The 1,153,433-nt window shown below is 41.0% G+C and overlaps 2 protein-coding genes, 5 long non-coding RNA genes and 1 other non-coding gene across 18 annotated transcripts; 5 read left to right on the top strand and 3 right to left on the bottom strand.

The window, feature by feature from the left end:
- The first annotated feature begins 579 nt into the window (after positions 1-579).
- Positions 580-248,437, top strand: LOC109551451 (uncharacterized). The gene is made up of 5 exons (XR_002178234.3): positions 580-1,289; positions 128,686-128,774; positions 131,650-131,777; positions 157,554-157,641; positions 247,830-248,437. It is a non-coding gene; the product is annotated as an uncharacterized lncRNA (long non-coding RNA).
- Positions 134,244-134,348, top strand: LOC117310583 (U6 spliceosomal RNA). The gene has a single exon (XR_004524729.1). It is a non-coding gene; the product is annotated as a U6 spliceosomal RNA (small nuclear RNA).
- LOC141277692 (uncharacterized) lies at positions 182,394-183,540 on the top strand. Its single transcript, XR_012329433.1, has 3 exons — positions 182,394-182,812; positions 182,923-183,029; positions 183,513-183,540. It is a non-coding gene; the product is annotated as an uncharacterized lncRNA (long non-coding RNA).
- Positions 248,438-248,977: 540 nt separating the features above from the next.
- LOC101323758 (neuroligin 4 X-linked) lies at positions 248,978-595,001 on the top strand. Of its 11 annotated transcripts, none has more exons than XM_073799736.1 (10): positions 248,978-249,286; positions 254,868-254,927; positions 283,979-284,147; positions 287,648-287,734; positions 324,583-325,384; positions 460,872-460,931; positions 464,431-464,583; positions 578,068-578,253; positions 582,070-582,859; positions 592,106-595,001. In XM_073799736.1, the coding sequence occupies exons 5-10, from the start codon at positions 324,913-324,915 to the stop codon at positions 592,953-592,955; spliced, it is 2,511 nt and encodes an 836-aa protein (XP_073655837.1). In that variant the 5' UTR covers positions 248,978-249,286; positions 254,868-254,927; positions 283,979-284,147; positions 287,648-287,734; positions 324,583-324,912; the 3' UTR covers positions 592,956-595,001. The 11 variants fall into 11 exon arrangements, with proteins under 11 accessions (XP_073655837.1, XP_033706106.1, XP_033706104.1 ...); XM_033850215.2 differs by lacking the exon at positions 254,868-254,927 and adding an exon at positions 296,898-297,092; XM_073799737.1 differs by lacking the exon at positions 248,978-249,286 and adding an exon at positions 251,542-251,642.
- A 52,373-nt stretch (positions 595,002-647,374) lies between these two features.
- Positions 647,375-680,026, top strand: LOC117310554 (uncharacterized). The gene is made up of 6 exons (XR_004524705.2): positions 647,375-647,476; positions 648,762-648,857; positions 652,310-652,534; positions 663,361-663,528; positions 669,114-669,352; positions 676,889-680,026. It is a non-coding gene; the product is annotated as an uncharacterized lncRNA (long non-coding RNA).
- Positions 680,027-687,334: 7,308 nt separating this feature from the next.
- Positions 687,335-691,346, bottom strand: LOC141277693 (uncharacterized). Its single transcript, XR_012329434.1, has 3 exons — positions 691,269-691,346; positions 690,103-690,148; positions 687,335-687,468 (listed from the first exon to the last, which is right to left on the bottom strand). It is a non-coding gene; the product is annotated as an uncharacterized lncRNA (long non-coding RNA).
- Positions 691,347-983,422: 292,076 nt separating this feature from the next.
- On the bottom strand, positions 983,423-1,066,020 carry LOC117310552 (uncharacterized). Its single transcript, XR_004524703.2, has 3 exons — positions 1,065,893-1,066,020; positions 995,850-995,972; positions 983,423-985,389 (listed from the first exon to the last, which is right to left on the bottom strand). It is a non-coding gene; the product is annotated as an uncharacterized lncRNA (long non-coding RNA).
- Positions 1,066,021-1,126,158: 60,138 nt separating this feature from the next.
- LOC109551440 (allergen Bos d 2-like) lies at positions 1,126,159-1,132,057 on the bottom strand. The gene is made up of 3 exons (XM_019944699.2): positions 1,131,853-1,132,057; positions 1,131,241-1,131,380; positions 1,126,159-1,126,306 (listed from the first exon to the last, which is right to left on the bottom strand). The coding sequence occupies exons 1-3, from the start codon at positions 1,131,949-1,131,951 to the stop codon at positions 1,126,159-1,126,161; spliced, it is 387 nt and encodes a 128-aa protein (XP_019800258.2). The 5' UTR covers positions 1,131,952-1,132,057.
- Positions 1,132,058-1,153,433: the final 21,376 nt, after the last annotated feature.

A 1,153,433-nucleotide genomic window follows, 5' to 3' on the forward strand; every position in this document is an offset into this window, starting at 1 on the left:
TAGGCACCGCTGCTGATGTTCCCATCACACCCGTTATGTCTTCTTAGAATTGTGTAGTAGAGGTTATTTCTCCCTTTATTAAAATTAATTTAAAAATCCCTCTTACCTTATTTGAAAATGAACTAGGAATACAGACATGAGAGGCATGCATTAGAGGACTAGCTACATGGACATCCCAGGCATCTGGCAAGTTTAATCACCCACAGGTGGTTCTTGTAGCTGTACATGCAGCTCACCTGTAACCTGTGCTTGTGAACCAAGGGGTCAGGCGGAGGTGTCAGGAGGACCTCTCTCCTCTCCTAAGTAGCGGCATTTCGGTGTGCTGACAAAGGCTCGCTCTTCCAAACAAAACTCTCCCTACCTGCATGGTGCTATCTGAATTTCCACCCTTCACTTGATTACCGAGTCTTTTATAAAATAACTGGAACTAAAAGTTAAAAAGTAAGTACCCCTGAAAGAGGTAAGGTATGGCGTAAAAGACATTCCGTATATACTACAGGTCTGTACTAATTTCCTAGTACAGGAAAAAATTACCTGTACAAAAAATTACCAAAAACCAGGTGGCTCTAAACAACAAACATTTATCCTCCCCTAGTCCTGGAGACCACACCTCTGAGATCCAGGTGTGGGCAGGGCCGCGCTCCCTGCAGAGGTTCCAGGGGAGGGTCCCTCCTGCCTCTTCCAGCTTCTGGGGGCTCCAGGCGTCCCTGGGCTTGTGGTCGCATCCCTCCCGTCTCTGCCTCCGTCTTCATGGGGCTCCTCTTCCGTGTCTTCTTTTCTTATCATAAGGACCCTTATTATTGGATTTAGGGCGCATCCTAATGCACGGTGACCTCCTGGCTCCTGGCGCAGAGCTCCCGAAACCCTAGGAGCTTCCTGAGTCACGCAGGCCAGAGGAGCATCCTGCGACCCTCGGAACGAACCGCGCCGCGCCCGAGTCTGCGCTGAGGCGTAGCCCTGCGAGGTGCGGGCCGGTTGCCCGGAGGAACCAACCACGTGACGAGAGGGTGGGCCCGTCCAGCCCCGCCCCCAGGCGCCACGGAGCGCGGAGGGGGCGGGGCTCGAGCGGCTCACGTTGCGCGAGGCTTTCGACAGTCGTTCCTGGCTGCAGCCCCGTAAAGTCTCTACGTTGAGGAGTTCCGAGCGCTTCCGGGTTGGGCAACCCGTCCGCACGTTGGCAGAGTGACGACCCCCAAGCTCCACGGAGACAGGCGCTCCGGCGCTCGGGGCCCCCCCGGGCCTCGCCCTCCACCGCTCTCTTTGGCTGTTCGTCCCTTTCTGATAAACGGGTGAGTCAGCCACGTGTTGCCTGCGTTCTCTGAGGAGGGCGTCACGGGGACCCTCCGTGTGTAGCCTTGTCGGACACAAGTGTGGGCGGCCTGGGGACCCAGTCCCTGCGCTTGGGGTTGACGTGGGAGCCGTCCTGGGGCACCGAGTCTTTACCCCGTGAGGTCTGCGCGCCCCCGGGCTCCTATCAGAGTTGAATTGAAGTGGACGGCACCCAGCTGGTGTCCCAGGAGAACTGGAGACCTGCTCGGTGTGGAAGACCCACACGTTGGGTGTCGGAAGTGCTGTGAATAGAGAAACAGTTTTCCTTTAATAATAATAATTATTATTATTTTCTACTCCTTTGGAGCAAACACCTCCTCCTGGCTGGCCTCTCTGCTCTTGGCCTTTTCCCCATAAGCCAACCTTCTCTCTATAGTCGGAGCATTGTCTGAAGCAGCAATTAGATCATGTCCGTACCTGCTTCAACCCTCCGTGGTTTTCCAAGGCTGTTAGAAAAAAGGACAAATTCCTTCACCTGTCCTGCTGACCGAGGAGGGGCCGCAGGTGAAGGGTGGTTCCTGATATAATGAACATGAGTTGGGGCTGGTGGAAACGATCTCCCACGGAGTGCATCTCTGGGTTTATGTTCTGTGTCCTGTTGCCTCAGGAGCTTCAGTGTTTTTTACTTACGTTTGACAGAGGAAACAGATTAAAATAGTTCGGGACTCATCAATGTGCCTAACCTTCTAAGAGCGGACCCGTATGCTTTGGCGAGGCGGGCTGTCATAGCATCTGTAAATAAATCCAACTTTGCCTTGTCATTTCCAATATTTGTGCCTCTTCTTTCCACTCTGTGTTTCATTTATTGTGCAGAATTTCCAATAATCATATCTATTGTGAGGATCCTTCTTTTGTTCCTGGTTTAATAAGCCCACCTCAATTTTGTTCGCTCTTATTGGCTTTGGTTGTGAGATCAGTAATCTTCCCCAAGTCAAAGATTTATGCGAGACCGAAGCAGAGTTCAAACCCAACAAAGGACACCATCTCCATAGAATTTTGAGACTAGGGTGGCAACTCCTGTTGGCGTAGAAATTTGTGGAGTGTGTGGTCATGCTTTAGCGGGCTAGGCTCTCGGCCAGCTCTAGAAACTGTTGCTAATGTGTGTCTTTATCTTTAAATACTGTCGGACAAATTTTAAGTAAATATGATTTTTTTTAAGTGGGTCTTGTAGTTAGGCCAGCCACATCTAAATGAAATAGAAATTATTTTAATTTGGTCTGTACTGTGTTTCTACTTCTGGCAATTTCACACTTATGCAAAGTCTGTTGAACCTCTGGGATTGTTATCTACTAAGTTACAGTGAGAAAAGCAGCAGCAAACTGAGCACTGTTTAGTTTTTGTTTGTTTTTTGGGTGTTTTCTTTTGGCCAATCTTGAGTTATCCCCCAGGCACCTAATTCCCTGAGTCTAGCTCCCCACAATTTCAGCTCTCCCAGATTATCACGTTCCTGCCCACAGTCATTGCCAGGTTCACCATAATGACAAGGTCGTTCCCAAGACTCGTTTTCATGACTCGTTACGCATTTGAGAAATTCTGTTGGGAAATTCTAGATCACCATCTGCAGGACTTCTCAGAGCCTTGAATGAACTGGTGTGCCTTCGATCATTCAAAGAAGGGTACGTCGTACCGAGTGCTGTCAATGCAAGACGCTTTGAACATGGAAGGATTCTAAGGTCTCTATTAAGTGGAACACACTTTTGGAAGGACCCGCCCGATGGAAGAGGTCCAACTTCTACAACCCTGTTTGCTTTATATGTTCCTCCTGGTGGGAAGAAACCCAGCCCACACTGCCCTCAAATCAACCTCCCCAATCACCCCAGCTAGAAATCATCTCTCCATCTTCTCTAGGCCTTGAACCGTGTTTTTGCCTATTTGGTTGTTTGGCAAGTGTCCTTGATTTTAACATGTTCACATTGGGAGGTTAGTGACTTAATGTGGAGGCTCAAACATTGAGTCCATAGCAGACAGAGAGGCTGTGAATACACCGGTCAGCTGAGGAAGTCAAAACAGGCTAGTTCTGGACTTGCCAAACTCTGCCGACTTGACCCTGGCCTGTCATCTGGTTTTCGCGCTGCAGGATACCTCTGTGGCCCCACATAATCAGCGTGCGTGTGCACAGATGTTCGCGTGTGCACGAGCTCTCTATTCTCTGCACAGGAACCCCTGCTGTCTCCACCGATGGCAGAATCTGGGGCTTGTCATCTGTGATTTCCTGGGACCTCACACAGTACCGTGGATACGATAGTTACCCCAGAATTATGTGAAATGAATGAACTCTCCTTTAGAAACAGTTTTAGCTACTCATTTCCTGTCTTGTTCATCTTCGGGGACACATTCTTCATTTAGGGGAAAAAAAGCTGCTTCTTTGGTCAAATTAATTTGTTTAAAGGGTTCGGCCAAGACTGAACGAAAAAAGTTTCATAGATATTCTGTCAGATACAAACCAGTACATCTTAGAGAAGCATTTGCTTTTCTAAAAATTGGTTCTGCCTTGCTTCTCAGCTGGGCACATCTTCTTTTGGTTTAGCCAGCCTGGTTTGCTTCTCAACAAAGTGGAGGGAATCTCATCCTTTAAGGTCATAGAGCTAATCAAATGGGCATCGGTGGGCTTTGTGGGCATCTGTGGACTTAGCATACAATATCTGTTACTTGCTTGAATTTCCTTCCCATTATTTAAAAGTATTTTAAGAGATAAACAGGTCAAGTGTATTAGGAAATAAATGTTTCATTTCAATTTCAGCATAGTGAGGGATAGGTACTGTATTTGGTCAGCTATGATAAACTGCCCTCATTTTGTTTCCATCCACCTGCCAGACACTGGGTCTGATAAGCTGGTCAGGTAGGTCCAGATTTTAGTTCTCAGGAAGCCCAGGGGTAAGGTGGACATCAGGTGAGAGAATCAACCCACACAGTGAGGTCATCGGGAATCCAGGTGTTTTCTGTCTTCCTGCTCTGCAGTCTTGGGAGTTGGCTGTCTTCAGCTTCGGAGTTACAGGCTTGGCTTCAGGACAGAGAGATGTGATGTAGCAGCAAAGAGAACATCTCTTCTGTGCGTCTCTGCTAGTTAGGAGGACACTCTCCTGTGACCCTTGCAGAAGACGTCCCTCATCTGATTAGCAAGAATCACATAACACACCCAACTCCTGAGGTGAACAATAGCAAGATTACAGGGATTGCCTCTGGTTCAGTCAGACACTCCAAGATGCCATCAGCTTTTCCGTGGACACTGGGCCGCACCGGGGTGGAGTTGGGGATGAAGACGTGAACAAAATCACGCATCTAATTGGAAGTATAAATTCATCCTGAGAGACCCCTGCCAGTGTTCCAGTGCAAATGTCTAGAAGGGTATGTTTGCTTTTGCTGTTCACAGAATAAAATTTCTGATAATATATGATCATGAATGCCCGCCTTTGTTTACATCAAATTGAGCAGAAGTTGGGAAAGGTCAGGGGAGAAAAGAGCATGATAAAGTTTACGCGTTCTTTGGGTTCCATTTTCATTGCTGATCATGATGGAATTCAAAAACAATGGTGCTTTTCATACGGTGAAGTTCTTGTCAGAAGAAGAATGGAAATAACAAGGCTAAAATATCACCGAATGCCTTCCGGTTCTGAAAACTCCTCGGACATTGTAATTATCGTAAAAGACACTGACTCAAGATTCGAGAGGTCTTTACACAATATATTCCATGATGCCGAGCTTGTCAAAGATAGTCCAGTTGACTTGAGGATAAATAAAACAAAAGCATCGTGAATTCAGGTGAAACAGTCTATGGGCATTCCTGGTTTCTACAATCCAAACCTACCAACATTTAAAATATAAACTTGGAGTTCGGATTGCACTTGACACGGGGTGAATGTGTTCAGTAAATCATTGTTGTATTTTCAGATATGTGACAACCTAAAAGGGCTATTCTGAATGAATTACCAAGGCACATGTAAGTCTAGTTTTCAATAACAATTTTTTTTTTTTTTTTGCTAAATATCTGTCTTTGTCTTTACCCACCCATAGGCAAAGACACCCCTTGGGCAAAATAGTTAATTTAGTTGCCATGATTCATTAGGAGTGACAAAAGGAGACAGAGAAACTTCCCTGGAGTTTTGATGGAATGAACGAGGAAAGTTCCCTTCTTATTCCTATTTACATACCCATGAAATTCCCTTTGGGAACCACTGCTTACTGCGGGCCTCCTTGGTCACCTCTTCTGCTTCCCATCTCCTTCACTTCTGATCTCCCCTCGATGGGAGTAGCATTTGATTTACGATGGGTTTATGACCCATCCTGTAGTATGGTGCCCACTCTGTGGAGGTGTCTTATGTTGCTTTAGGAAACCTCAAAAATTAGATACTGCATTTCCTTGAACCCAAAGAAGCTTGGTCGTATGACACGCCACTTTTATCTGGTTCTCTGAAAGAGAACATTGCCAGTCAAACCAATAACATAATGTTTTCTTACCACTTAACAATTTTTATGTTACACTTAGTCAAACAGCACTCTAAAGATCTACTATACCACTTTTGTGTGTACCTAAGACAAATTAGGGAAGGGGTCCCTACTTTTTTTTTTTTTTTTTACAACTTTACGTGTTGATGTTCACATCTTCTGACACTATGGTATAATCTTATATGTCATTAGTATGTTGCTGATATGTCATTCTCTGCTTTGTGTTCACCGTCTATATGAAAATAGAGCGTATATAACTGAAAAGTGCACAGATCATTCATACGAAGCTTGAGTTATCACAAGTGAATAATTTGTGTCTGCATCTCCTTGGTCAAAAAGTTGACCATTGCAAGAAGATTCTCCCAACAACTCGTCCCCTGCCCACTTCTCCCAATCATGACTTTTCATGCCACAGATTACTTTAGGCTCCTTTTAATATTTATAAAACTAGAATCATAGAATACTCTGCTGCATCTGACTTCTAATGCTTCACGTTACATTTGTGAGATCCACCAGTGCTGTTGTGCTTAGTGGTGGTTAGTTTATCTTCAGTGACATGTGGTGTTCCATGATACAAAAAATACTATCATTTATTGATCGAATCTACCTTTGACACCATTCGATGTGTTTCCCATTTGCGGCTCTTATAAATAACGCTGGCGAGCACAATTTTGCATATATCCCTAAAAGTGAAACTGACGCCTCTTAAGGGATATGTATGTTCAACTGTATGTACATGTTTCAAAGAGCTGGTATTAATTTACACCCTTCCCCCCAGCATTCCCCTAATGTTCTGTATCTGTGCTATCCAGTATGGTAGCCACCAGCCACATGTGGTCATTTAAATTTAATGACTATGAAATAAAATTTAAAATTTAGTTCCTCAGTCCCAGTAACCAAGTTTCAAGTGCTCAGTGGCTGCATGTGGCCCCAATATTTGGCAGCACAGATAGAAGCTTTTATCATCACCAAAAAGTTCCTTTGGGTACCACCATTTCACATCCTAGCAGCACTCACTATTGTGAGTCTGTGTAAACTTTGAAATTCACATGAGTGTGATGGTATCACCTGGTGCTTTTTTTAAAATTTATTTTATTGGAGTAGAGTTGATTTACAATGTTCTGTTAATTTCTGCTGTACAGCAAGGTGACTCAGTTTTATATATATATATACACATACATATATATACGTATATATATGTATATATATGTTCTTTTTCATATTCTTTTCCATTATGGTTTATCATGGGATATTCAATATAGTTCCCTGTGCCATACAGTAGGACCTTGTTGTTTATCCCTTCTATATATGATAGTTTGCATCTGCTCATCCCAAACTCCTAATTTATCCGTCGCCCACACCCCCCACACTGGCAACCACAAGTCTGTTCTTTATGTCTGTGAGTCTTTCTGTAGATAAGCTCATTTGTGCCATATTTAGATTCCACATATAAGCGATATCAGATGGTATTTATCTTTGTCTAACATACTTCACTTACTATGATAATCTCTAGGTCCATCTGCGTTGCTGCAAATGGCATTGTTTCATTCTTTTTAAGGGGTGAGTACTATTCCATTGTGTGTGTGTGTGTGTGTGTGTGTGTGTGTGCGCGCGTGTGTGTGTGCGTGTGCGCGTGTATATATATACACACACTGCATCTTCTTTTTTTTTTTTGCGGTACACGGGCCTCTCACTGCTGTGGCCTCTCCCGTTGTGGAGCACAGGCTCCGGACGCACACAGGCTCCGGACGCGCAGGCTCAGCGGCCATGGCCCACGGGCCCAGCCACTCCGCAGCGTGCAGGATCCTCCCGGACTGGGGTACGAACCCACGTCCCCTGCATCGGCAGGCGGACTCTCAACCACTGCGCCACCAGGGAAGCCCCCCACTGCATCTTCTTTATCTGTTCATCTGTCGATAGACATTTAGGTTGCTTCCATGTCTTGGCTATTGTAAATAGTGCTGCAATGAACATTGGGGCGCATGTATCTTTTCTAATTAGAGTTTTCATCTTTTCCGGATATATAACCAGGAGTGGGATTGCTGGATCATATAGTAGCTCTATCTTTGGTATTTTTAAGGAACCTCCATACTGTTCTCCATAGTGGCTGCACCAGTTTACATACCTGCCAGCGGTGTAGGAGGGCTCCCTTTTCTCCAGACCTTCTTCAGCATTTGTTATTTGTAGACTTTCTGTTGACGGCCATTCTGACTGGTGTGGGGTGATAACCTCACTGTGGTTTCGATGTGCATTTCTCCAGTAATTGGCAATGTTGAGCATCTTTTCATGTGCCTGTTGGGCACCTGTATTTCATCTGTGGAGAAATATTTATACAGGTCTTCTCATTTTCTGATTGGGTTGCTTGTTTTTTTGTTGCTGAGTTGGGTGAACTGTTCGTGTGTTTTGCAGATTAAGCCCTTGTCGGTTGCGTTGTTTGTGAATATTTTCTCCCAGTCCCTAGGTTGTCTTTTGTTGATGGTTTCCTTGGCTATACAAAAGCTTGTAAATTTGACACGGTCCCATTTGTTTATTTTTGCTTTTATTTCTATTGCCTTGGGAGACTGACCTAAGAAAACATTGGTACAATTTATGTCAGAGAATGTTTTGGCTATGTTCTCTTCTTGGAGTTTTGTGGTGTTTCATGTCTTATATTTAAATTCGCTAATAAACAAACAATGCTTAGAGTTAAACACTGTGCCAATTTTCCACGACGAGATTAACATATTACAAGAAACAATAGAAAATGTGGGTGGTGTTATGTGGTAAAGAGTAGTACTCTTGGACACTTTGAATAATTTTATGTAACCTTTCTGGGAGGCCATTTGGAATTATATAATGAAACGCCTTTAAAAAGTCTTAAATTTGTCTCTGTAGACATAATTTTAGAAATGTAACCCAAAGGAAAATAGCACAAATGGGGAAATACATAATCCCAAGGAGGTTTACAGTAGCAAAGCAGCAGCATAGCTTCCTTCCCCAGGATAGATGGGTTAATTAAATAACCCGTATCTTAAATTCACATGTGTGATGGTATCACCTTGTGCTTTTTTAAAAAATTTATTTTATTGGAGTAGAGTTGATTTACAATGTTCTGTCCATTTCTGCCATATAAGAGAGTACTATATCTGATGATAAACACAGATACAATCAAACATATTGTTCAGTGACCGGGAAACTAAAACTTCAAGTAAGATTTACAGTTCTTATCTCTAATGTGGAATATTGGCTGAATTTTTTGGAAAACTGTTTAATCAGAATTTTTTCTAATTTTTCTCCAATAAAACATTATATATACATGTATGTATGTATATATCTAGTCACAAGTCTATCCCTTCATTATTCTTCAGATTCGTTTCAAGAATTTTGCTCCTTATTTTAAAAATTAAATTAGAATATATTTACATGTATAATTTCTATGCATAACTATATATATAATCTCTATACGTCAAGATAGAGACAATTTGTGTATCTTGAATACCAAAAATAATATGAAAATTCTGCTTCGTAACACGGAAATATGGACATTCAGTCAAAGTGTCTTTGTTTGTTTTGTAAATGGCATTTTAAAATATTTGTAAATTGTTTACTTATATTTCTACCCTGTGTGTTCACTGGTACAGAGAAATGCACAAAAATAACAGAGTTGCTCAAATCATAGAAATAACTGTATTTCCAGTTAATTTTCTCTTTGGATTGAATCTCATCATGAGATAATGTATGTGAAATGGTTTTGAAAATTGTAAAACAAGGGGGAAATGTGAGTGTTTATTGAGAACGATCTTGCCCTGGAAAATACACTCATGCTACTTTCCATACATCTACACAATCCACTTCACTGGAAGTCATCTCAAATAACTTCTAGAAATGGAAACATTTCCTCTTTTGCTGCAGTAGGAGAAAATAGAAATAGGGAAATTATTTCCCTGAGTGCATGTACTGAGTGCCCGAACTGATTAAAAGTGGAGCCCAGAACCAGCAAAATGAACAGTCTTGTGGGATGAGAGAGTAGGGGAGATTACCAGTATTAAACATTTGATTAAACGAAGTACTTGGAGACCACTGAGCAAACCATAACTTTCCTTTCATTTTCAATATCCACTTTATTTTTTAATGTGTTCTACAATACTTTTATTTTTCATGAATGCCAGAGGACTCTTGTGTATACCATGGAGTATGAACTTACTGAGTGAATTTATTTAAATCCAAATACATTAAAAAAAAATCTGAACCTACTTGTCAGTAAAAGGAAACCTTTGAGAGAACGATGAATTATAACATGGGCATTTTTAAGTGAAAGTTTATCAGGAGTACTACCTAGCATAGATCCCCCCATTTGTTTCCCCTCGGTGCATCTCAAAAATTCTGATTCTGAAGCAGACTTAATTCGTGAGAATGTACAAGTCCCTGTATAAATTTAACTCCACTCCCCGTGAATTGATATCTGGAAAAAAAAAAACCCAATCAAATTGGTATTCATAATGAACACCTTAAAAATTACTACTTTTAATTCAGTTATGTTGTGCAGTGTTTTCTTAATAGAATAAAAATCAGTGTGTACACTAAGACCCTTCTCAAATTGTCCATCATCTTGTTGGACCACCTCTTAATTTAGAGATCAGCTGGACCCCCATAATCCGTAAATGGAAGCCTCTGTGGAGGAATTGCATGGTAAACAAGCTTGATATTTCTTTATGTTTTGTGATTCTTCAGTGTCCTGAACTGTCTGCCATGTCATGTTAAAAATGACAAAGAGTGGGACTTCCCTGGTGGTGCAGTGGTTCAGAATCTGCCTGCCAAGGCAGGGGACGTGGGTTCGAGCCCTGGTCCGGGAAGATCCCACATGCCGCAGAGCAACTAAGCCCGTGCACCACAACTACTGAGCCTGTGCTCTAGAGCCCACGAGCCGCAGCTACTGAGCACACATGCCACAACTAATGAAGCCCGCACGCCTAGAGCCTGTGCTCCACAGCAAGAGAAGCCACCACAATGAGAAGCCCATGCACTGCAACGAAGAGTAGCCCCCACTCGCCACAACTAGAGAAAGCCCGTGTGCAGCAACGAGGACCCAGTGCAGCCAAAAATATAAATATAAATTATTTTTTTAAAAATGACAAAGGATAAGGGAGCCTCAGCCCAATGCACTGTCCTCATTTCTGCCATGTATCATCATCAGAGCCTCCACTTCTGCTGAACTGGATGAAAATTCACAGACAGTTTCCTCTTTAGGATTGCGACTTTGAACAGGGAAAGTGGACCCTGTCTCCTCGGAGTTACATCCTCAGGTCTCGGGGTCTCATGAGCTAAGACTGTTGTCCAAGGAGAAGGCATGAAGTGGTCCAAGTAATAAGGAGAAAGAGCTACCTTCCTGTTGACAAACCTTATATATTCAAAATCAAAAGCCCCTCAAAGCCCTCAAAAATCTGTCCAGTAAAAACATCTCTGAGAAACCCAGTTATCCTAAGGTTCTCGCACAACCCTCTTTCCTACCAAATTTCCCATCCTTAAGACTCCTGATGCATGCAGTTTGGACCAGGTCTGTGGAGGGATAATAGGAGGATAAACTAATATGGTGACAGAGAAATGTCTGTTCCACTTGCGAAATTAACAAGGGGCCTCCATCTACCATCTCCCCTTTCTGGGTGTCTGTTTCCAGTGATCTGTTCTTTTTCCTATTGAGCACTCTATTTGCCATTTTCCAAATTTGGTTTTGGGATTTCTGCGGTCTTCTGCAAATACTCTTCCTTTTAATTCGTGGATGACCATGAGTTCTTCTGAGAAGAGTTCTTGTCCTCAAAACACTCACCGTCTGAGATGAGAGGCAGAGAAGTAAAAAGATGCTAAAATAAAAACCAATTCGTGTCATGACAAAGAGTACAACACTAATTGGCGGTTTCAGTGCCCAAGTCGGAACTGGCTAATCAAAGAGTGGAAACCACAACTTTTGCACCAGAGGAACCAGGATGCCCAGAGGTACTGTGTAGTCAAGGACAAAGTGGATTTGGGGAAATGGGAGTAACTTGGAAAATGCTGGCGCATGTACCAAATATTGGGCAGCTCTGAAAGACCAGTGGGGCAGGTTGGCACGTGCAGTGGGAGCTTTCTCTTGGCGGCACTGTGTGGTCAGTGATCCTGGGAACATGTGTGTCAGATAATTTTACTCATTTGCTCTAAACGGCAGAAGGCTTCCCATCCTTCTCAGGCGCCATACTTCTCTTGGGCACTAGGTGTGTTCCCCGCTCCTAGTTTCTCTTTTCTGCTGTTTCTCTTTTCTCTGTCTTTCACGACCTCCCTCTGGATCTTTACTCCACACATACCTTCTCAGGGAACTTTCCAAGGCTTTCCCTCCACGGTCCAACACATCATTCCCACTTCCCATGCTCTGCTTCTGTTTATCCTTAGGACTTTTCTCTTTCGGACGTACTCTAGCATACTCCATATTGCACCTTGTTTTCTTTTTTCCTTTTTAGTGTGTCTTCCTCTTGCACAAGCAGCTGTGCCAGCCTGAGATAGGAGACCGGAGCTGGCCAAGAATGCTTATATTTATTGACTTATTTACTTATTTATTAGTTTTATTTTTTTGGCAGTGTCAGGTCTTAGTTGTGGCACGTGGGATCTTTCGTTGCAGCGCATGGGCACTTGTGGTGCGCAGGCTTCTCTCTAGTAGTGGCAGCGGATTTTCTCGTCTCTAGTTGTGGCACATGGGCTTAGTTGACCCACGGCATGTGGGATCTTAGTTCCCTGACCAGGGATCGAACCTGCATCCCCTGCGTTGCAAGGCAGATTCTTTACCACTGGACCACCAGCGAAGTCCCTATAATGTATATTTAAATGTGATATGTGATATATACATCTTAGGAAATGTTTACAAATTTAGGATCATACTGTATATATAATTTTGCATCCTGCTTTAAAAATAAAATGCTGTACTTTAAAAAACTGCCAATGTGATACGTATTTTAATCTGACTGTTAGTGGCTGATTAGTACCACAGAATTTATTCAGCTAATTTCATTTTGTTGAGCATTTGCACTTGTTTCCGATTTTCACTACTATCAGTAAAATTATAGTAAACATCCTTATACACAAGTCTTTTCATAAATCTGATTATTTCTTTAGGATAAATTCCAAATAATGGAGTTATGATTGTTTTTAAATTGTATTCTTTTCCTTTCCTGAGTCTATGCCAGACCTAACTCATCCCTAATAACAACATGCTCTTTCATTTTCTCGGTATTTTTAGACATGCCTGAGGAATTTAGAGAATAGTCATTTTCTTTAGTTAGAATACTTTCTTTCCATTTAAAAGCTGAAATTCGGGGCTTCCCTGGTGGCGCAGTGGTTAGGAATCCGCCTGCCAGTGCAAGGGACATGAGTTTGAGCCCTGGTACGGGACGATCCCACGTGCTGCGGAGCAACTAAGCCCGTGCGCCACAACTACTGAGCCTGTGCTCTAGAGCCCGTGACCCACAACTGAGCCCTCGTGCCATGACTACCGAGCCCACGCAACGCAACTATTGAAGCCCGCACGCCTAGAGCCCATTCTCCACAATAAGAAGCCACCGCGATGAGAGTCCCACACACAGCAATGAAGAGTAGACCCCTCTCGCCGCAACTAGAGAAAGCCTGCACGCAGGAACGAAGACCCAATGCAGCCAAAATTAAAAAATAAATAAAATAAATTTTTAAAAAAGCTCAAATTCAACATTGATGCAATTTTCCAAACAATGCAGTGTGTTTATATCTGCATGATTTAAGCGTCATTTATCAGTAGGCAAGATTCCCAATTAAATGATTAGGCACTGTGATGAAATATTTAGAACTCTTCCCCCTTGGAAATAAGCATTTATATTGCCATCCGTAATGAGCAATAGTCATCTTAATTGCTTAATTTTCTAACAGAAACATTGGTGCTTTCATGACTATTAACTAAAGCAAACAAATCTTAATTACTATATTCTAGACTAATCATGTCAGTTAAGACCTTAAATTGGAAAAAATAATGTGTCTGGAAAGTGGCTCTTTCCTTCTTGCAAATTGGGCATCCAGACTTCCCCCAAACTGTGGAACGTCCATCAATATTTATTGAATATCTGATTCACTTTAAACTCAGTGCTGAATGCCAAGCATGCTTAATGCTAACATACATTCTAAATATACATGAGAAATATAAACGAAGAACTCCATGCAATAGAATCAACTATGTAGAGAAATGATTTGAAAATTATATGTATATATATAATCTCAGATATAAAATGAGAAAGGACAGTAACTTGGAAATGAATCTGGATTGGATCGAAGAAGAGAGAGAGGGGTATTGAACGTAGCTGGCACTCCTCAAATATAGATTTGCTTATTTAACTTCAAGGAGGAATCAATTCTGTTTCACACGAGGAAAGGTATTTTGTGTGCAGCATGGCCAATTGGCTTACAAAGCTAATTCTGCTAGAAATAAGGGATCTTGGGAGTTGTGGAGAAGATGAATTCAAACTACGCTGGTATAAGAAGGTAGTAACCATGCTCTTTTATTCACTGACACACATTCAGGACAGTCACAGACGTGTAGTGGGCACTTGTGAATATCTCTGGTGGAAATGTAGGAACCACTTTAAAATGATCATTAGGTGTGAAAAGCCAAGCGTTTACAGACTTTCTTGTAAGATGAATCATTTAAATTAAAAAATCCACTACTCGTGTTAAATATGATAAAGGCATTTTTTGTTTTACTTACATCCCTTTCTCAAAAAGTAAATGGAAGAAAACCTTGTCTTCAAAGAAACCAAGAAATGAGAACTCCAGGCCAGCAGACAAACTGCTTCCTGGCTAAGTGTGCAGTCTAGCCAGGAGACAGAGATACTGACAGTCTGTCCTCCATCAGAATCAATAGCTCCTAGAAAAAAAAAGTGTCAGAGACCTGAATTAGAGAGGAATGCAAATGGGCATATGTAAATCCTTCCTCTCAACAAAGCCTGTCTGTCAGGACTGTATCACTTGCTGCAAAATCCTATTTTCAACACTGAAATCTGACTGTAAACTTCCCTCCACCTCCTCCTAGCAGAGACAAGCTTAGGACAGGCTCAGGATGCAATTATGTTGATGGAAATAAAAACGAGGAAAGCATTTCCATTTTTAAAAAGCTGTCACTCCCATCGTTTCCATGGATCTTAGATTCCTACCTCTATGTGCTGTCTGAGGTGAAGCAAGTTGAGATGATTGCATCCTTGACTTTAAGTTTACAACTGTATCTACTGACTATGGGATAAAGTCTCCCTATCATCTGTACCAGCTCCCTGAACTCTTTTTTTTTTTTGCGGTACGCGGGCCTCCCACCGCTGTGGCCTTTCCCATTGCGGAGCACAGGCTCCGGACGCGCAGGCCCAGCGGCCATGGCCCACGGGCCCAGCCGCTCCGCGGCATGTGGGATCTTCCTGGACCGGGGCACGAACCCGTGTCCCCTGCATCAGCAGGCGGACTCTCAACCACTGCGCCACCAGGGAAGCCCTCCCTGAACTCTTGAATCTTGAAAGAGACCTGCTCCCAATGGCAAAGAACTGACTTGGAAAGAGGGAGTTTTTTTTTTGTTTTTTTTTTTTTTTCTTTGCCGTACGCAGGCCTCTCACTGTTGTGGCCTCTCCCGTTGCGGAGCACAGGCTCCGGACGCGCAGGCTCAGCGGCCATGGCTCACGGGCCCAGCTGCTCTGCGGCCTGTGGGATCTTCCTGGACTGGGGCACGAACCCGTGTCCCCTGCATCGGCAGGCGGACTCTCAACCACTGCGCCATCAGGGAAGCCCATTTAATTTGAGTTTATTTTGTTTGTTTTTTGTTTTTGCGGTACACGGGCCTCTCACTTTTGTGGCCTCTCCCGTTGCGGAGCACAGGTTCCGGATGTGCAGGCTCAGTGGCCATGGTTTACGGGCCTAGCCGCTCCGCGGCATGTGGGATCTTCCCAGACCGGGGCACGAACCCAGAAAAGAGGGAGTTTAAAGGACAAAGTGAACCAAAGTTGCAAGGCAGACCCTTTGCATTGCTAATTACCTATTCTAAGGTAAGACCAAATGAAAGGGGAGCCAACAGAAAATTGTCTAAACTGCAAAGAAAGCAGGTGAGACGGGGTCACACAAGGGAACAAGCAATATAAATAACCAAAAAGGAAATGAACGATAAACTTAAGGAAATGATTTCAGACAATTACTTCTTCATCGTCTGCAACAAATTTTCAATACATGATTTCTCTTTTAAAATGCATTGAAAGATGGAAAATGTCTCCAAAAAAATTACAGAACAATAGAGGAGTATGTAAATGAAGTTGCTAAAGCTAGTGAAAGAAATGAAAGAGGAAAAATAAGAATTACGAAGGTTGAAAAAGCCATTTGGAATATCATAAAATAGACTTAAAAAGACTAAAATACTGCAGCGCAGAGGATAGGTTTGACTCAGTCACTCAAAATGAAAAAGGATAAAGATGTTCAGAATCAGGAGGACAATTGCAATGAGAGACAAAGCGGGTATAATGTGTACATAAGTGGTGTGCCTGAAGGTGAGAACAGAAGAAAAATTCCATTCAAAAACTAAAAGTAGAACTACCATATAACCCAGCAATTCCATGCCTTGCTATTTATCCAGAAAACCCAAACACAGTAATTTGAAAAGATGCATGTACCCCAGTGTTCATAGCAGCATTATTTATAAGAGCCAAGATATGGAAGCCACCTAAGTGTCCATCATCAGATGAATGGATAAAGAAGATGTGGTATATATACACAATGTAATATTTCTCAGCCATAAAATAAAGAAGGAAATAATGTCATTTGCAGCAACATGTATGGACCTAGAGATTATCATACTAAGTGAAGTAAGTCAGATGGAGAAAGACAAGTATCATATGATACCACTTACATGTGGAATCTAAAAAATACAACAAACTAGTGAATGTAACAAAAAGAGCAGACTCACAGATATAGAGAACAAACTAGTGGTTCCCAGTGGGGAGGGAGGGGAGGGCAACTTAGGGGTGGGGGAATGGGAGATACAAGCTATCGGATGTAAGACAGGCTATAAGGACGTACTGTACAACACAGGAAATACAACCAATATTTTGTAATAACTGTAATAGGAGTGTAACCTTTAAAAATTGTGTAAAAAATGTAAAAAATAAAGTTTTGTGGTTTTTTTTTTTAAGAATGAAATATAAAGTCGTCCAAAAAAAAGATGTGATAGAAGAGAAATTTCTTGAAATAAAGGGACACTTGAATCTAGTCGTCAAAAGTTAGTTTAGGAACAGTTGTTACACACTGAACCTCTCACCAAAACCTAGCCTAGTGATGTTGCCAAATGGGAAAAATAAAGAGAGAACCATAGAGTCATTTGGAGAGAAAAATAAGTCCTACATAACATAGAGAAAAACAGGTTGGCCTTGGACGTTTTCATGGAGACGTTCGATGTCTGAGTGTAATGGAGCAATGGATATCGTTTGAAAGAATGTGGTCTTCAGAATGGTCCTTGGTCTGTAAAGGACATCTGACAGTAACCGTGACATTATCTTTAAAAACTCTACTGAAGGGACTTCCTGGTGGTCCAGTGGTGAAGACTTTGCCTTCCAACCCAGGGGGTGCGGGTTTGATCCTTGGTCAAGGAGCTAAGATCCCACATGCCTCGTGGCCAAAAAAACAAAACATAAAACAGAAGCAATATTGTAACAAATTCAATAAAGACTTGTAACAAATTCAATAAAGATTTTAAAAAATGGACCACATCAAAGAAAAATATCTTAAAAAAAAACCTACTGAAGAATGAAACCATTTAAACAAATGATGGGAAAATAATTCTGAAATTGAGACTTTATCAAAAGGGGTGCTGGTATGTACTGAATCCATCCTAATATAGTTCCAAGGTAAAATTATGGAGAGAATTTTGAAAACCAACTGAATTGGATTATTACAAAACTTGCCCTTTTCAAAATGACACTAAAATTAACAAAATTGGAAAGCTGAGGAGAGAGAAGATACCAGGAAAGTATTTGTAGAAAGTCCTTCATCTTTCGTAGGGGGAAGTCAGTTGTTGCCCATAAAGCTAAAACATGACATTAACAAAAACAGTATCTCCAACCTTTTTAAAGATTTTTTTTTTCATGAGAAGACTGTACAGTAGAAGAAATATCTTTCTGAATATCAGTATTTTGAACTTAACTCCACTTTAGGTTCTTCTGTGAAAGGCATATCTTTTCTCCTAAGCATATATGGCATACCTCATTTAAAAACGGATTCAATGCATTTGATCGACTTACCTACGTTTGGTGTGTATATGCATGTAGAGATGGTATTGTCTAGATGTTGAGTTTGCTTATTTTAGATGACTTTTGGAATCTTCTTGATACTTGTCTGTATTATCTGAATTTATCATTTAAACTGTTCTGATCATTGAAGAAAAAAAGAGTCATTGGTGAAGGAAAAAAGTAATAAATTAATGAAAGCAAAATCTATCCACAGCTTCAGAGTTTAGCTTAGCTCTGCTAAGTTTAGCTTAGCTCTGCCTAAATGTCTCATTAACCAGAATTTTCAGGCTAAAATACACACTTATTCAACGTCCCTGCCCCCCTATTCTGTCTCTTTTTGAGACCCCCATGTTGCTTTACTTTGACAGAAGAGGAGGTATTTCATCCCTTCCTGTTCACACACAAGCAGGGACCATACAATTGTATATTTAGTCCAGGACATGAACGTAAATCCTCTCCATTTCCCCCTTTTCTTCATCTTAACTAAACTGACATAAATTAAACTACATGAATAAATAAATATTCTCCTAGTTCCTAAACTCCAAGTATGATATCTTCATCCAAGAGAGAAACTTTCGTTTTTTTAAACAAACCCTTAAGTTTTGGCATGTTTACTTCAGTGAATTAACATGTGCTCCATCACAGTGAGGTCTGTGTACTCTTAGCTGTCTTTCTGTGGCATTATTGCTGTTACTCTGACAGTATCCATCTTTATGAAGTAACAACCAGAGCAGACCATCTTAGTTGTCCTTTCACACCGAACATGATGTTCTGACTCCCAGAAATCAAGAGCAAATAGCTTTGAGACTCTCTGGTTCATGGGAATTGAAGTTTAACATCTGAGACCGTCCTGATCAAAGGCCTACGTCAATAAGGGCAAAACCCTGGGTCCTCAAAATTTGGATTCTTACCCAGAACCACTCAGGGAACACACCTGGGTCCAGAACCCAGATCTTCCTGCTCCCCGACCCTATGAGCATTCAGTTCTTTTCTATACTCATTGGCGTTGACCACCTCTGGAAAGCGGCAGCATGGCATACTGGGGAACAAAAGGGGGAATGCATTCAAAACCAAGCAGATCTCTGTAGAAATCATCTCACCTTTCCAAGTACCAACATAGGTTCTTAGGAATATTAATTTTCTTTTCTCTTTCTTCTTTTTCTCCTATCTTTCCTTCTCCAACCCAATCCCATCATGGGAAGAGAATATCACATATCTCAATGGGTCGATAACTCTGTAATTTACTGGGCTTTATTTCTCATGGATAGAGAAAATTGGACCTGAAATTTATGTCTATTCATAAGTATGCAGTCCATTTATATGGTGGTTCATTAAGGTAAAAGGAAGGCTGTATACGTTCATTAAATCCAAGCCTTTGCATTTGACGCGGGCATTTTAAGGGGCTGTGACGGATACATCATTAAAAGAATTAGGTTTGAGGTTAAATTAGTTATCGAACCACCTCCAGGCTGAGGTTCTCTGCTGTGTGGGAGATGGGGCAGGGGGACCCACCGCTCTGCATAAATCAGGTTATCACACCAGGGCTGTTCAGCTTCCAGCATCGGGAGAATGGTGGTCCTGGAAAGAGATTAGAGAGCATGTCATGAAATGAAATGTTCATTTTTATAAAATTGCAAGTGGGTTCATTTCCACCACAAAGGAATTGCTCTAACAGCTTAAGTAAATGTAAGACCCCAATAACTTCGGACCCAGGAAGTAAAATCATTATGAGTTTTGCCCCTTTGCACGATCGGATCTCTGTGTTGTGGAGTCACCTAGGACCAATTTCTGTGATGCAGGTTCAGATAACACCCTGTGGGTAAAAAGTTGTGTTCTGATGAAGCACTATGCACTGTTTCTAGGATCTTGAAATAAATGCAATTTAATCTGGGGGGACTGTTGCAACTTAGATTAAACAACTTATCAATAAAGGTAGCACCCGTAGGATTTGGGCTCCACTATGAGGATGGGTCAGACAAGAGGCTACCTAATAAGAGAATACCCAAGAATCAAACACCACTTTCTCTACACCCCTAACGTATCAGTGGTGTCTCAGTCCGCATTCAATTGATGGTTCAGTCTGATCATCCTGGGCTGTCTATTTATTGAGATAAATGCATAATGCTTATGCATGGGTGCCGAGACACTTGAAGACGGTTTTTGGCAAAGCAAATAATTAATTCAGCAAATATTCATCTCATGCCTTCTAAGTCCAGGCATCACTCTAGGTAATGGGATACAGCAATGAGCAAACAGAGGGAGGTGTCTCTGCTTCCATGGATCTTATCTTCCATGGATCTAATAGTTTAAATGATCTTATCTTCCATGGATCTAATAGTTTAAATGATCTTATCTTACATGGATCTTATCTTGTCTGGTGGGTGGGGGAGGGGAGGTCTAGCAATACAGGAGCAAACAAATCAATGAACAGGCTCTTTTGGACATTCTGAGTGTGGTTAAAGAAAATAAAACTGGGTGAGGCAAGATGAGGTGGATGAGGGAGGTCCTTTAGATCGAGAGCTCTTAGAAGGCTGTATGTGACACCGAGCTCGAAGTAGGAGCCATCCGAGGAACTAGGAGCTGGACCTTTAGCCAGTAGACAGAGCACTAGATGCCCTGAGGGAGGCATGAGTTTTGTTTGAGGGAAGAGCAGAAGGAGGTGGGTGTTTGCTGGATCACAGCAAACAAGGGGAAGGGGGTTAGTCCTAATGGGAAAGGTAGGAAGGGAGCAGGTCATGCAGTCCTCCCAGACGCCAGTATGGAGCTTGGATGCTCTCCTGTCTTCTGTGGGAAGCCCTCTTAATCACGGGGTCAATAACAGTTTGATACAGACCGCTCTTGCAACTGCTTGCAAATAGTCCTGCTGTGATCCTCCAGGAACCCCCTTAGACGTCATGGCAGCGTGGACAGAAATGGTAGCAGTCGGGCACGTGAGCACGTTTGGGAAGGGACGCTGAGACAGCGCTTGACTTTGGGTTATTTTGCTGGTTGGATGTGCCATGCACTCTGTAGGAAAGATTGGCAAGATACCGAGTTTGTGTTGGAGGGAACCAGGAGTTCTGTTGGGGCTGCGCTCGTTTTCATAGGCCAGTTATTCATCCGACATGAGATGCTCAAAGATATTTGGGGGGAACTGCTATATTTAAAACCATGCAATGTGATGGCAAGGCCAAAGAAGTCAAGCTAAGATGATGGTGGGTTGAATAAGACACAGACAGAAAAGGGACCATTAATAGGGCAGCAGGGGGGCTTCCCTGGTGGCGCAGTGGTTGAGAGTCTGCCTGCCGATGCAGGGGACACAGGTTCGTGCCCCGGTCCGGGAAGATCCCACGTGCCACGGAGCGGCTGGGCCCGTGAGCCATGGCCGCTGAGCCTGCGCGTCCGGAGCCTGTGCTCCGCAACGGGAGAGCCCACAACAGTGAGAGGCCCGCGTACCGCAAAAAAAAAAAAAAAAAAAAATATAGGGCAGCAGGGAGACCCTGGGATGTCCTTTCAGGAGCCGCATTTGACTATAGCTGTTGACTGTTGCCTCATTGGATTGGCCGCTCAAAAGTAAAACCGAATGCATCACAGGGAAATGAGCAGCAGCTACCTGGGCTAGAGTGTTAGGGCAGATCCTAAAACATCCACCTGGTTGTGGGTTGGATGTCAGATGGATGCGAAGAAGGACCCTTCCAGCTTGTTGTGGGAAATTCACAGCCCTCTGTGAAACCAGGACCTGCCCCCAGGCTGCACCATTGTTTCTTTTGACTGTTCCTCCCTTGTCTCTGCATCCCCTCCCTTCCCTGATTAGCATCTGTTTGAACCTGCCCCTTGGAACTCAGGGAAGGTCATTGGGGCTGAATGAAGCCTATTTCCTGTAATCAAGACACAGGGGGACACAGAAAACCTTTTGTGCCCAGGAACCCCACAGGGTCCTGCTAGGTGTCATGATTAACGATTATTATTATTTTAAAAAATATTAGTTTAGGGCTTCCCTGGAGGCGCAGTTGTTGAGAGTCCGCCTGTTGATGCAGGGTACACGGGTTCGTGCCCCAGTCCGGGAGGATCCCACATGCCGCGGAGCGGCTGAGCCTGTGCGTCTGGAGCCTGTGCTCTGCAACGGGAGAGGCCACAATGGTGAGAGGCCCGCGTACCACAAAAAATAAAAATAAAAAAAATATTAGTTTATTTATTTTGGCTGCATCGAGTCTTAGTTGTGGCACGCGGGGTCTTCGTTGAGGCATGCGAGATCTTTCATTGCATCACAGGCTCTTCGTTTTGGCTCCCAGGCTTCTCTCTAGTTGTGGCGTGTGGGTTCCAGGGCACGTGGGCTCTGTAGTTGTGGCATGTGGGGTCCGGAGTGCATAGGCTCTGTAGTTTGCGGCATGCGGGCTCTTTTGTTGAGGCGTATGAGCTCAGTAGTTGTGGCGCGTGGGCTTAGTTGCTCCACAGCACGTGGGATCTTTGTTCCCTGACCAGGGATCGAACCCACGTCCCCTGCATTGGAAGGCGGATTCTTTACCACTGGACCACCAGGGAAGTCCCATTAATGATTATTAATGTGCTATCTTGTTCTGCTTCTGAGGTTTTACATAAGCTCTTCTCTTGGACGGAGGTCTGCCAACACCAGCTCTCCCGCTCCCCTTCTTCCTTCCTAGAAGCCGCGTTCACCCTGTTGTCATGCCTTAGCTGCCCCTTTCTTGCCCGTGTTTAGTGTGGGAGATGCTTGTGTGCGTCGACAGAAAGCTTCCTGCGCTTATCCCCATTCTGCCACCATCCCATTTTATCAGAGCATCCACATCACTTCTCTGTGCATCCTCCTGGCCTGTAGATCTCTCAAGACCCCTTCAACGATCAGGTCGTCATCATCACCTTAGCGCTTGCTTTTCCGTAACCACGTGATGTATAAGTGAACATATACTGTGTGTCAATTTAAAAACTACAAATACCTTTTTTCATTGAACAAAATTATGTTCTAGTTTTTTTTTTTTCTTTTTCATATGCTCTGTTGACTTGTAGAAAAAAGGACAAAGCAGAGAAAAGTAAAAGAAATAGTGGAAGTTAGCGGTTCTTTTTTCCCCCTTAATTACAGTATCTTTAACAAGTAAAGACCATATAAAGGTCCAAAGAATGGAAAAACAGTTAGCAAATTCATGAACTGTTTGCTTATCCTTTAGTCTTAAGGATAATTAGTTGTATTAGACAAAGACTTTTGCTTGGATTAATGCCTTCTGCGAGGAAGCAGCCTACATTTCACGAGTAATTTTGCAAATAATTTCAGAGCGGCAAGCCTTGTGAATGGATTAATGCGACCACCTGTTGCTTCAAGCAGAGTCCTTATTGATGTGCAGGGTTAGAAACCGAGAGACATGAATTTTCTAGTGAGGGCAGGGGAGGGTTTGACCTGAGGTACCCATTTTCATAATTGGAGGGAAGTAGAGTTCTTGGATGATGCTATAGCAGAAACTCTTTGTGATGTAGACATTTTCAGTTATTTATATGGCCTGGTAATATATGAGAAACTTGGTGATAATTACAGGTTGCTCCAAATTTATATTTGAAGGTTCATTGAAGCAAATTATTAATTCATCAAACAGCTGTTTGTCTTTCCATGTATTGCTTGCAGGACTCTATCCTAAGAGCTTTGGAATAAAACGTGGAACAGGATGGTGGCATAGTTAATGTTAAAAAACAAACCCACAGATAAATAATAATTCAAGGTAGAGTATAAAACATGCAATTTAAGGGGAATAGCACAATATTGGATTTTAGAGAAAAAAGTTGACTTCGAAATAGGAAAATCGGGAACATCTTCATGAATGAAGTGACAATGGACTTGATCCCTGGAAAATATAGGGCTATTTGAGTGCAAAAACATTTGAGGTTTGTTTTTCTCTTTTATTTTTATTCTAATTGAAGTATACTTGCTGTACTGTTACGTAAGTCGTAGGTGTACAAGATAGTGATGTGCAGTTTTTAAAGGTTATTCTCCATTTATAGTTATTATAAAATGTTGACTATATTCCCCATGTTGTACAATACATCCTTATAGCTTATTTTATACCTAGTAGTTCATACCTCTTCCTCCCCCACCCCAAATTTGCCCCTCACTCCTTCCCTCTCCCCACTGGTCACCATTAGTTCTTTATATTTGTGAGTCTGCTTCTCTTTTGTTATATTGACTAGTTTGTTGTTTTTTTTTGTTTTGTTTAGATTCCGCATATAAGTGAGATCATACAGTGTTTGTCTTTCTCTGTCTGCCTGGTTTCACTTAGCATAATGCCCTCAAAGTCCATCCATGTTGTCACGAATGGCATTATTTCATTCTTTTTAATGGCTGAGTAATATTCCATTGTATATATGTGCCACATTTTCTTTATCCATTCATCTGTCGATGGACGCTTAGGTTGCTTCCATGTCCTGGCTATTGTAAACAGTGCTGCAATGAACATTGGGGTGCATGTGTCTTTTCTAATTAGAGTTTTTGTCTTTTCTGGATATATACCCAGGAGTGGGATTACTGGGTCATATGGTAGCTCTACTTTTAGTTTTTGAAAGAACCTCCATACTGTTCTCCATAGTGGCTGCACCAATCTACATTTCTACCAACAGTGTAGGAGGGCTGCCTTTTCTCCATACCCTCCCTAACGTTTGCTATTTATAGACTTTTTGATGATGGGCATTCTGACAAGAAACAGTTGGGGTTTCAGGGGAGCCAAAATCAGTGGGCTTGATTCCTACATTGAAGCTGTTTCTAAAGCAGACCCTGAAAAGAAGAGACAGGTAATTTTCCTCATTGACAAATTGCTTTAAAATCCACACCCTCTCTTTGACCAGGTGACATCAATTTTAACACCCTGGGCCCAATCCTTGGGAGAGTTGTTGTTCTTCTTTATGACGTCTCTCCTCTGAGTTTGAATTCATACTCTCTCAGAGCTATAAGGTTTTCTTTCAAATAAAATCCTTTAGTAGTTGCAGGCGACTGCGATCTGACTGATCCTTGATGTACTTCCCAGAACCTACATCTTAGCAGCAAAGTTGGACTCTGATACTTGGAGTGATGTAAGAAATAAGCCTTTGGGGCCAAAAAACTGCTAAACGTCATGGTTCCAGGAAGAATCTAGGGCTGGTGACATTGCCATTTATTCCTGTAAAATCTAGGATGAAAATGCAGTTTTTCAAATGTAAACTCAAATCACTCGCTTCGCAGGCAGAGTTTACAACACCATTGGGATCGAGGACAGCCAGGTATTACTGTTCATCTGGGTGTGACCGCAGACAAGGTGACTAGAATTGAGTCATGGCCTGATCTGTAAACCATGGCAATGCTTTCTCAGCAGCAGGCCTCTTTGCTTTTGACCATTAGGGGCACTTTTTTTGAGATGGGACGCTTGAGCACGTCTGAATGGCATGTTACAGTACGGTGAGTAAGTGACCTCATTTAAAGAGACCAAGTAACAGTCACAGCTGGTAATGTAATGAGATGCTGTTGTTCTGACCATCCAGAGAAGGGCACAGTAGGGCAGAGCCATCCATGCTCTGCATCTCCTAGAACGTGTCTATTGATATATCCAGTACCCAGTACCATCCAGCCCAGGGTATCTCACAGGAGTGTGAATTAAGTGGAGCAATGTGACTTCTTACCAATAGCCTTTGAGGCAAAGGACAGTCCACCCAATCCATAAAATACAGGTTTTCATCAGAGCAAGAAGTAGCGTCTCGAGCAGAGTTTCACAGAGCACCCAATTTTACAAATTAGCTTTGACGCTCCTTATCTCTTTTGTAGCCTGAGTGTCCCTCGTTGCGTTTGGGATGGGACCCCTGGGATTTTTAAAGAACGGAAAGCCTACTCCTGGTTGATTGCCCACAAGATATATTATTACAATGATGGTAGCTCTTACTGAACGATAGCCCATGCTGAATTTCAAATGCAGACAGATCTTTTTTTTTAAAGATAAGGCTTTTAAAAAAAATATTTATTTATTTATTTCTCTTTTTTTGTCTACACCACGTGGCATGCAGGATCTTATTTCCCAACCAGGGATCAAACCCATGCACCCTGCAGTGGAAGCATGGAGTCTTAACACTGGACTGCCAGGGAAGTCCCGCAAATGAATCTTTTGTTCTTTTTTTTTCAGGATTCAGATATTTGTTTTATTTTTTTTCAAGGTAACAGTAGTGTGTGTGTTTTTTTTAATTGCACACTTGTCTACAAACCAAATGAATAAGTGTTTTCTATTTTTTCTTATACAGCAGGTTCTTATTAGTCATCTGTTTTATACACATCAGTGTGTACGTGTCAGTCCCAATCTCCCAGTTCATTCCACCACCCGCCCCCCCGCAGCTTTTCCTCCTTGGTGTCCATAAGTCTGTTCTCTACATCTGTGTCTCAATTTCTGCCCTGCAAACCGATTCATCTGCGCAATTTTTCTAGGTTCCACATATATGCGTTAATATATGATATTTGTTTTTCTCTTTCTGACTTACTTCACTCTGTATATCAGTCTCTAGATCCATCCACGTCTCAACAAATGACCCAATTTCATTCTTTTTTATGGCTGAGTAACATTCCATTGTATATATGTACCACATCCTCTTTATCCATTTGTCTGTCGATGGGCATTTAGGTTGCTTCCATGACCTGGCTATTATAAATAGTGCTGCAATGAACATTGGGGTGCATGTGTCTTTTTGAATTGTGGTTTTATCTGGGTATATGCCCAGTAGTGGGATTGCTGGATCATATGGTAATTCTATTTTTCGTTGTTTAAGGAACCTCCATACTGTTCTCCATAGTGGCTGTATCAGTTTACATTCCCACCAACAGTGCAAGAGGGTTCCCTTTTCTCCACACCCTCTCCAGCATTTGTTGTTTGTAGATTTTCTGATGATGCCCATTCTAACTGGTGTGAGGTTATACCTCACTGTAGTTTTGATTTGCATTTCTCTAATAATTAGTGATGTTGAGCAGCTTTTCATGTGCTTCTTGGCCATCTGTATGTCTTCTTTGGAGAAATGTCCGTTTAGGTCTTTTGCCCATTTTGGGTTGGGTTGTTTGTTTCTTTCATATTGAGCTGCATGAGCTGTTTATATATTTTGGAGATTAATCCTTTGTCCATTGATTCGTTAGCAAATATTTTCTCCCATTCTGAGGGTTGTCTTTCCGTCTTGTTTATGGTTTCCTTTGCTGTACAAAAGCTTTGAAGTTTCATTAGGTCCCATTTGTTTATTTTTGTTTTTATTTCCATTATTGTAGGAGGTGGATCAAAAAAGATCTTGCTGTGATTTATGTCAGAGAGTGTGCTTCCTTTGTTTTCCTCTAAGAGTTTTATACTGCCTGGTCTTACATTTAGGTCTCTAATCCATTTTGAGTTTATTTTTGTGTACAGTGTTAGGGAGTGTTCTAATTTCATTCTTTTATATGCAGCTGTCCAGTTTTCCCAGAATCACTTGAAGAGACTGTCTTTTCTCCGTTTTATATCCTTGCCTCCTTTGTCATAGATTAGTTGACCATAGGTGCGTGGGTTTATCTCTGGGCTTTCTGTCTTGTTCCATTGATCTGTATTTCTATTTTTGTGCCAGTACCATATTGTCTTGATTACTGTAGCTTTGTAGCATAGTCCAAAGTCAGGGAGTCTGATTCCTCCAGCTCCATTTTTTTTCCCTCAAGACTGCTTTGGCTATTCAGGGTCTTTTGTGTCTCCATACAAAATTTAAGATGTTTTGTTCTAGTTCCATAAGAAATGCCATTGGTAATTTAATAGGGATTGCAATGACCCTATAGATTGCTTTGGGTAGTATAGTCATTTTCACAGTATTGATTCTTGCAATCCAAGAACATGGTGTATCTCTCCATCTGTTGGCATCATCTTTAATTTCTTTCATCATTGTCTTATAATTTTCTGCATACAGGTCTTTTGTCTCCCTAGGTAAGTTTATTTCTAGGTATTTTATTCTTTTTATTGCAGTGGTAAATGGGAGTGTTTCCTTAATTTCTCTTTCAGATTTTTCATCATTAGTGTATAGGAATGCAAGAGATTTCTGTGCATTAATTTTGTATCCTGAAACTTTACCAGATTCATTGATTAGCTCTAGTAGTTTTCTGGTGGCATCTTTAGGATTCTCTACGTATAGTATCATGTCATCTGCAAACAGTAACAGTTTTACTTCTTCTTTTCCGATTTGTATTCCTTTTATTTCTTTTTCTTCTCTGATTGCCGAAGCTAGGACTTCCAAAACTATGTTGAATAACAGTGGTGAGAGTGGACATCCTTGTCTTGTTCCTGATCTTCGAGGAAATGCTTTCAGTTTTTCACCATTGAGAATGATGTTTGCTGTGAGTTTGTCGTATATGGCCTTTATTATGTTGAGGTAGGTTCCCTCTGTGACCACTTTCTGGAGAGTTTTTATCATAAATGGGTGTTGAGTTTTGTCAAAAGCTTTTTCTGCATCTATTGAGATGGCCATATGGTTTTTATTCTTCAGTTTGTTAATATGGTGTATCATATTGTTTTGTGTATATTGAAGAATCCTTGCATCCCTGGGATAAATCCAATTTGATCATGGTGTATGATCCTTTTAATGTGTTATTGGATTCTGTTTGCTAGTATTTTGTTGAGAATTTGTGCATCTATATTCATCAGTGATACTGGTCTGTAATTTTCTTTTTTTATAGTATCTTTGTCTGGTTTTGGTATCAGGGTGATGGTGGCCTCATCATCGAATGAGTTTGAGAGTGTTGCTTCCTCTGCAATTTTTTGGAAGTTTGAGAAGGATGGGTGTTAGCTCTTCTCTAAATGTTTGATAGAATTCACCTGTGGAGCCATCTGGTCCTGGACTTTTGTTTGCTGGAAGATTTTTTTTTTTGGGGGGGGGTTTGCAGGCCTCTCACTGTTGTGGCCTCTCCTGTTGTGGAGCACAGGCTCCAGACGCGAAGGCTCTGCGGCCATGGCTCACAGGCCTAGCTGCTCCATGGCATGTGGGATCCTCCCGGACTGGGGCACAAACCCACATCCCCTGCATCGACAGGCAGACTCCCAACCACTGCGCCACCAGGGAAGCCCTGTTGGAAGATTTTTAATCACAGTTTCAGTTTCATTACTTGTGATTGGTCTGTTATATTTTCTATTTCTTCGTGGTTCAGTCTTGCAAGGTTATACCTTTCTAAGAATTTGTCCATTTCTTCCTGGTGGTCCACTTTATTGGCATAGGGTTGCTTGTAGTAGTTCTTAGGATGCTTTGTATTTCTGTGGTGGCTGTTGTAACTTCTCCTTTTCCATTTCTAATTTTATTGATTTGAGTCCTTTCCCTCTTTTTCTTGATGTGTCTGGCTAATGGTTTATCAATTTTGTTTATCTTCTCAGAGAACCAGCTTTTAGTTTTATTGATCTTTGCTATTGTTTTCTTTGTTTCTATTTCATTTATTTCCACTCTGATCTTTATGATTTCTTTCCTTCTGCTAACTTTGGGTTTTGTTTGTTCTTCTTTCTCTAGTTCCTTTAGGTGTAAGGTTAGATCAGGTATTTGAGATTTTTCTTGTTTCTTGAGGTAGGCTTGTATAGCTATAAACTTCCTGCTTAGAACTGCTTTTGCTGCATCCCGTAGGTTTTGGATCGTCGTGTTTTCATTCTCATTTGTCTCTAGGTATTTTTTGATTTCCTCTTTGATTTCTTCAGTGATCTTTTGGTTATTTAGTAACGTAGTGTTTAGCCTCCATGTGTTTGTGTGTTTTACGTTTTTTCCCCTGTAATTCATTTCTAATCTCATAGCCTTGTGGTCAGAAAAGATGCTTGATATGATTTCAGTTTTCTTAAATTTACTGAGGTTTGATTTGTGACCCAAGATGTGATCTGTACTGGAGAATGTTTCATGTGCACTTGAGAAGAAAGTGAAATCTGCTGTTTTTGGATGGAATGTCCTATAAATATCAGTTAAATCTATCTGGTCTGTTGTGTCATTTAAAGCTTCTGTTTCCTTATTTATTTTCATTTTGGATGATCTGTCCATTGGTGTACGTGAGGTGTTAAAGTCCCCCACTATTGTGTTACTTTCGATTTCCTCTTTTACAGCTGTTAGCAGTTGCCTTATGTATTGAGGTGCTCCTATGTTGGATGCATATATATTTATAATTGTTATATCTTCTTCTTGGATTAATCCCTTGATCATTATGTAGTGTCCTTCCTTGTCTCTTGTAACATTCTTTATTTTAAAGTTTATTTTATCTGATATGAGTATAGCTACTCCATCTTTCTTTTGATTTCCATTTGCATGGAATATCTTTTTCCATCTCCTCACCTTCAGTCTGTATGTGTCCCTAGGTCTGAAGTGGGTCTCTTGTAGACAGCATATATATGGGTCTTGTTTTTGTATCTACTCAGCAAGCCTGTGTCTTTTGGTTGGAGCATTTAATCCTTTCGTGTTTAAGGTAATTATCCATATGTATGTTCCTATGACCATTTTCTTAATTGTTTTGGGTTTGTTTTTGTAGGTCCTTTTCTTCTCTAGTGTTTACCACTTAGAGAAGTTCCTTTAACATTTGTTGTAGAGCTGGTTGGTGGTGCTGAATTCTCTTAGCTTTTGCTTGTGTGTAAAGCTTTTGATTTCTCCATCGAATCTGAATGAGATGCTTGCTGGGTAGAGTAATCTTGGTTGTAGGTTCTTCCCTTTCATCACTTTAAGTGTATCATGCCACTCCCTTCTGGCTTGTAGAGTTTCTGCTAAGAAATCAGCTGTTAACCTTATGGGAGTTCCCTTGTATGTTATTTGTCGTTTTTCCCTTGCTGCTTTCAATAATTTTTCTCTGTCTTTACTTTTTGCCAATTTGATTACTATGTGTCTCGGCATGTTTCTCCTTGGGTTGATCCTGCCTGGGACTCGCTGCATTTCCTGGACTTGGATGGCTATTTCCTTTCCTACGTTAGGGAAGTTTTTGACTATAATCTCTTCAAGTATTTTTTCGGGTCCTTTCTCTCTCTCTTCTCCTTCTGGGACCCCTATAATGCGAATGTTGTTGCGTTTAATGTTGTCCCAGAGGTCTCTTAGGCTGTCTTCATTTATTTTCATTCTTTTTTCTTTATTCTGTTCTGCAGCAGTGAATTCCACCATTCTGTCTTCCAGGTCACTTATCCGTTCTTCTGCCTCAGTTATTCTGCTATTGATTCCTTCTAGTGTAGTTTTCATTTCAGTTATTGTATTGTTCATCTGTGTGTGTTTGTTGTTTAATTCTTCTAGGTCTTTGTTAAACATTTCTTGCATCTTCTCAATCTTTGCCTCCATTGTTTTTCTGAGGTCCTGGATCATTTTCACTGTCATTATTCTGAATTCTTTTTCTGGAAGGTTGCCTATCTCCACTTCATTTACTTGTTTTTCTGGGGTTTTATCTTGTTCCTTCATCTGGTACATAGCCCTCTGCCTTTTCATCTTGTCTGTCTTTCTGTGAATGTGGTTTTTGTTCCACAGGCTGCAGGATTGTAGTTCTTCTTGCTTCTGGTCTCTGCCCTCGGGTGGATGAGGCTGTCTAAGAGGCTTGATGGGAGGGACTGGTGGTGGGTAGAGCTGGGTGTTGCTCTGCTGGGCAGAGCTCAGTAAAACTTTAATCCACTTGACTGTTGACGGGTGGGGCTGGGTTCCCTCCCTGTTGGTTGTTTGGCCTGAGGCAACCCAACACTGGAGCCTATCTGGGCTCTTTGGTGGGGCTAGTGACAGACTCTGGGAGGGCTCATGCCAAGGAGTACTTCCCAGAACTTCTGCTGCCAGTGTCCTTGTCCCCTGGTGAGACACAGCCACTCCCCTCCTCTGCAGGAGACCCTCCAACACTAGCAGGTAGGTCTGGTTCAGTCTCCTATGGGGTCACTGCTCCTTCCCCTGGGTCCCGATGCGCACACTACCTTGTGTGTGCCCTCCAAGAGTGGAGTCTCTGTTTCCCCCAGTCCTGTCAAAGTCCTGCAGTCAATTTCCACTAGCCTTCAAAGTCTGATTCTCTAGGAATTCCTCCTCCCGTTGCTGGACTCCCAGGTTGGGAAGCCTGACGTGGGGCTCAGGACCTTCACTCCAGTGGGTGGACTTCTGTGGTGTAAGTGTTTGTTCTCCAGTTTGTGAGTCACCCACCCAGCAGTTATAGGATTTGATTTTGCTGTGATTGCGCCCCTCCTACCGTCTCATTGTGGCTTCTCCTTTGTCTTTGGATGTGGGGTATCTTTTCTGGTGAGTTCCAGTGTCTTCCTGTTGATGACTGTCCAGCAGCTGGTTGTGATTCTGGTGTTCTCTCAAGAGGGCGTGAGAGCATGTCCTTCTGCTCCACCATCTTGGTTCAGGCTCCCCGCAAACAAATCTTTTGTCTTCCTGTTACCTGTCACTTCGTGACCCCAGGAATGACAACACTAATATTTTAAAATAACAGATGCGTATTTTATTTATTTAGAATATTTATTTATTTAGTTGTGCAGGCTCCTGAGTTGTGGCACGCGGGCTCCTTAGTTGCGGCCTGTGAACTCTTAGTTGCGGCATGTGGCACCTAGTTCCCTAACCAGGGTTCAAACCCGGGCCCCCTGCATTGGCAGCATGGAGTCTTAACCAGTGGACCACCAGGGAAGTCCCCAGATGCATATTTGAAATGGATTCCATTAGGGAAGGCCAAGGAGTGAAAGAGAATGCAGGGAAAAGAGAAAATTTGGGTAGAAGAACCTCCTTTAGCTGCATGGTTATTTCTCTCAAAGTTAGGAAGACGAGGAGACTTTCTTTTGGTATGTTTCAGGAAAATATTCAAAAGTGATCATTTGTTTGCTACTGTGTTAGTCTTATTCAGGGAATTCAACATGATTTTACAAAGGAAGTCATTTTTGTCATGGTCTCTTTGGTTTCAGAAGCAATGTAGTGCTTTTAGAATCAAGAATAGGTTATCACTCTTGGGACTTCCCTGGAGGTCTAGTGGTTAAGACTTTGCCTTCCAGCGCAGTGGGTGCGGGTTTGATCCCTGGTTGGGGAGCTACGATCCCACACACCTCGCAGTGTGGCCAAAAATCCAAAACATAAAGCAGAAGCAATATTGTAACAAATTCAATAAAGACTTTTAAAAATGGTCCACATCAAAAAAAATCTAAAGAAAAAAAAAAAGAATAGATTATCAGTCTTCTTGTCTGGTGCCAGACATTTTAATATTTTTACCTTTCATCTTCTGTAAAATGATATGCAATAAATAAGTGTCCTATTTACTGAACACAATTTTTGTAGAAAGTTAAAATTATACAATTATAAAATCACTTCAAACCTACTTAATGTAGAAATTTTACACATGAAATTTCAATCACTTTGTAATCCACTGCCTGAAACTTCCTGAAGAGGAAACTAATGGTGTTTGTTAATCATTAATGATTTACACAATGTGAAATTTTTTACTGCACACATGAAGTTAGTTGGAAGGAACATTAAAGATAATTTCTCATATTTACATATGAAGAGAACTCTAGAAGCCATCCAGTTCTAAGGTACCCGTATAATATGTAGCTGATCAAACAAAGGAGGATGATTTTGAGAGTGAAAATGGATGCTACTTCGAATTGTGTTAGGATAACAGGCATCAATTGGGAAGTGGAGTTCTGTCCAAATACCCATTTTACTCCAAGGAAACTCTGGTCTAGAGAACTGGCCTCTTAGGACAAACAGGGACTATTCAGAAGACATCCCCGCGGGCAAACAGTTGTGGCTAACTTTGGTCCTCCAATCCACCTGTCTCGTGGGTAACTCAATATATTGCGCGCTATCGAACTGCAAATGTGATACTGCTCACTGAACTGTAGAATATGACTTCTTCCAGCAGTAGCACGCCTCTTTCTCTCTTTACTTCCCATGATGTTCTAGAAATAGAGACAAGTCCCTGACTACCTTGGTCATGGTGACCAGGAACAACATTGTGTTGAATTAGCCGTCAGAAACAGACTCTACCCCTTCTAAGAAGCACCATGCCCCGTTTTACAGGTGAATCTTGTCAGAAGATGTATAAAGAGCAAACCCTTATTTTTAATCAATTTTTTAGAAATGTAACAAGGGCAAAAGCTTTCCAGCTCAGTTTACAATGTTAGTGAATCTTTCATACAAAACAAGCTGGTGTGTATTTTGCATGTCCGAAATATTTCTTCATATTTCAAGTAAACATTAAACACCCTACTATATATAAACTAGATAATGAACAAGGGCCTGCTGTGTAGCACAGGGAACTATACTCAATACTTCGTAATAACCCGTAAGGGATGAGAATCTGAAAGGTATATATACATATACATATACGTATATATACATGTATATACACACATGTGTATAACCAAATCACTTTGCTGTATACCTGGAACTAACACATTTTAAATCAACTGTACTTCAATATAAAATTTTTTCTCAAAACCATAAAATAATATAGAGTATATCTGTCCCATGTTCAGGGGGAGCCTTCGTAATCCCACAGCCATATCATGGACTTATAACTATAAAGATTTATAGGTGCCATTATACAGAACTTGTGATACGTATCCAGAATAACCCCATGACCAACCCTGTGAGGGCACGGTTTATCACGCGGATCCCGTGAGGAAATCACGCAGATACCTGGGAGCTGGCATTTCAGGTAAAAGGACCCCAAGCTCAAGTGCAGAGAGCGAGCGTGTAGTTAGTGTGTTTAGAAAACAGCACGGGGGATATTACAGCTGAATAGGGGGAGCGAAGTCAGCAGGTGGAGACAAGACTGGAAAAGTACCAGGATTCCACGCCAAGTAGGGCTTTCAGCGCCATCGTAAGGAATTTAACTTGTAGCTTGAGCGAGATGGAGGCCATTCAAGGGATTTAATGAAATTAATGATTCATTATGGACTTACATTTTAAAAGAATTAACCTGCCGCTGAGTTGGGAATAGACTGTCAGGTGGCAGGTCAATGCAGGGACCCTTGTTAGGGAGGTGACCGCAGTAAACTGGGGAAGATTTGATGGAGGCTAGGACCAGGTTGGGATGGAGAGGTGGTGAGAAGTGGTCAGTTTACGGATAAGTTTTGACCTTAACTGAAGAATGTGAGAGGGAGACAGGAGATAAAGATGACTATTTTTGGTCTCATAACGTTGAGAATGGAGTTGCCCTTTGCACGTTGAATACTTATTCCATAGGCATCAAAGTGTCTCTTAGAAAAGCTGCGTTTCCCCCACTCTGATTTCACGTGGTCCTGTTTCAGTATAACCTTATCTCTCGCTTCTAGGCATTTCTGAGACCTGCAGGAAGTAGCGAATTCACTCCCACACCCCCTGAATGTTTCCTCCCAGGTCCCCTAAGCCTTGATGGGCACAGAAGCTGAGTCCCAAGAAATAATTGGTGGTGATTTAACTAGTGTTTTATAAGTGCACATTAGTGCTAATTGACGTCCCAACCTAGAATAGAAGAGTTCTCTCTCTGCGTCTTTTTGTCAGTGGCTCAGCTCACCCAACATTTTAGTTGTGTGAATTGTAGCAGACGGCTTCTGTAGACATTATTCCTTATTTAGATGATTTTGGACGGCAAATTTTTCAATTTATATTGAAAAATTACTCAAACTGGCTTTCAAAAAGATTGATGTATTGATGTATTGTTACGTAGAACTTGAATTCAGTTGTAGTGCAGTTTTCAAGGCTGGCTTATCCAGAAGCTTGTGTTCCATTTTTGTTGAGACCCCTTTGGCTTTGTCTTGCTCTGAGGGTTGGCTTCATTCTCAGGCTGCTCTGTTTTATAGTACCAAATGGCTGTTGCAATCCAGCCATCACACCAAACACCACTGTGTCCACAGAAGAGAGGAAGTGCTCCTATCTATGCCTAAGAAGCTAGAGTCTCAAGATAAGCTCTGATTGGACCATTTGGGTCATGTGCCCTACATGTGCTGATAGCTTCAAGCTGAGGCACACCACAGCCATGGTGTGAGTAGGTTCATGCTCTATTGGGGTATATGGGCTATGTGGATAAGAGATGGATATGGAAATAAAAATCTGGGTGGCATTAAGAAAGGGGATTAAGTGAGTGTGCAGAGGCTACCTCTCTGCCCTCTGTAGTCATTTTGTCAATGCATCTTAATCACACACACACACACACCCCCCTTAGCTGGCTGCTTCTGTTCCTTAATAATCACATGTGCACATGTATGTGTGTATATATATATATATATATATATGTATGTATGTATTTACAAATGTGCATTAGTTGTTGTGATAGGCGTCATCCAAGATGGCCCCAGATGATCCCCACCTCCTAATATTCCTACCCTCACCTTGTCACCTACCTTCAGTTTCGGCTATGTCAAGTCACTTCTTCTAATACCAAGAATACAGCAAAATAATGGGAGGTCACTTCTGAGACTAGGATTCCATCTTGGGCATCATGTCTGCTTTGCTTGCCCTGAGGGAAGCCAGCTGCAATATTTGGAGCTGTCCCGTGGAGAAGGTCACATGTAGAAGAAATGCCACATCTGTCCCACAGCCCGTGAGGACCTGAACCCTGCTGATACTATGTCAGCAAGCTTGGAAGTGGATCCTTCCCATCTAGTCTTTGATAAGACCCCAGCCCCAGGTGACATTTAATTGCAGCCTTGTAGGAATTCCTAAGCCAGAAGACCCAGTTAAGGTACTCCGAGATTTTTGACCTACAGAATCTATGAGATAAATTATTGCTTCAGTTGCTCATTTGGGGGGGGGGTATGTTTTTATGCACCATCAGGCAGCTGATACAGTTAAAATATCTCAAAATTTGAAACCAATTAAATTTTCAACACCATTGGCTTAGCCACCCATATGATACTATATCGTGTGAAGAAAGTGGAGTCAAATCACTTCGGTGAGAACATCTCTCCTCTACTCACCATGTTGACAACTGTAGCCAAGAACCTTAACCTTCTCTGTGATCCTGAGTTCTCTGTAAAGAATAGTAAGCACTTCATAAGATTATTGTGAAAATGAAATGACAAAATCCGTTACTCAAAGAAGTGTCTGTCAGAACGTAGACCGTCAAGAGAAATAAGATTTTTTTCTTCAGCGACTGTGTAGCTGTTACGAAGCATGCACCTGAAGAATATTTATGGACATGGGGAATGTTCACTACATATTAAGTGCAAATTCAGGTTATAAAAATGTATGTTAACGCCTAGACAAAATGGCTAGGGGATTGTATGTTAAAATGTAAATTGACTGAAATTGATTCTGATAATGGTAGCAGACGTCTGTGAATACACTGAAAACCACCACTAGAAGTACATTACTTTATGTGGGTGAATTGTATGGTCTCAGAATTACAGTTGCATAAAGCTGTTAAAAAAGCAAGATGTGTTTTTCTTGATGTTGCAGACTTCTGTTTGCATCATGAACCATTTCAGTATTCTCTACTGTGACCATGTACTTTCTTACAAACTTTTTGAAAACCTAATGATGACTCCAATTTGAAATTACATGCAGTAAACAACTGTATAGTAGATATGCTTGTCTGTCATCCATTACTGGAATTTATCTCTAAGTGTACACTGTTTGGTATGGATTTATCATTCCTGTGAGCTAAACAGACATAGAATTTTTTTTTTTGCTTTATTTCATTTTGTTATCCTTTTAAGCCAACACTCTATAAATAGATGTAAGAAAATCTGATTGCCATGGTGAGTATTATTCCATTTGAGGGGATGAAGTAAGTATTGGAAATGACTTCCCAATATATTTTCTTGTAACTTTGCTTAGAACCCCATCCGAAACACTGAGAAAGAACTCAAAATGCAAAGGATGTGGGTCCCGCATAGAGCATCAATGCATTGATTGTTATCTACCCAGTGCTAAGTGTTTTCCATTGATTATCTGTTCGAATACTCTTGTCAGTCCCATGGGGCAGGTCTGTGCGCTGCTTCTAGGATGGCTCTGGCGATCCCCACTTCCTTGGTGTTCATGCCCTTGTGTAATTCCTCCCCTTTGTGTGTGCCTGGGGCCTGAAGACTTCCTTCTAATGAATAGGATACTCGGAGGTGATGAGGTCCTAAAAGTAGTATGTGACGTCCACCTTGGTAGTAGACTACTTCTGTTGTTTTCTTGGCTTGAAGACTTTGATGATACACATTGACATGTGTGCGAAGCCCACGAGTCAAGGAACTGAAGGAAACCTCTGCCCGACAGTCATAAAAGAACTGCGGCCCTCAGTCTGAGAAACGGAGAAGAGTTGAATCCTACCAGCAACTGCATGAGCTGGAAAGTGGGTCCTTCCCTCGTCCAGCCTTCAGATGATTGTGGTCCGAAGACCCAGCTAGGCTGGGCCGAGATTCCTGACCACAGAAGCTGTGAGATAATCCACGTGAGTTGTCTCAAGCCACTACATTTTGGGATAACGTGTCATGTGAGGATAGAGACGTCATACCCTCTATTATTGCCTTTACCAAACGGGAAGGATATCGTGTTGGTACGACGACCCCAAAAGTTGTCTGTTTTCACATGAGAAGGCAAAACCATGCAGTTCCTCATGATAGGAGATGTTCCAGCCAGGCAAGAAAGATTGCAGCGAAGTTAAGATTTTTGATAAATTTGTGGTCGATAGCGCATTTATACATGTCGATAGGAGCCGAGTTTGGGGCTCCATCTTACCCTTTTAACAGCAAACTTGCTTTCTCACAAAATGTCTCGAAGTGTCTTTTTCTGACCATAACCGAACTCCAGGATGCCGTTTCCCCTGTGTTGCTCTATTAAGGAGAGCAGCCTACAGTTCTTGGTTTCTGCGGGGCAGCCCTTTACTGTCATGCTAAACAGCTCTTCCTTAGTGCTTAGGATTCCTGGAGGTCCTCTGAAGCTTGTGCAGAGACTCACTCGTGTACATACTGTAAGACAAGACAATTCCTGCTGTCTGAGGGGATCCCTCATAGGGTCTCAATAACAACAGCTCCTTTTGGGGTACGAATAGGGTTAAGTCTGAGCATTTCCCATAATGCTGTGAGGTGAGCTGCCAGGTACCACAGCTGTTCACTGCATGAGCTCCTGCCTTATTCCTGGTGACAGTGGAGACATAGGGAATGTTTTCTGGGGAAATTCGGTGCTCATTGCTTCATTCCTCAGGAGTAGACTTGGACCGGAACTTTGCTTGGTGTCTAAGATGCTGTTGATCAGACATGAGCTTACCCTCCCTCTAGAGATTTTTTTCTCAAAGCGTCAGGGATGTTTCTTCCTGTTCACTGCACCGTTGACCCAGGTTTTGGGTATGCGAAATGTAGAGTACAGTTCACCAAAAATATTATTTTCACATCTATTTTGTCCAGTTATACGTGTACTTTACAAAGGAGAAAAACGGTATTTCAGTGTTTTCAGGGAACTAATCAGTGCCACGTATGTAGGTGTTAAGAAGCAGCAGAGCAGCAGGATGTGGGCAAACTCTTGTGACCTTAAATTGCATATAATGCTCTTGCACCGTCTCTGCTGTCTGGATTGGGTGTGATATAATAAAGTGATGCTACTCAGCGCAAGGTGCGGAAGTGGTGTCCTGCAAACGCTTTAGTTCTTTAGCAGAGTTGACCCTGGCGATGCCTCTCTCAGAATTGGAGCCACAAGAATCCCTACAAACCATCTTTTGCTTGTTTCATTGTATATCTCATTTAACTCTATTAATCAAGTACATTGCTTCAAGGGTATACCAATGGCTGCATATTTCCATAAAAGGTCATCCCCAAACTCTTGACATAAGATTAAAAATGTTTACTCCTTTATTATTGGCTAGAAACATTAGGTAATATTGAAAGTATTTCTGTTTAAAATGTTTTCAGGGTTTTTCTCACAGTTCTTCTTTCCCTCAAAAACTCTCTCCACTCTAAAATTTGGGATATTTTTGAAACTCTAAACCTTAAGGAACATTTTCACTTCAAAAGTGAAAGCTTAGCTGATACTTATTTTCAGTGCAATATGATTCCTAAATCCCATTCAGTATAGTACCTCTGTATTTTTCCATCTTCAAAGAGAGTAAGTTTATAGGTAAATGCATTCTTCTCTGGGTAAATTTAAATGGAGTCAATAAAATGTATTAGCAGTGTCTAATTTCATAACATAAATAACTTCTAAGGGAAAGTTAAAAATATGAAAACAGTGTAAATTTCTACATATAGTTCAACAAAGAGTCCAATCAATAGTTTACGTTGACCTAGCATAAGAAAATTTTTTATGAGAATAGCATAACTAGAAAATACAAAATTGGTTGTACGGTATTATACATTTTTAGTAGTCAGTCTTGTTAATATTATATGCCTATGGGAGAAAAATGAGTTTATGTGGCTCACATTAAATGGTGACTAGTTAAAAGATGAATTCAACGTGAAATGAAAAAATAAACATAATACGATTTTCTCTTCCATATAAATCAACATTCAAAATCTAGTGTAAGAGGCGGTGTAGTGTTGCCATGGACACGTAACTGTTTTTGCCATAAAGATAACACCAACATCATTGCTTCATAATGATGACTTGAGAATGTTTTGAATATTACTGAACTATCCACTCTTCTCAAACAGTGAATTTATTAACCAACGATGGTCAATTAAGAAAGAATCACTAAAGTTCAAAAGGAGGCTTCATTTAGATTTACGAAGATGGGGAAAATACCATTTTCTGGGAAGTACACAATATAGGAAGCTTGAGTGAGTTGATCTATAGCGTCTCATTGAAGTACATGCAAAGCCTTGCAGTGGTACGCTCAAAGAATGACTGAAATAAAAACAAAGGGAGGGAATTTCACAATTCACCTGGGATCTTTCCTGAATTATTTAGATATGTACACTGGGTAGCATAAAACTGCAATGACTGTGCCCATAAAAGGTATTTTTTTTTCAGAAATAATCAAAATATCCTTGTCAGTGAACAGCTTAACTTGTTAATCAGAATATCACAGGTTTAAGTCGCAGGGACTCTCTAGGTGAGAGGGATACAGGACCATTTAGAACACAAATGTCAGATACCAGCTCAATTTTTTAGCTGTATCATTTTGAGATAGCCATTTATCCTCTCTAAAACTCAATGCATTCAACTGTAAAATGAGAGGAAAAAAAAGATAGAAATGCCCACAATATGGATGTTACGAACAAATAGGGTTAAACACGTAAAATATTTAGTGTAGCATCTGGCATGTCTTCATTCATGGGAGGTGTTATCATCAAGGACTAACCACATGAGTTGGCCAGTGAACAGCATTGTTCTGTGAAGTACATGCTGCTTAAAAGAGTTTCCTCCTGCCAGGGGGAAGAACCAGCAAGCCAAGAGGAGCTTTGTGTGGAAATGTTCATGGGAGGTCTGCCCTATAGACAGACAGGAGATTAAACAAAAGGGGATACCCTTGCTGTTTCCCCTAGACTCTGTGTGTGTGTGTGTGTGTGTGTGTGTGTGTGTGTGTGTGTGCGCGCGCGCGCGCGCGCTAGAGAGAGAGAGAAAGAGAAAGGGAGAGAGAGAGAGAGAGAGGGAGGGAAAGAGAGATTAGGAAGCGGTATTGTCAATGCAAGTTTCCTGTAATCAGATCAAATTGCAGTGATTGGGGAGCATATAGAACCCAGGTGAGCAACCGGTGTTGATCTCCAAAAATCCATCCTTGCCCACACAGAGTGAGGGCCTTCAGTGCTTGCAGGGAGGACAGGGTGTCTGGTTGTAACCATCTCTGGATAAGCAGTGGAAATGGCATCAGGTTCTGTCTTAGTCCTTTCGAGCTGCTCTACCAAAATACCATAGGCTGGGTGGGTTATAAAAGACATACAAGTATTTTTCTCAGTTCTGGAGGTTGGAAATCCAAGGTCAAGACTAAGGCAGGTTCAGTGTCTGGTGAGATCCCTTCTCCTGGTTCACAGACAGCTGTCTTCTCACTGTGTCCTCATGTGCTGGAAGGGGTGAGGGAGCTCTCTGGGGTTTCTTTTATGAAGACACTAATCCCATTCATATGGGCTCCACCCTCATGACCTTATCACCCCCGAAGACCCCACCTCCTAATACCATCTCATTGAGGGTTAGATTTCAACATGAATTTTGGAAGAACACAAACATGCAGTCTACAGCAGATTTGGAGACAGGGGTGCATGTTTCACTGTACAGAGAGAGCAGACAGGACTCGATGCCCAGATATAGTACAGCTGCCAATCATGTTGGAGGACCGGGTCTTCTGTACAAAGATGGGGGTCTGATGCTGAGCCTTTGCTCTAAGCAAGGCAGAGCTCTTCGCTTATGGTGGCAGATAATCAAAGTCCAAGAAAACCAGTTAGCTTGAGGATATTGTCCATCCCTAAAATAAAAGGATAGTATAATACAGGTAGTTATTCATTTCCAAGACTCATCACAGTAATGTGATGGCCATGGAAGGACACAAGGGCAATTGGGAAAACGTAATGCTTCCAGCTTTTTATTGAAAGGCACTTTTTTGTTGTTTTTAATTGTGAGCAGTGGATTTCTTTTTTCTTTCTTCCTTTATAAATTATAGACTTGCTAAATTTTCCCTAGAATCTGACCTACAGGAACAATGGCCCTCCATTAAAAACATGAATGATGTTTAAAGGAAATTATTTGATATTTGAAAAAAAGGAATGTTGCAGTTGATGAATAGGTTGATGGTTCAACTATATCAGGCACTTGGGGTAAATATCTTGAAATATAAAATTGCGAAACAAGGTCTCCTGTCTTTGAGAACCTTCGAAGATCAAGGCTTATAAATACAGTCCACAGTGGAAAATAGCTTAATGTGAAGATGCAAAGCACCTTCTTAGCGTTATTAATAATAAACTCAGAGGCATAAGTCGTGTTGCAGAGAGTTGTGTAAGATCACTGAGAAAGAAACGAGAGAGAACAATAAAGACTTAGGAGAAATGTTCTAGTACAGGGCTATCGTGAATGAATACCAAAATACACACCAGCGTGCGCTCTTTACAGGAAAAATAACTCCAAAGCGTGAAACTAACCTTAGAACTCCTCACAGAGTTTTAGCCTTCATAATTATCCACCTGGCCTTTGTGTTTGCTGATAAAATTATGAATCATGATTCTCAGTTCTGCCTGGAACACTAGACGTGTGAGCCCCTCTTTCCGAGGGGTAGTTTGGTTTTATATGGACCACACAGGCACATTCAGTTGATCCCCATGAGTCACGATAAGTTCATGGAAAAATACAGCTTGGTTCCAAGATGATGAGAGAGTTGAAAAAGCCTGCGTTTTAACAAGGTGACTAGATTCAATTGTAACTCAAAGGTGAAGTTTCCATGTGTGCTGTCTCTGCTTTTCCCAAAGTGTCAGGGGCCACATAGACTTCAGAGGAAAGGACTCTACATATGTTTACAAGGCTTCATGGTTTCTCATCCAGAAAATTTTACTTTTGGTCTCAAATATGCAGATTATCCATTTTAGAAAACGTTTATGGTTTTAACAAATGTTTTAACTTGCCTCCGATCCTGAAAGTTTTGTGGACACTGTTGTGGTATTTTTTTTTTAAATGAACTGTGTATTCTTTAGTTACGTTATGAATTGGTGATGTAATAATTGTCCAGTTCCAGGGTAGGGTAAAGCCTCTGGTGTGTATCAGTACATACTTACAGAGAATGCAGCGGATAGAGGATGTTATGTAGTAGAAAAAGAATGAAACAAGGTGTTATCTTGTCCTCCTTAGGTTGACACACAACCTTAGGAAGTTGCATAACCACAGAATGGCAAGGGCTGTGTGCTGAAGAGCAGTGCAGTCCTGGGGTGTGAATTTTAGGGAAGCAAGCAGAATTTTGAAGGAAGGCTTGGAACAGCATGTAGAATTTGAGCTTGTTCCACTACCTCAAAGTTTCATTCTCCTATTTCTGTTTTTCCCTACAATATGTTTGAAGTATACTTGTTGTACAATATTCTATAAGTTGCTGGTGTACAATATAGCGATTCACGGTTTTTAAAATTTTTACTTCACTTAAAGTTATTATAAAATATTGGCATATTCTGAGTGCAATACAATATACCCTTTTAGCTTATTTTATACCTAATGGTTTGTACCTCTTACTCCCCTCCCCCTATCTTGCCCCTCCCTCCTTCCCTCTCCCTACTGGTAACCACTAGTTTGTTCCCTGTATCTGTAAGTCTGCTTCTTTTCTGTTACATTTAATAGTTTGTTGCATTTTTTAGATTCCACATATAAGTGATACAGTATTTGTTTCTCTGTCTGACTTATTTCACTTAGCATAATGTCTTCCATGTCCATCCATGTTGCTGCAAGTGGAAATTTTCAGTCTTTTTATGGCTGAGTGATATTCCACTGTGTTATATATATAAATTGTAAATAGTGCTGTTATGAACTTTGGCGTGCATGTATCTTTTAGAATTTGTGCTTTTGTTTTTTTCAGATATATATACCCAGTAGTGGGATTGCTGGGTCGTATGGTAGTTCCATTTTTAGTTTTTTGAGAAACCTCCATACTGTTCTGCATAGTGGTTGCATCAGTTTACATCCCTGGCAAGAGTGTACGAGGGTTCCCTTTTCTCCACACCCTCACCAACATTTGTTATTTGTGTACTTTTTGATGATAACCATTCTGACAGGTGTGAGATGATATCTGATTGTGGTTTTCACTTGCATTTTCCTGATGATTAGTGATGTTGTGCATCTTTTCATGTGCCCGTTGGCCATCTGCATGTCCTCTTTCAAAAAATGTCTTTTCAGGTCTTCCCCCATTTTTTTTTTTTTGTGGTACGCGGGCCTCTCACCGCTGTGGCCTCTCCCGTTGCGGAGCACAGTCTCCAGATGCGCAGGTTCAGCGGCCATGGCCCATGGGCCCAGCCGCTCCGTGGCACGTGGGATCCTCCCAGCCCAGGGCACGAACCAGCGTCCCCTGCATTGGCAGGCGGACTCCCAACCACTGTGCCACCAGGGAAGCCCCCACCCATTTTTTAATTGGGTTGTTTGTTATTTTGATGTTGAGTTGTGTGAGCTGTTTATATATGTTGAATCACTTATCAGTCATATCATTTCCAAACTTTTTCTCACATTGAGTAGGTTGTCTTTTCATTTTATCAATGGTTTCCTTTGCTGTGCAAAAGCTTTTAAGTTTAAGTCCCACTTGTTTATTTTTGCTTTTATTTCCTTTACTTTAGGAGACAGATCCAAAAAAACACTGCTGCAATTTATGTCAAAAAGTGTCCTGCCTATGTTTTCCTCTAGGAGTTTTATAGTATCCGGTCTTACTTTTAGGTCTTTAATCCATTTTGAGTTTATTCTTGTATATGGTGTTAGAGAATGTTCTAAGAATGAAATTAGAATATTCTCCTATTTCTTTTGACCAGAACAGTGGTGGGCTTTCTATTAGAATTTTAGCTGACGTGTTCATTGTGACATGCTCTTAGGCTAAAATTTGCAAGAATGGAAATCTCATCTTGGGGTTTGTTTATTCCAAGTGCCAACTCCTCTCCAGAATCAGCGTGCTTATATTTATCCTTGTCTAACTTCAGGTAGTTCATTGGCATTTATTCTTGTTATCTGGACACTTGTTGGTTCAGTAGGGTCTTAACTGGCCACACTGATGTGAAATTCTTGAGCTGGACTTCTACGAAGTTGAAGACTTGTTAGATACAAGAGAAGCAGAGGGTGATACATTACATGCCAGAGAAGTAAGTCTATCAGAGATTCTGGGGCTGATGGGAGTGCACTCCATGTGTAGGGAAAGAAATAACGGCGGTCTCCTTTGGTTTAACAGAAGTGGGAAACTAGATGTTAAGGCTGTAAGCAGAGCATGCTCTTAAGAAGCTGGGTGTGAGTGGCTGTGTTGGGCCTGATCGTAAAGGCTGAAAATGAGCGATTCAGGGTAAGACAAGGGGAAGATGAATCTGTACAGCCACCTGTCGTGGTCCTAGAGGACAAACCCCAGAATTGTACCAGAGCAAGGGGGGCATGGGGATTGAGACAGAGAAATATGATGGAACAGATCTTTTTTTGAAATTTATTTTAATGAAGTATAGTTGATTTACAATGTTGTCTTAATTTTTGCTGTAAACTGATTCAGTTATACACATATATATTCTTTTTCATATTCTTTTCCATGCTGGTTATCACAGGATATTGAATATAGTTCCCTGTGCTATACAGTAGGACCTTGTTGTTTATCCATCCTATATATTGGGTTGGCCAAAAAGTTCGTTTGGACTTTTCCGAAACATCTTACGGAAAAACGCAAACAAACTTTTTTTCCTGTTTCAGTTTTTCACCACAAGCCTTCAGGCATTGCCTTATCCATGGGGTTTTCTGGAAAACTCCTCAGTTACTTTAGAAAACAGAAGAAAAGGTTTATTTTCCAATTGAAGAAATCTGAGGTACTCAGATGGGGCATCCCTCTGTGTAATAGAAGCTGCAGCCTCTCTTATGTGAAGGGTCCTTCCACCTTACAGATGGAACAAAGCAGGAAGCGAAAGTGAAGGAAGAGGAAAAGATGGGTCAGACTTAAATGAGGGGGTGAAAGATAAGTCAAGCCAGCCTTCAGTAATCATTACCCCATAGCAAGTGCAGACATGGAGGACTAAAGATAGAACGTGAGTAACATTGTGTTTTATTTGCAGAGATAGTATATTTTGCAGAATAGCTAATAATTACATTCTTCCCCAGATTCACACTCAACCTTGCAGTTTTTGAAAGTAACTTGTTACCTCCTGTAAATTTGTAATAGTGCTGGTTATATTGGTCACAAATCCCTACACTTACCCATTCATACCTTTAATCTCAAACGAGTGCATACTACCGGGTTTGTTTTTCTAAAATTATTCCATCATCGTGAAGGATTTTGCCTTTAGTAACATTTGGTTCTAATGACATTTAATCTGTTTCTGACCTACTATTACATCCTTCCGTGGTTATCCACCCTAAAGATTTCTCCCTTTAATTCTGTGTTTAAAAAAATCAGGAGCAGTGGGGTAGAAGCTTGTCATTGTGCAATCGTTGAACCTCTGTGTACTAATTAATGGTTAAATATGTAGCTACAGTATTTAGTGACATATGAGCAGCAAGAAGTCAGGTAAAATTATAATATCCATATTCTACCACCGTTACGGTAGGACCACTAACTCTCCCTAACTCAGTTCCTGGCTAAAGACGAAAGAGCAGGACGAATAAAAATACTACTTATCAATACTTTACACCGTGGAGGCCAGCAACATAAATGACATTTTTAAAACTACAGTGTTTGAATCTCCTTTTATACACTAGTTCCAGATGTGTATGGCAATGCTTAGGTGGCTTTTTCTATGTGGTGCTTAAGCTCCAACCAGGACACTATCTGATGGTGATCAAACAGTCCAACTCTTGTTGTTCCAGAAATTGAGAAAATTGGAATTGGTCATGATGACTTTCCCCCCACCATGCTTAGAAACAGACCTCAATAGGCGAGCCCATCTCTGGTAAAGAAGTCAGCCAGTCGGTGAGCTCAGCTTTGGGTTTTTTTTTTTTTGCGGTACGCGGGCCTCTCACTGTTGTGGGCTCTCCCGTTGCGGAGCACAGGCTCCGGACGCGCAGGCTCAGCAGCCATGGCTCACGGGCCCAGCCGCTCCGCGGCATGTGGGATCTTCCCGGACCGGGGCACGAACCCGTGTCCCCTGCATCGGCAGGCGGACTCTCAACCACTGCACCACCAGCTGACGGAAGCCCGTCAGCTTTGGTTTTGAATGTAGGGTGACTGCTTGGTGGTGGTCAGCATCATCCATCTCGTCATAACCAGCGGCATCACTGCCAGCATCTGCGTCAGCATCAACATCGGTGCAGCCTTCACTGGGTACCACGTCTTTCCCTGGGTTCCCTTACTGGGTGTGAATGTCATGGCTCTAATTTCTGTCTGCAGGACGTTGTCAGTAAAATTGATGTACAAGTTGAGACTGACAAACAAGCAAGAAATGGGAGTGAAGTGATGACTAACTACAATTTATATTTTTTTCCGTGATTTTTTAAATTGTATTTTTGTTTTTTTATATCTTTATTGGAGTATAGTTGCTTTACAATGTTGTGTTAGTTTCTGCTCTATAGCAAAGTGAATCAGCTGTACGTATACATGTATCCCCATATCCCCTCCCTCTTGCATCTCCCTCCTACCCTCCCTATCCCACCCCTCTAGGTGGTCACAAAGCACCGAGCTGATCTCCCTGTGCTATGCGGCTGCTTCCCACTAGCTATCTATTTTACATTTGGTAGTGTATCTATGTCCATGCCACTCTCTCACGTCGTCCCAGCTTACCCTTCCCCCCACCCCATGTCCTCAAGTCCGTTCTCTATGTCTGCGTCTTTAAAACATAATTCAAAAAGATACGTGTACTGCAGTGTTCATTGCGACACTATTTACGATAGCCAGGATGTGGAAACAACCTAAATGTCCATCGACAGATGAATGGATAAAGAAGATGTGGCACATATATACAATGGAATAGTACTCAGCCATAAAAAGAAACGAAATTGAGTTATTTGTAGTGAGGTGGATGGACCTAGAGTCTGTCATACAGAGTGAAGTAAGTCAGAAAGAGAAAAACAAATACCGTATGCTAACACATATATATGGAATCTAAAGCAACAGTACGGATGAACCTAGTGGCAGGGCAGGAATAACTACAGTATATTAAGATTCAGCGTGAGGTAGGTACAGTGCTTTTGCGTTGGAGAAAAATCTTGAAGCATCGGAGGCTTCAAGAGAAGCTTCTTAGAGAAGGAGAATGCTGAAATGTATTCACTGATTCAGAAAACGTTTGTTGGCCAGTTGTTTTTTTCCAGGTTGTAGGCTCCCCGTAAGGGGACACACAGGTGTGTGAAATAAAAGCTTCATCCTCAGTGTGATGGTTAATTTCATGTGTCAATTTGTCTATAATTAGCAGGTTACTTTCACAAATGCTGCCTTTGATTATGTGTATCCTGTGAACTAAAGGCTAAGAGACTATAATTTCTGTTTGCAGATCGATCAAATGGGAGTCAAGTAATATTTTTATTAAAATACTACAAGTAGTAAATTAAGTATTTTTCCCCATCTTCGGACTCTTTGTCCAGTTTTCTTTCTGATGCTAAAATATCTATTAGTAGAGTTGATTGGCAGCTGTGTAAACTTCAGAAAAGTGCCCAAGAGAGATGCTGACCGATTCTGGAGAGGTTTTTTTTTGGTTTTGCTTTTGTTTTGTTTTTGTAATGGCTTTAATCCCAGATCTTAATACAAGAGAGAGGAATTGTAAGTTAGGATAAGATTTGTCACCTATGAATTTAAAGAGCCCTTTGTAATTAAACTTTATATACAGTGAAATAGAAGTATAAAAATTTCATTGATATTATAGATGCAGGATTATGATAGTCTCATTTAAAACAAACACAAAAAATAGTTAAAGGTAATCCTTAGAGAATGTATATCCTAGTTAAATTACATGTATTTTCTTATTGACCAAACTTGTATTCTACAAGTATTTGATTTCATTTCTCTCTTCCATGCATCATAAGCTTTCAAAGGGGTTCTGTCTTGGGACTTCCTTGGTGGCGCAGGGGTTAAGACTCCACGCTCCCGATGCAGGGGGCCCGGGTTTGATCCCTGGTCGGGGAATTGGATCCCACATGCATGCCGCAACTAAGAGTTCGCATGCCACAACTAAGGAGCCCATGTGCTGCAGCTGAGGAGCCCGCCTGCCACAACTAAGACCCAGCACAACCAAATAAATAAATAAATATTAAAAAGCAAAAAAAAAAGGGGAGGGTTTCTGTCTTGCTCATAGATGCACAATCTTTTCCCCTGTGTTTTTGTATACAGCAGGTACTTGTTAAATGTTTGCCACAGTTATTTTTATGAAATCCCTAATGTTGTCATGCTCTACAGTTTGGGGTATGGTTAGGAGTTCATGCCCACTAGGCACACCTGGGTTCATAACCCATTTCCTTGCCTTACTTATGTTTGAATTCCAAGCAGTTATTTGACACCTCTATGGCTCAGTTCCTTATTTGCAAAGCAGAGATAATTGTTGCAGTCCTTTGGCATGGGGGTTGTGAGGTTGCAGCACATAAAAATTCCAAGAGTAGGCTGGTCATCATCGTGGTTATTCTGCTAAATTTGTTTCAGTGTTTAGGTAGGCTGGTCATCATCGTGGTTATTCTGCTAAATTTGTTTCAGTGTTTAGGTGATAGCTTTCTATATTTGGTGGGTCTATCTAATAGTCTCTTTAATGCAGTCGTATAAAAAACTAGGATTAGGCTATTTATTCCCCATCTATTTATTTTAACAACTAGCATGTTGAATACCAGCGTTTCAAGAGAAGGGGCTTACGGCTTTTGACACCCTACCGAGAAAGCAGAGTGGAGAATTTCTCTGTTGCTCATTCCATGAGGAAAATGTTCCTTTGGCTGGTACCATCATTTTAAATATTCATGCAGCCTCCATTTAAATATAGTTAAAGAGGCATTTCCTCACCAGCAAATAAAGCATAAATTCCAGAGAAAGCAATTGGAATGTTCGCTGTAGGAATGAAGTATTACCTCCTACCCACGTGTGCCTGTAGAAATGGGTCTTCTCATAGTGTTCTGATTTCGTGTCTCTGACATTCAGACAGATATTCCAAGGTGGTATTAATGAAACCCTTGAAAATATTACAGGTGGCTCTGTGCACTGAGGAACACATACGGCATCAACAATCTGCAGAGTAGATTTAGCAGAGTTTAGTTGTCAGTATGAAGATCTGCACTTCTGCAGGCCAGCGCGGTATATAGTTGACCCCTGTTTAATGGCAACGGATGAACTGCCTGGGTCCTATTTAGAGTAACTCATCTCTAATGGAGATGGCCCGCAAATTTTAAACTGAAGAGCAGGTGAAATCCCAGTACCTCCTTAGAGAAGAGGATTTATAGGCATTATGATTTCATTGTGCAAGGCTTGTTGAAACATATTTGGTATTTGGAGGAGAAACTTAATACAGCTTACACAAAGGATGAAAAATTGATTTCAACCTTGCAGGTGAACAATGCTAAAAGTGACTGAATGAATACCACATCTCCAGGTCTCCTTCCGAGAGAACAGGAATATGCTTTGGATGTGAACATTCCAGCAGGTCTGAAGGCATATGCTTGATACCTGATACACTTGTTCAGATGATTTACGTTGCTTTCCCCACCCCCCATAAACTGAATTATTTGGAGAAGCATTACCTGTCACTTTTAGAAAAATAGCTAAATGGGTTAGACTCATTCAGAGACCCATTTGGCATACAAAACTGGAGACATGTTATGGTCTTTTTCAAAGGGATGCTTGCTCTTAACAAGAAATTATCTAGTCTGTTTCCTGAGCTCATTCGTTTTATTTGATTAGGAATGTAACTGCTTTACCCACTAACGCAGGGTATACCGTTTGTGTGGCTCCTGAGTAAAGCAATGACCGTACGTACGCAGAGGAGCTGCAGGAACCCAGCAGGGACGAAAGCACAGAGTGGGCAGGGAGACGGACAGCATAGCAGGAAGAACTGCTGCAGGGAAAGAGAGAGAGGAAGGCCGCCTGTGAACCACAGGCCTCCCGCGGGGCAGAAACTCGCAGGAGGCTGCTACATTATTACCACACATTTCCCCCCATTTTGCCTTAGTCATTAAAGAAAAATACATGAACCAAAATCACATTTGCACTTTTGCGTTGCCTGTTCAGTAAGGGAGATAAGACAGAGCTCTTGTAGCTTATGGATAACAGTGGCATCCCATTTTGGGGAGCATTCACATAATCAAAATATAAATTTCACCTCGTCTCAATATGATACAAGGGCATTTGGGAGGGGCTGGATTTTTTTTTTTTTTTTTTTTTAAGTAGAAAGCATTTGCTTCCAATTCCTTGCTTTCTCCTCCCAGCCAATTGCAGTAACTACCTGCTGAAGTTGTGTTGTGTTCTAAAACGTGCCTCTCCTTTGCAAAGACGTTCGCCCTGGATGTAAGGATACACAAATTTTGGGCGAAGCGGCATCCCTTCTGTCTCCAAAACATGTCCGTTTGGTGTGGTCCATTTAGTTGACCTCTGCCGAGCTGACTTCCGTGACTAAGCCGTTGGTAGCCAGTTGCTGTGGTTTATAAATGTCAAATTAAGGTCATTCCTGTTTTTGTCAAAGTCCCAGAAGGAAATGCCTCCCCCTTGATGGTGCCTGCCAGTCCCTTACTACAGAGCCATGTAAGCACTTGCACCCAAAGTCAAGGACATGTGGAGGACTGAGCTGGGCCCCCCGAGGATTTCCTCCAAGAGAGCCAGTGTAGCAAGGTCCCTTTCACACCTGTGCGCTTTATGCTTCTTGGCACATGCATTTCTCATCTAGAAAGAAATTTGGCCACCTGAGCAAGGAGCAGGCAGCGAGGCCCTGGTCCTGAGGCCCTGATTAGCTGTGCACCCATAAGTAACTCCCCCTGGGGAATCAAACCATCATGCGTCATCTTTGGGAGCAGCGTAGAGAATCTAGTCATCCATTATTTGTGGTTCAATATATTTTTTCTGCATTGGACCATGGAGAAGCCCAGTATGTTTCTCTGCAGTCGGGTTGCACGTCTTGGTCCTGCCTTGTGGACAAGCAGATGCTGCAGTGCTTGACATCCAGTTGGATGCCTTTTAACTGCTCACGCCTCCAAGAGGGGAACGTAGGTGTGCCTTTCAGCTTCCTTGAAACATTTTCATTACCATTTGGCATAAGGAACTTACTCATTTTTTTAAGTCTCTGGTGTGAGCCTTCCTAACAGACAGATCTATTCTAGAGACAGTTGGACCAGTGACTTGTACTTAGGTGTGCAAGTTGACAGAGAGACATCTGCAGGTGTACTACATCTATTACAGTTCTTTAACTTTGCAGGTCGTGTGGTTTCTGTGTCAGATGCTTGACTCTGCCAGTGTAGCTCAAAAGCAGCCGCAGCTGATGTGTAAGTGAATCACTGTGATTATATCCCAATTAAACTTTATTTACAGACACTGATATTTGAGTTTCATATAGTTTTTCTCTTAATTTTTATTGGCGTACAGTTGCTTTACAGTGTTGTGTTTCTACTGTACAGCAAAGTGAATCAGCTATACGTACACGTATATCCCTCTTTTTTGGATTTCCTTCCCATTTAGGTCACCACAGAGCACTGAGTAGGGTTCCCTGTGCTATACGGTAGGTTCTCATTAGTTATCTATTTTATACATAGTATCGATCATGTATATCTGTGAATCCCAGTCTCCCAATTCATCCCACCCACCCCTTTCCTCCTTGGTATCCATACATTTGTTCTTTACGTCTGTGTCTCTATTTCTGCTTTGCAGATCAGATCATCTATACCATTTTTCTAGACTCCATATATATGCATTAATATATGATATTTGTTTTTCTCCTTCTGACTTACTTCACTCTGTATGACAGTCTGTAAGTCCATATATACAATGGAATATTACTCAGCTATAAAAAAGGAAAGAAATTAGGTCATTTGCAGAGATATGGATGGATCATACAGTTTTTGTTTTGTTTTTATAAGTATTTTATTTATTTATTTTTGGCTGTGTTGGGTCTTCGTTGCTGTGTGTGGGCTTTCTCTAGTTGTGGTGAGCGGGGGCTACTCTTCGTTGTGGTGTGAGGGCTTCTCATTGCGGTGGCTTCTCTTGTTGTGGAGCACGGGCTCTAGGCGTGCAGGCTTCAGTAGTTGAGGCATGTGGGCTCACTGGTTGTGGCTCATGGGCTCTAGAGTGCAGGCTCAGTAGTGGCGGCACACGGGCTCAGTAGTTGTGGCTCACAGGCTTAGTTGCTCCGCGGCATGCGGGATCTTCCCAGACCAGGGCTCGAACCCATGTCCCCTGTGTTGGCAGGCGGAGTCTTAACCACCATGCCACCAGGGAAGCCCCGATCATACAGTTTTTTAATAGCCACTTTTCAGAGAGTGTTTAGAGTCACAGCAGAATTGAATGGAAGGTGTAGAGGTTTTTTGTACACCCCCTGCCGTCACACGTGCACAGCCTCCCCCATTATCAGCATCTCCCATCAGATGGTACATTTGTTAGAATTAATGAACCTTCATTGACACATCATCACCCAAAGCCCGTAGTTTACATTAGGGTTCATTCTTGGTGTCATTTATTCTGTGGGTTTGGACAAGTGTAGGATCACATGTATCCAACCTTATAACATCATGCAGAGTAGTTTCACTGCCCTAAAAATCTCCTGTGCCCCACCTGTTCATCCCTCCCCCGCAGCCCCTGACAGTCACTGGTCTTTCCCTGTCTCCATAGTTTTGCCTTTTCCAGAATGTCATGGAGTTGGAATCATATACATTGTGCAGCCTTTTGAGATTTTCTTTCACTTCCTGATACTATGCATTTAGATTCCTCCATGTCTTTTCATGGCCTGATGGCTCGTTTCTTTTTAGTGCTGAGTAATATTCCATTGTTTGGATGTTCCAATTTATCCATTCATCTACTGAAGGACATCTGGATTGCTTTCATGTTTTGGCAATTATGAATAAATTTGCTATAAACATCCATGTACAGTTTTTTTGTGTGTGTGTGGACTTAAGTTTTCAACGCCTTTGAGTAAATACCAGATTATGATTGCAGATTGTGTCGTGAGAGTAGAGTTTCATATAATTTTCACATGTCACAAAACTATTTTTCTTTCAGTCTTTTTCAAACTATTAAAAATATTTTAAGTACGAGTCTTTTACCTCCTTAGGTAGGTTTATTCCTAGGTACATTATTCTTTTTGATGTGATGTTTCTCTTTCTGATAGTTCGTTGTTAATCTATAGAAATGCAACAGATTTCTGTGCATTAATTTTGTCTCCTGAAACTTTACTGAATTCATTTATGAGTTCTAGTAGTTTTCTGGTAGCATCTTGAGGATTTTCTATGTACAGTATCATATCATCTGCAAACAGTGACAGTTTTACTTCTTCCTTTCCAATTTGGATTAATTTTATTTCTTTTTCTTCTCTGATTGCTATGGCTAGAACTTCCAAAACTATGTTGAGTAATAGTGGCAATAGTGGGCATCCTTGTCTTGTACCTCATGTTACAGGAAATGCTTCCAGCTTTTCATCGTTGAGTATGATGCTGGCTGTAGGTTTGTCATACATGTCCTTTATTATGTTGAGTTATATTCCCTCTCCAGAAGGAGAGTTTTTATCGTAAATGGATGCTGAATTTAATCAAAAGCTTCTTCTGCATCTATTGAGATGATTATATGGTTATTCTTCAATTTATTAATGTGGTGTATCACATTGATTGGTGTGGAGATACAGAAAAATCCTTGCATCCCTGGGATAAATCCCACTTGATCATGGTGTATGATTCTTTTAATGTACTGTCGGATTTGGTTTGCTAATATTTTGTTGAGGATTTTTGCATCTATGTTTATCAGTGATATTGCCTTGTAATTTTCTTTTTTTGTGATATCATTGTCTGGTTTTGGTATCAGGCTGATGCTGGCCTCATAGAATGAGTTCAGTAGAGTTCCCTGCCGTGCAATTTTTTGGAATACTTTGAGATGGATAGGTGTTAATTCTTTAAATGTTTGGTAGAATTCATCTGTGAAGCCATCTGGTCCTGGACTTTTGTTTCTTGCGAGTTTTTAAATTACTGATTCTTGGGACTTCCCGGCGGTCCAGTGGTTTGGACTCTGTGCTTCCACTGCAGGGGGCACAGGTTCAATCCCTGGTTGGTGGGACTAAGATCCTGCAAGCTGTGCAGTGCTGCTAAAAAAATGAAAAATAAATTATTGATTCAATTTCGTTACTGTTAATTGGTCTGTTCATATTTTCTGATTCTTCCTGGTTCAGTTTTGGGAGATTGTACCTTTCTAAGAATTTTTCCATTTCTTCTAGATTGTCCATTTTTTGGTATATAGTTGTTCATAGTAGTCTCTTATGATCCTTTATATTTCTGTGGTGTCAGTTGTAACTTCTCCATTTTCATGTCTGATTTTATTGATTTGGGCCCTTTCCCTTTTTTCTTGATGAGGCTGGCTAAAAGTTTATCAACATTATCTTCTCAAAGAACCAGGTTTTAGTTTCAAAAATTCTTACCTTACAGGCCATACAAAACAGGTTGCAGGCTGAATGTAGCCTGCAGGCCACAGCCTGCAGATCCCTGGTCTACACCATACTGTGTAAATATTTCTTAGTGTGTTTCCCGTCTCTGTCTTTAAGCCTCTTGAGGATAAGGGTTTCGGTAATATTCGTCTCCATATCATGAGCGTCTGGCGTAGTATAAAGAATAAAACTTTGAATAAAAATCCACATTCTCATCAGTGATAACCAATCACAGTGACCTTGAACATCCACACATTTGTCGTACAACAAAGTCGAAAAGAAATTTCTGCACCACCATACGTCAAGTGTATCCACAGCGTAAAATAAATATCTTAAAGGGGTATTCAGTACTGGATTCTGGATCCCTCCCAGTGACAAATAAATGTTTCAATGAAGCATTAAAATCCACCGTGTCAAAAGATTTGGTGTACGGATTGCCGAACTGAAGCCATCTAGCAGATTCTAAACAAGGCGGGGCTTGCTGTCCTACTTTGCCTTCTGTTTCACAGACTTGTTTGTGGAAATGCATATGAGTTTAGAAAGAAGCACTTTGAGTTTGGAGGCCTGATGCAAATTAATTAATTAATTCAGCCTACAGCAAAGCATCTATATCAAAGGGCTGCCGTGGTGCCAGAGCCGTCCATGTTTAAAACATGAGTTTCCATTGCATTTTATTTTTAGAGCGTTGCTTTCAAGAATTTATGCTGTGCCCTTATTTTCCACACTGATTTGCAGGTTGACACCAGGATATTGATATTCAAGGGCCCAAGACAAAGGGCGGGTCATGGTCTTCTGACTCTTTCTCAGAATGTCAGGAAAGCTCCAGAGAAGACTTTCCCAGGGGCTTTTGGTGATAAAAGGAAGACTTGCCCTGCCATGTGGCTGCCCTTGACTTTGCACGTTCAATTGTTCGTTACTTTTCCTTCTCATCACCTTGTTCTTCAGTTTCCACTTTAGGTAGAAAGATTTGAAAGACGTCACCTTCTAACTCAGTCTTGTCATCCTTTGTGACTACCGTTCCTGCTTTGATAACTGGCTTTTGGCCCAAGACAGGGTCCCCACCTGTGCTCCAAGCCCAGCGACCACTACCTTTGCCCGAGCCCTCTCTGCTTTCCTTAGAATCCTGGACCCATCAAGACAGGGGTCCTGCCTTGATGTTTCCATTTTACTCATGACAGCCAAGTTTGGGTCTTGGACATGGACCATTGCCTGTGGCCCTGCTAACGCCCAGCACGCACTGTGTCCACTGGCTGCCCTCCTGTGCTCTTTGGTGATACTGATGAATGATCCTCTTCTCCACACCTCCCATTTCCTCCCAGCCAGGCAGGCAGCCGGGTCTGCACCTACCTGGCCCTCCAGTATGAGAAGGTCTAACTCCACATCTTAGCTCTCGCCTGTCTTCTTCACTTAACTGCCAAGGACTAGACCTTCCAGTCCCAGCTGTGATAATGTTCACTTGGTGATAAAGTGGGGCTTGATGTTACAGATTTAGGGTTCATGTTTATACCATTTGTTCATGTTTTCTAGAAACATGATCTCAGCTGGTGATTACCAGGTGCACTGGTTGAATTGTGTCCCCCCCACACCGGCCCCCCAACCAAAATGTTCAAGTCCTAACCTCTGGTACCTGCAAATATATCCTTTTGGGGAAGTAGGGTCTTTGCAGATGTAATTAAGGTGAAATCATACTGGGTAGGGTCGGTCCTTAGTCCAATGAGTAGTATCTTCATAAGAGAAATTAGAGGGAGATTTTTGGATACAGAGGCAGAGAGGAGAAGGCCACGTGGAGCTGGAGACAGAGGTTGCATTGATGCACCTACGAGCCAAGGAACATCAGAGATGGACAGCAGCCACCAGAAGCTGGGGGAGAAACGTGGTACAGATTCTCCCCCAGAGCCGCCAAGAGGAACCAACCCTGCCCACACCTTGATTTTGCAGTAATTTGTGACAGGAGCCTTAGGAAACCCATATACTAGGGAGAAGGACCATGGTTCACACACATTAAATGAGGTAGCCGTGGAGAGAGAGCATTCCATTCCCAGACAAGACATTCCGCTGGAAAAGGCTTGATTCTCTGTGCCCCAGCTTTATGGTTTAAGCCTCATGTTTCTCCTTTTTCCCATAGAGTCACTCTTCCATTTTTTTCTTTCTTTTTTTTTTAAACGAACGGAGAAACTATTTACACCTTTACCAGAGGAGTTATCACCCAGGCTAATGGCCTTACATAGCACCTCTCTGGGCTGACAACCAAATTTAGATCCCTGGTCCTTGCTTCTCACCAAGCTGCAGACACATGCATCCAACCACCTTCTAGTAGCTAATATTTATAAGCACTGACCATGGGCAGTGATTTTTATGAGCGTTTAGAAAATCAACTTGTTCACGTCTAGCCCTACGAGGTACATACCGTTACTTCATTGTCACTTTTACGGTAAAGAAATAGAGACACCGGATAATAAAGTTCCTGTCCAAGATCACATGGCCGTGAGTGAAGGACCAGGAAGTACGTTTGATGAGAGGTTACGACGCTCCTGTGCCCGATGTCTGTCCCCACGCCAGGCAGTTTAGTCCGAGCCAGGGTTGACTAACCCGCAGCGTTGTGCAAGGGCTTCAGTGCTTTGGGCTCTTGACATGACCACTCAGCACGTCCACGGACCACCTCTGTCCCGCTCTCATTTCGTGAACTTGTAAAATGGAGATGCTCTTACATCTCCTTCGTCGTGTTGGGAAGATTACACGTCTGGCAAGTATCAAGAGCTTAGTCAGCATTGTCCCGGTCATTATTGTCATCGTGTCGAGGATGTTACTAAGTCACCGTCATCGTACGTATCCTGGAAGGATTCTTTCCGTGTGGCGTGTACAAGGAATGCGCATGATCTGCGGACCAAAGACATTCCGGGATTTAGTTTTTTGTTTTTTTTTTTTGCGGTACACGGGCCTCTCACTGTCGTGGCCTCTCCCGTTGCAGAGCACAGGCTCCGGACGCGCAGGCTCAGCGGCCATGGCTCACGGGCCCAGCCGCTCCGCGGCATGTGGGATCCTCCCGGACCGGGACATGAACCCGCGTTCCTTGCATCGGCAGGCGGACTCTCAACCGCTGCGCCACCAGGGAAGCTCTAGTCTTGATTCCAGATGATCACCACAGAACTTCGCTTTGGACCCCCCAGAAGGCAAACACAGCTGTAGCTATTTGTGGACGGGATGTCTGTAGCTGCATCAACACTGCAATAGCAGAGTGGAGTACACGACAGCAGAAATCGAATGGCCCGCAAAGCCTAAAATATTTACTTTCTGGTGTTTGACAGAGAATGTCCTTTGACCCCTGCCATGGGTCATAGTATGTTCTGAGCAGGCATCCTTGGTGCTTTATTCTCATTGTCTAGTACTTCCAAGGACCCTGCGTGATAGGTGTTTGTACCTATAGTTTTTATCAGATGCTCAGAGTAGTTAGATGGTTTACTGAACACCACGCAACAGAGAGACAGTGGTGTTAGGATCTGCGGTCCTTGGAGCTTTGTTCTCCACCTCTGGAAACAGAGGGGTAACTTACTTGGGCTTGCGTTTGTAGAGTCAAGGATCTCCTGGTGTTGAGAGAATCTGGAGTTGGGTAAGATGCTTCAGTGCTCTATTTGTCTAGTAAGGGAGGCTGGCAGAATCACGATGGACCAGGACTTCCCATTCAGATGGAGCAGAAGATCCCTCTCCTCCAGGTTTGTGCATGTAGGGTGAGTGCATCCAGAGAGCTAGGTACACGCCTGTACGTTTGGACGGTACCCATACTTTATAAATACCAGCAGTGAGTTCACCAAACATCCAGGCACACAGATGTTTATCAGACCATAAGCTGCCAACATTGCATAGATCAATACAAACAGCCTCTGCTCTGAGCCCCACTGCTGTGTTTATGCTCAAGTAATTCAAATGTCTGGATATCCAAGGCAAATCCACACATTACCACTAGGACTTGTGCAAAAACGTCCTTTGTTTTAAAGAGGTGTCCAACTTTAAAAATTGTTCTAAAGCCTCTGTTGGGTATGTGAATTCAAACAAACAATGTATTTAAGCATTTAGAGGTGTCTGTACATAAATGAAATTGAAGGGCTTCCATGGTGGTTCGCAGCTCTTGGCCACCGAGTAAATAGTAAAAGCCCGAGACTGTGCTAACGTGCTCTGAAGGAAAGTTTTTTCTCTTTATTGAAAGCCCTGCCTGTGTCTGCATCGGGAGGTGATTTTCACAGTTTGCCAGCTCTTATTTGAACTTTGTTTTCAAGGAAGATCACGTCTGAAAGCAGTCACCTGGAAACCAAGAGCTTGGGAGTCTGCGTGGCATAATCCATTATCAGTGATGAAACCCGGCCTGACGTTTCTGGAGATCTGTCAGGACATGGAACCAGATGCAGGAGACAGACACATCTATCTTCGGCAATTACCTTTCCTTATTGGCTGGCGTCCTCAACATAAATGGCAGCCTTCGTCTCTTTAGTCTGTATTTAGTAGATAATTATTCCTTTGTGTAAATTAGTCATCATAAATATTGCCCTAATATATCAACATATGGATTGTAATACCCTTAATCACGTTACATAACCTTGAGGGAATCACATCATGAAAAAATCATAATATTACTGTCTAGACAAGGGCCGTCCAACAGGACTGACTGTGGTGCTGGAAATGTTCTATATCTGTTGCCCAGGGTTAAAGCCACCGGGCACACGTGCTCTGGAGCTCTTGAAAGGTGCCTGGGTACCTCTGAGGAACTGAATTTCAGCCTTTAATGGTAGCGAATCCCCATTTTAGCTTAAATTGTCCCAGCTAGCTAGAGCTGCTGTATCGGACACAGGGATCTCTTTACCAGATGGTATCAACCTGAATAATAACGTGAAACTTAGATTATTTAAAACTAAACATAATGACACAAAGGGGTTTTTATGTATATCAAGATATCCAAGGTCATAGTTGACCGGTTCCATTATGAGCCAGTGCCGAACTGGCAAGTTAGCCCACGTAAATGTCGGGGCGCCCTTCCGTTAGGAGGTCCAGAACCACAGGGTCGTCTTGTGTATCATGAAGCTGTCCGTGAAAACTTGTACTGTTATTTTCAGAACCATGTCAGGAATTCTTAGGTCTTACCTCTCACTATATACCTAATTGTTTGCTGGTTGTCAAGCGTTCAGCTCTGTGGGAGGCTGGATATTACCCCACTGCCACCAGTGTCCACATCTTAATCCATGGGACCTCTGGGTATGTTATGTTCCATGGGCTATTGTCATCTCAACCGTGTCCCCACAGCCCATCAAATTCACAGGTTGAAATTCTCACCCCCAGGACCTCAGAATGTGACTGTGTTTGGAGATGGGGTCTTTCGAGAGGGAACTAAGGTACAATGAGGTCACTAGGGTGGGTCCTGATCCCACAGGACTAGTGTCCTTATAACAAGAGGAAATTAGGACACAGACACACACAGAGGGATGACCGTGTGAGGACACAGGGGGGAGAGGGCCGTCTACACGCCAAGGAGTGAGGCCTTGAACTTGGACTTCCAGCCTCTAGGACTGTGAGACAACACATTTCTCTTGTTTAAGCCACTCCATTTGTCATACTCTGGCAAATGAATTCTGCGGCAAAGAGGTCTTCGTAGGTGAAAGAAAGACCATGGACCTTGAGATGGACTGATTATCCTAGACTGTCTGAGTAGCTCACTCTAGTGAGAACCACTCCTGGCTGTGTTCAGAGAAATGCAGCAGAAGAAAAGAAGAAAAGGCAGGGAGATTTGAAGCATGGAGCACACTGGGTAGGTCAGCGGCGGCTGGCTTTGGAGATGGAGGACACGGGTTATGAGCCAAGGAATGGGGGTGGGTGGTGGGTGGGATTGGTCCAGAGCTGGAGAACAACTCTAGGCTGACAGCCAGTGAGGAAAGGGCGACCTCAGTTCCACACAAGGACATGCATTTAGCCAACGACCTGCCTGAGCTTCAAAACGAATTTTCCCCCAGAACCTCCAGATAAGAAGCCGATCTGGCTACCACCTTGATTTCAGCTTCCAGTGATCCCAGAGCAGGGAACCCAGTTGAACCAGCTGTCCTTCGTGGTTACAGAACTGTGAGATAAGAAATGGGGCTTACAAGACATGGACACAACCTCAGTCTCCATTGGCAGATGAATGGATAAAGAAAATGCGACACACACACACACACACACACACACACACACACACACACACACACACACACACACACACACACACACACACACACACACACACACTGGAATACTACTCAGCCATAAAAAAGAACAAAATAATGCCATGTGCAGCAACATGGATGGACAGAGAGATTATCGTACTAAGTCAAGTAAGCCAAACAGAGAAAGACAAATACCATATGATATCACAGGTAGAATCAAAAATATGACACCAGTGAACATATCTATGAAACAGACACAGACTCACAGAGAGAACAGGCTTGTGATTGTCAAGGCGGGGGAGGGATGGTCTGGGAGTTTGGGATTAGCAGATGCAAGCTATTATATATAGGATGGATAAACAACAAGGTCGTACTGTACAGCACAAGGAACTATATTCAATATCCTGTGATAAACCGTGATGGGAAAGAAGATGAACAAGAATGTATACATGTATAACTGAGTCACTTTGCTGTATAGCAGTAACTAACACAACATTGGAAGTCAACTATACTTCAATAAAATAAATTTTCAAAAAAGCTGTGGGGCTTGCTATAAGCTACTGAGTTTGCTGTAATTTCTTATAGCATCGGCAGAAAACAAACACGCACCTATATAATCTTTATCCTTCAACAGTAATCGTACCTGGTACCCACAGTTGGTGGAGCCCTTAAACTAACTAATGAGTAGGCAAGCTCTTGACTGCTCTAGTGCTGAAATCATGGATGTTTCCTCCTCATACTTTAAGCAGGTACAAAGGGGACCAAAGGCCAATATATAAAGCGGATGTGAAGGTACTTAAAATGCTTTTGTGCAGTGGTAAGCACCTCTTCTGGGTAAAATACTCGTTGTGTCAAAGACCTGATCCAAAACGACCTGAGTTGACTACAGGGAGAGTTTCTAAAATCTGATTTCCCCGCACAGCCTCCGTGGTCGAGTGTATTGTAATCTCCTCAGCTCTTAAAGGTCTAAGACTCCAGTGGCAGTATCCTTTGTTCCTGGAGTTGTCACCAAGTGATTGTATTTGTTACAGCAAATTAGCTGCAACTCTGCAGAGCACAAGCTGGTTTTTATTTCCCCCTGGAGTCAACTTGTGGCTTTCTCCAGCATTCCTCTTCTGCCTACTTAGACTTAGCTCGTTAATATACCATAAATATTTAAATTAAATTGTATTTTTCTGCTATTGTTACCCACGAAATCGTTTATCCCTAAAGAAATGGGTTAAACTTTTGGTTTATTATGAGACCACTGAAGGTCCAACATAATAATGACACGTGCTCTTCACTGTGGTTCAGCAGCACGATTATCACCAGCCTGCTCCCTCATGGATAATAATAACACGTCATTCTACAAATACCGATTTAGTGACTCCCATATCTCAGAAAACAGTGAAAATCTATATGGAAATAAAGAGAAGGGAGCTACAGTCACATAGGGGAGAGAGGCAGGCACAAAGGGCCAGCGCACATGTTACATGTAAAAGCAGTGGGGATCTCCTGGCAGGGTGACACTGCAGATGATGGGGCTCACTCTGCCCACAGAGGACCAGCAAAGGGGACTTGGAAAAGGGAGGACCACCTCGGTTTGGAAGAGTGAGTTGGAGATCGCCACGAACATCTCAAGAGAAAGGACAGCCCAGGTGGAGAGAAAAGCAAAGGAAAACACTGGAAGATAAGAGAACATATCACATGGCGTGAAGTTTGATATGCCTCAAGAAGAGTTGAACAGCTGGGGATACAGATGCAACCAGTGTCTCAAACTGCTGTCTGTATTTCCCCCTCCAGCTTGGAGGAGACGGCCATCGATGTGCATTTCTTCTCAGTCTGAGGTCGCATGGCCCAACTCTTCTGATCAATGTGCCCCATCTTGGTTGTGGCTTCTGTTCGCATGCCATCCATGGTTTAATTTTGGCTTTCTCGAGTCTCTGGAGATGGTTTAGCTGTATCCATCTTTGCATAACTTAAAAAGACGTGTGTTCAAGAGTCATGTTTCCTCGTGATTCACTTAAATACTAACCTAGACACTGCTGAGAAGGGACCTCGCAGATGGAGATAAGATTTAATCAGCTGACCTCCAAATACAATATCTTGTATTATGCGGTCCGTTCTCAGCTCACCTAGAAGCTGAGAACCCTGCCGGGAAACAGCCTCATTCGTACAACTATGTTCCTCCCGTTGCCCGAATGAGTCTGGAAATGCGTCCCCAGCAAGAGCTTCCACAGAGAACAGAGCCCTGCCTGCACTTTGTATTCTTGTGAAACTCAAAGGAGAGGACCAGCTGAGCCACGTTAGTCCAGGAAATCTCACCCACAGACACTGCAAGCTAATACGTGGCTGTCCTTTCAGGGTGCTAAGTTTGTGTTAATTTGCTATGGAGGGGACTTCCCTGGTGGCACAGTGGTGAAGAATCTGCCTGCCAATGCAGGGGACACGGGTTTGAGCCATGGTGTGGGAAGATCCCACATGCCGCAGAGCAACTAAGCCCGTGCGCCACAACTACTGAGCCTGCGCTCTACAGCCCGGGAGACACAACTACTGAGCCCGCATGCCACAACTACTGAAGCCCACGCACCTAGAGCCCACGCTCTGCAAGAGAAGCCACCGTAACGAGAAGCCCGCGCACCACAAGGAAGAGTAGCCCCCACTCGCCGCAACTAGAGAAAGCTTGCGCGCAGCAACGAAGACCCAACGCAGCCGAAAGTAAACAAATAAATTTTTTTTTTTTTTTCAAAAAAGAAAATTTGCTGCGGAGGCACAGAAAAGGAATACTCCCCAGAGATCCCTGGCAGCACTGAATGAAAACACTTTCACATATCAGTGCAACACGGAGAAAAAAATGTCATATGAGGCCACTGTTTTGGTACTTGACTCCCCTTTTGTCACATAAGGAATTGCAGAGGAATTAGGCCTCCCTGAATGTGATGTTAGTCTTGTGCCCAAACGTGCTTTCTTTCATTGCAAGGACGCCAAAGTTATGTGAACGTTTCCTCTTACTCAGCTCTGGGATAGCTCTGTTTACACCGTCACATTGACAGGTGTGGGCGTAGCACATACTCTGTGCATGAATAAAAGGAGTGCAAATAACATATGAAAAGCATCACTGGTCGGGGATCTTTCACATAGGACAGGATGGAAATTCACCTTTCCAAAGGTCAACTGGAAAGACAACTAACTGTAAAACACCACATAGCAGCTATCTAATGGGCACGGTGGCCATGCAGGATGGAGTTTTCTGTAGAGGGAGACGGTGGGATGATGGGAAAATCTTCCTGAAACAGCTGAAAGTCAAGCTTTGCATTTAGGTGGGATTTGTTCTTTTTTGTTTGTTTTGTTTTGTTTTTTTACTCCCAATCAGGAATGGAAACCCCACCACTCCCAGGGAAAACGTCTCGGAGCAGGGGAAAAAGCTCAAGAAAAATGAAAACAGTGTGAGCAGGACAGTGGTTCTCAGAGGGCTGGGATTACATAATTGGAGTAGAACTGGCCAGTTGCAGGGGTGGGTGTTGGTCCCCAGATATAAAGAACGGGAAAGTGAGCAAGGTGTCTCAGCTAATACGTGACCCGGTGAAGTGCGTGTCTCAGAAGAGCTTCTTTGCTTGACCCTGGAAGGTAGGGTGGGCTCGATCAGGCAGGACTGGAAATTAGACCATTTAGAAATACAATTGATTTTCTTTCTTTTTTTTTTTTTTTTGGCTGTGGCACGTGGCACGCGGCATCTTAGTTCCACGGCCAGGGATCAAACCCGGGCCCCCTGCAGTGGCAGCGCGGAGTCTTAACCACTGGACCGCCAGGGAAGTCCCCAAAACAGGACCGTTTAGGAGTCTCCTGTATAACCTTAGAAAACAAAGGAGACAGCTAGAGGGAGGGGAGTGACAGTAGGAGGGAGAAGAAAACTGAGACCCAAGAGATGCTTTCTGCAAGTTCTGTGCACAGAGAAGGGAAAATTCAGAGATTCTGAAAAACTTTGACCAATAAAAAAAGTTACACGTGAACGTGTGTGTGTGTGTGTGTGTGTGTGTGTGTGTGTGTGTGTGTGTGTGTGTAGAGGGGGTGTATAATTCATGGTGGTCAAATGAAGCACGATTGATGGGTTCATTTTGATTCTGTGTGAATAAATCCAATTTTCGATACAAAATTCTGCAGCTAAAATGAAGAGTATGGTTACTGATAGCAAAAAATCATGTTTTATACAATTTTCTGTTCTGTGCTTTATGGTCAAATGGTCCATTCCTGAGAGATGAAATAAGAAAATATATACACACATGTATAATATATAAATGCATATGTATATATGTATTTTATTTCATCTCTCAGGAATGGACCCTTTGACTATATTATATATATATATAGAGAGAGAGAGAGAGAGAGAAAGAGAGAGAGAGAGAGGGAGTGTTGGAGTTTAAAAATGAGGTCAGCACACCAGAAGCAGACTCATTTTTAAAGAAAAGGAAACTGAAATGGAGGTACTCAAAAGTAAATGACAAATGCGCCAATTAGAACAGCGTTCTTCCAACTTGTTCCCAAGGTCTCTTGTTTTAGGAGGGTATTTCCGCTGTCCTGGGAGCATTTAATTCAAATTTGTGAAAACTAATGTTGCAATAAGATTGCGCCTGTCACCGTTGCTCGATCTGCTAATGTCTACATTTGTCCCACCAAAATCCCTTTTCATTGACTAATTTTGTTAAGCAAACTGTTATAAATTGAGACTGAAAAATAAATGCATTGACAAAAAACTGAATTTCCTGTTTTACATATTCAGCATGTGAAATGGATTCATTTTGTAGCATGGGAAAAATCAAGGAAGACGCACACCATCCGTGTTAGACAGCTTTCCCGGGGCAGCAGTGCCCCTGCTTCTCGTGTACAGTTGTCCGAGACAATAAACGGGATTGTTCAGCTCTGCTTGGGGTAGCAGTTAGAGCGTGGACGACCCAGAGTCCCCGCAGAGCAGTGGACATTTATGTCTCACCATAAACATCTTTTATAAGCCTTGCAGGTGTGTACCTTGCAGGTGTTAGCACACCAAGTCATTGGCTTCAGAAATAAAAAATCAGAGACTGAGTAACATCACCAATTTCTCCTTTCAGTGTTCTGCTTACATTGCCTCAAAGGCTGCTTTCTATATATTTTTTATGGTAACAACTTTATTGAGATACAATTCACTAGTCATACAATTCACCCATTCAAAGTATAGAGTCTGATGGCTTCTAGAATATATACAGAGTTGTGCCACCACCATTGCCATCAATTTTAGAACATTTTCGTGACCTGCCAAGAAGACAGTGTGCCTCCCTCAGTTCCGGGGCTCGTTTCCCCATGCACCTCAGCCCTAGGCAACTACCGGTCTGCTCTCTGTGTCTATAGGGATTTGCGCAGTCGAGACATTTCATGTAAATGGCATCGTACTGTTCTGTCCTTTTATGATTGACTTCTTTCACTCAGAATAATGTTTTCAAAGTCCATCCCTGTGGTAGTATGTATGAGTACTTCATTGCTTTTTATGGCCAAATAATATTCCGTTGCACGGACACACCATAGTGTTCACCCATTCGTCAGTGGATGGGCATCCATCTTTGACAGTGTCTTGATTTGGTAGAAATTTCTCCCTGCTGACCTGAATGTGCTATGCCTGGTTTTCCTGCCGCGGTTCCCCGTCAGTCTCAGGAAAACCCAGAGTAGGTGGGTGACTCGAAAGCCCCGGAGATGTTCAGGTCAGCTGCCTATTTATGAGTTCTTCACGTGGGTCCATGGGATCTCACTCAGGGAAAGTAACATCCCGGCCATGGCGGGAAGGGGGTTCTCTGGACATGGGTGGTTAAAAGAGAATCAGATACCAAGCACGGAATTTGGAGAGCATTGCATACAGAAGTCAGATTGGGTGAAATAAAATAGGGAAGAAGGAGAAATTAATAAAGTATACTGTTTCTGCTTCATAGATATTTATGGGTGTGGAAAAATGATTTTGAAAATAACCAAGTCAACTACATATTGGGAAGAGTGTGGCTATATTTTGTACTTCTGTTCTTTTTTTTAATTGAAGTGTAGTTGATTTACAATGTTGTGTTAACTTCTGCTGTACAGCAAAGTGACTCAGATACACACACACACACACACACATTCTTTTTTTTCCTATTCTTTTCCATTATGGTCTAGTCTATTGTAGGATATTGAGTATAGTTCTGTATGTTATACAGTAGGTCCTTGTTGTTTGATAGCTTATGTCTGCTAACCCCGTCTTCTAATCTGATTTCAAAAAACTAAAAGCTAAGTCTTAAGGTTCAAGGGTATTTGAACCAAGAGGGATTATTGATGATTATGGAAGAACTACCCTTAGAAAAGCAGCTAATTAATGACTATGAAAGTGGTATTATCGCCCTAAAGGGGATTATCTGCAGACTTCTTACTTGGATAGCCTGCCGATTCCCCAAACAGTTTCCATATACTTATTTTCTCTGTAAAATCTCATCATCTGCCCAAATGTATCCACTGTTATACCCCTAATGAATCACTATTTACTCTTATTCAGTTTCACCCCACTTCACTTCATGAATATCCCACTGCTTGGCAACTTCTAGGAAATTGCTTGAAGCTTTTTTTTTAAAATTTATTTATTTATTTTAACATCTTTATTGGAGTATAATTGCTTTACAATGGTGTGTTAGTTTCTGCTCTATAACAAAGTGAATCAGCTATACACATACACACGTTCCCATATCTCTTCCCTCTTGCGTCTCCCTCCGCCCATCCTCCCTGTCCCACCCCTCTAGGTGGTCACAAACCACCCAGCTGATCTTCCTGTGCTATGCGGCTGCTTCCCACTAGCTGTTTATTTTACGTTTGGTAGTGTATGTATGTCCATGCCACTCTCTCACTTTGTCACAGCTTACCCTTCCCCCTCCCCATATCCTCAAGTCCTTTCTCTAGTAGGTCTGTGTCTTTATTCCTGTCTTACTCCTAGGTTCTTCATGACCTTTTTTTTTTTTTCTTAGATTCCTTATATATGTGTGTTAGCATTTGTTTTTCTCTTTCTGACTTGCTTCACTCTGTATGACAGACTCTAGGTCCATCCACCTCACTACAAATAACTCAATTTCATTTCTTTTTATGGCTGAGTATACCCCATTGTATATATGTGCCACATCTTCTTTATCCATTCATCCGATGATGGACACTTAGGTTGCTTCCATGTCCTGGCTATTGTAAATAGAGCTGCAGTGAACACTGTGGTATATGACTCTTTCTGAATTATGGTTTTCTCAGGGTATATGCCCAGTAGTGGGATTGCTGGGTCGTTTGGTAGCTCTATTTTTAGTTTTTTAAGGACCCTCCATACTGTTCTCCGTAGTGGCTGTATCAATTTACATTCCCACCAAGAGTGCAAGAGTGTTTCCTTTTCTCCACACCCTCTCCAGCATTTATTGTTTCTAGATTTTTTGATGATGGCCATTCTGACCGGTGTGAGATGATATCTCATTGTAGTTTTGATTTGCATTTCCCTAATGATTAATGATGTTGAGCATTCTTTCATGTGTTTGTTGGCAATCTGTGTATCTTCTTTGGAGAAATGTCTATTTAGGTCTTCTGCCCATTTTTGGATTGGGTTGTTTGTTTTTTTGTTATTGAGCTGCATGAGCTGCTTGTAAATCTTGGAGATTAATCCTTTGTCAGTTGCTTCATTTGCAAATATTTTCTCCCATTCTGAGGGTTGTCTTTCGGTCTTGTTTATGGTTTCCTTTGCTGTGCAAAAGCTTTGAAGTTTCCTGAGGTCCCATTTGTTTATTTTTGTTTTTATTTCCATTTCTCTAGGAGGTGGGTCAAAAAGGATCTTGCTGTGATTTATGTCCTAGAGTGTTCTGCCTATGTTTTCCTCTAAGAGTTTGATAGTTTCAGGCCTTACATTTAGGTCTTTAATCTATTTTGAGTTTATTTTTGTGTACGGTGTTAGGGAGTGTTCTAATTTCATACTTTTACATGTACCTGTCCAATTTTCCCAGCACCACTTATTGAAGAGGCTGTCTTTTCTCCACTGTATATTCTTGCCTCCTTTATCAAAGATAAGGTGACCATATGTGCGTGGGTTTATCTTTGGGCTTTCTATCCTGTTCCAAACGTACCTAAGGAGGCAAAAGACATGTATGCAGAAAATTATAAGACACTGATAAAAGAAATTAAAGATGATACAAATAGATGGAGAGTTATAACATGTTCTTGGATTGGAAGAATCAACATTGTGAAAATGACTCTACTACCCAAAGATATCTACAGATTCAGTGCAATCCCTGTCAAACTACCACTGGCATTTTTCACAGAACTAGAACAAAAAATTTCACAATTTGTGTGGAAACACAAAAGACCCCAAGTAGCCAAAGCAATCTTGAGAACGAAAGATGGAGCTGGAAGAATCAGGCTCCCTGACATCAGACTATACTACAAAGCTACAGTAATCAAGACAGTATGGCACTGGCACTAAAACAGAAATGTAGATCAATGGAACAGGATAGAAAGCCCAGAGATAAACCCACACACATATGCTTGAAGCTTTTATCACTGTGAACCTAAGTGCATATGTTCATACAAGTTTAATTCTACATAAATGCATGATGAATCACTTAATGGAACTCTTTTAAAATAATGGACCCAACCCATGAATCCAAGTGTAATTTGTCAGTGTTGTCATTACCCCACTATTTTCAAAATTCCTTTGGTATAAATTGTTTTTAAAAGACAACACATGGCATACCCAAAACAATCAGTTTAATTGCTTCAGATGTACAAACTTCCACTTAAAAGATAAATAAGTACTAGGGATATAATGTACAGCATGGTAAATATAATGAATGCTGCTGTGTGTTGTATATGAAAGTTGTGAAGAGAGCAAATCCTAAGAGTTTTCATCACAAGGAAAAAACATCTGTTTCTTTAATTTTGTATTTATATGCGATGAGAGACGTTCACTAAACTTATGATGATAATCAGTTCATGATGCGTGTAAGTCAAACCATTATGCCATACACCTGAAACTTACACGGTGCCGTGTGTCAATTATATATCAATAAAACTGGAAGAAGAAAAAAGTCTAGACCCTAACAAAGACAGTATTTCCCAGTTTGCTAATGTTTGGTTTACCCATCATCTCTGTGACACTTAGGAGCCCCATTACTTATCTCGAACTTAACCATTGTAACACACTTGTACATGCACTGTGTCAACTCACTACCAGGCATATAAGGAGACTGAAGCACAGGGATCCAATTACTTGTTCAATGTCCCATGACCATGAGTCTCTGAATTATACCAGAACTCACAGGCTTGGTTTAATTTTCCAACTCTCTTTCCCTTCTCTCCCTACCAAGTTCTGCTGCCATTTTGATTACCCGCCATATTCACAGGCGTTGCCTCAGAATAAATGTTTCCCAGATCAGAAGCCACATCAGAGCTAAAAAAAAAAATCACCATTGAAGACAGAAGAGTAATGCGTTGCTACCTCTGAAAACAATTGCAGTTATATTAAAATATGTGGACCATATGGTGTAAGCAAAGTACAAAGTGTAGAGAACAGCTGCTATGAAAAGCACTTATTAACTTTTACTTAGGCTTTTCTCTGTGAGTGTCAGATCTTCATTTCATTACCCCCACCACATTTTTATTTTGAAAAACTTCAAAACTATGGATAAGTTGCAGTGATAAAACAATGAACACGTGCATATACTTCCTTGAGTCGCTACTAATATTTACCATTTTCCCACATTTACTTTCTCCCTTCTTTTTCTGCTTACGCATCCTCTCATACGTATATCTATATATAAAATATACATAAAATACATATATTATGCACATATATGAGTTATATACATATATATATGTATGTATATTCAGAGCCTTCTGAATCGTTTGCACGTACTGACATTTTACTGATAAATACTTTGGTGTGCATCTCCTAAGAACAAAGGCATTCTCCGATGTAATCATAATACCATGATCACATCCAAGACATTTAAAATGGATACAATAATATCTAAAATTTTAAATTTCCATTTATCAAAAAATCTCATACATGTGATACAGAGCACATATACGTAAATAACTTGGATATACTTATATATAAACCCAAGCTTCAGTTAATAATTATGCTTGGCACTTGGCACTATATAAATCCAGATTGCCCCTCTGCAGTTTTTGGTGTGTTTCTGAAAACTTGACCGGCTTGCAGAGTCCATGTTCGTGGCTGTTCTATAGACTGCTTCTCCACCTGGATTTGTCTTGTTGCTTCCTTCTCATGAGTAGACTCAGGTTAAGCTTTTTGGCAAGAGTCCTACATAGGGAATTTTGAGAAAATCATGCCAGGAGTCAGATAATGTTTGTTTCCACATTTGTTCTACGAGATTCTCTTTGAAGATGTGTGTACACTCAAGTGGGGACAGAGATACTGGGAAGTTAGGCTTGTACGCGGTGACTTGTTCTATCATTCTGTTTCTCAAGAAATGTAAAGAAAGGAAAAGACATACAAGATATTTTAATTAAATCACACATTGGCCTCTAACTGACTCTGGAACCAGAGACAACATTTTCTCATTGAAACGTAAAAAATTTAGGGCATCAGTTTAGCCATGAGTGGAGATCAACTCAACGTGTAGCTCAGTATTAGACATCTCAGGTCTTTAGGCAGCTTCTCTTGCCCCGAATTGCTACAGTTGTCTGTAAGACCTACACGGCACTTGACCACACCTTTCAGAAGTTTTCAAAATACATAGTATGAGGCAAAATGGGACTTCTCTTATAGACCAACCTGAAGTCAGACAAGTTTCTTGGAAGGTTGCTGACTTGTTTCACCTTACAGGGTGGCTGTAAGGATTTAATAATAATGACCATCTAAAGCCCAGCCCACTCCATGGATGAAATCTTGGACCCGGTACAGGCTCATCCCTTTTTACAAGGTCAAGCACTTATGCTGGGACATTTTAGCATCTGTAGCATTCACAGAGAGTATGCATGTTATGTTGAAAGGAGTTGTGGTGAAAGAGAAGAGAGCATGCTTGGCTTTCAGAATCAAGCACTTAAGTTCAGACCCTAATATCCTCATGTGAATGATGATATAGTCATACATACCTTTAATAATGTGCCCATACGGCTGTCAAAACCTTGAACGTTGGGCAAGCAAAATCTGGGGATCCATTCACAATATTCACAAAACAAAGAAAGACAACATCAGTGTCATATGATCAGCAGTCCCACTCCTGGGCATATATCTGGACAAAACTATTGATATAATTTAAAAAGATACATGCACCCCTATGTTCTTAGCAGCACCGTTTACAACAGCCAAGACATGGAAACAACCCAAGTGCCCTTTGACAGATGAATGGGTACGGAATATTACTCAGCCATAAAAAAAGAATGAAATAATACCATTTGTAGGAACATGGATGGACCTAGAGATGATCAAACTAAGTGCAGCAAGTCAGACAGAGAAAGACAAATATCATATAATATCACTTATATGTGAAATCTAAAATATGACCCAATGAGCTTATCTAAGAAAGAGAAACAGACTCACAGACATAGAGAACAGACTTGTGGTTGCCAAGGGGGAGGGGAGTGGGGGAGGGAAGGAGTGGCAGTTTGGGGTTAGCAGATGCAAACTACTATATATAGGATGGATAGACAACAAGGTCCTGTTGTATAGCACAGGGAACTATATTCAATATCCTGTGATAAACCAGAATGAAAAAGAATATATATATGCATAACTGCATCCCTTTGCTGTACGGCAGAAACTAACACAACATTGTAAATCAACTATACTTCAATAAAATAAATTTTTAAATAAGACAACATCAGAAAACTAGTAAGCAGTTAAAGTCTTTTCATCAACAATCTATATTGTAGCTTTATTACTGAGGCACATAGGTTAAATTCAGATAATTGCCAGTATAACATCTGTAGCTTTCTGTTTCCATCCTTGAAAAAAACAGAAATGTTTCCCAGTTGTGTCTAGACTTGCCTGTAAATACATACTAAACATGCAGAAGTTCCTACAAGTTTAAAGTTATAAAAATTTGTGTGATGTGTTACCTTCTTCCTAAATACTTCTCATCCTGCCTTTATTTTCACAACCAATTTTTGACTCAGGTTATCGAGCACTTATTTAAGTCACACATTAAAACATCCTCTGGACTGGAGATAACGTTGGCTGAATTATAAAAGAGATTGCGAAAGAGAAAATACATTCTTTCTAAAGGTCATTTCTAGTGTCACAGCCTTCAGCGTGTCATAATTTTAAGTCTTCTTTTCGTTGAAGATTTCCTCTCGGTAAAAATGTCGAATGGGTGGATACAGTGGGCTCGGCAGTCCTTGTTCAGTCATATCTGTTATTCAGGTGGTAGTGCCTGGGATTCTTTTTCTTCTGTATTGTTTTATTTTCTGATGGCACTCGGGCAGTGGAGTTTTGCATTCCTAATTGAAGGTCACCTTCACTCGAGAATCAGATAGCCAAGACGGGTTTCAGCATCTTCATATTTTTCAAGAAGAACTCTATTTTTCAAGTCACGGGATCGGAATTAGCTTTTGATCTCTAAGCCGTAGGTCTTCATCCTACATCAGTTATAGCAAGTTGATGACAGAGGATGGAATGACCTTTCCAGGATGGAATCTTTTCCTAAGGCAGAAGCCCATTGTTTTGCTCTTGGAATCAGTTCTCCCACTTTCTGTAAGCCTTGTGATTCCCACAGTTAGTTTCCATGTTGGAATTGTTTCCATATATTTAGACCGGAATTTTTCTTCATGTGGGTCTAGCTAAGACTTTTTCATCAAATAGTACAAAGCCCCCTCCACTCTCTAAAATACGACTTTTTCTTTCGTAGGTTCTAAAATTTAGCCGTTACAGAATGGATCTTTCTCTGCTAATGCCATCATGAAGGGATAATTTTGCACAAAAGTAAAATTTTCGGTGGGCTGAAATATACTGTGATGAGATCTTAAGGAGACTTTCAAGGATGTGAGTTTGATAATTCCTCCCAATACTATGTTTATCTAAAGCCCAGTGTCCTTTATGCTGAAGATTCAAATCCCTGTCCCCTTGTAGACTCAAACCTCTGTATCTCAAGACAGATCTTGGCTCCAGCCAAACTGGTCAGATCAAAGCTTCCATGTTCTGTGAGTTTCCCGACCCCGTGCGTTAGTACCATCAAATACTAGTATTCCGCTTCTCATAACTTAGGTGACTGGCTTCTGTGTTGATGCCTCTGCATCCGCTCTGAGAGCCAGCTCAGATGGGAATACTGCCACAGCCAGTGCAGCTGCCCATCTCCTGTGCTTGGCGGTCATGCATGTGTGTGCATGTGTGTGTGTGTGCGCACTTTCTGCATACATTCCCACGAGCACACACGTGCATTTTCCTCTCCACCACGAAGCCACGTGACATCATGCAGCGCACACAGGTTCTCGAGTCAGGCAAGCCGGATTCTGAATCATAACTCAACCGTGTGGTCATGCGGCTTCTTCTCCAGTTTCTCTCCTCTAAGAAGTGGATCACGACACCAGCCTTCTGAGATTGCTGTGGATGTAAATGAAACAATACACATTAAAAAAAGCAAAAACTCTGGGTACAAAACATCGTTCCCATCCCTCCTCCTTAGAAGAATAAGGAGCACCTACCTTTATATTTTGCACAACAGTATGAGGGAAGGAGCTCGATAATTATGTTTTCTTGCATCCATTGATTTTTTCAAATTGATTAAACATCAACCCAGTAAATTATGCCTCATCAATTTTCAAATTGTGTAAAGTGAAATGTCAATCTGTCATCTCCTTTATCAATTCCAAGACCCAGATTCTTAAAGTAGAACACATTAGAGCGTTTACAATGTCTTTTGGCAACTTCCTTTAAAAAGTTCTTAAATCATTGAAAGCCAAGAAATGCATCTTTTCTCTTCTTCCACACCCAGATGGCAAATTGTTCAGTAATTCCGACGATATCTGAGACAGTGCTGGTTTTCACCTCTTCCTTGGATAAATCATCCCCCCCGCCTCATTTGCCCTCAAGCTACATTGTTTCTTTAAGTTAAAAACTAGTCAAGGGAGGAGAGAGAATCTAGTTGCAGTTTAAGGAAGCCCTGGGTGGGTAGAGAGACAGATTCCTCCGAGTGTGGAAACAAATTAATTCACTTCACTATTGTAGAAATGGTCTGGGAAGCTTGCTTCTTCACCAGCTGGGGAGAGGTAGTTAATTTCAGCTCGTTGAACTGAGTGTTGGATCTTGCTAAGTGGTGAAACACAGCTCGTCGTATCAGCTTTCCTGAGCACATAATTCTCCAACAGAAACGCCAGGTAATGGAGTTGGCGTGGATGGGATGTCAAATCAGTGCTGCTGGATGGAGTTCAGGTATCTACTTAATTTTCCCCAAAGTGGAAACCGAATGAGTGATGAATTTCCTACATATCCGTCCTGGCATTTGGTGTCCCACTGTCCAGATTAAGGATACTTGTAAGTGGAATGACATCTGTTTCCATCTCTTCTTTTATTATTAAATATTATGAAGTAAGGGAAGAGATCTTAAATTGTTTTTCTCATGAAATGCTTAATATGCGTCACAAAATTAGCCTTATGAGTATTTTTATAGGAGGCACAGAAACTTTGTCTGTGGATCTTATTCCAGATTCGAATTTTCACCCTTAATAACAATGGATTTTTAAATCAGTCGCTCTCTTTAAGTCTTAGTTTCCAATGTGTAAAACGAGCATAGTCTTACTCATTGTTACGACTGACGGATATCGTTGTAAAATGTATGTGTTTAACATAAAGAATCAACATCATAAAGCAACAAAACGAATTAAAGAATGACCCATTAGACATTTAATCTTGGAGGGCAGCCTTGGAAGTCCATGGAAAAGATCTTCTTTTAACACTAGTGATTTTATTGAAAGTCAACATGGACGACCTTACTTTCCTTTTTATTTTTTATTAGAGTAAGACTAGCTCTTGGATATTTGCACACAGATACACCTGCATATGTATAGGCACTTAATTAATAACATCTAGATGAGTGGTCATCAAACTGTAGCCTGCAGCCTGTTTTTGTACATAAAGTTTTATTGGAACACAGCCATGCTCATTTCTTTATATATCATCTATGGCCGCTTGCACACCATAATGGCCCAGTTGAGTAATTCTAACACAGACTGTATGTCCTGCAAAGCCAAAAATATTTACTATCCAGCCCTTTCCAGAGAAAGTTAGAATACACACAAGTTTTTCTTGTCAAGATGTTTTTCAGCTGATGGAAATAACGTGGAACGTGTTGAGTCATGCCGATAAGGAAAACAGCATGAGACCAAGCTAAATTATTATGATTGTTACTTAAAATAGATCTCCTCCAGCTGGAAAAATTATAGAGCCCTAAAGGCAACAGTCTAGATGCAGCCTAGAACCTAAGTAACTCGACCAGATGGCAGATAAAACCAACCAGGGTGCTCTTTATCCGGTTCAACTTTGTATATCTTTTCCTGTATCAGGATGAATGACATTTGACAGTGACCTGAGGCCAAAGACAAGAGCAGGGAAAGCAAGTGGTAAACATTTTAGACGGTAAACTTACCTCCGATTGAAGATGGTCCTTAAGATGTGTGCTGGATGTTTGTTTTCCTAGGTCCTGGATTCAGATAAAATATATTGATAGGTACTTTTTGTTTTCTTGTTTGGTTTTTGTTTGGTTTTTGGGTTTTTTAAGTGAAGTATAGCTGATATACAGTATTAGTTACAAGTGTACAGTGTAGTAATTCACAACTTTTAAAGGTTATATTCCGTTTATAGTTATTACACAATATTGGCTGTATTCCCAGTGTTGGACAGTATATCCTTGTAGCTTATTTTATACCTAAGAGTTTGTACCTTTTATTCCCCTTCCCTATCTCGCCCTCTTCCCTCCCCTCTCCCCACTGGTAATCACTAGTTTGTTCTCTGTATCTGCGAGTCTGCTGCTTTTTGTTGTTGTCATTTATATTCACTAGTTTGTTGTATTTTTTAGATTCCAAGTATAAGTGATATCGTACACTGTCTCTCTCTGACTGACTTCACTTAGTCTGATACCCTCCAAGTCCATCCATGTTGCTGCAAAAGGCAAAGTTTCATTCTTTTTAATAGCTGAGTAATAATCCGTTCTGTGTGTATATATATGTACTGTATATATGTATTTATATATAATCACATCTTCTTTATCCATTCATCTGTTGATGGACATTTAGGTAGTTTCCATGTCTTGGCTGTTGTCAATAGTGCTGCAATGAGCACTGGAATTCATGTATCTTTTCTAATTAGTGTTTTCATTTGTTTCCAGATATATACCCAAGAGAGGAATTGCTGGGCCACGTGGCAGCTCTGTTTTTAGTTTTTTTGAGGAACCTCCTTACTGTTTTCCATAGCGGCTGTACCAATTTACATTCCCACCAACAGTGCAGGGGGTGGCGGGGGGGTCCCTTTTCTCCACACCCTCTCCAGCATTTGTCATTTGTGTTCTTTTTGATGATGGCCATTCTGACAGGTGTGAGATGATATCTCATTGTGGTTTTGATTTGCATTTCTCTAATGATTAGTGATGTTGAGCCTCTTTTCATGTGCCTTTTGCCCATCTGTATCTCTTCTTTGCAAACACGTTATAGGTACTTCTGATTTCCTTACAATATATGAAGTATTTCTGCGCTGATGTCGTAAAGGACACAAAGCTCTCCACAGTCTAGAATCCTGGAAGCCTTTTTCGCATTTTGTCCAGCTCCGCTGACTGCATCTCCATCGTGCTGTATTTGTCCGTCACTGTGCATCTCTGTGTGCCTTGGGGTTCTTTGCCCCAGCTCCCCTCCTCTGCATTTCCCTGCTCTGTTGCACATCACAGGGAGGTTGAACCCTGCAGGCAGTGTTTCCCAGGATCCATGGCACCGGGCTTCCTCCTACATGACACCAACGGGAGGTTGGCTGAGGGGAGCAGGGGGGAATCCAGTGTATTTCTCACCGTTCTGGTGTATCTCCCCATGACTCAAAATCCTGCCCCTTCCATGGCTGTAGCCTCCACTGGGATCCCCCCCATCGCTCCTCACCTTTGACCCTCCAGCTTCAGGGTGGTAGCGGCTTTCTCTTATTACTAGTCTCTTGAGTTTCCTCACCATCCCTCAAGATCTCCTGTGTTACAAATCTCCTCTATTCAGTTCCCTCTGTGATACACACTCTTCCTGGATGGTTCCTCATTGACTCGCCACCAGACTTTAAGGATAGTCATTTGGAAGCTTTTTCTGGGTTTCCTTATAACCCTGGTTCTTCCGCTCCCCCCGCCCACCAACCTCATAAGCATCTTAAGGACAGAGTCAGTGTCTGGCCATCTTCGAATACCCCGTAGTGTCTAACTCATAGCTTGGCATGGAATAGGTATGCCATACTTATTTGCTGAGTTGAATTCAGTTGAGATGCCTGTGCTGTGGCAGGTCCATACCATCTTTCACCATTAACCTGGCACCGCAGCTCCATCACTCACCCAGTGGATGGCTGAGACATGGAAGAGTCCAAGATATTCTCAGTGTGTGGACAGTAGGCTGCTGTAAACCGTTCACCCAGCTCACCAGTACGGCTTGTGGTCTTAAGTTTTCTTCCCACCTCTAACTTCAGGGGCAGGAGGGTAAAACAATGTCCAATATGGTACTCACATCTGGTTGGCTGATGCGAAAGCCCAGCCTCTCCCCCTATACCAAGGAGAGAAGTTCTTCAATTATTTATTGGTTACTTTTCTAATTTTGAAGTCTTTTAATGTAGACAATTTGTAATATCAAGCAGAAGAGAGTGAATGGGGGTATTCTGCTTCTCTTTCTAGTAAAGGACCTGGTAAGATAAGAAATACCCAGTCATGGTCATAGAACTCATTGAAGGTATCACCTATTCCCAGTACTGTAGGTATTTGCTGAAAACATTTATATCTTCTACAAAAAATATTATGCTCATTCAATACAGGGACTGTCTCACTGACAGATTTCTTAGGGGCTGCCTTGCATCCAGGAGTCATGGTTTACAGATGGGCACCCAGTTTCCAAATGTGACCTGCCGTCCATGTCCGAATGCCTCGTAACTCTGGTCTGCCCTTCTTCTGGTACATCCTAAGCCATTATAACTTACCATTCCTGAGATGCTCAGTTATTTGAGAAGATAACAGCTTGTTGGAGGAACAGAAATGGGAACAACATTGAGAGGCACCTTTTCATATAGTTTTAGAACCACCTGCGTTTCATACTTAAGGTTCCCCAGAAGAAATTTTTATGTGAAAAATAAAGACATAGGAAATATACTTCATTCAGCCGCATTGATTTTTTTATTTTCATGCCTACATGTATGGGACCAGTGATTATAGTAGGAACAGCTGAATGAAATGTCTGTTACAGATGGCCTTTGCTCTCCAGGACAGCATTATGTAACAGAATCCCCAAGCATGATACTGTACCTTCTTTTTTTTTTTTTTTCTTTTAACATCTTTATTGGGGTATGATTGCTTTACAATGGTGTGTTAGTTTCTGCTGTATAACAAAGTGAATCAGTTATACATATACATATGTTCCCATATCTCCTCCCTCTTGTGTCTCCCTCCCTCCCTCCCACCCTCCCTATCCCATCCCTCCAGGCGGTCACAGAGCACCGAGCTGATCTCCCTGTGCTATGCAGCTGCTTCCCACTAGCTACCTACCTACCTTACGTTTGGTAGTGTATATATGTCCATGCCTCTCTCTCGCTTTGTCACAGCTCACCCTTCCCCCCTCCCCTTTAGGAACGCAAGTAGTGAATTCTGGTGTGCTTTACATTCTTTCTTCTAGCAAAAGATTCCTACATAAATATGCTCACAAAAAGTTATATCTGTTTACAATATATAGAAGAAACACATTCATACATTGTTAGCACAATCACTTGGTAGGATTTACCTTAAAAACCACATTGTCCACAAATGATGAAAAAAATCCTTGAGCAGATCAGTCCTATATGAAAGATAAAATGATATCAAGATTTAATGAACCTATATAAGCAACTTTGTATGTTTCCAGAGGGAGCCTTGGGTACACATGCAAATAAATAATCCACTTAGTACATGGGGGTCATGAATCGATTGAAAAGGTGCTGTATGAGAGTCAGATGTGTGTCTGGTCCCACAGGCCTCTGGAGATGAACGGGGACGTAAGTGATTCACTGTTGTTCTCTGGGGGTCATTTTAGTCTTCGTGATAAGAGGGCGCGAGGACTAGCTGTGCTTCTGTTAGAAAATAGTGGCAGAGAGAGATGTGACCGCCACACAGGGAAAGTAGAGTTAGCTCTTTTTTTAAATTGAAGTGTAGTTTGGGTTTTTCTTTAATTTTAGAATTTTATTTATTTATTTTTAAACTTTTTTATGCAGCAGGTTTAAATTGAAGTATAGTTGATTTACAATGTTTCAGATATCCAGCAAAGTGATTCAGTTACACACACACATATATAAATATATGTGTGTGTGTATATATTTATTTGTGTATATATATGTGTGTGTGTATATATATATATATATATATATACACACACACACACTTTTTTCCGATTCTCTTCCACTATAGGATATTACAAGATGTTGAATGTAGTTCCCTGTGCTATACTATAGGATCTTGTTGTTTATTTGATATATGGTGGTGTGTATATGTTAAACCCAAACTCCTAATTTATCCCCCCCACCCCATTTCCCCTTTGGTGACCATAAGGTTGTTTCTGTGTCATTGAATCTATTTCTGTTTTGTAAATAAGTTCATTTGTGTCATATTTTAGATTCCACGTATAATTGATATCATATGGTATTTGTCTTTCTCTGTCTGGGTTACTTCACTTAGTGTGACAATCTCTAGGTCCTTCCATGTTGCTGCAGATGGCAATATTTCTTTCTTTTTTATGGCTGAGTAATATTCCATTGTGTGTGTGTGTGTGTGTATAAATAAATATATATTATATTTATTATAATATATATATGTGTATATGCACCACATCTTCTTTATCCCTTCATCTGTTGATGGATATTTACGTTGTCTCCATGTCTTGGCTATTGTGAATAGTGCTGCTATGCACATAGGGATGCGTGTATCTTTTCAAATTAGAGTTTTCATCTTTTCTGGATATATGCCCAGGAGTGGGATTGCAAGATCATATAGTAGCTCTGTTTTTAGTTTTTTGAGGAACCTCCATATTGTTCTCCATAGTGGCTGCACCAACTTACATTCCCACTCACAGTGTAGGAGGTTCCCTTTTCTCCACACCCTCTGCAGCATTTGTTATTTGTAGACTTTTTTTTTTGTTTGTTTTTGTTTTTTTTGTTTTTAAACATCTTTATTGGAGTATAATTGCTTTACAATGGTATGTTAGTTTCAGCTTCACAACAAAATGAATCAGTTATATATACACATATGTTCCCATATCTCTTCCCGCTTGCGTCTCCCTCCCTCCCACCCTCCCTATCCCACCCCTCCAGGCGGTCACAAAGCACCGAGCTGATCTCCCTGTGCTATGCGGCTGCTTCCCACTAGCTATCTACCTTACGTTTAGTAGTGTATATATGTCCATGCCTCTTTATTGCTTTGTCACCGTTTACCCTTCCCCCTCCCCATAGCCTCAAGTCCATTCTCTAGTAAGTCTGTGTCTTTATTCCTGTTTCACCCCTAGGTTTTTCATGACATTTTTTTTTTTTCTTAAATTCCATATATATGTGTTAGCATACGGTATTTGTCTCTCTCTTTCTGACTTACTTCACTCTGTATGACAGACTCTAGGTCTATCCACCTCATTACAAATAGCTCAATTTCATCTCTTTTTATGGCTGAGTAATATTCCATTGTATATATGTGCCACATCTTCTTTATCCATTCATCCGATGATGGACACTTAGGTTGTTTCCATCTCTGGGCTATTGTAAATAGAGCTGCAATGAACATTTTGGTACATGACTCTTTTTGAATTATGGTTTTCTCAGGGTATATGCCCAGTAGTGGGATTGCTGGGTCATATGGTAGTTCTATTTGTAGCTTTTTAAGGAACCTCCATACTGTTCTCCACAGTGGCTGTATCAATTTACATTCCCACCAACAGTGTAAGAGGGTTCCCTTTTCTCCACACCCTCTCCAGCATTTGTTGTTTCTAGATTTTTTGATGATGGCCATTCTGACTGGTGTGAGATGATATCTCATTGTAGTTTTGATTTGCATTTCTCTAATGATTAGTGATGTTGAGCATTCTTTCATGTGTTTGTTGGCACTCTGTATATCTTCTTTGGAGAAATGTCTATTTAGGTCTTCTGCCCATTTTTGGATTGGGTTGTTTGTTTTTTTGTTATTAAGCTGCATGAGCTGCTTGTAAATTTTGGAGATTAATCCTTTGTCAGTTGCTTCATTTGCAAATATTTTCTCCCATTCTGAGGGTTGTCTTTTTGTCTTCTTTATGGTTTCCTTTGCTGTGCAAAAGCTTTTAAGTTTCATTAGGTCCCATTTGTTTACTTTTGTTTTTATTTCCATTTCTCTAGGAGGTGGGTCAAAAAGGACCTTGCTGTGATTTATGTCATAGAGTGTTCTGCCTATGTTTTCCTCTAAGAGTTTGATAGTTTCTGGCCTTACATTTAGGTCTTTAATCCATTTTGAGCTTATTTTTGTGTATGGTGTTAGGGAGTGATCTAATCTCATACTTTTACATGTAGCTGTCCAGTTTTCCCAGCACCACTTATTGAATAGGCTGTCCTTTCTCCACTGTACATTTCTGCCTCCTTTGTCAAAGATAAGGTGACCATATGTGCGTGGGTTTATCTCTGGGCTTTCTATCCTGTTCCATTGATCTATATTTCTGTTTTTGTGCCAGTACCATACTGTCTTGATTACTGTAGCTTTGTAGTATAGTCTGAAGTCAGGAAGCCTGATTCCTCCAGCTCCATTTTTCGTTCTCAAGATTGCTTTGGCTATTCGGGGTCTTTTGTGTTTCCATACAAATTGTGAAATTTTTTGTTCTAGTTCTGTGAAAAATGCCAGTGGTAGTTTCATAGGGATTGCATTGAATCTGTAGATTGCTTTGGGTAGTAGAGTCATTTTCACAATGTTGATTCTTCCAATCCAAGAACATGGTATATCTCTCCATCTATTTGTATCATCTTTAATTTCTTTCATCAGTGTCTTATAATTTTCTGCATACAGGTCTTTTGTCTCCTTAGGTAGGTTTATTCCTAGGTATTTTATTCTTTTTGTTGCAATAGTAAATGGGAGTGTTTTCTTGATTTCACTTTCAGATTTTTCATCATTAGTATATAGGAATGCCAGAGATTTCTGTGCATTAATTTTGTATCCTGCCACTTTACCAAATTCATTGATTAGCTCTAGTAGTTTTCTGGTAGCATCTTTAGGGTTCTCTATGTATAGGATCATGTCATCTGCAAACAGTGACAGCTTTACTTCTTCTTTTCCTATTTGGATTCCTTTTATTTCCTTTTCTTCTCTGATTGCTGTGGCTAAAACTTCCAAAACTATGTTGAATAAGAGTGGTGAGAGTGGGCAACCTTGTCTTGTTCCTGATCTTAGTGGAAATGCTTTCAGTTTTTCACCATTGAGGATGATGTTTGCTGTGGGCTTGTCATATATGGCCTTTATTATGTTGAGGAAAGTTCCCTCTATGCCTACTTTCTGCAGGGTTTTTATCATAAATGGGTGTTGAATTTTGTCAAAAGCTTTCTCTGCATCTATTGAGATGATCATATGGTTTTTCTCCTTCAATTTGTTAATATGGTGTATCACGTTGATTGATTTGCGTATATTGAAGAATCCTTGCATTCCTGGAATAAACCCCACTTGATCATGGTGTATGATCCGTTTAATGTGCTGTTGGATTCTGTTTGCTAGTATTTTGTTGAGGATCTTTGCGTCTATGTTCATCAGTGATATTGGCCTGTAGTTTTCTTTCTTTGTGACATCCTTGTCTGGTTTTGGTATCAGGGTGATGGTGGCCTCGTAGAATGAGTTGGGGAGTGTTCCTCCCTCTGCTATATTTTGGAAGAGTCTGAGAAGGATAGGTGATAGCTCTTCTCTAAATGTTTGATAGAATTCGCCTGTGAAGCCATCTGGTCCTGGGCTTTTGCTTGTTGGAAGATTTTTAATCACAGTTTCAATTTCAGTGCTTGTGATTGGTCTGTTCATATTTTCTATTTCTTCCTGATTCAGTCTTGGCAGCTTGTGCCTTTCTAAGAATTTGTCCATTTCTTCCAGGTTGTCCATTTTATTGGCATAGAGTTGCTTGTAGTAATCTCTCATGATCTTTTGTATTTCTGCAGTGTCAGTTGTTACTTCTCCTTTTTCATTTCTAATTCTATTGATTTGAGTCTTCTCCCTTTTTTTCTTGATGAGTCTAGCTAATGGTTTATCAATTTTGTTTATCCTTTCAAAGAACCAGCTTTTAGTTTTATTGATCTTTGCTATCGTTTCCTTCATTTCTTTTTCATTTATTTCTGATCTGATTTTTATGATTTCTTTCCTCCTGCTAACTTTGGGGTTTTTTTGTTCTTCTTTCTCTAAATGCTTGAGGTGCAAGGTTAGGTTGTTTATTCGAGATGTTTCCTGCTTCTTAAGGTGGGCTTGTATTGCTATAAACTTCCCCCTTAGAACTGCTTTTGCTGCATCCCACAGGTTTTGGGTCGTTGTGTCACCATTGTCATTTGTTTCTAGGTATTTTTTGATTTCCTCTTTGATTTCTTCAGTGATCACTTCATTATTAAGTAGTGTATTGTTTAGCCTCCATGTGTTTGTATTTTTTACAGATCTTTTCTTGTAATTGATATCTAGTCTCATGGCGTTGTGGTCAGAAAAGATACTTGATACAATTTCAATTTTCTTAAATTTACCAAGGCTTGATTTGTGACCTAAGATATGATCTATCCTGGAGAATGTTCCATGGGCACTTGAGAAAAATGTGTATTCTGTTGTTTTTGGATGGAGTGTCCTATAAATATCAATTAAGTCCATCTTGTTTAATGTATCATTTAAAGCTTGTGTTTCCTTATTTATTTTCATTTTGGATGATCTGTCCATGGGTGAAAGTGGGGTGTTTAAGTCCCCTACTATGCATGTGTTACTGTCGATTTCCCCTTTTATGGCTGTTAGTATTTGCCTTATGTATTGAGGTGCTCCTATGTTGGGTGCATAAATATTTACAATTGTTATATCTTCTTCTTGGATTGATCCCTTGATCATTATGTAGTGTCCTTCTTTGTCTCTTTTAATAGTCCTTATTTTAAAGTCTATTTTGTCTGATATGAGAATTGCTACTCCAGCTTTCTTTTGGTTTCCATTTGCATGGAATATCTTTTTCCATCCCCTTACTTTCAGTCTGTATGTGTCTCTAGGTCTGAAGTGGGTCTCTTGTAGACAGCATATATAAGGGTCTTGTTTTTGTATCCATTCAGCTAATCTGTGTCTTTTGGTGGGAGCATTTAGTCCATTTACATTTAAGGTAATTATCGATATGTATGTTCCTATTCCCATTTTCTAAATTGTTTTGGGTTCGTTATTATAGGTCTTTTCCTTCTCTTGTGTTTCTTGCCTAGAGAAGATCCTTTAGCATTTGTTGTAAAGCTGGTTTGGTGGTGCTGAACTCTCTCAGCTTTTGCTTGTCTCTAAAGGTTTTAATTTCTCCATCAAATCTGAATGAGATCCTTGCTGGGTAGAGTAGTCTTGGCTGCAGGTTTTTCTCCTTCATCACTTTCAGTATGTCCTGCCACTCCCTTCTGGCTTGTAGGGTTTCTGCTGAGAGATCAGCTGTTAACCTTATGGGGATTCCCTTATGTGTTATTTGTTGTTTTTCCCTTGCTGCTTTTAATATGTTTTCTTTGTATTTAATTTTTGACAGTTTGATTAATATGTGTCTTGGCGTATTTCTCCTTGGATTTATCCTGTATGGGACTCTCTGTGCTTCCTGGACTTGATTAACTATTTCCTTTCCCATATTAGGGAAGTTTTCAACTATAATCTCTTCAAATATTTTCTCAGTCCCTTTCTTTTTCTCTTCTTCTTCTGGAACCCCTATAATTCGAATGTTGGTGCGTTTAATGTTGTCCCAGAGGTCTCTGAGACTGTCCTCAGTTCTTTTCATTCTTTTTTCTTTATTCTGCTCTGCATTGGTTATTTCCACTATTTTATCTTCCAGGTCACTTATCCGTTCTTCTGCCTCAGTTATTCTGCTATTGATCCCATCTAGAGTACTTTTAATTTCATTTATTGTGTTGTTCATAATTGCTTGTTTCATCTTTAGTTCTTCTAGGTCCTTGTTAACTGATTCTTGCATTTTGTCCATTCTATTGTCCATTCTATCTCCAAGATTTCGGATCAACCTTACTATCATTATTCTGAATTCTTTTTCAGGTAGACTGCCTATTTCCTCTTCATTTGTTAGGTCTGGTGGGTTTTTATCTTGCTCCTTCATCTGCGGTGTGTTTTTCTGTCTTTTCATTTTGCTTATCTTACTGTGTTTGGGGTCTCCTTTTTTGCAGGCTGAAGGTTCGTAGTTCCTGTTGTTTTTTGTGTCTGTCCCCAGTGGCTAAGGTTGGTTCAGTGGGTTGTGTAGGCTTCCTGGTGGAGGGGACTAGGGCCTGTGTTCTGGTGGATGAGGCTGGATCTTGTCTTTCTGGTGGGCAGGTCCACGTCTGGTGATGTGTTTTGGGGTGTCTGTAGACTTATTATGATTTTTGGGCAGCCTCTCTGCTAATGGGTGGGGTTGTGTTCCTGTCTTGCTAGTTGTTTGGCATAGGATGTCCAGCCCTGTGGCTTGCTGGTCGTTCAGTGAAGCTGGGTGTTGGCCTTGAGATGGAGATCTCTCGGAGATTTTTGCTGTTTGATATTATGTGCAGCTGGGAGGCCTCTTGTGGACCAGTGTCCTGAAGTTGGTTCTCCCACCTCAGAGGCACAGCACTGACTCCTGGCTGCAGCCCCAAGAGCCTTTCATCCACAGGGCTTCTTAATTTGGGATGATTCGTTGTCTATTCAGGTATTCCACAGATGCAGGGTATATCAAGTTGATTGTGGAGCTTTAATCCGCTGCTCCTGAGGCAGCTGGGAGAGATTTCCCTTTCTCTTCTTTGTTCTCACAGTTCCCAGGGGCTCAGCTTTGGATTTGGCCCCGCCTGTGCGTGTAGGTCGCCGGAGGGCGTCTGTTCTTTGCTCAGACAGGACGGGGTTAAAGGAGCCGCTGATTCGGAGGCTCTGGCTCACTCAGGCCGGGGGGTAGGGAGGGTCACGGACTGTGGGGCGGGCCTGCGGCGGCAGAGGCCGGCGTGACGTTGCAGCCTGAGGCGCGCCGTGCGTTCTCCCGGGGGAGTTGTCCCTGGATCCCGGGACCCCGGCAGTGGCGGGCTGCACAGGCTCCCCGGAAGGGCGTGTGGCTAGTGACCTGTGTTCGCACACAGGCCTCCTGGTGGCGGCAGCAGCGGCCCTAGCGTCTCATGACTGTCTCTGGGCTCCGCACTTCCAGCCGCGGCTAGCGCCCGTCCCTGGAGCTCTCTCAAGCAGCGTTCTTAATCCCCTCTCCTCGTGCACCAGGAAACAAAGAGGGACGTAAAAGTCTCTTGCCTCTTCGGCAGGTCCAGACTTTTCCCCGGACTCTCTCGCGGTGCACTAACGCCCTGCAGGCTGTGTTCACGCCGCCAACCCCAGTCCTCTCCCGGCGCTCCGACAAAAGCCGGAGCCTCAGCTCCCAGTCCCGCCCGCCCCGGCGGGCGAGTAGACAAGCCTCTCGGCTGGCGAGTTCCGGTCGGCCCGATCCTCCGCGCTGGAATCTGTCCGCTTTGCCCTCCGCACCCCTGCTGCTGTGCTCTCCTCCGCGGCTCCCAAGCTCCCCCACTCCGCCTCCCGAAGTCTCCACCCGCGAAGGGGCTTCCTAGTGTGTGGACACTTTTCCTCCTTCACAGCTCTCTCCCGCTGGTGCAGGACCCGTTCCTATCCTTTTGTCTCTGTTTAGTTTTTTCTTTTGCCCTAACCAGGTACGTGGGGGGTTCCTTGCCTTTTGGGAGGTCTGAGGTCTTCTGCCAGCGTTCAGTAGGTGCTCCGTAGGAGTTGTTCCACGCGTAGATGTATTTCTGGTGTATCTGTGGGGAGGAAGGTGATCTCCGCGTCTTACTCTTCCGCCATCTTCCCGGAAGTCAGATTTGTAGACTTTTTGATGATGGCCATTGTGACCAGTGTGAGGTGGTACCTCGTTGTAGCTTTGATTTGAATTTCTCTAATAATTAGTGATGTTGAGCGTCTTTTCACATGCCTCTTGGCCATCTGTAGAGTTAGCTCTTGACTTACATTTTCTCTTTGAAACCATTCAGGAATTCTGTGAGATAAGGATTGTTATCCCATTTTACAGATGAGGAATCGTGATGTAAAGCAGGAGTTGGCGAGGCCTCATGGCCTTCATTTGTGACCGCTCAGCTCTGCAGCCACATGAAAGCAGCCATGGATGGTACCAATGAATGGGCATGTCTGTGTCCCAGTAAAGCTTTATTTATAACAGCAGGCAGTGGGCAGGATTTGGTCCATGGGTCATGGTTTGCCAACCCCTTTTCTAAAGGTTGGTAAGTCAGACCTTAGTTGTGTTGTTGTGCAAGGTTTTGAACACATCTTGAGTGTGTGTTCTTATTCACTGTACAAGATCCGCTGTGAAAACATTGGAAACACAGAAAATTATAGACAATGACAGTCATGTGCCTTCCAGAGACAGTCACTAATAACACTTTGGTGTATTTCTGTCTCCTCTGGGTTCACCATATTTTTGTGCCTGGGTAAGATTGTATACTATTGTATACTCTTCCTTCATATACATCATAACCAGTTTTCTTTGCTATGAAAATCCTTTGCAAACATCATCTCATTGTGGAGGTTTTGCTCAGCCCACAAACGTCTGCTGCCTGCAGCCAATGACAGGTTGAACCTGGGGAACAGAAGGTTGTACTTTTGCGTCAAGGTGGATGCTATAGACTGAATGCTTGTGTCCCCCCAAATTCATATGCTAAAACTTAATTGACAGTGGGATGGTATTAGGAGGTGGAGTCTTTGGGAGGTGATTTGGTCATGAGGGTGGGTCCTTCATGAATGTCATTAGTGTCTTTATAAATGAGACCCCAGAGAGCTCCCTCACCCCTCCCACCATGTGAGGACACAGGGAGAAGATGCTGTCTGTGAACCAGGAAGCAAACTCTCACCAGACACTGAATCTACCAATGACTTGATCTTGGACTTTCAGCCTCCAGAACTGTGAGAAATAAACATCTTGGTTTATAGCCCCCCAGGCTATGGCTGTGGTATTCTGTGACAGCAGCACAACAGACTGAGATCATGGTCCTAACTGTGAGATGCAGGTCACGCCCCAGACCTCCCTGTGGGATCCGGTTGAAGTACATGTCCACCTGGGACCATCACTTCCACATTGGACCATGTCTACCTTGGCTTCCCTCACCCCCTGCCTCTTCTGCTGTCCTGCCCTCACCCTGAGAGTTCTCCCTCAAAAATTCACATGCACAAGAATCCTTCTTCCAGAAAACCTGACTTAAGACACTGGTTATATACCCTTTATAACACCTATTTGTATCTTGGTCTTAAAAACCTCATTTCGGGGCTTCCCTGGTGGCGCAGTGGTTGAGAGGCCGCCTGCCGATGCCGGGGACATGGGTTCGTGTCCCGGGCCGGGAAGATCCCACATGCCGCGGAGCGGCTGGGCCCGTGAGCCACGGCCGCTGAGCCTGCGCGTCCGGAGCCTGTGCTCCGCAACGGGAGAGGCCACAACAGTGAGAGGGCTGCGTAACGCAAAAAACAAACAAACAAAGAAAACCTCATTTCAAGACATCCTAGGTCTAAAATTCTACTTTTTAATTCCCATCATTTCATATTATTTGAAAATGAACAAAGAAAAAAAGTTCACCATGATTTCCTAAGAAAAGTCTCACAAGTTGCTATAAAAGCTTACAGACCTAATCACTTATCTTAGGCAGAAGATCCACATGCCGAGTAAGATGATGGCTCTGGCTTCCAAGCATTCAGCAGCACCTGACAGTATGTTGGTAAGCTGTAGGCTCTATGGTTGGGGAAACTAAACTCAGAGGATTACAATACGTAGAAGAGCCAGAGACCAACTTCATTTAAAAGTACGCCATGGGAGGGACATAAGAGCAAAGTGTTTGGTTCTTGATCTTCAGTACAGAATACAAAGAATGGTGTGTGCTTGGGAGGGAAAGAAAACATTTCTAACGTTGCAAAGAAACAAGTGTATGTCTAGGAACTGCACTGAAGTGCTGGGGCACTCAACTGCCAGAATCCACCGTCTCCACTGCACGGGGTAACTTCGTAAAAACACCATGTTCCCTGCCCTGAACTCACCCAGGCTGCTTTCTGTCACTGATGTGTGTTTGTTGTAATGTCCCCACATAGAAATATATTTAGCCAAATAACCACTATCTCTAAAACCAACAAAATGAAGGAATAATCCACCTCCTTGACATCTTTCTTAAGGTTTTTTAAAGTCACCTGAAAATACCTTTCAAGTAATAGAAGCATGACTTTCTGCCTTTTCAAAACACATATAAATGTTTACCTGGAAGCCAGATTTTTCCCTAAAGGATAAGAGGTCTAAGTGTTTCAAGCCTGTTTGTTGTTCATGGATGCCCTGGTCTGTTGAGTGAGACCTGAGTCGGATTAACTCTGATGCATGAATTATCTGTCTTTTGCCTGGAGCGTGGCTCTAATTTTAGTAGACTGCTATAAGGCTGTCAGTATTTCCACATTCCTCTCCTCTTCACGTGTCTGATGACAAGCGCCAGCTCCTTCTTGGCATGAGAAAAGCTGTAAATCTCATGCGCATCAGTGCTGGTGGGTGTATACTACCAGATTTGAAACCCAGCAGCATGATTCTCTGCCGTGTGCATTGCATTTTTTGTGTGTGTCCAAGCTGTATACTGAGATACCCAGTGTAGAACCTCACAGTTACAAGTTTCTTGCTGTTATACAATAGGTGATGGAGTCTCCTCAGATTTCCATGTGTTTAGAGGTAGCCTTCCTAAGAGGTCCTATGTGGTTTGATTTCAATCAGTGATACCTGGCATTGCTTTACTATGGGTGGTCCCCACGAAACAACGGGGTCCATCTCTTCCCATCTCCCCACTCAGCCACATCGCAGTAGTAGCTTGAAATCAGCCACAGTGGGAGTAGTGACACCACAGAAACTGGCAAACACTGCAAATCAGTGTTCTCCCCTGCCCCCTTTGAAGAGTCCTTATTAAACAACTGCTAGCCTTCTACTGTATAAATCTCTGTATGATTAACATATACACACTGCTATATATAAAACAGATAACTAACAAGGACCTACTGTATAGCACAGGGAACTCTAATCAATATTCTGTAATAACCTATAGGGGAAAAGAATCTACAAAAGATATGTATATATATATCTGATTCACTTTGCTGTACACCTGAAACAAACACAACATTGTAAAGCAACTATACTCCAATTTAAAAAAAAGATATTTAATACTGCAGAGATCAACTTCCCAGTAAATAATGGTCATTAACAGTAAAAAAATAATAAAAAAATAAATCTCTGACACAGCAAGAATGATTAAGAATAAGGCCGGAAGCAAAAATAGCCTTGCATGGGAGTAGAGAAGGTCGGGGATTCTGACCAAGACACAAACTGCTGAAGACCTCACTGCTGATGAATGAAATGCCAAGATGTAAAAGGATCAGATTCCCCCGAGTTACCCCAAAGGGCACATCACTCCAGAGGAGAGAAACAGATATTCAGGAGGTGCAGCCTAAGGAAGCCCTCGTGGTAAAAAGGTGCCTCTCAGCAGATCTGGTGCTAAGGTCTTTTCCAGGTACTCCTGCTTTTCCTGGAGGTTCACATCATAACCTCACAGCATGCGCTCACGCCAGCAGTGCCGTCTCTCTGGGCGTGGACAGTCAGTTATTTTGAATTACACTGATACTGCGCTATGTGGTTTCTGTGTGTTATGCTTATATTTAGTGGATATAGAACTGATTATCATTGACACTTAAAGACCTGCCAGCATCAAGTACTAATTCCTCTGTCTGAATTTCTTTAACCACTACCTTCCTTCTATTTGCTTTTTCCATGCTGTCCATCTAGACTGTCAGTCTTCCTAAAACCAGTTTCTCCTTTACTTCTTAATTCTACTTTATATTCTGTTCTTCCCACATCTACCCATAATGAGCACTCCATTCCTAGTTGAGGCCTTTGCTTTAGAAGATTTTGCATACACCTGTTCCTGTTGGTGTATCTCATGTGCTGGCATTCCTGCGCTCATGGACCTGAATCATTCCAACCATGACCTCTTCTCCGACCCCTATGCATCCCTTTTATAAAGATCCACCTGCACATTCCAGGAAAATCTCCCTATCCTGAGATTTTTAACTTAATCCCATCTCCAAAGTCCCGTTTGCTATGTAAGGTGACATATTTTCAGACTCTGGGGAAAAGGACATGGGCATATTTGTCGCGGGGGTGGGGAGCATTATTCAGACTTCCAAAGAGTGAATTAAAAAAAAACTAAGACATGCTCTGTCTTCACTCACTTTTCCTGGTTTAATGGACTGAATGTTTGTGTCTCCCTCCCCAAGATTCATATGTTGAAGTCCTAATCCCCAGTAAATGGTATTTGGAGGTGCGACCTTTGGGATTTAATTAGCTTTAAGTCATGAGGGTGGGGTCCCCGTGATGGGATTAGTGTCCTTATAAGAAGAGGAAGAGACCAGAGTGCTTTCTCTCCCTACTACGTGAGGACACAGCAAGAATGCAGCTGTACAAACCAGGAAGAGTGCCTCACTGGGAACTAAACCTGCCCACACGATGATCTTGGACTTCCAGTCTCCAGAACTGTGAAAAACAAATATCTGTTGTTTAAGCCCGCAGTCTGTGGTACTTTGTTATGACAGCCTGAGCTGATGAAGACATCTGACAAGGAGGAGATGTGTTGTGATTGATGATTTTAACTGTGATTTACAAAGTTTTAGAATGTCTGCTCTGATACCCTTGGCAGGTAACTGCTTCCTCAGAGCTCTGCCATGTGTGCCCCCTAATTATGTTTTAAAGATGGGTGTTTAGAAACCAAAGTCTCACAATAAGTTTCTACTTCAGACAGGTCCCTTCTGGATGGAACATTTAAATTAAGATCTACATTTCAACAGGAGATTAAAACACTCCCGTTGGTCGTGTCTGGCCAAGCAGAGGGTCAAATGGGTGGATAGAGATGTTGAGATGTCAAAAACTGTCATTTCCCACCATTTGTAGGTTTACCAGATGTAAAAAATTGTATTCTAAAGTCTCCTTAAAATAAAACAGTCCATGACAGTTCTGCCAACATGTTACAATAACTGCTGTGCTTCAGATAAAATTTTATTTATGGAAAGAAGATCTGGTTGGAGTGAGGCCAACATTGATAAAAGTATAAAGCTGGCAACATGTCACGGTGTAGTGACCAAATCTCTCTCTCCCAGGAAAAAACGGTTTTGTTTTTTTTTTTTGAGAAATGCTTAAAATATATTCTGGGAATTTTACAAACTCTGATGTCTTACCAACATTCAATTTACTTACAAAGTCGTGCCCCCGACTCGTTTGGAAAGGCCTTGTAGCTGTTTGAAGAGTTGGCCAGTGTCAGGAAGACTGCCAGAGCTTGGCCCTGGATGTCCCAGCAGGAGTCACGGCTCTGTCCTCACCACTCTTATAAAGTAGACGCACACCTGAGGTAGATTAGGAGTAGAATGGACTTGCGAAGAAGGTTCTAGAAAGCCAGGTTTTAATCCCAGTCCTGCACCCAACATCTTTCAGGTGTTCCATCCACTCCCATGAAAAAGGTTTTAGAAGGAAGTTTTTCTGGGGGGGATCAGTTTGTCTTGAGAGAGATCAAGTCTTCTGAACTGAGAAAAGGGAGGAGGGATGTTAGAACACCTCCTTTCTCACTCCAAGATGGGACAGTTCTGTAATGGGTGAAAGCATGTTGGACACAGAGTAGGGAGCAGAAGGGAGATATATGGAAAGGGGGTAAAGCACATGATTCAGGAAAGGTATAAGTCTAATGACTTCAGGAGAACACTTCTGTTATGAAGGGAACAAAGTCAGGGCTTTAGAGAGACACGGGGGGCACAGGAAGCACACTGGAGAGGGAGTGCTCAGGGGGTACAGTTAGGGATGCGTCCATGAACACCCAAGGGGACCCACACCATCTTCCTGCCCCAAATGAGACAGAGTTGCCTGCTGGGGCAAAGCCAGGAGTAACTGAGCTGAAGAGAGAAGTGAATTCATCAATGTGGGTCACGTTGAATGGTGCTGTCCAATGGAAATGTAATGCAGGTCATATGTGTAATCTTAAATTTTCTAGTAGCCATACTAAAAAAAAAAATTAAATAAAATGGCATTGATTTTATTTTTTTAACTTTTTATTTTATATTGGACTACAGGTGATTAACAATGTTGTGTTAGTTTCAGGTGTACAGCAAAGTGACTCACTTTTATGTATACACGCGTATATTCTTTTTTTGTGTGGTACGCGGGCCTCTCACTGCTGTGGCCTCTCCCGCTGCGGAGCACAGGCTCCGGAAGCACAGGCTCAGCGGCCATGGCTCACGGGCCCAGCCGCTCCGCAGCATGTGGGATCCTCCCGGACCGAGGCACGAACCCGTGTGCCCTGCATCGGCAGGCGGACCCCCAACCACTGCGCCACCAGGGAAGCCCGCATCTATTCTTTTTCAAATTCTTTTCCCATTTAGATTGTTACATAATATGGAACAGAGTTCCCTGTGCTGTATAGTAGGTCCTTGTTGGTTATCCTCTTTAAATATAGCAGTGTGGACATGTCAATCCCAAACTCCCAGTCTATCCCTCCCCCCCACCCTTTCACCCTGCTAACTGTAAGTTCATTCTCTACATCTGTGAGTCTGTTTCTGTTTTGTAAATAAGTTCAGTTATATCCTTTTTTTTTTGATTCTGCATATAAGCAATATCATACGATATCTGTCCAGTGGAAATGTAATACAAGTCACATGTGTCATTTTAAATTTTCTAGTAGCCATACTAAAATAATGTAGGTAAGATGGGTGACAATGATTTTAACAGCATACTTTACTTAACCCAGTGTATCCAAAGTATTATCATCTCCCCACAGGTAATCAGTATTAAAAGTGTATTGAGCAGATATTTCACTGACTTTGGAATCAGTGCGCATTTGGTCCTTACAACCCACCTCAGTTCAGACTCACCGCATTTCACATGCTTCACTGCCTCTTGGGATGACTGGCCGCCGTATTGGAGAGTGCAGGTCTGGTGAACTTGTTACTATGGCTTGGGTCTCTGCATTTTAAATGTGACTTCTCTATCAAATCAAAGCCACAGTCAACGTCCATGAGATCTTGGGGGTATCATGATCATGCTCCCCCACCCGTTTATCTTACCTGTTTATTGTTGTTGTTATTACTATTTGTGTACACTCTGGATGGGCAAAAGCAGGGTCCTCTTTTGCCAGTCATCCCGCCCCTCTCTCCCAAGTACTCAGCTTCTCTACCTGATGGCGACACAATTTCAAATGGTCTCCTTTCTTCCAGCCTGGTCTCTCCTCTTTATTGCCACACGTAGCCGCTCCTGTGAGCTCCATGCACTGGCAGCAATGAGACAAGAAAACATTTGCTGTTGCTTTGGAGGTGATAAATGGCTAAGAGACATCCAGATTTTCCACATGCAGCAGGCTTGGTTCTCTTTTCTCCATCAAAGAGAGAGAAACGGCATCAAGGGATAGGATCATGGGATGTGTCCCAGCAAAAGTGGTCTCAAGGTGGTGTTCCTTCCCCAGAAACGGCCTTCTAAAGGCGCTGAGGTGTCCACAGCTGAGAAGCCAGCCTCCAAGCACTTGTAATTGCACACAGAGTGTTCTTCTTGAGATGTATGTGCAGCTGTTTATCACATATGTTGCTCTGGGAAGTTGGGTGCAGGTAAAATAAGAAAGACAGCCATCCTGCTGGGGGAACTGATGGACCCTTGATGTACTCTTGTTTCCTTCACCCACCTCTGACAGATTGAAAACAGCATCTTACAGTACTTATACTTGCTTATTTAATAATTTTATTATTTTAACAAGCATCCCTTCTCTTCTTCAAAATCCATCTTATTCCCTTATTTCTTCTGTGAACTGTCGGTTCATATCCTTTGCCATCTACTGGTTGTCAGTCTTGTAATTATCACTTCCTAGGTTGGGGACTGAGTTCAGCCCTTTGCTTGTGATACGAATGGCAGTGTTGTCTTCCTAGCCTGCCGTTTGGCAATTCAGTGTGGGATACAAAATGATGTATAAAAATAAATGACTTTCACATAGAGAAACAAAAACCAATTAGGAGAACATATGGAAAAACTAACAAAGAAGAATAGCTAGAAAACTTTTGAAAAATAGGAACAGTGAGGATGATTAAAAGCCTTTAAAGTAGAATTGTAGTATATTATAAAGTCTCAATGATAAAACATGATGTTGTCAAACAGACACAGAGGCAGACCAGTGGAACAGATTTGACAGTTCAGATATAGGCCAAAATGCCTTTAGGAATTTTGGACGCCAATAGCTAGCACATCAATCAACGGAAACAGATAAATTTGAATAATGTGTTGGGATGTTAGGCTAGTCACATGGGAAAATTAAAAATGATCTTATGTCCCAGAGCATACACAAGGATAAATTCCAAATAGATCAATGATTTAAATATAAACAATTAAACCATGAAGTGTACTAGAAGGAAGGATGGGAGAATTTATAACCTTGGAGTGAGATGATCTTTCTAACTATGGCAGTATAAATATGTCACCAAAGAAACATGGATTCATCAAAATTTCTGTGTGGTAACAAACACCATTAATGAATCGTATTAAAGTAAGATTTGGTTTTTCCTTTACTAGCGTTTTCTGGTAAGTGTTCCTATGAGATAATTAAAGGCACATAGACTAGTCACTGGAAGAGAAAAGAAACATTTCATTCCTGTATTAAAAATACCAAGTGTAAACACCTAGCCATGTCCTGGCCATTATGGTAACCACTAGCTGCATGTGGCCATTTACATTTTCTTTGATTAAAAAACTGTTCCTCACTTACATCTGCTGCATTTAAAGGGCTCAATAGCCACATATGACTAGTGGCTACCATATTGGGTTTTTTTTGGGTTTTTTTTTTTTTGCGGTACGCGGGCCTCTCACCGTTGTGGCCTCTCCCGTTGCGGAGCACAGGCTCCGGACGCGCAGGCTCAGCGGCCATGTCTCACGGGCCCAGCTGCTCCGCGGCACGTGGGATCTTCCCGGACCGGGGCACGGACCCGTGTCCCCTTCAGCAGGCGGACTCTCAACCACTGCGCCACCTGGGAAGCCCCATATTGGCTTTTTTATGATTAGAATTTTCTGTTTTAATTTTTTTATTGAAGTATAGTTGATGTACAATATTATATAAGTTACAGTTGTACAATATAGTGATTAACAATTTTTAAAGGTTATACTCCATTTATACTTATTGTAGGATATTGGCTATATTCCCTGCAGTGTACAGTACATCCTTATAGCTTGTTTTATACCTAAGAGTTTGTACCTCTTAATTCCTTATCCCTTTATTACCCCTCCCCATTCCCTCTCTCCACTGGTAACCACTATTTTGTTCTGTGAGTCTGCTTCTTTTTTGTTATATTCTCTGGTTGGTTTTATTTTTTAGATTCCACATATAAGTGATATCATACAGTATTTGTCTTTCTCTGACTTATTTCACTTAGCATAATACTCTCCAAGTCCAGCTGTATTGCTGCAAATGGCAATATTTCATTCTTTTTTATGGTTGAGTAGTATTCCACTGTGTGTGTGTGTGTATGTGCAGGCGTGTGTACATTCATCTGTTGGTGGACACTTAAGTTGCTTCCATATCTTGTCTATTGTGAATAATGCTGCTATGAATGTTGGGGTGCATGTATCTTTTCAAATTAGTGTTTTTGGGGCTTCCCTTGGTGGTGCAGTGGTTGAGAGTCTGCCTGCCGATGCAGGGGACACGGGTTCATGCCCCGGTCTGGGAAGATCCCACGTGCCGCGGAGCGGCTGGACCCGTGAGCCATGGCCGCTGAACCTGTGCGTCCGGAGCCTGTGCTCCGCAACGGGAGAGGCCACAACAGTGAGAGGCCCGCGTACTGCAAAAAAAAAAAATAAATAATGTTTTTGTTTCTTTCATATTTACATCCAGGAGTGAAATTGCTGGGTCATATGCTATGTCTGTTTTTAGATTTTTGAGAAACCGCCATACTGTTTTCCATAGTGGCTGCACCATTTTACATTCCCACTTACAGTGTACGAGGGTTCCCTTTTCTCCACACCTTCGCCAACATTTGTTATTTTGTGTTCCTTTTGATCATAGCCATTTTGACAGGTATAAGGTGGTATCTCATTGTAATTTTGATTTGCACTTCCCTGATGATTAGCATCTTTTCATGTGCCTGTTGGCCATCTGCAGTTCCTCTTTGGAAAAATGTCTATTCAGTTTTTCTGCCCATTTTAAAATCCGATTGTTTATTTATTTATTTTTTTGATGATGAGTTGTATGAGGTGTTTATATATGTTGGATATTAACCCCTTATCAGTCATATCATTTGCAAATCTTTTCTCCCATTCAGTAGGTTGTCTTTTCATTTTGTCAGTGGTTTCCTTTGCTGTGCAAAAACTTTTAAGTTTAATTAGGTCCCATTTGTTTATTTTTGCTTTTATTTCCATTATTGTAGGAGACAGATCCAAAAAAATATTGCTGTGACTTATTTCAAAGTGTGTTCTACCTATGTTTTCCTCCAGGAGCTTTATAGTATCTGGTCGACATTTGGGTTAAATCTATTTTGAGTTTATTTTTGTATATAGTGTTCTAGAGTATGTTCTAATTTCATTCTTTACATGTAGCTGTCCAGTTTTCCCAGCACCACTTATTGAAGAGACTGTCTTTACTCTATTGTGTAGTCTTACCTCCTTTGTCATATATTAATTGGCCATAAGTGTGTGGATTTATTCTGGGCTTTCTGTGCTGTTCATTGATCTGTTTCTGTTTTTGTGCCAGTACCATACTGTTTTGATGACTGTAGCTTTGCAGTATAGTCTGAGGTCAGAGAGCTTGATTCCTCCAGCTCTGTTTTTCTTTCTCAAGATTGCTTTGCTGGCTATTTGGGGTCTTTTGTGTTTCCATGTAAATTTTAAAATTATTTGTTCTAGTTCTGTGAAAATTGTAGTGGCTACCATTTTGGGTAGCACTGATGTGGAACATTTCCCTAACTGCAGGAAGTATTATTGGATAGCTCCAGTTATTTGTCCATTCAGTACGTTTTTCTTGAACTATATTCCAAGCTCTGCTCTAGTTGCTGTGGATACAGCAGAAAATAAACCAGAGAGATGCTTGCCCTGGAGAAGCTTAAATATCACATAGTAAGTGCAGGAGCCATATTTAGCATCTGTTTTCTCCATTTTACATCATCTCTGGAGAATCTTGGAATTATCAGTGATGGCTTTCAGAGCAAGCCATGCTATAAAGAAACAACATATCTGGATGGTAAATATTTGAAAAAAGATAATTATCATTAGAAAAATTGCTCAATCCATTTATCTGATAAAACTTTCCAAGAGAACATGTGGTAGGTGAAAACTTCTTGCTTCCTTTTACATTAGTTCCTGTGGTGTGTGTGTGAGATGTACACTCATGCAGGTAAGATTCCTCAGCTCATCACCAGTGTTTTCATTGAGAAAGAAGGGAAGGAACTGAGAAAATACTTGGAGATGGTGAATTGTTACAATGCTTCTTGATATTCATATTGAATTTGACCTTATGACACCTTCCTTTAACCCAAATAAGTGCATAATGATTTAAATACATACAATTATATGCTTTTAGTCAAAGTGCTCGTTTTCTTTTTAAGTTGAATTCAGTTAATCCAAGTGCTTACAAAGTGTTTGTTTTCAATATGTGTGATGATCTGAATTTCACTTTTTCTCTTATGGCCAGTTTTTGTGAACATAAATTAAGTCCTATACAAGTTCCCAGAAAGCCGCATTAGTTACTAGTGGGTTAAATGAGAAGCCATAGATATTTGGAAGGAAAAGTGTATCTGTCTCATTAAATATGGATATTTGGGTCAATATCAAAGTTTTTTATGTGTCCTGGAAAGTTGTGGAATATTTGTTAAAGCTGAGCAAGTAACATTGTTGAACTAGTCCTTCATATAGTGACATGGATTATTTAAATTGCATACTCAAAATTGTAAAATACATTTTGTAAATTTTTAAAATTATTATTTTCTTTTGACAAACAGTACACGTTACTTTAGAAGGGTGCTGAAAAGAAAAAAAAAGGCAGAAAACACAATCACTCATGACTCCTGAAGTTCTTAAAATAAGTGCCAAATATTTTTTGGCACATTTCCTTTCAAGTCTCTTTTTTCGATGTTCATTTTCACATAATTAAATACACTGCATCTAAAAGTCTCATTAAATAGAATATAACCTAATGATTGCGATTTCAACTCTTTACCTTAAAAATCTTCATTGCTTATTTGTTCTCAGAATCAAAGCCATGACTTTTGAACACAGGCAGACCTCATTTTATCGCACTTTGCAGATACTGTGTTTTTTACAAATTGAAGGTTTGTGCTAAGTCAGTCTGCTGGTGCCGTTTGCTCACTTCACGTCTCTGTGCCACATTTTGATAATTCTCGCCATATTTCAAAATTTTTCATCACTTGCATTTGTTATGGTGATAACGTGATCCGTGATCTTCGCTCTTACGATTGTAATTGTTCTGGCATTTTTTCAAGCAGTAAAGTATTTTTATATTAAGGTACGTTCATTGTTTTTTTTTTTAGACATAATACTATTACACATTTAATAGACTACAGTCTAGTTTAAACATAACTTTTATATGCACTGGGAGACCAAAACATTTGTGTGAGTTGCTATATTGAAATATTCCTTTATTGCCCGTGGTCTGGAATCGAACCTGCAATATCTCCGAGGTCTGCCTTTGTATTAAAATTAAGTTAGTAATTTTAGCTACCCTAATCCAGATGAGGACCTAATATTACATATGAATCAGATTTGGAGGCAGCAGGATTCTTTACCTGAGCACTCAGGATACCAGGATACCAGGTCTTCTTTCCTAAGTCTTCCCGTTGGACAAACACATGTCAAGGATACCTGGAGATGCCAAGCTCCTTAATAAGCAAAACTTGGATCTTTCTTTGTCATCACACTGAATGGAATCAAATTAGGTGTAGAATACATCTTTATTATTCATTCTTAGTCTTTAGCATATATCCCCAATGTCCCCTCTCTGCCTCTGCCCCCTCCCATCAGAAAGTACCTGCCTGCATTATTTTTTATTTGTTTTCTCATCCTGTTTCTACTCAGAAAGGACCACATGTGCTTTTGATTCATTCCATTTAAATATTTGCACGGCTAACCAAGACACTGGGTAGGCATTTTGAAAGACACCAAAGCAAGCAAAAGATAGCCTCCGCAGTCACGGAGTTTAAATCTAGAAGGTGGTAAAAGAGATTGCTTTAAAAATAAAGGATGGGATTACCTACCCCCTTCATCTCAGTGTTGCATATCCCAATTAGTATGCATGTTGTCACTAGTTATCATCAATGAAGATGAGGATTTGATTCCCAATAATGAGTAGAATGTTCATGTGAGTTCTATTATGTGTATAATTGACCTCAGGCTGATTAGTATTGTAGCCAATTAGTGGCAAAATGATATTAATGACTTGGGGCTAAGTGATGGAGAAGCTCAGTCCAAATTAGTGAAAACTGTCGATTTCCAGAATGCTCATTTACGAATTAAGTGTTTGCGAAATCTGTCCGCAGTGCTGACGGTAGTGAACAGAACATGTTCCTTTGTATTAGATTAACTATGGTGAAACCCATAGTCTTCCTTTTTTTTTTCTCACCTGACCTAGGCTAACTTAGCTTGGCGACTCTCAGGTAAGTGCAGGAGCCATGTTTAGCATCCATTTTACATCATCTCTGGAGAATCTTGGACCTAATATCAGCCCAGTACCTTGGCTGTCAGGTGATTGAGTCACCACGAAGATCAGCCCTGCCAACGGTACACACGTTCATAGCCCAACAGGCACATTTTCAGGAACTCAAGAAAGTCTCCAGTCTCTGTCTTCAGACACAAGCCCTTTCCACAAAAGATACGCATCAAGAAAGAATGATACGTATTTTTTAATTTTATGGGAGTCTAGTTGATTGACAGTGTTGCATTCATTTCAGATGTACAGCAGAGTGAATCACGTATACATATACATGTATCCATTCTTTTTCAGGTTCTTTTCCCTGGTGGTTATTATAGAGTACTGAGTCGAGTTCCCTGTGCTTATTCTGGAGAAGACAGGATTAGGCACGATTTAGGTTGGTGCGGGCAAAAGTCTCCCTTTGAAGTGTGTGTGTGTGTGTGTGTGTGTGTGTCTGTCTGTCTGTCTGTTGGGGGGAGGGACGTGGCAGGAGACTAACAGGATTGTAGACCAAGAACATTGTCCTGAGGAACTGGGTTCGGAGCTGGCCAGTCTGTCAGAAGCATGCACATTTGCTTGGTGTATTCGTTCTTCATGGCTGCTCAGATACCTTGACACTCGCATGATGGCTTAAAATAGCCATCATTCATTATCTCACTGTTCTGTAGGTTAGAGGTCCAGCATGGTCTCAGTAGGCTCGTAGCAAGGTGTGGGCAAGGCTTCCTTCTTTCCAGAGGCTGTAGGGGAGAATGTGTGTTTTGCCCTTTCCGGTACCTAGAGGCTGCCTGCATTCCTTGACTTGTGGTCCCGTCCGTCCTTCATCTTCCAGGCCAGCAACCACAGTTGGAGTCCTCACACTGCACCACTCTGACCTCTTCTGCTTCCCTCGTCCACTCCCCACCCCACCTGCTACCCCGGGCCACCACACAGCCTGTGGGACCTTAGCTACCCGACCAGGGATTGAAGCCAGGCCCGGGCAGTGACAGCGCTGAGTCCTAACCACTGGACCACCAGGGAAGTTCCCTCTTCCACTTTTAAAGACCTTTAGGCTTCTCTTGAGTCCACTTGGATAAGCCAGGAGAATCTCCCTATTTCAAGGTCAGCTGATCAGCAATTTTAATTCCATCTGTAACCTAAATTCCCCTTTGTCGTGTGCGGGAACATTGTCACAGGTACTGGCATTAATACGTGAGCATCTTTGGAGCCAGGCATTATTCTGCCTACCACACGGGAAAGCCACAGACTTTGTCTCCATCCATCACCAGAGAAAAGTTATTCCTAATATGTTTTATGATAAATAAGGAACTTCTGTTACAGATTTCAAAATTATATTTGGAATATATCCCTTATGGATACTTCTAGATTTCTGACACGGGCCTTAAAATGCTACCTTTCCACATGAGGTGGCAAGTAAAGTGAATTTTCATACATAAATATATTACTGCTGCTTATAAAGAGGCATTTTAAGGCAAATGATCGAAAAACAATAGAACACCGTGCAGTCAATGCAGTTTCTACCATGAATTTTATCTCTTCAATTTCATTTGCAAATAAAAGTGTCCAAACCATAGGCTTAAAAAAAATCTCAGGATAAGAGTCACTGATAGAGAGGTTTAATGCAATTTCCTTATTTTAAAGATGAGAAATGTGAAAGTGAAAGATTTCAGGTGACCTGCTAGAAGTTATAAATATAGTTAGTGACACAGGTAGGACCTCATTCTTCTAAATCCAAGTCTAGTTTTATTGCCAGAAATAAAAGCCTGGCCCGCATCTCTGATAATAATCTTCAGTGACTTTTCATTTAGAGCTATTAGAGTTTTTCAAAGTAGAATTATTAGAATTTACAATAACAGGTCTCTGCATTGTTTAGCCATAAGACGCCATCATTTGATGGGCTGTGTTCTAAGTTCAGATTTCAGCCAGCGCTTCATTGATTGTATTCAGCATCTAGCAAGATCGAAGGTGAGGGTACGTCTGGATAGCACTGCATAACCAACACATGCCACTTTCCCAGGAAGATCCTAAAAGACACATTTGGAATTGTGGTAAGAGGGACCCCAATAAACCTGCTGCGCTCCACAGATAACGCTCTCTGTGCTCTTTGACCTGCATTGTGGTTAATTGTACGGAAACATGGGAAGAAAAGAAAGATTTCAGTCTCCATGGAAACCACGCTGTGCGCTATTGTGACCAACTTGAATGTCAAACTTTGAGAAACTGAGGAAAGGGTAAGCAATTTTAAATGTGTGTTGTTACTGAAACAGAGAAGACCTTGTTACTGCAAGAGATTCTGAAACAAGGTGACGGCACGACACGTTGTGGTATATATGGTATTGAGATAACCAAACACAGTCTGTCTCATACACGCCAACGAAGAAGAATGGCCAACACTGTTTGTCCCAGCAGATTCTCATGTCTGACAAGGTATTCATTCAAACCACGCTGAGATCGAGGTACAGAATCATCACAGCTTCCAGTGCCCTTGTTGTACTTTCTTATTCCAGCTCACCCCACACCCCAGCCCAGTTCTCGTTTTACAGCTGAGAAAACTGAGGAGAGTGGAAGGGATCCAAGGCTTATCCAAGTTCTCGCGACTGCTCCGCGCCTGAGCAGGGTTCTCACATAGTCAATGACTCGAGGTCTTTTTCACCTTCTGGCCGAGTTGCATTTGCTCCTGTTTTTCTTACTTTCCCGGAGCGTGTTTCACCCAGTACAGAGCACCCACAGAAGCATCTGGTCCTCTCGACGCACAGAATGCTGTCTTACCCTTTGACTGTAGAAGATTTCTGGGACGGTCTCTCTGTGGTGCAGGGGCTGCCCCCATTTCACCATCACCCGGCATCACTGACCTTCTAAAGGTACATGAAAGCCATCTTTACTCTGAAGCCAAATGACGTTAAGACAACAGTCTAAAGGCAACCACATAGAGCCTGCAATAGCAGTCCCGTATTGGACAGCATGTGGTTTTGATTGATACACTCAGTTGGGATGTGTCCTCTAGTCTGTTTTGCTTTTAACTACTTAATTCCCAGTGCTCAGAACGTCAGCACTGGGCTTCCCTGGTGGCGTAGTGGTTGAGAGTCCGCCTGCCGATGCAGGGGACGCGGGTTCGTGCCCCGGTCCGGGAAGATCCCACAAGCCGCGGAGCGGCTGGGCCCGTGAGCCATGGCCGCTGAGCCTGCGCGTCCGGAGCCTGTGCTCCGCAACGGGAGAGGCCACAGCAGTGAGAGGCCCACGTACCGCAAAAAAAAAAAAACCAAAAAACAAAAAACGTCAGCACTGTTCTTGAACGATTGGGTTTATCCGGTACGTAAAATTCCCCATCCCAAAGATAGTGCTTAAATGCTACCTAAATGGATGGATGAATGGCTCGACAACTGGATGGATATATGAATAAATGAATGAGAATAAAAATAACAAAGGATGCATCTGAGAGAGAGCGCGCTTCGAAGATGAAGAGAAAACCTACTGCCTAGAAAAGGAAAAGGTCGAATTCTCCTAACTTTTGATGTCATGTCACAAACAAGAAGAGTAGATTGGAGAACAAAAGATGGAGAAGACATTTCCAATGTTACAGATTTGAGCAATGTAAATATTATCGCTAACATCGCGTGTTACTTTTCAAGGTGGTACGTTTTATATTAAGTAGCTCAGAGCAAGTTTCGTCAATGGAAATGTAGTGCTCAAGTCACATTCCGCTTTAAAATTTGTCACAGATACAGATTAATTAAAAAGAAACATAAATAAATAAAACGTACCTTTGGTTACCTTTGGAGGCAAGTAAATAAAACGTACCTTTGATTCGGTGAATACTGGATGCATTTGGTGTGTGGCCAGTTTTATGACACTTAAGGCAGCCTGTAGTTTTCGTATATTCTGCACTGCTTCAGATCACCTACATGCAAGAAAATAGTCTTTCAGGTATGCACAAGGAACTATTTGCCTTAACTGTATTTTCCGACATACAAAATCCTACATATCAGTTCAGATAGGGTAAACAAACGACAGACCTATACAGTGGGTTCAAACAAATGGTAGAGGCTTATTGAGTGATTCGAGAAATTTTACATTCAACGATTTCAGAGAGCTTCCCTGGTGGTGCAGTGGTTGGGAGGCCCCCTGCTGATGCAGGGGACACGGGTTCGTGCCCCGGTCCAGGAGGATCCCACATGCGTGGAGCGGCTGGGCCCGTGAGCCATGGTCGCTGGGCCTGCGCATCCGGAGCCTGTGCTCCGCAACAGGAGAGGCCATAGCAGTGAGAGGCCCGCGTACTGCAAAAACAAAAACAAAAAACTATTTCAGAAATACAATGCAATCTTAATTACATTCTCCAGAAAACGGAACACTAAATTCCCGGCGTTTTCCATGATACATGATCATTTTGTCTAAAATGTGTTTGCTTTCCTGATACTGGACGCATCTGAGGCTGGACCCCCAGCTTAAACTTATAGCGAAAGCATGACTAAATAGTGGAGTTCAGGTTCTTGCATCAGTGTGTCAGTAAAAAGCATTACGAAATAAAAGAAAAGCACTCTTGATTCTCCACTTAACTGGTGATAGAGTAAGCCTGTTCTTTGGGAAACAAAGAGAAAACGGTTTGAAAATCCAGGTTCTCCTGGAAAGGGTAATGTCTTAGGTCCATTAAGAAGGCAAGAGATTCAGGTGTTCCGTGCAGTTTTAAAGACCTCACTTGAAAGTGGCATCCTGCACACTCTCCTGCTGGAGGTTGCCCAAGGTGAGCAGGTGCAAAGCACTTCTTCTCCATCCCTTGCTGGACCACAAGGAATAATTTCAACTTTCTCTTTTGCTCTTACGAACGCAGAGACAAGTTGACATTCCTTAACTTGCTTTCATTAACCCTTGCAAGTACAAAAGGGTTCGTCTTGTCAAGAGCTTCCTACGGTTTACTGAAAGGGTTCTAATCTCCCTCCACCTTATCTGCTACTCACTGGCACACACACCACAAAAGCCCACCAGTAGGTAGCCTGGCGAAGTGATACGGACAGCTGTTGTCACCATTAATTTCTGAATGACGGCGTGTTATTTCCCACAGAAAGGCTTTGTGGAGAATCAGTCTTGTGGACTTTCAAAATGAGACGTTTCCATTCAGTAATTTCAAGCTTGGCCAGCTCTCGACATGATTCTGTCAGGTAAATGTGATCTCCAGGAGAGAAGGCACGTGAACTCATTACAGGCGAAGGGAAGTTAAGAGGATTTTCCCTTTCCGAGTTTATCCAGCTGACTTTATAGTTGATCCAATAATTGCTTTAATAGGGGTGCATGATTCAGAGCACATCTCCAAGCATCTCTCTCCCTCCGATAGTCCCAGGGAACTCGGGACTTAACGATCTTTCGAGTTATAATCCCAAGGGCTGACCAAACGGGCCGAGGAGTATGCTGGAGACGTTTTGTGATCCTGAGTTAACAGGCAAAGTGCCGGCATTGCTGTGAATATTTGGATGGTAGATTCTTATTTTACATGAAACGGAAGATCTGTTTGAAGGGTCTGTTTGTTAGAGAATAAATTTTTAAGAACAGGTACGCCAACTCGATAAGGGAACGCTATGGGAACCCCTAAGTGTTCTTATTAATGTTCTTGGCAGTTACGTCCAAGAGGAACTGATGGCTTTGGATGGTGGAGCAAACACTGTGCTTAATGCAAATCCCTGCAGACCATTTTCAGAGCCACTTCAAGGAAGTCTTGACTGTCTTCAACACCTGCATGCGCAGTGTGTCCTCAGGATTACTGTTCTGAAGAGTGTTAGTGGGTATTTGCTACGGATGGGCTGCATCGTGCCCACCCCCGCAAATACATGTCGAAGTCCTCATCAGGACCTCAGAATATGACTATGTTTGGAGCCAGGGTCTTTCAAGAGGTCATTAAGGTAAAATGAGGTCATTAGGGTGGGTCCTGATCCCATAGGACTGGTGTCCTTATAAGAAGAGGAGGTCAGGACACAGACACGCACAGAGGGACGACCACGTGAGGACACAGGGAGGAGACGGCCGTCTACACTCCCAGGAGAGAGGCCTCGGGAGGAACCAGCCCTGCTGACACCTGGATCTCATACTTCCTGCCTCCAGGACTGGGAGACATAAATGTCTGTTGTTGAAGCCGCCCAGTCTGTGGTCCTTTGTTATAGCAGCCTTAACAAATTAGTATTCCATAAAAAAATAATCCCCCTTGCCAGGAAAGTTTGGGAAGACTGAGTAAACTGCACTTAAACACGTATGTTTTTCGCGTTACATTCGGCACAGTATTGTGTGCCCTACAGCCAGGAGCTCTGATCAACAGAAATACCCTCTGTGTGCATATCAGATTTTCCCAGCCTCCCATTTTACTTTTCTGGGTGGAATTATTAGTTATCCACCAGGAAGTGTGTTCCGAAAAGAGATCCAGTCCTGGTTCTTTCACCAGACACATTTTCCAACATAAACGAAAAAATTGCCTGTACGTTTAAAATGATAAACGTAACGCCTCATATTGTTATAGTGATTTGAAGTTTACCGTATCTTCTTAAATATCCCTGGATCCCAAACACTTTGTGCAAGGAGGTAAAAGGTTTTTGTTTTTGTTTTAACAGAGAAGGAGATGAAGAAATAACTGCAACAATTTTTTAGGCAGCTTTTTGGAGCATTTGACAGCATAACTTTGGAGTCAGTTCCAGCTACACAGAAGAGTCTCTCTAGGAAAGCCAGTTAACCCATCTGAATCACAATTTCTTCATCTTCTCCCTGAGAGAAAATATAGGACACAGCTTTCCCTCTCAGGATTGAAGAAAGAATTAGATGAGCCGATAAAAGTAATTAACAGAGAGCCTGGTGCAGTACGTGCCCAGTGAGCATTAGGTGTTATTTCTCTTCCCCAAGTTTACCTTAACCCGTGAAGCAGTGTTACTGCCGGTTCCCAAACGACGTCTTCCGATAGTCAGTCTCCTGTGCTTTTTACTGTATATAGTCACATTAAACATGAAGTGTAGTTGATTTACAGTGTTGTGTTAGTCTCTGCTGTATAGCAAAGTAATTCAGTTATACATATATATGTAATGTGTGTGTGTCTCTATATGTACATAGGCACACACACATTCTTTCATATTTTCCATTATGGTTTATCATAGGATATTGAATAGAGTTCCCTGTGCTCTACAGTAGGACCTTGTTTTTTATCCATTCTGTATGTAATAGTTTGCATCTGCTAATCCCAAACTCCCAATCTGTCTCTCCCCAACCACGCCACTGCTGACAACCAGAAGTCTGTTCTCTAGGTCTGTGAGTCTGTTTCTGTTTTGTAGATTAGCTCATTTGTGCCATTTTTTTTAGCTTCCACATATAAGTGACATCATATGGTGTTTGTCTTTCTCTTTCTGACTTACTTCCCTTAGTATGATCATCACGATGATAATCTCTAGGTCCGTCCATGTCCCTGCAAATGGCATTATTTCATTCTTTTTTATGGCTGAGTAGTATTCCATTGTATATATGTACCACATTTTCTTTATCCATTCATCTGTTGATAGACACTTAGGTTGCTTCCATGTCTTGGCTCTTGTAAATAGTGCTGCAGTGAACATTGGGGTACATGCATCTTTTTTTTTTCTAACATCTTTATTGGAGTATAATTGCTTTACAATGGTGTGTTAATTTCTGCTTTATAACAAAGTGAATCAGTTATACATATACATATGTTCCCATATCTCTTGCATCTCCCTCCCTCCCACCCTCCCTATCCCACCCCTCTAGGTGGTCACAAAGCATTGAGCTGATCTCCCTGTGCTATGTGGCTGCTTCCCACTAGCAATCTATTTTATGTTTGGTAGTGTATATATGTCCATGCCACTCTCTCACTTTGTCACAGCTTACCCTTCCCCCTCCCCATAACCTCAAGTCCATTCTCTAGTAGGTTTGAGTCTTTATTCCCATCTTACACCTAGGTTCTTCATGACCTATTTTTTTCCTTAGATTCCATATATATATGTATTAGCATACGGTATTTGTTTTTCTCTTTCTGACTTACTTCACTCTGTATGACAGACTCTAGGTCCATCCACCTCACTACAAATATCTCAATTTCATTTCTTTTTATGGCTGAGTAATATTCCATTGTGTATATGTGCCACATCTTCTTCATCCATTCATCCGATGATGGACACTTAGGTTGTTTCCATCTCTGGGCTATTGTAAATAGAGCTGCAATGAACATTTTGGTACATGACTCTTTGAATTCTGGTTTTCTCAGGGTATATGCCCAGTAGTGGGATTGCTGGGTCGTATGGTAGTTCTATTTGTAGTTTTTTAAGGAACCTCCATACTGTTCTCCACAGTGGCTGTATCAGTTTACATTCCCACCAACACATGCATCTTTTTGAATTATGGTTTTCTCTGGATATATACCCAGGAGTGGGATTACAGGATCATATGGCAGCTATATTTAGTTTTTTGAGGAACCTACATGTATGTTTTCCATAGTGGCTATACCAATGTGCATTCCCACCAGCAGTGTAGGAGGGTGCCCTTTTCTCCACACCCTCTCCAGCATTTGCTATTTGTAGAGTGTTTTCATGATGGCCATTTTCACTGGTGTTATCACATTTTAGATTTTGGCTAATAGGAACTGATGGCCCGGACCTTAATCATAACTAAGTGAACTGATAAAACTGCTATTCTCATGTACAAATGAAGATATGTACACCTTCAGGATCCAAATCAGCAGTTTTGTCAGTTGCTACATTTGCAAATGAAGGTATATACACACTTCAGGATCCAAATCAGCAGAACTCTGGAATCCTCCACACATTTACGAGCAAACTTAGAAAGTCAAAAATGTATCTCAAAAAATAGCGATGCCAGAAGCTCCTCAGAGAGACCAGCCAAATTTATTAAATGTGAAAATTACATAAACACCGCAGGAAACAAAGTTTAGACTTGGCGTGGGAAAGTGGATTCCCAAATTCTGCTTTATGATGCACAAAGTCTATAATTCAAATATAATTTTAATTTGTTTTACAGTTAGCTTTGGACAAGCTTTTTTTTTTTTTTTTTTTTTTTTATGAAGTACGCGGGCCTCTCACTGTTGTGGCCTCTCCCGTTGCGGAGCACAGGCTCCGGACGCGCAGGCTCAGCGGCCATGGGTCATGGGCCCAGCCACTCTGCGGCATGTGGGATCTTCCCGGACCGGGGCACGAACCCGTGTCCCCTGCATCGGCAGGCGGACTCTCAACCACTGCGCCACCAGGGAAGCCCTGGACAAGCATTTTTGAACCTTGGGTAAGAGTCCCTTATAGCTTCTACCTACACAGCCTGAGTTCATTTTTGTACTCAAATCCATATTTTTGTTAAAAAACACTATTACAGAGTGTCAAAGGACATGCCTCCTTGGAAACCAGTAGGGAATTCCAAGACCCACACACTTTATCATTCAGTGAATCATGGGTATACATTACAAATATAAGATGCTTTTTGCCAAATTTAAAGGTAAAACCTTTCATGAGGTCAGTTATTTGCCAGAACAAATGTATGGCAACAGTAACCACAAAAAAGAGAACAGTCATATCATGGCAGTTCAGCCAGAGCCATCATTTTATACATCAGAGATTACAGAGTTCCCAGCTAACAGTGTTGAGGTGTTTTTCACAGTATTTTGTCGTTGTTGTTCTTTTTCTTTCTTTCTTTTTTTTTTTTTACAAAACAAAAAAAGCTTTAATTGGATTTATTCACTTTTGAAAGCTTCATCTAAAGTCTTATTGAATAAACATTCTTGTATTGTACTTTTCTTGACTCTCAAAGAAATTTGTAATTTCTGTTTTTCCTTCTGAGGTTGGGTGTATGCAAAATTTTTCAATATAATTTTGAAGATTCAGTAGGATTCAGTTCTTTTCTTTTTTTTTTAACATCTTTATTGGGGTATAATTGCTTTACAGTGGAGTGTTAGTTTCTGCTTTATAACAAAGTGAATCAGTTATACATATACACATGTTCCCGTATCTCTTCCCTCTTGCGTCTCCCACCCTCCTACCCTCCCTATCCCACCCCTCCAGGTGGTCACAAAGCACCGAGCTGATATCCCTTGCTATGCGGCTGCTTCCCACTAGCTATCTACCTTACGTTTGGTAGTGTATATATGTCCATGCCTCTCTCTCGCTTTGTCACACCTCACCCTTCCCCCTCCTCATATCCTCAAGTCCGTTCTCCAGTAGATCTGTGTCTTTATTCCTGTCTTACCCCTAGGTTCTTCATGACATTTTTTTCCTTAAATTCATATATATGTGTTAGCATACGGTATTTGTCTTTCTCTTTCTGACTTACTTCACTCTGTATGACAGACTCTAGGTCTATCCACCTCATTACAAATAGCTCAGTTTCATTTATTTTTATGGCTGAGTAATATTCCATTGTATATATGTGCCACATCTTCTTTATCCATTCATCTGATGATGGGCACTTAGGTTGTTTCCATCTCTGGGCTATTGTAAATAGAGCTGCAGTGAATATTTTGGTACATGACTCTTTTTGAATTTTGGTTTTCTCAGGGTATATGCCCAGTAGTGGGATTGCTGGGTCGTATGGTAGTTCTGTTTTTAGATTTTTAAGGAACCTCAATACTGTTCTCCACAGTGGCTGTACCAATTCACATTCCCACCAGCAGTGAAAGAGTGTTCCCTTTTCTCCACACCCTCTCCAGCATTTATTGTTTCTAGATTTTTTGATGATGGTCATTCTGACTGGTGTGAGGTGATATCTCTTTGTAGTTTTGATTTGCATTTCCCTAATGATTAATGATGTTGAGCATTCTTTCATGTGTTTGTTGGCAGTCTGTATATCTTCTTTGGAGAAATGTCTCTTTAGGTCATCTGCCCATTTTTGGATTGCGTTGTTTGTTTTTTTGTTATTGAGCTGCATGAGCTGCTTATAAATTTTGGAGATTAATCCTTTGTCAGTTGCTACATTTGCAAATATTTTCTCCCATTCTGAGGGTTGTCCTTTGGTCTTGTTTATGGTTTCCTTTGCTGTGCAAAAGCTATGAAGTTTCCTTAGGTCCCATTTGTTTATTTTTGTTTTTATTTCCATATCTCTAGGTGGTGGGTCAAAAAGGATCTTGCTGTGATTTATGTCCTAGAGTGTTCTGCCTATGTTTTCCTCTAAGATTTGATAGTTTCTGGCCTTACATCTAGGTCTTTAATCCATTGTGAGCTTATTTTTGTGTATGGTGTTAGGGAGTGACCTAATCTCATACTTTTAGATGTACCTGTCCAGTTTTCCCAGCACCACTTATTGAAGAGGCTGTCTTTTCTCCACTGTACATTCCTGCCTCCTTTATCAAAGATAAGGTGACCATATGTGCGTGGGTTTATCTCTGGGCTTTCTATCCTGTTCCATTGATCTATCTTTCTGTTTTTGTGCCAGTACCATACTATCTTGATTACTGTAGCTTTGTAGTATAGTCTGAAGTCAGGGAGCCTGATTCCTCCAGCTCCGTTTTTCGTTCTCAAGATTGTTTTGGCATTTCGGGGTCTTTTGTGTTTCTATACAAATTGTGAAATTTTTTGTTCTAGTTCTGTGAAAAATGCCAGTGGTAGTTTGATAGGGATTGCATTGAATCTGTAGATTGCTTTGGGTAGTAGAGTCATTTTCACAATGTTGATTCTTCCAATCCAAGAACATGGTATATCTCTCCATCTATTTGTATCATCTTTAATTTCTTTCATCACTGTTTTATAATTTTCTGCATACAGGTCTTTCGTCTCCTTAGGTAGGTTTATTCCTGGATATTTTATTCTTTTTGTTGCAGTGGTAAATGGGAGTGTTTTCTTGATTTCACTTTCAGATTTTTCATCATTCGTGTATAGGAATGCAAGAGATTTCTCTGCATTAATTTTGTATCCTGCAACTTTACCACATTCATTGATTAGTTCTAGTAGTTTTCTGGTAGCATCTTTAGGATTCTCTGTGTATAGTGTCATGTCATCTGCAAACAGTGACAGCTTTACTTCTTCTTTTCCGATTTGGATTCCTTTTATTTCCTTTTCTGCTCTGATTGCTGTGGCTAAAACTTCCAAAACTATATTGAATAAGAGTGGTGAGAGTGGGCAACCTTGTCTTATTCATGATCTTAGTGGAAATGCTTTCAGTTTTTCACCATTGAGGATGATGTTGGCTGTGGGTTTGTCATATATGGCCTTTATTATGTTGAGGAAAGTTCCCTCTATGCCTACTTTCTGCAGGGTTTTTATCATAAATGGTGTTGAATTTTGTCAAAAGCTTTCTCTGCATCTATTTAGATGATTATATGGCTTTTCTCCTTCAATTTGTTAATATGGTTTATCACATTGATTGATTTGCGTATATTGAAGAATCCTTGCATTCCTGGAATAAACCCCACTTGATCATGGTGTATGATCCTTTTAATGTGCTGTTGGATTCTGTTTGCTAGTATTTTGTTGAGGATTTTTGCATCTATGTTCATCAGTGATATTGGCCTGTAGTTTTCTTTCTTTGTGACATCCTTGTCTGGTTTTGGTATTAAAGTGGTGGTGGCCTCGTAGAATGAATTTGGGAGTGTTCCTCCCTCTGCTATAGTTTGGAAGAATTTGAGAAGGATAGGTGATAGCTCTTCTCTAAATGTTTGATAGAATTCGCCTGTGAAGCCATCTGGTCCTGGGCTTTTGTTTGTTGGAAGATTTTTTTTTTTGCGATACGCGGGCCTCTCACTGTTGTGGCCTCTCCCGTTGTGGAGCACAGTCTCCGGACGCACAGGCTCAGTGGCCATGGCTCATGGGCCGAGCCGCTCCGCGGCATGTGGGATCTTCCCGGACCGGGGCACGAACCCACGTCCCCTGCATCGGCAGGCAGACTCTCAACCACTGCACCACCAGGGAAGCCCCTGTTGGAAGATTTTTAATCATAGATTCAATTTCAGTGCTTGTGATTGGTCTGTTCATATTTTCTATTTCTTCCTGATTCAGTCTTGGCAGGTTGTGCATTTCTAAAAATTTGTCCATTTCTTCCAGGTTGTCCATTTTATTGGCCTAGAGTTGCTTGTAGTAATCTCTCATGATCTTTTGTATTTCTGCAGTGTCAGTTGTTACTTCTCCTTTTTCATTTCTAATTCTATTGATTTGAGTCTTCTCCCTTTTTATCTTGATGAGTCTGGCTAATGGTTTATCAATTTTGTTTATCTTCTTAAAGAACTAGCTTTTAGTTTTATTGATCTTTGTTGTTTCCTTCATTTCTTTTTCATTTATTTCTGATATGATTTTTATGATCTCTTTCCTTCTGCTAGCTTTGGGTTTTTTTTGTTCTTCTCTCTAATTGCTTGAGGTGCAAGGTTAGGTTGTTTATTCGAGATGTTTCCTGTTTCTTAAGGTGGGCTTGTATTGCTATAAACTTCCCTCTTAGAACTGCTTTTGCTGCATCCCATAGGTTTTGGGTCGTCGTGTCTCCATTGTCATTTGTTTCTAGGTATTTTTTTATTTCCTCTTTGATTTCTTCAGTGATCACTTCATTATTAAGTAGTGTATTGTTTAGCCTCCATGTGTTTGTATTTTTTACAGATCGTTTCCTGTAATTCATATCTGGTCTCATGGCGTTGTGGTCGGAAAAGATACTTGATACAATTTCAATTTTCTTAAATTTACCAAGGCTTGATTTGTGACCCAAGATATGATCGCTCCTGGAGAATGTTCCATGAGCAGTTGAAAAAAATGTGTATTCTGTTGTTTTTGGATGGAGTGTTCTATAAATATCAATTAAGTCCATCTTGTTTAATGTATCATTTAAAGCTTGTGTTTCCTTATTTATTTTCATTTTGGATGATCTGTCCATTGGTGAAAGTGGGGTGTTAAAGTCCCCTACTATGAATGTGTTACTGTCTATTTCCCCTTTTATGGCTGTTAGTATTTGCCTTATGTATTGAGGTGCTCCTATGTTGGGTGCATAAATATTTACAATTGTTATGTCTTCTTCTTGGATAGATCTCTTGATCTTTATGTAGTGTCCTTCTTTGTCTCTTTTAATAGTCCTTATTTTAAAGTCTATTTTGTCTGATATGAGAATTGCTACTCCAGCTTTCTTTTGGTTTCCATTTGCATGGAATATCTTTTTCCATCCCCTTACTTGCAGTCTGTATGTGTCTCTAGGTCTGAAGTTGGGTCTCTTGTAGACAGCATATATATGGGTCTTGTTTTTGTATCCATTCAGGCAGTCTGTGTCTTTCGGTGGGAGCATTTAGTCCATTTACATTTAAGGTAATTATCGATATGTATGTTCCTATTCCCATTTTCTAAATTGTTTTGGTTTCTTTATTGTAGGCCTTTTCCTTCTCTTGTGTTTCTTGCCTAGAGAAGTTCCTTTAGCATTTGTTGTAAAGCTGGTTTGGTGGTGTTGAACTCTCTCAGCTTTTGCTTGTCTGTGAAGGTTTTAATTTCCCCATCAAATCTGAATGAGATCCTTGCTGGGTAGAGTAGTCTTGGCTGCAGGTTTTTCTCCTTCATCACTTTCAGTATGTCCTGCCACTCCCTTCTGGCTTGTAGGGTTTCTGCTGAGAGATCAGCTGTTAACCTTATGGAGATTCCCTTGTGTGTTATTTTTCCCTTGCTGCTTTTAATATGTTTTCTTTATTTAATTTTTGACAGTTTGATTAATATGTGTCTTGGCATATTTTGTTGTTTTTCTTAATGTAAGCTTTTCTTCTTTTTTTTTTTGAAATAATCATAAGTTCACATGCAGCTGCAAGAAAAAGTAGAGAGATACTATGTACCCTTCACCCATTTTTCCCTGATGACAACTGCTATCTGTATAAATGTAATTTATTAGCATTTAAAATTGGTTAAATTTTGATTTTATAATTTGATTTTATGCTTCTCTTAAAAATTGGAAGACCTGGCAACGCGGGGCCTATATTTTCACATGGCCTACAGAGTCTGGTGCTAGGTGATCCCACATCAAATAGGCAGATTTGTAGGATTTTTCACAAGAAGTAATTTTGTTCCTTTGTAATCACTAATCTCAGGCAGGGTAGCTTCGTGTAAGAATCACGCGTTCCGTTGACCAGTCGTGTCCAAATTACCTTTCAGTGTAAGACCAGACCCGTGTTAGTGTGGGGTAAGCTCCATTGCCACTTAAGAACACCTGGGCGTTTATCAAGGCTCTGATTGGTCTGTGTTCTGTTGGTATTCTGTTGATGTCCAAGACTTGAGGGCTCTTCAGAGCTGCCCAGTAACAAAAAGTGTGTCCCAGCAGCCAGTGTGATGCCACACACATTGAGAATGACTCTACAGAAATTCTCTAAAGGGATCAGTACGGAGGACCTCTCACCTGCCTTAGCAGAAAGCGAGTGTCGATGACATTGTCATGGTTTTGTCATGGGCTAAGGTAGGGCAGTTGTCATCAAGTAGGAGGTTAGTGCCCAGTTTTAATGCTCGGGGACTGGAACATACGCTTTTCTGACGGAGGTAACCATGGGAATGGCAAGCTTAAATTTCCCCCGGTCCCTGGGGTCTTAGGAATCACAGATGTCAGAACAATCAACTTTATAAAGAGCCCTCCTGAGCGTAGCTTATCTGAAATGGCTCAGGGTTGCTTTTTTAGTTCCTGATGTTGGAGGGACCCAACCATGTCAGTCCTCTGGAATCAGCAGAATTCAAGGGCATCACCTATATACTCTGGGCACTTGCCCATTTTGTTTTCTTCTTCCTTTTCTACTAGCAGCCAACTTTATGGCAGCATCCGTCTTACCTGTGTTCAGCCTTCTGTGCTGTCCAGCAGGGAGGCATCTGTGGACATGAAATTTTCTTCCTGTAGTGCACACATGCTGCTTTCTCCTCACGCAGCCCTTGCTGTCCTTAATAAGTCTTGTTACATGGGTGCTGGTGTTGAAGGATGTTTGCTGTCCTACCTACTTGTTAGACAGACCAAACACGTTAATCCCCTTCTTACCATGTTCAGCCTCTCTGACATTTAGCTCAGTGTTGATAATGGCTTTGAGCTTGTTCTTTTTGGTACTAAGTTTGGCAAAACGCCGAGGCTTTTGGAACCTGTACTTTAAAGATACCATGGGAATTCCCTGCTGGTCCAGTGGTTAGAACTTTGTGCTAACAGTGCAGGGGGCACAGGTTTGATCCCTGGTTGGGGAACTAAGATCCCACATGCCATGCAGTGCAGCCAAAAAACAAACACACAAAAATACCATGTCTTATTTCCATTGACACGTCATCTTAGAACATGTAAGATTCAATTCAGTTGGGCATGTTTAAAAAATAAAAGCATTAATATTCTCAAGATAGAAATAGACTTCTAGGGGCTTCCCCTGTGGCGCAGTGGTTAAGAATCCGCCTGCCAGTGCAGGGGACACAGGTTTGAGCCGTGGTCTGAGAAGATCCCACATGCCGCGGAGCAACTAAGCCCGTGTGCCACAACTACTGAGCCTGCGCTCTAGAGCTCGCGAGCCACAACTACTGAGACCACGTGCCACAACTACTGAAGCCTGCGCACCTAGAGCCTGTGATCCGCAAGAAGAGAAGCCACTGCAATGAGAAACCCACGCGCCGCAACCAAGAGTAACCCTCGCTCACCGCAACCAGAGAAAGCCCGCGTGCAGCAGCAAAGACCCAATGCAGCCAAAAATAAAAATAAATGAATTTATGAAAAAAAAGAAATAGACTTATAATCAACCCTAAATAAAGAAGAAAAACATAAACTATAAAGTTGTTTTTTTCCTGACACAGACGTTTATATTTATAATTGAAAAATTAATCTGTTCTTAGATTACCCACAGGAATTACAGGGAGCTTAGCTACTTTAAATAATTTTTTAAAAAGTGCTCCAGGGTAATTATAAATAGACAGCACTGGTATTCATCTTTCTAAACTTTTGTCATTTGGATTCTGGATCTTTAATTAATTGACTGATATTATTCAATGATAATCCTATTTCATTTGCTCTTCAGAGAATGAAGATATGAAAGAGATGTAGCCCCAAATCCGTAATTATTTCCACTTATTTTGTTTTTCTGCTTTAACTTCAGGACTCACATATTCTATTATGTAGGAGGCCTCATGCTTTTTTTAATTTTGAGCCATTCAATTTTTTTAACATCTTTATTGGAGTATAATTGCTTTACAATGGTGTGTTAGTTTTTGCTTTATAACAAAGTGATTCAGCTATACATATACATATGTCCCCATATCTCCTCCCTCTTGCATCTCCCTCCTACCCTCCCTATCCCACCCCTCTAGGGGGTCACAAAGTACCGAGCTGATCTCCCTGTGCTATGCAGCTGCTTCCCATTAGCTATCTGGTTTACATTTGGGCAGTGCATCGATGTCCATGCCACTCTCTCACTTCGTCCCAGCTTACCCTTCCCCCTCCCCATGTCCTCAAGTCCATTCTCTATGTCTGTGTCTTTATTCCTGCTCTGCCCCTAGGTTCCTCAGAACCATTTTTTTTTTTAAGATTCCATATATATGTGTTAGCATATGGTATCTATTTTTCTCTTTCTGACTTACTTCACTCTCTATGACGGACTCTAGGTCCATCCACCTCTCTACAAATAACTCAGTTTCGTTTCTTTTTATGGCTGAGTACTATTCCATTGTATACATGTGCCACATCTTCTTTATCCATTTATCTGTCGATGGACACTTAGGTTGCTTCAATGTCCTGACTATTGTAAATAGTGCTGCAGTGAACATTGAGTTACGTGTCTCTTTCTGAATTATGGTTTTCTCAGGGTATATGCCCAGTAGTGGGATTGCTGGGTCGTATGGTAGTTCTGTTTTTAGTTTTTTAAGGAACCTCCATACTGGTCTCCATAGTGGCTGTATCAATTTACATTCCCACCAGCAGTGCAAGAGGGTTCCCTTTTCTCCACACCCTCTCCAGCATTTATTGTTTGTAGACTTTCTGATGAGGGACGTTCGGACAGGTGTGAGGTGATACCTCATTGTAGTTTTGATTTGCATTTCCCTAATGATTAATGATGTTGAGCATCCTTTCATGTGTTTGCTGGCAATCTGTATATCTTCTTTGGAGAAATGTCTATTTAGGTCTTCTGCCCATTTTTGGATTGGGTTGTTTGGTTTTTTGATATTGAGCTGCATGAGCTGCTTGTAAATTTTGGAGATTAATCCTTTGTCAGTTGCTTCATTTGCAAATATTTTCTCCCATTCTGAGGGTTGTCTTTTGGTCTTGTTTATGGTTTCCTTTGCTGTGCAAAAGCTTTTAAGTTACATTAGGTCTCATCTGTTTATTTTTGTTTTTATTTCCATTTCTCTAGGAGGTGGGTCAAAAAGGATCTTGCTGTGATTTATGTCCTAGAGTATTCTGCCTATGTTTTCCTTTAAGAGTTTTATATAGTGTCTGGCCTTACATTTAGGTCTTTAATCCATTTTGAGTTTATTTTTGTGTATGGTGTTAGGGAGTGTTCTAATTTCATTCTTTTACATGTAGCTGTCCAGTTTTCCCAGCACCATTTAATGAAGAGGCTGTCTTTTCTCCATTATATATTCTTGCCTCCTTTATCAAAGATAAGGTGACCATATGTACGTGGGTTTATCTCTGGGCTTTCTATCCTGTTCCATTGATCTATATTCCTGTTTTTGTGCCAGTACCATACTCTCTTGATTACTGTAGCTTTGTAGTATAGTCTGAAGTCTGGGAGCCTGATTCCTCCAGTTCCGTTTTTCTTTCTCAAGGTTGCTTTGGCTATTCAGGGTCTTCTGTGTTTCCATACAGATTGTGAAATTTTTTGTTTTGGTTCTGTGAAAGATGCCAGTGGTAGTTTGATAAGGATTGCATTGAATCTGTAGATTGCTTTGGGTAGTAGAGTCATTTTCTCAATGTTGATTCTTCCAACCCAAGAACATGGTATATCTCTCCATCTTTTTGTATCATCTTTAATTTCTTTCATCAGTGTCTTATAATTTTCTGCATACAGGTCTTTCGTCTCCTTAGGTAGGTTTATTCCTAGGTATTTTATTCTTTTTGTTGCAGTGGTAAATGGGAGTGTTTCCTTAATTTCTCTTTCATATTTTTCATCATTAATGTATAGGCATGCAAGAGATTTCTGTGCATTAATTTTGTATCCTGCTACTTTACCAAATTCATTCATTAGCTCTAGTAGTTTTCTGGTAGCATCTTTAGGATTCTCTGTGTATAGTATCATGTCATCTGCAAACAGTGACAGCTTTACTTCTTCTTTTCCGATTTGGATTCCTTTTATTTCTTTTTCTTCTCTGATTGCTGTGGTTTAAACTTCCAAAACTATGTTGAATAATAGTATTGAGAGTGGACAACCTTGTCTTATTCCTGATCTTAGGGGAAATGGTTTCAGTTTTTCACCATTGAGAACGATGTTGGCTGTCGGTTTGTCATATATGGTCTTTATTATGTTGAGGTAGGTTCCCTCTATGCCTACTTTCTGGAGGGTTTTTGTCATAAATTCGTGTTGAATTTTGTCGAAAGTTTTCTCTGCATCTATTGAGATGACCATATGGTTTTTCTCCTTCAGTTTGTTAATATGGTGTATCACGTTGATTGTTTTGCGTATATTGAAGAATCCTTGCATTCCTGGGATAAACCCCACTTGATTATGGCGTATGATCCTTTTAATGTGCTTTTGGATTCTGTTTGCTAGTATTTTGTTGAGGATTTTTGCATCTGTGTTCATCAGTGATATTGGCCTGCAGTGTTCTTTCTTTGTGAATGAGCCATTCACTTTTTGTTGGAAGTAGAAAACTGGATTTTAACCTTTCAACTTGCCCCCTTTTATATTTAGATTGGGGAAACTTACTCTGTTTTAGCAATTATTTATTTCTAGAAAGAACATATATGACTTTCTTAGGTTATTTTTCTTAACACTAATTAGATATTAAATAATAATAGCAAATGTAGTAATTGTAGGTAAATCTCGTTACTGGAATTTGATCAATTTGTGAATTTTAAGGAAAATATATGATCATATTTTCCAAAATAACCAACTTTAATATATCTGTTTATTAATTTTTGAGTCAATACAAATTTATTAACCTATTATTATGTTCCTCTTATAAATTATCTTTTTTAAAAATTGAAGTTGTAGTTGATTTATAATATTGTGTTAGCTTCAGGGGTACAGCAAACTGATTCAGTTATACATATATTGATATTTTTAAAGATTATTTTCTAATATAGGTTATTACAAGATATTGAATATAGTTCTCTATTCTATAGAGTGAATCTCTCATAAAGCGTCTTAAATTGCTCCAATGTAAAATAAATACAGAGAAAATTTTGAAAAGCAGTTACTCTCAGTATAAAATATCATGTACTTATTTATGCACTTCTGTTCCCTATGAATGCTTGTGTTCCATATATTTTCAAAGGAACTTTACTAAGCACAGTGTTCATGAATTATGGGGGTTCGTTTCTTTCATCTTAGGGTGAGTATATTGTAGTAGGAATGTACTTATTCAGAATTCCCTCTGTTCTGCATCACAGTTGAAAACCCCGTTCAGGCATATCTAATTCCACAGTGATGATGTAAGTACATTTTTTAGAGTCCAGTTGTGTGTGTTTGCTAGAAATAATATGTGCTGGCCGTGTCACCAGCACCTTTTTAGTTCCATGGTTTGCATGATAACAGGGACGTAGGTCATTCACGCAGCTGGGTTTGGTGTCTTCTTTTCCAGGCAAAGAATAGGTAAGACCACAATTAATTCACTATTGTCTTGACCAGAACAAACCCTGCCTGTCTTAGGTTGGAATTCTTTGGGATTGCAGACTCTTGCATTTCTGTGTGGTTTGCAATAGTTGTTGAGCTTCCTGAGTCCGGTCCACAAGTGGAATAGGTAAAAGGAAAATTCTGACAACAGGGTATAGTGTTTCCTGTATGGAACAGGAGCTAAGAGACTGTCTACTAACAGGCAGTTAAACTTGACCTATCACCCTGCGAAAAATAGACAGCCCGTGCTCAAGCAATGACACAGCTTAGGTACTTATGAAAGTACATATTCAAATAGTAGTAGTAGTAGTACTATTTTCTTTCTTTTTTTTTTTTTTTTTTTTTTTGCGGTACGCGGGCCTCTCACTGCTGGGGCCCCTCCCATTGCGGAGCACAGGCTCCGGACGCGCAGGCTCAGCGGCCATGGCTCACGGGCCCAGCCGCTCCGCGGCATGTGGGATCCTCCCGGACCGGGGCACGAACCCACGTCCCCTGCATCGGCAGGCGGACTCTCAACCACCGCGCCACCAGGGAAGCCCGGTAGTAGTACTATGTTAAACTGGGGGCTAAGTTAGCAGGATTGGTTGCAGTCATGCCACGGTCTTTCTCTTCATCGTTTTAGTTTCTCTCATACTTTACCTGGAAATTAAATGATACTTTTCTTGGGTGTAAAACACACACACAGTAACGGGATAGAAAACATGTATAAGACATGGTTCGTGAGTACGTGTTAGAGGAATTGAGTTTGCGTAGACAAAAGGGTAAAAACTAGAGAGAGGTATATCTTCCCTAAAGCATGGCTCAGGAGGGACACAGATTCCTGGCTGATTCTGTATTAATTCTGTTTGTTGGTATTTTTATAAATGGCCGACCTAGGCACTTTTCTCTTAACAGCTTAAGGGGAGTGGCAGCAGCAGTGTATCTCCCGGGTGGAACCGTTTGCAGGGAGGTTACGAGTCATGCATTTTAACTTACTATGTGAGCGGCTTGGAGGACAGGTGAGGGCAGAGCTTAGCTGCTGGGGATGATTGCATCTTTGTGGGCCACTTCTTCCAAGCTGAGGTTTGGCTACAAATGTTAATGCTTCGGGTGGTTTTCCTCCTCCTGAAAAGCATTGTAAATTGCATAACCTCAAGGTAGATTTCTAGAATAACAAATGAGCACAGCGGACGCCTCGTTCTCCATTGGGGAGGGTGTTGAAAGCTAGGTTCTGTCTTGAGGCTCTCAGAGGAGCGTGGTTGAGCTATCCAGAAGGAGAGCAAAGAGAAAATTCCCGTACCTCCTTTCTCTGGCTCCTCAAGGTCTGTAGTATGTGAGATGGGGATCCAAGGCAGCCGGACGCTGAGCTGAGCAGAGCGGCAGCTGAGACCGTGGTCCCTAAAGAAGATAAAGAATATTTTAAAATTTCTGGATGAAATAACGCGTATACCCTGAAATCAGTTCCCACATGCGCTTGCAGCAGCCCTGAATATCAGAATAACATAAGAGCTAGAAAACAAGATACTGATTTTATTACACCAGAATGAAACGCACCTGAGTCACGAACTCTGTATTCTCTTTGAGAAAAACATATAATGAGTCAAAACTCATGTGTTACTTAAGAGAATAACTCTTAGGCAAGAGGGAGGCTCGACTCTCTAGAAATAGAACAGAAGTCATGACTCAACACATTCATGGAATTAAGTAATGAGTGTCAGAAGAAGGAAAAAAATGGCAAGTAGCTGGGTTTGGGGAAAAGGGAATCATGTGGGAGGGGTTGTAAACGGGATGCACACTTTTAAGCAAGTATATCCCAGGGTGACAGTGGCCTCCAGCTGTTTGCCTCTGGGAAGTAACCAAGAGTTGATGCAAACGAATGCAGTTTCCACGGCAGGAGAAATGAATCTGCCCACCAAGACAAAGAAGCAATAGTCTGAAAGAGAATTCTTTTGCATCCCCGCTTTGAATTTGACTTTTGATGGCTAACTTCACCGCTTATTTCCAAATCCCTCTGAACATTTGCCTGCCATGGGGTTTGTAGGGTGAGTTCCTCTGGTAGAAGCATGCATAGAAGACTGAAGCACATACACAGAAAGCACGCTGCACCTGACTGATGCACACCCGTCACGTGCTCAGCACAGTGAGATGTAGCTTCAGGTGAAGATGGATGTGACACCGTCCCCGCCTTCTGACAGGGCAGCCACAAATAAGCTCGGGACAAAAGCTGCCAGTACTAGGGCCTGATATTTGACAACATGCTAACGTCCTCTTGCTTCCTTTTCTTTCACCCACTGAATGAAAGAATAGCAGCAGATCACACCCAAGATCCTTTTCCAGCTCTGAGATTCTGTGATCATCCGGGGCCACACAGGTGCTAGAACTAGAAGGAAGCCGTGGCCTTGGGTTGGAACTCAAAGCTGTGTAGCATCTGGGTAGAGAGAGGGAAGCGAGGAGCTCATTCTGTGGGTAAGAATATGAGCAGAGAGCTAAGAACTGTTGATGTGTGAGATCCTCAGACAGCCTCAGTTCAACAGAGAACGTTCACCGAGAGGTAAAAAGCCGTCAAGACTGACACACGCATGTTTTCCAGATCTCACGTGGCCTCAGATGACACGTCAACGGGTTAATCCTTGATATGTAGGAATAGGCAGGAAGCGATGCAGCGCAGAGAGCGATTAAAGCTCCCAGCCCTGCAGGATTCAGAAAGCAGGATGATGTAGAAATGTGGTTTCCTATGTAGTGTTCAGATTGTCTATGAGCTTTAAAAGGAGACACGCTATCTACCACTGATTAGGAGAGAAATATATGGGGAAAAGGATGAGGGGGGGACGCCTTATACACACAGAGACAAGAAATTTAGAAATAGATGAAGAAGGTAGAGGTGCACTTTTGGAAGAGGAGAGGGTACCAGTAGAATCACAATATTTAATGTGTCGTGTATCGGCTGAACCCGTACAGGTTCGGAAAGACGTTACACCAAAAGCAACCACGAGAACAAGCAGGGGATATTTGTACCCTGCAAACCACAGGAACATGACAGGAAGACAGGGAGTTTGGTCGGATGGAGCAAACAGAATAACAAAGACAAAACATGCGTTAGTCTCAGGGGCTTGGGTTTTGGTCCAGCTGGCTCTGCCCTGGGGGGGCAGGGGGTGGGATCCAGATAGGATTAAGGTGGAAAATGCAGTTTCTCTAACCTTGCATACTTAGCCACATTTTAGCCACTGAAACATACCTGTTGCATCTCTGATCTGCATATGAGGGATATTTGGATAATCCTTCCTTTGCATGGTGCACACAGTTCTCACCAGACAGGAAGAACTGAGTTTTGATATCACGAAGACACCTGCCAAAGTGACTCCTAAAGGCTGAGATGGCTGTTTCCTCCTTACTCAGCGTCAGGGTGTCTCCACCTCGGCACTACTGACTTTCCGGGTCGGATGCCAGTTTCCTTGGGGGGCTGTCCTGGGCACTGTAAGATGTTCAGCAGCGTCCCTGGCCTCCACTCCCTAGAAGCCAGTGACCACCTTCCCGTTCAGACAGTGGAAACTGTCTCTAGACATTGTCAAAGTCCCCTGGGGAGGGGTGCCCAGTTACTGCTGGGTTCCCCCTTAGCTGCTAAGCACAGCCAGACACCTTACATTTGTATGAATGAAAGAATGAATAACCTGTTTTCCCTCCTAATGGTGACAATAACCTTTAAATGCCAGGCTCCCTTCACCCCTACCCCCCCGTCTGTCCCCCATGACTTTATAAACACAGAGATAATTCGAGAAGAGTCTAGGCGTTACATTTTCTACTAGGTGGCCTTGTTTATGCAAGCAAAGCCCTACCCCTTCCATCAATATTTTGGGACATAAAATTGCAGAAGAAATAGGGTGTTGACAAGTTGCCGTTCATTTCCCTTGTTTATAAACACCACTTTGATAAACAGTGTTAAGTCTCTGAAAGACTTGCTTTCCCCATCCTGTAAGGTTCTTCCAAGAAGGTTCGTTTCAGAGTGGGTTCGGGGACTGTTTCGGGGGGACAGCCTTCCCTCCGAGCCTCTCAGGCGGTTTCTCACACCCATGACGCACCAGCCCAGGAATGCTTTCAGGAGCCAAGCAGAGGCCTGTGCCTCTTCTCTTTCTGGCACCAAGACGCGCGAAACCCGAGCGGGCGCGCCCAGATGGCTTTCCGGGCTGTGGGAAAGCTTCCGTGAATGGGCTCATTCAAGGGCATCCATGAAAACGAGGGCACTTTGCAACCGGCAGGGCGTTCAAAGGATCCCACGGGGCGTTCTTGGCCAGGAAAAGGAGGAAGAGGTCTGAAAGCCCGAGGATCCCCCTGCTCGCAGGGAGGCCTGGAAAGCTGCACGCTCTCCTCTGCCTTGAAAGTAAAGCGGTTCAGGATCCTTCAAACGCCGGACAGCACAGCACATCACTTCGCCAAACGTGATCCTTGAAGCCCAGGCGCCTCTGCTCCCGGGCGCGGCCTTCTGTGTCTGCGCATCCCTGAAAGATGCGCTGCTATTCGCGCATTTACGCACGTGCTCCGTAAACCACGCCCCCCCCATCAGTAGGGATCGGATGTGCAACGATGGTGCGCTGTCTGCTCTGTGCCGGGCGGGGGCTTGGGGGGAGTGGCTGTGAAAATGCTTTCAGAGCTAGGGTCCTCTGCATAGAGGAGCGAATGAATGGGATTAAAGGGGTTTTGATTTACATCTTGAACGTGGAATTCCTTTCTCTTTCAGAGATGATGAGCTGTGTGGTCCTCAGTCCTCCCCTTTAAAGAGGAAGATGGGGGATGCTACCGAAGCCCTTCGTCCTCCGTGCCACTGAGGTTCGTTAGCGTTCGTAAAAGGCTGTAGGGTTGGGTGCCCTCCCCACTTCTCCCCGCCCTGAAGCTGGATGGAAACATCTGGCACCCCAAATCCTGCTCGCGGGCCTTGCTTCTGTCGCCCCTTTGATCCCTGGACCCTTCATGGGCTTAAATGTCATTCGCACATTTCTGATTACGGCGGGGGACTCCCACCCTCCCCAGCATCCCGTCACCTGGACTCTCTTAAATCTCATCAGGCATCTTGCTCTGCGGCCTAGGAGGGCCCCTTCGGATGCGCGCGTGCCGGTCTCGGTGAACGCCTTCTCACGCGCACGTGCCTATTAGTGTTTGCTCCTCTTGGTGGAGACGGTTGGAAACCTTCCATGCTCACCAGACCATTCGTCTCCTCCCAACAGGAGAAGATCCCCAGAGTAGGCAGACCCCCCCGTTGTGAAGTCTGGACACCAACAGGGTTTCCAGGGGCAATGGGCTGCCACCGTTTTGAGGACAGAGGACCACGGGAGGCCCTTGGCCTTGGGGCAGATGTGTTCAGGGGCTTGAGGTTGGTAGCTCCACCCAATGCAACTGCACCACTATTGGAGTACTCCAGATTGCCTCTGGGAAAGACTGCCACTTCCTGTAGTCCCTTGAGACTTGTATTTGTGGGGAATCCCACATAAGAATTCTGTGCGCAGCAGAGAAAGGTAAGAAGAGGCATTACTCGTAAGGCACGTACAAGAGCACCATGGATGTGATGCAGTTTGACAGCCCAGGGTTCCGTTTTCATAATTCTGTGTCTGTTGCATGTGGTACATATCCCAAACCTACGGCAGAGGGAGGCTGCAGCCCTACGTGCAGACCCCTCTCCTAGGTAAGCTAGGCTTCCTTCACAACTGTAAAGCAAAGAAACGCTAAGACAAATGCGAAGGATTTGAATTCTGGGAAGCATCCTGCTTTTTCTTACAATTGTATTATTCGCATATGAGATAAAGTAAGTTAGTTGCAGGGTTTTTTTTTTCTTTTTTAAGAGCAGGGTGGTGTAAAAATCAATAAACAACTGCTGGATCAATAACTTTCTGAAGGAGACCAGCTGACAGATCGGTATCTGCACGAGATCTCTTCTTAAATGTCGAGTGACCAGTTAATTTTCCTGAGCTTGTTGTTAATTTCAAGCTTCAGGAAAGCCCCCCTTTGGAGCATCTTTGTGTGCACCTGTGCACTGTAAGAGCTTTGCCCGAAATGCACGAAGCCCAGATCTCCCTGGGCTTTCCTAGCAGCCTGGGTTCTATTGAAGTTTGGCCACGGCAAGCTGGTTTTTCTGGAAAGCCTTGAGTGGTTAAGTGAAGAGAGTCTGCTCTGCTAACAGGTGCCGAGAAAAAGATTAGATACAAAAAGGTCACTGGTGACCAAGAGGGGCGAACGCTTGCTTAATTTTTAATAGACACCATGCCTCCAAATCGTAGCTGCTTTCCACCACTGCGTAATTCCTGAGACATGGATTGAATAAACGGATGATTTCAGCAGACCGAACAATGGCACCAAAAAGAATACTCCTTTTGTTATTGGTGAGCATGGCTTCAAGATTATAGAATGATGGGGTCTCAAAAGGATAGAAAGAAAAACTATGACCGAATTATTTTTAGATTAGACCCAATTTCTAGGTATTTAGTGAGATGCCAAAATAATTTTTTAGATGTTTCTGCTCAGGCACCATTTCTGCTTTCCATAGGCATTTCTTTGGAAGCCGGAAGCTAAAAGAAATCTTACCGAATAACTGATGCATCCAGAAGGAGCCTGGGGGCCGGCGGGTGGGGGGGTGGGTGGGAGGACTGGAAAGGAAATATTCTAACCTTTATGTTCAGTTACACACCATTACATCCACCATTATCTTAAAAGGCTAATCAGCCATGTTTAAAAATTAAAATTGTTAAAAGTAAAATAGGTTGATAAATACAGAGGGAATGCAGAGTTGGCCACATCGCATACGGCTTAAGGATGAAGCAGGCTGCTAAGGGGGTCCCGAAATTAGGGCTGGTGGGTGTAAGTAAAATGATGACATACGTTGCCACGTGCACCACCCGGTACAGAGGTGTGTGGGTCTCTTCCAAAAAGTGAATGTTACTGAAAAGGAAGCAGCAACAGCGACAAGAAAATGACGGGGAACCAGTGGCGTTAAAAAGCCTCAGGAGGGGTGACAACCTGCAATATATAAGCCTTTTCTATTGGATTAATCTGTATGACATTCCCCAGCCCTGTCTCAGAATCCGTGGAGCAGGTGCATCTGAGTTCACGCCTGGTGGACAAGGGCACAGGTGCATGGGGGATGCTCCCAATGGATGGAGATGCAGGTACGCAAGCAGAGTAGGAAGAGAGGGGATGCCCTGTCTGTGGAACTCCAAGTGGGTCCCCGTGGCTCAGTACCACCTCTCACACGTGGGAGGCCCAGGCTGACAGCCACTCTGTAATTCTTATGAGACAGTGCGTTCAGGCCATGACCTTGCCCTCGGTTCAGTTGCCCCAGCCTAACATGGAAATCGCCGTCCCATCCAAGGGAGGTATTTCTCGGGCCCTGCAGCAGTAGCAAGACGTGAGAATACAGGCTTTACTGAAAAGCACGGCAGCGAAACAAAATTAACACTCAGGGCACACGTTGTGTGCCCTTGAGTTTTGGGTGGTCCTGTCTTAAGGAGCCTGCCATGCAGACCTAGAAACAGTGCCGTTTAGAGAAATGTTTATACCAGGGGTGAGATTCTGATCTCTGCTGATTGGGTATTATTATTGAATGGCTGCTAACAGTAGGAGAGATTCAGCGCCCTTAAATGGTTACCAGGGAATGGGTCTTATCCATCACAACATGAATCAGCCCGTTGACAGGCACGTACTGTGTACCTTTCAGCTGCGGAAGGCTTTGCAGAGGGTGGGGTGTACAAGGAAGCAGAACCCAGGGACCCTGCCACGCAGGAACCTGCAAGGAGCACACGAGGATGAGATGAACACACACTAAAAGGCTCAAGGACGATGCAGGTAAAAGTTCAAATCCTGTGTTGGGTGTTGCATACAAAAGCCCTGAGCTCATTACTTTAACAGCGTTTATGAAGATTTGGATGGGTGACTGACCTCTTATGCTTTGAAGGGGGACAGCTTTCGTTTCAGGATGGGACTTCTGGTTTTCTGAAGGATGGGGGAGCCTTGAGATTTCATAAGGTGAGGCAGAATATATAGGGGAGTTGATGCAGGGATTAAAAGTGGAGTGGTGGGGCTGGAGGTGACGAAGCACGGGGCATCTTTGGGGAAGTGACAGTGACTTGGTTAGACAGAAGCCAGAGATGGGTGTGCCCCAGGGCCAGAGAACCAGGAACATTGTTGCTGTAACTCCCAGTGCAGGAGAAGACGGACGTCCCGGCTCACGCAGTTGGGAAGAGAGCAAAGTCAACCTTCCTCTGCCTTTGGTTCCACGCAGACTCTCCAGGGATTGGGTGACACCCACCCACACTAGAGTCAGGGCGTCTGCTGTACCTCATCCACTGATTCCCATGCTAACCTCTTCCAGAAACACCTGCCCAGACACAGCCAGAGTTAATGTCTAACCAGCTGTCTGGGCACCTGTGGCCCCGTCAGGCTGACACGTCAGATTCACCGTCTGAGCATCCAGTCCCCATCGGGGTGGTTTGGACTGTGTCATCTGAGCTGAGCTGGGCTGCACTTCCCGACACACCCTTCTGTGTAGGTTTTCAGACCTCCTTCACTTTCTCCTTCTCCAGCTTTAAGGCTTTCCTATATACATCGGTGCCTTTTATTCCTCCAGCACTTGTCTAGGCTTTAAACTACGTGGTATTTTTAGTACCACCATCACCTCTTTCTTACTTTCTCCTTTACAGATGAGCAGACTCATATAGGGGCACAGATAGTAACGGATAAACAGAATTTGGTCTTCTCACACGGACCTCTTCCTATTACACGACGCTCATTATATCATAGGGGTTCCTGTGAGCCCTGAAATTACATGTCTGCATTTACATTTCTTTTTTTTTCATTGAAGTATAGTTGATTTACAATGTTGTGTTAATTACTGCTGTAAAGCAAAGTGACTCAGTTATATATATTCTTTTTCATATTCTTTTCCATTAGGGTTTATCACAGGATAATGAATATAGTTCCCTGTGCTCTACAGTAGGACCTTGTTGCTTATCCATTGTATATGGAATAGTTTGCATCTACTAACCCCAAACTCCCAGTCCTTCCCTCCCCTACCCCACAACCCCCTTGGCAACCAGAAGTCTGTTCTCTATGTCTGTGATTCTGTTTCTGTTTCATAGATATGTTCATTTGTGTCCTATTTTGGCTTCCACATATAAGTGATATCCTATGGCATTTGTCTTTCTCTTTCTGACTTGCTTCACTTAGTATGATCATCTCTAGGTCCATCCATGTTGTTGCAAATGGCAATATTTCATTTTTTATGGCTGAGTAATATTCCATTGTATGTATGTACCACAGCTTCTTTATCCATTCACCTGTTGATGGACATTTAGGTTGCTTCCATGTTTCGGCTATTGTGAATAGTGCTGCTGTGAATATAGGGGCGCATGGATCTTTCTGAATCATGGTTTTCTCCAGATATATGCCCAGGAGTGGGATTGCTGGATCATATGGTAGCTCTATTTTTACTTTTTTTAAGGAACCTCCATGCTGTTCTCCATAGTGGCTGCACCAACTTACATTCCCACCAACAGTGCAAGAGGGCTCCCTTTTCTCCACACCCTCTCCAGCATTTGTTATTTGTAGACTTTTTAACGATGGCCATTCTGACCAGTGTGAGGTGCTACCTCGTTGTAGTTTTGATTTGCATTTCTCTAATAATTAGCGATGTTGAGCATCTTTCATGTGCTTCTTGGCCATCTGTATCTCTTCTTTGGAGAAATGTCTATTTAGGTCTTCTGCCCATATTTTGATTGGGTTGTTTGTGGGGGTGTTTTGTTGTTGTTGTTATGTCTGCATGTAGAGCACAGTGCTAAGACATAGTATACCTGGAATAAACAACCGCTATAGAAACAATTATCAGTTCAGATCAAAATGCTGTTAACGTTCAGTAAAGCAGCAGTTCTGTACAAAGGAGTAAAGAATTTTGTGGGTGATGAACCTTCATGGAGTCTCTGTTCGTACAGATTTCAGTTCAGACTGGCCACATGTGTTACCTAGAAGCCAAACATATGTGTCTTTTCTAGAAATGATGTCTTGCTTAAACCCTTTCATGATTGTCTGTGCACACTCTCTCAGGGGGTTAAAGTGTTGGGTGAGGGAAGATGTTTCGGCAACAGACATCTGTGAATGTTTGAAAATCAGAGCCCCCGAAATAGAGGGAACTTTCTCGGCAAGCACTCTGAGGAATGCGTAGCTGTGCTTTAAAGCGCACAGGGGACGCAGACGGCTCCTGCGTGATTAGAAATCGTCCTCCCGTTACCCGTCACCCTGTTTAGAAAGTTATTAGGTGCTCACTTCGGCAGTGCATATGCTAAAATTGGAAGGATACAGAGGAGATTAGCATGGCCCCTGCGCAAGGATGACACACAAATTCGTGAAGCGTTCCGTATTTTTTAAATAAAGATTCTGAATGCAAAAAAATAAATAAATGCTTAGAGGCAAAAAAAAAAAAAAAAGGGGGAAAGTTATTAGGCTGATACCTTAATAAGAATTGTGTAAATAGTATTAGGAGAATGACAGATGGTTTCCTCCAGAAGATTAACTTCTCTGCAGCTAAACCACTTTACTAGTAATTATTTGAGAAATTATCTCTGGAGCAGAACAAAAGTGAAACTCTTTAAGTTACAAAACGTGTTTTATAGACTCTAGAGAAAAAGCACGTTCACATATTTGGGGATTTCTTTTGTAATCCTTCAATGACATGGGCCCTACTGTACAAACGCTCAAAATAATACTTTATTTTATTTTTTTATTTTTATTTTTTTTTGCTGTACGCGGGCCTCTCACTGTTGTGGCCTCTCCCGTTGCGGAGCATAGGCTCCAGATGCGCAGGCTGAGCGGCCATGGCTCACGGGCCCAGCCGCTCCGCAGCACGTGGGATCTTCCCGGACTGGGGCACAAACCCGTGTTCCCTGCATCGGCAGGTGGACTCTCAACCACTGCGCCACCAGGGAAGCCCTCAAAATAATATTTGACCTGGGTGTAATATTCATCCCGCTCCTTGCAGGTTCTGTAGAATATCCTTTGATGCCCATTTTGAATTAAATATGTATAAATGTAAGGCAGTGTTCTGCAAACTTCTTCTTAAAGTAAATATTTTAGTATTTTAAAATCCTAAATATTTTAAAAGTAAATATTTTAGACATTCAACTTGGTGAACCAAGATGCAAAGTTGAGGCAATTAACACAGGCATATATACAACCATTTAAAATGTAACCATTTGGGGCTTCCCTGGTGGCGCAGTGGTTGAGAGTCCGCCTGCCGATGCAGGGGACGCGGGTTCGTGCCCCGGTCCGGGAGGATCCCACATGCCGCGGAGCGGCTGGGCCCGTGAGCCATGGCCGCTGAGCCTGCGCGTCCGGAGCCTGTGCTCCACAATGGGAGAGGCCACGACAGTGTGAGACCCACATACTGCAAAAAAAAAAAAAAAAAAAAAGTAACCATTTGGAAATGTTCAGACCATTCTTAACTCACCAACCCTTAAAACACACAGATACAAGCAGCTGGCCAGATTTGGCACACTGGTTGTAGTTTGCTAAGACCTATTTTTAAAGTATCAAAAATGGTCTAAAATATGTCATTAGTAGTGATTTTAATTGTAATGATAGCATCCATAATCACAGTCACTGAAAGCCACGTGTTAAAGCTTATGGAATCATTTCACTTGCGTTACCTTGTGTGATTCAGCCGCCTCCCCGCCTCCCAACTATCATTCTAAGTGCTTTTCCATTGGGAGCTTTGGGGTGGGAACCGATTTGATTAAACTCAATGAGGACAGAATCATCTTTTGTCTGAGATGTTCATAAAAGGCACATGATTTGTGGGATCAGCTGGCACGGGCATGATGTCCAAGCAGCCCCGTGCACTGTCTTCTTGACATTGCCCTCGACAAGACAGGATTTAGAGAAAAACAACAAGCAATATACAATACCACGTAATCCTCAGAAGGAGTTTCAAGGATAAAAGATGTGTGGCCAGGTTTCCAGTGTGAACGCTAGACTTTCCCTGATTGGCATTGATGATCCTCTACCGAGTAGCAGGTTTTAAAGATTGCTGAACAGGTACATCTTATATCACAGACACTCCTGTGCATTTTTTGGAAGCCCCAAGCAAAGCACGCCCAAACTTTTCTTGCAGAAATCATCCTCATGTGTCAGACAGTCGACATCGTCAAATTAAGTATTGAGTATCAAAGAAAAGAAAAAGTAGGTCAGGAAACAGTTGCCCTGCAGAACCTCAAAATTGATGTTATAGAGAAAAATAATGGGCGAGATGTCCAGTGTCATCTCATCAAAGTGCCAGGAGACGGGAGATCAGTAAAGGTCATGGCAGAAGACGCATCACTGGTTTCTGGACGTTGAAGGTGGAGCAAGTTTTAACCCCAAGGTCGGAAGATCCGGATCTCCGGCCTCTTCACCCACCAGCGATCTTCGTATGGTTGTTAACCTGTTTTCCCCTCTACTCCACACCCAGGAGTTTGAAATTGGACCGGAAGAGCTCTAAGATTCTGGCCAGGTGTAACCATCGCTATGATGCCTATCTTTTCTCCAACTCCTGCTTTTAGAAATTAGCACACAAATGACTCGATTCCCATTACCTGGTCTGTACTTCTTGAAATAGCAGCACTGTAACTATTCCATAGAAAATATCTTGAAAAGACATGATCATTATGGGATGTGATGAAGGTGCTAACTATTGTTACAATGGCGACCATATTACAGTACAGAAATATATCAAAAGAACATGTTGTACACCTTAAGTGTTCACAGTGTTACAGGGCAATATATTTCAGTAAGGAAAACGCTCTTGGAAAATATCTTAGCGAGGGCCTGCTTCTTTGTGTGTGACCCGTACAAACTTGACCAACATAAACCATGAGGATGCTGGAATGACCAATGGAAATCACTTCTTCAGGCGATATCATTTCTTCTTTTGCTCACCTATGCTATCTTTGTACAATGAGAGTGCGCTGATCAGTTTTAAAGGGAGTTAAAATATTTCAAATTGCGGTAAAATACACCTAACATACAAGTTAACCATTGTAACTGTTTTGAAGTGTACGGTTCGGTGGCATTAAGTACATTCCCACTGTTGTGCAAGCATCCCCACCATCCATCTCCAGAACTCTCATCTCACTCAACTGAAACTCGGGCCCCATGAAACACTACCTCCCCATTCTCCCTCCCAGGCCCCGGCACCCACCGTTCTACTTTCTGCCTCTATGATTTTGACTATTTTTGGCACCTCGTATAAATGGAATCATACCACTGTGTCCTTTTGTGACTGTCTTATTACTCAAGGTTAGCCAAGGGAATTTTGTAAAGCTTGTTTCACAAGGCATAGAATTATAGACTACAATAACCCCAATTTAGAAACCTTTAGAACAAGGTTGGGGAGAATTTATTTTTCTAAAATCCAGTGATGGGTTCCTAGTTGTGCAAAGATGAACAACGTAATTAAGATGCACACATTCCTCCTTCAAATGGTGTCTACTTCCTGTAAAAAAAAAAAAAAAAAAAGGTGGGGATGGATGTCACAGTGTAGTCTGGGGATTTGATGAGGAATTCAGTACTGAGAGGGAATGCTTTCCAATTAAAAAAACTAGGGCACAGGGTAATAACAAATACAAACGATTTAAAAGTACTTTGGAAACATACCCTGATCTATCTGTGTAATGTGATCATGGTGAGCTTGGTGTTTCTGGAGCAGTTGCTTCCAGTAATAGCCACATGCGCTCAGTCCAGAGCAACGGCATAACGTGCTCTTAATGTCGGCATCTTCTTAAACGGTCGTCCCATTTTTGTCCTCATGTCATAGGAAAAGCCTTACTAGGCATGCTATGTAGGAAAGATATGAAACAGCTAGAGTTTAACGGCATCGTGAAGGGATAGTCTTTCCTGAACTTAAGACACAGAAAGAACCAATTATTTTAATTGGTTAATTTGAATATGCAGATGATTCATAGTTCTAAAAATAAAATCTACCATCAACAAAGAGAAAAGCCAAGAATCTGTGAAGACTGTTCACCCCAAATGTTTATGATGACTGTCAAGGATATATTATAATACACTCATATATATAAGAATATACGTATATTACATGTCTGTGACACACAATTGACTTGAAGACCAAAGCAGGGAATAGAGGCTAGGGACATCCCATCATCCTAAAAACATCCCGCTAAAAATCCATAATAATCTGGTGAAACTTGCATTCTAATGCTGACGACAGTCTTCACATACCTAAAGCTTAAAATGACAGTAAATTAATATACGTGTTTGTAAGAGTTTATAAAAGTACACGCACGCACAGATAACGACAGATCAAAAAGAAGAGGGAAAAAACCTCCACAGAAAACAGGAAATGCATAGCACTCAGAAGACAAAAACCTGAATGGCAGGAACATTCCATGTGCATTACTATGGACAGGGAAACTCAAGTTAAAACATGAATAAGACTCCCTCAAGTTGGGCAGAAATTTAAGTCAGATAGTCTCAAGCACCGAGGAAATCGTGAAGCAGAAATGGATCTCCATACTGTTACAGGGCGTGTGGACTGATCAAACCACTTTGGGAAGACTTCTCGAAGCATCAGTTGAGTTGAAGATGCACTCAGCTCTCCAGCCAGCTGTCTACTCCACAGAAGCTCAGGTCATGTGCACAGAGTATGGACAAGAATGTTCACAGTAACTTGCTCGTCATAATGAAAAATTAGAAACTACCCATGATGGAATAATTATAAGTAAAATAAATAAACTGTAGTTATAGGTATCAGTTTAATGAGTCTCAAGTTGAATGATGAATAAAAGAAGTGACCTTCAGCATGATACCATTTGCTTACGTTTTAAAAATGAATAGATAGGTGGTAGATAGATAGATGATGGATAGATGTAGGTAGGTATGTTGAGACATATAGATGAGAGATGAGATAGATGATTGAGATAGATGATAGATAGATGACAGGTAGATGGATAGATATAGGGAAGGAGAGAAACAGGAAGAAAGAAAAGAGAAGGAAGGAAGGAAGGTGGTTGGATAGACATGTACATGATGGATGGATAGATGTAGGTAGGTAGGTAGATCAGATAGATAGAACTAGACGATAGGGGCTTCCCTGGTGGCGCAGTGGTTGAGAGTCCGCCTGCCGGTGCAGGGGATGCGGGTTTGTGCCCCGGTCCGGGAGGATCCCACATGCCGCGGGGCGGCTGGGCCCGTGAGCCATAGCAGCTGAGCCTTTGCGTCCGGAGCCTGTGCTCTGCAACGAGAGAGGCCATGGCAGTGAGAGGCCCGCGTAGCGCAAAAAAAAAAAGAACTAGATGATAGATGAGATAGATGATTGAGATAGATGATAGATAGATGGGTAGATATATGGAAGGGAGGAAGGAAGGAAAGAAGGAAGGAGAGATGGATGGATGGATAGATAGATATAAATAGATGATAGATTAGATAGATGGTAGGTGGATAGATACATGGAAGGAAAGAAAGAAACAAAAATGAATAGATAAATACTGATAGAAAGGTAGACACATATGTATTAGAATGATAAGACAATTCAGGGATCCAGGACACTGTGAAAACCAAATTGAGTTTGCTGGGAAGAGAAGAAGGGAAATGAAATTGAGGGCAGGTACACAGGGGACTTCAAAATACAATACTTCTCTAATGTGCTATTATGTTTTAAAAACCAACATAAAGAAGGCATGAGGGACTTCCTGGTGGCACAGTGTTTAAGACTCCGTGCTCCCAATGCAGGGGGCCTGGGTTCGATCCCTGGTTAGGGAACTAGATCCCATATGCATGCCACAACTAAGAGTTCGCATGTCACAACTAAGGAGCCCGCCAGCTGCAACTAAGGAGCCCACATGCCACAACCAAGGAGCTGGTGAGCCACAACTAAGGAGCCTGGCTGCCGTCACTAAGACCCGGTGCAACCAAATAAATAAATAAGTAAATAAGGCATGAAGGAGTTATGGCAAAACTGATCACACCATTCTTTCCTCCACCCACGTCAGAACTCTTTTCACCCCCTCCCTGCACATACAAGGCTACATTCCAGAAATATCAAACAGCTCAAGTTATCTTTTCAAAACCATATTTTTAGGACAGGAGGAAAATTGCATGCATTATTTTCCTCGTGTGACATAGTTTCTCCTAAGTTTCAACTGCAATGAGAAATATCCAATTAATAATTCCCTATTTTCCTGTTTCATTCATTTCATGGTTTTTTTCTGTTTAAATGTCATTTTTATATATCAGCAAACACTCTATCAAGCAATAAATAGTAGAGATCTTCCCATTTGAAAATGTAAAGTTTTTTTTTTAAGGACTAAGGCCCCTGGGAATCTTGGACATATGTTCAGACACGTGGGCATATGCTCATGTACTTAGATAAAGAGATTCGGTCGTGGCAGTTGAGTTGCACTGATTTCATTCCTAGCATCAGTTACAGGAGTGTAAGTATCCATTATCCATGAATTTAACAAACCTACATCCTTGTCCATGGTATCTTTCTATTCTTACTAAGTCACTTCTTTCCCACGATCACATGTTCTAGTCTGGACTTTCTCTTCCTTTCTCTGAGTAGAGTAATCTTGACAGTGGAGTGATGAACATATCTAATGCTTCATACAGTGTAAAGGAGTATAAAATTGGATGTTTCAGGGAGTATGTGTGAGAGGAGAACACAGATGTCCTGTGACAAGGAGCCTAGAAATGGTACCAGCTCATACAGGCCCTTGTCAGGTCATCATTGTTTGAAAACGAAGAATGCAAGAGACTTGTTAACTGCATGTACTGTTTATATACATACAACGCACAGGTACACATATGTCTATATATCTCTTCTTTGCCTCTTTTTATATACGTACATTTATTATATACTTTATATTATTTTATATTTCATATATTATGTTACTATATTGTATATATTTTATATTGTATATTAACAAATTGCTAATTATATTGTAATTATATATTATGTTACATATAATGTATAGTTACAATATATAACATGCTATATAATTTATAATTACATAGTATGTTTATAATTATAATATATAAGGTATAATTACATGTAATATGTATAAGTGTACATGTATATGGAATATAGTACACAATAATGCATATATAATAATTAGTATACTGATTACTATTTTTGCACAGAATTTAGAGTGTTTCACATCACGTAGCTTTCTAAGTACGCTACATTTGCCAACTTCACAATTTAATCTTTACAACAGCCATGAGCCAGAAGTTACTCTTAACACCCGTTTTTACAGTGAGCACCGATGCCCAGAGAGGCATCCGTACCAAGTAAGAGGTGCTGAGTGCAAGCAGTGTTTTGATTCTAGGCAGTGTGGTCCAGAGATCCTCCCCCAGCCAGCATGTGCTGTCAGAAGTCACCACTGGTTTCCACTTCTCCCCAAGAGCAAGACGGCGCCTCAAGAGGATACAGATGTCCACAGAAATCCGCCATGTTGAACTTAGCCTTCAAGATTCATCCTCACCCTGTAGATTCAACATCCATTCCTGCTCTTATATGTACGGAAGCAAATCTCTGTATAATAGGTGCACGTGCACCTCAGAGCCAAAAGAGGATGACAGAAGGTGCTCTGTAGATCTTGTTTCTCTTGCTAGGGATACAGATGTTGCAAAGGAAAAACGTTAGATGCCTCTAAGTTCATCGCCAAAGAGAGTCACCAGTAGCCTTGGATCTGTTTAAGTAGCTCCTGTATGGAACGTTGTTGATGTCGTGAATATTTTAAGCCCCATTGTTAGCATCCTCATCCACAGCTACATTCATCATCACTGGCCAAGTAACGGGAAATGTTTTGCTAGCGACCAAAGTGCTGTGCGCTCATTTCAGAACGTGTTGTGCTCTTAATGTACCTTCTTAATGATGCTTCCAAGTTGTGATGGGGAACAGGGGCTTTGGCAGTCAGAAAGCCCGTGTCGCATTGCAGCCTCTTCTTCAGGTGGAGATGTCTTCACCCTTCTTAAAACAGACACTGAGGGCTTCCCTGGTGGCGCAGTGGTTGAGAGTCCGCCTGCCGATGCAGGGGACTCGGGTTCGTGCCCCGGTCCGGGAGGGTCCCACATGCCGCGGAGCGGCTGGGCCCGTGAGCCATGGCCGCTGAGCCTGTGCATCCGGAGCCTGGGCTCTGCAACGGGAGAGGCCACAACAGTGAGAGGCCCGCGTACCGCAAAAAAAAAAAAAAAAAAAAAAAAACAGACACCGATACGTAAAGCTCAAATGACCAAGACTTCGCTTCATTTACTGAAACCAAATGAAACATCAATATCCCTTTTTAGGATAATAATCGCACTTACAGTCACGTCTGAATTTTGTATGAGCAATCGCAAAATGGGAAAACAAGAAGATCCTTTTGATACGTTCAGATGCTGAGACTCTGACCGAGGAGCTTCACTAGAAAAGAAAGAATTTGTTGCAACTTGAAAGGTGATCTCGCTTATCTTAAATGGGTGTTGGTTATCCAGGTGAACTGGAATGGCAGTACGCGTGTAAAGAATCATTGGAAATAGCTGGAGTCTTTGGTTGGGTTCCCTAGAAGAAGAACCTGAGACAGGAATTTGAGTGCCATTGATTCACTGAGGGAAAAACCAGCAAGGAAGGTGCAGAGAAAAGAGAAAGGAGCAGCCTCTGGTAAGATAGAGCCTTCGTCTGATGTCATGGGGGCAGGGCCCCTGGAGCACAGATTGTACCATCCGGCTTTGAAGCGAGAAGGACCACCGTTTGTAGCCCCCACGCCAGGAGGTCTTTGGCTGTGGGGTCTTCAGGGTGGGTAGGTAGGGGGCAACTTTCCAGGCAGGGCAACTTATTCTCCACCAAGGGCAGTGCTCTACAGAGGAGAGCAGCTGTGACCTGTTAATAGCACCCAGTTCCAACGGCTGGAAGAGATCTCCATCTGCCCTGTGAAGATGTGGGCAAGGGGTCAAAACAGCATCGACCCCCCTACTGACTCCTGCAAGTAGACATCTCTTTAAACGTTCATTTAAAATAATACTTCTCCCGCTGTGATTCCTAATACTTGCCACTCGGAAATTCTCCCGTGTTCAGTTCAGATTAGGGGATGGCTTATGCTGGCCATCGTTGTATATATTTAAGGTCATGGTTTCTGAATCTTTCGCTTATATCCCAACTGTAAGGTAAGGATTTGTTTAAAAAAGTTTATTGTTTTTTTTTTTTTCAAGATTCATGGGTCCAGTTTCAAACCCTGGGGTTCCTTTTGTGCATGTATCTTCCAGGCTTATAAGTCCCCGTACTTAGCTGGAGTTGACGCTTAGAATAATGATTTCTCAATGAGAAGCCGAACTGGATTTATTAGCAGGTTTTATAAATCAAGTGCAAAATATATAGTTCAGACTCTAGAGCACAGATTTATGTATCCTTGCAATAAATCATGAGAATGAGTATCCATAAGGTTCTATTTTTTTCACTAATCTGGTCAACTGCTGGGTAGACATGTCTTGTCTTTTAATCCATTTCATATTCATAATTAGAACTCATTATTTCAGTAAAAATCTGTTGATTTATGGTTATCCTAAACGCATGCATTTGGAGGAGTTTGGAAGCCTGCCCGCATATTAACAGTTACAGAGGAGGACTAACGCAATCACCATGAGAATGCATGAAAAATGTACGATAATAATACTGGATCCCAGACGTAAAGGACAAGGCAGAATTTAGAACACCCCGCTTCCATTCTCAAAAAGTCATCATTTAGTAATTATTATTAGGAGGGAGTCTTTCAGCTTTATCACTGTATAATGTTCCATAATGGACTTAACACTTTTATGCCTACGTCTTTATTTCATTCTGACACTAGGACATAGGTAGGGTGTCTATAATTCTTTTTACAGACAAGTCGATGAAACCAAGGCTCTGATGCTCAAGGCATTACCCAAGGTCACATAGATGGTTTGGAGATCGTCTCCTTGCCCCAGGTCCTGGCCTCCAGCCTTCCTCGGGCTCCCACCCCAGCACGTTTTAGGGTGGACGTGAATGGTCGCTGCACGAGGGAAACTCTCTCTAGGGTAGCTGTGATCTCTCCTTCAAAGTCTCCATGCACAGAACCCTACTGCGGATCACAACTCTGAAATTTCACTCCTTTGTGTTGAGTACCTTCCTCCATCGACCCTGGGAGGGAACAGTGTGTAAACAGGTCACCGTCCACCCAAAACCGTCTTCCAGTTGGTCGTATGATTCATCCCTCTCAGCCGGGATTCATTTATTAGGGTTGACAGGACCCACAGGGATGCCCGGGGAGGAACCCCAGGAGCCTGGCTACTGGGGAGCTGGTTCGATAGCTGTCACACAGTCCACCAGGAAGAAATACGGATTTAACTTTCCAGAAGGGATTAAAGACTCTGTTAATATTGTGAAACATTAAGGCCACGTTTTAAGATTTTAATCGATGGTTAATGCCATTATGGGAAGGCCGCCCACGAGGGGACTGTCAGAGAATGGTGTTTGATATTCTCTGTAAACGACGAACCGTTTAAAGGAGAGAAATGAGGAGGAAAGGAATGAGAATTCGGGAGTGTCTGGGTTCACAGGAATTTGAATAAGGTGACTATATAATTTCACCATTCCGCTAGGTCTCTTGAGAGAAATGGGGACACAAAAACAAAAGCATAAATTTATAAATTTGATGATTAATTGTTTAAAAAATTATTGACCGCGAAATAAATTTTATTGAATTGATGGAGCTATATAGTCTCTTAAAAAGGATTTCTGCTCACACACATATCATTAAAAATATTTCTTAACAGAGAGTAATTCTAAGGGTCCTCATCACAAGGAAAAATAAATTATATATATATGTGTGTGTGTATATATATATATATACACACACACACACACACACACACACACACATATATATGTTTCTATCATTTTAGTTCTCAATAAAATGGTGGATTAGCCTGCTTGGGTTGCCATAATAAAGTACCACAAACTGGGTGGCTTAATAAAATAGAAATCTATTTTCTCACGATCTGGAGGTTGAATGTCTAAGAACAAGGTGTGGGCAGGGCTGGTCCCTCTGAGGCCTCTCTCCTTGGTGTGTAGATGGCCGTCTCCTCCCTGTGTCCTCACATGGTCATCCCTCCTTGTGTATCTGTGTCCTAATCTCCTCTCCTTATAAGGACACTAGTCCTGTGGGATCAGGGCCCACCCTAATGACTTCATTTCGCCTGTAACACATGGGAACAGTACGTAGTAACCCCCACTGAATGCAGCGACAAAATCTGGACAGGTAGCTGAAGACCCTAACCGTGAAATGGACAGTACGTATCTATCAGAATGGGCAAACACAAATAAATAACAGCGGATTTATACTATAGCATTAATGGCGAAACTCCCATCACAGGAATTCACAGAATATTTGTATGCACTAAGACAGTACTGTTGAGCCTTCCTTTCTCCAGCACACATTTGCCATATTCGCGATAATGTCCTGTTGCTACCCTGAACCTGGCCCTGATGGCTTCACGTATAGTCTGGGTCCTGGCAGCAGCCATGGCTCAACTGGTATACCAAGTAGCCAGTACTACTGGACACCATCATTGGAGACCAGAAAGAGTCCACAGCACCAGCTTCTGCCCCAACACAAGTTGCATTATTAGCCAGGACCCTGCATACTGCCCTTCAAAGGAGATGCTCATGACTTTGCACCTGGAAAGGGTTGGGGAAAGAGGTTCTGCAGCTTGCCCCTCAAATGTAACGGTATGTTTAAGCGATGACTCTGCAGATCACCTCTGTATTGCACGTAGAACCAGCAGAAAAGCCACGGCAGAATCTGGGAACTTCAGGGTGGTGCTCAACCCCCGCTGTCCTATAGCTCATTTTAATGCAGCTATGGGCAGTGTTTGGCATCGTTTCCTGGAAATGAGAAGTCTGTACTAGAGACTTCCGCGGTGGTCCGGCGGCGAAGACTCCGTGCTTCCACTGCAGAGAGTGTGGGTTCAGTCCCTGGTCAGGAAACTCAAGATCCCACATGCCACGGTGCGGCCAAAAAAAAAAGAAAAAACAAAGTCTATGATGGATGTTAAATTGAGAAGGATGCTGAGGCAACAGTCAAAATCATGCAAGTTTTTAACTTGCAGAGTGTCCTCTGCAAACCGGAAAGAATGGTTACCAGATGGAAAAGGGACTGGAAAAAGTAGAATATCGTGGAGTACCCAAGATCAACGGTTCTTAACTTTTGGGGGAATAGATGTTAATTACGATTTGAGAATTTGCTGAAAGTTACTGATAGCTCCCCAAGAAGAATGCAGCAACACTCAACGTTTTGCCTAGAACTGCAGAGTTCAGGCCATCCTGAATTCTACCCATCGATTCCTGAGGACGGTAGCTCTTCAAAGACGGTTACGGCATTTTATTGTTACTACTGTTGTTACGATAATTTAGTGTCACTACTGTCATTTAGCAGGCGGCAGCCAGGAACGATAAAACGTTCTGCAGTGTCCATAACATTGAAACAGAACGTAATTTAAAAAAGGCAAAAAAGAATTGTACCATTTCCCGCACAACTTTGAAATATCCCTCTAAGTATCTGTTTACATAAAAAAGCTCTCCGTAATTATCTGAACCTAGAACCTAACTGCATTTTATATCTAGATTCAAGGCGTATTTTTTTTTTTTTTTTGCACAGTTACAATAGGCACTGAATTTTCCAAGAGCACAGCTGCCAAGTAATTAGAGGGAGAATTGTAGTTTGGAAACTTACCAAGAGTCGTTAACAATTTTAGAAGAATTCCAACACTGCTCATGGTAGTTGAGTCACTGACACAAGCAGTTTAACCCCCAAAGCTTTGGACCGCTTCACTATGTCATATGGTGAAAATACGTACTGTATTATCACATATTACTTTCCATTTATTTCTTGTTTATACTGTAATTAGGGAATTTACTGTTATTATTAAATAATAAGTTACAGCATAATGAGTAAGAGTGGTGGTTTCATATGTCATCATTTATAACCTTTGCCGTCTTGGGCAATTCCTTTACCTTTGTGCCTCAGTTTCCTGATCCATAGAATGATGATAAAAAACGACTTACCTCTTAGAGCTTTTGAGAATTTAGTGAGTTACTATTTTGTGTGTAAAACATTTGTGCCTGACACCTAGTAAACACTATTTAAAGTTAGCCATCAATATCGTTATCATTAGTTATTAATATGAATTAATATATCAATGTGAGAATAAGAGGTGTATTTCAAATATTTGTTATGTAACAATATGCAAGCAATATGTACAGTACTGTCTATACGTGGGAGATTTTTGTCTCTTAAGGTTTAGAACAACTCTTCTCAAAATTTAGGTAGACCCATGTGGAGAGGTTTTAGGAAAATTGCCTTGTAGTGAGAGATTTAATTTTTTTTTTAAGTCCTGCCTTTAACAAGACAGGCATACTTTACTCCTCTTTCATGAAATTTGTTTTGTTCTTGACGTCATTGAAATGTTCCTCCAACCTAGAACATTCTTCTTTTCTTTGACTCGGTACGTGAGTCCATCTCCTTCACATTTACTAAGCGTTGATTGAAAGGGTTTTCGTTACCAGAGATGTCTTTTGCCTTCAATATTGAAAAACAGTTTTGCTCCAACAAAAGAAACTTCCTGGAGTCCCCTGCAAACAATGGCCATGCCACTTTCCTGCACGGGGCTATTCATGACGTCTGTGGTTACCATGTCTGCTTGCCTCACATGCCACTGGGATTGCAACCTCGCCCACCAACAGTGTGTTAAGATCAATCATTTTCTTCCTCTGTGTTCTCCTAGGGTCCCCAATGCACCCAACCTACCAAAATGGTGATATTTCAGCATCTTGGTGTTGCACAGTCTGTCTTGCTGAGAAGCAAATATGATCTTCGATTTCTGCTGGTAGAAGTTGGTAACCTTTAGACCAAAGAGATTCTGAGAAATGGCATGGATTAAATAACTTCTTGTTATAAAAGTCAAATCATGCATTATTTTCTTGGCTCTGTTTTAGGGAATAGAACCAGGGAACTTTGTTAGTTATGTATATTCACCTTCCTGAAGGAATATAGATTGCTTACGTTTTTTTCCTATTCTTTGGTTCTCATCAGCTTAAGTAATTCCTTTTTGCCCTCCATCAACCCAAATGAGTCTTCTTTAGAATCCATAAGTTGCAATATAGGATGTGGATACTGTTCTGTGTTTCATGATCCTTGAAGTGTGTGGATCCACTGTCTTTCAGCATCAGGGAAGAGTGAACTCTAATTACTCATCAGAAAAAAAAAAATCCCACAGCGTCTCCTGCCCAAGTTCTCATCAAGCCCATTCTGAAGAATTAACTTAACGAGGATTAATTGAAAGAGAAGTAGCCCAGCTACCTTCTAGATTTCCGAAACATCAAGGATTTGCTGTTCCCCGTTTATTTGGACATTTTCTTCAATGGCACCAAATGGCAGAGAAGTTTAGCTTGGATACGGTGTCATCTGCTTCTGTTTAGGATACAGCACATGGAGACACGGTGCATCTGCTGGACGAGCTCATGGTCTTGGAGAGAAGAATGGACCTAAAGATCCGGGAGCATGGAGAATGCTTTACCTCCCCCGCCCACCATGCTGCATGTTAAGCGATGGGTCTACTGTGAACTCAGTGGTGCCCAACCCTAGCAGGCAGTATCCTAATTAATTGAAGAAATGCCGTGTTCTCCATTCTCAGAAAAAGAGATAATTAGACATTAGTTTACAACTACTTTACATAGACCATTCTTCAAGCATGCCTTCTGTGGCTCTTCTGTTAAGTACAATGAATGTTCGGATAGGCACTTTGTGATGAACGGACCATTGTTTAAAATCTTTGTTACAATTAAAACTAATTGGGGGCATGAGGTAAATGCCCATAAAACAAGGAACAGTAAAAGTCTCAGTGTTTACCTGTTCCTTCGGAGCAATTACAAGAAATGCTTCAGGGTATTATTGGGATCAGAGCTACCTTGATGAGTGAAAAGCCTCATAAACAAGGGTGGACCCGCAGAATGATTTGGATTTACCTCCGAAATAAAGAAGGAGAGAAGTTGTTTCACCGAAGAAAAGGATAAAATGACCAACGGCACTGAGAACGAGAAGGGAATGTTTTGAGAGACCTCCCTTAAATCAGACGGATGAAAAAAGAGCCCAGTCATGGAGACGCAGTCAACATGAGTTTGTCCAGGTAGAGTCATAAAAACTGAAATAGACATCTCAAAATTTGGTTCTATAATTGGACAATGGAAGAGCATAATAAGGTTTGGAGCAGGGTATTGGCACGTCAATAAAACTTCAATAAAATTCAGGTCAGAGGTCATTGCCAGTAGACAGAAATAAGAAAAAGTCTGTAGTCAGTGAAGTTCATTGGGAGGCCGCTGGCGTCCTTCACTCAAGAACGTGAGGAGGAGAAGTAAAGGCAGGATGCACGGACAGGAAGAAGTGTAGGATTTTCGTTGCTACCGATATGGCAGACTGTTTCTACCAAAGCAACATTCCCACTGGAGAATACATAAAAATTCTGGGTAAGGCGTGGCAAACGTTCTTTAAAACACACAGCAGCCACATAGCACAGGGAGATCAGCTCGGTGCTTTGTGACCACCTAGAGGGGTGGGATAGGGAGGGTGGGAGGGAGGGAGACGCAAGAGGGAGGAGATGTGGGAACATATGTATATGTATAACTGATCACTTTGTTATAAAACAGAAACTAACACATCACTGTAAAGCAATTATACTCCAATAAAGATGTTTAAAAAAAAAACACAGCAGATTATAAGGAAGTGGAAGTAATTAATTGCCAGGGAGAGAAATGTAACAGGACAGGGAATAAGAGTGTTCAGAGGACTCAAAACTTCTTTGAGGGGATTAGACATTTCCACTTGTAACAAAGGGAATACACAAGACCTTGGTCTTATACCAAGGATGGAGTAGAAATTGAGATCCCCTTTTGCAGCCAGGAACTCAGAAGGCTCTTCTGCCAGTCAAACATTGCACTAGAAAAGAAAAACCCACCTGCTAAAACAAGGAAGTAAGAAGAAAATATACGCAGGGGACTTCCCTGGTGGCGCAGTGGTTAAGACTCTGTGCTCCCAATGCAGGGGGCCTGGGTTCGATCCCTGATCAGGGGACTAGATCCCACATGCATGCTGCAACTAAGAGTTTGCATGCCACAACTAAGGAGCCCGCATGCTGCAACTAAGGAGCCCTCGAGCTTCAACTAAGGAGGCCACCTGCCACAACTAAGACCCGGCACAACCAAATAAATAATAAATAAATAAATATTTAAAAAAAGAAGAAGAAGAAAATTACTCTTCTGATCTGAAATCCAGGTTGGAAAAATGTTTCCTCCAAGACTTTGTAACTATAGAACTGTTGTTGCAGAGTTTGGGAGGTTAGACCTTACATTCCTTGCATGATTTAAGAAGACCCAAGACAATAATAACATGATTACCTTAAAATGCCCTAGTGTTGTGAGGACACAGGGTGCCTGGCACCTAGAAAGTGACTCTTCCTTAGATGGATGTATGCTCAAAATGAGCAGAAAGCTTCTCACAGATAAAGCACACGTTAGCATAAGTACACAAACCCAAATTACAAAACGCACAAGGGGACAAGCTACTAGGAACAAGCGTTAGCTGTAGAAGCAAACATGGGTGAGATCTCTAAGAAATTAATATGTGCACCACACCCATCGTCCTGTCCCCAGTAAACTATATCAATTTCCTTCATCCTACTCCCAATAAAATGTTTTATACAAATTATAGTAACTTCCTTTGCCCTGTACCTAAAAAATATTTGCACCATCTTCCATCACACTAGTCTCAATAAACTCTTTGTACCAACTTCCATCATCCTGTCCCCAATACACTATATCAAATCCTTCCATTATCTTTCTCCGATAAACTATTTATACCAATTTCCAGCATCCTGTCCCCAATAAACTCTTTCTCCTGGGGATGATTCCGTGACTGGGGCAGCTGTACCTTCTGAATCCACATTCTCACCTACAGGCTCATTGCATCCATTAGCTGCCTCCCTTGGTCCAGCCGTACTTGCTTGGACTACCAAGGTTGGCCGAGTTCTGAGATGAGCTGTTTACCAACCTACTGCCAAGAATATAGGCAAAGCCACAGCCCTGGTCCAGTGATGGGGACAGAGGGGTCTCCAGTCTTTGAAGGGAAATGAACACCTTGGATGAGAACCTAGTACACAGGGTACTAGTTCAGACCAACTACACAAGACATCGGGCGCTCCATCTTGGACAGTGGTGTAAAGACTGTTGCTTAGATGAAGCAAACATCCTATGTAATGTTGTGTCTGTAGATAGACATATAAATCATCACTGTTTTTCTACGTTCCTTGTGATTCATGCTCTCTGATTTTATCACGGTCCTTCTATGCCTACTTATACTCTCCATCTGTTCTAGACCCTTCCAGAAATGAGTTCTACATCCTCCCTGCCTGGTGTGTAAACAGTGAGTCCTTTTGTCATAAAACTATCACCTTCCAGTTTTCAGGAACGTGTCCTGGTTTTGGAATTCTGGAATACATGAGCAAGAAAATATGTGTCTCCAATGCCGTGATTTTATAATAGTCAGTCATGACTTATTGCTTCCTTAAACTTTCCAGAACGATCAACACGTACCCTAGAGCTCCCTGATGACCTTTGTTTGTTTTTTCAGTTTTATGCTGAATTGGTAGAAGAAAATCAATCTTCTGTTACCCTGTCACCTTTCCCAGGGAAAAATTGATGCAATGGCACCTTGAATATTCTTGAGATTGTTGATTTCGGATCTTGAGTGTTGCAGACATAAATTTTGGCTTGTGATTCTCTAATGTCAGAGAGCCTTGAAATCATATTGTTCTTGTTGTTTGGAATGCATCTTAGATTTGGGACTACGACCAGGTATGTTTCAGATTGGCTTTTAAGTGCTCATGGAGTTTATCTCTTGCAAAACTTTCTGAAGGTAGTAAGAGGCAATGCATAGCCTAGCTTTGTTGGTCTTTAAGGGTAACGAAACCTGTTTTAGGTGAAAGAAATGCAAAGTACATGCCCAGGGCAGGTAAAGCCATGGATGTTGATGTGCAGGGTAAATGATTTTCAGCGGAGTAGGACTGGACAGATTAAAAACTTTGAAAACTAGCAGGTAAAATCCTGCTAAGTATATAAAAATTCTTTAGGATATAGTAGGTGAAAAAATATGGTGCAAATTAATGTATGTAGAAAAGTAACTTTTGTGTTGGAAAGGGGTTAAAAGGATTATATATTCATCTTTCATTTGCATAAAGGAAACACTGGATGGGTGCATAAAAATCTTACCTGGAGAAAACAAAAGTATGAGCATGAAATATCAAAAGAAACATTCATGGGTTTTGAATTATCTGGATGTCTCACTCATTTTAACATTAAGTGAAATTTAAAATTTAAAAAGTGGTATGTAAAAGTGATTTTGTAGGTTAAATTATTAATTCCTAGAATTCTCGTGGAAATCCATTAGTCGGACATAATTCTGACTACGATGGAAGAATTGATTTGAAACAGTTCACAGGGCTTTCCTGGTGGCGCAGTGGTTGAGAGTCCGCCTGCCAATGCAGGGGACACAGGTTCGTGCCCCGGTCCGGGAAGATCCCACATGCTGCAGAGCGGCTGGGCCCGTGAGCCATGGCCGCTGAGCCTGCGCGTCCGGAGCCTGTGCTCCGCAGCGGGAGAGGCCACAACAGTGAGAGACCCGCGTACCGCAAAAAAAAAAAAAAAACAGTTCACATTTTGATATTAGGTACAATTCAGACACTTTGCAGAGTCACTCATACTCATACAAGGGGGAACTTTGAGTGTTTCCACTTGATTTTAGGCAAACGATCAATTGATACACTATGTTTTTGTAGCTTGAGATTCTCCACAGAAAATTACTCAGGCAGAATAGATATTCTTGGAAATGAAATTTTGCCCATAAAATCCCAATCCTTGAGGCTGCAGATTAGGAGGTTTCTGACTTTGGCATATTCAAAGACTGTCCACATTCTCTGACAAGCCCTCAAGGGAAAAACGACAGACAGGCATGGACTGTAAGTTGGGTGTCAAGGAAGCTCAGTTGCAGAATAAGTTGGGACTTACGTAAATGCTGAGTACAACAGAACATGTCCATAATTTTATAGTTCTACCAGAGCATTTTGGTAGAATTTTATAGTTCTACCAATAACACAACCTAGTGCTTGCTGTAGAAGACATGGTCTTCATTGCAGGTGAAGAGAACAAAGCTTAGTTGGTCTATAACTTCTCTTCAGTGGGGCTGGACAGGATAAAACGAGCCTGGTTAGATAGGAGTGGAAGTCGGGGAGCTCTTGAAAGTGGCCTGCCCAACGTTCATTGTCCTTTCTCTCAAACTGAGTGGTCCTCTTACTTTGTTCTGAGTGGTAATGTCTCCCAGTAGAAGAGGACTGCATGGTGTATCTTCCCTTGAAGCTAGGTGGTATCATTGCTTTGGCTTCCACAAGGGTGCCTTGACCTGAACTGGATTTAGCTGACTTCTCCCTTTTATTCTCTCCTTTTCCCTTCTTCCTGCCTGCGATGGAGACATGGCTGGAGCTACAGCTGACATGTCGTGACCGTCAAGGAAAGAGAGACCAAGAGAATGGTACCACATGTAACTTTGACATTCCAGGACCCCTGAGCCAAAGTAGATGCGCGTCTCCCGCCAGAATTCGGGTTAAATGACGACAGGAACAGAATTCATTTAATAATCCCATGAACAAGAGCTAACTTTACTTCAGTGTCCACTCTGTGTCAGGTCTTTCTCTAGAACCGTCTCCTCTACTAATATATTTAATCCTTACAACATCTTTATGAACTAGATACTGTGATTTTGCCCATTTGACAGATGAGGAAATGCAGTGTTAGCCCACATTAACACAGGAACTAAGAATTTTGTCATATATCTTCGAAGAGCTTTGCCCAATGGGAAAGTAGAAAATACATAAAGATGACGTAAATGTAACACCTTCTGTTTTTTGGACCTCAGTTCCAAAAACACATGTGAAACATGAGTCTTGACTCACGACCAGTCTCATCATTAGTCTAGAAATGGCTCATGTATTTCTTTGTGTGTTTATAGTCGTCAAAGAGGCAACCACACAAAAACGGAACCTTAAAAATAACCTACATGCTGTTATCTGGTTCCCCACCCCACCTCCTTCTCTTCCTCTATCCAGGGAAGCGGCTGTCCTCAATCCTGTGTTCATCCTTTTCTTGTTTTCTTTTGTATGTCGTCTTACTGCATAAATAAATGTTCCTCATACACACACACATACCCAGAATGGCAGAGATGTAAAATTAAAATAAAAGGCAGTGCAGTGGACACAATAAAACAGGACAGATCAAAAGGAAGGAGCATCTAGGCATCCCTGGAGTAGGTTAGCAGCGTCTGGATGGAGGGGTGATATTTAAAAACTGAGCTCCAGAGGAAATTGTTGGGGCAGGGGCTTGAGTGGCACTGGAAGAAGATGGGAAAGTTGGAGGAGAAATAATTAAGTGGGGAGGGTGTGGAGTTACAAAATGAGTTGGCTTATCTGAAAAATGGGATTTTTTTTTTTCCTGTAAGAAATAACAGAAGTAGGAATAGGACCACATCTTCATCCTCCTGATTTTGGGTTCTTCCACTTACATGTGGTTCTGTCAATTCCTGTTACTGCTCTGAGCAGAGAATCCCTGAACTAAATCTCTATTTGACCTTCATGTGCAGGCTAGGCGGGACTATATTGATATTATTTCAAGCCATTGGTTCCCATGACAACTCCATTTTCCCCCCAAATAATTTATTCGCCCCCAAATCTACAACATAGCTGGGCATGGCCATTTAACCCAAGGGGCCTTACAGATTATTGAAATCATCTTACAATGTAATGAGCTCTCATTCACTTAGGCTAAGAACATACTTCATGTGACCTGTAGAAATTATTTTGTTGAGCTGATGCTTGTAGGGAGGTGCGATAAAAGCAAACTTCCCCAGCCTCTGAGGGAGTTGTCTCAGCGAAGAATAATTCCTGGAAATGTGGGAAAGCTACAGGGCTCTTTCACATAAATGACTTCTTGCAGAATAAGAGCAGTTGCAGCTTAAAGTAAATGTTGGTCGTTTTTCCAGTGTCTGTATCTTCCACATTTATTTTCCCGAAAACTGAATATTCTCCTGAGAGTGACTTTCACGGTTACAACCGGGGGTAGATGCCTCTCAGTTTGCACCCCCTGCTGCAGAGCAGACGTGGCGACAAAATAGCACCTGAGAGATTGGTCAGGGATTCTTCCGTGAAGTCATATTCTAGAGGTGAAGAGTTCTCTACAATGTTAAGAGGTGCAATCATAGAAACGTACCTGCTTTTTTTCTTGAATACTAAGCCAGCACTTGTTATTTATCAAGGATGGTACAGATTGGCTGTGCTGGGTACGATACTTACTATAGATGTATGTGCGTCTGAGGGTTATTGATTTTATTATAGAACGCCCTGGGTACGTGAACTAGGAATGCATTTTAGAATTCAGATACGCGGGAATCTATTTGAGTAGGGAAGGTAGGTGAGAGCAAGAAGAGTCAGCATGTGAAGCTTATGATGGGGAGGTGATCAGGCAGGACCATTGATCTGTGTACTGTTCACTGGACGAGCCAGAGGTATTAAGGCAAAGAGCCTCAGTGGTTGGAGTTGCTGTCGTGTCTTCCAGGTCAGTACTCTCTGTAGCATAGCCGTGTCTTCGTTCTTCGGATGGTGAACATTTGTCTGTCTGTTCGGAAAACACCAAAACATAATTCCCGTTTGTGAAAAAATAAATGTAAAATTTCAACAACGTATTACGACAACATTTATTCTAGTTTTATAGGCACCTGCCAACACTGGCAGTTGTCAAAATATTGGAACTCAAATATTAGTGGAATGTCTCACGTGAAAAATACCGATTCTGCGTCTCTTGTATTATGCTGTGTACATTGTTACGGTAGCACAGCTGTGGAGTTGGCTGCTGTTTCTTTGAAGTCCCTTCACATTTGCCTATTTTTTTTATACGTTTCTTACTTCCACACTTCTCCCAAAGGATGGATGATAATAAATCATTCTCATTTTATTTATTAAATTTCTTGCTCTTCTTAGCTAATAAGCTCTGCGATTGCACGCTCATAATCTCATGCCGGAATTCACCGATGTTTGTTTTTCACTTTTCATTTTGAATCAAAAATGAATTGTATTGATTCCCAAGCACTGTACCCTACTAGCTTCAGTTTTCAATAAGATGAGAGGTTTTATTGACTCTGAAATGAAAAGAAAATTCACAGTTCTGTCAAAGAATTTGGAATTTGAGAGTGTGTTACTTCCACTCCCATTAAAATTCTTCAGTCCATAATGTGGATTGAAAACCCACAACGTAGTTATAAACAGTAAGGCATACATTATAACCATTCCATTTTGTGTGAATATGATATAAATTACAAAACAAAGATTTTACATTTTATATGAATGCTATGTAAATTATAAAATAAAGGTTTTACATAAACATTATATACATCATAAAAATTATAAGCACCCTAGTACTGAGCATGGGTCTTTGTGGCCCCCAAAACGTGATGAGAGGGAACAGGCTTCAGAGAAAGGAGTGCAGGTGTCGCAGCTGCAGAGCAGCCTTGCCTTGGGGAGATAATCAAACTAACGTTCCCTTAAAGGCATGGCCATCTAGGGGAAAACGGAACAAGGAGGGAAAATTGATTCCCCTTCCCAAATGCTACCACCCCACCACCGTCATCCATTGAAAAGACCACATTTTAGAACAGTCACCGTAGAAAGTGATCTAGATCTAGAAGCTGTGTTCACAAGATGCCGAGAACAGGAAGAAAAATCCAAGGAAACAACAGTGCTGTCAAATGAAGACAGGAGATGTGAACAGCTGATGAAAATTCTCACTACAAGCAGAAAAGTAGAAGTAGCAGAACTCGCCAGCACATCCTGATCCCAGGAAATTCCAAGACAACAGTATTTCCACAGAACCCCAGTGTGGTCATTGAGCTCCCCCCCCCCCCCCCCCGCCCCGGTCTGGCAAACTCCTCCGCATGCCCCGGCTCGCAGCCAGAATTCCAGGTGTCGGCAGTTCCATGGGTTGGCCTTTAAGCCTCTCTTTTTCTGGAAGATGACGCTTCTCCAAAGACAAAGCATGTCCAGCATTTGAGGAGAAGATCCAAATATGTAAAACTCCAAGTTGTCTGCTGTGGTTTTTAGCTAAAACGTATAAAACTAGGCAACAAAGAATCTTACTCCACTCCCCTAATGCTTATCAGAGAAGGAATGTCACAGCTGCAGAAGTCTTGAAAAGGAGATGCTGGGTGTTTCCAAAGTAATATTTGATAAGAGAGTGTTTAAGAAGCGAGACAATGAAGTTATCTTACTTTATTCATTGTGCATCTCTGAATGGATTCTGGGTGATATATGACTGATAATTATAGAATGTTTCCATGTGACTAAATTCCAGTTTCTCTCTCTTTTTGTCCTTTCTCCCTCTTCCATGAATAGTTCTAACTCCCGTTTGTTTCTCTCTTGCTTTCTCTCTTTCTTTAGAAAGCCTTGGTGTTACCCACAAACACTGCAGTTCTTTCCCCATGCACCTCTAGTTCTACCAAGCCTTGAGAAGTTCCTGGCTGCCTGGGTAAGTTTCATCATATTCACCCGTATTTTACTAAAGTGATGATGGCAAAAGGGAAAGAGGACCCAGTTGAAGGGTGGCTACAGTGATGGGCAAAGCCTCTGGTGATGACCAATTAAGACCGTAAACTAGGACGTTCAGTGATGATGCTGATGGTTGTTGGTGAGACAGCGCTTCCGTCGTCTTTGTGTGTAATTGATGCTGACATACTCCTGATGGCTCCTTAGATATGAAGTGTCATGGGAAACTTGGGAAAGTAACGTGCAGTAAAAGGGACTCCAGTCACGGCTGGGTCTTCACTCCCTACGGGGAGTTCAGACCTCAGTCCATTCCCTCGTCAGTCCATCCCCTCGTCAGAACATCGGAGACTCTGACAGTTACTAACATGTAAAGGATAACTTGAGACTACAAGGACTCTTAGCTCTGATTCTCATCCATATGATAATATGCAAATAGACATTCCTTTATAAACACAAGCTTTAAAAAATTAAATGGAATCATTATTGAAGACCAGTTTATGATATGTACATTCCAACTCAATTTTATATAAATCTAAATTCTATATAAGTTTTATTCATTTTACGATACTGATTTAAGACACATTTGTTGAGTGTGTACTGTGTGCTAAGAACAAACTATTCCTAGGGAAACCATAATTTTTTTTAAAAGAAGCCTTCTTTTTTTTGTAGCTTGACATTAGTCGAAAGTTGTGAGAATGCTACAATCAGCATACCTTCTGTCCAGATTTATCTACCGTGATATTTTGCCCCATTTGTTTTATTTTTGCTCTTCAATATCTTAGTATATTAGGAGTGTTAGTCCTTTATCTGTAATAAATAGTGAAAATATTTTCTCCTCATTCGTCTTTGTTTTTGATTTTATTTATGGAATTTTATACCATGTGAAGGTTGTTTTTTTTTTGATGTAGTCAAATTTATCAATCCCTTCTTTTATTAAATCTGGGCTTTGCATCATTGTTAAGAAAGCCATTTCCCTGCACCCAGCTCAGAAAAGAATTTTCCCACTTTTTCTTCTAGTACTTTTGTGGTTTCATTTCTTTTTAACATTTAGATCTTGGGTCCACTGGGGATTCATTCTTGGGTATGGTGTAAGGAATGAATCTAATTTTTATCTTCTCTCAAATGGCTGCAGACATTTACAATATAGCCATTCATTAAAACATCCATTATTCCCCAAATGATTTGAGATCTGGCTTCATCCAATAGTAGATTTCTGTATATCCTTGGGTCTATTTCTCTTATTTTCTCCTCCATTCTATTCCATTCTTTGTTTTTTTGTGCCATTTCAACATCATCATCATTATAAAGCTTTTGTATATTCTAATATCCAGTGTAACTCCACCCCCCTCATAGATCTTACTTTTCAGTATAAAAACGTGCTTTCTTTTTTCTTCACAGCATTTTTTTTATTGAATATATTTGACGTAAAACATTGTGTACATTTAAAGTGTACAACTTGTTGCTTTGATACATTTATATAATGTACTGTGATTGCCACTGTAGTGATATTTATCACGTTACATAATTATAATACAGTACTGTTGTCTATGTTTATTATACTGAACATTAAATCTCTGTGGCTTATTGACTGCTCATTGCAGGTTCGTAACCTTAAAGAACATCGATCTTATCCCCCAACCCCATCCCCCGAGAGCTGCCATTGTACTCTCTGATGTTTTACGAGTCTGACATTTTTAGATCCCACGTATAAGATTACTCATACCATACTTGTCTTTCTCTGTCTGACGTATCTCACTAAGCATAATGTACTTGAAGACCACCTGTGTTGTCACAAATGGCAGGATATCTTCTTTTCTCTTGACTGAATAACATCCCATAGTTTATATATACAGGATCTTCTTTCTTTATTCATCTGCTGATGGGCAGTTGGGTTGTTTCCATATCTTGGCTACTGTGAATAATGCTGCAGTGAACAGGGAAGTGCATAGATCTCTTGGAAGTAACTGTTTTCATTTCCTTTGGGTATATTCCCGAGTAGTGGAATTGCTGGATCATATAGTACATATATTTTTAGGTTTTCTGAGGAGCCTCCATGTTGCTTTCCATGATGATTGGATAAAACATGCTTTTGTAATGAAAACAATCAGAATTGCTGGGACCCTTTAGGTCCAAAACCGCTGTTGAACTTGGAAGCTTAAAAAAAAAACTTCAGAGGCATCAGCCCACCCAAGCACTCTTCAGTCCACTGACGTCCCTCTGAATGCATTTGTATACATTCACGGGAATACACATCCGTGTTCTATATTTGCACTGTACAAAGGAACAGCAGTACCTTGATTTCTTAATTACTAATGACACAGGCTGTTAAATTTTCTCCTCTGTCATTGAACAGAATGAGCATTAGGGCTTTAGGTGGAAATGTTTTAGGATTGTCTCTTAGAAACAAACGAAGACATGATAGAGAATTAGAAAGCTTGCTGATACTCTATTCCACTGTCAAACCAAAAGGTAACTTAACATTCAGTTAATCTCAGGAGGAAGGACGTGCCGTCTCATGTCGTCCCCTGTTGCCAATTTATATGTATTATATCAAGTAATAACCTCATCTGAACTGTAATGAAGAAGAAGTACATATTTAGCCAAACATTCTGTCTCCAAGTAGCCCATATGTCTAGAACAGATATTTCACGAGAATTTTTAAATGTGTAAGAGAGATGTAGAGTATGGTTTTCGCTGTAAAATGTACTCTCTTAAAAGCTCTCATTAGTTTATCACCATAGGTAAAATTGATCACGAATTGTTAGTAAATAATTTTGAAAATTCCTTTGCAATTAAGATGCTTTCATTCTTATTTTTAATTGTCCCAGTCAATGGATCATTAAAAGCTTTCTGATAAATTTTCTGTTGACAATGATTAGGAATGCGTAAATGCAGTAAAATCCTGACTAATGGAGTGCCACTGATCAAACCCCAAAATATTTTCTTTTTATTTAAAGAGATTTATAAGGAACAGGAAAATATTTTAGGGTTTTAAAAAAGCAGACCCTAAAAAACCAGGATGCCTATTTTGTACTACTTCCTAGTCTTTTCAGTTTTCTTTACTGTAAAAAAAATTGAGACTGAATTTTATTCTGAAAATATTACAAATGGATGTATATCATTAATGAATTGTCATTAACATATAGAATGGCCATACCTTCTTTTTTTAAAAATTAATTTAACTAATTCATTTATTTATTTTTGGCCGAGTTGGGTCTATGTTGCTGCACACGGGCTTTCTCTGGTTGCGGCGAGTGGGGACTACTCTTCATTGCGGCGCGCGAGCTTCTCATTGCGGTGGCTTCACTTGTTGTGGAGTACGGGCTCTAGGTGAGTGGGCTTCAGTAGTTGCAGCACACGGGCTCAGTAGTTGCAGCACGTGGGCTCAGTAGTTGTGGTGCATGGGCTCAGTTGCTCCATGGCATGTGGGATCTTCCTGGACCAGGGCTCAAACCCATGTTCCCTGCATGGGCAGCCGGATTCTTAACCACCGTGCCACCAGGGAAGCCATAGAATGGCTGTATTTTCATTTTATAAATATATCTTAATTTCTTTTATAGAATGATATTAATTGTATTTGATCTAGACACGTCATTTTTAAAAAAAATTGGGGGTCATGCTGCACAGCATGTGGGATCTTACTTCCCCAACTAGGGATTGAACCTGTACCCACCACGTGCAGTGGAAGCGCAGAGTCTTAACCACTGCACCACCAGGGAAGTCCCTAGACACATCATTTTAGAACATATTGATGGCATGTACCCAATAAGGAAAAATACATTTATAAAAACAAGCTAATCTTTTTACGCTTATGACTTACAGAATTGGAAAATTGCTTAGATAGTAGGATAAACCAATAAGAATATGAAAGAGCACATTTTCAGTTGGGTATTTTTTTCAGAAAAAATACGATTAGCCTTCCTAGTTTCATTCTTGTTAAAGGTGCTTATTAGATCATAAATGTCTTAAGCCAGCAAATTTAAAGGTAGGTCAAATAAAAGTGTCCCATGGTACCAGGCTAATTTTGGACAATTTAGCTGTTTCTATTTATCTGCACCATATTTTGCACCTGTCCTACTGGGTTTTGAGTTATTCTGTCCTCTGGCCCGTCATCTACAGGACACTGGATTGGAATTAAGGGACGGATTTCTTGTTCTGAATCAACCTCTGATGATCCCCAATTACCAGTGACCTGTTTTCTCACCCGTAAAATGACATCTGGGCTGGTCAACATCCAAGACAGTGGATTGGTTTTGTCCTCAGGTAGAAATGGCCACATCATATTCTTTGCCGAGAAGGAATGAAGGCTTAGCTGGAAACAGTATTGGTCATTGAGTCTACATGGGAGCTGAAAGATGATCTAGTGGTGTGCGCCCCAAACCCCTGCTCCCGATGACCTCACGTGTTGACTCTGTGTGTGTGTGTGCGTGTGCGTGTGTGTATAGAAGGGAAGTTTGCCATATATGTGCACGTCTTTTCCTCAAGTACCTGTTCTGTTGATTTGTTTCTCTGTCTTAATGCCAATATTATTCTGTCCTGGTTTTTATAGCTTGAATAAGTCTTGAAACCAGGTAGTGAGAGACCTCCAAATTGGTTCTTCTTTGTCAAGTTTTTTTGTTTTGTTTTTAGTTACTCTAGGTTCTTTAAATTTACATACAAGTTTTAGAATAAGTTTACCAATTTTGACAAAAAGATATCCTGCTGAGATTTTGACTAGGATTGTGTTGAATCTATAGATTGATCTGGGGAGAGCTGACATCTTGGCAATACAGAATGTTCCAACCCATGAACAGAGTAACCTTTTCATTTCTTTAGGTGTTCTTCAAATTCTCTCAGCAATTTTTCTGAAATTTTCAGTACACAGGTCTTGCACACCTTTGTCCGAATTATCCCAAAGTATTTCATACATTTGATGCTGTTGTAACTGAGGTTGTATTTTTCATTTCAGTTTTTGAGTGTTCATTGCTAGTATATAGAAATATAATTTAGGTATTGATCTTTTATCTTACAACCATGCTAAATGCACATAATAGTTCTAGTAGTTGTGTATATACCATTGGATTTTCTACACAGATGATCATGTCATCTGCAAATGCAGTTTTAGTTCTTCCTTTCCAATCTGGAGGTTTAAAAACTTTTCTTCCTTGTTTTACTGGGTAGAATCTTCAGTGCATTGGTGAATAGAAGGGCTGAGAGTGCTTCCGCACACTGTCTGCTGAGCCGAAGTGTCAGACGCAGCCATTTCACACGAGAAACCCTGGTCTGAAGAGTGCAAGGTGCAAGGCCTCTGCACTCGGCACCCTATGAGCAAGTGAAACTACACTAAGCACAAAGGAAAAAAAAAAGACTGGCCTCCTTGGAGAGCAGGCATCAAGTGCAGTCCCTCCGGTCCTGTTCTTGGACAGTGGACACGTTGTTTCAAGGGCACCGATGACTTCTTGATACTTCAGTGGCTGGCCAGATATGTAGTTGGATCACATCCTGAGGTGACCTGATGGGGCATTCTGTACAGCCGTGTGGCCGGCAAGGTCTTGGTGCTCCAGCTGGGTGTCAGGCCTGAGTCTCGGAGGTGGGAGGGCCGAGTTCAGGACATTGGACCACCAGAGACCTCCCAGCCCCTCGTAATATCAGTTGGCAAGAGCTCTCCCAGGGATCTCTGACTCAACGCTAAGACCCAGCTCCACCAAACAACCAGCAAGCTCCAGGGCTGGACACCCCATGCCAACAGCTAGCAAGACAGGACCACAACCCCACCCATTAGCAGAGAGGCGGCCTAAAATCATAATAAGTTCACAGACACCTCAGAACACACCACCAGATGCGGCCCCGCCCACCAGAAAGATAAGATCCAGCCTCATCCACCAGAACACAGGCACTAGTTCCTTCCACCAGGAAGCCTACACAAACCACTGAACCAACCTTACCCACTTGGGGCAGACACCAAAAACAATGGGAACTATGAACCTGCAGCCTGAGAAAAGGAGAGCCCAAACACAGTAAGTTAAGCAAAATGAGAAGACAGAAATACACAGCAGATGAAGGAGCAAAGTAAAAACCAACCAGACCAAACAAATGAAGAGGAAATAGGCAGTCTACCTGAAAAAGAATTCAGAAGAATGATAGTAAAGATGATCCAAAATCTTGGAAATAGAATGGAGAAAATACAAGAAACGTTTAACAAGGACCTAGAAGAACTAAAGAGCAAACAAACAGTGATGAACAACACAATAAATGAAATTAAAAATTCTCTAGATGGGATCAATAGCAGAATAACTGATGCAGAAGAACAGATAAGTGACCTGGAAGATAAAATAGTGGAAATAACTACTGCAGAGCAGAATAAAGAAAAAAGAATGAAAAGAACTGAGGACAGCCTCAGAGACCTCTGGGACAACATTAAACATACCAACATTCGCATTATACGGGTCCCAGAAGAAGAAGAGAAAAAGAAAGGGACTGAGAAAATATTTGAAGAGATTATAGTTGAAAACTTCCCTAATATGGGAAAGGAAATAGTTAATCAGGTCTAGGAGGTGCAGAGAGTCCAATACAGGATAAATCCAAGGAGAAACACACCAAGACACATATTAATCAAACTATCAAAAATTAAATACAAAGAACAAATATTAAAAGCAGCAAGGGAAAAGCAACAAATAACACACAAGGGAATCCCCATAAGGTTAACAGCTGATCTTTCAGCAGAAACTCTGCAAGCCAGAAGGGACTGGCAGGACGTATTTAAAGCGATGAAAGAGAAAAACCTACAACCAAGATTACTCTACCCAGCAAAGATGTCATTAACATTTGACAGAAAAATTAAAACCTTTACAGACAAGCAAAAGCTAAGAGAATTCAGCACCACCAAACCAGCTTTACAAAAAACGCTAAAGGAACTTCTCTAGGCAGGAAACACAAGAGGAGCAAAAGACCTACAATAACAAACCCAAAACAATTAAGAAAATGGTAATAAGAACATACGTATCGATAATTACCTTAAATGTAAATGGATTAAATGCTCCAACTAAAAGACAGACTGGCTGAATGGATATAAAAACAAAATCCGTATATATGCTGTCTACACGAGACCCACTTCAGACCTAGGGATGCATACAGACTGAAAGTGAGGGGATGGAAAAAGATATTGCATGCAAATGGAAATCAAAGCTGGAGCAGCAATTCTCATATCAGACAAAACAGACTTTAAAATAAAGACTATTACAAGAGACAGAGAAGGACACTACATAATGATCAAGGGATCAATCAAAGAAGAAGGTATAACAGTTGTAAATATATATGCACCCAACATAGGAGCGCCTCAATACATAGGCAAATGCTAACAGCCATAAAAGGGGAAATCGATAGTAACACAGTCATAGTAGGGGACTTTAACACTCCACTTATACCAATGGACAGATTATCCAGACAGAAAAGTGATGTGTCTCAGGGACAACAGCTCAGTGCTTTGTGACCATCTAGAGGTGTGGGATGGGGAGGGTTGGGGGAGATGCAAGAGGGAGGGGATATGGGGATATATGTATATGTATAGCTGATTCACTTTGTTATACAGTAGCAACTAACCCAACAATGTAAAGCAATTATACTCCAATAAAGATGTTAAAACAAAAACACCAAACAGAAGGTTCAGACTCAGTCTTCAATAATTTCATAATTTTGTAAGGATGCACAGAATCGTGTAGAGATGAACAGTAACGGATAAAGGGCTTTCACAGCTGTGACTTCAGCCGGGATTGATGAGAAAATGCTACTGGAGGGAGAAAAGGAAAATGAATATGTATTAATAGAATAAAGTGTCGGGGGCTTAAAATCTAAGGAGATCCATCATTTCACATCCAAGGCTGGATGCTTTCAAAACAAAGGTTCAATACAACGACCCCATGGCTGAGCCATAGACTGGAAAATTTCACAGGCGCTGCCGTCATTCGGACCATGGGGGACTTTCTGGAGTTGTTATTCCCGTTTCATCCTCTGTTAACACCACCCGAACAGGGCAACATCCCATGAGTTTTCACTTCAAGAATGCTGTGACAACAGTTGCCTTCACGTTTTAGAATACCCAGAGCTATGTGGTCTGGTCATTCACCCAGAAATTACTATATCATGTCTGCATACTTTCTCTGTATATGGTAGTGACAGTCTCTGTGCTGACAGCTTCGGAATTATTAGTAAGATTTTTTTTCCCTCCCATGACCTCATCAGTTCTCCCCTGTAGCTTATCAGGGCAGTGCTTAGCCAGGTAACAGAACCTCTTCACATCTTCTTGCATATTTTGTCCCCATAGATCCCCTTCCCTGTGCTTCTTCTGTTTCGGTCAGTTAAGACTCAGAAAAGACTGTTTCCTTTTGGTGAAACGTTACTCACTGGACCTGAACATCTTAAAAAAATTAAAACTGGGAATCCAAAAAAAAAAAAAAAGTGTTGAGAGCAAACATAGTTGGCTTGTTTCTGATTTTATGGGCGAAGAATCCACCATTAAGAACGCTATTAGTTGTATGTTTTATGTAGATGCCTTTTATTGTGTGGAGCACTTGCCCTTCTTCTTTTATTTATTTATTTTTTTGCAGTATGCGGGCCTCTCACTGTTGTGGTCTCTCCCGTTGCGGAGCACAGGCTCCGGACGCGCAGGCTCAGCGGCCATGGCTCACGGGCCCAGCCGCTGCGCGGCATGTGGGATCTTCCCGGACCGGGGCACGAACCCGTGTCCCCTGCATCGGCAGGCGGACTCTCAACCACTGCGCCACCAGGGAAGCCCGCCCGCCCTTCTTTTTTTTGAGCATAATTAAAAAAATTAGGACTACATTTTGAATTTCAGCAAATTTTTTTGAAAATATTAAGATGATCTTTTTTTCTTTTTTAACTAGTTAATAGACATTGATTTTGAATGTTAAAACACACATTTTTGAAATGATCCTCCTTGGTCACGATATATTATCCTTTGTACCCTGTTTTAATACAGTTTGCTAAACATGCATTTAGAACTTCTGACTCTATGTGTATGAGGAATATTGGTCTGTAGTCTCCTGTTCTGTGCTCTGTCCAGTTTTGTACAACAGTATCTTTTCCTCTTTCCCGTCGTATACGGCAGCGTATAGTATTGTTGTCATGTTTCAGTTTTACATGCATTATGAACTTCACAGTACATTCCTATCATTTTGGTTTAAACCATCATTTTTTAAAAACTGGGGTATAGTTGTTTACCTGTGTGGTGTTTCTGCTGTACCGCGAAGTGGAGTTCCCTGTGCTCTACAGCAGGTTCTCATTAGTTACCTGTTTTATACATATTAGTGTATATATGTCCATCCCAATCTTCCAATTCATCCCACCCCCCCTTTCCCCCCTTGGTGTCCGTACATTTGTTCTCTACATCTGTGTCTCTATTTCTGCTTTGCAAACTGGTTCATCTGTACCATTTTACAAGATTCCACATATATGTATTAATATACGATATTCGTTTTCCTCTTTCTGACTTACTTCACTCTGTATGACAGTCTCTAGGTCCATCCACGTCTCTACAAATGACGCAATTTCATTCCTTTTTAGGGCTGAGTAATATTCCATTGTATATATGGAATATTTATCCATATATTCCATATATCCATTCATCTGTCAGTGGACACTTAGGTTGCTTCCATGACCTGGCTATTGTAAATAGCGCTGCAGTGAATGTTGGGAGGCATGTGTCTTTTTGAATTATGTAAACCATCAGTTATTTTTAAAGATATTTAAATAAGAAAAAAAGTATAGGTTTAGCAAGGAGCTACTGTTGTGTTCTTCACTCTTTTATGTAAATGCAGATGTCCATCTAATATCGTTTTTCTTATGCCTGAAGGAATTCTTTGGACATTTATTGTAGTGCTGGTCTGCTGGTCATGAATTCTTTCTGGATTTATATATATGTCTTTTCTCCACCGTTGTTTGACTTAAAGCTATTTTTGCTGGGTGTAGAACTGTACGTGACTGGTTTTGTTGTGGTTTTTTAGTACCTTAGATATGTTTGTTACATATTTAAGAAGTCTAAAGTTGTTCTGATCTTTATCCTTTATACAAAACATGCTTCTTTCCTCTGGTGCTTGTGAAGACTTTGTCACTGGTTTTGAGCAATTTGTTCATGTGTCTTGGTAACATTTTTCTCGTTTCTTGCACTCAGAGTTTGTTGAGATTCTTGGATCTATATAGGCTTCTAGCTTTTTTTAAGTTTTGAAATTTTCTGGTCATTATTTATTCAAATGATTTTTCAGTCCTCTTCTCTTCCCTTTGTGTATTCCAGACACCAATATATAAGGATACTTGATGCTGTACTACAGTTACTTTATGCTTTTTTTTCTGTCTATGTACAGTTGACCTTTAAAGAACTTGAGGGTTAGGGGCACTGACTCCTGGGTAACCCCCTAGAACTTTATAATTGGCTGTCCATCTCCATTGTTCTGCATCTGCTGATTCAATCCACCGAACATCATGTAGCACTGTACTATTTATTGAAAAAAAAATCCCCTTATAAGTGGCCCCCAAACAGTTCCCACTCAGGTTGTTCAAGGGCCAGCTGTTTTTCATTTTGGATAGCTTCTGTTGCTATACTTCAAATTCTCAAATGTTTGAATGTGTTGATAGAACATTGTAGATTTTACCGCTTTGGAGTTGAGTAATTATTATTCCTATAAAAATGTTCGGTTTTATGCTGGGCTGTAGTTAAGCTATCTGGAGGGAGATTGAGCTCTTCAAGTCTTGCTTGGCATGTTTGGCAGGCAGACCCTGAGCAGTGCTCAGGCTATGGTGAATGATTTCCTTCTTACCAAGGCTGCACCTTCCTCAGCACTCTGCAATGTCTTATGGTTTGCGGGATTTTTTTCCTTCCAGCGGATGGGGACAGGCAGTATTCGTGGTCCTCTGTGAGCACTGAGCAGCGTTCTGCCGAGTCCTTTTGGAGGGGCATATCCCCATCCGTGGGTCCTGTGCATGCAATGTGTTAGTCATATGTGTTCGCTCGTCAGTCATCTGCTAAATACCCGGCGGGGGGACCCTGCAATCCTTTGGGGTTCTCTGTGCAGCTCTCGCTTCTCCTGCAAACTCTATCCTGGCAACTCTCATTGCCTCGTTCTCTCTAAACTCTCGGGTCCGTCCCCTCAAATCACGGCGTCTGCTGGGTTCTGCCTGGATCTCCTCCTTGCACCACGACCTAGAATCCCTCTCACTGCAGCAGCTTCACCATCAGAGCGCTCATCTCATTGATTCCCCATCTTTCTGGAATCACTGTTACCCATTCGTTGATATCCAGTGTCCTGAAAGCCACTGCTTTACTTTTTGTTTCTGTTGGGAAAGTAACTCTCCAAGAAGTAGAAGTCTTAACTTTCTACACCCCAAGTAATATCATTCCTCGTTAGGAGAAGATCTCTGTAACATTTGATCTGGCTATGAGGATTATTGACTTTCTGTATTTGAGAGCATTTTTGACACCAATAGTATTGCCACCTGGCTACTTTCCCAGATGCAATGATGTATTTGCTACTGTCTTCAGGCCCAGTTTCCCTTGGTTTTAGAGAAGGAATGTGGAGGCAGGGTTAGGAGGCTGTTGTAGACTCAGGGTCCAGAATCTGTGGGTTTGTATCATGGCTCCCAGACTCACCTGCTGTGTTCCCCTGGGGAACTTCCCAAAGCTCTCCACGCCTGCATTTTCTTATGCGTAGTGTAGGAGTAGCAGTAAAACTGCCTTGTAAGGCAACTGTGAGCGCTGTTTGTAAGACATTTGGACCAGTGGCTGCCACTTCATAAGTACCACATATGGTTGTTAAAAACAAAACAAGGTAAATCCAAAACGGAATTACAAATGCTGCAGCGATATAATGGGAGAGTACTGTCTGTGGTTTCAGGAACCATTATGTAGACAAATAGCTCTCTCATTCCGGTCGTAATGGTTTTATCAATAAATTATGCTTACATCTTTTATCGCATTATATCACATCCGTATTTTTTTTAAATGAGTCATCTCGACAAGCCTGAAATTAAATCATTAATCTTATTTTTAATTCAGAATTCTAATGATACTTGCTACTAAATACATAGACTAATCACCAACCCTCCAGCTACTCTCTAACAAAAGAAAAAAGGAAAGGGTTTTTTTGTGTTTGTGTGGAAAAAGGATGAACATGTACTTAAAAGGGAAATGTTAAATGATCTGATGGAAGAATCAGGTTAGTGTCCAGAAACTCCAACATTTGGTGGATTCAGGAGAGCACATCCTCTAAGATTTGCTGTTTGAAATTCAATGTATAGCAGTTGAAACTGAGTGTATTTCATGTGTTTCCCAGGAGGGCAGGACAGAATAGTGAGGTTTCCCAACCGTGATGGTATAATCCAAATGTGGGAAGAACTAGGGGTAGCATTTTAATTACCCAGTCACTTTCTTTTTTTTTTATTTATTTTTTAACTTATTTTTATTTATTTAATTTATTTTTTTAACTTTTTATTTTATACTGGACTATAGTTGATTAACAGTGTTGTGTTAGTTTCAGGCATACAACGAGGTGATTCAGTTATACATGTACATGTATCTGTTCGTTCAGATTCTTGTCCCAGAGTTACCCAGTCACTTTCTGCCTTGAATCCTTTTGCATGTAAAGCTTCATCCTGCCATCTCCATAACATCTTTATAATTCCAATTCAGTGGTTATAAAACAACAACATCCAGATGTAGGATACTTATGGATTTAGAGGAGACATGAGTGCAAGGTACTACCTCAGGTGATCAGAAAGAACTGGACACATGGGTTGGGAAAACAGGGTGCTATAGGAGGACACTTACTTGGGCATTTTCTCTTGTCTGTATTCTGAAAGGTCGGTGTTCTTGCAGCAGGAAGTTTGGGTTTATGTAAGTTCTGAGTCTCCAGTCTCAAGAGGCAAGGTGCTGGTTATTGAATGCTACATGAGCTCAGAGAAACAGGAGAAGGCAGGCTTGCCTTTGTAATGTGTCATCTTGACTTTGCTCAGTGGCATTTCCCAGAAATCCCTCTCCTGTATGAATCACCACAAAGGAGATCATCCTTGGGGGTGGGGGGAGGGAATCAGGAGGGTGCGAGGGAAGCAGCCGCCATTTTGCGGGTCACCCCCATTGTCTCTGATCTACTGACTCACCGTGTTGGTGTGAAGCAGCAGCTGGGTCTGCAAGTCCTCCACTTTCTCCGGCTCCCCCCGCAGCTTCTCCAAGTCACAGGTCAGGCGTGGATGTCTGTCAGCTCCCTGGGGAGGGGCCCCGCGTTCTGCAGGAAGCCCTCATCGCCAGGGTCGAGGCGGCAATCATGACCAGCGTCGGTCCACTCTTGAGTGGTTCCACTAGCGCTTGTGGGCTCAGCCTGCTTCCCATCCCTCCCACCTGGGGCTCCTCTTCCCTTCCTGACTGCTGCCCTGTGGGCTTCCGGCTCCAGCTGGAAGCATCGGACGCGGAGACAACAGCCTCATGGCAGCAGCTCTCCCAGCCCTGCAGGGGTGTCAGCAAAGCTCTGGAACAAATCCCTCTAACTGTGTGTAACTACAACGCCTGTGACGGCTTGGAGAGAAGTACAGCTTGTATGTAGAATCAGTGTATCTGTATCTATAGGATATATTGGATAGGGAGATCTATATGTGTGTGTGTGTGTATATATATATGATGTAGATATAAAATATGGAGAATATATATGGTATATAGATAGAAGGATATGCCCTATATATATAAGGTTGGCCAGAAAGTTTGTTCAGGTTTTTCCATAACATCTTAAGGAAAAACCCGAACAAACCTTTTGGCCAACCCAGTATTTATATGGAATATATGTAATATCTATATCTTTCTGTATCCTATATATATCCATCAGTGTGCGAATCTACATATCTATAGATATATCTATATGATTATATAATATCTATCAATATATTGTTGATATTGATACCATCTCTAGGTGTATCTTATATCGAAGCTCTGTAACAAAGTTACATGCAGTCTGTATGCGGTGTGCTTCTGTGATAGCAGCCCGATTGATTTTTAGGAATAGAAAAAAAGTAGGAGTCACAGTCAACATATACATAAGCATCCTGCCCCGGCAGTGAGAGTAAATACCTTCCTTTCATTGCCATGCGTCTTGAGACTCTTGTTAAGCCCACACATCGAATGAAAGCACGCACCGGGGTGGGTTTATTCTTCCACGATTTCGAAAGAGAAACGATTGCCCCTGGAGATAGCGCTGGGATGCTTTAGTTTGATAAGTGACGAAAAGAGAAACGCTTTTGAGTGTCTGAAGAATGAATTTTTTTCACGCTAGATAATATTCTTTAGATTCATTGGTTTGTATTCTTCAAGAAACAACAAAGAATAGGATTTTCTTCCTACTCCTTTAAAAGTAAACACATGGCAAAATGAACGCAATCATGAATTATAGATTTGTTTAAAAGAGCCAGAAATTAGATAATGAGAGTGACTGTCTTTAAAGATTTTTATCTTTCTGCATTTCTTAAAAAATAAGAGGAAAAAAATAAATAGGGATGTCCATGTCTTTGGATCAGGAAGTAGCCAAAGGTGGAAGGTGACAGCTCAGCGCCTCATATTTCCAAAAAGGGGAGTCGCTTGGATGGGACTCAGAAAGGCAAATCCCTTTCTTTTCCTTTTTTCTTTTTTTTTTAATTGTTGTGGCAACTTTAAGTCCAGAGTTGGTCTCTCATCTCTGACACGCGTCTCATGTGTCCTAACACCAAAGATTGATGATGCTTTAATATGCACGACAGTTCCTACAAGACCAGAATAGCTAGTCAGATGTTTAAGAGTGGAATCCCCAAATCTTCAGTGTTTCAGAAAATAGTTTCCCTTAAAGAGGTGCTTCTCAAATTTTAATGGGCACATGAGTCACCTGGGAAACTTATCCAGATGCAGATTCTATAATAGATGGAAGAGGCATCCTAAGGTTCTGCAGCTCTTACAGGCTCCCAGGCAATGACAATGCTACTGGTCCAAGAGGCGTACTTCTTAATAGCAAAACCTTAAAGACCGTGGGTTCATAAGTTCCTTAAGTGTGTTTCTTTTCTTCTTTTTTTTTTTTTTTTGCAGTACGCGGGCCTCTCACTGCCGTGGCCTCTTCCGCTGCGGAGCACAGGCTCCAGACGCGCAGGCTCAGCGGCCATGGCTCACGGGCCCAGCCGCTCTGCGGCATGTGGGATCCCCCCAGACCGGGGCACGAACCCGTGTCCCCCCACATCGGCAGGCGGACTCTCAACCACTGCGCCATCAGGGAAGCCCTGTTTCTTTTCTTTTTAAATTTTATGTATCTTATTATTTATTTGTGCGGGTCTTAGTTGTGGCTGGCAGGCTTCTCAGTTGCAGCTTGCCGGCTCCTTAGTTGTGGCATGCAAACTCTCAGTTGTGGCATGCATGGGGGATCTAGTTCCCTGACCAGGGATTGAACCTGGTCCCCCTGCATTGGGAGTGCAGAGTCCTAACCACTTTGCCACCAGGGAAGTCCCAATGTATTTCTTTTTAAGTGAGGGGTATGGTGAGTAAATTATATCATAAGTAGTATCTTCAAGACATATTTATTTGCCAGTGTAGGGTGGCACTGCTTTTATGAATGTTTTAAACTGTTTCTCAGTGACTTCACAATAAAGGATATGGGGTTGTGATGAATAGTTTGGACATTCTTCACTTCTTCTACAGCTGATTTAGATGTGCATTGCAAAGCTTTGTTTGTAATTCATGGTAAAATGTGTACCTGTTTTCTTCAATTAAGAAGCCAATTTATCTACCTATCCCCATGCAGAATTTTCAAGACTAGGGTTTAAAAGAAATTGTCACAAAACATGTTTGATTTTCAAACACTCTTTAGTTACATTCCAACACCCCAAAGTGAAATGGAAATTGAGCAATGCTTCTGTTAATTCAGAGCCCAAGCCACGTTGAGACCTGAATTATGAGGTAAGGTTATTTTGACACAAATCAAATTAACAGCTGAAGGCTTAAGAAGAAAGCAACAGATTGGCCATAGAAAAAGCAAAGGGGAAGAAAAAAATGTGCTTTATAAAAGACAAAGCAAATTCACAAACCACAATGATATTTAGAAACAAGATAATAGATTAAGAATAAACACATATGAAATCCAGGCTGCTTCCATAATCTGTTGGTGATTTAAATTTAAAGATAACTCTAAAAATGCCTTTGTAAAGATGGAAGTTCCTCATTTGTTTTCTTTGAAAATGTAATAATGCTTCCATGAGTCCCATAATTTCTATGGTATTTTGCAAGCAGTTGGCAGTAAACACAAGGTGGGAAAAAAAGTGATACTTCTTTAAAAAGTGGTGATAATATTCAAGTCTGTGTAATGGTAATTGGATTGAGGATGGTATTCATTAATTAATTATCCTTTAGTTTTCATAAAGGATCACAAAGGGCAAATAACCTGTGATGTATAAATTTTTAAAATATGTATTTTTTCTTCTTAAAGGGTAAAGAGAAATGAGATTCTAGTATGGTTCCCATTTGGGGGATGCAAGTATATGTAAGATTTGAAAATCAAAGACGTGGTACTAATTTTCAATTGAATGGCATGACGCCACCTAAACCGTGGATGATGTGTTTGAGCCTATCTTTCAAGGAATCACGCTATCCTGCATAACAGCCAGGGTTCCTTCTACATCTTAATTCTGTGGCTTCTATTCAGTAAGCCTGCGATGGAATCTGAGAATTTGCTTTTATGACAAGTTGCCAGGACCATTTTCATATTGCTGATGTAGAGACCACAGTTTGAGAACTACTGTTTTATATCATAGCATCTCCAATTGGTTACTTAGAACGTTCTTACCTTTTTTGTGTGTTGGTGTGTGAATGCAGGAATTAATTACCAATTCGAAGTTCTCAATTTTCCTCTTCTTGTTCTTGTATGATACAAATTATAAATACATACCTATGTGTGCTGTAGAAGAAAATAAAGAAAAAAAAAGGAAGAGAAATGGCTTCAGTATAAAGAGAAACCTTCCGTTGCTTTAGAAATACATAAATTTATAGCTGAGGCTTTCTATCGAAGGAGGAGCTCATAGAAAAATCTTCAGAGGATTTGTAACCATTTAAGAAAAAAATGCTGCTTAAGATTTGATTACATCTTAAAATGAATTGATGTTGCCCCTTCTAACATACCACTTTTGGTATTAAAATATTCCATTTTCAATGAAGAAATCCGATATGATTCAAGGTACCCTGAAGGACAATCAATTCTTTACATCTCTTGGCCCCAGGGAATTCACAGCAGGGGTTGTATCCAAAAAATTGTCCCGCAGAACAAGACTGATGAGTCCATGCCCGATGCCATATATCTGGATATGTGGCAGTGGTCCACCCTGATCCGGACTGATTTCTAGAGTTTCGTTCCTTTACAGAAAGGGGAGTTTTCTCATAGGCGGATAGAAACGGTTCATGAATTTACTGGCTTAGAACAACACAACTTTATTATCTTACATTTCTGGAGGTCGAGATTCTGACATGGGTCTCGCCAGGCTAAAAATCAAGGCGTTGGCAAAATTTTATTCCTTTCGGAGGCTCTAAGGGAGAAGTTACTGCTGTCTTTCCCAGCTTCTAAAAGGTGCCCCCATTCTTTGGCTCAGGGGGACCTTGCTTCATTTTCATAACCAGCAACAGCACTTGGATTCCTTCTCACTCTGAATCACCCCCTTGCCCCCCTCTTCTCTTTATAAGATCCCTGTGGTCACGCTGGGGACACCAATATAACCCAAGGTAATCTCTCCAACTCAAGATCCTGAACTTAATCAGAATTGCAAAGTCTCAAAAATAAATGCAAAGTCTCTTCTGCCATGTAAAGTAACATATTCACACATTCTAGGGATCAGGGCGCAAGTGTCTTTGGGGTCCCCAGTTTCCTGCCTGCCACAAACTGAAACATAACCAGCCAGTCTTAGGAAAGAATGAAATAGGGCCATGTCTGTAATCTCATCCCTTTCCCAACAGATTCTAGTAGGAATGGCAGGCTTTGGCAAAGAGCAAGTGGGTTTGTTTGCTTCACATTATCTCATTAATTCATTTTTGCTGGCTTCTCTCCTTATAAATGGTGTTCTATAGATCCATGAAAGAACTAGTTGGCAGAATTAGCTGTCAGCTCTTACCTCATTTGACTTCTATTTTGGGTAGAAAAGAGCCTGTTGAGAAGAGACTGCCTATAATTTGCTTCATTCTTATTTTTAATTTATATAATTTTTAACATATTTTATATGATTTATAATATCATGTTAGTATGTGGTGTACACAGAGTGTTTCAGTTTTTTATATATATATATATATATACACACACATATATATATGTGTGTATATATATACGCATACACACACACACACACACACACACACACTTTTCCAGACGTTTTTCCGTTCTAGGTTATTGCAAGATATTGAATATACTTCCCTGTGCTTTACAGTAGGACCTTGTTGTTTACCTATTTTATACATACATAGTAGTTTGTGTCTGCTAATCCCAAGCTCCTAATTTATCCCTCCCCTCCACCTTTTCCCTTTGGAAGCCGTAAGTTTGCTTTCTATGTCTATGAGTCTGTTTCTGTATTGTAACTAAGTTCATTTGTGTCATATTTTAGATTCCACATATAAGTGATAGCTTATGATATTTATCTTTCTCTGACTTACTTCACTTGTGTATATGTATTTTTAATCAAAACCGGATCACACTGTACCTACTGTGCCTTTCCCTGTTTTCCTCACTTAATATATTCTGACCCTCCATGTCAGTTTAGAGCTCTGTCATTATTGGATGAGTACAGAGTATTCTGTTATATATCTGTGCAAGCGTATATAGGCAATAAATATCCCCTCTCCTTGACACTCAAGTAGTTTTCTACATATTTTTTTAAATTTATTTAATTTATTTATTTTGGCTGTGCCGGGTCTTAGTTGCAGCATGAGGGATCTTTTAGTTGTGGCATGTGGACTTCCTAGTTGCGGCATGCAGACTCCTTAGTTGTGGCACGCGGGCTTCTTAGTTGCAGCATGTATGCGGGATCTAGTTCCCTGACCCAGACCCCTTGCATTGGGAGTACGGAGTCTTACCCACTGGACCACCAGCAAAGTCCCTATATATTGTTTTAATTTGACAAAATATCTTAATGTCTTAAACGTGTCTCCTTGCTTAATTTTTCAAAAATTTCTTGAATAATCTATAAAACGTATTCATCCAAGTGGATTTTAAAACATTTCTTCAAGTTAGTACTTTGATAATTTGAATGAATTTGCATTAATTTGCTTTCAGTGGAATTCATCTTTTTAATATTAAGACCTTCCTAGACCTGCAGGAGCTATCTCTCCCTATCTAGTCAGGGATTTTTATTCAGTCAGGTCTTTATTTTTTTTGGTCTTCCCCCTGAGTTAGGAATCCATCTTTCTTCATATAGATCCCGAAACTTATTAATTTTGTTCCTCTCTCTATTTGTAGCTATTGTAACATTTTAACATTATGTTTCCTAACTGATTAGGGGTTGAACATAAGCAAACATTGATTTTCTGTTTTATAATAGTTAACAGTAACATTTTTTTAACAATGAACTCTTTTATCACTGGGCTTCATCATGAACATATATCATTTTGACTATTTTAAGTTGAGCCTTTTGGTTAAGTATTAGACCATCTTCATATATCAGTGATTTTGCTTCTCCTATCAGATGTGTCCCATTATCATTTTCTGAAGAAAAATTGTAAACAAAAACAGAGTGAGAATGCTTGTCATATCACTGATTGACATTAAGGGAAAATGTCTGGTGTTTCACCTTTAACATGACTATACTTTTGAAATAAGTATTTTTTGAAATCATGTTAGGAAGTTTCCTTCTCTTGCTATTTTATTAAGAATTATTAGGTATGGATATTGAATTTTATCAAATTTATTAATGTTATCTAATTTGTAAAGGAAACTGCTTACTCTTTCTGCCATGTGTCATTTATACATTGAGCTATATATTTGGATTTTGGAATATTGACCTGCCTTGCAGTCCTGAATTAAACCATGTTTGGTAATGACATTGTTCTTTTAATGGTATTATTACTTTCTCTATTCTTGGAAATTTATAAACACATAGGAATCCTGTGCTTCTTCAAAATTTTAAACAACTCATTATATATTATGACATGATTCTCTGACAGCCTTCTCAGTTCCTTTTGGAGTCATTGGTCTAAATCATCGGTCTTCTTGAGTCAATTTTGATAATTTATTGTTCAGCAAAAATAACACCCCAATTCATCCTCATTTCCAAATGTTCTATAATATGTGAAAGATCTTTGGGAAGTGTTTTAATTTCTCTATTTGATATATAATTTTCTTCCCTCTTTTTGGATATCTGTTAAGTTTAAAAACAAATATTTTATAGTTATATATCTGACATTATATTCTGTCATTTGTTCCCTAGAAAGTCGTACCTTATGTGTCTGTTTTTGTGCCACTACCATACTGTTCTGATGACTGTAGCTTTGTAGTATAGTCTGAAGTGAGGGAACCTGATTCCTCCAGCTCTAGTCTTCTTTCTCAAGATTGTTTTGGCTATTTGGGGTCCTTTGTGTTTCTATACAAATTGTAAAATTACTTGTTCTAGTTCTGTGAAAAATGCCATTGGTGATTTGATAAGGATTACATTGAATCTGTAGATTGCCTTGGGTAGTTTGGTCATGTTAACAATATTTATTCTTCCAATCCAAGAACATGGTATATCTTTGCATCTGTTTTGTGTCATCTTCAATTTCTTACATCAGTGTCTTGTAGTTTTTAAAGTACAGATCTTTTGCCTCCTTAGGTAGGTTTATTCCTAGGTATTTTATTCTTTTTGATGTGATGATAAATGGGATTGTTTCCTTAATTACCCTTTCTGATATTTTGTTTTTAGTGTATAGAAATGTAGCAGATTTCTCTGCATTAATTTTGTATCCTGCAACTTTACCAAATTTCTTGATGAGCTCTAGTAGTTTTCTGGTGGTGCCTTTAGGATTTTCTGAGTATCATATCCTCTGCAAACACTGACAGTTTTAATTCTTACATTCCAGTTTGGATTCCTTTTATTTCTTTTTCTCCTCTGATTGCTAGGACTTCCAAAACTATGTTGAATAAAAGTGGCAAGAGTAGGCATCCTTGTCTTGTTCCGATCTTACAGGAAATGTTTTCAGTTTTTCACCATTGAGCAGGATGTTAGCTGTGAGTTTGTCACATATAACCTTTTGCAGCAACATAGATGGACCTAGAGATTGTCATACTAAGTGAAGTAAGTCAGCCAGAGAAAGACAATATCACATAATATCACGTTTATGTGGAATCTAAAAATGATACAAATGAACTTATTTATAAAACAGAAATAGACTCACATAGAAAACAAACCTATGTTTACCAAAGGTGAAACTGGGGGGGAGGGATAAATTAGGAGTTTGGAATTAGCAGATACACACTATATATAAAATAAACAACAGGAACGTACTGTATAGCACAGGGAAGTATATTCAATATCTTGTAATAACCTAGAATGGAAAAGAATCTGAAAGAGAATATCTGAACCACTTTGCTGTATACCTGAAACTAACACAACATGGTAAATCAACTCTACTTCAATAAAAAATTTTTTAAATGTTCAAAAAAATCATATCTAACATGATTTTTTTTTTAATTTTTAAAAATATTTATTTATTTATTTGGTGGCATCGGGTCTTAGTTGCGGCACACGGGATCTTTGTTGCGGCACGTGGGATCTTCATTGCGACACACAGGCTTCTCTCTAGTTGTGGCATGTGGGTTTTCTCTTACTTGTTGTGGCATGCAGGCTCCAGGGTGTGTGGGCTCTGTAGTTGTCGCTCGTGGGTTCCAGAGCACATGGGCTCTGTAGTTTGCGGCAGGCGGACTTCTCTCTAGTTGAGGCCCGTGAGCTCAGTAGTTGTGGCACGTGGGATCTTAGTTCCCCGACCAGGGAGAGAACCTGCATCCCCTGTATTGGAAGGTGGATTCTTTACCACTGGACCACCAGGGAAGTCCCATAGCATGATTTTATAAAAATACGTTTTCCTCTTCTCTAATTCAGTAACTTACATTATTTATATTAATTCTTTCTATTTGTTCTCATCTGTCTTTAACGTTCTTAAATGAATGCTAAATTGCCTATCTTTATTTATTTTTGCTAATACAGGCAGAGCTCATTTTATTGTCCTTCACAGATACTGCACTTTTTACAAATGGCAGGTTTGTGGCAACCCTGCCTCAAGCAAGTCCATGGGGGCCATTTTTCCAACAACATTTGCTCACTTCATGCCTCTGTGTCACATTTTGGTAATTTTAACAATATGTGAAACTTCTTCATCATGACTACATTTGCTGTGGTATCTGTGATCAGTGAGCTTTGAGAGTTACTACATAGTTACTACTATGACTTGCTGAAGGCTCAGAAGATGGTGAGCATTTTTTAGCAATAAAGCATTTTAAAAAAATTTTTATTGAAATATAGTTAATTTATAATGTGTTTCAGGTGTACAGCAAAGTGATTCAGCTATACAGATTCATACATATCTATTCTCTTTTAGATTCTTTTCCATTATAGGTTATAACAAGGTATTAAATATAGTTCCCTGTGCTATACAGAAGGTCCTTTTGTTGTTTATTTTATATATAGTAGTGTGTATATTTTAATCGTAAACTCCTAAATTATCCCTCCCCCCTTTTCCCCTTTGATAACCATAAGTTTGTCTTCTCTGAGTCTATTTTTGTTTTGTAAATGAGTTCATTTATATCATATTTTAGATTCCACATATAAGTGATATCATACGGTACTGGTCTTTCTCTGTCTGACTTCATTTAGTGTGATTAATCTCTGGGTCCATTCGTGTTGCTGGAAATTGCATTATTTCATTCTTTTTTATGGCTGAGTGATATTCTACTGTATGTGTGTGTATATATATAAATAACATTTTAAAATTAAAGTGTATACTTTTTTTAGGCATAATGCTATAGCACACTTAATAGACTACAGTCTAGTGCAAACGTAACTTTTATATGCACTGAGAAACAAAAAATCTGTGTGACTTGCTTTACTGCAGTGCTCTAGAACTGAACCCACGCTGTCTCTGAGATATGGCTGTAAACCTGTTCAAAGCTGTGCTATTTTTCAGGGAGCCCGACCTGCCGGGCATGCTATCAGTTAAATATAAAGTTCTCACACTGTTGACTTTTCCTCTACTGGTGCAGTTTTAATATTCAGCTTCTGTCCAGTCTCGCCTCCTTCTTAATCTCCACATTTTTGCCAGAATCTTAATAATTCCAATCATCATGGGTAATACACTTAAATTCTCCATTACCTGCAAGACATCACTTAAATTCTTCAGTATCTTATAGTCTGTCCTTTCTGATCTGACCTGACCTACTGGTTGACCTTCAAGCCCTACAACCTCTATGTGAATCCTACTCTCAAGCTTTATGGGTGGTGAGTTTGATTCTTCAGATGGACCACAAAACCTCTTCCCCAACCTTGGCACTTGAAAGAATGTTATTCACCAAGAGTCAGCCCCATCGTTCAGTCATGTATGAATTCTTCTGCCCTCCCTATCAGAGCTAAGCACTTTCTACTTTCTTCCAGACCCGACCACCCTGCTCCTACTTCCCCTGTATCATTTCCACACCGTGCTTCACTTTCTCCTCTTTTCTTTTACCTCCCATCTCTCCTGATCCTTTGATGTATCCTCACCTCCTAACAGAGGAACGGCTGAACAGAAGATTTAAGAATCCATTTTTCGTTGAAAGAACACACCAGCCACGATTCACTCATCCCACCATGTCTCATGATATCCTTCCTGGTTCTGCTCCATCATCTCCCACGTAATCATGCCCGAAGGTACAGGTACTGAGCAGATAATCCAAATCCCGTGAGAATGCCGTTACATGGCCTTTTTGACTTAATAATGGTTTAGCTCCCTCTTGGACAGGACCAGTCCCTGGCATCTTTGTGAACTTGGTCGTAGAGCCGAAACCAGAGGTGACTTTTCAGTCCCCGCAGGGTAAGGAGGCAAAGCTGAGCCCCACGATTGGCTGATCTGAAGATATCATTAAGGTGTAAGGATTGCAGTCCGTTCCCCTGAAACATACTCTGATATTTTGCCCATTAACAGCTGATTGCCTTCTCTCCGCTTTCCTACCAAGCCTTCCCTGTCCCATCTATTCCTGTACCCCTCTGCCTGGGCTGCCCGGAGCCCATACCTGCTATGTTGGCTGCACCCCCAGCCCCAGTCTCCTGGATAACCAGAAAAACCTGCTCCAGGAAGATGGAGCTCTCAGACCATCTAAACAAAAAAGGAATAATCAAAATATATTAAGAGGCAGTTTAAAAAATTCAGTTTAAGGAAGAATAAGAAGAATAAGGGGAAGGGGAAGAAGGCGTGGGGCAGGGGAAGGGGAAGGAGGAGGAGAGGAAGGAGAAAAGGAAGAAGGAGAGCTCTGAGCGCTGTTGCTAATCGGAGTACAAATCGACATCGTTCTGGGAGGAAAGCTTTTCAGCAATGTGCTTCAAGCAGCTGGACCACTGTTGCTTGTCAACACTGTAGATGAATCAAGGTGGCCTCCTCCTAATTGTGAGCATCATGGCCCATCTCCTGGAAACCGCTGACATCACAGACGGGCAGGGCTATAGCACCATGACATCACTGTGGGCTGGGACTAGCTCCAACTGAGAGATGAGAGAGGCCTCTCAGCCTTGGTCCTGTCCAGCCCAGCAGAAGGTTCAGGACAGGTGTCAGCTCACCTGGGCTGCGACCTGTTGTAGAAAATGATCATTGTAGGATACAGGAAGTAGAAACCACTCTTTTCCTCCCATGGCTGGTGTTAGACATCCATGGGGGCACAGAAATGGAAGAAAGTTCATAGAAACTGTGTTTATGGATGGAGGCTGGTCAAGGATTTGACCACTCCAGACTGGAGGCTCATCAAAGATGTTTATATTGGATTCCCAGAAGGATCTTCATTTCAAATGGTACCGTCCCTTGTGCCATCCGTCATGGCAGTGGGAATATGTAGGTGAAGAGATTGAAGCCGGAAGACCCTTTACCACTAGAAAACAGACTCTGAAGGAGTCCCCCTCCTTCACAAAGTTCATCTCCATATGGAAAGGTGGTGTACACTCCTCAGAACTTATGGTCTGATCTGGATACATGATCATTAACTCAAGTCCGTACGTTATTCCTATTTCCTTTTTACCAAACATCCCTTGTCTGTTCTAGCATCCTGTCCGGGACACCTCATTCCATTCAGTCCTCAGTCACCTTAGGCTCCTCTTGCCTGTGACAGTTCCTCAGATGACCTTGACATTTGGAGAAGGACTTCTCAGGTATTTTGTAGGATGTCACTCAGTTGGGATTTTTCTCATGTTATAATCAGGGTTGTAAGGTTTGGAAGAAAGGCAGCTATAGTTTTCATCACATCCTAGGAAGGGTACAGTCTATCAACATGATATCACAATTGCTGTTAAACTTCATAACCTGGCTGAGGTGGTATGTTAGGTTTCTCCACCGTAAAGTTACTGTTTTTTTGTTTAATAATATATTTGATACACACAGAATATGCAAAGAAGAAAGTTATATTAGCTGTAATTGTGCCACTGTTACCTGTTGGGTATATATTCTTTTAGTTACCCCTACAGGGGTAAATGTATCTGTGTCTGTATCTCTGTATCTCTATATTTGTATCCAGCCAATAGTTTTCACTTATTTTGTTAATTCATATACTGAACCTTTGGTCTACGTCATTAGCTGTCCTGAAACACCTTCATTAAACAGGTGCCTTGAAGTTCAACTCATTTTTATTTTAACAGTTCTTCATTTGGGGCGTTCAGCTTCTGACCATCGCTTCACTGTTAATAAATAGAACGTGAAGGAACATACAATTAAATCTTTGCCCACATCAGCGATTGTTTGCTTAAGATGTATTTCTTGGAATGGAATTGCTGGGTCAAAGGATATTCATTTGCTTAAAGCCTTTGCTGTGTATTTCCTTCCGGAAAGTTTGTAACAACTTGCCTCCCATCAGAAGCCCTTAGATATGCTTATTTCCCCTGGATGACACCAGTATTTAATGCTAATATAGTGTGTATTAATTGCGTATATAGCTACGTATAGCAGAGAATTATATGTGTATATATGTGAAATTGGTTCTGTTTCTCTGGAGAATCCTGACCAAAGCATCCTGTAATCTTTCCCTAAGCTAACCCTAGCATGACTTAGGTATGCCAAGGTATAAACCACAGGAAAAGACCTGCAGAATAATGAACTAGCATATTTGCCAACTTCCCCATTTATTTCTCAGACTCACTCAGATTGCTGTCTGGAAACCCAAAACACAACCCAGATGTGACTCATGCCCTCTTCTGACGGTATTTTCCAAACAAAACCGTGTGTTGCCGTCAGCAAGTCCAAGCTAATATGTGATTATGCATGTGTAGGTTGCAGGATGTGTGTACGATTTCAGTGCAAACAGGTAGCTCTTGGGCTGTCACTGGTGCTTCTGATAGTTGCAGTACCAGGTCCCCAAGCGCTGCACCAGTTCTTTGGCCATTTCCATGGTGCCTGAGAGGAGAATTTGCCCCATGTGGCTGGCTAGGTAGCAGGAAGGCATCTGGCTATGATAATGCTACAGGCATAAGCAAAAGTGTTTGGGACAAATCAGACTTAAAGGATTGTCAGCAGATTTGCAGGGTCATCCTTTACCTTTCCGTTAACAAGCAGGTGTCCTTACTTTCATGTTCACAAGCAGTGTCGCTTTCAAAAATGCCTCCTGGCCCTAATCTGAAAATGCTTCCATCACGATGAATAACAGTTCATCTTGTCAACCCGCTTTATTACTGAGTGGATCATTTTCACTTCATAGCTCATGGTAACTTGTGAAATGCCTTCTTTACAAGGAAAATTCTCAGGGAAAAAAACCTCTTTTTTTAATATCTTCGAGTTATTTAGTATTATCTAGAGGTCTTGAAACTAAAGACAGAACTATATATTGAATTCTCGCTAGAGTTCGTTTCTGTCTCTTTAAACATTTTTAAATTGATTTAATTATGGATTGTTGATTTCCAGCTGTTGAGAAAATAGTTGATCTCCAGCTGTTGAGAAAATAGTTTCCATCCTGGAAATTGGAGCGTTTTTGTTTTGTTTTGTTTTGTTTTTTTGCGGTACGCAGGCCTCTCACTGTTGTGGCCTCTCCCTTCGCGGAGCACAGGCTCCGGACGCGCATGCTCAGTGGCCATGGCTCACGGGCCCAGCAGCTCCGCGGCATGTGGGATCTTCCCGGACCGGGGCACGAACCCGTGTCCCCTGCATCGGCAGGCGGACTCTCAACCACTGTGCCACCAGGGAAGCCCTGGAGCGTTTTTTAACCTAAAATTTGTGTTTAAAAAAGTTTTGAACTGGCATCCTACATCAATTAACTCACCCCAGCTAAGCACCTGAATAGTAAAAATAAATTAATATTAATTAGTGCCAACAGCCCATAATCATACTTTTAAATACAGTTTTTATTTTCCGTTGAATGCTCTTTTGAATTCCTGAGCTTTTAATTTTTTTTATATAACAGATTCAACTTCTCCCCTTTTTGCTCTCTGATGAAAACTACAGGTGGTGGTAAGGTTGACAGGCAGTTCTGCCAACACCAGGTCAAGTGCGGGAGCACTGAGTGGAGATGAGAACTCTGGGAAGGGGGTGAGGAAAGTTAATTTCTAGGACAAACTTCACCACTAAAACACTATCCTTTACATTAGCTAATAGATGTCTGTGAAACACAGTTTCCTCATTCCTCAAATGAACAGTGCTGTACTACTGTCAAAATTGAGAGTTAACACAGACACAGAGAACAGACTTGTGGTTACCAAGGAGGGGTGTCGGGGAGGGGTGGACTGGGAGTGTGGGCTTCACAGATGCAAACTGTTATGTTTAGAATGGGTCAACAACAAGACCCTACTGTACAGCACAGGGAACTATATGCAGTATCCTGTGATAAACCATCATGGAAAAGAATATGAAAAAGAATGTATGCATATGTATAACTGAGTCAGTTTGCTGTGCAGCAGAAATTAACATTATAAATCAACTAGACTTCAATAAAATATTTTTTTTTTAAACTGAGAGTTAAGGGCTTCCCTGGTGGCACAGTGGTTGAGAGTCCGCCTGCCGATGCAGGGGACACGGGTTCGTGCCCCGGTCCGGGAAGATCCCACATGCCGCGGAGTGGCTGGGCCCGTGAGCCATGGCCGCTGAGCCTGCGCGTCTGGAGCCTGTGCTCCGCAACGGGAGAGGCCACAACAGTGAGAGGCCCGCGTACCGCAAAAAAACAAAACAAAAACAAACAAAAAACTGAGCATTAAAATGAGATAATGGTTATAAAGTACTTTGTAAAAAAGCGCTTTATGTTTGTAAGATAGCATTATTGTTTTTCAACTGAAACAGATAAGTGAATTAAGCCACTTAGTATAATTTAAAAATACATTTTTCGTAACCTATTTTCAGTAATTTTCAAGATTACCAATAATGCTGTTAGTATTGCTATACCATGATTAGAATTTGAATATCATGGGGTCAATCTTATGTCTGTTGTTATTTTTTAATTTTTTTTAGTTTGGGGGAAGCATTAAAATGGAATTTGAATTTTGGTAAATGTCAAATTCTCTTAATGCTCTTTGGGAATTTGCAGTTTATTAACACAAGTTTAAGATCATTTGCTAAATAGTAGCACAGTGGCTATATTTTGTAAGAGTGAGTGGTTGTATATATGTCAGAATTTGAACACAGACCATTAACACGATTTGAGTACTCTTCTTACATGTGTAGAAAAATCTCTGCAGGACATGTCCAAAAAACAAGAGCTATTTACTTAATGGTGAAATTCTGGCTTCTTTCCCTCGAGGGTTGGAAACATGACAGGGGTTTTTTTGCCACTTCTGTTCAACGTTGTGCTGGACATTACAGCCAGGGCAGTTAAAGGAGAAAATAATATGAAAGGCATGCAGACTAGGAAAGGAAGAAGTAAGATGATTTTTATTTGAAGATGTCATGATCCTGTATATGGAAAATTCTGTGGATATAAGATCAACATAAAAACTCGATCAAATTTCTGTACATTTTCAATGAAACATAAAATGAAGAAAACAATTCCCATTTATGATAGCATTGAAAATAATATAAGTGCCTAGGAATAAATTATACGAAAAATGTACAACTTACACTCTGAAAACTACAAAACATTGCTGAAGGAAAGTCAGGAAGACCCCAGTAAGTGGAAAGACATCTGTGTTCGTGATTGGAAGACTTTATATAGTTACGATAAGCAGCACTCACCAAAGTGATCTACAGATTCAGTGAAATCCCCATCAGAATCTCAGGGGTCCATATCAGTAATGGGAAAAGTTGATTCTAAAATGTATACGGACTTGGAAGGGACCAGGATAGACAAAGCATTCTTCAAAAAGAAGAACAAAGCTGAAGGACTCACATGTCCATCAATGGATAAATAGTTAAACAAGTGTGGTCTCTCCGTGCAGTGGAATATTATTCAGCCGTAAAAAGAAATGAAGAATTAATTCATGCTACCGTTTGGATGTTTCTTCAAAGCATTATGCTAAATGAAGAAGCTGGTCACAAAAGACCACATATGGTGGGATTCTATTTATATGAAATGTCTAGAATAGGGAAATCGATGGGCATGTTAAGTATATTAGTGGTTGCCTAGGGTTGGGAAGAGGTGTAATGAGGAGTTGCAGCCAAAGTGTATAGGTTTTCTTTTTCAGATGATGAAAATATTCTAAAAGTTACTGTGATGATTGAGCAATTCTTCTGATGTACTAGAGATCATTGATTTGTACTTTAAATGGGTGAATTGTGTGGTACATGAATTATATCTCAATAAAGGTGTTACCAAAAAAAACCACCAAAAGCAAAAGCCTGCGGAAATCAAAGAGTTCTGTAGCTTGGATCCCTTTTGATAATTGATTCAGTTCTCGGTGTTTTATTTTTCCTCTTGTATCCCACAGCTTATATTAAGCTGAGACAGAGCACAAATTCTGGGAACTTCAGCTGCTTTTACTTTCTTAGGATAAGTGAACCAATTCCTTCCTGCTTGGATTTGGAGAAAAAATTTCCTATTTGAGAGTACGGAGTTCTGATCAGCACAATGAATTGATGATTAAATGTGTATAGAGTGATTGTTTATTCAGCGTGCTGTGCCGAGGGCTTTTGACGATACTAAATAACTAAATGAACAAAGAGAAGCATCTTTGTCCTCAGATCCTGTATGACTAGGCAAAGAGATATGTCTTGTTAAAAATCTGTCTTTTAATGTCAGTATAGCTTATTTTTGAATGCACAGATTGTAAGTTTAGAGTGGCTAAATCAATAAGTCAATATGGCGCCCAGTTTTATGTCTTGCTTTGAAAGTTGTCTCCACTTCAGCACTGTACTTGTAAGATGAGCCCTGTTCCCTTCTAGAATTTCTACCCTCATATTTAAATTTATATAAGGAATAAAATAAGCCATAGGTAAATAAATGGAAATGAAAATATCTATCATCTATCTATCTATCTATCTACACACAGATACTATTTAGTATATAGTCTGTGTATATATAGTATATAGTTACTATATATAGTAACAAATATAGTTTAATAAACATATATACTCATATATATGTATGTACATGTGCACATATATGTATTTTCCCTTGATGGCCACATCACTGTCCCACTATTATTCGTTAAATGTACTCTCTTCCTCACTGATTTAGGATGTTCTCTTTGACATATACTAAATTCCACTTCGTATGTCAGTCTACTTATGGCCGCTGTCCTGTCTGTTGCCCTCTGCGTATATTCCTGTACCAACATCAAGTAGGTCTAATAGATGTAGCTTTATAATACGTCTGAATATCTCGAGGGGCTGGTCCTTCCTCATTAGTCTGAGAATTAGCTTTTCTAGTTTCAAAGTAATCCTGTTGGCATTTCTATTGAGATCACCTTCAATTTACAAATTAATTTAAGGAGATTGACATCTTTACAATACTGAGTCAAGGAAAAATAACATGTTTTTCCACTTATTTAATTCTTATTTATATGTGTCAATAATGTTTCAGCATTTTTCTGTCTATATACTGTACATGGCTTGTTAAGTTAATTTTGAGGTCCTTTATTTTTGTGCTTATTTGGTAATGTGAGTTATCTTCCTGTCAGTTTATTCCCTAACATATTATTACTCATATCTGGGGAAAATATTGAATTTCTGTGTTAATGTCATAAATAACCATGTTCCTTTAATGTCTTAATATCTTCATTTTTATTTTCTGGTGGATTCTCCTAGGTTTTTGTTATAAAACTAACCCATCAAAAAATAATGACTTCACCTCCTCTTTTATAATAGGTACATATTTTATTTCTTTCTCCGATGTATTGTGTTCGATAGTCATTCTACAATAACGTCAAGCATTAATATTCTTAGTCACCACGAAAGCAAATAAAGAAAATGTGGTCTCTCAAAGGCTCAAGACAGGCAAGGTAGAAATGAAACAACAGGCAAATTGGTGGAGCTGCAGAAATAAATGAAAGAATGAGGGTTGGTCGTTCTGCACAAGAAAGAATCTTAATGTTGTTTTGGTTGTATGAGTCTTGTTTGTTCTTTTTTCCTTCTAAGGTGGCTTTCATCTCTTTGGTGGTTTATTTCCTTATTCCCGTCTCCCCACCTTCTTGCTAGCATCAGGCTTTCTGATGAACTCTCTTGCCAGCAGTAGGACCCTGGAGAATTTTCTTAGCTTTTCTGTGTTTCCTTCTCCAAGAACAAGGGACCCATCTTTTTTTTTTTTTTTTTAATTTTTGGAAATCCAGGTTTCATGTTCAGTCTGCAAGCATGACTCATTATGATGGGGGTCTGTGGAAATTTTCATATATTAAAGAGAAAGGTTATTATAAAAACAGAGGGACAGAGAAAAGTTATTTTTTTCCCTCTATTTTTCATTATTTATTTTCTTTATGGAAATTTTAAGGAAGGAGAGTCTTTACTCAACCACCTTTGGCCAGAAACTTCAATAAATGCTTGTTGACCAAAATGTGTAAGCACATCAATTTTGCATAAACCCAAGGACTCATTAAAAATAGTGCTATCAGAAGTGTAGATTCCTGGCACAAGCCAAGTTTCTGGGAGCTTACACCCTCTTTTTATTGGAGTGAATCTCAGGGTTGAGTAATAGGAAAGATAACTCAGATGACCTTGTCTATTTTCTTGCCAACACCACTTCCAGTGAATGTGTTTTGGAAACCAACGTTATCTAGACAGTGTCAAATGTGTAAATTTTAAAAAGGAAAACATGTAAAGCATGACAGTGACTGTGTTTACTGAATGCTTAGGCTGGGAGCTGTACTGTACTAAAGGAAAGGATTCATGTGCTAACTTTCTTTGTTCCAAGTCCTTTGGTGTCTCTTGGGAAACATTTCCTTTTCCTCACGTTAAATGGATCATATCTAGCAGATCAGTTTTGTCTGTAGATCAGGAAAGAACTAAGTGGTAAGATCTTTAGCTCAGTACATTTTTTATAGATTATTGATTCAAAACTAATAGCACTAATTGTTAGTAAATATTTTTAAAGTACAGAACTGCTGTTGAGGAAAGAATTTTCAAGGATATACATATATATATATATATTTTTTGAGACTCTGGCATTACCAGACTTTGCCAGTCAGTAAGTCAACTCCGAAAGAGTAAGGGGTGAGAGGGTCTGGTCCAAATATCAAGATTAACTGAGAAAGGATGAGGAATCAGGGGAAGTAAGACAGAGGTCACAGAGCTCCACCCGAAGCTGGTATCAAGTGAACAGCATTTCTACCATGAGAGATGGAGTGTCCTGGCCAGTCACCTGCACAACGACATTGGTTTTACATCAGCAGCCGTGTTGTCTCTCCAGTTGACTATGGCTGCTGCATTACCCCTCCACACGAGTGCAAATATATGACCAGAGTCATTGCAAGTCTTGTTTCTAGAATTCTCTATGAGCACCAAGTTCATGGAGAAAACAGTTTCCACCTCACAGTAGATGATCTCCATGTTTCTATTTAGTCGTGATAAAGATGGACTAGAGTGTAACATGTAGGGAATACTGAAGGGGAAAACTTGTTTTATGGCATCATAGTCATTGACTGGAAAGATGATCATTTACTCCATGTGAATTTAACTAAAAATGTCATGGCTGAGTTGAAGACTTCTATGTTTGCACACGGTAATTCTTAGAGGGGCGGGTGGTGTTAGAAGCCAGGTGGGTACCATTCCATGCAGAAGAAGAAGCCTTTGGAAAGGATGTTCTCCTCCACAATGAACGGAGACAGGGAGAGGTGACTCTCAACTCTCTTCTGAGGGGAAATGCTCTCAGACCAGTCACAACCTGGAAGGATGTGGAGCCCAGTGGGGAGACAGTAAGGCAAACACAGTGGTCGAAATCAAGGAAAGCTCCTAAAAAAGTGCAGCCCCAGCTTTTCAAGGAGGTGCAAAATCTGGGTTTCAACCTTAAATAATTAAAACAGCACCAAGTAACTCAGAGCAAGGGTAGTCGAAACCTGGTGGACGTAGCAGTAGCTGGGTGACCTCTCTTGTTCGCTTTCATTATTTTCAAAATGGAACTATGCATATCTCCATTACAAATTATTTCTGAAGATGTAAATGGACCGTATTTGAGAAGCTTCTGACAGACACCAACGCCTCAGGAAGTAGAGGTGTCTCCTCGCCTGGCATCCTGAAACTTGGTTCAAAAATGCTGATTCGTTTCAAACCTATTCTTAGAAGTTGCATCGGGTACTTTCGTGATGCTAATTGGATTTTGAGAGCAAACCTGCCAATGACGAGGCTCAGAGCTGATCCACTCTCTGCAGACATCAGGCTTTTATGGCTTTTACCTCACTCAAGCTCTTCCCTCACTCAGAGGAGACGTTCGTAAATATTTAATGGCTGCAAGAGAGGTGGTGAATCATCCTTGCTTAAGATGCAGTGAGATAATGCTCTCGACCGTGTAAACAGACTGATGAACAAGACGTATTTTTCCTGCCTTTGTAGAGCTTAAACTATACTGGGGGCATTCTGCTGGTTCATATGGAGAGAACCCCAGAACACATTTGAGGAACACCTAACGGGTGTCAGGGCACATCCCCCTAGGACAGTAGGAAAGGCTTCTTGTGAGGGATGATGCATCTGTAAAGAGAAAGAATAAGGATGGGCCTGGCGGATGAGGGAAGAGGAAAGAGTGACCCAGACGGCTAGTGTGGACCAAAGCTTTGGGTGGAAGGGACCTTGCTTTACTTTCCTTTTCCGGCTTAACCAATAGATATTCATTTTCTCATAATTCTGGAAGCCAGAAGTTCAAGATGTCAAAGGCTTGGTTTCTTCTTTTTCTTTTTGTTTCAAAGCGAGGTATAATTGACATATAACGTCATATTCATTTCAGGTGTCCAGCATAATAATTTGATATGTGTATATATTGTGACATTGTTACCACCGGAAGTCTAGTTAACATCCGTCACCACACAGTTACAGATTTTTTTTCTTGCGATGAGAACTTTTACCGTCTACCATCTTAGCAACTTTCAAATATATAATAGTCTTGATAACTGTAGTCACCATGCTGTACACTGTATCTCCAGGACTAGTTTATTTTACTTTTTATAACGTTTTAAAATTTATTTTATTGAAGTAGAGTTGATGTACAATGTTGTGGTAATTTCTGCTGTACAGCAAAGTGACTTGGTTATACATATATATAATTTTTCATATTCTTTTCCATGATGGTTTATCACAGGATATTGGATATAGCTCCCTGTGCTCTACAGTAGGTCCTTGTTGTCTATCCATCCTATATATACTAGTTTGCATCTGCTCATCCCAAATTCCCAGTCGACCCCTCCCCCACCCCTCTCCCCCTTGGCAACCACAAGTCTGTTCTCTATGTCTGTGAGTCTGTCTCTGTGTCATAGATAAGTTCATTGGTGTCATATTTTAGATGTGGTTAGATTTCTACAAATCCCCAGTATATGATATTTTATCTATGATGAATTAAGACCTAATGGCATACATTAGGTTAGGGGTATCTTGGACTTGAGTGAATCTTCAAAATCTCTCTTATATATTTTTACTTTTCCTGAAACACAACTGAATAAGGAAATCAGTGACACTTTATCAATCGTAAAATAATGGTTGGAAATGGCCTGTTTCTGTTTTGTGATAAGTTCATTTGTGTCATATTTTAGATTCCACGTAGAAGTGATACCATATATTTGTCTTTCTCTGTCTGACTTACTTCACTTAGTATGGTCATCTCTAGGTCCATCCATGTTGCTGCAAATGGCGTTATTTGTTCATTTTTATGGCTGAGTAGTATTCCATCGTATATATGTACCACATCTTCCTTATCCATTTATCTGTCGATGGACATTTAGGTTATTTCCATGTCCTGGCTATTGTAAATAGTGCTGCAATGAACATTGAGGGGCACGTATCTTTTCAAACCATGTTTTTCTCTGGATATATGCCCAGGAGTGGGATTGCTGGATCATATGGTAATTCTATTTTTAGTTTTTTGAAGAACCTCCAAAAACTAAAAATAGAACTCTCCATAGTGTCTGCACCAATTTACACTCCCACCAACAGAGCAGGAGGCTCCCTTTTCTCCACACCCTCTGCAGCATTTATTGTTTGTAGACAGTTTGATGATGGCCATTCTGACCGGTGTGAGGTGATACCTCATTGTAGTTTTGATTTGCATTTCTCTAATAATTAGCAATGTTGAGCGTCTTTTCATGTGCCTCTTGGCCATGTATGTCTTGTGTGGAGAGATGTCTGTTTAGGTCTTATGTCCATTTTTGGATTGCGTTGTTCATTTTTCTGTTGTTAAGTTGTAGGAGCTGTTTGTATATTTTGGAAACTAAGCCCTTGTTGATCACATCGTTTGCAAATATTTTCTCCCAGCAGGACTAGTTTATTTTACAACTGAAAGTTTGTACCTTTTGACCCCCTTCACCCATCATGCACTCCCCACTCCCTGAAACCACCAGTCTGTTCCCTGTATCTATGAGTTTGTTGTTTTGTTTTGTTTAGATTCTATATATAAGAGAGATCACACAGTAATTGTCTTTCTCTGACTTATTTCACTTAGTGTAATGCCCTCCAAGTCCATCCATGTTGTCGCAAATGATTTCTTGTTTCTGACACTGAATCATATTCCTGTGTGCGTGTGTGTGTGTATTTACATTTTCTTTACCCATTCTTCCATCGATGAATACTTAGATTATTTCCGTCCATAATTGTGTGAGTCTTGAAATATTATTGTCATGCCTTTAGCAAAAACCTCTCAGACGCCGTGAGTTTATGCACTGGCTCCAGCGCTTCCGAATTGGCGGTCCCAATTGCATTACCCTCCTTATTGGTTGTAGGGCTTAGAATCCTGACCAGTATATGGTAACAGTGTAAGTGTGAGTTCCTGCTCTCATTCATGTGTCCATTCATTCATGGATTTAATGAGGTTTTTGAGCAACCAGTAAGAGCTGGATATGAAGGATGTACCAGTGAGGAAGGTCCTGCCGCTGTCTTTGAGGTCCTCACGTTTGTGAGGAAGATGTTCTTGTAAATGACCGGTGTGCTTTCTAAGTTCGAGTAGTTGAGAATACCTAAAGTGTGAAGTGAGAGGCAAAGGGCTCCAGGAGGTGAACCTGGAGACATAAACAGGTGAAAGAGTCAACGGTTGGGGTCGGAGAATTGCACGGGGATTAGGACAAAACTCCGCACGTGAAGGAAGGGTTGCAGTTCTCAGAGGGATGCAAGGAAGCGTTCTTAGTGAATGGATTGGAGTGACAAGAACAGAGATTGTTGGAGAATGACTGCTCTGAGGTGCTAAATATAGAATCAGATTGCTTATGAGGAATAAAAAAAGCAACAGGCAAGGAAGCGATAGGCTGAGACGGATGAATAGCATGAGGATGTAGAGAGAGAGTTTGTGGAATTCAGAAACGCTCTACCAAGATGAAGATTCGCTTGCAATGGGTAAAAAGAAACAGCGAAACTTGGAGAGATCAACTTGGTACTTTGGAAGGTAATTTGAGACGCTGTACATGAATGCAAAGGAAATGGATGTTTTTTTTTTTTAGTGAAATGAGAGGAATTTATTTGATTTCTTGAGGCTAAAGTGTCCTCCAGAACCTTACTTTAAACTCCAATTAATATACTTGGAACTTAGGAAAATAAAGACCAATGGAAGACAGGGAAATATTGAACACATCATAGAAGACATTTTTCTAAGCTGAGAAAATAATTGAGTTTGGTGACTCAGAAGGCTCACCAGGAATTGAAGGAAAGGGCAAGAATAACCTGTATGCATTCGAGCAGGAAATATACATGACCTAAAAAACGGAAGGAAAAAATAGATTATCCTCAAGGTTTTTCCACAACAAATGCCAAAAGATTATTTAAAAATAATGCAGAGCCTTTAAGGAAAATGGTTGTGTGGTGTCATGTGTACTTGTAGTTCATCTGTGAAAATAAAACAAAGTGAGGGTGCAAAAAGGTCAGTAATTTAAATGTCGACTGTTGGTACATGTTCAAATAAATCATATCATATCAACTCAGTGGGTTGTTATATATCAAAAATAAAGACTGAAAGGCATATACAAATTTAGAAACTGTCATATACTATATTAAGTATTAAATAAATTCAGTTTGATATAAAGATGACAGAATATCAAAACATGCCTTGAAAAAATTGTGGGATGAAAAATAGGCATGACTTAATAGTAATTTTATATCACGGAACTTACTATGATGTTTCCCCCCCCGCCCCGTTCTTAATTATCTGAAATGTAAAGCTTTCCACATTTAGACTGTGTTAATTTAATACAGGAAAATTGAACTTTAATATTTGATTTATTTATGTTTCATTTATCAGCAGCTAATAGATGTTTACTCAAACGGCCGTCGAAATAAAGATCATTTTACTCTCAAGGTGTTCATGCCTAGAAGGGAAATTGGAGGGACTTCCCTGGTGGCGCAGTGGTTAAGAATCTGCCTGCCAGAACACTCTAGGACATAAATGACAGCAAGATCCTCTATGACCCACCTCCTAGAGCAATTGAAATAAAAACAAAAATAAATGGGACCTAATGAAACTTCAAAGCTTTTGCACAGCAAAGGAAACCATAAACAAGGCAAAAAGACAACCCGCAGGATGGGAGAAAATATTTGGAAGCGAAGCACCTGACAAAGGCTTAATCTCCAAAATTCACAAGCAGCTCATGCAGCTCAATATCAAAAAAACAAACAACCCAATCCAAAAATGGGCAGAAGACCTAAATAGACATTTCTCCAAAGAAGATATACAGATTGCCAGCAAACACATGAAAGGATGCTCAACATCACTGATCATAAGAGAAATGCAAATCAAAACTACAGTGAGGGCTTCCCTGGTGGCGCAGTGGTTGAGAGTCCGCCTGCCGATGCAGGGGACACGGGATCGTGCCCCGGCCTGGGAAGATCCCACATGCCGCGGAGTGGCTGGGCCCGTGAGCCATGGCCGCTGAGCCTGCGCGTCTGCAGCCCTGTGCTCCGCAACGGGAGAGGCCACAACAGTGAGAGGCCCGCGTACTGCAAAAAACAACAACAACAACAAAAAAAACTACAATGAGGTATCACCTCACACCGGTCAGAATGACCATCATAAAAAATCTATAAACAGTAAATGCTGGAGAGTGTGTGGAGAAAAGGGAACCCTCTTGCACTGTTGGTAGGAATGTAAATTGATACAGCCACTATGGAGAACAGTATGGAGGTTCCTTAAAAAACTAAGAATAGAATTCCCATATGACCCAGCCATCCCACTACTGGGCATATACCCTGAGAAAACCATAATTCAAAAGTGGTCATGTACCACAATGTTCATTGCAGCTCTATTTACAATAGCCAGGACGTGGAAGCAACCTAAGTGTCCATCAACAGATGAATGGGTAAAGAAGATGTGGCACATATATACAATGGAATATTACTCAGCCATAAAAAGAAACGAAATTGAGTTATTTGTAGTGAGGTGCATGGACCTAGAGTCTGTCATACAGAGTAAAGTAAGTGAGAAAGGGAAAAACAAATACTGTATGCTAACACATATATATGGAATCTAGAAAAAAAAATGGTTCTGAAGAACCTAGGGGCAAGAGATGGGACTAAAGACACAGATCTACTAGAGAATGGACTTGAGGACACGGGGAGGGGGAAGGGTAAGCTGGGACGAAGTGAGAGAGTGGCATGGACATATATACACTACCAAATGTAAAATAGATAGCTAGTGGGAAGCAGCTGCATAGCACAGGGAGATCAGCTTGGTGCTCTGTGACCACCTAGAGGGGTGGGATAGGGAGGGTGGGAGGGAAGGAGACGCAAGAGGGAAGAGATATGGGAACATATGTATATGTATAGCTGATTCACTTTGTTACAAAGCAGAAACTAGCACACCATTGTAAAGCAATTAAACTCCAATAAAGATGTTAAAATAAATTTAAAAAAAAAAGAATCTGCCTGCCAGTGCAGGGGACATGGGTTAGAGCCCTGGTCCAGGAACATCCCACATGCCGTGGAGCAACTAAGCCTGCGTGCCACAACTACAGAGCCTGCACTCTAGAGCCCATGAGCCACAACTACTGAGCCCGCGTGCTGCAACTACTGAAGCCCGCGCAGCTAGAGCCCATGCTCCACAACAAGAAAAGCCACCACAATGTGAAGCCCACGCACCGCAACGAAGAGTAGGCCCCGCTCGCCACAACTAGAGAAAGCCTGCACACTGCAACAAAGACACAATGCAGCCAGAAATAAATAAATTTATTTAAAAAAAAGAAAAAAGACATTGTACCTCGTTGTCAGGTTGTCACTGGGCTAACTGCATGCACGCCTGCCCAGTTCTTTCTTCCTTTTGACACTGACGGCCCCTATGCTTGTGTCTCGTGTCTGGTCCTTTCTTCCCTGGTTACCAGTTCCTTCACTTTTTTCCTCTTCTCCTTCCCCCTACGGTCTACCTCTTAACCTCTCCTACTAAGTCCTAAGCCTGGGCGTCCTCACTGTGTTGCATGCCATGATCCCTTTCCGACCTCATGTTCCTTCTGCATTCTTACAGACCCAGCTGTCATTCTTCCAGATCTCATTTTCAAAGAGTTACCTAGTTGAGATGTCCGAAAGGAGCATATTACTCGCCTGTCTCGCCCCTGCACACCATTCCACATCTAAGGTATCCGAACTCTCTTTTACTCTTTGGTCAGATTCCCTCCTCTGGTCCAATCAACAGTATTCAGGGCATTAAAAGGACACTCTTCATAGCAGGTCCTTCAAACAGGGGATTGTAGACAGGGCCGTGAGCATGGTAGTCACCGAGATTGAAAATCAGTGGATAGAACCATCGACCATTTTAGTAATAGACCTTTAGTTAATTGCTAGTACTCACGATGAATTATCCTGTCACCATTTAAGGCATCGCACGGCAAGGGAGCAAAACAAATGCTGGCTTCAAATCACATCTAGTTCTTTTCTCCCATCTTTTTTTTCCCCCTGAAACCATTGGATGATTTTTAAAAGCATATGTTCATTGGGTTCATGAATTCCTGAAAATAACTATAATACTCCTTATTGAATAACGCGCTGTATGCGTGTCACTCATTTAATTACTCTAAATATCTCAGGACGCTGGGACTTCCCTGGTGGTCCAGTGGTTAAGAATCCGCCTTCCAGTGCAGGGGACGCGGCTTCGATCCCTGGCTGGGGAACTAAGATCCCACGTGCCACAGGGCAACTAAGCCTGAGCGCCGCAACTACTGAGCCCACGTGCTCTGGAGCCCGTGCACCACAGCTAGAGAGAAGTCTGAACACCTCAGTGAAGATCCTGCCTGCCGCAACTAAGACCTGACATAAATAATTAGTTAATTAAAGGAATAAGTACTTAAAAAAAAATCTCAGGAGGCTAACAGTATTGGGATCTCGGCCAAGTCGTGGCTAGAGCTCAGGGTTCATTATGTATTCCCCATCAGGTCACAAACACATACCACGTCAGTATCCTCTGTGCACTCTTGACTATATATAGGAAATGAAGTTGCTCATCACTTTCTTAGAGAAAAATTGGTATGACTTGGACATAGTGTGGAGTGAGAGATGACGGCACCTACTTGTGAGTCAAGACAAAGGCAGAGCAGTAATTAGCCAGGCATATCAAGATGGGCGTATATTCCGTGTCTTTGGGGCACCTTCGTGTGTGCTCAGTAAAAAGCGAGTGTGTGTGGTAAGTGCATGTGGATGGCCTCCCATCATTTTATCTTTGCTCTTTCAAATTCCCTTCGTATAGACTTCCCTGGCGGTCCAGTGGTTAAGACTCCACGCTTCCGATGCAGGGGGCGTGGGTTCGATCCCTGGTCGGGGAGCTGAGATCCCACATGCCACGGGGCACGGCCAAAAAATAAAATAAAAATTTTAATAAAAGTAAACAACTTCGCTCTGTATCTACACAGGCCCTACAATGCCATGATAAAGCAAAACGAAGGAAGAACCTGAAGCAACAACAAAGTACTACTTCAGGTTTGAGTCATCCCTTGAAGAAAATGTCAGTCAGCCAATTAGTGGAAATAAGCTAAACGGAATGAGTTTCCCCAGTACAGAGGACGAGGCAAACAACTGGAGATTAAACTCTATGTGCATAAAAACAGTAGGATAGAACATTGGAGATAATTGTCCAAATAACTCAGACGTTACACAAAAGAGTTTGCCAGAAATAGCAACTTCGTATGTTGACCCTGCTGTATTTTATCTTGAATTAAAGGAAATAAAACACCCATATGGATATGATATTTTCTTCTACAGGTGACTTAGATCCATTTTTAAATGTTTTCTTTAATATGAAGGGCAAGGTTCTGCAATCAGAAAGAACAGAAAGATGAGAGATGAGAAAGTATTTTGAGTTTTAACACCTTGTCTGCTGCGAACAAAATTGCAACCTTGAGAGAGCTAAGTAAGCCTCTGGGTCCCATTTTATTTCTAACTGTAACCTAAGAATAACATGGCTTTGGGTACCAGCTAACCTGTCTGCCTGCAATAAAAGAAACAAGGGATTTAATGAAAAGATGCTCCGTACCATCTGTCATCAGAGAAGTGGAAATTAAAACAAGGGTAAGACACCGTTACACACCTATTCGAATGGCCAAAATCTGCGACACAGACAACACCAAGTGTTGGTGAGGGTGTGAAGCAACAGGAACGCTTGTTCACTGGTAGTGAGAATGCAGAATAGTGCAGCCATTTGAAATGTCATGAATGTCCAAACTGCCTCGTTCATCTTGGTCCTTTATTCCTTTGTTGGCCTTTGACCAGGCTATTTACAACCCTCTACATTATAGCAAATTGATAGCCGTGCAAATAATTCCTGCCCAAAGCAATGTAAATTATGTCCAGTGGAATGCAAATGCTTCTCACCATGTAATATTCGCCAGTGCGATGTTTTTTCTTCTGATGTGCCGGCTTGGCTAAGCCACACAGCAGCCCACGAACGCAAGCAGGTGGTCAATTTGACATCCATTTGGAAATTCATTGCAGCATTCTTTATCGCACAGTAGATGTACACAGGTACAACACAATTGTATGTCTTACTAATTCCCTCGTTCACGAATAAGCACTTGCTTAGTTTATATCTTAATGAAAGTCATGAATGTACCTTTCAATTTTGCCGGTGTCCTCTGGACCCCGAACACAAGGGGAATTGGCGCTTAGAGAATCTCAGCTGGTCCTGTTGTTTCCTCATGAGAAAGGTTAGAGGCAGTGTGGGAGAGGTGAGAGAGCTCACCTCAGTGCCGCAGGCTTGAAGGAAATACCCAACAGCTGCCTGGGGAAAGGCACGGACACCACAGGCTTCCTGCACTCCTCCTAGGAAGAAAAATATTAAACCACTGATAGAAGGTGCAGCAAAACCTGTCACCCGCAGAGCCCAGGCAAAAACCGTTTTTTAGCCCGGTCAAGAGAGCAGACAGACCCTCTCATCCAGTCGAGGATCCTGTGTTGATAACAAGCAGAGCTCTGCTACCTTCAGGTATAGGGCATCAACTCTGTCCCACCCAAGACCAAACATCAATGCCAGGTGAAGCCCAGACATCCATGGGCTGCCATGGAAAGGAAGCCAGGGATGCTGAGAATGTCTCAGGTGCAAACTTTGTGAGCATAGGACCTGCCTAAGTGTGAGGCTGGATGACGAAGACAGAGCACTACACCTTCCCCTCACCCTGCCCATCCCTGCCATGAGCTTAGCATCTGTTATCACGCAACATCGATGGAATACTGGAAGAAAACGAAGAGCATGGAGATATCCCCTCTATGAGGGGAAGGAGTGTAGGGAAGCCGAAAGCCGAAGGCAAAACAGAAGCCAGGAGAAAGCCATCCAGCCTCCCGATTCCTGCCTAAGCACATAATAAGAGCCCTCAGCCCCAGACGCATTTGAATCTTGTGGTGTCCTGAAGTTGTCTCAAACCCAGCTCTCTTCAACCCCGCCGTTACAGGGCAAAATACAATTTATTTCCATCTTTACGTGGTCTAGCTTCATTTGCATAGGACCCATTCTTAGAAGGCTCCCCACTTGGTTTCACGCTCTCCTGTCGCCGTCTTGAAATGCATGATGATGTTTGATCCACGGGCTCCCCATTTTCATTTTGCCCTGATCCCTGAAAATGACGGAGCTGATCCTGGTCTCTGCGAGAGCCACCATTCAACCAGTTAAAGCACATGTTTTCCATACCGCGATCAGGAAACCCTGAACGTCTACGAGACCCTTTCGAGGGGTCCTTGGGACCAAACACTTTTCGTAATAACTCTCAGACACTGTTGCCTTTTCTCCCCGCTCATTCCCTCGTGAGTTGACAGTAAAGTTTTCCAGAGGCTGCATGCCATGTGATATTATAACAGATTGAATGCAGAAGCAGATAGGCTCCAGCTGTCTTTTCCCAAGCTCACTTGGGAGATTTGCACAAACACAAAGCAGTGGGGCCCTAATCACTATTTCTTAAAATATCGTCATTTTTAATGAAAAATGTAATTTATGTCAGCATACAGAGGGTTCATTATATTATATGTAAAGTTAATAGACTAATAAGTAAATATTTTTTAACGTGTCTAGGTTTTCACTTCTACTTTGGGAAATATCGATAAATATAACAGACATTAAAGGTGGTGTTTGAGGTCCTTAATCATTTTTAAGAAGGTAAAGTGGTTCCCTAGGTCAAAAGTGATGGAGACTGCTGACTTAGAGCAGGTGGCTTCCTGCCTGCTCCCTAAAATAAAAATTGGGGAAAGGTTAAATTCTGTCTCGCCAAGCTGATTTGTGTTGACTTTGAGACTCTGTGGATGAGCCCTGATAAGACCTTCAGAAAGGACGCCTCCCTTCTGGGCTCTGAATGCCCCATCCTTTCTGAATCTGAGAGACACAAATGCCGTGTTCTGGAGCTTGCAGAAGAGTTGCCTGTTGCTCTTCTGTGCTCTCGGAGAAGGTAGGTGGGGATGATAGTCAGGCATCAAGACACAACGCCAGGTGAACCGAGATGGGCAGGGGAAGGGGGCGGGATCTTGTGTGTGGGTAAATGTGGGTTTTTCTGCATAAAACAGTAAGACGATTACAGGTGTTGGAGCCCAGGGCAGGCCACCCCCAAAATGTGCCTCCATGGCATACGGATTATTTTTAATTAAAGTTACTTAAGAAATGGCCGATACAAGGGGGACACGCTGACCCTTCTCTCGGTCTCCCTGAAGCAGGAGAGACATCTCCCCAGTGAAAGGTGCCCGCCCCCCACCTTTTGGAGATAGAAGGACACCCTTATCCCCAGAGACAGGGGAATTTGGTTGAGAAGCCTGTAAATCAAACCTTGTAACGTCATTAACCGACCACCCCAAGCCCCAGCTCTGCTTAGATCCTTCACTAAGGAAGCACCGGAAGCCCAGGCTTCTTCGTCCCAACACAGGTATAGAATTGAGGAGTCACGTGACAGTATGACTTCCACCAGGTATTGGTGAGTGTGATTAATTGTAGTTGTTGTATCAAAGAATTCCATCTCTCAGTGACTCACCCCTGCCAACGCTGACTCTCCCTTGGATGCAGAGACGTCCGTTGTCCGTTTTCCTCTACATGCGGCTTCTCGTAAGATAACGTGCGCACGAATCGCAGGGAGGGTTTTGTTGTGATGAAAACTCTGAGCACGTGGAAGATGAGGTTGAGAATCTGCTTTGTTTAAAATGAGCTCCCAGACGGTGCTGATGTTACAGCCCACGGACCGGATTTTGAACATCAAGGTTACAAGCAAAGTAATGCGGGTCTCTTTAGCAGATGGTCTTGCTGTGCTCCCAGGAAAAGCCAATGACGACACTCAGCACCTAACCAGCTTCTGCAGCGCAGATACTTACGTGTTGATGTTTATTGGGGGTCTTTTTTTCAGTGTAGGTATGTTAGGTGCGTGCATGTAGCTTGGAAAGAACATTCTCAGTTGTGAAAACTATTTTCATATCGCAAGTTAAAGAAAAGAGAGTCAAAGCTTGCTACCCTTAAAACTGTAAGACCTGTACAGTAGAAACTAACACAACATTGTAAAGCAACTATACTCCAATAAAAGTTAATAATATATTTTTTTAAAAATCGTAAGGCCTGCCCCGTAGAGATTCACTCAAAGTGCATAACATGTTCCAGAGTTTTCAGCTATGTCCAGAAAATTCCCTCTAAAAAAAAGTCCATGCTTCCTCTTTGTGCCAAGAAACTAGGGGTTTAGAAGTCTGTAAATGCAGAATCAGCAAGCCCAATGAATTTGAATATGGCGATTCAAGAAGATTGTTTTAACCTGTGTTTGTACAACTAACTAAAACATGGTTCTATTTTATAAAACATAAAAATTAAATATGGACGGCCTCTGAAGAGAGCAGTTTACATCTAAATTTTTTAAAGTTAACCTTTCAGTGATTTACATTTTATTTTCCCATCTAAGCCCAAAAAGCTTTGATTAAAATTTTATCTACTTGGCTATCTGCTATTTTATGCCAGTACTATCCCCTGGGACACTTTTCTCTTTTGATGATTCGTTGAAGAAAAGCTGCAATGATAACAGATGGATAAAGTTGAAGGGTTTTTACAACCAGGCAGTTTTCTCCAGTGGAACAACTGTTACACTTGCACAAAATTTTGAGTGGGAAAATCCGAAGTAGAGTTTGGCGGGGGGGATGTTAAACTAGGGAGCAGGTGCTGCTGTATCTCATGATGAGTTTGGAGGGTGTACAGTATGTCCTCTACATACGAACGAGTTCCGTTCCAAGAGAGCGTTTGTAAGTCCAGCAACGTTAGCCTAGGTACCCAGCTAACACCATGGGCTATGTAGTACTGTACGGTAACAGGTTTATAATACTTTTCATACAAATAACACATAAAAAACAAACACAATAAAGAAAACATTTATCTCACAGCACAGTACCTGGAAAAGCACAGCAGTCCAGTCCAACAGATGGCATCCAGGGGCTGGCATCGAGGGAACAGGCAAGAAGAGTTACTGACTGGAGGAGGGAGAGGAGGTGGGAGATGGTAGAGCTGAAGGATCGTCAGCAATAGTAGATGGAGGGCGAGCTGCAATGTCACTCACTCCTGACGTTGCTGGAACAGGTTCTGGTTCCTTGCTGGAACCAGATGCACATTCGCATCTTTGAAAGTTCGCAACTTGAAGGTTCCTACGTAAGGGACTTACTGTATTGCGATGCACAGAACGCACATGTGCACTTGTGCTGAATGAAGGCTTTCTGAGCTGCTGACACCACCCACGAGCTCAGAGTTCCTTTTTTGTTAATTTTTATTTTTTATTGGAGTATAAGTGCTTTACAACGTTGTGTTAGTTTCTGCTGCACAGCGAAGTGAATTAGCCACACGAATACACACATCCCCTCCCTCCTGGACCTCCCTCCGCCCACCCCTCCATCCAGTCCCACTAGACTATCACAGAACACGAAGCTGGGCTCCCTGCGCAGGTTCCCACTAGCTATCTGTTTTACACATGGTAGTGTATTACACATGGTAGTCAAATCTAATCACCCAATGCATCCCACCCTCCCCTTCCCTCTCTGTGTCCACACGTCCGTTCTCTATGTCTGCCTTTCTATTCCTGCCCTGCAAATAGGTTCATCTGTACCATTTTTCTAGATTCCACATATATGCATTAATATACGATATTTGTTTTTCTGACTTACTTCACTCTGTATGACAGACAATGACCCAATTTCATTTCTTTTTATGGCTGAGTAATATTCCATTATATATATGTACCACACCTTCTTTATCCATTCATCTGTTGATGGACATTTAGTTTGCTTCCATGTCCTGGCTATTGTAAATAGGGCTGCAATGAACATTGGGGTGTGTGTGTCTTTCTGAATAATGGTTTTCTCTGGCTATATGCCTAGTAGTGGGATTGCTGGGTCGTATGGTAGTTCTATTTTTAGTTTTTTAAGGACCCTCCATACTGTTCTCCATAGTGGCTGTATCAATTTACATTCCCACCAGTGGTGCAAGAGGGTTCCCTTTTCTCTCCACCCTCTCCAGCATTTATTGTTTGTAGATTTTCTGTTGATGGCCATTCACACCGGTGTGAGGTGATACCTCATTGTGGTTTTGATTTGCATTTCTCTAATGATTTAGTGATGTTGAGCATCCTTTCGTGTGCGTCATCTGTATGTCTCAGAGTTCCTTGATATACTTAATTGGAACGTGGAAATGACAGAGCCTGTGATGGAAGGACGGAGTGTACTACTTCTGCATCTAGATGTGCTTGTTATGGAGCCTGTCTTAAATCAAGTGGGATGAGAAGTCATATGATATGGGATCCTTTGCTAGCCATTGTGCTTGGCACCAATCTTAATACCCCATTGCCTCTCTGAGAAAACCTTCGGGGGTGCAGGAACTCCATTGCAGAAAATCTACTGGCCTTGAAAAGGTAAAATGTGGCTTCTGAATCCTGAAATATACAGAGAAATTTCATTGAAATGTGCAGGACTACAGCAGACCCATTTCCTCCTGAGTAGAATACTTTTTGTTTTAACTTAAGGAGTCTGAGGATGGCAATACTGATAAAGGGCAAGGTGTTTATTTTAGGCAATTTTTATAAAAAAGCAAACGGCTAAATAATTTAACAAGAATATGCATAAGGAGGTGGTTAGTAGATTGAACTTTATTTTTAAATTTATTTTTTGATTGAAGTATAGTTGATTTACAATATGTTGTATTACTTTCTGCTGTACAGCAGAGTGACTCAGTTATGTATATATTCTTTTTCATATTCTTTTCCATTACAATTTATCACAGGATATTGAATACAGTTCCCTGTGCTATATAGTAGGACCTTGACGTTTATCCATTCTATATATACTAGTTTGCATCTGCTAACCCCAAACTCCCACTCCATTCCTCCCCCACTCCCCTCCCCCATGGCAACCACTAGTCTGGTCTCTATGTCTGTGAGTCTGTTTCTGTTTAGTAGATAGGTTCATTTGTGTCATATTTTGGATACCACATGTAAGTGATACCATATGGTATTTGTCCTTTTCCATCTGACTTACTTCACTTAGTAGCATAACCTCTAGGTCCATCCATGTCCCTGCAAATGGCTATTTCATTCTCTTTTATGGCTGAGTAGTATTCCATTGTGTATATACCACATCTTCTTTATCCATTCGTCTGTCGATGGACATTAGGTTGTTTCCATATCTTGGCTGTTGTCAGTAGTGCTGCTATGAACATTGGGGTGCATGTATCTCTTTGAATTATAGTTTCGTCCAGATATATGCCCAGAAGTGGGATCGCTGGGTCATATGGCGACTCTTACGTGTCTGTCTTATTCAGTAGGCTGAGCTCCTATATGGAAAACAAGCAGTGGGCTACATTTAGCTTGTTGGCTACCATCTGTGGACCTCTTCTCTTGTTTCAGAGTAAAAGTCTGTTAGAGCACTGGCCTTCTGAGCCATGTCGTTGATTGAATCTCCCTTTTATTTTTTAATCTATTTATTGAAGTATAGTTGTTTTACAGTGTTAATTCCTGCTATACAGTGAAGCGACTCCGTTATAGATATTCTTTTTCTTTCTTTTTTTCCCATACATCATTACTGGAATATAATTGCTTCACAATACTGTGTTAGTTTCTGAAAAACTAAAAATAGAACTACCATATGACCCAGCAATCCCACTACTGGGCATATACCTTGAGAAAACCGTAATTCGAAAAGAGTCATGTACCACAATGTTCATTGCAGCCGTATTTACAATAGCCAAGACATGGAAGCAACCTAAGTAAGTGTCCGTCGAAAGAGGAACGGATAAAGAAGATGTGGCACGTATATTCTTTTTCATCTTCTTTTCCATTATGATTTATCAGAGGATATTGAATGGAGTTCCCTGGGCTGTGCAGGAGGACCTTGTTGTTTATCCATCCTGTTTATAATAGTTTGCATCTGCTAATCCCACATTTCCAGTCCATCCCTCCCCCACCCCCTCCCCCTTGGCAACCACAAGTCTGACTGAACTTATTTTATTTATTTATTTATTTTTTTGTGCTATGCGGGCCTCTCACTATTGTGGCCTCTCCCGTTGCGGAGCACAGGCTCCGGACGCGCAGGCTCAGCGGCCATGGCTCACGGGCCCAGCCGCTCCGTGGCATGTGGGATCCTCCCGGACCGGGGCACGAACCAGTGTCCCCTGCATCGGCAGGCGGACTCTCAACCACTGCGCCACCAGGGAAGCCCTGAATTTACTTTAAATGGAGGAATTCAGGATGGACCTGTATCCAACCAAAGTGGGTTTCACAACGTGACAAACATTAGAAAGAAAGAAAAAAAACTACTTCCCTGCTGCTTTGTCTGTCCTGAAGAGGAGCTTTTTATTTCTTGGTAATACTTCACACTGATAACGTCAAAAGAGGCAACCATTACTGTGACAAAGAATTAAAGACAGCTTAGATCCTTCAGCCTCCTGCAGAAAAGAATTAATGGGAACAAGGGAAAAATAACAGGAAAATGCTACTGTTTTAAAAAACACATGGAAGTCCCCCAACATAGAAAAAACTTAGGTAGCATTCTTTGCCAGGACATTTTTTTTGGTAGGGCATGGACATCATAAAATGCATTCTCTTAAAATCCCAGGCATGTGCTAGTAGCCGAGTAGAGTATGTGTCATGCATAATGTGAGGATGATTTTAAGTCACGTAGGCAGCTTTTCCTTTCTTACACAAAATGTTCCTAAAAATTAACACAACGTTTGTTTTTTCTGGGTTTTTTTTTTCTATTTATTTATTTATTTGTCTGTGCCAGGTCTTAGTTGCAGCATGCGGGATCTTCATTGCTGCATGCGGGATCTTTAATTACAGCGTGCGAACTCTTAGTTGTGGCTTGCATGCAGGATCCAGTCCACTGACCAGGGATCGAACCCCGGCCCCATGCATTGGGAGCACAGAGTCTTAACCACTGGACCACCAGGGAAGTCCCACACAACATTTGAACGTGAGAAAATCAGATAACAAACTCCACGCTGAAAAGAGAACTGTAGGTCCGTAAAACAAAAAATGAACACTGAAATATTTATTTTAGGCAAAATCACCAATAACAGTAGACCAGCGTTTCACACTTCTCTGGTTTTTTGGTGTTCATTTCCGTCAGAATGGCGCACACCATTGGCAAATCTGAGTCCCAAAAGCTGGAGATTCCATTTTTTTATCTCACTGAATGATGTTCACATTGGTCTTCAATCTCATTAACTTTTTGAAACATGTACGTCTTTTTTTTTTTTTTTTTTTTTTTTTGGCTCTGCTGCGTGTCTTGCGGGATCTTCATTCCCCAACCAGGCATTGAACCTGGGCCACGGCAATGAAAGCGCTGAGTCCTCACCACTGGACCACCAGGAACTTCCCTGTACTTCATGTTATAATACTAACACCTTCATGGCTCCCTTTTCTACCCTTTTAAAAACAAAATAATAAGGGCAATAATCAGTAAGATATTTTAAAAACCGCATCGGCATCACTGTACACGGATGACAACTCTATCAAAAAGTAACCATTGACTGAGAATCCTGCTCTTTGGGAACACATGGTACTGGAGTGTCAGATGATACAGGGAAACGTGTACCTAAATATGTTTTTACATATTTAAAATGTATAAATAATCCAGATATGTGATCTCTGTACAATGCATGCATAAATATAGATATATAAATAAACAGGATACATATGTATTAGGGTATTTAAATAATAGTATTTTTAAAATTCTTCTTAAACAGCGAAGTGTTAATGTTCTGGTTACCAGTAGCATCAAGGGCTATATCTTTTCACACTTGACTAAGGATCTGTATCTCAGCATGTCCCATCAAATTCTCATGGAGTCGTCTTCACTGTGGGTCACGTGATGATCTGTGAACCAGTCTCCGTGGTCAGGAAGTATAACCTCCTGGTTGACTAAAATCTAGGTTATAAGTTCCACTGTGGAGCATGAGTTGGACTCAAGTCTATCAGAAATGTTGAGCTGAAGGGCAGAAAACAGTTGGTCCCCCAAAGAGAAACAGCTGTAGTTGCTGGGATAAACTAGATGGAACCGAAACGGGTATCCACCAGACACAACCAGTCAGTGACAGCGACAGGGCCAGGATGCATACCCACTGACCTGACACTGGACAGCCCCATGAACAAGGAAGGAGAGGCAAGACATGAAGTGATGCAGGACTTGTGTGGGAAAGGAAAGAAGTGTTGCACCCAACGCTGAGAGCTTGGAAATGTAGGTCAAGGCCAGATGATGGAAGAATTGAAAGTCAGACTTGGGAGATTAATGATGAACATCCCCCAGCAGAGTGGGGCATTTGTTACAACGGATGAACCTACCCTGACGTATCATCATCACCCAGAGTCTGTAGGTTTCATTAGGGTTCACTCTTGGTGCTGTAGAGTCTATGGGTTTGGGCAAATGTATATAATGACAAGCAGACTGATAACTTTTTTGGTCAACCTCCTATGCTGGACAGACTTTAAGGAAACCACCCCAATAATCCTTGACTTCTTGACTTCCGGCCTTTGTATCCTTGTATCTGCCAGTGCACCCAGGCTTATGATGTCACTCCTGTGTTTATACAACATAAAACTGCATCTTTCTAGCAGACTCCCTCTAGAGACTTTCTCTGTTGCTGACGCTGAAGAAGTCGATGGTCATGCTGGGAGGCCATGTGAGCTGAGGATGGCCCAGAAAAACAGGTGGCTTCTGGGTGATAACCAGCAAGATGGTGGCCTCTCAAACCAACAGCCACTAGGCAACAGAATCTTACAGTGACCTGCCTGAGCTTGGAATGGATTCTTCCCCAGTCAGTCCTCCACATGAGAGCTCAGCCCAGCCCAGCACCTGTACGGAAGCCTCGCCCACCTCTACCAAGAGGATTCATCTGTGCCTGAACTCCTGACCTGCAGAAACTGTGACATCAGGCATACACATTACGTTCGGCTAAGTCACAATCTCTTTCAGAGAAGGGAGAGCCCTTTGCTTACTGCCACCAGCTCAGTTCAGTGTGGACCCTGAACACAGTATACTAACGATGTCTTGAATGGCAAGGATGCCTTCAAGGAGCAAAGAAGGGAGAAGTCGTGGGCTGGAAACGAATTGCTTTGCATTCTGCAAAGGGCGTCGTCTTGTTTCTAAATGCTTTCTGACGCCAGAGAAATCTCTAAAGTGAAGACAAGTGTAGCATGAACTAATTCATGTTCATTCAGTAGATATCAGTGAAGAGGGAACAGCTCTTGACCTGGGCGTGGAAGATAAGGGTTAGAACCCCAGTGCTTCCATTTATCAACTGCTTGAAACTACCAGCACAGTTAACCTTCTTCAGTCTCCAATTCCTTATTTGAACAGTGCAGATAATCATACGTCACGGAGAGGCGATTACCCAGAGTAGGCAGTGGGCAGGCACCTCTGAAAGCACTGGAGGTTGTTCTCCATATCCTAGGAGCTTGATCAAGGTGATTTCACTCCCTTTCTTTCTTCCCAGAAGTATTAAGGAGCAGCATTTTTAAAAATATATGTATTTTTATTTATTGTCTAAGAACACTTAACATGAGATCTATTCTCTTAGCAAATTAAATGTACAACACAGTGTTGTTAGTTCTAGGCCCAGTGTTCTATGGTGGATCTCTGACTTTTTTAAAATTTTAATTTTATTGCAGTGTCGTTGATTTACAATGTTGTGTTAGTTTCAGGTGTACAGCAAAGTGATTCAGTTATATGTATACATATATCAACGCTTTTTTAAGATTATTTTCACATATAGGTTATTACAGAATATTGAGTAGAGTTCCCTGTGCTATACAGTAGGTCCTTGTTGGTTATCTATCTTATATATAGTAGTGTGTGTGAGTGTGTGTGTGTGTGTGTGTGTGTATGTGTATGTGTGTTTGTGTATGTTTTCATCCCAAGCTCCTGATTTATCCCTCCCCCCAGTGTTTCCCCTTTGGTAACATTAAGTTTTTGATATCTGTAAGTCTATTTCTGTTCTGTAAATAAGTTCATTTGTATCTTTTTTTCAAATTAGATTCCACATATGAGTGATATCATATGATATTTGTCTTTATCTGACTGACTTCACTCAGTATGACAATCTCTAGGTCCATCCATGTTGCTGCAAATGGCATTATTTCATTCTTTTTTATGGCTGCGTAGTATTCCATTTTATATATATATATATATATATATATATATATATATATATATATATATATATATATATATATATATATATTTGTACCACATCTTCTTTATCCATTCCTCTGTCAGTGGACATTTAGGTTGCTTCCATGTCTTGGCTATCGTGAATAGCACTGCAGTAAACATAGGGGTGCGTGTATCCTTTTGGATTATGGTTTTCTCTGGATATATGCACAGGAGTGGGATTGCTGGGTCGTATGGTAGCTCTATTTTTAGTTTTTTAAGGACCCTCCATACTGTTCTCCATAGTGGCTGCACCAGTTTACATTCCCACCAACAATGCAGGAGGGCTCCCTTTTCTTAAGGAGCAGTATTAATTAACTGTAGCAATTATGGTTCTCTGGAAAACAAGATGAATCTGGGGCATTCTATTCCAGGCATCCTATTGTTTTTCTTATTATTTTTATTACTCTCCTGCAGAAGGGCAACAAATGGTAAGTTCCCTGCTATGAGGGGTTTTCAGTAGAGGGAGAGAACTCTTCATGTCTCTATCTCGATGGCTAGTGGTCTCGCAAATTGCAAGGTGCAGTGTAACTTGGAGTCATTCATTCAGTCATCAACCCAATAACGACACAGTTGACCCTCGAACAACATGGGGCTTAGGGGCAGTGACCCTCTGCACAGTAAAAAGTCTACCTGTAACATACAGTTGGGTCCCTGTGTCCCCGGTTGCATCCTGGGATTCAACCAACCTCGGATTACTTAGAACTGTAGTATTCACTGTTGAAAAAAAAATCCATGTATAAGTGGGCTTGCATAGTTCAAACTCATGTTGTTCAAGGTTCGACTGTATATTGAGAACATCATTTGGGCCAAGCATGGTAATAGACTCTGTGGATTAAAAAAAAAATAGAAAATTGGCCATAATTCTTCAAAGAGTTTCGATTGTTCTGACCCTTAACATTTCCCTTTGATTTTATTGTGTATCAGCAACGGAATTCTGCAGCATACCTGGTAAAGGTCAGAGCAGAGTTGGCCAGGATGCTACATTAATCTAAGTATCATTCCTAGTTATAAGATGAATAGGAATTTGATAGCAAAAACCCTATCTTCCTAAACTTAGAGGAAGAATTGAAAGCAGATGGTTTGCATATGTTCGCAGCTTTTGCTCTGAGTCAGTGCGGCCAAATTTTTCATCGATATTCAGTGTCTTTTCACATTCACATCACTTTGGAATATATGCTCTTTAAGATGATACTTCTAAGAGATTTTTTGCCCATTTTACTGGTAAGTACAACATACCCGCTTTCATCTAATCCCTTAAACTGAACTTTGGATGAAGTATGTGTACCTGGGTCAACTTAATTCAATTGCTATCATGGTTCACTCAAGAAGGAAAATGAGAATAATCTATTTTTTTTATGGATGAAAGAAGGTAGAATTCTGCCCTCAATGAATTTACTTTAAAAACAAACACTAAATACAGATGGGAATTAAAGAAAGAAAGAAAAAACACTCCACAAGATCTATTTAGGGACCCTGAAGCTCTAAAGCATTAGAAAAAACAGATTTCAAACATGGCACGTGTTTTTACTGCCACCTGTTTTCGATTCTCACCAAACTGAATAGATTCCATTGAATGATTTAATTCCAATGATAAGTAAAACTGAGCAAACACAGAAATCATAGATCAGCTCTCTACTCACTAAAATCCTGTGTTCACTAGAGCATTTCACGTAGAGTTTAAAAGGAATGCACAATGGATTCAACGTGCTCCATCTCCGAAAAATAAAGAAGGTAAATTATCTTGTTTGGAGCTCTCAAGGCACTCCTGGGGGCTTCTAGTTGTTTTTCCAGCCCATTCTGGTTCCATCAATGACTTAAATCCACAGTACCAGGTACCTCGGAGTATATTTGAATGGCAATTTGAGACTTCCTTGTCGTAATAAGATGCCTTTGAGTACTTTCCTTTCATTAAAAAGGAATGGAAGAAAACCTTTTTGAAACAAGGTGAACCATGGCGAGGGAAGGTTAATCTTGACTTCCAAGCTGTACAGTGCCCCCGAAGGCTGGATTTCATACCAGTGGGTATCGAAGGGTAGACTTAGAAGATGTCAATCCCTCCAAAATTCTCCAACGCCATTAGCTTGGGGGCTTTCCCCCTGCAGTCTGTCCTCTTCTGTGAACCCAGCCTGGTCTATCACATCCTCAAAATGATGAGCTCACCGTCTCTCTCCTGTTTTACTTTCTTGGAGAATCTGGGCTGTAGAAAGGCAGTGAAAACATTTACATCTCACTGTTAGAGCACTAGATGTTAAAACACTCATTTTACAACTTAACCCACTGCTTCAACGGCACAGCCAAGACTGCAGAGATTAAGTCATAAGTCCCAGGAGCAGTGCAGCTCTAGAACTTCATGAAGAAGAAGGGTCCACTGAAATAAACATCTTTTATATTGCTTCTAGCGAAAGCAGCCCATGCTGGATCCGTCTAGAAGTTCATTTAAAAAGAAAAAAAAAAAATCAGGGAAGCAAGAGTATAATGGCAAAGAGAGTTACATAATTCTCCAGGTTATTTTTAGAATCATTTCCGTGGTGTGAAAAATAACTGAGGCAGGAATTAATAACGTGCATCTAGCTTCCTAGTAACCCGCTGAGCTTTCCCAGCAGTGGGGTTGCTTCCCCTGCATCGACAAAAGGAGCCTGGCGGAGGGTCAGCCTTGCTGTAACATGTCATGGCTGACAAGGCAGAGCAAAAGTCATGTCGTTTTCACCTCTTATTTCCGAGCTTAGGAGTCGCTGAAAGAAGGGGGAGCGGTGTGCTGATTCAGGCTGCCAGGAGTTTACAGAAGGGTTTCTCGTCACCAGTTTGGGGTCCTCTGTCTTTTCTTGCAGCCATGCTCAACTAGTATCCCCGTATTGAGCAGTTCCGGTACCTGCCTTTTATTCACTCTTCTCCAGATAAGGTGGAGAATCGATAAATATCAGTGCAGTTTCCTGTTGCCCTTTGTCCTCCGGGTGTTCTTGTTCTCCCAAAGCCTGCTTGCGTTGGAGACCAGCAGGCAGGAGCTAATCAACACAGTTGTTCCGTGGCCACCGTTCCGTTTAGGATGTTGCAGGAAAAGACATTACCGTGACCACCAAGCTCTATGTTTCCTAATATTACGGAAACATTAATTCCACTGATGGGGATGGTGAGGGGCACGTTACAAGAAGAAGTGAGTTTCGTGGTAGAGATGCCAAGCGGGGACAGCCACAGGCAGATGGTAACCGCTGAACAGGACACGGGGAGACTCCCAAAGTGTTTTCATGGTGAGCATTGCACTGCTCTGATTCCAGAGACCAAAGCCCTGTTACTCAGTAGGGCGGGGAATCCCAGACAAAGTTCCTCCTTTCTCTGGGCGTGCAGATTTTGTGCTCATACGTCCTGAAAGAAGCAACGCGCACACCTGCAGACATCTGCCTGCACCCAAGGGGCTCAGAGAATGCTGAGCGGCTGTCAAACTGTTCTCTTTGTTACCGAAAGTGGGGTCTGGCTGCCCGCTGCTCCAAAGCCAGTAAAGAGGCAAGGCTGGTAGAAAGGAAAGTCTGCTCTGTTTGCAATGTCAGCACCCAGGGAGGAGGGCAGACTTCTGTCCAGAGGCCGACTTCCAGTCCTCCCCTCCCCCACGCCTCTCCCCCGGGCAACCACAGGTCTGTGCTCTATGTCTGTGAGTCTGTTTCTCTCTTGTAGATAAGTTCATTTGTGTTGTATTTTAGATTCTACATATAAGTGATATCATATGGTGTTTGTCTTTCTCTTTCTGACTTACTTCACTTAGTACGATCATCTCTAGGTCCATCCATGTCCCTGCAAATGGCATTATTTCATTCCTTTTTGTGGCTGAGTAATATCCCATTGTATATATGTACCACATCTTCTATATCCATTCATCTGTCGATGGGCACTTAGGTTGCTTCCATGTCTTGGCTGTTGTAAATAGAGCTGCTGTGAACATTGGGATGCATGTATCTTTTTGAATTAGACTTTTTGTCTTTTCTGGACATATGCCCAGGACTGGGATTGCTGGATCATATGGTAGCTCTATTTTTAGTCTTCTGAGGAACCTCCATACTGTTCTCCACAGCGGCTGCACCAACTTACTTTCCCACCAACAGTGTAGGAGGGTTCAAAGGATACCGAGTTTTGGTCATATACATGACGAATTAAGTCCTAGACATCTACTGTACAGCATAGAGCCTATAGCTAACAATACTGTGTTATAGACTTAAAAATGTACTGAAAGGATAAATTTTTTTTTTTTTTTTTTTTTTGCGGTACGCGGGCCTCTCACTGTTGCGGCCTCTCCTGTTGCGGAGCACAGGCTCCGGACGCGCAGGCTCAGCGGCCATGGCTCACGGGCCCAGCCATTCTGTGGCATGGGGGATCTTCCCGGACCGGGGCATGAACCCGTGTCCCCTGCATCGGCAGGCGGACTCTCAACCATTGCGCCACCAGGGAAGCCCAAGGATAAATCTTATGTTCAATGTTATCACACACAAAAAATAGTAGTAATAAATAGAATGGGAGGAAATTTTTGGAGGTGATAGCTGCATTTATGGCAGAGATTCTGGCGATGGTTTCATGGGAGTAGACACGATCTCCACATGTCATTAAGTTCTATATATTAAACATGCACAGGGCTTCCCTGGTGGTGCAGGGGTTAAGAATCCACTTGCCAGTGCAGGGGACATGGTTTCGAGCCCTGGTCCAGGAAGATCCCACATGCCGTGGAGCAACTAAGCCTGTGCGCCACAACTACTGAAGCCCGTGCGCCTAGAGCCCGTGCTCTGCAACAAGAGAAGCCACTGCAATGAGAAGCCCGCGCGCCGCAACGAAGAGTAGCCTCGCTCGCTGCAACTAGAGAAAGCCCGCCCAGCAATGAAGACCCAACACAGCCAAAAATAAATAAATAGGTAAATAAATAAATATATTAAGAAAATAAAACCAAAAACAAGCCCACAACAGAGGTCTGGGACTGGTCCTTCTTCCCAGCCCCCAGAAGGAACCAACCCCCAAAACACCTTGATCCGTATCTTATATCATATAATATGTGGTTTATATATATGTAGGAGATAACTCTTATTTATCTATCTAAAGATGTATATACATATCACGTATATTTATATTATAAACACAAAAGTATATTATCTATTATACGTTATATACACTTTTTATTTTATAGATCACACCTAGGATTTATTTCAAGGGATTGGCTCCCACGTTTGCGGGTGCTGTGACATTCAAAATTGGTAAGGCAGGCTGCAAAGTTAGGCAGGAGCTGATGTTTTAGTCTTGAGACAGGATATCTTCTTCTGTGGGAAATCTCACTTCTGATTTTAAGGCTTTTCAGCTGACCAGGAAAGAAACCCTTCCATTGTCAAGGGTAATCTGCTTTTCCTGCACCTTTTTAAAAAGGTTTATGTTGGCGTATAGTTGCTTTACAACGTAGTGTTAGTTTCAGGTGTACAGCAAAGTGAATCATTTATACATATACATATATCCACTCTTTTTTAGATTCTTTTCCCATACAGGCCATTACAGAGTACTGAGTAGAGTTCCCTGTGCTATATACTAGGTCCTTATTAATTATCTAGTTTATATATAGTAGTGTGTATGTGTCAATCCTAATCTCCCAATTTATCCCCCCCCCCCACCGCCACTCTGCTTTTCTTAAAGTCTACTGATTCTGGTTGTTAACCACATCGATCAAATACCTTCACAACAACATATAAACTAGTGTTTGATTAGACTACTGGGAACTATAGCCTAACCCAGCTAACGTGTGATGTGATGAATTGTGCCCACCCCCGCCAAATTCACAGGCTGAAGCCCTAAGCCCCAGAAGCTCAGAATGTGGCTGTATTAGGAGATGGGGTCTTTAAAGAGGGGGGTGAAGGTAAATGAGGCCACTGGGGTGGATCGTGATACAACAGGACTGGTGTCCTTAAAAGAAGAGGAGATTAGGACACAGACGGACACAGGGAGAAGACAGCCATCTACACGCCCAGGAGAGAGGCTTCAGGAGGAACCAGCCCTGCCCACACCTGGATCTCAGACTTCAGCCTCCGGGATGGAGAGAAATAAATGTCTGTTGTTTAAGCCACTTGGTCTGGAGTACTTTGTTATGACAACCCTAGCAGACTAATGCAACACATAACACTAACCATTAAACTATATAACAGACTGTGGGCTGCCATACTTAAAATATGTCCAGAATATTAACCACAAACAACAAAGCCTGAACAGAGAGTTTGAGAAGAACAGAAATACACATAAATTTAAATAAGTGAAAAAATTCTCTTTTTCCCTCATAAGGGAAGAAATGCAAATCCAAACGTGGGTGGGAACCCATATTTTTAACCTTCCAATAGATAACTAAAAAATTGATAACACCTAGGAGATGTTTTGATAATAAGTGTGTAAAAGTGTGAATCAGCCCCTTGAGAGGGAAATTTGGCAAAGAAGATTCACCCTTAAAAAACAAACGGCACAATGAACAGAAGACCTAAGTTGACATCTCTCCAAAGAGGACATACAGATGCCTGAGACGCACATGAAAAGCTGCTCAACATCACTAACTATTAGAGAAATGCAAATCAAAACTACAGTGAGGTAGCACCTCACACCAGTTAGAAGGGCCGTCATCAAAGAATCTACTAACAATAAATGCTGCAGGACTTCCCTGGTGGCACAGTGGTTAAGAATCCACCTGCCAATGCAGGGGACATGGGTTCGATCCTTGGTCCGGGAAGATGCCACATGCCGTGGAGCAACTAAGCCCGTCCGCCACAACTCCTCAGCCTGTGCTCTAGAGCCTGCGAGCCACAACTACTGAGCCCATGTGCCACAACTGCTGAGCCCATGTGCTGGAACTACCGAAGCCTGCGTGCCTAGAGCCCATGCTCCCAACAAGAGAAGCCACCGCGATGAGAAGCCCGCGCACCACACAAAGAGTAGCCCCAACTCACTGCAACTAGAGAAAGCCCACTCACAGCAACAAAGACCCAACGCAGCCAAAAATAAATAAATAAAATTTTTAAAATGCTGGAGAGGGTGTGGAGAAAGGGAACCCTCTTGCACTGTTGTTGGGAATGTAAATTGATACAGCCACTATGGAGAACAGTATGGAGGTTCCTTAAAAAACTAAAAATAGAACTACCATATGACCCAGCAATCCCACTACTGGGCATATACCCTGAGAAAACCATAATTCAAAAAGAGTCATGTACCACAATGTTCATTGCAGCACTATTTACAATAGCCAGGACATGGAAGCAACCTAATTGTCCATCGACAGATGAATGGATAAAGAAGATGTGGTACATATGTATAATGTAGTATTACTCAGCCATAGAAAGGAATGAAACTGGGTCATTTGTAGAGACGTGGATGAACCTAGAGACTGTCATGCGGAGAGTGAAGTGAGTCAGAAAGAGAAAAATATCGTATATTAACACATATATGTGGAATCTAGAAAAATGGTACATATGAACCAGTTTGCAAGGCAGAAATAGAGACACAGATGTAGAGAACAAATGTATGGACACCAAGGGAGGCAAGGTGGGGGTGGGTGGTGGTGCTGGGATGAACTGGGAGATTGGGATTGACATGTATACACTAATATGTATAAAATAGATAACTAATGAGAACCTGCTCTATAGCGCAGGGAACTCCTCTTCGCTGTACAGTAGAAACTAACACAACCTTGTAAAACAACTGTACCCCAATAAAAATAAAATTTAATAAAATGCACATGGCCTGTGACTCAGCATCTCCTTCCACTTCTAGGGACGCACTCAGAAATACACACACCCATGTGACAGAGAGATCTATGTTTTAGGGTGCATACACTACAGAACTGTTTTGTAATAGTGCAGAAAAACACTAAAATGACCATTGATGGAAGTCCAATGACAGTCATTCATAAATGGAATATTAGGCAGCCATGAAAAAGATTGCCTGTGTGTGTGTGTGTGTGTGTGTGTGTGTGTGCGCGCACGTTCACGTGTGTACTGTATACTAACCTACACTATTTCCAGAAGCTTAGAAGAGAAATTTGTATCAGCCTCTAGAGAACAGTAACTGAATCTGCTCTCCAAGAATGTTTAATTCTTGCTTATATAACTGTGTATTCTTGGACTTTTAATTTTCCCGTTTGTGCTCTGTCAGTTAAAATCGCCAGTTAAATGCTCTTGAATTCCTTCCATTAACACAATGCCATACTGGGTTCCATTTTAATAAAATAGCCATGGGCTTTCTATGGCAGTCTACAGAAGAGACTTGCTGGATTCTGTAGGTGGACTCTGCTCATTTGCATCCCTCTTGCTGAAGTAGTAATTTAAAATTAAATGCTGCTTCACATGCAGGTCCATGTATGAGACAGATAAATCATGAGTTCATCTCTGGACAAAGAAAATCTCACCCTTTCCTTGAAGGTATGAAATATCTTGGAAACGTCCAGTTCTTAAGATTACCCATCCTAACCTCTACCTTTTACATAAGAAACCTACATTTTGAGGCCTGGGTTAAAATTTGCCACGTCCACACACACGGTTATATAACTACTGACTTAATTACTGAGCACACTTTTAAACCTGTGTTTTATGCTTATAGATACACAAGGAATCATTAGTAGTAAATATGGACCATGAAACTTGGGTTAAATAACTACTAAGGGAAAATCGTGAGTTCTTAGCCTTGCAGGTTTTGATCCAGGTTCTAAAAATTCTGCCAGGAAGCAGGACAAACCTAAAATATTCTCGAGTGCCAGCAATTGTCAATACTGGTGCTGAGGAGACAGGCTGTAATTGTTAAGAACACACGTGAGGAATGTGCAGAAAATAAAGGACTTGACATCTATATGGTCATGCTACGTTCAAAAGTGAAGAGTTCCCAAGGTGGATAATACAACGGTGCAAATTTGAACTCATTACCTTTGGCATTCAGCACAGCTTCTTTGATCAGCCAGACTTGGGGTAATTTCTAGATACCAAGTGAATTTCGGAGGTTGTGCTGTGTAATTCAGGAAATCTGACAGCTTGGCAAGGCGGAAGCAGGATGCTTCTTTCAAAAGTTGAGCCAGCTTTTGTCATGGAATCGAGCCGCTCTTTTGCCAAGTTTTGAGCATCCCTGGGCAACCCAGTCATGGCTGAAGTCGGGTCCTGAAATGGTGAGTTATGTCTGATTCACTGGAGTTGTGGGTTAACACTGAAAACTCATACTTGAACACCTGACTAACTCCAGGTCCCTCAGAAAGTGACCTTACTTAGAGATAGGGTCAGTGAAGGTGTATTTAAATTTGGATGAAGTCATTAGGATGGGCTTAGTCCAATAGGACTGCTGTCCTTATGCAAAGAACAAATTTGGACACAGACACAGGAAGAATGCAGTGTGACTGATGGCAGATATCGGGGTGATGTTTCTACAAGCCACGGAATACCAAAGATTGCCAGTAGGCCACGAGAATCTAGGGGAAGGGCATGGAACAGGTTCTCTGGCACAGCCCTGGAAGGAACCAACCCTGCCCACACCTAGATCTCAGACTTCTAGCTTCCAGAACTGAGAGAGGATACATTTCAACCAGGACTGTGGTACCACTCCAGAACATCTATGGCTGACAATGAAGAAGGAGAAATCGATTTCCTTGGTCGTGGGCAGAACATCTGAATCGCGGATGAGGCTAAGCTCAAGAAATTTCAAGAAAAACATGCTGGACCTCCCTGGAGAAATTATATTAGAGCAAAACCTAAATGTGAAAGGTTGACACGGACCCCACTGCCCAGCTGTGGGGAAGTTCACAAAATAGAGCAGCAGTCTCTAGAAGAAAACCATGCTCTTTAGATAAGAATTTGAATGTGCATTCCCAGTGAGATTTTATTATTTCTGGTAGACACAATCTTAGAGAATAAATGAGGCCGTTTCAATGGATGTATGTGAGTTTCCCCTACTGGGAAAAAGGAGAGTATAAAACAAAATATAACCAGGAGACTCACACGTGAGGGTCCGGCAGGAAGTCCGGCATGGTACTGCATGTCTCCCAAAGCCAGCCATCTGCAAAGAGTAGGCACCCAGCCCCAGAGGTCTGGCCCCGTCTCCCCCAGCCCCTGCCAGCAGGGCAGCTGAGTGGTCAGCCTTCAGCTTCTGTATGGGCCCCTCCTGCCGCCCTGTCAGGCCAGGCATCCTTAGGGCCGCCACTATACCAAGCCTGGACACATGCTGGACCTTCCAGTTCCCACAGCTCAGCAAATTTTAAGCTGGGACACTACACAAAACTTGATGTTAAAGCAGTTGAGGCTGACAATACAGAAAAAAAGAAGAAAAAAGGAATCAGCTTCCTGGGTGCACCTGCATTGCAATTCCACGCTCTGGAATCAGGTGCTGTGGGTCCAGGAGAAACTCTGCGACTAAATGCCCCTTGAAGAGCTATAAAAATGTGGTTCTCAGGTCCTCCACTGCAGAGAGTGTGGTTGCCAGGGGCTCCAGCGGCTGTGCTCCGAAAGCCATCACCTCGTTTGTATGGTGGCCATACTTCCCCCAGACTAATTGCCCCCTAATGCCCGAGTGTGTCAGGCAGGACAGTTCTGGGGAGACAAAAGACTCCTCTGATGATCACCTTTGGCTTCAAGACCCCGAGACCGCCTTTCCCAATCTTCCTACCCCCTTCCTCTCTCTTCTGCTAAAAGTCAGACTTTGCGTTCAGCTCTGCTGGGTCTCCCAGCCTTACCCAGATCCTCTGCCATCTTCCCTCACACGGGTTTTTCTCCTGAAACAATCCTTTCCAGTTGAGTCACGTCTTGTCTGCTTCTGCAAGGGTGCATCTTGGAATCTCCTTCTCAGTGAACCCAGAAGAACCCAGGCGTCCTTGTGTTTAAACACTTGCATGCAAGAAAGCATGTCTGTTTTTCCAGAGGTTGAGCTGTTCTCCATCAAATGAGAAGTTAAGGCTCCATCAATTCAGGGAGAGAAAAAAAAAGCCGTCAACTTTCAAATGACTCTTTTTCTCCCTTCTGGGGCCATGACTGTTTCCAAAATGATTAGGATCCAGTTTGAGTGAAAGCATAAGGCACCCTAGGAATTATTATATCTTTATAGTCACAAGAAAGAGTCGGCCTGTGTCTAGAAAAAAAAAGGTAAGGCAGAGGTCATACATATCAGTATTTTTTTTTAAATAGTCTCAGGTGTAGGGACTTCTCCGGTGGTCCACTGCAGGGGGCATGGGTTCAATCCCTGGTCAGGAAACTAAGATCGTGCAAGCCATGCGGTGCAGCTAATAAAAATTAAAATTAAATAAAAATTCAAAATGTAAAAAAATAGTCCCATGTTTAGAATTAAACAGTGGCTGAGAGCTAAAGAGAAAGTCCTAGCCCCAGACACAACATAGCATGATTTTTTTTTCCTTTCTTCCTTCCTTCCTTTCCCTTTCTCTCTCTCTCCCTTTCTTTCTTTTCTTTCTTTCTTTCCTTCCTTCCTTCTTCCTTCCTTCCCCTTTCTCTCTCTTTCTTTCTTTCTTTTCTTTCTTTTTCTTTCTTTCTTCTTATTATATAAGTACATGTATATGATATGCTGTTTCACAATTTTTAAAGGTTATACTCCATTTATAGCTATTATAAGATATTGGCTATATTCCCCATGTTGTACAATGTATCCTTGTAGCTTATTTTATACCTAATAATTTGTACCTTTCAATCCCCCACCCGTATTTTGTCCCTCCCCCTTCCCCCTTCCCCCTGGTAATCACTGCTTCATTCTCTGTATCTGTGAGTCTGCTTCTTTTTTGTTACATTCACTAGTTTGTTGTATTTTTTAGATTCCACATGTAAGTGAGATCATACAGTATTTATGTTTCTCTGTCTGACTTATTTCACTTAGCATAATACCGTCCAAGTCCATCTGTGTTGCTGCAAGTGGCATTATTTCATTCTTTTTCATGGCTGAGTAATATTCCATTGTATATATGTACCACATCTTCTTTATCCATTCATCTGTTGATGGACACTTAGGTTGCTTCCATGTCTTGGCAATTGTAACTAATTCTGCTGTGAATACGGGGGTGCATGTATCTTTTAAAATTAGTGTTTTAGGGGAGTTCGCTGGCAATCCAGTGGTTAGGACTGCACTTTCACTGCTGAAGGCGTGGGCTCAATCTCTCGTTGGGGAACTAAGATCCCACAAGCCACGTGGTGTGACCAAAAAAAATAATAATAATAAAATAAAATTAGTGTTTTTGTGTGTTTCGGATATATACCCAGGAATAGAATTGCTGGGTCATATGGTAGCTCTATTTTTAGTTTTTTGAGAAGTCTCCATACTGTTTGCCACAGTGGCTGTACTAATTTACATAAGGAAAGTTGAAGATTTCCTTTTATAAAATCAAGTAACTTGGGAACATAAGAAATTTTCATAAATAAAACAAAGGCTAGTCATGCACAAGCAATTAGAATTTTTAAAAATTTATGACGTTAAGAGTTGCATAATTAGAGGAGAGCATTGTATTTTAGATTTTGGTCGGGGGTCACGGTCAAAGCATTTACAAGCCTAGATGACCAGAGTTTCAATGCCAGAGCCTTAGCAATGATTCTGCTTATCTGTCTGGCTGCTATCTTAATAGCTGCCCCATCAAGGGGACTTGTGTTAGTTCACATAAAGGCCTCCCGCTCATTTATTAAAAGCCGTTGGCATTGTAATATAAGAGAGAGAGAAAATCAATGTGCTCACTTCAAACATCAATAGATTGTTGAAGTTTGGGGGTGAGTGTAAAAGGCACGTAATTACAGAGACCTTGGATGAGTAGAGACCTGATATTTAAACCTATCACATAACCCAGAGAGGGTCCCATGTTCTGAAAGCATGGCTCTTCAGGGAAGCCCTTCCTGTCTGAGTAAGATTCCTGTTTGATCTAAGAAGTAGAAAAAATACTAGTGGAGCAACGTTAAGCACTCTGCATGTTCAGTTCCTGGAATAATAATCAGCACAATGAAATGATAATGATAGCTTTATTAAATATATGCCCTAGGTCCCTCGGGCAGGGCTCTAAAAATCAACACTATCTGTATAATGACTCTAGGGTGGAGGGGCTGTTATTCATCCCAGTTGATAGATGGAGCAGAATAAGTCAGAGAGAAGCAAAGGCTGTTTGGATTCAGAACCAAGGTCTTCCACTCTCTGCTTCACGGACGTTGTAATGGGATCATTCATGGACTCCTTAACTATTGCTAATTGTGTGACAGTCATCCCAAAACATAGCAGCTTAAAGCATTTATTAAATTAAATCATCCATCATCTCACAGTTTCCACGGGTCAGGAATGTGGGCACAGCTTGGGTGAGTGTGGCGTTCAGGGTCTCACAAGGGAGCGATCAAGCCTTTGGTCGGCTGTGTTCTCATCTGGAGGTTCAAGAGGAGAAGGACCCAGTTAACTTTCCTTGTGGCTGTAGAACTGAACGCTCTGGCCATTTCTGACTCTCAGGCAGAGGCCACGCCCATATCCTAGAGGCCAGACTCATTAGCTCACCGTGTGGGCCCAGCATCATGACCCCCTGGTTCTTCAGCGTCAGCAAGAGAATGTCTCTAAGAGCGTCTGCTAGCAAGATGGAGTGTGATGTAGCATCAGGAAAGAGGGAAGTCACATCCTGAGATCCTGGGCACGCCCAAGCACAGGGACATGTACAAGAAGGTAGACCAGAAGATGGGGGGTCACTGGGGGTCTTCTTACAATCTGTCCAGCACAGGTGGAGCCCAAGACATCTCCAGTATGTCTTCAACTTCACCAACCCACGGGGAGAGCCTTTCTCTTAGGGAGGACCCATTCTCTCCTTTAAAACCTTCCATGGGATAAAGTCAGACCCACCCATGATAACCTTCCTGTAGATGAACTCAAAGTCAGTTAATGTGGAACTGTCTGTAATCTCCCTTAAAATTTTCCATGTCTAGAAACAAATCTCCTTGACCACCGACACTCTATGGAAGGAGATCACACAAAGTTATGAACAGCAGGAAGCCGGGATCATTGGGTCACCTTAGAAATAGCCAGTGTATTGGAAATGTGTGTGCACAAAATCTGAGAATATAAAACTCCAGTCACAACCATCGATAATGTAACAGTGAATAAAAGAAATAGAGATACTCTTCATGCATAAATGACTCTAAAAAATGTTTTACGCAAAGATCCTTTATGAAGACACTATGAAAAGATATACTTTAGCCCAGAGTAATAAACATGATAGGAAATACTGGATTCAATGTGAAAGATAAGGAAAGACCACTATGAGCCGTAGTGATAAATCTATAAATAAATATGTATTAATTTGCAAAAACAGTTGTAATACAATATTTAAATTTTATATATATTAAAAAAAAAGAACTTCCCTGGCAGTCCAGTGGTTAAGACTCCATGCTTCCAGTGTAGGGGGTGCGTGTTCAGTCCCTGGTCAGGGAGCTGAGGTTTCACATGCTGGGTGGCGCAGCCCAAAATAATTTTTTTTATACTAATATCTAAGCTGGAGTAGAAATGCTAAATAATATGAATAAGGAATGGGGGCGGGGGTAGGTATCTGACTCGGTGGAGTATGTTGCCGCCCTTGTCTGCTGCAGAAAGAGGATCTTCATACTTACGAGCTTTGAAGTTCATTAAGAGATTGGAAATCTGAATATTTAAAACAACAAGTAGGAAAAAGTAAGGAAACCAAGCCAACACTGAAGAAAATCACCAGACGTCAAGAAGACAGATAAAATGAAGCCAGATACATGGTATCAATAGTGTATATCTGGGCTTCCCTGGTGGCGCGGTGGTTGAGAGTCCGCCTGCCAATGCCGGGGACGCGGGTTCGTGCCCCGGTCCGGGAAGATCCCGCATGCCGCAGAGCGGCTGGGCCCGTGAGCCATGGCCGCTGAGCCTGCGTGTCCGGAGCCTGTGCTCCGCAACGGGAGAGGCCACAGCAGTGAGAGGCCCGCGTACCGCAAAAAATAAAAATAAAAATAGTGTATATCTGTCAATCCCAGTCTCCCAGTTCATCCCACCCACCCCCCTTCCCCCTTGGTATCCATACATTTGCTCTCTATGTCTGTGTCTCTATTTCTGGTTTATAAATAAGATCATCTGTACGAATTTTTTTTAGATTCCACATATATGCATTAATATATGATATTTGTTTTTCTTTTTCTGACTTCCCTCTGTATGACAGTCTCTAGGTCCATCCACGTCTCTACAAGTGACCCAGTTTCGTCTAAAATAGATAACTAATGAGAGCCTACTGTATAGCACAGGGAACTTTCTCAGTGCTCTGTGGTGACCTAAATGGGAAGGAAATCCAAAAAAGAGGGGACATATGTATACGTATAGCTGATTCACTTTGCTGTACCATAGAAACTAGCACAATATTGTAAAGCAACTATACTCCAATAAAAATTTTAAAAAGCCAGATAAAGGGCAGGGTGAAACACGAAAACCCAATTTGAAATAGTAGGAATATGTACAATTACGTCAGTCATCACCATAGATATAAAAGCTTAAACCTCTTCAACATAGTAAGAGGCACACATACTCTGCTTGGATTAAAACTAACTAAATAAAATAATAACGCATCTCTAAATGATTTACTGGTGACATACCTATAACAAAATGACAAAAAGAGTTTGAAAATGATAGAAATGGAAATCTCACACCCGGAAAAAAAATAACCAAAATGAAACTGACATACAATTGACTTGAAACCAAAAGCAGGGAATAGAGTTTAGGGATATCACATAGTCTGAAAATCATCCTACTAAAAACCACGGTAATCTCAAACTTGCTTTCTAACGGTGACAGCGGTCTTGACGCACATAAAGCTTAAAATGACAGAATCCCCCAAAGGTATTTTTAAAACATATCTTTAGTGGGAGAATTAAATGCATCTCAAGTATTGCGAAAGGAAACAAAAACAAAGCAAGGATAAAACCTGGAAGGTTGTAATTAAGAAGCTTAATCTAATTGATAGATTCCCCCAAAGATAGTGAAATATATATATAACCAAAAAAGACGTTACGTATTATTTTTGCAAGGCATCTGAATCATTTACAAAATTTAACCTGTGCTGATCTGAATCATGTGCTACAAAAGACAGCTCAAAAAAAAAAAAAATCCAAAGAATCGAAACCATCAAGACATCGTTTACTATCCATTGTGCAATTATATTAAATATCAACAATCAGGAAGTGTAAAATAGAGAATTCCCTGGTGGTCCAATGGTTAGGACTCCGTGCTTCCACTTCCAGGGGCCCAGGTTCAGTCCCTGGTGGGGGAACTACGATCCTGCAACCTGTGCAATGTGGCCCAAAAAAAAAAAAAAAAAGTGGAAAATATATACAGAATCTAACTATATCATAGTGCCACTGCTACATATGAACACATGCAGGGCGCACTGGATGGAAGATGGAATGGAGAAAAAAGTGTTTGAGACATTATTAGGAAACATGACAGAATGATTGTAAATTCTTGGTTTGAGGACAAGCCTTCTGGAAACTTAAATTCACACATTTCTCAGGGCAATTATAGCGACTACCTACTGTTACTGTTCATACAGACCTAAAATTATTCAGGTTTTCTCATAAATTCTGATTTTCCACAGGTTGGATCATAGTTTCTGAAACATGTTTATCTGTGTTGAGTATAGCATAGCATGGTCAGCCTGTTGTGTTTCCCTGGGCTCTGGACTTCGAAATCATAGGGAAACAGGGCTGCCCAGTTGTCACTACTTGGATTATTGATTCATTTTCTTCTCCGATAGAAGCATTTGCTCTTCATTGCTTTGCTTCTCACAAGTTTACCTGTAGAATCTTCCTTTTCAAAACAAGCATTAGTCTTAGAAACATCTTTTGGGCCCCTCAAACATTGCCTAATAGTCTAGAGAAACCATATGGTACCTGAAAAGTCAGCACGTTTCCTTATAACCTCATCTTATAATAAAAGGAACTGTGGGCTTCCCTGGTGGCGCAGTCGTTGAGAGTCCGCCTGCCGATGCAGGGGACACGGGTTCGTGCCCCGGTCGGGGAAGATCCCACATGCCGCGGAGCGGCTGGGCCCGTGAGCCATGGCCACTGAGCCTGTGCGTCCGGAGCCTGTGCTCCGCAACGGGAGAGGCCACAAGAGTGAGAGGCCCGCGTACCGCAAAAACAACAAACAAACAAAAAAAGGAACAGTGAAAATTCAATTAGAAGTCGAAAAGTATTAACCCAAGCACACTTGATTGTAAGTGTGAAGCAATTAAAGAGAAAACAGCATTCATTTAATTATTTTCTCTGAAATTAGATTTTCTTCAGAATCCATTTGGTACTTTTGGAAAACATGATTATTTTCCTATCTCCTTTCTGTATCCAAAAATATATTTGGAGAGTGATGCAGGCGTAGGTGCTCCGAACATTTAATAGCTAAGAGAAGAGGTCAAATTCAAGTTAATAATTGGATAATTGCCATTATGCAGGCCACGTACCTGAGTATTTTCCACTTTGTAACCGCAGAATGTAACTGGGCGTCACCGGCAAGCCTGCCCCTAGATCCTCCTGTCTTTTGAGGCGCCTCTGGAGGGATCAGGGAGCTCATCCCATCTTCTGCCTTGGCGGCCCACCACCATTCTCATAGGGCCGCGGGGCCTTGCAGACTCGGAGCAGTCAGTGCTTGGGGCTGGAGCTGCACTTGCCATGGCTTCCTTGTCACGCACAGCCCCTCCCTCAGTAACTTCAGACTGTGGACAAAAACCGGCGCCTGCCCTGTCAGTAACAAAGGATGTTGCAGCCATCGAGCCATCAACCACCGTAGCTGCCCCAGACTGGGCACCGTGAGGGGACTCGGGATGGAGAAAAACAGGCTCCTGGCCCAAGATAACTGAGGTGCGTATCAGAGGACTGATTTCAGTGCGCCCAACCTCTTGCATCTTCCCATACAGAGAAAAATGCTAAATCCATTTCCTCGAGATGCCTGGTTTCTTTAATCAACAGTAATCTTGTGATGTTCTACCTGGTTTTTGTTGCAAAAACTCCTGTATATCCTGGCTCCCCCCTCACCTCTTAGGGGCAGTCCCTCAGAACTGTTTGAGAGGCTGCGTCTCGGGCTTAAGACCTCAGGAAGTCCGCCAAATAAACCATAATTCTCAAATTTTAGGTTGTGCCTTTTTTTTCCAGTCGACAAGACCTTCCAATGGAAGGTGTCTTCCAAGACCATGGGAAGTGTAGGGCATTGAGGAGAGAGGACATCAGGACCAATTCCTATGAAATAAATATTGGAAGCTCTGATCTTAACAATCTTTGGTTGTCCTTGGCAACTCAGGAATTTCATGCTGACCATGAACTTCTACACCGTCCGCCTCCTTCTACTTGGATGGATGTTCCGCTCCAGCATCCTCCCAAGCTACTTCCCCACCCCGACTCTCGTCCCTGACGTATCTTTTCCCGGCACTCGCCCTCTGACCTGTCCTTGGAAACCCCAGATCCTTCAGTGATGGAGGACACTTGATTTTTTGCTTTCTTGTGTCTTTCTCTTTCCAGGTCCGGCCCAGAGATAGCAACCTTCACACCCGAGGAGGTATTTATTTCAAGGTATTTCCCTAAAGCTGGATTGTGAAGGCAGGAATCGTGACTCTTTTAGACTTTTCTGGTCTCTTGCAACTTCCCAATTTCCAGGGCAGCATGAAGGCATCCACGCAGCACAGAGAAGCATGGGCGGGCATGGCCGTGTGCCCATAAAGCTTTATTGGTGGACGCCAGAATTAAAATTTCATATGATTTTCGTGGGTCAGTAAAGATTCTTATGTTTATTCTTCACCATCAAAAACGTACAATCCTTTCCAAGCTTGTAGCCATACAGATACAGGTAGATGTTAAACTTTGCCAGGGACCGTTGTTTTCCAAACCTTCTTTTTAAGAATAAGGTTCTCCTTTGCTATGATTCTCGACACCCGGTATGTGAAGATCACTGCTGGCTGATTTTTTAAATAACATTTAAAACATTTTACAGCCTCAAGAGGAACAGCATTTCTGTGGTACAATCAGAAAAACAGGATTTGAGACCTAATTCACACACGTTTATGGTGCACCTTCAAGCAACAACTCCTGTGTGAAATGACATGATGATAGTAATACCCCTCTTGCCCAGTTCTGTGGATTTTTCAGCAGAAAAGCCAAAGGCACGTAAAGAGAGACCATCTTTGCTCTCTGTGCTGTTTCCTGCAAATGCAGAGTCTACGGAAAGGATGTGGCTCGGATACGATTCTTCGATCCTCGAATGAGGAAATGTCTTCCAATCATTGCTAAAAGCACCCCCAGAGAGAAATGGAGTTTGACTATATTGACTGTCCTTCATTCTGACTTTTATGAGTAATTAATGGATACGGTATCATTCGCAAGTTTTAGTTGCCACTACGGGATTGCCCCCAAGGTGAAAATCATTCTGCCGTGCTCTGGTCAGCACTCAATCTTCAATTCAGAGGTTGATGTCAGTTAATAAAGGGGTGCTTAAAGGAACCAGATTTGCCCTAGAAACTTCTGCTTTCCCCATCCTTGGCCTCAGAAACAACTGCAGATTGCAAGCACCCTCTTTCTCATGATCAGCAGACAGATCGTTTGAGCATAAATCCATGACTTTGAAAGTTTATGACGCCAGTCTCGCTTGATGTTTTTGTTTTAAATTATTGTAATTTTTTTATTAAAAATTTTTTTCATTACCCTTTTATCTCTTGGCTGAAAAAAAATCTGCCCAACCCCACAGTCAACTTTCCTAGATATTTTAGGCACACACATCACTGAGTCTACTGCTGCAGGTAACTATGGTGATCCTGACGGTTTATGTTGGAATTCATGGCATAGAGCAAACCCATCCTTCCGGGAAGTGCATGTTAACTATGTTCAACGCGATGCCCCACGGAGAATGAAGAGGTATCGGGTTGTCCATTTTTCATGCTGGATGCTTTGTCCGCAGAGTGAAACAGGTAGTGCATTTAGAACAGGGGATGCATGCAATAGTCTTATCTAGCCTAACAGCGATAATCCTTGTTTAAATAAATGACTTCAGTGTTTAAGGCCCAGTGTAACTATGGGTAGAGGTTTCTTCTATTTTTGTCTCTAAATTTTTTATTTTATTTTATTTTTATTTATTTATTTATTTTGTGGTATGCGGGCCTCTCACTGCTGTGGCCTCTCCCGTTGCGGAGCACAGGCTCCAGACGCGCAGGCTCAGTGGCCATGGCTCACGGGCCCAGCCGCTCCACGGCATGTGGGATCTTCCCGGACCGGGGCACGAACCCACGTCCCCTGCATCGGCAGGCGGACTCTCAACCACTGCACCACCAGGGAAGCCCGTCTCTAAATTTTTTAAAGAATGAAATGGGAGGAAGAAAAGCATAAATGTAGGGTGGGAAATCCCATCGCATCCAAGTGGAGAAAAACGTTCTTAAATTGAGTTCTTCACATCATTCTTCATATTTGAGTTTCTGGGGGAAAAAGCTTTAATGTGGTTTATTATTTTTTCTATAGTCTTGAAAGCAAAACTTTTTGTAAATGGTGCACAACACTGAGTTTAAAAGTTTATTTTGTTTGTTTTTTGTTAAATCATTCAGATTGGTTGAAGCTTTTCTTAATGCCCAGACCAAATCAAAACTGACTTAACGGCCAGACCAAATTGGTTATGCAATTTCAAGGTCTACCCAAACAACTTGAGTGTATCTTCCATCCAGATCACTGAAGACCTATTAGGACAGCCAGTCCACTTTTTTAAAAAACAAACAAAACAAAACAAAACAAAAAACACCTTAATTTCAGCTTTGGGTAAGCTCTGACTTACCCGGAAACAGAATCGACTGTCTTTGGCTTCAGGTTTTCTAAGATAAATCCCCAATACTGTCTTTCAGGGCAGTGTTTCCTTGGGCTGTGTATGGATTTGTTTGGGGATTAAACACTTCAGTCTTTCAACCCATGGTTTAGCCAGAAGACTCTTGAGTGTGAGATGGGACTATAAGAGATCATTTGTCCTCTCCTCCTTATTTTCCAAATCCCAAGGGAAGACACTCTTCCAAATGGTTATAATAAGTTATATGTTTGTGTATCTCGATAGGAAGAGGCGTCATGAAAGTGCACAGAGCAATGTGGCCGCCACCTCCAGTGAGATTTACAAACGTTAAAATGAAGCTGGGTTCCTGGCGGCTGTGTAGGTTTCAGAAAACTGTTTTTCTCAGCTAAATGCCGAGTCCTTGTATTTGTCAAACGGGTAGTGTTCCAATTCCCAGGGCACATGTAGCCAACTCCATCCATGTGGTAACAACCAGTGCAGACGGGGAGAATCTTTTGGTTCCCACGTGCATTTGAGGTCACTTCTGTAACTTCAAGTCTGCTGCAAAGGCAATGTTGCCAAGAGGGAACCAATTTGACAACAGTAAGAAGCTCATTATGTCAAGATGGTTAAGGGCGCAAACATTTGGGAAGCAGTGGAAGTATTCCGTGACTGATTCTTCTGGTGGAAGATTGCTGTTACACAAAGGTTATCCACACCCTGAAATAAACACATACAATGCACATTACCTACCTATTCTTAACACACACAAAGTGCTGCGGTAAGCTCATTGACTTTAGCACCATACAGACATATATTTCACTGCGGTTCTACATTGTTGTGGAAATAGAGACAAAATAGCCTCCAGCACATTTTTTGTTTTAAACACATTGGTAGCTTAACCGTAGCTCTCTGATGTTCATCCCCAGTAAAATGGCTAACCGCGCACCGTGAATCACAGGTAAAGGAGAACACAGTTAAAGAAATAATAAGCTTGCCATTAAAGGCAGCGGAAAGATCTTTGGTCTCAGTTATTTGCCTTCCCAGAAATATCCCCCATTGAAAGACCAAGGGCTTTGCACAGCTTTTTAAAAAATGTAGGGCTTCCCTGGTGGCGCAGTGGTTGAGGGTCCGCCTGCCGGTGCAGGGGACACGGGTTCGCGCCGCGGTCCGGGAAGATCCCACATGCCGCGGAGCGGCTGGGCCCGTGAGCCATGGCCGCTGAGCCTGCGCGTCCGGAGCCTGTGCTCCGCAACGGGAGAGACCACAACAGTGAGCGGCCCGCGTACCGCAAAAAATTAAAAAAAAAAAAGTCACATCGTTTCCGTAAGTGTTTTTTTTTGAATTTTATTTTATTTTTTTATACAGCAGTTCTTATTAGTTATCAGTTTTATACATATTGGTGTATATATGTCAATCCCAATCTCCCAATTCATCCCACCACCACCCCACGCCCCCATCCCCTGCTTTCTCCCGTTGGTGTCCATATGTTTGTTCTCTACATCTGTGTCTTTCTGTGTTTTTAAAACATCAGACTTGACCAACAGAACATTTCTAGTGACACTCTATGAAATATGAAAGTAAATATGAATGACCTTGTAGAAGTAGAGCGTTGCAATCTGCGTAACAGTTTTGGTCTTCTCGGGGAAAGCCTCCTGCATTTTATCCTCCGTATCACTGAATGGAAGAAATCAAATTTAGCACATTCCTATAGTTGAGTTCACCAGTTGTTTCCTGCCTGTCTTTTTTTTTTTTCCACTCATGCAATGAAATAATCATTAATTGCAAATGTTGAGATTCAATCACGACATTACTTTTACTGAAATGTCTACTTCAGTAAGAGAAAGAGGGAGATATTGTAAGAACTGAATGGTGTAAAAGATTTTACTAAAATCAACTGAAATTCTGTGTTGTCATTATTAATCCCTTTAAAGTGTGAGATACATGTTTCAATTCCTCTCCATCAACAAAACAAACCTCCATAGTCTCACGGAAAAAAAACTTAATTTTGTGTTCTTTAATTATCATTTAATATCATTGGCTTATGATTAAAAATGAAAAGTTCGCCAACCCTCAAGTTAGATTTTGTTTTTATTTATTATTTTTTTTATTTTTGGCTGAGTTGGGTCTTCGTTGCTGTGCGCGGGCTTTCTCTAGTTGCAGCGAGTGGGAGCTACTCTTCTTTGCCGTGCGCGGGCTTCTTATTGGCAGTGGCTTCTCTTGTTGTGGAGCACGGGCTCTAGGTGCACGGGCTTCAGTAGTTGCAGCACGCAGCCTCAGTAGTTGTGGTGCATGGGCTTAGTTGCTCCGCGGCATGTGGGATCTTCCCGGACCAGGGCTCAAACCCCTGTCCCCTGCTTTGGCAGGCGGGTTCTTAACCACTGCACCACCAGGGACATCCCTCGAGTTAGACTGACAGATGTAGAATCTTCTCGTGATGACTCCAGCTGAGTCCGAATATCTGCTGTAACCATGCCTGATTCATCCCCAGTTGGAGAGAGGCAGGTCAGCGTTCTCATTCTGGGTTGTTTCACTGGAGTAAAGAGCTGTTTCTGGAATCTTCAATACGCAGGGAGCTTTTGTATGCCTAGAACAATTATCACTTGCATTTTGTCCATTGGGTCGAAATATAAAACTTCTAAAGTAGGTTCTTATAAAATCTTCAGACATTATCCTTAAAAAGAAGCAGTGCAGTCTATAAATTATAGGATGATAGTATCGAATGCATTGAACTACCAGTGCAACCAATAATACCTTTTCCTTAAACCTGTTAATAAAATCCCGTGCCTCAGTTGCTCCCTCACCCATATCATCCTCACTCCCATCCTCCAAATCAAAAGAATTTGACCCCATCTCCTTTGGAGAATTGGGGGGTCTCAGGAGAAGACAAGAAACAATCTCCAATCACATTATAACCAAATCTGCATTTTTATTTAAATCTAAGTGTGCATGTTCACATGGTAGGTTTGGTGAAGTTTCATTTTGCAGAGTTACTAACTTTATAAATTGAAGTATACTTGACTTACACTGTGGTAATTACTGCTCTACAGCAAAATGATTTGGTTATACATATATATACACATACTTTTTAAAATATTCTTTTCCATGATGGTATATCACAGAGTATTGAATGTGGTTCCCTGTGCTATAGAGTAGGACCTTGTTGTTTATCCATAGATCTATAATTCTATATATAATAGCTTACATCTACTAGCGCCAGTCTCCCCCCATCCCCCTCCGCTTGGCAGTCATACGTCTGTTCTCTATGTCTGTGAGTCCATTTCCCCTTCGGAGACAGGTTCATTTGTGTCATATTTTAGATTCCACATACGTTTTATCGTATGGTATTTGTCTTTCTCTTTCTGACTTACTTCACTTAGTATGATCATCTCTAGTTGCATCCATGTTGCTGCAAATGGCATTATTTCATTCTTTTTTATGGCTGAGTAATATTGCATTGTATGTATGTACCACATCTTCTTTATCCATTCATCTGTTGATGGACATTTAGGTTGTTTCTGTGTCTTAGCTATTGTAAATAGTGCTGCTATGAACATAGGGGTGAATGTATTTATTTGAGTTAAAGCTTTGTCTGGATATATGCCCAGGAGTGAGATTGATCATGTGTTACCTCTATTTTTAGTTTTTTGAGGAACCTCCATCCTGTTCTCCATAGTGTCTGCACCAATATGCATTCCCACCAACAGTGTAGGAGGGCTCCCTTTTCTCCACACCCTCTCCAGGGTTTGTTATTTGTAGACTTTTTGATGATGGCCATTCTGACTTGTGTGAGGAGATTCCTCATTGTAGTTTTGATTTGCATTTCTGCAATAATTAGCAACGTTGAGCATCTTTTCATGTGCCTCTTGGCCATCTGTATGTCTTCTTTGGAGAAATGTCTACTTAGGTCTTCTGCCCATTTTTCGATCGGGTTGTTTGTTTTATTGCTGCTGAGTTGTATGAGCTGTTTATTTTGGAAAATAATCCCTTGTTGGTTGCATCATTTGCAAATATTTTCTCCCATTCTGTAGGTTGCATTTTCATTTTGTCTCTGCTTTCCTTTGCTATGCAAAAGTTTGTAAGTTTGATTAGGCCTCATTTGTTTATTTTTGTTTTTATTTCTGTCGTCTTGGAAGACTGACCTAAGAAAACATTGGTATGATTTATATCAGAGAATGTTTTGCCTATGCTCTCTCTCTTCTAGGAACTTTATGGTGTCATGTCTTAATATTAAAGTCTTTAGGCCATTTTGAGTTTATTTCTGTTTATGGAGTGAGGGCGTGTTCTAACTTCATTGATCTACATGTGACTATCCAACTTTCCCAGCACCACTTGCTAAAGAGACTGTCTTTTGAAATATGAAAACTCAATTACTGGAAAGAATGGTTGCTTAAAAAAAAAGTTCTGGATCCATACTGAAAGGACACAGATATCAGATTAAAAGGATTTACACAAGACCAGTCACGTTCATGTGAACATTTTACATAACATAATAATAAAACTACCTGGAACAAGGTCAGTTTGTGAAAAACCATCAAAACCCAAAGAAACTCAGCAAAAGAGGAGTTCAAGTCCACAAAAGGTAGTTATGGATAGGACAGAAGGGAATAGAATTGGAACCCTTCTATTAATTTGAACAGCTGATGCATCAATTAATTAATTTTTAAGTTCTCGAAGGACATCCTATACAATGAAGGACACCATCTCCTGATTCTCTGCAGGTGTGGCTGACTCAGTTCATTCTGGCTTGAGATCACCAATGGCTCACTCTTTAGGAATTTTGAAACGCGGTTGATAAAGGTAGCCCTCCATTAAAAACTTAATTATATAATCTTAAAATTAAATACATTATTTAAAATGCTAATAAATGCCTGAAACTCATCAGTGACTAATTATTTTACTGCATTTTGGTCTTCTCCATGCTCTTGAGGTTATTAAGCCTACTGTAGCTTCATGGTGGAAATTCTCTATCATTAAACACCCCTGAACATCTTCCAATTTCCAAGCTCTGGGACTTCGTGTTCATATAGGAAACTGGCCAAGATCCAAGTATTTCACCATGGAAATCATCGATATATCAGGTTTCCCAGAAACCCGATGGTTAAATATTTTTCAGCGTGATGTCATGCTTCACATGTGTGTTTTCCATGTGTATAAATTAGCGTGTCTTGAGGACCGTGCCTTCATACCACTTTTGGAACTCATTCAAGTGTCTTGCAGTGTGTGGAGCTCGTACACACTAATAAATTCTTCTTCCTTTACTTTGGCGAGTGGCTACTGATGCTGTTTGAAGAAACTAATATATAATTTGTCCCTTCTCTCATAGATTCGATGCCTTGTAGCAGTATTGATCAAGCTATTGTTAATTATCCACCCATTACCCCTAGGGAGAATTTGTAAACGTGTTCTCCAAATTTCCCATCCCCATGTTATTTTAATACCATGGATCACAGATATTCTCTACATTTGCTTATGGAATATATATCCATATATATCCATATATATGGAATATATATATATATATGTCTTATTCTGAGTGTATATATAAATATACATATATATAACTGAGTGTATATACATATATATATATATATATTCAAAGAGTAAGATTTTTATTGCCCCTTAAGAACAAGTTTTTACCCCCTTGAAAGTGACACATACCACCCCTGTTGAGAATGCAGATCTTGTAATTTCCATTCCTATTTGTCACTGTCATTTCCCATTTCTTTTTCTTTAAATGTTTACTATTTTTATTTTTTTAATTTTTATTTATTAATTTATTTTTGGCTGCATTGGGTCTTCGTTGCTGTGTGCAGGCTTTCTCTAGTTGCGGCGAGCGGGGGCTACTCTTCGTTGCGGTGCGTGGGCTTCTCATTGCAGTGGCTTCTCTTGTTGCAGAACGCGGGCTCTAGGCGCGCAGGTTTCGGTAGTTGTGGCACGTGGGCTCAGTAGTTGTGGCTCGCGGGCTCTAGAGCACAGGTTCTGTAGTTGTGGTGTACGGACTTGGTTGCTCCATGGCATGTGGGATCTTCCCACCCCAGGGCTCAAATCCGTGTCCCCTGCATTGGCAGGTGGATTCTTAACCACTGCACCGTGAGGGAGGTCCCACAGTGATTGTTTATGGCCAAAAGCATCTCAGGCTGGGGACCCCTCAACCTCTGAGTCTCATCCTCCCCCACCGTTATAGGCTTGGGAGGGTGGCTGCAGGGGCCTGGAGACTGGCCAAGGGAAGGCTGTCCTGGAAGGGGCAGCCCCAAGTGCCCATGGACAAATGGATGGGTCTGAGAGAGGCTGAGGTCTGAGGCTGTCCAGGGCTTCTCAAGGGAGAAACAACATGCATCCTGAAGCCTGGAGGACCTGTGAGGTCCCTGAAAGAAACAGGAGAACTTGCTCGAAGATCTAATCCCTGCTTCCTGCTGCCTGGTCTTAAAAAAAGTGTGTGTGTGTGTGTGTGTGTGTGTGTGTGAGAGAGAGAGAGAGAGAGAGAGAGAGAGAGAGAGAGAGAGAGAAGAGGGGGAGAAGCAAGAGAGACCAAGAGAGAGAGTGAGGGAAAGATTATTTGTCCTTAGTACTATGAAACACACTTTTCATGTGAATTAAAAAATATGATCTAGGGCTTCCCTAGTGGCCCAGTGGTTAAGAATCCGCCTGCCAATGCAGGGGACAGGGGTTTGAGCCCTAGTCCGGGAACATCCCACATGCCGTGGAGCAACTAAGCCCATGTGCCACAACTACTGAGCCTGCGCTCTAGAGCCCGCGAGCCACAACTACTGAGCCCACGCGCCACAATTACTGAAGCCTGCACGCCTAAAGCCTGTGCTCTACAAGAAGAGAAGCCACCGCAATGAGAAGCCCACACACCGCAACCAAGAGTAGCCCCCGCTCGCCGCAACCAGAGAAAGCCCGCGTGCAGCAATGGAGACCCAACACAGCCAAAAGTAAAATAAAAAAAAAATAATAAATTTATAACAAAAAATATGATCTATAAGTAATTCTTATTTTATTTAAATTGGTCAACTTGGAATAAATATATTCCTCTGTAGTCTTGCAACCCGTGTGCTAGGTGCCCCCATTAAAGACTCTTGATCCCCAACTGCTAACAGAGAGGGCTTGTTTATAATTCTTAATCATGCTAGCTATGTTCGAGCATGACTAGAAAATGGCAATGCAGTGGGCAAGGGGATTGTGTGGATCTGGGACTTCAGGCCTTTCATGTTATTAGTAAAGTCATGTGACTTTACATCAGAAGGCTCATGACTGTAAGACGGGATTAGATCACATTGGCAAATGACTTAATTGTGGTCTACCCTAGGTGGAAATCTCAACCCTTAGGAATGAGATGTAGGAAGACAAGGTAACATCTATCCTTCCCAGTAAATTTCCACTGATGTTTTTGGATGAATCTGCCCAATTTATGAGATGAAAGTGAACTGAAAAAGAGGAAACAAAATTCAACTTTTGTTACATTTCATTTTGTTATATTAAAACTAACACACCTTTTCTTTAACTGAAGTATAGTTGATTTACAGTGTTGTGTTACTTTCAGATGTACAGCAGAGTAATTCAGTTATATATATTTTTTCAGATTATTTTCCATTATAGCTTATTATAAGAAATTGAATTTAGTTCCCTGTTGCTATGCAGTAGGACCTTGTTGTTTATTTTATGTATAGTAGTTTATATATGCTAATCCCAAACTCCTAAGTCATCTCTCCCCCTCTTTCCCCTTTGGTAACCATAAGTTCGTTTTCTATGTCTGTGATGTTTTCTATTTCTGTTTTATAAATAAGTTTGTATAATTTTTTAGATTTCACAGATAAATGATATCATATGATATCTGTCTTTCTTTGTCTGACTTACTTCACTTAGTATGATCATCTCTAGGTCCATCCATGTTGCTGCAAATGGCATTATTTCATTCTTTTTATGGCTGAGTAATATTCCGTTGTATATATGCACCACATCTTCTTTATCCATTCATCTCTTGATGGACACTTAGGTTGCTTCCATGTCTTGGCTATTGTAAATAGTGCTGCTATAAACATTTGGGTATGTGTATCTTTTCTAGTTACAGTTTTTGTCTTTTTTGGATATATGCCCAGGAGTGGGATTGCTGGATCATATGGTAACTCTAAAAAATAGCAAACATTTTTAAAGTGAGGCATTAGGGATAGATATCTAAATGCAGCCTACAGTCCAGTGGACAAGATGCATGCACATACACAGACACAGACACACACACACACCCTCTGTGTGCCACCGGGAGTAGGTGGTTTAAGTGCTGTCAGAAGGTCAACATACTTTGAAATGAGGGGAGGTGGAATGATGAATTTTTCTGCAGGAGGATGTGGAGGGAATGAGTGATTATATCAAGAAATTATAAATCCTTTGGAATTGCGTAGTATCTCCGGGACTCTCACGTCCTGGCTAGCACAGAGCTGACCATATAGAGGATGGGTTCCCTAATCATTCCCTGATGTGACAAATTGTGCAAACATCAAGGGTGTTGATGAGTGTTAAACAATTCTCAGCCAGAGCACAGAAAATCTATTTTGCTGGATGCAGGAGGTACAGATTTGGTTGTCAAGTTCCGCCTCATCCTAAGTTGATACCTTTTGTCAGCTGTCGTGAACAGATGATGTACTTCTTCCTCTGGTTCATTCATCTATGGTGTCTCTCGAAGAGCTCTCCCAACCATCTGCAAACTGTAAAATCTTTAGCCTCTTGGTTCGACCTGATCAACATTCTTTTACGATCCTGATTGCTACAGCTTGTTTACAGCCCTCCACATGCATATACATCCATGCATCCATGCAGACATACCTATGTGTTTAAGTAACATGAGCTGTCTGTCACAGCGTAACAAATTATCAGATGTCGAGGCTGGGACACACAGTGGCTACAGCTGGAGCATAGCTTGGCTGGGTCCTCTGCCACAAGATGTTCATAGGCTGCAATCCAGGTGTCAGCTGGGGCTGGAGTCTCAGCAGAAAACTCGAGTGGGGAAGAATCCATTTCCTCTATCCCATGGTGGTTGGTGGGATTCAGTTTCTCACAGGCTGCTGGACTGAGGATTTGAGTTCTTCACCAAGTTTTGGCCAAAAGATACCATCAGTTTCTTTCCTTTTTTTTTTAAATTGAAGTACAGTTGGTTTACAGTGTTGTAATTTCTGCCGTACAGCAAAGTGACTCGTTATATGTATAGATATACATTCTTTTTCGTATTCTTTTCCATGATGGTTTATCACAGGATATTGAATATGGTTCCCTGTGCTATACAGTAGGACCTTGTTGTTTATCCATTCTCTGTATACTAGTTTACATCTGCTTATCCCAAACTCCCAATCCATCCCTCCACCTTCCCCTTCCCCCATGGCAACCACAAGTCTGTTCTCTATGTCTGTGAGTCTGTTACTGTTTTGTAGATGGGTTCCTTTGTGCCATATTTTACGTCAGTTTCTTGATATGAAGATATTACACAGGTGTGACCGTTTTCTGTGTAATTTGGGTCATTCATGACTATTCCAGGAAAACATTATCTTATTACTCTTGTACCAGTGCCTTAGAACAGAAGTTGATCTCTATTCAAAACTAGTCCATTCGTATTAATATACATCTTCTTCCTGCTCTAGTTCCACATGTATGCAAATCCACATATGTTTGCATGTCACATGCAAAGCACAATTGGCAATACTTTCCCTCTCCTCTCAAGGAAGGATAAAAAAAAATCGAAATGATGATTTTAAAGAAAAGATTCCAAAATAAACCTTGAGTTTGAAAGGATACAAGAGAGTAATGGTGCTAACAATATTTTGGTCAACCTCATCTTATTTAAACTGAAATTATAAACCATGTTCTGTTCACCAGAGAAGTTCTATTTCCCTACTGGTATAGCTGGTACAGGTCATTAATAAGACAGAAGGTTCTTTGCATCGATAAACAAAGCACATCTTTGCCAGTTCTTATTTTGTCCCTACAGTAGTAAACTCCTTTCTTTTTAAATATAGATTACCTGAAGTATAAGGTATAAAGTGGGAAGTGAGGTCGTGTGTACACACAGAACAAGCATACAAGGACAGAATCAGGAATCAATCAATGATTCTGGGAATAGAAACATCTCTATAATGTATTTATATATATATATATATATATGACATATATATTTACATATTATAGAGAGGGATTATACATAACATATGTATATATAAAACCCTGTATGTGTCATATATAATGCTATACAAACGTACCTCATTTTATTGCACTTTGCTTCATTGTACTTCACAGATATTGTTTTGTTTTGTTTTGTTTTTTTACAAATTGAAAGTTGGTGGCAACCGAGCTGCAAGCATGTCTATCGGGGCCATTTTTCCCACAGTATTTTCTCACTTCGTGTCTCTGTGTCGCATTATGATTTTATTTGTTATGGTGTCTGTGACCCACATGATCTTTAGTGTTGCTATTATGACTCGCTGAAGGCTCAGATGATTGTTATCATTTTTTAGAATAAAGTATTTTGTAACTGAAGTATGGACATTTTTAAAGACATAATGCTATCGTACACTTAATAGACTACAGGCAACTCTAAACGTCACTTTTATATGCACTGGGAAACCAAAACAACCTGTTGACTTTATTTAGAAATTCACTGTGTTGTGGTGGTCTGGAACTAAACCCACAGCATCTCGGAGGTGTGCCTGTATATTATATGTATTATATAGAACCATTTACATTATATAAATATATTAAAAATTATAAACTATAATATACAAATATATATATTATATAACCTTACATATAATATATAATCCCTCTCTATTATATATACTTATGTATTATATATATACACTTGTATATGTATGTATGTATGCCTGAATATATATGTGTGTGTGTGTATTGGGGTGTGTGTGCGTGTGTGTGTGTATATATAAGTGTATATACTTATATATATAAGTACCCCGGGAATAAGAAGTTTATAAAGACTTAGGCAATAACAGTGGGAAAGTTGCTGCAAGTTCATTTGAAAAATGAACTCTAGGGGCTTCCCTGGTGGCGCAGTGAGAGTCCACCTGCCGATGCAGGGGACACGGATTCGTGCCCTGGTCTGGGAAGATCCCACATGTCGCGGAGCGGCTGGGCCCCTGAGCCGTGGCCGCTAAGCCTGTGCGTCCGGAGCCTGTGCTCCACAACGGGAGAGGCCACAACAGTGAGAGGCCTGCGTACCGGGGGGGGGGGGGGAAAGAACTCTAGGGGACTTCCCTGGTGGCGCAGTGGTGAAGAATCTGCCTGCCAATGCCGGGGACATGGGTTTGAACCCTGGTCTGGGAAGATCCCACATGCCGTGGAGCAACTAAGCCCGTGTGCCACAACTACTGAGCCTGTGCTCTACAGCCCGCAAGCCACAACCACTGAGCCCGCGTGCCACAACTACTGAAGCCCAGGCACCTAGAGCCTGTGCTCCGCAACAAGAGAAGCCACCGAAATGAGAAGCCTGCGCACCACAAGGAAGAGTAGCCCCCGCTCGCCACAACTAGAGAAAGCCCACGTGCAGCAACGAGACCCAACACAGCCATAAATAAATAAACAAACTCTATTTGGGGCCACTTACTGGGATTCAGTGTCCTTGGTTTTCATACAAAAGCAGTAGCTAATGGGTTTCTCAGCCGCAATGAATGTACTGAAATTCAGGAGCTTGAACCCTTTTTTAAAAAACCAGGGCCATTTAAAAGTCATTTCGGCTAATCATGTCCAGAGATGAAATAATAACTAGCAAAGGATTTTTAAAAATCAGATGGAAAGTCAGAGCATATTGCCACACAGTATATGCGTCTTACATAATTAATGGTGTTTTGGGGGGTTTAAAATAACAGTCAGAAGGACAAGGGCATGGTAGGGCCTGGGAGCAGACTCCGGCCCAAGAGGATTTCTTTTTTTCATTTCTCACGTGCAAAAATTGAATTAGGGGAATGTACAACCTTCTTGTTGGAAAATATAAACTTGAACATCTCTCGTTAAAGCTTAGAAAACACTTCACCCACAAAACCAATGGGGTCCATCTCTGTGTCTCTTCTAACTAAATTTCTATAATGATATTTACATGTATGAAAAGGTACATACTAGTAAACTAGTATGTGAAAACCTCATTTAAGTGATTGACATTAACCTGGAATTCACGATAATTCAAGGTCAACTGGTCTGAAGTCTACTTTGTATCATTGGAAGGACAAGGTTTCTCGGGAACTTTGGAGTATAAAGTAAGATGGACTGAGGCTAGCTAAACAAGACACCTGGCTCACAGTTAGGTACCTTCAACTTTCAGAGCCCCTACCCGCTCCATGTCTTTTTTTTTTTTTTTTCCCAGACTTGGTTCATTTGGAGGGATTCCCCACCTCTGCTCTCCAGTTCCCCATGAAAACCTTGTTTATCGCTGAAGAATTTTCTCCTCGTCCCTCCAGGAAGCCTGCTATGCCTCTCATATGCTTCTAAGATGGCACAGACCATGTCCTACCTTGTATTTTAGTAATCGAAGAGCCTGCTTTATCACCGCCTTAGATTTTAAGCACCTTACAGGTCATTCATATTTGTATCTCCAACAGCGTGTGGTAAGACCAAATAGTATATATTAGTATTGCACTAGTGTTTATTATCCTACCTAATCATAGTTGTATTTTATTTTTCCCATCGTACTAACAGAGCCAATCTGCGTTAGTATTGCCTGATCATCTACCTGGCTTAGGCAGTATCGCGTTTAGGGTTGAACACGTCAGGCCCATGGGAACACGAACGTTCTATCAGAATGTAGGTTAGAATCGTTCAAGGTTGCTGCACTCATCAGAGGGAGCTATGGTACTTTATAGATTATTTCTCAGGCTGCTTCCTGTTCTTATGAATCAAATCCAGCCCTATAGCAGTGGGTCCTTCTCTGGACTCTATTGTTAATACCTTTTTATGACATGTCTCCCCAACTCGCCATACTCCATAATTAGATTTCAAATGGAAACATGAAGAATTCTCTCTTCCAAGAACCCCGGATTTAAAACTGTATAACTTTGTTGTTGTTGTTGTTGTATTATCGTACAATCTGTTCTCCCAATGGTTAAGTTGGGTTCTTGCTTTTCCTGGCGTTACGTGAGGAAGTCGGGATTAGGGGAAATTATAAACTCACAAAAGTATACGTTCACTTTTTCTTAAAATAATACTCTGGCTCTTTAAGTACTTTTAAAAAATCTCAACAGGCTCATTCTTCCTTCCTTCCTTCCTCTTTCTTTCTTTTTCTTTCTTCCTTTCTTTTCTTTCTTTCTCCTTCTTTCTTTCTCTTTCTTCCCTCCCTCCCTCCCTCCCTCCCTCTCTCTCTTTCTGTCTGTCTGTCTCTCTCCCTCTTACTCAGGACTTCATTTCTCTAGGATCCGTCCTTGCAGCACCCTCAGAAAGTGTACCTTTGCTTTCTGTCTTCTGCTCCTGTGGCCCCTTCTTCTCATTGCCACCAGAGCAGTTGCCCTAAAATATAAATCTAATGATTCCTCCCCTACCTGCTGCTTAACATATGTTATTGGTGCCCCACTGCCTGCTGGCTAAATTCCAGCCATTCAGCATGGTATTCAAGACCCTCCATAAATAGGTCTCAGAAGAATTCTTCACCCTCTCGTCTTCTCTTCTTTTCACACTCTCTACCCTGCCCATACCAAACCCTGTGTATTCCAGATCCCCACATACAGTTTATCCATGCTGTATCCACGTTTCCCCCCCAACTTCTGCACCTGACGCATGTTTATTTACCATTCTGTCACCCATTCCAAGCTTGCACTGCTCACCGCACGACAGGCCAATGAATCTAGAGAGGAAGTGTTGGGGCAACGAGTAAGGACTTTATTCGGGAAGCCAGGAGACTGAGAAGCGTCCCAAAGCACCATCTGACCGGAGTTAGAATAGAATCCAGGCTTCTTTATCACTAAAACAGGAGGAGGTATTGGCGGGTTGTGGTCCCAATACAATGTTCCAAGAAAACTTCAACAATTGTTCCTCCCTCCCTCCCTCCCTCCCTCCCTCCCTCCCTCCCTTCCTCCCTCCCTCCCTCCCTCCCTCCCTCCCTTCCTTCCTTCCGCCACCGCTTGTGGGAATCTCAGTTCCATAACCAGGGATTGAACCCAGGCCACGGTAGTGAAAGCGCTGAGCCCTAACCAGTGGACCGCCAGGGAACAACCCACAATTGTTTTTTTCTGTTCTGCAACTTTGTATTATGCCTTTAATGGTCAAGCCTGGGAGGCAGAGCCTTGAAAATGCTGTCGTGTATATTTCAGGCTCTGGGCAGCTTTCTTCTACAAAAGGTGCAGCGCCAGTCTGACTAAACACAGACAGCAGAGCACAAAGGTTAGAGCTAATGGAATAGATTGGACAGGGAGTCAGGTTTGTTCTTCTCTGCTACGGTTCCTTCTCTGCTGAGAGCACTCTTTCTCCGGACACTGTTTTCTCCATCATTTCCATCTGCATGGATGCCTGTGAATTCATACATCATAGGTATTTTCACACCTTCTGGTGATGATTCTTTTCTTATGCTGTTGGCTCCCTTATCCACTAGACTGCATGCTTCTTCAAAAATACGTGGATGTGTGTTACTCACAAATGCATTCTTAGTGCTTAGGATTATGCCTGTGCTCAAGAGATACTTGATAAATTTATAAATAAATCAGTGAATTCACACTTTCTCAGTAAAGCCAGTGACTTTCTGGCCTGCTCTAAGTTATTGTGTTTAACTCAAGTCTCTGCTTCTAAACCCTACTTTGGGAAGAATAGATGTCTATACATGTATATATATGTCTATATATTTTTGTGTCTACAGTTATGTGTGTTACTAATTTGGGGGAAAAACTATACTTATTAGCGATACTATTATGTTATTGGATCTTCAATAATTATTAAATAATAGAAGAAAAATATATATTTATATAAAACATATGTATGTTTCTTCTATTATTAGATTATATATCTATTTTGTATATATATATCAGTGATGAAAATAGCATTCTCTCTGTACCTTATGTATGATATATATAGACATCTTTTTGGTGATGCATGTTTTCGTGCCTATTATCTCATTTATTTGTCCCAAGGAACCACAGAGAGCTATTTCAATCACTGTTTAAAGGATCTATTCCCTAAGGTTCACAGAACCTAACGGACTTTCCAACAGGTTAAAGCTAGCAGGGTTCAGACACTTGGTCGGAAGCTAGGTCTCCTAAATCAGTGTTGATCACCTTCCCCACTATTGGCTATGTTCCACAAGAGCCCTTCTCTTAAAACTCCTGAGGAATCCCTAGTTGTGCCATCACACCAAATAATGACAGCAGGTTGGATGCCTGAGTTCGCTGCCTAAATGCAGAAGCAATTGTGAGGATGTCCTATGGATAGAAGACATTATGTTTTTCCTTCAGGAAGTAAGTCCCTAGGCCTGTGAAATAAGGTTAAGAAAAGCAGACATTTATTTGGAGCTTCTCGCATGCCTAGTCCTGTATCACATGTCACATCACAAGGATATCGCAAGGTGATTACTTGTCTTCTCCACGTTACAGAGGCGGAAACCCAGACGAAGTATTTAAACACACAGCGAAGGTCATATGCCACTTGAACCCAAGCAGTCTAGTTGGAGAAGCTGTGTTCAGACTGCCACAGCACTCTATAGCCTTCCCTGATTTATGAGAGAGGAGCTTCGGACATCAACGCAACTGACAGCCAGCTACCTCGAACCCAGTGATAAATACCAGGTCCTATCACCAAATTCTGAGTTGGCTGGAAAAGATGAAATCCTGGATCCCGAAAGTGAAGAGGGGTATTTCAATACAACTCGCAGATGCTAGAAACTTCTTCAGTATTTTATTCATCAAAACCACTACTGTATAAGAAACAAACAGGAGCTTCCCCGGTGGTGCAGCGGTTAAGAATCTGCCTGCCAGTTCAGGGGACAGGGGTTCGAGCCCTGGTCCGGGAAGATCCCACATGCTGCAGAGCAGCTAAGCCCGTGCACCACAACTACCGAGCCTGTGCTCTAGAGCCCACGAGCCACAACTACTGAAGCCCATGCGGCTAGAGCCTGTGCTCGGCAACAAGAGAAACCACCACATTGAGAAGCCCACGCACGGCAACGAAGACCCAACGCAGCCAAAAAAAAAAAAAAAAAAAAAACCCCAAAAGGTATTAACCCATCACCTGGGCATAAAAGAGGTTCTGTCCTTTACAGGTCTTCATTCTAATTTTGCCAATTTATCTATCTATCTATCTATCACTGTTTCCCAGTACAAGCCGAATACCATCCAGAAACAGTAACACAGTTGTCAGCCTGACCCCCGGGGAAGAGCTTGCACGGCTGACACTCACCCTTGGATAGCATAGCCTTAAAGGGTTAATGGTGTTTGCAAATACGGCACCGTGTGTGGTGTCTCCGAAGGGTATCTGGAGAGGGCAGGGAAGCTTTCCCGTGCGCTCTGGCACGGTGGCCCAGTGAGACGCGTGCTCACCTGTTCCACCACCCCGGCGGCACCAGAATCTCTCTGTTCCAGCTGGTTTGCACTGGGATTAGCTGCTCTTTGCATGCGCTTGTAGCCGTGGATGTGGTTTCTGTAGCGATGGGGCCGACCGCGGGGATCTATTGGCTGCTGGCTTTGTAAATTTCATTCAGTTTGGTCCAATAGCAGAGGGGGGAGCTGGGAACCATCAGGACCTCTCGCTTCAATCTCTCTTTTTCTTGCAGACGGGTCTCTGTCTCTACATACAGAGCTCTTATTCAGACGTAACGCTGCCCTTCCTTCTCCGGCTGTGTTCCTGTTTCTTCTTCCCCATCAGACTAGGATAGAAACAACACGGCAGTGTCGGTGGTCCTCGCGTTTCTTCGGGGGAGCAAATCCAGTTGAGATTCGAGAAAGCCAAGGCGCTTGGACTTAGTACATCCTCCTGAATCATAGCCTCGGTCCCTGGAAAAATCTGGATGCATAAAAAGAACACTTACAGCCGATGCAGCTTTTCCACGGCTAAGGTAGGTGCCGTTTTAAGATGTGTCTGTGGGGTTTTTTTTTAAGCCTATTTAACGTTTTGACTCGTGTGCTTGCCAGCAAAAGATGATAAGCCCGACTGCTAACGTTTGCGCTCCACTTCATCCGACATTTAAAAAAAAAATTTTTTTTTTTAAATTTTGAAAATTTGCATAGCACTTTTTCTTCCATCGGTCGCTCCGTTTCTTAGGTGTGGGTGGGAGTGTGGACATATATGTACGGCGTGTCCTGTGCAAGCTTCGTGCACATCTCTACAGAAACAGTACATTTTTTTCTTACGACTTAAAAAAATTGGGACCACCGTGGTTGGGAAGCGTTTTGCTGCAATCAGCTATCTGAACGGCTCTGGGGCCGTGTGTGAGGTGTTTACAAAATAGCGCTCTGTTACATACAAATAAACAGAAGAGTGTGGCAGACACAGGAGGAAAAAAAATACATCTGCAGTACAGGGAGAGAACGAGCGAAGTGCCAGATGTCTGCAAAGCAGGACTGGCGGGGAAGCCAGGAGCACTTCTGGAAACTGTGAGCCATCACGGGCTTTTTTCTCCTCCTTCTTCTTTAAGGAAACTGTCAGCTACCACCTCCCGGGGTGCATTTTTTTGGGTTAACCAGAGAGAAAAAAGGAAAACAGGCTTGGCTGGGTTTGCATTAAGCGATTTTTCCCCCCCTCCTTCCTCTGCTGGCCTTGGATAAGATGACGGCTTGTGTGATGCACGAAATAACGCACGTGATTGATGAGGGGCTGGTTGGGCTTTGCTGGGGAGCGACCCGGGCGCGCTGGAGACCCCGGGTGAAGACGAAATAGCTTAGCGCCGTTTCTGCAAAGCTGGGGAGCGGGCCACCTGCCCTCCCACTGCCATCCGCCCTTCACCCGTGCGTGTGGGCTGTGGGAAGGCAAGCGGCGGGAGATGGAGGGCGCGAGGAGGAGTGAGGGCGGTTGGTGGCGTTGCTGCTTCGGGAGCCTTTGGGTCTGGCCTGCACGTCTGCGCGGGGCACGCAGCTGCCGCCCGAGCGCCGTCCCCGAGCTGCCCGCTTCTCCCCGAGGACCACAAAAGTTGGTATCTGCGGGGACCGGCGCTGGGCGTCCTAGCCGGGGTCTCCGGGGATGCGGACCCCCGTCGGTGCCCACGGAGAACCCTCGATCCGGGAGGAGAGCCCGCGGGAAGCACGGCGGGCCGGTCCTCTCGCCGGAGGCGGGGGGAGGAGGTCCGGGGACTCGGTTCGGAGGTGCGGACCACCCGCAGCGCCTTGGGCCACGTAACAGACAACCCTCCCCGCTCCCTCGCTCCATTCCCCCCGCCCCCGCCGTCTCCCAAAGCTCGCAGCCGTCCCGCGCTTCAGATCCCGCCCGCCTCCCACGCTTTCCCAGCCGATTTCATCCGGAGCCCCGCCGCCGCCCCCTGCCCTTTCCCGCGCGGCTCGGCCTGACCCCCGTCCCGCTCCAGCGGGCCGAACCGGCGTACCGCTCGGCCGCAGACGGTGCGGGGGTCGCGGGCCGGCGGCGGCCGGAGGAGAGGCCGAGGTCCCGGCTGCACCCCGACCCCAGCCCACGAGTGTTCCCTCCCTCCCGCTCTGGCTCTCCGGGAAGCCCGCCGCCTCTTCAGGGCGCGCGGGCACCCTTCAGTCTCCCAGACGCCCCCTCTTTCCCCGCCCGTCCCCGACCGCACCCCTCCCCTCCCCTCCCCCGGCTTCTTCGTCCCTCCGAGAACCGGTAGGTTGGATTTCTCCGCCCGGCCCTCCCGGGCGGCCCCCCCGAGTGGTGCGCCCCCGGATCCGGGCCCGGGGCCCCGCGCATCCCTGGGCCCGGCCCACCATTCCGGAGCCTGCCCGCCGCCAGACACAGCATCCTTTCTCCCCGAAGCGGCGAGGGCGGGAGCCGGGGGTCCCCCCGCGCACCCTCGGGGTCTGGCCGGGGCCGCCCTGGGAACGGAAGTCCCCCTCGGAGGGCGAGGGGCGGCCGGAGGACCTCTTCTGCCTCCCTCCCGCCCCTCTCCCTTTTCTGTTTTGTTTTTTTGTGGGTGTTTTTTTTTGGCTGCGGGTTTTCCTCTGGTGTGACTCCCTTCTCTGAACCGACCAGCAGGTGTGGGCCTCTTTTCATCTATTTTTGGAGCCATGAGGCCGCTCTCTCGAGCCGGCGGGAGGGGGGCGGGGTGCAGGAGGCCGCGTCGGGGGGCCGAGGAAGGCGGCTCGCGCCCGCGCTGGGAGCGCGCGTCAGGAGTGAAGCCGAGAGCGCGCGCGCGCCTGCCGTGAGCCGGGCCCGCGGCTCGCCCTCCGTCATGTGGACCCAACTTGGGAGATTTGGGGTGAGGTGTGTCCGGTGGCGGGTATCGAACTCAGCAGGTACTGTTCTTGCGAGCGGAATCCACAAGGTGGTAGTGTGGATTCTTCCTTTGATTTCTTTTTTTTCCTACTTGTTCAGTTGCGGGGAAACGGCTTTCTGTGCTCATAGCCTAGGCTGTCTGAAGGGGTCCCCTGGCTGACCCGGCTTCCACATCCTGAGCGCGCTGCGTTTAACGCATTTTGTGATGCGAGGTGGTACGAGCTAGCTCCTTTTCGGAGTCAGCCTTTAGCACGATTGAAGGGACGGGACGCAGAGGAAGAAAGAAAGAAAAAAGAAAAGAAAGTTTGGGGAGACTTAGTTATCCTGAGGGAGCAGAATTTCCAGTTTGTGTAGGGTTCTGCAGGCAACGTAGGAGTGCGTGCATAAGGCATCGTTGGTAGGTATATACTTCAGCTAGAAATTAACCGGGGCTTCAAGACCTGACTTTGCATCAGAACAAAGCAACCTCAGGTGCTAAGAGAACGGCGTAGTTTGAATGGCGATGCTTAGCGTTTTTCCTAGAGAATGAGAGAGCCCGGAGAAAGGGTCCTGTGGCACAGAAATCTGCATCCTTCTGGGGGCAGATTGAGGGGCTGGGGAATTTTTCATGCCTTTAGTTGCCTTTAGTGGGCTTTGGAAAGAGGTTAACAGCCAGCCTTGAAAATCCTCAGGGTAGATTTCCTCGTGTAGATGCAGCAGAAGGGTGTGTGTGTGTGTGTGTGTGTGTGTGTGTGTGTGTGTGTGTGTGTGTGTGTGTGTGTGTGTGTGTGTGTGTGTGTGTGTGTGTGTGTGTGTGTGTGTGTGTGTGTGTGTGTGTGTGTAGGGGGTGGTGGGTGTTTTGGCACATGGCTGCATTCATCCCTTAATTCCAGATTTTAAAAATGCATCCCTAAAGTAAGAACATAAGAATCTCACCGAGGCCTCTGCAAATATTTATTTTTTTTCTAGATTAAAACTTCAATATTCTATTACCCAAAGAAATGTACTTGGAGATATATCTATATATCTATACTATATCTATCTCTCTATATATAGAGATATATATTTGGCAATTTTAAAGAATATTTTCCTTGACATGTAAGAAAATCATGAGGGCCAATAAGTAGCAAGTGGAAAATTACTTCATCAGTTTTAAATTACTGGATTAAAATGACAGGTTTAATTTTTTGGAAACCAGAATGATTTCGAGCAGGGAGTTAATGATAATTGCATTTTCATACTAATGGCTGTGCTTTGATGCTGTTTTCAAGGTGTTTTGACACGTTTTTCTTTGGTGGAAGAATTGTTGCTTTCCTTTGTATTTTTTTTTCCCCCTAAATAAAAAGAGTGCTGAATGTACATTTGGCCCTAAACCCAGCTAATTTATACCCAAATCTAAAAATAGATATGATACTTGATAAGTGACGATTTGCTACATAAGGTAGATAGAGCAGGTATTGCCACGCTCTGAAATTTACAAGTGAATAGACCTGGGCAATATAAAAGTTCTCTTTCTGGGGCCTGGAATGTAGACCCGCAGTAAGTATGTGGGGTTTTTCTTTATTTCTGAACTTGGCCTTTTCATGTTTTTTTCCTTTGTAGTAATTTGTGGAAAGCTTCTTGGTCTCTGTACAAAGATGAGAGTGTTTCCTCTCTATACACATTACATTGCTTTCAGAATGTGCAAGCGTCTCTTTAAGAACTCTTTAGAATATTGTGCTTTGATGCCTGGACCACAACAAAAAAACCCAGAGAGGGTTCTCACAAAAGTAAATATTCAAGTGCACAGAGTCTGGCGTGGCTTTACTGTTCTTCCGTTTTAATTGGTACTCCAGATTCTAAACCTTTATTGCACAGCTAGGTATTGTCAACAATACAACCTGTTGACAGAATTGATGTGATTCCAGTGAAGCCACCGTATGAAAATATTTAAAGTCCTTTAATGCCGTCACCCTGATGACAGGCTTCTCTGGTTAAAATATACTTAAATTCCAAACCCGCTGAGAGCTGATTTTTGTATGTGAAAGTCAAGGGCAAGGAACGGAGTTTTAATATATCAACCACAACCGTATACTTTCTATAATGCTCTTGATGCTTAAGAGTATACATTTATTCCCAAATGAGAAAAATACGCTCAGGGTTTAGTTTAAGTCAGTTGCCCAATTAAAAAAAAATATATCCTGGATACTGTATCTTTTCAGAAGAGACACTTCATTTTCCGCTTAATTATGTTAAAAAATTCGAAGACAGACTAGGCCTTGGATGTAGTGGCAGCTGATTTCTTAAACTTGTCAGCTACCAGTTTCAAACCAGATATTCCGCTTTGGGCCGGATAAGGGGAGACAGTGAAAAATCTCAAAATTGAGCCCACGTGGTTCTAGGCAATTAGGTCATCTGTTGTGGGCTGCAAACCATTCATGGGCCATTCACGCCATGAATATTTTCCAGTTTTGTCATTTTTCTCTAAACAACCTACATTTGGCCTTTCAAAGCCTCTTCTGTTCTGTGCTCCGTGAGTGGCGGGATGGGAAACCCTTCCTCCTTTTTCTTGGGGGCGGGCAGAGTAGGACAAATGAATAAGGGAGAAAAAAACAGTGGGACCGCCTAGAAGTTTGAGGTTGGCCATTTATAGGCTTTGAACAAATACCTCTGAGAAGGATTGATTCTGCAGTGGGTATACGACACAAAAAGGAAATAAAGGACTCATGAAATCAGCACATGAGTGGAGAATAGCCAGGCCACTTAGGGCTCTGATTTCAGACTTCAGACATTCACTGTTGAGATCACCTGCCCCAGGTGTGTGTGGAACCCCTGAGCGCCACCTGCCTGTGGAAATGGGCCAGTTTCCAGAATGAGCATCTTCTCTGCACCAGCCCCCGGCCCCCCTGCACCTCCCAGAAGGGGTGCCTGACCGAACATGAACCAGACCCCAACAAACGTGAAATGTACAGTAAGGTGAGGTTTTGTTGAATTGATTCCAGAGGAGAAAAGAGTAACCGTGTTAGGGAAGAAGTGAGGAAGAATAAACCCTACAGGGCCTCACTGGAGGCAGATCTTTATTTCAGGATGGTATTAAGGAAATGACATGTGCTTTCGCAGCTCTTTGGAAATGAAGGGAAAGAACCCAGAGTTTTGTTTGGTGGTCTTATTTAAAACGTGTGTGGTATGAATAGTGATTTACCAAGGTAACAGAGCGCTCTTTTTTGGATGGCAACTGGACCTTCTTGTTTTGCTGTGTTGATATTGGTGATCATTTTGGTTTCCAGAGGCTAATCCCTGATTGGATGATGAAGTCGTCCTTCCATCGCAAAGTCATCATCCCAAGGGTATGTTTTTTTATTTTATTGCTTTGTGGTAAAAACGTGTGACACGAGAATCCACTCTACTGTGCACGTAAACACGTGTTTAAGTGCACAGTATAGTCCTGTGGACTGTAGGTCCAATATTGTGCAGAAGATCTAGAAGATACTCATCTTGCTTTATCTAAACTTTATGACCTTTGATTCGTAACTCGCCATTTCCCCCTGACAACCCCCATTCTACTCTTTCGTTCTGTGAAACGGACTCTCTTGGGTTTCTGCAGGCATCCACCCTCATCCCAACTCATCTCTCATTTTTTTTTTAAATTGGAGTATAGTTGTTGTGTTTCAGGCGTACAGCGAAGTGATTCAGTTATACATATATATGTGTATATTCTTTTTTCAGATTCTCTTCCCGTATAGGTTATTACAAAACACTGAGTGTAGTTCCCTGTGCTCTACAGGAGGTTCTCATTGTTGATCTATTTTATATATATATATAGTGGTGTGTATCTAATCCCAAACTCCTAATTTATCCCCCCCACCGCTTTCCCCTTTGGTAACCGTTTTTGCTTTTGTCTGGCTGGTTGGATCTTTTTTTCCGGGGGGGGTGGGGCGGTGTTGGGGGCAGAAGTCGTATTTTGCCAAGTGCACTTCTTTGAAATGGGGAATTTCACCTCCGATGTTTCTACATGAAAAAGAACGTTGGTTAAGCTTTTGGATCCTTAAAAAAAAAAAAAAGAAAGTGAAAGAAGCTGTGATGGGCAGTGATGAGAGGTGTATTAACCGTGAGTCGCTGTTTATGTTTGCGAGGCATGGAAAAGATCTCTTTGGTTGTGTTCTTACAGCGGTGATGGGATTTGCACATGGTGTCAGTTTCCGGGTTTCATCTATCAACATCACCAGTGTTTGGTTTAGACCCGTGGCAGGGACGTGGATTATGTGACCTTGACGGTCCGCCAGCTTTAGCTACTCAGCCCGCAGTGTCAAACCGTGGTCTCAGAAACAACCAATGGGGATGGGGGTGTGCGGGGGCATTGGGGAGGTGTGTATGTGGAGACCAGAACCCACTGAGATGGAGTGCCTATAGTGTTTTCAGTTTTTTCCTACTCGAGTACCCTCTGTGAATGGGCCAGGTGGTGGGCAGCGCTGAACTCATTTTTAAAAAGTTTAAGTTGATTTACATAATTCTATTAGTTTCAGGTGGACAGCATAGTGATTCCATATTTTTACAGATTATACTCCATCAAAAGGTATTTTGAAATAATGACTGTAGTTCCCTGTGCTGTACAATGTATCCTTGTGGCTTATGTGTCTTATACATAGTGGTTTGTACCTCTTTTTAATTGAAGGGTAGTTGATTTACAGTGTTGTGTTAGTTTTAGGTATACAGCAAAGTGTATTCTGTTTGTATTCTATGTGAGTCTGTTTCTGTTTTGTAAATAAGTTTGTTTGTATCCTTTTTTTAGATTCCACATGTAAGTGATATCATATGATATTTGTCTTTCTCTGTCTGACTTACTTAGTATGATCATCTCTAGGTCCATCCATGTTGCCGCAAATGGCATGATTTCATTCTTTTTATGGCTGAGTAATATTCCATTGTATACATGTACCCCATCTTCTTTATCCGTTCATCTGTCGATGGACATTTAGGTTGCTTGCATGTGTTGGCTATTGTAAATAGTGCTGCTGTGAACATTGGGGTGCATGTATCTTTTTGAATTAGAGTTTTTGTCTTTTCTGGATGTATGCCCAGGAGTGGGATTGCAGGCTCACATAGTAACTCTATTTTTAGTTTTCTGAGGGGCCTCCGCACTGTTCTCCATAGTAGCTGCACCAATTTACATTCCCACCGAAGGCGCAGGAGGGTAGTTTGTACCTCTTAATCCCCTAGCCCTATCTTGCCCCTCCCCCTTCTCTTTCTGCACTGGTTACTCGTTTGTTCTCTCTGTATCTGTGAGTCTGAGGAAACACGTTTTTTCAAGCATATAAAGTATGTCACTGTTAACTGCTTTTCTCACGCGGGTGCATACTCCCTCGTGGCCTAAAGGCATGTGGTAAGAAGGGAAGCGTGTCTGTGTGTGTCTGTTTATATTTATACACATAGGTATGCCTGCATGCACCCGCATAACCAAGAGCAATTTCTTGCATCAAATGTTTTTTCTCAGCCACGGCAACGCATTAGATCAAAACAAAAAAACAAAGTACCAAAATGGAAAATGAGATTTTTGTCTTTGTCATTTTCCATTTCTTCTCTCTGTCATTCACCGAACATAAGTGATACTAGAAAATTCATGATGTAAGTTACCTGAGACGGACCTGAAAAGACTCCTCATTGGAGGGGGAAGACATTAGTTTACAGTGTTGCGTTAGTTTCGTGTGTACAGCACAACGCTTCAGTTATACATATGTATGCATATTCTTTTTCATGTTCTTCTCCACGATGGTTTATGACAGGATACTGAGGCCTAAATGATTTGAGAGTGCATGTTGAGGGGCAAGCATCTGCTTTCTCTAACTTTCCCTGAAGCTTTCTCTTCTGATGTGAGTAGGAGATTCTTACAAGGTATCATCGTAAGGTCCAGGGTGAAATAACCTATATGGTAGGAGTGATAACACGCTGCCCTTTTATGTCCATCCATACTCCTCCAGGTTACATACTGGGATGGAGACATTGACAATGTTTGCAAGGATCACACTGGACACTCTTTTTTTAAAAAGGCGAAACTAAATAGCCCTTTTATCTGCCTGGTAGGAGATGCACGCCTTGGTGTCTCTTGGTAGGTAAGGGCTCTGTGGAGAGGCTGTCGCCATCGAAAGCTCCTGGCGCAGTCGAAGAAGCATCGTATCAGCACAGCAGACGAACCCAGAGTTCACTTGCCGTGAACACCGAGAAGCTGGAAGTCCCCAAAGTTGAGAAGTTCATAATAGTCTCTTTGTGGTTTGGGGTCCCTGCCTTCCCGCACTCCCTTTGCATGCCAGTTTCACATGCAGCACTCATCCACGGTGCACCTACCGAGAAGCACGGACACACCCCAGCTCACAGGAAGGCCACGGCAGCCGTGAATTGAGCCCAGAGGATTTCCTCTCCTGGGTTGTCACTTTGCCCACGGGCTCAGGTTCTTTGGAACTAGGATTGCACGTAGACTGCAAACAGGCGTAGGTCCCTGACATGTCAGTAGGCTGGCGTGTGGACCCAAGTGGCCTCAGGACAGTTAGAGCCACAACATCACAAAGCTATTTCTTGCGTAGGGTCGTTTTATTGTCAGATCATATCTAGAAAGACTTCATCCTCTAAACTAGCTAAATTTCATTTAAATATGTATGTATATAATTATTACTATGTTGTATTTCTATATTTATATAATTATGTGTATACACGATGCATTTTTTAAGTTGAAGTTTAGTTGATTTACAATGTTGCGTTAGTTTCAAGTGTACAGCAAACTGATTCATATATATATATATATATAGATAGATAGATATAGATATACACTTTTTCAGATTCTTTTCCCTTACAAGTTATTACAAAATATTGAGTCTAGTTCCCTGTGCTATACTGTAGGTCCTTGTTGGTTATCTATATATAGTATACACTATGTGTTTTATATATTTGTATTTGCATACAATTTATATAATTGATCACAGACTCATCAAAACGTGCTTTATTTTACTTTATTATTTTTTATAAAAAATATTTATCTATCTATTTATTTATTTATTTGGCTGGGTCGGGTCTTATGTGCAGGATCTTCGTTGTGGCGTGATCTTTCGTTGTCACATGCGGGATCTCTCTCTTTTTTTTTTTTTAGTTGCAGCATGCAGGATCTAGTTCCAGGGATGGAACCCGGGCCCCCTGCATTGGGAGTGCCTAGTCGTAACCACTGTGCCACCAGGGAAGTCCCAAGACATGCTTTATCTTAAAATTCATTGGAGAGCCTTTATGCAGATAATGAAAATAATTCATTTAGCCATGCAGTGTGTTATATAAATATTATTGTGTATTACATAATGTATATACATATTTAACTTACATAAGAACTAAATGTATATACATAAAATCAGGGCTTCCCTGCTGGCGCAGTGGTTGAGAGTCCGCCTGCCGATGCAGGGGACTCGGGTTCGTGCCCCGGTCCGCGAAGATCCCACATGCCGCCGAGCGGCTGGGCCCGAGAGCCATGGCCGCCGAGCCTGCGCGTCCGGAGCCTGTGCTCCGCAACGGGAGAGGCCGCAACAGTGAGAGGCCCGCGTACCGCAAAAAAAAAAAAAAAAAAATTAATACAAGTAGAGACTATATATATAGATGGATGAATAGATAGTTCGATGTGCATTTTCCAGAAGAAACTGTGTCACATCTGGTAAGACCACTTCCAGGCTGGTCCCCAGAATCTACATTTAATGGTCCACAGAAACTACCTCTTCGCCTTCAAGTGAAGTTGAGGCGTTATTAATGTTACTATGGTAACAAGCATATTCGAGCCCTCACTGAAACGTCATTAGTAAGCAACCTCATGTCAGTGGGAACATACGTATCAAGTCAAGCCCTGTATCTTTCCTGCCTGGACGGATAGGCGTCTTCTGCCCCTAGAACACAAGACCCGAGAATCTATCTCAGCAGGACAGACGCCACAGTAAATCAGTGCTGCCCGCCACGGGCACGGCTTGGTGGTGGTGGCTGCCGTGCCTCTCCATCTGAGCATCTGTGGGCTAGATCCTGTGGGCTAGGTGTCTCGTGTGGCCTTGCTCAAGATGGGAAATCAATGTGGTAGGCTCGGGAATGGAGCTCCTTAGCCTTGGCAAGAAAGAAATTCGGTGACTGAGGTATACGCATCCTTTTTCTGGAAACTAGCTTCTGACTCCTGTTCCTTCTTTCATTCATCACTTTTCTTGAGCATGTCCAAGTTGCAAGCCTGGAAGGAAATTTAGCCCTGGTAATGTTGAGATGATTTAGGCATATGCTGCCTTAAAAATCCTTGCCTGTGTGTGAATGTTCATAAATAAGTTGTTAAGATATTTAGTTCACGTGTGTATCACCCCTTCCTGTTTTCTGGGACGTATTATGGACTTTTCCTTCTTTAATCTCTCCCCGCCTCCCCCTCCCTCCCCCTTCTCCCCCTCCCCTTCCTCTCTCCCCCTCCCCTTCCTCTCTCCCCCTCCCCCTTCCTCTCTCCCCCTCCCCCTTCCTCTCCCTCCCTCCCCCTTCCCCCCTCCCCCCTCACTTTCTTCTGTTTGCTGACTGATGAGAACTCAGAGGTCCTTAAAGCATTAAAGGACCAATGAAAGTAACTAGATAGAGAATAATTCTTTCCATCAGTCAGGAAAGAATAGAAAAATGAAATGGCAAAGAAGATTTTCCAGGACAACTTAATAGAATTCTTCACATGCCCTATTTGTTTAGCTGCTTATATTTTTAAAAGTTGTCAAACCGTATATTTGTGAAACATTAATTTTCATTTTAAGTAAATTGTGTGAGCGAATACATATTTAAACAGATTACTTTGATTCAACAGAGAATTGAGGGCCCATCAAATATTTTTTTTAAACATAAGGTAGTGGATCTAGCCTCATTAATTAATGACTGTATTCTATGGTCGTTATAAAACTCAATAAGCAAGTTAGACATTTCAGCTTTTTTGTGATAATGAAAAATATCATGAATTCTGATGTACTGGAGTCTCAAAGATTGTCAAATCACAGATAATGTTCTCAAACTCCACCACCCTTCGTATAATCTATTTTTCAGCTAGTTAAGGTCTTTGTCAGGAGCTCCCAAATCAGGGATTGTCTGTTTTTAAAATTTATTTTACTGAAGTATAGTTGATTTACAACGTTGTGTTAATTTCTGCTGTACAGCAAAGCGATTCTGTTAAACGTATATATTCAATCTTTTTCGTATTCTTTTCCATTACAGTTTATCACAGGATATTGAGTATAGTTCCCTGTGCTATACAGTAAGACCTTGTTGTTTCTTTGTTGTTGTTTGTTTGTTTTCTTTTTGCGGTATGTGGGCCTCTCACTGTTGTGGCCTCTCCCATTCTCCAGTTGTGGAGCACAGGCTCCGGACGCGCAGGCTCAGCGGCCATGGCTCACGGGCCCAGCCACTCCGTGGCATGTGGGATCTTCCTGGACCGGGACACGAACCTGTGTCCCCTGCATCGGCAGGCGGACTCTCAACCACTGTGCCACCAGGGAAGCCCAGACCTTGTTGTTTATCCATCCCATATATAATAGTTTGCCTCTGTTAATCCCAAACTCCCAGTCTTTCCCTCCCCCAGCCCCCCTCCCCCTTGGCAACCACAAATCTGTTCTCTATGTCTGTGAGTCTGTTTCTGTTTTGTAAATAAGTTCATTTGTATTATTTTAGATTCCACAGAGTGATATTGTATATTTGTCTTTCTCTTTCTGACTTATTTCACTTAGTTTGGTAATCTCTAGGTCCATTCATGTGGCTGCAGATGGCATTATTTCGTTCTTTTTTATAGCTGAGTAGTATTCCATTATGCATATATACCACATCTTCATTAAGTGATTTTCTTTTAGAGAGGCTCCCAGATCAAATAATTGGGAGCCTCTCTAATACCTGTCATACCCCTGTCTTGACTTCTACATGGAAAACAGACACATTAAGGACTCGAAGAGCCTCACACTGATGGATTCAGGAGACATAGCATAATTTGAGATTCTTTGGAACAAGTGTTACCCAAATTACCTAACTGGAATCACATAGCAGGCTTCCATGACATCTTACTGACACAGAGGTAAGGGGATCTAAGATTACTTGAAAGTGTTTAAATTGCCAAGGGAATCTGGAAAAATGAACTGACTGGTATTTTTGTTTGTTTGTTTCATTCACTTATCCAGCATTGATTGAGGGCTGAGACATGGGGTAGATGAAGAAGACCAGGTTGTTTATCTTTCATGTACTATCCATGTGACAAAGCCCCCCAGGAAAAATAGTGTGTGGGGGATGGGTGGGCACGACAAGACAGGAAACAGACTCAAAGTTAACAACAAAGAAGTTTTCTGTCTCTGGAGGGTGTGTGTGTGTCTGTGTGTCAGTGTGTTGTATTGGGTGTGTGTTGAATTTCTCATGTTCTGTATCCAGTGTTAAGGAAAATAACAACTTAATTCAAATCTTTTTTAAGTAGTTGAAGGCAAGATCAGTAGGGCCATACAGCTGAAATATCGAGAAGGTAGGGAATTTTATAATTTTCAGCGGGAGATGACATACCTTCAAATTTTTAGCTTCTTCAACAGCACAGGCTACTAGGGTTAATTAGCAAAGAGATGATTTGGTGAAGGATCAGAGGATTAACCAGGGGCTTCGGGGAAAAGAAGGCTACATGTCCTCGTGGATGCCCGGGATGGTACCCGTACCCCAGCCCTTAGCTAGCAGGCTGGGTCTGTCTGCGTTTACATCTTGTATCATTACCCGCGAGCCAAGCTTACGCTGGAATAGTTCAGATCACAGTACAGAAAATTATTTGGAACAGGTACTCCTGGAGAACCAGAACCATGGGAAAGGAGAGGACATTTTGAAAACAAAAACCAAATACAGAACACAAGGCACAAACCTTCCTTACGGATTGACCTTTGCCTCTTAGCACAGAGCTGAGGGTTAGCAGCTGTGATGTCACCCAGCAGGCCAGGCAGGAGAAAAGACTTCTCCCTGAATACGAGGGTCAGGGAAAAGTAACAGTTACACAAAGTTAAATAGTAGTTAAAATGAGAAGACGAAGTTATCAGACAGAGAAGCTATGATGGCAACACAGAATGGGGAAGAAATGTGAGTGTGTTAAGAACATAAAACCAACCAGCCTCAGTGAAAGGGTGATAGGTAGGTGAGTTGTAGATGCGTCACAATAGAGCTGTTATAAAAATACGACAGTGGAGGAGAGTCTTAATGCCTATCCCGGGAAAAATCCCATCTCAGTACGCGTCTTCGGACAATTTTGGTTCATGGTGGAAATCATGGAAACAGCAGCATATTATGGGGAGAAACGCGTACTTTACACGTTGCTTCGCTTCGGATTTGAGTGGAGGTGTTTCGTGATGATTCTGCTAAAACAATTTCACAGATAAAGTGATGTCCACGAATTTATGTGATGATTATATTGATTGAAAAGTCTCCCTTTGATGAATAACAAGAATCAGCTGTTAAAATTTATCAAAATTATATTAAAATAACATCAGTAAGCATGTGTCTTAATTTCACAGGTTTTGGGGTGTTTAATCTGATCACATCCAAATTGATAAGAGATTACTCAGTTCTATGAATATATGTATAAAATACCAGGATACATGTTGGCCATTTGTAGAGCCAGCAAATTTCTTGTTCATTTAGATGTGACCGGATTAAATCAGTAGATGTATGTCTATATATAATTGACACATATAAATTATATAAACACATACATATATATTGACATATGTATAAATATTAATAGCTAACTTTTTATCGTGGCACATGTCTTCCTGAAGATTTAAATAAAAAGACAATAGTTTCTCTGCACTGTGCAATACCATAACAGAATCAGCAGAAAAATCCAAATGCATTATTTGTATTGACAGAACTTGACTGTTAACATTTCTATTGCTAAATCATTCCAAGATGTGTATTTACCTTTTCTCTCTTTAAATGTCACTGAAGGAAGAAAAAAGTGAAAGGGGAAGGAATTTGAAAAATTATATTTCACTGTGAACTGTATCTCCCCTCCCCTCCCCCCTGTATGCTGTTAATTTAGAGAAATCACAACCCAGTCTTTTTTTTTTTTTTTTAACACTGGAATGTTAGTATCTATTTATTTAATAGGGTCTTATGAAGGTAAAATGAAAGAAGGGTATTGAAATTGCTTTGGAGATAAACCTCCTTTTGAAAATGCCCCAAATGCGATTAACATTTTTATCAGGTTCAAGAATTAAAGAACACAGTGTTGGGGCTTCCCTGGTGGCGCAGTGGTTGAGAGTCCGCCTGCCGATGCAGGGGACATGGGTTCGTGTCCCGGTCTGGGAGGATCCCACATGCCGGGAGCGGCTGGGCCCGTGAGCCGTGGCCGCTGAGCCTGCGCGTCCGGAGCCTGTGCTCCGCAACGGGAGAGGCCAGAACAGTGAGGGGCCCACATACCGCAAAAAAAAAAAAAAAAAAAAAGAACACAGTGTTTGTATTCATTTGCCAGGATTGTTGTAACAAAATACCACAGACTGGCTTAGACAACAGAAATGTATGGTCTTAGGGTTTTGGAGGCCAGAAGTCTGAGATCAAAGTGTCCACAGGGTTGGGTCCTTATGAGCCTGTGACGGAGAATCTGTTCTGGGCTTCTTTCCTAGCTTCTGGTGGATGCCTGTCATCTTTGGTGTTCCTTGCACAGCCCAGTCTTAAAACCCACAGCGTCTAATGGGGCCTAAGGGCATCCCTGAAGCGTGGAGCTGAGCCCAGGGGAGTTGAGTCACACCTAGGTGGGCATCCCCGATTTACTGGTGTTGAAACAACTATCTATTCCCAAGCGATGGTCCTTACTTCTTCCGGTTTCCCTTGAGGGTGGCCTTTCTTCAGAGGGAATTACCCACATGTTGCTGCGGATGTCACTGCCAGGGTAGGGGAGCAGGTGGCTCCCTCTGGGTCTCAGTGGTGCTGGGATTCTCACCGGAGCAGGTCAGATGAAACACAGCTGTTTCCCCTCCTTGCTGTTCCTCCTCTGGTCTGATATCCTTACAAACCTACTCATCAGGAAAAACAAATCCTCTCTTCAAATTAAAAACAGTATTCAAGGCCTTCTCTGATGGCGCAGCGGTTGAGAGTCCGCCTGCCGATGCAGGGGACACGGGTTTGTGCCCCAGTCCGGGAAGATCCCACATGCCACGGAGCGGCTGGGCCCGTGAGCCATGGCCGCTGAGCCTGCGCGTCCGGAGCCTGTGCTCCGCAATGGGAGAGGCCACAACGGTGAGAGGCCCGCGTACTGCAAAAAAAAAACAAAACAGTATTCAAGCAGATACTATACATTTTTGGGGGGGCTATTACAGCTTATGGGGTGGGGAGATGGAAGATGCAATAATTCTAGGAAAGTATGCCTTTTTATCCACCTTTAATTCCAGGAATATAAAAATGAGCTTAGACCATGATGGACTTGCCTATAGTAAATATAAAAAGTATAGTTGGTTGGGCTATTTGTGATAAAATAAGAAAATACCTTAGAATCACAGGTTATGAGGATTTGAAAGAAACTGAATAATCATTTGTATTCATTCATTTACACAGAAGGAAACTGAGTCACACAGAGGTCCAGTGATTTATCCCCAAACCACACAGCTGGACAGTACTTTTAAACACTATTCTGGAAATGAAGATTAAATACCTGAAAGTTCAGGATTTGATATCTGTATTTTTGCCAGTTTTATGAGAAGCATATGAAATCAGAGACATCATCAAAAACGTTAATCAAGCAAAGCACACAATCATTTTCAAACCTACTTTTCTCTATTTTGTGCCACAGCGATGGAAAAAGAGAAATCTCTGACGAAAAGAACTAGGGGAGGACACGGGGAAAAAACCCTCCAAAATTGAAAGCAAAACTTGTTACTTGAAACGCAGGTGTGTTTTTTTTGTTTTTTTTTCTGAGTTACTATGAAAGCAGCTTAGCTGCCTCTGATCCTCCTTGTCTCTTGATTCTTGATTATCTGTAAGAACCCAATGCCTCTGCCGTTTTTTGAAACGTTAGTTAATTGCACTTGTTAATTACACCTTGCCATGTTTCACACATTTGTAGGAAGGGATGAAACTTTTTTAGGGATGCTGTCTCCTCTCTCCCCATAGGATTTTCTTGTTGTTGTTTGTTTTTTGGTTTGTTTTTGGTGGCATTGGGTCTTTGTTACTGCGCATGGGCTTTCTCTAGTTGCTGCGAGCGGGGGGCTGCTCTTCATTGCGGTGCGTGGGCTCTAGGCACGTGGGCTTCAGTAGTTGTGGCATGTGGGCTCAGTAGTTGTGGCTCATGGGCTCAGTAGTTGTGGCTTGTGGGCTCTAGAGCGCAGGCTCAGTAGTTGTGGCACACGGGCTTAGTTGCTCCATGGGATGTGGGATCTTCCCGGACCAGGGCTCGAACCCATGTCTGCTGCATTGGCAGGCGGATTCTTAACCACTGGGCCACCAGGGAAGTCCCTCCCCATAGTGTTTTGTCCAAGATGAAAACTTTGTATCTTTCATCTCTGCAAACGCTAGTGGATTCTACTTCTCTGTTCATGTCTTTCTAGTCCGTTGAGATAGACTCAAGAGGAAAGAAACATCTACCATCCCCTAAATTTTAAAGACAGCCAAAGGGTCCTAGAGGCACAGAGCACCAGGAGCCCCTCTTTCTGGTGAACATAGGGGTCTTCCTCTGCATGGAGGGAGAGAAGGCAGAACAGGAAGGTCAGTCAACTCACAGGGGCTGGTCTGTGTCATTTCACCTTGAGGAGTTTCCAGGGCCATTGTTGACTCTCCAGTAGGGAGGTGACTCGGTAGAATGTGTATTTTTATGAGGATTCACCTGTATCCGAGGGCTGATCCAAAGGGAAACAGGCATTGGGATAAGGGGATGCTGACTTACCATGAACATACTATTCTACCTTATGCATCAACATGGTCCCCTCCTGACCCCCATGTTTTTGTTTTTTCTCTTTAAATATTTATTTATTTATTTTTTGGCTGCCTTGGGTCTTAGTTGTGGCACGTGGGCTTTTCGTTGCACCGCGTGGGCTTCTCTCTAGTGGTGGCACTGGGGCTCCAGAGCGCACAGGCTCATTTGTTGCAGTGCGCAGGTTCAGTAGTTGCCCCGGCATGTGGGATCTTAGTTCCCCGACCGGGGATCGAACCGGTGTCGCCTGCATTGCAAGACCGATTCTTAACCATTGGACCACCACGGAGGTCCCCATGACCCCCCGTATGTTTGGATAACGGTTTGTTGTAATGTGCGTCCAAGAAGCCTGGAGTGTTAGTGTCACACCTTTGTGCACCTGCTTTGTCATGGCCCTTTTATGCTCTTTTACTCTTACCCACCTAAGAACCTGAGCACAGAGCTAGGGTTACGTAAAGATCTCTGTGTCTGAGACCCGCTGTTTTTCCATTGATGCTTTAAAGTAAACACACTTGAGATGAATCCTTTCTCACTTCAGTAAGAAGCATTTTTTAAAAATTTTAACTATGTTGTTATTGCTTATATGGGGTTTTGATTCTGCAGGATGAAACAAGCTGATTTTTCCATTGGACAGAACATTTCAGGGTAGGAAGTTAGCGTCCCAGCCTCACTGAGATTATAATGCTCACTCCGATTCTTCCATGTTGATGAATTTCACAAAATAGAAACCTATTTTCTTTAGGACAGTTTTGCAATACAGGCAGACCTGGTTTCATTGTACTTCACAGATACTGTGGGGTTTTTTTTTTTGTTTTTTTTTTTTTACAAATTGAAGGTTTGTGGCAACCCTGTGTCGGGCAAGTCTCTCGGTACAATTTTTCCAACAGCATTTTTTTACTTTGTGTCTCTGTGTCATACTTTGGTAATTCACACAGTATTCCAGACTTTGTCATTATGACTGACTGTATGTGTGATGGTATCCATGACCCATGATCTTTGATGTTACTGCTATGGCTCGCTGAAGGCTCAGAGGATGGAGAGCATCTTTTAGCAGTAAGTTATTTTAAAATTAAGGTCTGTACATTATTTTTAAAGACATAATGCTGTCTCACACTCAATAGACTACAGTGTAGTATAAGTATCACTTTTATATGCCCTGGGAAACCAAAACATTTGTGTGACCTGCTTTACACAAATGGTCTAGAACTGAACCTGCAGTGTCTCTGAGGTATGCCTGTACTGTTTTCATTTTTAAAAATAAGCTTAATTAAAAATAGTTCTAGATGTACAAAACAGCCTGTAAAGAAAGTACAGAGAGTGCCTGTGTACCCCATATCCTCTTAATGTCTTCTTTTACCACGGGACATCTGTTGGAACTAAGGAACCAGCGCTGGCACAATACTTTTAAGTAAGCCCCAGACTTGATGGGATTTTCACCAGTTTTGACCGAATGCTCCCTTTTTGTCGTGGAATCGCCTCCAGCACAACACGGTGCATTTAGCCGTCATGTTTCCCTCTTCTCCTCTGTTCTGTGACCTTGTTTTCCGTGATTTTAATAGTTTTGCGATATTATGTAGGAAGTCTCCCAGTTGCAGTTTGTGTGTGTGATGTTTTAGGCTGGGGTACGTTTCTGGAGGAGGGAACCCGCAACAGTCAGCTGCCTTTCTCATCCTGTCAAGGGCACAGCCTCTCAACATGTTGATGTTGAACTTGATCCCCTGGCCGAGGTAGTGGGTTTTTCCACTGTGGACTCACACCACCCCCCTCACCTTTTCATAGTCTGTTCTTCGGAAGCCAGTCATTTAAAGTGCCTCAAGGTGGGGAGGTGGGGCGATTCAGCTGCATGTCTTGGATGATGGAGTATTGACGTCAGTTATTTAGAATTCCTCTGAAAGGGAGATCTGTCCCTTCTCCCTCATTCATTTATTGATTCATTAACTCATTCCTTTATATCTGTCGGGACTCATGGATATTTATGGTATACTTGGGATACTAACTACATCGTAGGATTACAATCCAGTACTGTGTTGCTGTTACTCTGTTGGTTACTTACTGTACTTTGTTGCTATCGCTTGGACACCTAAGAGTCTTTTCATTTTGATAGTTGCTAAGTGATGCTCCGTTGTAGAAGGACTAGAGGAAAACTCCCATCCAGGGTTTGGACGTGGAAGGAGGATTCTGTTCTTGGAAGATCTGGGACAGCAAACGTGACTCTGCTGTTTGCTTGAGGCTCTCGCTTGTGTGGGTCAGCTCTGCTCAGCCCGCTGGACTGGGGGGTATTCAGCTTACAGGACGGCCGCCTTCCATCTGGAAACCCCAGCGGACTGGCAGAGTCCACCGTGTTTTGCACGGTCCCTCATTGCATTAACCTGTAGCCCTCCTGGGCAGCAAGCAAGGCGCCCTTTCCGCAGCTTCAGAGTGGCCTGGGGTTCACGTCTTCTCACAGCTCGTCCGAATATTTTTCTGTCAAAAGGCATAAAGCTGAGGGAACATATTCCGGACCAGATTTCCACTGGCACCCCGTGGAGGTTAGGTTCCGAAATGCCCATAGGCGCGTGGCCGTCTTTTCACCATGATCGATATTTTAAAAAGTGATCTCATCCTCTTAACACTATGGTGTGGGTTTTAATATAAAATTTTAATATGCACACAGGTGGTTATCGCTTAAGGGTATCTTCAGAAGCCTTCTCTTTTGAATTCTGTGGGTCCATTTTATGAATAAGTCATCAAAGCACACTGTAGCCTTTTCAAGGAGATTTTAAGGACAGTGTGATTTTCTTTACGAAGAAGGGATGAAGAGTGTTATAGGAATATAGAAGTTTGGGGGAAAAAAAATGTAAACATCAATCTTCGTTCCATAAACCAGTGGTTAAACACTAAACAACTTGTGTAATTTCTCTCAGAATTTTTCATACATTTTAATATTTTAATTATCTGAATATTTTAATATTTTAGTTATCTGTCTATATGTACATCTTTGTGTGTGTAAATATATGTGTATATATGCATGCATATTCCATCAGTATCTATGTATCTGTATCATCTATATCAATCTATATCATAACCATATCATGTCTGTAACTGTTACTTATATCACGTTGTTCCTACCTGTATTTATGTCTGAATTACATCCATATTTCTATCTCTATCCATATCTTTATTTAGGCACATACTATATATCTATTGGGTTGGCCGTAAGATGATATGGAAAAACCCAAACGAACTTTTTGGCCAACCCAATATATCTATGCCACTCTGAACTTTACATTTCCCAAAATATTGTAGCAAAAGCCTCTTTAGGATTGGCGCAAATCTTCATAAGTATTATTTTTCATGATTAATTATCTCAGGAGGTTATGTCTTAAATCATTTATTTTCTCTTCCATTATAGGTTATTACAAATATTGAATATAGTTCCCTGTGCTATAGTAGGTCCTTGTTGTTTATTTTACGTATAGTGGTTTGTATCTGCTTAATTCCATACTGCTAATTTATCTGTCCCCCCACTTTCCCCTTTGGTAACTCTTAAGTTTGTTTTCTATGTCTGTGAGTCTGTTTCTGGTTTGTATGTAAATTCATTTGTACAGCTTTTTAGATTCCACGTGTAAGTGATATCATATAATATTTGTGTGTCTCTGTCTGACTTACTTCACTTAGTATGATCATCTCTAGGTCCGTCCACGTTACTGCAAGTGGCACGATTTCATTCTTTTTTATGGCTGAGTAGTATTCCATTGTATATATGTACCACATCTTCTTTATCCATTCATGTGTTGATGGACACTTAGGTTGCTGCCATGTCTTGGCTATTGTAAATAGTGCTGCTATGAACATTGGGGTGCATGTATCATTTCGAATGAGGGTGTATGTCACTTCCGGATATATGCCCGGGAGTGAGATTGCAGGATCATTTGGTAGCTGTATTTTCAGTTTTTTAAGGACCCTCCATACTGTTCTCCATAGTGGCTGCACCAGTTTACAGCCCCACCAGTCGTGTAGGTGGGTTCCCTTTTCTCCACACCCTCTCCAGCATTTTGTACACTTTTTGATGAAGGCCATTCTGACCTGTGTGAGGTGGTATCTCATTGTGGTTTTCATTTGCGTTTCTTTAATAATTAACGATGTCGAGCATCTTTTCGTGTGCCTGTTGGCCATCTGTATGTCTTCTTTGGAGAAAAGTCTGTTTAGATCTTCTGCCCGTTTTTTGATTGGGTTGTTTGTTTTTCTGTTATTGAGTTGTATGAGCTGTTTATCTCGGAAAATAAGCTCTTGTCAGTCACATCATTTGCAGATGTTTTCTCCAGTTCTGTAGGTTGCCTTTTCATTTTGTCTGTGGTTTCCTTTGCTGTGCAAAAGCTTTGAAGTGTGATTAGTTTCCATTTGTTTATTGTTGCTTTTATTTATTTTGCTTTCGGAGACTGACCAAAGAAAACATCGCTACAGTTTATGTTTATGTCAGAGAATGTTGTGCCTATGTTTTTTTTTCTGGGAGTTTTATGGTGTCATGTCTTAAATTTAAGTCTTTAAGCCATTTTAAGTTTATTTTTGTGTATGGTGTGAGTGAGTGTTCTAACTTCATTGATTTATATGCAGTTTCCTTATTTTTTGACAGGTTTATATAGTTTTGCACCTATAACTTATTTTCAAAGCCATCTATATCAATCCCACATTCTTCATCAAAGGGGCATTACTTATTTTGTAGATTCGTGTATATTGTTTTGATTCGTAAACATTTTTTCTTTTGTCTTTTTTTTAAGAAAAAACTTTTGTGTGTTCTTGAAATCTTATGGAATCTTTTAATGTGGAAGATTTCAAGTACTTGCAAGAAATAAAGGAAAGGAAATGGAATAATGAATCCCATGTACCCATCACTCACCCTTAACAATTATGAATGCCTAACCTAAGCGTTCCTATTTAAGCCCATCCTTTTCCCCCCTTCTCATTATGGCACTGTGTAATTCATCTCACGATGTCAGTATATTGCTTTAAAATAAAAGAAGTAATTTCTTCCCACATAGCCGTTGTATCTTTACCACTCCTAAAATTATCAACAATTCCTCAGTATCACCATCAAGTCATAAAAGTCAAAGATGATTTTTTTTTTTTTTTTTTACTAGTTTGCTAGCTCACCCGAGGTCTGTGCATCGCAGTAGGTTGATTTATCTTTCGAGTTTCTTTTCATGAGCTTGTGTCCCTCTCCATCATTTTCATGCAAATTCTTCCTGAAGGAACTGCTCTTTCTTTTTACTCTCTATGAAAGTAGGTTATAGATTCAGCAAAATGGAGTACTCAAGTTATTTTTAAAAGAACCTGAGTGTTTTCCGTAACACTTGGTCTTAGCTTACCAGCTCCTTAGGGAGGAAGCCTGCCTTACGTGAGGCTGTGCTGTCCCCAGAAGGAAAGCTGTGTAAATATGGCCAGGTGTGTGTGTGTGCCCTCTAGGCTTACTGGACCTCATTTAATCTGGTACCCATAGTACTGAGGACAGGCAAAGATGGAGAGAGGGGGAGGGTAACCTTTGTTCCATCATTACACAGGCGCACACACACACACACCCCTGCAATTTTTTCCCCTTTGCCAACTCATACTTAACGGAATTATATCAGTTTGATTGAAGTCCGTGTTACGTATCACATTTACAAAAATAAAGACTAAGCAGTAGCAACCTAATCTACACAATTATAGTTGGACATCATTCTCATGCTGCCATAGTTATGCCCCAGATTAAGACAGTTTAGGCGCAGGTGTCTGACCAAGATGGTCTCGCATCACTCTTGGTTTGTTTCATCCTTATTCCCCCCACCATTTTGTTGAGATATAATTGATACATAACGTAAGTGGAAGGTGTACTATGTGATGGTCTGATACACTTATATATTGTAAAATAATTACCGCCCTAGCATTAGCTAACACCCTGGTCGTGCTATATGATTACCACGTCTTTTGTTGTGGTGAGAACACTGAAGATCTACTCTCAACAGTTTTCAAATGTCTAAGACATTATTGTTAACTAGAACCACCATGCCGTACGTTAGACCCCAGGACTTATTCATCTTCTAACTGGAAGTTTGTGTCTTTTGACCACCATCTTCCCACTTCCTCAACCCCCCAGCCCCTGGCAACTACCGTTGTGCTCTTTGTTTCTAAGTTTATTTCATCCTTTAGCGCAATGGCATAGACCCTTTCGGTAAAAGACTGCATATTTGAGAAAAATGATACTAGATATTTAACTTATAGAGCAAAATAAAATGAATGACATATCAACCTTTCTAAAAAATGGTCTTGCCAGAAACAGCAAGATATGCCCTACACATATTTGTACGTTTGTGTGTGTGTGTGTGTGTGTGCGCACACGCACACGCTTCATAAACCCAAGTTCCCATAACATAGATTAGGGATGTTAAACCACCGTTGGTAGAAGATCATTGGAGTCTATTGCAGAAGGATGCTTTAGAGAATTTTGCCATCTAGTAGGTGCCGTGTAATATTTAAAATGTGATTTGATTTACTCAGATATGGCAGAATACACCTTTCTTATGAAAGATGTACGCACCTGGGTGCTCTTGATACTGGGGTGGCTAATTCGTTTTTGTAGGTGGCTGGCCTGTGCCTTGTCACATGCTTAGTCGCGTCCCTCAAGCCTCAAGGTGTCAGTGACACATCCGTCCCCTGGGGGTAAAAATGCATCAGAGTGAAGGACCTCTGTTGTAAAATGAGTTTTTACACAGGGAATTTCATTGTCTTTGGGATTCTGTTAGCCCATATGTGTGCTGGGTGTGATCAGAACACTTGGGCAAACTATTCCCCATGAGAGGTAGTAACCGTATTATTTTGGAAGCTCTTTTCTCATACAGAGTCGACTTTGTGAATTGTGTCGGCTGTAATGAGGGTGATGTTTGGGGATAGTGATTATCGTGCACTTTATCACAGAGGAAGACGGAATTGATTTATGTAAGGGAGAGCTTTCGAGCAAATAAAAACAGAAAACAAGAACAGAAAAATCCTCGATAGGTATCTTTCAGAGCAAAGGGCCGAGATAAATGCAGCTAGCTTATCTAAAATTGGGCAAAATCGCATTGCAGTTGGAAAGCTCAGTAGATGGGGAGACAGTATGTGAACGCTTGACGCCCGGAATGTGATTTGCAGTTCTATAGATGAGCACAAGTTGGTGAGCGCTGTCCGTTATTGAGAAGTTATTGACATCAGTGGAAACGGTAGAAACGTTCGGTGCAGAGAATTTCAGACTCCTTGAAAATGGTGTTATGTTTTCTGAACTGTTGCATTGATGGATTAAAATTAGATCCTTCGACATAAGAAGAGTTAATATTCTATGAGTGAATACAGGATGGATTTGTATGGAAGATTGTGTTTTTGAGAAATGTATTGTTAACATTAGAGACTCAGAGTTAATATCACTCACCCCAAAGAAGGCAGTGTAAGATTTGTCATAAATGACTGCATAATAGGTTGCTTTGTATTATTGTTTTAAATTTCAATAATAAATGAGCACCGTCTACATTTTTTATGATAAAAGGATTATGCAAAAACAGCGATTTTTATTCAGATGCCTTGCTTCATTTAAACTGCTGATATCAACTCCATGATTGTTCCTGAAAGAATGGATGAGGTACCCTAACTAATGACTAAGAGTTTGATTCTGTAAAATTAGATTGTGGAGATGTAGGCTGTTCTTTCTTCCTTACACATTTCTTCTGTATTTATGTTTGCTACAATGAATAGTATTTCATTGTATTCATTTCATAGTTCCTAAATAGAAATGTTTTACTTTTCCCTGTCTGCATTTTTAAGACTGGGTTATATGGTTGAGATGTTGATGCCATGTCTACTACCATGTTCAAATTAATCAATGGAACAGACTTAAAATAAGTGTCTGCTCCACAAGGAAAGAGGTGAAGAAGCTGGGCTCCAGGAAAGTACAACGAGACAAGGACAAGTGAATTTATTATGCACTTATTGCAAAGAGCTTTTGATGCCTGTACGTATGTGGTTCCCACGTGCAATCTGGTGACAGTTATCCTGACATTTCTCGTGGATACATGTGTGGATGTGAATTCTGCAGAGAGCACACATTCTGGCTTCATGCAAACGTGTAGAAGGTGGGTTTTGTATAAAAAATACAGTAAGTACCTGGTTGAAGGTAAATACATCCAGCCAGTCATCAGAGTGTTCCTATTCCACAATTCAAAATGTGTGCGGGAGGTGCGGTGCGGGGAGGGAGGGAGGGAGGGAGGGAGGGAAGGAGAGGAGGAGAGAGAAAGAGAGAACTAGAGCAGTGTTCATGAATTTCTTTTCAGGTTTAACACTTAGAAACTAAAGCCAAAAATTCATGAGCCCGACCATCTCATTTTACAAATAAACCCAGTATGGTGGGTTGAACTGTGTTTCTCCAAGAGATGTGATGCATTGCTAACCCTGAGCACCTCAGAATGTGAGCTTGAAAGTACAGTCTTTGCAGATGTAACGAAGATGAGGTCGTCGAAGTGGGCTCTGATCCAATACGACTGGGGTCCTTTAAGAGGGAAAACTGCTGCGAGAGGACACAGGCACGCGTGGTGGGAGCCAGAGTGAAGGCAGGGTCACAGGGGGAGAAGACGGCTACGTGAGCGCTGAAGCAGAGACTGGAGGGGCCCAGCTACATGCCAAGGAACACCAAGGATGGCCAGCAGCCACCTGAATCTAGAACAGACCAGGAGGGACCCTCCCCGGGAGCCTTCAAAAAGGCGGGAGACCCTGGGACACCTTGATTTAGGACTTCTGGCTTCTAGAATAAATTCCTGTTGTTTTAAACCATCAAGCCTGTGGCCCTTAGTTACAGCAGCCTGAGGAATCTCATACACCAGCATGCAAAGCTCTCTGTAGGATTTATCCAAACTGCCGCAGCCCGTTGGGGTAGAGCTGAGAAGTGCAGACCCCTCAGCCAGCTTTGTGCCTATTTTCAGCCTGGTCTTGTCTCTCCGATACATTCCTCCAGTCGGGGGGTTGGGTGCGGGGGGATACTTGTCTCCCACGATCACCTCCATTTCATCCAGATTTTAAGGATGCTGCCGCATCCTCTCACAGCATCACACCTGCTGAGACAGCATGGGATCCCCTTTTTTAATCACAGTTCTTGGAAGGGAAACAAGTTCCTGCCCCTCAACTGTAAAGTGAGTGGGTGGGGCCCATCTCCATGTCCTTTGCCATTCGAATTCCACCTGAATCGAGAGCCATGGTCATTGTAATTAAGCCTCTTGATGTGAATACAGCTCATTTTACACCATAATTAGAGAGCCCCCAGGCGTCAGGGAGTTTTCTCAGGAAACTTCTTTGTGACCTGGTGAAACGTCAGAGGCAAACTGGGAGGGGAGGGGGTTTGCAACTCAGAATTGTGTCATTTAAAACAAATGCATATTGGCATATACACACTACTCCGTATAAAATAGATAACTAATAAGGACCTACTGTGTAGCACAGGGAACTCTACTCAATACTCTGTCATAACCTATAGGAGAACAGAATCTGAAAAAGAATAGATACATGTCTATGTATAACTGATTCACTTCGCTGTACCCCTGAAAGTAACACACATTGTAAATCAGGTATACTCCAATAAAATAAAATTTAAAAAATACAGAGCAAATAAATAAATAAAAGGGAAAAAAATAAAGCGAATTCAGAGGGATGGACCTCTGAGTGACACGTGACCCGTCCAAAGCCTGGATCGTGAAGCATAGGGTGGCACTCACGTTAGAAAATCGAAATGGCACTAAAACTGAAACTGGAGGGAGGGACGATTCGTCGTATTTCGTCTTCGCCTCTTTTTCCGCTGTGTCTGGTGCTGGGGAAATACAGGGTCCCACGTCCGTTTGCCTCAGTATATCTTCCGCTTGTAGCTTTGCTTTGTAAACAGCTAAGCGAGAGAGCAAGCACTTTGTCTTTCCCCTGCTTGTGTGCACGGAGTGACATACTGTCCAGTTATTCAGGCCTCTCTTCTCTTCTCCCCGAGGAGGTATTTCTTGACCTTTATAAAGTGGCTGGACGGGAGCTTTAAAAACCTCCCAATGGGCATGAATGTCAGAACCTTTAGAAGCACGATCGTATGTTTAATACCCGGGGCACTGAGTGTCTGATGCCTGGCAGGCTCTGGACTTTCCGTGGTGGTCGGTAGGTAAGAGGGAGACACCAGCTCCGTCACGGATAACGTGGTCTGTTGGAGGAGCATGACGCTTCTCAGGTGATGACATACGTGCAGGTGACATCATTCCTCTAATGAAGGTAGCAGAGTCAGTGTGTACAGAGCCAGGAGAACGGGAAGGTCCCTGGTGGGGGATGCTGCCTTAGGTCTGGTTCGCGGGACGTCTTCGGAAGGAACTGAGACCACCAACTGGGAGGGTCTTGAAGGGATGGTGGGAGAGGGGAAGACTTGAGGGACAGAAGCAGGTAGGGTTCAGAGCAGGTGCTGAAAAAACCTAAGTGATGTGGATGAAAGAGTTGGCTTCTGGTCTCCTGGTTTTGCCTGATTGCTGTGTCCTTAGGTCCGTGGCCTGGGGATCAATTCCCATCCATTTCCTAATCTGATTTCAGATTATTCCTGGAAGAAGGCTTCAAGTCTTAAATCTTTATTGCCTTTGGAGCAGATGATGGAATGCAGGGTTTCTCCAAATTCAGCACCAGTAGCCCCTGGGAGGCTTCTTGAACACAGACCCCTGCGATCCACGCATCTGAGTTTCCGAGTCGCCAGATCAAAGGTGGGAGCCAATATGTTCCCACGTGAACTTGCTGCTGCTGGTGCAGGGGTCACACGGTGAGGACCGCTGCCTTCCAGTCCTTTCGGGTTGCGTGTCCACAGACATCCTGTTTGATTTTTGACGGCCACCTCCCACGTTGGTCTTTCCTGTTCGGAAGGTGGCATTAAAATCTCTGGGTCTCCTCGTTGGCTTTTGGCATTCAGGCTCGCTCTGGATTTACAGGTTATCTTTACGTTCTCAGGTCCCTGGACCGTTCAAGCCCACGCATATTTATTGGACGTCTGCCGTGTGCTGTGGACCGTGAGGGGTGTAAGGATTAATAATGACCACCATAAAACCTCATCAGAGGCTAGACGTTATTTATTCCTCCGTGGCCTCCAAATGCTTGGCTCGTAATTCAATACAGTAGAGGAGCTTGAAGACAGTGATTGTTTCCCGTTGCAGGGACCCGAGAGCACTTTCTGTCTTAAAGTTCTGGTCATTCTGGGCTGTGTGGAGCTCTTCCTCCTTCAGAGAGTGAGAAACTGAATAGAGTTTCTCACCTTTCATTTCTCACCATTCATTCATCCATCCATTCATTCATCGGATAGCCATGTGTTCACATCTTATTTGGAGAAGGTCACTGTGCTAGATACCAGAGAACATAGAAACACTGATAAAATTCAACCCCTGACCTGATCCCAGCAAGATCACGTTCTTAGTAGAGAAGACAAAATAATCCTTGAAAACACCTACACCACAAGGCAGGCACATCCTACATGCTGTGAGAAGGGAAAGCACACAGACCTTGGGAGTATAGAATCTTATCTTCCACTAGGAAACTGGTGTCACGTAGGACAGTTCCGTATTTGCCTATTGCCGCTTGAAGAATGACCCCAGACTGCCAGTGTGTCTTATCTCATACATTTTCTGTAAGTCAGGGATTCAACAGGTTCATAGCTGGGTGGTTCTGATGCAGGGCCTCTCAGGATGCTGCCGTCCACTTGCGGACCAGGGATGCAGTTCTTTGAAGGCATAAGAGAGCCTCACGTGTGTGACCATCAGCAGAGGGCTTCAGTTAGCTGTCCTGTGGACCTCACCTTAGGGCTGGTCACACGGCACTGGCAGTGGCTTTCTGGGCAGTGAGAGAAGGGAGGGTAAGACGGAGTGGCTGAGAGGAATCCTAGGACCCGCCGTAGTCTTTGATACCTTGGCCTTGGAAGAGACACATTATCCCTTCTGCCGCATGCTACCGGTCACACAGTCCAGACCAGGTACATTGGGGAAGGGGTCAACGGGAGGGTGTTGATACACCTTGGGAGCTTGGCTAGCACCAAAGCTTTTCCAAAGGAGACAGCTTGTGAGCTGCATCTCAGAGGATGGAGAGGAGTTTTTCAGAAGGGCAAAGGGGACAGTGGGTGAACACGTGGACGCAGCAAGTGTTGAGTGCAGGGATGGGCTGAGCGCGCTTTCAAGTGCCTGTTGTTGGGTACAGACAATTAAACTGAAATCAGAGCATTGTAGGTGGTGGAACCCAATGGTCAAGCCAATGGATGTTCTTCTGTAGGCTGTGGAGAGCCCTGTCAGGGCTTCAGCAGCGTGGAATCATTTATGGAACGCCACCTTGGTGCTGGTGAATATGATTGAGGCAGGGAGCAGTGTAGGTAGACATTGAAGACATCAGGCTAATAACGTACATTAAGACGGAATGATGGCAGACACTGCGGAAGCGGAGAAGCTTTCACATTCCCCAGAGGCGCTGGGAATATGGTGTTGACGGGACCTGGCCTCCTGTTGGACAGAGAACAAGCCAAGGAAGTAACTGTCGGAAGTTGGGGTGATATTTTAGGTACTTTAACAAAGGGAAGAGAGAAGGCTCGAAGCCAAGGAGGAGCTCATCGTTGTCAGATGCAATATCCTCACGTCGATGACACTGATGGGGAACGTGCTGTTTTTTGGTGATTAGAATGAAATGGATAGACTGTAAAAGATAATCATTATTTATTTATTTTAAATAAATTTATTTTTGGCTGCGTTGGGTCTTCGTTGCTGCACGCGGGCTTTCTCTAGTTGCAGCGAGCGGGGGCTACTGTTCGTTGCGGTGCGCGGGCTTCTCATTGCGGTGGCTTCTCTTGTTGCGGAGCACGGGCTCTAGGTGCGCGGGCTCAGTCGTTGTAGCTTACAGGCTCTAGAGCGTAGGCTCAGTAGTTGTGGCTCATGGGCTTAGTTGCCCCGTGCCGTGTGGGATCTTCCCGGACCAGGGCTCGAACTCGTGTCCCGTGCATTGGCAGGCTGATTCTTAACCACTGTGCCACCAGGGAAGTCCCAGATGATCATTTTTTAATCCTACCTATTCTCTCCCTTTCTCTTTTTCTTTTTCTTTTTTTTTTTTGGCCACGCTCTGCGGCACGTGGGATCTTAGTTCCCTGACGGGGGATCGAACCCACGCCCCCTGCAGTGGAAGTGCAGAGTCAACCACTGGACCCCCAGGAAAGTCCCTAATCCTACCTATTCTCTTGATAGTCTTTTCCTTTTGAAACTGGTCTGACATTTTCATTATCAAGACCTTCTCAGTGGCTCTAATCGTCTTTCCAAAATCCTGTTGGTGCCCTGACACATATGCCCTGAAGGGACTCTTAAGAAGAAACATTTCTTTATTTACCCTCACATCCCTTCTGCTTTCTTTTCAGACAGCACACCTGGACCCCATCAGTTGCCCTCTGGAGGGGCTGACCACTCAACAAAGCCCTCTTCCTCCTTGGAGTTTCTCTGTAGCCTCTGACGTGTTCGTTGACCCTCCGCTAAGGGACTTCATCCTTCCTTGCATTCCAGAACTCTCCTCTCTGGCTTTCTTCTCCTGCCTCTCCATTCCTTTACTTAGCTTTTCTGAGTTCTTCAGTTCACGTTGCTCCTTAAGTTCCAGCTTCCAGACCATCCCGCATAGGTTTGGACCTACTCCTGGTTAACAGTGCCTTCCACCCCGGAGACCGCCACGTCTCTACCTTTTGCTCTTGTATTCCCCTCTCCCATACTGCTTGGGGAAAACTCTCCTGAGATTCTTTTACTCATAGAGTCGACAATACTTCTGACAACAGATGCGTGTGGTGTTCCCCCCTCCCCCACGGGTCCCCGCACACCAAGCTCTTCTCTGTGACACCAGCTGGGTGTCCTGTGATTCAATTCAGTCTGACACTAATATGGAGTTCGTACAGACTCCACAGATGAAGGACTCACAGGATGGCCCCCCGCTACCCACACTTCAGAAGCCAAGTGCAGGCAGTGGGTCCCCAGCTTACCCACAACTTTCCTCTCACTTGGCTATACCTCGGAGAGTCTCATAACTTCCTCCTTGGATTCCATCGTTCGCTGGAACAGTTCACGGCGCTCAGGGAAACGTTTCCTTAACGCTTTCCCGGTTATTTCATAATAAAGGCTAGGACACAGGATACAGATGAACGGCCAGATGAAGAGATCCAGAAAGCCAGCTGTGGAAGGAGCCTGACGGCAGGAGCTCCTGTCCTCGCGGAGTTGGGGTGCACCAGCCTCTCCGCGTGGGGATGTGTTCCCCAAGTAGGAAGCTCCCTGAACTCTGGGGATTTTCATGGACGCTTCGTCACGTGGGCTTTACCGATCATGGCCTCAGCCTGCAGCCCATCTCCCTGTCCAGAGTGTGGACGGTGAGGCCGAAAGTTCCGGGCTTCTCACTATGGCTTGGACTCCGTGGTGCTCAGCCCCCATCCTGAAGCCACCCAGGACCCCACCAGGAGTCATCTCATTAGAACAAAACGCACTCCTGTCGCCCAGGAAATTCCAAGGGACTTAGGAGCTCTGAGTCAGGAACCAGAGGCAAAGACCAAATAGTAGAACAAAAGATGCTGCTAGTGTTCTTGTCACTTGGGAAATTACAAGGGTCTTAGGAGCTCCGTGCTAGAACAGGGGGCAGGACTTGTACGTATATTTTCCACTATTTCACACATAACCACCCTTTGTCTATCACATGGGGCCACGATTCTGTTCCACTCACTCACTTTTTTTTTTTTTTTTGCGGTACACGGGCCTCTCACTGTTGTGGCCTCTCCCGTTGCGGAGCACAGGCTCCGGACGCGCAGGCGCAGCGGCCATGGCTCAGGGGCCCGGCCGCTCCGCGGCACATGGGATCCTCCCGGACTGGGGCACGAACCTCTGTCCTCTGCGTCGGCAGGCGGACTCTCAACCACTGCGCCACCAGGGAAGCCCTCCACTCACTCACTTTGACACGCATTATTGGCAGTCCTCTCTGGTACTCACCAGTTTCCACCAGAGGAGCCAGACCACCTGATACTTCCTAGCTGTGTGAATTGCAGTAGCTGATATTTTCACGTTTCTGTTTTCTCCTCTGTTAAGAGGGTTATACGAGAGTACCTGCCTCTAGAGATGTTTGCAAAATAAGTTAATGAAGCATCGAATGTGCCTTAAAATAGAGGCACACAGCCACTAGGGGCAGGCTTTTCAGATCATTTATCTTTGACCTTATGTTCCTCCTTGTCAGCCTAAAATATTTCACAAAGAATGGCTTCCTATTATGCTTAGCATTCACTCCAGATTCCTTGCAGTGACCTGTCTGGCTTTGCACAGAATGAGCTTCCTACCTACCTGCAAGCTCCACCCTGCAGTGTTCTCTGACGACTGCGCTGCTGGTCTACCAGTTGTCGTTCGGTTTCCAACTAAGCAAATTAGGACACGGCCTGTGCCACTCCCCCTGCCCTCTTCCCACTCCGAGTGGGCTGCATGCTCTGTCCTTTTCCTATTTCATCTGCTGTTTACTTCCTTCTCTGTGCTCACCCACACTCGACTGCATTTTTCCTTTTTGACCACGCGTGGTGTGTGTTTAAATGTTTTTCGGCTTTTCCTTAAAACGTGTGTTTCATGAGTCCAGCCTAGATGGGGTACTCATTGGGTATTTGTTGAAGAAATGAGCAGTTGTGAGGCAGTCTATAAATATTCATTGAGGGAATGAGAATATCAAATCTTGCGTGTTAGCAAGTGTTAGCACCCGAGGCATCACAGTTTTTTGAGACATGTAGCCAAGGCAGAGAGACTGAGAGAACACCTTTGATTATTGAATCAGTTTGTGGTCGGAGGAGCTGGTCTTTCATCTACGGGAAGATGGGCTCTTCCTTGATGGTTCAGGTTGGTTATAGGCTAGCATGATTTACTGAAATATATGGGTCGTTCAACGTACGTACGTGATTTGTTTCTAAATGCCTATTTATCTTTTAAAATCTTCGCCAGTATCCACATCCCTAGAATTTGTACACATTTTTTTTCTGTATTTTTTTCTTTTAAAGACAGTGTCATAGAAAAGTTTCCCATTCTAGTCCATGCCTAGAAAATTTCGAGGCATACATTTTAGGAATGTTCAGGATTTTGGACTTTGACTAGTTAAGTCTTACATGAAAGCTGTAAATATACTCTGTGGCGCTGTTTGTTTCCACTGTTCACTGGATGATGACATTAGTACTTTTTAATTTTGTTGTAAAGATTTGCATCAAAATTAGAAACGTGGACAGGAAATGAATTTCTTGAGAGTTCATCCGAATTCTGGGGTGATTCGGGAGGAGTAGAACTGTGTAAAGTTGATTATCTGTATTTTCAGTTACTCACTTTAACTTCTGAGGAAAATTTTTCTCTGTTTTTCTCCACCCCCCGGATTTTCCTAATGCTAAAAATTAAACAATTTGAGCATTGCATAAAATTGGGAGCAAATCCAAGACAGAAAACAGATGTTTTATTAAATATGCATCTTCTCAAAAATGAATGTGGTTTGGAAGATTGTTCTGTTTGAGAGAAAGATAAAGTCTGGGTTAGATAAATTTGGGTGCAAGTTCAAGTGATTTATATTAATTGGAACATTTATATATACTCTAGACATATCCAGGACAACCCTGCTAAAAACCTACCGATAAGTCCTCTTCCCATCTGAGCGTGCATTTTATTTTATTTTTTTAGCTACTCAAGAACGTCTATCAAAATTAAACTTATTTCTCCCATTTTTCTTTTAGAAACTTAGCAGGTCATTGTGACTCAAAAGACAACTAAATAAATGATGAATGATAGTAGTTTTATTTTTTTTTTTAAGTTAAAATACCTCTGAAATATCTTTAGGTTTTAAAAAGAAGTTTAGATTTTCGTGTATGTGTGTGCAGGGCTAGATGCAGACCCTGGTCATGAGTGCTGTCGAAACCTTGGGACCCCTTAGGTGTAATCCTGGCACAGACTTCGTGAGGACCCTGGAGAGTCTAGTGTAGCTACCATCTCCTTCTTTCCCCATGACAAACGTGGGCCTCCTCTCTCTCCTCCTTCAAAGCCATCTTCCATGCCATATGCTAAGAGTTTCCCAGAGCTGCTACCTCTTCTGAGCATGGCCCTCTCTATTCCTTTATCTCTGGATACCGGAGCTCCTGCAATTATATCTAAGTCCTCGCCTTGAAGACGTTTTCCGCCAGGAGACTGCAAGCTCCTTGAGAACAAGGACTGTGCCACATTCATCTCTGGAATTTCTTTTCTATCCTCATACCTTGTGCACAGCCTGTGTTCAACGCACATTCGCGAAGTGAAATATCTTAGGATTTCTAGACAGAGTTTACTGTACATTATTTAGGTACCAGAGAATAAAATCATATTCGTAACCTATTGAAGAGTCCTAACTCCGTCAGTGTCCTCCTTTATGAAAATATTTATACACTTTCACCTTATGTTCTAGGTATCTGTTTGACCTCCTACCCAGGGCGAATTGGAATGGCTGTGAGTGTCTCTATGAAACCCCAAGTCTTTAGTTGTAAAGGTGAACTTATACGGAGAGGCTTCTTTGAAACATTGTCGTAGCGTGGAATAGATCATTCTTAGCTTCTACGTCCGATATTCCGCCAAAGGTCTGTATGCTTTGACTAGTGTATTCTCTGTATGGTAAAATTCCAATAAAATAACATAGGATATTTATGGTAATGCTTGCTAATATATTGGTAACTCATAAATATTGGTTTGCCTTGAGTATTTAATATCTGTCATCTCAGGCAATATTTGTTTTTACAAGAAGCTTTTATAGATGAGTCGATAACATACTAAGTATAGCGTAAGTCTTCACAAATGGTCTGTATACGGTAGGGTGTAGTTTCACATGAAGACAAATCATAAAATGTAATTTCTTATTAAGTTCCGAATAATCAGCTGTCTGTCATCATATTTATCTGTCTTCAGGACTTCTGTAGTAGGTCATCCAGCCCAGATTTACTGGTAACATCAATAGTGTTTTAATCTAGAGAACGGAGCCTTTAACCTTTGAAATATCTTATTAGCCACACGACTCTATCTTATAACTTAGCTTCCGATACATGAAGCAAAGCTTATTATTACCTCATGGACCCCCATGAATCATGTAGCAGAAAACAAATGAGAAAAATGAACACGTGATTACTTGAACATAGGTCAATGTTAGCGATCAGCGTTCTGCTTAGATAACAGAGTCATGAGCAGCAAAATGCCGTAATAGGCGGGCGTAATAAATGGTCATTGCCCTTCTCTGACCCTTTGGTGTTTGGAGGTTTCTACTAGCAAAAGCCGTCTGGGAGAATGTTATGTTGTAAATTCACACATGTGGGGCTATCCTTCGAGAAGAAATAATAATAAAAAAAAAATTAGAATGTATTTCGCCTTGCATAGCAGGAAAAATAGTAGAATTGTTACCAAACACAGATTCGTCTGCCCTATGCACAGTGAGGCCAAACAAACCGAAACTTCGGAGTTTGGAGCAGACAGAGGTTTACTGCAGGGCCATGAAAGGAGCCAGGTGGCTTCTCTCCAAAAAACCCACAACTTTTGGCAACCCATTTTTAAAGGCCCGGTGAGGGAGGGGCATCCCAGGGTGTGTGTGTTCAGCTCCTGCACAGTTCTCCGACTAGTTGATGATGAGGTCACAGGGCAGTGTCACAGGGGCGCCGGTTGGTCTGGGGGCTGTGTGCTAGTGGTCATCAGATAGTTAGTTTCTTCCATGTGGTGGTTTTTAGCATCTGAAAAAACTCAGGAAATAGGCATGAGATACACTAGGCACTTCAGAGAGGAGCTGCAGCAGGAGATGTGGGGGAGGGGTCTCTGTCCCGGGAAGGACCCCTAGGGTCCTGCTGGGTTCCGGAATCTGGGTTGATGGTAGTGACCAGGGCCCAGTGAGAGAAGTGGAGTTGGTGAGATAGGCAAGCAGGGTGGATGGAATCATTCCTGACATGTGAATTAAACCCTACAGGATGTGAATATTTTGTTCCATCAGTATCAGATTTGCAAAAAAAAAAAAAAAAAAAAAAAGGAAACTCATGCACATACTAGTTACTGAATGTTTCTCTCTCCCTTGTGCACCTAAAAACCACATACACGAAATCCAGCAAGCCAAGAGGCAAAGGAAAACTCACCCTAAGATAATAATTCAAATACATGTTTCTCAACACTGTCCCAAGGCAGAAAAGAGTCATCTACCAGACATAACTCGCTAATTTCTGTAGACCTCTCCTGACACACACCTAGTTAACTTTGCAGCTGTGAATTTGACAATTACCTGTGGGTGTGAACCAAATATGACCTCTGATGAAGTGAAACAGAAACAGAGCCGATTTCGAAGTTGGGATATTAATCATGCAGTGTTAGAATAGCTAATTTACGTGTTTGCTGTATGCATCACTCATGCAGTGAGGCTGTCTTTGGTCCTGATACCAAATAACCTTTTTGTCCCTGATGAAAACTGCGTCAGGTGTAGATTCCCACAGCCTGGGGACTGAGCGTGGGGAAGAGAAAAGATATTAGTGGCTCCACCTGAGACGACGTGGGCTGATCGCCGACCTACCTGCTTTGAGCCCTACCCCACTCTTGAGAGCTCTGTGTGATCTTGGCCAGTTCGCTAATACCTCCCGGATTTCGCTTTTTTAAAACAATGGAGATAACGCTCGCTCTTGTGCTCACTGAGAAGATTAAAAAGAGTCTGTATGGGAATTACCTGGCGGTCCAGTGGTTAGGACTCAGCGCTTTCACTGCTGGGGGCCCTGGGTGCCATCCTTGATCCGGGAACTACGATCCCGCAAGCCATGCTGTGTAGCCAAATAAATCAATATATAAGTAGAGAGTCCATGTATAAAACGGTATGTTAAAGGGTGACACACCATATACATGTTACCTGTTATAACAATTCCGATTCTATTTGGACGAGGAGGCGGCTTGATTCTGTGAAAAGCGTGTGGTCTTTGAACGCAGGATAGACGTAGGTCTGACTCTGCCTTATGGCTTCAACGTGTCGTGTGAGCTAACGTCTGAATATCAGTTTTCCTAAATGCAAAATACATGCTATGCTACGTACCCTGCGCCGCTGTAGAAGGGTCAGGAACAATGAATGCAGTTAAGATTGTGGGTGCGTGTGAAGTCATTTCCACAGATGTATTTTAACCAACAATATTTACTGTAGAGCACAGGGAACTCTACTTAGTGCTCTGTGGTGACCTAAATGGGAAGGAAATCTAAAAGAGAGGGCATAGAGGTATACGTATAGCTGATTCACTTTGCTGTACAGCAGAAACTAACGCAACATTGTAAAGCAACTATACACACCAATAAAAATTTTTTAAAACACAGTATTTATGAAATAGTAACTACATGTTCTATCAAAACCATAATCAGACTATGACCCTACCTTCCTACAACTTAATAATGGGCTGACTCATTAGCCATGAAACTCAAAGACTTTACGTGCTTGGTACTAATATGAGTACTGGTCAGTTAGAGCCTCGTTCTGTCGGATGAGAGCCGAGAGAACGAGGCAGCGTGGATCTTGTCCATCTGACCCACTGCTGTAAGGGGGGAAAAAAAAGTCTCTGCAGGCTGAGGATCAGTTCTTGCAAACAAACACCATCTAACACAGTGAGCGGCTTTCGCAAATTAAATTGTGCAGGGATTTTAAATTCTTAATTTAAATAAACTACATCGAACGTAGGCACGGACTAAACTGATTATTCATCTTGGACGAAAACTTAATGGTGGCCGGGTGAAAGCAGGTGAGACGTAGATTGGCGACCTCCAGCTGTCTCGCTTTATTCTGAATTCTCTAATTGCCTGTGGACTCAACTGGTTGGATATAGAATCTACAGTTTGCCATAACTGTGTCGGTGCCCTTTCTTGACTAGTTGCTTGGATTGTTAGGGAATCAGTTAAGAATTACTTTATGACACTACTAGCTAGTTTTTATAATTACCCAAAAGAAAGCTTAGAAGGAATGTAACAAGGGTTTTGAAACAATGGCGCCAGCTCTTTCACTGAGTGTATTTCTCTCTCTCTGTCTCTCTCTCTGTCTGTCTGTCTCTCTCTCTGTCTCTGTCTTTCTCTCTCTGTTTTATTTTTACAGGGAAAAATGTGCTGAGATGGAAAAGAAATCAAGTGGATTTCCACGGTGGCATTTTTAAGAGCATCTTCTTAGAAAGACAATGTCATGGTAAGTATGAAAAACATAATCATTGGTCTCCGCTGGCTTATTTCGTGGATGCGTTTACAGCCTGGTTAATTCAAACCTGGCAGTGCTTTCAGATTCCTTTGGTGGTAAAAATTGTTCTCTTTTTAAAAATAATGTATTTGAAATTCACCGAAGTACAAAGCAGAGATTTCAAGCTCATTGGGAGTATACGTACTGGCATGCTTTGTGAATTTAGAATAAGAATTATTTGTTTCTCCAAATAGCCACAGTGCAGAGTATATCTCATTGATGCGACAAGAAAGTCAGCCCTCCTTCTGAAATTCACCCTCATCCCTCCTGGCCACTGAAAACCCACTTTCTTCTACAGTAAGCCTCTCAAGCCACTGGGGCCTTTGAATGGCCTCAGCATTTCATTTTATCGCTTTTGTGTGTAGCCCCTGAAGAGTGCGACCCAAAATATCAGACGTGCTTCTAATGTAGGCTGCGGGCCCACTGAGGCCACGGGATCCTTCTCTTTCTCTGAAAGCCAGAAATAGAGCACAGCCCAAGGAAGGGGAAATGGGTAGAATACTTTGACGATCTATGTGTGTGAGCGTACGTTAATGAAGATATTTTACAAGTCAAAATTGGGACCCTTTCCCCCCATTTAAATTTCAGAAAGGATGTGTTTTAATATATTTCAAGTAAATGGTAAAGACTTTTCATGGCTCAGCTGTCAATTCAAGCCCTGCTGAGCCGTTTATATGATGACATGGATTAAATACTTGCTGTTTACCTACTTTCTTACCATTCTGAGTGCCGTAACTTCTAAACATTTTTCGGAATTTAGACCACCAGTGGCTTTTGAGTATCTCTTTACAGTTAACCACCTAATTTCCCTATTCTTACTCTGTGACAAACTTCTGCACCTTTCCTGGATTCTAAAAGATTGTCAAGGTCACGTCCTTCATTGAACTCCTATTTCTAAAAACTAGATCTCCAAACTCCTTTTCCTATTTCCTGCTATTAAAAAAGTGCTAGGTTTTTTTTCCCCAAAGGTAATTTGTAATGAATAAAGAAAGACTACTACTGTCCCGCTTTCTGTGGTTACCATGCAAATTTGGAAGATGAAACAGATGAGCATATACAGTTCAGCAATCCGTAAGAGCACATTATGTCAATCCCTTTGTCTTCTGAATTTCGAAACCCCCTTTTTGGTTTTTCATTGTCATTTTCTTCTTTCAATCTAGAGGAGCATTAATGTATAACCAAGGCACGAAGTTGCCCAAGTATTTGTCTCTCTTGTCGCACCACCAGCCTTTCGAGCAACAAGCCTACTATGCAGCCTCGATTGTAACCATTTCAGGAGCTGCCGTGCAAGGAGCAGTCAGTGTAACGTAACCAGCCGATCCTGGTTCTGAGGAGAAGTGGTCATAACGTGTCTGACATCAGACTCAGAGCTGTAGACAGCACAGCTCCGAACATGACAGCTTGGATTATGAAACCCGAAGGGAACGTGATATAAAGCACACCACAGGGGGAAGGAAATGAGAACTTATGAACTGGGGAAGACTCCTTATTGGTTTTTTTTTTTAATTTTATTAATTTAGTTTTTATACAGCAGGTTCTCATTAGTTATCTATTTTTTTTTTTAATTTTTATTTTATTTATTTATGGCTGTGTTGGGTCTTCGTTTCTGTGCGAGGCCTTTCTCTAGTTGCGGCAAGCGGGGGCCAATCCTCATCGTGGTGCGCGGGCCTCTCACTGTCGCGGCCTCTCTTGCTGCAGAGCACAGGGTCCAGACGCGCAGGCTCAGTAATTGTGGCTCACGGGCCTAGTTGCTCCGTGGCATGTGGGATCTTCCCGGACCAGGGCTCGAACCCGTGTCCCCTGCATTGGCAGGCAGATTCCAAACCACTGCGCCACCAGGGAAGCCCTAGTTATCTATTTTATACATATTAGCATATATATGTCAATCCCAACCTCCCAATTCATCCCACCACCACCCCCCTCCCCGCTTTCCCCCCCTTGGTGTCCATACTCTGCATCTGAAAGCACTGGGTGTTTCTCCAGCTGTGCTTCTGTGCTAGAGTCTGACTGCGTCTCTGGTAAGGGCAGCCCTTTGGAGCGCCAGTTCTGGGCTGGGCTTGATGAGTGGTGATGCTATTTGGAACTTTATTGTCTCCTAAGGATGGCTTCGCTGAAAAACTAAAGACAAAACTTTGAGCTTTCCTTTCCCAGAAACCTCAAGACCCCAAGTGACAACTAAAATCTCTGTGACTCTTTATTTTTTTTATTTTTCCCGCTCCCCATATCCTCAGGTCCATTCTCTAGTAGGTCTGTGTCTTTATTCCTGTCTTACCCCTAGGTTCTTTTTTTTTTTTTTTCATCTTTATTGGAGTATAATTGCTTTACAATGGTGTGTTAGTTTCTGCTTTATAACAAAATGAATCAGTTATACATATACATCTATCCCCATATCCCCTCCCTCTTGCATCTCCCTCCCACCCTCCCTATCCCACCCCTCTAGGTGGTCACAAAGCACCGAGCTGATCTCCCTGTGCCATGCGGCTGCTTCCCACTAGCTATCTACCTTACGTTTGGTAGTGTATATATGTCCATGCCTCTCTCTCGCTTTGTCCCAGCTCACCCTTCCCTCTCCGCATATACTCAACTCCATTCTCTAGTAGGTCTGTGTCTTTATTCCTGTCTTACCCCTGGGTTCTTCATGACATTTTTTTTCTTAAATTTCATACATATGTGTTAGCATATGGTATTTGTCTTTCTCTTTCTGACTTACTTCACTCTGTATGACAGACTCTAGGTCCATCCACCTCACTACAAATAACTCAATTTCGTTTCTTTTTCTGGCCCTCTGTGACTCTTTAACTGGACTGATTGTCACTTACAAGGGGTACAGGGTTCCGTGGGGAAACACAAAGACCTGTGAATCAGGACATTTCTGTTGTTATCCAGGTTTGTTGCTCATTAGCATGTTTTCGATGGTCAGGCTTCTGACATGTTTAAATAATAGAGATGTATGCATTTATTCCCTTTTCACTATGGAGAATTTGTGGTTATAAATGAAGAAAAACATCTGTCTAGGAAGCAGAAAGCATTCATTAAGCCTACTGAATACTTGAATGTTTCAACGTATGCCCGTTGGATCTAATTTTGCATACACCGCTGACTGAACCCTTTCTGGTTTTGTAACCCTGTTAAAGGAAATGCTTTGCAATGGATTTTCGTGGTCATCGGGGATGCTATTGGTGAACTGATGTTAGACATTCCTTAATTTTTTCCCAAAGATGGCTTAGTTCAGTTCGAAACTGACAACCAAGAACAATGCCTTTCAAGGCACTCCTGGAACCATGATTTTCATTTCTAAGTGAAGGGATTGAGGGATGAACCAGAATTTGGATGTTTGGCATTTGATGTTTGGACTGAATTTGCTAGTCTATTGAAGATCCTGACATTCAGGGTTATGCCAGGGGCTAATACGTTCGAACATTGAGGGAGTTTGTTTATATGCTACTTAGTTCTGGACACACATTGTCCAAATGAATCTTTTATTAAAACATTTTGTGATTCCGAGGGACACAGATTAGTTATGTAAATCAATTTGGTATAGTAACTGAGTTATAGACTTAAATACAATGCTAAAAATAATAATGTTAAATAGTATAGGGCTTCCCTGGTGGTGCAGCGGTTGAGAGTCCGCCTGCCGATGCAGGGGACACAGGTTTGTGCCCCGGTCCGGGAAGATCCCACGTGCCGTGGAGCGGCTGGGCCCGTGAGCCATGGGCGCTGAGCCTGCGCGTCCGGAGCCTGTGCTCCGCAACGGGAGAGGCCACAACAGTGAAAGGCCCGCGTACCGCAAAAAAATATATATATAAATATAATATAGGTAATATATAATTATGTATAATATAAATATTTTACAAATATAACAATAAACTAATATAAATAGAAATTATTTGGGGGCCTCCTTGATCCTTTTCTTCTTAACTATTATCCAAACCCGTAATATTACCTCGTACCAATACTACACTGCCTATTTTTTTCCTAGTTTAATGCTTCCTTTCTGCCGAAAAGGTATATGTTAGACTGGAAAAAAGGGGCAAATGTATCATTAAAGGGATCATCTTACACTATTTATAATTGTTTTTTTTTTTGGCCATGCCATGTGGCATGCTGGTTCTTAGTTGCCCAATTAGGGATCAAACCCTCACCCCCTGCAGTGCAAGCGTGGAGCCTTAACCGTTGGACCGCCGGGGAAGTCCCTATAAGTTTTTTTTTTATGCATAAGCTAATTTTGTTTGGCTTTTGGAGGCGATCAATAAACTCAGTCTTGAGTACGTGACCATGGAACATGACCTCGGCTAAGGTGAGCCAGCTGTGGCCTGTGGGTGACTCCGTTTTTAGGAGTAGCGCCTTGTATACAACAGTGCCGGAATTGAATGGCGGCAGTAGAGACGGCCTGGCCATCACTTGACCCTTTACGTCCCTTGACCCTTCACAGTGAGTTTGCTGATCCGTGCTCAAGGCCACGATCGGATTCTCCGGGGAGTCGGGAGGGTAGTTCACGGTGATTATTTTGGATCCGCAAATTGCTCACAAATATTAACATATAACACATTATCAATACTGTAGATACCTGCTTTCATGTTAGGAGTTCTGTGAATGCACCGCTACCATCTCGTACAGCAGGTGTTTGGAATCGGGAATCTGGGACGCATGCGTCCCTAGGGTCTGGGAGCTCCCTGAAAGTTTACATGTGAACCGACTGTATATGCACCAGGGGGAGAACCCAGGGCCATCCACAAGAAAGCGTACGTGGCGCAGCCACACTGATTAGCGTGGGTCGCCTCTGGCTGTTGTAGTGATAGCTTCGCGTGGCTCTCCGATCCTTTAGGCTGAGGTTCATAACTAGGCGCCTTGACCATGGGGAACCATCTTGACCGGTTTTGCCATGCCTTTGTTCATGTGTTTCGTGATCTAGAGGAAGGGAATGCTTGCTTAAGCACAAGCAATTATTGTGATTTTTTAAATTTTGCTTCACTCAACTTTTTTTTTTTAATAAATATTTATTTTATTTATTTATTTTTGGCTGTGTTTGGTCTTCGTTGCGGTGTGCGGGCTTCTCACTGTGGTGGCTTCTCTTGTCGTGGAGCACGGGCTCTAGGCGCGCAGGCTTCAGTAGTTGTGGCGTGTGGGCTCAGTAGTTGTGACGCGCGGGCTCTAGAGCACAGGCTCAGTAGTTGCGGCACACGGGCTTAGATGCTCCGCGGCATGTGGGATCTTCCCGGATGAGGGCTTGAACCCGTGTCCCCTGCACTGGCAGGCGGATTCTTAACCACCGTGCAACCAGGGAAGTCCCTTGCTCAACTTTTTAATGAAGTGCATTCCATACCGTTAAAACCAGGGAGTTCACTGATTCCATCTGTGTGTGTGTGTGAGAGCATTGGCAAGCCAGGTAATTCTGACTCGGCACGCTTCCTTGAAGTGGGTAATTAATATCAAGAGGGAATGGAATTGTTTTGTCTTTCTCTGGTAGGCAGTTGAATGTCACACACTTGGGCGTGCTGTGGACCTGTAGTAAATATTAACACAGTATATTTTTGTTGTAGATGATTAAGGATCGTTTGCCTAAGCACACGCCTTTAATATGCCCTACTTCTTTTCCCTTTCCACGATGACTGCTGAAATAAGATTTTCCGTTGTGTTCCTACATATTTATTTCAGCATGATGTGGGGCATTGGGGAACATAGAACACGTAGGACTTCAGTGAGGCAGCATGTAACATAATCTACATGAGAACTGTTAGCTCATGGGACTGGAGACATGGTCCCGTTCCCTTACGTGAACCTTCCCAGGCTCTTTCTTGGCAGGCGATTGGAAATTTAAGTAGAGAAAGTTCAGTCTTCTTTGTTCCTGTCACAGCACAAGGCATGTAGAAGGTTCTCAGTAAATGCTGGATAAATGCAGGTCAGCATGCTTCACACTGTAGTTTAACAGGGACAGGTGCTTCCTGGAAACCAGTAGCCATAAGGTCTAGCTCGGGCTGAGGAGTGCAAGTGGGCAAGTGACCTTGGCCTGGTCCTCTTACCCCCTCCTGTGCCCTCAGCCTGCGTCATGCCAGCTTTATCCAACTACACAAGGTCCTGTCCCGTGCAAGACGTTTCCCTGCACATTGGTCCAGAGCTGCCCAGCCTCTGAGTGGATGAGGCTCTTTTCCATCGTGCAGAAAATCCTTCTGAGACCCTTTCATATCAGATGGAGAAAACAAAGTCATTCCGGCCCATGTTAGTTATGCGTTAGGAAACCAGACATCTTCTTTTCACCCAGGGATGAATCGGTATTATTTCACTCCTTGCATTTTGTGAATCTGGGTGGAGAAGAAAATATATGCCGTGGCTCGTGACATCTTTCTGCGGGTGATAACTTGGAAGCAGTGGAGTGTTGATTCTAGATATTTTTTTTTTTCCTGCTATTTGTTCTGGTCTGGTTAATATGCATGGAAGAATATAAATTATTTAGCATTGACTTATCTGTAATTAAGTCTTCGAAATAGACTATGATTTTTAGCTGATATATTTTCTTCTCAATTACTTAGAGAATATAAGCCTTCCTTGGGGAATGGTTAGTCTTTCAATTGTCCTTTTAATGGTAATTGACTGGCTTGTTCAAATGATGCCGTTCTGGGAAGAAGGTTAACAAAATCTGGCAAGGTAATACGCAAATGGTGTCCGATGAGCGCTCTGCGTCCTGGATACGTGTCCTGATTAATTTCTCACCTTCCCAAACTTGCAGGTTCATCATGAGGGTAAACTGGGAAATACATCAGCTACGGAGTTTAAATTTCCTAACAGGTGGTCCTTTGGTCTCTTTTGTGGCTGGTATTAACATGGAGACTTTTATAATCCATAGTTAATTAAAAATCTCAACTAATTTAATCCTTTTGATATTGTAAGTTATATTTTTAAAATATTTAAACCAAGTGCTTGCTCAAAAAGCCATGAATGAGGGTAGATTGAGGCTGAACGTGGAATCGTGGTCATTTGTTATTTTATGCTTGGAAATGTCAGATTGTCGTTGGAGCATTTTACTGAAACCAATCCCAGTATTGACCGTTGTTTCCTGTAGCTTAATCTCCTTGGATATTTTTAAATCATTACCATTTCAGTGGTGAAGTCTTTGAACCCGTCTCTGAAATGATGTGACGTGAACCATTTAACATTTTTTTTGAAGGGAGTCAAGTAGCACAGGATGAGCGAGGATCCAGGGATATCTGACCAGAATTGAAGTGATTTGAGGATAAAGTCCATTTCATTGCATTGCCTTTCAAAGTACAGAGACAGCAGTGGAAGTCATTTTCCACAGTGGCGCCGTCTTGTGTCTGCACAGCTGAAGATCAATGAATTGATCTTCTATCTTCAGGATAAATTGGAATCAATCCTTTTTCATGTTGAAATGGCTAAACTGCTTTGGCAAGAAACATCAAAATGATGTGATGTTTCAGGACTTAGGGAGACCACTGTAAAGCTCTGGTGGCGTAGACTTTCTCAGAAATGTTTTCCGCTAGCTGCCGGTTGAGAATCTTTCTGATCAAGTTCTTTCTAAGGGCCCCTCTATTGGGAGATGCAGTGTCAGTCTTTCACATCTGAAAGGCCACCCTCCTGAAGCCTCACCGCTACATCTGCTGTATTTTTCTCAGCCAGTCTTCTTGAAGGACGAAGAAGTCAAAATGCATTTTCCTCACTTTCCACTCTTTGCAATCTATTGATTTCCTACTGCCACTGTAACTGGTGATCTCAAACTTAATGGTTTGACACACAGGACACATTGTTAACAAATTCAGTTCTGGAGGTCAGATGTCTGGGGCAAAGACCAGTGTCAGCAGGGTTGGTTCCTTCTGGAAGGTGTAGGGGAGGATCCATTGTGTTGCCTTCTCTCATTTGTAGCGTACCTTGGTTCATGGTCCCACATCCCATCAGCACCTCTCTCTGCTTCAGTTCTCACATCTCCTTCTCTGACTCTGACCCCTGCCCCCTCCTCTGAAGGACCTTGTAATTCCACTGGGCTTGTCCAGGTAACCCGGGGGCATCTCCCCATGTCAAGACCCTTAATTTAATCCCATCTGCACAGTCCATGTAAAGTTCTCTGCCAGGGAAGGTTGTATGTTCTCAGGGATTCTGGGAAGTCAGAATCAGATGACTTTGGAGGGATTGTTCCACCCGCCACACTTAGAAGGCTATGATCCTGTGAGCGCCAGGAGATACATGTCACCTGTCACCTTCAGGGACCTCTACGCCATCCATCTCCTTCATTGGCATGCTCTCTCCTCCATCTCTCTCTCTCTCTCTTTTTTTTTTTTTTGGCTGTGCCATGCGACATGTGGGATCTTAACTCCCCGGGCAGGGATCGAACCTACAGCGTCCCCTGCAGTGGAAGCTCGGAGTCCTAACCACTGGACCGCCGGGGAAGTCCCCTCTCCTCCACGTCTTTGACAACATTCTTGTTTCTCGTTTTCCCCCTTGCTAGCATCCTCTTCACTTCCTTTATTCCCTACGCCCCTTCCTTCTTCTTTGCTCCTGTCCCTTTGGAATCTCGCCCTCTGCCCTTGATGGAGGCTGTGTGTACGAGAGCCTCACGTGTGTGAACAAAGACTGGGGGCCTTTGACCTCAGGCTCCCCTCTCTACCCCATCTCTGACATCCCTCCACATACACTCTGTCCCAGGCATGTCATACCATTCAGAACCTTCCAGACCCAGCCCTGTTCCATTTCAGACCTCCATGTCTCTTGCAGGGATGCCCCCCCTTTCCCCCCTCAGCTGACCATTCTTGCAGCTGGAAAAATTCATTTCAACCTTCTGATTCCATTTGCACCTGGACATCACTTCTCAGGGAAGCCTCGCTCCTCCCCTAAAATCCATTACTGAAGAGAGCATCTCCGTGATAATGGGGTCCCCCTGCCTCTTTAATGTCTCACTTCTCTCCTAGACTCAAAATCTAAGTATTGGAAATATTTTATATTGCTGTAACCCTCACCTCATCTGACACAGTGTCCCCTACACAGTGAAAAATTATTGATCAAATTAATGTCATGATAAACTAGTAGCGACGAAGACTGTGTTTAGAGGTAATCTCACTGCGCTGCCCTCAGTCTCTTATACTTTTATGTATTTGTATTGTTTCCGTAGTACGTGTATCTGTGTAAATTATAACAGATTATTGAAGAAGTCACGATCATCTTGAGAGTTCTTTGTTCCTCCTGCTAAAACTGAGCAAGTCTATGCGGAGTTGTCAGAAGAGGGCGGGTTCCGGATGGCCTGAGCGCGCCTCATTCTGCACGTGTTGGTCCTCATATTCCTGAGCGCTATCGATGCCCAAGGGAGGTGAGAATTATGTTCCGTCCTGAGCACAGAGAATGATTGTTGCTGTCACGCCAAGGGAATGAGGCAAAATATTGGTGTCTCCTAATGCAATCGTGATTTCCTCCAAGAATGCTTTGCCTTCACTTTACTTAAAGAAAAATGTCGGCCAGGGTGGTGGAAATGAACGGATAACCTTGTGCGTACGGGTAGGACTCTGCTCCAGGGAAGATACTAAAGAGTAATATTTTCAAAATACCATCGAGAGATGAAAGTGAACTTTAAAAAAAAAAAATGCTGTCAGCAGTTTAGACCTTCTGAAGGTCATGTGGAGAATTGCTTAACTGGAGTTATTGCAGCTATGAGCACTAACTTTTTTGAGGAATGGCCTAGGCAAAGATTTTTTTTCTTAACCCAGTTCTGCTGCTAACCTTCTTTTTATAAATAGTAAACAGACACGTCCGATGTTAATGATAATAAACGGACACATTACATTGGAACACGTTCATCTTAATTTGTATCCTGGTGTAGTTTTTTGTTTGTTTATAAACTTATTTATTTATTATTATTATTATTTTTGGCTGTGTTGGGTCTTCATTGCTGCACGCGGACTTTCTCTAGTTGCTGTGAGCGGTGGCTTCTCTTGTTGCGGAGCATGGGTTCTAGGCACGCGGGCTTCAGTAGTTGTGGCTCACGGGCTCAGTAGTTGTGGCTCGAGGGCTCTAGAGTGCAGGCTCAGTAGTTGTGGCACACGGGCTTACTTGCTCCGTGGCATGTGGGATCTTCCCGGACCAGGGCTCGAACCCGTGTCCCCTGCATTGGCAGGCAGATTTTTAACCGCTGCGCTACTTGGGAAGTCCCTGGTGTAGTTTTATAAAGGAAGGTTTAGTTGAGGCCTCTCCCATGTGGAAATTCAATTAGTCCTTTTGTTCTCTCGAAGGGCTCTTGTTTTAATTTCTAAACTGAACTTATTTCCTAAAGGTACACATTTTTTTTTGAGCTACGTATTATTATTATTATTATTCCCATTTTACAGATAAGGGAGTTGAGGCCCAGAGACGTTAATCAACTTGCCCAAGGGCACACAGCACACAGTGGTGGAGCCAGGATTGGAATTAAAGCTACACATTTAATTTTCTAAGACAAAAGGAGCTAAATTTACTTAAAACTTGAAGGACTCTTAGTGTCTGGACATTAACTTATCAGTCATTTCCTATGTACTCTTAAAAAGGTAGCTGCCGGGCTTCCCTGGTGGTGCAGTGGTTGAGAATCCGCCTGCCAGTGCGGGGGACATGGGTTCGAGCCCTGATCCGGGAAGATCCCACATGCCGCACAGCAACTAAGCCCGTGCGCCACGACTACTGAGCCTGCGCTCTAGAGCCTGCGAGCCACAACTACTGAAGCCCGCGTGCCTAGAGCCCGTGCTCCGCAACAAGAGAAGCCACCGCAATGAGAAGCCCGTGCACCGCAATGAAGAGTAGCCCCCGCTCGCCGCAACTAGAGAAAGCCCGCGTGCAGCAACGAAGACGCAACGCAGCCAAAAATAAATAAATTAAATAAATACATTTATTTTTTTAAAAAAAAGGTAGCTGCCTTCAGCATGGTAACGATTAGATGACAGGGAGTAGTAAGGAAATGTCTCTGGGAAGGAAGAAAGGATCAAAGGGAGACCGTATCCCAACCCTGTACGGCAAGAACAAGCCACCTCTTTCTCCGTCTTCTTTTCTGCCCACGACATGAACCCGAGCTTTGCTCGCATCTCTGTGATTTGCAATTGCTTTTTAGTCCTGAGAGAGACGTAGTTGCTCCCTCCAGCTGACGGATCTGAGAGGTCGGGCTTCAAGTGCCCAGTGGTCATGATGGATAAACCTGCCATCAGTGACAGCCGTGTAATAGGGTGTGAACCCAGCACTGATCGCACTGGGACATTACAGTCAGAGCACCCTCATCCACTTTTCAGACCAAGGTGCCCCTCATGCACACCACGAGATTGCTCTCCTCGTATTGGAATGCCACAAAATTTATGCAAGTAGCAACATTCTAAATTTTAGCCTACTGTCATGGTTTTAAAAAGTGAGTTACTCTGAGCCCTGGACACTCACAGGATACTCCAGTCTCATGTGTCTGGAATGACCTTGATGGTAAGATGACATGACCTGAAGCCTTATCCGTTACCCTTGAGTTTATTAACGTTTCGTAACCTTGGTGAACAAAATCTGCCTTTTTCCCTTGTCATGCTATAATCAGTGGTTTGGTGTCTTTTAGTTGTTAGTCTGTGGGAGCTTTCTTAGCTCAGGACTTCAAAAGATTGAGTTGACTTTCTGTCGTTGCCAGTCCCATGGAATTCAGCTTTCCGCCGTTTTCCCTGCGTTAGTAAACTATTGTCGCACACGTGTGCGTGGTGTGCGCACACACACCACCGCACCACACACCTACAAAGATGAATATATGCTTCGCATTTCTATATTTTACCCTTTTTTTTAGAAAAAGTCATCGAAGGAGTGTTTTCTTCCCAAGCTCGTTTGGACTCCAAGCATGACGTGGAATCATGTGCACCATGGTTCTGATGGTGGCCACCACTACGTTGCAATACTCTATTTCAAATAAATGAGTCAGTGCCCACTAGAATAATTTTGCGTGCATGTGTTGCTTGACACTTTTCAAACTTGCCTCCATGGTCATGGTTTTATTGGGTTCTAGCAACAGGTTAGGATGGCATATCTTGTCCATTTTCCACGAGTACATCCTGAGGTGTAAGGGCTTGAAATGGTTGCTGGAAAAAAGTCACCGTGGGCTCATTTCTGGTGATTATCTTCTCCATTGTGTACAGAAGGATCGTAGGAGATGGTGCCTTCCCACAGGGAGTTGAGAGTGGCAAAATCGATATATTAATGCAGATAGGAATCCACCTGTACTCACAGTAAAACATGTTGTGATACTTCGTCAAGTATCAGAACTCAGTCGGTAAACACGACCCCATTTAATCACGCTAAGTTATGTCACATAAGCAAGATGGGCTAACTGCCCTTCTTAAGATGTTTACAACATGGAATTCTGGTAACGTATCCTCATCCGTACCCCAGCCATTATTTTTGGAGTCACAAGTTTTCTGCATTTGTGCGACCAAACGATGGGCATCCGTGCTTTATTGCCGGTGGGCACAGAATCCGCAGTAATATGTGAGAACACATAGGGAGACAGCTAAGACTTACCTGTCTCCATGAAACCCTCTGAATTCTGTCAGCCTCAGTCATCTTCCCCCCTTTTAAATTCTGGGTGTATGAAATTTACAAGATGCCTCCTGGTGTTCTCTACAAAGTTCTGGAGTTCCTCCCATCAACCAGCAATGTTTTCGTGTTCAAAGGATATGATCCTGCCTGCGTTGTCTGCTGTGATTTGACCATTGACTAGAATTATTCATAGATCTTGACCACACATCAAGGTATTATGCTTGTGTCATCAAAAGTGATGATAAACAGAGTATTATCTTTTTAATTTATTTTTATTGAAGTATAGTTGAATTACAATGTTGTGTTAACTACTGCTATACAGCAAAGTGACTCTGTTATACACTTACATACATTCTTTTTTATATTCTTTTCCATTATGGTTTATCACAGGATGTTGCATATAGTTCCCTGTGCTCTACAGTAGGACCTTGCTGTTTATCCTTCCTATATATACCAGTTTGCATCTGCTAACCCCAGACTCCCAGTCTATCCTGCTCCCACGCCCCTCCCCCTTGGCAACCACAAGTCTGTTCTCTATGTCCATGAGTCTGTTTCTGTTTCATAGGTAGGTTCATTTGTGTTGTATTTTAGATTCCACATATAAGCAATGTCATATGGTATTTATTTTTCTATGTCTGACTTGCTTCACTTAGTATTGATGATCTCTAGGTCCATCCATGTTGCTGTAAATGGCATTATTTCATTCCTTTTCGTGGCTGAGTAATATTCCATGGTACATTTGTACCACATCTTCTTTATCCATTCATCTGTCAGTGGACATTTAGGTTGTTTCCATGTCTTGGCTATTGTAAATAGTGCTGCTATGAACATTGGGGTGCATGTATCTTTTTGAATTAGAGTTTTGTCTGGATATATGCCCAGGAGTGGGATTGCTGGGTCATATGGTAGCTCTATTTTTAGTTTTCTGAGGAACCTCCATACTGCTCTCCATAGTGGCTGCACCAACTTACATTCCCACCAGCACTGCAGGAAGGTTCCAAATAGGGTATTTATTTAAATGAATCATATTTATTTAAGTAAGTGTTTGCCCCCATATCATCATTTCCCCTTGGGCTTTGCCACCCTAGCATTCTGCCTCCTGAGTTTGGCCTTCTCTCTTTGGGTTATCAGTCATAGCAGAGGCTAACAATTACATAGCTCTTCCTCTGTGCTAGCACCTATTCCAAGTGCCTTTTTTTTTTTTAATATATAAATTTATTTATTTATTTTTGGCTGCGTTGGGTCTTTGTTGCTGCACGCGGGCTTTCTTTAGCTGCAGTGAGCGGGGGCTACCCTGCGTTGAGGTGCACGGGCTTCTTGTCGCAGTGGCTTCTCTTGTTGCGGAGCACGGGCTCTAGACTTGCAGGCTTCAGTAGCTGTGGCACGCGGGCTCAGTAGTTGTGGCGCATGGGCTCTAGAGCACAGGCTCAGTAGTTGTGGTTCACGGGCTTAGTTGCTCCATGGCATGTGGGATCTCCCGGACCAGGACTCAAACCCGTGTCCCATGCATTGGCAGGTGGATTCTTAACCGCTGCGCCACCAGGGAAGTCCCTGAATATTGTATTTTCTAGAGATACAAATGAGGTTCTGACTCAATTTAAAAAAAAAAATTTATGGAAGTATAGTTGATTTACAGCATTGGGCCAATCTCTGCTGTCCAGCAAAGTGACTCAGTTATACATATATATATTCTTTTTCATGTTATTTTCCATGATGGTTTATCCAAGGAGATTGGATATAGTTCCCTGTGCTCTACAGTAGTACCTTGTTGTGTATCCATCCTATATATACTAGTTTGCATCTGCTCACCCCAAACTCCCAATCCTTCCCTCCCCCTCCTCCCACCCCTTGGCAACCACAAATCTGTTCTCTATGTTTATGCTGACTCAATTTTGATTAAAGACCCCTGGGCTGAGTGCAAACACTCATGGCCGTTATGAACCCTTTAGAAGTAAAATGAACAGGAGAAGATACAGCTTCTGATCTTGAATTGATTGGATGACAAAGATGGCGGAACGTGAGGAAATTCACTGAGGAAACGTCAGAGCTCAATGTTGCCAAATGTATTTTGATGAGCATCTAATATACCTACCCTCATTCCTGCTTCCAGATAATTTTTCTGTGTAAATTTTCACTTTTAGTCCTATTTCTTACTTTTTTTGAGGTTGGTTTTATTTTCGCCATTTAAAAAACATATTTTTATCAGAGTATAGTTGATTTACAATGTTTGGTTAATATCAGGTATACAGCAAAGTGATTCAGTTATATGTACATATATCCACTCTTTTATTTTTTTTTAATTATTTTCCCATATAGGCCATTGCAGAGTATTGAGTAGATCTCCCTGTGCTCTACAGTAGGTCCTTATTAGTTATCTATTTTATATATAGTAGTGTGTATGTCCATCCCGATCTCCCGATTTATCCCTCCCCCTCCTTTGGTAACCATAAGTTTGTGTTCTACATCTGTGACTCTATTTCTGTTTTGTAAATAAGTTCATTCATTTGTACCCTCTTTTTAAGATTACATATATAAGCTATATCATATGTTATTTTTCTTTCTCTAGCTGACTTACTTCACTCAGTATGACCATCTCTAGGTCCATCCATGTTTCTGCAGATGTCCTATTTCTTACTTATTTAAAAATTGTTTTAATCCTTTTTAAAATTTTGTTTGGCCATGCGGCACGTGGGATCTTAGTTCCCAGACCAGGGGTCAAACCTGCGTCCCCTGCAGTGAAAGCACGAAGTCTTAACCACTGGACTGCCAGGGAATTCCCTTTTTTTTTTTTTTTCTTTTTTCTTAGAGGCATCTTTGCCAGATAAAAATGAAGAAAAGAAATTAAATGCTTTAGGATTTGATATGTACATGAAAAACATGACATCAAGCTATTTATTCAGTGACTTTGGAAAGCATTTAATTCAATGTAATGAATTCTGTTTCATGGAGTGCATTCTCCCTGCTTCAAGGTGGTGTAATACCACCTAATTTGTTTTTTATTGAAGTATAGTTGCTGTACAATATTATGTAAGTTACAGGTGTACAGCATAATGATTCACAATTTTCAAGGTTATACTCCATTTATAGTTATTATAAAACTTAGGGTATATTCCACGTGTTGTGCAATATATCCTTGTAGCTTATTTTATACCTAAGAGTTTGTTCCTCTTACCGCCCTCCTCCCATATCTCCCCTCCCATCTCCCCTCTCCCCACTGGGAACCACTAGGTTATTCTCTATATCTGTGAGTCTGCTTCCTTTCTGTTTTATTCACTAATTTGTTAATACTACCTAATTTTATGCCACCCTGCCATTTATATGCCGTTTATATTAAATCCAGGTCCTTGTCTAGTGGCATTTTTCTCAGAGTGAGAAAAATAAATGACTTCCTTGGATGGTACAGAATTTGGATTGAACACACGTATTTTTTTTAATCCAAGTTAGATTGAACACAAGCATTTTTTAGCCTCTTTTAAAACTCTAAGCTCAGTTGATGTTCTGTTAGACCAGAGGTTTCCATCCATGTGGCAAAGTACTGTTTTCCCCCCTACTGCCAAGGACATAGAAGATGTTTATTTGGAGGAGTTGAATGCAAGAGAGACGGACCCAGGGACTTCAGAATTAGTGGAGTGAGGACTCAGTCTCCAGACAGAACAATTAGGGAATTACATACATTCTGCATCCCAGTGGCAAGTGGTATCCTACTGCACCCTACTTCCCTCCCAAGTTGAAAGCCACTAGACTTGTCCAAACACGTATGAGAGGCACCTTTTTATGGGGAAACTGAGTGAGCAGTGAAAAGAATTCCATAAATAGCACTTGAAAGCCATTTGAGTAACTTGCTTTTTCACTGTATAGAAGTCCACCTGCTGAGGACCACAGCCTACTGACACAGAGCTATTTGTCAATGAGAAAAGATAGCCTTACGTCCTAGATATTTTAGGGTAGCTTCCAATAAGGGAGTCTTAAAAAAAATGAAAAATGGAAAAATGTTATCTGGAGGAAACATACACAGCAGCAACTAGAAACGTGAAAAAAGAAAAAAAACCCTCTCATCTATAACTTGTGGGAGATATGCTAAAATACCAATCCTTTAAAAAAGTGGGAATCCTATGAAAAAGTAACATAATAGCCAAATTTAAAAAAAAATGGATCCAGACGTAAATATGAAGATACTTCCTATGGGTAAAACCTGATGGAAAAAAAAGGAAAGAAAGAAAATTAAGTCTCAATCTAGGAATTCCTCACCCAAACAGTGTTTCCAGTAAAGGGTGACAAAGAATAAAAGGGGCAGAAAAGACTTATAAATAATTTGCATTTTACCCCCATCCTTGAACGATCTAAGCTTTCACACTTACATGGCACATTGGATGCCCAGCGTGAGAATGAAACGAAATTCATGCCCGAAGCACACTGCTGTGAAATTTCAGAACAGCTGCTACACAGAGAAGATCCTAAGAGCCTGGGATCCTCAGAGCCGTTGGAAGGGCAAGTAGAAAAAGAGAAAACCCCCCGAATAATCAATAGTTAGAATGCCACAGGCCCTTCAAAGTCTTTCCCAAAGATTCAACGACAGAAACTTCCACAACCCTAGATAGAACTGATTTCCCACCTAGAACTCCACTCTGAACCGATCTATCCATGCGAGGTCAGAGTCTAGAATTTGAACTCATGCGTGGTCTCCAAAGATCGACTTTTCATGACTTTTTTCTCAGAAGGCCGTGCGATAATGTGTTCCTTCAAATAGCAGAATACATAATGGATGGAAATGGTTTCCAAGAAACAATGGACTTCACAGAGAATAGCCAGAGGAGTTGAGTCCCCAGTGCATTCCGGGCGGAGACTGGGACACAAAAGGATGCTCCCGAGAGACATCTAGGAAAAAAATAAACCAAAAGGAAATGAAGCATTTGATCCCGTGGAGACGGTCCTTGAGATGAGCGTGCGTTCTGTGGGAGCATTTAGAAAAATGGACAGTAGATTCCCAGAAAGTATGAAAGTGAAACTGAGGCTGTTATTGTCTCCAGTTAAAACAGGTGATTCAAAAAGGAAGATTCTGTCCGAGTACAGAGCTCGGTTCAAGAGTGACCATTAACTGCACGGTTACAATGATGTTAGTACTAGAAAATGAGATAAGCAAAAGTGTTGGAACTGTATTGGGAAATTTAGAGGCAAATAGGATGGATCATCTCTAGATAGGATCTAAAAAAGACTTGTCAAGAAAAAGGAGCAAACTGTTCAGAACTAGGATGGAGCATAGTTTAAGAAGTAAAGCTGCGACACCTGAAAATCTTTCCCCTCCTGAGGTAGCCATGGTGATGGGGGAGGGGGTGGACCTTGGGGGAGGAATTTGCTGTTTGATGTTTTTGTTGCTGCTGAAATAATACTTATAGTTGGGCTTTGAAGACAGCATACCAGTCTTTCTTTGTTGAAAGGAAATTTTTCTAAAGGAAAAATAAAATAAAACAAGACCCAAATTTCCCAGGGTGTGTAGGTGGATACCCTTTTCTAAAGCATCATTTGGCCAATCGGGCGACCCATTAGAATCAGCTGGAGGATTTGATAAATGCCAACACCTGTGCCTCGACCCGCCCCCAGCCCAGAGATGCCGACAGAGTGGGTCTGGAGCGCAGCCTGAGTGGTGGCATTTTTCACTTCTCCCCGAGGATTCTAATGAACAGTCACCTTTGAGAACCAGGGACCTACAGTCACACAGATTCCTGCCTCTTTAAAAATCACATCCACGGTTCCCTTCACCGAGGTAAGGCTCTTTCCCTTAAAGGATAAAATGAGGATATAACCTGAGCAAACTTCATTACTCAGTTGTTTTTTATCCCTTATTATCGGACGTGTTCTTTATAGAAAGGCAGTCATTGCTGAAAAATGACCTAATGCTTCTCTCAAAAAGCCTTTCATTTCTCTGGTTGTTTTCTTTTTTTTTTTTTTTAAACCGAAGTCATAGAGTGTTCTCGTTGTGGAGCACTTTGTCTGTCCTACAGGAAGCCCACTGGGCTGGTTCAAATGGCACCGTTGCGATTTAATTGTTCCACTTTGTCCTGTTTCTGGAATGGCGCATGAAGTTGAATTAAATACAATGATCTCAGTTCGTGTTTCCCGGCCAGTCGGTCATCCTAAGTGGCTCCTTGGAGGAGCTCCTTGCGTTGCGCTGGTCTGATTCCATGAGGCCCTTTCACTCGGGAGTGAGGGACATCATGACTGGCCCTAGAAATGTGTTCAGTGGTCGAGCATGGGTGCGTGGAAGCCAGAATTCCTTTCAGTATAATCTGGCCTTACCCGAGCTTCTACAGTGAGGAGTGTTTTCTACCAGTCAGCACTGGCCATTATGAATAGCACACTTTATCTTTTGCAGCTAGTGTAGCCTACGTTTCTTCGATGCACTTTATACGCGATAAATATCAGGTGGGGTGTAGGTCTCTGTATTATTAGCTGAGAAGCCAGGGGCTCACCAAAGTGTTTATTTTTTATTTTATTTTATTTTTTGGCTGCAGCACGTGGCATGCGGGATCTTAGTTCCCCGACCAGGGATCCAACGAACCCTTGCCCCCTGCATTGGGAGCGCAGTCTTTCTTGACCACTAGACCGCCAGGGAAATGCCCGAAGTGTTTATTTTTGAAAAGTCCCTTTTATCCCAGGAGAAGCCCACTCACGAAATCCGTGCAGTGCTGACAGTTAGAGCTGGCTTTGTGGTATGATCTAATCCTCGAGTCTCTTAAGTGATGAATGTCACTAGAACTTATGTACTTGGTCTTCGGTTACAGACATCTGTGTTCCCTCCTGCCTTGAGGTCCCGTCCTATGATCTGGAAAACCAGCCTCTTTCCAGGAGACGGTTCTCCTTGGGTGCAGGGCTCTGTCTCCATCCTGCCTCTTCTGATTTTCCTTTACCTGTTTTGAAGAGTTCGGGCTTCCTAACTTTACTCTTAGAATATCCTTAAAGCTAATGAATTTCTGATGTTCTTGAGTATATTTTTAAAAGCTCTTAATTTGTGAGTAAAATTAAGCATCAAAATGGGCCTCCTCAGAAGGAGGCTTCTCATTTTAATCTAGTCTGTAAAAATCTCGGGGAAAGCAGCCACACACACACACACACACACACACACACACACGTACACACGTACACACGTACACACATACACAGGTACACACGTGAAGTTTATTTGTTAATACCTATTGAAGGCAGTTATCTGAGCTGCCATAAATTCAGTGTTTTCCTAATCACCTAATTAACTCAAAGGACATTCTTAACAGAGGCCAGTTGTTTTGCATGTGGTCGTTTTAAAACCTCTTTGACGCAATCAGCCTGTGCTCCTCCAATATTTGAAGCTGCAGAGGACTTTAGTCTTCAAATGGCACCCTGGCTGTTGGTAACTTTCCACTCGGGAATTTGCCACATGAAAGTTGAACATCAAGGTTTTACACGTGTGTGTATCACGTCCTCTTCGTGATACCGTGAGGGGTGGGCCAGTGGAAAAGAACATGCAGTAACAGAGACTAGTTAAAGGATAATTAAACGTAGGGGAAATAGAACCATCAAGGCAGAGGATTTAATTGGGTTTAATTGGGTTAAGAGGAGTAGGCCAGAATGAGAGAATAGCTCTTAATAGGAGGTCTGAAAATAGCCAAGGAAAGCATTCATCGCAGAAAAAAAACCTGGGGCATCTGATTATTGTAGTGGGAAAAAAAAATCAGCCTTTTTATATCCTTCTCTGTACAGAAAGAGGTGAAGGGAAGAAAGAACTCTTCCCACATGTACACTGAAGAAAAGCAACAGAGAGTTTTCAGATGCAGAAGGGAGGTGGTACAGGTTGTAAGTCAGAAGGGATAGACTTACCTTTTTGGAGTTTCAGGATTTTGTCATTTGTTAAACACTTTGGAGCTTACGTAACATTGAGTCTTCCCGCATCCTTTGTCTTAGAAATGGACCGTAGGGAATAGGTGGGACACATAGAGAAGCAGTGGGTTTACGCACGCCGCCATCAATGCTGTTCATCCCTGGATTTCTTCTCGGTGGCTTTCATGAGTTCAGACTCTGGTGACCCAGCGTCCGATGGCAAATTTTTTTTTAATGGGAGTATAGTTGATTTACAGTGTTGTCAGTTTCAGGTGTACAGCAAAGTGAATCAGTTATCCATATACATAGATCCACTCTTTTTTAGATCCTTTTCCCATATAGGTCATGACAGAGTATTGAGTAGAGTTCCCTGTGCTCTACAGTAGGTCCTTATCAACTATCTATTTTATATACAGTGGTGTGTATATTTCAATCCCAGTCTCCCAATTTATTCTTCCCCCCGTTTTTCCCCAGTAACCATAAGATTTTTTTCTACATCTGTGACTCTATTTCTGTTCTGTAGATAAGTTCATCTGTACCCTTGTTTTAGATTCCACATATAAGTGATATCATAAGATATTTATCTTTCTCTGTCTGGCTTCACTTAGTATGATAATCTCTAGGTCCATCCATGTTGCTGCAGATGGCATTGTTTTGTTTGTTTTTTTATGGCTGAGTAATATTCCATTGTGTATATGTACCACATCTTCTTTATCCATTCATCTGTCAGTAGACACATAGGTTGCTTCTGTGTCTTGGCTGTTGTAAATAGCACTGCAGTGAACATTGGGGCACATGTGTCTTTTTGAATTATGGTTTTCTCAGGGTATATGCCCAGGAGTGGGACTGCTGGATCATATGGAAACTCTAGTTTTTTAAGGAACCTCCATACTGTTTTCCACAGTGACTGCACCAATTTACATTCCCACCAACAGTGTAGGAGGTTCCCTTTTCTCCACACCCTCTCCAGCATTTGTTGTTTGTAGACTTTTTGATGATGGCCGCTCTGACCGGTTTGAGTCCAGTGGCAAATTAATTAACTTCTCTTCTTCTGACTCTTTCCCTTCCTCCATCCACTGGTGGTATTTCAAATGTAAACTCACATTAGCTATCGTGTTCTATGTATCTAGGATTAGAAAGACGTGTGAGTTTTCAACGTTCCTTTATTCTCAAGTTTTAGGTTTAAAATTTAAGCGGCTTTGGTTCAGAAAGAGAGAAGGACCCTGCCTTTGCTGGAATCATTCCAGAGGTGAAGGGGTGCCCCGGCCTTGGAGCTGATCCCTGCCTCTTCCGTATACAAGTGGTGTAGATAAAGGGTGAATTCCTGGTCCCAGTATTCCTATCAGTCACTTGTTGTGGGCATAGCTTTGACCACTAGGGAAGCCAGACTGGGGTGGTGTCAGGTTCCAGCAAAGGTCTGTGGGGAGGGATGCCCAGGAAGACTTCCCTGACCTGGACAGGTGTGACCACAGCAAGGCAAGACCTTCAGGCGGAGGTGTCCTGCATTCTCACAGGGGACTTACGCTCAGGGCACTTTTTCCGAAGGGAGGGCAGAAGAGCCAGAAAAGCCTTGTTGCAAGATTGCTGAGTGTGTGGTCTTTATTCACTCAACCACGTGTACCGTATCCACCAGCAGAAAGCCCTCCTATAACCAGTTCAGGGTAGCTGGAGATGCAGGCGCTATCAATAGTTTGGCAATTAGTCAAGGGATTTTAACCATGCCTAGTCGGGGTGTGTGTGTGTGTGTGTGTGTGTGTGTGTGTGTGTGTGTGTGTGTGTTCCCTTTGTCAGTTTGGGGAAAAGTATACACCCTTTCTGAAAATAGTATTTTAAGTCATAAGATAAATAACCTTAAAAGGAAACCAGTTTTATTGACGTAGTTATCAAGATATTCTTTAAATGTGCCATAGTGTTTTATTATTGAAGTATAGCCGATTTGCAACCTTGTGTTATTTTCTGCTGTACAGCAAAGTGACTCAGTTATACATATATATACGTTATTTTTCATATTCTTTTCCATTATGGTCTATTACAGGATATTGAATATAGTTTCCTGTGCTCTATAGTAGGACCTTGTTTATCTGTTTTATATATAGTAGTTTGTATATGCTAATCCCAAACTCCTAATTTATTTTCCCCCTTTTCCCCTTTGATAGCCATAAGTTTGTTTTCTGTGTCTGTGAGTCTGTTTCTGTTTTGTAAATAAGTTCATTTTATCATTTTTTTAGATTCCACATATAAGTGACATCATATGGTATTTCTCTTTCTCTGTCTGACTTATTTCACTCAGTATGATCATCCCTAGGTCCATCCATGTTGCTGCAAATGGCGTTATTTCATTCTTTTTCATGGCTGAGTAATATTCCATTGTATATATGTACCACATCTTCTTTATCCATTCCTCCGTCAGTGGACACTTAGGTTGCTTCCATGTCTTGGCTGTTGTGCATAGAGCTGCTATGAACATTGGGGTGCCTGTATCTTTTTTTAATATTTATTTATTTGACTGCTGGGTCTTAGTTGCATGCGGGATCTTCATTGAGGTGGGATCTTGTTTTAGTTGCAGCCCGTGGGATCTAGTTCCCTGGCCAGGGATTGAACCCGGGCCCCCTGCACTGGGAGCATGGAGTTTTAACCCCTGGACCACCAAGGAAGTCCCTGCATGTATCTTTTTGAATTAGAGTTTTCTCTGGATATATGCCCAGGAGTGGGATTGCTGGATTGTAAAATGTGTCATAGTATTTTATGTGCTTCCTTTTTGTGTATTAAGTAACCAGATCTAGTTAAGAGGTTGATAATTGTCACAACTGGAAAGTAGTGGTGACTATAGACAGCATTTTGTGATATCTGCCATAGCATTAATTTGATAAGAAAATATGTGACTTCTGTTGGGGGAAAGTTGCAGGGACTTCTCCTGTTACTGAGTGTGTGTGTGTGTGTGTCTGTTACACCTACATTCATAAGAAGCAAAGCCTAAATTTCAGTTCACATTTACTGAAAACAAAGATGTAATCTCTCTCATCTGTTCTAGTTTATAGAACCCCTGGGTTCTCTTCAGGGGCACCTGGGTGGGCATGGGAATCAGGGACTCTGGGTAGAGAAACTCTGAATTTGGAACTGCGTAGAGGAAAGGATTTAAAAATTTACTTTATTCAGCTTTTCTTTTTGAAACCTGCACGTGTAGGTAGGAATTTTGCCAGAGGCTGGGGATGAGAGAGTAATTAGGCTCCAGTAGAGAGGGTACCGTGTGAGAGTGTTTGCATGTGAAGATAAAGTAAGGAATCTAGTGGATTCGAATCTTCCCTCATTTTTCTTTAAAAAGTAAAGGTGTCCGGGGCAGTGATAGTTGAACGCTATTTACTGCATTTATTGGCGCCATACATTTCATTTGCACGAATTGTACTTTTGTTATAATGCTTGTAAGGCTTTGGGGGATTAACGAGGAGATGCCTTTGAGCCTTGACCCTGAATCTGTCTCTTGACTACAGACTTCTTATCCTTTCCTCCCTTTGTGAATTCTCTCCTTCCTTTTGCATCTCTTTTCTTCCTTCATCTCCTCCCTCTCTACACTAATGTGAGACACAAAGGTTTTCAGGGAAGAAGAGCCCTCGCCTACATTCCACATCTTGGATGACCCAGTCAATTCCTAGAGATGGAAGGTCTCAACTCAGGTAGTTTCTGATGCTAAGACGGGAAACCTCTCTGGAGTGTCTCAACCCCTGGGAAAAGGGTTGGTTTTCACACATGAATCTTCCTGTTTGAGGAAGACAGAGGAAACGTGCTGGGGAATGGGTGGAGATGGTGGTGGTCAAGACAGAAAACAAACCCGCCTCTTCTGGGAGCTTAGATAGAGTTGTGCTTGGCGAGTACAGTGTGTGGGAACAGGATTGTTTAATCGCCCAGAGTCCTACGGTGTATAAGCACATCAGCTTTCATCACTTGAAGTGACTCGACACCATCAGAAACACAGGAGAGAAGAATTCCACCTGTCACAGTGAGCACCACACTGAAAATAGTGATTTCCAAGATGCAGGGTCTTCCACATACGATGAAACAGCCTTCCCCATAAGAAGAAGTATGCGTTAGGCAAATAGGATACAGGCTTCAGAGGAAAAGTGGGACACTCCAGCTGGGGTCTATATAAGCTTGAGCCAGTCCTTGAGTCATGGATGGTGTCTCAGGAAACATGCTGAAGACACTCTCTGTTGCTGGACACTCTACAGTTCATCGGTAGAGGCTATAAGCAGCCATTTCAAAGCTACTTGTTACAGACTCAAAGACACACACTTATCATTATCACCTGAAATGGTTCTTGATCGTTGTCTCCTTTGGGAAGACTCGGTTCTTCTCATCCAGACTAACCCCAAAGTGTCCAGGTGTTCAGCCATCGATCGGCAGGCCCCCCGTCTGACTGGGTGAGGTCCCACTACATCTAAGGTACTAACCCCAGGTCAAACTGGGCTGTCTATAAATAGACTCCCCTTTTTTGCTCACACGAGTAGCTTTCCTTTGCAGGGGAACTCACTCCTTGTCATAAATACCTCCTTTTGTTGATCAAGATCACTTCAGCCCCTGTTATACAACTCTGGGAACGCCTTTTATAGTGAATGGTATTAAGAGTGCTTCACATGAACCTATCTATGAAACAGAAACAGAACACAGACATAGAGAACAGACTGGTGGTTGCCAAGGGGGAGGGGTTGGGGGAGGGATGGAGTGGGAGGTTGGGGTTAGCAGATAGATGTAAGCTATTACATATAGGATGGATAAACAACAAGGTTCTACTGTATAGCACAGAGAAGTATATTCAGTAAACCAGAAATGATAAACCATAATGGAAAAGAATATAAAAAAGAACATATATATGCATAAATGAATCACTTTGCTATACAACAGTAATTAACACAACATTGTAAATCAGCTATACTTCAATTTAAAAAATGACTAAAAGAGATATAATAAGCAGAAAAAAAAAAGAGTGCTTAACATCTGGGACTCCTTACTTTACTTGCAGAGATCTCACAAATAGATCCTCGGAAATGGATCTGTACCTCAGTTTTTAAAGTTAGGTTCCATCAAAATTGACTGAAGCTGGTAAAGTGCCACAGAATAACACTGTTCATTCTTGTGTCAAAGGGCAAACCCAAGACACTCTGTCTTCACGATGAAACTCATACGGGCACAAACCGTAGGGGCTAAAGCACGGGGCCCACAGGAGGTTTATGTTGGGGGTACGAATGGAGTCGCTGGTAGGGGGTTTACTATGGTACCCACAGGAAATCAGCTAAGGAGAGCATCGTGGATGCTGACTTGCCATTTTTCTGCCTTTCTTGTCCAGGTTCCTTATGGCTTCCTTCAGTATCTTGTCTCTTCCTTTTGATTGAATAACCTTTGCTGAGGACCTTCGCTTTCCCAAGTTTAACTGTTAATCATCTGTGGTCTTTGCCTTTCAGTTGCTCATCGTCTAGCAATGAATGTGAATTGGCTCTGAAATAATGTGTGTTCCTTCCTGGTACATCTTTCCCACTGTAAATCTTGGTAGGCTTGTATTCACATTCTTGAGTTTCAGTCCTTCACTCCTCTGTTACCATCTGACAGAAGCCCTTGGGGCCAGTTCTCTCTACGTATCTAGAAGTTTCAGTGCGTCTCTTAGACACTCCATTCCAAATTCCAACCTGCAGAAGCCCACAGTCCCACAGAAGGAGGGGCTGGGAAGAAGTGGAGCACGCATTTGCCTAATTGTAGTGATTTAAATTACAGCCTTGACCTCATCCTCTGGAATGTAGACTGTATTCAGATGGGAGTTTGATTACGTATCGTCATATTGATCAAAGTGGGTCACGGTGGAAGCATTGAGTAAAACCTCAGGAAGTAGTTATAATTAGCTCTCGTTTCTTTGGGGAACACTTCTTGTTGCACATGTATATATATTTACGTACACGTACATATGCCTATGCGGTGTATGTATTCACACACACGTATATGCCCCTATACCTACGTGCAGTAATATCCTTAAGTTACATCCTGTGCTGTGCCCATTTTATAGGTAGGAATGTGGAGGCATCGATGGTTTCCAGCCTTCAGTGGTTGCTGACGGCGTTGAAGTCTAGGCAGCCCAAGTCCAGAAGGCACGTCCCTAACCCTTGCCCGTACTCCTTCCAGATATTTAACTTACATCCTATGCTGTGCCCATTTTATAGGTAGGAATGTGGAGGCATCGATGGTTTCCAGCCTTCAGTGGTTGCTGACGGCGTTGAAGTCTAGGCAGCCCAAGTCCAGAAGGCACGTCCCTAACCCTTGCCCGTACTCCTTCCAGATATTTAACTTACATCCTATGCTGTGCCCATTTTATAGGTAGGAATGTGGAGGCATCGATGGTTTCCAGCCTTCAGTGGTTGCTGACGGCGTTGAATTCTAGGCAGCGCAAGTCCAGAAGGCACATCCCTAACCCTTGCCCGTACTCCTTCCAGATGTTTAACAGCGGATGAGTAGATGTTGCGATGCCCAGTGGTGTGTATTTGAGCCTGTTTTTCAGACTGCGCACGCTTAGACCAAACTATCTAGCAATGGGTAATCGGCATCACGTATAATATGTTTTATTGATCATGTACAACATGAAGGGCCTTGCACAAGGTGCCGGAGAGATTTACAAAGAATGGAGAAGGCATAGGACCTGAACAAAAGGAACTTGATACCTCAGTGGGTTGGTTTGGAGAGAGAGACACACACACACACACACACACACACACACACACACACACACACACGTGCATCCTATTATATTATTAGCTTAGATGTAGATATGTGTATATTTTAAAACTCTATACATATAGTTATATGTATGTATGCATAATTTCCAGTACGAACTCTTGCAAAATAACCCCGTATGGTCAGATATGAGAAGGCGGCGATGGATTCTTTGTATAGGATAGTGAGTACAGGGAATCCATGAATATCGGGGAATTAATATTCATTATGAATGTGGGTGTAGAATTCAGGTGAATGTAAATCTAGTGACATTTTTATCCTGCCCGTAGAGGTTTTGTGGTCCTGAAGAGTACATTTTTTAGAAATAAGGTTGTAAGCCTGTTTTATCTGCTGCTGACACCGCGCATCTTCCCGTACTCTGCAGTGCCAGTGATCTCCCCTGAACTATGGCTTTCTGCCTCATTGGAGAACTTTCTGTTCCCACCGCTTCCCTATTTCACGTACACTCAGTTTTGAGGATAGCCGTCTGTGGTTCCCGAGGATCCTCAGGCTGAAGGCCACAGCAGAGGGCACGTCCTCCAGGTCTTCATGGCGCGGTCCAGGGAGCTGCAGCTCTGGGCGCTGAGTGATGGGTCAGAGGTCGCCTGGCTAGTTAGCGACCTAGGCAGTAGCGTCTTAGGTGACCTGACTCTAGTTTTAGCGGTGCTGTCAGCCACTGCTGCTTTTTATGGATTGTGTGGGCAGATGGCCCATTGCCTTGGGCTTGGCATGTAACCTTGGCATTGATCTTTTTCCTTCCCTTTTAAAATTTCAGATATTTTCATTTAAAATTTCAGATTTTTTTCTTTTTTTTTTTTTTTGGCAGTACACGGGCCTCTCACTGCTGTGGCCTCTCCCGTTGCGGAGCACAGGCTCCGGACGCGCAGGCCCAGCGGCCATGGCTCACAGGCCCAGCCGCTCTGCGGCATGTGGGATCTTCCCGGACCGGGGCACGAACCCGCGTCCCCTGCATCGGCAGGCAGACTCTCAACCACTGCGCCACCAGGGAAGCCCCCTCAGATATTTTTTTAAGTGCTTGGGAAAATAAAGTGAGGGCAAACCTATATAGACATGCATCTCTTGATGGAAATTTGCACTGTGAAATAACGATGCTCATAGAATGTGCACTACATGGAAATATATACACACCCACATAGAAGCTAAACAAATATACATACGGCCCTACTAGAAAATAGAACGTTGCCAATATCTTTGTATTGTGAGTTGTGACCCTGGATAGGAGTTAACTGTCCCAGAATGTGGTTTTAATCATGCCCTTCCTGTTTTTTGTATTTCAGTACAAATACAGCTCTAAGTAATGTACTGTTTAGTTTTATGTAACATCGTATCAGTAACATCACACCATATGTATTCTTCTGTGACTTGCTTTTTATTTGGGGGTTTATCGGTTTTAACTTACAGATCCGTTTTTTATGTTTCACTGTGTGTAGTATTCTGTTTTAATATGCCAGCATTTATCCATTCACCTCTTCGTGAATGTCTGGGTTCTTCCTGTTCTTTTCTTACTATGACTACGGCTGCAAATGGAAATGTCTGTTTCCCAACATGAATATTCAAGAAGCTCTATGGGACAGATAGAAACGATTTAACTATATAGTTTGTGTATATATGTGTGTGTACGCTGATCTGCACCAAAGTCTTCTGCACGCTCGACTTTCCTCCGTGACACAAATTCGTTTCCTGTGTGGCCACACTACTTGTCACCGGCGTGGCGTGGGAAGGGCTCAACATCCGTGCTCAACATTTGGTGCCGTTGGGCTTCTGCATTTTCGCTAACCCTTTGTGATCTCTCCTCTCTTTGACCAGTAACCAGTGAGGTTACCGGTAACCACGTCTCTGGTCCTGTGTTAAGACCCTCAGCAGATGTGAGGACTTAGTGTATGTGGAATCTTGGAAAGAGAGCCACCACAGGTGGCCTTGCATTTACCTAAATAACTAGAAAAAGGATGGTACTAATTATTGAACTGTGGAACAAAAGCATGGAGACAGAGGAGCACAGAAATGAGATTTTTCGGAGACCAGATGTCTCGAAGGCATGACAGTTTGACCTTGATGATCTGTGACTTGAGTTTGGTGAGAGAGCTCCACACAAACCCTGGACATATTTGCAAATTACTTGATTTAGATTTGGGAATCATGTTTGGTAATAGATAGTTTTAAAAAAATTAAACATGTGTTTATTAAATTTTCTGTTAAGTGTTGAACATTTTTCCTTGCCCTAGGGCTACAGTGATCAAAATAGATTTTTTTGAAATTTATTTTTTATTGAAGTATAGTTGATTTACAATGTTGTGTTAGTTTCAGGTGTACAGAAAAGTGAGTTTTATATATATATACATACACACACACACACACACAGACACACACACACACACACAGACACACACACACACATATACGTATATATATACTGTTTCACATTCTTTTCTCTGATAGGTTATTACAAAATATTGAGCAGAGTTCCCTGTGCTGTACAGTAGGACCTAGTTGTTTATTTATTTTATATATAGAAGTGTGTATCTGTTAATCCCAAACTCCTAGTTTATCCCTCCCTTCCTTCCCCTTTGGTAACTATAAGTGTGTTTTCTGTCTGTGGGTCTATTTCTCTTTTGTATGTAAATTCATTCGTATCATGTTTTTTTAGAGTCCACATATAAGTGATAGATATTGTGTGATATTTGTCTCTGACCGACTGACTTCACTTGGTTTGATGATCTCTAGTTGTTGCTGCAAATGGCATGATTTCATTCTTCATGATGGCTGAGTAGTATTCCATGGTATAATATGTACCACATCTTCTTTATCCATTCGTCTGTTGACATTTAGGTTGCTTCCATGTCTTGGCTGTCGTGAGTAGTGTTGCTTCTATGAACATTTGATTTGGATTTGGAAATCAGGTTAGGTATCAGTTGAATTAGACACAGAAAGTCAAGCATTTAATGAGCTTTTAATACATGCCAGTCCCTGTGCTTGCTTTAGATGTACACACAATGAATAAGGAAAAAAGCACCGCTTTTAGGGACACTTTCATGAGAGTATAATCTTCAAGTGGGCAGGAATTCCGTCTCATCTCCCGCTATGTCCCAGTAACTTAGAATAGTGATCTTTATGAAATACTTACTGATCTATGACTAAGTGTTGGTGTTTTATTTCGGTGACCACTGTAGATTCTGTTGTCCACATCATTGCTCTAGAAAAAACATCCATGTTTTATTCCTGATCATATCTCTGGCCTACATATCCTTGGTGTATCTTTCTATCCAATCAATCCTTTTTTAATTGAAGTATAGTTGATTTACAATGTTAATTTCTTCTATGCAGCAAAGTGATGTAGTTATACATATGTATACATTCTTTTTTATATTTTCCGTTATGGTTTACCACAGGATATTGAATATAGTTCCCTTGTTGTTTATCCATCCTATATATAATAGTTTGCATCTGCTAAGTCCAAACTCTCTATCCATCCCTCCCCCAAACCCCTCCCCCTTGGCCTGGAGAACCACCAGACTGTTCTCTATGTCTGTGAGTCTGTTTCTGTTTCATAGGTAAGTTCGTTTGTGTCATATTTAAATTCCACATGTAAGTGATATCATATGGTATTTGTCTTTCTCTGTCTTACTTCACTTTAGTATGACAATCTCTCTGTCCATCCATGTTGCTGCAAATGGCATTATTTTGTTCTTTTCTGTGGCTGAGTAATATTCCATTGTATATATGTACCACATCTTCTTTATTCGTTCCTCTGTTGATGGACATTTAGGTTGTTTCCATGTCTTGTAACTAGTGATGCTGTGAACATAGGGGTGCATCTATCTTTTTGAATTATAATTTTGTCCAGATATATGCCCAGTCTGTCCAGTGTCTTGACTGGACCACATATAAGCCATTAACTCTTTTTCCTGGGTTTAGTCTGGGTTCTGGCTCTGGTTGCAAACTCCAGTTCCTACGACTGTGGCCCTGTTGTTTTCCTGAGCCATTAAACTTCAGTGTGAGAACAGAAATGGTGACGGAGGTGATGGAGTTGATGCTTTGAAGCCCCCACTGGGCATACGGCAGCCTTGAAGATAGTACATATGGCATCTTCATTCTGTAATTATTTACATCTAAACTTCTTGGTTCAAAAGGGTGGATTTTGATGGGATCTGGTTTTTAGAACTGAAAGGAAGTACAGGGATAGATGTGCAGAGAGCTAGAAGATTTGACAAAAGACACAGTAGATGGTGACTGTGCCCATCTGGGAGATAACATCAAAGCCAGCAGATTAAAAAATACACAAAAAATACACAAAATAACTGGCTGATTGCCAGCATCAGGGAATCTCGAATAGGGATTGTGTGTGTGTGTGTGTGTGTGTGCGTGCACGCGTGTGTGTTGTCAGCCCATGTGCAGAATGTCGAGGTTGTTCACGTAGATAACAGGTGCCCTGGGCCACCTCACGGTAGACATCTGTGTTGTAGGATAAAAGATGAACCATACCCCACTTGGGTACCATGAAATGTTGGTGTCCTCACCAAAAACAAAAGAAAAAATGAAACTGGGGAGGTCTACAGGTTGTAGTTTGGGGAATGGCTATTGCAGACTTTCGAGGAAACAGTGTGGCAGGATTGTTGTACAAGCTCATTAATTTTACCAGCATCTATTGTTCTTGGTTTCCTGATGCTTTGGGATGTGAGATGAAAGTGAATCTTCCAAGTGCCTCTTGGGGTCAGCAGACTATTGGTAGCAGATAGCACGTCCCAGACCTTCGATGGAGCTGAGAGTCACATCAGGGGAGGGCTGTGCCACTTCGTTAATCCTCTCATGTTTTTTTCCTTCCTTCTCTTTTCTTTTTTTTTTTTTTTCTTGGAAGATGCATCCACAGAGTTCTGTCTTGTAATGTATCTCGCAGCCACAGAAAGGTGAGGCCGTGAACACCCAGGAGACATGATTTTATTCCTTGGAAGGCCAAAACACCAAGATAAATTTGATCAGGGCTCACCTAAATTAAATATATATTGTAAAATTAAACCAATCTCAATTTGAGTGATCTGCACTTTGGAAAGAAATTTATTGCAGTTTTTATTTTGACTCATTTATAGTTTAGCTTGCCTGAGTAGCTGGAGCCAAGTCTTAATTACAGCCTCATACAGAACGACTGTCCTGTAGAGATCATTCAAAACTACCTAATCAAGTTATAAATCACGTCGAAATGCCTCTCTGAGAAATTAGTCTGTGTGCAACTTTTGCAGGGAGAACATGCTGTCAAGGCCTTCCTAACTCCCCAGTTGTATGTATGCAGTGAAGTTACAGTTTTTGTTCTCATTTTTTTCATTGAAATTTTTTCTTCAGGAATTTCCTTTGTAGTATCTTGGGTTTTTTTTTGTTGTTTTTTTTGTTTTGTTTTTTTGTTTTTTGCGGTACGTGGGCCCCTCACTGCTGTGGCCTCTCCTGTTGCAGAGCACAGGCTCAGCGGCCATGGCTCGCGGGCCCAACTGCTCCGCAGCACGTGGGATCTTCCCGGACCGGGGCACGAACGGGCGTCCCCTGCACCGGCAGGCGGACTCTCAACCACTGTGCCACCAGGGAAGCCCTGTAGTATCTTGTTTTTATTTTGGAAAAATTTGAAAATATATGAATACATATTATAGAGAAAATAGATAACATATTTATAAACATGTGTATTATACGTATCCTAACTGTGCATATATATTCCGTGTAGCTATAACAGCATTTCACTCCTTGTAAACTTATTTTCAGTGTGACGTTTACCTGAGAAGTCTTTTTTTGGTCCTCCCCAAAATAAACTTATAATGATTTTTAAATGAGGATGCATGTTTAAAATAGGTTTATTTTTTAAACCTTCATTGCTAAAACTTTTACAGTTGCCAAATATTTGAATGTGACACACACACACACGTATACATACACACACAAACATAAATAATTTGATAATTTTCAAATGTACCCACAGGTGCTCAGTCATTTACGTGGCCACCATGATCCCATATTTGATGATTTATACCCGTGGTTCTTACCTTGAGATGATCTTGCCTCCAGAGGTCACTTAGCAATGTCTGGAGACATTTTTGATTGTTAAAAATGAGAGGCGGGTGCTACCAGCCTCGGGTGCGTAGAGACCAGAGGTGCTACTACACACCCTACAGGGCTCAGGGTGGCCCTCACCACAAAGAGCAGTGTGGTCCCAGATGTCAGCAGTGCAGAGTCTGTGCAACAGTGCTTGGCATTGGTGGGATTCCATGTGTGCAAAGTGCCAAATTCCAGAGCATCGGGAAATAGGATGGCTCGGAACGTATGATTACTTTGAATGCCTAGCCTGGGCTTCACGAGTGTCCAGATACCCGCCCCCCCCCCGCCATTCCCCTTCTCTTAGGTCCGGCTGGTTCATGGTCTCTCTCTGGCCCTCAGAACCTTGTGGGGAGGTAGGCTTGATCACACAGGTGAAGCAGGAAGTGTACGTGTGCCCTCACTTGCTCAGTCTTAACAAATATGTGACATAGAGGTGCTGTCTTCCACATGGAGCTGGAAAAATGATGGAGTGGACCAGGCTTCCTCAAGGCATTCACGGTGTACGTCCTGGGACAAATCCGCCAACTGAATTCTACCTTTATGGAATTCTGTGCTCCAGGGACTATGTGATGCCTTGTGTGGACCAGCTCAGTTAATTCCCAGAGAGTTAGAAACACATAAGTAAAGAGAGGCTCAAAGAGTTTAAAGTACTCGCTCTGTACCTGCTTCATGCCAGCCCTGGGCTGCCTTCAGTGCATGTTGTCTCTGTACCCGGGAGTGTTTTGAGCAGGTCTGTGTTCAAAATCCCAGCACTTCGTGGGTGTTGAGGAGACCTTTTCTCTGCCCTGCCCCTTTGCTCCCTTGTGGCTCAGCCCAGCCCCACAAAGGAGGCATGACATGCCATCTACTTAAAGCTCAGAGAGGTTGACTCACTTCTCCAGCTAACAGAGAGGTAGCATTTGGGGACCCAGGTCTATCAGAATCAGAAATTACTGGCATCTCCTATGACCATGAGGAAGGCTTGAGAAGGAAGTACTGATGCTGGTTGTAAAGCAGAAGGGCTTTCAGGAGCACAAGATTTCAGACAAGTCAGCACCTCTTTCACGTTTTCTGTCTGTCTCTTAATTATTCAGCAATTGGATCATGCTGTGGCAGAAATCCAAATGTTGTCTCCAGTACAAAGATAAAAGCAAACACATAAATCAGCCATTGGGTGTGATGCGAATTTTCAGTCTCAATGCTACCATCCCGTGTTGTAGTGCATTTTCATCCAACTCTGATTAACTTGGCCCAGGATGTCACGGATGACAATATTTCCCCCAGACGTATTCTAGCTCCGTGATAGGTCTGGCTCAGATATGTTTCATTAGAAAATAAATTATCTGTTTGACATCTTCTACTCAACCATTCCCTGAAATGAAATGCATAATTACATTCTAGCCGAGAAAGACTCTGAATAACCCAGAATAATCTGTGTCCTTAGAAGCACATCTGTCTATTTTCAGCTGAAGAATGCTGTATTTAAAGGTAGAGTCCTGTACTGAACAGACTGGTGGTTGCCAAGGGGGAGGGGTTGGGGGAGGGATGGAGGGAGAGTTCGGGGTTAGCAGATGTGAGCTTTTATGTATAGGATGGATAAACACCAAGGTCCTACTGTGTATCACAGAGAACTATATTCAGTATCCTATGATAAACCATCATGGAAAAGAATATATAAAAAAACGATGTGTACGTATAACAGAATCACTCTGCTGGACAGCAGAAATTAATACAACGTTGTACATCAACTGTACTTCAGTAAAAAAATGTTGATTAAAAGAAAGGTAGAGGCCCTGCAACACCTCATGAAGTGTTTTCTGTCTCTAATGCATCATTTGTGGTACTCACGTGCGACAGTCTTGAATGTCCTGCGCGCAGTGGTTTATCTGGGGAGAGTCGTCGTGTGATCCCGTAGGGACAAATTGAGGCGGTCCTTTTTGTTTTCTTTATTTTGGGGGTGCCTCGTGGCTTGCAGGTCTCAGTTCCCCGACCAGGGATTGAACCCGCGGCCCTGGCAGTGAGAGCGCCGGAGTCCTAACCACTGGACTGCCAGGGAATTCCCAAGGAGGTCACTCTTTAAAAGTTAACTCCTCCCAGACTCAGTAGGAAGATGACTCAGATGTACCAGAAGGTTCTTAAATAGGCTGCAGGGTTTACCCTTGAAGGCATGCAGTGCTTTACATGAAGATCGGGATTGCTGTATCCACACTCTTAATTATGAATGGTGTCTTGATGTGACAAGCAGTACGGCACGTACTTGAGATGCAGCATCTTGTTCAGTTTCTTACAAGGAAGCTGAGATTCAGGGCGATGATGTCTGGAGCCTACAGACACGTGCCCCTGCGTAGCCCGAGGAGGATGAATATCCGGTGTCGATGCTCTTTCCACTGCATGTTGCTCCCTTTATGTTCGCTGGTAAATACCCACCTGGCATGAAACCAGTCTGGTCTGGTTGCACACTTCCCTTTACCCGTCTTGGAAAACTTTTAGAGCTCCACTCATAATACCTTAGGAAAAAGTGACAGTTTTTTTTTTTACATTTATTTATGTATTTATTAGTGTATGTATGTATATATGAATTTATTTAAAAATTTTATTGGGGTACAGTTGCTTTACAGTGTTGTATTACAGTTTCTACTGTACAGCAAAGTGAATCAGCTCTACGTATCCATATGTCCCCTCTTTTTTGGATTTCCTTCCCATTTAGGTCACCACAGAGCATTGAGTAGAGTTCCCTGTGCTATACAGTAGGTTCTCATTAGTTAGCTATTTTATGCATAGTAGCGTATATATGTCAATCCCAATCTCCCAGTTCATCCCACCCTCCTTCCCCACTTGGTATCCATATGTTTGTTCTCTACATCTGTGTCTCTATTTCTGCTTTGCAGCACTCTTTGACATAAATCACAGTGATACCTTTTTTGACCCACCTCCTAGGGTAATGAAAATAAAAACAAAAATAAACAAATGGGACCTAATTAAACTTAAAAGGATTTGCACAGCAAAGGAAACCATAAACAAGACGAAAAGGGAACCCTCAGAATGGGAGAAAATATATTTACTTTATATTGGAGTATAGTTGATTTACAATGTTGAGTTTCAGGTGTACAGCACAGTGATTCAGTTAAACATATACCTATATCCATTCTTTTCCCATATAGGTTATTACAAAATACCGAGTATAGTTCCCTGTGCTATACAGTAGGTCCTTGTTTATTTTATGTATAAAGTGACAGTTTTCTTAAACATCTGAGAAACAGTGTTTTGGGAGTGCCTATCCATTGCTGGGCTAATATTATCAATAATAGTGCAATTAGGAGACATCAGTACAGTTATCTGTGCGATGTGTGTAACTTTTGGCAGTGTGTTTGTTCATTGAACAAAGACTTGAATGTTTCCGGAGTACTGGCATCGTTCTTGCTGATGGGACTCACTGTAGAAATTTAGACCAGCGGTTGTCTGGCGAAATTCTACTGCCCGCAGATGCCGCTCTACAGATGCATCGGTGAATGAGATTTCCTCGCGTGATGTTGAGGGTTGCATGGAAGACGCAGCAAACGCCATTGGTGGCAGTGGTCTTGCCTTCCTTAGCCTTGTCTGCTTTTTTCTCCCATTAGGCTGACCGCTCTGCCTTGGAGGTCTCCTAAGTGATCGCTGCCCCGGGGAGGTGTTGGATGGTCACCGCTTCCTTGGAGCCTCGCACGGGCTGGAATTCGGCACCAGGATTAAGAGAGGGCTGCTGTCCTGTGATGGGCTGCTGAGAAAACCGCCGGGTTTGTTGTTAAGCTCGGGCTCTGTCTATGACCCATCGAAGAGGCTTCCTAGCGAGCCCTTCCCCTCTCCAGGGTCTTGGTCCCTGGAAAGCCGTCTCTCTCTGCAGGCTCCCTTCACGGCTTGCTTTGCTTGGAGTTGCATCGCACGGACGCCCGCGGATGTGGTGGTGAACCATGTCGAGACCCCAGGGACTGTTATGGCTTCCGCTGGTCTTCACCCCGGTCTGTGTCATGGTGAACTCCAACGTCCTGCTGTGGATCACTGCCCTGGCCATCAAGTTCACGCTCATCGACAGCCAGGCGCAGTATCCTGTGGTCAACACCAATTACGGCAAAATCAGGGGCTTGAGAACACCGCTGCCCAATGAGATTTTGGGTCCAGTGGAGCAATACTTGGGGGTCCCTTATGCCTCGCCTCCTACTGGGGAAAGGCGGTTTCAGCCCCCGGAACCCCCCTCCTCGTGGACTGGGGTTCGGAACGCCACTCAGTTTGCTGCCGTGTGCCCCCAGCACCTGGATGAGCGGTCTCTCTTGCATGACATGCTGCCCATCTGGTTTACTGCCAATCTGGATACTCTGATGACCTACGTTCAAGATCAGAATGAAGACTGCCTTTATTTGAATATCTATGTGCCCACGGAGGATGGTAAGTACTTATTCTAAACAGAAAACACCTGCTCGCTCAGCCTCAGATTTGCCAAGAGGGTTGTATAATGTCCTGTGCGTGGTATTTTCTATAACCATTCTTTTTTTTTTCATATTCAGTTATCTCAGTAACCACTTATTCGACTTGAATTTACGCAGTGTCTAATCGATGGAAAGTATCATAATTAATGACTTAATTCTTTCCATATATTGCCTTTTTAGCATTGCTGTCGTCTTGATTTGCAGGTGATTACCAGTCTGAGCATATAGTGTTCTATGTTATACCTGAATCATCTGTAAAGGAGTGGATCTAGAGAAACTAATAGAATTAAGAACATTTGCGTGCTGGAGTGAGCACCTGAAAATTATACAAGAAATGGTTGCTTTGGCTCTAATGCCTTAAGATATTAGCACTTTTTGAGTCTTAAAGGGAGCCACTGATTGTTTTAAATACACAAGCAAGGGATATTTGATAAAACAATTGGACTTGATTGTTCAGAATCCATGTTGTTGATATACATTTGGACTTTATTTCCTGCCAATATTCACTGCAGTCAAATGGCAAATGTGTGTCGTCAGATGATTCTAACTACGTTAGAAAAATGATTTTCTTGCTTGAACAAAATGCCCCTTTTCTTTTGGAGAACACAACACTGAAAATCTGTGAAAACAATCATGTTCCATGTATTAACTTAATCCAATACTAGTAAAACTTGGATATCTCCTTGTTCAAGTAGACCTTAAATTAAAATGTTTGCTAAAGACCAACCAGACTCAAATTAGTCTACAATGCACGTCCGTTTCTCATTGCTTGTTTGCATGTGCTCTTTTTTATACAAGGAGAAGGAAAAACATAGAATGAAATCTTCCTAGAACCTAAAAAAAAGTAATTGAGAGGAATCATAGCCACCACTGTCTACTGTAGAAACTGAAGTGTGTCCTTGTCCTTGGTAACTTTCATGCAGACATTTCTTTTCCTTTTTTTACCTTTAATCCTTGGGAGATGTTTGTCAGTGAGCTTTGGCTGAAAGTCTGCCATAAATGATGACATTATTCAGTGATACCCAAAGTCGGATTGCATCTGCCATATCGTTCTTTCTCCGTGCAGATGCAAAGAGGTGGCGTGGGCACCTTTCTCGAGAAACCGGGATGGGGGCAGTCTGTTAGGGAGATGACAAGGAATGCCCAGAGAAAGTGAAAGGGTTCAGCTTCATTATGTTAGTAGCGTCTGGCATGTGGCTATTGTCACTGTGGTGACAGATCTCACAATTACCTTGTAAAGTCTAGGTCTTGAATAGGGTTCAAGGGGTTAAACTGACACTGGACGCCTTACTTCCGTGCCCTGTGCTGAGCTGCCCTAGTGCTCAGTAGCTGCTTGGTGCGTATGTAAGAGGATGGATAACCCCACCCAAACCAATTAGAGTTCTCAGTTCAAAGCCACCTGGGTCATGGTCTTTCTTATCTATTCAAAGAAAGGAATAAAAAGAAGCAAAGACAGGGTGGTGGAAACAAAACAGGGTAAAGGATTCAAATTGCTTTCATGGGACTTCCCTGGCGGGCCAGTGGTTAAGACTTTGCTTCCAATGCAGGGGGTGCGGTTTGATCCCTGGTCGGGGAGCTGTGATCCCACGTGCCTCATGGCCAAAAAAGAAAACCAAACAAACAAACATAAAACAGAAGCAATATTGGAACAAATTCAATAGAGATGTTTAAAAATGGTCCACATCAAACAAAAAACCTTTAAAAAAAATAAAATAAAATTGCTTTCATCATAAATTTGATATGCTGGTGTCTCTGAACCAGTGACTTTATAGCGTTCACCTTCCAAACAAGGGATGCACTTCAAATAGAATGCCTGCTTCTGAGAGGTCGGGGTACAGTTACACCGCCCAGGAAGACAAATCAGTAGCTTCCCTGATGACAGACCCATAGATGTGCAGTTGTGTGGACTGACCCCATAAATGATTCGGCCGTTTCTTTGTGGTTCAGGATTGAATAGGAATTTGGGACTAGAAACACGTGAAAAAAGCTGCCTCCTAGAGAAGCAATCTAAATTTAAGAATAAAGGCACTGCTACCTGTTGATTCCTCTGGGCTTTTTAGAGCACTCTGGCACACGATATCTCACAGCATCTTGGCGGGAGAGTCAGAAATCTAGTAGGGGCTGAATAGGTAAATTTGATCTCCCTACGATAGATACATAATGGAATTTTGCTGGTGAGGGAAGCTATATGCCCGTGTGTTTGCAGAAACAGAAAATCACAGCCTATTGGGTCAGGAGTTTTGAGGGTTTAAAAATAGATGATTTGCATCCATTTGTGAATCAACGTGGAGGATTAGATGTTTAATTATTGGTTATTGCTAAATGAATAAACCCCACTTGTACAATAACACATGGAAATGATGGCGTCATGCTGATTTCTCCAAAGACCTTGCTTTAGGGCATATCTTAATTCATAACAGTGCATTTCATTAAGTGTGTGCACAGCCGTATTGGCTATTTGGAATTCAATATTCCACTCTGGTACTCCATTATTTGTTTTAGATTTGTCGTGATGCATTCATCCAATGGTGTGGCCATCTGACTTCCCTACCCATGATAGTTCTGAGTTCCTGTCCTGGGCTAGTCAGGCTTCACATGTTGGCATGGCCACAGAGACAAGCATGCTTAATTTCGAGAGACACACAGAGACTTGTTGTAGGCAGAACAACGCCTCCTCCAAAGAAGGGCACGTCCTAATCCCTGGAACCTTTGAATATGTTACCTTACAGGGCCAAGGGGATGAAGGTTGCTGATGGAATTGAAACCGCTAGGTGACATTTTCGGGCGGGCTCTGAGGAGCTCCGGTTCTGTATGTCTCAGTGCAGAAAGAATTCAGCAAGGGACTTCCCTGGTGGTCTAGCGGTTAAGAGTCCGTGCTCCCAATGCAGGGAGCCCGGGTTCAATCCCTGGTCAGGGAACTAGGTCCTGCATTCTACAACTAAGACCCAGCACAGCCAAATAAATAAATAAATATTAAAAAGAAAAAAAAGGAATTCAGTGAGAGGCAAAGTGATAGATAAGGAGTGATTTATTAGAATAGGATACTTGTGAGGCTTACAAGCAGGTAGGTGAGAGGGTGCCGTGAGCCACTGAGAACTTAGTGGGCTGCAGTTTTTTTTTTTTTTTGGTGGTACGCGGGCTTCTCACTGTTGTGGCCTCTCTCGTTGCGGAGCACAGGCTCCGGACGCACAGGTTCAGCGGCCATGGCTTACGGGCCCAGCCGCTCCGCGGCATGTGGGATCTTCCCAGATTGGGGCACGAACCCGTATCCCCTGCATCGGCAGGTGGATTCTCAACCACTGCGCCAGCAGGGAATCCCTGGGCTGCAGTTTTATAATCAAAGGAAAAGTGGGGAGGGGGAGAAGACCACCCTCTTCCTCATTCTTGGGTAGACGTCAGGCTTCCGTCCTTAGCTTGTCCACCACATCAGGCAGGGGAGTTTTCTTGTCCCCCACATGGTCAAGCTGGGACTGTCATGGCACATGGAAGAATTATTTCAGGTCTCAGTACAGTGAGGGTCTTTCACTTTGAAATGTCACCGTTTCATAAATTATTGCTTTTTATGTGTGCAGAGAGCATGTCCTAGGGGTCATTAACTTAGCTCACTGGGCAGGATGTGGGTCTCATGCCACCATTTTTTTTTATTGTTTTGGGGCACGTCTTGCTCTTCTGTCGCATGGTTTTGTTGCTAATAAGGCTGCCTGGCTTTGTGGCTCAGCACGCCTGCTTTCTTGAATGATCATTAACTTACAGGGTCTCCCATACTTTTTCCTTTACGTACAATCCCCTAGTGGGATTAACTATTTAATTACCTATTTTGTCCCTTTACTCTGTCCCTATTGTTATGGTATTTGTTTATCCATTGACTTTAAGATGCAGGGAATATATTCTGGTTTATCTGGGTGGGTCCATATTTAATAACAAAGATGCTCTGTTGCGAATAAGGAAGCAGAAAAGGTGATGAGGGCCAGAGGGAAACAATGGAAAAAAGGCACAGTGGTCATTGCTGCCTTTGAGGACAAGGCGGAACCAAGAGTTGAGGAACCCTGAAGCCTGTCGAAGCTGGAAAAGACAAGAGATGGGTTCTCTCCTTGAGCCCCAGAGAGAAGCACAGCCCTGCCCACCCCTCAGTTTTAGCCCAGTGGAACTCTGACCTTCAGAACTCTACGATCCTGAATATCTGCCACTCGAAGCCGCAACACTGGTGCCAATTTGTCCCAGCGGCAACGGAAACTCATAGAGTTTTGCCAGCCTTTAATATAAATACCCTAATTGAAAGCAACATACACAGCACTGAAGAGTTGTTCTGAGCTTTCCGAGTTGCTGCCCATTCTGAGATGCTAATTCGTTTGTTACCCTTTCAACCTCCAGAATAACTGGTTAAAAAACAAACAACCCCCACACTCATTTTAACAGTGGGTGGTTAACATTTGCCGCTTTCCCTTATACATATCAAGGAGACAAAGTTGGTTCCCGTTGGTGGGTGGATATTTTGCAGATTTGAGGTTTAACCTGTAGAAAGTAGACACCCAACTTTTGGTTCCTCGTTTTAGAACAGATTTATGGCAACTCTTACTAAATGTCATATTCAAAAGATTCACTGATTTTACACAGGAACATAATGAACGGGTATTTAAGATTTCCCAGGCATCTAAAACAGATGTCCAGAGTAGGTGTCAGTGAATGGCATAGAGCAAAACATCCAAATGGTCGTCTTTTCTCATCTGTCTCTGCAAAATGTCCCTCACGATGGCAGCGGTACCTCTAAATGTCTTCTTTTGCGTTAGCAAAATCTTTTGGGCTCCCCATTCCTTCCCTCTAGACCTCAAGATCTGATCTGTTATGGGGAAAGTGATTCTCTATCCTTTTAAAAAATAATTTATTGATGAATTTATTTGACAGAATGTCAGTTAATTCTTACCCGCCCCCCGGTTTTATTGAGATATAGTTGACATCTATTGCTGTACACGTTTAAGGGGGACAGCATGATGGTATGGTTTCCGCATATCGTGAAACGATCACAGTAGTTTCAGCTAACATACGTCCTCTCGTACAGGTACGGGAAAAAGAAAAAAAAGGAAAAGTTTTTTCCTCATGATGAGAAGTCTTAGGATTTACTTTCTTTGCAGCTTTGCTGTATCTCATAGAGCAGTGGTGACTAGAGTCATCAGCACTGTACATTATACCCCTAGTACTTACTTGTCGTGGAACTGGTGTTTGTACCTTTCAACCACCTTCATTCAATCCCCCATTCCTCTACCCCCACCTTTGGCTGCAACAAATCTGATCTCTTTTTCTACGAGTTGGGTGGTTTTGTTTGTTTTTTGTTTATTTTTTCAATCAATTTTTTATTGGAGTATAGCTGACTTACAATGTTGTGTTAGTTTCAGGTGTACAGCAGAGTGAATCAGTTATCCATATACATAGTTCCGCTCTTTTTAAGATTCTTTTCCCATAGAGGCCATTAACAGAGTATTGAGTAGAGTTCCCTGGGCTCTACAGCAGGTCCTTATTAGTTATCTGTTTTATATATAGTTGTGTATATGTCAATCCCAGTCTCCCAATTTACCCCTCCCCCGGTTTCCCCCTTGTTGGTAACCATGAGTTTGTTTTCTACACCTGTGACTCTGTTTCTGTTTTGTAAATAAGTTCATTTGTAATATTTTTTTGAGATTCTACGTATAAGTGATATCATGTGTTTTTTGTGTAGAGTCCACATAGGAGTGAATACAGTGTTTGCCATTTCCTAATGTCACTTAGCATGATGCCATCAGGGTCCATCCACGTTACCACAAACAGCAGGAATTTCCTTTTTTATGGCTCAGTGATATTTCATTGTGTAACTACACCACAAATTCTTTACCTGTCCATGCATAGAAGGACACTTAGGTTGTTTCCATTGCTTGGAAACAACCTATGGACCCCTATGAACATGAGGGGTGCAGACACGTTTTCTGTACCCTTTCTAGTGTCAATTCCGTTCACTCCTTCAGCTCAGCTTGGAGGATTGGTCAGGAACTTGCCTGCCAGGGGGCAAATGCCAGCCTGTTCCCTTACCAGTTGAGTGATTATGGACAAGTTCCTTGGCTAGTACATGCCTCAGTTTCCTTGCGTGTAAAATAAAGATGAGCTGGGAGATTTAAGGTATTAATCCATATGAAGTGCTTTGTCTAGTATCTTGTACTTATAACGACTCTGTAATCTGATGTTAGTGGAGCACAGGTAATAGTAGAAAAGAGAACCAGAACTTTTCAGCTAATTTGCATATGCATATTGGTCTCATATAACGTCCAGTACATAATACGTGTGTATTGTCTCTAACATAAGTAATTACTGTAGTATTGGAGGGGTCAGCTTAAGAAACAGGACCAAGCATCCATCACTTCTGACAGTTCGCAGTATGGCTTTAACAAAAGGGAATTTTGAGGAGTGGCATTTTTAAAATAGAAGGTATAGTTGATTTACAATGTTGTGTTAATTTCTGCCGTACAGCAAAGTGACTCAGTTATACATACATATTCTTTTTCATATTCATTTCCATTTGGTTTATCACAGGATACTGAATATAGTTCCCTGTGCTCTAAAGTGGGACCTTGTTGTTTATCCATTCTATATATGATAGCTTGCATCTGCTAATCCCAAACTCCCAGACCATCCCTCCTCCATCCCGCTCCCCCTTGGCCACCACAAGTCTGTCCTCTCTGTCTGTGAGTCTGTTTCTGTTTTGTAGATAAGGTCATTTGTGTAGTATTTTAGATTCCACATATAAGTGATATCATATTTGTCTCTGTCTGACTGACTTAGTATGATAATCTGTCGCTCCAACCATGTCGCTGCAAATGGCATTATTTCCGGAATGGCATTTTTTTTTTAAAGAGCAGAGTATTATCTTGTTCTGCTTTATTCCTAAGCTTTATCTTTTTTAGCCTGAGCTGTCAAACGGATTTTTTAGCATCCTGTTTGAAGTACAGAAATTAATCATCAAGAAAGCATTAAAATTCATTTCTTGGAAGAGGATCTGAGAACATCCACCGACAATAGCACTATTTTTTTCTGTGAGATAACGGAAACATTAATTGCTTTTCTCTTTTCATCACGTCACAAATAGTTCGGTTGCATGCAGAGTGGCAAAGTCTAGTTCGGTTGGAGGCAGAGTGGCAAAGTTTGGTTTTAGTGGCAAAAACTAAAAGCTGACCAAGTTAACACAGTGAGAAAGATGTTTTAGCCAGTCCACATCAGCGGGCAGCTATGTGAAAATCATTAAATGATTCCCATTTTCATCTGTCGGGGGATTTTTGATGCTGTGTAGACCGTGGCTTGGAAGTGAAGATAATTAGGAAAGATTATTTAATAAGTATCTCCCTGACAAGGATTAATTGAAAAGAATTTAGTATTTTGTGAACATGGTTAAACTAGAGTCGATTTCTGACAACATGTGTTTCTCTCCCAGCTTAAGAGATTCACCAACAGAAAAATAATCCCGTGGTGGGTTTAGAAATTATGTATATTATGAATAATGCTATTTGGTCAGTGCGCCTTGTTAGAGGAATTCAGAAAAACTGTTCTCTAAAGAAGAGAATTTCCCCTTACACGTGTCCTTTTCAAAAACATGAGTTTTAACTCAATTCCATTAGCAATTTGTAAGTTTTTTGACAATTAGAACAAGTCCAAATGACTTAGGATGTATTAAAAAAAACCCTTTGCTATGCATGCGTATTATAACCATTGCAAACAAACTGTTCAAGATAGAAAGTTGAGGTGCAGTTAGTCTGCTCGAGTATGTGTCAGGGTCCAGAAATCTCCTCCTTATTTACTCGTGCAGTCGCGCCCCCAGGACATGTAAGAGCGTCATTTGTTGCCAGAGACACTGCTGGTTTGGACACTGTTGTTTCTTTTGCATACTGTGTTGGCAAAGCCTTCAACCTTTTTAACATTGAGTGACCTCAGTTATAAATAATAATAGTACTGTACTTCCTGTGAATATTAGGGTTATAGTGATGTTGGAGTAAGCTACTTTGTAAGAAATGATTATAAAAGAAAAAAATTAGTATGTTCTTATAACTTTAATTTTCGGGTAATTCAGTGTTCATCTCATTACAGTATCTGTCATTCGAACCCTGAAGTTCCTTGAGTGCCCAGGTGGGGAGTAGGTTCCTGTCTATCTAGTCTGTTGTTTGGTTTTCCTAAACCAGGCTGTCTTCAGCAGCCCTGCGTAAATAAATCAGACCTACACATCATCCAGGAACTCACAGGCAACCGAGGCAGAGAGAGAGTCTGAAAAAGAGTGATCTGTTCATGTGCTAACCACTTGTTAAGACAAAATGAAGACGAGAGACACGGTAGTCTCTGTCTTATTAATTCAATCGAATATTCTATTTAGGCTTGGCGAAGTGAGTTTCCACAACTGGAAACAGAGAAAAAAAAATGAAAAGAATTTTTCTTGTTAGATTTCACATGTCTGATTATTTTGAGTGGTGATGACTGACATTGGTATATAGTTTGTGGGGTGTGTATGTGTGTCTGCGTGGCTGTGTTTGTGTGTAGGATGTTGGAAGAAAGCCCACAGGAAAAAACATCCGTGATTCCTTTAAGATCCAGTGTGTTACAATTTTCTGGAAAAAGCCAAAAAGCACATGGAGATGATGAGACTCTGCCTTCCTCTCTGAATTCCAAGCCCTCTGAAGTTTACCTTAATCAAGATGCTCTCTCATCCGTTGTGAATGTGGTTGTGTGTACAGTAGTCAAGTTTGCCCTGGGGAAGAGTGTGTGTTCCCATCAGAAAGAGAGGAACACTGAAAGACATTGATTTGTCTCAAGCAAAGGAGCTTTTGTAGTTGGTTTTGACACAATCTGAAAATTACATGTTCCGAAACACTGCTATCAGTTTTCTTTAAAATGTATGCTTTGAGCAATGTTCTGTTCTATCTGTTTTATGACATGACATAATCCATCATTCCATCAAAAAATGAGCATATTCACCTGACATCCCATCTACCCTATCTACACTTCCCATGTGTACACTGTAGTTCTAACCCCAGCCAGATAGTCCATGGATCTCCAGGTCCCAACTCTGATTCTTTTGTGTGTTTTTGTCTCTCCTCCATTCCTTATTCTCTTTACAGCCTTTTTTAGGTGATTCATTGAAAAATATTGATAAATCACTATTTGCATTTAACATATGCAGGGCTTTGGGTAAGTCCAAGAGGTGACGTAAAGAAATGTAAGCCCTTTGATGGGAAAGTAAATGAGTCCGAACAAAAACTAAAGTTTCAGAAACGGATCAGTTGGCACAGTGAATTCAAGCAGGGAATGCTTTACGTTTCCACGAAAAGAAAAAGAAAAAAGAAAGCAGTTTGAAATTTATGTTTTCCATTGAGGAGCCATGATGGAAAGGTTTCCACCAATCTTGAGATGGATATCCAAGGCATATACTCCTGTGTTGTGGAATGAAGAAGGGCTTTCTGAATCCCCCCAAATGAAGCTTATTTGTTGCTTCTCTAGATGGACCAAGACATAAAAAGTATAAAATGGGGAAAGAGGGAGGGATAAAATCATGACAGAACTATAGGAAGGTGCTTTGATGGTATAGTTTAACACGCAGAGTACTCACTTTGCATTTGCATTGTTATATTTTCGACATTGGAGGATTCATAAATGGAATTCCATCCAAAGGAATGCTAATGCATATCCTTCTTCTCAACAGACTGTGCAGTAAGGTTAAATCAAAGAACACGAGGTTCTTTCTTACCAAATTCAGATGTACTTATCGCCTGGAATTTTTTTTAAAAATCATTCAAAGCTTTACTGCTCCCCCCAGATTTTTACCTAGTGAAATACTTTCATAACTCTATATTTTATGATGTGTACCTCCGGATAACTAATGTGATATTGCTATAACATTTTGTGTGTTTTAAAAAAGTAGTTTAGATTTAAAAATAGAGTATTAAACCTTAGAAAACTGTATCTTCCCTAAGAAAATTACACTGGTAAAAACATATTAGCTTAGATTAGATATTTCCTTCTGAGTTTAAATCAGATGATGAGATCAGATTCCACTGCAGCACGTTGTACAAGGATGTTTGCATCTCATGCATTTTTTGCAAAGAAAGGGATTGTGGTACATTGAATATCCTACTACCCAATCATCATATTACCTGGGGGTGAGTGATGGCATCAACTAGCACATAAATCACAGAATTGTGAAATCTTCCACGTAGAAGGAGCTGTGGGACCCATTTCACCCGGACTTTCTCAATGCAGTGTTCCTCTGGTCATTAACCCCCTGAAGTCGTAAGCAGAGGTGAAACATCCTTCTCCGTATTCCTAGAGCTTCACTCCAATCATTTTACAAGGCTACACCCCCAGGAGACTGTAAACCTTTGAAAGCATTTGTGAACTTAATGAACCATCTACTTGAATGTATGGATCAAATGGACGACGGACAGTTCCTGGACATGCAGCCCTTTTTGGAGCTGGCCGATGAAGACGTTTGCAGGTTTGTAAGGGAGTTCCTTTCACCGTTGGAAAGGGCTGGTGATCTATCCATGTGCCATCTCTACCAACAGAGCTAAAGCAAAGCCAACTGGATTCCTTCCTCTCCCAGCCTCTTGCTTTGGAAATCTTTGAAGACAAGATATTGTGTTCCACCTTGTCTCATGCAAGCATCCTCAGCAGGCTTCATTTCCTCCTGCAGATGCCTTTAGGACCCTCTCATCCTCTTCCCTAGCCAACTGTGGAGAGCGTATCAATTGAGTGTCTTACTCTTAGGTGGATGTCTTGGTACCAAGAATTATTGCCGATGTCAACCCATAGGCAAGCATTTGCTCTCAAATCATGATATGTGTTGTATATACCTGGAGTTCATGTTAGTTTTTTTCTTTGGCAAATGCCTTCAGCTCTTGGCTCATGTATATTGAACCTGAAACTGAATGTTTTCATAATTTTTTTTAGAAAACAATAATATATTTTACAGTACGAGTTAGAACATGAAAGAAAATACGATCCCTCTGCTTCCTACAGCAAACGGATCACATGTGCCAGGATGAAGAAATTTGCAGCTGAGGCTTGGATTTTCTCACAGGACGTTGCCTGCACAAGAATTACCAGCTGCAGCCCAGCCAAAATCTCTTTACTGCATGTTTCCCTGAAATACAAAGTCCCAGAGGTGTTACAAAGGAAAGAGGTGGAAAATTGTGACGGAATGACCAACACAGTAATGGGTTCCTAGTTTGGGAAACGCCATAGGTTGCCTGATTTTAAATGCAGTCGTCTTGGGCTTCCTTGGTGGTGCAGTGGTTGGGAGTCTGCCTGCCAGCACAGGGGACATGGGTTCGAGTCCTGGTCCGGGAAGATCCCACATGCCGCAGAGCACCTAAGCCTGGACACCACAACTACTGAGCCTGTACTCTAGAGCCTGCGAGCCACAACTACTGAGCCCACATGCCACAACTACTGAAGCCCGCGCGCCCAGAGCCCGTGCTCCTCAACAAGAGAAGCCACCGCAATGAGAAGCCCACACACCGCAACGAAGAGTAGCCCCCGCTCGCCGCAACTAGAGAAAGCCCACGTGCAGCAACAAAGACCCAACGCAGCCAAAAATAAATTAATTAATAAATTAAAAAAATAAACGCAATCATCTATAATTTGATTTAGTGGAGGTAGAATCATTTCCAAGAAGTTAATTAAAGTTCACAGGTTGGAAAAGAGTTCAACATCTCATATGCCTTTCTCTAGACTTAGGCGGAGATGAACTTCCTCTAGCATTTTCTTCAAATGAAGATTGTGTAGTTGTTTTTATTATTGCTGTGGTCATGATTTAAATTAGATAAGCTATGAGAAGGTGCTGTGAGGAATTTGGGGGTTTGTGAGATATGAAATGGTTATTCTAAGACTGCAGAATACCAGTCGGAATCTTTTAAAGACTTTTACAGACTATGCCATGGGTATGTAGTCTTCAGACTTTTCTCTTGTCACAGGTTCTGAGTTGACCTGAGTTATGGGTAGAATTGTGTCCCCCGCCAAAAGATATGTTGAAGTTCTAACCACCCCCCCCCAGTACTTATGAATGTCACCTTATTTGAAAATAGGGCTTTTGCAAATGTAATCAAGGTAAGATGAGGTCATACTGTATTAGCCAGGACCCTAAATCTATTACGACCGGTGTCCTTATTAAGACTGGTGTCCTTATGACTGGTGTCCTTTCAAGACACCATATTTGTTAAAAAAAAAAAAAAAAAAAAAAAAGTTCAATTTAAAAATGGGCAGAAGATCTGAATAGACCTTTTCTGAAGAAGACCTACAGATGGCCAACAGGTACTTGAAAAGATGCTCAACATCATTACTCATCAAGGAAATGCAAATCAGAACTACGAGATATCGCTTCACACCTGTTAGAATGGCTACTATTGAAAAGACAAAAGTGTTGGCGAGAGTGTGGAGACAAGGGAGCCCTCCTGCACTGTTGGTGGGAATGTAAATTGGTGCAGCCACTATGGAGAACAGTATGGAGGTTCCTCAAAAAAATAAAATAGAACTCCCATATGATCCAGCAAACCGACTTCTGGGTATTTATCCAAAGAAAGCAAAAATACTAACTTGGAAAGATATCTGCACTCCCATGTTCATTGCAGCACTATTTACAATAGCCAAGATATGGAAACAGTCTAGTGCTCATTGATGGATGAGTGGAGAAAGAAGATGTGATATATATACAGTGGAATATTATTCAGCCATTAAAAGAAGGAAACCCTGCCATTTGCAACAATGTGGACAGATCTCAATGGCATTATGCTAAGTGAAGTAAGTCAGACAAAGACAAATACTGTATTTTTCACTTATATGTGACATCTAACCCCCCCCCCCCAAAAAAACCCACAAAAAACAAAAAAGCCAAGCTCATAGTTACTGAGAACAGATTGATGGTTACCAGAGGTGGGTACTGGGAGTGGGAGAAGAAGAAAAAGAGCGCTGTAAGTCTCACTTCTTTCATGTCTAGGACTCCATAAAAAGAAAACACAAACTTCCAGGAAGCCAGACCTTCTCTCTGAAGCTTCGCCCGTGGAATCCAAGTGGAGTTTTCCTCAACGTGTCAGAAAGAAACTAAATCTTTCCTTCCTAGGAAAGATAGTCAAACACATCACCAAGAACACTTTGTCCTTCTTGTCTCTCTTGGGAAAAAGGCTCTTAAAAGCAAGAGACTGGATCTTAGAATCTTAGCACAGGTGTGCACAGCTGCACTGTGACCAAATGGTGAATTTAATAAATAGGTATTGAGTGCTTAAATTGGAAGAAGGAGGAGAAAAAGGAGGAGGAGAAGGAAGAGGGAGTAGAGGGGGGAAGAGGAGAACAGAATGAAGACAGCAGAGATTCCCAGGGAGGAGACCACGGGAAGATGGAGGCAGAGATGCAGAGATTGGAGAGATGCACCTCCAAGCCCAAACCCACCAAGGATTGATGAAAAACACCAAAAACTCAGAGCTGAGACACAGGCAAGGAACAGAGTCTCCCTGAGAGCCTACAGAGGGAACCAACCCTGTTGACTCCTTAATATTGGATGTCTGTCCTGCAGAACAGTGTGACCTTTAAATTTCTGTTGATTTAAGCCACCCAGTTGGCAGTCATTTGTCCCAATAGTGCTAGCAATCTTAATACAACGTGGACTTTTTGTTTTCTGTCTTTACCTCCTGTCTCGGCCAGAAGAAGCTAGAACAGCTGTCGTCCACGTTCACGGTTCCTAAAACCGTCTCTGTCTTTGGGAAGCTCTCCTGACACCCTCGTGGTCTCCTGGATGTCTTCTCCCCCTCTCCTCACCAGTGAAGAACATCTTGGCTTCCCATCCCAGTGGTTTTCCACATGGAAGATTCTATGCACTAATGATCCAGAAAATGAACTTGACATCCTTCTACTGAACTCTCGTTCCTGAGGAAAGACTCATCCTACTACTGCATCCTATACTTCCTTCTCTTCTTTGAGAATCAACTTCAGGCCATCAGCAGGCCCAGCTCTTCCCTCTGAGGCATCTCAGTCCATATCTGTCAGGCCCTAAGTGTTCTCATCTTTCCCTGGAAAGTTCCAGGCATCACCACCACTTGGTGTAGACGTGTGTGGTGGACTGACTCAGCAAGGCCTCGCGTTACCCCGGTGTCCTGGTAGTCATGCCCTTGTGGAGTTCCCTCTACTTGAGGGTGGGCAGGACATAGGACTTCCCTGTAACCAATGGGACATGATGGAGGGGATAGGATGTCAGTGCCGTGATTACATTGCACTGGCTTGGAATTTATGTCTTAGTAGCAGATCATTTCTGTTGCCTTTTTGGTTTTCATGCTTTGTTGGAATAAACTGCCATGTTGGAAAGGTCCCCATGGAAGGAAACGGAAGGCTGCGTCTGCTCGACAGCCAGCAAGGAACTGAAGCCCTCAGTTCAACAGGCTGCAAAGAACTGAATCCAACCATGAGCTTGCAATCTGATCTTGCCCAGTCACTCGGATTTCAGAAGAGACCCCAGCTCTGGCCAACGCCTTCGTTTGAAGCCTCATGAGAGATGCTGAAACAGAGAACCCAGTGAAGCTGTACCTGGACTCACAGAAACTGTGATAAAAAAAAATAGATGGCTGTAAACCATTTAGGTGTGTGCTCCTTTTTTATGAAGCATTCAATAATGGGTGCAAACGTGATAGGTAAAATAAATGGATTTCAAAACTTGGCCAAATTATAACTCAAGTCCCACTGGTTGGAGGGATGTGGATTTTGAGCTCATCAAACTGGTTATTACTTAGAAATGTTTAGATGGCAAGTGAGGTAAATTCAAGTTCAGTTCACTTAAGGGGAAAAAGGGATTCGTTGGGTCTATGCACTGAGAGTTCTAGCAGTGGTTGTAGCTTCAGAGATGGTGCTCTCGGATCTGAATCATTGCCATTAGTCACCGGAAAGGTTGGGTCCATCTTTCTTTCTCTATGTTGACTTTCTCCTCAGAGAGGCTCTCTTCATTTGGTGGCAAAAAATGGTTACCGGAGTTTCCCTGTGACGTCCCCATTGAACTCAGAGAAGCGTATTGGCCTGGGGATGATTTTTTTTTGACCCAGCTTGGGTCACAGGCCAACTTTGAACCAATTTCCATATCTAGAGGCAAGAGTCCCTTGGATTGGCATGGCCTGGGTTAGGTAGACATTTCTGGATGGGGAAGAGGGATGGGTGAGTCCAGCAGGAAATTAGCTTAGGGGAGATTCAGAAAAGACGGTTCTCCAAAGGGAAATCAAATGCTGAGCAAGCAGAACTCATTGATGTTCGTTGTTATTCCTCATACTCGGGATAGTAATCAGACAAGAAAGAGGAGCGTGGCGTAATGGGATAGGAAGTGAGCTTGGGTGGCAAAGCCTTCCCTAGACTGGTTTCTTTTCAGCCAAAAGAAGGACCTAGAGATTTGAAAATGAGAAACCTCGCTTATGAGGCGTTAACTGCTGTTTTGTAAGTATCTGGACCTCTTGGTTACATAAATATAAAGTGACAGGAGCATCCAGCCGAGGAGGAAGTTGAGACATGAGCCACATCGGGCATCACACTCCAGAGACACTTCTGGGTCTGGAATGTGTTTGCTGATGGCAGAATCCGGGGTAACGTACGCTGTAACTCCAGGTGGAAAACTTGACCTGACATGGGGCAGACGGGTTAGGACAGGGTGGAACCTGATCTGCCCACCATTTATTTTAAGAGTTCCAGCTAGGGACATCCCTGGTGGTCCAGTGGTTGGCACTGTGCGCTTTCACTGCTGGAGGCACGGGTTCAGTCCTTGGTCGGGAGACTAAGATCCCGCAGGCCTCTTGGTGCAGCCAAAAAAAAAAAAAAAAAAAATTCCAGCGAAAGGGTTGGATTTGCTGAAGGATCAGCCAATTTAGGGAGTTGACCTGGCGGAAAGTGAACTTGTATTTGAACGAATTTCAGCCTAAGCCTTTAACGGGAAAAGTTGCAGTGGGGGGTGGGGGGCGGCTGTTGGGAAATTGGTTGACAAGTGAGTTCATTTCCTCCGTTCTCTATTAGGGGATTCTGCAAGGAGCACAGGAGGTCATACCCTGCTGCTGCTTGCTGGCCATTGAGCTTTTCTTGTGAGGGTTTGAGGTGGGCGGCTCCTCAGGATGGTGGTCAAACCTGGTCTTCTGTCCTGCAGCTCTGTAAATCCAAGGCAGGATGGTGGTCAGACCTGGTCTTCTGTCCTGCAGCTCTGTAAATCCAAGGCAGGATGGTGGTCAGACCTGGTCTTCTGTCCTGCAGCTCTGTAAATCCAAGGCAGGATGGTGGTCAGACCTGGTCTTCTGTCCTGCAGCTCTGTAAATCCAAGGCAGGATGGTGGTCAAACCTGGTCTTCTGTCCTGCAGCTCTGTAAATCCAAGGCAGGATGGTGGTCAGACCTGGTCTTCTGTCCTGCAGCTCTGTAAATCCAAGGCAGGATGGTGGTCAAACCTGGTCTTCTGTCCTGCAGCTCTGTAAATCCAAGGAGGGACCACTAGTAACCTTACACCACTGACTTTCTGTGGCTTTGTTTGTTAACATTTCCTACTCTACGAGCCCTGACATTAACACATACACAGTTTTTCCTTGGATTCATGCATTCAGTGAATTACTTATTGGGCAGCTTCTAACTGTCAGGCCACTTTGCTGAATGTGGTCCCACCCAGACTCACAGAGTCAGAATACGCTAAGGAGGAATCGGAAGGACAAGTGATTGACCGAATGGCTGTGCGGAGCATGAATCACGTGTTCAAGGATGGAGCCCAGAGGCTGATGGTCATATCGATTCTCTGAGCTGAGCATTGTTTAAAAGACCGGGTGAGTGAATTGGAAGTCTTTGCTCAAGCACGCGAAGTGCAGCTCCTGTGATCAGTTAGTTGCACGACAACGTGCTCTGTCATCAACTGGGCTACCGAGAATATCGACAGATGTGCTCTTACGAAAATTGAGAAGCCCAGCAAGGACAAGTATCGCGCTAAAAGAGGGCCTCACTGCCTTGCAGAAAACGTGAAGCAGGAGTGGACAGTATAACTCAGAGGCTGCTACTGCCTCTCTTGGCAAAAAACGTCACCCAATAATTGGCCCATTTTCTGTGGCTGCTGTCACACTACAGTGGCAGGGTTGAATAACTGCAAAACAGGCCATATAGGTTGAAAATCTAAAGTACGTATTATCTTGTCCTTTATAGAAAAAGTTTGCTGACCTTTGAGGTAAAGAAATACCTTCATGAAGTCATTTGGGAATCTCCTAGTTAATACACAGACATGCAGGACAGAGTCCAGAGGTTCATGCTACAGAGCAGTTGTTCCCAAACTAACCAGGAAGTTTTTCACACGCAGATTCCTGGGCTTCATCCAGGCCCCCACTGGCTCACTAACTTGGCGGAGTGGGCCCCAGGAATCTGCATTTTAATGACCCTGAAGACGATGATGACAGATGGGCCCCAAGAATATGCATTGTAATGACCCCAAAGGTGATGCTGACAAAGATCTTTTCTATAATAGTCATGAACAAGATGTGTTTATATATAATAATAATAGTCCTGTTATATCACTACTTGAATATCATATGTTTCGTGATATGTGAAATTGTATGAATAATAGGCACAGAAAGGACCTCGGAAAATTCGACCTGACACATTTCTAAACCAAGTGTAAACAAATACTCCTTTCTGCCATTAGGAATAAAATAGGAAAAAACGATGAGATAATTAGGAAACCATGGTCCAAATAGCCTACCCTAGGGTAGCTTTTTGAAGTGACCTCCTAGGGGATCTAGCTGTAAACTGTATCTGTAGGCAGTTTAATTAATGGACATGCAACAACGGTTTATTTGGGTAGATCTTTAAAATCAAATGCGTTTAAATAAAAGACTAACATCCCAGTGACCAAAGTGAACAACCAACCCATAGATGAATAAATATAGATAATAATCGTAGTAGTAGTAATAATAATAGATGATCCTGGTGGTAGTGATGCTGGTGATGATGCTGAGTTTGAGAGCAATGAGAAAGATAATGGTGATGATAACGATGATGATGGTGGTGGTGATGATGATGAGATGAGGGTGACGGAGATGATGATACCATGATGGTGATGATGATGGTGGTGATGATGGTGATGATCATAATTTTGATGATACTGATGATGGTGTTATTGATAGCAGTGAAGATGGTGATGGTGATGATGACGAGATGAGGGTGACGGAGATGATGATACCATGATGGTGATGATGGCAGTGAAGAGGTTGATGGTGATAATGATGGTGGTAGTGATGATGCTGATGATAGTGACGGTCATAATTTTCATGCTACTGATGGTGGTGTTGATGACGGCAATGAAGATGATGCTTTTGTGTTGATAATTGTGGTGGTGGTCATGGTGATGATGACTGTGGTGATGGACATGATAATGACAGTGAGAGAGGTGAGGAGGGTGTTGATGATGGTGATGGTAATGAAGATGATAGTAGGTGGCATTCAGTGAGTGAGCTTGTATAGCAGACACTTTGCTTTAAAACTTGGGCATCCTCTATCAGTGAGGACACCTAATAGCGCTCCAAAATACCATGTCACAAATGAGGAAAGTGAAGCCGGGGGTGGTTCATACTTTATCTAAGTTGGCCAGTTTGTAAAAGGAAAAAACCAGAATTTGGCTTTAAGTCTGTCTGACTCTTGCCTATGTAATTTTCTTAAGAGTAATTAAATGTGATTTAATAAAAGAAAACACAGTTTCACCTATAATATCAGCAAAGATGTAATAAAACAATATTCTATGCCCAAAGTAATGTGTATGCATGACTTTTTTTGTTGATTTACGATATTGTGTTACTTTCAGGTATACAGCAAAGTGATTCCGTTTTATATATTTCAGATTCTTTTCCATTATAGGTTATTACAAGATGTTGAGTATAGTTCCCTGTGCTGTACAATAGGTCCTTGTTGTTGAATATAGTTCCCTGTGCTATACAATAGGTCCTTGTTGTTTATCTATTTTATGTGTAGTAGTTTGTATCTGTTAATCCCAAGCTCCTAATTTGTCCCTCTCACCTTTCCCCGTTGGTAACCGTAAGTTCGTTTTCCATGTCTGAGTCTGTTTATGTTTTGTAAGTGCATTTGTACAATTTTTTTAGATTCCACGTATAATTGATGTCGTATAATATCTGTCTTTCTCTGTCTGACTTACGACACTTAGTATGATCATTTCTAGGTCCATCTATGTTGCTGCCAATGGCAATATTTCATTCTTCTTGCTGCCCAAGTAATATTTCAGCGTTTGTGTGTATATATCACATCTCTTAAACCAATTGTCTGTTGATGAGCACTTGGGTTGTTTCCATGTCTTGGCTGTTGTAAAAAGTGCTGCTATGGACATGGGGTACATATATCTTTTCGAACTAGAGTTTTCCTCTTTTCTGTATATAAGCCCAGGAGTGGGATTGCTGGATCATATGGTAGTTCTATTTTTAGTTTTTTAGTTTTCCACAGTGGCTGCATCAATTTACATTCTCACCAACAGTGTAGGAGGATTCCCTTTTCTCCACACCCGCTCCAGCATTTATTATTTGTAGACTTTTTGGCCATTCTGACCAGTGTGAGGTAGTACCTCATTGCAGTTTTGATTTGCATTTCTCTAATAATTAGCAGTGTTGAGCATCTTTTCATGTGCTTGTTGGCCATCTGTATGTCTCCTTTGGAAAAATGTTTACTTGGGTCTTCTGCCCATTTTTTTTTTTTTTTACTGTTTTTTTTTTTTTTGATATTGAGTTGTGTGAGCTGTTTGTATATTTCGGACATTAACCCCTTGCTGGTTGCATTGTTTGCAAATATTTTCCCCCATTCCGTAGGTTGTCTTTTTGTTTTGTTGATGATTTCCTTTGCTGTGCAAAAGCTTTTAAGTTTGTTTAGGTCCCGTTTGTTCATTTATGCTCTTATTACTTTTGTCTTGGGAGACTGATACAAGAAATCATTGCTATGATTTATGTCAGAGAATGTTTTGCCTGTGTTCTCTTTTAAGAGTTTTATGGTGTATGCATGACTTTTCTTGGTAGGCATTTTTCTAAATTGGTATATGCAAAAGCATGTTTTTTGGAAAAGCAACCATAGCAGGTTGTGTGAAAAGAATAAAAATGTCCATAACTTTTGAACCAGTAGCTCTGCCTCAAGCAATCCATTTTAACAAAATAATTTTTTTAAATGCGCCTAGAGATTTATGGCTAAGAATTTACATTTGTGATAGGGGAAATAAAAGATAAATAAAACAGGTGAGAGGTAATTTATGAGCTATTCATGGAATGAAGTACTGTAGCCTGCTTTCATTTATTGCATGTAAGTACACGCTTACGAATAATATATAAAGTACGGGAGCAAGTTGGCTATAACCAGAGTCGAGTACAGAGAGCAGAACCAGTCTGTCTTGAATTCTTCTTCCTTTTGGACTACAGCTTCTGCATCCAGGCTCTATAGCATGGATCTTTTTGGAGTCCATCGGGGCCCTTCTGTGGCTAGCACACCCAGCCAGGGAGCCTAACCAGCACATGCCTGCCCTGGCACCAGCAAATCCGGAACTTAGCAGGTGATGCACGGAAGCTATGGAAAATGGAAGGTGGTAGCTGGGGACACACCCACTGCTGACAGTTGACACAGAGGGGTCTCCTTAGGACTCCTTGACCGTGAAGGAACAAGGAGCTGAGGTCTGTGTTCAGAACCTGCCTCAGGCATGGGTAGCTGCATGTCCTGAGACACACCATGGACAGATTACAGACCCATTCTGTCATTTTCCCATGACCTCTAACATGCATAATCCACGGCTCAGTCAGTAATATCATCTTTAGGTTCTAAATGATTAGATGATTAAATAATAGATGTCAGACTTTGACGTGCAAGCTTTAGGAGTGAACCCAGGGCTGGTGTGTTGGATACGGGGTTGCTATGAGGATAAGAGGATATTCAACGGGCACTGTTCTTTCGCATTTTAGAGATCTCTACGTCCTCTGTACCCGGGTTAACGTGTGGTGCACAGGAGATATGACTGTATAAATATATGTCTCCCATTTCGTCCGCAGCCCTCTGCACGGGGGCCGCATCAGTAAGGTGAGACCATCTCAGTGTGGAATATAGGAGCGAGACCTCACTCTGCTCTTGGTGGAACGCATTCTTGTCATCTTTGCAACAATTCTTCATGTAACTTCATCGCAGAACACTGAACAACAGCATCAAAGAAACCTACGTGTGCAGAGTATATATATGTAGGTCTAGTATTTTTAGCAAGTGCATATTCCTCATGGAATACATTCCTAAAACGTTAGTGGTGGCAAAGTGATGATGATCTCAGCGTTCAGCCACTGTTTGTCCCGCCATTGGCCCTTCTCAGCCTCAGCACTGCTGACATCCTCTGTCGTGAGCGGCTGTCCTGTGCAGTGTGCACGTTCAGGGGTCTCCCTGGTGCCCACCTGCTGGAGGGCTTGGGAAACGCTGGAGACAGAGAACAGTGTGATCCGTCAGATAAATCCCCGCAGAGGCAGATTGCAGCCAACTTGCAGTAGATTTCCAGCGGGGCAGTGAAGGGGAGAGAGAGCCCAATGTTGCCTGACCACGTGCGCAAGTGCCGGGCACTACAGCAGGCGTGTTTCACGTATGGTCTCCTTTGTCCTCTTTGGGCATTGTCTTGTTGACAGCCAGAGTCCCATGAAGGAACGTTTTTAAGCAGTCAGATGACAGACTCTGATCTGCATTTGGAGATTAATTACTCAGTCGGCCTGTTCTTTGTTCACTCGTTCATCTTGGCCTCAGCTGACATCTCGATGGTGTCATTTGATGTATTCTGCAGAGGTGATCTGTCCCGTCGTTGACTTGGCCTCGTGCCTGAGTTTCTGACCATGAAAGACTGACTTGTTTCCATTGTGGCACCTCGTTTCCAAGGACCATCAGAGAAGTGAGGATGGATTAGATCGCCCATCCAGCAAGCTGACGGATGGGTTAATTTATCTGATGATTAGTTTGCCGACCTTCTTTATCCAGACATGGAGCATTTAGAGGAGGAGAGAGCGCATACAAGAAAAATAGGAGACTGTTGTCTCAATTACTTTTTATTTTTAATTTTGGCAGAGAAAAGTCTATTGGTAGATATTATCTGTGGTTGCTTCTGCTCCCCAAGTTAGGTTATAAAAATTTTTTTTGTGCTGCTGTCTATATCGAGCGGTGTAGCAAGATTCGAAGGGAATACCTATAGGTACATTTAAAAATAAAAGATCAATCTTTCATCCTTGGTAGAACAAATAATCTATTTCCTATTGCCTGGAACGCAAAGTAGAATTCAGCTGCTGCCATTAGGAAGTGATAGAGAAATACCCAAGAGCTCCTTCCTCTGTGCCATGATTATAGCTAGCAGGAAACATCAAAAAGAAATACTTTGGCCCTTTTGTAGACAACTGGTACAAAAATGTCCCCATATCAGAATACTCCAGAGAATGCACCATACAAAGAGAATCTCCCACCACCATTAACGAAATTAGTCAGTGGTCATTACCATGGGATTGGTGGTACATTTTATATTGTTCTTGATTAGATTCAGAAGCGAACAGTAAGGCCTAATTGATGAAAGACAGCCTGTGGTTTTGTGCTTTTAATATAATGGCCTCTGGCCAAATACGGACAAAGGGAAGACGGATTGATTTGTTACTTTAAATTTGTTACTCGCATCCTGCTTGAAAATAGCGATGATTTACAGTTTTAATATATTTTTCATGCACAATTAACATCATTGTTGCCAGATTTACAGAAGAGCCAGGAGAGTGGAGCTGCAGTGATTTATTAGGCGTGCGTGAAGCAGAATTAATGCCACCAGCAGCAGAGTTTAGTGGGAAAAAGCTGAGGCACAGACTCTGAAAAATGAAAAGAAAGCTTGGTTGCAAAAGCACGTCTGCTTTAGGTAAGCGTCTGGCCTTTAACGACAGCAGCAATAGGGAATTCGCACTGAGTACTTTTCTCCATTTCAGAAGGTTTCTTGTGGAATTTCAATATGGTAAGATATAATGACACTGTTGTATGAGCGACTGAGGCAAAATCCAGTTGTAAGATGGACATTTCTAGAAGCAAGTGTGGCGTGGGGAACATTGTAAAGATTAGGAAGCTTTTTTCACAATTGGTATAGAAATTGAATACCATACATCTGATAGTCAAATAGGTTGTTTTTTTTTTTTTTTTGCGGTACGCGGGCCTCTCACCGTTGTGGCCTCTCCCGTCGCGGAGCACAGGCTCCGGACGCGCAGGCTCAGCGGCCATGGCTCACGGGCCCAGCCGCTCCGCGGCATGTGGGATCCTCCCGGACCGGGGCACGAACCCATGTCCCCTGCGTCGGCAGGCGGACTCTCAACCACTGCACCACCAGGGAAGCCCCAAATAGTTTTTTTTAAATTGAAGTATAGTTGATTTACAATAGTGTGTTAGTTTCAGGTGTACAGCAAAGTGATTCAGCTTTATATATATATAAAGCTGTGTGTGTGTGTGTGTGTGTGTGTGTGTGTGTGTATACTTTTTTCACATTCCTCTCCATTATAGGCTATTACAAGATACTGAGTAGAATTCCCCATGCTATACAGTAGGTCCTTGTTGTTTATCTATTTTATATATAGTGGTGTGTCTCTGTTAATCCCAAAGTCCTAATTTATCCCTCCCCCCTTTGATAACCATACATTTGTTTTCTATGTCTGTGAGTCTGTTTCTGTTTTGTATATAGACTCATTTGTATTATATTTTAGATCCCATGTAGAAGTGATATCATATAATATTTGTCTTTCTCTGTCTGACTTACTTCTCTTAGTATGATCATCTCTAGGTCCATCCATGTTGCTGCAAGTGGCATTATTTTATTCTTTTTTATGGCTGAGTAGTATTCCATTGTGTTTATGTACCACATCTTCTTTATCCATTCCTCTGTCGATGGACATTTAGTTTGCTTCTGTATCTTGGCCATTGTAAACAGTGCTGCTGTGAACCTAGGGGTGCAGAGTTTTGTCTGGATATATGCCCAGGAGTAGGATTGCTGCATTATATGATAATTCTATTTTTAGTTTTCTGAGGAACCTCTGTACCGTTTTCTATGTCTATGAGTATATTTCTGCTTTGTAAATAAGTTCATTTGTATCATGTTTTTAGATTTCACATGAGTGATATCGTATAATATTTGTCTTTGTCTGACTTACTATCTCCAGGTCCGTCCATGTTGCTGCAAGTGGCATTATTTTACCGTTTTTTATGGCTGAGTAATATTCCATTGTATACCGACCACATCTTATTCATCCATTCAAGTGTTGATGGACACTTAGGTTCCTTCCCCAAATAGGACTTTTTAAACATTTTAGTATTGAAAAATTGTCAGTCTTGGGTGTTTGTGTATGATTTTGTTTTATATTTGCTTTGTGGGGTTTTTTTGGGGGGGGAGGGAACTCTTTCATTGGATCTTGAAATGTTAGCATACACGTTTGCCACAACGTACTCCGCACAGACAGATTTCTTCAGTTTTTCACCCACCCTTGATGGAGACCCAGGAAACAGGCAGTCTCTTTCAGGCACAGAGATGCAACTCCTACACTTGCCATCTGTTATCATTTAATGGAAAGAGAGAAACGCTGCAAAAAATAAGGACAAGGTAAAGACCTTGCTAAAAAGCAGTCTGCTACCTGTGAATGGAATGCTTGGGAGGCACAAGTATACTTAGGGATGCCCGTTTGTCTGTGTAGCTTGTAGATGTAGACAGGCAACATCACACGTCAATAAATGGATTCAACTAAGCTTCTTTCCAAAATGCCTTCTCTGCCTCTCTGACCTCAAAGCTACCTCCTGTCTGTGTAGGAGGTTATCTGCCCTTTGAATTGTTCTTTCCTGTTTTCATTAGGTGACCTGCTTCCCTTCTAAACCAACAAGTAGTACTCTACCAACAGGCAAGGGTTGTATTCATCCCTATAAGTCTTTGAAGTTGCTAATGACTGAGGCATGCAGAGTATAACTGATGCTAGTTATCTGTTAAATGGACATAAGTTTCTGCATAAATATCAGACCCGTGTTTTCTTTTTGTGTGTGGAAGGAGGACTTCAGTTTTCTCTGCAGCTGTTGTACTTCACGGAATCATTTCCTCTTCCATCCCGTAAGACCCCATGAGCTGCGGACAGGGTGAAATGCCTACACACGCAGTGCCGGAGGGTTTGCGCGTTGTCATAATCTTCCTGGGAGAAAGCATGGCAATAGGTAGCAAATGTTAGGAATGTGTGCCAGGGATACATTGCACGACAAGGAGTTTTATTCTCGGGAGGTCATTGGACATGTGCAGAAACACGCTGGTATAAGGGATTTTCATTGCCAAGCACTTAGGATAGCAAAAGGAAAAATAAAATGGATGCAACAGTTTTTAACAGTCTAGAATTTGTTATGTAATTATAGATACAATATAAGCATGGAATACAAGCCATTAAAATTGCATTATAGGATAATATGTAGTGATGGGGAAATATTCAGAGTGGATTGTTTCGTAAAAGCATCTTAATAGTATTATTTTCTATTGCACTTGCAGTCTTTTTAAGTTCCCCTGTATAATCTACTCCAGGGCTTCTCAGTTTTATTTCTTATTATGACAAGAATAGAAAACGATGACAGGGTGGCACAGTATGTATCGAGAATATTTACAGTGGTGTAGAGAGGAGAGGCTGCCAGGGATAGGAGGAGCCTGCCAGGCGGCTTGTATCCTTCCGGCCACACCTGCCTTCATGAACCCATGTCTTGGTTCTCCAGCTGAGACATACAGGGCGCCAGGCGCACAGGTGAGCATGGTCTGGTTTAAAAGGTCAACCGTCAGTAATTTTCTCCAGTACAAATCTCTTCCCCCACTTCCCTCCCATCATGACCCCTATTTCTGATGCCCTTTGTTGAAACAAAGATGAATAGTTTCGATTTAGTGACGAACCCTTGACATGTTTTTTCTCCCTTACCTTTTTTCGAAGCAGGACGTATTGAAGAAATCATGATCTCCCCAAAAATCACAAAATTGTTTTCCTGCATAATTTTCTAGGAGTGTTAGGGTTTGTCCTAGCCTTTTTTTATATTAATTTTTATTGGTGTATATAGTTGCTTTACAATGTTGTGTTAGTTTCTACTGTACAGCAAAATGAATCACCTATACATATACATATATCCCCTCTTTTTTGGATTTCCTTCCCATTTAGGTCACCTCAGAGCATTAAGTAGAGAGTTCCCTGTGTTATACAGTATGTTCTCATTAGTTATCTATTTTATACATAGTATCAATAGTGTATATGTGTCAATCCCAATCTCCCAATTCCTCCCCCCAATCCATGCATTTTTAATCTAAACAGAATTTATTTGTATGGATGGTGTGAGGTAGGGATCCAGGGTTATTTTCCTCCAAATCGTGAACCAATGTTTTCAACATATAAGGTAAACAGTGTATCCCTTCCCAGTGATTTGTGGTGTCAGCCTGGGTCCTGATAGGGAAAGATGACCCACATACAAAGAAGTATATTAAAAGATTGGGGGCAGGATATAGGGAAACCAGCACAGGGTCATGCAGTAACCCTGAAATAGCTATAGTAGGGAGCCCTTATGTGGAGTTACAAATACCCATGGAGGTTGTGCTAGGCATACCTGCCAGGAGGTCTTGCATATACAGGGTACTCTCTCCTTCTGCCCTCCAGATTGCTTGCTCGTTATCTGCCGAGGCCAGAGGCAAGAGTGATTCCCTGTGGAGCTGAGAGAGAATAAATTTCAAAACAAAGAGCCTGCCAAAACTAACCCAATAAAAACTAACGTCCACCACAAATACATAGGGCAACCTATGGGTTTGGTATTTGGTCCCATCCATCAGTCAGTTCCTGCAGTAGAGCAAGATGTGAATCACATAGAATAATCTATTTTTTCTTCTTGAATGTTCTCTTTCCTCTTTGTAAGATGTTTATTCTTTCACATACAGTTGAAAATCAATGTGTCGAATTCTGCAAACTTCTGCTGTCTTTGTTGTGAGCTGTATTGAATTGAAAGATTAGTTTAAGAAGAACAGATACCTTTCCAAATTCATGTCGTCCCAGCCATAAACTGGCATAGTTCACTACTGATTGAATTCTAACTTTAGCTCTGTTAAAATTATATGTTAGGCAGTTTATTTTCTTGGTAAATACTACCTTATTTTCTATGTCATTTCCTGCTCCTGGTATAAAAGAATGTCTTGACTTGTGGTACGTTGATTGTATATTGAGCAATCTTTTTAGATTGTCTACTATTTGTAGTGCCTTACCTATTAAAGTGCGTGATTTCCAAAACAGTGATCAAACTATCCACAAATAACGACCATTTTCTCCCTTCCTTTTGAATATTTATACTTTTGTTGCCTTTATTCCTTGTGTCATTACATTGACCCTGGACACCCAGTGTTGTATTGAACTACATTAGTGCAAACTTATATCCCTGTTCATGATTTTATAGGAAATGAGTCTAACACTTTTTGATAAATAAATGTGATTTTGGCTAGAGATGTTTTACAAATGGCTGTTATCAGATAAAAGAAATTACCTTTGATTTCCAGTTTTCTACTAAGTAGAAAGTTTTTTTTTTTTTTTAAGTATAAATAGGTAGTGAATGTTGTAAACACATCTTGGCATCTCTGCCGTTGATTACATGATTTCTCTCTTTTCTTTTTTCTCTATTCACCTGATTTAATAATATATTTATTTTGTATTAGTGCATTTTGGAAACAACCCCATTTTGATCATAATGCAAACTTTAAAAAAATGGCCAGTACTCTCTTAAATTTGGTTTGTTAATATTTCACTTAGGATGTTTACATCAGTACATTCATAAGTGAATTTGATTTATAATATTATTTGAATTTGATTTGATTTTGTTGACTGAAAAAACAATGCCCAACCTAAAAGTTAAGAGTTGTGTTTTGTTTTATTCGGTGGATTTTCTGAGGACTTCAAGCCCCGGAGACAGTGTCTCAGGTAGCTCTGAGGGACTGCTCCAAAGAGGTTGGGGAAGAGCCTGGATGCAGAGTTTTTGCAACAAAATTCACGTAATTGGAATATCAAAAGATTCCTGTTCATTAAAGAAAACCAGACACCTCCAGTTAATGAATTTAGCGCTTTTCTGTGTTTGGGGTGAGGCAAGCGTCTGGGCTCATTGAAAGCATTCCTTTGAACTGCACCTCAGCTACCTGGGGAGCATCTTGTTCTTTCCCATCCTGAGTCCCCTCAGGGCTCAGCTTGGTTGGGGGTGGGGAGCGGGGCTGTGCTGCAGTGGCTGAGGGCTCCATGACTACAGTACCCTGCGTTTACTGCTCTGGCAGGCGACATTTTTCATCCACACTTTCTAGACTTGGTTTTCTGATCTCGCACAGTCCTTGTTTGCTTTCGATACCTAAGTTAAACTAATCTTACGAAAATATTGGCTGCTTCATTTCATTTTATATTTTCTGAACAACGTGTCAGTAGAAAGGCATATACTAGAAATTGCCTGAACATTATGTTGACTGGTGAGTTTTATGTGGGAGATTGTTTTTATTTACTTCATGTTATTAATAGTCCTTAGCTAGTTTATTTAAATCTATTGGTGTGTAAGTTTTATTCGTATGTTCTCAAACATCTATTTAAATTTAGGTTTTCTTGCAGGATTGCTTGTATTATTAAAGTTTTCTTTGTTTGTATTTTTACTTTATTTAGGATTACTTACACTGATTTCCCCCTTCGTTCATTTATTTTCATTATTTCTTGGTTTTCCTCGAATAGTGTTACCAGATGTTCACTTATATTATGAAGCTTTTCAATAAATTACGTTTCATTTTCATAATTAACTCAACTGCTTTCTTGTTCCCTATTTCACAGATTCCTACTCATCTCTGTCAGACATGATTTTGTTATTCACTTGGTGTTTATTGTTTTCCTGTCATTCTAGTTTTTTATTTGCCTGCATGGCTCATTTATTTCCAATCTTTCTTGTTATCTTGTAAATGTATTTGAACTTTTAATTATCCCTGTAAGCATTTCTTTAGACCTGTCAAATATTTATAGTTGATGCCTGAATTATCATTGAATGACAAGTATTTTGTATCTTTACTTTACCTTAAAGGTGTACACACAGACATATTTAATGTCCTAACACTTTTGTGTGTGTGTGTGTGGTACGTGGGCCTCTCACTGTTGTGGCTTCTCCCGTTGTGGAGCACAGGCTTCAGACGCGCAGGCTCAGTGGCCATGGCTCAGGGCCCAGCCCCTCCGTGGCATGTGGGATCTTCCCAGACCAGACCACAAACCCGTGTCCCCTGCATCGGCAGGCAGACTCTCAACCGCTGCGCCACCAGGGAAGCCCTGTCCTAACACTTTTATGGGATGTTTTAAACTATTGGTTTCTAATTCTATTGAATTATGGTCAAAGAATATATTGGTGTATCATGCTGCTTTTTTAAAGTATGACTTATGAGTGGAACATTTTTTAAGCATTCTGTGTGTGCTTGAAAGCCACACACATACACACGTACTCGCATACACCGTGCTATACACATGCAGATGCATATTTACAAATACGTGTCTGTGTGTGTGTTTTGAGGGGCGTAGATTTCCGTATATATCTATCAGATAACGTTTTCTCTCCTAACTTGATCGGTTCCAAGAAGGTGCTCTTTTAATTTCTTGTGATATTTTATTTTTCTTACATTTCTTTTATCTTAAATGTTATGTATTATATAATAACATTATACATTAATATACAATAACATTATAATAATGTATACTAATATATGTTATATGTAATCTATAATAATATAATATTAAATGTAATATCTATAAATAAATGTATAATTAAATTATGTATTATATACTATATAGATAGATTATAGATTACATATATAACTATGTATAATTATCATAATATTTATTAAAATATATATATCAAAATATACAATCTTTAAATAATATATAAATATGTTATTTAATAATATACCTTACATATACTTCATATACATGTATAACATATATTATTTACTTTTCTACACAGTTTCAGGCTTTATTATGAGGGACTTACATAAGTATGTCATTTACATCTTTTCTCTCATCTGCTCCTTCCCCAGCATTTAATATGCCATCATGACATTTATGATTTTTTATCTGATATTAAATTTGCATCCCAGATATTTTTTCAGTGAACTTACCTCATACTCTATCTTTTTAGTCTCTTCTATCTCGTTTACGTGGCCCTCGGTTTTAAATATATCTGCTGTCAACAATAGGTTGATAAAACTGCTTGTAATCTTAATGTATCAGTTTATCCCACTTATATTTTGCAGTGACAGTTCTTCTAGAGCTTATAATTCATGTCATTTTTTTGTATAGTCTGTTTACCACGCTTGCCCGATTTTCATTTTTTTCCTTTGCTTTTCCTAACGTGCATTGTACAACTCTGAGTTTCTATTGCTAACTTCATTGTTATACTGTTTTTTTCCTCTGTCGTCTTATAGGGTGGATTCATCAAGTTTTCCTCTCCTTACTTGAAAGTTGTAGTGTACAATTAGATTTTAACCTAAGACCTATAACTATTCTTAGTATTACCTATCAAACATTTCAGTATTCATAATTTTCCCCAGAACAAGATACAGACTTACCATGTTCTTTGCATGTCTCTCCTCAATCCCCCTGCACCCCCAACCATGCTGGGTGCTAAGGGAATTTTGGCTCTAAGTGACTGTTTTCTGAGGCTGCTAATGCTCTATGTTTACCTTTATTATAATGCTTTGTTCTGGACCCATGTCTCTCTTTGCAGAAATAAATCGTTCCAAGAGTATTTTCAAGAGGGCTTAAGGCAGTAAATTTTATAAGACTTTTGCAAATTTTGTTTTCCTTTTCATTTAAAAGATGCTTTCACTGGATTTAAAATCCTAGGCTTCCTTCCTCTCCCTTTAACTTGTAGAAAGTAATACTCCACTTAGATCCTGTGCTGCTGTTTCTATCCTGCGTTGGTGTGAAAAAGCCCGTATTACTGTGATTTCCCTTCATTTGCACGTTATTTGCTGTTTTTCTCACTGGAAGCTTGAAACATGTTTCGTGTGTCCTTAATGTTACTAAAAATCATGGTAATTGTCCAGGAGTTGATTTTTCAGTTTTATTTTAAAAATAAGCTCGTTCTTTAACTTGCGTGTTTTCAATCCTAAGCCTTACACATTTTTCTTTACTGCTTGGAAAGTCTCAGCCTGTTATTCCTTTTCTTATTTTTTTTTTTTGTCTTTTTCTTCATTGAGGTAAAATTCATGTAAACATAAAATGAGTCACTTTAATCATTTAAAAAGTGTACAGTTGAGTGTTGGCCATTATTTCTAATAGAATTCCTCTCGGCCTTTTAATCTGTGTTGCTGTCTTTCTATGAATGTCCTCTTAGATGATGTGTGTATTTGTCTTCCATATCTTGGCATATAAGGGATTTTTTTTCCCGTTTCTCCATCCCAGATGTCTTCTGGGAAAATAACTATCTTTTGGCTCACGCATGTATTCGCTGGCTGATTTCGCTGAATTCTTTCATTTCAGCCAGTTCTTTGAAATTTTCAGTTCAACCATCTTACTTTCCTTGCCCGGTGTCTCTTTTGACCCCCTTCATCACTGTTCCTGTTTCTGTTGCCATTCACTGGGCGGGTATTTAATATACTTTTAGTGAATGCCTTATATTTATTCCAGTCATCCGTCTTTCTAATAAATAGATGATTCTATTTCTTTGTCATGTTTGGGCTCCTGACGGGCTCCACAGTATTTCCTATGCGTTTCTCATGTATTTCCTTGAGGCTAGCAGGTACCTTGGTGGGTAATTTATATACACTGACTGCTGAAAAGCCCTGCTCTCGATTTACTGCCTCTGGGTATATTGGAGAAGGGAGAGGGGTCCCCCTAGGAGGGCCTCTGGAATCCTTGTTCTGGCTCCTGAACCGAGGACTTTGTACCCTTTTCTGCCATCTCCCCTCTCCCCTCTCCAGGCAGGTTCTTCTCTGAGAAACCCACAAAGTTGAGTCGTAAATATGCAGCCTGCTGCATGGAGGGCGTGGGGAGAGAATGCTTCGGTGTTTCACTAGCCTGTTGCTTTAATTGCCATCGGGGCGGATTACATCTCGGAGACAGCGCTTTGGGTGAAGTACAAAGACATAGTTTTATTGCCTTTCCGGGCAAAGGGGGCCACAGTGGACTAACGCCCTCAAGACTGTGTGTCCCGCCCTGGAGGGTGTTGTGAGAAGTCTTACAGTCTTCAAGGAGCGGGGCGTGGTCAGCTTGTGGACACTCTTCTGATTGGTTGGTGGTGAGGTCATCGGGAGTCAGCATCATCAACCTTCTGGTTCCAACCGGTCTGTGGTCTGTGTGCTGGTGGGCAGCACGCGGTTAACTTCTCCCGCCCAGTGGAGGTTTCAGTATCTGCATAACAGCTCAAAGGACGTGGCTCGGAATATGATCTGTAACCCTGAGGAAGAACTAAAGGTCCTTGACTTTGCTGAATGGCTAAAGTATTACTCTTTTGTGTTGCTTGACCGTTTTCCTGTCTTTCTGCATCTTCTCACTTCTCGGATTAAATGTATTCTTTTGACTAAAGTTTTTCTACGGACAAAAGGCAGGCGAAGGACACAGGCGGGGGTCTATTCTGGGAAGGCCTTGTAGGGTCCTGCTCGGTTACAACTCCAGTGGGAAACCAGATGTCTGCCGAGTGCCCGGGAACCTTGGGACCTTTGGTCTTCCCAGGTCTGCCCCATGAATTTCCTGATTCAGGGTCCTGATGAGAGGAAAAGCCATGACCCCTACACCCAGCGAGAGGGAAGGATGAACACACCATCCAGAAGCTCGCCCATCATGCCCATCTTGGGCGGCTCAAGTCCTAGGCACCACCTTCGTCTCACCACAGAACGCAACTGCTGTTTATTTCTCCAAGCGTTTCTCAATTTTGGTAGTGATCTCAGAAGAGGTAACGAGTTGGGTCACAGAAACAGAGAAAGGAATTGAGGTGCTTTGTTCAGAAGATGGAGTGGAAAATTCTGTGACTGAAGGGGTTTTGAAGAGTGGTTTTGCGCTTTCTGTAAATAAAAAGAAGCAGTTTCCAGATGTCTTAAAAAAAAAACTTGTGGGCCAACAGACCTACAAAAGTCTGGGGCTTTTGGATTGCCAACAGTTTTCATTGCATTGGAACCTGACATGCCTGTGTTATGTCAGGTTGTGTTTTATCGTTGCCCTACTATTGGTGTCTGCATGTCCTGCACTTAATGACCTGATGACCATCTCAAAGACCTGAATTGCGACAAACAACGCAGTGGGCTTTCGTCGTAAGATAATCACCCCAGAAAGCATTTTGAATATTCTAGAATATTATACGTTGAAACCCAGGCGGTGCTTTACAGTAAGATTTCTCCTACCTGAAACCCGTAGGGTAATACGCTTTTTATTTCAGTTAGCTATGTTTTTAGAGGCCTTAGCCCTTTAAACAGGATTTTCCCTGGAATGTAAAGACTTTGGATGAAGCTTTTTGTAATTCATTGAAAGACACATTCATGCTTCCTTAGCGAGAAGTGAGAAGATAGAAGACCCAGTCTTGTTGACTGAGGTTTCTCATCATAGATATTATTTACTGTGAGTGATGCCTGCAGGACCAACTGTATTCCCTGAAGTTCCTTGGGCATGTGTTACGTGGCGTCAGACAATTGCGGATTTGTCATTCTCATGCCTGCCTTGTACTTGTTTTCTTTCTTCTTCTTTGCTTTCGTACAAGCGCTCACCGCCCTTCCCAACGTGATCTGTGCCCCCAAATCTGATCAATAAGCTCACCAGCGTCCCACTTGACATAGAATAAAGAGGGACTTCCCTAGTGGTCCAGTGGTAAAGAATCCGCCTTCCAATGCAGGGGACGTGGGTTCGATCCCTGGTCAGGGGAACTAAGATTCCACGTGCCGCGGGGCAACTAAGCCCGCGCGCCGCAACTACTGAGCCTGCACGCCTCAACTGGAGAGCCCGCGTGCCGCAAACTACAGAGCCCACACACTCTGGAGCCCGCACGCCACAGCTAGAGAGAAGCCCACGCACCACAACTTAGATTCCACCTGCCACAACTAAGACCCGACGCAGCCAAAAAAAAAAAAAAGAAAATGTGCAGGGGAAATGCAGTGAGGGAGTCCGATTTTGAATACCCTTGCTCTCCTGAGGCCCGGCATTCAGCAGGTGAGATGCCTTCTGAAAACCTCAGTTATCTGATGGTAAAGGGAAGCTAAAAATTGTGCCTACCTCACAGGGCTTTTGTAAGGATTCCTGAGATAATGTGTGCAAATTCGTAGCACAGCGCCTGACTCATGGGAGGTTTTTAATTAATGCCAGCCGTTACTAATTTTTTTAAAAATTTGATTGAAGTATAGTTGATTTCCAGTGTTGTGTTAATTTTGCTGTACAGCCAAGTGACTCAGTTATGCATATATATACATTCTTTTTCATATTCTTGTCCATGATGGTTTATCACAGGATATTGCATATACTTCCCTGTGCTATGCAGTAGGTTCTTGTCGTTTATCCATCGTATATATACTAGTTTGCATCTGCCAGAAGTTACTAATTTTATTAGCAACGATGAGCCTTACGATGACTGCGCTACTAAGGAACTCACCTGCTCCCATACTGTTCTTTCACTCAACTGACTCTCAGATTGTTTTCTTGTGCTCCAAGTAAGTGCCAGGCATTGTGCTGGGGGCTGGGTGAGTGAAGGCAACTAAAACAGTGTTTGCATTCAAAGTGCCCATCTTTTTGTGGACTGGCCTTTCTCTGCCCTGCTCGGAGATGCCCGTTTGTACTCTAGATGTTGATTCCTGCCTCTGTTCTGTATAGGGAAGCTTAGGTAGCAACTTTGCAAATCAGTAACAGGATACAATGCATATATATATTTTTTTTTCCTGGGGATTAATTAACTGCTCTCCTCTTCCCTTAGGGCTGTTTCTGGAGTGTCGCTCTCCTCATAGTACATATGCAAGCACTACCAACGGTAACATAAATACAGACGGTCCCGATGTGACAATGGTTGAACATGCAAAAAATTTTGGAGTTTCTGGTGGTGTGAAAGCGATCCTTATTCAGTAGAAACCATAGTTTGCAAAAAAAATTTTGGACTTTCTGATAGTGTGAAAGTGATCCGCATTCAGTAGAAATCACAGTTTGCATGTTGGGTTTTCCCAGACTATCACTATGCGGTCTGGTGCTCTCTCGCGTTGCTGGGCATTGGTGGTGAGCTGTGAGCCATGTGGTCATGAGGGTAAACAAGAGATACACTGACAACCCTTCTAGACCCATCCAAGCATCCGGTTTTCCACTTTCAGCACAGTATGCCATGAATTACATGAGATAGTGAACACTTTCTTGTAAAGTGGGCTCTGTGTTGGTTGATTTTCCCAAATGTAGGCTCATGTGGTGTTGTGGACGCATTTAAGGTAGGCTGGTCTAAGCTATGATGTCGGGCAGCTTAGGTGTATTCAATGCATTTTCGACTTCTGACGTTTTCAGCTTACAGTGGGTTGATTGGGATGTAACCCCATCATAAGTTGAGGCAGATCTGTATAACGGTGCCTTGATCGTATCTTACAGAGGTCACATTTTCATAACTTTGCAAGCCCTGAAAAAGCAGTGTACAGAATTAAAATTTCTGGCCATGTGTAGATGCTGAAAATTTTTGCCAAAAAAAAAAAAAAATCCACCTTTACGACATGTGTCGAAACTATGTAAGGTTTGGCAACTCTGGGCCAGTGGTTGACTGGGGATGAGGAGGGAGTGTTTCCTTCAGAGGCAGCGTTCCCTTTGCCACATAGCCACACTCCCCACCACTCCCTTATGTGTTCCCAACACTCAGGTTGAATGTGTGTGGCCTGATTTTTTTCTCCTTAATTCTTACCTGACTCTTGTATTTCTTGTGAAAATATCTCTGAATTTATGTTTTTCTCATATGGCTGTCTCGCACTAAAAAAAAAAAAAAAAATCAGTAATTCAACACCAAGTATTGACTCAAACATTTTCATATCCACCAGCTCACTTCACTGAGTACAACATTTCTGTTGATATTTTCATCGAGACCTAACGTGTATAAATATATAATTATCCAAGTAGACACTGAGTATGATTAAGATCCCTATCTTCCTATATCTTCCGTCTGTGAGCTACTTTATTCCTAAGCATAGACGTTCAGTTAATCATTCACCAAGTATTTATTGAGCACCTACTATGAGCGTGGCACTTTCCTAGACAGTAAAATAGTAGACTACAGTGGACAGTGTCTTTCCCCTTTAGGGAATTTAAATGAATAAAGAAAAGAATATCTAGTGTTTTCAATAGCGATTCATGCTGTGGAGGAAAATAATGCAGATTAAAGGAGGCGGCATGACACGAATGGGCTGACGCGTTGTTGCTTTAAGCGCAGAGGTTGGCGGAAGCCAGCCCGAGAGGTCTGAAGGAAGTGAGGGAAGAGCTTGCTGGAAGTAGGGAACAGCATGTGCACAGTCCCTGAAGAGGTGCCGACCATGATGTGTTCAAGGACTATCGCGGGGACCATGTGGCTGGAGCTGCAGGATGAAGGCGGGGCAGTGGAGATGACAGTAGACAGACGCCTGCCGTCAGACCGTGCACGACCGTGCAAGCCATTGAAAGGGCTTTAGTTTTCCAGTGGTGCGGATGGGAAGCCTCGGCCGATCTCTGAGCACAGGAGGGACAAGCTATGACTTCCATTTTTCTTGGAGCTCTGTGAGTTCTGGTTGGAAAATGAGCTCTCAGGAGGTGTGGGCACACGTCGGGAGACCACTTAGGTGGACCTTGTCATAATGCAGTCAAGAGATGATGGAGGTGTAGGGAGCTGCCAGGTGAAGTGCTCGGATTCTGGGAGCGTTTCCAAGGCAGAACCAAGAGACTGATGGTGGATGTGAAATGAGAGACAACTCAAGGCTGACGCTAGGTCCTCTGTCCAGAGTATCTGAAAGGATGGGGTTGGCATTTCCTAAGGGCAGGGACATCGTAGGAGGAGCAGTGTAGAAATAAGGGGACTGACTGTGTGCAAATTAAGGACAACCACAAGAGGTGTCTGATTGGTACCTGGCTGTAGGAGTGTGGACGGGAAGCAGGAGGCATAGGCTGGAGATGCTCATTGAGGAGACGTCAGAAAGTAGGTGGGATTTAACGTTACGAGGCCGAATCATATTTTCAAGAGAAATGAGTTTAGAGAAGCAAGTGTGGCCAAAGAAAAGGAAAGAGGAAGAGAAGAAAGGAAGAAGAGGAAGGGGGAGAGAGGGAAAGAGAAAGAGACACATGGAGTCCAACTGCACTAACCCCAAACCAACAGCCCAGTTATTTGCAGTATGGGTGGTTTATTTCCTTTCTGTTGATGCCACCCCAGCGATGGGTTGGTGTCAGCCCTCCCCCCATTGCACCTTGTCTTCATTCCAGAATCCGAGCTGGGGGAACCGCCCAAATCCAGGAAACTGCCCCTGTGGCAGAGGGGAAACGTGCAAGCATCCTTCAAGCTTCTGCTTCGGTGTGGGGTGTGCCGTGTCCACGCACGTCAGGTGCTCAGACCTCGCGCCCCTCCTCTGGGGAGGTTCTGCAGGCATGCGAGGATGCGATGCCTGCGGTGTTTTAGGGGGAAAAAAAAAGGATTGACTGTGCTGAGTGTTGCTGATGAGTATAATGGTTTGAGGGGCAGGAATGACTGACCACTGAGCCTGTTGCTTGGAGGTCGTGGTGACCTGGCAGGCGCTATGTCATCGATTTGTCAGGGCTAAAGTGTCCTTGAAGGGGTGAGCAAAGAATAGAGAACAGAAACTGAAAGCAATCCGTTCAAGCGATTGTGCCGTAAATGGCAGCAGAGAGATGGGCCCATCAGTAGCTGTAGGGAAGGTGGGTTGGAGGAGGGGAGATTTTCAAAGGTGGAAGAGGCTAGAGCACGTTTGTGTGATCGAGTCAAGAGAGGAGGTTAGGATACAGGATGAAAGAGACCACTGCAGGGTGACGTCACTGAGTTCGATGGGTTGCGTGCTCCCACGGAGTGGGGCGCTCGGAAAGAAGGCAGCTTTCTGCGCATGCCTGGGAGGGGAGGGGCCGCTTGGCCGAGATGCAGGAGGCTGGGCTGGCAGGAGATTGGAGCGATGTTCTTCTGACTGCTTCTGCTTTCTCAGAGCTTCAGCGGAGACTGAGGCTGCGGAGGAGCTGGCGAAGAGGGTGTAGAATAGTCCTCTAGGAGATGGGTTGATGGAGCGCACGGTGACAGGCTCCGGAACGTGCCTTGAGATGAGGTCTTTCTCCAGCCGCACCCTCCTACTCAGGTGCCGGGGAGGCAGGAGCTGGATGGAACCAGCAACAGGTGATGCTTTGAGAGCCGTCCAGAAGGATGGATCAGGAAACCTAACCAAGATGTGGGCAGACTCGAGGCAGGTAGGGGAGGGGAAAGGCTAGGATTCTTCTTTTCGTATCGGTTACTTATGTATTTATTTAATTATTTATATTGGCGTAGAGTTGAGTTACAATATTACATTATTTCCAGGTGTACAATTTAATGACTCAATACTTTTGTAGTTTACTTTCCATTTAAATTATTAGAAAATATTGACTAGATTCCCTATGTTGTATAATCCATTCTTTTTTTTTTTTTTTTTTTTGTGGTACGGGGGCCTCTCACTGCTGTGGCCTCTCCCATTGCGGAGCACAGGCTCCGGACGCGCAGGCTGAGCGGCCATGGCTCACGGGCCCAGCCGCTCCACGGCACGTGGGATCTTCCCGGACCGGGGCATGAACCCGTGTCCCCTGCATCGGCAGGCGGACTCTCAACCACTGCGCCACCGGGGAAGCCCTATAATCCATTTTTGTATCTATTTTATACAGAGTAGTTTGTATCTCTTAGTCCCCTACACCTATCTTACTCCCTTCCCTTCCCCCTGCCTACTGGTAACCACTAATTTGTTCTCTGTGAGTCTTTTTCTGTTTTGACACATACCTTTGTTTGTTTTATTTTTTAGATTCCACATAGAAATGATAACAGAGTATTTGCTTTCTCTGACTTATTTCACTAAGCCTGATACCCTCTAGGCCCATCCACATTGTGGCCAATGGCGCACTTTCAGGAAGGGGTAGGATTGGAAGGTATGGAATGCAGGTGAGCCTCTCAGAGTGACTGACTGATGCTGTTAAACCGATACGTTAGTGCAGTTGTTGGGGTAGAAATGTCCTCGTAGAATAACAGAAAAGTCATGATGTTGTTATGTGGAAAAGCCAGCGCCACACAATTACATCAAAAGGTACTAAGAAACAAATGCATTTAGTCCATTAAACCACCGTTATAATGTTTAAACACACACACAGCTAGAACCATGAAGTGTGCTAATTGTAGAACTCACAGCCCCAGAATCTGGATAACTTGGCCTTTAGTAAGGCTTGATAAATATTTGTTGAATGAGAGTGAGTGTGTGAATCCAACTTCTGTTCTTTCATAGTGTTTATCAACTTCTTTATTACTTGTGTAAGAATAACCCTAACTCAACGAGCAAACAGACAAGGTAAAACTGTACGGGATGGTGGGACCACCCTACTGTAGACCCTGTTCTACATCCTAACAGCTTACAGGAAGCCACTGGACATCTCACGCAGGTGGCATGCCTTGGGGCGGGGAGGTCGCGTGGTCAGACGTGCCTGATGCCGGGGCGATTCTGAGTGTTGCCTGGAAACGTTCTGACGAATTCCAAAATGCCTTCCTTGGCCTCCTAGCCTCCCCACTTCTCCAGGCATTTCTCTCGCTACGGGGACCATCCATCTCTGTGCTTTTTTTGGGTCTCTGCACGTCCCTATTCTTGAATCCTTCTTTCTAGTATTCACTGTTCCAGCTCCCACTCGATCACTGGGATGCTAGGTCTTGGGTTGACTTGTCTTTTTGTCCAAGGAGACTCAAAGCCCCTGAAAACATAGGCGTGTTTTCGCCCAGCTTCACCTGAAATAGCACAGGCGTTCCATAAGCTTTGTTAGAGAAATGCACGCACTGAACGCAGATTCCCTTTCCAGCTTTTTATCAAAAGAAAAGGACACGTGCCACAGCCTCTATTTTCAAGACCCGGCGTGGGATGATTTTGTTCTCCTTTGTACTGCTGCAACCATGTGAAATTCATCCCTTTTGCTCCCAGCCCCACCTCCACTCCTAGTAATGAGCGTGTCCTGGAGTACCTGTTGCTGAATTATTAAACGGTCCTCTCCGCCGCTCGCTCATAAAAGAGCACACTCTTTCATCACAGGGTCCTTATCCCTCAATTTTTTTTTTCTTCCCGGAAGCCACTTAGAGATGAAGACCCACTTTAGAAAATGGGTTGATCTTCACAGCTAGGTTGTAGATGGCAGCAGTTGTAGACATGGTGACTGGTGTGTATTTCTGTTAGGGATTGTTTTTCTGGATGGAATGAAGGAGAGAACATGTCATGTAGCAGTTTGTCAGCAGGGTTTGTGTGGTTTGCAAGATGAAGGTGGTGCTTTCTGAGAAGGCAGACATTTAGAACGTGGGCAGGATGTTTACTGAACTTCCTGTAGGATAAAGTAATTCACAGATTCACCAATACGTTGTCCATCTGCAGTCAGCACTGACAACCGTACCAAGTATCTTCATTTTAGTAATTGTATGTATGAAGGAAAATATTCTGTGATTTGATATTTCGTTTCCCTGACACTACAGTAACAAACCAGAAAAGTCAATAACGAACAGAAGAATTCAACTTCAGTAGTTCAGGTCATCAGATTTTGGAGTGTGTGTGTGTGTGTGGGTGTGTGTGTGTGAGAGAGAGAGATTGCGAGATTGCCAAATCGGATAGGAAGAGATTTTACAGAGGCTAGCTCTTGTTAAGAGCTTTCCATTACATTAGAGGTTTAACGTGGTTGTAACACCGATGGCGTATGTCAGGGAACATGGGAGGATGTGGCTTAACTTAAGTCAGCAGCATCTGGTAATGACCCAGGTGGGAACGGGTCAACAGGATGCTTTTGCCTCAGGTTATAAACAAGAGCTGAGCGTTGGGATTTGTCTCAATAATTAATTCCATCAGTAAATGTATATTCAATAAATAAACAAAAGCGACGCATATCCTGCTGATACTACAGGCTTCTTGTCAAAAGCAGTTTAAAGTCTCTGAAGCTTGGGCTTCCCTGGTGGCGCAGTGTTTGAGAGTCCTCCTGCCGATGCAGGGGACACGGGTTCGTGCCCCAGTCCGGGAAGATCCCACATGCTGCGGAGCGGCTGGGCGCATGAGCAATGGCCTCTGAGCCTGCGCGTCCGGAGCCTGTGCTCCGCAACGGGAGAGGCCACAACAGTGAGAGGCCCGCGAACCGAAAAAACAAAAACAAAACAAAATAAAGTCTCTGAAGCTTTAGATTGTGAAACAGGGGAGAAGAAACCGAGGGAATATGAAAGTGCTGACCACCTAAACATTCATAGGTTTAAGAGAAGCAGCTCTAATTCTGTGAAAATCTGCAATAGCTCAGATCTGAGGGGAGTCTTCAAGTCTATCTGTAAGTCGTATCATAGGTATTTTTTGAGAACCAAGCATGTCCCAACCTGAATTAAGTAACCCTTAGTGACCTGGTCAGAGCCAGGGTGTTCAAAAGGACCCTGATGATGCTAGATGCTATAAATGTGGGTCTTTTTTATTCTTTCAGAATTTGGGATTTATTGCAAAGTTGTAAATTCCTCTAGGTTTTTTTTCCTGTAATACTTAGTAAGTTTAAAAACCTGAACTGCCGATTTCCTTTATAAATACTTTTTTCCACTACTTTCTATTTTTAGATTCTTCTTTTCTACTAAAATATTCAAGTTTAAAATTTAAAGAAATGTTATATATAAATTGAAATATAAAATTGAAATATATTTCTTTTCAGTTTTTAGGTATGTGAATTACTTTCCTGAGAAAACAAATTATGAAAGAATTACACTCCTGAGAAAATATTGTCAAAAATTGTTTTTAAACTAAACTTTTAATTCTAGTTTTAGATTTACAAAGTTGTTGTGGACACACAGAGTTTCCATATACCACCCTGGACTCCCTTATTATTAACATCTTCTAGTACTAAGGTACATTTGGTACAACTAAGGAATCTGTGTTTATACAGTGTTACTGAGTGAAGTTCACACATTTTTTCAGGTTGCTTCAGTTTTCATCGTTTATGTGGTTCTGTTCAAGGATCCCATAATACATTTAGCCTTTATAGCTCCTTAGACAGCTCTCGGCTGTGACAGTCTCTCCTTTGCTTGTCTTTTGTGACCTTGACAGTTTCGAGGAGGACCGATCGGGTATCCTGTACCATGTCCTTCCATCAGGGTTTGTGTGATGTTTTCCTCATGCTTAGACTGGGGCTGTGGGTCTGCAGAGGAAGCCCACAGAGGTGCACTGCCCTTCTGGTCACATCGCATCAAAGGGGTATACTGTCCTCAACGCGACTTATCACTGATGGTGTGACCTTGATCACCTGGCTGAGGTCATGTTCCTCAGGTTCTCTACTACGAAGGGACTTTTCCCCCTTCGCCTGCTGTCCTCTTTGGAAAGAAGGCGGTAGTGTGCGCTCCACACTTCAGGAATGGGACTTAATGCTCTCTCTCCTCGAGGACAGAGTATCTTCACATGAGCTAAATCATTTGAAGTTCTGCTGCCTGAGAGATGTGTCCGTTTTCCCCCATTTATTTATTCAATCATTTACTTTTGCAAAGGTGGACCCAATGAATATTTATTTTATACTGGGGTTATAATCCAGTATTGTGTTATTTATCTAGAGCAGGTTTTAGGAAATAATCTGGAAACGAAAATTTTTTATATATGTATATTTTTTTCTCGTCCATTATGGTTTATCATAGGATATTGAATATAGCACCCTGTGCTGTACAGTAGGACCTTGTTGCTTATCCATCCTATTTGCAACAGTTTGCATCTGCTAACCCCAAACTCCCACTGCATCTGTCCTCCACCCCCCTCCCCCTTGTCAACCACAAGTCTGTTCCCTGTCTCTGAGTCTGTTTCATACAGTAAGTTCATTTGTGTCATAGTTTAGATGTGGTCAGAGTTCTACAGGTCCCCAGCACATGATATTTTATCTATGATGAATTCCAGATCTAATGGCATACATTAGGTGAGGGGTGTCTTGGACTTGAGTGCGCTTTCAGATATTTTTTCTTTCCCTGCAACACAGCCGCATGAGGAAATCAACAGCACTTTGTAAATCACAAAATAACAGTTGGGAATGGCCCCGGGATGTGCATCTCGACCTTTTTAGGGCTTTACCCGTCTCTTGGGTATCGTGAGGTGCTTGGCTTTGTTAAGTGGAATAAGTACAGGGACCAGCCCGCCTCCCCGCTTTTGAAAGTTCACTTTACACCACCGTGTTTTTACGGAAGACCTACACCAGAACCTGTTTTCACTAACCTAAAGAAATTCGAGGAGGATTTTCATTTTTGAAGAGAAAGGGCGAAAAGCAAAAATGGCATTCAGCGTGCGCAAAGAGGCAGCGTGCTCCCCAGCAGCCAGGGGGCGCCGCCGAGCACTTTCCCCGGGAACACACTCAGCGTCTCTGTATCCCAGCATCTGGCCGCCGTAACCTTGAACTGTGTCTGTGAACGTCTGTGCTTTACTTCGGTTTCTCGTGTGCATCCCTGAGCAAGGTGTGTCCTGAGGACCTTGCTTCTTGGCTTTATGCCGTTTCGGCTTCTGGAAGGTTCCATAGGCGAGCTCTACTTTTAGAGAGTGGAGGAAACCTGTATTTCCGCTCCCACTTTCCCTTTCACTTCCATTCCCAATCCCTGCAACGTCTTTATTCAGAATTACACCCAACAGGAGACCCTCGAAGATTTGGGAACCATGACTCCCAAAGGCACACGCAACCTCTTTCTCTTTGCTAGACATTAGGAGCACCTCCAAGACCGAGATCAGCATTTCTTTCATTCTTTCTTGCCACCATTTTTGCCCAGATGTGCTTCTCGTAGTGAGACTGCTACTTCTGACTCTTCTTACCTCTGTAGAACCCGGGCTTTGAAGATGATGCTTTTCACTGCTGCTTCGCTACTTCAGGGTTCTACAGTTAAATGTATTTCAGGAATGAAGGTTCCCTGTGTCTAGAGCAGCACATTAGGAAGTACCAACCTGCCGGAGGTACCTGCTAGTAAGGTGGGAGCCCAGTTATGGGGGACTCACAGACTCCCAGGGCTCTGATAGCTCAGCTGTACACATGCGAGGGTCCCCAGCATCCTTCCTTGTGAGCCTTCACTGTTGGTGGGCAGGATTCTCTTGCGTGGGGGGTGTGAGGGCAGAGGGACCTCGGCCGGCAGGGGAGAGCGCTGCGGATGCCTTTCCATGCCAGGGCACTCTGGAAACTGTTGTCCACACTGCATCCTTCCAGCTCCCTCTAACCCGAGATTTGCTCTTCACCTGTAAGCGAAGCTTCTGGCAGTGCCATCCATCTCAGCAACACACCTGTCTGCTAATAGAGATGTTGCTGTCATTCCCCAGTGGCTCGTGGTCTCCTCCTTGGGGCCGCACGTTTCCCTTTCCATGTGGCTTGGCCGAAGAGAGTATAGACATCCACAGCCCTGCATGTGGTGGAGTGGAACCTGGGAGTTTTCCTTTTCTGCTTCAGAAAAGTGTTTTCTCTGCTGCTTGAGTGGCCAGACCCAGGACACGTCTACCCATCAGCGGGTGCTGGGATCTTACCTGGCTTGGTTCTGAAACCTTCCCTTTGGGGTGTTGCTAGTCTCTTTAGGAGACCTGTTACCAACGGATCCGGAAAAGGTTCACAGTCACAAAATAGAACATTCCTTTCAAAAGAGAAATAGACAGTAGATTTAGCTACGGTGTTGGTACACTCTACCTCTTTTTTGCTTGGGGGGGGGGCGGTTTTGGCATCATTTTTCACCCAGACTGCTTAGAGAATAAACCCAAAGCGCCCGTGTCATCAACGCACATCTGATGTTTGCCACTATCGAGAGTCTGGGTTTATAATTGATGGGCCCAAAAGTTAGAGATCAGGAGACTTAAGAATGAATCGATGAATCACTTCCTACCTTCTTTTTGTTCATTCGGATTAGCCAGACAACTAATACAGGAAAACCTGTTGATACTTCCCATCATTGCGAAAGTTGGGTCGTGTCCTGTCTAACCCCATCCTCTATGTACTTCTTGCTTTCCTTCTGTTGGCTTCACCCTTACATAACGCCCATCTTTTATGTGAGTCAGTGCTTTGGGCCACACGTACAGTATGCAGCCAGGTGTTAACTTGATTTTAGAAGGTCTATAACATTGTCAGTGTGTTGCATCGGGTGTTAGAGTTCTTGATAGAAGGGAAGAGAGACAAATAAATACTAGTTTAAAACGAGGTTGGTCTCATGCTGCTTTTAAAACAACGATCTGCTTGGGAGCAGCTAGTAGCCACATCTGAGCTGATCTTGGAGACAGCCTGCAGGGCTTCCTAGAGGAAGAACAATTTTGGCCAAAACCTGAGAGTTGAGAAGGGAAGGGAGTACCACGCAATAAACACACACACACGAAATTCTGCAGTCAGTACCTCGGATGGTCTGGAAAAGGGATTTCTCCATCTAAGCATTATGTTTCCTCTGCTCTTTTGTTTTAATTTATTTTTTCTGTTTCTTTTTAATTGAATTAAAGATTCTTTAAATTCTAGAGTGCTTTACAGTTTTCAGAGGTTTCACGCATGATTTCATATAATCCCATAATAACTATTTTTTTCTCCCTGCCGCTATCTGGCCCCTCCCTCCTTTCCTCTCCCCACGGGTAACTACTCGTTTTTCTCCATCTCTGTGAGTCTGCTTCTTTTTCATTGTATGCACTAGTTTATTGTATTTTTTAGATACCACAGATAAGTGATATCATGCGGTATTTGTCTTTCTCCATCTGGCTTACTTCACTCAGTATGATCATCTCTAGGTCCATCCATGTTGCTGCAAATGGCATTATTTCGTTCCTTTTTATGGCTGAGTAATATTCCACTGTATATATGCACCACATTTCTTTATCCATTCATCTGTCAATGGACATTTAGGTTGTTTCCATGTCTTGGCTATTGGAACTACTGCTGCTATGAACATTGGGATGCATGTTTCTTTTCGAGTTAGTGTTTTTGGTTTTTTTGGATATATAACCAGGAGCGGAATCCTATTTTGCACGCACGCGCTAACAATCTTTTTGTGAAACAATGACTCCCAGTGCAGGTTCCACAAGAAGTGAACGGACACTTACATTTTAGTGAAAACTGGATTTGCCTGGAAGTTCAATTCAAAATGAGACTTGGGTGTTTGACGTGGCTACGTGGCTGTCACTTCGGAAATCCAGTCCTTCTTGATTTTTTATTTTCATGGCAATACAGAAAATGCTGACTTGAAGAGTATGTTCTTAGCCCAGGTTCCCCTAAAAGCAGAAGCCTAGGGGAAAATGTTGTACGAGTTCATTGTGAATAACATGTCAAGCGTAGCAATGAGGGACCCAGCGGCCTGAAGGACCTTCCCAGGGGAAAAATGGAGTGACCGTTTCCTCAACAACTTTCCTCTCTCGTGAGTCCACTGGGGGTGATCTCCCCCAAGCCTGTTGGGCAGTGGAAGTAGGTTTCCACAGGGGTTCCCTGGGAGTCATCAGAGAAACCTCAGGGCGTGAAGAGAGAGACAGGTTTGCAGGTGCGAGCTGAACTTGCAGCTCCAGAAAGCTGGCTGAAGCCTGGGCAGCCTCGGTTACCACAAGAATGGCTGAAAAAAGCCAGGTGGCCAGGAGGTAACCAGTGCACGTCTCCAGTGAAGCCAGAAGTGCTTGCTGTGGTGGAGTGAGGCTCAGATGTATCGAAGTCTAATAGATTCTTTGTGTCGAATTCAAGCTCACCGTAAAGATGCTTTGCGTTGAGTTCAGGCCTATCACTGACTTGTCCTTAGACCCGTGGGCCCCTGTGTGAGTCAGGAGAGGGTAAACGGTAAATCCACACTTCAGAATTTAGGTCGTCCGAGCCACAGTGACTTCCAGGAATTCTTCAGTTTCTTCTGGGCGTCTGCACGTGTTTTCAGCGGCGATTCTTTGATCTGTCGCCATAGCCTCTGGTTAGGGAAGCAGTGCCTCTGGCCCTGGGCAGTCGCCAGAGCGGCTCCATGTTTTAGACAGTGAGAAGATCCAAAAAGCCTCTATGAGAAAAAGAATGGCTACATGTCTGTGGATCACCGAATCACCTTGCTGTCCACCTGAAACTAATGCAACATTGTTAATCGACTGTACTCCAATAAAACGAAAAAAAAAATCAAAAAAGCTTCCAGTGTTTGAGCAGATCCCTTGACAGAAACGAGAGACAGCCTCACTTTGAAGGAGTGACTTGAGTATATGGCCAAAAATAGTAACCAAGCAAGCCCAGCCTTAGATAAACTCCTTCCTTTCAAGGTGTTCTAATTTCCAGTTTGTCTTAAAGAGAAATGAAAGTTCTGCCTGAAGATTGGATGTTTCGCACGTCCTCAGAAACGCCAGGAAACGCGTTTTCTGTTCCCGTTGCTTGTCACCGTCTCTCGAAGGAATCGGGGCCCCGATGAACTGACTTTCAGGGCAAGTAAACAAGGCTCTTTTGAGTCCGTTGGTGCTGACATAGGAGGAGATGGTCTTAGGGAAATCGATTTCCCAGTGGGCAGCATGGAAACGAGATGTGATGGGATGTAAAACCCTGGTCTTCTTCTTTTTTTTTTTTAATTGAAGTATAGTTGATTTACAGTGTTGTTTTAGTTTCAGGTGTATAGCATAGTGATTCAGTTATATTATATTTTTTTAAGGCTCTATTCCATTATAGATTATTACAAGACATTGAATATAGTTCCCTGTGGTATACAGTAAATCCTTATTGTTTATCTGTTTTAGTGGTGTGTATCTGTTAATCCCATACTCCTGATTTATCTCTTTGCTGACCGTGAGTTTGTTTTCCATGTCTGTGAGTCTGCTTCTGTTTTGTAAATAAGTTCATCTGTATCCTTTTTATAGATTCCACATATAAGTGATATCACATGGTATTTGTCTTTCTCTTTAGGACTTACTTCACTCAGTATGATAATCTCTAGGTCCATCCATGTTGCTGCAAATGGCATTAATTCGTTCCTTTTTTATGGCTGAGTAATATTCCATCGCATGTATGTACCACATCTTCTTTATCCATTCATCTGTCAGTGGACACTTAAGTTGCTTCCATGTCTTGGCTGTTGTAAAGAGTGCTGCTGTGAACATTGTGGCGCATGTATCTTTTCGAATTAGCGTTTTCATCTTTTCTGGATATACACCCAGGAGTGGGATTGCTGGATCATGTGGCAGCTCTATTTTTAGACTTTTAAGGACCCTCCATACTGTTCTCCATAGTGGCTGCACCGATTTACATTCCCACCCACAGTGTACAAAGGTTCCCTTTTCTTCACACCCATTCCAGCATTTATTTAAGCCCTGGTCTTCTGATTCCACATCTAGTTTTCTGGATGCTGCTAAAAACTTAATCACAGAGAGTAATGAAAATATTACTGTAACAACAATAGCAACATCAGCTACCATTGCTCCAGGGCTTACTGTGTTCGGTACACTTACAACCTGGGGAAGTTGGGGATCACTCATTTCCGTCTATTTGAACGATTAACCCGTGGTTTGGGGTCCTCTGCTCCGTGTGTCTTGTCCTTTGCAGAGGTGAAGTTGAGGCTCAGAATGGTCCTATGTTCTGTTCAGGGACTCAGATGCAGGAAGTGTTGAGACAGGGATAACTGTGCCCCTGACCACTGCTGCTTCCCACCTCTGTGTATGTTTACAGCATGACTGGAGAAAGTTCATATGGCCTAATTAATTATTCATATCCATCATAACAGATCCCATGCAGTGTGCACGGCTTTCCGCTGTCAAGGTGTTAAACCAACTTCGATGATCCTAACCTAAAGCGCTTTTTCTAAATGGGATGTTCTGGGGTGCTTACTTTGCCTGCTTTCTGAGGACTGGCCCCTGGAGATCAGGAGATATATACCTCCTGAGTCCCTTGTGCACAATTTGAGATCAAAACCCGTTCAAAACGTGAAAATGATCTTATAACTCATTTGGGGCAAAACCGACCTGACAGATGTCAATTAACGGTCTTTATTTTCCAACTTCTGGTGGACATTTAGATAGTTGGCTGTGGAATTAGTAATGAATTTGATTACGGGATGAGGTTCCAGGTTCCTCTAGGGCTGTTGCAATTCTGCATGAAAAAAGTGAAAACTTCTAAATTCCCTCCTTTTCCCCCCAAAGCATCTTCATCCTCAAGGTTTTAGATCACCGGTGGTGGACCTGAGGTACCAGGTCCTGCGTCTTGGTGGTCAGTGATCAGGTGGACATAAGATGTGCAGAAAGAGGCCACAGAGCCTGGAAATCATGCAGTAGCTGCAGTAAGAAGTCGTATTTGCTGATTTCCAAAAGGTGCCAAGTAATGTGTCTCCCTCCCTGAGTTCTGAGGACTAATGTCTGGGCGGTGTTTGTAGAACGTTTTGCAAGCTTAAAAATAGACATGGCACCCATCAACGTAATGACATTTCCTTGTGGAGAAAGGTGTGGGATGAGTCTTCACGGGAGTTCACTTTGTAAATTAAGCTCCCGCTTCATTGTTGGGAAGGATATCCAAGGGATGGTTCTGGGATTCCACGGCAGTTAGAGCAAGATGGTAATTTCCCCATTCGCGTTGATTAAGAAAGTAATAATTTACTTAATAAGACAGGTGAGATGATACTGTCTAAGCACCAAGGAGTGTTGGACCCACTTACATCTGTTCACATACAATATTTATTTATTTCAATTTTTTTGTTTTTTCATTTTTTCCCCCCAACATTTCTCATGAAGCTTTTCAGACATACAGAGAAATGGAAAGAATTATACAGTATACACTCATATACATACTACCTAGATTCTACGATTAATATTTTGCTATATTTGCTTCATTATCTGTCTCTCCACAAACTGGCTTTTAAAAATGCCAAGTTATATGATGTTTACAAAAGGCACATCTGAAACGAAACGGCACAGATAAGCTAAAAATAAGAGGATTCGAAAGTCATTGTGTTTTAAATTATTTATTGGAGTATCATTGCTTTACAATGGTGTGTTAGTTTCTGCTGTATAACAAAGAGAATCAGCTATCCATATACATATGTTCCCATATCTCTTCCCTCTTGCGTCTCCCTCCCACCCTCCCTATCCCACCCCTCTAGGTGGACACAAAGCACGAGCTGATCTCCCTGTGCTATGCGGCTGCTTCCCACTAGCTATCTATTTACGTTTGGTAGTGTATATATGTCCATGCCACTCTCTCGCCTTTATTCAAATAAGTTGAAAACTTAGGTCCACACAAAAACCCACCCACCAATGCTTATAGCAGCCTTGTTCGTAATTGCCAAAACTTTGAAGCAACCAGGATGTCCTTCAGTAGGTGAATGGGTAAATAAACTGTGGTACATTCACATAGTGGGATATTATTCTTTGCTCACAAGAAGCGAGCTTCACTGAGTAAAAGAAGCCAGTCTGAAAAGGCAAAACTATGAAGAGAGTAAAAAGATCAGTGGATGCCAGGGATTTCACCGGGTGGGGGGGGGGCATAACTAAGGGGAGCACAGAGGATCTTTAGGCCATTAGTCTATTTAAAACACGCTAATCTACAGTCTTAACGCAAGACTTCTTTGAAGCCACTGTTTTTGGCTGTGGTTTGACTTCCTTAAATCACATCAGCTTAAACATTTTATTCCATATTCTAAGCCGTATATGGATAGACGCACACATGTGAGGCTATTAGTTAAGTTCCTGTAAAACGGAGGTAGACACTTGCAGATATTTGTAAACTAACGTTGATTAAATGCTCTAAAGTGATTTGGTTTTGTTAATCCAATTTCTGTTCCCACTCATGTGCATTATTGCTCCAGCTCAGGAAGCACAGATGTCTAACGGTTGTGTTTCGTGCCTACCCTTTTCGATTCACCCACTAGATCCGTTGGTTCCGTTTGGATCGGTGCGTGAGGGTCATTGATCCCGCTTCCATCCCCGTATAAGTTGTTTTTTGTACCTTGCCCGCCATGTTGGCTCACAACTGTCTACCTACCAATGACAGTGCATGCCCCCTGGAAATAGGTAGAGAACCAGGGGTGATGGGAACTCTGGGTGTCTCCAGATGGTCTGTCATCGCTCTCCCTTTAACCGTGCATTCTTTCTCTCTTCTTGTCCTAACACTAGTCTCATCGTGTGAACATCCCCAGGAGAAAACCAGGTCCTGAAGGCATTCCTGTGGGTATTTTTCTCAGAAACACCTGCAGGATGTAAGTGAGAGAGAAGAGGAGGAAGGAAGCAGACACGTGATGAATACGCTCAGATGTAACCCTCCCAGGCTAGCTCAGGGGCACATGTAGTTAGAGATGACCCACCTGTGAATGTAGCGAACAATATATTTCTCCGTATGTAATACTGTCTGAAGCCTTTACGGAACATTACAAAGAAAGCTAACAGCTTTCACAGCTACGCAGTAGGTTCTCTTTACTCATTTGGAAACCTAAGGTTTCTTCGCTGTATTTCTAGAAATGTGTAGGTACTTGCGATTCCAAGAATGCATTTAAGCTGGTTATGAATACATAGAAAATAAATGTGCAATTATAATAGTTTGCGGAGGAAGTGAATTTTAGGATAAATGCTACACGTTTCGGAATCTAAAGTGGAGATCTATGTAGTATCTGAAAAACACTGAATAGGTTTTAAAGTGAGTAGGAATGTATATACACACACACACACACACAGCACTCATAAACACGTACACACATTCCCACGTGCATGTACACAGAGCGGTCCTACACCCATTCCACTCAGACACAAAGGCATCCCTCACACACACACACACACACACACCCCTTACACAGATACAGTCCATAACTATTGTTTTCTGATAGGCACACAGTTCTGGAATAAGTGTAGTAGACCAACCTTACGGTTTGGGTAGAAACACCCTGACAGTTCACATCCTGCAGAGATAGTGTGGATTCCCCTGCAGTGCTGGACTGTAACGTATTAATGTTTAAAATGAAAATTCGATAACACTTTGAAATAAAATAGTGACGTATTAAGTGTTCACATTTTTAAAAAAATTTATTTTATTGAAGTATAGTTGATTCACAATGTTGTGTTAGTTTCTGCTCTACAGCAGGGTGATTCAGTTGCACATATATACATTCTTGTTCATATTCTTTTCCATGATGGTTTATCCCAGGATATCGAATAGCATTCCCTGTGCTCTACAGTAGGACCTTGTGGTGTATTTGTTCTCTATATACTAGTTTGCACCTACTAACCTCAAACTCCCAGTCCTTCCCTCCCCCACCCCTAAGCCTTCATGTCTTGAAATCCAGTTTCACAGGTGTTGAGCTGTAGTGAGAAGAAGCACTTAGCAGGTGGCCTTCTGTAACTGTATCCTGCAGGAAAGCCCTATGTCCCGATGGCGGACCACCTGTCCGTCCTGGTGACGGTGCTCTCATTCTGCATCAGTGCAGTGTTAGACCTGGCACGGATGGTTCTGTCCACTGTAAGACAGCTGGGCAGACGTTGCAGGCAGTGACGTTGGGCTCGTGAACTCTCCCTGCTTCCTGAGTCTCAGACCATCCGGAATGACGTGTAACCACTTTTATTTTCGCCTAAGCGTCCTGACCCTTTTGGGGGAAGCGTTTATCTTGGATACCAGTTACCCTAAGCTGGATTTTCAGCCTCGAAGAAGTGTGAGGGAAAGTTGGAATCTGTACCAACTCTCAGGAACTGGAGGGAGGGATCCATTAGAGTCCACGGCGTCCTCCAGGGAGAGAGGGAGACAGCGGGCAAATCACCCGACCTCGTAGAGCGGGCGACCCCATGAGCTTCGCGATGTCATTTTGTTTTCCTTTGTTTTGTGTCGATAAGTATTTTATGTGTGTCACCAAAGTAAGTAAACCTTAACATTCGCCTCAATGAATAGCTACTCCCTTGGGTTTAGTATCAGAAAGCCTCCAAAGGAAGGGGCCTCGGAACACCCGACTCGTACCCCCTGGAGCTGAGCCTAGCATACTTCCGGGAAGTGCTCTCTTGTCTTTTCAAACCTTAATAATTTCCCCAAACAGAAAGTCTTCAGCTTCCTCAGACAGCAAGTCAGACCCTTACGTGATGTCAGCTGAGGGACTTGCTGATGATCAAAGTATTTACTTACAGAATTGGTTGAATATCTTGGCCCTGTCTGTCTCATAAGTAGCCTTTCTGCACGTGAATGAGTCTTTATACATGTACTGTAAATTTAGATGAGCACATGAGTTACAGGGCTTTGTTAAGTAACCTAGTAACACTATATACATACACGTATATATGATCCTGTATATGCATATATGCATGTATATATGTATGTTTACATGTATGCTATATGTATACATGTGTATATACAGGATTCTATATTTGCGTATATATGATCTCATCTGCAAACACAGGCATACATACGTCTGTGTGTATCTATCAATCCGTCCATCATCTCTGTCATCTCTATCTATCTATCATCTATCCGTCATGTCTATCTTTGTATCTATCCATCTATCTATGCATCTATCTATGTATCTAGGTATCTGTCTATCATCTATGTATCTATCCACCCATCCATCCATCCATCATCTCTCTCATCTCTATCTATCATCTATCCATCATGTCTATCTATCTTTGTATCTATCCATCTATCTATGTATCTGTCTATCTAGGTATCTATCTATGTATCTGTCTGTCATCTATCTTTGTGTCTATCCATCCATCCATCCATCCATCATCTCTATCATATCTATCTATCTATCTATCTATCCATCCCCGAATATTTGATGTGAAAATAAGATTACCGTGGCACACGTCACATGAGGGCCCTGTGTCAGCCACATCAGCCTTCCCTTTTAAAAGCTCTGCTGATCTTTGCTTTTCTTTTTCTTTTTTTCTCACTTAGCTGTCTGCCCCTCTTCCTTTCAAATGCCCCCGCTGGTTGACACAATTTGCCTGCTGCCTGGGGCTCCTACAAGTCCCTTGTCTTCTGAAATACACTCAGTCTCTAGTCTGTGTCAGGTGTAAACATGTCAGTCATGGGGATGATGTGGAGTAGGACCAGGAGGAAGGCGTTCATCTTTTCTGAGAGCGAGCACTTTACTGTATGTGTGTGTCCTCTCTGCCAGTCCTCCCCAGAATCTACACTCCAAGGCAATAGGGTTTTGTTTTCTCCTTCAGTACCGTACTTGTGGTTCCTCGTCCATATGAATTGCTTAATGAATACGTGTGGAGTGCACGAATGGATAAATGAATCAGGATATTGTCATCGCTGTGGTCTGGCTGATGTTCCTCTACCTTGATTCCCCTCCCTGCTTTCCAGTATCTCGTTCCCACACGTTAAGACTGATGGCAGGACTTCCTGGTGGCGCAGTGGTTAAGAATCCGCCTGCCAAGGCAGGAGACACGGGTTCGAGCCCTGGTCCAGGAAGATCCCACATGCTGCAGAGCAACTAAGCCAGTGTGCCACAACTACTGAGGCTGCGCTCTAGAGCCCGCGAGCCACAACTGCTGAGCCCACGTGCCACAACTGCTGAAGCCTGCGCACCTGGAGCCCGTGCTCTGCAACAAGAGAAGCCACAGCAATGAGAAACTCATGCACAGCAACGGAGAGTAGCCCCCACTCGCCGCAACTAGAGAAAGCCCGCACCCAGGAACAAAGACCCAACGCAGCCAAAAAATAAATAAATAAATTTTAAATAAATAAAGCACTCTTACTAGTCAACAATACAAAAAAGACAAAGAACGCAAATTAAAAAAAAAAACAAAAGACTGATGGCAGATAACTCCTCTGTAAGATGCCTTTGCCAGCTGCTCCTGGGTAGAGATAGGTCTCCCTCCACTGAACTCCCATTGACTTTTATGTGCATCTGTACATTATGCTGTATTTTTTAACACTCCATCCTTCCAGATGATTACAGCTGATTACTTGAAGATCCTGGCTTTGTTTTTATAAAACCAAAGCACGAGCCGTTCACAGAGATTTTGCCCAGCACGCAGCGAACGAGGTGTGGAAGGCCTTCACCTGACTTCAAAGGTGACAAAAACAAAGCTCAGAGAGTCTGACGAAGCAGGAATTTCTTCCCAACAAGTAAGCAGAGACAACTCTCTTCCCTTCATATCGACTGCATCCCACGGTCCCCTGATCATTTTTCCAGCATCCTTGACTTCCTTCGTGTGGAAGTCTAAGCACTGCTGATTTATTCAGTTCAATCCAGGGCTACAGATACTGATTGAGCACTTGCTTTGCACAAGACATGATGATGTCGGTCGTTCTGCATGATGTCACAGTGGGCAGGGGACTTCTTACCCCCATCTCCTTTGAGAGGCGGATGCCTGGTGATGGGTTCATGGCATGGAGTGCTCGAGGGAATGAGCAGATGTGTTCTGCCATCAGGGAGAGTGATCAGGAACCAGGTAGAGCGGAAGGAGGAACAGAATCATTGTGGCAACCACAGAAGTTATGGGAGGAGACGAGCCAGGCTTTTGTGCGTTTTTGTATATCCTTCAGAGCCACTCAGTGCGCAGACTTTGGTAAAAATTGATGAAACTTGCTTCTGTGAGTTGTCTGTCCCAGAATATTCCACCAGCTATAACCAGATCTGAAATTAACCCACGGTCACTTCCGATTGATTCCTTTGCCCACCAAAATGTCATGAGCGCCTCCTATGTGTTCCCTGTGGCGCTGCACTCTGAGAATAGAACGTTGAACAAAACAGACATAGTTTCTAATTTAATGTCGCTTGTACCTTAGATTACCAGGGGTGATTTTGCCCCCAGGGGACGCTTGGCAATGTCTTGAGACAGTTTGCATTGCCATCTAGTTCACTACTGGCGTCTAGTGGGTAGAAGCCAAAGATGCCTCTTCACATCCTTCAAGCTACCAGACAGTTCCCACAAGAAAGAATGATCCAACCCATAAAGAAGGTGTGGTGCATATATACAGTGGAATACTACTCACGCATAAAAAAGAATGAAAGAATGCCATTTGCAGCAACGTGGATGGACCTAGAGATGATCATACTAAGTGAAGGAAGTCAGACAGAGAAAGACAAACGCCATAGGATATCACTTCTATGTGGAGTCTAAAATATGACACAAATGAACTTACAAAACAGAAACAGACTCACAGACATAGAGAACAGACTGGTGGTTGCCAAGGGGGATGGCAGTGGGGGAGGGAAGGATTGGGAGTTTGGGGTTAGCAGATGCAAACTAGTATGTACAGGATGGATAAACGGGGTCCTACTGTAGAGCTCTGGGAATTATAGTCAATATCCTATGATAAAGCATCATGGAAAAGAATATAAAAAAAGAATATATATATATGTACAATGAAATCTCTGCTCTACAGCAGAAATTAACACAGCATTGTAAATCAACTGTACTTCAATAAACTTTTTTTTAAAAGTGACAACTATCTGACTCCCAAGGTCCGTAGCGCCAAGGGAGGCTAAGAGACTCTACTCTAGTTTAGACTCTACTCTACTCTAGAAAAATAATCAACTAATTACCCACAAGGATAATTACAAACTTTAATAAGTATTCGGTGCTGGTGGGGCTCATTTCAGGGGTCTGGTGAACAGGACACACGTTGATAATGAGAAAAAGAGGGAGACTAAAGGATCGCGGTGGGTCATTAGGGCAGGAAGGTCTTGGTGGCAGACAGACTGGCATGTACAAAGACCCCGGGGTCAGAGAGGGGCTGGCATAATCCAGGATCTGAGAGTACAGGTGTGGTACAAGGGCAAAGGTGGAGCTGGGCAAGAGGGGAAAGTAGGAAAGCAGGGAGGGGTCAGATGTTTGAATTTTGCCTGCCATTAATAGTGGAGGGCACAGACATGATTCTTTGAACTCCTGTCCTCTTTCCTGTAATAGTCAATCTTTGGATCAACATTTTTTGTTGTGTGTCTACTACCATCTAACCCAATGAAAAGCCTTGGGGATATAGAGGCAGCTAGGAAATGCTGCCTGTGTCAGGGAGTTGGTATTCTCAGAAGACCTTTGCTGGGCCGGATTCATGAGTCTCAAATGCACGTAATTTCATCCTCATGCCTGGTGCTTTCCTAGCTTTCCATTGGTTTCTTTTCTTCACATTTTTAGGTCAGAGTGATTGAGTCCTCACTGTGGAAGTGTTTCCTTTTTCTTTTTTTTTCCATTCCAAAGGCAGATGGCAAACAATCTAACCTTGTCAGTCACGTGTTTGGAATGCTAGATGTTAATTCTTCAGGTGGCATCTTGCTAAGAGTTCTGATTTGAGGACTTCTGTCATGTTTTTGAAGCCTGAGGTTGAGCTGATTAGACTTGTATGTGATTGCTAAGCTGTCGTGTGTGAGTGCCTTTCTGAACTGACGCGTGACGTGGATTTTTTTTCAAATTGAGAGTATCCGTGATAAAGTCATCCTCTTAGAGTACGTGAAGGTCGTGGGACACATCTGTGGCAAAAGCTCAGAGTTGACTGTGTTTCTCTTCATTTTTAGCTTCTCACTACCTCTTCCCCCATCTTGTTAAACCACGTCTCTCATTTTGGGGGTTCCTTAAGTTTTTGCTCTAGGGTCAACATAGAGAGGCTAGCTGGTTGGGATGAGGGCGGTGGAATCTGCAGAATCCCAGTTGTTCACAATCACAGCAACACCATTAAGACTTGCTTGTTAGATTTGATTTGTCCCATAGCTTACGTTTTGGAACACTAAGCATTTTCAAGAGAGTAACCAACAAAAACATAATTATAGGCTATTCATTGTTCTCCTCTTAAGATCTGGAACAGGGCAGGGATATCCACTCTCTCCACTGCTCTCTGACAGTGAATCAGAGGACTTCACCAGGGCAGTAAGGTTAAAGAAAAAAAAAGAATTACCTGTATGCAGTTGGGAATTACATAAGTGCAGTCAGCTTTACGTGCAGATGACGTGTTGGTTTATAGAGAGACTCCTGAGGCATTTACAAACAGCTGAAACACGAAGTGATTTTAGCAAGATCTCAGGATGAAAGAGGCACACACATTTTGATTTCTGTATTCAACAAAAAACCATTGGAAAATGAAATTTACAATAAACTATTAATCACAGCAACCGAAAGGATAAAATATCGGAAATAAGTTTAGCAAAAATTGTGTAAGACCATATAGGTTTAAAGAATGTACATTATTTTTAACAAAGAAATGGGATTTGGGGATTTTTAATTAAAATGGTGATGGCTCTAAATAATTTGACAACTTTTAAGACTGTTGAGCCTTCCAATTCATTAACATGCTTTAGCGCTGTGTTTATTTGAATCTTCTTAATTATTTTGAGGAAATCTGTCATTTTCAATGTATAAATCTTGCCCATTTTTGTTAAATCTATTGCTATGTCAAAATGTATCCACACAATAAGACTGCAATTCTGAGACATGTATAAACCGTCATCATATTCCTGTTGAAAGTAAAATTAAACTAATAATACATCTTAAATTTTATATCTGAAAATGATGTAAAATTGGATGAACTAATATACTAATATTATTACTGAATTTGTCTCTTCTGAAATATTAATCCCCAAGTAACAGTCATGTATTCAAACTTTAACAATCCTTATTGAAACCAGTCTTATACATCTTATTTTGGTTTTTATAGCAAAGGGCCAAATTCACTGTACCCCCCGTTTGTATAGATTTTATTTTTTTATAATATTGAATAATTTCTATACTTTCCCAGATTTCTACCATGTAGAATAATCTTTTCATGGCTTTTAGTTGACTATTATTCTTTGTCTCTCCACCTAGCTCATCCTTAACCCCTGATATCTTGAGCCTTTTGTCTTTCCTTCTACACTGAGACCAATAATTTCAAAAGAAACATTTTTCATTCACGTAGAGTCAATTTACAATGTTGTGTTAGTTTCAGGTGTACAGCAAAGGGATTCGTTTATATATGTATGTATGTGATTTATATATATGTGCGTGTATATATATGTATCTTTTTCAGATTCTTTTCCATTATACATTATTACAAGGTACTGAATATAGTTCTCTGTGCTACATAGTAGGACCTTGTTGTTTATCTATTTTATAAATATATAGTGATGTGTATCTGTTAATCCCAAATCCCTAATGTATCCATCCCCCACCCCCTTTCCCCTTTGGTAACCATAAGGTTTTTTTCTATGTCTGTGAGTCTGTTTCTGTTTTGTAAATAAGTTCATTTGTATTATTTTTCAGATTCCACATATAAGTCATATCATATGATATTTGTCTTTCTCTGTCTGACTTACTTCACTCAGTATGATCATCTCTAGGTCCATCCATGTTGCTGAACATGGCAGTATTTCATTCTTTTTTATGGCTGACTAATATTCCATTGTATATATGTACCACATCTTCTTTATCCATTCATCTGTCAGTGGACATTTAGGTTGCCTCCATGTCTTGGCTATTGTAAATAGTGCTGCAGCGAACACTGGGGTGCATGTATCTTTTCAAATTAGGGTTTTTGTCTTTTCCGGATGTATGCCCAAGAGTGGGATTGCTAGATCATATGGTAACTCTATTTGTAGTTTTTTAAGGAACATCCAGTACTGTTCTCCATAGTGGTTGTATCAATTTACGTTCCCACCAACAGTGCAGGAGGGTTCCCTTTTCTCCACACCCTCTCCAGCATTCGTTGTTTGTAGATTTTTTGATGATGGCCATCCTGACTGGTGTGAGGTGATACCTCACTGTAGTTTTGATTTGCATGTCTCTAATAATTAGTGATGTTGAGCATCTTTTCATGTGCCCCTTGTCCATCTGTCTTCTTTAGAGAAATGTCTATTTAGGTCTTAGGCCCATTTTTCGATTGAGTTGTTTGGTTGTTTTTTTTTTTTTGATGTTGAGTTGTATGAGCTGTTTGTCAGCTGCATCGTTTGCAAATATTTTCTCCCAGTCCATAGGCTGTCTTTTCACAATCATCCTTTCTTGAAGTGAATACATCTTAAAATCTATGCTATATCTTCTGTAGCCCTGTATTATACAGCTCCATAGACTAAAAGGACAAGTGTCTTTGAAATCAGCATTTTATAAATTCATTCAGTTATACCATCTTTGGTCACATTTTTATAGAACTTTTCAATATCCCAACTGCCACATAACTGTTTCAATGGTATTACTCGCTTCATAGCAGGTGGATGGCGTGAATCCGTCATTAATAGATGAGGTAACCGTGTGTGAGGTGAGTGACTCACACGAGGTCTAGTTAATACACTTACAGCTCAGATCCCAGTGATCAGACAGAATCTTTCCATCCTTTATAGGAATCCAGCTTCTCGGGAATAAGGAAAGCATTCTTGTGTATTTACATAACTAGTAGAACATATGAGTTCAGGGATTAATTTTATTTATAACTTGATTCGGAAACCTCCTTTTTCTGGGTCAGAACTGGTTGGTTTTAGCCAACCATTTCTGAAACGTTTTCTTTTTGGTAAGATGACACTCTCGTGGTTGTATGGTATGTTCTTGCTTCTGTCCAGGAGATTTTGGTGTCAGACAGACAGAGGCTCTCAGCAGATTAACATCTTTGACCTTAAATTCCTCACATAATGACTTACATTGTCCATTCTTCTACGAGAGGCATTTGCGGAGTCTTGGGACACGTGAGCTTTCCTTTTCAAAACAGAAGGCCGATTGCATTGTCCATTCAATCCTTGTACTGGGAGATAACTTACCGGCATTAATGTTTTTTAAAAGATGCATATTCTAAAGGTGAATTCTGGGCATGACACGGTAAAGGTTGACATTGACTCAGGGGACATTCCAGGGTGGATTTTTGATGCCAGTGATTTCAAATAATGCGATTATTGTTTCCATTTTCCAACTCCAGCTCGGCTGCTAATCCCTGGGAGAGGCTGGCTCTGATATGCAGGCCGTGTGTCTGGATGAGAAGGGAGGTACCCATGTTAATGGACCGTGACAACACAAAAAAGAGTGTGAGGGAGGGACTTCCTTGGTGGGCTAGTGGTTAAGAATCCGTCTTGCAATGCAGGGGATGCCAGTTTGATCCCTGGTCAGGGAACTAAGATCCCACATGCCATGGGTCAGCTAAGCCCACGCGCCACAACTAGAGAGAAGCCCGCGCACCGCAAAGAAGAGCCCCCGTGCCACAACGAAAGATCCCGCGTGCCACAACTAAGACCTGATGCAGCCAAAAAAATAATAAATATATATTACAAAAAAAAACAGAGTGTGAGGGAGATTGAAGGACTTGCCCTTTGACAGGCTTTGACTGTGTTAGATTCACAGCTGGTTGACCTCTCTGCTCTTCAAACCCTGACTAGGGTGAACTTTTAGAAGCAGCATCCCATTTGGAGTCAACTAGATATGTCCCCTGCAGTCTGGATTTATCTGTGAAACTTAGCTTCTTCCTGGGCTGGAAGACATGATTGTTGTCTTGTATATATAAGACAGTTGTATTTTATTTTTTCACTTGTGTAATGAATAATTAGCTTCATGGTGAGGAATATTTCCAGATGTCTATCTGAAACGCCAAATCATTGGACATTGGAGATTCCACGGCCAGATACAGATGCTACACACAGGGGAGGTGTGCAGCCAGGCCAGGGGCCGTTGGGATTTTTCCACCTATTTCTTTCCCAAATGCAGGGCTTATCAACATGGGTGCTGTTGACATTTGCAGGGGGCTGTCCTGAGCGTTGCACGTTGCTTAGCAGTATCCATGACCCCTGCCTACTAGATGCTGCTGCCCACACCTACTCTACCCCCCCAGTTGTAACAACCAGAAATGTCTCCTGTCAGCTGAGAGGGCAGTATTTTGTCCTCTGACACATGGAGCACCAATAACCTATTGAATTCTGTTATTATTCCTTAGCACACGTCGGTAGAATTGGTCTAAAACCCTACATGATCATGAATTTCTTTGAATAATTATTGATAGTCATTGCAATTATGTGACATCCTCTCAGAAGGTAAAAATCTCTTCTTTACAGAAACCAGACAATAACACTTCATATTAAAAACAAAAACCAGAAAACAACTCTTTTAGTCTTGAAGCAATGAGGATTGTGGAAAGGCTGCATCTTCTTTAAGGTGGCCATTGCTTGAAAGGTGGAGTGCCACTGATGAGTTTAACAGGCACGGATTTGTGCACTGCATTGAGACATTGCATACTGAACCTGTTACTTTCCAATGGCATTGTTATCCTCACACTCATCTAAAAACCTGCTTCAAGAGTAGAGAGTGACGTGTATTCTCCAGAGTAGAACATTATCATTGGAGAGTGTGAAGCCTGAGTACTGTGTACTCAGACCTGGAATTCAGAGCCTACGTTTATGCACTTGTCAACATTACCTTAATCACACACACACACATACACACACACACCCTTAAAGCCTTAGCTACTTTTTTAGTAGAATGTAACAACTAAACCTCATAAACGTGGAACACTGGGCCGTTTTGGATGTTCTAGTAGGGCAAACATATCCTAGGAAGTAACACTCTACTGAAAATTTGAAGCCATTACCTGTTCTTTTTGTTTAATTGGATGCAACTTTTTTCATGAACACTCTATGCCTTTACACGTGGTCCACCTCAGGTTGCATCCTGGAAGTACACACCCTGACTTGGGAACTTCAGGCTCCCTAGCCGCGCCTTCCCTCACACTTCAACACAGACACGCACAGCTGAGGGTTCTTCCACAGTCCCTGGTAAGGTTCCTTCACCTTACTACTGGACATTGACTTTTTGATACGTTTAAAAAATTAATTTTGCAAACCGTGACAGTGTACTCCTCACTAACTTTTCTTGTTATCACAAACCATGACAATGAACCCAGTAGCATTTATATATTTTTGTGGGAAAATCCTAGACCTGGAACGGCATTTTACATCTCTGTAGATATTGCCAAATTTGTATCCACAGAGGTTGTACTGATTTCCATTTCCACCGTGAGACTGCCTGTTGACCCCTTGCCAAATTTATGTCTTCAAGTCCCTGACCACAAAGAGAAATGACTTAATGACTTAAGCTATCTAATCCTGAGATCGATTCCCTGGGATCTTCTTTGTAAATGTCCTACAGGATGTTTGCTTCACCCATTATCAGGCATATTTGAGATGAAACGCATACCCTGTAGCATCCCCTCCATGCCTACGATGGAAATCTCCAGGAGGGCGACTTACTTATCATGGTTTGTGTAAGACTTTCCCATCTTTAACACTGAAAGCCCTGTGACACGGGGAGTGCCTCTATCCCAAACAAACTTGGGTATATGGGGTCATTCTAATTTTAGGTCTGGTGGAAGCAGCACTGGGTCCCTACAGCTTTGAGATAAAGCTGCCTGAAATTCGGCGGTGACTTTGAACTCTCTTCCCTTAGATGCCCTACTTCACTTCTAACACTTGGAGGTAGAGCGATGATAAAAATAAAATATTCTTTAGCAAAACTTACATGTTATGTGACTCTGGAAAAACCTGTTTCACCTGTTGGTGTCTCAGTTGTGGTATTTGTAAAATGAGAAGAGAATCCTGCCTTCTCTGAGGGTTATGCTGACGGTGAATGAGACCGTGCCTTGAATCACTTTGTATGGTGCACAGTCAGTAGAATATTGATTAGAACAAGAACTGTAAACTTTGGTAACTTTCACGTAAGAACATTGGAACGTGTTTGATGTTTATTTACGACTAGGGTGAAAAAATGGATGGTCATAAAAAAAGAGTATTTTATTCTTTCGTTATTGGCTTTAACTTCTCAATGGGGTATTTCTGTTATTTGTGAACTATAAAACACACTAAGGTCACCCCTTTCAGTGCTGGGATGTGTATGTATAAATGAATGATAGGAAGTATCTACTTTGCGAAGTATAGTTCAACTTATTCAAGTTATTAAATGCACACATGTGTGTACTTTATATATATATATATAAAATAATACACATATATGTATATATGTGGGTATATGTATACATACACATATATATATATAAAACCAGAACTTTCTAAATACTCACCTAGGCATTGAAGGAACGTTGAAATAATGTCTCTTCTCCGTTCTTTCTATTTTCTCGCTCTGGAACTTCATATATCATACGCATTCTCACTTTCACACGTGTCCCCTAATTTCACTTTCATATTGTTAATTTCCATATCTCTGCTGTGTTTTGTAAAATTTTCTCAGATTTATCTTCCATTTATTCTCTTTTCTGCTGTGTCTGGTCTTCTCTTTGACTAGTCCATTGATTGGTGTTTATTTCAACAGTTGTAGTTTCCACTTGTTTCATTTCCACGTGGTCGTTTTTCAAATCTTGTCTTTCCCAGTAATTTCCTACATCTTGCTTATCTTCTTACATTCCATCCTTTATTGCCTTAAACATTTCCTGCATAGCTGTTGATAGTTTATATACGGTACTTTGAAAGTCTCAGTGCTCTTGTGCTCAGTGGTCTCTGATTGTGAGTCCATGTTTGTTTGCTCTTAATGTATGGGAACTTGCAGGACTCCATTGGTGATTCTTTCCCCAAACAGGTTTGCTAGTCCTTCTGATGGGAGCTCGAGGGTGAGATGTGAGCCTGTTTGAGGATCCACCTTCTCCACCTTACTAGAAGGCCCCCCCCTTCCCATCTTACTGACTTGACTACCCTCAGGAGCCTGCTCCCATGCCCTGATGTCAGTGCAACCATGGACCTGCTCTCTCATGGCAAATCCCCCTTTCCAGTTTTCTCGTTATTCAGGACACTCAAGTATTCTTTAGCCCATGCTGTTGGGGCATCATATATCGGGGAGGTCAACTTTGGATATTTCCCTTATGTGAGAAAGCCTGGAAATTCACTAACAACGTGTCTTACCCAGGTGCAGTTGTTCTACAGAGGGAGGTTCTCTTGGAACCTCTGCTGATGATGTAAGTGGAAGCTTTTATCTGCTGATGATGTAAGTGGAAGCTTTTCAGAAAGTTTCACCATATCAAGAAAGAGATAGAGAGGGAGAGAGGGAGGGAAGGAAGAGAGGGAGGAAGGAAGAAAGAAAGGGAGAGAGGGAGGGAGAAATAATGATATTTATCCTAGCCAGGTGTGAAAACCAGTTCTCATAAGCTCTTACCCTATGAGCCACTTATTTTTTTTTTCAAACAAAATTGGACTGTCTGTTACCTGTAATACGGGTCCATAAGAGGATAGGTTTCATGAGAAGGGATTTTGTGCTAATAAGCAGTTGGCAGGAACAGAGCTCCATGTTGTAATGATGAATATTAATCTCAAATAGGCGGTTGAGAAGAAAAATAGCATTAAAAGGGTAATTCCATTTTTGTGTGTGTGGATAAAACTCATCCAGTATTGATTTTGCATAATGCCTAAGTTCTAGGAGCAGATATTCCACCGTTAGCAGCATCTCCTTTAATATCCTGTAAAGAAGGGTCATTTTTAGAAACCAGATTTTTCTGTCCATATATGAAAATGTATATTCTTTTTGTGAGGGTTCTGTGTTTTGGCACATAAAGACAAGAGACATAAGAACGAGTCTTACAACAGTGAGGATGTCAAGTCACTGACTCTCATTCTTGACTTTATGTAAATAGAATGTCTTGAGGTAGGAGAATCTTGGAACCGGCAACACTTGGGGCAAGTCATTGATCTCACAAGGTATTAATGTCCTCACAGTAAAATGGAGATGAAAATTTCTGGTTTTCAGTGTTACTTTTAGGAATAAATGATCTGTTTATTACACATATTAGACTATCATAATACCAACTCGTTTGTCCTCTTCTTCTCTCCCTCCATTTCCCCATCCTCTCTCCATCTGTTCCTTCCTTCTCTCCCTCCCTCCTTCCCAACTTCCTTCCTTCCTTCCCTCTTTCCTTCCTTCCTTCCTTCCCTCTTTCCTTCCTTCCTTCCTTCCCTCTTTCCTTCCTTCCTTCCTTCCCTCTTTCCTTCCTTCCTTCCTTCCTCCCTCCCTCCTTCCTTCCTTCCTTCCCTTCCTTCCCTCCTTCTGTCCTTCCCTCCTTCTTTCTTTCCTTCCCTCCTTCCCCCTTCCCTCCTTCTTTCCTTCCTTTTTCCCTTCCCTCCTTCCCCTTCCTTCCTTCCTTCCTTCCTTCCCTCCCTTCCCTCCTTCCTTCCTTCCTTCCTTCCTTCCTTCCCTCCTTCCCTTCCTTCCCTGCTTTTTCCCTTCCCTCCTTCCCCCTTCCTTCCTTCCTTCCTTCCCTCCCTTCCCTCCTTCCTTCCTTCCTTCCCTTCCCTCCTTCCTTCCTTCCTTCCTTCCCTCCTTCCCTTCCTTCCCCCCTTCCTTCCCTCCTTCCCCCCTTCCTTCCTCCCTTTTCCTCCCTCCCTCCCTCCACCTCCTCCCAGTAATACTAGATTTCTCAGCCTTGGCACTACTGACATTTTTCCCTGGCTAGTTCTTTATTATGGGGGGAGGGGCTACTTGTGCATCATAGGATGTTTAGCACTGTCCCTGCCTTCTACCACTAGATCCCCATAGTACCCCCACCTTAAGTTATGAAAACCAATAACGTCTCCACTTATTGTCAGATATCCCCCATGGGGCGAACTCATCCCTGTTTGAAAGCCCCTGCTCTGAAATACACCATATATTATAAACACCCTGCTTTAGATATTTCACTCACTTTAAACTTGTAAGATTATCAGATGTTGGTATTTTTACAAAGTTTCTAGAGATGCTCTTTGATTGAATCTTAAAATCTTACTTCCACCACTGATGGCAAAAAGAGGAAATTGTATTGCTATCTTTATATCCCCTCCTATAGCAGCATAAACTTGGTGTTTTATGGGAATGAGCGTGCACCTTAATCTAATTATATTAACTACTTTTACATCTCTTAAAATGAGGCCGTGATAAGAGAAAAAACATGGGCAAAAGTAAATAGGATGGTAAAGATATGGCATTGTAATTGTTCACTGATTTTTTCATCTCAGGTGTGTGATGCTGCCCTTATACTCTATTATTTCTGGTAGCTTCTTGGACTTCTTAAGATGAAAATAATTTTAATGAGCTTTTCTCTAAATATATTAATGGTGGAATATATAATCGATATTAATAGTGGAATCTATCTGCCTATTTATCTATCTACCTACCTATCTATTGATTTTTATAGTAACAGTGGAATATGGGAAGACCAAACACTAAAAGTTTAGCTCAACCCTAAGATTGTTAGAAATATTGACAAAGTATAAACTAAAATTAGGTTAGAACATGTTCCAGCTTCGTGTCTCCAGGAGAGATGACCTTAGTGCAGAGAGGAGCTGCTCACCTGGACCAGAACAGCCAAGAAGGGAAGCGGATGGAGTCATTTAAGAGACATTTTGGAAGGAAATCTGAAAGGTGTTAGTGACTTACTTAGACTTTGGGAAAGGGAATGGAAAGTTAGGTTGAACTTCCCCTTTGTTTCTGTCTAGACCACCTCCTAGCACGGGAAACTCAGATGGAAAACATTGGACGATTACAACAGACACAAGTAGAGGTTCACATCAAAAGTGTTCCTTTTCTACATTCCTATCTGAACTGAGATTTAAAGAGCATTGTCCTTAAATCGTACCAATGTTTTCTTAGGTCAGTCTCCCAAGGTAATAGAAATAAAAGCCAAAATAAACAAATGGGACCTAATCAAATTAGAAGCTTTTGCACCGCAAAGGACACCATCAACAAAATGAAAAGACAAGCTACAGACTGGGAGAGATGAGTCCAACAAGGGATTAATTTCTAAAATATACAAAGAGCTCATGCAGCTCAATATCAAAAAACAAACCACTCAGTCAAAAAAATAGCCAGAAGACCTAAATAGACATTTCTTCAGAGAAGACATCCAGGTGGCCAGCAGACACACGAGAAGATGCTCAACATCGCTAATTATCAGAGAAATGCAAATCAAAACCACCGTGAGGCATCACCTCACACCAGTCAGAATGGCCATCATCAAAAAGTCTACAAACAATAAATGCTGCAGGGGGTGTGGAGAAAAGGGAACCTTCCTGCACTGTTGGTGGGAATGTGAATTTGTGCAGCCACTATGGAGAACAGTGTGAAAGTTGCTCAAAAAACTAAAGATAGAGCTACCATATGATCCAGCAATCCCACTTCTGAGCATATATCTGAAGAAAACTATAACTTGAAAAGATACATGCACCCCCTATGTTCATAGCAGCACTATTTACAGTAGCCAGGACATGGAAGCAACTTAAATGTCCATCAACAGATGAATGGCTATAGAAGATGTGGTACATATATACAATGGCATACTACTCAGCCATAAAAATGAATGAAATAATGCCATTTGCAGCAACATGGATGGACCTAGAGATGATCAATACTAAGTGAAGTAAGTCAGACAGAGAAAGGCAAATACCATGTGATATCTCTTGTATGTGGAATCTAAAATATGACACAAATGAACTTATTTTTGAAACGGAAACAGACTCACAGGCATAGAAAACAAACTTATGGTTACCAAAGGTGAACAGGGGTGAGGGAGGGATAAATTAGGAATTTGGAATTAGCAGATGCACACTACTGTGTATAAAATAGATGAACAACAAGGCCCTACTGTAGAGCACAGGAAACTATATTCAATATCCTGTAATAAACCGTAATGAAAAAGAGTATGAAAAAGAAAAAATATATATATGAATCATTTGCTGTACACCATACACCAGAAATTAAAATATTGTAAATCAACTGTACTTCAATTAAAAAAAATAAATTAAAAAAAATCATTGTTATCTACCACATGCAACCTCGTGATTTATGATTTCAGAAGCTATTGCCTTTAGGGCAAGCGTCCTCTCAGAGTCATGCTTGGTGCAATATATTACTCAAGGAATAATGATGTAAATATGGTAACATCAATAATAGTTAATGTATATATGACAAATAAAGAAATAAATACATATTATGAAAATCTTCGTAATGCTCATAGGAATGATACGTATTTGAAAGGAAAATCAGGGAAGTGCTAATGATTTAGGGACCTTGGCAAACTTTGATGATTATACGAAATTGAAAACTTTTTCCATGATGACAGGCGTCCTCTCATTGCAAAATATTACTCAGTAATATTTTAAGTAGGATAATATCAACAATAAGCATAGTATGTATAACAAATAATATAACTATATAATATACAAATGTCACATAATAATATAAATGATAAATACTAATTTAAGATAAAATACCTAAGGGGGTAACAGTTAATAGAAAATCATAAAACATAGTACAGAAACATGCATGTTTTGGGTTGTATAAATTTTACTGCTGTGCTACTGTATTTGTGAGGACACAACCGAAAGAACTCAGTGCAAGCTTTGAAAATGTGATATTGGAACTAGGATAAAGGAGATACAGCACATTTTTCATGGTGAGCGGAGTGATCCCCTGGACTGGTTGGATGGTAAAGCCAAACAGCTGTCCGTCTCCATCACTAATGCCCCGTGATGTGTGCATGGCGTTGCCATGGGTTACATCAGTGTCTCAGGTAGGATGAACCCCGATGCCGTGTGACTTAATCATTGTCACCCAGTGAACATTTCAAAAGGAGAAGTTCCCTCAATTATACTCTTGGAGGAAATGATTTATTTACTTCTTCCCTGTATAAGCAAAGCATTTTGATCATAACCGAAAGATGGTTTGGTAGTTTTACTTTCCTTTGATCTCACATCTAACTTCTGTGATAAAACAAAGCCAAGGCAGCAGACGTGTATGCATCGCATTCTAGGTACCAGGCGTGGTGTAGGGCAGAGAGTTTGGTCGTAAGACAGATCGAGACAGTTCTGAGGCTGAGATCGTCTCGTGAATGAGATGTTGCGTTATACGTCGCGTGTGAATCCGTGTAACAAGAGTTGTGGAGACAGACAGGAGGCTCTGTACGTTATCTTCTCAGATTTGATGGCTGAATCAGGTTTTGATGGGCCAGTGAAAGAAGGGTTCAGTGGAAAGAACAGAGTGCAAACAAATAAACGGGGTGAAGTTCCCATGCTGGGCATGAGCAAACCCAGGGTGCCACATAGTTCTGGGCAGTGGGAGGCTGGTGGATCCCCAATGGGAAAGTAGGTTTGGGCAAGATGGTGCTGCCCTTTCATGTCATATGAGGTGCTGACCTTCTTCCTCTGATACATGAGGAAATGAAGATAGGTGAAACATTTTAGATGTAAAATTCATGTTTCCTGGACTTTTACGGGTCAGTATCATGACAGATGCTCCTGTTAATTTGAAGGATCTGTGGCATGACTTGATACATGCTGTACATGGCTTACTTCTGTAAGGTGATATCTCTTTAGTTTATTTCTTCTGGAAAGCAGCAATTTAAACCTTTCACTTGATTGGCTACTAAGAAGCATCCAAACAGATCTTAGGGTCCTGTCCTGCCAGTTACCAAAAGAATGGCTTATTTCTTTATGCTGAATAATGATCATCTTTGAGAATTTCCATCCCTGGGATTCTTGACGTTGCAATAATTGTTGTCATCATCAAGATGGTTGCATTTCAGGGGCTTCCCTGGTGGCGCAGTGGTTGAGAGTCCGCCTGCCGGTGCAGGGGATGGGGGTTCGTGCCCCGGTCCAGGAAGATCCCACATGCCGCGGAGCGGCTGGGCCCATGAGCCATGGCCGCTGAGCCTGCGCGTCCGGAGCCTGTGCTCCGCATCGGGAGAGGCCACAACAGTGAGAGGCCCGCGTACCGCAAAAAAAAAAAAAAAGATGGTTGCATTTCATGGTCAGTTTATAACAAAACAAAATCTCAGTGCCTACACTGATGCTTTAGCTCCATGAACTGAAAGTTAAAGTACATGAAAGAAATAATGGATAAACGTTTTGGAAAAAAAATGATTGTCAAGGTGTGTTTTCCTAGAAAACTTAAAAATTTTTAAATAGTTGTGTTTTCCTTAATTTCACATGAAAATTCACAGTTTAGAATGCATGTCCATGTTAGTTTATTTTTTCAATATTTCAAAAAAAATAGATTATTTTATTTATTTATTTTATACTCAGGGCTTTTTATCTTTTGTTTAATTTTTATTTTATATTGGAGTATCGTTGATTAACAATGTTGTGTTAGTTTCAGGTGTACAGCAAAGTGATTCAGTTATACATATACATGTATCTATTCTTTTTCAAATTCTTATCCCATTTAGATTATTACACAGTATCGTTAAATTACTTTAAGACCAAATCCATATAACCAGACATCTCTTCTCCTTAAAAAAATGTAGTTCAAATAATTGAGAGGCACCTTAGGTCATTAATTCTTAAATCACAACAATTTTTACAGTTAAATTATTTTTCTTTCCTTGTTAAGTGTACCCAAATGTAAGTGACCAGACGTATTCCTTTTCTTCATTGTATGATGTGAATTCTTCTCCCATTGTTTGTAAAGAGCTGTGTTCGTTAATTTAAAATCATTATCTATGTGAACCTGGCATTATATTCAATGTCAGTATATTTTTATATTATCATCAAACATATTCAAAACTCAACAGCATCTATCATTACTTTGCTTAAAAAGCTCCATATAAAATAGTAGCTTTGGTGCTTGGATGGAGAAAGTGGAAGATTATTTTTTCCTTTCCAGTTTTAAATCCCTAAGGGTCCTTGATGAAAGACTTACACAAGCCCTCTTTAGTCACCTAATAGCATAAAATAGTTCTGTTCTTAAAATGGCCATAGAGGGATTTGCTTGGCTTATAGTACGTAACAGCATATTGAGAGCTGATTTCCTTTTTATCACGGATCAAGTTGTGTGGTATCATGCAGCACCGTTCCTGAATAAAAGCAGAGGAAGGCAGGCACGCTCCCCGACACGGTGCCGTACGTGTGCCTCCCGTTCCCCTTGATGGAAAACTGTTCACATTTCGATGGCTGGTTTCAGGCACCTTGATGGTCTTATCATAAACTCTAGCTGTGGACCGTGAAAAATGGCATCTGCAAGGGCATCAGGATAAAGTGAAGACAGTAACATTTCCTCTTGGCATTTGCTGCTATTGTTAAAAAGGTCGGATGTGCAATTTAAAACGTTCCATGCGTGGAGCAATGACAGATGTCACATAGAAAACGAAACTGCTTTAGTTGGCATTTCTGGCCATGTTTCACCTTTCCCCTCTCCTGGATTTGCAAATTTTGGCTTGTGCAAAATACCTGCCCCACTGTGAATTGTAGACAGAGAAATGCTACCGGGAAGGTATGGAAGTTGTGTGTAGATAAGAACAGCAAGTTGAGAATAAAAGCAGGAAATTAAATAACACCAAAAATATATAGAGGAATAGCTTGCGAGTTGACTCTGTCAGAGCTATTAGGAAGCTCATAGTTGAAGAAGTAAAACGTCTAAAACTCATCAGTAGAAATGCCCGAACACATTCATATTTAAAGAAAAAGGCAAATCAATTTTGTTTTATTTTACTTTATGCTGGTATACTTTTGTCTAGCTTAATGGCAAAGCTAAATTCATTTATCTGTGGGCGTGGTCAAATGAGCATTCTCACACTTTGCTAGTTGGGTGGATGGACTGATGGAGAACTTTGAAGGAAATTGGGTATTATATATTAAAATTTAAAAAGAGATTACTTTTCTCTCCAGCAATTCTCTCCCAGGAATCTATCCTATATAATTAAGTGCAAAGATTCACTGTGTTCATTCATTTGAGCTGCTGTAACAAAAATACCACAGACGGGGGGGCGGTTTATAAACAACAGACATTTATGTCTCACAGTTCTGGAGGCTGGAAGTCCAAGATCAAGGTGCCAACAGATCTGGTATATGGTGAGAACCTGATTCCTGGTTCACAGAGACCATTTTCTCACTGTGTCCTCACATGGTGGAGGGGGTGAGGGGGCTCTCTGGGATCTCTTTTTTAAGGGCACTAATTCCATTCGTGGGGGCTCCTCCCTCATGACCTGATGACCTTCCAAAAACCTCACCTCCAAATACCATCACACTGGGGATTAGATTTCAACATAACGAAGTTTGAGGGGACACAGATATTCAGTCTGTAGCATGCATGGACCTCAGTGTCTATTGAGACTGAAATCTTTCTCAATCAGGGAATGAGTAAATGAATGACTGTGTACACTTGTAAACTAGTTTTCACTTGAAAGGGAAGAAACAAAGCAAAATATGAAGATACATCAAAATTCATGCACGTGCATGGAGGTACACATGCATATTTAAAATGTTCCATGCGTGACTATGTTTGTGCGTGTCACTGCCTAGAGAAGAGCCCAGAAGCGCCTTAACGGTGTTTACCTCTGTGAAGTGGAGTAAGGTATTCTGCACTGGGGAGAGGTAGAGATTGGCAGAGAAAGTGAAAACTGTAGCTATTCCTACGCCTGTGCACTTTCTGAATTCTTCACAACAAATGTGAATATTTTTAAGATCATACTGAAAGCTCTGCAGATCTATGTGTGTGTGAGAACCCATGGACACAGCAGGTATTTTAATAGGTCAGAGAAGAATAACACAGGTTAGGATTTGGACACAGCTGATGGGATAATACCTGCCCAGATCAATTTAGTCAGAGTTTCTGTGCGTGAGGGAAGCCATACGTTGCAATAAAGGAGACCAACCCCTTAACAGTACGGAGAAAGATTGATGGATTGTATCCATCACTCTGATTTTGAGGTTTGGGCAAGGGATCTCAGAAGTTCCCAGAAGTTTTCCTGTGGTTCGTCATTTCAGGGGATCAACTCAGGGGACCCTATGGCTTGCACGTAGTTCTGTTTTATTATAACGTTTCCTATTATTCATTGCTTCTTTTGGCTCAGTCCTTGGAGAAATGAGCAATGTACTACATAATTTATAACATCTTAGCTTTCAAAAATGATATTTCATATCCTGAAAGCAGCCATTACACATGAAAACATTTTCTTGCTTCCGTAAACCTTATTTCCCCGGCCTCCCCCAAGCCACTCTTTAACTTCTACGTCAGTTTGTCTTTCCCAGACCTAGGGAGTTGGCGCACATCTGCATGCTTCTGATAATTCCAGCAGCATCCAGTCTGTTGGACAGATTCCCTCTGAGCTTTGTGGAAACATACTCCACCCTCCAACAAGTAATAGTAATAGAGGTGGTAACAATACTAGTTAAGATTTTTTAGTGCTTTTGTGAGTTTCCTGGCTTGCTTTTTACAGCGCTGCTGTGAAATAGCCCGTGTGAATCTGTGTCACATCCAGGAACCCATGTAACAACCCAGACCACTAAAAGGGAAAGGATAGATACATGTCTATGTATAACTGAATCACTTTGCTGCACACCTGAAACTAACACAACATTGTTAATCAACGATACTCCGCTATAAAGTAAAAAGTTAAAAAGAATGAAGACCCTGGAGCTAAGAAATGGCAGAGCACGGCCAAGCCGAGTGCTTGGGTCTTCTAAACCCCCCCAGGCTACCCTCACCCTCTTCCAGGTTAACCTTGCAGTGTGTGGGCTGCTCCTTGACCTGCCCTTTGCCTGGCTCAGATCGTTTAAAGAAGAGTGGTCCTGAGCTGTCCGTCACCCCTGAGAAAGGGCACCGTAAATCATCATCGCTAGCTTTCTGAAGTCTGCCTTGATCCACATCATCGACCAGAGCATGTTTCAGGCCCTGCTCTGTGCCAGGCGCCACGTGCTTCAGTGGTCCAGCAAGCTAGGAGCATCTTCAGAGACCGTATTGAAAACGTTGGGAAGCATTCCCCGAGCCTGTGTTAACAGAGTCTCTGTCCAGACTTGGAATAATGCAGCGTGAACTCTGGCTAGGGGAACCTCAGATAACAATAAATGCCCGAAACTCCGCCTATAACATAAATAGTTGGAGCAAGGGTGCTTTCATCATACAACTAAAGGGTGAGGGTCCCTCTGTCCTTTAACAGGGATGTTTTTTGTTTTTTTTTTAATATTTATTTATTTATTTGGCTGCACCAGGTCTTAATTGCAGCCTGCAGCGTCTTTAGTTGTGGCAGGCGGGATCTAGTTCCCCAACCAGGGATCAAACCCGGGCCCCCTGCGTTGGGAGCGCGGAGTCTTAACCACTGGACCACCAGGGAAGTCCCTAATAGGGATGTTGAAACATTGGTGTTCTGTCTGTGAAATCAACATTGACTCAAAGGAACTAGAAAGGATGGACACATATAAGCTTCTTGATCTCGGTTTGGAAGATTTCAGCCATCTCCCACGTCCTAATTCGGACGTTATCATTCCTCAAACTTCTCCCCTTTCTGTTCCTAACCACTTCCCCAACATTGCATCTGAGCTGTCTTTATCATAGCCCTGGAGATCATCACTGAAGTCCAAGTTCTACTGCGAATTCTTTTTTTTTTTTTTTTTTTTACTTTTTATTGGAGTATCGTTGACTTGCAATGTTGTGTTCGTTTCAGGTGTACAGCAAATGACTCAGTTATACATACACGTATATCCACTCTTTTTTAGATTCTTTTCCCATAAAGATCATTACAGAGTACCGAGTAGAGTTCCCTGTGCTATACAGTAGGTTCTTATTGGTTATCTATTTTATATATAGTAGTGCGTGTGTGTGTGTGTGTCAATCCCAGTCTCTCAGTTTATCACTTCCCCACGTTTCCCCTTTGATAACCATAAATTCGATTTTGAGATCTGCGAGTCTGTTTCAGTTTTGTACATAAGTTCATTTGTATCATTTTTAAAATTAGATTCCATATATGAGCGATATCATATGGTATTTGCCTTTCTCTTTCTGACTTACTTCACTTAGTATGATCATCTCTAGGTCCATCTGTGTTGCTGCAAATGGCATGATTTCATTCTTTTTTTATGGCTGAGTAATATTCCATTGTATATATGTACCACATCTTCTTTATCCATTTCTCTGTGGATGGACATTTAGGTTGCTTCCATGTCCTGGCTATTGTAAATAGTGCTGCAGTGAATATAGGGGTGCAGATATCCTTCTGAATTAGTGTTTTCATTTTCTTTGGACAAATGCCAGAAGTGGAATTGCTGGATCACATAGTAGCTCTCTTTTCAGTTTTTTGATGAACTTCCATACTGTTTCCCATAGTGGCTGCACCATTTTACATGATGACATATCTTTCTCCTTCCATTAATACTCATGTTCTTTGAAATCACAATTTTCACTTCATTCTTCCTCTTCCATTTCCTCCAAACTGGCTCCCCTCCCCCATCTCATGCTGAATAATCTGATTGCAGCATGACCAGGAAAGTTTACACTGCCAAACCCTGTGAAAACGCCTTAGTCATGGTCTTAAAAATCTCATTTTTATGGGCACTTATCACTTTTGCCCTGTCTTCCCTCCTTGGTTTTCATAGTATCGCTATGTTCTGATTCTATTCCGCAATTCTTTTTTTTAACTTATTTTATTGAATTATAGTTGATTTACAGCGCTATGTTAATTTCTGCTCTACAGCAGAATGACTCAGTTATACATGTATATATTCTTTTTTATATTCTTTTCCACTGAGGTTTATCACAGGATATTGAATAGAGTTCCCTGTGCTCTACAGTAGGACCTTGTTTATCCATCCTGTATATACTGGTTTGCATCTGCTAATCCCAAACTCCCAATCCTTCCCTCCTAACCCCTCCCCCTTGGTAAGCACAAGTCTGTTCTCTATGTCTGTCAGTCTGCTTCTATTTCTCTTCCACAATTTTGAGAGGTCCTTCACTTTCTTATGCTTTTATTCGTAAATATTGGCCTCGCCCAGATTCTGTTCTTGTCTCCGTTCTCCTCTTGATCTTTCATCTCTGAGTGATTCCTTCCATCCACGTAGCTTCAGCTGCCACCTCTGTGTGAACGATTCTTGTCTCTATTTGCAACCCAGACTACCAACTTCATTTCCAGTGTTTGCATCCTTCAATGCTCTTAGAAGCCTCTCTTGGAAGGTTCCATAGACCCTCCAAACTCAACATGTCCATATGTTTGACAGATTATTTTCCCCTAAAACCTATTCGTCTCTGCACCCTCAGGTTGGTCTGTCTATCAACATGTCCAGGATATGAACTCAGTTGTGTTTTACTTCTCATGTAAATGGCCTTCGCTATCCCATCATCTCTACCCTGGGAAAGATCCCTGAATACGTGCTCCCTGCTCGATGCCCACGGGGACTGATGTTCTTCTAGTTTTCATTATCTCAGTTGGGTGGCTTCTTAATTTGTCACTCCTGCCCCTCCAGTCCATCCTCCATGCTCCCATCATAAGCGTCTTCCAGCTTCCCAGAGCCAATGACTTCATTTCCTAACTGGAGGCAAATCACGACTGAATCTCTCCAGTGGCTCCCTGTTTACCACCTGGGAGAACCCTTGCACAAGACAGAAGGAGCTTTAAGATATGCCCGTGTCTCCCATTTCCAGTTGGGTTCCCTCCACTTTCTCCCATCTACCCTGTGCTCTTGTTTTTCGGAGCAAACAGCTCACAGGCCCCTGAGCACACCCTGCTCTCCTGTACGCCCCCAGCCTCCCGTACGCCCTCAGCCTTCCTTTGGCTGAGCTGTACTCAGATGTCCTCACCCCACTCTCCATCTGGGAAGCTCCCAGTCATTTATTAAATCCAGTAAAAAGGTTTTTTCCTGTTCATTTCTTTTCTTTTTTTGGAGAGAGAAGAGGGAGGGAGGGAGAGCGAAGGAGAGAGAGGCAGGAGAGAGAGAGAGAGAATTTTTTTTTTTGGAGACAGAGAGATAAAGGGGTTTTGTGTGTGTGTGTGTGTGTGCGTGTGTGTGTGTGTTGATGTATCTTTGTGTTTCTGATGCTTAGCTCATTTATCTTAAATATTTCTTAGCAAGTAATATCTGGATTGACAAATGCCTGAGAGAGTTCATTTTTTTTTGCCAAATGACAGAATGTTAGAACCATAGGATCCCCTCGGGTGAGTTCAGGTCAAAAAAGAGGGTGTGTGTGTGTGGAGTTAGTTTGGAAAATAATTCAGTGAATTATTAAAATACTTATTTGTGGGAAGTGTTGAGAATTTAAGAGCATGAGACATGAATCGTGCAAGCCTTTACGCATCATAGCAGAGGTGAAGGAACGTAGGGGGTCTCCTGGTTTTTCTTCTCAGTCTTCAATAAGAATAATGCCTGTTGGGAGCACAGTCCAAATGTTGGAAAGTAACATTTCCTCATTTCTCTTGCATCACCTCGCATTTGATTTCTCTTGGGATTTGTTCCACGTTTTGGGTTTCTGGTTTCTAGAACATGGGCAGGAGGTGGAGTTAATGATGAAAGGAAACTATTTGCTCTAAGGAGATGGCGTCATGCCTTCCAGACCCGCTGTCCTTTTGTGCCCTTGACATTGTGCTTTTCACTGAGTGGTTTGCCTCTGGCATGTTTCTCAGCCTCCTTCCCCAGGGCAGCAAATCCTTTCCTCTTGTCGGGACCACACTGTCCAGCAGGCCAGCTGACTGGGAGGAAGGTCTTGCCCAGACATACCTTCGCACCCTGATGCCTGGACTTTACCAACCTGGAGTGATTCTGGAACCTTCCCCCACAGGGAACAGTATCAAGTGGTCCATGGAGTTTGGAGGTAGCATTAGCCACCTTTCCACCATGAGGTAGACCAGCTGTCTTGTTTGCTGCTCTCCCCACCTTGTATTTTGTTTCTGTTAGCAAAGAAAACCTGATAACCACACTGTTTAAGTAGAATGGTATTCGGTTGGCCAAAATGTTCATTTGGGTTTTGGCCAACCCAATACATAAAATAAAAATTAAAAACTTGTATTCTAACAGTCTAAATGCAGAGTATATTTACCATATTAATTGGTCTGTTTTTTTTTTTTTTTTACTGTATCAGATGACTTTTTTTTAGCAAGCTAAATGTTTTTATTAGACTGAACAGACACCTAATTGCATTTCAGTAAGGGCCATCAGAACAAATATAATCTAGCAAAAAGGAAAATAATTGCAGACAACATACATGTCGCTTGTGAAAGTGTGCGTGTAGGCGTTGGGTAAAGAGAATTACTGTTACATTCACAACTTCCTGTTATTTCATACTGTAATGTCAGGTGACTTTTTGCTTTGGTGGTGACTCTTACATATATCCTTTTTTTTTTTGACCACCTTTTATCTGCCTTCTTTTTTTTAAATTGAACTATAGTTGATTTACAATGTTGTGTTAGTTTCAGGTGTACAGCAAAGTGTTTCAGTTATACGTACATAAATAGCTATTTTTTTCAGACTCTCTTCCCTTCTAGGTTATTACAAAATATTGAGTATAGTTCCCTGTGCCATACAGAAGGTCTTTGTTGCTTATCTCTTTTATAAATAGTAGTGTGATCTGTTAATCCCAAACTCCTAATTTATCTCTTCCCCCCCCACTTTCCCTTCGGTAACCATGTTTGTTTTCTGTGTTTTGTGGGTCTGTTTCTCTTTTGTATATAAGTTCATTTGTATCATACTTTAGATTCCATATACAAGTGATATCATATGATATTTGTGCTTCTCTGTCTGACTTACTTCACTTAGTATGATCATCTCTAGGTGCAACCATGTTGCTGCAAATGGCATTACTTCATTCTTTTTCATGGCTGAGTAATATTCCAGTGTATATATGTACCACATCTTCTTTATCCATTCATCTGTCGATGGACATTTTGGTTGCTTCCACATCTTGGCTGTTGTAAGTAGAGCTGCTGTGAAGATAGGGGTGCATGTATCTTTTCAAATTATGGTCTTCTCCAGATACATGCCCAGGAGTGGGATTGCTGGATCATGTGGTAGTTCTATTCTTAGTTTTGGAAGGAACCTCCATCCTGTTCTCCACAGTGGCTGCACCAACTTAACATTCCCACCAACTGTGTAACAGGCTTCTTGTGAGCTGATTATCTTAAAAGTGATGCAGATCTCTGCACCCCTGACTGTAGACTGTGATTTCCAATCATCTCTAGAGATCCTGTAGTCTAAACCTTATCATAAAGATGTGGATCCTACCTATAGATAGACGAGTAGTTGGTAGCCGGGGAGGGAAGTATTATGGACAAGCCTCTGATCTGAAATCCTTGCCCAAGATCTTCCCATCTGTCCATCTACTGCACAGTCACTTTTTCTGTCTGCGAGATTTGAAACGCTCGGACAATTGTTTATCAAGGCTTCAGTATGACATTAAATACTATAATCTTGTATCAACTAGGTCAATTTGTTTTCTAAAGAAAGGCACCGTGGTTGTTATTTTCCTAGGGAGAATTTCCAGGCTAAATATATATTCCTTCCAAATAATAGAGAGTTTGCTTCTATTCTCTATGGCCTGAATGGCTATCAGTAAACACGCCAACCCCTTGAGAAGACATTTAGATCAGAAAAGAAAGATGTGCTACTTTTATTTATTTATTTTTATTAAAGTATAGTTGAATTGCAATATGATGGTAGTTTCAGGTGTACAACACAGTAATTTGATATTTTTTATAGATTACACACCATACAAAGTTCTTAGAACATTATTGACCATATTCCCTGTGCTGTATGTTACATCCCCGTGACTTGTTTTACATGTGGTACTTTGTACCTCTTACTGTGTTCATTTAGGTTTCAAATTTCCACTTAGTCCTAGAAGTCTGACACCATGAACCTTTTCTATATCACCTTTCAGTCAAACCGAAGATAATTTTGCATCCTTGGAACGAGATGTTGTCAGCTAAGCCCCATGGATCCCCAGGGGGCCTAAGAAGCCCCCCCCCCCCCATAACACTTACAGCACTTCAGTAAGTGAGAATGTATTTTCCCTTGAAAGGAATGTCTCCTCAAAAAAGTCTGTGACCCAGGAAAGATGAAGAATCTCTGACTTGGGTTCTGAATGTCAGGACCACTCACTTGAATCATAAGACTTCCTTCTTGGTACACATGAGATTGAACTGTATGGAACTGACATTTGCTTGGACCTAAAACTCAAATATTTTCATGTTCACAGGACTCATACTCTATTTTTCATACATTTGCATCATCTCCCCTCCTAAATAAGTAGATAGCTCCTCAAGATGACATGGGGATATATCTGCTTCACCCAACTCATTGTAGAGAAGATGGCCTAGAACAGAGAGCCTTTTCACCCTGAGGAAAGAGTACATTTGAGTCAGGTGGATCTTGTTTGAAATCTCCCCTGTGCGATCCTGGGTGAATTAATGCAACTCCCCGGAAAACCGGGAGAATAAGACATCATAGGATAGTGGTAAGCATTCCTTGAAGCTGTGAATTTTACAATAAGTTCCCTTTTCCCTTTGTGTGACAGAGATGACGTAGAGAATGATGCCAGTGGTCTCCTTGGTGTTTTAGACACATAAATGCAACTCACATTGATTGTTTACTATGTGCCAGATACGATTAAGTGCGTTAGGATATTTATTCTCATATGAAACAAGGGTTTATTTAATTGCAACTGTGTGCCCAACACTGAGGACAGAGCTGGCCTTAGCTCCAGTGGCTCCCTGCTGTCCTGCCTTGCATGTTCTGTTGTGGGGAAATGAACTTGAAAAGGTAGACTCAGGACTATAAAGTGGGTCAGGTGGTCATAAGGGACTCTTGTGATTATTAAGGAAGGATGGGGGTTGGCAGGGCTTAAGGTGGAGCTAGATTAAATAAGGAAGTTAGGATGTGCGTCTCTGCTAGTTGGCTTTTGAGTAGACAATGAAAGGCAACCTTATCTGAATTTTCATAGTAGGGCCAGAAAATGAGATTATTTATTGACTACATTTTATAGACATGGAAACGGAAAATTAGGGCAAGGAAATGACTCAGCAGTCTTCAGAGTAGGGCTGGGACTAACAGCTTTTACAGCTAAACTCTCTGGCTACTGTGCACATACAGTTAGCATCGTACCTGCAACCAGGATAAAAGAACAGAGCACACCTCAATTTTCTTTACAAGGGCATGTCCACCATTTAATTACCTCGTTCAGCTGCCCCCAAACCATTTCTAAGGGAGCAATAGACGAACACTCCTGAATGGTTTGAGTGTAATTTAAAAATTCTCCGTACTGTACTTGTAGTTTGTTATTAATTAGGAAATGGTGAATCTCGTCTCAGTGGCTGGGATCATTGGATAACACAGCGAACATCGGGGATGATACTTTGTTATGAGAATGTAGTTAGAGTTGCAATGCTTTGTAGTCATGGAAACAAGCCTTTCCCTTCATCCCCTGTCACAACCAACATGGCAAGGATGGACATACTCAGTGGTGAGATGCTAGAAGTCACAAGAGATCAGAAGTTAGTGGAGAAGGACCAGGAGAAGAGTACCTTGGAGACAACACTGATGATGGGAGCAGGTTAAACGAACCTTTTGGAGCCCCTCCACTTACTGAACCAACCAACCAACCCAATCCAAAAATGGGCAGAAGACCTAAATAGACATTTCTCCAAAGAAGACACAGATGGCCAAAAGGCACATGAAAAGATGCTCAACATCACTAATCATTAGAGAAATGCAAATCAAAACTACAATGAGGTATCCCCTCACACCGGTCAGGATGGCCATCATTAAAAAGTCTACAGATAACAAATGCTGGAGAGGGTGTGGAGAAAAGGAAACCCTCCCATACTGTTGGTAGGAATTTAAATTGGTGCAGCCACTGTGGAGAACAGTATGGAGATTCTTTCAAAAACTAAAGACAGAGCTACCATATGATCCAGCAATCCCGCTCCTGGACATATACGCAGAAAAAAATGATAATTTGAAGAGATACGTACACCCCAATGTTCATAGCAGCACTATTCACAGTAGCCGTGACATGGAAGCAACCTAAATGTCCATCGGCAGAGGAACGGATAAAGATGTGGTCCATATATACAATGGAATATTACTCAGCCATAAAAAAGAATGAAATAATGCCATTTGCAGCCACATGGATGGACCTAGAGATGGTCATACTGAGTGAAGTAAGTCAGCAAAGACAAATATCATATGATATCACTTATATGTGGAATCTAAAATATGACACAAGTGAACTTACTTATTGGGTTGGCCAAAAAGTTCCTTTGGGTTTTTCCATAACATCTTACAGAAGAACCCAAACGAACTTTTTGGCCAACCCAATACAAACCAGAACAGACTCCCAGACATAGAAAACAAACTTATTGTTCCCAAAGGGGAAAGGGGGTGAAGGAGGGATAAATTAGGAGTTTGGGGTTAGCAGATGCAAACTATTACATGTAGAATGGGTAAATAACAAGGTTCTACTCTATAGCACCGGGAACTATAGTCACTATCTTATAATAAACCATAATGGAAAGGAATATGAAAAAGTGTATACACACACACACACACACACACACACACACACACACACACATACACATACATATATGTAACTGAATCACTTTGCTGTACCCCTGAAACTAACACATTGTAGATGAACTATACTTAAATTAAAGACGAAAATTTGAAGAAAAACACATTTCATCTTGTGATAAGAGCCGTGATGAGGGAACTGAGAGAGTAACTTACGTGAGTGATGGGGATACTTAAGATTGCCTGACCAGGGAAGGTCTCTATGAAGATGGGGAATTTATGGTGATGGGTGAAGCACAAAAATATAGCAATGCAAAGAGCAGGGCACATATATCCCAGACAGAGATTCTGGGCCACACGTTAGTCTTTTCACCATGTGAAAGAGCCTTGCCAGTTTGCTGAAGTTTAATAAACTTGACGGTTAAGAGTTCAGGGTCACTCTACGGAGAACGCTACTTTCTCTGTGCTCTTGGGATTAGAAAAGGTGCATTGCTGTAAATCCCATTTGCAGTTTCCAAAGCTGGTGATGGGCTAAGACTAAGCGTATCTTACAATTTGCCAAAAGCAAAGAAAAATGCAGTGAAGAAGTGTCTTCCTACAATTTCTTGTCTTTTCTTAAGCCAGACTTCGATATTAATTTCCATTTTGGTTGAGTGGGTTGGTGGTTGGATAATTAGCTCAGTTTTTCTGAAATAAGAAGAAGGTGCATGAGAAAAACAATAAAGGGCAATTCCTATTTTATGCTAGGAAAAAAAGTTGATTAGATAACATTTTAAGGAGGAATGAGGTGATATTGGTGTATGAAACTGTAAAATTTCAGAATGTAATAATAATATTGTTGCTAAAGTGAATTATGAAATAAGATCATATAAAAACATATTGAACCACATTATATAAATTTCTCTCTAGGCGTTAGTTACCAACATTTGACCATAAACATTTTCAAACACACATCGGTGCAAATGTCAGGCATGGCAGGTGGTACATCACTTTTTATATTTAAGAGGTAGGTGGAAGGGAAAGGAGAAAGGTAAAAAAAATGTTAAATTTAGAATTTTAAGGAAAGAACATATTGGTAGTATGAAAATATTTTTAGGACTTTGTTCTTTCAGGTTCTGATCACAGGTGATGCAAAAAATAGTCCCTCAGTTGTTTTCGGCATCCCTTCGGAATAAATGCTAAACACCGAGAAGCAACAACATAAAGAAGCAAAGAGCATTAGCCTAAGGGACTTCCTTTCTCCCAGTTTTCCTGTGTCGAGGAAATAAGGAAGACCAGTAGCGTTAGTCTAATTGATTGGTATTTTATGTCAGTGGTGAAATAATGAGTGTGGTTGAATACACCCAGCATTTCCGCCTGCAACTTTCCTCAAATCACATGGAAGACTGTATTGCGTGGTAAAGTTTCACGTGGAATTCATCTGTGAGTTGGTGAAGAGAGGGTCCCAGCTCTGGCCCCAGAGCGTTTATTCCATCGTTGATCGACCAAGCTCAGCTGCTAAGAAATGAGCAGAACTGGACCATTCTACATATGTAAGACACTTGCTTCCGTGAAACTCTAAAACAGTACATCGGAACCACCAGAAAAATTGCCAAATTCACTCACAAGCTCTGTCTTCCTAAGTGATACTACATTAAGCCCTTTTAGTCTATTTTGGAATCATGTATGTGTTCGGAGTTGTTGCAATCATGGCTGACTTTTTATTTTTATTTTTTGGTTACGCCTCGCGGCTTGTGGAATCTTAGTTCCCGACCAGGGATTGAACCCGGGCCCAGGACAGCGAAAGCACTGAGTCCTAACCACTGGACCACCAGGGAAGTCCCAACAGTCATGGCTGAGTTTGATAGGATTGATGTAACACCAGGTTATGGGGCTATTTATTGAGCCATTTTTGTTGCACTGTATTTACATTGTAAGAGACCTGTGATGCTAAACATTAATTCCCCTTGTGATAGTTTATAAAGGGTAAGCAGGATCTGTTCTTGCTTCCCCCAGACACTCATGCTAAACCAACCTTTCAGTCTGTAGTGTAGATATCGTGGTATCCTATTGGATACCTATCCTATTGGATACCATGGTATCCTATTGGATATCCTATTGGAATTAGACTCATGCAGAGATTTCTGCAGGTAGAGCTGCTGTGTCTTGGAGACTGATTTTAATCATGAGCATTGGGAGGGAAAGAAGGAAGTACATCTAGGAAGATTTCATGTTTCTGGCTTGAGGAACCATTCCATGAGAGAATGAAAACCACTGGAGTTACAGGTTGCTCCTAGAGTGACCTCAGTTCTTTTTTTTTTTTTTGCGGTACGCGGGCCTCTCACTGTTGTGGCCTCTCCTGTTGCGGAGCACAGGCTCCGGACGCGCAGGCTCAGCGGCCATAGCTCATGGGCCCAGCCACTCCGCGGCATGTGGGATCTTCCCGGACCGGGGCACGAACCCGTGTCCCCTGCGTCGGCAGGCGGACTCTCACCCACTGCGCCACCAGGGAAGCCCATGCCCTCAGTTCTTCTCTCTACTCCCTGTATTCTTCTGCTGCTCCCGCTCAGGTTCCCATCGCCTTCCTTCTATGTGATTGCCACGTCTCCCTCTCTGGAACCTCCATCTTCAGTGACTCACCTAGTTATCTTTACAAGATGCAGGCGTGGTCCCTTTCCTTCCCACTGGAAACACTTTAGTGCTTCCCTGCTCTTTATAGCATCAAATTCTGTCTACATCCCTGCTGAGCAAGTCTGTGAGGACCAGGGCAGCATCCACTGGACCTTGGACCCCTTTTTTCAACATTCTTAACAGAGGCAACCTTCTCTGTGAAGGTCTCTGTCTCCACATTGGTCAGGGTAGACGTGTCAACTCAAGTGCATCTTTCTCAGTAACTTCCAAAGGCGTTGCATTTGCGTTGCATTCCTTGCTTCCTTGACAATCTTGCCTGTACGGTTATGGACCGCTAGGTGTGTCAGTCCAGTGCCAGGCATGCAGCAAGCTCTCCAGAAATGATTCTGTAGCTACTAGAAGTCCCTTTGCTATCACACTTTTTCCTGAGCATCTTTCCTCTGTACCTTTGCTGTTGGTTCTCCGTGAACCAATATGAATAAGAGCTCTGTCATCGCACAGACCTAGGTTTCATTCCCGATTCCTGATATCACTGCTTTTTCCTGCATGGCCAGGGGCTGATACCTTCCTCTCTCTGATTCTCAGTTTCTTCATCTGTATAATTGTGATACTTGTCCCTACTGTCTGCCATCGCTGTGATGATGCATGGGCTCAGACATGCAGAGTATCTGCGGTAAAATGATGACAGGACCTTCATTCTGTTGCATGAGAATCCGGCCTTCATTAGACTGTCTAGTTCTGTTTTCCTTTGCACCAGATTAAGGGCATGGCAACAATGATCTTGGCCACCTGCCATACCATGAATTACATCTGGACCGGGAGGAAGCATAAAGAACAGAAAGAATTCACAGGGGATGCCACAACCTCAGACTTCTCCGAGGGCATTGCCTTCTGTAACTGTCAGGTTCCCTATGGGGTCCTGGAGTCTCTGCTCATGGGGTACCTGTAGGCAGTCTTGGCTCCTGTGAAATCTGGGGTTTCTATGCTAGGGAGAAGCTAAGCCCCATGGATGCGGACCTTGTAGAGATCTTGGCTCTTTGCATCTGCGTTGTCACCTGTGAGTGAACAGCTCCCAGATGCCTGCTGCAGCTCTGCTGACCAGCTCAGCTTCCTCTCCTGTGTCCTTGTACGTCGGCTGGCATCCCAGTGGCCTTGGATGAACCCACGAAGATCCTCAGTGGGCATTCAAGAACACCGAGCAGAGTCCCTGTCACAGCGTCCTGGCTTCACAGTTAGTTTCCTCTCTGATGCCTGTTCGCTTCTGGAGAAACCCTTTAGTGCTTCCCCAGTAATCACTTTTTAAACTCAGCTCAACCTTGACCTCTTGCAATATTCTTTCTTGGTCTTCTTTCACCCCACACTTTGAAAATGTTTTCCTCTGTCTCTTCGTTTTACTCTTTCCTAATGGATGACACAGCTTCTTATATACTGTCTCATAACCACCCCTGGTTCATCTCATCCTTGTGTGTTTTCCTCCTCTGCTGTAATCATGAGGGTAGAGAGCATGTATTACTCATCTTTCTTCTTCAAAGCATAAGATACTGTGAGGCACAATAAATTTTCTCTCGTGAGCCTCCATGCTGTTCTCGTTTGTACACAGTAACACAGCTTTAGCAAAGATGGCATAGGTCCTCTGGGTAAAACTTTACCATCGGGAACGATGTCCACCAACAGTCTTAAGTCTAATTCTAATTTGTACTAGTTTTGAAATATATGAGTTTGGTGCTATTGTTGTCATTCTATACGAGGCATTAATTCATTCCAACAGCTAATATTTATTGAGTTCCAAACCTGTACAAAGCAGTGCAGTGGGTGCCACTGGGGAAGAAAGTAAAAAACTCACTTTCTACTGTCAGGGAGATAAGATACGGACGTCACTAACTCTAGGATTGGGCAAGGGGATGAGCTGGACTCGTGCTGTGGGGATACAGGGGAGGCTTAGCGCTGTTTAGATTGTAGCCCTAGGAAAGAAGTGATAAAAAGGTGCTGTTTTAACTGGTTTCTAGCAGAACTGTGGGACAGTGGCAGAAGAAGAAAGCGTGAGACGGAATTTGAGAAGAACCAAGGGGTCTTTGTTGTCGAACGTGGAGTATGTTCCAGGATGGAGCAGAATGTGAACCTGGGGCTAGATTTGATTAGATAGACACTATCTAATAGATAGAATGATCCAGAGTACACTGAATGTGAGAGTAAAGAGTTTGGGGCTAATTGGGGCTGCAGGTGTGACTGGCCCTAGTTTCTGGAACGGTGGCTCTGTCAACACTGAGTAGCACGGACCAAGGTGGAGGAGAGGGGGTTGGAGACCTCACTTTAAGATCTTAGGGCAGAAGTTCAGTGAGGAATTAGGCACGAGTAACAAAGGATAAAAAGGCAGCCGTGAAAGGAAGCTCTTTTCTCTGCTTCCTCTGCTAGAGTATAAGCTCTGCGGGGAAGAGCTAATACGCACAAGGATGATTCCAGAGGTGGACTCAACGTGACCTCAGCAAGCGGGAGGGAGGGGCAAAGGCAGATGCTAAGGGGAAGCGAACACACATACTCATGTCAGGAGGAGCGGCTCGAATTAGCAGATAACTGGACATAACTTGTAAAGCTAACGAAGGCTAGAAAAATGGAGGAGTCCCCTAGAAATGGAACAGTTGGACGGCTCCTAGTCGCTGCTCAGAATCTCACACCTGTGGTCTTAATTCGTTCCGTTTGTTTTAAAGGGAAAAGACAAAGCCAAGCCGAAGATAAATATCCCTGACATCTAGGTTATGCAGGCAGCCAGAGCTCCCTCACACATCAGGGAAATCTATGTCCAGCTTCCTGTCGCGGCCCCTGAAAACGAGAGGACACGTAAGCCCTCCACACCGTCCGTTGGACCCTAGTACTTGTCTCTGCTCATGGGGAAAAGGGGGGAACAAAAGGACATGCATTTGCTGTGGGTGTTTTTGCAGTCTGTTGAGGAGTCATCGGCTCTCGTGGTGCTGAATTTATAATGGAGATGTCACGTTGACAAGCCTATCCTTGGGCTGCTCCAGAGGCGCCCTGGGTGCTGCTTTTATGCTCTCAAGCAGCCAGGCTTAACAGCAGTCTCCAAGTATGTCCATCGATGATGTGGGGCAGGAAGTCTTGTCCCTGTTCAAATTCAGATCTTGCTTGTGGCAGAGTTCGGGCAGGATTTCAACAGACATTGCAATATGTCACCAGCCACGTGAAGCGCACAATACATGTAAGTGACGTCATGCTGTATAAGAAGGTGCACAGAGGCTGGCTGTGTCCAGAATTAGGACGATACACATCTGACGAGGGGTTCCCTCCTGTCCCATCGCCATAGCGGGGAGAAGAGCGAACCTGCAAACATGTAACTTGGCTGCATCTTCAGTGCACCTCTTCCTCGCAGTAAGGACAGTTCTCATTATGGGACAACTTCGTCTTCACTGCTTTTAGATGTTATTCTAGAACATGTCACTGTTGTTACAAAGGCTTTAATTTTCAGCTTAAGCTAGTCTTAACGGGGCATATTTTCCCCTCCCTCCACCACCAGCGATCCAAAAAGACCACGAATACCAACACTTGGCTACAGCTCTTGGCTTTTATTTATTTATTTTTTTTAATAAATTTATTTATTTAATTTATTTTTTTTGGCTGTGTTGGGTCTTCATTGCTGCGCGCTGGCTTTATTTGCGGCGAGCAGGGGCTACTCTTTGTCGCGGTGCACGGGCTTCTCATTGCAGTGGCTTCTCTTGTTGCAAGAGCATGGGCTCTAGGCACGCGGGCTTCAGTAGTTGTGGCTCGTGGGCTCTAGAGCGCAGGCTCAGTAGTGGTGCACAGGCTTAGTTGCTCTGTGGCATGTGGGATCTTCCTGGAACAGGGCTCGAACCCATGTCCCCTGCCTTGGCAGGCGGATTGTTAACCACTGTGCCACCAGGGAAGTCCCGCTCTTGGCTTTTTCATTCTTTAAATGCAAGTGTGGTGCATTTACAGTGTTGTGTTAATTTGTGCTGTGCAGCCAGGTGATTCGGTTATACAGACATGTGTACATGTATATATGCATATATAGTAAATATATAAACTGTAAATAGTGGTTTCTGCTATTTACGTGCCCTGTTCATCTGGAAACATCTCAAGAATGGGGGCATTGTCTCATTTTAACAAATAGTGCGGTCTCAGGCGCTTAGGGGGAAAAAACTTAATGAGTATTAAGTTTGAGCTTCTTGATGATCGTAGTGGCTTTTTATTGTATTAGATTCATGCCTGTTTCATTCCTGCATCATGATTTTCCGTCAATGGAAACGACAGTTCTGGTCCGTTACCTCAGTTATCTTATGTTAGGCATCCAGGAAGTTTCCCTCCATTTTGCCTTTCAGTATGATACACGATAAAATTATTATAAATTTTCACAATGAAGCTTCTCACCTCCCCAAAGGGCATGTCTTGTTACGACCGCAAATCACATCCACGTAACGGATGTCGTCTTCTCTAAAATGATTAAAGATGGTTTATACATTCTCTTTCTGAATGAGCTACTGGATTATTTGATATATTCCCAGGTGATTTTTTTAAACTGTTGGTGCTTCACTTAAATTTTCAGTGTTACTTTCTGGAACATTAATCTTGGAAGCTTGAAATCTACAAGAAAATAGTACTGATATTAATTAGCAATAGGTCACCTTTCTTTGTAACAGCAATTTCTTTTCACAGTTGTTAGCACTTTCATAATATTATTTTCTGGTCTGGATCTTTGTGGTTATTTAATTTTTATTCAACTTTTTGCTTTCGTAAGTCTTGTCCCTTCAAGGCTCAGCACCAGAGCTCTCCGTTTAATTCTTTTACAGCTCGCGTAGCACTTAAGCAGGATACCCTTCCCTACTGCATGTTAGATACATCTGTGTCATTTGACTTCATTCTTCGCGATGGAGCATTCATTTACATTGTTGCTTTCAGATGAAGGATGGGATGAATTGGAACAATGATCCAATCTTAGTTCAGTGACATTTGGGCATTACGGTGGCATTTTCCATTTGGAGCGAAACAGTCCTTAGAACTAGACACGTCTTGGTTGGCTGGCCCAATACACTCTCTCGACCTGCATACGCTGTGGCGGGGGGAGCATCAGAGATGCGTGGGGCCAAGGAGACACCTGTGGACTCTTCTGGGGGCTATTTCTCAGGAAGCTTCCTTTCTTCTAATAAAAGGGACACAGACATCTTGCATCAACTACCTCCCTTCCCCTTACCTGGATGTAGGTGACCTGCAGGGTCATCTTACATCAGGAGCTGCAAGCGTGAAGACAGGGTAAGACTCAACACCAAACATGACGGTGTCACAAGCAAGAGAGAGATGACCTGGGCTCCTATAGGCATAGTTGACCAGCCGATCCATAAACATCTCTCACTGGCCTTCTCATCAGGTTAAAAAAAATGTCTCCTTTTTCTTTTATAAAAGTCCTTTGGGCTTTCCAATACACGCTGTGTAATACTTCTTGACTGTGACTGTGAGCTTTCCTCAGAGATGAGATTTTATGTGCTAACATCAACTGTATGGTAAACACAAAGAGACTGGATTTCAAAATACGGATCAGAGAGAGGGCAGAATGCCATGAATATGTGGATGGATTATGGGGGATTTGAAACAGGATATTGCTTTTGTTTTAGTTTTTAAGCAAAATAAATGGAACCAGAAGACAGATCATTTCTCCTCTCTTTAGCTTTGGAGAAGAACAGAATCTAGCAGAACATGGAAGCGGACTGTCACTGCAGTGTTCATTTAAATGAGTGATTCCAGCATGAACGTGTGTGCCATCTGTGTTAATTTTTTTGCAAACAGGATGAGTTAGACTTCATGAAAGTGAGAAAAAATAATAACATGAAATGCACATCATCTCAAGTCCTCCATCTGTTGCCCGTGTGAAAGGAGAGGGCAGAGGTCTCTGATACGGCGTCACTGGATTGTGGGGAGCTAGTCTACCCAGGCATGTGCTCAGAGATACGCCAGGACGTGGAGTGTCACTGGATTGTGAAGGGACACACGACATTGCAATGGAAGTTGACTCCAGTGAGTCAATCTGCGTGTAACACTGGAATGAAGGGATCTACAAAGACAAACCTTTTATTATAAGCGTGTGTGTGTGTGTGTGTGTATGTATATGTGTGTGGTCTCTCTGGGGTCAAGGTGCCAGGAGAAAACCATAATATGACAATAATAGTGGTGAAAAGGTAAGAGGGAAGAGAAGGAACAATCAAAGCAGGAATGTAAAGATGAGAAAAAAGAGAAGATGGGAAGAGAATGGGCATCTCTGAAGGGTATGAGGACCACAGGGTTATTGCAAACTGTCGACATGAACCAGGGAAGTTGAAACTCACCAGAAGGCCATGTCCACTTAAGGATGAACACTGAGAACTGTCGGGCTGATGTGTGGGATGGTTGTCAAATTACATGTCCCCTGAGATTTCTACTTAAGCAAAATTGTATGCATTTGCTTGTTTATGGTCTTGACTAGTATTTCAACAGTGAAAGTGACTGTTAACAGGGTAGACCCATGTGGGAAGACCACCAAGGATCTGAAGAGGGGATGCGGAGGGGAAAGTGGAGATAAATCGGTAGGGTCTGAGAGTGACATTAAAGTTATGGCCAGAAGATCGACAGAGGAAGAAAAGAAAAGAATTGCAAATGACAAAAATGATAGAACAGTGAGCATCTCAAAAGTAGAGGAAGTCCATAAGGAAAGGTAATCACTGAGGAAGAAGAATTAAGTTGCACTGTTGACTAGAGCAACCCTGGGTGTGAATGGAGAACATCACGCCTAATTCTGCGCCATATTAAAACACAGATACTTTACTAAAACCTCTTCTCTTTACTAAAACCCCAGATACTTTACTAAAACCTCTTATCTGTCATGACATTAAATATTAAACCTGGTACAGATAGTGTCATTTAAAAAATGAGTAGTATACTTAATAATCCATTTTAAGATTATGATTATAATTTGAGACCATGTACTCTATTTCCTCGGTGAACATATAATCAAATTGGATGGCGAAAAAATTTGGCATGTTTTATTTTGTTGTTTTTTGCAGTTGTTGACATTTTAAAGTTAGAAATGTAATTATTTGAAAAGCATCCTTGACAACAACAGAAAAATAATCTTGGCGTGTCAAGAAGTGCAAGATAAATATTTAGGCACCAAATCATCGAGGCCACGTTTTCTGACCTGTCTTATGTGATTTGGATGGAGAGATTTTTTTTTTTTTTTTAAGAAAGAACAGATTCTATTTTTCGGGCACCAACGCAGAATTTCCAGAGATTATATATGGAAATCAGCTTTAAAGAGGAAACCGTGTCTGAATCTTCCACCCTCCCCCCCAAAAACTTGGATGATAAAATATGATACAAGTGATCATTGGGAATTCCTGGCAGTTCCAGGGGTTTAGGACTTGGCACTTTCACTGCTGAGGGGCCTGGGTTCAATCCCTGGTCAGGGAACTAAGATCCCGCAAGCCATGTGCTGTGGCCAAAGAAAAAAGTGATCATTGTGTGCAATTCAGTGCCCTGTTGTCCTTTCTTTTTTACTTTTGTGTATTTCATAAAGTTTTGTGTTTTTTTAAACATCTTTATTGGGGTATAATTGCTTTACAATGGTCTGTTAGTTTCTGCTTTATAACAAAGTGAATCAGTTATACATATACATATGTTCCCATATGTCTTCCCTCTTGCGTATCCCTCCCTCCCACCCTCCCTATCCCACCCCTCCAGGCTGGCACAAAGCACCGAGCCAATATCCCTGTGCCATGCGGCTGCTTCCCACTAGCTATCTACCTTACTATGTTTGTTAGTGTGTATATGTCCATGACTCTCTCTCGCCCTGTCACAGCTCACCCTTCCCCCTCCCCATATCCTCAAGTCCGTTCTTCAGTAGGTCTGCGTCTTTATTCCTGTCTTATCCCTAGGTTCTTCATGACATTTTTTATTCTTAAATTCCATATATATGTGTTAGCATACGGTATTTGTCTCTCTCTTTCTGACTTACTTCACTCTGTATGACAAACTCTAGGTCTATCCACCTCAGTACAAATAGCTCAATTTCGTTTCTTTTTATGGCTGAGTAATATTCCATTGTATATATGTGCCACATCTTCTTTATCCATTCATCCGATGATGGGCACTTAGGTTGTTTCCATCTCCGGGCTATTGTAAATAGAGCTGCAATGAACATTTTGGTACATGACTCTTTTTGAATTTTGGTTTTCTCAGGGTATATGCCCAGTAGTGGGATTGCTGGGTCATATGGTACTTCTATTTGTAGTTTTTTAAGGAACCTCCATACTGTTCTCCATAGTGGCTGAACCAATTCACATTCCCACCAGCAGTGCAAGAGTGTTCCCTTTTCTCCACACCCTCTCGAGCATTTATTGTTTCTAGATTTTTTGATGATGGCCATTCTGAGTGGTGTGAGATGATATCTCATTGTAGTTTTGATTTGCATTTCTCTAATGATTAATGATGTTGAGCATTCTTTCATGTGTTTGTTGGCAGTCTGTATATCTTCTTTGGAGAAATGTCTATTTAGGTCTTCTGCCCATTTTTGGATTGGGTTGTTTGTTTTTTTGTTATTGAGCTGCATGAGCTGCTTGTAAATTTTAGAGATTAATCCTTTGTCAGTTGCTTCATTTGCAAATATTTTCTCCCATTCTGAGGGTTGTCTTTTGGTCTTGATTATGGTTTCCTTTGCTGTGCAAAAGCTGTGAAGTTTCATTGGGTCCCATTTGTTTATTTTTGTTTTTATTTCCATTACTCTAGGAGGTGGGTCAGAAAGGATCTTGCTGTCATTTATGTCCTAGAGTGTTCTGCCTATGTTTTCCTCTAAGAGTTTGATAGTTTCTGGCCTTACATATAGGTCTTTAATCCATTTTGAGCTTATTTTTGTGTATGGTGTTAGGGAGTGATCTAATCTCATACTTTTACATGTAGCTGTCCAGTTTTCCCATCACCACTTATTGAAGAGGCTGTCCTTTTTCCACTGTACATTCCTGCCACCATTATCAAAGATAAGGTGTCCATATGTGCGTGGGTTTATCTCTGGGCTTTCTATCCTGTTCCATTGATCTATATTTCTGTTTTTGTGCCAGTACCATACTGTCTTGATTACTGTAGCTTTGTAGTATAGTCTGAAGTCAGGGAGCCTGATTCCTCCAGCTCCTTTTTTTGTTCTCAAGATTGCTTTGGCTATTCGGGATCTTTTGTGTTTCCATACAAATTGCAAAATTTTTTGTTCTAGTTCTGTGAAAAATGCCAGTGGTAGTTTGATAGGGATTGCATTGAATCTATAGATTGCTTTGGGTAGTAGAGTCATTTTCACAATGTTGATTCTTCCAATCCAAGAACATGGTATATCTCTCCATCTATTTGTATCATCTTTAATTTCTTTCATCAGTGTCTTATAATTTTCTGCATACAGGTCTTTTGTCTCCTTAGGTAGGTTTATTCCTAGATATTTTATTCTTTTTGTTGCAATGGTAAATGGGAGTGTTTTCTTGATTTCACTTTCAGATTTTTCATCATTAGTGTATAGGAATGCCAGAGATTTCTGTGCATTAATTTTGTATCCTGCTACTTTACCAGATTCATTGATTAGATCTAGTAGTTTTCTGGTAGCATCTTTAGGATTCTCTATGTATAGTATCATGTCATCTGCAAACAGTGACAGCTTTACTTCTTCTTTTCCGATTTGGATTCCTTTTATTTCCTTTTCTGCTCTGATTGCTGTGGCTAAAACTTCCAAAACTATGTTGAATAACAGTGGTGAGAGCGGGCAACCTTGTCTTGTTCCTGATCTTAGTGGAAATGCTTTCAGTTTTTCACCATTGAGGACGATGTTGGCTGTGGGCTTGTCATATATGGCCTTTATTATGTTGAGGAAAGTTCCCTCTATGCCTACTTTCTGCAGGGTTTTTATCATAAATGGGTGTTGAATTTTGTCAAAAGCTTTCTTTGCATCCATTGAGATGATCATATGGTTTTTCTCCTTCAATTTGTTAATATGGTTTCTCACATTGATAGATTTGTATATTGAAGAATCCTTGCATTGCTGGAATAAACCCCACTTGATCATGGTGTATGATCCTTTTAATGTGCTGTTGGATTCTGTTTGCTAGTATTTTGTTGAGGATTTTTGCATCTACGTTCATCAGTGGTATGCGCTGTAGTTTTCTTTCTTTGTGACATCCTTGTCTGGTTTTGGTATCAAGGTGATGGTGGCCTCGTAGAAGGAATTTGGGAGTGTTCCTTCCTCTGCTATATTTTGGAAGAGTTTGACAAGGATAGGTGTTAGCTGTTCTCTAAATGTTTGATAGAATTTGCCTGTGAAGCCATCTGGTCCTGGGCTTTTGTTTGTTGGAAGATTTTTAATCACAGTCTCAATTTCAGTGCTTGTGATTGGTCTGTTCATATTTTCTATTTCTTCCTGATTCAGTCTTGGCAGGTTGTGCATTTCTAAGAATTTTTCCATTTCTTCCAGGTTGTCCATTTTATTGGCATAGAGTTGCTTGTAGTAATCTCTCATGATCTTTTTTATTTCTGCAGTGTCAGTTGTTACTTCTCCTTTTTCATTTCTAATTCTATTGATTTGAGTCTTCTCCCTTTTTTTCTTGATGAGTCTGGCTAGTGGTTTATCTATTTTGTTTATCTTTTCAAAGAACCAGCTTTTAGTTTTATTGATCTTTGCTATTGTTTCCTTCATTTCTTTTTCATTTATTTCTGATCTGATTTTTATGATTTCTTTCCTTCTGCTAGCTTTGGGGTTTTTTTGTTCTTCTTTCTCTAATTGCTTGAGGTGCAAGGTTAGGTTGTTTATTCGAGATGTTTCCTGCTTCTTAAGGTGGGCTTGTATTGCTATAAACTTCCCTCTTAGAACTGCTTTTGCTGCGTCCCGTAGGTTTTGGGTCATCGTGTCTCCATTGTCATTAGTTTCTAGGTATTTTTTTATTTCCTCTTTGATTTCTTCAGTGATCACTTCATTATTAAGTAGTGTATTGTTTAGCCTCCGTGTGTTTGTATTTTTTACAGATCTTTTCCTGTAATTGATATCTAGTCTCATGGCGTTGTGGTCAGAAAAGATACTTGATACAATTTCAATTTTCTTAAATTTACCAAGGCTTGATTTGTGACCCAAGATATGATCTATCCTGGAGAATGTTCCATGAGCACTTGAGAAAAATGTGTATTCTGTTGTTTTTGGATGGAGTGTCCTATAAATATCAATTAAGTCCATCTTGTTTAATGTCTCATTTAAAGCTTATGATTCCTTATTTATTTTCATTTTGGATGATCTGTCCATGGGTGAAAGTGGGGTGTTAAAGTCCCCTACTATGAATGTGTTACTGTCGATTTCCCCTTTTATGGCTGTTAGTATTTGCCTTATGTATTGAGGTGCTCCTATGTTGGGTGCATAAATATTTACAATTGTCATATCTTCTTCTTGGATCGATCCCTTGATCATTATGTAGTGTCCTTCTTTGTCTCTTTTAATAGTCCTTATTTTAAAGTCTATTTTGTCTGATATGAGAATTGCTACTCCAGCTTTCTTTTGGTTTCCATTTGCATGGAATATCTTTTTCCATCCCCTTACTTGCAGTCTGTATGTGTCTCTAGGTCTGAAGTGGGTCTCTTGTAGACAGCATATATAAGGGTCTTGTTTTTGTATCCATTCAGCCAATCTGTGTCTTTTGGTGGGAGCATTTAGTCCATTTCCATTTAAGGTAATTATCGATATGTATGTTCCTATTCCCATTTTCTAAATTGTTTTGGGTTCGTTATTATAGGTCTTTTCCTTCTCTTGTGTTTCTTGTCTAGAGAAGTTCCTTTAGCATTTGTTGTAAAGCTGGTTTGGTGGTGCTGAACTCTCTCAGCTTTTGCTTGTCTGTAAAGGTTTTAATTTCTCCATCAAATCTGAATGAGATCCTTGCTGGGTAGAGTAATCTTGGTTGCAGGTTTTTCTCCTTCATCACTTTCAGTATGTCCTGCCACTCCCTTCTGGCTTGTAGGGTTTCTGCTGAGAGATCAGCTGTTAACCTTATGGGGATTCCCTTGTGTGTTATTTGTTGTTTTTCCCTTGCTGCTTTTAATATGCTTTCTTTGTATTTAATTTTTGATAGTTTGATTAATATGTGTCTTGGTGTATTTCTCCTTGTATTTATCCTGTATGGGACTCTCTGTGCTTCCTGGACTTGATTAACTATTTCCTTTCCCATATTAGGGAAGTTTTCAACTATAATCTCTTCAAATATTTTCCCAGTCCCTTTCTTTTTCTCTTCTTCTTCTGGAACCCCTATAATTCGAATGTTGGTGCGTTTAATGTTGTCCCAGAGGTCTCTGAGAGTGTCGTCAGTTCTTTTCATTCTTTTTTCTTTATTCTGCTCTGCAGTAGTTATTTCCACTATTTTATCTTCCAGGTCACTTATCCGTATTTCTGCCTCAGTTATCCTGCTATTGATCCCATCTAGAGCACTTTTAATGTCATTTATTGTGTTGTTCATCGTTGCTTGTTTCATCTTTATTTCTTCTAGGTCCTTGTTAACTGTTTCTTGCATTTTGTCCATTCTATTTCCAAGATTTCGGATCATCCTTACTATCATTATTCTGAATTCCTTTTCAGGTAGACTGCCTATTTCCTCTTCATTTGTTAGGTCTGGTGGGTTTTTATCTTGCTCCTTCATCTGCTGTGTGTTTTTCTGTCTTCTCATTTTGCTTATCTTACTGTGTTTGGGGTCTCCTTTTTGCAGGCTGCAGGTTCGTAGTTCCCGCTGTTTTTGATGTCTCTCTTCAGTGGCTAAGGTTGGTTCAGTGGGTTGTGTAGGCTTCCTGGTGGAGGGGACTAGTGCCTGTGTTGTGGTGGATGAGGCTGGATCTTGTCTCTCTAGTGGGCAGGTTCACGTCTGGTGGTATGTTTTGGGGTGTCTGTGGACTTATTATGATTTTAGGCAGCCTCTCTGCTAATGGGTGGGGTTGTGTTCCTGTTTTGCTAGTTGTTTGACATAGGTTGTCCAGCACTGTGGCTTGCTGTTCGTTGAGTGAAGCTGGGTGCTGGTGTTAAGATGGAGGTCTCTGGGAGATTTTCGCCGGTTGATATTATGTGGAGCTGGGAGGTCTCTTGTGGACCAGTGTCCTGAAGTTGGCTCTCCTACCTCAGAGGCAGAGCCCTGACTCCTGGCTGGAGCACCAAGAGCCTTTCATCCACACGGCTCAGAATAAAAGGGAGAAAAAGTAGAGGGAATTAGTAGAAGTATGAGGAAAGAAAGAAGGAAAGGAGGGAAGGAAGGAAGGAAGGAAGAAAGAAAGAAAGAAGCAAGGAAAGAAGGCAAGAAGGAAAGAAAGGAGGGAGAGAGGGAGGAAGGAAGGAAGAAAAGAAGGAAAAAAGACAGAAAGAAGATACAGTGAAAATAAAATAAAGTATAATAAAGTGATTGAATTAAAAAATACTTATTTAGAAAAAAAAAAAGGGACGGATAGAACCTTAGGACAAATGTTGGAAGCAAAGCTATACAGACAAAATCTTACACAGAAGCATACACATACACCCTCACTAAAAGAGGTAAAGGGGGAAAAATCATAAATCTTGCTCTCAGAGACCACCTCCTCAATTTGGGATGATTCGTTGTCTAAAGGAGGGAAGGGAGGAAGGAAAGAAAGAACGAAGGTAAAGTATAATAACGTTATTAAAATTAATTATTAAGAAAAAAAAATTTTTTAAAACCATGGACGGATAGAACCCTAGGACGAATAGTGGAAGCAAAGCTATACAGACAATATCTCACACAGAAGCATACACATGCACATTCACAAAAAGAAGAAAAGGGGAAAAAATCATAGATCTTGCTCCTAACGTCCACCTCCTCAATTTGGGATCATTCCTTGTCTATTCATGTATTCCACAGATGCAGGGTGTATCAAGTTGATTGTGGAGCTTTCATCCGCTGCTTCTGAGGCTGCTGGGAGAGATTTCCCTTTCTCTTCTTTGTTCTCACAGCTCCCAGGGGATTTGGCCCCGCCTCTGCGTGTAGGTCGGCGGAGGGCGTCTGTTCTTCTCTCAGACAGGACGGGGTTAAAAGAGCCGCTGATTCGGGGGCTGTGGCGCACTCAGGCCGGCGGGGCGGGAGGGGCACGGAGTGCGGGGCGGGCCTGCGGCGGCAGCGGCCGGCGTGACCTTGCACCAGCCTGAGGCCCGCCGTGCGTTCTCCCGGGGGAGTTGTCCCTGGATCCCGGGACCCTGGCAGTGGCGGGCTGCACAGGCTCCCCGGAAGGGGGTTGTGGGTAGTGACCTGTGCTCGCACACAGGCTTCTTGGCGGCGGCAGCAGCAGCCCTAGCGTCTCATGCCCGTCTCTGGGTTCCGCACTTTTAGCCGCGGCTCGCGCCCGTCTCTGGAGCTCCTTTAAGCAGCGCTCTTAATCCCCTCTCCTCGCGCACCAGGAAACAAAGAGGGAAGAAGAAGTCTCTTGCCTCTTCGGCAGGTGCAGACTCTTCCCCGGACTCCCTCCCGGCCAGCCGTGGTGCACTAACCCCTTCAGGCTATGTTCAAGCCGCCAACCCCAGTCCTCTACCTGCGATCCGACCGAAGCCCCGAGCCTCAGCTCGCAGCCCCGCCCGCCCCGGCGGGTGAGCAGACAAGCCTCTCGGGCTGGTGAGTGCCGGTCGGCACCGATCCTCTGTGCGGGAATCTCCCCGCTTTGCCCTCCGCACCCCTGTTGCTGTGCTCTCCTCCGCGGCCCCGAAGCTCCCCACTCTGCCTCCCGCAGTCTCCGCCCGCGAAGGGGCTTCTAGTGTTTGGAAACCTTTCCTCCTTCACAGCTCCCTCCCACTGGTGCAGGTCCCGTCCCTATTCTTTTGTCTGTGTTTTTTCTTTTTTCTTTTGCCCTACCCAGGTACGTGGGGAGTTTCTTGCCTTTTGGGAGGTCTGAGGTCTTCTGCCAGCATTCAGTAGGTGTTCTGTAGGAGTTGTTCCACGTGTAGATGTGTTTCTGGTGTATCTGTGGGGAGGAAGGTGATCTCCGCGTCTTACTCTTCCGCCATCTTCAAGGTCCCCCTTTCATAAAGTTTTGAATTAAAACATAGTGGCTTTTAACTGGAAGCAATTACGATGTTTTCCTCTTTGCTGATCCATTTGTGTCTTGGTACTTTTCATCCATCTTTTGATTGCCCTGGGTATTTCTGCCTGCTTCATCTCCACACCCTAGCATCTCTTGTTGGTTACACCATTGGGCCCTGTTTCCGCATATGTCCCCACAAACACAAATGGACACACACCTCACCTAAAGATGCCACCTCTCTCTCCCCAGTCATGGTGTCTATCAAGCTTGGAGCATGCCCCTCCCTACCTGGTGTCAAGGTGAGATGACTCTACATGTGTTTCCTGGAGTGGAATGCCTCCCAGGAGAAAGTTAGAACGTTTGTCCCAGAAACGGTGAGGCATAGCAGAGGTTCCTGTATTTCAGAGGCGATGCGGACATTTGCCCTCCTGTGAAAGTCAGAGGTTGGCTTCATAATCATTGAAACACCTTTCCCAGGAAAGCTTCACTACCGATCTGCAGGAGAGCAGAGAACACGTTGGTTGATCAAATCTTGGCAAATGTGAATCCTGCTTTTCAAGAGCCTTTTAGGACTCTTCACACTTCTGGAGGGAGGAGTTGGGGGTAGGTAGGCACAGCATGGGGTAGAGGTGACAGAAATAAAGGAACAACTGTCAGAAAACCAGAGAATGGATACAGTTCAGCAACTTGTTAGATGTCTACTCTGAAGGAATATAATAGATTCACTGATGATATCTAAAAATAGGACAGAAATAGGGAAGAAATAAAAGAAACTACAGGTTCACCTGTGACAAAAACAAGAAGCCACGTGAGCATAGTACGTCAAAGCCACCTGCAGGCCTGGAAGCAGCCGTCTGAGTCAGGCTTCAGTAACCTTGGAAGGACTTCTCAAGTATTTCTATATTTGGTGAAGCACATCTGTACCTTTTCTTGAATTGTCCTTCAATGATTATCTCTCAACTAATGTGAAAATTTGACTCTTCAAATAAATTGGTCTCTAAAATTTTTAAACCTTCATTTTTATGCTTTACACATTGGTATAGCAGTGTATGATTCCCCAAACAATATTCACAGTATACTGTCTTATAATAATTGGTTTTTACTATCGATTCTTTCAGCTAATATTTTAGTGCTTACCGTATGTCAGGTATTGTTCTAAGCATTGCAGATGCATCAATGTGCACAATAGACAAAATTGTCTGCCTTGTGAAGTTTATATTCTGTGCGGAGGATGGAAAATAAACTTAAGGATTAAATACGTTAGGTATTATTTGGGGGACGTGACGAGTGCTGTGAAAAGGATAGAAGAGGACAAAGTAGATTAGGATTGCACTGGAAAGTGCATTTTTAAATAGGGTGGTCAACATACACCTCGGTGAGAAGGAAGACTGAGAGTAAAAAATTGAAGGAGGTGAGGAAGGAAGCCGGGATGATGTACATGAAGGGTGTTCCACGCAGAAGAAACAGCCAGTGCAAAGGCCCTGGGGTGGGAGCATTTCTGTTGCATCGGGGAACACCAGGGTGAAAGACGGGGATCAAAGTGGAATGAGGCCATGAAGAGCTTTGGTTTTAATTCTGAGAACCAAAGGAGAACACTTACAGGGACTGAGCAGAGGAATGATAAGGGGAGGTGTGGATTCAGGGACCACTTTAGCTGCCTTGTTGGGACTAGCCTGGAGGGGCAAGAACAGAATGCAGGAGATAGGTTGGAAGGTGAACACCGGGGTCAACATGAGAAATTATGACTGCATGTTTGTGATGGGAGCGGTGGAGATTGGGAAGAAAAGTTGTTGGATTTTTAAAAAGTAAGATTTGCAAATGATTTGCATGTGGAATGTGGGGGAAGGAAAGGACTCCCAATGTTTTTGATCCAAGCACAAGATCCCCACGAATGAAATTGGAGAAAGATCTGGTGGAGAGAATCTTGGGAATTCGGTAGGGTTTGGAAGTTCAAGTTGAAAACGTATATGGGACGTCAGAGAAGAGACATCCCACAGGCAGGGGGATGTCAGAGTCTGCGGCTCAAGGGAGAGATCTGTGTAAAGAGAAGAATGTTGGACTAGTCAACATAGATGGTATTTCTTCCTTTTTTGACTGCACTGTGTGGCTTGTGGGATCTTAGTTCCCCAGTCCGGAGCCACGGCAATGAGAGCGCCAAGCCCTAACCACTGGCCCGCCATCCAAGTCCCAACATAGACGGTATTTAAAGTCACAAGACTGAATGAGGTCGCTGGGAGAGTTCTGGACATAGAGGAATGAAAAAAAAGTTCACTAACATAGCAAACCAGAGGCTACTGGTAACTTTTCCTGGAGCTATAGAAAATTTGGCAGACGATTAGGTACAGAAGCCTGGTTGTAACAGGTTTAATAGAGAATCCAAGCAGTGAACTTGGAGTCAGGGTGTGAAGACAGCAATTTTGAGGAGATTTTCTATAAGGGAGTAGAGAACTAGGCAGTCCTTGGAGGGATATACGGACCCAGGAGAAAATGATTGTATTTCTTTCAACTTGGAAGGTCTCACAGCATGTCTGCGGGCTGTCGGAATGATCTAACAACATCTTTTATCAATCTGTTTGGTATAAGTTATGCTGCGTTAACAGATATCCCTAAAATGTCAGTGACATGTGACCGCCAAGTTATTTCTCTCTCATGTTACATGTTCTCTAGGGATTGGTTGTGGCTTTTCTCCGTGTCATTATTCTAGGACACAGGCCGAGGGAGCAGACACATTTCAGACTTTATGGCAAAGGGGGAGGAAAACATGGTGGAACCACATCAGAGTTCTGAAGGTTTTTCCTTAGAAGTAACACTCCTAAATTCTATTCGTTGACCAAAGCAAATCAAATAACTATATTTGATGTCACTGAGGTGAGGCAGTAAACACTCTTCCCAGGGAGAGACACTGCAAGGCATGGCCACCCCTGCCATCAAGCAGATGGGGGTGTATATTCCCACCCAGAGAGTTAGAAAGCACTTTGAAAAATAACACAGTATAACAATAACACAAGAGGAATACAGCCGTCATATAGCAAGAGAGGTGTTTTGTTGTTGGATTGACAAGAGTTGATGGGATTGGTCGTGTGATACTTAGCCTTAGATGGTGACCCCACTCTTCCCTATAGTGAAAGGAGGTAGGCACTGCAGCTGTGGTAGTTACTGGTATGTGGGCAAATGGGTTGATGGAGATGTATGGATATTTTCTTCAAATCATTGTAATTTTTTCATTATAGTTGGAAGGAAGCTCATACACCAGCCATGAAGATGGGACCAGGGGCATCAGAGATTGGAGGACGCAGGAAGCAGGTGTTAGTGATCTAGGGGAACTTGAAAAGAAATTTATTAGGGAAATTTAGTATGATCTCCTGGTTGAACCTACTGCAGATGTTTGGTCAGCAATTAAAAGTGAGACCAGCCATCCTGGGTCTACATTTTCCTTCATTTTTGCTTACCAGCAAAGGTGTAGGTGTGCACTGGATGGAAAGTTGGATTTCACTAGGTTTAGGGTTTTGCCAAGCAAAAATCAACATTTGAGAGAGTGATGTGTGGGAATTGGGGTTTATGCAAGTTTATGCCTCTATAACTGGAAGAAGGAATGATCGGCTATCGCTCTTCCCATCTTGGAAATGACAAAAGAACGAAACAAATGTATTTGCCAGTTTGCACAGGACTTTGGAAAGAGTTACTAGGTTGCCTTTTTCCCATATAATTCTCCATGTGTAAGTTGGAACGCCTTTCGGGGTTTGCCCTAAAATGTGAACCATGTAGATTCTTGGAATGAAAGCAATAAACAAGAGAAAGGGATGAGGATGCACTTTTGTATTTTCCCTAATTAGAGAGAGTGGCCACAGCTGTTTCTGCACACCAGTGGAAGGAATTTGTCATGGGTTCAATTTGTGCCCCAGAGTACTGTGATAAAGGCAGCTATGTCATCAGTTAGGTGACTGCTAAACTAGTAGGTGATTGGTTGAAATGCCTTGACTCAGGAAAGAGTCCTTGTGCCATACATTGTGGAGACAGAAAGGAGCAGAAAATGTATGTTCTCAGTAAAGAAGGGGCCGGCTTAAGTTCTCATCATTTTTGGTCCAGATCTTATCTTGGTGTCTCAGCCGAAGTTGGCCTTCGTCACAACTCATTGAGTGTTGTGACAGTGAATTATTATTTAGCCCAAACTGTTTGTTGAAAATATATCGTGCTGGGCAGGTGAGGCACTGGCTTATTAAAGGGGCATAGATTTCCATGCGGTTCACGAGAAACGTAAAGTCTCGTGGGGAAAACCAACAAGGCTTCAATTAAGGGAATAAGAGAATGTATAATTAACCACCAAGCGTGTGCGGGGTACCTAATTAGAGAAGAAGGTGACACAGATAGTTTAAGGTGCTGATGGTGGTTTTTAGACAATAATGGAAAATTGAAGAAAATATTCACGTGGGCTGAAATTGTCAGGGGGTGTTCTGTGTTTCTCTTGCATTGTTACCGTCTAACCAGTGTTAGCTGAGTTTCATATGCTTCCCATAAATAGTTGTTTCTTAGTTTCTCTTCCTTTACCAGAGAATTGCTCCATGCCGTAAATGGAGAGATTCATTCATAGATAAACACATGGGTCATGAATTTCCGTTTCTCTGGTAGGTGAAGTAGAGCTACCAGCAAAACCAAAGCATATTCACTGCTTTTCTGAAAATTGCCCGACTCCATTCTTAAGTCCTGTGTACTGAAGTACTGTGGTCCTGTGCATATTTTCGTGCCAATTCCAAAATGTAATTCACTTAGATCAGTAATCTCATACGAACTCCGTGTTTTCTTCTCCATATTTCCATGATTAATATTTCAATAGAGCAAAGGTCAGGGATTTAGGAATTACACTCATACTAAATCTTTAATGATTCATCCTTTACTAGAAATAGACACATCCATCATATTAAATCCATAGCACGTGTGGTTGTATATTCTCAATTGTCTTTTATTATTTTTAAGCAGGTTATGCGGTTGGCACAGACTTCAGATGGACAAAATAGCTGACATAAAAAGTACAGTGCTCATAATTTTCCTTGTGTGTTTAAAATCATGTTCAGTGATTTTTAAAAATAAATTTATTTAGTTATGTTTATTTTTGGCTGTGTTGGGTCTTTGTTGCTGCACGCGGGCTTTCTCTAGTTGCAGCGAGCGGGGGCTACTCTTCATTGCAGTGCGTGGGCCTCTCACTGCGGTGGCTTCTTTTGTTGCAGAGCACGGGCTCTAGGCACGTGGGCTTCAGTAGTTGTGGCTCACGGGCTCAGTAGTTGTAGCTCGCGGACTCTAGAGTGCAGGCTCAGTAGTTGTGGCTCACGGGCTCAGTAGTTGTAGCTCGCGGACTCTAGAGTGCAGCCTCAGTAGTTGTGGCGCACGGGCTTAGTTGCTCCACAGGATGTGGGATCTTCCCGGACCAGGGCTCGAACCCATGTCCCTTGCGTTGGCAGGTGGATTCTTAACCACTGCACCAACAAGGAAGTCCCATGTTCAGTGATTTTTAATTACAAGTAAACACTTGTATCAATTGCCCAGTGTCAGTTTTTTATTTTTAAAATAACTGTTAATTTAATAGGCCTTTTCCTAAAAGAGAAAACATAATACTCCTTTCGTGTCTCATGTACTAAAAATAAAAATTTCTAATAATGAATGGGTCATTTTTATAAACCTGCAAAAAACACAAGTAGGCAATTCAGTAACAGGATTTTAACAAAATACTGTAACTATTTTGTTCCATATTCCTTTGCTTTTGTTTTTTGCTCAGGTAAATAATTTTCATGGCGTTTTTAATGATCTGTTTGTAGTAAATTTAGGAGTATATTCATTTTCTTTTTTTAATTTTCTTTTTATTTATTTATTTATTTTTTTTTTTTTGCGGTACATGGGCCTCTCACTGTCGTGGCCTCTCCCGTTGCGGAGCACAGGCTCTGGACACACAGGCTCAGCGGCCATGGCTCAGGGGCCCAACCGCCCCGGGGCATGTGGGATCTTCCCAGACCGGGCACGAACCCGTGTCCCCTGCATCGGCAGGCGGACTCTCAGCCACTGCACCACCAGGGAAACCCTCTTTTTATTTTTTAAATTGAAGTATAGTTGGTTTACAGTGTTGTGTTAGTTTCGGGTGTACAGCAAAGTGATTCAGTTATACACACACACACACATATATCCTTTTTCAGATTCTTTTCCATTATAAGTTATTACAAGATATTGAATATACTTCTCTGTGCTATACAGTAGGACCTTGTTGCTTATCTATTTTATGTATACTAGTGTGTCCCTGCTAATCCCAAACTCCTAATTTATCCCTCCCCTTATTTCCCCTTTTTACCATAAGTTTGTTTTCTATGTCTGTGAGTCTGTTTCTGTTTCTAAGTAAATTCATTTGTATCATATATTTTCTTCAGTCATACAGTTGAATACGTTGAACACATTACATAGTATTTTGTGTATGTGGATATCAAAATTGTCTACAGCAAATGGCAACTGTTAAACATTTGTCTTAGAGGTGAAAGCTGTAATTTATCCCGTACCCAAGCTGCCAGTGCTTCAATGATTACATGTATGTATGTGTGTATATACACATACACATACTTCTAACGTAATAGTTCACTTTTAGGAAATGAAAGGCCCCTTTTTCTCTTCCTTGCGACTGTAACACTTGAAATCCTGCCCCATACCCTAGGATTCTGTGTTCCACTGGACAGTTTCCATGTGTCTATAACCTCTTTTTGTGGCATTTCAAAATTTGAAATGTTCATTACCCCATATATGCAAGTTTTATCTTGTGATGGTAAGTTGATCAGACCGATTACATTGGGAGCTTTTTAGGTAAGAACTTGAACTTGTCTGACTAAAATCTTAGAGTGTGGTGTCGGTGAGTTGCTTTTGACTCTTCTGGAGGCCTTTTTTTTTTTCTTTTTTGCCTGTCACTCTTCATTCTTTTATTTGCAAGTAAAGTCTTCTTTGGTGGTGGTTGTTAATAGTTCTGTCAATTTATGTAACATCTTCTGTTAGGTAACGTCATGTAATTAATTACAGAAAAAGTTAAGTAGATTATTTTACAATTAGAACGTTGAGCGTACATGGAGATGCGTGAAGTTAAATTAGCCTGATGGTCGGTAGCAGTGATCCCATGGTCATAAAGTCTGTGATTCTTATATATACCTGTGCATTTTATTGAACTTTAAATATGAAAAAGATATCTCTATTTCTCTATCTCTATCATCTGTCTGTCCGTCCATCCATCCACCCACCCACCCATCCATTCTTCTATCTACCTACCTATCTATCCACTTATTTATTTTTCTATCTAATCTGTCCATGCATCCATCTAGGCACTTTGTAATTTCATCTGCTTGATGAACAGTTAACATGGCATTTACTAATTCTTATTCTAAATAATTTGGAATCTCTTAGTGGTTTTCATCTCGACTCTATCTTTCTTCTGGGTGTCTGTCTAGGCATGTTGACCTTGGTATGCTTGAGAATCATTGGTTATCCCGTGACCCCATGCAGCCCTCACTCCTTGAACCTGATTCTGCAGAATCAAACTCTCTCTCGACAGCCAACCGAACCCGTTTTCCTTTGACTGGGTTCCTGGAGCCCTTTTTCCAAAGCTGGCAAAGCACCGCTGCTTGGTCTAGGCAAAAACCCACTACACATGCACCTTACTTAATCAACGTTATGCACCTGCTTTCTGGCGTACTTCATGTTTTCCACTATGACCCTGGGAAGACATCTTCCATTTATTCACATGACCTGAAAGTTTTAAGCCAGCACCATTGATAATGCTAAGTGTCTTGTCCTGTTGTTTCTGTTTTCCTTTGCTGCTTCACTTCATTAAATCTGTATCGTTAAAAATATTCACAGCGTCCCTGAAGCCACTCCCCAGTAGCTAAGGAATGTGTTGCTTTCTGGGCCGATCCAATTACCGTTGACATTTGCTTGGATTTACAGGGTGTGCGTCTCCTTCTGCTGATTTTTGTCAATAGCTTCCTTTCCTTGGAGACGTATGAAATATTTTGTGACTTTGTATCCAAAGCAGTGCATGTTAGACTCATTAATAGAATTTATCTTCACAGTGGACTGGTCCCAATCTGCTCTGTTTTGCTCAGCCTGTCAGCTCATAATATGTCGCTGAAAAGATGTTCATGCATTGTTGGCTCATGGCCAGTCATCTCTCCCTGATTGTTTGGTTTCAAAGCAATAGTGCACATCACACGTAATCATTTCTCTGTCCAGTTAATACATATGGCTCCACCATTCTGACAGGGAGGTTGACTCTTCATCCTTCAGCCCGCAGAGAACAAATCAAAAAACTCACATGATGTACAGCAAAGTGATTCAGTTATATATACATATATATATATGTGTATATTTTATACATATGTTATATATATATGTGTGTGTGTGTATTCCTTTTTATATTCTTTTCCATTATAGGTTTTGACATGATATTGAGTTCCCTTTGCTAAAAGTACACCAGAAACGAACACAACATTGTAAATCAGCTGTATTTCCATAAAAATTTAAAAAGACACTTGCGTGACATTGAAGTTTGCTTCATTTTCAATCTCTTAGGCTAAGCTTCTTCCCATGTCTCACTTACCCATCTTTCCACAGCACGAGTTTGACCACTTAAAACTGTAGCTCTTTACTGATGGAATAAAAATGCTTCGTTTGGGTTTAGTAAACTAGGGATAGGTTATGAATAACAAAACGACTGCATCCTTCATTCATGATCTTGTTGGCATGTGAGAAGCAGAAGGTTGGCAGCAGGCTGTTTGCGTCGGCACTCTCATCCTTTCAAACAGTACTGGACCAGTCAGGTGGGCAAAGGAATAGTTCCATTTGGCTGGATTTGGACCCAGGATGGCAGGGCAGGAAAGGCGAAATGCCTTGTGCTCAAGAGCTGTAGGCAGTGAAGAGTTTTTTCCTGCTCAGCGAGGGTAGCTACTGGCCACCAGCCCTCTGTCGTAGCGTGTGTCTGCCTTAACAGCAGAACAGCTGACCCTTCCCACACCTGAATGATGTGGACCGATGCCTCTTGGCAAACTGAAAATGTTCGGTTGATGTCATGGGAGAACCACAGAAGCCTTCAGAGGAAGGCAAGCCTTGCAGTTTTATCAGGCGTGGAATCAACATGGAGATCCACACTCAAAGTGCAACGCCTCTTTCACTGCTGTTTCCAAATGTGTACCTTTGCCCCCATCCAGGAATTCTAAAAGGGTGGCTGGAAGAATGGGTTTTTTTGTCTTTCTTTGTGGGTTTTTTTTTTGCGGTACACGGGCCTCTTACTCACTGCTGTGGCCTCTCCCGTTGCGGAGCACAGGCTCTGGACATGCAGGCTCAGCGGCCATGGCTCACGGGCCCAGCTGCTCCGCGGCATGTGAGATCTTCCCGGCCCGGGGCACGAACCCGTGTCCCCTGCATCGGCAGGCGGACTCTCAACCACTGCGCCACCAGGGAAGCCCTGGAAGAATGGTTTTTGATCTATGGGTTCAACGTGATGAAATTCAGAATGCAGCTTACCTTGTTATTCCTCCAAAACATATGTGATGTTCTAATTGAGGGACAAACATTAAAATTGCTGTATTAACCCCCTTTTGAACAAATGGCAGCTAAAATTATTTTATTTGAAAATAATCGTTAGTTACTTCCTAACTAATGCCAACGGTGCATGGGATCTATTGATTTTTAGTAACTTCTGCGCGTCCCTTAATATAGATCATTTTTCCCTTTGCAGATTGCATTTTAATACAAAGGTGGTCCACCTAGACTAACGATAAAAGAAACGGCAGCGTTCCAGGTGAAACGTAAAACATGCATGGTACTGCCTGGTGCCTGGAGCCATTATATCCTGATGCATCGTTTTAATTGCAGTGAAAGCATCCAACCGAAATGGAATATTTCTGGGTTAAATGGCTTATTTAGCTTTGCCATTTTGGGGGAACGCCTCTTCAGTAAAGCCTGGTGCCAGGCACGGACAGATTCTTTGGTCAGAGGCCAGAGTTCGTTTGGATTATGTTTACGAGATGCCGTTGGAAAATTGGGTGGTGTTTTCTAAATGATCTTCAGGGCAATGGGATTATGCTGTACGTCTGAGAAGTTGCCATCTCTCCCGATGGAAGCGTAGAGTCGTACACCTGTAAATACAGGGATCAGACCTTTAAAAGTAAACAACCTCTTTTCCCCTTCACTGGCATGATGATTCGGTGCCGTCTGAGCGGCAGAGAACCCACTGGCCTGGCTCCCCTTGTGTTTGGCTGGGGAGGCTTGCAGCAGCTCTGCAGTGCCCCGAGCCAGCAGGCTTCTGGAGTTCCAGTCTGCTGCATGAACGGCAAGTGGAGACACACCGTCTTCCCAAATTGCTCACAGGCTGCTAAGTGAATGATTTGTGTTCCCTTTGAATTCATGCTGTAAGCGAGAATGCTCGCTTCTCACCGAGTGATTGCTCTATGTACCTCTGGAGGCATCCTTACTTAAGCCTCCCATGTTAGGCCAGATTTCTGTGTTTATAGACCAGAAGGGCACAGGGGGCTTGGCGCATGACGGGACATGCAGGCTCCTGGGACCTTTCTTTCCTTTCTCAACCTCAGTCTCAGGCTTTCCAGCCTTGACAGTTAATCTCACGTGGACTCTGGGGTGGGTGGGTGTCTGGGTGAGGATAGCGCCTTGGGCAGGGGGGGCCAGGTGCTTGAATGCTGATAAACTCAGACAGGGTCCAGTGATGCCTTCCGTGTTTCAGCCGTGTTATAGTTTAATATGTCAGTGGCTCATATGGGATTTATGCCTTTGCTCAGAAATCACTGCACATAGCACAGTGGCTATGCCCCTGATCTGGTATGCATTTAGAAGCGGTGGCTGGATCGTGGAGTATGCAGTGTTCTTTAGTTCCCATCAAGAAACACGCACATCACTCTTTGGCCCATGGACATTGGAGGCGCCCCATGGGGTGTGCTCTGAACAGACGGGGATGCTTGCTCTGGGGCCGCTTCCAGGCTGCAGGAGGGCAGCTGACAGGCAGGCCAAATGCCCCAGCACACGGCTGGGCTCCAGATGGCTGGCTGGTGCCCCCTGGCACTCCTTCAAGTTGTGCCGTCCTTGGGTCTGTAAGAGAACTCCCATTACCTGGAAATTGAGGGAATGCATGGGGTTGGCTCAACAGATTCCTCCTACAAGTTGAGACGTGCAGTCAGAGAGAACAGGTGAAAAAAAGACGCCATCCACTTAAACGAAGGCCACCAACGCGGTAGCTTAGAACAACGTCCACAAATTCTCTCATGGTTCCTGTGGCCCAGGAAGCTGGGCGCCTCTTAGCTGGGTCCTCTGCTCAGGGTGACACAGAGATGCCGTCGAGGTGTCAGCTGGGCTGCCCTCCTTTCTGGAGCCCGTGCTGCTCCCCCAAGCTCGCTCACGTGTTGGAAGGATCCAGTTCCTTGTAGTTGTGGGATGAAGGGCCCCCTTTCTTGCGGGCTGTCACGGAGGGCTGCTCGAAGCCCCTTTCCTACACCACTGCTTGCTTCTTCAAGGCCAGCAGGAGACTCTCCTGCTCCAGTTGGTTGGGAAAGGATCCGATCCAGCATGCCCTCATCGAGCACATGGCAGCCCATCCCATTTCCCAGGTAATGTCCCTACTCCAGGGATGGCTCTTGCACTATCTTTGCAGACCCAGCTCATATCCACGCAGCTGGGACTGCAGGAGGGCAGGACTCCTTAGGGGATGCCTTAAGGGACGTTCACCTCACTGTTGTTAAATGCCTGGCATGTTCGTTTCCTGGGACTTCTACAGCAAATGAGCACCAACTTGGTGACTTAATGTGACGGCAATGTATTCTGTCACAGCTGAGGAGCCCACGAGTCCCATATCGAGCTGTCTGTAGGGTTGGTTCCTTCTGGTCCAGCCTCTCTCCCAGCTGCCAGTAATTCTTGGTGGTCCTGGGCTTGTAGCTGCTGCACATCCTGATCTACCTTCATCTTCTCTCCATCTTCCTCTCTGTGTGTCTCCCACTGGCCTCGCCTCTCCTTAGAAGGACCCCATCACTGGATTTAGGGCCACTCTGAATCTGGGGTGACCTCACTTCCAGATCCTTCACTAATTCCATCTGCAAAGACCATACCTAACAAGGAGGTCACGCTCTGAGTCTAGGTGGATATGAGATTGGGGGATGCTTCGGAGCTCACTGCAGTGACCAAGCATTGCCCATGGTCTGATGCTACCCAAACCCTCTTCTCTCATCTTGCATCAGACTCTCCTGCCCCTTTTCTGAAACCTTTTTTTTTTTTCCACTTTTCTTTTGGTCTTCCCTTTTTTTTTTTTTTTTTTTTTTTTTGCGGTACGCGGGCCTCTCACTGTTGTGGCCTCTCCCGTTGCGGAGCACAGGCTCCAGACGCGCAGGCTCAGCGGCCACGGCTCACGGGCCCAGCCGCTCCGCGGCACGTGGGATCTTTCCGGACCGGGGCACGAACCCGTGTCCCCTGCATCGGCAGGCGGACTCTCAACCACTGCGCCACCAGGGAAGCCCTACACGTGATTTTTATACATGGTTTCTTATTACATTATTAGCTAAAATATTCTTTTTTGCAAATAATGTTTATTTGACATTCTTACATTGTTTCATAAGACATCTAGAACGATGATTCTTCTGTGCATAATTTTCAGTACTTCTCTGTCATGATTTCCCCATCCTTAACCTTAATTCTGACTTGATTCTCCTTGAATTCTTGAGCGCGATGGAGTTTCATTCTCCTCAGTGTGTTCCATTACTGGAACATTTCTTCATATGAATTTTACGAGATGCCCTCAGGAAGGATATAGTTTCTTCGCACTTGCATCTCAGAAAATACTTTCTCGCAGGACAGCTTGCCAAGGGTTCTTCTGCCAAAATATGATAGGTCTGACGCCATTAACTATTCCAGAGAATTCTAAGGTGAGAGAGATTTTTCTTTTCGTGTTTGTCATGGTTCTAAAGACATTTGGGGGAGCTTATCACAAGCAGACAGACAGACCCCAGATTGTATGAAGAATATAGAAGTGCATTGGAGCGCAAGATGGGGGTCCATGAAGAGTGTCACAGGACCAAGAACCAGGGATGGGTGGGCCAACACCACCTAGAATGCTCTCTGCCCGTCCTGAGTCTGATGCTTCCTCATGGCACCTGTACCCACATGACTCTCTGCGTGTTTCTGACTGGCCGGCTCCTTTGGGAAAATGAGTATCCCAGGGTGTCTGCACGCCTGACCCTCACATCACAGCCAGAAGTGCGGGGGTGGGAGTGGGGCAGGGAGGGCCAGCATAGCCTTTGACGTGGCCCACCTCGACTGGGATGCGGGGACGTGCAGTCGAGACGGACGCCTCCAAAGATGGCTGCCGTCGCACGGAGGCTGTTCGTGCTCTTCTCTGGGACCCTTGTCATTCTGTTCGGTTTTCTTTGCGTCACTAATTTTGAAGAACGTTACCAGGCTACGTCTCCGCGTCTACCTCTTTTCATGTATTATTCTGGAAAGGACGGGGCTGTTAATCTCAGGAATATGGTCTTTAGTCTTTATTTTAATTCCACACAGATCTGGGTCTTCCTTCTGCATCCTCCCTCTGATGTTTTATGTTCTTTACGGGTTGATTCCTTTTGCGTCTTCCTGACTTAGTAACACTCAAAATCATTTCTTCTTTGAGTCCCTTCCTTTTCTGACCATATATATGTTTTTTAAATTTAAATATATATAAATATGTATATTCCCTAAGTGATGCTAATCTTTATTTAAATATATATGTATACATATGTATGTGTGTGCACAAATATATATGGTTATAGACGTACTTCCCGAGTGACTCAATTATTTATTTAAATGTATATACATTTTATAAACATTTGCTTTTATCATTTATTTTTATTTATTTTATTTTTTAAAATTAGTTAATTAATTTTTTGCTGCGTTGGGCCTTAGTTACTGTGCGGGCTGTTCTCTAGTTGTGGCGAGCGGGGGCTATGCTTTGTTGTGGTGTGCGGGCTTCCCATTGCGGTGGCTGCTGTTGTTGCGGAGCACGGGCTCTAGGCGCGCGGGCTTCAGTAGTTGTGGCGCACGGGCTCAGCAGTTTTGGCTTGCGAGCTGTAGAGTGCAGGCTCAGTAGTTGTGGCGCACGGGCTTAGTTGCTCCGCGGCATGTGGGATCTTCCCGGACTAGGGCTCGAACCCGTGAACCCTGCTTTGGCAGGCGGATTCTTCAAGACTGCACTTCCAGGGAAGTCCCTATCATTTATGTTTAAATAATATATATTTATATATATACACGTACACATAGGTTTGTATACCTATAAATATGCAGGCGGACCTCGGAGATATTGTGGGTTTGGTTCCAGACCACCACAACAAAATGAATGATGCAGTAAAGCAAGTCACTCAAGTTTTTTGGTTTTTCAGTGCATAGAAAAGTGCTGTTTACACTATAGTGTGGTCTATTAGGTGTGCAGTAGTTTTATGTCTAAAAAAATGTACAGACCTTACAAATAACTTATTGCTAAAAAATGCCCAAACAATTACAATAGCTACATCAAAGATCACTGATCACGGATCCCCATAACAGATTACCGACGTGTGACACAGAGACACAAAGTGACCAAATGCTGTTGGAAAACTGGCGCAACAGACTTGCTTGGTGCAGGGTTGCCCGAAACCTTCAAGTCGTGAAAAATGCCGTATGTGCAAAGCACAAAAAAGTGAAGTGCAATAAAACAAGGTATTCCTGTATAATTTTTAGTACATGATAAAAGTATATGCCTATATATGTATGTGTATATACATTCTATAAGTGTGTGTGCGTGTGTGTACACTCATGGCCGCTTTCAAAGAATGTCACTGTAAAAGCTACGTAATCATTTTTGTGCATATATGTAACACAAACATCATTATTACCAAGTGCTGCCTCTCTTTATTAGTAAATGTATTTCAGCTCAGAATACGAACCTAAACGTTATCGTCTCACAAACATGCTCATTGTCTTTTTACATAATAAATATTTAATTAATCCAGAATTAATTTTATCTTACGATGAAGTTTTTATATTTCCCTCTTTTCAAATATTTAGTTAATGGTACTTTTTGAAAAGAAAGACTTTATCATACTCATTGTAACGTTAGTAGTAGTACAATAAATAATATAATGAGAGCAGCAAAACCTTATACCTCATTTGAGCCAAAATTATTCACACTTGCAAGTTTTGTTAGAATCAACGTTAGAATAATTTTGTTCAGTTACCCCCAAATTTTGTCACTAATGAGTTACTTTGAAAATATATTAATATTGTTACTCAGTTTCTGCCACTGAATGCTTCCACATGTGTACAAGTCTTCTTTTATATGTCTCATAATTTTGTATATTTTATACAGTGTGTTATATACATCTTAAGGTTATTACTAGATGGTTTATTATTACTACGAAAAGTATTTCTTTCTAAACATGTTAATATTCATATGTATAGAAGTTGATTTTGTGTATTGTATTCATCCAGTTAGAACTAAGAAGTCATCCCTTCTAACTTACTTAGTTGATGATCTAAACTGTTTTTCTCTGGTTAGATAATCTTAGGCAGGAATCATTCTTCCTCTTTAATATTTTCAGAAAATTCAGCCTTTCCCAAAGCCTGTTCCCTGCAATGTTACATCAGCTCCTTACTAACTGGATTAAAAAAGGATTCCCTGTCAAAATAGATATTGCCGACCCGCTGATCCTTTCATTAAATATTAATTGTATCAAATGCTGTTTGCCATTCTGCAAATACTTTTTTCTCATTTGACCGTATTCCATTGCTTAGCGTTGACTTTTCTCCTTCCACTGTTGACAGCAAGCGAAGTATTACATTTCTTCCTGTGGATCTGGTCTTCAACATTTGTAGAGTAACCCTAACTCTTTACTGGATTACAACATACTTTTCTTTCTTTTTTGTTCAATTTAACATTTTGTGTTGTTTATCAAACTGGTCGCCAGAGGACATCACCATGTGTGAGGTTACTTTCTAGTTCATTGTTGCCATTTGTGTTAACGTTTTGGGTAGAGAAGGAAAAATCCAATGGGATCTTCTGTGTTTGGAGACTCTGAAGGTCTTTACACCTGAGGGAACACCGATGTGGTTCCTGTATATTGTATATTGGTGTCCATTTCCCTGTATTCAGATCTAAGTTACACATCTGCACCTTTTTCCTCCCAAAGAGTGGATTTTAATTCCTTCACTCCACTTGCTATTCCTTCCCATCAGCCTTTATCACCTCAGCCTTTTCTTTCTATCTCAGACTGGTCCCTTTTCATGCCTCTGAACCAAGGAAACTGCATCTTATTTTGCTCCGTGAAAAACTGCAAGCGGTTATCTAAATGTTCCCATGGAATCTTCCAAAGGCTGTGGTTGTCTTTTGTTCCGCGCTGCTTTTATTTCCGCACAAAACACGTACTGTCTTTCATTTTTTCTCTTTCCTCTTGGAGTAAGTCAGGATTTACCCAGATAAGGTGTCTGCCAACAGAAGGGATATAGATGTGAACGGTCCTTTCCTTTGCCAAGGGTCCAGCTGTCCTCGTCATTCAGTGGGGGTGGTCCCAGAGCACCTGCACACGTACCTGGGGGTTCCTTAGAAATGCAGACCCTTTGCAATTGTTGATCTGTCTGACTCCTTCTCAAATTTCTAATGTGATATTCATCTCCAGGCAGTATGGTCCCTTACTAAGACAATCTCAGTACGTGTTAACATTCAAATACTCTGTACTTGCTGAGTGTGTGAAAAACTTCACTGGACATCTAAGACTTTTCCTGAATTGTCCAACACTGCAGCAGTGAGCAGCTGGCCGTTTCCATGCACCAGCCCTACCTCTTTGCTGTTTGTTTTGGTTGATGTAAAATTTGTTTAATTTGAAGGTATATATATACAGATGTTGCAGTGAGGTTTCCTGAAATAATGACCAGTCAACCCCCTGAGGTAGGAGCACATCTCCCCAGTTTTGCGGTTTGTACACGCACTATTCTTTGTGATAGGTGGCTGAATTCAGGGGGAGAGGAGATTTCAGTGATTCACTGATTGATTTCCTGTAAGGTTTATAGAATGATTCCCAGTGTCCTAATGCCATCAGAAGATTCCTGAGCAGTAGACTGAATTCTCTGCAGTGTCGTTAATGGGTTCCTAGAAAACCCACCAGAAGCAGCCTTGGATTTTCTGCCGTTGTGGATTTGCTGTGACGTTCAGATCTTCTTATTTGTTTTCATGAGTGTTTAAGTTGGGGAATTTGCATCTGAGGATGCTACCTGGGCACCATATCAGGAAGTCACTTCTTTTTTTTTTTTTGGACCGTGCTCTGCATGGCATGTGGGATCTTAGTTCCCCGACCAGGGATCGAACCCGTGCCCCCTGCAGTGAAAGCATAGAGTGTTAACCGCTGTACCACCAGGGAAGTCCCTAGGAAGTCACTTCTTTAGAGAGGTTCCTGCAGAGAAGTTTCATCCAAATCGTGAAAGCTGGTTGGGATATTGACCGGCAAGCAGATGTAATCATGGGAGCGAGAATGGCTTTTCTTGGTGAAGGATGGCAACTGAATATATTTTAACACTATTTACCATCTTCTTATTGACTCACGTCATGCTGTTAAATATTTTGAGCTGGACTTAGTCATTCCCTATTTCTTCAATTGGATAAGTAAGAATAGTAATAACCAAAATCCATAACCTGGAGAGATTTTCATAAATACCTGAAATTGCATATAATTACCAAAGAAATGAAATCATTCGGCTGGCAATGACTTTGTCTGTGGCTCTCAAAATATCATGCTTTCGAAAACGAAACTCATTTAGCGTAAATCTGTAAATACCTAGGGAGTTAGTAAGCTTACGTCTTGGCCTGAAGCAAATGCTTTATGGACTTACAATAGAAGGGATGGATTGGCTTAGAGTCATTAAGCCTATGGGATTAATTTGTATTAAAGAAAATCCCATCCTGCAGTTCCCACCCAGTACTATTTTCTGAAGCAATATCATGCTAATTATCATGCCAATGTAAATATATAAGAATATTAAAACTGAAATAAATCAGAGATTATCGGAATGTGTTTAATAAAGCTGGGTCACATTTTGTGATCTACTGTTTATGTAGATGCTGAGTCCTTGGGGGCAGTGGCTTGAAGAGCTTAGGAATCTCTTTATCGGTACCAACTAGGACTGTATTCAAAACACAAGCGTTTTTTTTTCAAGTTCAGTGCCACAATCTCGCCTAAAGAATGGGCTTTCCTTGACAAAGGATATTCTGATAATTAAGAGTTCTACCTCTAGTCAAAAGGGTCTCTTTGCATGTACTCTTTCCACCCCATCCCTCCTTTGAAACTCAAATTCCGACATCTGGTTCTTGCCTTTCCCAGAACAAGAGTTGTCCTTCACCTACATAGTTATTTAGATATAATTTTCATTTTCTTTACTAGACCAGTGGATGTCATCGTTGGCTTTTCCATCTGTGGGTCATAATTTACTGGGCTGGCCAAAAAAGTTCGTTCGGGTTTTGGCCAACCCAGTATTTGGGGGAGCAAAACAGAAATTGCTTTGTCACGGACTAACCTACCACCTTGCATACAATGCTTTTCACTCTTTGCTAAATGGTGACGTTACCTTGCCAGGATGCGTTTGAGTTCTGGGTTTGAATCCCCAGACTGTGGCAAGTTGATTTCCTGGACCAACTTACGTATCTGTTTTGGGGTACAGTTGTCTCTTCTCTATGGTTGGGGCAACAATAGTTGCTGACAAGTTTGCATATGGTTACAAAGTATATGGACCAGTGCCCTGCATGTATTAAGCCAACATGGCAATTTAGTTAACCATAGCGTCCTACTGAAATAACCGTCGTAGCAATAGGAGGACCAGTACGGTGTGGGTAAGGAGCGCCATGTGGTAATTTTCACTCTGTAACTGGCTAGCATGTATCGTAGACCCAGCTATATATGTAAAGCCTGTTATGTAAATATTAGCTGCGTCACCAAATAGTCGTAGCATCTTTTAGGCAAGTCATCCTCATTTGATCTCCTTCACCTTCTTGACCTACAAAATAAAGATGTCACATAGAAGGATCTGGAACTCCTTGGAGAAACGTCTGATTCTAGAAATGGGGCAGAAAAGATACAAGATGGTCCTGAAGCATCTTATCGTGCCAGGAAGCAAGGCAGTGCTTAAAAAACAAAGAAAACACCCACAGCGACGGGGGTATATTGAAGGGCTACAGAAACCAGGTGAAAGCATTCTGACTGGCCAAAGCTAGAACAATTTGAGGAACAAAATTAAGTACTGTTGTAGTAAAAGACATACAATCCCATACATACATACCTACAATCCCATACGGTCCTAAATCACTGAAAAAATAAACAGGAAATGTGAGTTTCCATTGCTGCTGTAACAAATGACCACACTGTTACTGGCTTATAATGACACAAATTTATCTTAGAGTTTTCAAGGTCAAAAGGCTAAACGGGGGACTGTCCTGGTGGCGCAGTGGTTAAGAATCCGCCTGCCAATTCAAGGGACACGGGTTTGAGCCCTGGTCCGGGAAGATCCCACATGCCACGGAGCAAGTAAGCCCGTGTGCGACAACTACTGAGCCTGCGCTCTAGAGCCCGGAGCCACAGCTACTGAGCCCGCGTGCCGCAACTACTGAAGCCCGTGCGCGTAGAGCCCGTGCTCTGCAACAAGAGAAGCCACCGCAATGAGAAGCCCGTGCACTGCAACGAAGAGTAGACCCCACTTGCTGCAATAGAGAAAGCCCGCGCACAGCAACGAAGACCCAAAGCAGCCAAAAATAAAATAAATATATAAATAAATAAATTTATTAAAAAAAAACCTTCGGGCTTCCCTGGTGGCGCAGTGGTTGAGAGTCCGCCTGCCGATGCAGGAGACATGGGTTCATGCCCCGGTCCGGGAAGATCCCACATGCCGCGGAGCGGCTGGGCCGGTGAGCCATGGCTGCTGAGCCTGCGCGTCCGGAGCCTGTGCTTCGCAACGGGAGAGGCCACAACAGTGAGAGGCCCCTGTACCGCAAAAAAAAAAAAAAAAAAAAAGGCCAAATGGGTCTCACTGGGCTAAAATCAAGGTGTAGGCGGGATTGAGTTCCTTTAGAGGATCTAGGGGAAAACTCATCTCTTGATAATTTTTTTTGTTTAAATTTATGGAGGCCACCTGCATTCCTTGGCTCAAGGCGCCCTCCTTAATCTGCAAAAAACAAAACAAAACAAACAACAACAATAAAACCCACCAAACAGTTTAGCATTTTCCAGTCTCTCTCTAACTCTGATTGTCTTCTGCCTTCACCTTGCACTCTAAAGGACTCTTGGGATTCCATTGGGATAATCCAGGAAATTTCCTTATCATCCTTAAGGGCATCTGCAAATTGAATTCCCTATTGCTGTGTATCATATCATATCATCAGGTTCTGGGGGTTAGGGCGTGGATCTCTTGAGGAAAGGGTGGCATGATTCTCCCTACCACTGGGGAGAGAAGACACCCCTCCCGTGCAGAAGCATTCCGAATGATTTATGGAGATCCTCTTCCTCAAGGCGCTGGAGCATGAATCTCTGCCTCTTGGGTTTGACTGTGCAAGCTGACTGCCTTTCAGAGATTCTAAAATTCAAGGAGGAGAAAAGAGTCGCTTTATTTATTTAAAACATCTTTATTGGAGTATAATTGCTTTACAATGGTGTGTTCCTTGCTGCTGTATAACAAAGTGAATCAGCTTTACGTTTACACGTATCCCCATATCCCCTCCCTCTTGCATCTCCTTCCCACCCTCCCTCTCCCACCCCTCCAGGTGGTCACAAAGCACCGAGCTGATCTCCCTGTGCTATGTGGCTGCTTCCCACTAGCTATCTATTTTACATTTGGTAGTGTATACATGTCAGTGCCACTCTTTCACTTCGTCCCAGCTTACCCTTCCCCCTCCCCATGTCCGCAAGTCCATTCTCTACGTCTGCGTCTTTATTCCTGTCCTGCCCCTAGGTTCTTCATGACCATCTTTTTTTAGATTCCGTATGTATGTGTTAGCATACGGTATTTGTCTTTCTCTTTCTGACTTACTTCACTCTGTATGACAGACTCTAGGTCCATCTACCTCACTACACATGGCTCAATTTCGTTTCTTTTTATGGCTGAGTAATATTCCATTGTATTTTTGTGCCACATCTTCTTTATCCAGTCATCTGTCCATGGACACTAAATCACAGGCAAGATCCTTTTTGACCCACCTCCTAGAGAAATGGAAATAGAAACAAAAATAAACAAATGGGACCTAATGAAACTTCAAAGCTTTTGCACAGCAAAGGAAACCATAAACAAGACGAGAAGACAGCCCTCAGAATGGGAGAAAATATTTGCAAATGAAGCTACTGACAAAGGATTAATCTCCAAAATATACAGGCAGCTCATGCAGCTCAGTATCAAAAAACGAGTCACTTCATGATGGAGAAACCTGACAGATGTGACTTTGGCCAGGTGATGAAGGTCAACATTCACAGTGATAAGTCATATTGAGAACATGCACCCTTGATACGATGCGATGAGGACACTTGACCTCCAGGCTTCCTTCCCCAAATTCACAACCCCAGTCTTGTCATGAAAAACGTCAAGGAAAAAAAAAAAGCAAACACCAATTGTGAGATATTCTACAAAACACCTGGTGAGAGCTCTTCAAAAGTGTCCAGGTCAGAAGAAACAAGAAAAGTCTGAAGCTGACTTCAGACTTCACAGCCAAGAAGAACCTAAGGAGACATAATGACTAAAATAGAATGTAGGGTCCTGTGACAGAAAAAAAATAATAAAGGATATTTGGTAAAAAGGAAGGAAACCTCAATAAAGTATGGACTTCAGTTAATTATAATATTTCAGTATTGGCTCACTCATTATCACACATGGACCAGATGTTAATAAGAGAGGTATGAGGTATATGGCAGCTCTCTCTACTGTCTTTACAATCTTTCTTGACATGTGAAACTCCCCTAAAATCTAAGTTTATGAGAAAAAAAAAAAAGAAAGCAAAAAGTGCAGATCACAGACCTTCGTCTGTAATTCCCAAGGACGCTTTGAGCATCCCAATGTACGATATCCATGAAAATACTTTGAAAATATCTTGCATTTAAAATCGAAATGGGATTTTGCTTAAAAAAACATCTTGCCTTCCATGTCATCAGCCTTGAGTCATATAGAAAACAAGTGATCATGATTCGCTTAACGCTAACACAGCACTGTGTTGGCGCCTCCCTGATCAGGGTCTTCCTCTGCTAAGTGGTTTTGGTTACACAGGAAAGAGTCTATATACACCTGCCATCCTTGGGGACTGTGGGGCATATAAGTGACACACCCATGTAATTGTCATGCAAGACATAGTGTCCTCAGGGACACCCACGAAACATTGCTGGAACACGTGAATCGAGGGGTGGTTTCCTCCTGTAGAGTAGACCCTGGGGTACATGCCATACAGCTGCTGCCACTTGCACTGGGTGTTCTGAGGTTTTCAAAGTTAGACGGTGAGTCCCAGGAGGGAGATTTAGATGGTTCACAGCCTCAGAATCTAGTAAGAGAATCTGGGAGGCAGAAACATGCAGTAAATACTTGGGGAGCCGTTAAAACAACACCACCTGGCACTCATATGAACCAGCACTTACGAATCGCTGGCTGTGCGCAAGGCAGCGTTCACATCTTACCAGGGAACCAGTAGATTCTTAGGCAAGGTATTTCTGGTTAAGTGAATCTTTTAAGCTCCCCCTTCAGAAAGTTCCTGACGATTGGATTAAAGGAAAGAGTATAATGTTTTCCTAGTCTTCATTATTTTAGGGTGTAATCCTGGTAGTGTTTTGCTTAGTCACCATAAGTATTTGGGTACTTCATATTCTGTGTTGATGTTCCCATTTTTTTTATTCCACTCTAGTCTCACGGTAGTTAGTACCAAGTACAGGAATGTTAATTTTCTATAACACAGAAACAAAATTAGGGTGTTAATAGGAAAAAGAGGCATGTACTTTTAAGGGAAAACCGTCACATTGGCTTTGGTTTACAAATACCAAGCATGCTGGGGAACCAGACACATTTCTGATCTAAAACGACCTCTTTGATGGAGGTGTATGTTGGGGCGTTAGGAGGCTGTGTGCCAGTCTGCGTGTACACCCGGCTGAGTGTGTGTGTGTGTGTGTGTGTGAATGTGAATGAGTGCTCTGGTGGTGCAGTGGCAAAGAATCCTCCTGCCATCGCAGGGGACATGGGTTCGAGCCCTGGTCCGGGAAGGTCCCACATGCTGCAGAGCAACTAAGCCCATGTGCCACAACTACTGAGCCCACGTGCCACAACTACTGAAGCCCGTGCACCTAGAGCCCGTGCTCCACAGGAGAAGCCACCGCAATGAGAAACCCGCGCACCACAACAAAGAGTAGCCCCCGCTCGCCGCAACTAGAGAAAGCCCGCGTGCAGCTGTGAAGACCCAACGCAGCCAAAAAAAAAAAGAAAAAGAAAAGGGTTGAGAGTCATTTCCCTTAAGTTTGTTTTCTGGTTGACATCTCTGTTGTTTATATCAGTACATCCTTTAGTTTCTAACTGAGCAGAACAAGGGACAGCTCTATGGTGGCCAGTCAGCTAAGTTCAAAAGTGGATGAAGTGGCCGTAGTCCTTATCTGAAGTAATAACGATCATACATTCCAGACTCTTCAGTGACTTTGTGATTCTTAAAAGTGTATATATTTCTTGGGGCCTTTAACTGGGGTCATATCATTTGCATCTTCTGGCTCCACAGGGTCAAGCATTGAAGAGTGGGATGATTTTGTACAAATCTAGACTTCATTTGATTCTGAGGACATGATTGCCTGCTAGGTCCCCATGTTAGATGCAGAGTCAAGGAAAGCCAAAGACAGCTTGAGTGATTTGCCTGGTCAAGATAGACAAGCCACTTTTGAGGCAGACAGTTTATTCTTTTATTTTATTTATTTATTTTGTTGAAGTACAGCTGATTTACAATGTTGTGTCAGTTTCATGCATATAGCGAAGTGATTCAGTTATACATACTTATGTATCTATCTTTTTCAGTTTATTCTTTTACCTAGACAGAAAAAGGAGAATAAGCTGAAGGTTCCAGTTCCTCATAATTCTTGCCCTCCACACCAAAAACTCACATAGAGCTTTCACCCATTATCAGTGGTGTGTGTTCTGGCTACATAAAGAAGCTTTTGATCACAGTTAACACTAGGAAAACCACTGAAAATCTTCCAGACTCTCTTGGTAAGAATGTGTGTGTGTAATCTCTCTCCCTCCCTCCCTCCCTCCCTCCCTCCCTCCCTCCCTCTCCCTCCCTCCCTCCCTCCCTCCCTCCCTCTCTCTCTCTCTCTCTCTTTCTTTCTCTCTCTCTCTCTCTCTCTCTCTCTCTCTCTCTCTCTCTCACACACACACACACACACACACACACACACACACACACAGGTTTATTGTTTTGTTTTTTTTTTAGTACAACTATATTTCAAGAGGGGTCTCAGGGCAAACCAAAGCCAATTTCATTTTCAACACGCGTTTTCTGAATAAAGATGCATAAAAAAGTCAAGCATAATTCAATACTAAATTAGTTCCAGTTTTAAATACATTGTCATTTAATCTCAAACTCACAGAGACTGTTGGGGGAATACATTCTATCAGGTAAAAGTGCTAATAAACTTGGGGGAGATTGATGTAAATCTAATTGGATCTGTCTATCATTCCTGTGAGCAGAAATATTTCAGTAGCACAGTTCATAACAAAAACTGCTTATGGGGGCTTCCCTGGTGGCGCAGTGGTTGGGAATCAGCCTGCCAATGCAGGGCACACAGGCTCGAGCCCTGATCCAGGAAGATCCCACATGCCGCGGAGCAACTAAGCCCGTGCGCCACAAGTACTGAGCCCACGTGCCACAACTACTGAAGCCCGTGCTCCTACAGCCCGTGCTCTGCAGCAAGAGAAGCCACCACAATGAGAAGCCCGTGCACCACAACGAAGACCCAATGCAGCCAAAAAAAAAAAAAAAAACCTTATGGAAGTCTGTGCAGTGCCCTGAGATTTTAATAAGAAGAATAGACATACATCAGACACCTATAAAGTTTTAGATTTATTTTGATTCCTACCAGGCAAAGTGTGAAATCAGTGCCTCCTAATTCCAGCTAAACAAGAAAGGAAAATTATTATTCATATTTTTCTCCGTCTGCTTCCAAAGCCAGTCAGAGAGAAAGAAAACATACCCCACCCAAAAAAAGAACCCACTGCTCTTACTTTCCGTTATTGCAGGGAGTCATTTTGCAGTGCCAGAATGTTAGAAAGAATTAGACCCATTTTTACTGTAATCACAAAAATGCGCCTTTAATTTTCCTGCAATGACAATCCAAGGTAAATTACGTGGCAGAATTCTCTTTTTCCTTTTCTTCTTTTAAAGTGTAGTTGATTTACAATATTGTGTTAGTTTCAGGTATACAGAAAAGTGATTCAGCTATAGTATATATATATATAAACATCTATATTTTTTAGATGATTTTCTATTATAGGTTATTACAAGATATTGAATATAGTTCCCTGTGTTATAAAGTAAATCCTTGTTGCTTTTCTGTTTTATGTATAGCAGCTTGTATCTGTTGGTCCCGTACTCCTAGTTTATCCCTATCCCCTTCTCCCTTTGGTAACCATAAGTTTGTTTTCTGTGTCTGTGAGTCTGTTTCTGTTTGGCATACAGATTCACTTGTAGTATTTTTTAGATTCCACATATAAATGATACTATACAATATTTGTCTTTCTCTGACTTCACTTAGTATGGCAGTCTCTTGGTCCATCCATGTTGCTGGAAATGGCATTATTTTCTTCTTTTTTATGGCTGAGTAATATTCCATTGTATACATGTACTACATTTTCTTTATCCATTCCTCTGTTGATGGACAATTAGGTTGCTTCCATGTCCTGGCTATTGTAAATAGTGCTGCCTTGAACACTGGGGGGGCATGTATCTTTTCGAATTAGAGTTTTCTACAGATATTTGCCCAGGAGTGGGATGGCTGGATCATATGGTAGCTCTACGGTTAGTTTGTTGAGGAACTTCCAGACAGTTTTCCATAGTGTCTGCACCAATTTCCATTCCCACCAACAGTGTAGGAGGGTTCCCTTTTCTCCACACCCTCTCCAGCATTTATTGTTTGTAGACATTTTGGTCATGGCCATTCTGATTGGTGTGTGGTGATACCTCACTGTAGTTTTGATTTGTGTTTTTCTAATAATTAGTGATGTTGAGTATCTTTTCATGTGCCTATTGTCTATTTGTATTTCTAGAAAGATTCTTCTTAAATAAATATTTGCTTTGTGTTGCCTGATGCAGATTTTCCCGAGTAGAAAAAGCCCTTGTTTCTTTTTCAGAGCATCTGTTGGCCATCTGTATGTCTTCTTTGGAGAAAAGTGTATTTAGGTCTTCTGCCCATTTTTCCATTGGGTTTTTTGGTTTTTTGTTATTGAGTTGTATGAGCTGTTTGTATACCAAATCTCAGCTTTTTAAATCATCCTTTATTTAGTCCATGGTGCTTTGGGTTGGAAATCTTGAGTGTCCTCAGCTGGGAGGTTCTTGTGTCTGGGATCAGCTTGCAGGTCACAGGTGCCCACTGGGCAAGGTCCTTCTCAACAAGGATGCTCCTCTGTGCTTGACTGACACACGTGGACTATGAACTCCACAGGTATGGGGACCTTGGGGTCCCAGGCTTGGAACTGGTCCATCATCATTTTTTTCTGTTGGGAAAACAAATCATAAAACCTTTCAAGATCCAAATGGTGGGAACACAAACTCACAAAATCACAGGGAGGATTGTAAAATTGGGGAACTTTTGCCAATCAACTACATCCTATAACTCAGTGATTCTCTATTTCTTTATATATTCTGGGGCAGAGATCTTCAAATTCAGAGATAGCTTTCTGAACTTTTTTTTTCAAAGTATAACTCAGCTGATGACTTTAGGGCAATAAATTTCCATACACTCCCCTTGTAGGTGTTGTTTTTTCTAAGGCTTTCTGGTCACCAAAACCCCTCCCCCACGTTATGAAAGAGTGGCCTTCAGGGCTGATCACAAACGTGACCTTCCTGCATTGCCATGGCATGTATAAAAAAAAAAAAGAGATAAATCATTCCAAATGCTGGTTTCAGGGAATCACTTTATTGAAGGTTCCATTAGACAAGCTTCCCAGATGTACACATATTTTTGTTAGTCATGTAACTTGGTCTTGTTTAGATATTCTGATTTCAGGGAGAAGCAAACATGAAGGAGTAGGTCAGCTATGCTGATTTCTTCAAGTGCAGAAGTTGAACTTTTCTGTAGGTGCCAAGTTTTCAAGCGGCACATACATTGGATGGACCCACAGATAAAATGTTTCATGTTGCCTTTGAGATTCACTGTGCTAATTAATGTGAACGTGGAGGTTAGAGCCTATGTTATGATTTATGTGTGGAGAGTGTGGACTGAAAAAAACGCACAACCTAAAAGTTGAGAATTACGTTTTCTTTGGCAGACTTTCTGAGAACTTAAGTGTGGGACACAGCAACTCAGATAGCTCTGAGGGGCTGCCCCAGAGAGGTGGGGGAGGAACCTGGATGTATAGGAGTTTTTGCAACAAAGACCAGGTAGTCAGAGCATCAAAAGATGACTGTTAATGAATGAAAACCAGACATCTCAAGTTAATGGATTTAGCATTTTTCTATGTATGGGAAGATGCAAGAGTCTGGGCTGACTGAAGTCATTCCTTTGATATCCCATTAACTGTCTTGGGCGAGTTTCCAACTTGTCTCCATCCTGAATCCCATCTGGATGCCAGTGGCTGAGGGCCTGATGGCTGCAGCATCCTTTGTTTACTGATACGGCAGGCGACGTTCTCCATCCACAAGTGTTTATCTCTGTTACAGCCCATCATCAAGGTGCAGGGGTGAGAGAAGAGGTATCCCAGTGGGGTTCCTGCCCTGCTTCCCTCTCCTGGGGTCTTGATTGCCCCTGTTCCCCTTCCCCTCCCACTCAGAGCAGCCCACCTCCTTTGCTTATAGAAAGGGAGCCCTCACCCTAGCTCACCCATGCATGCTTACTTATTGGTACCCACCACGTCCTCAGCAAGCAAGCACCTTCCCATCATAGACAACTCCCAACCAAGAGAGTAAATGAATGAAGACATTCATCGGCCCCATCCGGAGTCATCCTGTGCAAGTCGATCTCCGATAGGAGTGACCTCCTTCAGGATGGGTGTGTCTGCCTCAGCTGCCTCTCCTCCCCTGGCCGGGGCCAGCGTACTTGAAGTGTCAGTACATGTTTGCAGGAGGAATGGGTGTACCAGTGAATAAACTAATGAGGACAGCTTGAGGTGGGGCAGGTCCCATCCAGTTCATTGCTGGAGTGAGCCCAGGGTATCGTAATTGCTTGCTGGTCTCCTACCAGGATTGGTTACGTTAAAGAAGTAGTCCTCTGTGGCCCAGTGACTAACTAATCCGTCACATCTGTGATGGCCAAGAAAGCATTTCTCTCTCCCATACCCCAGTATACAACTTCCTCTGTATGGAAAACAATGCATTTAGCCAGACGGGCTCTTTTTAACATGTTTCCTTGAGATAACAAGATTAAGAAGGACTTGGAATTTGCCCTTGGAAGGGACCAAAAAATAATAATAATAAATATGAGCTGATAAATACATTTTAATAGGATATCTTACATGAAGAGCAATAATTGGAAAGGTTTTGGGGGGGTTCTGTCATTTCTTTATATTGAGTAGATAACGTGATCACATAACACCATTGGTGACTTTATTTTATGATTTGCATACTTTGATGGTGCTATAACTTAATGTATGTTAAAAAGAACATTTATAAAATTAGTTTCCTGCCTCAGAATGTTAACTGCAGCATCTAGAAGTTTTCCATAGACTTTTTTTTTTTTTAATAAATAACTCCTTTAGGCTATTGGAGCACTTTTTTTTTTTTAATTTAAATTTATTTATTTATTTTTGGCTGTGTTGGGTCTTCGTTTCTGTGCGAGGGCTTTCTCCAGTTGGCAGCGAGCGGGGGCCTTTCTTCATCGCGGTGCGCGGGCCTCTCACAGTCGCGGTCCCCCGTTGCGGAGCACAGGCTCCAGACGCGCACGCTCGGTAGCTGTGGCTCACGGGCCTAGGCCTAGTTGTTCCGCGGCATGTGGGATCCTCCCAGACGAGGGCTCGAACCCGTGTCCCCGCATTAGCAGGCAGATTCTCAACCACTGCGCCACCAGGGAAGCCCCTTCCATAGACTTTTATTTTCTCATTGACTCTGGTTGGTCTACGTTTTCCGAATTGTCTACAAAGGGTTCCTATTACATTTATGATACAAAGTACTGTTTTAAATAGTTTGAGTTTTGAAAATGATGTAGATAAAGCACTAAAAGGGAACATCAGAAGAACAGGTATAAAAAAACCATGGACATCCTTCAGGACTTGGGACATTGAGATCTTTTATTTATAAAATCATATTTAAATTTTAATAATGGAATATATTTGTTTGAAGTTATTTCAGTATTCCCTTTAATATTTAGAGCCATTTCCCCACTGAGGTTTGCTGGAGATGCTAACTATTAGATGTAAAGGAATATTGTTCTGGTCTTTTGGGGACCAGGAGAAAACTCATGGCCTGTCTGGACTTTGAAATGCCTTTTCAGCAGCCGCGGGGTGGGTTTACTCTGGAATAAATGACAGCAGAATCTTTTTCCCTGTGTCCTCCAACACCTGTGTTTACATAGTTCATGATTGTAACTAAATGAGATACTCAAGAGAACTCAGTTGGTTTTTAGGCCATTTAATTAGTTATAATTGAGAGAACAAATATTGCAGCAGCTTACGGAAAAAAGAACAAAAGGGTGGGAAATTCAATATACAAAGAACATTAAAGGCGATATCTAATTATGTTTCTGGGTTAGACTCTGCTCTATAAAATTAATTTAAAATTGTAGTTTGGCAAATAATTTCCATCAAAATCTCAGCAGGTGTTTTTTGCTTCCGTTGACAAGCTCATTGGAACGTTTGCCTGGAGTGGCGGAGCACCTAGAAAAACCAAACGATCTTGAAAAAGCAGAAGAAAGTTGGAGGACTTGCCTTTCCCTGTTTCAAAACGTACTCTAAAGCTCGGACAGTAGGGTACTCATGTGGATAGAAATATAGAAGGGGGGACTTCCCTTGGTGGTACAGTGGTTAAGACTCCAAGCTCCCAATGCAGAGGGCCCGGGTTCCATCCCTGGTCAGGGAACTAGATCCCACATGCCGAAACTAACAGTTCACATGCCACAACTAAGGAGCCCGCCAGCTGCAACTAAGACCAGGTGCGACCAGATAAATAAATTAAATAAATAAATTAAATAAGTATTAAAAAATAGAAATATAGAAGGGGATATAATTAAAGAGTCCAGAAATAAACCCTCATGTGTATATGCAATTGACTCTCAAGAGTAGTGTCCCAGCAATTCACTGAGGAAAGAGTGTCTTTAGTACGTGGTGCTGAGACAATTGAATAAAGGATGCATTTCAAACCTTCCCTCGTATCATATGCCAACATTGACTCAAAATAAATGAAAGATATAGGAAGTAAAATTTTTAAACATCTAGGAAAAAACATGAAATCCTCAGGGCCTTTCACTAGGTGGAATTTCTTAGATGTGATATCAAAAACACAAGCTTTAAAAAAAAACCAGTCGGTAAGTTAGACTTCATCAGAATTAAAAAATTTTGCACTTCAAAAAACACCACTGAGAAAATCAAAAGAGAAGACACAGACCAGGAGAAAAGATTTGCACATCATCTTTCTGGCAAAAGACCTGTCTTTAAAAAATATAATTACAGTTCAAGAATAAGGAACAAAGAACCCAATTTAAAAAACGGGGAAAATATTTGAATAGACATCCCGCCAAAGAAGATAGTACAGGAGAAGATCCTTGATGTGATTAAGTCATTAGCGAAATGCAAATTAAAACCACAGTGAGGCACCGTCTGACACCTGTTAGGATGCATATAATCAAACAGATAATAACACGTCTTGGGTAGGAGGTGGAGAAAGTGGAACCTGCATATACTGCTGATGGGAATATACAGTGAGGCAGCTGATTTGGAAAACAGTCTGTCAGTTTCTTAAAGTACTAAACATAAATGCGCCAAGTGACATAGCAATTCCACTCCTTGATATACACCCAGGAAGATATACATCCGTAAAAAATATTGCATATAAATGTTCATAGCAGCGTTATTCATACTGGCCACCAAGCGGAAATAAGACAAACGGCGTGTCAGTCAGCAGATGAGTGGATAAAGAAAATGCGGTGTAGCCATACAGTAGACTATTATTCATCTGTATGAGTAATAGGAAGGAAATACTGATGGATGCTACAACACGGATGGACTTTGAGAAGATTATACTGAGTGAACGAAGCAAGACACAAAAGACTACACACTCTATGAATTTATTTATGGGAAATGCACAGAAATGGCAAATCTAGACTAAGTCACTCGTTGACTAAGTGAGACTGAGGTTAGGAACATCAAATGCCGGCAGTTGGGCACCAGCAGTCATTTTGGGGTGAAGGAAATATTCTAAAATCGGATTACGCTGATGCTTGCACCACTCCAGACATTGACTCAAAAAACACTCCTTGAACTTTACACCTTGATGAGTTGATTTTATGATTAAAAATTATACCTCAGTAGAGCCCTTAAAAATCACACTTGGTTGAACAAAGGAATTTGGTAAAGAGTCAAAGAGACTACCCTGGATTAGCATTTAATCAGTGATGTATCTAGGTTATACCAATTTTCAAAGCATTGTCAGTCTTCAGAACGTCTTCCTCCATCTTTGGAGGGAAGTCTTGAATACTGCCTCTCCTCCTGCCCTGGGGAGAATTTCAGATGACTCAAATTTCACGCATTGATGGTGAGCCTGAGGACATTGAGAATTGGGTCTTGGGAAAGAGCTCTGGCATTTAACTCACCCCAGACCTTGCAGAATGGCCTTTGTTTGGGTTTGAGCCAGTCCAGCGATCATGCGCCTGAGTTTCCAGCTGCAGCTGGGAAGACAGAAGAGCTTTATAAGAAGAAAATCCAGAAGAAGGCAGGGATATTAGGACAGGCTCGTGGGAAAGGCAAAGTCCAGGTATGGAGTCCTAATTAAAGACCTTTCTTAATGCCGACTGCTGTGGGAAGGCTGGTGCTCAGCAGAGTTGGTCAAACTTTTTTATTTTTTTATTTTTTGCGGTACGCGGGCCTCTCACTGCTGTGGCCTCTCCCGTTGCGGAGCACAGGCTCCGGACGCGCAGGCGCAGCGGCCACGGCTCACGGGCCCAGTCGCTCCACGGCATGTGGAGCACGAACCCGTGTCCCCTGCATCGGCAAGCAGACTCTCAACCACTGCGCCACCAGGGAAGCCCCGGTCAAACTTTTTAAAGGGACACATTTTCTGGGAGGGAATCAGCTTCATCAGACAACATTTTCTCTCCCCTAATCCATTGCATGTGTTTTGACTACACCTTCATTTTTCTAGTGTCTTCTCTTTTATAATGAAAGAGGTGACCTGTTTCTCTACAAACTTAGAAAATCTTCAAAAAATTGAAATGTTTTTCAGAAATGAGAAGGATTTTAGTTCTGTCATCCGTGTAGCGTGTTTCTCTGAGAAGGACATTTCTTATACGCTTCTTAACATGATTCTGCCATAAATTCAGCCCATGAGATAGCTTTGAAATCAGTTTTCTATTGATAAACTCTGACCAAAACAGCCCAAAAGACAATGGAGCTAATTTGAAGAGTTTTTTTTTGTTTGTTTTTTTTTTTAGTTTGTTTTAAGTTCTTTCAGCACAGTGGAATTCTTGGACGTGAATTGATTTCCATGTTAAGCTGATGACTATAATAGGCAGACACGTTTGTGTCATGGTACTTTCTAAAAGATGGGACTTGAATGTGCTGTAAGGAAAACAGGTGGTCTCCTAGAAGACTTCATTCTTCTTTCAAGTAGATGATGTGAAACTGGTAGTAGGCTTGAGTTTCAAAGGGTCTTGGGCATTTCTTTTCCAAGCTCTTGTCAATGACTTTAGATTAGATTGGTAACTTGAAATTGTCTACAGTGGGAAAATTTAAATCTCAAAAATCAACAAACACGAGGGATCAGGTTTCCACCTACCATCACTGCTTGTACTTGTTTATCCACATGAAATTGACCATAATCAACCCGTATTGAGCTATAAAACCAGCAACGTCAGATCTTGGTTTCAAAATATGTTTAAGCCCCTCTGAGGTATGTAGAACTGACGGAGGCTTTCCAGCTACAAGTGTTGTGGGTGATAGTGACTAAATTTTCCTCTCCCTTAACCCATGTATCCGTGGAGGAAGGCAAAGACCATTTTAATTGATGGCCACAATTTGAGGTATCCAGAACTGCCATAGGCATACCTGTGGGCTGTGCCTGTCTATAGAAAGAAGGCAGTTGAGCTAATTAAACACCTCAAGTGGTATTGAATGTTTTAGCTTCTTGTATCTGGAAAATAGAAAAACCAAAATGGCACACTGCATATGGAGAGCATAGGAGAGTTTTGTTTTTTACCTTTTTTCCATTTTTTTTTGCGTGGTTAAGGGACCCTCTGTTCATTTTGCCTACATGGAAATTTCAAGGCGGTTTATGTTTCAGGTCATCCAGGTAGGTGACTTCATTTATTTATTTATTTATTTATACAAATAGCAATAACATTCAAGCAATATCTAATAAGTGTTTCAAACACAGAAAAAAATTATTTATACTGTTATATCTTGACTTCAGAAATACTTATTGAAAGTGGTAGTTTGTTTACAGTTGACAAAAGGAATAAATAATGTGCAGTGTTCTCTAGCTACTGGGGATAGGTGAGTCTTCATGATTTAAATAAAGTAGCGACATTTCTGATTTTTATTGTAAGTGTTGTGCTTTTAAGTTCTTATGCATGAAACTAATGTTGGTTTTAAGATATTTTGATTAAAGTTCTTTCATGTTTATTGTTTAAATGTGTTTCTTCTTACATTATGGAATTTCCTAAGCAAACTGTATCGGTGACATTTCAAAAATTTATCTAGATTATAACATGTTAAAACTAGAGGAACATTTGAATACTTCATATGCATTTCTTTATAAAATGTGGGAAACCCTTTTTAAAATAATTTTCTTTTTTTTTCAACTCACATTAGTTTTTTTTTTGCAGTAGTATCATTTTAACCCCCAAACTGCATTTTCACAGAGTATCTAACATTTTTTGCAAGTAACATTTTGAATTTGTTCTTCTTGACATATTTATGTTCATATGCATTTTGCATCTCCCTATTTCATGTTTTTGAAATCCAAATGTAACAGATTTCAACTTTTTGTATGACATTATTTTTTTTTCTTTTACTGGGGTAGTATCTCTCTTTCTTCTGACTTTTTTGCAAACCTGTTGTTTTTGAATTCTCTTTTTTCCCTTTATTTTCCTTCTCAATATGACACCAGGAGCCAACACAAAGAAAAACGCTGATGATATAACCAGTAATGACCGTGGTGAAGATGAAGGTATTTTTTGTTTTTTTTCAAAGCTCGACCTTGGTGCATGATTTTATATCGTTCGTTCTTTTTTTTTTCTTCTTTTTTTCATTTCAACCTGTTTTTCCTCCCTTATCTGAAGTGAGTACACTTTTGTGTGCTTTATTTTCTTCTTGTTTGGAAACCACTGTCATTTTTAATCCCAATGACCGTGTAGATGACTGCAAATCACCTGGGAGAACATGTATAAATGTTTCTCAGTATGAAGTGAGTAGCAAAATGCAATTTACAAGGAAACTCTTTTTCTTTTTCTTTTTTTTTTTTTTGGCTTGGTCACAAGAAGAGAAAGTGAAATTTTAAAACATGCATGTGTGCTTTCTTTTCTTCCTTCCGAATGTTATTTTATAATTTTGTATTTTGGAGCTTTGGTCTTCTTAATTTCTTCTGTGGACGGTGAGACACCTCAGTAGAACTTTTCAGGGGGCTGGCATTTCTGTTTTTGTTTGTTTTTAGTGTTTCTTTTTTTCCCCAAACATACTGATTCCAAAATGGGGCCTTCAAAGAATCTTCTCTGGCTCACAGTAAAATACATGAAAAAGTGTCTTAAAGAGAAGTTGTTTCTCTCAGAACTGCCTTTTATCAGCTTTAAAGAGAAAAAAAGGGGGGATGGAACTGAAATTTTTCAAAAAGTTAGCTCTATGCATCTTTGTCTTCACACCACAGCTGCTTTAAGAACATTTTTCCCCAAAAATGTTGTGGAGAGTTTCTTCTTGAAGGAGCTCAAATTGTTTGACAGATTATACTCCACAAGTAAAGTGATTTTTTTTTTAAAGATGGAAGCTAACATGACATCTAAACCATCCTTAGCACGTTGTATCCGCTTCCTTCAGCAGAATAAATGGTTTAGAAGAAAAGAAACAAAACATGTTTCAAGTCAGCCTTTGCTGGCTCTAAGGCTGTGTAGGCTGGGTGAAAACACGTTTTTCCCATCTGAGTAGCAAAATGCATGGATCTCCGTTTCTTTACCTTAAAACGTTGAAGGCCCTCGGTGGGCCCATGGTCCTCTGGCTGAAAGGCAGTTTAAAGTGCAGTGGGGAGCTCTCCTTGCTGGGAAGCAAAACTGCCTTCAAAGTCCCTTTGCGTCACTTGCTTGGTTTTCCTGCCCTCTTGGAGTTTTTTCATGAATCAGTGGCTCTACGAGAAAAGAGGTTTTGCCTATGTTGCTTTCTCGTGCCCGCGGTTCTCTCAACACTACTGTTCGTTAATTTTTTTTTTTAACCTGCGTTCATAGGGTTCTCCCTGCTTCTAATAACCCTCTAAGAAAGTTCTTCTGATGGCCTTGGAGTATCATACCTGCACCTATATCCGCAGCTAGCTTCTCCTTTATGAGGCCTCAGGACACCTGTAGTTTTATCCGTATCCCTGTATAGCCAACTACGGGTGTTAGTTTGCATCTTGCTTTTTTTCTGGCTTTTCAGCGTATTATTCCCTTTTGACCGTTAGGATCTGTTTTCCCAGTGCTCACCAGTCAACCTTTATTACTGTTAACAGTAATTTTCCTTCTAGTTTTTTCCGTCTAGTTTTCCTTTAATACCAAGAAACTATGATCATTTTCTTCACTTTGCACAAATCTGGCATCTGGTTATTTCTTTCTCAACCTCATGAGAACCTTGTTCTTTGTGTCTTGGAGGTAGGAGCCGTTAACCTAACGTTTTCTGTGAGGGAACCCCGTAAAGCAGCCCTCAAAACCTCAACTTCTTCCTTTCTCACAGTGGAGCAGCGTGCCGCCTACTGCAGAATGGGAACATAAATAAGGGCTAACACAGCAAATCAGAGTCCAGAGAGAGGGGTGGATAGTGTAAAACACCAGACCCCTGTAGGGACGGTGATTTATTTAAAAATTCCACATAGCATATGATGAGTGAAGGATTAAAAAATGATTTTTACTTCCTATTTAAGTTTTTTTGTTTTTTTTTTTTGCGGTACGCGGGCCTCTCACTGTTGTGGCCTCTCCCGCTGCGGAGCACAGGCTCCGGACGCGCAGGCTCAGCGGCCATGGCTCACGGGCCCAGCCGCTCCGCGGCATGTGGGATCTTCCCGGACCGGGGCACGAACCCGTGTCCCCTGCATCGGCAGGCGGACTCTCACCACTGCGCCACCAGGGAAGCCCCCTATTTAAGTTTTACAGGAGAAAATAGTGTTCTGCGACAGATTAAATATCTGCAGACACAGGGGCAGCTTGACACTTTTTTCTGCACTTGACTGTGACCACTGGGTTTCTTTTGCCTTCGGGATGCCCTGTGGTGGCGCCCAGGAGCCTGTTCTGAGATCATGATCGTAATTCATTTTATATGCAGTCACCATCCAAAGGGTGGTTTCTTTCCTTAAAATTCCTTTCTGATAGTTCAAAAGTGTCTCCATGAATTAGGGAAAAAAAGTTTTTATTTAAGAAAAAATGAAAATAAGTGTACATGGATACATTTGGTTTTCTTCTGACATACAGATATTTAAATGACACACACACATATATGTATATGCAATACATAAATATCCAGAAATCATCAGAATCAAGGTCAGGATTCTTCAGCATTCAAGGTAAAAAAGCCCAAGGAATGATTTCCACCAAACTAGTTATTTCATCACAACTTTTCAGAAAGTAGGCTCTACAAATAGACATATGGTCTCCAAACTTCTGTTGTCACAGAACATTGCAAAATAGGCTTTTCACATCATTGTTAAATAAAATAATAATGACTCTGGGTGCTCTGGTTGCAAAGCACGATGGGAGTTTATATTCCCTGTAAAAATATGTAGCGTTGCCACACTTTCATCTTGAGGTTGGAATCTTGTGCCATTTTTATCCCAGCTCTCCTCTCTCTCTCTCTCTCTCTCTTTTTTTTGTCACTTAAGTTGGGATATTACTGCAATCAGTAAATTAGAGAAAAAACACTTGCTTGGATATTTTGTTTTGTTTTTACACATTTCTGTCCTGTTGATCATTTTTAACCATTTATTTGTTTTTTGTCATCATGGGCCCTGTATTGAGAGCTTACAGTTTCATGACTAGTTTTATGTTCTCGTTAAGTTGAAAATGAATCTATAAGCTCCTCTTTGACTGAAGATAGAAGTTACAGTAAAAATAAATTATCATTTTGACGTTGGTTTCACACTTACTTAGATGATAAAAATATATTTTGTAATAGATGCCCTTGTAGGGTTTGAGCACTCTTTAGGGAAGATGTATTTCATCTCCATCCTTGCGTATTTAGTGTTGTACACACATACAGAAACCTACACCTGCACACACGTTCCTTCCAATGCCTGCATCATTTCTATGAGTAGAAAATATAACAACATGGACCATTTTCCTTAGGCCATCTTACCAAGAACGTACCTAATTTAAAAAGGGGCCATGCGATGGATTCCAATCTAAACTAGGAAAAGTCCCCCACGTCCTTTGCCCTTGACTTAGCATCCGTTCATCAGCATGATGTTTTATTGTGTTTCCTTACTTGGCTTTTTTTTCCAGACATCCATGATCAGAACAGTAAGAAGCCAGTAATGGTGTACATCCATGGCGGGTCTTACATGGAGGGCACAGGCAACATGATTGACGGCAGTATTCTCGCGAGCTACGGCAATGTCATCGTGATCACAGTTAACTACCGCCTGGGGATTCTAGGTGAGTGATTCCGTCTCTCTGGTCACCGCACAGGAGGCCATGAGGAAGTTCTGCTTTCGGTTTGGGGCTCGTTGATAGAGTAACCGTGTTACTCTAATTCCTAGAAATCTCTACTACACAGAACTCACTTCATGCTGCAAGATATATTTGTCCCTTAACGTTCACGCAGCGCCGTCTGTTTTTTGTTGTTGTTGTTGTTGTTTTTCAAAGTTTGCACTTTTTAATCCAGGAATTTCATTTCCTAGGATCCGCCTCAAACAAATGCAGCCTCCAAGGTGATCAGATGAACATGATACTTTATTGAAAGCACTTTTCTTTCTGTGGGCTTAGCCGACATAACCCTGTGGAATGAACACAGTTTGGAGACGTGTCTGATAACGCATTTGGTAATAGGTGATAACTTGGTAATGGTAGATAACGGCCACAGACATTAGCTTTCTTTTGTGGTTTTGTAGGTGTGTTAATCAGTTAATCGTTTGTCGGAAAATCTTTTACTTAATTGCTTAATGCGTTGTCTGTGTCTGTTGTATCTTGAAGAGTCGCATGGCTGTTGTATTTACGTGAGATGGAATACTCCTATTTGAATTTTGTAATTTGATGGTTTTTCATTTTATGTAAATTTTATGATTTATGATGAAAGGACATTGGCCAAGTGCGTAGGAATTCAAGAGCAGCTCTCCGTTGTTTCGGTGTTAACTTCGTTTTTCCCCAACTGGGGGTTGGAAAAATAAATAACCTATTTTGAAGTTACTATTTCGAAGCTTACCTTCTTCTGTGGTTTAGCCCGCTCTCGATCAGTTCATGAATAATATTCCTAGCCTGTGTAACAACGTTCGTTTTCAAGGCAAAAATGCATTGAGAGGATGCAGAAAATTGTTTACAGCAGGGTGGCTATGAGAATGAGATCTGTATGTCACAGGATGGTTATGGTAAAAGCTATGAAAAATAAAATGGACCAACGGACCTGTTTCAAATAAGAAACAGGGCTGAAATGTTTTCTCCAAACAGGCAAGTATCACTAAGAATATTTTATTTTCAACTTGAGGTTTTACTTTTGTTTTGAGCATTGTATTTCATTCACTACTGAACACATTCACCTATAGAAGACCCCGGAGTAAGGGGATGAGTTGCAGATGACCTTCTAATTTAGAAATGCACATCGCCCACAGATGTTTGCAAAGTTGGGCATTTGGGAGCATCGATAAAGTACTGGAAATGTCAGGTTTTTAGGATGAAACACAACAAAAAGCCTCAGAGTCTAGAGCCTTCTTGATTTCCTTTTCTTTTCTCGTCGGTGCCAGGAGCCAGACCTTTGTGGGATGATTTCTGTTCGTGTTGCACAGCAAGGGTGGCATGCCTCTCTGAATGTTTTTCAGAAGCCTCTGGCTAGTTGACTTGGCTACTGGTGTTTGAAACCGGAAATGTTGTTTCTTGATGTTTTACAAAAGGTCCATTCTAAGGAAGAGGTGGGCAAAGGAAGCCACGGACCAGGGCTTGCTGCTAGCAGCCCTTTCAAAGAGGGCAGTGTGGGCGTCCCTCGGTAGCATCACCAGCTCTGGGCGTTGCTTTCTGAACAAAGCAAAGGGGTTGGGTGAGTCCTTGCTTCAGTGGAATAACAAAGCGTCCTCCTGCCTGCACAACACGGTGGTGATGTGACTTAAAAGGTTAGATTTCAAAAGAAATCGATTTTCTCCCCCCCGTTGAACGCCAAACTGGTATTAAGCAGCTTAACACAGTGATCTCTTATCTATTTGGCCCATTTGTCAATCTAGAAAAGTACTGTGGGAATTATACACACCTTTATTCTTTTATTTTAAGAAAAGAAGAAAAAAATAGCTTGCTTTTAGAACTTTTCTCATTGAACAATTTTAATTTTACCTTTTGCTGCTGAGCATGAAAAAGAAAAAATCTTGGTAAGATAACAGAGGGCTGTGAGAGTTGTGGCCTGGAAATAAAAGAAGCAGTTTAGCATCTCCAAGCCAGTCTATTTACATTCCACGAATGAGTTAGTGTGAAGCTGTGCACCACAGACCCCCTTTTATCTGATGGAGCGCAGTGTGCCAGCTTTGCTGATTCTACAGGGCGATAGAGATGTTTTAACTGGGACTTGGTATATTGTTATCAGGGACCTTGCACGGGCTACCATCCTCTGGAAAACTGTGCGCTGGCCATTTACTTTTTGCTTGCAGGACATCCCTAGTACCACTCACTAGCACTCTGATAGGAATCGATGTTTTTACCAAAATGTCGAAATAGTGTTGGAGGTTTTTTTTTCAAAAGTAAGAAATGCATACATGCTGTTTCTCTGCCCAAGGAATGGAAAAGCATTGTTTGAGAGGATTACCGTTCTTTTCCAGAGTAACAAATGCTGTTTTCCTACCCAAAAGAAAGGTTTAGGAAGATGGGTGATGGTCAGAGGGAAGCAGGAGGCTGGCGTGGAAAGAACGTAGATTTTTATAATGAGATAAGAACGAACTGCTTGGTGTCTGTGGTGTGACATTGAGAAGGTCAGCTGAGTTTTTCGGAGTCTCTCTAAAAGGTGGTCCCATTCTCTCTGTGGCAAGGTTATTGTACATACCATATAAACATCCTATGGGTTTATGTACGTGAAGTTTCATAGCCCAGCACTAGGAACCAGTAAACCCAGACAGGTGATCATTTCCAGTGTTATTAATAGCCTTGGACATCTTATTAACATGACTGTTGGTCCACTGGAAAAAATCGCGACTGGCCCAAACGGTAATGTCTGTCAAATACTGACTTCTAAACGGAACCACCTTAATTAAACAAAAGCGATGATAAGACGCTCGTAATAAGACACAGATGACAGGATCTTCGCACGTGCTCTTTGAACAATGAATATTTTCTTTAATCAGAACTGCGTCACACAACCTTCCTAGCCATTGAGCATGTAATTTATTATCTAATCCAGGACACTTTGAAAATTGTTAATAATGCTCTTAATAAACTGGGATTATTCCAGGCAAATTGGGATGTACCATCACAGCTATAAAGTAATTATTCATACCCACACAAGATCTAATGAACAAACTGGTGGTCCATTTATTTTCAAAGGAGATCTCTTTTTAAAGCATATTTCCTATGCGTCCTTCTGTATACCTTTGTCATTAGGAAAGCATACACAGCTAAAAGTTGAGTTCTATCACATCTGCCTCTATTTTTTTTCATGGTGATTGTTCAAAGACCATTGCTATATAAGAGGAACCTCCTCGCTGAGGCTTAGCGATGGAAATGCCTGGGATTTATTTATGGGTGGCTCTTACTTCTGCTTTCCTTCATTAATGGTCTCTAATTTGCATCTTCAGTTGGTTAATTAGACCTCCATTCAAATGCTGATTTTAGTTTAGCTGAAAGGGTATTACTTTTTTGGTTATCCTATGATTTGATGCCTCATTCAGGCTTTAAACTATTTTGCTTTGAAACAATCTTATCTATATGCCTCGGCACGAAACTCATGGACAGCCTGCGGTGTGGCCATCACTGGACATTGTAGCTGCCCCTTCATTTAATCCTCATACTCTCCCTTGGAAGGATTCCCTTATCTTACTTTTGGGGAAACAAAGGCTCAGAGGTGATGGGACGGACTCACAGTGGTACAGGTTGTAGGGATTAGAGCGGGATTGGAGCCCTGGTCTAACAGTATTAATTAGGTGAACTGCCGTAGGAAACAGTGCAAATCTTTATATCAGATCCAGCTTCTCTAATCGCACAAAACGTCAGATGTGCCTATGGTTGATCTAGATACAAAATTGCGATTCGATGCTTACGCTGTATTTTTATGTTCCTTAAAGTGGGTCCTTCATCCCTGATGCATTTTCATCAAATCATCATTGATGGTCTACTATGGTGCATGGTGATGTGGTATTGGCCCCAACGATGGCATCTGTGAAATCAGAGCTCTCAGACACAGTAGATCTAAGGCTGTATCAGCGAGTCAGGTGTCTAACCTCTTACGCCCATTCTGTTGCCTTGTTGCTGTCTGTGGCCAATCAATGGAATTAAGACAATTGACCCAAAGAATGACTTTGAAACCGCACAACCCACTTTGGGACTTGAACCTGTGGACCGGGACTCAAACTCAGCCGGAACCCACATTGGGACTTGAACCCACTGTCTTTTGATTGAGATCCCACACCTGGTCTCAGCACTGAATGGAGCTCAGGTTCTTTATGTCTCAGTGCAGAAAGAATTCAGTGAGAGACAAAGTGATAGGTAAGAAGTGGATTTATTTAGAAAGATACACATTCCATAAACAGAATGCGGTCTGTCTCAAAAGGCGAGAGCAGCCTTGGGAGAAACGCACTGCACAGACAGAGTGCGGGCCATCTCAGAAGGCAAGAGGCCATGAAGTATGGGGTGGTTACTTTTTATGGGCTGGGTAGTTTCATAGGCTAATGGGTGGGAGTATTATTCCAAGTTTTTTGGGGAGGGGGTGGAGATTTCCAGGAATCGGGCCACCACCCACTTTTTGGCCCTTTGCGTTGGCCTTGGAACTGTCCTGGCGCCCATAGGTATGTCATTTAGATGCTATTGCATTACAGTGGGCATTCAATGAGGCTCAAGGTCCAGTGGAAGTCAAATCTTGCACCATCTTGGACCTAATTGATTCTAGTCAGTTTATGGCAAATCCTCAAGGGCTATGTCATTCTTTTAGAGGTTCTGCCCTGTCCCCTTCCCTGCTGTTTCAACTTCAGTGGATTTCTCACCTGACAGGTATCTTACAGTCTTTTGAAATGTTGTCCATAGGTTTATATAACTGACTTTTTCAAAGGATTAAAAAAGCATCAGAAAGACCTACTCATTTTTCAAGAAGTGTAGCTACCCTCAAAGTTTTTATCTCAGGGAAGGTTGTGTAATGGTGTTTCTGAAGTTGCCTTTCTCTTTAAGGTTATTAATTGCGTAAGACTACTTTCATTCACGGGTGTCATAACTTTAAAGGTAAGATGGAAATGGTTTTGAAATAAACGCACAGCAGGAAGAGCATTTGAATGAAAGGCACATGACTTGAGCTCTATGCATGTGGTAATGGCTTGGCCACGTGGCATTCTGGTCCCCTTTGTGGGGTCTTAGTCTCCATTGAAATGGAAGGTGGGTGGGCTGGCATTGGGAGGAAGCCCTTTGACGTCAGCCAGAGCAGTTTCACCCTTACCTGTTTGATACATTGCTGTTCCACGTCAGATTCCGTTCATAAAGGGGGTCCGGAATCACTGGAGGAGGGGCTTGATACCTGCCTTCAGAGACCTGGGATCTGAATTCCAGGTGTGCGCAAGCAGTTTACATCAGGGGTGTTTAGTGGTTCTAACATGCCTTAGGTACCGCTGCTGAAAAATGTCAATTTCCGATTTATATTTCTCTTTCACTTGGGAGTTAAAGATGTTTACTATTTGGTACTTTCACCATTTTTTTCCCCCTAAAAATCCTTTCTTCTTTTTCTTTTCTTTGTTTTTATCTTTTACTACAGATTTTCTCTTTTTTTAATTAATTTTTATTGGAGTCTAGTTGATTTACAATGTTGTGTTAGTTTCTGCTGTACAGCAAAGTGAATCAGTTATACATACACATATATCCACTCTTTTTTAGATTTTATTCCCATATAGGTCATTACAGAGTATTGAGTAGAGTTCCCTGTGCTATTCAGTAGGTCTGTTATCTATTTTATATATAGTAGTGTGTATATGTCAATCCCAATGTCCCAATTTATCCCTCCGCCCCAATCCCCCAGTAACCATAAGTTTGTTTTCTACATTTGTTACTCTTATTTCTGTTTTGCTAATAAGTTCATTCGTACCATGTTTTTAGATTCCACATACAAGTGACGTCATATGATATTGTCTTCCTGTGTCTGACTCACTTCACTCAGTATGACAGTCTCTAGGTCCATCCATGTCGCTGCAAGTGGCATTATTTCACTCTTTTTTATGGCTGAGCACTATCCCATTTTGTGTGTGTGTGTGTGTGTGTGTGTGTGTGTGTGTGTGTATACACACCACAACTTCTTATCCATTCATCTGTCGATGGACATGTAGGTTGTTTCCATGTCTTGGCCATTGTCAATAGTGCTGCTGTGAACATTGGGGTGCAGGTATCTTTTTGAATTATGGTTTTCTCCAGATATATGCTGAGGAGTGGGATTGCTGGATCGTATGGTAGCTCTATTTTTAGTTTTCTGAGGAACCTCCATACAGTTCTCCATAGTGGCTGAACCAATTCACATTCCCACCAACGGTGCAGGAGAGTTCCCTTTTCTCCACACCCTCTCCAGCATTTGTTGTTTGTAGACTTTTTGGTGATGGCCGTTCTGACTGGTGTGAGGTGCTACCTCATTGTAGTTTTGATTTGCATTTCTCTGATAATTAGTGATGTTGAGCATCTTTTCATGTGCTTTTTGGCCATCTGTATGTCTTCTTTGGAGAAATGTCTATTTAGGTCTTCTGCCCATTTTTTGATTGGGTTGGATTTTCTTTTAAATCACTCATGGAACACATCTTCCTTATCAAGTCAAAAGTTCATCTATTAAAAAAAAAAAGTTCATCTATAAAGAAAATAATATCGTCTTTCCTTTCAAGGATCTCCATGCTACCCCCTAAGTCCATCCTCGTCCCTCTCTGCTCAGATATCCCCCGATCAGATTTGTGACCGGGAAAAGCTTCCTTTATCCATCCTCAGAGAGAAACTGCACATTATTTAGGGATGGAAGAATGCTGTAAGAAGCTAAATGGGTAGACAGGAAGGATGAAGTATTGCACTGAGGGAAAAGATAAAGTGAAAAAGTACAGGAAGTTTGGGAGAAGTGTGAGAAAATGGGGGGCAGAGGCCAGGCACTTGATGTGGGACCAGTCACAACCCCAGAACGGAAAGAGGGTGGAAGGAAAGATTGAAAGCCCTTAGAATAAGACCCTCTGTGGTGGGCGGGGGAGGTGATGGGCCAGCCTGACCACAGGCTCCCGGACTCATTTCTGCAAAGCTCCCTGATGTGTCTCAAGACGGACTGAGGGTTAGAGGGAGGTATACCCCTAGATAACACAGTCATAGGATGGACACAGTTCATGGGGGAAGGGAGGGCTGGCGTAGCTTCCCTGATCCTAAAGTTATGCCAAAAAGAAAATAAACAAGATGCTTCCCCCTTGCCCTGCCCCTCCCCCCAGTGTCTTTCATCATCTTCATTAATAGCTCTCTGTGCATTTAACACTCATTCGGAAATGCTGTAATCTGGACTCTGTCGTTGCTCGTGTGTTGCTAAGAACCAGAACTCTGGACAAAAACATCATAGCCCGGTTTTGTATCAATGATCATTTACTTGGGTTTTCCTCTTCTGCCTCCTGGTGGCCAAAAATGCCCATTGCATTCATTTGATTTGTTCTGCGATGAAGGAATTGGCTTGGTTGTGGATGATGTCTCTTGCCTCTGGGAGTTTGCAGGCACACGGCGGGGGGTAGATATGGAAGCCCCTGCGGTGGAATAAAGACCCTGACATGAGACAGATGCCTTTTATGCAGAGGTTGATATGAGCCACCGAACAAAGAGGGTCCCTCGCTGTGAGGTGACAGAGGGCCACAGAGGAAAGTAAAAGTCTGCAGCAAATAAAGACAATGTGAAGGGATGCGGGGTGGTGATGAAGAGGCAGAAGAGACATTTTTATTCAATCTCAAATGCACAAAATTATCGACTAGCGTGTGCCTTATGACGGAGAATTTTCTTGATCTCTTTGTGAACGATTCAGAATTTCTTAAAAGAAGTTGGCCTGTTACTTGTACACGCAGAGCCGTTTCTGGAAATCACAATGCCCCGATACACTCGATGCTCGGATACTCTTATTATATTTAATAAGTACATATTTTCCACTTAATTGATTCCAGGGTGTCATGTCAGTAATAATCACAACGGGGTATACATTTTTTTAAAATGCTCTTTTCCTGGACATGTTGACATCCAAGACAGAATCTCTTAAGATGATCCATTCTACGTGAAAGAAACCACTTTCTCTGCTCTGTGTGCTTTCCTCCTTTTGCTTCTCACCTAGCCAAAGAAGGCTTGATCATTTTTCGTTGATCAGGATAAAGTGGTGTCTGTCTTAACGGGGAAGAACACACATGAGCATCACTCTGAATGAAAGGAAAAGTGTGATGGGCATTTGAGTATCGGGCAGCGGAGAAACTGGAAAGTTCCAAGGAGGAGTGTTCAATTTAAGTGCCAAGATACATTAGCTTGATGTGGGTGAGCTAGAGATTAAGTCTCTGGCAATCATTCCATCAGATAAATGGTTTTAAAACAATGCCTGAAAGAGAAATACCTGCATTCTTCCTATGTACCTTTTCTTCCTTCCCTAGATGTATTCAAGGAATTAATCCTTCCAGGTCAGATCATTGAAAAATCTCTAAAAGGCAATCAGAGTGGGAGTTTTAAAGACCACAGAGGCTGAAACACTCCAGGACTGTACAAATCGTGGCCTGCACATCATTTTTCTTTTTTTTCCCCTGAAAGTATGCATTGCACGTTTTACAGGAAGCGTGGAGTGAATATGCACATGTCCACACTCACCACGGCGGTGATACCGCAAAAGGGCATATTCTGTTCTAATATAACTCTCCTAGTATTGTCCAATCATACATCAATCAGTCATGGGCTTCATGAAAATAAATCCTTGGGGACATAAGGCTCAAAGTGAATGTCTGAGGGATCAAAACGTAACGCAGACACGGCAGATACACCGTGCATTTAACAATGTAAAATGTATTTTTCAAATAAGATTACTTAGTAACATATGGATTGGGTAAGTCCCATCTAATGGGTAGGGCAGCTTTTCCTTTGATTAAAAAAAATAATAATAATAGCTCTTTGGAAAGAAGTGTACAATTCTCAGTATAAAAAAATCAGAACTATTTTAGAATGGTAGATGCAACATTCCTCTGACATGACAGCCATTAGACAGGGTTGAGCTGGGGTCTTCATGCAAATAAATCAATTGCGAGACTCTTGATCCCTTTAATTATTTGAGACTGCAGGCCCTGGTTTTTGTTGTATTCAGTACAGAGGCTTTTATTCTAGACTCTGATATTATGGGGGAAAAGGCTGTGTCCTGTGCAGTGGGTCTAGTCATCAACAGGTGGCTTGAATACATGCATTATTATAAAGGTACACATTTCACTCTAGACAGAGGTATGAGATCATCTCCCAGAGAAACACTACGAATTCTACCAAAGACACCCAAGATTTGTACCGGAGTTGGGAAAACAATTTTGGAATAAAGAATTGTTTCCAGTTTGGATTGAGAAATGTTTTCTGTCTCTCAGAGTGGCTGCTACATCTTTACTAATATATCCCAGTAATGGTTTAGAGGCTCAGTTGGCATATGACAGATAGATAGATAGATAGATAGATATTGATATAGAGAGATAGGTGTATATATATATATATAATATTTAGATATATAGAGAGAGGTAGGTATATATTATATAAAGACACCCGTAGAGATAGGTGTATATATATTATAGAGATAGAGATAGGTATATATATGATATATAGAGAGAGATATATGTGGATATACATATATATATATCCTCTTGTCCCTTCTTTATAACATAAACTTATAATACCATGTAGAAATGTCACCCATCTTTTCCTGTAATACTTCTTTGTTAAACCAGGCATAAGAGTTCACATCTGTCCAAAAAAGAATCTTGTGCAAATGGCCTTATCCATTTCTACATTTCTTTTTTCCCCATGCTATCCACTTTTTTAGTTATATTTATTTGAGTCGTATTTATCTGTTTCTCCCCCCTTTATCTCTAGTTAGTTAACTTCCTCGACTTCAATCATAGTGTTCACCAGCACGGTTCTCCTGAGGACCACTCATACATTGTTAGCCTTTTGTAGGACAGTCCGAATTCTTTCAGTGGCCTTTGCTGCATCCTCGTTTTTCTTCATCTTCTTGTAAATGGCCCACTGGTTCGTCTCCACTCCCACCTTTCACTGTCTGTGTCCTTTATTTAAAATGGTTTATATACCATGTTGTGCATTGAACGTGTACAGTTCCATGGCCTTTAGTATATTCACAAAGTTGTACCACCATCACCACCCCCTAATTTTTGAATGTTTTCATCACTCCAAGGAGAAACCCAATATTTATTCTTCTCAGTCTCCAAGGACTTAGGCAACCATTAATCTACTCTCTCCCTGTGGATCTGCCTTTCCTGGGCATTTCATACAAAGGGAGTCACATGCTGTGTGCTCTTTTGTGTCTGACGTCTTTCACTGAACATGATGTTTTCGACATCCATCCACGTGGTAGCATATATCAGTACTTGGTTATTATTTATGGCCAAATATTTATTCCATTGCATGGATATACATGTTTTCTTTATCCATTTGTCTTCTGATTTGTATTTGGTTTGTATCCACTTTTTGGAGATTATGAATACAATGCCATGAACATCCACGTACAAGTTTTTTGTGGGGATATATGTATTCGCTTCTCTTGGGTACAAACCTAGGAGTACCATTGCTGGGTCGTATGATAAAGCTGTTTAATCAGCTAAGTAACTTGCAAATTCTTTTCTAGAAAAGTGGCTGCACTATTTTACATTCCCACCAGCATGAGGGTTCTAATTTCTCCACGCCCTTACCAACACCGGTTCTTGTCTGTCTTTTTGACTACAGCCCTCCTAGTGGGTGTAAAGTGGTACCATTTTTGATGTGCATTTCCCTGATGGCTAATGACATTGAGTACCTTCTCGTGTGAGTATTGGCCATTCGTATATCTTCCCTGGAGAAATGTGTACTCGTATTCTTTCCCCGTGTTTGAGTGGGGTATTTACCTTTTCAGTATTGAGTTAAGAGGGTTTTTATGTTTGTTTGCTTGTTTTTTTAAAGTGGCGTGTTCTGGATACATGTTCCTTAGCAGATACAGGACTTGCAAATATTTCCTCTCATTTTGTTTTCTTCCCACTTTTGGGATGGTGCCCTTTGAAACACACATGTTTTTCATTTCGATGAAGTTCAGTGTATCTCTTTTCTCTTTCTGCCTTTGCTCTTTGCGTTGCTTCTACGAAGTCTTCACCTGACCTAAGCGCTCACCACTTTATTCCTATATTTTTTTTCTAAGAGTTATACAGTTTTAGATCTTGTTTTAGACCAGATCCCTTTTGAGTTAATTTTTTTTTTTTTTTTTGGTACACGGGCCTCTCACTGTTGTGGCCTCTCCCGTTGCGGAGCACAGGCTCCGGACGCACAGGCTCAGCGGCCATGGCTCACGGGCCCAGCCGCTCCGCGGCATGTGGGATCTTCCCGGACCGGGGCACGAACCCGTGTCCCCTGCATCGGCAGGCGGACTCTCAACCACTGCGCCACCAGGGAAGCCCCTGAGTTAATTTTTTAAAGCACTGTCATGTGGTTTTTGTTCTTTTTTCTCTTGCTCTATTACATTAATCAATTTCTGACTATTAAACTGCCCTTTCATCCTGCAGTAAATCCCCACTTGGTCACGGTGTATAATCCACTTGACCTGCTGCTGGACTTTGTTTGCTAGTACTTTTGAGGATTTTGTTTGTCTGTTTGTTTAACTTCTGGTTCTGGGGAAAGAAATGACCTCGAATTCTAAGCCTATTGTCGATTTCATGGTTTCTGGACCTCTGCACGACTGACACTGAGAATGGGTTTCTCTTCTTGGTGGAGGGTTTCTGTTGTTCACTGTGGGATGTGAACAGCATCCCTGCCCTCTGCCCTCTAGAATGCCAGTAACACCTCACAGCCCACAGTCATGACAACCAAAAATGGCTCCAGGTGTTGCCAAGAGTCCCCTGGTGCGGAGTGGGTGGGAAGCATGAACCCGGTTGAGAACCACTTACCTGATTTGTACTTCCCTTCTCTGAGAGCGAAGGCGCACGACGGCATTCTCGTCTTGTACCGAAAAATCCACACTCCGTTCTGTATGGGTTTGTTTCTTCATGTGCACGGTGTTTACTTCCTGTCACCGATTTCTTAGCTCCTTGCCGGCTGAGGTCATAGCTCACATTGTCTTTGTCTCTACTGAGAGTTTACCAGATAATAAACATCTTCTGGATGATTTCTCCTGGCAGTGTTCTGGCCTTCACATTGCGAAATGAAATCTCAGTCACAAAGGAGAGAGAGTATATTAACGTCAACATTTTTTTTTTTTTTAATTGCAGAATGAGTGAACTCCTAGCTGTCAACATCCAACATCCTAAGTTTATGGAAATCGTGCTTATTTCCACTTCTGCAGCTGTTGCTTTTTCGCAAATACTAAAGGTTTCATTTTCCTCGAAACGTGTACTGATGCTAGTGTCATCACCGGAGGATTTATTTTCATTCCATGTAGGTTAGCTTGAATGGAGACAGTTTTGCTGGTGGTGTGCATTTGACCTTGAATGAAAACTGAAGGTTTTAAACAGTATTTTAAATCTGCATATCTTTTTTTTTTTTTTTTTTTTTTTTTTTTTTTTGCGGTACGCGGACCTCTCACTGTCGTGGCCTCTCCCGTTGCGGAGCACAGGCTCCGGACGCGCAGGCTCAGCGGCCATGGCTCACGGGCCCAGCCGCTCCGCGGCATGTGGGATCTTCCCGGACCGGGGCACGAACCCGCGTCCCCTGCATCGGCAGGTGGACTCTCAACCACTGCGCCACCAGGGAAGCCCTAAATCTGCATATCTTTATATTTTTATCAGATTTTGACAGTTATAAAAACAAACCAAAACAGTAGAGGTGTCTAACAGAGATTTTTTTTTCTTCAACTCTTTGCATGGGTATTTCAGATAATTATGATCATTCTGAACCTTTAGAACTTCCCTACTAGTTTTAAAAGAAGCAAAAGCATTTTTCCTCATTGGCTACAGAACATATGCCTTTGTCCCAGCCATGCATAGGGCCGTATCTCACGTTTTCTTCTTCAATTACGAAGCTGTAAATATAAAGCAGAAACTGCTGCTGTGCTGTCTTCTCTCCACATTTTCCCTCTCACGAAATCCAATTGCAAATGCTCCTCGATGCCCTACCTGGGAGTTGCAAAGTGGGCAGAAGCCATCTCTAAGTGGAGGTTCCTAAAAGTTAACAAAGAAGATTCATGTGGGTTTTTTTTTTTTTTTTTTTGGATTCATGTGGGTTTTTAAGAAGGGATTTTAAATACATCTCAAGTTTTAAAGTGACTCCTGGACTTTTCAAAAAATGAGCGACCTTCTTCTAACGCCTCGCCGTTACTTTTCAAATTCAGTGGCTTCACCCACCGCCCTTTAGAGAAGCTTTGGTTTGCTGGAGTCCAGGGTTTGGGAGGTGGTGTTATTTACTTTTGGTTTTCACGCTCGCTCCCTGTTAATTCAAAGAGATCACTGAACACTCTTTTCTGGTTTTAGACACTGCTGGTGAGTGATGATTGTTTCTTGTACAGAGACTTAACCAGGTATTGTGGAAGAATTTGGTACCCTCGCTCTCTGATTCACAGATGCCGGCGTGACCCTCAGGGGTGGTGGGACCTGCACTCTGCTGAGGTCCAACTTAGAGGATGGATAACAGGACAAGATGGGGAACAAAGATGCCTAAACCCCATGAGACCTTAGCCCACTGCTCGCAGAGGGGTGATGTTTTTTCTGAAAGGTGACCTCATCTTATTGCTTTACCAGCAGACTCTTTGGCCAGTGAAAATAAAACTGTCCATTATAAGGAAATTAACTTTAGATTTTAAAAGAAAATTTCATAGGATACTTCCAGAGAATCCTACTTGTGAAGCAAAGATATGTATTCCTGAAATGGGGATGGTGGTTGTTGGGAGAGATTCATTGGAATGGAAATAAACTTCCTTTCCTTTTGGCCAACAATCATACTCTCCTTTTCTCCAGATTGGCCAGATGATTGGTTTCAATATAAGAGGGTAGTGTGGGCAAGATTGCTGGTAGTGTCTGATACGACTGGCCCAATTCATCAATCTTCCTTCCTTAATTAATTTACATGGAGAGCCTCTTTACTCTGAGAGAGTTATTTTCTAGTTTTATTGAGATATAATCAGCAAGTAACATTATATTCCTTTTAGGTGTATAACAGGACAATTTGGTATTTGTCTGTGTTGCAAAATGTTTAATACAATCAGTTTAGTTAACACCTATCACCTCATAGTTACATTTTCTTTTCTGGTATGAGAACTTTTAAGGTCTGCGATTGGGAAATAAAAGTTTTGGCACACGTATAAATGTAGAGAACATGAAACATTTTAAGATAGAGGTGGAACTGTAAACATGTATTATTAGTCATTGGAATTTAGTATTTCTTGAATTTGCAGTGGGATTTCTGTCTGTTAACTTTGGAAGATATCAATGGTGTAAAGTTAGCAGCATTAGCCTTTTATCATTTATCCTGAGGCCATCTGTTTGAAGTTCAAATGTGGGAACTCTCCTATCCTTCTGTGGGAAATAAAGATCATAGCAACTCAAAATCAGTAATCACTAAACCGATGTAGTAAGGAGTTCTGTGATGTACATCGTACCTAAAAAGTAGGATCAAAATATTTAATGCAGAAGACAGTAGACTCACCAACCTACCAGCCCATCAGTCAGTTCTTTCGGATGGTAGGCTCTGTATCAGAGTCCTGACTTAGTGAGCCAGGAGTTACCATTTGGGGTTTCTGGATCGTGGAGGAGATGGGGGGTGGTCTTATCGGGGCAGCAAGCAGGAAACCTTTTTCAGGGCTCCGGGCAGCAGCATTTCACCAACCAGCAGAGAAGTATTTCCTGATGTTAGCATTCCACACTGCAGCACACTGGCGCTTGCCAGTTGAGTCACTTACGTGTACATGACAGGTAAGGTGACACCTGCCTTACTTCCACCTGGCATTAGTGCTCATGGATTCATCTTACTGAACCAAGACATGAAATTGCAGTTCCTTATCCACGTTTAGCAATATTTCGTTCACTGATTGATTCTCTGTCCCCTTGGAATAACTAGGTATGGGATCCACTTAGACTTTGAGTCTCAAGTCCAAATCGCCATGAAAGTTAAAATGTAACAAGAGAAGTAATAGAAGAAAAGTACAGATGGAGACTTACGATACAGAGGTGTCTGTTCTGTTAGCAGAGGGCAGATGAGACTGCCTGAGGTCAGGGTTGAATCCAGCTGAAATAGGGACCTGTGGTGTCTACTGCGTCGTACGCATTCAAATGGTTAATTCTGTGTTACGTAAATCTCACCTCAGTACAAGACAAAAAGTTCGAAGCTGGCCCATGCCTCATTGAGCTCCCCTCTATAAAGCTGTGTAAAAGGAGCCCAGTCTGCAGCCAGTTCTTAAAAGGAACGTATAAGCAAACCAAACAGCAAACCAACAGGACATGGCAGTGCACACCACATTTTATTACGGGGCCGAACTTGACCTTTTTTTTTTTTTTTTGCGGTACGCGGGCCTCTCACTGTGGCGGCCTCTCCCGTTGCGGAGCACAGGCTCCGGACGCGCAGGCTCAGCGGCCATGGCTCACGGGCCCAGCCGCTCCCAGCAAGTGGGATCCTCCCAGACCGGGACACGAACCCATGTCCCCTGCATCGGCAGGCGGACTCTCAACCACTGCGCCACCAGGGAAGCCCCGAACTTGACCTTTTACACCCCAATGTCTCAACTTGAATTCAGAGCGAACTTGAGTTGCTAATTCTATGCTTTTGACCAGGTAAAGACCTCATTTTAAGAAATTTCCTTAAAACTGCAAACTTACGGAAAAGAGAGAATGTTGTATGTATCCATTCAGCAAGTACACGTTATAAGCATAGTAGTTACACGGATCTTGGGCTCATATCTGCATGTTTCATTTTGCGTTTGCCTCCACTGTTTTGTTAGCAAGTATAGTTTTAATTTAGGTAATGTTTAGAGTCCATATAAATGTAAATCATTCAGGGTTTGAGGAGAAAATTAACCACTTAGGATTTGCATTTACCACTGTTCACCTCCCACTTGAATTCCTTCAGAAATGACAAAACCGGTTGCTAAAGTAGTGATTTTAAATATTTACCAATATATACCACTGGAATACTTGTTGCTGTTTCTGAAGAAAAGAAATGCAGCGGCATCCTTAGTGATTATTTAAAAAATAAGGAATATTCTTTAAGGGAAAGAATTTCAACTCATCTTTTTGGTAGTCAGTGGTCATTCATTTCTGCTTGTATTGTAACCTGTTAAAATGATGACTTAACAAAGAGAAGGGAAATTAAATTCGCTAGTTATTTTTTAATGCCATATGATTTCTAGTTACAAAGGCATGCTTAAGCCCCGTACTAAAAAGAGGTGAATAAAATAGGACAGGGTTCAAATAAAATTCATTTGGGAAGGTGAATATGTTTTCAGAATGATTAAGTCTTTTGAGATCCCATTTTGGTGTAGTTTTCTACCATTTCTTAATGTATTCTTCATAACCCCCAAATTATTCAGGCTTTGAGCCAAACGCCAACATGTTATTTACTTTTGCTTGGGTTGTAATAAAATTTGGGACTCTTAGTGAAAAGATGATTTTCATTAGTAAAATTGTTATTGGGCATTTAGAGTTGGTGCTTATTTTCTGTTGCTTCTCCAACCACTGGAAATCTTCCTTCACTTTTCTTTCCCCACACTACAATGAGAGATCGAAGGGTGGCCCTATTCCCATCCTTAAACCTGTCATTTTCTTATCCTTATTAACCTGTGGGCTTGAGAACCAGGCAAGGACCTTTCCCAGAAGAACTGGCCGGGGCTGGGTGCTAAGATGACCAAGAGCTGTGTAATGAGGGCTCCACATCAGACCATAAATGCTACCCTGTTCATGAAGACAGGGCACACTGCTTAGAGGTACACCATCTCAAATGCCTTTGTAACACCTAGGACTCTGGGCACTCACATAATGGCTATGCCATGTGACTTCAACCATTTGTTAACATGACCTTAAAGGTCCAAGAAATGTCTCAATATCATCTGACCATTTTTTGGGGGGGCGGGGGACTCAGTCACAAATGCAGCACATCAAAATATTGATATATCACATTGTGAGAGAACGCGGGTGTGTACATCTTTACGGGATCTCCATCATAGCTTCTTCTTAAAGTTTCCAGTGTAATTCTTGCGAAGGAATTGTTTTAAAAAAAGTTTTTAAACGTTTAGGTAGTTCGAAAGTAAAATGTAATTTTAAAAGAATGCTCAGTTGTTATTTCGGGCTTTGGGACATTGAGTGGTTCTGGAAACTTGACACCCTTGATCCAAATGCCATATTTGTCCAATTGCAATATTGACCGGACTGTTGCAGCATCTAGTATAAATCCTGAAACATCTAGTTACATCCTGATACTTCGTCTTGACCTTCCTCCTGTCTGGCTACAGTCAGCCATAAACAGCTGTATTCTCTAAATCTTCAGGGACATGAAACATTGAAATCTGTGCAGAAAATGACCATCACGGTTGTCTAATATCAAAAAAGGGTGTGTTTTTTCGTGTAAAAGGTGGTGGAACCCAAAAGAATGGGGGAAGACACCCCTGAGTGTGTAAGCCACGTACCTCATTGGCTCCAAGAGATTCCTGTTTTGTTTTTTACTTTAATTTTTATTTTATATTGGAGTATAGTTGATTTCCAATATTGTGTTAGTTTCAGGTGTACAGCACAGTGATTCAGTTATACGTATACATATACCCATTGTTTTTCAGGTTCTTTTCCATTATAGGTTATTATGGAATATTGAGTAGAGTTCCCTGTGTATACAGTAGGTCCTTGTTGATTATCTGTTTTATATATAGGGGTGTGTATATGTTAATCCCGAACTCCTAATTTATCCTTCCCCCTCACCTTTTCCCTTTGGTAACCCGAGATTCCTCTTTTAAAAACCCAAACCCTGGGCTTCCCTGGTGGCACAGGGGTTGAGAGCCCGCCTGCCGATGCAGGGGACACGGGTTCGTGACCCGGTCCGTGAAGATCCCACATGCCGCGGAGCGGCTGGGCCCATGAGCCATGGCCGCTGGGCCTGTGCGTCTGGAGCCTGTGCTCCGCAACGGGAGAGGCCACAGCAGTGAGAGGCCCAAGTACCGCAAAAAAAAAAAAAAAAAAAAAAAAAAAAAATCCAAACCCTGCTGAACCAGAAAGAACAAATAAATTGGCTTGATGTTGAGTGACATAAAAAGAAAAGCGTATCTTTGCCCCCTCTGCCCTGTCTTCCATTTCCTGTCCCACCCTTCACATCAAATGAAACACTGCTGGTTTCATTTCCTCAGTGTACCTTGTAGTATTTCTAGGAGTAGATGTGCCTAAAATCCTGCCCTCTCTTTTTGCCTAGGGATACTTTTGGTCTCATATAAATAGACAGTATCCAGTTTGAGAAACATGTAGCCCATTGTAACAAGTGTTATCTTTTTATTCCATCAATTTTTTTTTTTTTTTTTTTTTTTTTTTGCGGTACACGGGCTTCTCACTGTTGTGGCCTCTCCCGTCGCGGAGCACAGGCTCCGGGACGCGCAGGCTCAGCAGCCATGGCTCACGGGCCCAGCCGCTCCGCGACATGTGGGATCCTCCCGGACCGGGGCATGAACCCGCGTCCCCTGCATCGGCAGGCGGACTCTCAACCACTGCGCCACCAGGGAAGCCATCCATCAATTTTATAATGTAAGTGTATTTGCATTTTGAGTGAATACGAATCCAAAAGAAAGACAGCAGTTCATTGTCAATAAAGGTGTTTTTGTGTATATACTTTTGGTGTGCAAGACAGTAGTCTGGGTTTAAAAGAATATTTAATTTTTTAAGTCTCCATTCATGCATTTAACACAAATTCCTGTTGAGTTCATACCACGCACGTGCCGGGCTGGTTAGAAACAGGCAACTGATGGCAGGTGCTCCCTGATTTTAGGGCACTTCCAGCTCAATGCAGCAAATAGACAGTTCCTAGTAGTTCCTTCAAGTTCCTTAACCAATTAATTTTGTATGTCCCACATCCTTTAAGTGAGTGTCCATGGTGTGAAATTTCCCTTTGCTTTAAAATAAGATTAAAAACACAAAAAGGAAAATCAAACAGCTTCCACTCTAAGAAAATAGAACCTAATGTATTGCATCTTGGATTTGTCCTTCATTTTGTTCATAGGGTTTTGGCTCGTCCTAAGTTGAATTAGTAACCAGTTTGCCTTCCCAAGGGCTCTGGCAGGACTTGGTGTTTACCTCAACATACAGGCAGTGGGTTTCATATTTAAAAGCCAAGACTCTCACACAGCTTCCAGGATCAGGTCATTCTACTTGGTTCCGAGAATGGTTTGGGGTGGGGTTTTTTTACCGTCGAATGCACTGCTTTTCCCCTCAGTGTTCTCAGATGTGCAGCCAGCCGCCCTGCCTTTCCTCAGGGCTCTCATTCTGCAGGTGAAAATCTTCTCAAAACTATGATTGTGATCCATGAGTCAGCAATTTTCTGTAAGAAATTTGGGACTCTCTCTTCATGAATGTGGCCTGCCTCTTTCTAAGTATAATAAAAAGCAGTTTTAAATTATGCCTTTCTTTTTTAAAATTTATTTACGTTTTAATGAAGTAGAGTTGACTTACAATGTTGTGTTAGTTTCAGGTGTACAGCACAGGGCTTCAGTTATATATACATACATATATATATACATATATATAACTATATATGTGTATGTGTGTGTGTATATATATATTCTTTTTCATATTCTTTTCCATTATGGTTTATTACAAAAGATTGAATATACTCCCTGTGCTATACAGTAGGTCCTTGCTGTTTACCTGTTTTATATATAGTAGTGTGTATCTGTTAATCCCAAACTCCTAATTTATCCCTTTCCCCCTTTCTCCTTTCGTAACCGTAAGTTTGTTTTCTACACCTGTGAGTCTGTTTCTGTTTCGTAAATAAGCTCATTTATGTCATATTTTAGATTCCACATATAAGCAATATCATATGATATTTGTCTCTGTCAGACTTATTTCATGATCATCTCTAGGTCCATCCATGTTGCTGCAAATGGTAAATTATGCCGTTTCTTAAGTGAACTGTGTTAAGTGAGCCCCGCGTATGTCTGCTGGTTCTGTATTAACTGTAGGCTCTGTTTTCTTTTCTCTCCATTTCATTTGGTTTATCCAGTTCACTGGGTAACGTCTGCATGGCTAAAGGCTCTTGCTGATTTATGTTTGCAACATAAATCTTGCTGGGGTTAAAAAGCAAGGTTTAGGACATTTTTTGGCTCAGAAGTACGGGGATTCATGTGTAAGTCATTTCATAGGTAAGATCCTGGCTTGCTATGGCAGGCGATTTCCCTAGATCAGACCGCCTCTGAGGTGTCCTTACATATGATATGAGTCAGCACTTAATAAGTAATAAATGTGTAATGCCTGCCAAGTTGTGACGGTTATAGCTCTTCAGACGCAACCCATGTGTCCCATCCATCACATAAACTCGTGGAATACCTGTGAAGGGGCGTGAAGAATATATGTGTGTAGTTACCACACTGTATTCCAAAGTAGAATTGATCTTTGGTCTTAGAAATTGTCTGTCTGACCTAAAGCGAAGAAACAGTCAGAACGAAGAAATTTTGCTGACTATACTGTTTATTGGCCATAAACAAATTTTATTGATAATGATCTGGGGTTTTGGTCTATTTAATCAATAGAAATTGATAAGAGGTCAGACGAGGAATTCAGGGAAGGCTTACTGGGGCTCCTGCTGCAGCATGAGGGAGAGAACGTAATGGGGGGGAAATGAGCTGGTCGGTTCCTTATATGGGGTGAGGGTAGGGAGGGTGGATCCAGAGGGTGGCTTAGGTGGACTGCCCACCCCCTTGGTGGTGCCCTTTGCAGGGATCGTGCCTGGGACCCTGGATTTGCTCCCAGCTTCTCAAAAGTGGCCATTGGGTTTTTTGTCTTTTTGTATCTTGTTGTCCATAATTAGCCCCAACTGCACAGGCATGCAGTTATTTTTAGTCCCTTATAGTTTCTTTGTATCTATTGCTCGAGGAGACAGTTGTCCAGGTGCAAGCCCTCCTATAAAGGGTCCCAGGTCCCAGCCTGCCTCATTATTAGAGGTGTTTGGTTACATAGATAAGAATGAAAAAAATCCTACTCTTACTAACATGATTTACTAAAAATAACACAGTAATAAAAAAGAATTTCCAAACTGTGTATCTATTTTTTAGAGAAAGATTCCAGTGAATTGCAAAAAGATTAAAGCAAAAGGCCCCAAAACTTCCACGTATCAATAACTGTTACAGAATTCTTGCTATAAAAGCTTTTTATTCAAGTTTCAATATTTAAGTATATTCCAAATCAGTACATTAGAACATTAGAATTTATATTCTGTAACAGCCAGATTAAACCAACCTCCTTAGGATGACTCTTGCTGTTATGCTTAAATGATTTAGGAAAAAGGGTTTATCTCTTTTGATGTTTTCTTGGAGGTTATGATACATATTTAAATAGGAAAATCTCCTGCCTTGGGGATTTCGTCACCATATAACACTAAGAGTAATCGTTATAATATGACACTATATAACACGTATAACACTGAGAGTAATCGTTATAACACTATATAACGCATATAACGCTAAGAGTAATCGTTATAATGACGGCTCCTACTCTTTCCCTCAATCCTATTGTAAAGATCTCTGCTTGTGATGCCCCATTCGTTACGCAAGACCAAAATAAAGAAAAGATGCTACTTTCTTCCCTCTGCCAAAAGTACAGCAAGGCTCAGAGGGCTTGAGCGCATCCTTGCCGACCACCTGGCTAGTCATCTTTGGAGATATGGTTGGAAGTGTTACTGACCGCAAGTTTCTGTGCCTCATGCCCAGTGACACCAAACAAAGTGAAACATCAGAGTCTGGAGTGGAGCAAGGTTTATCGCATGGCCATGCAAGGAGACCGGTGGCTCGTGCCCCAAAACCCTAAACTTCCCGAAGGGTTTCAGCAAAGCATTTTTAAAGGCAAGGTGAGGGAGGGGCATGGTTAGTTGTTGCAGACTTCTTGGTGCTGGAATCCTTTGCTCTTGCAGCTCTCCACATAGGTCAGGTCAGGTAAAGATGGTCCTGTAAACCTCCAACAAGACACATGGTATATTCTCTGCTCTGCAACTTTTTATCTGTATATGAATGGAACGTTACACCTTTAAAGTAACACCTTTAGAAGGTCAGAGCCCTGAGAATGGCTCTCCTGTATGTCTCAGGCTGGAGGCAACACATTCGTTTCCAAAAGGTGCAGAGCCAGTGTGACTAAGCACAGGCGACAACGCACCAAAGGAAAAGGAACAGGTCTAATATGGGGTCAGGTTTGTTCCTCCCTATTACAGGATCCAGTTCCAGAGCGAATCCAGTTCCAGAGCGACGTGGATAACCCTTAAGATTTGTTGCCTCAGTGGTTGATATCCATCTGGATCTTTTTTAGGTAAAAAAATTCTAAAATGTCAGTGTTTTTATATCGCTTTCCTAATTAGTCAGACCATTGGGCTTAAAACCACAGAGGTCCTGGAGGATGTAGAGGTGCCCAGTGTGTATTAATGTTAACAGTAGCATAGTATCCTCTGCAGTGTTGATGGTGAAGTTCTGGGCCGCGGAGGCCACACATTCTGATTCAGTTAAGGGCCCAAATATGAGAGGAAGCTTAATACCAGTTAGAGAAAGCTGAGTGAGATGTCCTCAGCAAGGTGCACGATGTGGGGTGAGTTGACAGCTGTTTATGAAAACCCTGTGTCTCTGCAGACACATAAACGTTCTCTTGTCCCAGGCACAGCGTTGATTGGACTTGGGGATGCAAAAACTGGCTAACATCTTTCTCCAATGAAAGATGCTCTAATTAGTGCATGTAATTAGCACTCATGCTCTATTACTGCTCTGATAAGGGTAATACCATCCTCATCATCCACTTTGTAACTTTCAAGAACTTCCAAGAACTTTCCCCAACATTTGCGTGTATTATCATACTTCATTCTTACAAAGATCCCAGTGCTGGCGTGAAATCATGCCATTTGCAACAACATGGATGGACCTAGAGATGGTCAGACTGAGTGAAGTAAGTAAGTGAAGTGAAGTAAGTGAGACAGAGTGAAGTAAGTGAAGTCAGACTGAGTGAAGTAAGTCAGACAGAAAGACAAATATGATAGGATATCGCTTATATGTGAAATCTTTAAAAAAAAAGGGTACAAATGAACTTATCTACAAAACAGAAATAGAGTCACAGATGTAGAAAACAAGCTCATGGTTCCCAGGGTTGGGGTAGGGGTAAATTGGGAGTTGGGACTGACATATACACACTACTATATATAAAATAGACAACTAATAAGGACCTACCCTATAGCACAGGGAACTCAATACTCTGTAACGACCTATGTGGGGAAGGAATCTAAAAAAGAGTGGGTACATGTATATGTATAACAGAGTTGCTTTGTTGTACAGCAGAAACTAACATGAAATTGTGAATCATCAATACTCCAATAAAAATTAAAAAATAAATAAAAAGATCCCATGAGGCATTACTGTTCTCTTTATTTTCCCAGGTGGTGTATCCCTGCTCTTAAACAGATACCACTAGATACACTTCTACCTGAACAAAATTGGGTCCACTGACTTTTCAACAAGAGAGAATGAAAACCATAGGCGGTATTTAGTAAAAGGGGATTAGGAAGGACTTAAAGGACGTGGGCTTGTGTTAAGCGATTTCAGGAACGATGGAAGGAAGCTGGATGTGGCTTGGCTTGCAGACTATTAGAAAGTAGGGGTGGGCTTCCCTGGTGGCGCAGTGGTTGAGAGTCCGCCTGCCGATGCAGGGGACACGGGTTCATGCCCTGGTCCAGGAAGATCCCACATGCCGCGGAGCGGCTGGGCCCATGAGCCATGGCCGCTGAGCCTGCGCGTCCGGAGCCTGTGCTCCGCGACGGGAGAGGCCGCAGCGGTGAGAGGCCTGCGTACCACAAAAAAAAAAAAAAAGAAAGAAAAAGAAAGTACGGGTAATTCTATGACAGGTTATCTAAAGAGAGGAAAAGTCGGATGGAGGAAGATGCTCTCATTACAAAGAAGCAATGAATGTCACTCTGTGGTTTAGCATGATGTAGCGGTCCCACGACGTGCCTGATGTTCCCGAGGAGAGCAGCACAGCCTGGCTGTACCAGCCACGCTGGTTGTCAGCAGTGCTCCGGTTTAGGTGGTAACATCTGGCGAGAGGCCAGGTGTCGGGCAGCTGTGCTGTTTCTCGGGTAAAACCAATAATAAAATGAACCAAATACTCAGGAAGCAGTGCCGAAGTCTCAGCGAAGACTGTCCAGTGGCATCTCGGCTATTAACCTGCAGATTTCCTTTAGGAACCTGAGTGTCAACGTGTGATTTGCAGAAATGAGACCTCCTGTACGGTCAGTACCTTCTCTAGAGGAATGCAGTCTTAATCAGACTGTTCTTTAGCATTTCAGGAAGCTGGCCAAAAGAGAGTCGTGTCGCTCACATGCAGGGAGACACCTCTGTGGCTGGTCGCAGGTGCTGTGTCTATTCTAGGGTTGAGAGAATGTCTAGTACAGCAGAATTCCTTGTAGAGCCCAGACAGCCTCTCCCATAGACCTTGCTTGGGTGGGGATGGTCAACACCAATGTCTGAATTTTAGTTGAATTGTTATATTTTCTTTAGCTGGTTAAGACCCGTCCACACTGAACAATCTTTTTCTCTGATCTGAGTAATTGTGGTTAAGTCTTCGAAGGTCAATGGTACCCAGTTAACTGCCAAACAATAGCTTTTTCTGCTATATAGCTGAATTCCATAGAGCAACCTGTGACCCCCATTTCTTGTTTCCTTCCAATTGGAACTATATAACTTGTGAGCCGTACTGGGGAGAAGGGTCTGAAATTCACCAAGAGCTGGCAACAGGAATGCAACGTGCAGAGACAAACCGTGTAGCTGAAAGCCCCAAGAAAACATTCGTTCACCTGCATTGCTTCTTGAGTTTAAAGAGCGAGATGAAATGCAAAAGGAAAATACGGGCAAAAGATAGCCTGCAATTTATTTGCAGTTGTAAAGCCGTGAATTGTCACAAGTTCAACATCAGTTTTCTAATGTGTGTGTTTCTAGTTTTTGAGATCCAGCAAGTGTATACAAAGAAACTTTTAGTTTATCTAGCAAATGAAGCCTATGTTTTCTTGTTTCTGATGAATGAATAAAGCTCATTTTTGATAAGGTTTCAAGAAACGCAGTAACTTTCTATTTATTTATTTTTCTTTTTAAACTGAAATATACTTGATTTACAACATTGTATTAGTTTCAGGTGTACAACATAACCATTCAACATTTTTATAGGTTGTGCTCTGTTTAAATTCACCGCAAAATAATGGCCACATTTCCCTGTGTTGTACAATGTATCCCTGAAGCCCATGCATTTTATACTTAATAGGTAGTACCTCTCAATTCCATACATCCCCTCCCACCTCTTCCCCAACCGCTCCCCACTGGTAACCACCAGTCTGTTCTCTATACAGACTGTTTTACGTATACATTCATTGGTATTAGTTTTTAGATTCCACATATTAGTGATAACATACAGTATCTGTCTGATTTACTTCACTTAGTAGGATCATCTCTAGGTCTATTCATGTTGCTGTACATGGCAGGATTTCATTCTTTTTTATGGCTGAGTAATATTCCACTGTATATATGTACCACATCTTCTTTATCCATCCGTCAGTGGACATTTAGGTTGCTTCCTTATCTTGGCTATTGTAAATAGTGCTGCTGTGAACATTGGGGTGTGTGTATCTTTTCCAGTCAGCATTTGCATTTTTTTTTCAGATGTCTATCCAGGAGTGGAATTGCCGGATCGTACGGTAGTTCTGTTGAAAGATTTTAAGAGGACCAGGTTGGGAAAGAAGCTGATGGACTGATTTAAGATTTTTAGATACAGAACTTTATACTTCGGTTTCTTTAGGTTGATAATTAATCCTCTGGCCTTTAAACCACAGCTGGGAGTGTTTACAAAAGCACAGGGGTGTTCAAGTTGCAAGCAGGGCTGTCAGGCAGATAGCAGTAGTGGGCAACGAGTAGAAAGACATATATATGTATTTCTTCTCTTGCAGAACCAACCACACCTGATTAACCAGGAAAGATCAGTGGGAGAACTCAGGGCTGGGTCCGCTGCATCCTGGGGCCTAGCTGGATTTCTGTTTGCTTTAAAGCTCACTGCTAGAAAAAGCTGCTGAGAAGCCTTGCCCATAAAAGGGAGAATGTTTGTGAACAGAGGGCAGAGACGTGCAGTAATTTCTGTAGCACCGAGTAGGCAAATTGAACAGATTTTTCAACAGGATCTACCTCACAGGGATATAGGTGCTTGCACTTTATTAAAATGGAACCATGGCAATTTAAAATGTGCCATCGTAGCTCTTGGAAGAAAAATCCAATATGCTTTCATTGTACGCCTGAATCGTCAGGGAAAAAAATCTGGAGAAAATGTTTCAGCATCTTCTCCAAACATTTTAACATATGTTTGATACAGAAGCATTTTCATAGGTTGCTGACACATGATACAAAACATGATACAAACATGACACAGAATCACTTTCGTATCTTGGGAGAGTGTCAGCCAAGGGTTCTTTACAAATGGTGCCAGTGCGGAGAGATGTGTCTGAATAAAAGTGTTCTTGAAATGACTCTAGGGGACGTGAGAAGATGCACAAGCAAGTTGCGTATGCTGAGTGTTTGTGAAATATCAGAAGAGATGCAGAGAGCTTCAAGATGTAGTGTTCAGCAAAGGTAGATTAAGGCAGCTGGAAAGTGCATCTCCCCTGCTTTATGCCTTTACCTGTGGTGAAATTAGCGCCATATTATGGCCCCGTGATCTGTGTGATGCTGAGCAGTTGACTTAACCTCTCTGGGCCTCACTGTCTCCTGCAAAGTGGAGATGATCAGAGAACTCCTCTGATTATTTTTAAATTATTTATTTATTTTATTTATTTGTGGCTGCATCAGGTCTTCGTTGCGGCACACGGGATCTTTGTTGCGGCGCGGGGGCGTCTCTCCAGTCGTGGCGTGCGGGTTTTCTCTCTCTAGTTGTGGCGCACAGGCTCCGGGGCGCGTGGGCTCTGTAGTTTGCGGCACGCGGGCTCTCTCGTTGAGGCGGCACGAGCTCAGCAGTTGCGGCCCACGGGCTTAGTTGCCCCGTGGCATGCGGGATCTTAGTTCCCTGACCAGGGATCGAACCCGTGTCCCCTGCATTGGAAGGCAGATTCTTTACCACTGGACCCCCAGGGAAGTCCCTCCTCTGATTCTTTGTGAGTGAATCAGAAGCTGCTAGTGAAAACGCCTGCCGCGTGGAAAGGCTAAATAAATGCTAGTGATTATTAGCCGTATTTTACAGATGTTCAGCTGGGATACGCCACGTGCCCAAATCATATACCTGGTCAGTAGCTGTCAGATGGAAGTGAAGTTCACGTGTGGCTGAAGGTCTCCTTCCTCTCAGTGATCTGAGCAGATCATACAGCACGGAAGCCATTTCTCGTTTTACACTTTGAAAGAGGTCACTTGTCCCAACTGGTCTAGATTTATAAGACTTTATTCTAGGTGGTTCTTTGATAACTTTTTTTTAATCCCATTCTCTCCCCCGACTCCCAAACCTTTCCAGGTTATTTTACTTTTTCTTGATTCCATTTAATTTATATTTTCCTGTAAGATAAAGGGCATTTCAATTAATCTTTAATTGGGGAAAGGCTTCCAAGCCAGAAAAGCAAAAGAAAAGTTTCAAAATAGACTTCCAAATTTAAAAAAAAAAATTGAAATAATGATTTCATAGTTTTTAAAGTATTTATTTATTTAAATATATATATTTTTTATTGAAGTACAGTTGATTTACAGTGTTGTGTTAGTTTCAGGTATACAGCACAGTGATTCGGATATGCATATATATATATGTGTGTGTGCGAGCGTGTGTATGTATATTCTTTTTCAGGTTCTTTTTCATTATAGGTTATTACAAAATATTGAGTAGAGGTCCCTGTGCTATACAGTAGGTCCTTGTTGATTATGTGTTTTACATATAGTAGTGTGTGTATGTTAATCCCAAACTCCTAATTTACCCTAACTTATCCCTCTCTATTTATCCCCCTTTATCTCTCTCGATTTCATAGTTTTAAATAACATATATGTGTAAAAAAAAGACTGTAAGCTCTATAGATGATATCTCTGGGTGAGAGTTAATATTTAGCTTTTATCCTTCTTTGAAATTCTCTGTAATTAGAAAAATGCAATACTTTAAAAAGCCCCACACGTACCCTTTGGGAGAGCACTCCCAAGTGCCGACATTGGGCTGGGCGTTCATCCGGTCCCCTCCGCTGCTCCCTGCCCTGCCTGCCCTTCTCTCCGCTGGTTCCCTCGACCACCTTCCCACTCGTGGTCCGTTCCCAACATCCCCCTAGCTGGGTCCTTGCTGTTCTCCAGAAGCATCCCTCTCGTGTCTGTCCTCCGCTGGGCCAGTGGGGTGATGCCCTGACAGCCACACCTGGTCCCCAGCTCAGAGCCCTTCGTTGCTCTTCTGTTCCCACAGACTAACCTCTCATGTCCCCATTGCATAGGAGAACTTCCAAGAGCCGCCTGCAGGAAAAGAAAATAATAGTTTTGTGCGGGGATGTCCTTTTGGTTAACAGATAAAGAATAGGCGGCAGATGTCAGGGGGTCTCAGGCGATTGTGGAGAAAACACTTGCTCAGGCAGAAGACTTGGAAACATATACACACACGCACATAAACACACATAAGCACACATGAATGTGTATACATATATGCTGTAGATATGCTATATAAACATATACATGCTAAATATGCATAAATATATATACACATGTGTACATATAAATACATAGCATATACATGCATGTATATATTTTTTCTAAGTTGTGTATATATAAATATATATAAAATTCCCCAAGCCTTGTTATATATGCATATATAAAATATATATAATATTTTGTTACAAATAGAATGTATATACTGATATCTCTCTATATATACACATACATTTTATATAACATATAAATATATGTTATATAACATTTTTTATAACATAAATATGTTATATAACATGTTATATAACATAAATATATGTATAAGTAATACATATGCCTTGCATGTGTATTTTACATATTATATATTATACATATATATATAGTTTTCGCAGAGTCTGGCTCTGTTATTTTAACACAACCCTCTCCCTCCCCCTCCCCCCAAAAAGTGGAAACTGAAAGAAAGGGACTTTCCAGTCCCACATGACTTTTGTAGGATCAACAAACTGGGCTAATGGTGACCGCATGATCATATTACACAGTATTTCCTTTAGGGCTTTTCTAGAAACACACTGTGTGTTTAAGAGGACATTATTTTACTTATCTGTGTTCTTCCAATGTACTGCCTCACTTTGCATAAAAAAATAAAGAGCCACGGGTTCTTATTGGTATCTCTGAAGGGCAGGTCCACACAATTCTGTTCCTTGGACGGTGCCCCTGAACTTGTGAATATCCCTCATGACCTCGGACCCAGCTTCAAAGCAATGGTTTTTCATTATCTCCTGAATTGCTTCCTGCAGCCGTGGGCTCTGTGGGATTAGATCCTTTGCCCTCTGTTAATCTTCCAGGACTTCAGTGACCCAGGTGGACAGAAAAGGGGCTGAAATCAAACTCAGCAGCAAAGAAAAACACCCCAGAGACAAGGATGGAAGAGAGGCTATAATCACAGTTGTCAAAACCACAGTCTTACCTTAAGGGGGCTCCCTGGACTTCAGGCTCAAGAACTGAGCTTCCGGAAGACCTTTAGACATCAGATGAGCTTTGTTGATTTCATTTTGATCTTTTCTTTATATCCGCAGAGGCGCTGTCTTGAATGAGTCAACTGGGTCCCCCTCTTGAGGGAATCCTTTCAGAAGCATCTGTGGCATTGCTGTGATGGCAGAGCCGTTCTTTGTTGGTGACAGGATACCTTTAGCTGTCTCTCCCTGTGACATGTTCTAAAGAAACCTGTTCCAGGCTTATAAAAAGTTGAAATACAAGACAAAGTGTTCCTTCACAGAAATATAGCTGTATGGGTGGTGCTGCCTGCCTGGATTTGTTCATACAGCTGGTGCCCACTGACCTCTTCTGGGATTATGAGCTAGAGATCAAGGTCTCAGAAAAGAAGCCATGAGGATGGATGTTGGTACAGGTGTTGGGGGACCCAGCAGGGCTCTTGCTGTCAAAAGAATGCAATGTTTCATTTTCATTTTAGCCGCACCCTATATCTCAGCCCTTAGCCGATGCTAGCCCCTGCTCAATGAATCACTTTTTTTGTAAAATCCCACAGGCCTTATTTTATTTTTTAAACAGAGCCCCACTATAAGCATTGCACTATGCGTACAGTTAACATTAGTTGCCTAAGAACTTTGCTTTATTTAAATCACATAGGGAAGGAGGAGGTGGGGTGGGGACAGGATTAGGAAAGAGAAAAGCAAAAGCATTTTATTCGACCGCCTTCCAACGATACTGTGCCATTAATCATTTATCATCTCATTCTCTGACCCTCTGAACTTCCTCTATCCCTGTCCTGCTTTATGTTCAGATGGAATTGAGTCAGTAGATGTAGGGAGAATTTTTTAAAAGCGATTTCATCAAAAATTCAATCTGACACTAACATATTAGCCTTGGGCTCCACGATAGACAATAGAATCTCATTCGGGGTTTTTTTTCCCTCATCTTTTCACATCCGGATGGACTCCTCCTTTTTTTTTTTTTTTTTTCTCTTCCATCTGCTTCCTCAATCATAGGGTAAGTAATTACACCTAACTTTTCAGGAATTCAGGTCAGGGACAACGGAGCAATGAATAATGTAGCTTCTTTGAAGTCGCTCCTCTTTGGTGTTTTACGTGGAGGTCCCCAGAAGTCTGCCATCGCGGCCGCTAAACTTTGTGTCCCTGCCTTGTCCTCAGCATCAGTTCATTTGTCGACTGGTTCCCCCGCCGGCATCTAACCAGGAAACAAAGCCCAGTCCACCCGTAGTTCCTAAACTCCGGCCAAGTCTTGCGGTCGGTCAGCGTCTTGCCAGGATGAGGTCAGATCTCTCCAGCTCCTCACAAAAGGCCTCCATTTCCGCTCTGCAAAATGCATTAGCCACTGCACTACATTTTTTTTTTTTTGCATCAAAGGTGAAAAATGTCAGACATAATCAGCATGCTTTGATTGAGGCTCTTCCAGAGGGTTGCCACCCAAACCTTCCACCTCTCCGATTTCTCCCGGATTCATCTGTTTGTTCCTGCACCCCACTCTTCTTTTATAGTATCAGACTGCCTTCTACACCCAGAAACAGGTTTTTTAAAATAGATTTATTTAATTAATTAATTTATTTATTGGCTTGTTGGGTCATCGTTGCTGCGTGCGGGCTTTCTCTAGTTGCAGCGAGTGGCGGCTGTTCTTCACTGCAGTGCGCGGGCTTCTCATTGCGGTGGCTTCTTGTTGTGGAGCACGGGCTCTAGGCGCGTGGGCTTCAGTAGTTGTGGCATGCGAGCTCAGTAGTTGTGGCTTGCAGGCTTCAGTAATTGCATCACGTGGGCTTCACGAGTTGTGGCACATGGGCTCAGTAGTTGTGGCTCCCGGGCTCTAGAGTGCAGGCTCAGTAGTTGTGGCGCACGGGCTTAGTTGCTCCACGGCATGTGGGATCTTCCCGGACCAGGGCTCGAACCCGTGTCCCCTGCATTGGCAGGCGGTTTGTTAACCACTGCGCTACCAGGGAAGCCCGGAAGCAGTTTTGCACACAAGGTTCCTCAAGCAGAGAAGAGACCAGTACGTTCATGGCATGTTCTTCTCTGTTAAATAGGAGTCATGCACTTCACCAAGGGATTTACTTCAGTTTACCAAGCGAGGTGGAGAAGGCCTTGTAAAAACGCAATGAAATTGAGAGGGATTATTAAAAATATGTACCTATTCATTGGAGGAACAGGGGCAAAGGAACAGTATCAAAAAGGATTATTAAAAGAGCTATAAAATATCCAAATATTGGGTGGAGCCGACATCAGGACATTGCAGCTCCTGCGTCATGGTTTTCATGTTGCAGACAGGTCAGAATGGTCTGCAAGTCCCGTTGGGGCCACTGCATTCTACAGGGCATGGCCGGGAGGTCAGAGGCTCTTCCCACTGAGCCGACGCTCTCATGGTCCCTCCCCGTGGATTTGCCATGCGTTCAGAGAAGGGACCCGGGATACATGACATCATCCTTATGTTACTAGGTCTCAGGGGTAGGTCTGCTGGCAGGGTTCTCCATGGCAAACGACAGAATGCACCCACCAGGTTGGTCATGGTTGGCGGATATGTGATCTTTACCACTGTTATATTAAAAAGACAGTTCAAAACAAAACAAGATGTTCAGGGGACCCCACGGATTGTCTTACTCCAGCCCTCAAAGCTTGGTAGGTATCTGGGTTAAATATCCTGTTAGTAGTTCCTTAACTCTCCAACCTCCTGTGGGTAGATTTCCACTAATGGGTTCCAGGAAGGTGCTATTCAGTATAGCAGAAATGGGAAGCAATTTTATTCTTTCTACAGCTTGCATTTCAATCCACTCTGTGTACTTCTTCCTCATTTTTGTCTGAAATACCTGGCAAGAGGCGTAGCAGTCCTGGCCACTCCACAGATGGTAATTGTCCAGTTCAGTCTGTGGCAGTGTCTCCTGCAGTGTAACGCTTTTTCACTCTGTTTTCTTGGGCCAACCCCAGACAGGAGAACCATTCCATAAGAAAGGAGAGTCACGTTGGCCCCTTTTCTCATCAACAGTAGACAAGGAATAAGAGAAAAAAAGCAAACTCTGACACAGCCAGTGGAGTTAAAATCTGATGCCGCTGTCTTCTGGGAAGGGCAGGTGTCCAAAAGGCGTTTCTTGTTTCCAAGGTCTGGTGGTGGGTCCTACCCACTGCACTTTGTTTGACTTGCGCTAAATCTCTTGTCTTGAACTCTCACATCCATGGTGGATCTAGTCTCTTGCACTTACCTGGTTTCTAGAAGTAGTCCTCTTTCTATTTGACCACAGAACACTTCTACCTAGGAGGTCCATCACCATCACAGCTCCCAAAGGCCCTCTCTCTGCAAACTCTCTGGCACCTTCAATCTCCACCATATTGTTTTCTCTGCCTGGTAAGACCGGAACAAGGCTGATGACTTAGGACGGCAGAGCCAGACTCAAGTCTCTTAGCAGGTGTTGCATCTTTGGACCGTCTCCTTGATTAAGAGCTGTGGTTCTCCACCATGGCAGTTGTGCCCACCCACTCCACCCCTGCAGCGGTGAACAACAAAAGAAAACATTTCCCGTTGTCACTGTGAGAGCAGAGAGTGGTACAGGCATCTCCGGATGGTGGAGGTGAGGCGTGATGTTCAGTTTTCTGCAATGTACACGGAAGCTCCACCTACAGACTTACCTGCTTCAAGATGTCAGCGGTGCCGACACCCTCCAAGCCAAAGTATTGTCTTACTCATTTATGAGACAGTTATTCTAAGCCATTAGGTCTCACTGGGGACACGTTTGCCTCCAAAGAGACGTTTTGCTTTGTCTGGAGAGATTTGTGATTGTCACAACTAGGTGTCGGTCATGGCATGTAGAAAGGGTAGGGACCAAGGATGCTGCTATCATCCCTCGATTCGCAGAACAGCCCCCAAGCGTAAAGAGTCAGCCCTGCCCTAGTGTCACTAGTGTTGAGGAAGCTCGGTTTACAATATGAGGATGCATATGGGGGTGTCCATTAAGCTGCTACTTGGGGACGGCGTTGAAGGTTCAGGAACCAAGAGCACAGATTTTGAAGCCACGCTCCCTGGTTAAGGACTCCCAGCTTGGGCACCTGTGGCTCTATCTGTGATCTTGCGCAAGTGAGTCTTCCTGTGCCTTGAAAACCTTTGTTTGTTTCTCTAAGCCTCGTGAGGTCCAGAGCCAAAGATAAGCAGATTATAGGCGTCAGTGCCGTTGACAGGAGTGCCTAGCAGGAGTGGCCACTCTGGAAGTGTTCTTCTATTAATAGCTCTGTGTTTCCAGCTCTGGGACTTCAGCTGAAACCTAGGTAATGGGAAATGGCTTGTATGAGGATCCCTTACACACAAACCTCTGTCTCTGGAGGCAGTCCATCTGTTGTCAGACAATCCGGCGCATCAAGATTTATTAAATTTCTCTTTACCTTCCTCTGTTCGTTAAACAGTATCAGATGGCAAGCCTGAAAGCGAAGGTAAAATAAAGCAGCAAGAAGCCTGTCTTCTCATTGGACGTGCAATGACTAGTGTCTTCATCATCGAATTCAGTTATAACTCATTGGCCTTATCAAGCCACTGTCGATGTTCCCCTGTCTTGTAAGGATTTCTCACTGATGGCTGGCATCGTGCACTTGTTTCATGTTATTAGCATGGATGGATAACATCTCTCGTCTTTGTCTGAATACTGCATCCCAAGGAAGAGATCTTATTTTCTAGCAGGTTTCTAGACTTCACCTATTTCCATCGTGTTCACAGAGAACACGCTAGCCCGTGGAAACTCCCAGCATGGCTGTCAGCTGCCGGCACCTTAGGGATGCAGGTCGGCCTCTCCTTTTAGAAACCAGGAGGACATCCGAGGTAGGGAGAAACTCCTCCACTCTCCCCTCACTTTTCTGGCCTCTGAGATGCAAGATTCCAGCACGTCTTCATTGATTAAGCCGTGAGGAAAGCAGACAGGAGGCGGTCCCTGCAAAGAACGATGTCTCCTAATCCCTGGCAAAATAAACCAACACATAAAGGACCATTTCTACTTGCTTCTGACTTTCCTATAGAATCTGGATGCCAGCCAATCTCACAGGTGACAGCCTCACAGGGAGAAGATGGTCGATGCGTTTGTGTTCTTCAGTGCCAGCCCACTCAGCTTTGCTGTTTCGGTGGTAGGCAAACTAGGCTATAACCCAAGTAAGGTCGCTCTTGTTGCAATTCAAAATTTTAAAAAGTGTGCACACAGGCCACCTGTGAGCATCTTTGGTTGTACAGTTTGTGCACTGTGCAAAGGCAGGAGGCCAGGGGAACAAAAGAGCCTGACATTCAGCCCTAGAAATGCTCCATAAGCCATGCACCTGTGGAGCTGCGTTCCCTGCTGGAGGTGTAGCTAATTGTAACTCACCCAGCCACGGGTGCCTCGTTGGCTGAAGGCTCCCCTCCCTTACCCTGCACCTAGCAGACTCAGTGTGCTGCATGTTTGTGTGTTGACATGATTATCGTCTGCGACCCACAACTTGATCAGTTTGGATTCAGCCCCATCCTCAGCATCTAAATCAATCCTTGGAACCTTGCAGGACTTCAGCAAAGATTTGTTGAACAAAAGAATAAATGGGGCTTCCCTGGTGGCGCAGTGGTTGAGAGTCCGCCTGCCGATGCAGGGGACGCGGGGTCGTGCCCCGGTCCGGGAAGATCCCACATGCCGCGGAGCGGCTGGGCCCGTGAGCCATGGCCGCTGAGCCTGCGTGTCTGGAGCCTGTGCTCCGCAACGGGAGAGGCCACAACAGTGAGAGGCCCGCGTACTGCAAAAATAATAATAATAATAAAAAATAAATTTTAAAAAAAAATTTTAAAAAAATAAAAATAAAATAAATGGTTGAATTTCATCCTTTTTTACGACTAAGTAGTATTCCACTGTGTGAATGTACCACATCTTCTTTATCCATTCATCTGTCGACGGGCACTTGGGTTGTTTCCACGTCTTGGCTATTCTAAATGGTGCTGCTTTGAACAAAGGGGTGCAGGTATCTTTTCAAATTAGAATCTGCATCTTTTACGGTTATGTAAGTGGCAGAATTCTTTTATACTGTATCTGTTAATCCCAGACTCCTAATGTATCCCTCCCCCCCATCTTTCCCCTTTGGTAACCATAAGTTTGTTTCCTATGTCTTTGAGTCTGTTTCTTTTCTGTAGATATAGGTTCATTTGTGTCATTTTTTTAGATTCCACGTATAAGTGATATCAAATGGTATTTGTCTTTCGCTGTCTGACTCACTTCACTTAGTATGATAATCTCTAGGTCCATCCATGTCGCTGCAAATGGCATTATTTGATTATTTTTTGTGGCCGAGTAATATTCCATTATGTATATGTATGTGTGTATATATATATGAACACACACACCCCACATATTCTTTATCCATTCATCTGTTGATGGACATTTAGGTTGCTTCCATGTCTTGGCTACTGTAAATAGTGCTGCTATGAACATAGGGGTGCATGTGTGTTTTCAAATTAGCGTTTTTTGCCATTTGCAGTAACATGGATGGACTTGGAGGGCATTATACTTAGTGAAGTCAGACAGAGAAAGACAAATACTATATGATATTTATGTGTGGAATCTGAGAAATACCACAAACTAGTGAATATAACAGAGAAGAAGCAGACTCACAGATACAGAGAACAAACTATTGGTTCCCAGTGGGGAGAGGGGAAGGAGTGAGGGACAAGATGGGGGAGGGGATTTAGAGGTACAAACTACTATGTATAAAATAAACAAGCTACAAAGTTATATTGTACAGCACAGGGAATATAGCCAGTATTTTATAATAACTATAAATGGAGTATAACCTTTAAAATTGTGAGTCACTATGTTGTACACCTGTGACTTATATAATATTGTACAGCAACTATACTTCAATTAAAAAATGGTTGGGGCTTCCCTGGTGGCGCAGTGGTTGCGAGTCCGCCTGCCGATGCAGGGGACGCGGGTTCGTGCCCCGGTCCGGGAAGATCCCACATGCCGTGGAGCGGCTGGACCCGTGAGCCATGGCCGCTGAGCCTACGCGTCCCGAGCCTGTGCTCCGCAACGGGAGAGGCCACAGCAGTGAGAGGCCCACGTACCACAAAAAAAAAAAAAAAAAAATGGTTGGAATAGCAAGTACACGGAAGCCAGAATGAATGTGTCCATTTGTCTTGCGCTGCTTTTATATATAATTCTGATTCTGCTTCTCTTGCTTTGTTCATAAACTATTATTTTAATTTGTTTAGTTTTTCTTTTTTGAAACGTGTGATCTTGGGCTTAACCTTCTAGTATCAAGAAATTTCAGTGTGGCATGGCTAGGCATGACTTTTTCATTTTTTAAACCATTTGGAGGCTCATTTCCTGTGGTACTGGGAAATGTTCTGGTTTTTTAATTTTTTTTTTCTTAGCAGTTTCTTCCCTTCTGTTTTCATACTCTTGTCTTTGAAAAATCTCCCAAATTCGAGAAGTCGGATATTTAAACTACTTAATTATTTCCTATCTCACATATTTTATCATCTTTGTTTTTTGCATTACTTCCTAGGAAGTTAATTTTCTGTTTAATTTTCAATTTCAGCTAGTGTATATTTTTAATTGAAAAATCATAAAATTTGGGGGGACTTCCCTGGTGGTCCATCGGTTAAGACTCCATGCTTCCAATGCAAAGGGTGCCGATTAGATCCCTGGTCAGGGAGCTAAGATCCCACATGCCATGCAACAGCCAACCAAGAAAATTTTTAAAATTTTAAAAATTAAAATAAATAAATTTTTAAAAATCATAATTTTTAAATAAAATAAAATGCTGTTTCTTACATTTAAATATTTTAAGAACATTTTAGGGATTTTGTGTGTATGTGTGTCATCACAGTTTGTTTTATAGATGCACCATTTTCTCTTATTCTCATATAATGTGCAATATTTTTTTCAGGGATTACTTGAGTCTCCATTTCCTCCAAAGTCTGGTGTTCAGTTGTTTGTTTGTCTGTTTTTAAGGGCTTTACTTGTTAAGAGTATTTTTAGGTTTAGAACAAAGCTGAGAGGAAGGCACAGAGAGTTCCCCTAAAACCCCTGTCCCCTCACATGCATAGCTTCCCGCACCAGCCACATCCCCTGCCAGAGAAGCACATTCTTGACCGATGGGGAACCTACAACGACGCATCGTCACCACCGAAGGCTTATAGTTTACCCTGGGGCTCATTCTTGGTGGTGTGCGTTCTATGAGTTTGGACAATGTATCCATCATTATAGTATCATACAGCGTGGTGTCACTGCCCTAAAATCCCTCTTTGCTCACCTGTTCATGCCTCTCTACCCCCTAACCCCTGGCAACCACTGATCCGTTTACTGTCTGCACAGTTTTGCCCTTTGTAGAATGTCATATAGTTAGAATCATGCAGTATGCAGCCTTTTCAGGTTGGCTTCCTGCACTTAGGAATATACATTTAAGGTTCCTTCATGTCTTTTTTCTAGCTTGTTAGCTCATTTCTTTTTAGCAACGAATAATATTCCATTGTCTGGATGGACCACAGTTTATTCATCCATTCACCTACTGAAGACAGTGTTAGTCGATAACTATTTTAATAAGTAATAGTAAAATATTGAAGGTTTATAAGCGTTGATTATTACATAATTAGGCTGATATAATGTAGCAGGCATATCAGAAACTCTGTACCCCAAAGGGACATGATTATATGCAAATGAGTCACTTCAGAGGCAACACTCTAATTGCAATTAAATAAGATTGCTGGAGCCTATTGTGTTTCTGCTCGCTTTAGATTGCTTGAAAGCCCGTGGTAATTTATTTTCAGTATCTTGCTATGAGGCAGCTGTTAATCCTGAAGGAGGGGTTTATATTTGGAAACAGCCAAGGTTCTGTTGAGTACGATCAATTCTATTTCCATTGAAATAAAATTGTATGATGCAATTTTAATTCAAAAACAAGGTACAGCTATAAATAAATGTTAGCTTGATTCAACTAGCTCTTAAGGCACATTGAAAAGAGCGAATCAAAATGCTTTGAGCCACCTAAGTGCCACCCATACACCTTCCCAAATGGACTATTCTGAGTGAGGGCATTCATCTGGAGCTGTGATTTGCACCATGCTTATTTTTAGAAAGCTCATTTTACAGCCTGACCTTTAAAGTTCTTTTTAATGGAGTGGTTCCTTTTTCATGTACCTTCAACCTAATTTTGGCCAGTTACACAGTTGCCAATAACCCATCATGGTACCTGGTCCGTGTTAAAACCTAGGTAATGAGTTTTCTATGGAACTAGGTCATTTTTTTAAAAAATGTCTTTGAGAGACTTCGCCGGGGCTGCAGTGGTTAGGACCGTACGCTTTCACTGCTGAGGGCGCGGGTTCAGTCCCTGGTTGGGGAGCTAAGATCCCGCAAGCCATGCAGCACGGCCAAAAATAATAATTTTTTTAAGTCTTTGAATAATTAAAAACTTTATAACATCATTTCCGTAGAAATAACTCTGCATATCTCATGTGGCTAGATACATTTCTAAAGATACGGTAGTCATTGCTGTAGACTTTTTTGAGACTACTAATAAATTGTCACACATGCAGACATGCAGTCAGAAAAAATAACTTTCCCATAAGTCTCAGGCCATGCTACCGATATCAGTATACACATGGGACGTATAGATAGTTCAGTTTATGTTGGAGTTGGACATCTGGGAATGAATAGACTCAGGGCTCTCAACCAGCTGCTGGTCTTGTAGGAAAATGTGCCAACTTAGAGATGCCTGAGGGGACTCAGGGTGGGAGCTTTCCACACACCATTCCTGAGTAACTGGAAGAAGAGGACAGAGTTGCCACTGTCAGTGTTCCCCGTTAGCATGAGTGGCTCTCAAGTGATGTGACCATGTTTCTAACGGTATCTTCTTCCATGGCAAGATGGACCATTTAAAGGCACCCATCAGAAGGTACCAATAATGGAGGAACACACCGATATAGAAGGTAAATTGGTCAACGTTTATGCTGCAGCTCAATTTACGCTCCTTTAAAAAGAAAACAACTCTGAAGCAGAACACACAGAAAAGGTCATAAGCATCAATATTCTGTGCGGTGTAAAAACTTAAAGCGAATATCCCCATGACCATTAACCCTGCCAAGCAACAGAAAGTGGTGTCTGCTCTCTTCCGGTCTTCATGCCTTCCCCACCCAGGTGGGAACCATTATTCTGACTTTCATGCAAATCACTTTCTTCCGTCCTTCATATTTTTCCCACCAATATAGGTATCCCCAAATCACATAAATTAAACTTGACATGTTTGGGGACTTTAAATAAATGGAACTTTCTGTTCTTTTCTGATGTGTTACCTTTATGCACGATCGTGTTTTTAAAGTCCCTGTGTATTGTTTTATGTAGGCTTATTTCCTTCATTTTAATTCCTCTGTAGTATTCCATCGCCTGACTATATCAGAAGGCGTTTGTCCATTTTATTGTTAATAGATGAGTGTATTATTTCCAGACTTGGCTATTACAGTCGTTACTGTTTTAACAGTTCTTTGAAATGCATCCTCAGTTCTTATGTGAGTGGGTCTTCTGAGGTACTTACCCATTACGGAATTGCTCATTTAAATCTTCGCTTCGAGATTAGATAAGAATGAGCTGTTTTCCACATGGGAATAAATGTTTTCACCAGCAATGTGAAATCTGCACCAACATTTGTCACTCTCAGAATTTTATTTTCTTTTTCAAATCTAGTGAGTGTACATGGAAACTCACTGTGTTTTTATTTATGGTTTCCTGAGGTTGGGGCATTTCCATATATTGACCCGCCATTTTATTTCCTGTTTGGTGAAGTGTCCTTTTTTTCAGTTTTTCTATTGGGTTATCAACCTTTTTCTTATCGATTTTCTTTTTAAATGTTTATTGAAGTATAGTAGAATTACAGTGTTGTGTTAGTTTCTGCTGTAGAGCAAAGCGATTTAGTTATACATACACATACTTTCATTCTTTTTCGGACTATTTTCCCATATAGGTTATTACAGAATATTGAGTATAGTTCCCTGTGCTATACAGTAGGTCCTTGTTAATTATCTATTTCATATATGGTAGTGTGTATATTTTCATCCCAAGCTGCAAATTTATCCCTCCCCTCCGCGTTTCCCCTTTGGTAACCATAAGTTTGTTTTCGAAAACTGTGAGTCTGTTTCTATTTTGTAAATAAGTTTATGTCATTTTAATTCGATTCCACATTTGGGTGATACCATATGATATTTTGTCTTTAACTTACTTCACTTAGTGTGATCATCTCTAGGTCCATCCATGTTGCTACAAATGGCATTATTTCATTCTTTTTTATGGCTGAGCAGTATTCCATTGTGTGTGTGTGTGTGTGTGTGTGTGTGTGTACACACACCTTCTGTATCCATTCATCTGTTGATGGACACTTAAGTTGCTTCCATGTCTTGGCTGTTGTAAATAGTGCTGCTGTGAACCTTGGGTGCATGAATCTTTTCAAATTAGAGTTTCTGGATGGATGTCCAGGAGTGGGATTGCTGGATCCTATGGTAACTCTATTTTTCAGTTTTTTTAAGGAACTTCCATACTGTTCTCCATAGTGGCTGTACAACTTATATTCCCACCAACAGTGCAGGAGGGTTCTCTTTTCTCCACACCTTCTCCAGCATTTATTATTTGTAGACTTTTTAATGATGGCCATTCTGACTAGTGTGAGGTGATACCTCGTTGTAGTTTTGATTTGCATTTCTCTAATAATTTGCGATGTTGGGCATCTTTTCATGTGCCTGTTGGCCTTCTGGATGTCTTCTTTGGAGAAATGTCTGTTTAGGTCTTCTGCCTATTTTTTGATTGGGTTGGTGTTTTTTCTTTTTTTTTTTTGATATTAAGCTGTATGAGTTATTTGTACATTTTGGAAATTAATCCCTTATCGGTTGCATCATTTGCAAATATTTTCTCCCAGTCCGTAGGTTTTTTCATTGTTTATGGTTCCCTTTGCTGTGTAAAAGCTTTTAAGTTTAATTAGGTCCCATTTGTTTATTTTTGTTTTATTTCCATTTCTCTAGGAGATGGATTCAAAAAAATTGTTGCTGTGATTTATATCAAAGAGTGTTCTGCTTATGTTTTCCTCTAGGAATTTTAGAGTATCAGGTGTTACATTTATGTCTTTAATCCATTTTGAATTTACTTTTGTGTGTGGTATTAAAGAATGTTCTAATTTCATCCTTTTACATGTAGCCGTCCGGTTCTCCCAGCACCACTTACTGAAGAGACTGTCTTTTCTCCATTGTATATTCTTGCCTCCTTTGTCATAGATTAATTGACCATAAGTGTGTGGGTTTATTTCTGGGCTTTCTGTTCTGTCCCATTGATCTATGTGTCTGCTTTTGTGCCAGTCCCATGCTGTTTTGTTTACTGTAGCTTTGTAGTATAGTCTGAAGTCTTGGAGGGTTATGCCTCCAGCTTTGTTCTTTTTCCTCAGGATTCCTTTGGTAATTCTGGGTCTTTTATGGTCCCATATAAATTTTAGGATTATTCTAGTTCTGTGAAAAATGTCATGGGTAATTTGATAGGTATCACATTAAATCTGTAGATTACTCTGTGTGATATGTTTTCTAGAAGTTTTTCCATTTCTTTTAAGTTTTCAAAGTTATCAAAATACATAAGTTAATAATTTTATCTTTTTGTGTCTGCAACCATATAGTGGTGTTGTATTCTTTTTTTATTCCCAAAATATGCATGCCTTCCCACTTTATTGGTATAACTCATCAGTTTAGCTCTTTCATTACACTCTCCAATGAACCAACTTCTGTTTTTTCTTCAGTCTACTGTATGTTGATTTAACTCATTAATTACTGTTCTTATCTTTATTATTTCCATCTCATTAATCGTACTGTTGTTTTATTATCTTCTTGAAATAGGAGCCTATTTTATTAATTTTCAAATATCCTCAATTTCTAATCTGTTCATATGTACCTTAAACTTGGCTCAAGAAATGCACTAGCCATTTAGCATTTCTTACACTTACAAATTAAGTAAGTGATATTTTTTCGTTCACATAAAATATTTTGTAATTTCTCTCATTGATTTTCCTTTGACCTAGGAATTTTCTGAGAGAATTCTTTAATTTCCAAATATATGTATTTTTCTCAAGGTACATTTTGAGATTTTATTTCTTGGGAATGTGTTTTGTATCCTTGAGGAAGGTGTTTATTTTGCAGGAGTGATTTGCAGTAGTCTACATACATAATGACTCAAGTTGTTTATTTTGTCAACATATACTGTAATTTTATTGATAATTTGCGTGTTCCATCAGTTACTAGAATAAGCTCATCAAGTTTTCCCAGGATGGTATGGATTTTCTAATCTATTTTACAGACTTTTATTTTGTGCCTAACCGTAGATCCACTTATATTCACATTTAACTTTCGATATATTTGTGTTTAAATCTTCTGTCCCAAATTTCTGCTTTTACTAGGACACTTTTTTTCTCCTGTCTTGCTTTCTTGTAAATTACTTGGTTTTTATTCCTTTTTAATTATTCCATTTTCTTGCTCCCTGCCTTCCCCACTCTGTGGGGAGATAAAATATACTTTTCCTGTTTCCTTTTAGTGGAGAATGTTAGAAATTACAGCATGGATCCTTAATATAATCACTAACTTGAATTAATACAATTGTTACTGCTCTGAAAATACTACACAATTACTATATTTTAATGCCATATTCATCTAATTTACCTGTTATAACTCCCATTTGATTTTGTGAGTTTTTTAGGAATCTTATAGGACATGTGTTTAATTTAGTCAACATTAATTTTGATTTCCCCAGTTATATCACTTTGTTCTTCATTACCTCTTGTGCCGCTAACTTGATCTGTGAGCATTCTCTTTAAAAACATATAATGATGATGTAAAATAGGTTTTCAGGGCATGGGAGCTGTTGAAAATCTCAGTTAGCTTGCTTAAAAATATCTTTTTCATACCCTCTTCTTGAAGAATATCCTTGCTGAATTTTAATTTGCAATTATGCCCTTTTGGCCATCAGAAAAATCATTCAGCTAGTCTCTGGGTTCCATTGTTGCTATAGAGAATTTAGCTGTTAGTTTAAAAGTTACTCCTTTAAAAATGATACATTCTCTAGATCTAAATCTCAGGAACGTCTGCCTTCGAGTTTCTGCAGGTTTACTATGATGCAGCTAGGTATGGTATTCTTTTAATTTATCTAATTAGAATTCGTTAATCATCTCAGCTTTTGGAGTGGTGTTTTACTCAAGTTCTGAGAATTCTTGGTCATTACCTCTTCAAATTTTGCTGCTATGTTTTTTTTTTCTTTTCTCCTATTGGTAATCTAATTGCACATCTCTTAGACTTTATCTCTGTGACTCCATTTTTATCCTTCGTTTGTTTGTCATCTGATTTTAGTTTCAAGCTTCATTCTGCATTACTTGTTCTCCAGACCTTTATTTCACTAATTGTCTTTCATTCTGTATCTAATGTGTCATCCAACCAGTGCACCAAATTTATAATTTTGTTACGTATTTTTTCCCTTCTAGAATTTGATTCCTCCTTCTAATTTCCACGTTTTTGAAGTTCTCAATTTTATATTTTCTTGAGTGTATTTTCCTAGTTATCTTAAATTCGGCATGTCATATTTCCTTTATCTCAATTGCTCCTGGGTCTGTTTCTCTTTCTTGGTTGTCGATCTCACTGTCTGATACCTTCATGTGCAAAGTATTGTGATTTTGAGTATCTTAGAAATTCTCATTTTGCTTTCCCTGTTTCTAACTGTCTTTTCTATATTCTGTATCTTTTGAAAATCTTTCTGTGACACATTCTGGATAATTTCTTCTCACCTTTCCTCAAGTTCACTCATTTTCTCTTCAGCTTTAGCTGATCTTCTCTTAAGCTGATCCATTAGTTCTTAAATTTTTTTTCATTCTTCTGATACTCTGATCTAGAATTTCCACTTGGTCTTATTATTTTTTTAATTTATTTATTTATTTATTTTTGGCTGCATCGGGTCTTCGTTGCTGCACGCAGGCTTTCTCTAAAGTTGCAGCGAACAGGGGCTACTCTTCATTGTGGTGCATGGGCCTCTCATTGTGGTGGCTTCTCTGGTTGCGGAGCGTGGGCTCTAGGTGCGTGGGCTTCAGTAGTTGTGGTGCGTGGGCTTCAGTAATTGTGGCACACGGGCTCAGTATTTGTGGCTCGCAGGCTCTAGAGCACAGGCTCAGTAGTTGTGGCGCATGGGCTTAGTTGCTCCGCGGCATGTGGCATCTTCCCGGACCAGGGATTGAACCCGTGTCCCCTGCATTAGCAGGCGGATTCTTAACCACTGGGCCACCAGCAAAGTCCACTTGGTCTTTTAAGATACCTTTTACCCAACTTTTGAATCATTTCTCACTCCCTGCAGAGTTTTTTAGTTCTGTAAACATTGTTTTTAAAAACTGGATTATCATATAAGCCTGATAATTACACTATCTTAATTATTTGCAGAGAGTCGTCATTTTAGTGACTGTTACTTCTGCTTCTTTCTTTCTTTATGTGCTTGGTCATCTTTGTGAACTTGACATGGTATTTGAAAAGAGAATGTTAATAGTGATCAATTGATATAGGTTAGTGGTTTCTTCCTCCAGGGCAGATGACCTGTGGACATTAAAATTCTAGGATCTTTCATCCATGAAGACCTGCTGTTCTCTCAATTTTCTAGATGTTGTGGAGGTGGGTTGCAAGCCCCTGCAATTCTGAGTTTGCATTTGTCTCATACTTGAGGGAGGAGGATATTAGGGAGGAGTTTATCAGATTGCACACTTTCTACTGAGGCTGGGCTTTGACCCTTGCCCCCTTACACAATGTTTTCTTCCAGAATGGAGAATTCTTTAGGGCAAAGCTGCTTTGTGTGTGGGCTGTCCTACTGGTCTACCTACCTGGATCGTCACTTTCTCATCACTGTTGGTGCTATAAATCTCCAAGTACGATTTTAGCTTTGAAATTTCTCAAAATATTTTTTTGATCATGCACATTCTAATTTGCTCTCAAAAGGGGGGTTGGTTTGAATTCCCAAGTCTGTTGCTACTTAATGTAGATGTCTGATTTATTCTAATTTTAACATAAATGAGAAGGTAGGAGATACCAATTTATAGAGACAATGCAAAACACTGTATTAGAGCTATATTCTCTTGAGTAGTTCAGAATTCAGAGTATGACTACTTTATTTTACAGGCATTGAATAGCCAGTCTCATTCCTAACAACTCAAACTTCGAAGAAATTTCAGACAGTTAATCATCATTTAACAAGACAGCGCATGCACGTTGGATTTTAATCAGGATTTATGTTACTGCTAGAGTTATGCATGAGAGGATATTTTCATTAACGTCTCTCCGTGAAACACTGAGTCATACTCTGAGTTTTTCACAAGTTTCTTTCTACTTTTCAGTCAATATTTGAGTGTTTCCTGGGAACTAAGAGTTTGACTCCGTTGGTTTATTTGAGAGTGTTTGATCTTTTAAAATGCGTGATGAAGAGCCATTTTAGATATAAAGTCATGGGTGTTTTAAATAGAAATTACTGAAGCCAGTGTTTCATTTAAAATTCAGGTATTTAAATTTTTCCCATCAAAACGCTCTCATTCATATTTGCATAATTTTATGTAAGATCATTGACCTTAAAGATTAATGGCAGAGTAATTACCAGCTGTTCGTGAGTGTGTGTGTATTAAATCTGTCATATGGCAATAACAAGAGCTAATTTGCAGAGTTAGTATGAGAAATAGTGAGACAATGTATATCCCAGGACCTAGCAAGCTTCCTTGTATATATTAAATAATCAACAAATAATGGTTTTGTGATTGTAGATCTACTGATCAGTCCCATAGCAGTGAATTTATGTTTGAAATCCAGGCACAGTATAAAAGAATAAGGGTGTATTTTATGCCAAAAATTAAAATTTATCGGGATATTAACAATAATATATTTTTCGAGGAATGCAAATTAGGCTTTTATCTTGATGATTTTCAATATTTGACTCTGCTGGGAATCCTTTCACAATTTAGTTGCCTTATTTGGAATGCAGAACAACTTCCAAATTTTTCAGTATTGAGGGTTTAAAAAAAATTTTTTTAATTGAAGTATAGTTGATTTACAATATTGTGTCCGTTTCAGGTGTACATCAGAGTGATTCAGTTATACATATATATCCATCCTTTTTCAGATTCTTTTCTATTATGGTTTATTAAGGGATTTGAATATAGTTCCTTGTGCTATAGAGTAAGTCCTTGTAGCTTATCATTTTCTATATAGTAGTTAAGGTATCTGTTACCTTAGAGTATCTGTTAATCTCAAACTCCTAATTTATCCCACCCCCTGTCTTTTCCCCTTTGGTAACCATAAGTTTGTTTTCTATGTCTGTGAGTCTGTTTCTGTTTTGTAAATAAATTCATTTGTATTATTTTTAGATTCCACATATAAGTGATAGCATAGGATATGTGTCTCTGTTCACTTAATATGATAGTCTCTAGATCCATCCACATTGCTGCAAATGACATTATTTCATTCTTTTTTATGGCTGAGTAGTATTCCATTGTATATATGTATCACATCTTCTTTATCCATTGATCTGTTGATGGAGTATGTTTTAATAGCAGTGAATTTCAATTCAAATTAGTGAAACACACACAGCAAATGAACACACACCAACATGTGAAACATGAAACTTGTAAACTAGCTCAGGGGAGCAAGGGTTGAACTTTTATCAGGTTTTCAACGAAAAGCAGAAACAAGAGCAACATAAGATGTTATCAGAATGTTAACAAATACTTTAGAAATGGAGACATTTCAAAATGTTACTATTTCTCAAGAAAATTTCATAGCATAACAGTTTTCAACTATCTGTGATGGATAAGTCTTTTTTTGTTTTGTTTTTGGTTGTTTTTTTATTTCCAACCCATCACAGAAAGGTAATTTGTTATATGAATATGCAAACTATATAGTGATAAATCTGGCAAAATACGTGCAAGGTCAGTGCATTGAAAACTGAATGAACGAGTTGAATGGTTATTTCTATCCTAAAATTGTATAATGTGAACTATTAAAATAACATAAAGAGAGTCTACTAAAATGTAGATAAACATTTTAAATACTAAATCTGAATAATGCAGTTAATTTTTAGCTTTAAATTTTATATTTTAGTACCATCTTTAAATCATGCAAAAAATTAAAATATAGCATAATGTTGCTAGTATACTTGATCATATGACTTTTTTTATTGAATTTCTTTTGAAAAGTCCAGTTGCAAGTGTTTACTGAGAATGGTTTAAGTGAAATAGATTCAGAAGTTGAACAGTTTAAAATCTTTGAAGGATAAAAATATGGCACAAAGCAGGTGATTTTCAGGAATCTCTTACAAAATGTTTCTTAGTTCAGGGGCATCTAGATTATTTTGAAATTATTTATTTATCTAGGAATATTTGTTAAATTTTTCAGTTAAAAATCCTACCTAGGGCTTCCCTGGTGGCGCAGTGGTTGAGAGTCCGCCTGCCAATGCAGCGGACACGGGTTCGTGCCCCGGTCCGGGAAGATCCCACATGCCGCGGAGCGGCTGGGCCCGTGAGCCATGGCCGCTGAGCCTGTGCGTCCGGAGCCTGTGCTCCGCAACGGGAGAGGCCACAACAGTGAGAGGCCCGCGTACCGCAAAAAAAAAAAAATCCTACCTAATATGTAGTGGATACATTTTTGTATCTCTGCCAGTTTTTCTTTTTTTCTTCAGCTTTATTGAGGTATAAAATTGGCCAATATTTCTTTATTTCTCCCTGATCGTCACTCTCACCATGAAGTCTGGAATGTCTAGAAATTAATCAATAGTGAGACAATTTTATTTTCATCTCATTCTTTTCTGTATAATCTATGTAATTAAGCAGAGAATAAATTAAATTATTTACCTTATAAAAGGCAATTTTGCTTCCCTACTTATGTTGCATATTGGAACAGAAATGGATCTATGGAAAAGTGTTGGGCCTTTCTCTTTAGTTCGTACGTTCATGTGAATTTAATGTTCCCCTACATGAGACTAATTTTGAGAAAAGAAATGTGGATCTGCCTTAAAATGTGTTTACTAACATTCATATTCACAAGAAAGATGTGAGGCAGTGCTCTTGGACACATTAAAAAAGAACATTTGAATGCCACAGGCAGATGGGAAAATTTCAATAATTCTATGAAATTGTTCATCTTTCTTTTATCATCCTGAGAAAAACACATGATCAGAACCTGCTATCATAGGGCATGTTTCTATAGATAAAGCTGAGAACCAAGGGGCATAGACAGATTGTACTCTTTATCTTTCTGAAAAGGCGATGGAGACTTAGAATGAAGTACTTTCAACATACTAATGCAGAGATCTTCAGAAGCAAAACCATTTGTGAGGTCCAAAGTAAAGAATGTTGGGGTTGGAAGTGCTCTGTTCACTTTCAAATGCAACGATATAAGCAGCTAAGCCATGAAAGGGGATTGGTTTCTTTTCTGAGCAACAAGAGAGCAGAAAAACACATTAGCCGGGGGCTTCCCCAGTGGCACAATGGTTAAGAATATGCCTGCCAATGCAGGGGACACAGGCTCAAGCCCTGGTCTGGGAAGATCCCACATGCCGTGGAACAACTAAGCCCATGCGCCACAACTACTGAGCCTGCGCTCTAGAGCCCATGAGCCACAACTACTGAAGCCTGCGAGCCACAACTACTGAAGGCCACGTGCCTAGAGCCTGTGCTCTGCAACAAGAGAAGCCACCGCAATGAGAAGCCCACACACTGCAAGTAGAGAAAGCCCGCATGCAGCAATGAAAACCCAACTCAGCCAAAAAAAAAAAACAAGACACATTAACCAAAGGGTAAAAATCATCAGTGTATATTACTCCTTCTCCCAAAATGCGTAATTTCACAGCAGGAGAGAAGCATACTTGTAATGAGAGGTTCCATTACCACATGTGTTTTCTCTGGCATATGTTTTCACAGGATGGGAAGCATGAAGAACCTTTGTATTTTTCTTGTGTTTTCTCATTTTGCTAGAAGGTCCCTACCTCTGCCTTTACAGGTTTGATCTTCCAGACTCAATATGGTGCCCTTTGGTAATTAGGCAACATAAAGTCACTTTGTGTCTACCTAAGGGATACAGTCATGTGTTTGCAGTTTCAAATGTAACATCCTAAAAGTAGACTGTATGTTTCTTGGAAACATTGTCATTACTAACTCAGGGTGGATATCTACAAGAAGATGCCCTTGCTTTGAAATGCCATGGTAATCCATAGATGTTGCTTTCTGTTTACCGAAGTTTTCAATTGACAATGCCTCCTTTCTTGGCCAACAGACCTTCCCAAAAGGAACATTTCAGTTACGGGGTCAATAAAGAGGGAGGGATTCTGCGGCTGGGAGGCCGTTGTCGCTTCCCTTAGAGCCTTGTCCTAAAATAAAAAATGAGATACAAAATACGAAGTTTCAGCTAAGGAATAGAAACTAGCAGGCTTTGTCTTTTAACATACAACACTCTTTTGTCAAGCAAGTTATATGATAGTCTCTCTGAACAATTGTGGAATATGAATTCTGCCCAAGATGGCCATGTAGAAGGACAGTTGCACCTGCATGTTTTATTAAACTATAGTAAGTCTTCTTTGTACAATATCCTTGCTATATTTCAAGGGATTTAGTTGGAAGGGTGGTGTTCTCCCCAAACACACACCTTTTCTACTTTGGTGAATTTGAATTGGTACCTGCACAACTTAATTGCTTTAATTCTTGATCCTTGATAATCCTGCAGAAGAATTTTTAATTTATCATTAAGTCAGTCAGTATGAAATGAAACTCATGGGTTCATTTTCTCTTTAAATTTCCTCTTTCCCCCTTTCCTGCTTTCCCTGAATCCTCACTGGCTCTTATGTCTCCTCCCGTTACTCATTTCAGGACTTAAGATGCAACCCTCACTTGTCTTTCTTTTTATGGACCATTTCTTCCATTGCATCCACAAATGTGCTTCAGAAATCCAAAACTGAACGACTTTTCATCCAGTGCACCAGGTGTTTGTTTTTATTTCTGAAAAGTTCGTTGTACCTGTGGTTAAAAATCCAATATAACAGAAGGCATACAGGGAAACACAGGCACACCTAGGAGCTAATGCATATTCAGACTGCAGTAAAGCGTGTCACTTGAAGTTTTTGGTTTCTTAGTGCATATAAAAGTAGTGTTTACATCATACTACAGTCTGTTAAGTGTGCAATAGCATAATGTCTAAAAAAATAATGTTTGTACGTTAATTTGAAAATACTTAATTGCCAAGAAATGTAAACCATCACCTGAGCCTTCAGAGAGTCATAGCAGTAACATCACAAATCACTGATCACAGACACCATAACAAATACAGTAATAATGACAGCGTTTCAAATATTGAAAGAATATTCTACGTGTGTGTGGAATTTAAAAAATAAAACAAACTAGTGAATGTAGCAGAAGAAGCAGACTCACAGATACAGAGAACAAACTAATGGTAACTAAAGGTAACCACCAGTGAGTAGAGGGAAGGGCGGAGGGGCAAGACAGGAGTAGGGGAGTAGGAAGCACAAACTATTGGGTATAAAACAAGCTACAAGGATATATTGTACAACATGGGGAATATAGCCAGTAGTTTTTACTAACTATAACTGGAGTATAACCTTTAAAAATTCCAAATCACTGTGTTGTACAGCTGAAACTTATATAATATTGTACAGCAACTGTACCTCAATAAAAATTTAAAAATCTAATATCCAGCTTCAAATTTAGTGTCATTTAAAGGTGATAAAGGATAGAATAAGCAAGAAAATTAGAAAGTAATTTTACCCCAAAATACATAAACACTGTGTACAAAACACTTTCTGGTGAGTTAGGTAATCACATAAAATAAAGGTTTTTCATTATAAAAAAAAAAATGACAAAATTTGAAATATTGCAAGAATTACCAATATGTGACGCCAAGACAGGAAGTGAGCCAGCGCTGTTGGAAAAGTGGTGCCGGTAGACTTTCTCGATGCAAGGTCGCCCCAAACCTTCAATTTGTTTTTTAAAAAAATGCAGTATCTGCACGGCACAATAAAGCAAAGAGCAATAAAATGAGATACGCCTGGATCTGCCAGCCCTCCAGCACATCTTTCATGCAGTTCTCAGAGAAAACACCACTGTTTTTTTGTCCAGAGGATCTCCTTCCCAAGATAAGTCTGCATAAATAGCACTTAAATGCCAGTGCACTACACCATCCTTTACATTTTGCCTTTTCCGCTGAGTAGCGTAAAATTGAGTTTGCCTATTTTGACACATAAGAACCTGCCTCATTTTCAGAAATGTTCCATGACTGCCCAGTATATGGGCATAGGGTAATTCACAGACCAGCCTGCCATGGTTAGACTTTTAGGTTCTCTCCAAACTCTTGGTGCTCTAAGTCATGGTGCGATAGAAACAGAATTCATGCATCTTTGAGTAGGATTTGGATTTCGTATCTATTTTAAATTTATACACATACTGGAATATTGAATTTAAGAGGTTTAACCAATGTAGCTTCTAACCATGGTCTATGAAAATACATCTCAACCAAGTTCTTGCCGAGGGAGTATTATAAAACATGTAATTTGTGTCCATAGCAGGTCAGCACACTTCAGGTAAAAGGCCATATAGTAAATATTTTAGACATGTGAGCTATATGGTTCCTGTCATAACTACCCTGCCATTATGGTGTGATAACATCATAGATGACTTGTCAGTGAACACATATGCCTCTGTTCAAATATATCTTTATTTACAAAAGCAGGTGGCAAGCCATATTTGGGTTGTGGACTGTAGTTACCAACCCCTGGTCTATCCAATAGAACAATAATAATTTTTTTTTCAAAACAAACAACTTTTTATTGAAGTATAGTTGATTTACAGTGTTGTATTAGGTTTAGGTTACAGCAAACTGATTCAGAATATTTGTGTGTGTGTGTGTGTGTGTGTGTGTGTGTGTGTGTGTATATATATATAGTTTTCCAGATTATTTTCCCTTATAGGTTATTACAGGATATTGAATATAGTTCCCTGGGCTATACAGTAGGTCCTTGTTGTTTTCCTGTTTTACATACAGTAGTTTGTATCTGCTAATCCCAAACTCCTAATTTATCCCTGCCCCATGCTATCCCCTTTGGTAACCATATGTTTGTTTTCTGTGTCTGTGAGTCTGTCTCTATTTGTAAATAAGTTCATTTGTATCATGTTTTTTTTTAGATTCCCCATACAAGTGATATCATATTTTTCTCTCTCTGTCTGACTTATTTTACTTAGCATGATAATCTGAGAATCTGTCCATGTGTTCAAGCTACATTTAGGTATCATTATCTGTTCACTATCTATACCTTTGCTTATTTTCCATATTGTAAGTGAATTTTCTCTTATTGGTTTGTGAGAGCTCTTTATATATTTGAAACCTTATCATGTTTGAATTGTAATGATCTGTTGTCTCAGGTATTGGCTTTCCTATAGCTGGCTTTCCTATAAATTCCTATTTTACATAGAACTAAGTAAAAATCATTTTATGTCCCTTTGGTATGTGGGACATAAAAAATTTGTGCCTCATATTGGTGTTCAGTTTTACACTTTTCTAAGGGTTTTCAACCAACAGTGTTTGATGTGCTCCTTGTCATATTCCTTTGAGATGTGTTCTAATTTTAGAGACGGAAACTGAGGTTCAGAAATATTTAGTTTGATAATCTGAGCAACATTATCAGTTACAAGCATAGCACTGAGGCTACAACTCAATTTTGGACTTCACGTGTAGGTTTCTCTTACTCCTTGTTTCTCCCAGCTATAGCTGCTGGTTGCCGTAGGGATTAAAACCGTCCCTCTTGTCACGTGTCGGTACAACCCTGCACAAATCCTGTCTTCTTCGCAAGGTCACTCCCCAGCCACGTGTCCTCTTCAAGACCCTTCCCTTCTGGCAGAGTTTTCTTTTCCTCCACTTACCTTTCCTCCTATGTGGCAGTGACGGTGACAGACAGTACATGGATGCTGACACAAATAACAGCAGGGATTTGGAAACACTTGTTGATACGGTTACCTGAGGCGAGATAACACAGCACTCTCCCACACAGAAGTGAGGCTTTCTAGGTTTCTCACCATTCCCCTGGGACAGCCAACCGTGGGTGTTACTACCTACGCCGACCAAGGTTTCCTTCGGTCCTTCCATTTCTATTTGGTACAACATCCTTTCATGTGTATGTCGATCTCTTAATTGACATGGGTCATGTATTCACGTTTTCCCAGAACAGGTCGTGGATACAGTTGACTAACTCCTACAGTAGTTATTAATGTTACATTCATTTTAATACTTTGGTATGGTCCTTTCATATGTTTAGTAAGGGATTATTGTTTAGATGCGTAGTAGACTTTTTTTTTTTTTGGATTTTAGTGACAAATCTTTTCTTTCTTAGTATAAGAAGGATATAACCCTAAGGAATCATTCTCAAAATACCAATTTTCATGAGTAAATGCAAAACTCCAGAAGGAGTGTGGGAAGGCACAGAGTAACTAGATTGGGGGGTTGTTTTCCTTAGTTAAATCAATATGATAAGTGGGGTACACGTTCCAAGTTATTTTCTCCTGGCTTGCTGGCTTGCATTTGCGTTTCAAGTCTGAGGACTTTGTAGTGAATCAAGTCAATGGGATGAGACATTGTGGACACACCCATACCCCTGTCCCCTGTCCACACACACACACACACACACACACACACACACACCAATCTGAGTCTGGGGTGTTAAATTTTATATTACTTCTGTGTACTAAACAGTTTTATCATTCACTAGATAGTGTTTATTGAGACAGCACAGTGCTATAGATTACCAGATTACCATTCCCTAAAAGATGTTTCAAATTGCTCTCAGAGCAAAAATCAATTCATTGCCTTTAAGAATGTTCATGCATCTGGCCAGAAAGATGAACATGGAAATAAAACAACGTTAAAGTTGCACTCTTAAAGTCATGTCCTGCTTCCCTTTTTCTTCCTACGAAGAATGGTCTTTGCTTTCAGGACACAGTTTATGATTCAGCTAATAGTTTCACCTCTCTGACGCGGGACAGGAAATACTGAGGAAGCAGCATAGCAGGGCGGCTGCATTTAAATCCCAATTCTGTCAAACGTAATTTCCCCAGAGTCCATTGTCTCTGTTGCTGTGTGAATCACACCCACATGATTCGGGCAGCTGAGCTGAAGTTGATTACAGAAGTGTGTCATCCCGTTGCAAAAAGGAGAGTGTCATTGAAGCAATTGTGACTGATAGGACTCAAGGGTTGACATCACTGCCCACGCCCTTCTTCTTGGCTGAATGAGCATCTATCTTCCGAAAGCATTTCTGGGAAGGAGAAATTAAGTCCATCATCCTCGGATCCGTCATGACTTGACCCTTGTGTTAGGAACAGTTTCAAAGTCAGAGAGGAGGAGATGATTCACATCCAGGACTGCAGGCTTCCTGTAGCTAAAGAAAATCGTTGCTGGTCACGGCAAGCACATCTTCAAGGCTTTCGTTAAGACTCAGTGCACAGGAATCGTGGTTTTTCTGAGCGCCCGAAACACGGGGGGAACCTCAGCAGCTGGTCTACCAAGCGTGGAAACAGGCACTGTTGGGGTGTGGGGTAGAGACCTGTCCTGGGGCTGGTCCCGTGCAGGGTGCCTAGGAAGAAGATGCAGTTCTCCAGCCCTGGAATTATTCACCCGAAAAACTGTAGCATTGATCTGCTGAGGAGCTCTGATCTGGCGCCTGATGGGGTCAGAATGTCTCGGCACCGGTGATTTGGGGCACTTGGTGAGAGACAGAATGATGAATGGTTTGCCCGTTACTTGGAAGGTTAAACTAAACCTCTGCCTGGCCTGCGGGGTCTCCCATGATTATTTCTAGTAATAGAAATTTTATTTCTAATAATGACTTTGTTTCCAGTAATTATTAGTTATTTCTAATAACTATCAATTATTTTCTTATAATTCAGCTCTCTAGCCATGGGATGGGCTTACCCAGGACACAGAGAAGGACACAGTGGCCAAGATGGTGCAAAGCAGATTCTCATTTTGGAAGAAGGTTCGAATTGCACTAGGTCTGTGGTTCTTTGGCCTTCTAAGATTCTTTAAGTCCCCGTCATCATGGTTCCTCATTATTGCCAATTATATCGATTAAAAATTGACTTAAGGTATGGTCCTGCCTTCTAAAGGTGAAAAGCTGCAGTGGAAAGCAGAGGCTTCTGGGTAGGTAAGAGACACACATTATTCCATGTAAATATGTCACTCAGAGTACTTCAATGTGGTCGGTAAAGAAGAGTGCATTTCTTAAGGTAGAGCTGAAGGAGTGTTCCTTCTTAGAGCCAGAGGAGAAGAAAGAAATATCTAAAGAAGAGACAGGATTTTAATGAACTGCTTGAGGCGCATAATAAGATGGGTATCGATAATAAGGCACTGTAGGTAAAAGACCTCGTAGGAAACCAGGAACGAACGTGGTGGAGGCTCTCACGGGAAATGCTTTGGCTCCTGGAGAAAGACTGTGCTTGTGACCAGTAGGAAGTAAAGCTTCTAGAGTTTAGTTATTGTTACCTGGCTAGGACTTCACGATAGCTGTTCATTTCCTTCCTCAGTCATTCTAATCATTGTAAGCACTCTGTGTTTCCACTGAGCTGGTACCAGGGTCCATGCTAGTTCTGGAAGGAAGAGGTGGGTAGAGCTTGTTGAGAGGAAAAGTCCATGAAGGCTTGGACAGCACTGGGGGTTAAACGGATGAGGATCCTATTGGCACGGCCCCAGGTGGTGATCCTGCTGCATCAGAAATGGCAGTTCCTGTGTGTCCTCTAAGTCCCTCTGAATCTGAGGGGCTGGATCATAAAAGGGCCAGAAAACTTACCATTAAAAATGCACCTTTGGGGACTTCCCTGGTGGTGCAGAGGTTAAGAATCCGCCTGCCCGTGCAGGGGACACGGATTCGAGACCTGGTCCAGGAAGATCCCACATGCCGCGGAGCAACGAAGCCCTTGCGCCACAACTACTGAGCCCGCGTGCCTAGAGCCTGTGCTCCGCAACAAGAGAAACCACCGCAATGAGAAGTCCGCGCAGCGCAACGAAGAGTAGCCCCCACCTGCCACAACTAGAGAAAGCCCGCGCACAGCAACAGAGATCCAACGCATCCAAAAATAAAAATAAATAAATAAAAAATTTAAAATATCTTTATTGGAGTGTAATTGCTTTACGATGGTGTGTTAGTTTCTACTTTATAACAAAGTGAATCAGCTATACATATACATACCTCCCCATATCTCCTGCCTCTTGCGTCTCCCTCCCACCCTCCCTATCCCACCCGTCTAGGTGGTCAAAAAGCACCGAGCTGATCTCCCTGTGCTATGCGGCTGCTTCCCACTGGCTATCTGTTTTACATTTGGTAGTGTATATATGTCCATGCCACTCTCTCACTTCGTCCCAGCTTACCCTTCCCCCTCCCCCTGTCACCAAGTCCATTCTCTACGTCTGCATCTTTATTCCTGTCCTGCCCCTAGGTTCTTCAGAACGATTTTTTTTTAGATTCCATATATATGTGTTAGCATACGGTATTTGTTTTTCTCTTTCTGACTTACTTCACTCTGTATGACAGACTCTAGGACCATCCACCTCACTACAAATAACTCAATTTCGTTTCTTTTTATGTCTGAGTAACATTCCATTGTATATATGTGCCACATCTTCTTTATCCATTCATCTCTTGATGGACACTTAGGTTGCTTCCATGTCCTGGCTACTGTAAATAGAGCTGCAATGAACATTGTGGTACATGACTCTTTTTGAATTCTGGTTTTCTCAGGGTATATGCCCAGTAGTGGGATTGCTGGGTCGTATGGTAGTTCTATTCTTAGTTTTTTAAGGAACCTCCATACTGTTCTCCATAGTGGCTGTGTCAATTCACATTCCCACCAGCAGTGGAAGAGTGTTCCCTTTTCTCCACACTGTCTCCAGCATTTATTGTTTGTAGATTTTTTGATGATGGCCATTCTGACCGATGTGAGGTGATACCTCATTGTACTTTTGATTTGCATTTCTCTAATGATTAACGATGTTGAGCATTCTTTCATGTGTTTGCTGGCAATCTGTATATCTTCTTTGGAAAAATGTCTATTTAGTTCTTCTGCCCATTTTTGGATTGGGCTGTTTGTTTTTTTGATATTGATCTGCATGAGCTGCTTGTATATTTTGTAGATTAATCCTTTGTCGGTTGCTTCATTTGCAAATAATTTTCTCCCATCCTGCGGGTTGTCTTTTCTTCTTGTTTATGGTTTCCTTTGCTGTGCAAAAGCTTTTAAGTTTCATTAGGTCCCGTTTGTTTATTTTTGTTTTTATTTCCATTTCTCTAGGAGGTGGGTCAAAAAGGATCTTGCTGTGATTTATGTCATAGGGTGTTCTGCCTATGTTTTCCTCTAAGAGTTTTACAGTGTCTGGCCAATTTTTTTTAAAATGCACTTTTATTTGTGTTTGTGTGTTTAGTATGAATAGAGCTTTCACCTTTTTTTTTTTGAAATACAGTTTATTTACAGTGTGTTAATTTCTGCTGTATAGCAAAGTGATTCAGTTGTGTGTATATGTGTGTGTGTGTGTGTGTGTGTATTCTTTTTCATACTCTTTTCCATTATGGTTTATCATATTCAACTATATTCAACTTGATATAGTTGAATATATCATATTCAACTATATCAATATTGAATATAGTTCTCTGTGTGATACAATACATCCTTGTTGTTTATCCATTCTATATATAATAGATTGAAAAATGCACCTTTAAAAAAAAAACCTCACAAACCGTTCTGTTGGAGGTTTGGAACTCAGATTTAATTAGCTCTTTGGGAATGATTTTGATTAGTCAGAAGCTTCAATGCATTCATCTGAGTTTATTCTCTTTCAGATAAGTTGAAATTTTAGATAAGCTGTATTTACACATCCTCAAAGTCGTAGGAAGAAGTTTTCCTTGATTGCCTGGGGTCTGAAAATTAAACTGCCGAAGACAAGAATAAAAGTAGAAAAGCATACGATCGAGTTAGTATGTGTTTTACATGACCCGGGAGCCTTCTTAAGGAAATGAGGAACCAGAGAAACAGACCTGAGGACTTCATGCCAGGTTTGATGAAGAATGGACCGTCGTGGTGGGATATGGTAGGTTAAGGAGTGTGAGGCGAGTGAGGGAAACTGGCGGAAACTTAGCAAGGCCTGTTAGGCTGCTTCTCGTGTCCCCTTGTCTTGGAGATAAGGATGCTTCTTCCTCCTGGTACAGGGAAGGCCCCTCTCCCGTGAGGGTGTTATGACCTGTTTCAGGGAAAAAGGGGGAGGTCTGAGTGACCTTCCTGCTTCTGTGTTTTTCTCAAACTCTTCACCTTAAAATATTCACTGTACAGAGGTACCATGCCTGGGGGTATCGTGTCCTGAACGTCATCGCAATCAAAGATGACACTCCCAGATCCAGCTGGTACAAACAAGACAGAGCAGATAACAGGATGTGGAAGAAGGTTGCAAATACGCAAAGCCACGTTCAAAGCATGTGCTTTGATGGAGGAAGTGGGGAGAAAGATAAATTTCCCACTAAGCTTATTTTCTATCCAAACGTCCATTTAGAGTGTCAGTTCCCATTCCGGTCCCTTTCAGAAAAGAATGAAATGTCTGGGACGGTAGGGCGCAGTGAACTGAGAGTCGGAATAAAAATACCGCCTGAGGGATTTTGCTGTTTCCTTTTAGCATGATTCATTGATTCCTTCATTGAAAACAATATATCTATTGATCAGCCGCTTAGCTTGTGGCTTCTCCTCTCAAAGACTCAGGTCACAGTCAGATGTGGAGGCGTATCCGTAAATGGATTCTTTTGCACTCGGGAGGCAAGCACGGGATGAAATACTCCTTGACGTCCAACCCAGGTTGGAAATCAGTTTTCAGGGCCGTCAATTTCAGGACTTCTAGGAGTTAAGTCCATAAAGAGGGGAAAGGCGACGTGGTATGATGGATGCAGGGTTGACTCATTAGCAAATCACACGTCATTCACTCCCCGGGGAATCGGAGGAAGTAGGAGGGGCTTGATGCTTCGGGGCTGACGGGTACAGAGGTTAGGGTACCATCTTTCCTGGGTGTCCACCACGTGCTTTTCTTTGAGTGTTTCTGAGGTTTGCAGAACAGAGAGCCCGTCTGGTCTGCTTCTCCCCCAGGTGTGTCAGGCACCGTGCTGCTGCTGCAGATAAAAATAACCCTTTCTTAGAACTGATTTCCCAGCTCCTGAGATTCAACTCCCTTGAGCAACACTGAGTGACAAGGAGGCTTCCTGCCCAGAAGGCGAAAGGAAGCGGAGTGACTCGGTTTGTATTTTATTTTATGTTCTGAATTCCTTGAGCTTTCTGTAGCTCTAGGTCTCTTGATTTTATCAGGGCGCTCTCATGTGCTGCTACAGAAACAAATACAGGAAAATCCAGACAGGGACCGGGACGCAGAGGGAAAACCAACATCTTTCTTCTATCCTACGTTACCCAGGGCTTCCCCGATGAAGCACGGTAGTGCTTTTAGATAGGTGGTCTTTTCAAAATGAACTGGGCAGGGAATGTTTCGAAAACGTTCTCCTGAGAGTCATCCGTTTTATAATATTTATAATTTTTAATTTTATAATAATAAATTATTATATTATATTATATATTATTATATTATAATAATAAAATAATATTTTATTATTTTATAATATTTATAATATTTTAAAATAAATCCTCAATACATTTTGCCATAGAAATTCATATTTCATCTTGGATCAAGCCACTAGAAGTAATAAATGCATGGCCCCCTATGGCATCCAGCTTACCCTACGTCAGTGGTGAATACCCAGTACTTTCTCCCCCGTGACAAAGTGGCCTCATTCTGTCAGCTGAAGTCGTCTTGAATTTTTTCTTATGCAGCAGACTGAATTTCGCCCCGGTTTGGTAGGGATCTTTATTGCCTTTGCAGCCATCAGCCTACCGTGTTTAGGGTTATGACAAGAAATGTGTAGTGGCACTGTGTTTTATGGGAATAGTAAAAATGGAAATGATCCCGCAGAGTTTTCATCCAGTTTCAGGTGTAGCTTTCATTACATGGTTCCCTTCTCCCTGCAAGTTTTAGGGCATCAAGTTTCCCAGCAAGCCCTTCTGATTTCCAGTTTTGTGCCATGGCTAATTTCCCGAATGACCTGAATTTGCATTCTGGGAATTCAGTGGCACCTTGGCATTTTACTAAATGCTGGACCTTCTGCTCTAGCCGCTGAAGCCATCTTAAAGGGGTCATTTCAAACTTAACATTTTATATATTGCTGTCCTACTTGTATCTTCTTGGACATCACACGAAAGCATCTTTGCAGAGTATATTTGAATAGGACATAAAAGCCTGTGGACGTTTGGCTGTATCTATTTGGTCTGAAGTGTATTTGTTTGTTAATGATAACTGACCATTGGGGTATGTGGCGCATCACCCCTATTCAGGATTCTAAAGTATAGAGTCCTTATTGGCTATTCCACTTAGGCTCTAAGCACAGCATTTACACATTGTCCAACAGAGCATACTCTCTCCGTGAGTTTTCATGACCTGTGAGGCACAGGAATAGATCAGCTTTGTAAAGAAGCCACCAAGGATGCCGCGACACGTTAAGCCGCATCAGTAGAAAATCGAAATGATTAATTTTCTAAGTGTTTCCTAATATTTAAGTTAGGCTGATGCATGACTCAGCCTCTTACCCGTGCTCAAATCTGCTTCTTTACTTTCCCAACTGCCTGTAGTATTTTATGTGACAGCATATTAAAAGAGCAATAACAGTACACCACAATTTACCCTTTCGAGAACGCCAGTGAGCACATGGCGCCAGACGCCTTGTTGCTGTTGTCGTTTAACCACTACGAAGAAGATGGCAAAGCCGTACCTTTTCAGTTTCTCTGGAGAGGCGGATCAAGGATCAGTAACATTTGGAAGGATCCCAGCATGTGGCTTGTTTTTCTTTAGCCTGGGACACATCCCCCCCCAGGGCCCCTTGCCGCCCATGAGGCATTACATTTTATTAACTGAAAAAGATGGTAAATCTGGCCTAGCGATACTGGTACTCAGACCTGCTTCTTGGATTTTTTGTGGGGTTTGGGCGACACACACGTAATTTTTCCTGTCATTCAAATTGAGTGACACTGTAAAACGTCTAAGTCATCAAAAATACAGGTTTGTTTAGCGAGGGTCATTGCTACATGGAGTTGTAGAACATTTCGTTTGAAATGAGGTTTCTTCACGAAAAGTTCCACATTGGGTCAGTGGCTTACCTTGTCCTTGTGTCCTTGTTGTCACTTTCGTAATGCAAATATCCCGATCAGAGAAGCAGTGTGGCTGGCAAGCGTGATGTTGTATCACTCATCTCCTGCTGCCCTGATTTCGGCACCAGCCAGTGGACAGTTCCAAACACTGCATTTCATTATCATTCTGTCCCCACCGCCCCCCCGCCAAAAAAGGGGGGGCCCTTGGTGGTTTTCTTTGCAGTGCTTGCTGTGAAGCTGTTGAGGACCACAGCACATGCAGGAACAACCCAGCAATGCAGCTGAAATAATGCCAGCAGGGTTGAGGGGTGGCTCGGGTAGAGAAATGCCTCACTCAGTCTCCTGTCAGAGAGTGGGACGATTCTTTTTTTCCTTTTTACCTTTTTTTTTTTTTTGGCCACACCACATGGCATGTGGGATCTTGGTTCCCTGAGCAGGGACTGAGCCCAGGCCCACTGCAGTGAAAGTGCAGAGTCTTAACCACTGGACGGCCAGGGAAGTCCCTAGTGGGACGGTTCTGAGGTGTGTTCTACAGAGCTCCTCAGAGGTTCTCCACAGGAACTGAGCTCCAGTTGGCCACATTGGAAGCACACTCATGCGTGCTCCTTTTACGGACTTTAACCCCAACCAAATAAACCACTTGCACTCTGGTGCTTTTCTCACATGCTGCTTTTAGGGTAACCTTCGATAAGACAAGGTAGGGACTTCCCTGGTGGTCCAATGGTACAGAATCCGCCTTACAATGCAGGGGACATGGGTTCGATCCCTGGTCAGGGAACTAAGATCCCACATGCCACAGGTCAACTGAGCCCATGTGCCACAACTACTGAGCTCGCGTCCCTCAACTAGAGAGCCTTCGTGCTGCCAACTACAGAGCCCACGTGCTCTGGAGCCGGCATGCCACAACTCGAGAGCCCATGTGCCCTGGAGCCTGCGCACCACAACTAGAGAAGAGAAGACCCGCGTGCCTCAACTAGAGAGAAGCCTGCAGACCACAGCGAAGAGCCTGTACCCCACAACAAAAGATCCCACGTGCCTCAACGGAGATCCCACGTGCCGCAACTCAGACCTGACGCAGCCAAAAGTAATAAATAATTTAAAAATAATATATATTAAAAAAATAAGACAAGGTAGACGTAGAGGTTAGAAGTTTGACGTGTGATGCTTGCGTGGTCTTGTCCTATGATGAGTATGAATCATCAAGTTTGCCCAGCACTGTTCTCATTCCTTTTTCTCTCTCATAAACCATTCAATTAGTGTTTTAGTCTGCTCAGCCTGCTATAATAATACCACAGACTGGGTGACTTATGAACAACACAAATTTATTTCACATGGTCCTGGAGGCTGGAAAACCAAGTTCAAGGTGCCCACAGACTTGGTGTTTGGTGAGGACCACTTCCTGGTTCTCCCTGTGTCCTCATGGTGGAAGACATGAAGGAGCTCTCTGGGGCCTCTTTTATAAGGGCACTAACCCCATCCTTCGGTCTCCACCATCATGACCTGATTACCTCCCAAAGACCTCACTTCCTGATCCTAACAGATTGGTGGAATAGGAAAGGAAAACTGTTTCCTCCCTTCCTCTAGGTTCTTCGGCTGATCTAATAATTATATTGACATAAGACAGATTAACAGGAGAAAAATTATGTACATATGGAAGCCCTAAAGACAGGAGACCCAAAGGCAGTCAGGTAACTGGGCCTTCTATGCCATCCTGAGCTAAGAAGAAAGGGGGAAGCAGAAGGGGGCTTCAGAGGGGAGGAATGCAATTCACAGGAAGGTGAGAAGGACAAACGTTTGCTGAACAGATGTTTGCCATGCCGTGCCAATAAGCCGTTCTGATATAAAAGTTACCTCTGTGACCTAAATGGGAAGGAAATCTAAAAAGGAGTGGTATATGTATACGTATAACTGATTCACTTTGCTGTACAGCAGAAACTAAACATTGTAAAGCAACTATGCTCCAATAATAATGAATAAATAAAATAAGAGCCTTCTGCCTGGGCAAGCCAGTTTAAAACAAACATAAAAGACCTCTGCTAATATCACTGTCCTGGTATAGGGCTCCTGCCCTGTCCAAATTCTTTTAGGCAGTTAAAGGGAAGATAAGCTTCTCTTTCTCCTGATTCTGCTGGTCCTTGATTGTGTTCACCTCAAAATAATTCATATGCCAAAGTGGTGTATCTTGGAGTCATATATTCTGCCCTCCCTCGGGGGAGTAGGTTTTGGTATATGAATTTTACGTGGGACACAAACGTTCAGTCTGTGGCAATTACATAGGATGTTGTTAGAAGGCATTTCAACTAATCCCTGCCCAGCTCTTGCTTCAGTTCAGCATATGTATGTCGTACCCTTATGGTCCATATAACGTAGCTGCCTGTAATTGATTGAGACCTATTTGATGTTCTGTGTATATTAGATCATTTCATAAGGGTAATGGGGAAATTCTCACATTTTTGTCAAATTTAGCTATTATTATGGCAAGTCTTATCTAGAGAATCCTGTCTTCTTTTTGAAGTTGCATAGAATTAATGTAGCTACACGTGTTAACTTACGTTTTCGTACGAAAGACCCACATCTAAAACGAAATCCAGTGGCTGGACTGTGTTCTTTGGAGAAATTAATTTGCCAGTTCAAGCTTGCTTCCCTTTCTCCTTCTGTCACTCTTTGGACGGCAGCCCATTCTTATTTTATTCGTAATCCTTTTAGACTACCTAAGACTAAATTATGCCATTCTCTGCATCCCGTATAATGACTTACGTTAGTAACTTTGCATTATATTTGAATGATTTATGTTGGATAAGTCCATCACCCAAATGTGCTAACAGCCGTCTAAATCAAGCATTCCTCCAGGGAAGGGATTTCCTCTCATTTATTTTTGCATCGTTGACAAGTTATTCAGAACTGGGTACGCTGCCCACCTCTGCCAGTGTAGATGGTATTTCCTGAACACTCTATTAAAGGCACTTACTTGTATTGCTCTTAAGATAACATTTATCTTATTTTTGTCTTTGAGATATTTATTATAGAGCTAAGGAGATGTCATAAGGAAGCTATGGAAATCCATTCACTCTTCTACTGTTTTTATTAAAATGCACTCAAGTATGCTTTTGGTTCGACCACTTTTACTTTTGCTATGTTATCCTTTATTCAGAAAAGGAATGTATGGAGTCATATTTAATTATGTTACAATGTATTGGGCAACGTGTGGCTTTGACTTCTCTGGAAGTCTCATCTCTGACTTTATGTGAGCTTGGGAAAGTCACCCAATATATCAGAACTTGGTCTCTTGAGTCTTAAAATGAGTGTGGAAAGAACGTATTTCCTCTAACCTTCTAGGTTCTTGGCTGGGACCCTTGTAACCAAATACATATTAATAGGAGAAAATCAACCAGAAGGTGTTGAACACGTGTGCCTTATGTTTACATGGAAGATGCTCACGAGAAGTGAGTAACTCTGTGGAGGTGGCTTAGAATTGAGGCTTAAATACCATCTTCAGCAAAAGGCAGATGCTGGGAGAGGCCAGTTTGGGGGAGGTGACCAGGAAAATTAAAGTGAGTAAGTGTAAGGTTAAGCAGATTCAAGTGCCTTCCTCACTGATGAGAGTTTCTTGTGATCTAGAAGCATCCTTCCCTTCTTGGTACAGAGGGGGAAACACCCTTACAAATCGAGGTTTCCCTTATAAATGTAAACGTCTCTTACAAAAGAGTAACTTCTACTCTGTTTTCAGACCTTCAGCATCTCCTGTTTCTCAAAATAATCAGCTCAAAGCAATCCATATGCCCCAGAACACATCTTGGGGGTGGCCCATTCTGCCCCTTCTCAAGTGCAGTGACTCTGGTCCTACCTGCCTTATAAGGTGATAACATGGAATGACCCATCCAATTTGCATATCTCTGAGTAGAGAATCCCAGTATTAGGCGTTATTATAATCCATTTGAATCTCCGTTTCCTCTTTCTGTGGAAACATAGAATATATAAATATTGATGTGAAATAGTACGGATTATTTTATTGGCCGATTTGGAGAAGCAGTCTCTATTCATCTCATTGTTTGGAGGCCCCTCCCCCTAAGAACTCAAGATAAATTGAGTTTTTGATTCACATGAACATGGAAACGGAGAAACTTGACGTGGAGCAGAAGGGGAAGCAGGAGAAGGTGGCGCTGAGTAAAATGAGGCTGGATCTTCCAAGTTCCTCTTTGTTTGGCGTATCCCATGTCTTAGAGAGGTGACGCATGCCTGCTCACGTATCCGTAGTTGACATAAGCCTATCCTTAAACACCTCCTTTGAGCGGTTCAACGCCTATTTTATGTTGTAAGACGTTCAGGTGACAAATCCGCCTCAGGGTACCTCAGAGGTTCACAAAAATGTAGAAACGTGGTTAAAGTGTGACATGACTCACGGTTTCCGGTATCCATGGCAAAGAACTTCTTTCCCAAGCTTCACAGGATTTCAAATTGACGTTGACATTTTAGTAAATCAGAATTAGCTTTTTCTGTTTCAACTCCCGTGTCTTATATAAATGGCTGTGCTGACTTTTATGGCATTGAATATTCTAGAAAATGTCATGGAACCTAGTATAAAACAAGCTAACCTCCTCATTTTTACAGCTTAAAGGGATATGGTATTAAAATATAGATGTTGATAACCATCTAGCCTCTGCTAGGTTTTCTGTGCATGCGAATATCAACTTCAAGAATTTAGCAGGTATGAAGGCATGTCTATCCCTATTGAGAACAAAGGTGAAATTCTGAAGGCATTACATAATTTACCGTAATAAGAACTGCTTTAAAAGTCAAAAGATTCTATTAACGGAGTAACAATGGGTTTCGACGGAGAGCTCCAGAAGCTTTTCCTTGCCATTATTGCGTTACATTACTACATGGCTACCAAAGCATTTGTGAGATTCTGAAACCTAACATCTCGTTACAAAAATCATTATCCAAAAATTTAACTTATTTTCGCAAAGAAGACTCTACCGTGTTACTGTACATTTGTACCATAAAATCGCCCTCCTGAAGTCTAAAGTCTGTTATCAGTGTGAAAATAGTAAGCATTTTCAGAAGAAAATAGTTTTAAAATGATATTGTAAGTTATGGAAAACGCCGCAGTCAAATGTAAATTCAACTAACCGGGTAGAACATTTATAGTCATTATGAACTAATGGTTGGACCCTATGACCAGGCTCAGATGGCATGCTGGCTAGAGAGGACAAGAAATGACATCTTTTTTTTTTTTTTTTTGCAATGAATATGCACTGATTTCCAAAAACTTCCCCACCTGAGAGACTCTTTTACCTGAAATCCCCCTCGATTTTGTCGTTACTTTAAAAATCATGTCTTTGCAAGGTTACTGATTAATGTGCGCCATAGAAGAGATAGTAACTTAAGCCTGTCACACGTAGTTTACATTACTTTACTATGATGTATAAGAGACAACAGCACAATCAAGATAAATTCTCCCTTCTCCATCCAAACGAGGCATCCTTTGGCCTTCCCCGTAGCTCATTATTTCTCACTTCCATTATGGCATTGTTTGGTGATGTTCTTTAAAATATCCCTTTAAAATATATTCAGTCCTAAGCATGTTTAAACAATACAGAAAGGTACACAGTGAAATTCCTCCATCACTGTAATGTACACAGTGAAATTCCTCCACCAGTACTTTCTGTATATATATCCACTTCTTTCTTGACACAACTGTTGTACCACCACACACACACACACACACACACACACACACTCTCTCTCTCTGTCTCACACACACACACACTCTCTCTCTCTCTCTCTCTCTCACACACACACACACACACACACACACACAGAGCTGCATTTATACCCAGCTTTGCTTTTAGTGTCTTTTCACAAAATTGGGATCATATTATTCATACTACCGTGCCACGTGCTTTATTCGCTAAAATCCACATCTTATGGAAGTTTACAGAAATAAATCATTTTTAAACCACTGCAGAAACATTGAACTGAATGTATCGTTTATTTAACTGCTTGTCTGTATTAAGAGATAGACTGAGTCATATTAACATTCTGAGTTCATTTGAGCAAAAACTGGTACACATCGGGCAACATCCAATCACGCAGACAGAAAGGAGCTCTGAGAAGCTATAGAAAAGAAACGGCTTTTATGTCCAGAAGCAGCGGAGCAAGGAAGTTACACTGGGCAACGAAGTGGGTTGGTTACTGCAAGGTTACTTGCCTTTAAAATATGTTAGGAGTCTGTCAGGCGAATTCCCTAACTAGTGCTGATTGAATGGTTTAAGATTCCATTGCTGGCAGAGCCAAGACTGTAATTCAGTCTTGATTGGGTGACCTGGCGAGCATCAGTGACTCCATTTTGGACCTGTTGTCTTGTTTTTAACACCTTGTTTGATCCCTTGTGTGAGGGCATTTATGGACAACGTTGCAATGAAACCCCTCCCTTTATACTTTGGTACTTCGTGAGAATTCTGTAAATAATCTGATTTAGACCTAACCCTCTCACAGTGTCAGTGACACGTTACAACATCGCTGGAATAAATTGGACATACAGGGCCCATTAACTCAGGTCTCCATAGGTAACGCTTTTCGTTACTGATAAAATGTAGACTAATCTTTCTCATGCAAGGTTGGCAGTGCCTGGAGTAGCCACGTAAATCATAATGAAAGAAGCAAACCACGGAGAAACTAACAAAAACATTCCTTGAGGGTCTTGAGCCCCAAACCCCTAAAATATTTCATATTTAGGCTTTCAAAGGGGATCTGACCATTTTGTTTTTACAGCCTTGCCTTATGCCTTGTAGTTTGTATGATGTGAAACTCAGGGTATCTGTTACAGTTGAAAGGAAAGTTGAGGTAATAAAACAAAAAACAGCATAGACAGTACGGTTTTATCCGTGTGCTAATTATTTTAAGGAGGGTACAGTTATTTTAATGGCATGTCCACACTCCAGGGGTGATCAGCTAGCCCTGCATCAGAAAATTCACACCCCAGGGCTTCCCTGGTGGCGCAGTGGTTGAGAGTCCGCCTGCCGATGCGGGGGATGCAGGTTCGTGCCCCGGTCCGAGAAGATCCCACGCGCCGCGGAGCGGCTGGGCCCGTGAGCCATGGCCACTGAGCCTGCACGTCCGGAGCCTGTGCTCCGCAGTGGGAGAGGCTGCAACAGTGAGAGGCCCGCGTACCACAAAAAAAAAAAAAAAGAAAGAAAATTCACACCCTAGTTCTTCAGCTCTACTGCTTGTAATCAGCTTATCAGAAATGCATTGTATTCGTGAAATGAATTGCTTGTTAAGTCGGGATAAATGTACGGATGCACTCTCACTGGTGGGATTAAAAATATGCAAGGTAGATGGATTGGCTGAAATATTTTAGAGACCATCTCCCCACTTGCATGATCAAGGTATATAAATCCAGAGCTGTCTGCAGCTTTGACATGGTCCTGCACCCATGGCTTGAAGCCCCACTAGTGCTGTGCAAATCCACTGACTAAGGAAAATTCCTCATTTCCTGATGCCTGTAGAGTTAAAGGACCACCCCTTGGGCTGTCCTCAGAGAGGTGGGAGTTAAAGGAGCTACAAGGTAGAGGTTGGACCTCTTGAAGGTTCATAGGCCAATTCACATCAACTGTTCTGTGTCTCTGCTACAGCATCTACTAAATGACTGTATGTATGACTGATTTGGGTTCAAGACTTACAGGAGGGGAAGAATAACTTACCATCACCTCCTTCGTTTGGGGGAGTTCCCGTTACCTATCAAAATGAATCTAGGAATTTGCATAAAACAAATTCGCTTAGGGAGCTTTTTGCATCTTTGACTTTACGGTTTGACCCGGGGCTGTCCCAGGAGCTAAACAGCATGAAACTCAGCCAGGCTCCATAAAATTGCACTATACTGTGCTTCTTGACTTTCCACAATCTCTTTCTGTATAGGGAAACGGTGCATGCATTTGCTGCAGGCAAATCTTAAATAAATCATGAGGGAGTGAGATGGGTGATAAAATTATGGGGAGGGATAATGTAGGGAACAGATAAGACAGGAGTATTCGATGTGAGGCCAAATGATACAAATACTTTTGTTCCATTACAAATTTAGGAGGCCTCATTACGTTGGAAAACCATGTGTAAGACTGTGCTAACGAGGTGTCACGCGTTCGGTATCACCTGTCAGAGCCGTATAGAGTCCATGGTCTTAGCATTGCTCCTTAGACCCCAGGTAGCAAAAAATACCTCTTTAACCACTTAATGACGCTGAAACAGGAGGACGGGAGGGTGCAATGTTAATCATTCCGTAGCTCTAGTCATTCTGCATTTTCTTCCTGAATCTCTACTGCCTCTATTTAATGATAGATGGAAAGAAATATGGGTAGATGGATGGGTGGATGAGTGGATGAATGCGTGGGTGGGTGGGTGGATAGATGGATGGATGGGTAGGTGAATAGGAGGGTGGGTAGGTGGCTAGATGGATGGATGGAAGGATGGATGGATGAAAGGATGAGTGGATGGATGTGTGGGTGGATGGGTGGGTGGATGGATGGATGAATGGGGAGGTGTGAGTGTGTAGGTGGATGGGGGATGGGTGGGTGGATGGGTGGGTGGATGGATGAATTGGGTGGTTGTGTAGATGGATGAAAGGATTGATGACTGGATGGTTGGATGGATGGATGGATGATGGATGAGGGGGTAGACAGATAGACAATAACACTGATTTTAGGGAAGATAAAACCTATTTAAACTCATTCTAATACAATTAATAGTGTAGTCTTTTGTCCAGAAGTCTGTAAAAGTTCTGGAATTATTATTACCCATCTGATTGATAAATCAAATGCATTTATCCTCTTGTAGAAACTTTCAACTTTTGCCCTCACTGCTCTGTACCCTCCACTATCAGCAGACCCTGAGTTTGAGGGGGTTTCTCAGCAGTTATCATCTGACTGCATTTCACACATTCATGAGATGTCGTATACAAGACTGGTTTGATAGAAGCTTTTCCTTGTGGGAGAGAAGGAAAAAAGTGTTATTATATTAAATGTATGAAACAGTTATCACCCAATGCTAGTAAATACCAGGAAAAGACCATTTAAAAGAAACTCACTTAAAAAAAAAAAAGGACCAATATTTTATTTCCCTCCAACATGGGGGAAAAGTTGGTCTTAAATGCTCTTGGGAAGATGAAACTCCATGGAATTAAGCCCCGTCTCCTCTTTGGGAAAAGTTAAGTTACTCATGAAACTATGTGAAAACTCTTAGACAACACAGAGGGACCAGTGCTGTTTGATCACTGGAGTGGACACGGGTTGTTTTTCAGATGTGACTTGTGACCCATCCACGTCTCTGTTTGTCATCAGCTCCCCTGGTGATCCCAGGGCTCCAGTGAAATTCACAGAATCCTGAAATCTTTGCAATATCTTCGATTGTACCTCGCCACTACCTTGCTCTGTTTGGTTCACTCACGGGACCTGGAAATCAGGCAGCGCTGACCCATGGCTGTTTGGATATATACGTGGGAGGTAACGGGGGTGAGGGGTGGAATTAAGGGTGTTTGAATGAATACTTCACATCATGACTCATTTTCTTCCTAAATAAATAAACATTTACTGGGAGGGCTTTGGTCCCGATCGTGTCAATGCCAGGGCGATATCCTCACATCATATATGTTAAATGTGAGAGTGACTGAACCCTTGTTGTGTGAAAAAATAAATAAATCCAGAACCGTCGGTTTCTCCCTGCAATTATGATGCTAAAAATGGACATTGGAAGCAACACTTGAAAGCAGGGTCCATTCCAAACAGAGGGACTCATAAATTAGCACATGTTAATATTTTACTTATGTGCACATTCAAAGGCAGGCGGTTATAGACTGTGTTGGACTTTTATCATTAAGTGGCCTTTGTTAAACACCAGGGTTCTGGAAGGATGCTTGTGGAGGTTTGAGAAACCGGTCCCGAGACGTCCCTTAGAAATGAATGATTTCTCTCTGTTTTGTCTCCATCTCTGTCTGCCTCTGTTACTCTCTCTGTATGTTTTCCTCTCTATCCACCTGCCCCCCTCTCCCCTCTCTCTCTCCCCGTCTCTCCCCACCCCCCCGACCCCGTCGTTTTACTTTATATTCCTTTTTGCTTTAATTTAAGAAATACTGAAATACTTCAACTTTTTAAATTTGGTCTTACTGGGAACGAGAGTTATTTTTGGCACGTTAATGTCATAACATGCATTTCTGAAAGAACAATACTTTCAAAACATTTTTAAATGTTCTGATGGAATATCTTTCTGTCACTCTTTGGCTATTCTCTATCACATTAGGTTACATTATTATTTCAGAACGCTTTTTTGGTTCTTCCCCCGGGGACTTTTTTTATTTGACTGGACTGGTTACGGAGACCCCTGTTTCCTCTGAGATATTAAGCCCAAGCCTAAATTTTTTTTTTCTTCCCTTTGTGCCTAGAAATTACCATCCTTTTCTACTGGCTCAGCAAATACTTTACTTCCTAAAGAATATATTTCCTTTTGTGATTAGATATGTCTTAGCTGAAACTGAAGCTTTCAATATCCATTTGTACAAGATGGGGGTTTGAAATTTTCACTGGTGACCGGATTCGTTGATTCTGTAACCTGGCTGTGGCTAAAATCAGTGAACAATGCCTCTATCAATTACTGATAAAAAAAAATAAAGGACAATAAAGTGGATTGTTTTCCCACAATCCAGTTACTTTGAGTGAAACCCTGAGGTGCTGCTGGGTGATAAGGTTTGCGTGATGAGAAGCCGATCGTGGTAGGGTGCCCTTCAGATGCTGCAAAGCCCAGTGCACCTTTGCAAGTCTGTAGACTTTGTTTCAGGACAGTTTTATGTTTTTCGAGTACTGGATTGAATTAATCAGTTTATCAAAATTGATGACAGCGTCTGTGACTTATCTTACGTTCCTGCGTTTTCATGCTCAAAACAATCACTGACAAGATACCTAAGAAACAGCGCGACCGACTTCTGGTGGGGATCTGAAGATACTAGCTGTGGTAATGTTCTTTGAAGCTGGATCTCTCGTTGTGATCTTTACAAGTGTTGAGAAGTGAAAAAATTAAAAACAGGAGAAGAGATAAAGGAGAGGACACAAATGATCCCAAGGCCCTTTGAAGTGCTGGATTCTGAGTTAGGCACAGACAGCTGCTATTTCTTTTACAAATCCACTCTCAATTGAGGAGAATGGTAATGGGTAGAGGGGAGGAATTTAGCTGGGAATTGCCTATACCATGGGCTGATTCTTCAGCCCTTTCTATTCCCCCAAATATCCCGCGGTCTTCCTAAGTATCGATTTTTTCTCTCTAAACCTCCCAGATAATTGAGGGGAAATGGAGTTCAGAATTTGGGTTTTCACAACAGCTGTCTGCATTGCCTGGAATCAAAACGCCAGTGGTGTCCTCTTCTTCGAGCTCTGGGATACAGGCATAAATTATGACTTCATTCAGCTGAGCACGTGTGGCCAGGATCCACCAGAAACTCTCCACAGCCCAATTTGTTGAGAGAAGCGTGGTCTCCTGTCTAGTTGTGGCGCACGGGCTCCATTGCACGTGAGCTCTGTCGTTGCAGCTGGCGGGCTCTCTAGTTGTGACACGTGGTTTCAGTTGCCCCGCGGCATGTGGGATCTTAGTTCCCTGACCAGGGATCGAACCGGCGTCCCCTGCGTCGCAAGATGGATTCTTAACCACTGAACCACCAGGGAAGTTCCAATAACAGAATTTTAATTTGTCCCCTGTACGGGATGCTCAATTAATTGTATGGGACACCTCGGTTAGACTACAGTACCTAGTTATTTAATCAAACAGTCATGTAGGTGTTGCTGTGTAGATCATCTTGTGGGTGTGGTTAATATCTAAAAGCAGTTGATTTCAGTAAAGCAGGTCACCTGCCATAATGTGGGTGAGCCTCATCTAATCAGTTGAAGCCTTAATTACAAAACCTGAGGTTTCCCAGAAGAGAAGGAATTCTGCCTCAAATCTATAGTAGCAACTCCTGCCTGAGTTTCCAGCCTGCCACCCCACTCAGGGGCAGGAGCCCATTCCTTAAAATAGATGGCTTTAATCAACTTCACCAATAGAGGCCAATGCACTTAACAGAGATCTTTGATACACCTTGTTACCACGTGTATTTTATACTTTTCAGAGAACTTGGAATGACTTACAGTAAAGTATAACTCATTGTCTGGCATATATGATCATACAAATGCACAGGTCAACTCAAAAAGAGATCTAACAACAACCCAGTATAAAAATAGACAATGCATAGAGGAAAAGAGACCCAGACATAGACCATCTTATGTTGGAAACGCCATCCTTCTTATACCCACTCAAGAACCTTGCTGCCACTATGCCTCCACCGTGCCTACATCTTCTCCTTCTTCCTATCCTACCAGACATACCTGGCAACACATAAGCATTCTCATATTCATCCCATTTGCAAATACTTAACCACACTTTGGTCTCCTGCTGTGGCCCCATATCTTTGTGCCTGTAGCGTCAGTCTCCTGGAAGAGTTCTCCCCGTTCACTATCTCAAGTCCTCTCCTATCCTCTCTTGAATCCACTCCAATTAGTATATATACCCCACCACTCCATCCAATTCCTCTGGCCAAGTCCACCGTTGGGCTTTCACTTGCTAAATCCAGAAGTTAACCCTCAAGCTTCATCCCACTCCACGGACAGCGCTTGAGGAGCCCCATCTTGAAGCATTTGGAGAAGTAGCGAGGTTGGACTTTGTTGCAGGAAATGCTGGGAAGGAATGGAGGATTCCACAAACACCTCGAATCATGTGTTCCTCACACCCTATTCTCCCAACAGACAGACTAAGGAGGGTGGGGCTTAGTTTGTCCTAAGTTCAATGCCTTTCTGCCTACAAGGTAGGACAGATAAGATGCTTTCTGTTTCTAATTGTCATGGTCCTTCTAATCAGTTGCCAGATTGCTCAAATGTTAGAAAAATGAATCAAATAGCTTCTTTGGGATTCTGGAATAGAAAAAGGAGAGGAAAGGGGTCAGATTCTGGTGCAGTTTTGGACTGGAAGTTCTTGTGTTTTGTTTGTTTCTGTGGATGTCACTTACGCTCTCACATCTTTTTTTTTTCCCCCCCCTTTGGACGTTCTTGTTTTATTGAGCTGTAAATAAATATAACATTCCTGGTGCCGAAGAATTTGGGGCAGCTGGTACCCCTATGAAGTGAGAGAGCGTCTTCTTGTGAAAGAATAATTAGTGCAAAACACTGTGAGTCATTGTAACATTCACAATCAAGGAAGAAATAAACATATTATTTTGGACATAGGGGAATGCTAATTACTGAAGGTTAATTATGATTCTCAGAGATTATTCTGATGTGCAGTGAATAGAAACACAAGGAAAAGGACGTATAAGGACCACTCTCAGTCTGAACCTTCTTACACTCACCTTGGGTGGGGCTGTCCTTTCTCCATCCTCCTATCTGAGAATGAAAGAAGCGTTTTGCTAGAGCGAAGGCAGGTCAGAACACATACCAGTCACTTCCATGGTTCATGGTTCACTCCAGCACCCTGTAGGTCTACGTTCTATGCAAGCCTTAGAAAACCAAGACATCTCAGAAACACAAATTTTCTCTGGAGTAGCAATGTCCCATAGATATGTCCTATGAACTACATGCATCATTTTACATTTTCCAGTAGCAACATTAAAGAGAGTAAAAAGAAACCAGTAGGATTAATTTTAAGACTTCCTTTAGTTTATCCCAGAGGTTCCAAAATGGTAACTTAACATGTAGTAGAGACAAAACTATTAATGAGATAGTTTGCATGTGGTATCCAGTGTGTATTTTACAGTGCATGCCAATTTGTGCAAGCCACATTGCAAGGACTCCATAGCCACACGTGGTTACGGCTGCCATCTCCGAAATCACAGAAGGAGAGTCGGAACATTTCCGCCATCATTAATCATCCCTTCTCCTTTAACGGTCAGCCACACACAATCCCGAATGGTTATTAGCCCTCCACTGCTGCCCCATCACGTCCATTGCCTCCTAGAAACACCACGTAACGTCTCAAGCAGTGCGTGATCAAAACTCATCTGTATCTTTAGATCAGTGCTACAATTGGACACTCATTCCTCCACGTGGTTTTGAAGACTCAAAACGGTCTCCTCCTCGCTCAGCTGTTTTGTCTCTTCCCACACCATTGCCCCTTCCTTCTCTTCACTCTAGGTTTTCTAGACTAAATCTCCACTGCCCTGTACTTTGACTTCACGTCTACGGTGATGCTTTTGGTCTCTAGTGTGTATCTGGCTTCCGTTCTTGGTTGTGAGCTCCATGTTAATGTGCGCTGTGCCTGCGCTGTTCACTACCCAGCCAACTGCCACGCCTAGAAGGGGGCTCAAAACATAGCAGATCCAATACTCCCTCAACGGTGTTGAATTTGTATATGAAAAATGACATCTGCAGGTGAAACAGAGGGTGCAAATGTATACTGTTGTTGTCTCTATATTTTTAAAAACGATGAACGAATGTCAAATTCCATCTATATCCTCATTACTGCTATAGAAATGAATCTACAATATTTAAACAGCGATGTGGCTGAACTTTATGGCTAGTGAATAGGTTGGAACACACATGATTTACTTGATGGAGCTTGAGTTTTATTCTTGATCGGCACCCTAGGTATGATTTGATGTGTAATGTATGCCTTTGGGCAGTTGGAAGGCCAGACACTCATCTGTGCTAAACCTCAAGTTTCCTGTGTATAAAGGGATGACTTTAGAATAATTCGGGGTCTTCAGTGGATACACTGGTCCTTCTTGCTCCCGGCAGAGATCTCTGTTTGATCGTAGCATTTAGTTTATCTGAGTCAAGAGGCGAATTCTTCTCGAGGTGGCACTCTGCTTATAGCCCCTACTAACCATCAATTGGCAACACCCCATGGGATTAAACGGATTTCACACACTGGGTGTGATAGATAGAAATTGACAAAAATACTCATACTCAGCTGTTTTTCCATCTTAGAGATGGAGTCTTTGCATCTTCTGCTGGCCTCAGTGGCTTTATTCACCAATAGAAGGTTCTTGTAGCAAAGTGCTGAGACTTCCAGGGCTGGGTCGTAAGAAGCCGTGTGGTTTCTGCTCAGACCACTTGGCACACTGGCTCTTGGGACCAACCTTCTTGGAACCCTGACACCAGAATACTTACCCCTGTCAGTAACCTCAGCTTGCATGCTCAGTTGACAGCCAACGTCAGTTGCCCACCATGCAACTGCACCGTCACGGGCAAGCCACCTACTGAGCCCCTAAAGGATTCCATCCCTAACTTCTAGCTGACTAGAACCCAAGAGATCTCAAGAGAGAACTTTCCAGTTTGGCCCAGTCAATCCACAGAATCGTGAGAGAGAAATCACAAGCTATTGTTTTAACCTTCCCATTTTGGGCTGGTTTTTTACACAGCATGAGCTAAACCAGAAAAAAAAAAAAAAAGAGGAGACCAGAAGTGAGAAGCTCTTGTAACAAACACATAAAACAAAAACATATGGTGTCGGCTTTGGGACTGGATGGTTGATAGAAGCCGCAAAGGTAAAGGGCTTGAAGGGAAGGGAGGGGAATTGGAGACTGGCAAAGTGGGTTGAATCAAAAGAACCCTATGAAAGACTCACTTATTCAGACTCCTACAGGAAAAAAAAAAAAGCTTTTAGCATCTTACCATGTCACATAAAATATTTGTCTTTTAAAATAGAAAGATGGCTTCCCAATGAACATATTTATCATTAATCGTTCCTAAGGACCATAGTAGTGAACATGAATTTCAGAGGTATATGTTATTTATAACCTCAGTCTAATATAATTTCCATTGTATAGCAAAAGGTCAGGGATGCAATTATAATAATAGATGCTTTTTACTTCTTTTTCTTATGCTTACATGTAAATTGTCAACACCAGTTTTTTTAAAAAATATTTATTTATTTAGGCCGTTCCGCATGTTAGCTGCGGCACGAGAACTCGCAGTTGCCGCACGCAAGGGGGATCCAGTTCCCCGAGCAGGGATCGAACCTGGGCCCCCTGCATTGGGAACACGGATGTTTACCCACTGCACCACCAGGGAAGTCCCAACACCATTTTTATTTTGACTTATAATCCATGCCTTTTCCATTGTTTGAGTCATATAGAGATTGATTTTTACATTATGAATTTTGCAAAACATATTCCCACAGAAAGTAACAATTTATAGAATATGCAGGTTCTAGCCGTCTTTCAGTTCAAAGTGAATTTCCAACTAGTTTTCCTTCATTTTTATTACTGTGTGTCTGTCTACTTACTCTTTTGTTCTATTCATTCCCAACTATTTCTGAATGTTCTGGTAAAGTTGAAAAATACTCTTCAAATTCTTTTTGGTCTCCCCCTGCCTAACAAGTATTTAAGTTACATATTTATCTCATTGTCTACTTACAGATACGTATTTCCATTTTCCGGCTTAAATTAGTCTAGAAAAACATCTGCATTTGAAGGATGAGACATATGTAAAGAAAGGGCATCTATGTCTTCTTGCAGAAAGTGTATTTCTTTTCATAAATGTGTATTACTTTCCTATTTGACCATCTCAAGCACATACACACGTGTGTTTGTAAATGATATGGAATTTGTATTATATATATGTGTGTGTATATATACATAGATATATATGAAATACTGTTAACTTCTGCAAAATAATTACTCCATCAAAATGTCATTATATCCACATAATGTATCTTCTTCCCCCACAAGGAACACATCCTCTGTCCCAAATATCAAGCCATCCCCAGGGTCTAACAATCACTTGAAGCTCCTTCTGTTTCTCTAAAGGATTTCAAGTTTCCTGTCTTCAAGTTTTTCATGAGTTTGCATGCATCTGTGTACTTAACTCTTTTGTTCAATTCATTCCCAACTATTCCTGATGTTCTTGTAAAGTTGAAAAAGACTCTTCAAATTCTTTTTGGTCTCTCTCTGCCTAACAAGTATTTAAGAATTTTCATGTACCTCAGACCTGGAACACTTTGGAATCTTTCCCGTATCCCTCTGAATCCTTGCCTAATCCTGAATGAGATATATATATATATATATATATATATATATATATATATATATATATATATATGCTTTCGTTTAGCCTTAGAGATACTCTCCTAAATTTCAAATGATTTTTTTTCATGCTTACAAGTCACTCAGTCTTTCTGTCTCCTCATGTCTTACTGCGTTGCTGTGCTTCCTGGTCCTGGTTGAATTCTTTATCAACCATAGAAGCTCTACTTACTGATTTAATCCTCTATACACAATACTGTCATGATCTCTTAGTTTTATTTTAGGACATGCTCAGATACTGTAAAAAAAAAATCGGGGTTATCTCATGGTATTCAGTGCTTACAAAAAGGATGAGTACATTTTTGAAAAATAATTTAAAAGGATTAAAGTAGATAAACAGGTGTCTAATTGTCTAGGCAGTGGTTCCCAACCAGGGAAGTGTGTCAGTATCTGCAGACATTACAGGTTGCCACAGCTATAGATGGAAGAGGAGATACTTACTGACATTTCGAGGATAGAGGCCAGGGATGCAACTAAACATCGTATATTGCCCAAGACAGCCCCCCTTGACAAGAAATTGCCCATCTCCAAAGGTCAGTGATGGCAAGGTTGAGGATTGATGATGGAGGACAATATGGATGAGTACAGAGTACAGCTAGGAACTGATTTTTACCTTACGTGGTTCATGCCCAATTTAAAAAATGATCATGGGAAGAAATGAACCTTTGGTTGTATGTTATTCACAAGTAATATTTTGCCCATGTGCTCCTGCAGTTTCTCTTTGGAGCACAGAGCTGGATATGGGGTGAGGTACTTTCCAGAATCTTCCACGAAATTCCCTGAGGACACAGCTTTCCTGATTCATCAAGAGTGCCATGACCCTGCAACCGTACATTTCTGTGTGTATGCTCTTGCGTGGTAACGTTAAATACCTCTTCACCCTCTCAGAACTCCCTTCCAAACCGGCTCGCTCCAGGCAGAGCAACAAGGCATTCGGGCAGCCTACCTCCTTCTGCTGAGACCTTTGGCAAAATGAATCATACGGCTCTTTCCCTTTCCGAAGCAGATGCCCTTCTCTTTTATTCTGGGAGCTTGAGTCACGCCGTGCATCTGCTGTTTCCAGCGCCTTCGTAGTGGTCCTTCCTCAGAGTGGTTTCTTGTAAGGATTCTTGCTGACCTAACCCATCGGTCTCACTGCCGCCTCCAGTCTTGTCTATAAACCGTTGACTGCTACACTGGTCTTCTCACCGCATTGCCACGCTCTTTATGAGTTTCCCTTTGCCCTCGACGTGGCATTTATCGTTACTTACTCTGACTCCTGCATGTTGGACAGTGAAAAGAGATGCCCGGTAGTTACTCAAATCTGCCTCTAATAGGGATTTTGCCGATCACATCAAATGCTTGATGTGCGATTAGCATCGCCTTCAACCCGGTTTTCCAAAATAATTAGTCCTCCTACATTTAGAATGGAACATGAGTGTTTGTACCAGTTTGGTTCATATTCCAACATTGCTGTCTTATTGGTTCCCTCAACTATTCCTCCACATAAAGGTATTATTATTACCTTCGTATTTCATGTGACAAAAGAACGTTTCATAACCTGCCAGGAATTCTCACCTGGGAATCAACAAAACTAAGGATCTGACATCTGTCTTCTGGCTCCAAATTGATTGTGCTTTGCGTGCTCTTTGCTCTAATCCTACTAAAAATAACCCTCAAATAGAGCTCCAGTAGCGTTTCTCCTTTGGTCCCTTTCTTCTTTCAGACCAGAGGGGGTTCAAGGTTGGGGTGATCCATTGATGTGAGTCTCTTTCTAACGGATGTGCTTTGCTCCTTTGTGTCTTGACGTGAACGGGGCACCGTCAGGGTCCTCTTGGGTGGCGGGGTGAGGTCAGCTGCAAAATGAGAACATGAAGCAGCCCACTGGTTCGTTCACAGCAAAGAATATCTAATTGTCTCAAGGGTTTCGGAACGTTATCCCTCTGAGCATTCTGCAGAAGTTAGGGAAGCCTCCTCTCTCGGTTAGACTGACAACGAATGACTCTTGGGCTTGGAACAAAACAGATTTCACAGGCAAATCAGATGGTCTGAACTCCTCTTGTTCACTCAAGACTAGGGGGGTGATGTTGAAGGTGGGGTGCCCTCAAACTAGGTGGGTTTCCTCATTGAACTTCTGGGTCACCTCCGTCAAGTAGAGAAGATAAGGAATCAATGCGTTTATAACCTTTATTGTCAGAGAAGTTGCCTACAAATGCATTTTCTTCTCAAATCCCCCTGTCCTGTTTGAGTCCCTGTGGGTATTATCTGGGGATTACCAGTTAGGCATCTGGTAATGAGACAGTTCTATCCCTCAACAATTATGGCAAGCTGCCAATATTCGTGTTATATCTGACTGGGAAGGCATAGTGACTTAGTAAGAATTGATAATCCTATATGTTTAAATTCTCTACCTTTGAAGGAAAAGTCATCACCCACTGGGTACTGAGAGTCTCAGACTCCATGGATATATATTTCTGAGCATTTCCACATTTGTTTCTCCAAATCCCATCCTTTGCAACTTCAAGGTCATCTTTGGGCTCAACTCTGCTTGCATCTCCCTGTATCCATTTCCTAGGGCTGCTGTGACAAAGAGCCCCACACTCCATGGCTTCAAACAACAAGCATTTGTTATCTCCCAGTTCTGTAGACCAGAAGCACCAGTGGTTGGCTGGTTTCTCTACGTTAAGCGCCACCAAGCTTAAATCAGTGTGTGCCCTGGGCTGGGTTCCTTACTTGTGACGCTGTGGGACAAATCGACTTCCAGGAACATCTGGCTTGTTGGCTGAATTCCGTTTCCTGTGGTTAAGACGCGCATTTCCTTGACGGCTTCTGGCCGAGGGTCTTTCTCAGTTTCTTGAGGACCTCACCATTTCCTACATCCTGGACCCCTTCCTCTTTCTCCGAAGCCACAATGGCGGCATCGAATGGTTTGAATCACTCTGACGGCCCTTCTGCCTCTTCTGTCCTTGCCCATCTTCCCTGGCATCACTCTGACGGATGGTCCTACCTCTGTCTCCTGCTTTTAAAAGTCATGTAATTGCATTGGACCCACTTAGATATGCCAGGGTAGTTTGCTTATCAACTGCCTAGTGCCCTTAATCACATTTGCAGAGACCCTTCACAACAGCCCCTAGATTCATGTTTGATTGAATAACCGGGGGAGGAGGGCAAGAGTCTTGGGAGGGCGTCTTTACGGTTCTGCTTACCACGTTCCCCTATATAAACAAATGTTGACATTGCTTGAAATGCCCTTGGCCCTGACTTAGGGCACCCACCAGACTAGCCTAGACGCTTCTCACTCTGAGGGATCTCCGAGAAGAGCCCAACTGAGGAAAGTACCGCCATATTTTTATGCATTGACCCAGTCGAAATAATAATTCTCAGGGGGCACTGCCTACAGTCACGGGACAGTTGTTCTCCATGCTTTTCTGTTGTGACTGGACACCATCCCAATTGTTTCTGCCTTCTTATTTAAAAGACTCAAAAATCCTTTTCACCCCTTAACTTTGTGGTCTCTTTACTGTCTTTTTCTCAAAATTCTGCTCCCTGAAATCAACTGACTCCAACGATATGGTGGTGATGATTTAAATATTTCTGTTTAGGGGACGCTTTTCACCTCATCTTGAAGCGACTTGGTAACGGAGGGTCCTTGAATTCCCACCTTGTTTCCTCTTTTCCTTTGGGTCATCCCAGGTTACAGCTTCTCCCTCATCAGTTCTCAGCAGTGAATCCAAAGGTGGCTACATTTTCATCAGTCAGCCATTTGGTAACCTTTGCATTTTTAATCAGCTTGCAGTCACATCAAAGAACAAGGCAAGCCCTTGGGAGATCACTCTGTTCTTTGGAAGTCGTCTGTTCTTAGGAAGACAGTGGCACTGCCTTTTTTCTCAGTCTCTGCCCCAGATGTCTGTGCTGTTAATATTTACCGTGTTTCCTCGCTGCAACTCAGAGTCAGTGCCCCGTTATCTTGCATCTGTACACTTACCTATTTTATTCACAGTCATTTTGCAACCTGAGACAGCTCTGTAAGGACAGCTAATTGTAAAATTCTATCCGACCTACCCAAGTTCTCTGATATTTGTTTTTCCTTATATTTCCTCTGCCGGTTTGGGTTCTTAGGTTATTCTGGTACATTTGATGCAATTTCTTAGGAAATGGAGCTCTGGGTGGGAAATGGTCTTTCTTCACCTCTCATGACTAATAATACATGTTAGCGTAACATCCAGACCAACATTTTATCTTTGGATCTGAGATTTCCATCGCCTTGTGCCATCTCAGACTTTGCAAGTAAGAGCCTGGCTTTGTCGATTTAGAGATCTAGTCCTTACGTTTTAACAGCTTCTCCAGGGCCAGGGTAGCTTATAATGGAGTCACGGAAGAAAGGTACTTTAAAGTAATTTCTGATTGCAGATCTCATTTTGCTCAGCTCTACAAAAAATTGTTTTTCCTAGAACATAGAACCAAGCACTGCCACTGTGTTATATATTCCTCGTCGTCTCTTGAACGTTAATGGAAAAACTCTGCAGCACCAAATCTTCACAAGGATATGATTCTACCATTTCGTCCCGTTTATTAACAGTACAAGAGCTGTGAAGCCATTTTACTAAAGGCAACAAAATTAGCTTCTTACAAGACAGTAAATTGAAGACAAACTCTAAGAAAGGGTTTGACTCATCTATTTAGCCCTCAGTCCTCTCAAATTGCGGTTCAATTAAGAGATATGGGAACATATGTATATGTATAACTGATTCACTTTGTTATAAAGCAGAAACTAACACACCATTGTAAAGCAATTATACCCTCCCCCCAAAAAAAGAATTAGCCTAAAATAGACATTTTAATAAAAATGTGGTTATAAGATATGGAAGTGACTTTTAAATCTGCCCCTGGTATAAGAGAGTCAAATAAATTTAAAATAAAGTTATAGGGGCTGATTGAATCCCTGAAAAGTATGACTTCATTTCCACAAATGAGTATAAGAAAAAGTTATTTTTCTTACACGAAATGCAGCCTGGAATAGAAGAAATGTATGAGAAACAACGTATTTTGGTGCATTTAACACTGCAGCAGTGTGGTCTCGGCGCCCTGCAGCTGGCTGAGCCAGGGAAAGTGATGAGGTGACATTTTGGATTTTTTCCCCACATACTGGCTCGTTCTCTTCCATCTGTGGCCTTCAGAGCTATCTTACCAGGGCAGCAAATGCAGGTGTCCAGGGAAGACTTGAAAAAGTCAGCATCTAAGCAGAGAGAGCCTCCAGGTACTTAAAAATAGGAGGGCTTTGCCGATATACCACATCCTATATGCTTCGTGTTGCTAAGTCAAGCCAACTATTTTAGATGTTTCTTCTGACATTTTTTTTTTCCTCGTGTTATTTTAATTTTGGAACGTCACTGGGAACTGAGCAGACCACAGGGCATCCTTATCACTTGCATCATTATGACTGAAAATCCTAATTAGCACGGAAAAGGGGAAAACTTAACAACCGATGCATATTTGTATGAGCCTGAAATATGGAAAGAGATCAAGCATATGATAATTAAGCATGGTAGGGGAAAGGTTATTTTTAAAAGTAAGGTTTTTTTGGTTTATTTTTGGAGCAGAAGCGGTATCAGGAAAGGGATGTTCTGTAAATATAGTAATTTAGCCAGTTGACTTGATGACATAAGGATGTTCTGACCTATTTGTAGCTAAGAGCAGATTGAGCCTCTTCCTAGACCAGGCCATTGGGAGCTACAGAGATTGTGTGTGTGAGTGTGTGTGTGTGTGTGCGTGCACACGCACACGCATGAATAACCCATCGCGGTGGTCAGATTTTTCACAATATTCCTATTGTAAATATTTTGGCACTATTCCTTCCACATATTTACACACTTACATAAAGTATTTCCGAACTTTCCCTTCCTCTGGGTGCAGTGTTTTGCAAATTTCCTCTCAAGTCCTGCAGCTCCCCGGAGTTCCTTGACCTGCCCGCTCCCGTTGCTGCTGCCTTCCTGCATGTGCTGTAGCACTAAACCAAGCTGGAACATTTACGTTGTGACACCCCTGGAATCCCGGAACAGAAGTTTCCTGGGAGGACTTCAGAGGTTTGGAAACATCCTGCCCGCTAGAAATAAGGGCCGAACGAGGCGGTCTTTAGCAAAGGACCTAAAAGGCACTTAGAAACATCCTTCTACATATTTTCAGATAAATCCTGATACCAGGACACTGAAAATGCATTTATAAATTTATGAATTATAAATTTCTCTTCCCATTGACCTATGACCAGTTTATGTTAGCAGAGCACTTGAAACCCAAATGATGTCTTTGAGTACAGAAAAGGTCATTTATTAGCATTGCATCCTGTCCGTAAATGAACAAACGACTGAGTGAACAAATCAGTTGTGTATGCATGTGTGCCTGTACATATGTATCGATACTCACATATACTCACTTGTACATCTTGTTTATATATCTAGACAGAATGTAGGCACACGTGCCATTACATAGACATGCAGAAAGGTAAAATATATTGAGTTTGTGTTGAGGGTGATGGAAAGTTCTAGAAGTAGTTAGGGGTGATAGTGCCCAACATTGTGAAAGTATTTACTGCCACTGAATTGTACCTTTAAAACGGTTAAAATGGCAGATTTTCTGCTATAGATATTTTACCACAATAAAAAATATACTGAGTTTGAATTTGCATCTGCAAAAATCCAAACTCATATGTGAAAACTCCCCCTAAACTAAATGCAGGTTATTGACCCGACCTCTAACCTTTGACACTTAACTCTAACTCCTCCCATTGGAAATTTGACCTTTGACTCTTGACCCCTGATCTGAACACTGAAACTTGACCAGAACCCACATCTGAACTTGAAACCTAACACCAACCCTCACCAGCTCAGGACATTGAACCCTTGATTCCTGACCTTTGAGTTGACCCATGACCCCAAACAGTGAATGTGGACCTAAAGCTAAGCCCTCAGCCAAACCCTAAATGGAAGCTGATTATGAATCCTGATTCTACCCAGACTTGATCATGAATCCAAACCTGCACAAAAACCCAAAACCAAACCAAACCCCTAACTTTAATGTAAACCTTTGAATTGACCCTTGACCCATGGCCAAAACCCTTGACAACTGACCTTTGAGTCAAACACCAAACCCAACCTTCAAAGAGAGACTGACCCCATGGCCTTTGATCCTAGTCATGACCTTTAACCTCTGCCCGGAACGCAAAAGACCATTCTTTGATATTAACACTGACCTCTGACCCTAACTCATCATCCAAACACAGATCTAGCCTTGCCCTAATCTGAACCTGAATCCATATTCAAAACATATCCTAAGCCTGGACATTTGATATTCAACCCTTTACCTTCTCCCCCTTGACTCTTGACTTTGAACCATTAACCTGTACAGAAATCCAAACCTGTTCTGAAAACCTTCTTCTCACCTGAATCTTAACCCAAACCCAAACTTGAACCCCAACCCTGACCCAAAAACCACACATCTGAACCCCGAACCCATCCCTAACCCTGACATGGGCAGATGAGTGTCTGGGTCCTGGAGGGTGGATATGGGATTTGCAGACTTGCAGCCCTACAGATACCACAGACTCGGACAGACTCTCACGTGCAGTTTTGGAAAAAGGTTCAACCACTAGAGAACCAGGTGTTAAATGTTCATGGTCGGGGCTTCCCTCGTGGCACAGTGGTTGGGAGTCCGCCTGCTGATGCAGGGGACACGGGTTCATGCCCCAGTCCGGGAGGATCCCCCATGCCGTGGAGTGGCTGGGCCCGTGAGCCATGGCCGCTGAGTCTGCGCGTCTGGAGCCTGTGCTCCGCAACGGGAGAGGCCACAACAGTGAGAGGCCCGCGTACCGCAAAAAAAAAAAAAAACAAAAAAAAACAAAGGTTCATGGTCAACCTCTGTTGGTACAGAATTCAAGGTGAAATCGACATGGCTTCACCTGTGATCTTCCCAATTACATACTTGTGTAATTGTGTGATGGAGAGATAGTTGTGGATGTTCACATCCCTGAAAATCCATTCTTTCAACAAATATTTATTGAGTCCCAGAGGTACGACCTGGATACAGCCAGGAGCACAAGTGACCGAGATGCCTGGCCCAGCAGAATGGACATTTTTGTAGTGGACATAGTTAACACTCACTCAAATCCAAGCTTCACTCTACATTGAAGTCTGAACCCCTGACCAGACATTTCTGCCAATTTCTTACAGAGCATGGATGGGGGCTCCAGAAATAACATGTTTATTTCTGGAGCCAATTTTCTCTACTTCTATATATGGATGGTTTATTTTCCACTTTGGGTACCCGCATGAAAAACTCAACTACTTCTCAGTTTATACAGAAATCCACTCATCTGTGTGTGTGTGTCACTTGGTATTTATTAGGTTTAACTTAGGATTTGAGGAGAAACTGAGAACATTTTATCATAATAATGGGAAGATAAACCTTTCAGGTGGAATATCTCCTGGCCCTTTTGATAACTACCTTTCGGGCATCCTACCACGGGAGATTTTTTTCTGGATGTTTCAACTCATCAAACTGGCCGATTTGCTGAAGCATATATATGATCTATTCTTCTTTTGGAAGTCACCCTCTGCCACCATGATTTAGGCAAGAATACAGTGTTAAGTCCCTTCTCTCCCTAAGATGAGTTTTGCTTCTCTGCATCAAAATAATAATAAAGTTATGCCTTTATTAAGATAGTTCTGCATACACAACAGAATCCTCTTAGAAGGTGTATCATCTGTCTTAACTATTCTTGCCATCTGAATACTTCTTATTTGCCAATTCCAGGAGCCCAGTCAATAGGTCAGAATCTCCAGGAGGTTTAGTCTGGGACTTTCTTGCACAAACATCCCAGGTGTTCAGCTGTGTCTGGAAACCGCTGGTAAAATTTATAATAAGTAATAAATTCTCCAGACGTGTCAACTGAGAATGGTAGAACATTAGTTTTTCTAAAAAGTTGTACTGAATGCCTTCATAAATACTAATTGAGACTTAATGAAGATTCCCTTTTTCTAGTTACTGAGAGACAGCATTTGCCAGAAGACAGGGAAGAATTAGAACATCATTTTCTTCATTCCAGATAAACCATTGTTTAAACTTAAAGCCACTGGCTTCTCTGGATGAGAAAATTTAAGGTTGGTGATTATACTGATTGTTGCACTGCTGAATTTGACCTGCAATACAAAAAGGATTTATCTTTTTTTTTTTTTTAAATACCTCTAGCTGCTTCATGGAGTCCTGGAACCAGCTTTTGAAGACAATTTTAATCTTTTTTTTTCTTTTCTATTATTAGAGAAGGTTTCATCCATGGGCATGAATAATTAAACAAACATCTTTGTACACACCACCTAAAATAAACTTAGAACTCAGTGAAGATTTTTGGATACCTCCCTTTCCCCTTCTAAACTGTATCCCTTTGGCCCTACTAGGAGAGTAATAACCTGTCTGAATCTTGTTTATCATTTCCTTCTATTGCTACGTTTTACTTACACAAAATCGTCACTACCAGCATGACCCTATTCATCTGCAAAGTGTAGACTGTTTTTGATAAATTGGATCATTGTATATTAGTCTTCACCTGGCATTTTTCATGGAATGCCATGTTTCTGGTGTTCAGCCAGGGTGATGGTTGAAGCTGTTGCTCACTTATGCTCACTGATGACACAGAATTCCCTCATAGACTTACCTCCTCATATATTTCACTCGTTTTCTGAAACCGGAAATTTATTCCAGATTGTACTTTTGTAAACAGGGCAACTATAATATTTCGTGCATACCTCTTGTTGAAATACTGTAGAAATGTCTTTATGGAGAAATCGATTTACTGTATGTGCTGTATTATATTTGCATATTTTAAATGTCAAAAACTCTTTAAATTGTTGGGCACATTTGTCCACCCAAGAACAGTATATGAGTTTCCATTGTTCTTTATCTTCAGTAGACTAGGTATTGTCTAAGTTTTATTTTGCTTTTCTAATCTTGTGACTGTAAACTTCTGTATCTTTTTCAAGGTTTCATTTCCATACAAAATCCACTGATTTTTCAGTGTACATTTCCATGAGCTTTGAAAAATTTTGGACAATTTTTTTTTTTTTTTGCGGTACGCGGGCCTCTCACTGCCGTGGCCTCTCCCGCTGCAGAGCACAGGCTCTGGACGCGCAGGCTCAGCGGCCATGGCTCACAGGCCCAGCTGCTCCGCGGCATGTGGGATCTTCCCGGACCGGGGCACGAACCCGTATCCCTTGCATCGGCAGGCGGACTCTCAACCACTGCACCACCAGGGAAGCCCTTGGACAATTTTTAAATAAAGTTTTTCGACCAAAAATTTTAACAAGTAGTTTTATAGTTTCTCCATTTAGAGCTTCCAAAGCTGTATAGTTTCTTTTATATCAATATTTTCTAACTTTGGCAATGACATCTTAAAATAATATTTTTCCCCGAAACTCTGTTAGTGATACATAAAAATAATATTGGCTTTCGTATGTTAATACTCTAGATACATTGTCATATGTTATCATCAGTCTTAATAATTTTTAAATTGTTGCACTTCATATGTATTAGAGAACATTATATCTCTATAATATTGTAATAATATAGAGAATCTTCATTTTGTATCACACTTCTTGTTTGTTTTTCTTACAGAGCTGACTAGGGCATCTGAATATAAGGTTGAATAGAAATGAGACTGGGTATCTTTGACTTCTGTCTTTTGGGGAAAAGCTTCTAATGTTGTATCATTATGTGCAGTATTTGGAGTAGGATATTGATCAGTGACCTTTTTCAGATTAAGCAATGTTTATTTCTCTTTCTTAATTTGATAAGATGTTTGTAAATTCATAAATCTGTTTCACTGAGGCATTTTCTTCATCTCTTAAGATTATCTTTGCTTTCTCTTTAACCTGTTCATGCAGTAATCATAACGCAGTAATATAACCGAATGTATTTATTTAGTCTACTGAGATTTCTACATTGGTCTGTTCCTATAATTATGTCTCATGTAGAAGACATTTCTCTGTAGACCGTGTGTGTGTGTGTGTGTGTGTGTGTGTGTGTGTGTGTGTGTGAGTGTCTGTGTTTGGTAACTGCTTCAATATTCGTGTTTATAGTTATATTTTTGCCTTTAACATTAAATTCCCTTTAGGGGAATAAACCCAACCATTACTGCATGCTGTAATTGTAGATTTGCTGAGACCTGAGGCCAGGTCCAAGTCTGCGTGTTTCTTTTTTTTTTTTTAATTTTTACTGGAGTAGAGTTGATTTACAATGTGAGATTCGTTTCAGGTGTACAGCAAAGTGAATCAGTTATAAATATATGTATATCCACTCTTTTTTTTAGATTCTTTTCCTGTATAGGCCCTAACAGAGTATTGAGTGGAGTTCCCTGTGCAGGTTCATATTAGTTATCTATTTTGTGTGTTTCTTTAAAGAGTTTAACATACAATAAATGATTGATGATCCCTTTGGTGAAGTAAATACCTATTGGGGAGAGCTTCTCATTCAAAATTTAGCTTTAAACTCTCTGGGAAAAGCAGTGCCGGGAAAAGGCAGCTTCAGTTGCTTGCTTTCCACCAGCCCTGGGAGTGCAGATGGGTAGGACGTAAAAGAGGACACACCCACACGTGGCCGTAAGTGGCTGGTGGACCTTCCTGTTTTTAATAAGTTTCTCAATCCAGCCCAGCTTTTCTCTGTCCTCACAGGGTCCCACTACCTGATTGCTGTTCAAGGTTTCTTTGTCATGTGGGGAAGAGGAGAAGGGACGAGGAATTAGACAGGGGTTAGCTCACAGCATCGATGGGGCGAGACAGGAGTCAGCCTCAGACCTTCCTCCCACCTGACCTCTTTCTGTTACAGTGTCTTCTCTCTGCCAGAAATTGCACCCAATCCCACCCGCCATTCATAGGGTATCACCAACCTCTTTTCTCTCCAGGGTGGCTTACACGTTGCTGACTTTGTTGTTATTGTATTACTCTTTCAGCCAATTCATGCTTTGTCTTAACTTCTGTCACTCCTCAAAAGTAGACTTTTGGGGAGAAAGCATCATCCCATGCTATTCAATATCTCACAAGGAGGAGAAATGTCTTCTTATTTTATCATGATTTTTCCTGTCTTGTGTCTATTAAAGGAAGGAGCCAAAACCCTCCAAACAAATCTGCACCCTTCTCCCCAAGGAGTTTTGAGTAGCATGGAGTGAAACATGATGAAATGTTTCCCTGGCAGGGAGCTCCTTTCATGCCTGTAGACCTAATGGGTTGCAGTTAGTTAATACACATAGCGTAGAAGATTACCCAGAAAGTGAACTGTGCATCCTTATTATTTATTCACTTGTCAAAAACTTCCTAGAGGGCTTTGATCTGTTTCTCAAAGGAATCCCACCATGCCATGGATGGTTTCTAAATGCTCAGGTCTAGAATTTCACATATCATAGCTATGAGTACAGATACAAACCTGTTTATTTATTTGTAATGACAGTTATGCAGTTTTGACAATCAAGGGAGCCTATGTTAAAATCAGCTGGTATATTTTTGATGGCCCTATGATTTTTCTTTACTGAAGTATAGTTGTTCTGCAATGTTGTGTGTTACAGGTGTGCAATATAGTGATTCACAATTTTAATAGTTTTTCTCCATTTATAGTTATTGTGAAATATTGCCTGTGGTCCCCATGCTGTACAGTACATCCTTACAGCTTATTTTATCCCTAATAGTCTGTACCTCTTAATTCCCTACCCCTACCTTAACCCTCTCCCCTTCCCTCTCCCCCCTGGTAATCGCTAGCTTGTTCTCTATATCTGTGTTTGCTTCTTATTTGTTATATTCACTAGTTTGTTGTATTTTTTAGATTCCGTATATAAGTGATACCATACAGTACTTGTCTTTGTCTGACTTATTTCACTTAGCAAAATGCCATGATTTTTTTAACAAACGGCTTGTGCTGAACTCTAGAGGGCATACTTGTCCCGTTCTGTCTCCTTCCCTGCTTGCCACCCCCCCAAAAAAAATAACAACTATAGGAAACCATTGGTTTGTGGGGAAATATGTAACTTCTTTCCATATGAAAGGGCAAAAAAATATAACATCCCTTGAGTTTGGATTGGAATGATGGAGCATTTCCTGAAATGAGTGTGTAGCCCCTCATGATGGGTAGGTCATTGAGCTGGAAGTTTGAAGAAATTTGCCAAAATAGGAAAAGGAAAAGGTAAAACAGTAGGACCAAGGACCTTGGAATACATCAGAAAATACAGCAAAGGAGGCGGTAGGGCAATTGAAAAGGTGACCAGTATGTTTGCAGCAAATTCTTTTTATCTTGCCATCTAGATGAAACCAGTATTCCTGGATTGTCGAATATTTCTTCTTTACAGAGGTGGTTCCTTCACAGCTCGATCCCATAGACCTCATACAAGTGTCTAGACGTAGACTCCCAAAGACAAATGTCAGATTCAGATGGTATCATCTGGAGGAGGGCATTAATTTTGTATCCTGCTACTTTGCCAAATTCATTGATTAGCTCTAGTAGTTTTCTGGTAATATTTTTTTAAATTGAAGTGTAGTTGATGTACAGTGTTGTGCTAATTTCTCCTATATAGCAAAGTGACTCAGTTATACACATATATACGTTCTTTTTTTTTTTACATCTTTATTGGAGTATAATTGCTTTACAATGGTGTCTTAGTTTATGCTTTATAAAAAAGTGCATCAGTTATACATACACATATGTTCCCATATCTCCTCCCTCTGCGTCTTCCTCCCTCCCATCCTCCCTAACCCACCCATCCAAGTGGTCACAAAGCCCCGAGCTGATCTCCCTGTGCTATGCGGCTGCTTCCGACTAGCTATCTATTTTACATTTGGTAGTGTATATATGTCCATGCCACTCTCTCACTTCGTCACAGCTTACCCTTCCCCCTCCCCACATCCTCAAGTTCATTCTCTAGTGGTCTGTGTCTTTATTCCCGTCTTACCCCTAGGTTCTTCATGACATTTTTTTTTCCTTAGATTCCATATATATGTGTTAGCGTACAGTATTTGTCTTTCTCTTTCTGACTTACTTCACTCTGTATGACAGACTCTAGGACCACCCACCTCACTACAAATAACTCAATTTCGTTTCTTTTTATAGCTGAGTAATATTCCATTGTATATATGTGCCACATCTTCTTTATCCATTCATCCAATGATGGACACTTAGGTTGTTTCCATCTCCTGGCTATTGTAAATAGAGCTGCAGTGAACATTTTCGTACATGAGTCTTTTTGAATTATGGTTTTTTCAGGGTATATGCCCAGTAGTGGGATTGCTGGGTCATATGGTACTTCTATTTGTAGTTTTTTAAGGAACCTCCATACTGTTCTCCATAGTGGCTGAACCAATTCACATTCCCACCAGCAGTGCAAGAGTGTTCCCTTTTCTCCACACCCTCTCCAGCATTTATTGTTTCTAGATTTTTTGATGATGGCCATTCTGACTGGTGATGATATCTCATTGTAGTTTTGATTTGCATTTCTCTAATGATTAATGATGTTGAGCATTCTTTCATGTGTTTGTTGGCAGTCTGTATATCTTCTTTGGAGAAATATCTGTTTAGGTCTTCTGCCCATTTTTGTATTGGGTTGTTTGTATTTTTGTTATTGAGCTGCATGAGCTGCTTGTAAATTTTGGAAATTAATCCTTTGTCAGTTGCTTCATTTGCAAATATTTTCTCCCATTCTGAGGGTTGTCTTTTGGTCTTGATTATGGTTTCCTTTGCTGTGCAAAAGCTTTGAAGTTTCATTAGGTCCCATTTGTTTATTTTTGTTTTTATTTCCATTTCTCTAGGAGGTGGGTCAAAAAGGATCTTGCTGTGATTTATGTCATAGGGTGTTCTGCCTATGTTTTCCTCTAAGAGTTTGATAGTTTCTGGCCTTACATTTAGGTCTTTAATCCATTTTGAGCTTATTTTTGTGTATGGTGTTAGGGAGTGTTCTAATCTCATGCTTTTACATGTACCTGCCCAGTTTTCCCAGCACCACTTATTGAAGAGGCTGTCCTTTCTCCACTGTACATTCCTGCCTCCTTTATCAAAGATAAGGTGACCATATGTGCGTGGGTTTATCTCTGGGATTTCTATCCTGTTCCATTGATCCATCTTTCTGTTTTTGTGCCAGTACCATACTGTCTTGATTACTGTAGCTTTGTAGTATAGTCTGAAGTCAGGGAGCCTGATTCCTCCAGTTCCTTCTTTCGTTCTCAAGATTGCTTTGGCATTTCGGGGTCTTTTATGTTTCCATACAAATTGTGAAGTTTTTTGTTCCAGTTCTATGAAAAATGCCAGTGGTAGTTTGATAGGGATTGCATTGAATCTATAGATTGCTTTGGGTAGTAGAGTGATTTTCACAATGTTGATTCTTCCAATCCAAGAACATGGTATATCTCTCCATCTATTTGTATCATCTTTAATGTCTTTCATCAGTGTCTTATAATTTTCTGCATACAGGTCTTTTGTCTCCTTAGGTAGGTTTATTCCTAGATATTTTATTCTTTTTGTTGCAGTGGTAAATGGGAGTGTTTTCTTGATTTCACTTTCATATTTTTCATCATTAGTGTATAGGCATGCCAGAGATTTCTGTGCATTAATTTTGTATCCTGCTACTTTACCAAATTCATTGATTAGCTCTAGTAGTTTTCTGGTAGCATCTTTAGGATTCTCTATGTATAGTATCATGTCATCTGCAAACAGTGACAGCTTTACTTCTTCTTTTCCAATTTGGATTCCTTTTATTTCCTTTTCTTCTCTGATTGCTGTGGCTTAAACTTCGAAAACTATGTTGAATAAGAGTGGTGAGAGTGGGCAACCTTGTCTTGTTCCTGATCTTAGTGGAAATGCTTTCAGTGTTTCACCATTGAGGACGATGTTGGCTGTGGGTTTGTCATATATGGCCTTTATCATGTTGAGGAAAGTTCCCTCTATGCCTACTTTCTGCAGGGTTTTTATCATAAATGGGTGTTGAATTTTGTCGAAAGCTTTCTCTGCGTCTATTGAGATGACCATATGGTTTTTCTCCTTCAGTTTGTTGATATGGTGTATCACATTGATTGATTTGCATATGTTGAAGAATCCTTGCATTCCTGGAATAAACCCCACTTGATCATGGTATATGATCCTTTTAATGTGCTGTTGGATTCTGTTTGCTAGTATTTTGTTGAGGATTTTTGCATCTGTGTTCATCAGTGATATTGGCCTGTAGTCTTCTTTCTTTGTGACATCCTTGTCTGGTTTTGGTATCAGGGTGATGGTGGCCTTGTAGAATGAGTTTGGGAGTGTTCCTCCCTCTGCTATATTTTGGAAGAGTTTGAGAAGGATAGGTGTTAGCTCTTCTCTAAATGTTTGATAGAATTCGCCTGTGAAGCCATCTGGTCCTGGGCTTTTGTTTGTTGGAAGATTTTATATCACAGTTTCAATTTCGGTGTTTGTGATTGGTCTGTTCATATTTTCTATTTCTTCCTGATTCAGTCTTGGCAGGTTGTTCATTTCTAAGAATTTGTCCATTTCTTGCAGGTTTTCCATTTTATTGGCATAGAGTTGCTTGTAGTAATCTCTCATGGTCTTTTGTATTTCTGCAGCGTTAGTTGTTACTTCTCCTTTTTCATTTCTAATTCTATTGATTTGAGTCTTCTCCCTTTTTTTCTTGATGAGTCTGGCTAATGGTTTATCAATTTTGTTTATATTCTCAAAGAACCAGCTTTTAGTTTTATTGATCTTTGCTATTGTTTCCTTCATTTCTTTGTCATTTATTTCTGATCTGATCTTTATGATTTCTTTCCTTCTGCTAACTTTGGGGTGTTTTTTTTCTTTCTCTAATTGCTTTAGGTGCAAGGTTAGGTTGTTTATTCGAGGTGTTTCCTGTTTCTTAAGGTAGAATTGTACTGCTATAAACTTCCCTCTTAGAACTGCTTTTGCTGCGTCCCGTAGGTTTTGGGTCGTCGTGTCTCCATTGTCATTAGTTTCTAGGTATTTTTTAATTTCCTCTTTGATTTCTTCCGTGATCACTTCGTTATTAAGTAGTGTACTGTTTAGCCTCCATGTGTTTGTATTTTTTGCAGATCTTTTCGTATAATTGATATCTAGTCTCATAGCATTGTGGTCAGAAAAGATAATTGATACAATTTCCATTTTCTTAAATTTACCAAGGTTTGATTTGTGACCCAAGATATGATCTATCCTGGAGAATGTTCCATGAGCACTTGAGAAAAATGTGTATTCTGTTGTTTTTGGATGGAATGTCCTATAAATATCAATTAAGTACATCTTGTTTAATGTATCATTTAAAGCTTGTGTTTCCTTATTTATTTTCATTTTGGATGATCTGTCCATTGGTGAAAGTGGGGTGTCAAAGTCCCCTACTATGAATGTGTTACTGTCGATTTCCCCTTTTATGGCTGTTAGTATTTGCCTTATGTATTGAGGTGCTCCTATGTTGGGTGTATAAATATTTACAATTGTTATATCTTCTTCTTGGATTGATCCCATGATCATTATGTAGTGTCCTTCTTTGTCTCTTCTAATATTCTTTATTTTAAAGTCTATTTTGTCTGATATGCGAATTGCTACTCCAGCTTTCTTTTGGTTTCCATTTGCATGAAATATCATTTTCCATCCCCTTACTTTCAGTCTGTATGTGTCTCTAGGTCTGAAATGGGTCTCTTGTAGACAGCAAATATATGGGTCTTGTTTTTGTATCCAGTCAGCCAATCTGTGTCTTTTGGTGGGAACATTTAGTCCATTTACATTTAAGGTAATTATCGATATGTATGTTCCTATTCCCATTTGCTAAATTGTTTTGGGTTCGTTATTGTAGGTCTTTTCCTTCTCTTGTGTTTCTTGCCTAGAGAAGTTCCTTTAGCATTTGTTGTAAAGCTGGTTTGGTGGTGCTGAACTCTCTCAGCTTTTGCTTGTCTGTAAAGGTTTTAATTTCTCCATCAAATCTGAATGAGATCCTTGCTGGGTAGAGTAATCTTGGTTGTAGGTTTTTCTCCTTCATCACTTTAAATATGTCCTGCCAGTCCCTTCTGGCTTGCAGAGTTTCTGCTGAAAGATCAGCTGTTAACCTTATGGGGATTCCCTTGTGTGTTATTTGTTGTTTTTCCCTTGCTGCTTTGAATATGTTTTCTTTGTATTTAATTTTTGACAGTTTGATTAATATGTGTCTTGGCGTGTTTCTCCTTGGATTTATCCTTTATGGGACTCTCTGCTTCCTGGACTTGATTACCTATTTCTTTTCCCATATTAGGGAAGTTTTCAACTATAATCTCTTCAAATATTTTCCCAGTCCCTTTCTTTTTCTCTTCTTCTTCTGGAACCCCTATAATTCAAATGTTGGTGCGTTTAATGTTGTCCCAGAGGTCTCTGAGACTCTCCTCAGTTCTTTTCATTCTTTTTTCTTTATTCTGCTCTGCAGTAGTTATTTCCACTGTTTTATCTTCCAGGTCGCTTATCTGTTCTTCTGCCTCAGTTATTCTGCTATTAATCCCATCTAGAATATTTTTAATTTCATTTATTGTGGTGTTCATCGTTGTTTGTTTCATCTTTAGTTCTTCTAGGTCCTTGTTAAATGTTTCTTGCATTTTGTCTGTTCTATTTCCAAGATTTTGGATCAGCAGGAACTTTGATTCATTGCTGATTGGAAGGCATCATGGTGCAGCCACTTTGGAAGACCATTTTGTGGTTTCTTATAAAACTAATGGTATAAGAGGTCTAGCAATCATGCTCTTTGGTATTTACCCAAAGGAGATGAAGATATGTCATCCAAAAACCTTCTGAGGAATGTTTCTAGCAGATTGATTCATAATTGCCAAAACTCGGAAGCAAACAAAATGCTCTTCAGTAGGTGAATGGATAAAGAAACTGGTCCATCCGGACAATGGACTATTACTCAGCAATAAAAAGAAATGAACTACCAAGCCATGCAAAGACATGGAGGGACCTTAAATGCCTGTGACCAAGTGAAAGAGCCAGTTCTGATAAGGATGCATATTGTAGATTTGTAATTCTGTGGACTTCTGGAAAAGGAAAAACTATAGAGACAGTAAAAAGAACAGTAGTTGACAAGGGTTGGGGGGAAGGAGCAGTGAACAGGCAGAGCACAGAGGATTTTTAGGGCGCTGAGACTGCATTGTACGATACTGTAATGGCAGATCCCTGTCTTTATACATTTGTCACACCCATAGAATGTACAACACAGAGACTGACCCCTAATGTAAACCATGGGATCTGGGTGATAATGACATGTCCACAGAGGTTCATCGATTGTAACAAATGCATCATTTAGTGGGGATATTGACAAAGAGGGAGGCTGGGGGAAGGGCAGAGGGTATCTGAAAAAATCTCTGTACCTTCCTCTCAGTTTTGCGGTGAACATAAAAGTGCTCTAAAAAAATAGTCTTCCAAACAGAACAACTCGTTCGTATTGCCAGAGCACAACCACTTTCTCTGAACACCAGTAAATGTACACACAGAAGCGCGCTGCGCCCTCCACTCTCCCTATACCTCCTGAATTTCAGAGTAGCTGCAGAAATCGATGAGTGAGCCCGGATTTCCAGATAATGAATGCAGAGGAAATCAGGGCAAGAGGCAATCACCAGTTTGTGAAACCCCAAATGAAGTCACAGATCTAGAAGATCGTCACCAAGGGGTTGTAAAATATCACTTGAAAAACTCAGTAGATATTTTTTAAATAAAAGTTGGCATTAGTCACCAGCAATCGTCAAGAACCCTTAAGGTAATTAAAAAATAAGGCCATTGGTCTTGGCTAGACGTGGAAGCAACCTAAGTGTCCATCGACAGATGAATGGACAAAGAAGATGTGCTACATATATACAGTGGAATACTATTCAGCCATAAAAAAGAATGAAATCATGCCATTTGCAGCAACATGGGTGGACCTAGAGATGATCATGCTAAGTGTAGTCAGTCAGACATAGCAGCAGTATTTACAATAGCCAGGACCTGAAACCAACCTAAATGTCCATCAGCAGAGGAATGGATTAAGAGGATGTGGTACATATACATAACGGAATATTACTCACCCATAAAAAGGAGCGAAGCTGGGTTATTTGTAGAGACGTGGATGGCCCTAGAGACTGTCATACAGAGTGAAGTAAGTCAGAAAGAGAAGAACGGTTATCGTCTATTAACGCATATATGTGGAATCTAGAAGAATGGTACAGGTGATCTTATTTGCAAAACAGAAATACAGACACAGAGAACAAATGTATAGATACCAAGGAAGGGGGTGGGATGAATTGGGAGATTGGGATTGACACGTATACACTATTGATACTATGTATAAAATAGATAACTAATAAGAACCTACTGTAGAGCACAGGGAACTCTACTCAGTGCTCTGTGGTGACCTAAATGGGAAGGAAATCCAAAAAGAGGGGATGTATGTATACATAGAGCTGATTCATTGTGCTGTACAGTAGAAACTAACACAACATTGTAAAGCAACTACACTCCAATAAAAATTAATTTTAAAAAATCTCTACCACTGGGGATTAGGCACGAGCATTTCTTAAAAGATCTCTAGATGTTTAACACGGGCAGGGAGGGTAGAGAAGAAAAATCATTTAACCCAGTTTACCAGGTACCCAATACGGAGCCAGGGCAAGGAGGGTGATTACAGAAAATCTAGATGAGAATCAGCTAGTTTTCTTATAAAAATAACTCATTATTAATCAACTGTTTGGTGTTACCCTAGGCTTTTAAAATAATATGAGGGTTTACCCACAGACCTAACTCAAGAAGCCAGAAATATTGGTAATTGAAAGAAACACAAATAAAATGAATTTGTTAATTATAAGGTGTTTTGGGTAAAAATGTTAGGCGTTATTTGAAGTTTCTATTTAAACGTGATGGTCAATTAAATTTTTTTTTCGATTTTATTCCTTCCCTTGAAAGCATTTCAGTGTGTAAGAGTGTAGAATGTAGCTATGGGAAAAAAATGTAATGGGATCGACATAATGGGATCTTTCTTGGAAACTGAACATTGTGCCACATTTCAGTGTCATGCTTTTGAAAATTAGCCGCCATGATTCCACATTCAGCAAATTGCTGTGGATAGAGAAGCATCTTGGCTGACCCAAGACCTCACTAGGTTGGGGAATAGTAGTTGCTTTTTAAACCAATCTTGGATAATTAGACGAAAAGTATTCCGTTTTCCATCATTTGCTGTTTTCTCTCTTAAAGTAAACGCATTTCACAGTTGCTTGACTTACGTAAATGTAGATTACAAAACAACGTCCACAGTAACAACAAAATAATGTGAAGGGGTCGGACAAGTTGAGTGCTACGGTGGACGTTTTGAAGGACTCTTCATTGGAGAAATGGATGTTCAGATCTCTTAGCCAGCAAGGGCGTGTTACGGAACCAAAATTGAGTCCACTTGCCTGACATGCAGTAAAGCCCGTCTACTGACACCAGGTTGCGGTGAAGGAAAGTACATTGTTTGTTGCAGGTGCCAAGCAAGGATGGGCATCTCATGCTCAAAAGACCTGAACTCCCTGGTGGATTTTAGACAAGGCTTTCTTTTTATCAATTTTTACTGGAGTATAGTTGCTTTACAATGTTATGTTAGTTTCTACTGTATAGCAAAGTGAATCAGCTGTACATATACATATAGCCCCTCCTTTTTAGATTCCCTTCCCATTGAGGTCACCACAGAGCATTGAGTAGAGCTCCCTGTGCTCTACAGTAGGTTCTCATTAGTTATCTGTTTTATACATAGTAGTGTATATAGAATCAGTCCAATCTCCCAATTCATCCTGCCCCCCTTCCCCCCTCCCTTAGTATCCATAAGTTTGTTCCCTACGTCTCTGTCTCTATTTCTGCTTTGCAGATAAGTTGGTCTGTACCATTTTTCTAGGTTCCACATATAAGCAATATTATACGATATTTGTTTTTCTCTTTCTGACTTACTTCACTCTGTATAACAGTCTCTAGGTCCGTCCACGTCTCCGCCAATGACACTATTTCGTTCCTTTTTATGACTGAGTAATATTCCATTGTATGTATGCACCACATCTTCTTTATCCACTCCTCCGCTGATGGACATTTAGGTTGCTTCCATGTCCTGGCTATTGTAAATAGAGAAGGCTTTTTAAAGGCAGCATTAGAAGTGTGGGTTGCAGAGTATGTGATCAGCTTGTGCACAATTCTCTGATTGGTTGACAGTGAGGTAACAGGGTGATGTTTCAGAAATCTCAATCGTCAACCCTCTGGTTCCAGCGGGTCTGGGGTCTGCGTGCTGGTGGCATCATGCAGTTAACTTCTTCCGCCTGGTGGAGGTTTCAGTATCTGCAAAACAGCTCAAAGGACGTGGCTCAGAATATGATCTGTAGTCCTTGAGGAACCAAAGGTCCTTGACTTTGTGTAATGGCTAAACTATTATTATTTTTTTGTCTTGCTTGACTGTTTTCCTTTGTTTCTATATTTTCTCACTTCTCTGATTAAAGTTGCTCTTTGAAGGCCTAGGAGGCTAACGCTTTTTTGCAAATAAGAGGCAGGGGATATCAGGGAGGGATCTGTCCCTGGGCAGGTCCCACAAGGTCCTGCTGGGTTTCAGCCGGTAGTGGTGTCTCAGACTGATTTGCTGCTATAATAAAATACCACAGACTGGGTGACTTATAAACAAGAGACATGTATTTCCCATAGTTCTGGAGGCCGGAAAATGTGGATTCCAGAGTGGTTGAGTTCTGGGGGCGAGGGAGGACCCTCTATCCGGGTGCAGACTGCCGACTTCTTGAAGTCGTATCCTCGCATGGCTAGTTCTCTGGGGTGTCTTTTATAAGGGCGTAAATCCCATTCATGGGGGCTCCAACCTCACGACCATCATCTCCCAAAGACCCTACCACTTAATACCATCATATTGGGGGTTAAGATTTCAACATATGAATTTGAGGGGAACAAAAAGATCCATTCCATCATTGCAGGTGGGAATGGTAGGGGGTGGCATTGGTCATTAATAGAGATATCACACCTACTGAAGCAGCCTTAGCCCACTGTGTAGGTAACACATCTTATGGACACGTGACTCCGTGGGACCTACTGCCTCATAGTTAGAGAGTTTCTCTTTGGGATGATGAAAAGTTTTGCAGAAAGGCAGTGGTGGTGGTTGAACATCATTGTGAATGTAATTAATCCCATTGAATTGTACACTTAGAAATGATTAGAACATCAAAATGTATAGGGATACACACACACATATGTGTGTATGTTCACTTGATTTCACTCAATTTAAGGACTGTTTGAGGAGGCAACATCAGAATATAGTACCCCATGCATTTTTTTCCCAAAAATGAGAGTCCAGATTCCATCTAGAGACGCAAAAGGAACAGAGACTTCCTGGTACTTGAGTTGAGCATAAAATTGGTCACAACTTCTGGCAGATGAAGCAAAAAGGAAAGAGAGAGAGACATGCTCGGTTCCAGGATTTTTGTGTCTGGGTAGAGAGAACTTTTCCCTTTTCTTCCTGCCTCTTCATGAAGAGCAGTTATAGGGTTGCTGATAAAAGAGGAGGCGGTGAGGGAAGGTTCCATGCCCTTTTTTCTTGCCGAGGCTGGCAGGTTCACAGGTGACATTAAAAATAACATTCCAAAGTCTGCAGTGACCTCCCTGACCAGAGACTCTGCCCCTTATATTGTGACTGCCAACACTCTTGAATCTAGAAAAAACGAAAGGAGAGGAAACATTTTCTCCATTAAGCTTCAGCGAGAAAATATCCCTCCAGAAGCATTTTAGACTTCTGACCTCCAAAACTGTAAGATAAGAAATATGTGTGTAGGGAGTTCCCTGATGGTCCAGCAGTTAAGACTGCACGCTTCCACTGCAGGGGGCACAGGTTTGATCCCTGGTCGGGGAACTAAGATCCCACGTGGCGCGGCCAAAAAATAATTAAAAATCATATTTTAAAATGAAAAATAAATTTAAGAAAGAAGATAATAAAAAAAGACGTGTGTGTATTAAACCACTAGGTTGGTGGCAATTTGTTACAGCAGCAATAGGAGACTCATACTACACACATTATTTAGTTTTTATTTATGTTCTATCTACACACAGTAGAATATGAGTTTCAGGTGGTCAAAGATCTAGTTTTATCCCCTTCATAAATGGTGGCTTTCTCTTCACCATAAGGCCAAGCAGTGCCTGGAATATTCCAGACACCCATGAAGTTCTGTTGAATGAACTGTCAGTTAACCCCATGTGCTTGTTAATATTTAATCTTTATTACATTTTCATTATCTTAAAATCTGTACTTTTCCCACTGTCGACTCCAGTTCTGGTTCTGCTTTTCGGCCACTGCAAGGTAAATGATCATTTGTTGAACCCAAGGGTCATGGTCAATATTTAATGGACCAAAGGTGGCTCTTTGTGCCTTCTGTGTATGAGAGAGTTGACGTTTTTGACTCTGGAGAACTGCTTTGTTGAAGCACAAGTTTGTGAGGTATAAAAAGTTCTTAAATAGAAAAGTGGCACAGTTAGAGTTGTTTAACATCTAATCTGTAAGAACAGAGAGTTATCTTCTTCTTGAGATGAATTTGCCCATATCGGTGTTGTTCTGTGACCCATTTAGTGTTTTTTGTTATGTTACTTCTTTCAGGGAGGAGGCTTAATTCCTAACATCCAAATTTCTCAGTAAAGCCTTGCCTGCATCTCCGTGTGCCCCTAGGAAGGAGTTATCAAAAATGACAATGGCAGTTATAACAATAAATACTCGTACAGTAAGAGAGACAGTGGGATTTTGTAACTGCTCACAAATCGAAAGTCTGTCCTGTTTCGTGGACACAGAATTGCAAAATCTCATCTCAAGCACTTGGTGAAATCCTCTTCCAATTTGAAAGCATTCCGTTTCAAAATTAGCTACCGTTTGGGGTCTTGTAAGAAGAAAAGGTACTTTAATGGGGCTTAGAAGAGGCGTCCCAAGTATGCATTGTGGTCAAGGACAACAGGAGTTTGAGAGTCATGGGCATGTGACCCAGCCATCCTTGGAAAGAAAAATAGCAGAAATGTCCCCAAAACACTGATATTAGGAGAGTTATAATATATAGTAACTGAGAACAAGGCAAAGAGCATGGTCAAAGCATTCAACTAAAGGGACAGTTTTCGTGTGTGATACATGGATGGTAGATACACACTCATCGCTGGGAAATATCATCTTCTTTCTTCAATAACCTTTCCGAACTGAAACTAAACATTCTATTGGGATTTTAGCTCTTTTATAGGTCATTCTATTCACTTGTTGCTAATGTGTTATATCCTCTAAGATCGTCCCAGTGGTTTTCTTAATTAAAACAGTCTTCTTTTTTTTTCTACAATGTTGTATTAGTTTCAGGTGTACAGCAAAGTGATTCAGTCACATACATGTTTTTCGTATTCTTTTCCATTATAGGTTATTACAAGGCATTGAGTAGAGTTCCCTGTGCTATACAGTAGGACCTGTTGTTTATCTATTTTATATATAATAGTGTGTGTATGTTAATCCCAAACCCCTAATTTATCTCCACCCCCCTTTCCCCTTTGGTAACTATAAGTTTGTCATGTATGTTTGTGAGTTTATTTCTGTTTTGTAAATAAATGCTTTTGTATCCGTTTTTCTACATTCCACATATAAGTGATATCATATGATATTTGTCTTTGTCTGACTTATTTCACTCAGTATGATCATCTCTAGGTCCATCCATGTTGCTTTAAGTGGCATTATTTCATTCTTTTATATGGGTGAGTAGTATTCCATTGTATATCTATACCACACCTTCTTTATCCATTCTCCCAAGGCAATAGAAATAAAAACAAAAGTAAACAAATGGGACCTAAGCAGACTTTTGCCCAGCAAAGGAAACCATCAACAAACAGTCTTCTTAATCATCTTCCAAGTTTCCCAGAGAAAACCAGCGTTGGAAAGCTTGGGAATATTTCTGGACACAGAAAACGTTATGTGAGTTAGTAGACATCGCTGACGTTTGTTAGAGATGAAAATGAATGTGTGGTTTCTTATTACATTCAGTTGTTGTGATCATGTTATGGATAAATGAGAACAAATCTGGTTAATTCTTGTCTGCCCACAGACGATATCCAACAGTAAATACTAGGAAACCCCACTACCATCATGCTTGTTTTGCAATTGAGGATAGAACAGAAGAGCCTACTTTAAATTTGTTCACTTTAAGAGGAATTATCCAAATCATGTTTCACATTTGTCCCATAGAGGTGTATGTCATCTTCTTTTTCTTAAATGCAATTTACAGTGCCCTGAATACCATATAGGTACGAAATATATATCTTATGTATGTTTCATAAATATATTGTGTTGGCAGAAAGTATGACTTTCAATCCTAATAGGTTTTAAAATATTCTTATTAAAAACAAATGGAAGCTCACAAATGGAAAAAAAGATTTTGTGTAAGTTTTTAAAGTATGTATGGAAATCCACTCTAGTGTATCATCGTCCCTCAGCTTTCAGCACATTACTTGGGTCATTGTGGTATATCATAAATGTTGTTTGAATAAGCAACTCCATAATTTTCCCAGCATGAATAAACCCGCGATATATATTTTGCATTGCCTTTCTCTTTAGACTTTAAGCACCTCATTAAAACTCAATAAACAGACTGTAAAGAAATATCTGTCACCTTCACGCACAATTATTCACCAGCCACATTTGCAGTCAGAGAGCACGTGAGGTTGATCATCTGCATAATCTTAAAGACAAAGTCTAAGTAGACCAGTAATCCATGTTCCCTACGGACCCATTTTATCTATCAACAGACGCCTCTCCTCACTTGCTATATGTAGGTGAAACAGAAATAAATGGCAGTGTTTCTCGTATCAAGGAAATCAGCCTAGCTGGTGACCATTTTTAAACACACACTGTCCATCAGACACAGTGCAGTTAGTTCCCCAAGCTATGTTATGTGCTGGACACTTGCTCTTCTCCATTCCACAGCTGAGAAGAATGAAGCTTTGAGATCTTTTATTTTTTTTTCAATATTTTTTATTGAAGAATAGTTGATTTACAGTGTGTTAATTTCTGCTGCACAGCAAAACGATTCAGTTATACACACATAGACATTCTTTTTCATATTCTTTTCCATGATGGTTTATCACAGGGTATTGAATATAGTTCCCTGTGCTGTACAGTAGGACCTTGTTGTTTATCCATCCTATATATACTAGTTTGCATCTGCTAACCCCAAACTCCCAATCCATCCCTCCCCCACCCCCTCCCCCTTGGCAACCACAAGTCTGTTCTCTGTGTCTGTGAGTCTGTTTCTGTTTTGTAAATATATTCATTTGTGTCATATTTTAGATTCCACAAATAAATGATATCATATGGTATTTGTCTTTCTCTGTCTGACTTACTTCACTTAGTATGATCATCTCTAGGTCCGTCCATGATGTTTCAAATGGCATTATTTCCTTCTTCTTTATGGCTGAGTAGTAGTATCCCGTTGTATACATGTACCTCATCTTCTTTATCCATTCATCTGTCGATGGACACTTAGGTTGCTTCCATCTCTTGGCTATTGTAAATAGTGCTGCAGTGAACATTGGGGTGCATGTATCTTTTTGAATTATGGTTTTGTCTGGATATATGCCCAGGAGTGGGATTGCTGGATCATATGGTAGCTCTGTCTTTAGTTTTCTGAGGAACGTCCATACTGTTTTCCACAGTGGCTGCACCAACTTACATTCCCGCCAACAGTGCAGGAGGGTTCCCTTTTCTCCACACCCTCTCCAGCATTTATTGTTTTAGACTTTTTGATGATGGCCATTCTGACTGGTGTGAGGTGATACCTCATTGTAGTTTTGATTTGTATTTCTCTAATGATTAGTGATGTTGAACACCTTTTCATGTGCTTCTTGGCCATCTGTATGTCTTCTTTGGACAAATGTCTGTTTAGGTCTGCTGCCCATTTTTTGACTGGGTGTTTGTTTTTTGTTGTTGTTGAGTTGTATGAGCTGTTTGTTTACCTTGGAAATTAAGCTCCTTGTCAGTCACATCATTTGCCAATATTTTCTCCCATTCTGTAAGTTATCAAACTTGCAAGTTTTTGCACGGTAAAGGAAACCATAAGCAAAATGAAAAGGGCTCTGAAATCTTGCGTAATATGCCCGAGGCTTTCCTGTAGACTCAAATCCGAGGCTGACTTGACTGATTCCAGTACAAGCAATAACCGGGCTACGGACCTGCGGGCAGATACCCTTCCTATAGAGTGGTCAGTTCTATCATAGAAGCTCACTTAAAGCAATTTACTGACTTGAGAGAATTGAGACCCTTAGGAAAATGTTGAAAAGGGACCCGCATTGGTGGAGGGAAAGAGAGAAAATGGCAGTGCCTGTATCTGCAGGTGATTCCTGCCTAAGGGGTTGGACCAGGGAGGTGACAGAGCTGCTCTCCGGGTGGCACTGTACCCCATGGGCAAATAGTGGGGTTGGATGTGAAGCCACATCTACAGGAGGAAGACATCTTTCAGGATCCCAGCAGTCCTGTAAAGAACATCCTAGGAAGAGATGGAGAAGAGTGAATATACAAAGACAAAGAGAGATAGAAAGGCCGGGCATATCCCAGGGGGCAGTTACGTGTAATGTGGTAGATTTGTAGGCTAAAGGGCGTGTGTACAGCATGTCCAGAGATGTAGAGATGGGACCGCAGGGAATGGCCCTGGATATCCCACTAATGCATTTGACTTTAAAACGAGCTTGCTGTGTGTGTGTGTGTGTGTGATTGCTAAAAAAGCAGTTACAAGTTGGAAGAAAAAGCACACACATTTAAAATTAAGTGTGAAAATCCCCTGAAGCTGCCTTCCTATAGAGAAATGCTATGAACTGCTTGATTTCCTTTCGGAGTTTGTAGTTCACACACCCATTTGATGATGTTCATAAAAATCGGATCATAAGACCCAGTATTCAGCACCTCACGGTTTTCTGTGAAGAGAACTCGGATGTGGTTCTGTGTTTACACATTTAAATACTCTGTATCATGTTATACACACAAAGAGCCTCCCATGATATGGATTCAGCCAACAGAATTCCTGCAACAGATCTCCTATTCATGGACGTTGAGATTCCTGTCATCCTTATTTTCAAAATTATAATCAATAAGAATTGATTGGATTCCTACATGACTATTTCTTTTTGTAGATCCCTGCATGACTTATTTCTGTACCTCCAGATAGAGATGTTTTATAGAAAAAGCATTTATGGAAATAGAACTGGTGGGTCAAAGGGGTTCAGATTTCCATTTTCATGAGTTTTGTCAATTTGTATGCGTTGGGGAGCGCCATGATTAGATTGATACTGTAGAAGTGCACTGGAAGCAGCAAGGTTGAGGCAATGAACTGGAGCTCTTATCTCGGACACTGCAGGTGCAGAATCCCAGGAGTGAGGAGGTATGTGAGCTATTCAAGAAATCAGACCAAAAGGATCTGGGAGCCAGTAGAGCTTGAGTCATCAACAAATCTGGAGAAATGATCAAGGATCAGGTTATTTTTTTATTATCATTATTTTGTTTTTTTGTGGTACACGGGCCTCTCACTGTTGTGGCCTCTCCCGTTGCGGAGCACAGGCTCCGGACGCGCAGGCTCAGCGGCCATGACCCACGGGCCCAGCCGCTCCGCGGCATGTGGGATCTTCCCGGACCGGGGCACGAACCCATGTCCCCTGCATCGGCAGGCGGACTCTCAACCACTGCGCCACCAGGGAAGCCCCAAGGATGAGGTTTTGAACCAAAAAGAATCTAAAGTTGGTTCAAAGGGGGTTTGGTTCCAGACTGGCTGTTGCCAAATTTTCATCATCATGAAACACGTTTACCAATTATCTTCACCTTTTCATTGGCGTTGTGTAATAAACAGACTGTTTATCACTTTGTATTTTGTTTCCAGAATATAACTGGTTTTAGTTTTATGAATCCATATAATTTCAACTAAAGTACTTTAAGACCTCTGTGCAGCCTCATTCTAAATCATTCTGTGGGGATAGAATATACTTTATGAAAACAGCACAGGGAATCCCACTAATAACATCATGGGCCCCAGGTTTGGAAACCTGTGCTGTAGAAATCATGGGTCCTTCATAAGCGTGTTCGATTTATTCTGCTGACGTTGGAGATAGCTCTGTGTGATACTGAGCTGATGATGAGATACCATAGAAGCAGCATCAGTTATGACTCGTGTCATTTTTAAGTAGAATGAAAACTAAAAACAGACACGATTTCAATTAGCTTTGCCTACCACGCCTGCAGAGTTTGAATGTATACCCCCCCTTCCCTCTCATCCTATCCTTTAGAATCTGTGCCCTTTTGTTAAGTCATAAATGGTTTTCCAATAAGAAAACTTCCCTTTCACCTTGTAATAAACGTACCCAGGGGGTAATTTCCTGTAAACATCCAAGAGTATAGATGTGCATTTATTGGCCTGTTTTTCACATTTCTACCTCTGCTGTAATTCTCATGACACAGGTTTCTGTTTGGGCTCATTTGTGTGACCTAAAGTAAATCCTGTCTCTTCTCATTGAAACAATTTCATTTAAACATTTGCTTTTACTCCATTAAATTAAATATTGTGTGTACGAATACACACACACACTCTCTCAAAGACACACGCACACTCAAATACACACACACATATATGTGTGTATGTATATATATTTGTGTGTATGTGTGTGTGTGTATATATATATATATATCTGCACACATATATATACAAATATGAGGGAGGGATTCTGATATAATAAAGGCTAGTGATTTGCTGTATTTTGCAAATGCTCCTGCTACTGCAAAGGAACCAAATAATCAAAATAGGTCATTATGCAAACGTATACATATATATGCACGCATACATAGAATTCTTTTAGAAATATAGTTGAGACCCTAGATTAATTCTGCGACTTACAGGTGAATACATACCCTGAAAACATAAAAGATATTTTTCTGTATTCACTTAGTAATTATTGTCTGTGTAATGGTCATCCAAAAAATGCCTACTGTGCTTATGTAATGAATTATTTCCTAAGAGATAAAGTCCTTTGTGGCGTTAAAGTCATGTTAAAACGAACCAAAATCCAGGCACATCTGACCCCTCTGGGTTTCTCACTGTTGACCTGAAGTGGACGGAAAACCACGTGGCCCGGAATCATTCTCCTAATCCCCTGCAATTCAGATGAACGAGAACCATTTAGATCATGTTTAGCTATGTTAAAACCCTGAAACTTTCTATTCTAGAGCAATATTAAGACCAAATACAGCGTACGTTATATTCATTTCATTCAACCTGCAGGTGGGAAATGGGATTTGGGGTTTTTAAGCATCTTTTCCATGAACCAAGTTTTAAAATAACCGCACAGCCACTCAGCACATCCCGTGTATTTGTGTGTGATTTTGTTCCTTCCACTACTTTGAATGAAACTCAGCATCAATCTCGTCATTAATCTGTGTGAATTCAAATGGTCTCCTTTGTGCGTCTCTTTCGTTGTTCAGTTGTGTGTGGGGAGTGGTAACGGCTTACTGCTTTACAAGCTTCAGTTCAGAGACAGTAAATCTCAAAAACCAATGTTTCGTCAGCTGAAATGCTGAGAGGATTTGGGGTCCAAGAATGTTTGTCCATGAAAGGAGCTGTTTGTTTAAAATCACTGGCGTCAGCCAGTCAAAGAAAGTTATCTGCTCATCTGGGAAACTGACTTCTGCGGATGCTCGATGTTTGGTAATGTGTGTGTTTGTTTCCCAGTTGATGCGCTGCTATCATGTTGTTGTTCATACAGTCCCACGCTAGGAAACCCACACACATCCTCTGTCTGGGTTATATCGAACACCGTGTTTTGACAGTCAGAAATGGAAAGGAATATGCTGTCATAGGGAACATAAAATGACTTGCATTCATTCTGTCCCTGCAGTGGGGACTCTGACCTGCTTGTCATTTCAATTTTTAAAAACAACAAAAAAAAAAAAAAAAAAAAAAAAGCAATCCCTGGATGTTGCAATAAATGAAGATTCCACGGCAGACGCTATGGAAACACCAGCTTCCAAAAAACGCACGTTCCTTTGCTCAAGTTCAGAGACACATGGAGAGCTGTTTCCCTCAGGACTTTTGAAAGGCGAGCAGAATTGCCAAGATCAAGGCTTTCCATGGGCTGCTCTTAGGAGAAGTCAGATTTGCCAGGGTACGGAAGATTAATGAGCCCGCCGTTGGAGAGGTTTTACAAGTCATGTATTCCTGGGGACGGAGGGGCTCTGATTTCATAAAGCCTCGCGACTTACCATCTGTTGTAAATCCTCCCCATAAACAGTAACCGACTAGGTCATTCCGTGAGAGCAGAGAGTAGGAGGGAGGTGGGCAGAGGAGGGATGAGTTAAAAACAGAACAGTTCTGCCAGAAAATTCCTGGAGCCTTTAGAAATGAACCACCTCTTTCCTGAATGCGGGAAGAGAGGCTTGTCTTACGGTTCTTACACGGCACCCAGGCTGCCATTATAAGCCCGTTCCGTCCATAAAGTTGGGTGAAAGAGGCTTTTCTCCCAAGCAGGGCATGATTCATTTTATGAGAAAGAATGTAAAACATAAGAGGGATGAATGTGGAGGCCGCATAACATTCACGGGCATGAAACACTAATTAGTAATTGCTCATTAAACAAGGAGGGCCTGGAAACATCTGAACACCGCCTCTCATCATAGCTAATCTCACATCCATCCCCAGGAACCTAGGAGGGGAGTGGGTTTGTGCGATGTGCCCTAAGTGTACAACCTGGCAGTTGTCATCTTGCATCTACCTGTAGGGCTAGGCCACCGTGAGTCCCGATTATTGTGATTTTAGCATAACAGCAACAATCACTCTTCTGGCCGCTTTCTTTTGAACCAGACCATTTCTACTCCCCTCCTGGCTCCCATCCCCCGTTTCCCACAGGTACTCAGGCAGGCTCTGGAAGGGAAGCCTCATTCTCCGCAGTAGGTGTAAGATCTCATCCTTTATGATTTTGTTTTAGGTTTTGGGAAGCTGGTACTCCGAGGGCCGCTTGAATTGCTGTCAGCTTTGCTCAGGGATGTGTTTGAAGGCATCGGTTCTCATTTCTGTTATTTTAGGGCTTGGATCAGTCTGTCTTCATAGAAACACCACGGCTGCTTTCCATGGTGATTGAATAAGCATTCGTTGAAACGGGTGAACGTCATGACCCTTGGAATAAAGACATGATGCAGAAAGGGAAAATATCATAATTGGGGATCTGGTGTAGGGGCACGTAGGAATGGGAAGTGGGGGAAAAAAAAAAACTTTTTATGACTTTTTTTTTTCCCCAGAAGGCTTATTCAAGACAGATTTGGACATAAAGTTGGGTTAAAGTTTGTGCAGGTATTTAAGCTTGGAGGATGCTTTATAAAATATTCATAGTTTTGAATCTGAGTGGGAGAGTGTCTCTTCCACACAAATGCCTTCAAACATCAGAGGAAGACAGAATTTCCAGGTCAAGATCTTTTTGCAGTGTGAGAGGAACAGGGAATGAGATAGATTTCGAAAACTGATCACTTTGCCACAATTAAATGCCCGTATTGCCTTATTTGCAGCTTTTGAAAAAGGAAGAATTTAGAATCTGATGCCTTGAGTGAGATCTAATTGCTTAATTTACAGAATCCTCCTATTTTTTAAAATGAAATGTACCAGCCCATGCTATTTCGGGGACAGTTGGGGAGATTTGAATATGCACTGGCTTTTGGCTGAAATTAAAGAATTATAAGTTTCTGCATGTAACTGTGATATCTTCCTTATATAGAAAAATAGAGATGCATCCTAAACGATTTAAGTGTGGCATGACATGATGGGTATAATTTACTTTGAAATTTAAGCATTAAAAGGAGTTAAATGAAAATATTATTGAGGAATTCAATGGAGAAAAGCAAACCTATACTGGTTTTATATACAGTGCACACAGTCTTATACACAGATGCCAACACACACACTGTTTTGCCCTGAAAAACTTCTTTTAGGAGTCTTTTTTGTTTTCCCAAGGAAAACCAACATAGACACAGGAGTGATAACTTAAATCTAGTAAAGTGTATAGGTTTCTGATATTGTCGTGTATTGTAAATATTTTAGATTCATTTCGCCTTATATGTTAACCCCATACAAACCCCCAGATGAGACACTTTATTATAGTGTCAGAAGAAACAAAAACCATTGTAACTCTTATTTACATAATATACTCCTTTCTGCCGTGGAAAAGGTGCTACACTGTTGCTTCTCATTTATAGGAAGGAAAAGTAAAGAATGAACAAAGTAAACCGTGGAATGTCTTTCCAATAGCAGTGATGTTGACATATATTTTGTAGGTGACAACCCCAAATATCCTGTGTTCTTTCGCAGGGTTTTTAAGTACCGGCGACCAGGCGGCCAAAGGCAACTACGGGCTCCTGGATCAGATCCAAGCATTACGTTGGATTGAGGAGAATGTCGGGGCCTTCGGTGGGGATCCCAAGAGAGTGACCATCTTCGGCTCCGGCGCGGGTGCTTCTTGTGTCAGCCTCTTGACCTTGTCTCACTATTCAGAAGGTAAGAAAAGCATCCCCACAGTGCGCAGGGAACCCTGGGACCCAGAAATGAACCCATATTGAATTCTTATTCAAGGCGCATACAGGGTGGCCATAGTCTCTATTGAAACCTCCACAGAAAATCCCCCAAATGACATGCGTGCTCATGCTCTTCTCTTAACTCAGCTTGCTTTCTGATGTTTTTAAATTGAGGTATGATTGACATACACCATTAGACCAGTTTCAGGTGTACAACATAACCGTTCGCTATTGGTATACAGTGCAAAACGATCACCACGGGAAGTCCAGTGAACACCTGTCACCATTTAGTTACAAATTTTTTTCCTTCTGATGAGAATTTTAAGATCTCCTCTCCTAGCCACTTTTAAGTACGCAATACAGTATCATTAACTATCTTAACGATGTACTTTTCTCACTTAGACTTCTGGCAAAGAGTGTTGCTTACAATAATTGGAGGCAAATGACTTCTTTAGAAATGCCTACACCCTGCTTTTGCCTGTCTGAGTTTATTTGGACAACTTTAAATTTTATTAACTACAATTTTCATCTTGGGAGAAGAAATAGGAAAGGGAATCAGTATGTGGACGGTGGTTACAGATTTTTAGATTTCGTGATCAACAAAGCTTGTAGCCATATGGTTATAAAGTCACGTCTTTGATGCAAACTAATTCAGGTTGATGCCCTCTGGTCCATTGGTGATGGAAGTTCCCAGCAATATCAGATGAGAGATTTTTAAAAGAAAAATCAACAGAAATTGGGGGCAGTGGGCCTGGAGGCACCTTAATAACTTCCTGGCTCTGCCTTCAAAAATGGAACAAAAATAAAAACAAAACAAGAAAATGCAGCCCTGGGGCACTTTGGCAAGTACAAGTGAATATTCATAATAACAGTCTAAATCGTCAAGGTCGTGTTATGTTCCCTTCTGTGTCATTGGTTGGTTTAAGGATTTACCACATCTATTTGAACCATTTTTATGAAAAGCACCTGAAACTTTAAAGGAATTATTTTTCTTTAAAGAGTCTTATATTATCTTTCTTTAAAGTACCCTAAACATGTTAAAAAAAAAAAAAAGGAAGTATCATCGTGCCGTATGACAGCATCCCATTTTTTTCCTCTCTTCCTACACTATCATGGACAAGTTGCTGACTCTTTCTGATTGCTTCATTAGCAAGATATGATTGACGATGATTTTTAAGTCGTGTGAAGTCTGAATTTCTTGATTCTTTATTTCGTAATGGCTGAGGAGAGGTAGAATGAAAAGCTTATGTTTGTATTAACCCTTTATTAAAAAAGGAAAAAGTGAGTAAATTAGATCATTAGTGATAACGATTCCTATAGCGTTTTAGAAAATACCTGTATTTTCCCATTTCTCGATGGATATAATCATGATTCTCCCTTTACAATAGTCAGGACCAACTCTAGCAGTAATCAAGCACATGTCAGCCAAAACTAATGGGGGAAGAGTGTTAATTCCTTAGATCAATAGATCAGAAATGAATATGGCGATGCTTTGCATCATTTCTGCAAAGTAGCTCTCTAAAATCAACCCAGCAATAGAATCAAGAATTAATGAACACACCCAGACTGTTGGCCTTAGGAATTTCACTTGTCGTGATATAACTTAATGAAGTCAACATACACATGGGGAAAAAGGTGTTTTCATGGAGTTTTTTACCACAGCATTCTCATAGCAAAGAATGAAAGGAAAAGCTACAAGACCAGAAAGGCAAGAACATTGTGAGTGACACGTGCATTTACTCGAAGGAACAATAATTTGTTTTAAGAATTGTGCTTAAGATATGCATTAACCTGGGAGGCATGATATGAAGAGCTCATTCAGCAAACCATCACCTTGGCCGGGTACCACATTCCCTTTTGACCCCGTCATGGACAGGGATGCCATTCCAAGCAACTCTCAGATCCTGATGGAGCAGGGGGGAGTTCCTTAATTATGACATCAGTATACTATGCAGATATGGGACACAGTTATACACAACAGACCAAAGGGAGGGAAAGCACCAGGAAGGAATGATACTAAAAATATTAAAGCATCTCCTATTTTATAGTATGAATTATAGGTGACTTTTTCTTTAATTTTTCAAGTTTTATCCCAGGTTGTATTACTTGCCTACCAAAACATACATACACACACACACACGCATGCACACACACACACACACACACACACACACACACACATATACACATACATATACATGGCTACCTCAGTCACGGCCAACAGTTATGACACAGAGAGAAAATGTGTAACTTCCAGCAACATTTTTCTAATTCTGGTTGTCTTCATTTATGAATCTTTTAATAGATCCAATATGGACATCATTTCCTTAAGGTGCTTTAAAACATTCACCTTGAGAGCCAGACACACAAGTCAGTACATTTCCAACGGAATGGTAAACGTTGGGAAATTGGCCCCAAGGGAGCTAGATGACGTGTGTCGGGCAAAGCCAGATCGTTTTAAGCAGCTCATTCTTGTGTGTCATCGGCAGGCAATCCTCTAGTCTTTAGAATCCCATCCTCCTGATTGCAGTCATGTTTCCTTCATCCCTGATTGCTTGTATGGCCTTAAACATCGACAGGGCACGGATTTCTGGACTCCCCGCTGAATGCTTTTATTCTCCCAGTGACTTACGAGGCGTCAGAGCTAGATCATGCTGGAGTTCAAGGAAGCGGCAGGAAGAGATAAGGAATAGAACACCATGATCTTATGGCCTTCCGTCTCATACTGGAGCAGTTAAAAATAGACTTTTGGGGCTTCCCTGGTGGCGCAGTGGTTGAGAGTCCGCCTGCCGATGCAGGGGACACGGGTTTGTGCCCCGGTCCCGGAAGATCCCACATGCTGCGGAGCGGCTGGGCCCATGAGCCATGGCCGCTGAGCCTGAGCTCCGCAACGGGAAAGGCCACAACAGTGAGAGGCCCGCTTACCGCAAAAAAAAAAAAAAAAAAATAGACTTATTTACTTCTGGACATCCACATACTAGACTGATCAGATAGGAAATTTTAAGCTACACAGAATTTTACTCATGAAACAGCCCAAGATTTTCCCAGTTTCTCACCAAGCAGACACGTTTAAAATGTGGCAGAACGAATTGTACAAAAGTCTGGGCTCTGAGTGGATGCAACTTTGAAATTAATGATTTTTGGGGGAAAAAAAGATACATTTTAGCGGGGCATGCAAGGGGAGAGTTCTTTAGGAATAGCTAATTTAATGAATTCATTTTAATTGCATGTTTTTAGCACCTTCGGTCTATGGAGCGTGGAAATAAAAATGCATTCCAGAATTTATACTCTGAAACCAATTTCAGTGGCTCTTCCCCCTCTAATAAAGTGGTACCTGGTTTTGCCAGTAAGGGGAAACAGCCTTTGACCTCTTATGGCCACAAAGCCTATTTTTAGAGGCTGGGGGGTTGTGATGACTCTGAGACTCTTCATTTACGCATTCTGGGGGTGGAGACACTAATATTACACAAAATTGGGGAAGGAGAAAGAGGTTGTGTTTTTAGCACTGCAGCTAAAGTGTAAACGCAGTTTCGTTTTCTAAACTCTGTGTGTGTGTGTGTGTGTGTGTGTGTGTGTGCGCGTGTGTGTGTCTGAGAGCATCCTATAAGACCACTGTCCAGCAGGTGGGGGAGGGGGAAGACGAGATAGAAATGAGAGGAAGAGATGCCGAGTGCGCTGAATGCTGCAGTATCCAGAAATTCACATGCCCGAGAGACAATCAGAGCCTTCTTTGCCGAGTAAAAGCTGCTTTTCTGTCCTGCGGGTTTTCATTTGCATGTCCACAATTTTGCACCTGCAGGTCTCTTCCAGAAGGCCATCATCCAGAGCGGGACCGCCCTGTCCAGCTGGGCCGTGAACTACCAGCCTGCCAAGTACACTCGGATATTGGCAGATAAAGTCGGCTGCAACATGCTGGATACCACGGATATGGTGGAATGCCTTCGGAATAAGAACTACAAAGAGCTCATTCAGCAGACCATCACCCCAGCCACGTACCACATCTCCTTCGGGCCTGTCATTGACGGGGATGTCATCCCCGACGACCCTCAGATCCTGATGGAGCAGGGGGAATTCCTTAACTATGACATCATGCTCGGGGTCAACCAGGGGGAGGGGCTGAAGTTCGTGGACGGCGTCGTGGATAACGAGGATGGTGTGACGCCCAACGATTTTGACTTCTTGGTGTCCAACTTCGTGGACAACCTTTACGGCTACCCGGAGGGGAAGGACACCTTGCGGGAGACCATCAAGTTCATGTACACGGACTGGGCAGATAAGGAGAACCCCGAGACGCGGCGGAAAACCTTGGTGGCTCTGTTCACCGACCACCAGTGGGTGGCCCCCGCCGTGGCCACCGCGGACCTGCACGCACAGTACGGCTCACCCACCTACTTCTACGCCTTCTACCACCACTGCCAAAGCGAGATGAAGCCCAGCTGGGCGGACTCAGCCCACGGCGACGAAGTCCCCTATGTCTTTGGGATCCCCATGATTGGCCCTACCGAGCTCTTCAGCTGCAACTTCTCCAAGAATGATGTCATGCTCAGCGCGGTGGTCATGACGTACTGGACGAACTTCGCCAAAACCGGGTATGTTCTTCTCCCCATCAGGGTATTGTTTGTCTGGTTCCTCCGCGTAAGTGTGGTTCCCACGACTGGCTAGACTGCGGCGTGCAGGCATCCACACACAGTAACAGAAGTAGTCATTTTTCCCCCCAACATCTAGGGAGACCTCATTTTTTCTCTACCCCTGAATTGTTTTCTATCAAGTCAGATTTTCGCTAAGGCGCTAGATGCATATTGAAAATTCTACACTTGCTACTGGGGTCAGATGTCGATATATTTGCCTATTCTATGGGCAACTGATCTGGAGTTTCAAATCTAGGTAGGACCTTGTCTTGTCTGGTCGATAATAGGGTTATCAAAATACATGTGCCAGATGGAATGCATAGCAAGGAATGAAATAAATCTCATAATAAATATATAGGAATACTGTATGTGTATATAGTATATATATTCTATATGTATATGCACATGTAATAACTCCTAATCTCATAACTGTAGAGAAATCCCGTGTGTGTGTATGTTAGATATATGTGTGCATGTGTATCTATGTACGTGCATAGGATTTCTCCATTGTTGTGAGATTTATTTTCTATATATGCATATGCACACAAAATATATTTATTTTGTTTATATATAAATATTGACACGTGTTTATTTCATTAATATACATTTCATACATGTGTGTATATTTAGCTGTATATCCATCTATAGACACATATAGAAATCTCATTGGCTAAATAAAGTAGGAAGTATACAGGCGTTACATATATAACAGGGTCCACCCGTATTCCACCGAGCAGATTCTCTGCAGACAACGAAAGAAAAGACTCCCCAGCATCTTAAGGAGCTACACATATCAGAGCATCTTTTCATTTGCTCTTGTCGAATAACCTAATTGCGGAAATTAATGAGGTAGCATTCTGTTCTGCCTGCCTGCGCTTCTGTCATTAACCTTGAGCTTCTCGTACCGAATTTACAGTGAAGGTCCTCCCGGCTCTGGAGGATGGAGAATCTTCCTGTGGGCCGCTGGGGGGTGGAATTAGGCCCCCCCATACTGCAGCAGCCCTGCAGTGCCTGAGCCTCTTGTAGCTCTCATGAGAGGAAGTGGGGATGCCGGGGATGTGTAGGGGGTCAGCAGGTATCATTCTTTACAATGATTCCAGATACTCTGGTGGGAAGTGGTTTCATGGTTTTGCAGTCTTAGGAAAAGTGTGGCACATTTCTTGAGTGGAAAACATGTTGTACCAATACCCACTTTGGACTGTCCCATCTTACAAGTTTGACCTAAGAAAAACAGTGGGAAACGGAGACGGTACAGCCGTGCCGGGGAGAGATGCTTGTCTGTCCCCAAAAGGTTCTTTTTTCGACAAGGAGGTGATTGAGGTTAAGTCAGCAAGTGTTTTTAAGTAACCCCTGTTTATTAGATTCCTAGGGCTGCTGCCACAAAGTACCAAAAATGATGTAGCTTAAAACAACAGAAGTGTATTTCACAGTTGTGGAGGCTAGAAGTCCACCATGCAGGTGTCCGCAGGGCTGAGTTCTCTCTGACACCCATAGGGGAATGTTTCCATGCTGCTTCATAGCTCCTGGTGCTTTGCTGGCAGTGTTTGGTGTTGCCTGACTTGTAGCTGCATCTCTCCAAGCTCTGTGTCTGTCATACCGTGGCACTCTCCCAACACGTCTGTCTTTATATGGCCATCTTCTTCTTTTTTATCTTTATTGAAGTATAGTTCATTTACAATCTTGTGTTAATTTCTGCTCTACAGTGAAGTGATTCAGTTATAGACACATATACATTCTTTTTCATATTCTTTTCCATAACGGTTTATCACAGGCTATTGAGTATAGCTCCCTGTGCTGTACAGTAGGTCCTTATTGTTTATCCATCCTATGTATAGTAGTTTGCATCTGCTAATCCCAAACTCCCGATCCATCCCTCCCTCACTCCCCTCCCCCGTGGCAACTACAAGTCTGTTCTCTCTGTCTGTGACTCTGTTTCTGTTTCGTAGGTAAGTTCATTTGTATCATATTTTAGGTTCTACACATAAGTGATATCATATGGTATTTGTCTTTCTCTTTCTGACTTATTCTACCTAGTATGATAATCTCTAGTTGCATCCATGTTGCTGCAAATGGCATTATTTTGTTCTTTTTTATTTTGACCATCCTCTTATAAGGGCACCAATCATATTGGTTTAAGAGTCCATCCTGCTCCAGTATGACCTCATCTTTTTTTTTTAATTTTTATTTTTTGGCCGGGCCGTGCGGCTTGCGGGATCTTAGTTCCCCAACCAGGGATCGAACCAGTGCCCCCTGCAGTGGAAGCACAGAGTCCTAACCACTGGACCACCAGGGAATTCCACTACAACCTCATCTTAACTTGACTGACTACATCTGCAATGACCCTATTTCCAATAAGATCACACTGTGAGGTCCTGGGTGTTAGGACTTCAGTGTATATTAATTTGAGAGGGAAACAGTTCAATGCATAACCCCTTTTAAAGGCAGGACCAATGCCCAATTGTGTCATAGAACTCAGACAGGTAATGCCTGCCCTTGCAAAGTGTTGCCTTCTTTTGAAGCAAAAACACTCACAGGAGCGTTTCCCACACCATGGCCATGCCTATCGACTACATCACCATCCAAACCCATCATTAATTCCATAACATCTAAACACAGATCATGACTTACTTTTGTTAAAGCCATCTACTTTCTTTTTATCTCACGTGTTTTGGGAATCAATTTTATATGATTTTCTTAAATGGAAAGCTAGGATCATTCATCATCAATTTAATTGAACCATTAAAGAAAACTACAAAATCCAAATAAAGCCATTAAATTCTCATTAGCTGTGCTTGCCTGCCAAAGGCTCTGAGATGGATTTTCTCTTGTTGTTAAAAAAAAAAACAAAGAAAAATTAAAGGAAATTAATGTCATGAGATGGTAGAGAAATGCTAGCACCAAACCTATAGGTCACCAGGACCTGTCAACGACTAAGTGAGGATTGAAAATGTTGAGTGTTCTTTAAAATGGTTTTTAAGATGTTGAGTGCTTTTTAATTCCATAACTCTATATTCCTAAAATCACTTCGCTTACTGCCTGTGGTTCACGCCCCTCATTTGGGGAACACAGTGGTGGAGATGTCAGATAGCCTGGGCTTAATCCCTGGCCCAGTATACTCCTGTGGCCACTAGTGGTGCGTGTTTAGGATACTTTTGGATTTCATAAAGATGCTAAAGTAGCGGATGGGGAAGGAATAAGGACTTGGCTTGGAGGAATAGCCGTCATCTGACCAGAGTCCAGGTAGAGATCTCACTGTGGGAACAGGATATCGCTAATGGATGGCCTCGGATGTCAGTCTGAAAAATCTGGATTTTATCCAAGCAGGAGCTATTTTTATTTCTGTGGTCCATGTGGAGCATAGCTGAAATCGTACTTGGGGATATTAATGCAATGAGTTTTCACAACACATTAGAAAGGTCGTTGGAATGACTCAAATCTTCTTTTTTCTTTTTTTTTAATTAATTTTATTTATTTTTGGCCATGTTAGGTCTTTGTTGCTCCACGCGGGCTTTCTCTAGTTGCGGCGAGCAGGGGCTACTCTTCGTTGCAGTGCACGGGCTTCTCATTGCAGTGGCTTCTCTTGTTGCAGAGCACGGGCTCTAGGCGCATGGGCTTTGGTAATTGTGGCACGTGGGCTCAGTAGTTGTGGCTCGCGGGTTCTAGTGCGCGGGCTCAGTAGTTGTGGCTCACGGGTTTAGTTGCTCCGTGGCATGTGGGATCTTCCCAGACCAGGGCTCGAACCCGTGTCCCCTGCATTGGCAGGCGGATTCTTAAAGACTGCGCCACCAGGGAAACCCTCAAATCATCTTCTAAGGAAGTTACTCAGAACCTCCCCTAACCTGCAATGCAGTGTGCCATTTCAAATGTAAGTCAGGAGGATCACATTTCAGTAGCTTGTGGTTTAACAGAAAATGGGGGATTGAGCAAAGTCTAGTGATTTAGGTGTTCGCCAATAGATGATATGGCTCATGAGGTGGTTGCTAGTTATTCATTGATTGATTTTAAACAGGGTAGTGGCATGATCAGCCCTGTGTGGTGGAGGATTTCTTTGTCCCTAGGGGGCTGCCAAAGTGGTCCAGCTGAGGAGAATGAGGCAGTATGGTGCCAGTAATGGAACAGCATGGGAGTAAACCATCTCTCATGTCATCAAGGGTCTCATACCTTATTTGATGCCAGCAAGGGAAGAGCATAGGATAAACCATCCCTGATGTCACAGTGTGAGGTGAGATGCTTGACTCTGTTCTCCAGAACCCATACTCAGGCAGTGACCCACAGAATATGATGGAATACACTTGAGCGCCATCCACTGCTCCCTGTAAGCACTACAGAGACAGGAGTTTGGTTATAAGAGTATCCTGTCGTACGTCTAATCACAACACATGGCTGAGAAGAAAGGATTATGTTGTGTCAGAACACGCTTTGCCGTGATCGCTGGGTGGAACTTCACATCTGCTGCCCCTCCCCGATGATCCTGACTATTCATACGTTTGCTGAGATGAGGTGAACACTGGGGCTTCTTTTGTATGACCAAAGCTAACCGTTCTGACCTTACATGTAGGCTTAAGTGTAGATATATCTGGTATGCAAAGTTTTTGTTGTTGTTAAGCAGAGAAAACATAATGTGGGGATGGTGTGTGTGGTAGGCATGGAAGGAAGGAAGGAAGGATAGAAGGATGGAAGGACGTTGCTAGGAGACTGTTTCAATAATCCAGGTGAGAAGACTAACCCAAAACAGCGCTGGGAAAGGACAGTGAAGCCAGGACATTAAGTATTAGGCTAGAAATAAGGCTACTTGGAGAGTTTTGATAAATGAGAAGTTATGTCTGGGAAAAATTAAAACTAATCCCAAAGTTTATGAATGATTACACAGATTTAAACTCTTTGTCACATCCAACCTCTTTGGGAATAGGTGGGAAGGCGTTGGTCCTGGCCACTCAGTAGAAATCAGGTGCCCATTGATCAAGGACCAATGCAATTTGGGTTCTGTGTGAGGAGAGGTGGATAAAATGGGTTGAATTAGGGTCTCTACAGAAGATATGGCTGTGAACAGTACCTTTACCATTCTGTATGGAAGGCCTCGGAGGCTCTTGGAATTCAGAGATGGGAAGGCTGTTGGCCGATAAGCCAATATATATTATGTAAGAAGAGCAACATATATATTCCAATATGTCGAAATACAGTTGTATAGGTCGAGTGGGTGGGACGACGTATTTTTCATTGGTTTTCAGATTCCATCTCTACTTTTGATTTTGCTCATATCTTGTGATTGATTTATATTTCAACTTTTGCTCAATCTTTGCAAAAAATCAGGAAACAGACAGGAAAGATGGGCTAGATAGAGTTGCAGTCAAAGCCTGGTTTTGAAAGTGACGTTTATTGCCCCAAAGTATTTTAAGCTCAGTGAAGGAACACCTCTACCGGTTGTATAGGACGGACTGAACACATACTTCTTGGTGCAGGGGGTAGTTTTCGTCTTAGAGGTCTAGGGACAAATGGTCAACCATGGCATTGTTTTAGGGGTAAGGAAAACCTTATACCATCCAAAGGAGCATATCAGAGGGTTCACTGATATTTTTAAAGGAATCGTGTTGCCCATCTCTCACAAATAAGATGAACCACAAGACCTTGAAGACGCATTTAGCCTCCACTTCTAAGATGATATCGCAAACGAAATATGACAGGTGAAAATGTATGTTTAGGTGACGAGGAGTATGGGTAGGTGTTGAGGTTTTTACTAGAGAAAGAAGGTGTGTCTGTTTCATTCTCTCCTTAATCATTATCATCTTGAACTTTACTCATTGGAATTAGAAGACGCCATGTGCTGAAGCAAAGTCTAAACAACAAGGCAGTGGTATCCCACATAGAGATCTTACTGTCTTTGGGGTGTTTGACAAGGGGAAATGATGAGCCTTCATAAGCGCCGTGAGTTTATCTTGGTTTCAGGCTTCTGACTGTGCATCTCCCAGAACTTTGATAGGTTGTATCGGCCTAAAGCATACTTACCGGATTTTCAAAATCCTCTATTCTCTGAGAACAAAATAAATGTGTTTCCTTACCTTTCAAATGTACACCGAATTCCATAAAAAAATCGACAAATATCCTACATGAAAAGACACTCTCTTTCCTGGATGCCCTCTCTTCAGTAAAAGGTCAGTACAACTAAAAGAACCAATTCCGTGAAATCAGATCAATGCGAACATAGTAGGAATCCTCGCTCCCTTTCGTTGCTTTTAGAACGATAAAAATCGATGACAAATTTCTCCATGACAGATTCCAGTTAAATAGGAATTTTCCAACAATGTATTTCAGAAGACTCAAATAAAAAAACATGAGGTGCTATATTAAATCCAACAGTTTTTGAAAACATGTAAGAATATAAAAATGAATTAAAAGCAGATTATTTTAAAGTATATAAATGTTTATAAATGAACACATAAATAAGAAAGCTCATAGTATTAAGACCTACAATTTTTTATATTTTATCATCTCACTAATAAGAGCACAGCAGTCAGTGTGTACTCAGTTATGTGGTAAAATTTCTTTGTCCTGCATACCACATATGTAATCATATCTACGATCATATATATACCTATGCATCTATATATATATATATATATATATATATATATGTCTGTGTGTGTATATAGTATGCAGTATGTACTGTTGTATACAGTATACTTTTATACAGTATATACTGTACCCAGTGTATAATATAACGTATGCACTGCGGTATACAGTATACTTTGATACAGCATATACTATATACAGTATATAGTGTACCATATATGCTATGATATACATAGTACACTTTTATACAATGTATACTATATACAGTATACAGTGTACCATATATACTGTGGTATACAGTGGTATATACTATACACAGTGTATAGTATACTTTGATAGAGCATATACTATATACAGTATATACTGTACCATGTATGCTATGATGTACACAGTATACTTTTAAACAGTATATACTATATATAATTAACAGTGTACCATATACACAGTATATTGTCATGCAGCATACACTATATTAGTGTACCGTGTATACTGGTATACAGTATACTTTGATACAGCATATACTACGTACAGTATATAGTGTACCATATATGCTATGAAATACATAGTATACTTTTATACAATGTATACTATATACAGTATACAGTGTACCATGTATACTGTGGTACACAGTGGTATATACTATACACAGTGTGTAGTATACTTTGATATAGCATATACTATATACAGTATATACTGTACCATGTATGCTATGATGTACACAGACAGTATATACTATATATAATTAACAGTGTACCATATATACAGTATATTGTTATGCAGCATACACTGTATCTAGTATATTAGTGTACCATGTATACTGGTATACAGTATACGTTTATGTAGCATATACTAAGTAGAATGTATAGTATTAGGTATATTCTGTGGCTGTATACAGGATGTTATTTATAGTCCTCTGTCGCTAGCAATTTGTAGGTATTCTAATTTATGCATTGCAGAGGGATACTATTTATTGAGCTCTTACTACATGCCAGGAATATTGTAGTTATTATTTAACCTTTCTCACTTCCTTTCCATCCCAGTATTCTTATCCACTTTATAGATGAGGAAGATGAGGCTAAGAGAGGCTTAAGGATTTGCTCAAGATTTCACAGCTTGTAAAGAGGGAGAGATGCAGAACTTGATGTATGGAAATGATTTTGACAGCCTCAGGCTGAGGGCTAAAGTCCTTCCTTTGGCAGATGCATCTGTTGGTCAAGTGCATCGTTCGCATCCTGCACGCTACTTGGGAATGTCTGTAGCCTTTAGGTCTTCCAGTGGGACCTTCTGGTTCCCCAGCCTTCTGATACATGAGCAAACAGGCAGTGGCTGAAGGCAGCTTCATAAAAGTGTTAGGTGGAAAATGGAAGCTAGAGCACCTGGAGTAATAGATCTAAGCAAACTGGGTCTGCACATCATGTCTGAATGTTCAATGTCAACTAGGTGGCATGATATCATGCATGATCTCAAATTTTCCAAACCAGTACACATTAAGATGAAACCTGTTTTACAGCTCACTTTACCAAGCCTAAAAAAAATGGAAGAAATGAGAATATGATATCTTTGCGGGGCGGGGGGAGGTTGTCTGTTATCTTAAAAGAGTTAGTTGCAAAGATGTTTCAAGTACCATGTTTTGTGGAGAATCTTTCCATTTTGGTGATTCTCCTTCTGCCTGTGTCCACTTATGTAAATCATAGGAGACTTCTTAGGTTCATAGTTGCCATGCACACTTGAAATCTATTAAAAAAACCCTCAATTTCTTGCATCGTGTGGTACTTTTCCTGAAATCCTTAACTCTGCATATCTAAAAGCACCGTCTGACCAAACTCCTTAAATCAACGGAATGTTGTGTGATCTTTACGTGACTCAGTCTTCAGAAGGTTTCCAAGTACATTCATATTTCTCCTTCTGAGAGAGAGCGAACAATTGATGCATAATTCTATTTATTAACATCTTGTAATTACAAAAGCCAGTTTTTATTTGATTTTTAACATACATTTTAGTTGTAACCACAGTATCTATTCATTTACCTAAGAAGCAATTCTGGAGGAAGAAAGAGAATGGCACAAATCTTGGACCATAGCCTCTAACTCAGGATTTCTCAGCCTCAATGCTACTGACACCTGGGACCAGGTACTTCTCTGCTGTGGAGGGGCTGTCCTGTGCCCTGGAGCATATTTAACAGTCACCCTGGCATCTACCCATTCATGGCACCACCCTTCACTAATAACAACAGGAAAACATCTCCAGATGTTACCAGATGCCCTCTTGGGGGCAAATCACCCTGGTTGAGATTTCTGACTCAAAAGTAGTTAAACTTGAAATGCAAGACACATTTTTGGTTTCCTTCTTTATCATGGAAGATGATTGGATGCATTTAAAAAATGTAGGAGTGTTATGAAAATGCTATCATACTGCCATCAGGAATTATTTTAAAATGAAGGTAAGGGGATTTTAAAGAAAAGGCAAGATGGTAGCGCGTCGGGATTGAAACACCATGTATTTGTTGCTACTTGAGTACTTTGTGCATATCAATAAACACATGAGATTATCTGGTTGTAATTTCATTGTATGTGATTAAAATTTACTTGGGAAATGTGGAAGAGTGTGACCTTTCTCTTTTTTTCTCCCTTCTGTCCCCAGTGATCCTAATCAGCCCGTTCCTCAGGACACCAAGTTCATTCACACAAAACCCAATCGCTTTGAGGAAGTGGCCTGGTCCAAGTATAACCCCAAAGACCAGCTCTATCTGCATATTGGCTTGAAACCCAGAGTGAGGGACCATTACCGAGCCACAAAAGTGGCTTTCTGGTTGGAACTCGTGCCTCACTTGCACAACCTGAATGAGATATTCCAGTATGTGTCCACAACCACAAAGGTTCCTCCTCCGGACATGACCTCCTTTCCCTACGGAACTCGGCGATCTCCTGCCAAGATATGGCCCACGACCAAACGCCCGGCGATCACTCCCGCCAACAACCCCAAACACTCCAAGGACCCTCATAAAACGGGGCCTGAGGACACCACCGTCCTCATCGAAACCAAACGGGATTATTCCACTGAGTTGAGCGTCACCATTGCCGTGGGGGCATCCTTACTCTTCCTTAACATCTTGGCGTTCGCAGCGCTGTACTATAAGAAGGACAAGAGGCGCCATGAGACACACAGGCGCCCCAGTCCCCAGAGAAATACCACAAATGACATCGCTCACATCCAGAACGAAGAGATCATGTCCCTGCAGATGAAACAGCTGGAGCATGATCACGAGTGTGAGTCCCTGCAGGCTCACGACACGCTGAGGCTCACCTGCCCTCCAGACTACACCCTCACGCTGCGCAGGTCCCCCGATGACATCCCACTTATGACACCAAATACCATCACTATGATTCCCAACACACTGACGGGGATGCAGCCTTTGCACACGTTCAATACCTTCAGTGGAGGACAAAACAGTACAAATTTACCCCACGGGCATTCAACCACTAGAGTATAGCTTTGCCGTCTTCTTCCCCTCCCTTTGCGCCTCCCCTCAGCCACATCGAAGAGAGAAAGAAAGAAGCAACATCTGCAAACAGGGAATGTTTGGCTTAAGACAAAACAAAACAAAACAAAAAGCAAAAGGGCAGCCACTGTGTCCTTGCAGACCCTTTCCATTGGCATCTCCCAGTACAATGAGATCAACTTCTGACCCTACGAAATGTGAAACGTATACATTGCTGTTACAATACTGCTTTAAGATCTCCACCATCCGGCAAACTTTAGTGCAACTAGGACATCGAAGTTTCAAGGACCTGGATGTTTCCAGTGTGACCACAGAAGCTGAAACTTCTGAAACTCGGCCGAGGACACTTTTTTTTTTTTAATTACAATTGAAATAAATAAATAAAAGTTCTTTTTGTGCCATACGACAGATGGCTCTACTTAAGTGAAGAAAGAATCTATGGGCTTTTACCCAGCATATGGAGGTGTAATCCAGAGAGAAGGAAAAGTAGAATTTTATTATTAAAATAAAAGAACTGACTATGCAGTTACATACGTAGAGTTCTGTGCAAAGAGATGTTTTGCCAGCCTGAACTCTATTTAAGAAACTTTGTAAAAATAAAAATAAAAAAATGTATATAGCCGTGCGTTTAAACAAACACACACCGAGAGAAAAACAGAAACAAAAACAACAACAAAAAAAGCTTTTATTGGTGTTTTCAGTTTGAAAGAGCTTTTAGCAAGATTGTGCTTTCCATTGTGGTCTGTATGTATATAAATCGATATATACATTAGTCATATCACCTCTGTCTCCTCCAGGACAAAGGAGGATTTTCTTCTTAATTCCTTGTGGCCAACAGACATGGGGTTTTCTAACGTGTTTCATTTGTAGGAGGATGTGATTGTCACACAGCGGACCTAGACCGTCTGTTCGACTAGGCTCTCTCTCCCCTTCTTGGGCTGGAAAGTGCATGCGACAGCATTCTTAGGAGACCGTTATTTTTAGGAAGACTTTTATTTTTGTGTGTTAAGGCTTCATGAAGTTGCAACCCCAGGATGGATCCCCAGCGTGGAGCCTATTTAAAGCTTGTTGAATTCGAAACACGCACGCACATGCAGAGTGACCGCGGGGGAGAAACAGAATACAAGTCTCGTTCTGTAGTTCTGGTTCTTTGAATCTGTTGAGGAAGAGTTGCTTCCCATCCCAGGGTCCTGCCAAAAAGGAAAAGAAAGCTTGTCTTTGGTAGGGCCAAGCTCTGCTGAGTCAATACAGCTCTGTACTCCCGAGCAGCTGCAGAAGGGTTTGGCTGATGAAATACCTGCTCAGCTTAGCTAATCAGATTGAAAGAGGGCATGTGTCTTTCCTTTCTGTTTAAGCAGTAAGTCCCTTATTTATCAGTAAGCAGGGATTTTTATTTTTTATATCATTTATGGGATAAAACATATGCTTGTCTGAAACTATTACCATTTGTGGATTTGTGTATCAGTCACTGATCCAGGAGTATTACAGAGAGAAAACAAACAAAAGGATAGAACATTCAAAGTGTTTTGCATGGGTTTTCCGGGAAGTTAGGATGGCTTCACTGTCAAGATAACACACAGAAATATTCAGTCATTTTAAATTGGCGAGACAGGGATGAGAAGTTTGTCCCTCTGACACTTTGTCATTTTCTCATCGTCCTTTTAATTTTCCTTAAGGAATCTTTTGCAAGTGTCCTAAAGTGGAAGGAAAAAGAATAGTAACCATGGTGACTTTATGTTTTGTCTTTCAAAAGTTATTGCGACACCAGGAAATAGTAGCCAAAGATATTTGAAGATGTCTCTGGGCATGGTTCTCATGGAAACCCAGCACTATACGTCTTTGCCAAGGTGGACATTCTCCACAAAGATAGTCCAAATTCCTTGTCTCTTTGTATAATCTTTAATTATTGAACCCCTGAACTAAATCTGTAGCAATGTCTATCAAAGTGTTTGAAAATGGCCCCCCCTAGAAAAAGAGAGTTCTTTTAAGAATGCATACAGATCGTCCAATAAATTCTGTTGTTCATCTTGGTTTAAATTTAAGAGTGATTCTCTGTGTATACATATGTGAAATATAACCCCAACTTCGCAAAGAGTGAAACATCACTCCTGCAGCGAGAGGTGTCATGGGTACGATTTTTGTTCATCATTTTTGAAAGCTATTGTCAGGCCATTTCTGCAAGCTGTGTATTACCCCAGCTAAGCTACGACGAATAGGCTCTCCAGGAAACTACAAAGGACGTGATGCTTGGCACCGATGTGGGTCCGGTATGTTTGTAATGTGAATTCCAGTATTTGTGTAGTATTTCCAATTGTCTTCTGCTAGCAATATGCACAGTAATGTATCAGGCTTGTGACATTTGGATAAGGAAAAAAAAAAAAAAGAGTTCTTGTTAAGTGAATAACTTTAGCTTTTACAAAGGATTATGATCAAAAGCAATTTAATACACCTTAAATGATATTTCTACATGGAAAGAAGTTATAGAATCTTCATAGAGTTCTATGAGAATAAAATATACTTGCTATCTATAAAAAAGAGGAAAAAAAAGAAAAAAAAGACATAAGTTAGAAAAAAACTTTCCTAGGCTTTTATTCTTGACCTTCACTGGCACGCAGGGTTTAATGGTTTCTTGGATTATTATTTTGCGATTTTGTTTTTGATTTTGCCTTAAGTAATGATAGAAGATATATATGGCTGGACACATATGTATAAACTTTTCAGCAGCATTTTTAATAATAAAATATCACAGTATTTTCTAATGCTTTGTGCAAATAATTACGCGTCCATTCTTTTTTTGTAGGTGGCCTATCCTATTTATTTATTTTTCCTTCTTTAGATGTCTTTTTCACTTTAAAAACTAAGCGATACATCTGACGTAGATGATAAACGGCACACTCAGTTGGTAATAGATCAGTTTCTTGTGGTTCGTCCTCATGAACAGGTTTTGTGTCCCCGCTAGGGATTTTCTTCTGGCCTGACATTGGAGAAAGGCACTCTGGTTGGTGAAACTCATAACAAGAGGATGTTTCCTGAAATGGAAGCCACTGCTGCTTCTTATGTTGCTGGGTTTTGAGTTGTGTTTGTTGTCATGCCTTAAATCTTTCTAGTAGCCTTATTTGAGTAAATCTCTGACAGCAAGAAATTCATTTGAATACAACTGGAGAGGCAGAAAATTACTACCATGCTGATGCGACCTAACTTGTCCAGTCCTCACATGCACCTGGTCATTCCTTATCTTAACAGTCACGATAGCCCTAAGGGGCAGGCACCTGTATTACTTCTATTTTAGAACTGAAGATGTTGAGAATCAGAAACATTAAGCTACAAGGCAGCAGCAGAACTCAGATTCAAAGGAAGATCGTGTGTTCAGAGCCCAAACTCTTCGCCAATGAAGGATGCAGCAAAAATTTCTAACTCAAGTTCATGAATGTCATGATAATATTAGCTAATTTTCAGGTAAAGGAAAACAGCAAAGACTGTGACTGCTGTATTCGAACTCTGAATTTTTTTTTACATGTTGGGCTGAGGTCGTTTGCTGAATGTGACGTACACAGGATATATATACACACACATATATACACATATACATACACATTTATATATTACATACAAATAAATATTTTAATATATTGTGTATTTACAATTGAATTTTAATAAACAAATATATTTATAAAGTATAATTATATTTTTATATTTATATACATATATAATAGCTATACTATATGAAACATACATTTGTATATAAAATAATATAATATCATACCATATGTGTGATATAATATGTAATATATTTTATATATTTAAAACATACATTTTATATTACACGTATATTGCAGATATGTATATATATCATGTTATATATACGTATTATAACTCTAGTGTATACCAGTTATATTATCTAATACAAAATATGTGTTTACATATAAGTAAATAAGTAACTATTTTATAAATATGTAAATAATATTTCATGAATACATAAACATATGTCATATCTATTTAATGGAAAAGCCATTTTCGTGGATTTAAAATTAGATCTCTGGCCAGTTTTTGAAATAGGGGAGTCATTCCTTTTTTCACCATTTGATGCATTCTGAATGGCCATTCTGAATAACTCAACGAATGGTAAAAACGTATGCATTCATTCATTCATCTATTCTTTCTGCAAATGTTTACCAAGCTTCTCCATCACCCCAGCTTTGTGCTGGGGCTTCTGTTAAAAATGAAAGAAGAAGCTCTCTCCATCCTAGGACTCCAAGCGGAGAGCAGGGAAGTACAGCTAGGAAGCAGCAGGAGGTGCTGGAGATGGTACCCAGGGTGCCAGTGGGAGTCTAGACACAGACCCTTAACCTCGTCTGCAAGGGGTGGGCAGTGCTCTGTAGGAAGCTACCCCAAACCACATCCCTCCAAGTATGTGGGCATCCACGGAGACAAACCAATGATGGCGGATGCTTCGGGAGGGCAGAACTCACACCCTCAAAGTGAGAAGACTCGGCGAGTTTGGGGAACTATGGCTTTTTTCTGTCCTAGCTGAAAAATAGAAGGTGTCACCGGGAAAGGTGTGGGGAAGGAGGGGAGTAGCATCCAGCTGATAACATGCCTCAAGTCACAAGGCATGCCGTGTGCACCTTGTCCTGAATTCAAGCAGCAGACGGTAAAAGATGGCGCCAAAGTGGTGTGAGCATATTTGCGTTTTTTTGTTTGTTTGTTTTTTGTGGTACGCGGGCCTCTCACTGTTGCAGTCTCTCCCGTTGCGGAGCACAGGTTCCGGACGCGCAGGCTCAGCGGCCATGGCTCACGGGCCCAGCCGCTCCGCGGCATGTGGGATCTTCCCGGACTGGGGCACGAACCCGCGTCCCCTGCATCGGCAGGCGGACTCTCAACCACTGCGCCACCAGGGAAGCCCATATTTGCGATTTTTATCAGTGCTTCTCAAACGTTGTTCCAAGGATGTGCTGACATCAGGCTACAGGGCGGGTTCTGATCCAGCAGGGATTGCGTGGGCTGGAGTCTCTGCATCTCCAACAAGCCTGCAGAATGATGCCAGTGTTTCTGGTTCCCAGTTATCCCCAACTCTTTTGGGGAGCAAGATTCGAGAGTGTTCCCTCCAGAAGCAGTTGTGGGGATGGTGTGAATGTGGTGGGATGGCGCTGGGTGCGGTGAAAGCAGCTGAGAAAGCAGATAGAGCAGCCTGTTTGATAAATGAATTACTATCATCCTGTCAGGGGAGGTGGGGACACAGTAGGAATGATAAACCCAAAAAGCAGATAGATAGATAGATAGATAGATAGATAGATAGATAGATAGATTGAATAGATGATTGATGGACAGATATAAAGGATGAACAGTTGGATGAACGGATGGATACAGATACAGAGATTGTAGATAGATAAACAGATAGATGAATGCTAGATGGATAATGGTTTATTATAGAGACAGATATGGATGGGTGGATACATAACACACAGATAGCTGGTAGAGATGATAGATGTGAGTAGGTAGGTAGGTAGATATAAATAGATGATAGTTGAGATAGATGATAGGTAGATGGATAGATAGATGGAAAGAAAGAAGGAGGGAGGGGTGGAAGGGAAGGAAGGAAGGAAGAGAGAGGAAGAAAGATGGGATTGGTAGGTAGGTAGGTAGGTAGATAGATAGATAGATAGATGGATAGATAGATGGAATAGTTTTAGAGTTGCATGTTCCAGAAGTGATAAAGCACCACCATCAGAGATGACCAAGCCCATCTTGGTGGAGTTGAGTAACTTACACGCAAGGGTGGTGAGTCATCTGGGTCATTTTTCGTGGTTGCGCACTGTCCTTGTTTCCATCTTATCCCCACATGCTTGCGGACGACTTTTATCTCCTGGTACCTCAAATTATTTTTATGCAGTGGGGCCCACCCCACTTAGCCATTATCAGGCTAGTTACTAGCAGTCAGATGGCAGAGGTGTTTTTTCTTTCCCACAACTTCCTCCAAATGTATTCATCACCTCCCCTTTTCTGGGCTGCCTGATTAGAAAAAAAATTAAAAATTAGATTCTGCTAAGGGAGGAAAGTGGTACTTTCTCTGCAGGTTCTTATTATCTTATTTAAAGAAATGGATATATAGGGGCTCCCCTGGTAGTGCAGCGGTTAAGAATCCACCTGCCAATGCAGGGAACACGGGTTCGAGCCCTGGTCCGGGAAGATCCCACATGCCGCGGAGCGACTAAGCCCATGTGCCGCAACTACTGAGGCTGCGCTCTAGAGCCCACGAGCCACAACTACTGAGCCCATATGCCACAACTACTGAAGCCCGTGCGCCTAGAGCCCGTGCTCCACAACGAAGAGCAGCCCCCGCTCGCCGCAACTAGAGAAACCCCGCATGTAGCAACGAAGACCCAACGCAGCCAAAACTAAATAAGTAAATAAATTTTTTAAAAAGAAATGGATATATAGAGAACAGTCTTTTACATGTCTACCTTTCTACAAGGTGACTATCAGCCCAAATACTTGCAAAACCCACAAATAACTGTGTTTTCTCAAGGCAAGAGCTTTAGGGAAAGCAGGGGAGATTGAGGGCTCTTCCACATTTAGCTGAAAGGGAGGTCTTCAGACTAGTTCCTAAGGTCATTAGCTTCTAATAGGATGGGACTGAGAGCTGCTGGGAACAGGAGAATGTCCACGGGGTTCAGCCGGGAGAAGCCCAGAAAGGAAAATTATTCTAAGCGCTTCGTCCCAGGGACCACTAGAGAACTGTGCACTTGGGTGTTTCCACTGATGTAGGAGGGAAATGGGGAGATGAATTTCTGGAGCCCCGAAATACAGCCCTAAAAAATGTCCCATAAAACTGGGAATTTAGATGGTGCCTCATTCCAAATATTAGAAGCATTATTACCCTTCAGTGGTAACATCTGTCAAATCTTTACGATTTGTTTATGAACACAGCTTGAAAACAGATATCTCAAGGCATTCCGTATTATTGAATTTTAGGTATTGTCAGGGTTTATCTTAGGGGTTGTTTAGGTATTATTTTAGCTGTTACATAGACAATGTTGAAATTACTTTTTCCAAATTATAATGACAGCCAAAATATTTAACACTTCCGGAGGATATGCACCACTTACAGAGAAACTCTTACAGCGAAAGTGCTTAGAGATGTTTTAAATTATTGGGTCAACGGTTTAAAGAGCAATTACAGGCAGACCTCATTTTATTGCACAAATTGAGGGTTTGCGGCGACCCTGCCTATCACTGTCTATGAGTCTATAGACAGTCTGTAACTCTATCAGTGTCGTTTTTCCAACTGCATTTGCTCCCTTGGGGTCTGTGTCACATTTTGATAACTCTCGAAATATTTCAAACGTCTTCATTATTATATTTGCGATGGTGTCTGTGATCAGTGATCTTTGGTGTTACTGCTATGACTTGCTGAAGGCTCAGAGGATGGTGAGAAGTTTTTAGCAATATTTTAAATTTAAGGCCTGTATATATATATATATTTTTTTAGACGTAATGCTATTGCACACTTAATAGACTAGAGTATAGTGTAAACATCACTTTTACATGCACTGGGAAACCCAGAAAAACTCTTGTAACTCGCTTTATTTTGATACTTGCCTTACTGCGGTGGTCTGGGACCCTATCCACAGTATCTTCAAGATCTACCCATACTTGTTTTGAATTTTAAAACTTTCAAATGATAATCAAAACGTGCTGTTCTAAGTAAGTTAGATGTACTAAGTCACTTCATCTTTATACCACCCTCCTAGAGTAGAGGCTTTCATGTTACCAAAGGGAGCAGTGAAACCCAGGAGGTTCAAAGACTTCCTCAAAGTCGCAGTAAGGAAATAAAATAACCAGGGTCTGACACCAGGTAGCTTTGCTCTGTTCCTCGTCAGTACAGAAAAAGATATGTCTCGTGTAAGGATTCTGAAAAATCTAAAAGAAGGGGGAAAAAAATCACTCTCATCTTTCTATGCCTCGAGAAAACGGATAGCCTTGAATTTTAAAATGCTTTTAAGGTACACCTACGGTCGCACACCCACCCCACCGGTCACCCACACTGGTACACGCACTCTGGGCACCTTCAGTGCGCTGATCGAATTTTCTAGAACGTCGGTTGATTTAAAAGCACAATTTATCGATTTCACCTACTGTTTTAGTTACGATTTGGGGTCGTTAAACATTTGGAATCTCCTTTTTGCTGAAATAACATTTTAAAACGCCAGCGGTGCCTTCCTCTCACCTCAGTGGGTAAATATAGAACGTGAAACTCGGCATAGGAAGGTTAGAAAATCTACGGAGATAGAGTTACATGGGGAAACAGTGTAAATAATTTATAACATAGGAGAGGAAGGCGTGCTGGCTGCAACATGTTGGCCAAATGCCTTATAAAACCAGCTTTGGGGACACCCTGGTGGCGTGGTGGTTGAGAGTCCGCCTACCGATGCAGGGGACACGGGTTCGTGCCCCGGTCCGGGAAGATCCCACATGCCTCGGAGCGGCTGGGCCCGTGAGCCATGGCCGCCGAGCCTGCGCGTCCGGAGCCTGTGCTCCGCAACGAAGGGGCCACAGCAGTGAGGGGCCCGCGTACCGCAAAAAACAAACAGCTTTGGAAAGATGTGAAAGCAGGGAGAAACCTGTTCACAGCCCAAGACGTTCGTGGGCCGGCCACCTGCCCATGTGGCCTCAGCATGTGCTTTGTGAAGTGTCTGTTATGATAACCTCATGAGTCCCAATGCACTGACCCATCCACATGGGATCGCAGGAGGAACCCATTTCCCCAGACTTACACAGTGTCAGAAATCTTCGTTATCTGATGCGGCTGCAGTCTCCAGTCCCACGGTTCTGTTGCAAAACTCCTTCGGTGGTCTTCACATCTTTGGAAGAGCATGCAGACCCCAAGAGAGAGCAGACCCCAGGTTCTGTAAAAATCAAACAAACAAACACACAAAAAGCCTACTTTTGTTTAATGTTGTCATTTAGGAAGTATAATGCCACCTTTAATATCTCTCCTCTATTTTTATGCAGTGTTTTTCCCACCCTACATCTGCAACTCATGTTTCTATGAGCTGTCATGTTTCTAATAGAAAAAGAATTTAACAGGACCTATGGTCACCTTTGACAACCTTGAGCCCCATTTTTATTATAGACCTAAATGCTACCCATCAAATAAAGATTTCACCCTGTTTTTCCAAATTGCTCTTCGATCACATTTAAATGTATTCTACATACCGGCAGAAATAAGGCACACACTGACGTTTTAGGATGTGTCTCTTTGTCAGTTTGGGGGCTTCTATAAGATATTATGTAATGTGGAGAGCTAAAGTTCTATCTTTTGAATTAATTTTCAGGCTGACCAGGGAAAATAACAATTTATATCATGTCTGCAGAGATGATATGCAAAAGTATGTGAGCATTGACTGATCTGCGGGTGCTAGCAAAACACATGAAAATTCCCTTTATAAAAAAATGTGGCGGATGACAGTTATTGTGCAAAATAGTCCCCGGAAATATTATTCCAGCATTAGGCTAATGAGAGAAATGGACAGTTTTGACTCCTCCGATGCTGAAGCAATGGCGTGCAACTTCAAAATTATGCCATCTTTATGGGTGTTTAGTGTCCGCAATCGGAGGAAATGTCACGTTCAGCCATGGGGCATGAAAATCAAATGTTGCATGTACCTTTCTCGTCATAGGAGCTTTGAGCTCCTAGATTTATAGCAAAAATAATTTAGTAGAAAGAGTGTCCACTTGGGGGCCAAGATTCCTAAAATGGATGGTTTCTTGTCTATACCAAAAAGTCATGGGGTACCTTGTATACCTGTTTAGCATCTTTATTGGCGTATAATTGCTTTACAATGGTGTGTTAGTTGCTGCTGTATAACAAAGTGAATCAGCTATACGTGTACATATATCCCCATATCTCCTCCCTCTTGCATCTCCCTCCCACCCTCCCTATCCCACCCCTCTAGGTGGTCACAAATCACCGAGCTGATCTCCCTGTGCTATGCGGCTGCTTCCCACTAGCTATCAGTTTTACATTTGGGGTACCCTATATTTAATTCTTTCATTTACCATAACATGCTTTATTGCTCACTTACATTGAGAGAAATGTTGGAACCACATAATGCAATATTTCTATGAAGAAGCACCAGAAATTGACTTTCATTATATAATACACCATATGATTAATATAAAGACCACGGTAATCCTGTAGCAAATAGTGTATGATTTGAGCTGTGCTACCTTTCTTCATCCTAGATGGGCGGACCCCTTACTGAATTCCCTACAGTTACATGCTATATCAACTGTCTTGAATTCAATATAATTTAGGACAGCAGTTCAATTTCATGCATGTTTTAAGTTACTTCTCTTATTTCCTTTAATAGAGAGGCAGATCATGCATTGTGTGTGTGTGTGTGTGTGTGTGTGTGTGTGTGTGTGTGTGTGTGCAGGGTGCTTGTTTTCTCAGCTTTAATGACTATAAAATGTTAATTTCTTTACCCCCATTTCCTCTCCCTTCATTGGTATAGCCTGTGACTTTCTCAGTAAGCAAAGCTCAACGTCTCCATTACAAAATAAGAATGATTAATAATAACAACAAAGATGATGACCAGATCACAGAGAGCCTCTCACAAGAAGGACATACACGGAACACAGAGTGGGCGTGTTTGAAATACAGGAAGGCAAAGAGATTCAGCCGTGTTACATTAGGACCATTGCCAGATCAAGCCAGTGCAAGATGTGCTAGAAAACTGGTAACCCAGGGAGGAAAAGCTGGGGCAAAGCAGAGAGAGAAGATTCTGAAGAGAGAGCATTTCTGATTGAAATGTCCCCTTCAGCTGCAGTTTGCGTATCTATGACAACCCTAATCGGACGGGTCTCTTTTCCTTGTAATAATGTCACAAACCAAAGATACACCATCCTTATACAGACAAAAATTCTTTGTTTTTGATGTTCATAGATTTCCCAACTCCTCCCTTACCTATAGACTTTATCCCTGTTGCATGATGTTTAAGCACTTTATTAAGGATATCATGAGTTCCGATGATGGATATCTAAGAGAGGAAATCAGAAATAAGTGGATAACAGTGGTCCTTTGTCTTTTCAATGAATGTGGCACTCTTTCTTTTGAATATCTTAAGGGGATTTTTTTCTCACTGAATATTCTAGTTCCACAAAACCCAAACCTGTATTTCTAGTCTCTGTGCTTTCCAGCATTTTTTTCCGTCGTGCAAGACATCCTATTTAGATAGTATCTTCCTTTTTATTTTCTTTTGTGCCACCATAACAGGATCGCTTCCGAAGGGAGTTTTCCAGGAGGCGTACTTGTAAATTTGTCGTGAACCCTATTCTGTGTTAGCCTAAAATTTTAATGATGGCTGCATCAGACCAATGGTGCGTCAAAGTGACACGGAAGCAAGGTGGCTCCTGCCTGCAGTTTCCAATAGCAAGTCCAGCTTGGGGTGGCAAGGCTGCTTCTCCCAGCCAGGTGAATCAGATTGGAAAGGACCCTTAATTTATAGAAAAGGACGTCTGTCCACAGCACTGTGAAAAGAAGTGTGTCCAAGAGACAATCGAATGCATTTTGTGACCTGAACGGACCCCTCTTGTATTTTAATTTTCAAAAACCACGTATTTGTGGCTAGCCTATTGCAAAGAAGATATAGTACCAAGGGTCAGGTGTTGAAATAATATAAGTTTCTCCGTAGAATATATGCAGAATGTCTCTTTCCGTGATGCCCCTTTTCATTCTAAAGCCAGCTGCTAGCCTGTCTCCTTTGCAGAGATGGTGAGGACAGTATGATCTCTAATGAGCCAACCAGGGAAAAAAAGAGAGAAAAATGTAGTTCACTGCAGCCTCTTATTGACGCCGTAGTTAGCATCAAGCTATTGGTGGAAACTACTTTCCAGCCTGAGATGAGCCCAAAGGCTGCGCTCATCTTCGTGGGAATAGATGATGATGCCAACAGTGGTCTCATCTGAGTTTCTTAAGATATGTGTGCAGAAAAGTCAGTGGCCAGGCACATTCTTGCAGAATCGCAAATACAGGAAGCAATTTGAGGACATTTTTTTCCCTTTTTTTTTCCTTTTTTTATTGAAGTATACCTGTTTTACCATATGGCGCCAACCTCTGCTGCACAGCAAAGTGACTCAGTTATGCACATAGAGACATTCTTGTTTTATATTCTTTTCCATTATAGTTTATCACAGGATATGGAATATAGTTCCCTGTGCTCTACAGCAGGACCTTGTTGTTTATCCATTCTAAATGTAATAGTTGGCATCTACTAACCCCGAACTCCCAATCCACCCCTCTCCCTACCCCCGTCCCCTTTGGCAACCACAAGTCTGTTCTCTATGTGAGAACATACATTTTTTTTAATTTTCAGTGAATGATCACAGGAGATACATTGACGAGTAAAATAAAACCCATCTTCCTGTATAAACAGTCTGCATTCAACCTCCCAAGGGAAAGACGTGGAGCTTCCTGCTAAGGAATTCTGTTATGTTAACCTGCAAGGCATGCGTCAAAATAATAGGGAAGCACCCAGGAGCCAGGGACCAAAATCAGAGGGGCTAGAGCTTTGTCCTCACTGGCCAAGTGAAGGTCAAGCTCCCTTAGACAGGTTACTTAATTTCTATGTGTTTATCTGCTACAAAGGGACAGGGTTTGCACCTCAGGGTCCAGTTAAAGATAAAACAAGATGGCAGATTTGAGAATTCGTTATAAATGCATACAAATCTCAAAGGGTCCTGGGTAATCTAATTCTCTTTCAAGTTTGTTCCCAGGGAATAGTCGGAGAAAGATGCCACTCTATCCTGCTGACTTCTAGGAACTCTGCTTAACAACCTGGCATCATTCGTGTTTTGTTTTCTCTTTATCCATCTGGCATCGTTACAGCTCAGACACAACTAGGTCCTGGGGGGATACATGAGAAAGAAAAGAACATGCTTTGTTTATCTCTTAGGAGACGGTGCAGACACAGCATAAGGCAAAAGAGAATATTTTGAAAATAATACTCAACTGGTATTTACGGGAGGAGAGAAAATGAAGGGAAAGGTATATTTAGTAGGCGGGGTGTGTCTCAGACATGATGCTTCTGATCTTAAAGGAAGCAGATGTGAATGGTAAAAAGAAAGCACTCACACGTCCGCCCATGGTTATCACACATCTCTACACACACACTATGTTAGGATGTGTAAATGCTAACAGTCTCTTTGGTGTGTGAGGGGTGGTTAAAGAGAAGGGATGACGTTGACCTTGGCAATCTTCCAAGATTTTTACGGAACAAAAAGTTATTGGAAAATGTTCCTCATGTTTCTTGATCAGTAGGAAGTCTTAATATATATCCATGTGTAGTAGTAAGTGTAATATGTATGATACACTTATAATTTATATACGCACCTTCACTTCTTTCATCAAGAGACTTTTGTGAGACATTATAAAAGATGTGTATATATGCACATATATAGGTGTATATATTCTAGTATTATACTAGCTATTAAAAATATATATATAATTTTATTATCTGTGATGGCTATATATATAATACAAAAATATATATAATATATACTATGTGCATATATAATATATCCTATATATAAAGATGTAGTATATAATAAATATTACATGTATTACATACATATGTGCAGCATATATATATATACACACACTCAACTGTTGGTGGGGAAAAAATGTCTATAGGGCCTAGAGACGTTTTTTTCACTTTTATTGGGGTATAGTGGATTCAACCTTTTCTTTTGAAACACACCAATTATATACTTTTTCAGATTTACTCTTCTAAATGCTCCGTCCAATACTTGAACATAAATCTTTACTTTTCTTGGACTAGTTGATGAATGATCTTTAGATAAGCACAATCTGTATCGTTCATTTCAGCGTCATTTAAACCGGCAGTCCTAAGACAAAAGAAGATTGTTGGGACGTGAGCTTGGTCTTTTCATGTGAGCATCGTGTGGGCACTAGGGGTCTTGATAATGTCGCTATATGCCTCTGTGAAAGACAGACAGCACCAGCTTAGGCGTAAGTCGACACCCAATGGGGCAAAGCCTTCATAAGCACGTTATTGTCCCAGCAACAGAAAAGCCATTACTTGCAAATGTAAAAAGGTGATAGTACCGAGGTCGCTTTTCCTCAATCCAGTTGGATTGATATGTCTTTTGGAGGCCAGCTTCTGCTTCCGGCTTTAGAAAATATTTTTACTAGATTTTAAGGAGGTACTCAAACACACACACTATATGATGTAGGGCTAAGGACGTGTGTGTGTGTAAAATATATACGGTAGATGGTAAATATATACTATTTATGTTTGTATGTATGGAAATATGTAAATATAAATAAATGTATATTATATATTTATAAATCTAAATTTTATATCTCTATATCTATCAATATCTATCTAATCTATCATGTATCCATCTCTATCTTATCTTTTTTTTTTTTTGTGGTATGCGGGCCTCTCACTGTTGTGGCCTCTCCCGTTGCGGAGCACAGGCTCCGGACGCGCAGGCCCAGCGGCCATGGCTCATGGGCCCAGCCGCTCCGCGGCATGTGGGATCTTCCCGGACCGGGGCACGAACCCGTGTCCCCTGCATCGGCAGGCGGACTCTCAACCACTGCGCCACCAGGGAAGCCCTATCTTACCTATCTTTATTCTCTAATAAAGTCCTGTATCAATCATCTATCGATCTATCATCTACCTATCATCTTTATATCTATTTGTCAATCTATCTTTATCTATCTATCTATCTTTCTATCTATCCATCCATATGTTTTACTAAGCCATTAAAAGTTCTTTCTATGAAGCTGACCAGGGTCGTTTGCAAAGGTGTCACTAGAAGAACATTAGACAGGATTTTCTCATCCATTACCTTCTCCTCTCCTTGTAACACAATATTTTGTGAGAAGTGAGAGAACTTGGTCTCAAACCACACTGATTCCCATCCCAGTTCCCACACTGACTAGCTGTTTAACCTTGGATACCTGACGTATATTCTCCATTTCTTCCTTCCTATGGTAAATCATGACATATAAATCATAGGAATATTATAAATATCTTTAGGTTTCCTTCTTTTTCCAGTGCATGTGTAGGAGCAGTATCATCAGAAAAACTATACATTTTAACAGAGAGAAAAACACAGATGAAATGAAACGTGGTCCACGAAACCACAAGAGTAGCCCAGTAGGTGGCGCCATCTGCTCTGTGTCAGGACTGACAGCAAAATCTTGAGAAAAAGTCAGGGAAGGACGGTCAATGGTGTGACATAGGCAGTGCCCTGTTGACCTGAAATGCAACCCAGGGGACCAGGCTCCCCACCAGTGTTCCCAAAACCTCTGTTAAAGCACTCATCACCATCCTTCCTATGTAGCCTCATGACAGTCAAACTTATTTGAAAGAGGAAGATCCTCTGGTCTTGTAGACTCCCTTCCAGCTCAATGACCACTTTTTTCACTCAATCTCCCAGAAGAAACAGAAGCAAAATCCCAACCTAGACTTCACTATCAATCAGCAGCGAACTAGAGCTTTCGACAAGCGTCTATGAACATCTATTGAGTTAATATCCTTGGATTCACGCTACATCGTCTGAAAATTAAAAAAAAAAAAATCTCCAAAATACTACAGTGGGAATTTGTGACATCTCAGTTGGAGAAATTTCCACTGCTTCAGATACAAATTGGAGAATTATTATTGTATTTGGTTCTTGTAAAATCGGATCTAGGAAAAGATGGTAATCATTTCAAAAGGATGGGCAGAGGAATACACACAAATATATCATTCTCAACTATGGTTCTTGAAAGAAGTGAATTATGTGATGTAACTCCCTCAGTTGGGACGTGTGGGCTTTGCATCATACAGGTCATATTCTGTAAAAGCTCTAATGCCTAGTTTCTACGTTTCTCATTGGAAATTTCATTTGAAATTATATTTTATCATGAAGTTTATTGCATGGCGCTACTAAAATAATTCTGTTCTGTATTAGAATATATTGACACTCAGTATCCCTTAGGAGATGTTCTTATTTGCACAGGTGAGGAGAACTTATGTCCCAAAGTGCTAAGTGATTTGAGTCCAAAAGCTCTTTCTTAAAATTGGTCTATTCCAGGGATCTTTACTGAGTGATTTTTATGTGTCTGATTTCCTGCATGCTTCTGGGACACACTCGGTTTCAAGTAGAAGCAGAGCTTACAGTTTAGCTGAGAAGATAAATAATATGAATCAGGAAACAGCTGAAGTTTCAAACTGTGTTTTGTTATTTTTTTTTTAACATCTTTATTGGAGTATAATTGCTTTACAATGGTGTGTTAGTTTCTGCTGTATAACAAAGTGAGTCGGCTATACATATACATATATCCCCATATCTCCTCCCTCTTGCATCTCCCTCCCACCCTCCCTATCCCACCCCTCTAGGTGGTCACAAAGCACCGAGCTGATCTCCCTGTGCTATGCGGCTGCTTCCCACTAGCTATCTATTTTACATTTGGTAGTGTATATATGTCCATGCCATTCTCTCACTTCACGCCAGCTTACCCTTCCCCCTCCCCGTGTCCTCAAGTCCATTCTCTACGTCTGCATCTTTATTCCTGTCCTGCCCCTTGGTTCTTCAGAACTATTTTTTTTTTTTTTTAGATTCCATATATATGTGTTGGCATACAGTATTTGTTTTTCTCTTTCTGACTTACTTCACTCTGTATGACAGACTCTAGGTCCATCCACCTCACTACAAATAGCTCAATTTCGTTTCTTTTTATGGCTGAGTAATATTCCATTATATATATTTGCCACATCTTCTTTATCCATTCATCTGTCGATGGACACTTAGGTTGCTTCCATGTCCTGGCTATTGTAAATAGAGCTGCAGTGAACATTGTGGTACATGACTCTTTTTGAATTACGGTTTTCTCGGGGTATATGCCCAGTAGTGGGATTGCTGGGTCTTATGGTAGTTCTATTTGTAGTTTTTTGAGGAACCTCCATACTGTTCTCCATAGTGGCTGTATCAATTTACATTCCCACCAACAGTGCAAGAGGGTTCCCTTTTCTCCACACCCTCTCCAGCATTTATTGTTTGTAGATTTTTTGATGATGGCCATTCTGACTGCTGTGAGGTGATACCTCATTGTAGTTTTGATTTGCATTTCTCTAATGATTAATGATGTTGAGCATCCTTTCATGTGTTTGTTGGCAATCTGTATGTCTTCTTTGGAGAAATGTCTATTTAGGTCTCCTGCCCATTTCTGGATTGGGTTTGAAACTGTGATCTGAATTGTACAGGACCTGATGATGGAATAAAATAGGTGTGTGGGGTGCATCCTCAGACAGGAGATGCCTGGAAAGAGAGATAGCCTGATCAGAGCTGAATCCTGCAGGATGAGAAAGACCCCATCGTGCAAATGTTTAGGGATAGGAGGGAGGAAAGGTGTAGATAGAAGGGGATAGATTGACAGGTCAGAACCTTTATAAGGACTGAAGGAAGATTTGGAGGGCTGGAAGATTTGGAGGTGTAGATAGAAGGGGATAGATTGACAGGTCAGAACCTTTATAAGGACTGAAGGAAGATTTGGAAGATTTGGAGGGCTGGAATAGCTGGGTTAAAAGGTGAGGCTGGAAATGTGAGTGGGAGTGAAATCTATGACCTGTGGTTCTGGTGAGAGATGGGTAGATTGCTGGCAATTCACAGGGAAATGACTGGTTTTAGCAGAACAGTGACATGAAGCTTACATCAACAGAACTCCATGAAACTTGGCAGAGGCCGGACGCGGAGTGGGGAGGCCAAGGCGGGTTTTGAGATCCGTTTCAAGCCAAGGAGGGGAGGGGGAAAAGAGGTGGCTTACATGAAATAATACAGAAGAGAAACGATGGCTTCTGTGTTTGTTGTGGGCATAGGAGCCCATGGGCTTGCCCTTGGATAGGCAAGGGCAGATATGGAAGAAGCCAAAAGTCTACTCATTGGAAAAAAAAAAAACTGAGTATGACTTCTTGTCATTAGGAAAGGAGGAAAGAACTCCAGGGAAGAAATCAAAATGCCTTTTCTGGACATGAAAAATACGAGAACCCATGAGATATTTGAGGACCTACATCAAGGGTTTGACACCAGAGCTCAGCGAAGAGGTGAAATTGGCAGATGTCAACAGTATATGGTATCTAATCTGGGAATAGATGCTTATACCCAAGACAGAGGTGCCTAGAAGTCATTTCTGCTTTATTAAATTTTTTAAATTAAATTTTTATTTTATTTACATTGGACTATAGTTGACGTATAATGTTGTATTAGTTGCAGATGTACAGCAAAGTGATTCAGTTATACATATACATGTATCTATTCTTTTTCAGATTCTTTTCCCATATAGGTTATTGTAGAGTATTGAGTACAGTTCCCTGTGCTATACAGTAGGTCCTTGTTGGTTATCTCTTTTATATATAGTAGTGTGTATATGTTAATCCCAAACTCCTAATTTATCCGTCCCCCCTCCCCTTTTGTAACCGTAAGTTTGTTTTCTATGTCTGTGAGTCTGTTTCTGTTTTGTAAATAAGTTCATTTGTATCAGTTTTTAGATGCACAAATAAGTGATATCTTATGGTATTTGTCTTTCTCTGTCTGACTTAGTTTACTCACTATGACAGTCTCTAGGTCCATCCTTGTTGCTGCAAATGGCATTATTTCATTCTTTTTATGGCTGAGTATATTCCATTGTATATATGTACCACATCTTCTTTATCCATTCATCTGCTGATGGGCATTTAGGATCCGTGTCTTGGCTATTGTAAATAGTGCTGCCACGAATGCAGGGGTGCATGGATCTTTTCGGATTATAGTTTTGTCTGGATATACGCCCGGAAGTGGGATTGCTGGGTCATATGGTAGCTCTACTTTTAGTTTTTGAGGAAACTCCATCCTGTTCTCCATAGTGGCTGTACCAACTTACATTCCCACCACCAGTGCAAGAGGGTTCCCTTTTCTCCACACCCTCTCCAGCATTTATTGTTTTGTAGACTTTTTGATGATGGCCGTTCTGACCGGTATGAGGTGCTACCTCACTGCAGTTATTTTTTTTTTTTTTTTTGAGGTACGCGGGCCTCTCACTGTTGTGGCCTCTCCCGTTGCGGAGCACAGGCTCCGGACGCGAGGGTCAGCGGCCATGGCTCACGGGCCCAGCCGCTCCGCGGCATGTGGGATCTTCCCGGACCGGGGCTCGAACCCATGTCCCCTGCATCCGCAGGCGGACTCTCAACCACTGCGCCACCAGGGAAGCCCCTCACTGCAGTTTTGATTTGCATTTCTCTAATAGTCAGCGATGTTGAGCATCTTTTCATGTGCTTTTTGGCCATCTAGAAGTCATTTCTAAAGAAGCACAGTGTTCAGTTAGGAGGGGAAGAAGGAGGATTTAACGTTCTGAGGAAGTTGCCGAATTGCTTTCTGCAGCAGCTCTACCCCATTTTACATTCCCACCAGCACTGTTATCAGGGTTTTCTGATTCCTCTACATCCTCTCAACACATCATCTTTTTTAAAAAATAAATTTTAGCCACTGTGGGTTTGAAGTGATATCTCATTTCAATGCATTTTCCTAATGACATTGAGCATCTTGTTATATGTTTAGTAGCCATTTTTATCTCTCCTTTAGAGCAAAATCTATTCGATTCCTTTATTTTCTTTAAAAATTGGGCTATTTGTCTTTTGATTGCTGAATGAATCTACCTTTAAAGTTTAAAGTCTTTAACTACTTTAAAGGTAACTTTAACTACTTTAAAGGTACCTTTAACTACTTTAAAGGTAGTTTTGGTGGGAGAACAAACTGATTGGAGTGGATGGAATAAAGATAAAGCAATGGGCATGGTGATAAAATATGAACACCTGAAAGATGTTTGTAAAATATAGCTGGATAGCCATCTCCAATCCTGACTACTACGTTCATTCGTAAATCAAATACGTTTGTTTTTTTTTTAAGTTGGACACTGGCCTGACTTTTGGATCATGGGTGGACTGGAAAGCAGAGTTATCAATACATGCCATAGTTTGATGTAGTTTTGGCTTGGAGAGAACCCAACAGTGCAAGCTGTGATTTTACCATAGAATAATGCATGCTCGCAAGAAAATAATGTATTCTAAAATGCTTTTATTGTATTATCACGGCCATGGGCTGATTCCTTTAACTTAGTAACTTTAGAACAGTATTTTTTTTTTTAAGTCTTGAATTTTATTTAATTTTTTTTATACAGCAGGTTCTTATTAGTCATCAATTTTATACACATCAGTGTATCCATGTCAATCCCAATCGCCCAATTCATCCCACCACCATCCCCACCCCCCCACCGCTTTCCCCCCCTTGGTGTCCATACGTTTGTAGAACAGTATTTTTTATCTCATTGTTTGCTGCTAGGGTGTAACTCCAAAGAAACCATTTCCCCAACCCCCTGCACTGATGGACAAGACCCATAAGTCTGACCTTATGTCATTAACAAATCATCCTTTTATGAGAAACTGCCTCCTTATTAGCCCTCTGCTAAGTTGCAGAATTACCGGGAAAAAATTCTCATATGAATTAATTTCTCCTATTGTTTTCTAACTCCCCATCATCTTTCTGTCACGTGTATCGACTTGACCCATTTAGCAATTTCACTCAACTAACTGTTCGCAATGTAAGCTGACTTTTGTTTCTGCTACGCTAGGTTTACACTCTGCAATCTGGAACCCTGTGCTAGAGAAGTTAACTTATCGCTCAACATCTATTTATATTAATGAGTCATGAATGATGCCTCTTTCATTGTTTTTATTGGTGTAGAATTGGAAAGGAAAGAGTTATAGTTGTCTCTGCCATATGAAGATTCCTAGAACGTGGCCACCCTTCCGAATGCTAAGTTTTCAATGAAATCCAGCTTAACTAATTTGTGTTGAAATGTAAGACCAACCTTCCTCATTCTGCCTTTTGCCATAGCTGAAAGAAACCGCTCTCTTCTACACCCTTAATATCTCTTCTTATCCTCATGCTAAATGCCAGCGATGACATTTGTAGTCTCCACAGATAGATGCCACTGAAATATAAATGAGAACAGTGTCTCCCTTGCTATTTGCTGGGCTAAACCGAGTTACGCCTGCTTGTTGTAATTGAGTTCTATATGATTTTCATGTAGTGAGTGCTTTGAGCTTGTTATTGCAATGATGAACAAGAGACTTACAACATCAAAGGAAGGAAGGAAGATATCTAATGTTTTATTTAGTGCTATCCCCGACCAGAGTACGTCTGATTCAAGGAACAAAATCACTGTTTGCATAAGTTTGTTCCAGAATGTATTCACAGCCTCGCAAATGAATGATGCCTCTTGTTGATTGAAAAGACCTAATTAACAATAATTTTATCAGATGAAGATTGTGATTGATTGATTTGAACTCTAGAGAAGTTCTTTTCCAGCAATAGTAGCAGTTACGCCAACCTAGCCCGCTCTAGCTGCTTCCTTGATGTGACCTATCTTCCAAACCCAGGGGTAGGGACCCAGTGTTTTTTTCCAGCACCAAAACTATCTTGATTTCCCCCCCCAACTTTGGAAAGGAGCTCCAGAACCAAAGGTTCAAGGGAATGACGCGAGTGACTACAGGAATTCAGCAAGGCTGCACTGGCATACAAGATACTTTGAATTCGGGGGTTTGCTTGTGTCAGGATTGTGGATAATGAACCAAGTAAGAGAGAGATGCAAGAGAAAATGGTCGAGACTCAGATGTTGGAGCCAATGATGAGACATGTTTTTGATTCTTGGAACCCATTCCCCACTTCTGATTTACCACCTTGGATAGTTACCTGATAGACTTTATTTTCCCAAAACACCTGCCACTATCATCCTTCTACCCGAAACCCATGATTCTCTCTGCTCTCGTGCATCCTTGTGAGTTGTTATCTCTTGCTGTATCACAAATTGCAACATATGTGTGACAAAAGACAGCACAAGTATTATCCCACAGTTTCTGTGAGTTAGGAGTCCAGGGATGGCTTAGCTGGGTCACCTGTCTTAGGGTCCCTCACGAGACTGCCATCAGAGTGGTGGCCATGACTGAGGTCTCCTCTGAAGGGTTGACTGGGGAAGGGTCCATTGTCAAGCTCAGTCAAGCTATGGGAAGAATTCAGTTGCTCATGAGCTGTTGGATGGAGGGTCTCAACTGGTGTCATAGACTACTCAGTCTACCTTAACAAAATACCGTAGACCTGAGGGGCTTAAACAATAGACACTTATTTCTCACTGTTCTGGAGACTGGGAAGCCCAAGGTCAAGGTGTCATCAAAGTAAGGTTTCATTCTTTGTCCTCTTATCTTGACATGCAGCTGGTTACCATTTCTCTGTGTGCTCTCATGATCTCTTCTTTGTGTGCATTGAGAGAGGGGGTGGCGGGGAGAGAGAGAGAGTGCTTTGGGTCTCTCTTCTTATAAGGGTAATAACCCATCATGGTGGCCTCAACCTCATATTAGGTTTAGACCTAATTATTTCCCAAAGGCTCCACCTCAAATACCATCACATTAGGGCTTACGGCTTCAACGTATGAATTTTGGAGGGGACACAGACATTCAATCCATAACAGTTGGCCAGAGGCCACCCTAATTTCCTTGTCACTTGGACCTCCTCAAACATAGCTGCATATTTCATCAATGCCTATAAGTCAAGAAGGTGATAGAGTCACACAAGATAGAAGTCAGATCTTTTATGCATTAATCACAAAAGTGACATCCTATTACTGGGAAATCAATGGCACATTCAACACTTAATGTTCACAAAGATGTGAACACCAATACTTGGGGATCATCAGGGACTCTTTTTTTTTTTTTTTTTTTAATTTTTATTGGAGTATAGTTGATTTACAATGTAATGTTAGTTTCAGGTGTACAGCAAAGAGAATCAGTTATACATATACATATATCCACTCTTTTTTTTAAGGTTCTCTTCCCATATAGGTCATTACAGACTATTGAGTAGAGTTCCCTGTGCTATACAACAGGTTATTATTAGTTATCTATTTTATATATATAGTAGCATGTATATGTCAATCCCAATCTCCCCCTGCCCTTATCTCCTGGTAACCATAAGATTGTTTTCTACATCAGTGACTCTACTTCCATCAGGCACTCTTTTAGAATGAGTCTCCCATGGGGAACTTCCTCGACCCGCCAGCTCGATACTATCTGGCTGAGGTTTGTAATTGAACAAGAGATGAAAGATGTTCCCAGTTTTCATCTGCTTCTTAGCCTGGCATCTACTATGGGAGTAGCTCCAGAAGCCAAGAAGGTAACCAAAGAGCATATGAAAATGATGGAGTCCAAACCACACGTATATAATTCAGAATCGGAAGACTGGTAACCATACCTCTATATAAAATGCTATGAAAGATGGTAAATTTATAAGCTTGAACTGAAATTGGCATAATTCATAGTTATCTTCTAACTGTGGATTTTGTGGTATGTACCATTTCTGGTTACTCCCGTATCTTATAAATATAATTCTGGAATTTAAAAAAATCTGCCATAATTTAAGATTAGTTGTTAGTATAATAAAGACAATATTAAGGTCGTACATATTAGGTATTAAGAGGGTATTAAGTAAATGAACAGATCTGAACAGATCTGTTCCCAACTCAGCCTTTGCATATATATATAAACTCTTAGTTTGCTGTTTCATCATTGGGAAGAAAAGGAGGCTTAAGTCACTCTAAATTCTGGTATTCGAATGAATATTCAACACAGATGTGAATGCAGTATTTTCCATAGGACTCAAAATATACTCATTAAGGTCATCCACCTTGAAGCCTGAAACAATAACTAAGTAATAAGGAAATGAATTACCACTGTAAATAGAGCAACAATTTTGAGGTGCCGTAGATGTGAATATCATCCTCTCCAGATAAAATCTTTGCGATTGTTTCAAAATATTTAACACTTTGTGAAATTTACTATTAATAATACCAATGCAAACAACGCCCTCCCGTTTTTCTTTTTCTTTTTTTGGTTGCGCTGTGCGGCATGTGGGAGCTAAGCTTCCTGACCAGGGATGGAAGCTGCACCCCCTGCAGTGGAAGCACAGAGTCTTAACCACTGGACCGCCAGGGAAGTCCCAAAGCCCTCCCATTTTTAACAGTTACTAAAAACGTAGAAGAGAATACCTATGGTAATGAAGATAGAAAAACATTTACAAATCACTGCAAGAAAATGAGAAATGCTACTTAACCACAATGTTCTTGAAAGGAACATTGTTTATCCTTCTTCATGTAAAATTTTCAGTGACGTTTCAGTCCTTTGTAAGACTATAACCAGACATCCCAGTTCTGAGATAATTCACGTTAAAAATAAGTGTTAGAGTGACACTTTCTCTAACATCCGTGTCCTGTGATTATTCTGTGGCACACTTTTCTTACGCATTTTATTAAAGTGATTATTCACTCTTTTAATTAATGTAAATTTCATGTCAGTTTTAGCCATGCAGCTATCTCAGTGCCACTTCTATGTTCCTACATAGTGAATATGAACATCATTCCATCTTGACCATGTATATAGTTCGTTGCAGTCTACTGAAATGTCAAAGTTTTAAAATTTCTATTTAGAAGGTTACATTTCTACCAAATCATATAATGAAGAGTGCCTATCAGCTGGGGATAATATATGTCATCTTCTATGTTCTTCATTACCATCAAAAGGGTTTTATGGTTGTGCAGATGCTCATGAGCTGAGGTTTGTCCACAGAAAACTGAAGGGTGGTGTTGTTTTTCTGTAGATTATTTTCATATTTATATAATGAAATGTAAAGGAAGTCTGTTGGGTTATCAGAGAGGTTACCACTGACTTGCAAATCAACTCTAACTATTCTGTCTGGTTCTCTAAGAGTTCAGGTGCCTCGTGTACCATGTCTTGTCCCAATGCCTTGCCCAGCCTGGGCCACGCTAGACTCTTCTTCATCTATGGGGCTAACCAGAAGCATCTGCAATGAAAAATAAAAGTAAGAAGATGTATTTTCCACTCTTGTTACTTGTGGATGGAGGCTTATGAGTGTATAATGATACAATCTAACATGCACAAAGTCCAAGTGCAATGACATAACAGTCTGGGAAATATCACATTCTTTCTTCAACATGTTGAGGAAATACAGTCATTATTATCAGTATCTGTCCATGGTTTTCAGTGAACAAATTGGTTTTCATTTATATTTCTAAGGAACAGCCTCAAGGAATCATTGATGCTGTGCATGCCCTCCAGAACCGTTCAGTTCCTTCACATGTTGAAAAGATGTTTATGATAATGCCGTATTTTCCTTTGAAGTCCACAATTCCACTCAAGTAAACCAGAGTCATGATGAGGTCATGATTTCATCTTCTCAATAAAAACAAGAAAAGCATCTTAACAGGCATCGATTACATGCCTGAAACTTTCCTTCTGTTTTATATCTAGTCCTCACTATCTTATCATATTGGGATTATTAACTTTTTCATACATCTGAGATCATAAATATTCAGAGAGATGGTCTGTGTCCTAAAGTTATAGGACCAATTTGAGATTGATATTCACATCTACGGCACCTCAAAATTGTTGCTCTATTTACAGTGGTAATTCATTTCCTTATTACTTAGTTATTGTTTCAGGCTTCAAGGTGGATGACCTTAATGAGTATATTTTGAGTCCTATGGACAATACTGCATTCACATCTGTGTTGAATATTCATTCGAATACCAGAATTTAGAGTGACTTAAACCTCCTTTTCTTCCCAATGATGAAACAGCAAACTAAGAGTTTATATATATATGCAAAGGCTGAGTTGGGAACAGATCTGTTCAGATCTGTTCATTTACTTAATACCCTCTTAATACCTAATACGACCTTAATATTGTCTTTATTATACTAACAACTAATCTTAAATTATGGCAGATTTTTTAAATTCCAGAATTATATTTATAGGATACGGGAGTAACCAGAAATGGTACATACCACAAAATCCACAGTTAGAAGATAACTATGAATTATGCCAATTTCAGTTCAAGTATAAATTTCAGATTAAATGACAAATCAAAAAAGTTTCTCGGGGCTTCCCTGGTGGTGCACTGGTTGGCACTCCGCCTGCCAATGCAGCGGACATGGGTTCGGGCCCTGGTCCGGGAAGATCCCACATGCCACGGAGCAGCTAAGCCCGTGCGCCACAACAGCAGAGCCTGCGTTCTGGAGCCCATGAGCCACAACTTCTGAGCCTGTGAGCCACAACTACTGAAGCCCACATGCCTAGAACCTGTGCTTCGCAACAAGAGAGGCCACTGCAGTGAGGGGCCCACACACCTCAATGAAGAGTTGCCCCTGCTCACTGCAACTAGGGAAAGCCCGTGTGCAGCAATGAAGACCCAATGCAGCCATAAATAAATAAATAAAGTTTCTCTTTAGCTAGACAGAGAAATAGTCAGTGTTGATCCAAGCATGAAAAAGCCTCAGTGACTTAGAATGTTGCTGTCCTATCATATATTCATGCTGAAAAATACAACAGGCATCAAATGAACAGCTCAAAGTCTGAGGAAATCATCGCCAGAGAAAGAAGCAATTTCTTTGGACATATTCACGATTTAGGTTATAAGGATGTCACTCCTTCTTGCCAAAGGGGATATTATATACAGTGTTGATATATAATGAAATTATTACAACACTATCAATGAGGATGCTCCTTGGATGCCATAGAATGAATGGCAAAGGACGTAGGTTCTTTGGAAGGTGATGAGGTCATGAAGGTGGCACCCTCATGATGGGATTAGTGCCCTTGTAAAAGACATCCCAGAGAGCCCCCTCATACCTTCTACTGTGTGAGGACACAGCGAGAAGATGGTATCCATGAAAGAGGGAGAGGGGCCTCACCAGACACAAAATCTGTTGGAGGCCTGGTCTTGGGTTTCCAGTCCCCAGAACTATAAGAAAGAAATTTCTGTTGCTTATAAGCTACTCAGTCTAGGGTATTCTGTTATAGCATCCTGAATGGACTAAGATAGTGGGGGTCATTTAAACCTATTCACCTCACAAATCTGTATATCAATATAAATATTTTTTATTGAAGTATGTTTGATTTACAATGTTGTGTTAATCTCTGCTGTACAGCAAAGTGACTCAGTTATATGCATGTATACCTTTTTATATTCTTTTCCATTGTGGTTTATCACAGGATATTGAATATAGCTCCCTGTGCTCTACAGTAGGACCTTGTTGTTTATCCATCCTATATATAATAGTTTACATCTACTAACCCCAAACTCCCAGTCTATCCCTCCCCTTCCCTCTCCCCCTTGGCAACCACAAGTCTGTTCTCTATGTCTGTGAGTCTGTTTCAGTTCCGTAGATAAGTTCATTTGTTTCATATTTTAGATTCCATATATGTGATATCATATGGTATTTGTCTTTCTCTTTTTGACTTACTTCACTTGGTATGATAATCTCTAGTTGCCATTATCAATGTTTTACTGCAGCTCTAGGCTAATAGTCTCTTAGGTTCTCAAGTAGAGAACCGGTTCCCCCAGTCCCTCCTGACTCCCTCCCCGTGTTCTCTCAGAAGCATCCTTCTAATACATCTTTTGCACATTGAACTCTGTCCTGTCTGCTTCTCCACGTACCTGGACTAACATCCAAGCCTGAATCAAGATTATTTTTTTAAAGCAAAGGAATGAGGACAATCTCAAAAATAGATGCGAGTTTTCATTTGTCCTTCAAATTATGTGTTGCATCCATACGTTTTCATGGAAAAACAGAAGTTCTCTATAATTTTAATAGTTTTATTATGCAAGAAAAGGCCCCGACTGTGGGGTGTCCTTTGTTTTGGCCTTGGTTTTGACAATCTATCACAGGCATTCACTACCTCAGATGCAATAACATCCCCAGGAATGTCTCCAACATGACTCAGCTCTACTCACTTTACAAAACAGCAGGTGCCTAAGATTCCATCTGAAATGTTCAGCATCCTCTCGAATTTCAGTCCTGTGCCCATCCTACTGCCTAAAATACATTGCCATGTGAATGCTTTGATGTTACCTCAAATTTGTATAAAATCAAACTCTTTAACTTCAATGGAAGTTGCACTCATCTCTCCTGTGTCTACCCTAGTAACAGCCCTTTTCCCCACATGCAGTGTCAATTTACCTCCTGTGGAAGGCGTTCAGGGGAGCCCTGAACTGCTTGACCTGCAGCTCACACTTTTCTTTTTTTCTTTTTTTTAAAACATCCTTATTGGAGTATGATTACTTTACAATGTTGTGTTAGTTTCTGCAGTATAACAAAGTGAATCAGCTATACGTATACACATATTCCCATATCCCCTCCCTCTTGCATCTCCCTCCCACCCTCCCTATCTCACCCCTCTAGGTGGACACAGAGCACCGAGCTGATCTCCCTGTGCTATGCGGCTGCTTCCCACTAGCTACCTATTTTACATTTGGTAGTGTACTTATGTCCATGCCACTCTCTCACTTCGTCCCAGCTTACCCTTCCCCCTCCCCCGTCCTCAAGTCCATTCTCTACGTCTGCATCTTTATTCCTGTCCTGCCCCTAGGTTCCTAAGAACTTTTCTTTTTTGTAGATTCCATATATATGTGTCAGCATGCGGTATTTGTTTTTCTGTTTCTGACTTACTTCACTCTGTATGACAGACTCTAGGTCCATCCACCTCACTACAAATAACTCAATTTCGTTTCTTTTTATGGCTGAGTAATATTCCATTGTATACATGTGCCACATCTTCTTTATCCATTCATCTGTCGATGGACACTTAGGTTGCTTCCATGTCCTGGCTATTGTAAATAGAGCTGCAGTGAACATTGTGGTACATGACTCTTTTTGAATTATGGTTTTCTCAGGGTATATGCCCAGGAGTGGGATTGCTGGGTCGTATGGTAGTTCTATTCTTAGTTTTTTAAGGAACCTCCATACTGTTCTCCAAAGTGGCTGTATCAATTTACATTCCCTCCAACAGTGCAAGAGGGTTCCCTTTTCTCCACACCCTCTCCAGCATTTATTGTTTGTAGATTTTTTGATGATGGCCATTCTGACTGGTGTGAGGTGATACCTCATTGATTTGCATTTATCTAATGATTAGTGCTGTTGTCACACGTGTTTCTGAGTTTGCTCCTCTTTGGTTGGTGGAATTAAGTCAGTCTGTGCTCAGGCATGCCTAATCAATCACCTATTTAATGGATGAAACATGTTAGGCATCAGTCTCTTGACCCAGCCAGGTCATTTGCTCAACCCTTGGTGAGAAGGGGGAAAAGATTCCTAATTAAATATTGTAACTAGATAGAAGCCAGTAGAATCCCAAAGGGTGGAGGGATGGTTCCAGAAAGAAAAAGAAAAAACATTCTCTGGTATGTAAAATAACATCAACTTTGTTATGCACCCTTGAAACTCATCACTGGAATGTCTTCAAATGGAATTCCAAGTTAAGTCTTAACCCCTGATGATTTTGGAATGCAATTTAGTGAGAATTGAACGGTTTTCTTTTGTTTTTTTAGAAATTAGGAAGAGTCAGCATAGACTATCTGGACGTTGATGAAAATATTAAAGCTTCCTTTGAAATACTTTACACTCTTTTCTAGTCAGTAGGACTGGCGTTCCCACACTTTTTATCAACAAAGCAATCAATCCCTGTTCCACCTTCAGAAGTTATAAAAACAAAATGATGTTGGGATTGTAATTTTTTACATCTCTTTTAGTTGGGGGGGGGTATGCAAACTAAGACCCATGGGCCAAATCCAATCTACCAACTGTTTTTATAAATAAAGTTTTATCAGAACTCAGCTATACCCATCTGGTTACATATTATTTATGGCCACCTTCTCACAAAGATGGCAAAGTTGAGTAGTTTGCACGTAAATCCAAAAACATTTACTATCTCACCATTAAAAAAGAAAGAAAAAAAAAAGATTGCCAGTTGCTCTCCAGATAACACGCATTTCCAGTGTTTTACTTTGATTGGTGCTTGTCAAATGCTGTAGTCCAAAACGTGGTGGTAATTTTTGGTCTAACAGAATTTTGCTCTGAGGGACAAAGTCTTGAGAAATTAATAATTTAATTTATTGGACAGAGTGATTTTTTTTTTGAACCCAGAATTTCAGAAGTTACATTGAAGAAAGGAAGATTTAAGTTTTACCTAAACACAACACAATGTCTCAAAGACCCCTTTCACATTCATCTGATTAACACAGCATTTAATGGCCCTGGAAATAGTTCAGATTTATCATGTTACATAAATTCCAGCTGTTTTCTACTATTTGTCCATATGTATAACCACAGCTGGGTCCAATCAAGTCAAGTACAACCATTAAGCTAGTCTCTAAAATATTGTAAAAATAGAGAAAAGAACAAGACATATCCTCGAAATCATTCCTCATGCCTTTGCCCTTAAAAAGTGATTTTTCTCTCAAACCCTCCCAAATCACTTACCACTAACCCCCTCAGCCAGTATTTATATCCTATCAGTGCTCTTAGACCTTTTGATCCAAAAACTACTCAAGTTTTGGCTATATGAACATGTTAGTTTACATTAGTTTAAGCCTTGAAATCAATTGTTTGGCTACATTTTATAAGTTTTCCCTTGACAGTAGTATTCAGATTTCGTTGTATGGGTTGTAAATGTACAGTGTATACACTTGGTGTCTTTTTAAATCCCTAAAGTTAATCTTAATTTACTCACCGAATAGGGTTGTCTGCATTTTTAATTTCCTAACTGTAGCATTACAACTTGACTTATTTGACTGGGAATTTACCCTAGCATAATTATTACCCTTTATTTATTTCTAGTTCCATTTGCTCTACATTTTAGGTTCTAATGGGTATTTTTTATTGAATGTTAGAATCTCTTAATGCTTTTTAACATTTTCCTTATATGGACAGCAATATTTCTTTCTGTAACACCTAGCCAAATGCCATATCTAAGTTATAGGTAGTGATGTAAGCAGCTCAGAAGATTCATTTAAATAGTAAGTAACTGGGTCATTAAACTGAATTATATTCAGAGATATAGAAATTAGTGCAGGAACCCAGGGCTAGCAGTGGTGGAGCTGTCAGCATCTCTCAGCCCAAGGAGTTAAAGAAAGAGAGAAGTTATTCATTGGGTGGGTCAAGCTGTGATGTGACCTTCTGAAAAACCATGCTAAGGCCACTTGAGGGATTCAGAATCAAGAATCCCATTGGAATTACCAACCTGTCTTCTAGCTTTCACAGGAGGCTAGTGATTTTATCCACACAGTTTAGCCTCAAGGGAGAGGGAAGAATAAGCAATGACTCTGAACAGGCAGGTGAAAGATATTTTTCATAATTCTGGTATTTCTTAACTATGAACCCAACCTGAAGTGTCTCAAAAATTCATGACCCTATCCTTGGATCCAAGGGTCATTATTCTTGGTGTGAGCCATTTTCAGAGGTCTCATTACTCTCTCTTGAAATGAGTTAGGGAGTGAAACCAGTGAAAAGTTTGAATAACTTGTATTGGGGGTTTGGGGGAAAAGTATGAGGAAATAGCCTCTCTTCTGCCACCGGACATTATTGTGTGTACTGTGGATGTGTTGTATTCTTCTATGGTATGTGGTATGATGTGTAAGATTGCGACCGTCATCTTGAGAAAAGAAAGAAACTAGCTTGAGGATCGAGCTGACAGAATGGAAAGATGGAAGGAGTGTGAATCTTTGCAAATATCGTTGGGTCTCTGGATTTGTCACTCGGGAGCTCCCCTGATTTGACATGTAACACTTTGCGAGATAATATATAGTTCTAATACTCAGAGCCAATTTGAACTGGTAATTTTTGTTTCAGCCAAAGGCACTGCAGTCTGTACAAGTTCCATTAATGGAGTTATGTGTAATCTGGGTTGTAAGTTGAGACAAGTTCCTGGAGTCCAGATTGCTGGGAGTCTTGAAAGGAAGGAATTTTATAATGAGGACTAATTGAAGCTCTTAAACATTGGAGTGTTGCGTAGAAAGGAATACATATTTTGAGATGAACTAAAGGAAAGTGAGACAAAATGCAGAGAGATAAGTGAAAGCATTTATGCAATAATTGGAAATTCAAGTATCAAGAACCTGATAGAGGATGCAAATCTATGGAATGGAAAATAAGACAATGGGGTAAATTCACTTGAATATAAGAAACCACAAGACAGAGTGAGTGGGGTAGGAGCAAAGAAAGGAAGAAAAAGTTTTAAAAAATTGTCCACAATTAGGTCTTTCCTTAAAACAATTCAATTTCTTAATATATTTTTAAGAAAGCATCTAATTTATAATTCAGATATTGTTACAACTCAAATTATCAATATTTCAAAAAAACCCATTCAGCTTAGGGTCATTTTATTTCAAGGATTATTAATGCAGGTAAAATTCTCACAGTCAATAAATATGGATTTGATTAACAGAAACAGCTTTTCCAAAAACAAAATAAATTTCAAAGAAATTAAGTATCCTCAATGTTCTTAAACTATAAAAGGAAGATATCAATGAAGTTATTGTTCATTTTCTAAACTCATGGTGGAAAACAGTATATGGCCAGACATTGTGTTGAGCACCATGTATGTAAGGATGAAAAACACAGGGACCGACTTCAAGCCATATACGATGTAAAGGTTAGGAGCCAACAAAGAGTTGAAATACAAAATAGAAAATACTGTCATTTATGTGCATCTGGGTGTGAATGGACTACACAGAAATGTCGTCTAACCAAGCTTGGAGTGGGATAGTAGAGGGGATCAGGGCACAGCTAATGGAGTGAGAAACCTAAAGTGGGGCTTCCCTGGTGGCGCAGTGGTTAGGAGTCCGCCTGCCGATGCAGGGCACACGGGTTCGTGCCCCGGTCCGGGAAGATGCCACATGCCGCGGAGCAGCTAAGCCCGTGCGCCGTGGCCGCTGAGCCTGCGCGTCTGGAGCCTGTGCTCCGCAACGGGAGAGGCCACAACAGTGAGAGGCCCGCGTACCGCAAAAAAAAAAAAAAAAAAGAAAGAAACCTGAAGTGTGTTTTGAAGAATGACAGTGAATTCACAAGGAGAAGGGAGCCCATCCGTATGACATTCTTTTCAAGAATGAAGTTGTGTGCCTTGGCCTACTGGCATGGCTGAGACAGAAGTTAGTTGCTCCAGAAGGGAGCTAGGTAAGGCTACAGACATAAGCGTGGTCATATCAGAAGAAGCTTGTTACTCCAGAATGAGATGGCTTATCCTTTCTTTTCCCCCGCTTTTGGTTACAAATGAGACTTGGCTCCTCCGAAGTACATGTTGCATGTAGTTTCTTAAACATTTGGAATGCTTCAGGAGCATCTAAATAAGTACCGTTTGTTCTAGCGAAATCAACCCATTATTTTGGCCCTGGGGCTTGTGTGACCAAAGGATTCAGGGTTATCCCTGTTTTCAAATTATTTTTTTTTCTAGTCAGGAAATTTTAAAATGCAATTTTAATATTGTGGTTTCCTTCACCCCAGATTGAATTCAATCAAAGACTTCTTACGCTTTCATGATTTAAAAAAAAAAACTGTGTATGTGTCCAATAAGTGGTTCAACATTTATGAGAGTTGATAAGCCCGTCAGGGTCAATAAGAGCAAATTACTTGTACATATGTTAATATGGAATTATTTATGCAACTTTGATTTGTGTAAAATAAACCATTAACATATTTAATTTCAGCTTCAAGTGATACAGTTCTTTAAATAAGATCTGTAATCCCAAATGTTCTCACTTGTTATTTTTGCAAAGACCAGATAGAAATGTAACCATCTTCATCCTAAGTCAGTGGACTGACAGAGTAAACCAGCTCTTAGAAATAAAATTAAACTGAAAAATATTTTAATACCCCCTGCCAAGTATGATACTATAATATTAATGAAACTATTCTATGCTTTCCTAAAAGGACATCTATGAGTACAACTTTTCTACTCTGTCCCGATGTAAATCACATATGAATGCACTTTGTACATCTTTGTGATTAGAAAGTATGAAACCACAGTTGTGCAATTGCATGGATTCAAAAATTGGCAAGCGTTTTTTGTTTTCTTTAATTTTTCTACTTAGTTTTTGAACAGTCTGAACCTTGAAAGGATTTATCAGAAGATGAAAACTTTGCTTTTACAAAAATTTTTGCTGCCATTTGAAAACAGGAATCACCGTTCTTTAATTTAAGAACTTCGTGGTTCCCCGAATTATAAGCAATTATTTTTTTCTGACATTTCTGAAGGTATCGGCAAGGTTAGATAAGATATCATTATTTAAGCAGCAATTATTAGCGTCCTTTGAGTCACAAACACCTACGAGTATCTGATCAAAATGATTGACCTTGACCAGAAAAATGCGCATATGTGCCTTTGCACATAACACAATTTCCGGGATTTTCAACTCATATATGGATCGGTGGTTAAGAATGCCTCCTTCAGAAAGTGAATTATCCTCAGAGGAACAAGCTGCCTTTCTTTTTTTTTTAAATAAATTTATTTATTTATTCAGTTTTGGCTGTGTTGGGTCTTCGTTTCTGTGCGAGGGCTTTCTCTGGTTGCGGTGAGCGGGGACCACTCTTCATCGCGGTGCGCGGGCCTCTCACTGTTGCGGCCTCTCTTGTTGAGGAGCACAGGCTCCAGACCCGCAGGCTCAGTAGTTGTGGCTCACGGGCCTAGTTGCTCCGCAGCATGTGGGATCTTCCCAGACCAGGGCTCGAACCCGTGTCCCTTGCATTAGCAGGCAGATTCTCAACCACTGTGCCACCAGGGAAGCCCCAAGCTGCCTTTCTTAATTTGAGAGAAAGAAGAACTTAAAGGGAAAACTACCAGCAAAGATTCACAATGGAAATGACATCTTACCAGCATTTACTGAATCCCTGTGCTTTAAGGAAAATGATTTCCAGGCATAAGAAGTTTTCATGACCTTAGTTGTCATGAAGTTGTTATAAGAATAATGTACAATTCTGAATGCTCAAACAGAATTTTCTAAAGCTGGATGTTTCTTAGGTAGAAATCTTAGGTAGAATCTGATACCAGTGGATTCTTTCTTTGGTTCCTGGTGGGTACCAGAGTGATGGGCTGTCTTTTTGTCGTGTTGATGTTGCATTTTAGACTGTCTACCAAGTTCTGTTTAAGAGTATTGAACCAATAGATAACATGTCTATTGTAAGTAGTTTTAACTGGGTTCCACTTTACTTTGGACCGTTTTGATATTGTGTCCACTTCCTTGAGTTGCTTCGTATTATAGCTTCTCACCGTATTAAAATCAGATACAGTTAGATAATTCAGTTTCAGTTAGTTGGATTAGCATGATGGTACAAAAGCAATACTTAAATGTATCCTTCTTAGAGTTGACCAGCACACCATACGGTCAATGATCTCCATGATTGTGATGCCGAGTTATCAAGAATACATGAAATTAAACTGGAAGGAAGCCTAAACGTCCATCAGAAACATTTTGTTCCATGAAAGAAGGCAGATATAAAAGAATACCTACTGGGTGATTCTACAAAGTTCAAGATCAGGTGAGACTAAGCCATGCTTATCTTGAGATATAAAATTTTTTGGAAGTGGCCAGGAAGAACCTTCCTGGGATGATGGAAATATTTTATATTTTATTCTGTTGATGCGTCCATGGATACATCTGTTTGTCCTAATTCATGAAGCTGCATACTTAAGATGTATGCGTTCTATTGTGCATATATTGTATCTTCTTGAAATTCCATTATTTTTTAAAGATAATAAGTTAGCATCTGCTAAAATGTATCTATGGAAGCAGCAATTCCACAGGGTTTTAATAGGTGTTATGCAAGATATTTCAGGTATCAAATCACACCCAGTGGGATTAGTGTGCCCGACAATACAATTTGGGAAACACTCATTTAAATGGCTCTGAGTATTTAAAGAAGATATTAAATTATAACCTAGTTTTTAAGAAGTGTTTCCCTTCACAATGGTTAGATTTTGGAAAACTGGCTTGGGTGGAAGGGTTCAGTGATGAACGATTAAAAATGACACATTCCTGCAGAAAGATGGAGGAGAGATTTTAAATTTTACTGTTTGAACTATAAAACTCATTCTTTTTTTTTTTTTTTTTTTTGCGGTACGTGGGCCTCTCACTGCTGTGGCCTCTCCCACTGCGGAGCACAGGCTCCGGGTGCACAGGCTCAGCGGCCATGGCTCGCTCCGTGGCATGTGAGATCTTCCCGGACCGGGGGACGAACCCGTGTCCCCTGCATTGGCAGGCGGACTCTCAACCACTGCGCCACCAGGGAAGCCCAAAACTCATTCTTAAAGTAAATCTCAGTGAACAGAACTGATCAAACGGTGGTACAAAATGTCTTTATTTGCTTCATCCACTAACTTAACAGGACATATATAATAGACTGGTATAAAAAAATCTGGTGGTTTATTTTCTTAATGATGCTACAAAAATCTATTTTTCTCTCTTAAAATTCACTGAGAACTGCACGCGCTCTGGCACAGGAAGAGGTGATTTGCCGATTCTTGACATGGACACCAGTAACGATACACCTGGAAATGTATGACATAATGAAATGTCATAGAGTGCCTCATACATATCGAAATGCATGGCATGACTCAATTGCTAATCTAATTTGAATATCTTACCTATGTCGCCTGAAGAAAATGCACAACCTAAAAGTTGAGAATTATGTTTTATTAGGCAGGCATCCTGAGGACTTAAACCTGGGAGGAACCAGGATATATAGGAATTTTTGCAACTAGGTACTTGGAACATTAAAAGAGTACTGTTTTGGGGGGTGTTTTTGTTTTTTTTTTTTTGTCTTGTTTTTTTAGTGCAAGCATTTTTATTTTTGCAACAAGCACAATAATGGTACTTAATTGAAAAGCAGTGAGGACAGACATATAGAGAGTATACGCAAGAAAACTCACAACCAAAGAGAGATGTCATATTCTCTTCCTTACTTTCCTTTGACCATGGGCAAAAGAGGCAGGCAGTTCACTTCTGCCTTTGCGTGAAGCTGATTGGGAGACAAGAAACAGTGTAGAGCCTATTACCTTGAGAGTTTGAAAAGATTACTGTTATTTAAAGAAAAACCAGACATCTCAAGCTAATGAATTTAGCACTTTCTATGTATGGGAAGATGCAAGAGTGTGGTCTCGTTGAAATCATTCCTTTGATACGCACCTTACCTATTGAGGGCCAGTACCCTGCTTTTCTCCATCCTGAATCCCCTCAGGGTGCACAGCTGGGGGCGGCTGCAGTGGCTGAGGGCTTGGTGGCTGCAACATCCTTTGTTTACTTATATGACAGGGGACAATTTTCTGTCCATACCTACAACGTCGTGAGAGCCTAGAAAAATACTATCTTTCCATTTTGTAGATATCTTAATTGTGTAATTATTGGGGGAGAAAAACGTGAAACTTTCAACTCCTTAGAAACTATTACATAACATTGTGGGTCTCCTGAAAGCATCTTAAATTGGAGGATTCTGTGATATGATGGGTTAAATCTGTAGGGGTTCAGTTTTTAAGCCTACTCATTGCATGAAAATTCATGGAGGTGGATTTTTTTCCCCTTAAACTCTCAGTACATGCTAAATCGGAAACCTTCAAGGCTTCCAAATGAGACCAAAATGCTTTGCGACACATTCTCAGCAAAGCCATGTGGGGTGAGGAGTGTGACATACCCTTTTAACTTAATGATCTTTGTGTTGCCCCCTGCCGCTTGTCTCAATAGATTTTTCTCTGACGTTTGTAACTAGGACTGCAGTTCCATTTTTGTCTGCCGCAGGTACATAGGTCTGTTATTTATACCAGCTACAGCCTGCACTTGGAAAGAGGTCAGGGATCCATTCTCCCTGGAGTCTAAACACCCAGCTTACTCAGAAGTCATTAGTGATATCATAGTTGTCGTCACAAATTCAACAAGAAACAATTTAAGTCCTGTGGCTTCTTTTAGCATCAAATTAGAATCAAATGAAATATACGAGGCTGACATTGCTTGAATAAAAGTGCGATATAATCTAATAGAATTTGAATTCTGGAGCTAAACTCCTTCCCACCAATTCCCAGTAATTCCATCCATCTTTTGGCTGTGGGTTGACCCATAAAGACCGTAGTCATCTTTATTGTTTTTTTTTAACTCCTAAAACACAGCAGATCATGCCAATAGGTAAAAGAGTGTGTTTTATGAATCATTTGAAGAAAAATATAAACCAATGAAGCATGGAAACTTCCCCAAAGATATTGGTAGGATTCCGACTGGATTTTTTTTTTTTTTTTTTTTCCTATTTGCGAGCTATTTCTCATTCTGAAATCTCAGATACATCACAGTAGTTACACTCCATTTACCTTTGGTTCTTAAATAGAATTTGTACTAGGTATTAAACCTTTTTTCTTTCATTGCCTTGTGTTTGAAAGAGGTAATTTGCTTTCAGGTTTTATCAAAAGGTATTGAACGATAGGGGACTTCCCTGGTGGTCCAGTGGTTAGGACTCGGTGCTTTCACTGCCGTGGTCCCGGGTTTCGAGCCCTGGCCTGGGACCTAAGATCCCACCAGATGCAAGGCGTGGCCAAAAAATAATAATAATAATAATTTAAAAATATTAAATTAAAAACCATAAAAGGTATTGAATGTTGGATTCAAAAACGCATTTTTATTGAGATGCCTTTTGACACCCAGAAAATGCACTGATTTTCAGTGCTCAGTTGGACTTTTTGTCAATTTATGTGTTTATATCATAATCACCTGATATATGCACAGAATATTTCTATAATTCTAGAAAGTCCCTGTATACGACCATTCCCCATCAATTTACTCCCCACCAGAACCTAGCTTCTGTCGCTCTGGAAAAGTTTTCCCCATTCTTATACTTTTTATTAATTAGATAACATTATATGTTTTGTCATTTATTTTAAACTCAATACAACATTTCTGAGATTCATCATGGTGTTGTGTGTATCAACAGATCATGCATTTTTATTGCACGTTAGTACTGGCTTGGACAAATAGACTGTTTAACTTTTCTCCAAATGTTGGACATGTGGGTTGTTTCCAGGTTTGGGCTGTTACAAATATACGTTCTAGAAACATCCGTGCACATATCTTTGCATGGACATATTTCTTCATGTTACTGGGACTTGTTGAGTTGTAGGATTGACACACTTTTAACTTTGTAAAAAAATAATAGTTTTCCAAAGAGGTTGTCTAATTTTGTACTCCTTCAGCAAAGCAAGAAAATTCCAGTTGCTCCACAGTAGTCACCAACATGGAATCATCAGTCTTCATAATTTAGACTATTCTGGTAGATATGGTTTGAATTTAATGTTGAGTAAATTTTCATATGGTTATTGGTAATTTTTCTGTATTGAATTGTGAATTACACGTTTTAGTCCTTAACCATTTTATTGCATTTTTTACCCTTTATTGCTTGTTTGTAGGAGTTTATATTATATATATATAATATTTTATATATATTATGTCTAATTTTTATCAGTCTATGGTTAGCCTAAGTATTTTCACAGTGGTCTCTGTGGTAAGAAGAAATGATCAATTTGATCGAATATAATTTTTCCGTTTGGTCTTTTATGGTTGGTTGTTTTTCTGTCCTGTCCAAGAAATCTTGCTACACTATGGGTAAAGTGAAATTCTTCTGTATTCTCTTCCAGAGTCTTTCTTTTAAATTCAGGTATATATCACATCTAGAATTAATTATTAGCTGTTGTGAGGTAGAAATCTAGGTTCTCTTTTCCAATATCGTTTATTGAAAATGTTTATATATGCTTGAGTCTGTTCCTAAATATTCTATTTCTTCCTGTGGTATACTTATCCATCTCACTATTACAGTGTTACTATACTGAAAGTAATATTATAGTATCTCTTGATGTCAGACGGTGTAAATCTTCCCTTTGTTCTCATTTTTCAATGTCCTAATATAACAAATTTTTAAAATGTTGCTGGATTCAACTGCCTAAGATTTTATTGGGCATTCTTGCCAACAGATTCATGAACTTACTGTTCTGTATTGTTGCTAGTTATTCATTTTATCAGGTTTGGTATCAAGGTAATGCTGACGTTTAGAACAAGAGGAAAAGTGTTCATGTTATTTTTCAAAAGTGTTTATGTGGTATTAGTGTCATATCTCCTTTAAATATTTTAGAGAATTTACCAGTAACTCTATTGGCTTGAAGGAAGTTTTTTATGGTATTTTAAAATTATTATGTTTCAGACTAATTTGGTAGTTATACATCTGTTTGAATTTTATTTCTCCTTATGTCAGTTTTGATAAATGGTGATATTTTTAGGAAATGTTTATTTTTATCTAAGTTTTTGCATTCATTACCATAAAGTTATTCATGGTGTGCCCTAATCATCATTTTCACATCTTTTATCTCTTTACCATTTCTGGCATTAGTAATATGTGTTTTCTGTGTTTTTCCTGATCACTCTTCATAAACATTTATCAATTGTATTAAATTTTCAGAAGAAAACATTTAATGATCTTGATATCTCTATATTGCATGTTTTCTAAAATATTAATTTCTACATTTGTTTGTATTATTTAGTTTCTTCAACTTTGGCTTCATTTTGCTCTTCTTTTTTATTTTATTTTATTTTATTTTATTTATTTATTTTTGCATGCTCTTCTTTTTTAGTTTGTTAATGTCAAATCTTACTTTACTGGTTTTATGCTTTTCTTTAAGTCCAAGTACAGTTTAGCTCCATCACACACATATTGATATGTGGTCTTTTCATCTTCAGATGTCAACATTTTCTAACTTTCTTGTCATTTTGTATTCATTCTCTGGGTTTTAAAAAATATTGTCTTAAGTTCCTAATATATGAACTTTCTCTGTTTCTCTTTGTCTCTCTCTCTCACACACACAGAGACAAAATACACAGAGATACCTCTTGCTTTGTTAAAGTGCCTTGGACATTTTCTACATATTTAATTGCAACTGATATAAAATGTAATATCCTTTTAGTCAGCAAAAATACTTAATATGATTGCAACCCTTTAATGGTTTTTGAGGTTTATAGTAAGGCATAGAACATCATGCTAGCAAATGCCCAGGTGCCCTTGAAAAGCAATATATATTCTAAACCATCGAAAAGACAACCCTCAGAATGGGAGAAAATATTTGCAAGGAAAGCATGTGACAAAGGATTAATCTCCAAAATATACAAGCAGGGCATGCAGCTTAATATCAAAAAAACAAACAACCCAATCCAAAAAGTGAGCAGAAGACCTAAATAAACATTTCTCCAAAGAAGATATACAGGTGGCCAACAAACACATGAAAGGATGCTCAACATCACTAATCATTAGAGAAATGCAAATCAAAACTACAATGAGGTATCACCTCACAGCAGTCAGAATGGAATCATCAAAAAATCTACAAACAATAAATGCTGGAGACGGTGTGGAGAAAAGGGAACCCTCTTGCACTGTTGGTGGGAATGTAAATTGATACAGCCACTATGGAGGTTCCTCAAAAAACTAAAAATAGAACTACCATACGACCCAGGAATCCCACTACTGGACATATACCCTGAGAAAACCGTAATTCAAAAGAGTCATGTACCACAATGTTCATTGCAGCTCTATCTACAATAGCCAGGACATGGAAGCAACTTAAGTGTCCATCAACAGATGAATGGATAAAGAAGATGTGGCACATATATACAATGGAATATTACTCAGCCATAAAAAGAAACGAAACTGAGTTATTTGTAGTGAGGTGGATGGACCTAGAGTCTGTCATACAGAGTGAAGTAAGTCAGAAAGAGAAAAATAAATACCGTATACTAACACATATATATGGAATCTAAAAAAAAACAATAGTTCTGTGGAAACTAGGGGCAGGACAGGAAAAAGACGCAGACGTAGAGAATGGACTTGAGGACACGGGGAGGGGGAAGGGTAAGCTGGGACGAAGTGAGAGAGAGGCATGGACATATATACACTACCAAATGTAAAATAGATAGCTAGTGGGAAGCAGCTGCATGGCACAGGGAGATCACCTCGGTGCTTTGTGACCACCTTAGAGGGGTGGGATAGGGAGAGTGGGAGGGAGATGCAAGAGGGAGGGGATATGGGAATATATGTATACATATAGCTGATTTACTTTGTTATACAGCAGCAACTGACACAACATTGTAAAGCAATTATACTCCAATAAAGATGTTTAAGAAAAAAATAAAGTTCCTGGATGTACTGTTACAAGAATGTCAATTAGTTATATTTTATTGATCACATAGTTCAAATCCTCCATATTTTTACTGAATATTTGTTTGGTCTGTGCTACTAAATGTGAATTTCTTTTTTCCTTTTTTTCCATTTAGAACAGCATTTTTCCTTTTTTTCCATTTAGAACAGCATTTCCTACATTTCAAACCTCCATCATTAACATCTTTTTTATTGCAAGTCTGTAAGAGAGCAATTTATAGTTTTTATTCTTTTGTCTTCCAGGCTCCCTTGTATAAATGGAATTGTTACATTGCATTGTTCTCATTGTTTCCCTGAATATAATGTGTCTTTATTCTCTGGCTGCTTTGAGGTTTATCTTTGATTTTCAACAGTGTGACTATGCAGTAGCCAGTATAGTTTTCTATGTAATTTATTCTGCTTGGTGATTGTCAAGCTTCTTGCCTTATTTGGGTGATGTATTTTATCAACTTTAGAAATTTTTTGGCCATTTTGCTTTCAAGTATTTATTCTGCCCCTTCTCATGTCTCGTCTCTTTCTGAAATACCAATTATACATATGTTTTAGCATTCGATGTTGTCCATCAGATGTCAGATGCTCTATTTGGTTTGTTTTCCACTCTTTTATTTAAAGTTTTTGTTGACCAGTTTGGATACTTTTCTGGTCTATGTCAAAGGTACATATACTTTTTCTTTTGCTATTCCAGTCTCCTGTGGAGTGAATCCAGTGAATATGTCATCTTCCATACCATAGTTTTTAATTTCCAGTATTTCTTTTTGGTGCCTTTTTATAATTTCCAAATCTTTACCAAAATACCTACTTTTTTAAAAAACTGAAATATAGTTGATTTACTATATGTATATACATCCATTTTCAGATTCTTTTTTCATTATAGGTTATTATAAGATATTGAACATAGTTCCCTGTGCTATATGGTAAATCCTTATTGTTTCTCTTTATTTTTTTTGTTTTGCCCATGCCATGCAGCTTGTGGAATCTTAGTTCCCTGACTAAGTATTGAACCTGGGCCCTCAGCAGTGAAAGCACCATGTCCTAACCACTGGACCACAAGAGAATTCCCTTGTTTATCTATTTTATATATAGTGGTGTGTATCTGCTAATTCAAACTCCTAATTTATCCCTCCCCACTCTTGCCCTTTGGTAACCATAAGTTTGTGTTCTATGTCTGTGAGTCTATTTCTGTTTTGCAAATAAGTTCATTTGTATCCTTTTTTTAGAGTCCACATATAAGTGATATCATATAATACTTGTCTTTCTCTGTCTGACTTATTTCACTTAATATGGTAATCTCCAGGTCCATCCATGTTGCTGCAAATGTCATTATTTCATTCTTTTTTATGGCTGAGTAGTATTCCATTATATACACACACACACACACACACACACACACACACACACACACACACACACACACCACGTCTTCTTTATGCATTCATATGTCAATGGACATTTAGGTTGCTTTCATGTCTTGGCTGTTGTAAATAGTGCTGCTATGAACATAGGGGTGCATGTATCTTTTCAAATTAATGTTTTCATCTTTTCCAGGTATATGTCCAGGAGTGGAATTGCTGTATCATATGGTAACTTTAGTTTTAATAACTAAATTTTTAGTTTAGTTTTTTTTTTACTTAATTAATTTATTTATGGCTGCATTGGGTCTTCGTTGCTGCGCGCAGGCTTTCTCTAGTTGCGGCGAGCGGGGGCTACTCTTTGTAGCAGTGTGCAGGCTTCTCATTGCGGTGGCTTCTCTTGTTGCGGAGCGTGGGCTCTAGGTGTGCGGGCTCAGTAGTTGTGGCTTGTGGGCTCTAGAGTACAGGCTCAGTAGTTGTGGCGCACGGGCTTCGTTGCTCCATGGCATGTGGGATCTTCCCAGACCAGGGCTCAAACCCGTGTCCCCTGCATTGGCAGGCGGTTTCTTAACCACTGCACCACCAGGGAAGGCTTATTTTTACTTTTTTGAGGAAGCTTCATACTGTTCTCCATAGTGGCTGTATCAATTTACATGCCCACCAACAGTGCAAGAGGGTTCCCTTTTCTCCACACCCTCTCCAGCATTTATTATTTGTAGATTTTTTGATGATGGCCACTCTGACTGGTGTGATGTGGTAACTCATTGTAGTTTTAATTTGCATTTCTCTAATGGTTAGCAGTGTTGAGCCTCATTTCATTACCCTTTTGGCCATCTGTATGTCTTCTTTGGAGAAATGTCTATTTAGGTCTTCTGCCCATTTTTGGATTGGGTTGTTTGGGTTTTTTGATATTGAGCTGTATGAATTGTTTGTATATTTTCAAAATTAAGCCCTTCTTGGTCTCATTGTTTGCAAATTTTTTCTCCCAAATGATAGATTGTCATTTCTTTTTATTTGTGGTTTCCTTTGCTGTGCAAAAGCTTTTAAATTTGATTAGGCCCTATTTGTTTATTTTCCTGCTTGTCTATTTTCATTCTTCTGTTTGTCTTCTATATTAGTTCCATCTATCTATCTGTCTATCTATCTATCTATCCATCCATCCATCTATCATCTCCCCCTACCTCTCTTTCTCTCTCTTTCTATCTTAGCTATTTTAAATACCCTGTCTGATAACTTTAACATCTGGACCATCAGTGTGTCTGTTTTCATTGACTATTTTCTCTTTTCAGCACAAGTTACCCATTTTTATTTCTTTGGATGTCTCGTGATCTTTATTTTGCATATCAGTTATTTTGTATAAAAGAATAGTAGAGTGTGAAATACATAATCTTTTACTCCAGGGAAAAAACACACCTTTTTTTTTTTTCTTTCTATCAATCCCTTGGAGTATGGGGCCATGCCAATTTGACCTCTAGTTTAGCTAAATTTATGCTTTTTGAAGCTTTGGTTGGATTTAATTTACTAATGGCTTCAAGCATTTTGAAAGCATGCTCCAGGCTTTCTTTTCAGTGTCAATTACAGCGGAGCACTGGCATGATTTCATTCCATGGGTGGTCTCTCTTGTTTACGGCCCAGCATCAGCCAGCTTTTCGGTTTGCTAAGGGTTTCCCCTTTGTTTCCTTTCCCTTTGTTTCCTAGTCCTTCCCCTATATTTCTGTTTTGGAGAGACCTCTCTCTGTACTGAGACTCTTCCTACAGCCTTTAGAGGACAGTTGCTTCACAGTGTGTGAAGACCAGGGATGCTTCGGAGAATTTCTGTTAGGTTTCATCCCATACTCCTGCCTTTGGAATGTGGCTACATAGTACCTGCGTGAGCCTGAATGCCTCGTAGAGGATATATAGCAACTCTCTTGCTCTGCCCCAGATAAGTATGTGTAGCAAAAACCTGCTGTTAGGAGTTAGCGGGGAAGGATTTCCCTGGTGGCGCGGTGGTTAAGAATCCAGCTGCCAACGCAGGGGACACGGGTTTGAGCCCTGGTCCGGGAAGATCCCACGTGCCGTGGAGCAACTAAGCCCGTGTGCCACAACTACTGAGCCTGCGCTCTACAGCCCGTGATCCACAACTACTGAGCCTGTGTGCCACAGCTACTGAGGCCCGTGAGCCTAGAGCCTGTGCTCTGCAGCAAGAAGCCACCGCAGTGAGAACCCCGCACACCGCAATGAGGCGTAGGCCCCGCTCGCCGCAACTAGAGAAAGCCCACGCACAGCAACGAAGACCCAATGCAGCCAAAAATAAATAAATAAATAAATAAAATTAAGAACTTAAAAAAAAAGTTAGTGGGGAGACGTGGATAGACCTAGAGACTGTCATACAGAGTGAAGTACGTCAGAAAGAGAAAAACAAATATCGTATAATATTGTTTATATGTGGAATCTAGAAAAATGGTACAGATGAACTTATCTGCAAAGCAGTCATAGAGTCACAGGTGTAGAGAGCAAACTTATGGTTACCAAGGGGGGAAGGGGGGTGGGGTGAACTGGGAGATTGGGATTGACATATATACACTACTGTGTATAAAATAGGTCACTAATGAGAACCTTCTGTATAGCACAGGGAACTCTACTCAATGCTCGGTGGTGACCTAAATGGGAAAGAATTCTAAAAAAGAAGGGATACATGTATACGGATAAGTGATTCACTTTACTGTACAGCAGAAACTAACACAACATTGTAAAACAACTATACTCCAAAAAAATTAATTAAAAAAAAGGAGTTAGTGGGAAATGCACAGTCCCTTTGGGGCACACTCACACACATGGTTATGTACTTATACATAAATTCATACCTGTGAATGTACCGTGAAGTCTTTTATATTTACGACATTAGGTAAGGTCCAACAAATGGATATTGAAGGTCCAATAATGGAAACCTTTCCCTTCGTTTGTAGTATTATATGACTGAGCAATACAGAAGAAAGAGGCTCAAGTTTCCCACCATAGACCCTTCCATTTCCCAGACTATTTTGTCATCCCTGCTCATTCAAGTCTCTATAAAGTTACATTAATAGGTTTTATTCAAAATTCCTATCTTAGGAAAGCATTCAGTCCTTTGTAACCTCACGTTATTAAAATGTCCAAACAATTATATTTTTACAGTGATGGCAGGTGGCATATTTGACTTTATAAATTGAAGGATGCATGTGTAGAGTGAAGATAAAGGTATTAAGAATTTTCTCTTGAAGAAGAATCTCTTGGGAATTACAGTGTCTACGATCCTTTCTATTGAGGAGCAGGTAGAAACAGTGCCCTCCTGGCTCAGACACTGTGAAAGTGAAAAAGACATTTTCCCAAGACCGGAGGTTGAACTGATGTCTCCTCCATGCAGTCGCCCACTTTCTGACATTCCTAACTGAATTCTCGATACTTTATACTTTTATTTTAACACAACCATTGCCTAATACTCTTCCTTGTTTGATGAAATTTGCCTAGCCAAACGTCCATCGGTGGTGTTTCTTAACCTGCTGCTGTTAAAACATCAACGATTATCATTTAGTTTGCCCTTTCTTTGAGTGATTCCTTCAGGGAGCGTTCATCTTCCTGGTTCTTCCAGTTCTAGGCTGGGCTGAGTTGCCTCCTGGCTTTGGCCAGTCCACATCAGACACTTTCCTCCTGGAGGCTGGCTCGCAGTTGCTTGAGGGATTCCTTATGTACGATGGCCTGGATGGAACAAGGAACAGCAAAGATTCAGGAGATAGAAGGGGAAGTAGACTCCACCTCCTTATAGAAGGAATATATATTGAAAGGACACGGATACAGAAAAGGATGAAAAAGCATGACCAAGATTATAATCCATCTACCAGGCTGTGTACCCCCTTAGACCAGCTGGTATTCTTGACCAACTCATACCTTTCACTTCTGTACTCCCTACCTCATTTCCATGCTCTGGTTCATCCCAGATTTCCCTGTTTATTCTAACCTCTCCCTGGTGTGAAACGTATATCCCTACTAGTCCCCAAATACGATTTTTTGGTTTGCAAGTTTCCATTCAAAGGGCAATCTTATCAGTGATGTTGTCCTTGTAGTTAATACATGATTTAGAGTGAAATCATTCAGGTGGATAATTTAAATCTGTTGAAGAGCTGACAGTTGGTCCTCAAAAATGACCCTTAGCTCTCACACATGAGCTGGTCTGCTTTATGCCCTAATTACTCTTTCAGTTGTTAGCAAGTAGTAAGTTAACAGTGAAGTATGATTTTCAGTGGATTCTGAGTAGTACCCATGTAATAGAGAAATCAAGCTGGACTTTGGTGCCCATTTTGGTCTTATTCATAGACTAGTAGCTGAAGCATTGTATGCCCAGGTTGATGTTCAACTGAACATTATACATCGCTAACTTCTTGCTGGTCCTGGGATAGGTGCCTTCTTTCTGTCTGAGGAGAATATTTCTTAAAGTTGTGACATAGCTATCCAAACATCCTTGGAATGCAGGTTGGTAAATCATTCTTTTGCAGATTTTTCAAGGACCGTTTTCATATCCTCTTGAAAAAGAGAAGCTCATGCCATTCAGAAATGCATGGTTTGGATGATTTAAATGGTCAATGAGTTAAATTAGATATTCCTTTGATACGTTTGGAGAAATCCTATTTTTCTTTCTCACATTGACAGATCTCGCCTTCCGAAGTAGATTAAAGGACTGAGTCATTGACTGGAAGACTTTGCCTAATTAAAGATGGACTTACATGGACGGTGGATCCAGGGAGAGATTAGCCTCTGTCTTAAGAGCAGTCTTTTGGAAAAGGGGATTAAGTCCAAGGAAAATTGAGGAGGGGATGCTATAGTCTAATACTTGCTTTCTCAGGTAATGTTTCAGACTACCTAGTAATGTTTTCTTTAAGAACTTAAAAGCAACAGCTGGCAAGTAATAGAAGGAAAATGGAACATTAGTATGACAGCCATTGCTGGCCCCAATTCTGAAATCATGAAAAGTATTCCCATTAGGTAAGCTACTTACATCAATTTACTGCCTGTGACACGGAGAATGCATAAGCCTTTTCTCTTTTCTAAGACCTGATTTTTATAAAGGCCAAAGCTAAAATGGTTGACACACACTGGCGCATTAAGAAGACTTGAGATAGATTACACATGCATTAATTTCGCTCGTAAGATTTCCTGGAAACGCACTTGTAGATCCTGGTCACTGATGTGCTCTCTTGCCTTGAAGTGGCCACTTGTTAGGGCAAAAGTGCAGGTTGATATTCTATGCAAGGTACTAAGAGTAAAGGCCACTCCTTGAAAATATGTGTAAATTACTTCCAAAAACATTTATGGCCACTCTATTTGTCACCTTTGCTATCAGTTTTTCAACCTGACCTCACTTCTGAATTCTGAAAAGGATGGTCGACATGGGCTAGTCTGATCCACTCTGCTCCAGCCTGTAACTAGGGTCAAGTTTGTAGTTTGTTTCCGGTATGTCCTTTCTGTATTCCTCCTGGAGCCCAGGCGAGAGGTGGCAGTGGCATACCACTGGAACTCAAGGATAATTCTACCAGTGCTGGCCTTTTTTTCACCCTTACATGACAAGGTTGTAGATATACAATTCATGGCAAGGAAGTGGAAAAAATGGAACAGATCATGGAATCTTCCATAAGCACTTTCTCATGTAACTTGGATGATAAAATATTCACTGATCAATGAGAGTCAAACATACACTTACGTTCTGAGAGGTGGATGGATAAGGGGACATCACAGAGGATTAGGTTGAAGTCACTGAGTGAACGGTTCTGAGTCAAGCATGAGACAGAGAAAAGTCCAAGGCAGGGGCACTGACCCAACCCTTCCATGGATCTAAACATGAACACGTGAACTGATGGAAAGGGAAAGGGGGATTTCTACAAGAGAAGGATGTATTACACAAAATATGGAAGCTCAGAGGTAGAATGCCGTTTCAGAAGGAGCCTAGGATTCAAAGTTGGAAGATGAACGGTGGGATACTAGGTCTGCGTTCATCAAATAATTCCACTGGGACTCAGTGTTTTTCATATCAGATGTCCACGAGAATAGTAAATCTGGGTGAGATGACGCTCTAGGGTTTACGTACTCTAAAGCAGGACTCACAGTTTGATGGAGGAACTGGTAAATTATACGTACGATACTGAGGGCCCTAGAGCTTCATGAGTTTGCTGACGTCATTCTGGAAGTTAATGGAACATCCAAACTATGGAACTGATGCTTCCTGATGCCTTTAAAGAAGGCAAACGATCACACCTGGAACTCCAGATAATTCTAGAAAATACCATGTGTTCTGCTTGCCAGGACTTTTCTTTATACAACTTTTAAGACAGAGTGTGGGGACTTCCGTGGTGACGCAGTGGTTAAGGATCTTGCCAATGCAGGGGACGTGGGTTCGAGCACTGGTCCAGGAAGATCCCACATGCTGCGGAGCAACTAAGCCTGTGCGCCACAACTACTGAAGCCCGCGCGCCTAGAGCCTGTGCTGTGCAACAAGAGAAGCCGCCGCAATGAGAAGCCCACGCACCACAACGAAGAGTAGCCCCCGCTCGCTGCAACTAGAGAAAGCCCGCGCACAGCAACGAAGACCCAACGCAGCCATAAATAAATAAATATATTTAAAAAAAAAAAAAAAGACAGAGTGTGAGTACTTTGTCATTAATCTCCCACTGTATTGATTTGGATGTAACTCTGTGACAAACATATCCTGCTAGTATAGTCTGGTGCAATTTACCATTTCTTTTGTTTTTCTAGCTTCATGGAGGTATAACTGACAAATAAAAATTCTATGTGTTTAATGTGTACAACATGATGATCTGAGATACGTATCCATTTGAAATGATTACCACAATCAAGCTAATTAATGTATCCATCACCTCACTTAGTTACGATGTTTTCATGTGTGGTAAAACCCTGGAGATCTACTCTTTTGGTAAATTTCAAGTACACAGTGAAGTATTATTAATTACAGCCACCATGCTGTACATGAGATTGCTAGAACATATTTCTCTTGCATAACTGGAACTTTTTATCCCCTGACCAGTATCTTCCCATTTCTACCAGCCCCCAGCCCCTGGAAACCACCATTATACTCTCTGCTTCTCTCTGTGGCTCAATTTTTTTTTAGATTCCACATGTAAGTGAGATCATGCAGTATTTGTTTTTCTGTATCTGGCTTATTTCACTTAGCATAATGTTCTCATGGTCCCTCAATGTTGTCAGAAATGTCAGGATTTACTTATTTTTAAAGACCCAATAATATTCCATTGTGTGTGTGTCTATCTATTATCTGTCTATCGTCTATATCTATCTATGTTTCTAAGTGTCTATCTTATCTATCTATCTACTATCTATCTTATCTATCTTTGTATCTACCTATCAATCAACGTATCTATCTCATCTTTGCTTTATCCATCCATCCATCCACAGACACTTCGGTTGTTTCCACGTCTTGGCTATTGTGAATAGGGCTGTGATGAACTTGGTAATGCAGGTACCCCTTTGAGATCCTGATCTCATCACCACTCCTTCTTCACCCCTTGGTATTAAACCGTCAATCTTGCTAGATCAGACGATACACCACTTGCATATAGATCTGGGATATTAATGCTTTCCTGTAATGGATAGCTGCCTCTGATATCTTTCCTTAAATGTTTGTCCAAACCTTTTAGAAACACTGCGATTGCTAGATTGCTTTGGAGTTCAGCTGCATATTACACCAATCTAAATGAAGTTGCTTGCAATGGACTAAAGAATGTGGTAGAACTAGTTGTTTTCTGCATTTTTGTAAGAAGCATTTTCAACTTCATCCACTCCTTCCACTTACAATGACCTTGAGCATCATTGCCTACTTTTGTGACAGCCGACGTGCATTTTCCAGGTGAGACGTTTAGAAATGACTAACCTTGCAGGTGGATGACAGGACATGTTATAAATGAAGACAGAAAAGTGCCACCTTTCACATTTTTTAAAATTTCACACATGTCTCCTACAAACCTGAGAGTTAATTAGACTTTCATTTTGTCAGCAGTTTTCTTTTTCCAGGAGAGAAGCAAATTTGAAACTAAAGACAATGTTCTTTTGGCAACTTCCAGAAGGATGGGAGATTTCAAAGTCTTGCATCTTTTCAAGACCCCTCTATATATGAGTGTGTTCATGATGTATGAATTGCAGCTGGAAAAATTAGCATTAATGGATAGATTTCAAAATTCAACTGAAGATATTCTAAAGGATGCGTTTCATTGTGTTCTTACTAAATTGGAGGATGGTAAGGCCATATGGAAAAAGGATATATTGTATATAATATACAGGTATTTCCAGATAACACATCCTATTATCAAAAACAAATCTGCATAATGGAAAAAAGATAAAGTGAGGCAAAGGACTGTTATGTTGCAGAAAAAATAATTAGAGTCAAATCAGGTAATTATTGTCATCAGATATAAATCTTCCAATGTGAAAGGAATCTTAGAAACTGTTTTATCCAGCCGACTTAATGTACAGATGAGAACACTGAAGACAAAGGTTGTGTTGTATTTTTATTCTCAATAATAAAAATAATTACTGTTCAGTAGTTTTTTCATTTTCTAACTGTATTTCTCCAAAAGTTATGCCCATTTTTAGTAGGGAGGAGAAAATTCAATTTACATAAGTGTGTGGGTGCTGGAAAAGCAGGATCTTTCATTGCAGGATATTCAGGAGATTTTAATATTCTAATGTATACTGCAAATCTGTAAATCTTATTTGACCCCAGAACCTACGCTCACCTTCTTCCCCCAGAGAATCTCATTACATGAGTGTTCTGAGTCATAATACACTTTAGAAAGCGTGGATGTACACTATACCCTGACTCCATCACGACCTTCCCTAGAGAGTGACAGCTTCCAATGAACCCATATTATTCCCACCTCTCCAGGCTATGTCCCCGAATGGCCCAAGATGATGAATCCACAGGACATCCTTCAGACTACACCTCTTTTCTGTCTCAGATGGACAGATCTGTTCATGATCCTTAAGAAGATAGAGTATTCCTACGCTCACTGAGAGGGCTTCAAATGGATGGATTCAATAGGAAAAGGAATATATATATACCATTTGAGAATAAAAAATGGATTATACTTATATATTTATACTTTCTGAAGGAAACACATCATGATGTCATGATGAAATATATATATATACATACACACACATATACAAATATACATTATAAATATACAGATAGGGATTTCCGTGGTGGTGCAGTGGTTAAGAATCTGCCTGCCAGTGCAGGGGACACGGGTCGAGCCCTGGTCTGGGAAGATCCCACATGCCGTGGAACAACTAAGCCCGTGTGCCACAGCTACTGAACCTGCACGCCACAACTGCTGAGCCCGCGCGCCACAACTACTGAAGCCCGCGTGCCTAGAGCCTGTGCTCCACAACAAGAGAAGCCACTGCAGTGAGAAGCCCATGCACCACAAGGAAGAGTAGCCCCCGCTCGCTGCAACTAGAGAAAGTCTGCACGCAGCAACGAAGACCAACACAGCGAAAAATTATTTATTTATTTATTTTTAAAAATAATAATAAATAAATATACACATATATTTGTATATATTTGTACATGTATACATATAACATATATGTATATATAATTGCTCTAAGATAGATAGATATCACTGCTACATAGACACCATATCTATATAGATATCCCATTGCTATTGCTATATGTATTACATATAATGTTTATATATAAATATAAATATGTATTTACTTATATGTATCTGAATTGTCCACTCACCCTCTACTCATCTGGGCTATAGAGCTTGTGTCTGGGATATAGTTACTCAGATGCATCCAAAAAAACACAAGGTTTATACCACTGACTCTCTAAATCTCTTTTTTTTTCTGAAATATTTTCTTGAACCCAGCTTCATCAATCTCATTAATTATAATCCTTTTCCACTTTGATTACTAGGTGTGCTTACAGTACCATTACCTGTGAAGCAGTAACCACACCTGTAACTGGCATCTCAAAGGGAAAGAAGAAAAAATAGGACAAAATAAACAGAGAACACAAATTCTTGAGGTGAGGCAGCTGTCTCACACACATATCCAATGACCTCGAAGAACAAGGGAAACAGCAAAATTTCATACTTTAAATATGATTTCCTGACATATGATTTTTTCATCAGGAAATCATATTTAAAGTGTTAACAAACACTTAAGTATTAAAAGTCAAAACGTAGTAAATCAAAGTAAAAATTAAAACAAAATCAAAGTAAAAATTAAAACAAGTACATATTGAAAAGACACAACGTTTATTAAGAAATATTGATACAGCTCTGTCATCCCGGGTTGGATCTTAGTAACATTATCAAATGTTCAATATAAAAAACATAATCCATCGTCCTCTTCAATAACATTTTTCATCAGAAATATATGGTAGTAGGAAAATGTAATTGCATTTTCTTCCTGCTCACCATGTGTTAAAAGCACTAATAATAAAAAAAAAAGAACAACCCAGAATGTTAAAAACAGATTTGGGTTAAAAGGAGTAAAGGTGGTAACACAAGATAATTATCAGGAAACCCTCAGTAAGTGCCATTTCTCTGCAGTGCCCATTGCCAATTTGGAAGGATCCCTAAACCACTGAATTTTTGTCAAAACCCAAATTGCCTGGAGAGTTTATGGAACTGTTATCAGGGATTAGATTTCCTTGAGAAGTTAATGTAGTAGATCTTGCCTCTATAATAGAACTTGCCACTCTTCTTCTGTTTAATTTGAATTATGATTCCCCTTCTTGGAAAGGAAGTTAAGGATTATTCCATAATCCTAGCTACCAAATTCCGTCCAAAAAAGACATTTCAATGACATCTTAAAATAAATTGATTTTCTGTTTCAATTAGATGTGATCATGGGACTTTGGTTTTGTGAAGGAAACATCCACAGATTATTGAAATTGGACACTTATTTACTTTCTCAGAAACCATCACTGAATCTATTAAAGGTGGGCAAATCACTCGGAGACCTTTTAAAGATCTATTTTTAATTCTGTACTTCTCTTGGATTCTTTTTTCCTGCTGTCTAAACAGATATATATGTATTTATTTCCCCTTGTTTAATTTCCATTTCACATTGGTTTTCTTATTAATTCTGTTTCTGCATTTAATTAACATTTTACATTTCTTAATTCCTTTCCTGGATTTGGGTAATTTTGTCTTATTAGCGCTTCAAAGTCAGATGGAGAACTCCAAGCAGAGGCCTTAATTGTACGAGTAGTTAATTTCCTGTTACAGACAAACTCGTACATAGTAAGTGGTCTTTAACCTTTTAGACGTTCACAGGAAAATTAGACTGTGAACGCCTTACATCCATTTTTACATATTAATTTTCTCCAAACATCCATGAAATAATAAAAGAAAATAATATCTATTGCTGTCATTCAAAATAATCAAAATCTGGTGCGTTTGCTAATACCTCACAATTTTTTAAGCATCTATTTCCCTAAGACTTGTAGATGAGAGCTCTCTATCCCAGTTCAGGTTTGGTGAGATTTGTTGTTGCCCTTTCTGGAAGAATTATCAACGTAATTTTTTCATTTAAAAAAAAAAGGAAAAAAACAAAAAATTAAAAAATTTAAAAAAAAAGGGATGATATATTGATTTTAGGAATTTCCTTTAGGAAATGGAGAGAGTGTGAAGGTTTTTAATGAGAATATTCACCACCAACCCCACCACCTTTTATAGCTTATAAAAAGGATACTTCAACTTTCTAAATAGATAGCAATAGATTGCTGGATAAATTATTTGTAATATATCCATATATATATATTCCATCAATTACTATGGTTGGACAGAAAAATCTTTCATAGCAAAGGGGAAATTGTTTATAGTACCAATTGAAAAAATGCTTATTTCAAAAAATGTGTACAGCATGTAAATATTATGGTAAAACATCCTATAGTATGTATTTCTACCTGCAGAGAATGATTGGCAGTATATAAAACAAAATGTTAAGAATAGATATCTCTTTTTAAAAAAAAGAGTAGTTATCTTTAGGTAGGCAGGTTATTTTTTTTCCTTTGGGCTTTTTGGTGCAATATGGATTTTTTGACAATGTCTATGTTTATATTAACAAAAGAATGAAATTCCATTAAAAATATGTTTTTGGAAACGTATATTGCCACTATTTTGAACAGCTTAGAGTACAGTTACAGGATCGTGGGTCTAGAAACATAAGGTTGTATATTGTAACTTAACATACAATGACAATAATATTCACTTTTTCTTTAGTATTTTCACAGTCAACTTTGCCTTCCTGGTCACGGATACCTGGAGGGTGATGAAGGGCAAAAGATGGTGCACAGTTGAAAACCGTCCAGATTAAAGGTAAGAAAGAAAAATCAGAGTCGTATCAGACTGGAGATACACAAGAGAAGAGGTAACTATTAACTTAGACTCTACTGCAAAGCCTATGAACCTGAAAAACCACTCCGCAAGCTCACGTTTTCTTTGCTTTCATTGATATTCCCTTGGACTTCTCCTCTTACACACTATACATGTGGCTTTCAGAATATCCTTAAATTGGCCTGGAATGGTTGCCAGGGAGTGATTGGCAATGAGATTTATCAAGGAAAATCTCAAAGACTTGGGAGAGCTCGATATGGAGAACTTACTCTGGACTGGTGGGAGAGGCCATGCTCTGCTCCTGACGCATCCCGTCTTCAGAGTGGCATACTCATCCTTCTTTGCTGGAAATTTTGGCTGCTGGCGGCTCCTAGACTCCCTTCCTGAGAACTACCCTAGACTGCAAGGCATTGCCTACCCTCCAATCTGTACCTCTCCCCAAGGGGTGGACCTTGATCCATGATTGGTTGGTGTAGGGATAAAAGCAGGTAGCCACTTACTTCAATTTGGGAGAACTCTGATTGGCCATTCTAGCCCCAGAGCTTCCCATCAGGTAGGCTGAACCCATGTTGCAACTACATGGCAGGGTCTAGAATGTTGATCAGTTTCAAGACTAGCTTGAATTTGGCAAGACTGCTTCATTAATGGTACTGAGTTCTTCCACCAGGATCAACAAAAGGCATGGTCGTCTCTCTTTGGGGGGATGTTGCAAGACCTTGATGATCATTGCCGAGATCCCTTTGTTCATAAGGGGCTGAAAAATAAGGATACTTTCCTTATGCCCATCTTTCTTAACTTTTCACTTGGAATTGATCTATAAAGGAGAATTTCCTTCACGAATTGCGCAGTCACTAGAAAGCAAAACTGTCTAAGACTTCTAGGACGGTGTCAGAAGGATCCTAGAGCCAACTTGAATGGGCTCCCACTGGCTAAAGATGACACACTCTGACCATTAGTAAGGATAGCAGTTTTAATGTATTAAAATACAAATTTTATTGCATGTATGAGTTCATGATAATGCTAAAAATAGCCACACTGATCATTTTTAGAAAATACTTGAGAATCCACTCATGACTTTGAAATAAAGGTAAAGAAATAAAGGTAAAGAAACAAGCATGTATCCTACTTTTTCTATAAGAACTCAAGCTCAGACCGATCAATGGAATTTTAATTTTAAAAACTTCAATTATTCAGGTTTTCATTGAATCCCTCTGAGATACTTCGTGTGTAAACAGAGATCTTCAGTTTCCTATATAAATCTGTTAACCACATATTAAATTATTCATGTTAGTGTAATGTGCTCACAGTGAAATAAGATGAGAAAAAGAAAACACCCTAAAAACCGGAGCAACCATGGTGCATTTTAACAGTGGTATGGAACCCACTGGGCTGTTTTTGTTTTGTTTGTTTTGTTTTGTTTTACCATGAAACTCCAATAGCTAGTCAAAGTTGTGTTTTGTGTGTCTGGAGGAAAATAGTTTTCCTACTTTGTTGGCTGGTGGCACATAGTATATATCTTTGGGTATAACTTCCGAAGAAATATAGTTTTTTGGAGCATATTAACTTCTCATTATTACCTGTGGTGTGAATTATTTCATGATTCCAGTGCCTCTAATAGGAAATAAAGTCCAACAAAATAAGGGTGAGATGAAAGAATCCAATGAATAATGACAAAATTAGGTAAATGTGAAATAAATGATAACCACCCTCTTAAAAATACAAATGGAATAACTTCAGATATCATAATTTTAACTTCCAGCTTCATTTATTATGTCCTGTGTGAGTTCCTGAATTTACTCAGAAGCACACGGAGCCATCACGGTGATTACAGCTCATGCCATATTTTAAAGAAACCTTTTACTTTAACACCAATGGACATTTTAAATCGGAGGGAAACAGATACAATGGTGGAAGTTTGGGAATATCACTGGAACACAAATGCTCTGAAGGTCTGAAGTCCCACAGGTTGCAAATCAGTGCACAGGACAAGGGTAATTTAATAATATTCCAGGCATTGTTCCCAGAGTTCATCATTTTTTCTGCTCTCCACTGGAAACACACCAAAGGAAATGAATCCGGCGCCGGAAGCACAAAGTATTTTACAAATGCAGGCTAATTAATCTCCTTGTCGCTACTGTCATGAAAGGCATTACTGTTTACTGTTGAGAAAAGAGAGTTGGACCTTTAAACGCCTATACTTTTAAATACCCATCTAGTTTTATCGCACAAAAGGTAACCTGTAATAACAAGGTCATAAAAATGTCGGTCAGAAGAGGTGCTGGGATTGGAAGAAAAGAAAAATGCCCATCGATTCCTTAGAGCTGACTTAGGGTTTCCTCATATGTGGAGATGATGATTTGAGGATGTAGGAATCTATTTTTATATAAATTCTTTTCTGGGTTATCTCCCCAAAGAAACAGGGATGAATTATAATCCCCCACATTTAACAGCCTGTTAGTCTTGGGTTCCAAGTCGAATGCTGACACTTACTAGCTGTGGGTTCTTGGCCAATGGACTAAACTCCACCAATTTTGGGGGGCTGTTGTGAGAATTTGACTTAATGAAGCTAAAATGCTTGCTACAATGTAGCTCTTCAGTAAAGTGTAGCTATTACTCTGTGGCCAAGGCACCGGACTGGCAAAGATTTGAAAATGCATCCCTGAACAGAGCTTTTTAAAGTGCCCTCCGCTGCTGTATACTCTTTTAACCATTCATTTACTTGTTCACACATTTATATAACAAATTTTAGGGGCTTCCCTGGTGGTGCCAATGCAGGGGACAAGGGCTCTATCCCTGGTCCGGGAAGATCCCAAATGCCACGGAGCAACTAAGCCTGTGCACCACAACCACTGAGCCTGCACTCTAGAGCCTGCCAGCCACAACTACTGAGCCCACATGCCACAACTGCTGGAGCCCACGTGCCTACAGCCTGTGCTCTGCAACAAGAGAAGCCACTGCAATGAGAAGCCCGCGCACCGCAACAGAGTAGCCCCCGCTCGCCACAACTAGAGAAAGACCGTGTGCAGCAATGAAGACCCAACGCAGCCAAAAAAAAAAAAAAAGAAGAAATAAATTTTAAAAAATATTTTTAAAAAAACCAAATTTTAAGCACTGCCCCTAACTGAGCATAGAGATACATGACAGATACATACATTTTTTTCTTTATTGAAGCAAAGTGACTCATTTATACACATATATACATTTTTTAAAATATTCTTTTCTATGACGGTTTATCCCAGGAGACTGGATACAGCTCCCTGTGCTCTGCAGCAGGACCTTGTTGTTTATCCATCCTACATATACTAGTTTGCATCTGCTAATCCCAGACTCCCACTCTGTCCCTCCCCCAACTCTCTCCCCCTTGGCAATCACCAGTCTGCTCTCTATGTCTGTGCTAACTCCTTTCGTTTTGATCTTATTCTCTTCAATCACAGGTGTGATGACCATTTAAACTCTACAGCAATTCTGAAGACCAGGAAAGTTCACGGCAAGCATGCTCTGTTGGATGTGGAGGTCTCCGCTGAATTTCCTTACGGTGTTTGCGTCCCAAAGCTCCCTCCCTCTCACCCCCATACCTGATAAAGTGCAGCTGATTGACTGATGAGGTCATCTTTTTAGGCCTGCCATCCGGGAGCCAGGGCCCAAACCCATCCCCGAAGGTAGCATGACCATTTATTTACTTTATTTATATGCTACCCTAAACGCCGGTCACACTCGATAACACTTCTTAAGTACAAACGCAGAAATATGATTACATCGAAACCTGAGTCAAGAACATAGGTTATTTTCAGCTACTAGGGAGTTAAAATTCACCTGTTAAAATCAAAATGTTGCTTATCTCAGGAAGACTTAATACTTTAACAATTCATTCCTTAGGTGTTTTTTTCACTCCTTCTTTTCACAGAACTTCCCCTCAACGTACATCTTTCAGCATCACCTATGTCTGATCCTTTTCCTGTTAGTTCTTCTAAATTATTATTTTTTCTGCAACCCTATGACATCACTTTTTGTGCATCCCTGCTGCTCTGAAATTTTTCTAAAGTAGCCCATCCTAGCAAGAAGATAGCATAACTCAACATATTATAGCTAGACTTCTGAGAGAAGCCGGGTCATCTGTGTAGAGACACAAGCAATCTGATTCTTATCATTTCAGAAAATGATAAAATTGGAAGCAATTTTTTTCTTGGTTTGCATCAATACTTTTCTAGAAGAGTCTCCCTCTTGCTGGGTATGCTATCTAATGCTGATTTCTTTCTTTTTTCCTCTTGAACGTGAGTCAAGAAGACTAGTTCCGATTTTATTTGTTTAATAAAGTGGATGTGTTTCTGCAAAAATATTTCCTTTTAAGAAGCAGGGGACAATTTAGCTTTTATGTACATTTTTTAAAAATTTATTTTATTGGAGTATAGTTGATTTACAATGTGTTAGTTTCGGGTATACAGCAAAGTGATTCAGATATATATACATATATATATATTTATATATACTCATGCTTTTTCAGATTCTTTAGCCATATAGGTTATTGCAGAATATTGAGTAGAGTTCCCTGTGCTGTACAGCAGGTCCCTGTTGTTTATCTATTTTATATATAGTAGTGTGTATATGTTAGGCCCAAGCTCCCAATTTATCTCTCCCACCCATATTTCCCCTTTGGTAACCGTAAGTTTGTTTTTGAAGTCTGAGTCTGTTTCTGTTCTATGAATAAGTTCATTTGTATCATTTTTTACCAGGGAACTTTCCCACTCATAATTTTCTTATTTCTAGTTGTAGCCTTTTCTTTTCCACTTAGAGAAGTTCCTTTAGCATTTGTTTTAGAGCTGGTGTGGTGGTGCTGAATTCCCTTAGCTTTTGCTTGCCTGTAAAGCTTTTGATTTCTCCATCAATATATTTTTAATTTTAATATACTTTATATTAGATATTTAATACATATATATATATATATATATATTTTTTTTTTTTTTTTTTTTGGCGGTACACGGGCCTCTCACTGCTGTGGCCTCTCCCATTGCGGAGCACAGGCTCCGGACGCGCAGGCTCAGTGGCCATGGCTCACAGGCCCAGCCGCTCCGCGGCATGTGGGATCTTCCCGGACCGGGGCATGAGCCCGCGTCCCCTGCATCGGCAGCCGGACTCTCAACCACTGCGCCACCAGGGAAGCCCCTAATACATATATTTTTAAAATTAACATGTTGGCTTAGAAATGAATGAAATCACAAATGATCGGGGGGATTAACCTGAACACCCTTTAATATGAAAAATGTGTTACTGCACATTCTACTGTGTATTCTCAAAGTCACAGAAGAAAGACCAAGACGTTATATCATTCTGGAAAATCCACGTATTTCCCAAATAGGTACTCTTTGCTTTGTTTTGTCATGTTTCTGATGTATCAATCATGGAGAAAAACGGAAAATAGTCTCACTACTTAAATGCATAAAAATATACTACGGACTCATGACTAATTCAGATGGACTGAAGCCACGGTCCCTCTCTTCAAGAGAACTGGAGACGTATATTGTGTATAACATTTAAGCCTGTCCCCTCTCTGCTCTTAAGAATTTCAAGATTAAATTAATGTCCCAAGAAGGGCAGCTTCTAATTAGCCCCTTTCATTCCACTTAACCAGAACACAATAAATCCTCCCTTCAATTATGTTAATGGAATCCCTAGGGGAACAACCATCCGGACTCTGCAAAGAAACCCCCTCACAGCAGTGACTTGTCACTGCTTCCTCAAGGTACATCAGCTCCTTCCGAACTTCCCTGCAGCACTTCCATTAATTTTGCAGTTGGGGTCAAGTCCTTGGCAAAACGAAGTTTCCGGCTATGCTGGGTTACCATCACCTTACTGTCTCTCTTCAGAAGCCATTCATGGAGTGTGAACGTAAGTTCATTACTTTGAAAGAATTGCAACCTTGAGATTTATTGGAAACTATTGTAAAAATGGTTCCCCTTCTGAAATAGTTGCCCAATACAGACAGACCAACGCTAGTGGACACTACTTCTGTCACCCCTCCGGATTCCCTTCACGGGGTCATTGTACGTAATCACCAGCTGCCCGGTGTGCTGATCACACACAACATCATTCTTCTCCAGAAAAATGTCCTTCGAGAGTGTTCCAGCTTTGGTGCTATTGGCACCTGAGGCTGCATCATTCGTGGTTCTGGGGGCTGCTTAGTGAATTATAGGTTGTTGACGAGCATCCCCATTCTTCACACTCCAGAGCTCCCTGTAGGATCAGGGTGGAGCTGAACTCCAGCTGAAGCTACAGTGTGCCTTAACTTCTTACCCTGCAATGTCTTTTTTTTTTTTGAAAATTTCATTTTATTTATTTTTTTCTACAGCAGGTTCTTATTACTTAACCATTTTATACATATTTGTATATACATGTCAATCCCAATCTCCCAATTCATCCCACCACCATCCCCCCGCCCCCGCCACTTTCCCCCCTTGGTGTCCATACGTTTGTTCTCTACATCTGTGTCTCTGCCCTGCAAACCAGTTCATCTGTACCATTTTCTAGGTTCCACATCTATGCGTTAATATATGATATTTGTTTTTCTTTTCCTGATTTACTTCACTTGCTATGACAGTCTCTAGATCCATCCATGTCTCTACAAATGACTCAATTTCATTCCTTCTTATGGCTGAGTAATATTCCATTGTATATATGTACCACATCTTCTTTATCCATTCATCTGTTGATGGACACTTAGGTTGCTTCCATCTCCTGGCTATTGTAAACAGTGCTGCAATGAACATTGGGGTGCATATGTCTTTTTGAATTATGCTTTTCTCTGGGTATATGCCCAGTAGTGGGATTGCTGGGTCATATGATAATTCTATTTTTAGTTATTTAAGGAACCTCCATACTGTTCTCCATAGTGGCTGTATCAATTTACATCCCACCAACAGAGCAAGAGGGTTCCCTTTTCTCCACACCCTCTCCAGCATTTGTTGTTTGTAGATTTTCTGATGATGCCCATTCTAACTGGTGTGAGGTGATACCTCATTGTAGTTTTGATTTTCACTTCTCTAATAATTAGTGATGTTGAGCAACTTTACATGTGCTTCTTGGCCATCTGTATGTCTTCCTTGGAGAAATGTCTGTTTAGGTCTTCTGCCCATTTTTTGATTGGATTCTTTGTTTTTCTAATATTGAGCTGCATGAGCTGTTTATATATTTTGGAGATTAATCCTTGGTCCGTTGCTTCATTTGCAAATATTTTCTCCCGTTCTCAGGGTTGTCTTTTCATCTTCTTTGTAGTTTCCTTTGCTTTGCAAAAGCTTTTACATTTCATTAGGTCCCATTTATTTTTGTTTTTATTTCCATTACTCTAGGAGGTGGATCAAAAAAGATCTTGCTGTGATTTATGTCAAAGAGTGTTGTTCCCATGTTTTTCTCTAAGAGTTTTATAGTGTCTGGTCTTACATTTAGGTCTTTAATCCATTTTGAGTTTATTTTTGTGTATGGTGTTAGGGAGTGTTCTAATTTCATTCCTTTACATGTAGCTGTCCAGTTTTCCTAGCACCACTTATTGAAGAGACTGTCTTTTCTCCATTATATATCCTTGCCTTCTTTGTCATAGATTAGTTGACTATAAGTGCATGGGTTTATCTCTGGGCTTTCTATCCTGTTCCATTCATCTATATTTCTGTGTTTGTGCCAGTATCATATTGTCTTGATTACTGTAGCTTTGTAGTATAGTCTGAAGTCAGGGAGCCTGATTCCTCCAGCTCTGTTTTTTCCCCTCAAGCCTACTTTGGCTATTTGGGGTCTTCTGTGTCTCCATACAAATTTTAAGATTTTTTGTTCTAGTTCTGTAAAAAATGCCATTGGTAATTTGATAGGGATTGCATTGAATCTGTAGATTGCTTTGGGTAGTATAGTCATTTTCACAATGTTGATTCTTCCAATCCAAGAACATGGTATATCTCTCCATCTGTTTGTATCATCTTTAATTTCTTTCATCAGTATCTTATAGTTTTCTGCAGACAGGTCTTTTGTCTCCCTAGGTAGGTTTATTCCTAGGTATTTTATCCTTTTCGTTGCAATGGTAAATGGGAGTGCTTCCTTAATTTCTCTTTCAGATTTTTCATCCTTCGTGTATAGGAATGCCAGAGATTTCTGTGCATTAATTTTGTATCCTGCAACTTTACCAAATTCGTTGATTAGCTTTAGTAGTTCTCTGGTGGCATCTTTAGGATTCTCTATGTATAGTATCATGTCATCTGCAAACCATGACAGTTTAACTTCTTCTTTTCCAATTTGTATTCCTTTTATTTCTTTTTCTTCTCTGATTGCCATGGCTGGAGCTTCCAAAGGTATGTTGAATAATAGTGGCGAGAGTGGACATCCTTGTCTTTTTCCTGATCTTAGAAGAAATGCTTTCAGTTTTTCACCATTGAGAATGATGTTTGCTGTGGGTTTGTCATATATGGCCTTTATTATGTTGAGGTAAGTTCCCTCTATGCCCACTTTCTGGGGAGTTTTTATCATAAATGCATGTTGAATTTTGTCAAATGCTTTTTCTGCATCTATTGAGATGATCATGTGGTTTTTCTCCTTCAATTTGTTAATAAGGTGTACCACACTGATTGACTTGTGTATACTGAAAAATGCTTGCATCCCTGGGATAAATCCCATTTGATCATAGTGTATGATCCTTTCAGTGTGTTGTTGGATTCTGTTTGCTAGTATTTTGTTGAGGATTTTTGCATCTATATCCATCGGTGATATTGGTCTGTAATTTTCTTTTTTTGTAGTATCTTTAACTGATTTTGGTAACAGGGTGATGGTCACCCCATAGAATGAGTTTGGGAGTGTTCCTTCCTCTGCAGGTTTTTGGAAGAGTTTGAGAAGGATGAGTGTTAGCTCTTCTCTAAATGTTTGCTAGAATTCTCCTGTGAAGCCGTCTGGTCCTGGACTTTTGTTTGTTGGAAGATTTTTAATCACAGTTTCAACTTCATTACTTGTGATTGGTCTGTTCATATTTTCTGTTTCTTCCCAGTTCAGTCTTGGAAGGTTATACCTTTCTAAAACTTTGTCCATTTCTTCCAGGTTGTCCATTTTATTGGCATAGAGTTGCTTGTAGTAGTCTCTTAGGATGCTTTGTATTTCTGCGGTGTCTGTTGTAACTTCTCCTTTTTCATTTCTAATTTTATTGATTTGAGTCCTCTCCCTCTTTTTCTTGATGCGTGTGGCTAATGGTTTATCAATTTTGTTTATCTTCTCAAAGAACCAGCTTTTAGTTTTATTGATCTTTGCTAATGTGTCCTTCATTTCCTTTTCATTTATTTCTGCTCTGATCTTTATGATTTCTTTCCTTCTACTAACTTTGGGTTTTGTTTGTTCTTCTTTCTCTAGTTCCTTTAGGTGTAAAGTTAGATTGTTTATTTGAGATTTTTCTTGTTTCTTGAGGTAGGCTTGTATTGCTATAAACTTCCCTCTTAGAACTGCTTTTGCTGCACCCCATAGGTTATGGATCATCGTGTTTTCCTTGTAATTTGTCTCTAGGTATTTTTTGATTTCCTCTTTGATTTCTTCAGTGATCTTTTGGTTATTTAGTAACGTCTGGTTTAGCCTCCATGTGTTTGTGTTTTTTACGTTTTTTTCCCTGTAATTGATTCCTGTCTCATAGCATTGTGGTCAGAAATGATGCTTGATATGGTTTCAATTTTCTTAAATTTACTGAGGCTTGATTTGTGACCCAAGATGTGATCTATCCTGGAGAATGTTCCATGTGCTCTTGAGAAGAAAGTGTAATCTGCTGTTTCAGATGGAATGTCCTGTAAATATCAATTAAATCTATCTGGTCTCTTGTGTCATTTAAAGCTTGTGTTTCCTTAATTAATTTTCTGTCTGGATGATCTGTCCATTTGTGTAAGTGAGGTGTTAAAGTCCCTGACTATTATTGTGCTACTGTCGATTTCCTCTTTTATAGCTGTTAGCATTTGCCTTATGTATTGTTGTGCTCCTATGTTGGGTGCATTATATATTTATGATTGTTATATCTTCTTCTTGGATCGATCCCTTGATCATTATGTAGTGTTTTTCCTTGTCCCTTGTAACATTCTTTATTTTAAAGTCTATTTTATTTTATATGAGTGTTGCGACTCCAGCTTTCTTTTGATTTCCATTTGCATGGAATATCTTTTTCCATCCCCTCACTTTCAGTCTGTATGTGTCCCTAGGTCTGAAGTGGGTCTCTTGCAGACAGCATACATATGGGTCTTGTTTTTGTATCCATTCAGCAAGCCTGTGTCTTTTGGTTGGAGCATTTAATCCATTCAAGTTTAAGGTAATTATCCATATGTATGTTCCTATGCCCATTTTCTTAATTGTTTTGGGTTTGTTTTTGTAGGTCCTTTTCGTCTCTTGTGTTTCCCACTTAGAGACGACCCTTTAGCTTTTTTTGTAGAGCTGGTTTGGTGGTGTTGAATTCTCTTAGCTTTTGCTTGTCTGTAAAGCTTTTGATTTCTCCATCGAATCTGAATGAGATACTTGCTGGGTAGAGTAATCTTGGTTGTAGGTTCTTCCCTTTCATCACTTTAAATATGTCATGCTACTCCCTTCTGGCTTGTTGAGTTTCTGCTGAGAAATCAGCTGTTAACCTTATGGGAGTTCCCTTGTATGTTATTTGTCATTTTTCCCTTGCTGCTTTCAATAATTTTTCTTTGTCTTTAATTTTTGTCAGTTTGATTACTATGTGTCTTGGCATGTTTCTCCTTGGGTTTATCCTGCCTAGGTCTCTCTGTGCTTCCTCGACTTGGGTGGCTATTTCCTTTCCCTTGTTAGGGAAGTTTTCGACTATAATCTATTCAAATATTTGTTCAGGTCCTTTCTCTCTCTCTTCTCCTTCTGCGACCCCTATAATACCAATGTTGTTGCATTTAATGTTGTCCCAGAGGTCTCTTAGGCTGTCTTCATTTCTTTTCATTCTTTTTTATTTATTGTGTCCTGCAGCAGTGCATTCCACCATTCTGTCTTCCAGGTCACTTATCCATTCTTCTGCCTAAGTTATTCTGCTATTGATTCCTTCTAGTGTATTTTTCATTTCAGTTATTGTATTGTTCATCTCTGTTTGTTCTTTAATTCTTCTAAGTGTTTTTTCTTCTAGGTCTTTCTTAAACGTTTCTTGCGTCTTCTCAATCTTTGCCTCCATTCTTTTTCTGAGGTCCTGGATCATCTTCACTATCATTATTCTGAATTCTTTTTCTGGAAGGTTGCCTATCTCCAGTCCATTTAGTTGTTTTTCTGGGGTTTTATCTTGTTCCTTCATCTGTTACATAGCCCTCTGCCTTTTCATTTTGTCTGTCTTTCTGTGAATGTGGTTTTTGTTCCACAGGCTGCAGGATTGTAGTTCTTCTTGCTTCTGCTGTCTGCCCTCTGGTTTATGAGGGTATCTAAGAGGCTTGTGCAAAGTTTACTGATGGGAGGGACTGGTGGTGGGTAGAGCTGGGTGTTGCTCTGCTGGGCAGAGCTCAGTAAAACTTTAATCTGCTTGTCTGCTGATGGGTGGGGCTGCGTTCTGTCCCTGTTGGTTGTTTGGCCTGAGGAAACCCAACACTGGAGCCTACCCCAGCTCTTTAGTGGGGCTAATGGTGGACTCTGGGAGGGCTCATGCCAAGGAGTACTTCCCAGAACTTCTGCTGCCAGTGTCCTTCTGCTGCCAGTGTCCTTCTGCTGCCAGTGTCCTTGTCCCCACGCCTGCTTCTGCGGGAAACCCTGCACCACTAGCAGGTAGGTCTGGTTCAGTCTCCCCTGGGGTCATTGCTCCTTCCCCTGGGTCCTGATGCAGACACTACTTTGTGTGTGCCCTCCAAGAGTGGAGTCTCTATTTCCCTCAGTCCTGTCAAATTCCTGCAATCAATTCCCACTAGCCTTCAAAGTCTGATTCTCTAGGAATTCCTCCTCCTGTTGCCAGACCCCCAGGTTGGGAAGGCTGATGTGGGGCTCAGAATCTTCACTCCAGTGGGTGGACTTCTGTGGTATAAGTGTTCTCCAGTGTGTGAGTCACCCACCCAGCAGTTATGGGATTTGATTTTACTGTGATTGCACCCCTCGTACCATCTCATTGTGGCTTCTCCTTTGCCTTCGGTTGTGGGGTATCTTTTTGGTGAGTTCCAGTGTCTTCCTGTTGATGACTGTTCAGTAGTTAGTTGTGTTTCCGGTGCTCTCACAAGAGGGAGTGAGAGCACGTCCTTCTACTCCGCCATATTGAATCAATCTCCTGGCAATGTCTTGCTTACAATCTTTTATGAATAAGTCACATGCATCAGGTGCTGCCTCACAGGAATTCTGCCCAAGAGAGCAAATGTATTTCAGTATCTTCTTCCTTCTCATCTCCTCATCATCCAAATAGGCTCCATCACCAGATTTTACATCACATATTCTACACATGTTAATTCTTATCTACATAGCATGTCTGTACCTTAGAACAGGGGACATTAGAAGGAGGAAGAAACTCGCCCATGGACTTACGGCTGATTCGTAACACATAGGAGGTGACTTGGATCCACATTTGAAAACTAATTCTGGACATAAGCACTGCCAAAGGACTGTGCAAATTCTAAAGCACCCTACTCATTAGCTGTTCATTTTGCTACCTGACAACGGGCACATATTTAGTTAAAAATGAATTACACACAGTATTTCCCACAAATAACTATCTTGATCATCTCTTCCTATTTAGATTCTAGTGGTATACAAAGATTATTTCTAAAGACAAGTACCTGTTTCAGGACAGAACGAGAATTCATTGGAGGAAATATATGAGACATTCATTACCGTGTGTGTGTGTGTGTGTGTGTGTGTGTGTGTGTATGTGTGTGTGTGCGTGTGTGTGTATGTGTGTGTGTGCATGTGTGTGTGTGCGTGCTCTCATAAAATGGATTGAAAACCTCAGCAAGGAGCATATGGTTGCACGTGAAAACATATGAATATCCACAGGTCTGAAGTCTGTGCCCATTTTTTCACATTCAGAAACTGCAGGGTGGTGTTTTTGCAGAGAGACTGTCCAGTAATTAGTTTCAGGGTCTGAACTGAACCCTTTGTTTGCTGTGATTCTATGCAAGAGGTCTTGAGGTCCACAAAACATGATTACATTTGAGCTCCCAGCCCCCTGATTTAATTCACCATGCAGAAGTGATCTCTCTTGAATGGGAAGGTAAATGAGGGTTGAAGTCATCTTGGTTCATGTTTTAATATCCAGGGTCATCTCCCTCTGTAAGATCCACAAACAACCAGAGTAACTGACTTGCTACATTTCTGCGGCGAGAAAGCTCTTTGTATTTCTAGATTCTACATGGCCTCCTGTGCTCATTCGACGCTGTCCCTGGACCAGCGTATTTCTCTTTGTTCTCTGCCACATTTGATCTGATACCACTGTATCTTTATTTTGAGAAAAAGATTTTATTTCTAACAACGGGAGATAGAGTTACAACATAAACTATGGTCATCCAGGCCATTATTTCAAGAGTATGGTATTCCAGCTTCAAATCAAATCTGGAATATAATTCCTCATGGTCAAAATTGGATAGAGCTCTGCTAGCCTCCAGGTAGATATCAGTCCTGCGAGGCAACCGGCGCAGCCTGGAGAGATTGCATTTTATTTACTGAATAGCGGGCCATGCTAGTGTTAGCCCGGGAGAATCATTTACAGATGCCTCGTAAACACATCCAGCTGCTGCTTTCCCTAAGGCAGCCTCGATGCAGGGAGGGGATGGAGAGGAATCAGCTCAGTCACCAGCAGCTGCAATTCAGAGCTTATTCCCTGGTAAGACCCTGTGATTCAGGGCCCCTAGAAGAACTCCTGGATGGTTTTCTCTGCCCAGAGAGGCTTAAAATGAGCACATCTCTCCTGACCAGAAGGGGACTCTCTCTCCATGTCAATGCAGGTTGCAAAGGCAGTTGGGTTCTTCGAGGGGCCCTCAGAGTGCCCCAAATGGCTTCTGGTGTGCCACATCCCCTGTAGTTTTGGTCAGAATATTTCAAACACTCTGCAGATTTTGGGGAAATCTTTCCTGGGACACGTGCATGCTGAAGAAATAGGCAGTCATTTCGAGAGTGAATTTTCTTTATATAGCTGATGTGTATGCATATAGATAGATAGATAGATATGATGGATGGATAGATAGATTATTAGATGGATTGATAGATGATAGATGGATATATATATATAGATAGAAACAAGATAGATAAGATGGATGGATGGATACATAAGATGGACGTATAGATAGATGACTGATAGATTATATATATAATTACGTATATAGTTAAATGTTTATAGTTAAATATAACATACTTAAGTTTACTACTGATAAGTGTTATAATTTTGGAATATCAGTTAAAGATCAAAAAGCCATGAAATTAGCTAGAATTAATTAATCATAGAATTATTATTTGGAGTAAATTTAAAACTTGCCCTTCATTCAACAAAACGATTTCAGGTGTTTTTTAAAGATAACCGTATGTGGTTTTTCAGACTTGCAGACACAGAAGAAATCACTTCCCTGTGGGCAGGTGGACTTAGGAGTGTGGAGTCCACGGTAGCCCCAAGGGAAGGGACCATTACAACAGTCAGCGCATCTCAGAAACTCATTTCCAAAGCCAGGGCCAATGAATCATGCCACATCTGGACACAAATGTGCAGGTATGTCTGTTTTTGTTTTTGTTTCTCTCCCGTTATTAAAAATATCTTCCCAGAGATTTTTCTTGTTTTCCCTCCTGACTTCCTACCTCCTGCCTCTCATGTTTTTTTCTCCCCTTCCTTCCTCTTCCTGTCCTAGAAAAAAAGGGGACTTTTAATTACACCATGTACTTCTGTGTACTAGCTAACAAAACATAATGCTAGGGAGACACTTTGATGATCCTTTGATTGTGGTCATGAACAGGAGGACTTATTTGCCCACATACTGAATCAGTACACTTTGCAGAGAGCACTAAACACACTGCTCGTATTCATGTTCAATTCAAGCAGCCTTCGGTGGGAGAATTTCGATAATCCATTCAAATAAGACTGTAAAAGTGAATTATCCTGTTAAATTATTTATTTATTTATTTAATTTATTTTTTTGCGGTATGCAGGCCTCTCACTGTTGTGGCCTCTCCCGTTGCGGAGCACAGGCTCCGGACGCGCAGGCTCAGCGGCCGTGGCTCATGGGCCCAGCCGCTCCGCGGCATGTGGGATCCTCCCGGACCGGGACACGAACCCGCGTCCCCTGCATCGGCAGGCGGACTCTCAACCACTGCGCCACCAGGGAAGCCCTGTTAAATTATTTTTAAAGAAAAAAAATCCATTGTCCTTCATTTTGTTTCAGTTTGTTTTAGTAGCTGTCACGTTCACGTTCGTGTTTTTCCACGCTGGGGAGCTGGTGGGAATGGATTCTAATTCATGCAAACAGTTCTTCTAAGGAGGTGTATCAGTGATATTAAATGCAGTGTTCAAAACCTACCTCATACACGACAGTGAACAACTAAGGAAATGTGTACATACCTTTTTTCTATAAAACGAAAATCCAATTTTTAGATTCCACATGTGAGTCCTATCATGTGATATTTGTCTTTGACTGATTTCACGTAGTATGATCATCTCTAGGTCCATCCATGTTACTGCAAATGGCATTCTTTCTTTCTTTTTTATGGTTAATATTCCATTGTACATATGTACCACATCTTCTTTATCCATTCATCTGTCGATCGACATTTAAGTTGCTTTCATGTCTTGCCTATTGTAAATAGTGCTGCTATGAACATTGGGGTGCATGTACCTTTTCAAATTATGGTTTCCTCCGGATATATGCCCAGGAGTGAGATTGCTGGATCATATGGTAAGGGTACAAATGAACTTATCTACAAATGGAAATAGAGTTACAGATGTAGAAAACAAACTTACGGTTACCAAGGGGTAAGGGGTGGGAGGGATAAACTGGAAGATTGGGATTGACGTATACACACTACTATATATATAATAGATAACTAATAAGGACCTACTGTATAGCACAGGGAACTCTACTCAATACTCTGTAATGGCCTATATGGGAAAAGAATCTAAAAAAAGAGTGGATATATGTATATGTATAACTGATTCACTTTGCTGTACACCTGAAACTAACACAACATCGTAAATCAACTATACTCCAAAAAACTTTTTAAAAAAACAACTAAAATCCATCAGCATAGTCTGATTAGCAAACATTTCAAATGCATTTGTCCATGGAATCATTTCTGATCCCCATGTAGACAGTTGCTGCTCTCAACTGAAAAAAAAAAAAAAAAAAGCACAACCTGAAAGTTGAGAATTATGTTGTATTTGGCGGAGTTTCTGAGGACTTAAGCCCAGCAAGCAGTGTCTCAGATAGCTCTGAGGGACTGCTCCAAAAAGGTAGGGGAGGAGCCTGGATATGTAGGGGTTTCTGCCAACATCAAAAGTTCACTGTTAAATTAACTAGAGAGAAGCAGACATCTCAAGTTCATGAATGGAGCGCATTTCTGTGTATGGGAAGATGCGAGAGTCTGGTCTCGTTGAAATCATTCCTTTGATATGCACCTTAGTTCTCTGGGGCCAATATCCTGTTTTTCTCCATCCTGAATGCCCTCAGGGGGGCGGCTGCAGTGACTGAGGGCTTGGTGGCTGCAACATCTTTGCTCGCTGGTATGGCAGGCGACGTTCTTAGCCACACTGCCACTAGGATTTCCAGACTGGCGTTCAGGGGGCAGGAGTCGTGGAAATAGGACTAAAATAGTTTATAAAGGAGGAAAAGGATATTTTTAGGTAGTGATGTTGACAGAGGCACTCCTCAAAAGCCACCGGTCCACTGGATTTAGTCAACATCACACCCCTTGGCTAGGGAAAATGAGGACTGTTTTAAAAATACTGCTCTTACAGCTGAGCTGCATAAATATATCATTAAGAAAGAAAATCTTAGTGTCTTCTGTCCTGCCCCCTGACCCCAGGAGAACTTTCTGCTTTAGAACATGAAACAGATCAGTGATGCCTTTCACTTACCTTGAGGGGATGGAAGATACGGAGTTTATAAAATAGACCCTCCAAAGCGAGGGTAGGGAAAGAGAATGCTGTGGCTGTGGGGAGACACCATGGTTTCCTTGGAGACCTGTCCAGTGCTTACTGATAACCACCAGCTAAGACAAATTCAGAGGCCGGTGGTTAGCCTGGCTCTGACAGTTACCGAGAGCGCATCACATCAGCAGGACCCTTCGTGTCAGTTCTGTTCTTTGGTTAAGTTGTTTTTATGTATCTTTTCCCCTGGATCATTAAGTTGGGACCATGCCTTAGTTTTTATAGGAAAAAGGGAGACAAGTATACCTTCTTTTTAAAAATTTTTTTATTGAAGTATAGTTGAATTACGATGTGACTCAGTTATACATGATATATATATGTGTGTGTGTGTGTATATATATATATAGATAGATAGATAATATAGATATATACACATATACATATTCTTTTCCATGATGGTTTGTCACAGGATATTGAATATCATTCCCTGGGCTCTGCAATAGGACCTTGTTTATCCATCCTATCTGTACTAGTTTGCAGCTGCTAACCCCAGACCCCCAACCCATCCCTCCAGTCTATCCTGCCACTACTCCGACTCCCCCTTGGCAACCTCAGGTCTGTTCTCTATGTCCCTGATTTTGTTTCGAAACAAAAGCACATCTTATCGACCGATAATAAATCATTGAGCAGGGACCCTGAAGATTAGAAGGACCCTCATAAAATGAAACCTAGAATGCTGGATTATACAGATAGCATGGATCCAGTGATTCTAAAAGGACACAGAAAGCCGGGGTACAGATGGGTATGGGATGTGCCTCTCAGACCTTAATATGGTGCAGCCACGTGGATTCCAAATGCAGACGTAGCAGTGGGATCTTCTCCCAATTGGATTGCATGCTGAGCCAAAAGCACGTGACAGAAAAATCAAGGGCTTTGTTCCCCGGTCCCTGGGTCTCCCTCCTCTGTGGAATCTCAAGGCTCAGAGGAGCACAGGCTGCAAACCACTGGTGGAGGGAAGCTGATGGCAGTGGGTGGCAAGCACAGCTGCGTTCTAATCAGGCCCCGACTTACCAGTTCTCCAGTCCCAACTTTACGTCAATTCTCTGTGCTGTGTTTTCCTTTCCACTAAAACCAGGATAGTAATATCTCCAAGACTACAAAAACTATAGAATGCGGTGAAACATAGAAAACACTTGGTACATAGCAGGGCCTTCGTAAATAAATACTGGTTTATTTTAACTGGGCACTTTGGGTCCGCCCCAGTCCCTAACCTCAGACATCCTTTTTCTGCTAGAAGTCCATCCATGTGCACGTCCAGGCAATACAGAACAAGCTCTTTCTGCCCAGGAGATTGTGAACACATCGGGATCAGCAAAAGTGCTCTTTTCATCTTTCTGTCTGATGCATTTGGGCAGGATGGAAATGCTCAGTATATCGGGTTAGAATGGAATTGTCTCATCTAATTCAGAAAGCTGCATTCCAGGTGGCCCCATGCGAGCATGAAGCTTGATTCATTATGGCACACGTGCAAGGGTACACATATGTATGTGATGTGTGCATATATGTTTTATACAATGTGTATATCTATACGTATTGCATATACATATATACTTATGTATATAAATAAAACACAAATATTTGTATTAAGTATAAATGCATATTATGCATAAAATAGTTATATTTATGATAAATAAATATATCCAATGTATCTAGACATACATTTTTTTATTGAAGTCTAATTGATTTACAATCTTGTGCCAGTCTCTGCTGTACAGCAAAGTGACTCAGTTATACACACAGAGACATTCTTTTTTCTTGTTTTTAATTAAAAGAAAAATTTTATTTAGTTAGTTATTTTTGCCTCTGTTGAGTCTTCGTCGCTGCACGCGGGCTTTCTCTAGTTGTGGCGAGCAGGGGCTACTCTTTGTTGTAGTGCATGGGCTTCTCATGGCGGTGGCTTCTTTTGTTGCGGAGCACGGGTTCTAGGTGTGCGGCTCAGTAGTTGTGACTCACGGGCTCTAGAGCGCAGGCTCAGTAGTTGTGGCGCGCGGGCTTCGTTGCTCCACGGCATGTGGGATCTTCCCGGACCAGGGCTCGAACCCGTGTCCCCTGCATTGGCAGGCGGATTCTTAACCCCTGTGCCACCAGGGAAGCCCCTATCATAGGATATTGAATATAGTTCCCTGTGCTATATAGCAGGACCTCATTGTTTATCCATCCTATATATACTAGTTTACGTCTGCTAATCCCGGACTCCCAATCCATCCCTCCCTCCCCCCGCCACGCCTTGACAACCGCAAACCTGTTCTCGCCATCTGTGAGTCTGTTTCTGTTTTGTAGATAAGTTCATTTGTGCCATATTTTAGATTCCACCTATAAATGATATCAGATGATATATTTCTTTGACTGACTTCACTTAATATGATCATCTCTAAGTCCATCCATGTTGCTGCAAATGGCATTATTTCATTCTTTTTTATGGCCGAGTAGTATTCCATTGTATATATGTACCACATCTTCTTTATCCATCCATCTCTCGATGGACACCTAGGTGGTTTTCATGTTTGGGCTATTGTAAATAGTGCTGCAGTGAACGTAGGGATGCGTGTATCTTTTCAGTTTATAGATTTGTCTCAATATACGGCCAGGAGTGGGATTGTTGGGTCATATGGTAATTCTGTTTTTAGTTTTCTGAGGAACAGACGTACATTACATACATGATCTGGATGAATATCTGTGTTTCCCCAAATTCATATTCTGAGGTGCTAACCCCCCTTATGATGGTGTTTGGACATGGGGAGCTGATTAGATTTAGATGAGTTCATGAGGGTGGGGTCCTCACACAGGATTAGTGCCCTGATTAGAATAAATATATGTGGTCATGCATTATAATTTCTCCTACAATCCATTCAAGCCATACAGGGGCATGTAGCCCTCTCTGAAATCAGTGTTTTTCCTACCATGGAACTTAAACGACCTTTTAATTTCTTGTTTACCATCTGTCTCCCCAAATACCATTGGGAAAGGGACTGGTTCTATTTTAGTCACCTAATTCATCAATGGAACTCAGCTAAAGACCTCACACACATGAGAAACTCAGTCAGTTTTTTTCTGAGTGGAGAGAGAGAGCTGGAAGGCTAAGAACTAGATTTTAATACCTTTGCTCTTTTTTGGTTTACTTGAGAGATAACTGACATATCACATTATATTCATTGTAGGTGTACACTGTCTCAGTTTGCCCTCTTATTAATGGGATGAACTCTGCAACTTTGGAAAAATTAGGAAACCTCACTTACTGTAATTTCCTCCACTGTCCTCTGAGGGATGAAGACTAATTACAGGAACTCACAGATTCCAGCTGTATTGCTCCTGGCCCCCCAGCTCCACATGTGTGAACCGTCCGTGTTGACAAGGCTGAGGTCCTGAAGCAAAGCAAATAGTGCTGATTCTGCCTTAGGTAAGTGATGTGGGCCTGTTTCTATGGGGTTGAGTGGTTGATGGAAGCACAGGAGTTGAGACTTTTGATGGAGACGGAGTGGGGGGTAAATGTTTGTGGTTTGCTTTGAGTGGTTTATACCAGGTTTTGTGTGCAGCTCTGTGTGTGTAGCCTAATATTTGTATATGGACATCTAAATCTGTATCTATTCTCAAGTTGCTACAAGACTCCCCAAAGAATACCATCTTTCATTTTAGCAGAGGAATGCTAATATATTGTCTGAGTCAGAAAAATAAATATAGAACAAAAGCAAATATTTCCATAGGACTTAGGGTAACTAGGACGAATGCTAAGGAAACTTGCTAATAACTCTTTAGGAGGGACATGCCAACATTTTCCCAAATACTCGGGGTTGATTAGTAAAGGGCACTGTGGGCCAGAGTGGACCACATGTAACAATGTTCCCTTACAAGTCATCTCATTAATTTATATATATATATATATATATATATATATATTTTTAACTTTTTATTTTATATTGGAGTATAGCTGATTAACAATGTTGTGATAGTTTCAGATGTACAGCAAAGTGATTCAGTTATACATATACATGTATCTATTCTTTTCCAAATTCTTTTCCCATTTAGGTTGTTACATAATATTGAGAAGAGTTCTCTGTGCTCTACTCAAGTCATCTCATTATTAATCAAATCTGAACATGTTACTGTGAGCAAAACCGATTTAGAATCGGGTATGGAATCCATACCCGTCCACTTCACCTGAAACTCATATCTATTACAAATGCTAGATTGGGAAGAAGCATGAAAGATTAAGAGTTTCCTTTAGTTTTCCCCTGGTCTGAGCAGTACCTGATGGCAGAATTCCAAAGTGGAATCCTAAAAGTCTTTGCTGTTTCCAGGGGATGTATTGAAGGAAAGCTCCCCTGTGCCCCAGAAAAGCTAGCTGCATAATACCCCGAAGGCTGGCCCCATCTTGGAAGGCAGGACAGGTAGGACAATTCCTTCGCCTCTAAGAAAGTGAAGTTGCTTGATTCCAAAGAGCTGGGAAAGCTATTTGTATTGGGGAGCTGTTTGATGGGCCCATTAGTATCAGAAGGGCCTCTGATTTTTATCAACACTGTACACACCTCTCATTTCAGCTGAACACCCCAGTCCTTATCTTTGATCCCCGACAGTGAATAACCAAGTCCCAGGGAACGGCCAGCTATGAAACAATTTATGTTCTTCAAAGAATGCAAAAGTATTTGATTCTATCAGTGCCCTCAGACAGAGGCTTAAAAATGAAGTTTGTGTCCTATTATATATCTTTTTTTTTTTTTTTTTTTTTTGCGGTACTCGGGCCTCTCACTGTTGTGGTCTCTCCCGTTGCGGAGCACAGGCTTCGGACGCACAGGCTCAGCGGCCATGGCTCAGGGGCCTAGCCGCTCCGCGGCATGTGGGATCTTCCCGGACCGGGGCACGAACCCGCGTCCCCTGCATCGGCAGGCGGACTCCCAACCACTGCGCCACCAGGGAAGCCCTGTGTCCTATTATAAATCTCCCTTCACTGATCTCTATCAGCTTTCAATTATTTAAAAAAAAAAAAAATGATCATCCAAGTTTAAGTTAGGCAGGTAATGACCTGAGTCTGATTAGTAAATTTTTCCGTTCCCCCTCCAACAGGATACATCAGACCTTAAAATTCCGCAAGCACACATTTACATGATCAATGTCCTAAAACGCCATAAATGAACACAAAGAGCAAAGAATCATCTTTGCTGGGGCCCTTTCTGCCTGACACAGTTGAATGTCATTTTCTGCCCTTGAAATTCGTGAGCATTTTATGAACAAAAGGAAAGTATATTTGAGACGGGGTAGAAAGCAGTACCTCTAAAGCACATGTCTGTGGCAGAAAGGCCTCCCTTGAACTCTGTCGTGGAGATTTACATACTGAAGTATGAAGATGATCTAGTGACAATTAGACAATTTGTACATAAATACATCATGACACGGGGTATGAAATTAGAGAGGCAGAGAAGGAGTAATAGAACCTTTTGTCCTGCAACCGCTTGGCATCCTAAGACAACGGATTTGATGGTGTTTTTGGAAAAATCCACTTTATCTGTGCAAGAAAAGGAGCCTATATAGCTACATATTTTTGTTTGTTTTTCAGTTCATGTCAACAACAAGAATTTATATGTGTGTGTGGACCATCCTGATGTTCTAGACCTTAAGCACATTATATCTTATCTATCTGGTTTTATAAAAGCATTTTTATTTATAAAAGCACACACATATACATTTATTTATTCAGAATAAACAATGATAAGAAATGCATATTGGAAGTAGTATTTTGTTTCTTTCCTGAAAAAAAGAAAACCCTGATGTTTCTTGAGGACATATCTTATGTAATATTTGTATATTTTGAAAGAAAGTATTTTCTGCTATTAAAAGAGATGCATCATCACGAAGATACTTGACATATTAATCCTCTGTAGGATTAATTCGAATTGCGACTTATGGATCAACAATTACTATGGAAGTTGAAAGGAAAGAGGGAAGGGAGGAAAGAAGAAAACAGAGAGAGTAGATGAACAGAAACCAATAATTTTATGTCTTATTACTTCTCCCTACATCAGAACTCCAGAGCAATGCAGTGCGTGAGGCAAGTCTTGACATATATACACTAATATGTATAAGATGGATAACTAATAAGAACCTGCTGTATAAAAAAATAGATAAAATTCTAAAATTAAAAAAAAAAGAATTTGGGATGATGGAGGGTGGGGGAGTGCAGTGTAGTATATGGAAAAGACTTGGATTTTTTAAAAATTTATTTATTGAAGTAGAGTTGATTTACAATGTTGTGTTAATTTCTGCTGCACAGCAAAATGATTCAGTTATACATACATATTCTTTTTCGTATTCTTTTCCGTTATGGTTTATCACCAGGTATTGAATATAGTTCCTTTGCTGTACAGTACAACTTTGTTGTTTATCCATCCTATATATATAATAGCTTGCAAGACTTGGATTTTTGCAGAAGCTCTGCGCTTTACTGGTTGTGTGATTGGGGCAATTACCGGGTACCTTTTTTTTTTTTTAATCTTTATTGGAGTATAACCGCTTCACAGTACTGTGCTAGCCTTGTCACACAACAAAGTGAATCAGCCACATGCAGACATACATCCCCATATCCCCTCCCTCTTGAGCCTCCCTCCCACCCTCCCTATCCCACCCCTCTAGGTCGTCGCAAAGCACCGAGCTGACCTCCCTGTGCTATGCAGTATGTTTTTGTCTCAGTTGTTCAACAGTAAATGGAAGAAAATAATCTCTCCCTCTCATATTTGATGTGTAGATTCAAGGGGATATTTTCATGGTGCCTAGAAGAGTATGTGCCTTTTAATTATAGCCAGCTAAGTTTTAGTCCTTTATTGTACTTGCCTTATAATTTAGAAACTGTATTTGATTGAATTTGAATAATATCCATTCCCTGTACCTTTTGTTCACTCTTTTTTTTTAATTGAAGTATAGTTGATTTACAATATTGTGTTAGTTTTAGGTGTACAGCAAAGTGATTCAGTTATATATATATATATATATACATATATTTCAGATTCTTTTCCATAATAAGTTATTACAAGGTATTGAATATAGTTCCCTATGCTATATGGTAAATCCTTACTGTTTATTTTATATATAGTGGTATGTATCTGTTAATCCCATACACCTAATTTTTCTCCCCCTTTCTTTCCCCTTTGGTAACCAAGAGTTTGTTTTCTATGTCTGTGAGTCTGTTTCTGTTTGGTAGATAAGTTCATTTGTATTATTTTTAAAATTCCACATATAAGTGGTATCATATAATATTTATCTTTATGTGACTTACTTCACTCAGTATGATAATCTCTAGGTCCATTCATGTTTCTGCCAATGGCAATAATTCATTCTTTTTTATGGCTGAGTAATATTCCACTGTATAAATGTACATCTTCTTTATCTACTCATGTGTCAATGGACACTTAGGTTGCTTCCATGTCCTGGTTACTGTAAGTAGTGCTGCTATGAACATTGGGGTGCACACATGTTTTTGAATTAGTTTTCTCCGGGTATATGCCCAGGAGTGGAATTGCTGGATCATATGGTAACTGTATTTGTAGTTTTTTTAAGAAGCCACCATACTGTTCTCCACAGTGGCTGCACCAATTTACATTCCCACCAACAGTGCAGGAGGGCTCCCTTTTCTCCACACCCTCTCCAGCATTTATTGTTTGTAGACTTTTTGATGATGGCCATTCTAACAGGTATGAGGTGATACCTCATTTTGGTTTTGATTTGCCTTTTTCAAAAAATTGGTGATGTTGGGCATCTTTTCACGTGCCTATTGGCCATCCGTATGTCTTCTTTGGAGAAATGTCTATTTAGATCTTCTGCCCATTTTTGGATTGGGTTTTTTGGTTTTTTGATATTGAGCTGCACGACCTGCAAGTATATGTTGGAGATAAATCCTTTGTCAGTTGCTTCATTTGCAAATATTTTCTCCCAGTCTGTAGGTTGTCTCTTTGTTTTGTTGGTGGTTTCCTCTGCTGTGCGAAAGCTTTGAAGTTTGATTAGGTCCCGCTTGTTTATTTTTGCTTTTGTTTCTGTCATGCACATTTTCTCTTTTGGCACAAGGTGATATTTATTTCTAAGTAAAACTACCTTTGTTTTAAAACCCACATTGCTGGCAATCCTGTCAGATAAAGTGAGGACGGAATAAAGTGTTAAAAAGTCCAATACAGTTGTTTAGTTTCTTGAAATGAATTCATTTCGTTCCATGAAATAATTATTTTCACTTTATAGTCTTCATTTCCCACTTTTCCTTCCTGTAATTTCTCAGAAAGTACTAGCTTTGTCTCTGCCACATGAAAATTTCAGAATATATATAATTAAATCTGTTTTAATTATGTATTTACATGAAGAAATATTTAGATTTCTCTCAAAAAATAGTGTTCTTTTTGTTTTGTTTCCTATTATGACTCAAAATATTGAGATCCTCTAAGATTAAGATTATATATAAACATTTTCAAAAAGAATTTATGTAACTTACAATTCAATTCATCTAACATTTGAGTATCTACTGTGTGGAAAGTTCTGTGTTATAAGACAAGTGGAGAAAACCCCTGTGTAGTTCCTGCCCCTGATTGGTTGATGTACATTGATGATGGCATATATAAGTGATGAGTTAAAATCAATTATAAAAATAGACATTTTGGGACTTCCCTGGTGGCACAGTGGTTAAGACGTCATGATCTCAGTGCAGGGGGCCTGGGTTCAATCCATGGTCAGAGAACTAGATCCCACATGCATGCTACAACTAAGTGTTCACATGCCACAACTAAGGAGCCTGTGTGCCACAACTGGGGATCCAGCAAGCTGCAACTAAGGAGCCTGCCTGCCACAGCTAAGACTCAATGCAACCAAATAAATACTAAAATAATAATTAAAAAAATAAAGTCTATAAAAGATAGACATTTTATACCACATATACAAAAGGAAAAAAGAAGCGACTAAACCTTGGAAGAGGTGGGTATAGATTCTTAGGGATGTGAGCATTTCATCTGAAAAGTAGAGGCAAATGAAGATTTGAAGAGAAATGAGACAAAGAGATTCTAGTCTGTGATAAACCATGAGCCAAAGCATCAGACACTAAAATAAAAATGTTGCACACACAACTTGAAATCATGCTTTATGCTTGGGGTACAAAATCAGAGCTGAGTGAAGTTCTTGAAAGATCTTTACTGGAGTAATCACGTACCCTTATTCCGAAATACAAGGTGATCGTCACTACTATAATTACAGTGATTTATTGCTAAAAATATTTTAGGCTCATCTAAAAAAAAGACAGATACAGAAGAAGGCAGAATTAAACCGAGATGATATATCTGAAAGTGAGCCAAACAGATATGTTGGAAAGAAAAACGAGAAATCTTATTTTTAAAATATATACTTCGATAATGAGAATTAAACATAGTGTAGAAGTGTCTAAGAAAGATTCAGGAAATTGGAATAGAATGGTAAAAAAAGAAAAGAAGAGAAGAACATGAAACTTATCATGAAGGAATTTGCAGAGAATGGAGGACAGAGACAAAAATAGTCCAACCATCAAGCAGAAGGTTAGAAGCAAAATAGATGAATACAGATGGTATGAAATATATCTATTTGGGCTCTCAAAGAAGGAGTAGCAATATATGAAGAGCTGATAGGAAATATGAGTGGTCTATGCAAAACTGTACCCAAAACAATCAGATTCAGTAGTTCACAAGTCTTTCTAACCCACCCTGGGCTGTTTGAAGGGTTAGCCCTAATGACTAGAAGAGTTTTCCCAAATGTTTCCCACCTGGTTGTCTGAAGAATACAAAACATTCAACGAAGTCACCAGGAAAATCAAGACACAGGAAGCTCTAGCTGTCTTTGACCAAAGCTACCCATAACTTGGCTGAGTTTATGGTACTCTTACCGAAATTTTCTTGCGGAAATCCAGGTTCCAAGAAACCTGAACAGTTCTCAGGTGGGATAACAAGGCAGTTCTAAGGAGAAAGGGGATGTATATGTTCCTTGTTGAGACCAGTAGTCTTAGGGGAAAGAGCATCTTCAATCACAAGTAACAGAACCATCTGACAGAAGCCCAGTGATAAAAGGAACTATCCTTGTCTGACCTATGTAGCCAACATATCACCTTCCTTGGCAAATGCAATCACTTCTTTTGTACTACCTATTTCCTCTTACCCTTCATGACTTTTCTTTTTTTTAAAAAAAAAACCCCACCATATGCACAGGTCACATGAGTTTAGTGTTTACACATCATACATTATTGAAGACTAGGTCATACATTTTTTCTTTTTTTTTTTTTTTTGTGGTATGCGGGCCTCTCACTGCTGTGGCCTCTCTCGTTGCGGAGCACAGGCTCAGCGGCCATGGCTCACGGACCCAGCCGCTCCGCGGCATGTGGGATCTTCCCGGACCGGGGCACGAACCCGCGTCCCCTGCGTCGGCAGGCGGATTCTCAACCACTGCGCCACCAGGGAAGCCCGGTCATACATTTTTGATCAGTGATTTCCATTCCTTTATTTTTTCCCACCCTCTCGATCTGAGCTGTGTTTTTTTCATCCCATTAGTCATTTTCTGATATTTCCCCTGAGGCTAAAACTTCATTTTCCAATTCTTTTTTTTTTGGTCTGGGATTTCATTTTCTGCTAGTTTAGCTTCCCTGAAACCATAGGATAAAATTTAATTTTTAAAACCTGACCTGTTTCTGTGATTTCTTTCATCCCACTTGCTTAGTTACAGGCTCTCTTCGAATAATACACCTTGGAGGTGGATTCCACAGGAAATGAGCTGCTATCTGGATAATTAGGAAGTATAGTCATTTCTATTGAATAACAGTATTTAAAACATGCTATTTATATGGGATAAGAATTGCAACGTACACAATTGCTCAACAGAGTAAAAAATGGTTAAATGTTTCTAAGATGTATCCAATGAACGTATTCCAATGTATATCAATGAATTGATTTATCAGGCTACACGGATTTCAGTCTTCACCATTTATCCTCTTTACTTCGGGTGATCATGGACCATGGTCCAGGAAGAAATGGACCCTTATCCAGGAGATCGTGGACCCTTATCCAGGAGGTCATGGACCCTTATCCAGGAAGTCATGGACCCTTATCCAAGAGGTCAATGATGCTTATCGAAGAGTTCATTGACGCTTATCTGGACCAGCTGTTGAACATGCCGCAGCTTTAACCGTGGCTTTCACCATCAGGTTACACTATCTTTCATGGACCTCCAAATCTGATGACATGGATTCTTCTTCATTTCTTACAGTCTTCATTTTGCCAACAAAGTCCGGTAACTGGATCCATATCACGTTCCCCATCATTGGACCCTTGACCCGACAAACTCTCTGCTTGCCCAGAGATTGGCTTTGTCTGATGTGTCATCTGTCAAGTCTCAGCAAAAGCATTTTATCCCCCCAATGAAATCTCCCTTCGTCTCCCTCATCTGTCTGCTCCCTTAGAATCCTGGGTCATGACCAGTTGCTTACCTGTGTGCTTCCCTTACTAGGCGGGAAGCCCCCCACCCTCCCAGGAGGGGTGGGGTACCTCATTTGATATACTGTCTTCCCGGTCCCTCATGGACGTAAAGCGGCACCCGGTGGATGCTGCCAAAGAGTTATTGAATAAAGTAATGAAATGTCCTATTTTATTCTCCACATTTGGGGTTTAATTTAGACATGTGAAATCCTGATTCTAATGCATTTTTTTGATTCCTTTTTCCTATTCTGATGGGATGGGCTATTTTTAGATTTACGTTCTTGGAGTGCATGCCCTGTGTGTAGTTCCCATTCTCTTATTCTGTATTTGTGTGTGTGCTTTTCCCTTACTCATCTTGGGTAAGGTGATAGCCGTGAACAGGCTGGAGAAGGGCAGTGCCTGAGCCTCAGGGCTTCACAGCTGCTCTAACCGTGGGAGTAGCCATGGACAGTCTCACATCCTCGCTGTTCCAAACGCCACTCCCCGAATGACTTCCTGGGCTGGTTCATTATCCTCCTTACTGCTCACTCTGTTTCCGTGGTTTTCTGAGATGAACTTAGTACACTCTTTTAAAGCTACTCCCAGATTCACAGCATGCATGGCCCCCAGGGTTCTTTTTCTCTGCCTGCACTTGCATCGTTCTATTCAGAGTGAAATTCTTCTACCCCGTGCCGCTGATCGCTTTCTGCACCCTTGTGCACCGAGCATCCCGGAATCTGCACCCTCTCCCTGTACGTAGAGAAGCAGAAGCAGAAACGGGTGGCAGATACTCTGGGTAAAGAACCACCCCGTGTCCTGCTCTGGAGGGTTGGAGAAGTTTTGCACAGTTTGTTTTTTTTGTGTGGTGGTTTTTAATGTAAGCCTCAGCTTTGCATGAATGGTGAGAAGCCTGTTTTCTCTTCTTCTTAGGTGGCGTCCATAGCAGAGGTTGAGCAGCTATGCGCAGCACTCAGGCCCTGGGACCTGTTTCTGTAAAGTTTTACTGGAACCCAGATACCCCCATTCTGTTGCCTGTGGCCAAGGTCTGCTTTTATCTTACCAGTTCAGAGGTGATCACCTGGCCCCCAGAGCCAAAAACACTGATAATCTGTCCCCTTGGAGAAAAATATGGCAATCCTTCTTCTAAGTTGCAAGATGAAGCTGGGGTTTGCTGTGAGCAAAAACCGTGTCGATTTTCTCATTTGTTTTGCTTCCTGTTCTGAATTCTCCCCAGATGTGTTCGCACCGGGTTCTCTGTCGTATTTATAACGTTTAGTGACACTTTTCTCTCTTTCTCTCTGTCTACCTTCCCAGTATAAAGTTGGAAGAGACAAAGGCTCCGTGATGCTAGCAGAAGAGCTATATCCTGAATAAAGGGTGTATGTGAGAGAAACTTTTTTCTTTTAATTAAGACTTGTAATTTCATGGTAAGACGGTTTATACTCTATGTTAGATATCTCCAAGCACACTCTAGAAAAAGCAAGAGAGAGGGCATTTCACAAAATGTAATGGACAACGAGGACCTACTGTATAGGGAACTCTGGTCAAAATTATGTAACAACCTAAATGGGAAAAGAATTTGAAAAAGAAGAGATACATGTGTATGGATAACTGAATCACTTTGCTGTACACCTGCAACTAACACAACACTTCATCACGTATACTCCAATACAAAATAAAAAGTTAAAAAAATAAAATCAAATGCCATAAACATAAAAAAATGGAATGGAACTGTGACAAACAAGACTCTAGGTAAAACAGGTTGTTAGATACATGTAAAATAAAGTTGTGTAAATTGATACAGGATATTCAATCATTAGCTCAAAAACTGCCCTTGATTTTTTTTTGTGTGTGTGGAAGTATAAGTTAATATTGTAAAGAATTCAAGGGGAAAAGTACATTAATGCCAAATGATCATAATATGACAGAAATCCTGTAACTACCGGATGAAGACAAAGAGCTTGTAGGGGAAAAAAAATAGATCTTTTATTTTAAAAGGTAAATTAAAGGAGGAACACTTTTGAAATGCAGAAAACATACAAAGGAAAAAAAAATCAGCATTATCCTACCACCACAGAAATAACTAGTGTTAACTATACAACTTAACTTTCTGATGCCTTGTCTCTTTCCCATTTGCTAAATGATTAATATTTTAAGTAGCACGATTGCTCCACATGGACATACAAGAGAGGGAGTATCGAAGAAACTTCAAAGCCAACGGTGAAAGGATGTTTAAAATAAAAGTCAAATATAGTTTAAAAATTAACTTAGTGGCCAGTGTTTGTGTATGCATACCTGTGCCTGTACACATCTGAATACCAGAATAAAAATTCAGGATAATGCGATTTTCATAAGAATTCAAGAATCATTTAAATAGGAAATTAAATAGGACGTATCTTTCCTTTGTAAAAACATTTTGAGGACAAATTATAAACAAACAATTTAGTCCCAGAAGTGCCCTTTGGGGAAATTCTATTTGCTTATTGAAACATTGCAAAGTATTGAACATGATTCAGTTTAATCATTCTCTCAAAAGGACAATTAAAAAAAAAAACCACCCAAACTAAAAAACTATACTTTGGAAATAATCATTATTTGGAAACAGTGCTTTTTTTAAATTTTCATTTTAATGTTTAACAACTGCTGTGAGCTTATTGCCAAATCATGTATTTAGATTTTTATCTTATAATTAAATGGTAATACTTTCTTCTGTAATGATATTTTTTCCCTTTGGGAGAACTATATCCATAATAAAAATTTAATGATAAAAAGGGTTTGCATTATTTGATCATAACAGGGACTCCAGTTGCATCCTCCAAGTACAACCATTGATAACAAGTGTGATTTGATTGCGTTCTATATTTTCTCTTTTATCTGCCTTTGAAGATCTCAAAGGTATCCTCTGGGACTCCACAGCAAAAATGTACTCTCCTTCCCTGCAGCCTTTATTTTTTTTTCCTGAGAAAACTGACAAATGATGGAAGGTGTCACCATTAAGGTTTCCTCTGTAAAATTAATAAACAAGTTATGTGTGTGCTTAAAATATGGCAGACACGATTCAATGCATTCAATACATATTATGCCATTTATTTGTCACATGGTAAGAAATGTCCAATCATCTTCCCCTTTTAATATGTGAGGAAATTGAGGCAGAGAAAAATTAAATTGTTCAAAGTCAGGAGGATAGTCAACAGAATGGTTGAGATGGAAACCTATCCATTTCTTTTGCTCTTAGATCACTACATAGTTTAACAACATAAGATCATGTATTTGACTCTAATTTGAAAAGATACATGTAACCCAATGTTCACAGCAGCACTATGTACAATTGCCAAGACATGGAAGCAATCTACGTGTCCATCGACAGATGAATCGATAAAGAAGATGTGGTACATGTATACAATGGAATATTACTCAGCCATACAAAGAATGAAATAATGCCATTTGCAGCAACATGGATAGACCTAGAGATTATCATACTGAGTGAAGTAAGTCAGACAGAGAAAGACAAATGTCATATGATATTAGTTATATGTGGTATCTAAAAAAATAATACAAATGAACTTATTTACAAAACAGAAACAGACTCACAGACATAGAAAATAACCTCATGGTTACCAAAGGGCAAAGGGATGGAGAGGGATAAATTAAGAGTTTGGGATTAGCAGATATAAACTGCTATGCATAAAATAGGTAAAAAAAACCAAAAAAAACAAGGACCTACTGTATAGCACGGGGAACTATGTTCAAATTCTCGTAATAAACCATAATGGAAAAGAATCTGAAAAAGTATATATATATATATATATATATGACAATCACTCTGCTGTACACCTGAAACTAACACAATGTAGTAAATCAACTATACTTCAATTTAAAAAAAAGAATTTAAAAAATGATAGTGCATTTAATAGGCATGTATTACCATTGATACAGATGTGATTACCTAAGATATAGATTTAAGAAGTAAAAATTATTCTGTATCTTTTTTTTAAGCCAAGAAACTGGCTGCCCCTGGAGGTCATAAGCCTTCAGAAGCCCACGGTCTTTCCAGGATGTCACCTTCTTTTTGTAGATAAGGGTGTATATTCCACCTGGAGTCCTTACCAACTCTGCAAATGTTGACATTTCCTGATGGTGATAATAGGGTTTCAGGCTTTGCGTGATCTGCCCAATCGTCCTTGGAGCATGAATGTCCTTGCTGAGCCGGATTAAGCCTCTGGAGCAAATCTAATACTCGTAGACCTGCAGTGGGAGGTATTTTTGACCTGATCTCACTTGCAGGCTACTCATCCCTGTGGAGTTGAACTCAGGGCTGTACACATGGGACCAGATAAGCATGTAGGATGTCCCATGTTATAGACCATCCTCCTTGGCACCATTGCATGCAGTCGTTCCCATCAACACTTACAGTGGTCTCTTCCTCCCATCAGGGGAAAAAAGCATGATTCCAAAGGACTACATTTTGAAACAAAATTCTGGTTCAAAATTGAAATAGCACTTTGCCACATGACAGATAGGCTTACTTTGTGTAGGATTAATTTTCTCGTAGAAAATAGAGAAGGGTAGTGTTTGCCGTATTCAGAAGTGAATCACTGGTAATCTTACTGTCAGTGAAGCAGAAGAAGCTGGACTTGGAGGTGGGTGTAGAGCATCCATCAGAAGGTATGCCGAGCCGTTGGTGAAAGTTTGCTGTTCATGTGACGTTGCCATTTCACACTTAAGGGAATCAGTTTGTGAGGTAGACAGTAAGGGCAGGGTGCATCTGGCTTAGGGAACAACAAATTAGTTACCGTGATAAAACAAATTACACCGAATATATCTAGACGGGCGGATCAAATGTGTGCAAAGGAAAATAGTAAGCAGGAAGATGTAGCTCTACTCTTAAGTCCTGTTTCAGGGGTGTATGTTGATTAGCAGAGTTACGCAACTTCAGTACAACTGGTTATGTAATAAACCTTCAAGGAAGTGACTTGGCCGTGACATGCTTTCACGGTTTGTACTTAGAGGAAGGATGCTATCACACTGCAGAAAGGAAGGAAAAAGATCACTTACGTAAAAGATTACAGGAAGGAAGATGTAATAGATTTCTGTGCCTTCCTTCTAGAAATACCATCAAAAAAAATAAAACGTCTGCGGAGAGGAATGTGAGAAGAATAACGGATTTATGGAAAGGTCAGTGGAACACCCAGAAAACCGTTCATAGAATCAGAAAATGAACCCCAAAACACATTCCATCCACCTTCATAGGAATCCAGTGTACACACATGGACCCCTGTTCCTGACCTATGCCATCATAGCTTCACCTCTGACCTATGAGCATATGCATTTTCTTCTTGGTTTTCTTTTCTTTTTTTTTTTTTGTAACACTTTATTGAGTTCTCATTGATATACCCAAAACTGCACATATTGAATACGTATATACAATTTGATAGGTTTGAACATATGTAGGGACCCATGAAGTCATTAGCACAACCAAGGCCATGAACATCCATCACCTCCAAAAGTTTCCTCCTGCCCGTTTTTATGATAAGATCATTTAACTCGATTTCGACTCTGAACAAAATTTTCAGCGTGTAATAAAACATTGTTCACTGCAGGGACTGCTCTACTGCGTATCTCTAGAACTGGGGAGCTCTGTTTTCTAAAACAGTCACCTCTACAGAATAAGTACCACCATCCATTTTCCCAAACTTTTCTACAACGATGCAAAAGTTCTGTAATTATTTTTCACCTTGAAGGTCGACCTGTTGGATTGATCAATGTCTCCCCAAGTTCATGGTCCTCCACAACCTTATTTGGAAAGAGGGTCTTTGCACATGGCATCGAGTTAAGATGAGGTTATATCGCCTCAGGGTGGACCCTACTCCAATGGCTGATGTCCTTAGGAGGAGTGGGAATTTGAATGTGGACCTGCAGAGGGAAGACAGCCATGTAAATGTGAAGGCAGAGATTGGGGTGATGCAGCTACAATGCCAAGGATTACCAGGGACCCTCCGAAGCCGGAGGAGCAAGGAAAGGTCTCCCCTTACAGCTTCTGGAGGGGGTGCTTTCCCGTCCGCACCTTGACTGCAGACTTCGGGTCTTCAGGACTGTGAGGGAATATGTCGTATTTTCTCTCTCTCTCTCTCTCTCTCTCTTTTTTTTTTTTTTTGGCCACCCAGTGTGTGGCACGTTGCTAAAGCAGCCCTAGGAAACTAACACAGTTACGTTTTTTCCCAAACAAACAACTTTTTAAAAATTTATTTTTTATTGAAGTATAGTTGAATTACAATGTTGTGTTAATTACTGCTGTACAGCAAAGTGATTTAGTTATATGTACATAGATCCTTTTTCATAGTCTTTTCCATTATGGTTTATTACAGGATATTGAATATAGGTCCCCCAAACAACTTTTTATTGAAGTATAATTAATTTATATTGTTGTGTTAGTTTCAGATATACAGCAGTGATTCAGTTATATATATATTTCAGATTCTTTTCCATTATAGATTATTACCAGATATTGAATATAGTTCCCTGTGCTATACAGTAGGACCTCGTTGTTTATCTATTTTATATGTAGTGGTGTGCATATGTTAATCCCAAACTCCTAATTTATCCCCCCTCACTTTCCTCTTTCGTAACCACAAGTCACTTTCCCCTTTGGTAACCATAAATTCATTTGTATCATATTTTAGATTCCACATATAAGTGATATCATATGGTATTTGTCTTTCTCTGTCTGGCTTACTTCACTTAGTATGATAATCTCCAGGTCCATCCATGTTGCTGCAAATGTTGGATCTATATAATAACAAGTAATTTTGCATCAGATTAAGAATAAGTTCTTCCCTGTATACAAATTGATATAGAATTTCAATGTCTTTTCCTGTTTTTATCTTTCCTTAAAAATATATTAAGGCAAATCTGTGATATACTTCTCATCATTTATCTTCCCTGTGGAGATTTTAAGAGGATTAACAGTCACATTTTGTAAATCTCTCTATGAAAAATATAGTGTATAATTAGCCAAAAGATCTGCAAATATCATTGCAAAATTGTCACTGAACATCTAAAGTCCTTAGAACATAAAATGGCTTTGTAACCAATTTAACTGGGAAAGTAGCGATTCTCAGATTGGGGGGATACTTAGGAATTACTTGTAAAATGCATTAAAATTATAGATCCCAGCCCTGCCCAGGAGTCTGATTCTGTAGGTCTGGAGTGAGATTAAGACACCTGTACATGAGTGAGACAGGTTGATCAAAGAGGATGCTGCTCTGCTACCATCTCGTTTTTGGGGGTTTTTTTTGCGGTACGCAGATCTCTCACTGTTGTGGCCTCTCTCGTTGCGGAGCACAGGCTCCGGACGCGCAGGCTTAGCGCCCATGGCTCACGGGCCCAGCCGCTCCGCGGCATGTGGGATCTTCCCGGACCGGGGCACAAACCCGTGTCCCCTGCATCGGCAGGCGGACTCTCAACCACTGCGCCACCAGGGAAGCCCAGCTATCTCATATTTATATTCCAGTTCTGGCCTTTTCAGTTCCATCTCAATGGAAAGTTCACCCAACTCTCTGGGCCTCAGGTTCCTTATCTACAAAATGGGAAGACACTATGACAATGCCTTGTATGAATATTAGAATCAAATGAAATTAAAGAATATATATGTATATATCTATATGCAATATAAAGTTGCACTGTATATTGCTCTATATAATAGGAATGTAATTTTAACATAATATATTAATAAGCTAATATTTGATATAAATATGCATGCATAGATTGAATATTTTACATATGTAAATATGTAAAATCCCTCCCCCTGCTGTATGTTATTTTGGAGTGCAGAAAATACGTAAATAAATACATGTGTATTATATATAAAATGGCATTATAAATATGTATATATACGTATAATGTATTCACACAATATATATATTTTTCAGTCCAGTGTGTGGGTCCACTGAGTTCTGCATAAACAGCAGAACTTTTCAATTTTAATTTCAAAGCCATTGTTTTGCAAATGAGAATATTAGAATTTTAGAGCTGAGAATCTTTTCTCTAGTTGTTGACGTGGCCAGGGTCATGCAGTGACCTTACACCAATTCCATAACAAAAATCCGATTTCCTCTTCCCAATGCCCTCCTTTAAAAAAAGAAAAATCACGGGCTTCCCTGGTGATGCAGTTGTTGAGAGTCCGCCTGACGATGCAGGGCACATGGGTTCGTGCCCTGGTCCGGGAAGATCCCACATGCCGCGGAGCGGCTGGGCCCGTGAGCCATGGCCGCTGAGCCTGCGCGTCCGGAGCCTGCGCTCCACAACGGGAGAGGCCACAGCAGTGAGAGGCCCGCGTACCGCAAAAAAAAAAAAAAAAGAAAAAGAAAGAAAAATCACCAAAAAGGTACATTATTTTATAAGTGTGCTTTATTGTACAGCCTTCATATTTTTAGAATCGCATTATTTTTATACAGTTTACCCTTTTAAGGAAAAGAACAAGATGTTGCTTACTGAACATAATGGTCATATTTGGTCATATCATTTAAAACCATGATTTATTGTTAGGCTATTTAACTTGAGTGCAATGCTTCTTTCCCACAGACAGTTGTGAAAGGAGCTATGAGATGACATTGTAAATATAAGAATTTATCATCGGTAATTGAAAAAGTACATATTTTGTGGAGCTAGATAATTTCTGAATAATCCCTTCCCCTGCTGTATGTTACTTTGGAGCGCAGAAAATCAACCTCTGTGCTTTTTCTACCTTGCACATTATTCTCAGGAGACAATCCACCTGCCATTAGAAACCATCCATTGTCAGCGAGAAGGTTCCTAGATATTTAATATTGGCCGAGTGAGCATCTACAGTGAGCGGAGTAGAGATCCGTCACTCCCAAGGTACACTGACCTTTGGCTCTGGGGAGAGTGATACTTTCATGGCTGGATAATGATATCTTGTTCAATAGAAAGATCCAAACATGCTTTATCTTCATCAAAGCTATAATTACAACGAAGCAGGTGGCCAAGGGGCTGAATTGCCTTGGGGTGCACAGAAGCGTTAGGAAAAGGATTAGGTGGGGCTACGTCGTCAAGCTGTGATTATGCTGCTTGGGTTAAAATAAAGGGATATCAATCTTCATGCTGCCTTCTGCAAACACGTTCTGAGGAGAAAGACACAAATCAACCTCAGTCTCTCCAGCATGAGAGGATGCTTGTCAGTGGATGATGGGCAACAGGGTAAAGGGGAATCTCTCCTTGCATGAGACTTCAGATCTGGACAGAACCGTGCAATGGTCTTTCCTTTCTCTCATGCTCTGTGTTTCTTTTTCCTTACACAGTAATTGGGTTCCACATCATCCTACCCACTGATGATGGGGTTTTCAGTCCGTGTAGAGAGACATGACTGCAAAACTAAAGGGACAGTTAGATTTCACTGTTTTCTTGCATGTTCTCGTATCATCTGATGAGTGATGCATGCCATCCAAGTCATCCTTGACATCTGCACTGGAGATTAAAACCACCAAAATGAAGGCAATCTGGGGTTTGGTCTGCCTGAGTTTCCCAGGGCTGCTGTAAGAAATCGCTACAAATGTAGCACCTTGAAACAACACTAATTTATCATGTTGTCATGGAGGTCAGAAGTCCAAACTGGGATCTCCCTGGGGACTTCCCTGGTGGTCCAGTGGTTAAGATTTTGCCTCCCAATGCAGGGGTGTGGGTTCGATCCCTGGCCAGGGAGCTAGGATCCCATATGCCTCGCAGCCAAAAAAACCAAAACATAAAACAAAAGCAATAGTGTAACAAGTCCAATAAAGACTTTAAAAATAGTCCACATCCAAAAAAATAAAAATCTTTCAAAAATACAAAGCAAAGCAAAATGGGGTCTCCCTAAGCTAAAATATAGGTGTCCACAGAACTGCATTCCTCCTGGAGGCTTTAGGGGACAATCCATATTCTTACCTTGTGCGGCTTCTAGAGGTGCCTGTAATCCTAGAGGTGCCTGTAATCCGTGGCTCCCGACCCCGCTTTCAACTTCAGAGCACATCACTCTTCCCTCGGCTTCTGTCTTTGCAGGTCCTTCTGTGACTCTGACCCTTCTGCTTCCCTCTTAGAAAGACCCTTGTGATGACATTGGACCCACCTGGATAATCCAGCACCATCTCAGCATCTCAAGGTCCTTAATCACATCTGCAGAATCCCTTCTGCCCAGTAAGGTAACCCATTCACAGGTTCCACGCATTAGGATGTGCACGTTTTTGAGGGTTGTTATTTTCCCCCTACAGGTCCATTCTCAGTTCTTTTTTTGTTTAATTTATTTTATTGAAGTATAATTGATTTACAATGTTGTGTTAATTTCTGCTGTACAGCAAAGTGATTCAGTTATATATACATATATCTATTCTTTTTCAGATTCTTTCCCATTATGTTTTATCACAGGATATTGAGTATTGTTCCCTGGGCTCTACAATAGGACCTTGTTGTTTATCCATTCTATATATAATAGCTTGCATCTGCTAACCCCAAACTCCCAATCCATCCCTCCTCCACTCCCCTCCCCTCCCCCTTGGCAACCACAAGCCTGTTCTCTCTGTCTGTGAGTCTGTTTCTGTTTCGTAGATGAGTTCATTTGTGTCATATTTTAGATTCCACATATAAGAGGTATCATATGATATTTGTCTTTCTGTGTGGCCTACTTCACTTAGTATGATCATCTCTAGGTCCTTCCCTGCTGCTGCAAATGGCAACATTACATCCTTTTTTATGGCTGAGTAATATTCCATTGTACATAGTTACCACATCTTCTTTATCCATTCATCTGTCGATGGACACTTACGTTGTTCCCGTGTGCTGGCTATTGTAAATACTGCTGCTATGAACATAGGGGTGCATGTGTCTTTCTGAATTAGGGTTTTGTCTGCCATTCCCAGTTCTGAGCTCAAAATACATAGACAGCCAAGGCAGGCACCTGGTGACTGTTACTTCACACAGTGAGTAAGAGCCATAAAGACTGCACGGCGGAACTAAAGCAGCCAGTTAGACTTCTCACTTAACTTTATTTAACTGTGTTGGAATGCTTTAACTATCAGGAATATTGCTCTATATAAGCTGGGGCTGTAAATTTTCATTCGTGTTGGGATTTAATTTTCATAGATATTGGGAAGGTGATCTGTATTTGCATTTAACATGGTGTACGGATGAAGTAAGAAAAAAAAATGATTGATGGGTGGGATTACTAGAAGCAATATGCAAAGGGCGATTGCTTTCACAAGTGATCATTCAGCTCTCCAGGCATGGAAAGTGGATGACATCTTACTTATTGTATGCAGTAAGTATCCTACGATGCAATCTGTATTTATAAATACGTTCCTAAGTGCCTGATGAATTTTAGAAATAACAAAGCCATATCGCTCAACCTCAAAGGACGATTTTAACACTATTGCAGGAAGAAGAGGGTTAGAATGCGATTTAAAATCCCATAATTGGAGCGCTATTCAAAATACTCTGACATCTAATGATTTCATAAATTTAGTAGTACTTTTTTTCCCCCTGATTCTTTAACCATTTCAGTGCATGAGAGAAAAGGGTTTACTCTTCCTTAGTTGTAGAAATCAACTGTGCCTCTTATTGAGCTTCTAGACACATAAATTTATTCAGAAAGGCTTGGGGAGCCTATGGTGTGTCACGCCCTGTGCTAAGGACAGTGCACGAAAAGATGGGAATGTCTAGGACATTGACTTCAAGAGTCTTGCATATAGGAAATACTCAGAAGTAATCGGACAGCTGCTAAGCTTTCCTGAAAGCCATCAGGAGTGTGTCTGGAAACATTTCCTAGAGTGTGTGTCTTTCCTGGAACCAACACTCAGGTGTGTCCTGGGAACCAGGGCACAGATGTGGAGGGTTTAAAGGAAAACCTTAGTCCAGCTTCTTCGTAGCAAGGTATACATTCTTGATACTCACAGTATGGCCAGAGGACCAGCAGTGCATAAGTCCCCTAGGCTGCTGTAACAAATTATCACAAACTGGGGACCTTAAAATAACAGAAATGTATTCTCTTGCCATTCTGGAGTCCAGAAGTCTGAAATCCAAATGTTGGCAGTGCGTAGCTCCTCCAAAGTCTCTAAGGAGGACTCCTTACTTGCCTCTTCCATTGTCTAGTGATTTCCAGCATCTTTGGCATTCCTTGGCTTATAGACACATCACCCTGATCTCCACCTGGCCTTCTTCCCTCTGTGTTTCTGTGTCCAAATCTCCCCTCCTTAGAAGGACACTAGTCATTGGATATAGGGCCCATTGTGACCCAGTATAACCTCTTCTTAACTTGATTACATGTGCAAAGACACTATTTCCAAATAAGGTCATATTCACTAAGGTTAGGACTTCAACACATCTTTTGGGGGGACACTGTTCGACTCACTACACCAAGCATCAGCATCCCTCAGGAGATCATTAGAAATCAGATGCCCCAACTCTATGCCAGACCTCTTGAGTCAGAATCCACATTTTTTTCAAGACCCCCATGTGTTTTGTATGTACAATAATAGCATGGGTATAAGGCAAGATACAACATGTCCCACTCTAAGATATGCAAATAATTTAGTACAGTCGCAGTTTGAGAGGTGGTACAACAAGAGACTTGGCAGAATTGGCAGGAAAACGAGATGAAGAGGAAGGGAAGGGACAAATCCTGAAAGAGCATCTTGCTGAAGATTTTCGGGGGCTGGGACCCTGAGATAGTTACCATCATGTGGGTACCATGATCAGAGTTGCCTTTTGAGTTTGTGTGGCTGCTGTGGAGAAGAACTGATGGGATAAAAACTGGACAGAGGGATACATTTAAGACCATCCAGGGATGCAGGGTGGAGTAATGAGAACCTGCATCAAAGCAGCAGGGATGGAAACGAGCCATGAGATTCAAAATATAGGGGAACAAAAGGTTGGTTCCATGAGAAACGATGGTCATCTGAATGTAGGAAGATGGAGAAGGAAGAATCAATGATGACCCATAGTGATACTGAGCAGCTTTGTGGACAGTGGGGCCATTCACCAGGGATAAGGCAGTTCACGAGGACCAACTTCAAGGAGATTGTAGAAATTTCATTTTCAGACATCGACATTTCTAGGTGTCGGCAGCCCCTGAAGGAACAGGAGCTGTATATGTTTGGTACCCTGGAGAGTTGATGTGCTTAGAGACACATTTTGGGAGCCTCATCAGGATATTGGTCCCTTTCAAGTCGTAAGAATGAGTGTCATGATCCCAGGCGAGAATTTAGAGGGAAGGAAAGAGAAAAGAGGGACAAGGACAGACTCCAGAGATAATGATCTTGACTACTCTTGTTTGGAACCATATTTGGAAGAGATAAAACCAATGGGATGAAATGAAGACACCTCCCCTTGGGTGTGTCAACAGAGCAAAGGGAACTCCATCCCGGAGACAGGATAGCGTAGTGGTCAAGCCCATTGAGTCTAGAGTCAGCCTTCCTGAGTTTGTCACTCGCTCTGTGATCTTGGACACATGATTCAATGTCTATGGGCCTCAGTTTCCTCATCTGTAAAAATTAAGGATAATGATCCTACCCACCTCTTCTTTAACACATAGTAAGAGCTATATATGAGCATTAGTCATTTTGATTATCACCATTATTATGCTAGGATTGCAGTTTTAGTATGGGGGAGTCCTTTCTTTTTTAAGCAGGTATGGGTAATGTTTAGATGCCCTTTTTAGGGAAGTACTATTGTTTCTGAGCTATCAACACTCTGCAGCTTCAGCAACTTCATGGTTGACTCCTCTGCAGAGAGTAACCTCAGAAAGTTATGCTCCTTCCATGTCAGGGGCATAAGAGTCTCATCATCCTGGCCCCCCTCCCCAAGTCCTCTCCACAAGATCTCAGAGACCCCAGAGCTCACCTGGATTGGCTGACACCTTGTTAAACCATTTCCCAAGCTCCCTTGGGAGGACTCTTTCTGAGTCCTGCTTCCTCTGCCTTGACCCCCAAATACCTTACTCAACCTCCATCTCAGCATCTCCTTGGTAACAGTTCAGCATGTGACAATGACCATGTCATGACACTGTCACAAAGGCACCCATCATCTCACAGGATGATGAATTTGGGGGCAAAGAGCAAACATTAAATGAGGTGATTCTTATGATTTACAGACACTGTACATGGTAGGCTTCTAGTAGTGGAAAAAATAAATTCCTGTCTTTCCATGTTATCTGGTTTTATCAATGAGTTACTAGTCAGTTCAGGGTCCTAATTCAGAACAGATGACACTCAAATTAGGATAATTTAAAAGAGATATTTACAGGGACTTCCCTGGTGGCACAATGGTTAAGAATCCACCTGACAATGTAGGGACACGAGTTTGATCCCTGGTCTGGGAAGATCCCACGTGATGTGGAGCAACTAAGCCCATGTGCCACAACTACTGAGACTGCACTCTAGAGCCTGCAGGCCACAACTACTGAGCCCACATGCCACACCTGCTGAAGCCCGCGCACCTAGAGCCCCTGCTCCGCACCAAGAGAAGTCACCACAATGAGAAGCCCGCGCACTGCAACAGAGTAGCCCCCACTCGCCACAACTGGAGAAAGCCCATGCACAGCAACGAAGACCCAACGCAGCCAAAGATAAATAGATAAATTAATTAATTAAAAAAAGATATTTACACAGTGTATTCATTCCCTATAAAAAGTGAACACAATGTTGATGGCTTGAAATAACACAAATTTATTATCTTACAGTCAGAAGTGGTCCTTCTGGAGGTCAGAAATGGAATTTTCTGAGCTAAAATCAAGTTTTAGGCAGGGCTGCATTCCATCTGGAGGCTCTGGCGGAGAATCCATTTCCTTTCCTCTTCCAGCTTCTGGAGGGGCCTGCATACCTGGTATGTGGCCGTTCATCCGTCTTCAAAGCCGGGCATTCCGTCACCTCTTTTTCCATCTTTCCATCTTCTCTTTGACTCTTATCTTCCTGCCTCTCTCTTATAAGGGCCTTTGTGATTAAAATCCTCCTACTTTATGGTCCAGAATTTTAGTCACATCATCAAAGTTTATATTTGCAATGGAACATAACATATTCACAGGCTCTGGGGTTAGAAAGTGACATCTTTGGGGGTCCATTATGCCAGTTACCATGCACCAGGACTCCGTACAAAAGAGCGGCTGTGTTACAGGGGAACTGCAAAGAAGCAGCAAGTAATCATAATACTGGAGATCTTTACTGCTCAGAAGCCCACTGGGAGAAGGGGAAGGAGGTTACCAGAACCTAAAGGAGATGGTCCCATGGAGAAAGGATCATGAGAAGAATTGCCTTTGCTTGAGAGACCCTGCCATCCTAAGAAGCACCATAGGGAGAAAGCCAGGAGAATAAATACCCTCTAGTCGTGTTCCCTTCACCCCACTCTCTGATCTCCTTGGCAGAGCTCCCCATTGGCCAAAGCCAAGCAAGACCATACAGTCAGGGACCCTATTGATGGAATCTATACCACTCGACCTCTCTGGACAGGCAGCAGGGTGAGGGTGACAAGCATATCTGCCTGTGTGAATAGAAGATTCCCAACATCATTCACCCTCCATGCCCCTCAACATGCATGCACACACTTTATCTGGGACAATATCCTGACCTCAATATTCCATCAACCTCCAAATCATTGGGGGTGGATACCAATCTGTTCACAGTCTACCCATAACCTTAAATGTCAGCCATCACCCTGTCCTTGACATCAAAGATAAAAGGACGTGTAAATAACTTCATTTGTATCATTTTTTTAGATTCCACATATAAGTGATATCGTATGATGTCTGTCTTTGTCTTACTTCGCATAGTATGATAATCTCTAGGTCCATCCGTGTTGCTGCAAATATATACACGTAACTAAATCGCTTTGCTGTCCACCTGAAACTAACACAACATTGTAAATCAACGATACTCCAATAAAAAGTTGTTTGTTTGGAATAAAAAAGGTAAAAGAGAGTATAAAGGGAGAAACAAGTAACACAGGCTTCAGTCTGCTTCTCTGACCATGGTAAGAAGACCCGATTGGCGATGATACCTACTTTTCTCCATCACCAGTCTTCATGTTTCTGTCCATCTGCCAACAGCCCAACTTTAACTGGTGGAGGCAAAACAAAATGGGATTTAGCTTATTATTGTTTTCTTACACTTCTGTTTGTACCCACTAGTCACTGAGGTAGCAGAAACATGCTTATTTTTATGACATCCTTACTCCCTGAAGTAGAGAGAACACCTGATTTTTAAGAACGTTTTCTCTAATCACTTCCAATACATCGTTTGCCTCATAAAAATTTGCAGGTGCGCTCAGAACTTGGCAATGCCAGTGGCAGGTCACCAGGCAGAGATGGAAAAGAACTGCATTGGTTGCTGTTTGAATGAAATATTGATTACACTCTTCTTTTAATGCAGCTCATTGAGTGTGTGTAAATCTAAAAAATTTAAGATGCTCTTGCACTCTACCTCTAAAAGCAATAGAAATGGAATACATGTAGACAGGTTTGGGGTGGGCTAGTAGGGGAAATGGTATAGGCTACTGTGTTTTAACTGTTGAAATAGAGGTGGATGTTTTCTTTTTTAGTGCAGTAAAATTCAGATAACATAAAAGCAAACTATTAACTATTTTAGAGTATACAATTCAGTGGCATTGGTACATTCACAATGTCTTGCAACTATTACCACTAGCTACTTCCAAAGCATTTTCATCATCCCCAAGGGGCATCCCATTCCCCTTAAGTGGTCTCTCCTCATTATGCCACTGGAGTGTGTGTGTGTGTGTGTGTGTGTGTGTGTGTGTGTTTAACATTATATTGTCACATAGGAATAAAAGCAAATCATTCCGCCTACCTTGGTTTATCTTGACATGGTGGTCCTGAAAAAAGCTAATGCCATTGTTTTCTTTAAAGCTCTTTTTGAACAGGAGAAAATCTAACAAAGTTTAATAACATGTATACATAGGAGAGACCCAGAGAAACTGACTTACTCTTTAATACTTTTATGCTAACTTTTTTTATTATGGAAACTCTCAAACACATGCCCAAGAAGAGAGTGAATTCCTGCAGACTTATCCTGGATGTCCCATATTAATATTTACCATGGATGTGCCGATATAAATATTTGCCAACCTTTGTTATTCATTCCCCTGCTTCTGCTTTATACGTTTGTCTTTGTTAAAAGTCTGTTTTGGGGACTTCCCTGGAGGTCCAGTGGTTGAGACTCCACACTTCCACTGCAAGGGGCATGGGTTCGATCCTTGGTCAGGGAACTGGGGTCCCACATGTGTCACGGCACGGCCAAAAATAAAGAAAGTCTGTTATACCCAGTTCCAGAGAGCACACTCTTACCTGTCACCCCTTTAACACTCAGCTTTGACAGATATGAAGGTTATAAATAAACACGATGCCACTATCACATCTGGACTTGTTTCCATAGTGTCCACCTGGAACTCATGTCATGAATGTGACCTTATTTGGGAAAAGGGTCTTTGCAGAAGTGATAAAGTTAAGTATCTCGAGATGAGATGTTCCTGGATTGACAAGTGGGTCCTAAACCCAATGACAAGTGTCCTTTTAAGAGACAGAAAAAGAGGAGAAAAAAAGACACACAGAGCAGAAAGTGTGAAGACAGAGGCAGAGATTGGAGTGATGAAGCCACAAGACAAGGAGACCAAGAATTGCCGGAAACCACCAGAAGCTAGGAGAGAGGCACGGGGCCCATCCTCCTTCAGCATCCCTAGGGGGAACCAATCCTGCTGACACCTTAACTTCAGACCTCTGGCCTCCAGACTGTGAGAGGATATATTTTCCTCCTTTTCAGCCACCCAGAGTGTGCGAATTAATACAGCCTTCTCTAGGAAACTTATCCAGCACTGAATAGTTTCTGAAAGTCATCTAACACTTGTTCATATCCAAATTTCCCTGATCTCCCTAAATGACTTTTCTATACTTGGTTTGTTTGAATTAAGATCCAGTTTAGGTTTGTAGGACCATCTTAGTGAGAAACGCCAATTTGGAAAACATCCCATGTTGAGGGGTGGTCACATCCAGCCATGCATACAACAAACCCAATCTCTGTCAATACATAGGATAACGTGAATGGAAAATAGCTACTCACATCTGTATTAGATATAAAGGTAAACAGCCCCAGAGTCACACACAACTTCGTATGTCACCGTGCAAACACAAATGCAAACAACACACACACAAAAATCTAAGAGAAAGTATCAAACAGAGGCACTTAATTCGGGAGACGGAAATAGCTCATCTAGGATGACCCAGTAAATACACGTGCATGCTTTCTAAAAATATTTATTTATTTGGTTGTACCGGCTCTTAGTTTCGGCACGCGGGATCTTCGTTGCTGCGTGTGGGATCTTTTAGTTGCGGCATGTGGGATCTAGTTCCCCGACCAGGGGTTGAACCCAGGCCCCCTATATTGGGAACGCGAAGTCTTAACTGCTGGACCACGAGGGAAGTCCCACGTGCATGTTTTCTTCTTTCCTCTCTTTTTCCCAAAAGATAAATGGGGTATTTTGTGTCCTGGGTAGAATGTGGCACTGGATATGAATTTATGGAGTTCTTATGCCCCACCATCCGAGATCTGTGAACCATCATCTGTTCGGTTTGGAGAAACCCCGGGATTCATACGTAAGATAGAGTGTGAGATATGCTTCCTTACTGAGACTGGATGTCCCAGGAGGGCTTACTGAACTCAGCTGAATTTACATTAGATTTGACATTAGGGCAACCTGTCTTGCGTCTTTTGTGCTGGATGGATGTAGCTCATGAGGCTGAAGCAATTAGAGCCAAGGTTTATTTCCGTCTCTTTTGTCCAAGAACCTGTATCTGACCTTCCTAGATAAACACCTTGATTTGGGATCTATCAGGTAGAGATTTTTCACTGTTTTTCTCTGCGTTACCTTTTCCACACTTTCCTGATGCTAATGGATGCCCTGAAGGAGAGGTAATTAATAACTGGATCTAAGCTATCTGAGAGAAGTGATGAATTTCTTGTATGTTACTAAATTACTCCTTCCTCCTATGCAGACTTGGTTACATAAAGACACTAATTTAGAACTGTGATGAGGAAGCCTGATGCCTCAGAGGATGGACCATGGGAGACAAATTACTCAATATTTTCACATCTCACATTTTAATTTTGTACTCTCTGCTATACTTCGGATGCGACTACAAATAGCTTCTTTGAAGGTCGCCGTGTGCTTTTTAGCGTGTTAAACGTAGAAGTGTGGTTAGAACTAGGTGTTTTTAAATCCTTTGCAGAAAAAAAAAAGATCTTAAAAATTATCAGCCAAAATGTTCCTTCCTGTGCTCAAAATATCTTTCAGTTATGTTTGAATGTTTGATATCCACATGTGTACCTATTACAAATGTGGTTATGAAAATCCTGCATTTATTAAAATGAGATGTTTTAATCGTGCAGTTTTAGAAAAGATCATCTTAAAGTCCTGTCATTGAGTTTTAATTTTATCGTACAATCAGGTCTTCAGTACTAACAAATCCATATAATGTGTTGATAAGTATTAAGATTAACCATGAAAATGAACTCTGATATAGTGTGTTTGTAATAAACTCTTTTAAGGGGCATGTGCAAACAATGAACGTTTGAACTGTTCTAGATATATGTCTTCTTTGGGACAAGAGGAAACAAAGATACTCGTGAATATTATAACTAAGAGACTCTTGTGTATTTGCAGAATATAGGATCGCCCTTTTGACCCAAGCAAAGCAGTGAATCTGAACTCTAGGAAGTGACCTCCAGAGTTTATGTAATTTCTGAGCAGAAATCAACAAAAAATTGAAAGTTGCACATATGACACATATCATAGTTTAGAAATCGAAACCAATTCCTCCTGCTTAAACCACTGAGACATCTGAGGTTCAGTACGTTTAACCAACTATGCAACTTTGTTTCCCAATGTGTCCCCAAACCACAGCAGATTTTTCTAGAGTTGCAGCTCCAAAGCAATGTGCTCCATACTTGTAGAGCAAGGGGTGGCTGAGAGGTGGGCATTCAGGGATAACTGAGCACTGCACCTTATCCTTTGTATTTGGTCGTTGTGTACTAGGGCACGGCTTCTTGCCCGGGATACCCAAGTTTTCCTAGTAAATGATGCCAGCACCACGTTCAGAATGGGTAGCTTTCTGTTCCACCAAACAGTGAGTATTGACCTTAGGCTCATGAAAATGTGATTAGAATCTGTCCACTGTCTCCCCTTTTCTTTCTACTCTTAGTTACCCAGGAATCCAAAGTCATTATTACAGTTTTCTTTGGTAGAATAATTGACACCCAGTCCGAGAGGTACCATCAACAGCTCCACTTGGCAGCGAAGGGGGATTACAATACTTTGAGGGTATTTGGCTAACTCCTTTGGCTACACTATGGGGTGCCTTTCCCACCTGTATCCCCAAAGACTTTTGCAATCATGGCCTCTGTGAAGTGCATACAGCAGAATGATGCCTTCATACACTTCGGGGAGCGCAAGATACCTTCACGTGTCTGTGAAACACAGTATTCACTGTTACCAACTTTTCCTAACGTCAAGCAAACGAGAACAGCAATATATACTCTGTGTTGCTCTTTTCATTCCTTCGCCTTAGTTTATTCTATTTGGGTATATCTGAGGCATCTCGCATGCTTGCCATAAGACGGTGTACTTTAATTCAATAGATAGCGATCATTACGTTGTTTTTTGCAAAAGTTCAAACCCTACGCATTACACATGTTGAAAGCAGAAATCACACACGTGAGACACAGTGTTTAATTCATAAAAGTTTGTTGCATTGTGATCACTGTATGTTACGTTCTCTGAAAACTAAGTTTTCAGAGAACGTAACATTATGTTCTGAAATACGGATGCACACATTATGTTCATTACGGACCTTAAAATGCTAATAATTCAGCGTTCTGAATATGAAAGCGAGCAACTTGAAAACAGCTCTTTTTTTGTCCTCATTACACAAATATGTGATTATATGAACCTGGAATTAGCAAGGAACTCATTGTGTTAAGGTTTTTAGGTAGGAGCTTATTAATCACTGAAGCTGACTTTCCAGAGCTTTTATTTCTGGGGTGTAGAGAGGGCAGGTAGGATCCCTACATCATAGGATTGCTTTGAGGATTAAATGGGGGAAATGAGCACGAAGTGAGACGGACTGGGCCCTGGGAGCCTTTGCTGCAGTGCTTTGCACCTGGGCAAACGTCTCTGCAAGCAACAGATACAAAGAAACTAAGAGGAACTAAAAATAACTACTTTCATGCACAGCTGGGGCAAATCAGGAATAATAAGATACAGAAGGGCTAAAACCAACTGCCTCTTCTCAGGGGCCGGAAGCAAAAGCGGGGTCCTGTGCATGAGCCCTGCACACAGCACCACCCAGGGGGGTGGGCAGTCCACCTGAGCCACCGCTCTGGCCCGACCCATCAGTCCGTCCTCACCCCATTTAAGGAACCAGCCCGCCGACCTCGGGGAGCGTACAAGGGCACCTGTTACTTGTTTTCACTCCTTCCTGCTGTAGCACGAGTCCCAGTAAAGCCTTGCCTGAAATGCTTATGTGACCTCATCAGTTTTTATGGATTTAAGAGACTGAAGACCCAGGTCAGTATCATACTTTGTGGCACCCCAGATGGGATGTCCATGGGGTCTTTTCCCCAGGAGAGGATCCAGGCACCTTCGGGACCACCAAATGCAGCTTCCTGGTCCGTGGGTGCCAAGCGACCACCAAAACCTCTTGTTTCAGCATCGCCATTTGGTAAGTCTGCCTTTGTCACCCTGAGGGGCTCAGGACCCTCATTCAGGCAAAGCTTTCCTTCTCCCCTTTGTCCTTTTTCCTCTCCTGATATCTCTCTCTATGTCTCCTCTTTCTCTGTCCTCTCCTTCGGAGAGGGGGTAATTACAGAATCACTCCTGTGAGCTCGTGAGACCATGCTCCCCTAAAAGCAGCATTCCATAAATGTCTGCTAGCACGGGTTATTTTATACTGTTTTCATTTTACGTTTTCGTTTGCTCCTGGAAGAAAATATATCCAATTATTATACTAATCCTTATCCTTATACTAAGACTACGCAATTGTCGTTTCTATGTTGCATATCAACATTTGTGCAACATTTTAGGAAGCCTGCGCTATATAGAGACCTACTGATGAAAAAATTTGGGAAGTTTTTTTGGAAAGAACTTTATAATGGCTATATAAAGGATTCGTTTTAAATAGTTAAATTATCACAGTTCCTGTGTGTGCTAAAAGTCATTGAAACATACACTTAAAATGGATGGGGCCCCTGTGGTGCAGTGGTTGAGAGTCCGCCTGCCAATGCAGGGGACACGGGTTCGTGCCCCAGTCCGGGAGGATCCCACATGCCGCAGAGCGGCTGGGCCCGTGAGCCATGTTCGCTGAGCCTGCGCATCCGGAGCCTGTGCCCCACAAAGGGAGAGGCGACAACAGTGAGAGGCCTGCGTACCGCAAAAACAAACAAACAAAAAAAACGGATGAATTTCAATCTTTGTAAATGATAACAATAAAGATGTTTAAAAAGCACCATAGATTCTATTGACCAGCCAATTTGAAATAGAGCTTTATAAGATAATATCTAAGGGATAGACTCGAAATTAAGTTTCTGATTTTAAAAATCCTTTTTACAACTAACTATTCAGGAATCGCGAAAATTCTGTAACTCACTTGCAGCTGAGGAAGCAGATGGTGCTTTGCCCCATCAGTCATGACTTTCTCCTAATTGTCTAAGATCTACTGAGCCTCTTCTGGGTGTCCCCTGCTATCCGTGTCTCGTGGTGGGATACCCTGGGATGTTGTTACCAAGGAATTGCACCTTAGGATAAACTTCAGAAAATTATTTCTTTCGGCGTATGTAATTGTTGAGTTTAAGCACTACGTCTTCATTAGCAATATTCTTTCAGAGCTTTGCAATTCTCCAACATGGTGTGTGAAATCTCAAACCTTTCTTACTCGCGATCTTAGGAATGAAACCATGTCTTCAAAGGAAAAAGCGCCTATCTATCTAGAATTAAATATTTAGTAAAACTAGCCTTCAGAAGGAAATAATAAAGAAAAATGACAGAGAAGATCAAAAATCAATACAGAGAATTAATGAACCCAAGAGTTGTTTCTTTGAGAAGATCAACAAAATTGACAGATCTTTACCTAGACAGACCAAGAAAAAATAGCAGTCAAATTACTAAAATCAGACATGAAAACTTACCTAAATGAAATGGATTATAAGATAATGCTATGAACAATTATATGCCAAATGTTACATCACATAGATGAAACGGGCAAATTCCTAGAAAACACAAACTACCAAAACTGATGAAAGAAGAAATAGAAAATAGGAATAGATCTGTAAATTATACTTCAAAACTAAAGGAAAAATGAAAATATTTTTAGATGAATAAAAGCTGAGAAAATTCAGAGCTCAGCAGGCAATGAAACTTCATTAGGATTTCTTGTAGTTTATCTTGAAGAGAAGTAAAACCAGATAGAAACATATCTACATAAGGAATGAAGACAGTTAGAAATGGTAATTATACAGGTAAATATAGAATAATTTTATCTCTTTTCATTCAGTAAATCATAATTTATCATGTAAAGCAAAATAGTATAAAATATTCTGTTATATAATACATGTAAAAGGAAAATGTGAGACAAAAATAGTACAAATTAAAAGGGGAATATGGATGTTTAAAATTTGAGGTTCTTACATTATATATAAAGCGGTACAAATTATTTGAAATTTGCCGGTAATAAGTTAAAATATTGTAAACCATTAAATTATTTGAAATTTGCCGGTAATAAGTTAAAATATTGTAAACCATTAAATTATTTGCCGGTAATAAGTTAAAATATTGTAAACCATTAAATAACAACTAAATCAATAAACAAAGAGGCACAAAAAGCCAATAATGGAGCTAAAATGAAATGCTAAAATAGGTCCAATCTGAAGAGTAAAATGTATGACAAGTTGAAAACAAGTAACAAGATGGTAGACATATTTTTATAGTATTTATAATTGCGTTAAAGTAAATGGCCTCTTCCAGGACTATTTCAAGAGAAATGTAAAGTGAGCCAAAACTCTGAGTTACGTGTATAATTTTAAATATTCTACCTGCAGCCATCATTCAAAAAGTAAACTGAAATGGGTGAAATAAATTTTAAGAATATATTTTATATAATGTGACATGTTTCAGGATGTAGTGAATGAAAATATGAATGGGATGTAACATCTTTTGTTGTTGTTGTCATTGACCATCCAGAATTATCCATGGGTCAAATAAGGAATCACAGGGGAAGTTGTAAATATCTTGGATTGAATGATATGGAAACCATAACTATCCTATCTTTTGTCTTGTAGAATCTGAGGTGATGGAAATGCCCTTTCTCTTGATAGTAATAAATGTCCTTCATCTTGTGGGTTACACAGGTTGAAACTCAAAGTATTTCCTTTTATTTGTGTAAAAAGTGGATGTGTAAGAAGCTAACATAATGAAAGACCAAAATGCCAGAATGATCAAACAACGCCACCAACAAAAATACAACATTTGTGAAAACAAGGCAGATAAATAAAATTCTCTATATTGGAATTTTATTTATATGAATAAATGAATTATATATAAATGATTAATATAAATTAATATATTTATAGTAATAAGGTTCTAGAGCTCCAGGCAGGACAAATTTATAGTCAGCAAAAGGCAACAAATTTGGAAAAAAATTATCAGAATGACTCAGAGAAAAACTTGTTGAGTACAATTTTCAATTGGCTATCAATACGGTATATTCTGTGCCTACTTGGACACTTTAAGGAAGAACTTCCTTCCTTCCTTCCTTTCCTTGTCTTTCTTTCCTATTGAGGTATAGTTGATTTACAATGTTTTAGTTTCAGGTGTACAGCAAAGTGATTCAGATACACACACATGCGCACACACACACACATATATAAATTCAGATCCTTTTCCATTATAGATTGTTACAAGATATTGAATATAGTTCCCTATGCTATACAGTAGGTCCTTGTTGTTGATCTATTTTATATATAGTAGTGTGTATATGTTAATCCCAAACTCCTAATTTATCCCCCATCACTTTCCCCTTTGGTAACCATAAGTTTGTTTTCTATGTCTGTGAGTCTGTTTCTGTTTTGTAAATAACTTCATTTGTGTCATATTTTAGATTCCACATGTAAGTGATATCATATGGTATTTGTCTTTGACTTACTTCACTTAATATGATAATCTAGGTCCATCCATGTTGCTGCAAATGGCATTATTTTATTCTTTTTTATGGCTGAGTAATATTCCATGGTATATATGCACCACATCTTCTTTATCCATTCCTCTGCTGATGGACATTTAGCTTGCTTCCATGTCCTGGCTATTGTAAATAGTGCTTCAATGAACATTGGCGTACCTGTGTCTTTTTGAATTATGGTTTTCTCAGGGTTTATGCCCAGTAGTGGGATTGCTGGTCATATGGTAGTTCTGTTTTTAGTCAAAGTCAAAAGAATTTTATGGAACTATTATTTCAGTAACGTGATTTTGCGGGGGTCCAGTAGATCTCAGAAAATAACATTCAAAATGTCCTATGACCCCACAATCCTGTTAAATAAGTCAGATAGTATAAGTATATTCAGCATGTCCAAATATATCAAGGGGTAGCCGGGATATAAGAGGGAACGTTTCCTGAATAATAAGGTATCTGGGTAAGGGCACAACGGTTCAAAGTGAACTCTGTTCTATTTTCTGTCATGCGTTTTACAATTTTTTCTTTAAAAAAAAATCCACCTCAGCATCACCAGCTGTCTCTACTGCTTTTTGTTAATCCTATCATATCCATTTCTGTGAAAACAAAATGTGTTAGACCAAAAAAATTAAATGCAAAGGAGAAAGAAGGTATTTTATTTTTGTTCTTTATTCCTCTCCAAATGAGGTCAATTTGAGACACTTCAGGATGTAAAATATGTATGTCCAAAGCAATTCACCCCGTTAATAATGTGTCTGTGGGTTTTCCTCTGTATTTTTTCTAAAATGTAGGCAAAAGTCAGCAATTATGTGAACTGACAAGGCTTTGCCTGTTTTTACTTTTCAATCGGAGATCTTCGTGTTAAAGGCATAGCTATGAAGAAAGGCAGTTGCCGAGAGACATCGCTCTTCCTATTTTGTTTTTAATGATTTCAGCGAAACTATGAAAAAGGAGTCGCTGTGAATTGAGCTTTTGGAAACCATACAGGAGTTTTTCCGGTTCTGCACCTCATCCTTTCTCAGTAAAAGGTTGACTTTATCTTGCCTTCCTGAGCTATTTTTGCCATTTGCAGAGACCTAAACAGATGTGTTTCGTTCATATTTCATTCAGAATCGTGTCTTAATATGAAGGTTTGATTTTTTTTCCCCTGAAATTATTTAGACTTTAATTTCTTATTTTCTACTTTATGTGGAAAAATCCCTTAATCTTTCTCTAATGGAATTCTTCGACAGAAACATAGATCAATTTGAACCAGGAGCATTATTTAGTCTTTAGAATTGTTTTATGTACGACTGCACTTTTTCAACTGAGAACACATCATTTATAAAATAGGTAAGTATGGGCAGTAATGAAGTGTATCTGTCACTTGCACATTAATGTCTCTGTTCATGTTTCTGTCGTGTATTTCACTCCTACAAAAAGTAAAGTACATTTGTTTCTTTTTTTTCTCTTGCAAATTCAGTTCTGGTCGTTTTACCCCATAGCAGTAAATTCACAGAGGCTCAGAGTCAATGGTCTTAAACCCCGAGTACCATAAATCAAACTTGCACTGGCTTTATAATTTCTGTTTCATTTCTTTGGGTCAAAAAAGTTCCATCTTAATTGGGAACTCTCTTAAGATGCATTTTTCTAGAATACTGCACAGTTTACTGAGCAGGGGAGAGCACTTCCCTATGGTATTAATTAATGCGTTTCCTCCTTGCTGCCTTTTGAGGATGCGTGGTGAAAAATCCCAGAGGGAGAGAAGAAAACCAACTCTCCATCACCCACATTTCTGGAGGCCTTGAAGGAAAGCAGGACACATTTTCCGTATTTAAAATAATGTGGTGTCAAAGACTTCCATCATAAATATGGTGTCTGTATTTCCAGCGTAAGTCCAGATGATGTACTTGACGTCCACACAATTGTAGAAATATCCGTGTTTATTATTGCCTTTACCATTACTTTGATTTTTTAGTTCATTTATTATTGCCTTTACCATTACTCCATGCCCCTTATGTAGAGCTGGAGACATAAAAATGTAAATTTGACAAAGTTGGGTTCGCTCTGACGAACATTTCACTCTATGTAATGTCCACCAAAATGTGGACATTACAGGAAAACTGAGGTTAGTAAGTGGCAGGTACAATTAACTAACATCCATCCCATACATAATAAGTATATGAATAAGATAGATATCTTCACGTTGTATATATATCAGTATAAACATTATATATGATATGGCTATTACGATTTTGCTGGGGGTTTTCTTTAAATGAAAAATTAGTGACATTTAGTCAACGCCTTTCATCACTTATAGCAATTACATATACATGGTGATGATAGTTGTACGTTTAATAAATTAACACAAGAATTTACCTTTTTTCTTGAAATAAACCTCAGGTCATCACAGTGAATGTTTCTTTAAACACCAGCTGGATTCTATTTGCTAGTTGTTTAAAACGTATCTAGTTGTTTAAAACGTTTGTCTGATATCGCTTGGATTTTGTCAGTACTTTGCTAGCTTCATAATCAAACGTGGAACTGCTTCGCCTTTTCTGTGTCCTAAAGCAAGGTAAATATTAGCAAGTAAATCTTATTTTCAAACAAGAAATTTCTGAAGCCATCTGGAAATGCCGTCTTGGAGGGGGAGAATGGGCGAGACAGGGAGTGAAGTTGGGCCTCTCTGGGATTATATAATTAGTCAGTTTCCAGTTTCTGTTTCTTCTGGGGGGAGAAAAATGGATGTACAGCGAGGCATCCATTTTACTCAAGTTTTCAAACGCATTTGCACGGACTGGACCACACAAGTTGATTTTGATTCCTTGACCTCCTTCATAGCTAAGATTTCGTCTCCACATTTCCTACATTATACATTTGGACTCCCTGCCCTTTTTTACGATGATCGTGTTGAACAGTTTATCTGTCATATTTTTTCTTTACCAAAGAACCCATACTAGGAAGTTTTGTTAACTTTTATCCTCGTGTATCTTTTTTTTAAAGATATATATATTTATTTATTTTTGGCTACGTTGGGTCTTCGTTGCTGCGTGTGGGCTTTCTCTAGTTGTGGCGAGCGGGGGTACTCTTTGTTGTGTTACACGGGCTTCTTATTGCAGTGGCTTCTCTTGTTGGGGATCACGGGCTCTAGGGCGCATGGGCTTCAGTAGCTGTGGTGCGTGAGGGCTCAGTAGTTGTGGCTCGTGGGCTCCAGAGTGCAGGCTCAGTAGTTGTGGCGCACGGGCTTAGTTGCTCCGCGTCATGTGGGATCTTCCCGGACCAGGGCTCGAACCTACGTCCCCTGCATTGGCAGGTGGATTCTTAACCACTGTGCCGCCAGGGAAGTCTCTATCCTCATGTATCTTTTAAAAATTTTACCCTCTATTAATTCCTCTGTAATTCCTGCAGCATCTATGTACTTTGGGCTGTTGTTGTCTTTTGGATTTTGCTTGGCAAATGCAAGGTGTGGTTAGAAAGCTTCCTTCAAGCATCAGCACTGTTCAGCATGATGAACTGGTTTCTGGAATAATATAACTCTGTTACTCAAAGTAACTTTATGGTTCCAACACTCCTGGCTGCAGCATTCAGAAACATTACTATTTAAAATTTCATGCCCACTAGGCATAGACCATATCACAAAGGATACCCAACACGAGTATGAGGAAATAGCCTGAATTTCTGTTAGCAACTACACCAGAGGAATTTAAGTATACTTTGGGAATTTAAGCCCAGTATTGTTTTCCAAAAGTGTGAAGGAAGCAGGGATACTTAGTGGAAAACATTAAATTTGAAAGTTTTTCCACCAGCAGAACCCTATTGAATGTAAAATGCTAATACGTTACTTCTTCTGATTTCTTTCCTCTTTCTCCTACTAGGTTTGAATTACTCAGTATTTGACCTAGACAGGAATTTCCAACCATATGCACAATTATAAGAATACCAGAGTGTTTCAAATATAGCTTTTTTTGTTGAACATGAAGTAGAAATGGTTCATTCCATTAATGCAAACCATCTATTTGAGTCAAATGTTTTGGTGCTGCTATCCAGCTTTTTTTCTTTTTTTTTTTCCTGACAAGCTCAGTTGTAAATTTGGCCACTTATAGGTTGGGTTTCTAGTATGATAGAGACCTTCAACTGTTTCACAATATCTGTATAAAATACTTTCTACTGAAGAAGTGTGATTACCCATATTAGCACTAATGGAAAATGTCTCCATGCCAGGTCGTTTTCAATAAACATGCACCGGGTGTCCTGGAACAGGGCTAAGCACTGGGGTTTGAGGCGGTGCCCTTAGGAAATTACGTGCTCCTTGGAATTTTATCACCGTCTTACTTTGTTATTTAACAAAAACTTGTAAAATAAACTGATTGAAAGAAAAATCCCTACATCGACTCTTTTCACAGCAAGGATTCTTAAAGTTGGGCTTTATGCATTTATTAGCTACTCTAAGACATCACATTCAAATTTGGGTAAGAAAAGAATTTAGGACAAAAACATTAGATGCCTGTTTTAAATTATCATTTTATTTTATTGTTATTTTTTTCCAGCTTTATTGAGATATAATTGACTTATAACGTTGAGTACATTTAAGGTGTGCAGTCTGATGATTTGTTTATACTGTGAAATGATAATAACAATAAGTGTGGTGAGAACTTTTAAAATCTGCTCTCTTAGCAACTTTCAAGTAGATGATACAGTATTGTTAACTGTATGTTTACTGGATTTATACGTAACCATGCTGTACATTAGACCCGAGAACTTACTCATCTTGTAACTGAATGTTTGTACCCTTTGACTGACATCTCCTCGTTTTCTCCACCCCCCCAGCCCCTGGTAACCACCGTTCTCCTCTCTGTTACTATGAGTTTGTTCTTGTTGTTTTTTCAGATTCCACATACAAGTGAGATCATACGGAATTTGTCTTTCTCTGCCTGACTTATTTCACTTAGCATAATGCCCTCAAGTTCAGCCCATGTTGTCACAAAAGGTAAGAACTCCTTCTTTTTAACTTATATATATATATTATTTATAGTAGCCAAGATATATATTCTATATAAACATATATATTACATACACATATACAATATACATATATGTGTACACATATACATATATAATATATATCTTGGCTAATGTAAATATATGTATAACCTTTTCCTTTGGCTATATACCCAGAACTGATACTGCTGCATTATATGGTAATTATATATTTAGTTTTCTGAGCAAAGTCCATACTGTTTTCCATAATGCTTGTAGCAATTTACATTCTGACCAACAATATACAAGGGTTCCCTTTTCTCCGCATCCCTGCCAGCATTTGTTATTGCTTGTCTTTTTGACCATGGCCATTCTAACAGGTGTGATGTGGTATCTCATGTGGTTTTGGTGTGCATTTCCCTGATGTCCATTTAGTGGCGTCCATTCCCTGATGTTTGCATGTAGTGATGTCCCTCACCTTTCCGTGGGTCTGTTGATAGTTTGGTTTAGTCCCACTTGTTTATTTTTCATTTTGTTGCTTTTGGTTTCACATCCAGAAAAATCATTGCCAAGACCAATGTCAAGGGGTGTCTCCCCTGTGTTTTGTTCTAGGAGTTATATGGTTTCAGGTCTTTCATTTAAGTTTTAACCTGTGTGAAGTTACTTTTTTGTGAGTGGTGGTGTAAGATGGGGGTCCAGTTGCATCATTTTCATGTGGATACCCAGTTTCTTCAGAAAAATTTACAGAAGAGACTGTCTTTTCCCCATTGAGTATTCTTGGCTCTCTTGTCCAATATGAGTTGACCATATATTAGATGTCAGTTTTAAGGTGTGATAGTTCTAGGTAGACTATAAGTTCTGGCATGTGTGGGATTCTTTAATAATTTAACTCAGTAGGGCGTGAAATGGCTATCAAAGCGGCACAAGTTATCCAAAGCAAGAATCAGTTCACCCTGGCTTATATGAATTGTGTCTTTTGGAATTTTCAGTCAGTATTAGCTAAAAGAAAGAAAAATAACCACAAGTTTACTTAATATTCAAATTTAGGCTTTGAAGTAAACCAGTGTATTTTCTTAGTGTTCTTAAGGCCATTTTCATATTAGCAAATAATGGTTTCTAGTACTCTGGCATCTAACCCACCTGTTATAATTCTCTCATCGCCTCTATTTGGGTGAAGTGCACAATGCAACAATCACACAGAAAAATAAGAAGGATGCGACCTGTATGCTGAAATGCTTTGCTGTTTTGTAGGGACATGGATTTTGTAGGGCTGGTGGCTTTGAACACTCCCAGGGGAGCAGGAATTGTCTAGGCATTCCGAGGTAGTGATGGGCCTAATATAAGACTCTGTGTCTCAAACTGACACATCTTGGTTTCACATCCCTTTTCTCCCTTCTGATGGAAGTGCTAATAAGTAGAAAAATGGCCAAGAGACTGTCAGTGCAAAAAAGGAATAATAGGAAAAGAAGAGCTCTTTGGGACGTGACTGCATTTTTAAACAGCTAGGGAATGAAACCGTGTTATTACTATTGTTCTATCGTCTTTGTTTTTAAGAAGCTATTCCTATATTCTGCTTTAAGACAAACCTGAAATCAACCTGCATAGATCGTGCTCGTTAATCAGAGAGGGGGAGAAAACAAGAAGAGAATAAATAGGTTCATATAACATTCTTTTTTTTAAATATTCTTTTCCATTATGGTTTATCATAGGGTATTGAATATAGTTCCCTGTGCTCTACAGTAGGACCTTGTTTTTTATCCATCCTTTGTATAATACTTTGCATCTGCTCATCCCAACCTCCCACTCCATCCCTCCCACACTCCTCCCCCTTGGCAACCACAAGTCTGTTCTCTATGTCTGTGAGTCTGTTTTGTAAATAAGTTCATTTGTGTCATATTTTAGATTCCACATATAAGTGATACCATATTGTATTTGTCTTCCTCTTTCAGACTTACTTCACTTACTATGATTTACATTCAGGTGTCCAACTTTCCCAGCACCACTTGCTGAAGAGACTCTCTTCTTCCCATTGTGTATTCTTGCCTCCGTTGTTGAAGATTAATTGACTGTAGGTGTGTGGGTTTGTTTCTGGGCTCTATATTCTGCTCTTTGTATCCGTATGTCTGTTTTTGTGCCAGTACCATGCTGTTTTGATTCCTGTACCTTTGTAGTATTGTCTGAAGTCAGGGGGGTTCTGCCTTCTGCTTTGTTCTTTTTCTTCAGAACTGCTTTGCCCATTCTGGATCTTTTATGGTTCCACAAAAATTTTAGGATTATTTGTTCTAGTTCTTTGAAAAATGTCATGGGTAATTTGATCAGAAGCACATTAAGTCTGTAGATTGCTTTTGGGTAGTATAGCTAAATGCCTCCATTTTGGGGGGGGCTGCATTGTGTTTTCGTTGCTGCGCGCGGGCTTTCTCTAGTTGCAGCGAGCGGGGGCAACTCTTCGTTGCGGTGCGTGGGCTTCTCATTGCGGCGGCTTCTCTTGTTGCAGAGCATGGGCTCTAGGCATGCGGGCTTCAGTAGTTGTGGCGCATGGGCTCAGTAGCTGTGGCTCGCGGGCTCTAGAGCGCAGGCTCAGTAGTTGTGGCGCAGGGGCTTGGTTGCTCCATGGCATGTGGGATCTTCCCGGACCAGGGCTCGAACCCATGTCCCCTGCATTGGCAGATGCATTCTTAACCACTGCGCCACCAGGGAAGCCCCAAAATGCCTCCATTTTTGAACGTGCATCCCATGAGAAACACGTAACTCAGATAGTCCTGCACAGAACACCAATTACCTCACCTTTTTCCTAACCTCCAATCACCTTTCCCCATACCTAAGACCACCCTGCTTCTTCATCTTGTAAATATCTCAAGCCCCTCCCCTTCAGGGAGGTGGATCTGAGATTTGTTCTCCCATCTCCTTGCTTGGCTGTCTTGTGAATAAACGCTTTCTCTGCTGCAAACCCAGCATCTCAGCGTTTGTCTTGCTGTGCGTTGGGCAAACAAACCTGGGTGGGTTACACCTATTCATCTAAAACTTGTGTCACCCCTCTTCTAAAAGAATATCCATTGGTGGGGATCAATCAGTACCAGGAGTTACTCTTACACACTCAGAAGAAAAGAAGGAGAACTGGGTGGCTTGGGTATTTCTTTTAAGTACCCCAATTTCTCCTCCCCAGTGAAATTTCTTCTATGCTGCCCCCCTGACACACCCTCAGATGGGAAAAAGGAGCCACGCAAGTGTGTCCTGTGGCTTGACAAACGTCTTCAGTTGATTAAGGAACTCACCCCTGATTCTAAAGGAGAGATTCCTCTCCTAGAAAAAGCTCCTGGGACTAACGGTTAATGGTACAAAGACTTGGGTGATAATACTTACAAGTTACTGAGTCTCACATGCAACCTTTATGGTTAGAACTTTCATTATTTCAAGACTTGGAAAGTCCTGAGGTAGAAAATCCAAGTCTTCAGGGCACAAGTCATTCCTCAGTCCTTTCAGTGGTTGTGATTGTCTCATACTATGACTATTGTCAATCCACACACTTAGAGGTTCTGGGAGATCCAAGGCACAGCAGTGGTCTGGGGGAGAAGGAACAGCCATGAACCAGAATATATTTCTGTGTCCCAGCAAAATTCTGCGAGGCACATCCTAGTCTTATACACCAGGACAATTTTGCCCACATGTAGGATTCCAGCAGCTCCATGGCACCATCACAAAGTTATAAACTCTTGCCGGTGGAAATGTCCACCCAACATCATATAGTAGGTGACAGATCAGGGGTTTAAATCCAGAACTTCTGCCTAAAAAGTTAGTGCAACATGGGAGATACACCTGAGAATTTGTTTTATTCATGGGGCCAAAGATTAGTAGGAAAAAAACCAATGTTTAAGAAAACTTGAGGGGCTTCCCTGGTGGTGCAGTGGTTAAGAATCCGCCCGCCAGTGCAGGGGACACGGGTTGGAGCCCAGGTCCGAGAGGATCCCACATGCCGCGGAGCAACTAAGCCCGTGCGCCACAACTACTGAGCCTGCGCTCTAGAGCCCGTGAGCCACAACTACTGAGCCCGCGTGCCACAACTACTGAATCCCACACACCGAGAGCCCATGCTCCACAACAAGAGAAGCCACTGCAATGAGAAGCCCGCTCGCTCACTGCAACAAAGAGTAGCCCCCACTCGCCGCAACTAGAGAAATCCTGTGCGCAGCAACAAAGACCCAACACAGCCAAAAATAAATAAAATAAAAAATAAATTTATTAAGAAAAAGAAAAGTTGAGTTCTAATTCTATTTACTGCTTTCTAGATGGTAGATATTGTACAAGTCACTTAATGATTTGGGGCTACACTTCTTTCTCTATAAAACTGATTTAGTTAGTAATGCTTATCCTCCTCTCAATTTTGTTTTCACTGCAAGAATAAAAAGAGAAAATGCATGGGAAGCTCTACGTAAGTTCTACAGCATTATAAAGATGAAAGGTGGTATTACTTATTGATATTTTTATGCTTCCCTTAGAAGCTCAAATAAAGCAGTCCTTCCTATAAAGGGCAGTTTCCTTCTTCCTGAAATAAATTCTGATACTAAAAATCATCAGATTTCTTTTTCCTTAATGAGAAATGGAAGAGTTTGCTATAGTACTTTTGACCTCCATCTTGACTATAAGTACGCAAGCTGGACTTTTGTGTGAAAGGCGTTCTGTGAAATGACCAATTCAGTAGAACCTTGACAGTTATCCAACCATCATGACCAGCGTTCTGGCATCGCATTCTTGTAGAATTCAGCCTTACGATGGGCGCAGGTGGGCACACCTGTATTGGAAGGTTTAAACTCTGTGAGAATAAATAGGAACTTGATCTGTTGAGGGTTCGTTTACCTGAAATCATTTGATGCACCCCAAATATAGATGTCTGCTAGTATCTTACCATCTTTAAGACTCATAATGTATAGAACTGCAGTTCATAGAACATTATCGCGGTGTCAAATTAAATGTCCGAAACCATAAAACTGCTCACCACTCATTTATGGAGAACTGACCTTTTCATTTTATTTAATATGTTTTACAATTTTCTTTTCCAGGAACCACATTTTTTAAAAGTTCTGTTGTAGGGACAAAGCGTCCACCATCTTTGGAATTTGCACGTTGTTAGTTGTTGCCCTCTGCGGCTACCTTCCCTAGCTGATAGCCCACAAAATCAAATTATGAAAAACATATTGATTTCCAAGAGACGTAAACCTGTAAAAATTGTTTTTCCATGTTTTGAATTTGAGTGACTGCTTTCATTTTTGATGGTGTTTGTGTAGTGATATCTAAACTCTGTCAGAAATTTGCCATTTGATAGATACTCTTGTTAAAATAGGCAAACTGCAACGGAATATGTAACTGTAACATTTAGACTCTGAGGCAAAACAAATACTGGAAGGAAATTTCAGTGTGGCATATTTTTTCCCCATAGGGATTGTTCGAAAAGAAACCATTTTCTAGATTTCCTTTCAGTTCTTTGGAAGATCCTCCAGTGGCCAGCATGGCCTGATGTTTTTTGCTGATTTCCAAATTTGGGGTTGGGTCGCGTAAACACACCTAGAATCTAATTGCAGATTCTAGATCTCTTTTCCCTATCAAGATAGTCATTTCCACAATACCACCCTAGTTTCCTTCTCTAATACAGGTCACTCTTTTTTTCCTCCACTTCATGACTTACCTCCTTCGTCTCACTTCGTGCAAGAAGAAATCCGTACAAGAAAAAGACATAGCTATAATACACTATAAAATAATTATTACACACGGAAGTATGCATTAGAATTAGAAGATTGTTTGTTTCTTTGCTGGACTCATTTGAGGTCCGTCTCCCAAACATCACTCCCTTTATTCCATACGAAATTTGACTTCCATTACTACATGAACAGGTGGTTTCATCAGCCTTCTGGCATTTTTTCCCTTCTCTCTCTGCGGCATTTGGTGTTTTACCGGAGACCTGGACCTGCCATGCGTTTTAGGGGTCAGCAGTTATCATTGAGAAGTAGGTAAGGATTTGAGGACTACAGCGAGTGTTTTTCTGTCATCAGAATTGATTCACCCTCCAACGGCTTATCTGTTCTGCTGGTGGTGAAGTGGAAATTTTAAAACCGTTCAATACAGAGGGTTAGCGGACCGTCCTCACAGAAGGGCTTATGAGAGTGGGTGGGATTGTGGGGCGATGCTTGACCACCAACCGCTGTTGCAATTGTCAAGCTGCCATTGCTGGGGTCTCGCTACTTAAAAAAAAAAAAAAAATCCCTCTGATGTGTAGAAACATCTAGTTTCTCTGACTTAAAGCTCTAGGGAGCCGAGAGACACTTCCCCAAAGTTGTGAGGTTTTTGTCAAGATTCTTCGTATTTGGGATTCATTGGTTTACACCTTTTGCGTATTCTCTCAGCTCTTCAAAGAAAAATACAGGTCGACAACCTCTCCCTTAATTTACTCATTTCCTACATCCTTGAATTTAAGAAATGTGCACACAGATCCTATTTGTGCCCACATTTATTGTGTATTTTATACGGTGCTAAGTTCTAAATTTACCTTTCTCCTAAGTGCTGGGGGGTAAAATTAAAATGCCTGCCTTCTTGATCATAGACAGTGTAACTTACTAATGAGTGTAACTATTATTCCTGAGCTATATTGCAGAGCTCTTGAAATGCTAGCAGGAATGTCTCTCTCCATCCAGCATCAAGTGTGCAAAATCACTGTTCACAGTTGACGAGAAGCAGCAAACAGCAGAGTGGATACCTTGTCTTGAGTGGGAAAGTGGCCCTCAATTTAAATTGACATAAGCCACGGTAGAGAGAGAGGGGAAGAAGTGTGGTGAAGAGAAACCAATGTCATTTTAAATGTTTTAGTAAAATAAATAACACGATCATTTCACGAGCAACTTTAACCATCAAGGTAGAGAGAATGGTCTTTCTTTTTTTGTTTGACGTTGATTATGTTTGATTTCAGAGCTGTCCTGCAAACTTTCCAGTGGGGGTGGAACTTTCTGCATGCTTACTATATGCAAACATCTCAGGTTTTCGCATCTGTTTCTCTTGCTCTTTCTACAGCTTTTAAAAATCATCGTCTATGTTGTCTGTGGAATTGTCGTTCCCCCCCCTCCAGCCGCCATAAAGTTGGTGTCCTCAACACTGGCACCTGTGACTGTGACTTTTTTTTTAAACTTTTTACTTTATATTGGAGTATAGTTGATTTACAATGTTGTGTTAATTTCAGGTGTACAGCAAAGTGAATCAGTTATACGTACACATATATCCACTCTTTTTTAGATTCTTTTCCCATATAGGTCATTACAGAGTATTGAGTAGAGTTCCCTGTGCTATACAGCAGGTTCTTATTAGTTATCTTTCTTTTTTTTTTTTTTTTTCCGGCGGTACGCGGGCCTCTCACTGTTGTGGCCTCTCCCGTTGCGGAGCACAGGCTCCGGACGCGCAGGCTCAGCGGCCATGGCTCACGGGCCCAGCCGCTCCGCGGCATGTGGGATCTTCCCGGACCGGGGCACGAACCCGTGTCCCCTGCATCGGCAGGCGGACTCTCAACCGCTGCACCACCAGGGAAGCCCTAGTTATCTATTTTATATATAGTAGTATGTATATGTCAATCCCAGTCTCCTAATTTATCCCTCCCCCCCATCCCCTGGTAACCATAAATTTGTTTTCTACATCTGTGACTCCGTTTCTGTTTTGTAAATAAGTTCATTTGTACCATTTTTTTAGATTCCACATATAAGCGATGTCATATGATATTTGTCTTTCTCTGACTTATTTCACTCAGTATGACAATCTCTAGGTCCACCCAGGTTGCTACAAATGGCATTATTTCATTCTTTTTTATGGCTGAGTAATATTCCTTTGCATACATGTACCACATCTTCTTTATCCATTCCTCTGTTGATGGACATTTAGGTTGCTTCCATGTCTTGGCTATTGTAGAGTGCTGCTGTGAACATTGGGATGCATGTATTGTTTTGAATTATGGTTTTCCCTGGATATATGCCCAGGAGTGGGATTGCAGATCATACCGTAGCTCTATTTTTAGGGTTTTTTTCCCCCCTGTGACTGTGATCTTATTTGGAAATAGTCTTTGCAGATGTAATTAAGATGTAAGTTAAGATGAGGTCATATGGGCATAGGGTGAGCTCATAATCAATATGCCTGGTGTCTTTATAAGAAGAGAAGAAATACAGAAACTAACATGCACAGAGGGGAGACTTCCAGGTAGAAAGAGGGACACACAGTGAAATTCATGTGATGACAGAGCCAGAGAGTGCAGTAAGGCGGCTACAAGCCAAGGAAGGTCAGAGGCTGCTGGTAGGCAGGGGCAGAAGGATTCCATCCATACTGTGAGAACACAGCCCCAAGGACACCTGGAGTTCAGACTTCAACTCCAGACCCGTGAGAGAATGAATTTCCGTGGTTGTGAGCCACCCAGTTTGTGATAGTTTGTTCTGTCGCAACCACAGGAGAGGAACAGAGTCTATTTTTATGTTTCTCTCTCACGTCGCCCTCTTTCAGTGTCTGTCTGTTCCCGTATCTCTATGTCTTGCGGTTACACCTTTGTCTTGCATTTCCTTTCTGTGATCTACTGCCTGTCTCGCTGTTTTGCTTTTCCCATCTCTGAGTTCTTCTCTCCATTTACCCCTTAACTGGCAAGACAGAGAGTCAACATGGGACGGAGGAAAGAGCGTGGATCAGGGCTACAGAGCCCTGGGGTTTTTATTCCTCGTTTGCCTCAAATGTCAAAAATCCCATTCATCCCTACCGTGCTTGGTTGTTGTGGAAACACCATGGATAATTTCTGAGAAAACACATCCTAATTGATAAAAGACAAGCTCATTCTAAAGTAATGAAACAGATGCAGAGATTTCCATTTGCCATGTGGAATTAATGAATGTATATATGTTCCTGATTTTCATATGTCTGTCTATAAACCAATATAAAAGTTTAATTTTGCATGTGCAAATGTACTTAAAATCTTCTGTGTCTCAATGCCCATTCATGAATAGGTTGGAAAATTATTTTCCTGTCCTTGCTAGTCATGCGATGTCTCACCAAGCTGTTTCCCTGTCCTATCTCCTCTAAAGTTCAGAATACATTTCTGTGAACATATTATAGCATTGTGCAAATTATGACCGTGATTTTCCTCCCCCTCATAGTGCCTCTGAGCCTTGCATGGATGCATTTTCATCTCCTGGGGACACTTGGAAACAAGGTGGTGGCACAACCCTCAAAGATGGAGATGTTGAACTTGGTTTTAGATTATAACATTATCCCGATAAGCTGAATATATGAAGAAAAGTGTCATGTCATTTTCTTTAGCCTGATGAGACCTGAATAATATTCTGAGTCGATAGACAGAGCTAAGAGGGAAATATAGACCTTATTATAGAGACTCTATTTGGTCCATATTTCAAATAAGCTGGTCCATTTTCTTCCCAGTTCATACAAGGCTGTGTAAGTTTCCAGATATTACGTCAAACCCAGAAGCTTATCTCATTGGGAGATCTTGTTGAAAATATGGAAGATAGGGCAATAAAAAGTATAAGTAAAATACACAACATGGACTAAAAACATAGCAAAGGTAGCAGCATAATAAACAGAGACAAAGCCTTTTTAATAAGCATTATCATTTCGATCTTTTGTTTCTGGTCTCAGCTGAGACGACTCTTCGATTTAAAAGCTTGGAGGTCCCGTTGAAGGGAAGTGAGAACCTACAAAGGATCATGCTTATTTTGGGAAATTCAGTTTTATCTAAGATAAGAAAATGTGTATGTACTGTAACATTTATGCACAAAGGGACAATGAAAGGGTCAAAATAAGGAAAACACATCTGTAGGAATTACTTCTGAAAATGTAACTCACTGATGTCTGCACAGGTTGGACCGTCAGGGGTCCTTTCTTGGGTGTGAGATATCCTTCTGTAGGCAGAAGCTGCTATCGCAAATCCCTGTGGAGATTAAAGCCATTTTCCACATAACTTGGGTTTTCACAACAGCTCAAAACACTTAGACCTGCTCCAGCACGGCCACCAGGGTCAACGGTGTCATTTGTTACTTCTTCTGAATATTCTCCATAATTATCTTTGTTTCTATTTCATTTCGAAATGATGGATCTGACGGCCACCAATATGGTTATCATGGAACAGAAATCTTTATGGTGAAAAAGTCAGTCTCACTAATTGTCACAAATGTCAAAGAACAGAGGACTGTTAGTAAATTCAGAGTCTAGTTCAAATTGGTTGCCCATGAATATTTATTGAATGAAGGTCTGGCATTCATTAACTTGTTTATATATATATATATATATATATATATATATATATACACAAATTTATGTGTATATGTGTATGTTATATATATAAATTTTGGTTTAAATAATACACTAGCCCTATATATATGTATACACATATGTATATATATATAATATATAAATTTTGGTTTAAATAATATATATACTGTCCCTATATATGTGCATATATATGTTATATACGTTTAAATTTTGGTTTAAATAAGAGACTATCCCTATATATATGTGTACAAATACGTGTGTGTATATATGTTATATTTATATAAATTTTGGTTTTAAATAATACACTATCCCAATATATAAAAATATATACTATCGTATATAAATATATAATATATATAATTGTATATGTATGCTGTATAGTATAAATACATACGTGTATTATAGATACATATAAAATACTATATATTAATGCATATACACATGTTAATGGTATTTTATATGTATCTATAACACGCATGTATTTACGCTATATAGTATCTATTATATAAATATACCTAATATACATAATATAATGTATAACATATTGTATAATTTGTGTATAGTTTTTTTGTTTGTTTGTTTTTTGCGTTACGCGGGCCTCTCACCGTTGTGGCCTCTCCCACTGCGGAGCACAGGCTTCGGAAGCGCAGACTCAGCGACCATGGCTCACGGGCCCAGCTGCTCCGCCAGCTGTGGGATCTTCCTGGACCGGGGCACGAACCCGTGTCCCCTGCATCGGCAGGCGGACTCTCAACCACTGCGCCACCAGGGAAGGCCCAATTTGTGTATAGTTTTGAAATGCAGTGTATTAACGGAAAATTTGTGGGAATTCCCTGGTGGTCCAGTGGTTAGGACTTGGCACCCCAGGGGCTGTCCCTGGGTGTCTGGTACCTGCTCTGGGGGGGATGAGGGCAGGTGGATGGTGGTCCAGATTATGGGAGCCCCATAGAGGAGATTGGGGTGTGGGTCCTAGACTGATTGGTTTGTATTTGAAAAATGCACTTGGGGGCTAGTTACTGTCTCTAGGAAGTCACTAGCCCTGGGAGATGAGGTCCCTTATGGACAGCAAAACCCCAAATGTCAAAGCATCAGACTACAGAAAATAAAGACATGGTTATTTGAATATTTCTCCCTCTCTCTCTCTGTCTCTGTCTCTCTCTCTCTCAGCACTGCACTAACCTTGAAGTCTACATAGTGCCAGCAGATGTAGGCTGTAGCAGGTTTTCTACTGTCATCTTCTAAATGCTCAACGGAAATGAATCATTATTTCCTTCAGGCTTCGACAGATAAATCCATTCTTCTCTTTTCTAAACACGGAGGTGCTGTTTTAATGCAGTTACTCCCATGCAAGATCCAGTCAGATAGATTCTCAGATAATTATAGCAACATTAACTGCAGTATCGTTGAATATTGCAAAACTGTCCTTGGAGAGTTCGAAGAGAACTCTGAGGTCTTCCAGGAGTTTGACTGACGCCTAAACACTTTGTTCTAAGCGAGGTGACCTTGTCCATCAAGGCCGGCAAGCCTGCTGACTGCTTGCATGCTTGAGTTTGGGGAAAATAGTTATTAGTAAGAAAGAGGACGTGCCTGTGTTTCAATACATGCCTTAAAATAAGAGGTCAACATTCCATACTGGCCATGAGAAAATGACACAGAAGCATTGAGTTTGTTTGAATTTGATACGTTGAATCAGGTGTGGGTGAACCATGGCCATGGATCAGGTCCAACCTAACAACTAATTTATAAAATAATCTTTATCAGAAAATAACCACGATTCATTTCTATGGCTGTATGGGAACTAAAGGAGTAGAATTGAGTAGTTCCAGCACAGCCCTTATGGTCTGCAAAGCCTAGAATAATTATTATTTGGATGTTTTACAAAGAAAAAGTTTTCCCACCCTGTTCTAGATCCAGGCAGAGAGCGTGTGTGTTAAAAAACGATGCGCTTATTATATTAGCTGTGTTAGCGGAGCCTACTGTGGTCATCACTTGACACTATACATAAACTTGACCCGTCATGGTATATGCCCTAAACTTACGGTGATATATATATGAATTATTTCTCAGTAAAACTGGGGAAAAAAGAAACGTGCTGAGGGAACACACAGTAGCTGTTTTACATATTGAGACTGAACACTATATATGCTTTTATTTTTTTCTTTAGAAGACAAGAAAAAAAGCGCAGTGATCATAATCAGAGTAATAGCAATAATGTACTCTTTAATCTCAGGCAACATTGTAGTTCGGGGTCGAGCATCAAAGAGAAGTGCTATTGTATCATTGGAGCCTTAAACTCTTTCTTCAGATATTTTATCATGAAAGAGCGTATGCTGTCCAAAAGCGCTATGGTTGAAATGAGATACAAAACCCTCAGAATTATGACCAAAGAGAGCAAAAGAAAAACTCCCATGTGTTCATATAATTCTGGAAATAATCCAGTATGTAGGTATAATTCTTGCAGTACACATTGAAATGTGTAGAGATGCTTTTAAAGGATGTTTTAAGAACTGGATTTGCACGTGGTTATATGAAATGTGTGGAATGTCATGTATGGAACTCGTTCTTTGAAACTAACTCTCCTACGTAAGTGTAGGCACTGACCATTTATAACCACGAAGGGCTGGTGGTTACCATATTGTACAGCTCAGATATAGAACATTTTCATCACTGCAGAGAGTTCCACTGGAAAGTATGGCTCCAAAAAATAGAATGAATTCTGTTTTTAAAAGGCAGATCATTCATAATTCTAAATATTGCAACATCTTTTCTAAAGTGAAAATGCTTACTTTATAATGCATTTTTCAAATGCCACTCTCTGGTGATATTTGAAGAATTACGACAATTTATAAAATATATATGGGAGCACAGCTGGACTAACAGCAAGATTTCCTTTATCTTAGAGAGGGTACCCTTTGTTTTTTTTTCCTAGTCAGTTTTGAAATATCCATCTTGCATGTCTAGAGACTTTATTTGAATCTAGCAAAAAAAAAAAAAAAGGCTCAGAAGATGACCTTTTCATGCAAGAAAAGTTAAATGTGGTGGCATTATCATATGTTTTATTATTTCCATATTCATCAGCTTAATGCAGAGTGAAAAATGGTGGCTATCTTTTTTCCCCCCTGAAATTCAATAAAGTGTTATTATGTGGACCCCGGAAGGCATTTATTAAGTCTCTATAAGGCGTGGTGCTGGGGCAGTCAATAGCCTGGTTATTGGTTTCTGGGGTCTAGCTTCATATTTCAGAAATAACTTAATTTGTGTGTTCCAGGGACTTGATTTTCAAGGGACAGTATCACATTTCACACACAAAAAGTGGAGACATCTTTCAGAGATAAGTGGCCATTTTTCATGCATTTCAAATAAGTGTTAGTCATCTAAAAATCAACAAACTGCTTCAAGATCAAAGACGATAGACTGAGTGGTTCACGAATTGTTGTCAGCATCACTTGAGAATGAAATAGAATGGAAATGACCTTTCTTTCCTCACCCCCTACTCATTTATTTTTCCTAGAAACCTGCTCTTCACTTACTCATCCGGTAGAGTCTTTCAAACAAATTTTAACTGCCTTTCCGTTATGCAAGCTCTGTCTCCTTGGGAATAAGGGAGGAGACAAAAATTAGGAAGAAAACAATGATTAAAAATTATTCCGAGAGGAGCTTCCCTGGTGGCGCAGTGGTTGACGGTCCGCCTGCCGATGCAGGGGACACGGGTTCGTGCCCCGGTCTGGGAAGATCCCACATGCCGTGGAGCGGCTGGGCCCGTGAGCCATGGCCGCTGAGCCTGCGCATCCGGAGCCTGTTGCTCTGCAGTGGGAGAGGCCACAGCGGTGAGAGGCCCGCGTACCGAAAAAATAATAATAAAAGAAAATTATTCTGAGAGAAGATAGCGACGTCCCCCTAAGAAATGCCTTTTGGTTAAATCATTGAGTTGATTATATAAAGAACCTCTTGTTCCAGCCAATACTACCAATTATTATAATATTACTCAAAATGAAGTCTGTTTTCAAGAAATGGTTTTCAAACATTTGTATAAAAGTCTATAGCTTATGGAAATATTTATGACATCACATTTTTAGCAAACCACTTTAAAAATTTTTCACCTTATTTCTCTTTAATATTCTAACTGGTCAATTGGAGATTTTCTGGGCATACGGTATAATCCCCTTTGGGTCTCTAATAGATGTAATTCACCATGTCTTCCATGTATTAGATCAGTAACCACTCAGAATTTTTATCTGCTAGCTTTTTAGTTAAATATTTTTTAGAAAAGCAGTTGGTCCAAAAATTTAGTTGTGTTATAATCTTTTTTCTTTAATTGGGGTATAGTTGCTTGACAATGTTGTGTTAGTTTCTGCTGCACAGTGAAGTGAATCAGCTCTACGTATCCATATATCCCCTCTTTTTTTGGATTTCCTTCCCATTTAGGTCACCGCAGCGCATTGAATAGAGTTCCCTGGTCTATACAGCAGGTTCTCATTAGTTATAATTGATGAAATGTTAAAATACAACTGTGAATCAATCCATCATTTTCTCCTTCATTCTTTCTCTTTCTCTGTCTCTTACGAATAGTCTTCAGAAATACTGTCCACGAGCCACGTGGCTTGCCCACGTTCCTGAGAACCATCGCTGAAAACGATGGCTTTTGAGCCACCAGAAACTACAATTTAAAGAACCTTTCCAGAGGGATTATGTGACACTGAAATCTGAGAAATCTGGAAATCTGTTCCACTCTCTCAAGGAACCGATGAGAATCAATCACTCACCAGGTAAGTTTCCTTCGGCCACTTTCCTCTCGTTTATGTTGGTTAGCTCCTGAGCTCTTATCTCTGAGAGACATTACATAGCTAGTGATTTTTTTTTTCAATTTAAGCCAATACTGTCTCCTTTATTTCTGTTCTCTCAAGGTCTGATGCAGCTGGTACTCTAATCTTAGTTCAGTGGCCAACTTATTACCGTCTGTATATGAAAATTAGCATTCTCCCAATCCTTGGTTATTAGTTGATAGGATGGTGTCACACAAAGCAGTAATTCAACTCAGTACGCTAATTATGCCAATCCAATCACCTCACTAAAGTAATTGCTTGAGGTGGCATCTAGTATAAAAATACCTTATTGATTTATTTACTTCGCTCGTAAGAAGGGATGCAGCTTTAATGTAAGTAAGCAATGCATATGTTTAGTATAACTTTTCCCCATTGTATATGCATGAAAATGATTCGCTCCTTGTGATACCATACATTGTGGATTTTTGTTTCCCTTGGGTTTAATCTTGTTGATCATATAGCTTGAACACAGTTATCTTTTCCTAGATCTTTTCTCTTTTTTTGAAGTGCAAGCATACATAACAATCTTTTGACTTACATAATTAGAAAATACCCGTCTGAAAAAAGAAAAAGAAAATACCTGTATGTATCAGTAGGCATGTATTACAATAAATCATTTCTTCCCACAAGTTACCATCTACCTATGGGACTCATCTGTGTCCTTATGGCGATTTGCTCAGGAGTTTTTAACACAAGTACAAGGGTTTGCCAGTGAGATAAATGGGTCCATGATACATGTTACCCAGAGGACTTAGGAAGCCATGTTGGGAGAAACGATATCTTAAGAAAGAAATACCTCAGTAGATTTAAAGATCACGACGGAAAAAATTGGGGACAGTAGCTCTGATATGTTCAAATCCTAGTGGGGAGAGAATATTTCACATTGAGATTTACCAAAGGAAGGCAGTATGTGAATTGACTTTGGCTATGTTCCCGCTACTGGGCACCAGATTTAAAACCAGTGGATCCGTTCTGAATCTTTGGAAGGAAAAATCTAGGTTTTTCTGGTACACTCAGCCTGGCTATCGCACAGGTGTTCCAGTTGTTGAGATATTACTATTTTAAGGAACACTTAAGACCTATGGACTCAGTAAATGACTACAGTAAGTCCCCTCCATATGAGTGAGTTCTGATCTGAGAGCGCGTTCGTAAGTGCAGTTTGTTTGTAAGTCCGACAAAGGTAGCCTAAGTACCCAGCTAACACCCTGGTCTGTGTAGCTACTGTTCTGTAATAGGTTTATAACACTTTTCACACAAATACTACATAAAATACAAGCACAAAAAATAAAGAAAATATTTTAATTCTTACAGTACAGTACCTTGAAAATTATAGTTGTACACACAACAGCTGGCACACAGGGACACGTCTGCATCTTGGAAAGTTCGCAACTTGAAGGCTCGTACGTAGGGGACTTACTGTACTCCCTCACCTCAGTCCTTTATTAACTGCTGTTTTTTGAAAAATGTCACCAGACTTCAGACTCGTTAGTCTGGTGGGAGAAAGGAATTTTGTCTCCATCCCATGCCACCAATGCTTTCTTATTCCCCCTTCCTAGAATGGCACACTTAGATTATGGGTTTTACTGTCATGGGATGCAAGAGAAAGCTCAAAATGTCCAAATATTACTCATCAGTATGTGAAAGCCAACTGATGAAAGATACTTGGGGTGGATACAGTATTTTGGGAGGGTTGAGGAGAGGAGCGACATTGTCTGTCCTTCCAGGTGTGGATGAATTTCATCCAAGTAAAACACAAACCTCTGGACTAGACGGCGCTGATGGGACATTTCTAGATTCAGGGAGCATCCACGGGGACGTGGGCTGTTGCCGGAGGTAGTGGGGGAGCTAGGGCAGCAGGAAGCACGGCAGTTTCAAAGCTGCAGTCACCAGGCTCTGTGCGGCTAGGAAAGCAATGTGAATCCTGAGCTGCATAGCCTACGCTGCTTTTCCAACACATTATGGGCATGCCACGAGCCTAAAGCTGAAATCATGGCGGACGTGTGAGAGAGATCATAGATTTGTGTTGTGTTTACCTAATAGCCAAGACATCTGCTGCAGAAGTGAAAATTAGAGCTGCAGACCCAGATGCCGTCCCCCAGGGAGCAGGGACAGAATTGGCACGGTGTCACAATGACGGATTCCGTTCTCTGCTATTCCGTGACCCTATTCCTGATTCGTCTATTGCCTTTGGTTGGCATGGGGCAACTGTGAGGAAAATCCCTAAGCCATTGGGATTTTTACGTCCCCTCATGAGGACTGCCTGCCAAACCAAAGAGACAAAGACGCTTAACATAAAGACTAACATAAGAGCAAGAGAAGGGGTTTTCTTTTTGAAAATGGAATTTGTGGATACTGTTTTCAACTCAGATGCAGAATCTCCACTATCACTTTTCCTAATCAACTCCCACCTTCACCCACACCCCCTCCTTCCTACACACACACACACACACACACACACACACACACACACACACACACACACACTTGTGCACAGACACTGTCTAATCTTGCCATTTATCAGCCTTTGCTTCCAAGGCCCATACAATTCAAAGTTCAGGACCTGCACCCTCAAAATATGAAAACCCATATTACTTTTTTTTCTTCCTTCCTCCCTTCCTCCCTTCCTTCCTTCCTTCCTTCCTTCATTCCCAGTGCAATATAGAAATTAGTAGCTGCCTAATGAATATGTACACGCACAAAATCAGCTGTGGGAATAATTTTTCACACCTGGATGGCTCCTTCCAGAACAGGTGTGACTTAAGCTCATTTGTTGAAGTCGTCAGGAAAAACACTCTGGTTGTCATTTCTTAAAAATCAATGTTTCTCAGGGGAAATATTGATCCGGTTTATTTGGCTTCATTTCCTCATAATTTCACATCTCTTCTAAGTGCAGTTTGCCTCTTTAAAGACACATTCTGGGATTTAGTTTATATTTTGTTTATTTCCATGTCCAGTGGTTTTTTAAGATGTTTGTTTGTATATGTTCACTTCAGTGATAAAAATAATATAATATTGTAATAGAAAATTTAAAAATAAGTTTACTAAATATTCATTTTATGTATTTCTTTTTTTGGCTTTTTTTCAGTTTCCATTTGCCTTTTTTTTTAATTGAAGCGGTGCGCAGGCTTCTCATTGCGGTGGCTTCTCTTGTTGCAGAGCTCGGGCTCTAGGCACGTGGGCTTCAGTAGTTGCAGAACGCGGGCTCAGTAATTGCAGCACATGGGCCCTAGAGCACGTGGGCTTCAGTAGTTGCGGTGCGCAGGCTTAGTTGCTCCGTGACGTGTGGGATCTTCCTGGACCAGGGATGGAACCCATGCCCCCTGCATTGACAGGCAGATTCTTCACTGCGCCACCAGGGAAGTCCCTGCATATATCTTCTTGAATTATGGTTTCCTCTGGATATATGCCCAGTAGTGGGATTGCTGGGTCATATGGTAGTTCTATTTTTAGTTTTTTAAGGAACCTCCATACTGTTCTCCATAGTGGCTCTACCAATTCACATTCCCACCAGCAGTGCAAGAGTGTTCCCTTTTCTCCACACCCTCTCCAGCATTTATTGTTTCTAGATTTTTTGATGGTGGCCATTCTGACCGGTGTGAGATGATATCTCATTGTAGTTTTGATTTGCATCTTTCTAATGATTAGTGATGTTGAGCATTTTTTCATCTGTTTGTTGGCAATCTGTATATCTTCTTTGGAGAAATGTCTATTTAGGTCTTCTGCCAAGAAATTTGTTTGTTTTCTTTGATGTTGAGCTGCATCAGCTGCTTGTAAATTCTGGAGATTAATCCTTTGTCAGTTGCTTCATTTACAAATATTTTCTCCCATTCTGAGGGTTGTCTTTTCATTTTGTTTATGGTTTCCTTTACTGTGCAAAAGTTTTTAAGTTTCATAAGGTTATTTTTGTTTTTATTTCCATTTGTCTAGGAGGTGGGTCAAAAAAGGATCTTGCTGTGATTTATGTCCTAGAGTGTTCTGCCTCCTAGAGTGTTTTCCTCTAAGAGTTTTGTAGCGTTGGGTCTTACATTTAGGTCTTTAATCCATTTTGAGTTTATTTTTGTGTATGGTGTTAGGGAGTGTTCTAATTTCATTCTTTTACATGTACCTGTCCAGTTTTCCCAGCACCATTTATTGAAGAGGATATGTTTTCTTCATTGTATATTCTTGCCTCCTTTATTATAAATAAGGTGACCATATGTGTGTGGGTTTATCTCTGGGCTTTCTATCCTTTTCCATTGATCTGTATTTCTGTTTTTGTGCCAGTTCCATAATGTCTTGATTACTGTAGCTTCGTAGTATAGTCTGAAATCTGGGAGCTTGATTCCTCCAGCTCCGTTTTTCTTTCTCAAGATTGCTTTGGCTATTCGGGGTCTTTTGTGTTTCCATACAAATTGTGAAAGTTTTTGTTCTAGTTCTGTGAAAAATGTCATTGGTTGTGTGATAGGGATTGCATTGAATCCGTAGATTGCTTTGGGTAGTATAGTCATTTTCACAATGTTGATTCTTCAAATCCAAGAACATGGTATATTTCTCCATCTGTTTGTATCATCTTTAATTTCTTTCATCAGTGTCTTATAGTTTTCTGCATACAGGTCTTTTGCCTCCTCATACCTAGGTTTATTCATAGGTATTCATAGATATTTTATTCTTTTTGTTGCAGTGGTAAATGGGAGTGTTTCCTTAATTTCTCTTTCGGACTTTTCATCATTATGGTATAAGAATGCAAGAGATTTCTGTGCATTAATTTTGTATCCTGCTACTTTACCAAATTCATTGATTAGCTCCAGTAGTTTTCTGGTAGCATCTTTAGGATTCTCTATGTATAGTATCATGTCATTTGCAAACAGTGACAGCTTTACTTCTTCTTTTCCAATTTGTATTCCTTTTATTTCTTTTTCTTCTCTGATTGCTGTGGCTAAAACTTCCAAAACTATGTTGAATAACAGTGGTGAGAGTGGGCAACCTTGTTTTGGTCCTGATCTTAGAGGAAATGGTTTCAGTTTTTCACCACTGAGAATGATGTTGCCTGTTGGTTTGTCCTATATGGCCTTTATTATGTTGAGGTAAGCTCCCTCTATGCCTACTTTCTGGAGGGTTTTTATTGTAAATGGGTGTTGAATTTTGTTGAAAGCTTTTTCTGCATCTATTGAGATAATCATATGGTTTTTCTCCTTCAATTTGTTAAGATGGTGTATCACATTGATTGATTTGCATATATTACAGAGTCCTTGCATTCCTGGGATAAACCCCACTTGATCATGGTGTATGATCCTTTTAATGTGCTGTTGGATTCTGTTTGCTAGTATTTTGTTGAGGATTTTTGCATCTATGTTCATCAGTGATATTGGCCTGTAGTTTTCTTTCTTTGTGACACCTTGGTCTGGTTTTGGTGTCAGGATGATGGTGGCCTCGTAGAATGAGTTTGGGAGTGTTCCTCCCTCTGCTATATTTTGGAGGAGTTTGAGAAGGATGGGTATTAGCTCTTTTCTAAATATTTGATAGAATTCACCTGTGAAGCCATCTGGTGCTGGGCTTTTGTTTGTTGGAAGATTTTTAATCACAGTCTCAATTTCAGTGCTTGTGATTGGTATTTTTATATTTTCTATTTCTTCCAGGTTCAGTCTCGGAAGGTAGTGCTTTTCTAAGAGTTTGTCCATTTCTTCCAGGTTGTCCATTTTATTGGCATATAGTTGCTTGTAGTAATCTCTCATTATCCTTTGTATTTCTGCAGTGTCAGTTGTTACTTCTCCTTTTTCATTTCTAATTCTATTGATTTGAGTCTTCTCCCATTTTTTCTTGATGAGTCTGGCTAATGGTTTATCAATGTTGTTTATCTTCTCAAAGAACCAGCTTTTAGTTTTATTGATTTTTGCTATCATTTCCTTCATTTCTTTTTTATTTATTTCTGATCTGATCTTTATGATTTCTTTCCTTCTGATGACTTTGGGGTTTTTTTGTTCTTCTTTCACTAATTGCTTGAGGTGAAAGGTTAGGTTGTTTATTTCATATTTTTCTTGTTTCTTGAAGTAGGATTGTATTGCTATAAACTTCCCTCTAAGAACAGCTTTTGCTGCATCCCGTAGGTTTTGGGTTTTTGTATTTTCATTGTCATTTGTCTCTAGGTATTTTTTGATTTCATCTTTGATTTCTTCAGTGATCTCTTGGTTATTTAGTAGTGTGTTGTTTGGCGTCCAATTTTTTTTGTATTTTTTACAGGTTTTTTCCTATAATTGATATCTAGTCTCATCGTGCTGTGGTTGGAAAAGATACTTGATACGATTTCAATTTTCTTAAATTTACCAAGGCTTGATTTGTGACCCAAGATATGATCTACCCTGGAGAATGTTCCATGAGCACTTGAGAAGAAAGTGTATTCTGTTGTTTTTGGATGGAATGTCCTATAAATATCAGTTAAGTCCATCTTATTTAATATGTCATTTAAAGCTTGTGTTTCCTTATTTATTTTCATTTTAGATGATCTGTCCGTTTGTGAAAATGAAAGTCCCCTATTATGATTGTGTTACTGTTGATTTCCCCTTTTATGGCTGTTAGCATTTACCTTATGTATTGAGGTGCTCCTATGTTGCATGCATAAATATTTACAATTCTTCTATCTTCTTCTTTTACTGATCCCTTGATCATTATGCAGTGTCCTTCTTTGTCTCTTGTAATAGTCTTTATTTTAAAGTCTATTTTGTCTGATGTGAGAATTGCTGTTCCACCTTTCTTTTGATTTCCATTTGCATGGAATATCTTTTTCCATCCCTCACTTTCAGTCTGTATGTGTCCCTAGTTTTGAAGTGGGTGTCTTGTAGACAGCATATATACGGGTCTTGTTTTGTTATCCATTCAGCCAGTCTGTGTCTTTTGGTTGGAGCATTTAATCCATTTACATTTAAGGTAATTATCAATATGTATGTTCCTGTTACCATTTTCCTAATTGTTTTGGGTTTGTTTTTGTTGGTCTTTTCCTTCCCTTGTGTTTCCTGCCTAGAGAAGTTCCTTTAGCTTTTGTTGTAAAGCTGGTTTGGTGGTGCTGAATTCTCTTAGCTTTTGCTTGTCTATAAAGGTTTTAATTTCTCCTTTGAATCTGAATGAGATCCTTGCTGGGTAGAGTAGTCCTGGTTGTAGGTTTTTCCCTTTCATCACTTTAAATATTTCTCGCCACTCCCTTCTGACTTGCAGAGTTTCTGCTGAAAGATCAGCTGTTACCCTTATGGGGATTCCCTTGTGTGTTATTTGTTGTTTTTCCCTTGCTGCTTTTAATATTTTTTCTTTATATTTAATTTTTGATAGTTTGATTAATATGTGTCTCAACGTGTTTGTCCTTGGATTTATCCTGTATGGGACTCTCTGCACTTCCTGGACTTGACTGTTTCCTTTCCCATATTAGGGAAGTTTTCAACCATAATCTCTTCAAATATTTTCCCCGTCCCTTTCTTTTTCTCTTCTTCTTCTGGGACCCCTATAATTCGAATGTTGGTGCATTTAATGTTGTTCCAGAGGTGTCTGAGAGTGTCCTCGATTCTTTTCATTCTTTTTGCTTTATTCTGCTCTGCAGTAGTTATTTCCAGTATTTTATCTTCCTGGTCAGCTATCCATTCTTCTGCCTCAGTTATTTGCTTTTGATTCCTTCTAGAGAAATTTTAATTTCATTTATTGTGTTGTTCATCATTGTTTATTTGCTCATTCGTTCTTCTAGGTCCTCGCTAAATGTTTCTTGTATTTTCTCCATTCTATTTCCAAGATTTTGGATCATCTTTACTATCATTACTCTGAATTCTTTTTCAGGTAGACTGCCTGTTTCCTCTTCATGTGTTTGGTCCAGTGGGTTTTTAGCTTGCTCCTTCATCTGCCATGTGTTTCTCTGTCTTCTCATTTTGCTTAACTTACTGTTTTTGAAGTTTCCTTTTCACAGGCTGCAGGTTTGTAGTTCCTGTTGTTTTTGGTGTCTGCTCCCACTGGGTAAGGTTGGTTCAGTAGGTTGTGTAGGCTTCCTGGTGGAGGGGGCTGTTGCCTGTGTTCTGGTGGATGAGGCTGGATCTTGTCTTTCTGGTGTGCAAGACCGCGTCTGGTGGTGTGTTTTGGGGTGTCTGTGACCTTATTATGATTTTAGGCAGTCTGTCTGCTAATGGGTGGGATTGTGTTCTCGCCTTGCTAGTTGTTTGGCATGGGGTGTCCAGCACTGGAACTTGCTGGTTGTTGAGTGGAGCTGGGTCGTAATGTTGGGATGGAGATCTCTGGGAGAGCTTTCGCCGTTTGATATTCCGTGGAGCCAGGAGGTCTCTGGTGGACCCATGTCCTGAACTCGGCTCTCCCACCTCAGAGGCACAGGCCTGACACCCTGCCGGAGCACCAAGACCCTGTCAGCCACATGACTGACCCAGAGTTCAGACTGTAAAAAGCCGCACCGTGAGGGTGCCAGGCCAAGCTGTACTGTGATTCTCTTAACAGTGTCTTTTGAAGAGCAGGTACTATTAATTTTAAAGTTCTGTTTATAATTTTTTTAAGGATTGTGATTTTGGTGTCATATCTAAGAAATCATTGGCTAACCCTAGGTCACATTTCTTTCTCTTATATAGATTTAGGTTTTAAATCCAAATTTAAATTCAAGCCATGTTTCATTTTGAGTTAATTTTTTAATGCAAGGTATACACTCAGGTGTTTTTTGGTGGGGGGAGGATTGGCATATGGATATCTGCTCCAGTATTATTTGTTTAAAAAACCGTCCTCTCTCCACCGAATTACCTTAGAACAATTTTTCAGAAATCAGTTGTTCATATGTGTGTGTATTTCTGGACACTGTATTCTGTTCCACTGGTTTATTTGTCTATGTTGTTGGTGATGGCATACCGTCTTGATTATGGTAGCTTTAAAATAAGGTAATACGTGTAATGTGTGTTCTCCAACTTCATTCTTTTTCTTCAAAGTCATTGTGATCAGGCTACATCCTTTGCATTTCCATATGCATCTCAAATTCAGCTTGTCATTTTCCACCCAAAAGCCTGCTGGGGACTTGATTGACATTTAATTGAATATATAGATCAGTCTGAAGATAGTTGACATCTTAACAGTACTGATTTTTCTGACTCTTAACACTGTACATTTCTCAGGAACACTTTTTTTGGTTGACAGTGTACAGGTCTTTAAAATCTTTTGTTCAGTTTGCCCCTACATATTCTGTATTTTTGATGCCATGGTCAAAGGTATTCGTTTTTTGATAAAGGGTTTTTTGGATTTGATTCCTTTAGCCAGTGTATGGAAACACAATTGGTTTCTGTACGTGATTGTATCTTATGCAGTATTTTTGATTGGATGCTGGCCATTGTGCATTTGACCTTGTTGGATGCTGGATATTTTTGTATTCTTATAGATATCTTTGACATTTGTTCCGGGACACACTTAAATCATGTGGACACAGCTTGACATTTTTACATCTTGCTGTTAATATTTGTTAGATTGGACCAGACTGGTTGTCAGGTGGAAGCTAATTATCCCTTAATGGGCATCTTATCCAATATCCCATGCAACCTTCATGAGGTTTTCCAGGATGGATGGTTGGAACAGGAACTGATCCTGGTCCTGGGTGATCTGTGGGAAATTTTAGGTTTTTGTTTTTCCCCAGCTTTGAGAAGCTTGAGTAATTGTTTCCTTATATATACGCACTGATATTTACTCAGCTGACAACATGGGGAGGATTCTTTGCAGATCTCCTTTCTTCTGTCTGGGTGAAACCGTCACTTTCCTGGTACTCTGTCCTGAGAACCTACCTGCCTTGGTCTCCTAAGATTCAGAGAAGTTTTCTGGGGTCTGCCTAGATTCCCCTTCCTAGATCATGGCTTGGAAACACTGAACACAATAAGCCCAGGCAATTGAGGGTTTCAACTGGTTCATCTTGAGTCTCTCAAAGATCACTATTCTCTGTGTCTTGATAGCTACTTCCTTGAGAGCTGTCTTCTATTCTATTGTGTAAGGTCCTCCTTAGTCCATTTTGGCCAATGATTGATGCGTCATATCACCTCTTACTCCTGACTTTTCATTTAAAACATGGGAGTTTTCTATAGCACTCCCATTTTTCTATGTATATTTATAAAGAGAATTTTTTTAAAAATTATTTTATTTATTTATTTTGGCCACGTGACACATGGGATCTTAGTTCCCCAGCCAGGATTCGAACCTGCATCCCGTGCATTGGAAGCGCAGTCTTAACCACTGGACTGCTGGGGAAGTCCCTATTTTTAGTTTTAAAATTTGATTGAAGTATAGTTGATTTACAGTGTTGTGTTAATTTCTGTTGTAGAGCAAAGTGTGTCAGTTATATATATTCTTTTTCATATTCTTTTCCAGTATGGTTTATCACAGGATATTGACTATACTTCCCTGTGCTATATGGTAGGACCTTGTTGCTTATCTGTCCTATATATACTAGTTTGTGTCTGCTAATCCCAGACTCCCAATCTATCCCTCCCCCACCCCCCTCCCCCATTGGCAGCCACAAATCTGTTCTATAAAGAGAATTTAAAAACATTCATTTTTATATTTTGAATGTGATTGATTTCCATCTCCTCATTGTTGTGACATCAGACTTATAGATATTGATATAGATATTGATATGTTCACTTTTTTGCCCACTTCTCTTAATAGTTTTCTTATTTCTCTTAGGTTTTTTTAATGTTCCTGTTTTGCTTCATGTCTGATTGCATTTTAATGTGTACGTTATTGCTTGTGTCTTGGGATTTCCCGAAGAAAAGAAAGAACTAGGTCATCGGATGTGAATTCTCTTTTAACTTGAAAATCACTGTGGCATTTCACAAATTCCCCACCCCCTACAGATACACAGTAAGCAACACCCCTCCTATTTGACATAATGTGTGCAATACACTAAAATATCGATGCTATTCGTTCCATCGCTTAGGCTTAAAAGACCCACAGGCATTGTAAGTGCAAATGAGATTTTCACACACTATTCCTGGTGTGCTTTATGTTCACTGCCTTTCTGAAACAAGAATACACCAGAGCCACCATTTCTGGGGAAACAATGTTTTAGGGACCCAGTTCAGTTTATAGTTTACTGTTACTGACTCTTCTAGTTACCCATTCTCACTCGTCTCCTAGTTTCGACTGAAAATTTCAAAAAGAGCCTTCATGTGGATAAGTTATTAAAGGATGAAGAATACAGTCACACACATGAAATTCAGATGGTTCGCAAAGGAAGAATTCTATTTTGACACAAGCTAAGTCAAGCCAAAGGGTTTGGTAATCTTTTCCCATCCCTGGCAGGGATAGATTGTGTAGGTTTACCAGAAGCCTGGGACAATATTTTTAGCCACCTCATGTTGTCTGATAGTCTTTGAAGGACTCATGCAAATATCCGTGTGGGCTGTTTTCAAAAGCCAAGCCACTTAACAAAGTGTTCTTTTATCAAAGTATTAAGTCGTTCATAAATGAAGACTGTTTATCTGCAGAAGGGCTTCAAAGCCTGTTTTGATGAAGATGGACTTTCTTTCTCTGCGGCAGCTGTCCTAGCCCGTGGAGGGGGAATTCACAGCCCGGGGCGGGCGGGAGTCCAGGGCAGTGGGAGGAGATGGCCGAGGCTTTTAGGAAGGTTTCATTGCAGGTGTTTCCTCTGAGTGCAGTTTAGACTGTTTCTGAAATGGATCTGGAGAAAGGAGGCCACTTCATTTCCTTCCAGACCATTTCATCTTGTGTTTGGATAGAATCACTTGTTCACCTAGCCCAGTGATTTCCCCTACTGTATTCTATAATGATTCCAGAATTTACAAAAAGCATGCCAGTCCTAATTATTAGAGAGAATCCCTCAATTTAGATTAGATTTGGGTCAAGTTTGAAAACAAACAAAGAAAAGCCTAGAGAATAAAATTAATGTTACCATCCCAAAATAGGACCTGTAGGTACAACGGAGTACACAATGGGAATGAGAGACTAGAAAGGGAAGGTGACAGAGGTTTGTGAGGGTGCTTAGAGAGGGACGGATATAGCATCATTGTTCCCTAGACAAAGGACCAAGACCAAGCTCATCACTGTCATTGGTTGTTGAGTGTCTTATTTTAGTTGACAGAAAGCACCCTTGGACTTATTGGGTCTGGAAGGTGAACATGTGGATGACAAGCATATGAGTACCTGGTGATATCAGGGGGGATATGACAGGGATATCCTTAGAGACAGAGTCTGTCATACAGAGTGAAGTAAGTCAGAAAGAGAAAAACAAATACCATATGCTAACACATATGTATGGAATCTAAAAAAAAAAAAAAAGGTCATGAAGAACCTAGGGGTAAGACGGGAATAAAGACACAGACCTACTAGAGCATGGACTTGAGGACACGGGATGGGGGGGAAGGGTAAGCTGGGACGAAGTGAGAGAGTGGCATGGACATATATACACTACCAAATGTAACATAGATAGCTAGTGGGAAGCAGCCGCATAGCACAGGGAGATCAGCTCGGTGCTCTGTGACCACCTAGAGGGGTGGGATAGGGAGGGTGGGAGGGAGATGCAAGAGGGAGGAGATATGGGGATATATGTATACGTATAGCTGATTCACTTTGTTATAAAGCAAAAACAAACAGACCATCGTAAAGCAATTATACTCTGATAAAAATGTTAAAAAAAAGAAGAGACCAGCTACATGGTCCCTGGAATCAGTCTGACCTCAGTGATCGGAGCACGGAAGATCATGTTCCTACATTCTTTGAGGGTCTTTAGAAGTTATTACAAGTTAACTTCTGCTCAACTTTTACTATAATATATTTTAAAACTATCCACAAATCGAGTTTCCTGTCTCCTGACCTTCTTTAATTCGACCTCTGGAAAACAGGCTTTGGCCAATAAAGCAAACGTAGGCTATTCATTAACCATCGCTTTATCAAAATGAGGCTGAATAATTGACAATATTATTAATCCCCAAAAGTGAAATATTCAATTAGGAAAGTTCATTTTGGAAGACTGTCAATGTAATTGTGAGCTTTTTCCTCGTGTGTGTGTGTGTGTGTGCGTGTGTGTGTGTGTGTGTGTGTGTGTGTGTGTGTGTGTGTGTTGACTTCAGAGAAATATGTTTCTATGTGGGACCAGAGGTAATTACCTCGCCAAATCGAGCAGTTTCTAGGAATGAATGAAGTCCTTGCTTTAGATGAACACCACACCATTGCCTAAATGTGTTGTTTAATCATTCAACGCACACTTTTTTTGTTTCCAGTGAGAGTGAAAGTGCACTAGATCAGAGAAAACATCCAGAAACCTGGTTTTCAGCCACGTGCAACTTAAAATCATTCATGCTTTCTACATATAGTTCTGCATTAGTGTGGTTTTGTTTACTTAGGTACGTGGAAGAGAAAATGATTAATTGTGAATCTGACGCTGACGCCAAGACAAAGTCACTTTTAGAAAGCCAAGGAATTACATTACAGCACGCCTTGTTAATAATGTTTAGTGGTTTCTCTACACCACGGTAGTTAGGATCTGTCGCATCTACTGTTATTTGTTTTATTTCGGAAAACTTTGAGTTGATAACTTCCACCATTGCGTGCGTGTACCGTCGCGGCCACCTGCTACACCAGCTGTTTTCAACTGAGGGAACTGAGATGAAAAGCCTTCAGAAGTCAATTAATGCATAATGTTCTTTCCTTGCAAGATCAGTTACTAAATCTTAACAGGTTTAGGTCGGAGATAAACCAGCTCATGCAAAATCCGGCTTCCATGTATCATCAGAATACCCTGTGGCTTCCATGGCTTCCAGATAATTCAGGAAAACACCATGGTCCCGAGAACCTTATATTGGGTGTATAAATAAGGTTCTCTTATCACATGCTTTAGGGCTATTTACTGTTTCAAACCAATGCATTCTTTTCTTATAACTTAGAAATGCTGTGCTAAAGATACCCATCTATCTTAAATTACTCTAAAAGCGGGATGTGGGTCCATCAAAAGGACAGGAGTTTGGGCATAATTTACCAAAGTAAGTCTCACATTTTGGGGTTGAGAAATATGCTATGATGATTAAGAAAAAGATTTTGAGAAAGAGATAGTAAGGGGGAAAACAGTCCTTCCCCAGCTATGAATGCATCCTTCTCTACTACTGTAATAGAAACAGTAGATAACTGAAACACAGAAAGAAAAAAATATAGCGTTAAGAAACCTTATTTTAAATCTAAGGCAGATCCAAGAGTATAAGGCATTTATCGTATATTAGAAGATTATATCAAATCAATGAGTCATCTGCCTAACTGGTGTTAGGATATTTGCCTATGTAAGAGGGACGGTGATAAAGATAGATTCCCGCCTGCACAAATAAGATTTAAAAAGTCTTACAAATCTGAAATAAAACCAAAACAAAAAAAAATTATTAGGAGAAAAGAGGGATAATATGTTCTAGATTTGGCGGTGGGACGGTCTTCCTAAATTTCACATGACAGCAGAGAATCATAAAATCATGATATTGGATACCAAAGATTCTATTGATCATATAGAAGCCATAAGGAAGCAAAGTAACAAAAACTGAAATGGTGGTCTTATCTCTTCTATCATTTCAACACATAGGAGGAGGGATGGACCAATTTCAGTATTTTAAGAAAGAGTACTTCACCCAAATGTCCATCGACACATGAATGGCTAAAGAAGATGTAATACACACACACACACACACACACACACACACACACACACACACACACAATGGAATATTACTCAGCCATAAAAAAGAATGAAATAATGCTATTTGCAGCAACATGGATGCCACTAGAGATGGTCATAGTAAATGAAGTAAGTCAGGCAGAGAAAAACAAATATCATATGATATCCCTTACATGAGGAATCTAAAAAATAATACAAATGAACTTATTTATGAAATAGACTTACAGACATAGAAAACAAGTTTATGGTTACCAAAGGGGAAAGGAGAGGAGTGATAAATTAGGAGTTTGGGATTAACATACACGCACTACTATATATAAAATAGATAAACAACAAGGACCTACTGAATGGTGCAGGGAACAACATTCAATATCTTGTAATAACCTATAATGGAAAAGAATCTGAAAAATTATATATATATATAATTATATATATATATAATTTTTCAGGTGTACAGCAAAGTGACTCACCTGAAACCTTGTAAGTCAAGTATACTTCAATTAAAAACCAAGTGCTTCAAGTCTGTAAGAAAAATTAATAGAACACTCAGACTCCTAGAATAATTTTAAAATATGAAAGGATGTATCCATGGAAAAAAATGTAAACGTTCAAGAACATATGACAAAGGGTGCGTCACATCAGGAATCAAAGGAAAAGCGTGAAATAAACGCGGACACAGAACAATGTTGGAGGAGGGGCTCCAGGCAGAAACAGAGCCGTCAACTCCAACCATCATCTTGAAATTGGCCCTGCTGTGGTCTGATCAGGGTAATCTTGATTGCTTTAAGCACAGTTAATCTTCAGTTCCAGGGTCGGTTTGTTCCCACCTCCTTGAGGCCAGTTCTTGGAAATGTGGCAGCTTATGCCCTGGCTACAGTATGGTCATCATGTAGTTAACGTCTTCCACCTGCTGGGGGTTTCTGTATCTACAGAACAGCTCACGGCTCAGAATATGATCTGTCGCCCTTGAGGAGGAGCTAAATGTCCTTGACTTCGTGTAATGGCTCAAGTATTATTATTTCGCCTTGTTTGACTGCTTTCCTTTGCTTCTGCTTTTTCTTCTCTGATTGAACTTGTTCTTTGGCCAAAGTTTTTCTACAAACAAGAGGCAGGTGGAGGCCCTGTGTCGGGGTGGTTCTGTCCTGGGAAGGCCCCATAAGGTCCTGCTCTGTTACGAGATGACAGAAGGATGTAATTTCCCCTGCTCTGTTTATCTTCCCGTCAACTCCACTGCATTATTTGTCTGTAGTCTCTTTTGTGCAAAGTGCGTCACATTCCGATTCCCAGCTGTGGTTCACAGCTTTGCCATCAACTTGAACATAAACAGACAGAACCTTAGCACGGAGGGGAAGCAACACATGGCTGAATTAGAATAGGTTGAAGGACGCTGGGCCCTGCTTTTTTGAAAAGAGTTTACATTACGTTTGTAGAACGTCGCGTTGTGTGGCCGCCAACCCCAGCTGGAGTTAATCGGCACAAAGAAGTATTTGTATTAGTTTTCCTTCCCGATTGCACGTCTTATTAAAGCACCATGTATCTGGCAGTTGTGGGTTAGCAGACACACTCTCTGGAAAATAATTACTTTGTGCCTTTGGGCAAATGTCTCCGTCTTGGAATTTGCTCCATTCTACGTTTCAAATTACATGGTGCTTTCTAACTTGAAAACGTATTTCCTTCCTGGTCTGAATTCACCTGCAGGGAGCTAGAGAGAAAATTACCTACCGTAAACAAAAAAAGGTAGGGGTGGAGGGTAACTCATGGTTTGAGGCAAAGGATTGGGTTTTGAAACATTACACAGCACTGGGGAAAGATGACTTGAAAACAAAGGTTCTGACGAGTTCTGAGGTGGAGGGAACTCTTTCCAACGTGGAGACCTAACATGCATCTCTTCGGAAACAATGAACACGTGGTGCTTTCAGACCGAAAGATGCTGGTCTAATTTACGTTCGCACCACTGTTCCTGCAAATGTTATGGATGACACCCAATAGAAGGCAGGTCACTGGTTAAGGAGAAAATAGCAGATGGTTCAAATGAGGTAATCCATGAGACAATTTGGGGGGGAAAAAGGCTGTAAGGCATACTATATTATTCTTATAATACAGTCATTTGTGTCAAATTATCTAGAAGTTTTGGGGGAGAAAACAGAATCTGATGGTAATCATACCCATCATATATTTATCTATCTACCTATTTGTCTCTCTGCTTTTCTTTCTTTTTTGGCCACACTACGTGGCCTGTGGGATCTTAGTTCCCTGACCAGGAAATGGACCGGGGCCCCCTGCAGTGAAAGCACCAAGTCCTAACCACTGGACCGCCTGGAAATTTTACGTCTATCTGCGTGGTCAGACCATTCCAGATGGCGGTTCTCATTGCTTTCTGTCCATCCCCCACTTGACCAGTCAGTGCTTCACTCGCAGGACTCTCCAATCCTCTTAATTATAGGGCTTAATTAGTAACTGCCTACAGGCTTGCCCCCAGCCCCAGCCGCTGGTTTCCCTGGTAACTGATGAGACAAGCTGACGTATATCTCCCCCTATAAATGGTAGCTTTCTCCGCCCCCTGGGTAGTGAAGATGGCGTTGTGGCTCGTCTGTAGACTGCTGCGCATGGCCGCGTGTTGCTCTAGGACCCTGCTTCAGACGTGTAAGGTCCCCCATCTCTTAAACCATCGAGTCTCTGTTGCTGACTCCCAGCTCTTTCTTTGGTCTTCAGGCTGGGCAACTACAAGCTTTGCAAACCTGCTGGCTGCAGCCCCCGAGTTCACGAGCCAGCCAGGAGGCGGAGGAAACCCCGGTAGGTGCTGAGACATCGGGAAATAAGGACGGAGAATGGAAAATTACGGGGGTGATCCCAACGAGGCCGCCTGCTAGCTTGTGTAGCCCTGTGGCAGCTGACCCCCATGAGAAGAACCTTTCCCACTATATTGAGGACGCCGTCTTAACCTCAGAGTCTCTCTGGAGTTTGAAGGTAGCAGCCCTGTGCTCCTGGCTCACGATATCCCACACAAGCTTTAGGGGTATCCCCGCAGGGACAGGCTTGTGATTTGGATGTGGCTGGTTACCCAGAAAGTTGGCGCTTGTGGCAATGGCCAAGTAACCAGAGTACTGTTGGGCTGCTGGTCCCAGCCGTGGAAGCGGGCAGAGCAAGGTGATGGCGGGATGTGAGCCCAGCTGTATGCTGTCTACAGTGCATTGCATCAGGTGGGAGACATTAAAAAAGGCCGGCGCACTTCATTTAGCAATGCAAAACCCCACTCTTTGGGTTCCGCAACAGTTGTGCGTGACCTATGGGACCCCCACGGACACGGGTGGGGATACAGCAACCCACTTTCGTAGCCATAAAGGTCAAGAATGGGCCGGTACAAAGGACAAACCCCTGCCTTTCTATCCTCCTTAAAATCCCGCGGCTGCCCGGCTACGGAGGGATGACTTCAATGAGATGGGAAACCTTGCTCTCAAACATGCGGATACATCCCAGGGACCATTGACCCAGTGCTTACGCCATGTTAACCCAGAGACAACTAACTAGTCAACACCATCCGAGTTCAACTGTTGACCACCAAAGGACTGAAACGCTGCTGCAACTATCGGTGAGCACAGCAACTCGCATTCGCCCTTGCCGGTGGACCTACCCTGGGGGAGTACATTGCAAAATGGCCCTGGACGTGGCAGGTAAGTCCCCGGTGGTTTGGGGTGGCCGCCCCCCGTGGGAAACAGGATAGAACGTGACTTAGAGATTTCACCTGTCTTTACCCAGCCCCATGGAGGACTCCTAATGTCATTAATCCAGGTTCCCTAGTGGAGAAAGGCAACCTTCTGTTAACCCTGTGGTGTCTTAGACCATCTCTCTAGTATTCGGCACCAGCTATGTGGATGGAGGGTGGACGGGTACTGCGGGACGGGACAAAAAACACAGGCGGAGTTGGCGTTATCTCAGAAGGCTGTCCTTGCTTGTATCTGCTTAATGGTCATGATTCTCCCTGTGTTGTGCCTGTTAAATGTCTTATATTTTGTCCTTTGCCTGAGCAGAGGAAATCTGTTGGCGGACTGTGTGGCAGTGATGGCCCCACTGGGAAATGAGTCTGGACCCTGGGTTTACAGGGAGATGCCCTGGTTGTCCTGCTGTGCACTTTCCTGAAAAATTGGACCCATGAGAAGTTGGCTTAATCTTGATACTCTCTAGTTGCCGGCATCTGCGTTGCAATTGCAGTATTTGGTTGCAGTGCCCCTCTGCACCCCTGACCCCAGGGATACCTCGGAAGAGAGGCGGACCGAGATTGCAAGGGTTGTGCAGGGTATGTGGCGGGAGCGGTTATGGTCAGGCCGCTCAAGGCGGCTGCTCTCTTGCTCTCTGGACCAGTCACTGCTTTGTTCACAGGACTAACCAGTCCTCTAAATTATAGGACTTAATTGCTAACTGCCTACGTGATTGCCCCCTCATCCAGGTGCTGGTTTCCCTGGTAACAGAGGAGCCAACCTGATGTCAGTTCCCCTATAAATGGTAGCCTCCTTCTCCCCCGAGTAGCAAAGGTTATTGCCGTGTCCTCTTTGTCGTCTGCTGGACATGGTGGAGGTGTTGCCCCAAGACCTTTTGCTTAAGATCCCCTGCCTCTGTCCTCATCTCTGGGCTCTTTCCTCGGTCCCCATGCTGGGCAATTACAAGGCTCGCAGGTCTGCGGGGTTCAACCCAACACTGTTATCTATAAGTCACCTCCCTCTCATCTATTTATCTGTCGATATCTGTAGATATATGTATACATATCCATATATGACATATATGGTGTGTATATGTGGATATATGTGTGAACACACACAGGAAATTACTAAATATAAGGTAAGGGCAGTCTCTTACAACACACCCTATCAGGTGGGAAAAAACTCCTGTCCCCAGAAAATGGAAGGATGTAAAAACCAAGCCTAGAGGAACAGAAACAGGCAGCTGCAGAGCCAGTCCACCTTTCTGATCCATGTGTGAAATTATGGGCACAAAAACACAGGTGTTTGGTTTTTTTTTGCAGGAGGGTTACATTAGAAATTAGAAATAAGAATTTCTTTAGATGTTTTTTTATCCAGTTTAAACTAACAAATGCCATTAAAAAAGAAAAGATGACGCATCTTTTTTCAAGGAGGATGTTTTCCAAAGAGCAAATGCCATTAAACTAACAAATGCCATTAAAAAAGAAAAGATGACGCATCTTTTTTCAAGGAGGATGTTTTCCAAAGCGCAAATGCCATTAAACTAACAAATGCCATTAAAAAAGAAAAGATGACGCATCTTTTTTCAAGGAGGATGTTTTCCAAAGCGCAGTGAGAATAGAGGGAATACCTGAGGTTCTTGCAGTTCTATTGCGTGACTAGCGAACCAGACTAGACCCAGCCGGCGTCTCCTGTCCCCTCTGCATTTAGCGTGTCGTGAGGTGTAAATCTGTGTAGCGTGTGGTAAACACCACCGTATGTACACTCTCAGAAAGAGAGCTGCCAGCAGTAAATCAGCTCGTAGTATTAAGACTCGTGACCTTGCGGACCCCCAGATGTCCCCGGTCCACACTTGGACACTTTGAGAACCACTGTCCCGAGTTCCCTCTGTTTGTCTATCTTGCACTGCATCGAGTATCACTTCGAATGCCGGGTGACCCTCAGCGGCCCTCTCACAGGTACAAGGGAGGCACTAAAACAAAGATGGAAGCTCTGTGTCTGGACAGGTTTTGCCGACACGTGGGGCTCACCCTTAAATGGGGGACAACAGGGACATGTAAATGCCGGTATCGCTTCTGTTTTCTCCTCTCTGTTTTCCTGGAGAGAAATGTTGTAACCCGTGCTATTAGCAATTTTTAGAATCCACTGGAGAGTGGGATGAGCATCTCAACATTTGATGTATAGACTTTACCTTAATTCCCTTGTTTTCTGTATAAACTCACCCGCTGCCCACTAGCCATGGCTGGTGGTTGGAAGGATGGAGCCCCATGGAGAGAAATGATCTCCAGTGGGTCAACTGCCAGGTCCAGTAGGAGGTGATTTTTCTAGCTCTGTGGGATGGAATATGGGGATTGGGAGACTGAGTTTTTCAAGCAAGTCCTGCTTTATCCCCACCTAGCATTCCACCTTCAGAGGCCTCTTACACCACCAATTACTAGCATTCCTGGCGTTTGGGGCCAAGACTTGTCCTATTTCCTGGTTTTACTCCCTTTCTCTTAATCTGGACACATTGCATGTACCCATCTGACTTCCAGTTTGCATTATTTTGCTGAAATCTTGAATATGCTGTCATTTGCTCTCCTCCTTGTGAATTTTTGCTTCTTATGCATACTTTCCTTTAATCCGCCTGGTGAGTTTATGGGGACAAAAAGAGTTCAGTTTGCTGTGTTGAACGAGGCATCTGCAAATTCCCTCACATTTAGTCTCTTTGTTATGCCTTGAAGTAGCCCCTGCTTGAGCAACAATGGAACATTTACCATCAACCACTTGCATCATTGGTTAATTAACATAGTCTTACACTCCATGAATCGGCACTAAAGGCACTAACCACCCATTCAGTGACACCCCGTATCTGTCCTTCTTTGTATCTTTTCATTCTCTTCCCTTTCCTGGGGAGGCCCATTCCTTACCCTTCATGAACAAGAGAACAAAACACAAAGGGAGAAATAAGCACAATTGAGGTCGTGTCAGTAAGGACTTGAATCAGAGTAGGTAGTAGTCAGCACTTGCAAGAGAGAGAGTTGGCTGGAGAAGTTCAATGCTGGGCAACTGTGGACTCACGCTTCCAGACCTGCTTATGTATCACCTTCTCTCTGAAGCCACACAGATGACATTCCTTTGCTACTGCATTCTTACCACTAGCTGTAAACGTTTGTAAAGTTGGGTATCATTTGTGTGCCCACCTACTGGCCTCTGATAAAGGGCTGTACACATCTCAAGCTTCCTGGAATCTGTTAAAGTACCTCAAGTATATGTCACTATCTTAAGCTGCTATTTAAATCCAGGTGATCTATATTGATAAATTGTTAAACCCAACAGGCAAAAAGCAACATTTTTGAATGTGTAAGAAAGCGTAATATATACTAGATTAGCACTGCATCAACAACACATTTTTATTAAGAAAATCTCTTTGTGCATACCTCACTGTACACTGGCATGAAATCCCAAAACATTTACCTACCTGTCATAGACAAATAGTTGAAGAGTTGACGTAGCCAATATCAATTACAGAAGCAAGAAGTTAAAGTGTACATACAATTGAAATTTTGTGTCTGAAAATAAAACGTGTCTCCTCTGCATTCATTTCTCAGAATAACACTTCCCATAATGAAATGTTCAGATTCCAAAAAATTTTAAAGATGGTCTTTACATAAATAGGCCTTATGTTTATTATATCATGCAATGTGGACATCCCATGTTGAAGACTAAGCCGGAATCAATTTATTTGTAAGAGAGATACACGGCAGAATTCATTTCCCCACTGTAAGATAGAAACTGTATTTAAAAGAAGATTTGGGTTGCTTATGATGCCGAATCCAGCCTCTGTATCCCGACATTGAATTAAATCTCAGAGGAGTTTTGGGTAAAGTAGAAGAGAATAGCTTTCTTGATTTGCCAGGCAAAGGGGGCCACAGTGGGCTAATGCCCTCAAAAACTTTGTGTCCTGACCCGGAGGGCGTTAGGGAGGAGTTTTATAGTCATGGTTCAAAGGGCGGCCGATCAGCTCGTGGACACTCTTCTGATTGGTTGGTGGTGAGGTCATCGGGAGTCAGCATCATCAACCTTCTGGTTCCAACCGGTCTGAGGTCTGTGTGCTGGTGGGCAGCATGCAGTTACCTTCTCCTGCCTGGTGGAGGTTTCAGTATCTGCAAAACGGCTCAAATATATTGTTACATGTATCCTTTGAGGGGAAACCAGGACCTGCCCCCAGGCTGCACCATTGTTTCTTTTGACTGTTCCTCCCTGGTCTCTGCATCCCCTCCCTTCCCTGATTAGCAACTGCTTGAATCTGCCCGTTGGAATTCAGGGAAGGTCGTGGAGGCTGAATGAAGCCTATTTCCTGTAATCAAGAAACGGGGGACACAGGAAGGCTTTTGTCCCCAGGAGCTCCACAGGGCCCTGCTCAGTTTCACGTAGGTTTTGGACTGGTAGTGTAAAACAAAATCCCATGCATTTAGTGGCTTGAACATCCAAGAACAGTGACTGTCAGTCTTTAAGTAGCTTGAAGATAATTGCTCTGGGACTCGCATGGTGATTGATGGTATTAGAAATCAGGGGGTTTTCTGCCTTGTTGCAGGTCCAGAGTCTTTTCATGATTTAATGTAAATTCTTAACCTCCCGTTAGGAAAGGAATGGCTAGTGTAAAGTGCTCACCTCTCTGCCTTAAAGTTTCCTGGACGTTATTCAGACAACGCATCTTTACATCCAGTTGTGCACAGTGTGGTCTCATGGACACACCCAATCCCAAGAGGGGCTGAAAAATACAGTCTGTGCCCTACTGACCAGGGCTGAACAAAGACCACAGTTCATTAACTGAAGAGGAAAAGTGAAATGGGTATCGGGGAAAATCTAGCCGTCTCTGGTGTAGGATTGAAGGCATTTTTTTGTTTGGTTTTCTACATGGAAAACCACAAGCTTCTCATGAATCTGTACAGATTATAAACATCAACATATGACTCTCATCTTCCTAATGCAAGGTTTGAAAAGTACTTGTGTATCCTTTTAGAAGTTTTATCCCAACATGTTGATTTTTTTTCCCCACATCCATTGTAAGAACTGAGATCAGAAAAGGTAAGAATGAATATGATTTTGGGAGACATGACAGTGCTCCTTATAATTCGCATCTGTTCACACCATGAGCATCTTAACCTACATATCTTAAAGTGGCAAACAAAACATTTTCTAGAGAGGAAGGTGATCAGTTATCGCATGTAAGGAGTCTGGACAGTATTATTCCTGTTACCAGATATCTGCCTTCCTTGGTAGAGGTCTCTGTGACTATTACCTTTTGAATGTTATGCAGAGGACCATGGGACCCCTGGAAATCCTTGTGAAGAAAATTGCTCCTAAGGAGAAGGCAGGCTTTGAGAAGTTTTGAAAGCAGAACCACACAGGTTTGATTGAGGCGTGGAGGTCAAACTAAAAGTAGTAGACAATCAAAGAACATAGACAATTGACAAACATGGTGGGTAGAGGAGAGGCAGATAAAATAGACAAAGTACATAAGAGTGTACCCAGCCATGCACGAGACATGCATGAGGATGCACAGGTCTTACGCTCCAAATTCAAGGGGAAAAAAAATAAGACTTATTCCCCCTCCATAGCCACATAAAACACCAGAACTGGTTTCCGAGTGACCCAATCCATCAGTGTCACCTATGCATCAGGAATGATGCGTCTGAAACCTGCCAAACCACAGAGCCTTGTACTTTGGAAAGCAAGCCCATCAGCCACCAGCCTCCCACCAGAAACCATGTTTCCATTAATCATCCCATGAAAATGCCGTGTTGAAAGTTTGCCAGAACTTTCCAAATATAGGATAAGAGCAGCTGATCGCTAGCTTCAATCACACTTGACTCTATAGACCCGGCTACGTTTTTTTTTTTTTTTTGCGGCACGCGGGCCTCTCACTGCTGCGCCCCCCGCCGCCTCCCCGCCGCGGAGCACAAGCTCCGGACGCGCAGGCCCAGCGGCCATGGCCCACGGGCCCAGCCGCTCCGCGGCACGCGGGATCCTCCCGGACCGGGGCACGAACCCGCGCCCCCTGCATCGGTAGGCGGACTCTCAACCACTGCGCCACCAGGGAAGCCCCGACCCAGCTACGTTTTTGCTCCGCAAGCAATACATTAAACCTTTTGGGTTTTGTTTTCAGACACTCCTTTCTTCAAACAACTTTCGATTTGTGGTAACTTCTAGAAAATATACTCTTGCTACATAATTTAGAGTTTGAAGTTAGCATTTTCGCTTCTCAGTCTGCCTGCCTTATTGCATGGGTGTGACTCGGCTAAACCCACATTTTTTTAAAATTAAAGGATAGTTATATATACCTGAAACCTACATAATGTTGCAAAACATAGTGATTCAAAATTTTTGTAGATTGTACTCCATTTAAATTTACTGTAAAGTATCATCTGTATTCCCTGTGTTGTACGCTACATCCTTGTAGCCTGTTTATTTTAAACGTGGTAGTTTGTATCTCTTAATCCCCTCCCCCTATCCCGCCCCTCCTATTTTCCCTCTCCCGACTGGTCACCGCTAATTTGTTCTCTATACCTGTGAGTCTGCTTCTGTCTTCTTATAGTCACCGTTTTATTTTTAGATTCCACATTTAAGTAGTAACATAGAGTATTTAACAAGCATACATTTTTAAAGCCATCACTAACCATCGTGATCTGCAGCCCATTGTGATGGCTCGTAAATGCCTTGTGAAGCAAGGCAGCAGTACCAACACGTCTAAAATTCTTCAGATCGCGGACAGTCCGTGGGAAAAGTTTAAGTATTTGTTTCTGTTCGCATGGATAACTTTAACTGTACTCGGGTCCTTTCCCTCCGTAGCTTCACTGCCGTTTTTCCTGGTGCAGGAAAAACGTGTTTCCTCCTGAAGTGAAGTCGGAAAGTATTAGAGGTGCTTGAGCAAGGTAGATGAGAAGGCTGGATAAACAGGGCGGCATGGATTACTGCTTTTCATTGTGTAATCCAGGAGACTTCCCATGTTAGTGTGTAGTGTATTGATGGCCTCAGGATTTACCCTGACTCTGTCTAGGAAGATGCCGTAACTCAGCCTTGAGGGCCAGTTGCCATTTGTGACATCCTTGAAGGGTGTGCTGTTTTTTACAAGGGAATTTCCTATGTAGAATTTTAAAAGTAAAAGTGCTTGAAATATATATGGGGTTTCGGGGGTGGGGGCATTAAGGGCTCTTTGGCACAGATCCTGGGTTTTGGGGTCCACAAACAAGTGTTTGCTATATTCTTGTCGGTTCTTGTAACAACTTGTCGCACGTTTAAAAAGCTACATTTCCAATCCCTCCTCTAAAAATGGAGAAAACCACGTCTTCCAGTTCTGCTCTGATACACTGCGTTATGTATTCTAATGCGTGTCTGTATCTGCGTCCTGACTTCTGTTCTACACTTTTATTACAAATATATACATGGGTGTTACAGACACACATATATACACATGTGTCATGTGTGTGTATTGTTATTATAGTAAGAACGGTACAACGTGGCTTTTATCTTCAGTAAGGGTGATGTTTGGCCCCCATCCTTAATGTATATATATTCTTCCTTCCCTTTATCTTTCTGTCCTGGAAGCAACAAATTCTTTTGGGTTACAGCTGGGAACCCTAATATTGCCATATGAGTCATATATAATGTAGGTGTCTTACCTATCTGCTGTTTTATGTATGCATATGTGCGTGCATGTTTATACTCGTATGTATAATCATATATATATATACTCATGTATATATGTTTGTGCAGTTTAGAAATTCTTTTCTCCCACTATTTTTCTCCCTCTCTCTCAAGTATATTTCTATATATTACTAAATCTCTATGTAGAGAGAGATTTAGTAATATATTACTAATTTAGTAATATTATTAATATATTTTAATAATACATTAAATATATTAAATGTAACAATATGTTAAATCTATTAAATTTAATAACATGGTAACTATATTCTAATTAATAGTAATATTTATTAATATATTACGAATTTACTACATCACTAATATATACTATTACTGTATTAGTAATATATAGAGGTATATTTATATAGCACTAATATATAGAGAGATAACATGGAGAGATTTAGTAATACATAATATCTATTAAAAAATAGAGATTTAGTATATATTACTGAACTGCTTGGATATTTATATAATTTTTAGGTTTTTATTTCAGATCTATCACAAGAACATTAATAGCCAATGCTGGTAGTCCGTAAAGAGATGTATGTTTTGGTTTTTTTTTTTCCCCAAACAGGCTTAGAAAACACTGTCTTTCAAGTTTTGACTGGATTTGATTCGTTTTGGCAGGTCGTTACCTTGTCACATTGCATTACCTGCAAAATCAAGTCCGAATTATTGGAGGAGACATACAAGCTCCCTGGGGACTAATTTTTAATGCAAACATTTATCTTGGAGGCTGCAAGGCTGTTGAGTGGCTTTTGCATCACAAACATGAGGATACAAAGGCAGCCCCATCATGCTGTTGGGACTGGCCTAACCTTTCTCAATTGTTAGACCCACCAGTTTTTATTCCAGAGAAAACTCTTGCTGCTGGTGACCTGGAATAGGTTTCCTAGTTGTAACCACAAAACATTGCCGTGATTCCCCTGAGGGTGAGTGAGAATTCCTCTTGAGCCGTCATTCTGGCTGAGCCTGTTTTTGACTTGGGTGCCAGGGAAAGGTTGCACCAACTGTCTCTTCCTTAGTGTAATTAATGACTTGGTTTTTCCAACATTTCCCAAAGTAACGATCAACTACCAAAGCACACGATTTGCCCATAGTTACATTAGTCCAGTATTTTCCAATTCACCTGTAATGTACTTTTTTCATGCATCCTTCTTAACTGGTCCCTTGTTAGGAAGTCACACTCTAAAGCACCTGTTTTTGCATTTGTCACCTAAAATTTAACGCATGACACTTGTGATGCAAGGATGGAGAAAATTTCCATCTAAATGAATTGTTTGCTGTCAGACCGTGGGTGCACCCGTGTTGAAAACCTTTGGCAAAGAGCCAGAATCTCACTGAGTCAAGTTGTAGCCTCTGCAGAAGAAGGATCACCAGGAAACACTGACAGTTGCAGTGCAAAGAAAAAAAAAACAACATGATGACATATACATATGCATATATATTTAACGGCAAAAATTCTATACGTAAAATGTGTCAGTGGTGATTAAAAAAATCACTCGTACTCCAGAGTAGAAGTAGTTGAAGAGCTTAGGGAGTTTTCACTCCTGAAAAGGATCTCTGAGCACACTTAATGTTTATCTAAAGTAACTTATTTATTTATTTTTGGCTGCATTGGGTCTTCATTGCTGCACGCGGGCTTTCTCTAGTTTCAGCGAGCGGGGGCTACTCTTTGTTGGGGTGCACGGTCTTCTCATTGCGGTGGCTTCTCTTGTTGTGGAGCACAGGCTCTAGGCATGCAGGCTTCAGTAGTTGTGGCACGCGGGCCCAGTAGTTGTGGCTCGCGGGCTCTAGAGCACAGGCTCAGTAGTTGTGGCACATGGGCTCAGTAGTTGTGGCTCGTGGGCTCAGTAGTTGCAGCGCATGGGTTTGGTTGCTCCGCGGCATGTGGGATCTTCCTGGACCAGGGCTCGAACCCGTGTCCCCTGCATTGGCATGTGGGTTCTTAACCACTGCACCACCAGGGAAGTCCCCTAAAGTAACTTAAAAATTGTATATCTTAAAGTATGAGCCTTGAATTCCATTCCTGAATCAAAATATCATTTTCTGTTTAGCACCTTTTCCTCAGAGCGTCACATCTTTTTATGTACACATCAGCTGACAGTCCGTGAACTCGCTCGCCTTCATTTAACACAGCTTTAGAGGTATTTGGGCTCATGCTCTTTTGTCAGTTTTTATTATTTATGGTCAGTGGTTTGGAAGTTTCTCCACTTCCAGCGGTTGGATTTAGGCAGAACATGAAAAAGGGGAGAGGAGATTGAAAGTTTACATTGATTAATGAGTTCTTAAATTTGATTCCACATAAGTACGTCTGGTCTTCAGTGAGGGTTTACATAATTAGGAAATTTGAAGTAGTCATCAAAGATAGTCTGACTGGGCTTCCCTGGTGGCGCAGTGGTTGAGAGTCCGCCTGCCGATGCAGGGGATACAGGTTCGTGCCCCGGTCCGGGAAGATTCCCCATGCCACGGAGCGCCTGGGCCCGTGAGCCATGGCTGCTGAGCCTGCGCGTCCGGAGCCTGTGCTCCGCAACGGGAGAGGCCACAGCAGTGAGAGGCCCACGTACCGCAAAAAAAAAAAGAAAAAAAAAAAAAAGATAGTCTGACTTTCCTTTCCTTTGACTGGGAACAAGGTAGATCGAGAATCACAATGCCATTCATTTGAGTACTGGGAGTAATAGACAAGACTTTGGACGCGCAGACTGTGACCGCACACCCTAGCTCCAAAAACATGGTTTATCTTGACCCAACGCTGAGCAATTGAGGGTAAACATCTAGACACGAAGGGCTTTCCCAAGAGGAACAGACTGGGGTGGTTTCCATAAGTGCCAATGAGCTCTTTATATGACCCTAAATATTGTTGTCTTTGAAAGACAGTAATGTAATTATTATACCCTCATGACTCTAGTGAGTTATGTCTACCACAGACCAAAGGGCTGTAACCTACATCAGAGCCCTCATTGGCTGATAATGGATCTGTGACTCTAAGAGGTTAGGTGTTTTGCGCAGGGTGGTAACGCCCGCAGGAGAGAGTGTGCACAGGATTGCCTTGTCTTTAGATTGTTGCGGGTGGCATTTCCACCCTGACTCTTCGTTGCCCTGTGCCTCAAGGTGAATCCCTGAGTCTCTCTGCACTTCAGTTTCTGCGCTGGCAACGTGGCAAGCGTAACATTCCATTCCATAGTATAGCACAGCAAGATAACATAACGTATTGGTCTTACTAGGGCTGCCATAACAAAACACCACAGAATGGGTGGCTTGAAGAACAGAAATTAATTTTCTCCCAGTTCCAGAAACTAGACATCTCAGATCATGGTGTGTGCACAGGGCTGGTTTCTGGTGAGGCTTCTCAGCTCAGCTCGCAGGTGGACGTCTTGCTGTGATCTCATGTGGCCTCTCCTCGCTTTACCATAATCACGTCCTCGAAGACTTTATGTCCAAACGGAGTCACGGTGGGGGTTAGGGCTTCAGCACATGAATGTGGGGGTTGGGGACACTCTTCCGTCCATGCCAATAACGCAGCACGAGGTCACAACTCAACACAGAACTCTCGACACGATGCAGCGTAACGCAGTATGGTCGTAATGAGGATTAAATAGTATGCGTCAGATACTGAGCAGAGTCTTGGCATTTAGCAGGTACTGACGGCGTGTTTGAAGTAGCCAGTTTCTCCCCACGCCCGCACCTCCACACACACAAGGAAAAGAAAAAAGAAAATCGGTAGATCTTAGATTCAAGCCACGGTCCTCCGTCTCTGAAGTACAGTTCACACTTCGCTGTGGTTGACAGAAATACTGGAACAACCTAAGTGAGCACCTAAATGAGCCCCCTGAACGCGCGTTCCAGTCCTTTCTATTCTTGCCGTTGGCAACTACCACGTCACGGGTGTCTATCTGTGATCGCCTGTCCTGTTCCATTCAGAGATACACTGCTATGCAGTCGCTTCGTTTGGTCCATTGCTGTAATGCAGGGCCATGTAGTAGGAGTTCATGAAACCCGTGCTGACGGAAAGAAGGACGTCTTTTCCTTTACTCTTCCAGTTTTTCTGCGGAGATCTGATTTATGGAGCATCTTAGAATGATCTCTGCTTTAAAGAAAGATGATAAACCACGTGACAGGATTCTCCCTTAAGTGACTGCTAAGAGAACGATGAGAAGAAAAGTTAAGTGAGGCACGCTAGTGAACACCAAGAAGGAAGCCCCTTCAAAGTAATCCTCATTACCTCTGCCTTATCATTCACACCCCAAAATACCTGGGGTGTGTGCCTGTTCAAAGTATGTGCATGGCCTTTTGACAACGGATACGTTGTTTTCTAACAAAATGTATTAAATATGTGAACAGGACGAGATGTGATGAATGAGTTTTATTATTGAAAGAATGATAAAGTGAGTTAATACAGTTGTAAAGAATAATTTGTCTCACGTATCGATATGCTAGGTTTATGATGTTTACTACATTTATGAATGAAAATCATGTCTTTAGGATTCAACGAGGATACCAGGAGCCTGTGTGTAGGACAGCATAAGTAACTGTCAGTCTTCATGAAGGTGTTCATGGAAATGCACAGACCGGACAAAAATTCTAAGGGAAAATATTCTACTAGTAAGTGTAGGATCAGGATATAGGGTATGGTAGTCTTTTTTTCTTTTTTTTAAAGGTCTTTATTTTTATTTATTTATTTATTGGCTGTGTTGGGTCTTCGTTGCTGCATGCGGGCTTTCTCTAGAGAATTGTAGCTGGATGCTGAAAACCTGACCTTGTCTCTCTTTCTGTCTCTGTCTCTGTCTCTGTCTCTCTCCCTCTCCACCCTCTGCAAAGGCCATCAGGGGTCATGCAGCCTCCTTCCCAATACTCCTTTCTGCTACATGTTTTACATGCATGGGCATCTCGGGTGGGGAGGGCAGTGTCCACTCAACCTGGCTGTGTTACATATAACTAGGTATATATGTACATGTAGTCATGGGGTTCAGGATGGGAAAGCCCATTGGTCCATAGATATAGAATAAAATAGGGTAGGGTAAAATGGGATAGACTAGGATGGAATGGTATGGAGCAGAACGGAATAGAACAGAACAATACAACTGGGCTTTTATCTTCAATAAGGGTGATGTTTGGCCCTCATCTTTTTTATTCCACCCACATCCGATTTCTCATTTTTTCAGATCCCATATGCTATGATTGAGGATTCTCAAAGGCCTCGAAAGGACCCTCAAGCTGGCCAGTGTTGAGACATTATGATTTGTTTCCAAATAGCTAGGACCTAGCACAGTGCTAAGCTTCTCAATTTTTTAATTGAAGTATAATTGCTGTGCAATATTATATGTTACAGGTGTACAATATAGTGATTCACAATTTTTAATGGTTGTATTCCATTTATAGTTATTATAAAATATTGGTTATATTCCCTGTATTGTACAGTATATTCTTACAGCTTGTTTTCTACCTAATGGTTTGTACGTCTTAATCCCCGACCCTTGTGTTGCCCCTCCCCACTTACCTCTCCCCACTCGTAACCACTAGTTTGTTCTCTGTATCTGTTTCTTTTTAGTTTTATTCATTAGTTTCTTGTATTTTTCAGATTCCACCTATAAGTGATAGCATACAGTATTTGCCTGTCTCTGTCTGACTTATGTCACTTAGCATAATGCCTTCCAAGTCCATCCATGTTGCTACAAATGGCAAGGTTTCACTCTTTTTTATGGCTGAGTAGTATTACACTATACACACACACACACACACACACACACACACACACACATATGTATATACACAAATACATACCATATCTTCTTTATGCATTCCTCTGTGGATGGACACTTAGATTTCTTCTATATCTTGGATATTGTAAATAATGCTGCTACGAACATTGGGGTGCATGTATCTTAGAGTTTTTGGGTTTTTTGCATATATACCCAGGAGTGGAATTTCTGGGTCATATGGTAATTCTTTTGTTAGTTTTTTGAGGAATCTCCATAGTGTTCTCCATAGTGGCTGCACCAATTTACATTCCCACCCATAGTGTAGGAGGTTCCCTTTTTCTCCACATCGTTGCCAACATTTGTTATTTGTGTTCTTTTTGATGATGGCCATTGACAGGTGTGATGTGATATCTTATTGTGGTTTTGAGTTATACTTCCCTGATGATTAGCAATGTTGAGCATCTTTTCATGTAACTGTTGGCTGTCTGTATGTCTCCTTCGGAAAAATGTCTGTTGAGTTCTTCTGCCCATTTTTTATCAGGTTTGGTTTTTTTTTTGATGTTGAGTTGTATGTGCTGTTTATATATGTTGGATATTAATCCCTTATTGGTCATATCCTTTGCAAATATTTTCTCCCATTCAGTAGATTGTGTTTTCATTTTGTTGATCATTTCCTTTGCTGTGCAAAACCTTTTAAGTTTAATTAGGTCCCATTTATTTATTTTTATTTATTTATTTATTTTGCAGTACGCGGGCCTCTCACTGTTGTGCCCTCTCCCGTTGCGGAGCACAGGCTCCGGACGCGCAGGTTCAGCGGCCATGGCTCACAGGCCCAGCCGCTCCGCGGCATGTGGGATCTTCCCGGACCGGGGCACGAACCCATATCCCCTGCATTGGCAGGCGGTCTCTCAACCACTGCGCCATCAGGGAAGCCCCCATTTGTTTATTTTTGCTTTTGTGTGCTTTTGCAGATGGATCAAAACAACATTGCTGTGATTTATGTCAAAGAGCATTCTACATTTTCCTTTAGGAGTTTTATAGTATCCAATCTTATATATAGGTCTTTAATCCATTTTTAGTTTTTGTATATGGTATTAGAGAATGCCCTAATGTCATTCTTTTACATGTAGCTGTCCAGTTTTCCCAGCACCACTTATTGAAGAAACTGTCTTTTCTCCATTGTATAGTCTTGCCTCCTTTGTTGTAGATTAATTGACCATAAGTTCTTGGGTTCATTTCTGGACTTTCTATACTATTGCATTGATCTGTGTGTCTGTTTTTTGCACCAGTACCATACTGTTTTCATTACTGTAGCTTTGAAGTATAGTCTAAAGTTAGAGCGTATGATTCCCCTATCTCCGTTCTTTCTCAAGACTGTTTTTTGCTATTCAGGGTCTTTGTGTTTCCATACAAATTTTAAAATTATTTGTTCTAGTTCTATGAAAAATGCCATTGGTAATTTGATAGGGATTACATTGAACCTGTATATTTCCTTAGTAGTACAGTCATTTTACCAATATTGATTCTTCCAATCCTAAAAGACACAGTAAATCTTTCCATTTGTATTGTCTTCAATTTATTTCATCAGTGTCTTATAGTTTTCCAAGTATAGCTCTTTTGCCTCCTTAGGTAGGTTTATTCCTAGGTATTTTATTCTTTTTGATGTGATAGTAAATGGGTTTCCTGCATTTCTCTTTCTGATAGTTTGTTAGGGTATAGAAATGCAACAGATTTTTGTGTATTAATTTCATATCCTGAAATTTTACCTAATTCATTGATGAGCTCTAGTAGTTTTCTTGTGACATCTTTAGGATTTTCTAGGTATAGTATCATGTCATCTGCAAACAGTGACAGTTTTACTTCTTCCTTTCCAATCTGGATTCCTTTTCTTTTTCTCTGATTGCTGTGGCTAGGACTTCCAAAACTATGTTGAATAAAAATGTTGAGAGTGGGCATCCTTGTCAAGTTTCTGATCTGAAAGGAAGTGCTTTCAGTTTTTCACCATTGAGTATGATGTTAGCTGTGAGTTTGTCATATATGGCCTTCATCATGTGGAGGTATGCTCCCTCTATGCCACTTTATGGGGAATGTTTAATCATACATGGATGTTTTAGAGCTGATGATTCTTGGATGGCATTTGTCTAGGATTCTTTAGAACCTATAGAGCCAACTAGATCACTTGTTCTACACTCAAGTCTAGTTATTAGTCCAACTAGGTCATCCTCAATGAGAACTAGATAGTTGGTGTTTTCACTTATAAGCTTTTAATCAAACTGTCTCAGCCTTGCTTTTACCCAGTAAAATATGCTGAGTCATTGTGAGTTCCCTTACAATATTTAGATGTTGACATGAAAGCAAGAAATACGGTCGTGATGTTGGCTCAAGAGAGAATATGATGAAAATTTTGAAGTTTTAAAAATAGTCCTTTGTTCTTTGAATTTTTAAAAGCTATTTAAGCAGCATCTAAACTATTGATCTTCATTACAAGCCCCAACAAAAAGAATTCATTTCCAAATGTGAGAAAAACTTGACAGAGACTGGATAACAGCGTGGGGATTGGAGATGACTAACATTTGTGATTAATTATCACAAGTGAAAGAGTGAAACTTTTTATAAAGGAAAAAATCAAGGAGACATCTTTAATCTTCCTTCAAAAGGCATTTAATACAAATGAATAATTTTACTGCTTTCCATTTCCAGTCTTTTTTTTTTTTTTAAGGGCTTCAAATGCTTGGCTTTTTATTTATTTACTTATTTATTTTTGGCTGTGTTGGGTCTTCATTTTTGTGTGAGGGTTTTCTCTAGTTGTGGCACGCGGGGGCCACTCTGAATCGCGGTGCGCGGGCCTCTCACTATCGCGGCCTCTTGTTGCGGAGCATAGGCTCCAGACGCGCGGGCTCAGTAGTTGTGGCTCACAGGCCTAATTGCTCCGCGGCATGTGGGATCTTCCCAGACCAGGGCTCGAACCCATGTCCCCTGCATTAGCAAGCAGATTCTCAACCACTGCGAAGCCCCGTTTCCACTCTTTTTCACATTCATGCATCCACTTTAAAACAAAGTATTGATTCAAAAGTGCTTAATTGTTAACTAACAATGATGATTGCTTATATTGTTTAATCTGTTGTTTAAAGTCATTTTATATTCCCAAGTCATTTATTTCCCCTTGAATTTGAATTTGATTTTGTCATACTTACCTTCTGTAGTAAAATTTCTAAAACATAACTCTAACCCTTTTAGGAATATTTTAATAAACTCAATAACCATGCCTTAATAATCTTGTATGGACATGAAATTTTCCAAATTAATAATGAATTAGATGAGTAGAGTGAGAAATAGATTTCTTTTACTTTTTATTTATTTTTATTGAGATATACTTGACATATTAACATTGTATTAGTTTCAGGTGTACAACATGATGGTTCTGTATTTGTATGTATTGTGAAATGATCACCACAGTAAGTCTAGTTAACATCCATCACCACCTGTAGTTACAGTCTCATCTTTCTTGTGCTGAGAACTTTTAAGATCTACTTTCTTAGCAACTTTTAAAGATGTAATACAGTATTATTAACTACAGTTACCATGCATGCTGTGCATTACATCCCCAGGACTTATTTATCTTATAATTGGAAGCTTGTCCTGTTGGGTATATTTAAACCAGTGCTTGAACAATTTGATTTTTCTTAATGACCCTGACAATTTTTGAAATGTATCATTTAATGACATTGCACATCTTTTAAAAATATCTTTATTGGAGTATAATTGCTTTACAATATTGTATTAGTTTCTGCTGTACAACAGAGTGAATCAGCTATATGTATACCTATATCCCCATATCCACTCCATCTTGAGCCTCCGTCCCACCCTCCCTCTCCCACCCATCTAGGTTTTCACAAAGCATCGAGCTGATCTCCCTAGTTGCACAGCTTTTTAAAAATGAGAACCTTGTATAACAATTGGTAGAGAAAAATTTTCTAACTCTGTTGCAACCAGGATGATCTAGGCTTGTTTATGATAAAATCATTATTATTATTATTAGTTTTTACGAATCTAAAGAACGCTGATGGTCTAAATGCTTGCTGTCTGTGGACCTCCACAACTCCAGGTATGTTTTCTGCAACTGGGACATGGTTTTCCACTTATTAAGGTGGGTAGAAACTGTGTCCCTTGCCTGTTGCCCACTTGTGGCTCTCTGTATGTGACCAAAGACTTCTCGTGGGGACCAAACCAGAATCTGGCATCACGACCTGAACCGGAAAATTAACTCCTATTGAAAAGAGAAATGGCTGAAAGAAAGAACAGGAAGACCTAATATCTTAACATGTGCTTGTCACACGCAGTGTGGTTATCAAAATGTGTCACTTCTCTGCAGTGGCAGGCTGACAAATCGTGAGATATTTTAGGTGCATTTTGACAACAAGGAATAATGAAGTGTGATTGCATTTGGGAAGGATTTTTTTAAATATACATTTTATTTATATATTTGAAAATTTACATTTATTTATTTTTGGCTGTGTTGGGTCTTTGTTGCTGCGCACGGGCTTTCTCTAGTTGCAGTGAGCAGGGGCTACTTTTTGTTGTGGTGCGCGGGCTTCTCATTGTTGTGGCTTCTCTTGTTGTGGAGCACAGGCTCTAGGTGTGTGGGCTTCAGTAGTTATGGTGCATGGGCTTCAGTAGTTGTGGCACGTGGGCTCAGTAGTTGTGGCTCACGGGCTCTAGAGTACAGGCTCAGTAGTTGTGGTGCACGGGCTTAGTTGCTCCACACATGTGGATCTTCCTGGACCAGGGCTTGAACCCGTGTGCCCTGCATTGGCAGGAGGATTCTTAAGCACTGCGCCACTAGGGGAGTCCCTAAAACGATGAATTTTTAAGTTTAAACCAATAGTTGGTGGATGGGATTTAAGAAAGCAAATCTGGTAGTTTAAAAATTATCAGTTTTAGGAGTTGGTCCACAGATTTGCCCTCAAATAAACTCCTATGCAGTCACTGTCCAGTGACATTTAGAAAGCTGCCTTCTTGTGTTGTGTTAAGCATGTACACAAATTGGTTATAAGAAAAGTAGTATTTATACATAAAAATAAATAGCGTTGTCTTCTGAACTTGAATTATTATCCAAGGGAAACATCACCTTTACAAAATAGAGTTCAATAAAATAGACATTTTAAAAAAAATTTTTATCAATAGATAATCCGTGAATGCTGTTTTTGTGGTGTGTTTAGGATTTATAAAATTCCCTGAAGAAACCTGTCACTACTCATAATACAACTGCCAAGCACAGCCGTCAACATCTACCTTACATTTACTAAGAATTACTTTGAGTTGGTATTTATTTACACTAAAGCATTCAGATCCTAAAGAGATGGTTTAAATTGTTGCATTATTTCAGTCATTCTGTCTTTTAAAGTTTACCTAGAAAGTATTCTTGCCTGGACTGTTAAAATCCAACTGCTCGATTTTGAGAGGTTTGGTGGATGAAGCACTTTTGTTAGTTATTTAGGGCTGAAATCTATAATTAGCTTGAATCAGAATGAGAGTGATCAAGGGATAGATTCAGCAGCAAACATATTTTGCTCACAAAAAGGTCAGTACAGCAGAGGAATGAAACTCACTTATCCTTCTGATCAAATGGTCCTTCCTTTACAATCCTGGGGGTCAATTGCAAGGCACCCAGTGTTGAGACAACTTAACCCTATGCATCTTAGATTCAGCATATGCATATGTTACTGTGAGGACTTCTTTAGAAAATACATATTGACAACAGCCAAGACAAGGAAGCAACCCAAGTGTCCACTGACAGGAATGGATAAAGAAGATGTGGTTCATATATGCAGTGGAATTCTACTCAGTCATAAACAGAAGAATGAAATAATGCCATTTGCAGCAACATGGATGGACCTAGAGATGATCATACTAAGTGACGTAAGTCAGACAGAGAAAGACAAATACCATATGATATCACTCGTATGTGGCATCTTAAAAAATGATACAAATGAACTTGTTTACAAAACACAGACTCACAGACTTGGAAAACAAACTTATGGTTACGAGAGGGGAAAGGAGGGGGGATAAACTAGGATTTTGGGATGAACATATACACACTACTATGTATAAAATAGATAATCAGCAAGGACCTACTGTAGAGCACAGGGAACTCTACTCAGTATCTTGTAATGACCTATAAGGGAAAGGAATCCAAAAAAAAAAAAAATATATATATATATATATATATATATACACACACACACACACACATATATATGTATATATATGTATAAAAAACTGAATCACTGTGCTGTACACCTGAAAATGACATATTGTAAATCAACGATACTTAAATAAAATAAAAATTTTTAAAAAAAGGAAACACACACAAAGCACCTCCCTGGCCTATCACACGTGCCTGGCACATCTTTATATATTTAAGAAAATATCATGAACCCATTAAAACTGGAGTCTTATTAATGGTGTGCTACCTATATTTAAGTCTTTGACCGAAGAACCATGTTTATGCAAGATGTTAATATTAGGGGAAGCTGGGTGAAGGTGATACGTGGGAACACTGCACTGTCATGGTACCTTTTCTGCAAATCTAAAAATGAGTCTGAAACCAAAAGTTTATTGAAAAAAAAAAACACAGACGTCTGCCTGGATTAGTGGAAACTTGAGGACCTGAGATCAGATTTGCCTGCCATGCTCCGTGTGATCAAACAAATCCCTGCTGGCAGGCAGTGGATCCTGGTTGCAAGTATCACTGGATCTGTCCCCATCGAAGGTGTGTGGTGAGATCAGTAGCTACCGTTGGCTCAATGCAGCCCCTACAAATGTAGGGCACTGTCCTTGCACTGAGACCCCAAGAAAAAATCCCGGGGATCGATTTAGCCTCCATTCCTGTGCAATGTATACCTGTTATCTTTATGTCTACATCAGCATCATGAAAGATAAGAACTGTGTTATAGCATGGGTCATTCAAGTCTAATTAATTACATATTTATCTAATGTATAAGTAATACGATCAGTTACATTAATTAAACATTATTAAGGGGGAAACAGGCAGAAGGAAACCATTTCTTGACCCATGCTTTTGACATAACTGTGTTGAATCCTTGTTTGCTTTGTGAATACAGCTTTTCCTGTGTGGCCGACAGACAAGGAGAATATTCAATCCAAAAGGAAACAAAGAATGTGGCCTCAATAGGACAGCCTGTTTTGTAATGTATTTTTAGAATGCGGCGGATTTAGGACTAAGAGGAGTGACTCTGATCATGTTACATGAGGCAGTCACACATCTGTCCTACAATGGATGTTGTAGCTTTGGCAAAACATTCCTCTTGCGGACTAATTTCTCGTTTCTTGTCCCTCAATGATGCTTTTATATGTCACAGAAAGGAGAGAAAAGCCTTTATGATGAAAATACTTTTGGTACTGACTTGGCATAGAATTTATGTGGGATAAACCTTTGCCACCTCATATTTGAAATTATTTGAAATAGGTTATTATTGTGCTAATAACTTCAAGTTTATACATTTTCCCGCTTAATTTACAAACATTACATAGGACCAGTATTTGTTGGCAACCTATGTGACACTGGCTGTGGGGGTGAAGTCATATTCAACACAATGCAGGTGAGTAAGAATCGGGACAACTGAGTTCGGATTTTCTTCCAGGCTGGCAGTTCTGATGGGAGCTACTTAATTGGATTTGCTAATCTAATTATCCCCAGCAGAAAACTAGGATCAATAATACTATTCCTACCGATGAGTCTCTATGAGCTGTTTACTAGATCGAGTTGTTAAGATCAAACAGCACGAGAGGAAGTTTCCTTGTACATCATAGGTACTTCATTTTATTAACATACAGATGAATGTAGAGGATTTTCATTGAGGACCACGAGTAGCCTGGTAGCTATTTTATTATAAGACCCAATATAAGAATTTTGATTTTTTAAAAATTTCCCAAGAGTTCTAGATAGTTTAAGTATTGACTCTTAACATTTAGAATTAATTCTTTTGTTCCTATTTAAAAAAAAAAATTTTTTTTTTTTTTTTGCGGTACACGGGCCTCTCACTGTTATGGCCTCTCCCATTGCGGAGCACAGGCTCCAGATGCGCAGGCTCAGCAGCCATGGCTCACGGGCCCAGCCGCTCCGCAGCACGTGGGATCTTCCTGGACCAGGGCATGAACCCGTGTCCCCTGCATCGGCAGGCGGACTCTCAACCACTGCACCACCAGGGAAGCCTTAAAAATTTTTTTAATCTTTGATATAATTTTAGAAGGTTGCCCTCCATCTACAGTTATTACAAGATATTTGCTATATTCCCCATGTTGTAAAATCCATCCTTGTAGCCTGTCTTACACCCAGTAGTTTGTAACTCCCACTCCCTCACCCCATACCCACGTCCCACCCCTGGCCACCACTAGTTTGTTCTCTGTATCTGTGAGTCTGCTTCTCTTTTTATTTTATTCACTAGTTTGTTGTGTATTAGATTCCACATATACGTGGACATGACTGTCCAGTTTTTGAATTCCCTTGGAACTCTTGGAAAAGTGATTTTTCCACTTACAAACAATGACAGAACAATTAAAAAGGACAGAAAGAATGTGATAGAAAATGGCCAACATGCTTTGGAATCCCTGCGTGCGTGAGCCTTGTGCAAGGACTGTCTCACTTCTGCTTCTGTGAATTCTTCGTGGTGTTTCCTCTTGTGCATTTGGCCCTGTGGATTTCCATCCTGTGGTTACAAGCTTGGCTGTTCCTCAAAAAAAAAAAAAAGTCAACTAAAATCAGAAAATTTTAAGTTCCAAATATCACCTTCATCTAGTGTAATTTTGTTCCATCTTAAGTCATTATTTTTTTTCTTTAAATGGTCTCCACTTTAAAACTCTCCTTCTTCTGCTTCCTTACTCATTTCTGTGGGTACCTTTAGGTAGCTATTACACATTGGATATTTATTTTTGTTTACATTTAGATTTTTCCATAATTGATTTAGCAGTCATCCACCCAGTCTGTGAACATTGACCCTTCTTTGTCAGCTCGGTTATTATTTTAATTTAGTGACACAAATGGGAATTAGTATCCTAGGGTCCATAACATAAAGGGGATACACACAAATTTGTTTATCATAGAGGTAATTTGCACTGTTAATTTCTTTGCAAATAATATTGCTTACAAATGTATTGCCAAAGAGTTAATGACCTGAGCATTTACCTAAAGTCAATAACAAAATAATTCTTTAAGTTATAAAAAATTGTAAAAATTATAAAAGAAGTTACCAGATTTTTCCTTATATGCCAATGGTACCCTGTGTCTATATCATAACCGTCCTCCACACCATGTCCCATTTCTGGGTGGGTTACATTCCTACCCCTAAAGACACAGATATGCCTGAGGTATAGTGGATTCCAGTAATGTCTGTGAACTCTGAAATATAAAACTATCTCGGGGAGCAGAGAGAGAGATAACAAAACAATAACCACGACCCAATTGCCAAAGAAGTCCCTACCTTCTTCCAAATCTTTGTGCATTTATTAGACGGAGGGCTCTTAGTAAACAGGGGCTAAATCATGTGTCATTTATCCTTCCACCTTTGTTGGCTGCCTTGGTACTCTGCAAATAACAGGCATCCACAAACTTTTATCAAACCGAAGGATGCAAACGCTTGCAGCAAAGACACAGAAGTATTTCCGAGCTCCTGCTGTGCTGTTGTTCCCTGTCAAGGATGTTTAAGAGGAACAAAGAGGGTTGCATGCCTGTTTTATTCACTACACCTAGGCTACTGCATACACCTGTGCGGTAGGTGCTCAATAAATATTGAAGATATGAGTAAGCCTGATGGTTTTTATTGAATCTTTCCTGACACATGAAACTTTTTTTCCCGTAATCGTTTAATTTATAAAAATGATTGTGGGCAGATTTTTTAAACCATTTTTTAGATTGAACTATAGTTAATCCACAATGTTGTGTTAGTTTCAGGTGTACAGGCATATATATGTATATATATCATTCTTTTCCAGATTCTTTTCCATTATAGGTTATTACAAGATATTGATGGGCAGATTTTTTTTTTAATACATTTTCAAATGAACACTCATTTTGTAGCGTATTCTCTTGTTTGTTTTTATGCCTTTCTCTAAGTCCTGGTGAGTTTCTGCATTTGCCCCAATCTTTTGTTTTCATGGAATGCATTCATCATACTCAATAACTGGGGTCCCTAGAAAGGCTCTACCAGAGTCAATGCCCGAAACTCTTTCATAAGGATAGAAAATGGTGCCAAGGGATGCAATCAATGGCGATAACTATTTTAGTAATCAGGTGGCATGCCGAGAGATAAAATAAACAGACTTTGCAGTTCACCCTTATGGGTACTATGCCCTATTGAATTAAGTTAGTTTAAAGAGAAATTGTAGAAATTGTGTTCATATTTTCATTTATTTATTGATAAAGAAATGTCCAGGTGGGCTGCTGCTTTATTTATTTAATACCTGTTTTCTTTTATTTATAATTTTTAACTGCAGTGTAGTTGATTTACAATGTTGTGTTAATTTCTGTTGTACAGCAAAGTGATTCAGTTATACAAACATACATTCTTTTCCACTATGGAGTATCATAGGCTATTGAATATAGTTCCCTGTGCTCTGCAGCAGCACCTTGTTGTTTTTCCATTCTATATATAATAGTTAACATTAGCTAACCTCGAACTCCCACTCCATCCCTCCCCCAACCCCCTCCCCCTTGGCAACCACCAGTCTGTTCTCTCTGTCTGTGAGTCTGTTTCTGTTTCATAGGTAGGTTCACTTGTGTCATATTTTAGATTCCACCTATAAGTGATATCCTATGGTCCATATCTGTTTTCTGATACAGAGTTGTCCCAGACAGGACGCTGAAGATATTTCGGTGATGAACAAAACAAAAATCCTTACCCTTGGGGGTCTTACAATCAGTAAAAGAGTCAATGAAGAATATAGTAAATAAACTAAAAATTATTTTAGAAAAATAGAATAGCTAGTGCTATTGAAACAGTTGACGTAGAGCAGGCAGGCTGCGGAGCAGAAGTGTGGAGTTGTGGGCTGAAATTTTCACTAAGGTCTAAAGGCAGAAAGGGAAAGCAAAACGGCCATGACGGTTCTTGAAGGAAGAGTTGGAAGGAGTGAGGGAGGGAGCTACACAGATGTGGGGACCAAACAATGCAGAGACCCCAAGGCAGGAGTGAGCAGGTGTCTCCCAGGTAACCTCTGACTTGAAGGCAGGGAGGGTAGGAGAAATACAAGATGAAGACTCAGTGCGACAGGGTACCAGATATTTAAGTCTGTTTCGCTGACTACCTTGGAGAGCTATTGCAAAGCATTGAGCAAGGTGGTTATCGTCTGCTTACCTGTGTTGGGAAGCGTCTCGGACTTGTGCCCGAGTGGTGGAGACCAAGGATGCAGAAATCCCTGGGGGGAAAAAATGGCGGCTCAGCCCTCAGGGCGATGCCGTTGAGTTTGGTCAGCAGTGGTATCTGATCCTCAGAGTATTTCAGAGGTTTAGCCAAAAGGATTCATCTAACAGATTAGATGTAGAATATGAGAGAGTGTAGACAGAAAGATGTCTATGGTTTTAGGAACCTATGCACTATGCACAGTTTCAGGAGCTCACAGCTAAAGTCAAAGCCCACACTTGTATAACCCTCTGGGTGGGGATTGCTTTGAAATCCACAGTTTTGAAACAGGAAGAGATATTACTGTTGTAAAATGTCAGTGGCTGAATCATAGGTGTCATTGAAATTTTGTGTTATTCACTTCCAAGAAATGTGTTTCACTTGAAAGCATACTGACGTATTCGCCCCAGCATTTCAGGGTTACAGTTACTTTAAAAATCCTCTTCCAAGTATATTCTAGAGAGCTTTGATATACAGATTCATGAAATCAGTGCTACATTGCTATTTAATTAAATTGCAACAGAACTAGTGAGAGGTTCTCAAGAGAAATTGAAATATGTATTTCTGGTAGTTCAGCGGCAAATGGGCTGTTTACTAATGCTTGAAAATATGAAGATGCATTGCTCTGAAAATCGTTAATATTAATTCCTGTGTTGCTTTCCTTTTTTTTACATCTACAATTCCTATTTAAAAGTATATCAAGAAAATGTCTAGCATTGCATGTTCTTTAATTATTTCAGTTACAGATGAAAGAACTTAGGGAAGTAAGAAAATGAAGGCAAAAATATATTACAAAACTACTGAGTAATAATAGGCCAGCCAAAACCAGCAACAACAACATAAAATTAGATTAAAAACTGTTAGTTAAAAGAAACAATGCGCGTAGATGAAATGCGTATTTTTATAAAAAGACTGTTCCCTGGTAACTTTGAAATAATGTTAACCAAACGCATGTCAATATGGGCATACTGAAAATAATTCATCTGGATAATGCAAACAAAAACAACTGAGAGGGGACTTCCCTGGTGACTCAGTGGCTAAGAATCCGCCTGCCAATGCAGGGGATGCGAGTTCAAGCCCTGGTCCGGGAAGATCCCGCATGCCGCGGGGCAACTAAGCCCGTGTGCCACAACTACTGAGCCTGTGCTCTAGAGCCTGCATGCCACAGCTACTGAGCCTGCATGCCACAACTCTGAAGCCCATGTGCCTAGAGCCCGTGCTCCGCAACAAGAGAAGCCACTGCAGTGAGAGGCCTGTGCACTGCAATGAAGAGTAGCCCCCGCTCACCACAACTAGAGAAAGCCCACGCACAGCAATGAAGACCTAATGCAGCCAAAAGAAAACAAAACAAACAAAGACAAAAACGAGAAAATTCTATTGACCCTTCATCATTTTTTTATTCTAAGGAGGCTTTAACATACAATCATCAGTATTGGAAAGTATTTGCAGGAAAGAGGAGCGTGGATTCATAGCAATAGGTCAAAGATAGAAACGGGGATCTCTTTGTAATATCAAAATTAAGTTTCCCCTGAATATGCACTGTCCTGTAAGAACTTGAAAACATATTTAAAATGTATTATTGATACAAATGTATTAAAATATATTAAATTGTATATTAAACATGTAGCAGGGGCATGTTTCTAAATTTATAGTATTCCATCAGATAATAATGTTCATAGATATAAGCAATGCAAACATTTCCCAAGAATGTTCAGCACATTGACAGCTTGGGATAAACGGTTTTCCTACTCTTAAAAGTTATTATCTGGGCTTCCCTGGTGGCGCAGTGGTTGGGAGTCCGCCTGCCGATGCAGGGAACACGGGTTCGTGCCCCGGTCCGGGAGGATCCCACATGCCGCGGAGCGGCTGGGCCCGTGAGCCGTGGCCGCTGAGCCTGCGCGTTCGGAGCCTGTGCTCCGCAACGGGAGAGGCCGCGGCAGTGAGAGGCCCGCGTACCGCCAAAAAAAAAAAAAAAAAGTTATTATCTGCATCAAAAAAAAAAATCATGAGAGCCAACTAAATAAACCATTTGAGTTTGAATATCTCATATTATGCCAAAAATATGGCTCAGTTTGCTCTTACTTTTTCATATTACTCGTCAAAATATACTAAAATTTGTGTGAAGGACAAGAAAAAAACTTTGAGTTGAGAATATACTGATTTATGTATTTAATATATAGACATGGCTGAATAAATACAAGGACAATTTTAATAATACTCTTTGGGCACTCATTAACCTTTTCATTAAAGTTAATGGACTCAGTTGTTGGTGGCAACACATGGAATAAGTAGTCATGTATGAGAAAGGCAGAAAAAAAAAAGTATAATGAAAATTTCCCAGTGGAATTCATTTAGATATCCGAGTTGAAAACTACCATAATTTCAAAATCACTTAGTTCTAGCAAAATCATCTAAGAAGTGTGAAGTTTCAAACATTGCTTATAAAGAAGGTAAAGAAAACTGTTTTCATGGATAGTGATATTAGACCTAAGCTGTATAGACACAAGAGACCAGTTTTCAGTCCTATTTTTGAAGAATAACTCATTTTTTTCAGGAACCACTCAGTTATTAAGGGATTGCTTTAGCCAGCAAATAAGATACTCTTATACTTTCTTTTACCTTTTACATTCTTTATTCATTCATTTTCTTGTTCATGGATATACTTTTTAAAGGGAACTCAGACTTTCTAAGCACCATTGAAAAATAAATATATTGAAAAATCTTTTGATAAATTAGAAATTTTTAACTCATTTATGTGATTTAAAATGGAGAAATTTGGGAAGTTGGTAATTTTATTCCTCTGCCCGCAACAACAGATAGTGAAAATCAGACACAAAACAATACAATGAAAAGAAATATCCGTAAGTTCAAGTATATGGAGGTGATAAACATAAAATATATTTGTTGTCAAATATTCAGGGAATTTGAAAAACTCATAGACTAGGAAACTTATTTTTTATATATGTTTATTTATTTACTTATTTATTTTTGGCTGCATTGGGTCTTTGTTACTGTGCGCAGGCTTTCCGTAGTTGCGGCGAGCGGGGGCTACTCTTCGTTGCGGTGCACGAGCTTTTCATTGCGGTGCCTTCTCTTGTTGCGGAGCACGGGCTGTAGGCGGGCAGGATTCAGTAGTTGTGGCGCGTGGGCTCAGTAGTTGTGGCGCCCGGGCTTAGTTGCTCTGCGTCATGTGAGATCTTCCCGGACCAGGGCTCAAACCCGTGTCCCCTGCATTGACACTCAGATTCTTAACCACTGAGCCTCCAGGGAAATCCCTAGGAAACTATTCTTATCTTCAAATACATGCTTACTGTTTTTATTGCTTCTCAAAATAAGGATTTTATTTCCGTTTAGATGTACAGTCTGCATTTTTTAATTAAAATATCACACTAATTTTATCATGTCACTAACAATTCTTCCATTCCATGATTTTAATAGCTACAAATGAGTCCCTCCAAGGCATGGACCATAGTTTTGGCAACTGAGGTAGTGTGTCAGTCTGGGTGCAATCAGGGAAGCAGACCCAGGGATGCCTCTTTACACAGTGCTGAGAGTGGGTTAACACACCCTATAAGGCTGTCATTTTTAATATCTGACTTTGGCTTTTGAAGTCTACAGACAGAAGAAGAAGAAACAGATAAATGTCAAGTGGAGAGAAATAGAGCAAACAGAAACCCACGAGCACACATTCGCACATTACAGCAGCACCAGAAGGGGTCAACTCATCCATTATATTGGGACGGTAATAATACCTACAATATAGCATAGTTGTAAGGACTAAAGAAATTGTTAGGATGCCACCTGGTATAAAGGATAGTCCCTTTTCAGTACAAGCAGTGCTAATACCAGACCTGTAGTCCTGGCGTTGGCAGCTGTAGGGTTAGTAGTAATGACTTGGTGAAACCACTCTTCACAAAGCATGTTCCTACCAGTGGTACCAACAGGACACGGGAGATTCCCTCCCATCTTATTAAGCAAAGGCTGGCATGAACGTCTCCGTTTCTCCCCATTCCCTAAAATAATTCCCATCTTTTAAAAGCCTTCTTTAAATTAAGCTCTGTTTAAGCATCAGCTATATTTCAAAGGCTTACATTAATCTTCAAACTCTTACGCAAAGGAAGACATCGACTGTTCTGAGAATGCTAAGGAAATGACTTGTTTATGATTAGAAAACACACATCAGGTGTTTCAATGTTTTGAGTGAGGAAAATGTCAGAAACATCTTTTGGGTACTCTTTCATTTTCTAACATATGTATGATTTTTTTTTTCTTCTTTGATATTAGGTAGGGCATTTAGAATGTCAAAAATATACCATAGTCCAATCTGACCCTCAATTAATTTTTTTAAAATCTTTGGAAATAAGCCTGATAACCAAAGATCACCACTGGAGCCAACATTTGAATATACCATGGACAGAAGACTCAGATACTCTTGGGGAACACATGGAATGATAATGTGAAATTTTAAATAAATGTCTAAAAATATGTCTCAACCTTTTCAGGTGGGAACATTTGTTTGCAACAGAGATGATTGCTCACCTCGAATCTAGCCCCTGCAGACCCATCCACAAAACCTGCTGGGGATCAGGGCCCCAGCGCTTCATGTTTACAGTAACTGCCGTAAAGCATCTAGGAAACCAACTGCACATTTTCCATAAAGTGAGATGCATTTAGATCGATGCCTCCTAGACTTTGTCAGAGCTTTCTATATTTCAAACACTTTAGTAGAAAGAGCAACACTAAGTCAGGTTTTGTTTTTGTCTTTGTCTTTTTTTGCGGTACGCGGGCCTTTCACTGTTGTGGCCTCTCCCGTTGCGGAGCAACAGGCTCCGGACGCGCAGGCTCAGCGGCCATGGCTCACGGGCCCAGCCGCTCCGCGGCGTGTGGGATCTTCCCGGACCGGGGCACGAACCCGTGTCCCCTGCATCGGCAGGCGGACTCTCAACCACTGCGCCACCAGGGAAGCCCCCTAAGTCAGGTTTTGTATGAGATCAGTTAACTGGGTATTGATCTCACCAGGTTAATTTTTTTCTTTCTTTTTTTTTTTTCTTTTCTTTTTTTTTGCCATGCCACGTGGCATGCGGGATCTCACTTCCCCGTGCCCCCTGCAGTGAAAGCACGGAGTCTTAACCACTGGATCGCCAGGAAAGTCCCAGTTTAATTTTTTTCAGGAAGTGTTGGTAAAAGAATTTTGGCCACTTGTGTCATCCAGCTTATTTTAAAGTTATGTCTGTAACAGAAATAAAGTTTGACAGACCGTTTAAATTTCTGATACCGAAACGAGACACATGTGAAAAGTGGAGAAGACTCGAGGAATTCAAAGGGAAGATGTCCAGAGATAAAAGATGAGATTATGAAAAGAAGGGCACCAGGAGTACTTTCTTGCCATGGTTATTAGCAAGCGTGGGGGAAAATAGAGCTGGGATTTGACAGTGCAGGCATTTGCTTCCCATACCAGGCAGTACTGGGGACCTCTGTGTGGGCTGTGGGAACCTGCAAGAGGTCTGGCTTTCTGTGCATTCAGACAAATTGCTTTGGAGAAGCGTTGCCACAAACCATGTGGACTTCCGTTTCTAAGCTCCCTTCCTTGTTGAGAATCCAAGGCTAAGCATCTCACAGGTGTCCAGGGCCAGTCCCGAAAGGCCATCTATTTTCTCGAACTTTCTTTTAGGACTGGTGAGGGGGGAGGCATGTGTGTGTTTTGAGTGTGAAGGGCTATCCAGCTTGTGTTTAAAACACATTTTTGGTGCAAGCACCAATAGTTTTCTCTAACAAAACCTTTGCTCTTATGGTATCTTACTTGCATTTTTCATTCTCAACCCCTTGACAAAATTAACTTTTGTCTTTAGGATATAATTTATGGGCTGTTGCTTTGGCTTGTGTGTGTATACGTAAGTACGTGTATGCATATATATGTAGATAGATGGATGGATAGATAGATGAATAGATGCATGATTGGATGGATGGACGGACGGACGGATGGATGGATGGGTTGATGGATGGATGATTCAATGCATGGATGAGAGAGAGAGATTGTATTTTCCTCTTTTCTCATAGTGGATCTGTTATCATTCACAATACAACCCTTGGAGGAATCTCAAAGCCCAAGTTTTCCACACTCTAGAGTCAGAATGTTTGAATACACATTCCCATCCTAGAATGCCTCTCCGTGAACTCTTACAGAGAAATCTCGCCTCACAGTTTTCAACAGTGTCTCTTTTCAGTTTGTCTAGCCCTATTTAAAATACACACCAAATGTTTTCTTTTACAAAACCTTCGCTGTCACTGTATTTACTTCCATTTCCCACTCTCAGTCCTTTGGTGAAAGTAACTTTTTTCTTTAGATCATAATTTATGGGCCATTGCTCTGGCTTGTTTGTGTGTGTTCATAAATACGGTTGACCCTTGAATATCACAACATGGGGGGTTACGGGCGCCAACCATCTGTGCAGTCAGAAATCCACGTATAATGTGTAGCTGGCTCTCTGTATCCACAGTTCCACATCCATGGAGTCAACAAATTGCAAATTATGTAGTACTGTCGTATTTACTATTGAAAATAATCTGCATATAAGTGGATTCGCACAGTTGAAACCCACTTTGTTCAAGGGTCAACTGAACATTTATGCACATATATATAGATTGATAGTTGGATGAATAAATGATTGTATGGATGGATAGGTGGAAGGATTGATGATTGAATGGAAGGATGGATGCATAGAAAGATTGATGATTGGCTGGCTGGATGGATGGATAGATGGATAATAAGATGGATGGATTTTTGGATAGACGGATGGATGAATAAATGATCGTATGGCTGGATAGATGGAAGGATTGAGGATTGGATGGAAGGATGGATCGTGAGCAAGAGAGATAGACAATTTGATTTTTCTTTTTTCTCACAGTGGATTTGTTATATATCATTACGACCATTAGGACCCTTGGAGGAATCTGAAATCCCAGGTTTTCTACTTTGTAGAGTCAGAATGTTTGAATACATATTTCCATCATAGAACGCCTCTCCACGTAATCTTATAGAGAAATCTGGCTTCACAGTTTTAAATGGTGTCTCTTTTCAGTTTGTCTAGCCACTTGCTACTCCATGGCATGAGTTTTATGATCTCTCAGGAGCAGGGTAGAAAGAGACCCCGCCCCAGATCTATAAAATCAGAATCTGCATTTCATCAGTGATCTGGGTGCGCATTATGTTTGAGAGGCACCGTTACCTTGTGTGTAAGTCAGCTCTAGGTCACAAACATGCAGGAGTCGTCACCCAGCATATTCGGGAAAATAGTAGGTGAAATAGAAGACAACCTAAGGCCAAAGTCACAGAACCAAGGTGTGTCCTGGTGGGAGTTGATAGTCAACTAAATCAATCTAACACTCTGCAAAGTTGAATGCATTACATAATTCTTCAGGATGAGAGGACGGCTCGTGAGGTCTGCCAGCCTTGAATATTTATCCTGTCTGGCTTTATGTCTGTCGTTTATTACGTATGCCTCAATCTTCTCACTGAATTATGGTGGTGTGTTTGGATGTCTGCCTCTCGGGCTGCAGGTGGGAGGTTTTTGAGTGTGGAAAATGCATTTGAGACTGCCTGCATGGGGAGCTAAACAATATACTGAATTGAAATAAATGCCACATTTTATTTAGTGGTTGTTAAAAAAAAAAAAAAAAGCAAAAGACAGCAGCTGATGTCTTCTGAATCCCTCCATGCTCCGTGAAAACCACAGCGTCCCACACAGCTTACCTGAAAGGCTATTAACGCTGAGGTGTCAGCTTCAACACCTGGGTCTCTGCCTTTAGCTGGCAAGCTGCCTGTCTGCCCGGGAACTTGCATACAGTTGCACTTGGAAAGCTGTTTCCAAATCGAGTCAAGAATACTCTGAAACAAGCGACCACGTATGGTTGCTCCATTTTCTGTATCAGACACTTGATACTTCCTTTTCCATGGGAATCCACAGTAGGATTCTATAGAGACTAAATTGTATCGACATTGAAAGATACAAACATATTTTGAAAAGTTATAAAGCAGCAGAAAATGGAGATCTGTACCCACCCCTGTCATTGTAGCTATAACTACATGGCAGGGGCTGGCATCCTTCTCTGCCATGCTTCTTTCATAATTCTTATTATTCAAGGTGACAGCAAGTTCATTTCTTTAGTACTATCTTGTCTGACTACTCCAGGGAGCTGAATTATGCTCCCCCACCCCCAACATGTCCATGCCCTAACGTTTCAAACCTGTGAATACATTACTTTACATGGTCAAAGGGACTTTGCAGATGTGGTTATCTTGAGGATCTAGAAGTGGGGAGATGATGCCCGTTATCTTGAGGATCTAGAAGTGGGGAGATGACGCCCGGGGGTCCAGCTGGGCCCAAAGTCATCACGAGGGTCCTTTTGAAAGGGAGGCAGGGGGCTCCAGTCCTAGAGAAGATGTGAGGACTCACAAAGAAGTCAAAAAGGGAGATTCAAAGGTGCTGCGCTGCTGGACTTGAAAATGGATCAAGAAGCCAGAAGTGAAGGGAGGCATATCACTTACATGTGGAATCTAAAAAAATGACAGAAACGAGCTCCTCTACAGAACAGGCATGTGGGATACACAGACACACGCAACCATATATCAAAAAGATCGACAACAAGGCCCTACTGCAGAGCACAGGGAACTCTATTCAATATCGTGTAACAACCTATAATAGAAAACAATCTGGAAAAAAACTGTGTGTGTATAGATATGTATATAAATACGTATCTGCATCACTTTTCTGTACACCTGAAACTAACACAATACTATAAATCAACTCTGCTTCAATTGAAACAAAAAGATACAGAATGATTCCCTCACTACAAAGATCTACCTAGTGTTACCCTTTCACATTCTCAGGCTCCCACGATCTCCCACCTCTGACGACCATGCATCTCTTCTTCATCTCTATAACTTTGTCATTTCAAAAATGTCACAGCAGGGAAGCATACCAACTTCTTAAGGTGTGAGGTAGAGCTTTTTCACTCAGTGGGTGACTCTTGTTTTTATTTTATGTTTCTTTTCGGAAGCGTGGTGCAGAAGTTAAACCCAGAGGACTCAAGGGGAGAGGGTCTGGACTGTGACACTTTGGAGAGAGAGTCACCCAGCTGTCTGACCCTTGAATTTCTTATCTATAAAATGGGGATAACGGTGTCATCACAGAATGGTACGAGGATTGAACGAAGTAATGCATGTCAGTCTCTGATTAGACTGTTGGTTACAAGGTAAGACATCAATTAAAATGAGATGTTTTACTATGGAAAACAGTGTGGAGGTTCCTCAAAAAACTAAAAATAGAACTAGTATATGATCCAGCAATTCTACTCCTGGGTAGTTATCTGAAAAAAACAAAATCACTATCTCAAAAAGACATCTAAACCCCTGTGTTCATTGCAGCATTATCTACAATACCCAAGATACGGAAACAATCAAAGTATCCATTTGACAGATGAATGGATAAGGAATATGTGGTGTATGTATACACTGGAATATTATTCTTCCATTAAAAAAAAGGACATCCTGCTATTTTCAACAACATGGATGGACCTTGAGGGCATTACATTTAGGGAAATAAGTCAGAAAAAGAAAAATACTTTATGATTTCAGTTCTATGTGTAAAATCTATAAAACAAACCAGCAAACAAACAAAAAATCCATCTCATAGATATAGAGAAGGGATTGGTGGTTGCCAGAGTTGGGGGATAGGCAAAATCGGGGAAGGGGACCCAAGGGTACAAACTTCCAGTTATAAATAAGTCCTGGAGTGTAATGTACAGCATGGTGACTATAGTTAATGACACTGTTTAATTTATTTTTTATAATTAATTTTTATTGGAGTATAGTTGCTTTGCAATGTTGTGTTACTTTCTACTTACATCACAGTGAATCAGCTATACGTATACACACATCCCCTCTTTTTTGGATTTCTTTCCCGTTTAGGTCACCACAGAGCACTGAGTTCCCTGTGCTATTCAGTAGGTACTCATGAGTTATCTGTTTTATACATAGTATCAATAGTGTATATATGTCAATCCCAATCTCCCAGTTCATCCCACCCCCTCCTTTTCCCCCGTTGGTGTACATACGATTGTTCTCTATGTCTGTGTCTCTATTTCTGTTTTGCAAGTAAGATCATCTTTACCATTTTTCTAGATTCCACATATATGCGTTAATATACGATATTTGTTTTTCTCTTTCTGACTTACTTCACTCTGTATGACAGTCTCTAGGTCCATCCACGTCTCTATAAATGACCCAGTTTTGTTCCTTTTAATGGCTGAGTAGTATTCCATTGTATATATATACCACATCTACTTTATCTGTTCCTCTGTTGATGGACAGTTAGTTTGCTTCCATGTCCTGGCTGTTGTAAATAGTGCTGCAATGAACATTGGGCTACCTGTGTCTTTTTGAATTATGGTTTTCTCTGGGTATATGCCCAGTAGTGGGATTGCTGGGTCATATGGTAATTCTATTTTTAGTTTTTTAAGGAATCTCCATACTGTGCTCCATAGTGGCTGTATCAATTTACATTCCTACCAACAGTGCAAGAGGGTTCCCTTTTCTCCACACCCTCTCCAGCATTTACTGTTTATAGATTTTTTATGATGGTCATTATGACAGGTGTGAGGTGATACCTCATTGTAGTTTTGATTTGCATTTCTCTAATAATTAGTCATGTTGAGCATCTTTTCATGCGTTTGTTGGCCATCTGTATGTCTTCTTTGGAGAAATGTCTATTTAGGTCTTCCACCCATCTTTTGATTGGGTTGTTTGTTTTTTTTGGTATTGAGCTGCATGAGCTGCTTCTATATTTTGGAGATTAATCCTTTGTCAGTAGCTTCGTTTGCAAATATTTTCTCTCATTCTGAGAGTTGTCTTTTCATCTTGTTTATGGTTTCCTTTGCTGTGCAAAAGCTTTTAAGTTTCATTAGGTTCCATTTTTGTTTTTATTTTCATTAGTCTAGGAGGTGGGTCAAAAAAAGATCTTGGTGTGCATTATGTCCTAGAGTGTTCTGCCTATGTTTTCCTCTAAGAGTTTTATAGCTTTTGGCTTTAAATTTAGGTCTTTAATCCATTTGGAGTTTATTTTTGTGTATGGTGTTAGGGAGTGTTTTAATTTCATTCTTTTATATGTAGCTGTCCAGTTTTGCCAGCACCATTTATTGAAGAGGCTGTCTTTTCTCCATTGTATATTCTTGCCTCCTTTATCAAAGATAAGGTCACCATATGTGCATGGCTTTATCTCTGGGCTTTCTATCCTTTTCTATTGGTGTGTATTTCTGGTTTTGTGCCAGTACCATACTGTCTTGATTAGTATAGCTTTGTAGTATATTCTGAAGTCAGAGAGCTTGATTCCTCCAGCTCCGTTTTGCTTTCTCAAGATTGCTTTGGCTATTTGGGGTCTTTTGTGTTTCCATACAAATTGTAAAATTTTCTGTTCTAGTTCTCTGAAAAATACCCTGGGTGATTTGATAGACATTGCATTTAATCTGTAGATTGCTTTGGGTAGTATAGTAATTTTTACAATATTGATTCTTCTAATCTGAGAACATAATATATCTCTCCGTCTATTTGTATCTTTAATTTCTTTCATCAGCATCTTACAGTTTTCTGAGTACAGTTCTTTTGCCTCCATAGGCAGATTTATTCCTAGGTATTTTATTCTTTTAGTTGCAATTGTAAATGGGATTTTTCCCTGAATTTCTCTTTCTGATCTTTTGTTGTTAGTGTATAGGAATGCAAGAGATTTCTCTAAATGTTTGATAGAATTCACCTGTGAAGCCATCTGGTCCTGGACTTTTGTTTGTTGGGAGTATTTAAAATCACAGATTGAATCTCAGTACTTATAATTGGTCAGTTCATATCTTCTATTTCTTCCTGTTTCAGTCTTGGAAGGTTGTACATTTCTAAGAACTTGTCCATTTTTTCCAGGTTGTCCATTTTATTGGCATATAGTTACTTATAGTCATCTCTTATCATCCTTTGTATTTCTGTGGTGTCAGTTGTAACTTTTCCTTTTTCATTTCTAATCTTATTGATTTGAGTCCTCTCCATTTTTTTCCTGATGAGTCTGGCTAAAGGTTTATCAATTTTGTTTATCTTCTCAAAGAACCAGCTTTTAGTTTCATTGATCTTTGCTGTTGTTTTCTTCATTTCTATTTCATTTATTTCTGCTCTGATATTTATTTCTTTCCTTCTACTAACTTTGGGTTTTGGTTTTTTGTTGTTATTGTTGTTCTTTTTCTTGTTGCTTTAGGTGTCAGGTTAGATTGTTTATTTGAGATTTTTGTTTCTTGAGGTGAGATTGAATTGCTATACATTTCCCTCTTAGAACTGCTTTTGCTGCATCCCATAGGTTTTGGGTCATTGTGTTTTCTTTTTTTAAAAATAAATTTATTTATTTATTTATGGCTGTGTTGGGTCTTTGCTGCTGTGTGTGGGCTTTCTCTAGTTGCAGCGAGGGGGGCCTACTCTTCGTTGTGGTGTGTGGCCTTCTCATTGCAGTGGCTTCTCTTGTTGCAGAGCATGGGCTCTAGGCACACGGGCTCTAGAGGGCAGGCTCAGTAGTTGTGGCACATGGGCTCAGTTGTTCCACAGCATGTGGGATCTTCCCAGACCAGGGCTCGAACCCGTGTCCCCTGCATTGACAGGTGGATTCTTAACCACTGTGCTACCAGGGAAGGCCCCATCGTGTTTTCATTGTCATTTGTTTCTAGGTATTTTTTGATTTCCTCTTTGATTTCTTCAGTGATCTCTTGGTTATTTAGTAGCATATTGTTTAGCCTCCATGTGTTTGTGTGTTTTACAGTTTTTTTCCTGTAATTGATTTCTAATCTTATATCACTGTGGTCAGAAAAGATGCTTGCTATGATTTCAATTTTCTTAAATTTACCAAGGCTTGATTTGTGACCCAAGATGTGATCTGTCTTGGAGAATGTTCCGTGTGCATTTGAGAAGTGTATTTTGCTGCTTTCAGATAGAATGTGCTATCAATATCAATTAAGTCTCTCTGGTCTAATGTATCATTTAATGCTTCTGTTTCCTTATTAATTTTCTGTCTGGATGATCTGTCCATCAGTGTAAGTGGGAGCGACACTTTTTTATATTTAAAAGTTGCTAAGACAGTAAATCTTAAAAGTTCTCATCACTGGGAAGAACGATGTGCAGTGGTTTATGTTAACGAAACACATTGTGACGATCATTTTGCTTCTATACTTGGATCAGATCATGATGCTGTACACTTGAAACTAATACAGTGTGGTATGTTAACTGTATCTCAATAGATAGATAAATAAATTATTTCATGAGCACAATGCTCTCTCTCGATAGATAGATGATAGATCATAGATAAATGATAGATGGGTAGGTAGAGAGATGGATGGATAGATAGAAGGACGGATAGATAGATACGTATATATGATCTTAAATATACATATTTCCTGTTGATTGATGCTTAATAATCTAGTTTGATTGAGTACATGGTAGGAGACTCAAACCATGTAGTTTAACCCATTTTTCCATTTGAGAAGGGAGGGTGTATGGTCAACCCATTTGCGATGGCTGTTGTCATCTTTCTGTCCATCCCCTGCTTGACCAGACGCTGCTTCACTGACATCCTTTTCATGATAGGGCTTAATCTGTAACTGCCTCTGTGCTTGCCCCCTGCCCCAGCCGCTGGTTTCCTTGGTAACTGTTGAGCCAGTTTTCCAATCCCCCTGTAAATGGTTGCCTCCTTCCCCCCCTGAGGAGCAAAGATTGTTTCCATGTCCTGTCCGTCATCTGCCACACACGGTCCGTTGTCACTCCAGGACCTTGCTTCAGATGCGTAAGTTCCACCATCTGTTACACCACTGATGTCTCTGTTGCTGACCCCAGGCTCTTTCTTCCGTTTCCAGGCCAGGCAAGTATAGGGCTTGCAGGCGGGCGGGGTGCAGCCTAACAGAAGTCAAATGGAATTAAAACCTCCCTTGCTGTACAAAAGGTAAAAATGGCCAAGATTTTAGGTAGATTCATACAGTGCCTTTCTAGTCAACTCCTAAACGTTCACATGTGTTTACTCTTGAGAACTTAGAGTGCAGCATAGTATAAGTATGTATAGGAGAATCACGTCCTGTTTTTAAAAAACAACCTGCCTTTCTGTTCTGTCTCTGCTGTGTGTAGGACACGAAGCTGACCGAGATTGTGTGACTTTTTTTTTCTCTCCTCATTCTTTAACACCTTCTGATAAACGGAACCCAGGCACAATTCATCCTGCAACACAAGCTGCGAAAACTCAGCTGGAAACATTTAAAACACAGCCTCTGTGAAGGAGAAAATTGTGTAGCTCTGGACATGCAAAATTGGGGCCATGATCTAGTTTAAATAATTCCTTTTTCTAAAGCCTGCCAGACACATTACTGTAAAATACATCATTCGCACTTATATTGGTAATTAAAAAATGCCAGCCTGTAATCTCAAGGTGTAAAAGGGAGGGAAAACTCTTGCTTGTTTCCCCTGCGGTTCAAACATGACTTTCTCCTTATCCCAACGTTTCAAAAAAGGCCACTGTGTGTGAAAGCTACGTAAATCATCTACTGTTACAGGAGTTGTGCTCTATAAAAATTTAAAATACATCAACGCTGGGACTTAAAACAGTCAAATTTATCTGGACAGTGTGGAAGAGAACATTACACATTAAGATACCTGAAATATAAAGAATTTCCTTGTTATCAGTTTACTTCCAAGAGCAGAAAGTAACAGGTATAGACCATTAGAAGATTTCTTAGGAGGTTCACTGAGAAGGCAGTTTATGAAAGTAAAAGACAATTTAATATTAACGGACCAGTCAGCCCTTGAGATTGAGTTAAGCTTTCTTTGGTTCTTACTGTTCGTAAGATAGTTTAACTCTTCTTCTTAACTCACGTTATTAATTTTCAAGCAATTTGTTGAAAAAAACTGTATAACCATCAGCCCAAATCCTCTTTAAATTTTTCCAAATGTGTCATTGATTAAATCTAAGTTAACTAGTTGTTTGGCTTAGATAGTACTAATGAGTGAATGATGTGCAGACGTCATATTTTCGGTGGCTCAAGGCTTATTTGAACTGAGATGTGGCTTTCCATCTTTGATTTTTTAAATTAATTTATTTTTTATTTATTTTTGGCTGTGTTGGGTCTTTGTTACTGCACGCAGGCTTTCTCTAGTTGCAGCGGGCAGGGGCTACTCTTTGTTGCGGTGCACAGGCTTCTCATTGCGGTGGCCGGCTTCTCCTGTTGTGGAGAACAGGTTCTAGGCATGTGGGCTCAGTAGTTGTGGCACACAGGCTCAGTAGTTGTGGCTTGTGGCCTCAGTAGTTGCAGCACACAGGCTCAGTAGTTGCAGCACACGGGCTCTAGGGCACGTGGGCTTCAGTAGTTGTGGCTCGTTGGGCTCCAGAGCGCAGGCTCAGTAGTTGTGGCTAATGGGCTTAGCTGCTCCGCAGCATGTGGGATCTTCCCGGACCAGGGATCAAACCCGTGTCCCCTGCATTGGCAGGCAGATTCTTAACCACTGTGCCACCAGGGAAGTCCCCATCTTTGATTTTTTTAAAGCAACAATCCAGCTTTTAATTTTTTTAAATCACAGGCATCTGCTAGAGCTAAGAAAAAGAGTAAAAGTCTGCTATCTCATTTTCTCATTATTTCTCTTAACAAGCTCTTCAGCTTTGTGACACTGGTGTGTGAACGTGTGTAATGCTTTTTTGATGCTTGAAGCATATGCATTTTTAGTTTTCATTTTCTTTACTAAAATATTCTTTTAATTTTTGGACATTTACACCCTTGTCCTTGCAAGGCTGTTTTTTTTTTTTTTTTTTCTGGTATAAAAGTATTATTTTCCTTTTCAGAGTGCATTTATAAGTATTTTATGAGATATTCCCTTTTTTTTTTTAACAAATAAATGATTAAGTATATAATCCCTCGTTATTAACTATAGTCACCATGCTGTGCGTTCAGTCCTCAGAATTTACTCTTGAAAGTAGCTGAGAGTAGATCTTAACTGTTTTCAGCACCAAAAATAAAAAAATGTATAACGTTAACTATGTGAGGTAATGGATATGTTAATTATCTTGATCTTGGTAATAACTCCACAATATACATGTGTATCAAACCATCACATTACACACTTTAACTGTACACAATTACATTTGTCAATTATTCCTCAGTAACTTTTTTACAAAAATAAAAAATGCGTCAAATGATTTAAGTTTCCAACGTTTCACCTTTGACAAGGCAAATCTGCATAGGAAACCCCACGGAGGAAGTCCTTTGTCACAAACAAATCCCTTCCTGTCCCCAAGCCCACAAAGGTCCCCCTCACTATTTTTTTGCCCTTTAAACTGATACAACAGGGATATTGACCTTCCCTCCACAATTAACCCTATTTTCATGTCTCCCAAGGACCAGTCTTTACTACCAAGAATTGCCGACTTATGTCGATAACTTGTCTTCTTTAAGTGACACATTCCTGTTTTGCAGTTTCTACCAGGACACGCATATTCATTGGTAAATTAAAATAAAGCGAGAAAGCTTCCCCACAGGTATGCAGATGTTTGGGAAGAGAACCGCCTTGAACACATTGCTTCATCCTTGCCTTGGTATCAATACTTGCAGATACGCATCCTCTCCATCAGAGGTGTTTTGCTGTTTGCCTCAAGTTTGATAAGTTGCGGGGCTTGCCTAGTCTATTATCCAGTCCTATCGTGTCTACTCTTAGGAAAAGTGTGGCTCAGTGAACTTAGTATCAGCCTTAACATCCTCTTTAGCAGAATCGTGCCATCATTTGCAGACGTGAAATAGGGTGGACTTTTTATGAGGGTTCTGGGATGTTCTCATGTCCCTTGCAGTGAAATAATTAGTTCTGCTCATTTGAAGCCGGAGGGCTTAATTTTACTTTCTCCAGTCAGGGGAAGTCCAGTCACTTTTAATATCTGCCCATAAGGAAGCATGTTGGCGGGTCATTTCTCTTTCCTGGATTGAAGTGAGCTGGGATATTCTGTGACCTGAAAGACTTGTCCAGTATTAATTATAAACTACTTGAAGGTCACGGGAGACCTGAGGAAAGCTTGGCCATGGGGTTGGTGGTAGAGATTGAGGATTCCTCTGAGTCTGTAACCACGGGATATTCTCTCCTTGTAAATTTTTAATAACATCTTAATGACCAATTTATTAATGCCTAAGTTAACAGTGAACGCAAAAGCTGTTAAGAGCCTTTGGCCGTAGCAAATAGCCCATGTCTCAGATGAAGTGCTGAACTGGGTCTGTGCTTCTATACCTGGGGATTCTTATTCATCACAGTCAGCAGTATTCTTTCTCCAAAGTTATCCCCCAAAAGATACTACCCTATGTTTCTGGAGTGTTTAAATGAGCTGGACATACCATGAGCACTAAGATTACAGGGTGCTTAGCCTGTGTCTGGATGTTAAGAGTCACTGGGTTATATCGGTGTTAAAAGTATACCTGCCCTGGGATTCTCAGTTTCCATTTTTAAGACTCTGTCGTCTGGGATAGAGGTGTTCTACGGTGAACAGAGGGTACACAGTATGTGTATAGAATATACGTTCACACAGAGGAGTACAGAGCTGCAAGGTGCAATAAAGTAGCCTATGAGCACGTATTTCCATGAACACTGCAAATGTGTCCGTTCCAAACACAGCCATGCTCTGAATCTAAAATCTAGAATTTAGATTGGGTTTGACATATGTACATATATACGCTATATACATATATACATTACTATATATAAAATAGATAACTGATGAGAAACTACTGTACAGCACAGGGAACTCTACTCAGTGCTCTGAGGTGACCAAATGGGAAGGAAATCCAAAAAAGAGGGGATCTATGTATATGTATGACCGATTCACTTTGCTGTACAGCAGAAACTAACACAGCAATGTGAAGTAGCTATACTCCATTAATAATCAATAAAAATAAATAAATAAAACACGCTGAATGTCAGAGACTTGGTAGGAAAGAAAGAACATAAAATATCTCATTCGCAATGTCTTATAGTGATTGCATATTCCACTATTTCATATATATTGGGTTCAATGGAATATATTTTAAAAATTAATTTTTCCCATTCTTTTCTTTTTCTTTCATGCGGCTGTTTGAAAGTTTGACCTTATATATATGGCCAACATTCCACTTCTGTCGGATTGCAATTGCTTTGATTGACATTACATACAGATTTTATTTTTATTGCTTGTTACAGCTAAAAATTTTAAGCAAGTGACCTGTCCATCACTGTGAAAATTGTTAAACCAAGCATGCCACACCCGTACCCTTACAGTCTTCAAAGTGAGTAAGGAAAATGGCATCGACTCCTATCTCGAGATATGAGACGTTTTCTAAATTCCAGTGTCTGATGGAAAACGAAAAGAGACCCAGACAGGACATAAAGTGGGGTAGTGTTAGGACCGAAAATGGTATTCAGGTTTTCCAGAAAAACAGCAGCTGATTTGGGGGATACCTCCTGAGGGCTCCCATCCCCTGTTTGCTGAGTCAGAGACTGTCAAATTGTCATCCAGCACGTTACGGAAGATGCAGATTTCCCATCTCCACCTCCACAGATTCATCCTGAGAAATCCTTGTCTCGCTCAGGAAACCTCCAATTTCACGTGCTCCGTGGTGGGGATCATGGCAGAGAGCGATTTCCCTTCTGCTCTGCTCAGCAGGCAAGGGCTCTCCTTCTGGAGCCTTCCCTGGCTGGACAGGGCTTTCCTCTTACCAGGAGCTGGTAACCAGGTAGAAGAGATCCTGTTCGTGCTGACCTCAAAGTCCTGCACGTTTTATACTCCATTCTGCATCCGGGCCCTTTCCAGCTAAGGGTCCCTTCTCCCGACTTTAAAACACCACCTGTGAAGATGAGAAGCCTTGATTACACCCCCAAATCATTGCCTTCTTGCCTGTCTCTCTTCACCCTGATCCTTCCTAGCCATCCAGTTTAGATCTCATCCCTAAGGTCAGTTTCTCGGGGTGATATACCCTCAGCGCTCCTGGAGTGCATCACGTCAGCTTGAAATGAGAATTCCATTTCCCCGATGTCTTCTTCCTAACACTTACTACTCCACGTTGTAATGATATATGTCATAATGTAAATAATATGATATTATTATTATACTATGAGTGTCTTCAGAACCCATATGGTTAAGGACAATACTATATTTCTTTTCTTTTTTCATATCTGTTGGAGTATAATTGCTTTGCATTGCTTTATTCTTTTCTTTCTTTTCTTTTCAATTTATTTTATTTTTGGCTGCCTTGGGTCTTCGTGGCTGCGCACGGGCTTTCTCTAGTTGCGGCGAGCGAGGGCTACTCTTCATTGCCGTGCGTGGGCTTCTCATTGCGGTGACTTCTCTTGCTGTGGAGCATGGGCTCTAGGTGTGCGGGCTTCAGTAGTTGTGTCATGTGGGCTCAGTAGTTGTGGCTCGTGTGCTGTAGAGCGCAGGCTCAGTAGTTGTGGCGCACGGGCTTAGTTGCTCCACGGCATGTGAGATCTTCCCAGACCAGGGCTCGAACCTGTGTCCCCTGCATTGGCAGGCGGATTCTTAACCACTGCGCCACCAGGGAAGTCCCCGTATGTTCTTGTTTTAAAAAATTTAATTTTGTATTGGACTGTAGTTGATTTAGGATGTTGTGTTAATTTCAGGTGTACAGCAAAGTGATTCTGTTAGTTTGTTTTTGGGTTTTTTTTTTCATCTTTATTGGAGTATAATTGCTTTACAATGTTGTGTTAGTTGCTGCTGTATAACAAAGTGAATCAGCTATATGCATACATATATCCCCATATCTCCTCCCTCTTGTGTCTCCCTATCCTACCCCTCTAGGTCATCACAAAGCTGATCTCCCTGTGCTATGCAGCTGCTTCCCACTAGCCATCCATTTTACATTTGGTAGTGTATATATGTCCATGCCACTCTCTCACTTCGTCCCAGCTTCCCCTTACCCCTGTGTCTTCTTTTCTTTTACTTTAAAACAAAAGAAACGTATTCCCTTACAGTCCTGGATGCCAAACGCCCATAAAGGGTATCACTGAGCTACAGTCAAGGTGTCGGCAGGGTTTTGTTCCTTCAGGATGCTCCAGGGGAAAATCTGGTCCTTGCTTTCTCCAGCTTCTGTGGGCATCCCTCGCCCTGTGGCTTGTTGCATAAGTGTGCACTTTGAGGCCGTTTATTTCCTATTACTGATGTATGGGCAGTGATTGAATGAGCCATTCACATCTTCCACCTGCTTCTCTGGTGGAATATAGTTTGTTTCCTTTGTGGATTGCCTCTGTGGTGCCATGGATGTGCTGCTTCCTGTAGCATCAAGAATTTTCTGGAATTGTTCAAACTCAAGAAGTCATCAGAGGAATAGCCAATTATAGGAGATCTCTTTGGTTTCCAGAATCTGCAATAATAGTTCCTCAATAAGCAAATTTGCTTCTTCAGGTCCTAGATGTCTCAGCGGTGAGTGATGAAGATTCAGGTCCCTCTTGCACAGGAATATTGATGCTTCCCTTAGGTTGTGTCTGTGGACCATGGGGCCGTAGTGAAGTTTTCTGAAAGTGAAGAAGTGATGAGAATGATGAATACTGAAATTTTTGAACAATATAATTGCATGAAACGTCCAAACCTTTCAATAGACAGCTAACAACATAACATTTAAAAGGAGAGTCAGGGAGGGGAAAATTTCCCTTTACCCCTTGTGAGTTATTGTGGCTGGACTAAAAATAAAAATGACCCAAGATAGAGTAACAGGAGCAAAAGAAACACATTTCAATGCATGCGCACAGAGGTCTCCTAGAAATGGGACGTAAGAAGTGGCCAAAGCAGGTAGTTTTTTACACAAAGAAATAAATTTGATAATTAATAAATAAATTTGAATTGATAGGACAAAGAAATTTGGGTTTTGGGTGCGTAGATAGTGGAGAATCTAAATCGAGTTTGGGCTTGGGGGGGGCCAGTTAAAGAAAGAACAGGGTTTCTTTATACAAGGTTCTTACCCCAAACTCCCTGTCTCTGGGGATAAGGGTGTCTTTTTACCTGTAGATGCAGGGAGGATACCTTTCACAGGGGAGCCGTGTTTCCTGCTTTTAGGGAGACTGAGAGGAGGGTCAGAGTGTCCGTCTTACATTGGCCATTTCATAAGGCACTTTAATTCAAAATAAGCAGTATGCCATGAAGGCATATTTGGGCGTGACCCTCCCTGATCCCCAACAGGAGCTAATAGTCCAAGTCCATGCAACTTCTCCCCGAAGCATGTCTTTCTTAAAAAAATGACGCAAACACTCCTTATCTCTCTTTACCATCTCGGCCTTGAAGGTTCTTCTCACAGAAGATCTTGAGCCAGTTGCAAGGAAAGCAAACCACTGAAGCGTGATGTTGCAGTAACCATGCCGCTAGGGCAGCATCACCAAATACGTTTTCCCTTGCCTTGGCACCTCCCTTATGGCCATCTCTGCAGTCTTGGGGGAGAACTCTGTAGGTGCCAGGCATCCCTTCAGGGATACAAGATGGTTCAAGGTTAAATCGTGTCTGTAAACATTGGCTGTGAATAAAAGCAATCCCAATCTTTTTCTGTGCAGTCGTGGGGAGAGCTCTCCAGGTGGAAAAAGCACCATGCACCCCTTCAGGGGGTACAAGATGGTGCAAAGTTGAATCGTGTCCATAAACATTGGCTGTGAATAAAACCAATCCTACTTTTTTCGTCTGGTTCTTAGAAAATTTCCCAAGGGGTTGGTTGAAACCCAGCAAACACCGCTGCAGCAATTAACACGGCGCCAGAGTCGTTAATGGACTGGCCGCTTTGCGGGCTGATCAGACATTTTCTGTGGATGTGCTGCGTATCTCTTACGGATAAATATCTGGACCGCTGATGTGTGGAGAGTTGCCTAGGGAAACAGCAGAGCTCAAAATTCTCTCTATCTAGATATTAATACCTTCCACAAGGAATTTAACGTGTGTATTGGGTTGGTGGCAGATGGCATGCAGGAGATGCAGTTTCTTGTATGTTGTCATATTTCTGTTGTAGGTGGGGGAAGGGAGCAGAGAGATTGGAAAGGGAAAGAAAAACACAGATCACAAAGATGAAGTCATCCTAGACTTGCTTTATTTGGAAATGCAAGTGATTTTCTCTCTGGCTTCTGAGCTCCTGGAGATAATGACTCTGCCTGTCCATCTTTTGTTTTTTTAAATACTTATTTATATAGTTGGCTGCACCGGGTCTTAGTTGTGGCGTGTGGGGTCTTCATTGAGGCATGCAGGATCTAGTTCCCCGACCAGGGATCGAACCTGGGCCCCCTGCATTGGGAGGGCAGAGCATTAGTTGCTGGACCACCAGCGAAGCCCTTTCATGTCCATCTTGATATAAACCCTAGGCTTTATCTATCCGAACCCTTGCTCTGAGGCAGTCCTCAATGCAAGGACTTAAAACATTTAATTCTGGCTAAAAAAAACACCTACCTCTATGTGCTTGAAATCAACACCTTAAGTTTTCTTCATCATGGGAGAATTCAGTGGTTATATAATTTGAGATTTTGTTTGAACACAAATGGACGTTGGGACCAAAAAATTAAAGTTTAAATTGATTTGCCTGAAGTGTAGAACACTTTTCAATCAAAAATGTATAGTTTTGTCTCAATGATAATATCCACATTCCTGTACTCTTCCTAAAATATAGAAGGCCCTCCACAGTCAAAATAATCCCTTTGGATTATGTGTAACTGAATCACTTTGATGTACACCTGAAACTAACAACATTGTTAATCAAGTATACTCCAATATAAAATAAAAAGTCTAAAAAAAAAAAGGAAGAGAATATTTTACTCAACCCCCAAAGCCCCCATAGACCTATCTGCCCTACCAGACCTACAAAGATACCATGGATCTGTAGAAAAGAATGGGATAGAGCCCCAGGGATTGATGAATACAGCCCACAGAATAGAATCCGTCGCTGACTGAGTTCCCTCCGGGTGGGACTCATTTGATGATGTAATTGAAACTCCAACGTGGTCGTTTTCGATGTGCAGACCCCCTGGGCAAGGAATATCCAATGAATCAGAAACTCTGCAGTTGGGGCCGGCAAGCTTTGTTTCAGAACTGTGGCAACAGGTAAGGGATCATCTACAGGTGGGAGTACCTCTTTGCTTCAGATTCCTCCTGCCCTGCCCGGCTTCCCTGAGCATCTTCTCCTGCGAGTTCTTCCTCAGGCAGTCTTTGCACAAGGGTTCCCATCTCAGGTTTGCCTTCTAGGAGACTTAGGAGGCTGGGATGATGGCTGCTCTCAGCAGTCTTCTTTGAGGCGTCTCAACTCTATGGACCGAGAGCTTCAGAAAGGATGGAGCAGACTCAAGGTAATGACCAGACCCCTGAGGGTTTCTAGAGCTAGGAAGTGGGGCTGCGTGGAAACCTTGCCTTAGTTGGGATCTCCATAAATGAAAACTACACATGTCAAGGATGCCAAAATTGACCTTGGGCAATGGACTCCTGATTTGTCTTTCTTCCTAAAATCTCTCCCACCCCACTCCATCCTTCAAACTGGTCCAAGTCTGAAAAATGTAGTTATTCTCCTCTGACCTTGCTTGTAATTATCAATGTCCAATTGCTGCAGAAATGCCAGGACGGGGCTTTGAAACCCACCCCTTGCAACCATGGGTTAGGGTATTTTTCTTTCATTCAAAATCAGGTCAAATAGTGTCTCTCCTCCTGAGAGATCAACTGATTGCCAGCTCCTTCCTCCACCCTCCCCACTCCAATACCAAGTCAACTGGTGTTTCGAGCGAGAATGCAAATGCTTCTTTGCTAAGACTCCTTCACAGCCCCTTCAACTCCTAATTAATGCCAGATGTCCTCTCAGATGTCCTTCTAAACTTGCTTTCTTTTATTTCCTCTCTCCTTTTCGTTCTTCATTCATTCTTGTTTTCTTACCAGTTTAATGAAAGATCTACTGTGCATGAGCCTTGGGGTTGAAAAAAATAAAGACCTTCCATCAAGGAATCTACACTCAATGGAGAAACTTGCATAGATAATTGCAATGCGTGACACTCAGTAGTTTTCAGCTTTATTCTAGCATTTGCAATGTCCTTTGTTTTACGAATTTTGCGCTGGCCTGTCACTGATTTCAGCAGTATCTTCTTCGTATTCACAACAGGTTATGCAGCTGTGTTCATTCTGTTCACTGTAGGCTGTTTGCTTCCATATTTCTTCAGGGGAAATATATTGAATTGAATAAACACAGTCTGCTGCCTACCTTTTTATATGAAAACAGTCAATTGTACCTGATACAGCCTCTTCCACTTTCATATGTAAATCATTGCAATTCAGTGCCTTTAGCGTAATGAGTTGTATAAATGCATCAGAGCTCTGCAAAGATAAGCAGGAAAGGGAGAAAAAGGCACATCCCATTTCTGCAGCTCCTGGGGTGTATTTTTAATGTCCCTCGAGAAGCTTCACGTCCTTCTCCACATAACCACCACTGAACACCTCCCTGTTTGCGAGAGTCTAGTTGATTAATTTCTCATCTTGAGGAAATGGCTCTGATTAGTATTAGCTTCCATCATTAGCTTCCTCCAAGAAAATCACAGTCAGCAATCATCGACAGAAACATCACCTCTGGGTCCTGCCTGAAAATACAGGTGTGTCGTCTAACCGCGTGATGCACCTGCCTTTTCAGAGATGCAAAGGATGAATGATCTGTGGTGTGTTGGAAAGAACGCAGCTCATAAGATAACTTGGAGGTGGTTGTAGCTTTAATTTATTGGAAGCTCGGAGTGGGCACAGATTGCTTTCTTTGGATTTCAGTTTTCCCATCATAGTAAAATGATAAACACTACTGTATGCTCAGGCCATTCCAGAGGGCTGTTGTCTTGCTCTCTGTACCTCCCCCTGCTTGACTAGCACCTGCTTCACTCACAGGACTACCCAGTGTTCTTAATGATAGGGCTGAATTAGTGACTGCCTAACTGCTTGCCCCCTGCCCGCCCCCCGCTGGTTTCCCTGGTAACAGATGAGCCCACCTGATGTCAATTCCCTCTATATATGGTAGCCTCCTTCTCCCCCAAGTAGCCGAGATTATGGCCGTGTCCTGCTTGTCGTCTGCTGCACACAGGAGGGTGTCACTCAAGGACCTTGCTTCAGACACGAAAGTTCCCCCATCTCTTAAACCACTGACGTCTCTGTTGCTGACCCTGGGCTCTTTGTTTGGTCTCAAGGCCGGGCAAGTGCAGGGCTTGCAGGTGTGCAGGGTGCAGCAAAGCAATTACCCACCTTACAGAACAGATGTAAGATACTGTACAAATATAAGAGTCTTCATTTTGAACATAAGAGGTTACAGTAAATTAAAGATATTTTGCATCCATTAACATAGTGCACCAAAATAATAAAGAAGCCATAGGCAGTATTGCTAAGACTGGGGACTTCCCTGGCGGGCCAGTGGTTAAGGCTCCATGCTTTTACTGCTGGGAGCATGAGTTTGATCCCCAGTTGGGGAACTGAGATCCCACGTGCCATGTGGCCAAAAAATAAATAAATAAAAAATTAAAAAAATTTTTAAAAGTCCCCTTCCTGTAAAAATATATATATATGTATATGTATATGTATATATATATATATTTTAACATCTTTATCGGGGTATAATTGCTTTACAATGGAGTGTTAGTTTCTGCTTTATAACAAAGTGAATCAGTTGTACATATACATATGTTCCCATATCTCTTCCCTCTTGCGTCTCCCTCCCTCCCACCCTCCCTATCCCACCCCTCCAGGAGGTCACAAAGCACCGAGAAGATCTCCCTGTGCTATGCGGCTGCTTCCCACTAGCTATCTACCTTACGTTTGGTAGTGTATATATGTCCATGCCACTCTCTCGCTTTGTCACAGCTCACCGTTCCCCCTCAGCATATCCTCAAGCCCGTTCGCTAGTAGGTCTCTGTCTTTATTCCTGTCTTACCCCTAGGTTTTTCATGACATTTGTTTTTCTTAAATTCCATATATATGTGTTAGCATACGGTATTTGTCTTTCTCTTTGTGACTTACTTCACTCTGTATGACAGACTCTAGGTCTATATTGCTAGGACTAATCAAAAGTATAGTCATTGTAGTGAAATTAAGGAGGAGCCTGTGGGGGCCCTCCTGGGTACAAAAGCCTTCCCATGCCCCCTGTTTCTTGTTTGTAGGAAAAAGGCTTCAGTCTCCTAGACCTTCCCTGAGTTCCAAAGGGCACATGCAAACAGCTACTCATTAGGGAAGGGAGGGGATGCAGAGACAAGGGAGGAGCAGTCAGGAAACAATAGTACAGGGGTGAAGCAGGGTCCTGGTTCCTTCTCAAGGGATTATACATAAAAGTATATCCCTGAGCTCTTCTGTAGGAACTAAACCCCCCACCCCACCGCCAGGTGGGGGATGGTAAATTCAGGCTGAGCAAAACCACATCAGCCTGGACCCCAGACTGATTGGAAGCAGAAGGCTGATGAGATTTCCTGGAACACCACCCTGTTACCTCACCACCACCCAGTGAAAGGTCACTTACCCTTTAGACCTTCCCCCAAATGTTGCTTATAAAAACTCTAACCTGAAAACCACCAGGGAGTTTGGGCTTTTTGAGCACAAGCTGCGTGTTCTCTTTGCTTAACCCTTGCAATGAACTTTTCTCGGCTCCAAACTCTGACATTTCAGGGTGTTTGGCCTCACGGTGTGTCAGGCACACAGGCTTGGGTTCAACAACAATTTTGTCAAGCCAGCCGGGAGTCCGTGCCCATGACCTGTTGACCCTAGTCGTGGGGCAGTCCTTTCCCTGGATCTCCAGCAGCTACCAGAGCTCATTTTGCTCCCAGGAAGTTGGAGGGCCTCTCCCTGATGGTGCTGGCTACACTCGGCATGGGCTTATCTGTAGGGAAGAAACTGGACCATGGTCCACCTTCGGTTTTATTCTGGGGTGAGTCACTCCAGCATGGGCAGACTGGAAATTCCTCTGCTGTGGACCCATTCTCTTTCCAGAGCTGGGCCAATCTGTTTGGCGGCCTCCAGCTGGGAATGGGAATGGCATTTTTGGACTACACCTGGTCTGATCTGTTGTTTGTGGGGCCGTGTTTGTGTATCTTTGTGAATGCATCAGTACTTGCATTCGCTGGTTGAGGTATCTTTGGTAAGTAATAGCTCACGTGTGATGATGCCAGGGTCTCCTTCCCTATTGTGTTGGTGTAGCCTGTGGCAGAGCATTGGTTGGGATTTTCCCTTTGGGACTAAGGCCTGGTCATTTGGCTTCATCTCTGTTGGGGCATGGCTCAGGGCTCTCTGCCTTAAACCCAAATTTGGTCATAGGACTCCATCTCTGACTGACAGGGCATTGGCTGGGAATCTCCCTTTCTGGGGCTAAGGAACTGTGACCCTGAGAGACTGTTTTGCATTGAATTGGTTTGTTGTTTACTTGATATATGACAACACCTGCTGTGAATAATTAAGTATGGGTAATCAGAGCTCTGTTCCATCTTGTACTCCCCTAAGATGTATTTTGCAAAACTGGGAGACTGTCAGCTATGCTCCCATGAGTGAAAGAAAATATTTTGTTGTAACACTGCATAGCCTTAGTATTCCTTGGATCTGTAGAACAATGGCTCTAAATTATAACACCATCTTTCAACTACAACTGTTTTGTAAAAGGGAAGAGAAATGGTATGAACTTCCTTATGTACAGGCTTTTATGCTCTTGTGTCAAAGTGAACCTTTTGGAATTGGTGTGGCATTTATCTCAGTAGTTGTGTGTGTCTTGGTACATGCGTCCGTATCCTGTTCTCTCTTCCTGGTTTTGACCCTCCTTAGGGTGTCCTGACTTGAATGCTGATTTACTTTCCTCCAGAAGTGAGGCATGTGAACATGAGCGATATGTATCATTGTCTATCATTGCTGTTGATTCTAACTGAACTGAAGGAAGTCTTGCCCTGAAAATAGCTGAGATGGAACTGGACATTCTAAAACTGATCTTTGCATGTGCAGTTTAAGGAAGCTAGTTTTCTAGGAGGAACTTGCATTTCTCTCCCTGTGCCTTTGAGATGTAAATTATCTATCTGGGTTCTCAGGAACTTGTATCTAATGATCTGTGATTCTTGAGACTGAAGGAACTCTAGCAGGAAAACTATGAGATCTCTGTATGAATGGATGGATGTCTGTGTTCATTATAGATATGTCTTTACCTCTGGGTGGTATTGTCAGAATTAAGTTGTAAATGAACTCTATTTAATTGGCTTAAAGGAAATTAAGTGCTTATATACATTCTCAGAAATATAAAAGAAACTGGCCAGAATGAATTTCAGGTTCATATGATCTGGGAATGCATTTTGTTAAAGGAAAAATAAAAAGGCTAGTTTTGACCTAGAGCTGGTTGTGCCATGAGTGGAAAAGAAAATAATGGACAAAATAATGTGGATAAATAATATGGATACAGAAAGTTGTAGAAAGTTTGTGAAAAAGGATTGGCTAAGATTAGATTAAATTTAATTAGGTAAATGGATTTTGTTAAGAGTAGGCTCGTGCAGGACTGGATTTCTCTGTTAAGAGAACAAAGTTTTCTTAGAATGTTGATCTGCTTTTGACAACAGATTGTATGAGTTTCTTGGCCTTTAAGTAATCTGTGCTTGCTTTCAAAATCTTTTATGGTCACTTTGATTGAGTAAGTACTGTTTCACAGTGACATGTGGTCCTGTTTGACCAAGTGTTTTGAAACATTTTTGGTATTTTTGACAAACTTTCCAAATAACAAATTCGTTTTTAAATTAATTTTTATTGGAGTATAGTTGGTTTACAATGCTGTGTTAGTTTCAGGTGTACAACAAAGTGAATCAGTTATACATATACATGTATCCAGTCTTTTTTAGATTCCTTTCCTATAGAGGTCATTACAGAGTACTGAGTAAAGTTCCCTGTGCTATACAGTGGGTTCTTACTAGTTATCTATTTTATATATAGTAGTGTGTGTATGTTAATCCCATTCTCCCAATTTATTCCTCCCCCACCATTCCCCCTTGGTAACCGTAAATTTGTTTTCTACATCTGTGAGTCTATTTCTGTTTTGTCAATAGTTCATTTGTACCATATTTTTTAGATTCGACATATAAGCGATAACATATGATATTTGTCTTTTTCTGTCTGACCTCCTTCACACAGTATGATCACCTCTGGGTCCATCCAAGTTGCTGCAAATGGCATTATTTCATTCTTTTGATGGCTGAGTAATATTCCATTGTATACATGTACCCTATCTTCTTTATCCATTCATCTGTCGATGGACATCAAATGACAAATTCTAACTGAAGTTCTTTTGACTTCTAGCTAACTTTGGAATGCTTCCGAGGCATCCTGAGGCATCTCATAGGTTTTCCATACAGATTTATTCAAGTAAAATTTTACTGTACACGTACAGTAAAATTCACCCATTTTAATGGAGCTTTTCTAAGAATTTTAATGTATACGGTCACATAATCACCACTACAGTCAAAACTATTATCATTACCCAATCCTCCAACCCCAGCCCCTGGCAACCATTAATGTTTTCTCTCCTTTCCAGAGTTTTGCCTTCTCCAGAATGTCACATAAAAGAAATAATACAATATTTGCTTTTAAAACCTCTTTTACTTAGCGTAATCTTTTAAGACTAATCTATGTTGTTACCCAATCAGTAGTATGCTCCTATATTGCTCAAGAATATTTCATGGAACGGATATATTCCTGTAGGCAAAACAAATAACTTTCCCTCTACCCTTCTAGGGTCTTGGCTGAGACACCCTCACCCCGTAATAAAAGACAAATTACCAGGAGAAAAACAGAAGTTTAATAACATGTATATCTCAAATATATACATGGGACATACCCAGGCAAACTGAGTAAAATTCTCCAAAATGGTCCAAGGCATCACCTTAAATACCATCTTCAGCTAAAGACTAAAGAAAGATGTTGGGGGAGCGAAGTCAGTTCAGGGGAAAAGCACAGAAAAGAAGGGTATATGGTTTTCACACAGATTTAAATTCTCCCGTCTCTAGTGATAAGAATTTCTAGAGATCTAGAGCCGTCCTTGTCTTCCTGGTACAGAGAAGGAAACACTCTTACACATGGAGATTCCTCTTGTCAATGTCCTTACAATAGAGCAACTTCTCCTCAGTTTTCAAAGCTCCTCCTGTGTCTTCTGTTTCTCAGAAATAACCAGCTCAAGATAACCCTTCCGCCAACAAGGAATATTTTGGGGTGGCATGTTCTGCTCCCCTTCACCAGATTCTGATTATCCCTTTATACATTGATGGACTTCTGGATTGTTTCCAGATTTTTCTGATCATAAATAAAGTTGATGGAAACATCTACGTCCAGGTCTCTGTGTACAGATGGTTTCTTTTCTCACGGTTGCATTTCTGCAGTGGGATGGCTGGTTCTATGGTGAACGTAAGTTAAATGATGTAAGAAATTGTCGAATTGCTTTTTCAAGTGGCTCTTACAGTTTGCAACCCTGTCCTCAGCAACACTTGGCATTGTCAGGATTTTTCACCCTCCTTCACATTCTAAAAGATGTGCTTTGGAAGCTAATGGGGTTTTAACTTGTAAATCTCTAATGCTGCATTTCTTTTCTTTTGTTTATTGACTGTGCAAATAACTTCTAGGTGTGGGGTCTGTTCCAATATGTTATTAGATGTGGGGGGAATTGTATGTTTCCTTATTATTGTATTGTGAGAATTGTTTCTATACTGTGTATTTAAGTCCTTTATTAGCTACATATTTTGCAAATAGTTGCTCCCAGCCTGTGACTTTTCTTTGCCTTTTTATTTACAGCGTCCTTTAAAAAGCTGATCATTTTGGATACATTTCCATTTTTATCTTTTACAATTCATCATTTTGTGTGTGTTCTAAAAAAAGATGTTTGCTTAGTTAGCATAGCAATTTTCTCCTGAGTTTCCTTCTAAAATGTTCCTTTTAAGGTTTCCATTTTAATCTAATACACATGAAGTTAAATGTTAGTATGGTCTGAGAAATGCATTATGTTTGGAGGGGTATTTTTTTTTGCACATGGATGTACAATTATTCCAGTACCAATTGTTGAAAAACTGTCATCTCTTTTGAATTAGCCTGATGCCCTCGATGCTGGTATCAAAAGTAATTTATTACCTTGACACATATCAAAAATAATTAATCTATATGAATCTATTTCTTGATGCTCAAATCTGTTTCAAAAACCTGTGCCTATGCTTTTGCCAATACTCCACTCTCTTGAATACCAAACTTTTAAAGTAAGTCATGAAATCAGGTAGTATGAGTTTTCCAGCTTTTGTGTTCCAATTTTTCTGATGAGTCTAGGTTCACTGCTTCCACCTATGAATTTTAGGAACAGCTGTGAGTTCCTCCAAAACCTTTGCTGTGAATTGTTGGGGATTGTGTTAAATCAGAGATCAATTTGAAGAGAACTGTCGTCTGACCAATATTCCTCTCTGATTTCTCTCATCAATATTTTGTTCTCAGCATACCACTCTTGCACACATTTTGTTAGCTGTATGCTTGAATCACTTATGGCTTTGTGCTATTATCAATGCTTTCCTTAAATTTTAATTTCCAGGCATTCATTGTTAATATATTTAAACGTAATGGGGTTCAGGGCAGGCTGCCTCCAAATATGCCATTTTGACATACTGTTTACTTTAAAGTTACTTAAGAAACAGCCAGTGCAAGAAGGATACTCTGACCCTCATTTGTCCTCCTGAAAGCAGGAAATAAATCTCCTGTGTGAAAGGTGCATTCCCTGTACCAAGAGAAAGAGACATTCTTATCACCAGAGACAGAGAATTCAGGAACAAGAAGTCTGTATAAACAAACCTTGTTACTTTTTTTTTTTTTTAAACTAACTTACTACCTCAAGCCCAAACTCCTTTCTCTTACCACTTCCTCACAGATTTATTGTTTCTTTGTCTAAGAGAGAGAAAAGCTTCCTGCTTTGCTTGGTTACTTGTCTTATATTTTTATGAGCTCCTGGATGTACAAAATCAAATTTGCTTTTCTCCTGTTAATCTGTCTTATGTCAATTTAATTATGCCACCCAAAGACCCTAGAAGGAAAAGAAAGTGTTCCTCCCCTACAAAGACAACTGAATTTTAGACATGAAGATGTAGCCAGGGCTTCCCTGGTGGTGCAGTGGTTGAGAGTCCGCCTGCCGATTCAGGGGACGCGGGTTCGTGCCCCGGTCCGGGAAGATCCCACATGCCGCAGAGCGGCTGGGCCCGTGAGCCGTGGCCGCTGAGCCTGCGCGTCCGGAGCCTGTGCTCCGCAACGGGAGAGGCCACAACAGTGAGAGGCCCACGTACCACACACACACATAAAAGATTTAGCCAGTTTAATTTATAAACTCATTAGTTTTCGAAGATTTTATTTGAGGTCAGTTAGCCTTGTCTTCGCAGGCAATAATGTCATCTGCAAAGCAAGGCAGATATGGTTCTTCCTTTCAATCTCTCTGTATGCCTTTTTATTTCATTTTTTCTTGCTCAGTGCACTGGGTAGAACTTGCAAAACAGGCACACCTCATTTTTTTGTGTCTCACTTTATTGTGCTTTGCAGATACTGTATTTTTAAAATAAATTTATTTATTTTATTTATTTTTGGCTGCGTTGGGTCTTCATTGCTGCATATAGGCTTTCTGTAGTTACGGTGAGCGGGCGGTACTCGTCATTGCAGTGTATGGGCTTCTCATTGTGGTGGCTTCTCTTGCTGTGGAGCGCAGACTCTAAGTGCACAGGCTTCAGTAGTTGCGGCACGCAGGCTCAGTAGTTGCGGCACGGGGGCTCTAGAGCACAGGCTCAGTAGTTGTGGCTCATGGGCTTTGTTGCTCCGTGGCATGTGGGATCTTCCCAGACCAGGGCTCAAACCCATGTCCCCTGAATTGGCAGGCAGATTCTTAACACTGCGCCACCAGGGAAGCCCTGCAGATACTGTAGTTTTTACACATTGAAAGTTTGTGGAAACCCCGCATTGTCAGATGATGGTTAACGTTTTCTAGCAATAAAGTATTTTTTAATGAAGGTGTTTTTATTTTCCCAACATAATGCTATTGTACACGTAATAGACTACAGTATAGTGTAAATGTCACTTTTACATGCACTGGGAAACAAAAAAATGCATATAACTCAGTTTGTTGCAATATTCACATTATTGCAGTGGTCTGGAACCAAACCCCTAATATCTCTGATAAGAGAATGTATCCTTGCTTGTTTTCTGATATTGGGGTCGGGGGAGGGATCCAGTCATTCATTCACCAGTGAGATACATATATGGCTATAGATTTTTCTTAGATACTCTTTCTTGGTTGAGTAAGGCCTCTTATGTTCCCAGTTTGAGAATATTTATCAAGATTGGATGTTGTATTTTCTGAAATGCCTTCTCCGATTCTCTATAAATGATCATACTTTTTTAGGTTTCTTTCCCCCCTTCTTCCCAATTTAGGTAAACTTTTAAAAATTAAAGTATAGTTTATTTACAATGTTTCAGGTATACAGCAAAGTGATTCAGTTATATATATATATATGAATATATATACTGTTTCAGATTCTTTTCCATAAGTTATTACAAGATATTGAACATAGTTCCCTGTGCCATACAGTAGGTCCTTGTTGCTTATCTGTTTTATATATAATAGTATCTGTTAATCCCAAATAGGTTTTTTTATTACTATTTTCAAAGTTGAGCTATTCTCACATGCCTGGCATAAATTTCATTTAATCATGATGGATTGACATTTGTGTGTATGGCTGGATTTATAGTTAGTAATACATGAACAATTTTTCTATCTGTGGTCATGAGACATATTGGTGTGTGGATTTGTTTTCTTAGGATATCTCTGTCTCATTCTGTTTCCATGTCAATCTAGACTTCCCTAGAATAACCTGAAAAATATTCCTCCTTTTCTACTTCTTTCCTAATGTAGCACTGCAATGCTTTGTCATTAAATATTTGATAGAATGTACCAGTAAAGCAAACTGGGCCTGGAGTTCTCTTTATTAGAGTGATTTTAACTATGAATTCAGTTTCTCTAATAAATATGGGATATTTATGTTATGTTTTCCTTCTTGAGTGAGTATTGGTGGTGTATGTATTGGATAATTTCATCAAAGTTATCTACTATATTGGTATAATGTTGATCATAACATTCCTTAATACCATGGCATGCTATCTTTAGTGATGTCCATTGGTTAATTTTTGTTAGTGGTTATTTCTGTTCTGTTTGTCTGTTTCTCTCTCTGACTGGAGATTTAAATTAGTGGTTTATTCCAGCAACACAGCTTTTCATTTTAATGATTTTTTTTTCTATTTTTCCCTTCAAGTGCATTGGTTTCTGCCCTTTATTTCAGTCTTCTCTTGTTTTGATGGAAGTTTTAATTATCAATCCATAATCTTTATTGTTTCCTAATGTAAGCATTTTAATGCTTTGAATTTCCCTGCAAGCACTGCCTTAGCTGCATCCCACAAATTTTTATGTATTTTGTTTTCATTCTCATTCAATTATAAACATCTTCTAGCTTCCATTGTGACTACCTCCTCAACTCATCCTTGACTTGTAGGTTATTTTGAAATGTGCTACTTCATGTCTAAGTAATTAGAATTTTTCCAGATTTTTTTTTTTAGTTTCCAGTTAAATTTTGTTTCCAGCTTTATTCTAATTAAGTCCTATTGTAGTCAGTGAAGGGGAGCAGAATATGCCACTCTAAATGTGCCAGTTTGGCATGTGGATTGTTTCGAGCTGAAGGCAATTAAGACCCAGAAAACTCAGGAAGAACTTTGCTCTGTCCCTTACCTGCCTAAAATAATTTAGGCAGGGAACCTTTCCCAGAAAAAGATCTGTACCAGACAGTACCAGACAGAACTTTTAATCTGAAACATCTCTCTTCATGGCAGATCAAACTTCTATTTAACCAAACATCTGTTTTTCTTATGCTGTGAGTTACCATCCCCTTTGAAGACCCAAGTCACTATCCCGTTTCTTAGCTCAGGGTAACATAATGCCTCAATTGACCGACTTTTCCTGGGTGTGTGTGTGGGGGGGTGGGGTCTTCTGTCTTTGTGGGACTCTTGTATGTACAGAATTAAATGTTTTTCTCCCATTAACCTATCTTATGCAATTTATTTTATTTTTTGCGGTACGCGGGCCTCTCACTGTAGTGGCCTCTCCCGTTGCGGAGCACAGGCTCCGGATGCGCAGGCTCAGCGGCCATGGCTCATGGGCCCAGCCGCTCCGCGGCATGTGGGATCCTCCCGGACCAGGGCACGAGCCCGTGTCCCCTGTGTCGGCAGGCGGACTCTCAACCACTGCACCACCAGGGAAGCCCCTCTTATGCAATTGAATTCTTAGACCAGCCAACAAACCTAGAAGGAAAAAGGGAAAATTTTCACATCCCTACATCAGAAAACATACTTGTATGATCTTCCATCCTTTAAATCTACTGATGTCTTATGATCCAGAATATCAGTTATTCCATCCTTTAAATCTACTGATGCTTTATAGTCCAGAATATCAATTATATTTGAGTATTTTATTTCTACTCAAAAACAATGTATTCCTGTGTTGGATGTTGTGTCTGTACATGCTAATTGTGTCATACTGGTTCACGGTATTTAGGTCTGCCATATTAATACTGAGATTTTGTCTGTTTTATCTGACTAGTTCGAAGAGTGTGGTATTAAAATCTCCAATTATAATTTTGGATTTGTTTACTTCTTCTTTCCAACCTGTTAGATTTTGCTGTAGGCATTAGAATCCCAGTTGCTAGATGCATAAAAATTTAAGGATTTTTATATTTTTGGTGAGTTGATGCTTTTATCATCCCATAATACCCTTCTTTATCCCTGGCCTTCTTTCTTGCTCTGAAGTGCACATGTTCTGATTGCCATATAGCCCGTGCAGCTTGGTTTTTGTGTTTGCATGATAAAATATTTTCCCGTGTTTTTAAACTGTGAACCATTATGGGTGTTCATATTTAATATGGAGTCCTTGTAGACAGCGCATGTCAATTTTTAAATCCAATCTGATAACATCTGCTTTTCAGTTGGAAAAATTGGATCATTTACATCTATTAAGATTTTATCAAAGTGATTGGAATCAATTCACCAGTCAGTTCCTTCTATTTACCTTTTTTATCTGCTTAAATTTGAAGCTTGCTTCTAAGAAATAGTCACATTCCCTTACATTTTGCATGTTTTATTGATTATAAGTGTCAGGCTTATTAAAACTTTAGTTAGCGTGTCTCTCGTCTCCTCTCTCCCCCTCCTCCTTTCCTGTCTTTTTCTTTCTCTCTCTCTCCGTTGCTAGCTTTAAAGAAGCAAGCTGCCATAAGTTCTAGACCTATAAGGAAATGAGTTCTTCCAACAAACTGAGTGTATTACAGAAGTGGGTTCTTCCCCAGCAGAACCTTCAAAAGAGAAGGCAGCCCTGACCAACCCCCAGACTGTAGTCTTACTTATGACCCAGGTGTGACGTGCTCAAACTTCTATACCACAGAGACAGAAAGATAGTTGTTTAAAGCTGATACATGTATAGTCATTTGTTTTGCTTCATGAAAACCTAATACTTACGTCTAGAGACTTTCATTTATTGGTAAATATCCACGTCCGCCGTCATACAAGTTTTGTCTTCCGCTCTCTGGTCGACTCAACAAAACGATTTTTCTCATTGTCGTTGGCTTTTTCTGGTTATGTGCATCAGAGGGACACTCTATCTTCACCAAATGTGAAAGCAGAGCCTTCTTATTCTTTTAATGCCTTCTCTGGTCTCGCTTTTCCTCAGGGGGTTAATTACAAGGTAGGCTTCCTTACCATTGCATTTGATCACCATTTAGAAGCCTGGAAATCCATAAGGAGAGGAAGCTTGAGAGAGAAGTCACTTCTACCCTTCCCCCAGTGCTTCATGTCATATACACTTTTGCATCCCAACATCCAATACGGTGCCTCATGCATGGTGTACGTTGGTGGGACTGAATATTTTGGATGAGCCCCTCGTGAAATTCCTCCAGGGACAGCAGACTCTTCCTGCTGAGGAAGATGCAGCCATTGATTTCCTTGTTTTGCTTTAGAAAGCGTGGATGTGATGCGTCTACACAGCAGCTCTGCAGGGGTGGTGGAAGCTTTTATATGGTGGTGAGTTTTGAACAAACCAAGCAAAATAATACAGTTAAAGAACAAGGTAGTACCCAAAAATGCTGTGTTGCTCCTTCTTCCTCTGACTCTATGCAGACCAGGTAGGAGGAAAAGAGAGCTCTACATATACTTAGATTTGCAAAGGAAATCTTATATATCTTCACCCAGAATATTACCTGTATTATCTCCTCTAGGCCACCATACTAGCCACGAGGTCATATCTGAGATTCCAGATTTACAGATAAAAAGACAAGGTCAATAAGAAACTGATAGCTTGGCCAAGATGATAAAGTTCCTCAGCGGTAGAGCCATTATTCCATCTTGGAGCTTGTGCTCCTAACATCCAGGGTATATTATTTCCACATGTGGGGACTGCAAGAACATCCTCCAAGAAGCATCCCTTAGTACTTTGTTGACCTGCGGTTGCCTGAGACAAAGTTTCGTCTATGTCCCTGGGCCACTGAAAGTTGCTCAACTTTCTCACCCAAAACTCTCCCATGAAGTATAGTTTGGTCCAGGTATATTCCCAGGAGTGGAATTGCTAGATCATAAACCTCTCATTCAAAAAGACACATGCACCCCTATGTTCATAGCAGCACTATTCACAATAGCCAAGACATGGAAGCAACCTAAGTGTCCATCGCCAGATGGAGAAAGAAGATGTGGTACATATACACAATGGAATATTACTCAGCCATAAAAAGAATGAAATAATGCCATTTGCAGCAACGTGGATGCAACTAGAGAGTGTCATACTGAGTGAAGTAAGTCAGAAAGAGAAAGACAAACACCATATGATATCACTTATATATGGAATCTAAAATGTGGCACAAATGAACCTATCTATGAAACAGAAACAGACTCATAGACATAGAGAAGAGACTTGTGGTTACCAAGGGGGAGCAGGGGAGAGAGGGATGCACTGGGAGCTTGGGGTTAGTAGATGCAAACTATTACATTTAGAATGGATACACAACAAGGTCCTACTGTAAGAGCACAGGGAACTATATTCAATATCCTTTGATAAACCATAATAGAAAAGAATATAAAAAAAGAATGTCTCTGTGTGTGTAACTGAATCACTTTTGTACAGCAGAGACTGGCACAGCATTGTAAATCAACTATACTTCAATTAAAGTAAAAAAAACAACAACAACACAAAAACTCTCCCATGAAATTCTCTTCCTTACTCTGTCTTCTAGGTGCACCTTGATGTGCGGCTTTCTGTTACTACAGAGAATTTCTCCAGATGCCACTTGAACTTTAATTCATAGTTTGCTTTTAAAACATCTATATTGAAGGGTGTGCGCTAATCACAAAGTACATAGCATTAACAATCCTCAAAATTTATCCTAACAGTATTCACATTGCAGTCTATATATGCCTCTGCACATAAGTATCTCTCTTAATCTCCCCATACCCTTTTCTCCCAAGGTTACTCACGTAAAAGAAGATTTACAATGCTTTTAGGAAAAGTGAATGGGTAGGATAACCTTTCTAGGAGAGCTATGGGCAAGATTTTAAGCATTTACTTCTTAAAAGACTTGAAGAATCCAGAAACTCATGCCACAAAAGGCTTTTTCATCAGATCATCCAAATATCATGTACTGTGCCTGTGTATTAAACTCCTGTTTTCCCAATAATTACGACATTAGTAAAATATTAAAATTTTGTTAATCTTCTTTTACCTAAAATTAAACACTTACTAAACCATGGGCGAGGGAAGTGATAAATTGGGAGATTGGGATTGACATATACACACTACTATATATAAAATAGATAACTAATAAGGACCTACTGTGTAGCACAGGGAACTCTACTCAGTACTCTGTAATGACCTATATGGGAATAGGATCTGAAAAAGAGTGGATATATGTATAACTGATTCACTTTGCTATACAACAGAAACTAACACAACATTGTACATCAACTATAGTCCAATAAAAATTATAAATAAACAAGTATCTCTAAATACAAAAAGAAACCATTATTTCACATTATCTAAAAACTTGTTTACATTGTTAATATAGTATATATATTTATATTACATACAGTATATGTACAGCTATAATATTTGATTTCTTTTGGTTTCACAATTAAGTTGCCTCCAAAGGTGAGGGCTAAGACAAAGAAATTACTTCATGTAACTTGATGGAGCTCCACATATAGCTAATTCATCTCAGACTTTAAACATAGCAACACCATGTGAGCACCTAACTAAAATTTTTATCAATGCCAGTGTTATAAGCACCATAACTTTAATCTCTTCACAGATGTTCAAGAATATGTGCTTTTAATGTTACTTTGTCTTTGTAGTATTGTGCTTTTTAATTGGATGGGTATAACATACAGTTCTCCTCAGTTATCCACTGTGCAAACCTTGGCTTTTTTTTTTTTTTTTTTTGGCAAGCTCGTGTTTGTAGTTTGCAAGGTTGACACTGCATGTTTTTATCTGGGGTTTTGCAATGCTGGTATTGGATTTTCTGTGTTATTATATTATTCTCCTGGCAATACTAGAATATTGTTAACTCAGTCGAAGAGTCACAAGTGATTTAGTGATTCATACTGGGTATAAAATTCTCTTCCCTAAGTTAGGATAATGTGGAAATGCAATATATATTTTGGAACATGCAAAACAGAGAAACTTTAGGTATAAAGTTGACATTATTCTTAATGTTTTATGCACTTAGATGTTCATACTTTCCTTGTTTTTTCTTTTTCAGTTATAATTGATTTGCAGTATTGATTCTGGTGTACAGCAAAGTGATTCAGTTACATATTTTCTCAGATTCTTTTCCATTATAGTTTATTATAAGACATTGAGTATAATTCTCTGTGCTCTACAGTAGGTCTTTGTTGATTATCTATTTTAGGTATCATTGTGTGTCTATGTTAATCCCAAACTCCTAATTTATCCCTCCCCTGCCATTTCCCCACTGGTAACCATAAGTTTGTTTTCTATGTCTGTAAGTCTATTTTGGTTTTGTATACAGACTCATTTGTATTATTTTTTAGATTCTATCTATAAATGATAACATAAAATATCTGTCTTTCTCTGTCTGACTTCACTTAGTATGATATTCTCTAGGTCCACCCATGGTGCTGCAAATGACAATATTTTATTCTTTTTTATGGCTGCATAATATTCCATTGTATATATGTACCACATCTTCTTTATCTATTCATCTATTGATGTTCACTTGGTTAGTTTCCATGTCTTGGCTATTGTGAACGGTGCTGCTATGCACATTGGGGTGCATGTATCCTTTCAAATTACAGTTTTCATCTTTGCTGGTTAAATGCCCAGTAGTGGGATTGCTGGGTCATATGGTAGTTCTATGTTTAGTTTTTTAAGGAACCTCCATACTGTTTCCATAGTGGCAGTATCAATTTACGTTCCCACCAACAGTGTAGGAGGGTTCCCTTTTCTCCACATCCTCTCCAACATTGATTGTAGACTTTTTTGATGATGGCTATTCTGACATGTGTGAGGTGACACCTCGTTGTAGTTTTGATCTGCATTTCTCTAATAATTAGCAATTTTGAGCACCTTTTCATGTGCCTGTTGGCCATCTGTATGTCCTCTTTGGAGAGATGTCTATTTAGGTCTTCGGCCCATTTTTTTTTTTTCAGTACCGAGTTTTAAGAGCTGTTTGTATATTTTGGAAATGAGCCCCTTTTCAGTCGTGTCATTTGCAAACATTTTCTCCCATTCTGTAGGTTGTCTTTTTGTTGATCATTTCCTTTGCTGTGCAAAAGCTTTTAAGTTTTATTAGATCTCCTTTGTTTATTTTTATTTCTTTTGCCTTGAGAGACTGACCTAAGAAAATGCTGCTACGATTTTTATGTCAGAGAATGTTTTACCTATGTTCTTCTGTGAGTTTTATGGTGTCATGTCTTATATTTAGGTCTTTAAACCTTTTTGAGTCTATTTTTGTACATGGTGTCAGGGAGTGTTCTAATTTCATTGATTTAAATGAAGCTGTCTAGCTTTCCCTGCACTACTTGCTGAAGAGACTGTCTTTTCTCCTTTGTCTATTCTTATCTCCTTTTTTGAAGATGACTTGACTGTAGGTGTGTGTCTTTATTTCTTGGATCCCTATTCTGTTTCATTGATCCATACATCTTTTTTTGTGCGAATACCACACTCTTTTGATTACTGTAGCTTTGTTGTATTGTCTAAAGTCTGGGAGGGTTATGCCTCCAGCTTTGTTGTTATTCTTCACGATTGCTTTGGCAATTTTAGGTCTTTTGTGGTTCCATATAAATTTTAGGATTTTTTGTTTTATTTCTGTGAAAAATGCCCTGGGTAATTTGATAGGGCTTGCATCAAATCTGTAGTTTGCTTTAGGTAGTATGGCCATTTTAACAGTACTCTTACCATAAAAGAGCATGGAATATTTTTTCATTTCTTTGCATCATCTTCAGTTTCCTATATCACTGTTCTGTAGTTTTCAGCATATGGGTCTTTAATGTCCTAAGTTCATTCCTAGGTTTTTTTATTTTTTATTTTTTTGACACAGTTGTAACAGGATTGGGTTTTTTACTTTCTCTTTATTTTATTGTTAGTGTAAAGAAATGAATCAGATTTCTGTATATTAATCTTGTATCCTTCTACCTCCAGAATTCATTTATTCTAATAGTTTTTGTGTGGAGTCTTCAGGGTTCTCTATGTAGAGTATCATGTCATTTGCACATAATGACAGTTTTACCTCTTCCCTTCCAATTTGGATACCCTTCATTTCTTTTTCTTGTCTGATTACTGTGTCTAGGACTTCCAGTACTATCTTGAACAGAAGTGGTGAGGGTGGGTATCCTTGTGTTGTTCCTGAATACAGTGGGAAGGCTTTCAGCTTTTCACCATTGAGTATAATGTTGGCTGTGGGTTTGTTGTAAATAACTTGTATTATGTTGAGATATGTTCCTTCTATTCCCACTTTGGTGAGAAGTTTTTTTTGATTGTTTGTGTGTATTCATGAATGGATGTTGAATTTTATCAAATGTTGAGTGTTGAATTTTATAAATGCCTTTTCTACATCTATTGAGATGATCATGCGATTTTTGTCTCTTTTTTTGTTCATGTGGTTGATTTGCATATGTTGAACCATTGTAACACTGGAATGAGTCCAACTTGATCATGGTGTATGATACTTTTTATGTATCGTTGGATTTGGTTTGCCAGTATTTGTTGAAGATTTTTATATCTATATTCATCAAAGATTGTGACCTGTACTTTTTTCTGTAGTGTCTTTTTCTGGTTTTGGTATTAGGATTATGGTGGCTTCATAGAATGATTTTAAGAGCGTACCCTCCTCTTCAATCTTCTGGAACAGTTTGAAAAGGATAGATATAAGTTCTTCTTTGTATGTTTGGTAGAATTCCCCGTGAAGCCATCTGGTCCTGGGCTTTTGTTTGCAGGCAGTTTTTATTATTATTATTATTGATTCCTTTTCATTTCTAGTGATTGGTCTGTTCAAATTATCTGTTTCTTCTTTAGTCGACTTTGGCAGGCTGTATGTGTCTAGAAATTTATCTGTTTCTTCTAGGTTTCTAATTAGTTGGCATATAAACCGTTCATAGTATTCTCTTATGATTTTTTGTATTTCTGTACTATCAGTTGTTATTTCTCCTCATTCATTTCTTATTTTATTTGGGTCCTCTCCTTCTTGTTGAGCCTGGCTAGAGGTTTGTCCATCTTGTCTATCTTAAAAAAAAAAAAAAATACTCCACAGCTCTTGGTTTCATTGATCTTTCCTATTTTTTAATCCCTTTTTTTCCTCTCTGATATTTATTTCCTTCCTTCCACTGATTTTGGGGTTTTGTTTGTTCATTTTTCTAATTCTTTTAGGTGGTAGTTTAAGTTGTTTGAGATTTTTCTTGTCTCTTGAGGAAGGCCTGTATTGCTAAGAGCTTTCCTGGTGGAGCTGCTCTTGCTGCATCCCATAGATATTGTAAGGTAGTGTGTTTGTTGTCGTTTGTCTTGAGGTATTTTCCGACTTCCTCTTTGATTTCATCATTGACCCATTGGTTTTTTAGTAGCATGTTTAGTCTGTATGTGATTGTTTTGGTTTTTTTATCCTCCCTATTTATCTTTCTGTGGTTGATTAGTAGTTTCATACCACTGTGGTCAGAAAAGATGCTTGAAATAATTTCTATCCTCTTAAATTTGCTGAGGCTTGTTTTGTGTCCAAGTATGTGGTCTGTCCTAGAGGATATTCCATGTGTGCTTGAAAAGAATGTGTATTCTGGGTTTTTTGGATGTAGTGTCCTGTAGGAATCAGTTAATAGACCAACTGGTCTATTGTGTCATTTAGGTTCTTTGTCATCTTACTGATTTTTCTGTCTGGAAGATCTGTCCATTGATGTCAGTGGGGTGTTAAAATCTCCTATTACTGTATTCCTGTCGATTTCTCCCTTTATGTCTGTCAGTATTTTTTATATATTTTTTGCTCCTGTATTAGCTGCATATATGTTAACAAGTGTAATATCCTCTCTTGTATTGATCCCTATCATTATATATAATGTCCATGTCTCTCTTTATAGACTTTGTTTTAAAGTCTATTTTGTTTAATATGAGTATTGAGACCCCCGCTTCCTTGTCATTTCCGTTTGTATGAAATATCTTTTCCATTCCCTCACTTTCAATCTATGTGTGTCTTTCACCCTAAAGGGATTCTCTTTTAGGAAGGATATTGTGGGTTCTTTCTTAATCCAATCTGCCTCTCTGTATTTTGATTGGAGCATTTAGTCCATTGACCTTTAAAGTAATTATTGATAAGTATATATTTATTGCCATTTTTAAATCTTGTTTTCTAGTTGATTTTGTAGTTTTGTCCCTTCTTTTTGTTTTTCCTTTTGTAGTTTGATGGTTTTCTTTTGTATTATGCTTGAGTTCCTGTCTTTATGGTTTTTGTGAATCTTGTGTGTTTTTGATTTGTGGTTACCCTGGTTTTCAAGGACATTAACTCGTAACTCTACCTACCTCCTTTAGATAGTCATCAGTTCAAACATATTCTAAAAGATCTACAGGTTTTTACTCCCCTTCCCCACATTTTGTGATTTTGATGTCCTATTTTACATCTTCATGTTTATCCTTTTGCTGTTAATTGTTATAATCACTTCTACAAAATTTTTTACTGGTTTTTAATCTATGTGCTAGTTTATTTAAATGATCTTCAATTCTTTTATATATTTGCCTTTCCTATTGTTTTTTTTCCCTTTCTTATAGATTCTTGCTGCTTTTCTATTTAAGATGACCTTTCAATATTTCTTTTAGGTTGGGTTTAGTATTGCTGTATCCTTTTAGTTTTTGTTTGCCTGAGAAGTTCTTTATCAAGACTCCGTCTATCCTAAATGATGATATTGCTGGGTAAAGTATCCTGTGTTGCAGGTTTTTCCCTTTTAGTGTTCTGAGTATGTCTTGCCACTCCCTTCTGGCCTGCAATGTTTCTGTAAAGCTGAGAAATCAGCTTTAAGGGGTTTCCCTTGTAACTGACTCTTTGTTTTTCTCTTGCTGCCTTTAGAATCTGTTTAACTTTTGCCATTTTAATTATGCTATGTCTTGAGGTGGATCTGCTTGGGTTCTTCTTGTTTGGGACCCTCTGTGCTTCCTGTACATGGTTATCTATTCCCTTCTTTAGTTTTGGAAAGTCTTCAGCCACAGTTTCTTCAAGTACATCTTTGACCCCCTTCTCTCTTTCTCCTCCTTCTGGATCCTGTATTATGCATAGGTAGGCACACTTTATATTATCCCATAGATCTCATCTCTTGCTTTCACTTTTTTTTTTTATTCATCTTCTGCCTGCTGCTCTGATTGGGTGATTTCCATTATTCTATCTTCCAAATTAATTATTCACTCTTCTGCATTATTCAGTCTGTTATTCATTGCTTCTAGATTGGCTTTTACCTTGGCAATCGAGTTGTCTAATTTTGATTGGTTCTTCTTTATAGTGTTTAGTTCCTTGTTACAGTGATGTGCATTTCCATTGATAATCTTTCTTAATTCCTTTCAAATTTGTATTACCTCCTTTTTGAACTCAGAGCTTATACTGGTGAAGTCTGTTTCCTTTTTGTTCTTTCAGAGAATTTCTCATTTTAATTGGGAATGGTTCCTCTTACTCTTTTTTACCTTCATTTTACTTGACTTTCTCTGTCACCATGAATCTAGGAAAAACCATTATCTACTGTGGTCTTGAAGGGCTGTTTTTATGTGCGAGCATTCCTGTGTAGACTATGTCCAATACTTTTGGTGCAAAGGCTGCTTTTGGTCTGAATGACAGCCACATCTTTCCTCGGAGTATGCTACCCATTATCCCCTTGATAGGCAGTGTGGATGGTGTTGTGATATCCAGAACCTGCACTGGATGTTAGGTGGGGCCGCCTCTGTGCTCCGTAGCTGTTACCTTCCTGTCGCAGGTGGAGTATGATCCCTACTTTTTGGAGTAGAAGCCATGAAGGTCAAGTTTGATAAGGCTGCATTACCCTTCACCGTTGGTGGGAATGTAAATTGATAGAGCCACTACAGAGAACAGTATGGGGGTTCCTTAAAAAACTCAAAATGGAATTACCATATGACCCAGCAAGCCCACTACTGGGCGTATACCCTGAGAAAACCGTAATTCCCAAAGACACATACACCCCAGTGTTCATTGCAGCACTAATTACAATAACCAGGTCATGGAAGCAACCTAAGTGCCCATCGACAGAGGAGTGGATAAAGATGTGGTACATATGTACAATGGAGTATTACTGAGCCATAAAAGGGAATGAAATTGGGTCATTTGTAGAGATTTGTAGAGATGGACCTAGAGAATGTCATACAGAGTGAAGTAAGTCAGAAAGAGAAAAACAAATATATATTAATGCATATATGTGGAATCTAGAAAAATGGTACAGATGAACCTATTTGTAGGGCAAGAATAGAGACGTAGACATAGAGAATGGACATGTGGACATGGGGGTAAGGGGAGGGTGGGACAAATTGGGAGATTAGGTTTCCCGTACATACGCTACCGTGTGTAACATAGGTAGCTAGTGGGCACCTGCTGTAGAGCACAGGGAGCTCAGCTCAGTGCTCTGTGACGACCTAGCTCGGTGGGATGGGGGGGTGGGAGGGAGGTCCAAGAGGGAGGGGATATAGGTATACATAGAGCTGATGCACTTCATTGTATAGCAGAGACTAACACAACACTGTAAAGCAATTTTAGTCTAGTAAGAAAACAAAAAAAGCAAAGACAAAAAAATGGATGCATTACCCTTAAGTGCGTGCTCTGTCCCCAAAGAGGTGAGCACAGAAGCCCGTGAGGCCCGTGTGGTCACTGCAACCTATCCACTGCCCGGGGCAGGCATCTGCAGTTCTGTCCAAAAGTAGCCCAAGGTCATGTCCATTTCTCCCTTGTGTGCATTCCAGTTATGGTGCTGGGCTGGGCTGGGGGGCTGAGGCATCAGGCTGCAGGAATCAAGGTGATTGGTGTGCCAGCTACGACCTGGGCTGCCTCTGTGGTCGGGCTGTCCCAGGACCTGTCTGTCCCAGATCAGGCTGCAAGCTACAGTACGCGTGCGTGGAACCGGACTGCTCCCACCGGGAAAGGAATCGCTGTGTACTCCTCCCCAGGGGCTGACAGCTGGACGCGTGAGATTCCCTGGTGCCACCTGCCACATGGTGAGCACATGCCAACAAAGTCCACTGCTGCTGGACCCACCCCTGGGCGGCTCCCCTGCTCAGCAGGGACTGATAGTAGGCTCTGAGGTCAGCCTCACCCCTGCTGTGCACATGCTCACAAAATCTGCTGGCTGCCCACTGTGCAAACACTGATACTGGGGTCCAAGGGGGGCCAGACCCCACCCCAGGCCGCCCAGGCCGTCTCCATGCAGCTAGACAGAGTCCTCTCGCAGGACCCAGACTCCTGAGTATCAGTGCCTAGCTGCTGCGTGTACTAGCAGCCCCACATGGCGCATTTTGGTCTGGGAAGTGCAGGGCAGTGAGACAGCTGTCAGCATCCGTCTCTCTCTCTGCCCTGATGGCCAGCAAGCCAGCATGCGTGCATTCCTCATAAGCAGTGTCCAGGCTCCTGCAGCCCCTCTATCTGTCCCAGTTGACTTCCCAGCAAGCAAGGGGCTTCACAGGGCAAGGGCTTACCCATGAAGACCATCCCTTCTTCACAGATCCCTCCCAAGGCGCCAGTCCCATCCTGATGCCTTTTCTTCATCCTACCCAGTCATGTGGGATCTTTCTTGCAGCTATAGTTGTGTAAGAGATCTTCTGCCAGTTTCCAGTTTGTTTTCTGTGAGAATTGTTCCACATGTAGATGTATTTTTGTATTTTTAATGTGTTTGTGGGGGAAGGTGAGCCCTAGATCCTCCTACTCCGCCACCTTGATCCACCTCCAGAAACATGGTGGTTTTGACGGATACTCACAGAATTCCATTTGCATTTAATGAACGTAAATTCAGTGCTCTCGCTGAATCTGCAATAAACAGTGTTTCCGTTGTGTAATACCGGTTCAACCCAACATGTTTAAAATGCATTTTTACAAAATTACATACAGAGTTAAATTCGAAACCATTGTCCTTATAGGAGGGAAGCCTCCAACAATATCATAGTTTTCTCTAGAGCCAGAAAAACGCCACAACATGTTTTAATACGAGGAATTCCATGTTATGAAGTATTACACATTATTAGGAAGAGTAGAAAGTTTTCTGTTTAGGAAGTTTTACATTTTTCTCACATTTTTGTGATGGTTTCACTAATGTAGTAAAATTGTACCTTAACATATGGGCAGTGACATTCAGTCAACACTGATTATGGGGATTTAATTATAATAACGACTGTGGGATTCAATAACTGTAATTCATAAGGGTGCCAGCAGTTCTACAGGATGTGAATGTTCATCTAAAGATTTTACTTTAGAACCAGATTCTAGAAACATTTTCATATGCACAGCACTTGTGCTCTGATTGATTTGACATGCTGTAAATGACAGACCGTTGCAGGCCTTCCATGGGTGGAATTTTTTCTTTTTTGATATTTAAAAAAAATAAGTTGTTCCAAAGAAAGAAACATGTGTTAAGTGGTTTACTGTCTTATAATAAACTCTTTGTAAAACTTTACATAATTTATGGTGCTTGGAAGATCGAATATAGACTCACATCATTCATGCCCATTGAGATTCAAGTTACTTAAGGATTATAGAGTATATATTTCCATCTTGAAACAAAACACACTGAAGCCTTTATGTATTTTATACAGGTCTTCTCCAACTTACTGTTAAATGAACTTAAAAACTTAAAAGTATCTAATTGCATTTATAAATTCAAGATATAAAGAAATCACCATTTATCACTATTAAAAATGAACATAGCTTTTCTCATTGTAATAGGCACAATTTCCTTAGAAATACCAATACCTCCAAATTCAAGGTGGTGTGTGATTCATTATTTGATACCTTATATACCCTTAAAAACTGTTAAAAATCTATAAAAACAACCACCACTTTCTACCACTTTGTAGAAAGCTAAAAATGAGCAGTGTAAACTCCAAGTGTGTAGGTTCCATTTCTAACCAGAAGCTCTCCATTCCCCAAAATGTCTTCAGACAAGTGTACGCTTCTGTGTGGGTGAGAGAGGACTTGAAGTCTTAGGTTGACTGTCGGGCGTCTTGGTCCTCGAGTCGGTCATGAGTGTATAGTGAACAGAGGACAAGCGCATTGATCAGTGTTCCAGTTAATGAGTGCAGAGGACCAGAACATGTGGATAACCCTTTAAGTTCCTTGAGGCTGCTACAACAAGATGCCACGGGCTGTTGCATAAACAACAGCAATTTAATTTAGTTCTAGAGACTGGAAGTCCGCCATCAAGACGGTGGCAGGTTCAGGGTCTGGTAGAACCTGCCTCGTGGTTCATAGAAGGTGTCTTCTCGCCGTGTCTGCACATGGGGGAAGATAGGAGGGGGCTCTCTGGGGTCTCTTTTATAAAGACAGTAATCCCATCCATGAGGGCTCCACACTCACGACCTCATCACCTCCCAAAGGCCCGTCCTCCTAATACCATCACACTGAGGCGGTTAGGTCTCAACATAAGGGTTTTGTGGGGACCTACAGGTGAGAGCATGCAACCCATGGATCCCCGAAATTTATGTCCTTTTCACATGTCATCCACTCAATTGAAGTCCCATCTACATCTGATTTAGATGACATTTAGGATTCACCCTGAGGCAAATTCCTTGCCAGCTGTGAATCTGTGAAATTTAACTTTACGAGCTTTCAAATTACAGTGGTGGGACAGACATAAGGTAGGTATTCCCATTTCAAAAGGGAGAAATAGGAAAGAAGGGAGGAGTGACAAATCCCCAGCAAGTCTGAAATCCAACAGGGCAAATTCCCTTAGACCTTAAGGCTTGAGAATAATCCTCCTTAGTTCATGCTATACCTCCAGGAACAATGGGGCGGGTCGGTGTTTTGCCCCTGTAGCTTTGCCCTTCAAGGGTTGGTCACATGACAGCGGGATTATTGCCATTAGTTCTGGGTTCCATTGTTGAAGAAGGGTTTGGGTCAAATGTTCAGACCATCAGATGGGAAAAAGCAAGGAAGCTAAGTCATTTCATATGTGAGATAGTCTGAGGTAGAGATATTCAGTCTGGTGAAGTGGGGATATGGTACCCTGTTTTCCAATAGTTGAGTCATGTTTACACATAAATGATTAGATTATTTCTCTAGCAGTCGTATCTCCTGGGAAAGTAAGAGGAAGGAGATAATTGCACAGACCAGGTTCAGACTTACCCGGTGATGGAGAGCTTACCTCTGGAAGTTGTAAGAATTCCCTCCCAGAAGCTGTTTGAGAAAAAGTTGCTGAGTCATTTGGGAGAATTTTCTTGAAAGTATCAATTTTCTCGAGGAATGGTTGGCCGAACTGAACTCTGTATTCTCTCTTATGCTTAGATTCTCTGCAGTTTCAATTTGTTCTCAACTAACAACTTTGAAAGGATAGTATCACCCATCTCAACCTTGGGCTATGTAACAGTAGAATGTCTGTTAACATCTTCCCTTTTTCATGCCACATACAGCACTACTTTTCACTGTCAGGTAATTACTGAATTTCTATTTACTTTCTAGTCTGTGATGATCATAGATTCAAGTCTTTCCAACACCTGCCTATCTGTATATTCAGTACCTTTGGGCGTCTTAATTGTTCCAATGCACCCATTTGTGTTTTAACTATTTTCACCAAATTTAGGAATAACCATGTTGACTCAGCATTTTAGCCTTCAAAGAATCCATTTCTTGCTCAAAAAATAGACACATGCATACACAAGACGTATTCGGTCATTATTGAGAATGCTCCAATTAAGTGGAAAACGATTTCTTCAAATAGTTTCGTCAAAACTATTTCTTGCTTTTCTTTTAGGATGTGGGAAATTAATAAGAATTACACAAATAAAAATGTCTAGACATACAATCAGCTTAAGACCTTTCAGAAAGTTATTCCATGACCTAAACACAACTTTGCATAAAAGAGCAACAACTATAGAGTAGCTGCTGGGAGGGGAAAGTATAATAGTATAATTGATTAAAATAGAATAAAATAGTCAGCTTTTAATTAGCTTGACTATGGGACAGAATGTGATCAGATTTGCTGTAGACGGTCTACAAGTAGTCGTGCATATACTTCACGCATATGAGTCACAAAAATTAGGAGAATGTTTAACACAGAAATGTGTGAGAGCATCCTCAGCTATCACATGGGACTTGATGGTAGCCTGTCACGTAGCACAGAATTCTGATTCTTTTTGTTTCCACCCTTTTCCACACATCCTCTTTTTTTTAATTGGGGTATAGTTGCTTTACAATGCTGTATTAGTTTCTACTGTACAGCGAAGTGAAGTAGAGTTCCCTGTGCTATACAGCAGGTTCTCATTAGGTACCTATTGCATACATAGTAGTGTATATATGTCCATCCCAATCTCCCAATTCATCCCACCCCCGCCCCATCTTTTAATCTCTTAGCTATACAGTAACACAGCTAGGATCATGACGTTGACCTTCGCATTTCATTGAGATATACTCTGATATCCACAATATAATTCTGATTATGAGGTTAACAAAAAAATATTTAAAAACAAAGAAAGTCGTGGTAGTAGCACACTGACAGCGGAGTCATGCCATCTCATTGAGATTCACACGCCAGGTATATTTAGAGACATCAGGTATCCTCAGAAACATCAAGCACTTAAAAAAACTCACAACCTTCCTATGAGTTTACTTTTAATCAGTCTCTTGGTGGAACGAGCAGGAAGCACCAAACTCACATTTCCAGGCAGGTATTTTAATTAGTGTTCCAGATACTTAACTTATCTGAGAAACCATTCAGATGTACTCTACAGCTTTCATTTTTTAAAAATTAATTAATTAATTTTTGTCTGCGTTGGGTCTTCGTTGCTGCGTGCAGCCTTTCTCTAGTTGTAGCGAGCAGGGACTACTCTTCGTTGCGGTGTGCAGGCTTATTGCGATGGCTTCTCTTATTGCGGAGCCTGGGTTCTAGGCACGTGAGCTCAGTAGTTGTGGCTTGTGGGCTCTAGAGCGCAGGCTCAGTAGTTGTGGCGCACGGGCTTCATTGCTCCATGGCATGTGGGATCTTCCCGGACCAGGGCTTGAACCCATGTCCCCTGTATTGGCAGGCGGATTCTTAACCACTGTGCCACCAGGGAAGTCCCTAATATGGTTTTAAAAGGAGGATAATGCTGCAGTTAGCAAATTAAAATAATATAAATATGTAGTTTATATGTGTATGGTACTTTCATAAGGTAAATCTTTATAAGTATAAATTTATACACTGCCAAATTATAAAATAGTAGTCCATATTCAGTTAACATATCAGTATATTTTCATGGATAAATGAAATATTAAAATAATTAAACTTATTTGAAATTGATCCAAAGATTAAAGTCATATTAAAGTCATATAAATGTTTACAGAGAATTGAAATAACATAAAATAATTTACAAAACACTTTATCTCCCTAAATTAAAAGAAATGGGGGGAGGAGGAAAGTCAGATTTTTTAAAGATTATTATTATTATTTCACATCTTTATTGGAGTATAATTGCTTTACAATGGTGTGTTAGTTTCTGCTTTATAACAAAGTGAATCAGCTATACATATACATATACATATAAACCCATATCTCCTCCCTCTTGCTTCTCCCTCTCTCCCACCCTCCCTATCCCACCCTTCTAGGTGGTCACAAAGCACGGAGCTGATCTCCCTGTGCTATGCAGCTGCTTCCCACTAGCTATCTATTTTACGTTTGGTAGTGTATATATGTCCATGCCACTGTCTCACTTTGTCCCAGCTTACCCTTCTCCCTCCCCGTATCCTCAAGTCCATTCTCTAGTAGATCCTTATTTCCGTCTTGCCCCTAGGTTCTTCATGAACATTTTTGTTTGTTTGCTTTTTAGATTCCATATATATGTGTTAGCATACGGTATTTGTTTTCTCTTTCTGACTTACTTCACTCTGTATGACAGACTCTAGGTCCATCCACCTCACTACAAATAACTCAATTTCGTTTCCTTTTATGGCTGAGTAATATTCCATTGTATATATATATGTGCCACATCTTCTTTATCCATTCATCTGTTGATGGACACTTAGGTTGCTTCCATGTCCTGGCTATTGTAAATGGAGCTGCAATGAACATTGTGGTACATGATTCTTTTTGAATTATGGTTTTCTCAGGGTATATGCCCAGTAGAGAGATTGCTGGGTCATATGGTAGTCCTATTTTTCGTTTTTTAAGGAACCTCCATACTGTTCTGCATAGTGGCTGTATCAATTTACATTCCCACCAACAGTGGAAGAGGATTCCCTTTTCTCCGTAAGGTCTCCAGCATTTATTGTTTGTAGATTTTTTGATGAGGGCCATTCTGACTGGTGTGAGATGATATCTCATTGTAGCTTTGATTTGCATTTCTCTAATGATTAATGATGTTGAGTACTCTTTCATGTGTTTGTTGGCAATCTGTATATCTTCTTTGGAGAAATGTCTATTTAGGTCTTCTGCCCATTTTTGGATTGGGTTTTTTGTTTGTTATTGAGCTTCATGAGCTGTTTGCAAATTTTGGAGATTAATCCTTTGTCAGTTGCTTCATTTGCAAATATTTTCTCCCATTCTGAGGGTTGTCTTTTCATCTTGTTTATGGTTTCCTTTGCTGTGCAAAAGCTTTGAAGTTTCATTAGGTCCCATTTGTTTATTTTTGTTTTTATTTCCATTTCTGTAGTAGGTGGGTCAAAAAGGATCTTGCTGTGATTTATGTCATAGAGTGTTCTGCCTATGTTTTCCTCTAAGAGTTTGATAGTGTCTGGCCTTACATTTAGGTCTTTGATCCATTTGGAGTTTATTTTTGTGTATGGTGTTAGGGAGTGTTCTAATTTCATTCTTTTACATGTAGCTCCCCAGTTTTTTCAGCACCACTTATTGAAGAGGCTGTCTTTTCTCCACTGTATATTCTTGCCTCCTTTGTAAAGGATCAGGTGACCATATGTGCATTGGTTTTATATTCTTGCCTCCTTTGTCAAAGATCAGGTGACCATATGTGCATGGGCTTATCTCTGGGCTTTCTATCCTGTTCCATTGGTCTATCTTTCTGTTTTTGTGCCGGTACCATACTATGTTGATTACTGTAGCTTTGTAATATAGTCTGAAGTCAGGGAGCCTGATTCCTCCAGCTCTGCTTTTCTTAAGATTGCTTTGGCTATTTGGGGTCTTTTGTGTTTCCATACAAATTGTGCAATTTTTTGTTCTAGTTCTATGAAAAATGCCAGTAGTAGTTTGACAGGGATTGCATTGAATCTGTACATTGCTTTGGGTAGTATAGTCATTTTCACAATGTTGATTCTTCCAATCCAAGAACATGGTATATCTCACCATGTGTTTGTATCATCTTTAATATCTTTCATCAGTGTCTTATAATTTTCTGCATACAGGTCTTTTGTCTCCTTAGGTAGGTTTATTCCTAGATATTTTATTCTTTTTGTTGCAATGGCAAATGGGAGTGTTTTCTTAATTTCACTTTCAGATTTTTCATCATCAGTGTATAGGAATGCAAGAGATTCCTGTGCATTACTTTTGTATCCTGCTACTTTACAAAATCCATTGATTAGCTCTAGTAGTTTTCTGGTAGCATCTTTAGGATTCTCTATGTATAGTATCATGTAATCTGCAAACAGTGACAGCTTTACTTCTTTTCCGATTTGGATTCCTTTTCTTCTCTGATTGCTGTGACTAAAACTTCCAAAACTATGTTGAATAAGAGTGGTGAGAGTGGGCAACCTTGTCTTGTTCCTGATCTTAGTGGAAATGCTTTCTGTGTTTCACCATTGAGGACGATGTTGGCTGTGGGTTTGTCATCCATGGCCTTTGTTATGTTGAGGTAAGTTCCCTCTATGCCTACTTTCTGCAGGGTTTTATCAAAATGGGTGTTGAATTTTGTCGAGAGCTTTCTCGGCATCTATTGAGATGACCATATGGTTTTTCTCCTTCAGTTTGTTGATATGGTGTATCACATTGATTGATTTGCGTATGTTGAAGAATCCTGGCATTCCTGGGATAAACTGCACTTGATCACGGTGTATGGTCCTTTTAATGTGCTGTTGGATTCTGTTTGCTAGTATTTTGTTGAGGACTTCTGCATCTGTGTTCATCAGTGATATTGGCCTGTAGTTTTCTTTCTTTGTGACCTCTTTGTCTGGTTTTCGTATCAGGGTGAAGGTGGCCTCATAGAATGAGTTTGGGAGTGTTCCTCCCTCTGGTATATTTTGGAAGAGTTTGAGAAGGAAAGGTGTTAGCTGTTCTCCAAATGTTTGATAGAATTCGCCTGTGAAGCCATCTGGTCCTGGGCTTTTGTTTGTTGGAAGATTTTTAATCACAGTTTCAATATCATTGCTTGTGTTCAGTCTGTTCCTGTTTTCTATTTCTTCTTGGTTCAGTCTCAGAAGATTTTGCATTTCTAAGAATTTGTCCATTTCCTCCAGGTTGTCCATTTTATTGGCGTAGAGTTGCTTGTAGTAATCTCCCATGATCCTTTGTATTTCTGCAGTGTCAGTTTTTACCTCTCCTTTTTCATTTCTAATTCTATTGATTTGAGTCTTCTCCCTTTTTTTCCTGATGAGTCTGGCTAATGGTTTATCAATGTTGTTTATCTTCTCAAAGAACCAGCTTTTAGTTTTATTAATCTCTGCTATCATTTCCTTCATTTCCTTTTCATTGATTGCTGATCTGATCTTTATGATTTATTTCCTTCTGCTATCTTTGGGGTTTCTTTGTTACTTTTTCTCTAATTGCTTTAGGTGTAAGGTTAGCATGTTTATTTGAGATGTTTCTTGTTTCTTAAGGTGGGATTGTATTGGTATAAACTTCCCTCTTAGAACTGCTTTTGCTGCCTCCCATAGGTTTTGCGTCGTTGTGTTTTCATTGTCATTTGTTTCTAGGTATTTTTTGATTTCCTCTTTGATTTCTTCAGTGATCTCTTGGTTATTAAGTAGTGTATCGTTTAACCTCCATGTGTTTGTATTTTTTTACAGATTTCTTCCTGTAATTGATACCTAGTCTCGTAGCATTGTGGTCGGAAAAGATACTTGATACAATTTCAGTTTTCTTAAATTTACCAAGGCTGATTTGTGACCCAAGATATGATCTATCCTGGAGAACGTTCCATGAGCACTTGAGAAGAAAGTGTCTTCTGTTGTTTTTGGATGGAATGTCCTATAAATATCAATTAAGTCCATCTTGTTTAATGTATCATTTAAAGCTTGTGTTTCCTTATTTATTTTCATTTTGGATGATCTGTCCATTGGTGAAAGTGGGGTGTCAAAGTCCCCTACTATGAATGTGTTACTGTCGATTTCCCCTTTTATGGCTGTTAGTGTTTGCCTTATGTACTGAGGTGCTCCTATGTTGGGTGCATAAATATTTACAATTGTTATATCTTCTTCTTGGATCGATCCCTTGATCATTATGTAGTATCCTTCTTTGTCTCTTGTAATAATCTTTGTTTTAAAGTTTATTTTGTCTGATATGAGAATTGCTGCTCCAGCTTTCTTTTGATGTCCATTTGCATGGAATATCTTTTCCATCCCCTCACTTTCAGTCTGTGTGTGTCCCTAGGTCTGAAGTGGGTCTCTTGTAGACAGCATATATATGGGTCATGTTTTTTTTATCCATTCAGCCATTCTATGTCGTTTGGTTGGAGCATTTAATCCATTTACATTTAAGGTAATTATCGTTATGTATGTTCCTATTACCATTTTCTTAATTGTTTTGGGTTTGTTATTGTAGGTCTTTTCCTTCTCTTGTGTTTCCTGCCTAGGGAAGTTCCTTTAGCATTTGTTGTAAAGCTAGTTTGGTGGTGCTGATTTCTCTTAGCTTTTGCTTGTCTGTAAAGGTTTTAATTTCTCCATCAAATCTGATAGAGATCCTTGCTGGGTAGAGTAATCTTGGTTGTAGCTTTTTCCCTTTCATCACTTTAAATATGTCCTGCCAGTCCCTTCTGGCTTGCAGAGTTTCTGCTGAAAGCTGTTAACCTTATGGGGATTCCCTTGTGTGTTATTTGTTGTTTTTCCCTTGCTGCTTTTAATATGTTTTCTTTGTTTTTAATTTTTGATTGTTTGATTAATATGTGTCTTGGCATGTTTGTCCTTGGAATTATCCTGTATGGGACTCTATGTGCTTCCTGGACTTGATTAACTACTTCCTTTCCCATATTAGGGAACTTTTCAACTATAATATCTTCAAATATTTTCTCAGTACCTTTCTTTTTCTTCTCCTGGGATGCCTATAATTCGAATGTTTGTGCATTTAATGTTGTTCCAGAGGTCTCTGAGACTGTCCTCAATTCTTTTCATTCTTTTTTCTTTATTCTGCTCTGCAGTAGTTATTTCCACTATTTTATCTTCCAGGTCACTTATCTGTTCTTCTGCCTCAGTTATTCTGCTACTGATCCCATCTAGAGAATTTTCAATTTCATTTATTGTGTTGTTCATCACTGTTTGTTTGCTCTTTAGTTCTTCTAGGTCCTTGTTAAACGTTTCTTTTATGTTCTCCATTTTATTTCCAAGATTTTGGCTCATCTTTACTATCATTACTCTGAATTCTTTTTCAGGTAGACTTCCTATTTCCTCTTCACTTGTTAGGTCTGGTGGGTTTTTATCTTGCTCCTTTATCTGCTGTGTGTTTCTCTGTCTTCTCATTTTGCTTAACTTACTGTGTTTGGGGTCTCCTTTTCGCAGGCTGCAGGTTCGTATTTCCTCTTGTTTTTGGTGTCTGCCCCCACTGGCTAAGGTTGGTTCAGTGGGTTGTGTAGGCTTCCTGGTGGATGGGACTAGTACCTGTGTTCTGGTGGGTGAGGCTGGATCTTGTCTTTCTGGTGGGCAGGTCCATGTCTGGTGGTGTGTTTTAGGGTGTCTGTGGCCTTATTTTGATTTTAGGCAGCTCTGTGCTAATGGATGGGGTTGTATTCCTGTCTTGCTAGTTGTTTGGCATAGGGTGTCCAGCACTATAGCTTACTGGTCATTGAGTAGAGCTGGGTCTTGGCGTTGAGATGGAGATCTCTGGGTGATTTTCACCATTTGATATTACGTGGAGCTGGGAGGTCTCTTGTGGACCAATGTCCTGAACTTGGCTCTCCGATGTCCTGAACTTGGCTCTCCCATGTCAGAGGCACAGCCCTGACGACTGGCTGGAGCACCAAAGGCTGTCCTCCACACAGCTCAGAATAAAAGGGAGAAAAGAAAGAAAGAAAGAAGATAAAATAAAATAAAATAAAGTTATTAAAATAAAAAATAATTATTAAAAAAAAATTTTTAAATAATAGAAAGAAGATAGCAACCAAACCAAAAAACAAATCCACCAATGATAACAAGTTCTAAAAACTATACTAAAAAAAAAAGGGGACAGACAGAACCCTAGGGCAAATGGTAAAAGCAAAACTATACAGACAAAAATCACACACAGAAGCATACAGATACACCCTCATAAAAAAAGAAAAAGTGAAAAAAATATATATATATTGTTGCTCCCAAAGTCCAGGGCCTCAATTTTCGCATAATTCCTTGTCTATTCAAGTTTCCCACAGATGCAGGTACATCAAGTTGATTGTGGAGCTTTAATCCTGAGGCTCCTGAGGCTCCTGGGAGGGATTTCCCTTTCTCTTCTGTGTTCACACAAATCCCGGGGTTCAGCTTTGGATTTGGCCCTGCCTCTGCGTGTAGGTCGCGTGAGGGCGTTTGTTCTTCGCTTAGACAGGATGGGGTTAAAGGAGCCGCTGATTCGGGGGCTATGGCTCACTCAGGCCGGGGGGAGGGAGGGGCACGGAGTGCGGGGCGGGCCTGCGGCGGCAGAGGGCGGCAGGACGTTGCACCAGCCTGAGGCACACCGTGCGTTCTCCCGGGGAAGTTGTCCCTGGATCCCGGGACCCTGGCAGTGGCGGGCTGCACAGGCTCCCCGGAAGGGGGGTGTGGACAGTGACCTGTGCTCGCACACAGGCTTCTTGGTGGCGGCAGCAGCAGCCTTAGCGTCTCGTGCCCGTCTCTGGGGTCCACGCTGTTAGCCGCGGCTCGCGCCCGTCTCTGGAGTTCCTTTAAGCAGCGCTCTCAATCCCCTCTCCTCTCGCACCAGGAAACAAAGAGGGAAGAAAAAGTCTCTTGCCTCTTCGGCAGCTCCAGACTTTTCCGTGGACTCCCTCCCGGCCAGCCGTGGTGCACTAACCCCCTGCAGGCTGTGTTCACGCCGCCAACCCCTTTCCTCTCCCTGCGCTCCGACTGAAGCCCGAGCGTCAAATCCCAGCCTCGCCCGTCCCGGCGGGTGAGCAGACAAGCCTCTCGGGCTGGTGAGTGCCGGTCGGCCCTGATCCTCTGTGCGGGAATCTCCCTGCTTTGCCCTCCGCACCCCTGTGACTGCGCTCTCCTCCGCGGCTCCGAAGCTTTTCCCCCTTCGCCTCCCGCAGTCTCCGCCCGCGAAGGGGCTTCCAGTGTGTGGAAATCTTTCCTCCTTCACAGCTCCCTCCCACTGGTGCAGGTCCCATCCCTGTTCTTTTGTCTCTGTTTATTCTTTTTTCTTTTGCCCAACCCAGGTACGTGGCGGGGGTTCTTGCCTTTTGGGAGGCCTGCGGTCTTCTGTCAGCGTTCAGTAGGTGTTCTGTAGGAGTTGTTCCACGTGTAGATGTATTTCTGGTGTATCTGTGGAGAGGAAGGTGATCTCCGCGTCTTACTCTTCCGCCGTCTTAAAGCTCCTTTTAATAGATTATTAAATCTAAGGCTGTTGATATTTAGAATTCAAATTATCTAAGTCTATTGACTATTCTTATTGGAAGTGTATTTTCAACAATGTATGTTAATTCCAAAAAAGACAGGTGTTAACTGGAAAAATATTATTTACGTTTCACAAATTGTCTTAAATGTGTATATTCAGTGAAATGAACACTAATTTGCATTTCTGAGCAAAGTTGGTAGAATTGTCTACTGGGATTTTTATGAAGATGGAGATCCCAAACTTTTCCACGTGGGTTAAGAAAACATTAAATCAATAACCTTTATTTCAGATTGCGCACAGTAAGGATTTCACACATAATTCACTAACTGACTTTTGTTAAAGATATTTTGACAGTTTATTGTGTATGGTCACAAATGTATTTATACCCCCAAGAGTGAATTGCTTGCAGTTATTTAGAAGTAATTAATAATTAGCACAATTTAATTGCTATCTCTTTTGCATGCTGTTTTCTATTTTATTTTGAAGAACATAATAGTTATGGAAAATTAAAACATAAATTATTGAAGCAAATTCAGCATCTACTGAATATTGTTATTTGAAAAATGATAAACAATTTATGGCTATTGACAATTTTTTTAAAGAAAACATACCAGAACTTAGCATATCTTATGATTTATTTTATCAGATAGTATCGATATTTTGAACATTTTGAGCCTGTTTATCATTAACCTCTCTTAGGGGAAATACTTTTATTCTAAATCTATTCAAGTTTTAACTTCATAGAAATAAATTATTTGATATGAAACCCAATGGAAACTTCCGTAGTGGTTATTTTCAATGGCTTTACCCAGCTCTGTGCTGTAATATCTTTTGGTCAAAGGTGATTAGATATGATGCCATTATATTTCCCATGAATATCTTCAAAATTGCTGTAGTTAAAAATGATTCAGAACCATCTAAAACCTGATGCCTATTGTAATCAGACACAGAATCCAGAGAAAAGGTTGGGAATGGCAGGTTTGGGGGAATGAAATAATGAATGGGAATGCTGAGAGTTTTGAGCTGGGCCTAAGGTAGTACTGCACATGCATTTCAGTCTCCTTACATGAATCTCTTTACACTTCCTGGTTAGTTCGTCTTTTTTTTTTTTAAGTAATTTTATTTAATTAATTAATTTATTTTTGTCTGCGTTGGGTCTTCGTTGCTGCGCATGGGCTTTCTCTAGTTGCAACAAGTAGGGGCTACTCTTCGTTGCGGTGCATGGGCTTCTCTTGTTGTGGAGCCCTGGCTCTAGGTGCGCAGGCTTCAGCAGTTGCAGCACGCGGGCTCAGTAGTTGTGGCACACAGGCTCAGTAGTTGTGGCTCATGGCTTAGTTGCTCCGCAGCATGTGGGATCTTCCCACACCAGGGCTCGAACCTGCATCCCCTGCATTGGCATGCGGGTTCTTAACCACTGCGCCACCAGGGAAGTCCCTTAGTTCTTCTTTTGAGGAGATTTGCTATCAGTTTGGACTGGGGAGAGTGGCATGAATACCAGTAACCAGCAAGTTGAAAAATAGGTTCAGTGAGGGAAAATGTGGCTGTTAGGTCGATCCAGCAAAGAAGGGGGTTCTTACAGGGATACGCTCCTCAAATGATTCACATGGGAGTTAAACATGAAGTCTGAGGAAAGAATCACCACCATCAGGAAATAATAAAAATAATGACAATTTATTATACATCTCATCTGTCCCATTTGCTTTATATAAATACCTGTTACCAGAATAAATTGTTTCATCATACCTTAATGGGTTGGAATAAAATATGACAGAATATATCCACTTACCCATAGAGTACACCTCAAATGCAATTTACAGTATTTTCCTTTTCAAATACAAGACTTGGAGTGCAGACTTCAATTCTTGCCAGAGAAGGATCTAATTTTCTAGTAGGAAATATTATCACAGAAAGAAACTACATTGCATCCATTTTCAATTTTTAGATGACATCATATGAAACGTATGACCATCTGTTGAAAATTAAAGAACTGTAACGGGTGAGTAAGACAAACAAATACGTGGACGTACTCCAAATTCATGGTATAGTGCATCATTTCTACACGCAGATCCAAAGTGATATTCATCTATACTTGTTGTAACTTGTTCATCAGCAGTCTGTATGTGTGCAGCTGTTGCTTTTCTCAAGTTAAGGAACAATGTGAAAAGTGTGTATGGACACGTACGTGCTTGAAAACGCTTTCAGGATCTTCCCTGATGTGGAACAATCCTGTAGTAGGAAACGCCACGTGAACATAAAATTTCTATCTGTCCTTCAGTCCAGTGGAAGCAGAGTTCTTTTTCCACGGTGCCATGTTGTATGAAACACATACGGCTTCAACCGTGACAGTCTCACTCTATGTCTTGAGAGTCTCATGGTGTCCAAGACTTTCTGGAATTGAGGTCAGCTGAGGAGACAGCTGCCATCTTTCTTTGGGGAATTTCTGTTGGAGCTCTTTTCAATTATTTATCTTTTTTAAAAAATCTCTTGGAGTAGAGTTGCTTTACAATGTTGTGTTCGTTTCTGCTGTGCAGCAAAGTGAATCCGTTATACATATACATATATCCACTCTTTTTCGAATTTCCTTCCCATTTAGGTCACCACAGAGCATTGAGTAGAGTTCCCTGCGCTCTACAGTAGGTTCTCATTAATTATCTATTTTATACATAGTAGTGTATACCTGTCAATCCCAGTCTCCCCATTCATCCCCCCCGCTTCCCGCTTGGTATCCGTACATTTGTTCTCTACGTCTGTGTCTCTGCTTTGCAGATAGTTCATCTGCACCACTGGAGAAAATATTTGCAGTTATTTATCTTTCTACTTTGTTGTTCACTCTCTGACCGGCAAGTACAGTTGAAGTCATGTAAGTTAAGGGCCCCTATAATGCGGCGCGTATGCGTTCCTCCTTATGCTTTATTCTTCCATCTGCCCGGGTTTCTTCAGTGTGCTCTGACCGCCCTCAGTCTCACAACATATTCCATCTTGCTTGTGACACTGCAGCCACGTTTCTTTTCTGATCTGTGAGGTGCTCTGACTCAGGAATCCGGCTCTTGGCTAATAAACCATGTGTGGCTTTTCAGGCCCTATGGTAGGCAGTGACGAAGGCTCTGCCTAGCAGCCCTCAGGTGGGGAAACTGCCCTCCGCACAGCAGATTGGGTGCCTGGCAGTGCATGGCAGTCTTTGAAGGGTTATAGTTAAGGACTCAGCCCCCTGATGGGCCATGCTGTCATGCACCCTCACGCATAGCTGCATTCCTGGCCCAGGTACCCCCTTTGAAGGCCTCCTCATTGGGGGACCTTGGTGGAGGTTTTCCCGGGTGCCTCTGCTGAGACCCCCTTCTGGAAGGAAGCGGAGTCCTCCAAGACCCTTCCTCTACTCTGACTGAGCACCCAGCCCTCTTCCATCATGGCTCCCCTGCCCTTCCCTCCCCCTAGACCTGAGCCCATAAAACAGCAGAAGCCCTGAGCTTGGGGCTGCCTGGGTAGCGAGACCACCTCCCAAGACCCCAGGTCTATACTGATCGACCTGACCCTCACCCAGCGCCGTTCCATGGGGAAAAATGGAATATGGAGTCTGGCAGTCTCTCCAAATTAGCCTCTTGCTTTTGCTACCGCAGCAAGAGATTAAATGTCCGACTGTTAATTTCACTGGTGCCTTTTGGTCTCAGTGGGCTACTCCAATAACTGGTAGTTCATCTCCGTGCAGCTCCGCTGAGCACCTGACATTTACCTACTGTTCTAACAGCTTTATGCAAGCGGCCCTCTGTCTCCTGGGGCTCGTTGCCTCAGAGTCAACCAACTGTAGATTAAAAATATTTTTTAAAAATTCCAGAAAATTCCCAAAAGCCAAACTAGAATTTGCAGTGTGCTGGCAACAATGTAGAGAGCGTTGACATTGTATTTACAATGATTTACGTAGTATTTACATTGTATTAGGTGGTATAATAATTTAGAGATGATTTAAAGTATACAGGAGGATGTGCATAGGATGCATAGGTTATGTGCAAAGACTACATCATTTTATATAAGGCACTTGAGCGTCCTGAGATTTTTGGTATCGCTGGAGGTCCTGGGACCAAGCCCCCTTGCAGATACTGAGGGACCGCTGTACTTTCAAGCTGAAATTTCAGTTAAGTCAATAAATGCCCAGTAACATAAAATCTTTGGATAAAATAGCCTTGCAAATCATCAGACATGCTCTGTTGCCTTCAGAATAGACATTATTGATGTCACATAATGTCGAATGTCTAAGGTGCACAAACATTAAGTAATTGCACTGAAATGCTTAAAAATGTTCTGAGTCCCCGGGGACATGGCACCTGTCCACACAAACATCTGTTAAGTTGCCTTGGGATTTGTGTCCTGTTGTTGAATACTTACCCTTCCTTGGTTGAAAGTATCTTGAGGAAAGGTGGACTTAGTTTCCCCCGTCATTGCTAGTGAAACTCCCATGAGTGGAGAAAAAGGACACGTACCATAAGTAAAGACTCGATAAACACCAGCTGCCCTAACACATCAAAGTGAGTCATGGTGGTGAGTCTATAAGAGATTCAAAGAGGCAGGTACTATTTGACATGTATCTCATGGTAAAACAAGGAAGGAGGAAAATGACAGTTATTACACAGACAGCACTTTGAAGTGGCCAGGAAGTAATCAGATGTGTTTTACAGGGACAGTAGGTGATCTTGAATGGCAGGTGGTGACTGAATGAACTTTCATGGGCAAGAGCTTGTCGTATTTATCATTTATTCCTAGATCCATGCTGTTTCGTATGTGTTCTGTTAATATCAAGAAATGAAATTGAGCCTTTTTGCTATTTGGTACAAAAAGTTATAAACGAATTCTTCTTCTGATTCTTTTTTACATTGGAGTTTAGTTGACGTATAATGTTGTATTCGTTGCAGGTGTACCGCAGAGTGATTCAGTTATACATATACATGTATCTGTTCTTTTTCAGATTCTTTTCCCATATAGGTTATTATAGAGTATTGAGTAGAGTTCCCTGTGGTCTACAGTAGGTCTTTGTTGGTTATCTCTTTTATATATAGTAGTGTGTATACGTTAGTCCCAAACTCCTAATTTGATTCTAGTGTGTCATTAACTCTAACTGAATCCATCAGTTTTCTTGTATAGTTTCTCTGCCTTAAGGTACAACATTCTTTTACATAGTCATTGAAGTTTTCTTTAAAGTTCAAGTAACTATACTCATATTTATGATTGTGCAGCAAATTAGTCAGTGACAAGCTCCGTGAATATTTTTGGTAACTCATTAGGTGTCAAAGTTAAGTAAAATTTCAGGTGTGGTAGAATGAGTATGATGGATGTTATAATAAAATGAAAACTCTCCATTTTCCCCCAAAATGATTGAAAGGAACAGAATATTTCTTCTCCTTCTGAAGCATAGGCTGGGCATGTTGTTTCAAAAAAGTTCACAGTTATTCATGGTTCCTTTAATGGGCGAGCATTGACAATTGTAAATACACATACAACTTGACATGATTTTTGTTTATTTTATTTATTTATTTTTGCGGTACACGGGCCTCTCACCGCTGTGGCCTCTCCCGTTGCGGAGCACAGGCTCCGGACGCGCAGGCCCAGCGGCCATGGCTCACGGGCCCAGCCGCTCCGCGGCATGTGGGATCCTCCCGGACCGGGGCACGAACCCGTGTCCCCTGCATCGACAGGCGGACTCCCAACCACTGTGCCACCAGGGAAGCCCGATTTTTATTTTTTTAATCGTTTTTATTTTTACCAGTTAGAAATAGTATTCAGTTTGTCTCTTCTACCCTCGATCTCCAAGGATCGCTAATAGCAACCATGCCAAGCAAATCCATTAGTTACGGATGGTGACTTTTCAAGCCTGGCTGGTGCCTGATGACAAGGAAGAGATTTCCTAAAGAACTTACTGATGTCTTCAGTATCTTTACTCCTCAACAGCGTCATAACTGCCAGAGTTAACTTAGTAATGAATTTATAAACTCTCTTATTTCTTTTTTTTTTTTAATTTTTGAAATACATTTTCAGTTATTTTTGGCTGCGTTGGGCCTTCGTTGCTGCACACGGTGTTTCTCTTGTTGCCGCGAGCAGGGGCTACTCTTCATTGCGGTGCACGGGCTTCTCATTGCGGTGGCTTCTCTTGTTGCGGAGCACGGGCTCTAGGCGCGCAGGCTTCAGTAGTTGTGTCACGTGGGCTCAGTAGTTGTGGCTCGTGGGCTCCAGAGCACAGGCTCAGTAGTTGTGGCGCACAGGCTTAGTTGCTCTGCGTCATGTGGGACCTTCCCGGATCAGGGCTCGAACCCATGTCCCCTGCATTGGCATGTGGATTCTCAACCAGTGCTCCACCAGGAAATTCGAAACTCTCTGATTCCTAGCTGATGCGTAGCCTCTTTTATTTTCCCCCAGAGCCCAGGAGCTGTGAAGACGATCAATTTAGCTACTATTTTGAGCCATTCTGAACTGATTTAAAAGTCAGAAGGTCCTGCGTGCATTCCAATAAAAAAAAAAAAGTGCCTTTTCCACCCTTTCAACGGTTCCTAGGAATAAAATATTTTGTACCTTTCTAGAACGAATGACTTTTAAATGTGATATTTTATTTGGTGACATTTGATGAAAGAGAGAAAGAAGCATTTCATTTAGGATGAATGGCGGGTGCCACTGTTGGGGAAATCAGAGCAACGTTGCCCGCTGTGCTTGAAACGGTGTTTTCCGTGGATGCTGGGAGCTTAGCTTGTGATAAAGAATTGCAAAGCAAGCTGGCAAAAAGGAAGGCTTGCCCAGGAAGGGATCCTGCCCAGCCTAATTGATTGCCAAGTGTTTAAAGAGCACAGACACTCTCTGCAGGGTTTCCTGCAATAAAGGCATTCCGTGAGACCTACCCTCTCATATAAAAGGCAGTGACCATCACCTTCCAGGGCTTCATCCTTTCATCAGCGCTCTGGTGTATTTCTAAACAGCTGCCACCTGTGCTCTAGTCTCCTCTCGACACATCATGGGTTATAGAAAGATCTGACTTCATGCTAAGAATAAAACCACTTGCTCTATTTTCAAAACTAACTTGGTTTACAGTGCCTTCGGGCAGAAGAGAAATGATCTGAAATGGCTTGAGTTGAATCCTTTGATCGCTGGCTAATTAGCAACATGGATGGCGTTTCTCTAAAGACCCTTTCGTTGGAGTTCTTAAGCTCTTGGATGAGCAAGCAAGTCTCCATCCGAGAGCGTATAAGACAATTTCAGAGTCACTTGAATCTGTGTTCTTTTGTTTCCCTGAAGTGATTCCCCTCTATCTTCTGAACTACACAGTCAGGAAATTATGGAGTTTGCAGGTGATTATTTTAGGTGTGAAGAGAACTACAAGGTAAGGGGAAGGAATGATGCGCTGTTTGCCAAGAAGGGAAAGAATCATGGTGAGAGAGTCCCAGATAGAATTGAACTTGGCCTTGAATTGAACTTAGATGAATAGAAAAATAGAGGGCTGTGTCTCATAGCATATTTAATATTTAAAAGTACTTAATACAAATGACGCATGGCATATAGGATTGATGTATTGACAGGTCTGACAGGAAAGGGGCACAGCTTTTCTCACAGACTTGAAAAAAAGTTACTAAAGAAATAATAAAAATAATAATTATCAAGCCCAGGGCCTCTACATTCTTTTAGATTAGAAAATTAGAAAATATCACCCACCTGAAAGTTATAGGAATTGGAATATTTCTAAGTCTGGGAGAAATGAGACTGAAGACGTTAATTCTGTTCGTTATTAACAATTAAAATATATAGTTATTGTATTACTGATAATTATAACATATTAATATAAATTATAACAATTATGTATATAAATTTATAATTATGTATTATACAAGTATATAAAATTTTATACATAATAGAGTATATAATTATATGTAATATATCAATATTATATATGATATAATTAATATATAAAATATGACTATTATATTATAGAATATGATATATAATTAATCATATGATAATACTTAATAATTCAGAAATATTGGGTTCATTGTTCTGGCATCAACGCATAATCAAGTGTCCTCCAATTCCTTTGTTATAAATACTTCTGAAAGATTAGAACAAAACCAGTATTATGGTCAAAAAAGTTTGATGTGTTCCATAAAGTAATATTATTAGCATGTTATAGATTTTAAAATGTTTTCCACAGAAGCATGTTTATCACTGTGTAGCTCCAAATTCCCCCCCCCGCCCCCGAAATACGGTATCTTGGAAATTTTGCCACGTAACTAATACGTATCTCCTAAAAATATGGCATATTTTAGTTCTTAAGATACTGATTAAATGGACAAAACTGCATGTAGCTAGGATTTCTAATGAAGAATGTCCTTTGGTAAGTCCTTACAAGTGACTGAGAACTTCCAAGACATCACGCGGCTGTTGGGATCTTGTCATAATTCATAAGGGTCTTACCTTGGGTTAAGAGGAAAACACACATGACACAAATCAAAAGACTATCTGTTGAGTACACGATATCTATAAACAAGGGATGAAAATAAAGGAAATGGCCAATTATCAGTTGTATGCCTAGAAAGTGAAAGTGCAGACCATGATATTAACTTTATTTGGGAGTACACTTAGGTCTAGCAACTTTAAATAAGACACTAAAGACCCCATATAACTAAATTAGCGCTATGATGAACATTGAGGACATGACCATTATTCAATTTCATGTACAGCAAGCTCGTACCAAAAAAGAACATGAAGCAAATATTGATACTATGCCAGGAACATTAGATGCATTAAACGTCTCCCCATGGTTGCGTATTTGAATTTATACTTACTGGTTTTCTCCCCCTCAGGGATTTCCCTTACATTTCTGTCTTCTTAGACATACATTTCAATGTATTTGATACATGGTGTATGCAATATTTTAGGTGTTTTGAACCTGCATGTTTGCACCAAGAAACTCAATTGCAGTATTTCTGGAAACAGAATACTCATACTTCCTGTTCACCAACCTTAAAATGGAATAGACATTAGCTAGAACAGGTTTTCAACTATGGTGGAGGGACCCTTCTTCCGTAAACCACTCTAAAATTGACAAGATACACAAGACAACTGTTTCCTGATATTGACCAACAGGCAGACAAGATAATGGTCTCTAAGCAAACAGGGAATTCGTGGGGTGAGACTACCTTTTTGCCTGAGTACAAATTGCTGGCAGGTGAACTAGTGGCTTAGAATAGTAAGGTGGTTCTTCTAAGCCGAGAAGGCACTGGTCTGATTTCTTAGAACCTCATGAGGGAGCTGTACAATCAGGCAGCCCCAAATCTGGAGGGGTGCTCTGCTTGAGTGTCTCTCTGTGGCTGAGATGGTACAGGCAGAGAACAAGACACGCTGGAAGGCTGGTGATGCAGGGAAAGAAAAGGTGCGAGCAGAATCAAACCTTGGAGACCTTGAGCGTCCTACCCAGAGTAGAACCACCAGTTAGCATCTCCTTGTGCATTGCAGACTTTCCTTAGTGAACACGCAGAGTTGCTCATTTATCAGTGTTCATGGAAGGACAGATGAGAACAGTTTATTAAGTATTTACCTCTAGGAACAGGAGGAGGAATGTTTTGGGGCAATGAATGACTTGACTTGTCACTGTGTGGTTGTCCCTTTTTAATGAAAATTTTTGCCCTCATCAGATATGCCTTTTATGGTAAGAGAAGTCAAAACATGTGGTATTTGGGACATAGTACATCCTTTAATGTTTTTCTTTTTATATTTGGAAGGATCTTTTTGCATGTTTTCTTTTTTTTTTTACACCTTTATTGGAGTATAATTGCTTTACAACGGTGTGTTAGTTTCTGCTGTATAACAAAGTGAGTCGGCTATACATATACGTATATCCCCATATCTCCTCCCTCTTGCGTCTCCCTCCCACCCTCCCTGTCCCACCCCTCTAGGTGGTCACAAAGCACCGAGCTGATCTCCCTGTGCCATGCGGCTGCTTCCCACTAGCTATTTTACATTTGGTAGTGTATCTATGTCGATGCCACTCTCACTTCATCCCAGCTTCCCCTTCCCCCTCCCTGTGTCCTCAAGTCCATTCTCTACATCTGCGTCTTTATTCCTGCCCTGCCCCTAGGTTCTTCAGAACCTTTTTTTTTAGATTCCATATATATGTGTTAGCATACGGTATTTGTTTTTCTCTTTCTGACTGACTTCACTCTGTATTACGGATTACTACAAGCAACTATGCCAGTAAAATGGACAACCTGGAAGAAATGGACAAACTCTTAGAAAAGCACAACCTTCCGAGGCTGAACCAGGAAGAAATAGAAAATATGAACAGACCAATCACAAGCACTGAAATTGAGACTGTGATTAAAAATCTTCCAACAAACAAAAGCCCAGGACCAGATGGCTTCACACGTGAATTCTATCATTTAGAGAAGAGCTAACACCTATCCTTCTCAAACTCTTCTAAAATATAGCAGAGGGAGGAACACTCCCAAACTCATTCTACGAGGCCACCATCACCCTGATACCCAAACCAGACAAGGATGCCACAAAGAAAGAAATTGCATGATTTTTTACCAGTCAGTATTATCACTGAAATCTCAGCTTCCAAAATGTGCCATTGAAGGAAAATGGCCAAGAAAATTGAAGCCCTGTCTCTCATGTAAGAAATGATAAAGGAACTTCATTTTGGATGGACAGCGGTCCTCTCGAATGAAGCTGAAGTTGTCAGAAGTGCCTCAAGAAATAGGTTACAAATATGCAGTCAGACTCCTCCTGTTCACAGTTCTCTGGGAATAGATTTGCTCTGACAGAAAGGGATTTGTGCACAGAGCTAGCAAGCTGTCACTGTAACGGATGAAAAGCTCCCAGATCCTCAGTCCAATCACCGCCTGCCCCCAGACCACGAATGAAACAGGATTCTCAAAGTGAATGTTGTTACCAGCACAACTCAGTTTGATAAAGATTGAATAACTAGATGAAGCAGCCTTACTCAAAGCCTAGAGATTAGGGAGAGAAAACAAGTGAAACAAGATAAAATGGGAAGTACATTTCTTTTCCACCGTTATCCTTAAAGCATCTTAAGGTCTCAGGTTTTTGTGGGATTACAGTATGTGCATTTCAGTAGTTACATGTAGAAGTCGATGTAATATAAATAATTGGAGATGGTATTGTTATGCCTGTAATAGAGTTGAAATAGGGTGAGTATTTGTACACCTTCTCGGGCATCTAAAGAAATACTTTAAGCCTCTAATGGAATAAACATGAGTTTAAAAAATAATAACATGCTTATGTGCTTCACGTATTTTATGGGCAGTTCCATGAAGCAGATTCTAATGTGTGTGTGTGTGTGTGTGTGTGTGTGTGTGTTTAACTGATTTAACTACTTTTCAACTCTAAACTTATCTGAAAAATAAAGTATGCCTCCTAGTGCTAGATGATGCTAAATGTTATATAGATGTGAAAGTGTGTTGGTTTGGAAATGAGGAAAGTAGACACGTATCTTTGGGTATTTGTTGGTGTCCATTTTAGAGAGTTCGCAACCTGTGGCTGCCACTTATAGCCCGAAAGTAACGAAAACCAATGAGGCGGGTTCATGTTCCAAAAGTCCCTTTCCTTCTGATTTATCTAGTTATTTTTATTTACTTGTTTTTCCATCTCCTTGTGGCTTTCAAAACACATATCAACTGTTCAGTCTTTTGGGGGGAACTCGTTCACTGTCCTTTCTTCGATGAATCGTTTTTCGTCACTTAGAATGATAGGGCTCTGTAGTTGGAATGCAAATATTTTAGTGTGTGTGTATTGTATTTTTGCCTTAATTCTGCCATACTTATAAGCAGATACCCTGCCACATACATTGCATTTCCTTGTCATATTTTGCCAAGACTCAAGGAACAATGAATAGTCAATTCCCTCTTTATTAATGCTTTCCTTTTTTTCTAATGCAACATATTTTTACTTTACTACCTTCATAAGATGGAAAGTCGCATAGAGAACACTAAACTATTTTTTCTAGTAAGAGCATGTAGAAATATAAATGTACTTCTAATAATTTCTTACCTGTGTCCCTCCAAAGTGAATATTATGCTTTCATTATTTTACCGTTCAGTTTGCAGTAGTGTGTGGTTTTCCTTGTGATGACCTCTTTGAATCACAGGTCATTTAGAAAGGGGGTGGGTAGGGCATAAAAGAGGAATTACCAAGGGGCCTACGAAAATTTGGGGGTTTGGCTGCACTGTGTATACATATGTCAAAACATCAAATGATATGCTTTAAATATGTACAGTTTAATGTTTAATTAATATGTCTCAGAAATGGCGGCTTTATCATTAAAATAAACTAAAAATATATGACAGTGGTTTCAGTGTTCACAATTTCCATATGTTTACTTGTACCTATGTACTAATTTTCTAGCTATTTTATCAGTTATTAAAGAGGGATATTGAAATCCCTAATTCTTTGCAATTCTATTAGTTTTTTCTTCATGTATTTTAAAGTTCTCTTATTAGATGCATAAACATTTAGGGATCTTATGTTCTCTTCATGAATTGAACTCTTTATTATTATAAAATGACCTTCTTTATCTAGGGCAATAGCCGTTGCTCTAAAACCTATTTTATCTCATACTAATATTGATAGGTTAGCACAATTTTGATTAATGTCAGTTTGTTATATATTTTTTCATCATTTTACTCTTAACCCTTGTGTCTGTATATTTAATGTGCTTGTCGTAGACAGAATAAAGTTAGGTCTTGCTTTCTGTATGTCTTTTAATGGGAGGTTTTTTTTGTTTGTTTGTTTTTTGCGGTACGCGGGCCTCTCACTGTTGTGGCCTCTCCCGTTGCGGAGCACAGGCTCCGGACGCGCAGGCTCAGCGGCCATGGCTCACGGGCCCAGCCGCTCTGCGGCATGTGGGATCTTCCCGGACCGGGGCACGAACCCGCGTCCCCTGCATCGGCAGGCGGACTCTCAACCACTGCGCCACCAGAGAAGCCCTAATGGGAGTATTTAGATCATTTACATCTAATACGCTTTTTACATGGTCAGGAGTAGATGTACGGTCACTGTATTTGTTTTCTGTTTGTCCATTTGTTCTTTGTTCAGTGTTCCCTCCTTTTCCTCATTCTTTTGGATTGGCTGAAAAATTTTTATCATTCCTGTGTGTCTCATTTGTCATCATATTAGCTATAATTCTTTGTCATGTTAATCATTAATTTAGTGTTTACAATGTGAGGGTTTAACTTGTCACAATTTACTTTCAAGTGCTATTACGTTATTTCATAAACAATATAGGAACTTTGGAAAAATTTACTTTTCTTTCCTCAGAATGATTAACTTCAATTTCACCTCTCCTGATTTTTGTGCCATATTTTCATATATTTCAGGTTTACATATGCTGTAAACCACAAACTACATTTTAATTTTTGTTTAAATATCCAATGATCCGTTAAAGAGATTAAATGAAATAACCTACTATATTTACCCATGTACTTTTCACTGTAGTTCTTAATTACTTTGATTAAATCCATATTTCCATCTGGTATAATTTCCTTTCTGCCTGAAATTTCTTATACTATAGGTCTGCTTGGGACAAAATACTTCAAATTTTGTATGTCCAAAAAAGTATATTTTTTAAATTTTTCGAAAGCAAAAAGTATTTTTGCTTGGTATAGATTTCTAGGTTGACCGTGTTTTGTTTGCTTTTTGTTTCAGTTGTAAATAGTTTTGAACGTTGTTCTCGGGCATAGTTAAGTTACTTGAAAACAGTTTGTTCTTGCCAGATTTTGCTTTTAGGATTTTTTTCTGGAAAGATCAGAGCTGTGTTCAGTGTTTGATCTTAGTCTGAGTCAAGGAATCCTGGATGGGTGGAATATAGAGGGCAGTTAATCTTCTGATACAATGGGTAAACTGTACCGCAGGATAGCATGATACGGTATGTTGGAATTCAGAGTTTCTAACAATGGCTAATTGATCACTGGACCTCAGAAAATGAAATAGCCTAATAGAGGCTGCGTGATATACAGGAGGGAGGGGATTTTCTGGATCTGCCTGGTAAAAACATAAATCAATATCATAAGGAATCACAAAGCCTTATCTACTGTTCAGACTCATAGCAATTCATCACTGCAGAACTGTTTAGCTGAGGAAGGAATATTCTTGAGCAGAGACCCTATAACTAATTCATGAGTATATGATAAAACTCAAAACTACCCCTATTCTTCCCCAAAAGGGACCTGCAGCCATTTTCCTGAACGAATATCAACAAGGGTAGAAGAAAAACTTCCAGGTATTTTTAGATACTAGGATATTAATTAGCGTATTAAAGTTATAATCATATTAAATCATTTTTACATTCACTCAGTATGAAAGGAATGTCATATAACAGATTTTTATAGTGAAATGATATATAGTTACATTCATTGCAAATCTTTCTAAGTCATAAACTTACTAAACCAATAGATCCACGTGATAAGCCATTCAAATGGGAAATCTTTACAATTTGCTTTTCCTTCTGAGAATTCCATACTTGGATGTTTATATTCATTGCTCCTTGAAATAAGAGTGATTTTCCCATCCCAGATTTCAGTTTGAGAAAATGAAAATAAACATAGACATTCTCATGGCTTTACCAAGTGTAAAAAGTAAACACTTTTATTAGAACTCAAATAATAGATACACATTGTATTTTCAAATATTTCTGGGTCTATAATAGTGTAGGGGCACCCTTAGTTTTTAGCAATTAGATAGAAGAAGAACCTCTTCTGAAGTGTGTTTGCAAACATCTGCATCCCTCTGGTTGTAAAACCACATCTGCTGCTCCCCAAAGCATTATTAAGAAAATATCCACTTGTCTGCTGAGGTCCTCAGAGCCGAGGATGCTGCCAGAACGCTGAGTGCACAGAGCTAATTTCTGTCGAGTACAGCGCAGTGGCCACTTTAGAAAGCAGCTACTGTTGGAAGAAGAATGCCTGCCTTACTTATTTTGTTACAGACTCAGTACTCATAAAACCTGGGTCCAAAAAAAAAAAAAAAATTAACAATTGAGTCTTTCCCTTAATTAGTCCAGTGATGTATAAATAGGCTACAAATAGCTTTTCTGTAGTTATTTGTGGGTAGGTTGGAGCAAACATTTTAAAGGCTGGTTAAGAGCTTTAGTTTTTTTCCATCTTGAATGATCCTGAATTATCTGGGAACGCCAATATAATCACAGTGTCCTTACAAGAGGAAGGCTGGGGGATCCGGGTCAAAGAGGAGATGTGACTTGTAAGAGAACATATTCACAGGCGTTTGCGATTAGGATGTGGACATCTTCGGGATGCATTTTGCTGTCTACCACATCATGGGATCTAGAAATTCTATGCATAGTTATATATCCACCAAAATGCTTGCATACATGTACTGGAAGAGATACTTTTTAAATGCATGGTGCAGTGTTATCTATAGCCACTCCCAAATGGGAGGATGGTCCAACCACCGTAGAATAGATTAATAAATTGTGTTCTGTGTAATTCAAGACAGCAATGAAAATGCACAAACCAATGTTATAGGCACCAACATGGATTCATCTCACAAACATGATATTGAGCAGAAGGAATCCAATGCCTAAGATTACGTGGGAAATGGCTCAGAGTGAACTTTGAGGTTCCCAGAAGGGTGCACTTCCGTGACGTAGGCTGTGGTTACATGGCTCTTTGGTTTGGTTTTTTTTTTTAAATAAATAAATGAGCAATAGTGATACGTTTTGTGTGGTTTCCTGCATACATGATATACTTTAAAAAGTTTGAAAGTACTTAAATAGATCATTAATGGTGCACACCCTTATAAATGAATCATTCCTTTGAATATTATGAAGAAGCAAACTTTTGGGGCAATTATATGGTCCACAGCAAAGAATATCATCTTTCCCCAATAACAGAAGTTTGTACATACATGTACTTTCTTAGCTGCTTATCTATCTATATCTATGTATCTATCTATCTACTTACCTACCTACCTTTTATCTCACGTATCATCTGTATCTATCATCTCTCTCTAAATCATTTATCAATCTATCATCTATTATCTATAATCTAATCTATCATTTATCCCAATTTGTCATCTGTCTATATCTGTCTGTCTATAAACAGACAGCTAGCTATCTGTTTTTCTTCTCCAACTATGTGGCTTGGCTTTTCACTTTCTTTTTTTTGTAAATTTATTTCTTTTATTTATCTATTTTTGTCTGCGTTGTGTCTTCATTGCTGCACGTGGGCTTTCTTTAGTTGCGGCGAGCGGGGGCTACTCGTCATTGCGGTGCGTGGGCTTCTGATTGCAGTGGCTTCTCTTGTTGCAGAGCATGGGCTCTAGGTGCATGGGCTTCAGTAGTTGTGGCATGTGAGCTCAGTAGTTGTGGCTTGAGGGCTGTAGAGCGCAGGCTCCGTAGTTGTGGTACACGGGCTCAGTTGCTCCGTGGCATGTGGGATCTTCCTGGACCAGGGCTTGAACCCGTGTCCCCTGCATTGGCAGGTGCATCCTTAACCACTGCGCCACCAGGGAAGTCCCTAGACGTTTAATGATGGCCATTTTGACCAATGTGAGGTGGTACCTCATTGGAATTTTGATTTGCATTTCTCTAATAATTAGCGATATTGAGCATCTTTTCATGTGCCTATTGACCATTTGTATTTCTTCTTTGGAGAAATGGAAGACACGCATCTGAACATCCATACAGCTAATGATTAGGAGAAATATATGCTCATATTATAAATCACACTAGGAATAGAGGCAGCAAATACAGTTATAAAAGTGATACTGAAAGTCTTGCTGGTTTTCATAACGCCAGCCAAACATAATATGAATGTACATAGGTTCCTATTGGATACTATGTTGTAAAAATATACATATATTATTACCGAAATATCATTAATAAAAAGTACTGTGTGTTCACATGAGCTAGGTAGGAGGATTAATCGGGAATTTTGTACCATGCAGGTAGGAAATATTGCTTAGGGGAGAACAAGGAATTAGGTATATGTTTATTTCAAAATATCAAATATTTGCAATGAAACCTTTATGAAACATAGAAAAGTGTCCATCAGAGAATAAAATGATGAGTGGTACCACTAACTGTAATGCAAACTACTCTCCGTACTTTGTTGTTGTACAGTCTTCCTCAGAAAATTGTTTTACAGAGTAGACTTCGTAGTCAAAGAGATGTGTCCGTGGTTCCAGTGAAGGATTTTGTTCTGGTGGATAGATGAGAAACACTTTGGAATACATGGGCGTGCAGGAAACAGAAGGGAGGGAAGACATTTTGTTAGGGTCTAAAGAACTATGTGAAGTTGGAAAATTTTATAAATGCTCATGAAATCGATGGTAATTTGACAGATTGATCAAAGGCTCCAGGGGAGGTGGCAGGATCCCAAGTGGAAAGGCAGTTTTTCAATCGAGGGAGCCTGGCATGAAGGCATATGGTCTTCGAGACTAGAGGGAGGTATAGAAGGCACAGAGTCTTCCCATATGAAAGAACATACGGGTGCGGAGCAGACACTCTCAACCTTGACACTATTGGTATTTGGCGCAGGGCACTTTGTGGTGGCTATGGGATGCCCTGTGCACTTTGGGACTTTCGGGGACACCTCTGGTTCTGCCTACCAGCTGTCAGTAGTGCTCCCATAACTAAAAATGTCCCCAGTTCTTGTCAAATCTCCCCTGGGGTACCCAATGCCACCATCTCATCTCCTCCTCTCACCCCGCAAAGAAACACTCATTTATGCCATAGCCACCTCTCTGGGTGAGACATAGTAGATGAGTTCCTGGAGGGTCCCCCCCAAATACTTGAGACTGAATAACAGCCCGGTACTTTCCCTCCCAACCTTTGGGGCTAGCAGTTTACATTCAGATGCCAGCGCTGTCCATCACTGGTTTTCTTAGAATTCTGCACTAGAATCTGGAGGTGAGTTTACTTTCATGAAATGACTACATACATAAAGTTACGGAACATTTCTCATTCCAGAGTTCGGTCATTCAGCTCTACACCTGTGCAGATGGAAAGTTCACACCCGCTGGGGATTTGAGGTACCCAGGAGAGTCCAGAAAATAACCACACTGTGCTTCTCCATAGGACTCTTGACCGTGTGGGTTTTTTTTTTTTTTCTTTTTTTGGCCACGTTAACATTTTTAAATTGAAGTATAGTTCATTTACAGTGTTGTGTTAGTTTCAAGTGTACACAGCAAAGTGATTCAGTTATCCATATTTTTTTCATATTCTTTTCCCTTATAGGTTATTACAAAACATTGAGTAGAGTTCCCTGTGTTCCCTGTGTTACTTATCAACAAGTAAGACCTTGCTGGCTATCTATTTTATATGTATTAGTGTACCCGTTAATCCCAAACTCCCAATTTATCTCTCCTCCCCCAACCCCGCACCAACTACAGATGTAGAAAACAAACTTATGGTTGCCAAAGGGGATCACCCCTATGATTTTAAGCCAGTTTGCAAGGAGCATGGCAGAGTTTTTCTAGCTGAGACGATACTTCCATGGAGTGACAGGCATCCATTCAGAACATCTTGGGTGTCAGTTCTATTCAAAGGCTTCCTGAACTACCAATAGATCCTCTATCAGATGGCTGATCTATGAGAATGACCTCAGGGTTTTGTTTCATTGTGGGTGGTTTTCTTTTAATCCCCTAGCTGATGACAGGCAATTATGTCAATGACATAATCAGAGGATACAACTGGTTGCATAGAATGTTTATTTCTCAATATCTCCAGGACAAGCTAGTCAACATTCTCAAAATGTTTCCTTTAGAGACCTACTGTTTAGGAATTTGAAACTTACTTACAGTCAAGTATTCATCTATTGAAATGGAGATGGTCTTACAAAGGGTAGTTCTACTGAAATCTTATTCCCAGTATCTTAGCTGGAATTAGGAAACTAAATTGGAATTAGGGAAACAAAAGTGACAAACGTGAATGGTCTCACAATGTCTCTGAAATTGACCCTATACACTACAGAAAATGGAAACTGACGTTGGTCAATATCAGAATGAGAGCAACAAAATCTTTGAAATTTCAATACTGTTTGGTATCATAAAATTACTCTGCACCCAACATATGAAGACAAATGTTAAGCATTTTGATAAGAAGGATATTATTGAAACATCTGTTTCAAAAACACATTTTGTGAAAGCAGAATATGCTTCTTTGGAGATGTTTTGCATGAATGTGGGGTTTATTTTTAGCTCCCTCAAGGACAGCTGCCAGCTTATGACTGAGAACCTGCAAGTTGATGGGTCAGTGCATCTTAAAAAAATATTACGTTACTATGGGAATTTGTATGCGGAGTGAATTTTGAACAGATTACACCCAGCAAATAAACAGAGATGAATACAGTGTTTCATATATCTTTTAGATGAGTTCACAGTATTTCTCTACACATCATTGGTGTATGATAAAACAGAATTGTTTGGGACTCAAAGACTTCCAGGTTACATAAATCCAATTAAAGAGCTAAATATTCAGACTGCATTCCTTCGTTGGGGAGAGAAAAACAAAACGCGATGCAGTGTCATGGAGGTAGAGATATTTGATCTGCATTTGGAAATGTCAAACTAGTGTTTATAATGACAGGAACAGAGTCAGATTTGTATTAAAATATTTCAACCTTGGGTTAATAGGAATATATTAACTCTACCATCAATGATGCAGCAAAGTATTGATTCATGATTTACACACACATCAAAGTAGGGGTTTAAATGCACAGTAAAGGTATCCAAGAGGGGTGATCTGTTTACACCTTATAGTGACCCCCACAGCTTCCTCTTCATCCTAGAAGACTCCAGTCTAAGACCAGTCCCTGTTCTGTGCTTCGTGATGTGACAGGGTCTCATGTCCTACAGAGCGCAATAAAGAAATAAATGAGTTCCACACTTCATAGACATTACTCTTGAAAAATAACGGTCTCATTTATCTCCCCCATCCCCCTCACTATCCCCCTTGGCAACCACAAGTCTGTTCTCTATGTCTCTGAGTCTGTTTTTGTTTCATAGATAAGTTCATGTGTGTCATATTTTAGATTCTACATATAAGTGCTATTATATGATATTTGTCATTCTCTGACTTACTTCACTTAGTGTGATTGTCTCTAGGTGCGTCCATGTTGCTGCAGATGGCATTATTTCACTCTTTTATGGCTGGGTAGTATTCCATTGTGTATATGTACTACCTCTTCTTTATCCAGTCATCCGTTGATGGACACTTAGGTTGGTTCCATGTCTTAGCTATTGTAAATAGTCCTTCTATGAACATTGGGGTGCGTGTATCTTTTCGAATTGTAGTTTTGTCTGGAATATGGCCAGGAGTGAGATTGCTGGATCATAGGTAGCTCTATTTGTAGTTTTTTAAGGAACCTCCATAGTGTTCTCCATAGTGGCTGTACCAATTTACATTCCTACCAACCGTGTAGGAGGGTTCCTCTATCTCCACACCCTCTCTAGCATTTGTTATTTGTAGACTTTTTAATGATGGCCGTTCTGACTGGTGTGAGGTGATACCTCATTGTAGTTTTGATTTGCATTTCTCTAATAATCGGTGATGTTGAGCATCTTTTCATGTGCCTGTTGGCCATCTGTATGTCTTCTTTGGAGAAATGTCTATGTAGGTCTTCTGCCCGTTTTTTGATTGGGTTGTTTGTTTTTTTTGTTGTTGAGTTGTGTGAGCTGAAGAATCTTTAATAGCATGTGTAATTGTTAAAAACTCGAAACAGGGGCTTCCCTGGTGGCGCAGCGGTTGGGAGTCCGCCCGCAAAAAAAAACAAAACAAAAAAAACTCAGAACAGTCCAGACGTCCATTAACAGCGGAATGTGTAAATACATGGAGACTCTTCCTGTCAGGGAATCTCTGAAGGATGAAATTGAATAACCTCTTGCGACACATAGATCTACATCACAGCTGAGTGTCGCCAACTAAAGGCTGAGCAGAGGAAGCCACAGTTAAAGAGAACTTGAGGAATCAGTCCTTTGGTGTTAAATCTCAGAAAAAAAAAAAAAGTTGCCTTTTGGAAGAGCGTAGACATCTCTATGGGGACTCAGCAGGAAGTAGGCTTCTGAAGTCCTGCTAAGGTTCTGTTCCTTGATTTGGTGGTAGTCATATCCGATAAACTCATGGAGAACATACGTTTTGTGCATTTCCTCGCATATAAATTATATTCTTTAATATACATCTTATTAAAACATATGACGCTTTGATTTCAATTATCTAAAAGAAAAATAAACCAACTCTGTGTGTGTGTGTGTCTGTGTGTGTGTGTGTGTGGCTTTGCACATCTGGAAAAAAAAAAAGTAGATTCAGCACAATGTTAAAGGTATCTCTGGGAGTGTATGTGTACTTTACGTTTTACAATTTTTAAAGTTTTCTAAACTACATGTGTCACTTTATAACTATTAAAGTTTTAAGGAAAAAGAGTTGCAATGAGATAGCAAATAAAACCAGGGGATTTTTGACAGCATTGTCTAATAAAGTGTTTTGAAGTTGTGCCACCAGAACAGCTTAGTTTAGTGACAGCTCTGAGTCCTGTTCTGCCAACGAAAGTCTTTGGTTGTATGCACTGTATTCCCAATGCAGTGTAGTGCTTATTTATTTTATACGTAGTAGTTTGTACCTCTTAATTCCCTCCCCCATCTTGCCCCCTCTCCTTCCCTCTCCCCACTGGTAACTACTAGTTTGTCCTCTATATCTGTGAATCTGTTTCTGTTTTACATATACATTCAGTTTATTTTTCAGATTCCACATATAAGTGATATTATACGGTATTTGTCTTTCTGAATTATTTCACTAAGCATGATATTCTCTAGGTCCATCCACGTTGCTGCAAATGATAGAATTCCAGTCTTTTTTTTTTTTTTATAATCAGTCTTCTTTATCTTCCCTCAATTTAGAAAGTTCTCATTTTTCCTCAAATACATTTTATATCTAAACCAACTCCAATACACTAAGTCCATTTTAATCTCTCTCATTGTAACTACATAAAATATTAAAAAATAAACTGCAGGCATCAACAACGTTAATTGATTTGTCTGAACTCACTTTAAAACTATATATAAAGTTGATTGCTTTTAGATTCCGTTTATTTGTCAATGAGGTGAAGTTTTCCTATCCTGAAAAAACTTTTCTTTTTCCAGGGGCTTTCACTTAAAAATTCGAATGCATAAAATTTGAGGTAATAATTCATGATTTGGCTTGTGGGTACAGGTAACTATTCACCATGATGTATTTACCTTAAAACGAGGGTCATAATAATAGACTTTAGGGCAAAACACTCAGTTCACAGGGGAAGTAATGTTCTGGCAGATGTTTAAATAATGTTATTGCCTTCCAAGGGAAACACAAGAGAAGTCCGTAGGTGAATGCATCTGTAATGCGTTAATCTTGCAATGGGCATTAATCCTTCAACAGTGCATGTTCCTGCAGCTTTGTGTGATCAAAACAAAGTGACAGTGAGGGAAACCACCCACCGTCAAGCCTGAAGCAGGCATCTGCAAACATATGTCAGAACCCCTAATGGCAAATGGCAGGGTGAAGTCTCACATCATATGCACAGATTGAATCATTTTTACAGACCCCTGACGTGCTGGAATGTGGACCCAGTCCACATCTCTGTGCAGTGAGTGCCCTTCTCTAGAAACTGCCCACTTAGATGGACATCTTTTTGTTGAGATGACTTCACCTTATTCTTATGTCTAAAACTGTAGAGAAATATGTTACTGGGCTTTAGGGAGGGAGCTGTAAAAATAAATAGCCGAAAAGTCCTATTTTAAAGTCCTGTTTTCACACATGAGTTTCAGGCAATAAGGATATGGTGAGTAGCATAGTCCTGGCAGCCATAAGCCTACATCGTAACAGACTTCCCATCCACCCTGTAGAATCCAAAACTGGAATATAATAGTTACCCTATGAACATGTTCTGCATGCGTGTCAGCCAGTTCATCCAGTATCTTTAAATTAATTTTTTTTGCATATTTTTATTTCTAAATTTTATTGAAGTAGAATTGAATGACAAAGTTGTGTTAATTTCTGCTGTACAGCAAAGTGGCTCAGTTATACGTATATATACATTCTTTTTCATATTCTTTTCCGTGATGGTTTGTCACAGGATATTGAATAGAGCTCCCTGTGCTCTACAGTATTGTTTATCCGTATTATATTTACATTAATTTTTGAAGAGATGATAGGTTTACCAGCGTGAATATCGTGATGTATTCAGTAGCCAAGAGTCTTTACATATGCACATGAAGATTTACACGTTACTTGGAGGGGAAAAAAAAATTCCATTAGGATTTAGTTAACAGATTGAGGGCCAGAATGAATCATTTTTTGTGCATAAGGGTAAAAATAACAACAGGATGATGGAAGTGGGAACTCTTACCATGAAAGAGAATGGCAACAGAAAATATCTGCCTCCGGAAAGTCTGCAGAGTATTTTATGGACTTTTTAGCTAGAATTTATAAAAATGAAATACTTTAAAACATTGGAGTATAGTTGATTTGCAATGTTGTGTTAGTTTCTGCTGTACAGCAAAGTTATACATACATATACATCTATGTATATGTATATGCATACATATACATGCATATATACATACATATACAGTTATACGTATATACATCTATTTTTCTCCGATTTTTTTCCCTTATAGGTTATGACAAAATATTGAGTATATTCCCTGTGCTATATAGTAGGTCCTTGTTGTTTGTCTATTTTGTATATAGTTGTGTGTATCTGTTAATCCCAAACTCCTAATTTATCCCTCCCCCTTCCTCTTTGGTAACCATAAGTTGCACAGCAAAGTTTGTTTCTATGTCTGAGTCTGTTTCTGTTTCGTAGATAAGTTCATTTGTGTCATATTTTAGATTCCACATATAAGCTATAGCATGTGGTATTTGTCTTTCTCTGTCTGGCTTATTTCACTTAGTATGATCATCTCTAGGTCCATCCATGTTGCTGCAAATGGCATTATTTTGTTCTTTTTCTATGGCTGAGTAATATTCCATTGTATATATGTACCGCATCTTCTTTATCCTTTCATCTGTTGATGGACGCTTAGGTTGCTTCCATGTCTTGGCTATTGTAAATAGTGCTGCAATGGACATTGGGGTTCATGTATCTTTTCAAATTGTAGTTTTCATCTTTTCTGGATATATGACTAGGAAAAATACTCACTTTTAAATGAAATAGTCCTCTACTTATTGCATCCCCTAAAAGTTTCTAGCTCTAGGTTTGTGGGATAATCATTAATCTTTATCCAACTCAGTTTGCTTCTGTCAAATGGGAATAATCATATCAGCCTCAGAACTGTTGAAGAAATGTAAATAAAATAAAGTATGTCAAACAGAGGGCAGAACTTGACCCAGGAAGCAATTACTGTGTGGGACTTATTGTCATTATTATTACTCCAGGTAATCTAATCTGTCCTACCATTGTGTCAAAAGGAATGCGAGGGAGGAGAAAAGCATTAGAACAAGATTAATAATTTTGATTGCATTCCTGCGGTTAACTAATTGTTTGCTCAGTGATCTTGAATCAGTTTTTCAGTTCCTCTGGGTCTCAATTGAGGATTTTTCTTGTTCTATAAAATGAAACCATCCTACGAACTTACCTTCACCATTTGTGTAAGCTGTAATGTTACAAGTTTTTATTATGTTTGTTCTCCAACGAGAAAAGCCTCAACTGGGCACTGGAGGCTGCTTAATTGGAGTCATAACCAATTAGCTTCTTGTTCCTGAAAGACACGATGCCCTTTGGCTGTATTTTCACTCTGGCTCCTTTGGTGAAGTCATGGTAACACTTTAAAGAAAAAAGAAAAAAAAAAAGAACACTGTTGACCCTGGTTAATGTTCCTTTTCTTCATTACTTTTATGACTTCTTTATCTTTTTTTTTTTTGAAGAGGAAGCATGGAAGAGAGGACCTCACTAAACACGGTCATGTAATGAATGTCGATGTCAGGAAAGGCTTGTCAAGTTGGTGAATCTCATTAGAATGCCAGGCAGGAGACCTTAATTAAATACGATTAGGAACAAGAATTCAGTATCAAGGAAAGTTCAGGATGTCAGAATCAAAACGGCCAACAAGAGCTGTAACGCAAAGCACATAGGCTTAGCATTTAGCTGGAGACGTTGAAAAACATGTATTTCAAAAAAAATTCATGGCATAAAAAAACATGATTGAAATTTTGGGTTACATCAATTAAAATAATAGGCTAAGTGTGTTGTGGTGTTTTTTTTTGACATGTATATATAATGTACACGTAGCTGAATCTATAGCTAGGCGTGAAAATTGGTCTCTGCAGTTCAAGGCAATATACATTCTTGGCAAAACCGAATTTCTTAAAAACTTTTAAAACTAGGTTTTCAGTAGACAACACAGAAAAATAATTACCCCTCCCACAAAAGGTTCTTACCATCCATGTTCTGCCAGAAACAGTAGACGTTTTTATCTGTCGTGAATCGTTTCACCATGATAATAAAAATGAAAGCTGATGTGTGTTAAGCAAACAGTATCTCTAAGAACACGCTTCTAAAACTTGTCTTTTCTTATTTAAAACACTTACTGGAAAATGGCCCCATACGGATGTATAAATGCATTTGGATATGTGTATGTGTATAAAGCAGTGGAGACAGAATTAGAAGACGTGTGAGGACAGAGGGAAGGGCAGAAAGAAGAGTACTTGGGTTGGTCAGAATGAAAGAATGCCAAAGAGAATGATGTCAAGTACAATCTTTTTGATACATTTTATTCAGAACCACTTAACCAAGGTCTAATGCCCAGCTGCGGACTACTGCGTTTTAATTTAATTTCGTGTAGTTTAGATCTTGGCGCCTAAAAGCAGAAGGTCATTTTAATCTCACCTTTTTCATCTCTGTGTTGTCTTGACGTCATTAAGAACCTCCCAGGACTTGCTTCTCTGTCCCCCCCCCCACCAACCCCTGGCCAAATAAAACCCCCAAACACCAAAGCATTTTTACGTCAAAGTTGTCCGATTATACTGTTCGCCTTAGGGATCCAATTTCCCTCTTATAGCAATTACTAGGTTTTTAAAATTCCCTCCCTCAAGAGGATGGATACCTAAAGCGATCAAACAGAAAAGTATCATCTGCTATAAAGAAGTTTTGCAGACAGTAGAATTTCTTATCACCATATAAACAAACACTGCTTCTATAAGCATATGCTCAGACACGGAAATAGTCTCGTTATATACACCCCAATGGCGTAATGCTATTTGCCAAAGTGGCATTCAGTATTCCATATATGTTCATTACCAGTTATGCACATGCCTCTATACCCACGTATATTTACATGTACATACAGATATATGTGGTATAGGTATGTAGAGATCTATTCAAAGATATACATATATATTTGCATACATGTGTATGAGAAACTTCCACGTGCCACGTTCTGGAATTTGCAAAAGAAATCAAGAATATTTGTTGCAAATCACAATTAGTTCATTCTGACAAAACATCAAGGAGAAAATAAGCCAAACTTCACCTGAAGAAGACATATTGTATTTCTTTTATGAGCTATGTAAGTGACTGGAGCATTTAAAAAAATCCTTAAGATGCTAAGCGCCATGATGGTTCTTTCTTTCAGTCTACCTATGGAGGCTTACTATGTGTGTGTGCCTTTTGTTCCAAAACCTTATCGTGAAAGCAACCACAAGAGCATGAATAAGTATATATACTAATGAGAATCATTTGTCAATTTGATTTTGCACGCAAAGTTCTTTTCATAGAATTAAGTTGCTGGAAAAGAATACTGCAGGTAAACTTTAAAGACATTGTGCAGATAAGTGGATTATAATTTCTGTTTCCTTCTGTGACTGACATAGGCAGGGGCCATTGTATTCCCCACGGAGACATAACATGCAGGAAAAGCAAACTACAGAACCAAGAACGCATCACCCAGGAGATGAAACCGAATCCTTACGGCTGTTTACTCACATGTGACAGTTGTTTATTCTTCCCTTTTAAATTGATTTCTGTTTATCCCTAGACGGTGTCATATAATATTTATAAGAAAGAATCACAAAAGAAAGGAGAGTGCTTTTGAGTTAGACTAATCAGGTGCTTGCTTTAGTTGTTTAGATGAAGTGATGTTACTTAAATGCTGATTTCCATTTCTGTAATTTCGTAAACATTCCTTCTTCCCAAGATTTATGCACAAGCAGTCGTCTCATGCACATGCAAGCACACACAGGCACACACAGCAGAGCACTATGGACTGGGAAGTTCATGCGTGAGTGTTTACATGTGTAGCTAGAAAGAAAGATACATTGATTGATCTCGACCTATAATACATACATTTTTGCTATCCAATTCATTATTTGACTCTCCTAAGAATTTATCAGTGTTTTACTCTCAAGTTCGAATTGTCTTTGCAATCCCTTAAATTTGGAAAATTGGCACGATGGTTTGAATAACTCCAAACCCTGAATTATATTTTGTCTGAATTGCTTAGGTAATTTGATTAAAATAATAAGGAAGAGAGGGTAGAAAATTGCTTTCAGTTTCAATGCTTCCAAATGCTGGGATACATAAAGTTAAATTCAGAACTGTCAGTCATATATTTCTATGAAACTGTGGAAACAGGAAATCTGTTCCTTTGTGGCAATTATATGCTTGTTTTTCATTACCAATTTGAGCAAATCAAGATGTAGTCATTTCAACTCCAAGGGTAAGGCTACACGCAATTCTCACCCAGCTGTTTCTGGCGCTTTATACAGCATTCATACTAATGAATTCTAATAACCAGAATGATTCTTTTTATATACACTGGCATTCAATTAATAATGGAAAAAACTGACTCAGTTTCAAGTTGTGCACGGGGGCACCCACCAAAATTCTGCAGACATCAGTCTCATGAATTTCAGATAACTCTGAGGAAGAGAGTCCTGTGAGAATAATACTGTTTATTGCATCCATTCAATCTGTTAGTTGTGATAGATTTTCAGGATACACCAGTAAACATTCCAGAGAGTGCTGTGGTCAATGTGGACTAGGTATTCCTTCACAGAGTGAAAGCGATATTACGTTTGAAAGACAATATCACACCATATTTAGAAGAAAGACACCCAGGGCAATGAAACGTACGATGTTGTTCAAAAATACCATCTGGGGGTTTCCCTGGCTGTCCAGTGGTTGAGACTCTGTGCTTCCGCTGCAGGAGGTGCGGGTTCAATCCCTGGTTGGGGAACTAACATCCCATATGCCGAGCGGTCAAAAAAAAGAAAAAAAAAATTCTTCAACTGAATAAAAATGAAAATACAACATATCAACTTAAAAATTATAATAAAAAATACCATCTGTATTTTATGATTCAAGTTAGTATCTGACTAGAAAAACCTAAGTCGTCGTCTCACAACTTCAAATGGAACATTTTGAATGATTATTAAACATGGGAAACAGGTAGACAATGAAAGAAATCACTGGTGATGGCCTCTCAGAATTCTGCAAACTTCTCCACACATCCCAATATGAGATGTGAACGAAGGGGCATGAGTAACCTGGGGACCAGAGAGACATCATCCCTTAGATTGTCTTGACTTCTAGCTTATCGACTGGTCTCTGAATCCCAAGGTCAAATAAAAAGCCAAGGGTTGGTTTGTATTCCCTTCTTGCAATTGCTTCCTGTGTATATCTTCTCTTTATGGAGCAGTTAGAAACATGGAGAACACCTGGATATGCCCAGAGGTTCCATGAGACAATGTCTATAATTTCCTGTCTCTCAGCTTCTTCCTCTTTCTTCTCTATGCTTGGAATACTTCCTGAACAAGTCATTTGCCCAGGAGTCTTGGCCTCGGGATATGCTTTTGGAGAACTTGAACAAATTAAGTCATTTTCTAAGCAGAAGAAAATCCTAAGTATCTGCCCACAGCTGACAGTCATGTAATTCAAAAGAAAAATACAAATGTCTTCCTGATTGATTATTGAAGCATTATTTGGTGTTATTTCACCTTGTTTTGTTTTCAGTCATTTACATGAGTTTTGCTAGAAAATGGTGCAGTAACACCTAATGCTCAAATTTTAGGGACTTAGTCAATGATGGGCTATACTTTACTCATGTTGTGTGGTAGGGTATGTGAAGCAAACACCACCTGGAACGTGCCTTTCTTATTTCTGACGGAAGGATCATGAAACTGGCTAAGACCCACAGCAGGTCCAAAGCTTCTGGTTGTAACTCAAGTAGGACCCTCTGCTCAAACATTATTGGCCGAAGAAGATGCATGGAGCAGATTGAAAATGCTATAGGATATTGTTGATTAGAAATGTGTTTGTATGCTATTTTAAGGATATTGGAATAAATCCTGTAGAGAGTAGAGAGTCGAAGCATCACTTTGCAGAGAGGGGAAATGGCTATTACAGAGAGAGACACACAACCGACATGAATGGCTCAAATGTGAGAGAAGTTTGTCCTGTCCATAACAGGGTGGGTAGGAGTGGTCAGGATCAGCCAGGGTTTTCCATTGTGTGTCCCTGCAGTTGTCTGATGGGGGGTTATCATCTACAAGGATGAAGCTGCATGCCCATCATACGGAAGGGAAAAACAGAGTCAAAGGAAAGCAAATTTACTTTGAGTAAGAGGGATGTTCTTTGACAACCCTCAAAAAAAATCAGCTTCTTTAAGAATGACAACAAAATACACAGAGGACCTCTGCCCTCCACCTCTGGGTCAAGCATGGAGTGTGAGTCATCACTTGAGTGTATGAACCAGCTCTGAAGAGATTCAAGAGGAATGGGCAGAATACAGCATCAGGTATCTTCATAGTCATATTCTGAGGAAATCCCAACACATCTGAGATCATCATGGGCCACCATAATGTCTAGGTCAGACATATTACCAAGCAATGAATCAGACTCATTTTGACAGAAGAGGAAATGGGAGTCTCCTGTGAATGGATTGTCTTCAAGTATTTTGAGGGACGTGACAGCTAAGGTTTGAAGGATGAGCGCCACGGTTTTATGAGTCTGTGAGTAAGTGAAGGCTCTTTATTCACTTACACAATATTCAGTCTTTTAACAAATAGTCATTGTGGTAAGCCACTACCATTTAGAGCACTGGGATAACAGTGGTAAGAAAAAGATATGTATTTGTAAAAATATATATATATAAATAACTAAATAAAATGTCAGCCCCGTCATGGAGCTTTTAGTCTGGGTCCCCTACTCTTTTTTTACTTTTTTTAAATTAATTTATTTTATTTTTGTCTGCGTTGGGTCTTTGTTGCTGCACGCGGGCTTTCTCTAGTTGCAGTGAGCGGGTGCTCCTCTTCATTGTGCTGCCCGGGCTTCTCACTACGGTGGCTTCTCTTGTTGCAGAGCATGGGCTCTAGGCACGGGCTCTAGTAGTTGTGGCACGCGGGCTTCAGTAGTTGTGGCTCACGGGCTCTAGAGTGCAGGCTCAGTAGTTGTGGCGCATGGGCTTAGTTGCTCCGCGGCATGTGGGATCTTCCCGGACCAGGGATCGAACCCATGACCCCTGAGTTGGCAGGCGGATTCTCAACCACTGCACCACCAGGGAAGCCCCCGGCTCCCCTACTCTTTAAGGGTTAGGTAGCCCTCTACCTTCTGAGCAGCCTTGCCTTTACGTCTTCACCTCTTTCTTGAGTACTTATTCCAAATGGGGGATTCTACTAGGTTTATTACATAGTCTTCTCCTTCAGATATTAAGATACCTTGGGGCTTCCCATATCTGCAGCCTTTGAGAGCAGAGAGTTCCTTACTGAGATGTCCCTTGTTTTCTTCCTATAACAGGAACAGTCACCAGATACACATACGGATCTGAATTGTAGGGTTGCTTGCCTTCTGGGGTTTCTGCCGTAAGCTGTTACAAGAGGCTTTGGGGCTGGAGGTTCATGGCTCTCATACGACATTGTCAGGGACTTGCTGACTCTGTCACCGTATCCACTGCCTGGGAAGCTAGGATTCGCTCCATCACTGCTGCTTCTGTTTTCTCGTGCGTTGGGGCGAGGGTTATCTGTTGTTTGCTGGAGCTGCAGGTACCTCCTGTTGTGATGGAGCAGAGATGTTTCGAGGTGGCTGGTGGACTTGGCTTGCCTTGCAGACTGGTTAGGGATCCATGCTAGTGGTCCAGCCATTGTCTCCACCAGATGGGCAGTTTGGTCATGTGACATTTGGGAGGAAATGAGCCCCATGAGATGGCAGCTTGCGATTGGCGCGTCTGACCTCACAGCCAACATGGGTGGGGACCTCGGAGCCCTTAGATTGCATTTGTGGTATTATTTGGGGGAATAATAATTTTCCTCTCTCTGTGTCAGGAGATGTATATTCTGGACCACTGTATCCTAGAACACTAAACTGGCTTGAAGTCGCTTCTACTTTTCCATGCCGATATAGGACATCCTTCCAGAGCTGAAAGTTCTTGCACCAAATGCAGGAACCTTGAGTTTTAGTTTTGTTTGTTTGCTGTGTTTTATTGAAGTATAGTTGATTAACAACGTTGTGTTTCAGGTGTACAATGAAGTGATTCATTTATACACATATATATTTTTTTCAGATTATTTTCTCTTATAGGTTATTACAAGGTACTGAATATAGTTCCCTGTGCTATGCAGTAGGTCCTTGTTGGTTATCTATTTTATATACAGTAGTGTGTATCTGTTAATCCCAAACTTCCAATGTATCCCTCACTCTTTCCCCTTTGGTAACCACAAGTTTGTTTTCTATGTCCATGAGCCTGTTTCTGTTTTGTAAATAAGTTCATTTGTATCATTTTCGTAGGTTCCACATATAAGTGATATCATATGATATTGGTCTTTCTCTGACTTACTTCACTTAGTATGATAATCTCTAAGTCTATCCATGTTGCTGCCAATGGCATTATTTCATTCTTTTTTAGGGCTGAGTAATATTCCATTGTATATATGTACCACATCTTCTTTATCCATTCATCTTCCTATGGGCACTTAGGTTGCTTCCATGTCCTGACTCTCATAAATAGTGCTGCTGTGAACATTGGGGTACGTGTGTCTTTTCTTAGTATGATTTCCTCTGGATATATGCCCAGGAGTGAGATTGCTGGGTCACATGGTGGTTCTATTTTTAGTTTTTTAAGGACCCTCCATACTGTTTCCATAGTGGCTGCACCAATTTACATCGCCACCCACAGTGTAAGAGAGTTCCCTGTATTCAGCAGATATGCAGGTGTTCATAGTGATACACTACTAACACAGAGAGAACAGCCTCAATCCAGAAAACAAGTAGCAAACACTACGTGGAAACCATAGCCCTTTGCCTCTGCTACGCTCCCTCCAGAGAAATTTCCAGACTTTAAAAAACTTTTTGTGCTTTTTCCTGTACTTCCAACCCTTGAGATCAAAGAATAACAAGTAGTGAATTGATAATGAAATTATCACAGTCAAACCAACCCTGAAGAAAACATAAAGATAAAAACGGGGTTGGTGGGGGGAATGGTATCGAAAAGATAATGCAGACCTAGTAAATCTCAAACATGATTTTTGGAGAAAAGATAGATGTTCTCATTAAACTACATACACACAAAAAAGGAAAATGCCGCAAGTGAAGTTTAAGAAATGACAAGTGGGAAAACAGAGATGTAACGAATTTAGTAACATGTTCAGTAGTAAGCAAACAGCACATTTACAAGAAATACCTATTATGGGATAAGAAAACTGGTTAAAATGATCCAAAATGACATAAAATCTGTAACTGCTTTTCTTGGAATAATATAAAAAAGGGTTTAAAAAATGGCTTTAAACAAAAAAGAACTTCCAACAACTCAAAAGAAGTAGCTTATCCGGACGATTTTACAGGAAAAAGTACACCAAGCTTTCAAAGAAAATATTTATTCCAGTGATTTTTTTTTAGACAGTGTTAGAACCCTGAAAAGGAGAACCTTGGAATTTTATGGAGTGAGTGTAAATGGACCCGGACACACAGCACACACACAAACATTTAACAGAAACTCACCTGTGAAATTTGACTTGTTTTATCAGTTTCTGACAGTGCGGTCTTAAAATCCCAAGTGGGGTGTGAATCTCTCTCTCTCTCTCTTTCCTTCTTTCCCTCCCTTCAGTTGTATCCTTTTTGCTTCATATAATTTGAAGCTCTGTAAACAGGTCCATATACATATAAAATCGTAATGCCTCCCTGATCACCCATCTCACCTTTCTTCCCCCCAGAAGAACCGTCTTCATCTCTGACAGTAGTCCTTGTGTTCACATGAACTTTGTAGGAGATTGGAAGAGCCACTTACGATCTGTTGGTATGATCATGTTTTCACCTTAGTGCTTTTCCATCTGTGTCTTTAGACTTAAATGCATTTAAAAATAAACAGCGTACAGCAGGGTCTTGCTGTTTTATCAGCCTGACAATCTGTCTTTTAACTGGAGCATTTAGTCTATTTTCATACAATGTAATGTTTGATGCGGTTGCATTTCAGTGGGCCAGCTTTGACATTTATTTTCTGTTTGGTCCATCTGTTCTTTTTTTCTCTGTTACTTTTCCACATTCTTCTGTGTTTTAGTATACTGTTGGTACTTTAACTGTTTGTTGTTTTTAGACATTTCTATTTTTTTCGGTAGTTACTCCATTGATTACAATATCCCTTTTAGATGCTTATTTAACTTTTGAAAAAAAACTGTGTATCTGAATCACTTTGCTGTACCCTGAACCTAACATAACATTGTAAATCAACAATACTTCAATTAAAAACAAAAAAAGAAGATGTGATAGATGAGTCAGTGAAGGCTTTTAAATCAGACTACAATAATGCCCGTTGGATTTTAGAAAGGGCATCTTGGTGGCCTTACAGAATACAGGAATTAGACAGGCAAAAAGCACGAGAGGTGGCTCGTTCGTTCTGACAAATGTCCCAGATTAATGTAAGATACTAACAATAGCAGAAGCTGGGTATAGGGTAGATTGGGCTTATCTGTACTATTTTTAGTAAATCTAAAATTATTCAAAACTGAAAATAATAAAAATATTTCCTTAAAAACAGTGGTAGGAAGATACTGGGGGCAAATATCACAGAAGTCACAGGAAGAGAGAATTTAAGAGTAGGTAGAAACCACCTTTGTAAATAATTGCAGATGAATCAAGCCAGTAAGGGATGGACTTCAGGTTTTAGTAAGAAAAAGTTCATTAATGACCATTGTGAAACTGGTTAAAAGAGATTCTGAGATATTTTTTTTTTAAAGCAAAATATTACTAAAAAAAAATAGAATTGAAAAGCAATTTTCCATCCCCTCTGTTATCAATAATATTTTATATTATCTTATTTTATTTTATTCTTATTTCTTTTCATTTTGGGCCGTGTGGTGTGGCACGTGGGATCTTAGTTCCCCAAGCAGGGATCAAACCCAGATCCCGCACCCCGTGCATTGGAAGCGTGGAGTCTTAACCCCTGGACTGCCAGGGAAGTCCCTCAATGATATTTTAAGTATTTAAATTCTTGTTGAGAGATCTAGTATAGTACCGTATTTCTGAGTTTTGAGATATTTCAAGTGAATGGTTATTAAGTTATAAAGATATACCAAAATATAATTTTAATATAATTTTCCTTTAAAAACCATTCCCCAAAATTGAATAGTCATGGGGTTACTAAAGTTCCTTTTGTCACAAAGCCTGCTTCTTTATGAATGGCTGTTAATAGCCCCATCTACCTAAATTATTTTAAATATCAGTTTCCTCTAGCCTTAGTACTACCCACCTTTACCTTTGTATGATGTAATTTAAAGAAATTAGAGAATGTCAAGGGTTGCCAAATTAGCAGTATGTGCCTTGATCGTGAACCCAAGACTTGTATATCTAAGTTATCATTCAGTTTGTCCATGGACAATTAGGTGAGTATGTGAAAGCTACCTTAGCTTATCCGTCCAGACCTCTAAAGGTAAGCTCTTCAAACCCACAACAGTACCTTCATCAGTGAAACAGGGAAGGTAGCTTATCCGTCCAGACCTCTAAAGGTAAGCTCTTCAAACCCACAACAGTACCTTCATCAGTGAAACACGGAAGGAAGGACAAAAGGACAAAAATATCCTTTGCCTAAAACATTAAGAATTGTTTCAACAAACTATTAGGTGTAAAATAAGCTACAAAAATATACTGTACAACACAGGGAATATAACCAATATTTTATAATAACTGTAAATGGAGTTTACTGTTTAAAAATTGTGAGTCGCTATATTGCACACCTCTAATTTATATAATATTGTACTAGTTCTTGGGATATATGTGTAGGCTGTGTGTTTTATAGCCTGTAGAAATACTTAGAACACTTTGTTCTCATGGCAGTTTCCCCTCAAGTTATTTGCAAGTATTCTGAGACTATTTGGGAATATTTCTACCCTTTTCAGGACAAGAGGAAGTCAAATAAATTGTGTCATGTATGGATGTATCAGATAATACAAGCTTGGTACCTGGACAGGTATGAATATATATACAAGCTCCAACACTATACAGTAGGGCACCCAGATTAATATCTTGCAGCCTGTGTCCACATCTATAAAAAGAAGATACTATCAAATTTTCAAAATCATCACACTAATTAAATAGGAAAGCCCTTGTGATAGCCTTAAAGAAGTAGAGATTAAACTCAAACACTGTTTTTCTCTATTCCTTAGCTTTAATGAAGGAATGACAATGTTTGAATCAGAAAAAAAACAAAAACAAAAACACCCCAACTATATACATATTACAAAAGATAGCAAGAATAAAGCAAGATTGGAAATAGAAAATAATGTTGAAATGTTTGCTAAAATTCTGCTTGATAAATCTCTCCCTTTTTCCTTTGGAAGGAGATGTACTTTCATTTTAGAAAATTTGGAATACGAAAGGCGAAAAGAGTCAGAAACCTTACTCCTCCAAAATTCCAACCCAAATCAATGATGAAAGTCGATGAAGATAACTAATCATCTTGTTCTCTAATATAACTTTCTCTGTGCATGGGGAAATGAACAAAAACCAGGAACCATAGTCATTTATAGGAATTTCAGGAATTTTAAATTTTATTGTATTATTTTTTAATTAATTAATTTATTTATGGCTGCGTTGGGTCTTCGTTGCTGCGTGCAGGCTTTCTCTAGTTGCGGCGAGTGGGGGCTACTCTTCATTGTGGTGCACGGGCTTCTCATTACGGTGGCTTCTCTTGATGCGGAGCATGGGCTCTAGCCGTGTGGGCTTCAGTGGTTGTGGCACATGGGCTCAGTAGTTGTGGCTCGTGGGCTCTCGAGCGCAGGCTCAGTAGTTGTGGCACACGGCCTTAGTTACTCCGCGGCGTGTGGGATTTCCCAGACCAGGGCTCGAACCCGTGTCCCCTGCATTGGCAGGCGGAGTCTCAACCACTGCACCACCCGGGAAGCCCTGTCAATGTATTTTTAGGGGAAGAATAATGTCCCTATTTTTTTCAGGAGCTTTAGTATAAACATACAGGTGATCGAATGCCTATCAATAGCCTACCATGCTTTACTGAGATGATGATCAGCACCTGCTTCGAAATATGAAAGTAAGGCCATTCCGTAGTGAGGGCAGACGATGTGGCAGCCAGAACTTTTGTCAGCTGACAGGAGAGCTCCAGAGAACCTAAAATAATATGACAAGAGACAGACTGTAATGACAATCTATTGCAAGATCACTACGTAACAAAAGAGACGATGGTATAAACGGTGGAAATACTACAGGGAAAAAAAATAGAGAAAGCCTTGCAGCTACTACTCAGGAGTAGTTGGATAGGACACTTTCAGCAGTGAAACTGAACCTTTTATAATGGAACAGTGGGATTTAATATATAATTGCTATCTCTGAAAGCAGTAACGTGAAAAGCAATGAATACAACCAAACACAGGAAAGAATGAGAAGATTGTAGGATGTAGCCGTAACAGCCAACGAGAGCTTTGGGAGAGTAACCCAGATACAAGATCACCAGGAGACACAATTCTGACATCTCTTGAGTAGAATGTGAAATTCTTCAAAAGTAGAAATATGTAGCTTTCATGTCTACGTGACATAGTGTTTTCTGACTAGGATTAACAGTGTCTGGTGTCAGAAACCCAGTCAATTCCTATCCCCAAAGAGAAGAGAAATATAGAAAAGTTAAAAATCAGATGAAGAAAACACCCTAGGAAAAAAATATTATAGGAAGAAACACCACAGTTAAAACTAACACGGTATTAAAATAAGTATAACATGTGATCCTTGGAGCAGCGGGAAGGAAAAGACAAATACATGAATTAAAAAGTGAGCTTCCTGGAAAGATACTTAAAACAGGTAAATAGACTAAAGACATAAGAAACATCCCGCTGTAGAAAAGATAGTTTGGAAAACACAGGAATATGAAAGAGGCATTTTGGTAAACACAGCAAAAGCAAATTTGTATAAAGTTAAAATATTTAGAAAGTAACATTTTATTCATATAATTTTAAAAACTTTTTATGGAGCAAAGAGAAACTGGGATCTCTATACTGATGATTTGTATGGTATTTCAAGGGCTGTTCAGTTATTGTAGAATATGGTCCTTTTAGGTTTTATAAATCATTGTCTGTAAATTTTTAAAAATTTAGTCTACTTTTTATGTTATAGACTGAGTAGAACACAAAAAAGGAGCACATTTTATTCATATATAATTTTTTTTAAACTTTTCATGGAACAAAGAGAAAAGTGGATCTCTATGCAGGTGATGTGTACCATATTTCAAGGGATATTCAGTTATTGCAGAGATATGGTCCTTTTAGATTTTATAAACCATTGTCTTTATTTCTTTTTTAATTTGGATGACTTTATATATCATAGATTGAGTAGAACACATTTTATTCATACATATTTTTTTTAAACACTTCAGGGAACAAAGAGAAGCTTGAATCCCTATGCTGATGATTTGTGTCATATTTCAAGGGATGCTCAGTTATCCCAGAGACCTGTGATATCAGTTGATGACAGAGATCAGTTATCACAGAGTATTTGCCACTCTCTTTTATCTTCGGTAGTGTTTGTTTTATAGAAGCTCATGCTATGGTATTTGTGTGCCGAAACATGCACAATTAAAGCTTCGTGGTGGAGTGTATTCTTGGTAATTAGCAGTGTCATTCTTTTCTCTCTTTTTAAATTATTTTAAAATTCATTATTGGCTGCATTGGGTCTTCGTTGCTGTGCACGGGCTTTCTCTAGTTGCGGCGAGTGGAGGCTACTCTTCGTTGCGGTGTGCGGGCTTCTCATTGCAGTGGCTTCTCTTGTTGCGGAGCACGGACTCTAGGTGCGCAGGCTTCAGTAGTTGTGGCACACGGACTCAGTAGTCGTGGTTCACAGGCTCTAGAGCACAGGCTCAGTAGTTATGGTGCACGGGCTTAGTTACTCCGCCGCACGTGGGATCTTCCTGGACCAGGACTCGAACCCGTGTCCCCTGCATTGGCAGGCGGATTCTTAACCACTGTGCCACCAGTGAAGCCCCCATTGTTTTCTCTTTTGATAGTGTTTTGTTTTATTTTTTCACTAAATTAACCTTCTCTCTAGATTGACAACAGAAGTGGGTTTTGGTTGGGTTTTTTTTTCTTTTTTGCCACTGTTATTGGATTTTGCCCATTCTTTTGTCTCCATCATTTGAGTCCCTTTGGATTTTGCTTTTTCCTTTGGATAACATTTTGTGTGTGTGTGTCAATAGATAAGATTAGATGTCTTACATTGTTGGTAAGATGAATATATTCTGCCTTGAAGGATTCTATCGTCCTAACTTGTGTACGTAGATAGTTATATTTCACGGAACCCTGTACTTTGAGTACTCTATGGAATTGCTGCTCTGAAGAAGGATGAGATTAAAGAAATTCCACATCCTTTGTCTTTTCACAGATGTCACCATCTGATTTTTGTTGATCACATTGTTTTCCTAGCTGAATCTTAGTCCTATTTTAACCCTAAAATGCCCAAGCATATTTAATGTATGCTGGTAATATATAAATAATCTTGATCTCCATCTGTATAAAGAAATTATATAACATATATTTCTATGCATATTTATATATTTAGCTGAGAATACTTTCAAACAAAACCCAGTTATACTTGGGTTTAGTTACATATACATGACTGATTAACCTTTCTCTTAGTTAAACAAAAATTAAAACAAACACAAATTTTCTTCTTTTAGTTTGGTCAGTTTTATAAGCCTGATGATAATACAAAGTCAACACGAGTTTGGAGGAGACTGGAAGTCAGGGATTCACATATAGACTTGGAAAGAACCTTAGCTCATAAAAATTTTTGAAAGAAATTTAGAAAACTCTAAAATAAACTAAATTTATTTGGTTTTATATAACCTGAAATCAGCAGTTATAATGCCAAGGTTGTGTATATAGATGGTTATATGGGCATAAATGTGTATGTACAATGATATTATAATATTTTTTCAAATAAAAAAATAAATATTTGCACTAAACTGGAAACCACTTAATTACCCATCACTGTAAGCTTGCCTAATTAAATAAATGTGTATCAGGAAGTGAGATACTTGAAAGGCAAAACAATGGGATAGATTTGTATCAGTTGACATGGAACGTCTTTTTCTACCCAAATAAGGTGTCAAACAATATGTATAATTAGCTTCCATTCATGTAAAGTGGGGAAAAAAGACCTATATTTCAAAAAGTGCTATATTATTTTAAAATTATTAATCAACGTTCACATATTATTAACCAATGTGTTTGAATGGCTTATATGAAGGCACTGTTTTATTTATCTTATTATTCTGAATAAGGGGCCCAGTTCTATCAGGTATGTTTGTATCTGTTTCTATGTAACTTGTACGTATCTACAGACTGCTCAGTTTCTCTGAAAGTATTATCTACAAAGATAATTCTCTACTTCTGTTATGTACATCAATAGAATAATTCACAAGAGAAAATGTATGTTCATGTGTGCACAATTACATGCTCAAGTTTAAAGCATCAGCATGTATCAAGAGATTATTTTTTGAAGACCCTTGATGAATATCAACCATATTTAGACAGCTTTAAAACTGTACTTTTTGGGGCTTCCCTGGTGGCACAGTGGTTGAGAGTCCGCCTGCCGACGCAGGGGACACGGGTTCGTGCCCCGGTCCGGGAAGATCCCACATGCCGCGGAGCGGCTGGGCCTGTGAGCCATGGCCGCTGAGCCTGCGTGTCCGGAGCCTGTGCTCCAGAACGGGAGAGGCCACAACGGTGAGAGGCCCGCATACCGCAATCGCTGAAATAAGTCTTTAGTGATATTTCCTCCTAATTTAGTTTAAATGCATCAGTCTGTTTTGCCGTCAAACCATTGATTATATTATGGTGTTACACAGCCTTGTGACATTTACGAAGTGTCTAAATGACTAAGCACAGAAAATTGAAATAACAGGGACTTTGGATGATAGATCTGCAGTGAATAATCCTATGTTAATTTTCCTCTTGTGCAATTCTGGAAAAGACATTTAGGTTTTCCAAATTCATTTCTGATTTGCAAAATAGAGCAAGGTATCTGTTATGGGCTGAATTATCCGCCCTCCCCCAAGAATTTCTGTGTTGAAGTTCTAACCCCCAGGACCTCAGAATCTGACTCTACTTGGAGATGGGGTCTTTAGAGGGGTAATTGGGATAAAATGAGATCATGTGGGTGGGTCCTAACTCAATAAGACTAATGTCCTTATAAGAAGAGGAGATTAAGACACAGACACACAGAGGGATGACCACGTGAGGACACAGGGAGAAGACAGCCACTGACATGGGCAGTAAAGAGGTCTCAGGAGGAACCAGCTCTGACCATACCTTGTCCTTGAACTTCCAGCCTCCTGGTTGACTTTTCGACTTCTAGTGTGAAAACAAAATGCTTAGCTTGATTCTACAGAAGTAGAATTATTAGTAGTAATAATAATTTTCTGACACATGGCAAACAACTCATACGTTGATTTCCTTTTTATTCATTGACCTCTAAGAAGTAGGATTAGTAGGTTGAGATTTAACTCGCAGAATAATTATCTTCATAGGACTGATGCGGTAGTCTTTAGAAATGTACAATTCTCACTTTTCTTCTTTCACAAGTCACTGAACCATCCTGAGAAAAATCCCCTCTTCTCTAGACACAACAGCCCACATTTATATGCGTCTCACGTGTAAATTCCATGCGCTGTGTTTAATGTTCATTTTGTGGTGTTTCCCAAGAGAGCAGCCAGAGAGACAAAGACATAAAACACATAAAAATAAAAGTCAGAGCTCGAAAGAATGTCATTTCCTCTTCTCTACTTCATGAAATATAAATATTTTCAATTATCAGTGTCCATCAGCTTTCTACCACTGACACATTGGAAGAAAATTTACAGCTGTCTCTTTACTGTGGATTTTATTTTCACATCTAATCTTGATTTAAGGGTAATCCTGTGACATTCAAATGTTGAATATGATTTCTATTTATATGAGATGGGATACATACAGGTGGGAGGAAATACTCAGTTATCTCTGAGAGATTTTTATATCTGCATCTAGTCAGTGGCCAATTCGTCTTCCCCCATTGGAAAGGTTAATATCCACTTTTTCTAGTCCAATACCACTGCTATCTCCTTTTCCTATTTATCTTGTGGATTAGCACAAGACCCTCTGTTAGGGCTGAATCCATTTTCCCTCTGATCAGAGAATCTTCAAAGCCAAAGTTTTGCTGGACAGATGAAAATATAGGACAGTGGTAAAGTGTTCCAACTCCTACATGAACAGAAATGGACTTTGAAATCCAGTTGAACAGCGTCCCTTGTGCTACTGAACTAAAAATCTTGGGTAAATAGGCATAATAATACTGTTACTGAATAGAAGTTTGTGTGCCCTACGCACAGTGAGGCCAAACAATACCGGAATGGCAGACTTCGGAGCAGGGCCGAGCAAGGAGAATGGGAAGCTTGTGCTCAAAAACCCTGAACTCTCTGATGTTTCTCAGGGAGGAGTTTTTAAAGGCAAAATTTGGGGTGAGGGCTGCAGGGTGTGTGACCTTCTTCTGATTGGTTGCTGGTGAGGGTGGTTCTCCAGGAATCTTGAGCTCAGCCTGAAGTTACCATCCTCCCCTCCACCCTCCCAGGTGGGGGCCATGGTTCCAGCAGAAGAACTCAGAGATATCATTATTTATATCCCTTGAGGCAGAACCAGGACCCTGCCCCAAGCCTGCACTATTGTGTCTTGACTGTTCCTCCCTTGTCTCTGCATCCCCTCTCTTCCCTGATGAGCACCTGTTTGAATCTGCCCTTTGGAACTCAGGGAAGGTCTAGGAGGCTGAAGCCTTTATCCTGAAAATAAGAAACTGGGGACACGGAAAGGTTTTTGTGCCCAGGAGCCCCACAGGGTCCTGCTTGGTTTCAGTATTTCCTAATGCAAAGAGTTGTGTTTTAAATGAAATCCTACTGAGGTGATACACATAAAACATATCAGGATTTCAGGAAACCCATTAGAATTTAATACTTTTTAGGTATTTTGACTATAAAACCTAATTCATTTTATTATAACTGTCTGAGCTACTCTAAATGTCCTTTCTCTTATATGTGGATTCGTTAAAATTTTCATGGCTCCCAAGGAAGAAAGCCTTCCATTCCACTCATAATCGCATATTATAGACTCTCATCATTCATGTTCTGCAAAAATGATCAAATCAGCTCCATAGGGCTGCCTCACCTAGATTCACTTCACCTCCACTCTTCCAGCTGAAACGGTCATGATTTTCCAAAACCCAGCTGAGACTGCTCGCTTATCCATGTAACCTTTTTCTACCGTTTCCTTCTTTCAAGTCTCCATCTTGTACAAAATCCTTTATTCCTGTACTGACTTTGCAACACAACTGAAACCGTGCAACTCAGATTGGGACTTGGCCCCGCGGGCTAGGACTTGAACTTCGCCAAAACCCAGATTGAGACTTGAAGCTGTGGTCTTTTAACTGAGATCAGACAGCTGGTCTCAGAACTTAATGAAGCTCAGGTTCTTGACGTCTCATCACAGAAAGACTTCTGTGAGAGAAAAAGTGATAGGTGATAAGTGGATTTACTTAGAGAGAAACACACTCCACAGAAAGAAGTGTGGGCCATCTCAGAAGGCGAGAATGGCACCAGGGTATGGGGGTTGTCAGTTTGTATAGGAGTGGGTAATTTCATAGGCTAATGAGTGGGAAGAGTATTCTAGCTACTTTGGAGAAAGGGTGGGGATTTCCAGGAATTGGGCCACCGCCCACTTGTTGACATTTTATGGTCGGCCTTGGAACTGTCATGGCACCTGTGGGCATGTCATTTAGCGTGCTGATGTGTTACAGTGAGGGTATACTGAGGCTCAAGGTCTAGTGGAAGTTGACTTGTCCGCCATCTTGGACCTATTTGGTTCAAACCATTTACATCGTGTCCTCGGGCCGTGTCATGTTTTAAAGGTTGTGCCCTGCCCCCTTCCCTCCTGTTTCACAGCCATATGTACTTCCTGCTGCTCTACTGTAATGAAGTATAAGATTTCCCAAAGGCTTTATCTTTTGACATCCACAATATGATGGGTTGTGTCACGGAACCAAACTTGGGTCCATTCACCCGCGTGCAGCAAAGCCATGTACTGACTCAGGCTTGTAGTGAAGGAAAGTCCAGCATTTATTTGCAAGGCTCCCAACATGGGGCCAAGCAAGGTGAATGGGCAGCTCAAGCTCAAAAGACCCAAACTCCTCAAAGGCTTTCAGGGAAGGGTTTTCAAAGGCGAATTAGGGATGAGGGGTTCAGGGAGCATGACTTTCTTCTGATTGGTGGGTGGTGAGGTGACAGGGTGATGTTTCAGGAACCTTAATCGTCAACCTTTTGTTTTCAACCAGTCTGGGTTCTTTGTGCTTGTGGTCAGGATGTGGTCACCATCCTCCACTTGGGTTTGTGGGGGGAGGTGATGGTGGTGTCTTAGTTTCAGACTAACAGCTCAAGTTGGAATCATGCAGTGGTTGGCCTTCAGTGACTGACTTATTTCAGTTAGCATAATGCCCTCCACATTGAGCCATGTTGTAGCCTATAGCAGAATTTCCTTCTTTTTTAAGGCTGAATAATATTCCATTGTGTATACATACCACTATATAATACAGTTGTAAAATGTTTTACAGAATGCCAGAGAATGTACGTACCTAGGAGCACAAGCTCATTTTAAAAAAAATAAACGGCAGGACTACAAAGGGAAATAAACAAATATTCTACCATGATGGAGAATGTTCACACAATTCCCCAAGCATGCAAAACATAAATAATTAAGGATACAGATAATTAAAAAAATATATGTGTCTGATTGTTTTGTAGATCCTTCAAGGAGGAACTAGGACTCTGTCTTACTGATTAACTGTTGTTCAAGCTATTGTGTTTAACTGCTTTTCCTTTCTTTCTGCATTCCCTCACTTTAGTAACTGACTGAATCTCTTTGGAACTCAGGGGAGGCCTAAGGGACTAAAGGCTTTTTCTACAAACAAGAAACAGGGGACACAGAGGGGCTTCTGTACAAGGGAAGACCCTGCAGGGTCTCTGTACCTGCTCGGTACTGACCCTGCTCGGTTTCAGTACCCCCTTTTCTTTGATATTCCTCAATCCAGGGTGGGGAGGGATAAGAGAGAGAATAAAATTTTGGGGCTTCCCTGGTGGCTCAGTGGTTGGGAGTCCGCCTGCCGATGCAGGGGACGCGGGTTCGTGCCCCCGTCCGGGAAGATCCCACATGCCGCAGAGCGGCTGGGCCCGTGAGCCATGGCCGCTGAGCCTGCTCGTCCGGAGCCTGTGCTCCGCAACGGGAGAGGCCGCAACAGTGAGAGGCCCGCATACAGAAAAAAAAAAAAAAATTGCATAGAGAGGTTAATCATAAACTCAGCAGTGGAACTTGGTTTTAGGGGGACTTGTTTTCAGCTGGTGAACAGTTATGTATGCTTACTGAAACAGCTGTTGATGGGTTGATAATGTTTAATTTTTTAATCAGTGGTCATTTCTTAATGCTTATGTATATTCTTGGGCTTAGAAAAAGTGATGAGGTTATGCTGTTGGGCTAAGGATGGCTAAGGATGCGGGAGATGCCTTACATTCCAGAATTAAAATCAAGTTCATAAAATTAGCAAAAAAAAATGCTAGCTTTTCAGGTTTTGTTCAGGGTGGCTGAAAAGAAGTAAAAATATTGCAAGAGCATTTTCAGGAGAGTTTTAACAAGGAGCAAAGAACCTTTCTAAATTGCTAAAAGAATACAAAGCATTCTCTCTTGAATGGCCTTGTGCTCAATGGGCTGGAGAGTGTAGTTGTTGTGTTTGTTTGAAATTAACATACCTTCCCAGTGCTATCCTGCTGTGCTGTGTCAAGGGAAACTAAAGATCTTGCAAAGTGAGCTGTAGGAGCCCAGAGTTCTTCATTTGATCTCATGTGCATTATTTTTTTGGTCTAGTATTTAAAGAATATCACTAACTAACATCCTCTTCTAAACCATACAGATCATAGCTGTTTAACTTGATTTTTTAATCCCTTTAACTTTGGTGTACGGAATTCATGGAAAATAGTTACAGAAGCATTCTGAATTCATTTATGGAAAGAGAAAGCCTAGTTTAATTTTATTTTGCTGTAAAGGGTTGATCTCTGCATAACCACCGCTAAGACAACACCATCTACCAGCTAATATAATGTTATAATATAATGGCTCTACCAAGCCCTTTCCAAAACTGTACTGTACTTCCTACGTAAAAATATCACTTTGGTAAAGTTTGCAAATCTGAGAAGTAAGGAAATTATAACAAAGTACATTTCATTTATTTTGAATTAATAAGATTTTTGGTTACCTGAACTTTAGCATATTCTGGTGTGTCTCTGGATGCTTGGGAAACATAACACACTATCAGTAAAGAGTGCGTATAATTGGCAGATACCAAAACCACTAATAAGCCGCTTAATTTTTGTACACATAAAACACTAAAACTCTAACCTATCAAAATGTATGCTTTGGTAAGATGCATTGAATCCCTTTCTCTCCATTTTTCTTGTAGAGTAAAGCTGGACAGGATGTGTTTAAATAATGGTATAAATATTGACTCTCAGATTTGTAGAACAAAAATCAGGTTAAATATCTAAGTCACTTGAAGTGGTATGATTGTTATTAATTTATGCTCTAAACAGATGTAGATGTTTCATTGCATTTTGTGGCTATGAATGAAGACACAGAGTACACATTCAAATAATATTTCTTGGGCTAAATTTAAATGCTTACCTTTGTAAAATAAGACAAACCAAATGATATGGAGTCGGGGGCAAAGGCGGGGAAAGAAACTTGACCCCGTAGTGAATTGAATATTTCAGGCAATGGCATAAATTAAAATTGCATGTCTGTGATTATTATCTCAAGTCTTTGTCAGTCTTCCCTCCCAAACATAAATCTACTTTAATCCATGTGGAAAGGAGACACAGAGATGTCATTTTCTAAAGAAATAGTCACCACAGACATAGAACAGACATAAAAATAGTCACACAGAACAGACTTGTGATAGCCAAGGGGAAGGGGAGGTGAGGGAGTGATCCACTGGGAGTTTGGGGTTAGCAGATGCAAACTATTATATATAGGTTGGATAAACAACAAGGTCCTACTGTAGAGCACAGGGAACTATATTCAATACCCTATGATAAACCATAATGGAAAAGAATATATATATATATATATATATATATACACACACACACACACACACAGGCACACACACACATATATGTGAACCACTTTGATGTACAGCAGAAACAATACAACATTGTAAATCAACTATACTTCAACAAAGTAAGTTTTTTACAAAAAGAATAGTAACTATAAGAAACAATAATACAGTGTCAGTAGTTATATACACTTTCAAAGAGCCCTGCTCCCACGGTCAGTCAAGACTTGCTTCAGTAGTAGCTAAGAATTCAGACTATATTCTTGTTTGAAGATATTAAAGAATGGAATGCATCGGCTCTCTTCTCTGTGGCCATATCACATAAACAAATGTAAATTCAACATTGTTTCCACTGAACTCCCGCCAGTCTATAGAATAGTAGATGCTTTATAGAATTGCATGTTACAAAGTTTCTGCAATTATAATAGAACCACAAAGATGCATGGAATGTTAAGATGACCAACTGTCTTCCTGCAGCCTTGGGCTAAACAGATAGTAATTAGCAGTCATTTTCCACCCTGTAAAGCCCTCCACAAGGGCTCCCCAACCCCCTATCTCAAGGACAAACAGTTAGTAAAAGTGTTGCCAAGAAAACGAGGAGAAGCATCAGCTGGGGCTGCAGCCATGTTCCTGGAAGGGTTACTGGATCCATGGGAACCCGACAGGATACATGGGCTTACCCCTCACGTACTAGTGCACTCTTCTGCCGTCACTCACTCAACTTCCGTAAAGATACACCTCACACTCGGTCCATCCTGGACTTCTCCAGTTGCGAAGTCTGAATCCCATGTGTGCCCTTGCAAAACTGTGTTTTCACCTAAAGAGAAACAGTGCAGGTTCAAATCCACCTTCAAACAGGAAACTATTCCACAAAGGAATAGTTTTTTATATTTTTTAATATATTTTTATATTTTTTTATTGAAAAATAGTAGATTTACCATGTTATGTTAATTTCTGCTCTACAACAAACAGATTCAGTTATACATATATATTTTTTATATTCTTTTTCATGATGGTTTATTACAGGATACTGAATATAGTTCCTTGTGCTCTACAGTAGGACCGTGTTGTTTATCCATCTTATATATAATAGTTTGCATCTGTTAATCCCAAATTCCCAATCCATCCCTTCCCCAACCCTTCTCCCCCTTGGCAACCACAATTCTGTCCTCTGTGTCTGGGAGTCGTTTCTGTTTCATAGGTAAGTTCATTGATGTCATATATTAAATTCCACATATAAGTGATATCATGTGGTATTTGTTTTTCTCTTTCTGACTTCACTCACTATGACAATCTCTAGATCCATCCAGGTTGCTGTGAATGTCATTATTTCATTCTTTTTGATGGATGAGTACAATTCCATTGTATATATATCATATCTTCTCTTTTTAATTATTAGTTATTTATTTATTGGCTGTGTTGGGTCTTCGTTGCTTTGCACGGGCTTTCTCTAGTTGCGGCGAGTGAGGGCTATTCTTCATTGCAGTGCACGGGCTTCTCATGGCAGTGGCTTCTCTTGTTGCAGAGCATGGGCTCTAGGTGCATGGGCTTCAGTAGTTGTGGCACACGGGCTCAGCAGTTGTGGTGCATGTGCTTAGTTGCTCTTCAGCATGTGGGATCTTCCCGGACCTGGGCTCAAACCCGTGTGCCCTGCATTGGCAGGCGGATTCTTAACCACTGCACCACCAGGGAAGTCCTATCATATCTTCTTTATCCATTCATCTCTCAATGGACGCTTAGGTTGCTTCTGTGTCTGCGCTATTGTAACTAATGGTGCTGTAATCATAGGGGTGCTTGTGTCTTTTTGAATTACAGTTTTCTCTGGATATATGTCCAGGAGTGGGACTGCTGGATCATATGATAGCTATATTTTTAGTTTTTAAAGGAACCTCCATACCGTTCTCCATAGTGGCTGCACCAATTTACATTCCCGCCAGTAGTGCAGGAGGGTCCCTTTCCTCCACACCCTCTCCAGCATTTGTTATTTGTAGGCGTTTTGATGATGGCCATTGTGACCAGTGCAAGGTGATACCTCATCGTAGTTTTGATTCGCGTGTCTCTAATAATTAGTGCTGTTGAGCATCTTTTCATGGCCTATGGGCCACCTGTATGTCTTCTCACAAAGGGATCTTTAATCTCTCAAAACATGGCACGGAGAGCTTACATCCAGTGTTACCCCAATTGTCCCACCAACTGGGGTTGGAAGAAGACCTCCTTGTTTCTCTCTTAGCAATTTTAACAACAGAGTTTGACCTCATGACCTTCACAGTTTGGGGAAACTGTTTGTCTCGGAGGATATGTCAGAAATGTGGCTTCAATCCAGTTGGCAGTCATGTAAGACAAGACATTGCCAGGCGGAGACATAATTTGCTTCTAACACCCAGCAGCAAGAGAAGGAGCAGGGGCATGTTTGCCTCTCAGCAATATAGTCTCCCTGATCATTATTTCAAGCACGAACAGTCACACCATTGAATAAAATCACTCAGCTTATCTAGGTGAGACCTTTGGGTTATACTTATTTATTTACTTTTATTTTCTAGGGGATTCGGGGGGGCCACAAATACCCAAAGAGACCAAATAAAAGTTCTACAAACTTTTCCACTGTGACCAGCTATTTTTGTGGGACGATGTATTTTTCGTACCATTCTACAAGCTCTCCCCAATTACATTTTTATTAATATACATCAATACATTTCTCTCTAATTAAATACCTAAAAATGGGAGTTTAGCACCATAAAATTTGCACTCACCGCCGAAAGCCCTGCCCTTCTCTACATGGCTTCCGTAATAATAAGGTTGTAGATAATAGTTTGCTCTTGTGTTTTTTTTTTTTTGTAACAGAGATCCTATTTATTTTATTTTTTTTTAACATCTTTATTGGAGTATAATTGCTTTCAAACCAGAATATGCCATCAATTGTAATGTTGGCAAACCACAAAACAGCTTGCTGATAGCCCGAAAGCATTAAAAATGTTAAAACGGTATGCTAGTATGTGGTTTTTCTATAGTGATACATAATGTCTCACGTGTAAATATACTTTTCAGAATCATGGTCACACTAAAGGCACCTGATAGTTTGTTATTACTGCTCTCATGAATAGAAACTGACCCGTATTTCTATTAATTTTTACTTCTATATTAGTCAGCGAGGACTGCCATAACAAAATACCATAGACTGGACAGCTGAAATAACAGAAATTCTCTCTGTCCTGGAAAGAGAAAGCCTGGGGCTGAAAGTCTGAGATCAGGGTCTCGGCAGGTTGGTTCTTCCTGAGGCCTCTCTCCTGGGCGTGTAGATGGCCATCTCCTCCCTGTGTCCTCACAGGGTCGTCCCTCTGTGTCCTAATCTCTTCTTATAAGGACACCAGTCCAGTTGGATTAGGACCCACCCCTATGACCTCATTTTACCTTAATTACCTCTTTAAAGACCCCATCTCCAACTACAGCCCCTTCTGAGTTCCTGAGTGTCAGGACTGCAACATGTAATTTTCAGTTGGGACACAATTCACTCTATAACACCCTCCAGGAGAAAGATTGGATACTTCACTCAGCCCCCACTCATCGCACATCAATACATTTCGTGTTCCTACCTGAAGCCCCTGAACCCACCTGAGCCAATCAGAGCACCTCCGCAGGATTTATACCACTCAGGTTGAAGAGAGAGGCAATTATTCTGGTAATCCAACTTTACTCCAGGCATAAACCAGCTCTTCCATTGGAAGGAAGAGGTGATTCAGCTAATCAGGTGGGTACTTAAGGATTGTAGTATGAAATAGAGTTTCTCAACATCTAATGCAGTGGTCCCCAACCTTTTTGGTGCCACGGACCAGTTTTGTAGAAGACACTTTTTCCACGGACTGGTGAGGGGGGATGGTTTCAGGATGATTCAAGCACATTACATTTATTGTGTACTTTATTTCTATTATCGTTACATTGTAATAGACAATGAAATAAGTATACAGCTCACAGTAATGCAGCATCACTGGGAGCCCCGAGCTTGTTTTCACTTGCCACTCACTGATAGGGTTTTGAGATGAGTCTGCAAGCCATTGATTTATTATGGTCTCTGTGCAGTCAGACCTCTCTGCTAAGGAGAATCTGTATTTGCAGCCGCTCCCCAGCGCTAGCATCACCGCCTCAGCTCCACCTCAGATCACCAGGCATTAGATTCTCACAAGGAGCGCACAATCTAGATCCCTCGCGTGTGCAGTTCACAGTGGGGTTCGCGCTCCTAGGGGAGCGGCTGCAAATACACATGAAGCTTCGTTTGCTCACCTGCCGTTCACCTCCTGTTGTGTGGCCCAGTTCCTAACAGGCCACACAGGCTGGTACTGGTCCAAGGGCCAGGGAACGGGGACCCCTGATCTAATGCACACAGACATGCCCTGCGGATCCTGTTACAATGCAAATTCTGATTTGACAGCCCTATGCTGATTCTGCATTGCCAGCAAGCTCCCAGGTGAGGATGACTGAGGTGGTCCAAGGTCTCCACCTTGCCCAGCGCAAGAATATAGCTATTTATATGGAACGTTGGGCTCTCTGGAGGTCTGAAAATACTTTGAGGAGGTTCTACTGACAAACCCATCTCCCCCCAATTTTTATTTCATTTTATTCTTTTAATTAATTTTTATTGGAGTATAGTTGTTTTACAATGTTGTGTTAGTTTCTACTGTACAGCAAAGTGACTCAGCTATACATATACATATATTACCTCTTTTTTGGATTTCCTTCCCATTTAGGTCACCACAGAGCACTGAGTAGAGTTTACTGTGCTATACAGTAGGTTCTCATTAGTTATCTATTTTATACATAGTATCAATAGTGTATATATGTCAATCCCAATCTCCCAATTCATCCCACCTACCCCCTTTTCCCCCCTTGGTATCCATACATTTGTTCTCTGCGTCTGTGTCCCTATTTCTGCTTTGCAAATAAGATCACCTATACCATTTTTCTAGATTCCACATATATGCATCAATATACAGTATTTCTTTTTCTCTTTCTGACTTACTTCACTCTGTATGACAGTCTGTAGGTCCATCCACGTCTCTACAAATAACCCAGTTTCGTTCCTTTTTATGGCTGAGTAGTATTCTATTGTGTATATGTACCACATCTTCTTTATCCATTCATCTGTCAGTGGACATTTAGGTTGCGTCCATGACTGGGCTATTGTGAATAGTGCTGCTATGAACATAGGAGTGCATGTACCTTTTCAAATTATGGTTTTCTCCAGATACATGCCCAGGAGTGGGATTTCAGGATCATATAGTAGCTCTATTTTTAGTTTTTTAAGGAACCTCCATGCTGTTCTCCATGGTGACTACACCAATTTACATTCCCACCAACAGTGTTGGTGGGTTCCCTTTTCCTCACACTCCCTCCAGCATTTATTATTTGTAAGAAAATTATCATTTCTTAAAAACACATAATAACTAGTTGACATAGGCTTCACCCCATCTTAACTTTAAAACCTTAAATATCTTAAATGATTTGAAATAAGTAGGATTTTTAATTAAACATTACCTAAAGTGACTATATAACGAGAGTTTACTTTATTTGGGGAAATAAATGTCAATAATATCAAATTCAGCATCGAAGGCAACCCAGTGACAAACAGATTTGTGTGAACCACGAGAAAAAAGAAGGTTGCTTTAATTTGATGGTAATGTGTGACATACAGGATTCATTTTACTGGAGAACTCAATTTAAAATTGCATGAAAGAAGGTTTTCTGCTCACATGTCAAAGGCCATTACTAATGAAGGGTAGCAACTGGGTAATGATTGAAATTTACAAGGCATCACTTTCAGCATTTTTCCCCCCTTTGGATTTTCATTAACTGGATGATAAGCTGTAATTTTTGGTTTCATTTCATACTAAAAGTATATGCTGTCTATATAATTAGCAATATTTTATTTTTCCATCAACTTCATGAAGAGAAAATCATCTCATGGTGTCCTATTTTCATGTTGTGGTAATGGATCCTTTTGTCAGTGGTAGAATATAGATAAATACCAGCATCAAAAATGGAAGGAAAAGAGGACCTATTTACTAGAGGATATTATTTCCCTGCATTACTGTGAAAATTAGGTAAAGATGAACAGGAAAATGACAGAGTTAAAAATGAGTCTTCCGGGCTTCCCTGGTGGCGCAGTGGTTGAGAGTCCGCCTGCTGATGCAGGGGACACGGGTTCGTGCTCCGGTCCGGGAAGATCCCACATGCTGCGGAGCGGCTGGTCCCATGAGCCATGGACGCTGAGCCTGCGCGTCCGGAGCCTGTGCTCCGCAACGGGAGAGGCCACAGCAGTGAGAGGCCCGCGTACCGCAAAAAAAAAAAAAATTAGTCTTCCAATCTGTTTTTGTAGCACAGGCAATCTGTAAAATTTTCTACTAAGGGCAAGAAGATTTTATCATTTACACCCACATACCCCCAAATTATACAGCATCATCTTATTTTTTTTTTCCAACTTTTGCCTGGATGTGGTATTCTTTAACTGAGATATGACTGTTCTAGACCAAGAACATATACACATTTAAGATCTCTGTGTCAATATGTTTTCCATTATTATTATTCAGTTGTTTGCTGAAGATTAATAACTTGTCAGGTCACCTATATTAGTCAAATAGTATGTTTTAAATCTGATATATTAGTAAATATAAATTGTTAAAGCAAAATCAATTCTACAAAAGGTCAGATTCAGGCAAACAATATTCCTCCCTGTACATTGCTAGAAATATCAAATGTGAATTGAATCTATACCTTTCTGAACTCATTTGGTATAAAAATGTTTAGATTAATTATAATAGTCGTGGAAGCAAGAGAAAAATTAATGTGTTTTCATTTTGCACTTTAAAACATGATTTCATGCAAGCCAGTATTGTGGTTTATTTTAAGGACCTGGGTTGCTCACTTATCGTTCTTTTCAAAGTGAAGACTGTGCCTATTTAGATTTCTACAGGCTACATCCGGAATTTCAAAAATTCATATAAGTAGAATTTCAAGTGATACCATTTCCAACCACTTATGTGGGAAGATGCCTTTTGTATGGTTTAATGATCACTTTGCAATTCAGGGAAACTTCTTCCATTTTTAGGTTTACTTTCCACTTTATCTGTTGCAAGTTCTGCAATATGAGACCCTGAGAGACCAAAATTACGTACCATATAACCTTTGCAGGAACTTTGCCCCTAGTGACCCATCCTGGCTTTTCTGGCTAGACACAAATCGTCCAGCCAAACTTAGATAAACCACAGCTCCACTCACGCAGCCTCTATTTCCTTAAGGGGGCCCCAAACAGCCATAGCTTCTCCTACCTTCTTAGAATTGGATCAGTGAAGAATAATGAGAAGAAATTCCTCCATCAGCCCTATACTATGCTCAAGCGCCTCACTCATCAGAAAAGTCACCACACTGCTCTTCTGTTGAAATATTTTCATCAAGGCTTGCACTAATGACTTTTCCTGGATTTCTCCTTCCACAGTTATAATAAAATTTGTCCTTCCCATGTGCAAACATCTAGACGTCTCCAAAAAGTCAACCTTTCCAGGTGTCTTAATCCAAAGAGTAGTGTTCCATGGCTGGTATCTTGAAACCCAAGTTGTATGGGAAATGATGCAGCTCTCTCATGTTACATGAGTGTATTTAGATATTCACTAAAATTAAATGCACTTTACACAAATGATTTACTAAACAGTTAGAAACAGTCCCCTTTGCTCCAGGAAGAAGCTAGAAGCCAGCATCTCTGGATAATTCTCTCATATCCGTGAGTACACTGTCATGAAAAGTCAATATTTTCTAGCAACCTCCAGGTCCATCCCCACGTATCATTTTCCAGAATGGTCTCTTGATACACACGTGATCTGTTTGCTGTGAGTGTCTCCTCTGAGTGAGATCTGTATTTGCCAGCATGGTCCAGGGTGTTTCTGAGCTCCTTATAGATTGGAAGCAATGCACATTTTCAGGTGTAAAGAGTAAGGAAAAGTGGCAACTTACTAACAGGTACCTACTTTGGATGAGAAAACTGTAGGGTCTTCAGGAAAAGAAACAACCACTTCATCAGCTTCAGAGATGGGGTGTCATTTGCTGGCTCAGAGGAGTTTGGGGGTGTCCAGAGTCCTCTGGTCCCACCTGAAGGTCCACATTCCAGTGCTAAATCCTGATATTTTCTAATGTTTGGGAAAATGTTCGTAAAAGATGTGTGATGCCGGGAAGTCAATCCAGATTCCATTTCAGTAAGCTTCAGCCTCGAGTCTTCTTCGTTTTGTCCTAAATCAGCCTGTGTCTTCAATAGAAGAGCGATTCTTTGGAAGTAGGTGCCCCCTTCCTCTCACCATGCCCTGAGATAAGACTTAAACTTTGACCTCAGTTGTCACTCATTAGCTCTGTCATGCAGTCCAATCTGTCTGTCCATCTTGCTGTCTTTCCCACCAAAGATTCCACCAAAGCAGTCCTGTGGTCTTGAGTTCAATGTGTATTTTGTATTGTGGGTTTCCAGCGTCCCATGCTGTTGTGGTAGAGAGATGCCTACTGCCTTGAAACGCACCTGGGGTGATAAACCATCCCATACTCACCTTTCTCTGATGGGCTCCTACCTTCGACCTCTATGGGTACTAATGCTTGCATTGGTCAGCATTCAGCGGCAGAGGAAAGAATGCATGTTGTCCAAAAGTGACTTCACAAGAGCATTTAATGGCTTAAATAATCATCAGGAGAGCTGAAGAAATGGATCATTGATCTCCCAGGGTTGATCCCCACATTACTTGATAGATGGGGGTTATCAAGGAAGCTGATATTCTTTCTGTTGTCAAGAATCTGCCTGCTACACTTTACACGATGCTGGGTTCAAATCATACCACATCTGCTACGATCTGAATCAGTTCAATTGAAGCCTCACACCTGCCTCTCTTATCACCTGTGTCAGCTCTGCTTTCATAACTCATGCAAGTGCATTGAATTGAAAGAACTGCATGGAAGATTGTCCAGAAAAATGCAGATGTCACTTTCTGGTCTTTCCGTCAGGAAACGAAACTGGAAGAAGATAATAAGTGTTTTGAGAGGCAGCCCACACTTTCAGCCACAGGTGGTGGTTCTTTTTACTTTTTTTTTTTTATATTTTATTTTTGGCTGTGTTGGGATCTTCGTTGCTGTGCGCAGGCTTTCTCTACTTGCGGCGAGCCGGGGCTACTCTTCGTTGTGGTGCGCGGGCTTCTCTTTGCGGTGGCTTCTTTTGTTGCAGAGCACGGGCTCTAGGCGCGCAGGCTTCAGTAGTTGTGGCAGTCGGGCTCAGTAGTTGTGGCTCGCGGGCTCTAGAGCGCAGGCTCAGAGCCTGGCGCACGGGGCTTTGTTGCTCTGCGGCATGTGGGCTCTTCCCGGACCAGGGCTTGAACCTGCGTCCTCTGCATTGGCAGGCGGACTCTTAACCACTGCACCACCAGGGAAGCCCCTTTTTGTTTGTTAACGTGTGTATTTATCTCTGCAGAATCCAGGTGCTTGTAAAAGGCGACAGTGATCTAGACTGGAATTCAGCTGGGGGTGCCTTCAATTGCTACTGCCATTCCAATGCATTCTCCTTATCTCTCTTCAGAAACAAATTAACCAAATGCAGGCACCTGGCCCACAGAATACAGCTATTGTGTTGCCAAATGTATTTGTTTCCTCTCTTCCTTTTGTTTATTGTCTCTCTCAATAAGCAACGAGGTCTTCGAGACACTGACTCTCAGGTAACAGAGCCAACTTACATCTTTATCATCTTGACAGCTTCCTGTGCCTCAGGGTAGATCTCTACAATTTTGATTTTCTCACTGTCCCACGATTTCATAACCCTTGTCTTCGTCATTGATGCAAAGGGAAACTGAAACTTAAGATGTAGCGGTATTCCAGATTTATGTAAGACCAATGCTTGCCATGGGTGATACCATCTATGTATTAGTTGCTAGAGCTGACATAAGAAAGGGCCATGGACCAGGAGCCTTAGCAACAGACATTTTCTCCTCCCAGTCGTGGAGGCTGGAATCTGAGGTGAAGGTGTCCGCAGAGCTGATTCCTCCTGAGGCCTTTCTCCTTGGCGTGGAGATGGCCGTCTCCTCCCTGTGTCCTCAGATGGTGATCCCTGTGCGTGTGTCTGTGTCATCACCTCTTCTTATAAGGACACCAGTCCTATTGGATTAGGACCCACCCTAAAGACCTCATTAACCTTAATGACATGTTTAAAGGTCCTATCTCCAAACACAATCACATTTTAAGATACTGGGTGTTAGGGCTTCAACATATGAATTTGGGGGGTGGGGGGAGACAGTTTAGTTCATAACTGCCCCTGAAACAACAGGGATCTGAATCCTCTCTGGAATATCGCCTTATCCATGACAATAGAGCGTATTCTTCATTGTGCCTAGATATGAGAATGAACTGAAATAAATACCTATACTCCACCTGCTGGCTGTCTTTGAGTGGTGAGTGGAGAAGTGAGGGTTTCCCATCTGGTTCACCTGCTAACAACATTTTCCTGAAAATTTTGTCACCCAGTACATTGATTGTTGCGTGAAGTGTATGTAACAGGTCTTGGTGCTGATAGAATTCGTGGAAAGCCCCGCCTAGCTAATTATAGTGAAATCCCAAGATTTCCTACAGGGAATGCCATGCCGTCTTGCAAACTCTTGCCATTTTGGATCAAGCTGCTTGCTTTTTACAGAACTCGTAGAAAATGTGTCCCTTACCCTTGGAGTCCAGTGATCTTGCATCTTGAATGATATCTATCAGTAAGTAGATATTCTTTAATTCAGAAAGAGAAAGACAAATACATGATATAGCTTATATGTGGAATCTAAAACAGTCATACAGATGAACTTATTTACAAAACAGAAACAGACTCACAGACATGGAAAACACTTACGGTTACCAAAGTGGAGAGGCGGGAGGGATAAATTAGGAGTTTGGGGTTAACAGATACACACTACGATGTGTAAAACAGATAAACAACAAGGGCCTACTGTATAGCACAGGGAACTCTACTCAATACCCTATAATAACTTATAATGGAAAAGAATCTGAAAAAGAATATATATAACTGAATCACTGCTGTACACTTGAAACTAACACAACATTGTAAATCAACTGCACTCCAATAAAATTTTTTTAAAAATAAACTAGATATTCAGCAACCCAATGAAGGAATGAGCCCAGAACATTCCATCATCAAGGAGAAGTGGCTGTGTGGAGTTCAGAGCAAGCAGGTGCTACAGGCTCACATGTTTTGCAGGAGCAAATCATTCATATACCAAGGTGTGCTCTCCTGCATGGCCTCAACACACATCATGGCCTCAACACACATCATGGCCTCAACACACATCATGGCCTCAACACACATCATGGCCTCATGGAAGGAAACCTATGGTCAGGTGACAAAGTAAAGCCATGCTTGTTTGTGATTGACATTGGACAGTATAAGACATGCTGAAACCATCTGGGTACGTGTTACCGCTATGGTCTCTTGAACCTGTTAGGACTCCAAAGTGATGCTTGAGGGAGGAGATGATGCTTCACACTTTGTAGGAACAGAATGGCTGTTGAGAAGCACAGGGCAGTGTGGTTTCTTGAGCCCAACGAAACCCAACTTCAAGCAGAGAGAGAAAAGCAGATCACATACAGAGGAATAGCAAGTAGACGAATAGCGAGGTTTCCACTGGTCACACAAAGGAGCCACAAAATCCAAGGGATGCAAGAGATTGCCTGTCAGTAGAGAAATCCGTAACCCCTGAAGTATGTATTTCAAAGTGTGGACTGCATAAGCACATGTTTACACTGACAGACCTCAGCAGGGAAATACATGCACTCAGAAAAGATACCAGGAGGAGGAACATGGAACCCAGCATGGGTAGAATATATTTGCAAACTGAATAAACGTCGTATCTGTGATATTCATGTCTTCCATGAAACCATGTGGAACTTTATCTCCTAAGATGTATAATTAGAATACACTGGTTTTCATTCCCTTCATTTTTGCCTTTATTCATTCACTCATCCGTCATTCTTGAAGATAGACCAGTGCTGCCCTTCCTGTTCTCAAAATGACCTTCTAACAATTGAGAATCTGGATACAAAGCTTGGGTACCCACATGTCCCATGTCCATGGGAAAACTCTGGTTTATACTGGCTATTTCAGTAAAGAGGTAAGAGACATTCTTTCTCTCTCACACGTGTTCTGGTATGTACAATAAATTGTAAGTTCATTCTGCGGAAATACTGAAAGATTAACTGTTTCCATCCAAACACTTGTAGTTGGAATTGAATACCTTTGCTTTATCTGGGACCCACTCAGAAATCTCTTAGCCTTTCTGGTTTAGTCACCCATGCAGGATCTAATCCCTTCTTCTTTATGTTGGAGGTGAAACAAAACAGAATGTGCACACACACACAAACACACACACACACATTTTGTTTCTGTCACCACCCCAGTGCTGAATAAATAAATAGTTGGGTTATAAAGAAGAGACCCAGTGAAGTAAGTCAGAAAGAGGAAAACAAATAGCCTATGCTAACACATATATATGGAATCTAAAAAAGAAAATCGTTCTGATGAACCTAGTGGCAGGACAGGAATAAAGACGCAGGCATAGAGAATGGACTTGAGCACATGGGGAGGGGGAAGGGTAAGCTGGGACGAAGTGAGGGAGTGGCATGGACATATATACACTACCAAATGTAAAACAGATAGCTAGTGGGAAGCAGCCGCATAGCACAGGAAGATCAGCTCAGTGCTTTGTGACCATCTAGAGGGGTGGGATAGGGAGGGTGGGAGGGAGGGAGATGCAAGAGGGAAGAGATATGGGGATATATGTACACATATAGCTGATTCACTTTGTTATACAGCAGAAAGTAACACAACATTGCAAAGCAATTGTACTCCAATAAAGATGTACAATAAATAATAAAGAAGAGACCTTTCATCATTTGATTGCACTGATCTAAGCTATTTTGAACAAAAGCTAGCTGTTATCCCCCCCAAACAAATGGTTCTTAGTCATATTCGCCGTATAGCAAAGTTTCAACCAAGTGCCGGACATTTGTCAGTATGAGCAATTCATCATTCTGTCTCCTTTCCAAACCAAGACAATACTCCTCAAGTATTAAAGAAAGTGTTTTTTATTTTTACCTTTTTATGGTTATTGTTGCAGAGAAATTGAGTAGAACATATAGACAATGTGTGAAATGGTTTGTCTGAATGAAGGTTTAATAAAACATGCTGCAATTCACAACAGCAAGAGTTTGGAAAGCTTTTGTGGGTAATTCTTTGACAATTCAATCCCAAGTCCAGCTCCCCTTACTTCACTAGCTTTTCAAAGTCAGACATGAATCACAGTGCTGGGAGCAATGATACCAATTAGTGAAGTTGGATGACATGTTTTATTATTCTTCTTAGGAAAGCAAAGGAACCCTGGAAGTAGAAATTGGCAAGGGAAGCATTCATCACCGCTCTGCCAGTGTTATTCATGGCTGTTTGGTCAATGCGGTTCTCTCCTTAGAGGGTTTACGTAATAGCCAAGCTTTGACCTAAATTATGAACTGACCAGCAAAAACGTTAACCCTCCAAAAATCTTAAGATGGTATTAATTGTAAGGACTTTAAATTCCTGGGCTTTGAATGGTAACCTTGTAGCTCCCAGACAAACTTGTTAGCTTGAAGACCCTTTATGCTGACTGGGATTCATTTATAATGTGTCAAGGCTACATGAGTCTCTATAGAGATACAGAACTGGTTGGTCCCTAAGATGTCCTGACAGTTGTCTCAGATTAAATGTTCTTAGGAGGGCCAGCTGGTATTTTTGTGTGTGTTTAATTAATAAGGTCGGAAAAGTATTGATTTGTTTTTCCTTTCTAATATATCCTTCTTATTAAACATCACTACATTTTTTTTTTTCCTAAAGCAGCTCTGTGCTAGAAGGAAATTGAAGCCTTAGAAAGAAAGGAATGTCCATTTTCATTTTGGGGGGAGTTCTCTGAAGTAGTTCTAAGTTGGTCATTAGACATTTGAGTGTTTGGTTAGAGAAATGAAGGAAGGAAAGCGATTATGAAGAAGGACGGACCGAGTGGAAGACTAGAGTAAATTCAGGCTTTAATTTTAATTTTAATAAAGATACAGGTGTAGTGTTCAGGAGCAATGTCTACACACAGTATGAGGCAGGGTAATTTAGGTGGAATATGGAAGCCTACATTTCCGTTAAAAGGGAACATGTGACTGTCTCGGGGCTTTGAGAGTAGGCAGAAGTGGAGGCATCAGGGAAGGAGACAGATATGCAAGGGAGGTAGGGACGGTGTCCATCTGGCCAGTGTACAGGCAAGACTGCACAGGAACACGCGAGAAATAACCCCACCATCATTGCTGGGAATGGAAGTTGAGGCAGAAGAATGGACCATGGACAAGAAAGGCAGGAACCCAATCCCAAGTCCAAAACAGCAACAGTACGATTGGGATGATTTCACAGTGAGAAGGACCACTTTTTAACTCCATTTCTTGGTGTTGGTTTGCAACATGTATCTTTTCCTCCAAAGCCAAATACGTATCTGGTAAATGCTAATAGATGATAGATAGATAGATAAATAGAGAATGGATAGCTATATGATAGATTAGATAATATATGAATAGATAATAGATAACTAGGTTGTATAGATAAATAATAGATATGACAGATAGACATATATAAAATTAATTTCTCCAATAAAGGAATTATTTATCTTTTTATAACTCGTGCAATAAGGAAGCCAACGATTATAGTACAGGTGAAGAAATGGATTTGTGGCTAAAAACAGTTAAGCTAAATTTTAACCTACGTAACATTCAAGTGACTGCCCCTCTGTGAGTGAGTCCTAATGCAGTAAAGACCCATGATCTCTGCATCATGGGATCCAGAAAATCCGGGATCCGATGGCCAGCTGTAGAGAAAGCAGCCTTTTATTTTAAAATATGTACTGAGTTTTCAAAAATATTTTTTAAATTGAAGTATAGTTAATTTACAATGTTGTGTTAGTTTCAAGTGTACAGCAAAGTGATTCAGTTATACATGTACATGTACCTATTCTTTTTCATATTCTTTTCCATTTAGCTTATTAAAGATATTGAGTAGTGTTCCTTTGTTGTATTTTATATATAGTAGTGTGTATGTGTTAATCCCATACTCCTAATTTATCTCTCCCCACCCCCCAAAAGTATTGATTTTTTAAATTCATCAATAAAATATAAATAACTGCTAAAATTAAGCTTTTAATGAATCCACAAAACTGTTGTCTTTTTTTAAAAAGGAGGATATTGGCCAAAAACCTGACTACTTCCTGAGTTGTCTAATTCCGCTTTTGTATTGTAGCATGATATGTAAGAAAGCAACAGGAACATTTGTAAGGGAACTCTTTATAGAGGTTCTGCTGAGTCGCAGGCATGGCTCAGTTGCTAGGGGAACAAAAGAAAACATCGTGGTGTGATGTTCCCGTCAACTCTGATAAGCCAGTGAGCAACCTCACTGAAAGAAGAAGAAGAAAAACAAGCAGTAAATAGGCATCCTTTATGGAAGTATTTCAGTTTCCTAATCTGCTTGGAACCATTGTGTCCTATGCATGCTTTTTATTTTTTAATATAATATAATTTAATAAGTATTTATTTATTTATTTTGCCATGCCTCACGGCATGTGAGATCTTAGTTCTCCAGCCAGGGATCGAACCTGTGCCCCCTGCATTGGAAGCAGGGAGTCTCACCCACTGGACTGCCAGGGAAGTCCTGGAAGCACTCTGTCCTCGATGGTAGTTAAATCATGTCTGTAGGGATCCTCAGTAGGAAATGCTTCAGATATAATAATCTCATAAACCTTCAGGTCAATTATTTTTATTAATTTAAATCAAGTGAAAAGCTTATAAGTGGTATTTTAAATTTAAATTAGCTTCATTTGCTTATAAATAGAAGGGAATTAACTCTAAGTAATTATATACAATATGAGTGTGTTGTTATCACAGAAGTTAAAAGGAAGCAACTGGGAACACTTAAAACATATTAGAAATACATATAAATAAAATTGTCCTCTAGATTAGTTTGTTCTCTACAAGTACCCGTGATTGACTTTCAAATAAGATGTCAAAATTTCTCTAATTAGATACATAATTTCATTTACCATGATTTTAAACTTTTTTTGTTTGTTTGTTTCCCAGAGAAGTTCCAAACATAGATTCAGTACTTTTTTAAATTCATTTTTAAATTTTAGCCCAAACTGCCACTCAAGAGACTATAACTCATGATCTTACCTGGAAGAAATATCCCTGTTTTTCAAATTAGATTAAATTTTCAACTCTGCATAGAAATATTTTAATCTTACAATTATATTTGGGTAATATTTTCCTGATTGAATGTATCTAAATAGGAATAAACCTGCAGGTATTTATGCTGCATGTATAGCATAGTATATATGTAGAGCACCTACACAGAATGACGAATGTTACTTTCTCATATTTTAGTGAAGATTTTTTTCTTTATATACACAATATGCTTTTTGGGTTTTTTTAATCTATTTTTTATTGAAGTATAGTTGAATTACAATGTTGTGTTAATTACTGCTGTATGGCAAAGTGACTCAGTTATATATATATATATATATATGTACACATTCTTTTTCGTATTCTTTTCCATGATGGTTTGTATATAGTTCCCTGTGCTCTACAGTAGGACCTTGTTGTTTATCCATCCTATATATGCCAGTTTGCCTCTTCTAATCCCAGACTCCCAATCCAACCCTCTCCCACCCACCTCCCCTTGGCAACCACCGATCTGTCCTCTGTGTCCCTCAAATTTGTTTCTGTTTCATAGATAGGTTCATTTGTGTCATATTTTAGATTCCATGTATAAGTGATAGCATATGGTATTTGTCTGTGTCTTTCTGACTTCATTTAGTGTGATCATCTCTAGCTGCAACACAGTATGTTTTTATCAATATCTTTTTTTCAGTCTATACAAGAAAACTTAAAGAATTAAGGAATGAAGGTGAAATATTAGAAATAATTGAGAGGTTTGTGTTTGTTTAAAACATACCTGTTTAGCACTTTGGAGTTTCTTTAGTACTTTTTTGAACCATTTTATTGACATGTGATTGACCTACAGCTGTATGTATTCAATATATATCACTTGATGACTTGGTAGATAAGTATATACCTGCGAAACTACCCCCACAATCTACGCCATGAATATTTCCATCACTTACATAAGTTTCCTCTCAGCATTATTATTATTACTATTACTATTTTTATTATTATTTTATGATAAGAACAATTAACATAGGATCTATTGCCTTAGCAATTTACTGAAATAAGCCAGACAAAGAAGGACACACAGTGCATGATACCAGTTTTATGAGGAATCTAGAATACTCAAACTCATAGAAGCTGAGAGTAGAATTGTGTTTTCCAGGGGCTGGGGGAAGGGAGTTGCGGACAGGGAGATATCAGTCAAGGGGGTACAAACTTTGAGTTATGCAAGATGTCTAAGTTCCAAAGATCTACTGTACCTCATAGAGCCTACAGTTAACAGTGTTGTGTACTTTTTTAGAGCATTTTTCCTTGAATTAGTGAAAGATCTTCTGTGAGGTTTCAGTGATAAAACATAAGGTTGAGCAAGTTAAAGTAGTTTTATAGGATGACAGTAATCTAAAGTGTTGCACACAGTGTGAACATGAATTCAGGAAACTTAGAGGGGAAAATATATGTATATGTCTTTTACTGTTGAGTGGGACTAAAATAAGAACTCCAACTATGATCTGTTATGTCATAAAATACTCTACTTAAAGTCGATTCTCATCTTTTCACATAGATTTTTGGTATTTCGTACTTCTTAAGAGAAGCAAAATTCTTGCTGCTGAAATAGCTTATTTTTAGTTGCTTTCCTTTTCAGTAAGCACTTAAAATCATTTTATCCTTAAGAAACACATTCACAAAAATTTATTAGTTTAATAATTATGTTTTAAGATCTAAGTATGTGTTATGTTGTTTTGATCGTGATGCTCCCATTATTGAATAATTAGGGATTTAATTTTGAAGGAATTTTGCGTACTAACTGTATTTATGTGAAACCAATCAAAGAGGGGTCATTATTCACTGTAATGAAACAATGCAGAAGAACATTTTTTAATGAGGCACCTTTCTGCCACAGGAAATAATATACAGATAAACACTGTAATCTGTATATAATGTTTTTATTAAGAATTCATATGGTAGCTTTCATTGGTTGTGTCCTCACTTGGTGTCATATTTAAAAAAAAATTATTTTATATTGGAGTCTAGTTGATTTACAATGTTGTGCTAATTTCAAGTGTCCAGCAAAGTGATTCAGTTATCCATATACATGTATGTATCTATTCTTTTTTCAAATTCTTTTCCCATTTAGGTTATCACAGAATACTGACTAGATTTCCCCATGCTCTACAGTAGGTCCTTATTAGTTATCTATTTTATATATAGTAGTGTGTATATGTTAATCACAAACTCCTAATTTATCCTTTCCACCCCAGCCTTTCCCCCTGGTAACCATAAGTTCATTCTCTAAGCCTGTGAGTGTTTCTGTTATGTAAGTAAGTTCATTTGTGTTATTTTTTAAAGATTCCACATATAAGTAATATCATATGATATTTGTCTTTCTATGTCTGACTTACTTCACTTAGTATGATCATCTCCAGGTCCATCCGTGTTGCCCCAAATGGCATTATTTCACTCTTTTTTATTGCTGAGTAGTATTCCATTGTATATATGTGTCACATTTTCTTTATCCATTCATCTGTCGATGGACGCTTAGGTTGCTTCCATGTCCTGGCTATTGTAAATAGTGCTGCAATGAACACTGGGGTGTATGTATCTCTTCGAAGTATAGTTTTCTCCAGATATGTGCCCACTAGTGGGATTGCTGGATCATATGGTATTTCTATTTTTAGTATGTTAAGGAACTTCCATAGTGTTCTCCATAGTGGCTGTATCAATTTACATTCCCACCAACAGTGCAGGAGGGTTCCCTTTTCTCCACACCTTCTCCACATATTTCACTGAAGTCTTGTGTATGTTAATTCATTTAAACACCACAACTTCAGGAGGTGAGTGTCACAGTTATTCCCGTATCATCACTAAGAAATCAAGAGCAAGACGACTTTGCGTCCATGCTTGAACTCACCCAACCTCCCAGCAGCAGAGTGGAGTAGAAAATTACATTTAGGAAGGAGTGTTCTCAAGTCACCCAGTCATGCTCTGGCTCTTTCTAACCCTCACCACCCCCTGAGTAATCCAACCTGTATTTCACACATTTTTCTTTAACTTAAAAGTATCAGCTAAGTGTTCACTATGAAGAAGAATATAAGGGGGGGATGACGACCAAGCTCTACACAGCGGTTACCTAATTTTTTCAAGTGGTACTTACTTGTAAAACATTATCGTAGTAATTATCTTTTTTCAGCGATGTGTCATTCGAATAAAGCTGGGATGCAGCACTGTGTGAGGAAGATTAGCGACAGGTCAGTGCTGAGAAAATTGAAGTTAGGAAGAAAAGATCACGCTGTGCCCTTTCCAAAGTCGTGCTGGAACACTAAATCCCCTAAGTCACGTGTATCGCATCTGCACCTTGCGATGTGTTTTGTGTTACTGTTTCCCGGCAAACCGGAGCCCTTGCTCAATGGCATCATACATTATCATGCAGAAAAGTGACGGGCCTGGGAATACACTCTTCCCTATAATCCCACCCCATGGGTAACGTTTGATTATTTAATATATTTAACATATTAATTGTGTTGAATATCAATGATAATATTTAATTATTGAGTTATAAATGCCAGTGCTTAATATTTTAATAAATAAAACCATTCAATATATAATAATGAATGCTATGCATAAATGCAATACCATTTAATTTCTATAAGGTAAAAAAATGATTTTTTTCTTTTTCTATTGAACTATAGATGAATCGCATTATTATAATAGTTGCTGGTGTGTAGCATAGTGATTCAGTATTTTTACAGATTTTACTCCATTAAAAGTTCTTACAAGATAATGGCTACAATTCCCTGTGCTGTACAATATATCCTTGTTGTTTATCTACTTTATATATGGTAGTGTGTATCTGTTCATCCCATAGTCCTAATTTATCCCACCCTCCCCCCTTCCCTTTTGGTTACCATTAGTTTGTTTTCTATGTCTGTGAGTCTGTTTCTGTTTTGTAAATAAGTCCATTTGTATCATATTTTAGATTCCACATATAAGTGATATCATGTTGTATTCCTCTGTCTGACTTACTTCACTTAATACGATAATCTCTAGGTCCATCCACATTGCTAGAAATAACAGAATTTCTTTTTTTTTTTTTTTATGTTTGAGTGATATTCCATTGTATATATATACCATGTCTTCTTTACCAATCCTCTGTTGATGGACACTTGGGTGGTTACCATATCTTGGCTATTGTAAGTAGTGCTGCTATGAACATTGGGGTTCATGTATCTTTTTGAATTAGTGTTTTCATTTTTTCTAGATATATACCTATGAGTGGAATTGCTGGAATTTCATTAAAAAACAAACATTAGAGTAAAATAAATTTTTAAAATAAATTCATTTTATTTATTTATTTTTGGCTGCATTGAGTCTTTGTTGCTTCACGCGGGCCTTCTCTAGTTGCAGTGAATGGTGTGCGGACTCCTCATTGCAGTGGCTTCTCGTTGTTGCGGAGCACGGGCTCTAGGTGCCTGGGCTTCAGTAGTTGTGGCGCGTGGGCTCAGTAGTTGTGGTGCACAGGCTTAGTTGCTCCGTGGCACGTGGGATCTTCCCGGACCAGGGCTCGAACCCGTGTTCCCTGCATTGGCAGGCGGATTCTTAACCACTGTGCCCCCAGGGAAGTCCCAAGAGTAAAATAATCTGAATGTGTTGTCCTGATCATAGTCTAATTGATTTTTTCCTTCTCTTGGTGTGAAATCAGGAGAGATACCGTTGAAGTAGGCAATATTAAACACATTTTAAGGATAAAAATGTTGAACAGATAATACAGCCAAAGTGCTGCATGTGAAATTTGGATTCAAATCATAAGTTCAGGAATATTTATTATTGGAGTTATTTGGAATTTGGAATTGAGTCAGAAGGGATAAGTACAATCATTAATAATATAATTATTACAATATTAGTAAGTACAAACTTTTTAGATCTTTTTATACATTTTAGTATATTTTAACATTCAATAGAGTTTATAAATTTGGCATTGAAATTAATAAGTACACCAGTGTTCATTTTCAGAGTTGTTTAGACATAGAAATTTGAAAGAAATTTTGAATAGAAATTATAACATTATTATTTTGAATATGGCCATACAAACACACCCATATCTATTAATAGCATTATATATATTTTCTAATGTAAATGGGTCTATTAACCATAAGTATGTCAGTGTTATGGCTGTTGAGACTAGTAAATGCCCCAGTGCTTATCTGGAGATATTTTGGAATCTGAATTTGAACAAATAAATACACAGGAGTTATTTGAGCTAAATGCACCAGAGCTTGTCATACGAGTGGTATTCTACTTGAATTGGTATTGGAAAGAAGTACATTTGTGTTTGTTGGAAATTAATCAAAGAAGAGCATGGGTATTATCTGGAAGTGTAAATGTGCCTTTTAATTTCAATCAGTAAGTAAATCATTGTAATTTGGCATTCCAGCTATTAAGTGTACCAGTACTTGTATACTTATTACATTTTGAGATATTTAGTTTTAAAATTTTGAACCAATAAAAATAATTAGAATTTCAAATAATAAGTTTACCAGTATTTGCTATCAAAGTTATTTGGGTTTTGGAAAGTGAATTATAATTTGAGTTAATATGTACGTCAGTGTTATTTAGGATTAGAATTGAAAGGTAAAATATTGCTATTTGAAAATTTGAGGGAGTTTATCAGTGTTATTTGGGATTCAAGTTAATAAGTGCAGTAGAACTTTTTACCAGAGATATCTGTATAGCGGAACTTGATTTGAAGTATAAGCTAATGAGCCAACCGGTGTTGTTTGGGATTGGAATTAATACATGTACTGATCTTTGTTATGGTCTTATCTGAATTTTTGAATTTTAATTAGGAATTCAGTGAATGGATGTCCTAGTGTTATTTAGAAATGTGAATTTACATTTGATTCGGACTGAATTTAAATCACGAAGTATACCAGTGTTATTTAGAATTTGAGCCAGTCAATGCCAAGTATGTGCTATCAGATTTATTTGGATCATGGAATTTGAATTTAAATTTGAGCGAATAATTCACCAGTGTTATTTGCATTTAGAAATAATTAGTGGACTGGTACCTGTTAACGGTACGACTTGGATTTGAAAATTTCAACTGAAAATTTCAGTTGGAAGTTTCAGACTATTATCTGAAATTTAAAATGGACATGATAATCGAATCAACAAATATGCCAGTGTTATTTGTAAATAATGCGAAAAAGTATACCTTAGGTTATAGGTCTTTGGGATATCAGTTGCAAGTTCAAGGAAATTTGCGCCAGTGTTAATTAGAATTTGAAATAATAGGTGCAACAGCGAGTGCTTGTTGTCAAATGTTTTTAGATTTTAAAATTGTGTGTGGAATTGGAACCAATAAGTAAAGCAAAGTTATTTGGAATTTGAGCTAATAAGTGCATTGGTGTTTTTTATTTTAATTCCTTTTAATTTTTGGTTTGTGGAATTTGATTTAGAATTTGAAATAAAGCATAGCCGTTTTTAATTTTAGCTAATTAATGCAGTAGTACATTTATCAAAATTAATAAATAAACCACTGTCGTTTTGAACTTGATCTAACAAGTAAACTAATGTTATCTGAAATTTGAATATTTATACACTAATGTTATTTGGAATTTGAAGAGATAGGTGGAATAATGCTTCTTATTGGAGAAATTTGTATATTGGAATTTTACTTGAAATGTGAACTGATAATTACAGCAGTGTTACTTGCTATTGGACCTCAAAAGTGTGTCTCTTCTTGTCATGGGTATCATTTGAATTTGGGAATTTAAATTGGAATTTGATTTGATAAGACAAATGATATTATGAGGAATTTTATACTACTAAGCATATTAGTTATTATTGTCTGAGATTTCTGAAATTTGGAATTCTAAATGAAAATTAAACCAAAAGTTAAAATTTATATTATTAGGTACACCAGTGTTATTCAAAATATTAGCTAAAAGTCCACCAGTACTTGTTATCTATTTATTTGGGAATTTTAATTGGAATTTGGACTGATACCGGGGTTATTTGGAATTAGAACAAATCAGTTTACCAATAATTGTTATCACTGTGACCTGGGTTTGGGATAGTGAATTGGAATTTGAATTTATAAGACCTCTCAAGTTATTTACCATTTGAGCCAATAAGTATGCCTTTGCTTGGCATTAGAGATATTTGGGTACTCCAACTGGAAGATGAATTAATAAGCACACCAGTGTTAATTGAAATTTGAACCTGATCAGTGCACCTATGCTTGTGGTCAAATTTATTTACCCTTTGGAGTTGAAACGGCATTTCTGTGTAAAGTGAACCTCAGGTTGTTATGGAAATGGCCTTTCTGTTCAAAGTGAACCTCAGGTTGTTACGGAAGTTACTAGCATATGGACATAGGGTTGAATAAATACATCAGTGTTATTTGAAATTTGAAGAGATAAGCGCATTGAAGCTTGTTATCAGTTTTATTTGCATTTTAGAATTGGAATTGAGATATGAATTAATAAGTAAATCGGTCTCATTTGGAATTTGAACTCAGAAGTAAACTTTTGTAATTTAAATATGTAAGCACGTGTTTTTTGAAATTTGGATGAATTACAAGACCACCGTCTTACTAGTTATTTGAAATAATATGTGTACCAGTGATTGTTATAGGAGATATTGAAATACTAGAAATAGAGATGAAAGGAAACATAGTCATTTATCAGTGTCATTTTGAATTTGAGCTAATAAGTACAATGGTACGTGTTATGAGATATTAGACTCTAGAGTTTAATTGAAATAAGAAGTAATAATTATACCACTATTATTTAAAATTGGAACTAATAATAGTTGCAGTGCTTGATACCAGTACAATTTATATTTCAGAACTTGAATTGGAACTTGAATTAACAAGACCTGAAATACTATTTTCAATTTATGCTGACAAATGCATTAATGTTTGTTATGGATAAATTAAGATAGAAATAGAAATTAGGGTCAGAATATAAGTTAATAAGTACACTAGTGCTATTTGGAATTGAAAATAATAACTGTACCCATATTGATTCTCTGTGTTATTTGGATTTTGAAATTTGAATTGGAAATTGAAATAAACACACTAGTATTATTTGGAATATTTAATTAGCATTGTTATTTGATCCAGTAAGTGCACTGGTGTTATTTAGAATTGGGGTGAATAAGTGTATCACTGCTTGATTACTGGGTTACTCAGATTTTGAAATTGGAATTGAAATTTGAAATAAGTATTCCATTTTTACTTGGAATTGGAACTAGTAAGTCCACAAAAGCTGATTTTCAGATATATCTGTCATTCAGACTTTGATTTGGAATCGTAATTACTAGTATATAGTGTTATTGGGAATTTGAATGAAAAGTATGCGTTTACGTGTTATGTGAGATTTCTCATTTTGTTCAGTAATTCCCTAGTGTACTGGCTGCTGAGAAATATTTTTTCCTACTGAAATTAATCATATTTCTTTATTACATCAACTCTCTCAGACCATCCGTTTAACTGTTTCTATCAAGTGGCTTCTGTAGGACTGATAGGTTTCTAAACATCGATATCATATTATAAATCAATCTCAAGTCTTGCCAAAAAAATAGAATTTTATTAAGATGTTAAAAATGATACTAGATAATTATTTGAATCCTGTGCAAAATCATCAAAAAATGAGACGCCTGGCAGTTCTCATTACCAGTTAATGATAGGAACTAGAAATGTGATCTAATGTTGGAAATTCACATCGAAAGAATGAATGTCAAAGGGTTAAGAGAGATGCTGGGAAGACCATTGGAAAATCATTTTCATTTTGTGTTTCCACCAAACAGACTCTCCTGTTGCTTTGCAAATTCGAGCGTAAACGGCAGCGTGTTTCACCATTCTAAATGACATTTACACCAGGGGAACTGCCAACAATGCCGTCTCTCAGGTAAGCCTATGTACACACAGTTAACGTGACTTAAATGATGTCAGTTATGAGGATAAACACATTTGTTTTCATCCATCCTTTTATTTTTTTTGGTTTAAATTTTTATTGGAGTGTAGTTGATCTAAACTGTTATTGGAGTGTCGTTGATCTACAAATTTTTATTGGAGTGTCGTTGATCTACAATGTTGTGCTAGATTCTGCTGTACAGCAAAATGTATCAGTTATACATATACATAGATCCACTCTTTTTAAGATTCTTTTCCCATATAGGTCATTACAGAGTATTGAGTAGAGTTCCCTGTGCTATACAATAGGTTCTTATTAGTTATATAGATAGATAGATAGATAGATATAGATATATATGTGAATCCTAATCTCCTAATTTATCGCCCCCCCCCGGTAACCATAAGTTTGTTTTTTATTTTTGCAGGGAAATTCTCCATTTTTAAAAACATTTTACTTGTAGTTAGTAGGCTAATATTCTCAAAGGGTGCAGATTGAGTGGTCTTTGATTGTTACCAGTTATACTAAGATAATGAGGAGCAACTTGTACTAAATTCCTTCAGTATTTTCCAGGTAACATTAACTGTAAAAGGATAATTAGTGGAGAATAGAAAGAGAGTAGCTTACCTAATAATGATCACCCACCAGTGAATATCCAATTCTGTATATTACATGAGAAATTTGAAAAAAAAGGACATCTGAAGAATATCTCATTCTGCTTATTTCACAGGATATATATGGATGTGAAGACCAATGAAACATTTCATGAACATTAAATTGCCACAGGCATATATAAATATACTAAATGCACACTGTGAATGCCATCTAGCCAAAACAATATTCAAGATATTGTTCTGGACAGAATAATCCAGAGTTGTTTCTGGAGGATATTGGTGTACAAAACTAATAATAGATGTCCCCAAATTTCTAGTGAGCAGCTCAGTCCAGGATGAAGTATCACTGACAAAACAAAACATTGTTCACAGTATAAATAGACTGTTCACACTTATCTGGACTAAATTTCTTTTCGTTAAAAATTTTTTTTAATTAATTTATTTTTGGCTGTGTTGGGTCTTTTGCTGAGCACAGGCTTTCTCTAGTTGTGGCGAGCGGGGGCTGCTCTTTGTTGCGGTGCGCGGGCTTCTCATTGCAGTGGCTTCTCTTTTTGCTAAGCACAGGCTCTAGGTGTGCGAGCCTCAGTAGTTGTGGCACATAGGCTCAGTAGTTGTGGCTCACGGGCTGTAGAGCTCAGGCTCAGTAGTTGCGGCGCACAGGCTTAGTTGCTCTGCGGCATGTGGGATCTTCCCGAACCACGGATCGAACCCGTGTCCCCTGCATTGGCAGGCGGATTCTTAACCACTGCCCCACCAGGGAAGTCCCTGGACTAAATTTCAAAAGCTGGAAATGCATTCAGATAAGTATCTGGACAGTTTCTTGTATCACCAAGCCCCAAATTTATTTCCCTTTATGACATATTTCTGGATTTCTCAAATCTATGTACAGCACAATTCCTTTAAAAATAGATTTTGAAAGGACAGGAGTAGTTTTGTTTAAACATTCTCTCCCTCTGAAAAGAAGTCATTTCTGAATAGATTCAGTTATTTACTATGTTTTCAGAAAACCGATGAGACACAATGGGTCACGCCATAAAAAGCAAGTCACGCATTTGACCACCATGTTAATGACTGTTGCCACCTAAAATGTTATCAACCTTGAACTTTTTTCTCAGACTAAGAATCCATATTGCTTCAGAGAAGGAAAATATAATGAACAAGATGAAACACATTGTATAATTTTCTGTAGCAAACATCTTGATGTTAGAATACAAAAATATTAAATGAGACCAAAAGGATGTGTAGCCACATTTATTTTTATCTTTATTTTAAAAGTTTTAACTTAATTATCCTATTTTTTAAATTGAAGTATAGTTGATTTACAGTGTTTCAGGTATAGAGAAAAGTGATTCAGTTTATATATACCTATATATGTATGTACGTATATATATATTCTTTTACAGATTCTTTTCCATTATAGATTAGTACAAGATATTGAGTATAGTTCCCTGTGTTATTCAATAGGACCTTATTGTTTATCTGTTTTGTATCTAGTAGTGTGGGATCTCTTAATCCCAAATTCCTAATTTAGCTCTGTCCCCATTTCCCCTTTGGTAACCATAAGTTCATTTTCTGTGTCTCTGAGTCTGTTTCTGTTTTGTAAATAAGTTCATTTGAGTTGTATTTTAGATCCCACATATAACTGATATCATATGATGTTTGTCTTTCTCTTTCTGACTTATTTCACTTAGTATGATCATCTCTAGGTCTCTCCATGTTGCTGCAAATGGCATTATTTCATTCCTTTTTATGGCTGAATAGTATTCCATTGTATATATGTACCACATCTTCTTTATCCATTCATCTGTTGATGGACGTTTAATCTTCTGTAACAAACATCATGATGGTAGAACATAAAAAAATATTAAATGAGACCTAAAGGGCCTATAGCCACATTTAAATATCGATTACTTTCTATTTCCTCATTGGGCTCTATTCCTGTGGTTTATATGATCATAATTGATTATTTACTTAGTAAACATTTGTTGGGTGTTCTAATAGGTGCCAGGTACTCAGCTAAACAAGAGGAAACCAAGATAGATAAGACATGCTACTTGCCATGAGTGAGGTTATAATCTACTAGGACAAAAAAGCATGGCAACCTGTAATCCCCATGGAACCGTTCCTCTACCTTGGTATGTGTATGAAAACATTGTGTAGAATCTCTGAGGATGGGCTAAATATATCTGAGATTGGCACCTGGAAGAGACAAGATTATGACAGTACAAAGTCACTTCTCTCTTTCAGGTGGCTGCAATTATTTGTGAAATTACATTGAGTCACTGTCAGTGCAAGTCAGCCATCAGAGATGGGTCCATGCTCTTCCTTTTCTGAAGGGATGGAATAGCATCCCTATGTAGATTTTTTAAGGAACCTCCATATTGTTCTCCATAGTGGCTGTACCAATTACATTCCCACCAACAGTGCAAGACGGTTCCCTTTTCTCCACACCCTCTCCAGCATTTATTATTTGTAGATTTTTTGACGATGGCCATTCTGATACCTCATTGTAAGTTTTGATTTGCATTGCTCTAATTATTAGTGATGTTGAGCATCTTTCCATGTGCCTCTTGGCCATCTGTATGTCTTCTTTGGAGAAATGTCTATTTACGTCTTCTACCCATTTTTTGATTGGGTTGTTTGTTTTTTTGATATTGAACTTACCATATGACCCACCAACCCCACTACACGTTCTCCAGGATAGATCATATCTTGGATCAGAGATCAAGCCTTGGTAAATTTAAGAAAATTGAAATTGTATCAAGTATCTTTTCCGACTACAGCGCTATGAGACTAGATAGCAATTACAGGAAAAAATCTGTAAAAAATACCCAAAAAATGGAGGCTAAACAATACACTACTAAATAACCAAGAAATCACTGAAGAAATCAAAGAAAAAATCAAAATATACCTAGAGAGAAATGACAATGAAAATACAAAAACCCACAACCTATGGGATGCAGCAAAAACAGTTCTAAGAGGGAAGTTTATAGCAATACAATCCTACCTCAAGACACAAGAAAAATCTGAAATAAACAACCTAACCTTACACCTAAAGCAATTAGAGAAAGAGAAAGAACAACAGCAAAAAAACCCAAAGTCAGAAGGAAAGAAATCATAAAGATCAGAGCAGAAATAAATGAAATAGAGACGAAGAAAGTAGTAGAAAAGATCAATGAAACTAAAAGCTCGTTCTTTGAAAAGATAAACAAAATTGATAAACCATTAGCCAGACTCATCAAGAAAAAAAGGGAGAAGACTCAAATCAATAGAATTAGAAATGAAAAAGGAGAAGTAACAATTGACACTGCAGAAATACAAAAGATCATGAGAGATTACTACAAGCAGCTCTATGCCAATAAAATGGACAACCTGGAAGAAATGGACAAATTCTTAGAAATGCACAGCCTGCCAAGATTGAATCAGGAAGAAATAGAAAATATGAACAGACCAAACACAAGCACTGAAATTGAAACTGTGACTAAAAATCTTCCAACAAACAAAAGCCCAGGACCAGATGGCTTCACAGGAGAATTCTATCAAACATTTAGAGAAGAGCTAACACCTATCCTTCTCAAACTCTTCCAAAATATAGCAGAGGGAGGAACACTCCCAAACTCATTCTACGAGGCCACCATTACCCTGATACCAAAACCAGACAAGGATGTCACAACAAAAGAAAACTACAGGCCAATATCACTGATGAAGATAGATGCAAAAATTCTCAACAAAATACTAGCAAACAGAATCCAACAGCACATTAAAAGGATCATACACCATGATCAAGTGGGGTTTATTCCAGGAATGCAAGGATTCTTCAATATACGCAAATCAATCAATGTGATACACCATATTAACAAATTGAAGGAGAAAAACCATATGGTCATCTCAATAGATGCACAGAAAGCTTTGGGCAAAATTCAACACCATTTATGTTAAAAACCCTCCAGAAAGTAGGCATAGAGGGAACTTTCCTCAACATAATAAAGGCTGTATATGACAGACCCACAGCCAACATCGTTCTCAATGGTGAAAAGCTGAAAGCATTTCCACTAAGATCAGGAAGAAGACAAGGTTGCCCACTCTCACCACTCTTATTCAACATAGTTTTGTAAGTTTTACCCACAGCAATCAGAGAAGAAAAAGAAATAAAAGGAATCCAAATCGGAAAAGAAGAAGTAAAACTGTCATTGTTTGCAGTTTGCAAACTGAAGAGAGGGGAGCTCCATACAGGTCCTGGTTCTCTGCTGAGAGACCTGGGCTCCTTCCAGATGGTGGGAAGGCTCGGGCCCTGGTGACAGGAGCACAGGAGATGCGGATGCGTCCTGCTCGCCGGAGAGCAGTCCTAGTTCTGGGGCTCAGCACCCTCCCCAAAGCCCACACTCTGCACTTGCGCTAAGGCTTGCCAGGTCAAGTGCTGGGCCTTGAACCCAGAAGAGTTGTTGGACCAGAAAAGGGCCACAAGCCGGGACCCCCAAAGCCCTAACCTGGTTCCACCAAAGCACATCTGATCACCTGGAAAAGGCCCCTAACTGGGACATAGTCAGTATCTCTCAGCTGTGTGAACCGAGTCGTTTTGTTTTGTGTTTGTTTTAATTCTCCAGGTGATTCTAAGGCTGAGTTTGGACTCTGTTGATTTCAAGTTTTCGTAACTTCCACCACAGGCCATGCAGCTGCACACCTGGAGGGGGTGACGGGCCCCCTTTTCCAGGGAGTTCCACCAACTCGGATTTCTCCATTAGTCTTTTAATGTAAAATGGCTCATTTGATAACGGGTATGGTGGTTATTTCAGCCAAATGTGTCCTTCTCAAGAAGTGTGGGGTGTTGTTGTTGTTGATTTTTCTTTTTGTTTTTTTGTAACACAAAGTAATTGAGTGAGCATCTAGCGAAAGATATTAGGGCTCCTCATGTTTCATTTCATTTGTCCCTCTGGGCACCAGATAGGATTGTATCAGTATTTACCCATGAAAAAATTTTTAATTAACAGGCTTTATTTTTTAGAGTAGTTTTAGATTCACAGCAACATTGAGAGGAAGGTGCAGAGATTTCCCACGCACACCCTGCTCCCACATGTGGACAGCCTCCCCCATGATCCACATCGCCACCAGGTGGCGCATCTGTCACAATCGATGAACCTACACGGGCACAGCATCGTCACCCAAAGCCACAGTTTACATTAGGGTTCACTCTTGGTGTTGTACATTCCATGGGTTTGGACAAGCGTATAGTGACATGTATCCATCATTATGATGTCGTACAGAGTAGTTTCACTGCCCTATAAGTCCTCTGTGCTCTGCCTGCACATCCCTCCCTCCCCCAGGTCTTGGCATCCTTTTACTGTCTCCATAGTTTTGTCTTTTCCAGGATGTCGTAGAGTTGGAATCCCACAGGAGGCAGCCTTTTTAGGTTGGCTTCTTTCACTTACTAATACGCAGTTAAGGTTCCTCCGTATCTTTTCCTGGCTTGATACCGTGTCTCTTTTTAGAGCTGAATAATTTTCCATTGTTTGGATAGACCACCATTCATTTATCCATCACCTCCTGAAAGAGGTCTTGGTTGCTTCCAGAGTTTGGCCGTTATGACTAAAGCTGCTGTCAACAGCCGTGTGCAGGTGTTTGGTGAGGACATTACGTTTTCAACTCTTCTCGCATACGTACGAAGCAGTGCAACTGATTGGCTTTATGGTAAGAATAGGTGTAGTTTGGTAAGAAACTGGTTAACTGTCTTCCAAAGTGACTGCACCATTTTGGATCCCCAGCAGCAATAAGCGAGGGTTCCTATGGCTTCATCCTCAACCCGAGTTTGGTGCTGATTTCCATACTTTTCACAGCAGACAAAGATCTCAGGTGGGTGAAATGTAAGAAGAATGTGAAACATTCAAAGTGTGGTTAAGCTGACTCTTCTTTGTGGTCAGAAACCAACGTGGGAAAAGCCAGCGCGGTGGAATACCTCCTTTAGAGAGCCGCTTCTCAGCCTGCCCTGCAAGCCCATTTCAGAATCCAAGTCGTTAAATCAAAGACCAACGGCTCTCCATCCTGTCTGACCCACAGAATCTTAGAGCCTCTGTGTTACAGCAGAGCATCCTTTATGGAAATTCTGAAAAGGACCCCAAACAATGGAGGTGGGTGACAGGGGATTGAATCTACAAATTCATGCTGTGAACTTAATTTCTTCAGAGAAAGCTTATATTAAAATGACTTCTCAGGGTATATAGTTAATCACCTTTTCCTCATCTCCACTGGCCCCTAGAGTAGTCATCTTGGAGTCAATGAAATGGTTCAAATGTTTGCTTTTCTTTTATTGGTCATTTCTGTTTAGAATAAGGGTGATGGAAGGAGCACAGTCATCGAGCACAGACATTTACATAATTGCCGCTTGCTAAGGTGAGCATTATAAAGCAAACCCAATATCCCTGAAAACTAAATAGCAAAATGTTGCTACATAGAAAGAAGTCATTTGCTATTCCCTTGAATACAGTCATTGCCAACTTGATAACTAAACATTTCATCTCTTTTCGGGGCAAAGGGCCATGTGTTTGATTTAGCAGTGACCATTAGAACACTAGAGTTATTATCTTTGCACTTATAATGTGGACATTACTTAATCTGTTTACACGTTCTTCGAAATGTTGAATGAATGTCTAATGTGGTCTGTTTCAAATGAGACTTGCAGTCTTCAAACAGCTCTATTAATATTCTAACGATTAAAGAAAATAGAATTTTTGAAAGATCGTGTTTTTCATCTCCTGTCCCATGCGGGTGTCCTTTAAGAATGTGAGGCTACGTCTATCCAATTATAATAAAATAAATTTGAAGTAATTTTATTAAATGATGTAATTTATGAAATGGACATGCTGCTCTCCACCTGTTTAAATTACTGTTGCCCTTTAGCTATTCATATGTTTCAATTTTTTCCTTTTAATCACTGCTTGATCTAAATTTGTATATATTGTACATTCAGAGTTAAATTGTAATTATTTTGTCTTTCCCCCCGGTGTACCCCCCTTGAAGCTCTGGGAGAAAATGTGTTTGAATTTGTTAGTTCTCACCATTATTGTATTATTGGTCAATGCTAATTAAATGACATGGAAGTCGGATAATTTTTCTGTAAGGTATTATTTCTTTGTTGGCTAACCTGGAGGTAGATTTTATGGAAAGGATATGTTTCTTTAAAAAGAATATGAGTGCAGTTTCAATCCTAGTAAGTTTGTACGTGTGCATGTGTTTTACATATTTACCTATAAAACATAGACAACTTAATATCCTAACATAAAGGAATAATATACAGCTATCTGCCTATACTATTATAATTTTATCTGTGTAAGAATAGAATGTCTGAGTCATAGGATATGCTTATTTTCAACTTTGTTGATGCTGCTAAAAGAGTTGTAGGTGACTCTTCCAACTGCAATATAAAGCATCAGCATGGGAGAGATTCCATTTATTCCGTATCATTATCGCCAGTGCTTGAGATGGTCAGTCTGTTTTTTTTTTTGCGGTACGCGGGCCTCTCACTGTTGTGGCCTCTCCCGTTGCGGAGCACAGGCTCCGGACGCGCAGGCCCAGCGGCCATGGCTCACGGGCCCAGCCGCTCCACGGCATGTGGGATCTTCCCGGACCCGGGCACGAACCCGTGTCCCCTGCATCGGCAGGCGGACTCCCAACCACTGCGCCACCAGGGAAGCCCGAGATGGTCAGTCTTTTTCATTTCAGTTACTCTGGGAGATGAAGCCTGTATATGGTTTTCATGTATGTTACACAGATGACTAAGAATGGCATTTTAATATCTTACTAAGTGAAGTGCCTATTTTATTTTTTATTAAGTAGTCTGTCTTTTTTATAATTTGTACAAAACAATGTTTTACAAATGCTGGATATGAGCACTTTGTTGGGAATATCTAATATTAAATATGATTGCAAATATCTCTTTTTAGTAGCTGGTACTTTCATGATTTAATGGTGTGGATTGAAAACCAAACATTTTTTTCCTTTTTCTTTTGGGAAAATTGAAATATACATGATTTACAATGTTGTGTTAGTTTGTGGTGTACAGCAAAGTGATTCAGTTTTTTATATATATATATATATATATATATATATATATATTTGTATATATATATATACTCATTGTATATATATTTTTCAGATTCTTTCCCATTATGGTTTATTACAGGATATTGAATATAGTTCCATGTGCTATACAGTAGGTCCTTGTTGTTTACCTATTTTATACATAACAGTTTGTATCTGCGTATTCCAAACTGCTAATTTATCCCTCCTCCATTCCCCTTTGGTAACAATAAGTTTGTTTTCTGTGTCTGTGAGTCTGGTTCTGTTTTGTAAATCAGTTCATTTGTATAAATTTTTTGATTCCACTTATAAGTGGTATCATATGATATTTGTCTTTCTCTGTCTCTTACTTCACTTAGTATGATCATCTCCAGGTCCATCCATGTGGCTGCAAATGGCATTATGTCCGTTCTTTTTTAAGTCTGAGTAATATTCCATTGTACACATGTACCACATCTTCCTTATCCATTCATCGGTTGATGGACATTTAGGTTGCTTCCATGTCTTTTCTATTGTACACAGTGCTGCTTGGAACACAGGTATATGTGTATCTTTTCGAATTAGAGGAAGATCAGATATTTTAAATGTTGAAAGTAGTGGTTCAGTTTATCACTCCTTTCCTTTTCGTATATGTGTATCTTTTCGAATTAGAGGAAGATCAGATATTTTAAATGTTGAAAGTAGTGGTTCAGTTTATCACTCCTTTCCTTTTCTGTAAAGTTGTGTGTTAAAAAATAATAATAAAACAAAAAACATGAGATCTGCCCTCGTCACAAAATTTTAAGTTCAGTATTCTTAACTACAAGCACCATGTTATAAAGCAGATGTCTATATAACTTTTTTTTCATCTCACCCGATGAACTTACTCATTTGAATAGCAAAAAGCTTTCTTGAGTGTGTTCCTTAAAAAAAAAAAAAAAACTTTAATCCTTTTTGAAGAAAATAACATCCTTTTTCAAGAATATATCATCCAAGTTATCATTGTTAAGCTTTCCTGTGTACATCTAAAATTCAGATCACTACCGTGTTTAAAATTGATAACCCACAAGGACCTACTGTAGAGCACAGGGAACTCTGCTTAATCTTCTATAATAACCTAAATGGGAAAAGAATTTGAAAAAGAATAGGTACTTGTCTATGTACAACTGAATCACTTTGCTGTACGCCTGAAACTGACACTGTAAATCAACTATACTCGAATATAAAATAAAAATAAAAAAGGACATTACAACTGAACATAAAAGTTATAAAATGTTAAAAGAAATTCAGATCAATTCCTTTTTTGGTGTGAGATGAAGTGGTTGGTTTTTGCTTGTTTGTTTCTGTGGAGGTACTCAAATCTCCTCTACTATTTATGCCACCCCATGCTTTCCTTAGGATCTGTGGTCCAAACTCCATCATGCGTTACTTATCTATAGATATTTTTCATTTTCTTCTTCCTATCTTTGAGTCAGAAATTCACAGTCTTATGGATAAATTAATGTAAGTCATTATTTTCTTTTAAAGGTGTCATTTGTTTCTGTGATATCTTTTAGGTGTTCTTTGTCTTTGTTTTAAACCTGTTTTTTATTGTGTGTTTTTTAATGTATATTGAACTTCCCTGGGGTTCATATGGCTTCCTGGACTTGGACTTAAGTTCCACTTAATTCCAGGAAACAGTGTGGAAAAGTTCTTAGAGATTATCTTTTCAAATATTGATTCTCCCCTCTTGTTTTTCTTCCATCCTGGACCTCCAGTTGCATGTGTGTGGCATCACTTTTCTGTGTCTTGTATGTCATTCTTTTTCCCTCAAGTTTCCTTTCTTTTGTCTTTCTGTCTTCTGCTGTAACTGATGTCCTGTCAATTTTATTCATTAGTTTTGTTTTCAGTTCTAGAATTTCTAACCCATATTTTATGTTTTCCTTTGCTCTGTTGATATTACTAACCATCTGAGTTTTTTGAACATACTAATCACAGATTATTTTTGATATGTAATGTCATATTTACTTTTTTGACCAAGGTGTTAGGCTTTTTAGTTTAAATTTTTCAATTAGAAACCAGTTTTAGCTTTATAGAAATACAAAAAAGAAAAGTTATAAAATATAGAGTTTCCATCTCTCATCCCACTTCTCTTAATTTTTTAGGTAACTTTAGTACAATTATCAAGCACAAGAAATTAACCTTGTACAACACTATTAACTAAATTGCAAAATGTATTTGTATTTCACCAATTTTTCCACTCATGTCCTTTTTCTATTCCAGACTCCTAAACAAGATCCCAAAATGCATTTAATTTTTCCTTCTTTTCAGTCTCCTACAGTCTGTAATAATCTCCAGTCTTTCCTTGTTTTTTATGACCTTAACCATTTTGAGTAATATCGATCAGTTATTTTGTCAAATCTCCCTCAATTTTGGTTTGTCTGATGTTTTCTTATGATTGTACAGACTGCAGGTATGCATTTTGGACAAAAATACTCCAGAAATGATGCTATATCTTCAGCCTGTCCTATCACGGGATTCATCATTTTGATACGTATTATTACTGGTGATACTGACCTTAGTGAAAGTGGTAATCACAGGTATTTAAAACTCCTATTCTGATATGTATAATACCTGGATTGGTTGCAGTTTTTTGTTCTTTTTGTTTTTTGTCTCTCCACATTTATCTTGGTTTTCAGCCATTTGTTAGTGTTCCCTTGTATCTCTGGTACATTGTTTTCATGTTGGCATTGTTTAAAATAATTTTCAGAAGCAGAATTCGCCTTGGGATGGTGTGATCTTCCTTCAAAGAGGGTTTATTTTTGCTTGATCTAATTGCATCGTATGGACAGATTTAAGGCTAGTTTTCATTCCTTACCAAGACCCACTTTTTAATCTATTTTTGGTTCATCTCTAGTCTTATGATACAGCTCATCAGGGTCCCAGAATGAAGCTTGGGATTTTCTTTTTGTTTTTCTTTTTTTTTTTTTTTACCAGATCCCTGCTCCAAGGCAGGCTCTCCTGTCCAGTTTTTGTCCTCCAGCTACACAGTAAATGTCACTGGCTATCCTCTGGTCCTCAGACTCAGACAGTGCTTATTTCAATGCCATTGATGAGTCATTAATACCTTGAGGGTTGAATTTGTGTCAGAGGATGAGTTAACCTCTACTGGTCACTCAAATCCTGACCGTCTTGGTACCTCTCAGCTACTTTCAAATAGACGTCTTTGAAAATTTCTGTCTTCTTGTGGTTGATCAATAGGGAAAATTCTCACACCTCAAGACTTAATGCAAAATAACAATGCTAATAACAAATAAGAATTCAAACATTCCCATGCTCATGGGACAGGTTGGCTATACTCACTCTGCATGTAGTGGTGAGGTCTCACCTTCTACCTGTTAACACCTAATAATTGTCCATTTCTTCCATGGGTCTCTTGGCTTCAGCACACTGTTACACATCTGTCTTGGAGTTGTCAGAATGTCTAACAACTACAGAATTTCCTTCCTTGATATTGAGTTCATGACCTATATATTTTGTTATATTTTTTTCGGTATTTGTTTGTGTTTGAAATGAGAACAGAATACTCCCTATCATCTCAATCCATTATAATGACCAGAAGTTATCAACATGATTATATTCAATTTTTTGGACTCAGGTGTATTTTCTTTCTTTTTTTAAAAAAAAAAATTATTTATTTTGGCTGCACTGGGTCTTAGTTGCGGCATGTGGGATCTTTAGTTGCAGCATATGGGCTTATTAGTTGCAGCATGCCTGCAGGATCTAGTTCCCCAACCAGGTATTGAACCCAGGCCCCTTGCATTGGGAATGCAGAGCCTTATCCACTGGACCACCAGAGAAGTCCCCTCAAGTGTATTTTCAATTCATTTAAATTTTGAACATAAATACTTTAAGCTTACTTCTCCCCTGCAAAATTCAGTAATTAAGTTACACATTTTGAATCCTGAGCTAATTGGATTCGATAAAGAGAAAGACATTGTGCACAAATGTTCTCAGCTGTAAACATCCCCATAGATTTCTAACAACTTTTATTTCATCACTCATTTCTCTTTAATTCCCTCTGTCTCTCAGACATACATGTAACTTTGTGTTTACAACTGGGTGAATCTGTTTACAGAAAAGTTGGTCACAGAGGGAAAGGCAAAGAGTGGCACAACCAAAAATCTAGAAACAACAAAATATTTGAGGAATCACTAATTTATGTGAAAGTGACTTAAAAAATGTCCCCAGCCATAGGTAAGTCTATGGACTTCTTCCTGTAGGTTGGATAGAATATCAAACTATTTCATGACCACGTTACAGAATATAGTCGTGGTAGGACAGATTAGATGCAGATATCTTTGCTTTCAACATCAGAATGAATTGCAATGTGTTCTCTATATTTGAATAGTTTTGTGAATTATTTCATTTCCTTTATCAAAGCTTATAAAAGATTTAAAAAGATTAATGGTTGGCATTATGCAATATAAAATGTACATAATTACTGTGTTTATTACTGTTTAGCCAACCTTCAATTTTTTGACTTGTTTGTTTTGGTTTCATGCCATAAACTTTCTACAACTTGAAATGTTAGATGTTTGAATGTTTCTGCTTATGTGAGGATTTGAAACCACAGTTTCGATGATATATGTTTGCAGACATGCTCCTGCATATGCTTTTTTATCCCACCCATCGTCTTTATTTTCAACCAGCAAGTAAGAGATTTTTCTCAGTCACTTGAAAATTTAAAAAACAAACAAATAGGAAAAATTAGATGCAGCATATGTCCTCTCAGCGTAAGAGAGAACTTGGAATTTTTAGTTATATTATCTGTATGATAATAAGAAAGCTACAGGACATGGCATGAATTTCTTTTCTTCCAGTTTTAGTGAGCGATAACTGACATAGAGTCCTGTACGAGTTTAAGGTGTACAGTGTAGTGATACACATATTGTGAAAAAATCACTGCAGTAAGTTTCGTGAACATCCATCATCTCACAGAGATACAAGAAAAGAAAAAGAAAAACATGGTTTTTTCCTTGTGATGAGAACTTTTAGGATTTACTCTTAGCAACTCTCCAATAGGCCATACAGCTTTGTCATAGTCATCATGTTGTACATTATTTCTCCATTGCTTATTTATCTTATAACTGAAACTTTGTATCTTTTCACCACCTTTCTTCAATTCGCCAACCACCCACCCTGTCTCTGCTAACCATAAATCTGATGTCTTTTTCCATGAGTTTGTTTGCTTTTTGATTCCATGGGTAAGTGCGACCCTACAGTATTTGTCTCTCTCTAACTTACGTCACTTTAGCATAAGACCCTCAAGGTAAATCCATGTTTTCATGAATGGCAAGGTTCACTTAGTTTCAATGGTTGAGTAATATTCCAATTTTTTCTTTATCCATGCATCTGTAGGTGGAAACGTATGTTGTTTCCACGTCTTGGCTATTGTGAGCAGTGCTGCAATGAACATAGGGATGTAGATTCTCTTGGACATGATAATTTTGTTTCCTTCAGATAAATACCCAGAAGTAAACTGCTGTGTTGTTCGGTAGCTCTATTTCTTTTATATTTATTTATTTTTCCCTTCTTTCTTCTTTGGCGGTGTCAGGTCTTAGTTGCGGCACACAGGATCTTTGTTGAGACGTGTGGGATCTTTTCATGGTGGCACGCGGTCTGCTCAGGTTTCTCTCTAGTTCCGGCATGCAGGCTTCTCTCTAGTTGTGGCACGTGGGCTCTGTACTTTGCAGCTTGCGGGCTCTCTCGTTGAGGTGCGTGAGCTCAATAGCTGTGGCGCACGGGCTTAGTTGCCCTGTGGCATGTAGGATTTTAGTTCCCTGACCAGGGATGGAACCTGCATCCTCTGCATTGGAAGGTGGATTCTTTACCACTGGACCACCAGGGAAGTCCCAGTAGTTCTATTTTTAATTTTTTTGAGGCGCCTGCATACTGTTTTCCAGTGAGGAATATACAGTGGGTGATGGAGGTGTGGACAATATAAAAGATTCACATAGAAAAGAATGAATAAGTCATGAGAAGGTGAAAGGGGAGTGAGGACCAAACATTGGAATCTCTGAGAAGAAAAGGAAGGAGAGGGAAATATTTGAAGTTAAGACGACTCTCATCTTGACCTAAAGAACAACATGGAGCCCAGGACTTTGTGTTCAGGAAACAAAACAGAGTTACTAGCTTTCAAGTTGGTGTCGTCGACACAAGTTAGCAAAAGACATTTTCACATTTCCTCCTTTTGTAAACTTTAAAGTCACTGCGTCCAAACAATTGCAACTTGCTGAGAATCTTGAACATTTAAATAGCTTTATTCTTAGAGGTGAGAACCTCTCTAGAGCAGAAAGTGAAGCCAGGGAAGCACATCCTCAAGGTTTCTTGAAAATGTAAGAAAAAAAATAAACTCAAAACCTTCAGTGGAAGTGATACTTCTGCTTTGGGGTTGCTCCAGAGATGAGCTTAAATATCTCTCTCTTTGGTGATCCAAGCTGTTTAATTGTGTGTGTGTGTGTGTGTGTGTGTGTGCGTGCGTGTGTGTGTGTCCTCCCTGCACTCCAATGAAAAACTCATTTTGATTCCCTTCTTTTGTCCATAAGTGTAACAAAATTAATGCACGTATACTAGATAAATTTACCGGGGCTTGGAGCTTGAAAATGTTTTGCTTTTTAATTAATTTTTGGCTGCATTGGGTCTTTGTTGCTCTGCATCGCCTTTGTCTAGTTGCGGTGAGCGGGGGCTACTCTTCGTTGCGGTGCGCGGGCTTCTCATTGCGGAGGCTTCTGTTGTTGCAGAGCATGGACTCTAGGTGCATGGGCTTCAGTAGCTGTGGCTCACGGGCTCTAGAGCGCAGGCTCAGTAGTTGTGGTGCACAGGCTTAGTTGCTCTGCGGCAGGTGGGATCTTCCCGGACCAGGGCTCGAACCCGTGTCCCCTGCATTGGCAGGCAGATTCTTAACCACTGTGCCACCAGGGAAGTCACATGGTTTTCTTTTTTCACTATCTCCAAAATGATCTTCTCTGCTGGGGGAAAAAAAAAAAAACTGCAACTAATTTTTAAAAATTCCCAAAGGTCTTTGAGCAATATTGACTATTGGAGAATCCAGTTTAGATTCTTGTGTAGTCTGATCATATTTTCCACAAGTCTTGAATATGCTACTTTCAGAGAGTCACAAAAGATAAGGCTATTATTACAATTCACTCCTCCTGGGCCTTTCATCCCACTAGAGCCAGCTGTTCATTTACTTGTCATGAATGCAAACCTGGAGACTTTATACTTTGAGAGATTAGGGACCCTGGAATTCTTTTCAGTGTGTGGAGCATTAATTAAAAGTGAGTAGCATTCAGGATGACAGTTGTAATGAAAGGAAATAGAGGGAGTTCGTGAACTTAAAGGTAGTTATGGAAGATTGAAAAGCACATTTCCTTAAAAGCACAAATAAACAAATGGGACCTAATCAAACTTACAAGCTTTTGCACAGCAAAGGAAACTGTAAACAAAATAAAGACAACTTATGTACTAGGAGAAAATATTTGCAAATGATGTGACCAACAAGGGTTTAATTTCCAAAATATAGAAACAACTCATACAACTCAGTAACCAAAAAACAACTCAATCAAAAAAATAGGCAGAAGACTTAAATAGATATTTCTCCAAAGAAGACACACAGATGGCCAAGAGGCACATGAAAAGATGCTCAACATAACTAATTATTAGAGAAATGCAAATCAAAACTACAGTGAGGTACCACCTCACACTAGTCAGGATGGCCATCTTTAAAAAGTCTACAAAAAATAAATGCTGGAGAGGGTGTGGAGAAAAGGGAACCCTCCTACACTGCTGGAGGGAATGTAAGTTGGTGCAGCCACTGTGGAAAACAGTATAGAGATTGCTTAAGAAACTAAAAACAGAGCTACCATATGATCTAGCAATCCTGTTCCTGGGCATATATCCAGAGAAAACCATGATTCAAAAAGATACATTTACCCCCAATGTTCATTATAGCACTATTTACAATAGCCAGGACACAGAAGTAACCTAAATGTCCATCGACAGATGAATGGATAAAGAAGATGTGGTACATACATACAATGGAATATTACGCAGCCATAGAAAAGAATGAAGCAATGCCATTTACAGCAACATGGATGGTGCTAGAGATGATCATGCTAAGTGAAGTAAGTCAGACAGAGAAAGAAAAATATAATGTGATATCTCTTCTATGTGGAATCTGAAAACAAAAATAATGCAAATGAACTTATTTACAAAACAGAAGCAGATTCACAGGCATAAAAACAAACTTATGGTTACCAAAGGGGATGATGGGGGAGGGATAAATTAGGAGTTTGGGGTTAGCAAATACTCCTATATATAAAATAGATAAGCAACAAGTACCTACTGTAGAGCACAGGGAACTATTTTCAATATCTTGTAATAACCTATAATGGAAAAGAATCTGAAAAAGAATATATATGTGTATATATAACGGAATCACTTTGCTGGACACCTGAAACATTATAAATCAGTTATACCTTAATAACAAAACAATAAAACAGGCATCTTCACACTAAAAACAAAACAAATGAAGAAAACAAAACCATGCCGTTATTCATCACCATTACTGGAACACATTTCGTCCTGTGTTCAAGCAAATGCTCCCTTCTTCCTTTTCTCTTCCTAGGACCACACACCTGTTTCTCTTTTTTATCCTAATGACCCCATTTCTACCGTTTATTCACTCATCATATGTCTCAGTAGATGGCACCACGTCTGACCCGTGAGGTCACAGAGTCACTCAGTTTCCTCTTGAGGGACTCAGCCTTTCAGACAAGGTCTAGTCCAAGACCGAGAACAAGGACCGATGAGATAGATGTTGACATCGGCGAGCACTTTTATCCACGACGACCTCCAGCTTCTCGTTGTTGATCGTAAAGTTTAACTCAGAGCCACCAAAATTTTGAAAAATATTATGCTTATGGAGGGCATTCAATAACAATAACCGCAAGCATTGTGTACAACCTTAACCATTTAGAGACACTGACACCCCCCCGCTTTGAACCCCTCTTGTGTATTTAATTCCAAGCCAGACACTTCTCAGCAGTGAAGACGTTGAACAACACGCTTGGGTGTCTTCACGGAATAGAGTCCCTAGAACTCCTGTTGCTCACAGGGTGCAATGCTTTCAGACACCAGGGGTACATAGGGCAGTCAGCAAGGATGAAGTGTGCAGACTGAAAAAACCCCACCTCTGCATTCACACTCACGCACCAACGTAAGTTTCTGCAACCCTAAAAGCCTCAGAGCCTGCAACTTCCCTGCAAGCCTTCGTTTTCATGTTTACGCATTGTGGTTTTAATTATTATCAATGTCTACAAAATGGAATGATCTTGATTTGCAATCAATCCAGAAGAACCTTTAGGCCCTAAAAACCTGTTCCTACACATGGCGGGGGGTCCTTAGAACAGAAGAAAAACGAAGTCGAACATTCAGTGAATGATCTTTTGTGTGTGTGTGTGTGGTATGCGGGCCTCTCACTGTTGTGGCCTCTCCCGCTGTGGAGCACAGGCTCCGGGCGCAGAGGCCCAGTGGCCATGGCTCACGGGCCCAACCGCTCCTTGGCACGTGGGATCTTCCCGGACCGGGGCACGACCCCGTGTCCCCTGCATCGGCAGGCGGACTCTCAACCACTGCACCACCAGGGAAGCCCTCAGTGAATGATCTTTTTATTGTTGTTGTTTTGTTTTCAGTCCAACACCACCGAGCTATTATTTTTATTTATTTTAATTGAAGTATAGTTGTTGTACAGTATTATATAAGTTACATATATATAGTATAGTGTTACATAGTCTTTAAAGGTTATACTTCATTTATAGTTATTATAAAATACTGGCTATGTTCTCTGGGTTGTACAGTATATCCTTGTAGCTTATTTTATACCTAATGGTTTGTACCTCTTAATCCCCTACCCCTATATTACCCCTCCCCCCTCCCCTCTCCCTGCTGGTAACCACTAGGTTGTTCTCTGTATTTATGATTCTGCTTCTTTTTTGTTATATTCATTAGTTTGTTGTGATTTTTAGATTCCACGGATAAGTGCTATCATACAGTATTTGTCTTTCTCTGCCTGACTTATTTCACTAAGCATAATGTCCTCCAAGTCCATCTGTAGTGCTGCAAATGGCATTATTTCATTTTTTTTCATGGCTGAGTAATATTCCATGGTATATAGGTACCACATCTTCTTTATCCATTCACCTGTTGATGGGCACTTAGGTTACTTCCATGTCTTGGCTATTGTAAATAGTACTGCTATGAACATAGGGGTATATGTATCTTTTCAAAATAGTGGTTTGGGTTTTTTTGGATATATACCCGGGAGTGGAATGATCTTTGACGAGGACAGTGAGTAAACAATTCAGTAATTATAAATGAAGATCATGCCAAGACTTTTGAAATGAGGCCAAAGAAATCAGAGAAGAGAAACATATGTCTTTAGAAATTACATACAGTTACAATTTTCAAATTAAAATTTTCAAAATAGGGGTCTCTAATAGCCAATTAAACCAATATTTATAATTCCTCAAATCTTAAGTTCATTAAGCCCTTTATAAAAACTCATGAAAATAAATGCCATTATTATAATGGTGAAGAGACTGACATGGCAGCTTTAGAAAGTAATCATAAAGGAACTTTTATTGGTGCTGAATTACGTGTATTTGTTTCTTTAACTGATTAACCTTTCTCATAGATACCTGCTCTTTTATCAAAATGAGTTATCCTAGCTTCCTTTGGAATTGGATAGAAAGTTTTCCACTTTACTACCTTGAAATCTTTTTTGAGAAAAAGAATGCTATACTTTGAATAATTTAGAAGGTAACTAATGAATTAGATTATAGGTTTCCTTAAAATTTAATTGAGCACCTATTCTGATTGGCTTAAAGAGATTAACCAACGCTTATATATATGCAAACAAGAAAAATTCAGATTTCTAGAAGAGACATTTTATTCCTTACACTTTAAGTGTTTTGGCTTTTTAACAAGTATGTATGCATATATATACACATACTGTGTTATTTCATTCTTTGTTTTCTGAGTGAACCTGTAAGTCACAAAGAAAAATGATTCAAATATAAGTTTGCTTAATGGTCTTGGCTAGTAGCTTATAAGAAACAACTGAAAATGGTACTTCAATATTTTTCTCTTTTTAAAAATACTTAGTGTGAATTATTATAGAAGTAAAAGTTCACATAATATATTTACCCAGATCATTTTTGTAAAAATTAGTTATATGTAATGATTCTGTTTTATAAATTGTTATTGGCCATATTTTGATCTCATCATAATCTCATTTAAGCAAGTCTTCAGTTTATTTTTCCTGAAAACCTAAATAATTTGAGTTACCTCTATATTGGTGTATCTTGGTAATACACTAATATCCCAGTCAGTTAATGTTACAATTATAAAATAATAGAAGTGCTTCCTAAAACTAAATTATTATAGGCTATAGCTGTATAGTAAGGGATTTATTTGTTTTGTCTCCAAAGAAAAATAACATAATGTAAAAAAAAAAGGCAGACTTATGTGAAAAGTGTTTAAAATGAGACTTTCCAATAAAAAAAGTTAATTTCTTTATTCTTCAGAAGAAGTAGGAAAGAGATGCTATTTTATTTTTCATTTCAACAAATTGAGTACAGTTTTGAATCTATAAACTAACTACTAAGTGAGCTGAAAGAGACTCAACCTGATAATTTAACAAAGCAAATAAAATTAAAGAAAACAGAAAAGAGGAGAAAGAGACAGATAAAGAGCATAAGGATATAACATAGGAGCACAAACCCTACTGTGACCTGCCCATGAGACGGATCTAGGTAACGCGCTCCCAAGGAGAATCTAATGCCTGGTGATCTGAGGTGGAGCTGAGGCAGTGATGCTAGCGCTGGGGATCGGCTGCAAATACAGATTCTCATTAGCAGAGAGGTTTGACTGCACAGAGACCATAATAAATCAGTTGCTTGCAGACTCACCTCAAAACCCTATCAGTGAGTGGCAAGTGAAAACAAGCTCAGGGCTCCCAGTGATTCTGCATTATGGTGACTTGTATAGTTATTTCATTATCTATTACTATGTAATGATAATAGAAATAAAGTGAACAATAAATGTCATGTGCTTGAATCATCCTGAAACCGTCCCCCCTCACCAGTCCATGGAAAAATTGTCTTCCACAGAACCGGTCCCTGGTGCCAAAAAGGATGGGGACCACTGGTCTAAAGGGAAGGAGGGACAGAAGAGGGAAAAGAGTTTAGTTCACACAACTCAGAAGAAAAAAAGACTTCATTAAAACAGAGACGAACCCTTGAAAGCAAAAAAAAATGTGGCGAAACCAATCTAACATATCACTTATAACAATAAATATCCATGGGGTAGAATCACTTATTAAGAGAGACGTTGTCAGACCAGCTTTTTGCTGTCTCTGCAAGATGCAGATCTATTAAGTATTCTAGATAATAGATTTAAGGAGAGAGTTATGTGTCTGGTGTGTAGCACATAAGATTTCCAGAAAGGAGAGCTGTCCATTTTTAGACGATACTTGAAAGGATTGAATTGAACTGCCCAGTGAGTGGGTTTAAAGAAACCGGTTCTAGGAAAAAAATGAAAGTTTAAGAGCTGGCACAGGGAGAGCATCCTACAGTGGGGCCCAAGAAGGACTGTCCAGAAATGTCAGCTAGAATCCAAAATTGTGTTATCTTACGAAAGCCAGTGTTTTAGCATTAGCATTACATTTTTGAGGAATGACACCTGTTGCATTTTCTTTCTTCCAGACTGATACATTTCTTCTGAATGAGCTTTCTGGGTTCTCCCCCTCAGAATACTTCATTTTCCAGGTCTGTCTCTTCTTTGCATGTTCATCAGGGCTCCTCTCTGAAACTTTGGATGGAACAAGGTTAGATGCCGAGTTTTCTTGCTCCATAGAGGTGACTAAGATTGGATGTGCTCACAAATATTTTGCAAGCTCGTGAGGGACGTAAAACCCATAGGCAAATTTATTGCGAACGGCTTTAATGCTCTTCGTGTGTAAACCGTAAGGCATGTGACAGAGACGTGTGTACGAAACACGATCCTCTAAATTTATGTTGCGATTTGGTTTTTTTATGATAGTGTTAAATACCACTCTGGAGTTGCAGAACCAAAACGAATTCCTCAACACTTAAACATTTAAAATAGAACTCTCTGACGATGACGCCAATTACGTGTATTCAAAATACACGTTTTGGAAGAATTCATGGAATTCATGTGTAAAAACTAAACAACGCGACTTCCCCGTTGTGGTCTAGGGTTTTTACGGGTGTTATTAAACGGGTGTTATTTTATGGGTGTTATTAGAAAAGATCTTTGTACAAGGCAGTGGGATAAGCTCCGTGACATAAAAATCAGCATTGCTGACATCTACAGAGAGAAAACCAAGTGAGAGGGAGTTGAGAGCATCCCTTGAATATCTGTGACGCTCTAAAGAGAAAGATGTGATTACTTTTCTCACTGACAAACAAGTGGCAGTGTTCAGCAGATAGGACTTGGCATCCTGAAATGCTACTCTGTTTTGTGTATTGGCATAAGTTCCTTAAGGATATTAATTCATGATTGTTGGGAAATTGACTTTCATTATCTAATCAAACTTCAGTTCTTAAGCTATGAGTTTAATCCATCTTTCTTTAAATGCCGTCATCTTTAAATGACGAATTAACTAGAAAATTAGAACGTTTTAAAACATTACTTAATATTTGGTAATACAGTAGCCCTCATGTTAAACGATCACCTAAATAAAATTTGTAGTTCTTAAACTGCCAGTAATACACATTTTTGCATGAAAATGGATTGCTTTTAAGTTACTGTAATTTTTCTGTTTGGTTGCGTGGAGACTTGAACCTAGGGAGAAACGGTTCTAGACATACAGATGTTATAAGTTTGCGATACTAACGTTGCTCAGTATTTACACAAAAGGATCTACTGTCTCTGGGAAGTTACTAAACTGACAGGTCATTGATCTGGACAAATGGTTATCATGGGCAAGAGGTGAAGAATCTCAGAATACCATGGGTCCTTTTCATTCTATGCCTAATTAATTCCGGGGCTAATAGGAATTTCTACCAGTGGCTGAGCAGCTCTGTAAAGTTACATGAATTAAAATAGCAATTCAGAGTACAGAGTATGTCATTCATGACCCAGTCAGAAAAACAGGACCTACACCAGCTAGCTGAAGAGGAGAATTACATGTTGGAAGCTGTTTGCCAATGGATTGAGAGAGCTGGAAAGCTCCACTGGGGTTGGGGAGCCTTTCCAGGCATGAGCCGCCCGAGGGAGTCTGGGTACTGGACCTAAGTGCCAGGCGTTGGGACTGTGCAGGGGACAGAGCTGCAGATGGCATAGCTTCTTGAAGAGCAGATGCAAAGCAGTATCTGGGTTCTCACCTCCTTTCTCCTTCCCGTGCCCTATCTCAGCCTCCTGTTGGTGATAATAAGATGCCAGTTGGCAGGAGAGCCTGGCGCCTGCAGACGGAGCCAGCTGAGGGTGAGGACAGCTCTCAGAGCAAAGAGGCAAATGACCAGCATGTGCGCGTACACACACACTCACACGGATTACACGTTTTAAATTCTATCCAGCCTCAAAAAAGAAGGAACTCCTGCCATATGCGACAACATGAATGTTGCTGGAAGACATTATGCCCAGTGAAATACGCTGATAAGAGAAGCACAGGTGCCGCACGATCTCCTTTATACGTGGACTCTAAAAGGGTCACCCACAGAAGCAGAGAGTCCAGTAGTGGTTGCCCACGTCTGGGGGCTGCGGGCTTGAGGGGTGGTCGTTCAAAGGGTGCAGAGCTTCAGTTACGCCGGATGAATACGTCCCACAGATCTTGGGTACAGCACACACCTCTAGTTAACAAGATGGTGGTGTGCACATCAGCATTTCTTACGAATGTACATCTCATGGGGAGTGTTCTTACCACAAAACTAAACCAAAGGGGCACAAGGAAACTTTGCGATGTGTTAGATGTGTCTGTTACCCGGATGGTGGCGATGGTACCACAGGCGTCTATGTACAAACTCATTGAATTGTACACATTACACGTGTGCAGTTCTTTGTATAGCAGTGATACCTCAATAATGCTGTTACAAATGGTTACATTTAGAAGGTGGTAGAATACATGGCGGTTGTTTCAGTGCAACCAGATTGGGGGTCAAATCTTGATTTCATTCTGTTGACTTTTAAAGATTGACTTGAGTAGAAACCCTGGTGCTTGATACACCAGCCTGCTGAAAACAAACACAGATTGTGGAATGAATAACGAATTCTCAACCCACAGGTCCAAAGAGAAAAAAAAAAATCATGCTAAATATTTCAAAGTAGAAAACACAAGAATTAAGCATTCCATTCACATTCAACTAAAGTGCAGTCCCCAGATCTGGAGAACTGAGCTTTTTTCATCCGTTGAAAGTTCAAGGGAGAGATGATGAAATCCCAAGCTTAGTCAATGAAGGGTTTCTAATACAAAAGTCCCATCAACTTGAGCTTATAAAGGGTTGCACTGTGTGGGGAGGGTGAATTGGAAATGTATCATCTACCCAAAGATAGCAGAGTAAGTTGTTTATCTCTAATCTCGGCCCCAAATAGTGGCGAAGATGATGGACCCTAGAAAACTCTGAATCACCAGGCAGTGCATGGTTAGCCAGAACAGATACTTGCACTGTGTTTCTAGAACTTTGAGATATAAATTACTGTAAGGCGATCCCCCAGTTGGTGTGTTCCCCCATACCTGACAGGTACAAACGCATGTGTTCTCTGGTAGAATCTCCGTTCATGACTGACATCGCCACAATCCCATAAAAAACAATTGCAAGACAGGTGGTTGACGCACTTGCCCAAAGTCATAAAGCACTTGCAGAGAAGAAAGTCCCATGAGCAAGAGCCTGTAGGCGCAGGGGTCCAGTGCACAGGCCTCCAGGGATTGGAATCATCTTACACCGCTTTTTGAAATACCCATACTGTGCGAAGACAAGAATCACATTGATTTGTGGATTCACTCCATATCTCCCCATGTGATTAATCAGTATTTAATCCCTGTTTCCTTACCATAGTCTTTCTTCCTAGAACCTTTTATGACACCTGGCACACAGTAGGGCAAGTTCTGGTCTCATTCCTCCTCAGAAGGTCGTTTTCTGTTCTTGGCCTGTTGGTCTTCTATAGAAGCTTCAGGATACACCTCAACTACTAAAGGAAGAAACATGTAGATATGGGCATTTTTAAAAACACAGGGACATGTACACAGTGTCTAGGAAGGAGCCAGTGTTCCCTGTCTGAGACGCATTTCCCTTTGAGCTTCACAAAGAAAACAGTGGGGAATTTGCACCCGTGTGGAGCTTAGAAAGATGTTAATGACGGAGGGTCTTCTTACACACGCCAATTGTGTAATTATTGGCATATTTAATTTTTTCAGTATTGTACAGTACAATGTCGTATTTTTTAAAACTATTTTGTCATGTGTTAGCTATGCTTTATACACATATAAAATACATATGCATATGTTCATATATACACGTGCACATACGGGTATAGCCACACGCATACACTGTGTGTGAAGTTACGTATATTGATTCATAAGTATATGTCATACCTAAGGTCTATATTTGATACTAAAGTATGTCTTTTGAAAAATTAATACAAACTGTCTTTTTAAAATCACACATTGTAATTCTTTGTTGCTAGTATAGAAGCTCTTTATTCTGTAAGATTCATTGCTTCTAACTGAATAAAAACTGTGTCGGCAAATAAAAACCTACCTCCAAAATCCCAGGAAAATAGATGAGAAATCAGGGGGCAGGGAAGTTGGCCATAGGCGTCTAAAAAAGTACTTTGCCCTGATGTGGGCGATGAATACAAAAGGAAATGCTTGGTCACAGTGTTGCCAGGAAATTAATAGCTGGAGTGTAGTCATCTAAGTGGAAAAGGAAAAGGGAAGACAGAATTGAGGTCTGTGAAAAAGCATGAAGGTCGAGCTTGGAAGCCATCCAGAAATATTTTGCTCTCCCAGTAACCCTGTATTACATTCTAAGTCCATCTTTAGCTGGGCCACACGTGGTTGAATGCAGTGCCACCAAAAACTAAGTTAACTTTTTATTCCCACTTAATTCAGTAATTTAGATCAGCAGAGTTAAAATTGTGTTATTCCGAGGACTGTTTTTATTAACGTCCTAAAGATCTCTTAACTGGCTTATTCCTCGTCGTGAGTACATAACCGACAAAAAGAAACTATGACATTACAGTGCAGTGGAAAAAGAGTGAATCTTTGGTTGGGAATGAAAATAAAAATATAAGCACTTTAATTTCACGGATATTAGTTCTGTAAGGGCAGATACTCCTGTGCAGCATCTGGAATCCACATTCTGAGTACCTACTTTGGAAAACCACTTAGTCCTGTAATTCATGTAAAAAAATATATATATTCATATATATATGAATATGTAGATATGAAACAGTCGGCCATTCGCTGTCATTCTGTTTGTGTAGCATTTAGCTGAGAATCTGTCCGTGTCTAAGGAAGAAGGGTTTTGTTTTATTCTTACCTTTCCTAAATCATCTGTAGGAGCTTCCTCGTCAATAGTTAGGTTCCTAATTCTTGACTTGGAAATATTTTCTTTTTAAAAACATACAGTGATGTACACATTTTAAAATAATTTCATGTTATTAATATCCTGAAGCTGACATCCTTCATTTCTTCAACTGACCTTGAGACATCTCAACAGTTGTAGCATTTTGGCTAATGTGCACTGGAACTTTGTCTCAGGATGAAAACTATGTTTTTTCTTTCCATTTTTTCCTAGGTGATGGGTTAAAATATATATAACCAGAAATATTTTCTAATAAAGGTAACACTGACAACTTATTACCATAATCTATTTTTTAAATTTATTTATTTATTTTTGGCTGCGTTGGGTCTTCATTGCTGCGCAGGCTTTGCCTAACTGAGGCGAGCGGGGGCTACTCTTCATTGCAGTGTGTGGGCTTCTCATTGCGGTGGCTTCTCTTGTTTCAGAGCACGGGCTCTAGGCGCGCGGGCTTCAGTAGTTGTGGCGCGTGGGCTCAGTAGCTGCGGCTTGTGGGCTCTAGAGCGCAGGCTCAGTAGTTGTGGCACACGGGCTTAGTTGCTCTGCAGCATGTGGGATCTTCCCATCCCAGGGCTCGAACCCGTGTTCCCTGCATTGGCAGGTGGATTCTTAACCACTGCGCCGCCAGGGAAGTCCCACCATAAACTATTTTACATTAAGAGTATAGGATTTCGGGGGCTTCCCTGGTGGCGCTGTGGTTGAGTCCGCCTGCTGATGCAGGGGACGCGGGTTCGTGCCCCGGTCCGGGAAGATCCCACATGCCGCGGAGCGGCTGGGCCCATGAGCCATGGCCGCTGGGCCTGCGCGTCCAGAGCCTGTGCTCTGCAAAGGGAGGGGCCACAACAGTGAGAGGCCCGCGTACCGCAAAAAAAAAAAAAAAAAAAAAAGAACAAATCCTCTCATTGATAAATAACGTTCCCTTATGTTCTGTCAATGTTGGCTTCAAAATCTTAGCCGGAATCTTTCTAAGTTCTTAGGTGTGCCTGCAGAGTGTTAGAACTACCTAATGGTTTGGCAATTAATTAGCATTTCTTCTGTAAGCTTGAGATTTCCGCCTTTTGCAGTGATGTATGACCTTTCCACAAAGAGGCAATTCTTACTCCTGTTGATTTAATTACAGAGATGAACTTTAATTGCTGAAGGGTATTACTCCAGCCATGGGGCGCAAACATAGTTCCCTCTCTTATTCTTTATAATAAAAGATCCTCTTAACCGTCAAACCTGGCAGAATCCACTTGAGTTCCTGTTGTTTTCCCTGATATCATGCTAGAACTTTCTCCTTCTTTTCCTCCTCCTTCTTTCTTCCTACTATTGCTATTGTTGTTATTTTATTTAGAATGGCATGCTTGTTAGATTTAGACTTACCACTTTAGGTTTTGTAGAGCTATTTAAATCTATTTTAAAAGATGAAAACCATAACAGGCAGCGGACTTGTGTTTTTTTTTCTTTAATTATAATTTGTATATTTTATTGCCTCTAATCTAATCATTCATTTTAATGACCAATCCTATTTTACAAGCAACTGAACAAAGAAAAAAATCCTGCCAACTAAACTATGAGACAATCTCTTTTATCACATATTATTTGAGGTTCTGAAAGAGCTTTTTTCAACTTAATTAAATATGTAGTTACCATATAAGACTCTTGCATATACTTTAAAAAGGCAATATAAACAAATTAAGTTGGTTAAGGCTTTCCTAAAACTCTGACCTTCAAAGGACCAATTTCTGAAAATCTTTTTAACTCATGGGCTTCATGTCCATACTTTTAAACACAATGTCATTCTGAATGCCATCTAGACCACTGTGATAAAGCATTTCTTTCTTCCTTTTTTTAAACATCTTTATTGGAGTATAATTGCTTTACAATGGTGTGTTAGTTTCTCTTTATAACAAAGTGAATCAGTTATACGTATGCATATATTCCCACATCTCCTCCCTCTTGCGTCTCCCTCCCTCCCTCCCACCCTCCCTATCCCACCCCTCCAGGCGATCACAAAGCACCGAGCTGATCTCCCTGTGCTATGCGGCTGCTTCCCACTAGCTATCTATTTTACATTTGGTAGTGTATATATGTCCATGCCACTCTCTCACTTCGTCCCAGCTTACCCTTCAGCCTTCCCGTGTCCTCGCAGGCAGTGGACTTTGATCTATGTAATACGAAATGCAAAATTTACTTCAGTGTTTTTGTCCTTTTGATTCACATTTGCTTTGTCTCTTGGAGCCAATTAAGCTATTTTTGTGTCATTTAAATTATTTTCCTATCAAAGAAAAAACACATCTAGAAAAAAGAGGGCAGATAATGGCTATCCTGAAAGATACATCAGAAATAGCCAACTTTCGATGAATCAGTCCTTTAATACTGTTGCTCTTACTGGTAGCTAGCACTTGGACATTTTGAATACTTATAGTTGAGTCACTGTGACTTTAGAATGAGTGTAGGTATTTAAAATGTATGTGTTTACGGTTGGAGCATCATAACCAATGTTCTAACATGAGATTCACAGCCCTCACTCATGTGTAGTAATAAGGTAAGAGACCACAGAATTTACAGAACGGCAATATTTATTATTATTACTATTTTTTGGCCATGCCGCACGGCATGTGGGATCTTAGTTCCCTGACTAGGGATTGAATCCACGGCCCTTGCAGTGTAAGCACAGAGTCTTAACCACTGGACCGCCAGGAAGTCTCAGAACAGCAATATTATTTTGAATGTCACCCTCAGGGACTGAGGAGTGCCTCCACCCTGAACTTTGTCATCACCCTCTTCAGTCTGCCAACCTCACTCTTTAGAACATTTGACTTCAATGAAACGAAACATTCTATCCAGTGTAGAAAGAAGGGGATAAGGAAATATCATGCATCCCACCCAGGGGCAACCGGCTCTTCTCTCTTGATTTTGGAAATGTGTTTCATTCTAAATCCTCATTATATGAAAGTTAGGTAAGAGCTTGGTTCCATGTTCCTGGGAGTTTCTCTTTTCAGGGTCTGTTCTGTACAGTCATGGTACTTCTGCACTACGTTTAGTCAATTTGGGGATTGTGTGTGTGTGTGTGTGTGTGTGTGTGTGTGTGTGTGTGTGTGTGTGTGAGTGTGTGTGAGAGAGAGAGAGAGAGGGAGAAAGAGAGTTTGCAGGGGAGGGAAGATAGACCAAGCATTAATAGTCTTGAATTTATTGCCAAAATCATGTATTTTCACATTCAACAGAACTTAACCATTATTCATGTCACCGCTTGAGACATCATCTGTGTGTGAAGGATTCTTGGCAACACACTCAAAAACTACAGAGAAGAGAGGAGTTGAAGGATCCTGCATACATTTGACTCTTAGATGCAAAAGTGCTGGGTTGTCTGTATGTCAAAGCTGTAGAGAGATTTTGCAAAGAAGATATTTCTAAAAATGGGGAGTCGTTGCTAGGCAGGACCTGTTCGGAACGGGAAGGAACCAAGTCATACATATTCGGACAAAGCTTTCCAATAAAAAGCTGAAGTGTAGACTCGACATGCTTACCTCTTGGTGCTCACGCTGTTGGATAACTTTAGAAGTAGAGTAAGATTGTAATTATAAATCATGGCGGAGGTGTTACCCCAAATTGGCATATTGGACCCAAGATATTATGGATATCTGTAAGGGACAGAGAAGGGATTCACATGAGATGGATTGGAGCACAGGGGTAGACACACATTAAATTCAAGATTCAGGGTAAGTCTCCTGCTGTTTATTTCATTCCTTAGCCCGTAAGAAGTTTACCAAGAAAATATCAGGTACGTGAGCTAAAGATACATTAATGAGCTCTTGTAGTGAAGAATAGTTTCATAACACAATTACATCCTCCGTACTCAGTTTCATTGTCTAATATGCGCTTTCTTTCTTTTTGTAAAGTCAGTTTTAGATTATGTTTAACCTGTACTCTGCTGCTTGGAAATAATTAAAAGCGAGGTTCCCAGGGAGAATTGCCTTGAGTCAGGTGCCCAGTTTACAAATCACATCCAGCCATATGCAAAAAGAACAGAACATCATGACTAAGTGCCTTGTGTCCAGAAACGTCAGGTGGGTTTAACACGTGAAAATGAATCCATGTTTGTCTCTGTAATTCCGTTACCAGAATGAAGAAGAGAAACCGTATAATCAACTTAGGAGATCAGAAAACATATTGAAAAAAACACAGAACTCACCAGGAGAATGAATAAGCAAATTGCAGTGTATTCATACCATGGGATATTACGCACTGGGGAAAAAAAAAAAAGAAAAATCAAATACTGATGTGTTAATAGTGTGGGTGGCGCTTATTGACATTAGGTTGACTGAAAGAAATCAGGTACAAATCAGTGCACATTTGTGTGTTGAACTTAGGTTTGTATGAAGTTCAACACCAAGCAGAAAAAACAAACCGTGGTTAATACAGCACAGAGCCATGGTCCTCAATCCTGAAAGGAACATGGGAGAATTTTTTCTAGTGATAAAAATACTCTCCACCTTAAGGTGGCCAATTCATGGAATTATCAGAATATCTAAGCACCTGTTTCCCATCTGTGCATTTCAGTGTGCAATTTTCTTTTTTTTTTTTTTGTGGTACGCGGGCCTCTCACTGTTATGGCCTCTCCCTTTTGTGGCCTCTCCCATTGCGGAGCACAGGCTCCGGACGTGCAGGCTCACGGGCTCAGCTGCTCTGCGGCATGTGGGATCTTCCCGTACCGGGGCATGAACCCGCATCCTCTGCATCGGCAGGCGGACTTTCAACCACTGCGCCACCAGGGAAGCCCCACAGTGTATAATTTTTATCTCAATAAATTGCAAACAAGCAGATGCATCTCACAATTATGGGCACAGTAGACATTAGGGTGAAAAATGGAAGGAAAGCCAGTAGCCGTATCCCAAAGCTTTGCTCCTTAAGCAAAGCTCTTCGACATCCTATCTTTGTGTCAGTAAAATCCATATCCATTTCTTTTGATCATAATATAACTGTTTCGTGTAAGAATGACATTTTGAACTATGTGTCTTGGAATAAAGTTATTCTTGGAGATGCAATTTTTTTTTTCTGTCTCCTTCGAGTATACTTCACGAACTTCCATAACCTACAGGTTCTCAGAGTATGGTATTGAGTGTCTCTAAAGATGTGGTTCAGCATTGAAGGAGAGAGAGAGAGAGAAGAAGAAGACTCAATGCCTTCAATCCGTCGATGGCAAAATTTGATTCTTCTGGGGTCACTGTCCCTTGCTGATGGAGATAGCAAGACACCCTCTCTCTTATTTAGATGCTCCTTCTCTTTTTGCCAGTAAACTAACAACGCCCACACAGGGTGCTTCATCAATGCCAGCGGGAACCATTTAATTCGTTGGCCCTGTCGGATACAGATCCTTTAGCAAATGAACCCCCTGTGGGACCGAAGGTCCTGTGCATTGAAGTTAGTTGTCACACAAACTTCTCATGCATTGCGAGAAGCAGTATTGGAAAGGCCCAGGAGGACTCAGGATACTATCGTACTCCATGGTGACTCCTCCCAGTTGATGGGGAAGGTCACCTCTTCTGAATAAAGCTGTGGCATTGGAATGATCCCACCAACCCCAACCTTCTGGGGGTCTTTTCTCCCTGCGTTGCCACAATCAAGTATTCACGGCTCCGTTGTTCGAATAGTAATTCCCACATCAACATATAAAAAAGATCGGCAAAGATGAGACAGTTCCTCTCATGGATGTTTGACCGTCCATTTGAGTGAATGCTTCGATGTATAATCTCCACTACAGAATATAATAATATGCTCAAAAATTTCATTTACGCTGCCACTTGGATGGACAGGGAAAATGACATTTATTTAGTCTGGAATCATCTGTCCTTTCTTCAAATCCCAACCTGCTAGTTAATAGAAAAACAAAAGAAAATCAACTACCTCTTTGACACAGTTTAACATCTTAGTTCCACTCTATAATTTGAATAGTTTTTCTTATTATTAGATAGAATTTCTCGGAAAGAAATCTCAAAACTCTCAGCCTTCTAGCCTCTGCTTCTCCCCCAAAGATGTGGAGGAAGGACATCTTTGGAATCCTGGATGCAGGGGAGAGAGGGTTCGCTGGGCACCATGTTGGGCCCTTCTGGTCATTGGCATTACCCTTCGTCCATCTGGGAACTCCTTGCTCTGCTACTGTCCTTAATTCGTGATTCTAGCTGGTGCCGTTGATTGTCTTTTCTGTCTGACGCACCTTGGCCGTGGGTACCATTATGGTGGCCAACTCCAAGGGTCTCTCTTCCATTCATCTGATCTAGCAGCCCTCCTTTGCCTCTGTTCTGGAGTCCCGTGACCCTGCTTGGTCCTAGTGTGCTGGAAGATTCCTGTGGACCCCAGATTATACAGGAGAGAGCCTGAGGGCAGGGCTGCCTGTCTGTTGAGGACTTTGTTATTTCAGCCAGGAGTGCTTGGTTGAAATCTATAGCTTTCCCCTGTTTGCTAATCTGTCCACACCCTGCTCTAGAATTAGAACACAGATCCTTGTTTTCCAGCTCACACACAAGTTCTTCAGAACTGTTGGGGCTTCCTCAAAAGGATGATGTGTGATCGTTAAGGGAGGATGAGACCAGAGTAAGAAGGAAACCTTTCCCACCCTTCAGTTTCCCTCCAGGTCTCATATCAATAAGCCCCTTCCACGCAACTTGTATTTAGCTGAGTAGGTACTGATGACCCTGATGTACGTAACAAGGGAAGGGAAGGAAGAAAGGAGAGTGTTGACGGGGTTCACATTCGTTTAGGACTATTTGGAAATATATATAAAGAAGCCAAATTGATAGAAGTGAGTGTTACACATATTGCCCTGTAAGTCTACTTTTTCTGCATTGCTTAAATAGTCTGGGTTGTTTATGAAATGCAGAAAGGTTGGTAAACGATATTGCATCTGAGCGTTCACTAAGCTCCATGTTGAATTTTGCTTTATTTTTGACTTTCCGTGAGCCTTGACCGGGTTACACGCAGCAGCCACCCAGCAGCTGCCATCGTCCTGGGTAGAGGACATGTGTTAGAAAACTTGTAAGTTCTGTTCGAGTCCCTAAGGTTTTAACTCATCTCAGCATTTCATTTCCTCTAAGGATAATGAGTGGGGGAAATGAGTATTATTTAGGCACTGCAATTGATTTCAAGTAAAGTTGAGATTAGTTTATCTTTTTCTTTTCCTTTTGATTTTAGGCACATGTTTTGCAATCACGATTTAATTTATTTTTGTTTTGCATATATTTTCCGTTAACATCTTAATGGAAAAACCCAAACGAGCTTTTTTGGCCAACCCAATAAAATGGGCACCTAAAAAGGTGGTTGTCCTTTTTTTTTTTTTTTTTTCTTTTGTATTTTGACTGTTATGCTCTACCTGAACACACAAATTCATAGTAATGTATTTTGAGACTTTTTTTTTTTCATGTCTTCTACTTATTTATTTTTGGCTGTGCTGGGTCTTTGTTGCTGCACGCAGGCTTTCTCTAGTTGCGGTGAGTGGGGGCTACTCTTCGTTGCAGTGCACGGGCTTCTCATTGCGGTGGCTTCTCTTGTTGCAGAGCACGGGCTCTAGGCGCGTGGGCTTCAGTAGTTGTGGCACATGAGCTCAGTAGTTGTGGCTCGCTGGCTCTAGAGCACAGGCTCACTAGTTGTGGCACACAGGCTTAGTTGCTCCATGGCACGTGGGATCTTCCCAGACCAGGGCTTGAACCCGTGTCCCCAGCATTGGCAGGCGGATCCTTAACCTCTGCACCACCAGGGAAGTCTGAGACATTTCTGAAAAATATTTGTTTTCTATTTTTTACAATCATAACCTGTTGACAGGCTTTCAGTTTTGGAAGCAGATCTTAAAGTTTTTGTGAACAGAATACAGATGAATTGTCAGGGATTCCCAAGGACATACCTTGCTAGTGTATATTTTTTCTTTAAGGGGGAAAAGAAGAAAAAGACAGAACAAGTCCACATTAATCAGACTACATTTTCAGAACTTTGACTAGTTCCAATATACACGTCTCTTTTATTTTTCTTTTAAAATGTAATCAAAAAATGATCTCTGTTAAAATATGTAAATTTGATTTTGGTTAACTTTTAGAATAAATTTTATTTTCTTTGCTTTGTTTGACATATATTATTGACCTTGATGAAGTCTAAACTAGAAAGTTATTTTCAAAGATCAAAACATGAATTAATTTTTTAAAACCTGTATTTTTAAATCAGAAATTTTGACTTCAAATAAGATTACAAGCATATTTCAATCAAAATTATAACTTAACAAAATATTGGTGAAGATCAGTAGTTTTGCTCCAAGTAGAGATACTTATTCTATTTAGGAAAAATATTTTTGTTAGAATATTACAAAAAGAAATAGATGACTGTGTTAATTACATTGATATTTACCCTATATATTCCAAGTTTTCCACAGTAACAGTATCATTTAATTAATCAGAAAAGAAATACAGCTTGTATTCTTCTTTGTTTTGAAAAAATGATAAACTGTTACATATATATATACAAATATACATACACACAGGTATTTTTTAATAATTCAGCTTCATCTCCTATCTGTAAGTAGAAGTCGCAACATTTATAGCATTGTAATTATAAAGTGATTATTACATCTTTCCTTTATTACATGCTTATATGAAATTATTCTTACCAGTTTTTGCAGTTGCTATGGAATTCTGTTTGTTATAAAGAATATGTGTCCATATCCCTTTAAAGGAAAGACACAAGTCCATAGAAAAATAGCTATTCCTTTACATCAATTTCTTTTTTTTTTTAATTTTATTTATTTATTTTGGCTGCATTGTGTCTTCATTGCTGTGTGCGGGCTTTCTCTAATTGCGGTGAGCGGGGGCTACTCTGTTGCAGTGCGCGGGCTTCTCATTGCGGTGGCTTCTCTTGTTGCAGAGCACGGGCTCTAGGCATGCGGCCTTCAGTAGTGGTGGCACATGGGCTCAGTAGTTGTGGCTCGCAGGCTCTAAAGCGCAGGCTCAGTAGTTGTGGCGCAAGGGCTTAGTTGCTCCACAGCATGTGGGATTTTCCCAGACCAGGGCTCGAACCCGTGTCCCCTGCATTGGCAGGTGGATTCTTAACCACTACGCCACCAGGGAAGTCCCCTAAATTTTTTAATAGATTAAAAAAAATACTAATTCTACACAAATTGTCTCATAAGCTGAAAGAAAAAGGAGCATTTTAAATCTCATTCTATAAGGCTAAACATACCCTAATACCAAAAACAGACCGTAGTATAAACGTAGTATAATTGGGGGGAAAAAAAAAACTACAGAAAAATATCTCTCCTAATCATAATTGCAAAATTCTTCAAAAAATATTGTCCAAGGGAACCCATACTATAAATATGTAAGCACTGTGTATTATATGTATGTAGTACTATATGTATGTAATATAATATTTCAACATGATGAAGGGTATCTAAGGACCTAAAGTTAGAATCGTATTTCATTGTAAAGACTAAATTTTCCCTGATAAGCTAGGGCCATAAAGTTGTTTTTTTGTTTTGTTTTTTTAGTGTTTCTTTATTTTGCTTTTAACATCTGCAGCAGTTGCCGTGATATTGCCGTTCTGTTTCTAATATCAGCATAGTGAGTCTTCTGTCGTAATTACTGTTGCCAGAAGTTTACCAGTTTTACTGTTACTTTCAGAGAACCAGCTTTTGGTTTCATGTGTTTTGTGTTTCGTTTCTGTTTTCTGTTTCATTGACTTCCACTTTGACCTTTATTATTCTCCCCCTGCTTCCTTTGTTCCTTTCTTTCATCTTTTCACGTTGGAAGCTGAGGGCACTGATTTGAGATTTTTCTTCTTTTCCAGTCCAGGAATTCGGTGCTTGCCTCTGGTAACTGCTCTCTGTGCATCTCACGCATTGGTGGATGGTGTGCTGTTAAAGGCACTCAGTTCAAAACACATGTGTTTCCTTTTTGATTTTTTCGTGGACTCATAGGAGGGTGTTATTCATTTTCAAGTGGTTTGGGATTTTCCAGATGGCTTTCTGTTCATGATTTCAAAATTGATTCTACTGTGGTCCGAGAACGTCCTATTCATGACTTAAATACTTTGGGCGCAGGATACAGTCAACATTGGCAAATGCTGAGTTCCCCAGAATGAACTCTACGTCCTGCTCTTTTTGGGTGACTCTTCTCTAAAGGTAGATGAGGTCCGTTTGGTGGAGTCTGTGCTTTCTGCCCTTTTGTTTGTTTAAATTTTTCCTCTTCTGTCCCCTTGTTCTATCAGCTATTGATGGAAGGGGATTAATACTTCCACTGTGTTTATGGATTTGTCTGTCTCTCCCTGTAGTTCTTTAAGCTTTTCCTTCAAGTACTGTGAAGCCCTGTAATTAAGTGTATACATTTTGAGGATTGTTCTACGCTATTGAGGAAAGGACCTGTATGTCATTATGGAATGACCTTCTTTATTCAGGATAATTTTCTTTGGCATCAAACTTACTTTGACATTGATTTATCCATTATATATTTCTTTTGTTAACCTGATCAGGGTTTATGTATTTCCTTCGCCTTTTAACCTATTAATGCTTGCATACTTCACACGGGTTTCTTTAGGAAGTATATAATTGAATCTGAATGTTTTATGCAATGTGACAATATCTGTCCTTTAGTTGGCAGCCTTGAGCTCCTTTACATTCACTGGGATCATTTATAGGGTTGAATGTAAACCTTCCCTCCTGAAGCGATGTGTACCGCTTACATGTACTAGAAAAGATCACACACAATATCATGGCATTTCCGTCCTCGCCTTCGATTATCGCTACCGTAAATTTTACTGCTGCATGTTATAAATACCACAATACATTGCTGTTATCATTGCTTTTAAAAGTTCTAAGAAGGAATCTTTATTTTTACACAGTTGTCACTGTCACTGCTCTCTCTTCCTTTGTAGAGACTGAAATTCCATAGTCTGTCATCTCCCTTTACTGGAGCAAATGTCTTTAGGTTTTCTTCTCTACGATAAAGCCTTTAGTTCATCCTCCCTTCTTTTATTTCAGCTATTGTATTTTTCGTTTCTGTAATTTACATCTGGTTCTTTCTTAAATACTTTCTGATTTTTGCTTAAATTTTATATATATATATATATATATTTTAATTTGTTGGTAGAATATAATTGCTTGCTGAAGAATTTTTATGTTTGGTGCTTTAAAATTCTTGTCTGACGATTCCCTCTCAGTGTTGGTGTCTCATGATCGTCTTTCCCTCCTTCCAGCTGTGGTTTCCAGGTTATTGCTGTAGCAAGCGACTGTTACATTGCATCCTGGACATTTTGGTGTCGTGTTAGAAGATTCCAATGGGATTCAGAGTCTCCTGTTTTCACAGGTAATCATGCTGCTTAGCCCTTAGCGTGCAGATCCTGGCTTACTTTCCTGATCTGTAAATCTGGTCTTTGTTTGTGCTGCTACCCAGTGGTTTCCCTGAAAAACTCTAGACAGTATGTCACACTGTCACCTGGTTCCCCAGCATGCTTCTTTATTGAAAACCAGTACCAAACAGTGTCCTGCCTGTAACACGTTTAAACCAGAAGAGTAAAAGTCCTCCTTCTATCTCATCTGCATAGTCCACTCTCATCTCTTCCCACTGTACCTATTGCCCTGCAACTTACTTTCCCCTTAACAAAATACCTTGGAGGACATTTCCCATCTGCCCCTGTATGTTTCCGCGCGTTGTCTAAACAGCAGGCCTAGGCCAGGCCGCTCTTGGACCATCCATTGCGGTTCAGCACTTGGGGTGGCGGGGGGCATCGCCTAGTGTTCGTAACTGCAACGCTGCAATGATTTTCTACTTCACAGCTCATTCTCAGCATAATAAATTGAAGTGTGTATAGAGATAGATTTACACATGTGCCCCAATTGGCCACTGGCCTTAAGACGCTACCCATCGTGGGAGGAGATGTCGTAACTAATAGTAGGAGAAATATCACACCTGATCATACAAAATGCGGTTGCATTGGTTAAAGCTTGACTTAGATCACTGCATAACTCTGAGTAGGGAGTACTTCACTCGCCCCAGTGATCGATTGAGCGATCTCTCTCTCTCTCTCTCTCTCCCTCTGTTTTCATGAATTTCCCAAGCTTCACCTTCGTTCTTGCACTGTGTTCCCTCTTGCAGACACCCCCTACCCACTCTCTTTCCTACACGCGGAGTTCCAGACTCCATCCATCCCGGCACAGCTCATGAAATCCTACTCTTACATTTGTTTACAAGTTAGTTGGGGGTTCCTAAGTTAAATCTTCCTGCCTGTATTGAAGCAAGGGCATACATCACCCCTACCTGGATTCCTATTTATATGTAGGGCAGAGATTTGGGGCACCCAAGACCGGCTAGGTAAGATGATCCGGTTCAGCAGTTGCTTTGGGAACAGAACTATACTTTTTAAATGAAAACTTTGGAGAAAATGTCTCGTATATGGGCTGAGACAGGTACAGAACACGAGGAGCTTAGGGATTATCATACGGAATCTTGGTCAGTGTTGACACTAGTTATATCGTACAGCTCCTACAAGATGAATGAACTAGCTAACTCTTTTTCGAGGTCTGCTCTGTATCACCCACGGAACCCTTGCCTTGCTAGAATTATCACACGTGAAGGAAAGATTGTTGACCCGATTCTCCAAACCGTAACATTCCTACTTCCTTACTTACAAACCATTACATTCCTTACTTACCTCCCTCTCTCATCTACAGGCAGTACGTAGCTATCAACATCTTGGTCGGATCTCACTTCAGCCCGATAGAGAAGTAGCAACTTTTTACAGATATATCCTCGTTGTTGCAGGAAATAGGGGTTTATCACTTCTCACAATTCTAGAAAAGCTGCCATCAACAATTTTTTTTGATAATCTGAGTCTGCTTGTTTCCACTAGTCCGATAAATCCATTTTCCTTTCCTATATGATAAAAATGTCAAAGGGAAAGCAATGTAGGGTCAAAGCATGTGTATGATATTCAAATCGTGTCACTGCAACATTGTTGAAGTTTTTCCCTTTAGAAGTAATTACTTTGCAAAGAATGCCTCAAGGGCCCTGTATTTTTCCATCATAAAGCAAAACACAGGGCTTTCCTGGTGGCGCAGTGGTTGAGAGTCCGCCTGCCGATGCGGGGGACGCGGGTTCGTGCCCCGGTCCGGGAGGATCCCACATGCCGCGGAGCGGCTGGGCCCGTGAGCCATGGCCGCTGGGCCTGCGCGTCCGGAGCCTGTGCTCCGCAATGGGAGAGGCCACAACGGTGAGAGACCCGCGTACCGCAAAAAAAAAAAAAAAAAAAAAAAAAGCAAAAAACAGATTTAATAAAAGGAGCCTGAAGACGGGCTTTTGGCACCATAATTAACTTTCAAATGGGTTGTTTGAAGTTTTTGACTCATTAAACCCTATTTTGGATTCAATCTATTCTGTAATCAACACTTCACAGTTTTCTTTTTCGTGTGTGACATGTATTGAAACAGTGTTGTTGTTGTTATTTTTAAATTCACACAGCATGAATAACACCATGATGTGTATTATAAATGTCGAGAATCTGGAAACTTGAGCATAAGTCAGAGTGTAGAATTGACTCAAAGTGGATTGATGATTTCTTAGATGTGAATAGGAAATAAGTAGAAGAAATACTGTTAATTTTGTTGGCGGGGGGGAAATAACCAAAAACCAGCAAGCTCGTTCCAAGAGAGAGACATGCCTGTGTTTTTACCCAAGACAAAAAACTGGACTTAGTAGATCTTATTCTGTGATAAAACACTGCAGTTACTGAAGTTGAATTTTAACAGTTGCCCAACATACTTTTTTAGCATCTATTTTTCACCTTTTTTGTCTTACTGACTATGGTAATTGTCGTTCTGTTTTATAAAATCACTGTTATAATGAAATGATTTTTATACCTAGCTAACTTGCCAATAATGATAACAGGTACCTTTATATGCAGTCAGAATCCACATTGTTCCTAGCCCCCAATCCAGGGTTCCTACCTCCTGAAGTTCATGTCTTTCTGTCACCCCCTCTCCTGGTATGTGGACTGAAACTAGGGCCCTGATTCCAACGAGAAGATGACAGGAAAGGCGGGTAGGGGAAACGTAGACAGGGTAGCTCGCACACGATTACACGTGAACGAGTAGGAGAATTTTTCAAGCGTCAGATTTGCATGTTTGTTTTCCTGGAGTCTCATTGTTTTTTGCCACCTTTGTAGAGGCAAGCTGCTATAACCCCGCATGTCAGGGAACCAGGGAAGTGAGGGTGCATTTTCTCACGCAGCTTTCTCTCACACAGTCTATGAATCGAACCATCTCATGTTGAAGGACCTTAAAATAGATGACGCAGGAATCGGCAAAATTAGTATGAAGACCTGGAAAAATTAAAGTCATATTTTTAGATTTAGTGCACCTCTTTTTGTCATTTCCGATCAATAATTTAAAAAAGGAGTAAAGACATCAATTTAGGCTTTGAAAGAAACAATGCGTTTGATTTAATGGGTATATATATATATTGGGTTGGCCCAAAAGTTCGTTTGGGTTTTCTGTAACATCTTATGGAAAAACCCGAACGGTCTTTTTGGCCAACCCAATAGAAACCTATGCCCATCAGTTAGAAAATACACATCATTTCAAGTACACATAAAACAAATATTAGACTGTAGAGAATATCCATGTTTCAACTTGATTAGGACTTTCTGGGCAAAGTTTACTGGAACTTGTGTTATGGGAGAAGCTTTAGAAGTGAAGAGATGACGCATATACAGTGACCATAGGGGAGAGATGTCCCTGCCTCAAAATGTGAGTTCATAAATCAAAGGGGAATTGTGGCAGGGGTCTCCAAGACCGCCCCTTGGTCGGATCATGTACTAGGAAGATTCAGCATATATAGTCTATGATTTATCACAGCAAAAGGATGCAAAGCAAAATCAGCAAAGGGAAAAGACGTTCCTGAAGTCCAGAGAACACCAGGTGCACGTTTCCTAGAGTCCGCTCCCAGTGGCCATGCTTAATCCCTCCAGTATCAAATTTTGAGAGCGCACACATGACTGTCCAACAGGGAAGCTCATTAGAAATCAGTGCCTGAGGTTTTTATTGGGGGCTGGTCACATAAGTACCCTCTGCTTAGTATGTACCAAACAGCAGACTCCCAGAAGGAAAGCTGGCTTTGAGCCCATGTTGTTGTACAAAGCATTAGGCAAAGTGAGCCACCTTTACCAGTTAAGGGATCGTGGGAACCCACCTGAAACTCAAGTTCCCAGGTAGCAGCCAAGGACCAGCCTTGACTGTAGAACTTTCTAAGGCCAGCAGTCTCAGAACTGCCCTGGTTAACTCTTGTCTACACAGAGATAGAACACTGGGTTGTAAAAATTATCTCCAATCTCACTCAATGAGGTGTCTGTTTATATGCTAATAGGTAAGAAACCGGGAACTTCTCCTCCTTTTCTAAAAGGTTTTTTTTTTTTTTTTTTTTTAGTATACATTAAGGAGATTAGGTTCTTTCCCTCCCCACTTCCTGCAATGATAAAACAATATACATAATAAGGGAAGGGTGTAGAAGGTAGCCCGTGTCATGAGGTACTCAGAGCTTCTTCCTGGGGTTGAAAGAAGTCTTCCCATAGGGCTTGGTGATAGAATTATATCATTTATCCATCATTTACTCACCCCTTCAGCAAAGACACCAAATCATCAGTAAGGAACAGAACAGAACACAGCACAGAACAGTGGGTACTGAATGCTGGATGTAAAGAAGGCACTTTTAAACGTTTTCGAATCCTGAAATTCCTAAGCACCTTCTTTTTTTCTTCTTTCTTAACATATGTATGTATTTAAAAATATTCACCACTGCATTTTGACTTCTCAAATCATTAAACGTAATATTTGTTGGTAGTATTTTTTGGGGGGGGAATTAAAATAAATCGTTTTCATTGGGGTGTAGTTGCTAAGCATCTTTTGGAAAATTTTATATGGAAATGGTTTATACTGAGATTATGTGATTACATAAGATTATATATTCTTATGAATGCATGGTTACATATTCTTATGAATATGACTATATATTCTTATGAATATATGACTGAAATATTTTATATGGGATGTTTTATACTGAGATTATATGATTATATAAGATTATGTAGGGACTTCCCTGTTGGCACACTGGTTAAGAATCCGCCCGCCAATGCAGGGGACACAGGTTCGAGCCCTGGTCTGGGAAGATCCCACATGCCGCGGAGCAACTAAGCCCGTGCGCCACAGCTACTGAACCTGCGCTCTAGAGCCCGTGAGCCACAACTACTGAGCCCGCGCGCCTAGAGCCCATGCGCCACAACAAGAGAAGCCACCGCAATGAGAAGCCCGCGCACCACAACAAAGAGTAGCCCCTGCTCTCCGCAACTAGAGAAAGCCCGCACACAGCAACGAAGACCCAACACAGCCAAAAATAAATAAATGAATACAATTTTTTTAAAAGATTATATATTCTTAGGAGTATATGATTACATATTCTTATGAACATATGACTTACGATTATATGAGAACAGATTATATGACTAATATCAGGAATTCATGAATATTAATTACAACTTCAGGACGATTGTATCCCATGGTAACTGCCAGTGTTCATTGTATACTTACTACATTCCACCCACCATTGTAAGTCCTTCACCGGTAGAGCCTGTAATTCTCAAAGCAACCTGTGAAAGAGTTGCTGTTGCGATAAATCGGAATTTCCCGTTAAGGAGGCAGCTGCAGGAGGAAGAGCAGACCCGGCTCCCGTGAAGAATGAGCATTGCGGGTAGGATTGGAGTGCGGACCTTTTCCCTGTTCAGGTCAACAGGATGTGCACACAGAGCGTGAAAGCAGATTCCCAAGACGGGCAAGTGATTCCTCATCTGAGTGACGTAGATGAACCAGGGAAGGTTGCCTTCAGCCAGACACGGTGTCTTTGATGTGTTTGCTTGGAATAATGAGTGTGCTGAGGTCCTGATGCCCAGATATCAAGAATGGCTCTTCTGTCAGGGCTACGGATATCATAAACTGGGCTAGAAACACGCCCAGGAGGAGGGTGGGACAACCAGACTCCTGGCCAGCATGTTGCTCGTGGTCAGCACCCATGTATTCATGGCCATGATGAGTTAACTTTAGATATAGTATGATTCTCACTTTCAGTTGTATAAAACTTTCACACATTGTAGGTGTTCCCTACCACGTGTAAATCCAGGGCAAGTTTTCAAAGGGACTTGTCAAATCTCATCCAAACCTCAGTAACCCATAGACCTCAAAACAAAATCACGTTCAACAACAACAAAAAAGCGAGAAGTCTCAAACCCAGTGGGGAATTCAGCACTTCAATTAACTCATCTTTCAGGATGCTGTAATGTGGAAAGATTGGCTCAGGGTGAGGCCAAAAAACGCGGTTCTCTTTGACATCCATGTTTCCCCCAAACAGGGTCTGCTGATAAAACAGGATGAGGGTGAATGGGTATGAACCCCGGAACTTTGGATCCAGCTCTGAAGGAAAATGAATTCCATCTTGGCAGGCAGGATCACGTGCCATGGCCTTAGGTGCTGCCGGCTTTATGCATCAGTACGATGCCCTCCTCCACCCTGCTCCCTCTCCCTTCAGGCACTGAGGAAAAGCAAAAGTTTGACGTTCAGAGGCTCAGAACACAGGCAGACTGTAAGAATGAAACGATGCGGGGCCCGTGTGGAATAGTTATCACTGCATTTCTATATTAATTACAGCTCCAATCAGGATAGCCACGGGAGTCCCATAAATTCCCCTTGAACCTGGGGCCCCTGGAGCACCCTGCACGGTCTTGTGCCGAAGAGAAACGACTCTGCTTTGGAGTGGCCATCAGTCGAGTGAGTGGGACTTCGTCATTTCTATTAGTTCTTTGGGGGAGGACTTCCATCTTGAAGTGTGGAAATGAAGAAACCTGAAAACTGAATTAACTCAAAATGCTCACCCGAGGTGATCTCTTAACATGGCCCCTTTGAACATCATCTCCTCGAGAGACTAAATGAAAATGTTGGCGCCTGAGAACCGCCACGTTGAGATTTTTTCAAGCCTGAATCATCAGGTCATGTAAAGGAGAGTCTGATTCTTTTCCAGGTTTATCACGTCTTATTGGTAACGGCTCATTTTGAATGTGTTGGCTTGTCTTTGCATCATGGTTTTCACAACATTCTAATGTACACGAACGTGCACCATGAGATGCTGACGTACGTATTTACTCCTTAAGGTATTGTGAATTCACACACCAAATTCCTTACTCTAGTTTGTAATATGTAGTTTACTCCTTGGAGTGTAATCCAGTGATTTTAAGATGCCGAACTGCAAAATGTGACTATATTTGCGGTGGACGCAGAGTTAAAGTATACTGCAGTTGAATGTTTTGAAATTTTGATCCATGCTTTGGGATAATATTTAACCACGCATTTCATTAATGCCTAGTTTTTATTAATATCTTGTTTAATATCTATGCTGTCTTCCATAATTGGTATCAAGCACTCTTTTGGATTTGAAGTGAAATATAAAATTCTTTACCAATGATTAGCTGTCAGTTCCTTAACGTTTCATACGAGAAGTCAGCGTAGGGTGTACTAAATACCTTTATAACTAGGATTTGAGAGAGGAAAAAAAGGTACTGTTCAGTGAATCCAGTGGGTTTGTTAGCATTGTGAAATACCAAGAAAGTGGTATCAACTATAGCAATGATGTTTCCCATGAAATCAATGTTATTTTTCGATTTAACCCTGTGTTAAAGTATCTTTCAGGGAAACATCCTTTTTTGTTGTTGTTTAAGCATCCCCTTTTTTCTGTTGAACCCAATATTGAAAGACAAATATTTCAAATGTGTACATTGCGTAGACTTCAGTTTTATAACACGGAATCATCTGAGTTGTAACATTTTGCTTTTAGACTTGTTGCTTTAGGGTGGCTAATCGGCCAACAAGAAGCAGTTGTAATAAAGTTATGCATGTGTTACAAACACACTTTTCATATGTGTTTTACAAAGTCTAGTTGTAATCACGATAAGACCCTGACCCTCACACGTACCCTAAATAATGTGGGGTTTTAGGGCTCTTTTAGCAAAAGCTCTGGTTGCCTTAAGCTTCAGTATGTATGGCAGGAAGAGCCCCGTAAAATAGACTCTTTCTTGCGTTGATTTGGTAACAGGAAGTCACAGATTTGCATCTGCTAATTAATTCAGGAACAAGTATAGCAATTCTGTGGTTCATTTGGTGTCCCTTGAAACAGATATAAGGGACAAAAACACTGAAAAGCTATGGTGATGTTCTTGGATACAGATAACCCTAAAAATTAAAATTAATCATTAGTTCCCCTTATTAATAAAAACAAACATGCAAGTAGTTACACATGGGGTTGTATACAGATACACACACATTAGGTATATAAACATCAAGGGTGAGGTATAGCCAACATTTTGTTGTAAGAAGGGGTGTTTAAGTAGAATTGATCCAAATCTATTTATTGTAGTAGACTTAAAGAAGTCCTTTTTTGTTTTGTTTTGTTTTTGCCGTACGCGGGCCTCTCACTGCTGTGGCCTCTCCCGCTGCGGAGCACAGGCTCCAGACGCGCAGGCTCAGCGGCCATGGCTCACGGGCCCAGCCGCTCCGCGGCGTGTGGGATCTTCCCGGACCGGGGCACGAACCCGTGTCCCCTGCCTCGGCAGCCGGACTCTCAACCACTGCGCCACCAGGGAAGCCCAGAAGTCCTTTTATACCAGTCTTTGCATGAATGTTGCTCAGAACTGAAATCATCCTAACTTTAGGTAGATTCTTTCACCCCATAGTTGAGGAAGCTAATACCCTTTATTCTTCCACGTTCATATTTCTGACTTACACAGCATCCTAGCTTGCGCATCTTTTGTATTGGTGAACATCACGACTTGAGTTGATTTGTCACCATTTTGTTGTATCTGTAAAGACACTCAAGATAATACCTCTTTTTGTATCACTGTAAGTCTAGTTACACTCTGTCACTACGCAAAGCTATTATGTAATTATTGGCTATATTCCCCACACTGTGCATTTCATGTCGCGGTGATGCATTTATTTTGCAACCGGAAGTCTGTACTTCTTTCCTGATTTTTTTTTTTTGCCCGTGCTACTCACAAGCTTTATGAGTAAAGACAACAACATCCTAATTAATCTGTCACAGGAGCTAAAGAGAAAAAAGAAAGAGATTGCAAACAAGTAGGAAAGATCGAGGAAGGCAATAGTCATCAGGCATGTGCGTCATGATTTTGATTCTTGGATTTTCTAGCATCTGTATCATGTTGTTTACTTGGTTTCTTGGTAAATAACCTGACTACAGTCCACAGAAATTCGGAAACCCCTGAGGACATAAACTTGTAAGGCAACACTAAACCCCGTGTGATTTATTTTGCTCCAATTACCTTAAATTGACGCTAAGACCATACCTCAGAGTTTGTCTGCATTGGAGAAATCTTTAGCGCTGACATTTGCAAAGTGTTTAACATACAAACGAATGTACACTTTCAAATGGAGATTTGCATTTTCATCACGACATGCAATTCTTATCATCCCCTGATAATGCAGTCTGACTTCACAACATAGCCTTTGCAGAAGCTGTTCCGTTGCCGGAAACATTCTTCCTCATCTTCTTTTCTTTTTTTTAACTGAAGTATAGTTGATTTACAGTGTTTTCCTGATTTCTTCTGTACAGCAAAGTGACTCATTTATACACATATATGCATTCTTTTTCATATTCTTTTCCATTATGGTTTATCCCAGGAGACGGGATATAGTTCCCTGTGCTCTACAGTAGGACCTTGTTGTTTATCCATCCTAAATGGAAATGCGTCTACTAACCCCAAACTCCCAGTCCATCCCTCTCCCCTCCCCCTTGGCAACCACAAGTCTGTTCTCTATGTCTGTGAGTCTGTTTCTGTTTCATACATAGATCATTTGTGCCATATTTTAGATGCCACATAGAAGTGACATCACATGGTATTTGTCTTTCTCTGTCTGACTGACTTCACGTAGTGTGATCATCTCTGGGTCCATCCATGTTGCTGCAAATGGCATTAGTTCATTCTTTTTTAGGGCTGAGTAGTATTCCATTGTGTATGTGAACCACATCTTCTTTCTCCATTCGTCTGTCGATGGACACCTAGGTTGCTTCCACGTCCTGGCTATTCTTCCTCTTCTCGACTCTAAAGTTAATTTCGACTTCGCCCTGTGGGATCTAGCCTCTGTCTTTCTCTTCCTTAATAACGCTGTTCCAAGTCCCTTGGTCAACCGACTCCTTCTTCCAAGCACATAGCAAAGGGCACGTTTGGAAATGGGACAGGTGGTGTTCAGTTTCGGGGGGGGCATAGGCGCCCCCTCAAGGCTTGATGATCTTCTAAATCCCAGTTGTGTCTTACTCATGTCCCTGTGTCTTCTTTTAACCCAAACACTGATACAAAGCTTACCTTGTTAATCACTTCTGACTTGTGTGTTCATGTTCTATTGATACGAGATGACCCCCCTCATGTTCTTACTATTCCAGTAAGGAAGGAGCGGCATCTAATGAGATTAAAGAAAATTAGGACTGCCTCCTTCCCAGTGTGTCCAATTCTGTATAGAAACTTAAATATAAAGTAATGTCTCCCTACCCAAATCATCCTTAACATGAACACTGCTTGGCTGTAATTTGAAGAAATACGCATGCATTGTTTCCAAGAGCCTTTTTTTTTTTTTCTGTCGTTGATTTGATTATCTGGACCCATTTATTTTTGGTGTATTCCTTGGAAAGCAGACCACAAAAAGAAGAACAGAAAAGTGAAGGAGGGGCCTAAATTTCAAACAAATAGAAACAATGGCAGCTTTCATCATGCCAAGTCAGGAGCCCTGTTCATGGAAAAAGTCAGTTGAGTTCCTCACTGTAGACCTGAAGCATCATAGACCAAATCTCAGCATATATTTAATTATGTTCACTTGGAAAAAAATAATAAAGTAGGAAATTAAAGAAAAAAACTATTATTCTCAGGCTTCCCTGGTGGTGCAGTGGTTGAGAGTCCGCCTGCCGATGCAGGGGACGTGGGTTCGTGCCCCGGTCTGGGAGGATCCCACATGCCGCGGAGCGGCTGGGCCCGTGGGCCATGGCCGCTGAGCCTGCGCGTCCAGAGCGTGTGCTCTGCAACGGGAGAGGCCACAGCGGTGGGAGGCCCACGTACCACAAAACAAACAAACAAACAAAAAACTATTATTCTCAAGTTAGACATATCAACATACGTAAACATTATTTTATCAGGAAAAAAAAATCCCCCTGTTGCAACAATGGCTCGTCAGGGACCTGGGGCAGATGCTTCCTTGGTGTTGATTCCAAGGAACAGAGACAAGCCAGAGGATCATATCTACCTGAAGAGGTGCGGGGACCGGACATCGAGACCGCTGCCATTCTCAGCTGCCTTGAAAAGGTCAGACAAACAAAACAAAATGAAGTGAAGACAAACAGGCAAAATGGAAACTCTGGGCCACGTCCACACATGCTGGGAGGTTTCCTCCTGTTTGGACACAGGAAGAAGGAGGAAATCGCACAAGCTAAGGGCGGAAGGTGGTGTGGCAACATTGACACAGCAAGAATGCAGCACAGTTGGACACAGGAAAGAGAGAAGCAACCACACGTTTGATGGACAAGTGGACTTACTCATGTTTCCTTTGGGTCCTGAAAGTTCTGCCTTACTCGCCAATGTTTAAATGAACAAAAGCGGGTTTAGCCAACCAAATCAGGGAGTTGCCTCGCACATTCACAGGTGGTGTCTCATACAATCTGGTTCTTTCTCAGAATGAGTTTTATTAGGCTGCGTGTAGGGAGGAGAGACAAATGGAAATATTTTAAAAGCAGCCTTCTGCCACATAGCCTCAAGATTTTTACATTTATGTTTATTCTCTATGAAACACACTTAGCCCATTCATTACTGGAAGCTAAGTATTCGCTTATACCTAGAAACTCAGTATTATGTCTCATTGACATCTTGTTTAAATAGCTACAGCAATAACAAAACTCAGCTCACGCTGTAGAAACATGATACATGCCTTCCTAGTAACTAAATATTCTGTCTCATTGACACTTTGCAGAAATGAAAACAGCTATACTGCAAGAAGCAGCTGATAGTATTTGGATCAAGCCTGATGTCTAAAATGTGCTTTAAATATACACTTTAAGCCTCAAATCACCAAAGAAAACGGTTCGGCTTTCACCAAAAATTTGTTATGACTCCAGGGTTTCCCAGTATTGACCCTGTTGACACTTGGGACGAGATCATTCTCTGTGGAGGGCTGTTCTTTGCACTGTAGGATGGTAAAAAGCATCCTTGGCCTCTACCCATTGGATGCTGGGGGCAGTCCCCCCATCCCCCGTGGTGACGGTGAAAAACGTTCCCAGGCATTGCCAAATGACCTGGGTAGACAAGCAAGAGTGCAGTGCCCCCAGCTGAGAACCCACCCTGTTCATCCAAGCACTCTTGTGTTTTAAAACAGTGCATTTTCAAAATCCATTTTTCACGTTTGGGCAGAATAGATTGGGTCAGAGTCCTTCTTTTCTCTTTGCCCCAGATGTATGTATTTCTCTCTTCAACCTTACCGCCCTTCTTTTATCCCTCTCTCCGCACCCCCCTTCCTTCTTTCCACAAATATTTTTATGCCTCCTGCAAAGCAAAAACTGTGCAATTTCTGGGGATAAAACGGTGCCCAGAATACAGGCTAGAAGCTTAAGCCTTCAGGGGAAAGTTCTGAAGATATTAACATTAATAATAAGCTACTGAACAAAATGCTTGCTTCAGGCTCTACCAAAATGGGAACTTTTCCCTGTTCTCCCAGACGCACTCTCATGTTTAGTAGCATCCACTTTGAAACAGCACTTCAGTTAGCCTATGAAATGCATTGCCGGTATTCACCAGATCTTGACACTTCTCCACTCGATGGCTAGAGAAGGGTATTCTAAACTTTCAAATCACTCCAGACCCCAGACCTCAAGTGTCTGATAGGTCATGAAAGTAGACAAAAGAAAATTGTCCTTCGTGTGTGCCAACTAGTTTAATATACCACGGGAGAGGTGTTCTTAGGCGTTACACCGCTCTTCTCTGGGAGGTCCTAGTGGGACCATGCTGGTGTCTGACCGTAATTATCTTACTGCCTTTGAGACACTGAGGGGCAGGTTTGTACCTGCACTGTAGCAGACATGTAAACAAAAACAAAGATGCTTTTCAGGTGAGGTTTGTATACCTTACCTGTTCTCCTTTCTGCACATACACTGTCTATCACCTTGTTTGTAGAACGACAGTCACAGAGTCTCATCAGCTGCATATAGCATGAAATGGCTTAGGTGGTGCTCTCAGGAGCCTTGAGACCGTTATTAGGAATTTGCCTCAGGATCTCCCCCGGTAAGAAACATTCCCCCAAATGGGAACCCAAGACGACTCTAAAGGATGACCATAGAGAAGTGATCACAGGGGAGGGAACTTCAAAACCTTGACACCTTGAGTGGGATCTGACGAATGAACCAGAGTTAATAAGCATCATTGTAAGATGTGTGTGTAGCCAGGAAGGGGCATGGTGAAAAGAGAACAGATGTGAGCACATCTGAGGTGGGGAGAAAGTGGTCAGTTGTCAGGGGTTTGCTTTTACTGGGGTAAAGACCATGATGTGTACCAGGCAGAAACAACCCCTCGTACACATCCTCGTCTCTAGAACCGTGGCTATGCCGTGTCACAGGGCAAAGGAGAAACACGGTTGCAGGTGGAATTAGGGTTGATGATCAGCTGACTTGAGATGGAAAGACTACCCTGGATTATCCAGGGAGTAGAGTGTAATCCCAGGCATGAAAGCTGAAGGGGGCACACACTCAGGCATGGGGGTGGCTTCTAGATGCTGCAAAAGCCAAGAAAACATACTGTCGTGGTAACTCCAGAAAGCAATCTATTTGAGTTCTGGCAAATCCCTCCTTTTGAGCCCAGTGAGGCCTGTCAGATGGCCAAACTGCATCACTCTAAGATAATACACTGGTGTTAAGATACCAGGACCGTGGTGACTTGTTATAGCAGCAAGTAGGAAATTAATCCACGAGTCTAGAAAATTGTGGTTGGAAACACGTAGCGTTCGATAAACCCTGTGTTCAATCATGTGGATTATTTTCTTAGGGAAACCAGGCAACATAGAAGAGTTTTGAACAGTTGATCATGTTTAGTTCTTTATGAGAGAGTCTGGAGGTGGGGAAACCAATAACAAGATGATCTCAGGAATCCTCAAAAATAATGATGGCGGCCTTGACTAAGAGGTACCTTGTGATGGGACTGAAAGGGTGAACTTGAGAGAGATTCATAAAGGAAGCTGACAGGACACTGTAAAATATTGGAGGATGCATTCACTTCCTGAGGATTTAGGAGGTAATCTTTTTCATTGTTCCCTGAGTGGAGACTCATTAAAGGTGACACATTACCTGTGGAAGAAGAAAAGTTGAATGCAGACACGTGGATGGATTTGGAGCTGACTTTGGTTTATCAGATGGTGATGGATGTCTGCTGGGCAGGTGGGCACATAGACCCAGGTAGGGCTGAACTTCAGCATAGAAATGCCCATGGAAACCATGGAGGGAAAGAACTTTCCCTAGAGAAACATAAACCTGGTACATAAGATAGAGCAGTGGAAGGTTGAGCGTCAACATCTACTGATGTTGTGGGCAGAGGCAGAGGAGAATGGTGACATAAGGATATAGAATTCTGAAGAATCAAGAAGGACGGACAGGAGAAAATGAGCGTGATGGCTACATAGGCAGAGGAGGATGGAGACATGAGGATACAGAATTGCGAAGAATCGAGAAGGGCGGACAGGAGGATATGATAGTGATCGCTGCAGAGGCATCACGGTGATTCAAGGATCCAGAGATTGTCAAAGGTAGAACATGCTATAGAAACCTCAAGAAATGAAATGATTGAATGTTTCTCTGTAGATGGTAAAATTGATAAGTCGTCCATGACCCATTTTAGAAGAGACTTGGGGGTGTGCTTTCAGAGCAGTCAGCATCATAGCCGAGGGAAAACACAGTGTTGGAGCCGCACAGCAGCCCTGCTCGGTCATCTTGGTCTTGACCCTTGGTTTGCATAGCATATTAGTAATGAATACACATCACCTAGACTGAAAATACTTTCTCAGAACAACTAGAAACTGTGCAAGTAAAATGCTCTCTTGTATGGTAAGTAATCAGAAGAGTGCAACATCAAAGGACATTCCTCAAGATAATGTTTATATAGGTGTCCACTTTTTATGGACTGTCGACAATTGACTATAGTTCCATTTGAGAATATATATTGTGCTTGATGACTTCACCTGCAAAAATCATGGTGATTATTAATCATGGAATGATTAGGCACTCAGCTCCAAGCATATACAATACAAAATAAATCATCCTGCATCTGTTAGTGAAGTGATTTACATACTTCTGGTGTCTAACTTTATTAGGGCTCGAACACTCAAAAGATCCCAATATGCTGTATCTAATCATTTGATCACTTGTTCTGGTATGAACCTAAGTTCCTAACAGATGACTGTATTTCCCACTGGGAAGTTGTGGAATTGGTTATTTTCTTTTGCAAGAAAAAAAAAGCCACAAATATTGTGTCTAATGTGTTTGTTGTTTTCTCAAGACTGTGAGGAAAGTTTCCTCCTGATGTGTCTTCTTCACTCTCATCCTGTGTATGTATGTGTTTCTTGCTCTGTCACCAAGTAAATTTACATATATATATGTAAACTGCTTTTTTTGCAGATTTTATTGAGGTATAATTGACAGTATATTAGTTTCAGGTGTACAACATAATGAGTCTATATTTTTCAAAATGATCACCACAGTAAGTAGAGTTAACATCCATCCGCATACATAGTTACACATTTTTTTTTCTGGTGATGAGGAATTTTAAGAACTCCTCTCTTAGCAGCTTTCACATATGCTAACAGTATTATTAACTATAGTTGCCATGCTGTACATTACATCCCCATGACTTATTTATTTTGTAACTAGAAATTTGGACCTTTTGACCCCCTTCAACCAATTCATCCCCCTCCCAGACTCCACCTCTGGCAACCACTAATGTGTTCTCTGTATCTATGAGGTGTTTTTTTTACCTTTATCATTATTTTTTAATTTACTTTTTATTTTATATTGGAGTAGAGTTGATTTACAATGTTGTGTTAGTTTCAGATATACAGCAAAGTGATTCAGTTATATGTATACATATATCTATTCTTTTTCAGATTCTTTTCCCGTATAGGTTACTACAGACTATTGAGGAGAGTTCCCTGTGCTATACAGGAGGTCCTTGTTGATTATCTATTTTGTATATAGTAGTGTGTATCTGTTAATCCCAAACTCCTAATTTATCCCTCCCACCTTTCCCCTTTGGTAACAAGTGTGTTTTCTATGTCTGTGAGTCTGTTTCTCTTTTGTAAATAAGTTCATTTGTGTCATATTTTAGATTCCACATAGAAGTGATAGCATATGATATTTGTCTTTCTCTGTCTGACTTACTTTACTTAGTATGATGATCTCTAGGTCCATCCGTGTTGCTGCAAATGACATCATTTCATTCTTTTTTCCATTGGATGTATGAACCACATCTCCTGTATCCATTCATCTGCTGATGGATATTTCAGTTGCTTCCATACCTTGGCTATTGTCAATAGTGCTGCAGTGAACATTGGGGTGCATGTGTCTTTTTGAATTAGCTTTTTCTCTAGATATATGCCCAGGAGTGGGATTGCTGGGTCATATGGTAGCTCTCTTTTCAGTTTTTGAAGGAACTTCCATACTGTTCTCCTTAGTGGCTGCACCAATGTACCTTCCCAGCAACAGTGTAGGAGGGTTTTCTTTTCTCTGCACCCTCTCCAGCATTTATTGTTTGTAGACTTAATGATGATGGCCATTCTGACAGGTATGCGGTGTTATCTAATTGTGGTTTGATTTACATTTCCCTGATGATTAGTGATGTTGAACATCTTTTCATGTACCTGTAGGCCATCTGTATATCTCCTTAGGAAAAAGGTCCATTCAGATCCTCTGCCCGTGTTTTAGTTGGATTGTTTGGGTTTTGCTATTGAGTTATATGAGTTCTTTATATGTTTTGGATAGTAACCCATTATGAAATGTTTGATTTGCATATATTTTCTGCCATTCATTAGGTTACCCTTTCATTTTGTTGATTGTGCCCTTTACTGTGCAGAAAATTTTTAGTTTGATGTAGTCCCAGTTATTTATTTTTTGCTTTGGTTTCCTTTACTTTTGGAGTCAGATCCAGAAGAATTGTCACCAAGTCTGAAGTCAAGGAGCTTCCCGTGTATGTTTTCCTCTGGGAGTTTTGTGGTTTCAGATCTTTAATCCATCTGAGTTAATGTTTGTGTATGGTGTAAGATAGGGGTCCAGTTTCATTCTTTTGCATGTGGTTGACCAGTTTTCTCAACACTGATTATGGAATAGAGGGTCCCTTCCTTATTGTATGTTCTTGACCCCTTTGTCATAAATTAACTGGCCATACACAGGTGGATTTAAAGCACTTTATATGCCTAAAAGATATTTCTTCTTTTAAAATTTAATTTTCATTGATTTTTACATCTGTATACCTCTGCACTAAACACACTTGCAAGATGGCATATTTATCTCTGAAAAGGAGCACCACTAAATTTTTAAATGTGCAATAGAAATTTATACCACATGTGAACCCACATTTCTAAGAATTGTATTCCACAATTCCAAATACGTCCATTCTGCAGTTTCGACTTTCAAAACCCAGCATAGTGGAATTCACCTAAAATGGTACTAAATTATGGATGTGGGTTTTTGTTTTTGTTTTTTTGGCATGCTTGTCTGAAGTGGCTCAGAATAGATCAAAAACTTCTCTGAGGGCAGTTGGGTCCCTGATCTCAGATCCCTTCAGCACAGCACACACTTGGAAGGCTCTGGACCAGTGCAGCGTGCTCACAGTAATTGACTGCCTAATGGAAAAGCACTGAGCCCCTGGAGTTCCTCTTTTCTGCAAACGCATCCTTCTGTCTTCTGCCAAGGTATTTGTCTTCATCCACTTTCTCCTAGAGTCAACAGAGCCAGCGTGAGCAGGATATAAATGCACACTCATTTCAGAAAGGACTCTCTGTTCCTAACAAGCAAAGGATACACCATTTTCTTTAGCTGAGAGCTGGACCGAGTCTCCAGACATCCATTGGTCTCGTGTTACAGTGAAAAGGTAGAAGGAGTTGGCTTCAGGTTTGACCTTCCACTCTGGAATCCCCGCTATTTATGTTCATCACACAGGTGTCTGCAGAGCCACCACTGTGTGCTGGCTACATGTTCAGACCATAGTTACGCAGGTGGAAGGACTTCGTCTTCATGCATATATTCTGATACTTTAATTTCTGGCAACAGAACGATGCCAAATGCACAAGAGCCTTGGCAGCCCGAATTCACTCTCTCTGCCTTGTTCAAATATGTGCTGGCATTCAGGTTAAAATAGTTAAGTCCTTAGCTATTATTATCATCGGATTCCTGGGGTGCTAGCTGGTGTCCGTCATCTACTTTTATCATGAGTTTCATATGGATCATACGCAAAATAGAATTATGCTCAATATATTTAAAGAAATGAAAGAAGGAGGACATGAAAATACTTGGGTATTTCAAAAGTTACCCTGGTTATGACAAAGGATGGAAAACTAGAAAGTGAGGTTACAGAATATGGAGAATGGAATGAAAAGATCTAAAATATACCTTACCTACTCAAGGAGATAAAGTGAGAAACAATGGGGAGGGGGATGAAGCTATCTTTGTAAAGATGTCAGCTAAGGATTTTGCCAGATTGATTAAGGACACCAATTTTTAGTTGAAAAGCCTGAACAAATGCAACCATGGTAAGTAGAAACTAACCGAGATCTAGAAACTACAGATTTTAAATTCAGAATACCAAGGCAAAGAAAAGACCTAAAAAGTAGGAAAAGATTAAGAAAAAAATGAACATAGGAATAATGATTAGTCTGACATCAGATTTCTGAGCAGTAATGTCAACCTAGATTTCTAAATTTGGAAAATATATCCTTCAATAGCAAGGACAAAATAAAGATATTTTAAGTCAAAGAGATGGCCTTAGAATTTACGTTAACGATGACAGCAAGGTCTCAATGAGGCTTTTAGTGTTATTTAATAACAGTGGCAAATCTCAAGAGGAAGGAGCATAATCTTAGATTAAAGGGCTGAGACGCAAGGAGAAATGAAGACTATTGAGAGGGGTAAAATGTGGAGCTACATTGAAACAAACGCTGTCGTTATGAGTTGAAAATAAGAATGTCTTACGGAAATGAAAGTACAAGATCTACCTAAATGTATACGACAGCACCAGCTTATACGTTGGAAAGAGAATGTCTGCATTTTACAATTCTAAGATCCTTGTGATGTCTAGCAAAAGGGGAAGTCTGTTGTTTACATTCAGACCTCAATTAAAGCATGTTTGGCCAAAAAAAAAAAAAAAAAAAAAAAGCTATAGGATCATCTGTGATACAGAACAGATAACAGGAAAAATGGGAAAAGAAAAAATAATCCAAATATCAAACAGCAAAGTAGACCACATGGAAAGAATAGAAATAGAAAACAAGTACTTAGAAAAAGATAGGATATATTTTGCTTAGCATGAACCTTCCACTCTTGAAAAGAAGGCAATTTCTCTGAAACGCTCACGGGGAGCCTGCATAGGCAATGAAGGAAAAGGTGCAGGGTTCATGGAATTGAGAAGACACCGTTTGCCGTGAGTTGACCACATGGCCATGGGTATGGCTTGAAGATGGCAGGTGGTCCCAGACCTGATGGTCTCCATGAAACTTGCAGAGATGTGAATGCTAAGGAAACAGGGCTTCTGTATTGCTTTGTATTTGTCATTTTCTCTGCCTCAGTAAGAAGGAGGGAGAGCAGGGGTTGTAAGACACATTGGAGAACAATGGAAGATCTATTTGAAAAAGGAGCGTGTGCAGGGAAATCTGCTCCTCATGGGAGAGCAGTTCCCTGAGTACAGCCCAGGGGCTTGTGAAAGAAGACAAGATGGGAGGGAAGGGTTTGGGGTAGGAGATTAGGACCCAGACAATATGGAAATAAACATGCAGAAGGTCCTTAGTGTGTGATGCCAACACAAATGAGAATAAAGATAAGATACTGTATCCACTAGAGTTTCTCCACTCAAGACACAGCTGGATGAGATGGCATCAACTTTCGTGTCTTTTTTCTAGCTTCAACATGGCAGACTTTTAAATAGCTTGATGACCCAGCTAGATGAAATAACCAATTGTTTAATACGGTGAAAACAATAAAAAGGTCAATGCAGTTTAAAATTAGACTTTCTTCCACTAAGTTAAGTTTCAGTGCTGTGAATTAAGTAAATGTGCTGCTTTTAATCGGATAAATTAGTCATAGGACATGTTTTGCTTCATGATACGGCGGGCACCCCAAGTTTCCAACGATGTGTAGGATATTTTGAGGGTCACTGTGTCCTGAGGGGCAATTGAATTCCTCACTTGTGAGTATCGGTTGAGCTGCAAGGGCTAATCCACATTTGGATCTCTGACTTAGTAGATGGTGTAGCTCACTACAGGCATCTTATTTTATTTTTTATTTATTTTATTTTTTTATTTTATTTTATTTGTTTTTCTGGCTGCCTCGGGTCTTAGTTACGGCATGTGGGGTCTTTGTTGAGGCATGTGAGATCTTTCTTCACGGCACAGGCTTTTCGTTGCGGTGCACGGGCTTCTTTCTAGTTGTGACGCGTGGGCTCCAGGGCGCGTGGGCTCTGTAATTTGTGGGAGGCGGACTCTCTAGTTGAGGTGTGCGAGCTCAGTAGTTGTGGCGCACAGGCTTAGTTGCCCCGTGGCATGTGGGATCTTAGTTCCCTGACCAGGGAACGAACCCGTGACCCCTGCATTGGAAGATGGATTCTTTACCACTGGACCACCAGGGAAGTCCCCAGGCATCTTATTTTAGCAAGGCTCTTGAAATTCCCTTTATAAAAACACACGGACAGCATCATTCTGAAGCAGGCAGTCATCCCATGCCTCCTATGGGAGTTTCGATGTCCCGCCCATCACATTTCTCCTGGCTGTACGTTGCATTTAAGGCAAAAGGAAATGAAAAGATCATCTACGCCATGCTGAGGTGTCCTTTGTAGAACTGGCCACTTTGCTCTGTGATGTTTGCCACCCTGATAAGTCAATACGTACTCTGCAGCTCACCTGCAAAAACCAGACACACACCTCAGCCTTCAGTAGAAATATTCAGGGATACTGTCCAACAGTCCCTCACAGGACTGGAGCTCCAGCATTTAGGAACTTAGTGAATTCAATAATGGTGGTGAAATGCCAGTTTTCTACCCAAAGACTTCATCTCACAAGACCACTTTAGCAGTATCCTCTGAAGGTAATTTCAGACGGTTTAAATTTTAGACAGATACACTCTTAGTAGCAAGACATTGCTAATTCATTTCACACTTCTGATACCTTGATGATATCAGTTTACCTTTTTGAGTGTCATTTATTTTGGCAGTTATACCTTCCAATACTTCCATTGGTGAAATTAGATATTATTGTGTCTAATTATTTTATGCGTGTTTTTTACCTGGTTCCTCTGGGGTAGAGACTAATGGAATTTTATGTCTTATCTATTATAAGCTTTAGTTTTTTTTTTTTTCTTGTTGAACTCACTAAAGTGATGAGTAACTGTAATTAGTTGGTTTATGCTTTATTAAATGACTTTGAAAAGTCAGGAATGAATACAAAACCCCTGCTCTTATGTGATGTGTCTGTGTGTGTATGTTTTTGTAGCAGTAGCAGTAGTAGTAAAAAGGGTGATTTCAGGGTATTGAAATCTCTCTAACCCAGTGGACTGGGCTAAAATGCAATTTAGTTAAAGTTGATAGATTATTACATTAAAAAACAATGATTTCCCAATATTCCCATGTCTAGTTCTTATCTCTCCTTTTAATCATCAATATTAAATATTTGATAAAGCGTTCATTGAGTATTTACAGTCTATGAAGCATTGTGGAAATACAACAACAAAAATAAGACAGCTCCTGAATCTAAAATGTAAAAATATGAGAATAAAGACAATACATGAACCATTTGGAAAGAAAAAAGCATGTAGCAATCAAAACAAACGATATTTTAAGTAAGAGTGTTTAGAGCTGAATAGGATTATTGGATGACAGTCTTTTCTTAGAGATCCAATGTAACCACATCTTTTAAAACCTTGTAGCTACCAAAGAGAGAAGAGAAATCAAGAAGTCCTTTCCCACAGAATTGGAAACCATCTTAGAGAGTAGCACACAGGCAACAAAACTCAATTGCAAACGTATCGCTCTTCCATTCCTCCGAGTCTAATGTAGTAGTTGATATTTCTCCAACGCTTACTAATAGAAAAAAATCTATTACAACGTTGATGTCTAGTTCTTATGAAATAATTATTGCCCCAAATATTTCGTATGTGTACACCTGCCTTAAGTATTGAAATTGAACTACCCTTGATAGAATCTGGCTTGAATGTTTATAGACTTCATAGCGTCAGGCCATGTGCGTTGCACATGTTGGGACCTTATTGAACTTTTAAAGATATTTTTAATCAGAAATAAGATCTATGCCCTAAGTCGTATAATAGTTACATATAATAATGACAATAACCTGTAAGAAGCTTCCTTTAATTTTCTAGTAAGTAGTACTTAACTCGTGTTTATTTTTAAGAAGGAGAAAAGAAAGGACAAGTGAAGATTTGGGTTAGAAGAGAAACACAAAAGTGAATTTAGCTTCAGAGAGGAATAACCACATCCAAAGAGGGGTGCCCACAATTTGTTAATGGCAATGTGTGTGTGTGTGTGTGGGGGGGGTTATAGGTACACGTCTGTGTGTGTGTGTGTGTGTGTCTGTGTCTGTGTGTGTGTGTGAGAGAGAGAGTATGAAGGTGAAGGCAACGTGTTGAGCCAGGGTACTTCCTGGGGATGAATATCTCCAATTACGCCGCCTCTGCGGGGCGAATGTGTGCTGTGGAGCTAAGGATGAAACATGGTTCAGCTTTTGTTCCAGTTGGGAAGAGCGTCCTTGCGTATGGGGACAGTGGGCGTCTGTAATCACAGCCCACGTGAGGGCAGCAGACCCTCTTTCCAGTTATTCTCTCAAATCATAAACGTGCAAGAGCGGTATCTATCTTCGAGAAAGAAAATATGTCCAAAGTTTCATTCCAAGACTTTAGAAAGAATGCCAATAAACGTTTAGCACAGGCAATGCTTAAAGAACCGACACACTCAACTTTTAAATCTAGTATTAGCAGATGAGTAGATGTACGCTTTTCTGCACATTTTAAGAATTGGTGCAGTTTCGAAAATGTAATTCAGTTCATTGTAGGAGTTTCTAATTTATAGCTAAAGAGAATGAGGCACAGTCTAAGACTGTAGCATTTTATCTCATTTAGATAAGAAAATATCTGAAAATACTGATATTTTAAGTTTAAACAAAATATTGACCTTTGAAGTACTGATGGTCTTGAGAGAATTTGTAGTTTTTAAAAAAAAAATTTCCCAAGCATCTCTCTCTAAATCCAAAGGACATCTATGGTAATGTTCTACATGTATATATATATTTTTTTCTTGGTTCTTCCTCCTAAAGTCTGCCATACAATATATAAATTTAATACTTTTTAAGTCATCTTAACTTGTTGCCCACTTGAGAAATTCAGATCCTGATGGTTCCTTTTCATTACTTGCAAAAATCACTATGCTGTCTGTCACCTGTGTTATTTGTCAGCTGATGACCCATGGACACACTGACATGAATATGATAGTATTTCAGTCTTAGCTCTGTCATTGATTTCTTATATCAAATCTGTATCTGTCTGGAGTTGCATTTGCCCACCCCTGCAGTGGTCAGCTAGTCAACATTTAATGCAGTTTGCTTTCTCTCTCTTTTTTTTCTTCTTCATATTTACAAATCCAGTAGATCTTTACCAATCAGAGAAGCAGCAGGACAGGCAAGACCTTAATTTACAATGACTCTTTTCCATTTGTTAATAACCATTTAAAATTTGCTCAATGAATATTAATTTTTTTTTTTTTTTTTTTTTTTTTTTGGTGGTACGCGGGCTTCTCACTGTTGTGGCCTCTCCCATTGCAGAGCACAGGCTCCGGACGTGCAGGCTCAGCGGCCAGCCACTCCGCAGCACATGGGATCCTCCCGGACCGGGGCACGAACCCGCGTCCCCTGCATCGGCAGGGGGACTCTCAACCTCTGCGCCACCAGGGAAGCCCGAATATTAATTTTTATATGCAGATAGAATAGTTAACAGACATTCATAAATATATGACCAAGTGGCCTTTAGCTTTTTATGGACATATAACCTAAATACTGAAAAGTATGAAAACCAAGTGACCAACTGGATAGGTTAACATAAAGAGAACACACCCATGTAGTAACCTTCCAGGTCAGTAGGTAGAATTTGAACAGGACGGCAGAAACGTCTTTCACACGCCTCTGTCGTCACTACCCACTTCACCCTCTACACACGTAATTGCCTGCAGTAAACTCTGCCTGTTCTCAGACCTTATAAAAATGGAGCAATACAGTTAGCTTTGCTTTTTGTGGCTCCTTTTACTCAATATTTCTCAGGATTATTCATGCTGTTGGTTCCAGCTCTGCATGATTGGTTTCATGGCTCTATAATACTTCATTGGCTTCATGTCCTACAATGTACTGATTCCTTCTATTAATAGAATCACTAGCTATTTGGGTTGTTTCCAGTTTGGAACAGTTGTAAATAGTGGTACTCTGGACTCACACGCATGGACTTTATCCCTGGTAACTTAGTATTTTCAGTGCTATTTTACACGGTAAGTATAACGAGTTATTAAATTCGTTTTTCCTCTTGTAGATGGCAGAGACTGATGTTTGTGTACTACGCAGCATTCCCCCTAATTTTAGTATTTTGTGGATTCTCTGGCTTGTTGACTGTCGTAAGTCTGTTGCCTATTAATCTTTTTTTTTTTTCTAAAAACTCTCAGAACTTTGTAGTCTTTTCTGGGCGGGAGGTACATTCTCAAATATAATATTGAATAGATGCAGGGTTATCTTTTTCTCTGAATGCTTCTGATTCCTGCGGAACGTTGAGAAGTTAATCCTTTATGAAGTAAAAGAAGCCCCCTCGGGCTTCCGTGGTGGTGCAGTGGTTGAGAATCCGCCTGCCGATGCAGGGGACACGGGTTCGTGCCCCGGTCCGGGAGGATCCCACGTGCCGCGGAGTGGCTGGGCCCGTGAGCCATGGCCTCTGAGCCTGCGCGTCCGGAGCCTGTGCTCCGCAACGGGAGAGGCCACAGCAGCGAGGGGCCCGCGTACCGCAAAAAAAAAAAAAAAAAAAAAAGAAGCCCCCTCATAGCGTTAGTCTGGTAAAAACGTTCCTGTAAATTAATCAGGGACTGGTGTTCGTTTGGGGAGTAGGTGGATGTTTAAGCATTTACCAAAGTAGACAGAAGAGTATAATGAATATACTCACCGCTGAACTTCAGTTATTATCAATTTAGAACCAGCGTGTTTCAACTACCCTCCCCTCTCCTGTCACCACCCTGGAAAGTGTCACACATTGTAGCTAATTATTGAGGGCCATTAATGAGTAGAGTTTCAGGACTAGTGTCTTCTTGCCTGTATTGGGCTGTTTCATTATTTATATGAATAGTCTGTGGGCTGTAAAATGACACATTTTATTCCATTATCATTTTCTTCAATCTCTGTCTGAGATGTTATCCCATGTTTCAATATACTGTTGGCTGTTTCTCCTTTTCTTTCTCTCTTCCTGACCAGCCTTGTCAGTGCTTTTCCCATATTACTGTTCCCATATGCCAATATTTTAAATTTTATTTGCTATACTGTTGATTTTCTCTAGCATTCCACTGCAGACCGTGTGATTATTTTCTTCTCTGCGTTTACTTCTCAGTCCTTCTTTCTATTTAATGTGGGGTTTCCAACTTATAATTATTTTTGTCTTTTATATTTCCTCGTTAAAATGAGTCATAGCGAAATTAAATAATTAAAATGAGTCCCCTTTACTCACACTTCATGTGCCTTGGTATATGATGTTGTCGGTGTCTTTGGATTCTGCATATTTTCCAACTTCTATGATATTTTTCTTTGGACCCCCTGAATCGTTCAGAAGCGTGTGTTTCATGATGCAAGCATATGATCTGTTTTTCCCTGGTGTTTTGTTATCATTTTATATTTATTTTGTTGCTGTGCGTTAGAGTGTGTGTACTGGTTAGTGCAGTAAGTTTGCACATTGTTCCGGGTATGCAGTGTTCTGGAAAAGCACATCAGTACCGTCCTTTTCACATTCTAAGTTGTATCTGCATCTCTTTTCTAAATACTTTTCTGCTTGTCAAACCTCTTCAGAGAAAGATTTATTTAAATCTAAGGCAGATTTTGGATTTGCCAGTTTTTCTGTTTACTTTTGGCTGTGTCGTGTGTGTGGCGGGGAGAGGGAGGGAGAGAGCTTTGCTATTTTGTTAGGTGAAAGCAAGATCAGAATTCTGGTGATTTTTGTTTCTGCCTTTTCTTTATTACAAATTTCTGCACGTTTTCTTGGTTTCCAGCTCTGCGACTCTGATAGCGCCTTGCTGGAGAAATGGCAACCCTCGGGCTCCGAGACATCTGAGATGAGGTTTGGTGTTTCATTATTAAAAATAATAAGACTTCTCTGTCCAGAAGGCTTGCTACATGGTATCATAACTAACATAGAGAGCAGTCTGTCGTCACAAAGTACCTGATTCTAGCTGGATGCAGCCTCTTACTGGCTGCCCTCTCCCCGCACGGGTTCCTGAGTAATTGAGATGTAGACAGAGTTATCGGCATAAACAAGTTATCCCTGCTTCAAGAGCATGAAGTATAAGACTCTGGGGATTTAGGTAGATAAAAATTGCCACATTTTTCTGCACAGAGAACGCACACACACACACTTCCCATAAATACGGTATCGAATGTGAGTATGGACTTCACGCAACATACAGGACACACGCATGCCAACACATGCCCATGATTTCATATGACACTATTATTTACAGAACGATCTGTCAATGCTGGTAGTTACCAGCCTCAAATATTTCTGCTTCAGTGAACAAGGTGCAGCCATTCATCATCACAGAAGCTATAGGCAGCGGCAAAAATCCACGCTTTTTCTCTGGCTTACGATAGCCCTCTCCGTTGGAGAGTCAACCTCGATTGTGGGGAAACCCCAGCTGTGGGCCCCTCCCCAGGAGGAGCTGCTTCTCCAGGAAAGAGTTGTTTCTCCTTTCTGTACACCTGTGTTCCGTCCTCTGCCTCCGTATTTCATTGCTCTGAACCGCTGCAGCATCCATTCTAGGATTGCCTGGTTTCTCCAATAGCTGTCCAAGTGGTTAATGCATAATATTGGGATGGATGTGTATGCGTCCATTTATAGATACGTGGTGGGCAGGTACAAGTAAGAGGAAGTGACCCTGGGTCAAAGGGGGCTCTATCCATTGACCGGCATCCTTAAAAGAGAAGGGAGAGAAGCGGTAGATACAGAGACACAGAGGGGCCCTGTGAAGAGGCAGAGACGGGAGGGAGGCGACCAGAAGCCCAGGGATGCCTGGAGCCCCCGGAAGCTGGAAGAGGCAGGAAGGACCATCCCTCAGAGCCTCTGCCGGGAGCATGGCCCTGCCCACACCTTGATTTCTGACCTCTGTCCTCCAGAACCATGAGGGAATACATCTCTGTTGTTTTAGACATTTCTCTAATTTTAAGCCACCAACTTTGTGATAATATGTTGTAGTAGCCACAGGAAACTCATACAAGATACGTACATGGACATAGATGTATGTTCACACACACACACATTTTTATTATATATTTATACATTTCAAAATTTATTGTGTATAATATATATATTCCTTTTGTTTACAGAACTACTTTGCCAACACCTATCCAGTGCTTAATTGATAGTATGTGTGACGGATATATGTGTGTACACACACACGTGTACACACACACGTGAACACACATAGTGAAAATACATATTATTGGAATGGGATCTGGAAAAGGTCAGGAACCAAGGCGGTTACCAGATGTTTGTTCCTTTCCAAAATGTCCATAAGACATTTGTTTCACTCTAAACGATTCTTGATATTTGGTCCTGTCCAAAACATCCATGAGCGTATTTGGTCCATGCCAAATGGTTTTAGACAGGACCAAACGTCAAGGACGTTTTGGTGTGGACCAAATGTCTTAGGGAACTTTTGGACAGGACGAAATATGACGAGGTATCAGGACATTTTCGTGTGGCTCCAATGTCTTAGGGACCTTTTGGATGGGACCAAATATGACCAGATATCAAGGACGTTTTGGTGTGGACCAAATGTCTTAGGGAACTTTTGGACAGGACCAAATATCCTAAAATAAGCAAGGCAGCCTTTTTCACATTCTTCAGCTTCTCTTTGTACATCAGATCCACTAGGCTTCCCCACGTGTATGCTTCTGCTCATATCATGAACCACCCTTAGACGAATTAGTCACAGGTTAGGGTGACGTAATAAAAACCCATCCCTTAGTGAGTGGCCGCCAACTCAAGCATCCCGTTGCCCCAGGCACTCTCTGCCCTCCCCATGAGTAGTAATAATGGCCTCTCCATTCTCTCCATCCCTGTGACGGGGTTTGCCTTCCTTAGAGCGTTGTCACAGAAAGACTGATTTTGTCGGCTGATTGCCAACGGATTACAAGTACCACTTTCCCCCAGCAAGTGGGGAAGCAGCAGATGTGCTGTAGATGCTCACTAAAATGTTTACTGAAGCGAGGCACTGCTCCTGAGGGAAGTTCCTCAGGGGAACCATGCTCTGTATACATGGGCTTCTCCAAAATATTTCACCCCTAACTGCCCCTCACGCTATGCTGGGACTCATGTATACGAGAAACCCTGGCTTCTGCCCTCCGGAGTTTAAACGTTATTCAAGTTATAGGAGGTTGCACAAAATGTAATAACAACAAGGATAATAGTACTTGTTGCTATACAAGTACAAATACAAGCACTTGTAAAAACATATAGTTATTAGACAAGGAAATGTATTTTGGATGTGCTTAAACAGATAGATGTAGAAAAATGACCGTAAAGAAGATTGGGTTTAGAGAATTGTACACTTAATCTGAAGCCATGTATTTAAGTAGAGCAGTTACCCTAGTGATGGGGATTCCAGAAAAGATGGGGGGGCGGTGTTTAAAGGGCACGTTCGCTGGAGGAGTACAAGGCAAAGGTTGGAGAAACTGACTGCACAGAAATATAGGAGAAGAAACTTGGTGGTACACATCTACAGAAGCCTGAGATGGGAGGAATTTCAAGGAAGACCTGGTTACAATTCTGAATCTTTTCAGGGCTATTCAGAGGAAAAGTTCACCGAATGTAATGAACCCCAGGCCTTGCAGTCTCTGTATGAAGATAGTTGCAGGTAACTTTTAATGACTGTGTACACCGTGCCATGCTTGTTGCCATCAATTTTACACACATTCATTGATAACACATCAGTTGTGCAAGACGGGTGACATCACTAAGCAGGCTCGCTTGGGGGCGGCCCTTTCCCCCCAGCCCCGCGGAGAAAGAATCTCCTTTCTTTCTTCTCACCCCACTGCCCTTCTTTCAAATATCAGAACCTGCAGCATTCTTTATTCCTCAACAGCAGACGTTACTCAAGTTCTGAATTAACAAGTGCACTTTGAAATTCAGCTGCAGAGACACAAAGCAGAGAGGAATTCGTGAACACGGCTGGAGATCTTAACAACCCTCTCTCGGTAAAGGAGAGACGTGAAATCAGTAGGTTATAAATAGGTACGATTGTAAAAGCCTATTAACCAAATACTTGTAATTCTCCTTTCTAAAGCCTTACATCCACAATTCTAGAATACACGTCCTTTAGAAGGCGCACGACGTAGTCACCAAAATAGACCATATTCGGGATTATCAAGCAAGATTCAGTAACTTTCAAAGGAATAAAATCATGCAGAGTTGTTTTCTCTGAACACACACATGCACAGCTAAAACATCCTACATACTTGGTATGGAGAAAATTCGCATTAACTAATTTATCCAGCAGTGAATAAACGTGGACATTAGAAAATATTTGAACTGAAAAAGGATGAAAATGCAACATAGCGAATTTTTTCAGAGGTAGTGAAAACAGCGCCGAAGGTAATCGTTTTAAAATACTATTAGGTTGGCTAAAAAGTTCGATCCGGTTTTTCCGTAAGATCTTACGGACAAACCCGAACGCACTTTTTGGGCAACCCAAGATTTATTAGTTATGTGAGACTGGGCTTTGGAAGAGACGTTTGTAGCCGAGGAAACAAAAACTGAATCTGTGGTGTACAGATGGCACTCCGTGGCGTGACACTGTATGAGATCACCCAAGGAGGGATTGCCAGAGAGAGAGAGATGTCGGAAGTCTGAGACTTAGATCCTGACAATATTAAGAGGTCAGGGAACAGAGAAGGAAATCACAAAAGACACTGAGAAATAGCAGTGGGCATGGGAGAAAAAATCAAAAGCAACCAGTGCAGCTGTCACACGAGAATAAAGACATCGTCGTCCCGAAGGCCAAGTTGCAAACGAGGTGAACTCTTGCGAGATGGAGACTGAGAATTGAAAATTGGATTCAGCTCCATGACGTTATTAGTGAGGTTTACACGAATAACTTCTAGACAGTGGAAGCTGCAAAACCCTGCCTGGATTGTCTTTAGGACAGAAGGGGCTGGTGCAGGTGTCCCAGGCGTGTGAGTAGAAACAATTCCTTTGGAGGAATTTCGCAGTGCGTGGCAGCAAGAAGGAGCGGATGTGAGTTGGTCGGGGAAGTGGGATCAAGATATTTTTCTAAGATGGGAAATCTGGCAGCTTTTTTGTGGATGGGAGGAACCCACTTGGGAATTGGTGCAGAATTTGTATCCTTCAGAGCACGAGGAGGGAGGGAATCCTTGCTCAGATGGAGGGGTTGTGTTTGGAAAGGAGGAGGGTGGCTAGCATCCGTCACCGTTCAGAGTATGTGGTTTCAGATGTGGGTACCTCGGTGGCGATGCAGGTAGAAGCCCATGGATGCTTTGGTCTCACTGCTTCCAGGTTCTTGAAGAAACGCAAAGCAAAATCTTCAGCTGATTGAGGGGGTAAGTCTTAGGGGGTAAGTCTTAGGATTCTAGGAGAGGAAAGTACAAAATTATCTATCAGAGGCAGTTGGAGGATTACTAGACTGCGGAAGTAAACTGGAGGAACCTGGACACCCCACATGGCATTTACCATCACAAATGTAAAGTCACAGTGGTTGGGGTGGTTATGTTCATGGTGGCCAGTGGGGTGTAGATGGAGTTGTATTTAATCAGACCTGGGGGTAGAAGCTAGTGTAATAAAATGAGAGAGAGGCCAGGGATTCAGGGAGTAAGTTTAGGAGTGATGACGGTGTCTTACCACTGGATTTTAGTGGGGAAACGGGGTCAAGAAAGGTGAGTTTCAGTGAAAATGTAGTAGCTTCGATGGATTGGTGAAGCCGGTGAAGTGAATGGTTTTTGGAAATGGATTGGGGAGTTAGTGGTGAGCGGGAACAGTTGAGATTCAAGATGAGAAAGCAGTTGTAGCCTTGAACTTACGGAGGACGGGTGCTTATTGGAAACCATCGTGTGTAGGGACTTAGGTTAGGTGGAGGAAAGGCATCATTGCAGGTTAAGATTTCAGAGAACCTAAGGGCAAGGGTAGTGAAAGGATCAGGTGAATGTATATATAAATATTAAGAATTAGCTCCGCAGAATTGGAGCCCATGACAATAAAGCAAGAGGCAGAATGTTGAGAAACGAGAGGGACGGATTTGGGTGTCAGGAAAAGAGAATAATATGATGAAATGGATGATAAGAGCATGTAAGTGTATGGGAACAAAATTGTCCACCCCAAAATGTGTGTCTGACGTGAGGATTATTTTAGAATGATTATTTTAAAAAGCAGAAGATTCAGGAAGTCTTTCTTTTTACCTCCCCTTAGTTGCCTAAAGAATTTAGATAGAGGGCTTGTTCCTGGAATGGGGCATCACCAGACATGTCTGCAAAGAATGTGGACCATGCGGGGTGGGGAAACTCAGCAGGGCCTGGAGATGAGTCCACTCCGTGTCCCACTGTCTCTGCAGGCCCAGCAAACACTTGTTTACAAACGTGGGCTTCTCCGTCTCCATGGGAACGCCCTCCTCCCCTTTGAGGTCCCAAACCAATACCCCAAGAGCCTCTTTTTTTTGTCTATAGCTGAAGATGATATTTAAGGTGCGGGTTTTGATCATTTTGGCACGTGACTCAGGGTCTCCAGGTCTCTCCTGTGGATACATGTTTTTCAACTTTGGTTTGATTTTCGCCTGTTCATCTGTCCCATGTCAATTTAATTCTTAGATTTTAATCTTAAGAACCTAGAAGGGTAGAGAAAAATGCCCTCCTTCCCCACAAAAGTGAGGTAATCGGATGACGTGGGCTTTGAAGCTGGAGGATGGGCTGAGAGTGACCATGGCAACAGGGCAGACACCGAATATTTCAGGGAACCGGCTTGCAGGTGACTGGGGGGGCCAGCCTGAGGTCAGGCTCCTGCACCAGCTGAGACACCAGGATATGGAAAATTCGGGCCGTGAGCAGAATCGCGATTGCGTGCTGCTGACTAAGGAGGGCTGGGTGTCTGAGGTCCCTTTGTCACCCGCACCGACAGACCCAGGGGGCATGGGAAAATGCAATGTCCTCTCCAGCACCTCAGCTCGGGATGGTTACGTGGCTCTGATTGTCCTTAAATCTCTAAAATTGCTCCTGTTTGCATCTCTGTATTATTCTAAGCGTCCGTGGATGGCAGTTAAGAATCTCCTGGAAACACAGTACAGCCAAGGCAAACAAAAATAACCAGCATTCCCCACTTTGAATTCACGGAGTTACTGCTATAGCGGGGTCTTACTGCTTCAAGTCCACTGAAGATTTTCTCCAGTAACTTGTGTTGTTTTTGTTCTCAGGACCTCCCCATAGCCCTGAATGATTATAGATCCCTCAGATTTGGTTGGAATACAAGAACTGCCTGATTTTTTTCCTTGGCACGTATCAAATCTCTTCCCATTTTTTTTTTTAACTTTAGGATTCACAAGACTTTAATAAAAGATGTCAATATAGTTTTATCTTTGTGTTTCAAAAACCATCCAATTTATTATTTTTTTATTGAGGTATCGTTAATTTACAATATTGTGTTAGTTTCAGGTGTACAGCAGTGATTCAGTATATATATATATTCTTTTTCAGATTTCTTTTCCCATATGGGTTATTATGGAATATTGAGTAGGGTTCCCTGTGCTGTACAGTAGGACCTGGTTGATTATCTAGTTTATATATAGTAGTGGGTCTATGCTAATCCCAAACTCCTAATTCCTCTTTCTCCTACCACCTCTCCTGCTAGCCGAAAGTTTGTTTTCTAGGTCTGTGAATCTATTTCTGAAAACCCATCCAGTTTACTTCTACATATAAGTAGATACACCACACAGCCAAGTAAAAAAAAAAAAAAAAAGAAGCAGAATAGTTTTATAGGCAAAGATGCGAAGTATACGTAGAGTGGCGTGGAAAGTGAAGCCTCCCTGTTTCTATACGTGTTGAAGGGAAAGTTAAATCCTGTACTGCATGGAATTTGGTATTCCGTAAGCTGATTTCCTCATCTTGCAGCAGAACTGAATACCAAGATGATGGGTAAAAACTCGAGACACGTTGGTGATGTTCTCGAGCAGAACACAGAACCCGCTCTCTGTGGGACAAAACTGGCCCGAAACACTATCCCTCAGAAATGTTGCGTAGAGGTGAATTGCCACCGGCTGGCACCAGGAGCTGCTGATTTTGCTCCAAAAGGCTTCCAGAAACTGTCCCGGGAGCTGCTAGCGGAGAGCAGTCTGAAGCTCATCGGGCTGGCTCACCTTTGTCCCCTTGGCCCCAACACATCTGTTCCCTCCTGTGGTCCTTGTCGAAATCACTGCGATGGGTGTTAAAAGGACTCCTGGGATGTTAGGTCAAGAGTCTATGGTGCTACATACCAGAGACACACAGTCTGATTCTATAAATAGTATAATTACCATTTTTATTACCAACCAAGAAGGCAGATTAAGAGAGGATGGTATGTCTTATGCCATTTGCATACGTACACATATGATGTATATATGCGTACGTGTGTGTGTGTGAGTGTGCGTGTATATATACACATATTAATGTATATGTCTGTCTGTCTGTATATATACACACACGTATACAGATATAATTTACACTTACTTGTAATTTACAATTCACATATCTTATCATTTACACTTAGATTTACAAAATTCTCCACCTCCTCAGAAGAAAAGATTTAAAACAGAAAGAAGAAATGATGCAATAAAAGTAGGTCCCACTAAAGACCTCAGTTTGCAGATTTCCCCGACATTTTCTCATGGTCTGAGAATATTTTTTATCAAATTATTTGCGGCATTTAATTATATTTCTGTGCATTAGACACAGGGCAGACGTGAAAATAAAGATTGTCTGTGGGTTACACTTAGGTAAAGCTTTCACATTTTGCTAGGTTAGGTCTGTAGTAAAACTCACACATGTGTTCTAGTTTGGGGTTTTTCTAAAGATGGTTACTGTAGGTCTTGATTCCATTGTAAATTTAATACAGTTACCAGATCCATCCATACCACTGTCCGTTAAAATATTCTTTTATTACTGCTGCTGAGATATGCAGTTAAATATTGTTATTGTCAACAATTAGCATAACCAAATACTAACCATTCAGGACACAGGAGAGAAGGACTCAAGTAAAAAATATGCTGAAACATGTCTTTGTATGTATGATAATATTAACCATCCTCATTCTAGACAAGGACTACACAGTGTTACAAATAATTAATGATAATCTAGTGAAAGAAACACAGTAACATGGTACTGCATATAGACACGCCAACAAGTTTAATCATGAACCTCATGCATCTCCTTTTTATATTTTCTTATAAGGCAGTACATTATTAGACTGACTTTTCCACTCTATCATATAGTTTTATTACTATCCCTGCTGTCACAGTAAATTACCAAGTATTATAAAGATAATATAACCAGTTTTGTCCCACGGGTCTTTACAATAATAGTTTTCCTTTATGAAAATGCCATAATTTGACAGCTAAGTGTATGGTAGACTTTCTAGTTGGATCGAGGCAAAAATATAAATGTAAGTGCATACAATTTTAATGATGCATACACACATATAAATAGGAATATTTCTAACAGTATTATATAGCTTGCTTCGTTTTAATTTTGTTGAGATAATTGGTAAGTAGATTGAAAGGTGACCCATGGCTTATGGGGAAGTCAGATAACTTTCTCATGACAAATCTGAAGGTTTTTTTGTTTTGTTTTATTTTTGGCTGTGTTGGGTCTTCATTGCTGCATGCGGGCTTTCTCTAGTTGTGGCGAGCGGGGGCTACTCTTCGTTGCGATGCGTGGGCTTCTCATTGCGGTGGCTTCTCTTGTTGCGGAGCATGGGCTCTAGGTGCGCAGGCTTCAGTAGTTGTGGCACGCGGGCTCAGTAGTTGTGGCGCACAGGCTCTAGAGCGCAGGCTCAGTAGTTGTGGCACACAGGCTTAGTTGCTCCGCAGCATGTGGGATCTTCCCAGACCAGGGCGCAAACCCGTGTCCCCTACATTGGCAGGCAGATTCTTAACCACTGCGCCACCAGGGAAGCCCCAGTCTGAAGTTTTTAAATTGGTTTATTACAATGTTCAGCAATCCAAGCACAGAATGCTTCATTATGTATTTGTAGGTTGGCTTTGTTGTGTTTTCCCAGATACTGTTACGGCTTTCTTGTGTGTTGGCTTTATTAAATCGTTGTATGCCAGTGAACCTATAATACAGTTTGTGATTTAATATAAGGAGAATGTGTAGAATAATGCTGAAGTGTGGTGAATGACAGGGAAATAGATACTTTGCAACATCCTCACCTACTATGGACAGCTCCAAGCATGCATCATCATGGACCACTCCTCCTGGGATGACAGTAGATGCAGAAAGCAGTCATCCAGTGATTCTGACCCTTGATGATAAAACAAATACCGCATCCAACCTATACAAAGAGAGAAATAGAAAATACATCTACTGAAAATATTTCACTAAGCCACAAATTATTATTAATGGTAAAAAAAATTAGTAGATGCTACCCTTTGGCTCCTTACCGAATTCATTGTTCTGAGCATTCTCTCAGCATTCTTGTCTACTTCTCATATTAACCCATTAAGCTAGGTGTCATTGTTACCCCATTTCACAGATGAGGAAATTGAGGCTTTGAGTGATGAAAAAACATTACTTATTGTTAAATATTTAGTGATTTCCTGGGCCAGAGTGAAACTAGGAGTAAAAACTGGGGCTTAAAGAAGATTTAATATTGAGCTACTTTCCATTTGTGAAGAAAAGATTCCACTCTTTCTTAATATACTGGTTCCAGAACGGTTATTCTGATGATGAAACAGTGTAATAATTGTAAAGACCTTAGGATAATCATTGGTCCTTGGTAATCACCATTCATGTCTATCTTACCTTATTAATATCAGGGTAGAGGACTACCCTGTATAATAGCAAGTTAATACTTTGAAACAATGCTAGGTCTAAGACATGTGCTTTTAAAAATAGCAACAATAATAACAAAAATAAATTTTCTTGCCCACTGGAACAGATTGCATCTACTAGTGTACATGAGGAGAATAGATTAGTCCATTTAATTAAGAGATATCTAAGTGATAATATATGTTATTTTTGTCAAGTTCATGAAAGCTAATCCCATGTGAGATTTTGCTGTGGGCTAATTATTTTCTCTATTGCATTCAATACGTCTCTCATAATATACAGAAAATAGAGGAAGCCAATTCGTCATACAACTTTAAATTGACGTTATTGCGAGAGACGTTGAAAATTTTAAGTATTGCTTAAAAATAAACAACAGAGAACACATAATTGTATAAGATGCTGAAAGATGATTACTACCCCCTTCTGCCCACAATAACAATTTATTTTTATACCATCATGTTTAAAAAAAAAACTGATAAAATTTCTGCAATTAATTTCTTTGAGATTTCCCCATAAACTTTTTTTTTACATCTTTATTGGAGAATAATTGCTTTACAATGGAGTGTTAGTTTCTGCTTTATAAGAAAGTGAATAGTTATACATATACATATGTTCCCATATCTCTTCCCTCTTGTGTCTCCCTCCCTCCCACCCTCCCTATCCCACCCATCCAGGTGGTCACAAAGCACCGAGCTGATCTCCCTGTGCTATGTGGCTGCTTCCCACTAGCTATCTATTTTACGTTTGGTAGTGTATATATGTCCAAGCCACTCTCTCGCTTTGTCACAGCTTACCCTTCCCCCTCTCCATATCCTCAAGTCCATTCTCTAGTAGGTCTGTGTCTTTATTCCTGTCTTACCCCTAGGTTCTTCATGACATTTTTTTCCCCTTAAATTCAATATATATGTGTTAGCATACGGTATTTGTCTTTCTCTTTCTGACTGACTTTACTCTGTATGACAGACTCTAGGTCCATTCACCTCATTACAAATAACTCAATTTTGTTTCTTTTTATGGCTGAGTAATATTCCATTGTATATATGTGCCACATCTTCTTTATCCATTCATCTGTCGATGGACACGTAGGTTGCTTCCATGTCCTGGCTATTGTAAAGGAGCTGCAATGAACATTGTGGTATATGACTCTTTTTGAATTATGGTTTTCTCAGGGTATATGCCCAGTAGTGGGATTGCTGGGTCATATGGTAGTTCTATTTGTAGTTTTTTAAGGAACCTCCATACTGTTCTCCATAGTGGCTGAACCAATTCACATTCCCACCAGCAGTGCAAGAGGGTTCCCTTTTCTCCACACCCTCTCCAGCATTTACTGTTTCTAGATTTTTTGATGATGGCCATTCTGACTGGTGTGAGATGATATCTCATTGTAGTTTTCATTTGCATTTCTCTAATGATTAATGATGTTGAGCATCCTTTCATGTGTTTGTTGGCAGTCTGTATATCTTCTTTGGAGAAATGTCTATTTCAGTCTTCTGCCCATTTTTGGATTGAGTTGTTTGTTTTTTTGTTATTGAGCTGCATGAGCTGCTTGTAAATTTTGGAGATTAATCCTTTGTCAGTTGCTTCATTTGCAAATATTTTCTCCCATTCTGAGGGTTTTCTTTTGGTCTTGTTTATGGTTTCCTTTGCTGTGCAAAAGCTTTGCGGTTTCATTAATTCCCATTTGTTTATTTTTGTTTTTCTTTCCATTTCTCTAGGAGGTGGGTCAAAAAGGATCTTGCTGTGATTTATGTCATAGAGTGTTCTGCCTATGTTTTCCTCTAAGAGTTTGATAGTTTCTGGCCTTACATTTAGGTCTTTAATCCATTTTGAGCTTATTTTTGTGTATGGTGTTAGGGAGTGATCTAATCTCATACTTTTACCTGTCCAGTTTTCCCAGCACCACTTATTGAAGAGGCTATCCTTTCCCCACTGTACATTCCTGCCTCCTTCATCAAAGATAAGGTGACCATATCTGCATAGGTACATCTCTGGGCTTTCTATCCTATTCCATTGATCTATCTTTCTGTTTTTGTGCCACTACCATACTGTCTTAAGTACTGTAGCTTTGTAGTATAGTCTGAAGACAGGGAGCCTGATTCCTCCAGCCACGTATTTAGTTCTCAAGATTGCTTTGGCTATTCGGGGTCTTTTGTGTTTCCATACAAATTGTGAAGTTTTTTGTTCTAGTTGTGTGAAAAATGCCAGTGGTAGTTTGATAGGGATTGCATTGAATCTGTAGACTGCTTTGGGTAGTAGAGTCATTTTCACAATGTTGATTCTTCCCTACCAAGAACATGGTATGTCTCTCCATCTATTTGTATCATCCTTAATTTCTTTCATCAGTGTCTTATAATTTTCTGCATACAGGTCTTTTGTCTCCTTAGGTAGGTTTATTCCTAGATATTTTGTTCTTTTTGTTGCAGTGGTAAATGGGAGTGTTTTCTTGATTTCACGTTCAGATTTTTCATCATTAGTATATAGGAATGCCAGAGATTTCTGTGCATTAATTTTGTATCCTGCTACTTTACCAACTTCATTGATTAGTTATAGTAGTTTTCTGGTAGCATCTTTAGGAATGTCTATGTATAGTATCATGTCATCTGCAAACAGTGACAGCTTTACTTCTTCTTTTCCGATTTGGATTCCTTTTATTTCCTTTTCTTCTCTGATTGCTGTGGCTAAAACTTCCAAAACTATGTTGAATAAGAGTGGTGAGAGTGGGCAACCTTGTCTTCTTCCTGATCTTAGTGAAATGCTTTCAGTTTTTCACCATAGAGGACGATGTTGGCTGTGGGTTTGTCATATATGGCCTTTATTATGTTGAGGAAAGTTCCCTCTATGCCTGCTTTCTGCAGGGGTTTTATCAAAATGGGTGTTGAATTTCGTCAAAAGCTTTCTCTGCATTTATTGAGATGAACATATGGTTTTTCTCCTTCAATTTGTTAATATGGTGTATTACATTGATTGATTTGCGTATATTGAAGAATCCTTGCATTCTTGGAATAAACCCCACTTGATTATGGTGTATGATCCTTTTAATGTGCTGTTGGATTCTGTTTGCTAGTATTTTGTTGAGGATTTTTGCATCTATGTTCATCAGTGATATTGGCCTGTAGTTTTCTTTCTTTGTGACATCCTTGTCTGGTTTTGGTATCAGGGTAATGGTGGCCTCGTAGAATGAGTTTGGGAGTGTTCCTCCCTCTGCTATATTTTGGAAGAGTTTGAGAAGGAAAGGTGTTAGCTGTTCTAAATGTTTGTTAGAATTCGCCTGTGAAGCCATCTGGTCCTGGGCTTTTGTTTGTTGGAAGATTTTTAATCACAGTTTCAATTTCAGTGCTTGTGTTTGGTCTGTTCATATTTTCTATTTCTTCCTGATTCAATCTTGGCAGGCTGTGCATTTCTAAGAATTTGTCCATTTCTTCCAGGTTGTCCATTTTATTGGCATAGAGTTGCTTGTAGTAATCTCTCATGATCTTTTGTATTTCTGCAGTGTCAATTGTTACTTCTCCTTTTTCATTTCTAATTCTATTGATTTGAGTCTTCTCCCTTTTTTTTCTTGATGAGTCTGGCTAATGGTTTATCAATTTTGTCTACCTTCTCAAGGAACCAGCTTTTAGTGTTATTGATCTTTGCTATCGTTTCCCTCATTTCTTTTTCATTTATTTCTGATCTGATCTTTACGATTTCTTTCCTTCTGCTAACTTTGGGGTTTTTTGTTCTTCTTTCTCTAATTGGTTTAGGTGCAAGGTTAGGTTGTTAATTCTAGATGTTTCCTGTTTCTTAGGGTGGGCTTGTATTGCTATAAACTTCCCTCTTAGAACTGCTTTTGCTGCATCCCATAGGTTTTGGGTTGTCGTGTCTCCATTGTCATTTGTTTCTAGGTTTTTTTTGATTTCCTCTTTGATTTCTTCAGTGATCAGTTCATTATTAAGTAGTGTATTGTTCAGCCTCCATGTGTTTGTAGTTTTTACAGATCTTTTCCTGTAATTGATATCTACTCTCATAGCATTGTGGTCAGAAAAGATACTCGATACAATTTCAATTTTCTTAAATTTACCAAGGCTTGGTTTGTGACCCAAGATATGATCTATCCTGGAGAATGTTCCATGAGCAGTTGAAAAAAATGTGTATTCTGTTGTTTTTGGGTGGAATGTCCTATAAATAGTAAGTCCATCTTGTTTAATGTATCATTTAAAGCTTGTGTTTCCTTATTTATTTTCATTTTGGATAATCTGTCCATTGGTGAAAGTGGGGTGTTAAAGTCCCCTACTATGTGTCACTGTCGATTTTCCCTTTTATGGCTGTTAGTATTTGCCTTATGTATTGAGGTGCTCCTATGTTGGGTGCATAAATATTTACAATTGTTATATCTTCTTCTTGGATTGATCCCTTGATCATTATGTAGTGTCCTTCTTTGTCTCTTCTAATAGTCTTTATTTTAAAGTCTATTTTGTCTGATGTGAGAATTACTACTCCAGCTTTCTTTTGGTTTCCATTTGCATGGAATATCTTTTTCTATCCCCTCACTTTCAGTCTGCATGTGTCTCTAGGTCTGAAATGGGTCTCTTGTAGACAGCATATATATGGGTCTTGTTTTTGTATCCATTCAGCCAGTCTGTGTCTTTTGGTTGGAGCATTTAATCCATTTACATTTAAGGTAATTATTGATATGTATGTGTCTATTCCCATTTTCTAAATTGTTTTGGGTTTGTTATTGTAGGTCTTTTCCTCCTCTTGTGTTTCTTGCCTAGAGAAGATCCTTCAGCATTTGTTGTAAAGCTGGTTTGGTGGTGCTGAACGCTCTCAGCTTTTGCTTGTCTGTAAAGGTTTTAATTTCTCCATCAAATCTGAATGAGATCCTTGCTGGGTAGAGTAATCTTGGTTGTAGGTTTTTCTCCTTCATCACTTTAAATATGTCCTGCCAGTCCCTTCTGGCTTGCAGAGGTTCTGCTGAAAGATCAGCTGTTAACCTTATGGGGATTCCCTTGTGTGTTATTTGTTGTTTTTCCCTTGCTGCTTTTAATATGTTTTCTTTGTGTTTAATTTTTGACAGTTTAATATGTGTCTTGGCGTGTTTCTCCTTGGATTTATCCTGTATGGGACTCTCTGTGCTTCCTGGACTTGATTAACTATTTCCTTTCCCATATTAGGGAAGTTTTCAACAATAATCTCTTCAAATATTTTCTCAGTCCCTTTCTTTTTCTCTTCTTCTTCTGGAACCCCTATAATTTGAACGTTGGTGCGTTTAATATTGTCCCAGAGGTCTCTGAGACTGTCCTCAGTTCTTTTCATTCTTTTTTTTTATTCTGCTCTGCAGTAGTTATTTCCACTATTTTATCTTCCAGGTCAGTTATCTGTTCCTCTGCCTCAGTTATTCTGCTATTGATCCCATCTAGAGTATTTTTCATTTCACTTATTGTGTTGTTCATCATTGCTTGTTTCATCTTTAGTTCTTCTAGGTCCTTGTTAAACATTTCTTGTATTTTCTACATTCTGTTTTCAAGATTTTGGATCATCTTTACTATCATTACTCTGAATTCTTTTTCAGGTAGACTGCCTACTTCCTCTTCATTTGTTAGGTCTGGTGGGTTTTTATCTTGCTCCCTCACCTGCTGTGTGTTTTTCCGTCTTCTCATTTTGCTTATCTTACTGTGTTTGGGGTCTCCTTTTTGCAGGCTGCAGGTTCATAGTTCCCGTTGTTTTTGGTGTCTGTCCCCAGTGGCTAAGGTGGGTTCAGTGGGTTGTGTAGGCTTCCTGGTGGAGGGGACTAGTGCCTGTGTTGTGGTGGATGAGGCTGGATCTTGTCTCTCTAGTGGGCAGGTTCACGTCTGGTGGTATGTTTCGGGGTGTCTGTGGACTTATTATGAATTTAGGCAGCCTCTCTGCTAATGGGTGGGGTTGTGTTCCTGTCTTGCTAGTTGTTTGGCATAGGGTGTCCAGCACTGTAGCTTGCTGGTTGTTGAGTGAAGCTGGGTGTTGGTGTTGAGATGGAGATCTCTGGGCGATTTTCGCCGTTTGATATTACGTGGAGCTGGGAGGTCTCTTGTGGACCAGTGTCCTGAAGTTGGCTCTCCCACCTCAGAGGCACAGCACCAAGAGCCTTTCATCCACACGGATCAGAATAATAGGGAGAAAAAGTAGAAAGAAATAAATAAAGAGGATAAAAGAAAAGAAAATAAAGTAAGGTAAAATAAAATAAAGTTATTAAAATAAAAAAATAAGAAAAACATTTTTAAGTAAAAAAAAAAAAAAACACGGACGGATAGAACCCTAGGACAAATGGTGGAAGCAAAGCTATACAGACAAAATCTCACACGGATGCATACACATACACACTCACAAAAAGAGGAAAAGGGGGAAACAAATCATAAATCTTGCTCTCGAAGTCCACCTCCTCAATTTGGGATGATTCGTTGTCTATTCAGGTATTCCACAGTTGCAGGTGCATCAAGTTGATTGTGGAGCTTTAATCCGCTGCTCCTGAGGCTGCTGGGAGAGATTTCCCTCTCTTCTTGGTTGTCACAGCTCCTGGGGTCAGCTTTGGATTTGGCCCTGCCTCTGCGTCTAGGTCGCCGGAGGTTGTCTGTTCTTCGCTCAGACAGGACAGGGTTAAAAGAGCCGCTGATTCGGGGGCTCTGCCTCACTCAGGCCGGGGGGGAGGGAGGGGCACAGAGTGCGGGGCGGGCCTGCGGCGACAGAGGCCGGCATGACTTGCAACAGCCTGAGGCCCGCCGTGCGTTCTCCCGGGGAAGCTGTCCCTGGATCCCGGGACCCTGGCAGTGGCGGGCTGCACAGGCTCCCGGAAAAGGGGTGTGGATAGTGACCTGTGCTCGCACACAGGCTTCTTGGTGGCGGCAGCAGCAGCCTTAGCTTCTCATGCCCGTCTCTGGGGACCGCGCTTTTAGCTGCGGCTTGTGCCCGTCTCTGGAGCTCCTTTAAGCAGCGCTCTGAATCTCCTCTCCTCGCGCACCAGGAAACAAAGAGGGAAGAAAAAATCTCTTGCCCTTCGGCACGTCCAGATTTTTCCCCGGACTCCCTCCCGGCCAGCCGTGGCGCACTAGCCGCCTTCAGGCTGTGTTCACGCCACCAACCACAGTCCTCTCCCTGGGCTCTGACCAAAGCCCGAGCCTCAGCTCCCAGCCCCGCCCGCCCTGGCGGGTGAGCAGATAAGCCTCTCGGGCTGGTGAGTGCCGGTCGGCACCGATCCTCTGTGCGGGAATCTCCCCGCTTTGCCCTCTGCACCCCTGTGGCTGCCCTCTCTTCCATGGCTCCGAAGCTCCCCACTCCGCCTCCCGCAGTCTCCGCCCGCGAAGGGGCTCCTAGTGTGTGGATACCTTTCCTCCTCCATGGTTCCGTCCCACTGGTGCAGGTCCCATCCCTATTCTTTTGTCTCTGTTTTTTCCTTTTCTCTTTTGCCCTACCCAGGTACTTGGGAGGTTTCTTGCCTTTTGGGAGGTCTGAGGTCTTCTGCCAGCGTTCAGTAGTTGTTCTGTAAGAGCTGTTCCACGTGTAGATATATTTCTGATGTATCTCTAGTCACAAACAATAAAGCAGGGCATTCAGGCAGTTTAACACAGCTTGAGTTCAGCCACCACCTTACACTACGATCTTCATTCAAATCTCAAAATGAACTCACATCAGATTTGTCCTTAGTCAGCAGAACACTCTTAAACTCAACTGTGGCCCTTCTTCCTTCTTCCCTCCTTTCTCACAGCACATCTCTTTAGTTTATCACCTGCTCTAAGCATCTTTAAATGGTTTCTCCCCATAAACTCTTACAGAAAACCTTTAACAAAAAAAAAAAAAATCAGAGTATTGCATTGTAAGAAAAAACTAGATAACATACCTCTCATTAATATTGCAAGCATTCGGGACTTCCCTGTTGGCGCAGTGGTGAAGAATCTGCCTGCCAATACAGGGGACACGGGTTCAAGCCCTGGTCCGGGAAGATCCCACATGCCCTGGAGCAACTAAGCCTGTGTGCCACAACTACCGAGCCAGCGCTCTAGAGCCCATGAGCCACAACTGCTGAGCCCTTCCGCCACAACTACTGAAGCCCCTGCACCTAGAGCCTGTGCTCCGCAACAAGAGAAGCCACTGCAATGAGAAGCCTGTGCACCACAAAGAAGAGTAGCCCCCGCTCGCCACAACTAGAGAAAGCCCGCACAGAGCAATGAAGACCTAACGCAGCCAAAAATAAATAAAATTTTTAAAGTACAGCAAGCATTCCATGAGCTCAACGGTCACAGGAGACACCATCAGATATGCTGCTTTCCATGATCACTTTCAGTATTTGCAGCAATCCATATCAGCTCCTGTCTCAAATTTCTTGTCCTCACAGTTATCTGCATGGAACCTTTGCCCCAAACTTCCGTGCATCTGTTTTCACTCACTCACCCTTCTAGTCTTTCAGACAATTTACAAATCACGACCTCCTAAAGCAGAATAAACCCAATCTCAACTGTTGTGCTTCCCTTCTTGCAGACGTATTTACTGAGAGCTCTGCCCTATCCTCTGATTCATCACCATACACTCTTTACCCTATGCTCATTTTGTTTCTTTCATTCATTTAAAATTGCAAAGGAACATAGAAAATATTTTAACCATATAAAAAATTAAAAATAATGTAAAAGTGCTCCTCTGACCAGCAACTAGATAATGAGATGCTTTGTTATAAATTTTTCAAAGCATTTCTTTGAGAAACAAAACATAAATCAAATACCCTTCCTTTGCATGTTTTCCATCGTTCCCAGAGGTAAGCGCTTGCTGGCAGTTACTATATATTCATCTGTATTTTCATATACTGAGTAAACCTGCATCACCCGTCATGATAGAATTCTGATCAGCATTATTTTACATTGTGCACTCAACTACACTGATACACATGGGTCTGCTTCAGTGTCGTCAACTGTTGTAAAGCATTGCGTGATACTAAGAGCAGTAATTTACACAATCCTTCGTAAAAGTACCTTACTTCTTCTGCAACGTTTTCTCTTAAAAACAGTACAAAGATGATGATCCCCAAGCATCCTCCTTATACAGGCATGTTTATCTGGTGATTATACCTAAGATGGAATTTCTGTGTCATAGGGTGTTCTTGCCTGAAACTTTGCTATTTCCAAATTGCTTTCCTGAGTAGTGGTACTAATTTTCACATAACCATCCTTGTGTTTTTGGTGTGTGCGGGTGTGCACTCTTCCTGAACTACACGTTGCTACAGGCATCCTGTCTATTTCTTGTCCCACTCCCAGAGTCATCCGTCTCTCCCAGGAGCCCTGGTTCCTTTACTGGAGGGTGGGGTTAGAAGTCAAGTTCTGGGCAGCAGATGGGCCTGTTGCTCCTAGAGTGTCATTTCTCCAGGAACTTGTCAGCTGACAGAGCAAGGAAATATGCGGGGTTCCCTCGGTCTCTGTGGGGGACTGGTTGCAGGACCCCCAGGGATACGAACATTCATGGATGTTCAAACCCTTATATAAAATAGTTTAGTGTTTGCATATAGTGTACGCACAACCTCTTCTATACCTTAAGACATCTCTAGCTTACTTATAATACCTAGTACCATGTAAATAATTGTAAATGCAATGTAAGTCGCTGCTGGCTTATGGCACATTCAGATTTTGCTTTTTGGAACTTTCTGGAATTTTTTTCACCCCCCAAATACCTTTGATCCATGGCTGGTTGAATCTGAGGATATGAACTCTCGGATACGGAGGGCTGACTGTGTGTGTGCGTGCTGACTCATGTTTCTGCACGTGTCTCTCAGTATTGCTCTATGCGAGGATGGGTTTGTATATTAAGCAGAACCCGAGTGCATGGCAGTGTCCACAGCTCTGATCCATCACCACGTGGACCACTGTCACCTCCTTCATTGCTCATCTGCTACCTGGCTCCTGCAGTCCATATACCGATGGGTCAACCCCAGTGTACATGCAGGGCACTATCAGAATTGTTAAGCCATGCCCCTGTGGGAAACAGTTTTGTCAAGCAGAGTTCACTGCTTATCTGCAAGTCCTTTTGTCTTTCATCTTACAGATCCACCAATACGTAAAGAAATATTAGGTGAGCACCGGCCCCTAACCACACACCTCACTGAAGGTTACTTCACCCATTGGTAACACCATTAAATTCTCTTGACACAGCATACGTGTTTCATCCTGGGAGCCCGTAAAATTCTCAATATTTTTGTTATTGTTTTAATTTGCGTACCTTAGTTTCGGTCTCTGTGCTCTACAGTTCTGTGACTTTTGACAAATGGCTAGGGTCGCGTATCTGCCACTACTGTATCATACAGAATAGTTTCACCACCCTCAAAGTATCCCCCATGCTTCACCTATTCAAAACTCCTCCGCCCCAAAACCCTGGTTAACACGGACCTGTTTACCTTCTCTCTAGTTCTGCCTATTCCAGGATGTCATATAAATGGACTCATACAATGTATAGTCTTTTCAGACTGCCTTTTTTCTAATTGAAGTATGGTTGATTCACAATGTTTCAGGTGTACAGCAAAGTGATTCAGTAATATGTATGTGTGTGTGTTTATAGACATATATACAGATATATAAGTATATGCAACCACGTATATTCTTTTTCAGATTCTTTTCCATTATTTAGAATGCCTTCTTTCACTTAGTAGTATGCACGTAAGTTTCCTTTTTAAATGTCCTTGCCTTGTCTGGTCACTGAACAGGATCCCGTTGTGTGCCTGACCACCATTTCTTTGGTGGAGTAAATGGCTTCATGGAGTCATCTTCTCACTTTAACAGTAAAATCCACCAAATTGACAACGCTGGAGTGGGACTACATCCCATCACAGTGGCGTGGTTCTCAGCAAGTGATGTTTGCCGGTCCACCTCAACCCTGCCCTAGAATCCTTCATCAGGACTCCCAGTGTGGAAAAGAAACCCTAGTCTAGCATTAGGGTGTTCTATGGATTCCGAGACCGTAGTTGGCACGGGGACGGCTCCGTTCTCGGTTGTATGGATTCCGGGATCGTGCTTGATGTGGTGATGGCTCCATTCTCTGGGCAGTTCTGAGGTCCTTGACGCTGTCCTGCAGAAACACTGAGAGTCGCCTGCCTACCCAGACCCATAGGGCGCCTCAGGCATTGCTTCATTCTACTCTGTTTATCACTTGGAGACACCATGTTCTGATTAGTTGGCATGGGCTGTGCACCTCTTTTTCCAGTTGTATGAGTTCCCTATGGCTGCTGTAACGAAGTATTACCATCCTAGGGGCTGAAACAACACACTGATACTCTCACTCCCCTGGCGGTCAGAAGTGTCACGTGGGTCTCACTGGGCTCGGTGCAAGCTGTCCCTTGGCCCCCGTCCGTCTCTGAAGCCATCCATGGCTGGTCAAGTCTTTGTCACAAAGCTGTATCTCATGGTCTGACTCACCTGCCTTCCTGCTTCTCCACACTGTACAGGACCCTTGTGATGACACTCGGTCCACCTGGGTCATCCAGCATAGTTTCACCATCTCAAGCCTTTAACCTCATCACATCTGCCGGACCCATTTTGTCCTGTCAGGTAGGGTGTCCACAGAGTCCAGGGTGAGAATGGGGACATCTTTGGGAAATGGAGTGGGTGGGGATCATTCTGCCTGTGACACACGTTCATCCCTGGAATTTATAAGGTTTCAGCAAGTTGGCATAAGATTTTCCAGCCTCTGTATTCTTACATGAAAAAGGAGATAATGTAACGTCTGCGGTTGTGAGGCTCACACGCACTCATGTGTGTGGAGGCTTGGGGTACGTTGTTCACAGTCTACAAAAGACACCCTCCTTGGGCCCTCCCAGTTGGCTGCTGGCCGGATCCCAAAAAGGCACCCTTGCAGAGAAGCCAGAGTCATCTTCTTAATCGGTGCTTCTGTCCTGGACCACAGAGGCCCTGATGACATGTAATAAAAATGGACAGTCGCTGCCCTTTTGGTGAGGTCTCTCGGAATAACGGAGAGAACTTAGCCTTTGCCCCTCGGTGGGTGAAGGGCCAGCAGCTGCGTAACTGTTTTCTTGTCTTTAGATGTGATCACATCCTTGACCTCTGGTGAACAACATTTATCATGTTCAGAATGCCCTGCTTCAAGGATTGTTGCTTTGGTTTAAAAAAAAAAAAAAAAAAAGCCTAATGCTGAGAGGGTTACCATGGCAAATTCCCTAAGGGCTTGACCAAGCAAATTATATTTCCGACAATTTCATCGTGGATTCTTTGCAACTGTACGCAGATATGTACGCAGCAACGTAGAAATGCACTTACTTAAAGCCTTTTTAATTTTTTTGTTTTTTACTTTTTATTGAAATGGTAGCGTCACTCCTGATATTTTTTACAAAGTTATAATCAGTTAATCAGTGAAGAAAGAAAATGCCTTCCCTGTAACGTCCCAATCCTACTTTCCAGAGGAAGGCACGTTCTGCGGTCACTGTTCCATGCTGTGGACTTCTGCACGCTTTGCAGGACAGTGGCACCAGGCTCCCATTGCAGCTCGTGCCTCTTGTTCTCCAGGCACCCCCGATTTCTCCCGATTCTTTGTGTCGGTGTTAGGGTTAGAGAAGAGGAATCTCCGCTGGGCCTCATGCTTCCTCTAGGTCTTATCCTATAAGGTATGGCTTGGCCACCATCTGGACTTGGCCGCTGTGTCTTACCACCAGACCTTTTTAATCCCTTTGGCTTGTAAAAGTGCTTGCGCATTCCCCGTGTGCCCTTCACTACCCGTCATTTTACCGATGAGTTCAGGCTTCAGGATGGCAAAATCCTAACGGGAAGTGTCTTCTCAGGGCAGCATAAAGACCCCAGAAACCAGAGAAAAAGACAGAAAGCCCATCGGGGAAACACACAAGCAGCAGGAAATAGCTCAGCAAATTATTCTGCTGCAGGTACAGACAGACACTGTGTTCTAAGACACGGGGACCTGGTATCATAGTAATGAAAGGAGTGACCTGTTATCACTTGAATGAAAGGAGTGACCCATAATGGGGTCCCTTGGAAGGTTTGCTCTATGTAGTTTGGTGTTTATTTAACCCAAACATGGCCTACTCATGGCTTTGCACTTTCGTTTATTTTAATTTTTTATTGAAGTAGAGTTGATTTACAATATTGTGCTACTTTCAGGTGTCCAGCAAAGTGATTCGGTATTTTTGAAGATTATCTTCCATTATAGTGATTACAAGGTAATGGGTATCATTCCCTGTGCTGTACAATGAATCCTTGTTGCTTATCTGTTTTACGTATGGTAGTTTGTATCTCTTAATCCCATACCCCTAATTTATCCCCACGCTTCTCTTCCCTCTCCCCCCTGGTAACCACTAGTTTGTTTTCTATATTTGTGAGTCTGTTTTTGTTTTGCATGTACATTGATTTGTAGTTTTCAGATTCCACATATAAGTGATATCCTACAGTGTTTGCCTTTCTCTGTCTGACTCATTTCACGAAGCATAATATTCTTTAGGTCCATCCACGTTGCTGCAAATGGCACTGTCCCATTCGTTTAATGGCTGAGTAATATAATCCATACAATGTCTATCTAATGATACAAGTCTTCGATGCCAATGTGCCTGCCATTAGCATTGCCGGGCTTGTTCTAATTTTGTTTACGTGTATATTTCCATGGTCTTTGCCCTTTCTTTAGCAACTCTTCTGATTCAGCTTACATGTGTCTATTGAGTACATAAGAGTTGATTTGTTACAGAGTTGGTTTGGTGATGCTGTGGAAAGCTTTAATACAGTCTTTGGCTCACGGGCCTAGCCGCTCCGCGGCATGTGGGATCCTCCCGGACCGGGGCACGAACCCGTGTCCCCTGCATCGGCAGGTGGACTCTCAACCACTGCACCACCCGGGAAGCCCAATACAGTCTTGATCTTATGATCTCCTCTTGTCCTCATCTGTGTTTTTCAGTGGACGGTACCTGCCTTATTTTATTGGCCGGCTCTACTCGACATACTCTTTTGGTGTGTGAGTGGTGGTGGTGGCATGTGCCCATATTTGTTTCTCTTTCTATGACTGAATTGGTGATTAAGGTTTTGGTTCAACTGTTTCAATATTTCTCAAAATGAGGCAAAGGACCAGTCCATCAAAACCATCTGAGGTGTTTGAACACCACCATTTCCATTTCAGGAGACCCTCTTTCCAGACTCTCTTGGAAGGAAGGGCTTTGGAATCTTTCTCGTGAGCAACTCACACGATTTTAATACACAGTGGTGTCTAAATAATACCCTCCGTGGGGTTACTGTATGCCGAAATACCGTCGGTTGTTTTTTCACCATTGGAGATAGACTCTGTTGTACACCAGCTGAAAAAAAATAAAATACAAATTAGCACCTTTAAAATCCCTCTTCCTTCTTCTAGTCACACGCCAAAATTGTGTAATTAATTTTCCAATAAATTATGTAATTAAGGTGCACCATATGTGCTTTGTTTTGGAAGTGAAGTTTAAAAATTGTCTCGTTATCTATTTCAAGTAATTCAAAGTCATAGGATCTTTTATGGACATATTTTCATCAGTTGAGATTTAATTTGCTTTTGCTATTGGCTCTTTTTGACGAATTATTTTTCCTGTCGGCTTCTCTGTGTTTTAACTAGATTTAAAAAGGGATGGTGAACCACATGTCACTAAGGTATATTTATATATATGATTTATATATAGATATACACATTCAGATATATATTTTATATATTATAGAATATATAGAATTTATATATCACATATATACAAATATATATAGAATTTATAGATTATATAAAAATATATATCACTAAGATAGGTTTAGCATCTGGCGTGTGTATATGTATGTATACCAGTTGTATATGTGGATATACGCATATATCTCTGAGATATGTTTAGTGCTTAATGGTGACTGAGATTGAGCTTTATTTTTTTCTTGAGAAATAATGTACCATCTTATATCTGTACTTTGGAAAAATCCCTTGGTTTGTTTCGATTGTTATTAAATTTTCATATTTGTTTCATCACAGGCTAATCCTGCACTCATAACCTCCTTTTGTTTTTTTCCCATCCCTTCTTTTCCTAAATAACTTTAAAACAATGTGCTGTTTTACTCTTTTTCTAACAATGTATTTTTCGCTATAATTTTATCTTATGTATTACACTCACTGCAGAGAGGTTGTCTATATCATTCAATGGCCTAGTTATCACTCTTGTCATTCCTTGTCCTGAAGTTCTCTCGAGGCAGAATCTTGTTTTCTTGCTTTCAGGGGATTTTTTGTGTCTTGCGATGCAGGGTTTCATAGATTTTTTTGTCTGCTATTGTTGGTCGCGTTGTTTCCGGTAGTGGGTAAATCAGGTTCCTATAATTTCACGTTAAGGCCGAAGCACAGATAGTCTGGGTATCAGAAGAAAGTGATAAAGCAGTTGGAATTCTGCTGGGCGTCTTCTAAACCCTTCAGGCCCAAATGGTGTGTGCACATGAGGGCTAGGTAAAGAGCTGATGTGGAGAAAACTCTCCTGTGCAGCTGAGTGAGCCGTATTGGAGGAGATGGACTCTTTCCCTGGGAATTATTGAAAGGCGAGGGGATGTTGAACTGTGGGACAGAGACTGTTGCAGTAGGTACAACTCTAACCACAAGACCTGTGTCTATGGGGACGTATGTATGTGTATGGTTGATTCACTTTGTCGTACAGCAGACACTAAGACAGCATTATGAAGCAATTATACTCCAATAAACGTGAATTAAAATTTTTTTTTTCTTTAAAGGTGAGGCGGAAAGGAGAAACACTGAAACTTTAACAAGCATTTTGTTTTGATCAGCAAGTGTGGACAATTCAGTGCATTGTTTATGAGACAGACAGATAGGAAACTGGAGAGTCTGTGTCTGGCCCTGTCACATAGGTAGACAAGGCGGGGGGTAGTCTTACCAAGTCACGTGAGGAAGGAGTTTCCCAGAACACAAACGGGTGAGCTATTTCTTAATCGCTACTGCTTTCCCGGGTAACAGGGCTTGGGGGAAATTCAGCTTCGTTCATTTCTAGAGGTGGCTGTACATTTTAGGTTGACATAGCATTTCCATATGTCAGCCATCCAAGGAATGATGACTTTTGAATTTTGTTCAATAGGGTAAACCTGTATAGTACTCTGTTGATGTTGATAATTTAATGGGGTTACAAAAACAACAAAACTTTACTGAAGGCCATTTCTCTATCCTAATTTCCTCTCTAAGGACCCATCATTGGAATCCTCAGTACTGACTAATCTTAAAATGTCAAGACAACAGTTGCTCAGCGATCGCCTGCTACGGATTAAATATAAGCTTATTTACAATCTGTAGCTTTCCATGTTGGAGTCAGTAAGCCATAGACATTTGGGACACCAGAAAAAGAACATCCTTTGAGTTGCCAAATAAATGTAGCCATCTATTTCTGGCACCTTCTTTTCACAAGAAATGAAAATTAAAACCTGACTGGTTATTCCAATGTAGTCAAGTCTACCAGAGCCATCACCAAAGATCACCAGTCAGTGATCTTTGGCCTCCTGTGTCCATGTTTATGTAGAATATTTTCCTACAAAATTCTTCTCTTGTGCAAGTGATTCTCCAAAAATAGGGGAGGGGGAGAAAATCTCATTAAAATACAGGGATGTAACTGTTCCTGTGTTTCTCAATGCACTAAACACAAAGCTTGGCAGTTGAAGTTTGAAGATAGGTGTTGAAAACGTATGGCTTTATTGAGCCAGAGATCAAATTAATTCTTACAAAGGCACAGATTGAAGTGAAAGCAGTCGTTCAGTAGAAAAAAAAAATGACCAAGGCCCAATTATTTAAGCGTGGGTTTTGTAATGCAGTGCATTATAAAATTCAGTGTACTTTCAGCTTTCATCAATTCATGTATTAAGATGTTGGCATCATTTTATTGACCTAAAATATCAAACTACCTTCACTTCAGTAATTCAGTTTTCTGAGTGTTTTGACTTTTTTATGTTCAGAAAATAGGTTTCATCTGGGTTTTTCCATCATGTCTCAGAATTACAATAATTTTATCTTTAAAGAAAACAATCTTTATACTCTGAAATAATGGTTGGGTAATGAAGGCATGTGTTCATTTGCCTCATGCTTCTTTCAGAAAATTAGTAAAATTACTGAAAATTGCTCTGTAATATATAGCCTAGACTTACGCTAAAAAAAGCCAACTCTTTGCTTTAGAAATTCAGTGGAGGAGGGATATTACAGAACCTTCAGTAAAGGCATAGGGCTGCACTTCTGTAAGCATTATGACCACTTGAAAATAATTTTTTAAAAACCCTGAATAATACGTGGTAGTAGATATATTGGATGGAACTGGGTAAATAAAATTATATAAGCTAAATTAGTATCTGGCAAGCATAGCTGTACAAAATATATTTCCCACCACTTTTCCCTTTCTTTACAAAACAAACCACAGCAAACACTCAATCTGCCCTGACTCATAGAGCCATGTCACCCAGTTATGTTTAAAGACATATAACTAGAGGTATTGGGGATGGAGTTTCTAGGAAAAAGACCTTGGAAGTTTTTTTTTTAACATCTTTATTGGGGTATAATTGCTTTACAATGGTGTGTTAGTTTCTGGTTTATAACAAAGTGAATCAGTTATACATATACATATGTCCCCATATCTCTTCCCTCTTGCATCTCCCTCCCTCGCACCCTCCCTATCCCACCCCTCCAGGCAGTCACAAAGCACCGAGCTGATGTCCCTGTGCTATGCGGCTGCTTCCCACTAGCTATCTATTTTACAATTGGTAGTGTGTATATGTCCATGCCACTCTCTCACTTTGTCACAGGTCACCCTTCCCCCTCCCCATATATCCTCAAGTCCATTCTCTAGTAGGTATGTGTCTTTATTCCTGTCTTACCCCTAGGTTCTTCCTGACATTTTTTATTTCTTAAATTCCATATATATGTGTTAGCATACGGTATTTGTCTTTCTCTTTCTGACTTACTTCACTCTGTATGACAGACTATAGGTCTATCCACCTCATTACAAATAGCTCAGTTTCGTTACTTTCTATGACTAATATTCCATTGTATATATGTGCCACATCTTCTTTATCCATTCATCGGATGATGGGCACTTAGGTTGGCTCTTGGCTATTGTAAATAGAGCTGCAATGAACATTTTGGTACATGACTCTTTTTGAATTATGGTTTTCTCAGGGTATATGCCCAGTAGTGGGATTGCTGGGTCATATGGTAGTTCTATTTGTAGTTTTTTAAGGAACCTCCATACTGTTCTCCATAGTGGCTGAACCAATTCACATTCCCACCAGCAGTGCAAGAGGGTTCCCTTTTCTCCACACCCTCTCCAGCATTTACTGTTTCTAGATTTTTTGATGATGGCCATTCTGACTAGTGTGAGATGACATCTCATTGTAGTTTTGATTTGCATTTCTCTAATGATTAATGATATTGAGCATTCTTTCATGTGTTTTTTGGCAGTCTCTATATCTTCTTTGGAGAAATGTCTACTTAGGTCTTCTGCCCATTTTTGGATTGGGTTGTTTATTTGTTATTGAGCTGCATGAGCTGCTTATAAATTTTGGAGATTAATCCTTTGTCAGTTGCTTCATTTGCAAATATTTTCTCCCATTCTGAGGGTTTTCTTTTGGTCTTGTTTATGGTTTCCTTTGCTGTGCAAAAGCTTTGAAGTTTCATTAGGTCCCATTTGTTTATTCTTCTTTTTATTTCCATTTCTCTAGGAGGTGGGTCAAAAAGGATCTTGCTGTGATTTATGTCCTAGAGTGTTCCGCCTATGTTTTCCTCTAAGAGTTTGATAGTTTCTGGCCTTATATTTAGGTACTTAATCCATTTTGAGCTTAGTTTTGTGTATGGTGTTAGGGAGTGGTCTAATCTCATACTTTTACATGTACCTGTCCAGTTTTCCGAGCACCATTTATTGAAGAGGCTGTCCTTTCTCCACTGTACATTCCTGCCTCCTTTATCAAAAATAAGGTAACCATATGTGTGTGGGTTTACCCCTGGACTTTCTATCCTGTTCCACTGATCTATATTTCTGTTTTTGTGCCAGTACCATACTGTCTTGATTACTGTAGCTTTGTAGTATAGTCTGAAGTCAGGGAGCCTGATTCCTCCAGCTCCGTTTTTCTTTCTCAAGATTGCTTTACCTATTCGGAGTCTTTTGTGTTTCCATACAAATTGTGAAATTTTTTGTTCCAGTTCTGTGAAAAATGCCAGTGGTAGTCTGATAGGGATTGCATTGAATTTGTAGATTGCTTTCGGTAGTAGAGTCATTTTCACAATGTTGATTCTTCCAATCCAAGAACATGGTATATCTCTGCATCTATTTGTATCATCTTTAATTTCTTTCATCAGTGTCTTATAATTTTTGGCTTACAGGTCTTTTATCTCCTTAGGTAGGATTATTCCTCGATATTTTATTCTTTTTGTTGCAATGGTAAATGGGAGTGTTTTCTTGATTTCACTTTCAGATTTTTCATCATTAGTGTATAGGAATGCCAGTGATTTCTGTGCATTAATTTTGTATCCTGCTACTTTACCAAATTCATTGATTAGATCTAGTAGTCTTCTGGTAGCATCTTTAGGATTCTCTATGTATAGTATCATGTCATCTGCAAACAGTGACAGCTTTACTTCTTCTTTTCTGATTTGGATTCGTTTTATTTCCTTTTCTTCTCAGATTGCTGTGGCTGAAACTTCCAAAACTACATTGAATAAGAGTAGTGAGAGTGGGCAACCTTGTCTTGTTCCTGATCTTAGTGGAAATGCTTTCAGTTTTTCACCATTGAGGACGATGTTGGCTGTGGGTTTGTCATATATGGCCTTTATTATGTTGAGGAAAGTTCCCTCTTTGCCTACCTTCTGCAGGGTTTTTATCATAAATGGGTGTTGAATTTTGTCGAAAGCTTTCTCTGCATTTATTGAGATGATCATATGGTTTTTCTCCTTCAATTTGTTAATATGGTTTATCACATTGATTGATTTGCATATACTGAAGAATCCTTGCATTCCTGGAATAAACTGCACTTGATCATGGTGTATGATCCTTTTAATGTGCTGTTGGATTCTGTTTGCTAGTATTTTGTTGAGGATTTTTGCATCTACGTTCATCAGTGATATTGGCCTGTAGTTTTCTTTCTTTGTGCCATCCTTGTCCGGTTTTGATATCAGGTGATGGTGGCCTCGTAGAATGAGTTTGGGAGTGTTCCTCCCTCTGCTATATTTTGGAAGAGTTTGAGAAGGAAAGGTGTTAGCTGTTCTCTAAATGTTTGATAGAATTCGCCTGTGAAGCCATCTGGTCCTGGGCTTTTGTTTGTTGGAAGATTTTTAATCACAGTTTCAATTTCAGTGCTTGTGATTGGTCTGTTCATATTTTCTATTTCTTCCTGATTCAATCTTGGCAGGCTGTGCATTTCTAAGAATTTGTCCATTTCTTCCAGGTTGTCCATTTTATTGGCATAGAGTTGCTTGTAGTAATCTCTCATGATCTTTTGTATTTCTGCAGTGTCAGTTGTTACTTCTCCTTTTTCATTTCTAATTCTAGTGATGTGAGTCTTCTCCCTTTTTTTCTTGATGAGTCTGGCTAATGGTTTATCAATTTTATCTTCTCAAAGAACCAGCTTTTAGTTTCATTGATCTTAGCTATCATTTCCTTCATTTATTTCGATCTCATTTTTATGATTTCTTTTCTTCTGCTAACTTTGGGGGCTTTTGTTCTTCTTTCTCTAATTGCTTTAGGTGCAAGGTTAGGTTGTTTATTCGAGATGTTTCCTGTTTCTTAAGGTGGGCTTGTATTGCTATAAACTTTCCTCTTAGAACTGCTTTTGCTGCATCCCATAGGATTTGGGTCGTCGTATCTCCATTGTCATTTGTTTCTAGGTATTTTTTGATTTCCTCTTTGATTTCTTCAGTGATCACTTCGTTATTAAGTAGTGTATTGTTTAGCCTCCATGTGTTTGCATTTGTTACAGATATTTTCCTGTAATTGATAGCTAGTCTGATAGCATTGTGGTCGGAAAAGATACTTGATACAATTTCAATTTTCTTAAATTTGCCAAGGCTTGATTTGTGACCCAAGATATGATCTATCCTGGAGAATGTTCCATGAGCACTTGAGAAAAAAGTGTATTCTGTTGTTTTTGGATGGAGTGTTCTATAAATATCAAGTCCATCTTGTTTAGTGTATCATTTAAAGCTTGTGTTTCCTTATTTATTTTCATTTTGGATCATCTGTCCATTGGTGAAAGTCCCCTACTGTGAATGTGTTACTGTTGATTTCCCCTTTAATGGCTGTTAGTAATTTCCTTATGTATTGAGGTGCTCCTATGTTGGATGCATAAATATTTACAATTTTTATATCTTTTTCTTGGATTGATCCCTTGATCATTATGTAGTGTCCTTCTTTGTCTCTTCTGATATGAGAATTACTACTCCAGCTTTCTTTTGGTTTCCATTTGCATGGGATATCTTTTTCCATCCCCCCACTTTCAGTCTGTATGTGTCTCTAGGTCTGAAGTGGGCCTCTTGTAGACAGCATATATATGGGTCTTGTTTTTGTATCCATTCAGCCAATCTGTGTCTTTTGGTGGGAGCATTTAGTCCATTTACATTTAAGGTAATTATCGATATGTATGTTCCTATTCCCATTTGCTAAATTGTTTTCGGTTCGTTATTGTAGGTCTTTTCCTTCTCTTGTGTTTTTTGCCTAGAGAAGTTTCTTTAGCATTTGTTGTAAAGCTGGTTTGGTGGTGCTGAACTTGCTCAGCTTTCGCTTGTCTGTAAAGGTTTTAATTTCTCTAACAAATCTGAATGAGATCCTTACTAGGTAGAGTAATCTTGGTTGCAGGCTTTTCTCCTTCATCACTTTGAATATGTCCTGCCAGTCCCTTCTGGCTTGCAGAATTTCTGCTGAAAGATCAGCTGTTTACCTTATGGGAATTCCCTTCTGTGTTATTTGTTGTTTTTCCCTTGCTGCTTTTAATATGTTTTCTTTGTATTTAATTTTTGACAGTTTGATTAATGTGTGTCTTGGCGTATTTCTCCTTGGATTTATCCTGTATGGGACTCTCTGTGCTTCCTAGACTTGATTAACTAACTATTTCCTTTCCCATAATAGGGAAGTTTTCAACTCTAATCTCTTCAAATATTTTCAGTCCCTTTCTTTTTCTCTTCTTCTTCTGGAACCTCTATAATTCGAACGTTGGTGCGTTTAATGTTGTCCCAGAAGTCTCTGAGACTGTCCTCTGTTCTTTTCATTCTTTTCTCTTTATTCTGTTCTGCAGTAGTTATTTCCACTATTTTATCTTCCAGGTCACTTATCTGTTCTTCTGCGGCAGTTATTCTGCTATTGATCCCATCTAGGGTATTTTAGTGTTGTTCATCAGTTTGTTTCATCTTTAGTTCTGCTAGGTCCTTGTTCAATGTTTCTTGCATTTTGTCTATTTTATTTCCAAGATTTTGGATCATCTTTACTATCATTATTCTGAATTCTTTTTCAGGTAGACTGCCTATTTCCTCTTCATTTGTTAGGTCTGGTGGGTTTTTACCTTCCTCCTTCATCTGCTGTGTGTTTTTCTGTCATCTCATTTTGCTTATCTTACTGTGTTTGGGGTCTCCTTTTTGCAGCCTGCAGGTTGGTAGTTCCCATTGTTTTTGGTGTCTGTCCCCAGTGGCTAAGGTTGGTTCAGTGGGTTGTGTAGGCTTTCTGGTGGATGAGGCTGGATCTTGTCTGTCTGGTGGGCAGGTCCACGTCTGGTGGTGTGTTATGGGGTTCCTGTGGACTTATGATTTTAGGCAGCCTCTCTGCTAATGGGTGGGGTTGTGTTCCTGTCTTGCTAGTTGTTTGGCATAGGATGTCCAGCACTGTAGCTTGCTGGTCGTTGAGTAAAGCTGGGTGCTGGCGTTGAGATGGAGATCTCTGGGAGTTTTTCGCCGTTTGATATTATGTGGAGCTGGGAGGTCTCTTGTGGACCAGTGTCCTGAAGTTGGCTCTCCCATGTCAGAGGCACAGCACTGACTCCTGGCTGCAGCACCAAGAGCCTATCATCCACACTGCAAAAGAGGAAAGGGGGAAAAAATCGTAAATCTTGCTCTCAAAGTCCACTTCCTCAATTTGGGATTCGTTGTCTATTCATGTATTCCACAGATGTCGAGTACATCAAGTTGATTGTGGAGCTTTAATCCGCTGCTTCTGAGGCTGCTGGGAGAGATTTCCCTTTCTCTTCTTTGTTTGCACAGCTCCCAGGGGCTCCGCTTTGGATTTGGCCCCGCCGCTGCGTGTAGGTCGCCGGAGGGCGTCTGTTCTTCACTCAGACTGGATGGGGTTAAGGAGCCAGTGATTCGGGGCCTCTGGCTCACTCAGGCCGGGGGGGCGGGGGGGGCACGGAGAGGCAGGCCTGCGGCGGCAGAGGCCGGCGAGACGTTGCAGCAGCGTGATGTGCGCCATGCGTTCTCCCGGGGGAGTTGTCCCTGGATCCCGGGACCCTGGCGGGCTGCACAGGCTCCCCGGAAGGGGGGTGTGGATAGTGACCTGTGCTCGCACACAGGCTTCTTGGTGGCGGCGGCAGCAGCAACCTTAGCGTCTCATGCCCGTCTCTGGGGTCTGCGCTTTTAGCCGCGGCCCACGCCCGTCTCTGGAGCTCGTTTAAGCAGCGCTCTTAATCCCCTCAAAGAGGGAAGAAAAAGTCTCTTGCCTCTTCGGCAGGTCCAGACTTTTCCCAGACTCTCTCCTGGCCAGCCGTGGCGCACTAACCCCCTGCAGGCTGTGTTCACGCGGCCAAGACCAGTCCTCTCCCTGCGCTCCGACTGAAGCCCGAGCCTCAGCTCCCAGCCCCACCCGCCCCAGCGGGTGAGCAGACAAGCCTCTCGGGCTGTTGAGTGCTGGCCGGCACCAATCCTCTATGCGGGAATGTCTCCACTTTGCCCCCCGCACCCATTTCTGGGCTCTCCTCCGCTGCTCCGAAGCTACCCCTCTGCAGTCTCTGCCCGCGAAGGGGCTCCTAGTGTGTGGAAACCTTTTCTCCTTCATGGCTCCCTCCCACTGGTGCAGGTCCCGTCCCTATTCTTTTGTCTCTGTTTATTCTTTTTTCTTTTGCCCTATCCAGGTACGTGGGAAATTTCTTGCCTTTTTGGGAGGTCTTCTGCCAGCGTTCAGTAGGTGTTCTGTAGGAGTTGTTCCACGTGTAGATGTATTTCTGGTGTATCTGTGGGGAGGAAGGTGATCTCCGCGTCTTACTGTTCTGCCGTCTTCCCCTCGTCCAAGACGTTGGATTTTCACTCTTTCTCCTCCCCTTTCACCTGGAAATCCCCAATCTCTGAACATTCAGAGATTGTGTGTATGTGAGTGAATATGGGTGTGTAAATGTTAGATGGATGGATGGAAGGGAGGAAAGACAGATGATAGAAAAGAAAGAAAGAGATACAGAAAAATGATGGTTAAATGGAAATATATATGAAAAAAGTTGAGATGGATGGATGACAAGATACACGAATGATATAGACGATAATACAAGATACTTAAAAGAGGTATAAACTTCTTTCCTTCTCTCTACATACATCCACAAACAAGCATAGATTTACACACATCTGTACAAACACACACTTTCTTATTGTTACCTCATTAAATAAGAGTTACCTCATTTAATTAAATAAGATGGAGTCAAAGTCTGTATGCATTTGAAATACCTTTAGATTGTACTTTGTTACTTTCTGTAATGCAGCATTCAGCATCCATCATCCATTTATTTAAAGACCTCTGTTCTTGCATCATTACTACCTTCATACCTTTGGAGCCTGGCAACCTTCAGGAAGTCTAGGAGCAAATGCTGCAGTAGGTGACTGGGCCTGGCTGCAGCCCTGGGAAGATGTGAGGACCTGATCCAGGAATCGAGGGGTTGCCACCAGGGACTGTAAGAGGAAAGGGGAAAAAAGAAAAGTAACTGGAAAGATCCCTAGCAAAGCAGGGTCTCTTACATAATCTCTCTTGATAAATGCATTGTTTGAGGATTTCTTTTTAAATAGCATATAGTAGAAATTTTCTTTTTGGCATTTTCCTAATAATTTTGCTTTAGGGAACTGTTAACTCTGAGAGTCTTCTGTTTGCAAGCCTGTCTTCCTCCTCCACCCAGGGAGCAAGCTGTAATACTTGGCAGAAAATGGTAAAATAATCACCTGGAGGCTAAACATTATGCTACTAAATAACCAATGGATCACTGCAGAAATCCAAGAGGAAATCAGAAAATACCTAGAGACAAATGACAACGAAAACACGAAGATCCAAAACCTACTGGATGCAGCACAAAACCTATGGGAGACAGTAAAAGCTGATCTAAGAGGAAAGTTTACAACAATAGTCCCACCTCAGGAACCAAGAAACATCTGAAACAACCTAAACCTAAAGGAACTAGAGAAAGAACAAACGAAACCCAAACTTAATAGAAGGAAAGAAATCATAAAGATCAGAGCAGAAATAGACATGAAGAAAACAATAGAAAAGATCAATGAAACCAAAACCTGGTTCTTGGAAAAGATAAACAAATAAAATTGATAAATCTTTAGCCAGACTCATCAAGAAAAAAAGGGAGAGGCCTCAAATCAACAAAATTAGACATGAAAAACAAGTTACCACAGACACCAGCACAGAAATATAAAGTCTCATAAGGGACTACTACAAGAAACTATATGCCAGTGAAATGGACAACCTAGAAGAAATGGACAAATTCTTAGAAAGGTACAACCTTCCACGACTAAGCCAGGACGAAATAGAAAATATGAACAGACCAATCACAAGTACTGAAATTGAAACTACGATTTAAAAACTCCCAACAAACAAAAGTCCAGGATCAGATGGCTTCACAGGCAAATTCTATCAAATATTTAGAGAAGAGTTAACATCTATCCTTCTGAAACTCTTCCCAAAAATTACAGAGGAAGGAACACTCCCAAGCTCATTCTACGAGGTTACTATCACCCTGATACCAAAACCAGACAAAGATGACGGCACACAAAAAAGAAAATCACAGGCCAATATCACTGAACACAGACACAAAAATCCTCAACAAAATACTAGCAAACCGAGAGACAATAGAGGAAGATGGCAGAAGAGTAAGATGCGGATATCACCTTCCTCCCCACAGATACACCAGAAATACATCTATACGTGGAACAACTCATACAGAACACCTACTGAATGGTGGAAGAAGACCTCAGACCTCCCAAAAGGCAAGAAACCCCCCATGTACTTGGGTAGGGCAAAAGAAAAAAGAATAAACAGAGAAAAAAGAACAGGGACGGTACCTGCACCAGTGGGAGGGAGCTGTGAAGGAGGAAAGGTTTCCACACACTGGAAGCCCCTTCGCGGGCGGAGACTGCGGGTGGCAGAGCAGGGGAGCTTCTGGGCTGCGGAGGAGAGCGCAACAACATGGGTACAGAGGGCAAAGCAGGGAGATTCCCGCACCAGAGGATCGGTGCCGACTGGCACTCACCAGCCGGAGAGGCTTGTCTGCTCACCCGCAGGGGTGGGCGGGGCTGGGAGCTGAGGCTTGGGCTTCGGTGGAAGCGCAGGGAGAGGACTGGGGTTGGCGGCGTGAACACAGCCTGCAGGGGGTTAGTGCACCGCGGCTAGCCAGGAGGGAGTCCAGGGAAAGTCTGGAGATAACAAAGAGGCAAGAGACCTTTTCTTCCCTCTTTGTTTCTTGTTGCAGGAGGAGAGGGGATTAAGAGCGCTGCTTAAAGAAGCTCCAGAGACGGGCGTGAGACGCTAAGGCTGCTGCTGCCGCCACCAAGAAGCCTGTGTGCGAGCACAGGCCACTCTCCACACCCTCTTCCGAGAGACTGTGCAGCCCGCCACTGCCAGGGTCCCGGGATCCAGGGACAACTTCCCTGGGAGAACGCACGGCGGGCCTCAGGCTGGTGCAAAGTCATGCCGGCCTCTGCCACTGCAGGCTTGCCCCACACTCCGTGCCCCTCCCTCCCCCCGGCCTGAGTGAGCTGGAGCCCCCGAATCAGCAGCTCCTTTAACCCCCTCCTGTCTGAGCGAAGAACAGATGCCCTCCGGCGACCTACACGCAGAGGCGTGGCCAAATCCAAAGCTGAACCCCAGGAGCTGTGAGAACAAAGAAGAGAAAGGGAAATCTCTCCCAGCAGCCTCAGAAGCAGCGGATTAAAGCTCCACAATCAACTTGATGTACCTGCATCTGTGGAATACATGAATAGACAACGAATCATCCCAAATTGAGGAGGTGGACTTTGAGAGCAAGATTTATTATTTTTTCCTCTTTTTGTGAGTGTGTATGCTTCTGTGTGAGAGTTTGTCTGTATAGCTTTGCTTCCATCATTTGTCCTAGGGTTTCTCTCCGTCCGTTTTTTTGTTTTAATTTTTTGCTTAAAAATTATTTTTTATTTTAATAACTATTATATTTTATCTTTATTTTATTTTACTTCATCTTTCCTTCCTTCCTCCCTTTCTTTTCTTTCTTTCTATTTCTACTAATTCTTTCTTTCTACTTTTTCTCCCTTATACTCTGAGCCATGTGGATGAAAGGCTCTTGGTGCTGCAGCCAGGAGTCAGTGCTGTGCCTCTGACATGGGAGAGCCAACTTCAGGACGCTGGTCCACAAGAGACCTCCCAGCTCCACACAATATCAACCGGCGAAAATCTCCCAGAGATCTCCATCTCAACACCAGCACCCAGCTTCACTCAATGACCAGCAAGCTACAGTGCTGGACATCCTATGCCAAACAACTAGCAGGACAGGAACACAACCCCACCCATTAGCAGAGAGGCTGTCTAAAATCATAAGTCCCCAGACACCCCAAAACACACAACCAGACGTGGACCTGCCCACCAGAGAGACAAGATCCAGCCTCATCCACCAGAACACAGGCACTAGTCCCCTCCACCAGGAAGCCTCCAAAACCCACTGAACCAAACTTAGCCACTGGGGACAGAATCAAAAACAACGGGAACTACGAACCTGCAGCCTGCGAAAAGGAAACCCCAAACACAGTAAGTTAAGCAAAATGAGAAGACAGACAGAAAACACACAGCAGATGAAGAAGCAAGATAAAAACCCACCAGACCTAACAAATGAAGAGGAAATGGGCAGTCTACCTGAAAAAGAATTCAGAATTATGACAGTAAAGATGATCCAAAATCTTGGAAATAGAATAGAGAAAATGCAAGAAACATTTACCAAGGACCTAGAAGAAATAAAGATGAAACAAGCAATGATGAACAACACAATAAATGTAATGAAAAATACTCTAGATGGAATCAGTAGCAGAATAACTGAGGCAGAAGAACAGATAAGTGACCTGGAATATAAAATAGTGGAAATAACTACTGCAGAGCAGAATAAAAAAAAAGAATGAAAAGAACTGAGGACAGTCTCAGAGACCTCTGGGACAACATTAAACGCACCAACATTCGAATTATAGGGGTCCCAGAAGAAGAGAAAAAGAAAGGGACTGAGAAAATATTTGAAGTGATTATAGTTGAAAACTTCCCTAATATGGGAAAGGAAATAGTTAATGAAGTCCAGGAAGCACAGAGAGTCCGATCAAGATAAATCCAATATGCCAAGACACATGTTAATCAAACTGTCAAGAACTAAATACAAAGAAAGCATATTAAAAGCAGCAAGAGAAAAACAACAAATGACACACAAGGGAATCCCCATAAGGTTAACAGCTGATCTTTCAGCAGAAACTCTGCAAGCCAGAAAGGACTGGCAGGACATATTTAAAGTGATGAAGGAGAAAAACCTACAACCAAGATTACTCTACCCAGCAAGGATCTCATTCAGATTTGATGGAGAAATTAAAACCTTTACAGACAAGCAAAAGCTGAGAGAGTTCAGCACCACCAAACCAGCTTTACAACAAATGCTAAAGGAACTTCTCTAGGCAAGAAACACAAGAGAAGGAAAAGACCTACAATAACAAACCCAAAACAATTTAGAAAATGGAAATAGGAACATACATATCAATAATTACCTTAAATGTAAATGGACTAAATTCTCCCACCAAAAGACACAGACTGGCTGAATGGATAGAAAAACAAGATCCATATATATGCTGTCTACAAGAGACCCACTTCAGACCTAGAGACACATACAGACTGAAAGTAAGGGGATGGAAAAGATATTTGACGGAAATGGAAACCAAACGAATGCTTGAGTAGCAATTCTCATATCAGACAAAATAGACTTTAAAATAAAGACTATTAGAAGAGACAAAGAAGGACAATACATAATAATCAAGAGATCTATCCAAGAAGAAGATATAACAATTGTAAATATTTATGCACCCAACATAGGAGCACATCAGTACATAAGAAAAATACTAACAGCCATAAAAGGGGATATCAACAGTAACACATACATAGTAGGGGACATTAACACCCCACTTTCACCAATGGACAAATCATCCAAAATGAAAATAAATAAGGAAACACAAGCTTTAAAAGATACATTAAACAAGATGGACTTAAATTGCTATTTATAGGACATTCCATCCAAAAACAATAGAATACACATTTTTCTCAAGTGCTCATGGAACATTCTCCAGGACAGATCATATCTTGGGTCACCAATCAATCCTTGGTAAATTTAAGAAAATTGAAATTGTATCAAGTATCTTTCCCGACCACAACGCTATGAGACTAGATATCAATTACAGGAAAAGATCTGTAAAAAATACAATGCATGGAGGCTAAACAATACACTACATAATAACGAAGTGATCACTGAAGAAATAAAGAGGAAATCAAAAAAAAACCCTAGAAACAAATGACTATGATGACCCAAAACCTATGGGATGCAGCAAAAGCAGTTCTAAGAGGGAAGTTTATAGCAATACAATCCTACCTTAAGAAACAAGAAACATCTCGAATAAAATACCCAACCTTGCACCTTAAGCAATTAGAGAAAGAAGAACAACAACAACAAAAAAACCCAAGTTAGCAGAAGGAAACAAATCATAAAAACCAGATCAGAAATAAATGAAAAAGAAATGAAGGAAATGATAGCAACGATCAATAAAACTAAAAGCTGGTCCTTTGAGAAGATACACAAAATTGATAAACCATTAGCCAGACACATGAAGAAAAAAAGGGAGAAAACGCAAATCAATAGAACTAGAAATGAAAAAGAAGAAGTAACAACTGACACTGCAGAAATACAAAAGATCATGAGAGATTACTACAAACAACTCTATGCCAATAAAATGGACAACCTGGAAGAAATGGACAAATTCTTAGAAATGCACAACCTGCCACGACTGAATCAGGAAGAAATAGAAAATATGAACAGACCAATCACAAGCACTGAAATTGAAACTGTGATTAAAAATCTTCCAACAGGGCTTCCCTGGTGGCGCAGTGGTTGAGTGTCCGCCTGCCGATGCAGGGGACATGGGTTCGTGCCCTGGTCTGGGAAGATGCCACATGCCGCAGCAGCTAGGCCTGTGAGCCATGGCCGCTGAGACTGCGCATCTGGAGCCTTTGCTCCACAACAGGAGAGGCCACAACAGTGAGAGGCCTGCGTACCACAAAAAAAAAAAAAATCTTCCAACAAACAAAAGCCCAGGACCAGATGGCTTCACAGGTGAATTCTATCAAACATTTAGAGAAGAGCTAATACCTCTCCTTCTCAAACTCTTCCAAAATATAGCAGAGGGAGGAACACTTCCAAACTCATTCTATGAGGCCACCACCACCTTCATACCAAAATCAGACAAGGATGGCACAAAGAAAGAAAACTACAGGCCAATATCACTGATGAACGTAGATGCAAAATTCCTCAACAAAATACTAGCAAACAGAATCCAACAGCACATTAAAAGGATCATACACCATGATCAAGTGGGGTTTATTCCCGGAATGCAAGGATTCTTCAATATTTGCAAATCAATCAATATGATACACCATATTAACAAATTGAAGGGGAAAAACCATATGTTCATCTCAATAGATGCAGAGAAAGCTTTCAACAAAATTCAACACCCATTTATGATAAAAACCCTGCAGAAAGTAGGCATAGAGGGAACTTCCCTCAACATAATAAAGTCCATATATGACAAACCCACAGCCAACATCATCCTCCATGGTGAAAAACTGAAAGCATTCCCACTAAGATCAGGAACAAGACAAGGTTGCCCACTCTCACCACTCTTATTCAACGTAGTTCTGGAAGTTTTAGCCACAGCAATCAGAGAAGAAAAGGAAATAAAAGGAATCCAAATTGGAAAAACAGAAGTAAAGCTGTCACTGTTTGCAGATGACATGATACACATAGAGAATCCTAAATATGCTACCAGAAAACTACTAGAGCTAATCAATGAATTTGGTAAAGTAGCAGGATACAAAATTAATGCACAGAAATCTCTGGCATTCCTATACACTAATGATGAAAAATCTGAAAGTGAAATCAAGAAAACACTCCCATTTACTATTGCAACAAAAAGAATAAAATATCTAGGAATAAACCTACCTGAGGAGACAAAAGACCTGTATGCAGAAAATTATAAGACACTGATGAAAGAAATTAAAGATGATACAAATAGATGGAGAGATGTACTGTGTTCTTGGATTGGAAGAATCAACATTGTGAAAATGACTCTACTACTCAAAGCAATCTACAGATTCAATGCAATCCCTGACAAACTACCACTGGCATTTTTCACAGAACTAGAACAAAACATTTCACAATTTGTATGGAAACACAAAAGACCACGAATAGCCAAAGCAATCTTGAGAATGAAAAACGGAGCTGGAGGAATCAGACTCCCTGACTTCAGACTATACTACAAAGCTACAGTAATCAAGACAGTATGGTACTGGCACAAAAACAGAAAGATAGATCAATGGAACAGGATAGAAAGCCCAGAGATGTACCTATGCAGATATAGTCACCTTATTTTTGATAAAGGAGGCAAGAATATACAATTCTTGAGAAAAGACAGCCTCTTCAATAAGTGGTGCTGGGAAAACTGGACAGGTACATGTAAAAGTATGAGATTAGATCACTCCCTAACACCATACACAAAAATAAGCTCAAAATGATTAAAGACCTAAATGTAAGGCCAGAAACTATCAAACTCTTAGAGGAAAACATAGGCAGAACACTCTATGACATAAATCACAGCAAGATCCTTTTTGACCCACCTCCTGGAGAAATGGAAATAAAAACAAAAATAAACAAATGGGACCTAATGAAACTGCAAAGCTTTTGCACAGCAAAGGAAACCATAAACAAGACCAAAACACAACCCTCAGAATGGGAGAAAATATTTGCAAATGAAGCAACTGACAAAGGATTAATCTCCAAAATTTATAAGCAGCTCATGCAGCTCAATAACAAAAAAACAACCCAATCCAAAATGGGCAGAAGATCTGAATAGACATTTCTCCAAAGAAGATATATAGGCTGCCAACAAACACATGAAAGAATGCTCAACATCATTAATCATTAGAGAAATGTAAATCAAAACTACCATGAGGTATCATCTCACACCAGTCAGAATGGCCATCATCAAAAAATCTAGAAACAATAAATGCTGGAGAGAGTGTGGAGAAAAGGGAACACTCTTGCACTGCTGGTGGGAATGTGAATTGGTACAGCCGCTATGGAGAACATTATGGAGGTTCCTTAAAAAACTACAAATAGAGCTACCATATGACCCAGCAATCCCACTACTGGGCATATACCCTGAGAAAACCATAATTCAAAAAGAGTCATGTACGAAAATGTTCATTGCAGCTCTATTTACAATAGCCAGGAGATGAAAACAACCTAAGTGTCCATCATTGGATAAATGGATAAAGAAGATGTGGCACATATATACAATGGAATATTACTCAGCCATAAAAAGAAACGAAATTGAGCTGTTTGTAATGAGGTGGATAGACCTAGAGTCTGTCATACAGAGTGAAGTAAGTCAGAAAGAGAAAAACAAATACCGCATGCTAACACATATAATATGGAATTTAAGGGAAAAAATGTCATGAAGAACCTAGGGGTACGACAGGAATAAAAACACAGACCTAGTAGAGAATGGACTTGAGGATATGGGGAGGGGAAAGGGTAAGCTGTGACAAAGCGAGAGAGAGGCACGGACATATATACATTACCAAACGTAAGGTAGCTAGCTAGTGGGAAGCAGCCCCATAGCACAAGGAGATCAGCTCAGTGCTTTGTGACCGCCTGGAGGGGTGGGATAGGGAGGGTGGGAGGGAGGGAGACGCAAGAGGGAAGAGATATGGGAACATATGTATATGTATAACTGATTCACTTTGTTAGAAAGCAGAAACTAACACACCATTGTAAAAATAAATAAATAAATAAACCATTTCTCTATCAAGAAAAAAAAAACAAACCCCTGTCAGGGAGCTTGGGCTTTTTTTAGGGCATGAGCCACCTGTCTCCTTTCATGGTTTTGCAATAAACATTTCTCTGCTCAAGAAATAAATAAATAAATAAATACTAGCAAACCAAATCCAGCAATACATTAAAAGGATTATACACCATGATCAAGTGGGTTTATCCCAGGGATGCAGAGATTTTTCAGTCTGCAAGTCAATCAGTGTGATACATCACAATAACAAAATGAAGAATAAAAATCATATGATCATCTCCACAGATGCAGAGAAAGCTTTTGACAAAATTCAACACCCATTTATGATAAAAGCTCTCCAGAAAATGGGCATGGATGGAACCTACCTCAACATAATAAGGGCCATATAGGACTAACCCACAGCAAACATCATTCTCAAAGGTGAAACACTGAAAGCATTTGCTCTAAGATCAGGATCAAGACAAGTATGTCCCGTCTCACCACTATTATTCAACATAGTTTTGGAACTCCTAGCCATGGCAATTAGAGGAGAAAAAGAAAATTCAAACTGGAAAAGAAGTAAAACTGTCACTGTTTGCAGATGACATGATACTACACATAGAAAATCCTAAAGGTGCTACCAGAAAACTACTCGAGCTCATCAATGAATTTGGTAAAGTTGCAAGACAAAATTAATACACAGGAATCTCTTGTATTTCTATCCCGAACAATGGAAGATCAGGAAAAAAATTAAGGAAACAATCCCATTTACCATCAAATCAAAAAGAATAAAATACCTAGGAATAAAGCTACCTAAGGAGGCAAAAGACCTGTATTCTGAAAACTGTAAGACGGTGATGAAAGAAATCGAAGATGACACTAACAGATGGAAAGATATATCATGTCCCTGAATTGGAAGACACAATATTGTCAAAATGACTATACTACCCAAGGCAATCTACAGATTCAATGGAATCCCTATCAAATTGCCAGTGGCATTTTTTTTGTTTGTTTTTTGTTTACAGAACTAGAACAAAAAGTTTTACAGTTTGTATGGAAACACAAAAGACCCCAAATAGCCAAAGCAATCTTGAGAAAAAAAAAAAAAGGAGCTTGAGGAATCAGGCTCCCTGCCTTCAGACTATACTACAAAGCCACAGTAATCAAGACTGTATGGTACTGGCACAAAAACAGAAATATAGATCAATGGAACAGGATAGGAAGTCCAGAGATAAACCCATGCACATATGATCAGTTAATCTATGACAAAGGAGACAAGAATATACAATGGAGAAAAGACAGTCTCTTCAACAAGGGGTGCTGGGAAAACTGGACAGCTACATGTAAAAGAAATTAGAACATTCTCTAACACCATGTACAAAAATAAACTCAAAATGTATCAAAGACCTAAATGTAAGACCAGAGACTATAGAACTTTTAGAGGAAAACATAGAACACATTTTGACATAAACTGCAGTAATATCTTTTTGGATCCACTTCCTAGAGTAATGAAAATAAAAACAAAAATAAACAAATGGGACCTAATTAAACTTAAAAGCTTTTGCACAGCAAAGGAAACCATCAACAAAATGCAAAGACAACACACAGAATGGGAGAAAATATTTGCAAACAATACAACTGACAGGATTAATCTACAAAATCAATAATACTCCATTCAAAAATTAATTTAAAAAATGTTAGTAAGCATCAAAAAAAATGGTACATATACACAATAGAATACTACTCAGCCATAAAAAAGAATGAAGTAATGCCATTTGCAGCAACATGGTTGGACCTAGAGATTATCATACTAAGTGAAGTAAGTCAGAGAAAGACAAAACATCGTATGATATCACTTGTATGTGGAATCTTAAAAAAATGAACTTGTTTACAAAACAGAAACAGATTCACAGACATAGAAGACAAACTTATGGTTACCAAACGGAAAAGGTGGGGAGAAGGATAAATTAGGAGTTTGTGATTAACATATACACACTACTATATATAAAATAAACAAGAAGGACCTACTGTATATAGCACAGGGAACTATACTCAATATTTTGTAATAAACTAAATGGGGAAAGAATCTGAAAAAGAAATGATATATATATACCTGAATCACTTTGCTGTACAACTGAAACTAACACATTATTAGTCAACTATATTCCAATATAAAATAAATTTTTTTAATAAATAATTAACAAGTATGAAAATTTGTCCTATAGGGAATTCACAGCCCTCAAATTTGTGTTCCTTATTGTGGTTTATCAATTCTTTCTCAATTCACCTCTTAATGCATAAGATGTACTGTACAAGTACCACCTCTAAATAGTTTCCTTGTCCAATCTCTTCTTTACCTCTCTAGGCCTTTATGAAAGTTCCATTTATTCTGTCCTTGCACATTTAGTTTAACAACATTATGTAAGATTTATTGTTCATTACCTTTTGAAACACTCATATTCCCCTACATTCCATCACTTTTAGACTCTTTTGTCAGTGAACATCCTCAAGAGATTTAAACAGTTAGGATAATTGAGTTGGTCCATGTTCAAAGTACTAGGTTGCACTGTTTTCTTTCACCTTCAAGGAAAAAAGTATCAAGGTTCCTGTATAATGCTAGCTATTGAACTTTCACGATTTTTTTAAAACATCTTTATTGGAATATAATTGCTTTACATTGTTGTGTTAGTTGCTGCTGTACAACAAACTGAATCAACTATACGTATACATATATCCCCATATCCCCTCCCTCTTGCATCTCTCTCCCACCCTCCCTATCCCACCCCTCCAGGTGGTCACAAAGCACTGAGCTGATCTTCTTGTGCTATCCGGCTGCTTCCCACTAGCTGTCTGTTTTACATTTGGTAGTGTGTATATGTCCATGCCACTCTCACTTCGTCCCAGCTTACCCTTCCCCCTCCCCATGTCCTCAAGTCCATTCTCTACATCTGTATCTTTATTCCTGTCCTTCCCCTACATTCTTCAGAAGCTTTTTTTTCCTTTAGATTCCATATATATGCATTAGCATACAGTATTTTTCTCTTTGTGACTTACTTCACTCTGTATGACAGACTCTAGGTCCATCCACCTCACTACAAATATCTCAATTTAGTTCCTTAGCATGGCTGAGTAGTATTCCATTGTATATATGTACCACATCTTCTTTATCCATTCATCTGTCGATGGACATTTAGGTTGCTTCCATGTCCTGGCTGTTGTAAATAGTGCTGCAATGAACATTGGGCTACCTGTGTCTTTCTGAATTATGGTTTTCTCAGGGTATGTGCCCAGTAGTGGGATTGCTGGGTCACATGGCAGCTGTATCTTTAGTTTTTTAAGGAACCTCCATACGGTTCTCCATAGTGGCTGTATCAATTTACATTCCCACCAACAGTGCAAGAGGGTTCCCTTTTCTCCACACCCTCTCCAGCATTTATTGTTGGTAGATTTTTCTTTTTTTTTTTTCTTTTGTAGATTTTTTGATGATGGCCATTCTGACTGGTGTGAGGTGATACCTCACTGTAGTTTTGATTTACATTTCTCTAATGATTAGTGATGTTGAGCATCCTTTCATGATTTCACCATTTTTTTAATGAATTTGAATCATAATCTGTCTCAGCTGATTCTCAACAGAACTCTAATATTTAATACTTTTAAGTGTTTTAGGTAGGTATGCTGCCATGATGATAGTCTTGGTAATCATAGTATTATTTCCCGAAATACATAGGTTTCAAAAAAAAAAACCTATGTTTTTCACCAAAAACATAGGATTTTGTGTTTGAGTGGTGTCCAGAAATTTTAGTGAGATATGTCAAGGCCTGAGAATTATTTTTCCTCCCTCTTTATTTGCCTAGATGGCTCGTTATTCCTTTTCACCCTGAAAACGCCTCTTGGAAATGGCTTTGCAGCGCTATTGGGGCCCCAAAATTATAGATTCTGTGCAGGAAAAGGCACTTCACTGCCAACTTTTTTTTTTTTTTTTTTTTTGCGGTACACGGGCCTCTCACTGTTGTGGCCTCTCCCGTTGCAGAGCATAGGCTCCGGATGCGCAGGATCAGCAGCCAAGTCTCACGGGCCCAGCCGCTCCGCGGCATGTGGGATCTTCCCGAACTGGGGCACGAACCCGCGTCCCCTGCATCGGCAGGGGGACTCTCAGCCACTGCGCCACCAGGGAAGCCCCACTGCCAACATTTTAATGCATTGCTGTGAGGTCTGCGAATGTGAGGCATGGACTGTTTCCCTTCACTTACTCAGGTAGAGCGGACCATGCTGGCAAGGTCACCTTAGAGTCCAGTGATTCTGTCCTTACAGAGATCGGCCCACATTTCTGTGCATTAAGCTCTACTGTCACTATGCAAGTAGCGAAGTGATGCACTTCTACAATTTTGCAGTCCCATAGATTTTCACCACTATTGCAAATACTTGTCTATTTACCATCTCCTGTTCACGTCACTTAAATATCAAACTGTGTGATATATATCCAAAGTGAGGTTCATACTTCACGTCAGTTTTTAAAGAACACTTACACTTTTTATCCTAAAAACAACCTTGTATGGTTGGTGATTTTATCTGTGTAGTGATTGAGGAAACTGAGATCTAGTGATTTAACACCTTTACTAAATTGAAACATCCCAGAGGTGACAGGTAATTAAGACTTGAGAATGTATTCTGTGGTTTCCCATTGGACTAATTATTTCGTAAAGCCCATGTTTCAGGTTTGCGTGTTTGTTTTCACTATTCAAAATTGCTAGGGAATTGAAAAGAACACATTTTAAACCATTTAAGTATCTGACGTAAGGAAACAAATTGCTGTTGTGACTACAAAATAAACCAGAATCACCAAATTACGAGGAAAATCTACATACACATGTAAACATAAAGTTTATATTTATATATGTGTACACGTCTTCTTACATAAATGAAAGCTATGAGATTTCTGACTCACTCCACCAAAAATTTAATTTCAGTATGTTACGTTGCTCTGGGCTCTGCCACCTTCACATGGATAATGAATTATTGTGTGTGTAGTCCGTTAATTCCGTAATTTAGTGAAAGGTTTTAAAATATTCTCTCTCTACATCCTGATGACTTCCTCGTAAGTATTATTTTAGTTTCCTTAATTAAATGGCACGGTTTACTCTAGGTGAGCAGTGGGTCATAAGAATTAATATTAGTTGCCAGAAACTTCAGTGTGAGGAAGAACCATGCCCAAGCACAGGAAGGAAAATGGGAGAATGTAGGTTTGCTTGAGTGCGTAAATACACATTTTCCCCTCCATGTAACGCTGTGACAGACAGCAATTAATCAATCTTTGTATATCTACTGCTGATGAAAATAAGAAACTATCTGGAGCATAAGTAATATACAGTCATGCAGTCTCATTAATTTGGAAAGACCCAGAGTTCAGTATCAAATCACACACAGAAATGCTCCCTCAGGATGGGAGCAAATATCTGCAAATGAATCAATGGACAAAGGATTAATCTCCAAAATATATAAACAGCTCATGCAGCTCAATATCAAAAAACAAACAACCCAATCAAAAAATGGGCAGAAGACCTAAATAGACATGTCTCCAAAGAAGACATACAGATGGCCAAGAAGCACATGAAAAGCTGCTCAACATCACTAATTATTAGAGAAATGCAAATGAAAACTACAATGAGGTATCACCTCACACCAGTTAGAATGGACATCATCAGAAAATCTACAAACAACAAATGCTGGAGAGGGTGTGGAGAAAAGGGAACGCTCTTGCACTGTTGGTGGGAAAGTAAATTGATAAAGGCACTATGGAGAACATTATGGAGGTTCCTTAAACAACTAAAAATAGAATTACCATATGATCCAGCAATCCTACTACTGGGCATATACCCAGAGAAAACCATAATTCAAAAAGACACATGCACCCCAATGTTCACTGCAGCACTGTTTACAATAGCCAGGGCATGGAAGCAACCTAAATGTCAATTGATAGATGAATGGATCAAGAAGATGTGGCACATATATACAATGGAATATTATTCAGCCATAAAAAAGAACGAAATTGGGTGATTTGTAGAGACGAGGATGGACCTAGAGACTGTCATACAGAGTGAAGTAAGTCAGAAGGGGAAAAACAAATATCGTATATTAATGCATATATATGGAATCTAGAAAAAGTGGTACAGATGAACCAGTTTGCAAGGCAGAAATAGAGACTGAGACATAGAGAACAAACATATGGACACCAAGGGGGGAAAGGAGGGGGTGGGATAAATTGGGAGATTGGGATTGACATTATACACTACTGGGTATGAAATAGGTAACTAATGAGAGCATGCTGTATAGCACAGGGAACTCTACTTCACTTTGCCATATAGTAGAAACTAACACAACATTGTAAAACAGCTATACCTCAATTTTAGAAAAATGGCATTAAAAAAAAAGAAACGTTTTCTGTTCAATGCAGTTCAAAAAGATTATATGGAGTCTATACTTTGCCTAAAACTACCCTACCAACTACAAGATAAACCACTTGCATCTATCCTTCCAGACTCTGTAAGGATTAAAACAGTACATATTAACTCTTCAAGAAGGAATCACTGAAGTAAAGGTTAACAAAACGATACACAATATTTTTTAATAGAAAATCTTGTAAGTTTAGCTGAACATTGACCAACAGCCTACCTGTGTACTGTATCTTTAAACAAATAATCTAAAGGGTTCTTTGAAGTATAACTGAAGTTAACCAACCTGCACTGTTAAATGTTTGGCATCAAAATGGATTTTTCAAAATTATACATTAATTCAATAATGATAATAACCACGCATCCATTTGAATTTAAAAATATATCAAGAATCAGGGAAACTTAAGGTGAGGGAAATTATTAGAAATTATTTATTCTTTGACACTGGTCCTTAGGGTGGGAGTTGCTTTTTAACGTCTGTCCCAGCTATGAGTTCTGAGAGTTTTTGCAATGCTGGATTGAGACAAAAATCTGTGAAATTCAGGATCACTTGGGAAGAGTGTGATCAGATGGCTTCTTCCAGACCACTCTCACTCATCAGGGTAGATGTAAAATTAACACACACGTTGATTGTATAAAAATAATTTGCATTATAATCGATCAATGCCCATTTCGGGAAAGCGCACTATCCCCCTTAATGCTGGAATATTTGTTAAAATATAGTAATTCACTCACAATTGGTAAATGCTCATCTGAATTGATGCTTTTAACAACAGAGGGGGAAAAAACTAAATCCTACAAACATTTATGACGAAATCTCTTATGAAACTGGAATTCAAAGAAGCTCTCTTAACAAGGGATAGGGCATTATGAAAATCTGCAGAAAATGATGTTCATATGATGTTTAGGATGGGAAAAGTACCCTGATGTCTTCTGTTACCACCTCTATTCCACACTGTGCTGCCTAGGAAAAGGTATCATATGTCAGTGATGTGATAATAGAGAAAACCCACAGAAGCCTTCAGATAGCTGGTCAAATCAATATGAGCATTTTAATGGTGGTGTTAGATATAGTATCAACTTACAAACGTCAATTTCCTTTGCTGCAACAGTAATAATCACTGAGAAAATGTGGGATAAGCATATCATTGATGGTGTCAGCAACAATTTTGTTGGCATAAATATGTATAAGAGTCAAAGATGTCAGTTCTCTCCTATTTAACCCACTGATTCAGTTAAATTCAAATAAAACTGTGAAAAGCATGTTTTGTGGAATACAATAAGCTGTTTCTTAAATTTGTATAGAAAAAATAGTGGTGTGAGCAGCCAAGGAGCTCTTCAAGGCAGAAATGAAGGGGGGTGGTATGTCTTGTAAGATTTCATGCCTTGGGCTTCCCTGGTGGCGCAGTGGTTGGGAGTCCGCCTGCCGATGCAGGGGACACGGGTTCATGCCCCGGTCCGGGAAGATCGCGCAGGCTGCGGAGCGGCTGGGCCCGTGAGCCGATGGCCGCTGAGCCTGCGCGTCCGGAGCCTGTGCTCCGCGGCGGGAGGGGCCGCAACAGTGAGAGGCCCGCGTACCACAAAAAAAAAAAAAAAAAAAGAGAGATGGCATAGGAAAGAAGTAGGCAACCCATAATTCGTTTCCATTTCATCCTTCCTTACTCCTCAGTAAGCTGAAGTTAGAGAGTGTTGCTACAGCAAACACGTGCGTGTCAAGAAGTGAAATAAACTCCACTGAGTAATATACAGTGGCTCCGCTGTTCTCATAACGACGTCTTAGGGTACCTCCCAAAAAATCTGAATTGTGTAATTCCAGTGACTCTCAATACAAGCTAAATACTCTGATATTCAAATTTAAAACTAGCATGGCACAATATAAAAGTAAAAGTATACCAATGACTATTTTATTTCTTTAATTAGAACATTAAATAACAGAATTTTTAAAGCTATGGCAAGTTGAGAGAGGATGGAAAAAAATTTATATTTTAGTACTGTTAACAGTGAGAAAAGGACTGTCAAATTTTTCCTGGAAAAGATCAAATAGTATTTCCAGCTTTGAGTCATAAAGATCATGTTGCAATTAACTCTCATTGCAGCACAAAAGCAGCCAATACAGAAATGAATGGGTGCCGTAAACAAAACAAAGCGACAACCTACAAAATGGGAGAAAATATTTGCAAACAATGCAACAGATGAGGGATTAATTTCCAAAAACAAAAACCTAATTGAAAAATGGGTAGAAGACCTAAATAGATATTTCTCCAAAGAAGACATACAGATGGCCAAGAGGCACATGAAAAGATGCTCAACATCAATAACTGTTAGAGAAATGCAACTCAAAACTACAATGAGATACAACCTCGCACGACTCAGAATGGCCATCATTAAAAACTCTACAAAGAACAAATGCTGGAGAGGTGAGGAGAAAAGGGAACCTCCTACACTGTTGGTGGAAAAGTAAATTGGTGCAGCCACTATGGAGAATAGTATGGAGGTTCCTTAAAAAACTAAAAATAGAGTTACCATATGATCCAGCAATCCCACTCCTGAGCATTTATCCACAGAAAAGCATGGTCTGAAAGGATACATGCACCCCAACGTTCATAGCAGCACTATTCACAATAGCCAAGATACGAAAGCAACCTAAATGTCCATTAACAGATGAATGGATAAAGAAGGTGTGGTACATATATACAATGGACTATTACCCAGCCATTACAAAAAATGAAATAATGTCATTTGCAGCAACATGGATGGACCTAGAGATTATCATACAAAGTGAAGTAAGCCAGACAAAGACAAATATCATGATTCGGAATATATGTGGAATCTAAAATATGACACAAGTGAATTTACCTATGAAACAGAAACAGACTCACCGACATAGAAAACAAACTTACGGTTACCAAAGGGGGAAGGGGGTGGGGGAGGGATAAATCAGGAGTTTGGCATTAACTGATCCAAACTACTATATACAAAATAAACAACAGGACCTACTTTATAGCACAGAGAACTATATTCAATATCTTGTAATAACCTTTAGTGGAAAAGAACCTGAAACAGAATATCAGTATATACTGGGTCGGCCAAGACGTTCATTCGTTTTTCTCTGTAAGATGACTCTAGTAGCACTTAGTTGTCTTTAACCTCATTCGAAACAATGTCGTTAGATTGTATGTGACAGCTACAATTGTATCAATTGTACGAGCGTGCATTTAAAAAAAGATTTATCAGAGTGGGCGAATTTTTGTGTAGCCATCTTAATATTGAAAATGGAAGGGAAAAAGCAACATTTTCAGCCAATTATGCTTTATTATTTTAAGCAAGGTAAAAACGCAACTGAAACGCAAAAAAAAAGATTTCTGTAGTGTATGGAGAAGATGCTGTGACTGATGGAACGTGTCAAGAGTGGTTTGTGAAGTTTGGAGATTTCTCACTGAATGGTGCTCCATGGTCAGGTAGACCAGTTGAAGTTGATAGAGATCAAATCGAGACATTGATTGACAACAGTCAACGTTATACCACGCGGAAGATAGCTGACATACTCAAAATATCCAAGTCAAACACTGAAAGTCATTTGCACCAGCTTGGTTGTGTGAATCGCATTGATGTTTGGGTTCCACATAAGTTAAGTGGAAAAAAACCTTCTTGACCATATTTCCGCATGCAATTCTCTACTTAAACATAATGAAAACGTTCCATTTTTAAAACAAATTGTGATGGGGGATGAAAAGTGGATACTGTATGATAATGTGGAACAGAAGAGATCGTGGGGCAAGTGAAATGAACCACCGCCAACCACACCAAAGGCTGGTCTTCATCCAAAGAAGGTGATGTTGTGTATATGGTGGGACTGGAAAGGAGTCCTCTATTATGAGCTTCTCCCAGAAAACCAAACGATTAATTCCAACAAGTACTGCTCCCAATTAGGCCAACTGAAAGCAGCACTCAATGAAAAGCATACAGAATTAGTCAACAGAAAATGCATAATAATCTTCCATCAGGATAACGCAAGACCGCATGTTTCTTTGATGACGAGGCAAAAACAGTTACAGCTTGGCTGTGAAGTTCTGATTCATCCACTGTATTCACCAGACATTGCATCTTCGGATTTCCATTTATTTCGGTCTTTACAAAATTCTCTTCATGGAAAATATTTCAATTTCCTGGGAGACTGTAAAAGGCACCTGCAACACTTCTTTGCTCAAAAAGTTTTGGGAAGATGGAATTACAAAGTTGCCTTAAAAATGGCAGAAGGTAGTGGAACAAAAAGGTGAATACAATGTTCAATAAAGTTCTTGGTGAAAACGAAAAATGTGTCTTTTATTTTTACTTAAAAACCAAAGGCACTTTTGGGCCAACCCAATATATATAAACTGAATCACTTGGTGTACATCTGACCGATTGCCAATCAATGTTTATATTTCAATTAAAAACTAATTCAAAAAGTACCTGCACCCCAGATGTTCACAGCAGCACTATTTACAATAGCTAAGATGTGTAAACTATCTAAATGTTCATCAACAGATGGATGGATAAAGAAGATGTGGTGCATATATACAATGGGACATTACTCAAACATGAAAAAGAATGAAATAATGCCATTTGCAGCAACATGGATGGACTTAAAGAATATCATATTAAGTCAAGTAAACCAGAGACAAATATCATGATATCACTTATATGTGGACTCTTTTAAAGAAAAAGGTACAAAGAAATGAATGGGTGTGATTGTGTTCCAATAAAACTTTACTGACAAAAACATGTGATTTGGCCCCTGGACCCTAGTTATCCCATGGATATGCTTAGGTAGAGAATCCACTATCAAGAGTACTTATCAATTCCAAGTACACGAAAAGAACTTAGCATGTTTTAAACATTTCTCAAAGCTTCCTGGTTCCTAAGTATTTCCACAATGTTTGACAATAATTTCAGATATAACCCTTAGGCCAGTGTTTTCTGAATCTGCGGGTTCCCGATGAAGAGGTGTTCTCGGGTAGCTCCACTGTGGATCCGTCTACCTTCATGGTCCTCATTGGACCAATAATTCCCTCATTGGGAAAAACGCCAAACCTGTCGTGATGTGTCACTTCTGTTTCTGATAGCTCCAGGCTCTACTCTCCAAGAATTGTTATCCTTAAAACAGGCCTGAGAAAGCCACCCATTGTTACTGCCAGGGACACGAATGTTTCATGCCCTCCAACTGCAGAATCTGGCCACTTGCTACTTTTGTCACTTTGGCTCAGTAGAAATACTGCAGTGTTCTATGAATCCTTGATGCAGAGAGGAGCATTCAGGGTAATATATCTCTATGCCAACTGCAGCATCTCCCTCTTGCTTCAGACGAGGGTAAAACATATGGATGTGTAAAACTCAGTCCGTAGGGGGCATCAACTTTTTTTCTTTCCTTTAGGAGTTCAGACCTGATGAGTGTCAGTACAGGAATTATGTTCTGATTCCCTGCAGGATTACAGAACATTTCTTTTGACAGTACCTGCCAATTAGTTTTCTGGTTCTCCAAGGAAGTTTCTAGGTTAGCCAGGAATTTCTAAGGAGTATCCATCTCTTTCAAGAGAGGCTGGTGGGACAGCTTACTAAGAAATAAGCTGAGCTGATCACGGGAAAGGGGATGTGATGGAGGACCATTCTAGAAATTGGAAAACCTGGAGCAGAACAAGAATTCCAACACTCAGTAAAATGTTAGAAAAAGACATTGAAATTGCCAAAGTGCCCATAAATCAGCTTTTAATATACCATGTGATGGGTAGACGAGGCGTGTGTTTTCTGACATTCTAACATGAATAAGATCAATAACACAGAAATGTATATGAACGTCAGTTCTGTTAATATTCTCCAATTTTAAAATGTAAATTTTAAATGTCAACACATGAATCAAGATGGCTGAACAGAAGGGTGTGGAGATCACCTCCTCCGATAAATACATCAAAGACACATCTCCATGTGGAAGAGCTCTGACAGAATAGCTACTGACGACTGGCAGGAGATCTCACATAATCGAAGTTGCAAGAAAGATCACCATGTAACTGGGTAGGACAAAAGGAACCAGGACAGGACCTGCCTCCCTAGGAGGGAGCTGTGAAAGAGGAAAGCTTCCCTCATCCTGGGAAGCCCCTTCACCGGCACGGAGATCATCTGGGAAAGAAAGGGAGCTTCAGAGACTCGGAGGAGAGTGCAGCAGCCAGTTCGCAGCAGGCGGGACCAGCACAGAAGGTCTGTGCTACCTCTCTGCATGCTCCCCTGGCTGGGACAGGTCCAGCCTTAGCAGCTGTGGGCTTTGTGGATGCATGGAGGCTGGGCCAGGGCCTGGGCTGCTTCTTTAGCTCCCACAGCAGGTCCAGGTGTGCGACTACTGCGGTCCTGGTACGTCACTTCAGTGGATCTGTGCCTATGGGTCTGTACTGGTGGCTTTGTGAACACAGCACCTGAGGAAACCAGGGACGATTGCTGGCATTCCCACACTGAGGTGAGACTGAGGGCAGTGCCAACAATAGTGTACTTTGTGAGCCCACACAGTGGGTGACGGGTGACACCACAGAGCACACTCCCTGGTGGGTGCACAGCTCTGTGGGGGAATACTCAGTGGCTCCTCTACCAGTGGAAATGCTCCAGTCCCACCTGCCTCACACTGCAGCTCAGAAACAGATCTGGGGGCTTCTACTCCAACACCTCGTGAGCAGACCCTACCCCCAACAGGGCAGTGACAAGCACAGAACAAAGAGGAGGTCCTGCTCAACATCTGGTGCAGGCTCTGGTCACCACAACACCACTCACACCCCCTATCGAGGGGATAATGGCCAGCACACAGTGAGAAAAGATGCGTCAGGCATCCAGACTGAAAATAGCCCTTGCACCCAAATATTAAACCCATGCAAGCAACGCAGGGATGCTCCCACATGAAAATAGCCCTCCAAGACCACAGTAGATATTCGTTTCTCCTAAACTCATAGAGTGGAAGGAATAAGTAAAATGAAGGATGAGAGGAAGCACTCCCAATTAAAAGATCAAGAGAATTCCCCTGAAAGAACATACGATGAAATAGACTTCTTCCGTCTAATAGACACCAAGTGCAAAAAGCAGATAATGAAAATACTGAAGGAATTAAGAAACGATCGATAGAAATGCAAATTACTGTAAAAAGGAACTAGACACTAGAGAGGAACCAAGAAAAATTAGAAAACACATTTACTGAGATGAAAGCTGAGCTAAAGGCAATAAATAGCAAAATGAAGGATGCAGAACAAACAAGCGATCTGGAAGATAAAATAATGGAAATCACCCAATCAGAACAGCAGACAGCGAAATGAGGAAAAAAAAAAAAGAAACCAACATAAGAGACCCATAGGGTAATATAAAATGTGCCAACCTATGCATAATAGGAATTCCAGAAGGAGGAGAAAGAGAAAAGGGCATCAAAAATGTATTTGAAGAAACTATGGCTGAAAATTTCCCAAACCTAAAAAGGGAAACAGATATCCAGGTCTAAGAAGTACATAGGGTCCCAAACAAGAGGAACCCAAACAGACACACACTTAGACATACTGTAATTAAAATGGCAAAAGTTAAAGACAGAGTATTCTTAAGGCAGCAGGAGAAAAACAGAGTTCATTACAAGGGAACCCCCATGAGGCTATCAACCGATTTCTCTACAGAAATGCTGCAGGGCAGAAGGAATGGTAAGATATATTCAAAATCCTGAAAGGGAAAAATCTGCAGCCTAGGATTCTCTACCCAGCTAGGATTATCATTTAGAATAGAAGGAGAGAGAAAGAATTTCTCAGGCCAGCAAAAACTAGAATACAGCAATACTAAACCTATCCTCAAATAAATATTAAAAGGTTTTTTTCTAAATACAAAAAAAGCAAGAAGCTATAGGAAAGAGAAAATCACAATGGGAAAGTAAATCATTTAAATAAGCCAGTGCACGGATTAAAAAAAATTTTTTTTTTTCACTGAAAGCAATGATAACCACCATGAACAGCAAAAGGATGAATGTGAAGATGTAAAAGAGGACATCAAAATCATATAAACTGTGGGGGAGGAGAGTAAGAGATGTAGATTTTTCTTTTCCAGAATGTGTTTGAGCCTATATGACTCTCAGTCTAAAGCAAGCGGATAGGAAGGTGTTAACACACTTGAAAATCAGGGAAACCACAAATCAAAAACATACAGTAGATTCACAGAAACCGAAAAGAGAACACAAGCATAACAGAAAAGAAAATCAACAAACCAGAAAAGAAAAAAGAAAGGAACAAAGAAGAAATAGAAACTCAATGGGAAAACAAGGTTAAAAACGGCAATAAATACATATCTATCAATAATTACCTTAAATGTCAATGGACCAAATGCTCCAATAAAAAGACATAGAGTGGCAGATTGGATAAAAAATAAGAGCCTACAAGATGCTGCCTACAAGAGACCCACTTTAGGTTAAAAGACACACAAAGATTGAAAGTGAGGGGATGGAAAAAGATATTTCATGCAAACAGAAATGACAAGAAAGCAGGGGTATCAATACTTACAGCAGGCAAAATAGACTTCAAAACCAAGGCCACAAAGAAAGACAAAGAAGGACGCTATATAATGATAAAAGGATCACCACAAGAAGAGGATTTTACACTTCTCAGCATATATGCACCCAATATAGAAGCACCCAAATACATAAAATAAATACTAACAGACATAAAGGGAGAAATTGACAGGAATACAATAGTAGTAGGAGACTTTAATACCCCACTCACATCAATGGACACATTTAGACAGAAAAACAGTAAGGCAACAGAGATCGTAAAGGATACAATGGAACAGTTAGAATTAACATTTTCAGGAGGTTACATTCCCTCCCACCAAAGAAAAAGCAGAATACACATTCTTTTCAAGTGCACATAGAACATTCTCTAGGACTGACCACATATTATGGCACAAAACAAGCCTCAACAAATTTAAGAGTATAGAAATTATTTCAAGCATCTTTTATGACCACAAAGGCATGGAACTAGAAATCAACCACAGAAAAAGAAATGAGAAAAAAAAAGATTACATGGAAACTAAACAACATGCTACTAAAAAAACCAGTGCGTCAATAATGAAATCGAAGAGGAAATTTAAAAATACCTTGAGACAAATAACAATGAAAACACAACCATACAAAATCTGTGGGATGCAACAAAAGCAGTTCTTAGAGGGAAGTTCAGAGTGATACAGGCCTTCTTCAAGAAACAAGAAAAATCTCAAACAACCTAACCTCCCACCTAAAAGAATAAGAAAAAGAAGGACAAATAGGAGAAGAAAGGAAATAAAGATCAGAGAGGAAATAAATAGAGATTAATAAAACAATAGAATAAAATCAAGAACTGCTTCTTTAAAAGGGTAAACAAAATTGACAAACTTCTGGCCAGGCTCTCCAAGAAGAGAGAGGATTCAAAAAAACAAAATAAGAAATGGAAGAGCAGAAATCACAACGGATACCACAGAAATACAAAAACCATAAGAGAATACTATGAACAAATTGGACAACCTAGAAGAAATGGACAAGCCCTAGAAACACTGCAGCCCACCAAAACTGAATCAAGAAGATAAAGATATTTGAACACATGGATCACTAGAAGTGAAATAGAATCTGAAAAAAAGAAAACAAAACAAACAAAAAACAACTCCCTACAAACAAAAGTCCAGGAGCAGAAGGTTCACAGACAAATTCTACCAAACATACAAAGAATTTATACCAATCCTTCTCAAATGCTTCCAAAAGACTGAAGAGGAGGGAATACTTTCAAAGACATTCTAAGAAGCCACCATCACCCTGATATGAAAACCAAAGACATCACCAAGAAAGAAAATTACAGGCCAATATCTCTAATGAATATAGGTGCAAAAATTCTCAACAAAATATTATCAAACTGAATCCCACAACATATAAAAAGATCATACACCATTACCAAGTTAGAGTCATCCCAGGGTCACAAGGATGGTTCAACATACGCAAATCAATGTGATACACCACATCAATAAAAGAAAAGACAAAACACACATGATCTTCTCAATAGATGCAGAAAAAGCATTTGATAAAACTCAACATCCATTCATAATAAAACTTACCAAAATGGGTATAGAGGGAACATAACTCAGCATAATAAAAGCTATTTTTGATAAACCCACATCCAACATAATACTCAATGATGAAAAGAGGAAACCCTTCTAACTATAATCAGGAACAAGTGAAGAATGCCCACTCTCACCACTTCTATTCAACATAGTATTGGAAGTCCTAGCCACAGCAATCAGACCAGAAAAAGAAATAAATGGTATCCAAACTGGAAAGGAAGAGGTAAAATTGTCATTATATGCAGATGATATGATAGTCTATATAGAAAACCCTAAAGACTCCACACAAAAACTACAGTAAGTGATAAATGAATTCAGCAAGGTAGCACGATACAAGGTTAACATACAGAAATCAGTTGCATTTGTTTACACTAGCAATGAAATATCAGAAATGTAATTTTAAAAACCAATCCCTTTTAAACTCACATCCAAAAAAAAAAAAAAAAAAGAAAAATTACTGAGGAATAAACCTGACCAAGGAGGTGAAAGACTTACATGCTGAGAACTATAAAACATTAATAAAGGAAGTTGAAGATGATTCAAAGAAATGGAAAGATATCCCATGCTCTTGGATTGGAAGAATTAATATTTGTTAAAATGGCCATATTACCCAAAGTAATCTACAGATTTAATGTGATCCCTATCAAATTACCTGTGACATTTTTCACAGAACTAGAAAAATCCTAAAATTTATATGGAACCATAGAACCATTCATATGGAACCATAATCCTAATTTATATGGAACCAGAATTACCAAAGCAATACTGAGGAAAAGGAACAAAGCAGGAGGCATAACCCTCCCAGACTTCAGATTATACTACAAAGCTACCATAAGCAAAACAGCTTGGAATTGGCACAAAAGCAGACATGTGGATCAATGGAACAGGATAGGGAGCCCATAAATAAACCCACAGACCTACGGTCAGTTAACCTTCGACAACGGAGGCAAGAATATACAATGTGGAAAAGACAGTTTCTTCAGCAAGTAGTTTTGGGAAAGTTAAACAGCCTCATGGAAATCAATGAAGTTAGAATACACCTCATCCCATACACAAAAGTAAACTCCAAATGGCTTAAAGACTTAAATATGACATGACACCATAAAACTCCTAGAAAAGAACATATGCAAAACATTCTCTGACATAAATAGTACCAATGTGTTCTTAGGTCAGTCTCCCAAGTCAATAGAAAGAAAAGCAAAAGTAAACAAATGGGACCTAATCAAACTTATAAGGTTTTGCACAGCAAAGGAAACCATAAACAAAACCAAAAGACGACCTATGGACTGGGAGAAAATATTTGCAAATGATGTGACTGACAAGGCTTAATTTCCAAAATATACAAACAGCTCATATAACTCAGTATCAGAAAAACAAAAAACTCAATCAAAACATGGGCAGAAGACCTAAATAGATATTTCTCCAAAGAAGACACACAGATGGCCAACAGGCCCATGAAAAGATGCTCATCATCACTAATTATCAGAGAAATGCAAATCAAAACTACAATGAGGTACCACCTCACACACGTCAGAATGGCCATCATTAAAAAGTCTACAAACAATAAATGCTGGAGAGGGTGTGGAGAAAAGGAAACCCCCCTACACTGTTGGTGGGAATGTAAATTGGTGCACCCACTATGGAAAACAGTATGGAGGTTCCTCCAAAAACTAAAAGTAGAATTGTTATATGATCCTGTAATCCCAGTCCTGGACATATATCTGGACAGAACTCTAATTCAAAAAGATACATGCACCCCAGTGTTCATAGCAGCACTATTTACAATAACCAGGACATGGAAACAACCTAAATGTCTATTGACAGATGAATGGATAAAGAAGATGTGGTACATATACACAATGGAATACTACTCAGCCATAAAAAAGAATGAAATCATGCCATTTGCAGCAACGTGGATGGACCTAGAGATTATCATACTAAGTGAAGTAAGTCAGACAGAGAAAGACAAATACCCTATGATGTCACTTATATGTAGAATCTAATACATGACCTAAATGAACTTATCTACAAAACAGCCTCATATACATAGAGAAAAAACGCGTGGTTGCCAACGGGGAGAGGGTGGGGGAGGGAAGAATTGGGAGTTTGAGATTAGCAGATGCAAACTATTATATATAAAATGCATAAACAACAAGGTCCTACTGTATAGCACAGGGAACTACATTCAATATCCTATAGTAAACCATAATGAAAAGAATGTATGTGTGTGTGTGTGTGTGTGTATCCGAATCACTTTGTTGTACAGCAGAAATTGGCACTACTGTAAGTCAACTATACTTCAATAAAATAAATTTTAAAAAAGTGACATGAATTAAGGCCTGAAATAAACATCAACACATGATCCACATATACAAATATGTTAAATATGGCATGCAGCCAGGTTTAGATTTTATCTCTGTCTTTGTACATAATTTTTTTTTTTTTTTTTTTTTTTGCAGTACGCGGGCCTCTCACTGCTGTGGCCTCTCCCGTTGCGGAGCACAGGCTCCGGACGCGCAGGCTCAGCGGCCATGGCTCACGGGCCCAGCCGCTCTGCGGCATGTGGGATCCTCCCGGACCGGGGCACGAACCCGCGTCCCCTGCGTCGGCAGGCGGACTCTCAACCACTGCGCCACCAGGGAAGCCCCGTACATAATTGTATTGAGTAAGATTGGTTGTGGTGCAGTTTTCATTCTCTTTTCATGTTAACTTCGCACGTCTCTCTTTCAGTGTCTGAAGCCACCAAAACCTCATTTAGGTTTTACAGTTACAGAAAGTGAGTGCAGTGCTCTGACCAGTGATGATATTGGTACGTAGGCAGTCCTGTTTTGGTAGTTTCTAAACCAGCAGCAACACACACATTTTCTGAATCTGAGATGTCAAAGGGACTTATACTACACTTTTAAATTACTGATTGATATACAAGTACTGCATTTGTCCCCAAGGATAGCAGCTTCCTTACAGTGTTTCTTCAACTTATTTAGAAATATTTCATTTTGCAGCTGAACATCCTGGAAATCAAAGCAGTTAGAACAAAGTTTTTATATAGTGCATTTGATGTTTTTAATTCAGAAAATGTTTGTAAGTTGTGCACTGCTACTGTATTGTTTTTCAAAAACCCATATGCCTACCATTCACAGTTTTTAAAAGATCAAATGTAGCTTGGTTCTGTCCATTAAGTCAAATTAGTATCGATAAATCTGAAGTTGGCTCCATGCTATTCAGCTTCCTCTATCTGCAGAGATAGTGGTCGTCTAACTGCTTTATGAAATCCTCACGGAGTCTTCCAATCTACACTTTTCTATTGCCCCTGAAAATATGAAAAATACATATGGATATTTTAAAATTATGTATTAGAAGTACATTCATGGATGCATATTTTGCAATTTTTTTTTATTCTTTGTTCTGCACATAGATCTAGCCAATTCTTTGACACTGCAGTAGAGTACACACTGGAATTTACTTATGTACACCACTTGCTCCGTCTAAGTCATTTCCATTTTCAAATCACATGGCCAGCAGGCAGAAAATTTGGGATCCAACTCAGACTCTGTCAAAAAAAAAAAATCCCCCAGGGATTAAATATTTCTTGCTTTCTCACTGAAAGATTTTGCTGAGTAACATACAAAAGAGGTTTTACATTTTATTAAACGATACCAAATTGCTCCTCAAAAACTGTGTATAAAGTTCCCATTGCTACAATTTCTCAACACTGCATCCAGTAGATATTTAAATGTTTGCTAACTTAATGGCCGTGAAATTCTATTTTAATGTTTTATTTCATTACTAGTAAATTAGACTCCTCATGTTTATTGATCATTCAGATTTTCCTCACTAGTGGAAATTCAGGCTTGTTCTATTTTGCTAGCTTGTTTGAAGACCAAGAAGCAACTGTTCCTGTCACCCACCTTAATTTAGCGGGTTGTTAAAATGTAGTGACTGAATCAAAACTTGACAGCAATATACATTATTTTCTAATTAAACGTTCTTATGCCAGTAGGCATGCAGCTTGATTTACAGAAGAAATAGTTTTGTAAAAATGTGGGAACAAGAGCTGAAAAATTTCTTTTTGCTTTGTTGAATGGTGACATACGATAGTACCTACTTTTAAACATAAGTTCCCTAGTAGTTCTCATTAAAAAAAAAAAAAAAGTTTCTTATGCTTGAAACATTCCTGGTTAGAAAATGTCATTTATAATGTTTAAAATTTGTTACAGGGTAGGTGACTCAGTGTTATACTGAATATTCACATCACAGGAGGAAAAGCTTTAGAAATGAGAAATGCCATTTTACTCACCAACCATACTACTTGAATATCATAAATGGAAATTATTTATATATATTTTAAAATCTTCTCTCCCTTTAAAAAACTGATTTTCCCATTTATCCTATAAATATAAATGCTGTCTAGGAATGTTTAGGTACAATTATGTATATGAAAATGCATATGCTAAGAACAAAAAAACAGTTTTTAACATACTAGTAAGAAATACTTTTGCTACCTTATTTCATCTTCTCAGTTTTCACTTGAATTTTCCCTTGGGGTGTATTTTCCTGTTCTATTGCTGTGTAACTAACAACCCCTCATTTAATCTTGTAAAACAGCAATCATTTTATTATGTGAATGGATTCTGTGGGTCAGGAATTCGGAGAGCATTTATTGAACATGGCTGGTCTCTGCTCATGATGTTTGGGACCTTAACTGGGAATTTATAAAGGCTGGGAGCTAGAATGAAGTGAAGGCTAGTCTCTTTCTAGCCCTTGTCTGTCCCTGAATGCTGTCAGCTAGGACCTCTCTGGAGCTCTGAGAATAGCTCTACATGGCACCTCCACGTAGCTGCTTGGGCTTCCCCACTGCATGGCAACTGCTTCTCAAGAACAAACCACCTAAGGAAAGCAGGGTAGCATTGTACAACCCTTTAGGATCCAGCCTCAGCATTACAAAGTATCACTTCCTCTCTGTTCATAACTCTGCCCAGATTCAAGATGAGGATTATAGAGCCCTCTTCTATCTGGGAGGAGGCTTAAGTGGTAAAGTCACATTCTGTGAAGGGGCCGGGGGATGGGAGAAATGGCTGTGGACATTCTGAACAAATACAGTTGGTCACAGGGTGTATGTGTGTGGAGTTTTGAAAACTTAGTTCCCTTGAGACATGCGAGTGATTTAAATATTCAGATACCCTTTTGTTATACCCTCACATTGTTTTGTTCACACACACACAAAACAATGCATGAATAGATAAACCCTAAAGCTATGAAATAGTGGCAATTTTTCCTATTCTAGTAAAATTTATTCTAGTAAAGGACAGGATAGAAATCTTGGCCCTACCCAAGATTTTTTTTTTTTAATTTATTATATATTTTTATGTAGCCACAAGTAAAACCTACCTGGAAGAAATTTCTACATTCCAATGTTATCTTTGCCTTAGCAGCCTATCGCCAATCCTTATATTAAACTCAGAGATCAATCTCTGTGAAACAGAATGAGGTATGAAATGTTATCTCAGGAAGAATACTGGTCAGTGACGTTTTCATAATGAAAACACATAAGGAAGAAATAAGCATTGAACATGGCATTTAATAAGACTGTCTTTTTCACATAGGATGCATTTGCCTAACATAGAAACAGCATCAACATTTGGCCAAGAAAAAAAAATATTGCTGATGCTGTCTGCCATATGGGCAAAAGTTTAAAACAATTTGCAGACCAATAGCTTGCTTATCAAAAATATAAAATTGTTGGGAAAAACCGTGGACCAAGAATCCCATTTGGAAACTCATTTGACGGTTTTGTAGTATTCAGATAATTAATTAGATTAATAATTGTGGAAGCCACAGTTCTTACTGTAGAAAAAGGAAGACATAAATATGTAACGGTACACAGACAGAAGCCAAAGAAAACAGTGCCCAAAATAGCGAAAACATGATCTTGTAGGCCTATCACATGCTGACATTCTTGGAGTGATTCAGTGCATGGGAAATGGGTTGGGTCTAGGCAAAATGGTGGTTAACTTGGTTATATCTGTTTTGTCCCTACTTTCTCTGTCTAGCCTAGTTTTCTTTGCCAAAACCAAACTCTGTGATGTCATCACCTCCTAATTCTCTTACCTGGGAAAGCTGTTCATGGATTTAATATCCAGTTAACAGGCAGTGTGGTAACAGATCATTCAGGTGGGTGGTGAAACCTAAATACTGAGGTCTATACCCAGCTGAGCCCCCTTGTTACCTGGGTGAGGTCTGACCTGTCACAAACTCTCCATTTCATTTTGTCATTTATAGGTTGAGCTGAATATAAGTTTCTCCCTGATTGAATCAGTAATCAAAAACTTCCCAAGAAAAGTTCAGGACCAGATAGCTCCCTGGCTAATTTGCCAAACATTCAAAGAACTAATACCAGTCCTACTAAAACTCTTCCAAAAACTTTAAGAGGAGGGAACACTTCCAAACTCATCTTACAAGGCCAGTATTACCCCGATACCAAAACCAGACATGACACCACAAGAAAATAAAACTATGGGCCAATGTCCCTGATGAATTTAGATACAAAAATCCTCCACAAGCGGGGGTGGAGTCAAGATGACGGACTAAGAGGACGGGGAATTCGGGTCTGCGCACAACTAGGGCACCTACCAGGCACGAGTGGGGGACCACAGACACCTAAGGGGACAGGAGGAACCCCCAGCGACCGGGTAGGACGTGTGGTGGGGGGAAATGGAGGTGGGATGGGACCAGTGCCCTGGAGGGGTGGCTCGGGGAGGGGAGGGGTTCCCAAGCCCAGAGGGGCCCACCCACAATTAGGGGATCAAAGGGGACAGGGTCCAGATGCTCAGGAAAGCAGAGGATCAGAAGGGAACGTGGCCAGGGTTTCCCCTGCCCACTTGGGCCCCGTGGAGCCTGCTGAGGTCCCGGGCCTGATCCTCCACCCTCTGGCTGTGCTGAGCCTAAGCCCTGCCCCTGCACCCCCGCCCAAGGCCTAACCTCTGAACTCTGCACTCTGCTCTGTTTCCCAGCCACAGGGTGTCTGGAGCCTAAGCTCCGCCCCAGCCTAAGCTCCGCCCCAGCCTAAGCTCTACCACCATAGCCAAGGCCTTTTCCAGCTTTTTTTTTTCTTTCTTTTTTAGGTTGTGGTTCTGTTTTACCTTGTTGTTTCATTTATATTTTATTTCTAATAAATCTTTTATTAATTTTATTCTGTACTTTATACTTTGTTATTGTTCTGCTCCTTTTGGCTCATTCCCTCCGCCCCCCTTTCCTCTTTTCTTTTGCCATGCTGCGTGGCTTGCAGGATCTTGGTTCCCAGGCTGAGGGTCGGGCCTGAGCTCCTGTGGTGAGAGCTCCAAGTCCAAACCGCTGGAATAACAGAGAACCTCAGACCCCAGGATCTATTAAGTAGAGTGAGGTCTCCCGGAGGTCCTCATCTCGGCACCAAAACCCGGCTCTCTCCTACTGCCTGCAAACTCCACTGCTGGAAGCCTCAGGCCAAACAACCAGTAAGACAGGAATACATCTCAACCCATCAAAAAAAATGAGACGACAAAAGAATATGTTACAGATGAAAGAGCAAGGCAAAAACCTGCAAGACCAAATAAATGAAGAGGGAATAGGCAACCTACCTGAAAAAGAATTCAGAGTAACGATAGTAAAGATGATCCAAAATCTCGGAAATAGAATGGATGCACGGATCAAGAAAATACAAGAAATGTTTAATGAAGATCTAGAAGAACTAAAGAACAAACAGAGATGAACAACACAATAACTGGAATGAAAAACACACTAGAAGGAATCAATAGCAGAATAACCGAGGCATAAGAACAGATAAGTGAGCTGGAAGATAAAATGGTGGAAATAACTGCCAAGGAGCAGAATAAAGGAAAACGAATGAAAAGAACTGAGCACAGTCTCAGAGGCCTCTGGGAAAACATCAAACGCACCAACACTCGAATTATATGGGTCCCAGAACAAGAAGAGAAAGACAAAGGGTCTGAGAAAATATCTGAAGACATTATAGTTGAAAACTTCCCTAACATGGGAAAGGAAATAGTCACCCAAGTCCAGGAAGTGCAGAGAGTCCCATACAGGATAAACCCAAGGAGAAACACACCAATATACATATTAATCAAACTAACAAAAACTAAATTCGAAGAGATAATATTAAAAGCAGAAAGGGAAAGGAAACAAATAATATGCAAGGGAATCCCCATAAGGTTATCAGCTGATTTTTCAGCAGAAACTCTGCAGGCCAGAAGGGATTGGCAAAAAAAAAAAATGTGTGTGTGTGTGTGTGTGTGTGTGTATTTATTTATTTATTATCTTTATTGGAGTATAATTTCTTTACAATGTTGTGTTAGTTTCTGCTGTACAACAAACTGAATCAGCTATATGTATACATATATCCCCATATCCCCTCCCTCTTGCATCTCCCTCCCACGCTCCCTATCCCACCCCTCTAGGTGGTCACAAAGCACCGAGCTGATTTCCCTGTGCTATGCAGCTGCTTCCCACTAGCTATTTTACATTTGGTAGTGTATATATGTCAATGTTACTCTCTCACTTTGTCCCAGCTTACCCTTCCCCCTCCCCATATCCTCAAGTCCATTCTCTACGTCTGCGTCCTTATTCCTGTCCTGCCCCTAAGTTCTTCAGAACCATTTTTTTAATATTCCATTTATATGTGTTAGCATACAGTATTTGTTTTTCTCTTTCTGACTTACTTCACTCTGTATGACAGACTCTAGGTCCATCCACCTCATTAGAAATAACTCAAGTTTGTTCCTGTTTATGGCTGAGTAATATTGGCAGGATATATTTAAAGTGATGAAAGGGAAAAACCTACAACCAAGATTACTCTACCCAGCAAGGATCTCATTCAGATTCAGTGGAGAAATCAAAAGCTTTACAGACAAGCAAAAGCGAAGAGAATTCAGCACCACCAAACCAGCTTTACAACAAATGCTAAAGGAACTTCTCTAGGTGGGAAATGCAAGAGAAGAAAAAGACCCACAAAAACAAACCCAAAACAATTAAGAAAATGGTAATGGGAACATACATATCGATAATCACCTTGAATGTAAATGGATTAAATGTTCCAACCAAAAGACATAGAATGGATACAAAAACAAGACCCATATACATGCTGTCTACAAGAGACTCACTTCAGACCTAGGGACACATACAGACTGAAAGTCAGAGGATGGAAAAAGATATTCCATGCAAATAGAAATCACAAGAAAGCTGGAGTAGCAATACTCATATCAGATAAAACAGACTTTAAAGTAAAGACTGTCACAATAGATAAGGAAGGACACTACATAATGATCAAGGGATCAATCTAAGAAGAATACATAACACTTATATTTATTCACCCAAAATAAGAGCACCTCAATATATAAGACAAATGCTAAGAGCCATAAAAGGGGATATCAACAGTCCCCCACAATAATAGTGGGGGACTTTAACACCCAGCTTACAGCAATGGACAGATCACCCAGACAGAAAATAAATAAGGAAACACAAGCTTTACATGACACAATAGAAAAGATAGATTTAATTCATATTTACAGGACATTCCACCTGAAAGTGGAAGAATACACTTTCATTTCAAGTGCACATGGAAACTTCTCCAGGGTATATCACATCTTGGGTCACAAATCAAGCCTCGGAAAATTTAAGAAAACTGAAATCATATCAAGCATCTTTTCTGAACATAATGCTATGAGAGTAGAAATCAATTACAGGAAAAAAACTATAAAACAAAAACACATGGAGGCTAAAGAGTATGCTGCTGAATAAGCAAGAGATCAGTGAAGAAATCAAAGAAGAAATTTAAAGAATACCTAGAAACAAACGACAACGAGAACACAACCACCCAAAACCTATGGGATGTAGCAAAAGCAGTTCTAAGAGGGAAGTGTATAGCAATCAAGCTCACCTCGAGAAACAAGAAAAATCTCAAACAATCTAACCTTACACCTAAAGCAACTAAAAAAAAGAAGAACAAAGAAAACCCGAAGTTAGTAGAAGGAAAGAAATCATAAAGATCAGAGCAGAAGTAAGTGAAATAGAAATGAAGAAAACAATAGCAAAGATCAATAAAACTAAAAGTTGGTTCTTTGTGAAGATAAACAAAATTGATAAAACTTTACCTTGACTCATCAAGAAAAAAAGGGAGAGGCCACAAATCAATAAAATTAGAGATGAAGAAGGAGAAATTACAACTGACATCACAGAAATACAAAGGATCATAAGAGACTACTACAAGCAACTATATGCCAATAAAATAGACAGCTTGGAAGAAATGGACAAATTCTTGGAAAGGTATAACATTCCAAGACTGAACCAGGAAGAAATAAAAAATATGAACAGACCAATCATAAGTAATGAAATTGAAACTGTAATTAATAATCTTCCAACAAACAAAAGTCCAGGACCAGATGGCTTCAAAACCAAACACTATTAAACAGGGAAGTGTTAACATCTATTCTTCTCAAACTCTTCCAAAACATTTCAAAGGGCGGAACAATCCCAAACTCATTCTACTAGGCCACCATCACCTGATACCAAAATGAGACAACGGTATCACACACACAAAAAAGAAAATTAGAGACCAATATCACTGATGAACATAGACACAAAAATCCTCAACAAAATTCTAGCAACGGAATCCAGCAACACATTAAAAGATCATACACCATGATCAAGTGGGATTTATCCCAGGGATGCCAAGATTCTTCAGTATGCACAAAGCAAACCATGTGATACACCATATTAACAAATTAAAGAATTAAAACCATAATATCAACTCAATAGATGCAGAAAAATCGTTTGACAAAATTCAACACCCATTTATGATAAAAACTCTCCAGAAAGTGGACATGGAGGGAACCTACCTCAACATAATAAAGGTCATGTAAGACAATCCCACAGCAAACATCATTCTCAATGGTGAAAAACTGAAAGCATTTCCTCTAAGATCAGGAACAAGACAAGGATGTCCACTCTCGCCACTATTATTCAACATGTTTTTGGAAGTTCTAGCCATGGCAATCAGAGAAGAAAAAGAAATAAAAGAAATCCAAATTGGAAAAGAAGAAATAAAACTGTCACTGTTTGCAGATGACATGATACTATACATAGAAAATCCTAAAGATGCCACCAGAAAACTACTAGAACTAATCAATGAAGTTGGTAAATTTGCAGGATACAAAACTAATGCACAGAAATCTCTTCCATTATTTTACAAAAACAATGAAAGATCAGAAAGAGAAATTACTGAAACAATCCCATTTACCATTGCAACAAAAAAGAATAAAATACCTAGGAATAAACCTATATGAGGAGGCAAAAGACCTGCACTTGGGAAACTATAAAGTACTGATGAAAGAAATCAAAGATGACACAAAGAGATGGAGAGATATAAATGCTCCTGGATTGGAAGAATCAATACTGTGAAAATGACTATACAATCCAAAGCAATCTACAGATTCAATGCAATCCTTACCAAACTACCAATGGCAATTTTCAAAGAACTGGGAAAAAAATTTCACAATTTTTATGGAAACACAAAAGACCCCAAATAGCCAAAGCCACCTTGAGAAAGAAAAACGGAGCAGGAGAAATCAGGCTCCCTGACTTCAGACTATACTACAAAGCTACAGTAGTCAAGACAGTATGGTACTGGCACAAAAACAGAAATATAGATCAATGGAACAGGAGAGAAAGTCCAGAGATAAACCCATGCACCTATGGTCACCTAATCTATGACAAAGGAGGCAAGAATATACAATGGAGAAAAGACAGCCTCTTCAATAAATGGTGCTGGGAAAACTGGACAGGTACATGTAAAAGAATGAAATTAGAACACTCCTTAACACCATACACCAAAATAAACTCAAAATGGATTAAAGACCTAAATGTAAGGCCAGACACTATAAAACTCTTAGAGGAAAACATAGGAAAAACACTGTGACATAAATCACAGCAAGATCTTTTATGACCCACCTCCTAGAGTAATGAAAATAAAAACAAAAATAAGCAAATGGGACCTAATTATACTTAAAAGCTTTTGCACAGCAAAGGAAACCATAAACAAGACAAAAAGACAACACACAGAATGGGAGAAAATATTTGTAAATGAAGCAATGGGCAAAGGATTAATCTCCAAAATATAGAAACAGCTTATGCAGCTCAATATGGAAAAAAAAAAACCTAATGAAAAAACGGGTGGGGGCTTCCCTGGTGGCGCAGTGGTTGGGAGTCTGCCTGCCGATTCTAGGGGGCGCGGGTTCATGACCCGGTCCGGGGGATCCCACGTGCCGCAGAGCGGCTGGGCCCATAAGCCATGGCCTCTGGGCCTGTGCATCTGGAGCCTGTGCTCCATGGCAGGCGGGGCCACAGCGGTGAGAGGCCCGCGTACCTCAAAAAAAAAAAAAAAAAAAAAAACTGGGTGGAAGACCTAAATACACATTTCTCCAAAGAAGACATACAGATGGCCAAGAGGCACATGAAAAGATGTTCAACATCACTAATTATTAGAAAAATGTAAATCAAAACTACATTGAGGTATCATCTCATACTGGTCAGAATGGCCATCATCAAAAAGTCTACAATCAATGAATGCTGGAGAGGGTGTAGAGAAAAGGGAACCTTTTGCACTGTTGATGGGAATGTAAATTGATACAGCCACTATGCAGAACAGTATGGAGGTTCCTTAAAAACTAAAAATAGAATTACCATATGACCCAGCAATCCCACTAATGGGACATACCCTGAGAAAACCATAATTCAAAAAGACACATGCACCCTAATGTTCACTGCAGCCCTATTTACAATAGCCAGGACGTGGAAGCAAACTAAATGTCCATCAACAGATGAATGGATAAAGAAGGTGTGGTACATATATATAATGCAATATTACTCAGCCAAAAAAAGGAATGAAATTGGGTCATTTGTAGAGATGTGGATGGACCTAGAGTTTGTCATAGAGAGTGAAGTAAGTCAGAAAGAGAAAAACAAATATTGTATATTAACGCATGTATGTGGTACCTAGAAAAACGGTACAGATGAACCTATATGCAGGGCAGCCATAGAAATGCAGATGTAGAGAGTGGACATGTGGACATGGGGGGGCAAGGGAAGGGTAGGATGATTTGGGAGATTAGATTTGATATAAATACATTACCGTGTGTAAAACAGCTAGTGGGAACCTGCTGTATAGCACAGGGAGCTCAGCTCAGTGCTCTGTGGTGACCTAGATGGGGGGGATGCTGAGGGAGGTCCAAGCGGGGGAGATATATGTAGATAGACAGATAGAGATAGAGATATATAGCTGATTCACTTCACTGTACAGCACAAACTAACAACACTGTAAAGCAATTAAAAAAATGATAACTGTTAAAAAAAATCCTCCACAGAATATTAGCCAGTTGGGTTCAAGAATACATTAAAAGGATCATACATCATGATCAAGTGGGATTTATTCCAAGGATGCAAGGATGGTTCAACATCTGCATATCAATTTGATATAACATTAACAAAATGAAGCATAAAAATCATATGATCATTTTAATAGGTGGAGGAAAAAATTTTCAATTGTCAGTGTCCATTTAGGATAAAAGCTCTCAACAAAGTGCGTACAGAAGTGGGTAGAAAAGCTCTCAACATAAATAAGGGCACATGACAAGCCCACAAGTAACATCATACTCCGTGGTGAAAAGCTAAAAGCATTTCCCCTAAGATCAAGAAAAGACAAGGATGCCCACTCTCACTTTTACTTAGTATAGTATTATAAGTCCTAGCCACAGCAATCAGACCAGAAAAAGAACTAAAAGACATCTGTCACTATTTGCAGATGACATGATATTGTATATAGAAAACCCTAAAGACTCCAGCAAAAAACTGTTAGAACTACTATAACAAATTCAGTGAAGTTGCAGGATACAAAATCAATATACAAAAATATGTTGTGTTTCTGTACACTAATGACAAGCTATAGGAGAAATTAAGAGAACAATACCATTCACAATTGCATCAAACAGAACAAAAGACCTAGGAATACATTTAACCAAGGAGGTGAAAGACTTGTATGCTGAAAACTGAGACATTGATGAAAGAAATTGAAGATACCAAATAAATGGAAGGATATTTTGTGCCCAAGGATTGAAACAATAGTGTTTAAATGTTTAGATTTCACACTATGGACACTGGTCTGCAGAGCCAGGTGCAGGGCCACTGCCCACAGTACCCTGTGAGCAAGTGAAACTAGAAAGCACAAAGAAAGAAAAAAGAAGATGGCAGAGTAGGAGTTGAGCTCACCTCCTGTCATGAAAACAGCAAAATCACAACTAAGTGCTGAACAACCATCAACAAAAAAGACTACCGAGGGCTTCCCTGGTGGCGCAGTGGCTGAGAGTACGCCTGCTGATGCAGGGGACGCGGGTTCGTGCCCCAGTCCGGGAAGATCCCACATGCCGCGGAGCAGCTGGGCCCATGAGCCATGGCCGCTGAGTCTGCGCGTCCGGAGCCTGTGCTCCGCAACGGGAGAGGCCACAGCAGTGAGAGGCCCGTGTACCGTAAAAAAAAAAAAAAAAAAAAAACTACTGAGAAAGATATTCTACATACAAAGACAAAGAAGAAGCCATAATGAGACGGCAGGAAGGGCACTTTGGGGATATAATTAAATCCCATCCCTGATGGGTGGGTGGTCCACCACCTGGAAAATCATTATATTGCACAGGTTCTCCCACAGGAGGGAGAGTTCTGAGTCCCACATCAGGCACCCCAGCCTGGGGCTCTGGCATCAGGAGTAGGAACCCCCAGAGCATTTGGCTTTGAAGGCAAGCAGCGCTTGCTTATAGGAGCTCCACAGGATTGGGGGAAACAGAGACTCCACTCTTAAAGGGCGCACACAAGGTTTCATGTGCACTGGGACCCAGGGAAAATTAATGATTTCATAGGAGGCTGGGCTAGACCTACCTGTGGGTCTCAGAGGGTCTCCTGGGGAGGCGGAGGTCAGCTGAGGCTCACTGTAGGGGCAAGGTCACTAGCAGCAGAGGCCCCAGGAGATATTCCTTGACGTGACCTCTCCCAGAGGTCACCATTTTGGCACTGAGACCTGGCCTCATCGAACAGCCTACAGGCTCCAGTGCTGGGATGCCTCAGGCTAAACAACCAACAGGGTGGGGACACAGCCCCACCCATCAGCAGATAGGCTGCCTAGAGTCATCCTGACCCCATAGCCACCTATCAACACACCACTTGACACAGCCCTGCCCACCAGAGGGACAAGACCCAGCTCCACCCACCAGAGTGCAGGTACCAGTCCCTCCTACCAGGAAGCCTACACAAGCCCCTGGACCAGCCTCACCCACCAGAGGGCAGACACCAGAAGCAAGAAGAACTACAATCCTGCTGCCTGTGGAATGGAGACTGCCAACACAGCAAGTGAGACAACGTGAGTTGGCAGATAACTATGTCCCAGAGAAAGGAACAAGATAAAACCCAAGAAAAACAAGTAAGTGAAGTGGAGATAGGCAATCTTCCTGAAAACGAATTCAGAGTAAGGATAGTAAAGATGATCCAAGATCTCGGAAAAAGAATTGCAGGCAAAGACCAAGAGGATACAAGAAATGTTTAGTAAAGAGCTATAAGATTTGAAGAAGAGACACAGATGAAAAATACAATAAGTGAAATGAAAAATACACTAGAAGGGATCAATAGCAGAATTACTGAGGCAGAAAAACGGATAAGGGAGCTGGAAGACAGGTTGGTGGAAATCACTGCTGCAGAACAGAATGAAGAAACAGAAGTGAAAAGAAGTGAGGACACTCTGAGACCTTTGGGACAACATTACATGCACCAACATTCACATTATAGGGGTCCCAGAAGGAGATGGGAGAGAGAGAGAGAGAGAGAGAGAATGGGCCTGAAAAAATATTTGAAGAGATAATAGCCAAAAACTTTTATAACATGGGAAAGGAAGCACTCACTCAAGTTCAGAAAGTGCAGAGAGTCCCATACAGGGTAAAACCCAAGGAAGAACACACCAGGACGCATATTAATCAAAATGACAAAAATTTAAAGACATAGAGAAAATATTAAGAGCAACAAGGGAAAAGCAACAAATAACGTACAAGGGAATCCCCATAAGGTTATAAGCTGATTTTTCAGCAGAAACTCTGCAGGGAGTTTCTCCCTCAGAAGGGAGTGGAATGATATATTTAAAGTGATGAAAGGGGAAAATCTATAACCAAGAATACTTTACCGAGCAAGGCTCTTGTTCAGATTTGATGGAGGAATCGAAAGATTTATAGACAAGCAAAAGCTAAGAGAATTCAGCACCACCAAACCAACTTTACAACAAACGCTAAAGGAATTTCTCTAAGTGGAAAAGAAAAGGCCACAACTAGAAACAAGAAAATCACAAATGGGAAAGCTCACTGGTAAAGGCAAACTTACAGTAAAGGTAAGATATCATCCACACACAAATATGATATCAAATCCAGCAATCATGAGGAGAGTACAAGTGCAGGGAATTGGAAATGCATTTGAAATTAAAAGACCAGCAACTTACTACAATCTTGTTTATATATAGACTGCTATGTCAAAATCTCATAATAACCGCAAACCAAAAATCTGTAATAGATACACACACGCACACACACAAACACAAAAGCAAGCCAAACACAACACTAAAGATAGACATCAAATCACAAGGGAAGTAAAGAGGAGGGGAAGAAAAAAGACTTACAAAAACAAATCCAAAACAATTAATAGAATGGCAGTAAGGACATACATATCAATAATTACCTTAAACATAAATGGATTAAATGCTCCAACCAAAAGACACAGACTGGCTGAATGGATATAAAAACAAGACCCATATATATGCTGTCTACAAGAGACCCACTTCAGACCTAGGGACACATACAGACTGAAAGTGAGGGGATGGAAAAAGGTTTTCCATAAAAATGGAAATCAAAAGAAAGCTGGAGTATCAATACTCACATCAGACAAAATAGACTTTAAAATACTGTTATATGAGACAAAGAAGGACACCACAGAATGATCAAGGGACCAATCCAAGAAGAAGATATAACAATTATAAATACATACGCACCCAGCAGAGGAGCACCTCAGTATATAAGGCAAATGCTAACAGCCATAAATGGAGAAGTCAACAGTATCACAGTAACAGTGGGGACTTAAACACCCCACTTACATCAATGGACAGATCATCCAGACAGAAGATCAGTAGGGAAGCACAGGCCTTGAGTGACACATTAGACGAGATAAACTTAACTCATTTTATGAGGCCACCATCACCCTGATACCAAAACCAGACAACAATACCACACAAAAAGAAAATTATGGGCCAATATCATGGATAAACGTAGACTCAAAAATCCTCAACAAAATACTAGCAAACCGTATCCAACAGTAAATTAATAGGATCATACACCATGATCAAGTGGGATTTATCCCAGGGATGCAAGGATTTTTCAATATCCGCAAATCAATCTGTGTGATACACCACATTAACAAACTGAAGAATAAAAACCATGATCTTCTCAATTGATGCAGAAAAAGCTTCTGACAAAATTCAACACCCAGTGATGATAAAAACTCTCCAGAAAGTGGACATGGAGGGAACCTAGCTCAACATAATAAAGGCCATATAGGACAAACCCACAGCCAGCATCATACTCATCAGTGAAAAGCTATCAGCATTCCCTCTAAGATCAGGAGCAAGACGAGGGCATCCACTCTCAACACTTTTATTCAACATAATTTTGGAAATCCTAGCCTGTGGCAATCAGAGAATGAAAAGAAATGAAAGGAACCTAAAATGTTAAAGAAGAAGTAAAACTGTCACTGTTTGCAGACGATATGATGCTATACATAGAAAATCCTAAAGAAGCTATTAGGAAAGTACTAGAGCTCATCAATGAATTTGGTAATATTTCAGGATACAAAATTAATACACAGAAATCTCTTGTATTTCTCTACACTAATAAAGAAAGATCAGAAAGAGGAATTAAAGAAGCAATCCCGTTTACCATCACATTAAAAAGAATATAAATACCTAGGAATAAACCTACTTAAGGAGGCAAAGGACTTGTACTCCAAAAAGTATAAGACACTGATGAAAGAAATTGAAGATGACACAAAGAGTTGGAAAAATATACCATGTCCTTGGACTGGAAGAATCAATATTCTTAAAGTGACTATACTACCCAAGACAGTCTAAAGATTCATTGTAATCCCTAACAAATTACCAATGGCATTTTTCACAGAACTCAAACAAAAAGATTTAAAATATGACTGGAAACTCAAAAGACCCTGAAAAGCCAAAGCAATCCTGAGAAAGAAAACTGGAGCTAGAGGAATCAGGCTTCCTGTCTTCAGACTATACTACAAAGATATAGTCATCAAGACAGTATGGTACTAGCACAAAAACAGAAATATAGATCAATGGCACAGGATACAAAACCTGGAAATTAACCCATGCACCTCTGTTCAATTAATCTACAACACAGGAGGCAAGAATATACCATGGAGAAAAGACAGTCTCTTCAGTAAGTGGGTGCTGGGAAAACTGGACAGCTACATGTAAAAGAATAAAATTACAACATTCTCTAACACCATATATAAAAATAAACTCAAAATGGAAAAAAGACCTAAATGTAATACCACATACTATAAAACTCTTAGTGGAAAACATAGGCAGAAGACTCTTTGGCATAAATCGCTGTAATCTTTTTGGATCCACCTCCTAGAGTAATGAAAATAAAAACAAACAAACGGGACCTAATTAAACTTAAAAGCTTTTGCACAGCAAAGGAAACCATAGACAAAAGGAAAAGACAACCCACAGAATGGGAGAAAACATTTGCAAATGATGTGAGTGACAAGAGATTAATCTCCAAAATATGCAAACAGCTCATACAGCTCAATATCAAAAAAAGAAACACCCCAATCAAAAAGCCGAAGATCTACATAGACATTTCTCCAAAGAAGAAATACAGATGGCCAAAAAGCACATGAAAAGGGGCTCAAAGTTGCTAATTATTAGAGAAGGGCAAATCAGAATTGCATGATGAAAAGACAACCCTCAGAATGGGAGAAAACATTTGCAAAGGAAGCAACTGACCAAGGATTAATCTCCAAAATATACAAGCAGCTCATGCAGCTCAATATCAAAATCAAACAACCCAATCCAAAAACGGGCAGAAGACCTAAATAGATATTTCTCCAAAGAAGATTATACAGATTGCCAACAAACACATGAAAGGATGCTCAACATCATTAATCATTAGAGAAATGTAAATCAAAACTACAATGAGGTACCACCTCATACCTGTCAGAATGGGCATCATCAAAAAATCTACAAACAATAAATGCTGGAGAGGGTGTGGAGAAAAGGGAACCCTCTTGCACTGTTGGTGGGAATGTAAATTGATACAGTCACTATGGAGAATAGTATGGAGGTTCCTTAAAGAACTAAAAACAGAACTACCATACGACCCAGCAATCCCACTACTGGGCATATACCCTTAGAAAACCATAATTCCAAAAAAGTCATGTACCACAATGTTCACTGCAGCTCTATTTACAATAGCCAAACGTGGAAATAACCTAAGTGTCCATCGACAGATGAATGGATAAAGAAGATGTGGCACATATATACAATGGAATATTACTCAGCCATAGAAAGAAACAAAACTGAGTTATTTGTAGTGAGGTGGCGGGACCTAGAGACTGTCATACAGAGTGAAGTAAGTCAGAAAGAGAAAAACAAGTACCGTATGCTAATACATACATATTGAATCTAAAAAAAAGAAAAAAAATGGTTCTGAAGAACCTAGGGGCAGGACAGGAATAAAGACGCAGACGTAGAGAATGGACTTGAGGACACGGGGAGGGGGAAGGGTAAGCTGGGACGAAGTGAGAGAGAGGCATGGACATATATACACTACCAAATGTAAAACAGATAGCTAGTGGGAAGCAGCCGCATAGCACAGGGAGATCAGCTCAGTGCTTTGTGACCACCTAGAGGGGTGGGATAGGGAGGGTGGGCGGGAGACGCAAGAGGGAGGGGATAGGGGGATATATGTATACATATAGGTGATTCACTTTGTTATACAGCAGCAACTAACACAACAGTGTAAAGCAATTACACTCCAATAAAGATGTTAAAAAATAAAATTAAAAGATACATGCACCCCAATGTTCATTGCAGCACTATTTACAATAGCCAGGATATGGAAGCAACCTTAGTGTCCATCCACAGATGAATGGATAAAGAAGATGTGGTACATATATACACTGGAATATTATTCAGCGACAAAAAAGAATGAAATAATGCCATTTCCAGAAACATGGATGGACCTAGAGATTATCATACTAAGTTGAAGTATGTCACATAGAGAAAGACAAATATCGTATGTTATGACTGATACGTGGAATCTAAAAAAAAAAATGATACAAATGGACTTACGAAGCAGAAACAGACTCACAGACTTCAAAAACAAACATGGTTATGAAAGGGGAAAAGTGGGGGAGGGATAAATTAGGAGTTTGGGATTCACATTTACACACTTCTATCTATAAAATAGATAATCAACAAGGACTTACTGTATAGAACAGAGAACTCTACTCAGTATTCTGAAATAACCTATATGGGAAAAAAAAGTCTGAAAAAGAGTATATATATATGTATATCTGAATCACTTTGCTGTACATCTGAAACTAACATAACATTGTAAATCAACTATAAAAATTTAGTTTACAAAAATGTCTCTACTACCCAAAACTCTCTACAGATTCAATGCAGTCTCCATCAAAATTCAAATGGCATTTTTCCACAGAAATGGAACCAAGAACTGTAAGATTTCTATGAACCACAAGAGACCAGAGTAGCCAATGCAACCTTGACAAAAAAGAGGCATCATGCTTCCTGATTTCAAACTACATTACAAAGCGATAGTAATGAAAATAATATGCTGTTGGTATAAAAACACACACATAGATCAATGGCAGAGAGTAGAGAGCCCAGAAATCTACACATATATGGTCAATTTATGACAAAGATGCCAAGAATATACAATGGGGAAAGCACTGTGTCTTCAATAAATGGTGGTGGGAAATCTGGACAGCCACATGCAAAAGAATGAAGCTGGATCCCGATCTTACACCGCTCACAAAACTTAAGTCAACATGGATCAAAGATCTGAATATAAGACCTGAAGCCATAAAACCCCTAGAAGAAAACATAGGCAGTAAGCTTTCTGACATAGGCCTTGATCTTGATTTTTTGATCTGACACCAAAAGCGAAGGCAACAGAGACAAATAAAAACAAGTGGGATGACATTAAACTAAAAATGTTCTGCACAGCAAAGGAAACCATTAACAAAAAGGCAATCTAATGAATAGGAAAAGTATGCATTACCAGTTATATATCTGATAATGGGTTAATGTCTAGAATACATAAAGAATTCATGAAAGAAAAAAGAAATAATTCAATTTAAAACTGGCCAGAGAATCTTATAGATGTTTTTCTTGAAGAGGACATAGAGATGGCCAACAGGTACATTGAAAAGATGCTCAAAATCAGTAATCATCAAGAATATGCAAATAAAAACCACAGTGAGTTATCACCTCATACCTCTCAGAATGGCTGTCAGCAAAACGACAACAAGTCACAAGTGTTTTCCAGGATGTAGAGAAATGGGAACCCTTGTGCACTCTTGGTGCGAGTGTAAATTGCTCCAGACACTATGGAAAACAGGAGGTTCCTCAAAAACTTAAAAATAGAACTAGCTTTTGATCAAAATTTCACTTTTGGGTATTTATCCAAAGAAAACAAAAACAGTCACTTCAAAAGGTATACACACCTCTGTGTTCATTGCAGCATTATTTACCATAGCCAAGATATGGAAGCAACCTAAATGTTCATCTGTGGATGAACGGATACAGAAAATGTGGGGTGTGTGTGTGTGTATGTGTGTGTGTATGGGGGTGGGAAATATTATTTAGTCATAAAAAATAATGAAATCTTGCCATTTGTGACAACATGAATGAAAGAATTATGCTAAATAAAATAAGTCAAAGAAAGAGAAACATTGATACTATATGATCTCACTCTGTGGAATCTAAAGAAAACAAATAAACACACACGACAAAAAACCCCCAAGGTTATAGATACAGAGAACAGACTGATGGTGGTCAAAGGCAGGGGATTGGGGGTAGGGTGAAATGGATGAAGGGGGTGAAAAGGTGCAAGCTTTTGGTTATGAAATGTCACGGGGGTACAATGCACAGCATGGGCACTATTGTTAATACTGTACTGCATATTTGAAAATTGCTAGGAAAGGAGATGCTAAAATTTCTCACTAAAAAAATTTTTTGGAACCATGTATGGCGACAAATGTTAACTAGACTTACTGTCGTGATCATTTTGCAGTGCATACAAATATCAAACCCTTATATTGTACATCTGGAACTAATACATCAGCTATACCTCAATAAAACTAACATGTAAAAAAGCATACAACTGAAAGTTTCTCTCTCATTAGCTAATTGTGATGATGCATCTGTCAGACACATAGCAAACTTTTAAATCATGTTGCCAATTAGTATCCATTATCTCTCTTTTCAATTGTGTTGACAGCTAGAGATGCTGAGCTGGAAAGAAATGAATTCAGAATGTGAGGACCCAAGTCTGATGTGATCAAGTGAGCCCATGTAATCAACGTGAGAGAAAGAATACAAGTCTTAAAGATGAAATGTCAAGTACCCAACCCCGGTAGGCCCAGCAAAATACCCTCCTGGCTGAACTCCAAATCCCCGCCTCTTGTTGTAGCAGAATCTGGATATGCTGAGCTGAAAAGAAATGAACTCAGAATGTGAGGACCCAAGTCTGATTTCCCACTTTGCCCCTCACCAGTGATCTGGCTCTCAATGAATTATTGAGATACTCACTTAAATTATTGAAATGCCTATTTTAATATCTATTTGAAATAATACAGCTTGTGTGGAAGCAGGTTATAAATTGCCGAGGGTATGAAACAGCCTACAGATGTGAGCCTTGAGAGGATGCATGGCTTTAGGAGAATGGGACACGCAGGGAACTTTACTGCATTGGGGGAGCTAGAATTTTATATCTGGGGACACATGTGACAGTCATTTGTAGGGGCTAGGACTAGGGTGAGGGGATAGGGGTCTTATTTGGGGTGGACAATTTAAGGGCTTCTGAAAACTCAGTAGTCAGAATAATATTTTAAGGCAATGTTTGTGGAGAGCAAAGTGAATGCCAAGAAATCCACGATGAGCAAAATATCAAATCTGTAAATGAGGACAGGGTTTGACAGGGCTGGGGTTGGAGTGAGGACACACGGACAGGTCATGCAGCTGCGGGAGCACCTGCTTCGTGCTATCCTTCGGTGCTACTCCTTGTGTGGGTGATGGTCTGAGTGATGGTGAGGTGATGCCCCCAGGGATCAGCCAGGATTAACATCACACCACGGCCGAATCCAGTCACTGCTTCTAAGACAGTGGGATCTTGAATCCTTTATATTCATTGCCATCCAAACTCAAGTGGGTGGTGTTATGGCTTGAATCGCATCCTGCAAAAAGATATGTGAGGGTCCAAATCCCCCTGGTATCTAGGAATGTGAGCTTTTTTCGAAATAGGGTCTTTCCAAACGGATGTCATCTTATTGAGCAGATGTAATCGTCATGAACAGAGGTGAACGGGGGGTTGGGGGGCGTAAGATCAATGTGAGATGAGCTCGCTAAGGTGGACCCTAATCCACTATAACCGGTGTCCGCCGAGGGCCTGGGTTCGATTCCTCGTTGGGGAACTAAGAGCTTGCAAGCAGCGTGGTGGGGAAAAAAAGGAAAAAAGGACGCAGAGGGAAGACCATATGAAGACGCAGGGGGACGACTGCCTTGTGAGTTGAAGGCAGAGGTTGCAGTGACGTGTGCACGAAAGCCAGGACTCCAGGGGACACTGACAACCAGCTAAAGCTCGAAGAGGCAAAGATGGTGTCTCCTTTTCAGACTTCAGAAGGCAGGGTGGCCTGTCAGCACCTTGATTTTGGATTTCCAGCCTCCAGAACGGGGAGATGACACGTGTGTGGTTTTAAATATGTTCGGCCTGTGGTACTTCCTGCAGCATCCCCAGGAAACTAAGACATACTAGACCTACCTCCGTAGTTACGGTGGCTTTTCAAGAGGCTTCATGGGCTCCCTCTTCCAGCGGTAAAATCTCCCAATGGAGAAACAGGCAACCCACGAAACTCTGCATCTGCCCAAACACCGAAGCTTAAACATTACAGCACTCAACTAACGGGCTTTCCTTCTTTGTGTTATAATACAAAAAGAAATGCAGAGTGTCCGTAACATTTGTTTTCGGATAACTAGCAAAGTAAGCCATGTTTTTTTATGTCAGTGGCCACAGGTTTGGTGAAACTTCAGCAAGTGAGACAATCTTCAATAACATATAAGATTAAATACGCATATAATAACATACGCTTGTATACACAGGGATATAAATAACTGCGCAAAAGCAATGGTGCAGCAGCGATTATAACCGGCAGATAAGGAGTAAAATGCTAAAGAGGCATTTTCCTTTTAAGTGTGACCTTTTTAGCACCTAACGGAGAGCGAAGCAGGAAGCTTTTGTTTTTTAATAGAAATTCTTTTTTTAGATAAACTTCAATGTGAAAATACATCCTTTTCTTTCCTGGGTACCTATTTTTAAGTCTCACTATGTCTCCCACACCTTCTGGGGGTGTTTCATTTGCAGTGTAGCTATTTCTAATACACGCAGCCGCGACAACCCCTCGGGCTTCTGGATCCCAAGGGGCAGCTCACTGGTTTTTTTTTAATTGTGGTAAAAAAATATATGTTTTTTTTATCACTTTAAACTGTTTGAAGAGTAGCTCCCTGGCCTTAAGTACATTCACACTGTTGGGCAACCGTCACCACCATCCATCCCCAGAGCTCATCAGGCACAACTGAAACCCTATACTCATTAGATACTCTGCCCATTCCACCTCCCCCCGCCCCGCCCCGACTCCGCTCACGTATTTACCTGCTCTAGGCAGATGGTATACATGGTATCATACAATGTTCCTCTGTGTCTGGTTTGTATCCCTGAGCACCATGTCCTCAAGGCTCATTCATATTGTAGCCCGTGTGAGAGTTTTTCCTTTTTAAGGCTGGGTCATATTGCACAGTACCGACACACGCTCTTTCTCCATTCATCCATGGACGGACAGTTACAGTGTTGCCCCCTTCTAGCTACTGTGTATCATGCTATGAACATTTGTGTACAAATACCTGCTAGGTCTCCGACTGCACTTAGTTTGGGTAAATACTTGGAGGGAAATTGCTGGATTATAGGAAGACGCTGAATTTTTGAGGAAAGGTCATAAGGTAGGTCACTTTGCCCAGACTTTGGGCTTAAAGACACAGTGTGTTCTTTTTAAGACAGTATTTAAATGTGATATAATTAAGTTATGAGAGATATTTGTGGAGTTTAAAGACTTTCATAACTGTTTTAGGTTCACAGCATAATTGAGAAGAAGGTGGAGAGATTTCCCAGACACCCACTGCCCCTACATATGCACAGCTTGCCCCATTATCCACACCCGTCCCCCCCCAGGGTCGTACGTTTGTTAAACTGATGGACCTACATGGACACATCACCATCACCCAAAGTCCACAGTTTACATTAGGGTTCACTTTTGGTGTTTTACGTCCTATGGGTTTGAATATGTAATGACATGCACCCCCCAGGGTATCAGCAGTTTCACTACGAAAAATCCTACGCTTCATCTATTTATCCCTCTCCCACCCCAGGCAACGGCTGATCTTTTTTCCGTCTCCATCGTTTTCCCCTTTTCAGAATTTCGCCTAGTTGGAATCACACAGAGTGTAGCTCTTTCATACTAGCTTCTTTCACTGAGTAAAATGCGTTTATGTTTCTCCCACATCCTTTCATGGCTTGATGGTTCTTTTTCTTTTCTTTTTTTTTAGTGACAAATAATAGTCCGTTATCTGGGTGTACCGCATTTTATTAATCAGTTCACCTACTGAAGGACATCTTGGCTGCCTGCAAGTTTGGGCACTTATGATTATAAGATGCCAGAAACACCCACATGCAAGCTTCTGTGTGCACAGAAGTTTTCAACTCCTTTGGGGAAATACCAAGGAGTATTACTGCCGGATCGTATGGTAAGAGTACGCTTACTTCGAAACTGCCCAGTTGTCCCCCAGAGGGGCTGTACCATTTTGCACTCCCACCAATGAGGTCCTATGCTTCAACATCCTCGCCAGCATTTCGTGCTGTCAAACGGTAGTTAACTATACAAATATCCTTGAAAAGATAGAGCCGAACAGAAGAGCCGTTATTACCTGCTTGTGAGACATCCAAACAGATGAGTGACAAGAGAGGAATCGTCTACCAACAACCTACAAAGAATGGACTATGGAGAGAACGCCCCCTTGAGAGGGCCAGCGGTTGAAGGACCCTGCTGGCCCAGCCTGATCTTGCAAGCAGGGAGCCAGTGAACCAAATCGCTAACTTCAAACTCCCTTCACCCTTTGAACGCCTGTCCGATCTCCTCTGCTGAACCCCCAGGGAACCCACAAGTCACAGGATCCCATTGATAAATCCAGGTCAGCTTCCTGGCAGAGAAGGAGGGTTGGGAAAGATGAAGGTCCACGGCACATCTCGTGATACAGCCACAACCCATCTCCACTTCTCCTGTTGAGTCTGATGCTGCTTCCACATGGACCTTCCAAGAGTATTTCAGTTCAGCAGAAGCATGAGAATTGTCAAGAACTGAGCGTCAGGAGACCTAACTTCTTCCTTCCGGGCTCGCAAGAAACAATTATTTGGTTGTTGCATCTTACTATGCTCTGTACAAATAAAATCAGTCATGTCCGGATACCTCCGTTCATACGAGCATCATTTCCCTTAGGAAAAATTCCTGAAAAAGACATCACTAAATAGGATGATTGCCAAATTACTTTCCGCATATGTTGTTCTAGCTTATATTCCCACTTGTTCTGAAAATATATAGGAGGCTTAATTGAAGCCCCACATCTACCTGCCAAAGACTTCTTCCAATTTTAAGGAACAATAATTTATAGTTATTTTGAGAGCATAAGATAGCTCTAACTTCCCTTTACTCCTGTCCCCCAGGATGGTCCTGGTCGTCACAGAACAGCCGAGAAGAGGGGCCACCATGAGGTTATAAGTGTGAGGCAGATATCTGCCCTCCATCCTGTGGTAGCCTACAGGGTGCTGTGGACATCAAACAGCATTTATGTAATAGTTATTGGATCCACTGTCTAGGGTGGAAGGTAGCTACCCCAGTCACGAGTATGACAGCACGGCCAGCAACACAGAGAAGGAATAGATGGCAGTGCTGGGCAACGATGCTGTGCTCTCAGATACTGGGGCTCCAACAACATCTGACCAGATGGGCTCTGCCCCCTGAGGGATGGGCCGTGGGTAAATGAGCAGCAAGGAACGCAGACAGGTAGCTAAACGTCAGACCATGGATCGACACTGATGTTGCCAAATGATACTAGTCAAAACCTATGGCTTGGTTGTAGAGAAAAACTCCAGTTAGTCTGATTAGCAAAGCAGCAGGGATATTTTAGTCTTCAACGAATTCATTGCATCTGACCAGCCAGCTGCAAGTGATATACATTTGTTTGAACAGGATATAGAACCTTCTAGCATGACAAGGGACAGGTGATTTTAGTTAGGAAAGACATGTTTAAAAAGCCCTTAGAACCAAAATAATTGGAAGACAAGAATGACGGACCTGACAGTTAAAGGATGCCACGGCACAGGATAAAGTATACAATCTTAGAGAAAGTATTAGTCTCTACCGAGTGCCTGATGAGCTGTGATAGTAAGGGGAATCCGATACAGTAAGTCCCCCTACACACGGACGAGTTCCACTCAGAGAGCGTGCTTTTAAGTGCATGTTGTTCGTAAGTCCAACGAAGTTAGCCTAGGTACCCCATTAACAGTCGGCTATAGAGAACTGTACTGTAATAGGTTTGTAATACTTTTCACAGAAATAACACATGAAAGACAAACACGCACAAAAAATAAAGAAAACATTTTTAAGCTTACACTACAGTCCCTGGAAAAGCACAGCAGTCCAGTCCAACAGCGGGCATCCAGGGGCTGGCATCGAGGGAACAGGCAAGGAGAGTTACTGTTTTCAGGAGGGAGAGGAGGTGGGAGATGGTAGGGCTGAAGGGTCGTCAGCAGTGGGAGATGGAGGGCGAGCTGCAGTTTCACTCACCCCTGATGCTGATGGCACAGGGTCTGGTTCCTTGCTGGATTCAATTCTATCTATAAAGATACTGTACTACTGTATTCTATGCAGTAAAGTACACAAAACCACAAGTACTTGCAGACGATGCATGCACGTGACAGTGCACGCCAGGCACGTGAACTAACTTACGTGACTGGGTATGGGAACGCACATTCACAGCTTTGAAAGGTCGCAACGTGAAGGTTCGTGTGTCAGGGACTTACTGTGCCCCAGTGCAAGGATACACTAGCTCGGATGTCTAGGGAAGTGGTAAACGCTCAAAGAAGGCTGTGGTTGAGTGAGGATGCCTTTCGGAAGTGTATAGCTGTCACATGTAGTTATGGAATATTCTAGGACAAGGCAGGCTCAGGGCCACCAGCTATCTTTCCAGATCAGATAGGCAATCCTGTATATCCCTTAACACCCAGCTTACATGGCATCGGGACAGTCAGAACGTACAGATCCAGGTGGCCCCAGCCTGCTTGTGCTTCTTGCTGGCTTTATTTGGCTTTATCTCGACTTTACTGCGGAACCTGGAGACTTCCACGTTGAGTGTTTTCACCTGTGCATGTACCTACGTGCTTATCTTCTTTCCTCTCCAGACTACAGAGTTCCACAGCAGTGGGAACGGGGTGGAGAGGGCATGATTTCCATTTGTTTTTTTTTTTTTTTTGCGGTACGCGGGCCTCTCACTGCTGTGGCCTCTCCCGTTGCGTAGCACAGGCTCCAGATGCGCAGGCCCAGCGGGCATGGCTCACGGGCCCAGCCGCTCCGTGGCACGTGGGGTCTTCCCGGACCGGGGCACGAACCCGTGTGTCCTGCATCGGCAGGCGGACCCTCAACCATTACGCCACCTGGGAAGCCCTGATTTCCTTTTTTAAATATGTCTTCTATCCCACTGATGTCTGTCTTTTGCCATGTGCTTACCTTATTCTTCTGCTCTAAGTGTTTTGGGAGAATGCTGCAACATGATCTTGGGAGAAAATTAGCATCTAAAATGTCGAGTCACAGCACTTCACTAGATTTACTCATTGCTGTTTGACCAGTGGTGTTCACTCTTCATTTCTCAGTCCTCAAATTAGAAATGTCAGATTTGTATTAATATCATATGCCATTCATACCATTGGGTTAAAGTCTTTAAGGTAATTGTTGGAAAGGGAAAAAAGCAGGAAAGGACAAAACCTAGTATAGAATACACACATCTAAATCCAATTCTGCACCAAACTTGGAACAGAACCCCAAGTCCTATTTTAGTGAACATTAAGATATCTGTTGTTGAATCTGTTACCTCATGCGTAAATAAACTCAGTCTGGGGAGGAAGTTCAAAAGCCACCGATACAAGATATATCTATGTTGATAAATGGTTATCAGTAGCCAAAAAGCTGAATTCCTTGCCCAGTTTGCTGTAGTCTAGACGCCAGAACAGGGTATTTTGAGCCAAATTCAACCTAAGGAGGTATCGGAAACATCTGACCACTTTTCAAGGTATCTGTTATCTCACGCAGGGTGAGGACGAATCCCTTAGAGTTCTGGCTTCTGAAAAGTCAGAAGATCCATCAGCACTAGGTGAGGCGCTTCCATGGTGACAGTCAGCTGGATCTCCTTAGCTGCCGTCCCCTTGAGACAAGCCACCTGCTCTGTCATTCACTACAGTCCTCACTCCTCCCTACTGGCACCCCTGGCCCACTTCCCTTTTTTATATCACTTGCCACTGTAGGTATCTGAATTAGTCATGCACTGTCCTAGGCAGACAGGGCCTCGAGGTTTCTGCTGCTCCTATGCATGGGGACCCTTAGCCCCTATCGGCCTGTGACCAAGGCAATGAGGCTAGACAAGAGTTACAGGACAGCCTGTGCGCAGATCACCCTGCACCCCTTCTTTTACCACGTCAGCTGGAGCAAGTATCTCCTATCTGTTTGGTTTAGACAAGCAGTCTAACTCGCAGGCTGAGAATTGGACCCTGATGTGCAGAGAAAAAGGGGCCAGGAAGAGAAAGAAAGCAGTCCAGGTCAACATATTCAAGGCGGCGCCTGGTCTAAGACCCAGAAGTTCTGCTTTGGGAATCTGCTCGGAGGACCAAGTGACAGTGAGGAATCTTCTAGAATAAACACTAGGCGTCTCTAGCGCGGCTGCTTCGTGGATTCATGGTTTAATCTTTAAGAGCACGTTCGTCACCAGGGAGTATTCCATACTCTTCCCTCCCAGGCTACACGGGAGCTCTCGCTAGGGCAGAACCAGCGCCCAGCAGGGTTAAGAAGCCAGCCGTAAGAACAGGCTGGAAGACAGTGAAGTTTGACATTTGTCACTTTAGTTTTTATGTTCGACTTTGGGATCTAACCAAAGGACTGAGGAAGGGAACCACACGTCGAACAAACATCTGGTGACTGGGTTGCCTGTTGATGCTCTCAGCCAGCCTCCAGGGTATGACGAGAGGATCAACCTCTGCATAAAGAAACCTTTTTATTTTCCATGATCAAAACTGCCTCACCCAGAAGCGCATCCAGGCCAGGGGGCCTTCAGAGTAAGGGATAAACCCACTCCAGGCTGGCAGGAGGGTCACCTTAGCCATTTCTTCCCTCACCTTAGGAGGAGAAGGAAGAGGAAGACGTATTTTGACTGACAAACAGAGGATGCCGCTGCGGACAAAGAATGTCACCTGCCACTTTAGTAAACAAAGGATGTTGGAGCCATTAAGCCCTCAGCCGCCCCACTGACTGTGCCCCCGAGGGGATTCAGGATGGAGAAAACAGGATGCTGGCCCCAGAGAGCTGAGGTACAAATCAAAGGAATGACTTCAGTGAACCAGACTCTTGCATCTTCACATACATAGAGAAGCACGAAAATCATTAACTTGAGATGTCTGTTTCTTTGTGTGATTAGCAGTAACCTTCTGATGTTAAACTACATGTGCTCCCCCAGCCCCCAGCAAAAACTTCTGTATATCTCCGCTCCTTTCTTACCTTCTTGGCACAGAACCTCAGAGCTATCTGAGAGGCTGTCTCCTGAACTCCAGTCCTCAGTAAGGGCCCCGAATACAACACAGCTCTCAGCTCTTAGGTTGTGTGCACCCTCCACCCACAACCCAGTCATACCACCGTAAGCTGGAGAACTAGACGACAGAAAACGACACACTGCAAACGGCCTACTGCTGTGGCACTCAAACTGGGTCCACAGGCCAAGATCTGAATCTCCTGGGAGCTTGTTGGAAATGCACATTCTCAGGCCTTACCCCAGGGCACAAAATCTGAGGATGGGGCCCAGGGGGTAAGTTGAGGAAGCACTCCACCATCAAGGTGATTCCTATGCACAACCTCAAGCATGAGAAGCACTCAAAACATCTCTATAGTGAGTTACTGAGATCCCTATCAAATTACCCATGATATTTTTTAAAAATATTTATTTATTTAGGTTGCACCGGGTCTTAATTGCCGCAGGCAGGCTCCTTAGTTGTGGCTTATCAGCTTAGTTGCGGCCTGCAGGCTCCTTAGTTGCGGCTCATGGCTCCTTAGTTGTGACACACGGCCTCCTTAGTTGTGACATGCAAACTCTCAGTTGCAGCATGCATGTGGGATCTAGTTCCCTGACCAGGGATGGAACCTGGGCCCCCTGCATTGGGAGCGCAGAGTCTTATTCACTGCTCCACCAGGGAAGTCCCCTTTCACAGAACTAAAATAATCCAAAATTTATACAGAAACATAAAAGACCCAGAATTGCCAAAGTGATCCTGAGGAGGAAAAAAAGCAGGAGGCCTACCTAACTCTCCCAGACTTCAGGCAATACTACAAAGTTACAGTAATCAAAACAGTGTGGTTTTGGTACAAAAACAAACATACGGATCAATGGAACAGAACAGAGAGCCCAGAAATAAACCCACACACCTACAGTCAACTAATCTTTGACAAAGAAGGCAAGAACATACAATGGGAAAAAGAAAATCCCTTCAGCAAGTGATACTGGGAAAGTTGGACGGCTGCGTGTAAATCAATGAAGTTAGAACACACCCTCACAACATGCACAAAAATAAACTCAAAATGGATTAAAGACTTAAACATAAGACATGACACCATAAAACTCCTAGAAGAGAACACAGGCAAAACATTCTCTAACATAAATCATACCAATATTTTCTTAGGTCATTCTCCCAAGGCAATAGAACTAAAAACAAAAATAAACAAATGGGACCTAATCAAACTTACAAGCTTCTGTACAGCAAAGAAAACCATAAACAAATGAACAAACACACAAAAAATGAAAAGACAACCTACCGAATCGAAGAAAGTATTTGCAAATGACGTGACTAACAAGGGTTTAATCTCCAAATTATACAAACAGCTCATATAACTCAACAACAACAAAAAATAAACACAATTGAAAAATGGGCAGAAGACCTAAACAGACATTTCTCCAAAGAAGACAGATGGCCAGTAGGCACATGAAAAGATGCTCAATATCACTAATTATTAGAGAGATACAAATCAAAACTACAATCAGGTACCACCTTACACTGGTCAGATTAACCATCATTAAAAAGACTACAAACAATACATGCTGGAGAGGGTGTGGAGAAAAGGGAACCCTCCTACACTGTTGGTCGGAATGTAAGTTGGTGCAGTCACTATGGAGAACAGTATGGAGATTCCTCAAACTAAAAACAGAATTACCATATGATTCAGCAATCCCACTCCTGGGCAGATATTCAGAGAAAACTATGATTCAAAAAGATACATGCACCTCAATGTTCATAGTAGCACTATTCACAATAGCCAAGCCATGGAAACAACCTTAATGTCCCTCAACAGATGAATGGATAAAGAAGATGTGGTATGTATATACAATGAAATACAATTCAGTCATAAAAAAGAATGAAAGAATGCCATTTGCAGTAACATGGATGCAACTAGAGATTATCATACTAACTGAAGTAAGTCAGAAAGAGAAAGACAAGTATCATATGATATCACTTATATGTGGAACCTAAAATATGGCACAAATGAACCTATCTATGAAACAGAAACAGAATCATGAACATAGAGAACAGACTTGTGGTAACCAAGGGGGAGCAGGGGAGAGAGAGGGATGGACTGGGAGATTGGGGTTAGTAGATACAAACTATAACATTTAGAATGGATACACAACAAGGTCCTACTGTAGAGCACAGGGAACTATATCCAGTCTCCTGAGATAAACCACAGTGGAAAAGAATATAAAAAAGAATGTATATATGCATATAACTGAGTCACTTTGCTGTACAGCAGAAATTAGCACAACATTGTGTATCAACTATACTTCAATGAAAAAATTAAAACATCTCTGTAGCATCCATGGTAAAACACAGGAATTCAGGAGGATGGAAGGGCCTCCACCTGGTCCTTGGGCGACATTTGGTTTTCTTTCCTTGGTATAGGATTCTGCTACTCACATAGGCAAGGCAAGTTCAGTAGCAAGACAATATCTATATCTATATCTATCTATCTATATCTCCTAAAGATGCTACCAAAAAACTACTAGAGCTCATAAATGAATTCATTAAAATTGCAGGATACAAAATTAATATGTAGAAATCTGTAGCATTTCTGTACACTAAGAATGAACTAACAGAGAGAAAAATTAAGGAAACAATCCCATTTACCATTCACATAAAAAAGAATAAAGTACCTAGGAATAAATCTACCTAAGGAGGCAAACAACCTGTATTGCAAAAACTATAAGGTATTTGACATAAATTGCAGCAGTATTTATTTGGATCCATCTCCTAGAGTAATGGAAAAAAAGCAAAAATAAACAAATGAGACCTAATTAAACTTAAAAGCTTTTGCATAGTAAAGGAAATCATAAAGAGACAGCATACAGAGTGGGAGAAAGTATTTGCAAACTATGGAACTGACCAGGGCTTAATTTCCAAAATATACAAACAGCTCATACAGCTCAATATCAAAAAAAAAAAAAAAAAAAAGCCAAAGAGCCCAATCAAAAAGTAGGCAGAAGACCTAAACATATTTCTCCAAAGAAGACATACAGATGACCAACAGGCAAATGAAAACATGGTCAACATCAATAATTATTACCGAAATGCAAATCAAAACTACAATCAGCAATCACCTCACACCAGTCAGAATGGCCATCACCAAAAAGTCTACAAACGGGGGGGCGGGGGGACGAGGGGAAGATGGCGGAAGAGTAAGACGCGGAGATCACCTTCCTCTCCACAGATACACCAGAAATACATCTACACGTGGAACAACTCCTACAGAACACTTACTGAACGCTGGGAGAAGACCTCAGACCTCCCAAAAGGCAACAACCCCCCCACGTACATGGGTAGGGCAAAAGAAAAAAGAATAAACAGAGACGAAAGAATAGGTATGGTACCTGGACCAGTGGGAAGGAGCCCTGAAGGACGAAAGGTGTGCACACACTAGAAGCCCCATCGTGGGCGGAGACTGCAGGTGCCGGAGGGGAGGGGAGCTTCGGGGCCGCAGAGGAGAGCACAGCAACAGGAGTGCGGAGGGCAAAGCGGGGAGATTCCCGCACAGAGGATCGGTGCCGACCGGCACTCACCAGCCTGAGAGGCTTGTCTGCTCCCCCGCCGGGGCGGGCGGGGCTGGGAGCTGAGGCTCGGGCTTCGGTCGGAGCGCAGGGAGAGGACTGCGGCTGTCAGCGTGAACACAGCCTGCAGAGGGTTAGTGCGCCACGGCTGGCCGGGAGGGAGTCCAGGAAAAGTCTGGACCTGCCGAAGAGGCAAGAGACTTTTTCTTCCCTCTGTTTCCTGGTGCACGACGAGAGGGGATTAAGAGCGCCCCTTAAAGGAGCTCCAGAGACAGGCGCGAGCCGAGGCTAACAGCGCGGACCCCAGAGACGGGCGGGAGACACTAAGGCTGCTGCTGCCGCCACCAAGAAGCCTGTGTGCGAGCACAGGTCACTCTCCACACCCCCCTTCTGGGCAGCCTGTGCAGCCCGCCACTGCCAGGGTCCTGGGATCCAGAGACAACTTCCCCGGGAGAACGCACGGTGCGCCCCAGGCTGGTGCAACGTCCTGCCGGCCTCTGCCGCCGCAGGCCCGCCCCATACTCCGTGCCCCTCCCTCCCCCCCCCGCCTGAGTGAGCCAGAGCCCCTGAATCAGCGGCTGCTTTAACCCGTCCTGTCTCAGCGAAGAACAGACACCCTCTGGCGACCTACACGCAGAGGCGGGGCCAAATCCAAAGCTGAGCCCCCGGAGCTGTGACAACAAAGAAGAGAAAGGGAAATCTCTCCCAGCAGCCTCAGGAGCAGCGGATTAAAGCTCCACAATCAACCTGATGTACCTGCATCTGTGGAATACATGAATAGGCAACGAATCATCCCAAATTGAGGAGGTGGACTATGAGAGCAAGATTTAGGATTTTTTCCCCTTTTCCTCTTTTTGTGAGTGTGTATGTGTATGCTTCTGTGTGAGATTTTGTCTGTATAGCTTTGCTTCCACCATTTGTCCTAGGGTTCTATCCATCCATTTTTGTTTTTTTCTTTAAAAAAATTTTTTTTCTTAATAATTGTTTTTTTATTTTAATGACTTAATTTATCTTCTTTCTTTCTTTCCCTCCCTCGCTCCCTCCTTCCTTCCTTCCTTTCTTTCTTCTTTTTCTCCCTTTTATTCTGAGCTGTGTGGGAGAAAGGGTCTTGGTGCTCCAGCCAGGAGTCAGGGCTGTGCCTTTGATGTGGGAGAGCCAACTTCAGGACACTGGTCCAAAAGAGACCTCCCAGCTCCACATAATATCAAACGGCGAAAATCGCCCAGAGATCTCCATCTCAACACCAACACCCAGCCTCACGCAATGACCAGCAAGCTACAGTGCTGGACACCCTATGCCAAACAACTAGCAAGACAGGAACACAACCCCACCCATTAGCACAGAGGCGGCCTAAAATCATAATAAGTCCACAGACACCACCAGACGTGGACCTGCCCACCAAAAAGACAAGATCCAGCCTCATCCACCAGAACACAGGCACTAGTCCCCTCCACCAGGAAGCCTACACAACCCACTGAACCAACTTTAGCCACTGGGGACAGACACCAGAAACACCGGGAACTACAAACCTGCAGCCTGCAAAGAGGAGACCCCAAACACAGTAAGATAAGCAAAATGAGAAGACAGAAAAACAAACAGCAGGTGAAGGAGCAAGATAAAAACCCACCAGACCTCACAAATGAAGAGGAAATAGACAGTCTACCTGAAAAAGAATTCAGAATGATAGTAAAGATGATCCAAAATCTTGGAAATAGAATAGAGAAAATGCAAGAAACATTTAACAAGGACCAAGAAGAACTAAAGAGGAAACAAGCAACGATGAACAACACAATAAATGAAAATAAAAATACTCTAGAAGGGATCAATGGCAGAATAACTGAGGCAGAAGAACGGATAACTGACCTGGAAGATATAATAGTGGAAATAACTGCCACAGAGCAGAATAAAGAAAAAAGAATGAAAAGAACTGAGGATAGTCTCAGAGACCTCTGGGACAACATTAAACGCACCAACATTCGAATTATAGGGGTTCCAGAAGAAGAAGAGAAAAAGAAAGGGACGGAGAAAATATTTGAAGAGATTATAGTTGAAAACTTCCCTAATATGGGAAAGGAAATACTTAATCAAGTCCAGGAAGCACAGAGAGTCCCATACAGGATAAATCCAAGGAGAAATACACCAAGACACATATTAATCAAACTGTCAAAAATTAAATACAAAGAAAACATATTAAAAGCAGCAAGGGAAAAACAACAAATAACACACAAGGGAATCCCTATAAGGTTAACAGCTGATCTTCCAGCAGAAACTCTGCAAGCCAGAAGGGAGTGGCAGGACATATTTAAAGTGATGAAGGAGAAAAACCTGCAACCAAGATTACTCTACCCAGCAAGGATCTCATTCAGATTTGATGGGGAAATTAAAACCTTTACAGACAAGCAAAAGCTGAGAGCGTTCAGCACCACCAAACCAGCTTTACAACAAATGCTAAAGGAAGTTCCCTAGGCAAGAAAAGCAAGAGAAAGAAAAGACCTAAAATAACAAACCCAAAACAATTAAGAAAATGGGAATAGGAACATACATATCGATAATTACCTTAAATGTAAATGGACTAAATGCTCCCACCAAAAGACACAGACTGGCTGAATGGATATAAAAACAAGACCCATATATATGCTATCTACAAGAGACCCACTTCAGACCTAGAGAAACATACAGACTGAAAGTAAGGGGATGGAGAAAGATATTCCATGAAAATGGAAACCAAAAGAAAGCCAGAGTAGCAATTCTCATATAAGACAAAATAGACTTTAAAATAAAGACTATTAGAAGAGACAAAGAAGGACACTACATAATGATCAAGGGATTGATCCAAGAAGAAGATATAACAAATGTAAATATTTATGCACCCAACATAGGAGCACCTCAATACATAAGACAAATACTAACAGCCATAAAAGGGGAAATCGACAGTAACACAATCATAGTAGGGGACTTTAACACCCCACTTTCACCCATGGACAGATCGTCCAAAATGAAAATAAATAAGGAAACACAAGCTTTAAATGATACATTAAACAAGATGGACTTTATTGATATTTATAGGACACTCCATCCAAAAACAACAGAATACACACTTTTCTCAAGTGCTCATGGAACATTCTCCAGGATAGATCATATCTTGGGTCACAAACCAAGCCTTGGTAAATTTAAGAAAACTGAAATTGTATCAAGTATCTTTTCTGAACACAACGCCATGAGACTAGATATCAATTACAGGAAAAGATCTGTAAAAAATACAAATACATGGAGGCTAAACAATACACTACTTAATAACGAAGTGATCACTGAAGAAATCAAATAGGAAATGAAAACATAGCTAGAAACAAATGACAATGGAGACACGATGACCCAAAACCTATGGGATGCAGCAAAAGCAGTCCTAAGAGGGAAGTTTATAACAATACAAGCCCACCTTAAGAAACAGGAAACATCTCGAATAAACAACCTAATCTTGAACCTAAAGCAATCAGTGAAAGAAGAACAAAAAGAGCCCAAAGTTAGCAGAAGGAAAAAAATCATAAGAAACAGATCAGAAATAAATGAAAAAGAAATGAAGGAAACGACAGCTAAGATCAATAAAACTAAAAGCTGGTTCTTTGAGAAGATAAACAAAATTGATAAACCATTAGCCAGACTCATCAAGAAAAAAAGGGAGAAGACTCAAATCAATAGAATTAGAAATGAAAAAGGAGAACAACTGACACTGCAGAAATACAAAAGATCATGAGAGATTACTACAAGCAGCTCTATGCCAATAAAATGGACAACCTGGAAGAAATGGACAAATTCTTAGAAAAGCACAACCTGCCAGACTGAATCAGGAAGAAACAGAAAATATGAACAGACCAATCACAAGCACTGAAATTGAAACTGTGATTATAAATCTTCCAACAAACAAAAGCCCAGGACCAGATGGCTTCACAGGCGAATTCTATCAAACATTTAGAGAAGAGCTAACACCTATCCTTCTCAAACTCTTCCACAATACAGCAGAGGTAGGAACACTTCCAAACTCATTCTATGAGGCCACCATCACCCTGATACCAAAACCAGACAAGGATGTCACAAAGAAAGAAAACTACAGGCCAATATCACTGATTAACATAGATGCAAAAATCCTCAACAAAATACTAGCAAACAGAATCCAACAGCCCATTAAAAGGATCATACACCATGATCAAATTGGGTTTATTCCAGGAATGCAAGGATTCTTCAATATACGTAAATCAATCAATGTGATACACCATATTAACAAATTGAAGGAGAAAAACCATATGTTCATCTCAATAGATGCAGAGAAAGCTTTTGACAAAATTCAACACCCACTTATGATAAAAACCCTGCAGAAAGTAGGCATAGAGGGAACTTTCCTCAACATAATAACGGCCATATATGACAAACCCACAGCCAACATCGTCCTCAATGGTGAAAAACTGAAAGCATTTCCACTAAGATCAGGAACAAGACAAGGTTGCCCACTCTCACCACTCTTATTCAACATAGTTTTGGAAGTTTTGGCCACAGCAATCTGAGAAGAAAAGGAAATAAAAGGAATCCAAATCGGAAAAGAAGTAAAGCTGTCACTGTTTGCAGATGACATGATACTATACATAGAGAATCCTAAAGATGCTACCAGAAAACTACTAGAGCTAATCAATGAAGTTGGTAAACTAGCAGGTTACAAAATTAATGCACAGAAATCTCTGGCATTCCTATACACTAATGATGAAAAATCTGAAAGTGAAATCAAGAAAACACTCCCATTTACCACTGCAACAAACAGAATAAAATACCTAGGAATAAACGTACCTAAGGAGACAAGACCTGTATGAAGAAAATTATAAGACGCTGATGAAAGAAATTAAAGATGATACAAATAGATGGAGAGACATACCATGTTATTGGATTAGAAGAATCAACATTGTTAAAATGACTCTACTACCTAAAACAATCTACAGATTCAATGCAATCCCTATCAAACTACCACTGGCATTTTTCACAGAACTAGAACAAAAAATTTCACAATTTGTATGGAAACACAGAAGACCCCGAATAGCCAAAGCAATCCTGAGAAAGAAAAACGTAGCTGGAGGAGTCAGGCTCCCTGACTTCAGACTACACTACAAAGCTACAGTAATCAAGACAGTATGGTACTGGCACAAACACAGAAAGATAGATCAATGGAACAGGGCGAAATCCCAGAGATAAACCCATACACATATCGTCACCTGATCTTTGATAATGGAGGCAGGAATGTACAGTGGAGAAAGGACAGCCTCTTCAATAGGTGGTGCTGGGAAAACTGGACAGGTACATGTAAAAGTATGAGATTAGATCACTCCCAAACACCATACACAAAAATAAGCTCAAAACGGATTGAAGACCTAAATGTAAGGCCAGACACTATCAAACTCTTAGAGGAAAACATAGGCAGAACACTCTACGACATAAATCACAGCACAATCCTTTTTGGCCCACCTCCTAGAGAAATGGAAATAAAAACAACAATAAACAAATGGGACCTAATGAAACTTCAAAGCTTTTGCACAGCAATGGAAACCTTAAACAAAACCAAAAGAGAACCCTCAGAATGGGAGAAAATATTTGCAAATGAAGCAACTGACAAAGGATTAATCTCCAAAATTTACAAGCAGCTCATGCAGCTCAGTAACAAAAAAACAAACAACCCAATCCAAAAATGGGCAGAAGACCTAAATAGACAGTTCTCCAAAGAAGATATACAGACTGCCAACAAACACATGAGAGAATACTCAACATCGTTAATCATTAGAGAATTGCAAATCAAAACTACAATGAGATATCATGTCACACCAGTCATAATGGCCATCATTAAAAAATCTAGAAACAATAAATACTAGAGAGGGTGTGGAGAGAAGGGAACACTGTTGCACTGCTGGTGGGAATGTGAATTGATACAGCCACTATGGAGAACAGTATGGAGGGTCCTTAAAAAACTACAAATAGAACTAGCATATAACCCAGCAATCCCACTACTGGGCATATACCCTGAGAAAACCATAATTCAAAAAGACTCATGTACCACAATGTTCATTGCAGCTCTATTTACAATAGCCCGGAGATGGAAACAACCTAAGTGTCCATCATCGGATGAATGGATAAAGAAGATGTGGCACATATATACAATGGAGTATTACTCAACCATAAAAAGAAACGAAATTGAGCTATTTGTAATGAGGTGGATGGACCTAGAGTCTGTCATACAGAGTGAAGTAAGTCAGAAAGAGAAAGACAAATACCGTATGCTAACACATATATATGGAATTTAAGGGGAAAAAAAATGTCATGAAGAACCTAAGGGTAAGACAGGAATAAAGACACAGACCTACTAGAGAATGGACTTAAGGATATGGGGAGGGGGAAGGGTAAGCTGTGACAAAGCAAGAGAGTGGCATGGACATACATACACTACCAAACCTAAAATAGATAGCTAGTGGGAAGCAGCCGCATAGCACAGGGAGATCAGCTCGGTGCTCTGTGACCACCTAGATGGGTGGGATAGGGAGGGTGGGAGGGAGGGAGACACAAGTGAGAAGAGATATGGGAACATATGTATATGTATAACTGATTCAGTTTGTTATAAAGCAGAAACTAATACACCATTGTAAAGCAATTATACTCCAATAAAGATGTAAAAAAAAAAGTCTACAAACAATAAATGCTGGAGAGGGTGTGGAGACAAGGGAACCCTCCTACACTGTTGGGGGGAATGTAAGTTGGTGCAGCCACTATGGAGAACAATATGGAGGTTCTTTAAAAAACTAAAAACAGAATTACCATATGATCCAGCAATCCCAGTCCTGGGCATATATGCAGACCAAACTATAATTCAAAAAGATACATGCACCCCAGTTTTCATAGCAGCACTATTCTCATTGGAAACAAGTGTCCATCGACAGATGAATAAAGAAAATGTGGTACATATATATATAATGGAATATTACTCAGCCATAAAAAGAATGAAATAATGCCATTTGCAATAACATGGATGGACCTATAGATTATCCGTTACCAAGTGAAGTAAGCCAGAGAAACACAAATATCATATGGTATCGCTTATATGTGGATTCTAAAAAATAATACAAATGAACTTACTTACAAACCTCAAATAGACTCATAGACATAGAAAACAAACTTATGTTTATCAAAGTGGAAGAGGAGGGAGAGATAAATTAGGAATTTGGGATTAGCAGATACACACGACTATATATAAAATCGATAACCAACAATGACCTACTGTAGAGCACAGGGAACTATATTTAACGTCTTGTAATAACCTATAATGGAAAAGAATCTGAAAAAGATTATATATATATATGTAGAACTGAATCACTTTGTTGAAACTAACCAACACTGTAAACTAACTATACTTCAGTAATCATAAAGAAGGATGTTGTTATACATCTAAGAAGTAATGATAAAAAAGACCGAACACTTCAGTCTGCTTTCAGATTTAACTTTCATCTGTATGATTTCTGTTCAAAAACAGTCAAGGTCCCTTTCAGTCCAGTTGCTACTAACATCTTAGGGACCGGTTCCAGAATTTCAGGAGGTTGAAAGCAGGCATGAGACTCAACTCTGACTTTCAACCTCAGTCCGTCTCACTCATCACCACAGCGCCACGTCACTGATTGCCTAGAGCCCTAAGGGTATTAAGGTGGGCTGCCCTTGAATTTTATGTACGTCTGAACAGCCACACTTACAGAGGCTACACACAATCACCAAGGTTACACTGCTCCGTCTGGCAACACACACAAATCCCACTACATTCCATATCAGGAAGATCACTTGGCAGGATGTGCATTGCCCGTGGTCGCCAGGGGCATCTAGTTCAGTTCTGCTAGATGCAGATGAAGAGGCTGAGGTCCAGAGTAAGAGCCCTACTTGCCCCAAGCCACAGACCTCAACAGCAGCCTACGCGTAGAGTCCAGGCTTCCTGACTATCAGTGAAAGATCACACTCCTCCCAGTGATATTTCAGTGCTGCGCAGTCGGCGTGAAAACACTCTGACCGCGGTGAACACTATACCTGCCAAGCACGTGTGCTTTGAGCATGCATGCTTCCTTTTGCTCAGACGCTAAACGAGGTACTACACTAGCTACCCAGCCCTCCAACTAACTGGGTCAGAATTCAAAGACCCTGGAGCAGCCCTGAGGTCCAGAGGCTCCGATAAGAATATGATTCCCTCTACAACAAACATAAGAGTAACCACCACTGAATTAAGCACGTACTACGTGAGCTCTCTATTAGACCGTGGACATGCGTTTTCTTTCGCCTAGGAAGAGACCATCGGAGGATAAGGTTACTCGGGGTCATGCAAACCCAGCTTGGATTCTAGAACCCATGTTTTTGCTATGGCACTGCTGTCCACCCGGGTTTCCAGGGTTATACGGAAGTTTCCTGCTCCGGGGCGTTGTCGCCCTATCCTGAGCGTGGGCAGCCTTGCCTGAGGCTCTGACATAGGCCATATATGTCTTACGAACCCCCTGCCTGCAATTGTTGGACCTGACTTGTGGACTCAGGCACTGCCTGCAGCACTGCTTCTTCAGGGATGGGTTTCTGGCAACAAGGCCATTCACTGTCCAGACCAGAAGCTCTGGGGTGGAGTTAGTTCACCCAGCCTGACCTACCTTTTTTTTTTTTTTTTGCGATACGCAGGCCTCTCCCTGTTGTGGCCTCTCCCGCTGCGGAGCACAGGCTCCAGACGCACAGGTTCAGCGGCCATGGCTCACGGGCCCACCCGCTCCGCGGCATGTGGGATCTTCCCGGACCGGGGCACGAACCCATGCCCCCTGCATCAGCAGGCGGACCCTCAACCACTGCGCCACCAGGGAAGCCCTGGCCTACCTTTAATACCTTCTCCACAATAACTTCTGATGAGCAATGTTTGGATGGTCACCTACTGTGGGCCAGCATTACAGTAAGCTCCTAAAACTTATTGTTGAGCTTGAGTCGTCTTCACGCACCCTGGACCCTCAGGTAGCCTCTCATCCAAGCCCACATCATGGCCAAAAGCATGAAGAAATCTTCTTCTGGTTTGTTGACAGAGTCCAAAAGGCCCCGTGCAACAGCTACCCCAAGAAGCAGCAAATGTGTGATGTACACAGAGACCCCGGGTTCCTGCAGAATCATGGTACACTTCACATTATCAGTGGGAAAGTCACCCAACACAGGTTTGTAAAGTCATATCAGTGGGGATAAGGAAGTTGGAAAAGTAGTGATTGGTAAGGTGGAGAGTCACAATTAGTCTCAGGTGAGAGCAGTTCCGTGTATGGGCCGCTACACCGTCCATCAGTTCTTTACAACGTGCATGAAAGTCACCTGGGCCTCTTGTTCCAACGTGCTTTTTTAACTCAGAACAGCTGAGGTGGAGCCTGCCTTTCTATCAAGCTCCCCTAGCATGCTGAAAGCCACCAGTCCTCAGACTACACTCTGCATAGCAAGCCCATCGACCTCCTTGACGCAGGTTTCAAAAGGAAAGAATGGAGTTGGCTTACTTAGATGTAAGTCATGCATGTAGGTAGCTCTAGAACCTTCCACCTAAGCTGCACGATCTTACCAGAAAAGTAATCATTCACAGAGGAAGGAAACCACACCAGCACTGAGTCTCAGAGCTTGAGGGAGATGGAGCCTGGGGGTGAGGGGTCTGGAAACACACACAGAAATCCAGAGAGGGAGAGAATGGGCGGCCGTCATAGAAACAGCAACAACTGTTGTTCAACTGAGTAAACGATCCGTGTTTCAAGAGCAGAAAAGAAAGGAGCCGGGGGTCTGTGAAGTGGGGCCCAGACACGCCCGAACCACACAGCAGACTCACCGGCGCAGAAAAGGCAAACTTCCAAGTCTTAACAACAAGCAACGGCAAGAAATCGGCACAGGCAAACCAAAGACGCTAGAGTGAGCGCAGGGTCACACGTGACCAGAAGGCCACCCGGTGAATTCCCAGATGTGGGACGTGAACTTACCTGCTTGTCTTCAGCTTCCAGAAGGAGCGGAGCGAGGGAAATCCAGGCGTCCTAGTCTCAGAGGAAATGGCGGGCCCAGCGAGGAATGCAGGCAGGGATGAAGGACGGGAGACGGAAAACTCGGCCAAGGCTCAGGTCTGCTACGAACGCCAAAGCTGCCGTAAAGTGAGGACGTAAAGTTGGGCGGTGCTGACCCAATGAAAGGCCTGTATTCCTTCCTAACTGCATGGGGCAGGATCAACGCGCCTGAGCTAAGTGGCTCTAGCTGTGAAAACCGGCAAACAGCACGCAGCCCGAGGCACGCTGGTGGAGCCCCGTCTCAAAGGAGGTCCCATAACAGCTGCATCTGTGTCACCTGGGAACCTGTTAGGAAACGTAAGATCTCCGCCCTGCTCCTAAGCGACCCGTCAGACACTGCGGGGCTGGCGCCCTGCAGCCTGTGGTTCTGCACGCCCTCCAGCTGATTCTGATGCAGGCTCACTGCAGCAGAGTCCGCTGGCAGCATGGGGGAGACGCAAGGCCAGGTGTGGCAAAGGACGGTCGTTATAAGTGGGCTTGATGATGGCATTTTAAAGAGCTAGTGAACAGCAAAGCCTGTTTACAGGAAGAAGAAACCCCAGGATACATCATGTAAGATCATAATTAGTAAAACAGCCTCAGTGATCCACGAAGTTGCGCAGTGCCATTCTTTTATCCGTTCATCTCATGATGTATTTTTAAGAGACCCACTGAAAGGAAGTGCTATCTGTTGCCCAGGCTTGTAAAGAGATCTTCTCGGAGGGGGAAACAAACTTGAGGAAAACTAACGTGGTGGTGTAATGTGATGTGTTTGACAGAAATATTGAGAACTTTTATTTTAAGTATAAACACAAGTGTAAGACAAAAAAAAAAGCAAAAACAACACGCGACGGCTTTCATTACAGGCGCACCTTTTCTCGCTGTGTTTGCTTTATTACTCTTCACAGATACGGCATTTTGTACACATTGAACGTTTGGGGCAACCCTGCATCGAACGAGTGTATTGGCTCCATTTTCCAAGAGCATTTGCTCCCTTTGTGTCTCTGTCTCGTTTTGGCAATTCTCGCAGTATTTCAAGCTTTTCTATTAGGATTCTATCTGATATAGTGATCCGTTGTCTTTCATGCTACCACTGCCAAAAGATTGCCACTCTCTGAAGGTTTAGATGTTGGTGAGCATTTTTCAGCAATAAAGTAAGTTTTCATTCAGGTGTGTGCATTCTTTTTTTAGACATAATGCTATTGTACACTCAATAGACTACAGTCTAGGGTACACATAACTTTTATAGGCTCTGTGAAACCAAAACGTTCCTGTGACTCGCTTTATTGCCATATTTGCTTTACTGTAGTGCTGTGGAACCACACCTGCAGCGTCTCCAAAGTCTGCCTGTGTACAGATTAATTCAGCCAGTACGAGCTAGACATCTGCTCTATTCAGACACTGAAGACGCAAATAAAACATAACGTCTTTCAAAATACTTGCAGTGTAGCGATAAGTGTGGGGCAGACAACATGACAATACATTGAGTTGACAGAGCTATACTAGAAGTTCGCCTAAGGAGCTACAGGAGCCTAGAGTTTCTCCAGAAAGCATCAGAGAACTCTTCTCAAAAGGGATTAATGCTTACTTTGACTCTGAAGAACAAAAGAGAACAACATCCTAGCAGAGGAAGTGCGCTGTGGGAAGATGTGAAGGCGCAAAATGCCTTCTGGGAAATGCTGGAAGCTTGGAATGGCTGGGGGGAGAGGGGACGAGGCCAGAGAACAAGTGGGCAGCTCATGGTGGCCCTGGGTGTCATCCTGGTAACGCAGGTGAGCCACAGAGGACCAGGAAGGGACGCAACCTTCAGAAGGACCACTCTGTCTCGCTCAAATGGGGAATGGATTGAAGAGAGGGCCAGGAAGGAGGCTGGCCAGATCAATAAGGAAACTAAGGAAAGTATGGCCACAACTCAAGTGACGGACTAGGACATAAAGCCCAGGAATGCAGAAATTACGCAGTTCTAAGGGATGTGGCAACACCTAGGCTACAAGCAAGCTCAGAACCACTCATGCAGCAGGACCCAGTGGGGTAGGGGCCCTAGCAACAAATGGCAATCAGTTTCATTCTTTTTACACACGAGAGACCATTTAAGGCTCTCCACGTCATAAGGTCTGTCTTACATTTCAAGTAGTAACAGTATCTATAATTCATTTATCAACATAAAACACAGCATGCTTTTAGTCTTCTTTTATATGTCTAGACGCTTATCTGCCTAATATAGTGATTTTTAATGCAATGTATTCGGTGGTAGTCAGTGTTCCTCTGTCCTTTTTTTTGAATAATTGTTTCTTTTTCTTTTTTCTTTTTTTGTTTGTTTGTTTGTTTGGCCAAGCTTCCTGGCTTGCGGGATCTTAGTTCCCTACCACGGACTGAACCTGGACCCTCAGCAGTGAAAGCACCGAGCCCTAACCACTGGACCGCCAGGGAAGTCCCTCCTCTATTCCTGTAAGAGCTGCCTGTGAGGGCTTCCCTGGCGGCGCAGTGGTTGACAGTCCGCCTGCCGATTCAGGGGACGCGGGTCAGTACCGCCCAATTTTACGTCCTCACTTTACGGCAGCTTTGGCGTTCGTAGCAGACCTGAGCCTTGGCTGAGTTTTCCATCTCCTGTCCTTCATCCCTTCCTGGATTCCCCGCTGGACCGGCCATTTCCTCTGAGACTAGGACGCCTGGATTTCCCTCGCTCCGCTCCTTCTGGAAGCTATAGACAAGCAGGTAAGTTCACTTCCCACATCTGGGAATTCACCGGGTGGCCTTCTGGTCACGTGTGACCCTGCGCTCACTCTAGCGTCTTTGGTTTGCCTGTGCCGATTTCTTGCCGTTGCTTGTTGTTAAGACTTGGAAGTTTGCCTTTTCTGCGCCGGTGAGTCTGCTGTGTGGTTCGGGCGTGTCTGGGCCCCACTTCACAGACCCCCGGCTCCCTTCTTCTCTGCTCTGGAAACACGGATCGTTTACTCAGTTGAACAGTTGTTGCTGTTTCTATGACGGCCGCCCATTCTTTCCCTCTCTGGATTTCTGTGTGTGTTTCCAGACCCCTCACCCCCAGGCTCCATCTCCCTCAAGCTCTGAGACTCAGTGCTGGTGTGGTTTCCTTCCTCTGTGAATGATTACTTTTCTGGTAAGATCGTGCAGCTTAGTTGGAAGGTTCTAGAGCCACCTACATGCATGATTACATCCAAGTAAGCCAACTCCTTTCTTTCCTTTTGAAACCTGCGTCAAGGAGGTCGAGGGGCTTGCTATGCAGAGTGTAGTCTGAGGACTGGTGGCTTTCAGCATGCTAGGGGAGCTTGATAGAAAGGCAGGCTCCACCTCAGCTGTTCTGAGTTAAAAAACCACGTTGGAACAAGAGGCCCAGGTGACTTTCATGCACCTTGTAAAGAACTGATGGACGGTGTAGCGGCCCATACACGGAACTGCTCTCACCTGAGACTAATTGTGACTCTCCACCTTACCAATCACTACTTTTCCAACTTCCTTATCCCCACTGATATGACTTTACAAACCTGTGTTGGGTGACTTTCCCACTGATAATGTGAAGTGTACCATGATTCTGCAGGAACCCGGAGTCTCTGTGTACATCACACATTTGCTGCTTCTTGGGGTAGCTGTTGCACGGGGCCTTTTGGACTCTGTCAACAAACCAGAAGAAGATTTCTTCATGCTTTTGGCCATGATGTGGGCTTGGATGAGAGGCTACCTGAGGGTCCAGGGTGCGTGAAGACGACTCAAGTTCAACAATAAGTTTTAGGAGCTTACTGTAATGCTGGCCCACAGTAGGTGACCATCCAAACATTGCTCATCAGAAGTTATTGTGGAGAAGGTATTAAAGGTAGGCCAGGGCTTCCCTGGTGGCGCAGCGGTTGAGGGTCTGCGTGCCGATGCAGGGGGCGCGGGTTCGTGCCCCGGTCCGGGAAGATCCCACCTGCCATGGAGCCATGGCCACTGAGCCTGCGCGTCTGGAGCCTGTGCTCCGCAACGGGAGAGGCCACAACAGTGAGAGGCCTGTGTACCGCAAAAAAAAAAAGAAATGCATACCCAATGGCCACACTGCACAGCTTGTGGGATCTTAGTTCCACGATCAGGGATTGAAACCGTGCCCCCTGCAGTGAAAGTGCTGAGTCGTAACCACTGGATCACCAGGGAATTCCTTTAAGTCCCTTTAAATCTTCCTATTTTCCTGGGCCTGTAAGCGTCTTTCTCTAGCAAAGTCTAAATGGACACTTATTTCCATGTTTCAAGGTGAAAACTCATCTACTGACCTTGACAAACAAGTGATGTGTATAAATGAAATGCACAACACCTATAGACATTTGTTTTCTAAACCGGTTATGGGAAGAATTTATAAACACAGAAAGAGCTGAAGTCAGTGGAGGTTTTATTTCAATATTTAGTCAAAGCCTTTTTGTTTAATTGAAAAAAGATTTTTTTGGCTGCGTTGGGTCTTTGTTGCTGCGTGCCGGCTTTCTCTAGTTGCAGTGAACGGGGGCTACTCTTCGTTGCGGTGTGTGGGCTTCTCATTGTGGTGGCTTCTCTTGTTGCGGAGCACGGGCTCTAGGCACGCGGGCTCAGTTGTTGTGGCGCGTGGGCTCAGTAGTTGTGGCTCGCGGGCTCTAGAGCGCAGACTTAGTAGTTGTAGCGCAGGGGCTTAATTGCTCCGCAGCATGTGGGATCTTCCCGGACCAGGGCTCGAACCCGTGTCCCCTGCATTGGCAGGCAGATTCTTAACCACTGTGCCACCAGAGAAGTCCCAAGCTTAAGTCTTTTTTTATTAAAGTGTTGAAATATGATTGTCTGGCATTCTGTCAGCGGGATTCTAAAGTAACTAAAGACAGGAACCAAATCTAAATATGATTAATAAAGGGTGTTAAGGAAACAGCAACAACTTTACTTTAAAAATACAATAATCACCTGAGGGAATACTATTACAGTTGTGATTGTGAATAAAAAGTGTTTTGAAGTATCTACTGGGATCATGAATTCATGTATATAAAAATTTAAATTTAACATAACTTGAGCAATAATCATTTTTATTCGTGTTTTATTCATTCCTTAAGCATCATTGAGAGTGAAGAAATAGATATTTCAGTTAAAAAGTGTCCTATTCTGTTTTTTGTTTTATTCCAATTTAAGCCAAGTTTATCAAAAAGCATTGGTCATGCAGGACATGAGTATATTAGTCTATTAGTCTGCTTGGGTGGCCAGACCAAAATACCACAGATTGGATGGCTTAAACAACAGACATATATCTCTCCCAGTCCCAGAGGCTGGAATCTGAGATCCAGGTATGGGCAGCGCCGGTTCCTCCTGAGGCCTCTCTCCTGGGCGTGTAGACGGCCATCTCCTCCCTGTGTCCTCACGTGGTCGCCCCTCTGTGTGTGTCTGTGTCCTAATCTCCTCTTCTTATAAGGACACCAGTCCTATGGGATCACGACCCACCCTAATGAACTCATTTTACCTTCATCCCCTCTTTACAGACCCCCAACTTCCATCACAGTCTCATTCTGAAGTCCTGAGGGGTAGAACTTCAACAATTTGGGGGAAGGGGAGAATACACAATTCCGTCCATAAAAATGGATAGACCATGTCGGGTCTCACTTCAGAAGTCACCAAGAGTTTTTCTCAAATATTGAGTATTGTGATAAAAATATCCATATTCTCGCCCACAAACTTAAAAATTGCCTCAATATATATGTAAAAATATATGAGGCAGGGGGCAGAAATGGGTGACCTCTTGACACATTTTAATGGAATACTCTACAAATTAGGAAGACAAAATTGGGTAAGCATTGAATAAACATTGCATCAGAAATGACAATCCTTTAAGACTTTGAATATCAAAGGAAATAACCAGGAATTCCTTCTAGATTAGCTGTATTAAGAAATATGCTATTAGATTTGTATACACATGGACTGTCAAGTATATATAATGCTGGCTATAGACCCACAGAATATGTAGTGTAGATAGAACAGTAGACTGTTGGTGACCTAGAGTTATGAATTGTCTTCTATCCTATAGATTGCAAGCTCCGTGCTTTATCTTTCAATTGATGGTGGTTCTCAAGTTGGGTAATTTTACCCCTGAGGAGAGAGCTGGAGTTGTTGGGGTTATTTTGGTTTTTGGGGTTTTTTTTTTTCTGCAGTACGCGGGCCTCTCACTGCTGTGGCCTCTCCCGTTGCGGAACACAGGCTCCGGACGCTCAGACTCAACGGTCATGGCTCGCGGGCCCAGCCGCTTCGCGGCATGTGGGATCTTCCCGGACCGGGGCACGAACCCGCGTCCCCTGCATCGGTAGGCGGACTCTCAACCACTGCGCCACCAGGGAAGCCCCTGGAGTTGCTTTTGGCTGTCATAACTGGGGCAGGGGGAGCTTCTGACATCTAGCATGTGGAGGACACGCATGCTTCTATGAATTTCCCACGATACACAGGACAGCCCCCTGCGACCAAGTTGCAGCTGGCCGCAAATAGCAGTAGTGCCAAGGCTGAGAAATTCTGAGGACATTCCCAGTATTATCTGCAACATCACTCAAATTTTTTTTTTCTTTTTTCTTTTAATTGAACTATAGTTGATTTACAATGTAGTCTTAGTTTCAGGTGTACAGCAAACTGATTCAGTTTTTTATATATATATGTATATATACACATATATATATACTCCTGTATATATAATTTTCAGATTCTTTTCCATTATAGGTTATTACAAGATATTGAATAGAGTTCCCTGTGCTCTACAGTAGGTCTTTGTTGCTTATCTAGTTTATATCTAGTAATGTGTATGTGTCTGTTAATCCCCAACTCCTAAGATATCGAGTTTTCCTCCTTTGACCCCCTTCACTAATCCAAGACAATTTGTTCGTTTAATTTTCTCTTATTCCAGCTTTCCCATGAGTTTCCGAATTCACATTTGCCTTGAGGATTCCTCAAACTCATTTGGTCATTTCCCACGAGCATATGCAGGACTAGAGGGTTCTCCTCTGCTCCTCTGCTGTTGTATCACGACTGTCCCTTGTGATGAATTGGCTCAATTTTCCATCCACTCCTTCCCATCAGCCAGACAGCCCCTAATGAACAGTCTGAACGGCATGATTCATTCTTTTCCTGCCCCGCTTTCAGCAGAACCTGAACGAATTTAAATGTCAGTGGCGTAGCTGCTAGAACAGGTGGATTGTGTTTCAAAATTGCTCTTGCTACTATATTTTAAATAATGTAAAGGGAAAGGTGTTTAAACGTGTCCTATGAAAGTACATAATAGGAAATATCTGTTCCCTCCTGCCTCCTCATTACAGTGATTTAGAATGAGGACTGAAATCTAATGAATAATAAATGCCTCAAGTAAAATTTCATTTCAATTAAAAACTAGGGCACAAGCCCACTTGTAAAATATTAGGATTTGGGAAATGGCTTTTAAACTACTGACTGGTTTTTCAAAACTTAGTTCTCTGAGTTATGCTACTGAAATAAACTCTGCTGTTTTCATGATTAGCTCACCTAATATATAAAGCTATCTTTTATCGTTTGGGGCTATTGAAAAATTTGCCTTTCCTTTCCTTTTTCCCCTCCCCTCCCCTCCCCTCCTTTTCCCTTCCTTCCCTTCCCTTCCTTTCTTTTCTTTTTTCAAAACATATTTATTTGGTTGCACTGGGTCTTAGTTACAGCAGGTGGGCTCCCTAATTGTGGCACATGGGCTCCTTAGTTGTGGCTCGTGGGCTCCTTAGTTGCGGCATGTGAAGTCTTAGTTGCAGCATGCATGAGGGATCTAGTTCCCTGACCGGGGATTGAACCTGGGCCCCCCTGAGCTGGGAGCGTGGAGTCTTAGCCACTGCACCACAAGGGAAGTCCCCCTTTCTTTTCTTAAATGATGCTGCCATTTGATGGCCACCTGTATATTCATGAAAGAGGGTTTTAAGAGCTGCCAGCTGTCCACCATGACTAACTCTTACTTTTGAACTCCTTTGCTCAGAATCTGGAAAATTACATGGAGTAATCAGTTCCCGATTCTCCATTTTTTAATAGATCTTTATTGCAGTATAATTGCTTCACAATACCGTGTCTGTTTCTGTTGCACAACAAAGTGAATGTCCCCGTATCCCCTTGAGCCTCCGTCTCATTCTCCCTATCCCACCCCTCTAGGTCCATTTTTTTAGTGAGTGAAAATTCTATGGAAAGAGTAACGTTTGGAAGTTGGTCAGTGGCAAGCAAGGAAACATGAATAGGGCAAGGGATTTTGGAATTCCCCAATTAGCTTCTGTGGCAGGAGTAGAATAACTCAGAGCATTATTGTGAATCAGATGTGGTGATGCAGTTCAAACGGGGAATGATGGACAGAGAGAGAAAGGCTGTGCATGCTAATGTGAATGTATTTAGTTTGTCCAGTCCCCAGTGGGTGCTGGTTCCTCTCTGCAGTCCTCTCTACGTATGACAGTGTCCTCCAGCTAATGCGTGCCCAGCTAATGCATGCATTTATCCTCTGCAGAGAATTGGGGGAGAATGGTTGCTGAAAGGGGCATCACTGCATCTTAAGGTGCAATAAAGTCACTCTCTGGATTGGGCATTTATGCACAAAATAGCAATATTATTCTATTTAGCTGATGGAAATGCATCCTGGAGAAAAAAAAAATAAATCCTCAAATCTCCCATACGTGTGCCGAGGTAGTGAGAACGCGCCCAAATCAAAACTACCTTTATGGTTGTCTTTTCCACACAAATGGAGGTCTTTACCAGGTGCATTCTTCCAGCCATTTGTACCCAAAATAGCCAAATTTCAACTGAAAATTGTGAAAATAAATCCAGGGTCATTTTGGTAAAATTGGAAATCAAAAGTTTCAAAGTTGTGATTTCCCATATTCAGAGGGAGTTAAATATCTAGTATCACATTTTTTAATCACTGGGCCTCAGAATTATTTAACAATGGAGATAGATTTTAGCTATAGCTATAGTTACAGTATAGACATGTAGATACAGATAGATAGAGACATAGATATGTATCCTCTATACATATATTTTCTCTGTGTACTCTTTATATATGTATATCTATCATGATTATCATCTATCTACCATCTATTTATCATCTATGTCTATCTCTCTATCTTTATCATCTATGTATCACCTATCATCTATATATCCATCTATCTGTCTATCTGTCCATCCATCCTCTTGTTTATACCTATCTATCTATCTAACTATATCATCTGTGTATCATCTATCATATCTATCTATCCATCCATCCATCCTCTGTATTTATATCCATCTGTCCATCCTCTTATATATACCTATCTATCTATGCTCAATCCTTATTATTTGCTGAACCCATAGTTGCAAACTCACCAGCTCGCTAAAATTTATCTGTAACCTGAAATCAGTGCTTGGACTTTTGAGGTCATTCTTAGGCATTCGCTGAGCGGGGAGAAATTTGTCACTTGTCATGCAAGTTTCCAAGTGACGTGGAACAAAGTTACTCTGTCTTCTCATGTCAATCCTCTTCCTGTAAAGTGTTCTTTTCGTGGTCTGTTGAATGCCATGCATTTCCTGTTCCTGTGCTTTTGAGTGGTGATTTTCCTGTTTACAGTGCGCCCCTCCCCACCGTAGGGCTGAGGTGCTGTCTACTGTCTTAAGCACAAGAAGGCTGTGATGTGCTTCACAGAGAAAATACGTGAGTGAGAGAGAAGCTTTGTTCAGGTGTGAGTTATAGGCCGTGAGTTCGGTGTGGTCGAATTAACAATACCGATTCACTGAGGTGTCTTTAAACAGAAACACACGTAAAACAAGGTTAGGTACTCATTGATGAAAATGTGGTGACCAGAAGTTCACAGGAACCTAACCCTGGAGTTCCCCTGGAACCAGTGGTCCAGTATTCACTAATTTGGGGCAACTTTATAGAGCATCACAACCATGAATAATGAGAACTGACTGTAAATGGTTATAAAAGTAATGCTTTCCTTCATAGTGTGTGTATTAGTGCCCTTGGGCTGCAATAACAAAACACCACACACAGGGCAGCTTAAAGAGCAGACATTATTTCTCCCAGTCTTGGAGGCAGGAACTATGAGATCCAGCTGTGGGCAGGGCTGGTTCCTCCCGAGGCCTCTCTCCTGGGCATGTAGACGGCCGTCTCCTCCCTGTGTCCTCCCGTGGTCGTCCCTCTGTGTGTGTCTGTGTCCTAATCTCCTCTTCTTATAAGAACCCCACTCCTATGGGATCAGGACCCACCCTAATGACTTCATCTTACATTTATCACCTTTTTAAAGACCCCATCTGCTAATACAGTCCCATTCTGAGGTCTTGGGAGTTAGGGGTTCAACACGTGATTTTTTTTTGTTGGGAGGAGGATGACAGCAATTCAATCCAAAATGGTGTTGCTATGGTTTTTTTTGGTCTTACAGTCCGCATTTACTTTCTTGCTCTTTGCGTTTTGCAGAGAGATTATAAGAATCAGGAATACTAGGGGGGAGGTTCATGGTCTTTTGTTCATTGTTGTCTCCACCCTCCAGTCATCTGAAGAGAGGCCATGTGAACCCACGCTGGAAAAGCTGAGGGGTATACGTGCTGCTGAGACCGATAATTTAAGTCATTTGAGTGTTCGATATGATAGTCAGAAAAGCTGTAAAGAGAACTGCCAAGCCAGTTTTTCACTTAGATTAACTCGTGAAGTGTGAGGCCCCCCCCGCTTGTGTTGAGCCAGTCCCTGTTTGCCATGATCATTTCCAGTTATGGCTCTCGAGTGCCTGGAATAATGGTCAGTGATTGGTACATTATAGACAGACATACTCACAGTCAACACAGTCTCACAGATTGTGAGAACTTCAGAATTAGAGTAGTAATATATGTACAGTGTTGCCGGAGAATCCCTGATGTAAATGGGTGAGCACTCTAATTAACCTGGGTGTTGCAGGAAAGTGAATAGCAGCTGTTCTTAAAAACGATGAGTCATTCTTCTGTCTGTGATTTCCAGTCTTTGTTCAACGGTTTACTCTGTTTGTGTGTGCCAAAACTCCACTTTGTGTCGCCAAAATATTATTTGATATTTTCACTGACTTTTAAAAATGACTTTTTATTTTATAGACCAAAGCGCAATTGATGTCTGACTCTTTGCACGCAGGATTTTTTTTTAATTCTGAAATATATATAAGTGGCAGGTATTAATAAATATCATGAGTGTGTGTGTGTGTGTGTGTGTGTGTGTGTGTGTGTGGTGGGTAGGCAGCTCTGGACTACACATCATGCAGTGTTGACTAACATTAATCATTTAGGTATTTGGAGGTAGCCTAGAAGATTATGTACCTAATATTGGTTATATCCGAGCAATATGGCGTATGACTTTATTTCAATCTATGTACTTATGCATAATTGGTTTGACGATATTGACTTGGTTAGGAGTTGAGTCAATTAAGCAGTAAGGAGAGTTCTGCTGCTCTTGTATTGGTGATGAGGGTTGTTTCCCTGATGTAGTAACTTCTTACAAATTGCTTTGGAGTATTTACACGCAGCCTTAGTATTTTCCCTCAAATATGATTTTAGGATGAATGAAATGACAATCTAAGAGAGAGAGACGTTCTTTGTGCTGTTACAAATAAGAATGTAGGAGCTTCTGGTGACTTGAAAACCACGTGTCCATAATGCTATTATTTAACCTGGGAAGAGAATGATTAGGTAGTTATGCACGAACTGCGGTTAGTGTCATAGTTGAATGGGAGTGTTGAAGGTATTACTATTCCATCTGGATTTTAAAATCTTAAGTGAGTATAAAAAAAGTTTAGAAGACTTCAGATATCTCATGTGAAATAATAGAAAACATTTTATTGGTCTCACCCCAGGTTCCCGGCACAAGCTCCTAGGAGGTTCTTTTATTTTTTTTTAATTGAAGGATAGTTGATTTACAATGCTGTGCCTATCTCTGCTGTACAGCAAAGTGACCCAGTTATACACATAGAGACGTGCTTCCTTTTTATATTCCCCTCTGTTATGGTTTATCCCAGGATATTGAATATAGTTCTCTGTGCTCTACAGTAGGACCTTGTTGTTTATCCATCCTATATATATAATAGTGTGCAACTGCTAATCCTAACTCCCAATCCATCCCTCCCCGCTGCCACCCCGCACCTTGGCAACCACAGGTCTATTCTCTATGCTTGTGAGTCTGTTTCTGTGTCGTAGATAAGTTCATTTATGTCATATCTTAGGAGCATCTTTTGTTCTAATATCCGGTTTTTGCTCCCTTCCCAGACTCAAGCCTCCTAAATCCCTTGGAATTTCCTGGGTGATAGAAACGTCTTTTGTTCTATTGAGGTGCCTCTCAGTGGGCTCCTGCGTGGGGACTGGTCACCAGAGAGACCACGGCTAGATTAGAAGCTTGGAACTCCCCACCTCCAGAGAGGGTGGAGGGGCTGGAGGTTGAGTTTTGACTCGAAACTTGGTGAAACCTTCACAAAAATCCCGATAGTAGTGGGTTCAGAGAGCTTCCAGGCTTGTGACCGGGTCCACACGTCGGGAGGGTGGTGCACCCCAGCTCCTCGCGGACAGAAGTTCCTGTACTCGGGACACTTCCTCACCTCACCCTGGGTACCCCTTCCTCTGGCCGTTCATCTGGATCCTTTATGAAACCCCTTATTGTGTAATAAACTTGTAAACCTAAGCAACTGTTTCCCTGAGTCCTGTAGGCTGTTCTAGCAAATGATCAAACCCACGCAGGGAGTGGTGGGAACTCCGATTTATAGCTGGTCGACCAGAAGCACAGGTGACAACCTGGGTCTTGCGTTTGGCCCCTGGTGACAGCTGTCTTGTGGGACGGAGCCCGTCACCGGTGGGTTCCGCACCAACCCCGGCTAGCGTCATCCTTGAACTACAGGACACCCAGCTGCTGTGGTGGAGAACTGCTTAGTGGGAGAAACCCACCCCCACACACATCTGGTGACCAGAAGTGTCGGAAGTGAAGTGTTCTGTGTGAGTAGTGAAGGGTAGGCACACAGAACTAACTTTTACCTGGGTATCTTTTACCGTATTTTTGAGATATGACTCTCTCCATTCAGGTTTAAAATAAAATGCATATGATCTATCATGAAGGAGGAGATGGGCTTTTTGGTTCGTTTGACTTCTTATTTATTTACTTTTTAAATTTTTATTTTATTATTATTACTTAAAAAGTTTTTAGTTTATATTGGAATATAGTTGATTTACAATGTTGTGTTAGTTTCGGGTGTACAGCACCGTGATTCGTTTATACATACACATGTATCTATTCCTTTTCAGATTTTTTTCCCATATATGTTATTACAGAATATTGAGTAGAGTTCCCTGTGCTATGCAGTAGGTCCTTGTTGGTTATCTATTTTATATATGGTAGTGTGTGTATGTTAATCCCAAACACCTAATTTATCCCTCCCCGCCCCCTTTCCCCTTTGCTAACCATAAGTTTGTTTTCTGTCTGTGAGCCTGTTTCTCTTTTGTAAATAGGTTCATTTGTGTAAAATTTTTTTTTTTTAGATTCCACATACAAATGATATTATATGATATTTAGATAGTTTTTGCATGGAAAAGGCCACATGTCCAAAATTTCCTAACAACGATTTTAAAAAAGTTTTTTTTTCATTAATTTATTTATTTACTTATTTTTGGCTGTGTTGGGTCTTCGTTGCTGCACGCGGGCTTTCTCTAGTTGCGGTGAGTGGGGTCTGTTCTTCATTGCGGTACGCGGGCTTCTCATTGCTGTGGTTTCTCTTGTTGCGGAGCACGGGCTCTAGGAGCATGGGCTTCAGTAGTTGTGGCTCGCGGGCTCAGTAGTTGTGATTCACAGGCTCAGTAGATGTGGCCCATGGGCGGGCTCGACAGCACAGGCTCAGCAGTTGTGGCGCACATGCTTAGTTGCTCCATGGCATGTGGGATCTTCCCGGACCAGGGCTCGAACCCGTGTCCCCTGCATTGGCAGGCAGGTTCTTAACCCTCCGCCACCAGTGAAGCCCTCCTAACAACGATTTTTTGCTTGGTTTTGCTTTTTGGGAGGGTACAGGAATACAGCAATGCTTTTTCTGGCTGTCTGACAAACACATGAATCAAAAGCTTCCATTCCTAAAACTACATTAGGCATACTGTCCAACCGTATCAGAGCAGCGTTCATCCTCCTCCCTAAATTGAGGCAATGAAAAGGGACTCACCCTTTAGGAATGCTTGATTTCTTTGACTACAAGGCTGTGTTGTCCACGCAGAGAACGTTTAACGTGCGGACAAGCCTAGTTCACCGGAAGTGAATTGTTGTTGCAGGACATCTCTATGCAGCCTGGACCCCCTAGGCATCCAAGGCTCACTCGTGACCCCCGTCCACTTGCCTTTGGGGAAAAATTGGCATTCTAGCCATCTGTGTTCCCACTTCCCTCACACCGGGGGTCTCGCTTCCGAGATGCTGTGTAAAGAGTAATATAAGTCACCTTCCTCAGCGCGTCTTCCCTACTTCATTCTTATTCACCACGACTTGCGAACGGCCTTGAGTAGTCAAGATGCAGTCTCATCGCCAGCACCCGGCACGTCCCACTGCAGGAGCATCCCAAGCAAAGACGCAGCCCCAGTGGAAACCAGTCTCTGTTACAAGGGAAACCGTTTCTCGGTGAGACCACAGACCTTGAAGAATGCCCACCTTAGGCTCCTGACCAATTTCTCCCAGACCTGCTTAGAGGCAGTTTTCGGAACGTAAAAGGGTCATCAGTGCTCACACTGCAGGGAAGAATCACCTTGTTCCTCATGGAAGAGAAGTCTCCTTGGCTTGCAGCAGGTGGCAAGCCCGTCGTCAGCCCGTTAAGGTGTCAGACCCTGGGGACGGCAGGGACTGTCCCTGCTCTCTCCTGCCATGTGGATCTCCTCCAATGAAAGATGTGCTTTTAAAAACAATTTTTTTCATTTTAAATTTTTAGTTATTTTTCTAATTTTTATCTTTTATTTATTTTAAACATTGCAGTATGGTTGCTGTACAATATTATATAAGTTCCAGGTGTGCAACATAGTGGTTCGCAGTTTTTCAAAATTATACTCCAGGGATAGTTATAAAATATTGGCTCTATTCCTTGTGCTGTACAATACATCCTTGTAGCTTACTTATACCAAATAATTTGTACCTCTTACGCCCCTACCCCTACGTTGACCCTCCGTGCTTCCCTCTCCCCTCCGGTACCACTAGTTTGTTCCCTATCTCTGAGTCTGCTTCTTTCTTCTTATATTCACTAGTTTGTTATGTTTGTTAGATTCCACACATAAGTGATATTGTATGGTATTTGTCTTTCTCTGTCTGACTTACTTCACTGAGCACGATCATTTCTAGGTCCATCCATGTTGCTGCAAATGGCTTTATTTCAGTCTTTTTCATGGCTGCGTAATATTCCATGTACCACATCTTCTTTATCCATTCATCTGTCAATGGACATTTAGGTTGTTTCCATGTCTTGGCTATTGTAAATAGTGCGGCAACAAACTTTGGGGTGCAGGTATCAAAGATTTGCTTTTTTGAACCCAAGAAGACAGAGGGAGCTTTGCCAGCAGTTTTGGCCCTGGACCTTAAAGAACCACTCATTTTTACAGCACTAATATCTTTGTGATATTACAGCACTAATATCTTACAGCTTCACACACAAGAATCTCTTTTCCCAAAGTGAACTGAAATTCTGAGATGACCCTAAGAATTTTTTTTTTTTTTAATGTGGAAGAAAGGTGATTAAGTTTGAGTACAGCAAGGATGGTGAAAATTAGTAAATCACTGTCTTTTCTTTCCTGGCATTGAAGCCAATGTTCAGATGTATTTATCATTCTGGTGAAGGAGCTGCCGGTTTTAGAAATGTGCCCTTGTGGTTCAAAAAAGAGACATTTATATCATTTTTTTCTAGCACCATGGTTGACCTTTCCATATTTGGAGTTCAGTTTTACTCAGAGATTCAACCAAGCTCAGACACCCACAGCCCCCAGCTATTTCTGTATGTGGAGTTACATTCCTAAGTCAGTTTGGTGTTAGACAATGGTTTTTTGTTTGTTTGTTTGTTCCCAGTTGGGTGATTCCATTTATAGCTTTTCCCACCCAGATTTCTTCAACAGATTTGATCCTAGTGAGAACACGTGCTCTCTTAAAAGGAAGGGAGGGAGGAAGGAAGGAAAATTAATGTGTGAAAATTAGCTGTTCTATTCAGAAATGTTCATATTATTCCACAGGCAATGTGATTTAGGAACAAAACATGTTTTTAAAAAGATAACTTACAGGGCTTCCCTGGTGGCGCAGTGGTTGGGAGTCCGCCTGTCGATGCAGGGGGCGTGGGTTCGTGCCCCAGTCCGGGAGGATCCCGCGTGCCGCGGAGCGGCTGGGCCCGTGAGCCATGGCTGCTGGGCCTGCGCGTCCGGAGCCTGTGCTCCGCAACGGGAGAGGCCACAACAGCGAGAGGCCCGCAAAAACAAACAAACAACAACAACAAAAATAATAATAATAACTTATAGCTTTTTTCCATAACCAGCGTGGGTTGAGAATCAAACTTCTTCCTATGCCTTCTGAAACTCCCTGTTTACATTTCGTTCTGCTTTTTAATTACATGTGGTAGATCTTCTATCAAACTTCTGCGTTTATCTGTCCTTCCCATTCAGAATAGCAATCATTTATGATCCTATGATTACACTGCAAACCCACATAGAGAATAACTTGGGTGCCTGGGCAGCCACACCTAGAGATTTTCAACAGCATCCTCCTCCCTGAGAAACAAAGCTTTCTCACCACAGGGCCTTCTAAGCTAGCCTGTGTCCAGATTATTAGAACGTTTTCCTTTGGAATCTCATTTAGTTTTTGCACATGTTTTTATTCATCAAGAGCTTCTCTCTTCCCTTGTGAGGGGTGTAAGCTTCTGTTTCAGCGCAGGGAAACCCTTCTTCCTAGGAGTACCTAGAGCAGCTTCTGTTTCCTTGCCCCAAACCTAGCAGGTACCATCCTGAGTCGATGGGGACGGCAACTCATGCTGTGCAGACTTGCCACGGTGGATGGAAGGAGGAAAGCTGGGTAGCAGATGAAAAAGAACAAACAGGACGATGTGCTTCGTTGCGAGGGATACTCCTTACTTAATTCTGATTCATTAAGGTGGTTCAGTTTAGATTAAGTAAGTACTTTCAATTCACATTTTCACACAGTGAATAAATACATCGATGACTGTCTTCACTGCATTTTAATATCTAAGTCAAGGTCACCTCAGCATTGGGAAAATCCATTTCCTGAAGCACAGGAATGCCCCTGTGCTTTAGCAGAACAAGGAATTCTGGAAACGGAAGTTGCCTTAGAAGTCATTTCATTCCCCACCCGTATCCTATAGTTGGAGGAAAATAGTGGTGCTTGGCAAAGATTAATGAGTTTTAGTTGGATCATGACTGAAATACTTCAGTCTGAATGAGCAGAAGGCCAATCATTTTTATATCCTGATTGTACAAAATAAGTCTGCTATAAGTAATGATAATAATGGGATTTGCACAGCTGCTGAGAAATGTAAGAGACATTTTAAACAAATGCAACTTAAAACTACTTCTTTTAATAATGTTTAAACCCCCTGAGTGTTCATTTTAAAATTTACTCTTCATTGAATCATTGAAGGGTATACACTTTAAATTACTAAGCAAGTGACAAACCATACTTAATCAATTTTATTTGCTATGCTCTGACTCAAGTATATGCCCAATTACTTGCTGATTGCTCTTAGATAAGTTTCTACTTTAAGAAATAAAGTTTGAAAATAAATTATGTTTTCGATATTACTTATTTTTCTCCACAAATGTATACAGATGTCCACTGTCTGCCCTATTTAACGTGGTCTGACTTTAGCTCATTCAATAAACTAGTACCTTTTGCTAAGCACTTAAATGTCTAAATTAATTCAGTACAAGCAGAAATCCATTTTATAAGGCCAGTGCACAGACAGCTAATTTTTTAGTTGACAAAAGCGCTCAGTATACCCTTAATACCCGAAATAATTAAGCTTATTCATTACTCAGTCAGCAAAGCTCCTTTCTGTAGGATATTTGTTCAGGACGCCTAAAATGAAGTGGCAGATGGCCATTACATACTGACCCTTAAAATCTGAAAGAGCCAATTGGCCATAATTGTGTTGTCACTCTTGCTGTTTTTGAAGCCACCTAGACTGTTGGACATACTGTAGAAAAATTAGAATTGTTAATTATACAAAATAAAACATTCAATCATCTGTGACTTGATAGCCTCATAACTTATGTCAACGGAACTGAAGACCATTTGGAAAATGGTCAATTCGTTACCGAAATTCTGTGAACGTTGCTACCCTGGTGGGTGTATTGGGTCCGACGTGAGCAGTGAGCTGAGATATAAACAGGCACAGAGGCTTTCTTCAGCTGATCCCCTATGGCCTGCATCCAATCTTAGCCTCGTCATGGTTTTCCCACAAACAGCAGGAGACGGCGCCCATGAACACACACACAGACACACAGACACGCACACACAGACTCCATCAAAGGGAAACCACATATCCCATCCTCCCCAAGCCCTGGCCGCTGTCATCTACTTCAGCAGGTGTCTGGCTCTCAATGGCGTTGAGTGATGAATGGGTAGAAGAGAGGGATGGAAGCCCTCCTCTCAGTTTATCCTGGAAGCCAAGGAGGATGGAGGCCTAAGAAAATCCACAGTCTCCCTCGTGCCATTGATTTTGAAGGCATTGAGCATCTTCCCTCATCTCCCCGACCCCGTCCTGCGTCCGTGGAAAGAACAAAGTGTGTGTTGCTTCTGTGCCGTTCGCTTTAAACACTCTCAGTCTGTGTGAGTTCTTCCCCGGCAGAGGAAGCCAGCAGGGTCGTCCTACTTAATAACAGCTTTACTGTCAGTGAGTTAGAAATATTCTCGTGAGGAAGAACTAACACATACCTTTTCTGTCTCTGAACATCATGCAGCTTCTTGAAAAGTTTATAAAACGTCTCTATAAAAGATCTCTGCCCCTTAGTGGACAGACTAGATATCCGCCATATATCTTCTTCAGAGATCCAACCCTGCTGGTAGAATGAAGTGAACAAATTATTATTACTTTTCATCTTTTTAGTGATGTAGGGTTTATGTACAATATTATATAAGTTGCAGGAGTACAACGTAGTGGTTCAATGTTCTTATAGGTTATACTCGGTTTGTAGTTATTATAAAATGTTGGCTGCATTTCCTGTGTTGTACAATATATCCTTGTAGCTTATTTTATACATAATAGTTTGTGCCTCTTTTTTTTTTTTTTTTGCTGTACGCGGACCTCTCACTGCTGTGGCCTCTCCCGTTGCGGAGCACAGGCTCCGGACACGCAGGCTCAGCGGCCATGGCTCACGGGCCCAGCCGCTCCGCAGCATGTGGGATCTTCCCGGACCGGGGCACGAACCCGTGTCCCCTGCATCGGCAGGCGGACTCTTAACCACTGCGCCACCAGGGAAGCCCAGTTTGTGCCTCTTAATCCCGTACTCCATCTTGCCCCTCCCCCCTTCCCTCTCCCCACTGGGAACCACTAGTTTGTTCTCCATCTCTGTGAGTCTGTTTCTTCTCCGTTATATTCGCTAGTTTGTATTATTTTTTAGATTCCACATGTAAGTGATATCATAGAGTATTTGTCTTTCTCTGTCTGACTTATTTCACTCAGCCTGATACCCTCCAAGTCCATCCATGTTGTTGCCAATGGGAAAATTTCATTCTTTCTTATAGCCGAGTAATATTCCACTGTGTATGTATATCACATCTTTTTTAACCATTCCTTAACCATAAAAATTTATTATTTTTTTAAATTATGAAGTAACGACCATGAATCTAGTAGCTAGGCTTTCTTTGGCAAAGATTACTCCAAACAGCAGTTATTATTAAGGAAGAAAGCAACTTCATTATATTTATATCGTTGTATGATGTTTTTAACACGTCTTCTTTATCTCTGATATAAAGGAGAAAAAAAAAGTTAGTATAACTAGATACAGTCTTCATAGGTTTATTGGTCTAAATAGTTGGATGATTTTTTTTTAAGTAAAATATTTCAGACAATTCCTATCCACTAATGAATTTTACCTGCCTTATATTCTACTGTATTGAACCCTTTCAGGAAGAATAAACTTGTCCGGATAATTTTTTTTGAAACAGCGACTGGAACCACTTTTTTAGTCTGGTAGAATTCTAACTAGTAAATTCTTTCCATCAGATTTTGATAGTTTTTAAGTCTTGCCAATATTCTTCATGTCACATTGTTTTAAAAATTAATCCAATGTGCCATTTTATGTTTACATACAAGTTTATGACTTGGAAAGAAAATCAGGGTAGAAAGTTTGCTACAGCTCTTCATCTGGGCCTAAAACAATTTCTAGATCCATCACTAGAGTAGCCCCCGCTCACCACAACTACAGAAAGCCTGCACGCAGCACTGAAGACCCAAAGCAGCCAGAAAAATAAAATAAAACAAATAATGTCTGCAAGTGACCGTCGCACATCTGACCCTCTTGCCCTGCTACGATTCACAGCTGTCTTTGGGGATAACAGCTGAAGCCACTCTTTATGAGGTATGTGTGTCCAACATTGCAGAAGTGCCTCTTTTTAGGTGAGATAAGCACTACAGTGCTACATACTCTGACAACGTCCTGTGAAATGTGCAAATCACAACCGTCGGGTTTCGGGTTATAGACGAGATGCAGATCCGTCGGGTTATAGACGAGATGCAGATCATGAAAATAAATACGGTGCACAGGGGAAGAGAAATCTTGCGTCTCCCATTCCGCGCACTTTTCACATTTCCACCTTCTTGGATCTTTTCTAATCTCCTTGGTGAAATTTTGTTTTGTTTTTTTCTATTTGTTTTCTCTAAAAACAAGTTGAAACCTTATCTATTTTTCCCTCCCTCCCTCCTTCCTTCCCTCCTTCCTTCCTTCCTCCCTTCCTTCCTTTTTTCCTTCCTTCCTTCCTTCCTTCCTCCCTTCCTCCCTTCCTTCCTTTTTTCTTCCTTCCTTCCTTCCCTCCTTCCTTCCCTCCTTCCTTCCTTCCTCTCTTCCTCCCTTCCTTCCTTTTTTCCTTCCTTCCTCCCTTCCTTCCTTCCTTCCTTCCTTCCTCTCTTCTTTCCCTCTGGTCTCTTTAGATTTTCCTTATTAAAAATCAGTGTGCAGAGTGGAGCAACATTTCCATCTCTGTGAAAATAACAGTTTGGGGTAAACATTGGATTCTGTAATAAGCAGAGAGCAGCGTGTTGGAATTAAATCATCCACCACCAAAAGCAGAGTAAATAAATGTTAAACGGAAGGGCTGAGTTTTCACATCATGCTAATTACTATCATGCCGTTTGATTAATGATTGGAAGTAATTACTATACTTGTAGCTTTAAAAAAGGAACTGTACGGCTGCCTGCGTTTTTCAGGATCAGACATCCTGATAATAATGATAGACCTTCTGATTCTTTTTTTCTTTCTCTTCCTTTGTTTTCCTAACTTTATTCTAAAAGAGAACAAAGAAAATATGATTAACCTCCCGCCAGCCTGGTGAAATATATATTAAAAGACCAGATTAAAGTCTGGAGGGAAAAGAGTTTGACAGTGTCTGTCAGCTAAGTGCTGGTTTCTCTTTTCTCGTGATTTCTTGTAATGGGAATCTCTCTGCTTATATTACAGGGAGACCCTCCCTATATACGGAGAAACAGCACAGGCCAATGATGCGGCATCAGCCAGGGCTGAATGGCTCAGAATTCAGGTTTATATAGGGGATATCACAAAACACTTCCTTCACGATTATGTAAAACTATCACTTCACATGTTCATTTTGTAGTAACCAAATGCCAGATTTACCATGTGAACAGAAGTTTAGGTCAAAGAAAGACAAGTGGAGGAAAAGAAATGTTGTAGCAAAGACCCAACCTACAAAACTCCATGGCTGTGGTGATCCAGGCCAGAGTCGCATTCCGAGGAGCTCGTCTGAATCCCAGGTCCTTCATCTCACCTGTAATTTGTAGCAAATCTTGGATGGAAGTCCCCTCAGCTTGGTCTCCATAAAAGAAGTTCCGTTCACCCTACACGTTGGGGCCTGCACACCAATTAAAAGCTGAATCGGCTTCCATGATAGAGACGCTGATTTTCTGATGTCCAAGCTGAAAGTACCCCTCTAAACTAAACAGATTAGCTTTTGGTAACCTAGGCAGATCATATCAGGGTAATTAAACACTAACCAAAAGCAAAGGGCAGGAAAAGGGGAAAAAAAATGAGTGTGTGACATAAGAGCTCTAGGTGCATGTTCCCTAACACTCACCCCAAATATTGGGAAGCGAAAATGAATATTGTTCTGTGAATTCGTTATTCCTGTGAATAAAAGAAATAGAATTTATTCTATCAAAGAACAGAATATTCATGTACAAAGAGCATGCATATATACTTCCATCGTATCCTCTGCAACTTTCATAGTGGACCCACTTGTAAATTTTCCCAGAATTGTCATTGTATTTATTACAAGCTTTTCATTCTATGTGAAGGGCGGGTAACTATGGCCCATTTTTTGGTAAAATGTTTCATTGGAACACCGCTCTTCCCACTGTTTATAAGCTATAACCACAGAGTTTGGTTGCTAAAGAAAACATGTGGCCCCCAAATTCTAAAATATGCACCACCTGGCCCTTAACAGAAAAAATTCCCAACACTGTCATATTTGGTGTTGTGTTTAATTTGGGGTCTTTTGACATGGAGACGTGTTTAAATTGGTTTTTACGTAGTTATATGAATCAGTTATTTTCTTTATAATAATAAAAATATATCTTTATGATGATAAAGATAATATTTGTTTCCTGGTATTTCTCCTTTGAGTGTCAAGGCCTCTATCAAAATATGATCACCGGGGCTTCCCTGGTGGTGCAGTGGTTGGGAGTCCGCCTGCCGATGCAGGGGACGCGGGTTCGTGCCCCGGTCCGGGAAGATCCCACATGCCGCGGAGAGGCTGGGCCCGTGAGCCATGGCCGCTGAGCCTGAGCGTCCGGAGCCTGTGCTGCGCAACGAGAGAGGCCACAACAGTGAGAGGCCCGCATACTGCCAAAAAAAAAAAAAAAATATATATATATATATATGATTACCTACATATTATTATTAATTATATTCTGATCTGGTTTGTTCATATGAAGACATAAATATGCATGAGTATAGCTTTTATGGTTAAGAGCATTCACTGTGTGAGGGTTTTATATATGTGTAATTCATCATACACATTTCGTATCTATTCTTATCTTACCATACACACATATATAAAATTATTACTGTATATTATAATATTACCAATCCTAGTGAACAGTAGAAAGAAAGAAAAATAAACTAGCTGAGTAAAGATTGTCAGGGAAGAGTTAAAATGGCCATTAGAGAAGATGTGATCTCCTACAAGACAAAAAATTATACTGTATCTCTACGACTCAAATTTAACGAGAACCCAGCAAGAATACTACACAAAGGATTAATTTACAAAATCAACTTTAAAAATTTTATACTGTTTTTCTGCTCCTCAATAATGAAGGGCTAAGTATAATGCAAATTATATTTATTGCAATATCAATTGTAAAAGGATTAAAAATCTGAGAATTAACTTATCTAAACACGTACAGTTCAACAAAGGAAAACAGACTCATACAAATGATCATCAAGATCTCGGAAAGCATGACAAATATAATAATATAAATTCTCCCCCAGATTTGATCATGCGCTCAGAGAAATACCAGTCAGAATTCCCACTGGTTCTTTAGAAGCTCCGTTAACGTACCCGAAAGTTTATGTGGAGGATAGAAAAAACAACATAGCTAAGTCAAAATGGAAAAATAAGGATGAACAGAGCTGTCTTACCAGGTAAATATTTGCAAAGCCATGTATAGTATTAAAAACAATTTGTTGATGCTCCCAAGATTGGAAATAGACTAACAGAGCAGTCCAGAAATTGGCAGAACTATGACTGTTTGGAAACTTAATATACAGTTCAGTTGGTGTCATGGATCAATGAAAAAAGACAGCGCATTCCGTATATGACACTGGAAACTAGTTCTGTGTAAGAAATAACAGTGCACCTTTCTCTGGGTCCATATTCAATGTCGGATTGTAGATGGATAAACCTACAGGTGAAACATAAAGGTTATACATTAATAGAAGAAAATACAGGAAAATATCTAACTGGTTTAGGGTTGTAGAGCATTTTTTTTTAATGCAAAGTATTAGATAAGAAAATTGGTGAGTATTTTTACCATCAAAATATAGGATTAATATGGGTAAATATTTTAAAAAGTGTTGATCAATGGGTGTAACATTTTCACTATGTTTAATCTCACAGCCAAGGAAATAATACCTAGATATATAAGAAATTCCTCCAAATTTATAAGGAAAATACAGTGGTCTGAACAATTAGGGGCAAAAGGATGAAGGAGCAAATAACAGAAGAAATGTAACATGCGTACTTTGAGGGAGATAAATCTGGAATAGATTCACAATGCTCATTTCCTCCTGGGCTCAGAATTAGACTGGTTAATGTGCACACGGAATTGTTTACTTGACATGTCTACACTGAAGAGACAGGCTGTCCCATTATAAGTAAGCAGAATGTTCAGAGAAAACTCCAAAATAGTGTCGAGATAATTGAGGAAAATCTCCTCACCACCTTTTGCAGAAACTTCCTGATTACAAGAGAAATATATAAGGGTGAGGAGAGAATTCTGAGAACATACTCTGGTGATAAAAGGCATCATTTTGCCCATGTGTTTAATACTGGTTTTCTATATTATTCCTTTGGAATTTCATTTTCTAAAAGTTCCTTTCAATTTTAGGGTCAATACACATTTAAATATAAACATAAATGTAAATATAAAAGTCAGGATAGATGCTTAGATAACTACGTAGATCTACATAGGTATATCAGCATGCAGGTGGATGGATGGATGGATGGATGGACAGATGGATGAATGGTTGGATGGCTAGATTGCTGGATTTGTAGACAGATAGATGGACAGATTGATAGATCGTTAGATTTGGATAGATAGTTGAATAACCACATAGATCTAGATAGGTAGATCAATATGTAGGTAGATGGATGGATGAACAGATAGATGGGTAAACAGAAGGATAGATGGATAGCTAGATAGCTAGGTTTTGAGATGATAGATAGATAGATAGATGCATACATAGATACATAGATAGGTGGATCAGTAATTCTCAAAGTGAGTTGTTTGCTCTGGGGAGCCCTGGGTCACCCGCAGATACTTCTAGGACAGCTGTGTGTTCAGTTCTATTTTCTTAATTATACAGAGATGTTATTTTTCATTTGCGACCTCATTCCGTCACTGGAGTTTTCCAGAAGCTGTGTTCCATGTGACATTACAATAGATTGAACACAGAAGCAGAGGTAAGAATCTAACTGCCTTCTATTAAGATAGACATTACAGAGATTTGCAAGGAGAACTATAATATCAATATTATTACTACTTTTTCTTAATTTAGAAAATGTCGTTATTTCCATAACAATATGTCATAAATGAAAAAATGTCATGAGTTTTTATTGTTACGTGTAAATGAGTTAAGAAGTATAAATTTTTCAGTTTTAATTTCTAATTAAAATTAAATGATTTAAAGCAACCAGATTAATGCATGCAAATGTTCACTCTTAGATTAATTTTCATGAAATGCTGTAAAGCAAATCCTAGATGTGTTTTAATAAAGAAAATAAAATCCACTAGCACATGAAATTAAAACATAGCAGACCAAAAAGACACAGCAAGATCCATCACAAGAGTGCTTTTCGTTCTTGCTGTAATATTTTGGCATCACGTTAACACCAAAAAATTCTATGTTTCTTTCATTTTCTGCAGCTCCCCAGATGAGCCATTTCCGTTTCTCCAACCCATATTTTGATGTAATCTAACAGTGATTTTAGATCTTCTGCTATCAGCTGCTGGACAGTTCAATTCAGTGAGCTCACTGTCAGAAATAAAGAAGGAAAGGAGGGAGGGAAGGAAGGAGGAAGAGATAGGAGGGGAGGGAGGGAGGGAGGAGAGGAGGGGAATAAAATACTCCACATTGCCTGCTCCTGGCTCATCTAAGATGGTGGGATGTGCCGCTCCTTGACGAATAGATGACATGGAAACGGATGTTCTCAGTAGTGTCCAGTAAATGTCACAGGGTAGACTTCAGAGTTGAAAGTTGCGACTTTGCTTCCTAACTCTCTCTGGATGGCTGACGCTGCCTCTGTCACTGGCACACCTGCGTTTTTTAACCAGCTGTGGACAGAACCAGTATGTCTGTACTGTCTGCTATTCGTGGGCAGGCTCGTAGCTCAGCCGCCGAGGGGTCATGCTTGTTCACTGACAGTAGAGGGGCACCTAAGCTGAGAAGGAACTCCAGGGTTGAACCTCTCGGCACCGGCAACATTCTCACCAGTGCCCATTAATAAGGTTCAGGTGGGAAAAGGCTTTTACACGTCCCATCCTCTGAAGGGATGCTTCCTTCTTAGACGTAGTAGCAATTTTCGCTTCTTTACCATGTACAGACACACAAAAGACATGCTATTGTTGAATGTGTTTGTACCCCAAGGCATTCATCATGATCTGTACAAGGGGAAGGAAGACACGGTTTAGTTGACCAAAGGGTTTTGTCACACAATAGCAATAGCTATTTTTTCTGCAAGCAGGCAGTAATCACTGTGTTACACAGTGACACACACCTACCAGGAAATCTGTAAGGACCTGTTGTTCTATTATCCTGGCAATGGGTACTATTTAAGTAAAACTGCTTACGTATCCTGTACATCAAGGATGAAATATTTATTCTGCAATGTAAGAAGTTGAATCCCTGCAGAAATTTCATGTTATGTTTAGTTATGTAGGGACTGTCCATCCTGTGTTTCATGAAGTTCATCTGTGTCAGTTAAAATAAATGGTCTCAAAATAAGTATTACAGAGTGTAATATACACATATATAAATATATATATATACAAATGAACCTGTAATATTTTCCTGTAATCCTTACCTTTAAAAATAACTCAAAATCTCACTTTCTTTTCCAAAATAACATTACCAGGGAAAGAATATTATTTCAAGGACTCGGCGTCGTGTTGAGCTACATAATTTCCCGGCGTTGGCATGGAAATAGTGAAATGTAATTAATTGCAATTCCTTGAAGCAGAGGGGCTCACTGCCGTCTCCTCGCTAACACCACAGGCTTCTCTTCATACTAGCACCGTTTCATCCCCAGTGTGAGATTGATTTGCATATGCTAGTTCCATCCTCAGGTGGATGACAGGCAGAGACGATATCACCCTTTTTTTGGGAATACTATGCTCTCAGGGACTGTCTGCTATCAAGTATTTAAACATTCACGGAATTATTCCCAAGAACTCGATAGCAATGGCAGAGTCAGGATTGCTCAGGGTACTGTATATATGTCCATGCCACTCTCTCACTTCGTCCCAGCTTACCCTTCCCCCTCCCCGCGTCCTCAAGTCCATTCTCTACATCTGCGTCTTTATTCCCGTCCTGCCCCTAGGTTCTTCAGAACCATTTCAAAAAAATAACTTTAAAGAGTGAATCTCCACAGCAAAAATGGGTTAGGGGTTTGTGAGCCAAGAGGTAGGGAGGTGATTTCATAGTTCATGTTATATCACTTAGTACTTTGGAGTTTTCTCAGATAAGTACTCTTTAAAATATATTTTTAATGGAGGTATGGTTGGCAATCACAATATATTAATTTCAGGTGTATAATATTATGATTTCAATATTTGTATACAATGTGATTTGATCACCAGAATAAATCTAGTTAACATCCACCACCACACATAGTTTCGAACTATTTTGTTGTGATGAGAACTTTTATCAATAAAATCTACTCTGTTAGTAATTTCACATATACAATACAGTATTATTAACTACAGTCACCATGCTGTACGTTACATCCCCAGTGTTTATCTTATAACTGGAAGTTTGTAACATGTGACCTCCTTTACTCATTGGATAAATACCTTTTCTATAAAGTTCTAGACCTGGGAAATAAATCTTCCTCAGAAAACAGCATTATATGAGATCTTACTGTTTTTAATCTAGGTATGAATTTTATTTGGGGGGAATTGATAAAAACTTTTTTTTTTTTTTTTTTTTGCCGTACCCTCTCACTGTTGTGGCCTCTCCCGTCGCGGAGCACAGGCTCCGGACGCGCAGGCTCAGCGGCCGTGGCTCACGGGCCCAGCCGCTCCGCGGCATGTGGGATCTTCCCGGACCGGGGTACGAACCCGTGTGCCCTGCATCGGCAGGCGGACTCTCAACCACTCCGCCACCAGGGAAGCCCGATAAAAACTTTTGAAAATGAACCAAATAGTGAGCCCTAGAAATGAGGGTTGTTATATAGATTACATTGTGTTACACTGTATATTAGTATATTGTATACACTTTAATTAATTTTACTCTTCATAGAGGTAGTTTGTGCTCACACAGAAATATCTGATTAGTTAGTAAAGGCAAGACAGCAACCTCAAAATGTGAGACACCAGTCTACATATCCAGAAGCAGGGTGGGTGCTTCCTGTACATGGAATCACTACACAATTTTACCTACACCAGAGGCCATCAGTGTGCTCACAGGATTAAGTGAAGTTTAATAAATCAACACACAGGCAAATCCTACACATATTATTATTAAATGGGTAACCAAAATAACATGGATAATGACATGGAAAATAGGAAGAAGTTGGCACTCTCCTTATGCATCACAGATGAAATACAATGAGAAATACCTAGAGTCAGGTGATTCTTCCACTTGACTTTTTCTTCAGTTCACTGAATTTAACATCAGTGGAGTGGATTTAAAAGCTCTCTATATCCTACTTTATTCACAAGCACAATTTTGGAAAATGGCGTTTTGACATATATCCATTCAATGGCTATTTATTGAGCAGCTACTATACTGAACAGTATTCTAGGAACCTGGGAATTATCAGTGAATAAAGAGACCAAGCAGAAAACCATGGGGCCAGTGTTCCAGGCAGAAAGAGCAGGTAGACCGTACAAAGGTTACAGTTATCATTTTTAATGTTAGTAACAAATGAATAGAGAAAGCAGTTGCTTATGCTCCTCAGTAATTACTATCCTGTAAATTCACTGTGTTCTTTGAATTGCAGCTTTATTATTTTATTAGTTACCAATCAATTTTGTATAAAAAGGATGAACAGCAGGACTAGACAAAAATTATCTCTAACAAATATATGTTATATATAATATTCAGATATATATATTGCATGTATAACATAAGAATATATGTAACACGTATTTGATTTGTAACATATACAACATATAATCTAATAATGCATATATAATTATATCTTATTATCTAATATAATTAATAATATAAATAAAATATAATAAATTATAAGTTACAGTTATTTATAAATTATATATATTTTAAAATATGTACAATTTATAATGTCATATATTATATTGCAGTGTATGTAAGACGAATGTGTATGCATACCTTTACATATTTATTTTCTTCCCACTATATTATTCACTATTTAATTTCATGAAATAAAAACGAATCATTCTTTTTCACCTATGGTAATTTGGGTGAACATTTTTTTTGTTAAACATATAACACAAATTTATATTTCTCTTTTCCTTTGCCATAATAAAATATTTATTTAAAATGTGTACCAGGAACATACACTATTTTTATTTAATCTCCGTCTGTAAGTGTAATATCCGTGATAAATAGATGACTATAGGCTGAAACTGGGTATCAGGCTCTGATGCTCACAGTTAAGAAAAGTAGTTCATTTTAAGCTTCCTGGAGAAAGCAGTCAGCACACATCTCTCCATATGTTTAAAGAAAAATGGCTCTGAAATCAGTTTCTTTGGCCAAGATGCTATTATGAAGCAAATTATGTTAACACATCAAGTCATTAATGGAATATATAATTTTAAAGCTAAAGTGTATTGGAGAATTAGTTATTTTTCATGGTGTCTGGAAAATAATAATCCTTCATATTGACTAGGTAGAGCTAAGATCCCCATATAGTGAGTTTTTATTCCATGATATGGTCTAATAGTTTATTTAGACCCAACTTTCTGCCAAAAACAACTTGAATTTTGGAGGAAAAATGCACTTTTTAAAGCATTATTGTCCTCAAGAATAGAAGAAGAATGTCTAAGTTGGAAGCTCAAACATGAAAAAGTAAGCAGAAAATTAAAATAATAAAATTGTAAAGCTACCAAATATTTTTCATTGAAATAAGTGACAATTATTTTAGCAGTTTAGTTCCTCAAATCAAAATTGGATGTCTGAAGCTAGTGGGGTGGTACCTTCAATGTGCTCAATTTACAGGGTTGGGGATTATCGTATTTATAGAAACATCATTTTCTCTCCAAATCCAAGTCCAAGATAATTATTTTGTATCATATGCCATTCTGAACTCACCAAGGATTTTTTCTTTTGGCATGAAAATGCAGAAGTCCATACTTTTCTAAAGCAAAATCAATTTGAAAAGAAAAAAAAATTTTTATGACTTCTAAGGAGAGAAACTGAATCTAATGTTAAAAGTAATAAAAATACTTGTTTCTTCCAAAGCATTTTTCTTGTTAGATTTGGTGTGTGTGTGTGTGTGTGTGTGTGTGTGTGTGTGTGTGTGTTGGCTTCATATTTTTTTACCTTCCTAGCAGAAGGAGGAATGATTTTAGGATGCTTTCCAAAAGCTTATTCTAGTAAAGACTAGAGCATATTTTTAATTGAATCATTCTCAACTTTGAGGAAAAAACTCTAGCTTAGTGAAGAAATATTCTGCTATAAGTGAACAGAATTTGAAGTGGAAAGAAAGAATACATATTCTGCATGCATATGCATATGATCTGTATGGAAATGAGCTAAGGTTTAAAAATGGATGGCTTCTCTCATTTGCAATTAATTATGATAAAAGCGTTTGGCCTGATAGCTTTTTAAATTGCCCAGTAACTTATCTGGAAACTCCACAGAACTAAGTCTTGTTTTTCTGGGGCAGGTGTGGGGTGTCAGACGTGTCGGTTCATTTAATAAGTAGGCTCAGAGACGATACATCTGTCTTTTACAATTTAGAGAACTTTCTTTGAGAAAGTTTGTGTTTTGTCTCAAAAAAAAGAGTGAAATCTAGGACTGCGCCATTTTCCTTTTTTGTCAGAAAGTGCTAAAAAAATCAATAAAGTTGGTCGTGGATGAACTGATGTAGGTTTGGAGAAGGAAAAATTTTAGGTCTTGTGCTCCTATGTCAGATTCAATAGAGGAATCTTATATATGATTCTATCAGCCTCCACGCTGCAAGAGAGATAAAAGCAAGTTAACGTACGTTTGTAATATTTTGAAATGAATCAGCGTAAAGATGATTTCTTTTCTCTAGGTATGAGATTAAGTGCATAGTGAGATAGAGTGAAAGACAGAGAGAAATAGAGAGAGGGAAATATACAGAAAATTGCTAATAGTTTGTCCCCTGGAAACCCATCTAGCAATTAGACTCCCCCAGGGTAGTAGATCAGCACCGTAGGAAACGGGGGTGAGGGGCGGTGGCACGTGGAAGCACGGAGATGGACTAAGCTGCTGTCAGAGCAAGGGTGTGTTCGTACGTCCCATTGTATCCAGTCCTTTCACGGATGAATTATTCTCAGTGTAGACATCGGGACTCAGAGTGGACAAAATACCACTGTCACGGAGATTATGAACGGCTCCCCATTATCCTGTAAAGGAAGTTAAACTGTGTACACTCATCCTTTAGTCATATCAGAGACGTCTAGATAAGGGTTTGCACTACGTAAACACATAAATCTCAAGAGAAGGGTTAGGACACTCCCAAGACGCCCGCAAACTGCTCACGATTCCTACACAAAAAGGCTCTTTAAAAACAAGTAGGGTGCACATGCCCCTGTGTGTTCCCAAACTAACACATAGCTCAGTCGATAACATACACAGAAACACACTGTGAGAATTTCAATGATCTACCTTTTTCTGAATGAATTAGCATTTAAAATTCAGAGCAAATGCAAATTGTAAGTAGTGGCTTCAACTGTATTTGGCCTCGTTGGAAATATCTTAAATACACAATAACATGTTCATTTAATGTTTTCAGGATTCAAATGAATATTATAACCTTGAAGCAAAAACAAGAGCTTAAGGGAAAAAAGAATGCTTATAGTTGTTTTTTAAGTATCAAGACTATGGAAACAATCCCTTGTGTGAAATAAATTGGAAGCCCTTTGTCCTCTACAAAAACTCATTAAAGAGGAGTCTTGGGCATGAAATGTACAGCGTGGGGAACATAGTCCATAATTATGTAATATATTTGTATGGTGACAGATGGTAACTAGACGTACAGTGGCGATCATTTTGAAATGTATGGAAGTATCAAATCATTGTGTTGTGTAACAGGAACGAACGCAGTGTTGTGGGTCAATTATACTTGAAAAGCAAACAAACTCATAGAAAAAGAGGTCAGATTTGCGATCACAGGGAAGGGTGGGAGAAGGCGGAAGTGGATGAAGGTGGGTCAAGAGATACAAACTCGCAATTATATGATAAATAAGGATTAGGGACGGACTGTACAGCTTGGTGAATATAATTAACACTGCTGTGTGTTGTGTATGAAAGTTAAGCGAGTATATCCTAAGGGTTCTCATCACGAGGAAAAACCTTTTTTTTTATTTCTTTAATGTTGTGTCTGTACGAGAGGACACATGTTCACTAAACGTATTGTGGTCATTGTTTCATGTTGCATGTAAATCAAATCATTGTGCACCTGACACTTACACAGTGCTGGGTGGCAATTACATCTCAATAAAACTGGAAGAAGAAAAAAAGAAATGCTTAAAAGAATAAGAAATTGTTGTCATTCTTGTTGGTTTCTTATAAAAATGAGTACATGTGCAGGTTTTATGTCATGTCATCCAGTGAGGAAAGTCGCTGATTCATTAGAAAAAGTAATAAATAGGATGTGGCGCTTAAAATGCGACCTCCCCATCATCACGGATGCAGAGGACTCAGGCTCCTGGAGTCACACGTGGCCATCCCAGGTGCACAGGTCCCCTTGCTTTTGCCCTCTCTCCATCACCGTGGGTCAAGGTGGGGACCCTACCCTGCTCCAGGACCCACCTCCCCTTTCTTCTGTATCTCTATGGAAACATTTAATGATGGGTCCCCTGACTGTCACCCCGTAGGTCTCCCTGCCTTTTGCTCCACAGCTCTCAGCCTCATCGCTTCTATCGAATCCATCTGGCTGACGTCTTGATGCCCTTTTTTAAATTTCATGTCATTCTCCCATGGGAGCAGTGTCTCACCCTCTAACCTCTCTGGCTTCTAGAAAATAAACTGAATACGAAATTTTTATTTATTTAACAAGGCTGTGCACATTCCCTCCCCTCTGCCCCACATCTATCCTTCCAAACTCTTGAAATTTGTCAACACCACTCTTTAGAGTCCAGTTGTATCCTGATCTAAAGGTTATTGAAGAGTTCTCCTATATGGTGATGGATGAAAAGTAAAGTTTTGTTGGTGAGTATACTGTAGCGTATATAGAAATAGAAATAGAATGTTGTAACATGAGAAAAGTTCTAAACTGTGGACATTACTATTTATATATTCTATCAGGGATCATAATATTTCTTAAATTGCTTCTAAATATCTAATCAAACAAGTTCAAGTTGACCCTTGAACAACACGGGGGTTACAAACTCGGACCCTCTACACAGTGGAAAATCCGCGTTTAACTTTACAGTCAGCCTTCTGTATCTTTGGTTCTGCATCCCTGTATTCAACCAACTGTGGGTCATGCAGTCCTCATTTAATGAAAAACAAACCAAAAAAAGCCCACAGACAAGTAGACCGTGCAGTTCAAGGGCCAACTTCGTATTGAAAAATACCGTTGCAAGCATGACACCAAAGAGAAAGCATCTTGCCTTCACCTCTGTGTAGAAAGAACATTAAGATTTACAGTGAATATTAACATATTCAAAATGTATATTTACTGTCTCCTGCTCTTCTACACTTCCCACAAAATAGCTGTAAATAACTAGAGGTGCAAAATTGCACTTCAAGGCCACGGTAAGGGACTTCCCTGGCGGTCCAGTGGTAAAGAATCTGCAACCCAATGCAGGGAACGTGGGTTCGATCCCTGGTCGGGGAACTAAGATCTCACGTGCTGCCGCGGGGCAACTGAGCCCTCGCACCACAAATACTGAGCTCTCGCGCCTCAACGAGAGAGCCCGCATGCTGCAAACTACAGAGTCCACGTGCCCTGGAGCCTGCCCGTCACAACTAGAGAGAGAAAACCCGCACACCACAACTGGAGAGAAGCCTGTGCGCCGCAACGAACAGCCCGCATGCCGGAACGAAAGATCCTCAGTGAAAACACCGTGTGCCACAACTAACACTCGACACAGCCAAAAAAAATAAACTAAATAAATATTTTTTAAAAAATAAATAAAGGCAATGGTAGACCCCAAAATGAGGATTAATGTTACTGTGTGTGAAGCAAGGGAAAAAGAAATGCTCTGCAACTCACAAGTATGGTCACCATTCAGCTCTTTTCTAAAATTAATTAATTAATTAATTAAATTTTTTTGTTGTTGTTGCGTTGGGTCTTCGTTGCTGCATGCGGGCTTTCTCTAGTTGCGAAGAGCAGGGGCTACTCTTCATTGCGGTGCACGGGCTTCTCATTGTGGTGGCTTCTCTTGTTGCAGAGCACGGGCTCTAGGCACGTGGGCTTCAGTAGTTGTGGCTCATGGGCTCAGTAGTTGTGGCTCATGGACTCTAGAGCGCAGGCTCAGTAGCTGTGGCGTACGCGCTTAGTTGCTCCGCGGCATGTGGGATCTTCCCAGACCAGGGCTTGAACCCTTGTCCCCTGCATTGGCAGGTGGATTCTTAACCACTGCGCCACCAGAGAAGCCCAACATTCAGCTCTTAAGTTGAATTTTGATGTTCGACTCCCCTGCACTTGGTGCAGCGTTTCCATGTATTACTGTTTCCACATATTACCGATACCTCTATCCTTTGCTGTTACAAATGGTTCTCTCTTTTCAGCTCATTTATGTTTGCCTTCTTACTCAGCCTAAAATCGAAGGTCCTCCATTAAAGTCACTCCCTCATGAGCAGGGCTTTCCTATTCTATAGGACTGGCCTGAATAAACCATATCTCTGGTTCAGCCAGCCGTTCAACCAATCCTTGACCTGCCCAGAATGTGTCAACATCGCTAGAGAAAACACACACAATTGAAGGGGAATCTAACCTCCAAGGCAGGAACACAGATCTCAAACGCATGCTTTGGAAATGTCCATGGATGCTTTTTGAGTGAACAAGCTCATTCTGAGATGAAGACTCTTACCCTCCATTCAAACCCTTTCTACCCTCTGTGCGGTCCCTAAAGATACCGCCTTGTGCCGCACTCAGAAAATGAAACTCTTTGGAAGGGACCTCTCGTGGTCCCAGTTCCATCAATCTTCACTCAGACTTTACCCCTTGCTGTTATAATGGACCACGTGTACCACTTCTATCAAAACTTCCCACATCCACTTGGTAGTGGACTTCTTCCCTGATAGCCTTCTCTGTTCTCCACCATGAAGATGACCTCTTATCTCTTTTTCATCATGAGCCCATCTGTATATATATTTTTCTCATCAGCAAATAATTATGCTCTCTTCTATTCCATGTCAGAACACAAGAAACGTGTTTCAGAGGCCCATTTCTAATGTTCACAGCCACCTTATTTTTCTGCATCTTCTTAGGGAAAACAAACTCTTTAAGAGAAAACTTGCCCCTCCTAATCTTTTCCCTCACAAGAGGTGGTTGGTCACACGCTGTCGTTTTGTAGCCTACAGAAGGCTCATGAACGCATTGGGAAATTGCACACACACCCCTCTGTCTGCAGCATGTATTGCATATAATATGGTGATCATCTCTTCCTGGATGGTTTTGTGGAATTCACCTTCAAATCCATTTTCACCTGCTGTCCTAAGATTATATTGCTGTATTTTATCCGTGTCAGTGACTGTACTAAGTGTTCTAATTCTTCTCAAATCAGACTTGATAATCGCTACTTCTCCAGAAAGCCATCCATTAGAATAACGGTGTGGTTGTTCCTTCAGAATGGTCCCCTTCTAACCTTAGAAGAGGCTCACGTAACCGGGAGATTTTAATGACTCCACTTGACAAAAACATGGAGTCCGGGCAGCTTGACGCCCCTTAGAGAATCAAGTGCAGTCAAATCACTTGGGCGGTGAAATGCAGGGATCTCTGTGATTTGTCCCAGATCTACTGGTGCTGCAAAATCTCAACACACTAGTCTTTACCATTTGGGGCCGCACTCAGATGCTCCCCACACACACCCTTGGAGCAGGAAAATATGGCGTCATGCAAAGTGGACAATCAGACATAATTACTGGGCGAGTGAACGTAGGAGCGTGGGCGATAAATCTCACCCATCATAGATGACCTTCGGCTCTGCTATCTACTATGTGAATTTCTTAGGCTTTTATGACATTACCTGCAAACGTGAGAATCATAGTGACTTTTCTAAGAGTGAACTATTCACGAGAAATAGACCATGGTACTTGGCATTTAAAGGACAAGTGTTAGTTAATAGCAGTATCTTTTAAGTATCCTTTATGACTTTTCTCCCTTAACATTTAGATGGTGATTGCCAGTGAAGATGGTCGCGTTTTTCAATGATCTCAGTTGGAATCAATTGATCTAACTATTGTGCTTCCTTAAATGTGTCTTTCTGACGTTCTTACAGCGTCTCTCATAACTGTCTCGTCGTGGTCCTCTGTATACATAAATTTATGATGGTGGAGGACATTGTCAATATTTTCTTCATTATAGCTGCAGTCACGTCTCTGAAAGTGTTGTAGACACTAGGCAGGCATTCGTTCTTGATGAAAAGGTGTCAGAATAAATGAATGGAGAGAGTTTCTTGTATAATAATGCATTCATAAGATTTTAGACTGGAATAAGCTTATTTAAAAAACAGGTACATTTTATTGCTATACATTTATTAGTTAACTTATTCCATTATTGCACACAATTGATTAATATTTTAGTATTAGTATTTTCTATGTGTATGCTGCATATATAGGGAGATGTATATATAATGGACATAAATATATCAATCATATATGTATTGATAAATAAATGCAGCATAGATATAGAGAGAAATATTGGTGGATAGATCCATCAGGGTTCAATCAGATGAGCAGAAACAGTAAAGATATATAAATAGGTAATACATAATGTATTAATGTAATACAGTTACAATAATTGCAATACATTTATATTATCTATGTATAAAATATATCTTAGATATACTATAATGTAGTATACAAGCAGGTGTCTCAGGTGAATGTGGTGACGTCCTCAGTCTAAAAACCATAGACAGCTTTTCACAAACAGAAACTCAGCTGACAGGCTGCAGCTCGTGGGCACGGATCAAGCTGTCGTCCACAGACCGACTGACTCACTCTTTGTCTCCTGTGTGTGTGTCTCTCTCTGTCTCTCTCTCTCTCTCTTTAGTCATCGAGTTCCTCTGCAAAAAGTAGGCGTCCAGGAACATAAACCTGCACTATCATCTCTCCAGATCCCTTTGTTTCTTACATTTATAAAATGTTTACTTTTCACAAAATACATATATTCACATCCAAATCAGAGCTCCCACATTCTCCCGTCAAGAGAATGACCGACATCTCCGACACTCTGACATCAGGGCACTCTTTAGCTCGGAGGGATTTCTGCTCCATCACCTCCCAGCCTCTGTGATGGCAACATGGTCTCCCCATGTGCTTGTCAAACTGCGATGACAAGGCAACCTTGAAGGATAAAGGTGCTGATAGGAGCAAGCCATAAAGGAGTGAAATGCATACTGTTTACTATTTCAGACAGCCCTTTAGTACACAGTTCTAAAATCCACAAACTCTAAAATCCATAGCAAAGAGGGAATACGTATCTTCGCTTCTATTCTCCATTTTTTCACCATGTCTCTCTGCTCCCTCAATTTTCTTTTATTTTCTCCTGATACCACTTCAAGTGTTTCCTTCGAGCTAGGTTGCAACGAAAAAAGTGAAGGAGAATGGAAAGAAATGAAGATGCTGCACATCAAAAGATCATTTCTCTTTACGTTTGTGTAACATGAATAGCTAATAGATGCAAAACAAAACAAAAAGGAGAGAGAGACAGAGGGAGAGGAAGAGAGAGAGGGAGAGAGAAAAGGGTCATTTCCTTTGGAATCCACCAGCTACAGATTTGAAGTTTGGGAATACAAATTCCTACAGTAAAACTGGGAAAACTTTTGCTAATATTTCCATGTACTAAGTCCAAATGGCCATCGCTTGCTCCCCTTTACTTAATGCAAAGCATAGAGTAGACACTAAACAAAGTATATCAATTGATTAAATTCACAAATTTCGGTGAATGATTCAAACAGCCATAGGAAAACATAGGTGACCAAGCCAATCACTTTCACTAATAGGCATACATTTTTAAAAACATGCAAATACTCGATTTACATGTGCAAGTGTCTGCATAAACATTATGAACTGAAGAACCATGAGCATATGCTGCATTAAATATTAAAAATGTCCTGGGCTTATGTTCATCCTACATGCTGAAAACTCAATGTTTGGAACGAATTGCTTGTCGGTGGTTACCGTAATCTGATTACATTTCTTAATAAACTGAAAACTATTGATCTGGGACTTCCCTGGTGGCGCAGCGTTTAAGAATCCGCCTGCCAATGCAGGGGACAGGGGTTCGAGCCCTGGGCCGGGAAGATCCCACATGCCGTGGAGCAACTAAGCCCGTGCACCACAACTACTAAGCCTGCACTCTAGAGCCCGTGAGCCACCAATGCTGAGCCCACGTGCCACAACTACAGAAGCCCGTGCGCCTAGAGTCCGTGCTCCGCAACAAGAGAAGCCACCGCAATGAGAAGCCCGCGCACTGCAAGGAAGAGTAGCCCCCGCTCGCCGCAACTAGAGAAAGCCTGCACACAGCTACGAAGACCCAACGCAGCCAATAAATAAACAAACAAACAAACAAATAAATGTAACAGCAAAAAAACCCCCAAACAACCATTGATCTTAAGGAAGGATAATTAATATGTGTTCTCTCGCCCTGGCATCAACTTCTCGTAGCTGTGATCTCTTGCCAGCGTAAAGGACTCAGGAATGAGTCAGTGACCCATGCGGACCTCACATGCGGGCCACTCAACCATCTCCTAAAAATTATTTCTGACATAATAAAAACACTCAGAGACAGACTGCTGGAATATAAAAACGGGTGGTTAGCTTGTGCAGTGTAACCTGTAACCATCTGGAAATGCCAAGTATCTGTTGTGAAGGGTTTACCTGTAACATGCTGAAGGTTCTATCGGGGTCTTCGTCAGGTTACGGTGGTGAGAAAACATCTGCGTGGAGGCATGTAGAGGATGCTCAGGGAAGGGTGCAGAGCTCCTGGAACGGCTACACAGAATAAACGTTGTTCTGAGGGTGCTGTCTTTAGTGATAAAACAGTAGCTTACTGTCTCAGGCACAGGAGCATCGCATTTGACTGACTTTTCACTTTTTTTTTTTTTTTTGGCCTCACCGTGCGGCATGCGGGATCTCAGTTCCCCGACCAGGGATCAAACCTGCGCCCCTGGCAGTGGAAGCGCAGAGTCTTAATCACTGGACCAGCAGGGAAGTCCCTCTGATTCACTTTTAACAACGTAGTGGAACAATTTCATCTTTGCTCTCTCCGTCTACTCTTCAAAGATTTTCATTCCAATTATCAAGAGAAGGCATTTCTAAAGTGGCACACATCTTGTGTTCAGTGTTCCTGCTTCACTCCGTTTATCCACCACGTAGTTAGAAAGCGGCTGATAAAATATCTATATTTTATAACGTCCGCTGTCTCAGACACATAAACTCTGTCAGCCGTTACGGATGTTCTGCAGTTATTTTGCATAGGAACGTATTGCTATTAAAAATAAACACAGACTTTTTAAAATTAATTGTTATTAGCACGTGGTTGACGTACGATGTTGTGTTACTTTCTGCCGTTTCACAGCAAAGTGAATCAGTTATACATACATATACCCACTCTTTTTTAGATTCTTTTCCCATATAGGTTACGACAGAGTATTGAGTAGAGTTCCCTGCGCTATGAATAGGTTAACACAGATTGAATAATTGTATATACATCTATTTTTATACAAAACAATGTTGTATACATATGTCAAGTTATTTACATAATTGTCTCACTGTTTTCGGTGAGGGACTCCAAGTTTTGAAAATTTAATATATTAAAGCCATGTTTCTCAAAATGTTTTCAGGTGCTCCTAGGCGTAACTAGAAAAACAAATCAGTGTTTTGCGATTAACTAGGTCTGGGAACCTATGAGACTTGGTTATTTCCTCTCAGGCGTCCAGATCCATTGCCCCGCGTGACTCTTCATGGGTGAGATAGGGAATGTCGTTTCCGCAGCGTCTTTTCCCCACAATGTACCTTCGGAGACCAGGTTCCGTGGAGCCCCGTTTGGAAAGCTTTGCACTGTGGCTTTTCTTTACTCCTCGCGGTGTACCGGCTCGTCGATGCCTTGTTGGATCACACAGGGGTGCACATGTGGAAGATGAAAGCGCCTTGTGTGTAAGAACCCAAGAGAGGTGACAGGACCAACACACTCACGTCCTCAGCAAAACTCTTCCGTACGTGGCTGCAGGACACACGTACTCCCTCCTTCTGAGACTATGCTTCACCTCTTGCCAGGGAGCATCTTCCCCAACTGTGTGCACACCTGCTTGCCCTAGAGATGGGCACTGCAGCCCTGTTTCCTGCCCTGTTTTTTTTTTTTTTTTTTTTTTTTACAATACGCGGGCCTCTCACTGGTGTGGCCTCTCCCGTTGCCGAGCACAGGCTCCGGATGCGCAGGCTCAGCGGCCATGGCTCACGGGCCCAGCCGCTCCACGGCACGTGGGATCCTCCCGGACCTGGGCACGAACCCGCGTCCCCTGCATCGGCAGGCGGGCTCCCAACCACTGCGCCACCAGGGAAGCCCTCCTGTCCTCTTGATCCAGGCAGAATGGAACGCTGATCAAGGAGCAGAAAGGTCACTGTTTACCCTGTTCCCTGAAATAACAGGGCATCAAACAGGAAATGAAATCCATGCGGCCTTCAGCTCAGGACTTAAAGCTTATTTGGGGATGCGGAATCCAGCCCACATTCCACAATTAGCCAACAGGGTAGCCAAGAATACACACCAATTTTGCAGCATAACGCGAAGGAAAAAATCAAATACGTGTAACAGAAATTTATCTCATTTGTACTGATCAGGACCTGAATTGGAATAAGCGTACATAATTGATGTACTGGAAACCACTCACATTATACTTGCTTTGTGAGGATAAATTTAGATTTTTATTGAAGACTGCTAAACATGCCTCCTTCCTTCCTCTGATTAACCTGAACTTCTATCACTGAAATTGGCCTCATCATCTTGGTATAGCAAATATAAATGCCTTATCTTGTAATTTCAAACATAATCATCTCCCCGCTTGCATACTGATAAGGTAATCAAAGTGAGACATCTGTAACAGTTTATGTCCCTATAAATATTACCAGTGTATACTTGATGCTTTTTTCAGAGATAAATTTCATGGCTATCTACTTCCCCATGTAGAACTGTCAATGGACAGTTATTTTCCTTTTCATTATGAGTATGTTTCATTTTTACATCTGCCATAGGTGACAAATTTTGTAGAGTCAACGAGAAGATGATTCTTCCTAAAGAATAGGCAGGACAGTAGAGAATTAAAAATGAAAGAACAGAAACATAACATGTAACCACATTTTGCAGTCACATTTCTAAATGTACTTTAGCTTTAAATCTATTAATAGCTTCCTTGCTTATGCAAGTCAGGAAACCAATCTCTAATTTTGTCTTTTGTCTTGTGTATCATGTCTCAAGTTTAGAGTAGTTGGGCTGGAGAAAATTTGTCATGTTCACATTTAGAAAAGGGTAATAAAAAATCTTCTAATGATACTAGGCGTATCTTTTTTAAAAGTGGTATTTAAAGAATACCATTAAATCGTGAAAGGACTCGCCTCCTTGAATTAAGTTTTGTTTTCATCTGTGTCCCATTAATTCTCAAACACGAAATCATTTCCACTTCTTGGTCACTGAGAAGCAAATAATATTACAATGGTACTGAGTATCTAATTTTGGTTTGTTGCGAAAACTTGGTTTTCCAGAATCTTTTAAGCCACAAGCAATCAATCTAGGTGCTCAGAGCTTTGTGGGACAAATTCTTCTCAAGAAACTACCTCCCCATATTTTTTTTTTCTTTTTTCCTCCCAAGATTTTTAAAGAGCATGACGTTAAGATATGTTCTGAAATTATTCAACCCATATTTAATGTGAGCATATAGATGCATAAGCAGAAACTTGCCTCTTTGTAAGTGGTAGAGTCTATTGTAGGGACAGCTAAGGTTTCCTCAAGGGCAACTTCAAGCTGGATTAGAATACTACCATTTTTGTAGTTTAATATTAAGTTGATCTATTTCTGTTAAGATTACTGAAAAAATATTACTTCGTAACTTTATGTATTTATGGCTTATAGGTTTGTTATATAGTCAAGACCAATATTGATTAATATTTCATTTATCCTCTGCTTCACTGATGGTCTTTTTGTGTGTGTGTGTGTGTGTGTGTGTGTGTGGTACGCGGGCCTCTCACTGCTGTGGCCTCTCCCATGGCGGAGCACAGGCTCCAGACGTGCAGTCTCAGCGACCATAGCTCACGGGCCCAGCCGCTCCGCGGCATGTGGGATCTTCCCGGACCGGGGCACGAACCCGTGTCCCCTGCATCGGCAGGCGGACTCTCAACCACTGTGCCACCAGGGAAGCCCTGATGGTCTTGATAGACTCTCAAATTTCAGTTTTTTCCACTTTCAAACCCACTACAGTTCTCAAGGTCATAGAGACTGCCATTCACATATTTTTTCAATAAGCTCTTTACCACACCGCTTTCTGACAAAGTCATCATTAGATAAATTTCTTACCATAACTTATCTTTCTGTGTGTCTACACTGCGTGTGTTTCCATGAGTAAAACTGTGATCATCAAATCTGTATCTGTAGAAACCTTAATTGAGGTATCTATCACTATCGCCATCTATGTTTGCATCTATGTCTATCCATATCTATCTAATCTGTATCTGCAATGAGATGATAAATAACCAAAGTCTTTACAGGTGGTTGTAAATGTTATAGTTGGGAAAGACTTTTCTTTTTTTTCTTTGTAATTGCCTGAGTTTTATGTTTATGTCAAAAAGGTATATATTATTTTGGAATGCATAAGAGAGGAAAGGGAAAAATTCCATTTAAAATGTGATATTGATGCTATAGTAGTGATTCCCCATAAGATATATAAAATAACTTCTGTTTTAGTGCTCTGGAAATAAGGCATGGTCTCTAGCCATTTTGTGAATAGGCTCTCTTAACTTTAAACCAAGAATTGGGAGTAAGAAATGAGGACTTCATATGTACGAGGAATATTGGTAGAAGTTTACAACCCAATGTTGTGGCTTTATTTCCAGGAAATAAGAAAAATATATTTGCATTCAAAAGCATGATTTCTTTTTTTTAGGAACTGAAAAACATCTAGAGCAGTGTTTATTTATATATCGATCTTGATGGATAAATCCAAACAATTTAAAATTTTAAACCCAACCATACACAGTTTTACTCTTTTATACAATAAGAATACAATATCCTTGGGTCACTTTCATTCCCTAACTATAGTAAATGAATCATAATCATATTCATGATTATTGCATTATTGTATGTGATTTTAAGAATTTTTGATACATGATCTAATTATTCATGGTTGGCCAAGAGTAGGATATAGGGGCCGTGCTCTGTCTTTGGGATCAGAATTGACTGCAATTTTTATGTTCCAATTGTTCCTTTCTGGTCGCTTCCTTTGCACCGTCCCTTACAAGGTACTATTTATAAAGCAGTACAGCAATTCATTTGACAGTCTTGAGTTCCTCTCTCTCTCCCTTTCCTTCTCTTTGCTAAAATTCTTAAAACTCAATTAGTTCAGTTTTGGTAAAGGTGATTTAAAGAAAAGAAAAAAAAAAAAAAACTTGGGCACGGCTAAAAGCAGTAAAGTAAAAGATTTATTTACAAAGGTTCATTCTGCACCAACCTCCTGGCTAACTAAATGGAATCGTTTCCATAATCACACGGCTTTTTGGTCTTTGTCTCAGTAATACTAATACGGTTTTGTCACCATTAAAAGCAAAAAGGACAATGTAATGCCTTCCTGCTATGGTTGATGAACATGTTGTTTGCATATGTGACCCTTCCTTCCCTCTCCCTCTACACAATTTTAATAGTATCTGTTCTTCTAGTCACCTTTTAGCAGCGTTTATGGCATGTAAATAAGTAACATCATGGAAACGGCATCCCTTGTCCTTTGACCTAGTGACAACATCTCCTCATGTCTGGTCCTGCTAGCATTCTTCCCTCTGCTTTTTCTCAGTTCATACACGAGAGTCTATTACTGGACACATTTAATTCCCAGAAGAAAAAATTAAAACGGCCGTTATGCTCTATGATTTCAAATTGTTGAAAACTTTGGAAGTCTGCTTGGACAGCAAATCTCATGTTTGGGCTACGTTCTAGCTTAAGCTATGTAACCAGATTTTTCCAGCTTATAATAGATTCTTTTTTAAAAATTCATTTTACTCAGATAGAGTTAATTTACAATGTTGTGTTAATTTCTGCTGTACAGCAATGCGATTCAGTTGTACATATATATATACACATTCTTTTCCCTATTCTTTTCCATTACGGTTTATCACAGGATAACAAATTCTTATATATTCTGGTTATGCTTGTTAACCAGCTGCTAGCGTGTTTGAAAACACACTAGGATGCAGGAGAGTTATCAAACATGGTTTCTCTCATCTGCACTAACCAGGAGCCAATATGTCTCTTCATGGCTACATCTGAAGCCACTCTACTCTCAAGTGAATCCAAAATTTGACATTTCCCACTCTAAGCTCAGCTTAGTAATTTTCTGTGGATTTGGAATTGCACTGTATGTCTTAATTCACTACGGACATATTTAACATATTAATTTTTCTTTAATTCCAGGATTTTAACATTTATTTTAAAATTAGATGACTCCATGCAAGAACTGTTATACATTTATATAGAAACCACACTTTTGTGGTACTGTCCTTGAAAACGGCATTTTTTTTTTTAGAGTATTTGATAAATACATGTTTCTTGAATGACTGAATAGAGAAGTAATAAATAAAGAAGATCTTGGTACATGTTTAAATAATCGTTATCAGAAAAACCCTTAAATGTTAAATCTGTTTTACATGCGTACATAAAACTCATGAAAAACTATATATACCCTATAATTCTTATCCTTTTGGACAGGGATATATATATGTGCATATATGTTGTATGTATACTTCTTTGTGTATATACACATATATGTGTATATATGTACAGACACCCATTTATATGTATGTAATCATATATATCATTGTGTATGTTGTTGTTTTATGTACATTCTTATGTGTATAACCTATGTATGTCCACACAGGAACGTATGCATTGTATATTTTGCATATCTGCAGACACACGTCATTTTTTCCTTTTAATTTTCCTCCGTGTGGTCACCAGCCACACAAATGATGGAGAGAGCCATTCTCATACGTTCTCAACATTTCACTTAGATTATCAGAAAAATGAGTATTTAAATAGGAGACTATTAACTCAATCGTTTAAGCAGAAAATGTTCCGACAGTCATCCAAAAATAACTTCCCTCATACCACTTTCTTTTTCATTCCAGGAAGCGGGGGTTTGTAGACCATGATGTTTTCCTGGAAATTATGACATTTGCAAATAGGTACCAGTCAGCTGAAAGTTAGCACAAAGACTTACTAGGCTTCTGTAGTTGGCAGTTGACTCACTCAGTATGGACTTTATTTTTCTCACCTATTGTCTCGATTTATTTTAGAAAGAAAGTGAAGGAAAAGGGAAATTTTAGTTAATTAAAAAGACAAGTTTGATTTTTCACACTTGAAGCTGCCATAAGAAACAGCATTCACTTACAAAGAGAATAAGAGAGAGGCAAAGGGCACTCATAAATGCCAATTTTGTATGTTTCAGTGAAGTTTGTTTAACACATGTTTGTTTCCTTCTGTTTTTGATAATCTTTAAAGATAATGTCTGAATGGCTTCTACACTAAGACATAACTAAAAATTAGATTCCATGAAAAAAAAAAAAGCAAGAATGCTTACATTTGAGATATTAGGCATTCTCTTTTTAGTTCTTGGTTGGTTGGTTGGTTGGTTTTCTCTTTCTTAGGGCCCTGGAAAGAAATTGTTCACCCTGGAGCTAATAAATTATCAAAAACAGAGCCTGTCTATTTCTTTTATTCTGGTCATTGAAGGGGTCTGATTCAGTGTGGCTGCTCTAAGAATGATAGAGTTGGAGCTTTTATTAATTTCATTGTCGAAGTGCTTTCCCAGTAGGCCACCTACAGAACAGTTAACAGAAGGTCCTGAATTGTAGGAGACAGCCAAATGAATTTGGACAGACTCTCATCTGCTCTCCAACTGGACAAGCAGTTAATGGCTGGGGTTTAAAAAAGAAAAAAGTGAAGCTAAAGGGAGACATTTGCTAATAGACAGCCGAACACGTTTAAAGGGGAGAGTTTGTAATTAAATGCCTTTCATTTGTTGTAGAGGGCTAATGTCTCCTGGAGCTTGACTTCAAAATGGGTCACTTCGCCTCATACCAGAAAATATTTCTTCAGCACAAATGTTTAAGGAGATAATATGAATTTCCTGAGACATGCAAAGACTATCCTTCAACACATGGGTGTCAAAAGCATAAACAGTTCATAAACGTGTGAAAATAGAATTGCTCATGCATTTATAGATAATTACAGTATCATATATTTCTACTGATCTTCCCAATGGGCTATCTGAAACAATAAGACATTATTTTTGCTCAGTCTTGGACCCCGATCCAAGGTCATTCTCTTACCAACCCTTTGTTTCCAAGACTGAGAGACCCTCCCACCCCACCCCCAGATCACAAAGAGACTTCTGTGGAGCCCTTTTAAGACTGTTGTATGAACTGTCATCATCTTTGCATGAACACTCATTCTGTAGGCTCCCATGTTGTCAAGACACAGTACATGAAACAACATGACAGGTTCTGACAAACAATCGTTAAGGAAATGCCTGGGACTTGCTGACTCCTCAACATAAGCAAATATTCAGTTTCAGAGCTTTAACTGACATAAATTAAAATGATGCCTAGTTTTGTTTAAAGTTATAATTACCAGAACAGCTTCTATGATTTAAAGAAAGACGTAATGAACAGCATGGTGACTATCATTAATAGTACTGCACATATACTTGTCATTTGTTTAGAGCGTAGATGTTAGGTGTTCTTATCTCATACACACACACACACACACACGCGCGCGCGCATACACGGTAACTATGCGAGGAGATGTTAATTCACTTGTTTCTTATTAAAACAGGAAGTACCATTTAGTCTTTGACTAATCCTTCCTGACAGCTTCTTAACTCCCTGTAACCCGGGAGAGTTCATTGATCCACATTGATATAAGCTCAATCCAGTTGCAGTAGATACCTCTTCTCCAGGATTTGATATATTGTCAACTCGAGAAAGATCCTTGAAAATGGTTTTAAAGACAACTTTTTTTTTAATGGTTCATATTTCCTCCCTGGTGCCTAAGGTTGCTTCCATTATTCGAACTGCAACCGTTTCACTTAAAATTCTTAAAACTATTTTGATGGTCTGTCTCACTGGTCAAACTTCTTATAACCACTGTATCTATCATTCTATATATTTTTTAAATTAATTAATTAATTAGTTTCTTTTTGGCTGGCTCGGGTCTTGGTTTCTGCACACCGGCTTTCTCTAGCTGCAGCGAGCGGGGGCTACTCTTCATTACGGTGCACGGGCTTCTCACTGCGGTGGCTTCTCTTGTGGTGGAGCACGGGCTCTAGGCCCACGGGCTTCAGCAGTTGTGGCACGTGGGCTTCAGTAGCTGTGGCTCGCAGGCTCTAGAGCGCAGGCTCAGTAGTTGTGGCGCATGGGCTTAGTTGCTCCGCAGCATGTGGGATCTTCCTGGACCAGGGCTCAAACCCATGTCCCCTGCATTGGCAGGCGGATTCTTAACCACTGCGCCACCAGGGAAGTCCCTGTCATCATTATATTTAATACAACTGTAGAAACCTTGCTTTCATTCAATAAGAAGTCCATTTATATTGCAAATACTTTGAATAGTGTCTCTTCCCATCACCCTTATACCCCAAGGGAAAAGGGGTTGTATAATTAACACATGAATCAGCGTTTGTCCACACAATAATATCTACTTAAATCAGCAGAGCTTCATTGTCTTTAGTAAGTGTTGTTGTTTTTGGCTGCATTTCTCCTGTGACCTATTGCCTCCTATCCTTCATCGGCTCTTGATGTCATTTTCGTTGGGTGCAAACAAATTCACTGAGAGCTCAGAGTTGTGGAGAGTACAAGAGACACATGTTCCCATAGACTTTACTGGCAAAATATATTTGGGGAATAAGATAGCACATAGACACCTAAATGAAACTCCGGATTTTTTTTTTTAAGTAGTTTGCATTTGATGTGGAGCAAACAATGAAATAGTTCAGAATGCTAAATTTCAAAATGTTTTTACGGATTTCCACTTTAAGAGCAGAGCAATTGAAAGAATGATGTTCAGGCAATAGGTATAGGTTCAGAAAAGGGAATTCAGGGGTGGAGCCCCATATGATTAATGAGGAGACAGCAGCAATGGTGATGACAGGTGACACAGAAGACAAATTCTATTCTGCCCCAATTAATGACTGAAAATGTTCTTGTTTTTCTTGCGCAAAATAATGTGTTTTGAAATATTTGTTCTATCTGAGAAATACTTTATTAAGCAAAGAATTCTGCAGTACCATACTCACCTCAAGGGGCGTGTAGCCTATTTACAAAAGAAACTAGAAAATTATATTATAAAATATTTTAAGGGAGATAAAGAATACAAAGGATGAACACATCACGAAGAACCAAAAAATAAAGAAGAAGAAAGTATTTGGATTAAACATGAAAGGATGGGTAGTCTGTCCTCAGGCACAAATGTGGGTGTTTATCTTCCTTTCCAATACATATGTATAGCATATGGCCCCATCCTTTTTCAGTGATTTAAAAAAATACATTTTTTGCCAACAGTCTTTATTAGATTAATGAAAGTTTCTTCCATCACTACTTGGCTAAAAGTCATGTTTTAAAAAAAATCATAAATGTCTGTTGAATTTTATCATTGATTTCTCAGTTCATAGAAATGACCATGTCTTCATTTTCCCTCTCAGTGACTCTCGTTGAATGCTTTTTAAAGGGGAATCAATCTTTCAAGTGGCGATGATAGTTTAGCTCGTATCAGACGTTTCATTCAACCTATAAGAGCTGTAAACAAAACACAGTCAACTCTTTGAAGTGACTGAGGAATGAACAAAAGCACACCAAGTCTGGCCAGGTATTGTCTCTTGAAATAAGGGAACACACTGGGTAAATTACACGTGTATTTGCAACCACAAACATCATTTTAAAAGCTACAGATAAACAACAGTAGACACATTAAAATAAAACCTTAAACATTACTTGACTAACCTGATACAGGTGAGGTTGGTGTCTACAGGGTAATGAAGTCCAAGGGACAGAAGAACTGAATCAACAGGCCAATAGAAACCTGAAAAACGCCAGACTCAAACCCACCCATGCAATTAACTTCATTAAAAATAAACGAACTTGGGCTTCCCTGGTGGCGCAGTGGTTGAGCATCCGCCTGCTGATGCAGGGGACGCGGGTTCGTGTCCCGGTGCGGGAAGATCCCACATGCCGCGGAGCGGCTGGGCCCGTGAGCCATGGCCGCTGAGCCTGCGCGTCTGGAGCCTGTTATCAGCAAAGGGAGAGGCCACAGCAGTGAGAGGCCTGTGTACCGCAAAATAAATAAATAAATAAATAAATAAATAAATAAATGAACTCAACACTCTGATAAATTAGAAGGCAGAAATGGACATTTTGGATTTAAAAAGGGAGACTCAGCTCCATGTATTCTAATAGCAGCGCATGGCATCTTTTGCTGCACAGACTCTCTTTCCGAGGGGTCTTAGGAAGTTGTGGGTAGGTTGCTCTATTTCATTGCTTAGTAGAACGCCATTGTGCAAATAGACCATCACTTTCTGATCCATCCTCTGTACGGGGATATTTCCAGTTTGGGGCTGTGGCGGATGAGGCCGCAGCTGGCATTCAAGAACAAGTGTGTTTGTGGACAGTGGCTTGAATCATCTTGGGTAAATACCTAGGAGGGCAACTGCTGAGTTAAGAGAGGCGCTTAGATATTTAACAGAAGAAGGAAGGAATTTGCCAAAGTGGCTGAACTGGTTTACATCCGCACCCGCAGGGCCTGACAGCTGAGCAGCCTCCCTTTTCAGAACTCTGTAGGCTCTATCAGGAGAAACACCGAGGAAGGGACACATGAGCTGTCTTTCCAAGTGCCTCTATTGGCAAACTCTTCTCAGAGCCAGTCTCAGTGAACTTGGTACACGAAATAAAATACCTACCCTGTTACACAGCATCTATAAATAGCATAAACCAATGCCATGGTTTGGAGCATAGAAAATACACCCAATATTTCCCGCAGGATTTGTTGATCATCTTTGGCCTAGATATTATACTAGATATTAAACCCCTATTAAAATGAAGAGTTTTGGGCTTCCCTGGTGGCGCAGTGGTTGAGAGTCCGCCTGCCGATGTAGGGGACACAGGTTCGTGCCCCGGTCCGGGGAGATCCCACGTACCGCGGAGCGGCTGGGCCCGTGAGCCATGGCCGCTGAGCCTGCGCGTCCGGAGCCTGTGCTCCGCAACGGGAGAGGCCACAACAGAGAGAGGCCCGTGTACCGCAAAAAAAAAAAAAAAAAAGTTTTGTCTAATTTAGGAGCAGCAACCAGACATAACACCTTGTTTAAGGATTTATTTTTCATAATTTTAATCACTTTAATGTGTAAAATTCAGTGCCTTTTTGTACATTCACAATGTTCTACACCTATCACCTCCCTCAAGTTCCAAGGCATTTCGTCATTCTCCCCCAGAAAAGTCACATTAAGCATTCTCGAAATTTCCCCCTTCCAGACCCATGGCAGCCAAGCCCAGTCCTGTGCACACATCCAAGGGAATTGAAACAGGTGTTGAGACAGGTACTTGCACACGACCCTTCACAGCGGCACCGGTTACAGTATCTAAAAGGTTAAAACAACCCCAAAGCCCATCAAAGGATGAACGGATAAACAAAATGCCGTCCATCCACACTGCGGACTAATAAGTCTTTATTTTATGTATTTATTTATTATGGCTTTAAAAACCTTCTTCTTTAATCAAAGTCACGGAACCTCAACAGGGCGCAGTTTGCAGGAGTTCCTTTCCGGGAACTCTTTAGTCTCAGCCGCGTCTATCTGGGCGAGACTGGATGGGACCGAGGGCCCCGCCCCTGGGCCTGCGCGCATGTCCGCCGGAGCCTCGTGAACGTGCCGGGCCTGGAGCCTCGTCCCGCCTGCGCAGGAGGGCCTTCCCGCGCCTGACCCCCGTCACGTGTGCCCGCCCTGCGTGCGCCGCCCGCGCTCACGCCACGCCGCGGCGTCGTCCTGACCCATCAACCTCCGGGCCAGCCTTCCCGCAGGCGCACTGCATGCCTGTCCTCCCCGCTCCTCGCCTGGTGCCTCCCGAAGGGACCCTCTCCTCGCTTACACGGGCAGCATCTCTGCTTGCTGTGCGTCGGGCCAAACAAACTTGGTTTGGTGACCCATTGGGAAGCCAGCGGGAGGGAATCCAGAGGGACCTTTGCCCGAGGGTCGTGGCCCCCGGGGGGCACTGAGAGCTGCTGCGTGAGCAGCGGTGGCCGCGGGTCCCTTGGTTCCAGCACCGGCCCCGGATCCCTCCACGGGCCACCGAGCGCCAGAGCTTGCCTTGGTCTCCCAGGAAGAAGCGGCTTTCGGGTTTGTGTAGGAAGACGCCTTCGGGTGAGTATTCTTGTTACACCAACGCACCTGGCTCTAGATTGTTTTGCAGTTCTATGCAGGTCGTGGCTGGCGGCCCAGCGGGCGGGGTTTTGGAGATGAGAGAAAAGGTTTCAGCTGCTGAGGTCCTCGTTGCTGGGGCAGAGGCCAGGCTCTGCTTTTTGGTCTTGTTTTGGTCTCATTTGTCCCTGATCCTTATATCTGGTTGTGTTGTTAAGAACAAGCTACTGAGGACTGAGGTTTTTGGTGACCGCAGCGAGGACCCTTAGATTTCATTGCTGTGACCACTTGGAAGCAAAGCCCCTTTAGAATGGGAGATGCGAAATCACCTTCCTCTTGTGATTCCCTTTAGGCTGCACCTTCCAAAACTGGGTGACTTTGAGTCATGAATCTATAGGAAAGGAAAGGATTGTTTTTTCTCCCTCCTCCCTCCCTCCCTCCCTCCCTCCCTCCCTCCCTCCCTCCCTTCCTCCCTCCCTTCCTTCCTTTTTCTTAACACTGCATGGCCACACTACCCTTTAGGCTCCAGAGCAAAAATGCCTGAATATAGACCCTTCAGTTATAGTACAACTTTGCAACTAGATTTATTTTGTAAACGGGAAGAAAAATGGGCTGAAATACTTGATGTACAGCCTCTGATGTTATCACATCAGAATAAACCAGTGCCAGTGAGGTGTGAAGTTAGGATCCAGCAGGGAACGCAAAGGAGCCTGTTTTTCTTAATCCTAATGAAAATGCAGGTGACACATCTGACACTCAGACTCTGTCCAGGGCCCTGCATTGTCACCTCCTGGCCGATCCCGGTGCCTTGTTTCCTGACCCCCGAGCCAGAGGTGGAAAGGCGGGGGCAGGGAGGTCTCACCCCAGGAAAGCCTCCTTTGGGGAAAGAATTTTTTTTTTCCAGGAAGAGAAGTAGACCCCATCCTCCCAGAGCATAGGGTTCTCTGCAGTGTCCCGGGACAGCTGAGGAGGGGGGTGCCCCCAGGCTCTAGGGTCAGGACGGCTGGACCTGACCTGACCTGGTGCTCACTGCTGGGCAGGTGGGCGCGCACCCCCTGGTCAGTGCTTGTTGAGGGTGACCTCGGTATTGTGCTTTGCAGATACTGCATTTTTCACAGATCGACGCGTCGAGCAATTCTGGTGCCCATTTTCCCACGGCATTGCCTTACTTTCTCACCTGGTAGTCATTCTTGGCATATTTCAGACTTTCATTATTTGATCTGTGATGAGTGGTCTCACTACTCTGAGTTGCAGAAAGTTCAGGTGCTGGTTCGCAAGTTTTAGCAATAAAGTATTAAGGTGTGTACATTGTTTGGACATCAGTCTATACCCATAACAGACTGAAGCATAGTGTCGGCAACCTCTGTATGCACGAGGACGGCAAACAATTCGTGTGACTCGCGTTATTGTGATGGAGTGATTGTGACAGACGTGAACCCAAGATCTCTGCGAAGTCTGCCTGTCTCACGCCCCCGACGGGATCCTGTGGAGTTCTGGGGGCAGGAATGGGTGTCCAGGATCACTGAGGGCCCCCCCCCAACCCGCCCAGCACTGTGGAGAAGGGACAGCCTGTACCAGTGTGACAAGTGGGCTGGAGCAGAGGAGGGTCACAGTCTCTCCCGGACCAAACTCTAGTCGGGCTCCAGGCGCTGACTCTGGGCTGCAGCGTCTGTCTTTTCATTTTCCGATTTTAGCAAGATTCCTGCTGAGTCAGTTGAACGACAGCTCCCCAGGCTCAACATCAGACCACCCTCGATAACTGATCAGAGTCTTCACCCCGCTTCCTCCCTTGAGTGAGGTCTGAGCCCCGGGCCTGTCATCAGCACAAAACCTGGAGCTGGGTTACTGGGGTCATTCTGCTATGGTCTGAATGTCTGCGTCCCCCCAAAACTCATGTTGGATCCTCAAGTCCAGTGTGATGCTGTTGGGGGCCTTTGGGAGGTGATGAAGTCATGAGGGTGCCCCCCATAAGTGGGATTAGTGCCCTTAAAATGAGCCCCCGGAGAGCCCCCAGCCCCTCCCCCGTGTGAGGACACAGGCGGAGAGGTCTGTGATCCAGAAAGGGGGCCTCACCAGACAGCGCATGGTCTGGTTCTGGTTCATGGGCAGAGCCACATGTTCACGTTGCAGACACGGTCTTAATTCTTGCTGTAAGATAACAGCGTTTGTAATGAGCTGGATGCATTCGTGAATGGTAGCTTGTTCTGCTGGGTTCACATTTCCCTCTCCAGACTTCAGTTAGCTGACCCCACCCCCACGTGGGAGCTGTTTATGTGGATTTTATATCCTGCAACCTGACTGCAGTCCTTTATTAGCTCTACAAATATTTTGTCAAGTCTTTGGGATTTTCTAGTTAAACAGTGATGTCATCTGCACACAGGGACAGCTTTCTTTCTTTCTTTTCAAATTGTGAACATTTTATTTCCTTGATTTATTATATTGTTCTAGGTAGGTTTCTGGCACGATGTTGAATAGGACACCCTTGCCCTGTTCCTGATCTTAGGCTAAAATCATGCACTTTCTCAATATTGAATATGATGTTAGATGTAGACATTTTAAAGATGGTTACTATCAAGTTGAAAATTCCCCCTCTGTTAATAGTTTACTGGGTTTTTTTCATGAATTTTTACTTTTTTTAAGTCCTTTTTTTCTGCATCAGTGATATGATTATATGACTTTCTTCTGCCTGCTGATCTGATGGGTTATTTTGATTGAATTTTGGATGTTAATCACCCTCGCATCCCTGAAATACATCCTCTTTGGTCATGATGTATAAATCTATCAATACACATATATACACACAGATATATAATTTTTGTAATTATTATGCTGAGGGTATTTGCATCTATAGTTATGAGAATTTTTTTTTTTTTTTGTGGTACGTGGGTCTCTCACTGTTGTGGCTTCTCCCGTTGGGGAGCACAGGCTCCAGACGCGCAGGCTCAGTGTCCATGGCTCACGGGCCCAGACGCTCCGCGGCATGTGGGATCTTCCCGGACTGGGGCATGAACCCGTGTCCCCTGCATCGGCAGGCGGACTCTCAACCACTGCGCCACCAGGGAAGCCCTCCCAATAATTTTTATGATTAATATATTAAATTTTGCCAGTTACTTTTTCTTTCTGTATTGAGATGATTATAGGAAATTGAATGAGTTTGCTAGGGCTGCCATAACAATTACCACCGACTGGGCAACTTAAATGACAAAGTATTTTCTCACTGTCCTGGAAGCTCTAAGTCCAAGATCCAGGTGTTGGCAGGGCTGGTTTCCTCCGAGGCGTCTCTCTTTGGCTTGACCTTCTCTCTCTGTCCTTACATGGCCTCTCCTCTGTCCTCATGAATCCCTGGTGTCTCTTTGTGTATCTAAATTTCCTCCTCTTATAAGGACACCACTTATAAGATGGAGTAGGACCCATCCAATGGCCTCATTATACCTAATGACCTCTTCAAAGACTGCATCTCCAAATATGGTCACATTCTGGTGTATTGGGCATTAGGGCTTCAACATAGGAAATTTGGGAGGGGACATATTTCAACACATAACACTAATTTCCTCCTGGATACAGGTCTGTATAATACATACTTACTCTCTCTCTTATACTTACCTATATAGAAACCTTTATGACTAGTCTGTATGTCTTTATTTGTTCATGCTCAGCTGTAGACTTCTTTTAGTCTACCTTCTGAGGTAAGTATGCTAGTCATCAATTCTCTACGCCTTCATCTCTGAAGGCATTCATTTGGCCTCCTTGTTTGAAGAATAGTTCTGTTGGATACAGGGTTTTTGCTGGGTAGCCTTTTTTTCTCTCTTTTAGCACTTTGAATATGCCATCCCACTGTTCTCTAGACCCCATCACATCTGATAAACACTAAGCTGTCAGTCATTTTGAGGTTCCTTTACTTGGTGGGTCATTTTTCTCTTGCCAATTTCAAGATGTTCCCTTTATCTTTGGCTTTTGGAAAATTTCCTATGATGTATCCAGATGTGAATGTCCTTATGTTTGTTCTACTTGGAGTTTCTTGAGCATTTGGGAGTAGAGATTAGTTTTTTGTTGTTTGTTTTCTCATTGAATTTGGGAAGTGTTCACCCAATACATTTTCTAATTAAATTTGTGCTTTTTCTCTCTCTTTCCTTTCTGCGACTCCATTAGATATATGCTGATATTCTTAATGGAATTCCATAAGTCTGTGAGGCTCTGTTCATTTTTCCTCATTTTTTATTCTTATTCTTCCTCAGCATGATCATAACTACTGACCTAGCTTCTGATTCACTGATTGCATTCTTCTTTCAGGTCAAATCTGCCGCTTAGTCATGCTAGTAAATTTTTCATTTATTTTATAACTTTCAACTCCAGATTTTCAGTTTCTTTCTTTTTTAAAAGGAAGTTTGATCTCTTTATCAGAAGCCTTTTTTGGAGGTGTGTTACTGTCATTATACTCATTATTTAAAAAGCTTTTTCTTTTCTTATTTGAAAATATTAGTAATAGCTGATTTTAAGTATTTTTCTCCTAGGACAATATCTGGGCCTTTCCATTAGATTATTTTCTATTTATGGACTATCCTTGCCTCTTTGTTTTTATATCTAATAGATTTTTTGTTGAAAAATTGGACATTTTAGATCATTATAGAGTAACAAATTTGAATTCTGACTTTCTCTGGGATTTCCGTTGCTTCCATTTTTTTGTTTTACTGTTGTCATTTTTTTGAATGAGGGGCTCAGGAAACTTTGTTTTTTGTTTAGTGACCTGCCTGTAATAGTTTTATAGAGTCTCTGTTCCCTGCAGTGTGAAGCCACTGATGTCTCTGCTCAGTTTGTTTCCTTTTCTTTTCTTTTTTGTTTTCTCTTTTTGGCTGTGCCAGATGGCTTGCAGGATCTTCGTTCCCCAACCAGGGATTGAACCCGGGCCAAAGCACTGAAGGCGCTGAGTCCTAACCACTGGACCACCAGGGAGTTCCCCCACCCCCCACCCCTTTCTTTTAAATTCTTGTTTTTATTTTTAAGGCTGGCTTCTTAGGGGTTAGCCCTGAGTCAGCCTAGCTTAGTCGTCAACCACTGATTGTTCCGTTTTCTTTGAACAACTTGAGTCAACAAGGCACAAACATCTTGCCCTAGGAGACCCGCGTGTGGGTTGCAACATGCATTCAAAGTGCACGCGGTTTACAGGGAGCGCTGGGCAAGTAGGTAACCAACGCCTATTGTGTCTTTCCTGGCGCTGCTGCAGCCCTGCATGTGCATACAGCCTTCCAAATCCCCGGGAACATGCCAGAGGTTTCCAGAGTGGTCCAGGACTGTCTCATCTTTCCCATTTCCCTTAACGTTTTTCACCTGGTCTCTTGCCCGGTCCAGCACTCTGATCATTTCGGGTAGCCATGAGGCTCTTTTTCCCATCATTTCCCACCAATCAATTGCTGTTGATTTTGAAAACACCCCTGATACAGGATTTTTATGCACAGCTGCAAATCAGTCAGCGCACTCCATCAGCAGCAAGGCTGCTGGTCTTTGGAGAGAAGGCGGGACAGCAGCAGCCCTGAGTCAGACACCACAGACCCTGTTCTTTTTAACCAACATTCAGTACTTTTTCTTGAGTAAATATTTTTCGTATTTGTTGTACACCCTTAACTAATTTCCAGAACCCTAACATAGTTGTCTGTGATAAGTTCATAGTTTTGTGAGTTTCACAGTTATCTCGTTGGAGGAGAGAATTCTATGAGCTCCTCATTCAGTCTTCCAGAAGTCCTGTACCAGCCTTCAGGCTTTTGTCACCTGAAGCTGCTCGTGTAGCCCACGGGTGGATTGGTGGAAATCTATTGGTGGATTTCGGTTAAGAAAATGATGATCTCCTACATGCTAAGTATTTTGTTCATTGCTAGTAGGTCACTGGGAATTCTATCTACCTAAGAAGCGACCCTGACTGTATGTAGGTATCCTGGTACTGTGGTCCCCTGATCATAAGGGGTTCTGTAGAGCATTGGACTAATCATAATCTAATCATAATCGGGCTTTGTGCATCACATGTGCAAGGGCTTTGCTTTGCATCTTAACTAGACGCTCTCCCTATGGCTTAACCTCATCAGATTTTAGCTGCTTTCTCGTCTTTGATGACTAATCATCACACTCTAAGGAAAAATGAAGTTATCTCATTTCGGGAAAGAGCTACCAGCACATGAGGTGTGGTGAGAGGGTATCAACTGGTGCTTCCTCTAAATTACAGTGTCGGTCATATTATACTGCGTTCTGCTGAATCCTTAGGGACACGCACACCCCCATAGCACACGAATGCAGCTCAACCCCGTAATCACTGAGGTGTTTTCTGGTTCTAGTGAGGAAAGCACAGGCTCTTTCTTGAAGTAGTCTGACTAACCAGTCCCGCCTCTCAAGCTTCATCTGGTGGGAGATTTATATCCCATTATAAAAGCAGCATCTGTGATGTATTTTCTCTTCTCACCAAGACACTTCCAGGATTTACGCTACACATCCTAAACAGAATTCTCTCCTGGTTCTTTGCTTACTCGGTTTTCTGCCGAGCTGTGTGCAAGTTTTCTGTGCATTGCAAGTACGCTCCCTTTCTTCATAGGTATATTGATCGATGTATTTAACCGTTTAGGAATCCAGTAACATCAACAAGGGCATAGGCGATTCACAGAAGGAAAGCCGTGAGTCCAGGATCATGACTTCCTGGGAAAGGAGAAATCATGATGTGAAGGGAAAGGCTGTTCTTATCTTCATACGGGTAATTCTGATGCATTAGCGATGCTAATGCTGCTTATAGCCTTAGGTCGTTGTCTTCTACAAACATGAAAAAAATTAAAAATGTGGTTGAGCTGATTATGTTTAATATGATATTGGCTAGAGTATGAAAGAAAAAAATACAAGCGATTGCTGGGGGAAACAGTGGAAAAATTCTCCAACAGGACTCATTTCACAGAGCTCCGTCTATGCATGTGCCTGTGTGGGGTTGGAGAGAACGCTTCCACCAGCTGCAATTAGTTGTGAGTGATCCTGTATCGGGTCTTATGCTGAGAGCTTCTAAGTTACGTGTTCACGGCTCCAAGACAGAGAAAATTACATACGGTGTAAGTCTGAGATGCTTACAGCTTCTCTGAATCTTATTTATAATTATAAAACGTGTTGTGGCTGCAAGATGATTCGTTCACACTGGGATTCACTAGGTTAATTATATCTCACAGTTTAGTGCCTCGCAGAATTTCCCCCCTTTGTCCTCACAGCATCCCACTGTAGAGTCTAGATCAGTGTGATTCTTTTGAATATTTAAATCCAAACACTTATCGAAGTCCTGGCCTTTGCCACCTTGCAAGTTGGACTGTTTTGTTATGCCGTTCTTTTTTTTTAAATTAATTTTTATGGAAATACAGTTGATTTACAATGTTGTGTTGGTTTCAGATGTACAGCAAAGTGATTCAGTGATACATATATGAATACAAATATATACTTTTTTAGATTCTTGTCCATTATAAGTTATTACAAGATATGGAGTAGAGTTCTCTGTGCTCTACAGTAGGTCCTTGTTGTTTATGTATTTTATATATAGTAGTGTGTATCGGTTAATCCCAAACTCCTAATTTATCCCTCCTGCCACCTTTTCCCTTTGGTAACCATAAGTTTGTTTTCGGTGTCTGTGAGTCTGTTTCTGTTTTCTAGATAAGTTCACTTGAGCTCTTTTTTTAGATTCCACATAGAAGTGATATCATATGATATTTGCCTTTCTCTATATGACTTACTTCACTTAGTATGGTAATGTCTGCGTCCATCCATGTTGCTGCAAATGGCATGATTTCATTCTTCTTATGGCTGAGTAGTATTCCATTGTGTATGTATCCCATTCTTAAAGCAGTAAGCCCCAGGAAAAAAGCCTTAACCTACTAAAAAACTCAGGAGGTGTATGTATCATGTTTCTACCCACCCAACTGATGTTCTCAGTTCTTAGTTAGGACAGTTGTCTGGGAAAGAGCATGAATGGGGGGGAAATGATCATTGAAGTTCCTCTATTTCAAAGGATCATTTCATAACAGACTTTATAAAAGACGACTGTGAGAATAGGAAATTTGAATCGAGTATCCCAGTGGTGTGTTTTCATCTCAGACACACGTTGGCCTCTGGGACTTTACCTGTTGCAATGACATCTTCTGTGTTTTCCGTTGGGACACGTTTGTCTTTGGTCAGTTCCTCGAACTTGTTGAATTCTTCTTCACTGAGACTACTTCCTTTGGCGGGATTCCATAGCAAATAAGGCAGAAGAGATGTCCGTTAGAACCCTCCATAGTTTATAAAGTATGACCTGGGTCATAACTGTCTAATACTGTCTAATAAATCTCACCATCACCACCACCGCATCCCCCAGCCCCGCCATGCTCCTCACCAGGTCATTTTTCAAGGGAGGTGGATCAGGTCTTCAGATGGTACCATGTGGTAGTGTCCAAATATTGAACACTTTATCACTTTCCTGTTCTTACAACTACTGAGAAAATTACAGACCACTCACCTGTGAGCTAAAGAAGCCCCACATTGGATACAGTCTCTAAAGGTACATCAGAGGACATAATGGCAGGGCCTGAGAGCTCAGAATTCCTCCGAACTCTGTTCCTTTTGAGTTTTGTCTACATTCTGGAATTTGTTTCCTGGCTTTCCTGAACCCTAATCAAGTGAATGAGAAAAAAAATGCTTTGGACTTTTCAGCAAAGCATACTAACCCCATCACACATGCTAATCGGGGAGAAAACTCACGCTTCGTCATTGTCCAAGACAAACTGCAACCCCCACGCGCCTCCAGTGAGGATATAATATCGGAAAGGCTGAGCGGGATCTATCAGTGGCCCCGTGTGGTTGGCCAGAGGGCGGAATGATTGAGTTGACTGAGAACATTGCATCTGAAGGATTCAGTATGATGCAGTGGTTATTTGCAGAATATTGGGTTCAAGTCCCAACCATTATTTTAACGATTGTAAAAATAAAGCATTTGTGGTTGAGAGGAAGGCAGTGATGCCTGGAAACTGGTGACTCTGCTGAACGTGGAGTTTAAATCTCGGCTCGCTTAGGTGTCAGGCCCTGGCTACTCCAGTGTGTGATATTTGGCCAGAAACTCATGGACCATCCTGGAATATTTTATCGGATCTCCAGAGTAAGCGTGTATCATACTTTAAGAAGCCACTTGATAGAATCCCTGGTGGATGCATTTCATTTTTTTCGTAGACAACCTCTCAGCATCCCTGACTCAGCCAGCATGAAGTCTGAATTCCCATGTGCACCTTGCTGCTCCAGCGTACTTAATACAAAATAAGGTATACATGCACTTCTGTCCTTAATATAAAAATACAGATAATATGAATATTTAGTTTGCATAGAATAAGCTGCAATATGTACCGACTACTTCAGTCAGGTGTGTGGTCTTGTTTTCATCGATGCTTTCAGCACAGATTACCAGCATGTTCTTTGATACAATAATCAGTTGGAAATAATTTCTACCCGAGACAGTGATAGAAAAAAAAATTCCAACCTCAATACAGGTAACTTTTTTCATTTTCAAATTGACATGCTTTCTTTTTCACACGCTGTGGTCAGTCTTTCCTTCAACGATGATCTCTGTCTCACCGATATTTCTCATAGTGTGTTGTTAGAACCAGTTAACGCACTTTTGACCAGAGATGTATTAATATGCCTTTTGTTACCCCGAATGTGATGGACCGGAGACGTTTCAGTATTTACTTACATAACAAATCGCTGGCCACAGGCGTTAGTTTGTGCAAAAACCCCCTGGTCAATAATGAGTTATGAGAGCTACTGAAGTAGGCAAGCTTCTTCCACAACCCTTCTTCTGAAGATGGTAAAGATTTCCAGTCCTTGAGACTGAACAGTCTGTGCACAGTAGCAAAGTTGCTTATTGCAGAATTTGTAGATATATGATTGGTGGTGGACTGCAGCCCTCTCATACAAGAACACATGATTGTGTTACATTCTCAGGAATTTTGTGACCGAATTGTCAAGTACAGCCATTATTAAAAAGTAATTCTATAAACTTAAATGAATCATATTAAAATAAAAGTTAATGCGTAACACAGTTATGCATAACATAACCACAGTTATTTCCTAGTATAAGAGGTAATAAAAGAGGTATAAATGAAGGTATTGCAAAATGTTGGAAATATATTCTCTGTAATGATTCCTAAGTAGATCCTGTTGCTGCATATCCACATTTAAAATGAAAAAATACGCATCAGACCAAGATTAGAAGGCTACATTGTACATTTTTCTCCAGGAAAATCAAATATGTAGACATTTGATCACTTAATATTACAGTATTGATATTTGATAATCATTTCCAGTTATTTTAAACTATAGAGAGAGAAGTCTGTCCCAATGTCCCCGTTGCTTTTAAATTATGTAAAAATTAGTTTCAAATTTTTGCTGTTATTTTAACTATTCTCATACTTATCTTTTGGATTTAAATTAATCAGGTTATACTTCTTAAACATGTTAATACAGAACTTTTAATATTTAAGAAATTTTTTAGTTAGAGCATATTTGATCATGTTGGTCAAATAAAAGATACAAAAAATTTTGAAAGAGATGGTATAATTTTAAATAGCTTTAAAAACTTCCGCATGCCTGAGGAACATATGAAATCAATGCTCTGGGACTTTTTCTCAGATACTGTCAGTAGCAACATTCCGAACTTGGACCTTATCCTGACGTTGTGTAACAAAATGAATGCTTGGAAAATTAAATGTCTTTTTCGGGGTTGCATTTGTAATTAGTAGAAAAAATTGTTTACAGATCCAGACGTCTAGATGTCTTGGATGGAGCTAAGACTGTACATTTGAACACATTCTGTGGTTTTGAGAAGATGCACCCCTCTGAAAAGGTCACGCATTCACAGTCTGTTCCGTAAATATCTTTTTCTCTTCCTGTTCCCATTGCTGTGTGTTCTTGGCATATCCCATTAATCCTTAGAAACAAACAGAGAAGACGTTTCTGATTCCCCATCCATTCCTCAACACTTGAGGAACTGCAATAGTTACAATGCATTTTAATTGCTAAAAATTATAGATGTTTTTAATCTTAGGCTCATGTAACTGAGCCGCACTACTTGGTGCTTTATTTGTTCTATTACAGGGTTCCTCACCCACAGCACCATTGACATTTTGGCAGGATAATTCTTTGTTGGGGGAAGGGAGACTGTCCTGATCACTGTGGGGTGTGGAGCAGTATCCCTGGTGTCTACCCAGGAGATTCCAGCAGCTCCCACGTGAAACCAGAAATATCTCCGGACATGGCCACGTACCATCCGGGGAGGGAGGACAGAGCCACGCCCCACATTTAGGATTGCTGGTCCATTCCTTTAAACAGTCCCACTCTGTCCTTTGTCTCCATTCCAAAGACCATGTCTATCCCTCTGCCATAAATGTTGGTGCTCCTACAGACTCTGAAGTCTTCTCTCTCCTGAAGCAAGTTGTTCAACTTCTGTGAATTCAGGTAGTACTTATTTAAGTAAGAAGCTTCAAATAGAATATCAATGAATGATAGACATACAGACAGAGATAGACACAGACACACACAGACATAGAAAGAAATGGAAATATATATTTACACGCCATGCACACATCAGCTGTGTATAAATTCGTTAACCACATCTCAAACTTACACCTCACAGCCACGTTTATTATTATTAATTCTTTGTCACAGTAGTTTTTCTCCACCGTATATGTTAGTCTGTCCTTTGGTTTAATGGCATTACCATTTTTACAGATGGACAAATTCAAACTTGAGCATTTAATTTGAAAAATAAACTGTTGATACTCTAAATTTTTCTTAAAATGTTGATTTCAGTCACCCCGATACCTACTTCTTCCATTGCTCAAATTTTCCAAAATTATTTTACTGAGTACAGTCCCTACCATGTGAGTTCCTGGAGGACTAATACTTAGAAAATGAATTTTATGATTCTCTTATTTTAAAACCTACATCCGTGCTGATTTCCTACATAGTAAACATAAAATTAATACTTTTGATATAGGAAACTCTCCAGAACAAAGTCTGAGGTTTGTTTCCAGTTGGTGTTCTGGAATCCACTTCATACACATAGGACGTGACCGCACTGAAAATCCAACGTCCCCTGAATTCGCGATGCCTCTCTGCACACTTCTTCTGTTTCTCTGATTCTTGGTTTAAACTTCCATTTAGTGTTCAGTGAATAAATGCCACACACACCACCCCGTGCAAACCGTTTCCTACTCCCATGACTGGCACAATCGTTCACTTATCAATACTTCAGTATGACCTTTATCAGTGAGTCTTTTTGTTATTTTTTGCACATGGATGTCTGTGACCTTGATTCAGTTTTGAACTGTAAGGTGAGACATATTTTTTAATTTGTCATTTTTTATTCCCACATGTACACAATGCCTCCAATAGAATAAACATTCCATAAATGTTCATTTACTGCGTGAAAGTATTAATTTATTGATGGAGACTTGTCGCTAAGATGCCAGGTGAATAATCTTCTGGGTATAACCCTTCACACTGAAGTATACCATGAAAGCAACTGTATATAATCTCTTTCCAATATATGCAAAACCTGAAGAATCAAACACACAGATCCTAGGGATGGGAATCCTATTGCCATAACTTTCAGGCATTCAGGACAAGTCTTTCCTTACTGCCTTCATCTGAATTATTAATGACGTAATTCCAACCGAGCTGCTCAACCAGTATGGCCTCTAAGAAGAGGCTACAGGCAGAGGTGCAGGGAGGGGGTTTGTGATGAGCTCTGAGGATATGACACCAAACCAAAAATGCTCTTCTATGAGTAGAATTGACAGGCTGAAATTCGACAGCATCATCCAGAGACCTTTCACTGCAAATTTGAGCTTGGACCTCATGAGCAGCTCGGTGCTTTGTGACAACCTAGAGGGCTGGGATAGGAGGGGGGGAGGGAGACACAAGAGGGAGGGGATATGGGGATATATGTATACATACATCTGATTCACTTTGTTGTACAGCAGAAACTAATACAACGTTGTGAAGCAATTATAATCCAATAAAGATGTTAAAAAAATATTTCTTCCCATCCAAAAAATAAATAAAAATAAAAAATATTTGGTAGAATAAAAAGAAAAGTCAATAGTTTTGTTGCTTTACGTTTAGGCAAATTCCACTTACTTGGTATAAAAAGTAATGTAGGTTGTTTCGCAGTTGTTGCTGCATTCAGTCCTATGGATATGACCCCTTAATGGGCCATTTTCATGTGTCTTGTCCACGTCATCGGATGCTATGTAAATGGTGTGCCATTCTCCTGTAATCTAAAAAGGAAAGTTTCTATAAGAAATGTTAGTCAATCTCTTTACTGTTTTCTCACCAGTACCCAGTATAACCTTTGCTTCTGCTTTACCTCAGAAGACAAAGAAATTCAATCTTATTGAGCAAAGTAGGGTTCTACCCCCTACCTTGCAGAATAATATGAAATGAAATAATGATTCCTACTCAAGCATAAAGGGTAGAATTCAGAGTTTCTTGAAATAGCTAAAACAATACCATTAAAGATGATGCCAGTTCATCGCTATCTAAATGATAGCATATCATTTTTCCTTGCTATTTGCAGACAAATAAGATGAAAAAAATATAAAGAGCTGAAAGACAGAAGGGTTGTTTTATCCTCATGTAGATACATGGACCAAGAGATATATATATGTAATCTGATCAGACATGTAAACATGAGCCTGTCACACACATGCACAACCAAGACCTCCTCCCAGATCAGCCCCTTTTGGGTACCTTTGAGAGAGCTTCCTCAGATGGAGGTTCCTGGTCAGCACACACCAGACCAAAGACAAGACTCAGCAGCAGAATCTTCATCTTGCTGGTTCTCATCATCCTGCTTCTGGAGAAGCTGAGGGTGTCCCAGTTGCTGGAGAGAATGTGAGTTTGTGCCACTCTTCATAGTATACGTCTCTGTCGTAACACATGATGAACAGTTGTTCATCATAAGACCTTGGTTACGTATAAATCATCTTACAGTATCCTGGTTGGCCGTTGAGCTTTTCTGGCAATCTGTTGTTTTTATAAAGAGATGGGTTTTAAGAGAAGCCTAAGTGGATCTGGACATTTGGCCTGTAGTGAGAAATCACAGTCCCTATGAAGTATTTCAAGGACGGTAAGGTTTATTTTCTTTTATATGCTGAGTTTCCAAATGGGATGAGCAGTCCAAGACACATATGCCCAACTCCTATATTATTTCTTTAACACTGAAGAGGTCTGTTGAAGCTTATTTTCTGAAACTAAAGATGTTCCTGTTCGCTGGTTTAACAAGCTTAATACGTGGCATCTATACCATGCATCGGCTATCAAGGCATTCCTCACAGGAGTCTGTGTTTATTTTTTTATCTTTTATTTGAAGTATAGTTGCTGTACAATATTATGTAAGTTACAGGTGTACCATAATTTGTGGTTCATAATTTTTATAGATTATACTCCACTTATAGTTATAATAAATATTGGCTATATTCCCTATGTTGTGCAATATATCCTTGTACCTCACTTATTTTATACCTAATGGTTTGTACCTCTTAATCCCCTACCACTATTTTGCCCCTTCCCTCTTCCCGCTCCACATGGGTAACCACTAGTTTGCTCGCTATATCTGTGAGTCTGCTTCTTTTCTCTTATATTCACTAGTTGTATTTTTTAGATTCCACATATAAGTGATACCATATAGTATTTGTCTTTGTCTGACTTATTTCACTTAGCATAATACCCTCCAAGTCCATCCATGTTGCTGCAAATGGCAAAATTTCAGCTTTTTGATGGTTGCATAGTATTCCATTTTGTGTGTGTGTGTGTGTGTGTGTGTGTGTGTGTGTGTGTGTATGTACTACATCTTCTTTATATTTATATCGTTATGTTTAAATTTAACAAAATATTTCTAACAAGAACAAATTCTCACCTCCTACCCCACTCAAGGATCCCTCCCAACTTCATCTCTACAATTTCATTTTGTCCTGAGTGTATAACCTAATCTCACTACAGTTTATGGGATTTTTGCCTTATGTGTGTGTAGCTCCTGACACTAAGGCCCATGTTCTTTCAACCATCCTCCTGAACTGTCCACACATCAGGCCAACTAGATTAAAGAAACCATGGGCAACCACTCTCCAAATAACACTCATTTGGACAGTTTGCTCTTAGGATGAGACCAGCCCTCTGATGATCATGTTAATAATAAAAAATTAAATGGGTGGATTGTGATTAGAGATATAAAACTATAGAAATTGAACTAGACCTCTGTAACTGAAACGAACTCTATATGGAACTGAAAGATGAGTTTTTAAAATCTTTGCTGAGATATAAATGATATAGAACAAACGTTCACATATTTCAAGCATACAGTTGATAAGCTTTGGATGAATATAGCTGTGTAAACTTTTCCCCAGTCAGTATGATAACATATATGTCATGTTCAAAATGATCCTTGGGCTCCTTGGTCATCCTTTCTCCTGCCCCTTCTCTGCCATCCCCCACTGTGTCTTGGGAACCCACTCCTCAGCTTTCTGACACAGTAGATTAGTTGGTATTCTCTAGAATTTTTCAAAAATTGAACTTGTGTGTGTGTGTGTGTGTGTGTGTGTGTGTGAGCACGTGTGCGCATTTCTGGCGTCTTTCACTTAGCATATTTATTTTAATAATTATCTATATTGCTCTTGTAGACTGCATTTCCATTTACTCCTGCATAGTGTTATATGGATATATCCCAGTTTTATCCACTGACATGGTGATGGGTGCATATTTACGGACAAATCTTTGTAAGGAACTCAGCTGTCTTATCTCCTGGGTAGACACTTAGGAGCAGAATTGCTGGATCAAAGTGCCTTTCTAATTTTACACTCCTGTCAGCAGTAGATGAGAATTTCAGTTGCTCCAAATCCTTGCCACTACTTGGTGTGGTCATTTCAGACATTGTAAGTAGTATGGAATGGTATCCAGTTACAGTTCTAATTTACATTTCCTGAATAAAGAGGTGGAACACCTCTTTATGTGTTTACTTGCCATTTGTATATTTTCTTTGGTAAGTGTCTCTCCACATCATTTGTTCATTACTGATTGGGCTGTTTGTTTCTGTTTTCTTAGTTTTTATTTATTTCATATTTATTTTCTTTATTTTTTTGGCTGTGTCAGGTCTTAGTTGCGGCTCATGGGATCTTTCTTCAGGCATGTGGGATCTTTTTCATTGTGGTGCATGGCTCTTCGTTGTGGGACATGTGCTTCTCTCTAGTTGTGCCGTGTGGGTTTTCTCTCACTAGTTGTGGCCCTTGGGCTCCAGGGCATGTGGGCTCAGTAGTTATGGTGTGTGCAGGCTTTGTTGCCCCATGCCATGTGGGATCTTAGTTCCCCGATCAGGGATCAAACCCACGTCCCCTGCATTGGAAGGCAGATTCTTTACCACTGGACCACCAGGGAAGCCCCAGGTTGTTTGTTTCTTTATAATGAAGTTTGGAGGTTTTAAATATATTCTGGGGACTTCCATAGAGACTCAGTAGTTAAGAATCTGCTTGCCAATGCAGGGGACATGGGTTTGAGCCCTGGTCCAGGAAGATCCCACATGCCATGGAGCAACTAAGCCCATGCACCGCAACTACTGAACCTGCATGCCACAGCTACTGAAGCTCATGCGCCGCAAGTACTGAGTCCATGTGCTGCAGCTACTGAAGCCCGAGTGCCTAGAGCCTGTGCTCTGCAGCAAGAGAAGCCACCGCAATGAGAAGCCCGCGCACCTCAACGAAGAGTAGCACCCACTCACCACAACTAGAGAAAGCCCGCGCACAGTAATGAAGACCCAGTGCAGCCCAAACTAAATAAACAAATAAATAAATTTAAATAAATAAATAAATTTAAATAAATAAATAATTTATTTAAATAAATAAATATATTCTGGATACAAGTCCTTTTTCACATAGAAGATTTGCAAATATTTTTCCCCAGTAGGTGGTGTCTCTTCTACTTCCCTCAAGGGTATCCCTCAAAGACGCAAATATCTTTATGTTCAATGTCATGAAAGTATTGTTTTCACTGAATAATCATGCCGTGCTGTATTTTCTAATCGATATGTGTGTAGCGTTTTGTCACAAGAGTTTTCACCCATGTTTACTTCTAGACCTTTCCTTGATTTAGGTCTTACACATAGGTCTGTGAATCACTCTATGTTAGTTCTAAAACATGGGGCAATGAATGAATGGGTTGAAGTTTTGTTTTGTTTTTTGCATATGGATATCCAATTTTTCCATCAACTTTTTTGTCCATAAGATTATTCTTTTCCACTGAATCTCCTTTGTATCTTTATCAGAAATCCATTTGTCTATGTATTCCTGTCCATTCCCCAGGAGCAGGTTTTGTTTTGTTTTGGCTTGTTTTTCCACATTCCTTACTTGTGTTTTGGACAGTGTTAAAGACAGAACGTGACTGTCATATGACTTCCTTTACGAATAACGTAAGACTTCAGTTCCAAAGACCGACCCATCACAACCATCTCCTAGAATAACTCCTATTGCATTTTCCTTTGGTGACAGTAGACAAACTTCTTCAGTTTTTAGATTTCCTAAGAGATCCCGGGCAAGTCACCTGTTCCTCTGGTGTGCTGACCGTATCAGCACAAAGCATTTATCCCCTCCTTCCTCCCCAAAGCAGGCACTTCCATCCTTTTTACTTAAAGGACTTACCATGTAAATGCTCAACAACCTTGTCAAAGAAAAGTATAATGAACACTTTATTTTCATTGCTCCACATTCTAAACAGCTTTTTAACAATCTAATCTTCAACACACCTGTCTATTCATTGAGTCCAGCCCTCCTATCTCTGTACAGCTGGTTATTTTCAAGGACATTGAAACAGCCAAACAGCTTGTTCTTTTGTTTTTTTCTCACATTTCCATGTGTGTTATTTTCTTTCCTAGCAACGTATCACATGGAGATATATTTTGTTAATTTTGTTCTTACCATGGAAATGAAAAAACAATGGTACTTTTATGATTTCCAGTTCAGCTGAGTGAAAACACCCGGAGGGCTGACTCAAGTATTTGCTACTCCAGGGACACATCAGAGCCTCAGAATCCTCCTTCATTTGGTGTCTGACCTTTGAGGAGAGCTTGGCTGAAAGGAGACTTCAGCCTACATCTTCAATGGCCACTTGCCTTTATTCTCAGAAGGGACATCACTGTTTCGTAAATAATATTATCTGTCTTTACTTTGTTTTCTCTTTTCTTTTGGTCCCACTATCATTTTTTTCTCTTTCCTTCACATATTCCTGTTTGCATTTTCCTATCTAATCTCCTACTGTGAAAGCTACAGAATAGGAGGTTTTCTTTTCTTTTTTTAATTGAAGTATAGTTGATGTACAGTGTTGTGTTAATTATTGCTGTACAGCAAAGTGATTCGGTTGTATATATATATATAAATTCTTTTTTAATATATTCTTTTCCATGATGGTTTATCACAGGATATTGAATATAGTTCCCTGTGCTCTACAGTAGGACCTTGTTGTTCATCCATTCTATGTATAAAAGCTTACATCTGCTAACTCCAGCCTCCCATCCTTCCTTTCCTCCCCCCCTCTCCGCCGCCACCCCCTACTTTGGGAACCACAGGTCTGTTCTCTATGTCTGTGAGTCTGTTTCTGTTTCATAGATAAGTTCATGTGTATTATTTTTTAGACTCAACATATAAGTGGTATCATATAATACTTGTCTTTCTCTGACTTACTTCACTTAGTGTGATCATCTCTAGGTCCATCCATGTTGCTGCAAATGACATTATTTCATTCTTTTTTATAGCTGAGTAGTATTCCATTGTATATATGTACCACATCTTCTTTTTTAAATTTAATTTATTATTAGTTTTTGGCTGTGTTGGGTCTTTGTTGCTGCGCGTGGGCTTTCTCTAGTTGCGGCGAGTGGGAGCTACCCTTTGTTGCGGTGCACGGGCTTCTCATTGCGGTGGCTTCTCTTGTTGTGGAGCATGGGCTCTAGGCACATGGGCTTCAGTAGTTGAGGCACGTGGGCTCAGTATTTGTGGCTCACAGGCTCAGTAGTTGTGGCACGCGGGCTCTAGAGCACAGGCTCAGTAGTTGTGGCGCACGGGCTTAGTTGCTCCATGGCTTGTGGGATCTTCCCAGACCAGGGCTCGAACCCATGTTCCCTGCATTGGCAGGCAGTTTCTTAACCACTGCACCACCAGGGAAGTCCCTGTACCACATCTTTATCCATTCCTCTGTCGATGGTCATTTAGGTTGCTTCCGTGTCGTGGCTATTGTAACTAGTACTGCAAGGAACATTGGGTTTCCTTCTCAAATTTGTCCAGGTTTCTGTAACTGTGAAGCCTCCTTTTTCCAGTTTATAACTTTCTGTCTTGTTTTCCTGTTTTCTCTATGATCATTGTTTTCACGTCTTAGATTTCACAACTCCTATCTAAATAATGCAGGGAAGCTTTTGAACCTCGCCCCTAAACACACCTGGTTCCCTCAAGGATTCCTGACCAAGGTTCCAATGTACTTAGAATCTACCCTGATATAATTAACCACAAGCCCACTTTCTGAGATCTGATCCTGGTGACATTCTCTACACAGTGCATTTCAAATGGGAACATGCTCAGTGACCCCCCCCCCCAAAGAATTTTATTGGTGCTGCTGGTTCTGATGGAGCATGTTTAGTATTGAGCCTGGAACCCCGCATTTCTAACAAACACCCCAGGAGATGTCATTGGTTCTCATCTCAAACCATACTTTTCAGTGACAAAGTCTTCCCCAAACACTTCCCAAAGCTTGTCCTGTTTTAAGTATCCAGTAGGGTATTGATTCCCTATGTAGATGTCTCTGTTCCTACCCAGGAGCTTTGGTTTGACCAGATCTGGGAAGGTTTTCTAAAACTGCTTGTAGGATATTGGTTCTCAATCAGGGACCTCTGTACCTCCCAAGAATTTGTCCATTTCTTCCAGGTTGTCCATCTTATTGGCATAGAGTTGCTTGTAGTAGTCTCTCAGGATGCTTTGTATTTCTGCGGTGTCCGCTGTAACTTCTCCTTGTTCATTTCTAATTTTATGGATTTGAGTCCTCTCCCTCTTTTTCTTGATGCGTCTGGCTGAAGGTTTACCAATTTTGTTTATCTTCTCAAAGAACCAGCTTTTAGCTTTATTGATCTTTGCTATTGTTTTCTTTGTTTCTATTTCATTTATTTCTGCTCTGATCTTTATGATTTATTTCCGTCTACTAACTTTGGGTTTTGTTTCTTCTTCTTTCTCTAGTTCCTTTAGGTGTAAGGTTAGATTATTTATTTGAGATTTTTCTTGTTTCTTGAGGTAGGCTTGTATTGCTATAAACTTCCCTCTTAGAACTGCTTTTGCTGCATCCCCTAGGTTTTGGATCATCGTGTTTTCATTGTCATTTGTCTCTAGATATTTTTTGATTTCCTCTTCGATTTCTTCAGTGATCTCTTGGTTATTTAGTACCATATCGTTTAACCTACATGTGTTTGTGTTTTTAACGTTTTTTTCCCTGTAATTTATTTCTGATCTCACAGTGTTGTGGTTGGAAAAGATGATTGATATGATTTCAGTTTTACTAAATTTACCAAGTCTTGATTTGTGACCCAAGATGTGATCTATCCTGGAGAATGTTCCGTGCGCGCTTGAGAAGAAAGTATAATCTGCTGGTTTTGGATGGAATGTCCTATAAATATCAATTAAATCTATCTGGTCTCCTGTGTCATTTAAAGCTTGTGTTTCCTTATTAATTTTCTGTCTGGATGATCTGTCCATTTGTGTAAGTGAGGTGTTAAAGTCCCCGACTATTGTGTTACTGTCGATATCCTCTTTTATAGCTGTTAGCATTTGCCTTATGTATTGCGGTGCTCCTATGTTGGGTGCATATATATTTAAAATTGTTATATCTTCTTCTTGGATTGATCCCTTGATCATTATGTAGTATCCTTCCTTGTCTCTTGTAACATTCTTTATTTTAAAGTCTGTTTTATCTGATATGAGTATTGCTACTCCAGCTTTTATTTGATTTCCATTTGCATGGAATATCTTTTTCCATCCCCTCACTTTCAGTCTGTATGTGTCCCTAGGTCTGAAGTGGGTCTCTTATAGACAGCACATATATGGGTCTTGTTTTGTATCCATTCAGTGAGCCTGTGTCTTTTGTTTGGAGCATTTAATCCATTCACATTTAAGGTAATTATCAATATGTATGTTTCTATTACCATTTTCTTAATTGTTTTGGATTTGCTTTTGTCAGTCCTTTTATTCTCTTGTGTTTCCCACTTAGAGAAGTTCCTTTAGCATTTGTTGTAAAGCTGGTTTGGTGGTGCTGAATTCTCTTAGCTTTTGCTTGTCTGTAAAGCTTTTGACTTCTCCGTCAAATCCAAATGAGATCTTTGCCGGGTAGAGTAATCTTGGTTATAGGTTATTCCATTTCATCACTGTAAATACATCGTTCCACTCCCTCCTGGCTTGTAGAGTTTTTGCTGAGAAATCAGCCGTTAACCTTATGGGAGTTCCCTTGTATGTTATTTGTCATTATTCCCTTGTTGCTTTTAATAATTTTTCTTTGGATTTAATTTTTGTCAATTTGATTACTATGTGTCTTGGTGTGTTTCTCCTTGGATTTATCCTGTCTGGGACTCTCTGCGCTTCCTGAACTTGGGTGGCTATTTCCTTTCTCATGTTAGCGATGTTTTTGACTATAATCTGTTCAAATATTTTCTCGGGTCTTTTCTCTCTCGCTTCTCCTTCTGGGACCCCTATAATGCGAATGTTGGTGTGCGTAATGTTGTCCCAGAGGTCTCTTAGGCTGTCTTCATTTATTTTCATTCTTTTTTCTTTATTCTGTTCTGCAGCAGTGAATTCCACCATTCTGTCTTGCAGGTCACTTATCCGTTCTTCTGCCTCAGTTATTCTGCTATTGATTCCTTCTAGTGTATTTTTCATTTCAGTTATTGTATTGTTCATCTCTGTTTGTTCTTTAATTCTTCTAGGTGTTTGTTAAAATTTCTTGCATCTTCTTGATCTTTGCTTCCATTCTTTTTCCAAGGTGCCAGGTCATCTTCACTATCATTATTCTGAATTCTTTTTCTGGAAGGTTGCCTATCTCCACTTCATTTAGTTGTTTTTCTGGGGTTTTATCTTGTTCCTTGATCTGGTACATGGTCCTCTGCCTTTTCATTTTGTCTCTCTTTCTGTGAATGTGGTTTTCATCCCACAGGCTACAGGATTGTTGTTCTTCTTGCTTCTGCTCTCTGCCCTCTGGTGGATCCAACCCTTTATTCTCAACATTATTTTGGACAGTAAATTTGCCCTGGTGTTAATACTGACAGAAATATTTCCTTCAAATCTTCTGTTTCCTCCTAGACTTCTTCTTTGCACTTTCCCTCTTTCTTTTTACTGCCGTTTTTTGAAATACTAAGCTGTATTTCTGAATGCCATCATATCTGGGTTTAAATGACAGATAATAAAGATGAACATAACTTACACCTACAACGTAAATATATGTTTTAATCCTATTGACAAGAGACGTCTTGGCACTCTTTGATGTTTTTGGATACCCTATATTTCTTTGATTGAAATAATTCCTCCTGCTTCATTTCTTTACATTTGGATTCTTCTGCTTAAACTTAAATGTTACCATGGGAATAACTGTTCTTTTGAGGGTGAAATGATCAAATTATGTGCTTACATTTATTACTAATTTAACATAAAATTTAAATGTGAGAGAGAGAGAGACAGACGGACAGACACCAAGATCTACAATTCCTAAAATTTTCTTTTTTAGTTTAAGGCATTGCCATTGATCTATATGGTGAAGCTGAAACTTCAGAATTAAATTTGAGAATCCAAACCTTGTTTCTTTTATATTTCATGAGTTCATAGGAGAAGCCTAATCAGAAAGAAGTGGAATTTGACTGCTTCTGCATAACTCAATAGATACCCATTTCTGTTGTGGCGAAGTTGAAACTGAGAGTCGTTGGGCATATAAGAGTCTTCAGAACGAAGTCTAATATTTCTAAATCTCTGCTTTTACAGTGACCTCCACACGTACTATCCCAGCTCCCTGATGCTATTTGCTATTTCCTGGGTTTTTAAATGAATGGGTGCCTCTGAGGATGGCCGTATTTCTCCCTCTTCCGAGCTCTTTGTTTAGAAATCCCAGTCCCCCTTCAAAGCATCCTGTGTGCGTCACATTCCTCATGTAATGTTTCAGACTCCCCGTGTTCCCACCCTCTCCAGCTTCCTGGTGCCGTCTTTCCACCTCATCCCTAACATTATTGTAGAATTTCACGTACAGTATTGTTATTAGCATGTGAATCTGTATCCCTCACTCTCCTTTCACCAATGAAGGTCAGAAGCGTGTTTCTTCATCTTCTCTTACTCATTTGAGTTCTTAGTAAACCACCTGCAGTATAGTCAGCATTCCATGGGTAGCACTTGGGGCTCTGACAGCTCTAATAAACTTAGTCACGATTGAACATCGCTGTGTGTAAACCTTTCAGGGCAGAGCGCACTGCATGTCCTCTACCTGCCCACAGCTTCTGGGGCACAGTGGGAACCATCGCTCACCAATTCCGCGTGAAGGATTCAGGCCCCTGGGTGGGACTGTCGGGGTCGAGGGCAGGATCCTCTTCCCCCTGCTGTGTCCCTCTTTCCTGTCATGAGTTGATGCCAGTGGAGCTTCTGGGACTCCTCCCCCTAAGCAAAGGCTCCAGGACATTCCCTGGAGGCGTAGAGCGGACCTGATCCCACAACTCCAGAGGCCGTTCTCAGCCCCATAACTCAGGGAGTCATGCTTTTCGACATATAATCCTGATAATTCCCTGCAAACATGCAAGCCAGACCCTCCCTCAGGCTATGGGATTTATATGTGGTTTCCTTCTACGTTATTTTTGCTACTTGACAAAAAAGTTGAAGGCTGCTCTGTCATTTTCATCATTAAGATGAATATTACGCATATAAACCTTGAATGGCCCATTCTCACTGGTCTTCTCTGGGTTATTGGATGCGACGTAAAGGGTTTTCCATTCTCCTGAAAGGTGAAAGCAAAATTCTCTGCAGAAATTTTAGTTCCTCTCTTTTAATTTTGTCTGACATCATCCCTCAGGAGCTTCCTTTCTCTTTTGCACATCAGCACAAATTATCTAACTTTACTGAACAAAGCAGGATTTATAAGCTTGTGTGACTACCCAAATCAGTGGTAAAGGAAGAAATGGAGATATTCCTGAAATAGCTTACACTGTGTTATCAAATGCAAGAACTCCAGTGCAGCTGGTAATTGGCTGGCTCACCTTCTCTTTTACAAGCAGAGTAGAAATGGACGAGGACCCAATTAAAAGACAATATAATTAAAAGACAATATAAATACACAGAGACCGTGGAAGACATGTTCAGTAGACGTGCATATGGACCCAGGTAACGGAGTAATTGTGAGTCGGAGGAGATGGCTAGGCTTTGGGGCAGATAAATTTGGATACACGTATATAAAGCCCCAAAAGGGACACACACACACACACACACACACACACACACACACACACACACACACTCACACACTCACACACGCACATCCACATCCATAAAACAGCCGTCACACCCCCTTTTTCCAAGGAGCCTTTTGAGATCTTTCTTCTTCAGCCAGCCCCACCTCCATGAAATCTTAGTAGCAGAAATAACTGTCTGTCTGGTTACATACACTGTTTGTGTCTGGGCTTTGTAGATACAAGAATGTGATTCTTTTTAACCCACAAGGAATCCCTTTTGGGCCCCTTTTAGGGGCAGTATTGCCACCACTGAGAATGCATGTCCTAGAAAAATGCCCCGATAATTGATTACGTGGATACCACAGTGCACTGTGTCATTCCAAGGGGATCTCAGGCATTTGCTGGTGTAGCCAAAGCAGCCCCTACTCGTTGCTTCATATTCTAATAATAGTTATTATTATTATTGCTATTATTATGTTTTAGTCTCAACTTTAGCATTGTTAGGGAGAAGTTTTCAGGCTCAGAAAGGGCCGGGCTCGGGTCTCCAAATGGGGATATCAGGAGCAAGGGTCTTCATCTTGCCACGCAGTTTTCTCTCCAGAAATCTCTCCTCCCCAAGCCTCCTGTGCGCCCCTCGGGCCATCCAGAATCCCACAGATCCATCCATGCAGGTGGGGAAAAATGCAAACCCTGGTCACACCTCCACTGTCTGTGCTAACTTCAAGATACGCATGTGGCCCGTTTCAATCATGAAAATAGGCATTGACCCAACTAGAGGAGACAGTCCCGTAGTTTGTACAAACGTCAGAGGGGCAGCTTCCCTCTGGAAGGGCAGGGACCACTGTCTCCCCCATTATCCGTGCACTGCTTTTAACGTGCATAGTGTCTGTTTGTTCTTTATTTTCGTCTCGGTGTGTGTATTTATTTTGCCATGTGGCGGGTATGGCGTTCTTGTGGGGCCATGGCTCCGAGCTCCGTTGTTTGTCACCATGTTTACTGTCCATGGACTGTGGAATTGCTTCCCCCTCCCCGTCCCTGAGTTACAGTTCCATATTAGCTAGTCCCGCCTTTGAGGAAAAAGCCACTCTCAGCACAAATAAGTCACGCTGGAAACGTATGAGAGCTTCCTCTCAAATCCTGCCTAGCAGGTTACCTGCACTCAAGGACAGCACTTAATGAACTTTCCTAAATTGTAGCCATCTGGTGACTGTGTTAGGAGACAAATTCAGTGTCTGTGGAATGAATGGGTGTCTCAGATTTTTAAAAAATAACTATTAAAAAGTACAGCAGATGTTCAGTGTCTTGGAATAACCTATCATGGAAAAGAATATGTATGTATGAGAACCTGCCGTATAGCACAGGGAACTCTACTCAGTGCTCTGTGGTGACCTAAATGGGAAGGGAATCCAAAAAAGACGGGATAGATGTGTACGTAGAGCTGATTCACTTTGCTGTACAGCAGAAACTATCACAACATTGTAAAGCCACTGCACTGCAATGAAAATTGTTAAAAATGTATGTATGAAGAGTGTATGTGTATGAAGAGTGTATGTGTATGAAGAGTGTATGTGTATGAAGAGTGTATGTGTATGAAGAGTGTATGTGTATGAAGAGTGTATGTGTATGAAGAGTGTATGTGTATGAAGAGTGTATAGTATGTGTGTATATATAACTGAATCACTTAGCTCTACACTCGAAGCTCACGCAACATTGTAAAAACTATGCTCCAGTTTCCAAAAGTACAGCAGAGAGCAGAGTAGGCACTTACCCCATGCACACTGTCCAGAAAGTGGGTATTTTCACAGGTGCCAATGCTGAGGGTTCAGCAGGTCTCTGTTGAGCCCAGGCTGGGGGAAGCCATTGTTCTAGGCTTGCAGCAGAGAAAACAGCGGTCCACACAGGTACAGATCCACCGAGCTTCTGTTCCGGGAGGGGAGACAGGAAACACAGAAATAAACGCACAGTGTAGGAGATTGATGAGGGTTATATAGAAGCATAACACAGGGCACCCGGGCAGAGATCTGATGAGTGGAAGACAACAAGTCATACAGTCGCTTGAGTGAAAAGATTGCCGAGAGAGTAACTACTAAGTCTAATACCTTTTCTTCTTTTAATTGTTAATTTTGGTGAAATACACAGAACTTGAAATCGATAGAATGAAATTGTATGTAGATAGACAAATAGCCAGCTAGGTAGGTAGATCCTATTAAATGTTATATTATAGTATATAATTTACCTAAATTTATCTGTCATCTATGTTTGCACATACATATACAGTAATAAACTTATTTAAAATTTACTGTCATCTCCATATAACATACAAAGAGAATCAGACTCTGTGAAAAATGTACAATGTATGTTCTTTACCAGATATACTTCTTGGATATAAAGATGCAAACACACTGGAAAGGAATATACCATGAAAATCCTAAAAAAATCATTTTGGAGAAAGAAAACTTTTCTGGCTTTTTCAGTGTTTCTTTAAAGAAAACAAAACAAAACAAAAACGCTTCAGTCAGTGGGACACTGAAGTATATATGATATAAAATTAGGAAATGTTACCTTTCACTTATCCTGGAAACATTTTCACATGCCATAAGGGTTAGGTGTGTAGCCATTTGTTTCTCTAATGAAGGAAATACTTGTTCTGATCCAACAGGATAATAAAACTTCTCTTATTTCCCCCGAAGATAACTGGTTAGAACTCAGACTTATCTTTTGGTTAAGCCCCAAGGCCCCTAGAAGACTGGTATTCACTTGGGGTATTTACACTTCAAGGAGGAATGATCCCATGACCTTATGGCCATTGGTAGGGATAAAAAAGGCAGGTGTCTCAGGCTCCTGGGGAGGTTTCATTTACGTTCCAAAGGCTGGAGGAAGGAGCCACGCCTTCAGAGGACAGCTTCCCCTTTGACTTGTCCACACAAAGAAAACTCATTTTTCCTGCCCCCCCCCCCCACCAGGGCGTTAGGCTCTTTCCTTTGAACAATTGACTTGTTTCTCATTGCATCCCCCCTGGGTGAGGACTGGGGCAAACCCCAGGAATGCACTTACTATTTCCTGTGAGATTCTTCACAGGAGATCCACCTCTGAACCAAGACACCTTGTGTGCACGTTCAGGATAAAATTAATAAAAACCCAGCAAACACTGAGTTTAAGTAAGCTGTTATGACTGTAGTAATATCAGACAGAATTAGCAAAAAATGCAAGAAAGGGGGGAAAAAGGGAGCAGTGGAGAAGAGTAAAAGATGAAACACACCAGGAAGGTGTAACAATCCTAAAAGAGCATATGAGGAACACTAAATCCTGAAATCACCGGAGCAGACATCGACAGAACTATGATTTCAAAATTAGAGAGGGAGAGTTCAACACGCTTCTTTCAGGACTGAGAGAACATTTCAATAAACGATCACAAAAGATATAAAACATTTGGAAAACAAGATTCATCAAGTTTAACTAATTATTCTGTCTAAAACATTTCGGAGAACAATGGGAGAATGCTTGAACTTTAAAAAAGCAAACCAGAATTTTCTATTTGCTGAAACTTTGAGGGAGTCTCACAAATGACACAACAGTAAAATCATACAGGTTATTATGCATTTAACATTGAATTTAGTACAGCATAAGTAAAAAGAGAACTGGAACATGCGTATATATTTGGAATTTAGAAAGAATTATTTTAAAAAAGGTGGATCCAAGAAAAAATAATTGGAAATTTGAAAATATTTTGAACTTACTGGGAGGATATATATTAAGCTTTGATCTAAATGTTTTTGGCATATCTCTTGGGATTCTTTTAGCCACCCTCTGAAATAAGGGCCCTTATTATCCTTACATTACAGATGAACTTGACAACACAGGTGTTACTTTGGGGTAAGGCATAAATAAAATTACCGTATATACTGAGGTAATGCATAAGCTGTTTAAATAACAATTGGTCATAAATTCTCAGGGCTTCCCTCTGTACCTCGCAAGTCACATACAGACAGGAGAATTGTGGAGACACAGAAGCATTTTTGAAATGTGGTCTCTAACGCTTAGCAAAACAGAAAGCCCCCGGTGAGTTTTGAGTGGAGAAAGGTCATGCTGTAACCTTAACTTTAATCAGATTCTGTATTTCACTTCTTAACAGCGGCGGAGCCGGGTGAGACCACTCAGGGGTCTTGTTGGAAATCAGAGCAATGGATGAGAGGGTGGTATTTGTTCCTGGTGGTCCTGGTATTAGTAATGACTTAGGTTTGGTTTCTGCAAACACTTTGAAATAGAGCCTCCGTCAGGTGCTTGCAGATTGAGCACAGATCGGGAGAGAGGAGGAACAGCCAGAGATGTAGATGTCTGCCTGCAGGCTTCTGACACTCAGAAGATGGACCTTGGGTCGTTTCGGGGCACGTGGTGGAGTCTGTATGTGGACACGTGATGTGTGAGAACATACCAGACGTCTTCCTCAGCCCGCTTGGCTGGTGGCCCCAGCACCCAGCGTCAGTGGTAGTCGACACGGGTCAGTGTTTATTTCAGCCTCCCGGCCATGCACGCGGCAGCTCGTGGAAGGCTCTGCTCCATGTTTCCTCATTCCAGGACACCAGAGGAGAAATAGCTCTTTCTGTGGGAAGTGCCCTTTCTCGGGGCAAAGAGAGAAACAGGAGTTTGCACCGAACCCCACAATGACATTGCAAGTTCCTTCTCAGAGGTGGCATGTGGCATGTCATTAGGTCAGAACTTGACGTGATCCGTCGTACTTCACGGTGTGGAGATGGTTGAAATGTGGGTGCATCCCGGTCACTCATCATGTCGGCTCCTGTCCGTATGACATCCATAAGCCCCACCCTCCCCTTGGCTTTGAGGTGCGTTCCAGAGAGACATGAAAAGGAGAGATAGGGGTACTCTTGTCTAGACAACTCTCTTGAAGAATTTGGCAAGAGAAGGAGAGAGAAGCGTGGCATATTTGGAGAGGAATAGGTGCTAAAGTCACTTTTTTAATTGAGGAATAAATAAGTATCAACAGTATAACAAATAAATGATTCAGAAGAGAGAGCAACAATCAAATATAGCAAATACATGTTTCTCAAACCCCATAATATTGTTTGCAAATCTAAAAGGCATTCTTTAATAATTGCTCATGAAGCTTGTATTAGGGCTCTCCAGAGAAACAGAACGAATATAAGATATATATAGTAAATATATATTAAACATAATAAACGTCTCTAATATAAATATATAAAATATTTAATATATATTATATTACATATACTTTTATAATATATAATAATATAATATATACTTTTATATAATATTTAATATACTTTAATATTAAACATAAACATGTTGATTATAAGTATTATGTATAAAATTTAAGTTGAACCAAGCAGAGTATTTTTGCATGCATAGAGAAACAGTGAAAATTTTAAATGTCTCCTTACTGGTATGAAAGCTCTCACTAATCCACCCTTTGAGGGTCTCACCTATTCACATCTTATGGTTGAGCAAAGCAAAACAAAAACACCAGAGAAATTACACGTCCCACGTCTGTCTGTAAATGTGAGGAAGGACAGATTTTTGGAAGCTTAAAGGAAACACATCTGATTTTCACCAGTTGTGTGCAAGAGTTCCAGGACAGTAAATCACACTGCAAGACGCTGATTTTCCTGTATTGCTGTGAGTTTGAAAAAAGGCCTGGTAGGCTAGGTGAGGTGTTTATTGGACTGTCACGTCCATCGTAAACAACTGTCATCCAGATCTTGCATCTCTGGGCAGCATTTAGGGATGTAGTGAAGAATACGGTGACCGAGAACTTGCCATCTTCACAGCAATCCACAGTGTAGATCGCCACAGTGAAAACTGTGCAAAGTGTTATAAAGGGGTACTGCAGAATCATCAAGGGTGAGTAATGAGTGAATAACGGGTGGTGGTATTTAAGCTGAGGTTGAGTGGAAATCAACTAAGTAAATGCAGCTGGCAGCAGGAGAACACATTGTAGGGAAGGAAGGGTGGTTAAAGGGTCGACCAGTTGTACATGTAACAAATGACTCTAGGAATGCGTTGGCTGAGATGATGTTGTTGGCTTCCAACCTACACAAGGATTTTTCTCCTGTGCACCTATCGAGTGCATAATTTCCCACTTCGGTGTGAAATGTTCCATTTATCCATTAAATGCCTATTGAGGTCTATTTCCTTGCCCTTCTTCCCATTAGAGTAACGTTTTTTCTTCTTTGAGCACATGCCTGCTGACTCAATAGCAAACTTCCATACACAGCAGGATGTAAAAGTGTGGATTGAAACCATCTCTGAAGGCAAGACTAGAGCTGAGTCTATTTGATGAGGAGAAAAAGAAATTTAAAAACCTGTAGAACTGCTCCTTTTGTCTTGGGCGTTAGGGTCACGTGAGTGTGTTTTGCGGTGGCTCAGTAGGTCTTAGTATTAAAGTTCCACACAATCAGGAAATGCTTCCACCATTTCCATCCCTGTGTGTCTGTACATGAAAATAAGAGCCCTTCTTCTGGGCAATCATGTCCATATCTTTGGGGTCACACTCAATAGAGGGAAGGCAGCGAAGCTAAGTCTTCATAATTTCTCAAGTTTTCCCTGAAACCTATAGATCATATCAGTAATCTGTAGGAAACGTCTTCATTGAAACATCTTCAATGAAGTCGCCTCCCTAAAATGCCAGTACCAGAGAATTCACAGGAAGAGGCAGCTGCTTGAAGTCATACTCCCAAGACAAGATGTTCTCTTCAAAAGAGTTGGCTTTGCAAACGTCATTCAGTACATCTTCCTCAGCCGCTTAAGACTTCTTTGTAAACACACCAAATGCTTGTGTGCGCTTACTGTTGATTCCTTAAAAAAAAAAAATTAAAACCCTCTTTTTATTGTAATTCAAATAGCCTCTCAAATCCTCTTTCCTTGAGAAGGTTTTCCACCTTCTATTTCCACTTTCTATTTTCCACTTTCTTTGTATGTGAGGTTGCATTTTTTTTTTTTTTTTTTTTTTTCCGGCACATGGGCCTCTCACTGCTGGGGCCTCTCCCGTTGCGGAGCACAGGCTCCAGACACGCAGGCTCAGCGGCCATGGCTCACGGGCCCAGCCCCTCCTCAGCATGTGGGATCCTCTCGGACCGGGGCACAAACCCGTGTCCCCTGCATCGGCAGGTGGACCCCCAACCACTGTGCCACCAGGGAAGCCCCAAATCATGAATATTTTAAATATTGAATACCAGGAAGCAGGGACTATGTTCAGTTTCTTTGTATAATAGCAGTTCTTATCATTTATGGACTAGGGATCTATATGGAAAAGATAAATAAGTTCCAGTGGTAAGTTGAGTCAAAATTAAAGATTAAGGATTAAAGACCTAAATGTAAGGCCAGACACTATAAACCTCTTAGAGGAAAACATAGGCAGAACACTCTATGACATTAATCACATCAAGATCCTTTTTGACCTACCTCCTAGAGAAATGGAAATAAAAACAAAAATTAACAAATGGGATCTAATGAAACTTAAAAGCTTTTGCACAGCAAAGGAAACCATAAACAAGATGAAAAGACAACCCTCAGAATGGGAGAAAATATTTGCAAATGAAGCAACTGACAAAGGATTAATCTCCAAAATTTACAAGCAGCTCATGCATCTCAATATCAAAAAAAATAACCCAATCCAAAAATGGGCAGAAGACCTAAGTAGACATTTCTCCAAACAAGGTATATGCCAACAAACACATGAAAGGATGCTCAACATCACTAATCATTAGAGAAATGCAAATCAAAACTACAATGAGATATCATCTCACACCAGTCAGAATGGCCATTATCAAAAAATCTGCAAACAATAAATGCTGGAGAGGGTGTGGAGAAAAGGGAACACTCTTGCACTGCTGGTGGGAATGTGAATTGGTACAGCCACTATGGAGAACAGTATGGAGGTTCCTTAGAAAACTAAAAATAGAACTACCATATGACCCAGCAATCCCACTACTGGGCATATGCCCTGAGAAAACCATAATTCAGAAAGAGTCATATACCACAATGTTCATTGCAGCTCTCTTTACAGTAGCCAGGACATGGAAGCAACCTAAATGTCCATCAACAGATGAATGGATAAAGAAGATGTGGCACATATATACAATGGAATATTACTCAGCCATAAACAGAAATGAAATTGAGTTATTTGTAGTGAGGTGGATGGACCTAGAGTCTGTCATACAGAGTGAAGTAAGTCAGAAAGAGTAAAACAAATACTGTATCCTAACACATATATATGGAATCTAAAAAAAAAAAAAAGGTTCTGAAGAACCTAAGGGCAGGACAGAAATAAAGACGCAGACGTAGAGAATGGACTTGAGGACACAGGGAGGCAGAAGGGTAAGCTGTGACAAAGTGAGAGAGTGGCATGGACATATATACACTACCAAACGTAAAATAGATAGCTAGTGGGAAGCAGCCGCATAGCACAGGGAGATCAGCTCGGTGCTTTGTGACCACCTAGAGGGGTGGGATAAGGAGGGTGGGAGGGAGGGAGACGCAAGAGGGAAGAGATATGGGAACATATGTATATGTATAACTGATTCACTTTGTTATAGAGCAGAAACTAACACACCATTGTAAAGCAATTATACTCTAATAAAGATATTAAAAAAAAAATGTCATGTTGGCTTTCTGTTTATAATATACTTTAAGTAAGAGATGGTAAGTGGCCAAGACAGTTGTTTCCAAGGAGGGAGCAGTTGGTTGAACAGTGTTGTTTATTTTTCTGCAAGGGAGAAAGAAATAAAAAATCACCTGTTATTTTTAAAATAAATATTTCAGAGGTTTCAATAATTTGTGCAAAATAATTTTTCCCCTGCCTTCTCCATAAAGTTTTTTTTTTTTTTTTTCCCTGTACGCGGGCCTCTCACTGTTGTGGCATCTCCTGCTGCAGGGCACAGCCTCCGGATGCGCAGGGTCAGCGGCCATGGCTCATGGGCCCAGCCGCTCCGCGGCATGTGGGATCTTCCCAGACCGGGGCACGAACCCGCGTCCCCTGCATCGGCAGGCGGACTCTCAACCACTGCGCCACCACGGAAGCCCCTCCATAAAGTATTAATGAACAGCTTTGGCACAGGCTAAATTGCAAAGGCTCCAACCCTGATCTTTTCTAGACTTTTGAATTGTTTTCAAAGCACTTCTGTTTCAACTTGTTTGCTGTGCAAAATTATTGCAAACAAAGCAAGCATCGTGACCACTGAAGAGGTACAAATATTGTGATGTTAGCCACCAGCTAGAAAATTCCAAAGTCTTCCCAGGGAAAACTTCTCCCCCAAAGTGCATGTAAATCTTGTAAGGTCACAGCTGACCCGGTCCCCAGACCCTCCATGACCTCACAGGCTCAGTAGCCCTCCACCCGGGACACACACTTAATCTTCCAGTGGCAGAAGCATGGTCATCCCGAGATGTCTGCCCTTGCCCTTCTTTCTGTGTGGCGCAATGTTCCTTCGATTATGTTAAGGCGTCCTCCTTCAAACCTGTAGTCTGTCGCAGCTGTCCTCTCCGTTTTATTTTGCGCACCACGACTCATCGACATCTGACCTAATAGACATGTATTTACTTGTTTGCGTGCTTTTCCCAGACGAATGGGAAGCTCCCCAGGAGAAGGAAGGGTCTTCTAAGCTTCCTCAATACTTTATACCAATGTTTATAAAAATGCCCAGTAGACACTTGCAGAAGGACGGCATGTAATGTGTCCACTCTCAAGCTGTGGTTTCTAAGAGGTCCCCAGCTCTGTCCCATGCTTCTCTCCACCTTCCCGGTGCCCACACACAAGCCTACTGCTGTGTCACGGGACCACCTTCGTACAGAAAACCTCCTTGGCTGGTTCCTGCAAGGACCCTGCTCCTGTAGGTTTGTCAGGAAGCTTAGCAATGATGTTGTGTGTCACTGAGAAGGGTCGTGTCACAGTGTACCCAATCTTCATCCTGCCCATTTTTTCTGAAACTCATTCAGAAGTAACTCTTGTCACTTTGGATCTATCATGAGGAAGATGCTGAGAAATAAGTGTCCACAGCCATCTTCAATATTACATGACCATGATCACTTACTTAAACTTTAAATAAGTGAGGCTGGGACTTCCCTGGTGGTGCAGTGGATAAGACTCCACGCTCCCAATGCAGGGGGCCTGGGTTTGATCCCTGGTCACGGAACTAGATCCCTCATGCATGCCACAACTAAGAGTTCCCATGCTGCAACTAATGAGCCCGGGAGCCGCAACTAAGACCTGATGCAACCAAATAAATAAATAAAATTTTTAAAAAAAGAAAGGACATTTCCTACCAATAAGGGTTAAATCATCAGGAAAATATAAACGTATTACAGATGTGTATACACAAGTAACAGAGATTCAAAATAGAGGCAACACCATTCTGAGAGATCTAAAGTTGAAAATAGTTAAATCCGCAGTTACAGATTCAGAGTTCGACCCTGCCCTCTCAGTAAGTGGTGTAACAAGTAGAATATCGCTAAGAGTAAAGGTGATGTGAGCTGCCCCCTCAAACACTTTGAAATAACTGACCTCTGCAGAACATTCACCCCCCCCCCCCCCCCCCCCCCCCCCCGCCGCCAAGTGTAGAACACATCCTCTCCTCAGGTGTGCATGAAACACCCAGAAGGATCGGCCATACTCTGGGCCATAAAAGAAACCATAACACATTTTCAAAGCCTGGAGTTCTATCGAGTATATTCTTCGATCAAACAGAATTAAGTTAAAATCAATGAAAGCAATTACCTTGGAAGTCCTTGACTACTTGGCAATTTAGGAAAAATAGGTCGGCTTGGTCCATGGGTCATAGAAGAAAGTACAAAAGTATTAAAAACCCAACCTATT

This window comes from Tursiops truncatus, chromosome Y, assembly GCF_011762595.2.
Source record: "Tursiops truncatus isolate mTurTru1 chromosome Y, mTurTru1.mat.Y, whole genome shotgun sequence".
Lineage (NCBI taxonomy): Eukaryota > Metazoa > Chordata > Mammalia > Artiodactyla > Delphinidae > Tursiops > Tursiops truncatus.

Coding starts and splice junctions, on each gene's coding strand:
- LOC101323758 (XM_073799736.1), top strand. CDS start 324,913: ATGTCGAGACCCCAGGGACTGTTATGGCTTCCGCTGGTCTTCACCCCG. Junction 460,932..464,430: donor TGACCGTGGTGAAGATGAAG/GTATTTTTTGTT, acceptor TTTTTTTTCCAG/ACATCCATGATCAGAACAGT. Junction 578,254..582,069: donor CTTGTCTCACTATTCAGAAG/GTAAGAAAAGCA, acceptor TTGCACCTGCAG/GTCTCTTCCAGAAGGCCATC.
- LOC109551440 (XM_019944699.2), bottom strand. CDS start 1,131,951: ATGATGAGAACCAGCAAGATGAAGATTCTGCTGCTGAGTCTTGTCTTT. Junction 1,131,381..1,131,852: donor CTGAGGAAGCTCTCTCAAAG/GTACCCAAAAGG, acceptor TTTCCTTTTTAG/ATTACAGGAGAATGGCACAC. Junction 1,126,307..1,131,240: donor TACATTACTTTTTATACCAA/GTAAGTGGAATT, acceptor GCCTTATTTGCT/ATGGAATCCCGCCAAAGGAA.